We start from the raw sequence: 1133897 nt of genomic DNA, 5'->3' as shown, positions 1-1133897 counted from the left end.
CAAGTAAAGGAAGATCAATGTTGGCCAGAGGGTACTGGCCAGGATTCCTGACCAAGAAAATGTTTTTCAGTACTTCATCTTGTACCATTTAAATCCCGTGAAAACTTCCTCTGAGGGTCAGTGGTAGAGTGCTTGCCTTGCATGCATGAGGCCCTGGGTTTGATTCCACAGCACCACATAAGTAGAAAAAGCTGGAAGTGGTGCTATGGTTCAAGTGGTAGAGCACTAGCCTTGAGCTGAAGAGCTGAGGGACACCCAGGCCCAGGGTTCAGGCCCCACAACCGACCAAAAAAAAAAAAACAACAACAACCTTTCTCTGATGTGTTATAGTGACTCTGTTCCATGAATCAGACACTGTTGCAACGAGTGGCACTTACAAGTTCCAAATCTAGCCATTAAAATATCTGACTAACACAGTGACGTATTAAGGAAGTATCAAAGTATGAAAGTATAAGCTACTATTGTTTTATTGGGTACATACATAGATTCTTTATCCAAGCGGCATATTTTCCCAGCTATTCTTTTTAAGAAACTCCAAACTTGAAATGAAGTGGCTGTTAATCACTTGACTTTTACCAGGAAACTGAGGTGAGCAAAGTTCTTCAGCTGCCTAGAGAGGGACATAGCTCCAATCTGTGGAGTCCCAAGTCCAAGTTACTCTCAGTGTATGCCCCATTGTCTTCATTTATTGAGTCCTCTGACTTGTGTAGCTAGGCCTTATTGGTATTATCATTCATTATCTTGGGGAAAGTGTTGATTTTATGGCATTGATGTGATATCCAGTTTCGATTTCTTTAACTTCCCATATCTAAAGTTATCCTAAGATCAGGATTGCATAATTCCGTCCTCCAAGGAAGAGTTTCAGTTCCCAAAAATTTGAAGAACTGGTTTTGGTGACCCAGATTTCAAGCCAAAATGAGGCTTCTCAGACCAAAACTGAAAGGGTAATGTCAGTGAATCCTTCAGAAATCATCCCTTTAGATTAGTTTCTCACACAAGATACTTCATGTGGGATGGGGCAAGGAAGGGGAGAGAGAGTAAGTAGAAATTGTTTTGTTTGTTTGTTTTTGTTTTTGTTTTTTTGCCAGTCCTAGGCTCTGTCCCTGAGCTTCTTTTGCTCAAGGGTAGTGCTCTACCACTTGAGCCACAGCACCTCTTCCTGCTTTCTCTGAGTAGTATACTGGGGATAAGAGCTCAAGTATTTTCCTGCTTGGGCTGGTTTCAAAGTGTGATTCTCAGATCTCACTCAGCCTCATGACTAGGTAGTATTACAGGCATGGCCACTGGCACCCAGCTATTAGAAATCTTTTATTGCTTAGAGAAAAAAATACACTTGTCCTTCCTTCCTTCCTTCCTTCCTTCCTCCCTTCCTTCCTTCCTTTCTTCTTTCCTTCCTTCCCTGAATTCAAGTTCCTACAGTTGACAGATAGATAGACAGATGGGTAGATAGATGGATAGACAGATATAAAGCTAAAATAAATTCTAAGTATTTGATTAGAATTGGAAATACTAGCATAAACTTACTATTTCAGCATAGTATATAGTGGATGAGGCAAATGAATATTCAACAGGTCAATGAGAAATAGTATTTACACACATGCAGACATTGTAGTGGTCTGGCTTGGTCCATGGAGAACTGGAAGCATCAACACCACTGTTTTATTTCTAAGTATCATACTTAACAGAATGAAACTAGATTCCACAGAGAGATGACTGATTGTGGGAATGGGAAGGCATAGGTCCAATAAAGAATACCCTGAAATATATGCCTTACTGTGCAGAAAGTTAACATGAGGTCAAAGGTCTGGATAATTCAAGATTGTGGAGGAAGAAAATGCCAGAAACATAACACAATGACCAAAAATGGGCAATGGAACATCAAAACAAATAGCGAGGTGCCTAGCTACTCAGGAGGCTGAGATATGAGGATCGCAGTTCAAGGCTAGCCAGAGCAAGAACATGCATGAGACTCATACCTCCAATTAACCAACAGAAAACTAGAAGTGGCGCTGTGGCTCTAAGTGGTAGAGTGCTAGCCTTGGCAAAAGAGTTCAGAGACAGCATCCAGGCCCTGAGTTCAAGCCCCAGGACCAAACATATAGAGATAGAGATAGAGATAAAGATAGAGATAGAGATAGATAGAGATAGAGATATCTGTAATCTGTTGAATGAGATAACTAGTGAATCCATACTGATAAAAAATGGGTAAAAACACACATAGAGAAGCTTCTATCTGCAATGGAATATTAAGTGATGACTATAGAAGGATGATGGAAATAAAATTTTCCTCACTTGATGCACAGTAATAATTAACCTAGGCCAAGTCCAGATTCATTAGAAGGCAGAAAGCTCTATCTTCCCATGACTTATTGGTAAAGCCTTGGTATCACAGTTCCAAAAGCTCTGTTGTTGAGGAAATCCCACACATTCTTGCAATGCAGATTTCAACCCTGTACCGTGGATGCTGGATTCATTTTTCCCATAATGCCACTCAACTTCCACTAAAGATATGTAGCCTTTTAACAAATCTAAAATGTTCACTTTATCACCTAAATCTTGGGGCAACATTTGCTTTTTTTTGGGGGGGGGGGTCCGGTCGTGGGGCCTGAACTCTGGGCCTGGCCCCTGTCCCTCAGCTCTTCAGCTCAAGGCTAGCGCTCTACTACTTGAGCCACAGCGCCACTTCCAGCTTTTTTCTTATGTGGTGCTGAGGAATTGAACCCAGGGCCTCAGGCATGCAAGGCAAGCGCTCTACCACTGAGCCACCTTCCCAGCCCCACCATTTGCTTTTTGAGATTCATGGTTTCATAAAATTAAGGAAGGACAGAGAAACAGTCAGATAACACAATGACTTACACACAAATGATGATAATACAGGACTAAGAATTCCGTATCAACTGTAATATGGGCATGAGAATTTAAAAATTTGAAATTTCTTTCAATCTTTTTTTTTTTCCCTTGCCAGTCCTGGCGCTTGAACACAGGGCCTGGGCACTGTCCCTGAGCTTCTTTTGCTCAAGGCTAGTGCTCTACCACTTGAGCCATAGCACCACTTCCAGCTTTTCTCTTAATTTGGTACTGAGAAATCGAACTCAGTGCTTCATGCATGCTAAGCAAGCACTCTACCACTAAGCCACATTCCCAGCCCACTTTCAATCTTTAAGAATGTATTATTCATGTTCTCTTTATCATGCTTGGTCAAAGCTGTCTGTAATAGATCTACAAATAAAATAGGTTTACTGTGCTATTCTACTGCTCCCAAGGCCTTAGTATTGTGGGCCAGGAGATAGAAGTCTCAAGTACTTAATAGAAAGCCCTTAGCCAAATGAAAATCACATAGTTTCATGCATATACAGAATCTGTACATCATCATCATGATTATAAATGAGGCACAGTGACTCATTTGTAAATTTTTTTTGGCACATAGAGATCAGGGAAAGCCTAGTTCAAGGTGAGCACTTCATTTGGCTGGGTACAGTAACACACATCTGTCATCCCCATGGACATGAAGGGAGCACAAGCAGGATGATTGTAACTTAGCCCGCCTAAGAACTAAGAACCTACCTGAAAACAGCCAATTCCAAAAGGGGCTGGAGGCGTGGTTCAATTGGGAATGTGTCTGATAATCAAATGTGAAGCCTTGATTGAGTTCAACCCCTAGTACCACACACAACACACACACACACACACACACACACACACACACGGACTGTTTGTTGTTTAGAGGGGTAGCCAAAAGTAAGGAAAGGGAACAGAGAGTGTGATCATTGTTGAATATAATCGAAGTGCACACGCCCGGCCTGCAGATGCTGAGAAAGGATGATTTCAAGTTCAAAGCCAGCCTGGGCTACTGAGGAAGACCCTGTCTCACAAGATATAACACAAAAAATCTGTAAAAATGTGATCTTTGAGTATATTTTTAAGTACTTTAAAAATCTTTAGGCATTTTTTTCTTTCTACATTTTCATTTGATTCATAGGATAATAGGACCCTCAGAAAGTTAACATGTTCTATTCTGTTAAGTAATATAGTCAGAGGGTCCAGACTTTTGGTACAAGATTGAAAAAAAAAAAGAAAAACAGTAGTTTAAGATCTAAATGGTATCATTGGAGTCTTCTGAAATATATATGTATATACATATATATATATATATATTTTTTTTTTTTTTTTTTTTTGGTGGGCAGATTTCATTTTCTTCCATCATAGAAAAAAAAAAACTTACGGGGCCGGGCACCGGTGGCGCACGCCTATAATCCTAGCTACTCAGGAGGCTGAGATCTGAGGATCATGGTCCAAAGCCAGTCCAGGTAGAAAAGTCTGAGAGACTATTATCTCCAATTAACCACCAGAAAACCGGAAATGGTGCTGTGGCTTAAGCGATAGAGCACTTCCCTTGAGCTTAAGAGCGCAGGGACAGGACCCAAGCCCAGAGTTCAAGCCCCACGACTGAAGAAAGAAAGGAAGAAACAAAGGAAGGAAGGAAAGAAGGAAGGAAGGAAGGAAGGGAGGGAGCGAGAGAGAGAAAGGAAAGAAAGAAAGAAAGAAAGAAAGAAAGAAAGAAAGAAAGAAAGAAAGAAAGAAAGAAAGAAAGAAAGAAAGAAAGAAAGAAAGAAAGAAAGAAAGAAAGAGAAGGAAGAAAGAAAGAAAGAAAGAAAGAGCTTCCAGGTTGGGAGAAGAGATGGCGGGCATTACCAAATGAGCTCTGTCAGAAAAACCCTTAATCCAACTAGGGCCACGGGAGGGAAGAACAATGCGAGAAAGGGATGCTAAGCAGATAATGTTCTCCAAAGTGGAATAATAATAATCTACATATGAAAAAGCAGTTCCACAGTAATGGAGTCTTGTTTCAAGGTCTTACAGTGGATTGGTGAAAGAAGCCCATGTCTCCACACCTTACAAATGCCTTTGCTCTTTTTTTTTAATTTTTTAATTTTTTAATTTTTTGGGGGGTCCAGTCGTGGGGCCTGAACTCTGGGCCTGGGCGCTGTCCCCCAGCTCTTCAGCTCAAGGCTAGGCCCTACCACTTGAGCCGCAGCGCCACTTCCCCCTCTTTTCTTTTTGCTTATGTGATGCTGAGGAATCGAACCCAGGGTCTCATGCATGCAAGGCAAGCGCTCTACCACTGAGCCACTTCCCAGCCCCTGCCTTTGTCTTGCATACATAAAAACATCTTATTTCTTTTATATCTCTCTATGTCACTATTACAAAATAAAAGCCAGACTCCACAGGTGTTAACATTCTACTGCCATTCCTTTACATCTATTTATCTTCCTTCACAAGTATAACTTCACACTCAAAGAACTATAATTATACTCATCTTATTTATAACTCTGGTCTTATAAAATAATCTACTGGTTTTGTGTAGGTTTCATTTCATTTTGGTTTTGCTCCAACATATTATAAGCATATATGGGCATACATGTGTGTATGTGTCATACATGACAGGAGACTTAGGAACATTTTAAACCAAAATTTTAGGGTATGTTTAAAATTCTGTTCTTAAGAAAGAACACCAAATACGAATAAACATACAGTCATAAGTAACTATGCTTCTTACTCCAGCATATTCCTTATTCTTTATGATAGGTTTTTTTTGGAACAGGCTCCTCTTTATATAAGCAGGTAAATGATTTGGCAGAAAGGACTTAAGCAGATGCCAGCTGAGGTGGATTCTGATCTTGCCCTGTCAACTAGTCTTGAAACCAGCAACAAATTTAAGCTCTGAGACTCGTTTGCACAATGGGATGGTATGCATGGCTGATTTTAGTAGTTCGAAGTACTCAGTTATAAAATGGCACATAAATATTAGAATGACTACGTTTCTTGACATCTCATCTTCCTCTGATCTCAACAAATAGGCGCACCTGCCAGAAAGCAGAAAGGTTTCTTCCTCGTCTCCCACAGTTCCCTGAGGCTTGTGCTTAAGCTTTCTACTGTGGCTGGTTTATGTACCTGTGCCGGGCTGTCAGGAATTCACCCCTGCCGCTCCGGACAGCAGGGCCACCGGGCACGCAGCGCCCCCTCCTGGACAGTGGGCAGAGCCAGGCGGGAGCGGGGCTGAGGGTCCACGTGGACCCTCTGATGACCCAGAAACACCCCACATGGCTCTGGACTCGTATTTTCATGGGAACTTTGGGCGTGGCCGCGCGTGTAACACTCCCGCCGAGCTAGATCTCAGCAAACGGGCACCCGTCCCGACCCAAGCGGAAGGCGAGGGATGCTGTGCCCTGCGGGCGTGGCTACGGTTATGGGCGTGACTACCATCGTAGTTGTGACTGTATAGTGTGGGCGGGAACCCGGCCTGTGGGGCGGCTCTGTCCTGGGGAGGGCGTGGCCTCCCTCACTGTTACTCACCGCAGGATTGGTGGGGGTCCGCCTCGTGGGTGGGACTTCCTTCCGGTAGGCAGGTCTTCACTCCGCGTGAGGACGGAGCAGGGTGGGCGGGGCCGAGTTTGGGAGCGGAACTACGGCGTGCCCACGCTTGGCTCACCTCGGCCACTTCCGTGTGCGAGCCGATGAAGTCGCCTGGATCCAGAGTACTGCACGCGGGTACCGAAGGTCCGGAGAGGTTAGTGGGGTGTTGTGGCGGCCTATGGAAGGACTAGGCAGGCCATTGCGGTCGGGAAGGCTGCTTCCCTGGAGCTCGGCTTCCGGCCGCCCGGCCGGGCCGCGTCCTCCGGGCATCCCCAGGCGGGCTCCCTGGGCCGGCCTCATTTAAGTAAATCCTTTAGGCTTTTGTACATCCATGGTCACAGATAGCACAGGACTGGACATAATGCTCTAGGAAATAAAGACTGGTGTCAGCCAGGGGTGGTTAGTTTGCAACCTAATGCATCCTGGAGCTCTGATCTTGTCTACATGGTTTTAAATCTTGGCATGTGTTTGTTACTGTAAGTGTGACTCATGACAAGCTAACTTCTCTTTGCATCCGTTTTTAAATCTGTAAAATGGGAGTAATAGCCCAGTGTTGGTGAGGAGTAAATGAGTTATAACACGTCAACACAATGTTTGTACATAGACCAAAAATGTCATTTTAACTATTAGCATTTTAGAAATTGTTCCTCTGTGACTGAACAGATTTGAGAGACATTTCTAAGATAAAAATTATAGGCTTAGGGGCTGGGAAGATGGCTCAGTGATAGAGTGCTTGCCTTGCATGCATGAGGCCCTGGGTTCAATTCCCCAGCACCACATAAGCAAAAATTAAAAAAAAATTTTTAAAAATTATAGGCTTAATGTGTGTTTAGCCACAGAGCAAAGAAAACCAGATTTCAGGGCAATAAATAAACATTGTAAACATACAACGTCATTTGGGAAAGTAATTTGAAGGAAATAGGAAATGTATGTTCAAGAACTGGTTTTGATTTTTCAGGAGAGAATGGAATAAAAGAATGAGAAAGAAGTGGGACTGTTCCTAATGTATGATAGTAGTGTGCAGAGTAGCCAAGAGATGGTTAGTGAGCATTAATGTTGTCAGATGCTGTAAAGAAAAAGTTGTGTTGGTATTAATGAAGCCCATTGACATAGATGAATTGGGCTAGATGCTGGGGATGCAGAAGAGATTGACTTTAAAAACACATAGTTCATAAAAATTGGCACTAATTGAACTCTCTTTTCTAGACAATGGCCAAGAATAAATTAAGAGGGCAGAAGTCCAGGAATGTGTTTCACATAGCCAGCCAAAAGAACTTCAAGGCTAAAAGCAAAGCAAAACCAGTTACTACTAATCTTAAGAAGGTGAGCATTTATTGGAACCTCTCAGACTTTACTGTTCACAAGCAAAGCATTTGTGTAAAGTACCAGATGACAGTTCAATAGCTTTCTTAGACTATAGCAGTCATTTTTAAAATAGTGTGGAAAATAGTTATTTCTGAACACAAATATATTCAGGAATCTATTCACGGAACCAAGATATAGCCAACCATCCAGTACCACTAAAGTATTTTGTTTCTTAAAGTGCAAAATTTGCAAAGAAACTTTATGTTTGAAAATATTTGAGGGATTTCTTTAAGGTTAAGTAGCTCCTCATTAACAAAATGTTTTCAAGTTTAGGGCTGGGAAGGTGGCTCAGTGGTAGAGCGCTTGCCTTGCATGCCTGAGGCCCTGGGTTCGATTCCTCAGCACCACATAAGCAAAAAGAAAAAAGCCGAAGTGGCGCTGTGGCTCAAGTGGTAGAGCGCTAGCCTTGAGCTGAAGAGCTGAGGGAAGTGCCCAGGCCCAGAGTTCAGGCCCCATAACCAGACCCCCCCCCCCCCCCAAAAAAAAAAAATGTTTTCAAGTTTAAATAGTAGTAGTCAACTCTCTAGGACTCAGTAATTAGCAATATGATGTATACCTGTATACCCAGGACTTAAGGGTGGCTGAGGCAGGAGGATCTTGAGTTCAAGACCAGCCTGTATTACATACGGGGGGGGGGGGGGGGGGGGAGTGGCAGATGAGGGCACTGCCAGGCTTAAATCAGTTGTCAAGCAAGTTTGAACAAGGAAGAATAGCAAAAGTTGCAAAAATGCAGAGAAGTGATTAGTGTCAGTGAGGCTTAACAACTGTTAGTAAACAACGCCGACTCCTAGGTGAGGAAGTGGTGCAGTTATTCTGCAGGAGCTCATGGCTGAGGTAGGAAGGAAGTCACTGAACAATGAATGGACAAGCAGTCTGTTGTCTGTTGAGTCAGGGTCTGAGATTTTCCATGAAGCAGCAAATAATTGTGAACTTAGTAACAGCAATAAGGGCTCCCAGAATGTTATCACACATATACAGCAACACCACTCCCACCTTTTAGACACTAAAGAGGAGTACTGTGGGGAGCTTTTGAGGCAAGTGTTTCAGGGATGTATTGTCAGTAGGAAGGGACAAAAATTCATTGCCTAGAAAGACAGGCAACATTTTAACACTTTTTGGTTTTTGGTGTGAATTACCTCCACTTTGGTATGATTAACTTAGATTTTTTTTTTTAGGCTTAACAAGGATGTAAACATTTTATCTTCATTAGTGTGAGATGGTTGATTTGTGCCTTTTTGTTAACAGATAAACATTGTGAATGAAGAAAAAATTAACAGAATGAATAAAGCTTTTGTCAACATTCAGAAAGAACTTGCTCACTTCTCAAAAGGCCTTTCTCTAGAACCTCTTCAAAAAGAGTTGGTAAGTAGAAATGGTTTCCTCTCATTAGGCCCAGAACATCAAAGGATAATAAATTACATATTTCCCAGGGTTTCTAAGCCTCTGTTATCCCTGGCTTTGTGATTTATATTCACTTTTAAGACATTGAGAGTCTGAATATAAGAACTGACTCTTCTCTTTCCAAAAGTGTGACTATAAGAACTAAACTGGACAATAGATTACAAATTACTTTTGTTTACTATTTTGTGAGTTGTAGGTCTTGAACTCAGGGCCTGAGTGTTATCCTTGAGCTTTTTCACTCAAGGCTAGCTCTCTACCACTTTGAGCTATAGAGCCACTACTTTTGTTTCCTGTTAAACTATTAAATGTAACTTTCCTATCTTCAGATTCCTCAGCAGCATCCTGAAAACGAGCCAGTTAATGTTGATGAAGCTACGCGACTGATGGCGCAGCTGTAACAGTCCTCCCAAAAGATCAATAAAATAAATGTTTTATACAACTTTATTTTTAAAACATCTTGTTAATGTACAGGCATTGGCACATTTTTTAAAACAAACTACATAAACAGCTCTTTCCTAGGCTCTAGGAAAGTGGAATGTCAGAAGTCAACAAAATGTGATCAACTTAAAGTGCTAAAACAGAAGGCACTTCACAAAATCTGTTCACTGAAACAGTTACATCCTTCACCTTATAAATGGCAGTGAGTATCTGGACTGAAGGACATATCAAAATACAGCTTTGTGGCAGTGAAAATACAAAACAAGTTGATTAGCCCTTGGCCAACATTTTTTGCTTTTGATGACCTAAAAAGTCCACTTTAACTTTCCTCTATGAAGAATCCACACAAGGATTCAGAACTGGAAAAGCTGGAATCCAAATTATACAGGGAAGGTGAATACAAAGTTTATTTTCCCCTGAAGCAATAGAGCCCTTCGTTTTTATGAAGTTTTGTGAAGTTAAAAAAAAAAAGGAAGTATTAAAAAGAAGAACACTTGAGAATCAGTGAACTACAAGGTGTTACATTCATTATTTTAAATACTTAGGTTATTAAGAAGTCTAAAATGTTACAGTTAGAGGTAGATAACAGTCCCAAGTGGCCAGGGAATCTAATAATTTAGTATCTGGACATCAAACAGATCACATACACCTTCATTATCATCTAAATTAAAGTTGTAGTCATCAGCTGGAGTAGGAGAAAGCCGTAAGAGAGGAAACACTGCAAACAAAAACAGATTCAGTGTTAATAATTGTGTCTGCATTTGGATGATTGTTTCATCATAAAATATGACAGTCATTCAAATGGTTTCCTATGCTACACCTGGACTTAAAAAATACTTAAATGGGGCTGGGAAGGTGGCTCAGTGGTAGAGCACTTGCCTTGCATGCATGAGGTCCTGGGTTTGATTCCTTAGCACCACATAAGCAGAAAAAAAAAGCTGGAAGTGGTGCTATGTCTCAAGTGGTAGCGCACTAGCCTTGAGCTGAAGAGCTGAGAGACAGCACACAGGCCCAGAAATCAGGCCCCCACGACCGGACACCCCCCCCCCCCAAAAAAAAACATAAAAGTAATGATCAGGAATGATGTTCAGTGGTTTTTTTTTTGGGTCCGGTTGTGGGGCCTGAACTCTGAGCCTAGGCACTGTCCTTCAGCTCTTCAGCTCAAAGCTAGCGCTCTACCACTTGAGTCACAGCGCCACTTCCGGGTTTTTTCTTTTTGCTTATGTGGTGCTGAGGAATTGAACCCAGGGCCTCAGGCATGCAAGGCAAGCGCTCTACCACTGAGCCAACTTCCCAGCCCTAATGTTCAGTGTTGAACAATGTTGAGCTGTTCTCTGAGGACAGACAGTACACTCATAATTGGGATTAATTTGGAAAACACAGTAGTAAGTGTGTTTGTGTGTATACACACTAAGCACATACATGCTATGCCAGTCCTGACTTTTAACTCAGGACCTGGGTTCTGTTTCTTAATTTTTAATTTTTATTTATTTTTTTACATGAAGCTATGTTGTACTGCTTGAACAACAACTCTACTTGTGGCTTTTGGGTGGTTAATTGGAGATAAAAGTCTCATGTACTTTTCTGATGTGGCTGGCTTCAAACTGTGATCCTCAGAATTTTTGCCTCCAGGGTAGGTAGGAGGATTACAGGCATGAGACTGACTTTACACAAACATTTTTACTGGTTGTAAAATACATGATTTAAAACACTGGTAAAGGTTTCCTTGCCACTTAGCAAACAGAATTACTCAATAGATTACGCAAGTGAATTAATGCTCTACAGAAATGTTGAATAAATCTCTACATAAATCTACCATTGGCTAATAACTAGTACCACTTCCTAAGTCTGCTCTATTTGTTAGGAACAAAGACTCAACAATGAAGGCAGGAGAGATATGTATTCATTTGCACATTGTAGAGAATTGATTTAAAAAATTATTTTGTATTAGCATTGATGACATGGTTAAGGTTAGCTCAATGATTTCACACTGGCAGGCTGAAAATGGCTGACTATGGTGGCAATACTTATTTTTGTCTTTTGTCAGTCCTGAGCTTGAACTTGGCCTGGGCTCTGTCCCTAAGCCTCTCTGTGCTCAAAGCTAGCACTCTGCCACTTCCGGCTTTTTGTTTATGTGGTACTGAGGAATCGAACCCAAGGTTTCATGCATGCTAGGCAAGCACTCTACCACTGAGCCACATTCCCAGCCTGTGGTGGGATTTTCAGATAACCTGATGATGATGTACTATTGTCAGTCTTGGTCAGTCTTCAGGAGAGGAAAGTATAGGTCACAGTAAAAGCAGTTACAAAATATACATTCTGTATAGCTTAAGTGGCATTCATAAATTCTAGGCAGTTACCTCAAATAATAGGAAAAGGTTAAACTACTTACCATCAGAAGACATTAACTCATCAATGATATCTCCACTAATAGACCCTGCTAGAAAGAAATGTGATAAGGTTTTGTTACATTTCTGTTTTTGTATTTTAACAGTAAAAAGCAATGATTACTATTTAAATGTGACTGCTATGTCACATAATAGTCTTTTTCCAAATACCTAGTATCTGGCATTTCAAACTTGAAAACTGAAGATGCAGAATAAAATTCTTCCAAAATTGACTCTCCGTTTTACAAAGCCTGGAGTATCTCAAATTCACTCAGCTTTAAAACCTCACCACCACTTTCTATTCCTTCTGTTCATTTCATCAACAGATCTCACATAGCACGTGGTACTTCCTTTGTATAAATAACATTCCCCCCTCACTCTTTCCCATCTCACTGGAATCATCCTGTTCTGTCTAGCCTTAAAAGTTCTCATCGCATGTTTGCAGTTGTGCAAACATGTAATATTTAACTTCCCTGGCTTGTGATGATCTCTTTTGATTCTGTAAGAATATTCTTTCCTTTTCATATTTCCTGTGCTTTGTGTACAGCTCTAATTGTACTACTTCCTGGCCACAGACTTACCTTGATTCCCATTAATTTGATTTAAAGGCTTTCTCTAAAATGGTTCAGTGACTCTGCTTGATTAGCATATGAGCTTTTTTTTAATGCTCTGGAAGTCCATGGAGTAACTGTCTGAGCTAAAGCATATAAAGTGTGCTTGTTTTATTCATCCCAATTAGGTTATAAAGCTTTATAGGGACTCCCCCTGTAATGTATAGTACTCCTTTTCGCCACCAATATAGCAATTCTTACTGTGGAAGGAAAGGAAGATATGTGTACAAGAACCTAAACAAGACTCTATGTACAACTCTTCCCAGAGTGAGAGCAGTGCAGTACCCACCCCCTCCAGAGGTAAAAGTGGATTATGTACAGTGCAGTTTTCAGTCATCTTCAACATGACATCTGTGTTGGTACAAATAATTCACATATCTAGAAGTAATGTTTTTCTTAAAAGTTGATAAAGCCAAGCCGGGCGCTGGTGGCTCACGCCTGTAATCCTAGCTACTCAGGAGGCTGAGATCTGAGGATCGCGGTTCAAAGCCAGCCCGGGCAGGAGAGAACGTGAGACTCCTATCTCTAATAAACCACCAGAAAACCGGAAGTGGCGCTGTAGCTCAAGTGGTAGAGCGCTCGCCTTGAGCTGAAGAGCTGAGGGACAGCGCCCAGGCCCAGAGTTCAAGTCCCACGACCGACAAAAAAAAAAAAAAAAAAAAAGTTGATAAAGCCAGATGCTGGTGGCTCCTGCCTGTAATCCTAGCAACTCAGATCTGAGGATCGTGATTTAAAGTCAGCCCCGGGGACGGTAGCTCAGCAGTAGAGTACATGCCTTGCAAGCATGAGGCCCTGGGTTCGATTCTTCAGCACCACATAAACAGAAAAAGCCGGAAGTGGTGCTGTGGCTCCAGTGGTAGAGCGCTAGCCTTGAGCTGAAGAGCTGAGGGACAGTGCCCAGACCCAGAGTTTAGGCCCCATGACCGACAAAAAAATAAAAAATAAATAAAAATAAATAAAGTCAGCCCCGGCAGGCAAGTCTAGAAGATTCTAAACTCCAAATAACCAACAAAACCAGAAGTGACACTGTGGTTCAAACTAGTAGAGTGCTAGCCTTAAGCAAAAAGCTCAGGGACAGCACCCAGGCACTGAGTTCAAGCCTCATAACAGACAAAAAAAAAAAAAAAAAAATTGTTAAAAACTAAGTAAGACTGGGCTCCATGGAAACTTAAAAAAAAAAAAAAAAAAAAAAAAGATAAATCTGAGTTAAGGTGCCCACCTCCTAAGGCCCTATTTTTATTGTTCTAGCTATTTATCATTTTATAAGTGAAACAATGTACAAAAGATCTCCTAAACAATATAAATGCATTAAAACTAAGCCTCCCAAATATTAACAGAATATTGAGAAACAAAGGCAGAAGTCACTGTTCTATACTAACTGTTCTATACTAGCTTGTTTTTTGTTAAAGGTCATCAGAACATATTGTAATTTATCTCAGAGGTAAAAAAGAACTTTACAAAACAAACTTCAAATAGAGTTAAAAAAAGAAATGGCCAGGCATGCCCATAATACCAGCACGCAGGAGACCAAGGCAGAAGAGTTCTGAGATGGAGGCTAGCTTGAGCTGCAGAAGACAAGGGCACTGGTGGCTAACGCCTTTAATCCTAACTTCTCAAGAGGCTGAGATCTGAGGATCATGGTTCAAAGCCAGCCTGGGCAGGAAAATCCGTGAGACTCTTCAACAGACCACTAGAAAACTGGAAGTGGTGCTGTGACTCAAGCAGTGGAGTGCTCACCTTAAGCTGAAGAGCACAGGGACAGTGGCACCCAAGCCAAGTTCAAGCCCACGACCAACAGAAAAAAAAGAGAGCAAACTGGCCCCAAAAGAAATACCTTTTTCTAGGTATAGTGTATTCTGTTTGTTGATCCCAACCAAAATCAGAAGGATCATAGTTAGAGGCCGGACCAGACAAGAAGTCAGCAAGGCTGTCTATTCTCAACATCAGGCAAGGTGTTACACTTCTATAATTCCTGCTAAGTCAAAGGCATAGGAGAATTGGTGTGAGGTCAGCCTTGAGCAAAAGCAAGACCCTACCAAAAACTAACAAGCACAAAGGGCTGGGTTCATGTCTCAAATAGTTGAACATCTGCCTAGCAAGTGGGAGGTCCTTAGTTCAAACCCAGTAATGCCTAATATAAAATATAGAAATAACTTTCTCTTGCACAGCAAATTGTTCTATATACGTGTGTGTGTGTGTGTGTGTGTGTGTGTGTGTGTGTGTGTGTGTGTATACACACACATATATGTATGTATTAGTACTAGAACTTAAACTCAGGGACTCAGGCTCTCATGTTTTTTCACTCAGGGTTGGCGCTGTACCATTTGAGCCAAACCTCAATTCTGGCTTTTTTGCTGGTTACCTTGAGATAACTGACTGGTTTCAAACCAAGATCCTCAGATCTCGGCCTCCTAAGTAGTAGTTGAGATATAAGCATGAGCCACTGGTGACTAGCTATATATTCTTAACGATGTTTAATTGGATTAGCTATTTCTAAAGTGTATGTAGGTATGTGTGAGTCTGTGGCAATAACATTAAAAACAGGATCTGTTTAAAAATTTTCCTCACAATAACTATTCCAGTGATGAGTATATGCAGGAGATATTAAATTAATACCTATTGATTAAATTAAGGTGATTATGTGGCTTCCTATTAGCTAATAGGCTAATACTGACAAATTCACTAAAGCTCTTGAAAATGTTTAATCCAATATTCACATTTTCCTCACCTGAGGCTATTTCTGTAGTGGGAGTCTGCTGGAGGTTCTGGCTTCTTTCAGAGACAGGCTGCTCAGGCAGGTCCTGTGCTGCCATGGTGGGTTTCTGTGGCATCACTGGAGGGGAGGACTGTGAGGAAGGCTGCGTGAGGTCATCAGGTGGAGGGACAGGAAAGACCACAGGCTTGGACGAGCTAGACTCTTTATTTATAAGGAGTACATGGATAGGTCCTGAGTGACTCTTTAAATTTATCTGATACTTCTTTTGTCCATTCTGACCCTTTGAAGTTATTAGATATAAACAAAGGATTAGTAACATTTATTTCTGGAAACTCTACAGCTAAGAACAGGCAAAACTACTGGAAGTAAGTACATTCATACAACAAAATAAACTCAGGAAGCTGAGTACAAGAGTAGAGACCAAGCTGGGCACCAATGACTCACTCTTATAAACCTATTCAGGAGATTTGAGATCTGAGGATCACTTCATAGTCAGCAAGGGCAGGAAAGTCTGTGAGACTCTTATCTCCATTTAGGAAGCAAAAAACTGAAGTGGAGCTGAGGCTCAAGTGGCAAAGCATTAGCCTTTAGCGAAAAAGCTATAAGACAGTACCCAAGCCTTGAGTAGTAAAGAGGGAAAAAAAGTTATAAAATTGTGCACAACATAGATATTGTTTGCTGAATTATTCCTGCCATAATTCTTACATTAGTTTAAATGTAATTCTAAGGATTTTTTAAAAAAAGATTATTGGAGGCTGGGAAGGTGGGTCGGTGGTAGAGCGCTTGCCTTGTATGAGGTCCTGCATTCGATTCCTCAGCACCACATAAGCAGAAAAAGCCGTAAGTGGCGCTGTGGCTCAAGTGGTAGGGTGCTAGACTTGAGCTGAATAGCTGAAGGACAGCAGCACCCAGGCCCAGAGTTCAGGCCCCATGACAAAAAAAAAAAATATTGGCCATATGATACCCTTAGTCTAGAAAAAATAAGGTCAAACTTTTTTTTAAATGTGTCATCAAACACCAAATGACTCAGCCACTTCAACAGTTTAACCAAAGTAATGATGACATCCAAATGTCAGCTGTTAGTACATTCAGATATAAAATTTGACTGTAACTAAAAATGTTCAAACTCAATTAGATCATGTTCAACTCAAGCAAATACATTTGTCCTTTTGCAATCAGTAGGCCTATTTCCCTACTTAACCTATTTCTGAAATACTACATACCATTTCTGGAATAGGAACCTCCAGCTGCGTACCAGAAGGGGCCTGAATGGCCAAAAGTGTGTCACCTGGTCAAAAATAATAAATACATGTTTAAAATTTGTAGAAAATATTAACATGAAGCTCTTAGAATACTCAGTATTAGCTCTTATATTCATATGAACAAATTCAGCTCATTAACTTTCACTTGTTTTCCTGTAATACCTGAGATTCTTTTAAATCTTTTAGCCTCAAACAAATAACTACTTGAAATGCTTAAACTTAGCCAGGATACTGGAGATTAGTAAGGTTGACCTTAATTTACTTTTGAAACCAAATTTTACAACTGATCTCTTATAACAGATTAATAAAACGGAACCAAACAATTAGAGAACACAGCTCATATGGCAAAATGAAACCAGAGGTCCTCATGTATTTCCAATGTGGCCTTTCTGGATTTCAGAATGTCAGATTCCATCTCATAAGGTCCTCTGGCAGATTTTCATTTGCATGTGGACAATACAAATGTACTTAAATACATATAAAATTTTATTTGGTGTTATAGGAATACAGCATACCAATCTAGTTATTAATAGATGATATTCTCATGGGAGCAGAACATGGAACAGGATGAGGAATAATTTTCCTGGTTATAAAATGGACTAAACAGGACTTTTTGCTCACGCTTTCTTTGGGTTCCATTTGTGCCCAACATGCCTGCTGGGTAGTTTCATAAGCAACACTGATGGGAATCATGCACAATGTCAGGCTTGGTAACTGTCACTTTGGCTCTGATTTAGTTTCCTCTCTGTTCTAGTTCCCATTCCCCTCCCACACTCAGTTTATGCCTAGCAGTGGAATCAATGAGTGAGCTGTGAAAGCAGTTATTGCCATGAAAACAGAAACAAAAGCAGTGTGTCAACACATACCACTGTAGAGAGAGACAAAATACCAACTCCTAAAAATCAGGACTTAGGTTGAATTATTGCCTAGGAAATTCTATAGTCACTCTAGTCAAAGGGCTACTCTGATGAAGCGTGGAAGGGAAATGCTAATGATACTTACCATTAAAGCAATTACAGATGTCTTCATGAGTCACATAGGAAAATGTACTGTCGTAAGAGTTAAGGAAGAGCATTTATATCAGGGTTTGTGCATTAACTTAAAGTAATCTGAAGGAAGGCCTAAACTAAATCACTGATTGCATAAAGGTCCTGCTACACATGGCCAGATAGAAAAGAATACAGTTCTTCAGTCTAGAAAGACAACTAGATAAAAGCTGTGGAGTTCTCATCCTTTGTTCTGAACAGCATCTATCCTGATTTCTGTGTCATTTGAGGACTCAGGATAGAGTTACAGTGCACAGTAGGGGTTCTGAAGGAAGGGAATGGAGGTGCTGGGGGGTTGGGAGTGGGGGGGGGGGGAGAACAGATATAAAGATTTTACTTCCAGAAAAAGAAACTTAACAAAAAGAACATTCCACATAGACAATTTTCTTGGGTTAATTTTTCATATTCTTTTCATGAGCCATGTATGACCACAAACATGTCACAGATCCTAGAGAGGCAAGGCATAGCAGGCCATATAGGAAAGAGACCAGGGTAGCCAAGAGGCAGAAGTTAAGAGAAAGAGGAAAACATTAGACCAAAAGACTGGTTGGTGTTTCCATAGGAAAAGCAAGGTAGGGAAGTACAAACACTTTAGGACTAACTGCTTTTGAATAATGCTGACAGATTTTACTCTTCAGGGATGTTTTCCTGGTCCTGGGATGATGAAGGCAGAGCAATATGGAGTCCTAGGTGTATGGGTCACACAGAGGAGATAAGGCTCAGCACTGGTAGTCTGTGTCTCAAAGACCTGCTCCCGGCTGAGCCCTCACTGTTCCTCTAAGTCATGGCCAGATCTAAGAGAGGCAGTTTCTCTCTGTTCAGAAGATTCTTAAAGGTGTCAAAATATTTGAATATGTGTGTGTGTGTGTGTGAGAGAGAGAGAGAGAGAGAGCGCACATGCACCTGTCATAGTTTGAAGGAATTTAGGTGATAGGAATCTTACAGAGCAGGGAAGCATAGTCCAAGATCTGCTTCAATGATTTTGAATCTTGGGGCTCCACAGGAAGAGAACCTCTTCATTCTCTTACTGTTAAGGAGCTCCAATCCACGGAATGGAAATAAATAAAATCATAGGTTTGTCCACCAGGTTGTAAGGTAACAAAATATACTATCGATACACAAGCTGGGATCACTGTCCTCCAACTGAAAGTATCTGTAGGTTAACATGAGGCATAAAGCATCACAGATTGATTGTGAGCTCATGATTTGTCTTCAAACCAAATTAATTTTCCAATAATGAGTCCAAGCACTTAACCTAATTATTTAACTACTTAACGCATTAAGCAATAACATTCACATATCCCCTTCCCAAGCATACTTTGACTAGTTTATGACATCAATGGGTAGACTAAAGTAGATGAATCTTTCCTTCCTTTTTTGTGGTACTGGGATTTATGAACTCAGGTCCTCACACTTGCTGGTAGGCACTTTTCCTTTTGGGCCACTCTCCCAGTCCTTTTTGTCCTGTCCATCTGGCGTCAAGTGCCATCCTTCTAGCTGTGCTTCCTTGAATTTCTGGGTGACAGTTCTCTTAGCATTCCCAACACCACTGTTTTCCCCCTGTAGCTTAAGTTGACATATACAGACCATCTAGTTACTGGTTAAGATGAAGTCTTGTGAACTTCCCGCCCCCTCTCCCCCAAAGCAGCAAAGGTTACAGATTTAAGCCACCGTGTCTGGCTAATGGTGTTTGTTTTTCTCCCTTTAAATCGACACATGAGTAATGTTAAGAGATGTACTTTAAAAGGTAATTTTAAAATAACAATGTAAATTATTGAGTATCATAAAATACTGTGTTTACAAGATTTAATCAGAATAAAGTATTTAACCTTCAGAGTGGAAGAAATACTACACACACATGTATTACAGAGCTCCATCTACAACTTCTTTCAAAGGATATCTGTTATTAATGGAATCATCCATCACATTTTTGATGCTTTGCTGTAGCCACAACTTCTGCTGGTCAAGTTCTCTTTCCTTCAGTTCTAGATCTTCAATTTCAGCTTTAAGAAATTTTAATCTATCTATAACTTCTTTTGTGTTACAGCCAGCACCTACACCTCTTAAAAATATAGGAGAATTAATATCCCTAGGGTTGAGCTCAGTTAATATCACTTAATTTTGATTATAATCCCCACCCCCCAGCTTTCCTGAAAAGCAAATAAATCCTGACAATATTTACATACTATAGCTCCAAAAACACCTGCTTGGGGACAATTTATTGACAAAACAATCAAATTATAAAAATTCTCAGCACATTCTAGTGTCTGTCATCTGGCAGCAAAAGGGCCTGGCAGTCGTAGGATGTAGATTAGATGTTGGCAATGTAACATAGAGGTTTTGGTGAAATTTTGTGTTATAAAACAAACCAAAGCCAAAGGGGTAGTCTACATAGCAGAAAATGTTCATTGCAAACACATACTAAAGCAATGGTTAATAAATGAAACAGCAAAGAGTAAGGGAACATTCCAACATAAAGTGGCAGATACAGAGGCCTTGAGAATGTGTTCAGGAGGAATCCAAGGCCTGCTGTGATTGAAAGGTTGAAATAGCAGACTTGGAGATGGAAATGTTATAAGTTATAGAAGCAAAGGAAATTTTAGAATATGGTGTGGTTTGCCACTTACTTCCATTGGATACTATTTTTTGATTTCTTTTCAATCAGATCAATTCCTTCTAAGACATTGGTGATATCATAAATTCTTCTCTTTTGCCTAACAGCCAAAGTATCTGCAGCCTGTTCAGGAAAAACAAGAGACAGTAAAACGAAGTGCAGTGCATATTTTAAAGCCCAAAAGGGTTGCCTGTTAAGTTCACAGCATGAGAGTCCTTTCCCAAATATAACTCAGTTGCTTGAGAACAATAGCTAGATGTGTTCAAAGCATCTGCCAGACTTCACAATACCAAGAAATCATTCAATTTCAAAGCTAGCAGATGTTGGGATGTGGGGAAAAATTAAGGTCATAACGCAAAGCCCTCAAAAAGAAAAGAACACAATGTGGTTTCTTCATGTCTTCTTAGGGACTTAACTAACCAGGAGCCACTAATTGTCTTGCTGTCACTTCTTATTGTCTTCTCTGCTCATAAGCAGTCTTATCTAAAAAAGAGCCCTAACTCAATATTTATGTTTCTGCCATAATTAGAAAAAATAGGAATGAGGGAAAAATTCTGATTCTCTTACTTTCTCCCTCTGTCTCTCTCTCTCTCTCTCTCTCTCACACACACACACACACATACACAATGATATACTTCAATAACTATCTACATTTTCTAAACTCTCAATGAAAAGAGATTATGCCATCCAACAGAAAGAAAATCAGTAAGAAAAATCCATAGCACAGTTGTGGCTCTAGCAACTAATATCTAAAAACTTGGCAGTTTCATTTACATTAGACAAGATCAATTTACAAATATTACATGCTGCAACATTATGAATGAATCCAAAAGCACTGTACAATTCCTCTAATTACTAATAGTAAAATATTCCTGATAGGTTTTCTAGTAATACAAGAAATTCAAGGAAGAGGTTATCCTACCATTCTCCTTTAGTATCTTTGTCTACAGTCCTGTTTTGAATGGTGAGCTCTGTTTTAGGAGTCATGCTAATGTTTATTTATATGCCCACGGACAATTTCATCTAAACCATTCAGCAGTATTTAGCAGTACAGACTTGGTTCCCATTGCTCCCAAAGCACCTCTACTTTCTTAGTTCCATTAAAGTGGCTCCTACAGTTACCCAGAAGAGCATACCAGGCACAGGGAAGAGCTACTGCTCACTTAGCAATCATGTGGAGCCTTCAGTAATTCACAGGCTATCTCAACCTGCTCTACTATTATTCTCTCAAGTGGATCTTCAGAAGAGGATTCACCTCAATCAAGGGACAGGAGAAGAGCATGTATCAGAGAAGTGGAAGAACTGAAAAGTAGAGCTCTTTGGGGTTTCTTTGGTATCTTCTTCCAGAGACCCAGAAAACTAAGAGTAGGCCTAGGACCAGGCAGTTTTATGTTCTGCCCTGTGCTTCACTGTATTTCTGAGAAGCAGTAATCCACTGAAAAGTTAACTCTGAGAGTCTGAAGTTGAGATTTCACCTCTCTCTCCTCTGAAGAGGCTCTCTCTCTCAAGATGTAACTAGCACCCTCCCAGCTCTGGCTCTGTGCTGTTGGTATCTATGTACTTACACAGGAAAGCATCCCAACCACAGCAACAGCTCACTCAGCTTGGTGTTAATCAGACTAGAAGAGCTGTCCTAGGCCATTAGGCAAAATGATATCAGATTTAACTTCTGGTGCAATGTTTTTTAAAGTATCTTATTTATATTTATTACTGCTTAACAGGCCCAATATGTACTTATTGATTTCTAAAACATTATTTCTTCAATACCTTTCTGTTTAAGTGTGCAAATGGCAACATGTCCAGATCCTATCATTTCAGGAGAGGCTTCTACTTCAGCTTCTATTCTTCAGAGGTAAGTTCTAGAGTTAGACAGCTGGAAAAACCAGTCCAAGTTGCCATCCCATCCCCTCTGTAACTGGTGTTAGAAACAAGCCCCATGTCCTCTTTCTTCATATAATAAAAAAACATGGCCGGGTGCTGGTGGCTCACGCCTGTAACCCTAGCTACTCAGGAGGCTGAGATCTGAGGATCGAGGTTCAAAGCCAGCCCGGGCAGGAGAGACCATGAGACTCGTATCTCCAATAAACCACCAGAAACCCGGAAGTGGCGCTATAGCTCAAGTGGTAGAGCGCTCGCCTTGAGCTGAAGAGCTGAGGGACAGCGCCCAGGCCCAGAGTTCAAGCCCCACGGCCGACAAAAAAAAAAAAAAAATGTACTGAATAGAACTGTATAATCTTAGCCAACATCAGCAATGCAGGCTAAAACAGGACTGTAGGTAAGAGTCAGTTTGTGTGTGTATGGACCAACCTGTTTCATACTGTTGTTTTTTTTTAACTGAAAACATTCCTCCTATAATTAGTTCTAACTAGATCTTAAATTACCTTCCTCAAAGATGGGAGGGAAGTTGGTAACATACAAATAATTGTTTGGAGGGAATGCAGACCTAAGGAAGGTACTATTCAAGTATTTCTATATACAAGTTTGGTTGCACTTACGCTGAATGGAGCGAGTGACCCCTACAAATAGCTGGTGAGGCACACTGTGTTCTTGTAAGAGCACACAGCAAGCAGCACACAGCACAGACCCCATAGGGGTCCCCCCATAGGGACTCTGGAAGGTAAGATATGCTCAGTGCCAAAGGACAAGACAGGGAGCTAAGGAAATCAGCATATTAACAAGGAAAATAATGGGTTGGGGAAAAGGACATAATCGAGTCAGAAAGACAGGTGGACCTGGAACACAGATTCTCCAGGCCATTATCAAGACTTAAGGTTTTAATTCCAGTGAAATGGAATGCTACTGAGAGGCTGTGAGTACATGGGTGATTGTTTGATTGTGTGTGTGTGTGTGTAAGAGAGACAGTACTGGAGTTTGAACTAGGGGCCAGCGCCTCATGTTTTGCTGAGCCTCTTCCACTCCAAGCTGGCACTCGACCATTTAAGCCAGACCTCTACTTCCAGCTTTTCTCTGGTTAAAATTTTTTTGTGTGCCTGGGCTGGCTTCAAACTGAAGTCCTCAGATCTCAGCCTCCTGAGTAGCTAGGATTGTACTCATGAATCACTGGCACCCAGCTCTGACTTCCTATTTTCAAAGGTTTTCTTATACTGTTTTATGGAGAATCTTCTATTGGGGGGGTGGGGTGAGGTAGAATACATGAGATCAATGGGAAGGCCAGCAGAGATAATTCAGTCAAGAGAAGGTGGTAACTAGGCTGGAGGGATAAGTTGGGGAGGTGGTGAGAAACGTGAGACTGTGGCTATGCATGTAGCTGAGCATGTAAGAAGTCAAGGATAACTCCGTTTCCTTGAGTGACTTTTTATTTATGACTGTTAAGCAGTTATAAGTATAAAAAAAAAAAAAAGATACCAGAGGAGTAAGTCTGAGATCCTAGAAATCAGGAACATTGTGATATCCAAGAGAAGTCAAGTCAATTATTGGACATGACACTGTGCAGCTTAGGGGGTGAGGAGGTTTAAGTTATGGACACCAGTTTGGTAGGCATCAGTAAAGAGACATTTTAGGCAGCAATATGGAATTCACTGGACTCACTGAGGAGAGCAGGGAAAGAGGAGCAGCTCAGGAATCAACTCTGAAGCAGGCCAGTGTTCCAGGTATGGGAAATGTGGGACAACTTGCCAAATGGGAAGTAAAATGGGAAGTGGAGTCCAAGGGAAGCAAGCACAAGGAAGAACGGCCATGTCATGCACTGCCTGGAGGGAAGTCACCAAGAAAAGGAATCAGTGTGTGTGTGTCTTTGTAAAGAACACTGGTGACCCTGACTGAAGCTGTTTGTCAGAAACTTAAATGGAGAAATTCTAGGGAAGAGTAGAGGGAAAGCAAAAATGGACAACTCAAGATTTCTCCTGCAATGAGAATAAGGCACGGGATGTGGGCTCTAAGAAGTGTTTTTTTCTTCTTTTTTATTATTTTGAGGAAAGGTGCCATTTCAAAATACATATGTATGATAAGAATGATCTGGCAAGAAAGGGAGGGGTAATGAATACAAAGGGGAGGAAAAAAGTCACTTAAGAGATGGCCATAGGTAGGCAGGAGTGGATGCAAATTAGACCTGCTGAGGGACTGACCTTAGACAACACAGGGTATATTAATAATTGAAGTTGAGAAGAGCACTGGGTGCACAAAGAGGTATGTTCATAGAGAGGCTAGGGAAAGAGATGATACACTTAGCTTTCTTTTGGTTGCTTTTGATTTTCTCATCAGCTTTTGGGAGAAAAGAGAGAAGGGACCATTACTGGTTGAGAATTAAGAAGTCAAGTACTCACGTAAGAGCAAGAGAATAGGCAGTGCAGAAGGAAAGCTGGACAGCACTACTGACACATTTAAAATCAGTGGGCATCAATTTAAACGGAGACATTGACATTTTCTTTAGTCTAGGAAACTGCTTGGACAAGGGGCAAGAATAGGACAAGGTCAGCCACTTTCCTCATTTCCCACCTGTGCCTCTGCAGTGGTAGGTGAGTGCAGGCATCAAATTACTTACATGGATAACATTTACTGTAACAAAATTGGCCCCACATAGCCAAAAAGGAAGGACCTAACAATCACACTAACTCAGTTTACAGGAAAAAAAATAAGAAAAAAAAAAAGTATCCCTATGGAAAGAAATACTCTTCCTACCCTCACCCCCCAAATAATAAATGCTTTTCTAAAAATATAATGTCTCACCAATGGCAAGTAAGCCCAAAGTCAGGAGAGTTGAAACAGTATGCAAGTGCTCACGGGTCTGGAGGATCACGAGACAACAGTCCTCCACTTGAACAAGTAAGTCTAGCCCCATACTGGTTCTGCACAGGGAGGAAGATTACACGGTAGCTTTAAATGACATAGAATTAGTGAGAGCTCCTTTGCTCAGAGATGTTCACAGCAAGCATAATGCTGCTTATTGAGAAGAAAGCTAACACAAAAAAACTAATGGTAGGAAATATCCCATCCTTCAGCTACTCCATCTGCAAAACAAGTACTTTATCCTCTTCCAGGATAGCAACAATGAATACTTGACACACGCCAGCAGGTGGCTCACTCCTGTAATCCCAGCTACTCAAGAAGTGGTCCGGCCTAGGTAAAAAGCAAGATGCCATTTTTGACTGATAAATCACTCAGTCACAAGGACGAGCATCGGTAATCTTACCTACATGGGAAGATCAGAGTCCCAAGTCTGGCCCCCCGAGAAAAAGCAATTCTCTGCCTGACAAATGAGAGCAAAAAGGGCTTAAAGCATGGCACAAGCAGTAAAATACTTGCCTACCAAGTACAAGGCCTTGAGTTTAATTCTCAGTTATCACTAAAAAATGAAATAAAACACATCAGAACCAAACAGATGCACTGAATATTTTACAAACTTACAAGGATGAGAAAACACACCTAAAAGATAATACAATAGACACACAATGTAAGACTGCTAATTCCACTGGAATATATGGCACAAGTACCCAAGAGAGAAACCAAGATACTTTAATGAAAAATTTTTTTAATGAAGAATAAACTCTTACAATTATGCCATATGGTATTACTGTACACTGACTTATCCCTAATTAGGTTTGGACTGTTACCTAATTTCACCCACTATTACAGATAATTAACGCATAGAATATTTTATTTCAAATGACAATTAGGACCTTTTATACACCAGTAATAGGATAACTGTGTAACAAGATTTTACACAGACGTTATCCAATTTAAAACAGCAGCTGGGCAACTTAGGTGTTCTCATTTTATAGTAAACAGAAAACTGATGAACAATTAATACACAATTTGCCCTGAATTATATGTTCATGAAAACAAATTATAGCAAAATACCTTCAAGTGGGCTTCTGTAACTTTAAGTAAATTAGTGGTGCATATAAATTTCATAAATGCATTAAAAATGTGATTCAAGAATACTGGTATGTAAAAGCAGAGATCTTAATACATGCATTTACTGATTCAACAATACTAAAGAGAAAGATCACAGTAAGGCCTGAGATCTACAGTGAACACCTTACAGAGTAAGACTGAAGGGATGAAACAAGTGGGCTAGGGATGTGCCTTGGGGTGAGCACCTGCACTTGTCTTATACGGGCAAGGCACCGGGTCACACCAGCACCAAAAGAAAAACTCATAAAGTCAAGCCATAAAATGTTCGAACAGGTGGAAAAAAGACAAGAGTAGTTAAGATGAGGGCAAAAAGAAAGAATTCCTGGAGGAGGCCACCGTGTGTTTTCACTGGGTCTGTTGGGCGCATTAAATCAACACGGAAACTAAACACCGAAGAATAAATAACTTGCACAGGGCACAAAGGGCTCCCTCCAGCAGCCGCACTAAGTACATAAGTGTTTCAATCCCCTCAATGCCCTACCCCAAGGAACGGCTTCTCACAAAGCACAGTGCTATGTTACTGCTGCTCTACCCACAGTTTTAAATGATTGAGCTTTCAACTTTTTCCCCCCTAATTTTCATTTTTCAATAAACTTTGCATGCACTATTAAAAGTGAGCTTCATTCCATTCTTACTCAAGTCACTAAAGTATTTTTTAAGAAATTTGCTAGTTTTTTATTTAACTAAGAAAATTGTACTGGAACTTTGAAATCCATTCATTGCAAAATCTAAAAATCTTGTTTGCCTACATCCTCAATGGCATGTTTGGAATCCTACAGCGTTACCTTTCTAAATGAAGAGGAAGGTTAAATGTGCATCTGTTGTTCTACCTGACATTGCCACTTCGCTGGCAGCACAGCACAGAAGTGAGGACTATGGACTCTGAGACAGGACCCAGTAGCTGGATGGCTCTCATAGCTTCTTTGTGCCCCATGTTCTCCTCTGTAAGCTGTTCCATAATTAAATGAGCAAATATACTTTGTAGCCCCAATCTTTATCTCATGTTCTAAATCTCTAAGTCCTACAGGCTGTCAGACATGTCTAGGATGTCCCACTAACATAAATGGGTAGACTGGATTTACGTTTCTTAGAGCATCTTTTCCAGTATGTACATGGTTGTCACCTGTGATTTTTCCTATTTCCAGAGACCCAACACTTAAGTTCTGTCACTTCTACAGTATGAACCTCTCACTTCTAATTTCCACCACCTCTACCTCAGTTCAGGCCTATAATCTTGCCAACAACACATCATCTTCTTGATCCAGTAGTTATCTGACCAACAACTTCTGAAATGTACCCACTTCTTTCTCTAGCTTGCTCTCTGGCAGTGCCCTTTCACATCACTCAAAACTAATCAAAATCCAGTCTATTGTGACTTAGATATAGACTGTGTCCTCCAAAAGTTTCCAAGTGGAAGGAATTAGACCATGGTGGCCCCCCTGTTGTGAATGGATTAATGCTATTTTGAGGGTTCTAGCTCCTGTGGGACTAATCAGTACCTGGAGGGAGGGCAGGATGACATAAATTAAGGCCACTCCACATTTTTGCTTCTGCACTCTGCCATTTGACGGCCTTCACCAGGATACCCATACAATGCTGTTTCCAATACCAATCACCAGAACCACAATCAAGTACTCCATTTTACTTTATAAAGTACCCAGCCTTGAATTTTTGCTACTGCAAAACCAAATGAACTGAGACACATTTACTCAACTGTAAAGGATGGTCTGGGTCTACACTGGTAATACACAAGACATAGTTCTTTGCCTCACAGAGCACTTGGGCTACAGGAAAACACAAGTGAACAAATGAAGAAACAAGTAGTTACTAATTGGGTTAAGGATTGGTAAGAAAAAGAGTAGCTTGCTTAGAAAAAGTATTAAGAAAAAAGAATAAACCTACTTTAGTCACTTTAGAATAAGGGAAGAATCAAGAAAAGCATCTATACTCAATTTCTATTACTGTGGACATAAGTCACCACAAATTTACTTCTTTAAAACAGTACAAATGTACTGTCTGAAAACTCTGTAGATGAGAAGTTTGAAATGGGTCTAATCTAAATGTATTAGGAAGGCTGTGTTCCCTTGTACACACTCTGGAAGAATTCATTCGTCTTCCTAACAAATGAGAAATGGTTGAAGAAAATATGCTATGTATAAAACACAGAATAGTACTCAGCCACAAAGAAAAAGGAAATTATGTAATTTTCAGGAAACTGGATAGATCTGGAGATCATCACATGGTACTAAGCTCAAAGCCAATCTCAAAGCTCAAAAAAAATGAGTTTTCACTCCTTTGTGTAGTCTAGACTTTAAAGACATACATATACATATACATGTATACACACATGTATACATAGCACTTGATTGTAACTGTGAGTCTGTTAGGAGGGACAGTGAAGGAGAATGAATCCATGTGTGAAGATGGCATAAAGCTATTAAATGAGAAGGGCGGATGAGACAGGGAAAGAAAGGATGATACAAAGGATTGTTCACATTAAACTACAATACAGGCCATGTACAAAATACATGGTGAAAGCCCTTGGGACAATTAATATTCACTAAATAAATGACAAGTAAAGCAGAGTCTGTTGAGAGTTGGTGGAAGGGGGGGGGGCAAATGCAAAGGATGAATATGGTCATAGTACTTTGTAGTACACTTTGATAGTAATTTCGTGTTGAAGGAGGGAGATGGGAGAAGGGAGGGTGGTAGAAGGGGTGAGGCTGATGGAATACCAGCATGCAGTTATAGAAATGTCACAATGAAAGACAGCTTGTAGAACTAATATATGCTAATAAGTCTTTTTAAAAATTCCTCTTTTCTATCTTCAGGAATATTCCTTCACTTGTGCCTTTCCTCTTTTAGAAGGATCCTCTAAAACAGAGAGTTGTTTTGACCCTGCCACCTGGCTGGCTCCAGATCTTTAATTTCTTTTTCCAAATAAGGAACTTGTGATCACACTGAACCCAAGTGTCCAGGAAAAGCTCACCCAATGGAAGTCAGCAGATTAGAAACTTCTTGTCTTAACTCCCCAGTACCAGTACCATGGATGTGTTCACACAGGTCAGGGGTCATTACTTCACCCACCACGGCATTCCAGTAAGAGAACACATTTGAGTTAAGGGGGTTCAAAGTAAAGGTGTGTACATGTGTATGTGTTCTCCTCTTGTGAAGGAGGAAAGGCCTGTACTGAAGCCCCAAGGTGAATGGAGGCTCTATGGAAATGGAGTCCTAATGGGAAAGGAGCACTTAAAGAGGGAGAAAGGGCAGGGATAGACAGTCTTATAAGCATCTGGATGATATTAATTGAAGTAAAGGAACAAGGTGTCTTCAAATTCTTACATTTTACGCAAGTCAATCAATACCATCTAACTTTTTAAGTCCCTTAGTTCTCAGAGTACCTCCTAGCAGGTCCCTGAAAACCTATGAACTTCATCAATCCCCAGAACTCATGGAAGACTTCCAACCCATGTGAAAACTATGTTAACTGCCCATTCCCTGACTTTATCCACACTGTGGGCTGAAAGCCACTCAAGGAAGTACAGGATACATCTATGGCTAACTCATACTTACTGAAGATCAGAGAAAAACTTACATACACGCTTAGCAAAATGCTTAATTCTGTGTAATATGATAGATCTAAATTATAAAGCCATTAAAATTATAATTTGGGGAAATTATTAATTTTCAGCTACAGAAAGGTAGTTCTAATTTCTTAATATAACAAATTAGAAAAGTACTAAAAATTGTTACGGGGTTTTTTCAGGGTGATGTCACACTAGATATTTTATTCTAGACCATATTAACCTTTTCCCACATTTTCTATGATTTGTAAGTTACTTGATTAATGGGGAAACTCAGGGAAGGAAACATCAGAAAAGAAAAATATCTCCCTTTCACATATATATTAAGACATTAGAAGCTTGGCACCAGATGGCTCATACCAGTAATCCTAGCTACTCAGGAGGCTGAGATCTGAGCACTGTAGCTCAAAGTCAGCCTAGGCAGGAAAGTCCATGAGATTGCTATCCCCAATCAACCACCAGAAAACCGGCACTGTGTCTCAAGGAAGTAGAGCACTACCCTTAAGCACAAAAAGCTCAGGAATAACACCTAGGCCCTGAGTTCAAACCCCAGGACTGGCACCAAAAATAAAAAACACAATAAAAATGGATAAAGAGACTCATGACATAATTGAAGAAAATCTTAGGAAAAAAAGCATATTTCTAAGAAATATGCTTACCACTTTTCACACTAAATAAATGGCATAAATACCACATTTCCTTGATCCATCTGGGTTGATTCTATAGCTTGGCTATAGTAAACAATACTGCAATGAAAATAGTTGTGCTAGTAGCTTTAGGGTGATGTTGTTTGTGTTCATATTGGATAAATGCCCAAGAGTGGAATTGCTAGGTAAGAGGGAAGCTCTGTTTAGTCTTTTTGAGCAATCTCCATACTGCTTTCCAGAGTGGTTAATGATATTGTACCCTTCACTTGGAAAAAATTATATTAAGTGAAATAAGCCAGACCCAAAGAAACATAGGTTGCATGGTTTCCCTCATTGTGGTAATTAGAATGTGCCTATAAATCTACAAGTAAACACACTGGAGTAAAACAGAAACAAAAACAAAAACAAGAACATGATCAATTATACAGGTCTCTAGACATTCACATGGTGTGACCAAAGAGGGTATTCACTGGAGTGGATAACAAAGGCTCATTAGCTGTGTGCATGTGGCTCATGACTATAATCCTAGCTACATAGAAGGCTAAGATCTCAAGATCAAGGTTCACAGCCAGCCCATGCAGGAAGTGAAATGGAAAGACTTGGAAAAAAATCCTATGGAGTAAAATAAGTTCATGAAACTCTTACCTCCAATTAACCACCAGAAAACTGGAAGTGGCCCTGTAGCTCAAAGTAGTAGAGCACTAGTTTTGAGCAAAAGAGCTCAGGGACAGCACTGGGCCCTCAGTTCAAGCCTACAACTGACCAAAAAAGAACTTTTGTTTTTACAAAATTAACTGCAAGAAATGGAAGCAAGAGATTTTTGTTGTTTCAGTTGACTTTTCCTTTTGTCTTGTTAGTTTGTCTTTGGGAGGGTAATAGGGAAAAGGTTTAGAAATGCAGTAATTGTTCTCACTAGACACTATGTAGAAAATGAACTATACATCTTATGAGGATGGGAGGCTGGGAGGGTGGGAGGGAAACCTGGGAGTGAGAAGAGGGGTGACATGGTATAAAAAGAAAAGTACTCATTGCCTTTTTATGTAATTGTAACCCCCCTGTTCATCACCTTTACATTAACAGTCAAATATATTTTTTAAAAAGAAAGAAATGGCATGGCATAAATACAGCAAACACAGACACCAATTCCAACATTCTTTTTTCTTTGGGAAATGACAGAATCAGAACCAGAATCTCAAAGTGAGTGTCTTAAGCAGTATGACTTCCTCCTTCTACGCTCCCATTAAATCCTTTTTTTCCCCAAGTCACACGAAAATTTTGTCTTTTGCTTAGTATGACTGTTCAGAGAAACAATTCTGAAATCAATCAGAATACTGTGGGTGAAATTTAATTTACTGTGGGTATTAAGCTGGTCACTTTGTGCCTCAATTTCCTAATCTGCACAATGAAGCAATGATACCCCGCAGTAGTTTTGTTATGAGCAGCAAATGACCTACCACAAAGCAAGTGCCTGGCACAGTGACAGTTCTTTAGCACTTACCATTAGCAGTTATTTAGCTATTAGCCATTACTCATTCTCAGGGTTATGGAGCTTTAGACTGTAGAAATTATTTTTCCCATTGAGCCAAGTATCTTTTTAATAATTGACTGATAATTAAACCCTGGGATAAATGTATCCAGATCACTTGTTTGTGCGTGGGTGCGTGCGTGCATGAGTGCATGCGGGTGTGTCTGTGTTGGGAGAGGGGGTAGTCAGTCATGGGGCTTGAACTCGGGGCCTAGGCACTGTCCCTAAGCTTTTGTGTACACGGTTGGCACTCCTACTTTGAGCCAAAGCTCAAATTCCAGTTTTAGGTGGTTAATTGGGGTCTTTGCTGCTCTCTGGCTGGCTTCGAACTGTAATCCTTAGATCTCAGCATCCTGAGTAGCTAGGATTATAGGCATGTCACCAAGGCCTGGCTTATATATATGGCGCGAGTGCGCATGTGTATGTGTGTGTGTGTGTGTGTGTGTGTGTGTATTTTTTCTTTTAACAGACTTTTAAACTTAGCCAAGTATACTAAAAAATACAAGTTCCCATCTATCCCGTACTTCCTATGCATAATTTCCCTGCTATCTGCTTATGTGGTGCTGAGGAATCGAACCCAGGGCCTCATGCATTCAAGGCAAGCACTCTACCACTGAGCCACCTTCCCAGCCCCCATAAGCTTATCTTAAGTACAGATCAGTACCTTCACACTGTTGTGAATTAGTGTAGCCAATCTCTAAATTACCTTACCTTGTAAAACAAACCTTGCACCACAGACAGGGTGATTAAACAAGATAAATTAATTCATTTTCTCATAATTTTGGAAGCCAGAAGTCCAAGAGCAAACTGTGAATCAGTTTGGTTTCTTCTCGGTTACCGATGGTCACTTTCTGTGTCTGCACATGACCTTTCCTCAGTGTTCAGATTTCCCCCTTCTAAGGACACCAGTCAGATTTGATGACGTTCTGTCCTAATGGCTTCATTGAACTTGAACTGGAGGTCAAGACTCAGAACATCTGAATTTGGGATGGGAAGGGCACATTTTGCCCTATAACACATTAAATAAAACAACTTCCATCCTCTCCTCCCCTAGCACTTGGCATCCGCTCTTCTCCTGTCTCTATGAATTTGATAGACTAGCTACTTCAAATAAGCAGAATCAGAACCCTCCACTCTACGTGTATTCCCCATTGTGTTTATCCACTTCTCCACAGATGGATACATGGGCTGCTTCCACCTCTCTATTGGGAATAATGTAGCTGTGAACATAGATGGATAAATAGCTGCTCAAGACCCTGGTTTCAATGCTTTGGGTATATACCCAGGAGTAGAATTGTCTGAGAACTTTTAAGCAATCACTAAAGTTTGGGTTATCCTACCCAAATACTTCTCCTTAAGTTAACTGTACCTCAATATCTTAACTAGGTATTACAAAACTAAACCCTAAGACTATTTCATCTAAGGTGTGTATCAATTAAGTTATCTTAAAAGGTATGAGTCAGGGATCTATGAACTGAGAAAGATCATAAATACTTTATCACATTAACCTAGATATTAAAGTAATTTATAGCTTACACATTTATAGTAAAGAGATAAGTAATTTAGATCACACTTTAAAAAGTTCATGGCGGCACCAAAATGGCAAGTAAAATATAGAAACTCAGTTACAAATTATATTTTTTAGAAATTTTCAGAACATTTAAACTCTAAAGTCATGAGCATCTTCAAATTCTGAGCTGTGAAAAAATAAAATCCTGCTTTAACTTGCCAGATCATTTGGAATCTGCCATCAACACACTCATTTTCAATACATGTGCTCAGTATCTGTATCTTTCCTAGCACAGAAGGCTTGAAGATAAGCATTCTCCTTCACAAGGAAAATACCATGCTTTTCCACAAACAAAAAAGACTACTCTTTAAGACTATGAAAAGCAGTACAGCAATCAGAATAACACCAAGTGGTCTAGATTGAAATATTAATTCTGAGTTTCTATGGACACCAGTCAAGTTACTTATCCTATGTAGCTTTTTCCTCAGCTAAAATGGGAAATTTAGGCCCACAAACCCATAGGTGTTAATAGGATAAAATTAATTTAGATCTAAACATCCAGTATATACTAAGTTTTTTTGTTTTGTTTTTGTAGTTCTGGGGTGGAGCCCAGTTCCTCTTGTATGCTAGGTACATCTGAGCCTGTATGTCAAGCTTTCAATATATAACAGCAAACATAATTAAGAGCAAAGGGCTGGGAAGGTGGCTCAGTGGTAGAGCGCTTGCCTCGCATGCATGAAGCCCTGGGTTCGATTCCTCAGCACCACATAAGCAGAAAAAAAAAGCCAGAAGTGGCGCTGTGGCTCAAGTGGTAGAGCGCTAGCCTTGAGCTGAAGAGCTGAGGGACAGTACCCAGGCCCAGAGTTCAGGTCCCATGACAAAAAAAAAAAAAAATTAAATAAATAAGAGCAAAACTTAGCTTGAATGAACTACAGTCTAAACTCATAACTACTCATCTCCACCAATCAGACTGTCATGTAATAAATGAGAAGATAATGAGAAAATTTTTCTCAAATCATTTCAAATATATTTCTTTTCCTTTCTAAAGTTCGCATTATACCAGAATTACTTTGAGAATTAATTTGCTTTTTAAAGCTATGTCTTCAATTAGGTATATTATTAAGAAGTATATCACTAAGATATAGCATTATGACCTTATTCTTTAACAGTATGTTAATATGTCCTCAAAGTGAGAATATAAGAAAAAGAATGTGTCCTTATAATTTCAAATTAGAAGAAATTTAGAGTGATCAGTGTTAGTTCATGCTCAGCATGCATTACAAAGTTTGTTTTTTTAATGCTCTGAGGCTTGAACTCAGGGCCTAGTGCTCTTAGATTTTTGGCTTAAGGCTGGTACTCTACTACTTGAACCATACCCCCACTTCTGGTTTTTGTTGGAGATTAGAGTTGCATGGATTTTTGTGCCCAGGTTGGCTTTGAACTATAATGCTTGCATCTCTGCCTCCTGAGTAGCTAGTATTACAGGCATGAGCCACAACGCCTGACTTAAAAATGTATAGTTTTGTACACAGGAAAAAGAATGATATCCACAGTGGTCTTCAAAAGTGTAATCACTAGCATAGTTAAGGCATAATATTACTACAGGAATATATGAACATGAAGGACAGATCTCCCACCAAAAAACGAAACAATGTTCTGAAATACCATACTCCACTTGCCAATCATGGCCTATGATTTCTGCAGAGCAGTTATACAGCCCTGGAGGAAAAGGAGGAAGCCAAAGAACTTAAGGTCAAGCAGAGGTAAAGTTCCAGTGCATTTTGAGGCAAGCGGATGGAGGGGAACACCCTTAAACTTCAGTTTAATTTGGAAAAACCCAAACTTCTTAGATTTCTCATACTAAAAGTCCCAAGGTACAGCTGAATTTGATTTTAAATAGTAGATTGTAATCTGTGTAATTTTAATAACCCAAGCTTTTTTTCTGGTAACCTCCTGACTTCTCGTAAACTTCTTTAAATACAACCCATTTGAATTCACTACAATTTAAATACTATAAATGCCATGAAAACACTATTAAGGCCAGGAACCAGTGGCTCATGCTTGTAATCCTACCTACTCAGGAGGTTAGATTTGAGGATTGTGGCTGGTGGCCAGCCTGAGCGGGAAACTCTGAGACTCTTCTCTCCAATAACCACTGAAAAGTTGGAAGTGCAGCTATGGCTCAAGTGGTAGCATTAGCTATGGGGCACAAAAGTTCAGAGACGGAGCCCAGTACTTGAGTTCATTTGCATGCAACAATTCAGGCAATTCAGTGGTTTATTGAACATCTACTAATCTACATCAGGAAAAAGGATAGGGCTAAGGGGCCCGATCCTCTGGACTACCCTGGGGGACTCAGCATAAGATAGGAGCATGGCCAGAGTTGGGGAGTAAGTTTCCAGTCCCTTCACTTAGGGAGTGTCGGATACACTCCTGCAGAGATGCCATTTCCAGAGCTTTAGGCACAAGACTTGAGGACACTGATTATCAATAAGCCGGGTAGGTGGTCTGGGTACGCCCCAGCACCCAGGGACCAATACTCCAGGGTAAGGTCTGTTCCATTTAAAAGGAAGCCAAAGGGGATTGATCCTCAGTGATTACTGAACGCCTCAAGTTTTTGTTCTACCTTCTTAAACTCCGAGTGCCTGGTGAATTTCAATTCATGAGATCCCATCCCACCCACCCCCACCCCTGGCGCTGTGGAATCCTTCCAAATCCTGCATGGACGGTTAAATCAGGATGTCCAACCCAACAGCTTTTGATGCAAATTGTTATCTGGGGGAGAAAAAAAAAAATCTGAACCGTAGCAAAGAATGCAGCTTTCATTCTCCTAGGACAGGAGAAAGTTTAACTTAGCGCTCCCGAGCTCTTCCACGGAGTTATAACACATCCCCTCGGGGCCACGCGGGGCCAAGGCTCGCTTTACGAAAAAGAATCAGCAGGAGGTGTCAAATTAAGTCACAAATCCCATCTCCCTTCCGAACCGTGTGCGTGCGCGGAGAAGAGGCCTCGTCGGAACACAGTCAGCTGCGGTGGAACGCAGAGCGCGTGGGAATCACTTCACTCTGCTCTTCGATCGGGAGAGGTGGCACCCCCAGTTCTTAAACCATAAAGGAACGGAAGTCTCCACCGACCCCCACTAAAAGTACCAGCTGCGAACAGCCAGCGGATCCCCGGGCTGCCCGCCTCGAGCCTCGGCCACAGGTGGCCGCGGGGCGGCAACGACACTCGGGTCCCCGCGGAGGCAGGGCCACGCGGGCGCGCTCCAGGTCCCGGGCTCTTTGTGGAGAGCGCAGCGCCATTGGCGGCGAGGCTCGGCGTGGCCATCGAGGTCCCTCGTCCCTCCCTCCCCCCTCCCTCCCCTGCGTCCAAGGGCCACATGGCCCCGGCTCCCGGGTCCCCTCCTCGGCCCAGACCCCCCAGGCTGGGCGCCCACCTCTCGCCGCCCCGACCCCCACCTCACCGCTTTGAGATCCAGCACGCCGTCCTTGGCCTCCTGCAGCAGCGACACGAACTTGGTGGTGAGCAGCCCCAGGCTCTTCTCGTGCCGGCTGCTGCCTCCCCCGAGGCCCGCGAGCTGCGGCTGCGGCGGCTGCGCGGGCTGCGGCGGCGGCGCAGGCTGCGGGCGCTGGTTCTGGCCCTGGCCCTGCGGCGCTGGCTGGCCGGAGCTGGCGGGTTCGGCCGCCGCCATCGCGTTCCCGGCTGCACCGGGGTGGTCGGGCCCCCACCCCCACCTACCCTCCGCGCTCCGCGGCCACCTGCCGGGCTGGGCGGCCGCCGCTCCCCGCAGCCGCCGAGTGGGTGGCGGGCTCCTGCAAGCCACAGGTGCGCCGCGCGCCCTCGGGAGTCCCGGCAGCTCGCTGGGCGCGCAGGGCCTCCGCCCCGCCCCCCGCCCCCCTGCCCCAAGCCCGGGGAAGCGGGAATGGAGCCCACGCGCCACCGAGGGAGGGCCAGTGGAAATGAGGAGCCCGGGCTGCGAGGGGTGGGGACCCGAGTTTAAATGGCAGGAAGTGACGCCGGGCCCCGCCGTTGCCTGGAAACGCATTTTTCTGCCCCGGGGAGGGGCGCTGGGAGCAGGGCTGGGCGGCGCGCGCGCCCTCAGGCGCGGGGATCCTACCCGGCCACATTCCCAGCAAGAAGAAGAAAAAAGGCCGAGGCCTCTGTGGGCGGAGGAAGTCGCCGAGCCTGGCCTCCCTCGGGAAGTTGGTTAGGCTTCCCAGTTGGTAAAGTTGCACGAGGTTCGGTGCCTGGCGCTCTGTGATGGGACGGGTTCAGCTCTTGGGGGTCTTTTCCAGTTCTAGCATTGTTGGCAAAACCCCCTTGGTGATCAGGACTAACTCAAGGTTTTATTCCGTAGCTCATCTTTTTTAGAGGACGAACACGGGAAGATTAGGCTGTTTTTCTTCCTCATGATCCACTCTTTCCCTAAAGGAGTTAGCGTGACCTGTCTAGGGAAAGTGGTGAATTGCCCAAATTCTCACGTTCTTCACCGGGTTATGGAGTGTATAACTTGATGCCTAACGACAGCAACAGGAATAATAAACAATGAAGGCACTCTTGAGGTCTTGTGCTTCAGTGATACCCTGCACTACTGATGACCGATGAGAGCGCATAGCTCCACGTTTAAGAAGAAATAAGTGTTCTGCTCTTCTCACTTTATAGATTCCTAAGAATCAGGACAAAATTTTACGCAATTGAACCTAGTTCATTTTTTAAGCGCTTAATTTAAAAACTAACAAGCGAGAAGCAGTGAGATTAGGAGGAATCTGAATTCAGACACCACTAACACAAATGCTGTCTTTTCCATTCACAGACTTAGAAATTTAGTAACCAGAGGCAGCTATCATGTTAATCAAGAAATACTTAAATACAAAACAAAGCAAAATCAAGAAAGAAAAAAAAATAACTTGTAACCAAGAGGTTTAAGTAAAACGTGGGAAAAATCAGCAACATAACCCCTTTTGAACAATTTATCTGAGAATAGTTTTACTCAGATGATTTGACATTAGCCAAATCATCAACCAATATTGAAAATTAATTTTGTCAATATCCAATACTAGTCCCTATGGAGGATCTAGTAAAGTGAAGAAAGAACATTTTGCTGTATATGCTATGGCAGAGATCAATAAAATAATACTGATAGTATTATTTCTGAAACAATTTATGGGATATCTTACCCAGCTCAGACTGACATAACTAAGTACTATAAACCGGATGGCTTAAGCAACAGAAATTTATTTTCTCACAGTTATGGAGATCCTGTAATAAGGTTCTGGTGAGGAACCTTACCTAGTTTGGTGATGGTGACTTTGCACTGTTTCTTCATATGGCTGAAAGAAAAATTGCTTTTAGGTTTCACTTTAAAAAGAGCTGGATGCCACTTGGTCATGCCTGTGATCACAGCAACTCAAGAGGCTGAGATTTGAGGACTGAGGTTCAAAGCAGGCCTGGGTAGCAAAGTCTGTGAGACTCATCTCCAATTAACCACCAGAAAACGGGAAGTGGTGCAATGGCTCAAAATAGTAGAGTGTTAGCCTTGAGCAATAAAACTTAGGGATAGTGCCCTGGCCCTTAGTTCAAGACCCACAACTGAATAAAATAAATAAAAAAGGCACTGATTACATCATGAGGTACAACATCCTCCTAGGTTCATCTGTCTCTTTTCAAAGCCCCATCACATTAGGGAGACTAGAATTCCAAGTTTAGAGGGAACTCACTTTGGACTGTAGCATGTAATAACTATCTTGAAAATTTTGGAACTGTATTTTAGTATCATTTAAAGAAGATTTTCTATAAAGAAGTCATCTCACAATATGATAACTGCTTTGTAGAAAATTAAAATTTGTTTTGTAGTCATGTTTTTCACAATGAAATTTTCATTTGTTTAAATAAAATATATTCACAAATGAGCTTCCAAAAATCTTTTTGTGTTTTGTCTAAGGTATGAAAAATCACATACACCAAAGATTTGCAAACTTTACAAAGAAAAATCATTTATAGAGTTTGTTGTCAACCCAAATTCCTTAATGCAAACACTAGAGATTAATTCAGCATTTGATATAACATGATCTGGAAATTTACAGTTTTCAGTTTCTGGTAATCCCTATACACATAGTGACAGACTCTTGGAGATATGGTGAACAGCACAGTGAAAAATAATGAAGTATCTTTCTTCTAACAATAACTCCTATCAATCTCTGAAGATCAGAGTTTGATTTAAAAAAAACTTTTGCAAATTTTTTTTTTAATATTGCTGAGGCTTTTTATAATTTCTATTAAGGAGATTTTTAGTCCTTGGTCAAAATTTAAATAACCTTTAAGAAAATGTTACAGGTTACTGTTTTGTAATATATTAGTCTGACTCTGAATTGTGTCCTTTGGCTATAAAAGTAACAATTCTCAAAAGGTTTTTGTTTTTATTTTTGTGCCTAGTCCTAAGACTTGAACTCAGAGCCTATCCATTCTTCCTGAGCTTTAACAACAACAACAATAATAATGTGCTTTGTAAAGATTTGCCCCTTTTTTCTTCCTTTAAAAAAAATAACATCTTTAAGTAGTTGGACCAAAGAGTTTTAACAAAGCAGTTTATGAATACAGTGCATCTTGATCAATGTTACTTCTTTCAAAATTCGCATTCATCCCTCCCAACCTACCTCTTCCATTTTTCTTAATTTTGTAGGATATACATTGTTTGTGTGTGTGTGTGTGTGTCCGGCATGGGGCCTGAACTCTGGGCCTGGGTGCTGTCCCTCAGCTCTTCAGCTCAAGGCTAGCACTCTACCACTTGAGCCACAGCGCCACTTCCGGCTTTTTTCTTATGTGGTGCTGAGGAATTGAACCCAGGGCCTCGAGCATGCAAGGCAAGTGCTCTACCACTGAGCCACCTTCCCAGCCCCTACATTGAATTCTTGATGGAACCCTCCAGTCCCACCACTTCCCTTGAGCTTCTCAAGGCTGACACGCTACCCACTTGAGTCACTGTTCCACGTCTGTCCTTTTTATTTATTTATTTTTTTGGTGGTTAATTGGAGATAAGACTCTCATGGCCTTTTCTGCCTGGATTACCTTTGAAGCTCAGATGCCTGACTCCTGAGTAACTAGGATTACAGGCATGAGCCACAGACACTCAGCATCCGAGAGTTTTGATTGTGATTATTTGACAGCATGGGTTTGCATTAAGGGCCTCGTGCTTGCTGGGCAGGCACTCTACCACTTGAGTCACACCTCCAAGAGTAGAAAGCTTTTTTAATTTTACTTAGTAGTTTCTATTCATTCTTATCGCCTTGCCAAAGCAGTTTACTAAAAAGAGTACTTAAAAGAAGATATAATTGTCAAAGAAAAAAAGTAGTTTCTCATGCTCTGAAGCATGAAGTATGGAAAATTTTAGTTCTCATGTCCTTTAAGTTAATAATTGTGAGTTGACATGTGGAGTCTGAACTTCTGAACAACTCTTGAGAATTCCTTTCCCCCCACCCCCAATGCTGGAGGTTGAAGGACACAAGTAATTATGTGTCTGAGATCTAGACTACAGTTCCAAGTCTGGCACCATTTCCAGAAACTCCCTGGAATGCCCTTATGACAGCCAAACTGTTCTGGACCTTTTACCATCACTTTGAGAACACTCTAGAAACCTTAGACAAGTCCAATAAGCACAACTGAAGGTATGATCCAAGTACGACCACTCCAAACAACCAGCACAGGACCTTGGAAAGCAGCATTGTATGCAAAACAAGCCTTAGTGAACCTCAGATGATGCTGTAGGGAAATTCATTCAAGCCACAGGAAGAACACCCTTTCACAACCTCCGTAGAAGGCTGTATAGATTGAAATCCTTCATTGGCGAATTGTGATGTATGGAGCAAGGAGCCAATGAAGCACATCGTAGGTCCTTAAACTAGGCTTGGGATTAGTGTGCAAAACCACCATGCCATTTACATGCTGCATTTCCTTTTGGGCTATATAACCCAACCACTTCACATGGTATTAGGATTTGCCATGCAATTCTCTTCTTTGAGACTTTCCTGATGTTGAACATTGTTTCAATAAAGTCTATTAGGACTTTGGCTCATTAGGTCTCACCTAAGGCCTTTCCATCCTAGATCTTTGTCACTGTCTGAGCTCATAGCACAAAGAAATAGTGGTGTGGACGACAGTAGCAGATGACAGTGGTGGCAGAGGTGGTGACACCAGCAGCAATGGCAGCAGCATCTGTAGCAGCACTGGTATGGGAACTAAGAAGCCAAGAGAGCTACTAAAACAGCAGGTGGGATGTTGGAGAAGAACGAAGTTTTTAAAAGTTCTGAGAAGGCCAAAAAATTAGAAGAGAGCTCAGACTGCTAGGGCAGACTATGAAGAGCCAAGGTGCAGACCCTGGTGGTCAGAAGAGGTCCTGAGAAGAGTTATCATGCATGTAGGGTGACAGTCTCCTTTACTTTCTAGCTCAAGAGCTGTGGCACTTGCCCTCCCTAGTTGCTGCCAACGCTAGCTATTGTTAAGAGCTCAGAGCCCAGATACCCAATGCTCACGAGCAGTAATGTTATCTACTCAGTACTTAATACTTTGGGCTGTCAATATTAGCTGCTGCTGACGGTCAGCCTTCCAGGAGACATTATTAATTGTGCTGCTGGCAAGCAAAGCTCACAGGTAGATAGATCCGTGGAGAGCAGCTATGGTGACAAGTTACTTGATCATGTATTGTTTACTTCTGGGTTCTCTATCTCATTCTTTTGCTCTGTATGCCTGTCTTTATGTTAGCACCACACTGTAGCTTTGTAATAAACTTTGATATCAAGAAGTAGTAGTCTCCAGTAATTTGGCGAGGTCATTATAGCTAAATCTATTTTCCCTGAAGTATACCTTAGATGTTTATCCTCAATGTGGTCACATTTGGATGAAAGCAGTCCCATCTCTTCAAGGTCCTTTGCTGGAAATCAAAACCCCAAACCTAGAACGTTAGGTTAGTACTCTATCACTGAGCTACACTCCCAGCCTCTGATAGGAGTTTAAAAAATGATCTAGTTCAAAGGTATTTGACTTATCCGTATTGGATCAGATTTACTCTCTTCTCCCTCAAAAACAATTTCAATAGGTTTCATTGTTCTATTTTAATACGTCTATATAAAACTTTAATCATAGTCCTCCTATTTCACTCTCTTCATAGGCATACCCCTCAACCCCATGGCAGGTTTTGAAAGGCTCTCTCCCGTGCACATGCACATCCTTGGGCCTAAACTCAGGGCTTGGGGACTGTCCCGAGGCTTTTGAGCCACAACTCCACTTCTGACTTATTTCTAGTTATTGGAGAAGAGAGTATCATGGATTTCCTACCTGGGCTGGTTTTGAACTGTGATCCTTAGATCCGAGACTTCTGAGTAGCTAGGATTACAAGTGTGAGTCACAGGCACCTGGCATAATTTTTTTTTTTTTTTTTTTAGGTGACCATTTTCATTTGGCCCAATGATTGGGCTTCACTCAATTTTGGCTGTTTTTGAGAAAAGTGCTTGGCACAAATTGCTCCAGTCTGACTCAAGTTCAGATAAGTTATATTGGAGGGTTTTGGTTTTTTTTTTGTTAAATCACAGCATAGGGCTCCTATTACAGTCATCTCTTGGTTTTTATCTGGTATACTAGCTGGCTAACAAGAATGGTTTGCTGTTTGCCTAGAGCTACAAGATCCTTTCTAAGTAATTTCCACTAAAGATCTTTTAAAACACTTACTTGAACTTTCATACATTCTATTTCATATAAACTCAATTTGGAGTGGTTACCTTTGGCAAACTCTCGTCACTGCTCCAGATACTAGGAAGTAGGTGATAGGGTAGATACTAGGGTAGGTGAACTCAGGGTCCTCTAGACCTGATTCTCCCAATAGGGACCTCTACCTCATTTGTGACCTGCAGTAAGGGTAATTGGACTCATAGTTTTGGTTTGTTCTGCCTAGGGTATGTATGAGAACTGGGTAGGTGAGGAAAATCCACTACCTTTTGGCTGCAATCAGAGAAATTTAGCTTCTGTAATATTTGGAAGGGATGAACGATCGTGAAATCCCCACACTGGTGATACTGCGTCTTGAGGCTGGAAATTGGTTTTGGCCAGAACTACTCAGAAAGCTGAAATGTGTTTTGGAGTTACCATCAACTGAAGGTGATGAAGGTCTTGGCTCACTATCACAGGATTCTGAGAAGTATGTTTTTGTTGAACAAATGTTTATTTGCTGTATATTACTAGGGTGTTTTCTACAGATTTCAAGTATTTGTCATTACTAGGAAGCAGGTCTGCAAAGTTCCTGCCATCTTACAAGTGGAATCTCCAATGCTGATTTTTTACAAACTGTTTAAAATTAGTATTTAAGGAGTATAATATGCATTTTATTTAATAGTTATCTTTAGCTTTATACTAAGGTAAATTGAAAAAAATACATAGAATTGCAGTGTAACTATTCCTTTCCCCCAAATTCATAGCTATTTCTGTTATCTTACACCCAAGGAATAGCTTCAACAGATTAAATTATTGTAATATTGTATATATATTTTAGTCAATATTTACTTTCTTTTTTTTGGGGGGGGGAGGTCCGGTCATGGGGCCTGAACTCTGGGCCTGGGTGCTGTCCCTCAGCTCTTCAGCTCAAGGCTAGCGCTCTACCACTTGAGCCACAGCGCCACTTCCGGCTTTTTTCTTTTTGCTTATATGGTGCTGAGGAATTGAACCCAGGGCCTCTGGCATGCAAGGCATGCGCTCTACCACTGAGCCACCTTCCCAGCCCCAATATTTACTCTTTCAAATAAAAATTTACCCCCAAGAGGACTCCAATAATGTAACTCCTTTGAATAACTTACCAATTAACAAAATTAGGAAATTGGAACATGTTTTGTCAGAGGAAGTGAAGATCAAGAGAGAGGGCAGATGAATGCAGGGGAATGGTGAGCAAATCAGTAATAATATTCAATGTACATATGTGAAAATGTAACTTGAGGGGATGGGTGGGGGGGGGAAGATGAGAGAAAATGATGCAATGGATGACATCGATCAAGATGCACTGCCACGTTGGACTGAAATCCCTTTGTTCAACTACTAAAGCAGTTAGCTATGTATACATAATAAAACACTTTAAAACAAAAAATTACAAATACTCAAATATCCGAGCTTTCATAATACGCATTTCTTTCAGGATGAGTTACTGCCATGTATCAGCTTTCAGTTTTTACTGTTTTCTTCAGTAATTCTACTAAAGCAGGGTACCCAGCAATAATTTCTTGGTCTTCACTAATCTAGAGGTGTCTTATTAATTTTGGTCTTCACTAATCTAGAGGTGTCTTATTAATTTTGGTCTTCACTAATCTAGAGGTGTCTTATTAATTTTGAAGAATAGTTTTTCTGGATGCAGAATTTTTGGTTGACAGTTCCTGTATTCCCATCATGTCAAATACGTTATCATCTGACTGCCATGTTTTTGATAATTTCCTTGCTTCTTTCAGGGTTTCTCTAAGTCTGATTAGGAGGGCTAAGTGAAAATCTTTTTGTTTATCCTATTTCACTGAAAACTGCTTTTATCTGTATGTTAATCATTTTAAATGAAATTTAAGGGCTTCCAGCTATTACCTCCCAACAATTTTCCATTTCCATTCTGAGACTCTCCTTCCATGGGCTGCTATTTGGGATGTTCCTACATATCTCTTCACAGCTTAGTTATCATGAAATGGGACTTTCTCTTAAGAAGTTAAGTTTCTTCTGGTTTCATTTACCTTTTTGTTTTTGTTATGCCAGTACTGGGGCATGAACTAATGGTACCCCATTATCTCTGGACTTTCTTGCTCCAGGAGAGTGCTCTAACATTTGAGCCACCTCCACTTTTCAGTTTTTTGCTGATTAACTGGAGATTAAGAGTCTCAGAGACTTTTCTGCCTGGCTGGCTTTGAACCACGATCCTCAGATATCAGTTATCTGAGCAGCTAGGATTACAGGCATGAGTTACAAGCACTTAGCTTTCCATTTACTTTAAAACACCTAGTGCACTATTGATATCCATTTAAAACTGTGGTATTGTATTTTTATTTCTACTGAGAAATAAGAGGGGTATAGCACTTAAGATTTCCATTTTTCATATACATCATAAGAAGTGATAAAAGTGAAATCATTAATTATCTTATATGAAGAACTCTCTTCATATACATGAACTAATAGGGAGAATGAGAGCAGAACAAAATTGCTCCTCAGGAATTTATAAAATCTTAAATGTGTTCTTCAATGAAAAGTCAAATACATTCTAAAAAAAAGGGTAGTTCTGAGAGATGTGAAGGCTACATATGCTTCTTAAAACATGCTGTGCCATATCTTTGACTCTAGCACTGCCACAAAAAAAGAAAAAAAACAAAAAAGAGTGTCACATGTTTTATCTTTGTTAACTTTTTGGTTACATCTTATAAACTCTTAAAAAGATAGGAGCTCTCTCAACTACAGACAATAGAATTACTTCTTTATCAACACTATAAGGCTAAAAACAATAAACTATTTTCCCTCATGTACTCAAAATTCTAATCTTCATTTATGAATCTGCTTGCAACTATGTTATTACCAAACAGTATATAGCACAGAAACAAGAAAAGTGGCTTAAGTCTAGATATTATGATAGGTTTTTTTTCTAATACACATAATTGTACAAAATTTATTATAAAAACCTACATATACAATAAATATTTGGTCAAAAGTCTCTTAAAATTAATCATGATGAAATGTGTAGAAAGAGACATTTCAAAGTCGTAGCAGTTACTACTTTTACAATATTTAATCATTTTTACAATAGGCTTGCCGGTCCATTTCAATTATATTTGTTCTCAAAGCCATCACATCTCTTGCTGAATTTCTTTTAGAGCAGAAGCTAGTTGCTTAATTTTTTCCTCCATTGCTTTTTTGTTTTTGCATGTTTCTTCCAGAAGTTCACGCATTTCTTCTTCAACTCGATAAACCTAAGGCAATGTATGAATGTTACATTTTAATTTCCTAAGGTAAAGGCATTTAAAAAAATACTTTCTAGAAGAAATGTCAACAACTTATTCTTCCATATGTTGTAACTGGGATTCACTTACTGTAAAATAAGGTTAGTAAAATGTAACTGGTCCAAATGCTAATAGGGAAAACATGTTGATAGAGTAATCAATGCACTTTCATTTATATAATCTGTTTAGTGCTCATTAGACTCTTCTGAAAAAGATAAAACAATGTATTGCAATTCTATTTTAGGCCTAGAAAATTTGTTTGAAATTGTGCAATTTCTATCATAGTGTGGCTAGAAACTCAGTTTTCATATTTTATCTCACTATTGCCTATAAAATGCTGAGTTCTAAGTTTAGTTTAACTTAAGCACCAATTCCTTATAGATTTTCAAAACTGAAACAACCTTCTTCCTCAAGAAACAAACTCCACTCCTCTATGATCTCTGCATCTGATACTGTCTAGTTCTGTTTGTAACTAAAACAATACTACACTTCTGATATACTACCAATATGTTCATCTTTTTTTCTACTTTATTGACATTGTCATCCAGAGATCATGAAACAAGTATACATTGGGATGAAACTTAGAATTTTGCTTCTTACCAGAATTATGTTTTGCAATAAATCTAAGTTTACTAAGCTTGGTTTCATGATACTTTTGATAACATTCTTGATATATTAGACTATAAAATTATCTGTTTTTAATTTCTAAGGATTTATTTGGATATAAACATTTAATATTGATTTCTAGAGTGAATTTTATTTATAGTACCTTTAAATTTGCAGAATCAATACATTTTTGCTTTTCAGATGATAGTTGTGATATTTCAGCTTGATGAGCTTCAACAATTGCATCAACTTGCTTTTTAAATGCATCATCCATACTATGAAGCTTTTCTACTGCATTCCTTTAAAAAGAGCATCAGTAAAAAAATAAATAAAAATAAAAAAAATCCCCTAAAGACTCTCGTATGTGTGGGTGTGTGAACTAGGTATATTTTTGCTACTCATACGTTAGGTTATTGATGTTGCTGTGCATGTTGACATGAGAACTGACCATTAAACCTATTTTTTCTAGGAATTTCAACAGTATAAGTTGTTTCAACAACTGTTATTTATATGTAGCAAGATAAACATTATTTCTATTAATTGTTCTGTAGAATGCATCTGAAGGCAGAGACAGGTACATTTTCTTTCTTTAAATTTAAAATAATCTTGTGTAAGATTGCTATCTAAATCTTCTCCATTCTTATCAGAATCTCATCATTACTGTGGCCAAGTGACTTTCTTCTCTAAAGAGAAGTTTTTTAAGTGTAAATTAGTCACAGCTGACAGTATCACTTTCATTCCAACAGTTTTAAAGCAATACTATAATAAAAACAATATGCTCATACAGCAATTATTATGTATCAGACACTGCTCTAAGAAGTATATATTTCATAGAGCCATATATATTAAAAATATATACATATATGTCAATCTTAGATCTAACAACTTTAAGGAAACTACTACCTTTTACAAACAGAATGAAGTTCTTGGCAAGCAACTATTCCTACATATTTTTAGTATTTTCTTTCAACCAGCTCCCTTCAGTGTTCATGTTTCAAGGAATCTCATGTCCTTTAGAATTTAACACTTACTTTTGTAGTTCAATACTTTTGTCTCTTTCTGCTTTAAGTTGTCTTTCCTTGTTTTCAAAATTTTCTTTCACTTCTTTTACTTGTGTTTCAAGATGAGCTAGAAGTTCTCCTTTATCATGCCATTTCTGATTAAGTGAACTAAAAGTAATTTAAGAGTAAATTATTAAATCATATTTCATCTCCTTCAGTACTGGGGTTGAATTTAGTGCCTGTACATGCAAGGCAAATGTTCTACACTGAGCTTTATTCCTAAGTCCTTTTATTTTACTTTATTTTTTTTTGGTCAGTCGTGGGGCTTGAACTTGAGGCCTGGGTGCTGTCTCTGCACTCCTCAGCTCAAGGTGAGTACTCTACCACTTGAGCCAGTGTTACTTCTGGTTTTCTGAGTGGTTTACTGGAGATGAGTCTCACAGCTTTTCCTGCCTGGGCTGGCTCTGAACTGTGATCCTCAGATCTCAGCCTCCTGAGTAGCTTGGGTTACAGGCATAAGCCATCAGCGTTCGACTTTTATTTTAATTGAGACAGGGTCTCAGTAAGTTGCTCAGGAAGGCCTTAACTTTATAACCAATTTCTTTGCCTCCTGAGTAGTTGGGATTATAAACATATGCCACCACACCAGAAAGCCACACATTATTTTCTCAGTGGAATATATAATACCTGTAAGCTTTTCTAATTTCTTCAAGTTCTATTTCCTTTGCTTTCAACTGCTGTTTCAGTTTTTCTTTTCTTTCATTGTGTCTTTCTAATTTCTCAATTACAGTATCCAGTTCTGTACATTTTTCGTCAAGTTGCTCTTGAGTACATTTTTCTACTTCAGTCATCTTTTCTTGTAATAGTTTGATTTGTTCATCTCTTTCTTGTAAGCACTTTAAGATAAAATCAGTATATTAATTAAGTTTAAATGTTTCATAGTTTGATTAACCAGACATAATTTAAATTATTACTTAAAGGATACTGAACACATAAAATAATTTCTCTTGTGACAGCATATTCAAGCTAATAATCAGGCAGCACTTTATTTATTTATTTGGGTCTGGTCGTGGGGCCTGAACTCTGGGTCTGGGCGCTGTCCCTCAGCTTTCCAGCTCAAGGCTAGCGCTCTACCACTTGAGCCACAGTGCCACTTCCGGCTTTTTTCTTTTTGCTTATGTGGTGCTGAGAAATTGAACCCAGGGCCTCAGGCATGCAAGGCAAGCGCTCTACCACTGAGCCACTTTCCCAGCCCGTCAGGCAGCACTTTAGGAGAAAATATTATAAATAGGAATGAACTATGATACTATGTTTTAAGTTCTTTAATAATTGCAAACCATGGAGATAATCTTTTTTGGATATTTTGCTCTGGACAGATGTTCAAACTTGCCATTGGCTCTTTTCTCAAAATCAAATGCCAAACTTACATCTTTTAATTTTCTAATTGTCTCTGTCTGGTCTTCCATGATTTTATTTTTTATTTTTAATGCATCACTATCATTTTCGTTTGTCTTTCTCAGAGATTCATTCTCTCTACACAGACTTTCTATTTGAGCCTCTAATTGTCCACGAGTTTGGGATAAAGATGACCCTAAAGAACAAAAGGAAACAAAAAATAAGTTAGAAACATAAAGAACTTGAAGGTTTTTCCATTTTATAAAAGCCTAATCTAATAATGTAAAAGACAGTAAATAAAAACTGAATAAAACCCCAAAACACATTTCACAATATGATGAGGAGAAACAAACAAAAAGCCTTCTCAAAATTTTGGCTATTAAAAGATATAAAAATCATGAATAAAACCAATCATCATAATTATTAAAAATTTCACCATCACATTAATAAATGATTAATTTAAAATAACTGCATAAGAATTAGCATTGATGATTTATTTAGTTAACTATTATAAAAGTATACATGGTTCAGGAAAGTAGCTAAATTATATAGCCATGAGAACAATAAAAAATATCAGTGCTAACAGAACTGGGGTGTTTTCTCCATAAAGAAATAATAAACATTAAAGGAAATACATGTTTTGAATCTTGATTTAAATGTTGCAAAATGCATATATATACACCATGTAGTATCCCAAGAATATATTCAATTTTTCTTTTCAAAAAATCTGTGAATTATTTTTTTTTTTTACATGACATCTTAAGCTGGGGATAGTAGCTCATACATGTTAATTCTAGAGTTCAGGAGGATGAGATAGGAAGATTCAGAGTTCAAAGCCAGCCAGTGCTACACAGCAAGATACTTATCTCAAAATACAAAGAAATAAATTTAAACAAACCTGTAGACTTTTTAAAAAAGTTAGTATTGCTGCATTGCCCTAGTTGGTTTTAAACTCCTGGATTCAAGTGTTTCTTCTTTCTATTTAATGTCTGCTGAGCAGTGGACAGTGCTGCTATGTCTGGCCGCTATAATTTCTTAATTGACAAATTAAGAATTAACTTCTCAATTTTCTGTTTCCACAGAGGTTTTATTCTTGTTTGACTGCCAAATCCTTTCAGATAAAGGGTCATCTTTTCTCTTGGCATCTATTGGCAGTTAAGTCCATTATTTCACTGGTTTTTAACAGTGGTTATTATACATTTGAAAATTTGAGAATTTTACCCTGTTTTGCCAGTTCATGCCCCCATACTTTTCTTTCTGTTCTTAAACCATAAATCAGTGATTCCTTTGCAGCTAGCTCAGAAATAAGCTGGACTTTCTCATGCTTGAGGAGTTCTATTTGAATACTCTTCTGCTTGTCATCTTCAATCAAAATTCCAAGAGTGTTGATTTGATTCTGTATATACCCCAAACATTAAAAAAAAAAATCAGTCATGTGTTTTAGTTCTCACTGTTGAATCTTATAATGAAAAAAAAGCTATACAAAGTAAATAAAGACAAAGTAAATTTTAACCAAATTTTATATCACAAGTTTTAGTTTCATTAACTAAAGATACAGTATAAAGCAAGAAAATAAAACTTAAGAGGCCACTTCTTCAAACTCTGAATTTTGTTCTAAAGCTCTAACAGAGAAACCATGCCTGTAATATTTAAACTTGCTCATAATGCACTTAAATGAAAAGTGTACACATTACTTTTCCACAAGTTCACTTATACTGGGTAAAGTATTATATGTTTATTTAAAACTGAGACAACAGTAATAAAGACATTAACTTAAAAACTATTATAGTTAAGGGTATTTAAAAATCACCAACATTACCATTACAAAATTAACGTCAGCTATTCAAGTGGCTCTTTCTAAATGCACTTCAATACTACTTGAGGATGCTTTTCCTATTTCTATATTATCACTGTAAAGCAGGTACTTATTTAACATGGTTTAAAAAGTAAATCTATTTGTTTTTTATGTAAATACACTTTTAATGTAAGCCCTACAATTTGTGAAATAGTAAGTTTAATCTCTCCTCAGTTGTGTTTTCTGATGTACATTAAACTACAAAATTAGGATAATCTAAAAGTTCATTTTGTGTACTTCCAAAGGCCATTATAATATGAGACAATGTAAAAAAAAGTTGTAAGATTTTACCTGTAAATTTGCCGCTGTTTCCTGCTTCAATTTGGAAACTTCTGCAAGTTTTGATTTTTGTTCTTTCACCATGCAGGTCAAATCTTTTATTAAAGAAGAGGATTCATTTTCTTTTCGTTGAGCCCAAATAAGGGCATGTTTACTCTTGGCTAACTCTGTTGCCACATTCTGAAAACCATCTTTGACCTGTAATTCAAAATTGCATTATAAATGGCAGTTCTTCAAATAATAAGAAAATATCTGCATACAGTAGTTTGCCTTTCATTTTCATAGTCAGTTTTAGCAAAAGAGTAAATTTGCTTTAAACTACAAATGTTGATGATGAAAATGACACAGTGAGGTTAGTCACTGGTCCTTATTAGAGAAAGTATACCTAAGATGAGAATTCATTATGACAAATATTTAAGTTTGATATATGCCAGCCATTGTTGTATGTACTACAATAAATTAATGAACAACAAAGACTAAAATCTTTGTCAAGTTACATTCTCATTTATACATTATGGATGATGTGATCACCATAAAAAGAAGGAAGTAGGTTCAAGGATGGAAAGAGGAAGATCCTAAAGTAACACAGGTGAGGGCTAGGAATGTAACTTAGTGGTATAGTGCTTGCCTAGCATGCACGAAGCCCACGGTTTGATTCCTCAGTACCACATAAAAAATGCCAGAAGTGGTGCTGTGGCTCAAGTGGTAGAGTGCTAGTCTTAGCACATAGAGGCTCAAGGACCGGCAAAAAAAAGTAATTCAGGTGAAAGGAGTTAAGAAAATAAGTTTACAATTTAGGTGAAAGGTCCAAGCTGTAGATATAATCAACAATTTAACAAGAGATTGATTGTGTCTACAGAAGAAAAAATTGAACTTGGGCATTGCAATAATAAAAGTTTGGAGAAAATGAGAGAAAATGACTAGAGACTGCAAAGAAGTAAAATAACAGAAAGCTGAGAACACCAAGAGATGGTAAGCAGGTAATCAAGAGAAGTGTCTGGAGGGAAGGGAGGGAGACACTGTCCAAGGGCTGCTCCTAGGTCTAATCAGGTGAGTAATACATTGATAATTTTAAACACTGTGGATGTTACTGTCTTCTCACCCACAGCAATACTAGTAGAAGAAGCCTAATCAGAGCATGTTAAAGAAGGAACTAAATTAGGGAAAGCAAATCTATGCCTTTGAGAAGTTTTATTCCAAATGAAAACAGAGAAACAAGGTGGTAGTCAATAGAATCAAGACAGTGTTCTCAAGATGAGAAAAATCAAAGCATCTACTTAAATAGCAGGGAATGGTTCAATAGAAAGGAAAAACTGCTGATATGAGAAGAGTACAAGGGTAAGAGGGAAGATTTCCTGAAGCCCTATTCTTTTGTAGGCAAGAGAAATGGGATCTAGTTTACAGTTGGTATGATGGACATTAGGAACAAGACTATTCTTCTACAGCAGGGATTGCCTGCCTTTTTTTGGAAGCCAGACATTATGGTCTCTACTATAAATCTCTATGCAGCTTTTGTGCTACAAATCAGCCACAGATAATATGTAAACAAATAAGGCTCCTTTACAATAAAACTATCCAAGAAATAGGCACTGGGCCATATTCAGCCTTAGGGGTTTCAGTTTTGCCAACTCCTGCTATACAGAAATAGAAGAGAGGGCTAGCAAGTTGGCTCAGTGGTAGAGTGCTTGCCTAGCAAGCATGAGGCCCTGGGTTCAATTCCTCAGCATCACGTAAGCAGAAAAAAGCCGGAAGTGGTGCTGTGGCTCAGTGGTAGAGCACTAGCCTTTAGCTGAAGAGCTGAGGGACAGTGCCCAGAGTTCAGGCCCCACAACTGTCAAAAACAAACAAACAAACAAACAAAAAAACCCAACAGAAATGGAAGAGAATTCAGGTTTCCCAGGTCTTATTTCATTATACTTCATTTATAATCATAACTGGTTTTTGCAATAGCAATGAATACCTGCTATATATATGTGAGGAAACTAAGGCTCTAGGATTTTGTCATTTTTTAAAGTCACATAGCTAACATAGTGTTATGTTTCTGAAATTTAGTCTTATAGTCTCCTTATCAAATTATGTATTTTTACTAATTGTTTCTAATAAAGATGCTAATTCTTACGTCTCTAAATCTTCGGGCTTCAACAGTTAAAGCAATACGAAATTCATTTTCTAAATCCAGGTATTGCTGATTTAATATATCAATTTTTTCTTGGTAGTCTTTTATTTCTTCCTCATGCTTTCTTTCTTGTTTGGATAGTTCGTTAGCTAAGGCATCCTGGAATTCTGTATCATTCAAAAAGTCCCTTGTTTCAAGTTCCTTCCTGGAATGTAAAACAAATACAAATCAAAGGATATTGTTGGTGTAAAATAAACTTAAAGTTTTAAAAAATTTTCTTAATAATTTATATTCTTCAATATTAAAGGTCAACTCTTTAAAATGCAGAAATTGGGTATAGATACATAAGAAAAAAGCTGAGTTTTTGTAAAGTTTTTGTTTTTTAAATGTGGCCTTTTACAGAAAATATCTATTGAACCTTGCCCTAAAAGAATGAATATCAGGGCTGGGAAGTTGGGTAAGTGGTAGAGTGATTGCCTCATATGCATGAGGCTCTCAGTTCGATTCCTCAGCACCACATAAGCAGAAAAAAGCCAGAAGTGGTGCTGTGGTTCAAGTGGTAGCCTTAGCTGAAGAGCCGAGGGACAGCACCCAAGCCCAGAGTTCAGCCTCCATGACTGAAAAAAAAAAGGATATCAACTAAATTAACTAACAGTTACTTGGGTGTCCATTAAAGTACCTTTCTCTATACATAGTGATCAGTGTTTGTGCTTAGACTAAAAAATAAACTTCATTGTAATGTCTCAATTATACATCTCAAACAGTGACAAAAAACGTCACCTCATTTTCTAGCCACGAGTTTTTACTATAAGGTTATTTCTAATGCACACATTTGGTATTACTATGCGGTCATTATGTGAGACTTCAGAACAGTAAGAGTCTTTACATATTAGGGAGGAGTAAAACCTAGATCTTTCTTTTTCTAAATAGCAATAGGTCTCTGATACATTTTTCACTTACATATGTTCCTGTTGTTTTAATGCCAGAAGTTGATGCAGTTGTTGTACTTGTTCTTTTTCTTGGTGAAGGGAAGTTCGGAGTAAGTTTATTTCTCTATCAGCAGCTGAAGCTTTGAGTTCTACCTCTTTGATAAGTCTCATCTGAGTAAATATATAAAATTATAGTACTTAGATAATAATCTGTTTTGATGCTAGTTTCCATAAATGTTATTTAAATGACAAGACCTATGGATTAAGGTGATTTTCAAGTATTATTGAGTTAATGCTGTGATCACACAATCTTGGCCTTAAAAGCCCCTATATACCAGCATTAAATAATGCTCATCTTAGCAACAGTCTGATGAGAATATCCAACAGTAAGCATGAAAATGAAATTCTTTCAAGCACCCAAACACTCCAAATTTAGCTCTGGTAAAACAAAAACTAACCAACTGCAATGTTTTTATCATTTTGTTTAGTGTTTTGACATTCAATAAACTACATGATTACTATGTAATTAAGTTTTGTATGTAGCCTAATGTCATTTAGGCTTACTTATATGTATGCTTTGTTTCAGTTAGAAATTTGTTACTCCATATCATAGATACAAAAAAATAGAGAAATACCTGTGCGGCCTGCTGCTGACCTTTTTGCCTTTCCATTTTTTCTAATGCTCTTTCCAGAGTTCTTAAGTGTCTAAGGTGATCCTCCTGTTGATCTCTTGCTTTCATTAATTCAATAGTTAGTTTTTTAATTTCATTTTGAAGTTTGTGTACCATAATTTCAAGTTGTGACTTGGAATGTCTCTCTCTCAAAATAATGTCCTTTAGTCTAAAGCAGAAATTATAGATGGCAGTTAAGTATAGTATGCATAACAAAATGATAGAAGTTATTGCCAATATTTACGTTTACGGGAGAAAGATCTGAGATAGGTTTCAAACGCTACAGTAAAAAATGGCTAATAAGGTGGGCACCCGTAGCTCATGCCTGTAATCCTAGCTACTCAGGAGGTTGATATCTGAGAAGTGAACTTTGAAGCCAGCCTGAGCAGGAAAGCATGTGAGCCTTTTACCTCCAATTAACCACCAGAAAACCAGAAGTGGCGCTGTGGCACAAAGTGGTGGAGCTTACCTTTGAACAAAGAGCTCAGGGACAGCACCTAAGCCCCGAGGTATAAGCCCCATGAGTGACAAAAAAATAAAAAATTGTTAATAAGCAATACATGCCTTTCTCCCATCTCTGAATTGAATGTGCCCAAAGGAAAAAACACTAAACATAAATTAGTGAAACACTGTCTTATATAAACTTTAAAAAATACCTAGTGTGTTTTTGGTACTGGTATGTAAGGTTTTATGTGTGTGTGCCTGTCCTGGGGCTTGAACTCTGCCTGGGCATTGTCTTTGAGGTTCTTTTTCTCAAGTCTCTACTTCATGAGAGCCATAACACCAATACCAGCTTTTTCTGAGTGGTTTATTGGAGATAAAAGTCTCACAGACTTCCTGGTTGGACTGGCTTTGAACCTCGAAGATTAGTTCTCAGCCTCCTGAGTACTAGGTAGGATTATAGGTGTGAGCCACCAGTGCCCAGCATATGTAAGTTTTTAAAAAATTTTTCTGTATGCCTTTTTTTCTGTATTCTGTGTGTGTGTGTGTGTGTGTGTGCTGGTTGTAGGGATTGAACATAGGGTCTGGACACTGTCCCTGAGCTTAATTTTTGCTCGACTTTAACACTCTACCACTTGAGCCACAGCTCCACTTCTGTCTCTTGGGTAGTTCACTGGAGATAACTAGGATTACAGTGTGAGCCAGTGGTGCCTGGTGGCATGTACACAGATGAGTAAGATAGTTCTGCCTTTAAGAAACTCAGAATCCGGTAAAGAGAACACAACACATATGGACACATAGCCATGTGAAAAAATATTGTATGATTACTTGCAAGTCAACTTTGTATCACTCAGACACTACGTATTGATCCTAGATTTATAATAGAACCTATTGATTAAAGTTGAAAATGATTAACTAATGTTTAGAAAAGGGATCATTTATTAACTTATATAACCAGACTTAAGAGAAACACTGGGTGGCATTATTCTGAGGGACTAATGAAATCAAGAATATGAATTCTGTTAGAATACTTTTTATATCCAGCTATCTGCTGGATTCCTTATAGACTATGATTGGCAATGGGGTACTGGGATAAGGCCATAAACATCTCTAGGTTCACATTCTAATAGCTCTGAGATTCAAACAAAAAAGCTTGTCTTTCTCTTACCAAATGACAACATAATATCTAAATAGTAATTTCAATTTTAAGATAAACAATTGAAATAAAAACTCCAAGAACCAGCTTTGTTCATTAAAAAAAAAGAAGTATGAAAATATGAATGATTTCCCTTCCATTATCTCCATGACTCAGTCACAGGGTTTCTACAAACTTGTCATTATGTAATGTTGACTGTCAGCAAGAAGAGTGCAATTGTCTTTAGATAGTCAGAGTACCATTAATTTATTGATCCTCTTCTCTCATCCTTGCCTAGTATCAATTCAGAGACAGCAATTCTCAAAACACAAAAAAAGGTAGGAGGGTGAGTGTGTGTTCGTAGCACAATATGTCATAGCTTGAAGAATTATGCTGAAGTTCTTACAGAATACTTGTTAGGTATAGTAGTTTTCTTTATACAACAGACATAACATCTAAGACAATCAGGCTGGAAGGAAAAAAATAGCACATTGGTATCAAACAAGTTTACTGGTAAAATGTTTAAACTGAAAATTGGACTGAACTGTGCACATCAACTTACTATTCAAATAAGATCTTTTAAGGGAATTATCTACTTACAGACATGAAATAGAACCAAAAACAACCTCTAAACTTGATTTGTTGCAAATATTTAGTCTAGTAACCTAGTATTCACGGAAGGCTAAGTTGAGACAAAAATCAATAGGAGCTCTAGGAAAAAAATCTTACAACCATTAGAGCCAAGGCATAACTTTAAAATAATTATAGAAAATAGAAGAAAAAGGTTATTATAATTTAGAAAACTAGCATTTTCAGAGAATGAAATAAGACACTTAAAAGCACTAAATCTTTACATCAAAGGAAACCATAAACAAAAAAAAATGACATAATAGCTGGTTTAAATTAAGATATTCCAGTTGCAGGTCTGTATTGTTTGTGCTATGAGACACAGTTAGGTTTATATACTTTTCCTTTACCTATCTGTGGTAAGTAGAGCCAGGCTATGAACATCTGTTTTTGCATTTGCTTGTTTATGTAGCTCATCAATATACTCCATAAGCTGCTTTTCAGCTTTCTCAGCTTTCCATCTCATCTCTCTCTCTTCGTCTAGTTGTTCAATAAGGGACTGAAAGCAAAAAACAGAGTTATACCTAAATTTGGAAAAATTACCTAGCTTCTCATGGTCTCAGTTTATTTTTTTAAATTGTATACCTGTAATAGCATCTATTTCAAAGAACCATGGTGAGAATTATATTGATGAAAGTAAAACAAACAGGATAGTGCAGAACACAGTGTTTGGCACATAACTATTCAATAAATGCTATAATAATAATGCTATAATTATTATTGGTTTAATGATAGTTACTTTTTCTCAGCATTAAAGTCTCTAGAGTTGAAAATAAAGGGAGGAATCAAGTAGCAACGATGTATTATTGTTTTCTGATATGATGAACCTATAATTATAATCATTCATTCAGTTTTTATTAATCCTAATTCATACCCGGTAAGTGTTGTCTTCTGAGAAATTCTTTTGTGCTTTAGTCATGTCAGTCTTCTGTTCTTCTAATTCTTGTAATCCATTACACTTTGCTAAAGATGATCTTACATATAAATCTTTAAGGTAAGGTTGTTTCATTTTACGATTACCACTGCAGAGAATAAAACATAAGAAACTGAAATACATTGCTTATACTGTTCTTTTTAAATTTATTCATTCGTATATGCAAGTACCTTAAATATTAAATGAAACAAAACAATAGCAACATGAAAAACTTTTTTCATAAATTTTATAATGGAAATACTTTAGTGACTTGTAAATAATAGCCTCAAGGTTTTAAAAAAGGTACTGATCTCAGTGTTAGGTGTCTGACACATTCAGATAGAAAATCCTTAAATACAACAGAATAATTTAAAAAGTATTGACAGAATTTGGGATCATAATAAAATGGTAAGTTAAAAGTGTACAGGTAACACATATTACAACAGAGTAAACATGCAATATCACTAGTCTGACTGAATGACTGTGCTTGTAGATGAGTGTAATTAGTTATAGAAAGTTAAAATATTAATAAGATAATTTTTTTCTCTTTATGATACTGGAGTTTGAACTCACAGCCTTGCTGTTAGGCAGATGCTCTACCATATGAATTACATCCTAAGCCCTGTTTGCTATATGTTTTTAATAGGATTTATGGCTATGATTGTCCTATTCAGGCTTCTTGCAAAATTAAGATGATTGGCACATACCACTCACTGTGTGTGGTTAAGATGGAGGTCCCAAGAACTTTTCTCTCAGTGATAGAAAACCTCAAACAGTGATCCTCCCCATTTCCACTTCCAGCATACTAAGAATATAGGTATGAACTATATACCCATACAAAAAAAGAGTAAATTAAAGAAAAGAAACTGACATGCTGAGTGCCTGGTTGCTCATGCCTGTAATCCTAGCCACTCAGGAGACAGATATCTGAGGGTTGTGGTCCAAAGCCAGCCCTGGACAGAGACAATTATTTCCATCTAATCAGCAAAAAACAGGAAGTAGAGCTGTGGTATAAGTAGTAGAATGCTATCTTTGAAGCAAAAAAACCACAAACACAAATGCCAAAACCAAAACAACAACAACAACAACAAAAAACTCCCCAAACCAAAAAAAAACCCCATAGACAGTGCCCAGGCTCTGAGCTCAAGTCCAGGCCTCACACCCCAAAACACCAAAGAAACAAACACACGTAAAATGTTTATTTTACCTTAGGGAGAATGATGGAAGGAGGAACACTGACCAAGATACACTGTACCTATAAACTGACACGTTGAATTAAAAACCCTTTATAAAACTATTTAAATATAAGTTTATTGTACCCATCCCAGAGTACAAGGTTTTCTGAACAAAATGACACAATGATCACAATTAGACATGAAACTACCTTATCCTGATGGCATCAAACATGATAATATTATTCACCCTGATCCTAAGCTTAGTAGGTACTATCTAAAGGTTTAGCTTCCCATCTAGATCTGTATACAGAGAAAAAAGCTTAGTCATATCAATCAAGTCCATCACAATCCCAAGTCTATGAATCTTATTTCCACTGTAAATGAATGCAGTGATTTTAACCTTACTTTCTCAAGTTATAGAATGTTACAGAAAAAGTGATCACTTATATCAATGTTCAGCTGTTAGTTTCTGTAGGGATTTGTTCTAAGATCCCTCTTAGCAAAATCTGCAAACAAGTCATACAAAATGTTGTAAGCTAGATCTAACTTACAAAACTATAAGTAAATACATACAGGGTTATATGCAAGTGTACACAAATATATTTATGGAAGTATGGTATATGCAGGGGAGAATCCAAATCATGTAATTCCTTAAATAAACGAATGCAGTCCAATAAAATGAATACTTTGAAACGAATACTTAAGATGTGTGTATAGGGGAGGTCATAGGGGATGGGGTAGAGAATGAAGAGAAGTGGGGGAGGGAAATGCAGTCCTAATATTCAATGAATATCCTAAGACACTAAGAAAATTAAGGGAAGGGGTTGGATTGGGATGGACTAGAGGAGTGACATTAATAAAGATGTGTTGTATTTATAAGCTGAGTTGTTGCATGGCATTCCTTTGTACAACTACTTAAATACAAATAGAATAAATAAAGCTGATAATTTTAACTGGAAAAAAATATGATACTTATAAGATGTAATATTTGCATATAATATAATGAAGTATACTGTAAATCATTTCTATATTACTTATAATACCTGGTATAATAAATGTTATGAGATAGTTGTGATATATTATTTAGAGAATAGTTATAAGAAAAAATCCTCTCATATTCAGCATGGAGCAGCCATAGGAGCAATAATGTAACTTAACATTTTTTTTTCCACCAAAGGTTGAATGACTCCGTGTACACAGAACCTGAAGATATGGGGATGGACTATAGTCATCAGATCTGAGAGAATAAAAATAAAATCTGAGAGAATAAAGATAAAAAAGACTTATCTCTGATGTCAGTAAACTGATACATTTATCACCATGAGACAGCTTCAAGGAAGAACCCAGCCATACTGACTTCTGGTTGTATACCTTATTTGGAAATTAAATCAGTACCTTATAAAAGTGCCATTGTTTTTATTGTGATGCTTAATAGTTTGAATAGTTCTTCCATAGTATGGATTTTTTGGTCTTCTAGCAACTTTTTTACTACATTCTTTTCTGTGTCCATAATCACTTTCAGAAGTTATATCTATGTCTCTTTTTGGTTCTAGATCTTTCTCAGGAACACCATCTATTAAACAGTTAGAGGTCTAGAATAAAAAAAGAGAACAACAAGATTTGTTAAAAGCTCAATTTGGTATAAAAGTCAAAATTTAAAATTTCTGTAACTTTTAAGATATTATACAAGATTAAGGGTTAACAAACTAGATATGTTTTACTTGAACTCTGGGCTTGGGCCCTGTCCCTCAGCTCTTCAGCTCAAGGTGAGTGCTCTACCACTTGAGCCACAGCTCCATTTGTGGCTTTTTTGGTAGTTTAGTAGAGATAAAAACCTCGTAGTTTTCTGCTTGGGCTGGCTTCAAACCATGATCCTCAGATCTCAGCCTCCTAAGTAGCTAGGATTACAGGGGTCAGCCACTGGTGTCAAGCTCAAAACAGACTTTTGGACCTGAAAAACCAGAGGGCCATAGGGGCAGACTACAAGTAGCCCTATGAAGTATAAAGGAAATTAAGTATGAACTGCTGCCTATGAGGAAAAATGATAGTTTAAGTAAAATCAACTTAATGCTAAAAACAAAAATGTCAACACGATGGTAATAGAATCTCCATAACAAAACATTCACGAATGACTAGGATGTAGTCCAAAATTATTCATCATAATAACCTACTGTCAAGAGAAAACAGAATCACTGGAGAACAAACCTAAGATGACCCAAACTTTAAAATAGTAATCACATGTTCAATGAAATTAAATCAGCAACATTTTTTGCAGTTTTATATAATTAAAATATACAATGTCTGAAGAAAAAATAATTGACATCAGAATGAAGCAATATAAAAAGATGAGATAAATGTGAAGAAGTTTTTAGTGGATGAGAATAGAGGGGATGAGGCATGGCTCAGATTGTAGAGTGCTAGCCAATGGAGCAAAGCGGCAGATACTAAGCTTGAATACTCCTCCCTGCTGCTTCCAAATCACTTTTCTGAGTTTTTTTTTAAACCACAGATTATTTTATTTTCAAAAGCTCTTTATACTTAACAGCTTTTATTTACCTCTGTATTCTCTCTCTCTTTTTATTAGGTCTGATATCTGAGGATAGAGGTTAGACGCCATCCCAGGCAGGAAAGGCTATGAGAGACACTTATTTCCAATTAACCACCAAAAAAGTCAGAAGTAGAGCTGTGGCTCAAATGTTAGGAGTGCTATCCTTAAGCACAAAAACTCAGAGACAGTGCCTGGGTGCCATAGTTTAAGCCCTAGGAACAACATAAGCAAACAAATAAAAACCCCATTTAACTAAAAGTTGACTAAATATAAAAAATATTATAGGTTTTCAGAATAATTCCACGAATCAATGGGAGAATTATGATTTTTCTTAAATTTTATTTTTTTTAATTGTGAGAATACCGTACAGAGGAGTTACAATTACATGGGCAAGATAATGAGTACATTTCTTAGAATTATGATTTTTAATGCTCACTGATTAAGTCCTTTAGTACAGCACAGTAATAATGATTTTACTTTTAAACTATCATCATTGACACAGTAAAAAGAATACAACTACACCAGGTACTGGTGGCTCACACCTATAACTCTAGCTACTCAAGAGGTTGAGATCTGAGGACCTAGGTTCAAGCCAGCCTGGGCAGGAAATGATGTGAGACTCTTATCTCCAATAAACTACTAAAAAAAAGCCAAAAATCCAGAAGTGGCACTGTGGCTAAAATGGTAAAGTGCTAGCCTTCAGCAAAAGAAACTCAAAGAGAGTGCTCAGGCCCAGAGTTGAAGCCACAGAACTGGCAAAAAAAAGGAGAAAGAGGCAGGGGAGAAGGAGGGAGGGCAGGAGAATATACAACCAGATTATCAGATTTGGATCTGAAGCACAATTTTATCTTATTAATAAAATATCCTTACACAACAATTTTAAGTCCCTAGTTTTCTTTCTTACACATGGTACAATAATACTCAATACTTCAGATTTAAGTTATTAAGCTTAAATCTAACATTGGTAGGTGTGTCATTAGGTAAGATAAAAAAGCTGGAAGAAATGGAGAAGTCTAAAAATATTGTATCAAGGATGTTGAAGAATTCACAGGACAACAATCCAGTTCTGGTTTTATCCCTATCTACCTATATGACATAAAAGATATCATTTAGGATTATTGAAAATCTGCATGTATCATAACCAAAAGCATTTTCTAATCCTTCCTCTTGTCCATTTTTATAAAGAATTGAAATTCAGTTATAGCACTTGGCAGGCTGAGGCAAGAGGAGGTTCATGAGTTTTAAGGCCAGCCTAGGCTACAACTTGAGACTCTGTCTCAAAAATGGTCCCAAACCAAAAAGCAAAACCAAAAGTCACAAATTTTTAAGTTACATAGATATTGATTTAATGGTCCATACTATGATCTGTACTATACCCAACCCACTGTATTCAATGAAATGTAGTGCCCAAGGCAGGTAAGCAATCATTCTACATGGGGCTGGGAAGGTGGCTCAGTAGTAGAGCACTTGCCTTGCATGCATGAAGCCCTGGGTTCGATTCCTCAGCACCACATAAGCAAAAAGAAAAAAAGCCGGAAGTGGCGCTATGGCTCAAGTGGTAGAGTGCTAGCCTTGAGCTGAAGAGCTGAGGGACAGCGCCCAGGCTCAGAGTTCAGGCCCCATGACTGGACCACCCCCCCAACCCCCCCCCCAAAAAACAATCATTCTGCATTAGTGTAAGAATGTTAATAACAAGGGCTAAAGACCTAGACATTCCATGAATTACAATTCATTCCATTCATTTATAGATTTTAAAAAAAAACAACCCTTAGCCAGGTGTGGGTGGCTCACGCCTGTAATTCTAGCTACTCTTGAGGCTGAGATCTGAGGATCATGGTTCAAAGCCAGCCTAGGCAGGAAAGTCCATGAGACTCTTATCTCCAAAAAACTACTCAGAAAAAGCCGAAAGTGGCACTGTGGCTCAAGTGGTAGAGTGCTAGCTTTGAGCACAAAGAAGCTCAGGAACAGTGCCTAGGCCTAGAGTTCAAGCCCCAGGACCAGCAAAAAACCCCAAACAACAACAAAGCAAAACCAAAAACACCCTAAAAAAATTAGAAGCAATGATATAAAATGACTTAACAATTCAGAAAAGTATAGTTTAGGTGACAGTATGCTGAAAACTGAAATTGAAGCAGGAACCATGTAAGTGAATTAGCCATTCAGTTGTGAATTCTAGAAGATCTATCTATCTATCTATCTATCTATCTATCTATCTATCTATCTACCTACCTATCTATCTATCATCTATCCATCTATGTCAGCACTTGAAATTGAACTTAGGGCCTGTGCTTTTTGCTAATGGCTGGCCCTTTAACACTTGAGCCACTACTGCTAGTTCTGGCTTTTTGCTACTTAATTGGAAATAACAGTCTTTTGTATTTGCATATTTTTTATTATCAAATACTCAGTTCAAAGAGTCCTCAACTTACTTAAAGTTGAAATACATAGTGAAGCAATGTGAAGTACTACAGAACAAGGCAAAGGAATTATATATGAAAGTGTACAAATAAGAAAAATAGAATGTATATTACCATTTTCTACCAAAATTACTATAATCAATACTATTTCTCTAAAAGAAAATACAAATGCACATGTTAATACATCCAATATAGATTGTTTCTGGTTGGTCAGCTTGTACAATTTTTTTTTGTAGGTCATGGGGCTTGATCTCTGGGCTTGGGCACTGTTCCTGCGCTCTTTAGCTCAAGCCAAGTGCTCTACCGCTTGAGCCACAGAGATTGGAGATAAGAGTCTCACGGACTTTCCTTCTTGGACTGGCTTTGAACTGTGATCCTCAGATCTCAGCCTCCTGAGTAGCTAGGATTACAGACGTGAGCCACTAGCATCTGGCATTTATACATTTTTATTTTATATTTTCTTAATTACTTTTTCTTTAGTAAGCATTCGAGGGGGCTTTAGAAAAAGTTACCTCATTGAGAAGCTGTAAAATTTGGTCATCTAATTTCTGAAGTTTCATCTCATTCTGAAAATCATTTTCCTGGTTAATTTTCTCTGGCTCAGATGGACACACAGATAAAAATGATGTCACAACTGTATCTGGTGGTGTACTTCCAAACTGCTCCAAGGGAGGTAACACAGTAGGGGGTGATGATACAACTGGTATGCTATCAATGATCTATGTATGACAAAAAAGCAAATCAGAATCCTTATAAATTTAAACTTACTAATTCATTAAAATTTGAAGGTATATTAGGGGAAAAAAAACAATACTACACCTCATCTTCACTTATATTTTGGGGAGAATCAGAAGAAACTAAGTTATCCAAAAGACCTTCTAAGCACTGCAGGTGTGATGTATTCATTTCTGACAAATTTATTGGTTCACCGAATATATTTTTGCAATCTAATATTCTGAGCTGTGGCAAAGTTTGAAGAATAATTTCTCTGTACCCTTGGAAACAAATTATTCAAAATAATTTAAACATTTTAAAATATTATTTTAAAATAATCCATCAGCTAAATGTAACATTAGTTTCAGAAAGCAATAAGCTTGTAATAAACACTACCTTTTCAAGCTTTTCTAGCATGTAATAACAAAATAAACAAAAGAAACAAAATTGTATCCTTCACCCTCCCAGTATAATCCTCTTGATATAAGTCATGATAATCATTTCTGAAAAATTACTTTAAATTCATGAGACCCAGGTGCAATTTATCCTGCAAAGGAAGCTAAGGATGACATATATTTATTTTTTTCATAAATAGTAACAAATCGAAGTACAGCATATCCTTAATAAAACATCTCCTTGGCCTTATACATAAAAATATTAATATACATGCATCTGTATACAATTTGATATTGCTTATTTTCCCTAAAGATAATTAAATATGAAAAATGCAACACATTAGGACCGACTTGATAATTAAATTAGTAGAAACATTTTAATTTTGCTCAAGTAATTTTAAAATAAAACAGCGCTTACAAAGCTAATGAAGTGGTTAAGTAACTGGAAAACTTCAAAAATAAGAAAAAGAAATCTAGCAAATCCATATAGAACTTTCAAGAGGAGAAAATTAATTTTAGCAATGTTTCCCTTAAGTTGTAGAGCGAAGTACCCAACTTAAAACAGGAAGTCAAACTAAAGATTCAAACTATTGGAAGTTGAAGTTCTTTTCTTTTTTCTTTTTATTTTTTTTTGCCAATCCCGAGGCTTGAACTCAGAGCCTGGGCCTTTCCTTGAGCTTCTTTTTTCTTTTGCTCAAGGCTAAATAACACTCTACCACTTGAGCCACAGTGCCACTTCTGGTTTTCCGGTGGTTTAATGGTGATAAGAATCTCATGCACTTTCCTGCCTGGGTTGGCTTTGAACCGTGATCCTCAGATCTCAGCCTTCTTTGTAGCTAGGATTACAAGCATGAGCCTGTACCAGTTCTGGGGCTTAAACTTGAGATCTGAATGCTGTTTCTATACTTTTCTGCTCTTAGCCAGCAGATAAAAAAAAATTCCTTACTCATTTTTATGTGCACACAATATTATACACTGTAATGACAACATTGAGTTATTCACTTATGTAATATGCAACTGAGTAGAATTAGTAACCTGTTTATTCTATGTTCTTCTTTTATAAAAGAACTTTAGTTTTTCTTAAACTTGTAATTGTTTTTACAATTATAAAATGAAATACCACAAAGCTTAATATTAAAAATAAAAGAAGGCCCAATTTCAGCAAATGAAGGAACCTTAACTCTTTTTTTTTTTTTAAACTAGGGCTGAGAGCCGAACCCACGGCCTTGGGCGCCCTTCCGCTGGGCTAAACCCCCAGCCCCGGAACCTTAACTCTTAACTGATATAGAAGTGTGATATTAGTCCATACCTGGTGTGTGACAGACAGGATTACTTTCTCCATCCTTCTCTAAAATAAGATTAGTCAAGAAGTGCAGTCCTACCATACACTGAAGTAAGTGATGAATGCTATCTATAAAATTACTGTGCAGATCAATATATCTAAGTTTATACTTTAGTCCATGAAGGGGCATCAACCCTGCAATAGAAAAAAGGTTTTTGAGGCAAAGGAGCACTAAGATAAAGCTATAAACTGACACAAGTCTAACGAATAGGTCATCAGTAAGTTAAGCTGTTTTAAAGAAACAAAGGTTCAATACCTCTTTGAGGCTTAATACCTAGGATCCTGGGCTCTGGTTCAAAACAAAACACAACCTCTCTAGATGATGCATGACCTTATATAAAAACACAAAGATTGCTTTAGGTTCTTTTTAACACATCAATTTTGAGTAGAAGTTACAAGTAAATACTATGGAACACTTCCTTATGTTGTTTTGAGTAAAGAAGGCAAACAGCACTCACCTTAGCTCCCTGGGGATATTTGTCACAGGGGTTTGTCTAGAGCATGTTGCAGCAGACACTGATAATTTAAGCAGTAGCTTTTATGGGAAGTGCTCGGTACACTGCCAGTGTGCTCTGTAAATACTAATGGCTTCTCTCATTTCCTAACTCAGAACTTTCTTTAAAATGGAGGAAGGCTCTTGAGCAAAAGTAAAGCCTAAAGTGTGAGGAAATTAGCTGCCCAGGGACTCTCCTCTATCAAAAGAAGTTAGTGGGTGAATTTTTTCCCTTCTTTTGGAAGGACTATTTGGAGCTGTCATTCTATTGTTCTTCAGAGGGCATTATTTCATAACTTTGTTTAGTTTAGCACTCTCTGTACTCAACTTTATCCTTGTTTTTTCACTTTTTCTTTCTTTCTTTTTTGGTCCAGTCATGCGGCCTGAACTCTGGGCCTAGGCGCCATCCCTCAGCTCTTCAGCTCAGGACTAGTGCTCTACCACTTGAGCCACAACACCATTGGGGCCTTTTCTGTTTATGTGGTACTGAGGAATGGAACCCAGGGCCTCAGGCATGCAAGGCAAGCACTCTACCACTGAGCCACCTTCCCAGCCCGGTTTTTTCACTTTCTTCAACTTAAGTAGAATATCCTTTTTCCTCAACTTCCGCATTTATTTGGCACTTCTACTCATCCTTTTGTCTCATCTGCGGAAGTCTCTGACCACCTCTATGAAGTCTAATTTTTCTTTCACACATTTGCACAATACTCACCTTTCCTCATTTACTCTGTGAGCCCTTGGTTCATGTTATTAGTAATCCTTCTTGTGCTTTAATTTTAAGAGCACCTCACAGTGTCTTCCTAAGTTGCTATTCTATCTTAATACTCTCCACAATCTCCCCGTTTCATGGCTACAAATACCATTCAGTGCTTTTACTGCAAAATGTAAAATTTCACCAGGACCTCCCACCACAAAACTAGACTATATGTATACGTGTTTAACGGAGCTCTCAAATTTAAGACAGGAACTTTATTTCTCACCAGATATCTCTAAACCTACTTTTCTCAATCTTTCTTTTGTTAATAAATAGTACTATTATTAACCTAGAGAAAACTTGTAACTCTTGTATTTACATTCTTTTCATTTCCTCTCCTGTCCACCTAAAACCTACTCCCTACCAAGTAGTCACTGTTATTTACAAAATATATATTATCCCTTGGTATAATACCTTCAATGACTTCCACTTGTAGGTAGAATAAAATACAAACTTCTTATCTTACTTATAAACCTGCACTGACCTGGTCTCTGCTGATGTTTTCCTACCTTTTCTTAATGTGGTCACTTATTTGCTATTTTAACACTTGTTTATCACATGGCAAGCTTGACCTTGCCTTAGCAGATTTATATTCTGTGTTGCATTTAAATGTCTTAGTATACAATATTTTGACTTTTTTTTTTTGGGGGGGGTCTGGTTGTGGGGCCTGAACTCTGGGCCTGGATTCTGTCCCTCAGCTCTTCAACTCAAGGCAAGTGCTCTACCACTTGAGCCACAGCGCCACTTATGGCTTTTTTTTCCTGCTTATGCGGTGCTGAGGAATTGAACCCAGGGCCTCATGCATGCAAGGCAAGCGCTCTACCACTGAGCCACCTTCCCAGCCCCTATTTTAACTTTCTTAACAATCACCTGTGAGAACTTAAGAGTTGTCCATTTTATTTTCTTTCTAATCTGCTCACTCTCTGAAATTTTTTTTTTGCTATGCCAACTTGTTGCATTTTAAACTAATGTCCAATATAATTATGAAACTAAAGTATATTAAAAACCCAGACTATTTTTGGATCTTTTGATATCTAGCCTAATATCTAAGACTGCAAAACTTTCATTTTTTTTCAAAATATTTCCCTCTTTGTCTGAACTGTTTCTTGAGAATTTAAAATGCAATATTTAATGGTTTTATTTGTGAATTGTTCTTAGTACTTACCATGCTTGAGAAAAATTTTTGTTTTAAGCTTGCCTTTTTTTTCTGAAAGTTGCTAACAACTGAGTATCTATCTGAAATTTAGTCACTAAAACTCACTCTTTTTTAGGTATAGAGTCAGGACTGAAATATAGAACATTTCCATTACTGGAAAAATTCCCCTGTGTTCTTATATAACTGAAATTCTCTCCCCATGTAAAGCCCCTAGCAACCAATAATCTGATTTCTGCTATAGTTTTGCCTCTGTCATAATACCATATACATGGAACTACATAGTGTAATCTTTTGTTACTGAGTTTTACTCAATGTAATTCTTTTGAGACTATGCTGCTGAACGCTCATTCCTTCTTAGTTCCAAGAAGTATCTAATATATGGATGTTTCACAATTTGTTCATTCATATACCAGTTGTTTTAGTTGGCTTTCTGTCACTATGACAAAAATATCTGATATAATCAACATATAAACAGGAAAGATTTATTGTGGTTTATGGAGTGAGAGCTTTTAGCCATGGTCACTTGGCACCATCTTGGGTCTACACTGACGGGTGCACAGAGGAGAGAGAGAGTTTGGAAAGCAGAGAGTTAGGGGCCAGCGTCCTCAGATCTTCAAAGGCGTGCTCTCAATGGAATAATTTTAAGTAGGCCAAAATTTTTAACGGTTCTACTACCTCCCAACAGCAGTAAAAGCTGAAATCAAGCCCGTAGCTTGTGGGCCCTTGAAGGGAAACCATAGCTCTAGGATTATTAAGAACAATTCAGAGACTGAGATCTCAAGACTGTGGTTTGAAGCCAGTCTGAGCAGGAAAGCCCATGAAATTCTTTTCTTTTGGGTCCCGTTGTGGGGCCTAAACTCTGGGCCTGGGCGCTGTCCCTCAGCTCTTCAGCTCAAGGCTAGAGCTCTACCACTTGAGCCATAGCACCACTTCCGGCTTTTTTCATTTTGCTTATGTGGTGCTGAGGAATCGAACCCAGGGCCTCAGGCATGCAAGGCAAGCGCTCTACCACTGAGCCATCTTCCCAGCCCACGTCCATGAAATTCTTATCTCTAAGTAACAGCAAAAAGCTGGATGTGGAGTTGTGGCTCAAATGATACAGTGCTAGCTTTGAGCAAAGAAGCTCAGGGACAGCACAAGAAAAATAACCATAAGCAAGGTGCTGGTTATTCATACATTAATACTAGCTACACAGGAGGCTGAGATCTGAGGAACAAGGTTTGATGCTAGACTAAGCAGGAAAGTCCATGAGACTCTTCTCTCTAATTAATCACCAAAAGGTCAGAAGAGCTAAGCCTCAAAAAACTCTCAAAATCACAGGGAACAGTACCTAGGCCCTGAGTTCAAGGCTCAGGACTGACAAACAAAACAAAACAATCCCCCTACCTCCACAAACCCTCAAGGAACTATATAATCATATGAATATGTATATATAGGTCTTTGTGTGGGAACATCCTTTAATTTCTTGGGGTTAAACAACTCAAGGGAGACTGTATAAAAATATGTAAGTGTATATTTAAATATCATAAGAAACTATCACTGTTTTCCAAAGTGTGTACAACTTTAATACTACTAGTAAGTTTTAATTGCTCTATAATCTCATCAGTATTTTGCCACTTTTTAAAGCTTTATTCTAGTTGTGAAGTGGTATCTCATTCTGGTTTCATTTTGCATTTCCAAATTATTAAAAGTGCTATCTTTCTTTAAAAAATTTTTAATCTTTTTTTTATTGTGAAAATACTGTACAGAGGGATTACAATTACATGGGCAAGATAATGAGTACATTTCTTATCAAGCATTGTAGCCTCCTCCTTTGTTTCCCGTTCCCATCCCTTCCCATCTTCCTCCCCCCCAATCCTGCCCTCCCCCCGACCAAAGTTGTAAAGTTTGTTTTCGACAAAACAACATGTATATCTCATTGTTGCAATGGGTCCACCTGTATCCCTATTTAAACGATTTGTTTTCCCTTCCCCTCCACAAATTATACCGACCTCAAATACAGTGAAAGCAGGTGTTATACTGTGGGAGAGGGACATACAAAACAACAAAGAAATAATCTTATAAATGTGTTAGAAACAATCTCATGAAAGAAAAAAAACATTTGAATACATATCTTAGGGTAAAAGTGCTATCTTTTTTCTTCATGTGTTTATCTGTCCTTGGTACATCTTCTTTGTAAAGTGTCCATTCAAATCTTTTGCTTACTTGGGGAATGGGGTGGTGCTTAGCATGACTTTTTCTTCTTTCCTATTAAAATGTAAACTGTAAACCCTGTAGCAACATGACTCACACTATAGAAAATGTTAAGTGAAAATACTTACCACTAAGATCATTTATGCGGTTATAAGACAAATTCAATCTAGTGAGATTAATTAGTGCTTCAAGTCCTAAAAAGAAAACATAGCAAAATGAGGTAAAATAGCCTTTATAGGATTTCAATAATTAATAGAGCATAATGATATTTCAGATTGTTTGGGAGCAAATCTATTCTGGCAACAATGAAATCAATTTTACTGGTATTTGAATACTAAATTTTTTTAATTTGGCATTTTCTATAAGAAAACTTACTTTTTTGTGTGCTGGTACTAGGACTTGAACTCAGGGTCTTGTATCCTTGCTTAGCTTTGTTTACTCAAAACTAGTACTCTATCACTTAATCAATAACTCCACTTTAGGCTTTTTGCTAGTTAACTGGAGATAAGTGTCTCTTGGATTTTTCTGCTGGGCTGACTTTGAACCACTATTCTAAGATCTCAGCCTCCTAAGTAGATAGGATTACAAGCATGAGCCACCAGCACCTGGCTCTGTAAAAACACTTTTGTATAATGATTTTTATGGTTAGTTTTCAAGTTCTTTGGAGAACAAAAGAAACCACATTCTTTATGCAAAGTGTTATATGAAAATCACTTACAAACCTTCTATTCTTGTAATCAAATTGCAGGACAAGTTTAAAGTACATAGTTTTGTCAGTGTGTTTAGCCCTTCAATTTGACTTATTTGATTAGATGACAGATCTAAATGTCTCAAATTCCAGATATGATCAATGGCTGTTATTTTGGAGATGTTATTGCAGTGCAGATTGATGGCATGAAGGGTTGATACTAAAGATAACTCTGATATGCTACAAAAGAAAAAAAATATAAAAACATGTAAAAGATTTCAAAAGCATGATCAAATAATTAAAATTAAGGAAATAGCATAAAAACAGGTGTGTACTCCACATATCCTAGAATGAAAATCTTTCTAATTGTGCCTTGAAATGTTTCATAAAACACAGTACTTCTAAACACATAGATCAGTATTCTAGACCATTTACACAAATAAGAAACTACTGAAGGAAGGTGAATGGTCCTGGATATTTCAATTAGTGCCATAAAATGACATTATATCGAATACTGTTTCATCATCATACAATGAAGGAAGAGAGTATGGAATAGTCAAGAATTATAAAGGCTCTAGAATCCTAATACCCTAGTTCAAATCTGTATCTCTTTTTTTCCCCATGGTTTTTTTTTTTTCTCCCCAGGAATTGGCCTCCATCATAAGGTTATTTTCTTGCTTCATTAAATCTTCACAACTCTTAAGCAGCAGGTTTATTACTAGGACCCTGAAGTTTATGGAAATTGCCTATGTTCTTGTAGTTATGTTAGCAGGGACAAGACATAAACCCAGAATTTTATGATATTGCTTTTACTATCTATGATAAAGAATATGGTTGACTTTTCAAAAAAAAAGTCTGTCTTCCCCTATTGCAAGTTAGAATGTACCTCCCCTCCTTTATAGCTCAACTCTTCAGTCTCTCAATTACTGTAAGAAACTGGAACTTCTATAGATGCTAGTAGCTCCACAAAATTAAAGGATACATAAGTCGATGCTAAATAGTATAAAATAAGTTAAAAAAAGCTCTTAAAAACATGATAAAATAATTAAAATTAAGTAAATAGCATGAAAATACTAAATGTGCCCCATTCATTCCAGAATGAAACCCTTCCTATTTGTGCCTTTAACTGTCCTCAAAATATCACTTCCTGAAAAAGAAATCAGTCAGGTACAGGGACTCATAATATTATAGGCATCTGTATTAGGATATTGTAATTACCATAACGCCTAACTAGCAGTAGGAAAGCATTTGGAAGTCTTAAGCTAGCAACTTCTTAAAAAATTATGAGGGATTTATTAGATTGGACTACACCATCAGTGGATGGGTACTTATACAATGACTACAGGCAAGAGCTGAAGAAATTAGCAACTGTTTTGTCCAAGAACCTTAATGCTTCAGGGTAAGAAAACAAAGCTAGCAACATCTAAATGTAAGTTAGAAGCATTTGGTAGTTACCTAGCTACTGACACTTACTGAACTTGTATTTCGTGCCAGACCTTACGCTATAAACGCATTTAAGACAGCCATTTATTTTCTGACACACTGAAGTAACTAGAAACTGACATTGTGCAGATAATGTGGGACACTAGAAAAAAAAAGCACACAGTGAAATCAGAAACGGGTTTGAATCTGAATTTAATTGCTTATCAGCTGCATCAAGTCAGAATTGTTTTCGATTTGTTTATATTCTGTACGTCACACGTTCATAATTTATGGGCAAAATGACTACTATACAGAACTGCTGGAGGATTAGTCGCTGTCTGTCAATACACATACACACATGCGTGGTATTTGGGAAATGCTAGCTATTATTGTATGTTCACAATAAATGCAAATATTCCTTTGAAAACCACAGTCCCCCTGCTGCATTTTGCATCGGGGAACACTACACACAGCAAATGCAGGGCAGGCTACCGTGCAAACTACTTGTAGCTTCGTGTGACCAACCAGAGAATGAAGACTACTACGGCGGGCAGAGCCCGTGAGCGGCTCAGCCTCCGAGCCCGTGCGATCGGCACGCCTGCGGGCCGCCTGGGGAGTTTCCGAGAGAAACCATCCATGTGTTCGGTCGTGATTCGGGGCAAAGAATTCAAACGGGACCAAGGAAGCGGAAGCAAAGTCAGGCAGGCAGCGGCCGGGGCGGCTCCGTGGCGCGGAGAGACGCCAAGGAAAGCAACGGGGCCCCGACCGGAGAAGGGAGAGGTCAGAGGTGTGAACAGCCGGGGGCAGAAGGGAGAGGGGGTGCATCTCCCGCCCCTCGGTCCGCGCAGAGCGCCCCGAAGCCGCCCGGCGGCGTCCGTGAACAGCCGCGCCGCGGGAACCACGCTCCGGCCGCCATGGCCGCCGCCCCCGGCCGGCGGGCCCTCCGGTACCTCTGCAGGCCTTTGTCCATGAAGCACACATCCCCGCAGCTGCTGTCGCCGTCCTCATTTTCGACTTCTGCCTCCACCGCCGACTGCATGGTACCGGCGACGGGGAGCAGGGAGGTCTTAACTGGCGTCCAGCGCTGAGACTGAATGGAACACGTCTCCTCAGAGCTCGGCGGGACCGACGGCGGGGGCGTGGCCACCTGCGGAGAAGGCGTGGCCAGCGGCGACCGGGGCGGGGCCACAGCCCTCCAACCGACAGTCCGGCTCTTTCCCGCCCTGCGGGTGCCGTAAAACCTGGAGCCTGGTCTCCCAAGAAGAGTTTCTTTTCCTTTTACGACATCTGGAGTGCTAGTCTTGGGCCTTGCGACACATCGCAGCCGTTCTCTGGGCATGTTTGAGACCGAAGTGAATGGGACTTTGCTATTTGCTTTTGTACGAGGTTTCCGTGGTAGCCTACTGCTTTCTGAAGGCGGCTCACAGCGGTTTGGCTTTACATGTCTTGACATTGTCTTACATACGCATAAATTGTTCCCTCACGGGCCGTGTACACCCCGTTGATTCATTAAGCAGGCCGGAGACACCTTGGGGTCCGTATTCACCGTGGTGCCACGGGGAATGAGAGAAAGCGCAGCCACGATTCGGGACATCGAAACCAGTAACTTAGCGCGACGTGAGTGGTGGGACAGGTCCTTACAAAGTCGTCCAGTAGGCTGGTACAGAAAGAGGGAAAGTGGCGGCCGGAAGAGTAACGCGAGGGCTCAGCACTAGCAGCACAGGTTTGTTAGGAAAGTACTGCAAGGGGTCCTCCGGGAGCCAAAGGTAGAGACGCCCGATCTACCTGCGGCCCGAAGCCTCGTACTGCCTCTGAAAGACTGCTAGAATGGCCAAACCATTGGAAACGGATGGGGCAAATGGTGGGCAGCCCGGTCGCAGCCGGAGGGAGGGAGGAGCGGATCCAGGGCGCTTTGATCTGGTTACTGCTGCGTCAGTGTGCTGGAAAGGCAGACGTGTTAGTTAGTGAATCTAGGCACTGTTCCGGGCTGCAAGATAAGAACACCTGACCTTGTGGGCCTAACGACGTTAAGCGGAATTCTGGGAATGAATGACACACGTGAGTAACAAAATACCTATCCAAGGACCTGCCTGGCCAGGTTGTTTTCTGAGACATAGTAATATTAAAACTAACAGAGAAGTGGTATCTCCGAGGTGATTCTAACACTATTCTGAATTAAAACCTTCAGTGATCCCTCAATAGGAACCAAGTAAGATTTTTGTATAAAAGTATTCATTAATATCTGTTATGTACTACATTAGGCCACCTATGTTATTATTATTTTTTACATAGAATGTGGAAGAATTGGGTTTACTATGCCTTCCAGAATCTTAAAAGTGTTTAGCAATAATTAAATTTTGTGGTTGGTACTCTATGTTAAAAATCTTTGGTTCTCTGAGTATTTTCTTTGTAATACATATTTATGTTATTCACAGTCTGCTTTATTTTATTTCCCTATATCCTAAAAATATTCCCAGGATATGTATCCCAATCTCTCCTTTATGTCTGAGTCTTTCCCCCCAGATCTCAGGGAAGATTTTCATCCTTTAATAAAACTACAGCCCCCCTACCACTTCCTGTTGACTTCCTCATATCTTTTCCTTGCTTTTATTTCTTCTCATGTACTTATGACCATTAACTTATAAATATTGAATTGCTGGACATCCACAATGCAGTTTTCTTATTTCATTTTGTTGCATTTTGCTCACTTAAGTGTTTTTAGTTTCTTCTCTCACTACAATATATAGTTCATAGCAGAAGGGAGTTTTGTGTATAAATTTTGTATTTCTGTATTTCCAGTTTCCAAAATAATACCTTGCATTTGGAAAACACTGAATAAATACTGAAGATATAAATGATTAAATGTTTGAAAGGTGTGAATGAATTCATTCTTTTGTAACTTCTTGGACATAATCAGTGAAGAAATTGTTTGCTAACTGGACTTGGAGCAATTTACTGTTCATTTGACATTTATATTAACATAAATGCATAATGGGTTGACAGACACACATATGTATACACATATATGTATATATGTAGACATACACACACACACATATACTCCAATGCCTTATAAAACTATTAAAGAAAACGAGTGGATTGTTATCTTAAATATTGTGGGATACAAAGGATTGGTTTTTTTTGTTGGTCATGGGGCTTGAACTCTGGGCCTGGGTGCTATCCCTCAGCCCTTCAGCTCATGGCAAGTACTCTACCACTTGAGCCACAGAGCCACTTCTGGTTTTCTGGTGGTTAATTGGAGATAAGAATCTCATGGAGGGGCTGGGAAGGTGGCTCAGTGATAGAGCACTTGCCTTGCATGCCTCAGGCCCTGGGTTCCATTCCTCAGCACCACATAAGCAAAAAGAAAAAAGCCGGAAGTGGCGCTGTGGCTCAAGTGGTAGAGCGCTAGCCTTGAGCTGAAGAGCTGAGGGACAGGGGCCAGCCCCAGAGTTGAGGCCCCACGACTGGACCCCCCCCCCCCAAAAAAAAAAAAAAAAGAATCTCATGGACTTTCCTGCCTAGGCTGGCTTTGAACCGTGATTCTCAGATCTCAGCCTTCTGAGTAGCTAGGATTACAGGTATGAGCCACCTGTGCTGCACTTGAGGATTTTTAAAGTAAGACAAAAAGCTTGAATAATGTATTAAAAATCAACAAGTTGACACTAGTGTGAATGAGTAATTTCTCTGTACAAAACATAGCAAGCAAAAATAAACACCCTTAATCTATGAAAGAATGCATAATTTGAGTGGTAATAGATATGTTTTTAAATGTTAAATAATAATAACCTGAATTTATATACAGTGATCACAAATGAATAAGAAAATGATTGTGTAGGTACTTCATAAGTGAAAACATAATAATGGTCGAAAATAAAGAACAGATGCTAGAGGCCACGTGGAGAAGATTGGAAGAGGTAACTGTTCAATAAGCACTAGACACATAAACTATGTTAATTATAACCCTGTGCACAATCATTTGAAGATTAAACAAACAAACAGAAAGATGAGAAGTAAACAAATGAATAGAAAGATGATAAGTAAAAAAAAATAGTTAATTGATATTGGGTTACTCTGACAAATACTAAAGAGCATGTGCATGTAATGGAGGGTATGGAGAGTAGTTAGAAATCTTAACTTACTGTTTTGTCATAGGAAGGAGAGAAATTGGCTAGAATCTAATAAATAAGAAGGTGATTTTCATTTTTCAAACCAGAAAATTTCACTCCTACATAGAACAAGATACATCCCTCTCACATATGCACATAAGGTCAGATACAAGAATAGACCATAACATTGCTTCTTTTTAAAATTATTATTGTAAAGGTGATGTACAGAGGGGTCCCAGTTACATAAGTCAGGTAATAAGTACATTGTTTTTTTAAATTTTTATTTATTTTTTATTGTGAAAATACTGTACAGAGGGGTTACAATTACATGGGCAAGATAATGAGTACATTTCTTACCAAGCATTGTAGCCTCCTCCTTTGTTTCCCCTTCCCATCCCTTTCCACCCCCCCATCCCACCCCCCCATCCTCCCCGCCCCCCACCAAAGTAAGTATATTGTTTTGTTTTTTCATTTTATTTTATTTTATTTTGTGAACATACTGTACAGAGGGGTTACAATTACATGAGCAGGATAATGCATACATTTCTTATTAAGCATTGCAGCCTCCTCCTTTGTTTACCCTTAACATCCCTTCCCAGCCTCCCCCCCAATCCTCCCCCCCCCACGCCCACCAACGTTGTAAAGCTCGTTTTCGACATGACAGCTTGTACTTCTCATTGTTGCAACAGGTCCACCTGTATCCTTAAACGACTTGTTTTTCCCCATCTCCTCCACAAGTTATACCGACATCAAATATAGTGGAAGCAGGGGTTATACTGTGGGGGAGGGACATACAAAGCAACAAAGAAATAATCTTATAAATGCGTTAGAAACAAATGCATGAAAGAAAAAAACATTAAAATACATATCTAAGGGTTCATTTTCCTAACATCACATTATCTGACCTTTTCTGCTTGACTCATATATATACTAGATATTGCAAATGAGGGAAACCATGGGACCTATGTTTCTTTGGGCCTGGCTTACTTCACTTAATATAATTTTTTCCAAGTCTTTCCATTTCCTAACAAATGGTGCAATGTCATTTTTTCTGATGGAGGCATAGAATTCCATTGTGTATATATACCACATTTTCTTGATCCATTCATCTACTGAGAGGCATCTGGGTTGGTTCCATATCTTAGCTATGGTAAATAATGCTGCAATAAACATAGTTGTGCTGGTAACTTTAGTATGGTCTTGTTTGTGATCATTTGGGTAAATGCCCAAAAGTAGGGTTGCTGGGTCATAGGGGAGCTCTATGTGAAGTCTTTTGAGGAACTTCCCTACTGCTTTCCAAAGCGGTTGAACAATTTTACACTCCCACCAACAATGCAGTAAGGTTCCCTTCTGTCCACATCCCCTCCAGCATCTGTTGTTGTTAGAGTTCTTGATTTTTGCCATTCTAACTGGGGTGAGGTGGTATCTCAATGTTGTTTTGATTTGCATTTCTTTTATGGCTAGGGAGGTTGAGCATTTCTTGATGTGACTACTGGCCCAACCCACCCAATCCTCCCCGCTCCCACCCCTCCCCCCCCACCAAAGTAAGTACATTGTTTTTTGACCAATCTCACATCTTCCTTTCTTTTCTCCCAGTTTCCCAGCCGCCCCCTGCCTCCCTCTGCTCTGACAACAACAGATCAGGAATAGTCCTGACTTTATGCAAACTGTCTCCAAGCCCTATCTCATATATCACTCAAACATAATAAAAATACGAATAGAAGATTTTTTTGTACTGTACTGTTATTTCCAAATGCATACTATTGAAAAAAAGATAGTCTTGGGGCTTGAATTTATTCTGGGCTCTGTCCCTAAGCTTTTTTGCTCAAGGCTAGCATTCCACCATTTTGAGCCATAGCTCCACTTCCTGTTTTCTGGTAGTTTAATCATAGGTAATAGTCTCATAGACTTTCTTGCCTGGCCTGTCTACGAACTAAGATCCTCAGATCTTAGCTTCCTGAGTATAGATAGGATCACAGATGTGAGCCACTGGCACATGGCCATAACAATAGATTTAAGTGCAATATTAAAATAGATAAACTAATAGAAGCAACATGTAAAAATACCATAGGTTATTGCACATCAACATGGAATTATCTCTAAGACACATGCTAGAATAAAAATTTAGAGGTAGAAGATTCCTAATCTGTGTAGTATGTATACGACAAACAGATGTGTTTTGTTAATGTACGTTCAAGGACAATGAGGGCCCCACTGGAATCTCCTCATTGTTGTTACAATCTCTTTTAGCGACTCAAAGGACACTGTAAAAGTTGTCTCTTTACAGTGGTACTTCAAAATTGGACGCTAGGTTTTTAAGATTGCAGCAAAAATGAAGCAATTTCACTTTGAATTAGTTGTTTAAATGCACTTAAAGTATATTAATGTATTTGTTGGAAATTCATATATAGCTAAAATGCTTCAAAATACCCTAGAATGGAAAGCAATAAAGCTTGATAGTATAGAAAATTTCAATTCTTTTTGAAAATATTTTTAAATTCCCTGAAGAAATTTAATTCTTTATTTTTTAAACTTTAATTTTCTATATTAATGGTAACACATGGAGGTTTAATTATGACCATGGGATTTATAGTAGCTTAATCAAAAACAACAACAACAGCAACAAGATTTCTCTTTCCCCATAAGGTCTGGAAAACCATTCATTCTACCAAAATTGTTTACAAGTAGATTTACTTGCCACATTGATGGGAGAAAAATAGGGGACTTTACAGTTGTGAGGCATCAGAAAGGTCTGCATTCAAGTAATTCTCAAACCTTTCCATCTTCATCAAACTACTGAAAGTGAAACCAAGACACTGCTGTTATCTCTGAAACACAGACAATTCCTATTGGCCACAAAATAGACAAAGCTAGGCATTTCTTTGGTAGCACTAGGGCTGGGCAACCAGCATAGAAAAACTGAATAAGATAGTTGTTAGCAAGCTTTGAGCAGCCAGCTCAAGGAGAAAAGCAAAATGTTTGATCCATTATTTATTATTAACTGTGTGAATCAGTGGTTTACCATGTGGTCATTAGATACATATAGATATCAGGTAATGACCAACTTAGGGGAAGTCAATATTTTCATCTCCTTAAACATTTAAATATTTTTTTAACTTAAATTATACACATTTAAAGGGGATATTGTAGTTTTTCAATACACATTGACAAAATAGGTAACTTAACATTTATGTCTCCTTGTCTCTTTATATTTGGATCCTTAGAGATCCTCTCTTTCTTTCTTACAAAATAGATACCACAAAAAGGATAAATTTGTGCTGCATAGTTTTGTAATGTGCAGAAGATGAGACACTTTGAATTTATCAGGATATGTATTATCAAGTTACGATTAACTTGAAAAAATATATTTACTACACATTCACATGTTTCTTGTTCTCAAAATTGTTCTTTTGTCATCAGTGTTTTTCTGCAAAAATATGTTGATCATGGTCTTCTGGAGGGCAAACATTGAACCGTAATTGTAAATAGCAAGTGACTGTGTTAAAGCAAGCGGACGTTGCTTAAGAAGAATATGAAGCATAGGGGTCCACAAAGAAGAAAGATGCCTTGGTAGATATGCTCTGTACTAGGGGCATGAATCATTGGCAAGAAAGGGAGAAAGAAACACAAAGCTAAAGATCCGAATACAAATAACAACCACACCCTTTGAAAGAAAAAGGAAATTAAGATAGAGATGACTTTGTCCACAAAGTCATCTTTATGACTACAAAAGAACATTATAGATGTTCCACAATGGAAAGGAAAAACTATAAATGCATTTTCAAATATATTTAAAGGTCCATCAAAACATTATCTTATGGAAAATAAGTTCATGTCAGACTAAGCAATTGTAAAACACTGGAAGTGAATATACTCAGTACGTAATTTTTAAAGTAAATTATTCTTCTAAACAAATTGTGCAATTAATTTACTAAAGCCAATGGTTTATCTTCAGGTATGGGCGAAAAAGTTAGGTTATCAGATGTTATTCTAATGTCAACCATTGAAACATTGTTGCTTTTGGGAATTAGGGATCTGATCAATATTATAAATGTATTTGTTTATAAAATTTCCTCCTCCTCCTCCTCCTCCTTTTTCCTCCTCCTCTTCCTCTTCCTTTTCCACCTCCTTTTCCTCCTCTTCCTTCCCTTCCTATTTCTTCCCAATCCTGGAGCTTGAATTCAGGACCTGGATATTGTCCTTGAGCTTTTCTGCTCAAGAATATGCTCTACCAGGCAAGCCACATCACCACTTCTGGCTCTGTTTTTTAATTTGGTAGTTACTTGGAGATGAGTCTCAGGAACTTTCCTACCTGAAGTTGGCTTCAAAGTGCTATCCTCAGATCTCAGCTTCTGGAGTAGCTAGGATTACAGGCATGAAATACCAGTGCCTGACTTCTTTAAAGCAGTATTTGTCCATTGATCCTAGGACAGTATCACCAAATACAAGAAACAACAGAAAGACCTGACTCAGAAAAGTGTGGCTTGAAATACAAATATTACCATGTTAATAATTCACTATTACCATCCTTGAATATTCACTGAATTGCGTGCGTGCGTGCGTGCGTGCGTGCGTGTGTGTGTGTGTGTGTGTGTGTGTGTGTGTCTTACTAGGACAGATTTTTAGGACAGGAAAAGAAAGTTCTTTTTGCAGTAACTTACTCTGTCAAAGTGTATAGTCTTTTCTATGTAATTGGTATGATGCTCAGATTCTTTCTTTGCAAAATAGTGCCAGATAAAATAAACTGATGTTTAATGTCTTTGTAAAAAATGTGCCTATTAAGAGCATGCTAAACAAAATGGTCACATTTTTGACTATTTGTGTACTTTGTCTCTTACTCTTCTATAAGGTTAGTAAAATCTTAGGTGGAGAGATAATTGGTCCATGTTTCTTGAAATAAGATGTATCTCAAACAGCAGTTTCTCACTGAGTATTTGTTGAATAAACAAGGTAACACAAATTTGAGCTATCTTCATTATCCTTTGCAACAAGGAGCAAAGAGGAAGCCATGTTGGAAGAAGGGAGAAAATTGTGTAGACTTGTATTTCTTCAATTCCGATCAATGGACTTCTCAGCATAGTAATTAATAAGAAAGTCAATATTCATGTATGTCCTATGGTCCAGTGGAGACAGATTTAATCAGAATCCCTAATGTTGAACTGGAAAGTTGAATTTTTAATAAACATGCCAAGGTGCCCCTTAAAGTCACTGCCATCAAATATGAAATTTATTTTTCATGTTCCATATTATCTCCATATATCGTGGGCTTGATTATATTTATAAGATGGTTAAGAATGGAAAAAATGACAGTTGAGCTCAGGATTAGTTATAGTTTATTTCACACACATTTTCTATCTATAGAGACAAATGGAGGCAAACATCCAGCTTATACTATCTATGCTCATCAGGCTTATGCCTTGGAATGGGCTATGTCTCCCTAGTGGGAGGAATGCTTAAGCAATATTACATGGGGTCTGGTTATAAGATTCAATGATACAGTGCTAGCTTATAATAAGCAACACTCATTTGTTCCATATCTTGAACCCCTGAAGCTGTATTTTATTTATTGATGCTCTAGAAACCAACAATATCCATGCCAGTCAGTAGCTGGACAAAGAGGATTCTGTCTTCTAGTTTAAATTCAATATATATAAAAATCTAAGTTAAGAAAATGTTTCCATCCTGTAATCATCGCAGTGGCTTCATTTGTATAATTACATATATTGTAGTTTGCAGCTTTTTGGTTTTAATGTGCATGTGAATGGCCTAGAAAATCTATTTTTGTGTCTAAAGTTTACAATAAACATTTAACACTAAAAAAAGAAAATGTTTAACAACTTATAGACACAAATCTCTATTAAAGACACAAGTAGAAAGTGAAGATAACAACATATATATGGAGTTGTCAGCTGCACACATGATTGTGGCCTAGGATAGTTTTGTTCTCCAGGTGGATTATTACCTAGTTCTTGAATTATGAAGATAATGATGTCACCTAATTTCCTTGCTAGCAAACTGTTTTGACTTTTTCCAAAATATAATCTGGCCAAACTCCATCAATATCACAGACCTAAAACATGAAGACTCAAATTCAGTATTTTTCAGTTTTTGTGTCTGATTTGGTATCAACTCACATAGCTTAAATCAATTTCAGTTTTTAGAAAGGAATAGAGATAAAATCTTAGTATTCTTATTTTGATTTACATTATAAGGCCTATGGAGATCTGGTTCCTGTATCTTAGTTTAAGTAAACCTATCACATTGAATGTACCTATACACTTGGACATTAATCCTATGTATTTTACTAAGTAGAGAAAATCTGAAGGTATTATAGCAATAGAAGACAAAATAATGGTCTGAATGACAGCCACAACTGGGCAGAACTCTTCATTAAGCATGAAGTAGATCAAAGACAGTTGTCTCTCCTGGATTGCCGAGTAGATAGACTATGCTTGATATTGAAAGCACTGCACAACAAGTGTTGTCATATATTGAAAGAAAAATCCCCAAAGAAATGATCCATTGCATGGAAGGGATTACTCTGTCCATCCATGTGATAGCAGTAGTATCTACAAAAATGAGAGAAAAATTAAAAAATTTGAAGTAACTTTTGGTCATTTTTGTTGTTGTTTGTTTTTGTTTTGGTCAGTTTTGATCTGTAAAATTCTTTGGAAATGAATTTTTTCCAGTTGTGAGTCTACTCCTTGAGAGGCATTGCAGAGTTATTATTGTTTTCATGACTGCCTCATTGCCCCATAAATATGAAGAATCCTGGTATAGTTTCAGAGGAAAAGACCCAAGAGAAGGCTAACTAACCGTGGTGCTATGACATCTGGCTGGTTCTCTACCTCTAGCATTTTTCCTAATCACATCCCTTTTTTCCTTTTCTCCTTTTTTGTCTAGATCCTTCCCCTTCTCCTTTTCTTGCTTTTTCTCTTCAGTTCTTTCTGTTCCACAAATTCTGTTAGGAGTTAGACATTTGCATATTGCTGTTGTATAGACTATTTAGACTACAATTTTTCTTCAATTCTTTGTAAAGACCCAAAGTGAACACACTGTGTTTTTATTAGTTGGTCTATGAAACAATTTTATATTTTCTGTATGCACCCAGTGCTCCTGAATACAGAGCTGTGATGATTTCCCTCAGGTTTCTATGTAGTCATACCTGAAGAGATGATTTCTTATTAAAACTGCTAGGAAAGATATATTAGTCAATAAAGATATCACAGCTGCAATGGATAGGTCAAAAATCACAGATCTGAGAATGATCTTAGCAGGTATGTTACTTCTAGAAAACAAAATGCCTCATAAATGGTATCATTGGGACTTTTAAAAGCATTCCTTTAGTAAAAGGCAGTGAGAAATACTATTCTTGTTATTTTCATTCTGTTTCTTTAGCAGATTCTGCTTTTGGTCTGTCCAGTTTTTATTAGAATGTGTGCACTTTTGTGAGCCTGTATTTATCATCAAGTTATAAAAACTTGAAAACTTCACACTATGTCTATTAAGAAAACAGAAACTAATAAAGACTATTTTGGAACAGAAAGAGATTTAGGTTAAGAAGAAATAAGAGAGGGTGAGAGAATGCAGAAGAGATAAATTACCATTAGAGCACTGAATAGACATGCATAGAAATATCACAATGAAATCCACTGATTAATATGGATTAAAATTATAATGAATGTATGCAGAGATGACTGATTGACTAAATAAAACACAGCATCTAATAATGATGTATATTGATTGGCTAAATGAAACAGAAAGTGCCCATCCTAAATTATCTTTGTCTTTTTGAACAGAGAAATAATGACATGCTGTAAAAGTGGTTGCTCTCTTGAAGCTTACCCTCCACAATGCTATTTTCATTTCATTTAGCATCATTCAAAATTTTAAAGCAAGCTGGGTGCTGGTGGCTCATGCCTATAATCCTAACTACTCAGAAGACTGAGATCTGGGCATCATGGTTCAAAGCCAACCTGGGCAGGAAAGGCTGTGAGTCTTATCTCCCATAAACCACTCAGAAAACTGGAAGTGGTGCAGTGGCTCAAGTGGTAGAGAGCTAGCTTTGAGCTGAAGAGCTGAGGGATAGCGTTCAGGCCCAGAGTTCAAGCCCCATGACCACCACTACCAACAACAAAATTCTATCCAAAATTTTAATTTAACATGTTTTTAAATTGAACTTTCTTCATATTATATTAAGAGCCAATATTCATAATTGGTAAATCTGTAATTTGAGGCCCAACTGTAATGTATTTGTTTCTATGAGACAAATACATTCTTTTGAAATGGTTTCAAATAAGCCTACTGTATTTTGTAAAAAGCAATTTTTTTTTTGGGAGGGGGTCCGGTCATGGGACTTGAACTCTGGGCCTGGGAACTGTCCCTCAGCTCTTCAGCTCAAGGCTAGTGCTCTACCACTTGAGCCACAGAGCCACTTCTGGCTTTTTTCTTTTTGCTTATGTGGTGCTGAGGAATCGAACCCAGGGCCTCAGGCATGCAAGGCAAGCGCTCTACCACTGAGCCACCTTCCCAGCCCTGTAAAAAGCAATTTTTAAAAATTATACATACAAGATTTTAAATTGAATGATGATGGCATGCAGGGAAAACTTTCCAGAATTTGTTTTCCTTTATAAACAACTTACCTTTTGGCACCCAAGTTATTTGCACATAAACAGAGCACTTAAATTTGCTTGATCTGTACATAAAATATATAGCCACTAGCTATAATACAATTTGAAAATTAAAGATGATTGCATAATATGCTTTCAAAATTAATCATTTAACAGCACATGATAGTTCATTGACTACATACAGGTTTTCTTGTCCCCTTATCTTCCTTTTAGAAGTATTCCAAGCCTGGCTCTCCGTTTTATACAGAAATAACAGGCATATACTGCCATATAGCTTGAAAATGTTTAAAAAAAATAAATTCTAAAGCAAACTGTGGCTAAACGGTTAAAATAATATAGAAATTATTACTTTTTAAAATAGTGATTTACAGAATAGAATACCAGAGGCTTTTATGTAATATTATGTAATACTAATGGTTAACACTTTATTCTTTAATCCTCAATTGGCTAATAAAGTGTTTAACTTCCACCAAGTTATTCTGTTTATACAAAAGTTAATGGAGCTATCACAGAAGGTTAAATTTGACTGAACTATTTCTGCCAGAATTTTCTATGCTATGGATGACAAATATCCCTATCATGTAGTATTGCAGCCCATTGCTCCAAACCTTGTTGCACTATCTCTGTTTGCTCCTAATAATTAATTCTCTAAGATGCTGGTCATTGGACTGAAAGACGGAGGCTTCCACCAACCAGCACCCTGACCCCAATCTTTTTTTTTTTTTTTAATTTAATTTTATTTTATTTGAGAACATACTGTACAGAGGGGTTACAATTACATGGGCAGGATAATGCATACATTTCTTACCAAGCATTGCAGCCTCCTCCTTTGTTTACCCTTCACATCCCTTCCCAGCCTACCCCCTCCCCCCCACCCAATCCTTCCCCCCTTCCCCCCCACACCGACATTGTAAAGCTCGTTTTTGACATGACATTTTGTACTTCTCATTGTTGCAACAGGTCCACCTGAATCCTTAAACGACTTGTTTTTCCCCATCTCCTCCACAAGTTATACTGACATCAAACATAGTGAAAGCGGGGGTTACACTGTGGGGGAGGGACATACAAAGCAACAAAGAAATAATCTTATAAATGCATTAGAAACACATGCATGAAAGAAAAAAAACATTAAAATACATATTTAAGGGTTCATTTTCCTAACATCACATTATCTGACCTTTTTCGCTTGACTCATACATATACTAGATATTGCAAATAAGGGAAACCATGGGACCTATGTTGCTTTGGGCCTGGCTTACTTCACTTAATATAATTTTTTCCAAGTCTTTCCATTTCCTAACAAATGGGGCAATGTCATTCTTTCTGATGGAGGCATAGAATTCCATTGTGTATATATACCACATTTTCTTGATCCATTCATCTACTGAGGGGCATCTGGGTTGGTTCCATATCTTAGCTATGGTAAATAATGCTGCAATAAACATAGTTGTGCTGGTAGCTTTAGTGTGGTCTTGTTTGTAAACATTTGGGTAAATGCCCAAAAGTGGGATTGCTTGGTCATAGGGGAGTTCTGTGTGAAGTCTTTTGAGGAACCTCCATACTGCTTTCCAAAGTCTGACCCCTATCTTGTTAGGAGACTCTTGCCACAATTGTTAGGCTTTAATTAGGTCTAGGAATTCATTCACCACTCAGTATTCAGGCAGAAAAAGTCCTCCTCCCTCCCCTCTCTATTTCCAAATAATGACTTTCGAATGGTGGCAAAGAGAAAGAATTTGTTCTGGTAACTGATATACTTCCATAGCAAATTTCTCTGTTCAGAACTTCTGAAAATGTCAGGGTGAAGCATTTTTAACTATTGTCTAAAGGAAAGAGCCAAAGTCCTCAGAACAATCCTTAGTCATTTTCAAAGCCAGATTAGATATCATAGAATAAAGTTCATCAAAGATGAGATGATTAACTCAAGAGAATACTTCTTTGGAGGAGAACCTTGTAGAAATTACTCAAAGGGTTCACAAATAATAAATCAAATTGAGGTTTTAAAATTATTTTTCAGAATTTGAAAAACAGGACCAGGTGAAAACATACAACTCTTTTTTTTTTTTTTTGTCGGTCGTGGGGCTTGAACTCTGGGCCTGGGTGCTGTCCCTCAGCTCTTCAGCTCAAGGCGAGTGCTCTACCACTTGAGCTACAGCGCCACTTCCGGGTTTCTGGTGGTTTATTGGAGATAGGAGTCTCACGGTCTTTCCTGCCCGGTCTGGCTTTGAACCGCGATCCTCAGATCTCAGCCTCCTGAGTAGCTAGGATTACAGGCGTGAGCCACCAGCGCCCGGCAAAAACATACAACTCTTGAGGGGAGTAGGATTCTTTCCTGGGAACATTTTCTTACTGAGTGCTACAATGGGGGCAGGAAACATTGAATCTCCTAAGAGGGTATTGCAATTCTCCTCACTTGACATACTGTCCCTTGGGCATTTGGGCAGCTAAGCCTTACTGGCTAGGATGTATGCTGTCTGTCTTGTAGAGCGGGTGATCACCTTTCCTGTAAGTACGGTACCTTACTATCTCCTCAAGAGATCTGTTGGATCCTCCATGGCCTTCCTCCATTCTTGGATGAAAAATTTCGCTATTCCTTAGGACTGGATATTCAAAGCCTGATAATAGTTATTTTGTTCAGCTTTTCTATGCCTCGTGCCCAGCCCTAGAGCTATTAAAGAAATGTTTGGTTTTGGTTACTTTGTAGTCAATAGGAATTCTCAATGCTTGAAGGTTGACAACGATGTCTAGATTTTATTTATTTATTTTTATTGTGAAAATACTGTACAGAGGAGTTACAATTACATGGGCAAGATAACGAGTACATTTCTTATCAAGCATTGTAGCCTCCTCCTTTGTTTCCCCTCCCCATCCCTTCCCATCCTCCCCCCCCACCCAGTCCTCCCCTTCCCCTCCCCCCCACAAAAGTTGTAAAGTTCGTTTTCGACATAACGACTTGTACGTCTCATTGTTGCGATGGGCCCACCTGTATCCCTATTTAAACGATTTGTTTTTCCCCTTCCCCTCCACAAATTATACCGACATCAAATACAGTGAAAGCAGGGGTTATACTGTGGGGGAGGGACATACAAAGCAACAAAGAAATAATCTTATAAATGTGTTAGAAACAGTCGCATGAAAGAAAAAAAAATATTTGAATACATATCTTAGGGTTCATTTCCCTAACATCACCTTTTCTGACCTTTTCTGCTTGACTCAGACATATACTAGTTATTGCAAATAAGGGAAACCATGAGATCTATGTTTCTTTGGGCCTGGCTTACTTATTATAATTTTTTTCAAGCCTTTAATTTTTAAGTATTTATTCATTGTAAAGGTGATGTACAGAAGGGTTGCAGTTAAGTAAGTCAGGTAATTGAGTACATTCTTTTTTTTTTTTTTCTTTGAACATTGGGCTTGAACTCAGGGTCTGAGTGCTGTCCCTGGAGCATTTCTGCTCAAGGCTAGTGCTCTACCACTTTGAGCCACAGTGCCACTTCTGGTTTTTGAGTAGTTAATTGGAGATAAACGTCTCATGGACTTTTCTGTCTGGACTAGCTTTCAACTGTGATCCTCAGATCTCAGCCTCCTGAGTAGCTAGGATTACAGATGTGAGCAATACATTTCTTTTTGCACAGTGTCACCTCTTCCCTAGTTTTCTCCCAGTTTTTTCCCTCTTGACCCTCCTCCCCCACAAGTTGGATAGTTCATTTCTAACATAGTGTCTAGTATCATGGATTATCAGTAGTTTGATAATGATAACTCTTCTTGTTTCATTTCCTTAGTGGGATTTTGCTGTTAGTTATTGGGAAAAAGGAGAATGTGGCCAGGTTTGAGAATGTCTTTGATGATGGATTTTCTATTTTCTCACAAATTACAGAAGCCTTTCTGCAAGGCCTTTATGCCAATGTTGTATATTTAATCATAATTAACATAGTTGGCAAACTCATTTATAAAAACCTCAAATTTCCTTTGCTGTGCTCATTATGTCCATTTCAATATCCAATGTTTAATTCTTCTTTGGAAGAAATCTATAACAGTTTCTATCCATTTACAAAAGGATCACTTTCGATTTTATAACCATCTCTTGTACTATGTTTCTGAATATTTTATAATAGGGAATTTTAATACTTTAAAAAATAGCCAGGTGCCAGTGGCTCCTGCTTGTGATCTTAGCTATTCAAGAAGCTGAGATCTGAGGAACTCAGTTGGAAACCAGCGTGGGCAGAAAAAAAACATGGAGACTTTTTGTTTTTTTTAAAAAAATATTATTATTATCTTTAAATAGTTATACAAAGGAGTTGCCATTTATCGAAGCAGTTTATGAATACAATATACCTTGATCAATGCCATCCTTTTTAACATTCTCACCCATCTTTGCTACTCACTCTTTCCCTGACTCTTATTAATTTTGCATTAATTTTGTATTAATATTGGATACTTCATTCTCCCTCCTCTTCATCTTCCTCTTTCCTCTTGACCCCACTCCATCCATTTTGAATACCTGCACACTCAGAGGTGCTTCAACCATGGCTGAGAGGGAATAGATTCTTTGTTCTTGGGTATTTAGTTTGATATGGGCTCATTTAAAAATTTTTGTTGTTGTTGCTTGACTTTCTGGAATCATATTTTAGAAAAGAAATTAGTCCCAATATCAATATCATGGAGTTTTTCTCTGGGAATTTTACTTCTTCATTCTTTTGTTTAAATCTTAGTCCATTTTGGGTTTGGTGTTATATATTTTATTAAACAAGAACCCATTCCCTTTCAGCTGTGGTTGGAATAGCTTTGAGGGACTGGCTGCTGAACTCTGGAAAACAATGAGAGTGTAAACAATTCCCTAGGTGTCTCTGTGCCAGCTGGGTTCCCTGGGTCTCTCTTCTCAAATACAAGTTGTGAGCTTGTTTTTGATAGAATTGTTCTGCTTAAATTATTTTTCTTATTTTTTCCTGTGTATAAAACATGCATTTTATTTTATTTTATTTTGTTGGTTATGGGGCTTGAAATCTGGGCCTGAGCGCTGTTCCTCAGCTCTTCAGCTGAAGGCTAGTGCTCTACCACTTGAGTCACAGCACCATTTCCAATTTTCTGGTGGTTTATTGGAGATTAGAGTTTCATGGCTTTTCCTGCTTGGGCTGGCTCTGAACCGTGATCCTCAGATCTCAGCCTCCTGAGTAGCTAGGATTACAGGCGTGAGCCACCGGCACCTGGCTAAGAACATGGCATTTTAAAAATTGAAGTTAGTCTCTTTAGCAGTCACTCTGTTTGGCCACTTATAACATACTCATCTTCTAGGTATACTGCATGATCTTTCAGTCTTGCCTCTATGACTCTCTACAGCCTGGACAAAGAGTGAACTAAGTCAGCAGTGACACCCATTAGACAATATGTTGGAAATGAATTATTTAACTTGTGAGGGAGAGGGATTGGGAGGGAAAAACCTGCAGAAAATGAGGTGGGGGGGGGGGTTGGGAAGTTGGCTCAGTGGTAAAGTGCTTGCTTTGCATGCATGAGGCCATGGTTTGATTCCTCAGCACCATGTAAACAGAAGTGGCGCTATGGCTCAAGAGGTAGAGCACTAGCCTTGTGCTGAATAGCTGAGGGACAGCGCCCAGGCCCAGGGTTCAGGTCCCACAACCGACCAAAAAAAAAAAATGAGGGAGGGGGTGACACTATTAAAAAAGGAATGTACTGCAGGACAGCAGTTTAATCTCTTCCTAATAAATTCCTTTTGCCTGAACCATGGGGTGGTCTCTTTTCGGTGAACCTTACACTGAGTAGCAAGGATTATAGGTGCGAGTCACGAGTGCCTGTCAGAAAACTACTTTTAAACTATTATAAATTCATTTGTATTCATTAATTTATTCTTTTACATACATTCCGGATTCCTGTTACACATAGTGGTGAGAAATGATTAAGTGATTGCAGTATATGCTCTTTAAATATGGACTGTGCATTTGTTTATATGTGTTTAAGTATGCATGTATATGCAATTAAGTTTTTGACCTGTAAGAAAGTGATAAGAAAGTGAAGGAAGCCCTCAAAGATAGGCAAATAGCTTTATATTATATATAATAATATTATAGATGTTATAGAACCAAGGAGCAAAGACTGCAAATATATTTGCACATATATTTAGGACTGGCATCTGCACTACCTTATAGAAAATTCATCACATCTAGACAAGTTTAAAGAGTAACACTGAATATTCATTCTGTCTATAGTTTTCATGTGCTCTTTATTTATCAGATCATGTCATTCATTCACTGAAGTCAATACTTTATTTTGAAGCATGGAAGAAACAGATATATTATTAGACATCATTGTCAGAAATATGTGCTAGCTATTGAAATATGTTTGCTTTGAAACTCACTTATATATAAATACTACACATGTTCAAAAAATTCTTTCTTAAAGCAGTTTTCTCAGTTAATCCTATTACAGCATTATCATAAATTGAAAAACAGCAGACATATAAAAATAAAAAATATGGTTTTAATAAAAATTACAATGTCAACCATTTATTCCTAAAGAATATTCGCTGAATTGCTATTAAACATTAAATATTTAGGATAGATCAAAGAGTTTCCTTTTTAGGTAGCCTACTACATTATATACTGCTCGCAGATGTATTATTGGGATATGTAATTGATCTGATCCTCAGATTTTGTTTTTCTTTTGTAAGATGTCAGATACAAAGCTGGTATTTTAGTCTTTGTGATGATCATATTTGTTACTCTCTAAAAGCTTGTTCTATAAAATGACATTTAAAATTAACTTTGTAATGGTTTGGTTATTTTTTTAAAACTTTCTTGTAAATCTAATGAGCTCTTGGATGGAAAGACTGATCCTTATATTTCTGAAATACTTAGGTAAGTGCATGAAACATAGTGATATTCAGTGAACTTTTTTAAACAAATGGACTTCTCAAACTCAATCTATCATTATTTTCTGTGTTAATCATGAGTCAAAGTTAAAAAGGAAACTTTCAGAGGAGGAGAATGTAGAAAATGGTATAATACAATGTATCTTAAAAATATGAATAGTGGCTCTCTCTGCATAAGAGTTGCCAAAATAATTAATGGGGACCAATCCTAATGATATCTTCAGGAATAACCATGGGATAAACATGGGATTTGCATTTCATTTTCCACATCATCTCTATACCAGGAAGTATCTTTAGCATGCCACCTCAATTACATTTATAAGCTGATTAAGGAATAACATAGACTAGGGAACATAACAGTTTTTACATAGCTCACACCTGTAATTATAGCTACTCAGAAGGCTGAGATCTGAGGACCACAGTTCGAAGCCAGCCAGGGAAGGAAAGTCTACGAGACTCTTAACTCCAATTAACTACTACAAAAGCTGGAAGTGGCACTGTGGCTCAAGTGGTAGAGCACTAGCCTTGAGCACAAAGAGGCTTAGGTATAGTGCCTAGATCCTGAGTTCAAGTCCTAGGACTGGCCAAAAAAAAAAAAAAAAATCAGTAGTTTTTCTGTATGCCAACTATAGAGTGAGACTGCAATCAGGAAAGCAACTCCTTTTTATAATGACCTAAAAAATACTTAGGAATGAACCAAAGGTATTAAGGATCTCTACTGTGAAAATCTTAAAAATCTGAAAAAAGAAATTGAAGCAGATCTAAGTAAATGGAAAAAACTTCCATGCTCCTGGATTGGAAGAATTAGCATTGTGAAAATAGCAGTATGTACTGTCCAAAGCAATTTACAAATTCAATGGAATATTAATGAAAATCCCAACAATATTCTTCAATGAATTAGGGAAGGCAGTCCAAAAATTCACATGGAATAACAAAATAGCAAAAGCAATCCTCAGCAGGAAGAATAGTACTGGAGGAATATCAATACCAAACTTCAAACTCTATTACAAAGCCATAGAGATAAAAATAGCTTGGTACTGGCACAAGAATAGGCCTGAAGACCAACGGAACAGCATAGAAAACTCAGAAATGAACCCACAGGCCTATAGCCATCTAATATTTGATAAGGGAACAAAAAACACAGGATGGAAGAAAGACAGCCTCTTCAACAAATGATGCTGGCAAAACTGGCTATAAACATGCAGAAAACTGAAGCTAGATCTTTATATATCACCCTGCACCAGAATCAATTCTAAATGGATCAAAGACCTCAATTTGAGGCAAGATACCATGAAAATATTTCACAAAGGGATAGGGGGAAGCACTAGGGTTCTGATGCATAGGTCCAAACTTCCTAAGATCTGGAATCACAACAAATCAAAGAAATGGGATAAATGGGATTGCACCAAACTGAAGAGTTTCTGCATGGCAAAGGACATACCTAGCAAGATGAATAGAATAATGGGAGAAGATTTTTACTAGCTATGCATCAGACAAGGGCCTCATATCTAAAATATACTGAGCTCAAAAAATTACCCTCCCCACCTTCACAAATAAACTCTCAAAGAAACAACAACCCAATTAATACATGGGCTAAAGACTTCTAAGAAGTAAAAATGGCTAATGGACATATAAAGAAATGTTCAACATCTCTGGCCATAAAAGAAATGCAAATCAAAATAGCATTGAGACTCCACCTCTCTTCAGTTGATTGGCCATTATCAGGAAAACTAACAATCACAAATACTGGAGGGAATGTGGTCAAAAGGGTACTCTAGAACACTGTTGGTGGGATTATAAACTTGTTCAACCACTCTAGAGAGAAGTATGGAGGTTTCTCAAAAGATTAAACATGGAGCTTTCCTAAGACTCAGCAATTCCACTCCTGGTCACAATACAACATAAACAAGGCCACACTAAGTCTACCAGTTCAACTATGCTCATTGCAGTATTGTTTACCATAGCTAAGATATGGAATCAACCCAAATGATGCTCAGTGGACAAATGGCTTGATAAAATGTGGTATATATACACAATAGAATTATACTCATCATCAGAAACAATGATACTGTACCATTTAAAAGGAAATGGAAAGACTTGGAAAAAATTATTTTAAGCCAAGTAAGCCAGGCCCAGCAAAACATAGGTTGTATGGTTTCTCTCATTTATGGTAACTAGAATGTGCCTATAAAGCTGATGGTAAAAGAAAAAATACAATGGGGAGATGATAAAAAGTATACTGGGAGATGATAAATTATATAATTTCGCACAGAATGAGACAAAAGGAGGCTGTTCTCTTTAAAAAATTATTTTGTTGTAAAGGTGATGTACAGAGGGGTTATGTAAGTAAGGTGATGTGTACATTTCTTGTTGAACATTTTTACCCTCTCCCTTGTTTTTCCTCTCACTTTCTCTACCACTCCTCCCATTCCGCCCCCACTACCTCCCCAATGGTAAAGTTCATTTCCATCCTAGCATCTTGTTTCACCATTTTGTTATTCCTTCCCCAAATCAGATAAATGTATACACAAGACGCAGGGTACCAGAATAAGAAACAGTGTCGGCAGGGGATAAACCAAAGTGGGGGGTGGGGAGAAAGAACTTTATACAGCACAATTAAAAACAACATCATCAACACCAATAAAAACCACTTGTTTCCATATCTTGGGGTTCTTTTCAATTAGCATCATTATATAGGTCATAAGTACATAGTTATTGAGCTACTGTGGTCAATCCTAGACATACACTAATTGTTATAAATGAGGGAAACCATGAAACCTCTGTTTCTTTGGGTCTAGTTTACTTCACTTAATATGATTTTTTCCAAGTCTTTCCATTTCCTTATAAATGGGACAATGTCATTCTTTGTGATGGAAGCATAGAATTCCATTGTTTATATATACCACATTTTCTTTTTTAAAATTTTGTTTTATTGTAAAGATGCTGTACAAAGGGGTTACAGTTACATGAGTAAGGAATGAGTACATTTCTTGTCCAACATTGTTACCCCCTCCTTTATTTTTCTCGTACTATTCCTTCCATTCACCATCTCTTCCACTCCTCCCCCGCCTCCCAGAAGCTGAAAAGTTTGTTTCCCAAATAGTGACTTGTGAGTATCATTGTTGCAATGGGTCATCCTGTGTCCTTGTTTTAGCATTTTGGTATTACCCTTCCCCTCCCCAAATTAGATAAATGTATATACAAGATGCAAGGTGCCAAAATCAAATACAGTGACAACAGGGGATATACCATAGGGGGAAGAACACACAAAAGAAACAAACAAACAAAAAAAAAACCCCACATAGCACATTAAAAACAATAACGAAGAAAAACCTCTTGTGTCCATATCTTGGGGTTCATTTCATTTATCATCATCTTAATATGGTCATATGTACATAGCTTTTGAGCTTTTCTGCTCATCTGCTAAGGTTATCCTAATTATTGCAAATAAGGGACACCATGGAACGTATATTTCTTTGGGTCTGGCTTACTTCACTTAATAGGATTTTTTTCTAAGTCTTTCCATTTCCTAACAAATGGGGCAGTGTCATTCTTTCTGATGGAAACATAGAATTCACATAAACACACATACACACACACACACACACACACACACACACACACACACACACATACATATCTATCTATCTATCTCACATTTTCTTGCTCCATTCATCTCCTAAGGGATATTTGGGTTGGTTCCATATATTTTTATTTATTTATTTATTTTTTGGGTCTGGTCGTGGGGCCTGAACTCTGGGCCTGGGCGCTGTCCTTCAGCTCTTCAGTTCAAGGCTAGCGCTCTACCACTTGAGCCACAACGCCACTTCTGGCTTTTTTTTTCTGGTTATGTGGTGCTGAGGAATCGAACTCAGGGCCTCATGCATGCAAGGCAAACACTCTACCACTGAGCCACCTTCTCAGCCCTTGGGTTGGTTCCATATCTTAGCTATGGTGAATAATTCTGTGATAAACATAGTTGTACCGGTAGCTTTAGTATGGCCTTGTTTGTGATCATTGGGGCAAATGCACAGAAGATACCACATTTTTCTGATCCATTCATCTGCATATGAACATAGTTGTGCGGATAGCTTTAGTGTGTCCTTGTCTGTGATCAGTTGGGTAACGCCCAGGAGTGGGATTGCAGTATCACAGGGGAGTTCTATGTTTAGTCTTTTGAGAAACCTCCATACTGCTTTCCAGAGTGGTTGAACAAGTTTACATTCCCACCAGCAGTGTAATACCATTCCCTTTGGCCACATCCCTGCCAGCATGTTATTATCTGTTTTCTCAATAATGGCCATTCTAACTAGGGTGAGGTGGAATCTCAATGTGGTTTTAATTTGCATTTCTTTTATGGCCAGAGATGTTGAACATTTCTTCATGTGTCTATTGGCTATTCTTATTTCCTCTCCAGAGAAGTCTCTTTCTAATTCTTTAGTTCACTTATGAATGAGGTGGTTGTTACTTTGAGGGTTTTTACTGGGGGATTAACTTTTTGAGCTCTATGTATATTTTTGATATGAGGTCCTTGTCTGTTGTATAGCTAGTGAAGAGCTCCCAATTGGTGGCCTTTCTATTTATCTTGCTAGCTATGTCCTTTACCATGCAGAAGTTCTGCAGTTGAATGTGATCCCATTTCTCCAGCCAAAGGAGGATATTCTTAAAAGAGTATCACATAGGCTTAATAGCTATGTGCATCAAAACATATAAAATAGTATTTATCGAAAGGAACTCCACAAGGTGGAAACAAGAGGCTTGATTTTTTCCTTCATTGCTGTTTTTGTAACCTCTCTGTATAGTATTTTCACAATAAAAAACTTATTTAAAAGAAAAAAAAAGAAACAGTCTTCACGTGACTTATGAAACAGTAACCCCTCTGTATATCACCTTTACAATAATAGTAAATAAAAAATTTAAAAAGTGGAAAGTTTTCAAGAGAGGGCAGGTATTACATTCTTTCTTTTTCAACAGTTTGAGTAACTAACTATTTTATTTTATTCTAATCAGATAATATTATAAGAGAATTTCAGAACTTTTTTTGGTGTTAATTTATTTTCATTTTTATTTATATATTTTTTATTTCATTGAAAAGGTCATGAGCAGGGGTTACAGTTACATAAGGCAATATGTACATTTGTTTGTAATCATTGCAGAACTCTTTTTTGATTAATGAAATGGTCTTTATTGAAATTAACTTTCTTATCAAAAGACAGGGAAAGGCAAGCTTTTACCAGCACCTGTGAACAAATATTTTGCAGCCAGAACACATTTGGAGGTACACATCAATTACAAAGAGGTAGTAATATTTTACAGTAGAAGAATTTATATTTGAAATAAGAATACTACAATGGAGGAGTTAAATGAGGAAAAACATGAAAAATAATAATTAATATCTAAATATACTTGTGATTATAAAAGTGTAAATGAAATAACCTCAGCAGGTAAATATAATAGAAATTGTTATGTTAGGTCAAACTCAAATTTGTGCCATTCATCAATCCATGTTTTAAAGAATAGGGAAAAAACAGATTCAAAACTAAAATGACTTCAAAGAAATCTGAAAAGTTGAGCAAACCTATGTACCAAGAATTCCTGAGGGAGTATAAAATTGATCACCATTAAGGTATTACATTCTTTTTTTTTCTTATGGAATCTGAATTTATTTCAGAGGCTTAACTATGACAGTGACACAATAGTAGCTTAATGGAAATATGAAATAGAGTATAAGGTTCTTGGAATATGAGTATTGTAGAAGTAAGATTTTTACAGGTATAGTGGCTTCATTATATGTACATTACTAGAAAAATCTACAAGAAATGTGGGAAACAAGGTAAGCAAGCCTGACCTCATCATAAATAGCCATTACATTCTTATTTAAGAGAAATGACCGATATTAGAAATGTAAAAATATATCACAAAGGTATAAAATTGCTGCTAAATTGCTCTCAATGAATACATTTATGCAACATTTTATAGTAGCTTATATAAATTTAGAAGACAAACAATCTAACAATTATGACAATAAAGACATATAAGAAAAATATATTTGCTGTGTATGAAAACAATATGTGCTTATATTGAATGGGAGACTCATTAAAAAACTGCAAAACAGGAAAAGGGAGGAGATAAATAATAACATAGACCTAATGAGTTTGATTATAATACATTATGTGTATATGTCTAAATATCACAATAAGTCCCTTTGTATAGTTTGTTTACACTAATATAAATTTCTCTAAAAAGATACATTTAAATTAAGAAACATTTCATATAGGATTTAAAAGGGAATTTTAAAATACATATAGTATTTGGCAGTGAAATGCTCTCTGGAGAAGTTGATGCATTCTTTCCTTATTCAGTGTAGTACTGTCCAGAAAAATTTATAATCACCAAGTCAGAACTGCAGAAAATATTCAAAAGGAATACTGCACACCAAAGACAAAAGATTACTGCAAACAGAAAACAGTGGAGGAAAGAAACCTCACCAGACAAGTAGATAAGCACAAGACAAGTGGAAATGAATCTATCAGTGGAAAAAAATGGCAGGAATTGCTATATATATTTTTGATTATCACTCAATACCAGTGACCTCATTTTTCCAGTTAAAAAACACCCCAAATAGTGAATTAGATGGTAAGACCTAATCATCATCATTCATCACGATTAAGTTGGTTTTATTCTAGAGACACATGTAATACAGCACATAATCATTATCAAAGACAAGACTCCTATGATCATCTCAATTGATATAGAGAAAACACCTTTGATGAAATCTATCAACTATAAGCAGGATTTTGTTGGTTCATGCTTATAATCTTAACTACGCAGGAGCCTAAGACCTGAAAGACTGAGTTTCAAAGGCAGCACAAGCAGAAAAATTCACTAGCTCCCCTTCAAAAAAACCCAGGAAAACCAGGGGTAGAGATATGGCTCAAGTGACAGCTCAGCTGGGAAGCTGACCAAGAGGGAGAGATACTGTAAGGATTAGTATTATAAGGGTATAGCTGTGGATGAGCCAGCAGAGGGCAGTAGAAAGCAGACAGATAGATGGTTATGCCCCAATTCATCATACATGCATGAATGAAAATTTTACAGCCTCATTAATTTGTACAACTAAGATGTGTTAAGAAGTATAAAAGTAATATCACCTATAAATTCTTAGTAATCTATATGAGTGACCAAAGTATCTCATTGCCTGGGACCATGAAAAATTGTGGGAATTTAGGAAGCAGTATTTTCAAGAAATCATAACTAAAAAAATGGAGAACATATAGACATTTCAGGACTGAAATGTATAGTGTGTTACCTCTCAGGGAGCATACCCAGTTGATTCATTGAAAGTTTAACAAGAGTCTGGCACTGGTGGATCAAGCCTATAATCCTAGTTACTAAGACAGTTGAGATCATATGATCATGGTTCAAAGCCAGCCTAGGCAGGAAAGTCTGTGAGACTGTTATCTCCAATTAATCACCAAAAGGCTGGAAGTGGAACTGTGTCTCAAGCGGGAGAGTACTGTCCTTGAAAATAATGCCTCTGCTCTGAGTTCAAGTTGCAGGACCAGTACAACAACAACAACAAAAGCTGCTGTTTTAAAGTTTTATCCACTCAATATTTAATTCCTTCTTTAATATTTTATATTGTTTTTCATAACTTTTTAATGCTAGTGAAATGCAATGAACTTTTCTATTTGGCCTATTATTCACTCTAGATTTAACATCATAAGGAATCCTGGTTACAGGGGAACAACAGAGCGTATGCGGCAAGATCATGTTCTTTATTGGTGAAAAATATCAGAGAAACTCTATAAACACTCTCTGCAGAGAAATGCATCAGTCAAAAGAATATTCTAGATAATTATACATATAGAAACATCTCTAAGCTACATTGTAGAATATTAACTTGGAAAATGTCACCAATCCTGCCAGTACATACACAGCAAAGTTCAATGTATTTTCTCAACATAAATGTATAGATATTGATGATGACACATGCCTAACCACTGATAGTTACTTCTGGGTAGGGGACTGAGTTTTAGTGGTAGTTGTAGAACGGAGTGACAGTCTTAAATTTATGATAGTTTCAAGACTAGTATATTAATGTATTTCTGGGTAACTGGCATGGTAAGTACCTGAAAATTCTAACATCAACTGAAAGAAAACTGGAAATACAGAAATAGCAATTCTTTTTTGAAAAGCTCTAAAATTTTCACAGTTTATATAAATAAGAGACATGACCTACAGTAAAATGATATTCTCCATAGTACCCATGAGTGATTTCAAAAGGAGGTTGAATCATAATTATGTAATACAATAATAAACAATCTATTTCAAATCCAAACCAATCAGGTTTATCTTTCCACATAAGTCATGGACAAATCTTTATATATGCTAACAAGGTTCTTGGAAATGGATTTATTTTCCTGATGCAGAGATGAGGAATGATGATCCCAATATATGCATAAAATCTTTGTCAAGACCAGCTTCTGGAATTTGTGGGCACTAGGAAGCATTCTACCTCCAAAGCATTCTCAAAGCTGGTAACATTGTCCTTTTCCCCAATCACTGACAGCTTAGTCCCAGTTCTGTCTGAAATCAAGACCCCGAGATCAACCTAGGAGCATTAAGAATTCCCATGGACCACAAATAACCAAAGCTAGACATTTCTATGGTAGCTCTGTGGCTGGGCACCCAGCATAGAAAGACTGAATGAGATAGCTGGCTGTTAGCCAGCTTTGAGCACCCAGTCCTATGGACAAAGCAAAGACTGAGGAAATAGTAAGAGGAAAAAAGTTACAGGGAAAGTGTCCTCTGCTCTGCAAAACAGAGAGCATAGCTTATGTTCAACACAGCACAAGCTACCCAAATACTCAGGGAGAAGGGTATGTTCAGTGAGCAGTATTCCAATACTCACTTAGGAGACAAAAATTCCTGTCCCTATTGTGACACTCATCAAGAAAATACTTCCATGAAAGAATCCTGTTTCCCTCAAAGGATGCATATGTTTGCCTTTCTCTGTTTTTTTTTTTTTTTGAGCTGGAAAAGTAATTTTACAAGTTCACATCATTGCAAATTTTTACCTTTCCTAACCCCAGGATTTTGCAGTATACTCTACTGATTCTATGACTATCTTTACATATAAGAGAGTAAATTTTAATTTAATGATTTGCAATTTTTTTCTAAGGGCAGAGTTCAGCTGTTTCATGTTTTTTTTTTTTTTTTTTTAATGTCACTGAGTGGGGACTCGTCCAGGATACCCCTCCAAAGACACCTGAGACCTCAGACTCCAAAGGTAAAACAGCGCTGTCTTTGTTAATTTGTCTAGTCCTGTTGTTTGTTTTACTTTCGTTTTCCCTTGTGAGGACGGCCGCTCTGATTCCTAAAGGGTTGTCATAGCGGACGCGCTTGCACGACAACCCTGGAGGAACTGGGAGATGTCCCAGATCCTCTTGTGGGGCGGGGGTAACCCTGCCGTGTGGGGCGGGGGTCCTTGGAACCTCGCCCGTGTGAATTGTGGGGCGAGGGTCGGTTCCGAGGCCCAACTCGCCCACTGTGGGTCTGTTCCTTCTGCTGTGGGGTGTGGGTGTCCCATTACAGGCGTCAGCGGACCAATTGGGGAGATCTCCACTTTGTAAGCTTTTTTTTTCCGTAATTGTCAGGCCTGTGTGTGTTTTGTTTGTACTGTTTATTGTTTTTTGGAGTGTACGACTGAAAGGACTGGAAACCATGGCCACCACTCCATCTAGCCCCCTAGACTTACAAAAAGAAACTAGGAAAGAGGAAAAGAAATTGTACCCCCTGGTTTTTCAGGGAGATAACTTAGAAGAAGAAATGTTTCCTCCCCCATACTCCTCTCCCCAGGTTCCTTTTGCAGAACCTGAGAATGATCAAAAGGAGGAGGAAGCTATAGAACCCTCGGCACCTGCCCTTAAAGTTTCTGAGGGGCCAGTCACTCGATGCCTCCGTGGTATCAACCCCTTTTCTAATGCAGCTGTTTTTCCTTTACGCGCTGTAGATCCTGTGGATGCGAATGGTCAACAGCAACTCCAATATTGGCCATTTTCTACCAGTGATCTATACAATTGACGCACCCAAAAGGCCCCCTTTTCTGAGAAACCCCAGAATTTAATTCGTTTGCTTGAAACTATTCTCTTTACTCATCAGCCCACTTGGGATGATTTTAGTCAGCTTTTACAGGTCCTTTTTACCACTGAAGAGAGAGACCGTATTGGAGAGGCGGCCCGGAAACATATCCCTGACCCCACAGGAGCGCCCATCAGGGATCCTGCCCTGATCGCTGCCTATTTTCCTGAGATCCGACCAACATGGGACTACAATATCGTTGAAGGTAGGGAGCGACTCCTCGCCTACTGCCAGGCTCTGTTGGCAGGTCTCAAGGCGGCGGCTCGCCGACCTACTAATATGGCCAAAGTTTATGATGGTAGACAGGGAGGAAGTGAAAGTCCGGCAGCATATCTTGAGCAGCTCATGGAAGCTTTTAGTCAATATACCCCATATGGTCTTGAGACCCAGGAGTCAGCTCAGATGATTGTGTTTGCCTCACTAGACATAAGGCAAAAGTTGCAGGCTCTAGACAGATTTGGTGAAAAGTCTATTAGGGATTTAGTAGCCGCAGTGGAAAAGGTTTACAATAAGAGAGAGACAGAGGAGCAAAGACAGGAAAGGAAGGACAGAGAACATGAAATTGAGCGTGAAAAGAGAGACCGGGCCAAGGAAAAGAGGCGAGACTTGTTGGACTTGCCACTATCGCATGCTGAGCATACCTGGTTCACAGACGGCAGCAGTTTTTCATTCGAGATGGAAAAAGGTACGTGGGTGCAGCAGTCATCACAGACACTGAGATAGTGTGGGCAGAAGCACTTCCCTAGGGAACGTCTTCACAAAGAGCAGAGCTAGTGGCACTAACAAAAGCCCTACAAATGGGAAAAGGGAAAAGACTAAACATTTACATGGACAGTCGGTATGCTTTTGCCACTGTGCATGTCCATGGAGCCATTTACCAAGAGAGGGGGCTGCTGACAGCTGAGGGAAAGGCTATTAAAAACAAACAAGAAAATTTAAGCCTCATCTGGGCCTTATGGGAACCAGCAAATATTGCCATTATGCACTGCCCTGGCTATCAAAAGGGAACTGATTCTATAACCAAAGGAAATAACTTGGCTGATCAGGCAGCTAAGGAGGCGGCCCTCCAGCCCAGAGCGGAAGTACTGACTCTAGTAGACCCAAGGCCAGGAGCTTTGCCTCCTGAGCCTCAGTACTCCCAAGAAGACTTGGAGTGGATAAAGAAAATTCCCATGGCCTATAAACCCCGGACAGAGAAGGAAACAAAGACTGGTGGAAAACTGGTGAGGAGGGAATGCGAAGAATGCAGGACTTGCTCTGACAGAAGTAAAAATTAGGCAAGGAAATCAACTCATTGAGAACATTGTTAAAAATTGTAAAGTCTGTCAGCTCACCAATGCCCCCAATCAACCTGTTACAAAAGGAGCTTGCCTCCGTGGAAATAGGCCAGGTGAATATTGGGAAGTAGACTTCACAGAAATTAAAACTGGAAAATTTGGATATAAATATTTGCTAGTTTTTGTAGACACCTTTTCAGGATGGGTTGAAGCTTACCCAACAAAGCATGAGACTGCGAACGTTGTGGCTAAGAAGATCCTGGAAGAAATCCTACCCAGGTATGGCTTCCCATCCACCATCAGGACAGACAATGGACCGGCCTTCGTCTCAGAAGTAAGTCAGGGAATAGCCACGGCATTGGGGACGGATTGGAAATTGCACTGTGCTTATAGACCCCAGAGTTCAGGGCAGGTAGAAAGAATGAATAGGACTCTAAAAGAGACCTTAACTAAATTGACCTTGGAGACTGGCACAGACTGGGTATCGCTCCTTCCTTTTGCCTTGTTTAGAATAAGAAATTCACCCTATCAGCTTGGTTTTACTCCTTTTGAAATAATGTATGGACATCCTCCACCCATTATCCCTAGCCTTCAGACTGAATTGCTTGCTGATTTGGATGATACTGAATTTCTGTGTAAGCTTGACTATTTACAGCTGGTGCATAAGAGTATATGGCCCCAGCTTAGAGCATTATATGATTCTGCTTCTATTCCTACCCCCCATTTGTTTAAACCAGGGGTCTGGGTGTTTGTTCAAAGGCACAACTTGCGATCTCTGGAACCACGGTGGAAGGGACCTTACATGGTGCTACTGGCTACACCCACTGCCCTTAAGGTGGATGGCATTGCTGCTTGGATCCACTGCTCCCATGCCAGACCAGCTGACCCCTTTTCCCTGGATGACCATGGGGAAACATGGGAAGTCTCCAAGCATCCTACCCAACCACTCCGCATATGCCTCAAGAAAAGAAAAATGGACTGATTGTTATTGGTATACCTGTTCCAGATCAAGAGCTGTTGGAGTTTAGTTTTGGGCCAGAGCCACAAGATTGTGGCTCAGGACCATAAGTCAAGGGGGGGAATGAAAGGTTAAAGTTTGAGGCAGTGACCACGTGTTGCTTGTTTCTGTCTAGCAGAGCAACACGTGGTGGTAATCAAAACACCTGGTTGATTGTGTGCCTATATAAGACCTGCAAACCCTTAGCTCCGGGCTCTCCTCCTAGGCTCCGCTGTGTCAGAGTGTAGGACGAGGCCCGAGCTGCAGCCCGTTTAAATAAAACAGCTGTAGAGTCTGACTCTCGGTGGTCTTCTTGTTGGGGGCGGTCCTGCGACCTTGGCATAACAACTGAACAAATTAGTGCTGGTTTGGGAAAGATGTATCTTTGTTATTATTTTACTCTGAAATTATGGTTTATAGAGTTATACTAAGAAAATAAATTAGAGATTATCATGAAAAACATAAACATCTGATTAGTGTGGATGCACATGCTTACCACATCTTTTTATTTTCTTTATTAATAAGTTTGAAAAGAACACTCCCCATTGAGGTAAATAATATTGAAACATCTATTTTAATATCTGATCCATTAAGATGTAATAACAGCTCTTACATATGTTACTGCCTAGGAAATTATACTAATGATTAAGAATTAAAATAAAAAAAGACTTTTTTGAATCAAGGGATTAGTTGCTGCTTAAGTTGGCTCATGTACGTTGGCTAATGACTGGTGCAATCATCTTGAGTCCTCCAGAGTACAGTCCACTTCCAACCTCGCTCACATGTTTGAGAATCAATGTTGATCCCCAGAATTTGGAGCAAAGCCTTTCCAATCTCTGTAGATGACAACTATTCTTTTGAGAAGCAGTTTTTGGTTTTCAACTGGGCCTTGTTAGAGTTAGATTTTTTTTTCTAACTATGGTCCACCATATTACAACATGACCTAAGCTACTGATCATTGACTGGAATTCTTCTAACCCAGTAAGCTAAAAAGTTCATCATGCACAGCAGTCATGGTTCTCAAAAAGATGACGTTCATTTTATAATGCAAGAAGTGCTCATCTGTATGAGTCCTCGCAATAGTAATACCTCCAACATGCTGAAAGGTTCATGCCATTTATTCATAAGATTACAAATCAGGATACACAGTAAAACTACTTTGTACAACCATGTTTCTTGCTGCACTATTCACCATACCCAAGGTATGGAAACAGCCCAGATACCCTCAATGAAAGAAAATTATGTATACTAGGAAGGCTTTTTTTCTTCTTACTACCCTTACAACAGAACCTAGTAAAAGTTTTTGATATATATATATGTATATATATATATATATATACATATATATATACTTGTAATGTATAGAAAGTTTATATAGTATACGTGTGTGTGTGTGTGTGTGTGTGCGCGCGTGTGCGCGCGCGCCTATACCAGAGCTTGAAGGTGCCATGTTCCCTTCCCATTAGGTATATTCCCCACGTTCACCCTGTAGTCAAAAACAAACAAACAAAAATCCTGGGTGTTTTTGAGCCTTATTTTTAAAGGGTTGGACTTTCCCATCTGGCATGATGAAGGGTAGGTAGAATGCCAAACTTGGAAGTAGAGGTCTCTTCCTATCCATCCATGGTGGAGATAGTTTCACAACCTCACTGGGAACAAAAGAACTCCCCTGAATTTACAGTTAAGATTTTTCTAGGCAGTGTAATAACTAGTCATTTGCAGGCTCTTTCCAGCTGACTCAGAGCCACAGGCCAGATGCCACTTGAACTCCAGCCCTTCTCTCATAGGAATGGTTAAGATTTTGCTTGAGAGGAATTATTTCTCCAAAAAGGTCACATGAGTCCAGTTGGAACTCAGCCTGCCCTAGGCTGATAATAGTGAGGTTAGTATAAATTTTTCCTTAAATTCCATTTCTTAGCTGATATATCCATTGAGGTGTCAGTTTGTAGCCATTAGCACTACAGACTGGAGGAAGAGAACATGGAACAAATTATAGCCTTAGGAAGACAAAGGGTCAGGTTGACACAAAAGTTTTAGCTTCAGTCGATCTGAAGTGATGTGTGCCTTCCATATCAAGTCATCAGGTTTTAGCTGCTTGTGGTGGAGCCAGGCAGGGATTTCATCTACTTTCACTGCTATTGGAGTGGTCAGGATGATGGTGTAGGATCCCATCCAGGTGGAAGTAAGATTGTCTTTAATGAACTTCTTAATCCACATGGAATCTCAAGGTTAGAAGGGATGGACTGGATCCAAGCTGAGCAGTGACAGTGTCTTCCTGGACCTGTTTATGCATCTTCTGCTGAGTTGTCTGTAAGTTCTGTAGAAACTTAAGTAAGGAAGCATTATTAAGATCAGCCAATATTTCCTAGTGAAGCTGGGGAATGAGGGAAGGATTCTTCCAAACATTTTTTCCAATGGGGTAAAATCTAACCTATGAGGACAATATATAGTTTTTCTTTTTATCTTTTTATTGTAAAGGAAATATTCAGAGGGGTTACAGTTACATAAGAAAGGTAATGAGTAGATTTCTTTTCTGAACAGTGTTACACCCTCCCTTGTTTTCTCCTGCTTTCCCCCTCTCTGAAACTTCCCTCCCCTCCAAGTTGTAAAGTTCATTATGACATTGTGTCTTGTGAGTATTGCTGTTGCATTGGTTTACCCTTTGTCCTTTGTCTCACCATGTCTGTGATTTCCCTTCCCTAAATCAGATAAACTTATATACACAAAAAGATATTAAAATAAAAAACAATGACAACAGGGGGTAATCCAAAGGGAGAAACAAAAGAAAAAAAAAGAAATAACGGCATGCAGTACACTAAGAAGACAACAAGAACAGTATAGTAGCATTCCCTTTTGGTCACATCCCTGCCAGCATCTGTTGTTATTATTTTTCTTGATAATGACCATTCTAACTGGGGTGAGATGGAATCTCAATGTGGTTTTTATTTGCATTTCTTTAACATTTCTTCATGTGTCTATTCTTATTTCCTCTCCAGAAAAGACTCTCTGTAAGTCTTTTTTTTTTTTTTCTTTGGGACCGGTCATGGGGCCTGAACTCTGGGCCTGGGCGCTGTCCCTCAGCTCTTCAGCTCAAGGCTAGCGCTCTACCACTTGAGCCATAGCGCCACTTCCGGCTTTTTTCTTTTTGCTTATGTGGTGCTGAGGAATCGAACCCAGGGCCTCGAACATGCAAGGCAAGTGCTCTACCACTGAGCCACCTTCCCAGCCCTCTCTGTAAGTCTTTAGCCCATTTATTAGTGGGGTCTTGTTTCTTTGAGGATTTGTTTTTGAGGCATTTAATTTTTTTGAGCTCTAAGTATATTTTAGATATGAGGCCTTTGTGTATTGTATGGCTAGTGAAGATCTTTTCCCAGTCTATGGGATTTCTACTTAACTTGCTAGCTATATCCTTGGCCATGAAGAAGTTCTGCAGTTTAATGCAATCCCATTTATCTAGTCTTTCTTTGATTTGTTGTGTTTCTGGGTCTTTATTGAAAAACTTTCACCTTTGCCAAGGATCCTTAGTGGTTCCCCTATTCCTTCCTGTAACATGTTTAGGGTATCTGATTTTACATTGAGGTCATTGATCCACTTGGAGTTGATTCTAGTGCAACATGATATATAAAGATCCAGCTTCATTTTTCTACATGTGTATAGCCACTTCTGCCAGCACCATTTGTTGAAGAGGCTGTCTTTCTTCCATCCTGTTTTTTTTTCTTTTTCTCTCTCTCTTAATTAGGTGGTCATAGATCTGTGAGTTCATTTCTGGGTCTTCATTTCTATTCCATTGGTCCTCATCGGTCCCTGTTCATGTGCCAGTACCAAGCTGGTTTAATGACATTGCCTTTGTAGTAGAGTTTGAAGTGTGTATTGTTATTCCTCCAATACTTTCTTCTTGCTAAGGACTGTTTTTAGCTTTTTTGGGTCTTCTATTACTCCATATGAATTTTTGGATTGCTTCTTCCATTTCTTTAAAGAATGTTGTTGGGATATTGATAGGTATTGCATTGAATTTGTAAATAGCTTTTGGCAGTATTGCCATTTTCATGATGTTAATATTCCCAATCCAGGATCATGGGAGGTTTTTTCACTTCCTTAAATCTACTTTAATTTCCTTTTACAGGTTTTTAAAGTTTTTATTATAGAGGTCCTTCACATCTTTGGTTAATTTCTAGGTTTTTTTTTTGAGGCTTTTTACAAAAGGAGTTGCTTTCCTGATTTCTGCCTCACTCGCCTCATTGCTGGCATACAGAAAAGCTATTGATTTTTGTGAGTTAATTTTATATCCTGTTACTTTGCCAAAGTTTGGATCAGCTCAAGTAACTTGGGGGAGGAGTGTATGGGTTCTTTAAAAACAGGATTATGTCATCTGCAAACAGGGAGAGTTTTACTTCTTTCCTTATTTGGATCCCCTTTATCATTATCTCTTGCCTTTACTGCTCTAGCTAGGAATTCCAATATAATATTGAAGAGGAATAGAGAGAGCAGGCATCCCTTTTGAGTTCCTGATTTTAGAGGAAATGGTTTTAATTTTTCACCAGTAAGTATAATGCTGGCTTTTGGTTTGTCATATACACCTTTATTGTATTGATGAATGCTCCATGGATTCCTAGTTTCTCCAGAGCCTTTATCAGAAAGGATTGTTGGATCTTGTCAAGGGCTTTTTCTGCTTCTTTGGAGATGATCATGTGGTCCTTCCTTGCTCATAGTGATGTGTTGAATTACATTAATTGACTTATGAATATTGAACCAACTTTGCATCCCTGGAATGAATCCCATTTGATCATAGATATGATTTTTTTGAGTAGTTATTGAAGTCAGTTGGCCAGAATTTTATTGAAAGGTTTTGCATTAATGTTCATTAAATATGGGTCTATAGTTTTCTTTCTTTGATGAGTCCTGATCTGGTTTTGGGATGAGGGTTATGCTGGTCTTACAGAACGAGTTTGGTAGTGATATTTCACTTTCAATTTCATTGAAGAGTTTGGAGAATATTGGACTGAGTTCTCCTTTGAAGGCATTATAGAATTCAGCTGTGAATTCGTCTGGTCCTGGGCTTTTCTTGGGTGTGAGGTCTTTTATTTCTATTTCTATTTCAATACTTGACATGGGTCTATTTGGTCGGTTGAGATCTTGGTTTAGTTTGGTTATATCAATATTTGCTAGAAAGTCTTCCATTTCTTCTAGATTCTTGAATTTGTTGCACAAATGTTTACAAAGTATTCCCTTACACTTTTTCTGAATCTTGCTTGTTTCTGTTGTGATGTTGCCATTTTCATTTCTGATTTTACTTTTTTGGGTATATTCTTTTTTTGGTAAGATTTGCTAAGGATCTATCAATTTTGTTAATTTTTTCAAAGAAGCAATTCTTTGTTGATTCTGTGTTTTTTTGGACCCTAATTCATTTAATTCTGATTTAATTTTAATTATATCATTCATCTACTGGATTGGGGTTTGGCTTGTTGCTCTATTTCAAGGAGCTTAAGATGAATCATTAAATTGTTGGTTTGAGATTTCTTCAATTTGTTGATGTAGACACTCAAAGCTATGAATTTTCCTCTGAGTACTTACTTTTCTGTGTCCCAGAGGAGCTGGTATTTTGTGTTCATTTTTGTTAAATATAACAAACATTTGAATTTCCATTCTGATGTCTTCAATGACACACTGGTTATTCAACAAAGTGTTGTTCAGTCTCCATGCATTATAGGATTTTCTTTTTTTTTTTGGTTCCGGTTGTGGGGCCTGAACTCTGGGCCTGGGCATTGTCCCTCAGCTCTTCAGTTCAAGGCTAGCGCTCTACCACTTGAGCCACAGCGCCACTTCCAGCTTTTTTTCCTTTTTGCTTATGTGGTGCTGAGGAATCGAACCCAGGGCCTCATGCATTCGAGGCAAGCACTCTACCACTGAGCCACCTTCCCAGCCCCCATTATAAGATTTTCTATAGTGGCTTTTGGTGTTGAACTCTAATTTTATTCAATTGTGGTCCAAGAGAATACAGGGAATAATTTCTATATTTCTGAATTTATAGAATTTTTTTTGTGCCCGATTTTGGAGAATGATCCATGTGCTGCCAACTGACCTTTCCCCCCAAAAAAATCCCCAAACCATATATTCTGATGATCCTGGGTGAAATAGTCTATAGATGTCCATTAACTCTAGTTGTTCTATTCTATTGTATATTTTGAAGTTTCTCTGCTGAGTTTTTGCTGTGTTGATCTATCCAGAGGTGACAGTTGTGTGTTAAAGTCACCAGAAATCCATGTGTTTGGATCTATGTGTGTTTTTACGATAAGTAGTACTTTTTATTTTATTTTAATGTTTTTATTGTAAAAATACTGTACAGAGGGATTACAGTTACATGAGCAAGGTAATGAATACATTTCCTATCAAGCATTGTTGCCTCCTTTGTTTTTCCCTATCATCCCTTCCCTCTCACCTCTACAACTCCACTCCCCCCCTACCCCTCCACCTAAATTGTAGAGTTTGTTTTTCAACATAGTGTCTTGTGCATCTCATTGTTACAATGGGTCAAGCTGTATTCCTACTTAAGCATTTTGTTTTTTCCCTTCCCCTCCCTAAATTAGAGAAGTGTATATACAAGATGCAGGGCACCGATATCAAATACAGTGAAAACAGGGGTTATACTGTGGGGGAGGAACATTTAAAGAAACAAAAAAAATCACATGGTTCATTATAAATACTTTTTTTTTTTGATGAAGTTGGGTACCCGGGCATTCAGTGTATAGATATTTATGATTGTTATATCCTCCTGTAGGATAGATCTCTTTATTAATATGTGATGACCTGCTTTGTCTCTTCTCACTAATTTTAATTTGAAGTCTATTTTATCTGATAGTAGGATTGCAACTCCAGCCTGTTTATAGGGGTTGTTTACTTCATGGATTTTATTCCAGCCATTCACTTTCAGAGTATGTTTGATTTTTGTGGCAAGATGTGTCTCTTGAAGGCAGAAGAAAGATGGATCATGCTTTTTGATCCAATTAGTTAGTCTTTGTCATTGAATTGGGAAGTTAAGTTCATTAATATTGAGAGTTAGGATTGAGAGGTGTTTGGTAGCTCCTGTCACGTTATCCACCTTCTAAGGGGTTTGTGCCTTACCAGTTCTTATTATAATTATCTGGTTCTCTGTTTAGTGGTCATTTTTCTGCAAATATCATGTTCTATGTGTTCTATGGTTTTCTATGTGTTGGATGTCTTTGGATATTTTCTGTAATGCTGGTGTGGTAGAGATATAGTGTTTCAGATTTTCCTTGCTGTCCATTGTCTTTAAGGTGTGTCATACCTCATTGCAGGCTCCCCTTGCTTTCATGGTCTCTGCTGTAGTTATTCTGATTGATTTTCCTTTATAGGTAATTGCTCTTTTTTCCCTGATAGCCTTTTATATTTTTGTCGATCATGTGACTTGAACTCTGGACCTGGACACTGTCCCTGAGCTCTTCAGCTCAAGGCTAGTGCTCTACTACTTTGAGCCACAGTGCCACTTCCGGTTTTCTGGTAGTTAATAGGGGATAAGAGCCTCACGGACTTTCCTGCTCTGGTTGGCTTTGAACCATGATCCTCACATCTCAGCATCCTGAGTAGCTAGGATTACAGATGTGATCCATTGGTGCATGACTTCCCTGACAGCATTAAGGATCCTTTCTTTGCTTTGGAAAGCAGTATGGAGGTTCCTCAAAAGACTCCACATAGAGCTCCCCAACGACCCAGCAATCCCACTTTTGGGCATTTACCCAAATGATCACAAACAAGGCCACACTAAAGCTACCAGCACAACTATGTTTATTGCAGCATTATTTACCATAGCTAAGACATGGAACCAACCCAGATGCCCCTCAGTAGATGAATGGATCAAGAAGATGTGGTATATATACACAATGGAATTCTATGCCTCCATCAGAAAGAATGACATTGTCCCATTTGTTAGGAAATGGAAAGGCTTGGAAAAAATTATATTAAGTGAAGTAAGCCAGGCCCAAAGAAACATAGGTCCCATGGTTTCCCTTATTTGCAATATCTAGTATAGGTATGAGTCAAGCGGAAAAAGTCAGATAATGTGATGTTAGGAAAACAAAACCTCAAATATGTATTTTAATGTTTTTGTTTCTTTCATGCATGTGTTTCTAATGCATTTACAAGATTATTTCTTTGTTGCTTTGTATGTCCCTCCCCCACAGTGTAACCCCTGCTTTCACTATATTTGATGTCAGTATAACATGTGGAGGAGACGGGGACAAACAAGTCGTTTAAGGATTCAGGTGGACCTGTTGCAACAATGAGAAGTACAAAATGTCATGTCAAAACCAGCTTTACAATTTCGGTGGGGGGGGGGGGGGGAGGGGGGGTATGATTGGGTGGGAGGGAGGGGGGAGGCTGGGAAGGGAGGTGAAGGGTAAACAAAGGAGGAGGATGCAATGCTTGGTAAGAAATGTATGCATTATCCTGCCCATGTAATTGTAACCCCTCTGTACAGTATGTTCTCAAATAAAATAAAATAAAATTAAAAAAAAAAAAAAAAAAAAAAAAAAAAAAAAAAGGATCCTTTCTTTGGTCTCTATCGATCCTGCGCAGATTATAATGTGGCTATGGGATGTTCTGTTCTGATCTGGTCTGTTTGGGGTTCTAAAAGCTTCTTGAATCTAAATAGGCCTATCTTTTGGATGTTCAGGAAGTACTCTGCTAGTATTCCATTAAATATAGTCTCTATTACAAGGTGGCTGTGAGGACAAGATGGTGTTACTTAGGCCCAATACCCAATTTCCCTATAAAATAGCAATCTTTGGCCCCAAAAGAGTTATGGGTAGAAAAATCTGTTAGGATATTGAAGAAGAGTGATATCTGGTCTTCCAAGATAGATGTGTTGTGATATCAGACATAACTAACTCATCTACCCAGAAAGAACAAACCATGGAAGAAGCACTTTATACATGTGGTAGGTTATCCTTAACACATATCTCATCTATCAAAACATTAAAAAGTTCAAGTGTTTAGTTTGTTTGGGTTTACACTTTTTTTTGCTGGTTTCCTCCATAGTCCTTTTTAGCTTTCTAATTTCTCTAATGGTGATATAAACTTTAAAGGAGATGTCCTGAAGGTGTCTATGGTGGTAACTTTCAGATAGAACCTGAGAAATTTCTGTCTCACACCTTGTGCTAGTGTTGAAATACTAAGAAAGAGATAAAAATATGTGATATATATTTCTATTTCAAAAGTTAGACACACGTAAGATAAAAGTTGAGATGCAATAAAATTGTTTCCTTGCAGTCATACTATCGAGTCTCTTACAAGAAACCATTGTCAGCCTTTTCAGAGTTGGACTCCATGTTTTTAAATGATATAATTTTATAGCTCTCAATTTAGATAGTAAAGTATTCAACTAAGAGAGTTCATCTACATGCACTATTTTCCTCCTTCCCATTTTCCCAAAGAAGACATAATATAATTGATTAAATTGCTTTTTTGTTCACATCATTATTATTTTTCAAACCTGAACTGGGCTATTCATTGAATTTCTATTTCTATTTTCTTTTGACATTGGTTAATTTTCCCAGGTATCTATGATGAATTCATATCCAGATATACTGGTAGAGCTGCAATCTTCTTCCCAAATCTCCAAGGAGCAGTTTGTTCTAATAGATATTTCTTAGTGTTTCTGTCCGTCTAATCCCATTTGTCCTGATCACTTCTATGTTTCACAGCAGTCCAAGATTTATCATCAACTTGGGGATTTCCTTGACCTCTTCCCTTTGTTGTATATCCTATATCCTCTATATTATGTCTTTACTACTTCTTGACTTACACTCTATTGGAGTACAGATCTGACAATGGCTACTTGGGAACACTGTAACTTTAGAGAAGAACTACTGTCTTTGGGTGTTTAGATGTTCGGGTTCACATTCTTGTTTTCTTTCAGTCTTTCTTAGTTTTCAAATTTCTCTAATGGTCCTGTCATTTGTTGTTTATCTTCTTTCAGAGTTCTAAGATGTTTTACCTCTCTTTTCTGCTTTTATTTTATACTCTGTTCTCTTTATTCTTAAATATTGTATATATTTTATTCCTTTACTGTCATTTTAATGACATTTTAATGCAAGTAGCAAGGCATTATTTAGTATACTATGATGTTTTAAATTGCCAGAATTCTAGAATGACTGATTTAGTAATTCCTGGTGAAAATCAGAGATAGCATAACAACAACAACAACAAACAACCCAAGATTTTTCAAGTAGTCAAGTGTTGTATTAAATTATTACTGCCAGGTGGAGATTCTACATTCTTTAGTGTTAGGCCTCTTTTGAAGGCTGTTTTTCTGGGGTGGGGTGGAGTGGGGTAGGATGTGTGTGTGTGTGTGTGTGTGGGGGGGGGTTGTCATTTTAATTTCATTCAACAAAATGGACACTAGATGGCTCCACAAAAGCACATATAGTCAGAAAATCCCATTTAGTTAAATATTCTGAAGGCTTCAGAAAATCTTTTTATAAAAGAAAATTTATGTGTATGGTAATAACAAGAAAGTGAGTTTAATAGTACTGCTACACATTAAAGAATGAAAATTTATAAATTTTCTGAGTGTCTTTGTTGATAATAAATATTTGTCAGACACATAGCAAAGCTGTGCTGGGGTGAACAAACATACACTGTCCTGTCCATGTCGAAATTACTGGCTAAAGAAATTGTAAAATATGCTGGGTGCTTAGGCCTGTTATCCTAGCTACTCAGGAGCCTGAGATCTGAGGATCACGGTTCAAAGCCAGCTGGGGCAAGAAAGTCCGTGCGACTCTTATCTCCAATAAACCACCAGAAAACCAGAAGTGGTACTGTGGCTCAAGTGGTAGAGTGCTAGCTAGCCTTGAGCTGAAGAGCTCAGAGACAGCACCCAGGCCCAGAGTTCAAGCCCCATGACGGACCAAAACAAAAAAGAAGTTGCCAAGTAATTAAGCAGTTTTAAGTATTCAGTGTTGATGAAGAGATGAAAAATGGATCATACAGTGGGATGTCTAACTAAGATCGTGTCAAGGAAGACTTCTCTGAGGAAATGAGCCAGAGCACAAGTTTGCAGGATGAATAGGGTATTGAATCATTTGGACCCAGGCTGAAAAACAACACAGATCTCATGGAGTAGGAGAGTCCATGAAAGGATATTCTTTCAGGTTACTAATATATAAGGATTCTCATAGTAACATAAGAAAAATGCCCATTTTTCTAGAACAAGTAGATTGTATTCTTCTATCTTCAGGCACCTGGCTCAGAGACTGATAAATATTTACCAGGTAGAGTAAGTTAAACATTTATACAGGTAGAGTAAGACAGTCTTTTACCAGCAGCCAGTGTGGGCTTAGAGCAGTCACTGGGGCAGCTGGCAATCAGGCCAGAGAAGGGTTTTGAGCATCCTCTGCTCTGCTAAGTATTATCTCTGCATGATCCTAAAATGGTCAGAATGAGAATAGGTTCTAGATAATAACCATTCTCTAAGTACTGTAGATATATTTCAATGTAGTGATATGCGAGATTAAGTCCTTAGAGGAATACAGTCTCTCTTTGAACAATATTGTCTTAGAAATATATCTACATTTAACACATTTGTTTCCTTAAGCTTCATCATTTCATTTGTTGTGCACTAATGCAAATTTTGAGCATGGATTTGTTCTTTTGATTTAGTTGTCATCTGGCTAGTTACCACATCTGTGCTTCTTTTCTACATGTACTAATATTTTAGGTTTTGGTGGATCAGCTATTTCTGATTGGTGAGCAATCTCAGTTTGCTACTTTTTGATCATTTTTCTTAAATTAATTTTGATAGCTCAAAGAATTTTTCTATTGCATGGGGAAAGGGAAATATGCACAAAGAGTAGACATTGTTGAAAATAAAAAGGGGACTGCTTTAGATGCAATGTTTGCACCCTGGTAAAAGAAACAAATTGGAGAGATAATAACTGGTCATGAATTTGGACACTGTCTAAAAAAGGCTTAATAAGTCTTCTGATTTAAATTAAAGGATAATTAAGTATTGCTTATTTAAGGGTAATTAGAATTGCATTTATTTATTGTACTTGCAGTCTCATTTTAATTCAACATTTCCAACTTGACTAAAAAAAATCGTGTAAGGTGCTAATAAATCCTTATTCACAATTGTCTTTTTGAAAGAGAACTTTCTTTTTTTTTTTTTTTTTGCCAGTCCTGGGGCTTGAACTCAGGGCCTGGGTGCAGTTCCTGAGCCTCTCTGTGCTCAAAGCTAGTGCTTTACCACTTGAACCACAGCACCACTTGTGTTGTTTTCTGTTTATGTGGTACTGAGGAATGGAACCAACCCAGGGCTTCATGCATGCTAGGCAAGCACTGTAACACATTCCCACATTCCCAGCTCCCTGAAAGAGAACTTCCTGAATAAGAACTTCCCAGGGAGTACTTGGAAACCTACATGGTAAGAAACACCTCATATAATATTTGGGAACAACCAGTTTAGAAGACACCATTCCATTATAAGACAATGTGAAAGAAAAGTAAAAAAAAAGTTTAGTAACTGGAAAATATACATGTCACTAAATTTATAGAAGGAATAATTTTATAGAATATTGGTATTGCTTTAATCACATTGATATCTTAGAAAAATAGGAAAAGATTGTGAATATCCCAGAAATGGAAAGAAAAGATTACTGGGTATCCTCTGGAAAATGGAATATTTTCTCATTTTTGTAAACTCAAAGTTATTTTATAACTTTGTAAGTAGTAGTTTTTATATGATGATTTCTTTCCAGCAAGATGAATTACATGTTATGAAGGTACAGTCCATTTGAGACTCATCTATTTTCTGTTTCAAGTAAATTTATCATTTTGACAGACACACAGACAGACACAGACACAGACACAGACACAGACAGACAGACACATACACGCCTGTATTCTAGATTATCCTCAAAATAGTTTGTATTACTTCATTGGTTCTTTCAAGAATTGATAAGTAAGTACTTTGAGAAATGTTCATTTAATAAACAAACCATGATAATAATTATATTTTCTTTAGAAGTCACCATTAAGCCATAGGCTAGCCACATATTTTTTAAATTTATTTTTTCCTGTTTGTATAAAGGTGATACACAGAGGAGTTACAGTTACATAAGTCAGGTGAAGTGTACATTTCTTTATGGACACTATCAACCCTTCCCTCACTCTCTCCCAGTTTTTCCTTCCCATCCCTACTTACAAGTTGTATAGTTCATTTTCAACATAGTGTCTCATGAGTAACACCGATGCATTCATTTACCCTTTGTCCTACCATTTTTGTGCCTCCTCATACAGTCCCCCCAAACATATAAACAAACAAGACAAAAAGAAAACAAAAATAACAGAAAGAAAAACACTTCATTTTGATAAATATATTTTGTATGATCTTTTGTGTATCTACATATTTTTATTCACTATGAGAAGAATCAAGGGATCTATTATTTTTACTGCAAACTGGAGTATGCCTAGTGCTTAGGTGGTATTGAATAACTCCCTAGGCTTGCTTTTTACAAAGCACATTGGTGCTACAGGTTTAAGGGAACCGAGAAGACAATTGCCAGGAAAAGGGTTGCATGGGATTAGAACAGTTTTCTAATCAGGAGGACCATTTTTAAACTATTGCTAGATGCTCAGACATTTTTCTCTTTCTCTGGAAGAGAGAAATAAGAGTCTCATGGACTTTCCTGCCTGAGCTGGCTTTAAACCACAATCCTCAGATCTCAGCCTTCCGAGTAGCTAAGATTACAGTTGTGAGCCACTGACACCAGCTATGTTAATTCTTGAGTTAAGTTATGAACAAAATATAAAACATGTTGTCTGCTTCAATAACTCAAAGTGAGGGCAGACATATAAGCCTATTGTGATATTAATAATAGAGAAGGTGCACATTAACACAGTTACCATAGAAACAATTAAATGAGCATGGAGAATAAGGAGGTTTTAACAGGAAAGGTGACATTTAAATGTGGTCATATTTTTTCCTCAGGAATAGAATATTTATTTAGTCTTTTATTTCTGAAAGGAGTACATGAATCCATTCTGATTGCAAAAATGTCACACATTAAAGAAAGGACTTTAATGGTGAATTAAGGAGGCAGACAATTCCAGGAGAGGGACTATATAGCAGGGAGTGGACGTCAACAGGCAAACAGGTGTAGGAGAGCAGGTGTGTTTGGGGACCGTGAAGAAGTAATTAAACATGAGCAGGATTGTATAAAATATTGTGAGGAGTTATGGGAAATAAACTGGCAAAGCAGGCTAGATCAAGGTTGTAAAGGGCTTTGTATACTATGCTTAGAGGTTTATGTTTTTTCTTTGGTTGTAAGGAAAACATCAGGGGTATTTAATTTAAATACAAGAATAACTTGACTGGACCTGAGAAAGGTCACTTTGGGGAGGGCCTTGAGGCAGCGTCCCAGGGAGTTTTGTCTGCAAGTTTATTTTAAACCTTACCAGAGTACCAAAAGACCAGTATTAAGTTTTCTATATTTCCCTTTCCTTCCTTCCTTCCTTCCTTCCTTCCTTCCTTCCTTCCTTCCTTCCTTCCTTCCTTCCTTCCTTCCTTCCTTCCTTCCTTCCTTCCTTCCTTCCTTTTTTCTTTCCCTTCTTTCCTTTTCTTTTTTTCCCTCTTTCTTGATGGTGCTGAGGTCTAACTCATGAATTTCACACATATTAGGTTTATTACTCACGGTTGGTATTCTACCACTTAAGCCACACCTTCAACCTGGATTTTTGCTGGTTAATAGGAGATAAAGTCTGTCCATTTTTTTTTGGCAAAATTGGTTTTGAATTGTGATTCCTCCAGGTTTCAGATCCTAAGTAGCTCGCAAACAGGAATGAGCTACTCCCCCCGCCACCCACCAGCTTTTCTTTTCCATTTTTGGAATAATAAGATTGAAATTTAGAAAAATTTCTTAATGTTTTTAGAAATTAAGAATTAATAAAGAATCTGACCTGGGTTTCCTGACAAAGGCCAAGGCTTTTACTCAAGCTTCATTCCAGTGGAACTGTTAGAATTGTTTGGTGAGAAATCTAGAAGGTAGAGCATAAGGCATGAAATGATAACATTGGTTATGGAAAATGGTGTGTGTGTGTGTGTGTGTGTTACTAATTGTGGGATTGATTTTCAAGGAGTTTTGAGAGCTGAATTTGTGGAACATGAAAAGTCATCCCATTGCTAATCAAAGCTAAGTGGGTGGTTGTGCAAGGTCACTGAACTATTTTATGATTGACTTTCTCTGTAGCCTAAAGAGAACGGTCTAGAAAAATTTTAGGGAATTTATGTAAAACTTAAAAACTATGATTTTTTCATAACTTTTATGATGTGCTGGTGTTTTTAGAAAGAGTGCCATGATGCAGATCAGGAAATAAGTGTTTTTTTAAATTTCTGTTTTGGTGGTAATGCATATATATCTATAATAAATGTAATATATGTGAGTATAATATGTATTATGCCTGTGTGTAAGTACCTTTAAGATAAATGTAATGTATTACCTTGAAATTGTTGAGAAGATATTGCAAAATACTCAGAAGTTTGGCAGAGACCTTAACCCAATAGGAAGCAGTCAGCTGTAGACAAGAGACCATTTGGTGCAGGCCACAAAGCACTGTCCTTCTGGCTTGGCTGTTTCTGTTTCCTACAGACTGCAAGTGGCTCAAGGGCAGGAACTGTATTTTCTAATTTTAGATCCTAAGTTTTCAGCTAGTACCGATTCTTAGATGGTACCCAATCAACATCTTCTGGGTGTCTGACAATACTCATAGCTGTGTGGTATGATCTTGTAATGAAGGGCTCTACAACTAAGCCATCAAACCAAAGCTGCCAACCCTAGGTGTGCCATTCTAGGTGTGGAATACTTAGGATCCTGGATATTCATTGCTTTCCAGACTTGGTATTTCTTCTTCAGAGCCATGCAACTTAAATGACTTAGACTTTATCCTTCTACTTCAAAAACATTTTTCAAGGGCAAAGAATAATTTCTTCAAGCTTGTGAGCTGAGAAACTTTCCAGTAAATGTTAAAAAATGTCAATATAGGCTTAAGTCTTATCAGCCTGTCAAGGTCTTCCTTTCTTAATCTCCTCTGGACAATTTGTCCTTTCTCTGATTCTGTAATTATCTTGTGAGTCTATCACTGCCCCAAATGACTCAGCCAAGCCATCATTTTGAAATTACCTTGTAAGCAGAAGTAAGAACACACATAAACTCTCTCTCTCTCACACACACATGCAGAGTCTATTCACTTTATTTTTAAAAATTATTCTTAAGTAGCTGTACAAAAAGGTTTCAATTGAGCATGTCCATTTGTGAGTATAATGTATCTTTATCAATGTCATCCCTTTTATCATTCTCCCATAACCTTTCCCTTTTCCATCCCCCTCAATTTACCTGGATTTATTGTCGTATATGTACATGGAATATTATGATGGCATTAGCATACCATTCTGCTATCCATTCATCTTCCTTCCTTCCTATTGACACCCGCTGCACGCCCCCCCCACCTGACCCCCCCCCCCCCCGCAACTCCACAAGTACCAGCATCCTGGTATTTATTTTGTTTAAACTCTTAAGTTAGCTGTCTAAAAAAGTTAACATCATTGGAATCCTCCCTTGCACATGCCATACTTTAGTTAACATGTTTATGTATGTATGCACAGGATCTCGTGTATGTTTACATATATATTTATAATTTAACTTCCATATATGAAAGAAAACATGTATCCTGTCTCTCTGAGCCTGACTTATTTCTCCAGGTCCATCCATTTCCCTGAAAATGACCTAATATCACTTTTCCGGGTGGGATTCCAATCTATCTATCTATCTATCTATCTATCTATCTATCTATCTATCTATCTATCTATCTATCTATCTATCACCTTTTCTTGATCTATTCATCAATTGAAGGGCATTTGTGTGCATAATTTGGCTATGGTTATGGTACAGCATTAAACACAGTTGGACAAGATGTTTACCGTATATTATATCCTGACTTGTAATCTTTTGGATAAATGCCCCTAAATAGCAATAAACTTTTGAAGAGAACAGCTAAACTACAGCTAAATTGCAGCATTTAAATACTGACGTTCTTGAGTGTCACTGATGAATCATGCCTGGATCCTCTGAGTCTTTTCCTTGCTTTTATCTCTAGCTTTTTACATAAATAGTCCTCTTTTTTTGTGCTTGTTCTTTCTTTTTCCTCAATGGGTTTTTAAAATTATTATCTTTAAATAGTTTTACAAAGGAGTTGCTATTAAAAAAGCAGTTTAGAAATAGAATGCATCTTGATCAATATCACCCCTTTCACATTCTCACCCATCTTTCCACTATTCACCTCTCCTCCCATTCCTCTTATTTTTGTAGGATACACATTGCATTTTTGACTGTTTTCTTCTCTTCTCTTCACTTGTCTACCCCTTTCCCGTTGGCACCACCCTTTTCAAGTACCCTCTTCTTAGTGCTTATTTTGTTGGATTTTGACTTTACATTTCTTAGGAATTACACTTATCTGAGATCTCGCTTGAACCTACCAATTTTCAGTTAATACAATTGTATACACTTGCATACCATATTTAAATTTATAGGCTAAATCTAGCTTCCACATATAAGGGGAAACATTTATCTTTTGTCTCTCACTGGGCCTGACTTACTTCACTTAATAAAAATTTCCAAGTCTTTCCATTTCTTTACAAATGGTACATTAACTTTATTTCTAATAGATGAGTATGTATTTACTCATTGATGAAAATATACATACCACATTTTCTTAATCCATTTGTCCATTGAGGGGCATATGAACTGATTCCATACCTTGGCTACAGTGAATGGTGCTAATAAAAATGATCAATAATAGTTCTCCTAATGCCAACCAGTAATTCATCTAATATTCTTGTTTTTGTTCTTCCATCCTTTCAGATTCTCTGATGTAAGTTTTCATTTGTAATTTTTTTCATTGTAAAATGCTTTTCTTGTTTGGCTTCCATGACTGTTTTTTTGTTTTTTGTTTCTTCTCATGTCTTTCTGTCCTTTGAAAGTGACATTCTTCTGCTTAATCCTTTTTCTATTCTTTGACTTGGCTCTTTTACTTATTTTAGGGAGTTGGACAATTATTTTCCTTCCTTTCTTCCTTCCCTCCTTCCTTCTTTCTTCTTTTTTATTTTGGGTGGCATTTCTTATTTAAAAAAATTAGGTAATGAGTTGGAGAATTATTTCAAAGGTGATTCTAAACCCTATATCATTGTTTCCACATCTTACTTTGAGAATGAAACCATTATTTTTAGTTACTGATTGTGCATCTTGAGTCAGAAACTCTCATGAGGTCTAACTGTAGTCTTATCTACAGTGAGACCATCCCATTACGAACTTTAAAATCCATGTGTTAGTTAACAATTTTGAACTGGGCTAATGTAATCTTAGCTACTTAGGAGGCTGAAATCTGAGGATCATGGTTCCAGCCATCCCAGGCAAAAAAGTCAGTGAGTCTTTTATCTCCAATAAACTACAAGGAAGGAAGGAAGGAAGGAAAGAAGGAAGGAAGCAAACAATCAAAAGTGAAAGTGTGGCCCAGATGGTAGAGTACTAACTTTGAGTAGATAAGCTCTTCTAACCTGTTACCTTCTCTAACCTGTTACAAATCTCTTCCACATTTTCTGGGCTTCTGATCCCACATTTACAATTTTCTTTCATTGTCCTTCTGTGGTGTGACCCATATGATGTTTTCATGTCATTTTTCAAGGCTCAGATAATGCTCAGTAGAATGTTGAAATGTGTTCCCTTTAGTTTCATATGTTTGAGATGTGAAACATTATTTCAGAAATAGAGTTGTACTAGTTCTTGTATGTTGACTAGAAAGACAAAAGTACAGCAGATGCAAATCACCATCAGCAAGTATCAGTGATTGACACAGAACATGTCATAACATGAGCAGAAGCAATGTACTAGAACATGCTCTGCCCCAATATATACAAAATCCTGTTTTTGGAAGGAGATTCTAGATTCTCCAATTTTACATTTTGCAAAAATGAAGAAACAGATGCCTAGATACACAGAAGTACATCTGTTTTGGAGTTATAGGGTATTTTTCACAGTAAAAGAATGTCTATATAAGAAAATGATCACAGAGATTGCAAGTATAACAAAAATTCCACACAAACATTTTTTTCTGTGGGAAGTGGGGAGAGTCAAACTCAGGGCCTGGGTGCTGTCCCTGAGCTTTTCTACTCAAAGTACACAGCTTCACTTTATTGGAGATAAAAGTCTCACTGACTGTTTTGCCTGGGATGGCTGGAACCATCAGCCTCTTAAGTAGCTAAGATTACAGGCCTGATCCAGTGACCCGGTTCAAATTTGTTTTAAACTAAAAATGAAGCTCATGTATCAGAAGGACTCAGTGACAGCTTATTTTCAGGTAAGGCTAGATCTAAACATCCAGTCTTATCTGTTCTTTGTTAGCTTTCCTTTTTTTTTTTTTTTTTTCTCAGTTGCGGGGCCTGAACTCTGGGCCTAGGCACTGTCCCTCAGTACTTCAGCTCAAGGCTAATGCTCTACCACTTGAGCCTCAGCCCCACTTCCAGCCTTTTCTGCTTATGTGGTGCTGAGGAATCAAACCCAGGGCCTTAGTCATGCAAGGCAAACACTCTACCACTGAGCCACCTGCCCAGACCCTTTTATGGTGGCTTTATTTCAGATTTTGTATTGTAGCTTCCATGTGCTCTTGCTGCATTTTTTTTTAATGTTAGTGTCTGCAGGAAAAATAATTTCTTTTTCCAGTAAGTTCAAAAAAACCCTTAAAATTGAGTCACAAGAGACAGATCTAGATCACATACTACTGAAATGTTGGACAGGTTGGCCTTAGTCAGAAAAGAGGTCAGCATGTAGTTTTTCAGATGATCCCAGAGAAGCTACTCAACTGAATAGTGACAATGGGCTGAAATGCAGCCTGAACTTTGATTTGCTTACAGACAACAAATGAGCTAACACCAGTATGGCTTACTGTTGGTAGAATGAACAAATGCTATACAACCCTAAAGAAAAAATGTTCATTGCAAGTGGCAATTTTTTCATTTTTTTGCAATGTCATTATTGACTTTAATGTTTTTCTTTTTTAAACAGGAAGCAGACATTTATTTTACAAAATATGTCTGGTCTGGAATACTGAGCCTAAAATATTGGTTTTCCCACTTATCTAAGCTGTATGAATATGGGGAAAAGTTTAATATTTCTCATCTCAGTTGAATAATAACCACATTTCAGGGAAGTTATAAAATTAATTATAGTATGTAAAAGCCCTTCACAGAATCTGGAACATAGTAGCAATTCTATAAATGTTAATTAATTGTGGTAGTTTAGAAACATAAGCTCCAATTTTACATGACAGTTTACTAAGTGAAGCTGGATATGGATCGCCTCATGAGACACAGAATGGTTACCTCAACTAATAGAGTGACTATAAATGACACCATGTCACTTCTGGGCTTAGGACATGAAAGCATCCACACAAGCAAGCTTGAAATGGATTTCAGGAGTTGCCTCCTTAGACACTCCTTCTTTGAACCCAGCCACCATGCAGGGCGAAGCTTAACCACAAAAGACAGTTCTCCATTTAATATATTTTTTTCCAAGACCCAAAGAAACATAGATTACACATTTTCTCTCATTGCAGCAATTAGGATGTGCCTACAAATCTACAAGAAAACAGACTGGATGGTAAAAAAAAAAAAGAAATACACTTATACAGGTCTCTAGGCATTCACATAGTGAGGCCAAAGGAAAATAATCTTAGGAGAGTAATACAAAGGTAACTAATACAAAAGTAACTATGTAATACAAAAGTAATTATGTGCATATGATCTTATAAAATAATATTTATCAAAATGAACTCTAAGAAATGGAAATATGAGGGGTTTTCTTCTCTGTCACTATTTTGTGTTTTATTTACCTTTTTTATTGTGAAAATACTGTACAGAGGGGTTACAATTTCTTATCAAGCATTGTAGCCTCCTCCTTTGTTTCCCCTTCCCATCCCTTCCCATCCTCCCCCTGCCCCCCACCCAATCCTCCCCACTCTCCCTCCCCCCCCTCCCCGACCAAAGTTGTAAAGTTCGTTTTCGACATAACGACTTGTACATCTCATTGTTGCAATGGGGCCCACCTGTATCCCTATTTAAATGATTTGTTTTTCCCCTTTCCGACATCAAATACAGTGAAAGCAGGAGTTATACTGTGGGGGAGGGACATACAAAGCAACAAAGAAATAATCTTATAAATGTGTTAGAAACAATCGCATGAGAGAAAAAAAAACATTTGAAAATATATCTTAGGGTTCATTTCCTTAACATAACCTTATCTGACCTTTTCTGCTTGACTCAGATATATATTAGATATTGCAAATAAGGGAAACCATGGTACCTATATTTCTTTGGGCCTGTCCTACTTCACTCAATATAATTTTTCCCCCCAAAAACAAATCCTCAAAGAAACAACTGCCCAATAAATAAGTGGGCTAAAGACTTAAAGAGAAACTTCTCTGAAGAGGAAAGAAGGATGGCCAATAGACACATGAAGAAATGCTCAGCCTCCCTAGCCATAAAAGAAATGCAAATCAAAACAACATTGAGATACCACCTCACCCCAGTTAGAATGGCTAAAATCAAGAACTCTAATAACAACAGATGCTGGAGGGGATGTGGACAGAAGGGAACCTTACTGCATTGTTGGTGGGAGTATAAACTTGTTCAACCACTTTGGAAAGTAGTATGGAGGTTCCTCAAAAGACTCCACATAGAGCTCCCCTATGATCCAGCAATCCCACTTTTGGGCATTTACCCAAATGTTTACAAACAAGACCACACTAAGCTATCAGCACGACTATGTTTATTGCAGCATTATTTACTAGAGTTAAGATATGGAACCAACCCAGATGCCCCTCAGTAGATGAATGGATCAAGAAAATGTGGTATATATACACAATGGAATTCTATGCCTCCATCAGAAAGAATGACATTGCCCCATTTGTTAGGAAATGGAAAGACTTGGAAAAAAATTATTTACCTTTTGACTTGTTTATTTATCTGTCATTGAGAGGAGAAGGGGGCACAGAGTGGCACGAAGGGTGAACGAATGCAGCAGTGATACTCACTAGACACTGTTGAAAATGAACAATACAACTTGTGGGTGAGGGAGGGAGGGAGGGAGAAACGGGGAGACAGCAAGAGAAGGGGTGACATTGCTCAAAAAGAATTGGACTCATTACCTTACCTATGTGACTGTAGCCCCTCTGTATATCACCTTTAGAATAGCAATAAATACATGTATGACATCTATTTATGTATATGTATGAATAAGTGACAGATATCCCTACATTCTTCAGTGGGGATTTCACATGCCAAGTGTTGTGTGAAGTGATGAGTGTGAGTTTCCTGCAAGCACTTATTCCCTTGATTTACATGGATGTCTATGACTAATGTTTCAATCTGTGTTAGCTTTTCTAGTCTGTCATGTCCATGTATGGATGTTGCTCTGATGGCATTGTTTGAGGCATGATTAACATTTAAATCAATAGACATTAAGTAAAGCAGAATTGTGCTCAGTAATGTGAGTTTCATCCCATTAGTTAAAAGCTTTAAAATAAAAATTAAAAAAAAAGTTGTCTAAAGAAGACAATATTTGCAAGGCTGAAAAACAGAGAATTTGTTGAATTTGTACCCAAGTCTATATCAACTGTCAACTGAGTTGCCAATCTTTCTCTGTTACGTCCACATTTGTCAGACCTTGCTGTTGCATGAGCTAGTTCTAGTTCTTTAAAATCCCTTTCTGAAATTCATGAAATCTGACTGCTTCAGTGTCTCTAGAGAATTCTAGTTAATATGACTACACCATGTTAAGACAGACAGAAATTTTGTTAACAGAATGATTTAATTTCAAGTATTAAATGATTGTATCTTTCATATATGGAACCATACTTTAGTATAACTAGTATTACATTGTTCTTACACAATTCTTTTTTTTTTTTTTTTTGGTCCGGTCTTGGGGCCTGAACTCTGGGCCTGGGCAATGTCCCTCAGCTCTTCAGATCAAGGCTAGCGCTCTACCACTTGAGCCACAGCGCCACTTCCGGTTTTTTTCTTTTTGATTATGTGGTGCTGAGGAATCAAACCCAGGGCCTCGGCATGCAAGGCAAGTGCTCTACCACTGAGCCAACTTCCCAGCCCCTCTTACACAATTCTTGTAAGTATTATTAGTGCACTAACAATTCTTATTAGTTTTAGTATTGTTTTGTTCTTATACAGTACTTAAATTTTTCTATATATGTTTCACTTTGCAACTCTAATAAGAACTCAACCTTACGCCTCATAATTTGAGTCTTATTATTTTCCATAACTCCCATTCATAGAACTCAGTGTAGTAAGCCTACGAGATATTATTCTGTGGCAGAGTATGAACATGTTTGCCATCATCACAAGCGATGGCATTGTGAGACTATGAGAGACTATGGACTTCTTTTTTTTTTTGGTCAGTCGTGGGGCTTGAACTCTGGGCTTGGGCGATATCCCTCAGCTCTTCAGCTCAAGGTGTGCATTCTACTGCTTGAACTATAGCGCTACTTCCGGTTTTCTAGTGGAGATAAGAGTCTCACGGAGTCTCCTGCCTGGGCTGGCTTTGAACTGTGATCCTCAGATCTCAGTCTCCTGAGTAGCTAGGATTACAGGCGTGATCCACCAGTGCCCAGCTGGACTTTTCTTTATAGGGGAAAAGTGTATTTTTTCCATTGTCTCACTGACTGATTATGAAAATGGCATTATTGGGCAATTAATATTAGTGAGTAGGAGTGGGATAGGAACTTTCTCTTTTTGCATAGAGATGTAATAGGTAGGGATATTAATTCACACGTGCCCTCTTGGGGGAGTATATCAAAGATGCAGCTTTAATGCATTCATTCAAACCATCCATCATTTTCCCATTTCTCGTTGAACTTTATGAATTCTATGTCTAGTTGACTTTTTGGTTTCACCTGAATATAGCTGATTAAATCATTATAATATCTTCCCAGTTTCCATGTAATCCTATTATGGGCATTCTACATTCTGTCAAATTATACTGCATTTTAAGATGAGAAGTACATGTTACAATGCAAAAATTAGTCCCAAATCTGAAGACCTAGTTGTATTGAAGTTTGGCTCTTTGACTGAATTGATAGACTCTCTGCATGCTTTTGTTTCTACCTGAAAATTGACCAGTGTGAACATTAGGATACTATTGTTGGTCACTATGACATTTTTACTTGGAATGATTCCTGAGATAATCTTCATGCAAAGCCCCTGTAGAGAGTAATGGCCAAGATGTTACTCAGGGGAAGGAGCTGAACTGAGTCTAACTAATCATTTATAATTTATTATCACCAATTGCAGGAAAAAATCTGTCGTGAATAGTATGAAAGGTACATTTTAGGAAGTATAAAGGAATTATATATTATTATACATAATTTTAAGATTAGAAAGGGAATGAACTGGATAATTGTCACTGAGCTCAGAGAGAGATTATCATTAAAGCATATGAAACAGTTGGAACTTTAATAGGACTGCAGGAAATTTTTTTTCATCCAATGAAATAGCTAAAGGATTTGTTGGCATAAAGCTTACTGACTAAAAGAGAAGAAATATTAGAGTCATAGTGAGTCTGTGTGAATCTGCTTCCAATCTTTTTTTTTTTTTTTGGGTCCGGTCGTGGGACCTGAACTCTGGGCCTGGGCACTGTCCCTCAGCTCTTCAACTCAAGGCTAGTGCTCTACCACATGAGCCACAGTGCCACTTCTGGCTTTTTCTTTTTCCTTATGTGGTGCTGAGGAATCGAACCCAGGGCCTCAGGCATGCAAGGCAAGCGCTCTACCACTGAGTTACCTTCCCAGCCCTGCTTCCAATCTTTAGAATGATCTCCGAGTGCTTCATATAAATATGGAAACATTCCTCCTCCTATAATGGGTAGTAGACAATTTTTCTAGTATTCTTTAAGAAATCAGCTTGTTATTAGTTGTATTAGAGAGGCTTATACTGTGAAATATCTACACGTTTATACTGCATTCCAAGTAATCTTATCACCTCAGTAATATTCCCTGGACCTGCCCATGTCAGGGGCAATTTCCTTTGTTCTAGCATTATTTCTGAACCAATAAAATTGCATCTTTCCAGAGTACCTAGCCTTTTACCTACAAAGTTTTGCCTTTTGGTTACTGATGTTGTTTGAAGTGCCACCTACCAAATCCTAACAGATCTGGAGTTGTGATGCATGATCTAATTTCCTGGCAGGGATAGATCATGTTACTCAGGCTTCAGATAATTAACTCAACATTTCTTTGGAAGCAGAGATTTTTCTGAAGGACACTGGGAAGTCACCTGTGGCAATGTACCACCTATAATTTCTAGAACTTATTCTAAGCAGAAAAGTCTCTGGAAATATCACTTATCTTTGTAGATATTAATAAAACGATGTTTATAAGGCTCTTCATATGCATTTTTTTGCCTTCTCATAGCTATTTTGAAGCTTGTTACTATTGTGCTCTTTCAGAAAAAACAAAAGTCCAGAGAGCTGAAGTGTCAGAAGTTAGAGGAAATAAAAGAATCCTCAGTATTCAAATCCAATACACCTAACTCTTCTTTCCTTATGCTTCTAAGCCTGCCTGGCTCCTTAATGAGTAGCTTAGTTTTCTATGTCATTCTATTATGACTAAATAAAATGCAAATACTTATTTTCTAAGATTATCATTTATTTAATGAACAGTACTTACTATGGCCTATTATTTCAGATAACATTTCATTAGAATCTAAAGGTAAAGCTGAAAGATTGAGTAATTGGGCAAAGAGTGACTTTATTTTTAATCAGAAATCACTTTGTGCATTTGGGATACCTATTTATGAAATTTTCAAAGTGCTTACATTTCAATATGCCTAATGAATAGACTACATCTCTCATCCCCCATTCTATATGCTTGACTATAAATGACAATTTTAGATCTAAGACACCTTTCAAATGACAGTGACATAAACTTACATTATTGACATACCCAAATAATTTTTCCTCCGGATTTGTTCTTTATGGGAGATCGGGTTCTAGAAAAATGATTACTTGAGTATTGAAAGGTACTATTGAAATAATGTGAGCATAATCCCTTTTTTATTGTCAAGGTGATACAGAGTGGTTACAGTTGTATAAGTAAGGTAATAAATACCTTTCTTGTCAAACTTGTTCTCCTTCCCTCATTTTTCTCCTACTTTCCCTCCACCCACCCCTAAAATCCCTTTTAAGAACTATGTTCCGCAATTTCTTGAAGACTGTCTTACCACTTGAGCCACATACCCAAACCCAGCTTTTCTTGGTTAAATGTTAGTATCAAATTATTTACCATTCAAAACTATTAATTAGTTTCTATTTATTACATATAGTATTTATATAAAATATCTATATTAAATCTGAAGGAAAAGTCTGAATAATAGCTGTAAGGGAGCTATCAAGAATAATATTGCTTTAGTTGGTCATTTAATATTGAATACCTAGATTCATTTTAAGATTTGATTAATGGAACTTTAAATTCATATTTCAATGTCAACTAGAATAAGTGAACAATTCTGGATATTAGGAATTCAGAAACTGTTGAATGTTATAGTGGAACAAATTACATGTTATCAGTTAAAACCAACAATTCTCCCAATAAGTGAGCATAATCAAGGCTCACAAAAATTTGTTTTCGAGTTGTAACTTAATTAAAAAGCAAGTAATGTTTTCTTTATTCTTTTTACAAATAGAGTTATTCAATTCCTGCCAGTAAAAATGACTTTTTCCACAGAATTCTAATTAAAATTCCAATTTAGTACTTAATGCTTTTTAACTTCTAAACAATATACTCCATTAATGTGTATTTGAACATTCAAATTATTTTTCAGATAAGCCATAGCTTTTTGGTCTCCCAGTGTAACTAGAAGTCTGTAGGCTTGGAAACAGTTCCTTTCTTTCCTGCAAAATTTCAAACCGGCATCAGGGCTTAAGCCTAATTAATCTAAAGAGACATTTATCTTCAATTACTCTGTCTTGTTCATTGCAACAAATGACTCATTTTTGTCATTTGATAAGTTATGTTCCTTATGAAAAGTTTTGGTCTTGATATTTTTTTTGTCTGTTATTTAACCACACTGTTTCTCAGTTTCTTCATTTGTAAAATGTAGAAGCAACAATATCTGTGTCCTTATAATGGCTTTGAGAATTAAAGAAGCTTATGCATTAGAAGAGCTTTGTGCAGCCTCTGACCTGTGGTGAGTAAATACAGCTGTTATTACCATGATGAGTGAGAGCTAATGAATTTGCTACTAGTCAGTATGCCTGATGTGTGTGTATATACATGTATTTATATATTATTTATTTGTCTTTTTTCTATGAAGACAAATTCATCCAAGGTGGGTAAAAACACAACTGCTATAGAAATACCAAATGATCAAATAGGTGTTCATCATCTGCCAATATATTAAGTACAGAGATTATTTTAACATGCTTTGGTCTATTCACATTAATTTCTAATCATTTGTCGTCATTTAAAAAAATAAATCAAATTCCTGTCAAATAGATCCTCTGATGATTCCACATCCTAGTCTCCTAGTTGATGCTGTTAAATGGAAAGGATCCACTCTATACCTGTTGTTATTATGAACCACTTAGAGACAGGCTAAGCACTTCTACCTGAACTGGCAATAAGTCATACAGTAATTAATTCTTAAATGGAGATACTGAATTTTAACAAAGAATCTTATATTGGAGTTTAGAAACTTTCTATATAGGGTAAGAAAGCTGAGACACTGCCACTAATTTTTAGGTAAATATCAACTCTATATTCATTAGCTCCCGTTCATATGATTTAACTGCTGTAAGTAATGAATGGGAGTTTAAACCATAAATGAAATCAAACAAGAAGAGTTCTTTTTCCTATTCCTAAGCTTTAGCTATCCACATTCTTAATTATTACTTAAAAAATGGTCTTGGTTCAGGAATGATTCACCAGAGAATTTCATTGTTTTTAGATACATCAACTTAAGAAATGGAAACTGTTGGGGCTGGGAAAGTGGCTCAGTGGTAGAGCACTTGCCTTGCATGCCTGAGGCCCTGGGTTTGATTCACACATAAGCAAAAAGAAAAAAGCCAGAAGTGGCGCTGTGGCTCTGCTGCGACCATCTCGACCAGCAAGGAAGACGCGACACCGAGCTCTTCTCTCTGCAGTTTATTCAGGACCTTTGAGTAATCTTCTGACCCCAACCCCGGGGAGAATTCCCCACAGCCTTAAGTACCCGCTGGGTAGCCAACCCTGATACGCCACGTGGGATCCGCCAATAGGTTCAGGTACGCGGAAGCAAGCCAGATTCTTTGCCTTAGCCATATAAGGAGTTGTTTACCACAGAGAGCACTCGCCATCGGGAAGGCGGAGGGCAGAAGCCGGCGCCATCTTCCAGGTGCGGCCTCTCGCAGCTCTCTACAGTTCCCCCTTTTTTGTTTAAAGAACACAGATGAGAACAGAGGTCTGATCCCTGTTGTGCAATGCAAGGACTGCATACAAGCCTTCTCCCAGAGGGCGCCTTCTCTAGGGATGACTCAGCCTGTCCACTGATTCGTTTTTCACAAGGACGGGAAAAGGCAATTCGAACCCGTGTGCAATCAAACATGCTCTCCTCGAGGGCAAAACTCATGCCTCTCGACTGCAGTACTTTGGCTTTGCAATCTGTGTTCATTGTTTTAGGGTGGCAAGCCACGCTTGGGGGGACTGACCTGCTCCTATGGCTGTAAAGGCTTGGATAATCATGGCTGCACTGCGACGCTGAGAACCTCTAATTTGGCAAATGCACCACAGACATACCAAGGAGGCTAATACCAGGAGGCCTGTCAGGGCTCCCAAACCCGCCCACTCCTTAAGATGATTCATAGCAGCAGAGATCCATGAAGATAACCCCTCCGCCAATCCGGCATCCACTCGGGTCGAGTTCACCATGACGATGGCAACCCTGAGCTGTTCCATCAGGCCCAGTTCAATTACCTAAAAGATAACTAGACAACTGTTTAGACAAATTTGCAGTGTTTTTTGAATAGGTTTTTTTCCTGGGCCTGAACTCTGGGCCTGGGCGCTGTCCCTCAGCTCTTCAGCTCAAGGCCAGCGCTCTACCACTTGAGCTACAGCGCCACTTCCGGCTTTTTTCTTTTTGCTTATGTGGTGCTGAGGAATCAAACCCAGGGCCTCATGCATGCGAGACAAGCACTCTACCACTGAGCCAACTTTCCAGCCCTCTTCAAGCAGCATATCTCTGTCCCAAGCTGGGTTTCCCGCAGCCTGATTGGCCGCAGCCTCTTCATTAGCAAATTCAATCAAAAAGGCCTTCCAATCTAAATACTGACCTGGGCTCAAACAAGCTCGTGCGAGCCCACTCCAATCACCGGGCGTCATGCAGTGTCTGTTTAGGGCCTCCACCTGGGCCACAGTAAAGGAGGCCGTGATTCCGTATGTCCGCACAGACTCAACTAAAGATTTTATCACCTTAAAATCTAAGGGTTCATGATACCGCTGTCCTTGTGGATCCTGAAATATTGGACAGGCTAGATGTAACTCGGTTCTGACTGCTTTCCACACGTCTGGGCTGAAAGAACAGCTGGAGTTGCCACTTCCGGGGTCCTCTGCATAGAGCGGAGGGGCCGAGGGTGCGGCGCGGCACATGGAGGGCGTGCATTCGTCTTTATCTGGGTCCTCTCTCTCCTTCCCTTTCCTCCTCTTTCTTATCTTTGTTTTTTCTATTTGTTCTATGAGTGATTGTAGTTCCTCTGAGTCTGTAGACTCAGAGGTCTCTAGTTCAGCAAGATCGGGGTATAACCCCCCTGCTCTCCTTTTCGCTGTCTGCCCTTTCCGATCTTTCTTCCTGCAGCATTTCTAGGGCGGCCTGACCATTCTCTACCGCCTCACTGCAACGCTGGTCCTCGAGACAGCCTCTTATCAGTTTCCATATGGGTCTCACTCCGTCTTAAGCGTTCCTTGTTCAGAGGCAAAATCTAGGTCCCTCCCTAGTTTCTCCCAAGAGGCCACCGTGAGGCTTCCGGAGACAATGAACCACGGGGCAACGATGTCACATTCATCCAAAAATCTCTCTAAAGTACTCTTTTTTATTTTTAACTTTTTTGAGTGCAGTAGCTCATTGAGAGCCAAAAAAATTGGGTGCGAAGAAGAAGCGCCCATGTTTTAAACATTTAAAGCTGGTAAACAAACTTTTACTTTTACTTTTGGCTACTCTATTGACTAGCCCCGGGTTCTCGCTCTCTCTTTATCTACAGAGAAGAGCAAAAATCCCCCCCCCCCCCCCCCCCCCCCCGCTCTTGCCGCGGATTCCCCTTTTACCTGGGAACTTACTCCCCACTCTTGTCGCGGATTCCCCCTTTTACCTGGGAACTTACCCCCGCTCTTGTCGCGGATTCCCCCTTTACCTGGGAACTTACTGGTGCACCACCCTGACTGCAGAGAGTTCTGAGTCCTTGTCGGGGTTATGGCTGAGTCCCCATATGGGCCACCACCCTGCCACGACCACCTCGACCAGCAAGGAAGACGCGACACCGAGCTCTTCTCTCTGCAGTTTATTCAGGACCTTTGAGTAATCTTCTGACCCCAACCCCGGGGAGAATTCCCCACAGCCTTAAGTACCCGCTGGGTAGCCAACCCTGATACGCCACGTGGGATCCACCAATAGGCTCAGGTGCGCGGAAGCAAGCCAGATTCTTTGCCTTAGCCATATAAGGAGTTGTTTACCACAGAGAGCACTCGCCATCGGGAAGGCGGAGGGCAGAAGCCGGCGCCATCTTCCAGGTGTGGCCCCTCGCAGCTCTCTACATGGCTCAAGTGGTAGAGCGCTAGCCTTGAGCTGAAGAGCTGAGGGACAGCGCCCAGGCTCAGAGTTCAGGCCCCACAACTGGACCCACTTCCCCCCCAAAAAATGGAAACTGTGGAGTTGGTTTAGTGCTGTCAGGAAATCTATCCTATGCTTTTCTTCCAGCGAGTGGGAGGGTAATCTGTACAAAAGTATTTTAGCCTACAGTCCCAAGAACAGAAATAATGATAGGAAATATCTATGTAGTTTGAATAGTATTTGCTCTTGGGATAGAAGATCATGGAAAGCCCCTCTGTACAGTATGTTCACAAATAAAATAAAATAAAATAAATAAATAAATAAAATAAAAAAAGAAGATCATGGAAAGAAGGGCTGTGAATGCATCTTGTGCTTTACCATTGCCATCTCAGCAAGCAAAAGAAAAAGGGAAGAAAAAAGAAAAAACCTCATTCCTGTCAGGTCTGTACTGACATTCTTTCCTCTCAAGTGTTCTTGATTTGAACAAACTTCTAAATATAAATCGATAGATTCCTAAGACTTCGTAGACTTGAAAACAGATGACATATTCTATTGTTCCAAAAATAAGAGAGTACCCAAAGATGAGTACTTGCCATCATTACATTTATTTCAAAGAATGCGCCATCGACTTTGAAAGAAACTGTAAAGGCAAAGTGAAAAGCTTCAAGAAAGGTAGGAATGTGTGGTGGCACCACTCACTGCTCATTTATAAATCTATATTCCTCCCTTTTTCCTCCCTCACATACTTCAAAAAAGGTGAATGGCTATTTGGAAGTGAGTTTTGGTAGTAAAAAAGATAGCCATACAATTTTATTTCTCTTTTATCATACCAATATCTTTTTTTGTTATTTCTGAATTAATAAATATAACACATTCTCCTAAAACATCACGTTTTTATGTGGTTTCAAATAAGAAGCATATATGGACACATCAAATGATGGTATTTTATGTAATCTTCCAGTAGATGTGATTATGTAAAATGACTAGTTGTTTAAAAAATATTTTCTTGCTTTTGTCTAAGCCAAAACAATATGTCTTTATAAATTTCACTGGGTACTGGTGGCTCACACACATAATTAGCTATTCAGGAGGCTGAGACTGAGAATGATGGTTTGAAGCCAACCTGGGCATGAAACTCCAAGAGATAATTATCTCCAATTAATCACCAGAAAACCACAAGTGGCTCTGAGGCTTGAAGTGGCAGAGATCTAGTCTTGAGCAAAAAGGTTCAAGGTCACTGTCCAGGCCCTGAGTTTAAGCCTCAAGACTGACAAAAAAAAGGAAAAAGAAAAATTTCACTGGTGAAAATCAAGTAGCTAGAAACATATGCACCACATATGTAGTATATACAAAGGTATATAAAATATGAGAAGGGGTTTGGTGTCAAAGAAAGAAATTAATGTTTTGAAGCCTAGTTCTGTCATTCATTTGCTTTATAAAGTCACTTCACTAATCTGCAATAAAGCTTAACTACAAGACTGATTGAGATGAAAATTACAAGCTCAAACTGAGTCAAATGACTAGCTTGTTGTATATGTGTTTGTCAGAGTTCATCTGAAAGCCAGAATCAATGGGCAATAATTCTACCTATAAAAATGTGAAGCAGGGGCTGGGAAGGTGGCTCAGTGGTAGAGCGCTTGCCTTGCATGCCTGAGGCCCTGGGTTCGATTCCCAGCACCACATAAGCAAAAAGAAAAAAGCTGGAAGTGGCGCTGTGGCTCAAGTGGTAGAGCGCTAGCCTTGAGCTGAAGAGCTGAGGGACAGCGCCCAGGCCCAGAGTTCAGGCCCCACGACTGGACCCAAAAAAAAAAAAATGTGAAGCAGTGGTACTCACTAGATGCTATGTGAACAATGAACTGCACATCTTGTGGGTGGGAATGAGAAGGAAAAATTGGGAGAATGCAAGGGAAGATGAGACATGGTTCAAAAAGACTTGTACTCATTACCTGACTCATGTAACTCTAATCTCTCTGTATGTTTATCACCTCTACAAAAGAATAAAAGATTAAAAAAAGGAAAAGAATAAAAGAGATGAGTTTTTGAAATACCTTTTATTTGCCTCAATCAAGGTGTGGCATGTGTTTCACTTGATCCTTTTAAAGTTTCTATGACATTTGCCACAGTGGTCATTAAATTAGACAATAATAAAAATATGTTTATATATTTATAATTTGGGGCATATATGTATAAATATAATGCATGTACATTATATATGGATATATTAGAGAGGGCTTATTAGGGAAATGAATTCATATGCTTATAGCAATGCAGAAGTTACATGATAGGCTATCCACAATCTGAAGAACCAGGGCATCAGGTAACGGTGCAGAGTAAGACTAAAGGTTTCATAACCAGGGATGCTGCAGGTGTAATTCTCAGTATGAAGCCAAAGGCCTAAAAGCTTGATAGTTGGTACAAGTCTTGGAGTCTAGTGCTGAAGGAATTTGATTTCTAATGACCAAAAAAAGCAGGAAAGGATGCTCAGTTCCAGGAGAGACAGTGAGTTTACCTTTTGTTTTATTTGTATTAAGAGTGGATCTTCCAGACTCTGTGTATTCATATTGTGTTCTTACAGATCCTGTCAGACATACTCGGAAATACTAGTTATCTACATCTGTTTGTCTATCAAGTTACACCTGCAGGTTCCATCCAGCAGTTACTTGGGCAATGTGTGAAGAATATGTCCATGAGTTATCATTTCATAATCTTTTAATAACACCATGGGGCAAAGGATGAGTTTAACCAACAGACCTGGTTAAACCAAAGAAGTCTTCCTTATTCTCCACTTTTATAAGGAAAGATTGTCCCAGGGCTAGCTTAAAGGAATTATGGAAATAGATGAAAAGGGCACATTCCAAGAGGTAGATATCAGGAAGCAGTAAAATCATTCGTTTCAGCATCAGATCCAGGATATCAGGAAGGAGTAAAATTAAGTACATAGAAGGACTCATTCCTGTCTTTTGACAGGATTACTGAAGAGGATCAGACACCCTCATCCTATACAATTACACAACCAGCAATTTTCTACTGGGATCACTCTATTCCTATGCACTCATACTTCCTCCACATAGTCATAATCCCCACAGGGCTCTAGGGTTTTTTCACAGATACCTTAAATTGTTTATCACAGAACTCATAAAATTTTAATAGCTAATAATGGATTAGTTCTGTTTATCATTCCTTGGATTTGAAGCACAAACTGTGTATTCAGTCTTTGTCATTTAAATTGTATACCTCATCTTATTCATTAGTAAGTTAAGGATTTGGGTGAGGGGATTTTGCATTTCTTTTTATCTAGCATTTAGAGAAATGAACAGTGTTCTGCTGTGATAATCTGTCCTTGACATGCTGGCGATGACTGAGTCTTCTGTGGGGGTGGACAGGTGAAGCTTTCACAAAGGTGCTTACTGGTATCTGAAGGCCAACAATGAGGAGGTCAGTGAAAAATGTCATTGAAAATCACAAAGGGCTAGATAAGAACCTTCTTTACAATTAGGTCAATGTCATTTCATGCAAAAGACCCATGCATTGTGGGCATGGCCATGAGAGTGTCTTCTGTCAAATAAGGAAAATCCTGATAAACTGCTTTTTGTCCTCTTCTTGTAGTGGGAGTGTCAAAGGTCCACTTGTCCAAGGATTTCCTATGCAAGTTATTTTTCCTTCCAACTTTATAAACTTCCTCTATAGTATCACTATTCAGGTCAACAAGTACATATTTCTCAGAATTTGCCTGGATTCTTTAGTGCTGAGTAATAATTAGAACAAGTTTCTCCAATATGCAAGATTGTACTCAAAGTGAAATAGCTTTCACCAAGCACAGTGCACCTTCCTAAAAAGGCATGCTGATCTCCTTTGATGTGTTTGTGGTAATGGAAGCTCCTTTGCCTTGCCTGACAAATTACACCACCAGAGAAGGATTGTGCCTGTCCGTTTTTAATGGATAGTGGCAGTGATTTTCACTTTCTTTTGGGTCTAATATTCTTGCTATTTATGTAAATTTCCTTGCCTTGGACTTGCATATTTGACCTTCAATTGATAGAAAACACAGTCATGCAAAAAGAACACACATACGACAACAACAACAACAACAATAACTTAGAGTGTTACCAATGTGAGCACTCTAAAGAAATAGTAAAGTATCCCAATCATACCATCCTCAAATCAAATAGAGAGGCTTTTGCTCTTCTCTGGCTGTCTCTGGTTGTCCATTGGCTATCATATTCTCCATGAGACAAAGAGTCTATCAGTCCACTGAGATGTAGCTGCAGTCCTAATGCCATCTCCCCACCAAGAGCATGTATTGTATATTTGGGATCTCCAAATTACTCAGTATTTAATTTAGTTCCGGTGTCTACCTGAAGGTTTACTCTGAATCTGACCTCAGGGAGGATTTATGAGAGACTGAGTCACAATGCGAATTACATCAATAGTGATTAGAGTGTTTGGTCCAAGGGTAGACTAAGGAGTGACTGGTTACAGAAATAGCAGATGTAGATTGAGCTTAGTGGTATAGATAGGGATAAGCCCTGTAGAATGAGAATGTTCTCAGCTTAGGACAAAGCCATCTGCAAAGAAATGAGAAGAAGCAAGGGAGAAGAGTCACATGAACTTTGGTGTGCGATTGGCTTTACATACGCTGGCACATTCCTGGGTGTCACCTTAAGTAGTCTAAGAGCTCTAACAGTAGGAGGATAAAACTTATTTAGTAATGTGTTAGCATGATTGAAAAGTTATAAAATATCTAGGTATATTATACTCAAGGCTCTGTCCCAAGTTCCCCATTAATTAGAGATTAAGTGAGTAAGTTGGTCAGATGTAGAAATTTACCCTTCAAATCCAAGTACAGGCATTTTCTTTGTCTTTTTTTTTGTCGGTTGTTGGGCTTGGGCGCTGTACTTGAGGTCATCAGCTCAAGGCTAGCACTCTACCACTTGAGCCATAGTGTATTTCTGGCCCTTTCTGTTTATGTGGTGCTGAGGAATCAAACCCAGGGCCTCATGTATGCAAGACAAGCACTCTACTACTGAGCCACCGTCCCAGCCCCATATTCATTGTCTTTCTCATCTTTCTTATCTGTAACTTGTAGTTCTAATTTGAAAAGAAGTGTGAAAGTCCAAAGTTGGTATTGCAAGTTTCATTTACCATCTGCTATGATTGTTGCCCTGACTTAGAAGGTTTTATCTTATGACTCCAGAAAACAAGAGCATACGGATGGATACAAGTTATTTGTCATGCTGGAGAAATTATAGTTACTAACTTCTCTCAGTTGTTAGGCTTTGAGGAACTTTGACAGGACCACTTGCTCTGAACTTTAGATCTGCTGAAACTGGGATTTAGAGTCACAGGAAAAATTTTGGCTTTCAATATAATGACAGGAAAAAAAGTGAAAAACAAAAACAAAATTAGTAAGACGAAATTGCAACAATGAGATGTACAAGTAATTATGTCAAAAAACGAACTTTACAGCTTTGGTGGGAGGGGGATCAGGTAGGGGGGTGAGAGGGGGTATGGGAAGGGGAAACAAAAGAGGAGGCAACAATGCTTGATAAGAAATGTACTCATGGGGGTGGATGGGAAAGGATGGGAAGGGGAAACAAAGGAGGAGGCTACAATGCTTGATAAGAAATGTACTCATTATCTTGCCCATGTAATTGTAACCCCTCTGTACAGTATTTTCACAATATAAATAAAATAGAATAAAAAAAGAAATGTACTCATTATCTAGCCCATGTAATTGTAACCCCTCTGTATGGTGCTTTCACAATAAAAAATTAAAAACATGTTATCCATTAATTCCAGAACGATACTATGGTTAACTTTGATGAAATACATTGATTTCCGAGTCAATAAGAGAATACCACAGTAATTCCAGATAGGCGCTGAATCCTGAAATTATGGTTCCTTTGCCACTACGTAGCTTTCATGAGGTCTTCTTGGATAGGTAAAACTCAGGTGATAGATGATTCCAGAAAGATAAGACATGTTGTTAGATGTAGAGCATGTAGCCTTCTTTATCCCAAGACCTTCAACAGACAGAAAGGTAGAACCTGGTATTCACCCACCTGATACCTTTAGGTCTTCAGCTCTCATCATTATTTATTTTGTTAAAAAAGAGGACTGCCCTTTAATCAGATTAAGGCATCTTTAAAATTTATATGATTTAATATCAATTGAAGGACTTTGTCATTGAGAATTTAATGTCCATTAACATTACTTAAAAACTGAATTCTTAAAAAATGAGATGGCAATTACTCAACTTGACTACTGTTCCATTATAAATCATTTCTCTGATTTCTATTAACTTTTTAGCATTTCTAGCAGTCTCACTTTTGATAGTGCTCTGTCAACATGAGCTTTACAAAGGGTAAAGGGAAAAGAAATAAATAAAAAATAACATAAGTCCCATGGTCTCCCTTATCTGCAATAACTAGTCTATATCTAGGACAAGCAGAAGAGGTCAAAAGCTATGTATATATGACTATATACCTGATGCTAAGCAAAATGAAACAAAAGATAGGAACACAGATTTTATCTTTCTTGTTGTTCTTCTTTTTTTTAATTTTATTTTTATTTTTTTTGTGAACACACTGTACAGAGGGGTTACAATTACATGGGCAGGATAATGCGTACATTTCTTATCAAGCATTGCAGCCTCCTCCTTTGTTTACATCCCTTCCCAGCCCCCCCCCCCCTCGCCCCCCTACCCTATTCCCCCCTCACCAACGTTGTAAAGCTCGTTTTCGACATGACAACTTGTACTTCTCATTGTTGCAACAGGTCCACCTGTATCCTTAAACGACTTGTTTTTCCCCATCTCCTCCACAAGTTATACTGACATCAAATATAGTGAAAGCAGGGGTTATACTGTGGGGGAGGGACATACAAAGCAACAAAGAGATAATCTTATAAATGTGTTAGAAACAAATGTATGAAAGAAAAAAAACATTAAAATACATTGTTGTTCTTTTTATTATTAATAAGTTTTTTATTGTGAAAATACCATACAGAGGAGTTACAATTACATGAGCAAGGTATCTTCTTGTTCTTTTTAATGTACTTACAATGTACTATGTGATTTTTTTTTGCTTCTTTGTATGTTCTTCCCTCATGGTATAACTTCTGTTGTCACTGTATTCGATTCTGATGTCCTACATCTTGTATATACATTTTTCTAATTTAGGGAGGGGAAAGGAAATAACAAAATGCTGAAATAAAGATACATTGTAACAATGAGATGTACTAGACACTATGTTGAAAATGAACTTTACAGCTTTGGGGGGGGGGACCCTGGGAAGAAAGGGATGGTAGGGGAAAAACAAAGGAGGAGGTAACAATGCTCCACAGGAAATGGACTCATTACCTTGCTCATGTAACTGTAACCCCTCTGTACAGTATCTTTATGATAAAAATATATTTTAAAAAATTCAAAAGGCAGGATGACTATCACTGTGTTTTGCTTTATTTTCTTAAACTCTGAAAAAGTAAGAGCCTGCCATTAAAGTAAAACTAGTATTTAGGGACAAATAAACACAATGCCCACTGGCTTTTCTTTCAGATCTAACCCTTAGTATCATTTGGGAAATGGGTCACTTTCCCAGATGAGGAAGGAGGATGAAGAATGAAGTTGTCAGCAACCTAGATAAATAAGGATGCAGATATGATTGTCTCTGTCATATTGCCAGGGAGGTCCCAAGTGCTCTAGTTCTTTTTTGATTCAATATTACTGTAATGACAATGAAATAATTTGTGTTCTATATATATATATATATATTGTGTAAAAATGTTGTACAGAGGGGTTATAGTTACATGAGTAGGGTAATAAGTACATATCAATAAGTACATTGCTTAGCGAGCATTGTTACCTCCTCCTTTGTTTCCCCCCTACCATCACTTCCCTCCCCACCTCCCCAACTCCTCCCTCCCCCCGAAACCGGACATTGTAAAGTTTGTTTTCAACATAGTGACCTGTACATCTAGTTGTCACAGTGGGTCAGCCTGCATCCCCATTTAAGTGTTCCCCAATATCCCTTCCCCTCCCCAAATTACAAAAATGAATATACAAGGTGCAGAAGACCGGCATCAAATCCAGTGAAAAAAGGGGTTATTCCATGAGGAAAGAACATACAAAAGGAACAAATGAATCACATAGTGCATTGTAGGTACATTAAAAACACTAGCAAGAATGAAAAAAACCCACTTGTATCCCTGTCTTGGGGTACATTTTGCTTAACATTATCTCAAGTGATTATATGTATATAGCCTTTGACCTTCTCTGCTCGTCCTAGACATGTACTAGTCCTTGCAAACAAGGGAAATCATGGGACCTATGTTCTTTTGGGCCTGGCTTACTTCACTTAATATAATTTTTTCCAAGTCTTTCCATTTCCTAACAAATGAGGTAATGTCATTCTTTCTGACAGAGGCATAGAATTCCATTGTGTGTGTGTGTGTGTGTGTGTGTGTGTGTGTGTGTGTGTGTGTGTATCACATTGTGTATATATATATATTACATTTTCTTGATCCATTCATCTACTGAGGGACATCGGGGTTGGTTCCATATCTTAGCTATGGAAAATAATAATTTGTGTTCTTGTTTTGCATTTCATGGCAGGCATTAAAGAACCTTCCAGTATTGGTGGGATTTTGGAGGTTGTATCTGGAGATATGAAGTTGCTTATCCCCACCTGTAAACTTGAACTCTCATCTTTTCAGACAGCTTCTCCTAGACCCTTTTCTGAATACTTTAACTCTTCATGGCACTCCATTATTTCTGGTTTACTTCTACTCAGATGCCAATACATTTTTTCCATGATATGCCAAATTTAGTTTTTCCTCTTTCACCAGTGAAAATTGAAGTTGTAGTATTGATTTTTACACAGAGCAAGTTAATTTCTTATTTCAAACAGGACATTGTCTTTCATAATCAAAAGGCTCATGAATATATATTTTTATAAACCAACCCTTCTTAAAATTGGTCTGAGGATTTTCTTCACATACTCAAAACACAAAATTCCCAATATTATAATATTGTAAATTGAAGAGGCCTCATTAATGGGATTCCTTTTCTTATAAAAGAGGCTCAAAGCTAAAACAATAGAATGGAAGAAAGAGAGTCTCTTCAGTAAATGGTGCTGGCAAAACTGGTTAACTACTTGTAGAAAACTAAAGCTAGATCCTTATATATCACCCTGCACCAGAATCAACTCCAAGTGGATCAAAGACCTCGAAGTCAAAGCAGACACTCTGAAAACATTACAGGATGGAATAGGAGAAACCCTAGGTCTCCTTGGCTCAGGCCGAAATTTTCTGAATAGAGACCTGGAAACACAACAAATCAAAGAAAGGTTGGGCAAATGGGAGTGCATGAAGTTGCAGAGCTTCTGCATGGCAAAGGACATAGCTAGCAAGATCAATAGAAAGCCCACGGATTGGGAGAAGATCTTCACTAGCCATACAATGGACAAGGGTCTCATATCTAAAATATACTTGGAACTCAAAAAATTAAATCCCCCAACAACAAATCCTCAAAGAAACAACTGCCCAATAAATAAGTGGGCTAAAGACTTAAAGAGAAACTTCTCTGAAGAAGAAAGAAGGATGGCCAAGAGACACATGAAGAAATGCTCAACCTCCCTAGCCATAAAAGAAATGCAAATCAAAACAACATTGAGATACCACCTCACCCCAGTTAGAATGGCTATAATCAAGAACTCTAACAACAACAGATGCTGGAGGGGATGTGGACAGAAGGGAACCTTACTTCATTGTTGGTGGGAGTGTAAACTTGTTCAACCACTTTGGAAAACAGTATGGAGGTTCCTCAAAAGACTTCACATAGAGCTCCCCTAAGACCCAGCAATCCCACTTTGGGGGCATTTACCCTAATGTTTACAAACAAGACCACACTAAAGCTACCAGCACAACTATGTTTATTGCAGCATTATTTACCATAGCTAAGATATGGAACCAACCCAGATGCCCCTCAGTAGATGAATGGATCAAGAAAATGTGGTATATATACACAATGGAATTCTATGCCTCCATCAGAAAGCATGACACTGCCCCATTTGTTAGGAAATGGAAAAACTTGTAAAAAATTATATTAAGTGAAGTAAGCCAGGCCCAAAGAAACATAGGTCCCATGGTTTCCCTCATTTGCAATATCTAGTATATGTATGAGTCAAGCGGAAAAGGTCAGAGAATGTGATGTTAGGAAAATGAACCCTTAGGTATGTATTTTAATGCTTTTTTATTTCATGCATTTATTTCTAACACATTTATAAGATTATTTCTTTGTTGCTTTGTATGTCCCTCCCCCACAGTATAACCCCTGCTTTCACTATATTTGATGTCGGTATAACTTGTGGAGGAGATGGGGAAAAACAAGTCGTTTAAGGATACAGGTGGACCTGTTGCAACAATGAGAAATACAAGTTGTCATGTCAAAAACGAGCTTCCCTTAGCAAATCTTATCAGAAAAAGAAGAGAACACACCCAAATTAACAAACTCAGAGATGAGAATGGAAACATCACCACGGAAACAACCAAGATTCAGAACATTATAAGGGAATACTTCTCAAAACTTTATGCTAATAAGTTTGAGGACTTGACAGAAATGGACCTCTTCCTAGCAAATATTGACATGCCAAAACTAAACCAAGACGAGTTAAACTATCTTAACAGGCCCATATCAAGCATTGAAATAGAAACAGCAATAAGAGACCTCCCAGCTAAGAAAAGTCCAGGACCAGATGGTTTTACAGCGGAATTTTACAAGGCCTTCAAAGCAGAGCTCACACCAATTCTCCTCCAACTCTTCAATGAAATTGAAAGAGAAAGCTCACTACCGAACACATTCTATGAAGCCATCATAACCCTCATCCCAAAACCAGGCAGGGACTCATCAAAGAAAGAGAACTATAGACCCATTTCTTTGATGAACATTGATGCAAAACTTCTCAACAAAATTTTGGCCAACCGACTTCAACAATTCATCCAAAAAATCATACACCATGATCAAACAGGATTCATTTCAGGGATGCAAAGCTGGTTCAATATACGTAAATCAATTAATATTATTCATCACATCAAGAGGAGCAAGAATAAGAACCACATGGTTATCTCAATAGACGCAGAAAAAGCATTCGACAAGATCCAACACCCCTTTATGATGAAGGTTTTGGAAAAATTAGGAATCCATGGAACATTCCTCAATACAATAAAGGCTGTATATGACAAACCTACAGCCAGCATTATACTCAATGGTGAAAAACTAAAGCCATTTCCTCTTAACTCAGGAACAAGACAAGGATGCCCACTCTCTCCACTTCTCTTCAATCTAGTATTAGAATGCCTAGCTACAGCAATAAGACAAGATGCAGACATAAAGGGGATCCAAATAGGGAAAGAAGAAATAAAACTCTCCCTCTTTGCAGATGACATGATCTTGTATTTAAAGAATCCCATAGACTCCACTCCCAAATTACTCAAGCTGATTCAAAACTTTGGCAAAGTAGCAGGTTATAAAATTAACCCCCCAAAATCAATGGCTTTTCTGTATGCCAACAATGAGAAAAGTGTGGCTGAAATTAGGAAAGCAACTCCATTTGTAATAGCCCCACAAAAAATAAAATACCTAGGAATTAACTTAACTAAAGAAGTGAAGGACCTCTATGATGAAAACTTTAAAATCTTGAAAAAGGAAATCAACACAGAACTTAAAAAATGGCAAAACCTCCCATGCTCCTGGATTGGAAAGATTAACATCGTGAAAATGGTAATACTTCCCAAGGTTATCTACAAATTCAACGCAATACCTATCAAAATTCCACCCTTATTCTTCAAGGAAATAGAAGAGGCAATCCAAAAATTCATATGGAACAATAAAAGACCCCGAATAGCAAAAACGCTCCTCAACGGAAAGAACACTGCTGGAGGAATATCAATACCAAATTTCAAACTCTACTATAAAGCCATAGTAATCAAAACAGCTTGGTATTGGCATAAGAACAGACCTCAGGACCAATGGAATAGAATTGAAAACCCAGAAATGAACCTACAGACCTATAGCCATCTAATCTTCGATAAGGGAGCTAAAACAATAGAATGGAAGACAGACAGCCTCTTCAGTAAATGGTGCTGGCAAAACTGGTTAACTACATGTAGAAAACTAAAGCTAGATCCTTATATATCACCCTGCACCAGAATCAACTCCAAATGGATCAAAGACCTTGAACTCAAAGCAGAAACTCTGAAAACATTACAGGATGGAATAGGAGAAACCCTGGGTCTCCTTGGCTCAGGCCGAAATTTTGTGAATAGAGACCCAGAAACACAACAAATCAAAGAAAGGTTGGACAAATGGGATTGCATAAGGTTGCAGAGCTTCTGCAGGGCAAATGACATAGCTAGCAAGATCAATAGAAAGCCCACGGATTGGGAGAAGATCTTTACTAGCCATACAACGGACAAGGGTCTCATATCTAAAATATACTTGGAACTCAAAAAATTAAACCACCCAACAACAAATCCTCAAAGAAACAACTGCCCAATAAGTAAGTGGGCGAAAGACTTAAAGAGAAGCCTCTCTGAAGAAGAAAGAAGGATGGCCAATAGACACATGAAGAAATGTTCAACATCCTTAGCCATAAAAGAAATGCAAATCAAAACAACATTGAGATATCACCTCACTCCAGTTAGAACAGCAAAAATCAAGAACTCTAACAACAACAGATGCTGGAGGGGATGTGGACAGAAAGGAACCTTACTTCATTGTTGGTGGGAATGTAAACTTGTTCAAACACTTTGGAAAGCAGTATGGAGGTTCCTCAAAAGACTTCACATAGAACTCCCCTATGACCCAGCAATCCCACTTTTGGGCATTTACCCTAATGTTTACAAACAAGACCACACTAAAGCTACCAGCACAACTATGTTTATTGCAGCATTATTTACCATAGCTAAGATATGGAACCAACCCAGATGCCCCTCAGTAGATGAATGGATCAAGAAAATGTGGTATATATACACAATGGAATTCTATGCCTCCATCAGAAAGAATGACATTGCCCCATTTGTTAGGAAATGGAAAGGCTTGGAAAAAATTATATTAAGTGAAGTAAGCCAGGCCCAAAGAAACATAGGTCCCATGGTTTCCCTTATTTGCAATATCTAGTATAGGTATGAGTCAAGCGGAAAAAGTCAGATAATGTGATGTTAGGAAAACGAACCCTCAAATATGTATTTTAATGTTTTTGTTTCTTTCATGCATGTGTTTCTAACGCATTTATAAGATTATTTCTTTGTTGCTTTGTATGTCCCTCCCCCACAGTGTAACCCCCGCTTTCACTATATTTGATGTCAGTATAACATGTGGAGGAGACGGGGACAAACAAGTTGTTTAAGGATTCAGGTGGACCTGTTGCAACAATGAGAAGTACAAAATGTCATGTCAAAACCAGCTTTACAATGTCGGTGGGGGGGGGGTATGATTGGGTGGGGGGTAGGGGGGAGGCTGGGAAGGGAGGTGAAGGGTAAACAAAGGAGGAGGCTGCAATGCTTGGTAAGAAATGTATGCATTATCCTGCCCATGTAATTGTAACCCCTCTGTACAGTATGTTCTCAAATAAAATAAAATTAAATTAAAATTAAAAAAAAAAACCAAAAAAAACCCCCGAGGTTTACAACGTTGGTGCGGGGGGGGGGGGGGGGGGTAGGAGGGGGGCTGATTGGGTTGGTGGGGGTTGGGGGTAGAGGGCAGGTAGAGAAGGGATGTGAAGGGTAAACAAAGGAGGAGGCTGCAATGCTTGATAAGAAATGTACGCATTGGGCTGGGAAGGTGGCTCAGTGGTAGAGTGCTTGCCTTGCATGCCTGAGGCCCTGGGTTCGATTCCTCAGCACCACATAAACAACAACAACAAAAAAATGAAATGTATGCATTATCCTGCCCATGTAATTGTAACCCCTCTGTACAGTATGTTCACAAACAAAATAGAATTAAATTTAAAAAAAAGAAATAAAATAGAACATATGAAAGAAAAAAAAAAGAGGCTCAAATATGTCCACTCAGCCTTTCCATTTAGATGGAGTCTTGTGGGGATTTCTCTGCTTGGATTACCTCAGGAGGCTTTTAATTTCAGCCTTCTACATAGCTAGGATGTCAGGCATGTGCTGTCCTATCCATCTCCATCTACTGGCTGAGATGGTGTCTTGAAAGCTACTTTTTTGAAGCAAATCTTGTCATGATCCTCCTCATTTTAGCCTCCCAAGTAGTTATAATTGCCTTTAAAAAAAAAGTGAATACAAAGTTTTAATGATAATACTTTAAATATCCAAATAAGAGATAACAATTAGCTTATTAACAATTTGGATTTCAGTTTCAAAATAATCAGTTTAAACATTTCATTAATACTATTTATATTTAAAACATTCAATATTTAAAAATGAACTGTGGAACAATAGAAGTGACAAAATATAAAATATGCATATGGTCATGTCAACATAATTTATTTGAATAATATAAATTTAAATTCTATCCTTTCTAATTAGAATTTGTGAATTACAGAATTTTTTTTCCCACTGAAACTGTTAACTATGGAAAGTTAAAAACTTTTTCTCAAAATTTGGATCTGCTGGGGCTGGGAAGGTGGCTCAGTGGTAAAGCGCTTACCTTGCATGCCTGAGGCCCTGGGTTTGATTCCTCAGTACCACATAAGAAAAAAGAAAAAAGCCGAAGTGGCTCTGTGGCTCAAGTGGTAGAGTACTAGCCTTGAGCTGAAGAGCTGAGGGACAGCGCCCAGGCCCAGAGTTCAGGCCCCATGACCGGACCCCCCCAAAAAAATTTGGAACTGCTACTCCTAGGACAAAAAAAGATTGTTAACATCAGCATCAGCATTCAAATTGCACAAGCCAACCAGATATAAAAGATTGAATGTATCAGCTGTAACTTTTTAAAGAATCTCCTTATATTCTCTTGAGTAATTACATGTTTTAAGAGTGTTAGAGAAAGAATACATACATCTGATGCTACTGGGATATGTTTTAACCTGATTAAAAGTCTAAGGATAATAAAACTAGAATGCGAAGTTATAGTTGCCTCTTGACTACTGTCAGTTTTGAGGGCAATCATCCATCACAAAGATAAAGGAATGTTCCCAGAAGATTTAATTTAAGGAAATCTGCAGTGTTACACTCTGTGACAACTCCAGGAAATTCTTAGGAAGATTAGACAGTGCAGATGAAAATAGTACACAAAAATTTTCCTTTTGATCTTTTTAAAAAAATCTGGGTAATGAACTAAAACCTTCATAAATAATGGATCCTCTACATGAATGTTTAATTTACATTTTTATTTTATTTTAAAATTACTATTATCTTTAACAAGTTGTACAAAGGTGTTGCTATTTAACAAAACAGTTTATGAATACGATATGTCATGATGAATATCATTCCTTTTCTTTCTCATCACACACACACACATTCACATACATACACACATGAACAGTGCCTCGCATCTCTTACAATAATGTTTTAGTTTAATTTGTGATACATAATGATATGAAGCCCAAATTGCAATTATTTTATTGTCACCAAAACAGACTTGTTTTAATCATAAATCTTGTTGAAAATTCTAGTAACTTTTGATATTAACTCACAAGTCAACTGGGAATTAAGAAAGCAGTATTTTGTATTATTTGAGAAAATTACCCATTTTCAAATTATTTTCTTTACTATATCTTACAAAAGAAGTCTTATTTTTAACCCTCACATATCCTGAGTGAAGGCTTAATTTATTTTGAATATTCCTGAAACTATAAAAATATTGCCTTGGGGAACTGAATTCTCTACTGAACACACACACATATATATATATATATATGTATATATGCATATATATATATATATATATGTATATATATATACACACACACACAGAGATTACTTTTAGGAACACTTTATATCCTTGATAATTTAAGTGATTTTGAACAAAGTTAGTGAACCATAGATTCTTTCCTTAGTAAAGTTCAATAGAATGATTCTCCTCTGACATCAATGAGATGTATTGACAGTTTGATGTAATTCATATGGATGTCATATCGCTTTTCATTAATAATGAAAATAGGAGTGGACACCAAATTTTGAAATGTGTTACAATCAGAAGCCTCTGTGTAATTCTAAAACATACTCAGTTGTTAATTTACATAAATTTCAATTAATTTGATGTCATTATGCCTTAAATTGATACCACACATATTCATTGCATATACATTTTTATATTATTGCTTGCAACCTGAAGGAGTACTGAAACTTGACACATGGAATTATCTACAGTTGGAAGAGAATAGAACCTCAGTAGGGAAGAAGTATTTGATCAGGCATGCAAAATGTGTACCGATTGCCTGTATTCATTACTTATATATGGGCAAGGCGTTTACTGGTAAACTTACCTGTGCTGTGGAAGGGAGGATAGGACTAGAATATAGTGATTGGAAGAAGAAATGTGGTTATATCCTTACTAGGAGCAGACATAGTCCCCTACAAGCACTAGGTAAATACATGTTTTATGATTGTGAAGATCCAGGATAGGGCTCTGGCATGTTTGTTTAAAAAGCCACAGGCATTATATACCTATCCCTTAGTGAGAACTGCCAGGTAATTCAAAATTCAGACATGAACTGCAGCTTTTGTGGCATATTTAGGAGGTATTGTTAGATTTGGGAAGAAAGGCTGAGTTTAAAGTTGAGGCAGTATAGTACAATCTACCTCAAGGCCGATGGTTTAGAGTGTTTACGATACATATGTATTTTAAATGAAATGTTCAGTTTGTGGATTATGTTTGGATTCAGGCTGTGTATCACAGTAATGAGTAAACTGGTCTGAGGCAGATTACAGATCTACCTTTTTTTTTCTCCCAGAACAATTGCATTGTTGATCATTGACATTGGGCTCAGGGCCAATATTGCTAAGAGTCATGCCTGAATGAAGCTTAGCTGACACAATTGTTTTCTCCATAAGGCACATTACAGCCTTTAGGTACTTAGGAACACTTCAATACTACACCTGGGGACTATTTAAGCAACACCACCACCACAAAAAATGGGGGAAAATGCACTAAACAGATTTCAAAGGAAACATTTGATTACTGAATGAGAGAAAGAGGAGGCAGAGAGAGCCTTACCTTGTTTTAGCTTCTGCAAAGAATATACATACATGCCTGTGAATGACCACTAAGGTGCTGAAGTTATTGATTTTAGGGCTATAAATGTTAATAGGTATAGATGTTTGCCAACATAAAGTTCCTGACTGAAGGCAATTGACTGCAGCCTCTGAGATTACCTAACACCATTTTTATGAGTTGAGATTTTCGTAGGTCACAAGACGGCTTAGAGCTGGAATGACATCCTTGAATGTGCCGCAGCATCTAAGGGCACCTCTACCTCAAGAAGAACGTCTTTCTGGATTTTTAACCAAAACACAGAGGGCCTCAGCTTCCAATTTATATTCCTTCAATCCTTTAACCAGCTAAGAAATTCTCTTTTTTTCCCCTGTATCGAGTGAAATGTAAAATATTCTGCTTTTTCTGTCCCCCTCTGGATTTGCCATCCCAAGTCTCAACTCAATGATTCTTCACTAATAATATTCTTTCTGAATTTATTATTTCTAGATCACTTTAACATTGTCACTGGGTGACAACTTGTGAGACTGGATTAGGCTAATTGTTTTCTTTGCCTAGACCAAACAGATTGTTCTCACATTTTATTTAATTTTATTTTTTGTCAGTTGTGGGAGCTGAACTCTGAGCCTGGGTACTGTCCCTCAGCTCTTCAGCTCATAGCTAGCACTCTACCACTTGAGCCACAGTGCCATTTCTGGCTTTTTCTGCTTATGTGGTGCTGAGGAATCAAACCTAGGGCCTCATTCATGAGAGGCAAGCACTCTACCACTGAGCCACCTTCCCAGCCTCTGTTCTCATATTTTTGTTGGAGACACAGAGATTATGTACCTGAGATTGGGAGATGTTATTCCTTTAAAACAGTTTAGATGTTTCTGTTTTCAGTCCACTTGGGAAGAGGTCAGTGGAAGTCCAATATTAGGCTAAAGGGAAGAATCATTTTCCTCTAGAAAAATAGAATCTCTCTAGTGATGTTGGATAAACTAGTAAGATGCTCTGTGTCATGTGAACAAGATCAAGACTAAACAGGTTATCTAGCTATTATTATGCCTGCACTAATATATTATTAAGTTTAATAACCTAGAATCAATTGTGCCATGGGAAATTATGGTGCCACCATGCCCGTCCTAGTAGAGAGGAGAAGATAGTTTTTTTTTTCTGAGATCAAAGTGTAATACACATGAGCAAACAAAGCTAGCTTTGCTCAATAGAATAAGGGACCTCACAATAACCATTGTCTCCCCCTAGGAGACAGTGCAATGGTAACAACAGTTTATTCTTGCTGTTCTACCAAAAAGCTCAGACTAAGATGATAAAAAATTTACTGTTTTGTAGTTCTGGAGGAACTGTAAAGGTTCATTAAACACTATGCTTTCTTTGATGGCTCTAGAGGAGAATATTTTCTTTTCCCAGTTTTCCAGCATTGTTTTTGGCAGTTCAGTGTTTCTTAACTTGTAATTACACCACTCAAATTGGAGGGTTTGTTCTAAGAGTCTTTAGATGGTCTTTTCCATATATGTGTGTATCCAAAGTCTCTCTTTTTATAAGGACATCAATCGTATTGGATTAGGGCATATTGCAATGTCTTCATCATAACCTATTTAAGTCTCTAAAGACTTTTCAGTTTAAGAAGTGAGTACTGTAACATACCTCTTTAGAGTGCAATGCAATTCAATTTACAACAATGGTGAATCCAAGACGAAGTGCACCAAGGGAACTAATTCTGAGCCCATGTGAAGTCCTATTTAGAGAAAGTGCTACTGTTGGTTGGATATTGAAATACCACTTTTGTGGGGGTATAGTACATCCTAAAGTGACTTCCAACATAGTAGAGTTTGGTATGGATCAGTGTAGTATGTGTAGAAGGCACAAGTCTGGGAAACAGAGTTCAGTGAGTGTTTCTGTTGCCTCTTTATTTGTTTTGTAGTAATGGAGATAGAACTCAGAGTCTTGGACAGGCTAGGTGGAGATCTACAGTGGAGCTACATCCTCAGCTATACTGGGAATGTTTGGAAAAAATTTAAAATTAATTCAGACCTTCCTGATTATGGAAGGATCCTGAGGAAGAATATCCAGAAGAGGAGCTTGAAGTTCAGAAGCATATCCAGAGGTTCATTTTATAAGGTGAGCATTCAGAGCTGGACTGGAAAAGAGACATTCATGAAGAGATGAAAAGAAAACTGCTGCTTTGCCTTAGTTATCCCCTTCTATCTCCTGCATATTTCTATAAGCATCTGTGGTAGGCCAGGGACTGCTGTTCTGGCAACAAGTGAGTAATGAGGACAACTAGATACAAAATTAAAGTTGAACTGGTACATATATGCCTAATCAACAGACATGTGCCAACTTATCTGACAAATTTTTCCATTCAACCTCATAAGACCTGTCCCAGCTTCTTTTGGCAAATTCGAACCTTAAATATAGAAGAAACGAATGAAAGAAGCATAATTCTCATCTTTAACCATGTGCCATAAAAGAAAGTATCAAGGTTTAGACTCAAAGGTTGAACATGGGGAGGGGGAGGGGGGAAAACTATGAAATTTTGTTTCAAAGCTAATGAAATTATAAAAAGGAGATACAGGAAAGTTATTCTCAGGGATTTGTTTGCATTGTTTCACACACAAGCTCATAAAAGGATCACATAGTCACATAAGACTAATGAGAAAGAAATCACTGTTTGTCAACAATGCTTGATAAGAAATATACTCATAGCCAGGCCCAAAGAAACATAGGTCCCATGGTTTCCCTTATTTGCAATATCTAGTATATGTATGAGTCAAGTGGAAAAGGTCAGATAATGTGATGTTAGGAAAATGAACCCTTAGATGTGTATTTTAATGTTTTTTTCTTTCATGCATTTGTTTCTAACACATTTATAAGATTATTTCTTTGTAGCTTTGTATGTCCCTCCCCCACAGTATAACCCCTGCTTTCACTATAATTGATGTCAGTATAACTTGTGGAGGAGATGGGGAAAAACAAGTTGTTTAAGGATACAGGTGGACCCGTTGCAACTATGAGAAGTACAAGTTGTCATGTCGAAAACAAGCTTTACAACGTTGGTGGGGGGTAGGGATTGGGTAGGGGGGTGGGGGGAGGTAGGCTGAGAAGGGATGTGAAGGGTAAACAAAGGAGGAGCCTGCAATGCTTGATAAGAAATGTATACATTATCCTGCCCATGTAATTGTAACCCCTCTGTACAGTATGTTCACAAAAATAAAAAAAAAAAGAAAAAAAAAAAGAAATGTACTCATTACCTTGCCCATGTAATTGTAACCCCTCAGTACGGTATTTTCACAAAAAAGAAAACAAAAAAACAAAAAAAAACTCTACATGAAAGCCTAAAAATAAAAAAAGATATCACTATTTGTTCCTGGAATGCAAAATGCTTTCTTTCTGGAGAATAAATGTAAATACTTGGTTTAGAGTCAATAAATCTAAACACTTTGTTTTCTCAAAGAGGTTTCCAGAGAAGTTTCGAGAGAAACAAAGGATATACAAAGCCACTGACTACCTCATAATTCAATATAATCTTGAGTACTAGATTTTCATTTGAGCAAGGATGCTTAAACACGTCTTCCTTACTTTCTCCCCTCAGAAGACCAGAACACTTTTATTAGTGTTTTCTGTAGAAACAAAATGAACCACACACACATGCACACATGAACACACAAACACACACACACACACAGAGGGAAAGACTGCATAAAGAAACATACACAGAGAATTACAAAGAATTTGCTCATTTGGTTTTGGGAGCTGACATCCCAAATTCTGAAAGTGAATCTCCAAGCTGGAAACCTACGGGAGCTCATGATATAGTCTAGTTTGCAGGAAATCCATGTTTCAATTTTACTATGTCAGCAGGGGGAAAAATTGTCTTAGTCTAAAGGCAAGCAGAAAAAACTCTTTTTTCTGGCCCCAAGACCTCTAATCATTCATTTTACTGGATAAAACTGCTAGGTTTTGTGGGAGCGTCAGCTATCCTGATTTAGGGAAGAGAAGGGGAATCACAGAAACATTGGGACAAAGGATGAACCAGTTCAGCAGTGAGACTCACTATATACTATGTTGGAAATGAACTATACAACTTGGGGGGGGGGGTGGGGGGGGAAAGAGCCAGAGGGTAGAAGGTGAGAGAAAATGGAGGCTAACACCGTTCAAAAAGAAATGCACTCTTTATCTTATTTATGTAATTGTAACCCTTGTGGACATCACCTTTACAACAAAATTTTTAAAGAAGAATAAAGAATATGTTGGTTGTATGTACCAAAAAAGAAAATTCTCTCTTTTGTCTTATTTTATTCTCTTTTATTATTTTGGGGCTTTAAGTGATTAGATGAGCAGAAAGAAGTCTGCCTTATTTGGTTTTCCAAGTAAAATGTTAATATCATCAAAAAGTTTCACAGAAAGTACTTGGCTACATATGTGTACCTCTCCTGGCCTGGCAACATTGCATATGAAATTAACTATCTTACTGTTATTGTCAAAACTTTTTACAGTTCATTGACAGAGTGATTACCTAGTATGTACAAGGCCCTTCCTTGGATTTCTAGGCCTGAATAAAGATTAAAAAAAATCCTCAAAGCCACCCACAAGAAAATAAAAACAAATGAAAAGATACCCTGACAAAATAATAACAAATTGCACAAATGCTCTCCACACTTATTTATGCTTCTGAAAGAGCCTTTGCATGGTTTTATCATCTCAGGTTAGAGAATTCCTATTTGAGTACTTCTGTGGTGTTATTTCTCTTGCATCTTCATTATCAATGCAAATGCATGATAAAATGCATGGTGACTCAAGAGTCCTAAGTGGTAAGGGACCCAAGGGACTATTTATGAGTAGGTTTTAGGCTGTTACAATGACAGATTATAGAGATTGACGTTGCTAAACATCCTCCAGAGAACAGAAGAGCCTCATGCTAAAAACAATAATTCAAATATCAGCTCTGATATTGTTGTTGAACAAACCTAAATTCTCATCCAAAAGGAGATCTGATGATCAACTTTCACTTTAGAGTACCTGAAGATATTCATTAGTTCATTAAACAAAAGTTGAGAGAATAAGTGATTTCAGGAGTCATAAATTAAAAGTAAATTAGAGTGGGTTGGACATTGCTAGCAAAGAAGGATCCTGAGAAAGTGAGCTGAGGCACTCTAATTTTTCAGAGGTCATTTTCCTTCAATGCTTGGCTGATTCTTTTTCCATGCCGGTTTCCCTGGTCTTCATTAATTTTCTCACTCTGAAGGCTGAAAAATTATATCAGCCTTGTATAAGAGGTGGTTTTCTCATAAGCCAGTGCATTAGAGAAAGGGAGTTCATTCATATCAATTATTAGGTAGATATGTGCAACTTTTCAAGAGATATGGTCCATTATCTTTCAAGCGACACTCAAGGATGAAGCATGCTCTCCAGAAGATGTGCAGCACTTCTGCTGTATCTTCTCGAGTTGACTTTAGAGGTCAGTTTTTAGAATAATGGCTACTTTGTTTCTGAGGATGTTTCTAAGAGCAAGAACTGCAGGAGGGCATAGTGTGGGATGTAGCCACATACATCTGGACTGCTTCCTTTCACCACTCCCGCCCACCCCACTCAGGAGCACACGTAGGAGGGTAGTGCTAACACGATGGAGGCCTCGTTTGGTAACAAGAAGGGAAAGGACAGTAGTTTGATCAGAAAGGTGTTATCTTAAATGGAATATTTTAAAACACACGTACATATATAGGTATATCATTTAGGAATGCAAATCAGCTACTCTTTCCTTCCAATGCAAGGGAACTAGTTGTTAAGAAGCTAGCCAATTTGCTTCGTATGGCACAGAATCTGTGTTTTCTTCTGTTTGTAGGATGTAATAACCTAATTTGATTTGATATTGAAAGTTATCATCTGAGTGGCTTATTTATACCAGCAAAGGCTTTCTTCTTTACATTTCATCTGAAATTTAAACGATTTATATTTGTGTCTTCTTAAAAATGAAGTCATATATTTTAGACTTCTTATTTATGGAAATGTCTGGGCTGTCAATTTCTATTATTGTAGTCAGGACTACGGATTGGCAAATCATAAAAATAGAGCAGCATTTATTTCAGAAAATATGAATACAGTAATTGGTAACTAAAAGGATAACACTGTAATTGCAGCTTTTCCAAGAAATGAGAGCCTGAGGATTTTATAATGAGATCATTTCTCCTAATATGTGGCAGGTTTCACTTCTATAAATTCTATTTTGATATAAATATAGATTTTCTCATTTCACTGTCTAGGGGACTATAGTTTTCCTTTTATCTATAAAAGTGACTGTATAATATTCTAATAAATTTAATGTACTCTATTTTGGCATTAGCTATGCAGAAAGGCATGTACATAATTGAAATATATAAATACATATGTACACACATTTAAGTAGGTATTGTATAATGGTCAGATCATTACCTGTAGCAAATTGGCCATATTTATAGGAGGAAAAAGAATAACAGCTTTTTCTGTTTATGAATCCATCATTTTTTTTTTGTTGGTCGTGGGGCTTGAACTCTGGGCCTGGGTGCTGTCCCTCAGCTCTTCAGCTCAAGGCAAGCACTCTATCACTTGAGTTACAGTGCCACTATGAATCCATCATTTATATCAAGATAAAAGAATCTGAGTTTTGTAAAGTCTTTCTAATCACCTGGGTGGGAAATTAGGTGTTCTACTTTCTTGTCATTGCAGTCAGATTCCAATATATTATTTTTCAATTTTATTAGATTTTTAAAATATTTATTTTATTGTGAAGATGCTATACAGAGGGGTTACAGTGACATGAGTAAGGCAGTGAGAACATTTCTTGTCGAGAATTGTTACTCCCTGCTTTGTTGTTCTCTCACTATCCCTTTCCTACCCACCTCCCCTACTCCTCCCTCCTCCCAAAGTTGTAAAGTTCATTTTCAATGTTGTGTCTTGTGGATATCATTGTTGCAATGAGTGTCTGTGTCCTTGTTTCAGTGTTCTGTTATTCCCCTCCCTCTCCCCTAACTGGACAAATGTATATACAAGATGTAGGATACCAATATCAAGTACAGTGACAACAGGAGATATACCACAGAGGAAAGATTATACAAAGGAAACAAAACAATCACATAGTACATTAAAAACAACAACAAAGAAGAACCACTTGTGTCTATATCTTGGGGTTTGTTGCACTTACATGGTCATATGTACATAGCTTTTGAGCTTTTCTGCTCATCTGATAAAATTATCCTAGATGTATACTAATTATTGCAAATGTGGGAAACTATGGGAAAAACCACAATAAAGAAAAAGAATGTATACAGGGTCTAATGAGAGCCTCTTTTCCCCCAAAAGTTGGAGTTCATGTTAATATGCTTCATTGTATATTGTCCTTTGCACTAAACTTTTGGGATCTTGAGATCCCTGGTTAGGAGTATCTTCTACATATTCTAGTTCTTACAGATGAGGGAGATCATGTGACCTGCTTTTCTTTGGGTTGGGCTTACTTCACTTAATAGAATATTTTCCAAGTCTTTCCATTTCCCTATGAATGGCACAATGATATTCTTTCTGATGGAAGCATAGGATTCCATTGTGCATATGTACCACATTTTCTTGATCCCTTCAATTTTATTAGATTTTTTAAATTGCACATTCAAAATTTTCATTTGATTAGAACCTACCTTGTCCCAACTGTTTTTCCTTGCATCTCTTTGAGTTTAAACCAACGGATTTAGCTTTCTAAGTGTTCACCTTTTACTTATAGTGATGATTCAAAATTTATGATTAGACTTGTGAATTTATTTTATTCTTTGATGCCCACTTTTGAGATTATAAGTTCTTCTTTTCCTCCTCCTACTCTACTTTCCTATTTTTTGGTTAACATTGTGATTTCTCCATTATTAGATTATATAATGTTTATAAACTTCCATTTGTAATTCATTTTTTGCTGAATAACAAATTGCCCTGAAAACTTAATAGCTTGTAACTATAATTATTTATTACCTGACACAGTGTCTAATGCTGGGAATCTGTGAAGGCCTCAAGGAGGTGATTTGAATTTATAAGTCTCCTGTGAGGTACCAATCAAGTGATAGCTGCTGGCAGGATAGCCATTGAAAGAGTTTAAAGATTCATTTCTGGACTCTTTCTCTGGCTACCACACTTCCTTGTTGGTGGCTGTTAGCAGGCTGCAGTTTTTCATCTTATAGTCTTTTTTTTTCTACTGGGCTGTTTGACTTCTCTAGGACAAACAAGCCAAGATAGAAAGAGGACACTCTATTACCTTCTAGAAACTACTCTTTAAAATCATACATCATCACTTCTACTTTCCAATGTTTGATTAGAAGTAAGTTATTTTCATTCCATACCAAGGGGCAAGGTATTAGGCTACACAACTTGAAAATAAGACAGTAAGGGAGAATAAAACACTGTTAATTTTCTCTGCAAAGTACTCTTTTCAAAACACAACTTGCATTCCCAGAACTCCTAAATGATGGGATGCTGTGATGACAGCCTTCAGTTCACAATGCTGTCATCTAAATCAGATCCAGAGTTTTCTTGACCTCCCCTACTAGTTAGGATTTGGACTATGCTCTAGAAACCTGAGATAAGAAGTTTCTGTTACATAACATCATTCAGTTTATAGGACATCATTATAGCAATTTTAGGAAATCAATATAATCATCTTCCTGCTTGACTTTTATTGCATCATTTTCTCTTTGATCCTTTTTTGTCTTTGTTTCATTTTCTCTTCCTAAAAAGTATTTCTGTTATATATGATGACCAGATTTTAAAAACATATATGTTGTTTTCTTGTGATCAAGTTCCCTTTGATTTTCAGAATCTGTAGGATAGTACTAATATCTGCTTCTTTCATTCTTCTTTTTCTTATATGAGTGAGTACTTGTTACCTCTGAACAGAACCATCTAGCCTTTCTATGATACCTTCTTCTCACCACCAGAATAACTCTCTGAAACCCTTCACTATAATTCCTTTCCACTATGTTCTCATGAATCAGGTATCTGACTTGTTTTCCGAAGTTTCAGTGCAGTGTGGGTCTCTTTTCCTTGGGTGATTCACTCTTAATGGTTTTGCATTCCACCACTGCAAAATCCCCTAACTTGTTTTGTGTCTTTCTCCCTCTAGACTCCCCAGTTTGCTCACATCTAGTGCCAGGATTTGTTTCTTTCTTTACATGTAACTAGAGTGTGTGTGGCACTTTTCTAACAATGCTATAAGTAGTGGCTATGAATGTTTTTTTATGTGTCTTTCTGTTACTATGGAAGGTTCTAATATGAGAACCATCTTATGTAGATAGTCAAAGTGAAGCTATAGTATTAGTCTTCCTAATCAGTCAATGTTTATTTTGACTGTACAGAATGATTCTTCTGGTTTCTTGAAAGTAGAGATCACTGATATGTCAGTCTTCTAATTTTATGAACTGAATATGGCCTCTATTGTTTTATAATTCAGGAATTTTGAGGTTTTTTTGGCCTCTGTGTGTGTGTGTGTGTGTGTGTGTGTGTGTGTGTGTGTGTGTGTGTGTGTGTGTGTGTGTGTGTATGTGTATGCTGGTAATGGAGCTTGAACTCAGTCTGTGTGTTGTTCTTGAGCTATTTTGCTCAAGGCTAGTATTCTACCCTTGAGCCACAGTTCCACTTCCACGTTTTTGTTTAAGTGAAGACAAGAGTCTCTCTGGCTTTTCTTTCAGGGTTGCCTTGGAACTGGGATGCTCAGATCTCAGCCTCCTGAATGGCTAGGATTACAAGCGTGAGCTACCAGCTCCCAAGCTTTTGGCAATTCAGGCATTTTTAATACCATAGCAGAACTCTTTTTATTTGGCTATACAAGACACATATAGATAGAGTTACAGTAAAATATTTGAGAGGCACCAAGATTATCAATTTCTCTAAGCATCTCTAATTTCTAAACTGGTGCTGGTATTAGCCATTTACATTGTTGTTCTTATCTTTACCTCTTGATAATTAACATAAACATAATAATTTTTAGTGCAGAGTTACTCATGTCATAGACATTTAAAAACAGGTAGATATTTTATTTCAAATAAGATAAGCTTTATATTAATAAACTCAGTGAACCAATTGAATACAAGCTAATTTGGTCTGTAGGTAATTTTAATGTATGAAATTGGTTTAAATCCACAAATCCTTTGTGAAATCCAGGGATATATTTGCTTGTCAAAGGAAACTAAGAAGGTGATTTAAAACATTGACTGGAAATAATACTTGCAAATTCATTTTCTCGCTCAGCTTAGAATGGCACACAGTGATATATTTCATTTTTGGCAGTCTTGATTCTTGAAAAGTCTTGGATTAAAATGAAAATAATTAAATTGGAAACTATCATACACTTCAGAGAATATTCCAACAGCTCCTGCTATGGACTCAAATACACGTAAAGGGAATATGGACCCTGCACATGGTTCATGCTCTCTCTTCTGAAAATAAAATTATTTCATCCACACCGAATGTGTTTGAGAACTTCAGCTGATTCTTTTTTTATTTTATTTTTTTTGTGAACATACTGTACAGAGGGGTTACAATTACATGGGCAAGATAATGAGTACATTTCTTATCAAGCATTGCAGCCTCCTCCTTTGTTTACCCTTCACATCCCTTCCGAGCCTCCCCCTGCCCCCCCACCCAATCCTCCACCCCCCCACCAAAGTAGTAAAGTTTGTTTTCGACATGACAACTTGTACTTCTCATTGTTGCAACAGGTCCACCTGTATCCTTAAACGACTTGTTTTTCCCCTTCTCCTCCACAAATTACACCGACATCAAATATAGTGAAAGCAGGGATTATACTGTGGGGGAGGGACATACAAAGCAACAAAGAAATAATCTTATAAATGCGTTAGAAACAAATGCATGAAAGAAAAAAACATTTAAATACATATCTAAGGGTTCACTTTCCTAACATCACATTATTTGACCTTTTCTGCTTGACTCATACATATACTAGATATTGCAAATAAGGGAAACCATGGGACCTATGTTTCTTTGGGCCTGGCTTACTTCACTTAATATAATTTTTTCCAAGTCTTTCCATTTCCTAACAAATGGGGCAATGTTATTCTTTCTGATGGAGGCATAGAATTCCATTGTGTATATATACCACATTTTCTTGATCCATTCATCTACTGAGGGGCATCTGGGTTGGTTCCATATCTTAGCTATGGTAAATAATGCTGCAATAAACATAGTTGTGCTGGTATCTTTAGTGTGGCCTTGTTTGTAAACATTTGGGTAAATGCCCAAAAGTGGGATTGCTGGGTCATAGGGGAGCTCTATGTGAAGTCTTTTGAGGAACCTCCATACTGCTTCCAAAGTGGTTGAACAAGTTTACACTCCCACCAACAATGCAGTAAGGTTCCCTTCTGTCCACATCCCCTCCAGCATCTGTTGTTGTTAGAGTTCTTGATTATAGCATTCTAACTGGGGTGAGGTGGTACCTCAATGTTGTTTTGATTTGCATTTCTTTTATGGCTAGGGAGGTTGAGCATTTCTTCATGTTTCTATTGGCCATCCTTCTTTCTTCTTCAGAGAAGTTTCTCTTCGAGTCTTTAGCCCACTTATTTATTGGGCAGTTGTTTCTTGGAGGATTTGTTGTTGGGGGATTTAATTTTTTGAGTTCCAAGTATATTTTAGATATGAGACCCTTGTCCGTTGTGTGGCTAGTGAAGATCTTCTCCCAATCTGTGGGCTTTCTATTGATCTTGCTAGCTATGTCCTTTGCCATGCAGAAGCTCTGCAGCTTCATGCAATCCCATTTGTCCAACCTTTCTTTGATTTGTTGTGTTTCCGGGTCTCTATTCAGAAAATTTCGGCCTGAGCCAAGGAGACCTAGGGTTTCTCCTATTCCATCCTGTAATGTTTTCAGACTGTCTACTTTGACTCCGAGGTCTCAGCTGATTCTTTTTATGAGAATTTCATTGTTGTAATAAGTCTGGTAGTTCAGAAATGGAACATTTTTATTCTTCCATTAACAGAAATAAGCTGAGTGGCTAAGGAAGTTTTATATGAGTTTCAGAATGCTACCATATTTGCTTTATCTGTGATTTAGGGCAGTGGTTTCTGTGCTCAGTGAGCATCCAGACTATATGGTGGTGAACTATTTGGACAACTGTGTGCTTGTGGTTCCTTATATTTGTTGAAACATAACCCATGTACCTTAAAGCTCTATGGAGACAGAGGAAATCACAGAAAAACTGTAGCTTAGTCTGTACTCCCTGGGACTCAGATTATGTTGTCAAAATCGTCAGTTTGTGAGGAGGTGAATCTGAAGAGAGCAAGATGGACCTTTGTTTTTCAAATATTTTTCCATGGGCCAGGAGCACGCATCTCACCCGGGGCCTATGCACAACTTAGATCTTTTTTCAGATATGTGAAACGAAACACAAGTTGTAACATTGATCCCTCAAAGTCTTGAATGCATCTCCAAGTATGGAAAGCATTGACATAGACCTGTTATAGACAAATATTTGATCTTCTTATCCAGAAAATTTCAGAAAGACAATTCAGAAAATCCAGAAAGATGAGATGTAAAATCAAAGAAAAAAATATATTGCTAGTATTATGGAAACAATCCCAGAGAAAACAAAGGTTGCTATATAATACACCACATAGTTTTGTTATAATTGGAAATATAAATACCTATTTCAGTAGAGTCTGGTTCACCCACTGCCACTCAGTATTGGTATGCTGCTTATCAAGTTTTATGGTAGGGAAACTGGAGGTCTGAAGTTGAGTTATACTTTATTCCCTTATTGACATTCTCTTAATGAAACTTGTTACAGAGGAATCATGGATGACAACAAGGAAAATGAAAAGCTTACCATACTGTGTCTGAGAATGAAACATTTTCTAAAGTGCTTTGCTGATTGGAAAACAATTTGATTTTTTTAAATGTTTTTTCAATGAGCTCCATCGAGTTGCTTAGCAAGAAGCACTTGAGTTTTTATCATATCTAGGCCCTGTTTTCAGAATTACCTGTTTTTATTTTTATTTTTTAAGGATTGCAGTTCCCTGAGGGTTATTGTGATTATTGATTTTTTGGCATTCTTAGTGCCTCTACCCTTCCCATTACCATTAGGATGGTAATCACATTTCCTGATTGTCCTATGATAACTATAAATACTAACCTCTTTCATTTAAAAAAATCCTCATTTATAGCTCCTTATTACATAACCTCCTTATCAGTATTGAGAGCTATGGTTAATTTCACCTAAGCAGACTCTTTCCTTTGGGAGTCTTAGTTGGCTTTGCCAAATGAAATTCCCAATTGCTCTAAATCCCTAGGCTTTCACCACTCCCCTTTCCTTCCTCCTCTTTATCTGTCTTTTTTTTGTGTTTAGAAGCAAATACCCAAATGATAAGCATTGTCTTCTTCGGCAACATGGCAGACTAGAGATTATTCACCACTCTATTGTTACTATTTTTTGTTTGAACTTTTCATTAAGCTTTATTTTTTATTAGCCTCTATCAATTGTACAAAGAGGTTTCATTGTATTTCCATATACGTATACAATAAGCTTTAATTAGATGTACTCCCTCTGTTGAAGGAAACTATTTGGTGGTTAGGTGAGTATTTTCCATCCAGAGATTTTGTTATTTTGTTTTCACCCTTACCTTCATTTCCTGTCCATCCACAGTCCATTCCCTGCCCAAGTAACTAAGATCAATAACAAGATATGTAGCCTGTTATGCTTTTCTCCCCAATCTTGCAATCACATCTTCATCTATACACCCATCTATACATAAACTAGATTTTTGTTGCCATTATTTTTTGTTCCTCTGACTTAAACCTTGTGGAAATCCATGTAAATAATTACTTTAAGTGCTTCCATTCCAGGTTGTGTATATACTATAATTCACTCGGTCATCGTTCTGAAATGCCATTCAATTTGTCTCCAGTTATTATTTTTTATTGTTACCATTTATCATACATGTAGAACTATAGTGTGCTATTTGGCCTATTTCCCTATGTGTTGATGATTTCATTTTTATGTAGAATAGTATTGACTGGTCAATCTTTTCTGTCTCCCTCCCTCCCTCCCTGTTATTTTTTTCCTCTCCTCCTCCTCCCCCTGCTTCTTCCCCTACTCTGCTGTCTGTCTGTCTGTCTGACTGTATCTCTCTCACTCTGTGCCCCTCTGACCAAATTAGGGAACAGACCTACATAACACTTTGCTGCAATCTATGTTCTCCTCTTATTTTCCTCCCTGCCTTATCCCTCAGAGGCATTTCCTTTGCTACATCTCTTGCAAGTCTAACCTTGTGTTAATGTCTCCTTCTCAGAGGAACCCAAATTCTAATTAAATATATTATGTTAAGATTGTTCCAATCCTCAAAGGAAGGACTTTATTTGGAATTGATGTATGAAGTTTTTCTTTGAAGCTCGGTTATAACAGATAATGAGATTTCCATTGCAGAATTAGAGAACATGTACTCTAGTGTAACATTTCTCAAACTGTTTACTATAGACCAATGGTTACTACAGGGAAATAAAAAAGTTCCTGAAATTAAATATACTTAGGAAATACCAGTTTTTGTTATTGTGGGATTTATGATGCCCATTAGTGTGATAATATCACTGTAAAATTCTTTAGTAAAGGATCTTTATTTTACCTGGTAATTTCCCTAAACACGTGGCTGGGAATCCTTCCTGTATTTCAGAGGGATAATTCTAATCCAATTAGAGAATAACACAATATTTTTTGAAGTACTGAGAAACAAACCCAGGGCAAAGCACAATTTGAAATTTTAGCTTTAGTGATTTCCCTTGGAGGTAGAGATGAAAGCAAAGAAGGTCTTCAAAGTTAATCTTTGTCCTTGTGTCTTAAACCTCAATTCAACCTAACTCCTTAAAGACCTTGCTCACTTAATTATTTTAATTCTGAAGCTTTCCTGTCTCTCTTTCCATTGATCCTTTCGCATCCACGTGATTAAGTCCTTCTTATCTTGGAAAAATAAAGTTCTTATCCCTAGGATCTCCTTTCATTAAAGTCCATGAACCCATCCTTTTGAAGATGAAGTCAGTGTTCACTAGGCTTTCTTTCTTTTTTCTTCTTTATCTGCTCCCTCTGTTGATGATACCCTACATAAGATGTGCAGTGTGCATCTGGCTCTCTTTCCTGTTATGATGCTTTTGGTAGCATTTATGTTTCCTAGGGAAAGCTAGACCTTAGACAAGTCCCAAGCCCACAACTTTTGGAGCAAATAGTCCACTTTGCCACCAGCAGAATGGGAAACACTTTAAAAGAATTAGATAAAATAGCACAGAAAAAGCATATGATACATAGTTTAGTGCAGTAGTCACTATTTATAGAAGTTACATTCAACACTCCCAGAAAACGCCTAAAACAATGACTAGCATTGAAACCTACAGCTAGTATGTTTCCCCCACATACCCATATGTATGATAAAGTTTAATTTAGAACATTAGTCACAGTATGAGATGAGCAACAATAACTAATAAAAACAAGCATTATAATAAAAGTGATATTTTCCCCTTCTCTTTTGTTCTCAAAGTGTTATTGTATGATACTCATTTCCATATTTTTTGCCCTGGTAGTTGCTTTGGACTTTTGCCAATGTAGGTTTTATTGAATACCTTTTAGAAAATTCTAGTTTGCTTTTAATGGAAGATTGCTTGATTAGTATCTCTTCTCTTTCATTAACTTCTTTTAATGCAGTTTATTTTTAGAACTGTTTTAGGTTAATAGTAAAGTAAGGAGTCTTCACGTGTATATACCTCCTCATGGCAAGATATCATACCACTGTGATGTATTTGGTATCAAGTATTTTATCAACAACATTTTATCAACTAACATTGCCATATAATCACCCAAATTCCATAGTACTCTAAATTGGGATTCACTATTGTTCACTACAAGTGCTTTATATTCCCAGGGTTTTGACAAGTGTATAATGGCATGCATATATCATTGGAGAATCATTTAGAATACTTTCCATCTTCCTTGCCTGTAACTCTGAAAAACATTGGCCTTCTATTATTTCAGGTTTGCCTTTCCTGGAATGTCATACAATTGGAGTAAACAGACTTCACAGCCTTTTTCAATTGGTGTCCTAATCTAGGCTCTTCCATGTCTCTTCATGACTTAATGGCTCATTTCCACAGAGATGTCATTCATCAGTTATTTGACTTATTTTTAAACTGTTTTGTCCTTCTCCTAAGATCCTCTCCCCCTGCGCCTTCTATCTTTCTTCTCCCCTCATCTCCCTTCCCTCTTCTGTTTGCCTTGAATTCTCCTCTCATTTTCCTCCCTCCTTCCTTCCACCCTCTTTTCCCTTCCTCCTTCCTCCTTTCTCTTCTCTACTTTCCCTCTCCTTCTCCCTTTCCTTCTGCCTCTTCCTCTCTCTCCTCTCTCTGACCCTGAGGTTGTGTTTCAGGCTGGCTTTGGACTCACTATGTATCCCATGATAACACTGAACTTGCAATCCTCTTGCCTTTGTGTCTCAACTGCAGACATGCACCACTGTTCCTGGCTTCCTTTTCTTATTTAGTTTTAAGAGTCGTTATTTTAGATAACAATTCCTTGTCAGACATGTACTCTGCCAATATTTTCTCCCCATCTGTTGTTTGTCCTCTCATTCTTTTGCTGTTGTCTTTCACAGAGCAAAAGACTTTTTTGTGTGAATGTTTTACGGTCTATGTTTGGAATCTTTGCCTTTTCTTTTTCTTCACATATGGACATTCAGCTGTCCTAGTGCCATCTGCAATAGCCCAGAGTCCTTGTCCAATGCCCTCCACGGTGACGGTCAGATATCCAACTCCTGGCATCATCCTAGTTGTTTTTTCATTGCCCCCCTTGGCCCAGGGACAAGGAAAGGGCATGCTGATCTCCAGTTATTCCAGTGCGGACCGGGAATCTCTGATTGCCTAAGTGTGACAGATCTTCTCAGCTACTCACTCATTCTTGGGCTCCCCTCTCCTCATTGTCCAACAAAGCCTGCCCTCTCAGGTCGCTGAACTCTTCCTTCTGCTCTATCTCTACTTTCTGAGTCAGCCTTCTTCAACTTTTCAAGAAATGTGGCAGCAGTTTCTTCACTGGCAGAGGCAGCCATTCCAGGAACTTTTCAAGATTGAAATCTAAACCTGTTCTTGAGTTTGTGTGATGACTTCTGACTTAAAGTCAATGCTTGGTCTCAGTCATTTAGGGGATCCCTTCTTCCTCAATTCTTTTTATAAGTCCAGTGGTTTCTGGGGTATTGTATTGTCAGTTGGATAATGTCTTTGGTTTCTGGGACATCATATTGTCAGTTGGACAATGTCTTTTGTTATGTCCTCCAGATCTTTACTTCTTTTAGCTAGAATTACAGGATAAATAATCCAATTATTAATTCTTTTATTAAGCTATTTTTAATCTTAATTCATCCATTCCTAAGCCAGAAATCTGATAATCACTCTACACATCTTCATCTCTATTTGAGGTTTCGTGTAACGTTAGTAATCTCCCGTGCCTTCTGAAATAATACCTCAGTCCATAATTCAGTGTTGACTGCCTCTTAGCTGTTATTCCCTTAGACATCTTAGACATCTATAGCTCCTCTTTATAGTGTAACCAGAATTCCCTTCAAATTCAAATCCCATCTTGTAACTCTTATACATATAGAGTTAATTCAAAACTATGTGACAGCGCTGCGAACGTGGCTCAGTAATAGAGTACCTGAACAGCATGTGTGAAGCCCCAGGTTTGATTCCTTAGTACCACATATATAGAAAACGTCAGAAGTGGCACTGTGGCTTAAGTGGTAGAGCACTAGCCTTGAGCCCATCAAGGCTCAGAGACGGAACCTAGACCCTGAGTTCAAGCCCCAGGACTGGCAAAAAAATCAAACAAAACCCCCATGTGATATACAAGATCATGTTCAATGATCATGCCTTTGCTGACTTATCATGTCTCAATCTACTTTAGTTATCTATACCTACTCCTATGAATCATAACAACCCACTGAAAACCAAGCTTCTCCTATGTCCCCCCATGTTTCCATATGCAATAGAATATATCTACTTAACCTTCAAGAATTCATGTGAACGCTATCCCTCTGTGAAATCTTTCTCAAAACAAAACAAACAAAAAACCCAAGATGAAATCGAACACTCTTTCCTTTAGCCATCATCCTGTAAACTTACCACCACTATTGCCTAATAAACATCTTGGGTAATATCAATGACTTATGGTACATTTAAAATGTTTTATGGTAACTATTTTGAGAAGTCACACATTTGCACACAGACATTCTGATAAACTTTCTTTTTTGAAATTTCATTTCATTACTTTATATTCACAGTGCAAACAGAACAAGTCTGTCGTGGGACCTGAATGTGGCAAATTAACTATTGTAACTTAGAGACCAAATGCTATTTGTAGGAATATATTTTCCTTCATTAAATGAATGATCTGAATATAGTAGAGAATTGTGCTTATATTATAATGTTAATAATATAGTGGGTGTTTACCTATTATTAAAAACAGCACTCACAGAAAAATATAGTACTCTGCTTCTTCTAGTCTGACTTTAAAAATATGCTCTTTGATAAAATGATTATAAATTGATTAGTACTTTGTTAAATGTTTTCTACAACTGTGTAGTCAAAATATGTGGGAGTTTAAAAATTCTACCTGTTAACTAAGTTATTTTCTAGATATCATTGAAGCAAATTCAAAAAAGAGATAGGAATACATTTTTAACTTATAAAGTATATCAATCGTACTAGCTTTTTCCACTTATTCTTATTAGGTAGGATCACACAAAATAACATGATTTATATAACTGGAAAATGATGAATACTTGGCCTTTAATCTGGAAGTCTTTAATGCTAATGACATTTGATAATTACAAGTGAATGAATAAATGATTAAGTAAATAAGCAAATGGCTAAATAAAGAAATGAACAGAAATTTTCAGTTCTTACTAATTGAAAGAGGTGATGGAGATTTAAGGAACATTTCTTGGTGGCCAATAATAAAAGTTAATTGTATTCAAAATGAAATGCTGCATATATTTCCATATATACAAATCTAATTCTTGGTCTAAATTCTTGATCTAAATTCTTGATAATTTTGCTCAATTTTATGTTACAGTTTGGAACTACCCACTACTTAGCACCATCCTGCTCTCTCAAACAGTTTTTGTTAAGGATGTGGCGTATGACCAGTCTATTCATATATTAGAATGACATCAAGGTTATTTCCATTTTTTTCTAGTACTAGAGGTTGCTTTGCTCATGGTAGGGACCACTTTTGCCCTACCCCAGCCTTTTATTTGTGAGATGGGAGCTTCCTAATTTGCCTGATCTAGCATTGAACTTCTTGTCCTTTTATTTCCATCTTCTGAGTAGCTGGCACTAGAGGCATGCATCACCATGCCCAGCTAATTTAAAACATTTCTAGGTACACCCATGGGAAGTATCAGTTTTTCCTGATGCAACCAGTCATTTTATTACCAGTTTTGTCTCCCTTCACGCACAAAGGAAAACTCTACTTACTGGTAGATCACTGTTTATATGAAGAGTTCCTGAGTGGTGTAGCTACACAGGTTACAGGGCTTCCTGGAAAATGATAGAGTGGAAGAGCCTGTGTTTATGATAGTGGTGGAGGACAAGAGTTGAATGGTAAGTCTCTTAGATGGGAGAACTTCAGAATAGTAGCCAGAATTGGTTCTAGAATGCCCTTCGTGCTGACAGAATCTTCTCTGGAAAGTTTATTGAATTGAGTGAGTTAAGGACTAACTGCATCACATGTGGGTAACTTGCCACAGTGAAGTCCTGGGGCTCTTTGAAAATGATTATCAGAGACATCTCCAGGTCATATGCTCTCAACTCATGCCTTCAGTTACACTTTACATTTAGGTGTGTGATCAATCTGTCTATATGTCTGCTTGCGTATCTATCTATCTATCTATCTATCTATCTATCTATCTATCTATCTATCTGTCTGTCTGTCTGTCTGTCTGTCTGTCTGTCTGTCTGTCTGTCTGTCTGTCTGTCCGTCTGTCCTTCTGCCTGTCTTCTATGATCTATTTATTTTTACTTTTTCTTTCCAGACATAAAGGACCTCCTCTTGAGAATTGGGTAGATTTCCTAAAGATAAGATCCTTGAGTGTGTGAGTTTGTGTCAAGCTTGGTCACCAGGAGTTTCTTACCCATCTTATTTTCTAGTCAACTTCCCACTAATACTCAAAATTACCAACCAAAAATTGTCCCTACCTCTTCATGGCTTCCTGGGATTCTGGTTTAGGCTCTGATTTCAGTTTTCAGGATGATTGTTTTTCCCCCTGTGGCTTCAACTCTTTGGTGATCTAGAAATTATGAATTTTAGCTTGGTTAGCTGTTTTCCTACTGACAAGATGGGAGTGATAAATAGTAAGTTATTTGTCCTAGCGGAAGCCAGAAGTCCTCAAATCTTTTAAAAGGCTTACTATACCCAAACAGACTGATTTGTTGTGGAATTTGCCCAACATTTCTTCAGTGATTGTAATATCTGTTATAGGCTTTTGTGTAAGTCTGCATAGCATGCGTTTTTTGGGTATGAGTTATAGTAGTTAGCTATACAGGAAAGGTATGTTGTCTTGACTCGGTATTCCAACGTTTATGAATGGATCCATAGAAGAACAAGCATGAGTAACATAAAAATGTTGAGTATGTCTCTTAGTAGATTGACTTCTTCTGGTTCTAGAATTGTTTAAGAAAATCCTAATGACCATTAGACAGGTGTTTCAGTGAAGATTCACAGTGCCCTTTGGGTCATAAATAATAAAAAATGTTGATCCAGCTGTCTTGAATCAATAAAATAGTATCAGGCTAACTTATTAGAATATAATTTCAGACCTTGCATAGGGTCTGGAAAAACAATGCGTGTCTTTATTCATTTCAAATATGTTCTCTAATAAATTATGTTGTTAACTGTAATGAGCATTTTCTACATGCAAAATATATCTTGAAAACAGAATACTTTCAAATGCAAAACTCTATTTCCTTTCTTACAGTTGAAATTAAAAGACAGTATTAAATTTACTGTGAGTTTATTAAAAACAGTTTGTGTGGATAAGCATTTGAGCGAGTGAAGCAGATAGTAATAACTTGTTAGTGTTCAGAAACTCTGGGATAATACAGTATTATAAATTAGTCTGTCTCTTCTCTCTCTTTCTGCAGTCATCAGGATATGAGACGATTCTAAGTCTATTTAGTGATGTAAAAGGAAAGATTTATTTTATCTTGTTTGACATTGCTCTCCCCAGTGAGTTGTTCCATTTTCTTTCTTTCTTTGTTCCGGGGTCTCTTCCACAACTCCATTGTAAATACATTTTTGAATCATTAAAAATAAAATATAAGTATTATATCAATTGTTGACAAAAATTGCTTCTTAAAAATGGATGGCTATTCCTAGAAGAGTAAGTATAGACAATGAAGGATTTAGAGATAAAAACTGTTTGGTTTCGTTTTTTTTTTTTTTTTGGGTCCGGTTGTGGGGCCTGAACTCTGGGCCTGGGCGCTGTCCCTCAGCTCTTCAGCTCAAGGCTAGCACTCCACCACCCGAGCCACAGCACCACTTCCAGCTTTTTTCTTTTTTGCTTATGTGGTGCTGAGGAATCGAACCCAGGGCCTCAGGCATGCAAGGCAAGCGCTCTACCACTGAGCCATCTTCCCAGCCCCTCGTTTGTTTTTAATACTATAATATCCAGATTCTGACAATGCTATCAATTAGTAAAATTAATAAAATGAGGATATTTTCTTGGAGCTTAATGAGTCTGTGACTAGAATGAAATCAAATTAAGATCTCATATTAATCTTCACTTTGCTATTTGCCATATTTGCTGCATAATAATAAAAATTAAGGTATAAAAATGTTAAGAACAGGTCATATAGCTCATCAATAAATGGAGTCTGATTTCTTCATTATGTTGTTTTTATTCATTAAATTGCTTTTATTCCCATATAATTAATCCAATCCCTTTCTGTTATTCCATCATTTCACTTTAAATTTATATCTTTCTAGTGCACTGACCACAATTTATTTCCTCCTTAAGAGCCTGTGCATTCTCTACAGAGCTTTATAAAATGGACAGAGGTTTACACAAATTACATTCTCACAAGGCTTTACTACAGAACAATGATAGGAATAGCAGAAGAGAGATAGTGTAGACAAATGTCAGAAAGCTGTGAAGGTCACAAGGTTCTTGGGAAAAATTATTTTAAAACATTTTTTTAAAGCAACTATCACAATCATGCAATTTCCATTAAACTATAAAATAAAAAGACTTTTTTTAATTTAATTTTATTTTTTTGTGAACATACTGTACAGAGGGGTTACAATTACATGGGCAGGATAATGCGTACATTTCTTATCAAGCATTGCAGCCTCCTCCTTTGTTTACCCTTCACATCCCTTCCCTACATCCCCACTACCCCCCTCCACCCAATCCTCCCCCCTTCCACCCCCCCCTCCCACACCAACGTTGTAAAGCTCGTTTTCAACATGACCTTGTACTTCTCATTGTTGCAACAGGTCCACCTGTATCCTTAAACAACTTGTTTTTCCCCATCTCCTCCACAAGTTATACTGACATCAAATATAGTGAAAGCAGGGGTTATACTGTGGGGAGGGACATACAAAGCAACAAAGAAATAATCTTATAAATGCATTAGAAACAAATGCATGAAATAAAAAAGCATTAAAATACATATCTAAGGGTTCATTTTCATAACATCACATTATCTGACCTTTTCCGCTTGACTCATACATATACTAGATATTGCAAATAAGGGAAACCATGAGACCTATGTTTCTTTGGGCCTGGCTTACTTCACTAAATATAATTTTTTCCAAGTCTTTCCATTTCCTAACAAATGGGGCAGTGTCATTCTTTCTGATGGAGGCATAGAATTCCATTGTGTATATATACCACATTTTCTTGATCCATTCATCTACTGAGGGGCATCTGGGTTGGTTCCATATCTTAGCTATGGTAAATAATGCTGCAATAAACATAGTTGTGCTGGTAGCTTTCGTGTGGCCTTGTTTGTAAACATTTGGGTAAATGCCCAAAAGTGGGATTGCTGGGTCATAGGGGAGCTCTATGTGAAGTCTTTTGAGGAACCTCCATACTGCTTTCCAAAGTGGTTGAACAAGTTTACATTCCCACCAACAATGAAGTAAGGTTCCCTTCTGTCCACATCCCCTCCAGCATCTGTTGTTGTTAGAGGTCTTGATTATAGCCATTCTAACTGGGGTGAGGTGGTATCTCAATGTTGTTTTGATTTGCATTTCTTTTATGGCTAGGGAGGTTGAGCATTTCTTCATGTGTCTATTGGCCATCCTTCTTTCTTCTTCAGAGAAGTTTCTCTTCAAGTCTTTAGCCCACTTATTTATTGGGCAGTTGTTTCTTGGAGGATTTGTTGTTGGGGGATTTAATTTTTTGAGTTCCAAGTATATTTTAGATATGAGACCCTTGTCCGTTGTATGGCTAGTGAAGATCTTCTCCCAATCTGTGGGCTTTCTATTGATCTTGCTAGCTATGTCCTTTGCCATGCAGAAGCTCTGCAACTTCATGCAATCCCATTTGTCCAACCTTTCTTTGATTTGTTGTGTTTCCGGGTCTCTATTCAGAAAATTTCGGCCTGCGCCAAGGAGACCTAGGGTTTCTCCTATTCCATCCTGTAATGTTTTCAGAGTGTCTGCTTTGACTTCGAGGTCTTTGATCCACTTGGAGTTGATTCTGGTGCAGGGTGATATATAAGGATCTAGCTTTAGTTTTCTACAAGTAGTTAACCAATTTTGCCAGCACCATTTACTGAAGAGGCTGTCTTTCTTCCATTCTATTGTTTTAGCTCCCTTATCGAAGATTAGATGGGTATAGGTCCGTGGGTTCATTTCTGGATTTTCAATTCTATTCCATTGGTCCTGAGGTCTGTTCTTATGCCAATACCAAGCTGTTTTGATTACTATGGCTTTATAGTAGAGTTTGAAATTTGGTATTGATATTCCTCCAGCAGTGTTCTTTCCGTTGAGGAGTGTTTTTGCTATTCGGGGTCTTTTATTGTTCCATATGAATTTTTGGATTGCCTCTTCTATTTCCTTGAAGAATGAGGGTGGAATTTTGATATGTATCGCGTTGAATTTGTAGATAGCCTTGGGAAGTATTGCCATTTTCACGATGTTACTCTTTCCAATCCAGGAGCATGGGAGGTTTTGCCATTTTCCAAGTTCTGTTTTGATTTCCTTTTTCAAGATTTTAAAGTTTTCATCATAGAGATCCTTCCCTTCTTTGGTTAAGTTAATTCCTAGGTATTTTATAAAATAAAAAGACTTTGACTATATAGATTTTTTTCCTTTATTTATGGTAAATTGATATAAACTTTTCTGTCTTAATCAAATTTAAGTGTATAGGTCAGTGGTATTTTATATGTTCATGATCTTCTGGAACCATCAGAGTCATCCAATTATAAATCTTTTCATCTGGTGTTATGGTGTATTCTTTAACAATTATTTCACATTCTCCATTCCTGACATTTCTGTCTCTGTAAGTATCTATTATAAGTGAAATCATTTAGTATTTACTTTTTATGTGGGAGATATTTCTTTTAGCATAATATTTTTTGAGGTTTATTGATGCTGTAGGGTACACTAGAATTTGCTTCCTTTTTTAATTGAATAGTAGGCATCATAGAGCTACATGGTATTTGTTTATCCATTCATCCAGCAGAGACTTGAATTGTTTAGTCAATATACATGCTGCTGCTATGAATATAGGTTTATAAGTATCTTCTGATAACCCCAATATACTTAAAAATGAGAGTGCTGGATCATGTTGTGAATCTACCTTTAACATTTTAAAAGTAGAATTGTTTCAAAGCAGAATTGTTTTATTTATTTTTCACCAAATATGCTTTATTTTGAGGTTGTAAACCACCAAAGCAGTTAAGATATTCCAGTTCTAGTACAGTCAGATGTGCCAAGTGGTCTTTTGTAAGCAGGTGGTCATGTAGTGACAACCAGACTGCCTAACTGGATAGGCCAGTGAAAACTATTGCTCTATCTTTCCTTTATACTTTATGAAAATTCTGAATGATTTCTATGGATATATGTTCAAGTTTTCTTATCTTTTCTTATGCTGAGTCTGATAATGGCCAATGCATATTTTCCATTTCAAACAATGCAGTTTTTCCATCTTAGATATTTGGTTTGGGATTTTAAAAATATCATCTGCATTCACACTCCATTTTCTTATAGTTTCTTGAACATAATGGATCCAGCTATAATAATAGTATACTATTCTTATTTATTAATCATATTAATCATTTGTGTGATTTTTGATTCAGCCCAAACTGGTTCACTTTTTTCCCTTAATATGTGTTATATATTCTATATTTTTCTTACTTGATGATTTTTGATTCAATGGTAGACAATAGCTTGATATTTTAGGTCTTGGTTTAAGGATTGTTAGAGGGCATTAAGCTTTGTTAGAGCAGTATTTCATCTAGGGATATCTTTTCTATGCTGAGGACTCTACCCTTCTTTTCCTTCCCTTCTTTCCTTTTCTACCTTTCCTTTCCTTTCTTCCCTTTTTCCCCTCCTTCCTTGACTCCCTCCTTACCTTCCTGCTTCTCAGTATCCCTTCCTGCCTGCCTTCCCTTTCTTTCTGTCCCAGTTAGGACTCAAACTCCATACCTAAGGTTTTCATTTATTTCCTAGCACTCTGCCAACTGAGCCATGCCCTCTAACCCTTGAGGATACTTTTAATGCTACAATCAAAATTTAGTAACTAAACTTACCCAGTGTGGCTACTGGAAATTAACTTTTCCAGAATTATGAGATATGTAGATACTAATGCTTTGAGATAGTTCTTCAAATTCAGGTGACTTTCACATATGAGGTGCTGATAAGTACTCAGCTCGGTACTCAAGGTGGACCCTCTGACAATCTAGTTTTCTCTGTGCAGCTCTTGCCTCTGCTACATACTGCTCTGTATACTCCAGTCATCTTCGCTTATCTGAATCCCACACTCCACCGCTTCAACTCTAGCATATAACTCAAGAGTTTTGCTTGGCTTCTCTCTTTGTGACACTACCTAGAAAATCTCTTCAGTTAGGAAGCTGGGATGAGTTTTTTTTTTTTTACTTATTTCACATTTTTTTACTTATTTCACATTTGCTTGAAGCTCTAGCTTTAATCTTCTTTGAATCATTTTCAGCACTTTTCATTAGGTATGCATCTGTGTGCAAGAGGTGTTCAATAAATGTTAAATAAATGACCCGAGACTTCTTGCTTTATTTCCATAATATTAAGATAAAAATGCAAAGAGCATATTTGGAAGAGGAAAGTTAGTTTTTCACAATTATCCAAACTTTTTAAGAAGTCAATTTTAGTGATTATACAATAAAGCAAATATCTATTCTAGTTCATTGGAGATGATCAGTGAGCTTTATTAGTAGCATTAGTAAGTTGACAAGAGACTAGTTCGATATATGATAGTATCACAGGTATCTTCTACAATAATATGTTGTGATTATTGGTAGATTATTAAGAAATCATATTTTATTTATTATGCTTATGACTGATTAGAATCAGGCATAAATGATGACCTTCATTGGCCTTGAAAGTGAGCTTATGTATCTAGGTCATGCTTCCAGAAGTCATAAAGGAAGGGGTTGAGACTGGAGTGCTAAGGAAAGAATGAAAGCAGTTTCTAGAACAGATACTGGTCATAACTACAGATTCTTGGAGCCAGGATTGGATAATTTTCCTCTGGCTTGTGTCAGTTCTTCATAAAAGTATGTGAGTTTTCCTTTAGGAGAGCAAGTTGTGATAAATTTGAAAATATCTTACAGTACTTAGTAATTTATAGTTCTGTCCATCTCCTTAAATTGTGAAAGTTTTCAAAACTTAGACTTTTTATCTTACCTTTGTATTCAAGAGATATGCTAGATGAATGCTAAATACATGAAAGAATAAATGATTATGTAGTATTCTTTTTTTTCTTTTTTTTTTCTTTTTGGTTGGTCGTGGGGCCTGAACTCTGGGCCTAGGCGCTGTCCCTCAGCAGGTCAGCTCAAGGCTAGTGCTCTACCACTTGAGCCACAGCGCCACTTCCAGCTCTTTCTGCTTATGTGGTGCTGAGGAATCAAACTCAGGGTCACATGCATGCAAGGCAAACACTCTACCACTGAGCCACTTTCCCAGCCCCTGTAGAATTCTTCTTGATGAAAGTAAAATGCCTTGTGTGCAAGTGCACAAAACCTTTTACTAAATACCAATGAAGGAGAGGGAGAAGAGCATTGACAGCTCCAAAGCTGGGAGTTTTCTAGAAAGACTAGTGTACTGATGAATACTCTATTATTATAGAACTATATAGTTGTTTAACTGGATGAAAATGAAGAGAGTTTGTGCTTGGTTTTGATACAAGCATTTTGCCTACATTGAAAGGTGTAGGAAAATAGAAGTCCAGATTAATTAAATCTACCCAAATTATTTTAGAACTTACATGGTGGGTTATTTAAGCAATATCCAGCCATGCTGATTTTAAACTCTAAAGTAACTTTTTATATGTTTATATCTGTGCATTAGAAAGACTTACAAGGCAGGAACTATATTGTGTTAGCAAACAACTTTGCAGATAAATAAATTCAAGATGATATACTGTAATTTTTAGAAACTTTTTATCAATATCAGGCTGAAGAGATTATATTGCATTACCAGTGAATAGAGTAAGAAGTATCCACATGAACAATGGTCAGCAAAACTGCATCTTGTTTCTAGGAGTTTGTGGTGATGATTTCAACAGTTTTCAGTAGATAAAGCTTTTTGTATTAACCATAATGAAGTAATTTCATTTGAATTGCTTTGAATCCTATTCTTGTCAAAAAATGAATCCAGTGCACTATCAAAAGTAATTGAAGAAGGCTACAGAAAACCAATTTTCTACAAGTCATAGGATAAACTGTCAAAAAATGACTATTGTTTGTATGTATTTTCAAAGAAAAGAAGCATTTAGCCATTAAAGCCCAGCAAACAAAAATCATTAAAAAGTAAATAATACATTCCTAAGCATATGGTTAAAAGTAGATTTTGTAAGATATCTAAGATTAATATAAATAGAATGATTGTGTATAGGGAAACTAAAACTAGGTTAGATTTTTTTCTTCCAAACTTTCTTCTGGTGTTACAGAAGATTGACATTATAGCTATTTTAGAGTCTTGTTTGTTTGTTCATAGTCAGAAGGAATGAAGTTGGACAAATGGCTATGAATTGGACTAATTCTTAAACCCTTAAATCTAGTTTAGCTCAAGTAATAGTAATGCTATACTACAGGAATTTTGTGAAATTAGTGAGTGGTTTTCTACAACCATTTTCAATCTCAACTTGAAATACATTTCATATTGGTGCACGGGATAGAGTTGTGGTCATGAAACTATTTAGAAAATAAAATTTTAGCAAATTATGTAACATTTTATGAATGACCAAAATTGGCAGAGAAGGTATATCTTCCATGTAGATAATTTTAAGCTACAAAGTAGTTCTTCCAGAAAGCGTAGGACTGGGCAGTAATTTTGGACATTTTCTCTCAGATGATCGTTGAAAACTTCGAGTTAGCTGTGTTGTTGTGTTTTAATATGAATATTGATGAGTAAGGAGGAGAAAGCTATCTTCAGGTTGAAGCCTTTTTAAATATTCCATAGACAAAACAGGCTTGGATTGGTGTCTCTATGATGCTTTCCTCTAGCGTTTGCACCTCAGGTGGTTCACTGATGATTGTAGAATTTTTCCAGAGATGATGAAGAAGAAAAGAGAAGCAAAAGCATTACAAAATTCATTTCTGCTATATTCATAATTATAATACCACTCTTCGGAAATCTAGACTAGAAGGCTTTCTAGAGTATTATGAACTTCTCTGCTAGAGTTGGCTTCCAACTGTGATCTCCTAGTTTCATGTTTGCGAGTAGTTAGGATTATAGGCATCAGTCACTGGCATCTGGTTTCATTGGAGATATTTTGTTGAATTGTGTGTTTCTAGTATTTTGACTTAAGATGTTTATACCTCTATCTAGTTTTTGTATAACACTTGTCTGTCAGTTATTGCATTTGTTTTTTGAGGTTTTAAGATAGAACTCAGAGCCTCACTCTTGCTAGGTAGATATTCTACCATTTCAGCCATGTCTCTGGACCCTTTCTGCATTGGTTATTTTCTAGGTAGAGTTTCCCTGTATATAACCAGTCCAGCTTGGGTTGTGATTGTCCAATTCATGTTACCTGTATTGCTAGGATGTCAATGATTGTACATGACCATTGTTTGAGATGAAGTTTAATAAGCTTTCACAGTCATGTTGGCCTCCAATTGCAATCCCTGTGTCTCTGTTTTCCAAGTTGTTTGAGTTACAGGCTTGGCCACTGTGCCTGGCTTCTGTCAGAATTTTATATGAGTCATGGTTTCATACAATGCATTTCATATAATGAGTTGGTTTCTCCCCGCCCCCCTCCCAGATATTTGGGTCTTTTCATGTGCTTTGAATTACTTGGCAAGGAAATGATCCATTCTTGAATATTTAGTAATTATAGCACAAAAGAAAACTCTGTTATTTGGGAGGGAGATATCTCTTCAGTTAAACAATTTTAATGTATTTCTTTTAACACATCATATATTTTGCTGATTTAATACTGGTTGATTGTTTTAGCTTCTAAACAGACTGATTTGCTTATTTTCATTTGGCATTTCAAATGGTATTTTCTCATTTTTGCACTGAGGTATTTACAAACAACATTGCTGCACATTCAATTTCTTCCTTTCCGTTTTTTTTTTTTGTTTTTGAGAACAGATAATGTCTTGCTTGATTTTATCATCTTTGGATATATGTAAAGTATATTCTGTTTCTGATTTTATCAGTGATTACTGATAGGTTATAAGTGATAGACGATAGATGGTATGTGTTTACTGAATTATCAATAATTATATTTTCAATAGTCATTCATGTGAAAATCCATGGTTTATGAAATGACTCCCTTTTATGGTTTGAAGTTGTTTTTAGCTCAAGGTAATTGTTCTGGTATGTTTGAAGGAATTCAACACCAATAGCTTTGTGTCCATAGATATCCAAGACGTTTTTCCCTGGTGCTCTCACATGCAACAACAGTTTGCTGCAAGTAGCACTTCTGAGCAGACAATATTCTTATCTGGAAGAATATCACCTTATTTGGGAACTGTGACTTTAAACTTCCTGGCCTAACTTACTTGGTCATTTTTGCAGAATGGAAATTTGAACTCAGGGCCTGATGCTTGCGAGACATGTTCACCTGAGCTATGCCTCCAGAGTTGATTATATGTTAGCTCCTTTTTTTCTATAAGCAAAATACGGTTTTATTTTTAAACTTATTTTTCCTAGAATTTGTGAGGTTTTTTTTAAAGTCTAGAGAGAAAACCCTTTTTGTTCCTGTGAAAATTTTTCTTCCATTATGTCCTTGATTTCTACTTTTCTACTTGTAAATGTCTACTTATGAATAGTATTATTCAGAACATTGCTACAGTTTCTCTCTAATGATTTTGAAGCCTATCTACCAAGAGTAAAGCCAAAATTGTCAAAATTATCACAGAATTAGGAGATTAACTCTGATTGGGGGATAATTGATTTAGTATGTCAGGTAATAGACTTTCTTTTTCTAAAATGCAGTTTAATATTTATTGGGTTGGTTACTCCTTTGCTTATATATTTATCTGTGTAAAAAATGTGTTTTCTATTGCAACTAGCATGGCAGATGAAATTTTATGATTGGCTTTCATTGCTTGAGTTCTGATTGAGTCACTGTGGTATGATTTATGCTTTAATGCCAGGCTCATTACTGTAGCTATTGTAGAATTTGTCAAACAGGAAAAAAATGTAGTTTTGCTGGAATTAACCTAGATATTTCTTTTGCTTTTCTTCCCAGGATATAGTGCCTAACGAGGAATCTGCATCTCTGTATTAGACCATAGTAATTAAAAAACCCAGAGATAAATCTACCTCCTCCAACATTCAATAAATCCAATTAATTTATATTTTTCTCCAGTTACTGCAAGGATTGTTTTTCAAATGTACTGAATGGAAAATACCACTCAAATACAAAGTTACTTGAACTGTAGCACATTTATTAGCTCATATATTCAGAAGGCTCCACTGCTAATTTTTTCAGTGGACTGAAGATATCGCAAAAACCAAGGTGTCTTCCCTCCTTTACCTCCACCAACTCTGGATGCTGGCTTCTCTCCTCCTTGTTAGAAGATGGCTGTAGGAGCTCCACTCTTCACATCCTCATTCAGCTTCATCTGTAGGAAGAAAAGAACCTAATGCTCAACTGTGTCTGTCACTGAGAAATACCACATCTTCTAGAAGAACTACTCGTTGATGTGCCTTCATAACTTTTTGGGATAAAAAAGAACGATAACATACTCATTATAAGAAACTTCTCTGAAGAGGAAAGAAGGATGGTCAATATGAAGAAATGCTCAACCTCCCTAGCCATAAAAGAAATGCAAATCAAAACAACATTGAGATACCACCTCACCCCAGTTAGAATGGCTGTAATCAAGAACTCTAACAATAACAGATGCTGGAGGGGATGGGGACAGAAGGGAACCTTACTGCATTGTTGGTGGGAGTGTAAACTTATTCAACCACTTTGCAAAGTAGTATAGAGGTTCCTCAAAAGATTCCACATAGAGCTCCCCTATGACCCAGCAATCTCACTTTTGGGCATTTACCCAAATGATCACAAACAAGACCATACTAAAGCTACCAGCACAACTATGTTTATTGCAGTATTATTTACCATAGCTAAGACACGGAACCAACCCAGATGCTCCTCAGTAGATGAATATATAAGAAAATGTGGTATATATACACAATGGAATTCTATGCCTCCATCAGAAAGAATGACATTGCCCCATTTATTAGTAAATGGAAAGATTTGGAAAAAAATTATATTAAGTGAAGTAAGCCAGGCGCAAAGAAAGATAGGTCCCATGCTTTCCCTTGTTTGCAATAACTAATATATGTCAGAGACAAGCAGAAACTGTCAGATAAGTTGATGTTAGGTGAAATTAACCCCAAGATAAGGACTCAAATGGTTTTTCTTTCTTGCTATTGTTTCTAATATATTTATAAGATTATTTCTTTGTTGCTTTGCATGTCCCTCCCCCACGGTATAACCCTTATTTTCAATGTATTTGATGTTGGTATAATTTGTGGAGGGGATGGGAAAAATTGTTTAACTAGGGATACAGGTGGATCCATTGCAACAATGAGATGTACAAGACATTATGTCAAAAACCGAATTTACAACTTTGGTGGGCGCGGGGGTGGGGTGGAGATGGTAGGGCAGTAAGGGGAAACAAAGGAGGCAACAATGCTTGATAAGAAATGTACTCATTACCTTGTAAGCTCAAGTAATTGTAACCCCTCTATATGGAATTTTCACAATTAAAAAATAATGATGTATGAACATTAGTTGACTTACACTTATCTAAATTTCTTTTTTTTTTAATTTAATTTAATTTTATTTGAGAACATACTGTACAGAGGGGTTACAATTACATGGGCAGGATAATGCATACATTTCTTACCAAGCATTGCAGCCTCCTCCTTTGTTTACCCTTCACCTCCCTTCCCAGCCTCCCCCCTCTCCCCCACCCAATCATACCCCCCCCCACACCGACATTGTAAAGCTGGTTTTTGACATGACATTTTGTACTTCTCATTGTTGCAACAGGTCCACCTGAATCCTTAAATGACTTGTTTGTCCTCGTCTCCTCCACATGTTATACTGACATCAAATATAGTGAAAGCGGGGGTTACACTGTGGGGGAGGGACATACTTATCTAAATTTCTAATGCCAGCTCTGAGGGCAAGATGATATTCATTGCTGTTAGGAGTCCCTGGTCTCTTAAGACCTGAATAAAAGGATCTCACGGGAAGGACTAGATGAAGGGAAGCCATTTTTATTCTGTGTAAATGACTGCCACGTTGTGTACTGTGAATTGAAATGTCTTCAGGATTTAAAAGGAAAGATGTTGGTGGGTATACAATGGGCTTCTAGATCTAGACCTATCAGAGCTGTAAGGAGCAGGCTTCTTGTGTGAGATTTTCTTTTAAACCTGTAACATCACTTCAGACATTTAAATTTTTTTCTGTCTTTGTTCTGCCATTTCCTTATATTATTTACTAGACTAAGTGCCTTGAGCTAGACAATACCTGGGTAAGCACCATGTCCAGCACATTGGAATATGTCTGTGAGCTAGAGTAGGTACTGAACAAATGTTTGATGAATATGTGAGTATGTTATGGTTAAGACCAGTCTAGTCAAAAGATATGCTTATGTCATGATTTCTCAAAGCGGAATCAGAGATTTCTGGGTTCATTTCATTACTGTTTTGTATTCTTGATTTAGCAGCCAAAAAAATTCTTGTAATTTTTAAGTGCTTTGCAGACAAGCTTGCGTTGTCTTCCTAACCAATGTAAAATAAAAGTCCACGAATCCTAGCATCACCTCTAAGTCTCTGTCCTCTGGATTCTTGGCTTTCCTTCAGCCTCATCTTACTTACTCTTCTTTCATTTATTGCTATCAAAACCCACTACCCTTCTAGCTGGTCTTGAATACACCAACTATATTTATGCTCCTGACCATTTACTGTTCTTTCATCTTGGTCTAGGCTACTTTCTCTATAAGTAGCCACTTACCTCCCACCTTCTCACACTTTTCACCTTTGCCCAAACATGACCTTAACAAGAAACTTTCCTGACCATCCTATTAAAATGCATATTTTAAACCTCTTACAGTCCTTTCCTCCAAACCTTGGTTTTTCCTTTGTGTCTGATGTCATTATCATGATCAGTACTTGGTATTAGCATGTTTTTATTCTAGCTAGATAGAGTCTCTCATGAGAGTATAAGTTTCTGAGAGCAAGAATTTCTTCTTGTTTATTTTTAAAAGTTATCTTAAAAAGATTGCATAAAGGCGTTTCAAGGCAACATGTGTATACAACGCATTTTGATCAGTGTCACCCTGTGGGAGGGGATTTCATACTTCATAATCTATGCCTGGACACTTGCTGAAATGGAATGTGCTTGGCATGAGAGTTGGTATTCAATAAAAATTGATGAATCAATGAAGGACATCTTTGTTTTTAACCTGTAAATCGTGTAGAGAATACCATTAGCTACCCTGCATTCCCCTGCATGTTTTAGTGATATTGAACATAAAATAAAATAATTGGCACAGTGCTTAGTCCATGGAAGCTGCTCCATAAATTATAGCCTTTGTTATTTTTTCATACGGTAAAACCTCCCAACAATTCTTGTTTTATATAATTCCCTGAATATCAATGGAGGAACTACCTGTTATGTATAAGACATAATTTTTATAGAGTATAATGGTAGAGAAAACATAACTCACTTATCCTGACAGAGGTAGCATCAAAACTTGGGATTCTTTTCATCTCAGGAATGTCTTGCATAAACCAATTCCTTCCTATAGAGATTACAAATATTTCAAGTGTTCATCAGAAGTCTTTCACCAATATATAAATATTTGCAAATTCTTTCTTGACAGGATGTCTATGACCATCTCTCTTTCTCTTAATCATGTTTTTCCTAGGAATTGAACAACTCTACAAGGTGTGGGCCACAAATCCACAGTCTCTTGATGGATCACTAGATTTGCTTTTACTGTATAAGCTGCCTCTTTGTTATTAAGATGTGCATCTAAGCTTATCTGTGTATAAACATTGACATATACAAAGTAAGTATACTTTTTCTATTATTTTAATTTTATGAAAACAACACAGAACAAAATAAACATGAGTGTAACTTGATTAATTGATCAAATCTTAATATTTTGCATATTTGATTCCCCCTAGCAAATTAAATACTATATAAGCTGTTGAATAACTGTATTTGCTTTTCTGGATTCTATTATTATTTTACCAGAGACAATCCTGTTTTTCTTGTTATTCATTATTATTAACTTTTAGATTATATTGCTTCTTATATGCTGGATACAAGTAGTATGTTGCATTCATTCACATTTAAATAAAACAAAAGAAACTAAACAATACCTCAGTGAAAACTTGGTATGTCTATTTTGTCTTGACAAATCAGGGAGCCTGGCCAGTGCAGAGGTGCATTTCTGGACTGGGTGTATCCTTTCCATAGTCTCACATTTAGGAACTACTGACTTTTTTTCCTGGCCTATGCCTGTCATTCCTGTTTCTTTTATATGCATTCCTGTTTTTATCTGATTCCTGTTCTCTGAACTTTGACTCTTTCATAATTGCTTCCCAAAGGTTTATATTCTGATTTCTCAACTAACTTCGCTATTTACGTCTTCTTCATCCCTATTTTCTGACTAAAGAAGATTGAAACAAATTTAGTGCTTTTCTGCTCATTGCCACAAGTGTCAATTCACTGAACTTCAAGTAGTGGACCTAATGTTCCTTTTAACATCAAATGCCCTGAGTAATGTGCTCTTTTCTTTCCCTTAACAATTTTAATGAGACTGATAATATTTGGAGAGAAACTTCTTACTCGCTTTCTTAGTCATTAAAAGCTTACTTTAAAATTGTTAAACTAAATCACCAGGGATAACAATTGTGAATCATCAATGGTTTGAGATATATATATATATATATATATATATATATATATATATATATATATACATTCTTTGTCATTAAAATAAAATTTCAAGCTAGATGTTGATGGCTCATTTCTGTAATCCTAGCAGTTCAGGAGGTTAAGACCTGGGGATCACAGTTTAAAGTTATCTGGGGGGCAGGAACGTCTGTGAGACTCTTATCTCCAACTACCCAGCAAAAACCCAAAAGTAGATCTGTGACTCAAGTGGTAGAGTGCCAAGTTTGAACGAAAATACTCAGGGACAGTGCTTAGACTCTGAGTTCAAGATCCAGAATTGGGGCTTGTTCACGCATGCACACATGCATACACACACACACACACACACACACACACACACACACACACACACACACACATCACACACACATACCTGGAATAGATATTTAATAAAGAGAAAGATTCATGGTATTATACTTTAGGATGTGGGTGAAGATAACTGAGTCTAATACCAGAGAATTCTTTTTGTATATTTTAATTACTCATCCCTCTTTGGGAACAGTTTATGACTATTAAGAAAATTATGATAGCTGAGTGCCGACGGCTCTCCAATAAACCACTCAGAAAGCTGGAAGTGGCATTGTGATTCAAGTGATAGAGCACTCACCTTGAGCTGCAAGAGGTTGGGGACAGTGCCTTGGGCCCAGAGTTCAAGCCCCACTACTGACAACAACAAAAAACAAAAAAAGAAAAAGAAAATTATGACAATATTTATTTATTTAGTTGTGCCTATACTGGGATTTGAACTTAAGTCCTCATACTCTTGCTTGTTTTTTTCACTCAAAGCTTACATTCTGTCACTTAAATGACAGTTCCACTTTTGCATTTTTTTTTCTGGTTAACTAGAGATGAGTCTCACAAACTTTTAAGTCCATCTTGGCTTTGAATCACCATCCCCCAAACTCAGTCTACTAAGTAGCTAGGCTTACAGGTGTGAGCCACATGTACCTAGCATAATCTCAACAATGTATAGTAATACTAGGTTGTAAATGTACTATTATTTTGAGTACTACAAGAACAAAAGGAATATTGGGGGAAAAACAGTCACATGTAATTTACTGACAAAGTACTTACATTTCTCTCTAGACAACCCAATTATTTTCAACAAATTTACCTATTTGGTAGTCAACCCAATGTAGTTTTAGAACCAATGGCAAGCAGTCATGAATTCTTCCACAGGCATGGTCAGCCAGCAGAGTAGTTCCCAGTGCACCACCTATAGTTTTTACATCCTTTTAGAAAGGAAGTACATTCCTAATCTGGAACTGGTTTTATTGTGTAAGCTTCTAAGACTTTAATTAAAAGAATGTAGCATATTTTATTTCTTTAATAATAGATTTGCATTTTCTACAATTTTGGTTTGTAATATTGATTTTTCTTTCTTTTTTTCTTTCTTTCTTTCTTTCTTTTTTTTTTTTTACAAAATGTATGTCTTCATTAGGTTATTTTTAAGAAGCAGAGAAAGAAAAGAAGAAAAAGATGTCATACAATAGAAAAATACAAAATAGAAAATTATATATACCAAGGGAAATATATACCAAGGTGATTTTATACTACCATCAACTTTTCTGGGAAAAAAGAGGCCTTCATATGGCAAAGGATAGTAGATGACATATATATGTCTGCTCTGTAATGAGTTTTTTATGGTCATTTAAGTAGCTACAGACTTTAGTCTGGAAGAGCATAAATACCTCCTGATGAAATAGATTCACTTTCTATCCTGAAGTAGGTACATACATTTCTGTATTTTGGAGGAAATGACCTGCTTGAAATGTGAGTTTAAGTGTGATTTTATTCAAGGTTTGAGGGCCATCTGGTTTTCTCTTAATGAAGGTTGTCGTCATGTGGAATTTATAATACACTCCCTCATAATATAGTAATATGATAGTAATGCTATTTTGGCTATGGGGCTATTTTTGTGTCATGACAATGACTGATAAAAATTCACAACAAATAGTAAAACTAAGTACTTTTCAAAGGAAAGACATACAACAACTTTGCTTTAAAAGAATCAGTATTTATTAAGAAATATGGTAAATTCTCCTGCAGTCTGTGAAGATGGTGTCTTCCATTCACAGCACAAGACAATAACTAAGAGTACTGGGAAAACACTTGCAATGCTTGGGGATGGAGAATCCCTAGGAATAGGAGCTAGAATACAGTGATCTATGCACTTATTGAAATGCTGGGATCCACAGACAAGAAAATTATCCTCATCAATCTACTTCTCACTTGTTTGACCTAAAATCTGTCCATTGAATCTCATAGTCATACAAAGGTATTATGTAATAATTGGATCCCTGTCCATGGAATCTCATAGTCATACTGAAGTGTTAGGTAATATTTGAATCAGTTCTATTCCATAAAGCAGTGCATGCTAAATTTAATCACTAGTCAAACTAGCCATCCTTGCACTGTTGTATCATATCAGAAATAATTGCATTCTTTATTATTAGAGATAGTGCTTATAGAGGGCAGAAATACAACTTTTCTATGTATTTTATCTTAATCATCTGAAGTACTTTGAGGTTTAAATTAAAAATAAATTATAAAAACTAGCATATGATGTATCTCTTCTTACATGTCATTGCTGGAAATAAGCTTTAAACATGGGATTGCAAAATCACTTGACTTTACATATGATCAACAATGAAACATGCTAATCATAAAAATATCTTTTACAAATATACATTTGTCTACAGTGTCTCTCTTGCCATTCTTAAATGCCCTAAATGTCCTTCACAGTTTAAGACTTAAAAAAAAACTTCTCATAATTAGCAATAGGGGAAAGCACATTTACAATTTAAACCATAAAAACTCAACAATTGTACAGCTCAGAACATAGAAGAAATGGAACTTCTAAAATAAAACAATACTGTCCATTTTATTTATTTGGGTTTTTATACAAATTAAACCAAAGATGCTGCTACTCAGTAAGAAACCTCCTTTCACATTTCTGGGGGTTGTCACAGTTTCTCTTTCCTGATTTTGCGGCATCATACATTACTTCAGATCACTTTATCTGTAGAAACTGAGAAAAGAAAAACTATTTTAAAATATAGAGATTTGTATTTCACTCTTACTAGCATGCAAAGATGGAAAGTAGATCTGAAGGCTAAATCAAGAGATTGGTAAAGGAATAATCAGATCTTTAGAATATTTTTGGATATGGATCCTTGGATGAGTCATCCTATGCAACCCCAAAATTTACTTTTTATAGAAGTCTATTTTTAAAACCAATTAATTACTTGCTGGAGATTAGCAATGACTTTTCAACCTGAGATCTTGTCCATCTCAGAGGAGGATCTCTCTAAATTCTAGGCTGGATAAAGACATTTAATTTGCCCCTGAATATTTGTTGACTCTATCAAGAGTGACTATAGAATACTTCTCTCATTGAAGAGGCTTTGAACAATGTACTTTTAGGTTTTTTATATCTAGGGTAAAAGAAAAATTGACATACGTCTCTGATCAGAGTTATGCAATCTGGATGACAAAGCAAAAAGGCCAGCAGCAGGTAAGGTAAGAAATGCTTTCATGGTGCCCCCAGGAGACAGGACCATCACATAAAATCTAAAAGCCCACTGGGTGAAGGACTGAATTAAAAACTTGAATATGAATGTGAATAGTAAATAGTACCAAATTCCATTCACAGGTAAAAGTAATTAAGATCTTATCTTGTCAAATCCTAGGTTTTCAACTCTGGATAGAAACCATAATTACACCAGTTGGATGTCTTTATAGTCAGAGATATGAAAATCAAGGTCTGAGTTTAAAGGAGCATTCAAATTTAAATGTCAGGAATTCTAGAAGTCCACGACAGAGTACTGAAAAGACTGAGTGTGGCAGGTAGATGGTAAGTATTGCTCTGGTTGGTTGTAGCTCCAAGTCTCATTATTAGGCAACCTTACAGGATCAAAGGAAGTCAGTTGACCTCATTGGTAATTTCTCTTCCTCACATTACTCATTTTCCTTATTCATCTAAAAACTTCTAGCTACCTGGGATGCTGTCCTCCTTAGTGAGCTTCTGCTTTTTCATCCTCCAAGATTTCAATTTAAGTGTATAATGTTTATGTGAATAGAAATCATTGTACTAAAAAACATTGTGAAATCATGGTACTAAAAATCTTTGTGTCAAGGAAAATGATCTGTAAACAGTTCATCTTAACTCTTTTTTGTTCCTTCATTATAAATGATTTTATAAAAAAATGTTATTGTAGGAAGAATAAAGATAGGTTTGAAAATAATTTGTGTGTGAACTCTCACTTGCTGTAACACTGCCAGGCATTTGCCTGCCCCGGAATAAAACAAGAGCTTCATTAACTTTGCATTGGGAAGTGAGTGTTATCAATCATATTGTCATGTGAATATAATTTTCTAGTTAAAAATTATAAAATATCTGCATAAAACATTTGTTGAACTTCTAACTTGAGAAAAATCCTGGCTTCTAAGGGACTGGGAGAAATAGGACACGCTATGACATTTTTGGTGTCATTTCTTCATGAAAGCCACTTGAAAAGCTGACTTGTTTAGTATAATGTAACTAATTATGCTCTCTTGAATAGTGTACTATTTATCTTCTGTCTGTATGGAAGCTTCAATGCTTTTAAAACAAATTCTCCTGATGATGAATGCTTTTTCAACTCCCTAGCTCCCTCACTTTTGAAAAACAAAAAGAGAATGGGAATGGATTCAATGGAATCAAGCAATTTACTTCTATTTTACAAAGATAGAAAAGAGAACATTAATCAACAGGACAAGAACAAATAATTTTAAATTTTATGTGTTAATACATTTGAAATGCAATAGAGAAATATCTACAATAAGTATATTTTATTTACAGCTGTGCCAAAAATTTACATCTTTAAGGAAGTCTTACGGTTCTTTAAATATCAGAAAATTGAGATTCATAATTAATAAGAAATAAATCTCAATATTCTTTATTTTTAGGTTACATCTTTAAAAGCAAAGTGATGAAAGAAATTAAGTGGAAAATATACATCACCTAGAAAATATAGCATTATGACAGGAGCTGACTCTATTTATTTGCTTGAGTAATTGCTCATCCACTAACTATTCTTGAGTAATGTGAATATATTTAGCTTTAGCAAATTCCTTATCTCAAACGAGGCAAAATTTGGTTCTAAGTAACACAGATTATGAGTGTTTACTCTTCATTATAAGTTAAAACATCTACTAAGAAGTTCTTGGGGCAAAATTCCATTCTACTTTCAGGCCAGGGAATCATATCACAAAATCTGTAATGAAGTGAAAATGAAGATGAACAAGAAATTATTGGAATAGGTACACAAAGGCAACTTCTTCATATGTAATTGATATGGTTATAGTCTAACCACAGTAGGGATGATTTCTTTTGGCACATAATTTCAGTGGTTTCAGTCTATGTCTGGCTGGCTTCACTGCTTTTATGTCTGTAACAAGGAAAAATATCATAGTGGAAGGACATGGTGGAGGAGAGCCACTCACACAATGGAAATGGGGAAAGAGAAGACCAGGTACACCTGGCGACATGGGTAGAGTAGGCCACTAGGCATGCCCCTAATGACCTACTCCCTCTAACTAAGACCCACCTTCTTAAAGTCCTTTCCCCTGCGAAATCATCAATGAATGAATCCATTGGTGAACTTAGTGCCCTCAATAACACTACCAGCTGAGAACCAAGTCTTCACCATATGAGCCTTCTGAGGAACAATTCACATCCAAACCAAATTCATCTTATTTTAGACTGGCTACTTGGTATTTGCCTGAGATAGTGAGAGGCAAGTTCTGTGACTCTGCAAGGCTATCTTTCAACTCTGGATTGTATAAGAATAAATCTAGGGAGACCTGGTTACTTGCTAGTGTTCGCTCCTGGTTTTACCAATATTTTCCACGTGCATTTCTTTTTCTTTTACTTCTAGGCAGCCACGTGGCTTGAACACTCAGTCTGGGCACTGTTCCTGAGCAATTTTGTTCAAGGCTAGTGCTCTAACCATTTTGAGACACAGCGCTGTTCCTGATTTTCTAGTGGTTAATTGAAGGTAAGAGTGTTATGGATTTTTCTCCCTTGGCTGTTTCTGAACCATGATCTTCAGATCTTAGCCTCCAGAATAGCTAGGGTTACAGGTGTGAGACACCAGAGGTGCATGGTTTCAATGTTCTTAATATAGGAGGAAACATTTACAAAGTTACATGTAAAAGCAGAGAGCATTTTACTAGATTGGTGTCAAACCAATCAGAAATTAGGTATCTTTCTCCTGTCACAGGAAAAGATAGCAGGCCTTATACAATTTGAGAGAGGAGACTGGGAAGTTGGTTGTAGTTGTGACTAGACCCAGAATCCTGATTGTGAAGTGACACTATGTTTTAGTTGCCAGACTTTAGAGCCTCAGAATTACCAGGTGGGTTTGTTAGATATATATCGCTGCATTTCTGACTTAACTAGGTGTAGAGTAAGGCCCAAGCCTACATTTGGGCTAATTTTCTCGGTTATGCTGACCTATACAGCTCACTTTTGAGAATCATTTTTAATTACTGAGAGACAATCCTCCATGGGACTTAAATACTCATAGACCTCCTGTTAAGGGTGCAAACAAAGTCCTGATCTTTTTACAGTGATTATATTTGTGCCCAGTAATCCAGAAAAATAAGGTAGCTCACCTAAGGAAGGCACAATCTGGTTATGAAATATTTCTTATTTCCTCTAGACAAAAAGCAAATTTGTTTACTATTTGCTCAAAGGTTGGTTTCGTTAAACTCAAGTTTCCTCTTTTGTGATGCTCACACGCTGCCTGCTGTGTCTTCCTGCCTTTCCATCTTGGATTTGTGTCTTGACTAGGGAATTAAGGACAATTCCAATACTCCTATTTCTTCTGCCATATGTGGTGAAGCCTTTAGTCTTAGGTGTCTCCTGTTTCCGGAGTCTTCTCTTACCAGTCTAAAATTATAGCTGGTTAACTAATTGCCATTCAGAACTATTTTGGGGGATCTTGTCTTCTTGTGGAAAACCAATAGTCTTTATTTCAGTTCTAAGTATTATCAAGTTTATTTCAGTTAACATTTGACATAAATCATAGTGATTATTGGAAATTCATGATTCTACCAGGCAAACTGTCTTCTGGACAGACTATCTGGCCATCTTTATAGCTTTTATAAATGAAAAGTTATGTTTAAGTTGTTGTAAAAAGTTGCCATTTCACTGAGCAGTTCATGGGAACATATCCTGACCAATGTCACCCCTTTCAATGTTCTTACCTATCCCTCCCTACCCACTTCTTCCTTCACTCTTCTGAATTTTGTAGGATATACATTGGATTCTTAACTGTATTCCTCACCCCCCATCTTCTCCATTCATCTACTCCTTTACTTTTGACCCCACGTCACTTCTTTTGAGTGCCCACTTCCTGATGTTTTATTTTGATGAGCTTTGATTTTGCCTTTTTGAGGAATTACATTATTTGAGTTCTTTCTTGACTCTACCATATTACCATATTTAGTTAATGTGTATACACTTGCATATTTACTTATATGTTTATAAGATAAATCTAACGTTCACATAAGTGAAAACACATATTCATTTGTCTCTGTACGCCTGACTTACTTCACTTAACATGATTTTTTTCCAAGTTTTTCCATTTCTTTTTCTTCTTCTTTGTTTTGGTTTGAGTTTTTCCATTTCTTTACAAATGGAACAATGTTCTTTCTAAGGGATGAGTAAAATTCCATTGTGTATACTTGCATCTATTTCATTATTTACAGGTTCTTCCTTTTATTTCTATCACTCCAGTTTTATAACCAAAGGTCACTGTTATGCCCAATAATTGCCATATCTTTATCTATTTTTGTATATTTAACTAAACAAATATAACCAAGAGATATTAGAGCTTTAAGCTTTAGCAGAACATTGAAATCTGAATCAATCAGCTTTGCTATTCCATAAAAAGTGGAAAAATATAAAGGCTAGGAAAATCAGTCATTTTCTATGGTACCATACAATTTGTTACTGCATATAGCATTGCAAGTTGTTTTATTTTCTCTCTTAAAACTGAAAGAAAATATAAAATGCTATTACAGAATGATCATAATAATAATAAAGGAAAGAAATTAAAATTAAAATAAATTAGCTTAAATCCTAAGTTGTTATAATGTAGCTGCCAAACTTTTGCAACATTTTATTTTATTTTATGATTTATAGACATAATGAAAGTTTTTGATATTGATTTGAATGTAGCAGTGTAGTAGCTACAGTAAAATTACAGTCAGATAGATCATATTCTTTATGGATATTTGGTTTGGGATATGACTCATCCTTTGTGATTTAAAAAGTTTCTTTTTCAGAGTTAATGATATCTAATGACTGCTATTGCTAATGAAGACATTAGTGTGGTAGTAGTTTTTGCATCTGTAGACACAGATCATTTGTCCTCCTGGAGACCATTTCATGTCATTGAACTCACAAATAGTTTTCAAATAAGAAGTGAATAGCATCTTTTTTTGGATGTATTATAGGGATAAACTTTAGTTTGATAAGATGTAGTGATTTCTCCATTTTAATTCTAGATCATCAGAGAATCAGTGTGATCGAGTGGTAAAATCAGTGACATAAGTTGTGGAGTGGCTCAAAAGAAAGGTGTTTTTCAAAGTAGCCATGTCTGATGGTTGTATATAAAAATATTTGGGGATTGCTAGGTATAGACTCTGGAGTCAGGTTAGGCCTTCCAAGAAGGAAAGGGAGACCATAGGAAGACCAACTTCACAGTGGTACATTTAATATTAGAATATTAAAACAAAAATCTAAAGAATAAGACTTTAATTTTTGCGGGGCCCATTTTGTTCTAAGAAATAAAACAGGCTTGATCATCAGAATAAACATAGGGGAAACTAATGTGCGTAAGCAAGAAAAATGGCAGGAGTATGAGGCATCTGAAATACATAGGTAAGGCTCTCTTAATTTGCTCTCTTAATCTAGATGGAGTTTTGGTCATCAGAATCTGGATTATCTAAAATTGGACAGAGTGTATGAGCATGGGTCACAGTCATAACAATAATTTTAAGGCAGGAAAATCTGTGAGACTTTTAGCTCTGAATAGCCAAAGGTAGAGCTGTGGCTCAAATGTTAAAGTGCTAGCCTTCAGAAAAAAAAAATGAATACAGGGACAGCACTTAGGTCCCTGAGTTCAAGCCTCAAGACACACACACACACACACACACACACACACACACACACACACACACACACAGAGTAATGCTTGCTAGTGTTTAGGTGTGATTTGAGATGTCCCAGAAGGGTTCATACTTTGGGAGTTTGGTCCTCAGTGTGGTGCTTTTGTGAAGTGGTATGGTATTACAGGTCACAACACAGAAGGTTGGCATCTGAAGCAAGGGCTGCCTGGTAGGACTAAGTCCACAAATGGTGGGCTTTTATTTATATGGATGGCATAAAGTGAATTAAATTAAGTTATAGAGCACTAGTTGGTGTGGGCTTCCCCACACACCTCATCGTAGACGTGTTCTGTGTTTTGGGAGATGGTAGAGAAAACAGTGGGTTTTTCATAGACCCACCTGAAAGCCCTATTAATATCTTTTTAGATCCAAAGTAATAATAATCAATGAAGTAACAGTAATAAATAACGATCACTGAATATTTTAGTATGATTTTTTTCTTAAAGAACTTATTTAGAACATGAAAAGAAATATCTAGTTTTTAAAATTTTTTTGCTTTTTTTTTAATTTTTATTTTTTTTTATTGTGAACATACTGTACAGAGGGGTTATTTATTTTATTTTTTCCTTTATTTTATTTTATTTTTTGTGAGAATACGTACAGAGGAGTTACAATTACATGGGGAAGGTAATGAGTACATTTCTTATCAAGCATTGTTGCCTCCTCTTTGTTTCCCCCTCCCATCCCTTCCCATTCTCCCTCCACCAGATCCTCCCTACCACTCACCAAAGTTGTAAAGTTTGTTTTTCAACATAACGACTTCTACATCTCATTGTTGGAATGGGTCCACCTGTTTCCCTAGTTAACCATTTGTTTTTTCCCTTCCCCTCCACAAATTATACCAACATCAAATACAGTGAAAGCAGGGGTTATACCATGGGGGAGGGACATACAAAGCAACATAGAAATCATCTTATAAATATGTTAGAAACAATTGCATGAAAGAAAAAAAAACATTTGAATACTTATCTTGGGGTTCATTCCCCTAACATCAACTTATCTGATCTTTCCTGCTTGACTCAGACATATACTAGTTATTGCAAATAAGGGAAGCCATGGGACCTATGTTTCTTTGGGCCTGGCTTACTTCACTTAATATAATTTTTTCCAAGCCTTTCCATTTCCTAACAAATGGGGCAATGCCATTCTTTATTGTGTACATATACCACATTTTCTTGATCCATTCCTCTACTGAGGGGCATCTGGGTTGGTTCCATGTCTTAGCTATGGTAAATAGTGCTGCACTAAACATAGTTGTGCTGGTAGCTTTAGTATGGTCTTGTTTGTGATCATTTGGGTAAATGCCCAAAAGTGGGATTGCTGGGTCATAGGGGAGCTCTATGTGGAGTCTTTTGAGGAACTTCCATACTGCGTTCCAAAGTGGTTGAATAACTTTACCAACAATGTAGTAAGGTTCCCTTCTGTCCACATCCCCTCCAGCATCTGTTGTTATTAGAGTTCTTGATTATAGCATTCTATCTGGGGTGAGGTGGTATCTCAATGTTGTTTTGATTTGCATTTCTTTAATGGCTAGAGAGGTTGAGCAAGAAATATCTAGCTTTATATCCCTTAAAATAATACCACATCATCTACCAGCAAATACAAATCACATGATTGAACTTAGAAACCTTGTTTCCAGATGTTATTCTTTTAATAGTTATAAAAATGGCCCACCTAAAAGTCCTACTTGTTTCTAGCTTCAGTGGATATGGATGTCAGTTCTTTCTACGAAGATCAGAATATACAATGAAATGTATCTTAAAATTCAAAACTATTCAAAATTCTGGGGAAATTTTAAGTATAGTTGGTTCAGGTCTCACAATGATTACTTTTCATGGGTAAATATCATTAGATTTGAAATTACTCAAATCCATAATTATACTTTCCATGGTGAAGGTAACATATAACTTTTACAAACAGGTAATGCTAAATGTAAGGAGGTTTTATAGGAGCAAAAACTTGAGCTCCTTGGCACACAGGTTTCAGAGAAACAAACACAAAGAACTGAAGAAGCTGTGAATGTGATTTAGGAAAGTGTATTTTGAAAATACTTTGGCTAGCCATTCATTTTGTGTAGAATTGCTAATGATTTCCCATCGTATTCTACTGCATAACCTTTTCAAACCCTGAACATTTCAAATAATGGATGGTAACTGATTTTGTTTTGTCTTGCATCTATCATCCTAAGTTAATTATGTTTGTGTGACTAACTGTGTTTTAGGTAGTTCTGTTGATACTAGGTCATTTTTATTAAGCTATTAATTTCTTATAGGTCAATCTTTCCACCACTGCTAACAAATTGTAGAAGTACATCTTTCTTTGACAGCCATGTTTTTCTTTATTTTCAGTCTCTACTTAATAACACAATCCCTCATTTTTTGACTATTTTAATAAAAATAAATTGCTGCCATGCTCAGAATTAAAAAAAGTATTTTAATATACCATCCTGATTCATGTTTGAAATTTCAAGTACATGCCCATGTAATTGTAACCCCTCTGTACAGTATTTTCACAATAAAAAAACAGAAATTTCAAGTACAACCCCAAATATTTTTCTCTTGATGGGAAGCATAGTGTTATCATGTGAATGGATACCCTATAGTTTATGTGGTTTAGACAGATCTACCTTGACCAAGTCTTCTCCATATGTCTTTTCCTATACTTTATATTGGGGGTGAGGTGGGGGTGGAGGGGAAGAAGGGAAGGGATGGGAAGGGGAAACAAAGGAGGAGGCAACAATGCTTGATAAGAAATGTACTCATTATCTTGCCCATGTAATTGTAACCCCGCTGTATTTTCACACACACAAAAAGTCTAGCTAGTTGTTGTCTGAGAGTTATGAGAGTCTGATTCTCTTGGTGAAGACAAATTAGTACCTACTAGCTAATCACAAAAGAATACCAAACTGAAATATTCTCCTTATTATACTTGAATCTTTTTTTTTTTTTTTGGTCGGTTGTGGGGCCTGAACTCTGGGCCTGGGGCTGTCCCTCAGCCATTCAGCTCAAGGCTAATGCTCTACTACTTCAGCCACAGCACCACTTCCTGCTTTTTCTGCTTATGTGGTGCTAAGGAATGGAACCCAGGGCCTCATGCATGCAGGGTCTCATGCATGCAAGGCAAGCACTCTAACACTGAGCCACCTTCCCAGCCCCAATATCTGAATTTTTTAACTAGCTTTCTCTCTGACTGTTTTCCAACAGTTTAAAGCTTCACTAATTTGCATAAAAACATGTACTGAGGGCTTTTTTATATGCTGAGCGCCTTAAAAATGACTTCACTTATTTATTTTCCTAGGTACTAGGGATTAAAGTCAGGGCCTTGCACTTGCTAGACAAATACTCTACTCAATATGCCACATCTCCAGTCCTTTTGTTTGTTTTGTTTTGTTTTTGTTTTGCTTTGTTTTTATTTTCAGAGAGATAGTGTTTCACTGAGGTATCAGCCTCAGACTTTAATCCTCCTATTTCTGGCTTCCAAGTAGCTGGGAACACTTGAAGATCACCACCCCGGGTTTGTTTTTGAGACAGAATCTCTCTAACTTTTCCCTGGGCTGGCTTTGAATTATTCTCATCCTGTCTTCACTTTTGGATAGCCAGGCATATGCCACGAGGCTCAGCCCCCTTTAAGCACGTTAAATGTTTTATTTCACTTAGTATTTAAACCTACGCAATGAGGAAAGTGCAGTTGTGTCTCCCCCCATTTTATGGATAAGAAAAACTGAGACCCAGAGAGATAAGGCATTTGTCCCAGTCTGATAGGTCTTCCTAAATGGCCAATATGAAATCTGCGTTTTTTCTATATAGCTTTTACCAAGTAACCCTGTGCAACATGCACTTGTTCCTGTTTTATTTAAAGTAATTTACATCATGCCTGTTTCCAACATCACTTTTGTCTGGATAGTAATTCTATCATATATATGTGGGTATATATACATATATGTATACATTGTGGGTATATATACATATATATGTATATGTATATATGTATACATATATGTATACACACATATACATGTATATATACAGGCTAATGTTCCACTACTTCTGTGCTATACATAAGAAGACTGTATAAAACAAACCTTATAGTTTTCTGTAGTTAGGAAGTAATTTTTCTGTGACTTCCTTTTGAGAGAGTTTATGGTTTCAATTGAGAATGTTGATATCTTAAAACCTCTGAAATGCTGTAGCTGACCTCTAAAGAGATATTTACTGAGCTATCTCAGGAGCACTTGAAAACTAATCTACAGCTTGTCTAACGATAAGCACCTTGTTCTACAGAAACAAATGTATATAAAATATGTCTTAACATAGCCTTTCGTTGTGGCATAAATCTTTGTCATTATAGAGGAAAATGGCTAAAAAAGAAATTGTCATACTGGGATAGCAATCATCTGGTATTTTATAGGAAAATCAAGGTGAGGGTTATCCAGTTGTCAGGAGTGGATAATCACCTTGAGAGCTATCGGCTTGCTCAGATCCTCCAGGATTTGAACATTCTCAAGCAAGCTATTTCATTTTTATCAACCTTGAGGTTGCAAATTTAAAATAAAATTAGAATGTCTTTATAATGTGATTTAACAAGTTAGTTTGCATACAGAGCTTCAGTCAACCACACAGAAAATATTGCAAAGAAAATGATTACAGGAGGTTGACAACCAATTACATTGTCACTCAGAGTTATCATCTCATGATGTGTGAAGTGCTCATCAGCAAGACTGAGCTCCATATCTTCTAAAACGAGGGAACCATTCAGGTTACTCAAGATATTGTTGATGGGAGAATGCATTTAAAACATGGACCTTTGTCAAGATGATATTGTTATTCTTAAATTTAGTGTAATCTGGTCTCATGCTCACAATAGTCCAATTACAGAATCAATCTGAGTGTCCATCAATGGATGAAATATGAAAGAAATGTACTATACATGCACAATGGAATACTTTGTAGCCTCAAAAGAAGAGGGGGATTCTGTAATTTGTGACAACCTGGATGAATCTATAAAACATTATGCAAAATGAAATGTCAGGAAGAACATAATGAATACTATGAATTCTTTCTTGTACAGAGAATCCACAAGCAGTGAATTCAGAAGCTTTGAGCAGAATGGTAGTTAGAGGATGGAAGGAAGGAATGGGGAGATATGTGATACGATATGAAGTTTTCATTAGACAAAATGTTAGAGATCATCCTTTATATATGATGATGAACAATAACTAATAAAATGCATTGCATACTTCAAAACTGCTAAGTGTAAGTATCAAATGTTCTCATCACAAATTTTGTCAAGTCTTTTAGGTGAGAGGTATGATAAGTTGTGATTTAATTATCATATATTACATACATGTATCAGTGTATACCCCATTAAAATATGTAATTGTACTTTGTCAATGTATATTACTATAAAATAACAACTCCCTGACTCACACAGTGAAGAAAATTAACTCTTTCCTGAAAAGCTGACTATTCTATGAATACAATGTTGAGAAATTTGCCCATATAATTTGAATATATGTTATCTAAAACTTTACAAGAGTGAACTGGATATACTTAAGAAATAGCTTCCATTTCCTAACAAATGGGGCAATGTCATTCTTTCTGATAGAGGCATAGAATTCCATTGTGTATATATACCACATTTTCTTGATCCATTCATCTACTGAGGGGCATCTGGGTTGGTTCCATATCTTAGTTATGGTAAATAATGCTGCAATAAATATAGTTGTGCTGGTAGCTTTAGTATGGTCTTGTTTGTGATCATTCTTGTAAATGCCCAAAAGTGGTATGCCTGGGTCATAGGGGAGCTCTATGTGGAGTCTTTTGGTCCCATGGTTTCCCTTATTTGCAATAACTAGTATATGTCTGAGACAAGCAGAAACGGTCGGATAAGTTGATGCTAGTCGAAATGAACCCCAAGATAAGGATTCAAATGTTTTTTCTTTCTTGTGATTGTTTCTAACATATTTATAAGTTGATTTCTTTGTTGCTTTGTATGTCTCTCCCCCACAGTATAACCCCTGCTTTCACTGTATTTGATGTTGGTATAATTTGTGGAGGGGAAGGGAAAAAACCAATTGTTTAAATAGGGATACAAGTGGACCCATTGCAACAATGAAATGTACAAGAGTTTTTCCAAAAACGAACTTTACAACTTTGGTCGGGGGAAGGGGTTGGGAGCAGGGGGGGAGATTGGAAGGGATGGGAAGGGGAAACAAAGGAGGAGGCAATAATGCTTGATAAGAAATGTACTCATTACCTTGCCCATGTAATTGTAACCTTTCTGTATAGTATTTTCACAATAAGAAAGAAAGAAAGAAAGAAAGAAAGAAAGAAAGAAAGAAAGAAGGAAAGAAAGAAAGAAAGACCTTCAGGCCGGGCACTGGTGTCTCATGCCTGTAATCCTAGCTACTCAGGAGGCTGAGATTTGAGTATCACAGTTCAAAGTCAGCCAAGGCAGGAAACTCCATCAGACTCTTATCTCCATGAACTAATCAGAAAACTGGAAGTTGTGCTTTGGCTCAAGTCGTAGAGTGCTAGCCTTGAGCTGAGGAGCGAAGGGACGAAGGGACAGTGCCCAGGCCCAGGGTTCAAGCCCCATGACTGACAAAAAAAAATAGCTTCCAATATTTTCAGACAGAAAATTTTACTTATCTGTTAAATTTTGAGTTTTAAGAGATAAGATGATGTTAAGCGAAATGAACTCCAAGATAGGGACACAAGTGTTTTTTTTCGTTCTTGCTACTCTCTAACGTATTTCTAATGTACCATGTGATTTTTTTTTTTTTTCCTTTGTATGTTCCTCCCAGTATAACTCCTGTTTTCACCGTATTTGATGTCGGTATAATTTGTGGAGGGGAAGGGAAAAAACAAATCGTTTAAATAGGGATACAGGTGGACCCATTGCAACGATGAGATGTACAAGACATTATGTTAAAGAACAAACTTTACAATTTAGGCTGGTGAGGGGGAGTGCAGTTGTGGAGATGGGAGGGAAGGGATGGTAGGGGAAAAACAAAGGAGGAGGTAACAATGCTGATAGGAAATGTACTCATTACCTTGCTCATGTAACTGTAACCCCTCTGTATAGGATTTTTACAATTAAAAATGTATTAAAAAAGAAAAAGGAAATAATATTGCTGACAAAAAATAAAAGATAAAACACAAAATTAAAAATTTCAGTATTTTATAGACATAATAAATATGTAATAGTTACTAATTTAATATATGATTTAATAATATATAATAAATATATTATCACAGAGACCTGGAAGAAGAAAATGATAATTATTGCTAAATTCATAGTCCTATAGTATTCTAGAAAATATCAGGTATGCAACAATCTGTCTAATAAGATGAAGGAAATAATTTATATGAGTAGTCTTTGAATATAAAGAAAATTGAAGAATTTGAACCTTGTACACACTATTGGTAGAATTCAAAATGGTGTAGCTATTATGAAAAACACTATGGAAGTTTGTCAGAAAGTGAAAACTACAATTAACAGATTATTCAGCCAGCCCACTAACATGTATTTGTCCAGAAGAACTAAAATTAGTATCTCAAAGTGATATTTATGCTTTAGTTTTCATTTCAGCATAATTTACAATTAACTAAATGTAGCCACAACCTAAATAACTGATGAAGAAAGTAATGTATACATTCAATAGAATAATATTCAACCTTAAAAAAGAAGGAAATTCTGTCACAAGATGATATAAAGACATTATATTGAGGACATTATATTAAGCCAAATTATCTAGTCAGGAAAGAAAATACCGCTTGACTCGAGCTACTCATGGGATTAAAAAATTGAAATAGATGAATGAAGAGAAGAGGGGGAGAATTCAGTCAAGAATCCAATGTATTGAAGAAATGCTCAACCTCCCTAGCCATAAAAGAAATGCAAATCAAAACGACATTGAGATTCCACCTCACCCCAGTTAGAATGGCTAAAATCAAGAACTCTAAAAACAACAGATGCTGGAGGGGATGTGGACAGAAGGGAACCTTACTGCATTGTTGGTGGGAGTGTAAACTTGTTCAACCACTTTGGAAAGCAGTATGGAGGTTCCTCAAAAGACTCCACATAGAACTCCCCTATGACCCAGCAATCCCACTTTTGGGCATTTACCCAAGTGTTTACAAACAAGACCACACTAAAGCTACCAGCACTATTTACTATAGCTAAGATATGGAACCAACCCAGATGCCCCTCAGTAGATGAATGGATCAAGAAAATGTGGTATATATACACAATGGAATTCTATGCCTCCATCAGAAAGAATGACATTGCCCCATTTGTTAGGAAATGGAAAGGCTTGGAAAAAAATTATATCAAGTGAAGTAAGCCAGGCCCAAAGAAACATAGGTCCCATGGTTTCCCTTATTTGCAATATCTAGTATATGTCTGAGTCAAGCAGAAAAGGTCAGATAAGGTGATGTTAGGGAAATGAACCCTAAGATATGTATTCAAATATCTTTTTCTTTCATGCGATTGTTTCTAACGCATTTATAAGATTATTTCTTTGTTGCTTTGTATGTCCCTCCCCCACGTATAACCCCTGCTTTCACTGCATTTGATGTCGGTATAATTTGTGGAGGGGAAGGGGAAAAACAAGTCGTTTAAATAGGGATACAGGTGGATCCATTGCAACAATGAGAAGTACAACTCCTTAAGTCGAAAACGAACTTTATAACTTTGGCGGGGGGGGGGGGGGGGGGGGGGGGGGGGGGGGGGGGGGGGGGAGGATTGAGTGGGAGGGAAGGGGGAGGATGGGAAGGGGATGGGAAGGAGAAACAAAGGAGAAGGCTACAATGCTTGACAAGAAATGTACTCATTATCTTGCCCATATAATTGTAACCCCCTCTGTACAGTATTTTCACAATAAAAAAAAGAATCCAATGCATATCCTACAAAACTAAGAAGAGTGAGTGAAAGGCAGAGTAGGGAAGATGTGGGGGTGAGGATGTTGAAAGGGGTAACATTGATCAAGATACATTTTATTCACACACTACTTTCTTAAATGGCAATTCCTTTGTGCAACTACTTAGAGACAATAAAAATGAAAAAAATGGGACTTGTAAATATTAAAAAATGTAATAGTTCTCAGGAGTAACGGAGAGAGGAAAGGGGGTAGTTGTTCATCATCAAGTTTAAAGTTTCAGTTAAACAGGGAATTCTTGAGCTCATCTGAAGGATACTGTATGGTTAGAAAATGCTGCAAGGTACACTTGGAATATTTTTAAGAGGATATATTACATGTTGTATGTTCTTCACTTCAGTATATTATTTTCATTTAAAAACAATGTAGCTAAAATGCCAGAAGAAAATTTATTGGAATATGCATGTAACATGCTACAGTGAACAAAGACAGCATTAGAAACTATGAAAAGAATATAGAAGTAATTTTTCCAGAACTCTAAATGACATTTCCACCATAATAGTGCCATAAAAATGGTGAGACAAAGGACAAAGGGGGAACCAATGCAATAGTGATACTCACAAGACAACATGTTGGAAATGATCTGTGCCACTTGTGGGGAAAGTTGCAGGGGGAGAGAAAGTAGGAAAAATGAAGGAGGGGGGGGGTAACAAGTTTGACAAGAAATGTAGTCACTTCCTTTCTTATGTAACTGTAACCTCTATGTACATCACCTTGACAATAAAATTAAAATAAAAAATGCTACTAACTATTGCATTTTGTAGTGCCTTTACCTTTTCCCATAAACTTAAAGTAGTTTTAGTTAAAATGATTCTTTGAAAGTCAAATGAAGCAAATCTACAACTACTAAGCAGTGAATTCTTTGTCATGAATGACTGACTTAAAAAAAGAATACTTAGAAAACCATACAAGTTTTGTTCAGCAAACTCATGCATAGGTTCACATATTTTAGAAACATTTTCTTGTAGAAGTAAATTTATTCTTTTAGTTCTCTTATGGTTTTTATTATTTGTTCAAGTTATATTTTACTTCTTATGACCTTTGTACAAATATTAACATTCTAAAAAATAATGTATTTTAATATCTACTTGCTTAAAACTAGAAATTGTGAAAGCACAGTTCATTTAGTATGACTAAACAAAATCTACTTTGTTAATATTTTAGGCTATTTACAATGTCTATGGTACCATTTATTTTCTGCAATGAATTCCAGATATAATTTTTTAGTGATTTTGAGTTTAAATAACAATGAAGATTAATAAAAAACAATCAAGTGAAATGTACATTATATTACAGTCATTGTATTAGTTTTATAGAATATGTTTAGGCCAGAGAGCATATTTTAGAATGAAAGTGTCCAATATGTATTAGAATGTGAACTTCCATTTGAGAATGTAGCTGTCTGTCTGAATAACCCTTCCTACCATAAATTAGAGCCTTTAACTTTGGGATTCTCTGTCTTAATCAGCACTCAGAATGATGTCAGAGGACTGAAGAAGTATTTACTGGCTGACTGAATAAAAATGACACAATGATAGCATGGATTATTATATAATACTCAACATTAGCTGGTACCAGTGGCTCATGACTATTATTCTATCTACTCAAGCGGCCAAGATCTGAGAATCACGGTTCAAAGCCAGCCTGGGCTAGAAAAGCTCATGAGACTTTTATCTCCAATAAACTACTTCCTCCAAAAAGCCAGAAGTGGAACTGTGGCTCAAGTGGTAGAGAAAAAAACCCCCAAACTCAGGAAAGTGTCCAGCCCTAAGTTTAAGCCCCAGGACTAGCACCAAAAATGAAACAAAATAAAAGAAAACAAAAATTCATAAATAAGTTCTTCAATACAGATAAGACCATCTTTCCATAGCTCTTTCAATGGCTTTACAAGAAAATTTTGCTTGCTTCTTAAAACCTTAGGAGAATCTGCTGGCTAGACAACATAGGACTTCAGTGAAACTTTTGGCCGTCTGCCGTAAAAATAAGGATTCTGAGAAAGTCCAGTACAGGGCTATATAAGAACTTGATGTTACTCATAGTACCTCATCCTGATGGAGTAGTGGGAGTGGCTTCCTAGGAAGGGAAAAATGGACAATCCTGTCCGTAGAGCTATGGGTGTGTGTGTTTGTGTGTGTGTGTGTGTGTGTGTGTGTGTGTGTGTGTGTGTGTGTGTGTGTGATCACTTGGACAGAAATAACCCTCCCATAGATTTTCTAATGTGTCCTTCTCCTTTCAGGGCAGTATAAGGAGAGAGTATGAAGAGTGAAGTAAGATTCAAAAGACAAAAATATAAAAAAATCAAGACTGTGTAAAGTCAGATTAGATATGGCTGAGATAATTATTTATTCTCCTATTTCACTTTATTTCTTCTTATGGTTCTGTAGAAATGAGAACAATTTCCTGAAAATTTGATATTAAAATTTCTCTGTGTTTTCAAGTAGCTTTGCACCAAACAATAGCTCACTTAACTGAGAGCACTTCCACGACTCCTAGTATAGGAGAAATTAGTTTTTCTAATAAAATATACAGGAATATTAAGATAATGAATACATAGGCACATAGTACAACCAACATGACAAAATTTCTTACAACTGGAACTTCCATTAAATATTGTTACATAAAAATCCTATAGCAGAGATTTTTACAGACCTGATTTTATTTAATACTCTTAATAACTGGCAAAAACTTCCTTTAACAGATATGGAAATAAGCCCAAAGAAGCAGTGATTTGCATTAGTTTGATAGCTGTTCCAAGTAGATACTTGGGAATCATTATAAGAGAAAGTCTTAGTCTACTTGGACCTAAAAGCCGAATAACTTTTCTTTGAACTGAATTGATTAAACTTAGATATGACCTCTGCAAGGGCAAATAGAACTTTATTTTTGCCATTTATAAAAGGCAGAGACCAATTTCTGGTTGTCTCCCTCCTAGAGTGTTTAGAGACCTGTGTATCTGTGTCCTTCCTCTTACAGGGATATACAGAGAAATTCTATTAAGGATTAAGTCCATTCTCCAGTGTTTGCAATGTAGACACAGCACCAAGACTGCGTGAAATAACCTCTAAATATGCAACATGCTGCTCTTCACTTTGCTCTAGAAAATGGTGACAGCAACAAACCGCCCTACACACAACATAATTTAGGTTCAGACTCAGATCTACTTATTTTCCCCTACAACACAACCAGATACAGACTATCCAAATTCCCATTCTTACCTTAAAAAAGAATTAACTGAAGAGAGGTTGATTTTTGTCACTGTCAATCAATGAGAATAAAATGCTTATTTGTCAAACCCTGGGTTAGGTTCTCTCCTTCCCTTAGGATTCTAAACAGTATCTGACTCTGAGCTTAAGCCAGCATCCATCCCTCCTTAGAACCTTCTTGGAAAACAGATGAGTTTCAGGAGTGAAATTTTCTTTGATTTACTTTCAAAATGCACCCATGTCTACCTCCCACACCAGGCTCTTCTGTACAATTGACATAAAAGAACATTCTGTGCCGATTCCTTGAGATGCTTGCAGATCTTATGTTCTGTGCACCTTTTTTCTTTCCCTTGCAATAATCATATTGAAAGAGTCTTTCTTCACTAAATTCAGATGTAAAAGTAAAGTCTGGGTTCAACTTTGAGGTTACTTAAGAGCTATTTAGGAGATCATCTTGGATTACAGATTGCTATCACTGTGTGGGTGTGGGAGGAGATAATTGTTCATCCTTATGATTTACTATATAAAATCTGTGAGATTTTTTTTCTTTATCTGCTGACCAAGATAGTTTCTTGTTTCTTCAGAATGACAAAATTTTACAGCCATGTTTCTTCCTAACTTTATGTGTCCACTCTCCCTTTTCATAAAGCATTTGCTTTAGTCACTTATTTATTTATTTTTTGGTTCACATTTTCCTGTTTCATTGTCTAGTAGCATTTATTATTTTTGATTTTTATCATAGAGTTGATATACAGATGGATTATTGTTTCACGAATCAGGTAATAAGTAATGAGTACAATTCTTTTTGAACCATGTCTCTCCTCTTCTTTTGATCTCAGTCTTTCCTCCCATCCCTACCCACAAGATATCCAGTTTATTTTCCACATAGTGTCTATTGACTATCATTGCTGTATTTGTTCATCCTTGTTCTACCTTTTATGAAGCCTCCCTTACCCTCCCAAATACAAACAAACTAACAAATAATACAAAAATAAGAGAAAATGAAAACAGCAATAATGGCAACTAAAGAATATCCCTTGTTTCCTTTTCTTGGAGTTCATTTCATAGACTATTATTTTTGTATGATCATCTATCCATAGCTATTGAGGTTTTGTTCACCACTGCTATGCATAGTCTCCTTTGGCCTCTGTATGTTAATGACTAAGGTTCTATATAATTTTCATGTCCCAGTATACACTAAATATATAGTACATAATATGTATATATACATTTGTTTATTTTAATAATTCAGTGTGTTTTCTTGTAGATTTATAGGCACATTTTAGTTACCAAAAATGGGGGGAAACCATGCAACATGTATTTCTTGACTCTGGCTTAACTTCACTTAATATAATTTTTCCAAGTTTTCTATTTCCTTACAAATGTGACAATATAATTCTTTCTGATGGTTGAGTATAATTCCATTGTATAGATACTACAGTTTTTTTTTGATCCATTTGTCCACTGAGGGGCATCTGTATCGATTCTGTATTTTGACTATGGTAAACAATACTGGAATGAACATGGTTGTGCTGGTGGCTTCACTATGGCCTGTTTGTGTGTTGGGTTATTGGGAAGATCTATGCTTAATATTTTTTTTTTTTTTTTGGTCATGGGGCTTGAACTCTGGGCCTGGGCGCTGTTCCAGCTCAAGGTTAGCACTCTACCACTTGAGCCACAGCACCACTTCTGGTCTTCCTGGTGGTTTATGGGAGATAAGAGTCTCACAGACTTTCCTGCCCAGGCTGGCTTTGAACCCTGATCCTCAGTTCTTAGCCTCCTGAGTAGCTAGGATTGCAGGTATGAACCACCAGTGCCTGTCTTAATCTTTTTTTTTAAAATATATATTTTTTATTGTAAAACTACTGTACAGAGGGGTTACAGGTACATGAGCAAGGTAATGAGTCCATTTCCTATCAAGCATTATTACCTCCTCCTTTGTTTTTCCCTTACCATCCCTTCCTTCCTCAGCTCCCCAACTCCCCAACCCCCTCTCTGCAAAGTAGTAAAGTTCGTTTTCAGCATAGCGTCTTATACATCTTATTGTTACAATGGGTCATCCTTTATCCTTATTTCAGCATTTTGTTATTTCCCTTCCCTTCCCCAAATTAAAAAAAAAAAGTATATACAAGATGCAGGATACCAGAAAAGAGGGTTATACCATGGGGGAAGTCTATGTGTAATCTTTTAAGGAACCTCCATACTGCTTTCTAGAGTGGTAGAACAAGTTTACATTCCTATCAACAGTATAAAAGGGTTCTCTTTTGGCCACATCCATTTCAGCATTTGTTATTGTTAGTTTTTCTGATAATGGCCATTCTAAATGGAGTGAGGTGAAATTTCATGGTATTATATCAACCTGAAGAGCTTCTGCGTAGCAAACAAAAGATGTAGCTACCAAGATAAGTAGAAAGCCCACAGAATGGGAGAAAATCTTCACTAGCTCTACATCTTATATCTAAAATATACTTTAGAGCTCAAAAATTAAACCCCCAAAATATAAACCTTCAAAAACTCAACAACCCAATCAATAAATGGGCTTAGGAGAGATTTCTCAGAGGAAGAAAAAAAGAATAGCCAATAGAAACATTGAAGAAGTATTCAACATCTCTAGCTATAAACGAAATGAAAATCAATACCTTTATTTGTTTCTTCTTCCTCCTCCTCCTCCTCTTGTTGTTGTTCTCCTCCCCCTCTTCCTCCTCCTTTTGCCAATCCTGAGCCTTGAACTCAAGACCTGGGCATTGTTCCTAAGCTTGGTTGTTGTTGTTGGTTGTGGGCTTGAAATCTGGGACTGAGTGCTGTCCTTGAGCTCTTGAGCCACAGTACCATTTCCAGTTTTCTGGTGGTTTATTGGAGATAAGAGTCTCATGGACTTTCCTGCCTGGGCTGGCTTTGAACCATGATCCTCAGATCTCAGCCACTTGAGTAACTATGATTATAGCTGTGAGCCACTGGCTCCTGGCTCCTAAGCTTCTTTTGCTGAAGGATAGCACTCTACCACATGAACTACAGTGCTACTTCCAGCTTTTTCTGAATAGTTTATTGGAAATAAGACTCTCCGTCTCAGCCTCCTGAGTAGATAGGATTTGCAAGCATGAGCCACTAATGCCTGGCTTGTATATATTCTTTTTCTTCTAATTTCTCAAGAAAGAGGAGAACAATATGGTCCTTAAAAAATAGTCCGTAGAGTGAAGGGTTCTTGAAATGTTGAGAATATTTTGGTAGAATTGACTATAATGATGTTAATAGGCAAATAATGATTCTAGAGTATAAATTCAGGCTTTTCTTTTAGCTTTAAAATTCTAGTATTGTCCTCCCTCCCTGTCTCACACCATAGTTCTTTTCTCTGTTTTCCTTGTTTCCCTTTCTCCCTCCCACTAGTTAGTGATGTCTTTCTTAGAAACTTTTATATTTCTTTGAACTATATTTACCAAGAGGAAATGTGGCTCTCTCTTCCAGTCTCTGTGCTAATTGAGGGCTCTAAATTATAGACAATAAAATTGTCAAAATCACAATGACCAACTTTGCTCTAACACTTACTAGGACTTTTCAACTAGCTCATTGAGCTCCTAAAGCCTCTCCTGTTCATTGCATTGGCAGAAGAGTTGAATTAAGTCTCTTTCCTTTATTTTTATAGTCTTGACGCCTGTTGAAATAGTCTTGAGTAAAGATTTCTTGCCTGTCTAACTTCATCCAGTGTAATTTTTCTTTGACACTGTCAGTGTGGTCAATTTTATGTCACTATAGAGCGGATAAATTTGTTAATGCTTCCAATTTTTTTAAAAGTATTTATGGAGAAGGGGGAAAGGAAAAAGAAAAATAGCGGGAGTATAATTTTGAAATACATTTTGCAATAGATGAATACAATCAAAATATATTGTTTGCAACCGTTAAAAAAGAACAATGAGAGAAGAGGGAAAGAGGAAAATGGAGAATGAGTGACTAAGATCCACTATAATACACTTAAAACCTGTGAAAATATAAGAATGAAACTTCTTTCTATAATTAACATAATTAAAATAATTTTTGTTTTATATTGATAAAGAGAGGTTTTTCTATCATCGCGACTGATTTATTTCTTTAAGAACATTCACATCTTTTGAAATCCAACAGGTTGAATATTTCAGATTGTTCTATTTACTTCTAGTATTATATTACATTTCTGGAAAATGGTTCTCTTTTCCTATTTTTTTAAACATAAAATTGAGGCTTATATTTGTACTGTTTTTCATTATTCAAGGAGCTTCAGCTTCTTTATGTTTTCCTCTGCTGTGAGAAAATTGGAGGTGATGATATTTGATTTTATTTAGATCTCTACACTAGATTTTAATGTAATTTGAGACAGTTGAAAATTGCACTCCTGCCCCAACACTGACCATCTCTGGAACCTTTAGCTCTACAGTGTATTATTTAATCAGCACACTGTTCTTCTAACTGAAGTGGTTTTCAGGATGTTTTCCTTATTTATCTGGGCATGCTTTTGCTTTTGAATCTTTTGAAATGTTTTTCTTTTTTCTCTTTCTTTCTTTTTCTTTTTTTCTTTTTTTGTCAGTTATGGGGCTTGGACTCTGGGCCTGGGCACTGTCCCTGTGTTCTTCAGCTCAAGACGAGTGCTCTACCTCTTGAACACACGGCTACTTCCGGTTTTCTAGTGGTATATTGGAGATCAGAGTCTCATGGACCTTCCTGCCTGGGCTGGCTTTGAACTGTGATCCTCAGATCTCAACCTCCTGAGTAGCTAGGATTACAAGAGTGAGCCATGGGCACCCAGCCTTGATAGTTATTTATTTTTATGGACTTGTCACTATTTAGAAAAAAGAGTATACAAGAGGCTTACTTATTTATTTATTTTTGTATTGTTCAATGACTCAGTGATCTAGCTCTACTAACTAAAATCAGGTAATATTTGATTTACATTTTGATCACTCTGGGAAGTAATAATTCAGAGGCACTGAAAACCATCATAACAGTCAAGACTGCAGTGCTGACTTTGAAGTGTTTTAAAGCCTCCTGTTGTTCCTCTTCAGTGCCCCTAAGACCAAGGCTGTGATTGAATGATCTCAGGAATAACTTATAATGGAAACTGCTTGCTGCTATGCTTTATGTAATAATTCCCATGTCACAGAGGGAATGTAAACAAAAGTAATGTTTAGAACAAAATATGATCACAACAGACAATAAAATAAGCTTTAACAGGTTTGTAATGTTTTGAGGTATCTGAGGACAGTTCTCTTCAGCAAATATTTATTAACATTAACATATGCTAAGCACTGAAAAAAATACAAAATAAAGTAAACCTGGAGACAAATCACAAATCAGCAAGAAGGGGATTCCTCAATCCAATATAGCAAGTTAACTCTGATGATCTATATACAGAGCAGGGACTAAAGAAAGAAAATCAGCCAAGTAAATGTGTCCTGGCTCAGGGATAGATTTTTGTGAAGTATGACTCCTGATATAAACAGAGTTTAAAACAGAGATCTGTCCACCAGACAAAATGGAGTGGGAGATTATTCAGGATAGAAGTAAGAGCATGTGCAACGCATGGAGTCCTGATACAGAGTGTCAAGGAATTGTGCATTTCTGGAAACGCACCTACTCACCCATCTCCATACAGATGCTGGCTGCTATGCTATTGTCATGAAGTCAAAGTGAGAAGATCAAGTGGCCAAAGGGTTTTTTAATCTTCCTTACGATTCAGACACTTCAAAGAAGTGGTTTTACCATGGCGGTGGTTGTTTAACTCTTATCCTCAGGCAACTTCTGTTTTTTTAAATGATATACTACAGGTTGAGTCAACTGTACACATCCTAGCCAACATTTGATTAGATCAGTTTTGGCTGTTCTGGGTAGAGAAGGTACAGTGCTATTTAACTGTGGTTTGAACTGATATTTTCATGAGGACTGATGATTTGGAGTGAGGTCTCCCAGGCTTGTATCTGCATTTGTAGAGTGTCCATCTGCCTTTACTTTTTCATATACTGCTTGCTCTATCAGATTGGCTTTCAGAATTGGCTATCATTAGAATATCTTGAAGCCTCAATTTTCAAAGCTAGGATTTAACCGTTACGGCTTGTCATCAAAACACTCTTGAAAATTGCATGCACACTCAAACTTGAAAACCTGCTACTCTACTGCTCTCAAATTTCATTAGAATCATCTGGTATGTGAGTTAAAATACAGATTGTTGGGATCTTCCTGAAGAGTTACTCATCTAATAAGGCTCCTTTTTTTTTGTAATATGATAAAGTTTTGCAAGTCCTGGGTCTATTATCTGAATTCCACTGCTTTAGGGAAAGTAAATGAGCAACTTGTTGAAAGACTTCCACAATTCGTTCCAACCTTCATCTCTTAACTCTTCTATTCTCTCTCTCTAAACTGGCTTTGTACACATTACATTCCTTTCAGGCTCCTTACTCTCATCTATGACAGTGAGACATAATAGTATCTTACCGTGTTCATGTAAAGATTAAAGAAGTGAGGCACTGCCTCTAACAAGCTGCATTTTGCATAGCTCCTTTGTTCTTTTATTCTTTCAACATTTATTATTATTATTATCTTTAAGTAGTTGTACAAAGAAGTTCCCATTCTACAAAACAGTATATGAGTACAAAGTGTCTGACAACATTGTCACCCATTTCTCCTAACTCATCCCTTCTCTCACTTTTCCTTTCTTTTCTTTTTTTAAATTGAGATTAGGTGATTACATAAATCTCACATATTTCACAGTATTGTGGAGTAGTGATACTTAAAGTCACAAAGACATTTTAATCTTCACAAGGCACATTGTCATTATCATGGTCTATAAAGTTTGTGAGTTCTATGAGCTTTGACAATACAATTATTTCTTCCACATCAGATGATGTTTACATTTCTTTCCTTTAACTTAGTGTAGGCTGTTCCCTCTTTCCCTCTCATTCCTCCCTTCCCATCACTGTCTTTGAGTTGCTTAGTTCTTTTTCTTCAATGTCCAATGTAGCTGATGGACCCCTTTGTTGTATGTTGTTCTGTTTCCCACTTATTCTGTGTTCTCCTCCTGGCTTCCCCCCATTGCGTGTGTGTGTATACATATATATACATATATGTATATATGTATACACACACGCAATATACATATATGTATATATATATACACACAGTATATATATATGTTCAAGAACATGGATTCATTTAGCAATAATACAACAAAATGAGTGGCTGTCCTTTGTTTCTCGAGTCCTTTTTACTTTCTCATATTTCCTTGCATTTTGGCTTTAGCATCCACATGTCAGGGAGACCATGTGCTGTTTGTCTTTTTGCTCTTGGCTCACCTCACTCAAAATAATTCGCTCTAGTTCTATCCATTTCCCTGCAAATGCCATTAATTTGTCCTTTCTAATGGCTGCATAATATTCCATTGTTTATAGGTAGCACAATTTTTGGATCCACTAATCAGTAGGGGGCATCTGGGTTGTTTCCATATCTTGGCTATTGTGGACAGTGCTGCAATAAACATGGAGGTGTGTGTGTCTTTGTATACTGGTTCCTGTTGTTCAGGGTAGATGCCTAGGAGTGGTATGGCTGGGTCACAGGGGAAGTCTATATTTAGCTTTCTGAGGTACCTCCAGACTGCTTTCCAAAGTGGTTGTATTGGTGTACATTCCCATCAGCAATGCAGTAGGACTGCTCTTTCTCCGCATCCCCTCCAGCATTTGTTGTTGGCTGAATTTAGGATATCGGCCATTTGATTGGGGTAAGGTGGTATCTCAGTGTTTTTTTTTAAAACTTTTTATTAATTCATGTAACTGTAACACCTCTGTACAGTACTTTTACAATAAAAGTGTATTTTAAGAAACATGACTAAATATATCAGTGTTGTTTTTATTTTCATTTCTTTTACAGGGATGATGTACATTCCTTCATATGTTTCTTTGCCCCTGGATTGGGAGAAGATCTTCACTAGTCATACAACGGACAAGGGTCTCATAGCTAAAATATACCTGGAACTTAAAACATTAAATCCCTCAAAAACAAATCCTCAAAGAAACAACTGCCCAATAAGTAAGTGGGCTAAAGACTTAAACAGAAACTTCTCTGAAGAGGAAAGAAGGATGGCCAATAGACACATGAAGAAATGCTCAACATCCCTAGCCATAAAAGAAATGCAAATCAAAACAACATTGAGATTCCACTTCACCCCAGTTAGAATGGCTATAATCAAGAAATCTAATAACAACAGGTGTTGGGGGGATGTGGACAGAAGGGAACCCTACTGCATTGTTGTTGGGAGTGTAAATTTGTTCAACCACTTTGGAAAGTAGTATGGAGGTTCCTCAAAAGACTCCACATAGAGCTCCCTTATGATCCAGCAATCCCACTTTTGGGCATTTACCTGAATGATCACAAACAAGACCATACTAAAGCTACTAGCACAATATGTCTAGCGCAGCATTATTCACCATAGCTAAGATATAAAACCAACCCAGATGCCCCTAAGTAAATCAATGGATCAAGAAAACGTGGTTTGGTTGCCGAGGTGGAGGAACAGGGTTAGGGAGCATCATGTCTGCAGAAGTCCCTGAGGCGGCCTAGGCTGAGGAGCAGAAGGAAATGGAAGATAAACTGACTAGTCCAGAGAAAGCTGAAGAAGCAAAATTAAAAGGCAAGATATCCTCCCCTGGGACAGAAGCCTGGGGGGTCAGATTTTCTAAGGAAACAATTACAGAAAGGGCAAGAATGCTTTGATTCTGGAGATTACAACATGGCTAAAGGTAAGATGAAGATCAAGCAACTGCCCACTGCAGCTCTGGACAAGACAGAGGTCACTGGGGACCACATTCCCACTCCACAGGACCTTCCTCAGCGGAAACCATCCCTCGTCACTAGCAAGCTGGCTGTCTGATTAAAAGAGCTGAACTGCATGAATCTTCTAATTCCCATTATTCCTCTTTAATATGTTACTTACCACTTCTGTTTCTTTTCATTTACTAAGTCTTTTGAGACTGACAGCTTTGCCGGTAGCGGTAGAGTGTGCTGCTATTGTAAGGGCCTGTTCTTGTATAGAGGTTTTGATTAGCTTAACAGTGCACTGATGAGAAGGACATGTTAGAACAACATAAGCAATCTACTTGAAAATAATTGCGTATATTACCTAACTTCTAATGTAGGACTGGTTCCAACAACTAACAAAGCAAGTTGTACCATTTTAATGTTCTGTTGTTCTTTCTCCATCTTAATTATATCTTCATATGCTAACTCCTGTTTAATATGACCTCTGTTGTTTTGATTTCTTTTGTATTTCCTTCTGGATTTTGTAAAATGGAAGTTTAAGACCACGAGTTGGAAGAAAAGTCACATACCCAAACACAAGTTAATGAGGCTCCAAAAGATTGGAATAACTGTGTTTAATTGGCCTTCAAACCTGTCTCAGCGTTCACAGTAGAATCTCCCTTGGGCAATATTTGTCCATTCCAGTATAACTTGTGTGGCGTCAGTGCTTAGCAGCTGTTGCTGAAGCTTGTCCCCCCTTTTGTGGCATTACAACCCTTTCATGGTGGAAGATGTGAATGAAGCGTGCATGTGCAATGACTGTGTTGCATGCACTTTTGTGCCCTTTTTGTAAATACAAGTTTTTCACAACCTTTCACAAATGTCTGTGTTAATTTCACATATTGGAAAGTAGATAATGTGCCAACTAGAAGCACAAGAGTTCCCTTAAAAAAACAAAACTATGTCTTTACAGCTTTTGTATAATAAAAATAGTTTACAATTTGGGGCTTATAGAATATCAAACTGAAATCTTGGCTCACTCTGCCATAGAAATTAAAGCTTTTTCATTTGCTACGAATATCCATGACTTTCAGTGGCCTTGTGCAAATGTGGTATATTGCTTGGGCATATCTTTTGTCTTGTGCAGAATGAATCATTTTGAAAATTATAATTCATATAATTTATATAAACGTTCTAAATGTAAGCTTGTTACTTCCACACTCAACTTTAGGGACACTGAAGGACTTGTATATTATGCCACCTCACCCCACCCCCATCTCCCTGTTTTCTTTACTCTTTGGCTATTGGCTGTTTGGTTTTATATGAAAGCATAAGTGGACGTTGTCTTTTATAACAATAATGATGTTTTCTAACTTCTCAGCCATTCTTAATCCCTCATTGCTAATATTTGACAGTTATTTAAATAAAAGGAATTTTGGGTTTTTTTTTTGCAATGTTGGGTTTCAAGCTCAGTACCACCCTCCTTCTAGGCAAAGCACTCTATCACTGAGCTATAGCCTCAGTTCTATAGGAACTTTACAGTGAAGTACAGTTGCAAAGATGCACAGGAAACCATCAGGAGAAGCATTCTAAGAGAATTTAGGTAGGCCTGTGACAATTAATTTACATGGTAGATAAAATTCATATTAAATCATTTTGGTAATTGTTTCTGTCAATGTCATTTCAACAAAATACCAATTTACTTTTATTTGTGGTTTCTCTAGTGAGAACTGTACAAGACTTTGTTGGGACAAATTCTCTCAGCACTCTTCTCCCAGGTTTGGTGCTGTAGCTTAATAAGGGTTCGCAGCCTGGATGATGAGTGTTTTTCTCTTTGTTTGGACTTGCACATGCCCACGACCCTCTTCCTCCCAATATGGGATCTAGGAATCTTTCCTAGGTCTTCCATTTGTATAACCTGCTTTCCCATGATCCCACGTAACAGTAGATAGGGAGATAGTGCATTGAACTAAGCACCTGTGCTCAAAGTCTGGTTGTCCTGTTCCAACCACTCATTCATAATTCTATGGCTTAGTTATATTTGTAATAAATGAGGAAGTAGATTTAAGAAAAAGAAAATGTGGTTTATATATACAGTGGAATCCTATGCCTCCATCAGAAAGGATGACACCACCCTATTTGTTAGGAAATGGAAAGACTTGGAAAAAATTATATTAAGTGAAGTAAACCAGGCACAAAGAAACATAGGTCCCATGGTTTCCCTTATTTGCAATAACTAGTATATGTCTAGGACAAGCAAGAGGTCAAAAGGTATGTACATATGACCACACATATGACCACATAAGTTGATGCTAAGTGAAATGAACTCCAATATAGGGACACAAGAGGATTTTATCTTTGTCACTGTTGTTTTTAATGTACTATGTGATTTTTTGTTTCTTTTGTATGTTCTTCCTCCATAGTATAACCCCTGTTGTCACTGTATTTGATTTCTGTATCCTGCAATTGTTTTTGTCAGTCATGGGGCTTGAACTCGGGACCTAGACTCTGTCCCTCAGCTCTTCAGCTCAAGGCTAGTGCTCTACAACCTGAGCCACAGCACTACTTCCAGTTTTCTGAATTGTTTATTGGAGATAAGAGTCTCACAGACTTTCCTGCCCACATTGGCTTTGAACTATAATCCTCAGATCTCAGCCTCCTGAGTAGCTAGGATTACAGGCACAGACTACCGGTGCCCAGCTTGCCCTGCATCTTGTATATACGTTTTTTTCTAATTTGGGGAGGGGAAGGGAAATAACAAAATGCTGAAACAAGGATATATGTTGGCCCATTGTAACAATGTGACTTACAAGACACTATGTAGAAAACCAACTTTACAGCTTGGGAAGGGGGAGGAGTCTGGGATTTGGGGAGGGAATGGATAGTATGGGAAAAGGATGGGGGTAACAATGCGTGATAGGAAATGTACTCATTACCTTACTTGTGCAACTGTAACCCCTCTGTACAGTATCTTTACAATAAAAACTAGTAAAAAAGAAGAGTTCTTGCCATTTTAATGAATACATGGCTGGATAACTAAAGAAAATAAAATACATAAGGTTTTCACATACTCAGGTTGTTTAAAACCAGTCAAATTTGTGGTCAGATCACATGAGGGAAAATCTATTCTAAAATGTAAAGATGAAACCCACATATCATCACAAGCTATAGTCTGAATATCTTTTTAAAAAGCTGAAGGGACTTAAATTCTTTCTGAATTGAACAAACCAACAACTATTAAATCAAAGACAAACTCAACAAGATGAAATCAAAGTATGAAGTTTCTCAGAAGATTATATTAGTTTCCTGAAGGCTTTCTTATCAAATAAAAAGTACTTTTTAAATAAACTCTAGGCTGATTAAGGACACAAGTTCCACATTAAAAAAACTTATGTAATGTTATATTGAAAGCTTACAAAATGAGCTAATCCTGAAATCAATATATTAACTGTAGTTGGAGGTAATGCCTTGGGAGCTCATTAGAATTAGATCAGCACATGAGATTGGGATCCCCTATATGGTAACACCAGCTTTATAAACTGAGGACAAGAAACCTGAGCTACTCAGGGTGGTGGTGGCTTATGCCTATAATTCTAGCTACTCAAGAGGCTGAAATTTGTGGATCACAGTTCAAAGCCAGCCAGGACAGAAAAGTCTTGGAGACTCTTATTTCTCAGTTAACTGCCAGAAAACCGGAAATGGATCTGTGGCGCAAAGTAGGGTGCTAGCCTTGAGCAAAAGAACTCAGGGACAGTGCCTGGGCCCTGAGTTTGAGCCCCAGGACTGACTAAATAAAAAAAAAAAGAAAGAAAAGAAAAAAAAGTGGAAGAAAGCTGACAGCAGGCTTGTTCTGTCTCTCCACCATGTTATAATGCAGAGAAGTTCCTCACCAGTTGCTGAGAAGATGCTTGCACCATGCTTTCAAACTTTCCCGTCCCTAGAACCAGGAGCTGAATACACTTTGTTTCTTTATAACTTACCCAGTCTACCATGTTTTCTTATAGAAACAGAAGTATACTAAGACAAAAGAGTCTTATTACAATGATCTTGCTTTTTTATGTCAGTTTTTTTTTTTTAAGTGGTCGATGCAGTATCTTGGTTATACTTTCACAAAATTTCTATAGGAAGCATTTCAGTAGAGAACTCCTATCAAGTGGGAAGACCTGGGTTTGAACTCTAATACCACAAACAACAACCACAATAACCAATCCATTATGGTGAATATTATATTACATTTTCACAGATAATATTATAAAAAATGAAAATAGTTTGTTCCAGGCAATAGTCAATATTTTGTCTATGTAGAGTTGCCAGGTAAAATGTAGTAGGAAGCCAGTTGAATTTTAATTTCAGAGACATAAAATTATTTTTACAATAATTACATCTCATAATATATAAAATGTGATTATATTAAAATTATTCAATGTCCTTCTGAATTCAAATTGAAACAACTATCCTGTATTTTATTTTCTATATCCAGAAATGCTATTTCTATCTTTTCTAAAAGCATTTGCATCAGACAACTGGTGTGAAATGTATTCTAATTCTCTCTTGCATGCGAGTAGCTCCCAATTTAATTACAATATGAGCTAGAAAATTTTGCATAATACCAGGTTCCTTCCTGCTCTAGCTTCTACCTTATTGCTCTCTATACTCAGATGTTCATCAAATGCCAAGGCCTGTTCCCAGAGGTTGAATGGTTGAATTGTGTGTGCCAATGGATGAGATGGGGTATGCAGATGAGAACTGGAGGTCAGTTCAGACAGTGGCAGAATATGGAACACGCAGGGCTTTGTAAGTCACTTCCAGGTCTAGTTTTCATTCTGAGAGAGGGAGGTAGTTATTGGAGTTTTAATGAGAATAACATGGCCTGGTTTAAGCTTTATAGGACCAAAGTGGCAGCACTTTAGAGAAAGCCCTATAGAGGTTTAAGAGCAGAGGTAGAGTGTTATTTAAAAAATATTCAGGTTGCTGGATGCTGATGCTCATGCCTGCAATCCTAGCTACTCAGAGGCTGAGATCTGAGGACTGTGATTAAAAGCCAGCCTTGGTCTGTGAGACACTTACCTTTAATTAACTGGCAAAAAGCCAGAAATGGAGCTTTGGGTCAAGTGGTAGAGCACTAGCCTTGAACAAAAAGAACTTAGGGACAGTGCCCAGGCCCTGAGTTCAAACCCCAGGACGAGTACCAACACACAAAATTCAGACATTAATGGAAAAGGCTGGCTGGCTGGCTTGCTTGCTTCCTTCCTTCCTTCCTTCTCCCCCCTCTTTTTCTCCTTCTTTTCTCTTTCTATTATACTTTCTTTCATCTTCTATTTCTTCTTCTCTTCCTCTTGTTCTTCTCTCCCTCTCTCCCTTACTTATGCTGGTACTGGCACTTGCATTCATTGTCATACTCTTTTTGCTGAAGGCTATCACTCTACTGCTTGAGACACACTTACACTCTTGGAAATTTGCGGGTTCATTGGAGATAAATGTCTCATTGGAACAAAAAAGAAAAAAAAGTCTCATTGGCCTTTCTGCCTGGGCTGACTTTAAATCATGACTCTCAACTCTTAGCTTCCTGAGTATTAGAATGATGGATATGACCCATAGCACCCAGTGGTTGTTTTTCTTAATGGCCGACTTCATATTTTAGGCTTTAAGCTGTGTTATTCTAATATGAAGCCAATACCTGAGACAGCCCCCTCCCCAAGAAATAACTAGGGGAGAGGTCTGATGAGTAGCTAGGTAGCACAGCTATTAAAGGGTTGATATAAAGTTAGTATTTTTTATCGTGAAAGATGTATAGTACTCACTCAGTTTGTATTGCCTAAAATATTTCTACTACGGATTGTTACTAGATAATGCCTGTTTGATTGTGTGGAGACATTAAAAACAAAAGTCATTATGAGTAGAATTTAAAAGGGCTAAAATCTCCTTAATCTGTATATGTGTTTTGTCTGTGCATCGTTTCCTTTCAGAATGAATGGTATAACTCTATAGTTTCATACTTCTTTCTAATAACAGTTCAGATTCCTGGGCTAGTTCCTCAGATGGTCTGTGTTGACATTTTCAGAAAGCACACAAGATAATCAAAATAAGTTGACCAAGAGAATTTTGCTCTAGGAAACACTGGATTATTCCCCCCAAAGCTCCATAATATACTTGACAACCATCTCACATTCTAGAGTTTACATAGGAGCCTCTTTCCAAAGCAGAAAAGTTTCTTTTTCTGTTGAGATAGCAGTATATGTAAGCACTTACTTTTCAATATTTTTTCCATTATGGCAGAGACTGCTACTACTTTGGATTGTGTTATTTAATTTCAATAGGAGGACAGATTTGATGGACGTGAGTAAAGAGAATAAATGAGTTTAGATGCAAATGTGTTACTTGTGAAGTTGCTAGTAATAAAAAAAATCTTTATCTACCTGTCTACTACCATCTAGTGCATTTTTTACTTTATACACATTCCATTAAATGATCTGATGACATTCCTTAACAATAGCAATGCTGTTTCTTTAATTTGAATGTTTTTTTTTCAGATAAAATAATAATCTAACTTCTACTAAGAAGTTTTTATTGTCCATGCTAGTTCTGGGTAATTCTTATCTATAAGTCATACCTACCTCTTTATTCTTCCTCTAAGTAGACTGTTTTACATTGTTGGTCCAGGCCTTTTATTTTCAGAGCTCATATCCTTTCAAGGAAATATAATATAATTTTTGTTTTTTATTCTCATAGTTCCAGTCCCAGTGCCATTCTGTTAGTGACCCACTGATAAATCTTTGCTAACGGATTTATTAAAAAATAGTGTAACAGGTACTTCAAAACTGCTTTTGCTGAAAAAAAAAACCATGGCTTTTTACCTGGGTCTGGAGTTTGAGACAAGGGCCTAAAACTTTGGTTCAGTAGGAATGTAATAATGGTTTGACAGTATATGCATAGTATATAAATGTAGAAAGATCATTTTCAGTTAATTCACATCTTGATTTCTATGCACTCATATAAAATGTAGGTATAAATGGGTTTTTTAGCCTCACTGTCCTTCTTACAAGGATATTTGAGCCTGTCTCTTACACATGAAGAGAGTCTGTGGTATCTCTGTAATATACTAAGCTACTTGAGATAAACAATTTTCTCACACATTTCACTCAAAAAACCTTTTTAGCTTTTGTTGCATGTTTTGTAACACCTGGATTATGTATAATAGATTTCAAAAGTCAATTTCTCTAAGTGGATATTTAGAATTAGATGTTATATGAACAGTAGATATGCTCCTGTCTAGAGTTTTTCACTGTGTCACAAGGAGCCTACCACTTACAGTGACCTGCTATGTCATTTTGTTGGATTTCAGTTAATTGAGCTCCAATTTTTGCTCCCTTATCATCCTCTTGGAATGCTTTGAGCTACCACCTAGATGTAAATTCTTAGACTCTTCTTGGCATGTGGAATCAGCAACTCTCAGTATAGGACATGGGATAACTTACTTCAGTAAGTTCTCAAGTTGGAGGGGCTTAGGAGACTTCAAATTTTGCAAATACTACTCTGTTAATCCTGGGTCATTAACCTAAATTAGTTATGAACACTATCAATCTGTATACAGTTAACAAAGTAGGAATCTTATATGTTTTACATCTTAGTTTCCTCGAATGTTTTCATTTTCTTTGAATCTGGGGTCCTGACTGACCATCCCTTCTCATACTCAAGACATAATTTGTGCTTGGCCTTCTTCAAATCCCTGTCCGCAAAGCTTTAGACTTACAATGGTTGTAGTGGAAGAATTTTCATATGTAAATACATCTACAAAAGAGTGCTACTAGATTGGACAAATGGGATTGCATGAAATTGCAGAGCTTCTGTATGGCAAAGGACATAGCTAGCAAGATCAATAGAAAGCCCACGGATTGGGAGAAGATCTTCACTAGCCATACAACGGACAAGGGTCTCATATCTAAAATATACCTGGAACTCAAAAAATTAAATCCCCCAACAACAAATCCTCAAAGAAACAACTGCCCAATAAATAAGTGGGCTAAAGACTTAAAGAGAAACTTCTCTGAAGAAGAAAGAAGGATGGTCAATAGACACATGAAGAAATGCTCAACCTCCCTAGCCATAAAAGAAATGCAAATCAAAACAACATTGAGATACCACCACACCTCAGTTAGAATGGCTATAATCAAGAACTCTAATAACAACAGATGCTGGAGGAGATGTGGACAGAAGGGAACCTTACTTCATTGTTCAACCACTTTGGAAAGTAGTATGGAGGTTCCTCAAAAGACTCCACATAGAGCTCCCCTATGACCCAGCAATCCCATTTTTGGGCATTTACCCAAATGTTCACAAACAAGACCACACTAAAGCTTCCAGCACGACTATCTTTATTGCAGCATTATTTACCATAGCTAAGATATGGAACCAACCCAGATGCCCCTCAGTAGATGAGTGGATCAAGAAAATGTGGTATATATACACAATGGAATTCTATGCCTCCATCAGAAAGAATGACATTGCCCCATTCGTTAGGAAATGGAAAGACTTGGAAAAAATTATATTAAGTGAAGTAAGCCAGGCCCAAAGAAACATAGGTCCTATAGTTTCTCTTATTTGCAATAACTAGTATATGTCAGAGTCAAGCAGAAAAGGTCAGTTAAGTTGATGTTAGGGAAATGAACCCTAAGATATGTATTTAAATGTTTTTTTTTCTTTCATGTGTTTGTTTCTAACACATTTATAAGATGATTTCTTTGTTGCTTTGTATGTCCCTCCCCCACAGTATAACCCCTGCTTTCACTGTATTTGATGTTGGTATAATTTGTGGAGGGGAAGGGGAAAAAACAAATCGTTTAAATAGGGATACAGGTGGACCCATTGCAACAATGAGATGTACAAGTCGTTATGTGGAAAACGAACTTTACAACTTTGGTAGGGGGGGTTACAGTTACATGAGTAAGGTAATGAGTACATTTCCTATTGAGCATTGTTACCTCTTCCTTTGTTTTTCCCCTGCCATCCCTTCCCTCCCCAGCTCCCCAGTTCCTCCCTCCCCCCTCCAAGTTGTGAAGTTCATTTTCAACATAGTGTCTTATACTCTCATTGTTACAATGGGCCAACCTGTATACTTATTTCAGCATTTTATTATTTCCCTTCCCCTCCCCAAATTAGAGAAATGTATACACAAGATGCAGGACACCAACATCAAACAGTGAAAACAGGGGTTATACCTTGGGGGAAGAACATACAAAAGAAACAAAAAAAAATCACATAGTACATTTTAAATACATTAAAAACAATAGCAAGCAAGAAAAAAACAGTTGTATCTATATCCTAGGGTTCATTTCACTTAAATCATCTTATCTGGTCATATGTACATAGCTTTTGAACTTTTTTACTTGTCCTAAACTTATACTGTTTTGTTTTTGCTGGTCTGGGGGTTTGAACTCTGGGCTGGGAGCTCTCCCTAAGTTTTTGAGCTAAAGGTGAGCACTCTACCAATTCAGCCACAGCTCTACTGCTAGCTTTTTATAGTTAGTTGAGGATAAAACTCTCATGGACTTTCCTTCTAGGGCTGGCTTGGAACCATGATCCTCAGATCTCAGCCTCCAGAGGAGTTTGGACTATAGGCACGAGCCACTATCACCTGGCTTACTTTTAGAAAGATCGTTACACTTCTGGTAAATTTGGGTTGAGTCTGACAAAAACATGAATCAAGAAACTGATTGGAAATTATTGAAGAGTTTGAAGAGAAGAGTTGATGGCTTATATCAGGGTATTTGTAGTAATGTAACTAGTTTTGGGCTATGGCTTTAAGGTAGAACAGAGGCTCAAAATAACTCTATGCTTTGGTTCTAATAACTAAGTGGATAGTGATGCTATAGACAGAATGGAAAAGTGTGGGAAAAAATAAGATAGCTAGGAAAAAAATCCAAGAATGTTTCTAGCCATGCTAAGTTTCAGATATTTATTGAAGATCTTTATGGCAATAGGCAGCTGAGCATTTGATCTGAGAGTTACAGGAAAAGTTTAGGAATAGAAATGTAGATTTAGCCACCTCTAGTGTATTGGGAATATTTGAAGCTACATTATTGACAAGATCACCTTGGGAAAGAATGTAGAAAGAGAAGGTGGCTTATGATATAGTCCTGAGTTACTCTGCTAATTAAAGTGGTAGCATGGAGGGAATAATACTAGCACAGAAACTGAGAATGAGCAATTGGTATATTAAGAAAGTCTCTGAAAAGAAGAGAGGGACTCTTTATGTAAAATCTTGTTGAGAAGTAAATTAAAGTAAGGACAGAGAGGTAACCTTGGAGATGGCAACATAAAATCTTGGAAAACCAATCCCAGTAGAATATTGAAACACGTCAGATTGGAAAGAGCTGAATAAATTAGAATGTTAAATTAAAATCCTGTCAAAGGATAACCTGAGAAATTTGTTTTTAGTTCATTTTAGTCTTTGATCAGTAGAATCCAAAATTTATTCTAATCCTAAAATATATATTATTTACTAACACCGTAGGGGTATTTTTTTAAAAAAATAGAGATGATTATCATGTTTGAAAAGCTTAAATGAAAGTGCCATTACAATTAAACAGAGCTGGACTATTAGAAGCCAATGAAGAATTCTGTAAAATTATTTTTTAAAATTACTGATAATCAGAACAACAAAATTACTGAAGCATTAATATGTGCTAAAACACTGGAATATATTACCTGACATATTATACATTGTAGATATGTAAGAGTTAGTTTCTTTGTGTCTCTGTCTTTCTGTCTACGTACTCAGATTTGCTCAATTTGCCTGCTTGCTTTTGTTTGCTGGTACCTGAGTTTGAACTTAAGAATTCACATTTGCTTTGCTGGTTTGTCCACTGATACTTTTACTTGAGCCCTGACTCCAGCCTGGCTTTTTACTTGTTATTGTTATTATTATTATTACTATTTTGTTCATTGTGGGGCTTAAATTCAGGGTCTAGGTACTGTCCCTGTGTTCTTTTGCTGAAGGCTAACACCCTACCACTTGAGCCACAGCTCCATTTCCCATTTTGGGTAGTTAATTGGAGATAAGAAACTCATGGAATTTTCCTGGCTTTGAACCTCAGTCCTCAGATCTCAGCTTTCTAAGTAGGTAGGATTGTAAGTGTGAGCTATTAGTGCCCTGCTATTTCACTGGTAAATAGGACATGGAATCTCACTGACCTTTCTTCCTAAACTTGCTTTGAATTGAGACCTCTGTATTGCAATCTCCAGGGGAGCTATGATGATAGTCATGAGCAACAGCACCAGACCTTGCACCATTTTTCTTTTTGTTGGTCCTGGAGCTTGAATTCTGGGCTTGGGCACTGTCTCTCAGCTCTTCAGCTCAAGGCCCCACTCTACCACTTGAGCCACAGCTCCACTTCCGGTTTTTCTGGTGGTTTATTGGAGATAAACCACTCTACCACTTGGGCCACAGCTCCACTTCCTGTTTTCTGGTGGTTAATTGGAGATAAGAATCTCAGGGACTTTTCCTGCCTGGACTGGCTTTGAACTGTTATCCTCAGATCTCAGCCTCCTGAGGCAGCTAGGATTACAGGTGTGAGCAACCGGTGCCCGGCAAAGAAGGGATTTTTTTTTTTTTAATGGTGCTGAGTTTCAAACCTGGAAAGTTTTACTTGCTGGGCAAGCACTTTTCCATTGAGTGATACCTCAGCCCGCACCATTTTCAATTGGTTGATAAATATGAGACACAATGGCCACATTGGATTGTATTTATTAAATCACTGAAGTAGTTATGCAGGAAGGGTGTGTAAAATTACGTGACCATTACAATACATTGGAAAAGTAAAATGTAAAAAGAAGACAATTAAATTCACAAATCCTAACAACATTGTATCAGGCAGAACAGAAAATGGTAAACTGACCATAGTTCCTGGATATCTTAGCAAATTGTAGCAAGAACTGGTTGCCTTGAGCACACCACTAGGATAGATAATTGTCATCACTGAGTGAGACTACTAAAGGAGGAGTCTATATCTTGCAGTAAATGATCTTTTGTCACCAGCATGCTACATCCTGCACAATTATTTCTAATTGTATAAATGTAAGACTTCATTTCTAATGAGAAACTTGGGAAAGAAAGTAATTTGTGACTTCAGTTACACCTAATATTCATTCATCTATACCCTCATACTTCAAATGAGCAAAATGTTATTGAGCACTTATTATATGCAAAGCACTATCCTGATGTCCTATTAAAAATATACATATAAGAAGAAAGAAGCCACAGATGCTTTAATCCTTATTTTAGAAAGAGTGTGTTGTTAACATGGTATTGCTGTTATCCAAGGGATGTGGATACCAAATATTTAGTTCCTACCAGCGCATGACCCCCATCTTCATCGAAGTCCTCCTCTATCCCATCAGTCATCTCTTCTCCATCTGCATCTTGCCCTCCTTCAGCAGGCTCCTCTGTAGAGTGATCTGCATTCTCTGACACACATTCTTCTTGGATCAGCTCTATAGTCTCTTCCAACTGCTTCTTCTGAGCTTCTATGGAGGGGAAAAAGCAAATGACTACTACCTTGGGTTGCTCATGAGTCATTTGGACAAATCATGAAAAAACAATCCATCAAGGGGAACTCTCTTTAACTGTGATAGGCATGTAGAGGAAAAGAAGTTTTTCAATTGAATTTATTCAGTCATATAAATTATGTACATATGTTTATGTATATTTACTTGGGAACATGTTCTTTTTTTTCCATCCAGAGGCTTGAACTCAGAGTCTGGGTGCTGTTCTTGAGCTTTTATTGCTCAAGGTTAGCACTCTACTAATTGAGCTACAGCTCCACTTTGAGCTGTTTTGCTGGTTCATTGGAGACATGAGTCTTATACAGACTTTCCTGCCAACATGCATTTTTTAAAGAATTAAGCACATCTATCTTTCAATGAAATCAGCAGAAATTATGAATTATGATTGTAAGAGTATGTAAATAAGTATTTACATAAGCAGATCTTTCTCACTATTGTATTTTTCCTAGTTCTAAGAGAGATATTCTCTCTGAGGGAAAAACAAAGGCATATAAAGGCAAAAGTAATTCTGAACAGAAAAATTGTTCATGCAAGAAATGAAGATGGAGAAATCTCACTGATAATTTCAAATTGAAGTAAAAAGATAAGACCTGCACACACAAAGATAAAAGAAAAACTCACTGAGATTAACACAAATAATAAATTGGTTGTCATCCAAGTGGTTTAATCATTATGTGAGCACTCTTTTGATAATCTTGTATTGTTACATGTGGTTAACTTCCATGGTTAATACCACCAGTCCTGGGCTGGGAATGTGGCTGAGTGATAGAGTATTTGCCTCACCTGCGTGAAGCCATGGGTTTGATTCCTCAGTACCACAGATTCAGAAAAAGCGGGAAGTGGCGCTGTGGCTCAAGTGGTAGAGTGCTAGCTTTGAGCAAAAAAGAAGCTCAGAGACAGTGCCTAGGCCCTGAGTTTAAGCCCCCCGGAAAGGAAATAAAAAAGAATAAAGAAAGAAAAAAAAAGAATACCAGTCCTGGAATCAGACAATCTAGGTTCAAAGTTAAGATTTATTGCTTAGTGAATGAGTTTGTGATGCTGTGCAAAGGGGAGATAATTAACCACCTTCCTGTGCCTGTTTGCTCTTTCATACAATTCGGATAATTACTGCTTAAACTTTCATGGTTTGTGTAATAAATCAAGTTGCTAGTATAGTGAATTGCAAATAATAAGTGCTCAACAAGCAAAGCTGTACTCCACATTAACAAAATTCCTTGAATACCCAGGATCTTGGCATCTGCTGAAGTCCATCCATATGGAAATCATGTGGATGGCATAGTAATTATTTCCCCTAATGGTTGCATTTCATCTCCTGTGAAAGCTCTGAGAAGTACTTAATATTGAATAAATGAAATCATCTTATATTTTCCCTTCTCTAACTTATTCCTAGGCATTTATGACTATCTTAACAATGTTTGACAAGAAATGTATTTATTACCTTACTCATGTAGCTGCAACCCCTCTGTATAGCATCTTTACAATAAAATAAAATTTAAAAAGAAAATAAAAAAGAAATGAAACTAAAAAGCTTGTTTTTTCACTAATTTTGATTACTCTTATTTTATTAGACACCATTCTACCTTTAAGATGAGTTTTCAAAGATGCTGTATTTTGCACTCATTTATTGTCATTTATTTGTAAAAATAGGGAACAATGAGTCATTTCCCATATGAAAAGAAAAGGAAAACAACCATTTACATATACATATGTATGCATATATGAGTGTGTTCAACTAATATAAATAAAACATAATATCCAAAGAAGATCTATTTTCCTGTGTCTACAACAATGATGATTCTCCTCTAATAATGTATATTTAAGTAAATCAAGCCATTCTTTTCAAATGTATATGAAAACCATCACTATCATAGTCACATCTGGGTTCACTATGAGGACTGATAGCTTATCATTGGTAAAACTTTGCAAACTAAGAAAGATTGCATAAGTGTTTACTGCCACATATGAAAACGTGCCAGTGTGCTCTTCATTGTGAATATATTGTAGTCACAGCACCAGCAACGGCAAGCTCTGAATGAGAGGCTTGATCAGACCAGGGGATGGCAGTGAAAAGGCTGGTAGTAATCAGGCTTGGTTCATTCAGATAGAATGAAGCTAAAAACGATTACTGTTGGCATCACAATATCACCCAAATCTAGCATAACAAGAGAAACACATTTCCTTCACATATATGGAGACTACATTTTCCATGGGGTTGTTCTAGCAACATAGAAGTTTTAGATTACTCTTTAAAACTTTATAACTAAGGCAGTTATATCTTCAATCTTCATATGCACTTAAAAGTATGCTCAGGGAAGCAAGTTCAGTAGTATAAATTCTTTTTTTCCATGATAAATCTGAAACTTTTAGTATAGACTGTCATGTGAATACTATAAAGTGGTTTTTGTATAAGTTAACTGACTCCCCCCCCCCCCCCCCCAATCTAGAAAATTACCATCCAAATGAAGAAGGGAAATAATAAGTTAAAAAGTGTCGGCTTAATTTAGATATGGTATTCCAGGTATCTAGATTAAAAGAAAGGAAAATTGGGCAAAGATACAGGTCAGACACAACTGTAAATCTATATCTCCTAGGTTTACCCATCCAGACACCTGCAACCAGTTTCTACTAAGCAAAAGCTTTGATGACAGACAGTGTTGAGCAGTGAAAAGTTTTGAATCTTGTATCTTGGAACATGCCACCGGATCTATTCTGTTGCCTCTATTCTTGGTGATCCTCTACATTGCAAAATGGATTGGGCTATTCTGATTTTGATTCTCCGTTTCTTCTAACTCTGGTGTATTTTTTTTTTTTTGACTTATCATCTGAGCTCTTCACTCTTGGTCATTATGGTGTTTATTTAAAATGCTCTGATATTCAAGACTTGGTGTTGGTGCCTTAAGAAAGACAGAAAAATAGAGTTCTGCAATGGGTCAACTACAATTCTATACAGTAAAAATGACATGAGTTTTATAACTCTGCCTCAATATTAAAATATATATAAAGCCACTGCCTCAATATTAGATAAATGTATATATCATTTTGTTTTAATAGGTAGAAATTTGATTAAGATTGAAAAAACCTATTTGGCCTGGAATATCCAGTTCTTCTCTAATGATTTCGCAAGTATTTGTTTTGGATGTTAAAATTAATATTCTTCTATTTTTTTCTCTCTAGAGAAACCTCTGACCACGAATGCAAAGGAGATTTGAAAAGGACCCAAGCAGGGCCAGATTTAACATATATAAAATCTGCAATTAGTTTTATGTGTCAATTTGTTTCAATTATCTTTTTAATCTACAATGACTTCCTATTCTTTCTAATGTGGTCCCTCCTCTCCTTTGCTCAACCAAAGCCCAGAACATAGGCTATAATATAGTTTTACCCTCTTGTTAGTGTTTAAGTTACCTGAAAATTTCACTTATTCTCTAAAAAGGGCATTACTCTACTCAAAGGGGATGATACAGATAACTATTGCCTATGATCTCAAAGGAATAATATAGGTCAGTTTTCAAGAAACTTTTTAATGAGCCCCAAACCATCACTCAGTATTAGGATGTAAGATATGAGATCTATATTTCTGCCAGTTACCAATCCTATTAACTGCAGTTTTCTTCTCTGAAAGGTAATCATAATAAAAACATTGCTTTCAGAGAGTTGCTGTATTCTTGAGTGAGAAAAAAAATTGTGAATGTGACTTTAAACTGTAAAGACCACACAAATGTCATAAAGGGATCAAAACTGTCCTTGAGTTAAATCTATATTGATTGCTTGATTGCTATAGAGAAATTGTCTATGCAAAAACAATCATTATTGATCTTTATAAGTATATTACAAAGATAAATTTATGTATTGGCTTTGACATCACCCCTTATTTCTGTTTAAACATAGTATATTATTCTCTTTTTTGTATCAAATTATGCCACATATGTAATTCCTTTGATAGTATACTTCAAAATCAGTGATATATTAATATATTTCAATACAAAATAATTCTGTAAGTATCCTCATCCATTCTTTCATTAACTTAAAGGAGTGAAATTATCTGGGTTTAGGAAAAATATGTTAATTAGACTGATAATTGATTCATATGAGTCACAGAAATACAATCAGCTCATAATATGCAGTTGGCATAGACTTTTCCTTGACTCAATGGGAAATGTTATAATCACAAACAATGATACATTTAATGAGCAAAATTATGCATGAAAGCACATCTTGTTTGTTAAACTGTCGCTTTGCAGTTTAACAAGCCATTTTGATGCTATTATTATCTTGTTGAAACAAAGCAACTGGTTCTATATTTTATGAATAATTGTGTAATTTCATTTCTTTTAAAAATGTTATGCTGGTTTATTTTAAAGTTATTTTAAACTTTATAATTTTTCATAGCTAATCATTTTTCTTCTTACCAGATTTAACTTTTGTTTGTGTGTGTAAATATAGCATATATATATATATATATAGTATGTATATATGTGTTTATAACTATTATTGTAGCTTCTTTGGGACAAAAATACTTTTATTCATCTTATCTCTGGTGGCTGAGAGCCTTATATACAAATCAAACATTTTCTAAATATATCCAAGAGTTGTGTGGAATTAAACAATGACAATATAAATTACGTTCTATAGAGTCAAAGAGATGGGTGAATTTGACACAAAGGTAGCAAAAGATGAATCCAAAGAGAAGTGGAGCTCAACCTCCTTGCCACAATCTATGGAACAGATGCTCACCATAAAGTCAAAGTAAAATATAAGGTCTGAGATTTTCCTACAGGAAACGTGTTTATGTTTCTATAGCCAAGTCTCTAAGGAAAAAAATAAAATTTGATGACTTCAAGGGCTTAGGAGAAGGGTTTTCATTGAAAACTGACATCTTGGAATCTTTTTTTGGTTTCTTTATATCAAGGACATGGATGATCGTAATAGTGCTTCTTTTCTGAGCAGAGAAATGAATCTTACATTGGTATTAATACTTTTTAAAGAATGGATTATAACCCCAAAGCTATCAGCTTATATTTAATATATAAGTTTAATACTATCTAAATTAAAGATCATAATAGAAAAAGGGCAATGATGACTGCTCTTTTGTGATTGCTTAAGCAGTGCTTTGCCACCTTGCAACATTTATTGTTTTACTCTAGTCTTTACAACATACTGCAGCAGAGTGCTACCCATCCATCCACACTTGGGGGAAACTAAGGCTAAATAAGTTACATAAGATACCCATGGACATACATTAATAGGTACAAGAGTTAGATTTATACTGTAAACATTTCCAATTTTATTGGCTGAACTATTTTCTCATAATCTCCAGAAAAAAAGTCTATTTGACACATCAGGAAAATGATTTGAATTTCTTCAAAAATCAGACAATGTTTAAGGTCAAGAATGAAGAAATCTATTTAGTTAGGGACACACATTTTAGTTAAACAAAGACTATCAAAGGAAAAGTGAAAATGATAAGCATTTCTGTTTAAGGAAAAATACCTAAGGCTTTTACAAACCATGAAAGGAAAGAATGATATTGAATTTCATTCCTCAGCTTCAAATAGTTTTTTCCTGGCACATCTAATTTCTACTTCAAAAGCTATATATGATCCAGAAAAACAAGTTAGAATTGATAGAATTTATGTTCAAAGCATTTTTATTAAATCGAGTTTCTTGCATAGCTATTATCATTAATATAACTCTGAAAATTAGTTGAGTTGGCAATTTAGTTTTTGAAATACTGTCTGAATTGCTGGATAATTACTAGTTCAATTGTACTTAGCAGATGGTTAGAAATGATGTTGATACAAAACAGTACCATTATTTATTACAGCCAACTTAACACCTTGGAATTACTATTTTCATATACCAGTATAATCTCTGTTTTACAACCTGTATTTTATTTGACAATTAAAAGAATTGCCATTTTGAATATACAGCTTACTATAGATAGTATAGCTAATTTGAAATTCAGGTAAATTGTATGTGAGGAATGCTTTTAAATTGAAATGTCTAGCATAAAAGTATGTACTAAGGAAAATGACCTCAAAGTTGCCTACATAAAGTATTCTCATTGTTGAGATGGCCACAATTCGATATCATCATATAAAAATTACTGAGATATTGTTTATGTAAACCTCAAATCACTTCTTTTTGCCATTTAGTGATTTTTCTTAAATTTTTTTTTATTGTAAAAATACTGTACAGAGGGGTTACAATTACATGGGCAAGGTAATGAGTACATTTCTTATCAAGCATTGCAGCCTCCTCCTTTGTTTCCCCTTCCCATCCCTTCTCATCCATCCCTCCCCGCCCGCCCCCCCCCCCCCAGCCAAAGTTGTAAAGTTTGTTTTTCAACATAACGAGTTGTACATCTCATTGTTGCAATGGGTCCACTTGTATCCTTATTTAAAGGGTTTGTTTTTGCCCTTCCCCTCCACAAATTATACCAACATCAAATACAATGAAAGCAGGGAATATACCGTGAGGGAGGGACACCATTTAGTGATTTTCAAGAGGAATTTTCCAAATTCCAGGAGCCAGGAAGTTAAGCTAAGTCTCTTTTTGAATGTGAAGCCCAATTTTCCACTTCTGTCTGGGCTTTTCTATGTTTCAGGAATGTTAACTTATTTGCCAGAGGAAAATGAATTGGAGAAGAAAGAATCTAGAAGTGGAGAGACCACAAAATAGTGATGCTTAGGGGAGTAAAAATGTAATAAGTGATTTGTGGTAATAGTTGCATCACTCAGTGAATTGCTAAATCATTGAATTATACTCCTCAAATGAGTAAATTTTATTTTATCTGAAATACTCTTCAATACAGCTACTGGAAAAAAAAACTAACGTGAGTGCAGTGGAGCATAGGAGAGATGATGAATGTCTGGGTATTATTGGATGTAGCCATCAGAAAATAGACACAACTGTAGTAAAATTATATGAAAGGTAATATTTGGAAGTATTGGTTATTATAGGAATAGAAGATAATGTTGACATTGGCAGGTTGATTGGTTACATTGATGTAGTAGTGATGTAACAAAGATAGGGTGTGGAGAGAAGAGTATATTTAAAAGGGAAAGCTATATTCTTTAAAGTTTAGCTAAACTTTAAACAAGAGTCTTGCTTACCTTACTCTCAAGATTTCCTCTTAGAACAGTTACTTTGAAAATTTCCTTTCTCTACTCATTTGAGATGAACAACTTTTGCAACCCAAGAATGTTTTCTTCAAGATCTGACAGGTAATTATCATGAGAGATGAGGCTTATGTTTCTTGTTATTTTTTTTGTATGTGTGTGGCGAATAGGGCACCAGCTTTGTTAAAAGCCAGTTAGCAATCACAAATTGGCAACCACATTGACCAATCTCCTATTAAGTCCTCGCAATTCTTTTCCAGTCCCTAATGTAACATTCAAATATCCTACCACTTTAAAAAAATCAGAATTGATTTCAATTGTGTATTGTTTATTCATGTTGTCACATTAGTTTCTAAAATCTGCCCCCTGGACTTTGTGTTCTTTTTTTTGGGGGGGGGGCGGTCCGGTTCGGGTCATGGGGCCTGAATTCTAGGCCTGGGCGCTGTCTCTCAGCTCTTCAGCTCAAGGCTCGCATTCTACCACTTGAGCCACAGTGCCACTTCCGGCTTTTTTCTTTTTGCTTATGTGATGCTGAGGAATTGAACCCAGGGCCTCATGCATGCATCTCTTCTTGGAGTATAATAATCATTATTTGTATGGCTTTTTCATTTTAATTTTCATTCTTCTGCACATATTACTCTTTCAGACTTCTTTTATCTTTCCTCTTGGCTTGTTCAGGGGTCAGGTTTCCATTTGAAAACTCTAGGTACTTGAAGTAGAGAATCTCCAAAGAACTGGATAAACTCACTTCCCTCTTGTTTTCAAGGGCTTCCAGACCTTTTTTTTGTCTATCTGCACAAACATCCACTTTTTAACTTTTTCTAGAGGAAACTTGTTCAAATTTTTGGCAAAGTAGGGCAGGGACAATGGGGAGTGAAAAAATAAGAATCTGTTTCCTAAACTGATGGTCAATGACTGATGACTTATATTCCAAAGGAATATGAGATGCTTGATTCCAAGCTTTTTGAGAGTTCGGACATTAAAACGGCACAAAATAACTTAGATGTGGTAAGTTCTGAATACTTATCCATCTGCTGTCCAATTGTATTCTTGTTTTCTTTATATTAGTACTATACTGCAACTGAAGGAGGAAGGAGAACATAATCTATGTATTCAGTCTATTATCTCCAGGTCAAAGCATCACCATGTATTCCCAAATGGTCAGTAATAGTCGTAAGATGTGCAGGCAGTCAGCAGACTATAGACTATAGCAAGACCAGATCTATGGTAGTAGCTCTCATTCTGGGGATAACAGTTTGGTGCCACAAAATTGTATATGACTGGAAAAAAGATATGACAAATAGTTTAATATGTAAAACTAAGTGAGACACATCAGCTGAAGAATTCATTAATATATCTCTTGATAAAGAAAGTCTTCACTCCCACCTCCATGAATGGTAGGAAGAAAACAAAGGAGAAGGCAACAATGCTCAATAGGAAATGTACTCATTACCTTGCTCATGTAACTGTAACCCCTCTGTAAAGCATTTTTACAATAAAAAACATTCAAAAATAAAAAAGAATAAAAAATAAAAATAAAAATAAAAAGTATGAATACAGCCATGGGATAATAATATTAATTATTCTAAGGTTTTGGGGAAGTAAAAACATGAGATTCTTCTTAAATAGTTCACCACTCTTGCCTAGAGTATTGGATCATGATTGCAATGCTAGGTACCTGGAAGACTTAGATCAAGAGAATTGTGCTTCACGGGCAGCTATAGCAACAAGTGTGCATCTACCATCTGGGCATTTATACAGAAGGAAATATAAGTAGGAAAAATAATGGTCCAGGATGTCCCACACAAAAAAGGAAGACTGTGTTTGAGTAAAACAATGAAAGCAGAAGGGCTGGAGTCATGGATCACATGACATTGTCTAGCAAGAGGGAGTTTCTGAGTTCAAGCTCAATAGCACCCCACCCGTACATTTTAATTGTTTTGTTTGCAAAAATGATTAGATGCAAAACTGAGTTTTAAAAGACATAGAAAGGACAGATGAAAAGCAAAGTACGGTCAAAGAAAATTAGGTGAGTAATGGAAGTAAATCACGGTGGCAAGGAGAACCTACCAAAGGGGTGTGGACATAAATGTGAACAGAGCCCAGCAGAACTGGATGGACAGAGATGATGTTAACTGAAAAGTTTATTTCATGAGTACAATGAAGTACACTCTTTAAAAAAATTACATTTTTTCCACAATAAGTTCCATGATTTGATATCACTTTGATATAACTTTTCAAAAGTCTGTATTGTATATAAACAATTTAGTGTATCTTATGTGACTGTAGTTTGTGGCCTCTACTTATGCTTCATCTAATACAATAATGTTATCACTGGACTTTTCCATCTGAGTCCAGCTGCTTATGTATCAGGCAAGACATTGGCAGTAAAGTTGAGCTAAATAAAGTTTAGTTGCTTTTTTCACTTCAGAGATCAGTTGCTTGAATTTTTCCCCCAGAAAACCCCTAAAACCAAAACACAGTCACCCATGGAGTATTTGTGTCTGTCTTGTGAATCACAGTCTTCATTTTCTGTGCCTTTCATCCATGTTGGTCATTTCACATGATAGTATAAACCATATATGTTTATACTTTGTGTAACTGTATGTACATACACATATATAGCAATTTATATGTAATTGTTTTGAAAGAACTACCTAGAGGAGAGATACAACTAATAGTACATCTTAATAATATTCTTTCTTGTTTCCCACAGTTTCTACACAGTCACTCCTTGCTTGGAGATGTTATTGTTATCCATTAGGAAGCCATAATCCATTTCTATAGCTTGTAGGTTATGTGGGAGTGACTTAGGACATGTTTGGTACATGTCTGATACGATGTATAGGATGTTGTGTAGAGTTGAGGAAGCAAAGATCTGACCTTGTTCTTAGGAATCTGACAATCTCATGTGAAGAGAAGAAATTTGAGTATAATCAAAAGTAATGTAGTTATATTTCGTTATGATTGTCTCTGAATTCACTTCAAAGAAAAACATAAACACTACTATGAAAGATGATTCTGACCTGCTCCATGTTCTGTGGTCTTTTGTTCTTAGTCCTCCTTTTCTTCCTGCCACTGATTCTGTGCTAGAAAATTGCATTAGCAAAGGGCTAATAGTAAGTAGGGAATGAAAATTATAAAAGAGCAATAATGAAGAGTAAATGCTAGCTACCAAATAATGAGCTTTCAAGTAATTAAGCATTAAAGTAAGTGCCCCTTTAAATTTAACAGGGAGACTTTAAGTGTTTTCAATGAATTTAAATGCCTTTCACTGAACTTCCTATAATGTAGTGTTAATGTTTTCCATACAAATTTGACTTCTTTCCGTAAAGAAAATATAGACAAATGTGAGCTGTGATCATCTTAGCTCCCGTGGAAGAGAGGACTAAGAGAATAAAGTTACAAATGGACACATCCACTTTCATCAGACTATGTTAAAACAAGAAAGACATAGACATCAAGGACAAAGACAAGGTTTCTGGCTTTAAGGAACCATTAAGATGATTGGGGAAGTTCAAATATGACTAAAAGTAAGAGGATAGTTTTTTTTTTAAAAAATCATGGTTTGAATTTCAGTGTTTCCTTTACAGAGGATCTTTTAAAAAGACCCATGGAAGGTTTTATTCAGGCAAGAAACTGGAAGGTATAATACACAGAATGAGGATTACAGTTTCCTCTTTGAGGTGATTTATATTTAAATGAGTTCTCTATAATCCTTTAAACTGAAGTGCAAATTGGTTATCAAAGTCTTCTTCTGATAAGGGTTGTTTTACATAATAATGAATTTTACAGAAATTCCTCAAAGGGAAATATTGATTCAGGCAACATCATAGGATAGTTGAGTTGTGCTAACTCTTTTGGGCCATAGGCAGCATACAAAAACTCTCTAAAATAATCTAAATGCCTTCAATGAGAGGGGCATACAATGTATCTTTTCTCAGGGTATATTTACATTGCTAAGAGAAACTTTAATAAAATGATTCCGTTTAATCTACTATTTCTCATCTATATTAACAAATATTAACAAGAATCTATGATTTCTAGGTACCCATGTACTTGGCTTTTTAATTTACAGGGGTTTAAACTCAGGGGCATATATTTGCTAGACAACTGCTCTGCCACTTGAGCCATGAGTCCATGGCTTTTGATGGAGTATTTTTTAGATAAGGTCTCCTCATTTTACATAGCCTGAACATCTGTTCTTCAACATATAGAATTGTAGGTGGGATCATATATGCAATATCATATCTGGCTTATTGGTTGAGTTAGAATTTGGATTTTTCCTGGGCTGGATTTGAAACTACAAACATGTTCCTTCTGAACTTCTCCCTTTATGTACTTGAGATTGCAAGTACTATGGTACCCTGTCCTGGCTTGTGTTTTTAAAAAGCATTGTTTGAAAATGAGTAAAGTATACCTTATCTGAAATACTTGAAATAAGAAGAGTGGTTGAAATTTTAGTTTTCTTTTTCTCTTCCTTCCTTTTGACTCTTTCTTCCTTTTTTCCCCTCCATCCATCCCTCCTTCCTTCCATCCTTCTTTTTAATTTTAGGATATTTACAGAGACTTGTATTACTGAATAACCTTAACTCAAAATTTAGATGTCTATGATGCTCCAAAATCTGTAACTTTTTGAGTACCATATTAGTATTCAGAAAGTTTTGATTTTCATAATATTTTGGAAGTCAGACTTCCCAATTTTAAATTATCATTGCTGAAAGGAGAGTAGGAAACACTAATTTTAATTTGCTTGAATACGGATATGTTGCAACAACATCCTAAGTCCACTTATTAGGCCTATGACTATATGCCGGTTACTGTGCTATATAATTTACATATGATACTTTATTTCCCACAATTTATGATAGCCATTAACAAGCTATTTATAAATGAGAAAACAGATTAAGTGGTTGGTGAGAACTTCAATCAGAATTTATTTCTCTTGTCCACTCTGCAACCACCTCCTCATACCCTTCTTGAGCTCAAAAATCACGACAGAAGGTAAGCTTTGTTAAGTCCTAATCCAAGTATTGAGTGGAGTTTTACTTATTATAGCCCAAGGCCCTGGATCCCAACCAATTCTAATCAGTTAGGGGTTCCTAGGCAGCTGGGTTAACTGATTCCTAGGTAACTGGGTTAACCTTCAGAAAAGTCCTGAGACCAGGCCTTGAAGAAAACTTGACATTAAGTCTATAAATTAAAAAGATGTTAGGTTTGATCTCAAGATCTGGGTTTGCAATCTTGGCTATAGAATAATTAACTTTATACCTTCTTCCTAGTCTTTTTTACTCATCTGAGAGATATGGAGGATGGATTTTTATTGACTCAAAATTATATTGTTCATTGATTTGCTTTTAAAAAAAATTTAAACTTTTTCAGCAAACAATGTGTTCTGCAGAATCCTAATATTTAAAATATATATAAAGGGAAAGTACACTGGTGGGAGTAAGGGCTCGGCAGGAAAGAGGCATGACTTTATTTCCCAATAGTGCCTCTTTTTAATTCCTCTTTTATCTCCAAGAATGCCTGTGAAGCATCTAATGCCTGTAGAACATAGTTTTACACTACTGACTACCTCTAAGAGCTTCCCAATTCTTCTAGTCTATGATTTTTACCATTACCTGGAGCTAGATGATGAAAATATCAGAATTTTATTAGAATGTAGCTATGGTGAGGGCTGATGACTCAAATGAGAGAGGCCACTAAATTGTAAAGGACTCAATCAAATAAGTTGGCCACAAATGGGCAGGGGCCAGTCATAGAGGTTCCTGAAACTGGGTTCTGTGGTTTTACAGGATGTTAGCAAAAACAGCAGTTACGCTTGTAAGAATGAGTTTTGAAGCCTGTTAAATGTTGTTGCAACTAATTTGACAAAATACGAATAATAAATATGAATAATAGAATTACCTCATTAATTAGTTTTATCGTCTTAAAGGTTGCTAGGTCTTGAGATATAAACTGCCAGTTTTGTTTTTGTAATTACTGATATTTTTATCAATACACTTTTTGGTGCAAATCTTAGAAAAATTGGTTCATTTTTCTCTAAAAGCAATAATATTCTGTCATTGCAAGTCTTGGCTTTCAGGCTTTATTTACACATCTATATTAAATTCTTAAGACAGTCAGTGTCTTCCTGGGCCTGAATCCTCTGGTTGACTGGTATTTCATTGGTTTTATTCCAACCTGTCTGCGGTCTTACATTCTCTGCTCACTTACCTGCCTCTGCCTTCTGCTGCTTCTCAATCTTCTCCAGGCGCCCTAGCAAGGAGTCAATTTTAGTTTTGATCTGGGTTAATTCTTTCTTGATTGTCTGTAACTCATCTGATTTCACTGGAAGTGAGAAATGGGAAAGAAAACAACAGAACATCAAATACACTGTAAGTCATTCAAGACACCCCATATTTGATGTAACATACAGATTGGGTCAACTCCTGAAGGGCACTTTTTAACTTGTTGTAATGCTGAAGTAGTAAATGGTTGGCCTATAACAAAATGAGGTTCTCACTGGCAAGAACTCATTTGATATGAGGTGTTTTTTTTTTTTTTTTTTTTTTTTGGTCATAGGGCCTGAACTCTGGGCCTGGGTGCTGTCCCTCAGCTCTTCAGCTCAAGGCTGGCACTCTAATACTTGAGCCAGAGCTCCACTTCTGACTTTTTCTGCTTATGTGGTGCTGAGGAATCAAATCCAGGGCCTCATGCATGCAAGGCAAGCACTCCACCAGTGAGCCACCTTCCCAGCCCTGATATTAAGTGTTTTGATTGAAGATATTACAAAAGGATGAAAAGAACCTAGAAATACTATTAAAATACCAAATTCAGTTTTGAAGAGTAATAGAATAAATCTGCAATATAAAATGGAGTCAGATTAAGGAAAAAATAAATCATGCTAGGTATATTATACTCTTCTGACAGATCATGCTGTAATGCATATTTCAACAATCAATAGTATTTGCAATACAGTTTTTGGGGGATTGATTGACCAGAACATAACATTTATCTTCTAAAGAAAATGTCTGATGCCAGAGGACCCTTAACTTTCTGATTAGTTATTGCTCCTACTCTTTCTAAGGCAAGCAAACAAAAATCAAGCAATCTTACAAGCCCTGGGGTTTGAAGCAATGGGAATCCATAAATTTATGTAAGTTCCTATTGATTTTTTTTCTTCTTCTTTATTTTTGACTCAGGGTATTGCTTTGTAGAAAAAACTGGCCTGGAGCTGGGCAAGTTTAGGCTATATAGCCTAAATTGACCTTGAAATTTCAATTTTCCTGCTTCAATCTATAGAGTGCTGGGGTTATAGGTATGTACCATCATACCTAGCCTCCCTAGTATTTTCTACATAGCTGTTCCCATTCTAGATTTTCAGCATTTAATCTAAAAAGAAAATAGTTAACTTGACAATTAAAAATAACAAACACATCACTGCCAACCGTAAAAGTAAGTTTATTTTAAAAGAGTTTCAGAAAAGTATAATTTCATGTTTAAAATGATTATTAAAATAAAATATTAAATTTTATGAACAATATGATAACTATATTTACAAAATGACTGCATTGCCATTATTTTACTTAAAAACAAAACATTGACAGTTTTGTCCCAAGTGCATAGCCAGCAGTAGAGAGAGGCTTCCTCAGCCTCTGGGGTGAGATTTTGGATATCTGTGCCTTGGTTTAGAGCTATGTTCCCAGATCTGGGGATCACGGCTTGATTCCAGCCTTTTCTCTTTTTCCCCCTATTATTTTTCAGCTTTGTTGGTTTACAAGCTTAGATATTTCCCAGAAATATCTGAAGAAATTAACTTGATTATTTAGTATTCAGGAAATAACAAAGGACAGTAAAAAGCCAAACAGAATCTGTATTTGCTTGAAAGAAAAAAATGTCAATTAAGACATATAACACACACACATACATATATGGCATCATATAATTAAGTTTCAAGGAGGAAGTGTTTCTCCAATATAAAAATGAGTAATCCTTCAATTTTGAAAACAGGTTTTTACAAGAAAGCAAACTTTTCTTTATGATACAAAACAGTTAACACACTAAAAACTACAAAAACTGGGGCTCTCTGGAGTATTCTTGTAATCAAGCACTGAATTGAAAGGAGAATACAGTTTAAAACAGAGAATCACTGTTTATGCCAATTATTCCAGACATCAAAGGACCATTGTTGAATTGCAGCTAAATTTGAAAATATCTGTCACAATCACAGATTGATTCCTCTGTGAGGAATGATACTCATGTCTTTGATTGAGCCATATTGGGTATTTATATTTAAAGCCATTAAATGTAATAGAAAACATTTTATCTTATAATAGATTTCAATGCAGGGAAATGTAACTGTGGATGAAAATAAACAGAATCTATTTCTTAGTGAGTGGAGCCACTCCTCAGCCCAGTAATGTAGTTGATGAGTGTTAATATATTGTAATATGTTACTATAGTATCTTATTGTATCATTAATGCTCTGTAATAGGAAGACTACATAAGAAGACAACTAGAAATCTAAACAAATCAACTATGAAGGTTTTACATATCCCTGAAGTTAAGGTTTAAATTTATGAGTAGGATTGTAGGAATACTTTTCAAGACCAAAGCTAGATTATCATACAAATTCAGTGTAATTAATTGTATTAATTCAAGCGTTTAGTGAAAACTATTCCTTTTGCTATATTTGAGGGTTGGAGTGGCAATGGGTTTTGAAATAAGGTTTCCTGATTACTGGACACATGCTTGAGCACTTAACCATGTCCCTAGATCTTTTTGGCTTTAGTTATCTTTCAGATAGGGTCTTGTGCTTTTGTAAGGAGTGGGATTCAGACTCTAATCATCTTACCTTTGGTTTCCTGAATAGTTGGAATAATAAGGCTTATGCCACCACACACAGTCTATTGATTGAGAAGCAAGTATTGCTGACTTTTTTCACTGTCTCGAATCATGATCCTTCCTAGCTAAGCCTCTTGACTAGCTGGGATTCTAGGCATGAACCACTGTTCTCGGTCCGACAATTTCTTTTCAAACAAGGAATCAGGAGAGATTCAGTAAGTTCTTTCCTTCTGCCTGCCCCATGAAATATTGAAGTGAGCTTCTAGCATTTTTCAGACTATCTGCCTCTTTTCTTGGAATGAACAAGACATATTGATGAGGGTCTTGCAAAGTGAGCATTTGAAATAGTCGGGTGCTTCTACAGCAACCGTGCTAGTTAATTTCTTGTTGTATATAATATCTTGGTGCTGTCCTTTGGAGAAAATCTGCCCCTTACTTGGCCCAGAGGGCTAACGCTCTCCTCTGAAGTCACCATTTACAGGTGTGGGCTGGTTTCTGGGTGGAATTCCTGGAGTGGGCTACCTCTATGCCTAACATGGTGTACTCTGTGATCTTTCTTTGCTTTCTCTATCTTTGCTTCCTTCTTCTTAACATTTTCTCTACAACACAGTGAATTATTAAGCCCTTGTTTGTTTTTACTTCATCAAAACAGATGTATATGTTACAACTTTTATTTAAAATAAATTGTAGTTCTGTTTTCTAATATTTTCTGAAATATGAATGTTAATCCAATGCAATCCTTCCCATTTTTCATTGAACTCTTATTGAGCCTCTGCCTTTAGTTTTCCTGGATTGTTGCTCTCAAAGGATTGTTTATAAGCCATAAGTCTTTTTTATTCAAGTTTCTTAAGATATTTTCATTTTCTATAAGGAAAAACAATGGGAAATATATACATGCATAAACCAGATTCTTTAAACTGTTACTCAAGCTCTGCTGAAACATTCATTTGCATATTGCATTTGTGCTTTTTTTTTTTTTTTAAAGCAAGTCCTTCCTTTTGAACATTTGAATGTATCAAGTGGTATATGGAATTACACAGGCTGTAGTTTACATCTCTCACCTTGGGGAAAGTTACATATATTCACTAAGGTCCAAGTAGGTTTCTTCATTTTTGTAACCTCCACCTTACCTTAGAGGACTTTGTGTAAGAATTTAACCACTTAGCACGATGCCAGAACCCCACCAGAGCCAATAAATAGTAAAAGCAGCAACTATTATTAATTCATTTATTACTTTCATTTTCAATTATTTATATTATTATATAAACACACCTATCTTATCAAGGACTGTCTCCCAAATGTGTTTGTCAACATGGTGCTTATCTTGTAGGACTTAAATCTCACCTTTCTTATGATACTTCTTCCATTAATCCATTGGAAGATGAGTTTCATCTCTCTATTAAATGACATCTTACATTCAATGACACATATTTACTGCTTGTTCATTCTTATCTGTTGATTCTTATACTGAAGCTTCTAAAGATTACTTTGAGGTCCTGGCCTTGAAATCAGTCCTCTTTTATTTAAAAATGTTGTTAGAGATTCAAAAAAAGAAGTTAAATTATGAAAACATTCTGTATTCTTATTACAAAATGTATCATTAAGAAATGATTCAAATTCTTAAACAATAATAATCTCAGTTCTCTCATTACTTTAAAAGAAGCACTTTGGAAACAAGTGGTATTAGTAGATTTGGCCCTCTGGAACTAAATTCCCATGTATTGAATAAGTATATACAATTCTTTCTCTCTTTGCTACTGCATCATTAATATAGCCTAGCCTAGTCTTCAACCCTGAGATACAGGCATGGGATGAAGAAGACATGTGAGACAGAGAGGAATACATGCAAAAAAATGGGGTATACTTGAGGTGTACAAATACACACCAGAGTACATATAATAACAAAGGTGTCTGCCTAGGCAACAAGCTGCATGTAGTTGAAGTGGGGTGAGCAAGTGGAGAAGAGAATATATAAAGGCAGCAAGTAAAATGAAGGATGGAGAAGAGAGAAAAGACCTAAGGAGGATTGCATTGAACCTTGCTGGCCAAGGTGAATACTTTATTCTAAATGATACTGGAAACAGTTTTCAGAGTTGAAATGCTCTGTTTTGACATCCTGTTGTGAAAAGCCTGTAGGGTACTGGGCATAATAATTTATCATAGATATGATGGCAGACTGGATTGGACCAATGTATTAGCACTGGATGCTATGAAGTAGGTGGATTTTGTATACACTTGCTTTTTTTTTAGTAGACTTTAAAGATTGATGGGACATAACTATAAGGATGGAATTAGCAATTACTAAAATAAGGAAGATCAGTTTTGTTAATTTTGAGATGTCTATTAACATCCAAATAAAATGAGAATAAGAAGTTAGATATATGAGTATGAAGTTTAGTGGAGAACTGAGAGCTAGAAGAATAAACCTGGGAGCTGCCAATGGAGATAGCAATTCAAGTTAATATATACAATAAGCCTTTCTTCATAGGAATGTATACATATCTTGGAAATAGCATTTTTATGAATCAATGTCTTTTGAACCTTTTTTCTAAATAAGTTATATAGCAATAAATAAGCAAACATACTGACATTATAATGTTTTTGTCCTGTTGAGTATAACTAACATTTCTTTGGGTGATTATAGGGCTTGAATCTAATATTATTCAATAAGATCAGCAAAGTGATAGGAGAAAAAAAGACAAGAAGTACTTAGGGTAAATTACTTTAGCTTGTTTTCAGGCAAGAATTACCCTAGAGAAACTAGGAGGTAGGTTTCATCATACAGATAACCTTAAATATTTTTCTTGTAGATCACTGTACTGTGAAAAGAAAAACAAAAAGAGAGAGATCATACTAAATCATTTCAGACATTCTGTCTCTGAAGAGTTCACTGCTTTGGTGATAAATGTTATTACATTCTGATACAGTCAACAAAATGATGACTGTGCCTTTTGCTGAAACCTAAGATATAATCTAAAAAGGAAATTAGGTATGTTGGAGGATACATCTGCCTATATCAGAAAATGTGCACATCTGTGGTTTATGGGGTGAACAGCATTTCAATTTATTTTAATCACCTTTAGGTTAAGTCTATTGGGGCCAAATAAAGAATGTTCAGTTCACTGTGGAGATCAGTAGTTACTGACTGTAATTGTGCCCTACTGGGGACATTCTGCAGTATCTTGAAGGACTTTTGAGTATTATGACTTAGAAGGGATGGCTACTGGTATTTTAATGGACATTTGGTCCGTTCAAAAATCATACAACACACAGGATAGTCCCTGGCATCACCCAAAGAATGATTTCTCTAAATGTCGAGAATTCCAAGCTCTAGAAAGTTTGGATGCCGTGCATTGAATGTGTCCCCTAAATGTTGTATATTAGAATCTTACTCTCAGAAGTCTTTCATTCATAGTATTTGGACATGAGGCCATGAGGTTAAAGGCTATCTATAAAGAAAAAAGACTCCGCCTGGTGAACTTCCCTGTGTCTCCTCATGGACCCCCCTTCCATGCCATGACTCAGAGGGAAGTCCTCACAGAAGGACAAACAGTTCTTGCAGCCAGTCTTGGACCTTCTAGCCTCCCAAGCCAGAAGCTGGATAACTTTTTTTTTTTTTTTTGGTCCGGTCATGGGGCCTAAGCTCTGGGCCTGGGTGCTGTCCCTCAGCTCTTCAGCTCAAGGCTAGCACTCTACCAGTTGAGCCACAGCACCACTTCCGGCTTTTTTCTTTTTGCTTCTGTGGTGCTGAGGAATCAAACCTAGGGCCTCTTGCATGCAAGGCAAGCGCTCTACCACTGAGCCACCTTCCCAGCCCATCATCCATGTTTATATTGGTAGCCTCCCCAGGGGACTTGAAAGAGGGTTTGACCATCAACCCCTCACCCATCTCCAGACAGTTCCTCCTCCTTTCCTGGTATTGGATTCTTCCTTTTGACTGCTATAATGCAGTGTCACGAAGGTGGCCTAACACAGAAGCCTATTGTTTCTAATGTGGAGGCACTGGCAGAGCCCCACCCCGCCGAGGCCTCTGGACGTCCTTGTCTCTGTCCAGCAGTCATTCCTGGGCCTGGCTTATGGCTACCTCAAGTGTTTGCACCTGGCCTCACAGACGTCTCCCTGTGTGCCTGGGTCTCTAACCTTGCCCTGTGTAAGGTCAGGCCCACCCTCCCGTACAACCTCATCTCTTTTTTTGGGTCCGGTCATGGGGCCTGAACTCTGGGTCCCTGGGTGCTGTCCCTCAGCTTTTCAGCTCAAGGCTAGTGCCCTACCACTTGAGCCACAGTGCTACTTCCAGCTTTTATTTTTCTGTTTATGTGGTGCTGAGGAATCGAACCCAGGGCCTCATGCATGCAAGGCAAGCGCTCTACCACTGAGCCAAATTTCCAGCCCTGGATAATTTTATTGTTTATAAATTACCTAGTTGATAACAACAGAAAATAGACGAAGGCACTAGTCTTCATAATTACACACCCTTCACCAACACATACTTCAACGATTTAGAAAATCTATGGATGTTTTACTTTAGATAATTTTTAGTAATAATTTACATTAATTCATAATACTTTTATTTTTCTAACCCTTTAAAACATTATTTAAGTATAAAGAATAAATTTGCACAGAAGTTAACTTATCTATCATTGCCATACACACTATTTTATCAACAGGAAACTAGAGAGTATGATGATTTGCATGAATTTGTCAAAGTCACATAAACTAATGCATATGGAGTCAGGCTAAAACCTAGATCTTCTCTTTGTAGACTATGTCATTCTATGCTAGCTGATGTGAAAAATATGATCATCAGTTTTAGTTCTTTTCTTTATTATGGATTAAGAAGTTTTGCATTTAATTGTCAGATGTGGAAAAAAATAACCCCCAAACTCCCCATTTCTGGAAATCTTTATCATTGCCACTTCATTTCCTTTGGCATATGTATGTCCATTTCCACTTACTTACATATTTTAAGTAATTTAATACAAGGAAACTAATTTGCCAATATTAAAAATAGTTTTCAAAAGCCAGGGGGCATTACAAGATCTTCCTAAAGTAAGTTGGAGCAATTAGTTAATTGGCCAGACTTTTCCCACCCTGTGGAATTGCCTAACAAATTAACTACATTTGCATATGTATATCTTTATAATACCTATGCCTATGTACATCTCTACTCATTGTTTTTATGTATTTTTAGAATAAGAAAATAAAATGGAAATGAATTAATTTCATTCAATAACTATTCATTAATTGCATAGTCTATGCATCCATTCATCTAGCTTTCACTAAGAGTTGAATATATACAATGACATTTAATCCTTAGGATAAACATAAATAGCATATGTATTAAAGTGACTGTGGAGATATATGCTAAAAATTAGAGAAGTTAAGTCAGATTACTTAGAAAAGAGGCAACACGACCAAGTGTACACTGGCTGCCTAAATCAAAAGTCCTAGTTTATGCTTGTTTATTTGTTCAGCCCATGCCCATCTCAACACCTGAGTCATGCATGAGCTACTTATATTGAAACACCTTCTTGGTCTCCTGGAGTTTGTAGGCAGGGAAGGAAAAATTATGTCAGCAATTTATGATGATCAAATAACGGAATAACAATGGAAAATCTTCTATTACTTAATATTAAAATGATCTTCTATTTTCTGGTCTTTTTATTCACATTGTATGAGTCTTTAATGAGGGATCATGTCTAGTTTGTCTATGGAATTTTAGTTCCTTAGGGGTCCTATCTGTTTTATCTATGGAAAATTAATACTTGTCATGTGGTTGATTAATGGGACATATGGCAACTATGTGGGCAAAGAGAAGACAAATTATTTTTGATAGAGTTTGAAAATTGATTGTAAAACAATAGTCATTGATTCATAACTAGAAAGATGTTTGGATTTCAATCAGCAAGCAAAGAAGATCTAATCAAAGGAAATAGCAGATTTTATTAGTTTGAAAATATATGTCAAACTGGTTACTCTTTTTTTTTTTTTAATTTAATTTAATTTTATTTGTGAACATACTGTACAGAGGAGTTACAGTTACATGGGCAGGATAATGTGTACATTTCTTACCAAGCATTGCAGCCTCCTCCTTTGTTTACCCTTCACATCCCTTCCCAGCCTCCCCCCTCCCCCCCTAATCCCAATCCTTCTCCTTCCTCCCCCCCCAGCCCCCCCCCCCAACGTTGTAAAGTTCGTTTTGGACATGACAACTTGTACTTCTCATTGTTGCAACAGGTCCACCTGTATCCTTAAACAACTGGTTTTTCCCCATCTCCTCCACAAGTTATACTGACATCAAATATAGTGAAAGCAAGGGTTATACTTGGGGGAGGGACAAACTGGTTACTCTTAAAGCTTGAGAATAGGCTAGACTTTGTCCCCTAACTTCACTAACTGACTTCATACAGTCTGGAACTAATTTTCTCTGAGCTTCAACATTCTTAGAGTTGTGGTTCCCAGGCAACTGGAAAACAGCAAAAATGCAAGAAGCAGGAGAGAGCATGTGTGCAAGTCACATTTAATTTGAATACACTTTAAATAAAAATGGAGAGATTAGATGAGAATTGAAATAACTAAGATGACACAGAAGAATATAAGTAATATAAACTGAAGAAAAACAACTAGCTTGGTTTTGAGGACAAGAATGCTTTTATATCACAGAAGGGTCTAAAATTGCTAATACCATGGCAATTTTACTTGCGCCAGCTCTTGACAAGGACAATCATTAATGATATTTATTTATGGTATACAACATAATACAATAACAAGAACAAAACTTTTCCAAGATAAAAACAAAAGGCTTGCAGGCAAAGATACATGAACATGAATTTAGAAAGCTTGATTCAATTAAGCTAGAAGAATAGTAAAGAGATGGGTTAAAAATGGAATTGCTAGTGCTGTATCAGTTGTTCTTGAGACATGCACTAAATAGTCTGGATTCCTATTTGGTAAATGGCTGTAACTTAAGTTTTTCAGGTTTTCTGTGATTCAAGGGTTTAATTTTTTGGCGATTCAGGGCCTTATACTTGCTAGATATAAGCTACAATTTCAGCCATTCTCTGTCTTACCTATTTTTCATATCTTTAGCTTTAAGCCAGTCTAGGACTGTGATCATTCTACATATAATTCCTGTATATCTGGGCTTACAGGTAGGTATGTGACACCACACTTAGCCCATTGGCTGAGAGATGGTCTTGCTAACACTTTTGCTGGTCTTGAAATATGATCCTTCTATGTCTTCTAAATAGCTGAAATTGCAGTGTGTGTCACTATGCCTAATCCCTGGTTTTGAGTTTTGAATGAGAAATTGGTGACATATTTGATTTGGAATAGTCTTAGGGTTGGATGTAGAGTTAATGAGGTTAGAGTAGATAAAAAGTCAAGGAAATGAGTCAAAAGAATAGGCAATATTAAAAAAAAGAATAGGCAATATTTTCCTTATTAGGACCTAATGTTGAAAAAAAAACATAGGGAAGAGGCAGAAGAAAGAAGTACTATTAAGATTGCTCAATAGGGCTTAGTTTTGCTGCTTTTTTATAATTAAATAGTGAAAATTAGTTACTTTTTGAGCTACTAGTGGGGCTCAGAGAAAAACATAACGATATAGAGAAAACAATAACAACATAGAGAACAATAATAACAATAACAAGAAAGAAAATAATCTAAAATTCACATAATCATATTCAATATAAAGACTGTTGAATATTATGCTATTTGCCTTTTTCTTCTATCTCTCAATCTGGTTATTGATGAACCACATTAAAGTCTAGTGAAAAAGAACAAGCATAGACACCTATAAATGTATTTAGTTGATATAAATACACTGTAATTATTTGATGTGGCTGATTTACTATGTGATTTTAATTTTAGTGAGATATTATTGTTATACGTTGTACTATTTAGTGTTCATTCAGTCAGATAAGCCAGTGTAGACTGGAAATGGAAATGTACCAGGATGAACTAAATGGCTTAATTAAATAATCCTCATTTCATTACTTCACCGTGTCCAAGAATTTACTATTAAAATAAAAAGTAGAGAATTCAAAGATCTCTACATTTTGTGTATATCATTCATGTCAATAGCTATCATGTTATTCTCTTTGAAAATTCCTTTTTTCAAGTCCCACACTTTAGACTGTGACTCTATTTTGATGTCAGATCTTTAACAGGGAATTAAGATGTAGTCATTAGAATGAGCCCTAATCTAGTATGACTGGTGTCCTTACAACAAACAAGTCGTTTAAGGATTCAGGTGGACCTGTTGCAACAATGAGAAGTACAAAATGTCATGTCAAAACCAGCTTTACAATGTCGGTGTGGGGGGGGGAGGAGGGGGGTATGATTGGGTGGGGGGAGGGGGGAGGCTGGGAAGGGAGGTGAAGGGTAAACAAAGGAGGAGGCTGCAATGCTTGGTAAGAAATGTATGCATTATCCTGCCCATGTAATTGTAACCCCTCTGTACAGTATGTTCTCAAATAAAATAAAATAAAAAAGAAAAAAGAAAAGATTTGGACAAGCCATCCCCAGAGGGAAGGGGATGTAAAGACACAGTATGGCATCTTCAGGCTGAGGAGAGTCTTACCCCAGCTCTTCCCCTTGTAGCATCAAGAAGAACCAGGCTTCTGTCACCTTGATCTCCAACTTTCAGCTTCCAGAGATGTGAGGAAATAAATGTTTCAGCCATCCATATGTCTGTACTCTGTGATGGCATCCCTAAGCCATGAATAGGTACACATCTGAATTTTCTAACATCTCAGTTCAATCACTTAGTACCTTGCTGAGAATCTTTTCATTTGCCCCTTGTCAAATCTCAACCCTTTAATCTTCTCCAGTTCTTCACTATCCTGTTATCAGGGTTCTTTTGTTTATCATAACATCCCCAATGTCTTCACTGACACGCCTAGCAATACATCTTTGTGTCATATAATAACAGTACTAGTGGTTATTATTATTACTACAACCAGGATGGTTTGTTATCCATTAAAACATTCATAATGTTAGTCACTGCATAAGAGCTCTATCCTCTGTGAAGGGGACAGTGTCATCATTCCAACTTATAAATGAGGCAATAGATACAGCAAGTTTAAAGTTTGCTCCAAAACACCCAGCTAATACACAACAGAGGCACTGTGGGATTCTATGTATAGCAAATTTACCTTCCATGCCTTTAACAGCTGTGTCCAACTGCATTATCAAAACCAAAATCAACTTCACTGAACACTGATCATGTGCCTAAACAGTTTATATGCATGAGCAATTTCATCCTTACAAGAACTACTGGATTATACATATAAACGGTTTGCACTTTCCAGACAGAAGACAGTCATATGGGGATTAAAGAACTTCCTCCAAGGCCACAGACCTCAGACTGACAAAGCCTCTGTTCTCTCAGACACAGCCTTCTGGAGAGAAGACTCTCTCTCATTCTCTTTGCAAATCCACTGAACTGAATTCAAAATCTAGAGACTCAACTCAAAATCCTTCCGTAACTCCTCTGGACCACCAGTACTTTCTCTCTTTAAGGTATCAGAACAAAACTATGTACCCAGTTTTCCAAAGACAATCAAAATTCTGCCTTCAAATTTTTCTTCACTTTAAGCTACTCAGCTTCTAGCATTTTATTACAGCATTCCTAGGGAACTAGTGTGGAAAAGAAGTTCAGAAACAAAAGAAGTGAACACCAAAAGAGCCACCTTAGAAAGATAAAACAAAAGCATCAAAGCAAAATTCAAAGAGAATAATTGCAAAAGGAGATTTTTTTGGGGGGTCCGGTCGTGGGGCCTGAACTCTGGGTCTGGGCACTGTCCCTTAGCTCTTCAGCTCAAGGCTAGTGCTCTACCACTTGAGCCACAGAGCCACTTTCTGGCTTTTTTCTTTTTGCTTATGTGGTGCTGAGGAATTGAACCCAGGGCCTCATGCATGCAAAGCAAATGCTCTACCACTGAGCCACCTTCCCAGCCCTCAAAAGGAGATTCTAAAGTATAAAATGTATTCCCAGAACACATAGAAAAGCTGTTGAAAGTACAGAGGCTCTATCCTTTGCTTTGAAATACACTGCCTGCCATTTCACAGCTCTATGAGTTTCCAGATGTGTTCTGATATTATTATGTCTCATTCTCTACATCTATAAAATAAGAATGATATGAAGAATGCCTCACTGGGTATATATGAGGATACACAAATTAATATGCAAAATACTGAAATAATATTTGTCACAAGCTATAAGAAAATATTAGCTATTGTTTTTCTCTTATTATTATGCTTATAAACAATTATATTAAAATACCCAAGGAAGGCAGAACACAAAATAACATCTCAAGGAAAGAAAAAACAAAAACTTCATAAAAATCACTACCATGACAGAGAACTTTACTTTCAGAATTTGACATATAAATCTGCTACCAAAAAAATCAAGTTTCAGTGGGATCTGGGTAGTACAACAAATAATGTAATGCTATGTTCATGATTCTATATTAAGAGATGGAAATGTATTCTTCTTTTGTATTTATTTAGAAAATGTGATTCTTATGGAACCAAAAACAAGTCTGCAATGGGAGAACTTTAAAGTTCCCATCCTTTCTTAATGATAGAATAAAATCACAAATAAAAAATGAGGCCAAAACCAATGACTTAATTATTTGAAAACTGAGATATTTACTTCAAAAATAACTTCCAGGGCTGGGAAGGTGGCTCAGTGGTAGAGCACTTGCCTTGCATGCATGAGGTCCTGGGTTTGATTCCTTAGCACCACATAAGCAAAAAGAAAAAAGCTGGAAGTGGTGCTGCGGCTCAAGTGGTAGAGCGCTAGCCTTGAGCTGAAGAGCTGAGGGACAGCTCCCAGGCCCAGAGTTCAGGCCCCACTACCAGACCACCCCCCCCCAAAAAAAATAACTTCCAAATCCTCTAACTCTTTTTTGGACTCTCCTCAATAACACAAGGCAACTGAAAAATTGAGTCGTACATGGTTACATCTGATACAGAATGTCCACAAAGGAAGCAAAGTATTTTTCTAACTCATTACTGAGGGAGGTATCATATAATTAGGGAACTTTTGGGGATGTATATTCACATATAGTTACAGATTAAAAAAAATCCTATTGGTATTAAGATATCGAAGGTCAGGGATGTTAAATGTTTTTATAAAGCTCAAGGTGCTTTCACGCAATGTAGGCCTGTCCCAGCTATATGTCAGTAAATTTTCCATTAATCAGCTCTGCTTTAAAACTGACCCAGGAGGAAGAAAACATGATGCTTTATACATATTTCAATTTCAAAGTAAGTTAGTATTACTAATGGCAGAAAGTGTTTATAAACTTAACAGGCAGTCCAGTATTCACTTTTCAAGAAAACCAATTTCAAGAACTTTCTGTTCTTCTTAACAATAATCTAAGACATATAGTACATATATTGGAGTATAGGTTCTTTTTTCTTTTAATTTTGGCAGTATTGGGGTTTGAACTCAGTAGAATGTTTAGAGACTGCAGCAGAAACTCACTTCCTCTTATTAATAAGACTCCAAAAGGAATTCATCTTTATCAATAGAAAAAGAGTGGATAAACAAAGGCATAGAGAACTGCAAAATTACTTAGTTTGCTATAGAGGCTATATTAATTTAGTTAAATTCTCAGTGGAATTCTTAGCACACTAAACCATAGAGTTTCTAAAAACATCAATATATTTTGCTCCCTGAACTATTTTTGTAAATCTAGTTTCATGTAAAAACAAAATAACTCAGTCAAAATTTCAATGATATCCTACAAAATTAACAAAAACAAAAGAAGGGAGGATTGGGAGACAGGGATGAGTGTGCAAAGGGAAGACATTGATCAAAGATGCATTGTGTTCATCAACTGCTTTGTTGAATGGCAACTCCTTTGTATACCTACTTAAAGATAATTAAAAAAATACCAACCAAACAAAAAACAACATAACTCAATAGGGATTCTGAGTCAGTGATTCATAGAGGGAACAGAGCATAGTAACTAAATGACTTACTTTTCTATCATTTACTTGCTATATGACTTTCTATGTTTGCTAACTAATTAAAGTGGTATAAGAGCTTAATTGTCTGAAAGGACATTGAACTCAAAACTGCCATGTTGAATTGAGCCCCCTTTTTTTGTACAACTACATCATCATCATCATCATCATCATCATCAAAACATGGGATGCAGAATCAAATACAAAATTCCAACAATGACTATTAAGCTGTGATGGGACTCTGATGGTATAGCTCCAACTATACTCCCCCCACCACACACACTCTGATGCCTCTACACACATTTCTTCATTTCTCCTTAACTATTCTAGTTTACCTTCTTTTCACTGATCATTCACTCTGCTTGGATTACTCAGTCTGACAGTGTCAGAACTTCCCATTATCTGTCTTTCCCAGTTTCTACCCAATCACCCCATGAAATACAGCACTCACAGATTTGTAGCTTTATTATTTTTCATATTGAAATGATATTGACTTACTGTCTACCTGTATGCTGCTAGAATGAGATCTCAAGGAAACAAGGGGTTTTGTTATTTTTTTCTTTAAGGAAAAGCATCTTAATAAAGAGTTCTCATGAATCAGTCCATATAAGAAGTTAGCAGTGTGCTTAATTAGAAAAGTTGGGTCCCTACTTTTTACTGATTACTGTGAAATTATAGCTAGTGTTTTATTTTCATAATAAATATATCTCCAGAAGTTATCTTTCATAATCATTTACAATATTGTAGTGAAATATACTATTAACTTCTCTACTGGGTAATTTGTCTACCATTTATCCTAATTATCCTAATGTTCAAATATTCAAAACTCATACTAATTTAATACAATGTTTATGCTAAATTTCATATGCTGGTTTATGAAAAGATAGTAAACAGACTATTTTTAAGTGAAATTGTTTTCTCATTAAAAGAGGCATGCTCTATTTCAAGACTTTCGTATATTACAAAAGTAAGTAGGCTAAAAGCACCAAATTACTTGCTTTGATGAAATTCTTTAAAAGCCAGTCCTAGGTTCCATAGGTCATGATCATGTCTAACTACCTACCTCAATGACGTTTCTCTAATCATAATCTGGTTAATTTATTGACTACAGGAATTCAAAAGATGAATAAAAAGTAAATGAAGACCACTACTTACATTTCGAGCCTGACGAAGAAGACCCACTGACAGCAGATCTGGATCCTCCCTTCATGGAAAAGACTCCTTTTCCCCTTCGAGTAGTGGAGACGGCCACTCGGGGGCGCTTCAGGGGAATCACAGCGCGGGGAGGAGGAGGCACACGGCCGTGGTAATCAAATAACCTTCACCAAACACAAATCCAAAGAAGAGTTGGTTTGCTGCTTAATTTCAGTATATCTGTGCAATTATTAACAGAATGGCTTGCTATAAAACCTACGATAAATATGTGCTTGTTCTTGTGACAGTCAATGTTTTCTGGACGATGGGGTCTGACCTTGAAGATGAACTCATTTGTCCGATAGGATAAACAACAACAACCAAGGACCTTTGTCCAATAACACAAACGATTTGTTGAAACTACACTCAGTTTTGTTGCCCAAACACGTCTTTTCTTGACTAAACAGATTTATACTTCTTAGGAACAGGAATCTTCCTCTCACACAGCAGATACTTATTAGCATACCAGCTTGTGGGAGGAAATAATTATACAGAATCATGAACAAAACAAACAATCCTCTGATCAGAAACCAGAGCTTAGAGGAAACAAATGGAAATAAAACTAACTTAAACTAACTTAAAAGAAAACAAGGACAGAAAAATCAATCTGGAGCTCTAGTTCCCCCTAAGGACTTGGAAGTAATCAAAACCTCCTCCAAATGCAGAAGCAAAGCTTGAATAAAAAGGAGCTGGCAATAGGAACCCATTTTATTGACTAAAGCACCACTAGGAAATATTTATTAGGGCATATTTTATTATTCTGATTATTTGCCAGCTGTGCAAAATGAGACTAGAGATTGCTATTTAGAGTAAACTAGTGAAAAACTTTTCAACTCCCCCCTAATATCACCAAATCTAATTTTATTAAGATATAAGAAATGATATTTCCCAAGAACAATGGATTTCTAATGAACAATGAGGGCAATAAAACTGAAAAGTTAACTCATTTATGGAGAAGTGTAATTTAAAGATTCCAGAGCTTCATATCATTCTTACTGCATATTCATTTATATCAATTTTTTTACATGACAGCATATTTGAATAGCCTAAAAGGTCAGAGAAAAACTACTAGGATATATTTACTCATTTATTTTTTTAAAAACTATCTACTAGAAAACATGGCCTGTAATTATGTTATCCTCTATAAAGAAAATAATGTTATTGACTTAGAATTATGATTGTTATATATTTTATTGTAACACTGTTATATGAATTCTAGTCTTGCAATTGATTTAAAGAAATCAATAAAAATAAACTAGAAAAGCAAGTTAGAAATGAGAAAATTAGAACAGGAAGGAAAGAATAAAAAAACAATTTCTATAAGAAATTATTTCCTAAAATGACATCTTTACAAATCTGAAAAGTATGATTATGTCTTTTTGGAAAATAAGAAGTCAAATAAAAAATTAAGGTTGGCTGTTTTCGAATATGCATTCAAAACATTGAAAACTATTACATGATGGAAGAAAAGATAATATTTAAACTGAGTTTAATGCAGAAATCCTTAGTCCTAGGAATATCTTCTACATTAGAAAACTAATGTGTCAGAAAATGATTTAGAAACATGCTGGGGAAAGCTAGGAGCTGTCTGGGAAGGAAAGGAAATGAGGCAGAGTTCAAGAAAGGTGCCATTTTCTGTGAATAAGCAAAGTCCTTTCATAGTGAAGAACTGCTAGCAAAGAACAGGTCATAGGTGTTAAGGCATTATGGCTCACTTCAATGACTATGGTTAGGCTGAGGATGAAAAGGGTTTTGAATATCATCCACACCACCAGGGACTTGATAATCAAAAGGGTCAATGAAACTTGCCCTTCGTTTCAATCACAAGCAAAGTCTACATTAGTTATTTATAAAATGAATTCACAGTCAGTGAACCAAAATACCAAGGCATTTTGCATGAGCTCCAATACTCAAAAGTACTGAGGGAAAAAAACAGTATGGCCATTGACTCATCTTTTCCAAGGTAAAGGTTGCCACACAAGGTGAAAGGTAAGCTCTTTGGAAGGATTACTCCCCCCGGGTATTGCATGAGTAATTCTGTAGGTCATTAAATAAGCTAACCTTTGAAATGGGTCAAGAAAATCTCTCAAGTACACAGAAATATGTAAAGATGTAAGAATGCTATAGTGGAAATGAAGGCAAGGAATGCTGCTATATTAGATGGTATGGATATTACAGTGTGCTCTTGTAATATTTTATAGAGGAGTAAATATTTTGTTAGTTTTTCCATTGCATTCTCCAATTACACAATGGAATTTTACTTATCCATTTGAAAGAATGATATTGCACCATTTGTAAAGAAATGGAAACACTTGAAAAAAATTATGCTTTAAGCAAGTCAGGCCCAGAGTGACGAAAGATACATGTTTATCCTTATATGTGGAAGCTAGGTTTAGTTTATAAACTTGTAAGTAATTAGGTTGGGTGGTATGCAAGTGTACACAAAGGCATTAACTGAAATATGGTAGATTCAAGAGAAATCTCAAATAGTATAATTCTTTAAAAAGGAAAAATGAAAGTTCAGCACAACAAAACACTAAGAAGTGGTCACTCAAAAGGGTGGGTTGGAGTCAAAGGGAAAGGTTAGATGAATAAAGAGAAGAGGAGGTGAATGTAGTCAAGAATCCAATGTGTTGGATTAAGAAGAGTGAGGGAAGGGGTGGACAGGGAAGGGACAGGTAAGAATGTTGGAGCTATTGATCAAGGTATATACTATTCACAAACTAAATTGTTAACTCTGTGTTCAACTATTTAAGGATAACAATTAAAAAGAAATTTCAAAGACTCCAGTGTTGATCTCCCTTGGTCTTAAATTGAGACCAAAATCTATACTTGCTCATTGTAATTCTGATATTCTTTTAGAATGTGACAGATACTTTAGTAACATCCTGAGAATATGTTATGCTACTTGGTACAAATTCCCATGATGGGAAGTAATTGTTCTTTCAATATTTTGATGAGTTGTTTCAAGGGAAGGGGGTTTTTCTAATAAAAAATTCAAGTAAGATATTGTTAATTCTTTTTGCCAGTTTGATGGAAAATTGGCAGCATTTGCAGTTAAATGTATACAATTAGTTACCTATTTGCTAGAATTTATGAGTAAATAAATTAGTAGCTAGTTTTATTTGGCTATATTTGTATCCATAAACCAAAGCTAACTGAAAGTATGGATCTTTGACATATAACATGAACTTTTTCCTTTGCAATGTAAAATGGTAATGGAGATATTCTTCATTGGGTACCTTCAGATTTATCAGAAATCAGGTGAGGGAAATGGAGGTTGTCATCATGTGTAAAGGCATAAGAAGACAAGGATGGAAGCAGGTCAGGTCTTCTGGGATGCTAAATGGAATATAGGGTGTTCCAAATGCAGAGAGAATAGGAAGAAGATAGTATGCAGTGTCAAGCAGTAATTTTTCAGCAGAAGTTAGTATAAGAAGTCAGAGAATTTGGCTTCACAAAGCAATAATTCTGCTTGGTAAGTGCACTTTTCCTCGTGATAGCTATTGGATAAATAGATAGTGGTTACCATGACACCAAAGAACAAATTCTCTATTCTTCAAGTTTCATTTTAAGTGAAAATTCTAAGCCTAACTTCTAGCAGCAACTAAAATAAATCTGGTAAGATTGTAGTAAATGTAAACTTTGGAAGAAATTAGTTTAATTTATTTTATTTTGGAACCTTTTTATCAGGTACCCTTTTTTCACTTTGCTTGTTTTAAATAATAATTGACCTGTATAATTATATTACTTATTAAAAGTTCAAACCTGATAACTTGTAACATGAATACTAATTCACTAAATAAAATAGGCATAGAGTATTTCTAGGAAGAATAAGGATATTAGATTCCATCCATTCTCCTCAAAAGTAGATATGTTTTGAATGAAAGCAACCTAATGGCCTATTGACATAGAAAATGAGTTTGATATCTTGAGTATTTTTTAAAATAGAGATTATTACTAAGCTTTAACAATAGCAATGTTTTTGAAGAAAATAATGGACAAAATCTTATTGAATTCAATCAAATAATCTTTTATCTCCAATCTCTTCACTATGTCCATATTTTTCACATATTTGAAAATATACTGTGTGTATAATCACAAATTCTAGCTACTCCTATTATATTTTGCTATATGAAAGACATTTCTCAGGCTTGGTAAATGTTCTTTTTAGTATTTATTTTAATGACTGTGGTGCATTTGTTTCCAAGTAGAAGAACCACAAACTAATAAATCATTACCTGACTGTTAGACTTTTGCCTGAATGCTTATTTAATTATTTTTTGCTAATGACTAATATAATTTCAAAACCAAAGAAAAACTAAAAGATTAATATGTTCATATATTCTATAATTAGTACAGATTTTCGTTTTAGATGGTCATTTCAAGAGCTTTCTGTTTTCTCTTTAATTTCTTTTATTAAAATATTTCTTTTTTTCTCCTTGCTAATTAAACTGATTGATACTATGTAGTTAATGTTAACAAAATTTATCATCTGGACAAGAGGACTAAAACACTAGGCAAAATTTGGAAGCAAGTTCTGGGCCAGGTCTTCACCAGGATATTTTAGCAGATATATGGAGAGCAATAATCAGTAAATCAAAGAAATTAACTGTGTCTGGTTCCAGTCTCAAGCCTTCTCAGCATGTTTGAATTCTGACAGACATAAAATTCCCATTCATTTGTAAGTAGAGATACATTTGAAATGTATGAGGAATAGTTATATGGGCTACTAATTGAACTAGTTCCTATGCTCTCCCAACTGCTAAAAATTTATGAACTATAAATAAGCTTTGATTACAACTGACTTAAATAGTTTTAAAATCACAGAAATTATTCTTGTGAAGGCTAATTTTAATAAAATGAAAAAGCAGTTGGGCTGGGAACTAATGGCTGATACTTGTAATCCCAATTATTAGGAGAAGGAAATTGAGAGGATTGAGATTTAAAGCTAGCTCAGGCAAAAAGTTTGTGAAACTCCAATCTAACTAACAGTTGGGTCTAGTGGTATTCTAGCTACATGGAGATAGAGACTGTGAAGATGAGTTATTAGGCCAAATAATAAAATGTTCACAGTACACTTTTATGCATTACTGACTAATCATTTTATTTCTTAATCATAGGACTATTGTTATATGTATATCAGAAAAAGAAATCCATTCACCATTATTATTCATGGTTACTGGTAATTGTTACTAATTAATACTGATTAAACAATAAAAAATCTAGATATAATGATGATCCTTACATGTACATCAGGTCATTTAAGCCTTACTATAATCTTTTTTTAAAATATATATTTATTGTAAAGATACTGTACAGAGGGGTTACAGTTATAAGAGTAAGTTAATGAGTACATTTCCTGTTGAGCATTGTTACCCCCTCCTTTGTTTTTCTCCTACCATTCCCTTCCTACCCCACCTCCCCAACTCCTCCCTCCCCACCCCAAAGTTGTAAAGTTCATTTTCAATATAGTGTCTTGTACATCTCTTTGTTACAGTGGGTCAACCTGTATCCTTAGGTGAGCATTTTGTTATTTCTCTTCCCCAAATTAGAAAAATGTACATATAAGATGCTTACTGCAATCTTATGAGTTAGAAATTAATTTAATGCCTACGTAAGAGATGAGATAACACATTGGTAATAGTAGATAACATGCCCAAGTCTGAACAACCTCAAAAAAGATTTAAAATTATCCATAAACACAAGAGCAGGTGAGTGGCTTGGGAGGATTTAATGTAGCTAATATTCTTTGAGTGACTGAATTCTATTATCCGTTTCTAGCCTCTAGCCTGTTTTGCTTTCACAGATTCTATTTAACAGCGAGCTTGTGTGTATTTCCCTAAGTGGCAGATGCTTATTTCTTTCTTAGTCAAGCGCAAGAATTAAAAAATAAACGAACAAGAGCACAGACTGTTCAGATAGTTGAAGCAACATCACCATATTGATGTATTGAACACTTGCAGCCAAACACATTTTATATGACAAATGATTCTGAAAATTGTTTGTGGTAGAGAGTCATCTTAGAGTTTCAGATTTTGTGATAGTTTGACTATTTGAAGCATTTGCTTTTAAGAAGTTAAAGCCTGCCTGTTTGTCTGTCTATTGTATCCTTTGTCTAGCCTCTATCTTAGATCTATTTTAGTGAGTTATGATTTATGCACAGTAAAATGTAGATGTTGAGTTTTTTTTAAAGATGAGACCATTGGAAAACTGAGTTGCTCCAAGTTTTGGATCAAATAGTGGACCTCCTAGCTTCTAGAAGAAAATTCCATTTTAGGTAAAAATTCATTAATTGTATAGGTTAAGAAAAGATTTCATATTGCCAGAGAATAAGACAAACTACATTAATGGAAAACTTTGGTTAAGTAAAAGTTAATGTATATTGGAAAAAACAAAGCTTTGGTGGTAAATGTCCTTAAATTTTCAAAAACTAACATTTTTGGAAGGTGTGAAGCCAGTCTCTGTATTATCTTTCCTTTATGGCAAACAGGATCATTTTAATGTTGCAAGTTATTAAATATTTAAAATAAGTTTTGTGTTTTGGTGATACTAGGGTTTGACTCAGATTCTTGCACTTGTTAGACATATACTCTGTAACTTGAGCTATAGTGTCAGCCCTTCTTGGTTTAATTATTTTTCACATAGGTTCTTGTACTTTTTCCCTGTCTGTAATCCTTACATTTCTGCCTCAAAGTAGCAGATATTTACCACCATGTCTGGTCCTAAAATTTTATATTTTGTTGAAATGGTGAAATAATTTGAGAAAAAAATCCATAAAAACTAATTTTTGGTCTATAGGGGCACACAGTTGCTCAGCTAGTGAAATAAATTACTGTAGTAGAGTATAGTAGTATCTGAGGGTACTTGTAAGTTGGATTTTCCTTAAGGCCAATGTCACTCACAGATATGCTTCTTCTCTGTTTTATATATTGACACTGGGTTTTGACATGAAAATTCATGACCAGATTATGATTGGCAGTTCTGTCTCTTGTTACCTAGGTGATCTAGTCAAAATGATATATCTTTAAGGAGATGAATTAGAAAACCAAATTGAGGACTCATTATAAGTGAGGTTTATTGATAATCCTTGAGGAAATAATGATAAGAAAAGTTAGTTTTATTGTTGCCAGCTGAAAGTAAACTTGAAACAAGCACTGCTACTGGAGGAGCTAGAGCAATTCAATTAGGAGACACATGGCAAGGACCAGTAATGAGTGCCAAGAGAAAGCAGAGAACCCTTGTGGAATCAAGTCAAGGATAAAGTCAAATGGAGGAGGTGGTAGAGAGAGCGCTGACCAGATAGAAAAGCACAGAGAAAGGGCTGAGGTGGGAAGGGAAACGACTTATGAAGCTGGAGCAGAGAGAATAAAACCTTTCAAAGGAACAAATGATAGTCTTCCCTTGAAATGTACTGTAATATTTATTCTAGGTGTTCATTTTTATCCCTTAGACTTCCTTTGACTCCAGACTACTTGTAATTAGAAGGTTTAAAGATCTATATCTTTTTATTGTATTTATTTTGTCTAATGATTACCAGGTTTTCTCAGGTTGCATGATTCTTTGCATGTATGTATTTCAGTTATCAATATTTTGTTAACACCAGCTCTCCAACAACACAAATCAAATTGTGGATACCAAAACAAAACCTCCAATTAAGTCCATAGAATTGTACTTTGCTGATAGATTTATCATTGACAAATAAAGTTGTAAGTAGCCAATGTATATCATGGCCAGTGGCCAATCACATAACTACTTGCAAAATCTATCAAAGATCAATTGCTGTTCTTTTGTTATTCAGTTCATGTACACATAGTAATAACATAGATGTGAGTTCTTGTCTTTTGGACACAAACCATAAATTTAAAAGAAAGAATATTCAACAAAGATGAAAATAAAAAGGTATTGAGAGTTATCACACTGGCAGTGAATTTCAAATTAAATGTAAATAGAATTATTAGAGACAGTTGATCATAGGAATGTTGACATTGCTTCATTTAAGAACCCGTGGAAGTGCAGCCAGAGAAAATTAATAAGAAAAACTTGGGCTGGGAAGTTGGCTCAGTGGTAGCGTGCTTGCCTCACATGCATGAGGCCCTGGGTTCCACTTCTCAGCACCACATATGCAGAAAAAAGTCGGAAGTGGTGCTGTGGCTCAAGTGGTAGGGTGCTAGCCTTGAGCTGAAGAGCTGAGAGACAATGCCCAGGCCCAGAGTTCAGCCCCCAAGACTGACAAAAAAAAAAAGACAATTGTCACAAATGAAGAAAATGTATGTGGTATGGGCTGGATGTGGCACACTTCTGTAATCTCAGCTAAAGAGTAAGCATATTTCAAGGTTAGATGTAGGAAAAAAATTCGTAAGACCTCCTCTCAAACAAGTCAGTTATAATTTCAGGTTTGTGGGAGTATCAACAAAAAAAAACATGTTCCTCTGTTTTGTTTCTTTCTCTTTTTCTTTCATTATTTTGGTTATTTTATAAATTAAGTAGCTATACTTAATTTATATACTTAATGTGTCAGGTTATGAGTGCAATGCATCATGATCAATGTCACAACTTCAATTGTTCCTCCAGTCTTGCTTCTTTTTGAGACAGAATTCCCTCTTATACAGCTCAGCTTCCCATGTGCTGTGATTCTAGGCATGAACCATCAAACCGGGTCTTCAAGGCATTTTCTGAGTTAATAACTGTTTCAGCACTGAGAATAATAACTCAAAAAGAGACTAAAACTTGAAGATTTAGATAATTTAATATTAGATAATTTAATGCTATATAAAGATAATTTCATATTATCTAGATATAAAAGGTAAAATTTAGGCTTAAGCAATTTAACTCTCCAACATCTGCTATTCTTCAATGTTTAGAATAAAATTTGTAAAACTTGTTTACATCACTTTTCAGTGGGACTGCATGTTTTCTTTCATTTTTAACCATAAATATGTTACTTTAAACACTTTAATCAAGACCATGATATATGAAATGCATAAAATATAGAATATAATTTAAATTTAAATAATATGAAACAAGGATGTAAATCACATACCGATTGTAGAAATCATCTCTGTAGTAATCATAATCAAAGACATAACCACTAAGGAGGAAAATAAAAAAAACTTAGTTGGCATTTATTTCAACTGCATTAATTAATAGTATAGCAAGAAATTCATACAACTTTTAAAATACTTACTTCAATATGGTTACACCTTTAAAATGGTTTACTAGGTAAACCAGGTTGATATAATGGTATGTGAAATTATTATTACATGTTTGACAGTGTAGAAACTGATAGCTATTTCTGTAATTAAGAATAGAAGATGACAGAAAACAGTAAAATAACTATTTTCTAACACTTGTAATTAAATATAAACAAGCTGTTTTCCTTTTAGATATACTATAAAGCTGTGCTTCCTTTTGTAAGATAATGGTGTTGCTATTTGAATGAAAAGTAGTAAAAGTAAGTCCAGTTGAAGCCAGCTACTGGTGGTTCACACTGAAATCATAGCTATTCAGGAAGCTGAGATCTAAGGATCATAGTTTGAAACCAAGTCAGGCAAGAAATTCCATAAGACTCTTATCTCCAATTAAATTAGTGGCTCAAGTGGTAGAGCACTAGCCTTGTGCAAAAGAAAGTTCAGAGAGTGTCCAGGCCCTGAGTTCGAGCCTCAGTTATGGTCCCCCAAAACAAAACAAAAATACTAATTAAAAAAAGTTTAGTTTATTTTAAATGGAAAGGTTTAGTGACTTATTAATTATAAGAATGGTAAAAATATAGAAGTGATAAATGTGGACATTTTGCAGCATTTTTAAAATTTAAAATTATGGAATAGATGTTTTAGAGGGAAAAATAATTTAAAAAATGGCCAAATCTTAGCCACAAAACAAAATTTTAACACATGCATTTTGGAGATTAGATATTGTGACTAAACTCTCCAAAGAATAAAAACTGCCAACATACACTTTCATAATTCCTTGAGTTTATGAAGCACTTTATATACATTTAAATTTTAGTTATCATAGTAATTCTATTGCATAGTATAACTAGAAAAACTAAGTTGCAGGGCTGGGAAGACGGCTCAGTGGTAGAGGGCTTGCCTTGCATGTATGAGGCCCTGGGTTCTATTCCTCAGCACCACATAAGCAAAAAAAGAAAAAAGCCGGAAGTGGCGCTGTGGCTCAAGTGGTAGAGCGCTGGCCTTGAGCTGAAGAGCTGAGGGACAGAGCCCAGGCCCAGAGTTCAGGCCCCTCAACTCGCAAAAAAAAAAAAAAAAAAAAAGAAAGAAAGAAAGAAAGAAAAACTAAGGTGCAGATTAGCCAAGTGCTGAGAGAGGATTGATAATCACTATTAGTGAAAGTCTAAATCTACCTCTAGAACTTTTTTTTTTTGACAGCACTTTCCAACTCCTACTTATAAGGAAAAACAATGTTCATACTATAATTAGTACAGTGTTTGTCATAGGAGGAAACATTTTTAAGAAAATATTTATCTGGTCAGTTATTTTTTTCAATGGGGCCAAACATACATAACATCAAACTTACCACTCTGATAATATTGCATAGATTAACATTCAATTTTAACTATTTAAAAATGTACCATTCAGCATTATTAAGCACTTATCCATTTAAAAAACTTCTGTCATGTCACAGACTGAAGTCGTTGCTCTAGTCATTGCTATTCTGCTTTCTGTCTCCATGAATTTGTCCTTTCTAGGTACTTGACAGGTCATGCAATCACAGAAACATGTCATGATACAAATTGTGCTATTGTGTAATCATATGCATCCTATTTTGTATGATTTATTTCCCTTTGCATATTTTTTTTTTGTTGTTGTTGTCATGGGGCTTGAACTCTGGGCCTGGGTGCTTTTCCTCAGCTCTTTAGCTCAAGGTGAGCATTCTACCACTCGAGCCACAGACACTTCCAGTTTTCTGAGTGGTTTATTGGGGACAGAGTCTTACAACCTTTCCTGCCCAGGCTGGCTTTGAACCACAGTCCTCAGATTTCAGCTTCCTGAGTAGCTACGATTACAGGCAGGAGCCATTGGCTGCATAATATTTTTAAGCTTCAACTTCATTGTAACATATATCATAATGGCATCCCTTGTTAAGACTGAATTATATTATGTACACATACCATCATGCTATTATTGATTTCTTCATTGATTGATAGACATGTAAGCTGTAGGCATGCTTTGACTATTGTAAATAATGGTGCTATGGACATTGATGTGAAAGTATCTAAATTTCTGCTTACTTTTCTTTTGGACATTCAAGTAGAATTGATCATCACACTCCAGTTCTGTGACTTTTTTAGAATCTACTCTATGACAGAGGAGTGATGTTTATATTTCCAAACTAGTTCAATAGCCATTTACTTTGTGTCTAGTTTCACACTGAGAAAACTAACAGAACCATATTAAAAATGATTGTTGTCCTTGGTTTTAAGGACAAATGATTTATATGTCTTTGTACTCATTACACACAGGAAGAAAAGGCCTGGTGTAGCATTTTCAGCCCACAAGTGTGAGCTTCATCCCCAATGATGAGAACACCTGCTGTCTGAGCTCAAATTGGGAATAGACAGCAGGACCCTGTTCCGCATCAAGTGTTCAAATGGAAGATTCAGCCTTTTCTGGCCAGGTCAATGTTAGACCCCTCTATGGAAACTTAGGAGGACAATGTGAATATTCTAGAATAAGAGCAAAAATATTCATCACTGTGTCACAATCACAGATTACTAGAGTAGTAATAGTATGTGCTTTGGTTTATATGATTGGTGTAGACACAACTACGATACTGAGTGTAGGGGTTACAGGCAATCTATAGGTTACCAATAAATAGAGTATCAATAAAGTATAAATATTTCCTCAGATCCCACCTGATACAGCAGTTCACGTGATTTTTTTGATTGAGAACTACTTATTTCTGCAGATAGTAAGGAATTATGGTGATATTAAATGGAAGTTTTTTTTTTAAACAATGATTACTGAGTAGTGTACAAAAGAGTTGCCATTTAACAAAGAAGTTTATGAATACAATGCATCTTGATCAACGTCACCCCTTTCAACATTCTTACCCATCCCTCCCCTATTCATTCCTTTTCCGCTCTCATTTTAATTTTGTAGGATATATACTGGATTTTTTTGTTAATCTTGGGGCCTGAATTCAGGGCCTGGGCTCTGTCCCTGAGCATTTTTACTTAAGGCTAGCATTTTATCACTGTGAGCCACAACTCTACTTCTGGTTTTCTAGTGTTTAATTGGAGATAAGAGCCTCAGACTTTGCTGTCTCCTCTGGCTTTGAACTGTGATCATCCTCAGAACTCAGCCTTCTGAGGAGCTAGGGTTACATGTCTGAACTACAATGGATTCTTAACTATACTTTCCTCTTTCTTTCCATTTATCTACTCCTTTACCTTTGACCCCACCCCACCCACTTTGGATACCAGCTTCTTGATGGTTTATTTAGCTGAACTTTGATTTGTTCTTTCTAAGACATTACACTATTTGAGATCTCCTTTGAAACCTGTCATATTTCAGTTTATATGTTTGTATATACCTGCATATCACCCTATATATTTGCTTATTGAATGAAAACTTTTGCCAGAAAGTTTCAGATATGAAGTTAGACTACCCTTGCTCACATTTATGGTGGGTAATCACCATTGTGTCTAAAGCTTGATTATTTTAATAACATGTTAATAGAAAATAAATTTATGTATAAATATATTAATGCTTAGATAACAAATGCCGTATCACTTTGCATAGAATTTATTCATACATTGCATCTGAAGATTGGAATAGCCTAGTTTGAAACCTTATTCTCAGTAATTTTATATTCATGAACAAATTTATTCTTAACAGGTGCCTATAAGATATGTAGTGTTCCCTAACTTTGCAAGACACCAAGTACTTAAGATGTTAAAAACCAGAAAAAAGAAGTAAGTGTTACACTCTGAAAATATTACAGGATGGAATAGGAGAAACCCTAGGTCTCTTTGGCACAGGTTGAAATTTTCTTAAAAGAGACCCAGAAACACAACAAATCAAAGAAAGGTTGGACAAATGGTATTGCATAAAATTGCAGAGTTTCTGCATGGCAAAGGACATAGCTAGCAAGATCAATAGAAAGCCCACGGATTGGGAGAAGATCTTCACTAGCCATACAATGGACAAGGGTCTCATATCTAAAATATATCTGGAACTCAAAAAAATTAAATCTTGCAACAACAAATCCTCAAAGAAACAACTGCCCAATAAATAAGTGGGCTAAAGACTTAAAGAGAAACTTCGCTGAAGAGGAAAGAAGGATGGCCAATAGATACATGAAGAAATGCTCAACCTCCCTAGCCATAAAAGAAATGCAAATCAAAACAACATTGAGATGCCACCTCACCCTAGGTAGAATGGCTATAATCAAGAACTCTAATAACAACAGATGCTGGAGAGGATGTGGACAGAAGGGAACCTTACTGCATTGTTGGTGGGAGTGTAAACTTGTTCAACCACTTTGGAAAGCAGTATGGTGGTTCCTCAAAAGACTCCATATAGAGCTCCCCTATGACCCAGCAATCCCACTTTTGGACATTTACCGAAATGATCACAAACAAGACCATACTAAAGCTACCAGCACAACTATGTTTATTGGATCAAGAAAACATGATTACACACACACACACACACACACACACACACACACACACACACACACACACACACAATGGAATTCTATGCCTCCATCAGAAAGAATGACATTGCCCCATTTGTTAGGAAATGGAAAGACTTGGAAAAAATTATATTGAGTGAAGTAAGTCAGGCCCAAAGAAACATAGGTTCCATGGCTTCCCTTATTTGCAATAACTAGTGTATGTCTGAGACAAGCAGAAACAGTCAGATAAGTTGATGTTAGGTGAAATGAACCTCAAGATAAGGACTCAAATGGTTTTTCTTTCTTGCTATTGCTTCTAACATATTTATAAGATATTCTTGGTTGCTTTGTATGTCTCTCCCCCATGGTATAACTCCTGTTTTCACTGTATTTGATGTTGGTATAATTTGTGGAGGGGAAGAGAAAAAACAAATTGTTTAAATAGGAATACAGGTGGACCCATTGCAACAATGAGATGTATAAGACGTTTTATAGAAAAATGAACTTTACAACTTTGGCGTGGGGGGAATATAGGAAGGTAAGGGGAAACAAAGGAGGAGGCAACAATGCTTGATAAGAAATGTACTCATTACCTTGCCCATGTAATTGTAACCCCTCTGTATGGTATTTTCAAAATAAAAAAAAAAGAAGAAGGAAAAAGAAGAAAGTGTTACAAAGTAGCTCAGTTCTTCATATGGCATTTCATTAAAATTTACTGAAGAAGGTGTATGTCAGGGTCTAAACCAAAAAGTAGTTTCTTTTCTTGCATGAAATTCAATTTAGTTGTAATTTAAGATAGTCTCAAAGTTCCTCTCAGATTAAGTAAACTTCAGAAAGCTTTATCCTCAGAATCTGTATCCCTAACTCCCACTTTCTAGAAACATTTACTTTAGAAAATGTATAATTGTAAAACATTTCACTGCTCTTTGATATGTAAATCTAGAACCAACTATGCTTCCTACCTGGGGAATCTTACTTCTGTACCCAGGAGCCATCCCTTTGAAATGTAATTAGGAGTAAGATAATTCCTCCCCTTTACCAATCTCTAAACCCCTCTTGTTAAGCTTCCCAGACAATGGTCACTACTCTTTCAATTTCCATTTTTATGAGATCAACTCTTTCCCTCTTGTACTTGTTAGGGGGGGAAAGTTATTCATGCATTCCTTAGGGTTGACTTAGTTGCCAATAACAACATATTTCAAAGTAAATAATGAGAAAAGATTTTGGATGTTCTCATACCATACAGAGGGGTTATAATTACATGGGCAAGATAGTGAGTACATCTCTTATCAAGCATTGTTGCCTCCTCCTTTGTTTCCCCATACCAACCCTTCCCCTCCCTCCCACTCCTCTACCCTCCCCCCACCAAAGTTGTAAAGTTCATTTTTGGACATAACATCTTGTACATCTCATTGTTGCAATGGGTCCACCTGTAACCCTATTTAAACAGCTTGCTTTTTCCCTTCCCCTCCACAAAATATACCAACATCAAATACAGTGAAAACAGGGGTTATACTGTGGGGGAGGGACATACAAAGCAACAAGAAATCATCTTATAAATATGTTGGAATCAATCACAAGAGAGAAAAAACATTTGAACCCTTATCTTGGGATTCATTTCGTATAACATCACTTTGTCTGACAGTTTCTGTTTGTCTCAGACATATACTAGTTACTGCAAATAAGGGAAACCATGGGACCTATATTTCTTTGGGCCTGGCTTACTTCATTTAATATAATTTTTTTCAAGTCCTTCCATTTCCTAACAAATGGGACAATGTCATTCTTTCTGATGGAGGCATAGAATTCCATTGTGTATATATACCACATTTTCTTGATCCATTCATCTACTGAGAGGCATCTGGGTTGGTTCCATATCTTAGCTATGGTAAATAATGTTGCAATAAACATAGTTGTGCTGGTAGCTTTAGTATGGCTTGCTTGTGATCATTTGGGTAAATGCCCAAAAGTGGGATTGCTGGGTCATAAGGGAGCTCTATATGGAATCTTTTGAGCAACCTCCAAACTACTTTCCAAAGTGGTTGAACAAGTTTACACTCCTACCAACAATGAAGTAAGGTTCCCTTCTGTCCACATCCCCTCCAGCATCTGTGTTATTAGAGTTCTTGAGTATAGCCATTCTAACTGGGGTGAGGTGGTATCTCAATGTTGTTTTGATTTGCATTTCTTTTATGGCTAGGGAAATTGAGCATTTCTTCATGTGTCTATTGGCCATCCTTCTTTCTTCTTCAGAGAAGTTTCTCTTTAAATCTTTAGCCCACTTATTTATTGGGCAGTTGTTTGAGGATTTGTTGTTGCAAGATTTAATTTTTTGAGTTCCAGATATATTTTAGATATGAGACCCTTGTCCATTGTATGGCTAGTGAAGATCTTCTCCCAATCCGTGGGCTTTCTATTGATCTTGCTAGCTATGTCCTTTGCCATACAGAAGCTCTGCAATTTCATGCAATCCCATTTGTCCAAAGAGGTTATTTTTCTTTGTTGGTATTTTTCTTTTCTTTTGTCTTTTTAGTTTAGTTTTGTTTTATCTGTCTTTGGGAGGGGCTGGGGGCACAGAAATGGTGAGACAAAGAGCGAGCAAATGCCACAGTGGTCCTAGACACTAGGCTGAAAATGAACAGTACAACTTGTGGGAGAGTACAACTGTGAGAGAGCGAGGGAAGAAGCGGTGGCACTGTTCAAAATGAAGTGTGGTTTAGGCTACCTCTGTTACTGTGACCCTCTGCTTATCACCTTTTACAATAGCAATGAATGAGTGACAAAAAAGAATCCCCCAGTCCATGTATTAGTCTTGATAATCTACTTGCTGTTGAGTCAACTATACTGTATCTTATATTTAAAGACTACTTCTCAGAGTGTCTTGTACATCTCATTGTTGCAATGGGTCCACCTGTATCTCTATTTAAACAATTTGTTTTTTCCCTTCCTCTTCACAAATTATACCAACATCAAACACAATGAAAACAGGGATTATACCATGGGAGAGGGACGTGCAAAGCAACAAAAAAGTCACATGGTACCTTATTAATACAAAAGAAACATTAGCAAGAAAGGAAAAAACTACTTGTGTCCCTATCTTGGCGTTCATTTCGCTTAATATCATTTTATCTGACCTTTTCTGCTTGTCCCAGACATATACTAGTTATTGCAAATAAGGCAAATTATGGGACCTATTAAAAGACCAGTGAAGTCATACATGAAAAGTGAATTTGGTTGTAAAGTTCGTTTTCTGACATAACGTCTTGTACATCTCAGAAGATAGAAAGAAGAGAAATAAAAAGAGATATCTTTTTTCTAGCTGAGTTAACATGGATTTTATATTTGTAAATGTTACTTTGCGTGGAGAATGGTGGTTCCATTCCCTGTGCCATATTGGTGAAGGGAAGATATTTAAGTATGTAATTCCAAAATTGTGTTTAGTTTTTGCTTTCATTTTCATAGTCATTTATATACATTTTTCTTCAATTCATAATTGTTTTGTAAAGCTGCATGAAAAACATATTTCTTTTTCACAAATAGCAAGATTGAAAATGAGTACTAAGATATTATCATTACAAGAAAATTATATATTAAATTAAAAATCTTGATCATGTAAACAAGTTGATGACAGTGGAAAAAATATCATAGCAAGGTATTAAATTTTTTGAAATTTGAAAAAAAAAAGAAAATGAGTACTATGAATGTAGAAGCTGGAAAACCCAACATCATCTAGCTATTTCACCCACCTGGTCAGTGCTTACACAATCTCACCTGAACTGGTGCAACATCCTCCAAATTGTTATTCCTCATCCTGAATCTCCACATTTATCATGTTCGCTATTTTTTTTTTTTTGCAAATTATAACTGTGATATCACCACTGTGATAACATCAATAACATAACACCTTAAGTCAAGTACATAATGTTCAGATTATTCAATATTCCGAACTCTTCAACAGGTAGTTCCTTCCTCCACCTGTCCTTCAGTATGTATTCAATTATTCTTAGTTCTTCAGCATTTCTCAGTACGTGCAAGCTCTTTGCTCTAAGGCAGAAACATGTTTGTATCTCTATATAATCTAGTGCATTAACTCAATTGATTGACTAATATCAAGTTTCTTGCTATGACCCCATTCATCAATATATGTTGTATGTTCTTTAAATCAGAAATTCATTCATTCTTAAAGGATTAGCACAAACCCTACACCTTCCCCAGTTATAAAATTTATTAAATTAGGTTAAATTCTCCTTACTGTGCTCCCTGTGATTGTAGTCATTTTGTGCTTACATCTGATTCCTTCTGGTAAGTTCTCTGCTTTCCTTGTCACTTAGCTAACCTCTATAGATTTATTTCTGTCAACTTTTTCTCTTCACAATCCTTCCACTCCATTAATCATTTCTGTCTTTCCTCTTTAAACTTAATCTCATTTATCTGAATTTCTTGACACCAAAGTTTTCAGTTAAATATTCTAAGACTCATGTCAAAATCCAGTAGAGTATTATCCATCTCTTTGTTTTCACTGAATTTAGTGATTAATGTATAAGCCTTATTTTTGAGGCGTCTTACATATCCTTCTTTCTATACATATATTGTTGTGCTTATTTATAAGTCTGTTTTGCCAGATTATAAGGAAGGTACTTGTAGCCACCACATAGATATTTTGTGAATTCAATGTGCACACTTGCCTAGAACTTTCTGCTATAGTATTTTCTTTCTTCTTTTCTTTGTTGTAAGCATGGAGATTAATTTAGGGCCTTACACTTGCTAGGCAAGCACTTTACCACTTGAGTCATGTGTAGTCTTTTTCTATTTAGTTTGTTTTTCAGCTAGGGCTCAGGTTTTTGTGACCTAGACTGGCTTGAACTATAATCCTGCTATTCCTGTCTCTCAACTAGCTGGAATTATACATGCCCTATTTTTATAAGAAAAAATAGATTTATGTTAGGACATTTATAGCATTACACTAGCCAGATTGGGCCATACTTTTCTTCCACTTATCAATTTATTTCCTCTTAGCTCCTTGCTTAGTGAAAGAATTTTATATGGTCTAATATAGTACACTCACCTCAAGATGAACCTGCCAACCATTTGTGAGAAGTTTGAAAAGAGAATTAATGCATGATATCTTTCTGGGTTATCAGGATCAAATTTTATTGTCTTATTAAAATCACATTGCACTGTCAAATGTAACATTTAGAAATTCACATATAGGTTTTAGTGTTCTGGGGAGGTGAAGCTCTCACTACAAGCTATAGTCTCTTAAGCTGATGTAGGATCCAAGAAGGAATAAAAAATGTACTTCAAATTATGTGTATGTTAATATAAAATATTTTTTTCCAAACCTACAAGGTGCTGAAAACTTGACTCAGAAAATAAATGGTCATTTTACACACACACACACACACACACACACACACACACACATTTTGAAATAAGAAAGATTAAAAAATATTATCAGGGAAAAAATCAGCCCAGTAAGTCAAAGTAAACTAGAAAGAGGAAATGAATACCAAATTTAAGTCTGGGAATCTATCAGCATAATCCAGCACAGAAATAATTGAAAGGAGAAAAATGTGTATGTTTATCAGTAGAAGCTCAGGGCATTTGATCTAACATGCATTCTGTTATAATTGATTCAAAGTAAAATAGCAATGAGAAAAGTACTTACATGCAATATGTGCCAAAACAAGTCACAAGTATAGTTTTCATCTATATTAGTAAATTATAATCAGGAAGATAGCACTTATTGCCATTATTATTAAAAATATCTTGAAAGTCTTTGGCAAACCTTTATATACCATTTTGATCACTACAATATATATTGGAATTGGCTTATTGAGTTACTCATTTTCCCCAAACCTTTAGATACTCATAAATAACTTTTTGTTTTTACTGAAAACTTATATTTCATTGAACATGTATTACCTAAGTGAATAGGTCCTACAAACCTTGTAGAGACAAAAAGGGCATATTCATTAAATACATTGATTTGTTTTCCATCATATATAACTTATACCCTTCTTGTATAAATATAGCTCCCTGTTGTGATTTCTATTCCTTTCTTATATATTAATATATTAATTCTTATCCCCAAATTGTGTATTTGGAGAGGAGACTGGCTCCTTTATGTTTCTATTTTTTTAATTGTGAAAATACAGTACATTGCACCAATGAGATGTACAAGATGTTATTTCGAAATATGTTTCTATTCTTTTTTCTTTTCTTTCTTTCTTTTTTTTTTTTGGTCGGTCATGGGGCTTGAACTCTGGGCTTGGGCTCTGTTCCTGAGCAATTCAGCTCAAGGAGAGCGCTCTACCGCTTGAGCCACAGCACTTGAGCCACTTCCGATTTTCTAGTGGTTCATTGTAGGTAAGAGTGTCACGGACTTTCCTTCCCGGGCTGGCTTTGAACGCGATTCTCAGATCTCAGCCTCCTGAGTAGCTAGGATTACAGGCCTGAGCCACCGGTGCCAGGCTCTGTGGTTCTATTCTTCAGAGTCCCATGTTACCATCTTTTTTCTTTTAATAGATATTTTTTTAATTTTTTTTTTTTTTGGGTCCGGTCGTGGGGCCTGAACTCTGGGCGTGGGCGTTGTCCCTCAGCTCTTCAGCTCAAGGCTAGCGCTCTTCTACTTGAGCCACAGCGCCACTTCCGGCTTTTTTCTTTTTGCTTATGCGGTGCTAAGGAATCGAACCCAGGGCCTCAATGAGATGTACAAGTCGTTATGTCGAAAAACGAACGTAACAACTTTGATGAGGGGTAGGGGGGAGGATCGGGTGGTGGGGAGGGGAGGTGTATGGGAAGGGATGGGAAGGGGAAACAATGAGGAGGCAACGATGCTTGACAAGAAATGTACTTGTTATCTTGCCCATGTAATTGTTTTTTTATTATTTAAATATTTTCATTGTGAAAATACTGTACAGAGGGGTTACAATTACATGGGCAAGATAATGAGTACATTTCTTATCAAGCATTGTAGCCTCCTCCTTTGTTAGCCCTTCCCATCCCTTCCCATCCCTTCCCATCCCTTCCCATCCTCCCCTCTCCCCCACCCTCCTCCCCCCCTCCCCCACCAAAGTTGTAAAGTTCGTTTTCCACATACGACTTGTATATCTCATTGTTGCAACGGGTCCACCTGTATCCCTATTTAAACAATTTGTTTTTTCCCTTCCCCTCCACAAATTATAACAACATCAAATACAGTGAAAGCAGGGGTTATACCATGGGGGAGGGACATACAAAGCAACAAAGAAATCATCTTATAAAGGTGTTAGAAACAATCGCATGAAAAAAAACATTTGAATACATATCTTAGGGTTCATTTCCCTAACATCAACTTAACTGACCTTTTCTGCTTGACTCAGACATATACTAGTCATTGCAAATAAGGGAAACCATGGGGCCTATGTTTCTTTGGGCCTGGCTTACTTCACTTAATATAATTTTTTCCAAGTCTTAAAATGGGGCAATGTCATTCTTTCTGATGGAGGTATAGAATTCCATTGTGTATATATACCACATTTTCTTGATCCATTCATCTACTGAGGGGCATCTGGGTTGGTTCCATATCTTAGCTATGGTAAATAGTGCTGCAATAATCATAGTTGTGCTTGTAGCTTTAGTATGGTCTTGTTTGTGAACATTTGGGTAAATGCCCAAAAGTGGGATTGCTGGGTCATAGGGGAGCTCTATGTGGAGTCTTTTGAGGAACCTCCATACAACTTTCCAAAGTGTTTGAACAAGTTTACACTCCCACCAACAATGCAGTAAGGTTCCCTTCTGTCCACATCCCCTCCAGCATCTGTTGTTATTAGAGTTCTTGATTATAGCCATTCTAACTGGGGTGAGGTGGTATCTCAATGTTGTTTTGATTTGCATTTCTTTTATTTGCCCATGTAATTGTAACTCCTCTGTACGGTATTCTCACAATAAAAAAAAAGAAAAAGAATTTTTAAAACAAAAAAATAGATATTTTTTATTGTAAAGATACTGTACATAAGTGTTACAATTACATGAGCAAGGTAATGATTCTATTTACTATGGAGCATATTTACCCCCTCCTTTGTTTTTCCCTTACCATGCCTTTTCTCCCCACCTCCCCAACTCCTCCCTCCCCCACCCCCCTCGCCCAAAATGGCAAAGTTCGATTTCAACATAGTGTCTTGTACATCTGATTGTTACAATGGGTCATCCTGAATCTTTATTTAAGCATTTTGTTATTTCCCTTCCCCTCCCCAAATTAGAAAAATATATACAAGATTCAGGACACTGGAATCAAATACAGTGACACCAGGGGTTATAACATGGGGGAAGATCATACAAAAACAAAAACAAAAAAATCACATTGTAAATTATAAGTATATTAAAAAGAACAATAAGGAAGATAAAAATCTCTTGTGTACCTACCTTGAGGTTCATTTTGCTTAGCATCAGGTTATATAGTCATATGTACACAGCTTTTGACCTCTTTAGCTTGTCCTGGACATATACTAGTTATTGTGGATAAGGGAAACCATGAGGCCTAGGCTTCTTTGGGTCTGGCTTACTTAATATAATTTTTTCGCTAAGATATGGAACCAACCCAGATGCCCCTCAGTAGATGAATGGATCAAGAAAATGTGGTATGTATATATATATATATATACATATATATATATACATAGATATATGTATACATACATGTTTACATGTGTCTATGTATATATGCACACACATGTATATACATTATACATATATATGTATGTATACAAACACATATACATATATATGCATATACACACCACATTGTCTTGACCCATTTGTATATATATCATATATATCACATATATATCCATCACATTTTCTTGATCCATTCATCTATGCCTCCATCAGAAAGAATGACACTACCCCATTTGTTAAGAAATGGAAAGACTTGGAAAAAATTATTATTATTTTTTTCCTGGCTCTGTGGTTCTATTCTTCAGAGTTCCATGTCACCATCTTTTTTTTCTTTTTTTCCATTTAAACTTCAGAAATCTCTCATTTTTCCCACCACTATCATTTTCCACAATAGTTACTTTTATTTTATTTATTTTTTGTTGTGGGGTTTGAATTCTGGGCCTGGGCACTGTCCTTCAGCTCTTCAGCTCAAGGCAAGCACTCTACCACTTGAGCCACAGAGCCACTTTCAAGTTGTTTTTCTTTTCTTCTTTTTTAAAAAAATCAAGTCACTTTGTCTCACTTGTGATATTCTTGGATATTATTGTGATATTCTTGGTTAAAGAAAGTAAATTAAATAACTGTATTTAAATAATTGTTTAAAATGTGTTTGTGGATTATATTGCTCTGATCATGCTGGTTTCCAGGGAAGAGAAGAAAGAAATTCAGCAGTCACATGACACAGCAGGTTCTCTTAATGTCTTTCTGTTTTCATCACTTAGTGAAGCTACGACATTGCACATACAATTCCTGTACCTTAACCTTGAGAAGGGCTTATTATTGTCTTCATGGTAGTACATACCAGAGGGAGGAAAATGAATGCAGATTTCTTTTTGTCAGCATCCTTTTTTCTTGGCTAGTTTGGATGTCTTCATATGTCCTTACATTTCAAAATTTAAAAATCTAATGAAAGAATTAATTCTGTTTTACCTTTTTTATTGATTCATATTCTGTAAAATTGTTCTTTTGTGAATATCATTGATTGCAAATTAAATTCAATGGTATTTAATCCTATTTTTATTTTTATTTTTTGTTATCATTTTGGGGCCACAGTATTTGCCTCTATTTTGCTTAGGGAATATTTGTCTAGTTTTTCCTTAAATTTCTTCATAATGATTTATTTAAAATTTTCTTTCTTCCTATAGAATTTTCTCTTATACTAGAAATGAAGCATTGTATCGATTCTGGGGTTTTGTTTAAAGATTAGTTTCTTCTTATATTTTATTACTCTTAATTAGAGGTACCTTCTGAGAATTATTGAGTTAAGGAAATAGATATCTTCTGCAATATTCTTCAGTTTCTAGAATTAAATCTGTGTGTGTGTGTGTGTGTGTGTGTGTGTGTGTGTGTGTGTGTGTGTGTGTGTGCCAATACTATGACTTGAATGTTTAGCCTCTGACTTTTTCTCCATTCTTTATAGGTAGTTTTTTTAAAAATCTTTTTTATGTAAAATTTATTTCGGGCTTTTTTCTATGTCACTTTCTAGAGTTCCATCTATGAGATGTTATAAAACACATATGTAGACTTCCACTGCCAGCTTGTACCATAATATGCATGTATTGTAACATCTTTCCCCTCCCGTCTGTCATTTTAATATAAAAATATTGCCATGGAAACTCTGTCTTCATATCTTTGCACTCTTATGAGAGTATTCTTGTAGTATGAATTTTCAGAGATGTAACTCTTCTTAGTTTTTACCAGGTGGTTTAGTTGCTGATTCAGTTTCTTAATCAGCGTGTTATTCGCATGGAATCCTGCTTGACTGAGCCACTTAAACATTAAGAAAACACAACTGTCTTAAATCAGCAGGAGCCAACCTGTTTGCTCCAATTTAATCAAAATATATCCAGGAAGAGATTGCCTCTATCCTGTCTTTTTTTTCTCTCATTTTTGAAAGATTTTATTATAAAGGTTGTATACAAAGGGGTTAGAGTTACATGAATCAGATAATGAGTACATTTCTTTTTGAACAGTATCACTCCTTCCCTCATTCTCTCCCAGTTTTTCCCCTCCTGACTTCCCTCTGCCCCAAAGTTGTATAGTTCATTTCCAACATAGTGTCTAGTGAATATCACTGCTGAATTGATTCACAGTCTCACCATTTCTGTGCTTTCCCTTCCCCTTCCCAAATCAGATAAACTTATATACTAGACAAAAGGCACAGAAATAAAAAACAGTGACAGAAGGGAATAAGCAAAGAAAAAGGGAAAGAAGAAAAAAGAAAAAAACTGCAAACAGTATAATAAAAACCTCCTTCCATTTCTTGGAATTAATTTTGATAAGCATCATTTTATATGATCTTATGTACATAGCTATTGAGCCCTTGAGATCCTCTCCTAAGAATATCCTTTGTTTTCACTGCATGGATACTTAGATTGCTGTTTAATTAATCATGGCCAGGTGTGATTGTTTTTGTTTTACTATCCATTGGGATTACTTGTAGATTTATAGGCACATTCTAGTTATTACAAATGAGGAAGACCAATTAGCCTATGTTTCTTTGTGTTTGGCTTACTTCGCTTAGTATAATTTTTTCCATGTCTTTCCATTTCTCACAGCTTGTTCTTTATACAATATTTTGTTGGAGTCTCTCAGACTTTTTATTCTAGGGTCAAATTGAGATTCAACAAATCTTAGCTTCCTGATTAACAATAATACAGGTGTGAGCAATAGCACTCAGCTTAGGAGGAAATCTTTTTTTCAGAGGAATCAATACTTTTTGAGTCCTCAGAATATTGCTCTGTTTATGTAGACAGAAAAGCTTTTTCATTAGTGTTCTCTTTTTCTTTTTAATTATTTTCTGTTTTGCTTAAGTCAATATTTAGTGCTCATATTGTTATGACTATATACATATCATTTACAGTTGAGTAATAAACTGCACAATGCCATGATTAAATTTCCTTCTTGTACAAATTGTTGTTTTCTTGGCACTTATAATTGTCTCATGTTTCATTCCTCCTGGAGCTCTCCTTTGCCTTTCAGAACCTGAGCTAACATTCTCTAGATCTCTGATGAAACCACTGTGGTTTTCTTCTGAGGGCTTGTTTCTCTTTTGTGTTGAATTCCTTCTTCTCTTTTTTTAATTCATATAATATTTTGTTAGAGCATCTTTTATGGGTTTCTTAGAAAGTGTTTGTGTATCTTTAGATTTTTGAAAATACAGTTGATTCTTAGTATTTTTAATAAGTTTTTTTTGTGAGAATACTGTACAGAGGAGGGTTACAGTTACCTGAGCAAGGTAATGAGTACATGTTTTATCAAGCATTGTTGTCTGCTCTGTTGTTTTTCCCCATCTCCACAACTACCCCCCCCCCCCGATTCTTAGTATTTTTAAATTTGTAAAATTATTTGCAACCTCAAATCAATGCTGCCTGAGTTCTCTCAATCACTCACACACTAATAATAAAATATTTGAGTCACCTGGTTGGCATGTTCCCAGCTGAAGGCCAACACAGTCATTCTCTGCTTTCTTATTTTAGCTCACATACTGTACACTAGCACCCTTCCTTTGATCTATTATGCTGTACTTTTTGCATTTGTTTGTTTTTGCATGGTGATTTGGCTCTTTGAAATGGTTTAAAATATGGTGTCGAAAGGTTGTCAAATGATCTTAAGTGCAAGAGAGCTGAAAGAGGTACCTGAAAACTTTGATAATTTCATGCATACATTCATTTTATTATTGTTAGCTAGGAATTCAACATGAATGAGTCAACAATGCATGTTAAGTAGAGGGTCTTTAAGCAAAATTGTGTATTAAGTGTCTGGCAAAGTTATAATGGCTAGAGGTTTATAGGAACCAAGTCCTGTATTTCTTTTAAGAACAATGATAGAGTATTGCTAATTCAATGTTCACAGGACTTTTCAGAATGTTTCTACTGCAAATGATAATATTCTTTTTTATCTGTATGATTTAATTGGCAATGTGTTTCACTTGATTGATAGCCAGCATTTTTGGACTAGACATATTTTTTCCCTCAACATTTTGAAGGCATTTTCTAATTTTCTACAAGTTTTTAATATTAAGTAAATCTCACCTAAACAGAACTGAACTGACATTCAGAAGTAAAGACCACGATGCTGATAATGAGGCATTGTGACATCCACTTTGTGTTTTTAACTTGTACTTTGGAGATTTAAATATTAAGCTATTAACATTGCTCTAAAAATAATAGGGACCAGAGAATAGGAAACACATATTTGACATTTATTTAAATATACTTTGTATCGCCTTCATCCTATATTTTCAAAATGAATTGTGTAAATTCCTTACTGAAATTCCACTAATGATGAGTAGAGGTTTTGATCTTTGCAGTACAAATGGAAAGCTCAGTATCTAATAGGATATTTTGTCTGTTTCATAGGCTAGTGCAGAGCTGACATCGTTATGTGATATTTTTCACACATACAGAGACCTTCAAATAATGAATTGATGTACTTACTGAAATTGGATAGCTGTTCATTGCACAAAGGGCAATGATGCTGTCAAGTCTTTTCTCTAGAGCTTCAAACCTAAAGCTGGCAATTTAAAGAACTTAGGAATGAGCAGCCCCTCCATCTATGACTTGGTGGCGTTACAGGAGAATTTAGTGTACTTAGCTTGCCACAGACTCACTGTGATTCATGTGGATAATCAAAGATCCATGTTTTACAGAGTGTATCTTAAAAATAGTTCCTTCAGAGAGCTTCAATTTTTAAATGCATTTAAGATTTTTTAGTATCCAGCTAGGTTATATCACCATGTCCTCATGATATGATAATTCAGTCAATATCGGGGAGAAATGTCTCATCATGTGTTTCATCTTATACATACTTTTTGTGGATACTAAGGGTGACTTGTAGCTGAGGGTGGCCTACCTTTGACTAAACCACAGGCATGTGATTTGTTTTTAAATTGAATGAGACCCTCAGCTTCTAATGGTACATTTTGAATGTAAACTAGTAAAATTTTCATCAAGAAGATAATGAGGTTTCTAATAACATGAAACTTTTGGCATTAATTTTTAATGTACCTTACTATATGAAAAATATGACTTCTAAATGCATTTTTTCTCTTTAGGGAAATGACTATCCCTTTTTTCTTATAAGCTACTAATGCATGAATAATGCCTGGGTTTTGCTAATATTTGTCCACTATCAACTTTATTGGGATAACAGATTTGTTCTACAGAGTTAAGTAGAAAATCCTTTTGAGTAAAAGATACACTTTTGTACTTTGAAAATGTCACTAGAAACATTGAAAAGGTCACATTATGAGACTGATAAAATAAAGATCAGTCATCCTTAGCTGGATGAATAGAATGTGAGTTGAAAATGAGGACTGAAAACTTTCTTAGTACTTTCACAATGCCTCTAACAGCAATAAATGACTTTTATTGAATGTGAATTATTTCCCTGAATAATTAAAGGTGTTGTTTGGATGCTTGTGATGACTCAAAAGAATACGAAATTTGGAGAAGGAAGTATTAGGATGCATGACATCATCAGTTACTTCAGCAAAAGCCACAGATTGGGCTTCAGTCCAATATGGCTACCAGTGTTCTGTGTGTGTTTAACGAAGTTGTATAGGATTTCTCTTCCCAGTATTCTAGTATTGAAAAAACAGTGACATCTACTTTATAAATGAGAAAATCAGTAAAAAAGTCATTGATAGACACTATTAAGGAAAAATCAATATTTTGAGCTTTTTAAGATTAGTATTATTTATACCTTGTAGAAAATATTTAGTGAATAAGTCATGATTGAACTGGAAATTAAGCTTAAGTGTATTTTATGAAGCTAAGAAAAGAAAAAAAGTTATTCTCCACAAATTGTTTGAGTTTTCTATCCTCTGAGGGGGTTAAGGTAGTCTCATGAAGGACACAATAACATTTTATGTTTTTCAGTTTTGTTTCTAGTGAGAGATTGTATTCAGGATTGCTTTTTATATTATGTGAGACTGAGACCTTATTTTAAATTGAATAAAAATTATCTTTTCATGAAATATTTCTATATGAAACATCTAAACAACTTTATTCACATATATTCAATGAATGGATTTTTCACCAGTCAGATTATATGGTTGTCTTTTCCAGTGTGGCCTGATACTTTCAAAATCTCATGATTAGGGGCTGGTGGTTTCATTTTGTGGAAGAGTTCTTGACAAGCATGTCTAAATACCCTGGCTTTTACCCTAGTAGTAAAAAAAAAATTAAGACACAGAACAAAAGAAACATGATCCATGAATAAGGGGATAGAACAGTACAGAAACAATAGTAGCTGAGTTTGTTCATATGGCTCTCAAAGCTTTGGTTGTTTTAAATTTGATTAGTTTATAATAAGAGACCTAGTAATTATGTATGTTAAATATGCATACTTATTTCCATAAATATGGACATTTAATGACAACACATTATAAATTGTTGTATGATATGAAGTGGTCATAATCCTCAAGGACTTGTAAGACTTTTGAAAATAATTAAGTAGTAACACTTTTACAATAAAAATTTAAAAAGTAGTAAATACTCAGATTACCACAAATAAGTGTTAAATGAATATAGTTAGATTTTTTAGACAATATTAAGATTACATTTTAATAATATTTTATCTTAAATAGACACACATTATATAGGATATGAGATTTGCTATGGGTTGAATGGATTTAATGATAATAGATTCTTTACATGTAGGCTCTATGTGTATATATGTATGTATTCAATACATAATGTATATGTATATGTGCATTGTCTAGATCTATATCTTTATCTGTTTCTATAATTCTCTATATATTGAACAAAGACTTCTTCCAAATTTTTGTGAGAGTGAAGTTGCCTATAGATTATAACAGTATCAATTCTGAGAGTGAAACTGAATTGTCACATTTGGGTTAATGTGACACTTTATTATATGAACAAATTAGATAGTGGCAGAAGTGCTGATATCACTTTTTTTGAAATACCATCAGCTGTAAAGCACTGCACCATTGCTTCCTTTAAAAGAAGGACCTAAATAAATCTATTTAATGATCCTATGCATTTTTGTTCCCCTACGTAACTATATTCCTGCCTGTTATAATCTGTAATTATTTCCTTTCCCCCAGGAGAACATTTCACTTAAGAAATAAAAGCCATTTCAGTCACAACTAGTGGCTTTATTTCTTAAATTATTATTATTTTTTGGGGGTGAAGTAGGGACTGAGGACGAATCTTTCTAATGACTTTACTGCATTTCATTATTGAAGAGTAACATGAGACCTTCTTCCTAAAATGTGCCCACGAACTCCAGACACTCTTGTCAAAATATGCACACAAATGATTGATTACCCAATTTATTGGTGATATTGTATATGCCATCATGGTACCATTTAAACGATCTTGACAAGCACAGAAAAGTGTCATTGACAGGTGCAGAAATAAATGATAGGTTTAAGCTTTCAGATGTTTTCACAGCATTTCTCTGAGTGGCAGGTTGATAAATTAAAATTACAGTTGTAGCATCAGGCCTGAAAGCACAACTGCTTTAGATTACAAAAATAGCACTGCAAAAACTTTGTGTACTCTCCAGAGAAGGAGCCTGAAGGGCCTTGGGAAAAGAATGAAGTTGCTAAAGAAATCATTAATTTTGTGGTAGCACTGTTTGAGTCTGAAAAAAAACCCAACAAAAATAGATTTCTTTTTTAGAAGAAAATTGGTCGTATCTTTTTATCCTCTTCCCCAATGGAGATTTAGAGAAAACTGAAACCAAACCATCAGAAGATAGGCATTGAACTGGCCATTAGTAATTCTTGGATGTTCAATAGTCATATTTAACACTTAGGGATGGGTTCTTATTAACTATACATGAGTTTTTACCCTGTCCCTGGACTGTAGTGTGTCATCCTATCACCAGGATTCTACCTATTCATTCATGAAACCTTTAACAGATCACTCAATCATTTACTGATACTAGACCTTTGTGTGTGTGTGTGTGTGTGTGTGTGTGTGTGTGCGCGCATGTGTGTGCATGTATTTATTGATCTTCCTATGTAGCACAGGCTAGCCTTGAACTCACTATGTGGTTTCTGTTAGGTCCTTACTTTCCGTTCTTACTTTATACTATTCAATTCTGTGTGTTTTCAAGTCATACTGTACCTGACAAATTGCAATGGTGTTCTAAGTAGCTCTACTGTAGTCTCACTTTGAAAAACATTATTCTTTAGTTCAAAACCAATAGATACGAACATAAATAATCTAATGACTCTACTTCACTAAGCACGATAAGTCATCAGGATCCTTGTATAATTTCTGAACATGCAGTCTACCTCAACTTGTTGATTATTATAATCAAAGTGTATTAGCTGTACGAAGTATTTAATGTACATGTACATTACACACTTTAACTAACTTAGAAATCTGATCTCTGGCTTGTGGTAAACCATTTAATCTTTCTAGACCAGTGGATGTGCAAGAAGGATGTGCTCGTTATAGTACCTTCCCTCTGCTACCAATCATCCAAGGCCTTTTCCAGGAATGCCTATATGTCTCTACTGATATTGTGCTTCCCTTTGAAGATAAGTATAGGCTCTATTTTGGGCTTAAAAATGTCTTGTCAGTTCAACCACTTTGGAAAGTAGTATGGAGGTTCCTCAAAAGACTCCACATAGAGATTTCTTATGACCCAGCAATCCCACTTTTGGGCATTTACCCAAATGATCACAAACAAGACCATACTAAAGCTACCAGCACGACTATGCTTATTGCAGCACTATTTATCATAGCTAAGCTATGGAACCAACCTAGATGCCCCTTAGTAGATGAATGGATCAAGAAAATGTGGTTTATATACACAATGGAATTCTATGCCTCCATCAGAAAGAATGACATTGCCCCATTTGTTAGGAAATGGAAAGACTTGAAAAAAATTATATTAAGTGAAGTAAGCCAGGCCCAAAGAAACATAGGTCCCATGGTTTCCCTTATTTGCAATAACTAGTATATGTCTGAGACAGATGATTTCTTTGTTGCTTTGTATGTCCCTCCCCCATCATATAACCCCTGCTTTCACTGTATTTGATGTTGGTATAATTTGTGGAGGGGAAGGGAAAAAACAAATAGTTTAAATAAGGATACGAGTGGACCCATTGCAACAATGAGATATACAAGTCGTTATGTCGAAAAATGAACTTTACAACTTTGGTGGAGGGGTCACGTGGGGGGGCTGAGGGAGGGCGAAGGGGGAGGCAAGGTGGAGGGAGATGAGAAGGGATGGGAAGGGGAAACAAAGGAGGAGACAACAATGCTTGATAAGAAATGTACTCATTATCTTACCCATGGAATTGTAACTCTCCTGTATGGTATAATAATAATAATAATAATAAAAATAAAAAATGTCTTGTCAATCTGTTCAATACAATATTTTAGACTTCTAAGTTCTTAAATTAAGACAATGCCTTAATTCCTACATGACTGGTAAATATCTATATAAACCTGTATGATCCTATTTTTATTTTTTAATGTTTTGTTACCAACCAACTCTTAAAATGTAAACCAATAAAACAGTATTTGTTTCCTATTTCCTGGTCATACTATTAAAGCTTTGATTACTGTTAAGGACATGTTTTAAGTTCCTCCCAGGATTGTCTTACTGTTTTCATGATGCTGGTTTTGTGTTTGCTTGTTTTTTTATTGTCTAGCTTCTTTAAAGATTTCCTCAGAAAGTCAGTGCATCCTGGGCTGATTTCACTCTCTTCCTGCAATTTAGCCATATTAGTACTCTTCTACAATATTCAAATGTTTGGATTTAGTTGAGTTTTTATGATTTACTAGGATGTACCTTAGGAAATATATATATATATATGTATATATATATATATAAATATATATGCATATATAAAGTGCTTTAACTATTCCACAGAATATTAAAGGTAATTGGTACATATATTTCATGGTTACTATGTATCAGATATTTTCCTAAGTCCTCAGTCATTTATAATATTTATATGTTAGATGATACTCATAAAGCAGGTGGCTGCTAATATAGTAATGTGAGTCACTGTAAGGTCTCCTCTAGACACTGTATACAAACAAGCTAATATACATTTCTAGTCTAATATGGTATCAAGGCTTAATAAAGTTTTCAAGAAAGCACCTTTGTTGATTGCTGTTGGCTACACCTGGAATCCTAGTTACTCAAGGGGATGGAATTGGGAAGATAATAGTTCCAGACCAGCTGACCCTATCAAAACACAATAAGGAAAAAGGGGCTAGAGTGTATGACTGAAATAATAGAGCTTTCAAGCACAAGGTGCTGAATTCTGACCTCAATACCATATTGAAGATTCAAATTCAGTTTCAAGACTGCAAGGATGCCATCCATCTGTATTGACATATGCTTGTTATTCTAGGCAAGTAGAGCCAGGAGGTTGGGTTGGAACCAGGAGATTGGGTTAATTTGAGGCAAGTTTATTGCAAAGTTAGTGTCATTATCTTCTAAAAAACAAATAATCCCCCATATATCTGTGTTTATATGTATACATATAAACATATATATCTATATATCTCCACAATGCCCACTGCCAGTGACACAAAAATGAAAGGAAAGGAGGAGGAACAAAGAAAGAACTTGAAATTAAAAGAGAAAATAAAATATACTTTAAGGAAGACTATTCAAGAAATTATTTAATGAAACATAGCTAGTAGCTAGGTTTAGTTTCGGATTCAGGGTGAGCTTTACTGCATTGACGATATTTAGCTTCCTTTACTTAGTGGAATAGACGTTGGCCATTTTGGAAGTCTTGGCAAGCAGATTCCATCCAGCTGGTCTTGTCAATGATCAGCTAACTCATAGTCCAAAGCACAAAAGAAATACACCCATGGGCTGGGAAGGTGGCTCAGTGGTAGAGTGCTTGCCTTGCATGCATGAGGCCTTGGGTTCGATTCCTCAGCACCACATAAGCAAAAAGAAAAAAGCCAGAAGTGGAGCTGTGGCTCAAGTGGTAAGCGCTAGCCTTGAACTGAAGAGCTGAGGGACAGCGCCCAGGCCCAGACCTCAGGCCCCACAACTGGACCCCCCCCCCCCCCAAAAAAAAAAAGAGAAATACGCCCTTTTCTGATGCTTTCATCCTTGGTTTATTCTTGAAAATCGACCCAAAGTTCTGACATCCATAAATACAACTTTTAGATTGTTCTAAACTATTTGAATTACTGTGATTTAAATAATGCTTTCAAACTTATTTGAGAAAAAGTTGTGGATTTGAAATTCTTAAGCATATATAATATATGTCTACATACTATTATGGATATGTTTGAGATAGGGCTTCTCTAGGTACATCAAGCTAGTCTAAAACTTTGATGCCCTTTTCTATAATCCTGAGGGCTAACAGGCATGTGCAATTAAGCCCAGCATTAAATTATATTTTCAAATTCTTTATATGTATATAATTGAATATGATTCATCCTTAGGTCCAGGTCAACCTAAAGATGAGATTTTTATACACCTCGGCACAGGTGGTGAGGAGACTTGCATGACATATCCTCTAAGCTATTCCCATTTGTTCTGATCTTTGATGGCTATCTTGCAAGACAAACCTAGACCTGTGTGTTCACCTCCATCATATGCATCCAAAAGAAGATACTGTGTGAAGTTACATGGCAAAGATTTTTCTGAAAAGATTTCCAAGAATCTGTGTGTATGTACATGGATAAAGAAGGGTGACAAGTCCATACAGAGAGTGCCCCTCAGGCCTGGCTGGCTTCAGAACCACACGGGTAACTTTAAAGACTACTACAAAGATAGGAGGGGAAATAGAGGATAATGAAGAGAGGGGTGACATTGACTAAGAAGCATTGTACTCATGACTTATAGAATTATAATCCCTTTGTACAATGACATCATATCACCATTCTCATAATAATAATTACTGTATCACTACCCTGAACAAACAGAATCAGACTCTGGAACAAACTTTCATCCCTTCTTATAGGTACCTATAGGGAAGAACAACCATAAGATCCAAGTATATCACTCTTGTTCAAAAGCCTGAAAGAATCTAAGTCAGCATACAATATAGGTTACTGTGTACTCATGTTTATAACAAGAATGTTCATAATAGCCAGGCTATGAAATCACCCTATGTGTTTGTGTGTGTGTGTGTGTTGTGTATCTACATATGTACATGCATATTATATAGAGAATGACTGAGAGAGAATAGTAATATTTATTTAATACCTAACATTATTCCTACTTTGAGCATTTGCTGAATTATGCATAATTTTGTTTTGGAAAATTTTTCTTGGGGCTTTACTAGTGGGTGACAAACTCCTGATGAGTTTAAAACAAAGATTACTTAAGGTCTGCCCTTGTTCAGCAGAGGTAGTCAATAAAAAATGGATCCCATCTCAGAACACAAAAGGCTGCAGAGAAAATGTATTAAGTGAAGCATGAAGAGAAGCTATTTCAGCCCTCTTGACTCCAGGGCAGACACATATGCATTCCAATAAAAGATTTCTTTGGGTTTGGAGCTTTTTAACAATAGGAGCTGATGATCACTGTAGAAGAAAAGTATACTGTAATGATTTTTTTGGAATGATTTTTATGACCAGACCAACTTGACCTTTCATTTTTCATGAAATCCTCCAATAAAATGCATATACTTCATTTTCCTCTTCCACCTACTCAAACAATTATTTTGATTTTTAGGATTTAAATGGCTTTATGAAATGCTTTGATGAGGAATAGAAGGGATTTATGAGCAATGTTGTTCAATGAATGGTAGAAATCTTCTAGGGCTGTGAACAAGAAAATTGACCTAATCATTTAAAACTCTAACTCCATCATATTTCTGGTCACTAACCTTGAGTAGAGTGTAACTTTTTATTTTCCTTAGCAAATACAGCCTGATGACATCTTCCAAATTTGTGATATATTTCATCCATAATACTAAGCATGAAAATTCCATTCAGAATATATTTTCATATATTAGTCAAAATTATTTGATAGACCAGACTAAAAACATTGTTGTTTCTTAAGTAGTTTTAAATGCCAGACATATGTAACCTTGTCAACAATGTATCATGATTAGGACTTACACTATGATTCAAAACAGTGACCATCATTCATTGCTATTCTTTACTAGCAACTTAAGATGCAATAAACCAACAGCCAGATACTGATGTTATAGTTTAGGACATCGTAATAAAAGATTATCTTAATAAAAAAGCCCCAAAAACAGTGACCATCAGAGGAGGCAACTTTGCCTTGGGGCTTCTCATCTTCGCATTCAGAGAAGCAATTCTTGTGAGTGAATTAGTAGAATAACATGAAGTGAATGGAGGAGAGACAGATACAGGTATGGAAGATGTTCTAAAGGTGGAGGAGAAACATTGAGCAAAGAGAAAAGTATACTCTTAGGTAAACAGACTAGGTATTATGAACCTGTGATTCAGGATTTTTGTTGTTGTTGGTGGTGGGGGGGCTTGAACTCTGGGCCTGGGCGCTGTCCCTGAATTCTTCAGCTCAAGGCTAGTGCTCTACCACTTGAGTCACAGCACCACTTTGGATTCAGAAATTTTAAAGCCAATCTGAGTACATCCTTTTAGGGTAAGAATAAAGTAATCATCACATTGTATATGGCTTTTATAGCAGACACAGGATTGCTTATGTACTAATTACCCAAAATAGCTCAGGGAATATTTAGTTCAGTCTTTATAAAGCAAAGATAGCAATGGTTCATGCAAGAGGTTATGGTTTTTAAAACCAGGGAAAATAACTGGAAATATCTCCATTTAGCTCAATATGAACTAAATAGCTTATATGGAAAATATTTAGAGGTATACTCACCCAACAGACAGGAATGGCTCCTTTGATTCAAGTCTATGAAAAAGTATGAAAAATACATTTTAACACAGCAGTTTTCTGCACATTCAAAAATTGCTTTTAAATGAATCTGGAAGAATTATTATACATAGTTTAGCTATAGTATAAAACTTAAAATAATATATTAAAACCTAATTTAAACTTGATAGTCTCACTGGATAAAAGCAGAGGCAAAATAAAATGATACAAGTAAAATGTAGCATTTATATATACATACTTCACTTATTTTCTTTTTTCATGGTAATTTGTGTGTAGAGTTGTAGTGTTAACTGTTTGTAGTTGTGGTAATGAAGAAATGTGTGGTTACATATTGGCTGAATAATTGATATTCAGGGTAAATATTATGTAATTGGAAGAGGAAGACAGCAAATATGGCCCTTTACTGGGGGAAACACCCCTAGATATAGAACAGTCATTGGAACTAGGGGAAATTGTTGGAGATGAATAATGAGAGATGTTTCGAATGTTTGCTTTATAAGATATAAAGAGTGCTCAGTGATAAAATGAAAATTACTTGAAAGAAATGAGAGAAGTTCTGTACAATGTAAGGGACTGTTTATATGAACTATCATGATCATGATCATTCCTCCCTATTTTCCACTAAGAACACTTGAAAAATGAAAAACATACAAGTATCAATAGAATTCATTCCCTAGGCTTTCCAATAAGTTCAGTCTAAGATCTGTCAGACTTTTGTTCAGGTACGTAATTTGTGGGTGTGAGATGGCACCCTGGAGTCACCCAATCCATTTATTTAAACACAGCAATTGAACCACATTCCTTAAGGAGGTAATAAACAACTTGAATGAAACCAATAAAATTTGTCTTTGATCTTCAGGAATAAAAATGCTGAGATCAGAGTAGTTTCGAAATAGTATTTATTGATTGTCTTTTATTTGAAGGTTTCCAGTATGTAGCTGAACACAGGATCATATACGTTTACTGACTAACAAGCTTAGCCTGATTAGCTGATTAGGTGGCCCTCCTCTTACCATATAACTTTCCACTTTGACTACCTCTATCATGATGTTCTATTGAAAATTCAGTGGAGAATTCAAAACTTAATTTTACTTTTATTTTTATTTATTTGTTTGTTTATTTATTTTTGGGTCCGGTCGTGGGGCCTGAACTTTGGGCCTGGGCCCTGTCCCTCAGCGCTCTACCACTTGAGCGTCAGCCCCACTTCTGGCTTTTTCTGCTTTTGTGGTGCTGAGGAATTGAACCCAGGGCCTTATGCATGCAAGGCAAGCACTCTACCACTGAGCCACCTTCCCAGCCCCTTAATTTTATTAAAATTTTTTTTATTATGAAAATACCATAGAGAGGGGTTACAATTACATGGGCAAGATAATGAGTACATTTCTTATCCCCCCCCCCCCCCCCCCCCCCCCCCCCCCCCCCCCCCCCCCCCCCCCCCCCCGCCAAAGTTGATTTTTCCACATAACGATTTGTACATCTCATTGTTACAATGGGTCCACCTGTATCCCTAGTTAAACAATTTGTTTTTCCCTTCCCTTCCACAAATTATACCAACATCAAATACAGTGAAAGCAGAGGTTATACTGTGGGGGAGGGACAAACAAAGCAACAAAGAAATCATCTTATAAATATGTTGGAAACAATCGCATAAAAGCAGAAACATTTGAATACTTACCTTGGGGTTCATTTCACCTAACATCAACTTATCTGACCTTTTCTGCTTGTCAGTAGATGAATGGATCAAGAAAATGTGGTATATATACAGAGTGCCTCCATCAGAAAGAATGACATTGCCCCATTTTTTAGGAAATAGAAAGACTTGGAAAAAATTATATTAAGTGAAGTAAGCCAAGCCCAAAGAAACATAGGTTCCATGCTTTCTCTATTTGCAATAACTAATATATGTCTGAGACAAGCAGAAAACTTTACAAATGATACTGGGTATGTGGATGTGAATCAAGTGGTAGAATACCCACCTTGAGCAAAAAAAGCCAAAATGATGTTTGACTGAGAGTTCTAATTTCCTATAAACCAAAATTTTGTAAATGGTGAACTACAAGCCAATTCTTGTTTGATGTCTGATTTATTTTAATTTTAATTGTTATTATAAAAGTGGTATAGAGGGGGGTTAAAGTCACATAAGTCAAGCAAGGATTATGTTTCTTTTTGGACAGTGTCACTTTTCCTCTCATGATGTTAAAAATGCTTTTCTAAAAAAACATTTTAAAGTGGTTAGAAAATATCAAAAGAAAACTATTTCCTGATACTTCAAAATTATAAGAAATTATAGTTTCAGTACCTACAAACAAAGCCCATTGTAACACAGCCAAATCATTTCATGTAGACATTATTTAAGGATGCTTTTGTGCCATTGCAGCAAATTAGTAGCTGTAGCAGAGATTGTGTTCATAATCTTAAAATATTTACTATATTTCTTTCACACAAAAAGGTGTTCCAATTCATGCCATATAATTATCTTGTTGGAAGGAAATGGAAATAACCACAGAAAAATCCACACAAAACAGGTGTGTCTTTAATACATATCAGGACTTCTCCTATCTTTAAAATTTGGAATAATTTAAACTCTTTTTCCATAGCAGCATTTCATCCTCTGACTGTAGTGACAGGTTTCCTTAAATATTACTTCTATGACTTCACCTTTCTTGGCAATTTCCATTACTTCTGGATGAAAAAAATTAAACTTTATATAGTACTTCCCAAATGTGCTCACACCCATTTCCCAGGTTACTCCTTAGCCCTTTTCTTTTCTTCCCTCCCTCCCTCCATCCCTCCTCCCCCTCCCCCTCTCCCTCTCCCTCCTCTTCCCCCTCCTCCTCCTCCTCCTTCTCCTTCTCCTTTTTCTTTTTGGTTGTGGGGCTTGAACTCAGGGCCTGAATACTGTCCCTGAGCCTCTTTGTGCCCAAGGCAAGCACTCTACTAGTTGAGCCACAGCACTACCTCCAGCCCTTAGCCATTTTCTTACTAAACACATTAGTCCAAGAAATTGTGCATATATCTAGTTCAAACTGGCATTGGATTTTTTAGCATTCTATTTCTGTACAACAATCCAGTTTCCTTTTCTTTCTTCCCTTGTGCATGATTGTTTATTTTTTAAAATTTATCATAGTCTATTGTTTCTAACACATTTATAAGATGATTTCTTTGTTGCTTTGTATGTCCTCCCCCCACAATATAACCCCTGCTTTCACTGTATTTGATGTTGGTATAATTTGTGGAGGGGAAGGGGAAAAACAAATCGTTTAACTAGGGATACAGGTGGACCCATTGTAACAATGAGATGTACGTGAGTTATGTCGAAAACAAACTTTACAACTTTGGTGTGTGTGTGTGTGTGTGTGTGTGTGTGTGTGTGTGTGTGTGTGTGTGTGTGTGTGGACAGGGTGGGGAATGGTAAGGATGGGAAGGGATAGGAAGGGGAAACAAAGGAAAGGCTACAATGCTTGGTAAGAAATGTACTCATTATCTTGCCCATGTAATTGTAACCCCTCTGTACAGTATTTTCACAATAAAAAAGTAAAATTTATTGCAGTCTAACCCCTGCATCTTGCAGAGTCATGCTCATCTCTGCACTTGTAATATTATGGCTGTCACTAAGCATATCACTCTTGGACTACAAAATGAATTTGAAGGCTAATTAAATGATCACATCCTGGTGTGGTAGCTCATGTCTTTAATCATCACTACTTGGGAGCCTGAGATGAAGAGAATTGTGGTTTGAGGCTAGAACAGATGAAAAGTTTGTGAGACCATATCTTGTCCAATAAAAATCTAGATGTGGGGTGGTCCCTGTCATCCTAGCTCCATGGGAGGCATAAAGAGAAGGATCTTTGTCTAAACAGTCTCAGAAAAAATAAAACCTATGCAAAAACTAACAAAACCAAAATGGAGTGAAGTGTGTAGCTGTTGGTGAAGGAAAGGCTCATTGTCTATTTAACCACTCTAAGTCATAGAAGGTAACACCTGGTAGCAGGGCTCCCAGAACTCTTTTCTTTCATTGAAGAATTTTCTTCAATGAAATGGAGCCAAAAATATTGGAGGAAGCCATCATCAGTCATATGCTTCATGTTTTGTCCTCAAAATTGAAATATATTGTATAGGAAAGTGGTTACAAGCTTGTGTTGAATGATATTCTGCTTTGTATCCATCTGCTCAGTCATGGTTCATGGCTTCAAGGCAAATTTCCTAGCCTTGAGACAAGTCAGAGTTTCTGATCATCCTTCTGTTCCCCCAACTATGTAGCAGAAAGCTCACTGACCTTAAGGGATTATGCTGAAGAGGATGTGATTACACATTGTATATCATCCAGTGCATCCCTGGTATAGAACAAATCCTCATGGTCGTGACTTAGGTAAAGACAAATTGCTAACTCTAAGTGCTAAAACTGCTTGGATGCATGAAAGGCTTATTTTAGTAATTTTCATGCTGAAAACTAAAGAAAAAGTAAAAGCAAACTAGAAGAAACAGTCCTTGGGAGAAAATTGCTGATCAATTTTGTCCTTAGAAACAGGTGATTACATTGTGATATGCCAAGTGGGAACTTTTGTACAATCTTTTACAAAATAATTGTTCTATGAAGAACGAGATTGATTTTATATATTTCACAAGAAACAGGCAATGACTTTAATAGTACTTTACTTGGTGCCCAGTAATATTTAAGAGTAGAATAAGATAAACAACATCATTCAGAAAAACAGGTAATAGTAGAGAAATAAAAGGTAACACAATTTGTAGATCAATACTTGGGGCTAAAGGAATTATAAGATTTCAACATAAAATTAAACCATATTTAGTAAAGGTAGTCTTCAAAGCGTTTCACAAGTACAGATTAGCGATCTGGATACTCTACAGAGGAGGAAACTGAGAGCAGTGTTTTAATCTTAACCAAGCCCACACAGCCAATAAATGGTTAAGGTTTGAATTTAGGAATTCTGGGCACTGGGTTTATAAGTCCCATACCATACTGTATGCATCTCAGCTCTCTCTTCTATTTACATAGTCTTATGGCACTGCCACATATTCTATATTTATACTTCTTTCTCTATTGTGAAATATCATTTGATTTCAAATGTTATCTACATGCTTTGCAGATGCTTTCTCATATCCCTGTGCTTTGATACAATTAGTATTTTTACAGAAGTAATTTCTAATGTTTTTGGAAGACTAGTGCTTTTTCACAATTCCGAAGCATCTTATAAAAATGTTGTCTTATGTTTACATGATCTTGTAGTTGAGTAGGCAACAAGGGTATTCACTAATCTTTAATAATTTCTATTTTAATAGTGATAGCCCAAGCTGGACCCACATTTATGATGGATGTGACAGAGGCCTAAGAACACAGATTGTCTGATTTCTAATCCACCTCTGACTGGATAGCCTTAGAAAGGTAAGACTATCTTTGTGGACTATTACCATATATGCAGATTGAGTTATTGATAAAACCAATTCATAGGGCTGTTGTGAAAAATAAATAAATTAGAGAAATAAATGCAGTTAGATGAATAGTTAATAAATACTGAGCATTGTTGTCATTCTAACCCCTGGAGTCCACAGATCTTCATTCCTGGATACATGGCCAGTAGACAGAAATAAGAATACAGGGAGAAGAATACGTTAGTATGGCGGCACTATGTTAGTTCTGCATTCCTTAGGCAAGCACTCGAGAAAAATTACGTAAAAGGGGTAATTATTTAGTTTGGTTCACAATTTCAGATAGTTGAGTCCATGGTCACTTGTCTCGTGTTATGGAACCCATGGGGAAGCAGCATATCAACATGGCAGCAGAAGTATGTGGAGAAGATGTTTTCCTCATGGTAGGCAGGAAGAAAAGAGAACTAAGGGGACAGTGAGCAGAAAAACCTCCTAATGACTTTCTTTCTCCAATTTTGTCCATCTTTTGCTGTTTCCCACCTCCTAAAACAGTACTGCCAGCTGTGAACCAAGCATTTAATAGATGAGCCCACAGGGGATATTTTATATCAAAACCATAACAACCACGCTAGATCATATTGGAGAAGATACTCCATAGCTGACAGATGAAAGGCTGGGTCTGAAACTCCAGAGAGACATTTGGACTGCTAAGACTGAGTCAGTAGTTATGTGATCAATGCAGAACTGTAAGATGAAATTGTAAGAGAGAATAAAGGTAACCAGGGAGGGTGTTGAATGAAAAAAGTGATTAAGAATCACAAGTAGGCCTGTAGGTATACAGAAATAAAGCCTGGGGGCAGAACTATTTGACAATTTTTATTAAGCTTTAACTAGTATGGCACCCAACATATAGGAGAAATTCCCAAATGTTGACTTGGAAAAATTGCACTTTGACTGATGGAACCAGCCTCCAATCTATTCAGTGGAGGTACAGATAAATACAGAAGAGATGATTTCTCTAGAAGTAGCTCACGTATACTTCATGCCAGAAAGAAATGAAACTCAAAGTACACTCACTCTCTCAGATACAGAGCAGATCTGAATTATAAACCAAAGCAAGTGTGGAAATTTTCCAAGATTTGTTTATGAGTTACATAATCCTTCATAGGGAGTAAAAAGAGACATCTTTTCATATTGAGATTTTCTAGAATAGAATTTATTTACAGAAATAGGTTATACATTTACAGAAATAGGTTAAAGACAAACATGAATCTATTTCATGTAGAAAAGAATAGTGTTGTCAACTCTTACGTGTTTCCATCGTCTTCCACAAATGGAGTAGTAATTATCACAAAAGTCAAGGCTTGTTTATTACACCAGAGAATGTTTAAAGCACTATAGCTAATGCAGTTTTGGAAAGAGTGCACGAGAAAACTGAAGTTCAGAAAGAAAAAGCAATTTTCTTTGATAGGCAACATGGAAAAAAATTAGCCTGTATATGCACCAGATTCCTTTCTTCTATCTGCCCAAAACATCTGTGTGTGCCTTGAAAGTTTTCATCTTTGTTAGCATAAATGTCAAGGATATTATTGCAATCTAGCCATGAGCAATAACCCACAGAATACTCTTGTGCTGAAAGAGTACTTCCTATACATATAAGGGCATACACCTATAAGGTCATAGTAGTTGTGATGGATTTACCAACATTGTCTCAAGTGTTGTCTCTCTCTCTCTCTCTCTCTACATATTATTGTAAAGATACTGTACAGAGGGGTTACAGTTACTTGAGCAAAGTAATGAGTCAATTTCCTATTACCCTTCCTTTGTTTTTTCCCTACCATCCCTTTCCTCCCCAACTCTTCCCTCCCCCACAAAGTTGTAAAGTTTGTTTTCAACATAGTGTCTTGTACATCCCAGTGTTACAATGGATCATCTTGTAACCTTATTTCAGCATTTTGTTATTTCCCTTCCCCTCCCCAAATTAGAAAAATGTGTATAGAAGATGGAGGACACAAGAACCAAATACAATGAAAACAGGGGATGTTCTAGTCAATACCGAGGAACTGATCACAGAAAGATTGTGACTGAGATGGAAGATAGTCTGAGATGGTTGTAGATAAGAACAATCATTTCCTTAAAAGCTTATATACTCTAAAGCTGATAGGCCTAATAAGATTTAATTTTCATGTCAACTGTGATTAATTGATGGTGACTGCTAACAGTGTGTTGACAAAAATTCTAAAACCACCTTAGGACATAGGGTGTAAAAGGGTTATAATTAACCTAAGTCTACCACAGCAATAAAGAACAAAAGGAAAAACATAATGTCCAAACATGCCCTTATCTCTTTTGTGTTAAATAGAAGATAGGAAAGTCTGCTGAAGGCTATATAAGGAATCAAGAGGTACAAAGTGGATGTGAATGTGAAAAATAAGAATGTATATTTAATCTCTTCTTTGAGATAATAAGTATTTTAAATTTGGCACATGACTGAGCATTTTAACATACTTTCCTTCGAACTTTCTATGAAATTAGAATCATTATCATTTCTATTAGAGAAAGACAAAATAAAGGTAGAAAAGATGAACATCTCCAAGATTTTAAAGCTCAGTGTTCAGAGAACAGGGTGATAGCAGAGAATGTGATTAAGACCTTCATTGTTAATCCTGTAAGATATTTGTACCATTTTCTACATGTATTTGCTGGCTATTGGAGCACCAATTTCCCCTACAATAGTGAGGTGTTATCAACTCTTTTCAGTCGTATGGTGGTTTTTTTCCTCCAGTAGATTCAGTTCCTTTGGAAATGAAAGCAGCTTTATCCTTTGTTTCCTGCGATACCATTTACAAAGGACTTCACGCACAATTGAAATCTCTGCTCAGGGCTATAATCAGACCTCTTGGTAAGTGTCATTTGCAGCTCCCACCATCTGTGCTACTACCTTCAGGGACAGATTAATGGACAGTTATGATACCAACCAAAAATCTCAGTTCAGTTATGATGATCACAGTCATGACCTTTTCCACATTGAAAATGTAGACTTCAAGGCTGATCTCCCTTGGTCAAGTTGTAATGTGCTTTCATAATTCTACCAGGTGGATGAACTATAGTAAGAATGAAGGCAAAAGATAAAGAAGAATCTGCTGATAAGATGATTAACCACTGGTGATTGTCTAGTAGACTTGAACCAGTTTCCACAACAGCTCTGGAGCATCAGTGGGGATGGTGATGGTAGATATTTGGCCAAGGCTGAGCATGGAGACTCATCCTTTCTTTAATGTGATCCTTGATTTAATGTCACATTTACATCATTAGATGGAAATATACACAATTCTGCAGTGTTTCTATAAAATTAAGAAAAATAATTTTATGAAAAGAAATTTTTTCAAATTCAATCATTTTCCTGAAGACAGACTAAGTCATCTCTGTTCCAGAAACAAAACAAAACAGCAAGTGGCTTCTCTGCTGTCTCTTTCTACTGTGTTATATGGTTGCTTGTTAATGGCTGTTAAATCCAACAGAGGAACTGTACATCTGTCACGAGTGGAGGCTCAGGAGGCAGGTAATCCGTCACAGTATTATCCAGGTTCAGATCTCAGTGCTGAGTGTGTTCTTTGAGGAAAACTGTTGCTACTTGTCTTTTATTTCTCTACTTGAAGATGAAGCCATCAGAATCAATACAATTATGTGTAGTCATTTGGTTATAAGTCATACTCAATAGCAGAGTGTGAATGTGCTAAATGACTAAAGCATGTGTTCTTGGATACAATAAGCTGAGAACTGTTGACTTTTATCATTTTATGTTTCCTTCCTTCTTTCCCCATCTTCTCTCTACCCTCTTCACTTGACTCCCTAGAGGACAAGTCTTTCTAGCCAGATTGTGTCCAGATTACCCAGTACTTCCTGTTGTCTGCTATGGTGCTTTATGGACCTATAAGGCTAACCTTTCTTACTTTCATGTCCTCTAGAGATTTGCTTGTCAATTAAGATGTGGGCCTAGACTTTCCCATTATATCTTTATTTTTATACCAAAAATTTGAAATTTGATACATAATTTAATTCAGATTCTTATAAACCAGTTATGTTTTTCATTTTTTTTTAAATGTGGGGGTCTCATGTAGTTGAAACTGGCTTACAATTTGCTGCCTAGCAAAGGCTACCTTCAACCTCATAATTCCCTTGCCTTAGCTTTTGTAGTGCTGGAATTACAAAGCATGTGATATCATGCCTGGAATAAAATGTTTCTTTTTTCAGTCCTCTAAACATAATACTTAATATACTAACTTGTGATAATAAAGATTTATTTTTAAAGAGGAAAACACAATTCATTAAAACAAAAAATTAGAAGTTTTAAGTTTATAAAAAAAATTATTCTAGAATAATTCAAGTAATAGTGCCTTAACTCCTGTGACAGTAACTGTAACAGATGGTAAATAGCCAAATGATAAATACAATTTCATACATGATCATAAGTATTTTATGACTTACTTTCTTTTCCTTTTCAAATTCAAATTCAAATTCAAATGTGTGTGTGTGTGTGTGTGTGTGTGTGTGTGTGTGTGTGCATTTGTGCTAGCCCTGGAGTTTGAATTCAGGGCTTTGGAACTGTCCCTGAGCCTTTTTTTCTTTCTCAAGGATAGTACTCTGCCCCATTAGAAACAGTTCCACTTGTATCTTTTTGGTGGTTAATTGGATATAAGAGTCCAATAAACTTTCCTGCTCAGGCTGGCTTTTAACCATGATTCTCAGATTTTAGCCTCTTGAGTAGCTAGGATTACAGGCATGAGCCACCAGCTCCCAATAGTCCTACCATTTTTTTTTTGATATTTTAAAAATATTTTTAGTGAGATTAAGTGATTGCATAAATTTCACAGTATTGTGGGATAGTGATACTTAGTAAAAGTCACAAACACATTTTAACCTTCATGAGGCACATTAACATTATCATGGTCTATGAAACTTATGGATTCTACAAACTTTGACACTACAGCTATTTCTTCCAAATCAGGTGATATGTGCATTTCTTTCCTTTTGCTAAGTGTAGGCTGTTCCCTCTTTTCATCTCATTCCCTCCCTCCCATCACTACCCTTGAGTTGTTTAGTTCATTTCCATCAATGTCCAGTGCAGCTGATGGCCCCTCTGTTGTATTTTTCCCATATCCCTCTGATTCTGTTATATCATTCTATAAAAAACCTTTTCTGATGTGTATATTGTATAAAGACTAATGACATTGGCATCTACATTGATTGATAGATACTCTCTCATTAGGAGATTATATTAGTAACATCCCAAGCTCTGCATTCAAAGGCTATAACTGGGTTATATTCTGTTATTATCTGTAGCTCACGTATACTGTGCCCTTTCAATGCAGCAGAAACGTGGTTGAATTGCAACTTTAAGTACAGAAAGGGACAGTTATTTTCAGACAAGAACCATTCTCTTAATACTAGCTCACTAATCTGTAGTCAGGAGAGGTGTCCTCTCCACGCATTCCTGATTACTCATTTTATTGCACCACTTAAGGGCTCATCAATTTTGACTTTTTTGTTTTTGAAGATCAGATGACTTCTGCTGCTCTCTCTCTCTCTGTACCTTCCCATCTCATGTCCTGCTCTCACTGAGCTGTTCATACTGTCCTGGCACTAGCTTACTGACAGGTCACTGCCAGAAGTTAGCTCTGGCAGTAACTATCTCTCCACATGGGCTGCTGGACTGCACTGAACTGTGAGACTAATGTTAATGAAGTTGCCCTTTTTAGAAAATTAAGTTTCCTCACAGCCATAATGACCAGAAGAGTCTACTTAGAATGAAGGGATTCATCTGTTTAATGGACTTTGCCCAACACTGACCACATGCAGGTGTGTGTGCACACCCATGCACAAGCACACCCACACATCCTCCTTGTTGTCTGTATACGTGTTTCATATGACATGCACAATTTATAATAGAGAAAGGTTAGATTTTAAATATATCTTCTTTCTTATATAATTATCCTTAGCCAAAAATTTTCATATGCTATGAAAGTTACAAGAAAAATGATTTCTATATGCCCACTATTCAAAGACAATTTCAATGATTACTTTGCTTCATTTTTTCTTTGTTTGTACTTTTATTATATAGCTTTGAATGGTGTTCACATAATTTTGCTGTTTTGTTTCTTTAATCAAATGTCATATCCTTTTCCAAATAATTATAAACACTGTGAACATTCTATGTAATGGCAATGCCTATTATTACTTTATACTTTGAGTATTATTATATTACCCTGACAATTTAAATAAAGCTGCAAGAAATAACTTGAAAATAATTTCTTTCTTTTTTTTTTAACATTTTGAATATATTTAAGATTATAATCCTTAGATATACCTCAATAGATAGAAAAATTAAACCCTCAAAGAAACACCTCAATAAATGGGCTAATGACTTAAGAAGAGGCTGCTCAGAGGAAGTAAAAATGGCCAATGACACATGAAGAAATCCTCAATATATCTGGCCATAAAAGAAACACATATGAAAACAATATTGAGGTTCCATCTCAACCCAGTTAGAATAGCCATTATAAAGAAAACAAGCAACTACAAATGCTGGGGAGGATGCTTTCCAGTTGGTGGAAATGAAATCTTGTTTAACCACTCTGGAAAGCAGTATGGAGGTTCCTCAGAAGAGTAAACATAGAGCTCCCTATAACCCAGCAATTTTACTCCTGGACCTTTATGCAAGGGAGCATAAATGAGGGCACCCTAAAGGTAGCAGCACAACCATGTTCATTGCAGCCTTGTTTACCATAGCAAAGATATGAAATTAACCCAGATCCCCCTCAGTGGTTGAATGAATCAAGAAAATGTAGTATATATGCATAGTGGAATTCTCATTCATCAGAAAGAATTATATTGTACCATTCATAAGGAAATGGAAAGACTTTGAAAAAACGTGTATTAAGTAACACCCAGAGAAACATAGTTTGCATGGTTTCTGTCATTTGTGGTGAACAGCATAAATATATAAATCTATAAGTAAACACAGTGGTGGTATGCAGGTTGTTACAGAATCAACTAAAGTATAATATACTCTATGGAGAGCTCAAATAGTATAATCTTTTAGATAAACTAGGTCAAAGCCCAAGAAAATTAACACCAGGTAATGGGTACATTCAATGGAGGCTGGGGCCAGGGAGAAAAGGTTAGATAAACATAGGGGGAAGGAGGGAGAATGCAGTCAAACATTCACTGCATATACCACAAAATTAACAAAAGTAAGTGACAGGTAGGCTGAAAGTTGGATGAGAATGTGGACTGGAGTGACACTGAACAAGATGCATTATATTCAAGGGGTACCTCCTTTGTTCAACTTCTTAAAGGTAATACAAATTTTTAAAGAAAGAATTACTCAGCCAAAAAGTATTTTAAGACACAGTACAAAGCTTGAAAGGAAAAAAAAAAGTGAATCAATGAGATAATGAAGTATGTATACCTGTCCAAATATATTGATGAAGAAATAAGTAACAGAACTCTAGAATATTAGAAATAGGAACAAATTAAACTAGTGTGTTCACATTTCTTTTTATAATGGTTACATATTATAAAAAACAGGCTTAAAAGAGATATCAATGGTTGCTATTCAGTAAGTAATGTACTTTCACATTTCTGGGAGTTGCCACAGTTTCTCCTTTCTGTTTTTGTGGCATTTATAGATTACTTCAGCTCATATAATCTGTAGAAACTGAGCAAGGAAACATTTTTAATAATTTTTAAATAAATGTAAAGATTTGTATTTCACTGTTATTAGCACGCAGAAGTATGAAGTCGTTGTTAAAGCTAAGACAATAAAAGGATAAAGCAATCATCAGAACTTGACAATATTTTTGTTTGAGGATTCTTGAGTGGTAGCCATCCCTTTGAAAAGTGTGTGTGTGTGCATGTGTGTAGTGTGTTGCAGTTTGAACACTGCAGATGAAGGCTTGTGTTGGAGTGTTGGTTCTGAGGCAACAATATTCAGGAATAAGGTTTAGGTCAGGAGAGTTCTGACTTCATTACTGACTCAATTCATAATTGACGGCAGTAAAAAGAAGTCCTAGGAGTATTATCCTTGTCTCTTCCTGCTTCTGTTCTTTCTGGTTGCCATGAGGTAAGCAGATTTTCTCCATCCTGTCATCTATGCCATTATGCTCTACTTTACTACAGACATGGAAACCATGCAAACAACGACCATGGGCTTAACATGCCGAGACCATTGGCCAAAATACATATTTCTTCCCTTGAAGCCATTTTCTCAGGTATTTGTCACAGTGATGAGAAACACATCAAGAAAGGAAATTATTTCTGCAAAATAAGTATGTAATTCTAGCTTGAAAATGTTTGGAATTGGTTTATGGGAGAAATTTGGAAGTTTGGAGACTAGAGAATCCCTAGAATGGTTACCAATATTAGAAGGTTCATTTTCCTTTAGATAATATCAATTTGATAGCACAAATGGAAACTTAAATTATCTACTAAAGCTAAATGAACTATCTGTGGCAGATAGGGCATTGTCTTGACAGAATATCTTACTTGAGAACCAGTTATATCACAACCTTTTCACAGGCAAAATGATAATCATGAATATTTAACATCTACAGACAACTACAAACAGGCCATTATTAACCTAGAAGAGTATTGCATATAGCATAACTAATTTTGTAAGAATTGTATCAGTATTTTTTGAAACATTGTAAATGAAAAGGTCTGTAAGTTACATTTTCCACATGCTAAAATATGAACATAAATAAAAATATTTCTAAAACATTTCTAAGATGTCACAGAAAACATTAACCCATGTCGTTGACATATTATTATAGAGGAATTGGGACCATAACAATCATTATTGAGGCCATAATAATTCCAAGCTACTTAAATAGATGTTTCAGCAAACTTTTAGTTCTTCATGTATGTGGCTGAAAAAGCTGAAGAACACGAGATTAAGTATGGTTAGACTTGCTTCTGTAGCTATGCCTGAAAAACTTTGTTCATTGAAGACATTCACATAAAATATTTGCCTAATGGTGAATAACTAATAAAATGAGTGTTAGGACCCACTTCTTAAATGTAAAACATGTCAATATTCATCTGAGAACTCTAAATTCAAGAGAATTCACCTTCAATTCTCATAAATGGACACTCGATGTTGAGTTTTGTAAGTATGCACTTATTCATTGCTATTTTTCTTATGGATGCTGGAAATTTTACATGGCAGAAATCTGATTGTGAAGGAAGATTGGAGTAGGAACAAAAAGATTTCAATTTCTTCAGAATCTCCAAAAACAAACATAGTGAGCATGACAGTGGTTAGCTTGTATTTATTTTAGAAGGACAGCATGTATTAGCACATGAACTAGAAAAATAATTTCCCTCTTCCTTACACTCTACTTTGTAATTTCAGGAGTCAGTTTATGGTGGCTTTCTGAGTGAACAAACATGGCTAGTTAAGTAAAAGAAAAAAAATTGCCAGTGAGAAGAAAAGCTTTAACATTGGAAGCACTAGACTTCTTAATGTGAACATGTATTTCCCTTGCTATTATCACAAAAGACAGAAAATACCCAAAATTGTAAGTAGCTAATTGGTAAGCATTACTCAGCAAACTGAGCAAGTCAATGAACTGGAATGTCTAGGATAATCTTCTTAATGATTTTTGCTAATTTCTTCAGCATTATTCCATTATTTAATTTTTTAAAAATTGTCACCTGAATATTCCCTTTTCCTAGTATCTTCCAGAGCAATTATGAAGGAGAAGCACACTCATGTAGACGAGGTAGAAAATAAATCATCAGAGTTATTTTGTTGCAAATTTGTCTTTCTTTATATACCAGGACTCTGTTTTGGGGCCACCAAATTGATCTCTTGATACATTTCCTGAAGTGAAATTTATTCAAACAATGTTTTATAAGACTTTAGAGCCATATGTTTATCTAGAAAATGTATCAAGATAAAATAGCTTGGCAAAATCACTATGTTAGATCTTTTATCCACGCTCATGGCTACCAACACAAAGCATGGTGATCTTAATGCTGCTGCTGCTAGTTCCTTTGACCATCTCTAAAAGTGTTGAATCTTCTTGCATAGACAGTGATTTCCATGGTCACCTCTCTGTGGTCGGAAAGTTACTACAACAGAAACTTATGTGAGAGCTACAAAAGCATATTTGAGAGTGGTACCTAAAACTATCATGAAATCAATGGAGAGATGATGAGCTGTATTATGCGTCTTGCTATATTTTCTATAAGCAAAGGTCTGCCTTTAATTAAGTGCAAACCTGTTTGCTTAGCCCTAATAAATTTCTTTGATGTCTTTGCTGAATTTACCCAAACTAGAAAGAAAATGCTTGACTACAATATAAGGAAAAACAAAACTATCATACAATTATACTCGTTCAGTAATTAATTAGTATTAGTTGGAATTTGGCATGCAAGAAAGCTTACTTCCTGGGGTACAATTATTATTTTTGAGCACAGTAGATACTTTGTAATGAACATAGAACATTTGAAACAGCAATTTATTAAATGCTGCAGTGTTTGCCCCAGAGAATGGATTAGCTATTCACCATTAGGACTAGGCTTAATATTTATGAAATATTCACAAATGATTAATTATGTTTCATTTACAAATAGACTCTAATGGGAAGCATTTTTATTGCAAGTGCTATTTTAATGAATTATCTGTCTTTATGAATTCATGTCCAATACCGAAGCTATTTATTGTTACTTCCTTCCCTCAATGATTATTATGTTTTCCCTTTTTCTCCTGTCCAAATCATGTGATCGTTCCTCTAGTTGCCTAAGCTGGAAACCTTAAACATCTGTGACTCTCATTTTGCCCTCAGAGTACACCATTTACAATCTATTGCCATATTCAAACGATTCCTTGTCTTCACAATAAGAACCAGATTTTTCAACATGATGCGTAGGGTTATTTGCAAACTGGGTCAATGCTTCCTTTACCCATTCTTCACCAGTAAAATATCTTAGTTCTCATTTGGATGCTGCTGTTTTTGTGCCTCTGACCCCAACATGTGTTCCTTGCTCTATATGTCCTTCTTTCCCTTTGTGGGAAAGGCCAGTTCAAGAATCATTTTCTTGGCCAATAGACACATGAAGAAATGTTCAACTTCTCTAGCCATAAAAGAAATGAAAATCAAAACAACATTGAGATTCCACCTCACTCCAATTAGAATGGCTATAATCAAGAAATCTAGTAACAACAGATGCTGGAGGGGATGTGGACAGAAGGAAACCCTACTGCATTGTTGGTGAGAGTATGAACTTGTTCAACTATTTTGGAAAGCAGTATGGAGGTTCCTCAAAAGATTCCCCATAGAGATCCCCAGCAATCCCACTTTTGTGCATTTACCAAAACGATCACAAACAAGGCCATACTAAAGCTCCCAGCACAAGTATGTTTATTGCAGCATTGCTCACTATAGCTAAGATATGGAACCAATCCAGATGCCCCTCAGTTGATGAATGGATCAAGAAAAAGTTATGTATATATATACAATGGAATCTATGCCTTCATCAGAAAGAATGACTGTCCCACTTGTTAAGAAATGAAAAGACTGGGAAAAAATTATATTAAGTGAAGTAAGCCAGGCCCAAAGAAACATAGGTCCCATGGTTTCCCTTATTTACAATAACTAGTATATGTCTATGACAAGCAGAAAAGGTCAAAAGCTATGTACATGTGACCATATAAGATGATGCTAAGCAAAATGAACCCCAAGATAGGGACACAAGAGGTTTTATCTTTGTTGCTGTTGTTTTTAATGTACTTACAATGCACTATGTGATTTTCTTTGTTTCTTTTGTATGTTCTTCCCCCATGTTATAACTCCTGTTTTCACTATAGTTGATTCTGGTGACCTGAATCTTGTATATACATTTTTCTAATTTGCGGAGAGGAAGGTAAATAACAAAAAGCGGAAATAAGGATACAGGTTGACCCATTGTAACAATAAGATGTACAAGACACTATGTTGAAAAAGAACTTTACAACTTGGCAGGGAAGGCTGGGGAGTTGGGGAGGTCAGGAGGAAGGGATGGATAGGGAAAAACAAAGGAGAGGGTAACAATGTTTGATAGGACATGTACTCATTACCTTATTCATGTAACTGTAACCCTTCTGTACAGTATCTTTGCAATAAAAATATATTAAAAAAGAATCATTTTCTTATAACTTTCAACACTTTCATGTCCTTTCTCTTATGTAGAGTGAGCAAATGTGTATGCATGCATCTCTTGGGCTGTCCCTACTAAATTTCTGCCTCTAATTCAAGCCAAAGACAGTAAGAAATGGAACTTTACTGTGCTGTATCTGCATATTCTCTCTATATATCACATTATTTAAGCCCTTGGCAATCACTTAATGAAGGTTGTTTGACAAAACTTAAAATCCTCTTAAATAAGGAACAAAAACAAAGTAGTTCCTCAGTGGATACTGCACATGAATGACACTTTACAGTGTATGATGATGATCAAATAGATGCAGGTGAAGAAGGTCCATCGGCAGATTAGTTACAAGCCTGAGCATGGGATAATTGGAGCTGAATAGTGATTTACGTATTTGTCGGTCGTGGGGCTTGCGCTCAGGGCGCAGTCCCTGAGCTCTTTGGCTCAAGGCGAGTGCAATACTACTTGAGCCACAGTGTCACTTCTGTTTTTTTGTGTGGTTACTTGGAAATAAGAGTCTCAGGGACTTTCCTTCCCCGCTGGCTTTAAATTGCGATTCTCAGATCTCAGCCTCCTGAGTAGCTAACAGTCATGAACCACCAGTGCCTGTCTACAGATTACCTTTTTTTAAAAAGAAAAAAATTGTGAAAATACCGTACAGAGGGGTTACAATTACATGAGCAAGCAAGGTAATGAGTACACTTCGTATCAAGCATTGTTGCCTCCTCCTTTGTTTCCCCTTCCCATCCCTTCCCATTTCCCCGGACCTGCCTCCCCCCCATCTCCGTGCTCCCCCCCCCTTCCCCGCCCGTGCCAAAGTTGTAAAGTTCATTTTTCGACACAACCTCTTGTACATCTCATTGTTGCAATGGGTCCACCTGTATCCCTATTTAAACAAGATAAGGACTCAAATGTTTTTTCTTTCTTCCTATTGTTTCTAACATATTTATAAGATTATTTCTTTGGTGCTTTGTATGTCCCTCCCCCATGATATAACTCCTGTTTTCACTGTATTTGATGTTGGTATAATTTGTGGAGGGGAAGGGAAAAAACAAATTGTTTAAATAAACAGATTACTTTTAACTCTACGAATAAACGTGCTTCTATTTCATTATGCTCGCTACTTGTCCTTCAGTTTGAAGTTTTCTGTGCCAGCTACTAGATAAGCACCTACCTAAAAAATCAGTCCCTAGATCATAGTCAACATAATAAGTCTTCTATGAATAAATGAATAAATACATGAATGAGTAAATAGGACTATTTCAACAATTTCATTAGGAAAACATCCTAAATATATAAATATTAGAAATGTAGATAGCTCTATTTTTCAAGCTGTTATCATGCTTTCTACACTGTGCTAGACTATTTTACTTCAGGCATGTAATTTTACACTCGCAAGAAAATTTTGCAAGTGTGTTGTTGCATAAAGAACTTGATGTTCAAAATCAGTGCTTTGTAATTATGCAAATATGTACTAAGTCCCTTGCTCTTATGAAGTATCTAATGTATAGTCTTTCTTTTGCTGCCTGCTGGCATGGTATTTATAAACAGAAATATAATTGATGATTGATTTTGGTAGGTGGGAAGTCTACTTTAAAAAAAAAATCTGTATTACTTCTATGGTAGCAGGTAAGGTAATGCAGTGAAATGTGATCTAGTATGATCAGATCACTAGATCTGTAAGCTGAAGCTGAGTTCAGTTCCTAATCTTATTATCTTACTTTGAGCGAATCCATTATTGTCTTAAAAGCAGATTTCTCATTTATGCAGCAAGACATGTAATTCAAGCCTTGTGAAGCTCTACAATAAGAAGAATAATGACTATGAATATACAGCTTTCTATATACAATTAAGTGTTATTAGGTTTATGTAAGAGTGAGAAAATGTGCATTTTCTCAGCTGCACATTATTACATCTTGTTGTTTCTGCCTTTCAATTTCAGTCTACCTCAATATTAATTTACATAATGAGATAAAAATAATATAAAGAAGCATTTCCAATTAATGCAGTTTTTATATAAGACAGTGAATTTGAATAAAATTTTGTCTCTAGTTTCAGCATTACAGAAACATAAGAAAAAGTTTCAAAGATTTGTTTCTTGCCATTATTATAAGAAAAATCAAAACAACCCTAGAAGGGGAAAAACATGAAAATTATTGCTAGTAGGATGACACTGGGAAAAAGAAAATCAAGCATTTCCAGTTTGCTTTGTTAATAGTTGACCTAAAATGTTCTGTATTGGCCTCAGCTCTATTCATACAATTCAAAATGAATCAGATCCAAGTTAATTTGCCATGCTGTTTTCTAAACATTGTTCCTTACCACAAAATAAAAAGGACAGAAAGTGTCATTTTTGCTTTTATTGATTTCTTTCATTTTGCTCTTTTGGGTCAACATTAGCCTTTGACCCATTATCAACATTTATATTTTTCTTGTTTCCTTTCATTTTATATATAGATATTTTACCATACAAAATAACAGGAGAAATTGTAAATTATTTTTCGTCATCAATTTGGAAAAACCTGATGACTTTTTAGATGACCATCCCTAATGATCAGACATTACATATCACTGGGAGAGTGGGTGTGAAAAGGACTCATATGAGGGAACTACTTCTTTTTTTTTGGTGAGATGTATGCATGTATGTATGTATGTATATATGTACGTGTGTACGTATGTATGTAGTATGTGTATGTGTGTATGTATGTATGTATGTATGTGTTTTTCCTGCTTTTTTTTTATTGTGAAAACACCATACAAAGAGCTTATAATTACATGGGCAAGGTAATGAGTACATTTCTTATCAAGCATTGTTGCCTCCTCCTTTGTTTCCCCTTCCCATCCCTTCCCTTCCCCCCCCCCCCCCACCTCCCTGCCACCCCGCGCCAAAGTTGTAAAGTTCATTTTTCGACATAATGACTTGTACATCTCATTGTTGCAATGGGTCCACCTTCTCCTCCACAAACTATACTAACATCAAATACAGTGAAAACAGGGGTTATACCGTGGGGGAGAGACATACAAAGCAACAAAAAAGAATCACCTTATAAATATTTTAAAAACAATCGCAAGAAAGAAAAACCATTTGAGTCCTTATCTTGGGGTTCATTTCCCCTAACATCAACTTATCTGACTGTTTCTGCTTATCTCAGACATATACTAGGTATTGCAAATAAGGGAAACCATGAGACCTATGTTTCTTTGGGCCTGGCTTACTTCACTTAATATAATTTTTTCCAAGTCTTTCCATTTCCTAACAAATGGGGCAATGTCATTCTTTCTAATGGATGCATAGAATTCCATTGTGTATATATACCACATTTTCTCGATCCATTCCCCACAAAAAATAAAATACCTAGGAATTAACTTGACCAAAGAAGTGAAGGAACTCTATGATGAAAACTTTAAAAACCTGAAAAAGGAAATCAAAACAGAACTTAGGAAGTGGAAAAACCTCCTATGCTCCTGGATTGGAAGGATCAACATCGTGAAAGTGGCAATACTTCCCAAGGCTATCTACAAATTCAATGCGATGCCTATCAATAATCCAACCTCGTTCTTCAAGGAAATAGAAGAGGCAATCCAAAAATTCATATGGAACAATAAAAGACCCAGAATAGCAAAAATGATCCTTTTAACAGAAAGAACAATGCTGGAGGAATAGCAATACCAAATTTCAAACTCTACTATAAAGCCATAGTAATCAAAACAGCTTGGTACTGGCACAAGAACAGACCCCAGGACCAATGGAATAGAATTGAAAACCCAGAAATGAACCTACAGACCTATAGTCATTTAATCTTTGATAAGGGAGCTAAAAAAAATAGAATGGAAGAAAGACAGCCTCTTCAGTAAATGGTGCTGGCAAAATAGGTTAACTACTTTGAGAACACTAAAGCTAGATCCTTATATATCACCCTGCACCAGAATCAACTCCAAATGGATCAAAGACCTCGGAGTCAAAGCAGACACTCTGAAAGCATTATAGGATGGAACAGGAGAAACCCTACGTCTCCTTGGCACAGGCTGAAATTTTAATAGAGATCCAGAAACACAACAAATCAAAGAGAGGGACCTATTTCTAACTATGTATTTGTAGATTAGAAAATAAAATTTTACGTGTCTGAAAAGGAGATATGCTAGTTTTTGGAGAACAAAGACAAAGAAATAGCCTGAGGCTATTTTATGAGCATTCTTCATACTACATGATATCAGAGCATAATCCATTGAAACACATTTAACTTAAATCTCCCTTATCCAAATAGTATCAGTAAAATAAAGCTTTGCTCAACACTTCTGCTAGCCCTGTGGCCGTGGATACAGAATGGATGATGATATGTTATCTAGGAAAGAACTCAATAAATTGGATGATAGGAGATCTCAACAGCCTGGAACATGTAGCTGAATCTAACAAAAGCACATTTTACAGAGACAGATGCAAACTCAGCACTTACAGTACAGAAAAAGTGGCAAAAGTACAGGGAAGTGGGACACATAGCTTCACAGCACAATCGTTTTTTCCCCGCAAAGTGACTTTTTTAAAGATCTAAAAGTTATGAGTTACTTTTGTCATTCTCTCCCTCCAAGTCAATTAACTTTTGCTTAAGTTAATATATGTACAGGAAACTAAATCTGGTTTAGCCTCTTGAAATTATAACTATAGGTATGGCCATTGATAAATTGAGACATATAAAGGAGGGTAAGTAAACAGAAAGCTAATGTGGTTCAGAACCAACTACTTTAGTAGAGGAATAAAGAATTTGGGCCTGTCTCTCTGCAGAAGAGGAAAAACTGTATCTGTTATTTTGGAGAAATGAGTATGACAGAATCATGCACTTTGTAATTTTAAAAGAGGATAAATTATTGGGTGGAAAAGATTTGGGGCATTACATGGAAAGGCATGAACTTTAGCACTGGTAGTATCATTTACTAATGATGTGACCTTAAAAAAATCTGAAGTTCTTGACCTATATCATGGGATCATTATAAAGAAAATTAAACAGCATATGTAAAACTCTCAAAGAATATGGTACATAGTATATAGTCAACAGTATTGACATTTCTACTTGTTAGGCAAGACTCATTAGAGATTCTCTTTAGATTTCTGTCAAGGAAACATGTTCATTTGTCAGGCGAAATCACCAGAGATTTCCATTAGGTTTTTTTTTTTTTAATTGTGAAAATACCATACAGAGGGGTTACAATTACATGGGCAAGATAATGAATACATTTCTTATCAAGCATTGTTGCCTCTTCCTTTGTTTCCTCTTCCCTTCCCATTAGGTTTTTATTAAGGAAACATTTTGTTGAATGATGGTTTCTATGGTTTGAGTAGGAAGTGATTTCACAAATAACACATATATTGAAGACTTGGTCCTTAGGGGTGTGCTAACCTCATCAATGGATCAGTCCATTGGTGAATTCATACTGGATGGGTTACTTGGAGAGGGTGGGTGTTTGGAGAACTTATGCCACTGGAGGTGTGTCATTCAAGCATAAATCTTGTCCTTTGCCTTCCTCCCTTCCCTCCTGTCTACAGTTAGGTGAGTAGCTATGTTGTGGCTTGCCATTTAACCATTATGTACTTACCCCTTCACCACAGGCCCAGAGGGAAAGAGCCAACCAGCATGGAATGAATCTCTGAAATCAAGTCAGGAGGGAAAGTAAATCTTTTTCCCTTTCAAATATTTTCTGGATATTTTGTCACAATGATGGAAAGTGACTAGCAGTTATAGAAACTGATTAGTATGTTAGGCATTCAAGATCACTGCCAATCAATTACATTTTATTATGCTTAATGTATAATAAGAATTATTACTTAAAAATAGTCAACTTCCCAGTCAGTCAGGCACGGGTGGCTCATACCTGTAATCCTAGCTACTCAGGGGCCTGAGATATGAGGATTGTGGTTCAAAGCCAGCTTGGACAGGAAAGACCATGAGGCTCCTTATTTCAATTAAGTACCAAGAAACTGCAAATGGAGTTGTGTCTCAAGTGGTAGAGCACTAGCCTTGAGCAAATTAGCTCAAAGACTGCTCCCAGATCCAGAGTTTCAGCCCCAGCAAACACACACACACACACACACACACACACACACACACACACACACACACACACACACACGTCATAATACCTCATAGAGTTATAAGACATTTTCACTGCTATCCAGAGTGAAATAGTGCATATTTGCATACCTGTAAAGTGCAGAAAGAGGCCTCTTGTTTCCAGGTTTGGGTCTGTATGGTTTAGGTTCCCCTGCCATATTAATATCTGAAAATATAAAACAGTATGGGTTAAATACTACTAAAGCATTTGAGAAAAAGTACAAAGTAGAGTTTGGGATTTCCTTTATCTTTCGATTATTTGATTATGTAAATACCATATACCATATGCCATTCATTCATTCAATATGTGTTTACTGTTCATCTTCTTTCAACCTAGCAGAATTTGGGATATCTCATGCATCAAAAAATGATTTGATCCCTGTCTTCTACCAGGGATAGATAGTAAGAAACAAACGTTATAAATATATAATGGTCTGGAAAAATACATAATGCATGAGGAAATGATAAATACTATAAAAAAACAGTTGATATATTTGGGTGAGCAAGTGGATTTATTGAGTTTGCAAGTTGGTGTATAGTGGGAAAGGAGAAGAAATGGGAGTGCCTTCCTGAGAATGAGATAGTCACTAGGAGGCTTATTTAGAACTCAAATTTTATTTGCACAGGATATAATTAAGGTTCCAAGTCGAGGACAGTTGTAAGAATAAATCATAAAGACAATGAGTTACTCTGATAGGACTTAGAATAAAGTACATTCAAGATTGAGGTTATCACACTCATTCAGATGTAATAGAGTTGGAACAAAAATAAGTGAGGAAAATATAGATTTCTACTATTTTTATAAACTCTGTAATTATGATAGACAGTAGTAATCTATGAAAATTACATATCACTTCTACATTTCTACTTTACATCTCATGACTTATAAAGTGGAAAATGTAAAATTATTCTCATAACTAAATAAAAAGCTGAGTCAAATTTGTCAAAAAGTAGCATATTTTCTTCTCTTTCTTTTTTAAAATACTGTGCTGTCAGGTGTTCTGATTACACTCTTAGGAGTATACTCATGTGACAGAACACTTTTCGTGACAGGCTAGTAAGCTCCATGTTTCTAGACAGGCCACAAAGGTGTTAACAATATGTAAGTCCTTAATTCCTTCTGAGCATTGACTAGTGCTAAAATGCAGATTTTCCTTAGAATGTATGGAACCTTATACTTTGTATAAACTTTATAAATGCAAGACGTGTGTCTTCAGAACCATTAATCTTAGTTGGAAGCCAAGCTCAGATTTTCATGCATAAGTAGCTGTTGACCTCGAACGGACCATACAAACAGGGTAAATAGTATCTTTGCAGAAACTTTGTGGTCAATGACAAAGAGATTCCCTAAGCCTTCATGCTCTGATTGTCCTAGTACTGTGAAAAATACAAGACCAGAGAAGAGGAGAAATAATTAAGCATAATTTTCTGTGGTCTCATGGGACAGGGGCTTTGAAGTAAAATATTGAGATACAGACAAATCAATTATTTCTTAAGTATTTACAGATTCAAAATGAATACTAACATTTAGAAATCCTTATATTATCTTGAAGAAATAATGCATGTTGAATTATTTTAAGAAATGATCTTTCTATATTCCATTCATTTCTAGTCATTGAACAAAAATGTCTATAAAGGTACCAATAGATCAGACTGGTTCACCCAAATAAGCACTATTTTAGTCTATTGATGAAGGTTCTGTTTGAGTGTAATACATATCACATCAATGCTGTAGATCTTCCTCCACTCCTTCCAGCCACAGATAAGAAACGGAAGATAATTTAAACTTGAATAGTAGTTGGGAGATTGAGAACAGAGAGCAAGCACCTCCATTCCATCGGGAGAATGAGAGAGTATTACATTATGACCCTCTGCAAACACTGAAAAACGTATAAAGCAGAACAATATCTAGCATGATTTTGATTAATGTAGCTTTCAACATTTCAAATTAGCATGGAATATATGAAGAAAATCAAAATATGCTCAAAAAATCATTTTTCTTATATGAAACCTTAGACTCAAATGATTGCAAATTATGTTGGGCTATTACTTTATCTTTTAACAATAAGTTAATTAAACTATATTTACTATGCTAAAAATAATTAGCCATTTGAGCTGAACCTGTTCTGATGTGAGACCAATGAGGCGAGATGAAGAGGCAGGTATTATTCCAAAGTGTTATTCTTTAAAATCAAAACAAGCATGTACAAGTATGCGTACAAACAATATGTATGCATGTATATATATATATGTATGTATGTATATACCATAAATACTTATTTTGACTAACCCTTGTTACTGACCTAGTAAAGATGATTGAAACAAAACTTTGTCATTTCATACCTCTGACTTTTGGGATGATAGTTCCCATTCTAAATCCAAACAGATGTGATGCTCTCTTTGCACTTACTTTACTGTAGTTCATCATTTCCACTGTACTCACTACTAAATATTTTTGTATTTTGACCCTGACCTTCTCTAGAATAGTAATAATTTCACTCAACTTGTTATTCTCTGCAGTGTTATCTAGAAGATACACATTAATTCAATTGTTGAACTAAATGTGTACAGACCAGAGCAAATCCTTTTATATCATAGGTGGTATATGCAAATATATTCTCTCAGTACATTTCCTAAAGTGACATTTATTTACTATGTTTTGCAAGACATTACAGATATATGTTTTCAAGCAAATTTATCAAGGTAAAATAACAGTAAAGTGCAAAATTATATTTTTGATATGTGTATTGAATATTAATATAAAATCTTGCAAAAAGAGAAATAAATTGTCATATTTAAAAATGGACATAGAGTTCTTTCTTGTATAGTACATCTGTTTAACCTCTAGCATACTGAAGCACCTTGAGAATATTGGTTTATTAGGTATCCTGAGTGCAACAATGAGATGTACAAGATATTATGTCGAAAAATGAACTTTACAACTTTGGCCGGGATGAGGGGGTGGATGGGTGGGGGGATGGGGAAAACGGAGTGGGGGGGGGGGGGAGGAGGGAAAATGGGAAGGGATGGGAAGGGGAAACAAAGGAGGAGGCAACAGTGCTTGATAAGAAATGTACTCATTACCTTGCTCATGTAATTGTAACCCCTTGGTATGGTATTTTCACAATAAAAATTTAAAAAAAATAAAAAAGAAGGAAAAAAAGAAATATTCATAAAACAGTATATATACATATATATATATATCTTTGCCAATGGCTTGATTTGTAACATCCTAATTTTAAAGTTTAATGAAATCTTTTCTCTCTTTGATAATCACTTCTGTCATATTTCATTTTCTAGATACGTTTAACTTTGGTAAGGATATGGTACCTAACTATCTATTTAATAGAACATCTGTGTTTTCAATGTTATCTTTAAATATGGAAATTTTTGAAGGCAATGTTTTTGTGGAGAAATTAGTAAAAAGATAAACCTTTATTTTTGCAGATGTTTTCCCTCTCTCTCCCAAGTTTAAATAGAAGTCTAAATAATTCAGCCGTGGTATAAAGACTGCCAGGAAAAGTCATTCTGTCTTTTATTGTTCACATTTAGAAGATTTAGGGATTCATTAACATTCCCTTGAATAAAAATTCAGGAGATAAAGAAAATAGTCTGTTATGTTTGACAAGTAAATGGAGATAACCATACATTGCCCAAGCATAAGCACTATACCATTAAAAAGATTTTTTCCCCTAGTTATCATCAGCTTTGATTTCAGAACAACCCCTGTGAAATAAGCAGAGCAGGACCCATTATTCCCATTTCACATATAGAAGTTGTTAAAACACTGAGAAATTAAGTGGTTTTTGTGCTTCTATCATTAACTTTGTTCACTACAACTGTCTTTATGATTGAGCACAGCACAGCCTGTGTGTCAGGCATTGAACTAACAAGAGATGAGACAGTCTGTCCTGCACAGACAGGACTGTCTGAGTGTAAGCAACACCTTGAACGAGTGCTGCACTAAATTCACTATAACTTTCTTTACTGCATCTCATTTTTTCTTATCCAGAAATTAGGTCTTATGCCTTTTGTGCCACTCAGATCCACTTCACTCTGGAGAGTAGCCTGCAAAGTGATACACTCTGAGACGCTTGGAGCTTCGCATGCACAGTGAAAAAGAATGCTGTAGGGAGATATTTGTACGGCAGTCAGAAGAAAATCATCCTCAACTCCCCAACTGAGCTGCCTAAAATTTTCTGGTTAAGCAGGTTCCTAACACTGAGGTTTGCTGGAGGTTCACAAAAGTGCCTTGACTCTGACCAAACAAAGCACTAAATTTACAAGTGTCATCTTCAGCCCGCCCTGTGCTCTCCAAGATGAACATTGGGAGCATTTTGTGCTGAAAGCTAAGAATAAAACCAATTTTGTACTGCGAAAGTAAATAGTTTTCTAATCTTGTTGTTTTTCCCTTCCTAAAATCAAAGCTAGTTTCAACATTTGAAATATGTCCTTAATAGTATGTTAAAATATTCACTGTTATGAGAATGAAACTGTAGTCTAATTTTACTGAGCAGCCACTGAATTGTGACCACTTTAATGAGCCTTTGGACCTAGTTTCATAAATTAGTTCTGACACAGCACTATGGCACGTTGGCCTCTGGTTATTAGAATGCTAATGCAAAGATCACTGGTTGGCCAGATTCCCATTTGTTACCAGAATATACTTCATGCTCCTAGGCTCTGTTTGCAAGGGCAAATAAAAGTGGAAATTTGAACTTCTTACTAATTCTTACGAACTCTAATCTTTGTATGTGGTTTATTTAGATCCAATCTTTGCTCCCAATAGAAACAGAAGCAGGGGAAGTGTGGACATATGTAGTGGGATGCATTTTTATATTTACTATCTTTCTTTCTCAATGGTTATATTAAGAATAAAATTAAAATGACATAGAGTTTTCATTTCTATCAGTCAACTAATAAATGATCACACAAAACATGTCAGGTTCTGTTATACATATTGGGCAAAGAAATTTGACACTGCGGACTCCAGGACGTCACACAGAGAGAAAGGAAAACCCGTCATTCACTGCAGAAAATATATGGTATCATAATGAAGAAGGAGAAGTCATTTCTTGAGAACATTGTACTTCCCCCTCTGTAGCTAAGAATGACTCTCCTGGCCTGCTTCTACTATGTTCTGTGGTTCCACTCAAGACAAATTCCAATGGTACATGTGTCCTAGAAACATAGCTACCCCAAAAGGGCAAAAGCCTGAGTTCTATCTGCTGAGCTAGAGACTTCTATTAGCTAATGGACAACATATCTTTTATTGGCCTTGAAGCCTTAATGGCAGGAAACTTATTGACACTTTATGACTTTGATAAATGTTTAATCAATAACAATTCTAGTCTAAAGTTTTAGCAGAGCACACAGCTACAGTTTCACACAGGTTATAAAGTAAACACTAAATGGTAGTAATAATCAGATTTAAATTTACAGCTAGGTACTTGTGGCTCACACTTGTAATTCTAGGTACTCAGGAGGCTGAGATCTGAGGATCATGCCAGCCCAGATAGAAAAGTTTGTGAGACTCTTATCTCCAATTAACTACCAAAAAAGCCAGAAATGGAGCTGTGGCTTAAGTGGGAAAGTGCTAGACTTGAGCAAAAAAGCATAGGGAGAGTGCCTAGGCCTGAGTTTAAGCTCCAGGGCTGGCACACAAAATAAAAAACAAAAAGTCAAATTTTAATTTACTTAATTCCAAAATTTCAGTTTTGATATTACTTGGAATATTTTATGTCTTGTTATTGTGGATATATTTCTGTATTTTCTGTATTCCATGAACATTTTTATCACTACGTAGGTAAAAGTAAAATGGTATGTCCTATTAATAGATAAATCATTTGCAACCAAATAAATCAACTATAGAATTCAGATAAATGTTCACTAGAAGCATTCTAGTTTAGGGCTTTATGTAAAAATTTTATGAATATGCTTAGAGATTTATTAACATTAGTAGTGGAAAAAAGCTTACGATAATAAAGACTAAAAGTGATAAAGTAAGAAATAATTTAGTATGGGCTGGGAAGGTGGCTCAGTGGTAGAGCGCTTGCCTTGCATGCATGAGGCCCTGGGTTCGATTCCTCAGCACCACATAAGCAGAAAGAAAAAAGCTGGAAGTGGCACTGTGGCTCAAGTGGTAGAGCGCTAGCTTTGAGCTGAGGAGCTGAGGGACAGAGCCCAGGCCCTGAGTTCAGGCCCCATGACCGGACCCCCTCCCCTCAAAGAAAAAGAAATAATTTAGTATAAAGTTATCATGAATGCATGCAGTACTAATTTATATGCATCACAATTTATTGATTTTCTTACTTGAGTACAAAATAATCCCTTAAAAAGGTAAAACTCAATCAATAGAAAACACAGGTAAGCGGTTTCCTTGAGCACTTGCATCAGTAAAGCCAGAACACCAATATCTGGATATTGCTTCTCTCTTTTTGTTTTCTTTTCCTATTTTTTATTTTTAGATTTGTATGTATAGACTTTATCTTCTTGCATCATATGTGTGTGAATGTGTCTGATATCATTTTGTGTTCAGTGCTTATATGGACATAATTGCTGTGCTAGCTATTTTGTAGCTCACAAATATAATTAAATGCTAGAGGTAATGCTAAGAAGCTAAATGCATTTTATGTGGCTAGTACTATACAATCTGGAAAAAAAGTCAGTGAGAAAAGAGCACTCTATAATTTGGGGAGAGGAAGGGAAAACAAATGGTTTAAATAGGGATACAGGTGGACCCATTGCAACAATGAGATGTACAAGTTGTCATGTCAAAAACGAGCTTTACAACTTGAGGGGGGTGGTAATAGGAGGGCAGGGATGGGAAAGGGAAACAACGGAGGAGGCAACAATGCTTGATAAGAAATGCACTCATTGCCTTGCTCATGTAATTGTTACCCCTCTGTATGGTATTTTCACAATAAAAAAACTTATTAATAAAAAAATCATCTCTATCAGCTAGCAGCCTGTTAGAAATGGGCATGACTTAAATGGGGAACAGAGAAAGAGAGACATATAAGAGAGGCAGAGAGAAACAGATAGAGGGACAGAGACAGAGAGACACAGAGACAGAGACAAAGAGACACACAGAAAGACAAACACAGAGCGAAACAGATAGAAACAAAGAGAGTTACGGAGAGACCGAGAGAGAGAAAGATCTGCATTTTGACAAGACAATCAGGTGATTGCCATGTGATTCCTGGAATATAACACATAGCTTATATCACTTCTTTCAGTTATTTAAGATCTTATTTTTAAGGTATTTTGAAAAATAGTATTGTAAATTCTGAACAGAAAAAAAAAAACCAAAATTTTTGGGAAAGGCACTTAAAAATGCTTTTCTAAAGGGTTAAATGTAATATTCCTTCTCCAGTGTAAACTTTGATAGGTGCTACCACTGACATATCATTTCTGCACAAAAAGAAATTTCACAATAATCTTGTGTAGTGGATCTTATCATTAATTTCCTCTTATAGAAGTTAAAGTTGGGAAAGTGCAAGTTATTTTACAGAAGCTATTATTTAAACAGTGGTGTGAAGGCTTTTCCAGTAGTTCCCACTTTAAACACTATATTCTATACTGTCACGTGATTTTAATTAAAACATATATTGTCTGTAATTTAGATAGCCTATTAGCAAATTACAAAATATTTGTCAATTTCACTTTTTAAAGAGATAATTTTCCCTCTATAAAGTTCCCTTGTGATTATGTAGAGGAAGTCATTAAATATTTTCTTCGGGAGAAAGCCATTAAATTAAATTGTATCTTTGGGGATTCCATGAGAAATCAAAACTTCAACAAGTGCTTTTTGACTAAGAATGCAAACTGAAAAGACAGAGTACAAATGCAAAGAAATACAAATGAACTAAGATTTATAATATCTAATAAGAAAGAGCTCAGCTAACATAAAGAATTTACAATCATGTTTCACTCTCTCTGTATATGAAAGTAATTATGTATGCATATATTCAAAAACTTTTTGGTATGAGGGGAAGGTGGGCGAGGGAAAGAGAATGATGGATGGTGAATAATGAAGTATGATTGCAGTTATGTACTTACATATCATAAGAAAGTTCACTGAAAATGGAAATAATAGCATGGGAGGGTAGGAAGAACTAGGAATGAGAACAATTAAGTGGATTAATCTTACTAAAATATATATGCATATGAGAAATATCACAGTGTAATTCCTATTGTAGTGCAAAATACACCAAAATGATGAATGATAGGGATGTGAAATGAATTCTATTGGTCAGCGAGTACCAGAAGGAAGAGGAGAGTAAATTAGTCAAAATACTTCATATACTTTGTGGGGATAAAAATCCTAAAACTTTTTGATTGTGTTTTAAGAAGAGACAGGAAATAGAGGATGATAGAGGGGGTTAAACTTGGTCGGGGTATATGATATGCATGTATGAAGTAGCAGAAAGAAACCTCCCTGAACAGCTAGCATATACTAAAATGTTCAAAAAGAGAGACGATGTACTCCAAAGTAGATCAAGAGCAGAGAAAGTAGGGTTTCACGCATGTGTGGCATATAAACCTAAGATAATGATAGGGACAGTAGTAATGTTAATGGATCAGTGCGTAGGCCCTGTACACCTCCCCCCCCCCCACCCCACACACGCACACACAGTTTAAGTTGTGAGGACGTATCCTACTACTGAGACTTTGACTATTGAAAAAGGGCACCACTAGCAAAGAAAGGCAGAAAGGCTGGAAGGTTTTGAAGATGTTAAAGTGAAGATGTAGCCTAAGGGAAGTATAAGTTTATGCCAAGAGCTTTATTTTTGGTCACTGAGAACTGTGCTGAACTCTGAGCTTGGTAACTGTACAATACCAGATTTGTGCTTTTAAGCTTCTAAAGTTGTGATAAATTGTCACAGAAGCAATAGAAAACTAACACAAGGAGTTTTCTTTAAGAAGTAGTACTTCTGTTCAAGTATGAGCTGGATTTAGCAATTCTTTTCTAATTCATAGAATGTAGCAGAAAATAGACTGTCATGGCTAGATTATATTGTTAAAGCACTGTGTCTTCCATTGTGGATGTACTTTTGCTTTATTTTTGTGCTTTCTGACCAGCTGTGCTAACATCTGTCTCTGTGGAGAAGAAATCAAGGTTTGCCAGCAATCACATGGATGAACTTGGAAGGACATCATCACAGGATTTGGAGTCCCATCCACAAACTGAGGGACACCTAGTGAGGTATTCTAAACCACATCCACTCAGGTACATTTTCTGTGATCCTTAATTCATCAGGCTGGTGAAATTAGAAATGTTTGCCATTTTAAGCTGGGTCCTTTGGGTTAATTTGTTACACGGCAATAGAGAGCTTCAGTTTTTATATGCTGACTATAACAGACAAACTTGTTAGAAAGGAAAAACATGTTTTAATTACATAAACATTACCCTTTGAATTCAAATAAACTCTGTTGCAAATATGTGATTTCATGGGAAAGTTAAGAGAAAAAGAATCCTCTGATATTTTAGCATAACAATGTCAGCATATAAAAGTTGAATATTTCTATAAATAAAATTTAGTTGGCTTTTATTCAGGTTATAATTGGAATTGAAATCTCAGATGCCAAGAATAAAATTTTTCAAAGCACACAGTCTTATTAAGAATATACTCATCTATATTAATTTACCTGTATTTTAATAGGTCAGATCTATCAAAACTACTGTGAGATCAACAAAGGCAATTAACCCCTAATTTTTCCTTCATTTTTCTCTCTTACATTTCTCTTTTCCTTTGAAGTCTATAATTAATGGGGCAAAGTATATCAGAAACTGAGATTAGTTGATTAGTTGTCTATTTTACCATATAGAAATATTTTCTGGATTTTGATACATGAAATTTAATGGCTTCAAGACGCATACATATACACAGCACTCATTCTATACTTCTTGTGCTTTGAATTTTAGGTTGACTATAATTAATTATAAACTGTAGAATAAAGTATGAGTAGAACTTATCTGGGTTAAATAAATACATGAGTTCATCACGACACACTACATGACATGTAGCCCATCCATCTTTGTAATGCTACTAACATTCAGATTACAAATCAGCACTCACAGCTTCTTATAAGTGGAAATTTTAGTTTACCAACTCTATTGCTCTTGTATAGTAAATTATAATTCCCCAAGTCCAACTGAAATATTTATTGGTATATAAACCATCTTTCCCACTCCATGAGTGTAAAAAGAGACCCACAAACTGCATATTTAGGGACTTTTTCATTAAAGAAATTGAATGAATTTATATTCCTAAATGTTGCAGTAGGAAAAATTGCAATTTTATTTAAATTTACCTCCATTACCATTTTCCCTGTGAAATCAGAACAGATTTACCTTTTGAAACTAACTCCTAAAGAAAAATTCAGGGATAACGATTATGCATCTTTAAAATGGAATGGCATCTACTGCTATAGTGATATTTGGAGTCAAGAAAGACCTGAGTTTAATTATTAGAAGATTGTTTAATATGCAAAAGTGATCAATTATATTTCTGTATTATATTCATATTAAGAAATATATTAAATTCACTTCTTTTTGGTTGGTCCTGGTTCTTGAATTCAGGGCCTGGGTTCTGTCCCTGAGTATTTTGTTCAAGGCTTATACTCTACCACTAGAGCCATAGCTCTACTTCCAGCTTTTTGGTGCTTAATTGGATCTCAGAGTCCATAGACTTTCTTGCTTGGTCTGGCTTTGAACTCAACCCTCAAATCTCAGCTTCCTAATTAGGTAGCATTTTACTTATGAGCCTCTGGTGCTCGGCTCACATTTCTCCATGGAGGTGATAGGGAATTCCACTTCTTACACTTAAAGAAAATTCTTCCTATTACTAAGTCCATACATATTCTTATCAATGCTTAATTAAGAGGAGGGCAAGAGGGCAAACTAATGCAACAGCGATACTCACAAGACAATATGTTGGATATGAACTGTACAACTTGGAGGGGGATCTGGGGAAGGGAAAGTTGGAGAAAAATGAGGGAGAGAGTAACAAGTTTGATAAGAAACGTACTCACTACCTTAAGTATGTAACTGTAACCCCTCTGTACGTCACCATACATCACAGTGATAATAAAATTGAATTAAAATATAAGAAAATCATAAAAAGGACAAGAAACAGCACCATAATAAATTTCAAATAAGAATAGTCTTATTCAGATTCATCTTTCCTAATTCAAGTAAAAGAAATCAGTAAAGAATAAAAATAGTTTCTTAAAAAGGAGAACTAATTGTTATATTCAGAGTGAAATCAGAATATGCTTTCATTATGTAAGGAAAATTCACTCATCTACAAATCAATTAGTTCTGCTAATGAAAAAGAAGAGAATAACCTTTTAAAACGTATCTTTTATAATGGTTCTGCCCTGCATATGAAGTTTGGACAATAAATCATGACAAGGAGTCATAATTATCAATGTGCCTATTAAAATATGAATATAACTAATTATGTACAACTTCTCCCTTCAGAATGAGGCTCAGGCTTCAGCAGGAGAGCCTGCATAAATCATATGGTAGTGGCTTGATTGTTGGAAGATGAGTTCGTGTTAGTAGTGGGTTGTGGAAACATGTCTATAAATGGCACTAAACCATCAATGTTTACTCTTAGAAAAGTCACATTCAGAGCTAGCAAAGAAAGTATTTTTTTCAGTTGTAGATGTGGCTTGGGAATAAGACTTAACTAACATTTGAATGTTTTAACTTCTATTTATAGGAACAAGAATGGAACCTACGAGAACCTACAACCTACTCCCTACAAGATCATTAAACTTATCTTGGTGATCTGTGTGTTGATCTCATTCCACTTACTTTACAACCACCTGTCAAGAAAATTATTGATGTTCTTTATTTTGCCTTTTTCCCTTTATTTACTTACATATGAAAATTCATTTGAATCATTTCATCACTCCATTTTCTTTTAATTGTGAAAATACTGTAAAGAGGGGTTATAATTACATGAACAAGGTAATGAGTACATTTTTTATCAAGCATTGTTGTCTCCTCCTTTGTTTCCCCTTCCCATTCCTTCTTATCCCCTCGCCCTTCCCCCCCCCCCAAAGTTGTAAAGTTTGTTTTTCTTTTTTCTTTCTTTTTTTTTTATTGTGAAAATACTGTACAGAGGGGTTACAATTACCCAGAAATGAACCAACAGAACTATAGCCATCTAATCTTTGATAAGGAAGCTAAAAATAATACAATGGAAGAAAGACAGTCTCTTCAGTAAATGGCGCTGGCAAAATTGGTTAACTTCTTGTAGAACACTAAAGCTAGATCCTTATATATCACCCTGCACCAGAATCAACTCCAAATGGATCAAAGACATCGGAGTCAAAGCAAACACTCTGAAAACATTACAGGATGGAATAGGAGAAACCCTAGGTCTCTTTGGCACAGGCCGAAAATTTCTTAATTGAGACTCAGAAACACAACAAATCAAAGAAAGGTTGGACAAACTGAACTGCATGAAATTGCAGAGCTTCTGCATGGCAAAGGACATAGCCAGCAAGATGAATAGAAAGCCCACAGATTGGAAGAAGATCTTCACTAGCCATACAATGGAAAAAGGTCTCATATCTAAAATATACCTGGTACTCAAAATTAAATCCCATAACAACAAATCCTCAAAGAAACAACAGCCCAATAAATAAGTGGGCTAAAGACTTTTTAAAAATTTTTTTTATTGTGCAAATACTGTATGTACAGAGGGGTTACAATTACATGGGCAGGATAGTGAGTACATTTCTTATCAAGCATTGTAGCCTCCTCCTTTGTTTCCCCTTCCATTCCTTCCCATCCTCCTCCCTCCCTCCCACTCAATCTTCCCTGCCCCCCCACCCCACCAAAGTTGTAAAGTTCGTTTTCCACTTAACGAGTTGTACTTCTCATTGTTGCAATGGGTCCACCTGTCTCCTTATTTAAACGACTTGTTTTTCCCCTTCCCCTCCACAAATTATACCGACATCAAATGCAGTGAAAGCAGGGGTTATACGTGGGGGAGGGACATACAAAGCAACAAAGAAATAATCTTACAAATGTGTTAGAAACAATCGCATGAAAGAAAAAAAAACATTTGAATACATATCTTAGGGTTCAGTTCCCTAACATCACCTTATCTGACCTTTTCTGCTTGACTCAGACATATACTACATATTGCAAATAAGGAAAACCATGGGACCTATGTTTCTTTGGCCTGGCTTACTTCGCTTAATATAACTTTTTCCAAGCCTTTCCATTTCCTAACAAATAAGACTTAAAGAGAAACTTCTCTGAAGAGAAAAGAGGATGGCCAATAGACACATGAAGAAATACTCAATCTCTCTAGCCATAAAAGAAATGCAAATCAAAACAACATTGAGATACCACCTCACCCTAGTTAGAATGGCTATAATCAAGAACACTAATAACAACAGATGCTGGAGGGGATGTGGACTGAAGGGAACCTTACTGCATTGTTGGTAGGAGTGTAAACTTGTTCAACCACTTTGGAAAGTAGTATGGAGTTTCCTCAAAAGACTCCACATAGAGCTCCCCTATGACCCAGCCATCCTACTTTGGGTATTTACCCAAATTATCACAAACAAGACCACACTAAAGCCACCAGCACAACTATGTTTATTGCAGCATTATTTTCCATAGCTAAGATATGGAACCAACTGCCCCTCAGTAGATGAATGGATCAAGAAAATGTGGTATATATACACAATGGAATTCTATGCCTCCATCAGAAAGAATGACATTGCCCCATTTGTTAGGAAATGGAAAGACTTGGAAAAAATTATATTAAGTGTAGTAAGCCAGGCCCAAAGAAAATAGGTCCCATGGTTTCCCTTATTTGCAATAACTAGTATATATCTGAGAGAAGCAGAAAAGGTCAGGTAAGTTGATGTTAGATGAAATGAACCCCAAGATACATATTCAAATGTTTTTTCTTTCTTGTGTTTGTTTCTAACACATTTATAAGATTATTTCTTTGTTGCTTTGTATGTTCCTCCCCCACAGTATAACCCCTGTTCAACATCAAATACCACTGTATTTGATGTTGGTATAATTTGTGGAGGGGAAGGACAGAAACAAATTGTTTAAATGGGGATTCAAGTGGATCCATTGCAGCAATGAGATGTACAAGTCGTTATGTCGAAAAATAAACTTTACAACTCTGGCCTGGAGGAGATCGTGGGTGGGAGAAGGGTGGGTGGAGATGAGAAGGGATGGGAAGGGGAAACAAAGAAGGAGGCAACAATGCTCGATAAGAAATGTACTCATTATCTTGCCCATGTAATTGTAACCCCTCTGTACGGTATTTTCACAATAAAAAAAAGAGATATTTGGCTATATCTGTCTCCAATAAAAAAGAGATATGTGGATTCTCTACAAAATATACACTTTTCTGCTGGAGTAGATTTAGAATCTTGTAGACAGATAAATTAAGAATATATAATTAATTTTCTCTTCATTTAGAATATTTATTGTAATGTATTTACCTTGTTTAGGTATTTGAAATAATAATATACTTTTAAGATGTGCTTAAATTCTTTGGAAAATTACTCATGCTAGATGTATAAATATCACCTTCAGGCATTTAATCTATTGGAAGAACTAAATGTACTAAAATTATATGTTTAGTGCCATAAATATTTAAGACCATATAACTACCTTTTGAAAATGTAATTAATTATATAAAGAAGTTCCAGCTCTTAAAATCAATTTGAACATTAATCAAAGGACATGTATAATTTTTATTTTGGTATAATTTCCAAATGTATAAATTTATTTTAATCACATGAGATAAATCTAATGGCTTAAAAAATTAAGATTTGAATGTATAACTTTAATAAATTAAAGTAAAAAAGAAACATAATCTTATTTACATACTAAACTTGTGCTAGACATGGTGTGTCTGAAATGGCAGCCTAGTGTTTGGCCATTAAGTATTTGGCCATATTTTTTCTATCTGGCAGTACTAGCGTTTGAAGCTAAGGGCTTCTCATTTACTAAGCAGGTACTTATTGTTGAAATCCATCTCTAGCCCTTTTTCTACACCAGTTATTTTTGAGATAGTATCTCATTTCCTGCCCCAGAGTATGCCTAGAATGTGATCTGCCTATTTCAGGCTTCCTGTTGTATGAAAAATACATGCTACCAGCTTCTTCCACTGAGAGGGAGTCTTTCAGACTTTTCAAGCTGGATTAGACATTTCTGCCCAGGATTACAAGCCTACTGATGTCAACTTCTTATACAAAACTTGGATGACAGGCACATGTTATTGTGTCTAGCTGTGGGTTAAAAAAGGGGTCTTATAAACTTTTCTGTCCGGGCAGGACTTACACTATGATCCTCTCATTCCCAGTATCTCAAGTAGCTAGGATTCAAGGTTTGAGCTACCAGTGCCCAACTTAAATGAATTTCATCATTTTAAATAATATGTTCTGTTGAGTGTGAGATTCAGATTTATTACAGCAGATTTTTCTATAGTTCAACTTCTTATGTTGAGCATGTTTGTTCACTTATTGTAGGGAAACAATACATAAATTTTGTGTGATTTATTACTGAGGAGCAAATCAAATTTATTCTTTTCCTACCTGTGTTATAGTTTCAAGATGAAAGATTCCCCTGAAAGGTTCATCTATTGAAAGCCTGTTTCACTAGCTGTTGGTGTGATTTTCAGAAGTTCTAGGCCTTTAGGAGATAGGACACAACTGAATGAAATAGGCCACTCAAATGGATCCTTGGGGAAATCTTGTCCTTAACCCTTTCCTGTATTTCTATCAGCTCCCTGTCCACCATGAGGTGACATTTCTCCAGACACTCCTATTGCCATGAGTGAGCTCTACCAAGTCCATGCAGATAAACCAACATGATTTGTACCTCCTGAGACAAACTAAATAATTTCTCGCTTACTTTTGACAGATACGTTTTTACAGCAACAATGAAAGTAACTAAGGTAAGCCTGCCTTACTTGTGGATTTATTATGTGTGATTTTGAATAAGCATAATCAAAAATAGATGATAGATAGATAGATAGATAGATAGATAGATAGATAGATAGATGTCTTGGAGCACAAATAATGCTGGGAAAACTGGCTAACCAATGCAAAACAGTGAAATTAAATCCATATCACTCTGTACTATTATCAACTGAAAGTAGGTAAAAAACAAGAAAAAAACTTAAGAAAGATCTGAAACTTTAAAATTAATACAATAAAAGACAGGAAAAGAGTAAAAAAAATCTTCCTGAACATAACTCAAGTAAATGAGCAAATAGAAGCATGGACTGTTAAGTGGAATTTCATCAAATTAAAAATCTATTCCGTAACAAAGAAAATAGTCACCAGGCTATAGAAATAAAAGTAAAATAATGAAATAAAAATAAATAAATAACAACAGCAATTTTAAAAACAAAAAATTTAAACTCCTGTTTGTGCAGCTATGGAGAAACCCTCGGTTCTTCATTATTGTTCATTGTTTTTAATCATTGTATGAGCTGCTAATTGTTTAGTTATACATAATTTTGTGAAAAATGCTGAGTTAATGTGCACAATTTAAGTGATGAAGTGAAAATTCAAGATTTGTTGAAAGGCAGTATGTCTTTCGTGGAAGTTGGCTAGGATGAGAAATGGATGTAGCATGTAGACCACTTACATTTGTGCATCCTGAGTGCTCAGAAAGCTCCAGCCATGACTACCTCTCTGAGCCATGTACTCATAGATACTCCGTGTTTAACTCCAAGTGTGACAAAAACACCTTTCAAGATTTCACTTCAGTGATATAGTTCAATAAATAAATAGGCCACCAAAGTTTGTTTATGGGTCTTAACTGATGTCTTTATATACTCTTTACTAAAACTGCTTTAGTATTGACTTGATGGATGAAGAAATCCCTTTCTTCATCAAATTTTAGGGAAAACAGCCTCAGTAAAATGTTTGATTTGGTCTGAAAATTTGAACAAGAATTTTTTAAAATTTTATTTTATTGTAAAGATGCTGTACAGAGGGGTTACAGTTACATGAGTAAGGTAATGAGTATATTTCTTGTAGAACATTATTACCCCCTCCTTTGTTTTTCTCCTACTATCCATTTTCTCCTCCACCTCCTCCACTCCTTCCTCTACCCCCTCAGAAGTTGTAAAGTTCATTTCCAACATAGTGTCTTATAAGTATCATTGTTACACGGGTCATCTGGTGTCCTTGTTTCTGCATTTTGTTATTCCCCTTCCCCTCCCCAAATTAGCTAATTGTAACACAATATGCAGGGTACCAAAATCAAATACAGTTACAACAAGGGACATACCATAGGGGGAAAGAACATACAAAAGAAACAAAAAAATCACATAGTACATTAAAAACAACCACAACAAAGAAAGACCTCTTGTGTCCTTACCTTGGGGTTCATTTAGCATCATCTTATATGTTCATACATACTTGGCATTTTAGCTTTTCTGATCATCTCTGATAAGATTATCCTAGAAGTATACTAATTATTGCAAATAAGGGAAACCATATGGGTTTGGCTTCATAGGATTTTTTTCCAAGTTTTTATATTTTGTAACAAATGGGATAGTGTCATTCTTTCTGATGGAAGCATAAAATTCATATATATATATAATCCCATTTTCTTGATCTATTCATCTACTGAAGGGCATTTGGGTTGGTCTCATATCTTAGCTATGATGACTAATGCTGCAATAAACATAGTTATGCTGGTAGCTTTAGTATGGCCTCGTTTGTGGCCATTTGGGTATATGCCCAGAACTGGGTCATAGGGGAGCTCTATGTGGAGGAACCTCCATACTGCTTTTCAGAGTGCTTGAACAAGTTTACACTCCCACCAACAGTGCAGTAGCATTCCTTTTGGCCACATTCCCTCTAGAATCTATTGGTATTAGATTTCTTGATTATAGTCATTCTAACTGGAGTGAGGTGGAATTTCAGCGTTGTTTTGATTTGTATTTTTTATGGCCAGAGAAGTTGAGCATTTCTTCATGTGTCTATTGGCCATTCTTATTTCCTCTTTAGAGAAGTCTCTCTTTAATTCTATAGCCCACGTATTAATGGGGCTGTTGTTTCTTTGAGGATTTGTTGTTGGGGGATTTAATTTTTTGAGTTCTATGTATATTTTAGATATGAGACCTTTGTCTATTGTATGGCTAGTGAAGATCTTGTCCCAATCTGTGGGGTTTTCTATTGACTTTGCTAGTTATGTCCTTTGCCATGTAGAAGCTCTGCAGTTTGAAAATCCCATTTGTCCAACCTTTCTTTGATTTGTTGTGTTTCTGGGTCTTTACTAAGAAAATTTTGGCCTGTGCCAAGGAGCCCTAAATTTTCTCCTATTCTTTCCTGTAATGTTTCCAGGGTGTCTGCTTTGACTTTGAGGTCTTTGATCCATTTGGAGTTGCTTCTGGTGCAGGGTGATATATAAAGATATAATTTTAGTTATGTACAAGTGTTTAACCAATTTTTGTCAGCATCATTTGTTGAAGAGGCGGTCTTTCTTCCATTCTATTTTTTGACTCCCTTATAGAAGATTAGGTGGCTTTAGGTCTGTGGGTTCATTTCTGGGCCTTCAGTTCAATTCTGTTCATCCCCAGGTCTGTTCTGTGCCAGTATCAAGCTGTTTTGATTATTATGGCTTTGTAGTAGAGTTTGAAATTTGGTATTGATATTTCCTCAGCACTATTCTTTCTGCTAAGGATCTTTTTTTGCTATTTAGGTTCTTTTATTGTTCCATATGAATTTTTTGGATTGCTTCTTCTATTTCATTGAAGAATGAAGTTGGGATATTAATGAGTATTGCATTGATTCTAGATAGCCTTTGACACTATTGCCATTTTCATGATGTTAATCCTCCCAATCCAGGAGCATGGGAGTTTTTTCCACATCCTTAATTTTAAGTTCTTTTTTTCAGGTTTTTAAAGTTTTCATCATAAAGGTCCTTCATTTCTTTAGTTAATTCCTAGGCATTTGAGTTTTCAGGGGGCTATTACAAAAGGAGTTGCTTTCCTGATTTCAGCCATGATCTTCTCATTGTTGGCATACAGAAAAGCCATTGATTTCTGAGAGTTAATTTTATATCCTGCTACTTTGCCAAAGTCTCAGATCAGCTTAAGTAACTTGGGAGTGGAGTCCAAAGAGTTCTTTAACTTTAAGGTTCTTTAAAGCCTTAGCTTTAAATAAGGCTCAAAAGAAAATTTATAGCTCTGAGTTTCTACATCAACAAATTGGAGAGATCTCAAACCAACAATTTAATGATGCACCTGAAGCTCTTGAAAAAGAGCAAGAAGCCAAACCGCAATCCAGTAGACAGATACAAATAATTAAAATTAATTCATAATTAAATAAATTAGAATCTAAGAAAACCATACAAATAATCAACAAAATAAAGAGTTGGTTCTTTGAAAACAAATAACAAAATTGACAAACCCTTAGAGAACACACCCAAATAAACAAAATCAGAGATGAGAATGGAAATATCACCATAGAAACAACCAAGAATCAGAACATTATAAGGGAATAATTCTCAAATCTTTATTCTAACAAATTTGAGAATGTGGAAGAAATGGAACAATTTCTAGCAAATATTGATATGCCCTAACTAAACCAAGATGATTTAAACCAACTTAACAGACTCATATTAGGCATTGAAATAGAAACAGCAATTTGAGACCTCCATCCAAGAAAAGCTCAGGAGGGCTGGGAAGGTGGCTCAGTGGTAGAGTGCTTGACTTGCATGCCTGAGGCCCTGGGTTCGATTCCTCAGCACCACATAAGCAAAACGAAAAAAGCCAGAAGTGGCATTGTGGCTCAAGTGGTAGAGCGCTAGCCTTGAGCTGAAGAGCTGAGGGACAGCGCCCAGGCCCAGAGTTCAGGCCCCATGACTGGACCCCCCCCCCCAAAAAAAAAGCCTAGGACAAGGTGGATTCACAGCAGACTCCTACAAGGCCTTAAAAGTGGAACTCAAACCAATACTCCTCTAACTCTTCAATGTAATTGAAAGTGAAAGTTCACTATCAAACTCTTTCTATGAAGCCATCATAACCCTCATCCCAAAACCAGATAGGGACTCATCCAAGGAAGAGAACTATAGACCCCGGGCTGGGAAGGTGGCTCAGTGGTAGAGCGCTTGCCTTGCATGCATGAGGCCCTGCATTCGATTCCTCAGCACCACATAAGCAGAAAAAAATCCCCAAAAAACAAAAAAAGAGAGTTATAGACCCATTTCTTTGATGAACATCAATGCAAAACTTCTCAACAAAATTCTCGCCAATTGACTTCAACAATTCATCAAAAAATTCATACACTATGATCAAAGAAGATTCATTTCATGGATGCAAAGATGGTTCAATATACACAAATCAATTAATGTAACTCATCACATCAACAAGAGCAAAGATAAGAACCACATGATTATCTCAATAGATGCAGAAAAAACATTTGACAAGATCCAAAACCCCTTTATGATAAAAGCTCTGGAGAAGTTAGGAATCAATGGAACATTCCTCAATATAATAAAGACTGTATGATAAACCTACAGCTAGCATTATACTTTACTCAATATTTTAAAGTATAAATAAAGTTTCAGCTTTATGTTTCTGATAAAAAAATATGGTACAGTTTGCCAGCCCTTAGAGGAAAGTTCTCTATCAAAATTAATATTAAAGATAATCAATATCATTATTAATAGTAATTGATAAATATTTATTTATATTATTAATTTTGCTAGATATGTTAGTATTAACATTTCTTTTTGTGTAACTTTCCCATACTGTGAGAAGCATTCATTGGCTTTGGAAAAATTCAGATTGTTATTGTAGGCAAGGAGAAAGAATAAAGCTTTATCTCTTACTATCCAGGAATAGATTTTTGAGGCTGAAGCTAAAAAATAATCCCAAAGCCAGACTTTACTTAGGGATAAGAGGATTTCTCCTATGCTTTTAACCCAGAGAGTGTCAAGAGATAACCCATAAACTTGTTTGTAGGTATCTCCATGGCTACAGTGTTTATGGTTTCTACCAATCTAGTTACATTGGTCTACTGGCCTCTGGAAGAAGAATAATAAATAAGAAATGATTTCACCAAACGCAAAACTGAAAATCTTGTGTTTTTAGCTCAAGGGATATGGAAAATGAGCAAGGAATAGAAGTAAGGGAAAGGTAAATGGATCAATGGAAAAGAGAAAAATATTAGTTTTTGAGATTCTGGAAAGAGAGGTTTCTAGAAAAAAATTCTCCCCATGTATAAGAGATGCTTCAAGAATGTCATATTTTTTGAACTGCTAATTAGTTGAGAGTAAACCTGAGACCAACTTACAAAATACAAATAATTCTTCTCTAGCATATAAATATTTGTAAAATCACTGTAATGCATTTAATAACATAATGACAACGACAGGATATTCCCTCCTCCCTCTTCTTCTAAATGCCATTGAACTTTTTGTGTCTATGACTTGCTACTCTAGAAACTTTATATAAATGTAGCCATCTAATATTTATCCTGTGTGTGTGTGTGTGTGTGTGTGTGTGTGTGTGTGTGTGTGTCTTGAACTTGGTTGCTCTCCCTGAGCTTTTCTTGTTTAAGGCTACCACCTGAGCAACAGCTCCACTTCTTGCTTTTTTTGTTTTTTGTTTTTGTTGTCAAGGGGCTTCAACTCTGGGCCTGGATGTTGTCCCTAAACTCTCTACCACTTGTGCCACCGTGCCTCTTCTGGTTTTCTGGTGGTTAATTGGAGATAAGAGTCTCATGGACTTTCCTGCCAGGGCTGGCTTTGAACTGCGATCCTCAGATCTCAGCTTTCTGAGTAGCTGAGATTACAGGTGTGATTACCCGGCTCTACTTCCTGATTTTTGGTAGCTAATTTGGGAAAAGAGTCTCATGGACTTTCCTCTCCAGGCTGGTTTTGATCTGCCATCCTCAGATACGCCATATATTACATTTTTAAATTTAATTAATTTCATTTTGCCTATTATCTTCTGGGTCGATCCATTAGTAGCAGTGTCAGGATATCTTCTCTCTTTATAACTGAATAATATTTGCCTCCCTATTTACCTTCCAATGTTAACTAAAAATGTACCTATTAGTTTTTGAATGTTTTGTTTTGTACCTGAAACTCCTCCTCAAGGCCAAATACTAAAGGTCTGCTTGTCAACTGGTGGTTGAGCTAAGGAGGTGGGGCTTAGATGGAGGGAATAGGTTACTCAGGGCATTTTCTTGATGGAATATTTTAACTTCCTTCCCTCATTTCTTCCTTCCTTCCCACCATTATTATATTTCCACCTTGCCATACTGCCTTGTTACAAGAGTAAAAACAATTAGACTAAAGGCCATGAACTAAAACTTTCAAAACTGTGAGCCAAGCTGGGCACTGGTGGCTCATGCCTGTAATCCTCGCTACTCAGGAGGCTGAGCTCTGAGGCTCGAGGTTCAAAGCCAGTCCGGGCAGGACCATCCGAGAAACTCTTATCTCCAATAAACCATTCAGAAAACTGGAAGTGGCACTCTGGCTCAAGTGGTAGAGCACTAGCCTTGAGCTGAAGAGTAGAAGGGACAGTGCTCAGGCCCAGAGTTCAAAAACTGATCAAAACAAACAAACAAAACTGAGCCAAAATGACCATTCTTCCTTTTAAGTTGTTTATCGCAGGTATTTTTGTAATGGAAACCTGACTAACTTATGTTCCTTTTTGTTATAGCATACAGGATAAAATGTGAGCAAACATGCTTGTTTCCTTGCCTCAATAAACTTCAAATTACTCAGTTATTTCTCTTCTTTCTTTCTTTTTTTTGGTAATTTTTTTATTGTGAAAATACCGTACAGAAGGGTTACAATTACATGGGTAAGGTAATGAGTTCTTATTTCTTTCTTCAGACTAACTTTCTAGTTATGAGTGAAATTGATGAGTAAGATGAAGAAAATCTTTTCTTTGGCCAATATATCTTCAAATATTGACCATAAATTGTCAGTGTCTCCATAGGAGATACTTTTAGCTTAGAAGAAGGAAGAAAATCAGAAAGAACCAACACTTAATCACTAGTTATACCTTTTCTTTTCTGATACTGATTGCACTCAAACACTGCTTCAAATGAAAGAGCATGAAGTAGAACTCAAAAGCAAATGTCCTTCAGAGCAAAAGAAAGAAAAGAATAAAAAGCATTTCCCCACTTAGCTTTGCTTGGTGCCAGGGAATCACTATTATTTTAGAATGCTGCCATTTGAAAGCTTTGAAATATTTTTTTAAAAAAATGATTACATTAATGTAATAGTCAATTTGAAGTTAGCAAGTATTTCATCCATCAAAAGTGTTGGGAAATGATTGAATGCATTTTTGAAACTAGTAGAAACTGAAATAATTTATTTTCTTGAGATTGCTGGGAAATAGTAAAAGAAAAATAACTCTATCAAGCACCAGGAAAAGAAGTGACAAATTGAATAATGCCAACCTTAATGTTAGTCAATGTTCACACATGGTCAATAAGTAGTATTAATGTCTGCTTTCAATTATTGCTCCCTTTAGAAGCCCAAAGAATTTGGGACAACTATCCAGTCTTTTCTGATTTAAACTATATGTGCACAAGTCAGTTTGATGGATGGCCTAATAAGGCTGCTGAAGGACAGCCCGATCCTCTGTAACACTTCACCAAGACCGGTGCGTAATGTATTATCCTAGGAAACATCTTATTTTCCCGTGGGGGATGTTTCATTGCACTTGAATTTCCTGGCTTTCAAGTCTGGGTGTACATCAAAATCATTGACCTGTAGGGGTTGGTCTCCATTCTCCCACTTTTCTCTAATTCTTTCCACTTCCCTAGAGCCAGAGTTATAATACAAGTGACTGAAGGCAGAGAACAGAAAGAACTTGAAAAGGATGTACTCAATTATATGGATATATTCCTCTTCTATTTTATTTAGGACAGAGTTAACTTTTTCAGGCTGGAGAAACATCATTACTTAAAAAATATGTGTCAAAATATTAACAACTTTAAAGTAAAATTAAAAAGTATTTTTAAGTAAACATTTATAGGTGAATATTTTAAAACACAAGTATTATACTAACAAACTACTTATCATTGATTTCCTGTTTATCACACACTTGTAATTGTTAACTGTTTGCTAAGAACTTTTCTCAAAAAAGATTAAATTTATAATATAATTTGAAAAGTCTCACATCTAAAGATGCTATTTTATCTGGAGACCAACTCTATTGACAGAAACTTTTACTTTTATGTGTAAGAATATTGGCCATTTATCAATGAAAGTGTTTGATGATATGCTGGATATTAACCAGCTAAACTGATTAGGATATAATCTCCTATCTGTCTTAAGCCTTTCATGTTTCTGACCTTAAAGATGAGTGAGAATGTTTCAGCTCCTTTTATAAAACCCTTACATAACCACAAACTCCCCTTTTGTATCTTTACACTTCTTTATCTTCTCTCATTTTCAGTTACACCTTTGTCCTTCTGTGATATCCAAGATTAAAAGAAAATAGACAAAATTAAAACAAGAAAATATAGCCCTGGAAATAACAGATATGTCCAATTTCCAAATCTTGAATGATAATTGATTGAATTATTCATTCCATCTACAAGCAAAGGAATCTGAAATACTGAAGACTGTACATATTAAATATTTGAAACAATTTGTTCAATGATAAAGGACTGTGGGAAAGACTGTATGCTCAAGAGCAAATTCTTTTTCAAAATGACACACTCTTCGGTCAGTTATGAATATAAATTGAGCAGCACCAGTCTTGAGGAAATACCTACAGTAGGATGGATAGAGTGGTGGGCAAGGGCCTGGAGGAGGAACCTTTGGTGGTTGACTCTGTGATCATCTGCTTCTTTTCCATTAGACATATAAGATATGATAATTGTTTCTTTCCCAGGAATTTTCTGAATCACAGCCTGATTATGATACTAACCTGTACATAGTACAGAAGAGTTTTGATTCTTTTTTTTTTTTAATCATCAAGGTGAGGTACAGAGTGGTTTCAGTTATATAAGTAAGGTAATGGAGTACCTTAAGGTAATGTCAACCTTGTTACCCCTTCCCTCAATTTTCTCCTACATTCCCTACCCCCCAACCTCCTCAAGTTGTACAGATCTTTTCCAATATATTGCCTAGTGAATATCACTGTTTCATTGATTCCCCCGTGTCCTTTGTCCCACCATTCTGTTGTTCCCCTTCCCTTCCCTAATCTAAATAAATGTATATACAATACCAGGGCACCAAAATCAAATACAACAGAAATTATACCATAGGGGGAATAACATACAAAAGAAACAAAAAAATCGAAAAGTACATTAAAAGCAACAACAACAAAAAACCTTTTGTGTCCATGTCTTGGAGTCCATTTCCCTTAAGATTTTCATATATAGTCATATGTACATAAGAATGGCCAATACACACATGAAGAAATGCCCAACTTCTCTGGCCATAAAAGAAATGCAAATCAAAACAACATTGAGATTCCACTTCACTCCAGTTAGAAGAGCTATAATCAAGAAATCTAATAACAATAGATGCTGGAGGGAATGTGGTCAAAAGGGAATGCTACTGCATTGTTGGTGGGAGTATAAACTTGTTTAGTCATTTTAGAAAGCAGTATAGAGGTTCCTCAAAAGACTATACATAGAACTCCCCCTATGACTCAGCAATCCCACTTCTGGGCATTTACCCAAATGACCACAAACAAGGCTATATTAAAGCTACCAACATAACTATGTTTATTACAGCATTATTCACTATAGCTAAAATATGGAACCAACTCAAATGCCCTTCAGTAGATGAATGGATATATACAATGGAATTCTATGCTTCCATCAGAAAGAATGATACCACCCCAGCCAGGTGCAGGTGGTTCATGCCTGTAATCCTGGCTATTCAGGAGGCTGAGAAATGAGGATCGTGGTTCAAGGCCAGCCCAGGCAGGAATGTCCAGGAGACTCTTATCTCCAATAAACCACTCAGAAAACTGGAAGTGGCACTGTGGCTCAAGTGATAGATTGCTAGCCTTGAGCTGAAGTGGTAAGAGACAGTGCCCAGGCCCAGAGTTAAAAAAAAAAAAAAATGAATGTAACCACCCCATTCATAAGGAAATGGAAAGACTTGGGAAAAAAATCATATTAAGTGAAGTAAATCAGACTCAAAGAAACATAGGTCCCATGGTTTCCTTATTTGAAATAATTAATATGTGTCTGGGATAATCTTAGCAGATGAGTTTGTTCCTTTGAAAGTTCTCATTTCACAAGTTTAATCATGGCTTGAAAAACGAACTCATATTCTAATGGCCCCATACCAACAATAAGAAAATGCCCTCATTTCTATCCTCTTTCCCTTTTCTCTCTTTGTTTTTCCTTCATTGTTTTCTTGCATGACTTTTCAAGCCTTGACATACATAATATAGAAAAGTATATACTTACAATAGTAATCTAAGTCTGGAACTTCAGTTATGTTAAGAACATAGCCCTGCGCTTTCCTTTGCAACCTCATGTACTTTTCATCGCTGAGCTGTCTAGCTAACACTGGAATCGCTGCCAATTACTAAAATTTTGAGCCAGAATAGCACAGAAATTTGACAACAATTTGTGTTGAATAATTTACTGAAACTAGCCATTTAGTTGCTGTGATTTTTTTTTTTGGCTGTGGGACTTGAATTCTGGACATGGGTGCTGTTCCTCAGCTCTTCAGCTGAAGGCTAGCGCTCTTCTACTTCAGTCATAGCGCCACTTCCAACTTTCTGGTGGTTTTTTGGCGATAAGACTTTCACGGACTTTCCTGCCTTTGCTGGTTTTGAACTATGATCTTCAGATCTCAGCCTCCTGAGTAGCTAGGATTACTGGCGCAAGCCACCAGTGCCCAACATCATTGCTGTGATTTTTGACGTTGACTTTAGGAACAGGGTGTTGGTGTGTAACTTATATCTGGACATCAGTATATTGCTAAGACTGGGATTACAGCCATGTACCACCATGCCCAGTTGCTGCGATTCATCTTTAACACGTAGGGTTCAGTGCTTTCAATAACATATTAATGTGTTTTAGTCATGAAATTTGCTGTTATTTAATGAATATAAAGTCATGTAAAGATGATTAAGTTCTTGATCTGCTTGTAGTTAGCAATCGTGTATATTGTACACAAAATACCCATCCCATTTTAAATGTACTTGCCTCAATAATAGCAAGGTTTCCTTTAAATTATGGACTATTGTTCTTGGAATAAACTGTACTCTGTGGTACACCTGTTCGCTATTGTCCCTCTTTCGTTTTGACTTTGAACAATAACTGTCAGCACTTCATCTTATGTCTTTAGTTCTCAGCATTTAATCTTTGCCCTCATGGAGTTTCTGACATCTGTTTTCAGCAACACACTACATCCAACGATAGCGCATAAACTACGCTGGTGATCTTCCACTCCAAATTATTCCTTTTCCAATGGCTCTCTTCATGTTTTCTTCCTGAAAGGTCTTTATATCATGAGATTTTTGGTTCATAGCCTCTGTTCTTGTGGTGTACTTATTTTTCTCTTCTATGCTAGAACTAATCTTTGATGTAATTTCTTTCCTGTAGCTGACACTACCTCTATCAAACAAGTCCATGCACACATATATTTGTGCCATGGTTTCTGTTTTCTGTTCACCTTAAGCATGATATTCTAGTCCTAATTTATCTTATTATCATTTTTTTTTTGTTTGGTCGGTTGTGGGGCTTGAACTATGGGTCTGGGCGCTGTCCCTCAGCTCTTCAGCTCAAGGCAAGCACTCTACCACTTGAGCTACAGCGCCACTCTTATTATCATTTTTTATTAAGACAGTTTGGTCAGTTTTAACCATCTTGTATCAGTTTAAAGATTTTTCCAACTAACCATCCTCAGCTTCTCTCAGATTGCATCTCTTATTATTTCTAAAAATGATTCTTCTGCTTGAATCCATCTTCTAACTGCATGACTAATTGATGTCTTCATCACACTATAAGTAGGTGCTTGGTACCTGCCAGTTACACAGTTGTACAGTCAAGGCTATCCCTTCAAATAAAAACCATGAATGCTAATGATGCATACAGTTCTGTATGTACAATGGATGTTTGATTTATTTTCCCCATGATGCTACTCAATTTCTGCTATGCTACCTTTCAACAAATCTAACCTTTATAACTTATCATTTAAGTTAAATACATGAACTTTTATTTTGCTTTGAAAGCAACATTTACCTTTGGGAAGCATATTTAACAAAGATGAGTACAAAGAAATATTTGGCAGACCACACAATGATTTAAACAGAACTGAAATATACCATAAGCCTGCCTGAGAACTTATCTGCATGGAATGTAAAGCCTTTGATACTGAAATTTCTTTTGACTTTTGTTTATTTACTTTGAAAAACAGGTCAAAATTACTTGTGTAATAAATCAATGAGTAAGGCTTTATTACCTCTTCTTTTCCTCCCTCCCTATCATTTATTTATCTATGTATCCATCATCTGTCTATCATCTATCTATCATCTATCTATCTATCTATCTATCTATCTATTTATCTATCTATCTATCTATCTGTCTGTCTGTCTGTCTGTCTGTCTGTCTGTCTGTCTGTCTGTCTGTCTGTCTGTCTGTCTGTCTGTCTGTCTGTCTATCTATCCACCTATCTTTCTAGTCAGTAACTTTTTACATTAATAGATGTATAAGTTTTCTACTAGTTTTTCAAGATTCTGTTGAGACAATTCAAATTTATATATTTTATATTCCTGTAACATTTTATCTAGTAATTTTATAGTGTTTTACTTATTAATTTTGTTGTTGTTGATGGTCATGGGGTTTGAACTCAGGGCTTGGCTGTTTGTACTCAGGGCTAGTGTTCTAGCACTTTGAGCCACAGCATGGACTTTCCTGCCTGGGCTGGTTTTGAACTGTGATGCTCAGATTTCAGCCTCCTGAGTAGCTAGGATTATAGGTGTGAGTTGCCATCTCTTGGCTTATTATTACTTTTTATTTTTTCTATTAAACAGTAAGTTCTTTAATTCAATTGGTTAAAATGAATTTCTAAGAGGACTTTCTCTCCAATGATAACACAATATGAAGTATTTTCATTAATAGCAATCATTTATAAGCCTATAAATAAAACCATAGCATTGGTTTTGAATAATTTAAGCCAAATCATTCAAAAGAGCTGAATTCTCAGTGAGAAAAAGAAAGAAAAAATATAGAAGCATGTACATTTACCTTCAAAAGTATCTTAATCATTGGCTCATTAATTTTAAATTTCCACAATTTTATTTAAAAATTTTCAGTTTCAACATCATTTTGTGGTATATATAATAAATAATAAATGTAGGTATGTGCATTTATCAGAAATAATACATATAAATAAATATAATGCATAATAAGGTAAATATATAAATACATTTATTATCAGAATATTTCCTACTCTTAATCAACTTCATTACTGAATGTTTCATTTAGGAATAAATGTTTAGCTTTATTAAGTTCCATCATCTGAGAAAACTATCTTAAATGTCTTAAAATGTCTTATATTAATTATAGCCTCAATAACATTTACAAGTTGTTTAGAAGTCTTCCAGTGATAGTTCATACATTTGTCATAATATTACAGTTATTTCCAGGACATTACACCCTCAAATGTCAATATATTTAGAGTTATGTTTTCTAGTATGTGATAAAGTATTTTCATTTAGAATAGAGCAACATTTTATTGTTATATTTGATGCATACATTAGTGGCAATATATAAGAATGTAGAATTAAGACATAATATTGAAGGATATGTAAGTTATGCTCATTTAGGAAGAAAATAACAGTTAAAAATGAGAGTTTGGAAAATACCTTCTTAGTATTGTTTATACTGATGCAAATCTAAGTTAAACATTTAGCCCCAAGGGCTATGCCCAATCCCATCTAATAGTCTTGCAATTGTTTTCATAAACTAGGCTTCTGGTTACATTTCTGATCTTTAGTTTGGCACATGAATGTATCACAGCCCATCTCTACCCTGATCTTGACACGACATCTCTTGTGCACATGTATATACTTCTGTTTTTGCTGTTCCTCTGTTTTGGCCAGTAGACATGCCCTCTCCTCTTTCTTTTGAATTAGTGCATTTAAAAATTTAACACAAGTAGTAATTCTCCAATTTTCCCAAATTATACAGATATCCACACTCTAGATTCTATAGAACTTGGATATCCCTTTATCGAGGCAATAACAGCAAGTTTCCTTTTTCTTTTTCTTTTTCTTTTCTTGGTCATGAGGCCTGAAATCTGGGCCTGGGCACTGTCCCTCAGCATTTCAGCTCAAGGCTAGCACTCAACTACTGGAGTCACAGAGCCACTTCCAGATTTTTCTGCTTATTGGTGCTGAGGAATTGAACCCAGGGCCTCATGCATGCAAGGCAAGCACTCTACCATTGAGCCACCTTCCCAGCCCAAGTTTTATTTCTCTAAATAGTTATTTGGCTACAAGTATATGAAAGAGAGAAACCATATTTAATTTGACCATGTATTCTCTCAGTACAGTGTCTGACCTAGTCTGGGTTGTTATTCCAAAATACTCCTGAAAACTTGTCTTATTAATAACACAGGTTTGATATTCAAAGTTCTGGAGACTGAGAATTCTAAGATCCATGTGCCAAAAGATCCAGTTCCTGGTGAAGAACTGAGCTTCAATTGACAGGTGGCTGTTTCCCCTTTTTTCTCTTCTGTGTATCTTCTGGGGCTCTCTCCCTCTCCCTGGAGCACCAATTTCATTCATGAGGGCTCTATTTTTATAACTCTTTTAAGATCCTACATCCAAACATCATTACATGGGGACTAGGATTCAACATACAAATGTTTTTGATGATAAAAATAAAAAGATTCAACCTATGATACATAGAAAGTAAGTAATCAATGTAGTTTTTCATGAAAATATGAGACTGATTTTGGTAAGCCAAGTCATGATGACAATTTACTTATCTTAAAGTCATGGATGTAAATTTCACATGGACATGTACTTTATTTGACAAATATTCCCTTCAATCAATAATAAAGGAAAGCTCCATATAGGTTGTTAAACTATTTACTTTGGAAGAAGAAGAAAAGAAGTCATCTAAAATATCTCCCTTAGAAATTTGACTATTGAGCAATGCTATATGTAAAATATTTACATTTGCTAACTTTTTTTAAATTAAAAAGTTTTTTTATTGTGGAAATACCATACAGAGGGGTTACAATTACATGAGCAAGTTAATGAGTATATTTCTTATCAAACATTGCTGCCTCCTCCTTTGTTTCCCCTTCCCATCCCTGCCCTTCCCACCCCCCAAAGTTGTAAAGTTCGTTTTTCGATATAGCATCTTGTACATTTTATTGCTGCAATGGGTCCACCTGTATCCCTATTTAAACAATTTTTTCCCCTTTCCCTCCACAAATTATACAAACATCAAATACAGTGAAAACGGGAGTTGTACCGTGGGGGAGGGATATACAAAGCAACAAAAAAATAACTTTATAAACATGTTAGAAACAATAACAAGAAAAACCACTTGAGTCCTTATCTTGGGGATCATTTCGCCTAACATCAACTTATCTGACTTTTTCTGCTTGTCTCAGACATATACTAGGTATTGCAAATAAGGGAAACCATGGGACCTATGTTTTTTTGGGCCTGGCTTACTTCACTTAATAATTTTTTTTCCATAACTTGTTTTTTGAGCTAAGATTCAATTAAGCATTTATTTACCTTTAAGTTTATTGGATCTAAAAGGTAAGTTTTTTTTTTTTTTAATCTGGTCATGGGGCCTAAACTCTGAGCCTGGGCACTGTCCCTTAGCTCTTTGCTCTACCACTTGAGCCACAGCACCACTTCCAGGTTTTTCTGCTTATTGGTGCTGAGGAATTGAACCCAGGGCCTCATGCATGCAAGGCAAGCACTCTACCACTGAGCCATTAAAAGGTAAGTTTTATAGCTGGTTATAAATCTAATAGGTTTTTCTCACTGGTTTAGAATTTAAAAAAATTCTGCTTAAAAAATGTGATGACTTATACCATAAGATATGAAACCAGACAGAAATTTCATGTCTTAGCTTCTTTAGTATTATGCCGTTGACAGTCTTAGTGTCTTTGATGGAGCTTTTGCATATGAAGATATTGATTGCCTAGCACAGGACCTGGCAAGTGATTCTAACACAGTGTATCATTAAAGGAAATATTTCCTTTAAGCTGTTTGTGTAGTAGGGGCTGATGAAGGGCAAGTGTGCAGTAGGTCTTAAAGTAGATAACAATGGTTAGTTTTACTGTCTGATATAAAGAATATATATATATATACACATACATATGTACACATATGCATATATACACACAATAAAAACACACACATATATGGGAAGAAGTTGTGGACACAATAAAACAATAAAAATATTTGAATTTTTTAGCAAAAATAATAATTCTGAATTGGCAATCAAATTCAATTGTGAATTACCTGACAAAAGACCACTAACTGTTTCAAATGGAGGAATTATGGCTTAATGGAAATTAAAATGCTTACTTAATGACTATTACAGAGAATTCTTACAACAACAACAACTTAATAATTCTTATAGTATATAAATCTGGTATTTCAAGTGCCTAAAATACTCCTACATGTCTTTCATGTTTAACTCATATTTTCTTTCATAAAGCCTTTTATAGTCTCTTAGTTATGATAACACACAATGACCACAAAATGTTCTATCAGACTATTATTCTATATAAATATAGATGATCTCTAGATAACTCTGTGCAAAACATATATTATTCTATTCTACATATATTATTCTATATCTATCTCTATATATTCTATTATTCTATTCTCTCTCTATATATATTATTCTGTACATACACTTGTATCTAGAAGTCTCTTAAATTACACTAACTAGGAAGAGAGGCTGAAGTTTGATATATCTTCTTAAAATAGATACTGTTATTTGACTACTATATCAAACTTTTAGCTCAAGGCTGGTTGTTGAGATGTTTAATGTGTTTTCTTTATTTTAATATAGAATAGTATATTTTAATTTTATTTTATTTTTGTTTTAATAGTGATATTTTTAGAAAAAAAACAACCCTTCTAGCACATGAATACTGAACTGATAGGAAATTTACTTGATTAGGATCTTTTGTTTTCATTGTAATTTTATTTCTCTATGAAATTAAAATTAAGTGGTTTCACATCTGCCTTCTATTTATCTCAAATTGCTAGGTAACTATGGCATACTCTGTCTTAGAGTGTTACAGTTTTGGAAGAATATTTTAGGAAATAATGTGTCTTAACCATATTGTTTGACCTTGCAGTATTTTGGAACTGACTATGAGGCTAGTCTTCAAAGAGCATTATAATAAATCATACTGTACAGTAAGGGAGGACTTCCTGAATGAGCTTCTTATTTTTTATATCTATATTTATATTTTTATTTGTTGATTATGAAGTTTGAGCTCAGGGTCTAGCCTTGAACTTTTTTGCTCAAGGCTAGCTATCTACCACTGTGAGCCACATTACCACTTCTAGTTTTCTGATGGTTAATTGGAGATAAGAGTCTCATGTTTAATTTATATTTTTTAAATAAGTTTTTTATTTTCCCCCACCCTCCACCCCCACCTAAAATAACTCATATTCTTTTTCATGAAACTTTCTTGCATTGGCTGGCTTTGAACTGTGATCCTCAGATCTCAGCCTCTCTGAGTTGTTAGCGTTACAGCGTGAGCCACCAGTGCCCAACTTAAATGAATATATTTATATAGTCATATATGTATATATATGTAGACATATGTATATATGTCTACATATATATATATGTATATTTACTCTTTGTTTTTTCTTTTTTTGGGGGGGGGGTCCTGTCATGGGGCCTGAACTCTGGGCCTGGGTGCTGTCCCTCAGCTCTTCAGCTCAAGGCTATTGCTCTACCACTTGAGCCACAGCGCCACTTCCGGCTTTTTTTTTTTTGCTTATGTGGTACTGGGGAATCAAACCCAGGGCCTCATGCATGCAAGGCAAACACTCTACCACTGAGCCACCTTCCCAGCCCCCCCTTTTTTTACTCTTTGTTTTTTCCTTCCTCCCTCCCCTCCTTCCTTCCTTCCTTTCTTCCTTCCTTCCTTCCTTCCTTTTTTTCTTCCTTCATTCTTTCTCTTCTTTCCCTCTCTTCACCTCCCCTTCCTTCCCTTCGCTGTCTCTCTCGCTGTCTCTGTCTGTCTCTGTCTCTCTGTCTGTCTCTGTCTCTCTGTCTCTGTCTCTCTCTCTCCCTCTCCTTGCCTCTCATCTATTTTCATTTTAAGGAAATAAACCCAAAAGATTATTTCATATGTTGGATAATAGTCTTCTCCTTCAGGGAAGGCTGATTGAAGTTCAATAAGCATCTCAATGGCTAGAGAGACCCTTATAGCCTGAGAGATCAAGTATGAAGGGGCAATTGATTCTGGGTTCTAGTCAAGACAGCTGTGTCTAAGGACAGCTTTCCAGCCTAAGGAAATGAAACATTCACCTAAACCCAGCCATTGAAACTAAGTATGTAAACTTGGCTTGAGGCTTAGTTCACAGTTGGTACATAGGAAATTCTATTGTTCTGATATAGTCTTGGTGTACAACTGGTGCATAGCTAAAATAGGTTCTATTTGATGTCAGAGCCATGTATGGCAAAATTTGTACAATATAGTGAAAAACACAAAGGTCTGTTTTGAGTTATCACCAGAATTCATTATCCAGGATGTTGATATCCAGTCTATTTCTTGGACATCAACAGGCACAAGGGAAACTGCTCCTGAGCATTTGTGATCAACAGAATATCACTGAACTTCCAGGTAAGTGTGATTCCAAGGATAGATTCAGTCAGGTTGTCAATCATAATTTATAATTGCATATTTGCATTAGTCTTCTCCAAATCTGTGTTTGAAATTAATTTATTGTTGGTTTTATTTTTATTCATAAGTAGCCTGGTATAACTTATCATAATTACTTTACCATAGTACTTTCCACAGTCTCCATGCTTCCACATTTACCTGTAACCTCAGCATTCAAATTTGTGAATATGTGTCATGCATCATTTTCCCCTAGTTTGGAGATAATTTCATTTTCAGTTGGAAGAGCCAAGATATAGACTCAAGGCCACCATTCATATAACAATAATCTCCATGTTTTAGTGACTGCAACAATAGAATGTTACCAAATAATAGGATGCATTTTGACATTCTAGAAGCAAAGAAATTGTTTGGAAAACTCTATTTCTACCTACATAAACCTTTTGCTCTGGAGGCGAGATATTTCCAACAACAGAACCAAAAGCATAATTTTTGTATAATGTGAAATTTTAACAGTAAATGACTTTGGAGAGCTATAACTATATTGGCATCTGTTGGTATAACTACTCTCCTCACATAAATATAATAAACACAGAAACTAAAACAGAAGTCTTTGTTTTAGCCAATTATGATCCTAAATGATAAGTAAAGGTATTTATTTAGTCATTGTAAAAAACTATTTCATTTAGTGAATTAGTTTGTCAAAGACTTAAATTAAGGATGATATGCACAATAGGAAACAGAAAATGAAATTAACAATGAAAGCTATTCAAGTGTAAGCAGAGATAAATCTGGCTACCCACTTACTGATTCAAATAGACTGCAGAATTTTTATTGTACAGTCTATATGCATAAATCAGGCAGGTTTTTATACAAAGAACAAAAGACTTATTAGAAATGAAATTCCCAAATAAAAACGGTTATATATATTTTCAAACAAAAGGTAATTTGAGACAGGACAAATTCACATTCCTTTTTATGAAATACCAATTATTCTTTTTGCCTGTTAAATATTTTTGTTAGTCTCCTTTGAAAATGTAATCTAGAGGTTGACAAAACTGTGCATAGATGAACCAGCAAGATATGGGACCTTAGCCAATGGTGTTGGCCAGGCATTTTATGGAGTAACAATGTAGAGAGTTATTTACCAAATCCTCAGAGTGTGCTCCATGCAAAGTGCTAACATTTCATAGATTTCCCCCATAAAACTGCTATTATTACTGCAAATATCCTGATGGGAAAAATAGATTGATCCATTTGATTCTAAGACCAATACTTACAGCTTAGGCTGAATTTTAACTCATTTTTAATCAATGCTGTGTTATTACTTCCCCTTGGCTCCCATGTTTTAGGCCTCCTAGCTTCTTCTTGCCCAGATCACCTGTATACTCTATTAATGCCATGTCCTCACATAGAACTTCATTTTGATTAACTTTATTTGAAGACAGATCATGGACTGGAGAAATGAAAAGGAATCACTTCTGCTACTTTTATTCATTAATAATATAAGAAGATAGTATAAGTAAATTTGAAAGGATAACCTCTAAAATCTGAAGACATACAGATCTACTTCTGAGCAAAAATATCAGGTCTAGTGCCCTATATTTGCATTTTGGACCTAAAGTAGTAGGTCTTTTAAGGTCTTTTTGCACAATTTACTTTTGCTTGGTAGCTATAAGTTTAGCACAACAAAAAGTTAATTAAATATTTCAGTAGGCTGCAATTCACATTTTTATTCTTCACTCAAACTTTTCCCCAAGTCAGTATCTGAGTTTGAGTTTAAGAGGACCAGGGTAATATATATTTAATTTGCAATATAAGTATTTACTAATCACAATTATAAAATTAATCTTGCAAGGCAAATTCAGATCTGTTACATATATTTTTTCAGATGTATCGAGATAGTTACTAGCTTATACCCAAAGTGTTTCTGTTTCACATGATTAGTTTTGTTCTCTGGATCTCTGACGTTTAATGTAATGTGACAAAGCTCATTTTTCAGCACTTGCTATATGTCAACAAACTTTCACGAATATATTTACTCATTAGATGGTGTTTATCTTCCCTGGGGAGAGAGAAGTTTGTGGAACTTAAGAAAAATCATATTTACAACTGTCTATTTAGAGAATGGAAAAGCTATTGTTGAAACCTAGCTGAGAGTATCAGTCATATGTGATTCATTCCACAGCTATTTAATAAACACTCTATTCTGGATATAAACTTTTGTCATAAATAGTGAAGAAATGGTGATTGCTTCTTCGTTGCACTTTGGGATTAAGAAAGGAATGGGTACATAACGACTTGTACACTTGTACATGTGTGCAAGTCGTTATGTCGAAAATGAACTTTACAACTTTGGTGGGGGAGGAGGGGTAGTGGGAAGGGTTGGGTGGGGGGAGGCAGGGGAAGGATGGGAAGGGATGGGAAGGGGAAACAAAGGAGGAGGCTACAATGCTTGATAAGAAATGTACTCATTATCTTGCCCATGTAATTGTAACCCCTCTCTCTGTACAGTATCTTCACAATAAAAAAAGAAAGGAATGGGTAAACAAAATATGTGGAGATATGTAATTAATTAGAGAGTTAAATTAAATAGCAAGAGCATAGATCTTGATATAAAACTGATGAAAAGAAAAGTTTCTTTATTCTGGGAATTGGGGAAGATTTGCCAAAGTAACATTTGACCTGTGGCTTTAAGGACAGGCAACACACTTTAAGTAAGTGAAGTGTGGATAGGAATCGGAGGGATTGTTAGGGAAGGAGGCAGTATGAATAAAGTCACAGTATATTCAAATCCCAGGAAAGACACTTATTTGAGAATGATCTGGAAAGATGGCAGGAAGACACAGAGATTAACATAGTTGTCCAATAGCAAGTAGTTTCTGGGTTGATGGCTTTGTATCATTTTTAGAGGGCCTTAGAAAGCTACTGTATATATTTTTAAATAATATTCAATTTTTCTTTGTTATTACTATGTTTTTTGTTGTAAAAATACTGTACAGAGGGGTCACAGTTACATGAGCAAGGTAATGAGTGCATTTCCTATCAAGCAGTTACCTCCTCCTTTGTTTTCCCCCTACTATCCCTTCCCTCCCACCTCCACAACTACACTCCTCCCCTCAAATTGTAAAGTTCGTTTTTGAACATAGTGTCTTGTACATCTCATTGTTACAATGGGTCAACCTGTATCCCTATTTAAGCATTTTGTTTTTTTCCCTTCCCCTCCCCAAATTAGAGAAGTGTATAAACAAGATGCAAGGCACTGACATCAAATACAGTGAAAACAGGACATGTCACTGCACCTAGCCAATTAATCTATTTTATTACTTTGTTCCAATCTTAATAATACCATTCTTTTTCTTTGGTAAACTGACTAGGTTGATTAGACTATTGCTCAAAATAATGACCATTAACATGAATAAAATTTACAGTAATAGGAAAAATAAGCATGGCTTCTATCCATTCCTAATTGGTCTTTAGCCATAATAACATATCTTCATATATTATTTAAAATGAACCTATCAGTCATTTTATATTGTAAAAAAAAGCACAGAAAAAAATCTGTGCTTTAGGCATTTCATGAGAGATGTAATAGCTTCAATAAAATTGGCATTGAGATAATAAAAATAGCTTGGTGTAGGTAGAGCTTATAAAATAGCAAAATTATGGAATATTCATTAAACACATACGATTAAAATGCCTGTAACCAGATTGTCTGTCATTATCAGACCATGATGAGGAGGTTAATGGCACATTAAGTATAAAATGAAGGAAGATATACTTTATAATTAATAAGTGGCTGCAAAATAAACTAATTTTGTATGTAATGCTATTCACTTTATGTAAATAGAACTTATGTAGCCAGTTATGGAGATATATTAAGCATTGTGACACATACAGTATACCTATATTTAGAGTTTAATTAAGGATGTTGATTTGATGGTTGTCTGGTGAACTTCCAGGTGTAAATTCCAGGAACACCAGGCATTTACCTGTAAAATTTTCAACAACTTAATGTACACAGTAGAGTGTGACAGAAATGATGAAATAATTTAATGAGTTAATTGAGGATTTTGCTTATTGGATTAATGAAATATGTAAAAAATGTTGGCTCAGTTTTGAAATCATGTGGCAAGTAAAACAGCAGAGAGCAAAGCATATTGCTTTAGGAATTGTCAATAAGAGCCCATGGTTCTGGGCCAATAGAGATAGATTTTAAATAAATGTCAAAGATGGTATTTCAAAGCTTTCCAGAAATTGGAATAGTAGGTCCAGAGCCTTAGATATTGTTCCTCTTACACAATATCTTTAACAAATGCTACTCTATGAATGCTTTTGAAGACGCTTAGTACACTAATAGAGTGAATGAATGATGGTAAATATTCATAATGAATATGTAAACCCTGTGACATATTCTTGCTGAAGAACAATGTGTAAAAAGTTTTTAAATTATAAATTGATGATAGTGATTAACTTGCCAAACATTAAGTGGAGTTTATGTTTAACTTTGTAGTCAAGTCTATTTTTATGAACTGGGAATTATGTTACCCTGGTTGAGTTTTCTGCCTTCAAAAACTAAAATGAGAATTTATGATGGTGAAATATGCCTATGCCTGTAATCTCAGCTACCCATGAGATGGAAGCAAGAGAAACATAGTCCATTATTGTCTTAGGCAAAAGTGTGAAACCCTATCAGAAAAATAAACCAATAATAAAAAACTAGGGCATAGCTCCAGTAATACAACACTTTATTAGTAGGTGAAAGGCTATGAGTTCAATCCCAAACACCACAATCAATAAATAAAATGAAAACACATAATAGTTGTTCAAGAATAGTTCTCTTCATTTTGTATGCTAAGTATTAACATGCTATTATAAAGTATTATAAGACATACATACCCCCCCCCCCCATTTCTCTCACACACACATATCACACTAGCAAAACTCCAGCTCTCATGGCTCTGTCTGTATTGGCGCTGGCTTGACTTTCATATTTCACTCAATGTTGTGCTGACACTCTATCATTCTTTGACATCACATCCTTCTTTACCATGTATCTGGCAAGCTTAGTCCAATGGTTCCTGACACAGGAAGAGGGTAAACTACTTAAATCACAGAGATCCCCAACCTATGACCAGGGTCACTTTAGCTTGGAGCTTTACCCACTTAGGTAAGAACTTTTACATATTTCCCTTCGGTTCTTTACTCAAATTACTCATTGCTTCCCTAATAATTTTATCTTTATTTAAATTATTGAGTCCAGAAAGTAAAATGATTCCTTAGTAAAAATTCTTGGAAGTTTTAATGATACTTAGAAAAGGAAATGATAAGTATATTAACCTGGGAATCCTTTCAGAGACTGCATTATTCTAATTGCTTCCTTAAACTCTTACATTTTAAGCTTTTATGTTGGAAATTTGGCAATGCTGCAAATAGTTTAGGCTCAAGTCATTCATTCAGGTCTATTTACTGCTCAGTATTCATTATTGACATGGAGCCTGTGAAGAAGCTCTAATTTACAATAACTTTTCAATGCTCTGGAAATAGGGTCACTTTTGGTTATAATTCAAAAATTTCCAGTTGATGCCACTGTTTAATAACAAGACACAACAATGGGGAAAAAGACAATGGAAAAAGGAGAGTAAGAAAGTGAGGTTACTTTATAGTACTACTCTAATGATTTTCTCAAATATGAAAGTGGCATAACAAATTAGTGACAAAGATTTACTTTGTATTTACTTTGCAGTCTTATCTTTGTTAGTTCAGCTAGTAAGTTCAGGGCTTGGTTCAAATTATTCCTTCCCATCTATGTTCCTCTGATGTTAAGGTCTGAAAAAAATCAATCACTGAGTTACTGCTAAGATTAATAGCTATGAGTCTCTGGAGATATAAACAATTTGTTCTTCTAACTAACTGGTACACAATTGATTTAGGGAATAATGAAACAGCAGAAAGCAACCTTGGGGTAGGGAAAAGACCCAGAATGTAGAGAAGTAAGTTCTAATTGCAAATATGTTATCAGCTTTCAGCCTTTAGTTTTTTCGGACAATATGAAAATCTAGAAGCTTTAATCAGAAACAAGTGTGGTTACAGCAATAAAAGTTCTTGGGGAAAAAGTCACCATGTGCATTTAATATGTCTTCTAAAGAGTGCCCTACATTGTGGGATGAACATTATAAAAATATGTATTTTAGATTCTTTTGAAATGAGGAAATGAGAGTTGTTAGTAAGCAAATTATTGATAGCAAAAAGGCTATGGCAGATAACTATCTCGCATGGACATTTGTGGATACACAAAGCCAACAAGTATTTTATCAGCAGATTATAGAGATTTTATTGGGACAAAGGACTGCAATTTCTAGTTGTCCAAGCAGATATGACTATAAGGCAATCAATTCCTTTCACTCATCCACAACTCCTTGTGGCTTCCTAGTGCTGGACCACATTGAGGAAAGAGTAATCAGCAAAGGGACCTGGTTTCTGTCCTCTAGAGATACTGCCAAATGCCTTGGAAAATTATAAGTTGCATTAAGGAAAGAGACAGGTTATAAAGGAAGGCATAAAATAGACCGATTTTACTAGCCATGAGATCTTAGAAGAAATTTTTTCCATAGGAAGGGGATGTCCAAGAAATAACAACTGTTTGACCAAACCGTTCTAATTTCTTTTTTTTTTTTTAGTCTGTCGTGGGGCTTGAACTCTGGGCTTGGGCACTGTCCTTCAGCTCTTCAGCTCAAGGTGAGCGCTCTACTGCTTGAGCCACAGCGCCACTTCCGGTTTTCTAGTGGTTAATTGGAGATAAGAGTCTCACGGACTTTCCTTCCCTGGGCTGGCTTTGAACCACCATCCTCAGATCTCAGCCTCCAGAGTAGTTAGGATTACAGGCGTGAGCCACTGGCGCCTGGCCCTGTCCCATTCTAATTTCTATTCACCCATTTTCATAGACCATAAAGAGAATCTAAGCAACAAACAACAATGATTGTCCTACAATACTTTCTTACATTTTTCTTCTGCCTGCTTAGTGTGGAATTTAATGCTTTATTTTTCTTTTCATATCAAACAAACTTTTATATCCATCCAAATAAAACCTTCTGCAGCTCTGACTTTGGATGAGGGTTAATAAGTAATTTGAAAAATATTTATTTGTAACTAGTGAAAAATAAAATCTTGGGGCCTCCATAGAATGCCCTTGCTGTGGCCTCTTTGGGAGACTCTATTCATTTATCAGGTCTGAATATATTGTCTATGTTAGAAATGATGATTAGAATAAAGCTTGTTACATATAAATAATTCTGTCAGTATATTTTTTATTATCTTCGTTCTAGTAAGTATATGAAAGTGTTTCAATTCAACATGTCAATTTCTGAGTATAATGCATCTTGATCATTCTCCCTCATCTCTCCCAACCCTGCCCATCCCCTCAATTTACCTTGCTTCATGTTTACATATGTACACATGGATAATATGACTGCAATTCCTTCACCCTTCCTGTCTCAATTCATCTGGGTATAGCCTAAATGTTGCAAAAAGATTTGAGAATTTTATCACCATTTTCCTTTGCTATTGTAACTCCAGGGATGTGAGAAAGCAATTGAATTTTACCTGAGACCCAAATTTAAAAAAATAGATATTTCATGACTTTATATGTTTATTTTAATTATGAGCTTGTCTCTTGTTAATTATGAGACAATAAATTACATGGAAGTCATCATTTAATGTAGTTTGTATTCATTTTACAGTTTTCTTATGAGTCTGATAATTTTTTCTGTTACACTTGATTTTCCCATATAATAAAGTATCAAAATATTATGTAACATGATGGTAGAAGGACAGTATAAATTCTGAAACCACTATATATTCAAGAACTGACTTTAGTTGAAAGCCTGTGCCCAAATGTGGGAAGAAAAGCAATATGAAGTAGCTAGACTTTACATGAACCCAGTGAAGGTGACCTCAAAGTCAAGATTCCCATTGCCTATGGAGCCTATTAAGAAGACAGATATCAGTAATTTGAAGATCAATGGGTGTTTATTTAAGGAAAAATGTCCAACTATTCCTCTAAGGCAATTTCAAGTTCACTAGGGGTCAACAAAGTCATATAATATAAAATAAAACATTTTTTTTCTGATGGTAAGTAGCTTAAGGCATAAAACATTACAAAAATGTATGCCTCACACTCTCTAAGGAATAGATATGGAGTTATTTTAAATACAAATAAGGTTCTGGCTATAATAGGATGCAAATGATAAGGAACTGTCAAGACCTTGAGTCTCTATGAACACATACATAATGTAGCCCTGTGATACTAAAGGTGACTAAAATACCATAGTCACAATGAAAATAAGATTCAATAAATAATTTTAGGAAAATAACTTCTGAGGGCATCATGTTTTTATAAGTCCTAGAAACCTTTTATTCTTTTGCAGCAGAAACCAGCACCTAGAGCAAATACATTCATTTGTGAATATTTTCTTTGCATGTGTATTCAAAACTTTGATCAGGAAATTTATGTGTTTAAAGCAATGGGAATATTGATTGGTCAGGAATCATATATTGCCTTTTAAGGTTAATTTCTTAGTTTTTTAAAAATTTTCTTTTTTTAAAATTGTGACAGTACCATACAGAGGGGTTACAATTACATGGGCAAGGTAATGAGTACATTTCTTATTTTGGGGGGGGGTCCAGTCATGGGACCTGAACTCTGGGCCTGGGTGCTGTCCCTCAGCTCTTCAGCTCAAGGCTAGCACTCTACCACTTGAGCCACAGTGCCACTTCCAGCTTTTTTCCTTTTGCTTATGTGGTGCTGAGGAATCGAACCCAGGGCCTCATGCATGCAAGGCAAGCGCTCTATCACTGAGCCACCTTCCTAGCCCCATAAATACATTTCTTATCAAGCTTTGTTGCCTCCTCCTTTGTTTCCCCTTCCCATCCCTTCCCATCTCCCCCCACCACCCCCAATAAACTTGATTTTAAACCATAGCTAACATTCATATTTCAATTTAATTTCAGATGTCCAGTTTCCTGGAGATTAGAAAACAAAATCATCATTAACATTTCCAAATTATACTGAAAATGAATTTTTTTTATTGTGAGAATACCATACAGAGGAGTTATAATTACATGGGCAAGATAACGAGTACATTTCTTATCAAGCATTGTTGCCTCATCTTTGTTTCCCCTTCCCATCCCTTCACATACTCCCTCTCTTCCCCCCCCATCCTCCCCTCCACCCCCACCAAAGTTGTAAAGTTCGTTTTTTGACATAACGACTTGTATATCTCCTTGTTGCAATGGGTCCACCTGTATCCTTATTTAAACGATTTGTTTTTTCCCTTCCCCTCCACAAATTATACCAGCATTAAATACAATGAAAGCAGGGGTTATACCGTGGGGGAGGGACATAAAAAGCAACAAAGAAATCATCTTATAAATATCTTAGAAACAATTGCATGAAAGGAAAAAAAATTGAATACTTATCTTGGGGTTCATTACCCTAACATCAACTTATCTGACCTTTTCTGCTTGACTCAGACATATACTAGTTATTGCAAATAAGGGAAACCATGGCACCTATGTTTCTTTGGGTCTGGCTTACTTCACTTAATGTAATTTTTTCCAAGTCTTTCCATTTCCTAACAAATGGGGCAATGTCATTCTTTCTGATGGAGGCATAGAATTCCATTGTGTATATATACCACATTTTCTTGATCCATTCATCTACTGAGGGGCATCTGGGTTGGTTCCATATCTTAGCTATGGTAAATAATGCTGCAATAAACATAGTTGTGCTGGTAGCTTTAGTGTGGTCTTGTTTGTGATCATTTGGGCAAATACCCAAAAGTGGGATTGCTGGGTCATAGGGGAGCTCTGGTTCTGGAAAAATTAGGAATCCATGGAACCTTCCTCAATACAATAAATGCTGGATATGACAAACCTACAGCAAGTATTATACTCAATGGTGAAAAACTAAAGCCATTTCCTCTAAACTCAGGAATGAGACAAGGATGTCCACTCTCCCCACTGTTCTTCAATGTAGTATTAGAATTCCTAGTTACAGAAATAATACAAAATACAAACATAAAGGGGATCCAAATAGGGAAAGAAGTAAAACTCTTCCTCTTTGTAGATGACATGATCTTGTACTTACAGTATCACATGGACTCCATCCGCTCCCAAATTACTCAAGGTGATTCAAAACTTTGGCAAAGTATCTGGATATAATCAATGGCTTTTCTGTATGCCAACAATGAGAAAAGTGTGGCTGAAATCAGGAAAGCAACTCCATTCAGAATAGCCCCACAAAAAATAAAATACCTAGGAATTAACTTAACCAAAGAAGTGAAGGATCTCTATGATGAAAGCTTTAAAAACCTGAAAAAGGAAATCAAAACAGAACTTAGAAAGTGGCAAAAACTCCCATGCTCCTGGATTGGAAAGATCAACATCATGAAAATGGCAATACTTCCCAAGGCTATCTACCAATTCAATGCAATACCTACCAATATTCCAACCTCATTCTTCAAGGAAATAGAAGAGGCAATCCAAAAATTTATATGGAACAATAAAAGACCCTGAATAGCAAAAATGAACCTTAACAGAAAGAACAGTGCTGGAGGAATATCAATAACAAATTTCAAACTCTACTACAAAGCCATAGTAATCAAAACAGCTTGGTACTGGCACAAGAACAGACCCCAGGACCAATGGAATAGAATTGAAAACCCAGAAATGAACCCACACACCCATAGCCATCTAATCTTTGATAAGGGAGCTAAAAAATAGAATGGAAGAAAGACAGACTCTTCAGTAAATGGTGCTGGCAAAATTGGTTAGCTACTTAGAGAAAACTAAAGCTAGATCCTTATATATCACCCTGCACCAGAATCAACTTCAAATGGATCAAAGACCTTGGAGTCAAAGCAGACACCCTGAAAACATTACAGGATGGAATAGGAGAAACCCTAGGTCTCCTTCGCACAGGCCAAAATTTTCTTAATTGAGACTCAGAAACACAACAAATCAAAGAAAGGTTGGACAAACTGAACTGCATGAAATTGCAGAGCTTCTGCATGGCAAAGGACATAGCTAGCAAGATCAATAGAAAGCCCACCGATTGGGAGAAGATCTTCACTAGCCATACAACAGACAAGTGTCTCACATCTAAAATATACCTGGAACTTAAAAAATTAAAACCCCCCAAAACAAATCTTCAAAGAAACAACTGCCCAACAAATAAGTGGGCTAAAGACTTAAAGAGAAACTTCTCTGAAGAGGAAAGAAGGATGGCCAATAGACACATGAAGAAATGCTCAACCTCTCTAGCCATAAAAGAAATGCAAATCAAAACAACATTGAAATACCACCTCACCCCAGTTAGAATGGCTATAATCAAGAACTCTAATAACAGCAGATGCTGGAAGGGATGTGGACAGAAGGGAACCTTACTACATTGTTGGTGGGAGTGTAACTTGTTCAACCACTTTGGAAAGCAGTATGGAGGTTCCTGAAAATGAATTATAACAGGTTATTGGATTATTGTCTTTGTTATTATTTAATTATTGCTCTGTCATAAAAATCACATCATTCCCATGTAACAAAATGCTTAAAACAGTGTCCGATATATGTCAAGTTGTCGTTTTTATTATTGCTACCAATTTTAATTTATATAAAATGATGTTAAATGATAAAAATCATGTAACATTAGAATTTGTTTCCTTTTAATAAAAATCTTAAGTTTAGTACAGGTAGTTAGCTACTTCAAAAGTTCTGTTTTTCTTCCAAAGCTGAGAATTTGTTTCTAATGAAAGCTACTTAATTATTCTGTGCTTACAAGACTTTTATACTATCCACTATTTTTAAAAGATTTAACCTCACCTATATTAAAGAACAGCAATAAATCTATTCCCTTAATTGTATATATGAATATATTATATAAAATTATATTTAATGTATGTGTACATAATATGCCTCATAATATGATATATCTACAATACATGCATTATATGTATACATATGTAAGCATATATATCTGTATGTTCATATGCCTTCACACATACTTGTACATCAAGTATCCATCTTCAGGTTAATCACAAAGGCACTTGACTTTAATGTAGTTCTTACTGGAATGATGGCTGTTTATAAAGCTATTCTATTCTCTTCTTTTTTAGGGTATACTGGGGTTTGAACTCAAGACTTCATATTTGCCAGGATATCATGTGTCCCATACCTCCAGCCCTGTTTATTGCTTGTTATTTAAAAAATAGAATCTTTCATATTTCGCTGCTCAGGATAGATTCCCATTTTCATCCTCTTGCTCTCCCAAGTAGCCAGGAACACAAACGTGAGCCAACAGCACTCAGCTAGCGTTTCCCCTTCTCCTTACCCAACGTGAAGATATGCACTTGGTATTTAAATACAATCATATAAAGTTGCCATTTTGACTTATTAAATTGCAATTGCATATCGCCCAAACAAATAGACTTCCTCAAAGTATGGTTATATCAGATAATTTTTTAAATTCTCCAGACATGGAAGTATAAAAAGACCACTTGGTAACTTACTCTCTGTAAGTTTGTTCATTTTATTTTTAATTATATCAAAGTACTTATGTTACTGAATAATGTCAATTTATGTTTGCTGTTATTTGTTAACTCACAATATTTTTGTAAGGATAGTGCCTATATGATCATTTGATGTCCTATGGAATGGCTAAATCAAGCCACTAGTATATCTATTAATTTATGCATACATTATATCTTTGTGATGAGAACATTTCAAAACTACTCAGAAATTTTTGATCATTCAGTACATAGGTATAACTATAGCTATGTTTGACCTTATTCTATTTGTCTGAAACTTGTACTCCCTGACCAATTTGTACTGCTCCTTCCCATAGCATTTGACAACCAGTAATGTACTCTTAGATTTCAGTTATACTGTGTAGATGCCACATATAAGTGAATTATGCATATGAGTGAATTATTTCTGTGTATGGTTTATTTCACTTAAAGTTATGACCTTCAGGTGCTTCTATGTTATAGATGACACAAAATGTCCTCTTTGTGAAAAGTGATAGTCTATGCTATATATATACCACATTTTCTGAATCTGTTCGGGTATTAGTGGACATTTAGATGGGTTCCATACCTGATGACTGAGATGAATTCAGCAAACAACATTGGATTGTAGAGAACTGTTTGAGATATATTTCTTTTGAATATATATCCCCAAATAGAACTTCCAGGTTATTTGGTAGATGCATGTTTTTAAAAAAGATTCTTTATTCTTTTCTCCACAATGGCTATACCAATCTACATCTCAAAGATACACTTTTTCCCTATTTTTGCCACATGTGTCTTTTAGTATTATTCTATCTTATTTTAATTACTATCAATTTTTAGATTCATCATTCTATCTCATTTTGAGTAGTGAGTATCCATATTTTTATGTACCTGTTGGCTACTTATATGTGTTCTTTTAGAAATGACTTTTTCATGTCCTTTGCCTATTTTCAATTATGCTATTTGTTTACTTACTGTTGAGCTGTTTGGGTACCTACCACATTACAGATATTAACCTGCTATTAAACAGATGGTCAGAAAACCAGACACGGATGAATAGTACATAGCAGTGAGCCAAGAAATAATAGACATATTTGCAGCCAACTGAGTTTTGACAAAGGTGCCAGGAACACACAATGGGGGAAAGAATAGTCTCTTCTAAAAACAGAGCTAAAAAAACTGGGCAACTGCATGCCGAGGAAGGAAATTGGACCTTTGTCTCCCAAGATCTTCTTCTCTTTCTACAGAAAACATCAACTGAAATGCATGAAATATTTAAATGTATGCTCTAAACTTGTAAAAAAAAAACTACTAGATGAAGAGGAGAAAAGTTCTTGACTTTGGTCTGGGCTAATATATTTTGCATATAAGTCCCAAAGGATACAGAGAAGAAAGGCAAAAATGCACAGGTGTGATTGACCTGAACTAAAAGGCTTATAAATAACAATGGAAAGCAAATCAAGAGAGATAAGAAATAAACAAAAAATGAAGGAAATTATTTCTGAACGACACATTTAAGTTTGCTATAAACTTAAATTCATACCAGCTATTAGCACTCATCTTATTTTGCTAAGTTCCTGTTTTGTTTAACATGTATCATTTGTTTTCAGTGAATGCAAGTACACACTACTTTTGCCTAACAATCTTTGAGGGATAAAGAACTTGTAGACACCATGTATGGGAACACCTGAAGGCAGTCAATGCCATTGTCTACAGATTAAATGTAAAACAGAATCTTACATACATCAAAAATTGGAAGCAGGTAGTTTATGAAGGCCAAGTTGTGTTTGGATAATAGAAAAGTAAAGAAAACCAGGTGCTCATGGCTCACACCTGTAATCCTAGCTAATCAGGAGGGTGTCATCTGAGGATAGAGTTTCAAAACCAGTGCAGGAAGAAAAGTCTGTGAGACAATCATCTCCAATTAACCACCAGAAAAGCAAGAAGCAAAGCTGTTATTCAAGTGGTATAGTGCTAACCTTGAGCAGTAAAACTCAGAGACAGCATCCAGTTCTTAGTTCAAGCCCCAGGACCAGCACCAGAAAAAGAAGAAAAACAAAAAAGTTTTAAAAGAACTTACAGAGGCTCACCATGACAAAAGTGAATTTTGACTATTGGTATTCTTCTTAAGGGCAAAAATATGTGTGAGACATAGAGAAAGGGAGGGAAGGTAGGAGGGATAGAGATAGATGGGGAGAGAGTCGGGGGTTAAGTAGGGAAGGAGGGAGGAATAGAGAGATTTCCTGAAAGCAGAGCAAGTCACTGGCTAGAGCCCATAAAAGCCAGTGATTGAGGATGCGAGACAATCCAATATGTATTTCCATTTAAGGTCAATCTGTATCAGGGGTGTTATCAGTCAGCCTTTGTACATTTCTGCTTCAAAATTGGTTTAAATGGTCCCATTGTGCATGCTCAGTCACACCATGCTGATTCCATCCATGCAATCATAATTCCATGGAGGAAAGTAAAATGCTGTAACTTCTCCATCCATACCTATTACAGAATTCATATTAGAATTTAAGAGGAAAGAAGGCTAGAGAGATCTCAGATGTTAGATCAGAAGTTTCAACAATTTGAATAATAGAGAAATCAAAGATTGAATTTAATGGTGTCCTTTGGGCAGCTTACGCTCACCAAACCTCAAATCATCTCTTTAATGTAAAATTGAAGCAATTAAAACTCTTGGGGCACTGGTGGCTCACACCTGTAGTCTTAGCTACTCAGGAGGCTGAAATCTAATCATCGTAGTTTGAAGGCAGCCCCAGCAGGAAAGTCTATGAGACTCTTATCTCCAACTCACCACTCCAATTAACCAGAAAGCCAGAAGCTGTAGCTCAAAGTGATAAAGTGCTAGCCTTGAGTGAAAAAGCTCAGGGACAGCGCCCAGGCTCTTAGTTCAAGCCCTACAACCAAGAAAATTAACAATTAAAAAAATTAAAACTCAGATGATATCTTTAATTTGATATGTAACAGAGACTATCAATCCTAATAGTTTAGGAATCAATATCTTATTTTGCTTTCCCAGTGATAAGGATCACAGTATCACTATAAATATTGATTTGGAATAATAATCAATGTTCTTTTGGAAGTCGTAGGGCTTGAACTCAAACACTCATGCTTGTCATGCAAGCATTCCACCACTTGATACACACACACTCAGAGTTCATCTTTGCTTTAATTATTTTTCTGATGAAGTCTTTGGATTTTTCCCTGAGCCAACCTGGGCCCATGATCCTCCTGCCTGAGCCTGTAAAGCTAGGATTAGAGGAAAGCCATGAACCACTATGTTTGGTTTGTATGTTGAAACACTGTCTTGCTAATTTGTTGTCCAGAGTTTTCTTGAAACCTGATCCTTCTAACCTCTGCTTCCAGAGTAGATAGGATTACAAACTTATCCAGCTCATGTGTCCCTAAAATCCTTAATAATTTTGCTAGTTCATACTAAAATTTCAATAAGTATTTATGACAAAGACTTACCTAAAAGACACTGTAGTAGCAAATAGGTAAGTGACAGCTAAAGTAATCCATTTTCTAATAAGAACAGAACACTGAATTATTGAACCTATGTTGTCTAATGTTACAATGATTCTTCATGATTGGTGGTCAGTAAAACCGTATTTGTCATTTCCAGATCTTTAATAAACATTACAAAGAACTATTAAAGATGTTCTCTGTTATAAAGGCTTTTAGAGAAATAGGGTTAATATGTTAATAAGACTAGGGTATTCAGAAGAAGATAATTGGAAAAAAACACCTAGTCAAATAAATTTCTGATCTTGGTGACTAGAGTTTATTATTGAGTGTAAACATCACAAAACATTCATGTGATTATCATTTTAACAAAATAATACAGATGCATAGTGATAATTAAAAGTATACACATACTATATCTGAATTGAACTGAAAATTAAATGTGCTGTTCAATTAAATTCTGTTGTTAGTTTTATTCTTTTTACCTGATACTGCTGCTGATTTTTTAGTTCCTCTCTTTTCAATCACTTTACTTCCTGAATTTTTTGGTTTTTCAGGTATCTTGAGGTTCCTAGGGACTTTGTAGTGCTGCTCCCCCCTGGAACTCTGCAGGGAGAGGCAAAATTGGATTCTTCCTCCCATGTCTGATCAAATGATACCTTAATAAGATTGGCTTGTCCAGACTACTCCATAGTAAATGACAACACTTGGCTTTCCTCACAAACATTTTTTCTCGTTGGTTTCATATCACATAGCATCATCTGCCTCCATGTATTTGTTTATATGCCATCTTCCCATCACCCCAAAAATATAGTTTAGTTTATGGGTATGTACAGGCCCAGCACAACAGTGAGTGAGAAATAACAGGATCAAGGACATATCTTTGAAGGAATGCATGCACTTCATTAGATACTTATGGATTACTATGAGCAAAGTAATGTATGATGTGTTGAGAAAATGCCAGAAAATGATTTAAAAATGAATGAAACAAACTCAGAACTTAGTGAGATAAAGAAATAATGACATATAAGACAAAATGTAGACATTATAAAGAAAATCACTAATAGATCATCTGGAAAGAGAGAAGAAAAAGATGTTGCTTTGGAAACTAGAAAGGACTTTATGAAGAATGAAGTTTAAGGGAAGTCGTGAATGGAGATTTCTTCATCTGAAAAGACAAGAAAGAGAAGGCTATGTGTAACAGGAAGATGCTGGCCAAGTAGTATAGATAGAAGAATACAACGTGAACTTTGTAGACCAGTAGCCTGATAAAGACTAATATATGTGTTAACAGGAAGGAGGTAGCAAGCAGATAACAACTGGGCAAATGTCAATGTTATAAGGTCAAGTTTGAATTCATTTTCTATTTCACATAATCTTTTCTAATTTCTATTATATTTTCTAATTTCAATTACTTTTTAAAGTGATTTTTAGCCATTGAGAATATAAGGATTTGGTAAGATATTGAAATGCAATGAGGTCTGCTTATGTGATGTGGCTACTTTTTCCTATGAAGCCTATGGTATCCAAAATGACTATAAATTTAGTATCAGCTTTAAAAAATGTATTTTTTTTAGTGGTACTGAGGATTGCACTCAAGACCTCATGCTTATGAACCAGGTCCTCTGATACTTATATGATGCCTCTAGCCTCTTTTTGCCTTGATTATTTGTTTATTTACTTATTATTATCTTCAAGGGGATGCCTTGTACAAGGAGATGCCTTGGTTATTTTTGATGAAAGTAACTTTATTTTGAAATCAGCCTGAGTTGAGATCTTCCTAATTGTGACTGGGAATGACCAGCAGGTGTCACTCCACCAGCCGCTGCATTTCTCCTCTAGTTGGTATAAATATGCGTGGCCACCAATGTGCCCAGCCGTTGGTTGAGATGGAGTTTCATGGATTTTTGTGCAGTGTAGCTTTGATCTGTTGATGATGAGGGTGTATGAGACTCCACCACCACACCCAGATATTTCACATTTTATCCCGAATTACAGGTAATATTTGCTGGTATTTACAAAAGGTGATGTGGTATGTGGATTCGTGTGTATTTTAAGCAGAATGACCGTCTTTTTTTTAAAGACACTTGAACATATATTTAGAACTTAAAAAGTAAGATGTCTGTCTAATGTGCATAGGGTTGTATGTCCATGTAAACATGTTTTGTGCATAGAATAGACCATAATTAATAGTCATATGGATTCTTGCAATAACTCAAGAAACTCCACTGTCACTTGTGAATTTAAACCATGTAAGTGCAGAGCTACCATGTAATTGACAAGAAACTATCAGATGTGTCTCAGTAGGAGACGCTACGGAGCAACTTCGGGTTAGAAATAGAAGATCTTTGGCAAATGATCTTCCAGCACAATATACTGAAGTTTCTGAGGATATTGACAGAAGAAAATGGATTGTAACTCATGAAGTTCCTAAGTATGGCCAAGATTATGGTTAGAGAATTTTGATGGTTAGTCACCAGGTCCCTGAAGTGATCTCACTAAATAGATCCATGATAGAATGTGTAAGGGGGATAAGCCTTCTGAAATGTACCACTAACAAGAAAAATGAAGAGCTGCTCACATTAAATAAAAATGAACTGTTAAATATCGAAATTAAGGTTCCCTCTCTCTTCTTTACCATAGTATAAGGGTTGTATTATTTACATAATTCTATCTTTATTATCAAATAGACTCTATGCTGTAATTCAATTCTGTATTTTAAAAATACATCCTTATTCGTTCTTTTAAAAAGTGTCTTCATGTGCTTTTCAAAGCCACACACTGTTTTTCTCAAGGTCAACTAGAGTTCCAATTTATATATAAAACCCATTTATATATAAAATGGGTTTAAAGTATCCAAACAGAAGCCTTGCATTTGAATAAACATCATCTCCATATATGAACTGTTAATATAAAAATAAATCCAAAAGAAAAAGCTGTTTATACTAATCACAGTTCCCAAATCATTCTGATTTGTAAATATAGGAGTACATTTCTTAAGACTTACTTTAACTGATCTCTACCTTTTGGCTAAAAAGAAAAAAAAATCAACATTTGCCACATGTAAACACTGGAAAATATGCCTCCTAAATTCTGTATCTATTGGACGCTATTAGGTTGTTATGCACAGGTAAGGTTTTCTACTGTGCATGAACACGGAGGCCATTTGTTTTCCCGTGCAAATGTTCTCTGAAAAGCAAAAAGGGGATATAGCCTGCTCCCTTCTCTTGTATCGGAAATATAGACATGGGTAAGGAATAGACTGCAAAGCCCTACATGAATTTTCAAAGGCTCAGTGCAAATTACCCCTTAGCATATCTCTTTAAGTATGTTTGATCTCCTCTTTTTGAAATCCTTGACTCTGCCACATGCACTTCTTCTACTCCTTTTACCGGATCCTCTAAAAGGAAGTTGCAGTGATTTTACTGAGTGGTAGCATAACATCTTCAGGAATGAAAAAATTAGAAAGTTTATTTTATGTATTTTTGAAATTTTAAAGAGAATCACACAATAATTTCTTTTTACTCCCTACAATGAGATTTTTGTTAAATGTGTGATTATTACTTTAATTAGAGTACAATTGCCTCTAGGAGAGCTTATGATTTTTTACATGGATGAAACACACACACAATATATGATCAAATATAGGAATGTTCTGAACTTTGGTTGTGTGATAATGTAAATATTTTCATGTCTTGGTTGGATGGCAACCAATTACATTACATTCCACTTTTGCAAATATTATTAGTGTAAGATAGAAATCCATTTAACGATTCTATTTGCTTTTATTACTAAGCTTTCTATATACTTTAATTTTATTACATTTCTTCTGTCTGATATTTTATATAATTAAAGTATAGAAGCAGTTAATATAACATTATATAACTAACTGATATAATTAAGCATAAGTAATACATTAGATTTTTTAAACTAAAACATTCCAGCATACCCTACTGTGTCTATGTCTATATAATTACACATCTTCTGACTTGTCTCATGTAATTCTCAATTTCTTCCTGCTGCTTAATCACAGAATTCAGCAAGTACATTTTAGGGGAGGGGGTAGTCAGTACAATTTTTTTGTGACTCTTTTATTTGCCATATGCATTAGAGTGATGATTACCCACAAGGGGAAAAATGAGTAGGTATATAAAAAGATACAAGAATAAAAGGTGCAATATGGCTTTCAAGTGCATGCATAATTTAGATTCATTCTTGTAGAAGGAAATCACAAGGAAATTAATCAGCAATATATTTGGAGACTTTACACCAATCACTTGTAGAAGAAAAAGTAGCAGTTTCTTGATCACAAGAAAGCAGTGGAATCAAAAGGCAATCAGGCACATAGAATGAAACTGGCAATTCCAGCCCTTAGAGATTTTTGTGGTGTACAAAACTTCTTTGAAGAATAAAAATGGCAGTTTTCAGTTCTTAAGTGAAAATAAATCAAACAATAAATCATCACACTAAAATTACATTCCCACCACAGCTTTGCTTTTTGGTAAGTTATTTATTACTAATAATCTCTCTGTTTTAAAATAGATATATTGGATACCATCAAGACAGAATTAAGAGTTAAAAGATAATGAAACTGAATAGACTTTGAGCATAGCTGCTATTACCTGTCTGAATGGTAAATAGAGTCAGGGCATTTGGGGCTTAATTTAGTCATGTATACTTTTATATATAGGTAGGATACGATGATAGTTGGATTTAATAGAGTAAGATGTGGATGTGATTAGAAAGCTTTCCATGAGAGGCATATTGCTTTGCTATGGAACAGTTTTATTGTAAGCCTCTGCTCTTCAGCTAAATTTCCTGTTTTTCAGTTCCATAATCATCTCTGTTGTAGACTTCAAGCCAAAGTAATTGTGCTGTTCCTTTTCAGTCAGAATTAGTGTAGAATTGAAGATGACTCCTTTTGACTCTTTTGAAATGATGCTCTTAGTGAATTATGTTACAAATACGGTCTGGACCAAGAAGTTTGGGGATGAACATCCCATTAAATAATTCAGCTTGTCATTCACAATTAACTCCCTCCTCTCCATTCTGTACTGTTTCATTTCCTCCTGAGAGTTGGAATTGGAATTGGATGAGTAAATAGAAGTTTTAGGCTAGCTTCCTAAATCTTTCAATAGACTCCCAAGAAAGAAAATCTATCACTCCTGGAAAAAAATAAAAGGATAACTGTCCAGTGCTTACGCCTGAATGAAGGATGCTGAGCTAGACTGAAATTGCATTTGATCTGTTTCTCTGTTGATTTTGTAAACCTTTCCAAGGTTTCCATAGTAACAACCGAATTATCCCTTATTTCCCCACCTCCAACATCTTTCAGACATGTTTCAGGGATAGAGAGAAAGGTTAGGGTTAAAAAAAAAAGAAACCTACAGAATCTTTTCTAGTAACAGTCTGTATTTAAAGAAGTCATGATTAGTGTTTTAACAAATCAAGTATTTTTTTTCCCACCACAGTCATGAAAAAGTTGGGTCAGAATCTACTTACATCTCTGATGTCTGCGTTTGCTCCTGTACATGGTCATTCTGAGAAAATCCGACTTTCTAAGAAGTAATTGGTTTGACCACGGAGACAAAGAGACGGGTTTTGCTCCTGCTTTGCAGCAAGACTGTTGCTCACTGACAGAAGGTAACCAGCAATCACACAGTGAAAGCCAGGGTAATACCATTCTCATAAAATTACAGGGGAGATGCTACAGCCTGTAACTACTCTGTCTAATGCAAATCTTCTAGAGAAAAATGTATTTTTAACATCCCCTCCAACCAATATCAGTTAAGTTCTCTAATAAATGGTGCACTATTAAAGTGCTGTGCTTGAAGCAATGTTGAATTAAGAGGAGATTCACATGTTAGCAAGCATAGTAAAACTGATAATTTAAATAAGAACTATAAAAACCCTTGTTTGGCATTTACAAATATGAAAAACTACCCTGTATGTCTTTGAGCTACTATATAGTATTGAAATTTGTATATTTCACTCTGAACCTCTGCTTGATTTTCAGAGTCCCTTGTGTATATTGCATATGCAATGATTGAAGTAATTATCATTTTCAGTTTTGTCTATGTCTTCAAACAATCTGCACTTCTCGGGAAAGCAGAATGGCATGTTTCCACAATTGCGTTCTTAGGATCTGACATAGAAGGAGCACATAACAGGTTCTCAGACTCAGTGAGTGCCTACTGTGTGTTTGGTACTATGCCTCTTCTTGCAATATGAGGCATATCCTAACCTGAACATATTTCACACTGTCACCTGTAGTGTACAGGGGCAAGATGTAGCAGACTGCATATTGTGCCTGGCCCCCAGCAAAAGCTCAGGACAACTACTCCCACAAACCCCAAAGTTGGATGATTTTAATTGCTTTTCCTCCAATAACTAGGATGTCTGGAATCCAGTTTTTATTTAAAATACACACACTTGTGTGTGAAGTCACACACCAGTGAAGAGATTCTTGATTATACTTTTAGTTTCATTGCCTACCCAAAAAGCAGAAATGAACACTTTCATTTGTCACATAATTCTTTTCTTGGTACAAAAAAAATCCCAATTTATCTATTGGTGGCAAGAAATAATGTCTTTAAGATTCTTCTGCTATTATTAAGGTGCTGTATGGAGGAGTTATCATTGTAGTAAGTCAGGTAATAAGTGCAATTCTTTTTGGGCAATGTCACCCCTTTATGAGTTTCCACTCACTTTCTCCCTCTTGTCCCTGTACACAAGTCACGCAGCTCATCTCCTACAGTGTCTACTAAAAGCCATGACTGCATTTTTTCATGCTTCCTCCCTCCATTTCTATGTCCCTTCTGCCCCCCCACAAGTAGAAATAATAAAGCCTTTTTTGACCTACAGAAAATATACGTCACAGCTCACAACATTTTTACTTGATGATTTTTTCCATAGAATTTAATGATTTCCTGATGTAGTCTATATTTACTTGTTGTTACTGTTGCCTTCTCAGAAGAGTATTTCACTTTCTTTAGAGACATATATCCAGAGGTGAGATTAGTATACAGAGTAAGGCCTCAAGAATACTTGAAGAACATATGAGGTTTTTTCGTTGTTTTGTTGTTGCTGATTGTAAGCTTGAACTCAGGGCCTGGGCAATGTCCCTGAGCTTCTTTGTGCTAGGCTAGCACTTTACCACGTGAGCTACAGTGCCACTACCAATTTTTGACTGGTTAATTGGAGATAAGAGTCTCATGGGGACTTTTCTGCCTGGGCTGGCTTCAAACTGCAATCCTCAGATCTCTGCCTCCTGAGTAGCTAGGATTGCAGGTGTTAGCCATTGGTGCCTGGCTCTGAAGAATTTATGAGTTCTAATAAACAGATTTAAAATTTGAAATCCATATATTCATCATTAGTTTTCAACTAATGTATACTATAGCAAAATGTATGTTTGTTGATTAAATTTACTTTCCTACTTAATGAAAGTACTTGTCATCTCATATCATCTTTTAGATGCAAGGTTAATTTGCATGAGTTCTCTGACTTGACTGAAATTACATAAAGTTATAGGTGCTGAAGTGTATTTTGAATTCACTGAAATCAAGGCAAATCTAATAAGTAATGTCTCAACTTCAAAAGACATTTTACTACGAAAGACAGAATATTAGAAAGCAATGGACCATTAAACCGTTACAATCAATAAAAGAAGACTTTGGTCTGACATGATATATGTATATATATGATATAATAAATATGATCTTTATAATTAAGAGGCAGCAATATCACAATTATGTGACACAAACACTATTAACTTAGCATTGTTATGTAATCTTCTCTTGTTACTATGTTAGTCCTCCATTATATGTACTTGATGCATAGATACATGTTAATACAAATAATCTGACTTGTATTCATTTGTCAACCTCTGTCCTGCAAACCTTGTACTAGAGTTGACTTTCTGACATACGGTGATTTTTATTTATCAGTCTTTTCTTATGTTGTTTTTCTCACCTCAGGGTCTAGTGAGTATCTATCTGTTCCTGATCCATGTATGTATGTGTATATGTGTGTATGTGTGTATGTGTGTATGTATGTATGTATGTATGTATCTGTCTGTCTATCTATCTATCTACCTATCTGAGCCTAGTAACCTGAGTTCTGGCAATCTTAAGGCCACCAAAATCGGGAACTTCAAACATATGTGGTGAATAAAACCAAACAGATGAACACCCACTGCCACGTGAGGCAGGCGGGAAGAAGGCAGGAACACACAAGGAGGCCAGGCCTTCATGAAAGTGAAACCTGGGAAACTTACCTTCATAAGAGAAACAAGACATGGATTTCAGGGGGCAGGGAGTAGGGGAGGTGTGGAGGTGGGGAGGGAAGGGATGGTAGGGGAAAATCAAAGGAGGGGTAACAATGCTCGATAGGAAATGTACTCATCTTACTCAGGTTAACTGTAACCCCTCTGTGCAGTATCTTTACAATTATATATATAAAGAACATGGATTTCAGGGACAGAAGGAGCCTTGAATAGAAGATCACTATTTTTCCTTCCTACCCTTATAGGAATACTAAATGAATTACCATCATTTTATCTTTAAAATCGACTTTTTGCCTCTAAAGTCAGATGCCAAAAGATACCTTCTTCACTTAGAAAATATTTCCATATACACTTCTTATAAGTGAGCTTTCCTCCAATTCAATCTTTACATTCTATACTTAAAATTCTAAACAAAGGAGTTTTGACAAGTTGAGATGAATGTGTTCTCATCTGAAATTAAATAATTATAACAATATCTTTTCTTTGATGAATGTAAATCAGTTAGAAATAAGACATCTTGGCTTTTTAACAGTAACTGAAACAAAATAAGAAGAAAGACAGGAGGGGGGAAAATGGAAAGGGAAAGAGAGGAGAATGCGTGTGTTTGTGTGAGTGTCTGTGTGTGAGTACTAGATGTCTAGCCCCATGCTAAACGTATACCATCTCACAATCCTCACACAATTGTTATTTAGGCATAACTCTTCCTAATTTTGGAAATGAGCAACTCTGAGTAAGGACAGCAGTAGGTAATGGGTAAGCACTCCTTTTATTGAGAACTTTTTATTGGGCATCAAGCCAGTATGTTTAAGGTAAATTAAATGACAGTGCTCTGGTTGGCTCCTGGGGAATCTTGTGTAAAGTGGGCCCTGCAATGTGTCTAGTAATGCATAGAAGTCACACAAATGACTTTTGTTGGAGCTCAATACAGAGGGGGAATGCTGTGTGGTTTTAGTCTGAGCCACCATCAACATCAAGACGTGCATTAGGGTACTGGATTACTCCAAGTTTTGTATGCATTATCTCAGTTAATACTAAAATGACCTCACAATATATGTGTTATTTTTGTTATGATTATTATTGGCTATACTATAATTAACATAATCATTTTATGTTCTAGTAAAGTGAGGCTAAATCTAAAGTCTTGAACACAGCAAGATGTGTAGTGCCCTGCTTTGGATCTGTTTGATCTTTAGGAAAATCATTGAAACAGCAATTCATGTGAGGATAAAATGATGCTTTCAGAAAGCTGTGTGGGAAACAGGAGTTGAGACCAAAGAACTTGCCTCCATAGCAGTAATGATGGTAAACTACCATCTACGCTGGTAGGATGCAACTAACTGAAGAGTGTTTGGTTTACTGGCAGGGACATTGCAATTTGGAAACAGAGATTTGACTGGGAAAGCAAGACTGTTTGAGCTATAGAGCAAAAATATTAACTTTCTTCTTGCATATGTTCTTATCTTTCATTTTTCCCCTTGCCCCCAGCCTTCTTCCTTCTTTCAAATAAATCTTCAAATATAGATTTCCAGAACACCAAGGGTATCAAATTATTAGCCAATCTAGAGATCTAATATCAATGTATCGTTTTGGAGTTAAAATGTGATTTTAACATGTGTTCTAGAAATTTTCATTCACAATCAATTCTAAGAATTGCATCAGGACACAAAAATTTGGCTAAACTTCTTGAAAATGTCTAAGAATCTCTACTATGCATGGTGTAGAGTATATAGGAATGCTAAACTTGAACTGTATGATGCCTATAAGCCAGGGAATGATTAAATATTAAAGTTAAAATGGTGTAGCATTTACAGACATTCATATGGTACACAACAGATGGCTGCTACAAGTTACCCAGTGACATAATTGAAGGTATGCTACCTCAAGCAACTTGTATCATATATTTCCAGCAGGCACTTAAATTGAGGGTTTTCTCAAGTTAGACTTTTGAAACATACTACCTTTAAAACTATTTTCTTAGGTCATAACTCAACTCTTCTTTGAGCATTTTTTTCATGTTTTGACAGTTACTTTCAGTTAATATTTGCTTTTTCTCATTGTAATGTTTCCAGTTGAGAATTGTCACTTTTTCCTCATAGTTATTAAGCCAGCTACCTCTGGGATATTACTGTCTTTTCTCTTGCTGGATACCAACTCTTCTTGGTTTACTGAAATATCTTGCTATTTCAATTCTTATCACCTTTGACATGAACTTTAGTCCATTCAGGAATAAAAAAACATAATTTTCAGCCCCAGCACAAATCAACAACCAATTTTTTCAGCAGTAATATATATATATATATATATATATATATATATATATATATGCATTTTTATTCCTTCTGGACACACATATTTATGTTACTGTCTTGTCAGATGCTCAAGCTTAAGTACTCTTCTATTAATAGATAATTGAAGCAAAAATAAATTGAAATTATTCAATGATTAGTATATCAACATTTTCTTGTCATTTTACCTAGAATCTCATTTTACTTCATTTATTTGCTTTATGTATTATTGCTATTGTTTGAATTGCAGGAAATAGAAAGGTTCCTAAAATTTGGTTCAAGCTTTCAATTTGTAATGAAGAGCAAGATTTACGAGAAAATAATGAATTCTAGAATAAGCTTTAAAAAAAAAATCCTTGACTGTTGTTGAAAGTGAAATTGGAAAGCACAACAATTCTGTATTCCTTAGGTTTGTTAATTAACTTTTTGTTGTTGTTGGTGGTCATGGGGCCTGAATTCTGGGCCTGGGCACTGTCCCTCAGCTCTTTAGCTCAAGGCTAGTGCTCTACCATTTGAGCCATAGCTCCACTTCCGGCTTTTTTCTGCTTATGTGGTGCTGAGGAATTAAACCCAGGGCCTCGTGCATGCAAGGCAAGCATTCCACCACTGAGCCACCTTCTCAGCCCTTGTTGATTAATTTTTGAATGTATCTGAAAAATAATTTTCTTTGTTTAAGTGTAATTGGATTTTATTATGAAGTTTTTATTCATTTTTTTGGACTTGCTCCAGTATCTTGTACTTTGATATCAAAGAAGTCTTTGAAATCATTAAGGTTTTGAAATATTTAATTCAAATATTAAACAAAGCTTAAATCTTTCTCTTTTATAGCTCTTGTTACAATTGATCTTATTTTCATTAAATCTCCTTAGCGATAGAGGCTTGGGAACACTCTTGCTTTTGTTGTTTCCTTTCATTTGTATGCCTTCCATTTAATGTTACCTGAGTTTCATCTCTTTTTTCTTGGCTTACACTTGATTATCTTCGACTTAGTTTTATCTTTCTAGTTGTCTTATTTTCATTTGGATTTCATTTGTAGTGTTTTAAGGGTAATGAGATTGTATCTTTTTTATTACAGCTTTTAGATGAGACCAAATAGTTAATTTGGTGAAAACCATTTTAACAAAATAGTTACGAATACAAATTAAATCATTTAATGCCTATAAATGTAGGTATAAATAATTGAGATTTTATTTAAAACAATTGTAACATATCCAAATAATGCTACTTTTAGAAAGAGACCACAAAGTTCCCTTAAGATAATAGCCATATTATTCCCAACGACACTTAAATGCAATACAATTTTTAAAATTAAATTTGTGTATTTCTAGTTCTACCTGAAATGAATGATTCTTTAGAATTAATGTGTTCAACCTCATCCCCAAAGTAATGATGTTTGGATGTGGTGCTTTTGTGGAAAGGGACAAGGTCTTAAAGGCAGAAGTTTCACAAATAGGATTAGTGCCCTTCATAAGGTGCAGAGAAATCCCCTGCCCTTTCTAACATGTGAGGTCATAGCAAGAAATGAACTGATATGGACCAGACAAATGGAACCAAATGATATGACCTTGATCTTGGACTTTTCAGCCTCTGGCACCCTGAGAAATAAATTTCTGCTGTTTATAAGTCACTCAGTTTGTGACATTTTGTTATCATTGTTCAGCTGGAGTAGATAAGCATGATGGAGGAAATTCTGTGGAGATAGTTAGTGAAGATGTTTGTGAAGAGTACTTCCTCAGAACCTCACAGCTTTGGGGTTTGTCTTCTAAGATAAAGAAATTGTCCTGAGTTCACAGATAATCATGGTTAGAAATTAAATGATCATATTAATTTACATGTTCATTAAAATTATGTCAAGAAATTCACTGTAATGGAATTTTCAAAGATGTAAATGTTTTGTCATTCTATTTCTATGTATATGTGCATTTGCTTAAGTATATATGTATGTGGTATCCATTAATTTTATCTATCTATCTATCTATCTAGATATCATCTATCTATTAATATCTACCTTAGATGCCACAGACTTGGTTTGATTGTTAAAGCTGCCTTAGTAAAATAGTGCCCTATGGTATTTGGAAGATGAGTTGTATTTCAGTCCTCAGACTGTGGGTAGAGAAAATTCTTAGCAAAGCCTGAAACCTAAGACCATGGTGATGACCAGCAAATGGCATAGGGCACATAGGAAGGTACAAGGTATTAAGCCCTCATGGATACATAAATGGCTAAACAACTACTACACAAAGTACTGATCTTCCAGAGTTTGTCTTTTTTCCAATTTCTGAATCACTCAGTCAATTTCTCCCCTCAAACTTGTCTTGAATTTCTTGTTTCTAGATGCTGAACTAGAGCATCTGGCTTCATCTTTCTACTCGGTTACAAGTTTCCCCTCTGCTGTGTTTGATCTGCAATCAGCAGTCTTCCATTTACAGATGCAGGCTCTGCATCTTAGATTGAACCAAATGTAGATCAAATACATTTGTAGATAATTGTGTTTGTACTAAGAATGAACATATTTTGGTTATTTGTTGAACAATGCAATAAGCCCAATTTTTATGTAACATTTTATTTTAACAGATATTAAAAATAATATGGAAACAATATAAAATATATTAAGATAATCATTTTAGTTATATAATATCATTTTATGTAAGGTACCTGAGTATGAATGCATTTTAGTATCTTCAGTGAGTCTAGGAAAAACTCTCATGGACTGAATACCAAACAATAATGCAAAGGGACAATCAAATATAAAACTCTACTTTGTTTCTATATGTAATAATGAGGCATTAAAAAGTAGTGAGTCACCTAAAGTTCTTATTGCTATGAATTAGGTAATAAATACATGATACTATAAAACTATATGCTGTAGGATATAACACCTTATTGTATGTTTCTTTAAATTTTCTGCTGTAAAATATTGAGTTCATGTATAATTTATCATATCCTAGTGTATTTTAGATCTAATTTCCACATATCAGAGAGAACATGTGTCCTTTGTCTCTCTGAGCCTGGTTTACCTCACTTAACATTATTTGTTCTAGTTCTATCCATGACATTATTTTATTCTTTCTCATGGCTGTGTAAAATTCCATTGTGTATTCAAGTATATGTCTTTGGAAGGGTTGAGAGGAGAGTACAGAACTCAAGTGGAAAAGGGTAAAAAAATGCAGCAATGGAGCTTACTGGACACTGATGAGAAGTGAACTCTACAACTTGTGGGTGGAGACAGGAGGGAAGAAGATCTGGGAGGGAGGGAGGGAACGGAAGACACTGTGTGAAAAAAATGTACTCATTTCCTGACTCATGTAATGGTAATTTCTCTGTAGAGCACCTCTGTAATAACAATAACTTAAATTGATACTAAAAATATTTGAGTTCCAATCATGTATTTTTCTTTATCATCCTTATGGTCTATAATACAAGCCTAGTGATGTAAACACAGAATAAGGTCAAGATAAGGTACTTTAATTAAAAATAGTTTTGTGCTGATTACTTGTAAGAACTAAATGGAATGAGAAAGAAGAGTGCTTATTTTGTATTGAAGATTGTGTTACTTTAATCTTAAAACAGCTGAATAAGATAAGAGTAATTGTCTCTCATTTCACAGATAAGGCTCATGTCAACTTCACAAAGCTGCTAAGAAGCAGAGGTTCTGTGTGAAAGTTTGAGGACTACAAAAGCCAAACCCAATCTAGAAAACTACTATGTCAGGTGCTGAACAAAAACAATGTCAATAGAACCAAATATATATATATATATATATATATACATTAAATATAAATATATATGGACATAAATAAATAATTTTTAAATGGTAAGAAAATGAGGTATTCATTTTTATATGGAGTGTCTCTATATAGCATATTCTGTCACTTATGTGCTAGTATTTCAGGTAAGAAATCTTAGATGTGCGCATACCACAATTCTAATGTTATTCAAGTAAGGACAGAATTAAAGTCCAACCAATGTGTACAAGCAACTGAAATGAATTTTGCAGACTGATAAATGGAATCAGAGAATGTTCTTCAGAGAAATGCACTCAGTAGATTAGAAGGAACTGGAGAAAGTTTCCTATTGGAAAGCGATAAAACCGGCCAGGCACAGGAGTAAGTTTGCATGTTTGTTATGTCATCTTGATCGTACAACATAGAGAATAATGCTAAAATTTTTGTTTCTTCGTTATTTTGTCACTAATAGAGGTTATTATTATTATTACTTTTTGAGTACTTTTTGGAAGTTTGTTTCCTTTTTAGCATATATTTTTATTGTAAAAATACTGTACAGAGGGGTTACAGTTACATGAGTAAAATAATGAATAGATTTCCTATTGAGTATTGATACCTCCTCCTTTGATTTTCCCCTACCACCTTCCTTCCCCATCTCCCCAACTCCTCCCTCCACCCCCCAAGTTATAAAGTTTGCTTTCAACATCGTGTCTTGTACAGATTATTGTTACAATGGGTCAACATTTATCATTATTTCAGCATTTTGTTATTTCCCTTCCCCTCCTCAATTAGAAAAAAGGAAAGCAAAGCAGAACTTAGGAAGTGGAAAAGCCTTCAAGGCTCCTGGATTGGAAGGAACAACATCGTGAAAATGGTAATACTTCCAAAGGCTATCTACTAATTCAATGTGATACCTATCCATATTCCAACCTCATTCTTCAAGGAAATAAAAGAAGCAATCCAAAAATTCATATGGAACAATAAAGACCCCGAATAGCAAACACAATCCTGAACAGAAAGAACAGTGCTGGAGGAATATCAATGACAAATTTCAAACTCTACTACAAAGCCATAGTAATCAAAACAACTTGGTACTGGCATAAGAATACAACTGAGGACCAGTGGAATACAACTGAAAACCCAGATATGAACCCACAGACCTATGGCCATCTAATATTCGATAAGGGAGCTAAAAAAATAGAATGGAAGAAAGAGCCTCTTCAGTAAATGGCAGGCAAAATTGGTTTATCACCTGTAGAAAACTAAAGCTGGATCCTTATGTATTACTCTGCACTAGAATAAACTCCAAATGGATCAAAGACCTCGAAGTGAAGCAGACACCCTGAAAACATTAGAGGAAGAAATAGGAGAAACCCTAGATCTTCTTGACATAGGCGGAAAATTTCTTAATTGAGACCCAGAAGCACAACAAATCAAAGAAAGGTTGGAAAAACCGAACTGCACAAAATTGCAGAGCTTCTGCATGGCAAAGGATATAGCTAGCAAGATCACAGAAAGCCAATGGATTGGGAGAAGATCTTCACTAGCCATACAACAGACAAGGGTCTCATATCTAAAATATACCTGGAACTCTAAATTAAATCCACCACAAACAAATCCTCAAAGAAACAACTGCCCAATAAATAAGTGGGCTAAAGACTTACAGAGAAACTTCTCTGAAGAGGAAAGAAGGATGGCCAATAGACACATGAAGAAATGCTCAACCTAGACAGAAGAAGAAATGCTCAACCTCTCTAGCCATAAAAGAAATGCAAATCAAAACAACATTGAGATACCACCTCACGCCAGTTAGAATGGCTATAATCAAGAACTCTAATAACAACAGATGCTGGAGGGGATGTGGCCAGAAGGGAACCCTACTGTATTGTTGGTGGGAGTGTAAACTTGTTCAACCACTTTGGAAAGCAGTATGGAGGTTCCTCAGGTTCCTCAAAAGACTCTACACAGAGCTCCCTTGTGACCCAGAAATCCCACTTTTGGGCATTTACCCGAATGATTACAAACAAGGCCATACTAAAGCTACCAGCACAACTATGTTTATTGCAGCATTATTTACCATAGCTAAGATATGGAACCAACCCAGTTACCCCTCAGTAGATGAATGGATCAAGAAAATGTGACACACACACACACACACACACACACACACACACACACACACACACACAATGGAATTCTATGTCTCCATCAGAAGGAATGGTATTGCCTCATTTGTTAGGAAATGGAAAGGCTTGGAAAAAAATTATATTAAGTGAAGTAAGCCAGGCCCAAAGAAACTTGAGTCCCATGGTTTCCCTTATTTGCAATAAATAGTACATGTGTACGACAAGCAGAAAAGATCAAAAGCTATGTACATATGATCATATAAGATGATGTTAAGTGAAATGAACCTTAAGATAGGGACACAAATATTTTTTTTCTTTCTTGCTATTGTTTCTAACTTATTTATAATATACAATGTGATGTTTTTGTTGCTTTGTATGTTCCTCCCCCACGGTATAACCCCTGTTTCCACTGTATTTGATGCCAGTGTCCTGTGTGTTGTATATACACTCCTCTAATTCAGGGAGGGGAAGGGAAAATACAAAGTGCTTAAATAGGGATACAAGTTGACCCATTGTAACAATGAGATGTACAAGACACTATGTTGAAAACAAATTTTACAACTTTGGCAGCGGGCGTGGGAGGGAGGAGAAGTTGGGGTAGTTGTAGTTGTGGAGATTAGAGGGAAGTGATAGTAGGGGAAAAACAAAGGAGGAGGTATCAATGCTTGATAGGAAATGTACTCATTACCTTGCTCATGTAATTGTAAACCCTCTGTACAGTATTTTTACAATAAAAAAGCATACCAAAAAGGCAATCCTTACAATAGAAGAAAATAATCTCCAAATCACATGTTTGATATATCTGATAAGGGACATGTATACAATAACAATAACAAATAAACAGCACTTACAATTCAATCCTATAAAAAAAAGGTGCAGGTCACCGGAATAAACTACAGGGAAAAAGGGTAATACCATGGGAGAAGAACATACAAAAGAAATTTTAAAAATCACATGGTACATTATAAATACAATACAAACAACAGCAAGAAAGATAAAACCTCTTGTGTCCCTATCTTGAAATTCATTTCACTTAACATCATCTTATATGGTCATATATACATAGCTTTTGACCTTTTCTGCTTGTCCTAGACATATGCTAGTTATTGCAAATAAAGGAAACCATGGGACCTATGTTTCTTTGGGCCTGGCTTACTTCACTTAATATAATTTTTTCCAAGTCTTTCCATTTCCTAACAAATCCGGCAGTGTCATTCTTTCTGATGGAGGCATAGAATTCCATTTTATATACATACCACATTTTCTTGATCTATTCATCTACTGAGGGGCATCTGGGTTGGTTCCATATCTTAGCTATGGTAAATAATGATGCAATAAACATAGTTGTGTTGATAGCTTTAGTATAGCCTTGTTGTGATTGTTTGGGTAAATGCCCCAAAGTGGGATTGCTGGGTCATAGGGGAGCTTTATATGGAGTCTTTTGAGGAACCTCCATACTGCTTTCCTATTATTATCTTGTTTGTTCAAAGAAGTTGCCACTTAACAAGGCAGTTTATGAATACATTGTATTTTTTTTATCAATTTCAGCCCTTTCAACATTCTCAATCATCCCTCCCTTCCCCTCGCAGTTGTGCTCATGGCTTTACTGTATTCTGGTTTGTAATCTTTGGGATGAATGCTCTGGAGTAGAATTGCTGGACTAATAAGAGTTTTTTTTTTTTTATCTCAGTGCTTCTTGCTTGTTAGTCAGTTGTGTTACTGTTGAATCATGTCTTTTGTGCTGGCTATTTTTTAACTTAGAGTATTGCTTCACACTCACGGTTGTGTCTGGAACACAATCTGCCTAAATATAGTTCCCATTGTAGCTGGGAAAACAGACTCTCCTCACCAAGCTATTCTTGTTGAGATGGGGTTCATGAAATTATCTGAACAGAATAATCTGAAATGTGATGCTTCTCACACACCTAGAAAGACAGGCAGACACTGATCACCACCTTCAGCTATGAGTTAAGAAGGGCAGCCAGACAAACTTTTCATCCTCTCAAGTAGTTAGGATTCCAGGTATGAGCTACTGGTACCAGGCTAGAGTTATGATTCCTGATAAACTTAAAAAAAAGTACTAGCTAAGTATCAGTTTCTATTTATGTACCATAGTCAGTATACATTTGTTCCTAATTACAATATTGAAATTTTTACTTCAAAATTTCTAAACATTTAAATGTAAAATGTGCATAAAATTTCTTAAATATATATTAATATAGTCTATTTCAGCCATTCTGCAAGAGTGGTATACCCAGCATGCCTGCCTTCCTAATTCCTTTTCTATTCATATGTGGTTATAATTATCACATTGATGAGCTACTTCAGCCTGCTGAGTTGAATAGAATGAATTTTCAGGTATAATTTAGCATTACATAGCCCCAGGGTATTTCATGAATTCATCTCCAATTTTCATTTTGTGTGTTTTTGTGTCTGCTAGAGGGATCAGAACCACCTGGATATTCTTTGACCTCCCATATGTGTTTCAAAGAAAACTATTTGAATATACTCTGCATTTGTGATTACCAGCACAGCAGTACATGAGCAGTAAATATGTAAATGAATTCAAGATTGCCATACCATTATAACAACCAGTTTTCAATGTCTACTTAAATTTCAGGTAGGGACAGGAAAAGAAACTATAGAATAAAAAAAAGAAATTCAAATTCTATTTTCAAAACTGTCTCCTTTGGTTCGGTGAACAATACATCTCATGTTATTTTTGAATGACATTTTGGAAAGCTTTATAAAACTATGAGTAGCTAACAAATACTAAAGGAGTCATTAGGGGACTTACAACACATAATCAGGTGAAGAGGGCATAACTCAATGTATAAACTTCTAAGACCAAAGAAGATAGTTTATCAAGTCAAGAACCAAGATTTCACCTGTAACTCCCTGCCCTTGATTCAATGAGAAAAAAAGTTGTGTTTGGCTTTTGACATCTGTTTAGGTTAAAGATGTGTGTCTTTTCAGTGTTATAAATATAATATGTTCTCACCTGGATCAGATGAGCCTGGATTTTATATTATGAGGCTTAGAATTCCACCTATGAACTCTCTTTGAAATTAAATGAATTCTAATTGGGTTCATATAAATTCACCTCTGTGCTGGTAGTTAAGAGATTTAAATATAATGTTTTTGGGTTAGTCGGTAGAGTATCTGTTTGTAGCTCTGTTCCAAATTTGAAAGACAACCTGCCTTCCTTATTCCACTCAAGTTCCTCCATTTCAAAGAGCATCAATCTAATTACTGAATCCAACATCATCTCTTTTCTACCTTAATTTAGCTGTTCTATCTTTAAAAACCTGGAAAAGCCTCTGTGGCTCTCTGTTATTCAAAACATATCTTCATTTTTAAGTGATTCACGATGGTATTTAATGGCTCTCATTAAATTAAACCCATGAAACAAAGCCAATGTATTGTATAAGATATTAATAAGAGGTGTGAATCAGTTTCTAATCAGTTTATAACTTCAGGGCTAGTGTTGTGTAGCTCCTTTAAAACCATATGTTTAGCCAGTCACTGGTGACTCATGCCTGGAACCCTAATTACTCAGACGGCTGAAATCTGAGGTTCATGGTTTGAAGCCAGCTATGGCACAAACGTCTGTGACACTCTTATCACCAATCAAGTAGCAAAAATCCAGAAGTGGAGATGTGGCTCAGCAATAGAGTGTCAGTTTTGAGTGAAAAAGCTAAGAAGGAGCACGAAGTCCTGAGTTCAAGGCTGAGTACTGGCATACACACACACACACACACACACACACACATCTATCATGAGTGAATGAGACCATGGTTTAACTTCTAGCCCTTGGACAAGTTTATACTTTCAACTAGAAAGATAGTCACTAAAATAGACAGCCCCAAAACTTTTGTGTTATATTCATGTTAAGTAAAATTTCTACTGAAATACAGTATACATGCAGTGAACTATGCAGCTGGTAAGTACAGAGTTCAACATATTTAAAAGACAGTACGCTTTGCAACTAGCACAAAAATTGAGAAACATTCCCATTTCTTACTTTCCAAAAGTTAGACCACTTAAACTAATCATATCAAAAATGGATGTTTCTCTTTTTGAACTGTATAGAACCAGAATCATACCATACATTTATGGTATTTGTCCTTTTCTTGACAAATTTATTTTTTCCTTAGTATATATTAGTATATATATCATAGTATATATACATACATACACTATATGGCATATATACTGTGTATATGTGTAGTGTATATGTGTATATATACATGTAGAGGCATATATATGTGTGTATATGCACTATATGTTCTGCATATGCATGTAAGATATATACTGTATACTATGTTGTTTATATAGTTTATATAGTATATTTTGTATAATTTTGAAGTATATATAACACAATATGTGTATATTATATACATACATTATCAACATATTATTTCATACATGAACATATTGAATTTTGATCCAAGTTTCCTTTCCTCATCTATTTTTCAGGAGCTCTTAGTGGATTTCTGAATGCCTTCTTATATTTGGATATGGTCCACAACACTTCATTCCTTATATTCGGCTTCTTTCTCTCAAAAGTATTTTTGTGAAATTAGATATACTGGTAGGTGCCACATAGTCTTCTTGTCTTTATTATTATATAATATTTCACTATCAATGTGCTAAATTTATTTGTCCATTGTACTACTGAACTTTTGCGTTTCTAGTTTGGAAGTATTAGAAATAGCAAAATTATGAATATACTTGTATATCATCTTTTTGTAAATATATGTTCATTTTGTGGCTATAAATTGAATTGAGGATTAGAAACACTATTTTATAAGCTGCTGTTTAAGACAGTAAAAATTGCAAAGAATTTGCTTTAATTATACCTTTATGATGTTTTCCAGACTTATAAAAATTGTTTAAATAGGGATACAGGTGGACCCATTGCAACAATGAGATGTACAAGACGTTATGTTGAAAATGAACTTTACAACTTTGGCAGGTGGGTGGGGGGGGTGGAAGGGAAGGATATAGGAAGGGATGGGAAAGGAAACAAAGGAGGAGGCAACAATTCTTGATAAGAAATGTACTCATTACCTTGCTCATGTAATTGTAACCCCTCTGTATGGTATTTTCACAATAAAAATTTCCACTTTTATTAGCAATGTGTAAGAGCTCCAATTTCATATTATCGACACCACCAATCAGCATATTCATGTCAACCACTTGATGTTCATAATGGAAACACTATAATTTTAACTTGCATTTTCTAGGTAACTCATCATGGTGAAGCCCATTGTGTTTTGATCATTTATATTTTCTTTTTCCTAAAGTACTATTTCAAGGTTTTCTTTCTCCATTGAGGGGTGTGTGTGTGTGTGTGTGTGTGTGTGTGTGTGTGTGTGTGTGTGTGTTGGTTTGTAGGAATTCCTTACACATCTGGGTACAAATTCTTTATCAGACATTTATATTGCTCATATCTCCCATATTATAACTTATTTCTCCCTCCACAAACATTGATAAACCAAAGTTTTATTTTCAATGAGGCCCACTTTTTCTTTTATGATTAATATACTTCAATCTTTAAGAAAGCTTCCCCTCAACACATGAAAATATATTGTTACAATTACTTCTCGAAGCCTTATTCTTTTAATACTTTGAGCTCCACTTTTATAGGAATTATTTTTTATGTAGTGTTTTCAAGATAGTATACTGTTTTCCATGGAATCTTCAATTTACATACACTACTTAAAAACACTATTCATTCACTACTGCACTGTACAATCATGCATCAATTCCATATTCTATATTATATCCTTGGACTATTGGTTTATCCTTCCACTATTATTGTATTAGTTTAATTACAGTAGCTTTGATACACACACACACACACACACACACACACACACACACATCTTTCTGTTGTTTTTTATTCACTTCATGGCAGTTTTTGTTGGTCGTGGGGCTTGAATTCTGACCCTGGGTGCTGACCCCTGAGGTCTTAAGCTCTAGGCTAGTGCTCTACCACTTGAGCCACAGCACCACTGCCAGCTTTTTTTGCTTATGTGGTGCTGAGGAATGGAACCCAGGGCCTCATGCATGCAAGGTGAGCACTCTACTACTGAGCCATCTTCCCCATCCAGTTTTAATACTTTTACTCCTTTTGTATTTCAGAAATAAGTTCTATAGCAAACAATTTTGAGTTAAAAGATCATTGGGATTTTAATTTGGGACACATTCAACTATAAGTTAATTTGGTGTATTATGATACTAGATACCTTCAAATGTATAGGTCTTGTGATAAAGATGTATCAGGCTTCTGTTAAAATTGTTCTGAAATGTTGGACTTTTAAAATACTGTTGGACAAGAGATCTTTGTAAAAGTTCATTTTGTATATTTTTAATTGCTAACTGTAGGCATATGGATTGATTCTAATTGATTCAAATGGATTATATTACCTAAGATTAACTGTATATTCAGCCATGCTACTTTTAAATAAAGTTAGTTTTATCTCTCTACAATTATTTTGATCTCCAGGTCAGTATTGAACCAAAGTGCTGACAGTAGGCACCCTTAATGCTCGATTTCAGGACAAAAATTCCAGTTATTCATCACTAAATATGATTTTGAAATGAGTATGTTTTGTTTTCAGAAACTTCTTGTTACATTAAAAAAACATGTTTTTCTATTACAGTTTTCCAAGAGATTTTTTTTAACCATGATTGTATATTGAATTTGGTCAGATGCATTTCTTTCATCTTAGTGATGTGGGATTTCTTCTCATTTATTATGAAATATTCTGGTTTATTTTTAAATGTTTCACCAGATCTGGATTTCTAGAATAAACTCCCCAGGTGATCATCATGTTTTATCCTTTTTATGGATAATTATATTTAATTTGCTAATATTTTGCTCTTGTTTATTTTTTTTAATTGTGAAAATACTGTACGGAGGGGTTACAAGTACATGGGCAAGATAATGAGTACATTTCTTATCAAGCATTGTAGCCTCCTCCTTTGTTTCTCTTTTCCATCCGTTCCCATCCTCCCACCCATCCAATCCTCCTCCCCACCCACCAAAGTTGTAAAGTTCGTTTTCAACATGACGACTTGTACATCTCATTGTTGCAATGGGTCCACCTGAATCCCTATTTAAACGATTTGTTTTTCCCCTTCCCCTCCACAAATTATACCAACATCAAATACAGTGAAAGCAGGGGTTATACCGTGGGGGAGGGACATACAAAGCAACAAAGAAATAATCTTATAAATGTGTTAGAAACAATCACATGAAAGGAAAAAAAAATTTGAATACATATCTTAGGTTCATTTCCCTAACATCAGCTTATCTGACCTTTTCTGCTTGACTCAGACATATACTAGTTATTGCAAATAAGGGAAACCATGGGACTTATGTTTATTTTTAATACATCTATGCATATGAGAAAGCTTGGAGTTTATTTTCTCACCCAGTGGTTTTAGTTTCACTGATTTTTTTCACATGCTTTCCATTCCCTGTGTTTCATCTAGGACAGCTAGACCTGCTCTCTTCTGTGGGTTTCATAGGCTTCCCCTCCAACACACAAGACTATGAACGGAGTTTGGGAAGGGCTCAATTGATCTCTATTCAATCAAATGGTGCTGGGCTTAGTGCTTTAGGAATATAATCAGATAATCATTTGGCAGTCTTATTCTTCATTTTTCAATATTATTATACCCGCTCTCAATTCAATCTCATTTTGCCTACTTGATGAAAATAAAATACTCTTATTAAAATGTTCAGTTTAATTATCTTTGAAGCAAGGAGATTTAGAGAGCTAAAACATAATCTATACTTTGGGTTGTCAGAGGTGGCAAGAATGTACCCGTTCAATCTCGAGAGAGCTATATGGAGAAAGATAACCCTCCATGTAAGCCAGAGAGCTGTACTTTATATATGACACAAAAAAGCCAAGTCCCTATGGCTTTCTTTCAGTAGTAGTTCATCACAAGCCATTTATCATTTCTAGGTCTCTCATAGAGTTGTCCTGAAAAACAATACAAAATGTTCACCCTCTCACAAAACTAAAGAAAATGATTTTAACTTTTACCTTTACTAAATAACATTCATGTGGAAATTCTCTCACTATTGCTTTCACTTGTCTGTAACATTTTATAACTGTAAACTGTGTACACAAGCTGGATTTTCTCTCCTTTTAACCTTAAAACTTGTTTTTACAAAGATAAGGATTTTTGTCAATCACACTATTCTAGAGCAGTTCTGTCATTTTTCTCACCACACACTCACATTTTTGTATCTTTACTTCAGTGAGAAATGTCTTCAGAAATATGAAATAACTAAGATGCTGCTTTAGCATCTGCCACCCACTTTCTTCTCTTCATTTTCCAGAATTTGTTCTACTTATTTAACTATTTGACTACAGTGTTTAAGTACTGGATCTTATTTGTATGTGGCAAAGGAAGATTATTTTTAAAATAATAATTTGAATTTTTAGTATTATTTTTGTCCTTTAAAGATATTTTTCTAGGTTAATTGAGATAAGTTACAAGGGAAATTATATACTTAAGGTATTCCATGTGGTGCAGAATATGCATACACTGTAAAATAATTATCACAATCAATCCAATTAACATACCGACTGCCTCATTATCGTTCATTGTATGATAAGAACATTTAAGATCTTAGCAACTTCAAATATATAGTACAATATTATTAAATCTAGTGAGCATATGGTGTGTTACATTCCTAGAAACTTATTTATCCTGAATGAGTCAAATTTTATATTTTGGCAAACATTTCCCCTACTTCTCAGATCCTGGATCTGACATTCTGCTTCGCTTCCATATCTCAGTGACATCAACTCCATGGTCACCTTTTTGTGCCCAGCTTATTTCACCTAACATCACATCTTCTATACTCGTCCAAGCTGTTATAAATTAGTCAATTTCCCATTTTATTGTGAAAGTGTATTTATTGTACATTATGGAAGTATAGAAATCTTTCTCACATACTAGATACATTTTCTTTGGATATGTGTGTGTGGGGGGGTATACACTCCATTAAAGACTCCAATTCTATTCTATTATAGTGTGATTTCATTCTGTATTTAATTCTGTGTATGGATATCAATTCAATTTCCATTCCTATCCACAGTATGAAAATGTTCCCTTTTCCACATATCTGCCAAATTTTGTTCACTTTTGTCTTTTAAAATAATATTCATTCTAGCATGTCTAAGAGGTGTAATTTGCATTTCCCTGTTGGTTACTGATGTTGCACACTTTTGAATGAGTCTTTTTTGAGAAATATCCCTTTAGATCCTTGTCCAATTAGATTAGGTTGTTTTCTTGCTATAGAGTTGAGTTACATGTTTTGGTCATTATTCCATTATCAGATATATAGCTTGAAAATACTGTCTCCTAAACAATCGCTTATCTTTTTACTCTGTGAGTTGGCTTTGCTTTGCTTTGCTACACAGAGCTTTTCACTTGAGTTAACCATTTTTTCTAGTTTTTCCCCTGTTGTATGTATTGGAATGGATCTAGAAAACAATTGCTCTGATCAATGATAAAACATCTTATTACTATATTTTCTTGTAATATAATTGTTTGAAGCCTTTGGCTCAAACCATTCATTTCAAGTTGAGTTTTATATATACATTTGATACAGATCCAAAATCTTTCTCTTATGAAAAATTCATTTTTCCAGCAGCATATATTGATGATTATCTTTTCTCCATATTGATGATTATCTTTTCTCCATTGTATTTTTTGCACCACTTTAATTGAACATCATGTGTGAACTTACTGTTTGGTTCCATTCTTGGTGTATGTATTTGTTTTTATTCTGGTGCTCTGTTATTTTAATTGCTATAGCTTTGTAGTACATTTTGAAATCATTTTATCTTTGAACATTTATTATTTATACTTCTATCTCATTTCCTGTCACCTAGCTTTTATAGGAGTCTCTACAACAATTGACCACCTTCATTCACTCCAGTGGCCTCATGTTGTAGCCAGAAAGTTAAGGCGAACCTAGAATAATCAAATATTACACAAGTTTTCCAGAAAATAAAATGTGTTTAGATCACTTTTTAAAAACTGTAACACAAAATTTATTTATAACCTTAAAAAGTACTATTTTTTTGTTTTAAAGGTAGTATCACTATCTTACAATAGTATCTGTCTTTTTCAGGTAGAGAATTTAGTTTTTTTTTTTTTTACTTTAAAAAATATTATTGTCAAGGTGATGTGCAGAGGGATTACCGTTACATAAGTAAGTCATCTAACTTGTTAACCCCTTCCCTCATTTGATCACTTTTGAAGAATAATACAAAGTTCTAAGAAAGACTATGTCTTGCGATAGTTTAAATAATTTCAGTGATTTTTACTGATTATATAATACATTTTTCCAGTATTGCAATACTGTATATCTGAAATGACCATTGTTGACTATAACAAGAATACTTGCCAAATGAATTATTAAGAAAACAAATGCAATGTTGTTGTTGGTGATGGTTGCTGATGTTGCTGCTGATGGGCTGGTGATGGTTCTGGCGTGTGTGTGTGTGTGTGTGTGTGTGTGTGTGTGTGTGTGTACCTGTCCTGGGGCTTGAATTTAGGGCCTGGATGCTGTTCTTGAACTTTTGTTGCTTGGGAATAGTGCTTTTTCACTTAAGCCATGGCTCCACTTCTGGCTTTTTGGTGTATAATTCTAGATAAGAATCTCATGAACTTTTTAGCCTGGGTTGGCTTCGACCACAATTCTCAGACTTCAGCTTCCCGAGTAGCTAGGATTACAGTCGTGAGGCATTAAGCTTGGCAAATGCAGTGTTTTTGAAACATGACTTTAAAATAGATTTGATCATCTGTGTGCAATTAGACCAACTGAGATCAAGAAATTAACTGACAAAATACTCTGAGTGAATGAAATGTTTCCAGAGAAACATTTTCACCATTCAGTGAATTGTCCATCAGGAGCGTCCTCTTACAGGTGTTCTGTGCAAAAATAATTCTGAAAATATGTGCCATGAAATTTTAGCTTCTTGAAGGCTGAAATCATCTTCTTCCTCCTCATTCTTTTCATACTATTGGAGGTATAGTATGTGTTTAGTAAATAGTTAAATAATCAAACAATTCTTTCCAACACAGTTATTTGGCCCAACTATTATGCATTCAGTCAATAGTAATTATTACTATAACTTTTGGGAGAGGGCTGTATTACATGTTCAATATTAATTTTCCCTTAGAAAATGAGGAAGTAGAAAGAGATTCAGGAGCAGCATACGCCTATAATCTTAGCTACTCAGGAAGCTGAGGATGGAGGCTCAAAGCCAGCCCTGGCATAAAAGTCCATGAAACTCTTATCTCTTATTAACCATACACACATAAACAGTCTCAAGTGGAGCTGTGGCTCAAGTGGTAGAGCTATAGCAGAGCAAAAAAAGCTCAGGGACAGTGCTCAGGACTTCAGTTCAAGTCCCAAGACCAGCACTCTCACATACAAAAAAGAATATAAGCATTATATTGACCATGATCACGTTTAAATGTTGATATCACCTCCAGTCTATGTTTACCATTCTCTAAAAATAACCTTGTTATTAATAATTATTTTACAAATGTAACAATTTAGCTATCTATTTGTCCAACAATGAAGGACAATGCAAGATGAAATTTCATTCTATCTTGGAGATTGACAACCAGAGAAAAACAAGTTAAGCCTTGAAGGCTTAACATGAATGGCTGACTCGATGGAAGCTTTCTGCTTCACTCCTTTAATTCCTCCTTCCCAGAGAGTGTGAGACTGTGGTGAGCTTATCCATGGGTATGCAATGACACCTAGGTGACTGCAGGTGTGTTGAGAGGATTATAACCTCTGAATTCATTTCTGTGTTTCCCCACAGCTGTGAACACAGAGCCCTCACTGATGATTTGCTGGAGGAGTAATGATGGCAACAGTAGTGAATATTTAGCTTCTTAGAATCCACAATGCCCTTTTAGGATTGTGTGGAAACATGTGAGTCATCTGCTATAAAAATAATTACATTGAAACCAGTGGCTCACTCCTGTAACCCTAGCTACTCAGGAGGTTGAGATCTGAGGATCACAAGTCAGAGCCAGTTGGGGCAGGAAAACCTCCATGAGACTCTTATCTCCAATAAACTACTCAAGTGGTAGTGGCTCAAGTGGTAGGCTCAGGGACAGTCACCGGACCCTGAGTTCAAGCTCCAGGACCAGAAAAAAAAATCACATTGAAATCAATGGAGATAGAGGCTCAGATATCTCATAAATACTATTTGGGACATGAGATTTGGAAGTATACCTGAAATGTCAGGATGTAGTTTGGGTTGCAACATCCTCATAAAAAAATCAGTCAAAAAGATTGTTGGAGATGTGACTCATTGGTAGAGTACTTGACATATATAAGCCCCTGGGTTTAATATTCAACATCAGAAGTGCTTGCACACACTTACACATCATGCATGTAGTCAATCTTTGTATATTTTTATGAAAGCCACAAACTAAGATATATTTCTACTATATGGGCATCTATGGACTTACAAGATTTTAGAGGAAAAGATGAGCTGTGCATCTAATGTAGTCATAATAAAAGATCCAAATGTAATGTCCACATTTCTCTACTGGTGATCCCTACTGGTAATTCATGATTTCTTGGATAGGAAAAAATTCCAAAGAGGAAAAATATTCTTTCAAATAAAAAGTATAACATTTCTGGTCACCAACAATTTTTGAAAGATAATTATTTAATATTCAAGATCCATGATGGAAAGACAAGGGCAGGTTCTACAAAAGATGTGTGTGGGGGGTCTAAAAAGGCAGACTTTAGACGTGACTAGAACAGGAAAGGATGAAGGATGCCACCGTGAAAGTGTGGCAGGCTTCCTCCTGCATTTCCTCTCTTCATTGTCATATTACAAAATCCAAACCAGGGAATATTCTTCAACCTCTGTTTTTATTTTAATTCGTCGTTCCTTATTTGCATCTTTTGAAATACGATTTTAAAGGACACAGAGAGAAGCCTCAACAGGCAAGGCATTAGTCCTGGGGCCGGTCCAATTTCTCTGGATTGATTATCCATCCTGCAGTAACAAACTGCGGAGGCAAAGCCCTTCCTGAACTCTGTCGTGATGATGACTGCATTGGTCCTTAGCACACACCTGCTATGCTGCTTCTCTCTTATTTTGCATGTAGACACCTCCTTAAGAACCCAAAGTGAGACAGAAAAGAGTGAAAGAGAAGTGTTTGTGGGAAATGTTGTGCATGCATTCAAAAGAGACATGTGTGCATTAAAGCAAACAAACATTTTTGCTTTATTTACAAGCAAATTTGTTTCAGTGATAGACTTTTCCTTATTTGAAATATTTGAATTCTAGAAACTTCCTTCGCCTGTAAAACTACTCTCATCAGTGTTGCCTCTTCTTCGTGCCCTTTGTACGATACTATCTAGAGTTGGATCCAGTTTTCTGGCTTGCCTAGCTCTTTTACTGGTTTGTGTCCACCTTTTTTTTTTTTTTTTTTTTTGCGGTCATGGGGCTTGAACGCTGTCCCTCAGCTCTTCAGCTCTAACACTTCACTCTAACACTTCACTCTAACACTTGAGCCACGGTGCTACTTCTTGTTTTCTGGTGGTTCACTGGAGATAAGAGTCTCACGGACTTTCCTGCCTGAGCTGGCTTTGAACCACCATCCCAGATCTCAGCCTCCTGAGTAGCTAGGATTACAGGTATGAGCCACCGGTGTCCAGCATGTGTCTAACTTTTAAGAAAAGGAATCCTTAAGTGATCTCTTGCCCGTCTGTCTTACAGCATGGAATTGTCTTACCTCTTTCCTCACTCAACTTTCCTTCATCCCAATTTCACCTTTTAGAAACCATTTGGAAATATTCATCTTCAAGTAGACATCTTTCTAATCTCTTTACACTTGTTCCTGGACTCTTTTAAACTTCTTTATGAATGAGGTGTTATAAGGAGAAAGGTCTCTCTCTCTCTCTCTCTCTCTCTCTCTCTCTCACACACACACACACACACACACCCTTTCTCAACACAATAGTCAGTTTTACCTAGCATTCTGGGAAGGCAGGGAAATTTCCTTTGCAATTCTTGAGAAATTTTAGAAAATTTTGCCATGTGAGCATATTCCTTTGTTTTCCAATAAAAGAAAAAAATAGAAAATTAATTTGATAAGAGAGGAAATGCTTTATAAGCTACTAGTACATAATGGGCACTATTTTAGATAGGTTTTGATGGTTTAAGAGATAGAAGAAAATCTAACACCAATTACCTCATTTTAAAGTGATATCACCTCTGAGACAGCACAGCAATATTTGAATTTGTTACTGTGGGTCTGGGGAAGCTTATAGATTTTCAATCTGCTCTTTACAATATAGTGAAAATAACCTTCACACAGTCAGCAGCTGAAATGTCCTTTGTTCTCATATTGTAGGCTCTGAAATAATTCTTAGCAGTATGTAAAATCTGACTCAGCACCTAAAGTGAGCTCATTTTTGCCACATAAAACATTTTCCCATTGTTCTATGTGTATAAGAATAATTTTATCTATAAAATTATAATCAGAGGCAGACAAAATGAGAAAAACAGAATTCTTAGGTTATGTAATAAGGAAAAGACCAATTGATTTATTGTGTCTGGCTCTTTAAACCTGATGCCTTTTAAGATATAGTGTGTTTTGCATGTTTTACACTCATTGGAAGCATGTTTACAATATGTAGAGAGAACTTCCTTTAATTTTCACAGTTTTGTTAATTAAAAAAATTCACACTCTTTTAGTTAAGTTCATATGTTTCCATATGCAGTAATAGAAAATGCGGTAGAGGAAATAAGGCCCTTACCCTTTTTGAATATTTTTTATTTACCAAGAAATGTAATTCTAGTTTCTAGATATACAGTTTTCATTTTTCAGAATTTCGAAATGTTATTAAAGCTATCCCCTTCAGATTAAAAGTTGAATGAACTTCCAAATGAATAAGTAGCAAGGTCAGAATCATAAAGATATTTACTATATTTCTCAGAAATACATGGTAAAAAAATAATAAAGGCAAGATAAAACAAAATTCAGGATAGTAATTACCTTTGGAGCACCGAAAGGAGTTCAAAGGCTTCAAGTATATGTATTAGTAAGTTCCCTTTCTCAAGTGAACTAAGGGTAAATATTTATTTTGTTATTCTTTAAATTGCATGTGTGTAAAATATTATATATAAAGGAGATGTCATGATTAATAAAATACTAACAAATGGCATTCACCCTTTGTTCTTTTGCCTTACTTATAATAGTACAGCATATTTCCAATAACATCGCTCCTCCATCTGAGTGGGGCCCATTGTTGACATTTTTGCCACCATTGCTGTATATATCCTATGCTCTCACCTACTTTGATTCCCTTCCCATATCTATTTTTCAGCAACTTATGATTACCAATCAAATCTCTCATCTTGTATCCCAACAGCAAGCAATCTGACCTGGTGTCCTTATCTGAGTGATGCCCATGATGCCCACTTGAGAACTGAAGACCTTTGGTACCCAAACCTCAGTAACTCCGGCTAGAGATGGAGTCATAAATGAACCCCTTCTTGCCTCTATATTATTTTTTATCAAGTAAATAAAGGCTACCTGGGTAATCTCTTTAGATACACTACAGAGACTAATGACAAAGATCAAAGTAGGCATATGGGGTGAGTTGGGGTAGCGAAGAATGGCTAAGGGCCAACATATCATGGAACATAGTCCAATTTTTTTCTCCATGATCTTTTTAAAGTGTAACAGTATCAGAGGGCCCTTATGTACCTGTGAACCTTTAAAGTCTAGCTCAGGGCATGACCAAATATGTCTAGAAAACAGGAGTTTGTCTGATCTAATGTAGGAAACTTCTTGAAAAGTGCTCTTTCCTTACATATCATAATTTTTTAAACCTTTCTTTCTTTACACATCATAATTTTGTACTCTGGCCATGTGTCCTTGCAGTCTCTGTGCATTGTGTATTGTGGAATCTTTAAGGCTGACTCTCTTCTGAACACTTGCCTAGTCAGTATTCTCTCTTGGAATTATGTCAACCTTTGGTTGATTGCTAAATGTTGGTGTCTCAGGAGTCATCTGTAAAACTTTTCTGAGCCTCTTGTTAAAGGATGCATAGCTCCATTGCCACTGTCCCTAGGTGAGCCTCTCTATTATAGCTCAGGAGGGTCCCTTAGTACAGGAAACAGACTGGTTTGTTCTTTGTGGTCATTATGTGGCAGTGATAGCATCTGACTGCACTTGGGTCATACTTACAGGAATATCTAAGAAAGCAAAATGTTTCTGGTGCTGACAGATGCCTTTGAAAACCCAGTTTTGCCACTGCACAGTTTGGCCAAGGTTCTTTCCCACTCTTAGCTTGCTGACCAGTAGGCCTGTATTGCCCAGGAATGTTTTTCTAAAACATCTGGCTTAGTTGGCAGGATAATCTTATTCTTCCACGTGAGGAAGAGAAGAGCAGAATAGGTCCCTTATTGTAAGTTCTTCTGCTTTCATTTAATACCTTAGCATAACTTCTCCAGCCCCATCTCATTCAAGTGGATGAGGGGGGGAGAAGTTATACCCTTCTATGTAGAAGTCTAATGTCCTCTTTTCCTTCCACATCAAAGTCTCCTGGAAAATAGGGCCTAAAACATTAACTAAATATTGATGTTTTTTATTTCAGAGGTGCAGACCCAAGGCACTGAGAGTGGAAAGGAGGAAAAGAATCAGAATGGAATGGGAAGTAATGCAACAGAATGTACTATGCAGCTGGGAAGTATTTCTTAACAAGGCTTAAAGATTATAGCACCTGTGATAACTGGCCACTTGGAAAAATACTGTATAAGCTGTAATGTTTTGGAGAAATGGTGACTTGCAACAATTCATAGAAGGAAGGGAAGAATGGAACTTAATCTATGTCTCTTTGTCTCTCATTTCCTATGACTCAAACCTTACCTTGTGAATAATTAACTCCCTCATACTTTAAAGTGATTAAAAACTGCATGGCCTACTACATCCTATGCCCTAGGATGTAGCATCCTATTCAAGTCTGGAAGTGAGGGTGGTGAGTGATAGAGAATCCCCTCCAGTACTTAGGACTTGTCTAGTTAGTACAATCCAGTTGCATTTTTCTCCTGTTCCAGGAGGAGAAACAAGACATAGCCACCAAGACCTTTCTCAGTGTCACATGACTAGTAAGTGGTAGTTCAAGATTTGAACATAGTATGGCTGTGGAAGCTGTAAGGATGAGGTACAGGAACTTGGGGCATGGGGAGGTGAGCCATTAAAGGGGTTTGTGTTGAGGAAGGACAGGACATAGAGGGCTTTTCAGTATTTATGTTTCAGCTGTAGATGACCACAGGGAAGTGAGGGAATCAGAACTTCACTTGGGCTTCAAAATACTTCCTAATGTGTTTCTATCTTCATCTAAGATATATATAAGATATATATATACATATATATAAGATATATATAAGATATATATATACATATAAGATATATATAAGATATATATATACATATATATATGTATATGTATATATCATATATATGTATACAATGTAGGATATACTCACATATATTTATATATACATCCCATATACACACATATAAATCACAAGCAAGTTTGTCAGAGGCAGGAACTGGACTTAGAGGTCAAAAAGATTGATCTAAAGTATAAGAGAAACAAGATCATCTTGTGGCATGGGAAATCTCCGAGTCTGTTTTTTAAATATAAAGTCAGAGTACTATTATCCCTTTTATCTCATAAAGTTCAAACAAAGCTTACATCTATCTAGCCCCCAGATGGTAATGTTAGTGATATTATTTCCCTCCATCTTCTTGTATTTATAGACTGGTTGAATCTGCACATATTCCTGTGAGTGAGAAAACCTCTTTGAAGCAATCATATTTGTCAAGGCTGCCAGTAGAGTTGTATTGGTATTTGCTTATCAATCCAATCATTAGAAAGACAACTGATAATTGCCCTTCAATATTAGCTCTACAAATATGAAATCCATAATTTCAACAATGCTGCAAATATATTCTTTTGCATTTGAAATTAAAAACAACAACAAAACTTCTTTGATTATGAAGTGACACACTGAACCCCTTTGCAACTGTGAGCAAGAAACAAATTGCTTAACTTTATTTCAGCTTGTAGCATTCCTGTGTACTTGGATAAGGTGCATGTGTAAGGTGTTAATCATCATATGATGAACAAATAAGTTTGAGAATCTGATGATACTTTTAATCTCTAAAACATGCTTCTAACAAATGAGTTAGATTCCTAATGTTGTTCTTCATGCTTTTAGTAAGTATTTATTGAGGATCTATAATATACCAGACAGCACATGATGTGCTGTAAAATATTAGTAAAAGATGTACACCTAAAGTATCTCCCTGTAAACGAAACAAAACAAAGTATAAATCCTGCTCTCAATGAGATTGTAATTCAGGAAGTGGCCGAATAAGTAAAATAAATTAGTTATAAAGTATGTGAGAAAGTGTATGTTCTAATAGAAGACTAAATAAAGTAAGGAGGTAAAATGAAGGTATATGATGAATGGAGCTGCTGCATTATTTCCATTAATCAAAGAGGTAGCAACTAGAAGGTAACATTTGGACCAAGACCTGAAAGAGGAAAGGAAGCAAGCCAGGAGGATATGAGAGGGAAAGCAAAGACAATGGAGGAATCAGCAACTGCAAAGTCTTTAGTGTGGAAATGAATTTATTACAGTTCAAGGAAAGCAAGGAAGTTACTATGGCTTGAACAGAGTAAAGGGGAAAATATGTGTGTGTGTTCATGTGCACATACGGATTTATAAACTGTATGAAGACTGTCCTCATCCTAGTTTTGTCCATGCAGATCCAAATATATTGATTATAATTTTAGAACAGTGTTCACTAAAATGTGACTTTTTGAAAATATGGATGAGTGTAAGGGAATTAAAGTACTATAAAAATACTTTTTTAACAATACATTTCAGCTAAGGGAAAATTATTTCTAAAGAGAGTGTGATTGTAGCATGGCCAGTTTCCAAATTTTAGTATTATAATTCCAATCATGTTTTATATCCTATTTGCTTTCAGCATTGGCTAAATTGGAATATACAATGGGATTTATGGAAGTGTCCTGCAGATACTAACATGAATAGATGCTCAGTTTTGTTTGTTTGTTTGTTTTTTCATTTTTTCTTTTGGTATTTGAAGTAGAAACCACATTTCTAGCTTTGCAGTGAATGGTTGGTTACAAGGTCTGAATCTTGATTAAATAACCCTGGTTTCCTGGTATCATCTAGCATGACCATAGAATTTATCATCCAAAATCGGACATTTAGAAGGAGGGCAAATGCTAAACCGCATGGGCATCAATTAGAACTGTCTAAGACAGAACATCTGGACCCCAGAGATAGATCAAACCAGAGGTTTAAAGTTGAGCAAACCTAGAATTGAATCATATCTTATCTCTTTACTCCCTTTACAGATTTAAATATACAGTCTTTTTTAGATTCATATTTAGATTGTAAAATCGAACTCACAGTTATTTATACATATTATTTCAGATAAAATGTATCCAGCTTTATGACTAGGATCTGAGCAACAATGAGAAAATGGGAAAGAATTGTGATTAACTATTATATAACATCTTATTTTTTATTGTTTTAGTATTTACTTAAAGGGCATTGCTGTAAGCTTCATATTGGCTATGTTACTTCAGAGCCATGTCAGGATAGAACTGTAGATACTGAATGGGTAAGAAAGTAACCAGAGGTGTTCAGAGTATGCTGTATTAGGTCTTTCAATAAAACAGAGTCATGAAATTTTAGCATCTAATATTTAATACTGGAACAATAACTTCTTTAATAGCGAAAAAACCATTTTAGGTATTAGATGGTCTATTGAACATAATAAATTTGATAACCAAAGTTTCTCAAGAGGAAGAAATTTAAATGCAATCCTCCTGTTAGAACTGTACTACCACAATGCATCTATATGCCTTTGGATATCATTCAGCCATGAAGAATGAAATGCTATCTTTTTCAGGAAAATAGATACAACTTGAGGTCAGTATTTTAACTGAGATAATTCAAGCTCTGAAAGAAAATATGGGATGATTACATGCATAAAATGATAAGAAAAATAATACTATGACATGATTATAAAAGGGTACTCTGTGAGGGTAGAACAGTATATGGTAGAAAGGGGAAGGGTAAGGTGATGATGGGAAAATATTATAGAAGTACATTATATATAATATACATGTATAATACATAATATATAGAATGTATAATATGTAATGTACTTCTATAAATATAGTACATTTTCATATACATTTTAAAATATATGTGACAATATATGAATATATATTTAGAAAAATAATGCAATTAAATCCACCACTCTTCAAAAAGGGAAGAAAAGAAGAAAGTAAAATATTGTTACAATGAGTCAACCTGTATACCTATTTTAGCGTTTTGCTTTTTCCCTTCCCCTCCCCAAATTAGAAAAGTGTATGTACAAGCTGCAGGGCACCAGCATCAAGTACAATGAAAACAGGAGTTATACCATGGGAGAAAACATATAGGAGAAACAAAAAGAAATCACATAGTATATTATAAGTACGTTAAAAACTATAGCAAGAAAGAAAAAACCACTTATGTCCCTCTCTTGGGGTTCATTTCGCTTAACGTCATCTTACATGGTAATATGTACATAGCTTTTGACCTTTTCTGCTTGTCCTAGACATTTACTAGCTATTACAAATAAGGGAGAGAGAGAAAGAGAGAGGGGGGTGTATGCATATAGATCACATTTTCTTAATCCATTCATCTACTGAGGGGCATCTGGGTTGGTTCCATATCTTAGCTATGGTAAATAATGCTGCAATAATCATAGTTGTGCTGGGAGCTTTAGTCTTGTTTGTGATCATTCAGGTAAATGCCCAAAAGTGGGATTGCTGGGTCATAGGGGAGCTCTATGAGACATACAAGACACTATGCTGAAAATGAACTTTACAACTTGTGGGGGGAGAGAGGGAGAAGTTGGGGAGGTGAGGAGGGAAGGGATGGTAGGGGAAAAACAGAGGAGGAGGTAACAATGCTCAATAGGAAATGTATTCATTACCTTACTCATGTAACTATAACCCCTCTGTACACTATTTTTACAATAAAAAACATATTTAAAAAAAAAAAGAAAGTTCAACACCCAAGCCCAGAATTCAAGCCCTATGACTGACTAAAAAGAAAGTATATAATATAAAATATATAATATAAAAATGGTAATATTACAATTAAACTCCCTTGTACAATTAATTTTGTTTTTGATATTTTTTTAATAAAAAGAACACTCTAGATTCCTGTGGTAATCATAGGAGACTGGTTATCCTTTCAAGACACTCTATATCTTGAATTGTTTTTGTTTTTCTTTAATTTTTGTTGTTATTATTCAGGTAATGTAGAAAGGGGTTACCATTTCATAGGTCAGGTAGTAAGTCCATTTCTTTTTGGACAGTGTCACCCCTTTCTTCATTCCGTTTCCTCCTTATATCTTGAATTTAATACCATATTCAATTTTCATGCAAAATTCAAATGTGAAGATAATTGCAAAAGATTCTAAGGCCACTTAGCTGCGAAGGCTGCTTAAAGTAGTTTTATTCTCTCAATTTCATAGATTTAGTCTTTCTCTACTGTTTTTAAAATTGCATAATCCTACAGAGCCTTTTCAAGACTTCTCTTTTCGGATAAGGTCTCTTTATGTACCTCAGCCTAGCCTAAACTCAATATCCTGCTGCCATAGCCTTACAAGTATTGGGATTGCAGTTCTGTGCTACCACACCTAAGTTCTTCCCCAGATTTTGTCTGCAAAGGTTGGCGTAGTTTTCTATCTCAACTTCAGTGGTAATGTCATTATCTACTTTGCTCCCTAAATCTACTTCAATCTTTGTCTTTATTTTCTCATCTTTATCTCCAATAATTATTTTTGCTTTTATTTGTTTATTTATTGATTGATTTATTGCTGATCTTGCACACTGTCCCTAGGCTCCTTTTGCTCAAGGTTAGTGCTCTACGATTTCAGCCATAGTGCCATTTCTGTTTTTTTTTTTTCTGTGATTAATATTTTTTTCTGTGAACCAACCTAAATGAAGTAGATGAACGGATCACGAAAATGTGGTATATATACACAATGAAATTCTATGCTTTCACCAGAAAGAATGACATCACCCCACTTATAAGGAAATGGAAAGACTTGGAAAAAAATCATATTAAATGAAGTAGGCCAGGCCCAAAGAAACATAGTCTCTGTGGTTTCACTCCTTTGTAACATGTGTAGGACAGTCTTAGAAGAGGATCATACTAGCTCAATAGCTATGTACATATGACCATACAAAATGAACTTAATCAAAACAAACTCCAAGATATGGAAACAAAAGGGTTTTTAAAAAACTGAATGTGTGGACAAGGGCCTCATATCTAAAATATACTTAGAACTCAAAAGATTAACTCCCCCAACAACAAATCCTCAAAGAAACAACTGCCCAATTAATAAGTGGGATAAAGACTTAAAGAGAGACTTCTCTGAAGAGGAAATCAGAATGGCCAATAGACACATGAAGAAATGGTCAACTTCTCTAGCCATAAAAGAAATGCAAATCAAAACAACATTGAGATTCCACTGTACCACAGTTAGAATGGCTATAATCAAGAAATTTAATAACAACAGATACTGGAGGGGATGTGGACAGAAGGGAACCCTTTGGCCACATATGTCCTACACATGTCCTACACATGTACTAATTGTTACAAAGGAGGGAAGCCACGGAAACTATGTTTCTTTGGGCCTGGCCTACCTCTGCACTGTTAGAATGTAAACTTGTTCAACCACTCTGGAAAGCAGTATGGAAGTTCCTCAAAAGACTAAACATAAAGCTCCCCTATGACCTAGCAATCCCACTTCTGGACATTTACCCAAATGACCATAAAGAAGGCCATACTAAAGTTACCAGCACCACTGTTTATCGCAGCATTATTCACCATAGAAATATAACCAACGTAGATGCCCTTCAGTAGATGAATGGATCAAGAAAATGTGATTATATATACAGCTATCTATCTATCTATCTATCTGTCTGTCTGTCTGTCTCTCTGTCTGTGAATTCTGTTTCCATCAGAAACAATGACACCACTCCATTTGTAAGGAAATGGAAAGACTTGGAAAAAAGCATATTAAGTGAAGTAAGCCAGACCCAAAGAAACAGAGATACCATGGTTACCCTTATTTGCAATAATTAGTATATGTCTAGGATAATCTTAGCAGATGAGCAGACTAGCTCAATAGCTATGGATATGTGACCATATAAGATGAAGCTAAGTGAAATGAACTTCAAGCCATGGACACAGAGGATGTTCTTTGTTGTTGTTTTGTTTTTAATATACTATGTGATTTCTTGTTTCTTTTGTGTGTTCTTTACCGTCTGTTATATCCCCCATTGTCACTGTATTTGATTTTGGTACCCTGCTATTATATATACTTTTTTTTTCTGAATTAAGGAAGGGAAGGGGAACAACAGAATGGTGACACAAAGGACAAGAGAGGAGGAACAAAGGACAAGAGAGGAACAACCAATGCAGCAGCAACATTCACAAGACAATATGTTGGAAATGATCTGTACAACTTGGGAGGGGCTGGGGGGAAAGTAGGAGAAAAATGAGGGAAGGGGTAACAAGTCTGAAAAATGTATTTATTACCTTACTTATCTGTACATCACGTTGACAATAAAAAAGTAACATGTACATTGTGAAGTTATTTTTTTTTTCCTTTGTCCCTCCCCACACCTTTGGTATATCCCCCATTGTCACTGTTCTTGATTTTGGTATCCTTTGTGTTGTATATACGTTTATCTGATTTGGGAAAGGAAGGAGAATAACAAAATGGTGAGACAAAGGACAAAGGGTGAATCAGTACAACAGCGATACCCATAAGAGACTATTTTGGAAATGAACTTTACATCCTGGGAGCAAAGGGAGTGGGGGGTGGAGAGAGGAAAGTGGGAGAAAACAAGGGAGAGGATAACATCGCTTTCTAATGACTTGTGTAAATGTAAATCACCACCTTTACAATAAAAATAAAACTAAAAAAAAGTGTCTCATGGACTTTCCTGCCTAGGCTGCCATTGAACTGCTATCCTCAGATCTCAGCCTCCTAAGTAGCAAGGATTATAGGTATGATTCACTAGTACCTGGTAGCTATTTTTTTTATAATAGAAAATATTTTACATAATCATCACAATTTTTATCTTACTCTTTTCAATATATATTGCCAGCAAATACAGAAGTACAAGTTTCTATCTTGTAACTATATTTGACAATTTAAACTTTTTCTACAAAATTCCCTGAAATATTTTTATTTATTCTATGGAAATCATTTGCTTGAATCTCTAAATTTGCAGTGAAAGTTTGCAGCTTGAAGTAAATTCTGAAGTAAATTTCAAGAAATTTTCCTATTTGTATCATAATTAAAATTTAATTGAAAAAGCAAGTAGGGTTTATCTTCACTGTTGGGCCTAGAAATTTAAAATATAATATGATAGCTGCATACATGCTGTTAATAATATTATAACTATTTACAAGATTAATGATACAACCTGGATTAATCATAGTAATATATTTAACATATGTAGTAATATATATTAATCATAGTAATATATTTAATTTTGGTAATATATTTCATATATCAACGATAGTAATAGATATCATAATATATGAGGCATTCTTTGTATTACCAGGTATTGTTATAGATGAATTTCATGTTTTTTTGATGAAAACTACTAGGGTTTGACCTCATGACCTCATTTGCTAGGTAGGTGCTTTGTCACATGAGCCAAACTTCTAATCCTTTGCACTTTAATTACTTGTTGGGTAAAGTTCTATAATCTTTTCCCCCCAGAAGAAGCCTGGAATGTGCAACATCATGCCAGACTTATTCATTGAGATGTAGCTCTCAGTAACTTTTTTCCGAGGCTAATATCAAATCACAATTCTCCTGAGTACCTGACCTAATAGGAGTGAACTACTGCACTCCGATGAATTTTATGGTTCTGAACACTGAATCCATGATTTGAAAGAACTTGGAACAGAATTTTGATGACAACATGAGCAATCACTATTATATTAAGAAAAGACAAAATATTATTAAGCTTTTTATAAAATTAAGACAAAGAGGAGTTCTTGAAAACAACATATCACTCTAAGAGATTTTCATTAAGCAAATCTTTGTTGAATGAATTTTGTTGTACTTGAAATGACTGTAGATCAACAACACAGTACCATCTGTAGATAAAATTAGATTCTAGTGAGGAAAGTTTTATGGAGGAATTCATTTCAGAGAGTTAGCTCAAACTACATTATATTCATAATATGATTTTAAAAGATAGTCAAACATTATTAAAATATGTGTGAATGCATTTAGATAGAAATACAAACACTTAAAATTCATTTAATGCATTGGAGGGATTGACTATACCATCAATTTGACTAATTTATATATTTTTTACTGAATCATTGAAAAATTTTTATTTTACAACATTCAAATTAAATACTTAATATTTGGCTTTCTAACTCAATGGAATTTACACATTTAAATACATATTAGGAAAATAGAAGTATTCATTCCATGAATGGTAAGTTGAAGCTAGGACAGGACTTTAGATTTCTCTTATGAGAATGATTTACCAAGTATGAGAAATCTTTGACATGGATGTAGAAAAGAAGTTGCAATCTCTGCATGTGAGAATATCTTTGCAAAAGCTTTCTTTAATGGGAAGCAACTCTCTGGAGCCATCTATTGACCGTATTGCTTTACTTTTGAATCAAGCCAAAAGCAAATGAGTACTGGATGAATAAAACATAAACTATTTCCCCTTGTTTTTGTTAACAATGAGCTCTGATCACTGATTGAAATAGATAGATTTGTATAAATCAGCAGATTTATGCTGCACCTTGGGATCTGTGATTGCTTTCTAATGACTAACAAAAACTTGGCTTAATGTGTCTGCGGGAGTTCACTTTCACAAGTGATGTTCTTGATAATTTCATCAGAGGCCAAAGTGAACTTTTCCAGGATGAACTGCTCTGTCTTGTGCAATTTTAAAAGTAGGCATTTAAATTCTGTTTGGAAAGTGACAAATCCTACTGTGCCATCAACTTTCAGCCTCAACATCAAAAAGACACCTACAGGAAGAACACTATCTAAGTACCATTACCTAGTGAAAAACCTTGACACTGACCTGTCACTTAATCTCTCTGCAAATTATACATGAGGAAGTCCAGCACACAATGATTCTGCACCTGCATCTTGCATGCAGACTTGGGTCCTGTAAGTCTTTAGTTCAAATGTTACTTAAGTATTTGCTTCCCTTACGTAAGCTCTTTCCTAGCTAATTGACTGAAAATCCCCCTCCTCCAAGAACTTCTAATACCCTCTGACTACTTGCTAATTCTCTATAGTTAATTATTCTGTATAATTATGTAATACCTATATATTCCAGATAATATTCCATTTACATATATTGTTTTGGGTCTCTCTTCCTCCCATCACATGAAAACTCCATGGTAACAGATGTGTTCCTGAAAACAAAACTGATAAAGTACTAGAACAATGTCTGGCATTAGGCAGATGGTCCATAAGAGTCTATTTAAAAGCAAATGGATGGGCTAGGAAGGTGGCTCAGTGCTAGAGTGCTTGCCTTGCAGGCATGAAACCCTGGGTTCCATTCCTCAGCACCACATAAACAGAAAAAGCCAGAAGTGGTGCTGTGGTTCAAGTGGTAGAGCGCTAGCCTTGAGCTGAAGTGCTGAAGAACAGCACCCAGGCCCAGAGTTCAGGCCCCACTGAACTCTGACAAAAAAAAAAAAAAAAAGGCAAATGCATGAATAAAACATGTTTGACAAGTATTTTTTTTTGTTTTGTTTTTTTTTGGTTGGTCGTGAGGCTTGAACTCTGGGCTTGGGTGCTGTCCCTGAACTCTTCAGCTCAAGATGAGCGCTCTGTGTTATTTAAACAAACTGCCTTATAATTTTTGATAGAATCTTAGCTAACTATTTTATTTAGATAAGTATCTAAATGGCAAATGAAACTATAATTTGTTTCACATGCTAGAATCACAAAATTTGGGTATTTTGCGGATAAAATCCTTTACTACTATAAAATTTGATCAGACCTCTATTAGCCATAGCAGTGTAATAAACTTGTAGAATTTTGAGAATTAAATGACACACAATTGTGAGCATTAAAGTTTAGAAGGCCATATTTAACAAATTATAAAGATTCAGCAAGGTTAAAGTTTGGTAAAGATATTCAGTTTATAATGGCAAGAATTAGGTCCGTCTTACAACTGTGTGCAGTCATGGTCTGCCAAATAGTACATTCATCTTAACTGTGATCAATATACAGCTGTGGAATTCCCAAGGTCAGACAGAATTTACATGGGTAAGTTGACACTGGTGTAATTTTACATGGTTAAAGGATAAACTCAATAAGTGCTATGGAGTTCACATAAATTACCTTAGTGATTTATATCTCACCCCTATTAGGGTACCAGCAAAGAAGTTCCAGGAAAGCGGTGTGATTATTAATGTAAGATTATTGTTCCTGGGAGTTATCTTCTTCTTGTGACAGAGTGCACTGCACTTTCATTCTGTATGTACACTCATTCAGTTGTTTAATGAATATTTCTTACTATGTAAACTTAAATTCTGGTTTTCCTCCTGTATGTCCACTCTTTATTAGTCTTTCATTGAACATTTCTCATTATATAAACCTTAATTCTAGAAATTCTGTCTTCTCATTCTATACTCACTCTCTTCTTGTGATGTCTACATATAATTTCAAATACACAAATGAATATTTTTATGTTCTTATCTAGAGAACATGAATTCATATGTTATGACATACAAAATGACAACTCGAGTCTTACCTGGTGAGCCCACAAGTCTAATCAGCTCTCTACCAAAAATTCCTGCTGGAGTATTGATTTTTGACCATTATTAATGTAAATATCACATCTATAGAAATTCTAAGCACTTCTATGAAGCCAGACATATGGTCATTCTCTTTTCATTTCCAAATCTCGAAAGAGGAAAATCTGGACATGGCAGTGTGAACATATATTGCCAATATTTGGGAGGCTGAGAAAGAAGGATTCCTTGATCCCTGAACTTTGCACAATATTATGAAATGCTACCTTAGTTTTTAAAAAATAACTTAAGTATAAGTCAATAGAAGGTGTTTTCAAGTTGCTATACCCAGGTAATTTTTTTTGTTTACATTTCAAATGTATGACTGAGTTCTACCCCTTAAGTGAGGTTTCAATAAGATTGAATCTTGCTGTTGGATTTTCCCAATATATGGAACACAATCTTTTTTTTTCCAAATGCAATTCTTCTTCTTTTTTTGTGTGAAAATACTGTACAGAGGAGTTACAATTACATGGGCAAGATAATGAGTACATTTCTTATCAATCATTGTAGCCTCCTCCTCCTTTGTTTCTCCTTCCCATCCCTTTTTCCTTCCCATCCCTTCCTATCTCCCCCCCTTCTTCCCCCCCCCCAAAGTTGTAAAGTTCGTTTTCGACATAACTACTTGTACAACTCATTGTTGCAATGGGTCCACCTGTATCCCTATTTAAACGATTTGTTTTTCCCCTTCCCCTCCACAAATTATACCAACATCAAATACAGTGAAAACAGGGGTTATACCTTGGGGGAGGGACATACAAAGCAACAAAGAAGTTATCTTATAAATATGTCAGAAACAATAGCATGAAAGAAAAAAACATTTGAATACTTATCTTGGGGTTCATTTTGCCTAACATCAACTTATTTGTTTCTGCTTGTCTCAGACATATACTAGTTATTGCAAATAAGGAAACAATGGGACCTATGTTTCTTTGGGCCTGGCTTATTTCACTTAATATAATTTTTTCCAAGTCTTTCCATTTCCTAATAAATGGGGCAATGTCATTCTTTCTGATGGAGGCATAGAATTCCACATTTTCTTGATCCATTCATCTACTGAGGGACATCTGGGTTGGTTCCATATCTTAGCTATGGTAAATAAGGCTGCAATAAATATAGTTGTGCTGGTAGCTTTAGTATGGTCTTGTTTGTGATCATTTGGGTAAGTGCTCAAAAGTGGGATTGCTGGGTCATAGAGGAACTCTATGTGGGATCTTTTGAGGAACCTCCATACTGCTTTCCAAAGTGGATGAACAAGTTTACACTCCCACCAACAATGCAGTAAGGTTCCTTTCTGTCCACATCCCCTCCAACATCTGTTCTTATTAGATTTCTTGATTATAGTCATTTTAAATGGGGTGAGGTGGTATCTCAATGTTGTTTTGATTTGTATTTCTCTTATGGCTAGGGAGGTTGAGCATTTCTTCATGTGTCTATTGGCCATCCTTCTTTCCTCTTCAGAGAAGTTTCTCTTTAAGTCTTTAGCCCACTTATTTATTGGGCAGTTGGAACACAATCTTTTAATTGTCTATAAGAACAGTGAATTTTCCTTTTATACAAATCATTCTTTCTATGTTGTTATGGAGTCTTTATTTGGGTAAAGGCTGCTTGCAGAATGCATGTTCACATTCTCAGCTTGGAAGCATCGCTATGCTCATCTGCTGGTGCACAGCACAGTGCTTCAGTAGTATTGTCTGAGACCATTGGCTTTCTGCAGCTGTTTGTCATGATGACTGTAATTAACTTAGCTGATGCTGAGTAATTTTATAGCTACAAAGGATTGTTGTTAAAGGCTCGCTCCTCCTGTGGTGATGTTTACTTTATTTTCACTTCACAGAGAGCCCTGGTTGTCTATTGACGTGGGTAAAGTCAGTTGTGTTCTCACAGAAAGACTCAGCTGGCCATTCTTTTTGCTATTTATCCCACATCAAGCCTACCTGCTAAAACTTTATAAAGTTGCCATTGAGCTGCTCCTATTGATTCCCAGTCACTCCTGTTTATAGTCCAGAATCTCTACTTAAAAGGGACTAATGGTTGCCAGGGGAAACAGGATCACTTATTTATTAATTCTTTAATTTAATTTTATTTATATTACTAAGTCAGTACATTCCGACCTGAGTACCGGGCCTCCTACTCCATCAGGCATGGTCTTCATCAAAATTGCTTTCATTAGTATTTAGATGCCTTTTCTGCTTTCTTTTTTTTTTTTTTTTTTTCTTTTTTCAAGCTCTCAGCTGTTTCAGGATGGCCACAGCTTCTAGATATCAGAGGACTGGACAGGCAAACGCGTTAGTTCAGGCACACATTCTTCAGTGATCATGACCTGTTATTGCAGATGTCTTTTTGCTCTTGAACCCTCAGTGCCCTGAACACATGAAGGCTGGGAAGTTTTGTGATGAAGAAAGGAGTGTACTGGGTACATGAGATTATTATGTGCTGTTGGGAATTTAAAGGTGACTAGATGTATTTTTGTGTCAACACCTCACAGTCTTGATGAGACAGAAAAACATTATGTAAATGAATGGCTTCTAATATGTAACAGAATGGCAGATAGGGATAGAACGACTCCAGTTCTGTTGTCTGAAGGCTTTTCCCAAAACAAGCTCTTGACATCATTTAGCTGGGTTTTCAGAAATGCATTTCTAATTGTAAATAAAATACTAAAACAGGGGAAGAATGTCCTCATAAAAAGGACATTGGTCAAAAGTAGGAAGGAGAGAAAAAGAGTACAAGAGGACATGTTTAGGACAATATACAAATCTGTGGGGTTAGAGCATGTTACAGCATGTACATTCTTAGATTAACATGTGGAAGTCATGCACAAAAATGTTTAGTAGAAATTCTAATTCAATTTAATTTAATCTACTGTATTTTACCAATGCCAGGTTAATACTTAGTGTCATCCTCAGTTTTTATGGTTACAGTTTTGATGACACCGGCTAAGTCTTAAGATACTTTGCTGGCATGCTCAGTGCTAATTTATTTATTTTTCTGACATCATTTTAACAGTAGTTAAGCTTTCCTAAGGTATACACTTACCCTTCTAATTTGAGAAAAACTTAAAAAATTTAAGCAAATCATTATAATTACAAGTGAGACCAGAGTTCAAATATAGGTGTGATTAACTGGAAAGGATTTATAGATAATTCCAAGATGGCAGAGTAGAAATAAGAATTATATTTATTCATCTTTCTCTGCCTGAAGGTGGCAAAACTAGTTAAATTTGCATGTATGCAAATTAAAATATTTGTTCATATGAAATTTAATCTTTTTTTTTTTTTGGTCCTGGGGCTTGAACTCTGGACCTGGGCGCTGTCCCTCAGCTCTTCAGCTCAAGGCGAGCGCTCTACCACTTGAGCTACAGCACCACTTCCGGTTTTCTGGTGGTTTATTGGAGATAGGAGTCTCACAGTCTTTCCTGCCTGGGCTGGCTTTGAACCGTGATCCTCAGATCTCAGCCTCCTGAGTAGCTAGGATTACAGGCGTGAGCCACCAGCGCCCGGCTCTTAATCTTTAAGATCAACTCATAGTCTCTTTTTAAATTTATTTTGCTTTCATTTCTTGGTTTAAATATATGTGTGTTACTAGTATTTCCTTAATAATTAAAAAAAGATATTTACCAAAAAGTCTTTTGTTTATACAATTATTCAGGCCCTTGTTCTATAAAAGTTGCTTTGATTCAGTTGAATACCAAATAATGAGGTTTTAATTGCAGCAATTGTTTTGTTATTTCCAAGTGTGCAGCTAATAATAAAGACCAAGGTGTAAAAGAAAACAATGAAGCATCAGTTGATACTTTGTCTGAGGTGAGAGAGAGTTATCAGTTCCTGAACTCTGAGTGTTAACAGCTAGAGGTTTTATCTCACCATAAACATTGCTGTTAAAAGAAGATGATTTGGGAAAAATGTAAACATAGTTTATAATATCTATCTATCTATCTCTCTCTCTCTCTCTCTCTCTCTCTCTCTCTCTCTCTATATATATATATATATATATATAAAACTTTTAGAAACTGTAGCCAGTGGAAATTCACTAATGGCTAGCTATAACATGTTAGTATGGTATAGGTAACATTACCAAAAAAAAGAGCACAGTTTTATCAGACATAGCAAAGAAATTAATGATCACTACACTTTTGGCTAAAATCTCCATTCTTATGGCCATAAAAAGTGGTATCTATTGTAGATGCATAAATAATGTTGAAGAGATAGTAATTAAATTGAAATCGATTGTATTCTGGATAGAAATGTGATATCAAGAGCATAAAGACATTCTAGAACTGTGCTCTGAAAATAGCGTCCTATTGAGTCAATTATTTATTCAAAGCCAATGGAGTGTGTGCTGTGCAAATGCAAGGTCATCAACAGGAAAATGTACATTCCTTTGGGAAAAGCTCTGTAATTTCCTCCTCAGACTAATGTTGTATGGAGGTATTCATGCTGTTTTAGACAAAAACCGTCTTCCCAGTAGTCTCTGAGGAGTATTGTGTACAATAGAAGAATTTAGCATTGCTCTTTGCTAAAATAAGTCAAGGTCACCAATGTATTGGACTATATATAAAGTTTAGGTAGAAAGATAAAGAATAGGAGATATATGTGTGTTTGCTGTATGCATGTGTGCCAATAGGTATATTTATAAATACATATGTGTCTTCATATGACTATAAGTCACAACTGAAGTTTTCAACTGTCAGTTGTAATTTTTTCTTGAGATAAATCAAATCAATTTTAAGTGTTCTGCTAGCTTATTATCACCAAAGCGATGTAAAATTAGATTGTGATTAACACTGTTCCAGTAGTTCCATTCATCTTCCAGGATGCACTTTCCATGATAGGAGCTGACATTAATACAGCAAGAATAGAGCTGAGGAAAATTCCTTTGCATTTAAAAATGCAAGAAATAAGAGTTTAAGCTGTATGTTTTAGTCCATCAGGCTGTTATTATTACAAAATATTGTAAATTGGCTTACTTATAAACACTAGACATTGCCAGGCATTAGTGGCTTACACCTATAATCCTAGCTACTCAGGAGGCTGATACGAGGATCAAAGTTCAAAGCCAGCCCAGTCAGGAACATCCCTGAGTTCTGATCTCCAATTAACGAACAGAAAACCAGAAATGGTGCTGTGGCTCAAGTGGTAGAGCATGTGCCTTGAGCTGAAGATCTCAGGGACAGTGCCCAGGCCTAGAATTCAAGTCCCATAAATAACATAATGAACAATAAAAGACACTCTACATTTATTTCTAGTCTCGGAGACATTCAAAATCAAGGATCTACCAGATTCCATGGTTCACAGAAGGCAAAATCTAGCTGTGTCCTCATATAGTAGAAAGGAAAAATAAAAATTTTACAAGGGACACTAATTTCACTCATCAGGGGTCTATTATCATTAACCAATCACTTCTCAAAGGCCATACTTTCTAATACTATCACTTTGGGGTGAGGGTTGTAATTTCAGGATATGAATTTGAGTCAGATAAAGTCATTGAAGCCTTAGCAACCTGAAATTTATTTAGAAATGGAACTATTGCCAATTTGGATTAATAATAATAATAAATCAGTAACTCAACACACACACTCTATGTATGTATGTATGTATGCATCTATCTGTCTGTCTGTCTATCTGTCTATCTATTTATCTATCTATCTATTTGTCTATCTGTCTGTCTGTCTGTATATCTATCTACCTACCTATCTATGGATTGAGTTATATTTCAGGTGTTTTCCCAGGATCTCAGCTCTGGCCATTTATTCCTTAGTCTAAATTCTAAGCTTCAATGTATCATGCACACATTTTCCCATTTGAAAAATAAAAGCATTTTTCAAACTCTGTTTATCTTTTAAAGCTAGTTTTAAAGGCAGCACAATCTTGATAATAGCGACAATCACGCTAATATATTTGAAGAGTGCTACATAGTTTTCAAAAGATTTTCATGTAATTTTACTTTTCTTCCAAGAAAATGTTAAGCAGTTTGTGCTAGTATATTTAACTTTCAAATATGTATTTCCCAGCAAATTTTACAAAAACTCAAATCAGAGCCAGAATATGAATCTATTGGCTTTTCAGTAAACACACACATAGGAAATAAGTTGGTCTTACAGGGTAGTCTCAGAAAAACTATAAACTGACTTAATATTTCCATATGCTTCACCTGTCTCAGATTATTTACAGGAAAGATTTCTCAATGCCAGGTTTTTCTGCAACAGGAAAAATTGCTAGGATGAAGATATAATATAAAAGCATTTATTTATTTTGTCAGCTTAGATATCAAAATGGAATGGATCTGGCTGGGTACTAGGGTTCATACATGTAACACCAGTATGAGGATTGTGGTTCAAAGCCAGCTTGGGCTGGGATGTTCTTGAGACTCAGATGTTCAAACAACCAGCAAAAAGCTAGAAGTGAAGTTATGGGTAAAGTGGTAGAGTGCCAACCTCGAGTGAAATAGCTAAGGGATAAGGCTCAGGCACTGAATTCAAGCCTCAATACTGCAGTACTGGCACACACACACACACACACACACACACACACACACACACACACAGAGGAATACTTGGGGTTCTTAATGATCCCATGATATCTCTTTGTGATTATAGTGTTCATCTAGGATGGTCCCAGAACAATTATATGTGTTCAGAATTTTTCCCAGGATTATTTACATACTATATACATATATGCATATAATATGTAATATTATATGTGTATACATTATATTGTTCAGAAGGCATTTGAACAGACACTATGGCAGACAGTCATGAAGGTGGGAAGAATGGGAAAGAGAATGGACTACTGGTTGGGTCGCAGGTCCTTGATTTCTCTTACTTTTTTCATTGCTTTTAGCTTTCTTTCACTGTGTCAAAATGCCTGAGGAAACAGCCAAAGAAGGAAGGATTTATTTTGCCTCAGTTTTGAGATTTCAGTTTAGGGTTGCTTTGGGCCTGGGATTGGGCAGAATATCCTGGGGAGTGGAGTTGTGTGGTGGGGGAGGCTATTCACCTCATGGTAGACAGCGAGAGAATAGAAGGGGGAAAAGGAGAGAAGAGAAGGAGCAAGGACTGGGCAGGGGACAGGATATCCCTTTCGAAGGTATGAATCCTAGTTGGTCCTATTTCTGGCAGCTCTACTATCTCCTAAGGATCCACTCAGGTGTTGGTCCAGCCATGTTGATCAATGGCTGAGGTTAGAGCACTCATGTTTGACTTAGAGCAATGCTACTGTACTGGGACCAAGGTTTTAAATGAGTATTTAGGGGACACTAACAACGGCTGCCCTCTCTAGACTTGTCTTAGGTGAGGAGGAACTGTTCAGCATGGTGGTCTCTTCCCACCAAACACATTTTATTTCACTGTTCTAGTATAGTTATCATCACCTCTTTCACTTCTAAACCAAGAAGATGGGTAAAGTGGTAAACCCGCAATCCTCGCTACTCTGAGCCATGTACTGGAGGATCACAATCCGTGGCTGGCCCTGGCAAAAACACAAGTCTCCATTCCACTCCCACCCACGAAAAGGCTGTGGCTGTGATTCAAGTGATAGAATATGTACTTAGGTAGCAGGTGCAAACTCCAGTACCACCAGCAAACCAGCAAATTAATTAATTACCCAAGAATGGTGGTTCACATCTGCAACACCAGAACTTTCAGCAATTGAGAGGCTGAGGTAGGAAGTTCAAGGCTAATATGTGCTATTGGGCTACATAATAAGACCCTGTCTCAAAAGAATAATAAACAAAACAAAACAATTCCACAAACGGACAAAGAAAGGGAATAATAAGCCTTCTGCCGAGGCTCTCCCCAAACAATGCTTTAACATAAAAATGCATGATCAGAACTTCAAGGACTCAGTGCCTGGAGAACAGGAAACGTGTGCCTATGAGAGCATCGCAGTGGCATTGCGCCACCTAGTGAGAAAAGTGGGGACAGGCTTTTGCTGTAGGGAAAGGAATGCTAAATATAAGATTTGAATCGTCAAAGTCACTCTTTAAATCCTAGCTATACGGAAAGCAACCTGCTTCTTTTGCTTCAATCATTTAAAAGCCTCATATCATACTTAGAACATCTAACAGAAGAACATCGTTAAAGAACTTTGTACTGCTTGTACAAACGTGTAAGTAAAGGGAGATAATGATTTATTCTGTCTTTCTTGCAGAGTCTGTTAGGTCATTCATTTTTTCTCTGGAATTGGCCTTCCAAAAACACATGATATAAAGCATGTGAAGGGACAGCAAATTGTAAAGTGCTCAATCAATACCAGTTGCCATCATTATTCAATTTTGTGGTCAAAGGCCACACTGTTTTGGTAATGCATATTAAAATTTGTAGCAACTCCAAACACACACATGCAAACCAACAAAATGTAGTTCGATATATACCTGTCTGTGAGTGATTGCAATTTATTTTATTTATATTTATTGAATTTATTCTAAATAGGTTAAAATCGTAATTCACATTTATAAAGTCTGTAATACAGTTACTAGCAAATACCCTGTTCTTGAGTAGTAACATATTTATGCTTTTCAGAGTCATTTAAAAAATGTCAAAACAAGGTCTTGATTAATCTTTTTGGAAATCTCAAATTTTGTGTAAAAATAATCTGTGAAGAATTATTTTTTATTGTGAAAATACCGTACAGAGGGGTTACAATTACATGAACAAGATAATGAGTACATTTCTTATCAAGCATTGTTGCCTCCTCCTTAGTTTTCCCTTACCATCCCTTCCCATCTCCCCACCCCCTACCCACCCAGATGCCCCTCAGTAGATGAATGGATCAAGAAAATGTGGTGTATATACACAATGGAATTCTATGCCTCCATCAGAAAGAATGACATTGCCCCATTTGTTAGGAAATGGAAAGACTTGGAAAAAATTATATTAAGTGAAGTAAGCCAGGTCCAAAGATACATAGGTCCCATGGTTTCCCTTATTTGCAATAACTAGTATATGTCTGAGACAAGCAGAAACAGTCAGATAAATTGATGTTAGGTGAAATGCACCCCAAGATAAGGACTCAAATGTTTTTTCTTTCTTGCTATTGTTTCTAATATATTTGAAGAATTACTTTTGCGCTAATTTTTTCCTATTTTTCAGAGGAATATTCTAACAGTGTTCTTATTCTATCTCACTTTTTAAGTTTTTTGTTGTAAAAATAGTATACAGAGGGGTTACAGTTACATAAGGTAATGAGTACATTTCTTATCGAGCATTGTTTCCGTCTCATTTTTTAAAATTTATTTTATTTTTTTGTGAACATACTGTACAGAGGGGTTACAATTACATGGGCAGGATAATGAGTACATTTCTTATCAAGCATTGCAGCCTCCTCCTTTGTTTACCCTTCACAAACGTTCTTCAAAAAACTAGTGTAAGGAAAAGTGAACCTATGGCTCCATCATGTGGCCGAAACTAATATCACAGCAGACAGAGAGAACCAGGAAACAATTTTCTGACATTTGGAATTGCACTGAAAGCAAATAATTCACTTCAAAGGCAAAGCTTTGCACAGATAACACAGAGAAATTACTTAACTATTTCTTTTGCTTGTTGTCACTATTTGGATTTTCCACATGCAGCTCTATTTCAATGTATTTAATCATCCTTTGCTCTCATTGCAATTTGCCTTTTTAGAGATTCACTATCCTCCAAAGTCGTTCAAACTTATTATTGGGAATTATTTATGCTCTCTTTTCATTATATCCTATTTCCATGTATCAAACTATGATCATATTCTGTTCTTTGAATTCCTGACTATCACTCATCTACTGTTCGTAGCCTTCCCACACTTTCTTGCCATCCTTTACTTGGAGCAGTGCCAGTCTCTCTGGATTAACATCTAGCTCATTTCCTTTCTCACCCCCTGCCCCACAAACACTCATATACACAGCCACCAAAGTGGTATCATTGCATGTTGACCAGAATACTCTTCAACTTAAGCTTCTCCAAGGAGCCTCTTTACCAGTTAAAGATCAAGCTCTTCAACAGAAACTGCTGTTATTTCTTGACTTATTATCTACCACTCTTGGCCACATACATTAGTCTGGCAAATAGGTAGAAGCCATTGTTTAGTATTATGTTTGTAAGTAGCATCTCTGAATTCATACTTCTATAGTTACAAACCTTGGATTTGCTGCATACTATGTGTTAATTTAACTTTTTCTCCTCTAATTCACTAAGTTGACAGGTTTATAGTACTTACCCACAGGATTGTTGTGATTGTTAAGAAAATGAAGCACCTGGGGCTGGGAAGGTGGCTCAGTGGTAGAGCGTTTGCCTTGCATGCATGAGACCCTGGGTTCGATTCCTCAGCACCACATAAGCAGAAAAAAAAAAAGCTGGAAGTGGTGCTGTGGCTCAAGTAGTAGAGCGCTAGCCTTGAGCTGAAGAGCTGAGGGACAGCGCCCAGGCACAGAGTTCAAGCCCAATGACTGGACCTCCCCTCCCCCCCCCAAAAAAAAAAGAAAATGAAGCACCTATAAAAGTTACCTGGCAAACCATGTGTACTAATCAAAATTTAAATTTATTATTATTAACCATTGGACCTGCTCAATGATTAATAAATTCCCCCCTCTGTCCTGGTTAGTGCTCCAGGGACTACATTTCTTCTTGGTTATCTGGAATGCTTATCCTTTCAGTTTTTTTTTTTGTAACTTTCATCATTCAAATTTAGCTCAAGTAACAAATCCAACAGTTGCCAGACAGGTCTTCTAACTACATCTACTTTCCTAAAGCTTTCTCGGATTCTTCAACCATCTCATTCACTAGAATACAATAAAATCACATGTGCCATTTACCCCATTGGTCTCAAACACTTCATGGTGTATAAAATCATGTTTATACAGGACCATGAATGCTCAATAAATTATTTTGAAATTGAACTGAATGCAAATTAACTTGCTTGAAAGACAATCTCAATCCTCCTTCAGAAAACAGAGTTTTTGGTCTTGTCTGAACTTGCCTTTCAAGATTTTGGAAAAGACAGTATATTATAAACTTTTAGGAAAACAATGTAGCTTTTGAAATAAACTCTAATTTCCCTTTTCTCTTTGATTGTCAGAGGAGTGTGAATGCATTTCTCTGGGCATGAAAAAAAATGTTCTAAAGGCCCCTGGTTACTTGTGAGCACCGTGTTTTTATTTTTTATTTATCTTTTATTGTACATATTTTTATTATTATTATGTTTTTTTATTGTAGAGAGGGGTTACGATTACATGATCAAGGTAATGAGTACATTTCTTATGAAGCATTGTTGCCTCCTTACCATCCCTGCCCTCACATCTCTCCTTGCTCTCCACCAAAGTTGTAAAGTTTGTTTTTCGACATAGCATCTTGTACCTTTCATTGTTGCAATGGGTCCACCTGTATCCCTATTTAAACAATTTCTTTTTTCCCTTACCCTCCCCAAATTATACTGACATCAAATACAGTGAAAACAGGGGTTATACCGTGGGGAAGGGACATACAAAGCAACAAAAAAAATCACCTTATAAATATGTTAGAAATAGCAAGAAAGAAAATCCATTTGAGTCCTTATCTTGGGGTTCATTTCACCTAATATCAACTTATCTGACCGTTTCTGCTTGTCTCAGACATATACTAGTTATTGCAAATAAGGGAAACCATGGGACCTATGTTTCTTTGGGCTTGGCTTACTTCACTTAATATAATTTTTTCCAAGTCTTTCCATTTCCTAACAAATGGGGCAATGTTATTCTTTTTTTAACGTTCTAATTTTTTTTATTGTGAAAATACTGTACAGAGGGGTTACAATTACATGGGTAAGATAATGAGTACATTTCTTATCAAGCATTGTTGCCTCCTCCTTTGTTTCCCCTTCTCATCCCTTCCCATCCTCCCCCCTGCCCCCCCAACCCTCCCCCCTGCCCCCTTCCCCCCACCAAAGTTGTAAAGTTCGTTTTCGACATAACAACTTGTATATCTCATTGTTGCAATGGGTCCACCTGTGTCCCTATTTAAACGATCTGTTTTTCCCCTTCCCCTCCACAAATTATACCGACATCAAATACAGTGAAAGCAAGGGTTATACTGTGGGGGAGGGACATACAAAACAATAAAGAAATAATCTTATAAATGTGTTAGAAACAATCACATGAAAGAAAAAAAAACATTTGAATACATATCTTAGGGTTCATTTCCCTACCATCAACTTATCTGACCTTTTCTGCTTGACTCAGACATATACTGGTTATTGCAAATAAAGGAAACCATGGGACCTATGTTTCTTTGTGCCTGGCTTACTTCACTTAATATAATTTTTCCAAGTCTTTTCATTTCCTAACAAATGGGGAAATGTCATTCTTTGTGATGGAGGCATAGAATTCCATTGTGTATATATACCACATTTTCTTGATCCATTCATCTACTGAGGGGCATCTGTGTTGGTTCCATATCTTAGCTATGGTAAATAATACTGCAATAAACATTGCTGTGCTGGAAGCTTTAGTATGTTCTTGTTTGTGATCATTCAGGTAAATACCCAAAAGTGGGATTGCTGAGTCATAGGGGAGCTCTATGTGGAGTCTTTTGAGGAACCTTCATACTGCTTTCCAAAGTGGTTGAACAAGTTTACACTCCCACCAACAATGCAGTAGGTTCCCTTCTGTCCACATCCCCTCCAGCATCTGTTGTTATTAGAGTTCTTGATTATAGCCATTTTAAATGGGGTGATGTGGTATCTCAGTGTTGTTTTGATTTGCATTTCTTTTATGGCTAGAGAGGTTGAACATTTCTTCATGTGTCTATTGGCTATCCTTCTTTCCTCTTCAGAGAAGTTTCTCTTTAAGTCTTTAACCCACTTATTTATTGGGCAGTTATTTCTTTGAGAATTTGTTGTCGAGGGATTTGATTTTTTGAGTTCCAGGCATATTTTAGATATTAGACCCTTGTCTGTTGTATGGCTAGTGAAGACTCCCAATCCGTGGACTTTCTATTGATCTTGCTAGCTATGTCCTTTGCCATGCAGGAGCTCTGCAATTTCATGGAATCCAGATGAGAATGGAAACGTCACCACAGAAACAATCAAGATTCAGAACATTATAAGGGAATACTTCTCAAACCTTTATGCTAATAAGTTTGAGAACCTAAAAGAAATGGACCTTTTCTTAGCAAATATCGACATGCTGAAACTAAACCAAGATGAGTTAAATCAACTTAACAAGTCCATATCATGCATTGAAATAGAAACAGCAATAAGAGACCTTCCATCTTAGAAAACCCAGGATCGGATGGATTTACAGTGAAATTCTACAAGGCCTTCAAAGTAGAGCTCAAACCAATACTCCTTCAATTCTTCAATGAAATTGAAAGAGAAAGTTCACTGCTGAACTCATTCTATGAAGCCATCATAACTGTCATCCCCAAACCAGGCAGGGAATCATCAAAGAAAGAGAACTATAGACCCATTTCTTTGATGAACATTGATGCAAAACTTCTCAACAAAATCTTGGCCAATGGACTTCAACAATTTGTCCAAAAAATCATACACCGTGATCAAACAGGATTCATTTCAGGGATGCAAAGCTGGTTCAACATATGCAAATCAATTAATATAATTCAACACATCAATGAGGGCAAAGATAAGAACCACATCATTATCTCAATAGATGCAGAAAAAGCATTTGACAAGATCCAACACCTCTTTATGATGAAGGCTCTGGCAAAACTAGGAATCCATGGAACATTCCTCAATACAATAAAGGCTGTATATGACAAACCTACAGCCAGCATTATACTTAATGGTGAAAAACTAAAGCCATTTCCTCTTAACTCAGGAATGAGACAAGGATGTCCACTCTCTCCACTTCTCTTCAATTTAATATTAGAATGCCTAGCTACAGCAATAAGACAAGATGCAAACATAAAGGGGATCCAAATAGGGAAAGATGAAGTAAAACTCTCCCTCTTTGCAGATGACATTATCTTGAATTGAAAGAATCCCATGGATTCCACTCCCAAATTACTCAAGTTGATTCAAAACCTTGGCAAAGTAGCAGGGTATAAAATTAACCCTCAAAAATCAATGGCTTTTCTATATGCCAACAATGAGAAGAGCGTGGCTGAAATCAGGAAAGCAACTCTTTTTGTAATAACCCCACAAAAAATAAAATACCTAAGAATTAACTTAACCAAAGAAGTGAAGGGCCTCTATGATGAAAACTTTAAAAACTTGAAAAGGAAATCAAAACAGAACTTAGAAAGTGGCAAAACCTCCCATGCTTCTGGATTGGAAGGATCAACATTATAAAAATACTTCCCAAGGCTATCTACAAATTTAATGCAATACCTATCAGTATTCCAACTTCATTCTTCAAGGAAATAGAAGAGGCAATCCAAAAATTCATATGGAACAATAACAGACCCCAAATAGCAAAAATGATCCTCAACAGAAAGAACAGTGCTGGAGGAATATCAATACCAAATTTCAAACTCTACTACAAAGCCATAGTAATCAATCCAGCTTGGTACTGGCACAAGAACAGACCTCAGGACCAATGGAATAGAATTGAAGACCCAGAAATGAACCTACAGACCTATAGCCATCTAATCTTTGATAAGGGAACTAAAAAAATAGGAAGAAAGACAGCCTCTTCAGTAAATGGTGCTGGCAAAATTGGTTAACTACTTGTAGAAAACTAAAGCTAGATCCTTATATATCACCCTGCACCAGAATCAACTCCAAATGGATCAAAGACCTCGGAGTCAAAGCAGACATCCTGAGAACATTATAGGATGGAATAGGAGAAACCCTAGGTCTCCTTGGCACAGGCCGAAATTTTCTTAATAGAGCACTGTATTTTTTTAAAATGAATTTTGATGAGCAGACAGATTTACAAGGACAGGGGTAGTGTAATGTTGAAACTCTGCTTTTTGAGGAAATGAAAAGTGTTGCCAAGAAGAAAGACAAGTGGCCCTGGCAGATGTATTGAAATACATCTTTGAATTATTCTACAGAAAACAAAAAAGAGACATCTATTTTGTGTCATGATTCTACACAGTAAATCAAAAACCAATCCACAACACTTTGAAACTCAATCTAAGTTTGGTGTTTAGAGTAGTCTATGTGCCAATTCCCAGAGCAGGTGACTAAGAATCCTTTCTAGGTATAACTTGGCATGGTCTTGAGATGGCGATGTTATCATGTGTGTGGCAGAAGTCTCTAATGTCATCATGTGACTCCGTTAAAGTCTTGAGAGTTTCCTAAGTATAGGGAGTCAGGGGAGGATGTGACTAGAAAAGGAAGGCACAAAGAAGACTCACAGAGTGTTGGCTTTCAAGATGGAAAAGGGGACCAGGAGCTGAGAATGTAGGTGGCCGTTAGAAACTGGGAGAGACAAGGGAAGGGATTCTTTCTTAACATTTCCACAAAAGAGGAACACAGCTCCATCTTAACTTTGGCTTCATCTCAGCGAAAACTCCGTTGACACTTTGGACCTATGGAATTGTGATCTTATCCTACCTGTCACCAGCCAAAGAGTTCGTGGTGATTCACGACAGCAGCCTTTATGAAAAGCTTTCTTAGAATGTGAGTGAGGTCTGAGATGGATAGGGCTGTCTCATGAAAATGCCAGTTGTTTGGCAGGTGACCATATTGAAAACATAGAAGCTGCTAAACAAGTAATTCTGGTACAAGGAAGGATGTTAAACATGGTAGTTATAACAACAATCAAAATAAAAACTATTTTCTGTATTTTCTGTAAGATTTATTTTTTTCAAATGCAGGTCAGAATCACACCGAAAATAGGTGAAGTGAAAAGAGAAACCCTAACCCTACTTCCATGGCAGATGAGGAAATCTCATCTGTTTCATCTGTCCTGCCTTCTCTGCTCCGTGATGGAGCCATGTTCCGGTCTCTTGCTACTGGGGTTAGAGTTCTGAGATCATCTTGTTCCCATCTCTCCCATTGGAGGACTTGGCTGTGCTGTGTCAAATGTCTTGCATCTGGCTTTCTAGCTAAGAACAATTAATTCCTCTGCAGAGGCTTCAGACCAGGCCCTCTGACTGAAGCATCATTGTCTCTTACAACTTTTTGCTACATTAGCATGTGTGTGATCCTACCCAGGACATGTCTACCTACTGTAAATCCTCAACGTGATTATTCTGCTCTGGTTTAGGGCAAATGCCCTTGATTCTGTGTTCTTTCTTCATGCTCTCTCTCCTCAGATTCTCCACTTGAGAATGCCCTCTCCTGACTTCTTTGGGGGAAAATACTATAATTCTATTTCCTACTGTTGACTTACCACCAAACATTAAGGAGACCTTAAGGGAAAAGTGTTTTTCAGAACATTAATATGGAGAGTTCTTAATTTAATAAAAACAATTTTCTCCCCATTAATCTTCCTGTGTGTATATGCCTTTAAAAATAAAAATGAGCATAAGTCATGTTTCTATGCGGTAAACTGGATCAATACTTTAGAGAAATATAATAATATGACACGTTGTTTTTTTGCTAATGAAGAAAGGGGGTCCATGGAGCATTTAAGTAGCAAGTACAATAATAGATCCAACTTTCGTAGCTGAGAGGACGTAACTGAGCGAACATGTGAAAACAAACTAAAACTGAGCATTAAAAAAAATTAGGACCACATCTTAAATTGTGTTAGAACTACCATTTTTACATTTTGTGAGAATTATACACATTATAATTATTATTATATAACTATAATTATATAATTTCTATGAATTACAATTTAAAAATTTTAAGCCTATATCTTATGCACCATGCATTATGTAGAGTTATGCATTTCAGTATACATGGCTATCTTAGACAGTTTAGCATGGAGATTTAGGTCTTACAATAATAAATATATATACTAAAAGTCTTTTTCTCATGTAGATAAAACATGGTATATGTATGTCAATTCTTCCATTCCGAGACATGGATATAACTCCTTTTAAAATAAAAATTGCATGTCTGCTTCATTTACTTTTCATTATGTCCTAGTTAGGTTTTCTAAGATTCACATATTTTATATTAGCAGGACTTGCACTGCACTGATACCAGTAGTCTTCATTTCTCCCACATGATAGTGAAAAATTTATACAAAGATTAATCTTATGCCTTTGAGAGGGAGTTTGTCTTCAATAAGTCCCATTTAAATTTTATCACTGGTCCACTAATAACTTTCTGTGGTGTCTGCTCACTAGATACATACATTTAAAGTTTGAACACTATTTTAAAATATATATTTTATTGTAAAAATACTGTACAGAAGGGTTACAGTTACATGAGTAAGGTCATGAGTACATTTTCTATCAAACATTGTTACCTCCTCCTTTGTTTTTCCCCTACCATCCTGTCCCCCACCTCCCCAAGTCTCCCCCCTCCCCATAGTTGTAAAGTTCGTTTTCAGCATAGTGTTTTGTATATTTCATTGTTACAATGGGTCAACCTTTATCCTTGTTTCAGCATTTTGTTATTTAACTTCCCCTCTACAAATTAGAAAAATGTATAAACAAGATACAGGACACTGGAATCAAATACAGTGAAAGCAGTGTTATACCATGGGGGAAGAACATACAAAGGAAATTTTAAAAAATCACATAATACATTAAAAACAAGAGCGACAAAGATACAACCTCTTGTGTCCCTATCTTGGGGTTCATTTGAACACTAATACTTAACACTAATATTTACATTAGAGTCATTACTGGTACATACTTTTGCCTAATTAGCAATTGGTTTAGCTAATATTATGTCTGAAATTCTTTAATAAAGGATCAGAGGAAATAATTTTCATAGGAGAACTTGAAAATCATGGTCAATTTAACATTGCAATGAACTAAGAATCTGTGGAAGATCAGCAGAGAGCTTGTGTGTGCATAGACCCACAAGGTGTCTCCATTTGGAATGGACCATTCCCAGTATAATCTCTCTGTGCATTTGTAATAGTTTGGATGTGGAGTATTCGTGAAAGTATTGACCCATGGGTCAATACTCAGTTTGGTGCTATTGGAGGGTGGAAAAATCCTTTCAAAAGGGGATAGAGAATGTCTGGTCTATGGACCATAGAAGGTTCACAAAATCATTTGGTCTGGCCCTGCCACAGCAAGTGGAGGCTGGACTTGAAAGTCAGTAAGTGCAGAAGATTTATTTTTCATAGCATCATGACTTTTATTGAGTGACTCAGACATTTTGACAGCCAAGCAAGGGATATCCACTACAAGATTGACAGAAGACATGTGGGACAGGCTGTATGGCCGTATGATTCTTGCTAGCTGCCTAGAGCTTGTTTTCCTATACTGTGACAACTCAGAGGACAGTCAGTGCTAGGCAGGCTGGGAGGACACATGCTGTGGTGATCCAATAACAATGAAATGATATCCAATTAGATGATTCCTCACATCAATGACCTTGCCTCCAAGGGATGATTTCCAGCAACGTTGTTCATGGCTTAGTCAACACAAATGATAACTCCAGTCCAATCTTTATCCACTTATCCACGGTCAACAATTCTCACAAAAACTGAATTTCAGATGAATATATAGGAAATTATATTACACAGAAAAGACCTAAAGTGTTGATAATATGCAATTTGGGTATGTTCCAAATCTAAGACACAGGATTAACACAGCAATCAAAGAAAAATAATCACGACACTGTCAACATCCACACTCAAAAGTTGTGAAATCCAGGCAGGTACTGATGGCTCACTTCTGTAATTTTAGCTATTGAGGAGACTGAGATCTGAGGATCATGGTTTGAAACCAGCCTGGGCAGGAAAGTACACGAGACACTTAGTTTCAATTAACTACCAAAAGAGCTGAAAGTAGAGCTTATAGCTCAAATGATAGAACACCAACCTGAGCCAAAAAGCTCAGGGATAATAGCTAGCCCTGGGATCAAGCCCCTGGACTGACTGGCACAAAATAATTATTAAAACATAAGTGGTTGAACATTCTCCAAATGGAACTTCAAAATAAAAGTTGATGCAGACTGTTGATCTTTTTAAGAGAAATGTACAATTACTATTTTGCTGAAGTCAAAGGTACACCTGTGTTTGAGTTATTGAGTTGTAATGATAAAAGCCAATGTGGAACATCATTACAGCTCAAAACAACTTTGATGGGGGGGTAGGGGAGGAGGAGGATTTGGTGGGGGGGCGGGGGGAGAATGGGAAGGGATGGGAAGGGGACACAAAGGAGAAGGCTACAATGCTTGATAAGAAATGTACTCATGGGGGAAGATGGGAAAGGATGGGAAGGGGAAACAAAGGAGGAGGCTACAATGCTTGATAAGAAATGTACTCATTATCTTGCCCATGTAATTGTAACCCCTCTGTACAGTATTTTCACAATAAAAAACATGCTAAACTCAATGAATTGGGAGGCCAGATGTGTTTGGGTAAAAACCAGTGCTTTTCAGTAAGGTTTGAAATGACACGTAATCTTGACTAAGTCTTCTGACAGAGATAATGTTATTCACTGTAAGATAATTGCAAAAAAGCAGACTTCATGCACAGAAGGAGAGCTTGTAAGAGAGATTTGGTGGCATTGCTAGTACTAGATAAAGCATCTTTTCTTTATTCCTATAAAAATGCTTTTACATGTTAGCAGGTAAAGGGATTATCTAAAGACGATAATTTTGGGGAAAAAGCTAATAGGAGAAAGAATAAACAATCCCTAAAAGTCCTTTGGAACTAGTCTAGTCAATAAGGCAAACTCATTTTAACAAAAGAACATCACTAAAACACAATGGATTTAAGAACTACTTCAACAAAAATTTCGGTGTCAAGTAGAGCATAATGAAAAAGTTCCATGTAAGAGAAAATTGTATTATATCTATTTATTAGATATTTGAAAATACCTATTAGGTGTTTAATAGTGTTATCAGGCATTATTAAAACAACTCTGAAAATATGCTAGCAAGAAAAGAGATAAGGGATTTTTTTCCCTCTAAACCTTTGTTTTGCATTGTTTTATGTTAATATGCACAGGCATTGAGGTGATAGTGTTTTACTACAGTCAGAAATCCCCACGCAATAGCTGCTCCCAATTTCCCAGTGTTTTAGAAAACTTCTGCAGATTCAAACCTACCACGATATTGTATAAATCTTATCATACATGTAAGCATTCCAAAACAATAAAATACAAAAAAGAAAGAAAAAAAGAAGGCAGGGATAATGTAACTATAGGTCTAGTTCCTTCACTGGACAAGAATTGAGATAAACAACTTCTAACGTTCTTCCCAACCTTTCAATATAAGAGGCAATATGCCATACCAAGACTAAGTTAAACAGCACATTCTCCAGGCTGAGTCTTCCTGGGCAGTCAGGGAAGCTGGGAACTGAAGTGCAGGGATCATAGTCTATGAAATGCAAAGAGATCCTCTCCACGCGTGCTTACAGGCTCTGCAAAGCAACGTCATATCCAGTAAGACCTTTTCTGCCAAAGACCCTTGTGTTTTTATTTTCAAAATTTGAGTATAAAGGCAATTTTTTCTTTTTATAGGATTACTACTGACATCGAAATTAATTTTCTCTGCAGCAGTGAGTTTGAACTTAGGGCTTTTTGCTTGCTTTAGCAGGTGCTCTGCAAATCAGGCTGTGCCTTAGGCTTCTTATCTTTCAACTAAGAGTTTCCTACGTTTTACTGTGTTATTGGGCTTATGAATTTATGCATCTTAAAATAACATTAGCAGTAGGCACTGGAAGCTCATTCCTCTAATCCTACCTAATCAAGAGGCTGAGACCTGGAGGGTCGCAGTTGAAATGTAGCTTGAACATAAATAGCTGTGAGACTGTCTTTAATTAACCAGCAAAATGCCTATCGTATGGCTCAAGTGGTAGAGCACCAGCTATGAGCAAAAAAGCCAAAAGAGAGTGTAGCAAAGCTTGATAGGAAATACATTCATTACCTTACTCATGTAACTGTAACCCTTCTGTACACTATTTTTACAATAAAAATACATACAAAAAAGAGTGTGAGGCCTTGAGTTTAAGCCTCAATACAAGCACAAAAAGTATGTACACACACACACACACTCACACACACACACACCAAAATGACATTAGCAATGCTGTTCTAGGCATACAGAATAGTAGTCAACCTACTCCATTTTTTATGGGATTCAATTTTAGTTCAATATGAAAATTGAGCCTTTAAGGTTTTAGACAGTAATTCTGTAAGACAAGCATGACTCTGGCTCTCTTTTAAACCTTTTACATTGAAATTCTGTGTTTACCTAGATATTTTATTTTTTCAGTGTGTGATTAAGTTTTTTTTCTAAAGCAACTCATAAACCCTTAATCTTTTCAAGAGCTTCTGTATTCTATGGACTTGGATCACAAGGAAACATACTTTTCAACTACTTTGAAGGGAAAAGGATAGAGTATAATCCATTTTACACAGTCAAATTTGCTACTTCAACTGAATTAGTATTTACTGGAAAATACAAGCAATTTACATGCAGTAGCATTTTTTTTCTTTGTACAGTGTCACTATGGATACACACATTCATTTGGAGATGCCATGAACAATGCAGTTCTGAGCATATTGAACAGAAGTCTGACTTTTATTCCTAGTTTATCCAGAACATATTTAAATGTTCTTTGTCATTTTGCATTTTGTATCAGCACACACACACAAAGCAGAACAGGATTGTATATTTCTAAGTTTATTTTGACAGTGAAAAGAAAATTAAGTATCTTAAATAAAAGAATAATCTTGTAATTCTCTCATATATGAGAATTGAGGCTGATTAAGATTTAAAGTCCTGTTATGTGTCTCTTATGGACATCTATAAAAGATTGGTTGCATCTGTTGGTTCTTTGTTTTGCAAAGTCAAATTCTGAAGTGGGTAATGACGACTTAGTGGCTTTATAAAATGTGAGTGAGTTTGTCTTGAACCGTGGATAAATACCAGATGTTAAGTGGCAAAGAATGACAATGGGAGGTTTTCTCGTAGGGAGTGTTTTACAACATAGCATTGGTTTTCTGTTATAATTTTGTGATGGATATAGCTAGATATTTATACCGGGCGATGGTGGCTTATGCCTATAATCCTTGCTACTCAGGAGGCTGAAATCTGAAAATCATGGTTTGAAGCCAGCCTGGGCAGAAAAGTACCCCAAAGACTCTAACCAACCACTCAGACACCAGAAGTGGAACTGTGTGTCAAAGCAGTAGAACACTAGCAACGAAGTGCTCAGGGACAAAAAATAAACAAAAAAAAAAAAGCAAAAATACCCAAAACTTTTGTTTCCACTTCCTGGAGTTCATTTCAATAAATATTAACAAATGTCATTCTTAGTAGTATGGAGGTTCCTAAAAAGACTTCACATAGAGCTCCCCTATGACCCAGCAATCTCATTTTTGGGCACTTACCCAGATGTTTACAAACAAGACCACACTAAAGCTGCCAGCACAACTATGTTTATTGCAGCATTATTTACTATAGCTAAGATATGGAACCAACCCAGATGCCCCTCAGTAGATGAATGGATCAAGAAAATGTGGTATATATACACAATGGAATTCTATGCCTCCTTCAGAAAGAATGACATTGCCCCATTTGTTAGGAAATGGAAAGACTTGGAAAAAATTATATTAAGTGAAGTAAGCCAGGCCCAAAGAAACATAGGTCCCATGGTTTCCCTTATTTGCAATATCTAGTATATGTCTGGGTCAAGCAGAAAAGATCAGATAAGGTGATGTTAGGAAAATGAACCCTTAGATATGTATTTAAATGTTTTTTTTCATGCATTTGTTTCTAACGCATTTATAAGATTATTTCTTTGTTGCTTTGTATGTCCCTCCCCCACAGTATAACCTCTGTTTTCACTGTATTTGATGCTGGTATAATTTGTGGAGGGGAAGGGGAAAAACAAGTCGTTTAAATAAGGATACAGGTGGACCCGTTGCAACAATGAGAAGTACAAGTTGTCATGTCGAAAACGAACTTTACAACTTTGGTGTGTGTGTGTGGGGGGAGGATTGAGTGGGGGGCCGGAGGAGGCTGGGAAGGGATGTGAAGGGTAAACAAAGGAGGAGGCTACAATGCTTGATAAGAAATGTACTCATTATCTTGCCCATGTAATTGTAACTCCTCTGTACAGTATGTTCACAATAAAAACAAAACAAAACAAAACAAATGCCATTCTTGAAGGCTCCCAAATGATACCAGGGAGAAACTGTAAAGAAATAAATATATTTGAATAGTAGAAATATCACCAAAATTTCCAAAATGAAATCTACATAACACAAATAAGTCAAGCCATAATCCAACAGTTTGGTACATGTCATTAGTTTGTAACACACACACACACACACACACACACACACACACACACACACACACACACAATTATGTGAGAGGTTTTGGCAGGACAATTGTAGTCTGAAGCTGGTCCCTGGCAAAAACACAAAACCCTATCTAAAAAATAACTAAAACAAAGTAAACAAAAGGTCTGGGGTGTGGCTCAAGTGGTAGAGTGTTTGCCTAGCAAATCCAAGGCCCTGAGTACAAATCTCAGTACTTCCAAAGAATATACATACTATGAACTTTATGAATTACTCATCTAATTTAAAAATATGTATTGAGTACTACTGTGAAGACCCCATTGAGTTAGGGCTACCATAATAAAAACATGCAGATAAAATCCCAACTTTCATGTAAATGTTCATGCACATATAAACACCCATGTATAGATATCTCATCTAGTGAAAGTCTAGTTATAATTTTAGGAATTATGAATGGAGTTGCCAAGTTATCCATGCTTACTCTGAACAGTTTTAGTCTAAAGTTTGAATGCCCTGCATCCTGGAAATTCTCTTTCTTTCAGAAAACCTGGATGGTGACTGTCTGCCAAATGGGGGCAGAGCTTAGCGACACACGCTTGTTTCTATAGAAACAATCATCGTATTTTTTAGGTGTACAGAAAAACTCCTAAGGTGTGACATTTTTATTAATTAAACCTCAGGATTCTAGAGAATAAAGCATTTTCAACAAGCAATCAGTTGAAAAAAAAAAGGCACTCAGTTGCATTTTCTTGAAACAATATCCAAGATAGAATACAAAACCATGGCCATGTGAAACAATGAGCAAGCTAGAATAAAGTAATAAAGACAACAGCATGAACACAAGCACTGTAATACATATTCCTAAAAGGCACAGCTCTCCAGCAGCACAGCTCAGGCACTGGCTTCTTATGCTTTCCTTCGGGAGAATTAGAGAGTTCTTGGAGGAACTGCGTGACCAGGATGCGGAATACATGATAAGAACCTAAAATATCATATGGAATATAAAGTAATGTTAAAAAATACATCTCACATCTCTCTCTCTCTCTCTCTCTCTCTCTTTCTCTCTCTCTCTCTCTCTCTCTCACACACACACACACACACACACACACGTAAGAAATCACAGGAGCCAACACAAAGAACTCCCCTCCACAGCAGTTACTAAGGACTGTAGTCTACCTCTGTGGAGTTCTGCCCAATTTTAAAAACTATCACCCTGGTAGAATTGTGAGGTAAATGTCATGGAAAATCCAACAGAAAGACATTGTACATTGCATCTCACCATTGCTCCCGCATCCTATCATGGTCACCAGAAGCTAGAAAACTCAAGACAATGCGTGAATTGTATTTGATTTCGGTACCCTTGGTATTGTATATACATTTATCTGAATTAAGGAAGGGAAGGGGAACAAAAACATGGCGAGACAAAAGACAAAGGGAGAACGTAGCAACAGTGATACTCATAAGACAACATGTTGGAAATGATCTTTACAACAGGGTGGGGGCGTTCTGCGGGGGAGGGAAAGTGGGAGAAAAATGAGGGAGGAGGTAACAAGTTAAAGAAGTATATGCACTGCCTTACACAACTGTAACTCCTCGGAACATCACCTTGGCATTAAAATTAAAATGGAAAAAGAGCATTCTGAAGGAACCTGAAAATGAAGAGTAACATGGTATTCTGAGTGGCGACCTAGAACAGGCTCCTGCCCCACTGCTGTAGACCGAGAATTATTATTTATGTTGAGTCCATTGGAAAACACTTCAGTATTTAAGTAATTGTACAAAGGGTTTTCAATTCAATGGGTCAATTGTATGTGTGCAGTGCATCTTCCTTTTTTTGTACTCGTGCTGGGCTTGAAGTCAGGACTTTGGGGGTCTTACTTAGATTTTTCATCCATGGTTGGACCATATCCCATTTGGGCCATATCTCCAGTCTAGCATGTTTGCTGACTAATTGGAAATAAGAGTCTCACAGACTTTTCTGTCCGGACTGGCATCAAACCACAGTCTTCCAATCTTATCCTTCTGGGTAGATAGGATGAAAGGAGTGAGCCCCTTTCTTTCACTATACATTGCATTTTGACCAGTGTCACCCTTTCTAGCATTCTCTTCCTTTCCTAACTACCTCAGATAAAGTCTACTATACTAGTTTTTAACAAAAACAATGCCAGGTAGCAGGCAACATGTTTGGGGAGGGGAGGGTAGAGGGAGGGGCCACAAGAATGGAGAGATGAGGATGAGCAAATGCAGTCATTACAGTCATTGTACATTATGTAAAAAATGAACCATATAACTTGATGGTACAAAGAGGAGAAATGGAGGATGATGATGGGAGAGGTAGCATTGATCAAGCCGCATTGTACACATAATCTGACATATTGAATGTAACCTCTTTGTACAAATACTTAATGGTAAAGTTGTTTTAATCTAGTCCAAAAAAACACTTCAGTATTGAATTGGACACCATGATAGCAAATCTGAGCATCTTCATATTTTGTTGTGGTAATTTAATAGTTATGTTATTGACAGTTATGTATGAACATAATTAATACAATAATTAATACAACATTGGAAAAAAGTAAAAAATAGACAAAATCTAAAATAAAATATAAATAGCTACTACTCCTAAACTCAGAGATGAGAAAAATTGCTATTTGACCTAGTAAGTTTTCTTTTGTTGCTGTTTATGAGACAGCATCTTACTGCCCAGGCCAGGCTGGCCATGAACTCTCAATCCTTTTGCTTCTGTCTTTCAATTACTGGAACTGCAGATGGGTATCATCATACCTACTTAGTAAATATTTTAACCTATTTATTTACATGTAATTGCTCAAGGATTTGGATTTCAATGTGCCCTATACTGTACTAACTTTCATAAACAATTGCATTATTAGAATACTTTGTTTCTCAAGATTGTATCAGATAGACAGACTAATGAGTTATCTCTGACATATTTTGGAATCATAATAAAAATGACCACCTAGCCAGAGGTCTACCCATTTAGACACCTATGTAGAACCTCAGACAGGCCTGCTGACCAAGCCAATAAGTTTTCTCTTCTTTATGTTTTGTGTTGGTACTGAGGCTTGAACTTAGGGCCTGGGCACTGTCCTAAGCTTTTATCTTTTAAGCTAGCTCTCTACCATTTGAGCTGAGTTTTAAAAAATGTTTAATTGGTATGAGTCAAGTGGAAAAGGTCAGATAATGTGATGTCAGGAAAATGAACCCTTAGATGTGTATTTTAATGTTTTTTTCTTTCATGCATGTGTTTCTAACACATTTATAAGATTATCTCTTTGTTGCTTTGTATGTCCCTCCCCCACAATATAACCCCTGCTTTCACTATATTTGATGTCAGTATAACTTGTGGAGGAGATGGGGAAAAACCAGTTGTTTAAGGATACAGGTGGACCTGTTGCAACAATGAGAAGTACAAGTTGTCATGTCCAAAATGAGCTTTACAACGTTGGTGCGGGGGGGAGGGGGGAGGAAGGGGGGTAAGGAGAAGGATTGGGATTAGGGGGGGAGGGGGGAGGCTGGGAAGGGATGTGAAGGATAAACAAAGGAGGAGGCTGCAATGCTTGGTAAGAAATGTACGCATTATCCTGCCCATGTAACTGTAACTCCTCTGTACAGTATGTTCACAAATAAAATTAAATTAAATTAAAAAAATGTTTAATTGGTGATAAGAGTCACGTGGACTTACCTGCCTGGGCTGATTTTGAACCACAGTGCTCAAATCTCAGCCTCTTGAGTAGCTAGGATTACAGGTATAGTCACCTATGCTCAGTTGAGCTTCCTTTTCTACCAGAGACTCTTCCTGAATTACCATTTGCTAAATATTTGTTGATTCCTCTATAACCAGGAACATATAAGATACATTATTGCAATTTGAAATCTCGGCTTGATTTCAGATTTAATGATCTTGAGTTCACATTAAATTATTCTCCTTCCAAACTTGCTTTTAGAAATATTTCATACTTACTATCCAATTATTACAAATTATAACTGTCAACTGGCCAGACAGGGTCAAAGAAAATGAAGCAGTTGTTCTATAAAATGTGATATATTTTTTATCTTCCATATTTACTGCTTTCTATGAAGAAGAAGGAAGAGGATCAAATGAGGAGGACAAAGAATAAAACTGGAGAGACTCAAGAAGAAAGAAATAAACAGAGATAATGTTTTCTTAGCTTTAAGCTGAGTTTAAAGTAACAAAATAGTCATGGGAAAATTAAAATAAATGAATCACCATATGTGTGACACTTTAGAATTATCATCTTTAATCTCTCTCTCTCTCACACACACAGAGATACACAGAGATGGAAATATGCCACTCATATAAGCATATCCTTGATTTCTCCATTCACATGCAAAGTTTTCACTGAAAAAAGTAATAATAATTATTTTATAGGATTATAGAAACAAAATTGGGATTCAAGTTTGTGATTCCACACCTTATTACTATACTGGTTTATTTTTTCTTGTGATGTCTTTAACAATTGCATCTCTAATATATCTATTTCTCTTAAGCAATTAAAAATTGTCTTCATGCTTCAGGCAAAAATAAAGCATTATAAAACAACACCTATGGACACAAAAGGTAATGTATAGGAATTCATAACAATCTAAAAATCAGATTAAATATACAAAATTTTATACCTGGCACATTTGTTTTATATGTGGGCAGTAAAATGATCTTATGGTATTGTATAGAAAAATTGAAATATATTGGCATTATTGTGGAAGAATCAAAGTTAATAATATCCTATTTAAAGTTGCAAGAGCTCCATATTGTCTTCCATACACATGAAAAAATACCAGATATTTAAAGCCATGTCCTATATTTATGCATTAAAACACCCTATACAACCATCCACATTCATTACTAGGTTCATGGGTAAAGATGCATGAAACAAAAATTAAATATAGGGGTTATTCATAGAGGCAGTACTTGCAATGTGATCGGGATGGTTCTGCTTAAATATTTAAGAGATTATTACTGGTACTGATAATGCAGTCTGTGTTGGACAGACAAGGAAGTTAATGAGCTCTCCAGGTTAGCCCCATTTACTACCCAAAGCTTTGTGAACTGTGAGGGGGATCAGCCTCTTTTTATGAAATAAGATGGAATTATGGATATGGGTGGGAGTGCAAGAGCATGCTTGGAAAAAAGCGCAAACATGTCAGGCATTGATGAAAACAGGTCCAATTTAGATGCAGAACCTAGAGTGAGCGCAATAGTGTGTGCAGAGGAGGATCCCATGGGCCAAAGGCAAGGGAAGTAGACGCACACGAGGCTGTACAAAGAGCAAAGATTCAGAGGAATGCATCTCCTCAAACATCATGGCTCCATCTTCCGGAGGAGGTGCAGATTACTGATCTCGTGTGTTCTTTTGCCAGGTGGAGTCCTTCACAGTGGCTGAGCCAACCATAGGAAGAAAGACACTGTTCCCTTAGGCCCGAGGGTTGCCAGATAGGTTACTGACACAAAATAATCTCATTTGGGGCAGGGTGAGTGTGTAGATTGAGAAAGATAATACTCTGTGAGACCAGCAGGCTCTGAAGAAGTCACAAGACAGACAGAAATGAGCAGGAGAACTGTCAATGGTGTGAGACAGAGAGGGTTCAACACCCCAGAAGGAGAGCAGACCAGAGTGGGAAAGACTCGTAGAATCTAGTGATGATGGTGATGGTGATGGTGATGAGCGGAAATGGTGATAAGGTAAAGATGGTGACTGTACATGTCATACAGCATTGCCAAAGACTATGTGGTAGCTGTCATGGGTTGCTAGGAAAGGCTTCTAGTGAATCTCTCTCTCTCTCTCTCTCTCTCTCTCTCTCTCTCTCTCTCTCTCTCTCTCTCTTTCTCTCTCTCTCTCTCACACACACACACACACACATCACAGACACACACAAACACACACAGACACACAGAAATATTGCCAGCTGCTGGTGCCTGTAATTCTAGCTACTCAGGAGGCTGAGATCTAGGATCACAGTTTGAAGCCAGCTTGGGCAGGAAAGTCTGTGGGAATCTTATCTCCAATTAATCACAGAAAAAGCTAGAAGTGGTGCTGTGGCTCAAGTGGTAGGGTGCTAGGCCTTGAGCAAATGGAGCTCAGGGACAGTGCCCAGGCCTGAGTTCAAGCCCTTAGACTGGTATAATAGAAGAATAGTAAAATAGAAGAATGATTAAAACAGAGAGAAAACCAGGCCTAAAATGATATATTCAGATGAAAACACAAGTAAAAGTTATTGATGTAGTTTATGGTAGTGTTCCTTCATTGGAAAGCCTTACATGAAACTCTTCAGTCAGAACTTGTTCCCTCATTTCACATCCAAATTGAAAAAAGAAAAAATAATAAAGTAAGAGAACAAATGAGCTTTGACGGAAAAGTCAAGCATTCTTTAAATTAATTTCTGAGGCTTCTCCTGATTTACTTTATAATAAAATTTCACCTTTGCAAGGGTAATGGAAGAGTTATATTTTAGGAAGGTAATGGAACAAAAAATGTATATATGCAAGTAGAACAGAATGTATAAAGTTTCCAAAGAATACCTATCATGACCACAGGGGGGCACCAAAGTGCTTTCCAAAGGTTTCCCTCCCAGCCTTTCTGCACTGGTTATAGTCATTGTTTTCTTTCATTTATCACATATAATAAGTAAAAGCTACAGAGCATTCTTCATCCTCTAAAAGGGAACAGAAAACCTGACAGCTAAGTTTCCCTTGGTAATAAATCCCAAATGCAGCCCATCAGTGGATTTCAAATTGATAGGAGGTTAAGGTATGGCATAAGGATAGACTGAAAATAACAGGATTTAAATGTGCTACAGTTTCAGAGACAATAAACCCTTAAAGAGGGTATGCTAAACCTTCTTACATTTGCAATATATTTGGAGGAATATTTTAAAGCTTCGCGGGAATGCAATCTGGAAGTCTGTAGCAAAGTATAATATTATCGCTGGCAGCAGCAGCAACTATATATTTTTGGCACTAAGGATCCAGATGGTCTTCAGTGTGTTTCACATCCACCTAACCATTGTACAGAGAATACGCTCAGCACAACCCCTTGCATGGGTTGGTGCATGTGCGTTGTGTAGCAACCTAAGGTTTAAACAGACTTTGGATAAGGGAAGGGTAACAAAATGGTGATCCTACATTGACTGCCAGTAAGCCATATGCTACTTCTGATGTTTTCCTAAACTTTTAAGCGAATCACAGCCAATTATTTGACGTTGAAACAGTACTTGTCATTAGAGATTTGGATAGATATGTTGGAGATCTGTGCCGTCAGAGAAGGGCACTGCATTTTACAAAAGGAGAGAAACACCCATCTCATTTCTACTTGAGAACACAAAGCTAGGAGAGAGGAAGGAACTTTTCAGGTCATTACTGCCACCAAGCATTCAGGTCCAGGTTCTGTTTTCATAAAATATGGGCAAATAAATGGAAATTTCCTGGTAAGGAGGACTGTTATTTTGAGATACATGGAAACAGATACTAGAGCAGGGATGGTGAAATGTATTTAAGATAGACTCAGAGAACACATTTCTCAAGCGGTGACATTTTAGCAAAGACCCGAATGAAGTGACAGTGGGCTCACTGAGAATTAATCAAACCCCAACAAGAAGAATGACAACGTATCTCTCACCCCTAGTGCAAATGTCCATGTATGTCAGAGAAAAGGTTATTTATTATTTAAGTCTGCTGTTCAAATTAAAAGCTGCCTTGCTCTGTCTCATGCGAGAGGACGGGTTCCATCTCAATCTTTCATGTATGCAGGTGTCTGTTTAGGTGCGTTATGCACCTGCCTCACCTCTGATCCATCCTCCCTTGAGAGTTCTGAGTGCTAGTTGCCCACTCCCTTGATAGGGTGGGATTATGAAGTCCAGTGGAATCTCAGTCCTACTGCAGAGTTCTCACTTTCCCTCCTCTTTCTTCCTGATTCCCGTATAGCATTGGTAATAGAACAATGGGACACTCTTCACCCATTCATCCACTGATGCAAGAATCATTATTTAGACTCTAGTCATGTGCTATATCCTCTGACAAACACTGTTGAACTGATGATGAATGAGGCACAGCATGAGCCCACAAAGGAGTTAGTCTAATGGAGGAGAAAACAAGTAATTATTACATTAGAATATGAGCTTTTGCTTTCAGGCTGCTCAGGGTGAGATAGAAGGATAGAGAAAGGAAACCTAATCCTATTTTCCAAGGGAATTTCAGACATGGCTAGAACTTACCCTGACATAAAAGGTGGTGTTTTAGGCAATGCCTTAATAATAGCAATAATAAGGATAATAATATAAAATCATGTATAAATGAAAAGTGAACTGAAGAATTTCAGGGAGTTTGGTTTAAAACCATCCTTTTCATTAACCATTCTCTGGCTTCAATGGCCTTTTGACAATTTCTAGAACTCTCCAGACTCTTCTTCTTTAGGACTTCATAATTGCCATTCTTTAGGCCTGGGACACTCTTATCTTCAACACTTTACATGATGAATCCTCATCTTCCTGCTTCTACTTAAATATTATTATTATTATTTTTGGGTCCGGTCGTGGGGCCTGAACTCTGGGACTGGGCGCTGTCCCTCAGTTCTAGGTTAGCGCTCTACCACTTGAGCCACAGCGCCACTTCCGGCTTTTTTCTTTTTGCTTATGTGGTGCTGAGGAATCAAACCCAGGGCCTCAGGCATGCAAGGCAAGTGCTCTACCACTGAGCCACCTTCTCAGCCCCTTAAATGTTATTTTTAGGGACCATTCTAGACTACTATTCTCCACTAGAGAAATATATTTCCTTTATTTTACTCCTCATGGAATTATCTTTCTTTGATGTTTGCTTTTACTGTCTCATCTACTTGACTGTATGTTCAGTGAGGGTTAGGAGAAATTGGATAACTTCAGGAGTTAGCCTGATTTTTGAATATATCATGTATTCCATAACTGGATAACTTCAAGAGTTAGCCTGATTTTTGAATATATCATGTATTCCATAGCCACATCTTTAGTAACAAAATGGAAAAGAAGGTAAGTGGAAATGGTAGAGTTAAAGCAACGAAATAACCAAGGAGTGGTCTGAAAATGTCATGCTAAAAGGAAGCACCAAATTCTTAAGAAGCTCTGGAAAAATCCTTGTAGGACCTCAGTGGACAAATAACACTAGGCATTTCTATTAGAGCATCCACTCTCATAAGAATGTCAGGAAACTGAATGGAATGAGAGCAACCAATTGGAATGAGAGAATTGAAATAGCGAGCTCCATTAAGGGCTGGCTGCAGTAGTTTGAGTGAGCAAGGCAGGGAAAGTGTAGGCTCCGAGGCAGCAGGGATGGAACAAATAAATTCAGGATTATTACAAATGGACAGAATTTGTTGTTTGGCTAGAAATAAAGGGAAAATGTAAAAACCTGGTGTACTCTCTATGTTTTTGTTCTGGGTAACCAGATAGATATAATGACAAGTGAATATTTTGAACCTGAAGCAATCCCTGGATATATTTTAGTCTGGAATGCAACAGAAACACTTAGAAATATAAGCTATAGAGTCAAATACATGATGTCACAGTAAAGGCAATGCTTGGTAGCTTTTGCCTTTGGTAATAGGAGATGGATGAGTTCAGAGTATGCAGTGAACAAAATGGAATGGCAGTGAGAAAATTGTAGAAGACAAACGAAAACCATGGGAAATAGCATCATTTAGGAGTTGGGAAGTAAATACAGAGTCTACCAAGGAATCTGTTATTACAAAGGCAGGAATGAGTCATCAAGTTGGAAAGAAGGAAGATGACAATTGTGTAGGTAACTTGAGTCATTTGAGTCTCAGTTCATCTGCAAATAACTAAAATTCCCCATATACCATGGTTTAAACCAATGGGGCTTGAGTTTCCTTATTTAACAAGGGAGGAAGAAAATGGCTGGGAATAGTCATTACTTCCTCCGAGGCAAGGTCCAGAAATCTCTCTCCTTCCCCTTATTGCAATATGCCAGACGTAAACTTTGACCACTGCATCTATGTCTCAGGCAGAAAATGTGAGAGGATGATGAAAAGCAAATCCACTTATTCTTCTCTGGATACATCTTAGCTCTGCCACGCTTAGTTCAGAACATTCTAGAGTAAGGCAACCACATTTTAGGTATTTCTGTAAAGCTAAGACTTTCTTTTTTATAACTCTTGCTTTATACATTTAAAGCATTCATCAATGCCCCCAGAATATGTTGATCGATTTTGTTCATGTTGATAGTAGTCAATGGCATCATGATGCAAATAATAAAATAGCAACACATGAAATGTTAAGCCTATCTCTTTCTCTTTTAAAGGGACATTTCCATAGGCTTGGATGTGTATTTTAGAATCCCATTGTTTGTTCTGGATGGCAGAATCATGTTAATCCCAACAATATGGTTTTACTGGGGAGAAACATGATTCTGAAAGCAAATTTTCAAAAGTCCTTCCTCATTTATCTCAGTCATGTCCCGCTGATCTTGGCATAGGTCTTTTCCAACAGATGGGCTGAACACAGAGCCCCAAAGGCCTGTGGATTCTTACTGTGTGCTCTGGAAGTAAAACAAATGTCAGTGAGGAGGATCCTCTCAGGAAAACCTTCTGGATCAAATATCAACCTCCCTTTACCGATTTACTTCTTACAGAGCAGACCTTTCTACACGGGCTACAAAAGCAAGAGTGCGAACCCAGAAGGAAAATAGCAGAAAGTAAATGGTCAAAAGATGAACTAAATAGAGAGAAAGGCTCTAGTATATACCCCCAAACACAGGAAAATAGCTTTCAGTCATGATTTGTACCAAAAAATGTTTCATTTCAGCTGCTGGAGAAGTATTATAATTTCACAGGATGAAATAACTGAATTGGCGAATGGTGAATCAGTCATTTTGGAGAACAGAGTATCGGGAGAGGAGCTCTTATAGCTTGGGAGGAAAAAATAGCAAAATAATAAACCCAATATGAAAGTCAAACTAATAATAATAGGTTTCCACTAAAATAGAAAATACTCAAAATGTAATAGTAGAAAACACTATGAAAACAACTTAAAGGCATATGTGTTCAGGATATTACCATAGAATAAGAAAACTTGGCAGAGTAAAACTTAAATACGCAATGGAAGTGAGACTATCATCAAACTGGGTCAGACCATGAGAATTAATTACTGGAGTTAAGAATTCAATTTATATCTTAGCTATGGTAAATAATGCTGCAATAAACATAGTTGTGCTGGTAGCTTTAGTGTGGTCTTGTTTGTGATCATTTGGGTAAATGCAACCCAGATGCCCCTCAGTAGATGAGTGAAGTAAGCCAGGCCCAAAGAAACACAGGTCCTATGGTTTCTCTTATTTGCAATTACTAGTATATGTCTGAGACAAGCAGAAAAGTTCAGATAAGTTGATGTTAAGTGAAATGAACCCCAAGATAAGTATTCAAATGTTTTTTCTCTCATGCGATTGTTTCTCACATGTTTATTAGATGATTTCTTTGTTGCTTTGTATGTCCCTCCCCCACGGTATAACCCCCGCTTTCATTGTATTTGATGTTGGTATAATTTGTGAAGGGGAAGGAAAAAACAAATCATTTACATAGGGATACAGGTGGACCCATTGCAACAATGAAATGTACAAGTTGTTATGTCGAAAAACGAACTTTACAACTTTGGCGGAGGTGGGGGGTGGGGTGGGAGATGGGAAGAGATGTCCAGGAAAAACAACAATGCTTGATAAGAAATGTACTCATTATCTTGCCCATGTAATTGTAACCCTTCTGTACGGTATTTTCACAATAAATTTTTTTAAAAAAGATTTCAATTTATACATTACAAAATGAAGAATGTTGAAAGGAATGGCATTGATCAAGATGCATTGTATTCATAAACTGCTTTGTTAAATGGCAACTCCTTTGTAAAATGACTCAAAGATAATTTTTTTTTTTTTTTGGTCGGTTGTGGGGCTTGAACTCTGGGCTTGGCGCTGTCCCTCAGCTCTTCAGCTCAAGGCAAGCACTCTACCGCTTGAGTTGCAGCACCACTTCTGGTTTTCTAGTGGTTTATTGGAGATCAGAGTCTCACGGACTTTCCTGCACGGGCTGGCTTTGAACTGCCATCCTCAGATCTCAGCCTCCTGAGTAGCAAGGATTACAGGTGGGAGCCACCAGGGCCAGGCTCAAAGATAATTTTTAAGAAGAGAGTTATAGAAGGGTGAATTGGTCAAAGTTCCTTAGGTATATGTAAATCTCACAAGCAAAAATCTTTGTGTAATTAATTTATGGTATAAAAAGGACAGCAAAAAGAAATATGTATGGATACAAGCAATTTAATTAATCTAATGTCTGGTCTTTTCTGAAAGATCTATTTTGGAAATAGGCAATCAAATGTTTAAGATTTAGCTATTTTTATTTTAGTTAAAAATATGAAAAGAGAAATATGAAAATAGTAGGAATTGTCACTATTGTATACTTAAGAGATGTGCACAAGAGAGGAATCATGAAATTTATGTTTTGGAGTATAGATCATGGTATTGTAAATGTTATAGAAAATTAGGAGATGAGAACTCATTTCATGTAACACAATGAGATGTTCAGAGAATTCTGAGAAAACTAAGAGCCATGAAGATCAAGAACTTGTACTGGACTCAGGAAAACTATTTTACATTATTTTACAAAAACAATTGCCTGGGTGGGGGGGGGGGCGGGGGGGAGGATGGGAAGGGATGGGAAGGGGAAATAAAGGAGGAGGCTACAATGCTTGATAAGAAATGTACTCATTATCTTGCCCATGTAACTGTAACCCCTCTGTACAGTATTTTCACACAAAGAAGTAAAATGTTAAAAAAAAAAAATTGCCTAACCTTCTAGACATAATTCAGAGTTTTGGTCAAACAATTTACATTATTTTATGTTTTCCAGTTTCATTAAAGTTAATTTTTTTTTTTTTTTTTTGCCGGTCATGGGGCTTGAACTCTGGGCCTGGGCACTGTCCCTCAGCTCTTTAGCTCAAGGCGAGCGCTCTACCACTTGAGCTACAGCGCCACTTTCGGTTTTCTAGTGGTTTATTGGAGATAGGAGTCTCACGGTCTCTCCTGCCTGGGCTGGCTTTGAACCATGATCCTCAGATCTCAGCCTCCTGAGTAGCTAGGATTACAGGCGTGAGCCACCAGCACCCAGCTTAAAGTTAATTTTTAAAACAATTTCTCTTTTAAACCTGTAGCCTCTTGAATTCTTATCTTCCTATTATTATTTTAAATGTACTGAAACTCTTGTCTTGCTTTTTTTATTGTAAAGATACTGTACAGAAGTGTTACAGTTACAGGAGTAAGGTAATGCGTAACTTTCCTATGTAGCATTCTTACTGCCTCCTTTGTCTGCCCCTTACTATCCCTTCCCTCCCAATCTCCCCAACTCCTCCCTCCCCTCCCCTGATGTTTGTAAAGTTCGTTTTCAACATAGTGTTTTGTATGTCTCATTGCTACAGTGGGTCAACCTGTATCCTTATTTCAGCAGTTTGTTATTTCCCTTCCCCTCCCCAAATTAGAAAAATGTATATACAAGATGCAAGGCCTTGGAATCAAATATAGTAAAAACAGGGGTTATACCATGGTCAAAGAGCATACAAAAGACAGAGCTAAGATATGGAACCAACCCAGATGCTCCTCAGTAGAATAATGGATCAAGAAAATGTGATATATATATGTATGTATATATACATATATATATATATATATATATATATGTAAAATGGAATTCTATGCCTCCTTCAGAAAGCATGATACTGCTCCATTTGTTAGGAAATGAAAAGACCAGGAAAAATTATATTAATTGAAGTAATACAAACCCAAAGAAACATAGGTCTGATGGTTTCCCTTATTTGCAATAGCTAGTATATGTCTAGGATAACCTTACCAGACAAGCAGAAAGGTCAAAATCTATGTACATATATGATCATATAAGATAATGCTAAGTGAAATGAACCCAAAGACAGGGACACAGGAGGTTTTTTCTTTGTCACTGTTGTTTTTAATGTAAGATGCAATTTTTTTTGTTGCTTTTGAATGTTCTTCCCCCATGGTATAACTCTTGCTTTTTTTTTTTTTTTTAAGTAACAGGAAGAATCCACCCATCATTCTCATTCTGTCCTATGAGTATCAGCAAGAATGTTTCTAGCATTTGTGTGCAAATCAATCTTTAGGGAAAAGGATGAAAGTTAGGGCAATAGCAAATCAGAACAAGTCAGTGAAAAAGAGAACACCATACTTGTATACCAAGAGATTTTAATCCACTCTAGTTACCCAAGAAGATAACAAATAGCTATTCAGAGGAGTTGGGAGAATTATGAATGAACAGCTTGGAGAGACCCCGACACACTAGGAAATGTATCTCCCTTCTCAGACTCTGCTTTGAGTGCAGTGTCTCACTCTCACACTGGCTTCCCAGCTGGCCGAGGAAGCCAGAGATAGGGAATCAAGATCAGTGAATTTAACTTTTCTTAACTAAGAAGCCCCAACTATTGGGTACAGTTTTAAAATGAAAAAATAAAGACATTCCTTTCCAGGCAAGATTATTTCTCCTAAATTTGGAAAACTGAGAGCTCCTACCCAGTTTTCCCTAAGAATTTAGAATCTGGTGTCCCAGAGGCACAGAGGCTGAGATTTTGTCACCGAGGAGGGTGATACACTATCCAAATAATTTCAGTTAACAAGTAACAAAGCCCACTAGTGAAAAAGCCAACACACAGACGGATTAAAGAATGGTAAGTGATGTGGATGCAAAACAACACAACGTGGTCAATGTTGACAATGTGGACAGACTACAAGGAGACTTATTAATAATGACCAGGTTAAAACGGTCAGTTTATTTGAGATGCACCAAATTACTCAGAGCTTTCTTCAATTACACCCCCCGCCCCTTCTCCTCATTTGAAGCCAAGAAAACAGGATTGTGACTTAAATTGTTACCATTACTATGGCTGATTTCTTGTCTATGGGCTGGTGAAATAATAGGTTTGCTAAGAAATTCTTCACTTAGCAGATTCTCACTGTTATGTCTAAGGATTATTCACATTACTCCCAATACAATGCTCTGAGGTCAGGATGGGTGAAATGAAGAGGGCTTGGAGTTTCTTCAGCATTGTTCCTTGGAAAATTTTCTCCCACTAATGATCCTGCCTGTGTCACTAGGTGATTTTATTTTTTATTATGAAAATACCGTATAGAGGCGTTACAAGTACATGGGCAAGATAACGAGTACAGTTCTTATCAAGCATTGTTGCCTCCTCCTTTGTTTCTCCTTCCCATCCCTTCCCATAACCTCCCCCTTCCCCCCCATCCGAGTCTCTCCTCCCCCACCAAAGTTGTAAAGTTTGTTTTTCGACATAACAACTTGCATATCTCATTGTTGCAATGGGTCCACCTGTATCCCTTTTTAAAAGATTTGTTTTTTCCCTTCCCCTCCACTAATTATACCAACATCTAATACAGTGAAAACAGGGGTTATACTATGGGGGAGGGACATCGAAAACAACATAGAAATCATCTTATAAATATGTAGAAAGAATTGCATGAAAGAAAAAAAAACATTTGAATATTTACCTTGGGGTTCATTTCCCTAACATCAACTTATCTGACCTTTTCTGCTTGACTCAGACATATACTAGTTATTGCGAATAAGGGACCTATGTTTCTTTGGACCTAGCTTACTTCACTTAATATAATTTGTTCCAAGTCTTTCCATTTCCTAATAAATGGGGCAATGTCATTCTTTCTGATGGAGGCATAGAATTCCATTGTGTATATATACCACATTTTCTTGATCCATTCATCTACTGAGGGGCATCTGGGTAGGTTCCATACCTTAGCTATGGTAAATTATGCTGCAGTAAATATAGTTGTGCTGGTAGCTTTAGTGTGGTCTTGTTTGTGATCATTTGGGTAAATGCCCAAAAGTGGGATTGCTGGGTCATAGGGGAGCTCTATGTGGAGTCTTTTGAGGAACCTCCATACTGCTTTCCAAAGTGGTTGAACAAGTTTACACTCCCACCAACAATATAGTAAGGTCTCCTTCTGTCCACATCTCCTCCAGCATCTGTTGTTGTTAGAGTTCTTGATTATAGCCATTCTAACTGGGGTGAGGTGGAATCTCAATGTTGTTTTGATTTGCATTTCTTTTTGTTTTTTTGGGTCTGGTCGTGGGACCTGAACTCTGGGCCTGGGGGCTGTCCCTCAGCTCTTCAGCTCAAGGCTAGCGCTCTACCACTTGAGCCACAGCACCACTTCGGGTGCTTTTTTCTTTTTGCTTATGTGGTGCTGGGGAATCGAACCCAGGGCCTCATGCATGGAAGGCAAGCGCTCTACCACTGAGCCACCTTCCCAGCCCCATGATTTGCATTTCTTTTATGACTAGGGAGGTTGAGCATTTCTTCATGTGTCTATTAGCCATTCTTATTTCCTCTTCAGAGAAGTTTCTCTTTAAGAATTTAGCCCACTTATTTATTGGGCAGTTGTTTCTTTGAAGGTTTCTTGTTGGGGGATTTAATTTTTTGAGTTCCAGGTATATTTTAGATATGAGACCCTTGTCCATTGTATGGCTAATGAAGAGCTCCTCTCAATCCGTGGGCTTTCTATTGATCTTGCTAGTTATGTCCTTTGCCATGCAGAAGCTCTGCAATTTTATGCAATCCCATTTGTCCAACTTTTCTTTGATTTATTGTGTTTCTGGGTCTCTATTAAGAAAAATTGGACCTGTGCCAAGGAGACCTAGGGTTGCTCCTATTCCATCCTGTAATGTTTTCAGAGTGTCTGCTTTGACTCTGAGGTCTTTGATCCATTTGGAGTTGATTCTGGTGCAGGGTGATAGATAAGGATCTAGCTTTAGTTTTCTACAAGTAGTTAATTAATTTTGCCAGCACTATTTACTGAAGAAGCTGTCTTTCTTCCATTCTATTTTTTTAGCTCCCTTATCGAAGATTAGATGTAGGCAATTTTTTTTTGCTTTTCTTTTTTGTTTTTCTCTTATGGAAAAAATGCCTTAAATATCACCCACATCTTACAAATCTTATTTGCTCTGATTTTTTAGCACCAAATACAATGTTTTTAACTTCATTTATTTTGATTTTCTAGAGGAAAACTGTCCTGTTGGGATAAGATGAGATCTTCCACAGCCCTTAGCAATTATATTCATATTTTACTGCCACCCTGGCTCCTTTTTCAGAAAGCAGCTGCAAACTATGTGTCTAACATTCATATCCCCCAAAGTGCCTGATATCCGCACTCTAATACCTAAAAGAACTTACTCAATGATACTTAACTCCAAGTGTTGATGCCACAATTCAAATCTAATTCTTTTGTGTTTGAATCCTACTTTGTAGCTACTTGATCACATAGTTGGATTATAAACCAGTCAGGGTTGAGTATATGGCTGGGTGGTAGAGAGCTTATCTAGTGTGCCTGAATTCCTAGATTTGATCCACAGACCAGAAAGTCAAAACAAAACAAAAGACAATAAGCCAATCAGCTTGTTCTCTGGTAAGTAATCCAGTTCTTTGTGGATTGTTCTACACTGAGATAGTCATAATATGCCCAGTTGCTTCTAAGGATGGCACTTTGTAGATACAGGGAAATTGAATTTTAATGATGCTTTTTGCTTAATGAGGTAATAAGAAACAAAAAATTGTATAAATGACATTTTTAAGTTTGCATATGCTTCAGCACCTTATTTATAACATACATTGGTGATTAAGAGACATCATTTGGAAATGATTTTATTTTTAAAAAGGTATCAATATGTATGATATTCTGGGGGGTATTCCATGCTGTGTGCCTTTACATATCTGCACTGTTCCTGTTTGATTATGCGAATTAACATTCTACAAAGCGGGTTTACCCTCATATTCTATCTCTAACTTGTTTATGATATAAGATGTTTTTGGATGTGAATTCTATCCCTTCCCCTAAAAGCACTTATGCTCTTAGAAACTCAAGGTGAACAAAAATATGAGTAGAAGGCCAATTTTCTAAATAAATGAGGTTCATTTAGGTGGAAACTCCAATAGAATAAATAGACTTCTATGACATAAGTAGTTCAATGAAATAAGTGTGTTTTCTTCAAGAATTCAGATTTAGGATCTGTAGGCTGTACAAATTTAAGTTAAAACAAAAAAAGTCCCAAAACATATGTTAACATAAAATGTTTCCTCCTATATTAGATAAAACTCATTTGGTTTCTAATGGAGGTAATAACTGTGGCAGAATAGAAAAAAATGGTTTGTACTATAATTTTCAAATCTATTTTCTATTAAAATGATCAGGGCTATTGTTTGCATATTTTTATAGTAAGGGGGAATACTTCAGCTGTTTTCCTCTGGTGTTGTTAATAATAGTATAAATAGTCTAAGTATTGAAGTTGAACATATTATGCTCATTTTATATGAATATTGATTTTCATACAATCCTGTTTATAAAATAAATCCTGAAAAAGTTTCTGTTTAGCACCAGAACAATAAAGAATATATTCTGTACCATGATGAATAAATTACAAACAGAAATTGTTCTTATATACCATTAAATGCTAACAAATATGATTCTATTGCTCAAAATGCATTATTTAATTTAAATCATTATTGACTAGACTTTGACATTTTTCCATTTCTATAAGACAGTTACAGTTTTAAATGAAAATAAACACATCAAGGATTTCAATCTTCATTAGAAATTCATGTTGATTAATAGATGATACTGGTAGTGGGCTAGAAAATAAGAAGCTACACACACGATCTGCTCTGAACAAGCATTGGAATAGAGATTTGCAGATACAGAAAATAATTAAAATATGTTGATACCAGTAAGAGAAACATGATACGAATTGGTGTGTCCTAAGCTACAGAACAGCCAATTGCTGGTGGCTCACGCCTATAATCCTAGCTACTCAAGAGGCTGACAATCTGAGAATAGTGACTCAAATCCAGCCTGGGCAGGAATATCTGTGAGACCACCAGAAAACCTGAAGTGGTGCTGTGGCTCAAAGTGGTAGCATGCACACTAGCCTTGAACAAAAGAACTCAGGGAAAGCACCCAGGCCTTGAGTTCAAGCCCCAAGACTGACCCCCCGCCCCGCAAAAAAAAGGAAAGAGGAAAAAAAAATACAAGACATTAAGAGATTAAGATTACCACAAATGTGAACATGCACAAGAAAATGAGGAAACTATCATTATGAGGCCTGGCCACACAGCACATGAATGGAACATGAAGGTGGAAATGTTCTGAGAAAAACAGTGCATAGAAGAAAGAAAGGTGATGGTTAGAGGACTGAAGTCCTGATTGGGACAGTTAGGATGAAAGATACTCATTTTTCCAAAACAGAAAAGTTAAGTCTTCAACCAAAGGAATATATACAGGTTTCCCTTAGGTCTAAGAAGGAGAATGAATAAAATATTGTGATCCTCACCCCAAAAGAATCATCCTGGAGACCAAAAAAGACACAATATGTGAAGTACAAATTGTCCTGTTTTATAATAGTTTTCTCTGCATATGTAAAACCACAAATGGTTGAGATATACTTGTCCTATTTTCCAAACATTTATTCTGTTTTGTGGAAAGGTGCAAGGCTACATATGATTTAGCACAGAAGTGCTTATATTCTGTGTAATGTGTTGTCTAACTAAAATGAAAGTGCAGAGATGTCTGCACCTTACTGGAGAAAAGCCAATAAAAATCTGTTAGCGATCTTTTGGAAAATTCTTCCATAATAGAGATCATGGTGTTCAGTATCAGTAAAACTTCCTTTTCTTTGTGACTATGTCATTTTCACATTTTTATTCCCATTACAAGAACCACCCATGTTCTACATTCAGTTGTATGTGCATATTTGGATTCAAATTTTAGGATACTTTCTAAGAAAATGGCTGCAGTGCACAAACCACACACACATTCTTAGCTAGGAAACTATGACATTGTGTATTTCATCTTTCATATTTAGAAGGAATTAATATGAACTCTCCAATCTCTAATGAACAGAAACTATGGCCAGTGGATTTCTGACAGAAAACTCCTGTTTTTCAGTGGGAAGTCTTGGTTCAAGTGGAGATTCTCTTCTTTTCATATAATTTCACATTTTGACTTATTTAAAATTTCAGTGTGACACCATTATACTTGATAGGCACCTTCAGGATTTCTTTTATAACCTAAGAAAATATGAAAATCTACAAAAAGGGTTGAGACTACTAGCCTTTATTTCATTTCCTCATTCATAATGTTAATGCAGCTTGTACTGAAAACACAACCCCCAAACACTGAAGTGTTTGTTAGTTCAATCATTTTGCTATAGAACATTTTAAATTATTATAGTTTTTTTCTCTTAAGGTACTGTATGTCCAACTGTTTCCTGATATGAGATTTATATTTAACACACTTATGCAAAAGACCTTGGAATACCTATGGATGCATTTTTTCCATCATGAATACGATTACAAGAAGAGTCTGTTTTTGTTTATCTGGTAAGAATCACAAACTAAGACTCAATTTAAGAATGGTATTGATTGAATGTGTTCTCTAGAACTTCTGAATGTGCCTTTACAGAGAAACAATACATTCATGGATTTATTCTGGTTAAAATGAGATCATCATGGGATGGTATGGTCTATTAGGAGTGATGTCCTTAGGAGAAGGAGAAACAGACACGCAATGGAGGTAGGGGTTGGAATGGAGGTAGGAGAGAGGATAAAGATTGGGGTAGGTATCTTCACCAATAAGCCAGGCAACATTGGGTACTATTACCAGCCACTACTAAGAGTGAGGCATGTATAGATTCCTCTTCCCAGCTCTCAGAGTAAGTCAATACCCACTGGCATCTTAATTTGGAGCCTCTAGATCTGGAAAGACATAAATTTCTACTGTAAACTGCATAATTGAGGTACCTTGTGATAATATCCCTGGGAATCTAATGCAGGGCCTAAAGATAGGTGACATATATAACATATAAAATACATCTACTGTGGCCTAAACTTTTATTCAGGAAACCCTACTAAACCTAGTAAGCCTGAATTTATAGGATCATGTTTTCTTTTAATACTATGGTAAAAATAAATAAGGAAAAGATTTTCATCCAGTTTTATTTTATGTTAATATTTTTAAAATAGCAAGGAAGCAAAATAACAAATGTTTGTTAAGCCTAAGAATTGCTCTCTTCTTAATATTAAAATAATTTAGGAGGCAGAAGACAGTTTCATTTGTGTAGCACGGTCAAGGATAAGTATTTTTAGAAGCAACATTTTCAGAAGTATTTTTAGAAGTTTTTATTTTCAGATCCTCATGATTGGAAATAATCAGCCTGTTCTAAGAAGAAAAAAGTATTTCTTTTCCTAGGGAATAATTTAGGGGAATAATTTGATATAAAAGAACAGTAATAGAAGAGCTAGTACTAGGAAATAATACATTTTAGATCTAATATTTAAATCATTCCATTTATTTTATTATCATTAGGATGGATGAAAGCAAGCATGTGTGAACCTGTGGGTCATCAAGGCCTTGTACACCAGGTAAAATGCTCAATATTTGACTCAATGGACTACCCACATTATCACACACTCCAGATATTGGTTGTGGCTCAATTAGAGATTTCACAGTTTAAGGAAGGATTCAGAGGCGATGATTAGGGACTATAATAGAGTGTTATTACTGTTACAGAAAAGGTGTACACAAACTAGTGTGTTTAGAACATTTAATTGTGCTTGGAGGATTTCAAGAAGACATGACGGAAGAAGGGGCACTGGTGAAATTTCTTCAAGAAGATATATTTAAGCCGGGCTTGAACAGGCTCAAGCCTGTAATCCTAGCTACGCAGGAGCCTGAGATCTGAGGATCATGGTTCAAAGCCAGCCTGGGCAAGAATGTCTGTGAGACTCTTACCTCCAATTAACCACTAGAAAACTGGAAGTGGTGCTGTGGCTCAAGTGATAGAGCACTAGTCTTGAACTGAAGAGCTCAGGGACAGCACCAGGCCCAGAGTTCAAGCACCATGACCAACAACAACAACAAAAAAAAAAGAAAAAGAAAAAGAAAAAAGATATATTTTTCATGGACTGAAAATAGACATTTAGAAAATTATATTTCACTCTATTTGATTCTTGTGCCCTACATCTTGTATACTCATTTTTCTAATTTGGGGAGGGGAAGAGAAAAAACAAAATGCTTAAATAGGGATACAGGCTGACCCATTGTAACAATGAGATGTACAACACATTATGTTGAAAAACGAACTTTACAACTTTGGGTGTGGGTGCAGGGGGGGGGGGGGGGAGGAGAGGGGCGGGGAATGTGGGGTGGGGAGGGAGGAGCTGGGAAGGTGAGGAGGGAAGGGATGGTAGGGGAAAAATAAAGGAGGGAGTAACAATGTACTCATTACCTTACTCATGTAACTATAACCCCTCTGTACAGTATCTTTACATAAAAATATACATTAAAAATCATCTTTAAGTAGTAGTACGGAGTTGCCCTTTAACAAAGCAGTTTATGAATACAATATATTCTGATCAGTGTCACCCCTTTTAACATTCTCACCCATCCCTCCCCTACCCACCCCTTCTCTCACTCTTCCTAATTTTGTAAGATATACACTGGATTCTTAACTGCATTTTCCCCTCTTCTCTTCACTGTCTACCTCTTTCCTCTCTTTGGTCCCTCTCTACCTATTTTGAGTATCAGCTTCCTGGTGTTTTATTTTTCTGAACCTCAATGAGATTAAAAAATTAGCATTGAGTTACTGAAATATAAGAGGCTCAGAGTATTTTGACTAATACTGAGTGCAATGGTTGAATGTCTGCCCAAAGGTGAATGTCTTGAAAGCTTGGTCTGCAGGGTGGCCCTATCAGGAGGCCATGGAATTTTAAAGAAATGAGATTCATTTCTTTAAATGGGACATCTTTAGAAGTTCATGCCTGCAGAAAGAACTGCGGGGCCTCTCTGTTTAGTTCATGATGTGACCATTTTCTATTGTACATGATCCTGCCAACTACATGCTTCTGCTCTCAGAGGCAGAAGCAATGGGGGCCACTTTATTGAACTTTGAACCCCCAAATCATAAGATAAATCAACCTCCATCATTCTCATAAGTAATCTGTTAAGTATTTTTGTTAGTCATAGAAAACTGACTATTTGAAAAAAATAATGAGTACCAACCACTGTTGTTCAAATGATATTCATAGATCCTGCTTAGACAGACCATTGAGAGCATTTGGGAGAAGTTAAATCAGTTTTCCTATCATCAAAAATGTTGAAGATTTTTTTTAGAAAAATGCAGAAAAGAGGTTTATAGAAAGACCCAGCAGTCTCACTTCTGGGCATTTACCCAAATGATCACAAACAAGGCCATACTAAAGCTACCAGCGTACTTATGTTTATCACAGCATTATTACCATGGCTAAGATATGGAACCAACCCATATGCCTCTCAGTATATGAATGGATCAAGAAAATCTGATATATATATATATATATATATATGTATATATGTAATGGAATTCTATGATTCCATCAGAATGATACCACTCCATTTGTTAGGAAATGGAAAAACTTGGAAAAAATAATATTAAGTAAAGTAATCCAGACCCAAAGAAATTTGGGTCCCATGGTTTCCCTTATTTGAAGTAATTAGTATACATCTAGGATAATTTTATCAGATGATCAGAAAAGCTTAAAAGCTATGTTCATATAACTATATAAAATGATGCTAAGTGAAATGAACCCCGAGGTATGGACACAAGAGCTCTTTCTTTGTTGTTGTTTTTAATGTACTATGTGACTTTTTTTCCCTTTGTATGTTCTTTCCTTTATGCCATATCCCCTGTTGTCACTGTACTTGATTTTGGTGCCCTGCACCTTATATATACATTCATCTAATTTGGGGAGGGGAAGGAGAATAGCAAAACGCTGAAACAAGGACACAGGATGACCCATTGCAGCAATGATACCCACAAGACAGTATATTGGAAGTGAACGTTACAACTTTGGGTGGGGGAGGGGAGTGAGGGAAGTGGGGGAGGGAAGGGATAGTGGGAGAACAACAAAGGAAGGGGTAACCATGTTCTACAAGAAATGTACTCATTGCTTTACTCATGAAATTGTAACTCTTCTGTGCAATATCTTTATAATAAAATAAAGTTTGAAAAAGGTTTATAGAAGCATTTTAAGAGGTACCAAGATACTCATTTAAGTAATATTAAGATGATGTCTGAAATTCCTTGTTCAATACAGAAAATCAAATGTCCAGTTTCATCTTAGTTCAGCAACATTTAATCAGCAGCATGAGTTTGTGTTTATATATTGATTGAGTTAATTTTATAACAATGAATGGGTTCATTTCACTTAGCATCATTTTATGTAGTTATATGAACATAGCTTTTAAGGTTTTCTGATCATCTGATAAAATTATCTAGTTGTTTGTAATCTAAGGGAGGAAGATAAATATACTATCAATAATCTAAATCTGAAATTCATAACTACTGATCATCTGATAAAATTATCTAGTTGTTTGCAATCTAAGGGAGGAAGATAAATATACTATCAATAATCTAAGTCTGAAATTCATAACTACATTAGAGTACAAGAGAATAAATTATCTGACTTATGACTAGTACATGTTGGCCATGAAGTCAAGCCACTTATATGTGTGAATCTGATTCTTCTATATAAAGAAAACATTTACAGTTACAATCTTAATAAAATTAAGTATATATTTTAATGAAAATAAGTAAATTATTGAGTCATAGATCATCTACATAAATTATAAATTACCCCTGGTAATTTTTTATTAAAAATATTTGAGAAAATGTTTCTATTTTTTACCCTAAAAATTTCTGGTTTCTTTTTTTCTTTTTTGTTTTTTAGTAAGTATTTTATTGTGAAAATACTGTACAGAGGGGTTACAGTTACATGAGCAAGGTAATGAGTACATTTCTTATCAAACATTGTTGCCTCCTATTTTGTTTTTCCCCTACCATCCCTTCCCTCCCACCTCCATAACTACACTCCCCTCTCCCCTGCCACCACCCTAAATTGTAAAGTTCGCTTTTCAACATAGTTAAATGTATAAAGCAGTATCAAATAATGCCTAAAATGTAGGAGAAAATTAAGTTACTCTATAGTAAAAGAGTAAAGAATATATACAGAATAGAGTATACTATGTATAAATATAATAATTATCCTTTCTCAAATATGAAACCCTCATTTCTACTTCTTATTTCTGTGTGTTGAGAGCCACTGTCAGTGAAAAACCATCTATATTATATTCTAATTCTCACTGAATCTTTGGACTTTGTCATATTTTAATCCTTGTTCTGTAAGTCATTTCTTGATGATAGCCAGATTGAAATTTTTTATATTTATCAGGCATAGCAAGATTCCAAGCTAATTTTATAATCATGAGATATCATATAGAAATTACTTTGTTTTGTAATTGCATTTTGAAACTATGGTTATGGAAAAGTTTTATGATTGTGACCCATGGTAGTTAATAGCTAAGCGAGCAGGAAACATCCCTATTACAAAGCATTGGATGACCCTCACACACATTTTTTATTCCTATGAGAATTTTTGCTGTTTTTAGGAGGATGGTAAGTAATCATCTAATCTCCCTCACTGAGAAACTGAATTAGGAAGATGATATCTCTCCAAACATAAAGAACAGAAGAATTAAGCTACCCAGGGTTCAGTGTTATTAATGATAATATATGGCCACGTATGTCCTGTTCCTTTCTCCAAGTAATTAGATCCTCTCATTAGAACACAATCAATTCATCATTCTCAATGTACGGATAATGTGATGATTGATGTCTCTGCCACTGGCTACATGATATAGAAATATTGCATATGACTTTTTAATAGTTTTACACAGCAGAGTGTTGAGTGCAATTCACCATCATAGGTTCCATCTCCCCCTTTGGCATTCTTATTGTTCTAAATTTTGACACAGAGTTAATTTAGGTTGCTAGGAACCCTCTGGTTCTGATGTCATTAGATAGGACCAACCGAATAAAATTGCTATAGTAATTGGGTTTTTAGCAATGATTTAGGATAATAAAATATAACATTAGCTACATAAAAATGTTTTGCAGATACAGTCTGCTATTCTAAAACATGCATTTCAAAGTAAATTTGATCATTAATATTTCATGAGTTATATAGAAATTTTGCCCCTGCATTTAAAATGCAAACTACTTCACAGCTTTAGCATAACTAACTCACCTGAAATATGTAACCTCATGTTAATCTATTAATGTGATAATTTTGGAATCCTACATAAATGAATGGTTCACAGATTAAAGTTGATATTTGTAACTGGCTTGTTGGAAAAGACGAGTCTACTTGACTGCAAATAAAAAAAAAACTTTATTTTTTTCTAATTTTTTGTTCAAAATCTTTTTGGAGTACACCTTTCTGATTATAGAAAGTCATTTGTATGGTATCCAACAATTTTATAAACATTAGCAACGATTACAATAGGATTCAGAAAAAGACAAAAGGAAATAAAAGTAGCTCTCAGATATTGATAACCACACTCACAAATGGGCCTAAAATTCCTATTTATATCCAGTTAAATGTTTTTCTCTCCCAGTCACTTTAGGTCTGTGTTATGATCCTAGTACCCCAGTGGGAAAAGGGATGTGTGCTGATCTTTATCTCTTTTGTTTTGTTTTGTTTTGTTTTGTTTTTTTTCCCCCTTTACCCTCTGTGTCTCTTTGCTCATCTTTTCCCAGGGAAGAATGAATTTCAGGTGAGAATGAAAAAGTCTTAAGAGTTCTAGTAGAGCTTTGGTTTGACCAGTTCTGGCTGGCTCTCTTGCTCTCTACTATGCCATGTTCTTCAACAATTGCGTTGTGATTTCTTCAGAGACATTGCCTCTTTCATATCCTCAAAACACAGAACACTATACACTTCTTTTGCATAATTGATCAATTCCCTAACATAACTTCCCACTGCTATCCATGATCTCCAGTGGCACTTCTTATAGCTTCTTTCAGCTTCTTTCTGCCTTCTTAAGTAGGCATATATATGAGCCATCTTGATCTCTGGGACAATTTAGAAGACCACAAACTCACACTTCAATACTTTTTTTTTTGTTTTTCTTGTTGAATTCTGGGCCTGGGTGCTGTCCCCCTGCTCGTCAGCTCAGCAAGCGCTCTTCCGCTTGAGCCAGGGGGCCACTTCCGGTTTTCTGGTGGTTCATTGGAGATAAGAGTCTCACAGACTTTCTTGCCCCGCTGGCTTTGAACCACAATCCTCAGATCTCAGGCTCCTGAGTAGCTAGGATTTCAGGCGTGAGCCACCGGAGCCCTTCATATTAAGTACATTTTTGAAATGCAGAAATACAGACTCCTTTCCTTATCTTGACATTTTAATCCATTTTTTGACCCAAACAGCCATAAACTTGCAAAAAGTGAAACATGACCTTCAAATATTGGATTCTACCTTCTATCTTTATGTACATTCTTAGAAACCAAGATCAAGTTCTTCTGAGAACTGTTTTAGTGAGAACCTCTCAAATTCACAAATTGGTCCTCTATTTTCCTTCTTCTCAGCACTTCACCAACAGAGAAGAGTGACAACACCACCCTGGCCCTTCAAGATCAGCACAGTTTCTAAGTGATCCTTTTGCATGAGGGCAAGGATCAATAATCTTTCCCATGTTGTAAGCTGAGTAGATAAGGATATCAAGTGTCACAACAGTCTTTATAAGATTGACTCTACCTCATGGCTCTCATGCTTTTCCTTTGAATTCTTCTGCAATATTCTATTATAGGGTTTGAAGAAGTATTAGATGAAGGAGAGCTGGGATCATGGCAAAGGGGCATAGCAATTGACTAGAACTACCAAGCTGTGAGTTAAAATTCTAGTACAAAAAAAAAATTGACCAGTCAAACAACCAAAAACTTCCTTAGTGTGGACAAGTCAAACATGGTGGGACACACCTGTAATCTCAGCTTCTTTGGAGGTAGAGAAAAAAGGATCATGATTTTAAACTATCCTGCATAGAATCATTTGATTCAATTAAAAACAAACTGAAACAAAATGTTCTGAGGTCATTTCTCACATGATTATGTACTTGCTTAGCAAGAACAAGGCTCTGAGTTCAATTCCTAGAACTTCCAAAAGAGTAAAATAGAGTATCTGCTAAGCATATCTTCTTGTCTAATATTTAGTTACTGTGAATGAGTTTAGCTATTCTTAGGTTGTAGATTACTGACAATCTATTCTCAGTTTTGGAGTTTCTACAAAGTGAGTTAAACACATATAGGGATTTCATTTAAGATTATAATTATGCAGGGTACTAATGGCTCACACCTGTATCCTAGCTACTTAGGAGGCTGAGATCTATGGATTATGGTTTGAAGCCAGCTTGGGCAGAAAAGCCTGTGAGCTCTTTTCTCCATTTAAACCAGAAGTAGAGCTGTGGCTCAAGTGGTAGTGTTAGCCTTGAGCAGAAAATCTCTCTCTCTCTCTCTCTCTCTCTCTCTCTCACACACACACACACACACACACACACACACACACATCAACACACATACATACACACAAAATATAATTAATAATTACAGCATATATCTACATTGTACTGTTTGGGAAATTCCTGGCTTTAGATTTTAATAACGCTGTTTTCTACTTTAACATTTAGCTTCAGAAATACAGAAAAGTCTGTTTCTCAATTTTGCCATCAGAATGAGTAAGGAAAGGCCCAGTTTTAATTCATATTTATTTTTATAAGCTTCTGTTCTGTAAGCAAATAAAAAGAATCCTTAAAGAAGAGGACGTTAACATGGAAGTAGACAGCATCAGTCCCTCCTTGTGTTTCTCAGCCATGATCATTGCCACTTGAAGCCTATGGTGACAGTATTGAATATTGTATTTAATGATAGATTCAGCAGCATTCAATATTCTAGACTTGGTCAGAAGAGACATCAATATTGCTTTTTAACCCAGAAAGAAGTGAACCAAAATGGGTAATTTTCTTACAATGGGTTAGCTATAACAATAATAAATTACATGGTGCTCTATCTGTGGTCAATCAAAGCAGAAAAAGAGGATGTGCTTTTTTAATATATTAAATTATTATCAGCACAGAAGACTTTTTGCAGCTGTTGTTGTTGGCCACGGGATATGAACTCAGCACGTGGGTGCTGTCCCAGAGCTTTTTCCTATCAAGATGAGTACTCTATTACTTTGAACCACAGCACCACTTCAGCAGGTTTTATAGTGGTTAATTGGACAAAAGAATCCCATGAACTTTTCTGCCCCAGGTGGCTTTGAGTCATGATCCTCAGATCTCAGCCTCCTGAGTAGCTAGGATTACAGGCATAAGCTACTGGTGCCCAGCATGGACACACACACACACACACACACACACACACACACACACACACACACACACTCACATTTTAATTTTAATTTTATTGTCAAGGTGATGCACAGACAAGTTACAGTTACATAAGTATGGCAGTACATTTCTTGTCTAACTTGTCACCCCTTTACTCATTTTTATCCCACATTTCCTCTCCCCTTAATCTCCCCTCCAACTTGTACAGATCATTTGCAACATATTGTCTTGTGAGTATTGCTCATGAGCGATAGTGTGTAAGTTCCCCCTTTGTCCTTTGTCTCACCATTTTGTTGTTTCCCTTCCCTTCCCTAGTTCAGATAAACGTATATAAAATACTCAGGCTACCAAAATTGTATACAGTGACTATAGGGGATAAACCATAGGGGGAAAACACAAAAGAATAAAAAGGAATCATGTAGTACATTAAGAATAACAACAATAACAACAAAGAAAAACCTCATTTCACTTAGCATCATCTTATATGGTCATATATACATAGCTATTCTGCTCATCTGCTAAGATTATCCTAGGTGTATACTAATTATTACAAATAAGGAAAACCATGGGGTCTAAGTTTCTTTGGGTCTGGCCTACTGGAAAAAGTAATATTAAGTAGAGACATATTTTTTTTAATTGTGAAAATACTGTACAGAGGGGTTACAATTACAATGGCAAGATAATGAGTACAGTTCTTATCAAGCATTGTAGCCTCCTCCTTTGTTTCCTGTTCCCATCCCTTCCCATCCCCCCCCCCCCCCCCCCCCCCCCCCGCACCAAAGTTGTAAAGTTTGTTTTCGACATAACGACTTGTGCATCTCATTGTTGCAATGGGTCCACCTGTATCCTTATTTAGATGATTTGTTTTTCCCCTTCCTCTCCACAAATTATACTGACATCAAATACAGTGAAAGGAGGGGGTTATACTGTGGGGGAGGGACATACAAAGCAACAAAGAAATCATCTTATAAATGTGCTAGAAACAATTGCATGAAAGAAAAAGAAAACATTTGAATACATATCTTAGGGTTCATTTCACTGACATCAACTTATCTGACCTTTTCTGCTTGACTCAGACATATACTAGATGTTGCAAATAAGGGAAACCATGGGACCTATGTTTCTTTGGGCCTGGCTTACTTCACTTAATATAATTTTTTAGGTGGAGACATATTTCTAACAACGAAAGTCAATGTGGAATTTAATCCAAGTGGTATACAGAAACTTGCAATATGCCATTTTACAATAAAAAGAAAATATTTCTCAATATGATTTTACTACTGAGCAATATGACATGAGCTGTGAGGCTAAGTATTTATTCATTTATTAGTCTTCTGCAGATACTATAAATAATGCAAATTATATGCTTCTTATGCATTCATTAATAAGTCATTTGGGAAGTGTCCTACTATATAAATCTACATATATTTTTCAATTGCTTGGCTATTTAAAGCTTTTCTTAGAAAGTCCAGTAGAATGAATTTTGGCTTTGGGTATGGCAGACTTGGATTCAAAACTGTGCTTCACAGCATTGGACAAGTTAATCACAAGTTCCCTTTGCTGTTTCTTTATATGAAAATGGAATGTAAATTATTTCCTAAGGGTCTTTTGACATTTAAATTTGGCTAGTACATAGTTCTAGATAAATATTTTTTTTTTTAAATTTCAGAATCAGGAAAATACTGTGAAAAACAATGTCTTAACAGATTTCTACATGATCCCCCATACTTGGTGTCTATCTCAGCATTCAGCTCCTTAAAATGAAAATGCTTTTTATTTGTTTTAGTTTGTATATTGAACAACTTGAGGAAAGGGACCATTTCCTGCCTCTCCTGCCTTCATTTTGTAGCAATGCTAAATTCATGTGGTTTTTTACTAATGTAAATGAAATTAACATGCCAATGTAAATAAGTTGGTTATTTTCATAATTCTTTTTCTTTTTTTCTTTCTTTTTCTTTCTTGTGTCCTGGGGCTTGAACTCAAGGACTGGGTCCTATGCCTAGATCTCTTTGTGCTCAAGGTCAGTGTGCTACCATTTGAGTCACTTCTGGCTTTTTCTGTGTGGCTTATTGGAGATAAGAGGAAATCAAAACAGAACTTAGAAAGTGGCAAAACCTCCCATGCTCCTGGATTGGAAAGATCAACATCGTGAAAATGGCAATACTTCCCAAGGCTATCTACAAATTCAATGTGATACCTATCAACCTCATTCGTCAAGGAAATAGAAGAAGCAATCCAAAAATTCATATGGAACAATAAAAGACTCCGAATAGCAAAAACGATCCTTAACAGAAAGAACAGTGCTGGAAGAATATCAATACCAAATTTCAAATTCTACTACAAAGCCATAGTAATCAAAACAGCTTGGTACTGGCACAAGAACAGACCTCAGGACCAATGGAATAGAATTGAAAACCCAGAAATGAACCCACAGACCTATAGCCATCTAATTTTTTGATAAGGGAGCTAAAAAAATAGAATGAAAGAAAGACAGCCTCTTCAGTAAATGGTGCTGGCAAAATTGGTTAACTACTTGTAGAAAACTAAAGCTAGATCCTTATATATCACCCTGCACCAGAATCAACTCCAAATGGGTCAAAGACGTCGGTGTCAAAGCAGACACTCTGAAAACATTACAGGATGGAATAGGAGAAACCCTAGGTCTCCTTGGCACAGGTCCAAATTTTCTTAATGGAAACTCAGAAACACAACAAATCAAAGAAAGGTTGGACAAATGGGATTGCATGAAATTGCAGAGCTTCTGCAGGGCAAAGGACATAGCTAGCAAGATCAATAGAAAGCCCACGGATTGGGAGAAGACCTTCACTAGACATACAACGGACAAGGGTCTCATATCTAAAATATACCTGGAACTCAGAAAATTAAATCCTCCAACAACAAATCTTCAAAGAAACAACTGCCCAATAAATAAGTGGGCCAAAGACTTAAAGAGAAACCTCTCTGAAGAGGAAATAAGAATGGCCAAAAGACACTTGAAGAAATGCTCAACCTCCCTAGCCATAAAAGAAATGCAAATCAAAGCAACATTGAGATACCACCTCACCCCAGTTAGAATGGCTATAATCAAGAACTCAAATAACAACAGAAGCTGGAGGGGATGTGCCCAGAAGGGAACCTTACTGCATTGTTGGTGGGAGTGTAAACTTGTTCAACCACTTTGGAAAGCAGTATGGAGGTTCCTCAAAAGACTCCACATAGAGCTCCCCTATGACCCTCAATCTCACTTTGGGGCATTTACCCAAGTGATCACAAACATGACCACACTAAAGCTACCAGCACAACTATATTTATTGCAGCATAATTTACCATAGCTAAGATATGGAACCAACCCAGATGCCCCTCAGTAGATGAATGGATCAAGGAAATGTGGTATATATACACAATGGAATTCTATGCCTCCATCAGAAAGAATGACATTGCCCTATTTGTTAGGAAATGGAAAGACTTGGAAAAAATTATATTAAGTGAAGTAAGCCAGGCACAAAGAAACCTAGGTCCCATGGTTTCCCTTATTTGCAATAACCAGTGTATGTCTGAGTCAAGCAGAAAAGGTCAGATAAGTTGATGTTAGGTGAAATGAACCCCAAGGTAAGTATTCAAATGTTTTCTTTTTCTTTCATGCAATTGTTTCTAACATATTTATATGATGATTTCTTTGTTGCTTTATATGTTCCTCCCCCATGGTATAACCCCTGCTTTCACTGTATTTGATTCTGGTATAATTAGTGGAGGGGAAGGGAAAAAACAAATCGTTTAAATAAGGATACACGTGGACCCATTGCAACAATGAGATGTACAAGGCATTATGTCAAAAAGTGAACTTTACAATTTTGGTGTCGGTGGAGGGGGAAGGATCGGGTGGGGGGGGGCGAGAGGGGATCTGGGAAGGGATGGGAAGGGGAAACAAAGGAGGAGGCAACAATGCTTGATAAGAACTGTACTCATTATCTTGCCCATGTAATTGTAACCCCTCTGTATGGTATTTTCACAAAAAAACAAAAAGAGTCTCATGAAATTTTCTGCCCCAGCTGGATTCAAACCACTATCCTCAGATCTCAGCCTCCTGAGTGTCTAGGATTATTTTATGAAATTTTAAAATTTAATATTGAAGTATATTTCAGAGAAGTAGAAAATTGCTATCAAAGAAGCAAAATCTATTACAATATGGACATAAATATAGTACTTATTGAATTTGCATATATTGCTATACGTCTGTGTATATATTTGAATACTGAACTTTCTTTACTAACTGAACTTCCTTTATTAAGAAAGATAAAGCTTAAGCCCAGTAATGTTCCAGTACTAATCAATGGATATTGCTTTCACTAATATGAACCGGTAATATCCACTGATCAGGCTGGCAGCAATGTTTATTAATAGATACTTACTGAGCTCATATTATGTCTTGGGTACTAAGCTCATATTATGTCTTGAGAAAGTACCCAATAATGAATCAGTCTTTTCCCAAAGGGTTTTTGTTTCAGAGTAGACAGGCAGACCAGACACAGAATACAGATGAAGGTTAATGCATTTAGGGAAAGAATGCTTGGCTGCAAGGTATATACAACAATTCTGATACCCAACAAGGAAATGGGGATATTCTAAATCACTTTGTACAATGCATCACCATTATGAAAACAATACCTGTAACAGCTGCTAGGATGCAGCCACATGAACCGAAAGTCTCATGTGAGGTCCCTCAACATAGTTAGCATTAAACAATTGACAAGGCAGATAGATAACACAGCCTATTACCCTGTGCACCTAGAAAGATGGTATCAAACAGGTGCACTCTGGAAAACCCTTCGTAGAAGTCTTTTACTGAAAGTGGACAAGCATCTGTCTAGAAGTTTCATTATAATTGCAATAAGATGAGGCAAGAAGGAGCCAATCTATTATTTCCATGTGATTATTGTTTTCATTATTTCATATGATTGTTTATAATTTTTTCAACTCATGGATTCTCTCTCTTTAATGAAAGCTTTATCCTATCTTTGGCTACTTTCGCAAATCTCTGGTGATTATAATATAATATTACTTCAAAGTAAAAGAAAGATAAAAGAAAATACCCTGAAATACTAATTTTTTAAAGAATTAGATCAAATAAAATGATAAAGCTATTAAAACCTCAGGTATTCTACAGACATACAGGAACTAGTGGTTCATGCCTGAAATCTTAGCTATTTAGAACACTGAGATCAGAGGATCATTGTTCAAAGGCAGTTCAGGAAGGAAAATCTGTTTATTCATCTTCAATTAAGCATCAAAAAAATCTGGAAATGAAGCTGTGGCTCAAGTGATAGAGCACCGCCTTGAGCAAAAAAGCCCAGGGAAAGTACACAGGCCCTGAGTTCAAGCCCCAGAAACACACACACACACACACACACACACACACACACACACACCCCAACACACACACACACACACACACACACACACACACAATTACTAGAGGCAAAATTTTGTGGTAGCCCAGTAGTACATTTGTTTCCATAAGTGTCTCTGCATAGCTTTTGTCTCATAATGTGTTCTGATTTTATTCATAGTGTCCAAGTAAAATATATCTATTATCTTCCAATATTTGAATATACTGAACTTTGCAATCATGCATTATATTCAGCCTTTTAACTTTTCTAGGTGAAGAACTTTGGCTAATAGCCTCATCATTTCTAAATCTGTTTTCTTTTTTTTTTGTCGGTTGTGGGGCTTGAACTCTGGGCCTGAGTGCTGTCCCTCAGCTCTTCAGCTCAAGGCGAGCGCTCTACCACTTGAGCTACAGCGCCACTTCCAGTTTTCTGGTGGTTTATTGGAGATAGGAGTCTCACGGTCTTTCCTGCCTGGGCTGGCTTTGAACCGCGATCCTCAGATCTCAGCCTCCTGAGTAGCTAGGATTACAGGCGTGAGCCACCAGCGCCCGGCCTAAATCTGTTTTCTTGACTAATAATAAATTGTATAATGTTGTTTTTGTAAATATTCTACAAGGCAAGGTATTTTAGTCTCCTAGCAATTTCAGGTACATTTGATGATGCAACCCTATCTTTTCAGAATTGTAGTTTATTTTACGGTTGCAGAGATATAAAACAATTTAAAAATCATTGAAGGTCTGAAATTAGACAGGAAGCATTTACTGAACAATTACTATATCAACTTTTCTTTTTCATTACCTCAAACTAACCAAAATTTTACTGGTTTGTGTCTATAACTCATAGTAATACTTAACATTCAGGAAATAGATCCTAACACAATATTACTTGACAAATTGATTTGAGCATATGAGAGAACCTGACAAGAAAAAATTAGTCTGTATGTTTTTTTACCTGAAAGGTTTACAAATTATATTAGCTCATGTATTAATCACATTTTGGGATTCAACAATCAATTTTGCAAGCCTTCCAATTCAATAATTTCAAACACTTGTTTACTCAAGTATCCATGATCCTGAGTTTACTAAGTTCAAATGTGCACTAAATAGCAAGATAACTAAATCTTTAGTCCTTTTTGTTTGAATTATTTTTTAAGTAGGGTCTCCTACTGTTTGTCTGGAATAGTCTCAGACTGCCATACATGTAGTTATATTCTCCATGCAGCTGTATGACAAGAATCTGCTACCACTTGACTTTTTCTTTGAGATTTTTGGCTCAGGCCAATCTTGAACCATAACCCTTCGATCTCTCCAAATATTTGGGAATACAAATATAAAGTTGTTTATATTACCCCAACCCCACTATTATTTGTCAGAACATCAGGACAATTTTGGGTCAGTTTTAGCTACAAAAATGGAATACAGAAACAAGAAAATCAAAGACCCAAATCACTGTGATTGATCTCTGTTTCAGCATCTTTTTTTGTAAGGAGATAAAAGAAGTCAGAAGTTATGTCAAAATGACATTGTTACTTGCTAATAAGGAGAAAATAAGTTAATGTGTCACTGTACACTAAATTTTATGTAACTTTTACTTTATAAATCATGAACATTTAACATTAGACATTATTTTAACATGAATCCATACCATGTTTTCTGAAGTCAAAGACAGCTAGACAGAAATGTCTTTTTAGATTCTAGACAATGCTAGTTATACAACCAATCCGCCTGGTGGGACTGGTGACCTACCTGAAATCAGTTACTCTATTAACAGTTAAGAGAGGCATAGAACTCAGATCAATTCTCCTAGTGCTTTGTTCACCAGTGTTTTCAACAAATAGCCTTGTGTCATTGGGGCATTTGAGTAGTTTCCTCAGTGCCATTTGTGAACCATAAACTCGATGCTCCAGAAAATATTACCTATTTGCAGCTGTAGAAATCAAATAGGTCATGGGACTGAATGACGGGTGAGAAATTCTTCAACAGGGGTTAGATTGAAAGAAGTGGGAGGGTTGGTGTTTTTTTTTTTTTTTTCTTTCTTCAATTACTCTAGAGAGCAGGAAACTGCTGCTGTTCATACCTGTCTGAAACACCATTTCTGATATGTGTGAATGCTTTATGGACTTGTGGCTTTACTCCGTTCAGAAAATAAAATGTGAGTAGAAATTGGGGTTATATTTGTTATCACAGTAGTTATATGGCAACTCAAGCACTCTGCATGTAACCATTATTAGAATGTGGATTATAATTAAACATTTAAGAACAGAAAATCAATCAGCAGTTTCTTATCACTTAGAAAATAATTAGGTAAATGGAAATAGGCAGATAAGAAATTTTTTTAAAGAGGATGTACTTTATTAACTCTTGTGAATAGAAGCTAAAACTATACACTACATTTTCAGATACATTTCTTGGATTAATTATCTATTTAAATAGTATGGACATTAATGGACATTAGGAAACAAATTCTTCTTCAAATACTTTGACAAGAATGAAAATATTCAATCAATTATTTTCATTTTCAAAAATAAAATGTTGGAGTATTTCTAGATAAATTACACTTTCTTTTTTTGCTTTTGTTCCTATAAGCAAAAACATGCATATAGAAAACTACACAAAGTCCCAGGAAATCCCTATGGGTGAATATAAGGAATATAATTTTGTTATCAACAGGAAGATAGGAAATTAACAACTAAGCTTTGCACTGTATTAACATTGGAATTAGTCATAGAAGTAAAGAAAGAATAATTCTAACTTCCTTAATGTAGTTGTAGATTGTTTCAATTGATGTCTTTAAAATTTTATCCTTTATAATTAAAACTTATAGTATAACAATTGTTTAAATGTGATCTTTACACACATGATTTATTGTTTTATTGTAATTTTTACACACAGGCAAGTACTGTACCTTGGAAAGTAAACATTTCATGTTTTAAAAGCATGTTTTCAATTTCCTTGACATCTAAATGAAGAGGTACTCCATGACACTTCGTTTTGAAGAAGGAATAAACTTGTTGGTTTGACTATATCAATAGAAAGGAATGGAATGTGGCTACTATGGTTGTCTGTAATCCTATTTTTTGAGATATTTACATTTACTTAGTCCCAGGTGTAAATCTCAACCTGGGAGGCTTCTCCGTGAGGAGGCCAGCTTACATATACTGAGAAGGACACGCAGCAATGATGGGCAGTTTTGTCTTTGAATTCTCCCAGATTAGAAACAAGAGTGGAACTGATTCCAGAAGACTCCATCTCCCAAACCCTAAACCACTCCTATTCATTCTGTCTGAAACTCACAGCTCTAAAACCTGTAAAGTAGACTTGCCACACTCCTCTGTTTTTGTATCTCCTGACTACAGAATCTGCAAGTTCTTTTAACTTGACAAAATTAGGAGTGAATGTGTACAATAAAATGTATATTTGCTACTGGTTGCCATTTAATTTGATGAGTTATGAATTTAATGAATAAATGAATAACATAAATGTAAACCTCTCAAAAATTGTGCTGTTCAATATGGCAATCTTTAGCTACCTGGACTATGGCTGAGATTGAAATGTTCTGTAGGCATTGAGTTTTCTCTGTAGGCAAAGTACACAAAATGTGTCGTCTAAGTATGAAAAGCTATGTAAAGATTCATGAATCTTTTTATTCATTAACTATTGAAATGATAAGATATTAGTTTAGTGAGTAAAATGGTTTAAATAAAATAAATTGTAAACGAACTTTACAACATTGGTGGGGGGGGGAAGATTAATTGGGGGGAGTGAAGGGAGGATGGGAAGGGGAAACAAAGGAGGAGGCTACAATGCTTGATAAGAAATGTACTCATTATCTTGCCCATGTAATTGTAACCCCTCTGTACAGTATTTTCACAATAAAAAAAAAAAACTCTTAAAAATTAAAAAAATAAAATAAATTGTAAAGACTAATTTCACCTTTATTAATTTCATTCCTTTCTTATTGATTTATTTTTTTAATATTTTGTTTATTGAGAAAAGACCATACAGAGGGGTTATAATTACATGAGCAAGGTAATGAGTACATTTCTTATTGAGCATTGTTGCCTCCTCCTTTGTTTCCCCTTACCATCCCTTCCCATCTCCTCCTTCCCCTCCGTCCCCCACTTCCAACCTGCCCTGTGCTAAAGTTGTAAAGTTCGTTTTTCGACATAAAGTCTTGTATATGTCATTGTTGCAATGGGTCCACCTGTATCCCTATTTAAACAATTTGTTTTTTTCTTTCCCTTCCACAAAAAAGTATACCAACATCAAATGCAGTGAAAACAAGGGTTATACCATGGGGGAGGGACATACAAAGCAACAAAGAAATCATCTTATAAATGTGTTAGAAACAATAGCAAGAAAGAAAAACCATTTGAGTCCTTGTCTTTGGGTTCATTTTGCCTAACATCAACTTATCTGACTGTTTCTGTTGTCTCAGACATGTACTAGTTATTGCAAATAAGGGAAACCATGGGACCTGTGTGTCTTTGGGCAAGAAAATGTGGTATATATACACAATGGAATTCTATGCCTCCACCAGAAAGAATGACATTGCCTCATTTGTTAGGAAATGGAAAGACTTGGGAAAAATTATATTAAGTGAAATAACCCTTTCTTATTAATTTCACTCCTAGAATATTTAATACTTAATGGTGACTCAAATGTGAGGTGCACATCATTTATTTATAGAACAACACTGGGTTGAACCGGTATATTTTTGGGAAATTAGTAAACAGGATTGAAAAAATATGGAATAAAAATCAAATTAAGAACTTTCATCTTAACATGCTTTTCTTTTTCTTTATTTTTAACTTTTATTTATTTATGTTACTTTTATTTTATTGTGAAGATGCTGTATAGAGGGGTTACAGTTACATGAGTAAGGTAATGAGTACATTTCTTTTTTTGGGGGTGGGGTCTGGTTGTGGGGCCTGAACTATAGGTCTGGGCACTGTCCATCAGCTCTTCAGCTCAAGGCTAACTCTCTACCACTTGAGCCATAGCACCACTTTCGGCTTTTTTTCTCCAGCTTATATGGTGCTGAGGAATTGAACCCAGGACCTCATGCATGCAAGGCAAGTGCTCTACCACTGAGCCACCTTTCCAGCCCATGAGTACATTTCTTGTATAGCATTGTTACCCCCTCTGTTTTTCTTCCTACTGATATTTTTAGCATGTTTTCAAATTATAAAAAGTGAGGAGGAAAGTTTTCGTGTACTTTGTATAACTAAAAATAGGACTTTTAACCAGTTATTATCTGAAAATAAAGGGAAAGAAGATGCATTAAAAACACACATTCAATGAGGTTGATGTTGTGATAGTTACTTTATTTTAATAAATTAATGATTTATTTACTATATTTTATATTATTTTGAATTATATCTAAAATTAAAAATTTACACTAACATATTAAGAATCAAAACTTTTCACACGTCTGCTTCATTTTTCTAATTTATCTTATAATTATTCTGTCCTCTGATGTCTTAGTATAACTTATTTATATTTTTCTAAATTTTTTATTAGAATTCAAAACAAAGACTGGAGTGATAAAAACATAGCAAGTACTTTTTTTTTTAACAAAAAGATTGTCAACCATGAGAAGAGTTAAAAAAAGGATTTTTCATTAAAATTTCAGAGGGTTGAAAGTTATTATTTTAGCAAACCATAGCCATTTTTTCCATAAATGCTGAGATGCCTTTATAAATTCAAATCAGTATACATTCTACCCTAATCAAACCTCATGTTGCTCTAACCACAGGCTGGTTTCCTTCTGTGTCAGCTAAACATACTCTTCCTTTTACCACCCACCACTGCTCTGTCACTCTTAATTCTAGACTTCACTCCACCTGCCAGGCTGCTACAGAGCTGTCACCAGCTTCATCTTAAAAGCCTGACATTTAGCCTTTCCTCCTCAGCTTCAGTCAATCAACTATTTCAACTTAGTGAAAGTACCTTGCAAAAGAGGTGGATAGTGTCAGTCTGACTAAAAAACTGAGAGATTGACTGTTTCCATTCCTGGAGGAAGTGTGTAATTATGCCACATGCAACTGTTGGCTTGCTTGTCTGATGGCCTTTCCATCATCTGCTCTTCTCAGGGAGACCTGAAAGCTGTCAGATAACAGCTGTGTGAAGCAGTTGGTGGCACCTCTGGGAAAACACCTGTCAACTTATATGTACAGTCACAAGTTCCTGTGACTAAGAAGGTAAAAAAATGACAAAATTGCAATAAGAGAAAGAAGTATTATAGGCTTTAAAGCAGGCTGTCCAGGAGTTCTGCCAGTAACTTATTAGTTATTACTTTATGTGACTTTATAAAGGTCTGATTAGGGTTTAGAGTGGCAGTCACAAATTCATATGTCTTCAGAAGCTAAGTCAATAATGTATCTGTGGAGACCAGATGTCACTATTGCTGTTCTTAGTATGGCAATTATAGAGAACTTACTAAATACCAGGTTCTGCCTCAAACAATTATCTATTTGTGTACATATGTGTATATGTGTATGTATGTATGTATGTGTGATCTATCTGAACACATGCATACATACGCACGCATATATATGCATGCATACTTTTACATAAATGCTATAAGGTAGATATTGTGATTATTTTTATTATACAGATAAGTATAAGGTGGTATGCCTAAAGACACAGAGAAAGAAAATATTGGGTTCAAATTCTGGAAACTGGTTATAACTTCAAGTCATACTGTTATAGGAAGCAATGGTGTTAGTGTCAACCTAAAACAATGTGTTTAAAGCTATTCAGTTTTGGATACATACCTACACACACTCACTCACACACACACACACACACATACACACACACACACACACACACACACACACACACACACCACATCTGTCATCCCAATTCAGTCAGTAATCTCTCTCCAGACCAAGATAAAATAAAAATTGGCAGTTATGTGTTGTAATGCTATTGGTAATTAAACATAAGTAACTGTGAAGGTTAATTTTACTTACAGAAATGCAGACATTTGCTTTTTAAAAATCTATATTTCTAGTTTCTTCATAAATCATTAATTTCATTGCTGGTGGGTAAAGGAAAAATTAATATGAAAAATTCTCAGGATACATAAAAGCTGTTCACATTTATACTCTAAATCACAAAGCGTATTGAATGTTTTTTAAAACCAGCAAGTCAGTGACTAAAAACAAAAGTATACTATTCATCACAATTGATTAGTTGGTGGTAAAATATATTTTGCCTCATGGTAGAATATTTCAGAGACATATATATGCTTTTACATTTTTAATATCAACTACTAGATTATTACAAATTTCTTCTGGTTTTAAACTAAGGAAGGATGTGATAGAAAAACCACTTGTTTCTTTATGTGATCATTTCTTTTCTTAAACTGGAGGTCATCACAGCTGAAACTGGCTCTAGTTATTCACTCTCAAAGCAGTCACCAGATTTAGGCTGCTGAAATCACTCATCTTAATTTTCAGAAATGGACGAATGAGATCAAATTCTCTACCATTATCCTAACCTGATTAATAAAAGAAGGGAATGCCCACGTCTGAATCCATCATGACATACATTTCTCCTCAGTGCACCTGTACATTAGGAGTGAACTTATGCTGTGTCAGCAAGATAAGGTCCTCACGAATAATCCTTTATTGACTGACTGTCCACCTCTATCTTGTGAAGGAGAATGCTTTCTATGCTGCACTAGACAATTATTGACCAGCAGTAATGCTTAAAAATGGAAAGTAAATTGTTTCACTGAAGAATTTATTCTCAAACTAAACTAAAGTAAAAACAATTATACTACTTTTAGAATTCTGTGAAGAGAAATGAGCCTTTCAAACTACTGTTAGTTATGCTTTGCAGGATTTCAGAAATAAGCACTCACTATCTCCTATGAAATAATCTACTTGAACATTTTATCTTTTGTTTGTTTAAACATGCAGGCTTAGCTATGACTTTCCAAAAAGCACCAACTATAGAGACATCTAAATAAAAGATTCAGTAGCAATGAAATAAATAAACTTATCTTTATGTCAAATAAACAACTCAGGCTGGATTATGGGAAAACAAAAGAATGCAATGACAATCTTGAGTTTTATCATAACATGAAAAATAAAGATATATCCACATATTTAATTATGTTGGTTGTTACATACATGCAAAATAAAATAGGACTTATTTCCACTTTAAATCATGACAGAGTTACTAAAATCACCTTGTCTATTTTCATCAGCTTCCATAAATCTAGACAATGTATTTGATACATACATGGGCACACACTGGAGAATAAGCAGCCAAAGACTGAGAAATCAGAGAGGAAGGAACATGTGAAGTGAGTGTTGTCAGATTTTGGTGGAAAAGGAGGGGGATTTCTGAATAGAAGATGCAGAGATCTCTGTTTGGGAAATTTGTGGCATCTAGGAAATACAGGAGAAATATTGGAGAAAAGAGAGTAACATGGGGAAAAGTTCCAGAATTCTATGAAGCTGTAAGACTATTAGTTTTCTGCTAGAACACCTGGAAGATACTTTTTAGCTGAGAAGAAAGGACTCTGGAAGAAAACTTGGATTACAAAGAGTAATGAAGAAAATCAGAAATGGTAAATGTGTGGATAAATATGTATTTTGATTTTCTTAAAAGGAAAACTATAGATTAAACAAAATGAACACATTGCTTTGTGTGTTAGTAACCGATGTAAATTGTAATACAGAAAAAAGGTGGCAAAAGATGATAAATTATGTTTGCATATTGTGAGGTTCTGATGTTTATATAAGGTGAGATAAGAGAGCTTGATGATACACTGTGATTATGTAAAAATGCCAGTTTTACAACAAAAGTCAACCACTAAAAAGGAAATGAAGATGTAGGAGAAATAATCTTCTAGCTGTGATATATTGAGAGTCTAAGGAATAAGCAATTGATTAGAGGAAGATAAAAGAAGAGGAAAATGAATGGAGAAATGTAGAAATACAAACTATTTATGTATGCTCTAAAACTTTAAAGTAATAGAAGAACATTGGGGAAACTTTCTAATATATAGTCATATGCAATGATTTACCATATAGGACTTCAGTAGTTAGTGGAATAAGAGCAAGAATGGATAAATGGGATGCATTTATCAATTTCTTTTGCCAAAAGATGTAGTAGAGTGAAGAGGTAACTTAGAGAATGGGAGAAAACCTTTTCCAAATATATATCTGACAGGGGATTAATATCAAGAATATATTAAAGGGTCAAGAGTAAAACAAAACAACAAAGGAGTCAATATTCCAAGCAATATATTGGCAAGTAAGCTCACAAATACTGAAGTCATGAACAAGGGTTCAACATTTTTTCTTTTGTCAGTCGTGGGGCTTGAACTCTGGGCCTGGGCGCTGTCCCTGAACTCTCCAGCTCAAGGCGAGCGCTCTACCACTTGAGCCACCGCGCCACTTGTGGCTTTTTAGTAGTTTATTGGAGATTATAGTTTCACAGACTTTCCTGCCCGGATTGGCTTTGAACCATGATCCTCAGATCTCAGCCTCCTAAGTAGCTAGGATTACAGGCATGAGCCACTGGCTCCTGCCCGGCAGGGTTCAACAACTTCAATGATCATGGAAATGCAAATCATAACAAATTGACATTGCATCTGCCTAGTCAGAATAGCTATCAGCAAGAAAACAAGAAACAGTAAATGCCAGAGAGGATACAGGGAACCAGAAGTGCTTTATACACTGCTTGTGGGAAGATAGGTGAGTGTAGATAAGAAAGATTATTTTTTCCTCAAAATATTAAAAATAAATCTTCCACATGTTCTACATTCCCAACTGAACAAAATCAGCTGACTGTAATGATGTAATCATCTTTAACACTCCACTATTTAGAATAGCTAAGTTATGCACTCTGCCCAGGTGCTCATCAACAGATGAATGTATAGAGTAGTATATGTGCTTAAGGAAATTTTATTCAGCTGTAATAGAAGTAGGTAAAACTGGAAATGGTGTTGTTAAGGTAAACAAGCCATTTTTCTAAAGACAGACATGATGTTTTCTTTCCACATGGAATATTGGGTGTTGGATCATGAAAGAAAAATCAGAATGATTATAGATGTGGAAATAGGAGAAAAAATGGGAGAAAATGGAAATGTTATAGATGGAGTGAACATTATCAAAGTACAATATATGCAAATATACAAATGTCATAATGAAACTCATCACTTGCAAAATGAACACTAGTAAAAAAATAGAAAAGCTGGATATACTGAAGGCAATTTTTTTTCTTTTTGTACCTTTTTTATTTTAAAAATACCGTACAGAGGGGTTACAGTTACATGAGCAAGGTAATGAGTACATTTCCTCTTGAGCATTGTTGCCTACTCCTATGTTTTTTCCCTTCCACCTCCACAACTACTCCTAACACCTCTCCTGAAGTTGTAAAGTTCATTTTCAACCTAGTGTCTTGCACATGTCATTGTTACAATGGGTCAATCCGCATCCCTATTTAAGCATTTTGGTTTTCCCTTCCCCTCCCCAAATTAGAGAAGTGTATATACTCTATGAAGGGCACTGGAATCAAATTCAGTGAAAACAGGGGTTATATCATGGGGGAGAAACAAAAGAAACAAAAAAAATCACATAGTACACTATAAATACGTTAAAAACAATACCAAGAAAGAAAAAAAATTTGTGTCCCTATCTTGGGGTTTATTGAGTTTAACCTCATCTTATATGGTCATATGAACATAGCTTTTGACCTTTTCTGCTTGCCTTAGACATATACTAGTTATTGCAAATAAAGGAAAACATGGGACCTCGGTTTCTTTGGGCCTGGTTTACTTCAGGTAATATAATTTTTTCTAAGTTTTTCCATTTCCAAAAAAATGGGGCAATGTCATTTTTTCTGATGGAGGCATAGAATTCCATTGTATGTATTTATATATGTATGTATGTACGTGTGTATGTATATTATATATATATATATATATATATATATACACACATATAATCCATTCATCTACTGGGGTTCTTCTGGGTTGGTTCCATATCTTAGTTATGGTAAATAATGCTGCAATAAACATAGTTGTGCTGGAAGCCTTAGTATGGCCTTGTTTGTGATCGTTTGGGTAAATGCCCAAAAGTGGGGTTGCTGGGTCATAGGGGAGCTCTATGTGGAGTCTTTTGAGGAACCTCCATACTGCTTTCCAAAGTGGTTGAACAAGTTTACACTCCCACCAACAATGCAGTAGGATTCCCTTCTGGGCACATCCCCTCCAGCATCTGTTGTTATTAGAGTTCTTGATTATAGCCATTCTAACTGGGGTGAGGTGGAATCTCAATGTTTTGATTTGCATTTCTTTTATGGCTAGAGAGGTTCAGCATTTCTTCATGTGTCTATTGGCCATTCTTATTTCCTCTTCAGAGAAGTTTCTCTTTAAGACTTTAGCCCACTTATTTATTGGGCCCTTGTTTCTTTGAGGATTTGTTGTTGGGGGATTTAATTTTTTGAGTTCCAAGTATATTTTAGATATGAGACCCTTGTCCATTGTATGGCTAATGAAGAACTCCTCTCAATCCGTGGGCTTTCTGTTGATCGTGCTAGCTATGTCTTTTGCCATGCAGAAGCTCTGCAATTTCATGCAGTCCCATTTGTCCAACCTTTCTTTGATTTGTTGTGTTTCTGGAGTCTCTATTAAGAAAATTTAGGCCTGTGCCAAGAAGACCTAGGGTTTCTCCTGTTCCATTCTGTAATGTTTTCAGAGTGTCTGCTTTGACTCCGAGGTCTTTGATCCATTTGGAGTTGATTCTGGTGCAGGGTGATATATAAGGATCTAGCTTTAGTTTTCTACAGGTGTTTAACCAATTTTGCTAGCACCATTTACTGAAAAGGCTTTCTTCCATTCTCTTTTTTAGCTCACTGATCGAAGATTAGGTGGCTATAAATCTGTGCGTACATTTCTGGGTTTTCAATTCTATTCCATTGGTCCTCAGGTGGTTCTTGTGTCAGTACCAAGCTGTTTTGATTACTATGGCTTTGTAGTAGAATTTGAAATTTGGAATTGTTATTCATCCAGCACTGTTCTTTCTTTTAAGGATTTTTTTGCTATTTGGGGTCTTTCATTATTCCATATGAATTTTTGGCTTGCTTCTTCTATTTCCTTGGAGAATGAGGTTGGAATATTGATAGGTATTGCATTGAATATGTAGATAGCCTTTGGAAGTACTGCCATTTTCACGATGTTAATCCTTTCAATCCAGGAGCGTGGGAGGCTTTTCCACTTTCTGAGTTCTGCTTTGATTTCCTTTTTCAGGTTTTTAAAGTTTTCATCATAGACATCCTTCCCGTCTTTAGTTAACTCTTAGGTATTTTATTTTTTGTGGGGCTATTACAAAAGGAATTGCTTTCCTGATTTCAGCTGTACTCTTCTCATCGTTGGCATACAGAAAAGCCATTGATTTTTTTTTGTGGGTTAATTTTATACCCTGCTACTTTGCCAAATTTTCAAATCAGCTCAAGTAATTTGGGAGTGGAATCTGTGGGATTCTTTAAATACAAGATCATGTCATCTGCAAAGAGGGAGAGTTTTACTTCATCTTTTCCTATTGGCGTCCCCTTTATGTTTGCCTCTTGTGTTATTGCTGTAGGTAGGCATTCTAATACTAAATTGAAGAGAAGTGGAGAAAGTAGACATCCTTGTTTTGTTCCTGAGTTAATGGAAATGGCATTAGTTTTTCACCATTAAGTATAATGCTGACTGTAAGTTTGTCATATACAGCTTTTATTGTATTGAGGAATGTTCTATGGGTTCCTAGTTTTTCCATCTGAAAGGAATTTTAATTTGCCACAAATGATAGTATATACAGAGTAAAGAAACAAATCACACAATACAATTACATCTGTTAAGGGACTATTCCTCAAAATGTAAAGAAAAGTTCTAGAACTTAAATGAACAATGTATTCAGACTTTTACATAAAGATACATGTGTTTCATTAAATATAGAAACACATGTTGAACAAAAATTTGTCATTAGATAAATGTAAATAAAACCACAATTAAGTATTCCTTCATATCCTTATGGAATTTTCTCAGAAATTAAAAAATATAGCTATTATATGATACAGTAACTCCACTTCTGAATGTATGTAGATGATATCTAATCAATTCATTGAAGATTATAAGATTATGTTTAAACTTTCCTGTTCATTGACATGCTCATTCACAATAGTAAAGCTATAAAAGCAACACAAGAAGGTGGAGTTATAGCTCAAGTGGTAAAGCACCAACCTTGAGCACTAGGTCCTGAATTCAAGCCCCAGTACCAGCACAATAAAAAATAAAATAATATGTTGGGTGCTGGTGGCTTAGGCCTGTAATCCTAGCTACTCAGCTGGGACAGGAAAGTCAGTGAAACTCTTATCCCTAATTAACCACCAGAAAACCAGTTAACCACCAATGGCTCTTTGGCTCAAAGTGGTAGAACATTACTTGAGCAAAAGAGCTCAGGAGCCAAGGCACAACTCCCAGGCCCAGAGTTCAAGCTCCACGACTGACAAATAATAAAAATAAAAGCAGCACAAATATCCAGCAGTGCATAAATAGACAAGCACATATGGTTTATATATAGAATGGAAAATTATGAGGAAGGACATTCTGGCATGTGCTCCAACATGGACGAACCTGAGGACATTGTTGTAAGTGAAGTAAGCAAGTTAAAAAGGTAAGGTAATTACTATGACAAGTCAACTGATATTAGAAAGGTATTTTCAGGGGCCTGGGGAAAGAAAGTGTAGAGAATTACTGTTTAATCCTAATACATATTTTCATCAAATGAAAGCATAATGGAGATGCACGTAGAGAGGATTGCAGAGCATTATAAATGTGTCATTATTAATACCACTAAACTATATTCTTATAAATGGTCAGGATAGTACGATCTATGTTAGGTATATTTTACTATGATAAAAGCATTGAGGCAAAATACATTCTTTTGAATATCTGCCCTGTAAAAGTTAATGTAGGTCCTGACACTTTATGTATTCAATTAGTGATTTTATAATTTAAAATTTTGAGAACCACTGGTATTTAGATTGCAATAAATTTTTGTTTTGCTAATGTCATCTTATTTTTTTGTGAGTAATAACATTTTACTAGCTCTTGGAAGGGTGTGTGTATGTGTGTGTGTGTGTGTGTGTGTGTGTGTTTGGTGCTCAGGATTGAACCCATGACCTCCAACATGCTTGGCAAGTCTTCTACCATTAAAGCCAACCCTCCCCTATTCCTTTTTGTTACTGAATTAATTAATTAGCTAATTAATTAATATTGAGGTGGATCTTGCTACCCTTGATTAGCTTGGCCTGGAACAATCCATCTTATTATGTTCCCTGAAATACTAGAAATAGAAGCATACACAACTGTTTGGGGAATTCTTGTCGCTTAAAAGGCTTGTAAAGGGGGAGTGGGGGATGGGGGGACTTAGTTGAGGAGGTGGGAGGGATGGGATGGTAGGGGAAAAACAAAGGAGTAGGCAACAATGCTGGATAAGAAATGTACTCATTACCTTGCACATGCAACTGTAACCCCTCTGAACAGTATTTTCACAATAAAAACATTTAAAAAAAGGTCTTATAAGGCCTTTGAAACTAACTGGTAAATAAGCAAGCCTCATTCTATTGAAATCATGAAGACAAATGAGAGCAAATTATTATGATACAATCAATTTCTAGGCTGGTAATTTGAATCACTCCGAGATTCTGTTCATGTTCAATATAATAAAGAACAGGAAGAAATTGTTCTAGGAGCTGATATTCAAGTAGAGAAATTTAAAATTAAACTCTAGATGAGAAAAATATATTTGAAAGTATGAGAAAAATATATTTGAAAGTATGAAAAGCTAATATAATCATAGACTTGAGTATATTGGTGTATAAAGTAGTATAAATTCCATAATTTTAAGGTTTATGGATATTGAAATATGTTATTAATAAATAATTCCAGAAACACTAAATATGTATTGCCTAGATTTTATTTCAAGTTTTATTTTTTTTCTGGTCATGGGCTTCAACTCAGGGCCTGGCCCTGTTCCTGAACTCCTCTGCTCAAGGCTAGCACTCTACCACCTTGAGTTAGAGCTCTACTTCTGGTTTTCTGGTGGTTAATTGGGGATCAGCGTCCTATGAACTTTTCTTTCTAGGCTGAAAAGTCAGTGAAACTCTTATCCCTAATTAACCATGATTTTCAGATCTTGGCCTCGAGAGTAGCTAGGATTCTAGGTGCAAGGCAGCAGAGCCTGGTTCAGTTTTCTTACTATTGTGTTATCTAGTCAATTATAGATTATGTTCTGCAAAGATTAGCTATTTGATTCTACTCCTTCATTACATTGGGTAATTGAACCAAAAGGTCTGTAATCATCTGAAAATGTCATGGTGTGATGTCTCATTTGGTCACATTACATCAAAACTGACCTTCAGAGGGACAGTCTTCATTTATAGTAAACGAATACCATGCTAAAGAATGCAAAACTCCTCCTTATTAGATTAATAGATAATAAGTTGCTTTAACATGCAATATAAACAAAAGGAAAAAGTAATCCTTGGCTTTTGATTTTCTAAATTCTTTAGTGGTTTCATATTTAATCCTGTTTCTAATTCAGAAACCTATCCCACTGTTTTGATTGTTTGTATTTTCATACTCTCTGTGCTTGCTCCATCACATTTTTCATAGTGTGAGTTTTCTGGCATATTTGTCATTTGGGGCTTCAGGATAGCAGAACATCATTAGGATATACTTAAAAAATTCTCTCATTGCACAAGGCCCGTCTCTTAAAAAGGCAAAATGTAAAGAGTACAGCATGAGAAAGCACGAAATGTTCTATGCAACTCAAGATCATCATTCTTTCTTCTAAAGACATCCAAATGGCCTACAGCCTAATGGGCCCTATGATAAAACACACACCATAATACTTCCATTATCATTGGATACTAGTAGCCAAATGACTGAATTTTTCCTGACCTAATTCAGATGGATTGCCTTTGTGTTCAATGTTCTAAGGCATAGGGCAATTAATCCTTTTCATCTTCATTTCCTAGGGAAAGGGATGAGATGAAGAAAAGAAGGAAAATAATAATTTTGTGGCAAACTATTTTTATCCATTATTTTATTGAATCCTAACAAGATCCAGAAGTATGTGGAATTAGCCACATTTTACAGAGGATAAATTGAAGAAGCTCAGAAGGGCTCTGTAAGTTGTTCCAGATTCACAGAGTAGGCATAGGACCAATTTAAAACTTGAATCGAAATTAATTTTACTAAAAGTCCTCTGACTATCTTTGGCTGGAAACAATATGTTATGAAAGTCTGTATCCATTCAAATTGATATTTTGAAATCTTAACTCTCAATGTGATACCATTATTTGACGGAGCTTTCCAAGAGAGTTAGGTCATGCAGCCAGGTGAGGCCTCATATTTGATTTAGAAGGTATTTAGACTCCAGACTTGATGCTGGAATGAATTTAAGAATTTCACAGATATTGGCATACGTTTCAGAAGTAAAAGGAAGAATCTGATAAATTGCTTATGTGCTTTAGAACTCTGTGTGTGTGTGTGTGTGTGTGTATGTCTGTGCTAGGACTGGGACTTGAACTCAGGGCCTTACACTCTTTCTCAGTTATTTTGCTTACAGCTATCAATCTGTAACTTGAGCCATGGCTGTTGTCTGGCATTTTTCTTTTTTTCTTGTTATTTGGAAGTAGATCTGCAAGAGTTTTCTGCGTTAGGTGACTTTGAAATTTGATCCTCAAATTTCAGCTTACTGAGTAGCTCAAATTGTATAAGTGAGCCATCAGCATCTGGCTTAAAGTTATTTTCCTTGAAATTTTAACCACACATTTGATGCTATCAGGTAGTGGGACCATTAGGAGGTAACAGGATCATGACACAATTAATCTCACTCTAAAAGTTACACAAGAGAGTCTGTTACTCTCTTTCTACCGTGGGAGGACAGGACAAAACTAACCTATTTTATCTTCATCCACATGTGCAAATATTATTTATATAGCCTTAGAGAGATTGTTTGGAGAGGATTTAAATTTGATATTGTTCAAGTCATTCTTATGAGAAGATAAAAGTCTGAGAGAACCTATGTTTCTTTGGGCCTGGCTTACTTCACTTAATATAATTTTTCCAAGTCTATTTCTTAACAAATGGGGCAATGCCATTCTTTCTGATGGAGGCATAGAATTCCATTGTGTATATATACCACATTTTCTTGATCCATTCATCTACTGAGGGGTATCTGGGTTGGTTCCATATCTTAGTTATGGTAAATAATACTGCAATAAACATACTTGTGCTGGGAGCTATAGTATGGTCTTGTTTGTGATCATTTGGGTAAATGTCCAAAAGTGGGATTGCTGTGTCATGGGGGAGCTCTATGTGGAGTCTTTTGAGGAACCGCCATACTGCTTTCCAGAGTGGTTGAGCAAGTTTACACTCCCACCAACAATGTAGTAAGGCTCCCTTTTTGTCCACATCCTCTTCAGCATCTGTTGTTATTAGAGTTCTTGATTATACCATTCTAACTGGGGTGAGGTGGTATCTCAATATTGTTTTGATTTGCATTTCTTTTATGGCTAGAGAGGCTGAGCATTTCTTCATGTGTCTATTGGCTATCCTTCTTTTCTCTTCAGAGAAGTTTCTAAAGAACATAGGTCCCATGGTTTCCCTTATTTGCAATAACTAGTATATATCTGAGTCAAGCAGAAAAGGTCAGATAAGTTGATGTTAGGGGAATGAACCCCAAGATAAGTATTCAAATGTTTTTTTTTCCTTTCATGTAATTGTTTCTAACATATTTATAAGATGATTTCTATGTTGCTTTGTATGTCCCTCACCCACAGTATAACCCATGCTTTCACTGTATTTGATGTTGGTATAATTTGTGGAGGGGAAGGGAAAAAACAAATCATTTAACTAGTGATACAGTTGGACCCATTGCAACAATGAGATGTACAAGTCGTTATGTCGAAAAATGAACTTTATAACTTTGGTGGGAGGGAGGAAGGATTGGGTGAGGGGAGGGAGGAGTATGGGAAGGGATAGGAAGGGTAAACAAAGAGGAGGCAACAATGCTTGATAAGAAATGTACTTGTTATCTTGTCAATGTAATTGTAACTCCTCTGTATAGTATTCTCACAACAAAAAAAGAAAAGTCTGAGAGAAGCTACCAATATATTAGGAAATACAAGAAATTAAAAAAAAATTTATAGAGGAATTGAAAAATAAAACTAACAAATGGAACATCTACTTTGATAAAGCAATAGCCTTGATTTTCCATTCAGATAAAGTACATGGAAACAGTAAGATAGAGAAGTAGCTTAAATAATATTTTATCTGAATGAGATTTTAGTAATAGTGCTTGTGAACCATAATCACAATGCAAAACAAGCCCACTGTAAGGCATGCTAATTTTTCTTGGCCCACAGTAACATAAATATATCATAATAAGTTGTGGCTTAAGAGATTCATATTCTAGAAAACTTCTGTTTCTGCCTTCAGACAATAACTGAAAAATTCTTTTTCATATATGCAATTCTTCTTTTTTTTTTTTTTTTTTACAAAAGTTACCAACATTTGAGGACAAACAGGAAAATGATAAAAGGCCAGAAACCATGAGTACTAAGATTATGGATGTATTTGTAGCCAAGAGAAAAATATTGAAAAAGTCCTTCATAGGACAATGATGAGGGAGTTCAACAGTAAGTGGCCGGATCATCGGGGGAAGCTTTCCTATAAATGCAGATATGAGTTAAGAAAATGAGTCAACATCACAATGGTGTAGATTTAAATGTAGTCCAGGATCTATTTACAAACCATAATCATCATTCTTGTAAATGTTTGAGGAAAGATGGATTTCTATCCAACATATATAATATAGGGATGCTGTTTTTATATTGGTAAGAACTAGATTGGAAATATTTACCATTCATAATTGTTGTATATAAGAAATCTATTATAAATAGAATTTAACTATATTGGGAAAATAGAGAAAGGCAGGCTATTTCATAAACAGTATTGTAACAATTTTTCATCACTTATAAGAATCTGGGATTTGAAACTGATGAAACATTCAGGATTAGAAATATGAGATTTAAGAGAGGAAAGACCATTGTAAAATAATAGTTATTTTAAAGAGGAGGGTGTGCAAGCAGTATTTATTTTTCACATTATACAGTTATGTCCTCAGTTCTTTCTGAGAAACTGTAAATACATTTTTGTGCACAAATTCATTTTATAAATGTAAGCACATAGGAACTTCTGAATTCATAAAGAAATATTCTTGCATTGTTAAGATATTTTTACACTGTTAATTCCTTCAGTTGCAATTGTTAAAAGGCAAAACACAGAACTTTAAAATCTAAATCTATAATAAAATATATGTCTCAAATATATGTAAAATTTTAGGACTAAGATAAACAATAGAATCATGACATCATAAGCTGTGAAAGTTAAACAACAGAAAGGTCCCTCTATAAAACACCATCTTTAACTATTGTTTAAGGATAAGACAGTTTATTTCCAGTGAAGCAATTTCCTGCACATAAAAATAGCAAAGAAACAATCTAAGTTACTGCACCATATCGACTACTGGGAATTAGGGGGAAAAGTTACCCAATTTAATCAGTCTGCTTTGCTTACACCAAAGGCTCTAAATCTGCCCCAGATTGCTGGTGCTCCTAAGATAAAGCACCATTTTCCCTTAGGTTCATTCAGAATTTGAAGTTCTATTTCTATACTAAATAGCTCCAAGAAAATCTGCTTCAATACAGAAACATACATCCATATGCAAGAACATTTATTTAAAAGATATAAAAGTAAAGAAGACACAAACCTATTAGTCTATTTTCTATTTCTAATAGCAGCTTCTAGTGAGGAACACAACATTCCACATTTTAAAAGACTAGTTTGTTAGAAATAATGTAGCGTTCCCGAATTAAATTACCATAGCAATGATGGTGACAATTGATTAAAGACCTTATTTATGATTATTATCAGTCAAGCTCCATTCCTGTTCCCATGTCTTTCCAAGCAATTCTGTTAATTGTGGTAAATTATGTTACTATGTGGATATGTTCACCAATAGATACATCTGTGGCTATTCCTCTTCTTGAAGATATTTATCTCTGGTAATAGACTAGAGTCAAAATTTAAGCCATGATCTGTTGCTAGTAGATGTTAGGGAAGACATTTCTGGCCTTATTGAGCCCTATGGCCTTAGCAGTAATGTACAATCAGTGGAGGCCCCAAAGAGACTGAGAAGCTGAAGATGGAATGAATTTGGATCACCAAGGATTGTTGATCATTAAACCACTGTGTTGTTTCTTTTTAATGAATGAAAGAAATTTGAAGCTCAAGTAGAACATTTTGATCATTAACAGTGACATTACACAGGTATCCACACTGTATTTCTTAGAAACTTTTTCACGAGTTGAATATAATCTCTTTAAAAATTAGTTTTTAACAGAATTGAAACATAAGAAACAAAATTATGCATATTAATGAGCTACCATATAATTTTTGCAAAATGTTCAAATAAGAGTAAACATATATCTTTATGTTTAAAAAATATGTACATAATCACACCTCAATCATTTTATGGTAAAATTTTGAAATTCTGTATATAGTCTCTTAAGTAACCAAGTTAAACTCTAAAAGTTGGCCAGAATGTTTAAAATACATAGAATCAGAAGTTACTCCTTGGCAATTTATTTATTTATTTATTCATTTTTAAAATAAGTTTTTATTGTGAAAATACTGTACAGAGGGGCTATAATTACATGAGCAAGTTAATGAGTACATTCCTTATCAAGCATTGTTGCCTCCTCCTTTGTTTTTCTTCTACTATCCCTTCCCTCCCATCTCCACAACTACACTCTCCACTCCCATTGCCAAATTGTAAAATTCGTTTTACATCTGTACATCTCATTGTTGCAGTGGGGCAATTTGTATCACTATTTACACAATTTTTCCCTTCCTCTCCCCAAATTATAAAAACATCAAATACAATGAAAACAGGGGTTATACCATGGGGGAGGGAAATACAAAGCATCAAAAAATCACATGGTACCTTATAAATATAAATACGTTAGAAACAATAGCAAAACAGAAAAAACCATTTGTGTCCTTATCTTGAGGTTCATTTCGCTTAACATCATCTTTTCTGACCTTTTCTGCTTGTTTCAGACATATACTAGTTACTGCAAATAAAGGAAACCATGAGACTTAGGTTTCTTTGGGCCTGGCTTACTTTACTTAATATAATTTTTTCCAAGTCTATTTCTTAACAAATGGGGCAATGCCATTCTTTCTGATGGAGGCATAGAATTCCATTGTGTATATATATCACGTTATCTTGATCCCTTCATCTACCGAGGGGCATCTCGGTTGGTTCCATATCTTAGCTATAGTAAATAATGCTGCAATAAACATAGTTGTGCTGGTAGCTTTAGTGTGGTCTTATTTGTGATCATTTGGGTAAATGTCCAAAAGTGGGATTGCTGTGTCATGGGGGAGCTCTATGTGGAGTCTTTTGAGGAACCTCCATACTGCTTTCCAGAGTGGTTGAACAAGTTTACACTCTCACCAACAGTGCAGTAAGGTTCCCTTCTGTCCACATCCTCTTCAGCATCTGTTGTTATTAGAGTTCTTGATTATAGCCATTCTAACTGGGGTGAGGTGGTGTCTCAATATTGTTTTGATTTGCATTTCTTTTATGGCTAGAGAGGCTGAGCATTTCTTCATGTGTCTATTGGTCATTCTCATTTCCTCTTCATAGAAGTTTCTCTTAGTCTTTAGCCCACTTATTTATTGGGCAGTTGTTTCTTTGAGGGTATGTTGTTGGGTGATTTAATTTTTTGAGTTCCAGGTATATTTTAGGTATGAGACCTTTGTCCGTTGTATGGTTAGTGAAGAACATTAATCTTGCTAGCTATGTCTTTTGCCATGCAGAAGCTCTGCAGTTTCATGCAGTCCCATTTGTCCATCCTTTCTTTGATTTGTTGTGTTTCTGGGGTCTCTTTTAAAAAAATTTTGGCCTGTGTTCCTTGGCAATTTATAAATGGAATCGTTCATAGGCATGTAAAGTGTTTGTACAGAAATTTGTTCCAAGATTCTAGTTATATTTTATATGGAAGTAGCTCTGCAGTTGCCTCTGATATCTTTAGTTTATGATGACCAATTTAATTAATGATGATCAATTAAAATACTTTATCCCATTCCAGAATTTAAACATGGAAATACTTCAAGTTGCTATACATTGCTAGAGCAATGAAAGGCAATTATTTTAGTGATGAGTTCATGGCTTCATAATTCAAGAGTATGAAGTAATTATTAGATCATCAAGCATTAAATGCCATTGACAGCAATACTGATGTTACACAGTTTTCTCTATTGTCAACTTGGGAGAAATTTAAATAAATATAATACAGTCATTTGATGCCTGGCATGGGAGCTTTCTATATGCTAGCCCAGCTGATTCAGGAAAGCTAGAACTTCTTGTTTTTGAGATTATGCATTCTGATAACTAAGTCATCTTGTATGATGTTCTTTTCTAACCATTTCCACTATCTAATCAAACAGACATATCCCTATTTTGTATAAAATGACTGTATCCATCCTCCTATCTATTCAGTCCACTCAACTCTGAGTCCTTCTGTCCCATCTCCCCATTCATCCATCCAGAGTGAATGCTATCAATTCCTCAGCTTTACTAAGGCACTTAAAATTCTAAGAAACCACTGACTTTTAAAAGTGTATTTTTCTATTATGAAAGCTTTTAAAAGCATATTTTTCTATTATAAAAGCTTTTATTTAACAATTTGATTGCAAAGTTAGAGCTGTAATAGCATTATTCATTTAGATACACTTCCCCCCACCTCCACCCTCCCACAGAGACCTTGAAAGTTTCATGGCTTTCTATTCTTACCACATCCACTTCCTTCCTTCCTGCCTTACTTCCTGTCTGCCTGCCTACCAGCCTGCCTGCTTTCCTTCCTGTGTCCCTGTCTCCCTGCTTCCTTGTCTTCCTACTTTCTCTTGCTTCCTTTTAAAAAATAGCATTAGTGTATGTCAAGGATAATCTAGCAGAAAGCAGAATAGCTCAATAGCTATGGACATAGAACCATATAAGATGGCATGAAGTGAAATGAACCCCAAGACATTTCTTTGTTGTTGATTTTAATGTACTGTGTGAAGTTAATTCTTTTTTCATTCTCTTTTTTTACTTTGTTTTATCCCCTATTGTCACTGCTTTTGATTTTGGTACCCTGGGCCTTGCAAATACATTCATCTGATTTGGGGAAGGGAAGGTGAACAACAAAATGGTGAGACAAGAGACAAAGGGGAACCAATGCAACAGCGATACTCACCAGACACTGTTGGAAATGATTTGTACAATTGGGAGTGGGGTTGAAGGGAGGAAAAGTTGGAGAAAAATGAGGGAGAGGCTAACAAGTTAGACAAGACATGTACTCACTACCTCACTTATGTAACTGCAACCCCTCTGTACATCACCTTGATAACAAAATTTAAAAAAATAACATTGTTGTTTGAACTCAGAGCCTGAGCCTTGTGACTACTGCCAAGTACTCTATTACTTGATTCACAAACCTTGACTTTTTTGTGTTTATTTTACACACGTTCTCAAACTTTTGCCTGGGCTTGTCCCAACTCTCTTCCCCCAAATCTCCACTTAGTAAGTGACTAGGAACATAAACCCGAGACAGTGCATCTAGCTTCATCTTGTTTCTTGAGCTCCATTTTGGATTATTAAGAGTACTCTTCACTATTTAATTTTTTTTTACTTTTTTTATTGTGAACATACTGTACAGAGGGGTTACAATCCCATGGGCAAGATAATGAGTACATTTCTTATCAAGCATTATAGCCTCCTCCTTTGTTTACCCTTCACATCCCTTCCCAGCCTCCCCCAGCCCCCCCACCAAATCCTCCCCCCCCACTAAAGTTTTAAAGTTTGTTTTCGACATGACAACTTGTACTTCTCATTGTTGCAACGGGTCCACCTGTATCCTTAAACTACTTGTTTTTCCCCATCTCCTCCACAAATTATACTGACATCAAATATAGTGAAAGCAGGTGTTATACTGTTGGGGCGGGACATATAAAGCAACAAAGAGATAATCTTACAAATGCATTAGAAACAAATGCATGAAAGAAAAAAAAACATTTAAATACATTTTCCTAACATCACATTATCTGACCTTTTCTGCTTAACTCATACATATACTAGATATTGCAAATAAGGGAAACCATGGGACCTATGTTTCTTTGGGCTTGGCTTACTTCACTTAATATAATTTGTTCCAAGCCTTTCCATTCCTAACAAATGGGACAATGTCATTCTTTGTGATGGAGGCATAGAATTCCATTGTGTATATATATACCACATTTTCTTGATCCATTCATCTACTGAGGGGCATCTGGGTTGGTTCCATATCTTAGCTATGGTAAATAATGCTGCAATAAACATAGTTCTGCTGGTAGCTTTAGTGTGGTCTTGTTTGTAAACATTTGGGTAAATGCCCAAAAGTGGGATTGCTGGGTCATAGGGGAGCTCTATGTGAAGTCATTTTAGGAACCTCCATACTGCTTTCCAAAGTTGTTGAACAAGTTTACACTCCCACCAACAATGCAGTAGGGTTCCCTTCTGTCCACATCCCCTCCAGCATCTGTTGTTATTAGAGTTCTTGATTTTTGCCAGTCTAACTGGGGTGAGGTGGAATCTCAATGTTGTTTTGATTTGCATTTCTTTTATGGCTAGGGAGGTTGAGCATTTCTTCATGTGTCTATTGGCCACCCTTCTTTCTTCTTCAGAGAAGTTTCTCTTTAAGTCTTTAGCCCACTTATTTATTGGGCAGTTGTTTCTTTGAGGATTTGTTGTTGGGGGATTTAATTTTTTGAGTTCCAAGTATATTAATCCACAGGTAACAGTGTAGGAGGTGGTACCCTTGAAAGATTAAATCACGATGACAGAGCTGACACCATAATACTGACACCATATTTAGAAGTAATTATACAATAAGATCATATATATGTAGACACATACACAATTATCATATGATATAGATATGAAATGTATACACGTATATGATCCAATTGTGTTATAAATTTGGACATTTTTGTGGGGCTGGGGAAAAGAACATTAGAGTGTAAACAGTATTGAAAATTGTTGGGTCTGTAAATGAAGATGGCAAAACAAAACTTACTGAAAATTGTTGAATAATATAGAGATCTGGAAAGCCAGGGTGAGCTTAAACAAGAGGTCTGCTGATTGAAGTGTTGTGTACATATGGCTAAAATACCATTGTGAAACCATTTTACATACACAACACAGACTTCAAATTAATAGCAGGAATACAAAACCGACTCTTTAGGAGATATGGTGAAAGGGAGTGAACATGGTCAAACTATTTCATGTATGCATGTAAACATGGAACAATGAAGCTTTCAGTTTGGTGTGTGAAGCAGGAGGTGGAAATGTGGGAGAATGATGGAATTTATCTGATGAAGGTCTATTATATGTATATATGGACATGCCAAATAACTGCCCCCTGTTCAACTAATTGATACTAATATAAACATGAAGAAAAACACCCCAGAGAAGTTCACAGACATGTTCATATTGTGAGGACATAGCAAAATGGTGCTGCCAATGAACTAGAAAGCAGAACTGCGAGCTACATAATTTTTTTCTAGCCTCCAAAATTCTGAGGAATTCATTTCCATTGTTTGTAAATACTCAGCTTAGGGTATTGTGTTCGTAAAAATAGTTCAAGTGGAATAGAATGCATTTTTCTTTTTCATTTTTATAAGTTCTTTTTTAACGGATAGACTATATCTCGGCTGACTATATATTTCTTGGTCATACTTTTTCAATCATCTGTAGATGTTTTTCTATTGTCTTGTACCTTCTTGAAATTAGAGGTGAAAAGTCTGATACCAGACTATAATTTTAGTAGTTATTTTGTTTTCTTAAAAGTTTGTAATTTTTTTATTGTCAAGGTGATGCACACAGGGGTTACAGTTACATAAGTAAGGTAATAAGTATATTTCTTGTCAAACTTATTATTCCTTCCCTCATTTTTCTCCTACTTTACTTCCCCCCAACCTCTATCCTCAAGTTGTACAGATCATTTCCAACATATTGTCTTGTGTATATCACTGTTACATTAGTTCTCTCCTTGTCCTTTGTCTCACCATTCTGCTGTTCCCCTTCCCGTCTCTAAGTCAAACATATATACAACACCAGGGTACCAAAATCAAGTAAAGTGACAACAAGGGATATACCATAGGGGGAAGAACATACAAAAGAAACAAAAAAAAATCACATAGAACATTAAAAACAACAACAAAGTAAAACCTCTTGTGTCCATGTCTTGGATTTCATTTCACATAGCGTTGTCTTATATGGTCATATGTATATAGCTATTCCGCTCATCTGCTAAGAGTATCCTAATTATATTAATTACTGCAAATAAGGGAAACCATGGGACCTATGTTTCTTTGGGTCTGGTTTACTTCACTTAATATACTTTTTTCCAAGCTCCCCTATAACCCAGCAATCCCACTTCTGGGCATTTACCCAAATAATCACAAACAAAGTCATACTAAAGCTAACAGCACAACTGTGTTTATCACAGCATTATTCACCATAGCTAAGATATGGAACAAACAAAGTCATACTAATGCTACCAGCACAACTGTGTTTATCACAGCATTATTCACCATAGCTAAGATATGGAACCAACCCCGATGCCCCTCAGTAGATGAATGGATCAAGAAAATGTAATGTGTGTATGTGTGTGTGTGTGTACACACACACACACACACACACAATGGAATTCTATGCTTCCATCAGAAAGAATGACACTGCCAAATTTTTCAGGAAATGGAAAGACTTGCAATGGTTCTTCTGGATTGAATTTTGAGAACTTGAGCAGTACTCATAGAAGTAATTCCTCTTGAGTTAATGCTTCTTTGGAATGCTTTCAAAGTTCTATAGACTTGGGGAACATAATCTTTACTCATGGATTTTTTTCTCCATCTTTGACTTTTCCTTTGTACTCTTTATAAAGTGCTTCCTGGAAGGATGCATATTTTACATTTTTCTACATTTTTAATCTTTTAGTATTTATGCTCTGTCTTAAAATACTTTTTACTTAAATCTTCTAGAGAGTTGGCAATAACCATTCTCTAATTCATTCACTGAATTTTTAAGTTAGAATTTCTTTTGTCATTCAAGTGGAACTTTTCAATATCATATAGTTTCTCTATTGCTTTTGCTAACTATTTCATATATTAGGCGAAAGTATCAGTTTCATTATCACAGCTGTTTGATTTCCTTAGAGATACCAGTGGTCATCTATGTTATTGTTTCCTCTGTGTCATGCCTTGGTATTTTTTTAAGACACTGAAAATAGTCTTTACTTTTTCCTCTTGGGCTTACTTTATTATTAGAATCAGGCCAAGATGATGTAAATTGACTTGCATATTTGTCTCTCTGGGTCTGAAATATAGAAGTTGGTAAACCAGAAGCTTCCACCCATGATATCAGTAAGTCTCTCTGCTCCCACATTTTCTTGCTGCCAGGTTCTTCACTGTCACATCCTTCAGGCCAGAAGAGTCCCAAATGGCCTGTGCAGTTCATCTAATCAAAAGGAATCATCAAGTACTCTTAGGAAGGCACAGGTGATGGTGGCTCCCATCACTTTCCATAGGCACAATTTTTTTCCAGGCCAAGCTCTCTCCAGACATTCAGCCCTTATCCCAGGGACTTTGTTGAATCAAAGCACAGGTTATTATACATACATGATGATTCATTTCTGTGCTTGGCCTTCTCTTCTTCATATGTCAAGTCTCTGATCATGTAATAATTAGCCTGACTTGGGAGGATTTTGTTAAGCTGTAAATGAATCTATCTTTAGAAGTCCCCATTTAGTACTGGTAAGGGTCAACAGTCAACAGATGTTTTTAGTCTGCAATCAGAGTAGGAAGTAGTAACTGCAGCTAGTAGTTATTTATTTACAAAAGGAAAGGAGACAAGGAGATATATTCTTGTATTTCTCTCATTTCATAAGTTGCTTATTTGTACAAATTCCACACAGCATACAGAGTTCACTACTTCACCACTCTTGCTATTTGATTAACAGTGATGATTGATAAAGAGGAAAGATCATCTGGTCTCTCTCTTTTTTTTTGAGAACATTTCTCCACTGTTCTGATCACATCTTTTGATTCCTTGCTTGAAACTCTAATTTCAATAGATAAGAATTCACTTTTATTCCATTTTCCTCAATTTTTTGATATTGTTCTTCCCATTTGACTTTGATTCTAGTACTGATCTTTTCATTCTGTGGAATGTGCCCTGTATTACCTGAGGACATACTAAAACAAAACCCTGAATATATTTGGTGTACCTCTGCTACTTGATCTATGGTACAAGGTGGCAAAGATGGATACTCCAAATATGAGTTTGCTTATTATGAGATGATATAAAAACTAAATAAATAGTAAATTTACATCGTGATCATTTTGTAATATTGCAATTTACCAAAGCTTGAAGGAATCTGTGCGTTTCAGAGCAAATTCACTATGTCAAAATACAAATGATGAAGAAAAATATCAAGTACTAAGCTTCTGCAGCATGAGTGTGACATAACAGTAAAGAAGGCAGGCATTGCTAGCAGTGTACAACAACTGTATGATCCAAGAGATTCAGGAATTTATTTATTAAACTAAGGGAACTTAATGGATTATAAAATACCTACATACATTAAATTTGTTTATATTCTAGATTTAAAAAATTTATAATTACACTTGCTTTAGAATAGTTTGTGGATTCTAATAATGAAACATTAACATAAATATAAACAATGAATTTAGCAGATTATGTATTGATTGAAATCATATTTTTATTCCCCCCTTTTTATTTTTTGGTGAGTGCTGGGGCTTGAGCACAGGGCACTGTTCCTGGACTATTTTGCTCAAGGCTAGTGCTCTACTACTTGAACAACAACTCCACTTTTGGCTTTCTGGTGGTTAATTAGAGGTAAGAGTCTCATGGGCTTTCCTGCTCAGGCTGGCTTCAAACCATGATCCTCAGATCTCCATATTCTGAGTAGGTAGTGAACCACCATGAGTGAACTACCGAGGCTCCTGCTTGTTAGTTTTCTAATATCATTAAAATGGAGCTTATCAACAGTATGGCTGTAGTTTACCAGAGGGAGGCAGAAAAGACTAAGTTTTAGTATTGCTGGCCAGCTGCAGTTTATTCTCTTTATATAAGTGGCACAGTACTAAGTAAGATCATATTCAAATAAAGTAGATATAAGTCAGGAATGAGAATACTTTGTATATGGCCCAACAGCATGCACACAGTCTGGCCATGATTTCAATGAAACATTTAGAAATTAATTGGAATTATAGCCTCTGAAAATTGATATGACAGACCATTTATGAAAAAAATCAGAAAATATATATTGGGAGAAAACCTTTAGACCTTTGGGTCTAGTTAAAAAGACTTCATAGATTGTCTTTAGTATATTTCATAGTTATCTAGGTGATTTGTTTTAATGACCATATACAAAATGTCTCTTCTAGCCATCAGGTCTGTGAATGGAAATATGAATGGACTATGAATGCTTGTTCATGTTTCCTTTACTGGAGCTAATATTCTCATATAGTCATAATATGTTCATAGTAAATAAGCCTCATTAGCAAATAAGCCTAATTAGAATTGTGTAATTACAATTTTAATAAACGAATCATTAATTTGGCATGTTTGGAAAGAGTTCGTCATAGTCCTTTTCATTACACTTAAAAACATTTGTATTATATGTATTTAAGTTATAAAACTGTGTTTATATATATATAGGTTTAAAATCTATTCCTTTAGTAAATTTCCACTCCACAATATGATATTATTGATTATGGTTCTTATGCCAGACAATGGATAGCTGAATTTATTCATCTTACATGACCACAACATTGTGCCCCTTGAGCTACATTTCTAGATTCCTGACTACCCACCCTCAGTTCTTCCTTTTTCCAAGTAACTACCACTCTGCTCTCCTTTTCTGTTGGACTTTATAATTAGCAGCCGCTCCTCACCCCTCACTCTTAAGCTTCATAGTTGATCAGCATTAGCACCCTACTCTGCCTTGATTTCATTGAGCTTAAAGACTTGATTACATCATATATGTCCTAGCTTATCTAACTTTGTCCTCAAGAGAACTTCTTAATTCTAAATTAAGATATCATTGTTTTTGTTGTATTTTCTTTTTAAATAAACAGCTCTTTACCTTGTTACTTCCAATTTAAATAACTACATATTATTTTTCTGACCTTATTTCACACTTTCTAGTCTTCTTATTAATCAAATTAGTCCAATGACAAGCTAACATCACCTTTAGACAAAAATGGAATCAGCATAAAATACAAATTTTATTCCAACAGAAATATTTTTCTTAACACTGGAGTAGTTTATATTCTTCAAAGTTATATAACACAACAAAATCACAAAACGTGTGTCAATTTTAGTATTATCCTTGGCTATATTTTATTTTTGTACAGAAGGTTAAATGAAATTCTAATTTTCTTTTCAAAGATTACTCTTCCCTGTGAATAATTATTTTAGACTGGGCATGTTTATGACTTTGAAATAATTCCTAAGTAAAATACTTTAAACCCATTACAAACCCCTCCATTAATCAAAATAGTATTTTGAAAAGAGAAAAATTATTATGTACTCATATCATTTTTTCTAAATAAGTAGGAAATATCATCAACAACTTCAACAAAAATATTAGATGAGAAAAGACACACATGGATACAAAACGACATTGTGGGACTCTGTTAATGAACATTTAATTATTTCATAGAACAAACTGATGATAGTCATGTAAAGCTGATGAAAGATAATGGGGTCTTGGCACATTATTTATAAGTTGGTATTATTGTTGGTGACTGTTGTGTTTCTTCACAGATCCTTACAGTGTGGAGGGCAAAGGCATTTGACCTTCTTCAGGAGAACACCATGTCTCAGGGGCTTCTGAACTCAAAGCATGATGCCAAGGGCAAAATCAGAAATTGCTAAAAAGCAATTACAGAGGACCATCTTCACTGAAATTTACAGCCCATGTTGAAATACTACATCCTCACTTCCTAATTATCTCTGTAGGAGAACTTTCATCTCCAGTGACCAGAAATTTTAAATTCAAATTTTATTATATATAGGTCAACATAAACCAAGGAAAAAAACCTTGATAATTGCAAAACTGGGGAGTAAATTAAACTGACAGACATGGTTTCAGTGAACAGAAATAGTATGAAATTGAGTTCAGCTAACAGAAATAGCATAATTATTTTTAAATCACATAAATATGATACAAAAAAGGTTCTAATCTTTTATAACTAAAAGATGATCCAAAAGTTATCTAGGACAGTACACAAATAGCCCATTTTCACCTTTAAAACATGAATTTTTCCAGAGTACTATATACCAAAAGCACGAAAAGTAATATGCAAAATAATAAAGAATACCAAGTTTTGATAATTTGAGACCTAATCTATTCATTAATTTGTACAGCTAATTTCAACTAGGTTTGTGTTTAGAAAAAAGTGTTTTCTACAATGAGTAAGAATTCTATATTAAAAAAGGCACAATTCTTGCTACTCATAATGTATAAATGTAATGTGATGGGTAACAATGTATCATAAAAGTAAATCACAATTTACAAAATGAGTGCATACTTATCTGTATGGTCCAGGATCTGTAGATATGTGCCTTATCTTGTACCCAAAGTTATGCTCTAATGATTACCTTATATGGCTTTTCTAATTATTCTAAAATCTTCCTTTGGGCAATGTGACTTGAAGTGTTGTAACCTTTAAGTTCAAATATATCACTGGCCTGTTACATCCATATTGTTCTTTTTCTCATTAGGTGTGGAAATTATAGCCATGATATTCTATTTTAGTGGATACTTAAAATACTCAACAATAGAAGTTAAATATAGTAAATATTGTTAGCTCTATTACACATATGAATATTTTGTGATGAATGTAATTTAAAGTGGTCACTTGTAGGACATAGATATGCATGCAGTTTTAATGGAAATATTTTATTTATATGTCCATGGAGAATCCATGAGCTCTAAGTGTTTTGCTATTTTCAGTTTGTGCTATAGAGTTATTTTAGTAAAGTCACAAAGATCTAACTCTTCTGCCAGGGTCACTTTTTTCCTCCATTGTTGACTCTGTTCTTTTCCACCTAGTTAGTCCTGATAATTTTGGACCCAGCTAAGGCCCACCCAGTCATGGAGGAAATAACTTTATGAACACGTGCAGTAAGCGATTGGTTATATAATGAGTAAGCACTTCCTAGGTAATTTATAAAGCCAAAACTATGAATGGGGAGCCATTCTTAAACAAAAGTGAGTTAATTTCTATCACTTAGTATCACAAATGGCCATAGAGACTCATAGGAACCCATTCATTAGGACAACAAATCTATGTTGACAATCAGTACTCTTTGTAAGAGAGTTGCAAGGTAGGTTGTCCATTGTAAAAATTCAACCAATGATCAGTTTAGCTCATTTTAGCTCTTCAATACTTGTAGAGTTTACTTCTCTAAATTATGTTTTGGGTTAACTAATCCCAAAATGCCAGTGGCTTTAGTGCTTGTTTCTCACTTGGTTTGTCATTAGTGGCATTTGGCTGCTGTACATCTGGATCAGGCTGTGGTCATTGCTCATATCAGAGATCTAGGGTGAAGGAGGTGGCCTGTTTCCACAGCAAAGGGCAGGAAGTAAGGGGAGAGTGGAACCATTTGGGCATACTTAAGTCATCAGTTAAAAAAGGCACAGATTGTGTTTATTCACACATTGCTTTCAAAAGCAAATTTCGTGACCAATTGTGAAAATAATGGTGGTGTGTGTGTGTGGTATTTTTACCTACCAGAAGTATGGCAAGATATCAGATTCTGAAACCAGTATTACAAAAAAATGAGGTCAGGATTACACTAATCATCATCATAAGTAATACGTTAGGAGTGCACCTAAACAATAAAGCTAATTTTTTTGTCTTTCATTAGTCCCTCATAATGGGTAGGAGCTCAGTTTTTGGAGTCAGTGTTAATGAGACTCCAACTCTAACACTCACTGTTTGGTTTGGGAAAAGTCCCCTGTGCCTTAGTGTTCTCATTAAAAATATAAATTAATAATATCTTTCTCACAGCTTCTAAGAATTAAGTGAGGGATTAGATATAAAACTCCTGGATATCCTTTTAGAAAATGTAAGCTATTTCACACATGAATATGATTTACAACCTTGTCTCATCCATTATCTCCTCACATCACACATTTCTTTTGTATTTGGCAAAATTCTGGCATGCACAATTTAGCCATTTTAAATAATTCTTTGCAGGAGTCACTTTTATCCTTAATCAAATTAACTGACTTATTTTCTCCTTACATTCCTCCAGAAAATATAAATAAATGAAAACAGTGCAGGAAGGAGTTCAGAAATCCCATTAAAACATGTAGTTGCAGCCACAAACTCAAAGAAGGTCACTTTAAGTTCTAATTTCTTTGTAATGATATGACGTAATACAAAAGAAAATTACCCCAAAGAGTAAAAGCTATCTACACTACATACTTAGTCCTTTGTAGGGAAGTGCCATATGTAATATTGTTATTTCACTCTAAATTATTAGTCAGTAGCTTATACTTTCCTTAAATATATTGAATACTCAAATCAAGAAAGTATTATATAGGTTACAATGGTGATCATCAATTTGAGAGAAAATCTACATATTAAGCTCTGGCTATTTGCAGATGTAAACAGATTAAATTTTAGAAATTAAAAAATTCAAGAAAATTTCTAAAATAATTAAGTAAAATCTTAAATATTAAGTTAAATTGTCTAACCAGAACCTCACTTGTTTTCATACATTCTAACTCTCAGTGTTTGGGAAAATGCTTTCTGGTGTGGAATTTTACCAGTTATTGAAAGAAAATGGAAACGCTTCCTTTTGCAATGAATCTGTAGTACAGAGAAGTCTAGTGAGTTGTTACAGAACACATCAAGAGGGCTGGGAAGGTGGCTCAGTGGTAGAGTGCTTGCCTTGCATGCATGAGGCCCTGGGTTCGATTCCTTAGCACCACATAAGCAGAAAAAATAAAGAAGTCGGAAGTGGCGCTGTGTCTCAAGTGGTAGAGTGCTAGCCTTGAGCTGAAGAGCTAAGGGACAGTGCCCAGGCCCAGAGTTGAGGCCCCATGACTGGATCCAAAAAAACCCAGAACACATCAAGAGCTCAAGATTGTGCCCAAGAAGCCATTTTGCAGCTCTCAGATTTATACTAGTATATAAAGCAGACATTGCCCATACTGTCATGTCAATTACTACAAGAAAAGAGAGAAAGTTACATAATAGTTATACAGGAGTCAACCAGACATATATTTAGGAGTAATGACAACATAAAGGCAAATAAATGACCATAAAACTACCCAAAGATTTAGAAACCAAAAAGAGCAAAAAAACTCCAAAGATTTAGAAACACAGAATTATAGCAAAATTCATATTTTTAAAGAAAATAATTTATCAAAATTTCTAGCCAACCACCAAGGCATGGTGGTGCCCACTTATAATCTCATTACTTGAGAGAATGAGGCCAAAGGACTGCAAGTTTCAGGCTGGGCTGGGTCATTTAGGGAGATTCAGACTTTCAAAAGTAAAATGGCCTGAGGATTTAGCTTAGTGATAAAATATTGCCTAGCATGTGTCAGGCCCTGGCTATTATCAATACTCAGTACTATAAAAATAACTAAAAAAACAAATTTATTAATTAATATCTAAGCCAGATATGGTGATATATATCTGTAAACACTGACAAGGCTGAGGCAGTGTGATCCAAGTTTCGAGGTTGACCTCTGTAGTATAATAAAACCATACCGGGCCACACGGTTTAGCTAATGATAAAATATTGCCTACAAAACATGAATGAATACCTTTCACCTATGGTTAATTTTGCCAGAAATTTTATTATTATAAACTACTATTTACTTATAATTTACTTTAGAATAATATATTATTCTAAAGATATTTATTAATTTTCAATTCAGTAAGAGAATTAAAGAGATATGAGATAGTAAACTTACTAAAGATGTGATTGTTAGAAGACAGGCATTTATGGGTTTGTTTTTCTTTTCTTCCTTCCTTCCTTCCTTCCTTCCTTCCTTCCTTCCTTCCTTCCTTCCTTCCTTCCTTCCTTCCTTCCTTCCTTCCTTCTTCCTCCCACCCTCCCTTCCTCTCTCCCTCCCTCCCTTCCTCTCTCCCTCCCTCCCTTCCTCTCTCCCTCCCTCCCTCCCTCCCACCCTCCCTTCCTTCCTTTCTCCCTCCCTCCCTCCCTCCCTTCCTCCCTCTCTCCCTTCCTTCCTTCCTTCCTTCCTTCCTTCCTTCCTTCCTTCCTTCCTTCCTTCCTTCCTCCCTCCCTCCCTCCCTTCTTTCCTTCCTCCCTTCCTTCCTCCCTTCCTTCCTTTCTTCCTTCCTTCCTCTCTTCCTTCCTTCCTTCCTCCTCTCACCATCCCTTCCTCTTTCTCCCTTTTTTCCTCCCTCCCTCCCTCTCTCCCTCCCTCCCTTCCTCCCTCCCTTCTTTCCTTCCTCCCTTCCTTCCTCCCTCCCTTCCTTCCTTCCTTCCTTCCTTCCTTCCTTCCTTCCTTCCTTCCTTCCTTCCTTCCTTCCTTCCTCCCTTCCTTCCTTCCTTCCTCCTCCCACCCTCCCTTCCTCTTTCTCCCTTTTTTCCTCCCTCCCTCCCTCCCTCCCTCCCTCCCTTCCTTCCTTCCTTCCTTCCTTCCTTCCTTCCTTCCTTCCTTCCTTCCTTCCTTCCTTCCTTCCTTCCTTCCTTCTTTCCTTCCTTCCTTCTCTCTCTCTTCCTCCCTCCCTCCCTCCTCCCTTCTCCCTTTACACTGGTTTAAACTCAAGATCTGGGTGCTGTTCCTGAGCCATTTTGTTCAAGTTTAAAACTACTTATTGAGCCACACTTTACTTCCAGTTATTTGGTGCTTATTGGAGATGAATCTCACAGAATTTGTTGCCCAGGCTAGCTTTGAACTGTGATCATCAGATGTCAGCCTCCTGAGTAGCTAGGATTACAGGTGTGAACCACTGGCACCCAGCAGACATTTATGTTTTTACTTACTTAAATTTACTTAGATTTGCCAGCACCCTGAGCACAGGACCCAGGATGGGAAAAAAATTACCTAGAATTCTTATCCTAGGGACAAGATACTTGTGTATTTTAGTAGATATTGAGATGGAGTGGAATGATTGTGACTCATTTTGTGATAGCTAAAAATGAATATAATTTTTAAGAATCAGGAGAAAAAGACTTCAGCACACCCAGGTGCTGAAGAAAATGACAGGTCAGGTTGTATGACAGGTACCACTTCTCCATTCTTCTGGTCATTATTGATCAGCACCAACAATGACTGGAGCATAATTTGGAATTGATGTATCTAATTATTTGGATTTTGGTTTGCATTATTATATATTCTCATAATTAGAAACCCTGGGCAATAAACACTAGACTTTGTTTTCTTCAAAAGGTGAATATTCATATTTGAGAGAACATATGCTAGATGCAAAACAAAACAAAACATAGTCTATTGCCACAAACTGTTACATTTGCAGTTTCTTAAATGTGTGATAATCTAATTAACTTAAAGTGAAAAATACTGAGATGCTTTCAGATAATGATAAAAATCTTGTTGCCCACAAACAGGAATAAATGTATTTCGGCTATGATTAGTTAATTTTGCAAGAAATTTTGTTATTACAAATCTACTATCACATCATATAATCAAGTTTCTAAGAGCAACCTATTAAGTTTCAATTCCGTTAAGAGAATTAAGGAATATGAGAAAACAAAACTCTATTAAGGATGTGATTATGTCACATTAGCTCTTCGTTTAAAGGCTTTCTTAGAGTTGAATTTCATATTTGAAGATCTTTTCAAATGTATAGTAATGATGATTTCTTTAACCAGTCAGGTTGTTATAATTATCTTGTCTCCACATCTTTGATATGTATATTTGTTAAAAGTGTACATTTATAAGAATTGGCTAGTGAGAACATAAGGCATATATATTAAAATTTTAAAGATCCAAATGCTGTCACCTTCAGTGTAACTTTAGTTTACTACTTAAATTCTATTAAATTTTCATATATTTCCCAGGCACACAGTTGGATAACTACTAATTTTTCATAGTGCTCAAAATTTGTGAAGAAAAGCTTAGTGCAGTGCCTAATTTCAAAGGCTAATAAATACCTTGTAAGATAGTTTTTGAACACTTCTCCCTCTCAAATGTCCTACTTTTAGATTGAAATAATCTAAAGTACATGTCTATATACCTACAACATGTCTTGTTTGAGAAGACCAGGAAGAAATTATTTCTTTAACACTACTGCATGCTATAGGCCTTTCTGCAACACATCTAATAAGGAGCAGTCTTCCTTAGAAAATAACCTAATATTTACTTGCTTTTACTTTGGTGAATTTCATATCATTTAAATTTTATGTATTTTAACATTTAAATATTTTCCAAGTAATACTAATCTTCTCATTTCATTTATTTACTTAGCAAGTTTATTTGCATGAATCTGTGTGTGAATGTTTTTGCTTCCTGCCCTTCTGCCCTATTCTAATCTTTGTAGCTTTAACCACTTTATTCACTAAACAATTGTCTTTTTCATTTCATCTATGTTTACTTTCTGCATATAATAATACTTATTTCAAATACAACTAATCATGGTGGTAAATATTTAAAATAATAAGCATATTTAAATTACTGGTGAGTTATGTTGAATTTGACAGAAGCTCATTCTGTCACTTGAAACTCCAATAAATTGAAGTTAACAGTTGAACCATGAAGAGAAAATCAGTTTTCTATTATTATAGCAAAATAGATGATACTTATAAAGATAGATAATAATAGATAAATTTAGATATAAAATAGATATGAGTATATAAACTTAGATAATCAGGAGAAAAATGAGGCGAGGTTTATTTTGATTATTTATAGTTTCACAGGTTTAATCTACAGTTGGCTGGACTCTTTGTTTTTAGGTCTGTGACCAGATTGCACAGTAAAAATCACTTGGTAGTGAAGGGCTGCTCACCATATGGGATCCAGGAAGTAAAAGATCAAGGAAGAGGTAGCATCATGGTCCCACTATTTTTTCAAGGGCATTTTGCCAATGAACTGATTTCTTTCCACTGAACTCAGAATTCTTCAGGGTTCCATTACGTCCCAGTAGTGTCATGGGCTGTAGACCAAGGCTTTAACACATGCACCCTTAAGGAACACATCCATACAGAGTAGTAGGCTAAATTTGGAAGGCAAAGTAAAGATTGTACATCAGAATAGCAGGTATGACTCAACCAGGTAGGGGCAGGTCAAGAAAGGAAAGACAGGCCAGGTGCCAATGGCTCACATCTATAATCCTAACAGTCAGGAGGCTCAGATCTGAGTATCATGGTTCAAAGCCAGCCAGGGCAAGAAAAGTCCAAGAGACTCTTATCTCCAATTAGCCACCAGAAAAACTGGAAGTGGTGTTGCGGCTCAAGTGGTAGAGTGCTAGCATTGAGCTGAAGAGCTGAGGGACAGCGCCCAGGCCCAGAGTTCAAGCTCCACGACCAACAGAAAAAAAAAAAAAAAAAGGAGAGACAATACCGGAAACTGTGGTCAATGATTATCAAGAGTGTTTGTTTTAACTTTATTCAAATTATTTTCATCTGTAATGCTGTCTGTTTTGCTGCGTTTCTAGTTAGCACCACACCTTTATATAGATTATACTGGTTAATAATGTAAGGTATACTGGCTATGCTTTAACAAAACTGCCTTTGCCAAACTAGTATGCAGATCACTGTAGTTTGCATAATAGACAAAACAACAAAAGTGTTCTACATACAATTAGACTTATAATCATTTTATATGTATTTTCACTGTACCTAATTAAACCACATTGTTCTCAGTTCCACTCAACTTTGGAGCAATTTTCTCTTTCTTTTTTTCATTTTTCTACATATGATAACTCATCACAGAACTTGCTGTCCTAAAAGTTTTTGACAGAGTGACTCCTTCCAGTTTATTCATCACTTGACTTTGAACTTATCAAAATAGACTGAAATCGGGCTGGGAAGGTGGCTCAGTGGTAGAGTGCTTGCCTTGCATGCGTGAGGACCTGGGTTCGATTTCCTCAGCACCACATAAGCAGAAAAAAAAAAGCCGGAAGTGGCGCTGTGGCTCAAGTGGTAGAGTGCTAGCCTTGAGCTGAAAAGCTGAGGGACAGTGCCCAGGCCCAGAGTTCAGGCCCCACGACCGAACACCCCTCCCCCCCCAAAAATAGACTGAAATCATATATATATATATATATATATATATATATATATATATATATATATATATATATATTCTGTGTTCTTGTAGCCTCCAGGAAAATATGAGGTGCTATAGAACCAGGGAAATGTTTTATTCCCTTTGCAGTAGAATTTCAAAGCTGAGTTGAAGATAAAGGAATGATTAAATGATTCCTTTTCATTCGTACAGTTACCATCTTGGTATAGACCATGGAAGGAATGACGTGGCAGTAATGGAACTGGGAATGGAGGAGATGTAGCATTCTGTTCTTAAAACTTCTTCACTGCATTCTTAGAATTACTTTTTCTTTTTCTCTCCAAAGTACTTGTTCCTGGTCATTAAATACTTCTATGTATTATCCACTTGTGATTTTTTTTTTTTTGTCAGTTGTGGGGCCTGAACTCTGGGCCTGGGCACCGTCCCTCAGCTCTTCAGCTCAAGGCTAGTGCTCTACCCCTTGAGCCACAGCACCACTTCTGGCTTTTTCTGCTTATGTGGTGCTGAGGAATCGAACCCAAGGCCTCATGAATGCAAGGCAAGCACTTTACCACTGAGCCACCTTCCCAGCCCTGTGATTTTTTTAAACTGTTGGTTCTTGCTCAAGCAATTTGTTTTAACTGGAGTGTGCTTGCTTGTCAAGCCTTCAATTCCTTAATATTTCAATTCTAAAGTTATCTATCAGATAGAAAAAGTCATGTAAATATATCTCTATCTATCTCAACTTTATTTTTCTATTGTTTATAGAATTCTATTCTTTCATCAGAAAGAATGTTACTGCCCCATTTGTAAGGAAATGAGAAGACCTGGAAAAAATCGTATTAAGTGAAATAAGCCAGACCCAAAGAAACATAGGTAATATGGTTTCTCTTATTTGCAATTACATATATAAATATATATATGCCACATTTTCTTGATCCATTCATCTACTGAGGGGTATCTGAGTTGGTTCTATATGGTGAATATGGTGAATAATGCTGTGATAAGTACAGTTGTGCTGGTAGCTTTAGTATAGCCTTGTTTGTGATCCTTTGGATAAATACCCAAAAGTTGGATTGCTGGGCCATAGTGGAATTCTACGTGTAGTCTTTTGAAGAACCTCCATAGTGCTTTCTAGAGTGGTTGAACAAATTTACACTCCCACCAAAAATACAGTAGGGTTCCCTTCTGTCCACATCCCCTCCAGCATCTGTTGTTATTAGAGTTCTTGATTATAGCTGTTCTAATTGGGGTGGGATGGAATCCCAATATTGTTTTGATTTGCATATCTTTTATGGCCAGAGATGTTGAACACTTCTTTATGTGTCTATTGGCCATTCTTATTTCCTTTCCAGAGAAGTCTGTAAATCTTTAGCCCACTTATTATTGGGGCAGTTGCTTCTTCAAGGATTTGTTGTTGGGTTATGCAAATTTCTGAGTTCTAAGTATATTTTGATTATGAGGCCCTTGTCTGTTTTATGGCTAGTAAAGATCTTCTCCCAATCCATGGGCTTTCTATTGTGTATACATGTATGTGAATTAGAGAAGGGAAGGGGAACAATAAATGGTGAGAAAAAAAAACCAATGCAACAGCGATGTACACACGACGAAATGTTGGAAATGATCTGTACAATGTAGGGGTGGTGAGTGTGGGCTGGGGGAGGGAAAGTAGGAGAAAAATGAGGGAAGGAGTAACAAGTTTAACAAGAAATGTACTTATTAACTCACTTATGTAACTATAACCCTGCTGTACATCACCTGGTCAATAAAAACATTAAAAAAAGAATTATAGCACTTAAAAACTTACTTGGCAATTAATATTCAAATATTTTGGCACAAATGAACAAATGGTAAATTAAAATGTGCTTTTTTCTAGATAACCTTCTTCAAACACTTTTAAAATACTTTTTCCTTTAACATTTTTCTATAGTACTTAATGTTGTAAATTACATAATATTTTGAGTTGATATTTCCATTTATTTTGTTATTTTAGAGGTACATGTTTTATTTCATAATTGCCCTGCAGTTCTTAGTCCTTTAATATTATTTGATCAGTATTGCCTACTTATTAAATATGTTAGATAGTTTTCTTATAGTCAAAACATTTTCACTTCCATGCTATTTTTAGGCATAGCTCTTTTGTTCCAGAGTTAGAATGTTCTCCACTGACACTGAGCATCATTTTGCTACCTATTTTATCTCACTCCATAATGGTGGGACATTGTGTTTTCATATCTCTAACAATGTCATACATGTTGGTATACCATACATGTTGGTATACTTATAACACAATTTTACAAGTAGTATTGAAAACATATTCAAGGTGATAAAGGATTGGACAATCAGATCACAAGTCACTTGCATACATTTTTATTCCCAGGACTAAAAGATTTCTTGGAGATGAGCATTTTACTTACAACTATGTCCAACATGTTCTAGGAACTAAATATTATGTTCATTAGAACTAGTAAGATCTTGCTAAATGATGCTTGGGAATTTCTTATCTTGGCAAAAAAAAATTCCTTACAATCTATACTATTGCTTTACATAATTTAGGTTCAATGATCAAGTCAAGTAGCAATTTTAGAAGCGTAAATCAAAGTATCCAGGCTTTCCATCATCCATAGGGCCATGCATTTCCCTGCCTGACAGACCATCGCATCTGTAATTCATTCTATCGTAGAAGTTTACTAATTAGCAGTTGTTTACAGCATTTTAAATAGCTCTGTTTAATTACTGAAAACATGAGATGTGTGTTGTACTTTATAGTCTACAGAATAGCGGGCTTTTTTTTTTTTAACACTTATTAACTGATGACAGTAAAGGATGAGGATGAATACTTATTAAATTATTACCAGCTAGTATGTATATTTTTTTGATAGTACAACTAAGAATAATTTACTGCAGCTTATGAAAACATTAGCAAGAAGTGCTGAGATTTTTGTGCATATGAAAACATATTTTACTTAATATTCAGTACGCTTTAGGATTTTTACGGGCAAAAAGGAATTAAGTAATTCAGTCTACACATTAAAATTCTTTGAAGGTTAGTTAAGGAAAATGGTCTATAAACATAAGAATGTCACTATTATAAGCTTCTAATATATATTTGCTTTATATATGTATTAAATGGAGGAGGAAACAAAGTCACTTGTCTTGGATAGTTTGTAATTTTATTGATTTTTATACAATTCAAGAATTTCCACAGACTTGTAAATGGTTTTTTAAAAACATATAGAGTGACCATTTATAAATACTATTTCAAATTTGATAACTAATGAGAATGGCTTTATAACATAAAATCTGTTACAATATAGTATCTGCAAAGTACTAAGCTTTACTGAAGAGTTGATTAGTAGTCAGAAAAGGCTAGAATAGTTAATAATTTTAAAGATTAAAAAATCCAAAAATTTACTTATTCAAATATTTTCATTTGTTTACTGACACTACAGTTGAAGTTAGATGAAAGGTTAATGCTTAATTCATCTCTTGGAAGTAGAGGCCTTGTTAACTTATCATATTGACTCATTGTGATTGTGATGTAATGAGCTCAATACTAACATCTTTGCTTGTTTATCATCAGGACAAAGGCAAATGGTTATAAAAAGGGTATTTTTCTAAAGGTGTTATTTAATAAATGTTTAGGAATTTATTAAATAATGTGTTGTTAAAACGGATTATCTGTATTTGTCATTTTACTATAGGCGCTCAGTCAGTCTATCCTTATTACAGGTTTAGACACTATCTAATTTGTACCTGAAGGTAGAAGAAGAATATTCATTAAAATAGAATAGGATGCATGCAAGATAGAACCTATGCACTTTTGAAGACAACAACTAGAGAGGGTATAGTTCGTTATTTTTAAACAAGACCTTAGGGACATTTCAGAATTGTATATATTTGAAGATGAAGAGATTGGGCAATCTCAGAAGCTAGTGTTTCTAACTTAGCACTTCTTTGAAGAATTTTACTGTTTAATGGTGTTGAGACATGTGTGAATGGATTAAAATGGGCAAGAAGTCACACCACTGAAAGGCAATTATTTGAATATGCAAATGAAAAAAGGAATTTTTAAAAAAGCAATTAAGCTTTAGTTTAAGATCAGTAGGTACAATAACCATATCAACTTTACAAATAGATCAACAAAGTTTTCTGATTCTTTGTTTATTTTTGTTTCTTTAATTTTATTTTATTGTAAAAATGCTATGAAGAGGGGCAAGAGTTATGAGTAAGATAATGAATACATTTGTTTGTTTTGTTTGCTTATTTGTGAGGACAGAAGGTTTAAACTCCAGACCTCATATTCTGTCTCTGATTTTTGAGATTTTACTGGAAATGAAGTTTCATAGAATTTTCTCCTCTGTCTGCTTCAAAGGTCCAGCCTTCTGAGTAGGTAGGTGGGAATCTACCAACACTAATTCTGAGTTTAGTATAATTAAGAATTGAAACAACTCTGTGATACAATGTATGTTAAAGTCATAAATACAATGGAATTTTTCTTGTGTTTATATTGTTTTATTTTTCCATACAATTGGAAAAGGCTTTGTAAGAAATTATTATATTTCAAAATAATTGAAAATAACTGGAAATATTGGTTTTATAGAGTTATCTTATCTAAAACTATTGAGACATTGCAGAAAATAAATGTACTTTATTATAGCATTTTGATTAGTCTAAATAGTCACTTTCTAAGTGAGGGTGATATTTGTCCTCTAGAAGACATTCCATAATATTTAGATACATTGTTGCCTTGTTGATTGAAAGTAGGAATGATTCTAACATTCTTCAATGCACAATTTAGGCCTCAGAAATCAGTAGTAACAATTGCACTGCAGCCAAGGCTAAGGGACACTACTGGAAAATCTCAAAATGTATAGTTGTTATGTTACTTAAGCACATGGTATCATATGACAACATAAATACATAAATCTAAAAGAGTCAGCAAAGAGCTACAGCAAGTAGGATAAATCTGAAAACTCTCTTTATTCCAAGACTTGCTGTTTGCTGATGCCCCATTGAATTGAAATTCAGTAATTGGTAAACATACAAATGAATACATATGTCAACAAAGAATGGAAATAATATGCATATTTCAGGTCACATCTTATAAAGAATATAATAATAAGTCTAATCAGTAACAAATATAAATGTATTTTCTTGAGTAATCTATTCCCCATGGAAGGAGATTACTTGTGGAAAGAGTAGAGGGAGACAAGATTGATACCATTGAATGATGGGAAAATGCTTAACCCCACCCCATTACCTTTTCATTTCTACTCATTCACTCAACAGTAATTTTATTTCTAAAACATTTTATTATCTTTTTTGTTTGTACAAAGGAGTTGACAGTTTATAAATACAATGCATTTTGACTCACTCCTTTCAACATTCTCATCTATTCCTCCTCAACAGTAATTATGAAGATCTCCTCCTCTAGACAGAACATGTCTGCAAACTTATAGTCAGTTGTGCTAATAAGTTATGGGGAGCAGTGACTGATTCCACTGTTATAGATCACAAAACAGGACGTGGGGAGATGAACACTTCAGGATGTGAGCTTAGTGGCTAGACATAGCTCACAGGAACTGTGTCTTTGAGGGTACATCTTATCGCAGCTTCTCTCTCCCTTTTCTTCTCCTCCATCCTCCTCCTCCATCTCCCCCTTCTGATGCTCTTCTCCTCTTCCTTTCCCTCTCTCTTCTTCCCATCCCTCCCTATGTGTATCTCTCTCTTTTATTTCTATTTCCCTGCCTCTAGGCAGAAAGCAGTGACAAGTTTTCCTCTTGCCATGATGTTCTGATTCCCAGAGACTCAAAGCAGTAGAGCCCATTGGCTATGAACAAAAGCCTCTGAAATTATGAGCCAAAATATATCCTTGTTCTTTTGTTTGTTGTTGAGTTTTCTGCTGTCACAGTCATAGAAACACAGAAAGACAGAATCTGTTTTTGACTAAGAATGTTTTCTACAGTTAATGATGTTTTTTGTTTTGTTTTGTTTGGTGCTATGTCATTTTCAAGCATTGTAACAGTGAAATAACCTAAAAGTAGAGAAATTACAAATGTTTATTCATATTATGAGTGTAATCAAGCCAGTACAATTAGTAGGTGGTTAAATTGGCACAGATCTAAACTCAGTCTAACCTGTGAATGCTATGTTGGTACAAAATGATATTTTATGTGACTGATCCTAAAATGAATAGTCTGTATAAGAGTTTTTACCTTTCACATAATGTGTTAGAAGGGAAAACCTTTCATTTACAAGAATTAGATTAAAAATAATAAATCCAAATTAATTAATTAATCCAAATTTAATGCAACATTAACTACAGATAAGTATTTTTCATCTTAAGTTTAAATTTGGCTATTAATAAACTAGGTAAATAAGAAGGATGGCCAATAGACAAATGAAGAAATGCTCAATCTCCCTAGCCATAAAAGAAATGCAAATCAAAACAACATTGAGATACAACCTCACCCCAATTAGAATGGCTAAAATCAAGAACTCTAAATAACAACAGATGCTGGAGGGGATGTGGACAGAAGGGAACCTTACTTCATTGTTGGTGGGAGTGTAAAATTGTTCAACCACTTTGGAAAGTTGTATGGAGGTTCCTCAAAAGACTCCACATAGAGTTCCCCTATGACTCAGCAATCCCACTTTTGGGCATTTACCCAAATGATCACAAATAAGACCACACTAAAGCTACCAGCATGACTATGTTTATTGCAGCATTATTTACTATAGCTAAGATATGGAACCAACCCAGATGAACCTCAGTAGATGAATGGATCAAGAAAATGTGGATTATATACACAATGGAATTCTATGCCTCCATCAGAAAGAATGACATTGCCCCATTTGTTAGGAAATGGAAAGGCTTGGAAAAAATTATATTAAGTGAAGTAAGCCAGGCCCAAAGAAACATAGGTCCCATGGTTTCCCTTACTTGCAATATTTAGTATATGTCTGAGTCAAGCAGAAAAGGTCCGATAAGGTGATGTTAGGGAAATGAACCCTAAGATATGTATTCAAATGTTTTTTTTCTTTCATGCGATTGTTTCTAACACATTTATAAGATTATTTCTTTGTTGCTTTGTATGTCCCTCCCCCACAGTATAACCCCTGCTTTCACTGTATTTTATATAGGTATAATTTGTGGAGGGGAAGGGGAAAAACAAATCGTTTAAATAGGGATACAGGTGGACCCATTGCAACAATGAGATGTACAAGTCGTTATGTCGAAAACGAACTTTACAACTTTGGTGCAAGGGGGGGGGGCAAGGGAGAGTGGGGATTGGGTCGGGAGCAGGGGGGAGGATGGAAAGGTATGGGAAGGGGAAACAAAGGAGGAGGCTACAATGCTTGATAAGAAATGTACTCATTATCTTGCCCATGTAATTGTAACCCCTCTGTACAGTATTTTCACAATAAAAAAATAAATTAAAAAAGTAACCTAGGTAAATAGAGATAGATACTAATAAGGATTTTAATTTTTGCAAGGTTTTTCATAATCATCAATGTTGTTAAATTCTGTTTTCTTTTTATTCTTCAACCTTTAAGTAATGTGGGTCACAATGCAATCATTTGTTCTTTAAAAAAGTCCTACCTTTCTCTGTTCCATCACACTGTCAAAAAAAAGAGTACTCTCTTCAAATTGTGTTTTAGAAATTATACTGAAAAAACAAAAGTGTACAAGACACTACATTACATTAGGGCTAACTTTTCTTTTTTCTTCCTTACCTTATTTTACATTATAGGATTTGAACTTAGGACCTCTTGTTTGGTAGATAATAGAATTGGAAACATTCTTTAGAACTTAGGAAATAAGCATTTTTGCTTTTACTAAATTGCACTGTGTTAATAAATATAGAAGTCTAATCCCAAGGGAGTTATTACCCTAATTAAATTACTAATTTTCATGCTACATACCTATAAAGGAAGTAACCTCTAAAACAAAACTTTGCTTTCAATAACATACTTACCATGTTGATAAAGTGTATAGTCCTTTGAACATGTTGTAGGTCTATAAACAAGTTCACTTATTTGCTTGTTGTTTTATAGAATTGTGTATTAATATAATAAGAGTTATAGATCCAAGAAACTGAAGCTAAACTAGTTCCCAAATGTTAAGTTCCCATTTCTGAGCATCAGGTTTTACTCTACGCATTATAATTTTCAAATAACAGTGAGCAGGTTTCCAAGAAGTATCTAATTTTATAAGAAATTGAAAGGGATGTAAATTATTTATTATATAAATTATATAATTTGTAGTTATATAAATTATTTAAATGTCTCCAAATCAGAATTTGATTGCATTTTGTATGTTTCTTCTGAAATACGTAGAACACTTTATAATACAACTAGACAAATAGAATTCTTGATTTAAAAATTTTAGCCATACAATAATCAAGGGAATGAAATCATACTGGCCAACCCTGCAATAGATAACTTGCAATTGGTTTCTGGAACATTTTCATCAATGGACAGATAATGAACATTGGCAAGGTCAATTTTCTTTGCTACTCAACTGGAAGGTGATTCACTGGGCAGATGACATTGACTTAGAAAAAAATTACGTCTTTGAAACAGTGTATGTTAGTACTCATATGCACGCTTTCATACATTAGAAATTCATATAAAATATTTGAATATATAGCCTTAGAAATTTGGAAATTATAATTGGCCTAGTGATATTAACTTAAAAATATAATTGAAAAATATTGAACTTATTAGGACAGTTTAGGAAGGCCACAAACACCAGGCTATTTTCTGTTACTATAAAAAATATCTGGGCTGGGAAGGTGGCTCAGTGGTAGAGCGCTTGCCTTACATGCATGTGGCCCTGGGCTCAATTCCTCAGCACCACATAAGTAGAAAAAGCCAGAAGTGGTGCTGTGGCTCAAGTGGTACAGCGCTAACCTTGAGCTGAAGAGCTGAGGGACAGCGCCCAGGCCCAGAGTTCAGGCCCCACGACCGGACCTCCCACCAAAAAAAAAAAAAATCTGTGGCTGTTTTATAGAAAAATATTTAAAGCCGAGTGCTGGTGGCTTCTAGCTACTCAGGAGGCTGAGATCTGAGGATCTCGGTTCAAAGCCAGCCCAGGTAGGAAAGTCCGTGAAATCCTTTTTTTTTTTTAATTGTGAAAATACTGTACAGAGGGGTTACAATTACATGGGCAAGATAATGAGTACATTTCTTATCAAGCATTGTAGCCTCCTCCTTTGTTTTCCCATCCCATCTCTTCCATTTTCCCCCTCCCCTCACCCCGCCAAAGTTGTAAAGTTTGTTATTCGACAAAAGGACTTGTACATCTCATTATTGCAATGGGTCCACCTGTATTCCCATGTAAATGATTTATTTTTTCCCTTCCCCTCCACAAATTATACCAACATCAAATACAGTGAGAGCAGGGGTTGGACCGTGGGGGAGGGATATACAAAGCAACAAAGAAATCATCTTATAAATATTTTAGAAACAATCACATGAAAGGAAAAAACATTTGAATACTTACTTTGGAGTTCATTTCACCTAACATCAACTTATCTGACCTTTTCTGCTTGTCTCAGACATATACTAGATATTGCAAATAAAGGAAAGCATGGGACCTATGTTTCTTTGGGCCTGGCTTACTTCACTTATCTCCAATAAACCACCAGAAAACCAGAAGTGTCACTGTAGCTCAAGTGGTAGAGTGTTAGCCTGGAGCTGAAGAGCTGAGAGACAGCACTGAGAGCCAGAGTTCAAGCCCCATGTCCAACCAAAAAAAGAAAAAAAAGAAAAAAGTTATTTAAGTCAGAGTTCGGGAAGTGACAGTGAGATAAATCAGAGCCTACTTCTCTGACCCTCTTGATACAGACTTCATTCAAAAATTATTTCAACCAATGATAGTGAGCTCCTACAGGAGCTGCTAACTCTTCCCACAAGCTGTCCTGCATCTTCTGGGTATTTGATATGTCTGAATGTGACAGGTATAGTATGACCTTCTTTAGTGGCAATAGTTATGCCTCTACTATCATTTATGAGCCAAGCACAATTAAGAGAACACACTGAAGAGAACTCTACATCAAGTGCAAATGGCTGTGTCAAGAGCAAGGAAGTGACAGGATTCAGCAACGGTAAGCAATGTTCCTGTGCAAGCCCACCTTTGGAGTATAAGATTTATTCTTGTGTACTTAGAAGAGCAGTCAAGGAGCCCTGTGCCTTGCCCTAAATCCTTTGTATTCAAGCCAAGCCTCAATAAAAAAATAGTTCAGAGGGTATACATTGCCTCTTTATTATTTCTACTTAATCTGAGCAAAGGAACTCTTCTAATTGCTAAGTAACACCAAAATGAGATGATTGCATTCTAAAGAGCTGCAGTGGCAGTCTTGAGTGCCTCTGCGATCATTTGAGAGCTAAACACAGATAGGACAACCCACTGAAGAGAACTCTACTGCAGGTTTGGCAATCGCTTATCCATAAATTTGACAAAGTAGCAGGAAACAAAATTAACCCACAAAAAGTTAACCCACAAAAAATTAACCCATAAAAATCTGCTTCTGTATACCAACAATGCACAAGCAGAGAGGGTTATCAGAAAAACAACTCCATTCACAAAAACCTAAAAAGTCTAGGAATAAACATAAACCAAGAAGCAAAAGACCTTTATAGTGAAAAACTATAAAAATTTGAAGAAAGAAATCAAAGATGACATTAGGAAATGAAAACACCTTCCTTATTCATGGATAGGTAGAATGAATATTGTAAAAATGATCTACAAATTTAATGTAATCACCATCAAAATCTGAATGGAGTTCTTTAGTAAAATAAAGAAAACAATCCAAAAGTTCAAATGGAACAAAAAAAGACATCAAAGAGCCAAAACAATTCTAGGGACAAAAGTAATACTAGTGGTATCATGATCCCAGACCTCATGATCTACTATAGAGCTATAGTAACAAAACCAGCTTGGTGTTGTCACAAAAATAAACCCAAAGATCAATAGAATAAATTAAAAGACTCACAAATAAAATAATATAATTAACAGTTATCTCATATTTGATAAGAGCACTAAAGATACATAGTAGAAAAAAAGATAACCCCTTCAATAATTGGTGTTGGAAAAACTGAGTATCCCTATGCAGAAAACTAAAAGTAGATCCCTGTTTGTCACCATGCGTAAATATCAACTCAGATAAATCAGAGACCTCAACGTCAGAACTGAAACTTTGAAACTACTGCAAGAGGAAGTAGGAGAAACATTAGATCTCATAGGCATGGGCAGAAACTTTCTGAAAAGAGTCCCAGGGACACACCAGATAGGAGAGTGACATGACAAATGGGATTAAATCAAACTAAAATGTTTCTGAACAGTAAAGGACATAGTTACTAAACTAGAAAGACAGCCATTAGACTGGGAAAAGATCTTTACCAGCAATATAGTAGATAAAGGCCTAACACTCAAAATATATGAGGAGCTCAAGAAACTACACCCTCTCAAACTAATAAATCAATCACTAACTGGGGAAAGAAGTTAAGGAGAGACTTCTCAGAAGATGAGGTAAGAATGGCAAAGAAACACATGAGGAAATGCTCATCATCCCTGGCCATAAAGGAAATGAAAACCAAAACAACTCAGATTCCATCTCTTCCCAATTAGATTGGCCAATATTGTGAATTTGAACAACAAAAAATGTTGGTGGGGAAGTGGGGGAAGAGGAACCCTACTGCACTGTTAGTGGGAATGCTAACTAGCCAATCTGGACAGCATTCTGGAGGTTCCTCCAAAAACTAAACACGTATCTTTCATATGACTCAGCCATACCACTCCTGGGCATCCACTTGAACATCACAGCCAGCCTACCATAAAGACACTTGCACATCAGTGTTCATTGTTGCACTATTAACAATAGCCAAGTTATGGAAACGGTCCAGATGACTATACACAATTGAGCGATCAGAAAGAATAATATTATGTCATTTGCAGGGAAATGGATAGACCTGGAACAAACGGTGTTAAGTGAGGTAAGCCAGCCTCAGAGAGAAAAATGGTACATGTTCTCTCTCATATGCTGAAGCTAGGTCTAAAATGCACTGGGGCATAATAAATTATACAGGTCTCTAGGCATTCACACACAGTGCAACAAAAGGAAGACATTCTTAGGAAATCACAATGCCTATGTGCATTTGGTCATATAAAATAATATTTATCAAAATGAACTCCAGGAAATGGAACAAGAAGTTTTTTAAATTTATTTTTAGGTTTTTCTTTTCTTTTCTTTTTGTCTTGTCAATATGTCTTTGGAAGTGTAAAGGGAGGCACAGAAATTGAAAAACAATGGGTAAAATATGCAGCAATGGTACTCCCTGACAATGCTGAAAATGAACTTCACAGTACAATTTGTGGATGACATAGAGAGGAAAACTGAAATGGGGGGTGGGAAGGAGGGAAGGGGTGACATTTCCCAAAGAAAAAGCATTTTTTGCCTGACATATAACTGTAACCCTTCTGTTTATTCATTTTCAAACTTAAAAAAATCGCTAGATTTTGCCTTTTCACAATTCTATTACAAATAGAGCAAAGGTACCCAGGGCAGATTTGCAAAATGACGGCATGAAACCAGCATGGTATCACCTTTGGGGAAGGCTCATTGGAAGTAACCACAGCAGAAACATGGATAGGAGGGAGAGTTCATATGAAACAGATACGAAACCAGAGTAAGAGAAGGGACCACCCTTGGCTACAACTCTAAAGGGTCCCACCACTGCAACAAAGACCTAGCTTACTCCTGAACTCCAGGGCTTGATGTAGATTTTTGTCCAGTCTCTTCTGTCCACCTCATTTATGGCCTTATGTAACTCCTAATGTGTCTTCTCTTTTTCTGACTTAGGTCAGCATGCCCAGCTCCACTGTCTTTTTGGCCAAAAAGTGAACCCAGGAGTTCTGGTTTTCTGTGATGAAGCCACTGCTGACAAGAATTTAAAATTGTTTCTTCCTTTAGCATTGACTATGACTATGATGAGCTCTGTCTTCATGACCTGGAGTGTGAACATGTGGACCATCAAGATGCAAAAGAATCCAGTGAGCACAAGCCCATCTACCTCCCGGATACTGTCACTATTGATGAACACCTGTGCTGGGGAGTCAAGGGTGAAGGACAACTGGCCAGAACAATAGCTGGTACTGAGAAGACAGCAGCCTTGGTGCAGGCATGGGTTTGGTCCATATGGAAACCCAGACTAAGAGGGAGTATTGTAAGCCACTTGGAGGCAGAGGAAAATAAGCAGCACAGCTAACTGACCAAATCTGAAGGCTTGCACACAAGGAAAACATGCAGAGAGGACACCCAGCAAGTGAGCACCAGAGAACCCAGCAAAAGTTTTGTTTTGGACCTCTGTGAAGAAGGCTTTTCAGGGCACATGCATTTCCTCACAGATCTCTATATGATGAGACTATCCATTTCTATAAGTTTAAAACTATTTATATTGTCCCATAATCAATAATCTTGGCCCAATTTTCTTCACTAATTTTGGGCCCGTGTATGTGAGATTTTTTTTTTTACCAATACATAAACCTGGATATCTTTAGGCATACATATTAATTGTAATAGTATATATTCAGTTCTGAATGCATTGCTTTCTTTCAAAAGCTCTTTCACTTTAGAAAATAATCTTTTCAAGATTTGCACAACTATCCAACAAAGAACAAAATCCAGAAAGATACCCTCATTCTCAAATCTTCTTGCTTTCTCACCCATTGTGTCAGCTTGTTGCTAATTCCCTTTGCCTTTTTCATCTTTAAGAGTAGACTCCTAGCACGAGTCACCTCTGTTTCTTGTGTTGTGGCACAGTAACCCATCCATCACACTGCTGGGAGATTCTTTCAATACATGACATTTCAACAAATTATTCCTCATCTTAAATCTGTCAGTGGGTCTCCTATTTGCACCATCAAAATAGTGATTAATTATATTACTCACTTATAAAAGACTCATTTTTATTTTAAAGATATATATATATATATTCATAAAATATTAAGAACTCACTGGGATGTTAAATTTTTCCTAGTACTATTGATGTTTAAACGAATCCTTGTTATATGAAAAGATTTTTAAACACATAATGAAAATACTTTTTCAGAAGCTATATAAGAATAAGCACCACTTAAGAGCAAATATAGTAAATGTATGGCTTTCTCAATATTATTTACTACCCGTGGCAAAGGAGAACACTCAGCTGGGCTGGGACACATAAAGTTAATATTGAGTTTATGTGATGACAATCTGTTATTTTGCCCATGACCAACTTACTTCACATTAGAGAGATCCCATGTGTTCATGGTGCCACAAACCATGACGACTCTTCAGAATTATAAAGTAAATGATTGGTTTACTGGAATCTATGGTTTATTCAGCACTATAAAACAAATGTATAATACTTAAAGTCAAAGGGTGGATATACAGCCTGGAATGAAAAATTTTACCTGAGGTAAGAAATTACTTCCTAGGGGGAATACTTGGGTGACATGCTGTTGCTTGAATTTCTGGTGATACAATTTAAGAAAAAGGTGGGCTTATTCAGACATTTGATCTGAAACGTGAAGTTATTAGTTAAATTCTAAATCACTTGCATTGTATGAAAAAAGTCATTTAGCTTAGGCAGAAGAACTGAGAAACTAGATTTCAACTTAAAGAATAATGTCTTTAACTTGGATTTGTGCACAAAGTATGATGAAATTGTATGCTCTAGAGATTATCCTGAGGACAAAATGAAGAAAGAATCCAAGAGGAAGGCTTGAGAATGAGAAATAGTATTTTCTTGGAGGCATAGTTTAAATCTGTGTCTCTCAAAAGCAATCTGATGTCATCATTTTTCTTCATTGGGTTTGTAAAAGTGAAGCACTAAATTTTTACTGTGGATATTTCTCTTTCTCCAATGCATTCTTCTAAATAAAACAGCAATCAGCTGAATGGTAAAATAAATTGGACTCTAGAAAAATTACAGTTCATTTGAGGGAATCATACTTTTAAATGACCTTATATTTATAATCATCTTTTGGGAAAAATTTCAGTAATAACTAAATGCAGTTCCTAAACGATGTTCTAGTTTCATAGCAATCAGAACCTAGAAAATAAATGGAGCTTTTACTTAAAATGAGTTTCTATGTCACTCAAGATAAGCTGGAAGTCTATTCTCCTGGCTTAGCCTTCTGGTTTTTGCGTTTATAGGGATGCACTACTATACCCAGCACCAAATAGTTTTCTTAATTTTTATATGATTTGATAACAAAATATTTATACTATTTGTCTAACATCATTTCCTAACAGTTTCTTTTTTTGAGGGGGGTGGGAACTAGTGTTTTGATTCAGTCTGGCACTTGTTAGGAAGATGCTTTAACTACTTGAGCCATAGTTCTAGGTCTTTTATGCCTTAGTTACTTTCAGAAAAGGTTTCATTTTTTTCATATGTTTTGTTTGTTTTTTCCTTAGGGTGAGCCTCGAGCTATAATTCACATGACTCATTTCCTACATAGCCAGCATTATAGGTATCACCACACCTGAATATTTTGTTGTGTTGAGATCTTGTTACCTTTTTGTAATTCTGGTCTCAAACAAGGATTCTTCTGATATCGTTCTCCTGAGTAGCTAAGATTATAGTAGTGCTCCACCACTTACAACTCAACTTCTTTACACTTTTATTTATTGTATTTCCTTTAGATGCTCTTTTGACTTCATGTTTGTGAATATGAGAAAGATAACATCCTACATTAAAATATTTCATCCAGATATCTACTGATAGACTGTGAGCATAGCACACAATGAAATAATGAACAAATAATTAGCAAAATGAATAGCAAGCTAATGCCTTTGAAGTAGGAACAATCTGGTGAAGACTGAGTTATGTCAAGGTAACCATCATTACTTCAACAGTGGGAAGGCAGAGAGAACATTGGTATGGGATTGAAGGGGTGACAGTACAGGGCACTGTGAGGTATTTTCGGAATGGTGCGAAAGGTATTGATGTTACTCTGTATGATAGAGGCCTGAGGAGTGTTAAAGCAGCTTAGTGACATAATCTAATTGTTGCTTTTGAAAGGTCACTGGCAGGAGTAGGAAGACAGCAGCTGGAAGAACTTCCTGTTGTCCACTGGAGAACTGTAGGAGATGGCCTGTACTGCAGATTGCAAAGGTGGTTGGCAATACTGGAATATAGTGACAAGAAGAGTCCATGATGGAAATGTGTTTAGAATGTAAGGAGAAGTTTTGAAATATTAGGTAAATTTAGGTTCCACACGTTGTTTGAGGAAGTCTTAGTAGTCAAACAGGAAAGTTAAGAGTTTTGTTCTAAGATCTGATAGTCAAAAGAAAATTTTGCAATCATTTTGGAGTGTGAATCTGGACAGGATATCAGATATGAATTATAGATCATTGATACACTGATGATAAATTTTACCATTTGAGAAAATAGCTAAAGGTAATTTAATTTTTATTGTTTAACTTTATATTAAAGTATAAAATATTTTCTCACACGTTTACATATTATAGCTTTATCTTATCTTTGAAAAGAATGTATTATTCCTTAGACATTAGGCACCAACATGATAATTATGCATGATTGAATTGTTAAGGTGTACAAGACTTCTAGCTGAGAAAGTGAGTTAAACCCCTTTCCAGTTCTAGAAAATTTATTTCTTCTTTACTCTTTCCCCTTACCTACTCAAACTAAAGCAAATGATATTGACTCTCAGAGAAAACAGCAAGCAAAGTCTTTTTTGGTTAGCACACTGTTTTGTGGAAGATACATGATGTATCAAGTTAACTATGATAGAATTTTATCATTTGCATGACTCTTCTAGGATTAGCGGTGGTACTACAAAACATCTTTGATCTCAAGTCTACACATCTGCAGAAAAGTATTGCACCTAGCTATAAAGCAATATCTGAACAAAAAAGCAACACGAACTATAACTATTAAAGACTATTAATGATTAAGGAAGAAATAGAAATGGTGCTTATGGGCTTCGAAAATAATGAAACCATAGTCAGATATGAGGATCTTTCACAATGTGGTTTACTTACCAAGTGGTTGGCCTGCAATGATCCTGGCATTTTCTCCAGCCACTGCGGCTCTTGCATGTCGCTCACTCATGTACTGTACAAACGCATAACCTTTATGAACCGAGCATCCCACTATCTTTCCATACTTAGAAAAAATGGCTTCGATATCAACTTTCTTAACAATGGCCGTATTCAGATTGCCAATGAAAACGCGGGAGTTGATAGACTTGGGATCGTTCTTATTGGTGACGTTGCTGGTCTGTGTTTTGCCAGTCATGGTTGGCTCAGCTTGTTTTAATCCTTAAGCAAACAAACAAAGAAACACAACGAATCAGAAAGTAAATAATTACATTCAATAGATGTCACTGGCTTTTTAATAGACTTTCAATATTGTGCTCAGGAAACCTCAACCCCTAAGTGTTTCTGATTTTCTTGAAAAGAAAAAATTAGAAATATAAAAGGTACACATTGCATGGCTAAGAGCAGTAGAAAAAAGTCAAAAAATTACATAATGTTATTTTAAATAAATTGCTTAGTTATGCAATATCAGTCCTGTATGATGACTAAATATTTTGTAGTTGTTTTTTATTGTCAAGGTGATGTACAGAGGGATTACAGTTACATAAGTAAGATAATAAGTACACTAAATACATTTCTTGTAAAACTTGTTACCTCTTCCCTCATTTTTTTCTCCCACTTTCTCTCCTCCCTCAACCCCCTCCCAAATTGTGCAGATTATTTTCAACATATTGTCTTGTGAATATCACTATTGCATTGGTTACCCTCTCGTCCATTTTACTTTTAAATATACCTGGGTTCCAAAACATAATTTGAGGAATAAACAACATCACTCTAAAAATGAAAAAAAAATCAACATGAAATTTCTGCATTTTGTATAATAGAAATATGTATTAGTTTTAGTATGAGAACCACAGCAGAATTGATTTTATCAAAGGCTGTGTTAGAGAAGAAATAAGGCATTAACGTTGGAAGTTCAATTAGAAAATTTAATATGAGGATTTTACAAGTTTGCAAATGAGAGATTTTAGAAGAAATCTGTACATGCCATTTAACTGGAGTTGTCAATTTAAAACAAACACATAAGGGGGAAAAAGTTGTGTAACCACTGTACAATGATCAGCAAATTAACAGTCTGGGTAGCTGCTGAAATTTGATCCCTTAACTTAAAAGCTCCTTTGCTGCATAAGGACCTATAATACTTTTAAAAGACAGTTCTTAAACTTGAGAAAATGCTTACTTGTACATAATTGAACTTAGTAAAACTTTATTTCTCAATACTCTAGCATTTACAGATTTAGTCTGAAGATCCTAAAATTTATTTAGCAATATTTATTGTCTTTATTTTTCCAGGAATTATCTTCTACAATACCAATGAATTTAAAGAATTGTTTATAGTAAAACTAAAATTTCTAAGTTTACATTTTCTGACATTGATGATCATTGTTGAACATTGGCTAATTGATATACTTTGTCAATTACATATTTATATGAAGACTGTCTTTAAAAATATTATGGCTATAAAAGTAACAAGTGCATCTGATTTTTAAGAATCACTTTAAATGACATTTCTAAATTAAGCATTAAAGTGGTAGAAGTCTTAAAGGCATGTAAATTGGATATGCTTAAAATTTCACATGTTATGCATTTAAACAAGGTACTTTTGAAATCAAGAGCAGCCAGGTAACATAGAAATGTTTCGAATAATGTTGTTCATTATTATATTGAAGGTTATTAAAGCTTTGTTTCAAATGATCCTCAGCATTGGATAAATGTCCTTATAATGAAACTTGATTTAATAAACAAAACATTAAGCCATTTATGTGGAAATTAGAAACAGTGACATGCTGCCTTGCAATGCTTCAATTTAGCTACATTTCAATGATTCCTTTGTAAAATTATCCAGGTTAGGATTATAGATGAAAAATACTTCAGTTTGAGCTGTTGTATATCTTAAGACAAATGAATAAAAATGTAAGAAATAAAAGAAGGCTTGGGTATGAAAAAATCTTTGTTTCTTTATGTAATTTTATGTAGGCTCCTTTACTTACAAGTACAGGCCAGCATAAGAAATACAATCCATAGAAATCATTAATTTCTTTTATTCTGTCTTGTGATAAATATTTTTGGAAATCCCATACCTTTGATATTTTCAAAGATAAACAGTTCTTATGTCTGACATTTTCTTTCCTAGACAGAGATATACTGGTTAAAATGCAAACAAAAATCAATAGAATAGGTCAGACCCATGGCTTATCTGGTTCAGTTGTCTATAATTGCCAGTGGTCTTAAGGCCCATTTAATTTGAAGGACATTTCTAATCTGAGTTATCCTTTTAAATACCAGTAGTAGACCTCTGACATCATCCTTTAACCGCATGTGGATAACTCTAATTACTAACTTCAATCTGCCGACATGTGATGGTAATTAATTAGTAACAAATATTCAGCTTCCTAAAATTCTACATGTATCTAGTATCTACCCACATAGATTGACTTGCCAGACTCTATCAGTATTTAGGAAAATGAAAGAGTACTGTTGTGGTTGTATATTATCATTACAACATTCCTTAAAATCAAACTTTGACTTGATTACAAATGTTCTATTACTTGATTACTAGTGTACTACTTAGCATATGTGCCTCTATTACATGAATATTCAGCCAGTGGAGGAAGGACTTCCACTTGGTGCTATGATGGAACAACAGGGACTAAATTCAACTTTGCAATTTACACAGCTTCATTACCAGGTGAATGCAGAGGAAGCAACTTTTTTCAGATATTAAAGCACAAACAGTGTAGAGCCATAATATGTGAACAGAAAGAATGCAAGGCCTTGGATAGTTCTGGCTTTCTGCTTGGAGAGCAGATTTCTGGTCACACAACAGTAGAGAATGGCTCAGTGAGGACAGGTTGCAAGCAGAGACAGTGATTCCCAGAGAAGTTGGGATTTTATCATACAGTTTTCTTGAGACAGAGAGCTTTACAGATATATATATATATATATATATATATATATATATATATACATATAAATTCATTGAATTTATGCTGATCCATAAGACAAACCTGCCCAAAGATAAAATGACAGATGCCTGGCTATGAAGCTACTGGAAAATTGTGAACTAATAAGTCCAAAGACTCACAAAAGACTGTATCATTCAGGTCATTTCCAGGAACAGGGAGAGGTTCAATCTGACTCCTGGGAACATTATTGGACACTAAAGGAATTGGACCTGGTAATGGGGATAGAGTTAAAGATACTCTGGGGCTACCCTAGCAAATATAAAAGTAAGACTATCACCTTAAAACAATCCAAATGCCTATGAGAAAAAAAGCATGCTTCTTTAAAAAACAAGAGCCCAGCAATGTGAACTATACCACCTCAGCATCAAAATCTCCAATAGACATTACAAATTTTAATAAATCTGACCTATGAACAAGAGAGAAATAAAAGATGTAAGAATGAATCAAATGGAACTTTTGAAGATAAAAACTGTCATGCTTCCAATTTTAAATGAAATTCACTTGATGGCCATTACAGGTGATATGACTGTAGAAGAACAATATATGTATTCAAAGTTGCATAGTGAATGCCTAAAATGTATTATAGAGAGAAAGCACCAAGACAAAAATCTTAATAGAACCTCAGACAGCTCAGTGGATAGCATTAAGCCATTACATAATATATATATTTATATATAAGAGTATATATGTTTATCTCTCTCAGACACATATATATATATAAAACTTAGTGAATTATAAGGAGAATAAACACATACAAAATATAACTTAGTGAATTATAAGGAGAATAAACACATAGAAATCCATTAGGGATTCATTGTAATCATATTAGTGAAAATCAGTGAGAAAGAGAAAAGTCTGAGTACTGTTAGTCTCTGGGAAAATACCTACATTCTAATGGAGGAAAAAAAAACCAAGGACATAACAGGCAAAGAAATGTGACAACAAAACAAAAAGGGAAAGGAGGAAATGATTGTTGTAATTAAAAATATTTTGTAATTTGGAAGTTAACATGGAACTAAGGTATGTTTATAAAAGGCCCTGTAAAATGAAAATTACAATGCTAAGCTGTTATCTCATAGAATTTTCTATAGTGCTGGAGGGGATGTGGACAGAAGGGAACCTTACTTCATTGTTGGTGGGAATGTAAACTTGTTCAACCACTTTGGAAAGCAGTATGGAGGTTCCTCAAAAGACTCCACATAGAACTCCCCTATGACCCAGCAATCCCACTTTTGGGCACTTACCCAAATGTTTACAAACAAGACCGCACTAAAGCTACCAGCACAACTATGTTTATTGCAGCATTATTTACCATAGCTAAGATATGGAACCAACCCAGATGCCCCTCAGTAGATGAATGGATCAAGAAAATGTGGTATATATACACAATGGAATTCTATGCCTCCATCAGAAAGAATGACATTGCCCCATTTGTTAGGAAATGGAAAGACTTGGAAAAATTTATATTAAGTGAAGTAAGCCAGGCCCAAAGAAACATAGGCCCCATGGTTTCCCTTATTTGCAATATCTAGTATATGTATGAGTCAAGTGGAAAAGGTCAGATAATGTGATGTTAGGAAAATGAACCCTTAGATATGTATTTTAATGTTTCTTTCATGCATGTGTTTCTAACGCATTTATAAGATTATTTCTTTGTTGTTTTGTATGTCCCTCCCCCACAGTATAACCCCTACTTTCACTATATTTGATGTCAATATAACTTGTGGAGGAGATGGGGAAAAACAAGTCGTTTAAGGATACAGGTGGACCTGTTGCAACAATAAGAAGTACAAGTTGTCATGTCCAAAATGAGCTTTACAACGTCGGTGCGGGGGGGGGGGGGGGAGGGGGGGGGGCGAAGAAGTGGGACTGGGGGGGAGGGGGGAAGCTGGGAAGGGATGTGAAGGGTAAACAAAGGAGGAGGCTGCAATGCTTGGTAAGAAATGTACGCATTATCCTGCCCATGTAATTGTATGGGCACAAATGTTCACATTTGTATGTTCACAAATAAAATAAAAAAAAAGAAATATTCCCTATTTGTATAACTCAAAAATAGAACATGGCTTCTTGAAATGTAGCATGTGTAATTTGAGGAAATTAACCTCCATAACTTTGTTGCTCTACCCAATAAAGTTGAATGACTCCTTAGCCTTTAAATTTGTAGTAAATTAAAAGTTATATGATCTTTTATTTATAATTCATACCTAGAGAATGAAGATGCTTTTGTTCTTACAAATTTAGAATTTTCATAGTGTTAGCTATATTCTACAAAAACAATAGCAAAACAAAGGAGGAGGCAACAATGCTTGATAAGAAATGTACTCATTACCTTGCTCAAACTGTAATCCCTCTGTTCAGTATTTTCATAATAAAACTTATTAATAAAAAAGAAAAAATAGCAAAAACTTTAAGTAGTTTCTGTATGAGAATTAATTTAGGAAATTGATGCTTTTCATTCTAGAAATATCACATGAAGAGATTGAATGCTCTATAAAATCATAAAAAATTGCAAAGAATTAGTTCAACCTTTGCCATTTGGATCTGAATTAGAGTTCTCTCCTTGAATCCTGGAGGCATTAATTATCAATCAAAGTTAGGAATAACGCATGTTGTAGAGAAAATGTTTTTGTTGGAGTTGACAAAAATAACAAACTGTAATTCTTCATATCCCCAGACTTACTGGTTCTGAATTTCCAATCTATGTTTTAGAGTCCCCCAGACACTTACTGAATAAAGAATGAACAATAGCAATTCAAGAGAGTCATACAACAATAGTAATACACACAATAATCAAGAACTAAAATGAAAGACATACATAAAATGATAAGAACAAATTATACTCTAAAGTTTTATGTGGTGGAATCTAGAGCTATCCTCAGATAAATATTGTATTGTAATATAAAACAAAAAGTGGCAAGATATATAAACTGAGCTTGTTAATTTCTGAGAAACAGGAAAAGCACAAAAGACAGAGATGAAGGAGAGAGAAAAAGATCATATTTAATTGAGAAGATCACAAAAATTCTTAATCTGGTAAATTTGAATTAATCATTAAAATATAAGAATTCAACAGACATAATTAATTTCTTAACATACATAAGAGCACAATTATTTTGAAAATATTTGTAAACTCATCTACATTTACACATAGTAGAATTTTTCATTAAACATGTTAACATTAATTCCTTATACTCAGACTTAGGAAATGGAGAAAACAATTGTAATAAAGTAATGGAAGCATATCTTCATGGAAAAAAAAAACCAAAAATTAAAGAAAAGACCACAAACTAAAGAAAAAAATTGTAATATTCTTTTGTAAAATATTTTGTGTCCATTTTGAAATGAAGAAACCACCAAACCATATTTGATGATACGGTTGCTATTCCTGAAATAAATATTAAAATTATAATGATTCCAATATTATACCTCAAAAGGCTTCCTGAAACAAATCAACTGTTTAGTTTTTTAAAACTAAAGATTTGTAGAACCTGTAAATTTGAAAAGTAATGTATACTTCTGTTTAGTTTTTTTTAAAAAACTAAAGATGTGTAGCACCTGTAAATTTAAAAAGTAATAAATACTTTGTGTGTGTGTATGTGTCTATTTTTGGGCTTGAACTCTGAGCCTGAGCACTATCCCTGAGTTTTTGTGCCCAAGGCTAGCACTCTACTATGTTAGCCATAACTCCACATCTGGCTTTTTTTGGGGAATTAATTGCAGAGTCTTGCTAGCTTTACTGCATGGGCTGGCTTTGGACCATGTTACTCAGACTCCTGAGTAGCTAGGATTATAGGAGTAGCCACTAGCACCTGGCTGTAATGTATACATGTTAAGGAAAATAAAATGTTATTCTAGCTCAAGACATATGGAAGCTTAATTTGTGTATAATTTATAATATTTAGAAAAAACTATAATTCTAGCTACCAAGCTATAATGGTCAGAATTTCCATATTAATATCATTATTAATAATGTGAACATTCATATATTATTAAAGAAACTTATTAGACACAACTTAAAATTTGTATATATGCATATAATATACATATGTGTATATATATATACATCTATCTATCTATCGATCTAATTGTACTTTTTAAAAAGTGACAGGTATTTACCTAATTTCAAATTTCTTTAGATCATAAATTATCTGAGACGACCCCTAGCAAAATTAGTAAGAATGAATTTCCCAAATTTATAAGATGGACCGTATCAGTTATCATTACCTAACTACTCTCCAAAAATTTTGAACTTTTTACCACTTTCAGGAGTAGAATTAGAAAGTGTCTAGCTTAGCATGTTCAAAGCAGTTTTAATACTTGCCAGCTCTTCTCTTAAGCCTACACTTATGATAAACTAAGAATGATAAACTAAGAAATAGATGCTCTGGTCTTAAGGGTAAAATAAGTTCCCGGGTTGAAACATAACTTGTTTGGTGTTTAGACCCTAGTGGGTAGGGAGCAGCAGACGACTGAGGGAGTGGAAAGGAAATATAGTGAAGATATTTAATATACATGTGTGAACAAAGAAAACTTGGTGAGACTAGTTTGGGAAGGTAGATGGGGATATAGGGAAAATGGCAGAGTGAGTAATTTAAGAGCAAGAAGCATTGCACATGTACATAAACTTAAAAATGACACTCTAGCTGGGCACCTGTAGCTCACACCTATAATCCTAGATACTCAGGAAGCTGACATCTGAGGACCATGGTTCAAAGCCAGCCCAGTCAGGAAAATGTTTAAGACTCTCTTTTTTGGTTTGGTAGTGGGGCCTGAACGCTGGGTCTGGGCACCGTCCTTCAGCTCATCAGCTCAAAGCTAGCACTCTACCACTTGAACCACAGTGCCATTCCTGACTTTATCTGCTTATGTGGCGATAAGGAATTGAACCCAGGGCCTCATTATGCAAGGCAAGCGCTCCATCATTGAGCCACCTTCCCAGCCCTGCTTAAGACTCAAAGGGATGGGAAGGGGAAACAAAGGAGGAGGTTACAATACTTGATAAGAAATGTACTCACACACACAAAAGAAATGTACTTATTATCTTGCCCATGTAATTGTAACCCCTCTGTACAGTAGTTTCACAATAAAAAAAGAGAAGAAAGGCTCTTTATCTCCAATAAATTACTCAGAAAAATCCCCAAGTAGAACTGTAGCTTAAATAGTAGAGTGCTAGCCTTGAGCAAAAAAGAGGCTCAGGGACAGGGTCCAGGCTCTGAGTTAAAGCCCCAGGACACACTCTCTCTCTCTTTCTCCTCTCTCTCTCTCTCTCTCTCTCACACACACACACATGCACACACATACAGAATTAACAGGTAATAGGTAGGGCTGAGCTTAATTTTGCACATTGCTATTTCCAGAACATGAGATCCAAGGCTTACTTGCTAAAGTATGAGACTGTACCTGAAAGATCAACTGAAAATAAAGTACCGGGAATTGGGGGTGTAGTTCAACTGGTAGATCACTTGCCTTACAAGAACACGCCTTGAGTCCAGTATTCAGTACACTCTCCTACCCCCTCCCCCTTGCAAAGAAGCTGAGGTAGGCAGAAATAATAATTTTCTGGTAATCAATGAAAAATGAATTGTTTGGAGTTTCCCAGAACCAAAATCATTATTCTCTTGAATATATCAGAAAAATTACTTTGACTTCATTTGTTAAATCTATATTTTTTTAATTTGGCAGATTATATTTTCAATATGGTGGTATTTTCATAGTGTGTATTCATTGATTATTCAAAATTCAATCATTTGTTAAACAGCAAATTAAAATACTACTCATAAAAATTATTTCAATACTTGGTTTAATATTTCAATTAAGTTACTTTAATAATAACTACCCAAAGAAAAAGTTAATTTTCCAATTCATAATCTTTTTGTTTGTTTAGGAAATGCACTGCAATGGTAAACAATTCTTTTTAATTTTTAAAATTAATTTTAAGTACTTGCACAAGAGTTGTCATTCAACAAAGAAATTCACTATTCATGAACTTAAAAAACAACAAACTGATTATATTCACATTACATTCTTCCTTCTATTTAAATCTATTGTTCTCAAACTCTAAGTATAGAATTATAGAAATATATTAGAAAGCTAACAAATCTGTTTCCATTGATCTTTCTCATCTATTATTTGTATGTAAAATAATACAAAATGATTTTTTATAAAGATCTGAAAATAAGGATGACATGATAAATTTCCCACATAGAAGATTTTAGGAAGAAAAGGTGTTTAAAATCCTGATGAATAAAACATAAATATTTCTAAAGATAGACAATTGACAATAAGTGCTCATCAAAATTTAATAAATTTAAGCAACATAATAAAGTTAGAGAATAGCATTAGAATTTTAGCACAAAAATATTAGCTAAAATATCTTAATTGGAACAAGATTTGAATAAAACCATTGAGTATTAAAAAATGAGTATTTTCACTGGGGATGGAAATTAATAGTTGGATGGAAAGCAAAAATGTCATCAACAACAAAAACTACCAAAATTCTCAGAGAATTCTTTGTCTTTCTCTTTCTGGCTTTCCCTGTCTCTAAGTCTACCTCTGTGTTGTATCTATTTCTCTCTTTCTCTCTCTCTTTCTATTTCTCTCTTTATTTCTGTTGTCTTTCTACTGTAACTCTTCCAAGAAAGAACACATAAAAAAATGATTGTCAATGAACAAGTCAGAAAAGGTTTCCTTCACAAGAACCTCCATAAACAAACATGGTGGTCGCGGACTTCCCAGCCTCTATAACTGTAAGAAATAAATTTATCTTGTTTAAATTAAAAATCAGCTATGGAAGAATAGATAATGTACTATGTTTAAAAATATTTTTAAATATTTGTACAAAGGTGTTACATTTGTATTAATGAACAATGCAGTTCATGAATACAATACCTCTTGGCTAACAGATAATGCAATATCTAATGGCAAAAAGTTAATGGCTTTTGTTTATTGGTTTTGGTTAACTATTAAATTGGAAATCAATGTATATCTGTATACCTTATACAGCAGCATTTGAAACTCACTTAAAAATTAGAAATATTACTGAACTGTGTTTAATCTGATAAAAAATCATTGTTAAACTAAAATGACTATGAAGTGTTGCAATCATTGGCAGAAATTATGGTCAGTGAAAAATATTTACTTTAATCCACAAGTGGTTTAAACTCATAAATATGGAAATTGTAACCAATTTGAAATAACATTGGCTGGACTATGCCAAAATTCCCAACCATGTAGTAAATAATCTACATGATTCATTTCTTTGTTAATATAAATTCATCGGAACTATCTAAAGTAAACAAAGTACTATTACTGAGTTTTTAACATAACAAATTTTTATCTCATAATTTGAGACTTAGCAAGTCAAGATCAAAGTGACCTCTGTTCTGATTACATTCCTAGTGAGAGAGTTTCCTTTTCAATATAGATAGACTATTTCCAGGATGAGGGATGAGAAAGAAAGAGAAAAGAGTGAGAGAGCAAGACAGGGAGACAGGGAGATAAAGAGATAGACAGAGAGAGAGAAATGGAGAGAGATAGAGAGAGAGAGACGGAAGTAGAGAAAAGGCTGAGGTATGTGTAAAGGACTGGGAACAGCAGACTAGGGCCCATACACATTTTATATGAGTCCAAAGCAAAGAAATAATTTAAAAGCAAGCTTCCTCTGGAATAATGAAGATGTGTTTGGCACCATATCTGCAAATAATGCATGAAGAATAGACACTTAGGGCACTGACTGCTATTTGAACCAATATTTGTTAGAGAGCCATAAATGTAGAAGCATTATTACCCTAGTTTGTGAACAGTCAACAAAATCTGAAGGAAATATAACCTATTCAAAGCAGTCCTTACTGGGCTGTGGGTAAGCAGTTAGAAAAACTAATATGCATTTCTTTTTGTTTTTTGTGCATTAAAAGAATATCTTTTGTGGTCATTGCTTTAAAAGGTTCCATGAAGTAGATTTTCAATTTTTAAAGGACTGTCTCTAAATTATTGAAGCTATCTCAAAAAGCAATTTTATAGCACTTACTTTATACATAGTAAGCACAGAATATATATTCTAAATATTCATCTGTACAATGGTTTATTCCTTTTCCTTTATTTCCTCTGGGATCTGGAGATTTTCTGGAAAAGTATTCCAAGTTGCAATTTTTACAATCTGTAAGATGTCTATAGTACCACTTGCCACCACAACTAGTCACATTACGTTGAAAGAATAGCTATATGCTTCAAAGATTTAGTTTATGATTTATATTTAGAATGGTTGATAAAATAATCTTGAAAAGACATAGTTGTTTTTATAATTTTTCTTAGGTGAAAAATTTCTCCAGTTCAGAGACTCAAATAATTATCTGAACTAAATAATTAAACACTATAACTTTGTATTTCCTTCTTCTGAGTTAACTAAAAATAAGTGGTATGTCATAGTTCATATTAATACCATTCAATAAAGCAAGAATGGAATGAAGAAGAAAACGTTGCCTGTATTTTCTTGTTTAGTATGGCTTCCTTTCCTTACCCTGTGGTCAATATCATATATTCACTTCTAATGGATGTATTACATGATGCCAGCAATAGAGGAGTAGTAAAGGGATTATTCTTGTCTAAATGTGGGAATAAAACTTGGCTGTACTATCCATATTCATTCACTGAATAAAACATCTTTCTCCATTTTTAAACTCGCAGGACACTAAAAGCTAAATTTCAGGAGGTAAACGTTGTGATGCCCATAGGAGAAATTCACTCACTCTTAGTTAACAGGTCCATTCCAGTCTTGTCCTCTTTGTTCAAACTGTCAATCATGACAGTTCCCTCAGGAGTTAAATTTAGACCACTAAGTGATTTCATGTAGGCTACTGAACTGCCTGCAGAGATGAGCAACTTTCAATCATTATCGATGTGACTTTGGCAGACTGGCCCTCAAGTGAAAGGTCTTAAATTCCACAACCAATCCTCTGAAATTTTGTATTCCCCTAAAACATAAATAATGCCCTGCAATAGATGGAATAGTGATTTTCCTTTTATAGACTTGAATGTTGCAAGGAAAAGATACAATAAAAAATCTTTTTGCATGTGCAGGTTAGAAAAAGTTCCTGTTTATAAAATACTTAAACTGAATTGTTGTGACTACAGAAATAGTTTCATAAGCATTAGCATGTGGCAATTCATACCTCATAAATTGCAGACTTAGAGCATAGTTTCTGGGTGGCATATGGACTTTTCCTGTGGGCACAATAGTCTATGATGATATAGGAGATATATCCCCTCCTTTTAGTTGTTAAAGGAAAATCACTGAAAGACATTTGAATTCTAAGAAATGTGGAAATAAAAAAAATTAATGTGGCTGGATATTGGTAGTTCATGACTGTATTTCTAGCAACTCAGGAGGCTGAGATCTGAAAATTGAGGTTTGAAGACAGCCAGGGCAGGAAAGTCTGTGAGACTCTTATCATCAATTAACTACCCAGAAAAAAGATGGTAGTGGCCCTGTGGCTTAAAGTGGTAGAGTGATGGTTAATCACTTGTAGAAAACTAAAGCTACATCCTTATATATCATCCTGCACCAGAATCAACTCCAAATGGATCAAAGACCTTGGAGTCAAAGCAGACACTGAAAACATTACAGGATGAAATAGGAGAAACCCTAGGTCTTGTTGGTACAGGCCAAAATTTTCTTAAAAGAGACCCAGAAACAACAAATCAAGGAAGGTTGGACAAATGGGATTGCATGAAATTGCAGAGCTTCTACATGGCAAAGGACAAAGCTAGCAAGATCAATAGCCCACAGATTGGGAGATATTCACTAGCCATACAACGGACAAGGGTCTCATATCTAAAATATGCCAGAAACTCAAAAAATTAAATCCCCCAACAACAAATTCTCAAAGAAACAACTGCCCAATAAATAAGTGGGCTAAAGACTTAAAGAGAAACTTCTCTGAAGAGGAAATAAGAATGGCTAATAGACACATGAAGAAATTCTCAACCTCCCTAGCCATAAAAGAAATGCAAATCAAAACAGCATTGAGATTCCACTGCACCCGAGTTAGAATGACTATAATCAAGAACTCTAGTAACAACAGATGCTGGAGGGGATGTGGACAGAAGGGAACCTTATTGCATTGTTGGTGGGAGTGTAAACTTGTTCAAGCACTTTGGAAAGTAGTATGGAGGTTCCTCAAAAGACTCCACATAGAGCTCCCCTATGACCCAGCAATCCCATTTTTGGGCATTTACCCAAATGTTCACAAACAAGACCACACTAAAGCTACCAGCACAACTATGTTTATTGAAGCCTTATTTACCATAGCTAAGATATGGAACCAATCCAGATGCCCCCTCAGTAGATAAATGGATCAAGAAAATGTGGTCTATATACACAATGGAATTCTATGCCTCCATCAGAAAGAATGGCATTCCTTCATTTGTTAGGAAATGCAAAGACTTGGAAAAAATTATATTAAGTGAAGTAAGCCAGGCCCAAAGAAACATAGGTCCCATGCTTTCCCTTATTTGCAATAACTAGTATATGTCTGAGACAAGCAGAAATGGTCAGATAAGTTGATGTTAGGCGAAATGAACCCCAAGATAAGGATTCACATGGCTTTTCTTTCTTGCGATTGTTTCTAACATATTTCTAAGATGATTTCTTTGTTGCTTTGTATGTCTCTCCCCCCCCCCCCCCCCAGTATAACCCCTGTTTTCGCTGTATTTGATGTTGGTATAGTTTGTGGAGGGGAAGGGAAAAAAATTTTTTTAAGTAGGGATACAGGAGGACCCATTGCAACAATGAGATGTACAAGACCTTATGTCTGAAAACGAACTTTACAACTTTGGCGGGGGCGGGGGGCGGGGGGTGGACCGGGGAGGGGGGAGAGCGTAGGGAAGGGGAAGGGGAAGGGGAAACAAAGGAGGACGCAACAATGCTTGATAAGAAATGTACTCATTCCCTTGCCCATGTAATTGTAACCCATCTGTACGGTATTTTCACAATTAAAAAAAAAGTGGTAGAGTGATAGCTTTGAGTCAAAGAAGCTCAGGGACAGCAGCCTGACCCCGAGTTCAAGCCTCAGGACAGGACAGCTACTCTCTCTCTTGCTCGCTCTCTCACACACACACACGCACACACATGCACACACACACAAATATCTGCTCTTTTCTGGATATGATCTACAATCTCACTAAAAGATCTTCCATTAATGAAGTTTAGTATATGAAAATTTTTTTTTCCAGAAATAATAGTAAGGAAAGTAAGGGTAGCTATGAGGTAATTATGCTACTGTCATAATTCTATAAATATTTGTAGCTTCCACATTAACTTTGCACTAACGTTTTACATTAGCATAAGTAATACAACCTATTAAAGAGTTTCATAATTTCAAGATTTTCATGGAGGTGTGGGTCAAATGGTAAAGGGTTACCTTTGACTAGCCTGCTTCAGAAGCTCAAAACCCTGACTTGAAACCTCTGTATTGCTAAAATTTTTTAAAAAAGTAGGAAATGATAGAACAAAGAAAATCTATCCCCTTCAGTTGATACAAAAAGGTTCTTTTATCTAAGTGAGTAACTCTGAGTCATTATTTATCCACTCTGTTATTACTTGATAGCTTTTAACTAGAAGTAGTAAATATTAATCAGATGATTTGGTGGGTAGAAAGAGATTAGGGTATATTAGCCTAGTTATTATTCACAATACATGAACAAATCAGAAATTTGTGAATTAAATTGATTTTCTCTAATGAAAAGGTATCCCCTCTGTACGGTATTTTCACAATAAAAAGAAAAAAGGTTACTTGTTATTTTTAGGTACAATGACTTGATAAAGCACAACTTTGTATCTATTCTTTTAAAACTTCCATTCTGGGTGCTGGCTGATGACTCACACCTGTAATCCTAATTACTTGAGAAATGGAGATCAGGATGATGGTTGTTCTAGGCCATCCTGGACAAACAAGTTTGGAATCTATGTCAACAGAAAAAGTTAGTTATGGTGTATGTGCCTTCTGTTCCTTGTTGTGGTGGGAAAGGAAGATTATGGTTCAAGCCAGGGAAGAAAGGGACTCTGGGTCAATAATAAGACTAGCTGGAGGTGTGACTAAGCCTGAAGGTCTAAATTTCAAAGTCCTGTACCATAAACAAAACAAAGCACAACCTCTTGTGCCTTCTGAGGATATTTTCTGCCAAACTGATGTTAGATTTAGAAAATGATTGTTAGTGCTTTCCACTAGTTCTTTCTCCCAAAACATTTGCAGGGTTCTTTGGTGATATCACACAGCCTACAGTAAAATTTTATCTGTGGTCATTTTATTTATTTGTTTATTTATTTATATTGTGAAAATACTATACAGATGGGTTACAATTACATGGGCTAGGTAATGAGTACATTTCTTATCAAGCATTGTGGCCTCCTCATTTGTTTCCCCTTCCTATCCTTTCCCATCCCCCTCCCCACACCAAAGTTGTAAAGTTCGTTTTTCAACATAATGTCTTGTATATCTCATTGTTGCAATGGGTCCATGTGTATCCGTATTTAAACAATTTGTTCTTTCTCTTCCTGTCCACAAATTATACCAACATCAAATACAGTGAAAACAAGGTGCACCCAACCTTGTCTTTGGTCATTTTAAACTTGAAATTAGCACACTTGTCTCAACAGAGATTGCTTTTTTTTCCCTTGGTTTCAGTAATCTTTGTATTACTAAGTAAATTTTAACTGGCATATAAAAACATAAAATTGTCTAGATTAATATGACCTTTTGCATATGTTATATGACGTATCTCTACACATTAATTGGAGTAATATTTGACAACACATGTAGACATTGCATAATGTTTACATCAATTTAACTATTACCTAACACAATCTTCCAACAGAAATTCTTATGAAACAATGTTACTGGAGACTATCTTAATTAACAGGTGGCATTTCAAAGTATTTGATTGAGACTTATTTTATAGAAATTCTGTGCTTGGATCTTTCATGTTTTGTACATTTTTCATTATCTTTGATTTTATAGGCAGAATCTGGGGATTCAGTAAGATTATATAGCTCTGAGATTCATCTGTGGAATACATATTTATTCACCTAACTAAAGTATTTCCTAAAAATTTGCAATATTACTACAAATAATGTATCTTTCAGGCTAATATTCAGGGAATAGTAGATTGCAGAAATTGGCTGCCAAATAGTTTATCCATAAAATGCCTTCCCTATTAGTCTCCAAGAGAATAAGATAGAAATTAATAGTCACATGATAAATTGCATTCCTGCACATAAGCTTTATGTTTAACAAATACTATTACTAAACCAAGACAAACTCCAGAGTAGAGTCTCATAAAGTAATATAAATCCTGGATTCTGAAATAAACAGAAAAATCTTTCCCCCCACTTCCCATCTACAGAAGGGATATCTTAAGGGAATTGAAAACCAGAAAAACGTATACCAGTGAAGTATAGTGAGGCATAGAATTCTACTCCTTTCTGTATATATTAAAGAGTCTTATATAATGTCTACTTGGTCTGTTGACATTAATTTTGGTTTGATATAGTTATAGCTGGAGAGTTTCAAAATGAGCTTCATATATAAATTCACATATAAATTATATAAAATGCTCCAAATGGTTTTGGGAGATGGATCATGTAGAAACAACGTAGGAGCTAAAAATTAGCCTTTCCAAATTAGGCTGGCACTCAAGAATGGTCAATGAATCATATGTAATTTTGCAAGTAGGAATACATTTTATGTTTGACTTTTAGATAATTTGATGGAACAATTACATAGAAACAAAGTGAACTAGTTCTGGTCTTTATCTCTCCACTCATGCTTTGCTTGCTTTTCTTACTAAGTTTAATGCAGGGATATATTGTACATATGTGTGTGTATATATGAAACACACATTTTAATTGTCTCAATATAATTTTGTTCAGGGTTTTTGAATATATTTAATACATCAACATATGATTAATAACTTTTGTAATAGGCTCTGTTGTATCCTGTTGGCAGAAAATATCAATTTTTCCCACTGTTATATCAACTGATGATTTTTTTATTGTGAAAATACTGTACAGAGGGGTTACAATTACATGGGCAAGATAATGAGTAAATTTCTTATCAAGCATTGTAGCCTCCTTTGTTTCCCCTTCCCATCCCTTCCCCTCTTCCCCCCACACCCCCCCACCAAATCTTCCTCCTCCTCTCCCTCCACCACCAAAGTTGTAAAGTTCGTTTTTCGACATAATGACTTGTACATCTCATTGTTGCAATGGGTCCACCTGAAAACAAATCGTTAAAACAGGGATACAGGTGGGCCCATTTCAACTGATGATTTATTCCTTTCTTATTTACTTCATGTAGCTGTATATAGAGATTTTATGTCATTTACATAAAATTATAGTAATAATTGTCCTTTTCTGGCGTGAACAATAATCAAACACAAAAAGAAAGGCTTGTATACTTAAAAGTATAGTCTAACAGAGAGGATTACATTTCTGTGAAGAACAAAACCACAATTTAGTGAACTATGGATACATAATAATATCTCTTTCACTTTTTTTTAATAGAAAGTCATATTATAAGCTCAAAGTGTCCACAAACTCAATCTTCCTGGCTTATCACCAAAGTGCTGGGATTACTGATATGATACACTTTCCTCAGTTTATGACAAACATTTTGACTGCTATTAATAATGGATGATCTAGAATGTTTTCATAATTTTTAAGATCAGTATTAAAAGAGTTTCTTACCCATTTTGAGCTTAATACTGAATTGTTTGATTTACCATTCATATTTCAAATGGTACTAATTCTTTTTAATGGCCTATAAAATATTCCTTCATACAAAACTATATTATATCACTACACATCATAACTACATAAAGTACTTAAAATAATTGAAGAGGTAGTGTTTCCCACTAGTGGACAAAGAAAATTTTTTATATATTTATATATTTACAAGTATTTACTCTCACTGTGTAGTTCTTTTTGTTGATAGCTTTGAGGCTATTCAAGCAAAATAAGATTGAATATTACTTTGAGTCATAAACACAAGCAGAAATAACTTCAATTTTGCAAAGATTTGTACAGAAAAGGATGATAGGTATTGTAAGTACATAAGACACATAAGCTAATAAGCTCATGTAAGGTTTATAAGCTTTAAAGTTCAGAAATCAAAAAGAGATTTTGAAAGAGGCTGATGGTCTCTTACTACATATTCAGTAGGCATTATTTGTAGTGTTATCAGATTATCCCTAAGGTCCTATAAAACACTTGTACATAAAATCCACTTCCAAGGAACCATCTGCTAAAACTACCAGGCCTCTCTCAAGAACTCTAATAATATGAGCACCGCAAAAGCATATCTCTTGTTGGAGGTGCCAACACAAACAGAGCACAGTCTACACACAAGACAAAGGCTTTTCAGTATTGAGTTAAGGGCACATAATGCCCTTAGATTGGGAGAAACTGAAGATGTGACTTGAATATAGGTATTTCTCAAAAATTCCTATTTTGGACCTAATTCCCCAATGTGATAGCACTGATGTATGAAGCCTTTGGGAGGTGTCTATGTCAGAAGGGTAGTTGTGAATGGAATTAGTAATCATATAATGAGCTAGAAGAAATTAGCTAGATCCTTTGACATTTCCAGCCTGTCTCCTAAATGAGGACACAATGTCCAAAGTATTTACCTTGAAATTAATGCTCAGGATTTTACCACACAGCAGCCTTTCACAGCATTGATCATGAACTTCCCCAACTCCAGAAATCAATTTCCGCTTCTGCAAATTTCCCAGTCTCTGACATTTTGTCATATTTTAAATGTTAAACATATTGGAAGCAAAACTGTAGCATCCCAAGATATTAACACATTAAGAATTCTTAGGACACTCAGAATTTCTGTCTAGAAAGCTGTACTCCATTTCCTTATTTTCTAAATGTACAGGTGAGTCAGTTGGGTATAATAGTAATGGTTAGAAATTATGACTTAAGACAAAGTGCTTAGCAAATTTGCACTCTTGATTTCTTCCAAATAGATTGAGTTACTCAGAATATTGAAAAAACTCAAACATATTCATAGGGAAAACTTTGAAAATTTCAACTCTAATAATATAGATAGTGTACTGGATTTCCATCTTGTTCCCTGTTTGGTAAAAATGAATGTAACCGAGTGTGTGTGTGTGTGTGTGTGTGTGTGTGTGTGTATGAGTGTATACATAAAACAAAATACAAAAATATATTATAAAGTTGTTTCCCTCAATACTTCTTATTTAAATCATTTTATATTTATTTTTGACTTCAAATTCATTAAAATATTATTAATTTATTAATGAATCTGATCCTTATGATGTCTTTGAGAAGCACAAGAAACTTGCATTATTGGTAGCATTATTTATAGCAAGCAGCTAAGGCAGAAAATGCCAGTGATATTGATCCTTACTTCTCTAAGACCAGCTAATATCTAATGCAGTACTTAAACCACACTTCTATTTACAGTTCATCATAGGATAAGCAATTAGATGAACTCAATCATTGTTTGATTGATGTTGTTGTCAATCACTGTGATAAGGGATTACCTAGTCATGAATTCAAAGGTCTTTGTTTCCTTTCAAGGTATGTTCACTTGAATATTACATGGTGTTGCATGTGATAGGAGGGTAATTTCTGAAAAAAAATAGAGCTTCTAACAGAATGTAGGAGCTTTAGATGTGTCATGCCTTCCTTAATATTTCCTCTAAATCACTCTCCTTTACAGGAGCTCTAACTAGATACATTGGCTCTAATGCAACAGATCAACAAGCATTGAGGTAAGTGGGTTAGTGCAGATGCCTAGAAATCTGCCTGCTATGGAGCATCAAACTGTGCAACAGATTCTTATTTTTTTCTTCTCTGTAGAAACAATCTGCCATTCCTTTCCAGGTATTTGTGAAATATTCTCTCCTACTCATTGCTGGGTAGAATGCAAATCCAAGTAAATTTCTTGTAATTGTTCATAGGAGGGTCCACAGTCATCACCTCTATGGATGCACGCTGAGACCTTCACTGGGGCAAATCACTGCATGCCATTGGATGTGAGAAGAAACATTTCTCATCTGTAAAGCTTGCCCAGCTTGACTCCTGTGTCACAAAACAACAAGGGGCAAAACAAACCTCTAAGTACTTAATGAGACCTGACAACCCATCCTGATAGCAAATTAATAAACTTTGTATTTAAGTGAACCTTCTCCATTTCATTGTCATTGCAAGATGCGAATCATGCGCCACAGACTGAATTTCAGACCAAAAGTCTAATGGTGAGTCCCACAGAGCCACATTTTCTGTGTTGGCACACTAATGAAGTGAACATTTGCAAAATTCATAGACTTTCGGATCTTACAATTAAGTAATTAATGAGAATAAAATGGATCCTACATGGTTCATGATACCTATGTTTCACAATCCAAGAACTGTATTTTTATTTATTACTTTTTTTAAAGAGTACTTGGGTCTGAACTCAAGGCTTCATGCTTATGAGGCAGGCATTCTGTTGCTGGGCCTCTAGTCTTTTTTATGGTGGTTATTTTTGATAGGGTCTTCTTTTCTAATTAAGTATGTGCCTGGGCTACCAGTCCACTTGTTTCATAGCTCTTGTCATTTCTAGAATATCAAACACCTGCTATTACAACCAGCTTTCCTCTGTTGCATTGGAATGTAATAGACTTTTCTGCCTGGGTTGGCCTGGACCTCAGCCCTTCCTATATGGACCTCTCATTCAGATAGGCTAGGATGACACGTGAGTGACAGTTATGGTTTGAGAAAGAGTCTTCAAAATATTTCTATCTTGACTGGCCTTGAACCCTATATGATTTTCTTATTCTCAACCTTACATGCAAGGCAGTCAAGATTACAGCTGGAACCATGAGCATCTGGCTATCATCTAAGGAATATATATATACATACATATAGTGTGGACCTGAAATAAATACATGATCAGATTATTATATTTTGTACCTGAAACAGAATAGGCTTTAAAGACAGCATCATGGTCATTCAAAAATTTATTGCTATTATTTAAGAAAAGGAGATGGGGCAGGAAATGTGCAGTGTGCAAACAGTACAAAGTGAAACTCACCAATAAATTAATTAGGTGAATGGAAAGCAAGTTAATTATATTGTATGTTTTAGACACTTTGTAAATACATGTAGAAATTTCTGGATAAATGCAGGACAGCCTGATTTAAGAGTATGTACACTTTTTGCTTATATTGAGTTCTGCTTAAGACAGGTTTTAGATATTAGCAACTTATATTCTGTTTAGTACCTTTAAAAAAGAGAAAAATATGTTTCTCTGAAATTAACGTAAACAGATTGACTGAAGTTGAAGGATTCAATAAAAATGACATATTAACCAGATAAAATTCAAATGAAATATTTAACAGTATGGGAATGCTACTAATTAGAATCTATAATCTGCTAAGTAAGTTTAAGTTCATCATTGATAAAATACAGAACAATTGGAAATTTGTCTACTGTGAACCAATATGACACATGATTTTTTATTTAAATATTTTATTACTATCTTTTAGTAATTGTACAAAGTGTTTGCTATTTAACAAAGTAGTTCATGAATACAGTATATCTGGATCAATGTTTCTTTCTACATTCTGACCCATCTCTCCCCTAACTATCCCTTTCTTCATTGTTGGATATACATTGGAGTTTTGTCTGCTTTCTCCCCTTTTCTCCTTTTTGACTACCCCTTTCTTCTTGACCTCAACTCACTTCCTTCAAATACTTTTCCTGGTGTTTTATATTATTGAACAGTGATTTTGGCTTAAATTCAATATCACTTTTTGCATGCTAATGATATCCAGAAAAATGGAAATTAAGAAATCTTTCCTGTTTTCTTTCAGAACAACTAAATACATGTGCAAATCTGAAAAATGTAATAACCTAATATTTTATAAACTTTTCAATAATTCGTGTTTTTTTTTTTTTTTCTCTCCCGTCATGGGGCTTGAACTTGGCTTGGGCACTGTCCCTGCACTCTTCAGCTCAAGGCAAGCGCACTATCATTTGAGTCACAGCGCCACTTCTGGTTTTCTGGTGGTTTTTTGGAGATAGGAGTCTCAAGTACTTTCTTACCTGGGCTGGCTTTGAACCCTGATCTTTAGATCTCAGCCTCCTGCCTTACAGACATGAGCCACTGGTGCCAGGCTTAGTGTTTCAAATAGCAGCAATGCGAACAATAAAAGCTATAATTAATGACAGAGACTAAGTTTCAGAGAAGCCAATCTTTCTGTGAGTTTTGTGGATGCAACAACTGATTATTGAAAACGAGATACAGAATTAAGTGGGCTTGATTTTAATAGAGTATCAGTTTCTATTAGTTATGTCCTTGAGAAGGCTCTGAGATTCTCCTGATTTTAATCGACTCTATTTTTAAACTTGGAATGGTATCAGTCTCTTCATAAATCTCATAGAGACAGTACATACAAATCCTTAAAACATTTACGACAACATGGAGGTCCCATTGGAACAGAATTAGTCCTAAATGGAAGCAGATGATTCTGCTTTTCATATAAACAAACCACTAGATAGAGCCACTTGAGAATGCCATCATTCCAAAGTCATGATCAGTTTGATCAGTGTTGAGTCATCATAGCTATCATGGTAAAAGTAATCATAAAATTCTTTGTTACAGAATGCTCCTAAATATAAGGAAGATAGAAATTATTGATAAAAAACAAATTTGGAAAAACAAACACATAATAGAATAAGACCTCAGTAAAAATGACAATGTAAATAAATAATCGTGTAAATACATGATTATTTCCTTAAAAAGTTTTAGTAAATAGTGTATTGAATATAGCACTTTATAACAACAGTAAACACACACACACACACACACACACACACACACACACACACACATTACCTTCTCCCCCACTCAATGAATTTTCTACACCAAAGTGATAATATGGATGATGACTTACATACTACATTCAAGGTCAGTAACATGAATCTCAAAAGTACTAAAGGAAAAGAACGTGATCGAGTTTGACAGCTAGAATTGACGATTATTGTTTTATATCATCTTGGCATTCCAAATAATTATAATATATGTGTGTGAGGTTGTATATTATCAACTTAATCCTGTCAACAAAATTAATTATTTGACAGAACTAATTATTATGAGAATCAAAATTCACTCCAGGGGAATAGAAATTATACTTTTACATGCAAACCTAGTTCCCAGACCACACGGCCAGAACACCAGCATTGCATTTAATTTCCATTAGTGAGCCCAGTCATTATTCTAATATGATTACATACTCTTGTAAAATGTCCTTTTTATGAAAAGCAATTAATTTTCATTTAGTAACATTTTAGGTGCCAAGTATTTAGAAGTGACTCTGTGGAATGTATTTGTTTTTATTGAAAATATTCATATTAATCCATCCTTAAGTCAGTATCAGAATGGAGTTAAAGATGAACAAAATTTAATATTAAGAACTAGATTTTAAATGACATTACTAATAGCAGATTTATTTTGTATATTGCCATCTATCCCAGAACATTGATAATAAAAAGAACATTTTTAACTGAAGAGTTACAGAGTGAGATCTTAAAAGCAGCCCTTAAAATAGTTTATTCAAGAATATATCTATATAGAAATGCAATAAACATGTGGAAATGATTTTCATCTGATCTGATTACATACTGATTGTTGATGTTATAAGTTATTCAGCCTTGATTATCACCAAAGTTTAGCATATATCATGGAGTGAAAGGCCAGAAAAGGGCTCTAAAATAAATACTACCACTCTAAAAGACACCAAGACAGAGGTATTTTCAACATTTTAATAGATTTAAAGCATTCTACATCAATTTTTCATAAGGTAGTTTTAATTACTACACACATGATGATAAATTTATTCTGTGTTATATGATCTGTGGGAATATAAAAATATTTAAAAATCATGTTAGTTATCAACTCTCAAACTAAAAAATGCTTTGAGTATTCAAAAAATTCCAGTATGTTTTATAGTCTCCCAATTCACAAAACTCTAAGGTTAGACACTGGGAATATGAGAAAACAGCAAATGTTCCAAGTTATACTGCAGAAATATATTACCCAGTGAGTCTCTGGCTTCTGCTTACTTTCTGTATTTACGACTGCCTAATTGGCTGACAGGTTGTAATAAGATAAATCCAATTAAATGGAACAAATAATTCTCATGTTTTTATCAATAACTTCAGAGTTCCCATTTATGTTTTCAAAATTTTCTCACGAAGGTCATAATTCACTAAGAAAAGATTGGTTTTCATGTCCTCCAAACCAGAATTCCATAGATAACAAGAAGCATCTATTTTGAGGAAGTAATTTACAAACACATGTTACTTAAGAAAGCTTCCTGCACATTCTCTATGTATCGAATCACTTAGTAGATAACTCATCAGTTTTCACCTAAATTAAAGCATGCATAAGGTAGTATAAAAAGAGCCCCATCAACAAGGCACCTTATTTCCACTAATAAATAGATGTTAGCTAAATCTAATTAGTTAAAAACGTCTATTACTGCTTTGCTATGTATATACATATATAAATATATATTTATTTGGATTTGTTCTTTAGGAATTACACATAGTTGTTGCATTCTTCTAAGGATATTTGGCAATCGACTTCCACTGTACTGTGTCTGTGATTTGCTTTCACATCTGTAACAATACGTAAGAGTGTTGAAAAGTGTTGTCATCATTACTTCATTCCTCTGGAAGCATATATTGGAGAAATGACAGTTTTATTTGAATGAGAATGAGAAAAATGTATAGAGCTCTAGGAAAGTGATGATGATTAAACTGAATATGTAGCAATCCAAACATACTCTATTTTCTTAGGTTAAAATTGCTATAGGCAGTTACATAGACACTGGGAAAATTAAATATACAGTATTCAGTGAATTAACATGCCATAAAAATAGTGGTATTTAGTAGCTGCAGTGAAGTATTTTTAGTAAAAATCAATAAGCTCAATTTTGAATAATGTTTATTATCCAATTCAATCACAGAACAAGATTTTGAATTTGAAAAGAAGGATTTGATATTACTGCTCAATAAAGTAGAATTATAGAGAACCAATCACATAAAGAGAATAATATCATAAGATGAGAGTCCACAACTTGGACTGAAGAGGACATATTCATCTAAATCATGAAATTCTTTTATAATTTTTAAACTTATATATCTGTATATATTATTCTAGCTTTTGCAGAAGGCTCTTTAACAATGTGACTACTGTTGAATGGTAATTATAATACAGCCATTTTGGTGTCTGTCAAGTAGGAATGAAATTATTTCTAATTAAAAAACCCAAACTCAAAACTCATCAAGCCTTTTTTTTTTTGCTGATCCTGAAGCTTGAGGTCAGGACTTGAGTGCTGTCTTTAAGCCTCTTTGGCTCAAGGTTAGTGCTCTAGCCATTTCCTGCTTTTTCTGAGTAGTTTATTGGAAATAAGAGTCTCATTTGGGGAAAGAAGGGGAATAACAAAATGGTACAACAAAGGACAAAGGGTGAGTCAATACATCAGCAAAACTCACAAGACATTATGTTAGGAGGGGGGATGGAGGAAGGGAAAGTGGGAGAAAAATGAGGGAGGGGGTAACAGTGTTAGACAAGAAATGTACTCATTACCTTACTTATGTAACTGTAACCCTTCTGTACATCACCATTAAAATAAACAACAACAACAACAATGCAAAAACAAAGAAAAAGAGTGTCACAGGCTTTTCTGGGCAGGTGGCTTATAACCCCAGACCTCAGATCTCAGCCTTCTGAGTAGCTAGGATTACAGGTGTGAGCAACCCTGCTTGGCTTACTTGTAAATATTAAAAGTTTAGTATCTTTTACAAGATACTGACAAGATACTGGACTGAACTCCATTTCTAATCATTGCATACTTTTATATCAGAAAATAACTCATCTTTGTTTCAAAAATTAACCGAAGTTTCTAGTAGGTATAATCACCAAACTATTAAAGGTTCAATATCAAACTTAGTTCATACTTTGATTCAAACATTATAAGACTTTTAAATTTCCTTCTACAAGAATATACAAGCTTGGTAGTAGTGATAAGACATTTTGTTCCTCGTTGCAGGGTACTTATTAGTTCTCTTCCTGATCTCCCAGGGCAGACAAGACCATGCATTCTGGGTTTTCATGGATGGTAAGACTCTTTCTCCAACCAAGAGTTTAGATTGTACCATGACCTACTTTTTCCAGAGTGTTGAAATAAAATGTTGAACACTCAAACAAATATTAATAAAATATACTCAGATTCTTGCTTGTTATCTTTCATGAGTTTAGGGTTTTTTGTAATCCATTTTTTAAAATTTTCTTGAATTTTTGAGCCCTTATACCATGGGAAAAACTTCTTCCTGAATGCTACACTTGTTAATTAAAAAAAAGTGACAAAAAATAACAAAAATAACAAAAAATAACAAAAATAACAAAAAAAGTGACCAAAAATGCTGAAATAAGGACACAGGTTGATCCATTGTAACAACGAGATATACAAGACACTACTTTGAAAATGAACTTTACAACTTGGTGGGGGTGGGGAGGGAGAAGTTGGGGAGGTTGGTAGGGAAGGGATGGTAGGGGAAAAACAGAGGAGGAGGTAACAACACTTGATAGGAAATGTACTTATTATCTTACTCATGTAACTGTAATCCCTCTGTACAGTATTTTTACAATAAAAATATATACAAAGAAAGTGACCAAAATTGCTTACTTAACAAACTGTGTCAATACAACCAGGGTTATGAATTAATTGGACCACAAGAATGTCTACACAACTCTACATAGGCAGCATTCTGACAGTGTTGTCAACATTCACTTTGAGGAAAGCTACAATGATCTAAATACTCATTCAATCTGAAACTAAATAGCCATTTGTAGCATTAATTTGTGAAGTCTAGAATGGCTTTTAAAAAAATTGTATTTGTAAGCTGGGCACTGGTGACTCACACCTGTAATCCTAGCCACTCAAGAGGCTGAGATTTGAGGATCACGGTTCAAAGCCAGCCCTGACAGGAAAGTCTGTGAACCTCTTATCTCCAATAAACCACCAGAAAACCAGAAGTGGTTCTGTGGCTTAAGTGGTAGAGTGCTAGCCTTGAGCTGAAGAGCTCAGGGACAGCACCCAGGCCCAGAGTTCAAGCCCCATGACTGACAGAAAAAAATGTATTTGTAGAAACAATAGAGGGGCCCAGTTACATGAATCAGGTACAATCCGTACAATTCATTTTGAACCATGTCTCCACTTCCATCACTCCTCCCATTATTTTCCTCCAGACCCCACCTGTAAAATCTCCAGTTCATTTCCCACCTAGTGTCTAGTGAGTATCACAGTCATATTTATTCATCCTTGTTTCACCTTATATGTGTCCTCCCTGCCCCTCCCAAATACGAACAGTACCAAAGGAAATAGAATAAAACAGCCACAGTAACAACTAATGAATGTCTCTTGTTCCTTTGCTTGGAGTTCATTTCATAGGCTATTATTTTGTGTGATCATCTGTCCATAGCTAGTGAGCCTTTGTCCACCACTCTTATGCAGAACCTCCTTTGGGCTCTGTATGTTAATGAGTAGGGTCCTATATAATTTAGCACATCCCAGTTTTATTTATTTATTTTAGTCATTCAGCATGTTTACTCAGAGAATTATAGGCACATTCTAGCTACCACAAATGAAGGAAAACATGCAGCTTATATTTTTGGGTTCTTTTTCAAAATTACATACCAAACCAGTCATTTTACTATCCAGCTTGTTCACTAGAAGAAAAAATTGGAGCGGAATAGGCTAATAGACCTGAACACTGACTGTAACTAAACCTGAGGAGGAAAAAATAAAAAAAAAACAAACCTCAAAATAGTATTTTTTCTTCGATTTTATTCTTCACTAGTAAAATCTTTGATACACTAGAAAAAACCAGCCATTTTATTTCCATTCAAAAAGCAAATAGTACTCAATAAATATCTTCATGTATCAAGCATAATGCATTTTCTTCTATTTAAGTATCAAGCTACATTAAATATTTTATAAAAAATAGATGGAAATTCAAAGAAGTTTATGGCTTTTTCAGAGGGTATAGTCAGTGAATAATGGAGGGCATATAATATACAGTTATAGCTTTTCTTATTTGTACTACAAAACAACTCAACATTCAGTTTGATCTTCCAATCTTGCTTCTACTCAAGCAAGACTGCATGTATTTATTTCTAGAAGGAAAGAGTCAAAGATTATGAACAGAAAGGAAAATGTAAGATCTGGTCAAATTTTATGATTTTCAAAAGAGAAAAAGATGAATAGCAAAAGTTTGCAGCATGAAGATAAAAGGAAAGCAAAGGTCAATGAGATAGCTAAAATAATTTTCAAGTCCATAACCTTTTATGACTAAGTCACTTAGCTCTTCCTGAAAGGTCTCACATGGCAGATAAACTTGAAATATTACAAAACGTGCATTCTGTTAAAGGATCTTTTGAAGCTATTTTTATTAAATATTTTTAAAAGTGTAAATGAAAGGCTGAGAATGTTGGCAATCTGGGGTCAGAATCTGTATAGCTTAGTGAAGTACTAATACAGGTAGAAATGAATCTGCAGGTGATTTGAGTTTCTAATAAATTTCAAAGGAAAATGCAAACATGAACGAATTTGTCTGTATTATGTTCATGTGAACATATGAACATAATATATGAATGAATATAATAATATCTGAATGATATGAGCAAATGTTATGATTACTCTGTGTAGGTGCTCTGGTGTAAAAAAGGTAAACTAAACAAACCCTTCTGAGAGTGTGAAACTTGTGAAAGGGAAACTACAACCATAATTACAAAGATAGCTATAATGCAAAAAACATAATGCCTTATTGAACATATATATATATATGTATATATGTGTATACATATTCATTTGCATCAGGTACTATATAGGAAGAAGAAAAACCTTTCCAAAATGATATCCTGTACAGAATGACATTTGAGTGTTCAATGAAAGAGAAGAATTTCTACAGATTAAAAGAACATGAGTAACTCCATATAATATTCAGTTTGATGAGTGCACCACATATATTTAAAGAAGTAATTGGAGATCAGCTGTAAAGATAAATTAAGGCCAGACTGTGCAGAATCTGAATGCTAAGAAAAGGAGTTTGATTTCAATTCAGAGAGTAAGGAGGCTTTATTGGGGTTTAAGTTTGTTTGCTTTTGGTTTTGGAACATGAATATAATTGAGTTTCTGAATTTTGCGAAGTGTTTTTTGAAACTATTTGCTACAAATACATAACTAAATTAGTTTGCAAACTAGATGTGTGTGTGTGTGTGTGCGCGCGTGTGTGTGTGTGTGTGTGTGTGTGTGTGTGTGTATGTGTGTGTGTAGGGTAAAGAACGTTGATCCAATGTGAGGATGGGAATTAAAAATACTTTATTCAATTATAGCCTATATTACTGTTGAAATCAAAAGACAAAGTGGAAAGAAGAGAGAAACAGCTTTATCTCATTATGCAATAGGTTTTTATTTTATATTCTCAAGTATTTGGCAGATGCAGTGTTAGGAGCTGTTTGTAAAGTTGATGATGAAGAGATCTAACATACAGAATGTGTAAAAATACACAAATCATCAAAGGAAGTGTAAAAGTAAGTTGGAGAATCAGGAAAATCAAAAAGAAACATAAATTACACTGGGAGGGAAATACTTGATCAAAGACAAGATAAATTCTAACAGAAAATTTCCCTGGTTTAAAGAAAGATTTAATCTTGTATTATGAAAAGGTTAGTTTCATACAGGATTTTGTGAAATAAGCAAACAAAGAGCATAAATGTATCCTGATAAAATTCCAGACAAAACTTTATGAGCTATTAAACAAATCAAATAATTTATAAGGAAACATATCCTTTGTTGTTAGGTTGTTTTAAATCTTTATGGTCAGAAACATATTGTACATATTATCAGGTAAAATGATAAAATATTGTTAAATGTGATTCCTTATAATTTGTTTGTAGTGTTCCTCTTTAGTTCCTTTATGGAGTACGAAAACATCAATACAGGCTTTCATATATATATATATATATATATATATATATATATATATATATATATGTTTCAAATACAGCTGGAAACTAAATCTTTTGAATATAAATTTAAATAATTTAAATAACTACTCCATTCATTTTTCTATGGATGTTCTTGTTACTTTTATTTATTTCACCAAAACTACATTGTAGTCAATTGCTATCCCAAACTTGAAATTTTCCCTGTTTGACTAATCATGAATTTAAATTACACTCAGAAAAGGTTGTATATTGAGAAATACTTATGGAAAAGACCGATTACCTTCCCATTACAAAATTAATTCCCCCCCCCCCCATATTCTTCTAGCCTCTGCCTTCCTGCTTCCCTTTCTTCTACTATGAAATGTGTGGGCAATATTTGTCAGCCCATCCTTATTGACTGTGTTCTTATTAAACAGTTCCAGCCTGGACGGTCACGAGGAAGCATTCAAGCAACCTCTCAAAGTTTCATATCTGCAGAAATTATTCCAGTCATCACATACTTTTTTGTTTCTACCTAATCTTTTTCATTTTCCATAGGTCTATGAGCAGATTAACTTATCTTTGGCACCTTGGAGAACTCATTTAGTTTTTTGAGTTAGCTTCTACCATGGTAGCAGCCCTAAAATTGACTGAATAAGCAGAGGGGATTGCTTAAAGACAAATTAAAAACAAAATTTAATAGTCAGGGAAAGATGAAAGGCTCAGAACTTTTCTAAGTTAATTCTCCTAATCATAGTTCTTAAAATCAGTTCTAAGTTAATTCTGCTAATCATAGCTCTTAAAATTGTTTCTTCATATTCGCAGTTATTCTTATAGAGCTCAGATCTTCAAAACATTTTTATAATAGTATTACTCATTGCCTTTCTCATGTATTCACACAGGCATAATTTGAATTTAATGACTCTATCAATATAGTTTTAAAAAAGTATATCTGATTGTGTCAATTTCATTAAAATCATTATTACATTTTATCATTAGGGAACATTTTATTGTTATGTTTTTTTATAGCTTGGTTTCTTTTCATTAATTTAGCCTACTTCTTGCCACTTTAAAACAAAATATTAACACCAGTTGTGAACCCCTTGCATCTCTCTAGAGGGCCAACATTTATTTATGTCAATATACTTTGGGTTTCTGTCCTTAATAGATAATTTCCAACTACATGTGATTCTGATGTCTTGACCTGTCATTTCCTGGCTGATTCTCTACTTATTTTTCAATGGCCTAAAATTTGGATGTTCTGAAAAAGGAATCTTTATACTGCTATGTACAAGTCTGTCTTTCTAAGTGGTCCAGTGGGAGTGTCCCCTCCCCCCGCAAAATATAAAATATATAGTAATTCCTTTTTCTGCTTGCCACTGTCTGTAACTTAAGTGCATTTTATGCTGTCTGCAGGTCTTGTGTATTGTGCTTGAATTCCAAGCACTTGCTGCAGTGTGCTTTTTGATATACATTTGACAATTATAAGACACAAATTCAGGTACTGAAATACTGAGAATTTCATATATGAAATTTTCTCTTTGTGCTGGATCTAACACTTGAACTCAGAGTCTTCCACTCCTTAGTAAGCTTTTTCTTGTTCATGACTGGTGCATGCCAACTTGAACAATGCTTCCAAGTCTGACATTTTGCTGGTTAATTGGAAATCAAGTCTCACAGAACTTTCTTTGCTTCCTGTCTAACTGAAACACCAGCATCTGTTGTGAACTTTCAACATAATTCTATTGGTGGAAGTGTCAACTTTTTCAACCACTTTGGAAAGCAGTATGGAGATTCCTCAAAAGACTCCACATAGAGCCCCCCTATGACCCAGCAATCCCACTTTTGGGCATTTCCCCAAATGATCACAAACAAGGCCATACTAAAGTTCCTAGGAATTCTATGCTCCCATCAGAAAGAATGACATCGCCCAATTTGTTAGGAAATGGGAAGACTTGGAAAAAATTATATTAAGTGAAGTAAGCCAGGCCCAGAGAAACATAGATCCCATGGTTTCCCTTATTTGCAATAACTAGTATGTGTCTGAGTCAGCCAGAAAAGGTCAAAAGCTATGTACATATGACCAGATAAGATGAAGTTAAGCAAAATGAACCCCAAGATTGGGACACAAATGGTTTTTTCTTTCTTTCTATTGTTTCTAATGTATTTGTAATGCACCATGTGATGTTTTTGTTGCTTTGTATGTTCCTCTCCCATGGTATAACCCCTGTTTTCACTGTATTTGATGTAGGTATAATTTGGGGAGAGGAAGGGATAAAACAAAATGTTTAAGTAGGGATACAGGTGGACCCATTGTAACAATGAGCTGTACAAGGCACTATGTTGCAAAACAAGCTTTACAATTTACGGGGAGAAAGGGTGGAGTGTAGTTGTGGAAGTGGGAGGGAAGGGATAGTAGGAGAAATACAAGCAGAAAAGGTCAGATAAGGTGATGTTAGGGAAATGAACCTAAGGTATGTATTCAAATGTTTTTTTTCTTTCATGCGATTGTTTCTAACACATTTATAAGATGATTTCTTTGTTGCTTTGTATGTCCCTCCCCCACGGTATAACCCCTGCTTTCACTGTATTTGATGTTGGTATAATTTGTGGAGGGGAAGGAGAAAAACAAATCGTTCAAACAGGGATACTGTTGGACCCATTGCAACAATGAGATGTGCAAGTCCTTATGTCGAAAAACGAACTTTACAACTTTGGTGGGGGGGTGGGAAGGATTAGGTGGGGGGGGGGATGGGATGGGAAGGGAAAACAAAGGAGGAGGCTACAATGCTTGATAAGAAATGTACTCATTATCTTGCCCATGTAATTGTAACTCCTCTATACAGTATTTTCACAATTAAAAAAATAAAAATAAAAATAAAAAAACAAAGGAGGAGGCAACAATGCTTGATAAGAAATGTGCTTATTACCTTGCTCATGTAACTAACCCCTCTGTACAGTATTTTCACAATAAAAACTTATTAAAATATATAAACACAATATAAATATAATGAAAATGTTAACACATAAATATAACTAATGGTAAAATATAACACATATGAATATCTCTTCTAGAGAATTCATGTTTGATTATTGGGATATCATTTTGGTAACATTAAAAATCATCTTGTACTGTGTAACAATTGAAACTGAAAACTTTGGGGTCAAGAGTGGGCTCCCACACTCTCTACATGTTTGCTCTTAAGATATGTACATTTCTAAACCTGAAGAAATTCTGGATGCTATGAAATTCTCAAAAAGAATTGTTCCAAAATAAATAAATCATTTTAGCAAAGGCATCGATACAAGGGGAATATCTCGGAAATAGAACAGCTAGTAGTATTTAAGTTTAGAATGCAAATATGAAGATAACGTAATTACGCTTACATTTATATGATCTAGTTTGTATTGCTTAAGGATAGAGATACTGAGTACAAGTCATAGGAAGACATAACAAATAAATATCTACAACAACTGAATGTTCCGAATTAATATGAATGTCTGTGACTAAATCATTGAACTGTTACATATTAAACATATGAGGTTTTTCTTTATTTGATCATTTCACTTAATCTGTCTCACTTCAAATTTCTAAAACTAATATTTAAAAATATTTTAGTGACCAACACTAGAAAGCAATGTATTTATAGTTTTACTAGTGTCACTCTAAGTGTATTAGAATAACTTGTAAGGTAGGTAGTTACTAAATATTATTTTAAAAATAGGATCTTCTTATTCTCTCTGTAGGTTCTTTTTTATCTTGAAAACTATCTTCTTAGTTATCTTCTTGATTATAAAATTATGGCAAATAATCATACTTCTGAGAACTAAGGGCAGGGAATAACTTAGCCTTTGGTGCTTTGACCAAAGCTATTCTACTCAATTTTTCCTTTTTATACAGAAATGATTGCAGAGAAGAAGCGAGATGAATTTAAGATTCCAATCAGCCTCCTGAGAAGAAAGGGAGTAAATTATAGTATTCAATTCCTGAGCCAAGAGAAGAATGTAAATTCTGGAGTAACTAGCTACAGTGAAAAATAAGGTAGCTACAGGAGCAGAGACATCTGAAAATGGAAACCTGTGTTTGGTATTTGCTTAGTTTTTCAGCTTCCACTTGAATGTTCTTTAGGAAAGACTGAACATATGGCAGTTTTGGATGTTGGAAAGGCACCCTAAAGTTGATATTAATCTTACTAAAATGAATAGAGGATAACTCATGCAATTCATTAGGCAAGTACAATATTCAACTGTATTTCTACCAGTGAAATTACTTGTAAAGCAGGTCATACAATTTAGGGTGATAGGGAAAATTATTTCTGTTACACATATTTCCAGATGAAATATTTGCACAATAAAATACCTGTCTCTATAAAGAGAAGTTATAAATCATCCTGTGAAAACATTATTTCTTATTACTTTACTTTTTACAAATGCAATGCTTCAAACTTTTTCCCCCAATGCTATTTCAGCTATTCCCAATACCAAATTAATGTTTCATAATCTAGCTCCATGAGTACAAGCATCTTTCCTCTGCTAACTTCACAATCATGCTGCAAACACTGCTGTCTCAGTAACATTATTCTCAGGAAATCTTTTACTGTACACATTGTAATCAAATAAAATCAATTTTATTTGCTTTTCTTTCATTAACATTGTTCATCATTATAATAAAACCAACTTTAATCTACCCAATTTTGTACAAAATGTACTTGTAAACATTTCTTCTGTGAAGGGAAAGGAAGTTTAAATTTTAGGCCACCTGCTCATATAGGACAGTTAGTTGCCTTCTTAAAAACAGTAAGTTCCAAAGTTCTGAACTTTAGAGAGAAACTAAACAGCAGTAAACATCATGTTTTTGTTTTATTCACTGAATGTTTGTTCTACATTTTAATGACATTTATTTATTTATCTTTATTTGAAAAAGGCTAAACAGAGGGGTTGTAGTTACATTAGTTAGAGTATTTTTCTTTCAGGAAATGTCTTCTTCCCTCTATTTCTTCCAGTTTTTCCTTCCCGGCCTACCCACAAATTATATAGTTCATTTTCCACATAGTGCTCAGTGAGGACCATTGCTGCATTTGTTTACCCTTTGTCCCTCCATTTTTGTGCCTCTCCTTACTCTCCCAAAGAATGTACAAAACGAGACAAAAAGAAAACAAAAACAGCACAAAAGAAAAAATAAAATTCCTCTGGTTTCCATTTCCTGAAGTTCATTTCGGTAAGTATTATTTTGCATGATTAAATGCACATAGGCATTTAATTAATTAATTAAATGCACATAGGCATTTAATCACATAGGAAGGCTACAGAATCTCTGGACCCGGTGTGCCATTCTCTCTGGTGGAGAACTCATTGAGTCCCTCACGTTTTTAAATTTAGATTTCTGATGTATATATTAATTTGTAATTTATGAATTGGATATTTTGGGATTTCATAGTTGAGTTAATAAATCCGCAGAAAAGAAAAGCATTCTCTGACGGTCTCACGGGAGGTCCCTGGTTTGTGGGCCTTTGTCACTCCTATTCCACAGCGCCTGTGAGCTTCTATCAAAGGAGTGCCTGCTGGCTAGAATTTCTCCCAGCCTATCCCTGCCGGAAACACTGTGCCAGAAAGTGTTTTGGACATAACATTTTGTACATCTCAATGGGTCCACTCGTATCCCTATTTAAACAACTTGTTTTCCCCCTTCCCTTCCACAAATTATACCAACATCAAATACAGTGAAAACAGGGGTTATACCGTGGGGGAGGGACATACAAAGCAACAAAGAAATCATCTTATAAATGTGTTAGAAACAATAGCAAGCAAGAAAAAAAACATTTGAGTGCTTATCCTGGGGTTCATTTCGCTTAACATCAACTTATCTGACCGTTTCTGCTTGTCTCAGACATATACTAGTTATTGCAAATAAGGGAAACCATGGGACCTAAGTTTCTTTGGGCCTGGCTTAGGCGGGAGGGGGGGGGGTGAAGAAGGGGGAGGGGTAGGGGGGGTAGGGAGGGGAAGGAGATGGGAAGGGATGGGAAGGGGAAACAAAGGAGGAGGCAACAATGCTTGATAAATGCAATCATTACCTTGTGCATGTCATTGTAACCCCTCTTGGAACTTTCTATGGTCAACTTTATTTATTTATTTATGTATTTTCTATTTATTTATCACCGGTCTTGGGGCTTGAACTCTGAGCCAAAGCGCCTTCTCTGAGCTTCTTTTGCTCAAGGCGAGCACTCCTCCACTTGGGCCACAGTGCAGCTTTTTTTTTGAGTAGTTTACTGTTGTGTACAGAGTCATATTGGTGTATAGTTATATACCTATGAATCATCATTTAGTATATGAGACAGTGATGGTAACATATTTTAAAAATATACCTCTTAATAATGTTTATTAATATGATTTTATAGACATAGTTCAATATAAAATGTTTCTCTGTGTGCTTTTCTCAGACTTTAAATTCAATGATTATTGCCAAACATATTCCTGTTATTTAGAAAAGAGGAGTTAAAAGCACATTGCAGTGTGCGTGACAAGTACACTAGGCACTTGACTGCCAGCACTCAGAAAGGAGGAGTAGGGGCAGATGGCATGATGTAATGTGTGACATTATCAGAATTTGACACAAGACAAAAAAAATGTGGTTTGGAGTTCTGTTGACTTTTATTTCAATACTACATATAAACAATATTAAAATAATTTGAATCCTTACTGGGTAGTTGCTTTTCCTTCCAAACTGTTCTTTTCATACTCCAATGATATTGCTCTGTGCTATAGATCTATTCAGTGTGTTTCTTCTGTCTCTGTTGAAGTTCTACTATTCTTCTCAATTCCGGTTCATATACTAACCGATTACATCTCCCTGCTGCTTCAAAGTCTTTTGTTATTTTCCTACTGCTACCCTTTCCCTTCAGATTTTTCTCCTCTGCAAAATACTTTCAGAATAATTCACCTCAGTCTTTTATTATCCTACAGCATTTTAAATATAGCTGTATGGTGCTTTGGTGATATCTTATTAGATTATGGTCTTCTTAATTTTTTAACACTTTATTATACTTTCAGGAACTCTACACAAATTAAGAGCTTATTGATCCTTGAATTTGGCCTTATGCCTGACAAAGACACATTACTTAAGTGACATGTAACCTTTCATGTTATATTAAATGAGAGCAGGAGACTATTAAGGTAAAGTTGCAATTTCCAGAATATTATCATGCTGTGGAAGTCATTATTCAGCCACAGCATCATGACCTTAAGGACCACAAATACTCAATTATTTCACAAGGTCTGTACTGCAGCAATAACTAACTGGCTACATCTCTGTATGAAGATGGAGGGAAAAGTTATATACCAAGCGTAGTGTGTGAAAATTTATGTCTAAGGATGACCTTTGTAAGGTATTAGCACAACATTACACTAGATAATGTTGTCAGGTAAGTTAGGGAAATACAATAACATCTCTTATTTGTATGCAATAAACCAAAAATGAAAATTTCACACATTAGCTATTTAGGTCTGTATCAACAGTCTATTGATGGCCTACACAGTATCTGATCTATGCCATAGTATACTAAATACTTCTATTGAAGCTAGTTGGGGACCTTAATGGAGGTCACCTTATATCTAAAAGTACAGGAGATGAGACAGGCACATAGCTCCCTATAGGTATATAAAATATAGAAGTACTATGCTTTGACATACATAGTTCCTTATTGTGCATAGCTGTATTCCATTTGTCTCACTTCATGCACATTTGGAACACCCTAATGTGTCTAGTTGCTGATTGATGAAGAATTGAAAAGTTGCTGAGAGTTGAATTAAATAGACTATAAGAAACCCCAGGACCTAAAACAATGGATAAAATAATAGTAATAGTAATCATAGTAATAGTAATACACAGAAACAAAACTAAGGTTAAAAGTCCAAAGATATTTTAAGTACAATGAAATAAAAATATCATAATAATATAGCAATCATCCTAAGTAGATGAATAAAATTATATATGTTCATTTGTAATAACTAGAATATGTTTATGATATTCTTAGCAGAGGATCACAATAGTCCAGTTGCTAGGTGCATATGACCATATATAATAAAGTGTACCAAAATGAACCCCAAGATTTGGAAAGGAGAGGTTTCTTTTACTATGCATTGTTTACAGTTATTCTTTTTTAGCTTTCTGTATCTTTTGTCTTGGCTATAAGTTTATTTGATCCGCAGAAGGGAAAGGGAATCACAGAAACAGCAGGACAAAGGATGAACTAATGCAACAATGATACTCACAAGACACTATGTTAGAAATTAATCTTACAAGTTGGGGGGGAGGAGAGTGGGGAAGGGAAAGTGGGAGAAAATGAAGGAGCGGGTAACTGTTCAAAAAGAAATGTACTCCTTACCTAACTTATATAACTGTAACCCCTTGTTCATCATCTTAACAATAAATTAAAATAAAAATAAAAATTATACGTGTTTATGAGAGTTGGTATTTGAGTATATTTGTAAACTACCTCCCAAACAAGGTACATTCTATTATACCAGAATATTCTCTTGTCAACTGCCAAACTATCTCAACTTTCAGACAATTGTTAGTAAAATTTCCTTTACTTGCTTAGTGAAACAAATTGAATATATGAATGCTTTTATGCTTTGCACAGTATCTGTGAGATTTATCCATATGGCACATATATCGGTAGCTATTTTTCTTTTACATTACCGAATAATCTGTTGCATGAATATATTACTATTTTGATCCATTCAATTTTATTCATCCATTGTCCTGCATATATTTTTTGGATGATTTCCAAGCTTTTGTGAGCTTAAATTGGATTTTTATAAACATTCATGACAAAGTCATTTCATAAAATTTAAGGTAAAATAGAAGGAAACTTCTTCGATCTGATAAAGAATACCTATGCTAACTTTATACATAGTGGAAGAATATCAATATTCTTTCTTGTAAGATAATGAACCAGGAAAGGATGTTGACATTAATAATTCTGTTTCAACAGTGACTATCTTCTTTCCTGGAAATTCCTTTCTAAGGAAAGAAACAAGTTACATGAAAACTGAAAGGAATAAAATGTAATTGTCGTAATTCATAAAAGCTATCATTAATAAATGTATTTTTATAAACTTTATAACAAAACTGGGACTCTAAGGCTTCAGCTTTCTGATGTTAGGGGATTCAAGGCCAACATACAAAAGAGAATTGTGATGTCATATCTAGTAAACAACTGAAACATGAAATTGGAAAAAAATATAAATTACAAAGCCACAAATAACCTAATAAGTTTTCTGCACTCAAATTCTAATTGTTCTTTTATCTTAATTTGACCATGACATTTTATGCCTCCTTGTGCTAGCATGCTGAACTTAATTTTGAAGTTCATAATAATTGGATATAAATAGCAATGCATGTACACTATTAAATATGTCCAAAATATGTAAGCTGTATGAACATTATAAAAATGTAAACACATTAACTACAGAAAGTTTCTATTTATTTTAGACATTTTTCTTCTAGTGTAGTTATTTTAATTTCATATTATCATGTCATCTATCAGTGGCAGAGTAAATAAATTACAGTGAAGATTATTAAGTCTTTCTTGCACAAATTTTCATAGCTTTACTTTGGAACAAAAAACCTAAAGAAATGTAAAAGTCATCTTTGCTATTGCTACGTATCCTGAGTTATCTGAGCATCTTCTCAACCCAATAGGAACTCTAAAATTCTCTGTTTATTCTGAAACCCAGCCTGCTGCCAGGTTTCTTGGCTATCTTTTGACTTACTTTCTCACAAGATCCAGATATCCTTGTTGAATTTTTTGATTATTTTATCTCAGCAAGTCTATTAACTATCTTGTTTTTCTTGATCAAGCCCAACCAGGAAGTCACAGTACCTTTGATTACAAAACCAGTAGCACTCATTAAGTTGCATATCTAATCAAAGATATTAAGATAAGCATATATTCTCCATTGAGGAGAGATTATTAGAAACACAAATTTATAGTCAAATCAAAAGCCATTCATCAACCTTCAGTTCTTTTAATGGAGCTAAAGAATCATTATAATTATTTAATAAAATTGACTCGAATGGACTTCAATTGTATCTTATCTTTTATTATTATTGTTAATAATGTCCCACATTTAAAATATATATTCAATGAATATTTCTTGAACAGTTGGCAAAAATATTTATTGATCAATTTCAGCTTTGAATATAGCTAATAGTCAAAGCTTCTTCGTTTATCAGTAGTGATAGAAAAGGCTAATAATTGGGACCTGCTGGTCTACCAGTTCATGTGTATTTGGTAACTAAAATTTAAAACATTGGAAAATATCTCATGCAGGGCCTATTCTAAATGTTATTGCTAGACATAATGGTATGCCAGTAATTGAAATTGGCTAATGGTTTTCAAATTTCAGTCAGTAATCTACCTAGAGAAGATCAGCTCAAATAAAAAACACTAGGATTTTCATTAAAAAGTATTTGATCTACAATGTACCCCCCTCTGTACATCTTTACAATAAAAATTTAAAAGTTTTAGTAAAGTCATGTCTCAAGCTTATTTTTATCTTCTAATTGCAGAGTAAGGAGAAGTTTTTATTTTCAAGAATTCAAATTATTTTTAACATTCAGACACAGATTTTCAAAAGTCAAATTTTATGACTAATACATAGACAATATTCATGGACTGCTTGATATTTTGCTTGAGTAGAAAATGATTATGGTGTAACACTGGTGTTGCAGAATTTTACATGTTTTGTTCTATTTGCTATTCAAATCACCCCTTGCTACCTTGTGTCAGAGCATGGCATTAAAAAAAAAAAAAAGGCCTCAGTAATGCTCAATCAGTATCCTCTCAATAAAAGTACAGGTGGGTTTCTTTAAGAAAGAAATAAGGAGGGTATATATCAGCATGTAGTAGACTTTCAGGTGTCATATTCATTTTAGCAATCCCTATGTTAACACATTCTCTAATACAAATGTGTTTTGGTTGATAATTTTTACTAGGACTTCATACAAGGAAGAAATGAGAAATGAATTTAAGATATAAGAAAAAAACAGAAGTGCTATTTTTTTCCTAAAAACTTGAAAATGTAATATCTGTTTAACAAATATTTAAGATGGGGGTATTAAAAATTAGTGAAAACAAACTGAGCACTGGTGCCTAACACCTGTTTATCCTAGCTGCTCTGGAGGCTGCAGTTTGAGTATCACAGTTCAAAGCCATACTGCATAAGAATGTCTGTGAGATTTTTACCTCCCAATCAACCACCAAAATGTTGGAAGTGGATCTGTGGCTCAAGTGGTAGAGCACAAAATCTCAGAAAGAATTTCAAAGGCCTGAGATCAAGCCCTAGGACTGGTGTGCACATGCGTGCGCGCGTGCACACACACACACAACAAGAATGATTCCACACCTTTTAAACAAAAGAGCTCCTTTTTCTGATGTTTTCCTACTTCACTTTTTTGGTGTGATTAAATTATCATTTACATTTTTTTTTTTGGGTCCGGTCGTGGGGCCTGAACTCTGGGTTTGGGCGATGTCCCTCAGCTCTTCAGCTCAAGGGTAGCGCTCTACCACTGAGCCATAGCGCCACTTACGACTTTTTTCTTTTTGCTTATGTGGTGCTGGGGAATTGAACCCAGGGCCTCAGGCATGCAAGGCAAGTGCTCTACCACTGAGCCACCTTCCCAGCCCTATCATTTACATTTATATGATAGGAATTACATCTTCTTCTGAACCCGAAATGAGTTAAAGATATCTCTGCTTGTCGTTTTTATGAGAAATAATGCTGAAACCTTCCTGGTTTTGCTCTGGGAATCAAGACAAAATGCTTAAAACAGTTGTTCAGAAAGCTCAATCCAAATCTTTCTACTGCAATCCAACTTTAAAACTATGCTTATGTTTATGTTGCTGACAGTGGTTGTGGCAGAGAACTGGAGAGCACTAGTATTGAATTTAGACATACATAGAGTTCTCATGATAAGAATAGCACAGGGTTACATATTCTGCCATCTAGGGTTTACAATTTGATTAGCAAAACCTACGTATTATGTGAATGAATGTGGGAATGCGGCAGAGAAGTAGAGCCTATTGTGAGTTTGGTCAAAATGATAAACACCATGACAAACAATACAAAAAAAGAGGTGACATTTAATCTAGAAACTAAAATATAGGCCAACTTGGTATGCTACAAAAGGATAAGTAAATTAGAAGCAAAGTGATGCTGCAATTTCAGTTGGTCAGGATGGTGGGAAATTCACGGTCAAAACATCCGTCATGAAAAATAAAATAAAAATAAAACCTCTAGGGTGTGGCTCAAGTGGTAGAGCTTCATCTAGCAAGGATAAATTACTGGGCTTAATTTTCTGTGCTATCCACCCACATACACACACACAAATAGCGATACATTGGCATAGTATGATTCTAAGTTTTCATCACAATATTTTTGCTTTGTTGATCTCTTTTGTCTTACTTTTATTCATAGTTGTCTTTCTGAATCACCACCCACACCTTTCACAACCATGTCTATTTTCTACAAAATCATCAGTTGTTACAGAACCTGCTTTGTTGAGGATATATTTACAACTCATCTCAGCTGTAGTTATTGCAGTCACTTCCTGGACTCCTTCACACAGAAGTGCTCACAACTGAACTGATTGCTCCTTCTGCATTTGCTGCATCCTTCCAGAACATCTACGCTGTTCCCAAATCATCTGTACCTCAGAAACCAAGGAAACCTATGTGAAACATTTACTCCAATTTCAAGAACTTGCTTCTTAACATAGTGAATACCAATGAGGAAATAATGATTACTAACTGTGATATTAATGATTGGAAGTGACAATAAATACTAGAAGACATTTAGTGAACAGAAGCCATACAGCCTTTGCTAAAAAACTGGGATTATTAGCTAATAATCTTTTCTATGATCCTCAGTGGAGTAAAAGAATTGAAGAAATAGCCAGTTGATGGGATTATAAAAGATGAAGAATAAATCACTTCAACTTTCTTGACTGGTCTTTTTGAGAATTGGAGACAGATTTTTCTATAAGAGTCAAAGAACTGTGTTATGGCTACCTAGAGAAATGGCTTGTGGAATGTAAGACTATTGTGCAGCAATGATTTATTCAGCAATAAATTGCCTTGATATTCATAATTTATTGGACATATAATTTAGGATTACATTAGCCTCACATTTTATTTAGCATAGACTCTGAGTTTCCATTCCAGGTTAAAAATTAACCATGTGCCTTTCCTATTGGCAATTTTCCACATGACAAATTCCATTGGATTCTCTCTCTCATCAGCACCTCATCCTCTGCCAATAGGAATTCAAGGGCTATACCAAATTTTATTTTCCATTTTAACCCTGCCACACAGTAATAACTCAAATAATTTGTGTATCATCTTATATTTTAAAGTAATATTGTCACCAAAAAATTAAATTTTCTGAGTTGTAATTCCTTTGAGTAATTATATAATTTTTATGCATCCAGAACAAATCTAGAATGTGCCGGTCCAATATAATACTTGCAATAGACTTGATCTGCTCTATTTTTTTGAGACAATGCCAATTAAATATAGGATGAATGTAAGAAAGATCTTCGTTTTACCAGGACTATTTTTTAACACTAATTCACTAACAAACTAGTTAACAACTTTTCACACTTCACAATCATCATTTAAGAAAATTAACACTGTATTTTCATGGTATATGTCGTAATACTTATTTCTTTCAATACCATTCAGTAAGATAGAGCTATTTGCTCTCAGTTTTATATTTGAGACTTTGTTATATATGCCAGGCCTGGGCTTTCAACTCAGAGCCTAGGTGTGTCCTAAGCTTTTTGCTCAAGGCTTATGCTCCACCACTTGAACCACAGTTGCACTTTTGGTTGCTAATTGAAAATATGGATCTCATACGCTTTTTTACCTGGACTGGCTTTGAACCACAATCCTTTAACAACAGATCAAAAGGAAAAAATCACATAAAACACATACAAAATTCTGAAGAGATAAAATATTCAAAATATTTGTTTTGTACTAAAATATTTTTCAATATAGTGACTATGAAAAACAAAAATTTTTTAAAAAGGGATATGTTAGTTATATTTTTTGCTTTTCATAGCATTTAGAAAGGAAAAATCTAAAAGTTATAAAGTACTAAAAACAGTAAGCATATTTAAATTTTATTTGGTTCTTTCAGATGCAAATCAAATTAGCAATAATAAATATTACTGATTCACTTTCAGTTTTTAAGTCATAGTTAAAATATTTTAAAATCATCTTTTAACGTAGCCCTTCTATTTGCTTCAAATGAACTAAATATTATTAAGCTAACGAGGTTATTGGCTGAATTAAAATTTTTGTCTGATAAACCTAAATAATGTAGCGTCTTTATAACTTTAAGCACATAATATAGTATGTATTGGTTGTTTGGTTCTGTAAATTAGTTTCACAAAGCAATACAATGGCAAAAAAAATCAAACCATACATAAATTATTCTAAAGAAGCCCTTAGGAGCATTGCTTTTTGTTCCTATGGATATGCCCAAGAATAAAAAGGACTTTATGAAATTCATTTAAAGCTTTCTACTTATTCCTCCACTTTGGGTTGGCAAAATATTAATTCTGAAGCTCAGTAAGGTTAAGAGTTTTGGTCTCTTCTATAAGAAGAGTTTTTCAGTACAAAGTCAATTTCTTTAAAATATAAATCATTGAGAGTGAGTTAGCTAGCAGATAACCCAAAATGAAGTTTCTTTAAAAGCTGTAATAATAAAGGGGAACTTTAAAAATGAGCAAGTCTAAAATAATTTTCTTCTTCACTCAAAGTCTATACAGTGGTCAGAATGATTTCATGAAAGGACCTAAGATCATCTACATTTTTGCAGGCCTAAGTTCATTTGTCTTAAAGATTCCTCTTTATCAGACAAAGTGAGCATCTACACTTTGTAAAGCATTCTATGATTCGATTTAAGTCATATTATTTCCAATTGTAATTCTTCTATCTCTTCTTTAGCTATTTTGCTCAGATGGACTAGGCTTCCCCAAGTCTGAGACACTCTTCTTAACCCCTTGCTTCTCTTTACCTAGAATGATCTGTAGTCTGTCCAAGTCCTACCATGCCCTCAGTCTCACTTCTTTCTAATCTTTGAGAGAGAACTGCTTTGGGATTGTTTTTCTGTATCTCCTGCAGAAAGTATTCATTTTCCCTGTACTGTACAAATATACATATTTCTTTCTCTTAAGAGATCAAATGAGTGGAACCATACCTAATGCACACAGATATGTGTGGTTGAGGATATAAAGCATTCTGAGTGGCTAAAGATTAGACTGGATGACCAAATAAAGGCATGAAAAGTTCTTTTTTTTTCCTAAGTGACATGAATGTTTGACTAATGGATTAGCAGTGGGTGAGAAATTAGTCACATCAAGAAAAACTATAAAATATTTTTAGAAAAATATAATGATTAAAATATTAATCATGAATTAAGTCTTAAGTGTTTCTACTGAGCTGTTTGCCACTCCATTTAACAGAACTAAACCACTAATTTCTATATGTAAATCATTATCCATAGCATTATAATTGAATCTTCTGCCACAATTAACAATTTAATTTCTATGATTCCTGAGCACTATGAAATATCAACCTATTTCATCTTGAAAAAAATTATTGATAAAAGTCTTCCTGGGGCTGAAAGGTGGCTCAGTGGTAGAGTGCTTGCCTTGCATGCCTGAGGCCCTGGGTTCAATTCCTCAGCACCACATAAGCAAAAAAGAAAAAAGCCTGAAGTGGCGCTGTGGCTCAAGTGGTAGAGCGCTAGCCTTGAGCTGTAGAGCTGAGGGACCCAGAGTTCAAGCTCCACGACCAGACCAAAAAAAAAAAAAGTCTTCCTATGACTACTATGTTAATTGCAGGAATGGAGCTACACAAAAGTTGTGAATTTTTCTCGAAGGTCTCAGCTATTATGAATGAGATATATATTGTATCTCAAATTAAGGTTTATTTTAATAAACAATGATTATGTGTCTATTTTGCTAGAGGTTGACTGTTTTACAGTTGTTTATCACCAACTTTATAATCATGTGTCATTTGGGAGCTGGAAAAGCCTCCAACTCATTGTTCACAAACGTCTTACTCAAAAACAAATAAAAAAATATTGACATCTTCCTTTGCCAGACTCTAATCCAGTACACATTCTACCAGATGTGGAAAATCAACAGTTACCTTGTAGAAGTTAAACTTTTTATACTCATTCTGATATAGATGATCAGCTCATGAAGGAATACAGAGTCAACAGTCAGTGTTCATATTGAGGAAATGAGACAATAATCAACACATGACATTGAAAACTTCCTTCTGATACATCCATAAGTTATGATTTGGTGAACCCAACCCATGGTACCATAGCATCTTAATGACTAGGATGGACAAACAAAGCTTTACATAATAACAAGCATATTTTCTTGTAATTCATCGCCGTGCAGTCATTCCTCTAACATATAATTAAACACAATAACTAGAGAATTAGGAACAAATGCAAAAGGACATGAGATAACTTTCCAATTTAAAGAGGCAGGCTGGTATTCTGCTAGTTCAGGAGAAGGAGTAGAGGAAGGATCCCCTTTAAAACCATTTAGAAATCTTTGGAAAAATTAAGCAACATTCACATCCGCTGAACCTCCCAAAAGGCCAGCAGGCAAGCATGTCAGTAAAACATCAAATTGGCAGCAAGACTTCATGTTATTACTAAAATCTGAAATGTATAATTGCCTCAATTTTATGTTTTTCTTCTTCAGCTCCTAAGTATTATTTTTTGGCAATAGAAAAATAACTTACACAATTAGTCACATCTTGGTCCCTCGCTCTACATGTTTCAAGAAAACCACCTCCTGTTTTTCATTTCCTCTTAAACTATGTGAGTACAAACTTTATAAAGTTAAATTTTCTGAAAACTATGACCTACAAAATTCAGTCTCCATTTGAGAGAAATAAATGCTTCCAAAAACTGTTGTGTCTCAGAAAATGAATAAATGTATTTCATTACATCTCTTGAAATCATATGTATATCTTTAGCTAACAAAGCCACATACTAACTCATTTTGTAAATTTGTTTAAACATTTTCTCAAAATAGTTTAGTTGGATTTCAATGAAATTAGAACTGTTTGTGTAAGTTAATAAAGAAGAATAAACGGTTTTATTTATAACAATACAAAAGTGATACATAATCAGAAGAAACCATATAAAAATTTAAAATTTGATCAACTTGCTGGCTTAAGGATATGGAGTTTGATGTCCTTTCCTCATTCTAGGCACTGACATGAGACACTGATTCACAGCCCTCAAATCCACAGTTTACCACAAAAAGTTATGATGTTCAATAGCTTAAATTTATTGAGTATATTTGTGTGTGTGTGTGTGTGTGTGTGTGTGTGTATGTGTGTGTGTGCACGAGTGCTGGTCCTGAGTCTTGAATTTAAGTCCTGAGTGTTGGCCCTAAACTTTTTGCTCAGGGCCAACACTTTACTACTTGAGCCACAACTCCACTTCTGGCTTTTTGGTGGTTAATGGCTGCCTTTGAACTGCGATCCTCAGATCTCAGCCTCCTGAGTAGCTAGGATTACAGTGAGTGAATGGCACTGGGGTTTCAAGTACATTTGTTAAAAATTATGGTATAGTTAACCTACAATCAGTTTATTGGAATATCACCCCACCACAAGACAAAAAGTGTCCATACTTTTGAAGAAAATGGCATGGACAAATACCAAAGAATTATGAAATGTGTAGGAAGCCATACTCAACAAAATTCCATTTGTCTACTGTTACAGAAAGGCAAACCATAGGAATACAGAATGATAGTGGCCAGAGGCCAGATTACAAAGAGACAACTGGGAATATAAAGTGTGAGGTGTTCTTCTATATCATGGTGTGGCAATGGGCACTTTATCATGTGCTTGTCAAAACTCATAAATCTCTGTCAAAAGATTATGTTTATTGTACACAAAGTATTCCTTAGTAAATCTAACTGACAATTATTATCGTATATATCCACATCAGCTTCTCAAAACTTGCTAGAAGTTAGAAGAGGCAAATATCATTATTTTTCATTATTTCACAAAGGAGTCACTTGGTGTTCAAAGATGTTATAAAACAGACTTAAGAACAACCAACTAATATATAACATATACCCTATAAAACTAAATATCTCAATGTCATATAATTCTTTTATCATAATGCAGTTTCATTCAATATATTGATTATTTTACTATTTAAAATAGTCAATTAAGATTAGCTCCTCACTCCTACATTTCCTCCAGGAATGTCTAAAAATTACAGAATATGATGGCCAGGGAAATATTAATTTTATAATGAACTTAATATAATATGGCACTATGCTACTTTGGTAGCAAAAATACAAATGATCTTAGGCTTACTTAATAGAGGCTATCATCCATATCATAGAAAGCAATGAATCTATTTTTTATGGCAGATAGATGAGGTCTCTACAGTCTTATATCTGAGTAAACAGTGTTTGAGAGGACTATAGACAAATGAATTTGCTCCAAAATAAAAGTATATCAGTGTAGTACTATCATTGCCAGAGTGATGGGATTTTATTAAACTCAGGAAAAGAATGAAGGGTTCTCTAATGATATACGAATATCAATGATATAAGGTACAAAACCAATATTGTGTATTGCAGAATTAAAATCAAGATGTAGCAATTTTGGCTGTCAGTGTAATACAATACACTCTTACTAAATGACTATTCAATTCTAACAAATAAATAGAATTTTCAATCATACAACACAGGTCTGGATGCTTTGAAAACTGTGATTTGTGGTTTAATGTAGATTTGAAGAGGAGCATCAGAAGTGCTGCAGAAGAGATGATTCCGCTGTGTGTGGCTGGGGAACAGAGGCAATGCCTTCTCAAAATGTGGAATGGTGGAAGAAAACTTGTAGTAGAAAGATCAAAATGAATTTCAGGACATGTAGTTTATACAAAGAACTAGATAGTTCACAAAGAAAAATGAAAAAAAAAAGGTCCATACTCATTGACCTTAGACTCATGGATCTTAGACTAATACCTGATACCTCTATCTAAAATTAATTTACATGTAATTCTATACCAACATGAGAGATACAAACCTTTTAGAAGACAACATAGCAAGAAATATTTAAATATAGAAAATGACAAACAACACAGAAAAGGTTAAAAAAATGATAAGCCACATTTCATTAAAACAAAAAACTCTGCTTCGGGAAAGTTCAGAGAATGGGACAGAAAAACAGATTGGGGAAAATATTTGGAAAACATATTTCTGAGGAAGCATCAATTTCTAAAATATACAGATAATTTAATATTTAACAGTTAAGTACACAAACAACTCATGTAAGTGGAGAACAACTCATGTAAGTGGAGAAAAGTTACAAACAACCCATGTAAGTGGAGAAAAGTTATGCATAAACACCCACTCAAAGTAGGTATATACTTTGTAGTCATCTGAAATATGCCCAATATCCTCTGTAATTAGGAATTATGAAGGACATCAAAAAATAAGATAGGACTTGGCACCTATTACCATGTCAAAAAGCCTAAGTGTTTAAATTTGGATAACTATTCTGGACTAGGAAAGAGTCAACTGTAATGTTAGCAGTGGACTTGTGTTAATAGTATAATATTACAACAACTGGAAAACTCCAATGTAAATGGTTAATAATAGCACAAATGGAGGGAGTTGGATACAGATATGAAAGATTACATCAATTAAGTGTGGTGGTAGATGTGTGTGATTCCATTACTTGATATACTGAGTCAGAAGGAATCCCAAATTTAAGGCCAGCCTGGCTAAGCAGCAAGACCATACTTCGAAAACAAAAGCAAACAAGAAATGAACACAACCTATTTTGTATTTGATGTTGGTATAATTTGTGGAGGGGAAGGGTAAAAACAAATTGTTTAAATAGGGATACAGGTGGACCCATTGCAACAATGAGATGTACAAGACGTTATGTCAAAAAACAAACTTTACAACTTTGGTGGGGGCAGTGGGGGGGGGAGGAGAGGAGATGGGAAGGGATTGGAAGGGGAAACAAAGGAGGAGGCAACAATGCTTGATAAGAAATGTACTCATTACCTTGCTCATGTAATTGTAACCCCTCTGTACGGTATTTTCACAATAAAAAGAAAGAAAGAAAGAAACACAAGGTAGGAGGAGGTAGGTGTTGTGAAATATGACTGTAGTTCCACCTACTTGGGAGGCTGAGGTAAGAGTCTAACATGAGCCAACAAGTTTGAGATCAGACTGGGTAATATATTACCCTGGGCAATATGTTATTCCTTTCAAACAGAAAAGTTATTAGGAAAGTTAAGTTTAAAAATTGGCAATGAATATACTTTTTGAAGGGGAATGGCTAAAGGGATGACAATCAAAGGGTTATTTTCCTTATAGATAATGCTTAATTAGCTTATATATCAAGCCTTAGTTCTGCAATTGAGAAATAAAACATAGTACAAAGATATGCCTAGAAGAGTGTCCATGAGGTGTATGCATTTTGGAATATATTATTGCAAAAGGTGAAGGGAGTGACTATCAATGTTTACAAGGTCTATCAAAAGGAACTTAATAAAGTGATATAAAAGATCAATTGATATTAAAATAACTACTGAGTGGAACGTTGTTCATGAACAGTTTTACAAAACAAAAACTTTATAAAACACAAATTTAGGCAAGGTGGGGGAGTGTAGATGTGGAAGTGGGAGGGAAGGAATAGTAGGGGAAAAACAAAGGAGAAGGCAACAGTGCTTGATAAGAAATGTACTCATTATTTTGCTCATGTAATTGTAACCCCTCTGTACAATATTTTCACAATAAAAAACTTATGAAACAATTGAGAAGTCACTTCTCTCCATTACTCAAATATTTTTTAATTAATTCTTTTCAAAACCATGATGTAAAGAGATAAAATTTATACTTATACTTAAATGTAATTTAAGATAAATTACATTGATAGTACTGGTCTCTGTTATAAAATTATGTTAGTGAGTTTTTGAGCATAAGGTATAAATGAAGTTTTTTTGCAATCTTTATGTTATTTTTGTATGTTTTTTAATGTAAAAATGCTGTACAGAGGGGTTACAGTTACATGAGCAAGGTAATGAGTACATTTCCTATTAAGCATTGTTGCCTCCTCCTTTTTTTTTCCCCACTACCATCCCTTCCCTTCCACCTACACAAGTACCCCCTTCCTCCACCGCTGCCGAAGTTGTAAAGTTTGTCTTCAACATAGTGTTTTGTACATCTCATTGTTACAATGGGTCAACCTATATCTTTATTTAAGCATTTGTTTTTTCCCATTATATGCATATAGAAAATACTACTTTATCTGAATATTTACTGTAATTTCTTTCTTTTTTATTTTTTAAATATATTTTTTATTGTACTGTACAGAGGGGTTGCAGTTACATGAGTAAGGTAATGAGTACATTTCCTATCCAGCATTGTTACCCCTCCTTTGTTTTCCCCCCTATCATCCTTTTCCTCCCTACTGCCCCAACTCCTCCCTCCAATGTTTTCAACATAGTGTCATGTACATCTCATTATTACATGCAATTCATTTTTATTATCAATTGTAACAAACATGTAAAGTTGAATGGCCCTTTTAGTTGTAAATGAAATGAAGAATTCAAATTATTCTTCCCTCGTATAGTCTCATTCTTATAATATTCTTTTAATTTATAATACTGATTACATCTTTATTTATGAAAAAGATAAGAGATCTTCATAGTACACCTGTTACAAGGATAGATTTTGCTTAAAATGTAAAGTAGTACTGAGTATCTTACATTTACCCATTAAATATCTTACATTTAACTTTATTATATTTAATTACAAATTATAAAAATGAAAACTTCTACATATCTTCTTTTTTTAAAAAAAAATTTTTAGTCGGTCGTGGGGCTTGAACTCTGGGATTGGGCGCTGTCCCTGTGCTCTTCAGCTCAAGGCAAGCGCTCTATCGCTTGAGCCACAGCACCACTTCCAGTTTTTGAGTGGTTTATTGGAGATAAGAGTCTCGCGGACTTTCCTGCCGGGGCTGACTTTGAACTGTGATCCTCAGATCTCAGCCTCCTGAGTAGCTAGGATTACAGGCCTGAGCCAGCGGTGCCCGGCTTGCATATGTTCTTGATAATGAAATTCCTAGTACATTAGTCTAAGTTACCCAAATATAAATGGTGCACATACACTGATGTATTCAAGTACTTTAAAGAAAATAAAAATTGTTTACAGTAAATCTTACCACATATAATAACCAAATGGGAAGCTTAAAATGCTATTTTGACCATTATGTATCTTATATTGATGTTTTATACTTATTCTTTTGTAATTTTCTCTTCTCTACTCACAGCCCAAAATCTTGACTGCATTTTCAAGTTACTACAATAAATCTTCATAATAGCTTTTTTGATTATATTTGCTATACCAACAGTTAAATTTAAAATTTTTTCATATAGTAATATATTCTTTGACTCAAAATCCTAAAGCATTGTCGCAATGGGTCCACCTGTATCCCTATTTAAACGATTTGTTTTTTTCCCTTCCCCTCCACAAATTATACCAACATCAAATACAGTGAAAGCAGGGTTATACCGTGGAGGAGGGACATACAAAGCAACAAAGAATCATTATGTCCAAAAACGAACTTTACAACTTTAGAGAGGGGGATGAGGGTCGGGTGGGTGGGGAGATGGAAAGGGCTGGGAAGGGGAAACAAAAGAGGAGGCAACAATGCTTGATAAGAAATGTACTCATTATCTTGCCCATGTAATTGTAACCCCTCTGTACGGTATTTTCACAATAAAAAAAATCCTAAAGCATGAAAATATACAATGAAAAGATCATGAGTTATTTCTCTCCTTCTGTCCTTCCACTCTCTGAATTCTCATTTGTAAACAATGATACCTTTTATCTTGGATATTTTCCTGAAAATAACTTATACACAATGCACAATTCACAATGCACTTCCCTCATTTGATAGGATGAAACTGTGTCATACTTATTAGCTCTGAACTTCAATGTTTTCCTTCATGCAGATTAGTTGACGTGATCAAAAAGTTTCACACATCTATTTGTAGCTTAATAACCTTATTCACAGAAGAATATCATAATATATGTCTAAACATATGCCCTGGATGCACATTTTGTACTTGCAAAAAAATATAACAACAAAATATATCTAGGTACTCCTCATGTTTCACACCTGCATCTGCAGGATAAATTTGTAGAAAAAGATTGTCTGGTGGAATGATTTGCATTTAAAATTGACTGGCAACCCTTTTTACACTTTCACAATTATAGATTATCATAATTTAAATTCTCCTTGATTATTGACTTACTTAGTTATTGATAATTATTTACTAATATTGTCAAGGTTCTTGCAAACTTCTTAGCTTGTTAATATCTGTGCCACCTTCCTTCCCTGCTGATTAAATCCTAGATATAAAATTGTTGAGGTTTCTATAAGCTATTTAATCTATTTTTCACTAATTTCTCACGTGTTTTTAATTTTCATGAACTCCTTCAAAAATTTAAAATCCAGTACTTTTTAGCTTTCCATTATACTTTTCAATCTTTTCAAGTTTTTTACACCATTGTATTTTCTCTCTTGATCTACCTGCAATACAGGGATTTGGCTATTTGATCTACCCCCTGAATCTTATCTTTACTCCTTTCTGTATTAAGCCATGATCTTATAGTTCATTACTTCACAAGTTCTCCAATATCCTAACTCTTTTTCTCTGTTTTATTGACAGAAATGCAAATTTCAAATCATCTTAACAACCTATATTTCTGTGTTTTAGAGACTTGATGTTTTCTGTTCTTTCCTAAAGGTTTCCAAGCACTGAAGTAGTCGAAAAAGAGTCCTGGAAAACTGATAAAGCTCACCTCCTGGCAATCATTCATGATACCTATACTGGTCAGGACTTTGATTTGATTCCCTCATAGCCTTTACCACATTCCATAGAAACTATCTTCCACCCCTTCTCTCTCATTCACACTACAAGACTTCAGCAACTTATTTACAGAACACATAAAAGCTATCAAAGCAAGCGGTTCTCCTAGCTACTTTCCATTTCCCAGGTTCCTATACTGTAGTCACAGATAAGTTAACTGTATCTTGCAAAGGACATTGGTTCTTTTGCTCAAACTCTTTTGGTGACTTCTCATGGCCTATCATAACTGACCTGGCTTTAATGATAGGAACCCTGTAGCTTCCCTGTTTTTTGTTTGTTTGTTTGTTTTGTTCATTTGTTTTTGGTTGGTCATGGGGCCTGGATACTGGGTCTGGGCTCTCTCCCTCAGCTCTTCAGCCCAAGGCTAGCTCTACCACTTGAGTCACAGTACCACTTCCAACTTTTTCTGCTTATGTGGTGCTGAGAAATTGAACCCAGGGCCTTGTGCATGCAAGGCAAGCACTCTACCACTGAGTCACCTTCCCAGCTCAGCTTCCCTGTTTTTACATCTGTTCATTTTCATTGCTCTGCCCTGATTCCTCATCTTTGCCCTAATCTCCTAATCAGCCCTCTGAAGATCTTTTCCTTTCCTTCCTCTTCACTTCCTACATTTTCAAGACTCAATGAAAAGAGATTATTTCCTAAGAAGCCTTCCTAGAAAAGCCTACCTAGACTCTAGAATCTTCATGCTTAGTTAAGTATTCCTTTTAGATGGCCTTGTGGTTTCTGTTGTAATTTCTAATCATATATATGTATATGTATATACATATATATATATATATATATATATATCTGTTAAGTTGATAGTCCACTAAATATCACATACAGAGGAGATATGCAATACATGTATTGTACAAATATTTATAAATAAATTGGCTTGTATTTATTATTTGCTTTACCTTTTATTGTCACATCATTACATTTCAGGAATTTCTAATGCCAGATATATTGATTTGAAAATTTAATCATAATTAATTGATAATAATGATTTCTGGTTTAAAGATTTTCTTCATTCTCATACTATATAATATCAAGGAATATTAAATGTATACTTCAATTGGAGTGGAACATACATTCTCTGAAAACCATCTACATAAAAAATGACTTTAAAATAACCTTTACCAGTGCATATCTTTTTAATACTATATTAATAAACTTTATTACTTTAATTGAAAACAAATCTCTGTATGATACATTTTTCAATCAGCAATGAACACAAAATGGCACTATAAAGTTTAACAGGCTTGAACTTTGACCAACCTTTCCTTTTCATATGATGGTGAAATATAGTTTTTAAGCTTTAAATCTTTATTTCTAATATGAACTGTTACAGTGCATCTTATTGTAAGATTAAAAACAGAAAATACAACATCTCAATGCTTCTGAAAAACCACACAATCATCTAGAGCCAAATTTGGAAAGTGAAATGAGTTTCTCTAATCACATTCAAGGCTTGAAAAACCAACAATTAACATGAGGATAATTTTTGGTACAGTTCAGAAATCTAACAGTGTCCATTAAATATGGGGTCAAGAGATTTAATTTTAATTAATTGTTGCAAATACAGACTTGTTCTTTTGTGACTTCCTTCGTTTGCGTATATGGAAGTTTGTACAATTATCTACACTCAACTAGACTGTGTGGATGTAAGACTACTTCACATCTTTGATATTTATATTTCAAGTAGCAAGCCTCAAATAACAATTAGAGAAGAGCACAGGCCTAGTAGGTTATTTTAAATGTTCAAATTTTATTTATCAATAAGAAAATAAAGTTTAGATTGACTGGATATTAATTTGTTTTGCTACGAAAAATGACTTTGGAGAAGATATTAAAGTTCATTTATATTACATTAGAAAATAATTATTGATGATGTACTGTATACTAGGGAGGATATTAGACACTGTTCCTAAATCCATAAATTATTTTTAAATAAGATAAATGTTGTTATCTTGTAGATATCATATTGGAATTCAGAAAAGAGATAATGACTTAACTAATTAGGTTCAATATAATTTGGTACATGGTAAAACCAAAATAAAGCAAAAAGTATTCTAATTTGTTCTGATTTAAAGTTGAATTTGAAAGCATTAATAATTGCAATTTACAACTTAAGGGGAAAAGATAGGAGAAAGACATGTAGCCATGTTAAGATATGTTTAAATAAGTACAAATTTAGATTATTATAAACATTGTAATTCAAAATGATCCAAGATATATGTATGCAATTTTTAAAGAAAAATTAAACGAGATTTAATTTTATTTGTTATTTATTTCCTAAGTCCTTACATAACTTAACATTGATAACCATTATTTCAGAAAAGTGATTATATAATTATGTGTAATTATTATAGTGTAATATTATATACTGCATATACTATGTTATCTGTTACATCATATGTTATATTTTATGTATTATATTTTATATGTACTTATTATAAATTATATATTGTACATATGTATTCATATATACATACATCATTATTATATATAATACATATTATATTTTACATTTTTGATGCCATATATACAGAAATATTTGCTAGATATTTGGTTAAGTATCACTTGCAGATAGTCTGCTATTAAATAATGTTTGGTGAACTTTAAAAAACAGCATTTGACATGGTGTATACAATCACCTGGCCTTTCTACATCTATTCTAGTAGACTTTATACACAGAGTAGAACAATAATACATTGCAAATATAATTATAAAGAAATTATATGCAAGTGATCTGAAGCTTAAATTAACTTCAGAGTAAGAGCATAAAAATATCTATTTTTCATATTTGCAACAATAAAGATTTGAGAAAAATATTAATTATTGAGTTTGCCCTTGCTTGTTTATACTTCCAAATCAAAACATCTGTCACCATGATTCCATCAGTGATTTAAAAAGGTACAGTTTTAAATCATCAGTGGTTTAAAATGATACATGAAAAGGCTATTTTCATTAGATATTTTCTCTTAATATAGTTTATATTTAGTAAATTTTTGAAGAATTACAGTAACATGTTGAAAATTATGTTTTCTACCAATTGAAAAAAGAATTGGATTAATATTTAAGTAAAAGACATTAGGATTGATCAGCGGAGTGATTTCCAAAGTTGGAGTAATGAAGGACACTCCTAAGCTAGAGGTAAATGAATTAAATACACTTAAACAGGCACAAAGTATTATTAATCTACAATGATGTTATCTAGCACATCTAAAACACATCTGTTCTTGTGAAGATGTTTTTAAAGATGGAAATGTCAATATGTCCCTTTGTGGAATTCTAAAAAACAACATATTATATGTTGTTAGAATTTCACATTCCATTTGGTAAGAATGAAAAAAGCCTACCAGATTAAAGTTTATTTAAGGAAGGAAACCACTATCATGAAAGCCACTTCTATCACTACAAAGGTTATATATATACATATATATATATATAATTATTTATTTATTTTGTTGGTCGTGGGGGGCTTGAACTCTGAGCCTGAGCACTGTTTCTCAGCTCTTCAGCTCAAGGCTAGTGCTCTGCCACTTGAGCTACAATGCCTTTCCTGCCTGGACTGGCTTTGAACCATGATCCTCAGATCTCAGCCTCCTGAGTAGCTAGGATTACAGTCATGAGCCACTGGCTCCCAGCTCAAAGGCTTTAATTTTTTTTAAGGTAACTTATCCATCCATTTCATGTAACTTAGAAAATTCTATCCTATGAATAATTGCAACATTATTTAGAGATGAAGAAAGTTGGCTTTTATTCTCTTCTCTTAATACCGAGGAAATATAACTTCCAAAGTATGCTTTCCTTTCTTCCTGCAGAATGACAATTGGCACAGAAACTACAATTCTTGAAGTGTTTCTGTTGTTCCTGGCTATGAAAAGATAATAGAACTCTATTTGCTTTTAGATAAAAGTTTTATAGCATTCCTACTATAAAAATATTCTTAATTTCAGGTTATTTTCTGGAATTAAAAAATAAACTGTATGTATCATAAATAAATACATTCATGCTTTTAGCAGTTCTTAAATTGAACATCCCTAGAAGGCAATTGTGATAATTCACTACAAAATGGACTGTAATATTTTTGTCAGAGTCAAATAATGAAATGATAAAGACTGACAATTTAAATTTCTTTGACTAATGTAATTATACTAATTTCAAGATTATACTAATTTCCTATGATTCTATGAAAGCAAAATGGAGAATATTAATATTTTCTTTCTTTATAGAACTTAATCATTATAGTCCAGATATATCTTTCTCATTTTTATTTCTACATTCCTAATCCCTGTGAACTACTACTATGCATTTGTAATTTGTTAATTAATACTTGTATAATGTTAATATTCAAGGAAGTATGTTTATTACAGCATTGTTCACAATAGCCAGGATATGGAAACAACCCAGATGCCCCACCACAGATGAATGGATACAAAAATTGTGGTATCTATACACAATGGAATATTATGCAGCCATTAGAAAGGACAAAATAATGACATTTGAAGGGAAATGGATGGAGCTAGAAGAATTCATGTTGAGCGAGGTAAGCCAAGAACAAAGAGACAAACAGTACATGGTCTCCCTGATAAGTGGATATTAAATCCAAAATGTTAGGTGATATGACAAAATTAACAGGACTTAAGAAACAAAGGACTTCCACTCATCTGGTCGAAACACTACTAAATAACTCCATGCTACTGATCACATGTATGGTATATATGTGTACACTGGAGGGGAACCAGGAAGACAACACAGAACTAGAGGGAATCAGGGAAAAACATACAACAGCGGGACCCATTAGCTGCATAGGACATTGACAAAATGAACTAAGCAACTTAATGGCAGTGATGGGAGGGAGGGAACAAGTGGGAAAGAAGGAATAGCTGATGCTATGCGAAACAAAAGAAATGTACATACCACCCATGTGGAAGAAATAACTATCGCAAAACTCATAGAACTCAAAAATATTATAAACCATGATAGACAATTTGCTCCAGGAAAGTTAGAATGTGTTTGTGACTTTAACTGAGCATCACTATCCCACAATACTGTGAAATTTGGGAAATTATGTAACCACTTAATGACAATAAAACTTTTGGAAAAAAAGAGTAAAAAAATATTCAAGGAAGTGAGTGACAATAATTCATTCATATAATCATTATTCTCTGTGGAACAAGGTCAAAATCAAATAATAGAGCATAAGAAGGTAGCATGTATGCTCGGGAAGATGCCCAGGGTTGACACTGTGTTTCTGCTACTTATTTTATATACAGTTAGGGAGATTCATATCACCATGGTAAACCTCATTATCCTCTTGCCTGTCTTGGTGGTAAAAGAGTCATGTTGAGATTGCTCTCTCTCTCTCTCTCTCTCTTCCTGTCTCTCTTTGTCTCTCTGTTTGTCTGTCTGTCTGTCTCTCTTTGCATCAGTTTCTAACTTTTCTTTTCCCCCTCTCTCCTTCCTCTTCTTCTCCCTCTCTGACTACCTCTCCTTTTCCTTCTGTCTCTTAGAGTCTTGCTATGTAGCCCATGTTGGCTTTGAACTGGCTATGTATCTCAAGTTAAAATGAATTTGTCATCTTCCTGCCTCAGGCTCAGGAATGCTGGGGTAAAGGCATGTACTACCATTTCTGGCTGCATGTTGCATTAAATAAGAAAAGTGTCACAAGACTTAGAAGAGACATCTGATGAGAACTTTAAAGTTCATTAGTTAATATGTTTAAAGACATTCTTTTAAACAGCCTGCAAAGAATGATTTAATATCTGTGTTAAGCATTAAGGAGTGCTGGATGAACCAACCATACATAAACTCTCTAAGGTTTTTTTGTGGAAAAAATGATATTCAAGATAATAACTATTCTGGTACAATAGCTAAGACAATTCATATAGAAATTTAGGTATTACTCATTTCAAGCTAGTTAATTTAGTTTTTTTCCCCTTTTTATTGTGAAAATACTGTACAGAGGGGTTACAATTACATGGGCAAGGTAATGAGTGCATTTCAAGCATTGTTGCCTCCTCCTTTATTTCCCCTTATCATCCTTTCCCATCTCCCCCCTAAAAACTCCTGTATCTCCCACCCTCACCCTCCGTGCCAAAGATGTATAGTTCAATTTTTGACATAACATCTTGTACATCTCATTGGTGCAATGGGTCCCAAAATATTGATGACTAAATTGATTTGTTAGGTTTCAAAAGATAAGTAAGCATATAGAAAGTTTTGGTCTTTATGATCAGTCTGTCATAGTTCTCTATGAGACATAGATTAAGTTCATTTATATCTTAAGCTCTAAATGATATAATTATTTGATATGAATCAAATTATTCAGCATCCTATAAATTACTCTATTTTTCTCTTTAAATACTAAAATATGAGCAATATTGAGTATTCTTTGAGCCAAATTCAATACTTTTGGGAGATGACTAAATCAGACATTTATTCTATTTGAATATCATTTGTTCACTCTGAATAAAAGTTGTTTCTTATTCTGGAGGAAGATGGCAGAAGAGAAGCTGAGGGCTAATCAAGTTCTTGCATAAAAAGCAGTTTTAGTGTTCCAGTGAAAAGTCCTAGGCTAGGGAGTTACACCAAGTGTGCCATCATAGTACAGTTTGAGCAGAGAGAAAAAATCCAGGTGCTTGGTTAAGGAGACAGATTTGAGCACTTGCTGGTGTTTGCAGCAGTGGCGGCTGCTGCCAAGGCTGCCATATGAACAGAGAAGAGCCCAGGACAAAGGTGCCAGAGGTGGATTCTACTCACTGCCAGGAAGAACTGACAAGGAGCAGAAATCTTCATTGTGCTGACCACAGACAGTGGCAGACTGTGAGTGGCCAGGAAACCAAGGGATTAGCATGAGTACCCCAAGACATCCTCACTCCTTCTCATGGAGCAGCAGTGAGAAGGTAGTCCCTCCCACACCACTGGAGAAGAAATTCATCTTTGATACTGGCCAGAGCAGCTAGCACTCAACTCAAGCCATTCAACAGGTCACAGGAACCTGACCTACCAGGCTCAGCTCAACCCAGGTGAAGGTTGCTCTTCCCAGGCAGAGGAAGCTTTGCTCACAGAGGAATGAATTCCTTCACTGAGTAAACAGAGCCAGAGGCTGCCCCTCCCCATTGCAGCTTAGGAAGCAGACCCAGCAGCAGAAGGGGTAGAAGAAAAACAATTGAAATGGCTCCAGGCTGGGTTCTGTGAGTGTCTCAAGAGCTAGCCTCTCAGGGTAAAGCTATTGATTGCTGACAGGCCTCAATTCTACCCACAATCTAGCCCATCACAGCAACTCCAAGCTAGAGGAAACAGCCATTCTCCCTTTTTTGTAATACTCAAAGTAGATCTTCCTCCCACTGACCTAGCCTGGGAGGAGGGTCATAAAGTTCCTGGTAAGGCAGAGCTTCTTTCTGCCTGCTCAAACAAACTGACTTAAGAAACCAATCAAGCCACAGGAAAACCAAACACCACATAAACTGGAGACCACCAAGAGACTGGTCACAGACAGAGGGGAGACACAAGATTCCCCCCCCCCCCCAAGACAAAACAAAATAAAACAAAACAAAAAAAACAAATAAAGAACTTCTTTCCATCTAATTTATTTTAATTTTATAAAAAAATTTTTTCATCATTTTTATTTTAGAGGTGTGTGTGTGTGTGTGTGTGTGTGTGTGTGTGTGTGTGTGTGTTAAATTCTTTTTGCTCTTTTTCCTTATGGTCTGTTTTGAGGGTTTTTTTTTTTTTTGCATGATTTAATTGCTGTTCTGCTCATCTCCAGATATATACCCATCTTCGATTAGTAGACTTTATCCTTCATTGTGTGCATACCTAATTTAGAAAACTCTCAGCTTTAACTCTTTTAATAGTATTAGTATTGTTTTATACTCATATAATTTTTAAGTGTTTAATTTTTAATTTTTTTCATTTTTCCTTTTTTCTTTCTCTCCTCCTTTACTTCTACCCTTCTCCTCTCTCAGTATTATTTCTTTATACTTATATAATTTTTGTGTTTCATTTTTTTCATTTTTTCCTTGTGTCTTTATCGCTCTCCTCCTTTCCTTCTGTTTCTTCACTCTGAAGTTATGTCTTGGTTAAATTCCTTCTCTCCTTTTCCCTCCTCACATTGCTTTTATTTTCTCCCCACAAATCTTCCTAAACCTAGTAATTTCTGGTCTGCTGACTCTTTGATGTTTGTAGTCCATTAATCCATAGTTGTTTGTTATTAAACTAGATTGTATCTGTACTCATTTTGACTGTCAAGCAATCTGTGCAACTACAGGGCTCTGGTTGATGCTTGCCTTAAAATAGTGTTCTAGAACAAAATATGGTTTGCTTTCATACCATATGGGCAGAACAAGCTGGAGAAATACAAGAAAAATGGCAAGTCCAGGTATCTCAACTCCCACTTAGTATAATCAGGTGACAGAGCAGTTAATGAATAAATAAATGAATTAATGAATAAGTCAAAGCAGACACCAGAAAACATTGAAGGAAGGAATAGGAGAAACTCCTTGGCACAGGCTGAAATTTTCTTAAGACCCCAAACCACAACGAATCAAAGAAAGTTTGGACAAATGGGATTGCATGAAACTGCAGAGTTTCTGTATGGCAAAGGATATAGCTAGCAAGACCAATAGGAAGCCTACAGATTGGGAGAAGATCTTCACTAGCCATACAATGGACAAGGGTCTCATACCTAAAATATACTTAGAACTCAGACAACTAAATTTCCCAACACCTCAAAGAAAAAACTGTCAGATAAATAAGTTGGCTAAAGATTTAAAGGGAAACTTCTCTGAAGAGGAAAGGATGATTACCAATAGACACATGAAGAAATGCTCAATCATTGTTCTAGCCATAAAAGAAATGCAAATCAAAACAACATTGAGATACCATCTCACTGAAGTTATAATCAAGAAATCTAATAACAACAGATGCTGGAGGGAATGTGGCCAAAAGTGAACCCTACTTCATTGTTGGTGGGAGTGTAAATTTGTTCAACCACTTTGGAAAGACTCCACATAGAGCTCCCTTATGACCCAGCAGTCCCACTTTTGGGCATTTACCCAAATGGTAACAAACAAGACCAAACTAAAGCTACCAGCAGAACTATGTTTATTGCAACATTATTTGCTATAGCTAAGATATGGAACCAACCCAGATGCCCCTCAGTAGATGAATGGATCAAGAAAATGTGGTATATATACACAATGAAATTCTATGCTTCCATCAGAAAAAATGACATTGCCCCAGTTGTTAGGAAATGGAAAGACTTGGAAAAAATTATATTAAGTGTAGTAATCCAGGCCCAAAGAAACATAGGTCCCATGGTTTCTCTTATTTGCGATAACTAGTATATGTCTAGGACAAGCAGAAGAGGTCAAAAGCTATACACATATGACCATATAACCTGATGCTAAGCCAACTGAACACCAAGATAGGGACTCAAGTGGTTTTTTTCTTTCTTGCTATTGTTTTTAACATATTTGAAATGTACTATGTGATTTTCTTTTGTTTCTCTTGTATGTTCTTCCCCCATGGTATAACCCCTGCATCTTGTATATACACTTTTCTAATGTGGGCAGGGAAAGGGAAATAACAAAACGCTGAAATAAGTATACAGGTTGACCCATTGTAACAATGAGATGTATAAGACACTATGTTGAAAACAAACTTTACAACTTTGCGTGGGGAGGGGGGGGAGGAGTTGCGGAGGTAGAGGGGAAGTTAGTAGGGGAAAACCAAAGGAGGAGGCAACAATGCTCGATAGGAAATGTCCTCATTACCTTATTCGTGTAACTACAGCCCTTCTGTACAGTATTTTTACAATAACAACATATATGAAAAAGTTGTTTCTTCACTCATAGCTATTTTTCTTGATGTAAGTAAATGCTTCCATGTTTCTAGCTTTCTTTTCCATAGTAAATACCTTTCTTCCCTTTTATACCAGACTTAAAGGATATTTTATCTGGTCCTGACACCATGAGCAATGTCAACAAGAAAAAAAAAAAAAAAGGTTAAATTTAAACAGTGTCCTCTATTTGGAAGTGACATTAAGAGTTAGAAAGTTAGCAATGAATTGAGCCATATAATGAGCCCTTCAGAATTCGTTTTCAACCAGTGTTCCCAGGTTCTGCACTGTGGGTGGCTCATTTTTGTTTTCCTTTGCATAACTCTTTCCATTGTTCTTGCCTCTACTTAGAACATTATTCCTTATTCCAGAAAATGTTTTAGTCTATGATACTCAAGCTATGCACAGAAGTTTATAGGTATGCACAATTTTCTAGATATGGGAGGCAGAGCTTGGGAGGGCTCTAGTTTGAGGCAAGGTAGGCAAATGTTAATAAGAAATATTTATTTATTTAAACTTATTTTGTTTGTGCTGGGGTCGGGTCTCAGGTTAGTAAGCTTGCCTGCTCATGTCTGACATATTATCACTTGAATGATACTTCTAATTTGACTTTTTGCTGGCTTATTTTAGAGATTGGTCGCAGTAATTTTTCTTACCATACTGAACTTGAATGTCTACCCTCTGATCTTAGCCTCTTCAGAAGCTGGGATTACAATTGTTAGCAACCAGCATCTGGCTTCTTGTTAGATTTTAGGTCTAATATTTTAAAATCTGGTGTGATTTTTTAAAAAATGTTCCTCTCCAGTCAAAAATATTGACACTCAAACATTGACCTCTATGGCCATCTAATTAATCCTTAAAATCTTTTAAGGTGCCATATGAAATACTCTACTGCATCTATTTTGAATTGCACTGTCAAACAAAAAAAATGAGAAACCACTATAGATCAAGACTATAAATCCAGCCTTAATTTTTCCTTATAAATTGCCTGAAATATCTTAATTATAGATATAAAAATAAGCTCAAAGAAAGTTTTTCTTTTCTTTGTGTCTGTTGAAAAATTAAGTACTTTATTATTTTTTAGTGTGAAAATACTGTACAGAGGGGTTACAATTACATGAGCAAGGTAATGAGTGCATTTATTATCAAGCATTGTTGTCTCCTCCTTTGTTTCCCCTTACAATTCCTTCTCATCCCCCACCCTCCTACGCTCCCCCCACCCCCCACGCCAAAGTTGTAAAGTTCATTTCCGACATAATATCTTGTACATCTCATTGGTGCAATGGGTCCACCTATATCCGTATTTGTTTTATCCCTTCCCCTCCAGAAATTATACCAACATCAAATACAGTGAAAACAGGAGAAATCAAAGGTCAAGAAAGAAGGTAGAGCTTGATACAATTTGTGGAGGGGAAGGGAAAAAACAATCTGTTTAAATAGGGGTTACAGGTGGACCCATTACAACAATGAGATGTACAAGACGTTATGTCGAAAAATGAACTTTAAAACTTTGGCGGGGTGGGGATGGGGGTGGTGGTGATGGTGGAGCTATGGGGGTGTGCGGGTAGTGGGGGTGGAGAGGAGAAGGGTTGGTATGGGGAAACAAAGGAGGAGGCAACAATGCTTGACAAGAAATGTACTCACTATCTTGCCCATGTAATTGTAACCCCTCTGTATGGTATTTTCACAATTAAAAAAATAAAAGAAAGAAGGTAGAAAAATTTAAGAAAAGTTCATCACCAAATACAACAACATTCTGTAAGCAATGAAATTCTTTTTTTAAAAAAGTTTTTATTGTGAAAATACCATACAATTACATAAGCAAGGTAATGAGTACATTTCTTACCAAGCATTGTTGCCCCTTCTTTGTTTTTCCCCTACCATCCCTGCCTTCCCATCTCCACGATACACTCTGCCCTCCCCCCCCCCCCCCTGCGCGAGACCTATAACTCTTGAAAATTTTTTAGCTAGCAGAAACCTGTAATGGAGTTATAAGATTTCTTCTAAAGAGTCCTACAGCTTAACTAGCTTATCAAGATACCATATCTACATTAAGAAACCATGTTTCATTTTTCAGTTTGGAAGCTAATCAAATAATTTCATAATTGATTCAAAAGCCTAATATATCATTAGGTTTAACAATAATGTTAAAAGCTTAATTGCAAGTAAATTTTGACTCTACTGCTACATTGATGCTTTCCTTGACATAAAACATTGAAGCAAAAAGAACTAGAAATCTGAAGATACTTGTCTCAGTTACTGGCATTACAAAGTTTCCTAAAAGCTCTAGTTAGCCATTTAAGGGAAAAAGGAGCATCAACAACAAATTCTCAACCTGAACAAAGTTGGAAAGGTCAATCTGATGCTTCGATGCTTAGATGTGCTGTACTATGGGCAAATTTTCTTTTTATAGCATCTGTAGAAGAAGAGGAGTCAGACTGCCCTCTTTGTGGGAAATCATTTATTAAATGGGTCAAGGAACACATATTTCAAGTAACACTGTTGGCAATAAAGGGCATAGCTTCAGTCTGTAATAAACACCAGCCTCATGTTCACTGAAATAATACTGTCAGGCCTGCCCTTTAGAACATTGATCTAGCACTGATAAATACTGGGCATGAGAACAATACAACAAATACCAAACATGGGCATTTTGTCATTGGATTATTGTGAAAAACAAAGTTCCTAGCAGAAAGAAAGCAAAGGGAAATGACGATGCCACATTCTTAATTTTATGTTACAATCAATAACACCAAGATCACAAGGCAAAAAAATGTTTCTTAGTGTCAATTAGTTTAAAAGCACACACTTTAAGTATCAGAAATAGCAAAACTGAATCTTTACTGTAGTCTTTTAATTCTGTTATTTTAAGCACATTAGTGTTCCTTTCATAATAAATAAAAATAACCCCCAAGTGATAACTTTCATAGCTAGAATTTAAGTGTGATAATGCAAAAAGTATAAAATTTATAATTTTAAGTGAGCTTCTAATTTATTAGTCAACAATTTGATAAATTGCATACAATATACATGAATAAAAGTAAATAAATTGTTACAATGTGAATTTATTTGACATATGTTTCCTTTAGGTTTTAGACCTACAATTTTATTAGAGTTATCTGAACTTTATAATGTATCATGATAGCAATTATTCCCTCTCTCTTCTCTGTTATATACCATATCAGGATATAGAAAATCAATCTAAGGATTAGTGGGAATATAGACTAAAAAGAAATGCTTGTAAATGAAAATATTTTATACAATACCATATTTCTTTATCACACTATATAACTTAGCAAGGGAGGACTGAAAGGTTTTCCCAGAAGTCATTGATCCAAGGCCACATTTTAACCCGTAGTCACTCAGTTTGCTCTTTGCATAACTGAACTCCAGGTATGAAGCACATGTGTATATCAAATGCTCAATATCTTTCTGGAACACAAAATTCAACAGCTGTTAAGCTGAGTCACTTGATGGAATATTTAAAAAAAAAGTCCTCTTCTTTTGCCCAGAAAATTGACCATAATGAAACATGACTTAATAAGATGTTATTTTTCTGCAGTTTAAAGTTAAATAAAATTTCATGAAGTACCTAACTTTTGCATGAAATGCATGTGGGAAAAAATTCAAGGATATTTGCTCTTTTATAGGCATTCAAAAAGCAATTTAAAATTGAATAAAAAAGGAAGATATTATCTGAACTGTAGGTATTGTGAAAATTGTGCTGTGAAAATTAAAATACTAGTTTGCGCCACAGCCATAAATTACTAAACTAATTATCTAGTAGCAGGCATAACTGAATCATTCAAAGGGGTAATTAGCAATCAGACATAATGAGTACTGCTACTATTTCTTGTCATACTGTATTTAGCTTCCATGCAGCCTGGAGGAACTGAATTATTTCCTACCCTTCTCAGAGGGCATTACTGCTACATTGAGTGCATCAGCCCATATTATTACTCCCAGTAGTTTCATTCTTCACTGGTCTGCACATTTCTGATTTCCTCTGTCAACAGTGTCTCAGGACTCCTAGGTTGCTTTAAAACAGTCATCTTCTTAGTAATTATTCATATATATTTTTATACAAATATATTACATATTATTGTATGAATATATGTTATATATTCATATTATATATGCATAACTCAGATCAAGAAATGTGTGCTGGAATATTTTCTATGAGACATTATGGAATCTTTAAGTTTTGATTATATGCATACACTAAAATGCTTCTTCTTATAAATGTTAGTTGAAAGAATAAATAATGTCACAATATAACATTATTATTTTTTCTGAATTCCTTTTTCCAGGTCAAGCATAAGCCTGGGTTTCTGGATGAGAAAATGATTAGGACCTTTCTCTGAATGCTGGACCTCAGATCGGAGTAGGTAATTATGTTTTTGCACTACAATGCAAAGTGCCATAATAAGACCAGAAAGACCCTATATATGCATATACCCAGCTGTCATGTGCCATTTCCTCTTAGTATTTCACACTATCAACTATTCCAAGATTATATGGGATAAATAAAATTAATAATGCAAATCAGTTAAGGGAGTGAGAGTCTATTTCAGAGAAAAAAATTAAAACGAAGTCCATTATTTTCAGTCCATTGAGATTCAATAAACACTGGCTATACAAAACTGCATAAGTTTGTGCCTTAGCTTCCAGACACTGGAGTTCAAAGATTTCAGATTAAAAGCCTTCTGAAAGCAGAAATTTTGAAATACAAAAGAACAAGAACCAGGAATCAATGTCTGTAGGAACTGAAAAGTTAAATGCCGCAAAAACCCTTATTCAGATTCTACATTTACTCAATTGAATGGTTGAGTTACCAAAAAGGAAAGCATTGTTGGGTAATGGGGTAGAGTTTTGTAAGCAACATTTAAAGAAAATTATATATTCTCTCATTCTGGAAACCATCAAAGAGAGTAACATCCACTTTTTCTCTGCTGCAGAGGCGAGTAGCAGGGTTTCGATCCTACCTCACCTCCAACAGTCTTACTCTGAGCTGCTTTAAATGACTATTAATTAAAATACGTAATGCTAAATATGAAGAATATTGTAAAAGAAGCAAATTTTTTTGTTTTAATGTTTGTGCTACTGAGGTTTAAACTCAGAATTTCACCCTTGCTAGGCAAGTGCTATAAGCAAAAGTCATGCCTCCTACTTTTTATTTGATTTTTTAGTGATTGGGTCTCCTCCTTCTCCTCCCCCTCCTCCCCCTCCTCCCCCTCCTCCCCCTCCTCCCCCTCCTCCCCCTTATCCTCCTCCTCCTCCTCCCCCCCCTCCCCCCCACCTTCCCTCCCCCCTCTCCTTCTTCTTCTTTGTCCATTATCATTTGGTCTGAGCTGGCACTCTTTATGCTTCTTCCCATAAGTGGGAAGACAGAAAGCTCTCATGACTTTCCACTTTCTCTGATGAAATGTACTACCACAAGGTGTTTTGTGTTTTACCCTTGTTGTCTTGGAGCCACAAATCTCTCCATCCTAACTGCCATTCCCACAATATTGGGAATAAGATAAATTTCACTGAATCCAGCTATTGGTTGAGTTAGAGTCTCATAAAATGTTTGCTTAGGATGACCTCAAACTGAGATCCTTTCTACCTGATCTCCTGAGAAGTTGGGAATTTCATTCATGCACCATTGTTGTCTGACCAAAGTCATGTTCTTTTAGGACTTAATTTTTCATCTTCCTCAGGACTCTCTAAGCCCTGTGCTATGAATGTTATCTCATTCTATTAACAGGATGGCATCATGTTTCCTGGAGATTGTTATTACATTTGAGGATAATAATGACTTACTGTGGCTGCAGACTGAGTTGTCTTCTACAAGAATGTGAATGTCTTTGAATGAGGAAGGACCTAACCCAAACTGAACGCCACGTATGGGCCTGCATGATACAAGTTACTAATCATTTAAAGTATGAATCTCTGTAAGTCAGGAAGACATACACAATGGTCTTCCTAATCTTGGGATTTTTTTTTTTACCACACTAGGGAAAATGATCCCGAAATTTGGAATTACAAGACCAATACCTTCTAGACTTAATTTAAAAAATTTTTAATGTTAAGGTGAGGTACAGTTATGTAGGTCAGTTGAACAGCCTCATTTTCTCCCTATTTTTCCCTTCCTGACCCTTCGACCCCCCAAGTTTTACAGTTCATTTCCAACATAGTGTCTAGTGAGTATCACTGCTGAATTAAGGATGATAGCCTACCCTTTGGCATCTTTACATCATACTTCATCTTACTGAAGTCTCTGTTTTGTCTTCTCTCAGAGCCTTAACAATCAATGCTCAACTGAGCCATGAAAATATGTGATTTCCCACAAATGTGCTCATGCATGAAATAAGTTGATCTAGTCCAATTATCTTATCATCAAGTTAGAAAACTGACACATCACAAAGAAAATGACTTCCCTAAGGCCGTATAGGCCTTCAAAATATAGCCAGGATTAAAATCAATTCTGGGATTGAGATGACCTTACAAAATCTTCCCACTTAAATGTGTGAATGTAACTATTTCATGACACATGAAAAATATTGATTCAGATCTGTAGAACACAAAATACTACAAGTGCTTGTGTGTGTGTGTGTGTGTGTGTGTGTGTGTGTGTGAGTGTGTGTGTGTTTCTTTTACCCTTTTGATTATCTTCTGTACCCATTTACACACAGCTAAATAGGAATACTAGGAATACTTTCATTAAAAAAAGAGAGATATAATCTTATTGTTTCTTAAGCTTTCTTGTTATTGACATTCCTACTAGTTCAACAGGTGCATGCTGCTTTATTGAAACACACAGAAAAACTGCACACGAGTATTTTCCAGGGCTAAGCAAGAACCCAATGAACTTTGAAAAACATGAGCATACATATAAAACAGAAGAATATGCATAAACACGAAGTAAATAAGATGCATAGCTTTGAATGCCAGTCAAATTAGTACGAGGACTTACAAATTAAAAGGCCATAAACAGATGCTTAATTTGGGATGAAAAGTTTAGAACTATTGATCTTGTCACAAGGGGGAGCCCCTGTTTTTCAATTAAGGTAAACACATTGCAAGCAAATAAGATGATTCTGATTAAATACAAAGTAGAAATTTCATAGCAGAATTCAGCATGTTGAAAACAATATAGAAATTGATGTTAAACATGAGTAGTCATCTCTCTTCCTCTCAGTTTCATTGTCTAGATGATGATAAAGAAATTGTTGATTTGTGTATCAAATTGAGCTAAGATTTTGACTTGTAGAAAGCAAATAGTATATATAATTCAATTTTAATACAAGAATTAAAAAAATCAAATATACTGTTCTGGTGGTGTGCTATAAATAAAACATAGACACTCGTTACTAGTGAGTATGGAGCATGATGTGAACTAGGCCCATTACTGTGAATGTATGGATCATGTAAATATCCAAAGTACTGTAAACTTTACTGATGGGTACAAAATAAGCTAACAAGAGAAGAGGAGGAATAGAAATGAGTGTTATGTTTTCTTTTGAGCAATTTTATATTGGTTTACAATCATTCACAATATGAAAATATGGAAATTCCTTTCCTTTACTTGGTTATTCTTTCTCCTGCAGTTTATCTTTTGCGGGTGGGGTGAGTGATATTGTAACTGGAGCTTGAACTCAGGGCTTGAGCAATGTCCCTAAGCATTTTTTCCCCCTCAGGGATGGTGTTCTACCATTTGAGCTACTGTTCCGTTTCTGGCTATTTTGAGATTAACTGGAGGTGAAAGTATCAGAAATTTTTCTACTGAGGCTGGTTTTGAACCTTGATCTTCAGATCTCAGCCTCTTGCATAGCTACGGTTATAGGCATGAGTCACGGGCACCTGATTCCTCCTGTGGTATTTTTGTGCTATTAGTTCTATAGATGTGAGTCAATACTATTCACATATCAGGTTTCTAAAACATACTGAAGAAGATGTTATTCTATCAAAGTAAGAAATGAAGATGATAATTTTGAATTTCCAAATCTAATTTTTCAAGTCTATCATCGATTCTATTTTTAATGTTTTTATTGTGAAAATACTGTACAGAGGGGTTACAGTTACATGAGCAATGTAATGAGTACATTTCTTACTAAGCATTGTTGCCTCCTCTTTTGTTTCCCTCCCACCTCCACAACTACACTCCCCCTTCCCCCCCCCCCCCCTCGCCTAAATTGTAAAGTTCGTTTTTCAACATAGTGTCTTGTACATCTCATTGTTATAATGGGTCAACCTGTATCCCTATTTAAACATTTTTTTCCCTTCCCCTCCCCAAATTATACTAACATCAAATACAGTGAAAACAGGGGTTATACCATGTGGGAGGGACATACAAAGCAACAAAAAATCATGTGGTACCATATAAATACGTTAGAAACAATAGAAAGAAAGTGTCTCCATCTTGGGGTTCATTTCACTTAACTTCATCTTATCTGGTCATATGTACATAGCTTTTGACCTTTTCTACTTGTCCCAGACAAATACTAGTTATTGCAAATAAGGGAAACCATGGGACCCATGTTTGTTTGGGCCTGGCTTACTTCACTTATTTTCAGAAGTAGCACTACTACTTCTTTATTTCATATTGACCAATCAACAAAATTGACCCAATCAGTTGCTGAATTGAAATCTAGCTTCCTCTACATGTCTAAACTTGTGTTCAAAGACCCTCCTCAGTTTTTCACATTAAATTATCATTTTTATTTGATTAAAAAATTGGGGAGATTTTAACTACTTTTATCAAACTTAGAGAAAATAATAATGCCAAAATTTCCCTAATGAAAGATTTCCTCCAGTTTTGAAAAGAATAAAGGTTTCTACTAGTGTTTGCATGTATTTGGATTCCCACCAAACATGTGCATGATTTCTTCCCAAATAGTTTCTTTACCTAAATCTTTCAGTGTATTTTGAATAGAAGTATTGAACTATTAGTTCTAAGTATTCTTTTTTTTTTTTTTTTTGGGGTCCGGTTGTGGGGCCTGAACTCTGGGCCTGGGCACTGTCCCTCAGCTCTTCAGCTCAAGGCTAGCGCTCTACCACTTGAGCCACAGCGCCACTTCCGGCTTTTTTCTTTTTGCTTATGTGGTGCTGAGGAATCGAACTCAGGGCCTCATGCATGCAAGGCAAGCACTCTACCACTGAACCACCTTCCTAGCCCAGTTCTGAGTATTCTTGAGCATGAAAGACCTTTTCATCTTCTATGATCTTCTTCTACTTCTACTATAATACCCCATGGAATAGGAGAAAATAGTTTCAATATGTAAATCTCATTAGGAGTTAAAATGTAAAATTTACACGGAACTTAAGATACTAAAAAGAAAGAAAACAAATACCCTATGGAAAAGACTCAAGCAAACATTCCTCATAATATAACATACAAATCATCATTGTACATATAAAAACATTTAACATTGTAACCATGAGGGAATTAAAAATCTTTACCAATATACATTGGAATGGCAATTATAAATAATCAAAGGTGAATACTGGTTAGGAAATGATGCACATTTTTTATTGGAATCTAAATTTACAAATGTACTATGGAAAATATTATTTGCTATATATTTTAAAAAATCAAACACAATATTGGAACAAATATTTGATTTTTTTCAAATATTTGATTTTTTTCATACTTATGGCACTATTTGTAGTATACTATATATGGACTTAAACTAAGTATTCAGCAAATGGAAAATATAGACATATATAGACACAATACTATTTAACTGTAAAATAAGAAAATATTGTCATAGAAGGAGCTACGCCATTCACTTCAGTAAACATGTTTACGAAAGAAACAAGAGCAGAGAAAAGTACTACATTATGTCACTCATAAATGGAATCTTAAAAATGATGGTACATGATCTAATAGAAGTCAAGGCTAGACTGGTATGTTAGGTAGGACATATTATTACATTTATAAGAAGATTATTTTAAATGTCAATAATGGTGGTAGACATGCAGACAGACAGACAGTAAGTAGACTAGTGATTGCTTGGGGCCAAAAAACCGTAGATGGATAATTTAAGGGAAATGAAAGAAGTGGCTGAGCAGTAGTTATTTTAAATTTATTTTATGGGATGGAAAATTTTTCTAAAATTGATTGTGGCTATGGCTTTACAGCCCTGTGAACATACTAAAATCCCTTAGACTTGTAATTGTGTTCCAGTAAAACTTTTTAAAAATTTTATTTTTAATGATACTTGGATTTGAACCCATACTTGTATTCCTGTAGGCAAGTGCTCTACCTGAAATAAAAAAAAATAGAACTGGTTTTAAAAAATAATTCAATCCTAGGTAATTATTCGCTTGACAATATTAACAAAATTTTTGCCAATAGGAACTGGTGGGGAGAATGTGGAAACAATGGAAGTTTCACTTATTTATACGAAGAATACAAACTCTCAGAATTAATTTGTAAACTTTCTTTTAAAATTGTCAAGAAACAATTACTAGATGAACCAAGGATTCCATTCATTAGCATAATATTATCATTTGAGCAAGTTGAACATGTATAGCTACATTCCCTACACTGGGTAAGTAACACCAGATCATCTCAGCTGGAAAGGGGAAGATGATCAGAAAACAAAAACAAGATGAAGTAAAACATGTCTCTGAGACCACAAATGCCACTTTAAATCCACAGCAACCACCATAGCCAGGGAAGAAAGCATCCTTTGTACCCAGATTTGTCTCTCCATTATAGAACTGTTTGAATAAAGTGAAATTGGGCATTATGCCAAGGGTGATTGGGAGAGGCTAGATACTGGATAGAAAACATAGTTGGATGCTTCTATTTTAGTAACCAAAGAAAGGCCAATTGTAAAACTACTAGCTGACTGGATTCTAGGAATATAATTTGTCTTTAGTATCTTTGGTGAGTATACTATTATAATAGTAATTTCCTTGAGTATTTGATTTCTGGGAAAGAAAGAAATATAAGGCATGCAAAATAAAATGACAAAGTTTAAGCAAATCATCCTATATGATTTAATCTTGCTACATTATTATGGGTAGAAAATGTAATTCTAAATATCATTTAGTTTCTTATGTAAATGTATGTATCTATAGCCCACCAAAAAATCCCTTCTGCTCCTAACTTTAATCTATGCAGTATTCAGTTATTATATTTTTTCTAAAAACTTTTGAAACTCAATTATTCTGTAGCATTTTTCTTTTTGTAGAAAGTCTGATTTGTACTAGGAGTAAAGCTCCCACCTGTTTCATTTACACGAGATGTATTTTAGGGAACGAAGAAATTATATACCTTTCCACACAGAAATAAATTTGAATTACATATAGCTATGAACTGTCTATGTACGTCACTTTTTTGTGACCACGTTTAAACTTTGGGTAAAAGGAGAAATGTTGACAGAGTTGTACACATCAGAATCTATAAAGCACTATCAGCTGTTTCCTTCTTCCATGTTCCTCAAAGAAGTGGTCTGTTCACCTTTGCATTCCACCCAAGAGCAGACTGGGGAAACTGAAGAGGTCCTGCATTTTCTCTTCAGAGATTTGCCCATAAGAAATTTAGCAAATTGCTGTAGATAGGCATTCGAATATTAAATTGAAGAGAAGTGGAGAGAGTGGACATCCTTGTCTCATTCCTGAGTTTAGAGAAAATGACTTTAGGATTTTTTACCATTAAGTATAATGCTGGCTGTAGGTTTGTCATATATAACATTTATTGTATTGAGGAATGTTCCATGGATTCCTAGTTTTTCCAGAGCCTTCATCATGAAGGGGTGTTGGATCTTGTCAACTGCTTTTTCTGCATCTATTGAGATAACCATGTGGTTCTTATCCTTGCTCTTGTTGATGTGATGCATTATATTAATTGATTAGCATATAGTGAACCAGCTTTGCATCCCTAAAATGAATCCTGTTTGATTGTGCTGTATGATTTTTTTTTGATGAACTATTGAAGTTGATTGGCCAAAATTTTGTTGAGAAGTTTTGCATCGATGTTCATCAAAGAAATGGGTCTATAGTTCTCTTTCTTTGATGAGCCCCTTCCTGGTTTTGGGATGAGGGTTATGATGGCTTCATAGAAAGAGTTCAGTAGTGAACTTTCTCTTTTAATTTCTTTGAAGAATTGGAGGATTATTGGTGTGAGTTCTGCTTTGAGGGCCTTGTAGAATTATGCTGTAAATCCAACTGGTCCTGGGCTTTTCTTACATGGGGGGGGTCTCTTATTTCTGTTTCTATTTCAATGATTGATATAGGTCTGACAAGATGCAAACATAAAGGGGATCCAAGTAGGGAAAGATGAAGTAAAATTCTCTCTCTTTGCAGATGACATGATCTTGTATTTAAAGAATCCCACAGACCCCAATCCTAAATTACTTGAGCTGATTCAAAACTGGCAAAGTAGCAGGGTACAAAATTAACCCCCCAAAACAATGGCTTTTCTGTATACCAACATTGAGAAGAGCACAGCTAAAATCAGGAAAGCAACTCCTTTTGTAATAGCCCCACAAAAATAAAATACCTAGGAATTAACTTAAGTAAAGAAGTGAAGTTCCCATGGTTTCCCTTATTTGCAATAACTAGTATATATCTGAGCAGAAAAGGTCAGATAAGATGATGTTAAGTGAAATGAACCCCAAGATAAGAACACAAGTGGTTTTTTCTTTCTTGCTATTGTTTCTAAAGTATTTATAAAGTACCACGTGATTTTTTTGTTGCTTTATATGTCCCTACCTCACGGTGTAACTCCTGTTTTCACTGTATTTAATGTTTGTATAATTTGGGATGTGGAAGGGAAAAAAATTGTTTAAATAAGGATACAGGTTGACCCATTGCAACAACGAGATGTACAAGATGCTATGCCAAAAAGTAAACTTTACAATTTAGGTGGGAGTGGAGGATGTAGTTGTGGATGTGAAAGGGAAGGGATTGTAGGGGAAAAACAAAGGAGGAGGCAACAATGCTTGATAAGAAATGTACTCATTACCTTGCTCACGTGATTGTAACCCCTCTGTATAGTATCTTCACAATAAAAATTTTATTAAAAAAAGAAGTGACGGACCTATATGAATACTTTAAATCCTAAAAAAGGAAATCAAAGCAGAATTTAGAAAGTGGAAAAACCTCCCATGCTCCTGGAATGGAAGGATCAACATCGTGAAAATGGCAATACTTCCAAAGGCTATCTACAAATTCAATGCGATACCTATCAATATTCCCACCTATTCTTCAATGAAATAGGAGAAGCAATCCAAAAATTCATGTGGAACAATAAAAAAAACCCTGAACAGTAAAAACGATCCTTAACAGAAAGAACATTGCTGGAAGAATATCAATACCAAATTTCAAACTCTACTACAAAGCCATAATAATCCAAAAAGCTTGGTACTGGCACAAGAAGAGATCTCAGGACCAATGGAATAGAATTGAAAACCCAGAAATGAACCCACAGACCTATAGCCACCTAATCTTTGATAAGGGATCTAAAAAAATAGAATGGAAGAAAGACAGCATCTTCAGTAAATGGTGCTGGCAAAATTGGTTTATCACCTGTAGAAAACTAAAGCTAGATCCTTATATATCACCCTGCACCAGAATCAACACCTAATGGATCAGAGACCTCAGAGTCAAAGCAGAGACCTTGAAAACATTACAGGATAGAATAGAAGAAACCCTAGGTCTCCTTGGCACAGATCAAAATTTTCTTAATAGAGACCCAGAAACACAACAAATCAAAGAAAGGTTGGACAAATGGGATTGCATGAAGCTGCAGAGCTTCTGCATGGCAAAGCACATAGCAAGAAAGATCAATAGAAAGCCCATGGATTGGGAAAAGATCTTCACTAGCCATACAATGGACAAGGGTCTCATATCTAAAATATACTTGGAACTCAAAAAAATAAATCCCCCAAGAGCAAATTCTCAAAGAAACAACTGCCTGATAAATAAGTGGGCTAAAGACTTAAAGAGAAACTTCTCTGAAGAGGAAATAAGAATGGCCAACAGACACATGAAGAAATGCTCATCCATTGCTCTAGGCATGTTTGTACAATTTGGTGAGCAGAAGGGAAAAAAAACCCGAATTGTTTAAATAGGGATACAGATTGACCCGTTGTAACAACTAGATGTATAAGACTCTATGTTGGAAAACTGAACTTTACAATTATGGCGAGGTGGGGGGGGGGCATACATTTGTGGAGGTGGGAGGGAAGGGATAGTAGAGGAACAACAAAGAAGAGGCAACAATGCTTGATAAGAAATGTATTTGTTACCTTGCTCATGTAACTGTAACCTCTGTACAGTATTTTCACAATAAAATTTTAAAAAATGAAATAGCAAATTGATGCTAAGGGAAATGAACTCCAGGACATGGAAACAAGAGGTTTTTCTTTGTTGTTGTTGTTGTTAATGTACTATGTGATTCCTTCTTTCTTTTGTGTTTCTTTTTTCACTCTAGTTTATCTCCTATTGTCACTGTATTTGATTTTAGTACCCTGGGTAGTATATAAGTGTTTATCTTAATTAGGGAAGGGATGAGAACAATAAAATGGTGTGACAAAGGACAAAAGGCAAGCTAATCCAACAGCAGTACTCATAAGACAATATGTTGGAAATGAACTATACAACTTGGGGGGAGGATGGGGGAAGGGAAAGTGAGAGAAAAATGAGGGAGGGGTAACAAGTTGGACAAGAAATGTACTCATTAACTTACATATGTATCTGTAACCCCTCTGTACATCACGTTGACAATAAAATATCAAAAAAGAAATTAACAAGTTGAAATAAAAAACCTACATTGCTGGTTTGATAGGGTTTTTCCAAAAAAAGATACTTTCATCTAAGTAAAATCTCTAAATGCTTAAATTAGTAAAATATTCATCATGTTTGCTTTCCTCAAGAAATTTATCAGGTTGGAAAATAATGCTGATGATAATATTTTTAGATTCATGTATTATTTTTAATTGGTGTTTTTAAAGTGCTGAACCCAAGACCTCACATTTGTTAGGCAAGTGTTTGACCACCTGAGTCATGCCCCAGGTCCTTTTTTCCTTCATTATTTTTCAAGTAGTGTCTCACAAATTTTTCCTGAGTCAACTTCAGACTATAGTTCTACTTACACCTCCCATGTAGCTAAGATTATAGCTGTGTGCCATCATGGCTGACTTTTTCTTTGAGATAATGCCTTTCTAACTATTTTTCGCAAGTTGGCTTCAACTTGATCCTCCTTCATCTACTTCCTATTTAAAACACTTGTTTTATTATATTATTTGAAAGTTTTGTTATATTACTATTTTGTTATCTTTAAGTAGTTGTATAAAGGAGTTCCCGGTTAACAAGGCAGTTTATGAATACTATGCATTGTGATCAATGTCACCCCTTTCACCATTCTTCTCCATTCTTCTCCACCACCCTTCCTTCAATTTTCTTCATATGTATTGAATTTCATGATGGCATTCTTCGTAGTGCTGTAGATCAACTCTAGAGCCACTGAACTACATTTCCAACGCTAACGTTTTCACCTTACGATCAGTGCCTAACCAGCCAGTGAAGGCTTAGGTGCATGATAGGGTGTGACCTTGACAGTGATTGGTTCCTCTTCCTCCCTTGCCATGCCACCCACCCTTTTTGGCTTTAAAAAAGAGCTGCTCTCTGTTAATAAACGAGTTTTCTACGTGCTTGAAAAAAAAGAAAAATTATAGCTGTTTATTTCAGTTCTTCTTTCCATATGACATACAATTTGCAAATACAATTTGTGTATATTTACTGAACATAATTTTGACGTTTTGGTTTCTATGCACATTGTAAAGTGATTAATTCAAACTAATTAGCATATCCATCACCTGACAATTTCAAATATTTTCAATTACTGTTTCTAAGGAGACAAATTGGTTCCAGCCTTATGTTTTGGGCTAACTTGTATTCCTTCAAAATCTGTGTCAAAATGACTTGAACATAAAGTGACTTTAAGGTAAAGTTTTGTACTTGAAAATGTGACTAAGTTTGGCAAAGGAAATTTAAAAGAATAATTATGTTAAAATGAAGATGTAAGGTGTAAGATGTATCCTAACCTAATATTACTGATGTCATTATAAAAGATTAATCTGGGTACTGATGACTCACTTGTGCCTGTGATACTAACTGCTTGAGAGATGGGAGTATTTGAAGACAACATGAGCAGAAAAGTTCTTTAGATACCATCTCCAAAATGACCAGCAAAAATCAAAGCTAAGAATATGACTCAAAGTGGTAAAGCACTAGCAATTTCTGGGTTTTGAGGTCAAACCCCAGTAGCACTAAAATAAAAGAGACAGTACAAAGAGAGAGAGAGAGAGAGAGAGAGACAGAGACAGATAGACAGACACACAGACACATAGACACACAGCCAGCCAGTCAGACAGGCAGGCAGGCAGGCAGGCAGCATAGGTGATGACCATGTGCAGACACAATGAAAAGCCATCCATGATCCAGGAGGAAAGTCTTGGGAAAATTCAGTCGTTTCAGAACCTTGATTTTACACTTATAATGTCTAAATTGTGAGGTGAGAAATGTCCATTGCTTTATGTTTCTCACTGTGTGGCACTTTATTATGTCAGTCCTAGCAACGTTATATGCCATTCTACAGTGCTTTCCTCGAGAAGAGAGCACTTTTCAGTTGAGCTGTGAGGACACCCATAAATAATATTTTCATGCAAACACCAGAGATTGGAATAAAATTTTGTCATAACTGTGTACCCTAATCATAAATATTATCTTTCTTTGTATTCTAGATGCTTTAGAAAAGTATAATTTCTATTTCTTCAAGAATTTACTATCTACATACAGAAAAAATAACACATATGAAATAAAATAAATAATAGTAGTATGGAGCTAAGCACTTCACTGAGTGCCATAAGTTATAAGCTCTGTGGAAATTATGAGTGACAATTATTATCATTATTACTATTAAAATTTCCAATTTAACTGAAATAAAAAGCAACACCACATTTACAAAGAATAAATTTCTTCTGATGGATTGTACAATACTATGGTTATATATTAATTTAGAAAATACAAGAAGATTTTGATCATTGAAAATATTCCTATAAATATATATTCCTATACTATTACTCTTTCCATGATAATACAATGGACGCAATGGTATAATCTATATTATTAATCTATATTCCAAAGAATTAATTTTAGCAGTGGTGGGGCTTGAATTTAGGGCTTCACTCTTACTAAGTAGGTAGGTGGTCTACAACTTGAACCATGTCACCAACCTAGAAGTAGCATTTTTCAGCAATCAGTAGATTTGATAGCATTGAAAATTTCATAGAATATGCATGAAATTTAGATAGGTAAACACAACTGCATACTTTTCACAACAAATGCCAACAAGTAATTGCTGAAAACAATGAGAATATATGGCCTTACCATTCTGGAGAGCATAATTCTGAAACCATACTGTCATTAAAGCTATTGTTAAAATCCTTTCTTGTCTCCTTTAACCTCAGTGATAGCTGGGAATCTTTTATATTTCTTGCCTGATAACTGTATAACTACAGAACGTGAACACATGTCTTTGCCTTCACATGGAAAATTCCTTTGAATGTTCATTCTATCATGAAAGGCCACCAGATACACTGAATGAAGGACCCAAATGACTCTAGTGTGAGATCATTTTAAATTCTACCCACAAGGACTCCATTTTCAAATAAGGCCACATTCTGAGTATTGGTTTTGCTATTCAACATATCATTTAGCCAATGTGTGTGTACATGTAATTTATTGTGTTAGGAGATTTTAACATGAGATTTAACATTTTAAAAACTATGTGTAAAATACAGTGTTATTAATCATAGAAATTATTTTGTAGAGCAGATGCTAGAATTTATTGAGACAAATCTTACAATGAACATAAGAGGTTTACATTGACGACATACATTTACCAAAACTGAAATACAAACTAAATCTTTATATTCACTTAAGAACAACTCCATATGTACTCCTCCTCCTAATCCTTGGCATCTATCATTCTATTCTCTACCATTGTGAGCTTGTATGTTTTAAGGTCTTGATATATGTGTAATATTGCAATATTTGTCCTTTGGTGCATGGTGTATTTTACTTAACACAATTACCTCCATGTTTACTTATGTGGTCACATATGATAACATTATTTTTGAGGTTTAATAATATGGTATATATGCATGTGCCACATTTTCTTTAACCATTCATCTATAGATGGATATTAGGTTGTTTCCAAGTTTTGATATTGTGAACAATAACAATAACAGCAGTAGGCAAACATATCTCAGAGATAGAGTTGATCTCATTTCTTTTGGATAAATTCCTAAAATCAAAGTTGTTAGATCATATAAAAGTACTCTCTGTAACTTTAAATACACACCAATATTGTCATCCAACCCATTGCTGGTATATGTGCAGGAAAGTTAAATCCATACAAGTACCCAAGAGGCCCACCTTTGGAGATCAGTTGCAAAGGCCAAGAAGAAGCAAAGTGTGTCATAAGTAAATGCATGGGAAAAGAAATGCACACTAATCAATCATTAAAAAATATCCTACCCATTGCAACAACATGCTTCAGGTTTTTGTTAATTTGTGATGAATGGCGGGAGCTGGCATAATAGAATATGTTGATTATGTGTATAGTTTATAAAGTCAAGATGCTGGTAAAAGCCAGGTGCCATTATCACCTAACTACAAACATCAACAAATTCTCCTGAGGTTTTGAGGTGGTTGTCTGTGCCTTCCCTTACAGATGACAAAATCTTCCTTGAGGAAGAAGAAACTCTCCCTTATCAACAAAGCCTGCAGAAACAGTGAAAAATAAATGAATCCAATCCTCTGCCATTGAATATTATGCTACAGGAATATTTTCCTTACTAATATAGTCTGCTTTTGAAATACTTAACACAGCTAAATTTGTATTTCCCTAACTTATGTAGTAAAGAATATTTAATGCATAAATTATACTAATAACATTAAAATATATTTACTCTTAGTGTTATAAAAGATGTATTTGTGCTTTATGCTGTACAATTTTCTAAATAATATTATTCTTTCCATTATCAAATAATCTTTATTTTCTATTTCAATTTTTTATATAGAAGGAAACACATATAGTCCTTGAACAAAAGACAAAGTTCTATGCTGATATGTTCTCCACATAGGGAACTGTAATGGCTACTTATGAATTTAAACCACAAGTTGGGGTGGTTGTTCATAGATAAGACATGAAGCCTCTAATTTCTCAATTTTCCTTCCAGAAAATCCTTTCATAAAATAATTTCCAATTTTCCACTAGAGTAAACCACTGACACTTGCTGGTTTTCTCTGGGCATTCTTATTTTGTCTATAATGCTGGGTCTCTGGTGTAGAATGAAAATTACTTCTCTAGTCCTTGTACCTCAACAATTTGTTAGGTGACTCTCCTCTCTCCTAACAAAGAGAAAACTGCATTTGCATTTGAAGTCATATCAGAGTACAGAAATGAAAAGACACTCCAGATGAAATACATACTCCCTAAAGACAATTACATAGTTTTTGCATTGCCTGTAACTAATGTTTAAAATAAACAACTGCATGATAGAAGAAAGAAATGCTTTGGAGTCAGAACTGTATTGAAATTCTAGCCATGGTGACCCAAAGGAATTTTAACCACTCTGGATTTTCTATTTTCTCACTGGAAAATAAAAGAAATGTGACTGTAAAGAATGTATTCAATACGGTGTTAAGATAACCAGTATATTGGTACAGAGCATGCACAAATATTCCTTCTGAGGCAAATTTATCTAGGATCTATGTTGCATATCTGCATAGAAAATGGAGCAATCTATTTCCTACCTGTTATTGTTTCTTTCTCCTTATTTTAGCTTATAAATGCTAAAAATTAGGATGAAGAGAAGGGAAGTTTATCCTAGATGAGATTGAACCAGGACAGGAGATAGGTACTGAAGTAAAGGCCACTAGGAGACATACCTTCAGCTCTTGTTTGCTTAGAAGATAAAATACTTTAGGAACTCTAGGGGCAGATTTTAAGAGGCTAAAACTCAGAGACCCCTTTTCATGCTTCAATCTGCAACCCTCTCTCACATATCAAAGTAATATTTTTCAGTGTTTACTGTCTGCCTGCCACTGTGTTTATATGGAAGTTTGGGGATATAAGAATCTTCTGACATCTTCAAATGGCATTCAACTGTCTCAGCAGGAAGTATGTTGAATAAACTAAAAATAAAGATGTATACTTGTCCATATCCATTTTCATGCACAAGTATAATGCAGCCATGTTGTTTTATTATTTTTTTCTTGCTCTGAAAGCATATTAAAGCTTTCATTGATTTCAATCCTCATTGAAATATTGGTTTTAAATGCATTGGAACTTTATTCCACAAAAGAATAAAGATGAAAAGTAGAGCTACAATATCAAGTTTTTAAAGATGTCAAATCTCAACAGCACTAAACCAGTTCTCCATTGTTCCCTATGTTATTCTTATTTTGTAAGTACTCAAACAGCTCCTGTGATTCTTTCTTGCTTCTTTTCTGCAATGATTTTCTTTTCAGTGCTTTAAGCAGTCTATTCTCAAAAGCAATGCTCAAAAATCCAATTACCATTGCAACACCAGGCTTTTGTAAGCCCTGCACATTAAGCCATAGAACGTGCTTCTTCCTGTTCTACCTTTCCTGCACACTCAGCCTCCATGTGTTTTCCTATCAAAAGGGGTTTGGTTTTTGTTTCACTTGCTTGACTCTCTTTGGGTAAGAAAAAGTGTCCAGCCATAAATTACTTTAAAACAAATAGACAAAAACAATGATAAATCTTTCCTGTAAAAATAAATCTAAGATTCCATATAATTCAAATAAAAATGAACAATATGCAATTACCTGTTTGGGATGATGTGTGTTCCAACTCAAAGTGGCCTATAAATTACAAATCATGATGAATTAATAATGGATGCTTAATTCATTTCAGACTTAATGTCAAGTTTTCCAGATTCATTAGAAAATTAAGAATAGAGGGTACCATGAAAATTACACTATAAAATGTTACATCCTTACTTAGATATTTTCTCTGTACATTCTTTCATCTATAAAATACATAGATAAATAGAAAGATAGGTACATAAATGTGTGTATGTATATTCACAGTGAGTGTGTGTGTAAGCATTTATCATGTATATTTTTTGCCAGTCTTGTGGTTTGAATTCAGAGCCTGAGAGTTTTCCATGAGCTTCTTTGTGCTCAAAACTAACACTCTACCACTTGAGCCATAGCACCACTTCCTGTTTTATGGAGGTTAATTGGTGATAGGAATCTCACGAACTTTCCTGCCTGGGCTGGCTTTGAACTAAAGTCCTCAGATCTCAGCCCCTGGGGTAGCTAGGATTAGAGGCATGAGCCACAAGCAAGGCTGCTTGTATGCAATTTTTCATCAACAGATTTATTTATGTATATGTATATGTGTATGTATATTTATACACATCGTATATATAATATATATAATTTATAAATATGGTGTATGTGCATCTGAGCATACAGGTGCATGGACAAGTAGAACAGTAGAGAAAATTGAAGAGATATTACAAATAGGATTTTCTAATTTAATTTCTGGAAACAATAGATAAAGACCCTGACAAGGGTCAAGGAAAGAGAAAAATCTTTAATTGGATTCCAGCAGAGTAAATCCACTTACAAGAGCTCTATTTAAGGTTTTGTTTAATGGTGAGTCATTTCTAACTTGCCCTCCTCTATAAAAGACAAAAGAATGTAAATTATGTAAGCCCTATATTTGAAATGAACCAACTTCACATTGCCGATTTTTCATGTTTGAACAAAATCAAGATACGTTTAGAACTTCGTGGATGTGATAAAAATTATAATTACAAAATAAAAAACCCTTATGATCAATAATCTTACGACCATTCTGTTTATCTTTTCAGTTCATTATTAACTTTAGAAAAGAAAAGAAGTGTTTGAAAAGAAAAATAAGCCATAATAGTTTATATATTGTACAGAGTTCCTGATTTTCAAATACTTTAAGATAAATTAAACGATATTGAACTGTGTATGTGTGTACACACTATATGTATGTATGTACGTATATATGTATGTATGTAGGTATATATGTATGTATGTATTTATGTGAGTATATATATATTATCTGGAATAAAGAAAGAAAAGCATGCTTAGAGAAACTATTCATCTAAGGCTCTTTATTATACAAGTGAAGAATCTGACACATAGAGTTCAAGATAGATTCACTTAGAAATGATGGATTTAATGTCTTCTCTAGTTAGAAGGAGTAGAACTCACAAGGGATTAAAGCCATGTGAATTACATGTCTGTTTTAGGGAGACTACAGTTAAAGCAAAGAATGGGAAAGTGAGGAGGTGCAGATGGAAAACTTTAAGCTAAATTGAAAATTAGTACATGGGATAGAAAGAGGAAGCTACTGTAGTAAAGGCCAAGTTCCAAAATAAATTAAGGAAAGAAAACAATTCATTAGAAATTTTATGTTTTCAGAGTTAGAAGTGCGAGACATACCCTGGAATGAAGAAGAAAAAAGAAAGAATCAGACAAAGAACAAGATAAGAGTAACTAAGAAGTGTGTCTCAGATGTTTCCTTTTATCTGTCTCCTACATCCAGAGATAAATCTAAACATATAAGTATGGAGAATCCAACAGAAAGCATTTCTAACTGGTTACCTAAAATGGAAATATTGCATTGTAGTGAAAATAAGAAGAGATTTTCATGGTCCTAGCGATCAATATTAGTGCAAATGTAGTCCATGTGAAAAAAAACATACTACAGAAGATAAGACAATAATATTTGTTTCTCTATTTGCATGTATAACAGCATATAAACAAATGTAATTTTAACTCAGTGTATAAGTAATGTCTTCATCAAAACGAATGTCTTTGCTGTATAAGATGTTGCCTCCATCTATGAAACACTGAGGATTCTAATTTGGACATGGCTTCATGGCTTGCCAAAGTGGTTCTTTCATCTTTTGACATGAAGAACCAGGATGAGCAGATTTCCTTTATACTTTCTGAACACTAACGAGGGAATACTAGTCTAAAACAATACTGCTAAAAATATTCTCCCCTAACTTTAGCATATATTACTATTGTTCTTACTTTGAAAACATCACAATGTGATCATATTGCTTCCTATTTGTACTAGCTCCTGTTTATCTCACTACTATATACATTACCATTGGAATTATTAGTTTGGTTACAGTTTGAAACTTAAAAAGAAAAGCAACAAAAAAGAAAGGAAGTAAAAATGTTGGTTATTGGTAGCTTGTTCTGTACAGTAAAAGATTGTGGAACTGGTGTGGATATGCATGTACCTGAACGCTTCCCTTTGTTACTTGGTCTAAGTATTTAGCAGTCTGTATTGATTTTTATTTTATAAAAATCTACTCTGAATCCACCGAGTCTTTGATTTCAGTGCTACCAAGGGCAGGGGCCTGAGCTTTTGTTTAAGAAGCTGTAAGGGATGACCACACAAAACAAGGATGAAAACTTCAAATGACTACCCATTGGTCCAAGTTTCTTGGCTTACATAAGCCTTGCAGTGCAATGTTGTTCCAAAACAATATTTTTTAAGACTATAAGAGAAATTTAACTATAAATACTAACAAACCATGAAAAATGTAAACAAGTATAAACAATGCCTTTTCAAATATTTGCAATCTTTGAGCACATTCATGAATGACAATGTTTTTATGCCTTTGGATTCTTCATAATGAAGTAAATACAATTGTCAACACTGAACTAGTGAATACTCAAGAGCATTTGTTTTAGAAGCAATCAAACTAGAATCGAAGATTTAAATCCATAGGAATACTAAATGTCTTAACTATGGTATGCACAATTCAGTTAAAGAACTGGCCAATCTCTTTTGACCTCCTTTCACCTGGTGCTAAAAAAATCAAGAGACTTAGACATTTGAAGCACATATGTAAATAAACCTTCAAATCCAAAATTATATATGGTAAAATCCAGATAGCTGTGGTATCCTTTCTTCTAGGAATTCTCATTAATGAGTGATAGGTTGAACAGAAGAATGACCATCAAGAATTGAAAGTATTCTCAAGCGTGAGAATATCAATAATGTTAACTTTTTTCCTTCAAGAACTATTGATATGGAAATTTATATTAGCCTATAAATCCAATTTTCCAAAAAAATAAAAATGCTTAAAATGTTACCATCTCCAACTATAAGGAAATGATAATCTCATGGAAGATTTGGGGACCATTATTCTTTTGAACACATTAGATGTTTAAATAGGTATGAGTATTAAAGCATTTCCATTTTACAAGAAGGGTTTTAAGTTCCTTAAAAGACACTAGTATACTCTAATAAGATTTGTTTAACAAACAGAAAGTCTCTTTGTCATAAGTGCCATGAGAGGAAAAAAGATTCTAAATAGTAAAATATGGCAGCCAGCAAACTCTATGTTACAGGCTTAATTATACAGAAAGAGATTTGGTTCATGACTTAAAATAGGAAACAAGAAATTGATCTTGATTACACTAAGAACTACCTATAATAACACTCATTCTACATGCAAATCATTTGTAACATGAAGATTATCTACTCAATCCATATAAAACCTCATGCATTTCTTCTTTGAAGCAAAAAATGGAAGACATAATAATTTGCATTTTATGCATGTCCTAATTGAAGATCAAAAATGTTTGACAACTTTATGAGGTTTTTGACAAAGAATATATTTGAAGGATTTACTCAAAATATAAGGCAGAATGCGATAATTCTCTTTTTAATGTGCAAAACAAATAGTGAATCATAGTGGAATATCTTACTTATGCCAAAGTACATATAAACATATACAATTTGGATATTAGTCTTGCTGTGCCCGACAATAGGAGGAAAGCTTTATTTTTATATGTCAGGAATGATTTGATGTCCTTGGAACAACACTATTCTTCCAGTTCAAATAGATCTAAATAAATGCACATAATATAGTATTTATTTATTATAAGAAACATAAAATACTTGATAAAATATTGATTCTCTGTGTGTGTGCCAGACCTGGGGTTTGAATTCAGGACCTGAGTGCTGTTCTTGAGCATTTTTGTTCAAGGATTGTACTCTAACAAATGAGACACAGTTCTACTTGTGGAGTTTTGTTAGTAAATTGGAGATGAGTCTTAAAATCATTCTTGCCCTGGCTGGGTTCAAATCACAATCCTCAGATCTCAGCTTCCTGAGTTGTAATGACTATAGATGTTAGTCATAAGTACCTGAGAAATATTAAAACTTTTAAAAGTATGTAAATCTTTTTTTGAATTCTCAAAGCTTGGTAACAGTGATCTTAAAGTGACCTGTTCTATTTGAATCACTAAATGATTTCACAATGCATACTGAATACCATAATGTTTTTATTTCATCATGTATACATATTGATTAATACATATGATGTGGGAATGGAGTGATAGGATGGAGTGAAGGTTTAAATTTTTTTTAGCAAAACCATTATTTTTTTGTTTCCCTTAAGTTCTTTCTGCTTTCTGTTCTTTCTTTCCCTTTGATGAATTTGAGATTTATTCTCTACAGGCTGTGGACTTTGCTTTTGGAACCTCTTGATATACTTACTCACCAGTTCCTAAGTGCACCAAGCCATTTTATAGCAAAATGTTTCTCCTTTGAACTAGAGGTTCCTATTTGAGCCCAATTCGTAATACTATTAACTAACTATAAAGACTGTGGCTAGTTGGACCTTAATGATAAAGCTCTACTTGTCTCTCTAAATCTATTTTCTCTCTAAGGAGCCAGAAAAGTATCTACCTAATTGCTTTTCACATAAAAGGTATTTGAGATTTCAAATTAGTTTTATCATTAATATAAAAGCTAAAATTAAAGGAAAAAGGATCTATAATTAGGAAGTTATTAAAGGAGTAAAAATGAGATCTCAGTACCACAACTACTAATATCATTTTGCAATGTGGATGCCTTTGGGATTCAGAATTCACTTGTGATATAAATGAAACACAGTAAACGAATAATATTACTAATGAAGGACAATCTAGAATTCATGTGAGAAGGAAAAGCTAAGTGAAAGTTCATGTAAAAATATAGATAACTCTTTGGTTCCTTAATATTGAGAAAATGCATCAAGGTGCCTGGAATGGTTTAAGAGGTTTATAATCCTACATACTTGGGATTTGTAGGAAAACTGCAGTCTGACACCAACCCAGACAAAAGGGAGACCCCATTCAAAAACATAACTAAATGAGACCAGTTGGTGGTGACTCATGCTTAATATCCTAATTGTCTCTGAGACAGAGATTGAAATGATCTTGGTTTTAGGTCAGCTGTGGTGAAAAGTTGTGACAGCCCATCTTAACAGGAAAATGCTGGGTGTAATCATGTATGCTTATCATCCTGCTATAACACAAAGCCTCTATTAGGAGGATTCTGGTCCAATTTGGCCTAGGAACAAAGCAAGACCCTATATCAAAATAACCAGAGCAAAAAGTTCTGGAGACATAGCTCAAGTAGCAGAGCTTCTGCCTCTTAACTGTGAAGCCCTGAATTAGAATCCCAGTATCAAAAGAAAGAAGAAAAGACAGGAAGGAAGGAGGAAAGGAAGGAAGGAAGGAAGGGATGGAAGGGAAGGAAGGAAAGAGGGAAGGAGGGAGGAGAGGAGGGAGGGAAGGAAAGATAAAGCATATCAATGTTGTTGTTAAAAACAGAAATTTATGTTGTCCTGACACATCCTTAGAATTTCACTATCCTGACTTTTCATATTCAGTGAGATTCCCTCTTCCTAGCTCCTAACATAGTATGAAATTTTATTTGTCTTTGTATTTATTTAATACTTGTTCTTCCCTTGACAATAAGGAACACAGATTTTTCCATTGTACTTACAAACCATTGTAGTGATTAACACTTAAGGATTTTAATAGATACCACCTGATGTAAATAATGAATCTTGAATAATGTGAAAATGAATAGCTAACATTTTTGCATCATATCCGTCTGTCAGGTGCTTTTATGCTCTCCTTGTGTTAACACACTTTCTCCTCCTTACTATATTGGGAACATAGTCTGTTATAAATCAGCATGAAGAAATAAGCCAGTTAAAGTGCCTAGGCAATTGTCTTGCAGTTTGTGAGTGACAAAAGTTAGATATGAGCCCCAGGAGTCTTGCCCAGAATTTTCTTTCCCCATCTGCTATTTGATTCGGTACTTTTTGGATAGTAGAGGACAAATGACAGTTTTCGACCATTAGAAAGAGCAATATTATGAACAGTTTTTATGAAAATATTTAAGCATGTCTCAGACATATACTAGTTATTTGCAAATAAGGGAAACCATGGGGCCTATGTTTCCTTGGGCCTGGCTTACTTCATGTAATTTTTTCCAAATTTTCTGATGGAGGCATCGAATTCCATTGTGTATATATACCACACTTTCTTGATCCATTCATCTACTGATGGGCATGAGATGTACAAGACATTATGTCGAAAAACGAACTTTACAACTTTGGAGCAGTGCAGGGGCGGTGGGGGCTGTTTGGGGGGAAAAGGGGGAGAGATGGGAGGGGATGGGAAGGGGAAACAAAGGAGGAGGCAACAATGCTTGATAAGAAATGTACTCATTACTGTGCTCATGTAATTGTAACCCTTCTGTACGGTATTTTCACAATAAAAAAGTAAAAAACTTAAAATTAAATCTGAGTCAAGCAGAAAACGTCAGATAAGTTGATGTTAGGGGAATGAACACCAAGATAAGTATTCAAATGTTTTTTTCCTTTCATGCAATTGTTTCTAACATATTTATAAGATGATTTCTTTGTTGCTTTGTATGTCTTTCCCCCACGGTATAACCCATGCTTTCACTGTATTTGATGTTGGTATAATTTGTGAAGGGGAAGGGAAAAAACAAATCGTTTAACTAGGGATACAGGTGGACCCATTGCATCAATGAGATGTACAAGTCGTTATGTAGAAAAACGAATTTTACAACTTTGGTGGTAGGTGGGGGGAGGACCGAGTTGAGGGGGGGGGGATATGGGAAGGGATGGGAAAGGGAACCAAAGAGGAGGCAACAATGTTTGATAAGAAATGTACTCGTTTTCTTGCCCATGTAATTGTAACTCTTCTGTATGGTATTCTCACAATAAAAAAATTAAATTAAAAAATAAAAGCATTAAAAAAGAAAATATTTAAGTAAATTATCTATTGTTGAAATTTTGCTCACCATTTTGTTGGGAAGACAAAAAAAAGTTATTGCTATAGGCAATATTTTTATTCTAGGAGCTTTATCTAGATGAGCTCATTGAATCCTCATAATGGTAGGAAGGTGTGCCTCTTTTTGCAAAAAAACTTACAGCAAGTTGGTAGAGAACTATGGCACTACATTGCTCTTGAAGAATAAAGAAAAGAGTTCGATGTTTTCTTTATGGAAGGGTTGAATGCCATCGCTATAATTTGATCCCAAGCAATGGGGTTTTCAACCACTTTGCAAAGCACTTCAAAAGACTCCAAATAGAGCTTCCCTATGACCCAGCAATCCCACTTTTGGGCATTTACCTGAATGATCACAAACAAGACCATACTAAAGCTACCAGTATAACTATGTTTATTGCCGCATTATTTACCATAGCTAAGATATGGCACCAACCCAGATGCCCCTCAGTAGATGAATGGATTAAGAAATGTGGTATATATACACAATGGAATTCTATGCAGCCATCAGAAAGAATGACATTGCCCCATTTGTTAGGAAATGGAAAGACTTGGAAAAAATGGTATTAAGTGAAGTAGGTCAGGCCCAAAGAAACACAGGTCCCATGGTTTCCCTTATTTTCAATAACTAGTATATGTCTAGGACAAGTAGAAAAGGTCAAAAGCTATGTACATATGACCAGATAAGATGAAGTTAAGCGAAATGAACCCCAAGATGGGGACACAAGTGTTTTCTTCTTTCTTGCTATTGTTTCTAATGTATTTATAATGTACCATGTGATTTTTTGTTGCTTTGTATGTTCCTCCCCCACGGTATAATCCCTGTTTTCACTATATTTGATGTTGCTAACACACAAATTCTTACAATCACTCAACATTGTTGCTCTGAACAGAGAAAGGCTTAAATAGGTATAAACTAGGGAATAGATCATACTTAACAATTTAAAGCCTATGTCTGGCCTTTAATAGGCACTTGAAGAGCCGGGCGCTGGTGGCTCACGCCTGTAATCCTAGCTACTCAGGAGGCTGAGATCTGAGGATCGCGGTTCAACGCCAGCCCGGGCAGGAGAGACCGTGAGACTCTTATCTCCAATAAACCACCAGAAAACCGGAAGTGGCGCTTTAGCTCAAGTGGTAGAGCGCTCGCCTTGAGCTGAAGAGCTGAGGGACAGCACCCAGGCCCAGAGTTCAAGCCCCACGACCGACAAAAAAAAAAAAAAAAAAAAAAAAAAAAAAAAAAATATATATATATATATATAGGCACTTGAAGAATAATATTGTAATAGTGAATTAACAAATGTTTACTCTCGACATACCAAAGAATACACATTTCTGCTCATTGTGTTTACTATAAACCATAAGATTATGGGATTTTCTGTCTGGAACATGTTTTGGTTCAGGTTCTTTTTCAGCAAAATAATCACTTACCATTTTTCTATATCACATACCCATTAGAATATAAATAAATATCTAAGACTATAAAATCAAATGTTTAAAAAAACTAAATTCATGGAACACGTCTCTTTTCTTCTTAATAGCATCTACTTTCTAAAGTTATTTATACCCACTCTGCAATATCATAGATGCATCAGTGTTAATTTTCACTGCTCTGTGCTATGGTCCTGTACATCATTCAAATAATCTTGCAAATATATTTATATTAAACATACTTAAGTGGTGTCTCAATGAAAACACAATGATCTTTTTAGATAAAACAGTATTATTGAAACTGTTAAAATACTTAATTTCAGTTTGTTTAAGTTTAAAACAATCTAGTGATGAATGGATGACTTGTAATCCTAGGCATGGTCTGTTTAGGGAAATCATATGTACATTTTTCTCCATCATATAATCAAGCAATGCTTATTTTCATTTTTGGATTACTACAGTTAATTATACCACATGTTAAATATTCAAGGGTGACAGTACTCCATCAAAAACATTTATGTATTATCTATAGTTTCTTTCATTTTTTTCACTCACATTGCTATTTATTTATTTATTTATTTATTTTTGTCAGTCATGGGGATTGAACTCTGGGCTTGGGTGCTGTCCCTGGGCTCTTCAGCTCAAGGCGAGTGTTCTACCACTTAAGCCACAGCATGCCACTTCCGGTTTTCTGATGGTTTATTGGAAATAAGAATTTCACAGTCTCTCCTGCCCAGGCTGGCTTTGAACCATGATCCTTAGATCTCAGCCTCCTGAGTAGCTAGGATTACAGGCATGAGCCACCTGCACCCAGCGCTCACATTGCTATTTTATATGTAGGATTCCTAGATTTAACAAATGTAGAGCAGCTATTAAAGTTAAATTTCAAGTAAACACTTTATCACATTTTTGCAAATATATTCAATTATAACATTAATGTTCTTTGTTTTATCTGGCAATACTATTTGCATGACTTTCTTATTCCTAGATTTCTTGGCTAATGACTGCTGGGGCTTTGAAATGCATCATAGTAGAAACATGTGCTTATCTTGCCCTTTCATATGTTATCTTTTGTTCTGTGTGAAGTGTGAAACTTCATTGATGTCTCAGAATCCATATCTGGAAGATGATAATATACTTTCTAATTCCTAAATGTCTTGTGAAGATTAAATAAGATGATACAGCAAATACACAATATAAATCAGGTGATCAATATTAGTACATTCGCTTTATAGTATTTCACTTATTTTGCTAGAATGAGTTTGAACCAACGGCCTACAAATCATATAACTAGATTATATTTCCCAGCTTCTGAATTCCAAGCATAAAAAGCCAGAGGACCTGGATTTGACACTCAGACTCGCAGGAAGTCATATCTGTTACTCCACATAAAGCTTTTCTCATGATTTTTAGATACCAATTGTTACTAGGCAAATTAAAGCAGGTTGAAATCTAAGACCATATTAGGATTCCCACCTGCCTAGATGAAACTGAGGTGTTTTTTTTTTTAAAGTAAAGTCACTGGTTGTACAAAGGAGAGATTTCCAGTTAGAGGTCATCTCTATTTTAAACTTTAATAGTTTGTAGCTTATGTAATATTTTCCAGTGAGACATAGAACTTAAATTTGTGAAATTACATTTAGCTAGACTGGAAATCTTCTATAAATGTACAACTGACTTGTGAAAAATATCCTTCTATAGTATTTTCTAGAAGGTTCTCATTAATCTACATATGTGCATGGAGATTTGACTTATTTTCAATTCTTTCTATCTGGGAATCCCCTCAGTAAGGCGGGGAACTAAATGCAGATCTGCTTTCAATATTGAATATTCAATATTGAATACGGAAACAACCTCAACTCACACAGGTTTCTTACTGGCTAAATGGAAGAGAGCTATCTAGGACACTTAGCTGTTCTGTGCCATTATATGAACAAGTAAGAAACTCTATGTATTGTGCTATGACATATATTTGAGACCTCATAGTACAGATGTTGGCATTGCCTGGATAATACAGTTTCAAAAATTATATCATTAGAGTGTAAATAAAATGGCAGATTCTTCAAATTTTTCTTCTAAATTAAGTTAATGTTTTATAATTTTTTCTTGGATTATTAGGCAAAAGATTATGAAATGACTTGAGTTATGCTGTGCTGGTTAGAATTTATTGGATTTCTGTGCTAGTCCTCTTACTGGTCTTGGACAACTTATTTACCAACAACGAACCACAATTTCTTCATAAAGAATATAATTATAGTAGTCATTGGCTAAGAGGGTTATTGTGAGAATTACAATGATGTTGAGATTGCTTCAGTGTAAGCCCTTATTAATTGGAGCTAATATCATTATAGTTATCTAGATGAAAGTTGTATCAACATTTTCTCTTAATAACACTAACTTCACACACTGAAACAATTATAAAGATATGATTTATAATTTCATTATTCAAAATATACAAAATATTTTATGCTGAGAGAACTTGTTTCTTCCTAAACCTTTTAGTGATACACTATTTAGTCAACAGGATTTCGAGTATATGGGGCAGATTTCTCCCATCAAGAGATATGTAATAGCTCACGACTATCTCTGCCAATATTGATTATTAATAAATTGCTGGCTCTAACTGACAGGTATGAGACAGTTCTTTCCATAATAATCTATTCTATATGTTTGAAATTTACCATAGAAAATGTGTTTTTATTGTTTCTAATAAAGTAATTCACTTCTTTTATATTTGAATCTTCTTTTTTATTTTTATCCATGAAGAGGAAAGGACACAATAAAGATAGGGCTGAAATTAAATGCCATCAGTGACACTCAACAAGAAAAGAAGTATTCCACTGGTTATGATCAATAAGATGTACAGATTTCCCCACAGAGATCTGGTTGGAAAAAACCTATATACCTGAAAAATAGCATTATGTTTTGTGTTTTGAACTCAAGAGTTGGGCACTGTCAGTTAGATGTTTAACTCAAGGGTGGCACTCTATAACTTGAGCCACAGCTCCACTTCTGGCTTTTGGGTGTCTAAATTGAAGATAAAAATCTCATAGACTTTCCTGCATGGGATGCTTTGAACCACAACACTAAGATATCAGCTTCCTGAGGAGCTAGGATAACAAACATGAGCCACAGGCATACAGTTTGAAAATTAATATCACAAATTGATATCACTAGCAAATGTTGAGCATTTTTCATTTACCTCAGTATTGAAAAGACATTTTCATATTGTTCATCTTTGTGGAGCCTTAATTTAGTGACTAATAGGACCAATGTTGTATGATCATCATCATACCCATTCCACAGATAAGGAAATGGAAGGAAGCATATGTTCCATAGCTCATTCTAGGACACATTATTCATATTCTTATTTTAGAACTTGAGCGTAGAGGTTTATTTTGGCATCTTTAAGTGTGCTGTACATTATTAACTAGAAGCATTAAATTGTACACATATTTATAGAAAAAAGATGATATTCTTATCCATAACAACAGTTCAATAGTGTATGAGCATGTGCATTTGCTTATGGAATCTGTTGAAAATACATAAAGATGTATCACAACTTAGTAATAAACTAGACAACAGCCAATATAAATGCAGTTGGAGGGACACCTTGTGCATAGTTGGTGGATTGTTTTAAATTGGTGTAGTTACTAGGAAAAACAGTTATTTCAGTCTTCAAAAGTTAAAATTCAGATTGTAATATAATTCAACAACCTAAATTCTGCTTATGTACTAAAAAACTTGAGAAGATATATTTCTCACACATGCTCACAGCAATATTCATTGTCACCAATGTATGCATATACTCCAATCATTATCATAGATGGATGAATAAACTTTACATGACGTACGTATACAATGGGCTGACATTCAATCTTAAGTAAAGAAAATCCTTTGACATAAAACAAAATGGATGGACCAAAAAACACTAACCTCAGTGAAATAAGCAAACTTAAAGCTGTAAACATTATATGATTCCATGTATAGAAGTCTCAAAAGTAGACATATTAATAGAAACAGAAAGTAGGATGTAGGTTACCAAATATAGGTGAAAGGGAGAGATTAGTAACTGTTTAATGAATATAGATTTTTTTCAGTATTTTACAATGAAACATTTCCAGAGATTGGTTGCAAAATATTATAAACATAACTAATAATATAAATACAAAATTTAGCTAAAATATGACAGTAGTTTCATATTATGTATTTTTAAACATAATTAAATACATTAAAAATGACAAAAGGATTTAAATAGATATTTATCATAACAAGATATGTAAGTGAACAGGTGTCTTTTCTCAGTGTATACTCTTGGCTTTTTTGTCAAAGATTGGATGGCTATAATTTTGTAGTTTTATTTGTGGGTTTTCTCATATATTAAGTTTCTCCTTGGGTTTGTTTATGTGCCAGAGCCAGTGTCATGCTGTTTTTGTTACTATGATTCTCTTCTTTATATCAAAATTTGGTATTGTGATACCTCTATCACTACTCTTTTTGCTGCCTTATCACGAATGCATACACATATATCCTCATATAGATGAATATTATTCATGTACAAAGGTAAATCAAATTACAGCATTTGCTTACAGATTAATGGATCTGGGATTGATCATGTTGAACAAGATATGCCAAATTCACAAAGTTAAATATGTCCTATTCTTGCTCTTTTTTTTTTTTTTTTGGCAGGCGGAGGTCCGGTTGTGGGGCCTGAACTCTGGGCCTGGGCGCTGTCCCTCAGCTCTTCAGTTCAAGGCTAGTACTCTACCACTTGAGCCACAGCGCCACTACTGGCTTTTTTCTTTTTGGTTATGTGGTGTTGAGAAATTGAACCCAGGGCCTCATGCATGCAAGGCAAGCGCTCTACCACCTTCCCAGCCCTTTTGCTCATTCTAGACATATAGACCTAAAATGTTGATGATGGTGATGATATCATACAAGCCCCTCACTTTCCCTCCTCCCACTGTGGGTGAAGATCAGTGTGGGGAAGGTTGGCGAAGGGGATTATACAGAAGGATGAAGAGGACTGAAACCTATAACACACGCAGAGTAAAAACAAAAGTTCTATTTAGGTTTCTCTTTACAGATATTTCAGGAGTGGGTTATTGGGATAATAATGAAAATGATCAAGATGCACAATCTACATGATAAAAAAACAACCAACTTATTCAATTTCAATATTTCTTGGTTAGAGCTTGTATGATTATGCCTATGAAAATAGATTATTCAAAAATGGTGATATTACAGAAGAAAATGTCTAGAAGTACTGTCTCTTATATTCCACCTACCTAGAACTTTCTGATTCAGAATGTATTTGAATATGTTTATTTAATACTATATTCTGAAATGTTGCATAATAACCCAAATGGAAGATAAGAGAGGTGTTTTTCACATGTAGTTTTATCAGCACACCATATAGCTTCACCTTCAAATATAATTTCATAGGTTTGTACAATGCAAGGCCACAAAAGATGCATACCTGAACTACCTAATTCTCAGTGGTTAACAGTCTTTCAATAAAATGTGTATAACAAGTACCTAGAAATATAAACAGATATGACACAAATAAATATACAGATCCCCAGAAATGCATATTCAACTGTTGAACTTCTTCAGTGCTTGCACACTTATTTTACCAACGTGGAAACACAATGACTTGCAGTGTCTTTAGAAATGCAAGCACATGCAGAACATTCCCTTACATACATAAACCACTGTGCTCCAAGCTCAGAATTAAACAGGTGATACAAAAATAGGTGTTTTTTTGGTTGTTGTTGTCCTTTTTATTTTAGGTACTAAATCATATAAAAATAGTTATATCTTTCACAGTTAGCAAAATCTACAACTTCTTTGCATTGTTTACTTGGTTTTTATTCTTCAAGAATGAAAATGTGTGAATCATTAACCTAATTTAAAATTTAAAATAAAACTACTTCAAGAAATCATTGCAGTGTCTATGTTTTAAAATGTTTTCTGCTAAAACAGACTAATGTATTCAACTAAACATTTGTATGCTCTTATTAAAATATTTAAATAAAATTCATCTTTTGAATTGTAATTTAAAGAAAATATAGATCTTTTGAGATGAGTTAAATACCCCAAGGACAAGAAGCTTTCAGATGTAGGCCTTGAAATGGTGTAGGCACTAGCTGTTTTCATTACTTATGAAGAATTCTGTATCTCAAAGTTAAAAATCTACATACTAGTATTGAATTATTTTCTGAGTTTTGTACTCAATTTTGTTTTAGCCATCTCATAGATAATCATATACATAACTTTATATATACACATATATACATATACATATATACGCATATATACAGAGTTAAGTATTAATAATATTTAGTATATATACTATGTACTCTATCGTGTATAGTTATTATATACTATATGTGTATAAAATAATATTTTATATTACATACACAAATATATATGTACACACACACAAACATATATGTTCAGAGAAACTGTGAAAGCTACTCTAGGGTTTAGATCTGAAATGTTTCCCAGAGATGAGGCTCTCAAGACTTGTTCCCAATTACAGGAATATTACACATAGACTTGAAGAGAATGGAAGTTAGGCTGTGCACTTGAGGATCATTTCTTGTCCTATCCTCCTTCCCTAATTGCTTACATATACCATGAGGTGAAGTTCCTCATTCTGCTTTATCTCCTATGATGCTCTGCTTGGTAGATGCAACCAAGGGGCCAATGACTGAAGCAATCAATCAATATAAATCTTTTCTCTTTAAACTAATTTATTTAGGTATTTTAACAAAGCAACAGAAAGTTGATTGGCACAACTGCCTTTATCTCTTAAAAATAATATTAAGTAGTTTGCACACTGACATTTAAGTCATGAATTAAGTATTAAATTTGTTATTATGCCTTCATTGAAGATCATATATTGAAGACCAGCCAATAAATGAAGTTAGTTAAATTGAGGTAAAGGTATATTGATTTTAGTTAGTATGGGTGCCATGATACATTGGTAAAAAAAGAAAGCATAAATCACATTTTACTACTTATTATTGATTACTCCATAGGAACATCTATTTAGGTAAAACCAAATAGAAGTCTTGGCCTTTTACAAGATATTCAAAAAGCACTTATAGAAAATGTAAATGGAAAGGAGAACATCATTTCTCTTAAGTGGCCCTTTTCTGAAAAGATTATTGTAGCTTGTGTTCAGGATGGTCAGCAGTTACATAATGTCTGTCTCTCCAAACTGAAAGTGAGAGGTTTACAAGTGATTTTGCAAAGGACTTGAGAACTAAGCTTGAAGAGCAGAATTTTGGCAGTGTAAATGGAGAGGTGCTGGAGGCCAAGAAAGACCTGTAAGTCCTAATCAGATAAAGAACTGTTTTACTGTAGTGATTTCAGACTACACAATCATGACCCACTATGCTATTTTTGAACAATGATACTACTAATCTTTAATATGAGATTTTCCAGTGAACAGCACAATGCCTAGTAATATTCCTGACTCTTGAATATTAAATACTAAGTGTGAGATCCTTTTATTACTATAATTATGGAGATAAAAAACTCTTCATTTATTCATAATTGTCCTCTAATGATAAATTAGACTCACCCATACCACACTCCTGAATTTAATAACATTCATTTCTTTATAACAAATAAGAAAGAAAGAAAGAAAGAAATTACAAAAGAAGGAAGGAAGAAAAAGAAACAAAGAAAGAAAGAAAAAAGAAAGATATAAAACAAAAGAAAGAAGGAAAGAAGAGAAAGTCTATTACAGGAGAGAGGATTACTGGATAATTGAAGGATTTGTCATGACTGACTTGAGTTTGCATTTTAAAGGTGATAGGGATCAAGCACACTGGGGATTTTCAGGCTTCACACTTTATTAGTACATTCATTCAAAAGAGCTAACTAAAACAAGAAGAGAGAGCTTCCTGGAAACTAAAGAATAGAAATCTTAAGAAACTTGACCAATTAAGGATGGCATGGTATTAAGGAGTACAGAGATGGGGCATAACAATAAACATACCCAGAAATATATATATATATATATATATATATATATATATTCATTCATAAATCATTTTCTTCTTAATCAAACAAATGACATCTTTTTTTCACATCATTTGGCACCTGAACAATGAAAGGTTCATTGGCATGATTTAGACATCTAAAGATACTAATAATTCATACTAAGTTTTCCCCAGAGAATTTAAATATCTCTTTTGACTTTAATTTTTATGTGCAAAACTTAAACTTCTTCCTTGTAATACACTTGGCACCACACCTACAAAAAAAATAAAGTCTGATTGAGAATTATACTATAACCAACCACATGACATATCTATAGCATGTGGATACAGCATGCCACTTACCCTATCTGAAACTGAATGCTATGGACTGAATTTTAGTACAGTCTTGTAGACCTTTGAATTAGGTGTCCTTCAGAACTCAGTTTTTCCTTTGGCTTTTGAGTCTGAAGTTTCCTGTTTCCAATATTTTCTCTAGGCTTAGGTGAGAATCAACTCCCTCTCTCCTAAGTAAAGCACATGAGAGGGTTAGTTTGCATGCGTTAGCCACTGTATATGGTCCGATTTCTGCCACTATGACACATACTTGATACAAACAATTTCAAAGACAGAAAGGACCATTTTGGCTCAGGATTTCAGGGGTTTCATGATCATGGTGGTTTGGTTATGTTGTTTTGTGAACCTGTGCTGAGAGGTCTGTAAGAAGGTCAGGTCAATAGGAAAACATGTCAGAAAAGATTTCTTACTTCAGGATGGCCAGGAGCAACGAGCATCCCACTATTTTCCTTCAAGAGCACATGCCAAGGACCCAATTCTTTCCACTACAGTCCTGTTCCCCAAAGTGTCAACCAGTAGTGAGCTCATAGTTCACGAGCTACAGTTTGCACTCTCTGAAAAAAATATTTAAGCATATATACTTTCATACCAGAAGAATTTGAGATTCTGCTCATCAAGCAACTATGTAGCTATATAGTATTGGTGCCGACAGAGTAATTGTGAGCATTAACTTAGGTAATGCATGTGAAGTCCTGGGCATTGTTCTATCATATAGTAATTCATAAATGTTAGCTCTTACTGCTCTTCAGTGAAGAAAAGACCTGCTGCGAATGATTTCATGTAAGAGCAGGGAATATAAATAAAATGCTTTCCTAAAAGCACTTTTACCTGTGCATAATTTTATGAATATAATTTTATACAGACTGCTTTAGTGCAACTGGTTTTAGGGGAGTACATTTTAGATGATGAGAGAATTATAAGAGTCTCTTGAATTGGTTTTTAAATGCATCAGATTGCATTGAACCAATATTCCCTATTAGCTCTGAAGTGATACAGTTTTCAAACATATGCTCAATATATCAATTTTTTCTGGTATGGGACTCCATTCAGTGAGTAATTAAAACTTAAGATAGAGACTCTAAGATATAAAGAACAGATCATTACTGTGAAATACTGTGAAGTGGCCTTATTTGAGTTTTGTAAAGAAGGAATAATTTCCTAAGTCTTTTTGCATTACTCATAGTTTGTTGCAAAGCTGTAATATAATTCTTTATTCAAGAGAAGCATGGAAGCACACACTGTTTTTGGTTTGGCATATAATATTTAAGGAATAATTGAGATTGTTAGTGCATTTTCCAGGTTAAAAAAAATGTGAAACTTTACTTGTAAAACCAAAAAAATGTGCTGTTAACTGAGAAGTAGATTAGACTTTTGGAAGTGCTTGGGGACTGTGCTCTCTCTAAAGTCTGATTTATACTGCAGGTATTATAATGTCTACCTACTTCAGAATGACAAATAGTACTGAGCTGAAGTCACAGAGGCAGCCCCAGAGCTCTAACAGCAAATGCCTTCCATTTTAATAGCTGAGTTTGTGCCATTCTGTACACTTAAAATTCTGAGCATTTAACACTTCTTGTTGCATCTAAATCCAGATACAAAAACCTTCGAATCAAACTATTTACCTCAGTGGAAATCAGTCTTGAATAATTCATAAGAAAAAAGAAAGATGGTAGTAGAGACAGCCAAAGCATGTTTTTAATGAACTCTAGAGTTTCAAAAATAATGGCACAGAAGCTATCACAGATTTCCCTTCACCCTATAAAAAGGAATATTGGTTTCTCTTAGCATTGAATTCTCTCAGACATTAGGAGGAACAGCACAGAGTTCAGCTCTCTGTTTCTTTGTGATTGATACGTGACCAGCACCACACAGATTACCAGGTGATACCTCCTTTTTGAGTGCTACAGCTCAGAAAACATCCAAGTTGTCACATTTCAATGTTTTCTTCTTACATTGTTTTTAAAACAAATCTACTGTCATCTTGAGGCTCCATTTAAAAGATACTATAAAAACCAACAAATACAATGCTAAGCCCTTGGTTATGCTCGCTTTTGTAATGCTCTACTGTCTTCAAAGATTTGATGGGCACCAAGGGTAGAATAAATACTAGTTAGAATGTTGACCAGGCTTCTTATCACTGTGACAAACATTTCAGAAAACAGCTGAAAAGGAGGGAAGATTTATTGTGGCTCCCAGTTTCAATTCTATCCCTGGTGGTTGGAACCATGTTTCTGGGTCTGTGGGAGGCAGAGGCCATGATGAAGAAAGTTCAGTGAAGCAGATCTGCACCCCCATAGTTACTGGGGAAGCAGAGACAAAGTAGGCCATCCACGAGAAAAATTATTCAAAGTTGTAACTTAAGTGAGCTACTTCTTCCAAGCCCTATCTTTCAATGTTTCCACTACTTCCCCAATAATACATATAAAATTTGAATAAATCAATCAATTGATTTGAAACCTTTATGATCCACTTATATCTTAATTAGTAACTCTTCTGATTAGAGATCGAGTCTTCCTAACACAAGGCTTGTAGGGATACTTCATATATGGAGCCATAATCATAACACTGTATTAAAGGTTTTATACTCCACTCTAAAAACTATCTCCTTTATGATTTTATTTGAGAAAGGTATCTAGGATTTTTAATACATTACTAAGATAAAGGTCATTTTATAGTATGATTAGCATAGTAAAAAGGTCTTACCTTTGATCTTTTTACTCACATCAGATAAAAACCCATTAATTGTAGTGGACCAGGCTGGTTGATATAAGATTACCTTCCTAGCTCAAAATCCTTAACACATCAATCAATTCTCTATTCCTGTGTAAGATTACCTACTCCTAAATTCTTAGGATATCTGGGGAAGAGAGAGAGACACTATGAGAGAGACATTATCTTGTCTATAAAAAGTTTGTAATAGAATTTTACTCATAAGAAAGAATGATATTGTATCCTTCATAAGGAAATGAAAAGACTTGGAAAACTTATATTAAGTGAAGTAAGTCAGACCCAGAGAAACCAAGGTTGCATGGCTGTCCTCATTAAGGTAGAATATGCCAATAAATCTATAATTAAACACACTGGGTGGTATGTAAGTTGTTACAAATGAATTAACTGAATTGCAATAGATTCTATGAGCAGCTCAAATAGTATAATCTTCCAAAAAGACTAGGTCAAAGTCCAACAAAATCAAAATCAGGAATTGGGTACATGAAAGAGGGGGGCGGGTAGATAAATGAAGGAAAGAAGAGTCAGGGGAGAATGCATCAAGAATACGTTATGTATGCCCCAAAATTAAGAAAGGTAAGGGAAAACGTGGGCCAAAGTGGATTGAGAATGTTGAAGGGGGTGACGTAGATCAAGATGCAATATATTTATAAATTATTTTATTATATGGCACCTTCTTTCTAAAAGTAAAGATAATAAAAAATCATAAAGTTTATAATAAGCAACATAACTTCTTAAATTTTTTATTGCAAAGATAATTACAGAGGGGTTATACTTACATGAATAAGGCAATAAGTACATTTCTTATGGAGCATTGTTACCCCCTCCTTTGTTTTTTCCCTACCATTCCTTCCCTCCCTCTCTCCCCAAGTCCTCCCTCTCTAATCCCCCCCAAGTTCATTCTCAACATAGTGTCTTGCACGTCTCATTGTTACAATGCGTCAACTTGTATCCTTGTTTCAGCATTTCTCCCTTCCCCTCCCCAAATTAAAAAAATAACTTTCAGAAAGAATGACATTGCCTCATTTGTTAGGAAATGGAAAGACTTGGAACAAATTATATTAAGTGAAGTAAGCCAGACCCAAAGAAACATAGGTCCTATGGTTTCCCTTGTCTGCAGTGACTAGTACATGTCTAGGACAAGCAGAGAAGGTCAAAGGCTATGTACATACAACCAAATGAGATCATGTTAAGCAAAATGTACCCAAGACACGAAACAAGTTCTTTCTTTTCTTTCTTGTTAGTGTTTTTAAGGTACTTACAATGCACTATGTGATTCTTTTGTTTCTTTTGTATGTTCTTCCCCTACAGTATATCCTCTGTTCTCACTGGATTTGATGCTGCTGTTCTGCACCTTGTATATACATTTTGTAATTTGGGGAGAGGAACTCTTAAATGGGGATGCAGGCTGACCCATTGTGATGACAAGATGTACAGCACACCATGTTAAATACGAACTTTACAATGTCGGGGGGTGAGGGGAGGGAGAAGTGGAGAGGAGGGGAGGAAAATGATGATAGGGGGAAACAAAGGAGGAGGTTAAGAATGCTCACTTCGAAATGTACTCATTACCCTACTCTTGCAACTGTAACCCCTCTGTACAACATTTTTACAATAAATATATATAAAATAAAAAATAAAAGGCATTAAGGGACCTCAAAAATAAAAGTATATACAAGATTCAGGTCACCAGAATTAAATACAGTGACAACAGGGGTTATATCATGGGGGAAGAATATACAAAACAAACAAACAAAAATCACATAGTACAGACATAGTTTACATATTAGCCCTTTCTAGTTTGGTTATAAAATCCAAAAGGAAGACAGTTCCAATAATTGCAATGTAACTAACATTGGCAAAGTGGTATTGTTAAAAAAAAAGTTATATTTCAGAAAACTTGGAAAAATTGCTGAAAATGTCTTAGGTAATACAAATTTCTGGGTTGTTAGTCTCAATTAAGAATGATTGAATATTTCAAATATAATTTAAAAATATCAAAGTACTTTATTATCTTTAATTAATTAGCCCTCATCTCACTACAAGTTAATAATATATTCTCTTCTTTATGAAGGCTATTTTGTGTGTGTGTCTCTCATTTTCCAGTTTGATATGGAGGTGATTTCATACACATTGCCTCAATCTTAAGCTTTTAAAATGTTCTTTAAATAAATAAATGTATGAGACTATTTCAGCTATTTTAAGGGGAAAAATCTGCTACTTACATTCAAACTTTGCTAAAGTCCAATGGTATTATTCTGAAACATAAATAAAAATGTGGTATTGAATAAATATTTTTGGTTGGAGTTGTGTATTGGCTATTGAGAACCTCACTCTTGCTATGTAAACCCTCTCTCAACTGAACCATACTTGATTCCTTAGCTTTAAGATTTGTTTTTGTTTTGTTTTGTAGATAGGGTGTTATGCCAATTTTGCCTAAGTTGACAACAACTACCCTCTAGCCTCCCCTTCCAAAGTAGCTGATATTAGGTATGAATCATTGTTCCCAGTTTCCCTAAAACCTTAAGAAAAACATAAATGGTTATTTACAGCTTCATATCAAATTTATGCTATTGATTTTAAAGCAAGTCCTTATTAAGTAGTTGTACTTTTTAATAATCAATTCCAGAAACCAGGTTGTGAGTGGAATGACTCTCCATCAATGTCACCCCTTCTACCATTTTCCACCATTATCTTCAACTCATGCAGTACAATAATTAGATAATACTCTATATATTACAATTATATTCAATTCAAATTATTATATAATTGAATGTAATTACCACATTAAATCACCCTTCTGCCTTTCTTACATTTTTAGGTAAGTAGTAAAAACATTTTTAAAAAGTTATTTATAAATTAATTATGTGTAAGTAAATTTCTGAAAGGATGTGTTAAGTAATGCTCTTTATGTATATATAATATTTAACAATTATATACTTGATAGTTCTAGTTTTAGGAATTTATAAAGGACAAACTAATGCAACAGTAATACTCATAAGACAACATGTTAAAAATGAACTTTACAAATTGGTGGGGGGTGCAGAATGAGGGGAGGGAAAGTGAGAGAAAAATGAGGGAGAGGGTAACAATGTTTGACAAGAAATGTACTCATTTCCTTATGTAAGTAACTGTAACCCCTCTGTACATCACCTTGACAATAAAATTAAAAAAGATTTTTTAACCAAAAATGATGTGTATTTCAAAATTTACTTTAAAAAGGAGAACATGTTTAAACAAAATAATTATTCATCCACAAATATTCTGTTATTAAATTCTGACTGAGATTTGAACTAAGGCAGGGAAGTCTATGAAACTAATATCTCTAATTAACTATCAAAATATCCAACATGGAGCTGTGGCTCAAGTAGCAGAGAGAATTGGAGATGATTTTCCCTACTAAGCTGGATCAAATTGCAATCCTCAGATCTCAACCTCCTGAATAGATAAGATTACAGGCACCAGCCACTATGCCCAGCAATTGTGGTTTCTTTATAGTAGGAAAGCATCTAGGCTTGAATGATGATAGAAATAGACTTTTACTATGAATATCCTGATGTTACTTCTTCTAAAGCATCTAATTTACATTAAATGAATACATATTAATATATGCTTTGTAAATATCCATTATGTACTTTGCTTTAGTTTATAATTATTTTGGTGAATATAGTAGAGGTATGAAGAATTTTATTATATGATCTCCTCTGGTTAGATCATTAGTAAACTACAATAATTTTTATGGTAATTCATAAATACTATTGGATTTGTGGAAGCTAAGTACTTAAAACTGTTCCATACATGGATATGGGAAATTCCCCCATTCATGATAACCATGATATATTTCACATGACTTAAACTAGTGACATTGGTCAATTTTGTATGATGACCTTAGATATATTACATTATAAACTCAAAAATGTTTTGAGGAGAGTGCTTATGGGCATGATACCATGTTACACAATAAATACCTTTGGAGATGGTAGGGGAGTGGAGTATGCAGGGAATGGGAGATAATTAAGACAACAGATGTCTTGTATTCAGATGTGAACTGTAAACACCATGAAAACTTGAAAGTTGATTATCAAGTTCCAAGATTTTCAGCTAAGTTTAAAACATATGTGGTTGTGCTGGTAGCTTTAGGATAGCCTTGTATGTGGTTATTTGGGTAAATGCCCAGAAGTGGAATTGCTGGATCATAGGGGAGTTCTATGTTTGGCCTTTTGAGGAACCTCCATGCTGCTTTCCAGAGTGGTTGAACAAGTTTACACTCCCCCAACAGTGTAGTAATGTTCCCTTTTGGTCACATCAATGTTAGCATCTGCTGTTATTAGATTTCTGGATAATGGCCTTTGAAACTGAGGTGAGGTAGAATCTCAATGTTCTTTTGATTTGTATTCCTTTTATAGCCAGGGGTGTTGAGTATTTCTTTATGTGTCGATTGGCTATTCTTATTTTCTATTCAGAGGGAGTCTTTAATGCACTTATTAATGGTTTGGTTGTTTCTTTTAGGATATGTTTTGGGGGTATTTGTATTCATTTGGAACTTGATACTCTAGTATTTTCTATGTAGAATATATTAGTAATATTTAATAGTCTAAGTTGCTGTAATAGTCCTTGAGATTTTGGTATTATTCTATGTAGAACATATGTAGTATGTAATAATACAAGTTGTTTGTAATAATCCTATAACAAGTAAAATAGTCTAATAGTCAAAATTAGACTTTTATTATAAGTTGACTCCTCCTCTCACAACTTCACTGAGGGATAATGTATATATGAAAGATGACATAGGCACACTCTGATAATTTTCAACAACTAGGAAATATTCACAAAACCACTACAACAGCACACAGCAGTTCCATTATCTGGGTTTGCTCAGGGCCTCTCAGTCTAGGTCTTCCTCATTTCCCCTAGAATCAACTTTATTTCACTATAACTGAACAGTCTCCAGAATTCTTTTTTTATTTAATTTTATTGTCAAGTTGATGCACAGAGTGGTTACAGGTACATATGTAAGGTAGTGAGTACATTATTTGTCAAACATTGTTACCCTTTCCCTCATTTTTTCTCCCACTTTTTTCCTCCTGATCCACCCCCACCCCAAAGTTTTAAAGTTCATTGCTAACATGTGTGAGACAAAGCACAATGGGCAAACCAGAGAGTCTGGTGGAAATGGCAGAGGAGAAGCTGGGGGCTAAACATGATCTCATGTAGAAACCAGTTTTAGCAGTGAAAAATCTAAGGCTAGAGAGTCACACCAAGTGTACCTTCATAGTATAGAGAGCTTGGCCAGAGAGGAAATATTCAGGCAGCTTGGTTAAGGAGACAAATTCAAGCATTCCTGGGCCTGCCTTGGCGGCAGATGCTGTCATGGCCACAGCTACTGCTGTGGCCAACATATCAATAGGGAAAGCCCAGGACAAAGGCACAAGAGGACTCTATGGACCACCAGCAAGAACTGACAAGGAACAGAAATCTTCATCCTGCTGACCACAGATAGTCTCAGACCGTGGACAGCCTGGAAATCAAGGGAAAGGTGTGAGTAGCCCCAAGACATCCCACCCCCACCCCCCACCCCCCCACACCTGGAGAAGAACTCCATCTTTGATAGTGACAAAGACCAGGCCAGAGCAGCTAACAGGTAACTCAGGCCTTGGAAGAAGACAATGGAAGCCATTCAACAGTTCAGGTCAAAGGAACGTGAACTGTAGGGCTCATCTCCACCCCTGGGGAAAGTTGGCTTTCCTAAGCTGAGGCAGCTCTGCATGGGCAGAGCAGACTGTACTCAGTGGGTAAACAGAGTCAGAGGCTACCCGACCCATCTGCAGCAGGGGCAGCAACTCTAGCTGCTGGAGGGTAAAAGAAAAAATCAATTGGAAACTCCTTACACATAAATCCTGAGAATGGCTCCAGACTGGGCTGCTTGAGTCTCTCAGGAGAACCCATCAGGGTAAAGCTACAGATTACAGACAGGCCACAGCCCTACCTACAGCCTAACTGTCTCACAACAACTCCAAGCTAGAGGAAACAGCCATCTCCCTCTTTTGTGAGACTCAAAGATTGTTTTGCCACTAAAGTAGCCTGGGAGGAGGGTCATAAAGACCCAGATAAGGGAGAGCTTCTTTCTGCCTGCTCATACAAAATGATTTAAGAAACTATTCAAGCCACAGGAAAACCAAAAACCACAAGCAAAGGAGAAATTCCACCAACAGACTGGTTACAGAAAAAGGGGAGACATAAGATTCACCCCCCCTAAAAAAAATTCGAAGAACTCTTTTTTCTACCTTATTTTTAATTTTTTAAAAAGCTGTTGTCTTGTTGTCTGTTTCTTTCATCATTTTCATTTTAGTTTTTCTTTTTTTCTCTTTTTGGGTCTCGTGGGGCCTGAACTCTGGGCCTGGGTGCTGTCCCTCAGCTCTTCAGCTCAAGGCTAGTGCTCTACCACTTGAGCCACAGCGCCACTTTCGACTTTTTTCTTTTTGCTTATGTGGTGCTGAGGAATCGAACCCAGGGCCTCAGGCATGCAAAGCAAGCGCTCTACCACTGAGCCACCTTCCCAGCCCTGCTTTTTGTTTTTTGTTGTTTCTTTTTTTTTTTTTTTTTTAATTCTCTTTATACTCTTTTCCCTTTTGGTCTTTTTTGTTTTTTGGTTTTTGTTTTTGCCTCACTTAATTGCTGTTCTGTTCATCCCCAGATATATACCCATCTTTGATTATTAGACTTTATCATTCATTCATTGTGTGCATACCTAATTCAGATTTTGATTACTCAATTCACAAACTCTCAGCCTTAACTCTTTTGATTGTAGTATTATTTCTTTATAATTATATAATTTTAAGCGTTTCATTTTTAAATTTTTTTCTTTTTAATTTTGCCTTTTTATCTCTTTTCTCCTTTCCTTCTATCCCTTCCCTATCCCTGAATTCAGTTCTTGGTTATAATCTCTCATTCCTTTTCCCTCTCTACATTCCTCCAATCTCATTTTCTCCTTACAATTCTCCCTAAACCTATTAATTTCTGGTCTGCTGAACTTCTTTGATTTTTCTTAGTCCATTGATCCCTAGTTGTTTGTTGTTGAACTAGATTGAATCTGGACTTATTTTGACTGCATCAAACAATCTGTGCAACGGCAAAGCTCTGGGTGATGCTTGCTTTAAAATAGTGTTCTTGCTTGGAGTTGGTTTGGCTTTCATACCCAAATGGGCAGAACAAGCCAGAGAAACACAAAAAAAAATGGCAAGTCCAGGTATCTCAGCTACTATTCATGATAATAATGACAGAACAGTTTATGAATAATCCAGAGGAAAGTTCCCAAAATGCTCTATAAACACTACTGGTAAACAGGTTGAATGAAAAGACTGAAAGCCTACAAAAGCCACCAAACAAAATCCTGTAACACATGGAGACTGAACAACACACCATTGAACCACCAGTGGGTCATGGAAGAGATTAAAAGGAAATTCAAATGTTCACAATATTTGACATAAATGAACACACAAATTATCAGCTTCTCTGGGTCATAGCAAAGGCACTACTCAGAGTCAAGTTTATATCTCTGAGTTACTACATTAACAATTGGAGAGATCTCAAACCAACAAGTTAACGAGGCACCTAAAGCTCCTTGAAATAGAGCAACTAGTGAAACCCCAAGCCAGTAGATGGGAAGAAATAATTAAAATTAAATCAGATTTAAATGAATTAGAGTGCAAAAAAATTATAGAAAGAATCAACAAAACAAAGAGTTGGCCTTTGAAAAAAATTAAAAAAAAATAGACAGAACCTTAGAAAAATCTTATTAGAAAAGAGGAGAACACACCCAAATAAACAAACTCAGAGATGAGAATGAAACATTACCACAGAAAGAACAATATTCAGAACATGATAAGGAAATGCTTCTCAAACATTTATGCTAATAATTTTGAGAATCTTGTAGAAATGGACAAATATTGACATGCACAAACTAAACCAAGATGATTTAAACCAACTTAACAGACTCATATCAAGCATCAAAATAGAAACAGAAATAAGTGACCTCCCATCCAAGAAAAGCCCAGGATCAGATGGGTTCACTGCTAAATTCTACAGGGCCTTTAAAGCAGAACTCAAACCAATGCTCCTCCAACTCTTCAATAAAATTGAAAGTGAAAGTTCACTACCAAACTCCTTCTATAAAGCCATGATAGCCTTCATTCCCAAGCCAGGCAGGAACTCATCATAGAAAGAGAACTATAGATCCATTTTTTGATTAACATCAATGCAAAACTTCTCAACCATATTTTGGCCAATAGACTTCAAAACTCATCAAAAAATCATACACCATGATCAAACAGGATTCATTTCATGGATGCAAAACTGATTTAATATACACAAATCAATTAATATAAGTCAACACATCAATAAGAGCAAAGATAAGAACCACATAATTATCTCAATAGATAGAGGAAAAGCATTTGACAAGATCTGCCACCCCTTTATGATGAAAGCTCTGGAAAAACTAGGAATCCATGGAACATTTCTCAATATAATAAAGGCTGTGTGACACTCTGAAAACATTACAGGATAGAATACGAGAAATCCTAGGTCTCCTTGGCACAGGCCAAAATTTTCTTAAAAGAGACCCAGAAACACAATAAATCAAAGAAAGGTTGGACAAATAAGAGAGCATGAAATTGCAGAGCTTCTTCATGGCAAAGGACATAGTAGCAAGATCAATAGAAAGCCCACGAGTTGGGAGAAGATCTTCACTAGCCATACAATGGACAAGGGTCTCATATCTAAAATATACCTGGAACTCAAAAAAATAAATCCCCCAAGAGCACACCACAAAGCCATAGTAAACAAAATAGCTTGGTACTGGCACAAGAACAGACCTGAGGACCAATGGAATAGAGCTGAAGACCCAGAAATGTACACAGACCTATAGCAACCCTGTCTTCCATAAGGGAGCTTAAAAAATATTATGGAAGAAAGACAGCCTCTTCAGTAAATGATACAGGCAAAATTGGTTAAACACTTGTAGAAAAATAAAGCTAGATTGTTATGTATCACCCTGCACCAGAAACAACCCCAAATGGATCAAAGATGTCAAAGACAAAGCAGATACCAGGAAAACAGTACAAGAAGAAATAGGAGAAACTCTAGGGCTCCTTGGCATAGCTTGAAGTTTTCTCAATAAAGACCCAGAAACACAACAAAACAAAGAAAGTTTGGACAAATGGGATTGCATGAAATGGCAGAGCTTCTGCATGGCAAAGGACATAGCTAGCAAAATCAATTGAAAGCCCATGGATTGGGAGAAGATATTCACTAGTCATTCAATGTACAAGGGTCTCACATCTAAGATATACTTAGAACTCAAAAAATTAAGTCACCCAAAAACAAATCCTCAAAGAAACAACTGCCCGATTAATAAGTGGGCTAAAGACTTAAAGAGAAACTTCTCTGAAGAGGAAATAAGAATGGTCAATAGACACATGTAGAAATGCTTAACCTCTCTAGCCATAAAAGAAATGCAAATCAAAACAAGATTGAGATACCACCTCTTCCCAATTAGAATGGCTATAATCAAAACTCTAATAACAACAGATGCTGGATGGGATGTGGACAGCAGGGAACCCTATTGCATTGTTGGTGGGAGTGTAAACTTGTTCAACCACTTTGGAAAGTAGTATGGAGGTTCCTCAAAAGACTCCACATAGAACTCCCTTATGACCCAGCAATTCTACTTTTTGGCATTTACCCAAACAATCACAAACAAGGCTATTGTAAATCTACCACCACAACTATGTATATTATAACATATTTTCCCTAACTAAGATATGGAACCAACCAAGAAGCCCCTCAGTATATAAATGGAACAAGAAAACATAATATATATATAATTCTATGCCTTCATCAGAATGTATGACACTGCCCCATTTGTTAGTAAACGGAAAGACTTGAGGAAAAGTATATTAAGTGAAGTAAACTACGCCCAAAAAGCATAAGTCCCCTGGTTTCCCTTATTTTCAGTAATTAGTATATGTCTAGGACAGCAGAATAGGTTCTAAAGCTATGTATATATGACAATATGACTCATTGTAACAATGAGATATACAAAACATTATGTTGAAAATGAACTTTACAACTTCGGCAGAGGTGGAGGGGTGTGAGGGGAAGTTGGGGGGGAGAGTTGTGGAGATGGGAGGGAAGGGATGTTAGGGGGAAAATAAAGGAGGAGACAACAATGCTCAATAAGGAAATGTACTCTTTACCTTGCTCTGTAACTGTAACCTCTCTGTACAGCATTTTTACAATAAAAGAGGTCCAAAAAAAGACTATGCTAAGCAAAATTAACCCAATTTAGGGACACAGGTTTTATCTTTCTTGCTGTTTTTCATGTATTTATAATATACTAGGTGATTTTTTTTGTTTCTGTTGTATGTTTTTTCCCTCATGGTATAACCCCTGTTTTCACTGTATTTGATTCTGGTGCCCTGAATCTTGTATATACATTTTTCTAATTTGGGGAGGGGAAGAGAAAGAACAAAAAGAACAAAAGAAATAAGGATACAGGCTGACTCATTGTAACAATGAAATGTACAAGACACTATGTTGAAAATGAACTTTACAACTTTTGGTGTGGGGAAGGGGGAAGGGAGGATTGGGGGAGGTAGGGAGGTAAGGGATGATAGGGGAAAAACAAAGGAGGAGGTAACAATGCTACATAAGAAATGTCCCCATTACCTTACACGTGTAACTGTAACCCCTCTGTAAAGTATCTGTACAATAAAAAATATAATTAAAGCAGGGCAAACTAGTGAAATATTGATACTCACAATAACCACAAGTCTCTAGAATTCTGTATATAGGAATGTGCTTTTAATTGTATTGAGTGCTTGTAATATATAGTCCACCATATACTGAGGCTTTGATTGAACTTTAAACTTATACTCACTTATAATTTTATATAGAAATCTCTTTGATACAGTGATTTAGTTATGATAAGTCATTATTTTCAGGGATAGTTTCACTAATAGACCTTTATTAGATTAACCTGACAGTAAGATTATTTTTTCTGAAATATTTCCGAGATCCATAGGATATAGTCAGAAAAAAATTTTCTCACAGAGTGTTGTGAGAAATGTATGTCATATTAAAATATTCTGGTCATTAGTAACCATATTTTAAATTTAGAAGTCATAAGAAATTTGAGACTATTGTGTAGTTGTAAAGGATTTTACATATGTATATGTAAAATATATACATATAATATATAAATATACAGACATGTGTGTATATATTTGGAATTCTCTGGATTCACTGCAACTTGGGACTTATTATTGATTCTTGCTGATTAAATTTTCAACTCTCAGATTATCAGTTTGCTTTCAGATTTAGATGTTCTCTCACTTGAATGTAAGAGAAATGCAGTCATTCAGTGGAAATGCTAGAGATATGTTCTTGAATGTCAAGACTGATGATGGACAGGCCAATAACATGAAAAGTTACACAATGAAAATGTCAGACAAAACTCAACAGTAGTCATTGGTTGCCAAGAGTGGCAGCATTAGCTAACTTCCAATTCCTATAATTTTTCATCTAACAAGTAATTTTTGAGTTCTCACAATGATCTGAACACTGCTTTAGCTACATCAAGTGCAGTTTTTCCTCTTACAGAAAGAAGAATTCAAATAGTTGGATGAACAAATTCAGAAGTCAGTTAAGCTAGATAAATAATATATGTGCAATATCCAAGCTCCATATTGTGTTGTGTAAATATTTAGAAAAATAGCACTGGTAAATATTAGTTACCTATATTTAAAATAACATTAGTATTTTACTAATAATTGATATTAAGAATAAAATGTTAACTAAAGTGTTTCATTAACTATTTCAATTTGAAGATGCCATATGGTAAACATTCATAATTGATCAATCATGGTAAGAGTACTAAGAAGTAAATGGTACAGTGAACAGAGGAATACTGTGAGAATTTGAATAACATAGATACATGCCATTTTGTGAGCGTATACATTGCAACTTGAGCTGCTGTTTATTCATATACAAACAATAATTTTAAGTGTAATTAGACATGAAGGAGGTCTCTTCATGCTGCTTCAATATTTCAGAGAAAGCCACAAGTTTATGAACAGTAAAAGTAAAAAGAGAAAAATTTAAGAGAAACTACTAGGCTCCTCTCTCAGAGTCAAATTACACTGAAATATAGTTCTTTTTCTGGCCTATTGGAAGAAGTATGGATTACACTAAGAAGAAGAAAGGTAGTGATATGTCCAAAGGAAAGAAAAGGGCTTTGACTTATCTTCTCTGCTCCCAAGTTAACCTATCCAAAGGTCAAGGCTCAATCAACTACAAAGAAGTGCTTAACAATCTCCATGTGACCAGTGTGATGAGAAGATTCTGGAATAATGTAGCAGATAACCCTTCCATGGGGAAACAGGTAAACCCTAAGATATCTATCTACCTTCTTCTTTCAAGAAGAATTGAGAAGGTAGGATTGCCAGCTAGGGCAACCTATCATCAAAGACCAAGGAGGAAAGAGAGACTTACATTTCTTTTGTCATCAGACATGAATGCCTGCATTATCCGTGAGCTCAGTGCCTCCCCCAGAAATAATTTTATTACCTTTATGAAATCTTAATCAATAGAACTACCTTTCCAATAAGTGAAACTCAGCAGAAGAAGTTCTGACATTGGATGCTGTGGACAGGAGGGTGGTAACTAAAGCACATATGCCTTTTCTTATAGTGATAAGGAAAGCAATGATCAACAGAGTATGAAATCAACCAGCAATGACAGGTACTGAGGAAGACTCGAAAAATACAAAAAGGACATTCTATAGTATAAAGCCAGAACTAGGAGGAGTGAGACCCAAGATGATGGAAAAGGAACGAGTTTGAATTTTATTTGAATTAGGATGGGCTAGTGTTTATACTACCTAAAACTGTTGTTACAAGTGAAGATCTGAAGAATTGTATTTGTCTACCATGAGTCAAAGTGCAGATCTGGTAATACGGTTGGAAAAAAAATAGAAGTAGTTTCTGGTTTTGAGTACAGGCTATTTGATAAAAATCACATGGAGATCATAGATAATACACGTTAAATGTCTACTGTAGTATCTGGTGCAAGTAACATGATTTTTAATAAATATGAGTTATTGTTAGTTTTATTAACATGTCTCTCACACTTTTAGTTGCTCTACTTAGATATATTACCTCTAATCCTCACAATAAATCTACAAGGGAGCTAATATTCCATTTATTTCATAGATGAAGAAAAAGAGGTAGCAAAATTGAAAAAGGCAGTCTCTATAACTAGAAGCTTAATCTAAGGAAACCAATGAATTAAAAATATTGAAGGTGGTGGGTTAGGGATTTAGCTCAGTGGAAAAGTATTTGTCGAACAAGTGTAAGGTCATGAATTCTGTCCTCAGCTCTGTCACAAAAAAAAGAAAAAAATGAAGGTGGAAATCAAAATCACACCAGATGCTGTGTGTGAGATCAGCTCAGATCTTACTTGTGCTTCCCTAAAGGATCTATTCATCCAAATAAGAATCTGTTATCTAGATGAAAAGAATGGACAGCACTTTGAGAGAAAGCACTCTATCAGCGGTTTAGAATGGTTAGAGAGGTGAGGGAGAGTAAAGCAATAAAATAAAACTCTTTATTATCCTTCTTGATAGTGTTACCTGAAGACAATGGGATGCCAAGGGATGAGTTTTTGCAAGAAAGTATTCAGGGCTAGTGCAGGTTCACTACACAGGACCAAAGGTGTCGTAGAAAAGCCTGACAGTTCTCAGTTGCGGAGCCAGATACAGTTATGAGCCCTTTCACCTTCAGGACTCCATCAGCAATTTCACCTGGTAGCCTTTATCTTAACAATGAAATATAGGAAGTGCTTATATTCCAATCCTAAGTGCAAAATGCATGAGCCTTTTTATGCTGTGAGCTTACATACTGAAAAGCTTAAAATTGAATCTCTCTGATTTTTCTTAACATTGCCAAATTATATTATCACAATCAAAATTCCCCTGTGCAGTTTGATACATGTTAAGGAATCAAGCACAGTTATTTAAAAAAAGCACTTTGTAATAAAATTCTTAGACTGGCTTTTAAACTCTCTGTCCTTAATAACAATTTGAACAAAATAGAAAGCAGAAAAAATATAGTATGAAACTAAGTGTGGAGAAGGGCAACAGATAACTATGGAGCTTCACTTGGAGTTCCCAAAGGGGCAACCGTAATTATAGGTTTCAAGCTTCTGGCAATTATAGCAAATTCTCAAGTGTAGCATTTCTCTGCTGTCTACAAATCGGCAGTGATTTGGTGACCTTATATACGGATTAGAAAAGGCCCAGCTCCAACAAGATGGACCTCTTATCTAAATGCATGGATAAAATCTTTTATGTAAGTGCTTCATAAAAGAAAGAAAAGAAAACAGAGTATGTTACCAAGGTGAAATATGATAAGGGCATCTCAAGAGGTGGCACCATGATCTATATTAAAGATCTCTGCCTATTGTTACATCAATTTTTCTCCATGTCCTACTAGAGATGAATCATGGGAGAGCTAGCCAACAACCTTAAAGGAGGAAGATGGTCAATTTCAGGATCAGCTATAAACCAGTTTATTTAGGGCAGTGTATGGGATGCCTGTGGTTTACCTAACTTCAAGGGAGAGTTCTCACAGGTGTAGCCACAGTGGCACAGTTTAGAGGCAAGGAGCCTTCACAAACTTAGTAACTATTCTGTCAAGTTCCATCTTAGAGGAAGAATCAAATTTTGAGTATTGGACAGGTGAAACTGTAGGAAAGGAAAACCAAGGAGTAAAGACAGAAATTGTGCAGTTGTAGGAAAGAAGATAGCTATGGTTCAAAAGACATAGGAAGGAGATAAGGATCTTCAGAAGTGAAGTTGAGAACAGATGGACAGGAATTCTAATTCCTTTTCCTTTTAATTCTAAAACTCTCCCACACAGATTAGAAGAAAATAAAAGCTAAAGTTTGCTTTATCCCATTTTCTCCTATGGGAGTGTTATTATTTGTTTTATGGATACTGGAGTTTGAGAGTTGGTGGGGTATTCTTGTTTAACTTTTTCCTCAAGGTTGGTACTCTACCACTTGAGCTACTTCTTCATTGCTGGATTTTCTTTGAGTATTTTTATTATCTTTGAGTAGCTGTACAAAGAAGTTGCCATTCACCAAAGCAGTTTATGAAAACAGAACATTTAGATCAATACCACCTCTTTCAACATTCTTACCCACCCTTCCCAACTCACCCCTTCCCTCATTTATCTCCAGTTAAGTAAGGACCAATAAAAGCCAGAAGGTAGAGCAGTAGTCTTGAGTCAAAAAAGCTCAGGGACTCTACCCAGGCCCTGTATGTAAGCACTAGGACCAGTATACACACACACACACACACACACACACACACACACACACACACAAACACACACACACACACACAATTTCACATAACTAAAATATGATTTGTCCCAAAACTCATTTACAATGTATGGCTACTATAAATTAATTGAATTCAATATCTTGCATTTACTCCTCCAATCAGCAATATCTTGATTAATTAAGAAGTTTGAAAAGTGAGAAAAATCTAGTTTTATAATATTAAATTTTGCTGATTTTCCACAAAAATTATGATCAGTCATATACTTGGAAATTAATCTGACATGAACTGAGCACTTAAAGAACTTGAGTAAATTATTTATATCTATTTTTTAAGAACCTGGGAAGAATGACAGGTGAAAGGAAATTTGATCATGAAATGTATATTTACCAAGGAGAATGTGTCACTCTTTCTTGTTATCATTATTATTTCATTACTAGATGTCATTAGTATATAAAAAGGCACAGCAAAAATTTTAGGCACTAAGGTAGTAATAAGGTAGTGAAGGAAAGAAATAAAGGTATAGGAATCTGAACATGTAGTAATACCTTATCAACCGATAGTGATTGTAAACTGAGTCTCTGCTACTTTAACAGAGATTGTAAATGTTAGGGGGATGGGAGTATGGTTTCATGTGTGCTGAGTAGAAGTTTTATCCAGAGAAATACTAGTTTGTGAGGGATGGGTGAAATAATTCCATGCACCATAGTTAATTTTGAAAATTTGGGTGTTGTGCAAAAAATATCATAATAACTATATAAACAACATTTTAATGCACATCTTTTTAAAAAATAAACAAGGAAGTGGTGCTGTGGCTCAAGGGGTAGAGTGCTAGTCTTGAGCTGAAGAGCTGAGGGACTATGCCCAGGCCCAGAGTTCAAGCCCCATGAGGGACAAAAATAAATAAATAAATAAATAAATAAGGAAAAGGGAAGTACTTTGTTTGACACAACAACTTTAAAGTCGGGTTAGTACCAAGGCCTAATTTCAAGCTCCACTAACCAATGGGGCCAGTGTTGTATCTTCTATCTTCCAATACCTTTAATGTTTAATTTGATTCCTAGTACAGACAGGTGCCAGGGCATAGAGCCTGTGGGTGGTGGTTAGCAGATATTTTTAAACTCACAGAATGAGAAAAGACAAAGTGAGAGGAAAGAAGGACGATACTTAACAGTTAAGTTTTTATATGGTACTTTCCTTGATGAAATAATTTCATCGCACCCCAAAAAAATGAGGAAAAGGCAGATATGAAATGGAAGAGAGAGGGGGAAAAAACCCTCAGAAGTATAATGGTCCTTGAAATGTCTATTAGGCTCCATCCAGAATTCAAAAGAAATATCTGTAATAGAAACAATATTATGCTTTCATAAAAATGTATTTGTCGTTGATTAAAATAAAGTCCTATGATAAAAATGTGGGACATGCTCTGAAGGAATTAGAAGAGTGACATGATAAATGAAAATTGAAAATTGTTTCAGGTTCACACAGAGGGCACTGTATAATCATAATGTCCGTCGCTTGCATTTGTAAAAGATTTCAGTTTTCAAAGTACTTTTATATTCATCATCTCTTCTAATCCTAACAACAACCCTTGCGAGCTAGGTAGGGCAAGAATAATCATCCCCATTTTAAAAAGGAATGGAAAGTTTATACCTCCTCAAAAGTAGCTTTATTTTTAAAGTGATTGTATAATATCTCACTCCTCTTGATATAAATGGAATTATATGATACTTTAGAAACATGATAGTGAAGATTAACTGAATTTTACAAGATGGAAAATTTCTTAGAAGAAATAGGCACAATTACAGAGACTCATACAGTGTGAACATATAGTTACATTTGATATGGTAAGCCGATCAAGGAAATTATTTTACATAACAGCTGAAGTAGTTTGTTCTTTGGAACATTTTTATATAACAATCTGGCTAACATCTCAAATTTCACGTATCAGAAATTCACTCTCATTTTTCCATGTTTCAGCCTCTATCCTTAGAAGAATCCACTTCAGTGCATTTCTTAACCCAGATATGACAATGTGGTTTCAACAAGGTCACCTCTCTGTACCTACTTGAAATCTTGTTTTTTCCCTTCTGTGGTCGCTAATAAACCCAGGTCTTCCCGAAACGCAATCCCATTCTCTTTAGTGTATCCATTTCTCAATCTGCTGTGGATATAAATTTGCTTTTTCACAGATATTCATTAGAGCCCCCTTTAGTCTCTAAATATACACTTATTTTTATTGTAAAGGTGATGTACACAGGGGTTACAATTACATAAGTCAGGCAATGAGTTCATTTCTTTTCCAGAAATGTTACCCCTCCTTCATTTTCCTCCCATTTTCCCTCCCCCCATCCTCTCCTCCCTGAGTTGTAATTTTTTTTCAACAGAGTGTCTACTGAGTATTGATGTTGCATTGGTTGACCCTTTGTCTTACCATTTCTCTAATTCACCTTCCCTTCCCCAAGTCAGATAAACTTATATACCAGACAAAGTGTACTGAAATAAAAATCAGTTACCACAGGGAAAAATACAGGGGAAAAATATGAAAGATGAAAGAAATAACTGCAAACAGTTCCCTTAAAAAATAAAGGAAAATATACAAAGTAAAAAAATCTCCCCCAAAACAAAAAAATAAACCCAAACCCTTTTATTTCCATATTGTGGAGATCATTTCAATTAACATCATTTTATATGGGCATATTTACATAGCTATTGGGCTACTGTGAACCTCTGCTAGGCCATTCTAGCCATATACTAATTATTACAGATGAAGGAAACTACTGAGCCTAAGTTTCTTTGGGTCTGGCTTATTTCAGACATATATATATATATATATATATATATATATATAACAAAATCCTCAAAGAAACAACCACCCCAGTAGTAAGTAGGCTAAAGAATTAAAAAGAGACTTCTCTGGAGAGGAAATAACAATAGTCTATAGACACATGAAGAAATGTTCAACATCTCTGGTCATAAAAGAAATGTAAATCAAAACAACTGAAATTCCATGTCTTTCCAGTTAGAACAAGAAAACTAACAATAACAGATGCTGGAGTGGATGTAGCCAAAACTTCGGTGTGAATGAAAACTGGTTCAACCACTCTGGAAAGCAGTATGGAGGTTCCTCAAAATATATTCATTTTAGTGAGCTCTGCATCACTCTAGCTGTTCTGATACTTTATATACTTTATATAATCTTACTTCCCGAAAGTCTCTATGTCTTCTTCAGTCCCTGTGGCAAAAAGTTTCCCTCTATTGTTGAAAATATTTCTGTTGAAGCTTTACTTAACTATCAAGACTGTGATTCTTATTCACCATGGAAGACGTTATTTCTCAATACCTATGTGATTTATACTCTGAAGGATTCTAGTAGGATCTTAATTATGCAGTGTTTTATACAGATCCTTAAGGGAGATTTGTACTTTCAGTTATACTCAAGGTTTCTGACAGGAGGCTGTATGTTGCAATGTTCTTCTGATACCCTCAACTATCAAGCTATGATTAGAGTGTGTCCTTTAATAAGGTTAATAACCACATTGAAAAAAAGAAAACAAAATACTTTTAAATAAATGTGATTATTTGCATAAACCAGGCTTCATGTGAAATGGTAAAGATATAAGGGCTCCTACTCTGAGCCTGAGCATATGGCTTATCACTCTGGAGAAAACTTACTAATAAATGATTCTAAGGAGAATGTCGAATGCCTATTGTCACATAAAGTCACACAGATAAGGAAGAGCGGGAGATTTCTTCAGTTTTTAGCATGAAAGAAGCTCACAGATGAAATAACCCTTTTGCATCAGTGCTATTTTACACGTGGCATCCCAGGGACTATAAATGTCTCAGCATCACATGAGAAATGAAGATAAATGAGATGCTGTACATTTCAAGTTGGTAGCTGGAGGCATGATGATTCATAATTCAGTGATATGTGTTTTATGTCCATCAAACACTGTATGCTTAACATCATTTAATTCCTAAATAAAAAAGAAAGAATGAATAATTACAATTATTCTAATAAGCATATAAAACAGTTAAAGGATCTTGCAAATTTAGGTGATTCACTGACAGAACAAATAAATTATGTTGATAATTTTAGTTAAGTCTTCATGTTTATTCAGTCATATTGAATTTAAATTGCAAATGTTCAATAATCTAAGTCATCATAGAACTATTTGCCTAGCTGATGTCCTTTCTTTGTACATCAGTAAAAAGATGTTTCAAAGATTATCATAATTTAAGGGTGTCAAGGTATAAAAATTATAACTTTAAGAATAGTAAATTCAAAAGTTATGTCAGACATATTCAATTTAAAAATCACTATAGAATTTATTTTAATTTTGCTGCTAGCTTAATGCTGATAAAGAATAGATTTGCAATGTCCACATCCCAAAAATATTTTAGCCAGCATGTGTTAATTTCTCGATTTCAGTATGTACAAATTTAACAATTATTAGAGACAGAGAGAAAATATTTCTGGTGTTATGTCAACAAATGAACTTTACAACTTTGGTGGGGGTAGGGGAGAGATGTGGGGAGGGTGACAGAGGAGGGGAAGGTGGCAGAGGGGGAGATATGGGAGGGCAGGGATGGTAAGGGGAAACTAAGAAGGAGGCCGCAATGCTTGATAAGAAATGTACTCATTACCTTGCTCATGTAATTGTAACCCCTCTGTATGGTATTTTCACACACAAACAAAGCTACCAAAGTAATGATCAGGTAAATTGAATAGTTAGAGAAAAGTAATGTCAACAGATCTTTATTAAGGAGATGTTATGTCAGGTATATAAAGAAAAATATGTTGGATGAGGACTAAGAACAACTTAATTGGCTTAGCACTTCCTTCTTTGAGGAGAGAGTTTATGGTATGGATATTTGTCATTTCCTACCACTTAACTCAATAGAAGTGAAGAAAATAGTCCATTTGATAGAATGCATTTGAAAGTTGAAGGAAGTACAGGGAACAAATACATGTTAATACCCAGAACATGCCAACAATTGAGGAATATGGAAAATGAAAGAAGATGTATAGTGGAATAAGATTTTGAAGGAGGTGGAAAGAATAAACTGAGAAAAGAGATGTTAGGGTTCGTACTTAGAAGGATATGTCCTTTAGGACAAAATAAGGATTGCTGAAACAGTGTTTATTCAATTATTCTTCATACTGATGAATGCAATAAAAAATTTACAGCAGACTAAGGACTGAAACATAAAGAGAAAAGTTTAAAACCATAAAATATAATACAAACGAATGTTATCACTATGGAGTAGAATGTTCCAATACATTGAACTTGGGAGGAAATGAGATCTCTGCTGGATCTTCTCTTCCTTGTGGGAATTTCCCTTTGTTACTTAGACTCTGGGATTCCTGGCTTCCCTGATTGTGTTCTGCATTTATTTTATTTTATTTTGATGAAATCTGTTTCTCTTATCAGTGTTAGAGCTGAGAGGGCTTCTTTTGGCTTTATTGGGTAAATTGGTAGACATTCTGAACATTGTTCAGTCCTAACCTTCCCAGCCCTCAGCTTCTGTAGCAAAGATGCTCAGTCAGAAATGCATTGATGACATAGGCAGACTATTTGTCAATGCACACAATAGTATCACTGCATGTCAGGTAGAAGCTTCTGCATCCTTTCACAGCACCACCCTGGGATGGCTAATTTAGACTCTGCTTTCAGAACCTCTTTACTATTCTTGGAGCCTCATTATTGACACCAGCTTATCCTAAGCAGATGAAGTCTTTTTCCTAAATTTTAAGAAAAGGAGACAAAACACCTGCTTTTCTTTCCTTTTTAAATAGAACTCTGGTATTTCAAATGAAAAAGACATATTCCCAGGTTTCTTGCTAATAGTTTTCTATATTCCAGCAGAGCAGAAACAGCAAGCTTACCCCTATCTTGAATTGTAGTTTATATAATCCAGTCATTATTTCTATAATAAAAAATTATCATGACCTCACACACTCAATTGGTAAGTATCCTCCATTCATGAGGTAAAAGTACCTCTCCAATAAAGGTTCACATGCATTAGCTCTTGAAATGTCACTGTCAGGAAACTGGAGTCAACAGGTTACATGGCCTTTTATTTCACAAACGTTATTCCATATATTTTATATGATGAATGTATTGTATATGTGTGTATAAATCTATATTGGAAAGGAGCTAGTAATTAGATCCCAGTAATGGTTTGGATATGAGTAATCAGGAGTGTGGAAGTATGGAAAACAGGAATCAATTGGACCCATTGCAACAATGAGATGTTCAAAATGCTATGTCTAAAAACGAACTTTACAACTTTGGCTGGGTGTGGAGGGTGGGGATAGTGTAGTCGTGGAGATGGGAGGGCAGGGTTGGCAGGGGAAAAACGAAGGAGGAGGCAACAATGCTTGATAAGAAATGTACTCATTACATTGCTCATGTAATTGTAGCCTCTCTGTACAGTATTTTCACAATAAAAAAACTTACTAATTAAAAAAATTCTCATTTTTCATATGAATAAACCAAAGCTTTGAAGGAAATAAATAAATTTTGGAATAGCAAAAGACACAAAGTCAGTCAGAATTACAATACATATCTGATAAAAATAATTATATTTTTTAACATTAATAAATTATCTACTATTTTGAAAGTATAAAGACTTCCAGAATGAAAATTCCTACAAGTTCATGGAATGACAGCTAAAACAATTAGCCAAATATCTAATAAAACAGGAAGTGATAAAAATTATCAAGTAAGTTGTACAACCTTAATCAGATAGTATTAGAACAAATTAAGACTACATGTCCAAAGATTTTGAAAAAGAGTACATTTCAGATAAAACTTTTGTCTATTAGGCTTGCATTTAAAGCCTAAAGAATTTTGATGATGTTGCTAGATTGATTTCTAGTTGCAGATATTATGATAGCTAATGTCAGAAATCTATGTAAATATACTATCCCAGTAATATGGATGCTCAGAAGTATTGTGTTTTTATTTATAAATATTCTACCTATAATTTTAGCAACTATTGAACTCACCATATGTCAGTGAAATTCAAACAAGCACTCAAAGTGGCATAATCCACACTCTTTAATACCTGTGAAAAACTTTAATTTAGTCCTAATTTGATCAGCTTTCCCTGCCAATATTACTGTTGATAATATAGATAGTTAAATAATTACGATTAAGTGATCAGCTTTATAAAAATTTAAATAACTTTTAGATGCTTCCTTTGGAAATAGTTCTTAATAATTAAATTCTAAGGAAACAGATGGAACCTTGTTTCTTCTGCTCAAGAGCATTTTTCCCTCTTGGAAGTTATACATGAGAGCAGTTTGGGTGCACATCCATAGGCCAGAGAGCAAGGAACTATATGTGAGTAAGATGGGCAGTACCCAAAGCCAGGGAATGAGAATAGACTACTTCCAAAAGCAGAACTCAACTGGAGGGTATGCAGAGCACTTCAGTGTGAAGGGAAAAGAAATGCACACATAGAAACGTTATTGGTCTATATATCTGGGTAAATATAAAAAGCATGTGGATTTATATGAAGCTATAAATAGTTATGCCAAATTAGTCACCCACTACCAGAAAGCAAATTCAAAACAGGGTAAAACTATCACCCTTTTAGACATATAGATGAAAAAAAAAAGACAAAGACATCACTTTGACATTATTTTCTCCATTCTAGATACTGCTCATTACTACCAAACTATAGCTTATGAGTAGTATATTTTACCTATTTTTATCAATAAATAACTACCACAATCACAGTGAAATTTCGGGGATGATTTTCCCTGTTTTTTTATTTTTTTATTTTTTATTTTTTTTTTTTTTTCAGGTGAGGGGTAGGTTTATTCAATAGAACTGCTGGGACTAGGCAAGGTTGGCACTCCACGTGGCTGGGAAAGAGAGGAAAGAGAAGAAAGAGCAGGAGAGAGAGGGAAGAGGGGAGAGAGAGAGAAGACAGAGCGCAGAGAGAGAGCAGTGAGCAGAGAGAGCAGGGAGAGCTAGAAAAGAACAGAGAGACTCCCTGTTTTTTTAAAGTGGACACTGATTTCTCTGAAATTTATTTTTAGATGGTCATATATTCTTTATATATATTTTATTATATGTATGTGTTAGCATTCTTTCTTTAAGTTTTTTATTGTAAAAATACTGTACAGAGGGGTTACAATTACATGAGCAAAGTAATGAGCACATTTCCTATCAAGCATTGTTGCCTCTTCCTTTGTTTTTCCCCTACCATCCTTCCCTCCCACCTCCACAACTACACTCCCCTTCCACTGCCTAAATTGTAAAGTTCGTTTTTCAACATACTGTTTTGTACATCTCATTGTTACAATGGGATTTTTTGTCTAACTCATAGGCTACATATACTGAGAAAGGTAAATGTAACAAGCCACACTCAATACTAGTTAATTTTCAAAACTCAAGAGGTAACACCAAATAGCTAACCCTACACTTTATTTTCATTTGGATATTTTAAATGTGTGGTAGTTTACAGAGAATTTTACAAAGAATAAAGAGATATAACTATAAGTATCACCTTGAAGGTAAGACTACAAAGTAGAAATCTTTTTTATTACACTTAGAAGAGTTCTTTTTTTTTTTTTTTGTTTTGAGAAAGAAGCAATGTTCACTGTATTGGTGACATCTTTCAACGTTCTTTTTGTTTTACTAAATTCTTTAAAGAAATCCCAGAAAATATCCTTTGGACATGTTATTTATTTAAAATAGTATACACTGACAGGCCTAGAAAAATTAGAAATTATGATTTATTCCTATCTTGAAAATTTTGTGAAGCAACACACCATGTTTAAAATGAGCAAACAGTAGTTTTGTGGATTTGGAGTTTTGATATTTGTTTGGAAATATTTGCTCAGAATTACCAATTGCTTACATGAAAATCATGCTATTTAATTACTGGGGTGAGTGAATGGATAAAATATTAAGGACATCTGGCTGGGAAGGTGGCTCAGTGGTAGAGTGCTTGCCTTACATGCATGAGGCCCTGGGTTCAATTCCTCAGCACCACATAAGCAGAAAAAGCCGGAAGTGGCACTGTGGCTCAAGTGGTAGAGTGCTAGTCTTGAGCCCAGAGTTCAGGCCCCACACCGGCAAAATAAAAAAATAAAATATATATATATATATATATATATATATATATATATATATATGGGGGGACATCACTGAGGTTATAGAAAAGGACTGTCAAATACATACAAAAGAGAGTTGAAACAAAGCCTATTCATAATAACATAATTTTCATCTACTTGAGATTAGATGAGTAAAGTTTTTCATTTCTTCAGGCTATGAAATAGGATGTTATTATACAGAGAAAACCTTGTGGGAAAACCTAATGGACTTCAATGGTATTAGCACTTAAATGTTAAGGTGGTTTACCAAAGCATTTGTGTAGGTTTCCCTTAACAAGACATAGATATAACTATTCAATCCAGTAATTAAACTAGACCAAAATGATAAAGTAATTATTATTAGTAATAATTATTAGGGATAATAGTTATTAGAAATAACAATATGACATGATGTCAAACAGAGGAAAATTTGTTGAGGAGAATATGAGAAATAGAGGGAGACCAGTGGAAGGGGTGCTGAGGTGAAGGCAATTAAAATGTATTATATATATGTATGCATGAAAATAGTGTAATGAAACCCATAAGTACCATTTCAAAAAAGGAGAGAAGAAAGAAGGGTTAAGAAATGTCTCAATCATCTGAGATTAAATTATCTTTCAGATGTTTTTATTTCTTTAAACCCTCAATCTTTACTCTTGAGCTATTGGATGGGAACCTGCTGAGTAGATTCTTCCCCCCCTTTTGACTTTGGTGGGGAGAGTTTTCAGGAGAGCCCTGTGCAACAGTAAGGCAGTTACTGATGATTGTGAGGATGATGGATAAAAAGAATGACAAATACAATAACCAAAAATTTCAAAATGTGTCCCATTGTTAATAACATACTATTATTTTGTAATGTGTAATAAAAGGATCCCTTTTAAAAAAAGAAAGTGTCATAGATGGATAAATTTGATCAAAGAGTTATATATACATTATGAAAACGTAATGAAATGGCTTTGTACAATTAAACTTTACTAGTGAAAAACAAAAAAATACTTCAATTTATTGTTTGGCCCACAACCTATTTTGGGGGTCACAAATTCATATACTAATTTCAAACTTTCTAAGTCACTTTGGGCCCATTTGCCGGTCTACAAGATTCATTTAAGGCTCTGCATCAGACTCCCAGGTCTTCAATACCTTATACTGTTATTTCAATTCCTTATGAAACTTAAAATAAGAAGTAATCCAGTGGTACAAATATAATTTTTGTATAAAGATTCCCAATAGGTGGCAAATATTTTCAATGTTTAATGTATCAGTACTAGATATACTTTCATTCACTTACTGGCCTCCTACTTTTTAGAGACCATTTTATTTGTGTATTCTTTTCTTCTTAGTAAGTCTACATCATTTTTTCATTTCAGGATCTCCTATGAAGTCTTACTGTGTTTTCTTTTAATTTATCTCACGTCCAAGGTTACACATAATTTTCCAGATGGGACAAAATAGCTTCACTGGAATGTTCTGCCTGACACAAAACTCCATTCTGCATCAGAATGCAGTTAGCCACCAGGGAAGGAAACTAACATTTCATCAGAAAGATAAGAAGATAGTCACAATATAGAAGAAATAAACTCAAGACCTTTAGGGTCAAATGTGTCTTCAGAGAGTCTTGTTCCAACCTTGGCCCATTTCTCCTTCACTTTGTCGACTCTGCTATGACCAAGCTCCAGCAATCCAATTTCTTTTATTTCAATATTTTGTAGCTAAATCTTGACAACTTGTCAAGTACCCTGTTTCCTCAATGGGAAAAGCCATTCCTTGTATATGTACCAGCCTCCCATGTCCTATATTTTTGCCATTGGTTCTTCAGTGCAATACTTATTGTGTTGGATACAGGAAGCCGACTTTCTGGACTCCCACATAATTCCAGCTTCTAAAACATTATCTTCTATTTGTTGACAATAAACTCAGATACAATTTCATTTTATCCACTTAGATTTACTTGTAATATACATTGTCTACCTGGAAATCTTTAGTATTATCTACCAAATTACACATTTAACTGGACACCGTCAAATCTTTCATAAAAATGTACAATAAATTTGTTCCACCTATTGAGCCTTAGTTCAAATGTTTCCTTACAAGTGCCTGTTTTATATCCTGTTTCATGTCTATAAGTAAAGTCTATATCCATAATAACATGTCATCCTTTGGTGACCTAAATTTTAAACAATCTTTGGCATTTCACAGTATTATAAAGGACTTAATGTTTCAAACACATTAGGTATGGTACAGTTTCCTTGGAAACACATTCACCTATTCCTTCAAAGAACTTTGGAAACTTTCCCTTTTCTAAAATCATTACCTTCTCTCAAGGTATTTTTCTTGTTTTAGTCAATCAGTTTGCACTGAAAGAGAAGAGGAAAAACTATTCTTTTTTTAAAATGAATCCTGATCAATGCTAATCATATTGCTGGGGCTCTAGCACTAACTATTCATAAGAGAGTTGTGGACATGTGTTAATGGAAAAATTTTCATTTCACCCTTCCACAGATTCAGAATGCTGAGTCGTATATTATTTTTAAAATTATTTCTATGCATCCTGGAAACTTAAATTGAGTGATCACTACTGCTTATTCCAATGTTTATTATAAAAATAATTTGGTAGATATGATAGTCTTAAATAGCATCAGCATACTCTTTTGGGCGGGGACTATCAACATTTTTTGCAATTTTTTTTACAAGTTGATGTCAAATCTTTCTAATCTTCATACTGTAACTTCCTACTGGCAGGTTTACTATATCCAACTGAGACAAGCAGAAATGGTCAGATAAGTTGATGTTAAGCAAAATGAACCCCAAGATAAGGATTGAAATGTTTTTTTTCTTTCTGGCTATTGTTTCTAACATATTTATAAGATATTTCTTTGTTGCTTTGTATGTCCCTCCCACCCTGCTTTCACTGTATTTGATGTCGGTATAATTTGTGGAGGGGAAGGGGAAAAACATATAGTTTAAATAGTGATATAGGTGGACCCCTTGCAACAATGAGATGTACAAGACGTTATGTCGAAAAACGAACTTTACAACTTAGGCGGGGGGTGTCGGGGAGAGAGAAGGGGCACAGGGGCGGAGGGAACGGGAGAGATGGAAAGGGATGGGAAGGGGAAACAAAGGAGGAGCAACAATGCTTAATAGGAAATGCACTCATTACCTTGTCCATGTAATTGTAAACCCTCTGTGTGATATTTTCACAATAAAATAGAATAAAATAAAGCATAAAGAAAAAAAAAGTCTTCTGAGGATCAAGCTTTCATTGAATTATGCATAAAACAACTGTTTCAATTTTTCATCCAAGATTTATTTATTAAACTTCACAATGTGTTTTCTTCTACACCATAAAAAACAACAAAATATATCGTGAACTGTAACTAAACTCTCAGAGGCTCACAATAATAAAGAACCTTCGAATGCATTAAGGATTTGACTCACAGTGGAGACTAGGACATTTGTATCCTCCAGTCTGTGCAATTGTGTGTGGATTACAGACAAAGTTCTGGCTAGCAAAGAATAGAAAATGACTCTGGAAATCTCAAGCAGAAAATGACCTTAATGGATAGGTAATTGGTAGTTCATAGAATCAATGAGAATGTAGGTGATTAAGGCTTCAAAATACACAGAAATAAAAGGAAATTGGGTGGACCAAATTTTAGGCAAGATGATGCCACCAAGGCTGTTCGGAAATTGTTTCTGGCCCCAATACTCTCATTTACACTGGTGGAGGCAGGCTACTATTGCTGTTGCCACATGCAGAAGGAATGTAAGCTACCTTTGTTCCCCTGTGATCCATTAACCCGAATCAATGTCACAATGCTAATGATTGGCTGAATGTAAGCAGAACTATTTTCCTCATCTGCCAGTGTTTTCAGAAGACAAATACGTAACTTCTTTTTTCTTCTCTAGTGATGAATGTAGTGTTGATGTCACTAAAATAAGACCAATAATTTTTGTCTGATGTTGTTTATCTGAAAAGGAAGACTAGATTGTACCATTAGTGAGAAAAAGTGCGGTATTTATATTGCTCTCCTCCTCAAGTATTGAAACTGTTATTTTTATATGTAATCAACTTTATTTGCTATCAAGTAATTTCCCAATAATGGCAGATATCTTTCGAGGCTTATCTTTAGGAACAATCTCAAAGTTGCTGATCAATCTGCTCTTCTTACCTTTAATTCTGGGTGTGACATGGCACTAAATTTACTCAAGAATGTTAAGTATTCTTAGTAAATTATCTAATCCAAACCTCCCCCCACCTCTCTCTCTCTATATATGCATGTTGATATAACATTTATTCTCCATTCTTACTAAAATTTAGCTATGTAATTTTAGTATAATATATAACATATTAGATTATAATATATACATATATTATTTAATGCATGTTATCTATACAATTTCAGCTATCCATATAAATGGTATATACTTATTACATATATTTATATATAATGGCCACAAGTTTCTCTCCCATTTTTGTAAAATTTAGCCACATAGATTTAGCGTCGTTTTATTTTATATATCATAAATTTTCTCACAATCAAAAATGATCCAATATGTAAGCACAGAAAGATAACACATGATTGGTTTTCTCTTGGGGATTTTATTTGTAGTGGAGGTGAAAATGAGAAGAGAAAAATAATGTGAATTATCCCTAATTAAAATCTTTAAAAATGTAGTCATGGTAAGGAATAAAAATGTCAGAAGTTTGATCCAAATTTTAGTTTAATCAGATAGGATTAAATAAATTTCTGAGATTGTCCCAGTTCTTGACAAATAGCAAACATGTAGATGGGAAGGAATTTACTTTTATATGAGTTTTCAATAAACTTCGGTGAGGAAGGACAAAAAGATACGTTTTAAGAGTAAGGGAATAGTGCAATTCATCCCTACCCTCAATTTATAGACCAGACTTTGCTTGCCTGAATACATAATCTTTCAGAACTATGACTGTTTGCAGATTTTTAACCAGAGAAGATAGTGATACCTTTATTAGTAAGCTTTCATTGCTTTCACTTTTCTGTAAGAAGGCAAGTTGGCAATCTCTGATTGGTTTAGGCCTCTGTACTTAGTGACATCATTGTAAACCTCAAATGCTGTTTCTATGACAGAAATAAATTATGGTGTCTTGTTGCTTCCTCTCTTCTACAAAATTGCACATTTACTGTATCTGAAAGAGTAGGTGAATGAGTGAGTGAGCAGAAACAATCTGATCTACATTTTGCATAATTACTATAGTTCTGAACACACACACACACACACACATATAACTATACTGAAGATGATTTCACACTAGATTTTGCTTGTTACACACTTATTTTTCAGCTGTTCTAGACATTTCCTTAGTTCCCTTTGTTCCTATTTCTAAATCTTGCTCTTTTAATAGTATATGAGTTTTACTGAATAAGTTATTAAGCATTCTACTTATATGACTCATTGATTTAAACTTAAATAGAAAACACTACTGATTTATTTGTTTGTGTGCACATATGGCTTGTGTATGTGTGTGTGTGTGTATGTGTGTTTGAATGTGTTACTGCTCATGTTAGCTTTGAATACGCTGAGCTTCAAACAATGAATTCCAAAGGTTAGATCATTCATCTTTGTCATTTGACTCAAATTTTTACTCGACATCAATTTGAATTTGGTAATTCTTATATCCTGTATAAACAGTGAAACCAAAAATGCATTGTACTGTAAACAAGCACATCCTTCTGACTCCTCCTGAGTCTCCCAGCCCTTTGGTTCTCAGGTGTCTGCCCCAACACCTACACGGGTTGTGGGTTGTAGATTGGCCTTGGGTGTATGTGTGCACATTTCAAAGTTTAAATGAATTTACTTGATGTGGCCAAAATTTAGATGATTCTGTGAATATCACTTTGAACTTGTGTAAATATATGAAAGAGAAAACCTTTATCTGAACTTCTAAATCTGTGTAAAATATTTTTGAGGCAAGCACATAAACTACTACCTAGTAATAAAAAGAGGCAGCTAAAAATGTACTTTACAACTTGATTCTTCCATGTCTATGCATGGACATTGAATCATATATCTGGAAAAAGAATTTATATATTTATCCTTAGGGGAAAATGTGCAAAACCAAAATTATATGAAACTTCAAGGCTTTTGTAAGTGCACCATTGTTGACATTTTGTGTCAATAACATTTGAAACTGCTGGAATTAAAATTAAGAGAAACAAAGTAAAGCCTCCTGCTGAATCATAGTTTGTATTGAATGTTCACTATCTGAATGTCTGTAGTTCTTCTGTTTTGAAACTGTGTCACTAAAATGATACTAGATTTTAATCCATTGTATTAATTGATTGAATGCTTAAATGGTTATCATTAGGAATTTTAATGGCTTGCTGTAGGCTAATACATTGCAATAAGAGAGTATATTCCTATAGCTATTTAAAGCACTATGTAAAAGATAATTTTCTATTCACTAGTATAATTTGTTCTCCTTATTCTTTTAGAATATATAAGTCAGCTAGTTCATTTGCATCATTAAAAGATTAAAAATAGACTATTTAGTAAATTCTAAAGTAAAATGTTTGCAGGAAAACTAAAGCCAGTGATTATAAGAAATACTCCTTAAAATATTTTCACAATCTCCCCACTCTACAGCTCTTCATATTACCTATCTTTCATATCCAGTCAGGAAACAACTGAAATGACTGAAAATTCACAGTCAGAAAGAAAAAAAAAATCAATCTGTAAAATGCAGATTGCTGGTCTGCAGCGTATATTGACAGAAAGCTGGCACTGTCTCCCAGAAACTGTTCTCAGATGGTCACATTGCTTTGACTGCCATCCATGTTTGGTCTTCCATAATTGTTAAGATTGATTTTGGTTCTTCAGGGGAGATTTTGGTAGATGTCAGGACAGTGCTTAGTGTAACTGGGCTTTGTTCAGTACTTACAACCTCTGAAATCACTGATTGGTTGAGAACAATAGGTTGTACAAAGAACTAATACATGTCACTCATGATAGAAACGTTTCAGTGTAAATGCTGGGTGCCTTACTTCTCCCTCTCCACAGTGCCCAGGACACATAGTTCCCACTGGGTGAAAATAAACAATGGTGGCATCTGTCAGCATGGTACATCCATGACCATGTGAGACAGAGTTCTTTGAAAGAGGAATTTGATTGACCGTGAACAGGAAATAAAACTTTACTGTGGTAACCAAAATGAAATTTAAGAGTACACTTGTTACACAGCATGTCCTGTTATTGAAAAGGTAAGTTATTTTAGAGACAGAGAATATTATTGGATGATTGGGTAAAACTATGGGATTCTTCTGAATGAAAATGGCTGAAATCTAAATCTATAAAAGACAGGTGAAAAATATATTACCTTGCTGAATGTACAGAAGCCACAAAAATGTTAGTAAGAAAAGTACAAATGGAATGCTTGAAGAACAAGAATAAGAGTCTGCAATGCATACAGGATACTCCCTACTTCTGTGTCACGTAAGTGCTCCATTCATTCTCTTTTCTTCAGTCAGACTATTTCTTCAAACCAAGAATCATGACTCCTGATGGTTCTCAATCCTCTACTCCTACAGAACAGAGAATGTGACTGATGTTTGCATGCCTTGGCACACAAAGTCAAAAATCCCAAGAAAGAATTACGATTGCCTTGGATGGAGATGAACAAACCCAGGAGAAACACAACTGTATTCAGGAGACGGATAGTCACCTGAAACATCATTAAATTTCAGGGGATCAGTAGACAATTCAAAGCCTATTCTCCATGAATGTGATTTATTCTCTGACATAATAAGCACGTGGAGGTTCTAGTTTTATCTACACAGTTATAATCCAAATGTTTTGGTTTCTAATTCATTTGATGGCAGAATTTGATCTGATCCAAACTAATTTGACAGGTCAGCTACTGTAGTTTTGTTTATTGTGAACACTAAATTTCAATGTAGAACTGGTCATTTGTTTGATTCTTGGTGTTGGCCAATGCTGCTGTTAGTGTTATTTAAAATATATGAGTGGGGCAAAGAGTGAACAAATTCAGCAGTGATACTACTAGACACTATGTTAAAAGTGAACCATACAACTTGTGGGAGAAGAGGGACAGGAGGGAAAAACTAGGAGAAAACCAGGGAAGAAGTGATTTTTTTTTTTTTTAAATGCACTTATTACTTGACTTACATAACTGTAACACCTCTGTACATCACCTTAACAATAAAAATAATATAAACCACAAACACAAAAATAAACATAAAAATAAAACATGAGATTCATTCTTATTATTTCTCTTATATAAATTCAAAGTATAACTTCAAGAGTTTTAGACAAGAATTGCGTATTGGAATTATAAGAAATATCTGTGATATAAATAATTATTTCTTTGAGGATATGTTGTTGGGGGATTTAATTTTTTGAGTTCCAGGTATATTTTGGATATGAAACCCTTGTTCATTGCATGGCTAGTGAAGATCTTCTCCCAATCCATAGGCTTTCTATTGATCTTGCTCGCTATGTCCTTTGCCATGCAGAAGCTCTGCAATTGTATGCAATCCTATTTGTCCAACCTTTCTTTGATTTGTAGTGTTGCTGAGTTTCTTTTAAGAAAATTTCGGCCTGTGCCAAGGAGACCTAGGGTTTTTTCTATTCTGTCCTGTAATGTTTTCAGAGTGTCTGCTTTGACTCCGAGGTCTTTGATCCATTTGGAGTTTATTCTGGTGCAGGGTAATATATAAGGATCAAGCTTTAGTTTTCTACAAGTGATTAACCATTTTTGCCAACACCATTTACTGAAGAGGCTGTCTTTCTTCCATTCTATTTTTTTAGCTCCTTTATTAAAGATTAGATGGCAATAGGTCTGTAGGTTCATTTCTGGGTTTTCAATTCCATTCCATTGGTCCTGGGGTCTATACTTGTGCCAGTACCAACCTGTTTTGATTACTATGGCTTTGTAGTAGAGTTTGAAATTTGGTATTGATATTCCTCCTCTTTCGGTTAAGGATAGGTTTTGCTATCCGGGGTCTTTATTATTCCATATGAGCTCCCCTATGACCCAGCAATCCCACTTTTGGGCATTTACCCAAATGATCACAAACAAGAACATACTAAAGCTACCAGCACAACTATGTTTATTGCAGCATTATTTACCATGTCTAAGATATGGAACCAACCCAGATGCCTCTCAGTAGATGAATGGATCAAGAAAATGTGGTATATATACACAATGGAATTCTATGCCTCCATCAGAAAGAATGACATTGCCCCATCTGTTAGGAAATGGAAAGACTTGGAAAAAATTATATTAAGTGAAGTAAGCCAGGCCCAAAGAAACATAGGTCCCATGGTTTCCCTTATTTGCAATAACTAGAATTTGTCTGAGACAAGCAGAAATGGTCAGATAAGTTGATGTTAAGCAAAATGAACCCCGATAGGGATTCAAATGTTTTTTTTTGTTCTTTCTGGCTATTGTTTCTAACATATTTATAAGATATTTCTTTGTTGGTTTATATGTCCCTCCCCTAGGGTATAACTCCTGTTTTCATTTGATTTTGGTATAATTTGTGGAGGAGAAGGGAAAAAAACAATTGTTTTAATACAGGTTGACCCATTGCAACAATGAGATGTACAAGATGTTATGTCGAAAATGAACTTTACAACTTTGGCATGGGGGAGGAGGGGAAAAGATGGGGAGGGATGGTAAGGGGAAACAAAGGAGGAGGCAACAATGCTTGACAGAAAGTGTACTAATTACCTTGCCCATGTAATTGTAACCCCTCTCTATGGTATTTTCACAATAAAAAATAAAAAATAATTATGTAAAATGTATATTATATACATGATATATTTATATCTGTATTTCTCTTTAGAAAGAAAGAGACACAGGGAAGCTATACAAATGGACACATGGACACCTACATTTCTTATATATTTGAAATTTTTGTCTTTCAGCTACAAATTCTTATCAGAAGATGAAATGCATTATGAAATAACAAGTCAATGAAAATTTTGCATATAGTAGTAGTGGAAACTTGTCAAAGACTGAAGTGTTATGATTGAAGCTCATAGATTTGTGAGATGAGAGTAATCTTAGAAATCATGTAAAAATTGCCTATTATCAAATGAGAAAACTGGAAACTAATGGCCTTTCTAATCATCCATCTAGAACCATGTTTCTGAATTTTCAGTCAGTGAGCTATACTTTAAAAAATGAGTCCTCTGTTGTTTGTAGCTCTCCAATACTACTTATTTGATCATAAACTTTGCCTATAATAGCGACACAAAGCAAACCTGGATTGGAGGCATGGCTCAAATGGTAGAGCATGTAAGCAAGTGATAAAATAATAGAATTACAGTAGTGTTCATTAAGTCTAGGATGGAAAATGCTATGAAGTACTATTTCTTATCATAAGTAAAATATAGGAAGCCTGGTATTGTATTAACATAAGTTGCCTTAATAAATACACTATAAAATATTATAAAATATTCAAATTTCTTCTAACAGTTATATTTTTGGAAGGGTCTGAAAAATAGTAATTTGTTATGTCATATATATACTATACAAAAATCTTGAGCAAGAGTAAGACATTACAAATTAAGGAAATATTAAGTGTATTTTCCCCATATAGCTATGTAAGTGATCTTTGATTTCTTTCAATGGGATGTTTGCAGTGCATATTCCTCTAAACTACACAATGTATTTCCCATATTTAGTAATATTCTAAAATACTACTCTTACTATTCCACACTCCTCTCATCCTTTGAGAGTCTTGTGAATATCAAGCTGTTAGAATATTTTCATGAATATGGGAAAGAATGCATATCATATACACAAACTCCAAGTTGCCCACACAATCACCTTTTAAAACTCTATAGTTATCAAATACTATTAAAAAGTTTCCTTATTCTGTGTCATCCTCCTCATTGTGTAAGCAGTTTAGTCACTGTTTGTACAGGGCATTTGCATTATCTTTCTGGTTGATGTTAAGCATACTGCTATTTTATGTAGACAAATTATTTGTTTTCAGTTTTTCTTTTACTGGATGAAAACGGGTAAAGAGAGAAGTTGACTAGATTACCTTCTTATATAACGGTTGTTTTTTGTTTAATGGCTAACATGCTTATTTTTTCTTCATTTTTTTCTTTCTTTCTTTTTTTTTATAGTAATGGGCTTGAACTCGGGGCTTGGGTGCTATCATTGATTTCTTTTGCTTAAGGCTCACATGCTAACACTTGGAGCCGCCAGGCCACCTCTAGTTTTTGAGTGGTTATTTGGAGCTAATAGCCTCGCCACCTCTAGTTTTTGAGTGGTTATTTGGAGCTAATAGCCTCACGGGGACTTTTTTGCTTGGGCTGCCTTTGAACCCTGATCCTCAGATCTCAGCCTCCTTAGTAGCTTACAGGCATGAGCCACCAGTGCCAGGCACCCATTTGTCATTTTCATACATACATATCTTCTTTTAATGTTAGGAGACTCTATCTTCTCATACATACATACATATAGACATATTTATATGCATATATGTGTACATATACATATATATGAGCTACAGTATGCTTTCTCAGATACAGAAGAAAATTCTGGTTAGGTTCTTTCACTGATTGCAAACATAAAGAGTATAAAAACGCTGATGTCACCTCAGCTCGAAAACTGTATGACATCGTGTGGGATTACGGATCAGAGAAAGTGATACAACAATATTCAGGTGATTTTAGAACTGAATTCAAAAGAAGCCACATTGAAGCATCCATGTGGGGTGCGAGGGTCTCCAGGGTCAGTGTGGTCAGGGGAGGATTAAGGATCAACAGAAAGAATGAGATGCCAAAGGAAAGATTTTTACCAGATCCTTAGATTCCTATCCATTTTAAAACCCAATTTTCCATGTGTTTTTTTCAATTCTATAAGCTAAACATTTCATTAAAATAAAAATTCCTTTCCTAAGCCCGAAATTCAATCTGCATTTCTGTTTAAATCCCAAAATCTTGTTCTCAGTTCAGAACGTTGATGAATATCATGTCAGCAGTGAGTAACACACAGACTCACTGACCTTTAAGTCTTCATTTTTTTCCATTATGTGTACCTCACTGCTTTGATAAAACACATTTAGCTTAATTTTCTTCACACTGTCAGGAACAGGATACAGTGACAGTAATTTCTTTTTAATTGTTCAATTTTATCTTTTTATTTATGACGTAAATTGGGTTATAATGACTAACATCAATTTTTTGAATAGCTTATAGACTGTCTGCATTGTATTGACTTTCCTGACCAACATTAACTTTGTAGCACTAAAAATATGTTTCATCCTACAAATGAAGACTAAATTATACACTCCTACGACAATTTACAAAGGAAAAGCAAACCACATCTAGCTGGAAATAGGAGAGATATTGGATGGATGCATAATTGAAATATTTCTGTCTTCAATATGTAAGAAGACTGAGTGACAATTTATATAAAATATAAAATGTATCAAATAAATATATAGGTATTAGGACTCCTGAACAGGTATTTATTTTACCTTTCTGTCTAGTAAATAACTGGTCATTGAGGAAAATTAGTCAGGAAATAATCAAAGGGTAAAGATCATATATGTATTTGTTTATTTATATATTTATTTGTTCATCCCAAGTCATACAGTTCTTTCCTGATTGATCATTTACAAAATTTAACACTGCTCTCACTCTCATAGAAGGTTATACCAAGAAATACACAGAAAAGATACTTAGCAAGCAAGAGAATATCCCAAAGCTAAAGATAAGATCTGTATTTTTTTTTTTTTTGGTCGGTCGTAGGACCTGAACTCTGGGCCTGGGCGCTGTCCCTCAGCTCTTCAGCTCAAGGCTAGCACTCTACCACTTGAGCTACAGCGCCACTTCCAGTTTTCTGGTGGTTTATTGGAGATAGGAGTCTCATGGTCTTTCCTTCCCGGGCTGGCTTTGAACCGCGATCCTCAGATCTCAGCCTCCTGAGTAGCTAGGATTACAGGCCTGAGCCACCAGCGCCCAGCTTAGGATCTGTAATTCTTACGCTAGCACTGGAGCTTGAACTCAAGTTCTTAACCTCTTGCTGAGCTTTCTCATTCAAAGTTGGTATTCTACCATTTAAACTGCCACTCCATTTCAAGCATTTTGTTGGTTAGAAATAAGATTCATGGGGATTTTCTGTGTAGTCTAGCTTTTCAGACTTGATCCTTAGATCACAGCCTCTTCAGTAACTAAGATTAAAGGCATGAACCATTGGTGGCTGCCTAAAATTAATATTTTTACTTTTAAACATCTCTATTATTCTTAATGAAGACTTTTCTAAACAGCACATTCTATTCTATTAAAATATGTTGAATTTCCTGATGCAATATTTTGGCAACAATTTCAAACCTTAATCTAAAAAAAAAACTAGGAAAAGATTTTAATTAAACTGTAAGTGAATTTACTTTCCTAATAAGTATTGTTTATAAAAAATTTTAAATGTAATTTTATTATTAAAATATTAGCATTTTGGAGCATAATTTTGTTAAAATATTCAGATTTTTTGTACTTAATTTTAAAATATTCAGATTTTTTTTACTCACATAAATAACAATTATATATCATTTTGTCTTTAACTAAAAATATTGATACATATTTTCTGCCAAATCTTAATTGTAATTTTTTTATGCTGGTCCTGGGGTTGAACTCACAGCCTGGGTACTGTCTTTGACCTTCTTTTGCTCCAGAGTAATGCTCTACAACTTGAGCCAAAGTCCTATTTCTGGCTTATTTTGGCTAGTTTATTGGAGATAAGTGTTTCCTGGAGTTTCTTGCCTGGTCTGGATTCCAACAGGGATCTCAGCCTTCTGATGATTATAGGTATCTGGCCAAAATTATACTTTTAATGTTACTTTCGTTAAGTATGTTATTATTTAGAAGGGAAGAACTAAGACACATATTAAGACACTTGTCCCCCAATTCCATTTAGATCTATATTAATAATTAGACTATGTCTATGATATTCTTATATGGGGATTACAATAGAAAAATTGCTAAGTACATAGGACCATATAAAATGAAGCATATCAAAATGAATTCCAAGAATTGGAAACAAGAGTTTCTTATTATGTCCTGTATGCAGTTATTTCTATTATTTTCTCTGTTTTAGTTCTCCATACCCTTTGTCTTGTATATAAGCTTATCTGATCCGTAGAAGGGAAAGGGAATCACAGAAATAGCAAGGCAAAGGATGAACTAATGCAACAATGATACTCACTAGACACTATGTTGGAAATGGAGTTTACAACTTGTTGGGTAATGGAGAAAGGAGGAGTAAGAAGGAAAAAATTAGAGAGAGGGTAACTTTAAGAAGAAATGTACTCATTACTCCCCCCCCTTCATCATCTTTACAATAAGGCTATAGAAATAATTAATTATTCCCTTATTAGAATAGTAGAATGTTGTTATGTGAAAAGACGGTCACCAATATTCATAAGTATTATCAAATTAGTGTTCCTGTCCTTTAAATGGACTGTCATCAAACCCTCAGATTTTGGGGGGTGAAAAGCAAAACTAAATAAAACAAAAAAAATGCAGAGATGGACAATGAGAATGATCCTCCAAATGAATGTGGCAAGTCATTCTGATACCTCCACTTCTATCCTTCCCATCCCTCCTCATTCTTCCTTTAGCGAATTTCATGATGGAGACAGGAATAGAGCTGGCTGATGACACAACTCTCTTCTACTTCTCAGTGCTGGTTCTTCATTAGCCCCACGACCTGAGCTGAAAGCTAAACTCCTCAGGATTCTATTCCTCTGATAGTGGATTAAATTGGTCATTCAGTGATTCAGAAGTTATTTGGAGGCCTGGAGTAAAGCATTATCCATCACCTTCAGAGTGTTGGCTCAGCGAAGTCACAAGGTCCATTTCTTCATAATGTTATTCATCTGATGAGTCACCTTATTGGCTTGTCTGAGTCCCCACTCAGATGCCTTTGTAGATCCCTGTTTATGGTACCAACTCTTTTGGCTGATAAAAACACTGATAATAGATGCTGTGAGAGCCAAATGGCTCTAAGTTTGCCCTTGTGTGTTTGAATCCTCCTGGTTCTCAGATTCTCCTCACAGATTCTCTTCTTATGTGTGTCCCTGTTCATCATCACTGGTACAAGCTCATTCTAGCTTTATTTATGACCAGCTTCCTGGAGGATCTCCAGGAAGAGGAGACAGAGGTAACAGCTTTCCACAGAACTTTGTTCAGTTTTTTCCTTAAGATGTTTTTCCTGATGGTTCATTATTCTCTTCAATACTTCCTACAATCACATAATATTTCATACTCAGAGGTAAGTCATGCTTGGTGGTTCTATTTTCCCACCAAAGTCTGATTTCCACTTCCCCTTCCTCATCTTCCTTGCCCTTCCTCCTCTTCCTCCTTCTCCTCCAACTCCTCCTCCTCCTTCTATTTTTAAGAAGTATTCACTATCACTTTCAAGGATGTAGGACACTCTAGTGTATTTTTCTTTTAAGGGTAGAAATCCCTTTAAAGGAAATAATTCGGGATGTACTAAAAAGAAAGAAATGAAGATCCTACAGAATCAACTTCATAGCAGGTCAACTCTTCTTTGTACCTCTCCTATTCTTGGGCCTTTTACTCCATAGCATGTCATGTAGATGCCTTGCTACCCATAATCTAGGGTGATCTATCATGTTGAAGCAATTTGAACTCACACTATTCCTGCCTATATCCTCTGTCTCCAACATGCTCCAGGCATTCAATGTGTATTTAGCCAAAGTTTCTAGAAGGATCAAAGGACTGACTTAATGACAGGATGTTAAAGAGACTCGCCCACTGGAAAGTCAACTTGAAAACAGACCACTATTCATTGATTTCTCTGCTGACTAGCAAGCAAAGTACTTGTTCAATGTTGTAATATGACAACCTGGAAAGTAAGAATTATGAGTGGAACTTTAGAGAAGAGACAGAGATGCAGTATTTTGCTCAAAGTCACACAGTCCAGTCCATTTGCCAGAATAAAGTGAGAATGAACTTGTGTTCAACTCGCACCAAAGCAGAGACTAGTTCCGAGCCATGTGCTGCCTACCCACGGGGATATTGTTCTCACATGGTGAAGCCTCACACAGTTGTCTTAACATCCTTACCACCACAGGGCTCCTCTCCTTCCCACTGCTCTTTCAGTATCTTATTGTATAAAAAAATTGTTTGTTTGTTTGGCTCTTCACAAACATGGAGTTCAGTAGATTGACAATGTCCTCTGACTGTAGTGTTTCTCCTTTCCCCAACTTGCCTTACTGAGTAAGACTCAAGCTCATCTGCTTCAGCTTTCCATGCTAAACCTGGATAAAATTGATATCACTGGATAACAATAAATGGGCTTGGGCCTTTCAGAGAAGTTAGGATTTTGAATGATACCTGGTTGGGTTCTCTGCAATTCTTATGTACTACAACATTTGCCATAGCAGCCAGCTCAGCCTTGTTACCCCAGTTTCCACCCTGTCCAGTTTCTTCCAGTGCCTCCCAACTTTGTGGCTCACTGCAGCTCTGACCCCCTTGCGGACTGCTTCATCTCCAGCACAGTCATTACTTTAAATCTGTGAGAGCTGGGACAATTTACAGATGGTTGTGGTAGTAACTGAGTGATTTAGGAAGACCGTTCTCAAGCAAGTGGCAACAGGAGCGTATCATCTATTAAAATAACCTTCCTATGCAGATGAAAAGCACACAACAACACTTCACATGCATTTTCAAATCATAATATATTCAATTTTTCTTAGACAAAGATGTGTAAGCGTAATTCAAACTTTCCTAGAAATAGGGAATACACTAGGAGACAGATCACTTTGTCACTTCATTGCTATCAGAAAAGCTCACCTCAAGACACCCTGACTCCCAAAATAGTACAGTACCAACATTTTATTTTCTTGTTTAAATATTTATTCTTGTTCACGTTTAAAAGGTTGCTGAATATGAGGCAAAATTTTGGCCATAATTCACTATTAGTAAATGCAGTCTAGACACCTGACACTCTGAAGAACGAAGTGAAAATGATCCAATTTTATTGTCCTCTACAGATTCATAGAATTGTTGGTCTGAGAAAACAATGGCAATGAGTCTAATTCATCCCTAAACTGAATGCTTGCAGGTATATCACATGCTTCCCCTGAGAGATGTGTATTCTATTTTTGAAGATTTCCCCAAACCCCACAACTTCTCTCAACAAATCCTTCTAACTTAAAATTACTTTTCACACTAGTAAACATTTCTTTGCATCTAACTGAAATCTTTTTTCTAACAATACCTTAGTGCCTCTGCTTCCTCTTGTCCTACTTACCATCAATATTAACAATGAGTGCTCACTGTATTGGGTGATATGTTGACCTTCAATCCTCACTGAAATGAATAATGTATAAAAACTTTCTTGAACATTTTGAGATCTGTCTCACCAGAAAAATAACCTTGACTACCTCAATGTCTTATACTACTGGCAGTTTTCAGGTGCATACGTTCTCTTACAAGGTTCTGAATTTATTAGGCTAATGCAAAATGCTCACATTGACTGTCCAGCAAAAGCTCTTACCTAGGAGATTCTCAGACTTCTTTATTAATGGCTGACAAGGCCTTGAGGCTTCACAATTCTGGTGTTAGCTTTGAAACTTTGTAAGCAACACTCATCCTCCGTAGCAGGAGATGCACAGCCATTGTTCTAATTAGATTTAATTTTTTAATCAAGTTAACTTTAAACAGCCACTTGTACCTGGTATCTTCTGTGTAAGATAGACATCTGTAATTTGGTCTGTACAGAGTTTTTTTTGAAATTCCTACATTTTAGAAAAATGAGAACTTTCATGTTCTTACAATATATCTCGGCGCAAGAATTGACTCAGATGATAAAAGTGTTAGTTTGTTAAACATAAATTAGAAGAGTCTGATCTTATTCTCTGGTTATTTTAGTGACACAATCATTTTTAAAGTGATCAGACAAAACATGAAGCTATGTGTGCATTACAATTAGACCTGAGTGAAATTATTCATTGTGCACTAACATAAAAGAGAGAAATCCTTGGAGATTGTTAAGGATATTAAATATTTAAATAATAAATTAATATAAAATAATTATATTATTAGCAGAATATTTTTATTGATTCTATATTAAATTTATCTCTGAGTGTACAAGCAAGTCATTAATCCAATATATAATAATTCAATTTTATAATTCAATATTTTTTGTAAATCACAGAATAGTGCAGATAATTTAACAATATTGTTCATTTGATTCAGTGAAAATCTACAGGACAGTGTCACTGAATATGGGAAATATTTGCCAGTCCTTGTCTAGCTTTTAAAAATTACGTCTCAAGTTATTTAAATATCTTGTATTTCAAAACAATCCTACTACTCCTACATCTATCATTTCCCCAAAGAAATAAATTTTGGGCTGTGTATAGGGAATAATAAAAAAGGAAAATATTTAAGTCAATTTAATAAAATATATTAATATGTTTAAATAATGTATGTGTGTGCAATATATAATTTTTTCTTTTTCTTTTTGGTTGGTTGTGGGGCCTGAACTCTGGGGCTGGGCACTGTCCCTCAGCTCTTCAGCTCAAGGCTAGCACTCTACCATTTGTGCCACAGTACCACTTCTGGCTTTTTCTGCTTATTTGGTGCTGAGGAATCTAACCCAGGACCTCATGCATGCAAGGCAACACTCTACCACTAAGCCACCTTCCCAGCCCCAATATATAATTTTTTTATTAACAGGTTCTAGACATTCTATTATTATACTATTGATGAGAATATAATAATATGTATCTATTTTTTGATTGTGAGAAATCTAATCATCTAATACCTTGTCACCACCAGTGACATAGTATTAATCTATTAGTTTTCCAATAAAATACATAAAATTTACTTCACATACAGCTCTTACAATATAATGATCTTTCCTGAAGAATTACTGCCACTTTTTTGTAATTTTATCACAGAAATCAAACCATTAAGTGAGCAACCTCTTGATTCTATCAGTATTACTTTTTCTAAGCAATTTTCAATTTGTCATCAATACAAGTTCAACAAGTATATTGAAGGAATTCTTATATATCCATCTCAGGACTGCCTATTTTCTCCCTTATTTCTCAGTCTGAAATAGCACATCAGTTTTCTAGGCTTTGCATATCCATCACTTTCTTCAAGCCCCTGTCCAAAAACATGCTCATCATTTATGAATTCATCATGTGCTAATACAATCTTTCATCCTTTCCTCATCAATCCCACATTACTCTTTCCCTGTCTAAATCCTCAAGGCCCCAAATGGCACAGTTTCATTGACTCATGTGCACACACACACACACACACACACACACACACACACACACACACACAAACATACACACACACACAGAGGAATCTGGGGAATTTCTCCAATCTGTACAATAAAATATGATTCTCAAAAATGTTTCATTTTGCCTTATACATTAATAAAAAGGACCTAATTTTAAAATTTATAATTTTTTGAATTTTTAAAGGATGTTAAAATGCAAAATGTACAACTACCTAAGGATAATAAAATATAAAACAAAATATAAAATTTAAGACCAATTACTTAATAATCAAGTATAGCAATAAAAATTTCAAAATTAATTAGTAAAATAAGACCATTTATTTAATTTCCTCATTTTTTTTCTACTTGATGTTTAACTTAGTGAAATAGTTCTAATTTACCTTAAATGTAAAAAAGCAGTTTGAAAAGTTGCTAAGAGGGATTTGCTTTCCTGTTTTGCACTGTCCAGGCAGAGTTTTCAACCATACAGAAGAATACTTATTTTATTCTTGTAGCAACAGAAAAATGTAAAAAACAGAAGCTTTAATAAATCAATCTATTTCAACAGTTGCTTTTATTTGCCTAAGATGAAAGCTAATATTTTTAAGATTAACTTTATTTAATTTTTTTTTTCTTTTAGGACACTTTAGTTTTACAAGCAGAGCTTGTAAATAGTAAGGTTTCCATAGATGCATGCAGTATGCCTTCACCAACTTTAACTCTTCTATCAATCTCTTCATTCTCTTTGACCTTTTTTTTTTTTGGTCTGGTCGTGGGGCCTGAACACTGGGCCTGGGCACTGTCCCTCAGCTCTTCAGCTCAAGGCTAACTCTCTATCACTTGAGCCACAGGGCCACTGCCGGCTTTTTTTTCTCTCTCTGCTTATGTGGTGCTGAGGAATCGAACCCAGGGCCTCATGCATGCAAGGCAAGCACTCTACCACTGAGCCACCTTCCCAGCCCCTCTTTGACCTTTTCTAAAAACAGTTTCAATACCTATAGGCATACAAATTACTTTGACCCTATTTATCATCATTACTATCCTCCCCAACAGAACCTGCTTTATTCTCCTGACATTCATTGTTAGTATATATAATATATGATGTATATAATACCAAGTGTTTTTCACCATGTGTAAATATCCTATTTTAATCAGAATTATATTTCTTAGGGAGGACTTTCAGTTCTTATTTTTGCCATCAACAAAAGTAAGGCAAGTTAAATTGAAATGATAAATACAAAAGGAAAACTTAAAGTCTGTTTAGTTCACTGTAAGATGGTAACCTTTTCAGCCAATGAATTAAATGGCAACACCTTAAAATGATGCCTTTCTAGAACTCCACTAATATATATTAGGGGTTTCATTGAAAGTCTTGAGAGGATTGGTTAAGAAGTTATTCTTTAATTAATTTTGAAATCATTAACATACATTCCCTCTAAGTCTAAAATACTGAGTGCCATTTAACAAGGAAACTTTAATCTTATACCAGTGTTGCCATGGACAGATTTCTTCTTTTCTTGAGGCTAACAACATACAGAAAATTAGTGCCTTTGTAATTGAATTGTGTAGTGAATGCCTATAACAGCTTTAGGCAGTATGTGGAAATATAGGAGATACTATTCAAAAATCAGGAACCATTGCAACAATGAGATGTACAAGACATTATATCGAAAAAGGAACTTTACAACTTTAGCTCTGGAGGTGGGGGGAGGGGTGTGGACAGGCGGAAGGGGGATGGGGGACTGGAGAGGGGATGGGAAGGGATGGGAAGGGGAAACAAAGGAGGAAGCAACAATGCTTGATAAGAAATGTACTCTTTACGTTGCAGATGAAATTGTAACACCTCTGTATGGTATTTTCACAATAAAAAATAGAATAAAATAAAATAATCAGGAAATGAATCCCTTGTGTTCTGTTGATCTTGCCTTTGTCCACTCATCTATGGTGTGCCAATTACAGTGCCTGATCCTAGAAATTTTAGAAACTTGCTTTTTATGGTGATTCGGGGGCTTAGGGTTTGTCTTGTTGCACTGTAAGAAAGTGAATAACAAAGAATGTTCTGCACTTCACATCAATCTTAAATGTGCACCAGGATTGCAACTAGTATATCAATAAGGAAATGTTTGAATTATTTTAATGTAGAATATTACCAAAAGCCAGTGTAGTGGTTCAAGTCCATAGTCAAAACTGCTTGGGCAGGGAGGGCAGAGATAGGAGGAAAATGGTTCTATGAAAGTCTATGCAAAATGATAGACACTATATTCAAAAGAAACTAGAGCAAAAGGGCTCCAGAGTGTGACTCAAGTGGTATTATGGCTCACAGTTCAATCCTTAGTACAGTGAAAAACAAATACAAAAACTTCAGAATACCAGGAGTTGCTTAATTTTTTAGAACAAGTGAGGACAACACTACTCATTGATTAGTGATACTAGTATAACAAATACATAACAACTCTGTCTATAAAACTAGTATTACAAATGTGTTTATTTGCATTATTGCCATTCTTTGAGATGATTCCGTATATTTAAAGATATTTACCCTCCTGTTTTGTTTATACTTTCTAGTGGCTATGACTTAAATTTGAATCCAACGCACATTTCATTTTCCTGTTTCAGACAGATAAAGTCTTACAGTTTTGTTGCTATGTTATGTGTGTAGGTAACTACACTGCAGCATATGAAGTGCATTTCCAATGATCAAATGTTAGTTTTTATCTACTAGCTTGAAAATTACTTTCCAAAGTTGTCAATGTCTTTGCCAAACACTGAGTGCCATTTGAAATTGAGGGAGAGTGGAATAGGAAGAGCTGGCATAATCAGATAAGTCACTAGGGATATCAATAAGTACTTATCATTAAAAAGCAAAAGAATAAGAGGAGAACATTTTGGTTTCTTCTTGCCTTCCATGATAAAAATATTATATGTTGCAGTTATTTTATGACAATGAGGAAACAAGCAAGAATCAGTAAGGCAAAATACTATTCAACCAAGATGATGCCTTAGAAATTCTCTCTTGAATGTTTTTACCTGCATTTTATAGAGGAAGCTATATGGTTTAAACTACTATCAACTTGAATTTCATACAACTGAAATCCATTGCAACTGTTACAAAACTAAATTTAATGTCATCTTTAAACCCAGTATTCTTCCTATATTCGTACCTCCATTTACTACTCGTTAATGACAATTTTAAATTCATCTTTTTCCTTACTCTCCCACTCATCAAAAGTCTGTAAATATGACGATTCCTCATGAGAATTTATATGAGGACATACATAAGGATGAATTTTTTTCCTCATAAATATGAGGCAATCCATTTACCTGTCTCATTTTCCACTATTCAATTATTGCCAGGCAAGTGACTCTCACATTTAATTTGCACTTTGTGGTGTAGCTTCCTAAATGAGTTTACTGAGTAAATTCATCTCAACCTATTCTCTACACAGAAAAGGCCTACTATTTTACAGATAAGGTGATGTTAAGGAAATGAACCCTAAGATATGTACTCAAATGTTTTTTTCTTTCATGCGATTGTTTCTAACACATTTATAAGGTTATTTTTTGTTGCTTTGTATGTCCCTCCCCCACAGTATAACCCCTGTTTTCACTGTATTTGATGTCGGTATAATTTGTGGAGGGGAAGGGGAAAAACAAATTGTTTAAATAGGGATACATGTGGACCCATTGCAACAATGAGATGTACAAGTCGTTATGTCGAAAACGAACTTTACAACTTTGGTGCAGGGGGGGCGGGAAGGGGAGGATTGGGTGGGGGGCGGGGGAGGAGAATGGGAAGGGATGGGAAGGGGAAACAAAGGAGGAGGCTACAATGCTTGATAAGAAATGTACTCATTATCTTGCCCATGTAATTGTAACCCCTCTGTACAGTATTTTCACAATAAAAAAAAAGAAAAGACCTACTATTTTAAAGTAAAAATTATCTTGGGGTTCATATATTCAAATGTTTTTTCTTTCATGCGATTGTTTCTAACATATTTATAAGATTATTTCTTTGTTGCTTTGTATGTCCCTCCCGCACGGTATAACTCCTGCTTTCACTGTATTTGATGTTGGTATAATTTGTGGAGGTCAAGGGAAAAAACAAATCGTTTAAATAGAGATACAGGTGGACCTATGGCAACAATGAGATGTACAAGTCGTTATGTCGAAAAACGAACTTTACAACTTTGTTGGGGGGGGAGAGTAGTGGAGAGAGGATGGGGGGAGATGGGAAAGGATGGGAAGGGGAAACAAAGGAGGAGGCAACAATGCTTGATAAGAAATGTACTCATTATCTTGCCCATGTAATTGTAACCCCTATAATAAGATATTTTCACAATAAAAGAAGTAAAAATTAGATCATATTAATCCTCTCAAGAAAATACAGATTCTCCTTTCTCCAGAAGGAAGTTTCAATCCTCACCCTGAAATTAATCTTAATCCTACAATCTATGAATGAGCTATGCAGCCCTTTTTACCTGGAATCCTCTCATTTTCTTCTCATCAATACCTTACCCTCAACAAATCACTTTTAATTTCCTTGGAAAAATCTTTACTTGTCTACACATTGGTCATTCAGCAATTATTTACTGTCACCGAACAGTTTTCCTTTCAGAATTACTTTGTGTAGCCTTTAATTGAGAGCTGTTACCTCTACTAAACTAAACATTACAATAAGCAACTAAGCATGGTTGATATGATTTATTTGTCATTTTGTTCCAGTTCTCTGTGGAGCTCTTGTTCCAGATAAAGTTCTCAGTTGATACTAGTATAGTTGATTTCAAATTTAAATGCCTCTTGCTCTAGTTTTAAGTATAGTAAATAATATTCCTAGGATAAGACTTGTTTTTTTTCTCTAGAATTCCCTCATGGGAAAAATAATCTGGCATACCAAATAAAATCTGATCCTCTCAAAAACTGATGATTTGTACTATTATTTGGTTGGCAAATCAGGATTCATTACTACCCTGAGGTTTCTTTCCCGGAAATGTCGGAAGTCTATCCATATCACAACACATCAAATTTTGTGAAGTCCCAGTGGGGGGGGTCTTTATATGGAATTATTTGCCAAATAAACTGAAAACTAATATCTCAGTGTTATTAAAAACAGCAGAGGATTCTAAAGAGAGCCCTTATTTTGTGCAGCTTGGTTCAAAAGATTCCTGTATTTCTTTACAAGTTTAATGTACAGAAAATTAGAAAAATTAGCCTGAAGAGGTAAAACTTATTTTCAAGAATGAGTTACATACCACAAAAAAATAAAGTTCATAACTAGGAAGTAGAGTGTTGGCATGCAAAGGAGAAACTACTAAAGATAGACCCTGGATTTGCTAAGAGGGAGAAAGCTAGCAGTTGTGGTGTTGGGGAGCTGCCTTGTTGCATCTTCTTCTGTGGTTTATGGTATATAATCCCCTCCAAGCATTCATTGCAAACTTACAAAAATTGCCCAGACTTAGATTTACACTTAGTAGGAAGGAGGATGATGCAATGGGCCTCAGAGGAAGAGGCTGCACCTGGCCAGTGTATTTAGTTTTGGTGTCTTCTGGTAACTAAAATTTGAAGCTCACTGTTTCTAATCAGAGTGGTTTTCACTGAATGGCAGACGAAACATTATTATGCAAACAGCTTTTCTTAACATTGCATCTAGGAATTTCCTTAGGTTCCCACTGTGAACTCTCTATTCAAAGACCATGTGGAAATTTTCACTGAAAACAAAACAAACAAACAAACAAAAAACTGGAACGTTCTTCAGACATGAAAATAAAGGCAATAACCTCATTTTCAAAAAATAAAAATCTTGGGATATCTAGTGAGAAATATGTCTGTTAAATTTGTGCATCACTTATTCAACATAATCCTTTCATTGTGGAATAGCTTTCAATGAGTAATACAGACATTTTGAAGCAAGTATGATTGGGTAGGTGGGAGGGGGGAGGCTGGGAAGAGAGGTGAAGGGTAAACAAAGGAGGAGGCTGCAATGCTTGGTAAGAAATGTATGCATTATCCTGCCCATGTAATTGTAACCCCTCTGTACAGTATGTTCTCAAATAAAATAAAATAAAATTAAAAAAAAAAAAGAATGTTACATCAAAACATTTTTAGGAAAGTGTTCTAACGCTGTAGCTACTCCCTACGGTGTTTTCCTTGCAATCTTCTTTTCATATAGTGATTCCTGCTAACTTCATCCAGGCCAACTTCAAATTGGGACCCTTTTACTTTTACTTACAAAGTATCTGGGATTATAGGGATGTATCACTACTTTCTGCTCAGCAGGAAGTCTTATATATAATAAAAATATTACTCAACACAGTTAACTATGGCCAAAGGGGGGAAAAAACTAATCCTGGGGTTTAAATTATTTCTGTACATGATAAAGTCAGTGACCAGTTTTATATCTTACAAACTCATCTTAGTATACTCCAAGACCAAAGGCCCAAAATCATGATTCATGCTCTTAGTGACTCATTGATTCATCACAGATTTGCATTTCTAAAAGTAGAAATTTGATGAAAATTTCTAGTTACAGGGGAATTGTAAATATGCTCACAGCTGGAATCTGTTTAAGTAGGGATAGAGTTTATAAAGCTGTATGCTCTATGCCTGTGATTGAAAGAAATGTAAAAGAAGTTATGCAGTAGGGATATTGCTATGGTAGGCGGTCTGCAAGAAATATAAAACAAATGTATGAAACATGAAACACAACTTTTATCTCTGGGGGGATGAAACCAAGAAGAATTAGGAAATCTAGATGGAATATATACACACTTAACCACCTCAGTACAATAATGGCATATTGTTATAGGTTTAGTGGTTGCAATATAAAAAATGGAAGAGCTAGGAAAGCTCAGAACTTTGAACTCCCTAAAACATAGAAGACAGTCTGCTCCATGATAGATATTTAATAAATGAACTGTGCATACATGTGTTAAAATTGCCTGTGAATTTTTTTTTATTATTTTTTTCCTTCCTAACTTCTCTTTCTTCTCTTTTTTCTTTTTCTTTTCTTTTTGGTGTTGATACTAGGGTTTAGTACTAGACTACTCAGTCTTACTTGGCTTTTTAGCATGTGGTTGGCACTCTATCACTTGAGACACATATATAGGCCCGCTTTTTTCTGGTTAATTGGAGGTAGAGTCTTGTGCACTTGTGCACTATTCTTCTTGAGCAGTGTTTGACCTGAACCACCAGGACCTGTTGTTTTCTTAGAGCTTTTAAAAGTATTGTTTCTTCTTTAATATTTCTGTATCTGTTTTTCTCTAGTTTCCCAATTATTATTCCTTATTATATTTGACACACTTTATAAAAATGAGGTGAATATAAAAATAGTGAGTCATTCAGTTTTTCACATGTTGTCAATTACCTTAAGAGTATAATCGGAAAATGAACCACGTAAAATCAAGAACATATAGAAATTTCTTCTGGCTATAGCCCCGCATTCATATTATTAGCAGTAGAAAAGCAAATTCAAGGGAAAAAATGTCTCCACTATGAACAAAGAAAAATTTAAGGAAAATATACTGTTGGATGAAAGTCTCTTAATTGAGTAGCTCTCCAAGTTCAACTTGCTTTAAAGTCAAGACAGCAAATTCTCCATAGTTTTCTTTCCACTGGGGGGTCTAGTAATGCCTACATGTATATATCTATCTTAAAATTAGCAGTTCCTATATGCTGTGAAATTATCTTCCCCAGGTCACCTTGCAAACTCTCATAGCCATCCCATTCATTCTCTTTGCACATAAATTCTCTTTTTTTCTTAAATAAATCTCAACTGCAACTAGGTAATTAAAAATGGCAAAGGCTGTTAGTATTATGAATATATACATACAACATATATTTCTATATACTGTGGTGTCAGGTATTTTATATGGCCTTTAATAAAGTTGTGGAACAACTATATTATTCCCCTGCTACTGAAGAAATGAACAAACAACAACAAGAATAAAAAGTAAAACTTTACTAACTAACCTTAAGAGAAATGAATAGTAAATAAAATAAGAATTTGCCAAAAGAAAAATAATTCATAGTAACAGCACAACAGCCAAACAGAGAGAACTTCCCAAAGATGAAATGGGCTACTTCAAGAGTAGCTGATTGGTCACATTCTAGACTATTGTAGAAACAAGACAATTGTCAACTGCTCACCAATGTTGTAGAGGAGATTCCGATTATTCAGAGAGTTGTTAAAGTCTTCCTGCACTTAGGATTTTGGAAATTTTAAGTAATGATATTAAGATTGGTCACTTAATTTTTCAGAGCAAAGGACCAAACTCAGAGCTTTGCACTTTCCAAGCAAATGCTCTTCTGCTGAGCTAAATCCCCAACCCCAAACTGGTTACTTCTTGAAATGATTCAAATACAAATTCACAAGCAAAATAAGTCTCATTAAGAAGCATCCTGAGGAGCCAGGTTCTTGAGTATCAGAATGTAAGATGAACAGTTTCAGAAAATGACTATTGAGAAGTGAACTTAACTTTGAGTCTACACATGGCTACTGATCAATTTGCACATTCTTAAAAATATAACTACTTGCCTGGCATCAGAGGCTCATGCCTGAAATCCTAACTACTAAAGAGGCTGAGATCTGAGGGTCGTGGTTCAAAGCCACCCTGGACAGGAAAATCTGTGAGGCTCTTATCTCTAATAAACTGCACAAAATAGCTGAAGTGGCAGGTGGTGGCACTGTGTCTCAAGTGGTAGAATGCTCACCTTAGCAAAAAAAATTCAGTGACAGTATCCAGGCCCAGAGTTCAAGCCCCAAGACCACCAAAAACAAAAACAAAAACAAAATCCACAAAAACACTATTTAGGCAAATTCAAAATGACATTAAATTATCATTTTTATTGAGCTTGTCTTAAATGTCTATTCTAAAGAAACAGTTAACATTGATGCAACAGCACATGATATATAAAGTACAAAGACAGAGTGACTCAGATCCAACAGAACTGAATAAACAATGATCACTATTTTAGTGGTCTATTTTGCTATTATAACACAAACTGTCAGGGAAAAAATGTCAAGCTTCTCCCCCATCCTAATCACTCCTATCACAAGATTATAAGTTGTTCACTGGCATCTGTCTAATAGAGTTCCTTCCTGAAAGAGCAGACACCCTCCTTACTACAAAATAACTACATTTTACCACCTTACGAAGAGAGCTAAACAATACTTTCTGGACATAACAAACAATTTACCTACTGATCACTTTTTCAGTTTCCTATTCCATCTTTCTATTTACTTGCAGCATTTTAATCTACATGGAGTTCCTAATTATTTTAAGCTCCCTTTCACTGAGAGTTTTGTATTTAGCTCATTTGGCAATCTTATCCCAATCATAATGCTATGGGATTACTTGCCATTATGAATGGCATTCTATTAATGTACCTTGGTAATATTAAATAGTGCCCTGGCTCTGAAGCAATATACTCATTGCTTGTTTGTCTTAAGTATTTATTGCCTTGTTTACTGGATTGCTTGCTTGATCTCTAGAGGGCCACAGGAAGAACAATTTAGTACTAGATAATTAGGAAAAACATAGATCAGAAGTAAAAGAAGTAAAATAAACCCATATATGCTAAGAAACAGTTTCTTCCTTTCACAAAAAGTTTTACAAAAGAGCAAATACTAACAATATGTTTCTGCTTAGTCTTTCAGTATAGAAAATTATTATTAAAGTTGAATTTGGAGCCTAATCAGCATTTCAGATCACTATGATAGCTACTGTACAAGAAAAAAATAGATGGCAATACTTCCCAAGGCTATCTACAAATTCAATGTAATACCTATCAATATTCCAACCTCATTCTTCAAGGAAATAGAAGAGGTAATCCAAAAATTCATATGGAACAATAAAAGACCCTGAATAGAAAAAATGATTCTTAACAGAAAGAACAGTGCTGGAAGAATATCAATACCAAATTCCAAACTCTACTACAAAGCCATAGTAATCAAAACAGCTTGGTACTGGCGTAAGAGCAGAAGGGGAAACAAAGGAGGAGGCTACAATGCTTGATAAGAAATGTACTCATTATCTTGCCAATGTAATAGTAAACCCCCTGTACAGTATTTTCACAATAAAAAAACAAAACAATGTTTTATCTGAAAAAAAAGAACAGACTGTAGGACCAATGGAATAGAATTAAAAACCCAGAAATGAACCTACAGACCTATAGTCACTTAATCTTTGTTAAGGGAGATTAAAAAAAAATAGAATGAAAGAAAGACAGCCTCTTCAGTAAATGGTGCTAGCAAAATCGTTTAATCCCCTGTAGAAAACTAAAGCTAGATCCTTATATATCACCCTGCACCAGAATCAACTCCAAATTGATCAAAGACCTCATAGTCAAAACATAGACCTTGAAAACATTACAAGATGGAAAAGGAGAAATCCTAGGTCTCCTTGGCCCAGGCTGAAATTTTCTTAATAGAGACCCAGAAACACAACAAATCAAAGAAAGATTGGACAAATGGGATTGCATGAAGCTGCAGAGTTCTGCATGTCAAAGGACATAGCTAGCAAGACCAACAGAAAGCCTACAGATTGAGAGAAGATCTGATACAACAGATAAGGGTCTCATATCTAAAATATACCTGGAACTCAAAAAATTAAATCCCCCAACAACAAATCCTCAAAGAAACAACTGCCCAATAAATAAGTGGGCTAAAGACTTAAAGAGAAACTTCTCTGAAGAGGAAATAAGAATGGCCAATAGACACATGAAGAAATGCTCAACCTCCCTAGCCATAAAAGAAATGCAAATCAAAACAGCATTGAGATACCACCTCACCCCAGTTCGAATGGCAAAAATCAAGAACTCTAGTAACAACAGATGCTGAAGGAGTTGTGGACAGAAGGGAACCTTTCTTCATTGTTGGTGGGAGTGTAAACTTGTTCAACCACTTTGGAAAGCAGTATGGATGTTCCTGAAAAGATTTCACTTAGAGCTCCCCTATGACCCAAACAATCCCCCTTTTGGGCATTTACCCAACAGATCACAAACAAGGCCATACTAAAGCTACCAGCACAATTATGTTTATTGCAGCATTATTCACCATAGAAAAGATATGGAACCAACCCAGGTGACCCTCCTTAGATGTATGGATCAAGAAAATGTAGTGTATATATACAATGGAATTCTATGCCTCTATCAAAAAGAATGACATTGCCCCATTTGTTAGGAAATGGGAAGATTTGGAAAAAATTATATTAAGTGAATTAAGCCAGGCCCAAAGAAACATAGGTTCCATGGTTTCCCTCATTTGCAATAACAAGTATATGTCTGGGACAAGCAGAAATGGTCAAAAGCTATGTACATATGACCAGATAAGATGAGGTTAAGCGAAATGAACCCCAAGATAAGCACACAAGTGGTTTTTTTCTTTCTTGCTATTGTTTCTAATGTATTTATAATATACATGTGATTTTTTTTTGTTGTTTTGTATGTTCCTCCCCCACGGTATAACTCCTGTTTTCACTGTATTTGATGCCGGTATAATTTGGGAGGGGAAGGAAAAAAAAGAAAAAATTTATATAAGGATACAGGTTGACCCATTGTAACAATGAGAATTACAAGACACTATGTTGAAAACTGAACTTCATCATTTAGGTGGGGGGAGTGTAATTTTGGAGGTGGGAGAGAAGGGATGGTAGGGGGAAAACAAAGGAGGAGGCAACAATGCTTGATAAGACATGTACTCATTACCTTGCTCATGTAACTGTAATCCTTCTGTACAATAACAAACATTAAAAAAGAAAAATAGAGAGAGGTGGTGCATGCAGTGTGAAATAAGGTGGTAATAAAATTAACCAGCTCCAGTGGATGTAAGTCAAACAGAGGGTTGTCCAGTGCCTTTTGGAAAGGTTTTTGGTACTTGAATATATTGTCAAACTATGAATTCTACAACTATGATACAGAGGCCCAAAATCATATTGCCACATTCCTTTGCACTGAGGAATGTAAACCTGTGGCTTAGGCTCCAAAAATTAAACGCAGACATCAAGACAAGAGCCACCGGCATCCAAATGAGAGTAACATGAAGACATTTCTTCCTTGTTCAGAACCTGAGAAGTGAAAACGATATGCTTTGTGACAGAAATAAAGCTAGCATACTCACAAGAAAATACATTGGCAATGAACTTCACAACTTGGAGGAGAGGACATTGTGGGGAAGAGGGAAAGTAGGAGAAAAATGAGGGAGAGGTAACGATGTTGACAATAAATGTACTCACTATCTTATGTATGTAACTGTATATCACCTTAACAATAAAATTAAATTAAAAAAAGTAGAGACAGCAGTGACTCAATTGATGCAAGGACAAATTAGTAGCTTAGAGGCCCTTGCGTTGTGACAGTGAGTGGGTCCGACATCTTATAGTATAATAGCTACTAGATTAACATTCTTATCAAGCCATTTTTGTGAAATAATTGTAAGCACATCTCCCACATCTTTAGGTTTAGTCTTACTCTTGGTTTTCCTTAACTCCTAACCAGTCTACAATATAACCAATCGTTTAAACTTAACAACATTAGTATTTAAATTTCTTATTGGTAGAATTTAATTAAATACTGACTCATAATGGTTAGACTATGAAGAAGGATGGATTGGGAGTTGAAAATATTAAAAAAAGACTTTAGAATCTGAAGCTCAAATAACTGTAAGGTTGTACTCCTTTTGAAGATATTCAATCTGGCAGATTTGGGCACTTCACACCGCAGAAGTTCTAAGTGATTTACAGTATCCCAAATTAAGTCAAAGGTCAATGATGGTTTGGAGTTCAAATCTCCAAGAAGTTGTTTCTTAAGCTGTAAACCATGACCTCATTGTCAAAAATAGGTATGATCTTAGCATAATTCTCAATATAAATTGTTGCATAGATGAAACAGAGACAACAGCAAACTTCCAAGTGAATCATTTGATTTAGACCTGGCCCTGAAAAGAGGTAGACTATAGATACTAACTAGAGTAACTGGAATCCTAAGCTAAGTAACTGTATTTTGTACCATACTCTTCCTTACTAATGGTACATGTGATCTGGAAATATGATAAAACTTAAAATGCAAATGAGGGATGAGATAGAAACAGCAACAGAAACCTAGACAGTGCTAGGAAGGTGGCTCAGTGGTAGAGCGCTTGCCTTGCATGCATGAGGCCCTGGGTTCGATTCCTCAGCACCACAGAAACGGAAAAGGCCGGAAGTGGCGCTGTGGCTCAAGTGGTAGTGCTAGCCTTGAGCTGAAGAGTTGAGGGACAGTGCTGAGGCCCAGCGTTCAAACCCCACTACAGATGACAAAAAGAAAAAAAGAAAAGAAAAAGCTCTTGACTGATTACTTCCTGAACACTGGAATTCCCAGAGGTTAATCTCAGGTATGCACACTCTAATGTTTAGGCAGTAAATCTAAACTGTTGGTATAACACTGCTCTTCCCTGGCCAGCCTGTGTCAAGATGGCTTGAAGAACAGCTTGCAGGTTAGCGTGACTTTATCTTAAAGGAGAGTAGATGACAGACTTCCGAAGGCTCCATATATCTAACATTAGGTTCTGAATCCATGCTGCACACAGGCTCCAATATAGCAATTTCCATCACAGAACTGAAACCTGTAAGCAAGATGTTTCTTAATAAGTATTGGTAGGATTAGATTAAGTGTTTAAATTGACTCCCTTTTAAGAAAATGCTTAGAACATGATTTTCTTATTATTTTGTAATACACAAAACTGGGTAAGATCGATAAATCACTAATAGTTCCTGGTGCTTTAATTGCCAAGGTATTTTGCAATGATTTGATCTGTTCTACACAGATACTTCTGTACATTAAATGAACAACTGGCTGGGTAAAACAACTTGCTTTGAAAGGTGATACTTACAACAAGAGAGCTGTAAAATGACCTAAGAGGAATGGATGTCAGTGGGACATGCAATGAGGTTTTGCAAGGTGAACTGAAAGCAAAGGATAGAAGAACTCATTTATGATAATTTCAAGCTTCAGCTATCCCTTTGAACTCCATCTCTGGAATTGCCTATATGTTGTAAAAATAATAGGCTGGTACAAAGATACCAAAGGCTACTTTCAGTTCTCAAATGTGGTGTGCCCATAGGGCCTGAAAAGCAAACCTGCAGACACTAACTGTCTTTAAACAGAAGCTACAGTTGTTCATCTCTATTACTGTGAAAAAAAACACAAATAATTAGATGTCTAAACATTTCAGATTGTGTATAAATATAATGAGGCAAATTTGACTTTGGTCAATGTAGAAGCAGGTTACAGACATTGCCTTAAGCATTCATTGAATGATTTATCCATTTAGTTTTGTCAATTTCTGGAACCTGAAAATATGTTATCTTCCTACCTTTTAAAAATGAAATAAAGACAAAATTACAGAATTTAGAATGCTGGTAACTGGCCATAAAGGAAATGCAAATCAAAACAACCCTGAGATATCATATTGCCCCAGTTAGATTGGTCAGCATTTTGAAGTCTAACAATGACATGCTGGTAGGGATGTGGGGGAAAGGAACCCTATTGCACTGATGGTGGGAATATAAACTAGTACAACCACTCTGGAAAGCAGTCTGGAGCTTCCTCAAAAAACTAAATATAGATCTTCCCTATGACCCAGACATACTGCTCCCTCTCATTGACCCTGATCATGAGCCAGGATATGATAAAATCATCTACACATCCCTGTTCATTGTTACACTATTCACAATAGCCAAGATATGGAAACAACCCAGATACACCACAGTAGAAAAATGGATCAAAAATGTGGAATGGAATTTTACACAGACATTAGAAAGAATAAAACAATGACATTTGCAGGGAAATGGATGGAAATAGAACAAATCATGTTAAGTAAGGTAAAGCAAGATCAGAGAGACAAACACTGCATGTTCTCCTTGATATGCAGAATTTAAATCTAAAATGCACTGCAATATAACAAATTATCCAGAATTCTATATACTCACATATAGTGAGACCCAAAGAGGATAGTGTTAGAAGAGAATCTCACAGATGCAATAACCAAGCACCTCTTCATATGTATATAAAATAATATACATACTGAAACAAGCTCCAAAGATACGAAAATTTGCTTTTCTTTTTCTGATGACTCTGTATTCTTTACCTTATATAAACAGGGGTGTATCTGTGTACATCCGTGGGAAGTTGGTGGGAGGGCAGAGAACGTGAGGGAAAAGGGGTGAAAAGTGCAGCAGTGGAACACACTGGCTGCACTGGACATTGATGAAAATTATACCCAACTGGTGGGTGGAGATGGGAGGTAGGAAATGGGAAAGAATGAGGGAATAGATGACACTGTGCAAAAGGAAATGTATTTATTATCTGACATATGTAAATGTAACCATGTTGTGTATCACCTCTAAAACAACAATAAAATATATTAGAAAAAATGCTGATAAAGGAATAATTTTCGAACAATGATAACAGCTCTGTAGTTGTATAACTAAAATTATTGGATTGGTTCTAAGATTGTAGGCATATCTTAAACTGTACTGTCTCTATTATATCATATTTTATGTGTAGATCATGGGGTGTAACTGCTATAAAATATTAACCTAAGAATAAACAAATTCTATTTCAAATTCCCTTCCCACTGTGGTAAATGCCTTTCCAAAATAAATATTCTAGTTCACAGATAGCTTGATTTTTTTATTTCAGTAATGGAGTTTGAACTCAGGAGGAGGCAACAATGCTTGATACAACTTTGGCGGGGGGAGGGCTTTGAGGGGGATGAGGGAAGTGGGGGAGATGGGAAGGGGTGGGAAGGGGAAACAGAGGAGGCAACAATGCTTGATAAGAAATGTACTCATTATCTAGCCCATGTAATTGTAACCCCTCTGTATGGTATTTTCACAATAAAAAAAAAAAAGGAAAACAAAGAAATGTACTCATTACCTTGCTCATGTAACTGTAACCCCTCTGCATAGTATTTTCACAATAAAAAAACTTATTTAAGAAAGGACTTTAAGCACACTTGGCTATCACTCTACCATTTGAATCCAGACCTACTTTTGCTTGTTTGGAGAACATGATATCACAGGTGAGTCTAAGTACTATTCATTTTTAATGTGAAATTAGAAAAGGTAGATTTTTCTTCTAAACATAATCAGTAATTGTCATATCTCAGTTTGGGGCTCAGAAAATGACCCATAAAGTTTCACATTCATTGTTTCAGTTTGTTTTCATTTTAAAAAATCAGATTGTCCTTAGACTTCTGTTTCTATGTGCTTCAAGAGTATTAGCAAAAAGAAAGTAAAATCATGTTACTAAAGGAGAATTGCTAAATTTGTTTACAACTTTAAATATTTTAATTAATATATATGCTTACTTGGGCCTTTTAGGTTTTCAATTTAGGATAATTTGCATGGTTTGTTGTTGATTTTGTAAGAAATGTATCAGTATTAGGATTGATAAATATATGTATACTCTCTGTGTATTTGCTTTTCAATTTAAGATGCAAAGCGAATGTGTCTAATATTCAGGGTGCACATAACAATGTCCATCTGCATTGTTCAAGGAGTTAAAAAGTCCCACAAATTGTAAGAAGCTCACAAAATTAGTATCTCATGACTCACAGCTATCAGCATTGTGATATACTCTGCATATAGAAGAATTTAGTTCTTTGTTTCTCTGGTGCTCACCTAATGATCAGTGGCTAAGCATTCTATTACTTTGTAAGTTATTGAGAGTAAGAGATTTGCATAATTTCACAATGACATCTGATTCAAAAGGATGATGGTCTCATTGGGGTTCTGCTTATCACTCATAGTGATTACAGGGTGGGTCAAACATCTGCTTCACCAGGTTTCAGATTCATCTCAAGGCCATTTCCTTATTTTGTAACAAAGCTATCCACCAAAGAAAAGCACAGCCTGACTATACGAAGGTTTACTTGAACAAACAGGGCTGATATGAAATGCATTGATTTGGCTCACTAGACTGTTACCACATCCTGTGCCATCGAATATTAAGTTTAGGTGAAATATTGATCAGTTCAGTAAGCAATTACAGAAATGCTTGGCTTATCCATCATCATTTGGAACTAGATATCTACTTTAGTGATTTCCACAGATACTAGAAACTTTTTACTTCCAACACCAAAGATTTGATTTTTTTAAACTTGCATTTTTCTGTGTAATGCATTAATTATTCCTTTGATGTCTCAGAAGTTTAAAAAACATGGATGTGTATTTGAACCCATGCTACAGGCTGCTGATGCCTCCACAGACAATTCATGATTCATGTGTCTAGGCCAGATTGTTACACAATAAATCATTTAGGAATACTAGGCATATGTTGGTTTTGTATATATGTGCATGTGTACATTTGAAGACATTTGTATTGTTTATGTTTTATATATCTTCATTCATTGATGAAGTATTGTTTCTAATGTTTTTTACTATGTATTTCCCTGATGATGATAGGCTGTCCTCTTTCCATTTTTTTTAATCTCTGAGTAATGTTTCCCTGAGGAAAACTTTGGTTCTCCTGTAAGGTGCATCTACTTTAGTGTGTGTGTGTGTGTGTGTGTGTGTGTGTGTGTGTGTGTGTGTGTGTGTGTGTGTGCATTCACTAAACCTGTGTGTAGGTGTTCACATTTCCATTGCATTGTTACGTCAGTCTTATTAGCAATGTTTTTTTGCCTATATGATCATAACATATATCACTTTATTTGTATAAATCAATGATGTCCTCTTGATCACAAATTTGATATGGCTTACTATTGTATTCTATATTTTAATGGAGAAAGACACGGAGGGGAAAAACATGAAGTAAATGTTCAGAGTCTTATGAAAGTAAGAGTTAAGTGCTGGAAATTAATAATATAAGACTGACTATTTCTGAAAAGTATTTCAGTTATTATCATGTGATGGACATTTATAAATTTAGAATAGTGAATTAAATAATGCCTTTAAGATAAATAGAGCATATTTCTAGAATGATTTTCTTTACATAAAGATATTTTCACAAAAAATGAATAATAAGAAATATTTAGGGAATATTTTTGAATACTTTTTAGGTTTAGACTATTAAGAATGGCATATATATCCTATTGGATTATTTTAATTTTAAAAGAAAAATTCAGTCCTCATCATTCTGAATTAACATTTACAGATGCAGTTAATGACTCTTTCAAGGACAGTTTAAATTAGTTCTGTAAATAATAGATGGAATATTATAACAGGATGGCAGTTATTATAAATTCAGTGCTAACTTATAGAAAAATAAAAGGGCATTATTAAGCACTTTCGAGGGCTCAAGGGCTGAATGCTGATATTTGTCTCCATTTTAAAGTCAAAGGAACTTGACGCAAAGAATTAGTATATAAGTACTTTTATGGGTTGGCCTGAAAGTTTAACCAGATCAACAGCAAAGGAAACATGATGTTGAATACTAAAAACTATGCACAGAGAATATATGAAATAATGTTTCAATTACCATTGGCAAACCGCTTATATGATGAGGGCTTAATATACAAAATATATAAGGAACACTTAAAAACTCACTAAGATATACAAGACACTATGTTGAAAAATGAACTTTACAATTTAGGCGGGGGAGTGTAGTTGTGGAGGTGGGAGGGAAGGAATGGTAGGGGAAAACAAAGGAGGAGGCAACAATGCTTGATAAGAAATCTACTCATCACCTTGCTCATGTAACTGTAACCCCTCTGTACTGTATTATCACAATAACAAACTTACTTAAAAACTCAATAGTAAATTAACATATCACCTGATTTTTAAAATGACAAAGAAGACAACTATTATTTGTCAAAGAAAGAAATCCAAGTGGTCAACAAAGATGAAATAGAAACTCATCATCACCAATTACCAGGAAAATGCCAATTGAAACCATAATGAATATAATCTTGGTATCTCTCTCTCTTTCAAACACCCACACAAATATGTGTCTGTACTCTATAGAAATGATAGAAAGATCTATCATCTGCTTGGCTTTCTAAAGAGCATACAGTTTCACTTGAATAACTTCTGGAAATACGTTATAGTTTTCCTACATTATGCTCTATTCTACACTTAGCCATCACCAAACAGATGAGGTCTCCTGTAAAGTATTCTTCCCATGCTTTAAAAAATAGTCTAATAAAGGAGGGTGGGGCCCTTTCCTGTAATACCAGGTACTTGGGCGCTGGACACCAAGTATATCATGGTTTGTTGCAAGCCCAGGCCAAAAATTAGTGAAATACTATCTCAACATCAGCCAGGCTTGGTGGTTAATATGTGTAATCTCATATAGGTAAGGAACATAAGAAGAAAATTCTTGATCCAAGGCTACATTTGAGAAAAATACTGAACGTCTATCTAAAACTGTTAAAAAAAACATAAACAAAATAAAAAAACAAGAGGAAACATGGCTTAAGACAAGGCTTAACAGCAGTATTGTTCTAAAAAAGCAAAGGAAAGACCTCGTGAAGAAAGTACCAGACTTGAACTGTAAGCAAAAGTAGAAAGAGCCAAAGGGAGCTTTCAGATGGCATTTTCTCGTCTTTTGTGATTCCTATCTGTATGATGAACTAGGTGCAATATTGTTCACATGGATAAATGGGATATCATAAGTCTGTAGCCTGAGAGGTTTGACACTGGATCCCTTTATGTAGAATTAATCTCACCTAGATAATACTGGCTCACTCATGGAAGACAGTTTCAGATTAGTGAGGTGCTTTCTTCTTATATAAAAATATTAAGTTTTTCCTTTAAATAGAAATACTGAATGTTTTACATTCTGATATTCTAAGGAAGCACTTAATAGATACTCTTAGTTGTATTCTCCTGCTCAGAAATAGTTAGATCTTAGTAACTTCCTTCAGTTATAAATAATTGAATATAACCTTCCTAGTTCACATGATTGCAATCAAGATTTTCTTGAAGGAATATTCATTAAAATGTTATAAAGAGTTAATGAATTAAGAATGTATTTGTTCTTTAAAATGAGAAAATCAAAATCCCTTTGTACAGCTATTTAAAGATAATTTAATTTTTAAATAAGTAAATAGTAATGAACAATAATATACATAAAACTTTATCCTACACTATTTCATAAAGCCTATAATTTCTTTATATGACATTTATTATTCTAATCAATGAATATTTTTGCTTTTACTTCTGAGCTTTCGTGACACCAATGACTCAATGACTAATAAACATACCCAATACAATATTTGAATTTAGTAGGCATCAGTGAATGCAAAACTTTGTGTTATTGTTCCTTAGAAGTAAAGGAGATGTTGAAATCTAGAGAAAGAGAGAAAATTCCATGTGTTTAAAGGACAATAGAATATCTGTTACCAGCTTTTACAAGGTGTATCACTTGCTTATTTACAGAAGTAAGGAAACTGTCAATTTGATGAAGTACAACTCACAACTCATTAGTGTTGAACACAGAAGAAGAATTCCACATCAAAAACGACTGCTGAAATATTCACAATTACCAGCTGCTCAGAAACCATTTTATATGGATAAAAATATGTCACATTTAATTTATCAGATGCTTTCTGCTGTCATACTTTTCTTTCGTTCAATGTACTGAAAAGTTATTAAAAAAAACAACTTCAGTCTCGCTGTAGCCATGTAAAGACATTAAGAATAACACAAATCCATTATCCACCACAATGTAATTGTATCTACATGGATGAATAATCTTCTGTAGCTTCTTTGCACTCAATTCTGAATTAAATATTCCTTTAAAGATATCTAAATACACAGAACTCAGTATCTCTGCTTAAAAAATACAACTACAATTTCAATATAAAATGGTGAAAAATTCATTTCTGAAGCTATAGTCCTTGAATAAGATGGCATTATTAGTTCCATTTCTATGGCAACTATAGTAGAAAACATCAGATAAATAATGCCATTTTAATTTTATAACAATACTGAAATGAACCAAATGTGCCCTTGCACATTTGTAAAAATAATATAGTAATAGCCCAGCCTTCCATTGTAGTTCTGTGATTTTGGATTCAAGTAAAAATGCAGTAACTCTTTTAGCCCTTTTCAAAATCTTGGCTACATAACCAGTTGCTGTAATTTGCTCACTCATTGAGGAAACCCAAAGAATGCAGCTAGATAGACGATAGATAGATAGATGATAGATAAAATAGGATAGATAAAAATTAAGCCAGCCATTGTAAGTGTGCATATTCCAGTCTTTTATGTTATCTATTGTAAATTTATTGTTCAATCCAGGGGCTGCTAAGGGCTCTGCTTGCCTAGGTTCAGTTCACGTGAAGCAAGTGATATTTCAGCTCTAGTGCATTGCACATCACTGGCTCAACTCAACCATGGCCCTTTAAATGGGTGGCCCTTGCTGTTTACAGTGTCAGCTACAGTTATCCTTTTAGTTCTATTGTAAACTGTCAGTGGAAGCTGTTTAAAGCTATGAGAAAGAGAGGGGCTAGGGATATAGCTCAATGAAAGAGAGTTTCACTTTGTGTGCTACAAAGGGAGCCTGAATTTTATGTCAGAACATCAAAAACAAAAAAAGCTCCTTCTTTGGAAATCACATTTAAAAAGCAACACTTTCCTGATGATTATATACTTTACATTATTGCTAAATGATTTCCAAACACTCTCTAACGGTATATGAGAACACCATTTTACATACTTTGAATATATTCCCTCTTTCAATCATGTAGAAAATAGATATGGGCTCATTCCCTGATGGGACAGAAAATATTTATAGCTATAAGTTATTTGCTCATAGATACTCATCATTCCTCCCCCTACCCTAGAAGGATCTCTTTTAAAGTATCAGGTTATCATGAAGAAAAGGCTGAGAAAAAATATCAGAAGTAAAAAAGAAAAATACAAGCAGCCTGGGAAAAACTACATAGGAAAATATATATCTAGTAGTTTGGAACTCTTCTTGGAGGTAATACTATCCCAGACTTAGTGTATTTCATCACAAAATGATAAACCAAACAATGGCAGCATCCACAAGATTAAAACTATCAAACAAACACACAAAAAACAGCTGCTCAGGAGAAGGCTAACTAGAACACATTTCTGTTGGATAATGCTCCTGCAGTCTATGCAGAAGATCATTGCAATATTAGGACCCAATTCTAACAGTCTCTAAAAATGAATTCACAGGGGCTGGGAAGGTGGCTCAGTGGTAGAGTGCTTGCCTTATATGCATGAGGCCCTGGGTTCATTTCCTCAGCACCACATATGCAGAAAAAGCTGGGAGTGACACTGTGGCTCAAGTGGTAGAGCGCTAGCCTTGAGCTGAAGAGCAGAGGGACAATGCCCAGGCCCAGAGTTCAGGCCCACAACTGACAAAAATAAAATAAAATAAAAATGAATTCACAAAGTTTCATTAGATAATATGCCTTCTATTTTAATGTCTAGGTGTTGTATGCAAAACACTTAGTATTAATACTTATGGTTTTCTTTTGTACAAGGACACCCCTAGAAAATAATCTTTGTATTTGTTTATTTTGCTTCTAGGAGGACATGAGCTGCAAACATTTTCTTAATTGACCTTCAAAGACTTAATCAACATCCTGAATGTTATTTGGGCCTCTTTCTGTCTCAATGTTTATTACAGACCCCCAGAGCAGAGACTGCACAACAGGGAATATATTTCCACACCTTAAAGGAAAATGTTGACCACCCGCATAGTGTGGACAATGAAAGTGGCAAAATTGGAACTTGTGACATTCCTTACTAAAATATAAAGGGGGTGGAGTTAGAAAGCTAAAAAGGACAACTAGAAGTTACAAAGATTAAACAAAATTTTTTTTTACTGTGGAATATGAAAAAAGGCATCGTGGCTTTATGTTATCCCTGTTAGGTAGAAAAGACAGCAGGTTGTATAACTCTACTTCTGGCTAAGTAACAGAGAAGATTCAATGAGAAACACTAAAGAATTGATTTGAGTTCCCTGAAGTTAGCCCATCAGGGGATGGATGAGTATTTCTCATGGACCATGTAGGAGAATGATGGACCAAGACAGTTTCAACCAGGGACAAAGAGCTATCAAAGCTTCCATTCAGAAACAGAGAATATGTCTTAGTGGTTATTAAAATGAGAGGTTGCTACAGTTAAAAGTATCTGATAGCTGTGGCTATGCTCAACAAGAGTACACTATGAACTTGCCATAGGCCACAGATGAGCAATACTAGACACACCAACAATAGTGCTCCCTTCCTCTTGGTCTCCACAGCGCTAACCATATAGGGGTTCAGGATAAGCCTTATTGAGGTCAGAGTGAGGTGATGAGTAAATGAGAAGTACAAAAGAAGGAAGGGAGCAGAAAATGTCCTAGCCTATCCTGCTTTCCTACTAGGCATCAAATACATTAGAGTGAAATATTTGGATCTTAAAAAACCCCAAAGGCCAATGTATTAAAAGCTTACTCCCTAGTATGACACTATTGAAACTGGTGGGTGTTTTAAGAGGTGGAGACTAGTGAAAGGTTGTTATATTTAGGGAAGGGTGACCATGGAAGATATTGTGGGTCCCTGTTATCTTCCTCTCTTTTGCTTCTGGTCATAAAGTGAGAAGTCTTGCTCCTCCTTGTGTTCCCTCCATAAAACATTATATGTTGTCCTGTCTCTGTCCTAAAAGCAATAAAATTGACCACTCTAGAACATGAACCTCAAAACTGTGAGCCAAAAAGAAAATTTTTCTTTTTATAAGTTGATAATCTCAGGTATTTGTTACTTTAATGAAAAACTGTCATACTAGCCATAAACTAGATGAGAAGAGAGCGATTAACAGGAGAGGTACGGAAATTTCACTTTAAGTTGGGCTATTGAAGCTATTGTGCTAAAGGTACAAAGTTTCAAATATCTTATTATTTATCCATCCTTACTTTATTTCTACATGAAAGGGTGATAAGCCCAGAACAGATATACCTTTTCCACCTGAAATTAATGTTTCCGAACTTGTTGTGAAAGCCCATAGTTACATTATGATGTATCCCCTCCTCACTGAAACAGTGACGAGCCAAGAAGTTTGACGTCACTAAGGAGCTCAGATAATTTGTGTTTCTAAGAAACAATATTTAAACAGAATGCAGTATTATAATATTTAAGAACTACTCATTCTCATATCCTTTCCCTGTACTGGGATGGTACTCGTTAGCCCATAGAATCTTTTCCTATTTTTCTTGTATTATTCCTCTTAAACTCATCCAATTACTCCATAAGCCCTAAAACCCTTGTATTTTCTCTTTTCTCATTCTGAGTTGCCATTCCCCCGATACTTCCATAGCTGCTACTTCATCCTATTCAGCCCTCCCTATTTAGTCTCACATATAATCTTATTTCTGTAGCCTCTTCTCACCATCTAATTGCAGAGTTCTTTTTTTTAAGCGGTTAACATTATCCAGACTGTTTTGTTCAGTATAGCAGCCGTTGGCCACATGTAGGAATTTCAATTTTAGTTAAATTAAAATGAAATGAAAAATTCATATTTCAATAAGAGCCACATGTAGTCAATTGCATAGCACAGAGAAAATTTGATCATGATTGGTTTATTCTTAGTCTTTTTTAAATCATTCCTTTTTATGTCTGCTATCTCTACCTCTCTTGTTGCTTCTCACAATTGTAATATAAATGCCAGACAAAACAGAAACTGTGTTTGTCTTCTTCACTCCTGTGTCCCCAATCCAAGGACACTTAACAAATAGAAAATTTTCAGTGAATATTTTCTCAATAAATAAATATTCAAGATCAAATGGAGTGGGCTGTAAACCAAATTTGGTTTAATTGTGACCTCTTTGTTCTCAAGGTTCATTGAAAATGAACATTTCTTAAAGAGATACACATTATATGGATTTATTAGACCTTTTTCATTGTTGACCATTAGTGTTGCATTAATGTATTAAGCATTATAAATCTACTTTTATAAAAGGTAAGTCTTTCTAACTTATCATAGTGTCGTTGCCATTTTTAGATTGTTTTGGTTTGGTATGTTTTTGTATTTTATGGCTATAGTACAGTTTGGCATTTTATGTTTTCAGGTATCATTAACTTTCTCAACTTTCCTGCTTAACTCACAGAAGTTCATGTTAGACTTTGGAAGGAGTTATTGTTTATGAGAAAAACAAGAGAAGAATACTATAACTTTTTGGATTGAAAGTGATTGTTTCCAAACAATTCATATGTTGAAGCATTAATGACCAATCACAAAGGACAGAAAGAGTGAAAGACCAGAGATCATTTAATTTCTCTCTCTTCTATATACACAAAAAAGAGGTTTAATAAAAATACAGCAAAATGACAACTATCTACATGACAAAATATAAGCCTGTATTGCTAGAATTCTGACTTTATGTTTTGTCTATCCATACTTGTTAACCATCCAGACTATTTTGAAATGGCTTCAAGCAAAGTAAGACACTATGGAAAAGTAAAAGAAACAAAAGGAAGAAAATGTTCTTAAGCTCATATCCCAACACTAGTCTGGTATTTTTCTTTCTCCAGCAGAACTTTCTTAATACATCAACTTCCTGGGAGCCAGATCTGTTGTGTTTGGGTGGTACTTTCACCCTGGGTGAATTATCTACTCCTTTCTAACCCTATTTAGAGAAACTCATTCTGAGAATAGATAATTCTTCATTATCTTCTTGGCTTACTTTGGTAGAAGACAGAGTAGAAGATGATTTCTTCCTTATAATTTTTCATTTTGATAATGGTAACACACTTTCCAAAAGTGCAACACAATAGAAAGTGCTCCTATATACCCTGGACATAGATTCACCCCGTTTTTATATTTTGTCTAGTTCTCTTGTACAATTGTAGATTGATTTTTTATTTTTGTAATTTTCCCTACATTTTTATTAGCATTAATATGTTATACAAGGAGGTTTTGCATCCATATGCCCATATATGAATACAATGCAACTTAATCAGACTCATCTCTGGTATTGTCTCTTGTTCCTCCTGGACCTAGAGCAGTGCCAATAAGCTCTATTGTTTAGTTTTTACACGCATTTAAAAATTCATATTCACCTTTCTTCATCTTCTCTCTATATATCCATATCCCAAATAGGACTTATTGTACATTTCTTTTTTTATTGTGAAAATATCGTACAGAGGGGTTACAATTACATGGGCAAGATAATGAGTACATTTCTTATCAAGCATTGTTGCTTTCTCCTTTGTTTCTCCTTCTTTTTTAGGGTATACTAGTAATTCAAAAGGATTTGCATTTGGTATTTCAAGTACATATACACTGTACATTACTTACCATGACCCTCTCGCTTATTCTCATTTCCCCCATTCCCACTATGGTTCATAATTCAGCAGCTTCAAAACATATTAATTAATACACACATAATCTGTTCTTTGACTCATTCTAAATTATGTTTAGTTTAGGGATTTCTTGATATAGTTGAAGCTACTTGGCCAACAGTTAACAACCCTATCCTGCCATGGATTTATAGTTCTTTTTTAAAATTTATTTTAATATGTTTTCTATTGTAAAAATACTGTACAGAGGGGTTGCAGTTACATGAGTAAGGTAACGAGTACATTTCCTATTGAGCCTTGTTACCTTCTCCTTTGTTTTTCTCCTACCATCGCTTCCATCCCCACCTTCCCAACTCCCCCCCCCACAAGTTGTAAAGTTTGTTTTCAACAGTGCCTTGTACATCTCATTGTTACAACGAGTTAACCTGTATCCTTGCTTCAGCATTGTTATTTCCCTTCCCTTCCCCAAATTAGAAAAATGTATCTACAAGATGCAGGGCACAGAGGTCAAATACAGGGTGCCCTCAAATACAGTGAAAATAGGGGTTATACTGTGGGGAAACATATACAAAAGAAACATAAAAATCTCATAGTACATTTTAGATTTGTTAAAAACAATAGCAAGAAAGAAAAAAAAACAAGTTGTGTCCCTATCTTGGGGTTCATTTCACTTCACATCATTTTATATGGTCATATGTACATATGAATATACCTTTTTTATAATTCTTCTGCTTTCCACATCTGGAATTTTACATTTCTCTTATTGCTGCAGAGAATCTGGCTCTTTTCAATAAGGAGGATCTCTATTTTTTACTGAAAGGGAAAGACCAAAATGTTTGTGTACAACGAAGGCACAGTTTTGCTAAAATGTGATTGTAAAGTGTTGCCTTATAGATCTGGTTCCTTATCAGAATACTTATATTTTTTTCTACCTTCAAGGTTTGTTCTTCAGCAAAATAAAACACAGGGAAAGGGCAGAAATCTACAGCTTGCAAAAGTGAAAAGAAAGAATTATACTATATCCAGACTCTGAATCAAGAGAAATGGCAAAAAGATAAATGGGGAGAGAAGGAATATGAGAAATAGAAATAAAGGTTTTATACAGAATTGGAGACAAAAATGTTAGATCAGTTAAACAGAAAACAAATTTTAAAATAGCAGCAAAGGAATAAAACTAACAAACTATAATCTTGTTTCTATTTTGGTATAGTATTAATAATAATATTTTGCTTTTTGAAAACTGTTCTCATTTAATATATCCAAGTTTATTATTTTAAACTTCTTTTTCCTTACTATTGCTTCTACGTACCTTTTGTATGGCATTTAGAAGAGGGTGCAAGAGGTAAACTCTGGTGGCTTAATCCTAGCTACACAGGAGACTGAGATCTGAACATCATGGTTCAAAGTCAGTAGGGGTAGGAAAGTCCATGGCACTCTTATCTCCAGTTAACTCCCAGAAAACTGGAAATGAGTCTGTGACTCAAAGTTTGAGGAAAAACAGCTTAGGGACAGGGCCTAGGCCCTCAGTTCAAGCCCCACCACCATCACCACTATGACCACCACAAACAACAGCAACCAGAGGTTATAAGAGCAGAGAAAGACTGATGGTAGTATGGTCAGTCAATGGCAGCAAATATGCCTCTGTAGAGAAGAAATGGAAGTGTGTCTGGGTAACTACGCTAAGATGAACCAAGACAATTAAAACTTGCAGAAAGCCCTTGGGTGAATTCGTTTAAAAATATTCCTGTGCTACCTAGACACAAAAGCAGACTTTGGTACTTCCTGAATTTTATCTTTAGCTCAAGAAGAAAAGAATATCCAGAACTGCAAAGTAAAGCAGAATTACTGAACATTTTGCAGAAGAGTAATAAATCAGGACTTTCATTTTACATTTGGTTGGTTCTATTTTACTTATGCTACCCATCTTTGTGGATATGGTAGGAAATGTTTGAGGCTTGCTCTAAGCATATTGACAGCATATTTTTCCTTTGTTGAGAAAATGGTCTCACAGATAACTGAATGAACAGTTGCAGTAATCAATGAATGTCCTTGACTCTCTGTAGTAATTTTAGACATATAAGGACATTTTTAGTTTTCAATAAATATTAACATAAATATTACTGAGATAATGAGGCAAGTGCTCTATAAATAAATCTAATCACAATGTATGCCTATAATGTTAGTGATCTTCATGTAAATAAAACTCATTGTGTTAAGCACCAGGACAACCATTAAAATGGTGGTGTCAGTAGTAACAGACTTGCTAACACAGTTGATCCAGAAAGCCTGCTAACTTCCCCATTTTTGGAACTTCTGACATATTCTACCTTGGATCATATTATTTTTATAGTGTTGACAAACATTATGGAGGAGTTGGCAATGCTAATCTCTATTTCTTACGAAGTCAATGGTTCTGCATTTCCTCGTGTAGATAATTTCCCTAGAATTCATCTTTTTATGGTAAACTTATTCTTATTTTTAGAATATAATCAAGGGAGATAACTCTAAAAAGTTTGTTTTATATTTTTAAAAACTAAACGTTAGCATCTTTAACTCATTGCATTGTAAATCATTTATATAATAAATCATCAGGAAAAACAATCATGGCAGGTAGAAGTTTGAACATATTGGTTTTCATTGTAACTGTTTATGAAACTGCTGGCTAGACTCTGGGTTTTAAATGGGAGAAATTCATTTTCTGGTTGTATTTGAATCCTGTGTAGCTGAATAAGCTTTCATTTTGACACCTACATTCTGCTAAATTCCACCTAAATTCCATGCTGACTTTTTCTAGCCACACTTTTGCAGAATTAATTATCTCTATTTGGCTCTGGATACAATGGAGATACACAGACTTTGAGGAAAATCAAATCTTTTTTTAAGTCATGCATCTAAAGTCATTAATTGAACAGAACACTTTTTGTCAGATTTATTTTTTTAACTTGATAGGAAAGACAATAAAGTAATATCAAATATATGTCTATGTCTAGAAAACAAACAAGATTTCTGGTTATTTATTTGTTAAGCTATATCATCTCAGAAGTTAAAAGCATAAACTAGTCTTGATCCACTTTATGAAGTCATATTCAGAATGGCCTTAAATAAACCACCAAAAGGCCAGAAGTAGAGCCGTGGCTCAAGTGTTAGAGCACTAGTTTTGAGCCAAAAATAAAAATAAAAAGCCCAGGGATATTGCCTAGGCATTCAGGACCTACACCACCACCACTAGCCATCACCACCACAATAAAAAAATTCTTAAAACACAATGGTTTAAGATATAATGATGAGGGCTGGGAAGGTGGCTCAGTGGTAGAGCGCTTGCCTTGCATGCTTGAGGCCCTGGGTTCGATTCCTCAGCACCACATAAGCAAAAAGAAAAAAAAAGCCAGAAGTGGCACTGTGGCTCAAGTGGTAGAGCACTAGCCTTGAGCTGAAGAGCTGAGGGACAGCGCCCAGGCCCAGAGTTCAGGCCCCACGACTGGACCCCCCCAAAAAAAAAAAAGATATAATGATGATTAAATGCTCAGTTTCCCTAAGATAGAATATTGATATTCATGTCTGTAGAGGTAGTTGGTTAGTCTGGATATCAAGAACCTTGCACAGAGGTAAAGACACAATGAAACTCATTTACAAAGTACAATTTGCCAGATCAAATATGCATTCCTCTTCTGACTTATGGAGACTAATTGCAGTAAATTCCTCAATAAAATCCAGTCTATGTTTTTGTTTCACCGTCATTTTCAAGATTTTGTAGAATTTGTAAGACACAGCAAAATAGTCCCAAGGCTTTTGATCTAGAACCCATGTAAACAAACTTAACAGTATTGTTTTCCAGAACTTCCTTAAAGTTCCCAAGCACACCATTTCCAATCTCTTGTCTATGCATTCCTTTTGCAGCAAAATTTGAACATACAATTATTACTTATTGGGTGCTAACTTCACAGCTCATGTTTGGATTTTCATCAAAAGTATGTGGAAGAAAGTGAGTCTTGGGCAAAAGTTGAAATTCAAAATTTAATTGCCATTTAGCAGAAGATGAGGCTTCAAAGAGAGGTAAAAATTCAAGGGTGGAAAATAAATTATATGCTGTGATGGAAGGAAAGCAAAGAGTAATTGAAAAAGAAACTGCTACTTTTACTTGTCAGATAGCATAGCTGAATAATAACCATTTTATGACTGCATCATAGAGGATTTTGCCAACTACCAGCAATGATAACTGTGGTTGTCTATAACTTATTCACAGCATCAGCAGAACTGTGATGAGGATATTTATGCAGCATCTTTATGCCCTTATTTTATTTCTTTAGCATAAATTCATATGAAATTACTAAAATGGGGATGTAAATTGTGTCACAGTTAAAATATGCCACATATAGGCCAACTCTCCTTCAGAAAAACTAAAAATTGTTCTCTTGTGAACGGTATGTGAGAATGTTAATATTTTTATATGCTGAGCTCCTACTGGGTATAATGTTGTTTTCACCCTTACAGTAGGGATATGTGAAAGTATTAGAATATAGTTAGGCTTAAAATTTGCATTTCTTCTGATCCAGTGAGATTACACTTCCTCTTCACATATTTAGTAGCCATTTGTCCGTATATTATGAATTAAATGTTCATAAGCTTGTTTAAATTAAACTGAGATATCTTTTCGTATATGATTTTTGTAACTTCTTTACATATTCATAACAGATCTAATTCTGCTTTTTTGAGTTTTTCTTTCATGCTTAAAATATAAAGCAATGCTTTAAGAATAAGTCTTAAAGCAAATGGAGCATGAAGAAAATGGAGCTGTGGGTCAAGTGGTTGAGCACCATTCTTGAGCAGAAAAACAATACAGAGTACAATGCTCTGAGTTAAATCCCTAGTACTGGTACAAACATGTGCACATTCCTCACTCCTGTCTCCTGCTCCCCAGTTCCTGAATAGATTTAGCCAATATGTTCATGTTTTCCAATAAAGCAGAGGTCTACATAAAACAAAATGATATTCCATCTAAAGATATTTAATTAGAGTACAACTCAAATAAGCAAAATAAAAGATATCTCTATAGCATGATTGTCATTCGAACCTATGGAATTCATAGGAAGATAATATTGTACAGCAGTTGTAATAGGATGTCTTTAGTAACAAGTGATAGTGCTTTTTATTTCACTGAAAAATAACAAATGATTTTGTTTGCAGCAACGGATTAAGAAAAATCATATAAGAAAACTCAAGCTGAATAGACCCTACAATAAACAATGGCGACATGAAAAGAAAGAAAAAGTTCAATGAATTAAGCCATTACCTTTCAAGTACACATTTGCTAATGCTAGAATTAATTTTTTGTATCTATGAATATCATACTCCAAAGTGATTGCTGTTGACATGTGAAACTGAAGCTTACAGGGGACAAAGGTATGCAGTAGGCAGTAATTATTTGAAGTACAATGTCTGTCAGATCAATGTAGCCTTAATGAATGATGTTCATTGTATACTCTTCCCATAATGACAACTTCATGAAGAGCTCTTAAAAAGCTTCAAGTTTACTAGAACCTGGGGTGCCTTCCTTTTGAAAAGAAGTCATTCTGAAAAGTGACTAATTTCAAGGTCTGGAAATGCTGAGCTAACCCAGATGTTCAGCAGTCGTTACGGCCCAGGCTGCTGTACATTGTGTTGTGTGACAGTGAACATAGCCAAGATAATTCCCCATAATTAATGTGATTGTAATAAGTTATATGTGAAAGACAAATACAAGAGATAATTAAAATAACAATCAAAGCCTCTATTTTCTTAAGAAATCTCTTTAATATCTTTTATTCAAACCTCTTTAATCCTCTTTTTGTTTTCTCTTCCCATGGTAAATAGGTTATTTATAGCACATGCTCTTCTAATTCTCTCATATCCCATATGAGAATTAGAGAATTAACATGGACCATGTTAAACATAAAACACCAGAAGCACACAAAAGCTAACTAATCAAATACACAAGTTATTGATCAATACTTAAAAATTCTCTCATTGATACATTTTTCTTGCTGTAAAACTTCTGAAAAGTAATCATTGCAGTATAGAGAGCATAATCTTTTTTTTTTCCTATGAAGGGCTAGGTAGATGTTCTCTGGGGTTGTGGGCTATATCCATACTATTTCTGTGACTTCTTAGATCTACCATTGTTGTAGGCAAGTAGTTATTGATATACAAGGTAAACAAATAGACATGACTATGTTAAAAAAAACTTTATGAATACATAAAAAGCCAGATTTATTTTGTGAAATATCTTTTTCAGGACCCTTGTTTGTATGATGAAATTCACATATACTTGGCCCTTTATATCTCATCACAGGTTCATCTCCTAAAACATTACTTCCAGACCTTCATAGATAAGTACCACATTGAATTTCTTGTCTTGTCTGTGCCATATCATTAAATAGTTTGTTTTTATATTATCTCTGAATACTTGAACTATTACATGTGGTTCATCTGTAAAATTTAAAATTAAATTTAAGATTACTCTAAATCCCTGATCATCTCTGAAAGGTTTTTCAATTACTTTTAGTATGTCCTTAGCTATCACTGCTTTGAGCTCATGTGCCCCAAGACTCCCACATCACAATGAATTGCTTATAATCTTCTAGGTCAAGATCACATTTCACTTATGTTTATGTCTTCTAGAACCATCATATTGTAGCATGAAGACAAAGGTATTTTTTAGGATAGTAGGTATCTTATGAACATAGGAGGCAGAGACTGACACCACCAAATGACCATTAACATCTTATAGTTAGCAGTAGAACCTACTATTTTAAAGTAAGCTCATAGAAATCTAGAATGAAGGAAACGATAGGACCTATGTTTCTTTGGGCCTGGCTTACTTCACTTAACATAACTTTTTCCAAGTCTTTCCATTTTCTAACAAATGGGAAGATGTCATTCTTTCTGATGGAGGCATAGAATTCCATTGAGTGTGTATACATACATATATATGTATATATATATATACACATATGTGTGTGTGTGTGTATATATATATATATATATATATATATATATATATATACACACCACATTTTCTTGATCCATTCATCTACTGAGGGGCATCTGGATTGGTCATATCTTAGCTATGGTAAATAATGCTGCAATAAATATAGTTGTGCTGGTAGCTTTAATATGGTCTTGTTTGTGATCATTTGGATAAATGCCCAAAAGTGGGATTGCTAGTCATAGGGGGGCTCTATGTGGAGTCTTTTGAGGAACCTCCATACTGGTTTCCAAAGTGGTTGAACAAGTTTACTTCCACCACCAATGCAGTAGGGTTCCCTTCTGGCCACATCCCCTTCAGCATCTATTGTTATTAGATTTCTAAGCTTTGTACATATGACCAGATGAGATGATGTTAAGCGAAATGAACCCCAAGATACGGACACAAGTAGTTTTTTTCTTTCTTGCTATTGTTCCTAATATATTTATAATGTACTATGTGATTTTTGTTTCTTTGTATGTTCCTCCCCCAAGGTATAAACCCTGTTGATGCCCTGCATCTTGTATATATACTTCTCTAGCTTGGGCAGGGGAAGGGAAAAAACAAAATGCTTAAATAGGGATACAGGTGGGCCCATTGTAACAATGAGATGTACAATACACTATGGAATTCTATGCCCCCATCAGAAAGAATGACAGTACCCCATTTGTTAGGAAATGTAAAGACTTGGAAAAAAAATATATTAAGTGAAGTAAGCAAGTCCCAAAGAAACATAGGTCTTATTGTTTCCCTTATTTGCAATAACTAGTATATGTCTGATACAAGCAGAAATGGTCAGATAAGTTGATGTTAGGCGAAATGAACCCCAAGATAAGGTCTCAAATGTTTTTTTCTTTCTTGCTATTGTTTCTAACACATTTATAAGATATTTCTTTGTTGCTTTGTATGTCCCTTTCCCACGGCATAACCCCTGTTTTCACTGTATTTGATGTTGGTATAATTTGGGGAGGGGCAGGGAAAAATCAAATTGTTTAAATAGGGATACAGTCTGACTCATTGTAACAATGAAATGTACAAGACATGTCGAAAAATGAACTTTACAACTTTGGGGGTTGGAGAAGGGGGGATGGGAAAGGATGGGAAGGGGAAACAAAGGAAGAGGCAACAATGCTTGATAAGAAATGTACTCATTACCTTGCTCATGTAATTGTAACCCCTCTTTACGGTATTTTCACAATAAAAATGAATTTTACAATTTAGTTTGAGAGAGAGGGGAGGTGGGGAGGAGGAGTGTAGTTATGGAAGTGTGAGGGAAGGGATGGTAGGAGAAAAACAAAGGAGGAGGTAGCAATGCTTGATAAAAAACATGTACTCATTACCTTGCTCATGTAACTGTAACCTCTCTGTACAGTATTTTTACAATAAAAATCTATTTAAAAAAAGAAATATGGAACGACTACTACCTTTAGCGACTGTCTTGGAGATGAGTTTTGTCAAATAAGACCAGAACAAAAGCATTATATGCAAATTCCAAGCTATGCCTATAAAAGAACACATTATGAGAAAAATTTCTTCTTAAACCGTTTAGTGTTGTTTTTTGTCATATATGATTATATTTTAACTTTATAAATTATATTTTATAAATTATATTTGAGCAAGTTATAACATATTTAGCAGCAATGTTTTAATTTTAAAATATGTTGCTATTAAAGTATGACAATATTCATTCATTGTTCTGCCACACTTTTCTTTTACCACATTCCTTATCAATAATATATTACCTAAAAATAAAAATAACTTATTTAAGTCAAAGGCATGAAGAAAATAAAATTTCAAAGGCCTGTCACTTACAACTTCAGTTTAGAGAATTTAAGCTATTAGCAAAATGGGAACAAAAAAGCAAAGTTATTTCATAGAAATGAATCCAAACAGGCCAGTAATAAGTTCCCAATGGGAAGCAATCATGAAAGGCTGCATTGCCATAAAGCTTAAAATGGACCATAAACGATATACTGTCTAAAACCACGCCCTAGGGGGTAGAAGTTACATATCAGTTGAATTATCATTGAATTTTGGCATTTTACTTATTACATCATTATGATACTATAATAAAGCCAATAACATATGTATGTATATTAAGCTTTCATTACTGAAAAATCTAGCAATGTATAGTTGCTTTGCATTGCTTTTTAAAGTCTATAAATGTGTAACTATTCTCCTTCCCTCACCCCCGTGGCCTTTTTTCCTCCAAGAAATACAGACAAAAAGTTTCCTGCTACCAACATACTGAAGTGGCGCTCTTACACTCCAAGGGTCAGGCCATCTTAAATCCTAACTGAGCAATGTTGAAATAAATTATCTATCTGTAATGAAACACTAGAAACTAATAAATAAAGGGTGAACTGGAGGTCAAATGCTGGTTCAGATTAGTCCACGGGCCTTTAAGGGCCTGTCAGTTGCCAAGTAAAAAAAGAGATAGTCCATGTAATATCGGAGAACTTCTGGATGATGACACTTGCTGAGACTAGAATTGCCACTGAGCAGCTGACATAAAGAAATGTCAAAAGCCAGAGGAGCTGAGATGTTAGGGACCTCAGAGTTTAGGACATTTCATTGATTAAAAGTAGTGATTTTATAGTCATACATGGGATGACAGGAAATTGGCGGATTGACTAAAATTAGGGAGAAAAGGAAAACCTAAACCTCAGTAAATGAAATAAACTAGGACACTGAGAACACAGCATAGAAGAATAATTTGGGTGGAAAGAAGATGCATACCTGATGGCCATGAAACAGTGAATATAATATCTGAGAGCAAGCTGTTAAAGTCATCTCCATACAATGGGAATCAATCAAAATAGACTTGGTGACATTCATTGAAAAGTGCCACAGAAATATGCAATGAGGAAATCTTGAAAGAAAAGCATTCCTTGCCTATTAGTACCATAATGCTTAATGACAAAAGTAATTTAAATATTGGACATGGTTGAAGTATTTATGTATACCATGATTTCAGCTTTCTGCAGTTAGAGTCCCAAAGGTTGTAACAATATGAAAGGTACAGAGTGAGAAGAAATTGCATGTAAAACATTTCAGGTTATTCCTGCATAAAGCATGCTATTATGTGTTATGCTGGATGGGCGTGTGAGCAACAGAATTATAGCTTTAAACATCAGCAAGGTAGGAGATATAGCACTTGAAATCTGACTTCCTAAGAGAGACATACTGGAAGAAATGTGTCTGCGCTGATCTGTCACAGTAGACAGGAAGCTGGATCTAGAAAAGCACTGACTCCATGACAATGATATTAAATAATGTGAAAAACAAAACATCACCCCAGCAACCACAGATAATTGTCTTTGAAAAATAAATCCAGAGAATATATATGAAACACAGGATTTACTGAAAAAAATATAAACAGAGATGAAAGATTTCAAAAGAACTATTATCCTTTTGATGAAACTCAAACTGAATTAGTTTTGAATACTTTGAGAATTTTGAAATATCTCAGTAAGTCTCCAAAGGAAGTTGATCAGGTTGGTTTTAAATGAGGACACTAAAGTACACATGTTTTAAAAAGCAATTAGTAGGTAGCTCTAAGCTTTACTACTGTTCAATCTTAATTTTCTTTTAAGTATAAAACTGTATATATGGTCATCCTCAGTCATAAAAGGGAAAGAAAAAAGGAGTGAGAATTGTAGTAGAGAAAGGGAGGGAACCTGATTTAATATAGCATTAAAAAAACAATTATTGGGACTGGGAAGGTGGCTCAGTGCTAGAGCGCTTGCCTTGCATGCCTGAGGCCCTGGGTTCGATTCCTCAGCACCACATAAGCAAAAAGCAGGAAGTGGCACTGTGGCTCAAGTGGTAGAGCGCTAGCCTTGAGCTGAAGAGCTGAGGTACAGTGCCCAGGCCGAGTTCAGGACCGGACCCCCCAAAAAAACAAAACAATTATTTAGTAATTATTTAGTTCCATAGTAAAATAATCAAATCACATAGCAGTCAAAGAGCTAGCATATTTGATTAAATATCTCAGACCAATAATCATAAAATCACAATTAGTGAAATAAGGACCTTTTAAATTCTCTAGAGTACTTGTAAGTGCTCACAACCATACTACATTACAAATCTATACACATACATTAAAACTCACTGCAGCACATTTCTACTGTTTCTTTTAACTACATATTATATTAGCTATATTATAAATAAAATCAAACTACAACATGAGATTCCAAAAGAGAAAATATTTCTAAAGATAATGACATAACCAGTGTGGAGACATCCCAATATTTTATAACAATTTCTAGTACCACAACCCTGTGATTACCACATAATTGCTGCACTGAGTCATATTGTAGTACTCTTCTGTTGTAAGATGACATGTTTAAAATTTTAACTGATAAAATTCTTGTTTGCTGATGAATGAAAGAAATCAGTATTCAATAGTAACTTCCTTTTACCATAAGTTCCTGGAAGTTAATATATGTATGGAGTCCAATGGGCAACCAGCAATTTTCCTCATTTGCCTTATTTAATGGTGCTTAATCTGGTAATAAACCTGAAATACCCTTGTTTACAAATTTAACACTGTGCATTGAATTACATAGAAGAAATGGACATTCTTTTTAATAACCTCAGAACTGAGACAAGAAATGTAACAACTAAGCCGCGCGCCGGTGGCTTAAGCCTGTAATCTTATTCGGGAGGCTGAGATCTGAGGATCGTGGTTCAAAGCCAGCCCCAGCAGGAAAGTCCATGAGACTCTTATCTCCATTAACCACTAGAAAACCGTAAGTGGTGCTGTGGCTCAAACAGTAGAGTGCTAGCCTTGAGCTGAAGAGTGCAGGGCCAGCACCCAGAGTTCAAGCCCCACGACCGACCAAAAAAAATAAAAATAAAAAGTGGAACAACTGTTTGTTAGAAATAGCACCATCAATGTAAAGAGTTATTATTAAATTGTTTTAGTGATTTTAAGGCTTTGAAGCAAAGACCTGTCACTTTCTAAGAATGCACTTTGTCATTTGAGTTATACCCTCAGCCCTTTTATGTTTTAAGTATTTTTCGGATTTACTCTCAATGTTTTGCCTGGAGCTAGCCTACAACATTTATAGTCCTGACTTCCATCTAGTCAATGGAATTACATACATGAACTATTGTTTTTAGGCCCACTAGAGGTACATCGCTCTATGTTCTAAGAACAGTTGTCTTCAGAGAGCTAAACAATCTCAATCCTTCTAATAAACTTTAAATTTAAGGCAATAAGGATTGAGTATATTTCTTAAAGTCAGTTCACTAGATTTAATCAAGCTTGTGGTACATTAGAGTTATTCATTTCCTTCAAGAACAGTATACTACATTCTTTTGTATAAAATATGCTGAAATTTATCTCCAATATATTTAAAAGGTAATCATGAAATTATCCCAAAATTTGAAGCAGAATATAATTTTGTAAAATTTATATGGAGTATTATAATTCATTTAATATTTACTACAAAGAAATCTTTTATTTTCAAAACTCCAATTTGGCGGAGACCCAAATTATTATATTATGGTATTTGGACTTAAGAAGCATTCCATGTACTACAGTATATTTTTTCTTTGAGGAATATTACACAAGCTTTGTTACTTAAACAACTAGTTCATCATCTTGCTTTTACTCAACTCTGGTTCCATTCTCTGAGAATAATATATACTTGTGATTTCTATTTTCAGAAAAAACTTAGACATCTTACTATAAGTGGTATGGAATGATGAAAGAAGCCTAGAAGTATTAACTTAATCTGCAGAGAAAAAATCATGAATTTTAATAGGGAAGAGGAAGATATGACAGCCATAGGTACTGGCTGCAGGGAAAAAAGCTGGAGACCAATGAAACTGATTGCTGTCAAACTCTAATTTAGATGGTGTAGCCATCTAACTTCACTTTATTTCAATATTTAGAAAGTCAACAAAATCAAATCTTGGTTAAAATACTCTAAAGAACTGCTTTAAATCAATTTCATCATGAAATGACTCTAAAAGCCCAGACTGGGGTAATATCTATGAAGATTAAATGAGAAAATGCTTGCTATAAGCTTGGAACAGAACCCAAAATATATAGCATACATTTAATAAGATGAAATGATTTTGTTCTCTTTTTAATCTTTCTTCTTCTCGTCACTTGCCTATAACTCTGTCCCAGGCAAACTTGCTCCTAGATAAACTCCTGTCTTTTCCCCATTCCTCAATTTAATCATGTTGCTTATGGGCCCTGAATATTTTTAAATATATTTTTATTATATAAATGCTGTACAAAGGGGTTACAGTTACATGGGGTAATGAGTACATTTCCTATGGAGCATTGTTACCTTCTCCTTTGTTTTTCCCCTACCATCATTCCTTCCCTCCCCACCTCCCTAACTCCTCCCCACACTCACATTGTAAAGTTCGTTTTCAACATAATATCCTGTACATCTCATCATCACAGTGGGTCAGCCTGCATCCCCATTTAAATATTCCACTATATCTCTTCCCCTCACCAAATTATTAAAATGTACATACAAGATGCACGTCACTGGAAACAACTACAGTGAAAATAGGGGTTATACTGTGGGGGAAGAACATACAAAAGAAACAAAAGAATCACAGAGAGCCTTATAGGTACATTAAAAGCAATAGCAAGAAAGAACAAAACACTTGTATCCCTGTCTTGGGATACATTTCCCTTAACATCATCTCATATGCTCATATGTACATAGCGTTTGACCTTCTCTCCTTGTCCTAGACATGTACTAATCATTGCAAACAAGGGAAACCATGGGACCTATGTTCTTTTGGGTCTGGCTCACTTCACTTAATATAATTTTTTCCAAGTCTTTCCATTTCCTAACAAGTGGGGCGATGTCATTCTTTCTGATGTAGACATAAAATTTCATTGTGTGTGTATATATAAATATAGTGTATATATTTATATGTATTGTATATATATTTATATATACATATATATTGTATGTATGTATTATATATATGTGTATTATTTATATATGTGTGTGTATATATATATACATATGTATATATATATATATATACATATGTATATATATATACCATATTTTCTTGATCCATTCATCAGGTTTGGCTCCATATCTTAGCTATGGTAAATAATTTCTGTGATAAAGATGTTGCACTGGTAGCTTTGGTATGACCTTGTTTGTGATCCTTTGGGTAAATGCCCAAAATTGCTGGGTCATAGGGGAGCTCTATGTGGAGTGTTTTGAGGAACCTCCTTACTGCTTTCCAAAGTGGTTGAACAAGTTTACATTCCACCAAAAATACAGTAGGGTTCCCTTTTGACCACATACCCTCCAGCATCTGTTGTTATTAGATTTCTTGATTACAGCCATTCTAACTGGAGTAAGGTAGAATCTCAATGTTGTCTTGATTTGCATTTCTTTTATGGGTAGAGAAATCGAGCATTCTTTCATGTGTCTATTGGATAGGCCCTGAATATTAACCCATCCTGAAAAATTCTTCGTGTAAATTTGAGAAGAATGTGTTTTCTGTTGTTGTCTAATGGGATTTTCTACTACTAGAAGTTATCAAGTTGATCAATGTTACTATGCAAGTGACATATATTTTTAATTATTTTTGTACTTGATCTAACACTCACTTATAGACATTAACTATAAGAGTTAATTTGCTTATGTCATCTTTTGTCTCTATCCGTTCTGTGTCAACGTATTTCAAAACTTTGCTTTTTAGGATATGTATTTAAGATTGTCTTGTTGTAGAATTGATCTTTTCATCAGTAACCTATCCCTCTATCTAGTTTTCTTCATTATTATGTGTAGTTCATCTGAAATAATAACAGTGTATTTAACCTTTATTTTGAGCATGGGAGTATTTTTCTCTGTTCTTCAATTTAAAGTCTGTGACTTGAGGCTATTTCAGTATATTCTACTGTTATTCTCTGAGTGCCCTACTAGTGCAGTGTTTATAGTGTTGATTGAAGAAGGCTTGTATCCTTTGGTGATTATATATCCATTTTATATTTTTGACAATACTCTGCTTTGAACTCATGGCCTCATTAGTGATGAATGATCTACAACTTGAGGCACCACCCCATCCCTTTTATGCTTTTTTTTTTTAACATAATGTCTCAATCAGTTTCTTTCCTATTATGACTTCACACTTAGATCCTCTTACCTACATTTCCTACATAGTTGGGATTAAAGGCTTGCACTACCACACTCAGATATATTTTTACCTTCTCTTGGCTCTGTGCTCATGGCTCTGCTCCTTCCTTGCATTTCTTGGCTTTCCTACCATCCCATATGGGAAAGAATGCTAGAGAGAATGGAATGAAAGTAAATCCCAGGGTAAGTAAGACGAGTCTTTTCTTTATTTATGGCCACAAGATGATTTTGAAGAGTGGCCCGAATACATTTCAGTGTTTAGTCATTCCTTCCTCCTTCTAGAATCATGATAGACCATTTTTGGTTGTTTAGAAAGTAAAATATATGAAAACATGATGGCTATCTCACAAAAATTTCTTTTAGTAAGGTGCTTCCTCAGTTTCATGCCCTTCCATAGGGCATGCCAATATTTCAAAGTTACGTTTTAAGTGTTTCTACCAATTAATGGCTCTAATGAATTTCAGTTTAACAAATGAAGTCTAAAAGTCATGAATCTTTGGTTTTTAATCTTTTGTTTGTATCTTCAGGAATATGACTTCAAAGCTCTTAACATTTTCTACCTAACATCACAAGTTCTGTTTTTCTCTTTCCTCTCTTCTTTTTATTTATATACCAAGGAAAAGCATTTATCCATTAAATGATTATACTGTTCTTTAACCTATGATCTTACCTGAGAAAATTCAGGTAATTTGAGACATGTGAAAATAAGGACAAATAAGTTTAAGTATGGGGTTATGGTGACTAATGGGAAATCTAAATAAGAATTGCTTGTGTGAAGGCATTAGCTCTCTTTTCATTTTTTTTTTGGGGGGGGGGTCTGGTTGTGGGCCTGAACTCTGGGTCTGAGCGCTGTCCCTCAGCTCTTAAGCTCAAGGCTAGCGCTCTAGCGCTTGAGCCACAGCGCCACTTCCAGCTTTTTTTGCTTTTTGCTTATGTGGTGCTGAGGAATCAAACCCAGGGCCTCATGCATGCAAGGCAAGCGCTCTACCACTGAGCCACCTTCCTAGCCCCTCTCTTTTCATTTTTAAAAGTACCAAAAGTAGCTAAAACTCAGAATCATTGTAGAAAAATTTCCTAATAATTTCCTAATAATCATAGCTAACATTATGAAGAATCTAAAATTATGTTTTAATTTTCCAATTCTAGTTTATTTACCTAATGTGAATGGAAAATCCAGAAAGACAACGAGAGAAAAGAAACCTTTAAATCTATACCCAAGACGAGGGCTATTGTGTTCTCAAATGCAGTAGATATTATATAACTATTTGCTGAAAAAAAGAATCCATTTCATTTAAACTTCAATGGCAACTGCAAACATCAATTAGGTTTCTACATCTTCGTGTGATGAAGCCAGTAGACAACACATATATGTCTATAATCATATTTGGAGTTTAACTTCATTAAATTGAGTGAAATGATTTGTGAATGGAACATAAGTTTTGCACATGAGTATATGTATTCCCTTGTATTTGTGGGTATCTGAGTATATACATACATATATACACACATATACATGCACACATGTCATGCATACACACACATTCATAGGAATATATACACATGATGAGGCATATACACATAAAGAGGTAGGGATGATGATGAAAAGCTAAATTCACAAGAGAAATATGAAGCTTAGAACTCATATTGTGAACCTATTTATATTTGATATTACTCTAGATTAGAAATCCTAAAGTACTCTCGGTAATGTTCTACTTAAAAATCCTAAGCAAAATGCAGGAAATCTGAGTCTGTCAGCAACAGACTTTGACAGATGTGGTAGCTTCACAGTTGATACTACTATAGAATTAAAAATTGCAACTACATACCCTGGAGTTCAAACCTATAGAGAACATTTATCTAGCTTGTTTTAAAATGATGAGAATTTTAAGGATTTATGTGTACTGACAAAAAAGTTACTTATCCAAAGGGAAATGCAAGACTTTTATATCTCTATCAATGTAAAAATAAATTGTAGGACAGGAAGAGGACAGAACTAGTTGCACATTTGAATTCCATTTTCACAAATGACCTTAGAGAATGTACATCTTTTGAAAAATAATTCTTTTATGAGTCACAATGTTCAAAAGACACATCTTCCTCAGAAGTTGAACTGCAGTACATTCTAATACATTTAAATGATAAAATGCTGATGAAATGTGCTTCTTCACCTTAAATTACTTCATTTTTCCTAGGCCCCTTCTATGCACCAGTGGCTCAAAACCTGTTAATAAAGGCTGCACTCCCAATTATCCAATATTGGAACTTTCTAAAAGACCTGTCTCCTAGCTCTGATTAAAGAAGTGGGCAATGAGAAAGATGACCCAATCAGTAAAGCATTTCCATGCAGGTCAGCTCATGCCTGCAATAACCTTAATAAGAAATTAAGAAATCTTTCCTGTCTTGCTATCACAACAACGAACAAACAACAAGCACCATTATCTCTCCTCGTAAGAATGTTATGCAACTGCTCATTTATCACAGTATAATGCAGTTTATGTTCTATCTAACAGATGCACTAAAACCATCTTCAAATCAAGGATGACTCTAACTCTTTGGAAAAGTCAAACATTTTTCTTAGCTAAACTTTGGCATATGTGTTCACAACTCAGCAACAGTAGCACCACAAAATGCTAAAAAAAAATGCTTTCAGGCTGACTTTACACAGCCTTAGCATTGTGAATAAATCTAAGTCTTCCGTTTTAAGTATATAGAGACTAAGCCATTTATTCTATAAATGTAGAAAGGAGATGGAACTTCTTTAAGATACAATTGGCTGAGACTCAGCATGTGGGAAAGCTATATTTGTATTTCAAATTTATCTAAGAGAATTGCTTGTGACGGAGTATCAATGCACAAAAGGATGTTAAACCTTTCCATTTCCTTAACAATGTTAATGGCCACACTGGACCAAGAAGATTTGTCCATACTAATCCCAACACCTGTTGAAAGGCTATTCTATCCCTCAAAAGACTATAACTTTATAAGGAAGAAAATATTAATAAATCATCTTTCATTGACCTAAATCCAACTGTTTTACAGATCACAGGACTGATACAGTAGCATCATAAAATTTCCTATTCGTTTAAATATATTCCAAGTATCCTATTTATCCTATTCTTTATGTATTTTTATCATCTTAATACTGTTATTCAATGCAATCATCATTCAATACTCTCAATCATCATCTCAATATTGTTGAGTATTTTTGAGACTTTTGTATATAGTTGGATCTGTGACTATATGCCTGCCTAAATAATACACTGTTTTAAGAATCAAATAAGTATATTTGATCTTCTTGACAAAATGGCCAATAAGAGAAGGGAAAATAAAATTGAAATATACAAAAAATTGTTACTTTATTCATAATTACTATGATTGCTACCCCAAAACTTCTAAGGTAGTTTTTCACATTTAAGAAGTCAATGATGATCTTAATGGAATGTGGTAAATGTTATGAGAATAAAGAAGTAAGGAAGTACTGAACAGGCCAAAACCACAGAATATGCAGATGTCCCATGACATGGTGATAAAAGAGGTTAGAAGAAAAAAAAAGCCATTGTGACTACAGTTAAGAAAGCTGAAAGGACTAATGTAGTATAGATGCAGATGGAAAACCGAGCTGTAGTATTTAGTTTGTGTTAAAGGTGTCGGTTCTTCCCTTAAATGTGATAGCATAAGTGTTTAGGGGCAATGGATCATAGATAAATGGCAAAGCAAGGCCTGGTTTCATCGACATACAAGCTGTGCAGTTCCATGGCTCCTGGTTATTTTTTGTTTGTTTGTTTTAATGTCATCTGCTTGATGTTTAAACATCTTTCTTGATGTTTAATTTTTGACTGTACTGGGTATTAAAGAAAGAATCTCATGTTTCTTGGTAGGTACTAGTGGAACCATGCTCTAGTCTTTTTTTCTAATACTTTGTTGTACATAGAGAGTCTTTTGCCCTGGCTGAGTTTGAAATGCAATCCTTCTACTTGTGAATTTTGAGTAGCAGGGATTGGAGGCATTAATAACTAAGCTTGGCCTTGCTGAAGTTCTGTGTCATTTTTTAAACAAAGTATCAGTATTTTAATTTTACACCAAGCCCCAGAAAAAATATAACCTATCTTATGGTGAGAAAGTAATGAATTATAATATGTATATGCAGTTTAATTCTACAAAACAATTAAAGTTCATAATTAAGGTGGTAGTAGAGGGGCATGATATTAAACATTAAAAATATCACAATAACTAGCAATATATACATGTTTAATAATTGAAAGGATAGATATGAAAGAAAAATAAGGAAGAAAATAACCACATGAAATGCCAAGATTTCGTGAAAACCTAGTACTATTTTTATCAAGTGTGCACCTTTTATTTCATTTTCTTAGACACGAAAGCACAGATTATTTATTATGACACTTCATCTTCAGAAATCATCAATAATACAATAGATAAGGATGGCTGCTTAAAAAATTATCTGTCCTCTCCTTTTTCCCTCTTTATTATCCAATACTTCAGACACTAAAATCTTCTTACAAGACTAAATGCTAGATTATGCCAAACAGGGAAAAACCTAAACCTTTGTTGGTTATCAGTTAAGAAACAACAGTAGACCAATTCTGATGGGAACAATTGTATTGAGAATTTTAACTTCTATTGAAAGATTTATTCTTGCTAAGGATACACATCTAGCCTCTCTTCTTTTACATGAGACCTTGCCATAAAACTGAGGTATGGCTGCCATACTGACATTATGAGCGAAGGAACAAGCAGCTCAGGGTAAAAGGGCAGAAAGATGGTGAAATCCCACCCACCTTCAACAACAAGAGTGCTTAACCTCTAATCATCTACCTCATTTTAATGTGCTATCAGAAAACCCCTTTGTTTAATCCTACGAGATTTAATATCCCTGAGGTCAGAGGCTGTTTTATTCATCTTTGTTTTTCCCATAGGATATAACATTATTTTCAATTTCTCAGCTGTCCTTATGTTATGAAAGATGAGATAATTTAAAAGCTTAGGACTATGTGCAGCTAAAATATCACACAATAGTATTTGGTACTGATTTACATATGCTTTATCCCTGCCGTTCTCAGTAAATTCTTTTCAACATGGGATCATTATGTTGAGTAAGAAGTGAGTATTTGCTTCTCTGAATAATAAAAAATCTAGCTTTGCGGTGCTTTGGAGAATACTGAACCTAATTAAATGAAGTGTTATTAAATTTTAATTAATATGTGCTATTCAAAATTAATCAGATCCATAACTAAAATTTTGCTTCACAAATGATCACAAAATAGCATCAGCTCTCTACTGACTCACTTTTATTTTTAAAAAGTTCATTATATTATTTTCCTACCAAAACAGGAACACAGACCACCGTCTTTATATTTATTTTTTTAGCCAGAATAATAAACCTACAAAGGCTTCTGATGTTAAGAAAATTAGTCTTCTAAATTTCAGTTTTGAGAACTACTGAGCTTTAACATTAAACCTATGTATACAGAATGAAGATAAACAGTTGAACATTTAGAACTGAAAGAAAAAGACCCACCAGGAAATCAACTACAGTTTAGTTTTACACAAGTTCGTCTGTTAAACAGAAGAAAATATACAGACAAAATATTAGACTATTTTAGTCATATCTACTAAATGCATATGGAAAAGGAAAATATATTTTCTAACTTTTTGTTTACTTCTTATATCAATTAAAGACTCCTTAATATAAGAAATAGTGATAACTTGGCTTTTATGGTACTATAACAATTATCAAACACGATATTATATAAGTAATTTTGAGAAAAATCTAATCAGTGATTTTGAGTGCATTTAAGATTATTAGAGAAATGAATACTTGCCCAGGATTGTGGAAATGGATAAAGTTGCTTAAAAAGCAACTCTGGTAGGCTTTAGATAGGGAGGATGAAGAGTAAAAGTACTAGCACAAGGAGTTCCGGGAAGATGGCGGAGGAGAAGCTGGAATCTGAACAAGCTCTTGCATAGAAAACAGTTTCAGAGTTCCAGTGAACAGACCCAAGCCAGAGAATCACACCAAGTGTGCCATCACAGGACAGAGAGTTAGTCAAGAGAGGGGAAGCCAAGCAGACACATCTGAGCAGCTGCCGCTGTGGCGGCAGGGTCGCAGCGGCGACCACCAACGCGGGCACATACCTGAGACACAGTCCGGGACGAAGGAGCCAGACGCAGCAGACGAGCGGATTCTACTCAACACCAGCAAGAACCGACAAGGAGCGGACAACTTCATCCTGCACTTTGCAGACCAGAGACGACCCAGGATCCAAGACTCGGCGTGAGTAGAAACCCGACTACCTCACTCCTTCTCAGGGAGCAGAGGAGGGAAGGCCACCCCTACCCCCCCAGCACCGGTGATCTCCATCTTGGATACCGACAAAGCTCGGAGGAGCAGCTAGCTCCAACTCAGGCCTTGGAATAAAACGAGTCATTTAGCAGGTCACAAGAACTTAACGGCGAAGTGACCTCACAGACTCAGTTCCATCCAGGGAAAAGTCACCCAGCTCAGGTGCCAGCCATTGGAGTGGCTCTCCTCACCGGGTAACCAGAGCCAGAGGCTGCCCCTCCCTCTAGCAGCCACCACAATCAATTGAAAAACAGAAACCCTGAGAATGGCTCCAGGCTGGGTGCTGTGAGTTTTTTTTCACAAAATAGCCCCAGGGAAAAGCTACTGTTTGTTGAAAGGCCTCAACTCTACCCAGAACCTAGTCTCATCACTGCATCCCCCTCTTGTGTGATTCTCAAAGCAGACACCCTCCCTTTAAACTAACCTGGGAGGGGGATCTCAAAATCTTGGGTAAAGCAGAGCATTTTTCTGCCTGTTCCAACAAACTGACTTAAGAAACCAATCAAGCCACAGGACCTCAAGCTGACCAGAGACTCCAACCAGACTCTGGTTACAGACAAAAGGGAGATACAGGACTCTTCCCACCCCTCCCCCCCCCCAAAAAAAAATCAAAGAACTTTTTTTTTTCTTCTTCTTTTCTTTTTTTCTTTTTTTTTGTTTTGTTTTTTTTTTTTCCGTTTTTTGTTACCTTATATATATAAAAAAATTTTTTTGCTTTTCTAAAACTTTTAATCTTTAATTTTTGCCTCTTCTGAAAAAATAATTGTTTTCCATTAACTTTTTTTTTTCTTTTCTCCTCTTATAATTTTTATTTTAGGAATACATGAATGTGGGTTTTCCTTTCTTTTCTTGTCTTCTTTCTCTTTTTCTTTCATTCTTAATTATCTTTTTGTTTTTTGTCTAGCTCTACTGAACTTCTGATCTTTTCTTCTCACTTTCCTATCCTTTCCATCTTTTCCTCTTTGTTCTTCTTTATGTGACTTAACTCTTGTCCTGCACATCCTCAGATAAACCCGTAGTTAACCAGTAGACCCTACCCCCCATTGTGTACAAACTTAATCCACAAACTTATTACTCAATTCAAAACCTCTGAGACTTAAATTCATTAATAGCAGTACTACCTCTTTATACCTATATAATATTTTAAGCATTTTTTTAAAGTTTTTCACATCTCCTCTATGTCCCTCCCTTTCTCTCAACATATTCATATTCCTCTATAAATAGATGGTCTTTTAATCTCTAAAATAACATTAATTTTTACGTTTCTATATTTTTTTCTGGTCTCTTTTCATTCCCCTTTCCCTTTCTTCTTTTTTTCTCTCTCTCTACTTGCATCCTACCCAACCTATTTCCTGCATTGTAATTAGTACCTAGTTAACTCTCCCTGTGCCTCCCCACACCAATCTATTCCTATTTTTTACCCACATCTCTCCCTAACCCTAATAATTTCTGGTTTCCCAAATTCTTCTCTGCGGTTCGAAGCCCTTTAACATATAGTTGTTTGATGTCAAATAGATGTATCTGTTGAACTAGATTGTATCTGTAAACTATTGACTGTACAAATGCAAACTTTGGTTGATGGTTGCCTTAAGATAGTGTTCTAGCACAAAACTGGTGCTATCTTCATCTCAAATGGGCAGAGTAAGCCGGAAAAACACAAGAAAAATGGCAAATTCGGGTATCTCAATTCCCAATCTTGATAATCAGGGGTTAGAAGAGATAATGAATAATCCAGAGGAGAGTTCCCAAACAGCTCTACAAACACTGGTGGCAAACATGATAAATGAAAAGTTTGACAATGTACAAAGGACTCTGTATGAGTGTGACAGGGAGAGAGAGGAGGCATCCCAGAAGTTTATACAGGAATATCATAAGCGTGAGGAAGCTACTCAAAAACTGATACAGGATTTGCGTGAACAACTTGAGAATACTCAAAGAGAAAGGGAAGAATGGCGTGAGCAGGCTGAGAACACTCAAAGAGATCTGCAGGAATCCCACGAACGGGAGGAAGCTAATCAAAGAGTAATACAGGAATTGAGAGACCAGGTAGAGAACACACAAAGATCATTAAAGGCATTCATGGAATCCATTAACAAAGAGCTGAAGGAAGTCAGGGAGACCACAAAGGGAATGCTGAATGGAACCCAACAGAAGGAATGGGAGCCCAAAGAAACCATAACCAATCAACTAAGTGATTTGAGGACAAACACTGAACACCAAATTAAGGAAGTAAAGAAATTCATACAAGACCTAAAACAGAGCTTCAACAAAGAACTTGAAGCCATCAAAGCTGACCAACTAGAAGGAAAAGAGATAAAAAACAAAGTAGAGAGTCTTGACAGCAGGTTAGACCATGCAGAAGATCGAATCTCAGGGATTGAAGACAGCCTAGATATTATAGAGAAAGAACATACAACCATCCAAGACAAGTCCAAGAAATATGATAGATCTTTCCAACACCTGGAAGACACCATCAGAAGGCCTAATCTAAGGATAATGGGTGTAGAGGAGCACCTAGAAACAGAAGTTATTGGTCTAGGAAATTTGTTTAACAGGATCCTAGCAGAGAACTTCCCAAACATGCAAAAAGATAGGCCTGTCCAGATACAAGAAGCCTTTAGAACCCCAAATAGACCAGACCAGAATAGGACATCCCACCGCCACATTATAATCCACACAGGATCAACTCAGAACAAGGAAAAGATCCTTAAAGCTGTCAGAGAGAAAAGGGTAATCACTTATAAAGGGAAACCAATTAGAATCACCTCAGATTTCTCAGCAGAGACAATCAAAGCAAGAAGAGCCTGGAATGATGTATGCCATGCCCTAAAAACAAACAACTATCAACCAAGAATACTGTACCCAGCTAAACTCTCCTTCATAACTGAAGGCCAAATAAAAACCTTCCATAGCAAAGAAAAATTGAAACAATACATCTCCACCAAACCAGCCCTACAAAAGATTCTTAAAGATGTCCTACACATAGAAAACCAACAAGACCGCAATAAAGGCCAAGAAACTGCACCCAAACTGAGAATCCAAGAACCATAGGAAGAACCCAGTTTTCGCAGCCCCCAAGAAGGTAGATAACATGGCAGGAACTCCCAAATACCTCTCAGTCCTATCTCTTAATGTTAATATACTGAACTCTCCAAGTAAGCGACATAGACTGTCTCGTTGGATTAAAAAACAAGACCCTTCTATCTGCTGCCTGCAGGAGTCACATCTTGCCCGTAAAAACAAACACATTTTCAATGTTAAAGGCTAGAACAAAATCTACCAAGCAAACGGACCGCATAAACAGGCGGGAGTTGCAATCCTAATATCAGATAAAATAGACTCCAAATTAAAATTCGTGAAAAGAGATAAAGAAGGTCACTACATACTAATTAAAGGATCTCTCCTTCAGGAGGATATTACAATTCTAAATATCTATTCACCAAACAATGGAGCACCCAAATTTATCAAAGAAACACTACTTTCCCTCAAATCCCATATAGATCCAAAGACATTAATTGTTGGGGATTTTAACACACCACTCTCCCCACTAGATAGATCAACTCGGCAAAAACTCAACAGAGAAACCACAGATCTAAACAGCTGCATAGATCAACTAGACTTAACAGACATTTACCGAACATTTCACCCAGCAGCATCAGAATACACGTTTTTCTCAGCAGCACATGGAACGTTTTCTAAAATAGACCACATTTTAGGCCACAAAGCAAATTGTCTAAATTCAGAAACATTGAAGTTATACCTTGCATTCTCTCTGACCACAAGAGAATAAAATTAGAACTCAACACCAAAAGCCACCAAAGAAAGTCCGGTATCACATGGAGGCTGAACAACACACTGCTGAATCATGAGTGGGTCATGGAAGAGATTAGAAAGGAAATTCAAATGTTCATGCTATTCAACAAAAATGAACACACAAAATACCAGCTCCTCTGGGACGCAGCAAAGGCAGTACTCAGAGGCAAGTTTATAGCTCTGAGCTCCTACATCAACAAATTGGAGAGATCTGAAACTAGCAATTTAATGACGCATCTAAACCTCCTTGAAAAAGAGCAGCAAGATAAACCCCAATCCAGTAGACGGAAAGAAATAATCAAAATTAAATCAGAATTAAATGAATTAGAATCCAAAAAAACTATAGAAAGAATCAACAAAACAAAGAGTTGGTTCTTCGAAAAACTTAACAAAATTGACAGACCCTTAGCAAATCTTATCAGAAAAAGAAGAGAACACACCCAAATTAATAAACTCAGAGATGAGAATGGAAACATCACCACGGAAACAACCAAGATTCAGAACATTATAAGGGAATACTTCTCAAAACTGTATGCTAATAAGTTTGAGAACTTGACAGAAATGGACCTCTTCCTAGCAAATATTGACATGCCAAAACTAAACCAAGATGAGGTAAACTATCTTAACAGGCCCATATCAAGCATTGAAATAGAAACAGCAATAAGAGACCTCCCAGCTAAGAAAAGTCCAGGACCAGATGGTTTTACAGCGGAATTTTACAAGGCCTTCAAAGCAGAGCTCACACCAATACTCCTCCAACTCTTCAATAAAATTGAAAGAGAAAGCTCACTACCAAACCCATTCTATGAAGCCATCATAACCCTCATCCCAAAACCAGGCAGGGACTCATCAAAGAAAGAGTACTATAGACCCATTTCTTTGATGAACATTGATGCAAAACTTCTCAACAAAATTTTGGCCAACCGACTTCAACAATTCATCCAAAAAATCATACACCACGATCAAACAGGATTCATTTCAGGGATGCAAAGCTGGTTCAATATACGCAAATCAATTAATATTATTCATCACATCAACAGGAGCAAGAATAAGAACCACATGGTTATCTCAATAGACGCAGAAAAAGCATTCGACAAGATCCAACACCCCTTTATGATGAAGGTTTTGGAAAAATTAGGAATCCATGGAACATTCCTCAATACAATAAAGGCTGTATATGACAAACCTACAGCCAGCATTATACTCAATGGTGAAAAACTAAAGCCATTTCCTCTTAACTCAGGAACAAGACAAGGATGCCCACTCTCTCCACTTCTCTTCAATCTAGTATTAGAATGCCTAGCTACAGCAATAAGACAAGATGCAGACATAAAGGGGATCCAAATAGGGAAAGAAGAAATAAAACTTTCCCTCTTTGCAGATGACATGATCTTGTATTTAAAGAATCCCATAGACTCCACTCCCAAATTACTCAAGCTGATTCAAAACTTTGGCAAAGTAGCAGGTTATAAAATTAACCCCCAAAAATCAATGGCTTTTCTGTATGCCAACAATGAGAAAAGTGTGGCTGAAATTAGGAAAGCAACTCCATTTGTAATAGCCCCACAAAAAATAAAATACCTAGGAATTAACTTAACTAAAGAAGTGAAGGACCTCTATGATGAAAACTTTAAAATCTTGAAAAAGGAAATCAACACAGAACTTAAAAAATGGCAAAACCTCCCATGCTCCTGGATTGGAAAGATTAACATTGTGAAAATGGCAATACTTCCCAAGGCTATCTACAAATTCAACACAATACCTATCAAAATTCCACCCTCATTCTTCAAGGAAATAGAAGAGGCAATCCAAAAATTCATATGGAACAATAAAAGACCCCGAATAGTAAAAACGCTCCTCAACGGAAAGAACACTGCTGGAGGAATATCAGTACCAAATTTCAAACTCTACTATAAAGCCATAGTAATCAAAACAGCTTGGTATTGGCATAAGAACAGACCTCAGGACCAATGGAATAGAATTGAAAACCCAGAAATGAACCCACAGACCTATAGCCATCTAATCTTCGATAAGGGAGCTAAAACAATAGAATGGAAGACAGACAGCCTCTTCAGTAAATGGTGCTTGCAAAACTGGTTAACTACATGTAGAAAACTAAAGCTAGATCCTTATATATCACCCTGCACCAGAATCAACTCCAAATGGATCAAAGACCTTGAACTCAAAGCAGACACTCTGAAAACATTACAGGATGGAATAGGAGAAACCCTGGGTCTCCTCGGCTCAGGCCGAAATTTTCTGAATAGAGACCCGGAAACACAACAAATCAAAGAAAGGTTGGACAAATGGGATTGTATAAGGTTGCAGAGCTTCTGCAGGGCAAATGACATAGCTAGCAAGATCAATAGAAAGCCCACGGATTGGGAGAAGATCTTTACTAGCCATACAACGGACACATATCTAAAATATACTTGGAACTCAAAAAATTAAACCACCCAACAACAAATCCTCAAAGAAACACCTGCCCAATAAGTAAGTTGGCGAAAGACTTAAAGAGAAGCTTCTCTGAAGAAGAAAGAAGGATGGCCAATAGACACATGAAGAAATGTTCAACATCCCTAGCCATAAAAGAAATGCAAATCAAAACAACATTGAGATATCACCTCACTCCAGTTAGAACAGCAAAAATCAAGAACTCTAACAACAACAGATGCTGGAGGGGATGTGGACAGAAAGGAACCTTACTTCATTGTTGGTGGGAATGTAAACTTGTTCAACCACTTTGGAAAGCAGTATGGAGGTTCCTCAAAAGACTCCACATAGAGCTCCCCTATGACCCAGCAATCCCACTTTTGGGCATTTACCCAAATGACCACAAATAAGGCCACACTAAAGCTACCAGCACAACTATGTTTATTGCAGCATTATTTACCATAGCTAAGATATGGAACCAACCCAGATGCCCCTCAGTAGATGAATGGATCAAGAAGATGTGGTATATATACACAATGGAATTCTATGCCTCCATCAGAAAGAATGACATTGCCCCATTTGTTAGGAAATGGAAAGGCTTGGAAAAAATTATATTAAGTGAAGTAAGCCAGGCCCAAAGAAACATAGGTCCCATGGTTTCCCTTATTTGCAATATCTAGTATAGGTATGAGTCAAGCCGAAAAAGTCAGAGAATGTGATGTTAGGAAAACGAACCCTCAAATATGTATTTTAATGTTTTTGTTTCTTTCATGCATGTGTTTCTAACGAATTTATAAGATTATTTCTTTGTTGCTTTGTATGTCCCTCCCCCACAGTGTAACCCCCGCTTTCACTATATTTGATGTCAGTATAACATGTGGAGGAGACAGGGACAAACAAGTCGTTTAAGGATTCAGGTGGACCTGTTGCAACAATGAGAAGTACAAAATGTCATGTCAAAACCAGCTTTACAATGTCGGAGTGGGGGGGGGGGGAGGGGGGGTTTGATTGGGTGGGGGGGAGGGGGGAGGGGGGAGGGTGGGAAGGGAGGTGAAGGGTAAACAAAGGAGGAGGCTGCAATGCTTGGTAAGAAATGTATGCATTATCTTGCCCATGTAATTGTAACCCCTCTGTACAGTATGTTCTCAAATAAAATAAAATTAAATTAAAAAAAAAAAGGTACTAGCACAAGAACATTAAGATGTTATTTTTGGTCAGTTAGAATAGGTTGATTTCTGTAAATACTTAGTAGAATCATGAGCTGAAAAGAAATCCAGATGTGTGATTATCTCCAAGCTGTCAAAAAAAGGTAGGCTTAGTTTTCATTCAAATCAGTAACAATAATACACATGCAGTTTCCCAAAGCAAAAATAATCATTTTGCAAAATATTAGAATTCTTGTATTTTAGTGAAGTGATTGGACTAAATAGTATCCATTGTTGTTAAAATTTAGTCTACTTTTAATTAATGACTATTATCAAGAAATCTTTTTTTTTTTTTTGTCAGTCGTGTGGCTTGAACTCTGGACCTGGGCGCTGTCCCTGCGCTTTTAGCTCAAGGCGAGCACTCTACCACTTGAGCCACAGCAACACTTCCGGTTTTCTAGTGGTTTATTGGAGATAAGAGTCTCAAGGACTTTCCTGCCCAGGCTGGCTTTGAACCATGATCCTCAGATCTCAGGATTACAGGCGTGAGCCACTGGCGCTCTGCTCAAGGATCTTATAATAGGCATTAACCATAAATTACAAGAAGGTGTTCAATAAAATTTTAATACTTGTTTCTGTAACTCAAAATTATTTTCCAGGAAGTAGTATAAAAGAATATGTTTGTCACAGATTAAAGACTAAATATTGAGCATAAATTATGTAGCTAATGGGATTCCCTCTTTTTTTTTTTAAGTATGTGTCCATACTTAAAAGGTTAGCCTTGTATGGAAGCCTTATATATTTTATGCTCACTGTATTTTAAAAGCAACTCTGTAGTGATGTAAAATATGCTTATTTTTTAAAAATTTCAATATAATAACATACTAAATCTTTAAAACATAAAACATAATTTTTAGGGCTATTTAACTGTTTTGACATTAATAAGAATTGCAGCAGGTCTTCCAATTTTGATGACTGGGTACATTCCTCTGGAATTACATATCTTTACAAGTTAAAAATTCAAGAAGTACCAAAAAAATATTCTTTGAAGCCTCTTCTCAATTACTTTTGCTTGTAATTTTTGTTATCTTTGTGTACAAAGGGTTTTTAATTCAACATGCCAGTTTTAATAAAACGTGACTTGATCAATGTCACTCCTTTTCTCCTTTCCTCATCTCTCCCAAATCTACCCATGAGTGAATACATCTCTGAAAACGTATGTTCCAGCTTCCTATTTTTTTATTTATTTAAAGCGGTAAGTTGTTTGCTCAGAGGAATACTCATACACTGACAGTTGAATTGAAACCCTTTTGTACACTACTTAACGATAATAATAGTAAAAATAACCGAATTATAAGCATGTATGAAAACATACAAGATCATATGCATATGACTGTATACACAAACATATTAGTGCATAGTATATGGAGAAGAGGATTCCAATCAAAATTCTCTTACCAAGCAATTCCTGAGACCTACAATTGTCCTCAATGCTGCAATAAACTTTGTATGTGACTCTAGGTACATAATTTCTTCTATTCATCAAATATGTAATGATATTCTTTGTATGATTTTTATGCAAATGGTTTTTGCTCCTAGTATAAAATTAAAATAGTGTTCGATTTCAATTAATATATAAGTATCTAGACTCTTCAGTTCTATGAAAGTTGCTTATTACTTTATAATATTGAGAAATATATTTAACCTCTGTTCTTTCAAATATCTAAAAATGTGCCTACATATATTGAAATAATGTATTGTTTGTATGAAAAAATAATTTATGTAACTTGATTTATTGTAAAATATAATTTTGTTTTCAATGTTTCTCTATTATAAGTTATAGTAAATAAGCATCATCAATGTTCTCTTACTCATTTAGGAATGTATGTGTAAGGTAATCCTTTGATATATAGCTTCAATAATTGCTGTGAACTTGCTTCCCAGCTATGCGGGGAATACTTATATCTTTACAAAGCAGCACAGGGGACAGTGACTTTGAAACCATTTTATAAGATAAAGAACAGTTTATTTGCTGAATATGGTTGGCCAACATTTTCATCATTTTCTTACCAATTTATGTATGGAGGAGCTATTTATTTGGATAAGAAAAATACATAATATACTATCCACTTAATATGGGATATATATTATAATATGTTACAGTCTTATTTTGTTGTTTATTGCTTGGGGGTCATTTTGTTTTCTGTTTTCTTCTTCCAACAGCCTACAGAATGCTTTTTTAATATCACAGTACTATTTCACATTAACTTCAATGTCATAATCCAAGTCATCCTACTGGTGAAGAAAGCAGTTTAATCTCTGAGTTATTTATTGCTGGTATATTGAATTACAAGCCAGCTTTGTATCTTTCCCTCACTGATGTTATGCAAGGCATGGGACCAGAAGGAGATATATAATAACATTTTAAATAAATAGATGAGAGATGATATACTCTTAGCAGAATTACATCCTAACTTATCTATAAATAAAATAAATGTATGAAATTCAAGGAAGTTGAGAGGTGCTTGCATTTTTTTCACATTCTTATTTTATTTGCAATTTTAATTCCTTTTCCTCACATTTCACACAATAGATTCTGTAAAATATTTTCTCGAAGAGCTCTTCTAAATATTCTTTTCAATAAAGTTCAGTCTTTTCATATTTCTAAAGTACTGTTTTTATCTCCCCCAATTCCTGAACATATTGCTTCTTATTTTATGCAAATGAGCATCTGTTGCTGAATAAATATCAGCTAAATGACTGGAAGAATGATTAAAGGAAAGAATGAGTGAGAACTAGAGGTATATATGAGTCTTTTATTATTCCATGTTAAGAATTTTTAACTGAAAACAATTTGCCCTGAAACAAGAAGCTCTCTGCTTCAATTTTCACATGAGCAAATATTATATACTTAATAAATATTAGTTATATGCTTGGCTGAAAGAATGAATAAATGAATAGATGGGATTCTTTTCACTCACTAGTTTATATATCTCTTACATTTTATGCTCAAAACAAAAAAAAAATACTGTCTTCTGGTTTTATCACCTTAATTTCTTACTCCACTAGACGTATTTTGACAATGAGCCCTGAAAATATTGTTTCCCAAAAAGTGTATGAAAAAATATTTTACTAAAAATAATGTAATTTGATAATAAAATCCTTTCTTGCTGGTACACAAAAATTCCAAGATTAGAAACTTTTTAGTGGCTTTACTGTAAGTCAGTACAGTAAGTATTCTAGAGTAAGGATTTTTATCTCAATGGACTTAGATCATCTCCAACTACACAGCATTAATGTTAAACTTTTAGTGGTGCACAATCATATCATTTTGATTTAGTGTGAACAATTTTAATATTAGCAATACATGATGATGGGCTGGGAAGATGCTCAGTGGTAGAGTGCTTGCCTCACATGCATGAGGCCCTGGGTTTAACTCCTCAGCACCACATAAACAGAAAAAGTCGGAAGTGGCATTGTGGCTCAAGTGGTAGAACACTATCCTTGAGCTGAAAAGCTGAGGGACAGTGCCCAGACCCAAAGTTCAAGCCCCACGCTTGACCAAAAATAAAAAAGAAAGAAAGAAAGAAAAGAAATACATGATGATAAGCTATCTAATAAAAGGTATAGTTATGAAAGTTCCTGTGACTTTTCCTTAAAGAATGTATATGATTTTAGTTATTCTTGAAAATAATGTGGGGGCAATAAGTTGAACTCAGTGGTACAGCATGCATTCAGTAAGCATAAAGTCCTGGGTTCATTTCCAGCATTTAAGCATATTCATATTACAAATTAAAAGGCAAACAATATTTATGAGAATTTTAATGCACAATAGCACACTATAAAAGAACTACTGGTTTCAAATTAATTTTTAAAAGGCAACAAGAGGCAAATAGGTTTTTTTTAAGATGACTGAAACTAAAGAAATGACAAGGGATTTCACTAATAACACACATTAGTACATCTCTGAATAGAAATAAATTTTATTTGTATTTTATTTATTTATTTATTTATTTATTTTTTGTCGGTCGTGGGACTTGAACTCTGGGCCTGGGCGCTGTCCCTTAGCTCTTCAGCTCAAGGCGAGCGCTCTACCACTTGAGCTACAGTGCCACTTCCCATTTTCTGGTGGTTTATTGGAGATAGGAGTCTCACGGTCTCTCCTGCCTGGGCTGGCTTTGAACCACAATCCTCAGATCTCAGCCTCCTGAGTAGCTAGGATTACAGACGTGAGCCACCAGCGCCCAGCCTTTTATTTATATTTTAAACACTTTAAAACATGGTAAAGTATAATGGATTTTATATTTTATCAGCATATTGTCATAACTCAAATGTGTTTAATATAGATTATAAAATGTGAAATTATGTCTGCTTATTTATGTGAAGATGAAAATGGAAATTCCCATATACACATTGCTATTTGCATATTGTATCATTATATAGCCAATGGATCGAAAGTAGAATATTTTTATTATGAATAGAATTGAATTGAATTAAACTTTCACTTTCCTCAGGAGCTTTGCCTGCCCTGAGCTTTAGTTTCAGGTCACACATTTTTGTTTTAAATTTCTTAGCATGGCTTAATGAAAGACTTCTAAATACCTACATCTCTCTTTGATTAGCTATCTTAGAGAACTAATTAACTAATCAATAAACAGAACCAGTATAAGTCAATAGTGCCTCTGATAAGCATGTGTGATCCCCAACGTACAACAGCACAGTTGTTAGCAATTACGTGGGAAGCTATATCTTAAAGTTCATTAAAGACATGCTTGTAAAGCTATTAAATGTTATCTGTAAATGTTTTTGTACTATTTATAATGTGATCCTTTATTTCTAAGTTTAACTCAGAATTAACACCGAATTTTACCTAACCCATTTGAATACATGATATAAATAACAATCATATTTCATGCCTAGCATTCATTTACTCATTTATTAACATATTTTCATCAATTGTAAAATGTTACAGATGATAAACTATATATTAGCACTTACGTATTAATGTGTCAGACTTTCAGCCTCTAGTCATACCATAGTCTAGTAAAAGAGACACATATACAGAAAGAAAAATAATTTGTTATGATAAGTGAAAATCTCCCTTGCTCTGATCTCAACCTTATGTTGGTACAAATGAAATGAAATTATTATTAATAGTAAAATTCTCTGGCTTGAGGAATCCCATATTTATAAATTCAGGCCTTAGCATCTCTACCTTAAGGTCTAGTTATTTAGTGGAGTACTCCGAGGTCTAATGCAAGTTCTTGCCCAACCATGCCATATTTGTTTTTGCTCTAGTTCTTTATATATGCCCATTGACACAAAGATATCTAAAGGATTTTCAAAAGTAGTTCATAAACCCTTTCAAAATCGTACTGTTCCTTTCCAACTGTTCCTTTCCAATTGTTATTCTACAATCTTGAACAATCATCTTCACTAAAACGCAGATTTACTAAACTCATTCTTTTGATTTCATACAAATTTTCTACAGGGATGAAGTCAAGATGCCATATTCAAAAATTTCCCTCTTGCTGTTCAGCACAAAAAAAATCAAGATTACCAATACATTAGTAAACTCTCTTCTAGTAGGCATAGTATAAAGAATGAAACTAAGCATCCAGTGAAGGTTTCAGAAATCTGAAGAGAAATTATCTAGGACATATCAAAAAAATAAAGATAAGACAGTTCTCTAAAGTAAACTATCCTGTTCAGCAAGATGGTCAGTCCTTATTAGCTGGAAAAAAAGAGCGGATCTAAGACAATGAAATTGGAAGCAATTGGCTGAACAAAAGAAAGAACTTTTCAATAATTACTACCTTAGATAAAATATGAAGCTCTTTCTAAAATAAAATATGCAAATATTTATATGATATTATCTTAAAGAGAAAATAATGCATTGAGTAAAAAAGCAAATTAGTCTAGGTTTCTTCAGTGTCATAGTAGTATGGTAATCTCTGGTATAGTTAGCACTGGCACTACATTTCAGAGATTGCAGTAGATAATACTTCCAAAGCTTAGGTATATACATACGTATTTGTGCATATTATATATTTACTTGAATATTTTGGTTTTCAATTAGCATTTACAAGAGAATTTACTTAATGTCTGTTACCCAAACACTGAATTTTTAAATAAAAATAAAGATGATATTTTTAATTTTATCTTATTGTAAAGATGCTGTACAGAGTGGTTACAGTTACATGAGTAAGGTAATGAGTACATTTCTTTAAATTACTTAACTAGGCTTCCATTTGGGGATTCTAGATACCTTAAAAAGTCACATGGTAAGTGCTTCTATGAAAAAAAGTGTGGTTTGTCTGTCTGCTGTAAACCTCACCACTTGCAAGAATCCAAGTAGACATATTGCTAGGTAAATTAACAGCATAATAAAGCAAAAATAAAAAAAAATTAGTTTTAATTTTGTCTTAGCCCTAAATCAACCTAACCTTTAATTCACATTTATGGCCTTTGTGGAATGTGGAACATCATCATTTTCACTCTCTTAATTGTAGATGACTTCATCAATTTTACAGACATCTGATTTGCTTTTATCTTTAGATACAATAGAATTGTCTTTCCTCATAAGTATATGTATACTTATGCATTCATATACATATTCATATGTTTAAACATAACTATAATACTGTTTCTTAATATGCAATATAAAATTAATCATATTTATGCATTAATTATGTATATATGTTAATTATACAGAATGCTTAATTATATATGCATACACATTTATAAAGTTCTATTTTTCTGGATGCTGTACCAGGCCTTTTTTTCCTTATTACAACAGATTTCCTTAGTTTTCTGTTGGCTCACCAAATTCATAATCCCTTTGTATCTCCATTCAACTCTTTGTTTTCCATGATCCTTTTTTAATATAAACTAAAAGGGTAATAAAATATAAACTTGGTATTATTAACTAATATGTCTTTCATGAGACCAGCATCTTGTGTAATGGCAGTTATTTTCTTTAATACCATTACAGAATGTAAGAAACAGACACATGAACCTCTTATACCATAGACACTATTAGATAGTTTGGAATTGCACAGTTTTAAAATGCAACAAACTCAAATGTTTACGAGATATTTAATGACAGCCTTCAGGACCACTAAATTACAAGTCTTAACACTTCATTCCTAAAAGTTATTACAAAAGGTACATAAAATACATTGCTGTAAAATCTGTTACATAAAACTCAGATGTGCATCATGTCGTGTGACTATTCATATACCTATTGATGACTGCTTATGCTGCTTCTTTTTCTCTTCACCTATAGTAAAGCACATGGCTGTATTTCTCATTTGTCTCTTAGTGATAAAATCATGAGACATTTTATTACACACACACACACACACACACACACACACACAACACACACAACACAGAACTAGGTATTCAAGTGAGGGAATTTGTCCCCAGAGAGAAAAGAGCTCAAAGGAAACAAAAGATGATCATCCTGAAAGTGAACTTCCCATTAACTTAAGAAAAAATCTACAAGAAACTGCTCACCCAGACCATGGGAACTCTTTTGTCATTCTGGAAACTACATTTGTACCTCAAAAAACTCAACAACAGTGACCCTGGACAGAAATTAGTAAAGTCACTTAATAATCCATATGATCACCTTCCAGATGAGTGACAATTGTAACATATATATATATATATATATATATATATATACACATATATATATATATATAACACTAAAGAAACATATGTCATGATATAGAAGGTATAATTCTATACAGGTAGACCCAATGCAACTATGAGATGTACAAGTCCTTATGTTGAAAAATGAACTTTACAACTTTGGTGGGTGGGGGAGGATCGGGTGGGGAGGGGTTGGGGGGAGTATGGGAAGGGATGGGAAGGGGAAACAAAGAGGAGGCAACAATGCTTGATAAGAATGTACTCATTATCTTTCCCATGTAATTGTAACTCTCTGTACGGTATTCTCACAATAAAAATAAATAAATAAATAAATAAGCAGAAAAAAAGAAGGTATAATTCTAGATTCTAATACAGAAATTTAGAAAAACATGAAAATTCATCAATACATAGAATACAACTCATGCTTGTATAATAGATGCTTGGGGAATCATAAGTGATTTTCAAAGAAACTAAACATTTCCTTAGTGTCTCCAATATTTTAAATTATAATATACCAAATAAATGTGTTTTAGTATTTTAATTTCCAAAGAGATTTATTACATAGAGAAAGTATATTAATACTACTGGGTTAAAATTTTCAAGGGTTACAGGACAATATTGATTTCTTCTCATTGGTTGTAATTGCTTTGCATGATTTCAGCTTGCAGTTATTTTTATGGTTTCACACTACAGTACAAATTAGAAAATACTTGCACACTCTTAACTCTAATCTTATGATACACTGGTCTTCTAGGTTTATAAATTTCTTCCATGACTAGGTCAGCTATCTGTAAAATTTAAGGCTTTTATTCAGTTGTCTTTCACATGTGCATTTATCTACTCTATGAAAGAAACAATTGATTAGGGAATAAATCAAAGTGTGTACAAACTTGATTCTATAATAGTACATGGTTATCCCTACAAACACTCATTTATTCATTGACTAACTGACCTTTGTTGAACAAGTGAAACAACCAATTTTCAAGTCTTGTACAAAAACAAGTAACTGTGGCACAGCGTTAATTTTTCCTCCGTGATACTTCAGTGGTGTCACTCAGTCAAATAACTACAAGAGAAAAATGTCTGCTGCCATAGAGAATATGTAACACAAACCTTTTTTATGACTCATCATACCACATCTTTTCCTGCACAGCTCTGGAAACTAGATAAGATAATTAACATAAGGAGCCTGGGGGCATCTTCAAGGGAAAGAAAAGATGAATACCATGAACAGGGGAATATGTCCCAGCTTAGGATATGTTCTGAGAAACTTGTGTTTGATCTAAAAACATTGTTCACTAGGATAATTTCTTGGTTGCTTAGGAAACTTGTAGCTCTATATTCCTATACATGAGTTTATTTTTAGCGAATTTTCCATACCTTGAATAATTACTACCTCTAAAAATAATGTCTATGCCCAGGTAGTAAATGTCAAATTATGACTTTGTTGTTTACATATCCTCAAGTTATTTGAAAGATGCAGACAATGGAAAAGAGTTCATGCTTGTTATACATACTCTTAAGGATTTGAGCAAAAGTAGCTGCCATGGAGCAGTCAGCGGCTCTTGTGGGACCGGCCAGACAAAGCTGGAACAAACACACCAGAGACCAAGGGCCACATCTCTTCACTGACCTCCAACACCAACGGACAATCAGGAGAGGAATTCCACATCCTGCTGACCACCGGCACAGATCAGGATGGGCTGAAAAGCCAAGGGAAACCATGAGTATCCCCACTTCTACCAACAGAACAGCTCAGGGAAGGCAGCTATATTTGATACTGGCATAGATTCCACCATAACGACTAGCAGGTAACTCGGAACAAAAAAGCAGCAGGCAGAACCATTTTCTCTAGGACAATGATTTGGACCTGTGAGAATTGCCTCACCCAGGAGGAGGGAACTCCTCACCGGGACAGTGCAGAGCATCCTTCACTACCTGGTGAGCCCAGGGAGGAAGGAAAGGAATTTCATCCATATCTCAGTCAAACAGGCTCCTTAGCCTGCTGCAGGAATCTCACTCAAATTCATTAAAAATAATAAATAAAAACTTGACAGGCTATAAAAGCCAAGAGAGAATCCAGGTTAGTCGCCCAAACGGAGCTCCCTACTTTGGAAAATTGACAGTCCTTTACCAAATCTTACCAGAAAAAAGAAAACACACCCAAGTAAACTCAGAGATGAGAATGGAAACATCACCACAGAAACACCCAAGATTCTGAACATTATAAGGGAATACTTCTCAAACTTTTATGTTAATAAGTTTCAGAATCTGGGAGAAATGGACAAATTTCTAGAAAATATTGACATGCCCAACTACACCACAATAAGATAAAACAACAGACACATATCAAGCACTGAAATAGAAACAGCAATAAGAGACTTCCTATCCAAGAAAAGCCCACGACCAGATGGGTTCACTGCTAAATTCTACAGGGCCTTAAAAGCAGAACACACCAATACTCTTCCAACTCTCCAACGAAATTGAAAATGAGAGTTCACTATCAAAAATATACTTAGAACTCAAAAAATTAAGTCTTCCAAAAACAAATAAATCCTCAAAGAAATAACCTCCCCATTGATAAGTGGGCTAAAGACTTAAAGAGAGACTTCTCTGAAGAGGAATTAAGAGAATAGCCAGTAGACACATGAAGAAATGTTCAACTTCTCTGGTCATAAAAGAAACACAAAACAAAATTGTGACTCTACCGCATCCCAGTTAGAATGGCTATAATCAAGAAATCTAGTAACAACAGATGCTGGAGGGGAGGTCGCTAGAAGGGAACCCTACTGCATTGTTGGTGGGAGTGTAAACTTGTTCAACCACTCTGAAAAGCAGTATGGAGGTTCCTCTAAAGACTGCACCTACACTTAGGGCTCCCCTATGACCCAGTAATCCACTTTTGGGCATTTACCCAAACGATCACAAACAAGGCCATTTTAAAGATACCAGCCCAACTATGTTTATTGCAGCATTATTCACCATAGCTAAGATATGGAACCAACCCAGATGCCCCTCAGTAGATGAGTGGATCAAGAAAATGTGATATTATATATATATATGTGTGTGTGTGTGTGTGTGTGTGTGTGTGTGTGTGTGTGTGTGTGATATGTGATATATATGTGATAAATGTGATATATATGTATGTATATATGTATGTATATATATATATATATATATATATATATATATATATATATATAAATGGAATTCTATGCTTCCATCAGGAAGAATGATACTGCCCCATTTGTTAGGAAGTGAAAAAGCTTGGAAAAAATATTTAGTGAAGTAAGCCAGTTCAAGGGAAATTGAGGTCTCATGGTTTCCCTTATTTGCAATAATTAGTATACATATAAGATAATCTTATCAGATGAGCTAAAAAGCTCAAAACTTATGTACATATATCCATATAAGATGGTGCTAAACTGGGAGCCAGTGGCTCACTCCTATAATCCTAGCTACTCCAGAGACTGAGAGCTGAGGATCAGGGTTCAAAACCAGCCTGGGCAGGAAATTCCATGAGACTCTTATCCCCAATAAGCCAGAAAACCGGAAGTGGTGCTGTAGCTCAAGTGGTAGAGTGCTTGTCTTGAGCTGGTGAGCTGAGGGACAGTGCCTGGAGGTCAAGCCCCACAACCGACAAAAAAAAATGATGCTAAGTGAAATGAACCCCAAGATATGGACACAAGAGGTCTGTCTTTATTGTTGTTGTTTTAAATGTTCTATGTGATTTCTTTTTTGTTTGTTTCCTTTGTATGTTCTTCCCCCTATGGCATAGCCCCTGTTGTCACTGTACTCGATTTTGGTACAGGATGACCCATTCCAATAATGATACCCACAGGACAGTATTGGAAACAAACTTTACAAGTTCTTGTAGGGAGTGGGGTTGGGTGTGGAGGAATGAGGGAGGTGGGAGAGGGAAGGGATAGTGGGACAAGAACAAGAGAAGGGTAACAATGATCTACAAGTGCTCATTGCCTTACTCATGTAACTGCTACCCCTCTGGTACAGCATCATTACAATAAAATGAAATTAAAAAATAAGCCTACTGAATCAGGAAAAAATAAAAATAAATGTAGATCAGGGTTTAATCTTACTGATAAGTGGGTTGTAATAGTCTATTCTTACAAATAGACCAAAAGAATAATAAAATTGGGATTTTTTCAAATAATCCCAGGTTGGCATATATATATAGTAAAGTAACAACCTTGTCAGATTAAATTTTTTAAAAATTCTGAAAGTATTTTTCCAATATCAGTCACCTTTTTTATTTAAATATTCTCCACTTACACAGCAACTAAAACTCCTTTTGAAGAAATAATGATAAATGTATATTATCCAAAGTAGCCTTAGTGTTCTCTTTAGTTTGATGAAACTACATACATCCATCTTCCTGACTGGAGGGCCCGATCTCCCTTATCTTAGAGCCTTTACTTTAGGTAATTTTCAGCAATATGTATTTTATTCTGTTCGTTGAGATGTAAATATTCTAAAAATAAACTCCATATAGTTTTATAACCTAAAAATGTCTTTCTCAAGGATTTAGAAAGTATGGTTTTCAAAAAAATCTTAACAGCAATTGTACTGTATCTATTCATTTTAGTAGAAAATTAAGAGCTAAATTTTTGCTAGATGGAACCAAATTATAAAATCATGTTGCCTCACAAAGATAAATTAAAATTTATTTCCTTTTCTGTAAATTCTTTTTGTGCAACCTCTGCTCTCCCTCTCAATCCCAACCTTCTGTCTCAGAAAAGTTGAGATATACTTTGCATCTCTTCTTAAATAATATTAAATAAAATATTCTTTGCCTTTTAAGTCTGTCCAGTGCCATATTTATCTTGACATAATAAAAGATATATATTACTACACCAAATAATAGATTTTCCATGATAGTAAAAATAAAACTTTGAAATTTCCAATGATCAAAATTATTTGAACTGTAAACATTGCAAATCAAATCAAACACAACAGAGAAAAATATTTCTTTCCTTTTACAAATTGCCATACATAAAATTTTATGTAGAAAAACACATTATAAAGCAAACCTATTATGTATCCTTTCCCAGTTTTTGGAGGAAGCTTGACATACTTGTTACCTAATTGTGCTTCAAATCGTGCAGTACAATGCAATAGAAAATATGCAACTAAAAATGCAAAAAGGAGCACAACATGATTACCAGTCTTCCAAAGAGGCATAAATCCATGTAATTGATGAATGTGACATTCTGCAACTATTTATATAAGAAGCTAAGCCATTGAAAAATGAAGTCCTGTCAAAGTCTGAACAGATAACAACTGAAGAAGATAAAATCAGCAATGCTGACATGACAGATGCCTTGGAGGACTGGAATATCATAGAATGATGAAGCTCTGTGGCACAACGGCCCTCTAACCTGGCTGTACATTGAATCAACGCAGAGATTACTTTAAAGTAGTAATGTCTTAGTGTGGACTGGGTGTTAACATTTTTAAACTCCCAGATGTGCAGCAGTGTTGGCTTATGGTAGTAGTTCTCTTTTTTCTGGACATCTGGGACTTTATTTCCATGAGCACTCTGGGCTGACCTCTACTTGATCATTCTTCTCCCAGAACCTCATCTCTGTTTTCTCTCTGCAACCCCCACCACATCACATCTGCATCTCTTTGCCTATCCAGGTTAAATTGATTAACTACAACGATATCACTGTACATTTCAACTACTTGTTATCTCAGTTTTGTCATTGTATTCACGTGATCGACATTAACTTGGTTGCAGGTAACTCTGAGTAAACTTTGTGTTGCTTGTACTTAACCAAACACTGACTGAGCAAAACACAGGTATGGCCAACTAGCAGTATTACGTTATTTTTATGTAAGTTCAAAATAGTCAGTTCTTCCTTGATTTTACTGTCCTAAACCACTAATTCATTCATCAGCAAATCTTAACTGTTCAACTGTTAAATGTGTTTCAATCATTAGTCACCATCCACTGTTACACTCAGATCCAAGCTATCATTAATTTCTTAGTTCATATTGATGCTGCCTTTTCAGTGATCTTGCTATTGTTTCCATCAACACTGAGGTATCATTAAAATATGGATAGGACCTGCTCAAAACTTCCCAATGGCTTTTATTTCCACACAGTAAAAGGAAAAATACTTAATAAGGCCTGCAAATCTACAATTCTGACTTCATTTACCATGGTAGTTCACTTTTGCTAATACCTCATCACTTAACCCCTCACCTCCTTATCTATCATGTGAGATGCACTTTCACCCCAGAACTTCTCATTTGCTATGATTTGAGATTAGAATCACCTTCCCAAGACATCCATATAACTCATTCTTTTACATTCATCAAATGTTTATCAAATTTCATCTTCTCACTTTTAGTTTCACTGAGAATTATAGCGCTCTAGTGTCAGCTTCTTATATACTCCAAAAAAAATGATAAATATTCATCAGGTTTATTTTTGTGTTTATTTCATTATCCTGCCAGTAATATGCCTTTACTTAGGCTGACTACATTAGAAAATAAGAGTACATGCAGATCTTAATAGCAATCATCATCTAACAATTGCTCTTCAATACCTCATTGGTAATAATAACCCTCTAATCACAAGCATATTTTCCAGTCTTGAGAATATGGACTTAATTCTTTTTGAATTTAAAACTCTACTAATATTTTCAGTTGTAAATTTGAAATGTAAGATGACAGTTATAGGTCATTAAAGGTTTGTTGAAAGTTGCTAGTTTGTCAGAGGAACTAGATAGAATGATGCTAGGAATTAACAAAGTATAAGATTTACATGAAGGCAAAATAATTTTGTAAACTGTAAATGAAAGTAAAAAACTAATAATTTTACTAGGCCTTGGCTTCTCAACATCATGTACAGCTCTATCTCTTTCTTCTTAGTTCTATTTTCCTCTCCTTTGATTTCCCTTCCTTTGTAATTCAAGTTTTGTTCACAGAAAAATGGAATTCACTAAAATGTTATATTGTAAATAGAGATATCCAAACAGACCTTGTGTTGAGTATTCTCAGCACATTATAAATGACATTAATTTTGAGTTTCTAAATTATTACATCCTTTACTGTAATTAATATAATTCAGAGTATATACTCCAAGTTAATGGGAAAAGTACCAGTTAGGCAGACAGGGCTTGGCCTTAACTATCCTTTGTCATTACTGAGTGTCTGTGGGGTCTCTACTAAGTGAGTATTGACCTGGATCTCTTCCCTCTAATGACTTCATGAGATCTTTTAATATCAAATCTCTAGAGGATGCCTAGCCTGACAGAGGTAAGGTTAAACTATTGTGAATGGTCTATGATTCCTTTGCATCAAAAATTGGTCTGTATTTCTATAGAGCTCTGCTTGAACAATCCTTCTACAGAATGACAAAAACATTTTTGCAAACAAAGCAAAATGAAAGCTACATAACTGGTCCTTAAGTACTTCTAAATGCCTTATTTCAGAATCAAAGCAGTACATTATTTATTGGAAATGCACTAGTTTGTTTAACAAAACACCAATGCCACTATTATGAGAGAATGAAAATGAAATTTATATAGCCTAACATCATGTATTTCTCTTCTGTTGAAACACAGATGATTTTAGAAGCAAAAGAAACAATCATTCACACAGAGCAATTTTCTGCATTACTGCTTGACTTTCTGAGAATAACTAACCTTTAACATAATGGGAAATTGAAATAAAATAGTACTACTAAATAAGATATTTTCACACCTGGTAATCTGGCATAAAGAAAAATGGTCTGTTATTGAACGAGATTACTTCTCATTGCAATGTTTTCTTTAGTCATAATTCATTATTATACAGAAGTAATTATGTGTAGTCCACCTTGTCTTCTATTGTCACCCATTTTATTTTAGCTTTTATATTATAATTAGCCTTTAGAACAAAATTACTGTTATGGATTGACCAACTACTAGTATATAAAGACTAACTTCAGGTGTTCTGAGACCCAAGGAAGAGATACAGACAGACTTAGGATGTCATGAGCAACTTACTCATGGCAGCCGTGTAGTCCTGGCTGGCAGCAGACCAACCAGTTGGATCCTGAAATTTGGTTCAGGAATAAAGTGTATTTTTTGACTTTGTATAGAAGTGCATTTATCCTAGATGAAGTGTTGGAGAGTTGCATGAGTCTTGGGAATGAAGGTTTGACTATAAATCTCCACGTGTGAATCCAATTGCTGCATCTATTTCAGTTTGCTGTAAAACTGTAAAAGAAAAACTAACAGGAGCTACCAGGAAAAAAATCACCGTAAATGCAACTCAAGACAGTCATGACAAGCTGAATCCACATAATCAACGTGTTAGAGTCTATGTCCTATTTCAGTTGGTTTTTAAATTTTCTGTACTGGAATTTAACTTTTCAACTTATCTCTTCTATTTAAGAACAATTAGTAGCAACTTTTATTATTCTGCCATAACATGTAGTCACTTCTGAGTTTTGGTTTTATCACTGATCATGAGAGTTATGTGATGTCATATGCCTCAAGTCTATGCCTCCAATAATTTTCTAAAATCCATAGACATACTATTATTTTCCTTAGACCTCCTTCTCTTTATGTAAGGGTAAGTAACTGAGTGATGCAAAAAAGTCTGAAAGAGATGAGTTCAACTGAAAATACTAGATACAATTAACTGCACTTTAAATCATAGATTAGTTTTCATCACTGAAGCAATTTGTGTTCTAAGGTCAATTCTGGGGATCATGGTTCAAAACCAGCTAGAAAGAGCACAGATTTAATGATGATTGATTTTAGATTTCTGACCCCTAGAAATACTAAAACTAAATCTGTGTTGTTTTAAGGGACTGATAACAACAAGAGATAAACTTCGTTTTCTCTATTATACAGGTACCTGAAACTACTGTCTAATTTCCATAAGTTTTCCTCATTTGGGATGTAATTTAGTATAGAGACACAAAAGATATCTGTACTGTTGAGTAGTGAGCCCTCAGAAGTTGGAAAAGTGTCTGAAGTATACTAAATGCTACACAAATACAAAGAGACCATAGAGGTATAAAAAGGTACAGAGGTGAGCATTGAACCCTGTACCACTGGCAACCCTAGGTTTTCTTTATTGCTATGATTTCTGTTTTTAAAATGTATTAAAGGAAAACTGTTATTTTTTCCCAAATTACCCAGACATAAAGACAGAATGATGATGATGAACATGTCAAATTAAATTTTAATCCTTTAACCATAACTACCTTATTTAAAATGTTATATCTCAATAAAGAATAGATGTGACATAATTTTGTTTCCTTTTCTGATCATCATAGTACTCTTCATGTGTAGGACAAGCCTCAACTTAGTACAATTTAAACTTTAAAAATATAATACCATGTTTAACATTCTTCTCCCCATTGTCCTCAGGGATTCTTCTCAAGTCTTTTTCATTCGGCATTGTATAAGGACACAAGACTGAGTTACTTGGATAACTATAGCAGGCCTAGTTCTGGAGTCTTTTAATGAACTTGCCAACAGCATCTGAATAGCTACCATTTCCTTTTTTGCTTTTCTGTTTGCTTAAATGCAAACTGGAGATAACAGGTTTCTTTACCACTGAAAGATATTGTGGGATTCAAAAGGCATAAGTTAAAAGAAAGTGCCTTGTGAAATGCAGAAAATAAAGTATAAATGTGGTTCGGGGAGGACAGAGAAGGAAAATCACATTTGCTGAGCCTCATTATGCCCCACAAAGGTGCTATCACATTTCACCTACCCAACAGGGGAATTCAGTAGATGTTAATGTGAGGTTTAAAGACATTTGAATCATGTCTATTGTCATATTACCTAATAAGTGGTAGAGCTGGGACTCAATCCTGCCTCTAAAGCTCATCTCCTTTCTACAGCACCATACATCATTAACAAAGGAGCAAAAACACAACAGCTTATTACCACTGGGCTCTTTTGAATTCTAAGATTACGTTACATGTAAAGCAATATGTATAGAAGGAAACTCAAAATTATCTTTTTTAGGACAAAAACATTATGTTGGAAGCAATATTATTTTTTCTATATCATTAAGAATAGGCTATTCTACCAAGATATTGATAATAATATTTTTAAATTATTTTAGTTTAAGCAATATGTATAGCTAGCACTAGCAGTTATCTTGTTATAAGAACAAAAGCATAATGATAAAAGAAATACTAATTTTTACATTACATTAAGTATAGTTTACTGTATCAAAAGATAAGTAATACCATCTTTTAAACTATTCTATACAAGTAAACTTAATTTTTGCCTGTAAAACCCAAAGTACATGGACTGTCTCAGGGAACAGACTCCTGGTTAAACCATTTCTATTGTGACATCTGCAAAGAACTTACAAAGAAGTTAGAAGAAATGACTGGATAGGATATTTCAAGCCTTCATCAAGGCTATATCCTTGAGAAAGAAATGACTGAAGAGTTTAGAAAAGTTGGCACAACATGTGGAAATTTAAATGGCTTACAAATTTAATTTTAGAATTGAATACCAATATCCAGTACATGTCCTTTTGCCACTTCCAAATACAATAAGGGGATAGGATCTTAGAAACTTTTACTCGATTTAATAATCTTGCACAGAATACTCAACAAAGAGCAGAATAAGTTTTCAAATACATTTGTGTTTTCAAATAAGTTTTGAGATGGTTGTGGAATTTTTTTTTTCCTGTACCTTCTTAACTCTTCTACTTCCTTTGGGAAATGTTCTTTCTTTTTTTTTTTTTTTTGTCGGTCATGGGGCTTGAACTCTGGGCCTGAGTGCTGTCCCTCAGCTCTTCAGCTCAAGGCGAGCGCTCTACCACTTGAGCTACAGCGCCACTTCCGGTTTTCTGGTGGTTTATTGGAGATAGGAGTCTCAAGGTCTTTCCTTCCCGGGCTGGCTTTGAACCGCGATCCTCAGATCTCAGCCTCCTGAGTAGCTAGGATTACAGGCGTGAGCCACTAGCGCCAGGCTGGGAAATGTTCTTTCTATGGTGTGTGTTCCAGTGTGAGCCTGGAGAACTCAGATAGTGTTAATCTACTTTTGTATAATTTTCTATTAAAAAGAAGTCACAAAATTTTAAAAAATTAAGCTGAGAGGCTCAAAGAAGCTGATCTTTCATATGATGTTTGTGTATTATCCCACTTTCTGAGTTGTAGCTGATTGGTCCAAGCAGAACACCAGACCCAGTTATAGTCAGTCAGTCAGAGGGTTTTGGTGCCATGGCCATTGTTGACTGATTCCAGGTAGCCTCTACAATGGATCTGAGCAAATGAATGTTTTTACTATGGTGGTAGAGTTCTGAATTATGCCATAAGATAACAAAGAATCTTTGTAAATCCACAATTCCTACAATTCTGATTTTAAATAGTCTCTTCAGTAATATAAACATCTTTCGAAAAAAGTCGCAGTTTTGTCTGCTCCAGTGTCCTATGCCTTGTAGATATGTGGATTATACAAAAATATTTACATCAAAGGAATAGCCTGCCCTGCTGTAAGCAATAGCTTTATTAGTATACTGACTCTGAGAATGAAGAAAACATTTTTAATTTGCTTTATAGCAGCAAAAGTAGTCCTAAGTATGGAAATCTGTATGTTGAGTTTTACTTTAGAAAATCAAAAAGCAAGTTCTCTTCTTTCTTTGTTATATTATTTGAGCTATTGAGCAACGTAGTTTCCAGACACTGTGTACTGACTGCAGAGTTGAAGACATGCAAACAAATAGCTGAGCCATGGAAGGTAACCAAGAGAGCATTTGTATTTCTCTCTTGGTTGTTAGATCTTAAAAACGTACCCAACTGCAAAGCAAAATAATAATATGGTAAATCATCATCCTGAAAACCATATTTAATAGATTTAGTATTATAATTTTTAGGACTGTGACATTTTCCAATGGCTTTCTTAGACTAAGCTTCACACCATCACCACTGTCATCAGCAGTGCTACTACCACATACAAATGTTATAATGTTTTTCACATTCACATTTCATTTTTTCCTTTGAATAGTTTTTTTTCCCTCTGTCAGTCATGGGGCTTGAACTCTGGGCCTGGGTGCTGTCCCTGAGCTAGCACTCTACTGCTTGAGCGACAGCACTACTTCCAGTTTTCTGGTGGTCAGTTGGAGATCAAAGTTGCATGGATTTTCCTGCCTGGGCTGGCTTTGAGCCACTATCCTCAGATCTCAGCCTCCCAAGTAGCTAGCAATACAGGTGTGAGCCACTGGTGCTCAGCTCTGAATAAAATGCCTTTCTTGGTATGTGATCAAGATCTTTGTGGATTTGATTTTTAAAATACATATTTCTTGATAGCTGGGTTCCTGTCTTTCATGACTTTCATTTATGCCTGTACTATGTACGAGGGAGACTGAGATTAGAATGAACACAGTTTAAGATCAGCCTGGGCAAAAGTTTTTGAGACCTTATCTTAACCAATAGCTAAGCATGGTATTATGAACAGGCCATTCCAGCTACAAGGGAAGCCGAGATTGGGAGAGTCATAGTTACAGTCCCGTTGGGATAGAATAGGCCGTATAACTCCATCCTTACCCAAGATGCTAGGCTTGGTAGTACATGTCTTATCCCAGCAGGAAGCAAAAAGTAGGATAATTTCACATGGAGCACACAATCCCAGGTAGAAAACAAGAACTTTTCTCAAATAATAACCAGTACAACAGAAGATGGTGGCATGGCTCACTGGTAGAGCACCTGCCAAGAAAATATGAGGCCCTGAATTCCAATCCCAGTACCATCAGGAAAAGCAAAGTTTAAATAACTAACCAAAAATTTAAAAAAATTGGTGAGATTTAGAATTAAAAAAAGAAATAGAAATAAAATTACAATGGACAAGGAAGATAAGTGACATCTCTTTTCTATTTTTGTATTTATATTGTAAAGATACTGTACAGAGGGGTTACAGTTACATGAGTATGGTAATGAGTCCATTTCCTACCTTCCCTCCCCCATCCCCAACTCCTCCCTCCTGCACCCCAAAGTTGTAAAGTTTGTTTTCAACATAATGTCTTGAAAACCTGGCACCTGAGGAGGGACTTCTCCCTAATCTAAACCCATAAATATCACCAGTATCTGTGATGAGAATTGCAATGAGATGATGATTTCCAGCTCTTTTTTTTTTTTTTTTTTACATAGGCAATAGTGAAATCCCTTTGAGTGGGGAAGGGGATTTGGTTAGCTGTTACTACTGAATGCAGTGTGGCCCAAGGTGATAGAACTGACTTCTAGATTAACTTAAAACAAAACAAAACAAAATGTGTACCTTGGATAGTTTAGTGTTTTGATTCCCAGCATTTTTGAGGTGTTGCCTTCATTTGTTTCACTGGGGTGCACTGTCTTGCTCTTCCCTATTTGTTCTGAGGGAAGTCAGTTGCCTTAGGTCACTATGGAGAAAAGCTCATGTGGAATGTGCCTGCTCCATAGTCAGGGAGGACCTGAGGCCAAAAATCGTCAAAAGTGAGTGAACTTGCAAGTAGATGAAGAGGCCACAGACTTTGTGAAGCTTTCAGATGTCTGGACGGTAGCCAGTAAGAAGTCGTGAGTCAGAGACTCCCTGACTCTGCTCCTTTAATCTGCAGAGACTGTGAAATAATAAATGTTCAATAAGGAGCTAAGCTTTGTGTAGGTAATAAAGAGTAATAAATTTTCTTTATATTATAAACCATTCTGATCAACACATTTATTTTCAGTGCTGAAAAATGCAAATTCACCTAAGTTGAATGATAATTATAAGAAGAAAAGGAACCTATGTAATAAAGGCATATTCCTCTCATTAGGTATCTATGTCCACATCTATAACTGTGTCTACATCTCTCTTTGTCTGTGTCATCGCCTGAAAGGAAATGGCTGCCAAAGGAAAAGGCCATACATGCTGAGTTACTGTATCTTAATATCAGACAATATGAACTTTATCTATTTAATTGCACTAGTTCTGAATCAGTGCTCACTGAACAATTTTCAGATGACATTGTATCTTAGGAATCATTCAGACGGTCTAATACCCACCTCCCAACTGACCTTTCTCAAAGCATATCAATGTAATTTTATTATGATTTAGAAAAAAAATCTTCATCCCACTTACTAGATAGTTGTGGCTATAGTAGAAAGTAGTAGTAAATAAACTATGTATATGTATATAACTGTATCTAGGCCCAAATGACAATAATATTTTTCATTTTTTGGATAAACTAATTTTTAAGCCAAATATTCCCATTATTGTTAATTGTCTAAGTTAATAAATGTCACTGTGTAAAATATCACACACAGTAGTGACCTGTAGTGCTCAGGTAGAGGCTTTTACCCTCAATAGTTCTCTTTTAATTGAACACAAAGCACATTTTTCCACTAAAAATCAAAATATTCTTACAATTTCATTTTTGTACTATCCTAATAATTTTTGAGCTAGTTGTTGAGTTAACTTATTACCTTGAAATTCATCTATTTTAAGCACATAATTCTATTTTATTATCTTTATAAAATTGCTCAGAAATTATGAGAAGATAGTTTAAAATTCTTTTTATTTTTGACAATATCAAGGTTGAACTCAGGCTTTCCTGCTGGTTGTTTTTTGTTGTTTGGGCAGTGTACTACCATTTGAGACATGCCTCCCATCCAGCATTTTGCTGATTAGTTTTCATTCTGAATCTTATGACTTTTTCTACCTTGTCTGATTTCACATCACAATTATTCAGATCTCATCTGCTTGCTGTCAGTGCTCTGGTAGTTTTTAAGTACTTAATAATCCTAAACTCATTTTATGCTCATTGATATCCATTTCCCTAATTTTTTACTCCCAAGCAGCTCTAGAACTTTTTCTTGTGTCTACAGCTTTGCCTTTTCTAGATTGGAACAATAATACAATGTTGTCTTCAATGTATAAAGTCTTTTTACTAGCATATTTCTTTCATGTTTATTTGCACTATTGATAGGTTAATAGCTTTATTGTACAGGATAATATTGAAATTGTATGGAAATACCACATTTGTCAGTCATTCAAAAGTTGCTCACCATAGGTTTATTGTACTTCAGTAACATCTTGTAGACTTCATTTCTCTTGATTGTATCAATAAGAATATAAATGCTGTGCCAAGTGATAGAAAACTATAAAATTGTTTTTAAAAATGGCATAAGATTTATATTGTCACAAAGCTTATATTATCCCCAAATCTTATCAGTGAGTTGGCATTTAATTTTAGATATTCTTTTGGATTTGGAGTTATATTTTGTTGAGCATTCATTCCCTTACAAAGAATGATTTTAAGGCTTTTTTTTTGTTCTGTTTTAGCATTTCTGTATCTTTGTTTGACCTATTCAAATATTTCTCATTTTTAGTAATCTTGTTTATATTTGAATAAGCCATTTACTTTTATTTAAAGAAATTGCCTATGACATACATGTTTTGTAAGAATTTTTTACTTTGTTTTCTGAATAGTTAGTGTCCTATTGGGTGAAGTTCATTTTACTTATGAATTTTTCTTTTTCTTTTAATTACTGCCATGATGAGAGTTCAAGTTTGAACTCAAGGCCCTACTGCAACTGCAAACTGCCCTTGAACATTGAGTTATAATTCTATATCTTCATGTTTTAACTTTTTGTAATATTCTCATAGTAAAATATCTTAAGGGTTTTCTCTGTGTTTGAAGAAGCTCATTATTTTAGTTCTTCAATTGTAGTTTCTTTTGAGGCAGAACTTCCTTGTAGAGCCCACACTGATTACAAACTTACAATTTTACTACTTCAGTTTCTTTAGTGTGTAGATTACAGGAGTGTACCACATAGTCACACCTTTTTGATTCACTAAAAATGGGATTCTTTCTGAGTATTAATTTTACATGCATATAGTTATTCAATTATACTATTTCCACAGAGAAACTAACATTTTTATCACATCACAAGAAATAATTATGTCTATGTAACAAATGAATAAGGCAAGTTATAATGAAGAAAGAAGTAATAATAGGTTTAATCCCATTGTGAATTTTTGGTAGTTTAATAGTTCTGTATCATAAGATTAGAGTGATTTGTGCTTACAATTACATCCATAGATTCCCATGACGTCCCACTAAGTTAATATTTTAGTATCAAAATATTAATAAATCTACTTTGCTATGTGCAAGGTTTTAAGACATGTGGAAATGTTTTACTTAACTTTAATATTTTCAATTAAGTATAAAAGTAGAAAGGCATGTTATATGCATATTACATTGCTACAGTACTGTGTACAGTACGAAGTATAATAATAGTATGATATTTTATGAGAAAGTATATGAAGGATATATGCCCGCCCAATTATACATTCAAGAGTTCCACGTGAAGCATTTAGCTGAAAATTTAAATGTCCCTAATATTACAACTTTTGAGTAGACTTCTGAATTTCTTTACAGACAAATAAGGTTCATGTACTCTCCTCTTTCTCTCACAATTATTTTGAAGACCTCTATTTTCAAATATATCTTAATTTATGTTCAAATTTATACTTGTCTTTGTCTTGCATGAGTTATAAAAACATATTAAGTAGCTCCTTTGGAGTCTACTATGGTCTCAGTTCCAACATCACCAGCTCTTCCGACTATTATTTTTGTTCTATATTCCTTTCCAGAGAATGATCAACTCTTAACGTTTCTAACACTATTCATAGTGCACATATTGGGAGAAGTGTTGGTACATGTAACCAACTAGAAAAGACAAGAGTTTTTTATTTTCTTTTGTTTTTATTTGACTTGATTTGCTTTGTCTGGAACAAGGTCTTGATAGAGTCCAAGCTGTCCTCAAACTCCTTATATTACATAGAGCTGGGACTGAGTGCTCACCAGTTAGGCCTTAACTTATGAAAGCCCAAGAGTAGACACTCAATACTGTCTTTATGGAATGCTGCTCACCTACATGTCTTACTGGATGGTCTTTATTCTATAGCAGTATTGTTACGAATGCTGCAGCTATATTTGCTATGATTGGGCCATTCAAAATATTGTTACAGCCGGGTGCTGGTGACTCATGCCTGTAATCCTAGCTACTCAGGAGACTGAGATCTGAGGATCACGGTTCAAAGCCAGCAGGGGCAGGAAAGGCCGTGAGACTCTTATCTCCAATGATCTACTAGGATTCCAGAAGCTCAAGTGGTAGAATTGGTAGAATTCTAGCTTTGAGCTGAAGAGCTCAGGGACACTGCCCAGGCCTAGAGTTCAATACACACACACACACACACACACACACACACACACACACACACAGAGTTTGCTTTTAGTTACACTTTAAAAAGTTTTAGAAATAATAAAGGCAAATATTTTTTGTATAGTCTCCAATGTCAGTAATCAAGAAAAGATGTCTCAATTAAACTTCAACATTAGGTTTTTTAGTTTCCTTCTAATATGTGGAATATATGGATTATATGGAATTCATAAGTATGAGAAAAAAGAGGAGAAAAATATCAACACATAGCACTGAAACACAAGCACTCAGGAAGGAATTAATGATCTTTCTTAAAAGTAGTAATTGAAACTTTTACACATTAGCTACATGACTGAAGTCATTTTGATATTACTCAGCCATCGCTAATAAGCATAAACTATTAATTAATTTTAATGGGAAGTATTTTCTTGCCTCTAAAAGAATGTTTTTTTTTTAATTCCAAAGAACTTAAATTAGATACCAGAATTGAAAATGAAGTAACAGAAATCCAAAGACAACACAGGCTTAAATCAGACAAGAAGTAAAAGAGTTTATAAGATAAAAACATAAATAATGAATAAAGTTAAAAAGCCACGTCTGACTCAATCTGTATTCACAATAGCAACTCTGTATACCCTTGTGGTCTATCATTCCCACTAAGAATTCTGTTGAATAATGCAATTGCCTATTAAAGCATTCAGTGTGTCATGGCTTAAACGGTCACCAGTCCATAAATTTTAAATTAATTACTTTTTAATTTATTTGTATTCAACAATAACAATTCTAGTCTCATTATGCAGTAGGCTGGTTTTCTCCCCTTATTAAATATATAATTCCTATGTTGTAAGGTAAGTGATCTTGCTCTTAGAAGAGCTGGAACATTAGGAGAAATAAAATGAGTTATAAGCTCATAGTTTGCATCTGAAAAGCAGCAACTACAGGAAATTTTTACAGATGTAAATGAAAGAAGATTCTACACTCACGATTGATTTAAATAATTAGTATTCTTTCATATTCTAAATTTATTACATTTAGTAGTGAGAATGTTATAATTGTTTTCTTGTTTAGAAAAAAGTTCACTTAGTTTTTTAATTTTTCCAACTTTTTAACCATTATCTTTTAGTAGGTGTACAAAGGAGTTATCAATGAATAAAGTAGTTTAGGAGTACAATGAATATTAATTATTATAATTATTCCAAATGTGCTTAATTTGACTATATATGCTAATAGACCATTGGATAACTTTCAAGCTTCTTTTTTCCTTCCTGCTAAATAATTTGCTTCCTTGGCTTTTAAGTAAGTTTGATGCTTACAAAAGCAGACATCTATTAAGATATGAAACAATAGAGGACTTAACCACATTTTCCCATTTACCAGAAAAAGCTATGGACACTTAGTTCCATATTTGCTTTATTAAACAATTGCTACACCCAACAGATATTTAACATTCTGGAAATAAATCAAAAGTATTCCATTTGTCCTTGCTTAATTTTTAAAGTATATGTCCACATGTTTCAATGAAAAGACATTTAAAGAAAGTAATGTACAAGGTAATAAATTGTAGGCTAATGCATTTATTATTAATTTTCCTTACTGTTGCTATTATTTTATTTACTTGGCTCTTAGTTTTTCTTCAATTTTATCTCAATCATTCCCTGAGAAACAGGAATAGTTAAACATACACATTAGTCACTGGATTGTAGATTTCAATTTTAAGTGATGGTATTCCTAGAGGAAATTATGAAATCTAAGTATTCAAGTGTGGCCTGAAAGAGCAGAAGACAGCTAACAGCCTTCCAAATATATATATAATATATATACATATATGTATATGAGACATGATCACTGTAACTGTATGTAGAACTTCTTACTGAATATCTCTTACATTTCAATATCCTGAAGCATTGCCAAAAAAGCAAGCAACCAAGCAAGCGAGAGAGAGAGAGAGAGAGAGAGAGAGAGAGAAGAAGGAAAGAGGAAAGGAAAGAAGAAAAAAAGAAAGAAAGAAAGAAAGAAAGAAAGAAAGAAAGAAAGAAAGAAAGAAAGAAAGAAAGAAAGAAAGAAAGAAAAGAAGGAAGAAAGGAAGAAAGAAGCATGCACACAGCTATAACCTGTCTTTGGTAGCAACTTATTATATAGGTTTTACTCTAAATTTCAGAACTTGCTCCATAGTGTTTATTCCAGGGATCCTCAAAGCGCTTTCTTTCACTGGGAACATGTAATCATTGTGATTCTTATTTTAAAATTTTATTTTGTTATAAAGATTCTGTACAGAGGGGTTACAGTTACATGAGTAAGGTAATGAGTACATTTTTTTGTAGATGATGATCATACCATGCTGGTATGCAAGATCACTCCATCCTGCCTGTGAGATTCCTGAAAACCTGCTCTGAGAATGAGTAATGAACACCTCTTCTGCTTAAGGCCCCTCTTTTTCCTCTCACAGTTTAAGTCCCTGCATAGTGATTAACGAGATAGGTATCCCTTTGTTTCTCACATCAATTGAAGGGTTGGCATTTACCTACTGAGACTGTAATTTGATTTCACCAGGAACTCTCAATCTCTGTCCAGGGAGAGTAGTGAAAAACAAAGGGTCAAACACTCCTTGCTAGAGGTGTGGTTTGATCTGTCTGATCCAACTTTGAAGTCTAGAATTCTTTGATATTTTCATGCGCACACCTTCAACACTAAAGAGTAATACAAGAGAAAAAAAAGTAAAAAATTACCTGGCATTACATTTCATAGGGATGAAATAAAAGTGATATCTCTAATTTTAGTCTTTTGGAACCCTGAGGGTTTTTTTTATTGTTATTTGAATAGGAGGACATTCTATTCCATAGACAAAATGTTTCCTAATTTGGAAAACATTAAAACAAAAGGGAAATAAGGTTTGAATAGGGAAATGGTGCCAGCGAGTACGTACATTGAAGGTGAGAGGAATGAGACCTGTAAAATCACATTGGCAAAAACCCAAGAGGTATATTTAGGGGATTGTGAATGAGCCAACTTGGCTGGTTAAGATGATTTTTGTATAAATATAATAGGATATGAGACACAATAAATGGATGTTGAAACTAGGCTGTAGAGTAAATTGAGAGCTATACTCCAGAGAAGCCTCTAAATGTCAGGAAACCATTTAAAGTTTTTGACTTGGGAAGCAACAAGATCAAAAGCACCTATAAAAGATTATTATGAAGTAATGTCTAGATGAGACTAGATTAAAAAAAGGTGCAGGAAATAAGGCTCATGTAGTTGATCAATCAAGATGTGTTAAAGCCAGAATAAGTATTGTAAAGACAAAAAGGGAAGATATGGCTTAAGATAAACACCAAACTATCCAAATATCATTTTTATGTGGTTTTTATAAAGCTTGCATGGTGGTATGTAGAAAGTTGAGTGCAGGTCTCAAGTCTGGTTATCTAGGAAAGGGTAGTATATGTTAAAAGCAAAAGATTTATTATCAGCTGCTAAATTCTGAACTACCTGATAAAGCTACAAAGGATTTCAAAGCTAAGTCATAAAACAGAAAGAATAAATGTACTCATCTTCGAGAATTCCTTTTCTTTATTACCATTAAGGAAGCTGGTGTAGACAAAAAATGTGCCATTTATGTGCTCTCCTAGATAAATTCCTGAGTCTTTGTTGGTTATTTGTCCAATGTTGACCTGGTTTTCTCTCAGAATTCCATTTATTAAATCGTTTAAGTTGGATTTGTTGACGTTTTCAAGCAGATAATATTCATGATATATTTAGACTTCTTGAACTTTGCTGAAATGACTGCAGGAAAGGTATACTAGAGTGATATGCTAGGATGACAGCTAGAATTGGAATTTTAAGAGGGTTCCCTGTCCATTTTGGGGTCAAGGAAAATGCATCTTTTCTTTGGATACTTGCATGAAATTTATTTCCCTCCTGTAAACTTCTGGTAGATTCTAGGTTGTTCTCTATCACTTCAGTTTACACATGGGTCATTATGACTAGTCATAATTGATTAATGTGCATTGACTTCTATTTTTTCAACTACAAGTCCTATTACAAATTACAACCTTTTTGTGTTTTCCTAAGACAAATTTAAAAATAAGAGGAAGCAGTTAATTGTCTAACTTTTTAGTTTTATACAAGGACAGAGTTTATAGATCAGTATCTAATTTTGCATATTATTATCCAAACTATGGGTTAAATACTGTTGGGTGACAATTTTTGTCCCAAAGCAATGCAAGAAGAGAAGAAGTAAAGTCCAAAACACACTAAAACCAATTTAGTGGTAGATACAGTATAAATTTAATATTTTATACTTCAGTATGTATGCCACACGTCTCACTAGGCTAAAAAATCAAAGTATCACCTGGCTGCAGTTCTTTCTGGTGGCTGTAAAAGGGAATCTGTATTCTAGTAATCTAGGTTATTGTCAGAATTTAGTTCCATCTGGTGTAGGACTAAGATCTCTGTATAGTTTCTCATTTCCTGGTTATCCATTGAAGACTGGTACCAACGTTTAGAAGACTTACAAGGGAAAGGGACAAAGGACACTTACAGGAAGTGAGTCTGATCACAGTATTTTCTGTGCAAATATGGACATGTCAAAATGAAATCCTCTGGGCTGAGACAGTGGTTCAGTAATAGAGTGCTTGCCTTGCATTCATGAGGCCCTGGATTTGATTCCTCAGCACCACATAAGCAGAAAAAGACGGAAGTGGCCTTGTGGTAGAGTGCTAGCCTTGAGCTGAAGAGCTGAGGGACAGCGCCTAAACCCAGAGTTCAGGCCCCATGACCGACGCCCCCCCCCCCCCAAAAAAAAATGAAACCTAGAGGATGCTATCAAAAAGCAAAAGTTTCAATCATTTCTCTCTCACTTCATGGCATCTTCATCCATCTTCAAAGGCATAACTTTTTTTTTTGCCTATGGAAGTTCTAATAAAAATTTCTCTGTTTTCTTTCTAGTGAAAAGATCATGGCTCCTAGTATAAAACACTAAGTCAGAGTATGAGGCTTTAAAACTGAAATGAATAACATCAGCCAACAGAAAACTCGCTTACAAAATGCTCTTCTGGAAGCCTTCTTAAATCCCCAACCGTAGAGAAAAGCTGAACAAACGGCATGAAAACACTTTAAGGATGTTAGTGATGTAGGAGAAGGAGGCTTGCCCTGTAACTTTGAAGTTATTCAATAATAAGACAAAATTTGTATATGTGGAACCGTGATTATGTGAGTAGTCAGGTTATTAATTGATAAAAATGTTTCATGTATGTTATTTTAAAAATGACAATCACCTGATTTGATGTGCAAACTGCAAAAAATCAAATATATACATCTCTAAAATGTTATATCATATATAAAGCAAGAAAACAAATATTAAAAACAAATTTTCAAATTATTTTACCTAGAAAATAAATTAATCAGAGATGAAATTAATGAAAATAAACCAAGATATTTTGTATTAATATTTTAAAGTCATATTTCCAGAGGAAATTAAACACTTATTATATATTGATTAATAAATGGTAAAAAGCAAATGCGAATTATAATTTTAATAAAACAGGATAAATTAATAATAAAAAAGCAAATATGAATCATAATTTTTAAAAGATAGGAAAAGTAAATATAATAGTTGTTGAAAATATTCTTATAAAATAAATTAAAAATAAATTAATTTTATCTGAATAAGATTCAATTATTAATCAAAATTTTAGATGTGATTTATAATAATAAATGACTCATTGTTAATGACTTACACTAATGATACAAAGATAAATGGGACTGGAACTCCAGACACAGTTCAAGAAACATAATGTTATCCGTTAAGGTAAAAGCTAAATGAAAGGTTGAGGGAGAGCATGAGGCCTTGAATTTAAGTCCTAGTATTAGCACAAACATGTACATGAATGTTAATGGGACTAATCAATTTAAATATAATACAGTATATAAAGAACCACAACTAAATAACCAAGATATAGATACTAGGAATTTAGGCTCTTTCATTTGTCATCTGTTATATTTCAGAAAATATTTATCTTATTCTAAAATTATAGATATAATCATAAAGACAGCAAAAGTATAACTGTAAGGACTGAATTATTTTAATGTTAACTTACCTTAGGGAATAATAAACCTCCTATTTGTCTGTATGCTAGTCCTGAATTTAGGGCCTAGGCACTGTCCCTGAGATTTTGTGTTCAAGGATGGTGCTCTAACACTTGATCTACAGCTCCATTTCTAGATTTTTGATAATTAATTGGCAATAAGAGTCTCACAAACTTTCTGGCCTGGGCTGGCTTCCAACCAAAATTCTCAAATCTTATCTCCTAAGTAGCTAGCATTATAGGCATGAGCCAATGGTGCCCTAAAATATATATTAGTCACTATGTACAGAAGCATCATGGGTATAATTTTTAGTAACTGTTTCTATGATAAGTAAAAAGTTGGCCAGACATTTCTGAGTCCCACATATTTTTTTGATTTTCTTTTTCTTTTTGCATTATTGTTCTCATCAGTTATTCTAAAGAGTTCACATGGAACTCTAATAAACCACAGTGACCACCAACATTCTCCCTCATCCCCTTTATGAATTCTTTTCCTTTCCTCAAAAGACTCTTTCTCCTTCCCTTTATTCTGAACTGACCTTGTGACTTGAAACACAGTTATCAGGAGACTATAGCATTTGTGAACTTTGAAATACAGGATTCATAGAACTGGCCCCAGCAACTTCTACTTAGTACCATATGATAGGGTAACCAAGCTATATCTCTAAGCAGGCCATATAGAGAACTATGAAGCTACTTTTGACGCCTCAGCACCACCAGGTACCTAGCTGATCCATGAATCCATTGGAGACCAACAGAGGACCAGTCATTACACAAAATAATGAACAAAAAGAAAGAGAGGAAAGGAAGAGAAGGAGGGAGGGAGAGAGAGAAAGAGAGAGAGAGAGAACTATTGCCACTTGTTAAACTAGTAACTATATGTTTTGTTACATAGACAAAGGTGATTTATAAAAAAGATCAACTAACTTTCCTTATATAGTTTTAACATTTCTTCTGAAAATTTCTCACTTATAAGCGCAATCTATCTTGTATAGGTACAAAACCAGAACTCACCCAGAACCCATAATGAAATACAATGCACAACTGGTGTTTAATGTAGCCTAAAATGACTTCTATGTGTCTTTATCCTTTCTAGGGAATGCATTGAAGCTAGATATCCTTGCCAGATCTGATTATCTTGCAACCAGATCAATTCTACTCTTGCAAGTCTGGACATGGCATACAGGTTAAATATTCACCCAGTTAGTATTCCATCATTCTGTCCACATTCATACCACAGACACATGCAGCTCATTGTCTCTGCTCTCTTTTATATTATAGGTTTTCCTACTATTTCCATGAATGTTCCTGCCCACCAATAACTATGACAAATGAAAGTGGCATTAAAAGACAAATAGTGTTTGGTGTTTCACTTTTAATTTAAGCATGTCTAAAAGAATAACTGGGTAAACACATTTGCTTTCCTATTTTTATTGGCACATATTAGCTATATAAAAGTTTCATTGTAATATTTTCATAAATGCTTATCACATCCCCTGGTCAAGTTCATCCCACCAATTTTCCTCATTTCCCCCTTCACCAGTCTTAAAACTGTCCCATCATTTTTCATTGTTCCACTTCCAAATGGACTTAGAAAATATATTCATCCCCATTCAGCCTCCTCATGTGCCTTCTACCCCCACCAGTTTCTACTCCCAACAGAAACATTCATTTTCTTTAATGTATATTAATTGTATAAAGGGGTTACACAAAAAGACATTTCTTAATGCTTAGATGAATAACTATTTCCCCTTAAATGTCAAAAAAGGTTATTTTAGATATTGTGACTAAAAATAAATTATTAAATTACCATGAAGAAGATTATACTCCTGTCTCAAATTTAATGCTGACTATCCTTATTGAAGTCACTTAAGTTTGTTATGCCTCATTTTACTGAGCAATTAGAATGATAATATCTTCCTAAATACATCACAAGAAATTTGTTTCAAATAAATGAGATATATATGAGAGGAAGTCTGAAGACTTCCTAGGAGGGTAGTTAATAACACAAGAGGAGAATGTAAGGCATAGACTACAAGAGTTGAAAGGAATATGGAGGTCAGGCCATGCAACATTTGTTCTGCATTATCATTCACCTTGTGCTTGACCTACACTGTAAAGCCAAGTGATTTCCATTTCTAGACAGCCCTAATTATTAGTAATGATCTCCAATAATCTGTCCTTGTCAGTGTTGCCCTTTGACCCTACTCTATTTATTTATTTATTTTTATACCAGCACAGCATACCATTTATATGCTACCCTGTCTTCAATTCATTGAAAAGCACGTTGTCAAAAATTGAATTAAGACCTGGTGACAGACCCACAGATCTGGAGGTTTGTGTTCGCACATGCTTTATCATGCAGAGGAGACAGAAACATGTGTTGATGACTTAAGGTCCATTCTTAGGGAATAAAAATGAAGTCTTGCTAAGGAAGTGGATCCAGAACTGAGCTTTGAAAGATGGTCATGGGAAAAAAGAGTTTGCAGGGAAGTGTTAAGAAATAAACTGGTTTCCTTGATAATGGCCATTCTAACTAGGGTGAGGTGGAATCTCAATGTAGTTTTGATTTGCATTTCTATTATAGCCAGCCATGTTAAGCATTTCTTCATATGTCTATTGACTATTTTTATTTCTCTCCAGAGAAGTCTCTTTTTAAATCTTTATTCCACTTTATTAAAGGGGTGGTTGTTTCTCTGAGAATTTGTAATGGGAGACTTTCAGATTTTTACTCTGTCCCTGCGCTCTTCAACTCAAGCCAAGAGATATACTGCTTGAGCCACCAAGCCACCACACTACTTCCAGATTTCTAGTGGTTTATTGGAGACAAGAGTCTCACGGACTTTCCTGCCTTAGCTGGCTTTGAACCACTATCTTCAGGTCTCAGCCTCCTGAGTAGCTAGGATTACAGACGTGAGCCACCGGCACCAGGCTATAGGTATATTTTTGATATGAGGCTTTTGTCTGTTGTATAGCCAGTGAAGATCTTCCCCCAATCTGTGGGCTTTCTATTTCTCTTGCTAGCTATGCCTTTTGCCATGCAGAAGCTCTGCAATTTAATACAATTACATTTATCCAGCCTTTCTTTGATTTGTTGTGTTTCTGGATCTTTATTTAGGAAGCTTCAACCTATGCCAAGGAGCCACAGTGTATTCCTTATTCTTTCCTGTAATATTTTCAGGGTTCTGCTCTCACCTCAAGGTCTTTGATCCATTTGGGGTTGATTCTGTGCAAGTGGAAATGTGGCCAAAAGAGAATACTACTACACTGTTGGTGGGAATGTAAACTTGTTCAACCACTTGGAAAGCAGTATGGAGCTTCCTCAAAAGACTAAACATAGAATTCTCTTGTGATCCGCAATCTCATGCTTTGGTATTAACCCAAATGATCACTAACAGTGCCACACTAAAGCTACCAGCACAACTATGCTAGTTTATTATTTACCATAACATAGATATGAAACTAACCCAGATGCCCCTCAGTAGATGAGTGGATCGAGATAATGTGGTATATATACACAATGAAATTCTATACTTCAGTCAGAAAGAATGACATTGGGAAAAAATCATATTAAGTGAAGTAAACCAGACCCAAAGAAACATAGGCTCCGTGATTTACCTCATTTTCAATAATTAGTATGTCTAGTAGAGTCATAGCAGAGTATCACAATAGCTCAATAGTTATGTACATATGACTATATAAAATGATACTAATCAAAATGAACTCCAATATATGGAAACAAGAGTGTTTTTAATGTATTGTGTGAAGTTATATCTTTCTATCTATCTTTCTTTCTTTCCTTTCTTTCTTTCTTTCTTTCTTTCTTTCTTTCTTTCTTTCTTTCTTTCTTTCTTTCTTTCCTTCTTTCTTTCCTTCTTTCTTTCCTTCTTTCTTTCTTTCCTTCTTTCTTTCTTTCTTTCATTTATCCCTTATTGTCAATGTTTTTTATTTTGGTACCCTGTGTCTCATAAATATGTTTTTCTGATTTGGGGAAGGAAAGAGGAATAACAAAATGGGGAGAAAAAGGACAAAGGTAAACCAATGTGACAGTGATACAAGACACTATGTTGGAAATGAACTTTACAACTTGTGGGGGATGGGAGTGAGGGAGGGAAAGTGGGAGAAAAGGAGGGAGGAGGTAACTATTTGACAAGAAATGAACTCATTATCTACATATGTAACTGTAACCCCTCTATATATCACCTTCACAAGAAAATAAAATAAATTAAAGAAAAAGAAATGAATTGATAGAAAATGGAAATATTGGCAACCTTTTTATTATAGGCATTCACCATCACTTCACAAAAATTCTTCCCCTAGTCTTTTCCTCATCTCTACAGTATATAATATACTGATCTACTTGCTCACCTCTTTCATTGATGTCATTATTCTGAACACATTGCAGGCTGGAAAGGTATGACAAGCAGAAATAATAAGCTGAATTTTAGACACAACTTATAAAGAGGTCTGTTCTTGAAGCAATTCAATACTCGTTCACTTGGAGTGAGAGGGGGCAAGATATTGAAGGCTACTTGTTAATTGAAAAGAAAACTTACTCTGTCTTTAAGGTAAGCCTTTAGTTTAAAAGGTAGCATGGCTGTGTCTCCTTTCTATATGGTCATCCTGACATTATATTCTTACACTGATATTCAACAACAGATCTACATTTCCTTGCTAAATTTTACATGGTGGATGAAGCCCAGTCAAAATTATTATACAGAGCAGTAGATAACAACTTATTGAAGTTAGTTATTTTTTGTTTCTCTTGTAAATCTGCTTTCTCTGTTACCTTCCTACTTGCCTACAAAGGGTTTTACCTCATTAGTCATATCTAGAAATCATTATTTATTATTTTTTCACAAAATAATTGACTCCTGAATAATAAATGATCTTGAGTCACTCCTAATCAGCCAGCAACTGACCACAAATGAAGCATGATGTGATTTTCTGACTTGGTCTTAGAAGGCATATGTGAAGATGACCATAACAATCTTGTTGAAAATTTATAACACCAAAAGGCTTCTCCTGCTATGAACTTTGAGCATTTTATGGCTGCACTTGGCATTTTGCGGTCCCATTAAATAATTAACAGGGTCTTCACTTCTCCCAAGTGGCATTGGTTGAAGTAGAACCCTTCCACTCCAAGCATAGTCTGTGGTAATTGGAATTTAAGTAGGCAAAAACAATGAAATCCTGCATAAATTTTCTTCTACAATCCTAATATTCAATAATGTGAGACTTAATGCTCCATAAAGTCATTCAGGCTGAAAGTGGGGCTCCAGCAGACACCTGAATATTTTCCAATTATCATTCTGGCCAGTTCATTCACACAATATCTTACCAGAAAAAATATTTATTTTTCAGGAATAATTTTACTTTTTAATTTTAAACACCTTTAAAAAACTTTTACTTCTGAAAATTTTATTTAGAGAAAAAAATCACTAATAAATACATGTTAGTTAATATTCTCTAATGAATTGAGTTAGTCATTGAATGAGGTAACAACTCAGATAATGGAAGCATGTTTGTGTTTGCCTAGGCTTGTATGCTCTCTGGCTAGGTAAGTTATTTAACCTCTTTGTATTTCCATTCACTGATTCAGAAATTGAGGACAAGTGTTGTGTGTTACTCTCTGGATGTGTCTGGAAATTAAATGAGTTAACTTATTTAAAGCCCTTAGAGTAAGAAAAGTGAATTAAGACATACAGAGGTTAAGTCACTTGTTCAACGTTTTGTGGTCAGTAAATAGGAGTTCTTGTGCCAGATAATCTATAACTTGGGTGAAGTTCATATTTTCTTCCACAGCTGCATGAAGTCAAGATGTGGGTCACAGGGTATTCAAGCTGAAGGAGGCAAGTACAGCTGAGATTTCTCTGAAAGTCCTCAGGACAGGCAGCATGACCTTTAGAAATGGTTTTATGTCAGAGAATGTCTTTTAACATGTCACTCCCAGATATTACATAAGAATTTCTTTACTGATTTGTTTAAAGAACATACTTAATTTAATGAAAACTTTCAGGTAGCAAAACAAGTTTCTACTGGAAAATAAAAACAATCATGTTCAGAAACTAGAAGTGTTATTCTTTATGTAAGAGTACATGTTAAACTGGGTATTGTTGGTTCGCACCTGTAAACTTAGAAACTTGGGAGGCTGATAGCAAGAGGACCACAGATCAGGGATAGCCTGGGTAGAAAAATGTTTGAGGTTATCACGAAAGGCATTCTGGAAGTGTGGCTCAAGTGGTAGAACACTAGAGTGCAGGATCCTTGAGTTTAAACCCCATATATATACATATATATATGTATAAATATGTATGTGTGTATGTGTGTATGAATATATATGAATACATTTTCATACATAATGCAAAGTCTTTTGCATTAGTCCTAAAAAATAGAATAGGAAATGTGGTGCCCAGAAGCAGCTGGCAGGTGTTGGCAAACAAGCCGACACATATAACCCTTCTCAACTTCAGAGATGATTATACCCTTCAGCAGGAACCTGACATACCCTTTGCAGCTCTGACCTACAGTGGACCTATAATTGTGGTAAATTGCTTTTGTGGCATGACACTAACTATTTCATGGTACTCAATCCGTGTCTTTCAAAATATTTTTCAATGAAACCCTACTCATAATGATAATGATTTTGCTAAGTGGTACTCTTATATATGCCCCTGATAATAAAAGGGGAAAAATCTCTAATTTAGTCTACAGTGAAATTATATACAGTATCTCATTCATTTATCCATTTCCATATAATTGTTTTTTAAAAAAATCAGATGAAAATTTCTGGAGAAAACTCTATATAATATAAAGTGCATATGAGCAAATCTAGAGTTATTTCAAATGTGCAGTAATAATCATATTATAATGAATTCATTTTCCGAAACATTTTATTGAATGTTTACTCTTAGGAAATAATCCATGTATATAGGAAGATAAATAAACAAAATATATCTTAAAATATTTAGGTGATTACATCCAATCAAACTTCTTAGTCTGAAGTTCAAATCCTCCATGCATTGATCTTAACAGAATAACCGCCACTAGCTTTCATCAATCATCTAAGGGATGAGTTAAACAGTGTCTCTTCTGAATTTCCAAAATATAAACTAACTTTATTTCCCTGTATATTTATTCTAATGGTTTCCATGCTTTACTGATTCTGTTCATTTAAATGTAATACATTAAAATATTTCAAACAATCAGTCCTTGGTCCTCATAAACAAAAAATTATTTAGTTTTTTCTGATACTTTAGACTCACTTTTAAGTGATACTCTAAGCTTAGTAGTCTTGGTTGTCTAATAATACTATAAAGAAGTTTAGGAAGTATGAATACATTACTACAAACACATGCTAGGCTACAGTAGAGTATATACAGAAGTGTCTAGTAAGTATTTGTTGACATGCTTTTTAAATAACTGAGGCACTCAGTTTAAGAAGCATCAAGCTGTGGTACTAAACTGACTTACCCTTCACACTTTCGTTCCATAAAGCAATACTACTCCCACACATGTGTGTGAATTCCCTCAGTGTATGAATCTGCCAGAACAAAGAGTTTTTCAAAGACTAAGGAGGCCTAGGAATGGAAATTCAGGCTAGAACCAGAGAATATGGACCTGTCCCACCTCTCCTCTCAGTCTCAGTATCAAACACAAATTCTTCTCTCATCCCAGGTTCTTCAAACCATGAAGAGCTTTATACAAGAGTTACATGAGAAGAAGAGATTTATTTTTTTCCTTTTTCTCCTTCTTTCTGTTCCAAATTTGTCATAGAATTTGAATCCAGTCTAGGCAAGGATCAGAATAGCTTGGTCTGGCTTATTTTATTGAATAATTTCTACTTTCTTTTTTTTTTTGATAGGAAGGTTAGGAATGGCTAAAATTTAATTGCACAAATGTATCACATTTCTTTATCAATCTTCTTCGATTGGTTTGGCATAATAGCCATAACCTGCACAAGTGTACTGTGCATTTTAGCGTAAATCTATATATTCAAACCCAAACACAGTATCCACAACAGAAGGAAAAGTAATTTGACAAAGTTCCTCTTACAAAAGATCATTTTAAGCAGAAGTTTAAAAGAACATGGTCAATGGATTTAACATAACAATCTTTGTAAAGATTAAATTTTTAGTTACAAATTCAGTTACAATTTAGTGACCAATCCAGTTCTTCAGAAATACAGGCATCAAGATATTAAGATTTAAAGTGACAATCCCAGTTAAGTCCTGGGAAAGTCATGATGCAATGATTGCAATAATAATGACAAAGAATGAGAAACAGAAAAGGAGGACTGGTGTACATGGAAAGGTGATGGGATACTGCCATGTGAGGTAGGAGTTGGTGGTAAGATAGAATGAACCCATTCAAAATTGTGGAAGAAGCTTTCCTTATCATTGATGACTGTGAAAGAAATATTGCTTTAAATAATCCTGGAATAAATTCTACATTACCAAACCAGACAGTGGGTACACAAGATTATTTTTAATTCAAAGATTCATAATATCATCAATGTACAAATGTAAGATTCCCAAAATGATGACTTGGGCAGCTACACAGCAATTGCTTTACTAGTTTAAGATGTAAAACAAATGCTATTTGCATCCATTTTGAACTAAGGGGAAGATGAGACAATCTCTCCTGATCATTTTTCATATTCAAGGCTATGATGATTTCTTGCCTTTCAACAATAAATTAAATAAAACAATAAGAGTAAGCAGTAAATAAAACACACACAGAAGTAAATTTGTAAGAACGACAGTGAGGGTAGCTCGGCAATAAGTACATATCAAAAGCCAAGGGCTAGGACAGAGCAGGAAGAAGAGCATGTAACAGAGGAGGTCAGATTGATTGGAATTTATTGTAAAAACAAACAAAAATTACACCACCAACAACAACAATAACAAAACAACATGTGAATTGTTGAAAAGGAACTTTACAAGGGGGTAAGAGGGAGTGAATGGTGGGAGGAGTTCAGAAGGAGGGAAGGGAAGGGATAGTAGGGGAAAAACAAAGGGTGGGTAACAATGCTTGATAGAACTGTATTCATTACCTTACTGATGTAACTGTAACCCCTCTGTGCAGTATCTTTACAATAAAAAAATAAAAAACGTGTGAAAGTGTAACAATGATCTCCTCCTCTGTATAAGTAATGTGATAGAATTTTTAAAAAGAAAAGTAATAGCTGGGCACCGGTGGCTCACGCCTGTAATCCTAGCTACTCAAGAGGCTGCGATCTGAGGATTGCAGTTCAAAGCCAGGGCAGGCAGGACATTCCTGCCCACGAGACTCTTAACCCCAATTAACCACCAGAAAACCAGAAGTGTCACTGTGGTAGAGTGGTAGAACGGTTGTCTTTGAGCTGAAGAGCTGAGGGACAGTGCCCAGGCCCAGACTTCAAGACCCAGGACCAACAGCAAAAGAAAAAGAAGGAAAATAACAGCCTATAAGGCAAGACATTTTCTTCAATGAAAGTGGAATGGCAATTTAGAATCAGATTTTGAAACAAAAAACCTTTAGGTCCTTATGTAGAAAAAGCTAAATCTGTACTGGGAATGACAAACATAAACAGGCTTTATCAGAATGGTAGGAAATACATGTGGAAGAAAAATGAAAAAAAAGGATGTGGGTGATCTTTAAAAGATTTTGATACATAAAACAAAAATAATATTCAATAATAAAATGATTTACTTTGAAATTAAGCCTAAAATTAAAAGCAGTTAGCAATTGCACTTCAACATAATTAAAAAACAGCACTTAACTGTATTATAGAATAAATTTTTCCTGTTTATTCAAGGACAAAGAAGAGAAAATAAACAAGAATCAAGCTTGCTCTGAACTACTCTTCATTACTACATTATAAAAGCATAGAATCATTGCCTCTGCAAGCACTAACTATATTTGGTGTTTAAAACAAACTCATTTTCCTTCCCAACTGAAAAATGGTTAAGAATGAAAGTTAATGAGTTAATGTTTCTGTCCTATGCCACAGACAGTTTCTACTTCCTGACACTTGCACACTTCACAAAATACATCTCCAGTTTGGAGATGTATTTAGGCAGACCTTCAAGAACTCAGAGCCTCAGCGCTGTCCCGAGCAGTTTTGCTCAAGGCTAGCACTCTTCCACTTGAGCTATAGCTCCCCTTCTGGTGTTGAGTGGTTAATTGGAGGTAAGAGTTTCAGTGACTTTCCTGCCTGGGCTGGCTTTGAACATCGATGGTCAGATCTCAGCCTCCTGAATAGCTATGATTATAGTTTTGAGCCATCAGAACTTGGGGTAGACAAACCTTTGTGCGGACAAATTTTCTCTGATCTCTGATGTATCCTTTTACAGGTGTGTGAGCTCTTTATAATGACCTTGCAATGCCATAGCTTTATAACTAGTTAATATTTGCGAATATTTGAAACAAAATGACTCATCTTCTGATAGAACAGGTTCATGATACTTTTTTAAAAATACTCAAAATGGAGCTGCAAAAGAACAAATAAACATAATAATGAAAATATTGTATATTTATAGTGTTGTAGGTTGTATTAAAACAGTAAAATATGTAGAGGTTTCTCTCAATGTTTGTTATAAATACTGTGTATGCGAAATGAAACTGAAATGTGGCTTAGAGAGTAAAATATTAGTTTACAATTTAAATAATATTATATCAGTAAGTTATTGAATGGTTGAAATATGAGATGTCTCAATTTGTGCGTACATGAGTTGGTTCAACTATCATATTAATAGAAGAAAACAAATTAAAGATTTTTCATATCTTAAATGGGCATAATAAAATTTGAAACAGAAAATCTAAGAATTTCATCTAAATCATTAAATAAATGTAAACTAAGAATTCGGGCTGAGAAAGTGACTCAGTGATAGAGTGCTTGCCTGGCATGCATGAGGACCTGGGTTCGATTCCTCAGCACCATATAAGGAGAAAAGGCCAGAAGTGGCACTGTGGATGTAGTGATAGGGTGCTTGCTTGAGCTGAAGAGCTGAGGGTACAGCGCCCAGGTCCGAATTCAGGCCCCACGACCACCACCATCACCAGCAACAAAAAAGGAAACCAAGAATTAAAAAAATACATATATAAAAGTATAAGTACAAATATAGAAAAGAACACAAAGCAGAAAGCATCAAATAGCCAGTGGTGACTAATATTTGTGACTCCAGAGAAAGCAGAATAATGATTTGAAACTAGCCTGAGCAAAAGAAACTTAGTGAGATGCTATTTCAAAAAACAAGCTGGCTGTGTTGCTTCATATCTGTTATGCTAACTACCTGGGAGGCGGAGATAGAAGGATAACTGTTTGAGGCCCACTTGGGCATAACCTTACCTGGAAAATAACATGAAAAAAAATTACTTGAAAAATCTTACTTGAAAAATAAAACGCATATGGTTGAGGATAGAGCTCATGCGCTAGAACAGTGTTGAGTGCCACACAAAACAAAACAAAACAAACAGGAAAGTAAAAAAAATGGATTAATGCCAAGCTATGTGCTATTTCCAATGAATAGTTAAAAGAAATACAGGAGTAAGAGAACTATAATGTAGGGGTAAGGTTATATATCCATACACAAAGATAAATATATGAATTTTAGACAAAACAAAACAAAATGAAAGAGAGTGATTTTTAGCATTGAAGTAGCTGGAATCTAAATCACAAAATAGGAGAGGAAAAAAAAGCAATCAATGTAGTAACCTGAATCCTGGTGGAACCACATTACCTATTGAACAGATGCGTGCGGATGAACATGGATTAATATGGACTGAGTGCACAGATGAATGAAATATCTCACAAGGAGTCTCTAAGTAGTTTCTTCTGCCAGGCTCCAGCTTTAAGTAATTTTTCCTTCACTTGTTTAACATTTCACACTTTGTGACCCTAGTGCCTTTTTCTACCTCATCTATAACATGTTCATCAACTGCAAATAGTGACGGGAGTTTCCAGTTTTTCCAACTGGTCTATGAACTCCAGGAAAGCAGTGACCACAAATTTCTTATTACTATCTCCAGCTGTATCCCAATAATGGATGCCTTTTAAGCAATGTTTATTAGATGGACTTGATTGTATCTGGTTCAGCCGTTCCAACAGAGTGGCTATATTAATTCATCCTAGAAGGTCTGATAGAATCATATAAGTATGATACAAACATGATGGATTTTATTTTTTAATATGAATGGTTAAAATACACAGCTATTTCCATATGCCAGGTATATTTTGAGCCCTTCATATTTACTAACACTTTTGATAATTCTAAATTCCACACTGAAGGCACTAGTCATTGTGTTAATTTTACAGAATGAGGTAAAATAACATGTCCAAAATCATAGGACTAACAAGGTACAGAGTTTGTATAGTCAATCCACAATCCTTACACAACAGTATGAACTCTTTATAGCGGTCCTGCAAAACTATAAAATGAATACTGCTCTAAGTGATACCAAGAAAACAATTTTACTATGGTAAGACCTAGCATATTTTATACTAGTAAACTTTTACTATGTGCCAATAAAAGTAAATTAGTACCAGCATTCAAAATAAACATACGGATATCTTAAATTTGTTTCTACCTCTTGTTATAGTTTCTTCAGCTGAGCATCTGAGTCTAGTCTCAGGTTTACATCCCTCAATTTCCATAACATGAAAGCCTGAAGTTAAACATTACATGCTTCAGGTTTCTCAGTCCTCTAAAGCAAACAATAAGGCGTCTGTCATCTACATCTTTATAAGATTATGGTGAAATAAAAATGCATTGTCAGTAAAAAAAAATAACTTGCATTTTCTACAGTTTCCTTACCTGTCATGTTATATAAAGAAAAGTTTTTCAACATTACTCTGTTTAGAACGTTAGGACTGTATTTAATCTTGAAGTGCAAATACCTTTGTGGGAAATGAAAAAAAGTAAAAATCAACTACCTGGCTAAAAGTTGAATAGAAAGTTAATGCAAAGAAGGTATTTCAGAGTAAGATTATAGACGAGTTACTTCTAGAACACAAGTTCTGTGTGTATAAAAATTGGGTATTTGGTCTCCAATTATCTATTCATTACTTGTTAATTTTCTTTTAATTTACTATCAAAACTGTAGTAAAAGTGTCTTAGGAGAAAACGCTTGGAATTTACTAGGCATTATGCTTCACCTGCTTCATCTGAATTTAATCACAGCTGTAGAAATAAGCTGAAGAAGGAAGAATAAAAATTCAAGGCTAGCCTGGGCGATTTAGTAAGACTATTTTAGTGTTACAGCCCTTGTCTAGCATTCATAAGGCCCTAGTCTCAATCCAAAAAAAGAAAGGAAGAAAAGAAGGCAAGGAGAGAAATAGAGAGAGGGACAGTGTGGGAGGGTGGGAGGGAGGGTCGGGGGGAGGAAGACAGGCAGGCAGGAAGGAAGACAAGGAGAATAGATAGATTTAAGTAACATTTACAACAATGGCCATTATTTACCTATACAATAAAAAAATCATCTGAAATAAGAACTTAACATCACTATATTGAATATTAACATAAATTAAAATATATATGAAATGAGAAGGTAATATACAACTGAATTTTTCCTTTGTGTCATCTATTCCGTTTCTTATCAGGATTTAGAGAACAATGTCTAGAACAATATGTAAATTGGTATTTTACTTTCATGATTTTAAGTTTTGTGTACTGGGGAAAATACTGTTGATGTATAATTAGAAGATAAATTATATATAGTTTATTTTTTAAGAAACTCCCTCATATATTGAAGCATGTCATAACACATTATAAACAGTAATCTAGCTTGTGAATGACAGTTCCCCTCTGTGATACAAGCTACTTGTGAAATACAGGTAACAAGATCAAGGACCAAGTTTGGTCCTAGCACAAGCGGGAGACCCTAGTAAAAAATAACCAAAGTAAAAAGGGTTGAATGTTTGGCCTAGGTGTTGAAGTACCTGCATAGCAAATGGTAAAATTCTAAGTTCAAATCTCTATACTGCCAAAAGAAAATTTAAATGTAATCAGAAAATAAAATTATTCTGTACATAATTTTTAGAATATCATTCAAAACATTTTCATTGCCAACTTTTTTCTTTCATATTTTCTATCATGATATTTAATAGCTTGATTATGTGGTAATAGACAAAAATATTTTAGTTCAAAAATAATATTTTAATTCTGAATATTATTTCTTACGTTACTTCTCCTTTCAAAATTTTTATCAAGAGCAATATACCTTGTACATTTAGTGTTTAAGAGAAGATATATTTAAGGCTTCAAGTCATCTGTTTGGCCTTGGGTTTGTGAAAAGTTACTGGGATTCTTTGATTTTCTAGAAATAAATTTAGTTTTTCATAAAATGCAGAGCAAATATTCACTCAATTCTTTTTCCATTTTATGACTTGTATCAGTTACTTAAGTCATTCAGTGTGGTTTGACCTTTAATATTGATAGAGTTACAACAAAAGCAAAATGTTTCTCTTAACATGTCAAATATTTTGCTAAAATGATTTTCAGTAAGAATTGAAATGTGTTTCCATGTTGATCTCACATAAAGAAAAAAACAATTATGTAATTTTTTACATGAGTCCTTTTTGTATATTTAGAGAAATTATAGATACAAAGTAATTGAACCCAGAAAACTATGGTGAATTCTTGTAAAGAAAGAAAAAAATAGACAATTTTTTTAATCCTTTATCTCAACTTAGTGGATTTAGTTTAAAATATTTTTCTTGCTATTTTATACTGAGCTCTTTTGATATTGTTTCCACTTATTTTTATGATAGCCTTTTTATAAAAAAAACCTACTTTTCTTAAAGTACATCCCTCAATGACTATGAAATAAACATTAAAAATAGAAGCATGAACACAAAGTGATATTTCTTTCCTAATAATCAAGCTGGATACTTTATGTTGTAATATATCACGTTAATTTTAAAAGCCTAAAACCCCCAAGCAAACTGTGTTGACTACATCTTCTTTATATTCTATAACTAAAAAGGAACATGTAAATTTTCCCATAAAATAAAACTGCTGCTACTTACATGCTCCAATTTCAGAAGAACATAAATATGAGCTTGGCATATGCACAGATTTCAAGCCTACTTTCAAGATGATTGATACTCAGCCCAAACTGTCCAATAGTATCAGAACACAGAGCAAGAGAGAGGAGTGAGAGGAAGAATGATTTCTCCATCTGCAACAGAACAATGCAAAATCTACAGCCATGGGATTTTGCTAGGAAACACAAGATGACTAAGGATAATAAAACCAGAATCTATTACAATAAGGAACAGAGGGAATCAAATCACTGCTGTTATCATTTTATGGAAACAATATTAAAACAATCATTAATGATGTATGAGTTCTGACAACCCAGAGCTGCTAGGTATATTAAAATGGACATTATCAGGTGTTATCCTTTGGGAAAGATACGGAATTGTTTATCTATCAAAAGATTATTTAGTCCAGGCCTGATACAGTTGCTGAGTAGGACCATTGCTGACCAACTTTTACTTCTAATTATTCTCATGAGCTTCTTGAGCTGTTATTCAAGCTGTAAGCCTACATCTAGCCAATTTCTTTATGAGTGTCCTGAAGAATGGTTTCATAGTAACCTGAGGTGCCCAACAAAAGTTCATTAGATATTTTAGTACCTGGCACATAAATTGGTAATCATTTTATTTTTCTTCTCTTTGTTGACAAAGGCATCCATCCCTTACCAAAAATAAAGGAAGAGTAATATGGCGTGCGCCTTATCTATAATAATAATGATTATTATTACTATCATCATTGTATTTTTTAGTTCAGTAAACTTTAGTGTAAAATTATTCATTGTTCAAAAAGACTTTCTTTTTTTTTAATCGTGAAAATACCATACAGAGGGGTTACAATTACATGGGCAAGATAATGAGTACATTGCTTATCAAGCACTGTTGCCTCCTCCTTTGTTTCCCCTTCCTATCCCTTCCTATCCCTGCCCCGCAGCCAAAGTTGTAAAGTTCGTTATTCGACATAGTCTTGTACATCTCATTATTGCAATGGGTCCACCTGTATCCCTATTTAACCGACTTTTTTTTCCTTTCCCCTCCACAAATTATACCAACATCAAATACAGTGAAAACAGGGGTTATATCATGGGGGAGGGACATACAAAGCAACAAAGAAATCATCTTATAAATATGTTAGAAACAATCGTATGAAAGAAAAAACATTTGAATATTTATCTTGGGGTTCATTTCACCTAACATCAACTTATCTGACCTTTTCTGCTTGTCTCAGACATATACTAGTTATTGCAAATAAGGGAAACTATGGAACCTATTTTCTTTGGGCCTGGCTCACTTCACTTAATATAATTTTTTCCAAGCCTTCCCATTTCCTAACAAATGGGGCAATGTCATTCTTTCTGATGGAGGCATAGAATTCCATTGTGTATATATACCAAATTTTCTTGATCTTGATCTGGGTTGGTTCCATATCTTAGCTATGGTAAATAATGCTGCAATAAACATAGTTGTGCTGGTAGCTTTAGTATGGTCTTGTTTGTGATCATTTGGGTAAATGCCCAAAAGTGGGATTTCTGGGTCATAGGGGAGCTCTATGTGGAGTCTTTGGAGGAACCTCCATACTACTTTCCAAAGTGGTTGAACAAGTTTACACTCCCACCAACAATGCAGTAAGATTTCCTTCTGTCCACACAAAAAGACTTTCTACCTAAAAGAATTTATTCAACATATTCAATTGGCACAATACATAGAGGGGTTATTTCTACTTGGGTATCATTTATAAGTTACAAAATAATGCAAAGCAAGTATCGTCTGGGTCCCACTGTTTATTTGATTTGCATAAGTGGAACTCTGACAGACTACTTTGCTGTTATCCCTGCCTAAATACCAGAACTGTGAGCAGATGGTGAGTTGGTTCTCTTCAATTAGACTTGTCTGGATTGTTATACTTCAAAAGGTACCTTACTGGAAGCCCTTGGAAAATAATATTAGAAAAAAAGAATATAATTTAGAGTACCTGAACCCAAATCAGAGATTTATTTAACAATTCACTAATCATTAAGTTTGTAATTTTTATGAATGCATTTTCTTAGGTGTAGATCAAGCTTTTTGTGTTAATACAAATTATTTCATTAAATTATTGCATGAAGTTGTGGGAATGAGCTACAAATAGTCCTAATGTGAACTCCTGAGGACCTCTAGTTCTGACAAGCTAAGCTTAAGAACAGTTCAATAATGTACTGGAAAAGTTTTGCCTATAGATACACCAATACTGTGACAGATTGAAGTGATTTAAGGGACAAATGGGAAACATCAAAGGAAACCTTAATGGTTAGATGACTGCTAAGGTACATGTGAAACACCTGGATGTGTAGGATATCTTCTGCTCCAACCAGGTCCACCCAAACATGTATAAACTCCCTTAAAAAGACCTATGATGGAAAGGATGTTCTGGAGAATATTATACTAAGTAGGCCACAGACAGAAAGACTAATATTGCATGATGTCATTCACATGCGTAATTTTATAAAATTCATATCACAGAATTAAAAAGTAGACTAGTAGTTGCCAGAGATTGATAATCAGATAAGAAGAAATGTTACAGTTAGATGGGATGAACAAATCTTGGTGTTTTTTTTCTACCCCTGGGGTGACTTTCTTAGCAGTAATACACTACATATTTCTAAATAGGAGGAAGAAAGGATTGTTAATATTTTGGCACAAAGAAATAATATTTATGATGGATATGTTATGGACCCTGATTTGATTATTTGATCATTACAAAACATATTCACAAATGAAAGCATTACTCTGTTCCCCCAAAACATATGAAACTCTTATGTATTAAAATAAGGTTAAATAGAAACTCATATTTGGCCAATGTCATTCCATAAATCACCCTAATTATTTGAATATTTTCACATATATAACAAAATAGATGATACTCCTGTGGAATTTATTGTACAGATGAGGGATCGGAGGCCAAATTGCCAAAGTTCATGGGAGTAGTAAGTAGAAATAAGATTTGAACACAGCTATGTCATACCAGAATCTATTGTTAGTCACGGTGTTTTCAGAGGCTCCTAATTTTGTTATGGCATTAGAAAATAATCTTGGTAGATGGTATGCCCCTTTCCTTTAAAAATTAGTTTTAGTAAATGATGCTGGAAGGCATTCACTTGTGTTTCTCCTCCTCTTTAATGTCTGGTCCTTTAATATACATTCAGTCCAGAATAACAACAGCTTCATGGGGGTTCTGTCTCCTGCACATGGTCCCTGCTCAGAGGTCACCATGCAGAAGGCCAGGCCTGTTCATCAACCTCAATTCAATTTATTTGTCCATAGGAATGGCCTTCTGTCACTTTTTGATTGTGATAAATTACATGTTCTATTTTCTTTACCTGGAAACCTCTTATTTGGATTTGGATTTAGATCTCAGTTTAGACAACATTTTGTTGGAAAAGCTATTCTCCCCATCTAATTTAGTTATCTCTTGTAAATCCACTTCTAATCTACCTTGCAAACCTTTATTTTATCATTCATTCTGTTTCTGTTACTAACTTCTAAGTTTTCTGAAGGAAAAAAAATACAGTTTTACTTACTATTATAATCCTATAGGCATAGTAACTAGCACAGAAGTCATGTTTACATTTAAAAACAATAAAAACAAGTAAAGAAAGAAGAGGATGAAGAAAGGGAATAGAGGAGTGAGAAGAAAGTAGGGGAAGGGAAAAGCTTATTTTGTGTGGTCTCCATCTGTCTTCCCTTTTTCTGCTGTCTCCCTCTTGGAGGTACATGTGTCCCTGCCAGTTTACTTCAGGGCATTCAGACTTTGTTCTTTCACTGTCAGACATAAAGTGAACAAATATTTTCTACTCTTGAGAAGAAACATTCTCTCACAGGGCCACTGCCACTGCTACTAGTTTACTATCATATATTGTCTTCCGAATACCAACACATAAAATTTTATTAGGGTCTTGGTTTTCCCAAGTTGTCTTTTCAGTGAAGTTCTCTGCATTTTCTTTCAGAGCTGCACTTTTTATTTTGGCAATTAGGTCTTTTCCAGGCTGTGATTTAATTATGAAACAGTTCTTCTTTGTAGTGAGGGTAAATCGGCCTCTTTACAACCTTTTTTTCTTTGATCTTGATTCTGTATTCTAGAGATGTCTAAAACTTAACCTTCTACCTACCCTCCAGCATTTCTTCAGATTATTTAAACATGGAATCATGCATACCCTTGAGTATCCCTTTCTAGAGGCTAAGCATTTGCTTTCAAGTTATTAACTCTGCTTCTGAATCTATGCCATCTGAAACTATTCAAGCATTTTGGAAAGATTAAGCCAGATTCATCTGCTCAAACTGGTTATGACAATACCAATAAGTGTAACATTGGGGTATGTGAGATGGGAAGTCAATTTTGAATCAAGAACTCTAAGTACAATTCATCAATCTTCCTGTAAGATAGCCTTATAAGAAGTCCAAGTTAGTCCACATTTACTATACTCCAGTAAAATGGCTTATATCTCAGTCTGTCCCTATAGATAAAGTATTCGAGCTGCTAATGATTTTTCAAAATCCATTGTTTTCTTCTTTCTTCATTAGAAGAAACTTCTAAACGAGTCTTTTGTGTTTGTGGACAACTTGCACTATATGTTGTGGTATCATCTGAGTCATTTATATTCCTTGAAACTTACAGACAATTTTAACTTTAAGCTACCCTGTGCTTTCATTAATAAAACCTCTTTCTTTTTTGTTTTTAATGTATATTTTGCCTCCTGCATGCTTCCTTTCTTCTCAGTATTCCAAATACCGTACAGAGGGGTTAATTTAATGAGCAAAGTAATGAGTACATTTCTTATCAAGCATTGTTGCCTCCTCCTTTGTTTCCCCTTCCCATCTCTTCCCATCTTCTCCCCCTTTCTTTAAAAAAATGTTATTGTAGATGTGATGTATAGAGGGGCTGCAGTTGCACGAGTCAGATAATGAGTACAATTCTCTTTTTTTTTTACCATGGGGCTTGTACTCTGGGCCTGGGCACTGTCCCTCAGCATTTCAGCTCAAGGTCAGCATTCTACCACTTGAGTCACAGCACTACATCTGGTTTTCTGGTGGTTTATTGGAGATAAGAGAAACCTAGGTCTCCTTGGCACAAGCCGAAATTTTCTTAATAGAGACCCAGAAGCACAACAGAGTTTCACGGCTTTCCTTGCCGGGGCTGGCTTTGAACCGTGATGCTCAGATCTCAGCCTCCTGAGTAGATAGGATTACAGGCCTGAGCCACTGGCACCCGGCTATGTTTCCTCTCCCAGTCCCTCACACTATATGTACTGTACAGTTCATTTTCTACATAGTTTCTAGTGATCACCAATATTGTATTTCTTCACCTTTTGTTCCACCTTTAAAAAAGCCTTTTAGCTCTGACTCTAAATTTTGTCTTCTGTGATGATCCATGAGGTCTTTTCACTTCACAGTTCTTCATGGGTCCAAGAACAGCAAAAATTCAGCTTCAGATAGAAGGTGAAAAGGAGACTTCTGATGTTTACAAATCCCATCCTTTGATTCTTTTAGATGGTTCCCAGACATCCTGATACAAATATAAGCCGTAGCTTCTGTACTATGTTTTGAAATTTTGATCCACAAAAAGTGAAAATAACAAATGATCATTCTTGTCTGGAGCAGATAGTTTCTGAGGGTAATTGGGTTAGTCACTAAGACATCTAAGAACTAGAAGTGAGATGATCCTTTGACCAAAATATTATTTGAGCAGATACGAGATTATACAGAGGAAAAGCTGTTACTGAAAGCTGATGGCCTTCAGAAATGCTTAAATGAAAGTGATAAAATGACTTTGAAATTGTTAAAGACTCTTGTCTTTTGGAGCAACTCTGGCTAATCATACTGTTCAGAAAGTTAGGTCAACAATTTCCATGACTGGAAAAAAATAAGATTGAAATATGTAACCACAGTTTGCTTGACAGACAAGTTACTTGTGACAGAGAATCAAAAAGAAAAGAACACTTAATTGAAAGTTGGGGATCCTGTATTATAATATTCCTTTATTCTTCCTGAGGAAAATGAAAATTCAAGCTCTATGAGTCAAACTTCATTGGTAAGTTACTTGCCCTAGTTGAATCTAGGATCCTCATGAGATTAACATGATGCTTACTAAGATACTCCCAGGAAGGAATAATTTTAAGATACATTTTTGTTACTATTTGACTGTGGTAGAATGTACAAGCATATCTCTTTCCTGTTTCTCCTGACAAATCATGAAAGCTACAATTACTAAAGAAAACAAAATTTAATTAAATCCTATACCCAAAAGGACAAGACATGGACAAGAGGCTTACACTGATGGAAAGCTCTTAGAGGAACTAGGTTAGTAGTGCAGGACTAAGTCTGACATAGCACAGAAATCATGAGAGCTGTATATTCGCACTCTCCTGTTCTGAATAATCTCCTACATTAAAACAGAGCACTACAACTCCCTAATAACAGGTAATGACCTCTTATGTCACTGAAAGTGAATATATAACCCTGCAAAGGAGTTTGTTCTCTTGAAAAATATCATCTGATAAACTACAATTGGAGGTCATTCAGCTCAGCAAAGGAGAGAGATAAGGGGAATTAAACCATTGAGCAAAATGAATGGATGGGCATAGTGGGAAGGAGTGAGCAATTAAGTGTAGTCTATTTATTTAATGCTGAAATTCTCTGTTCTTTCTCCTCACTAGTGTCTGGAACTCAGGTAGAGAGATGAACACCTCCCAAACAGACAACTTGTGTCATTCAGATAAATACTATGGACACTAATATTTGGAAGGCTATCTCTACAAACATGCTACTCTGAGTCAGTGATTGAACTGTAGGAAATCTAGCAGCTGCCAGGCTCTTGGTTTCTACTCATTCTCCAATTCACACACCAGGGTCACAGAATTTTGTAGTGCTGAAACTGGGGGTTGAACTCTCTTGGCTGGCATTCTTACACTTGAGAACTGCCTCTAGTCCACCTTTTTGTTAGATATTTCTGGAACTGGGATCATGTAGATTTTTCTACCTAGGCTGGCTGAATTCTCTGGACCTCAATTTTCTGAGTAGCTAAAGGTATGAACCTTTAGTGCCTGCCTAGTGCCTCACTCTTAAATATGAATGAGAACTAAGGATTGCCAGACAGTGAGAAAAAACTAACAGAGAAATACAAGCAGGATGGAAAATCAAACCAAGAGATCATAAAAAGAGTAAGAAAATATTACATGAAAGTACTGTGTGGTTGTATGTGTGTTCTTAAGAGAAAAAAACTCTTCACCAGAAAATATAATCAACAGATCATACTATATATAGAGAGAAATAGATTGATATATATATATATATATACACATATATATTCAGAAATGAGAGTATGTCCATATTGTTGTCATATATCCAGGCATATATTGAAAGAAATATTTTATTGGAATTATTTCCTTCTGTCCTTCTGATACCTAGAGGTAAAGAGGTAGAGTGTGTATCCACTGCTTTTCTCTAAGTGTGCCATCACTGTTTTATGTTTATGTTTGATTTTAAAAATACAGGTTTAAACATAATGTTTTTTCTAGGGTCTACTGTACTTATTATTTGGCAATCAATTAAAATTTCAGCATTCTTTTGTTGGCCTGTCACTTTTGCAATGTAAAATTCATTTGGAGGAGAAGGCATCAAGTATGATTTGGTACTTTGGCCCCTGTGTCAAAGCCTCAATGTGAATTTTGGCAGCTACTTGCTTAGTGATTGGGGGCGGAGTTATTTCAGTTTTCTCATCTGTACAATGAGAATGATAATAGTTCCTTTATGACAATGCCAAGAGTATTTAATAAGCTAATTGATACAGAAGATCAGAGTACTTCTAGGCCTATTATAAACACGATGAATCTATTTCTTGTTTTTGTTGTTACTATTATTAATATGTGTTTTTTCTATTCACAAATTGTAATTTGATTTGTTCTGTTGGGATTAGAAAACATATTCAATGCACAAAGTGGCTCACGTATATTTTATGTTTTATTTAAGTGGTTTGTGAATAAATTATAAGCTACAATAATGTTCAGTTAGAAAAAATCACCCTGTTCCCTCTCATGAAAAAATATTTTTAATTTCAAAGCTACATCCTAACTATGGAATTGTTAAGGCATAATTATGGAGAGAAGCACTGTGAGTGTGAAAAGTTGCCTCCTGCCATTTTGTTGCACTGTGCATTTATCTGTGAGAGAGCAGCTATCTTCCTTCCACAAGACAATGAGGTGTGGGTGTTTACATGTGGTGTGCTTACTACTTTTCAAGTCTAGGGAATCTTTCATTTTTAGTTTTACAAGAGGGCCTCATTCTAAGTCATGACATAACAGGAAGAAGAATACTAGAGATGGTCACAATTTGGTACGTTGATTATATACCTGGAATTAACAGAGTCAGAAACTGCCACCCTGTTGTCTGCTTCCTGCCAGCTGACATACTATGACCACTTAGTTGTTAAGGCCAATGGGAGGACTTCTAGGAGTCATGAGTCTTTAGCCTTTAGGCTTATGACTTTGTACCACTTTTACAATCTTCCACATAACCTCTCTATTAAGTTCAATAGACATCCTTCTCTAGCCTATTTATCAGGTTCACCATATATTTCATGACATACTAAAAAGAAAAGTTCTTTATTTTGAAAACAAAATTTGTGGATGGGAAGGGGAAACAAAGGAGGAGGCAACAATGCTTGATAAGAAATGTACTCCTTATCTTGCCCATGTAATTGTAACCCCTCTGTATGGTCTTTTCACAATAAAAAAGAAAAAAGAAAAAAAGAAAACAAAATTTGTGCCATCAGATCAAGAGGAGAAAATATCAACTGTCCTTCTAGAATATGAGAAGTTTTCGAAATACAAATAGAACCATAAAGTTAATCATAGTGTTTCATGCTTACAATCTCAGCACTGGGGAGACAGAAGCAACAGGCTAAAGAGTTCCAGGACAGCTCTGGCTACAAAAAAGTGCTTATCTCTTTTTGAGATGAGGGGTTACAGATGTTTTTCAATTGTAGAGAACTTACCTAGTTGGAGCTAGGCCCAGGGTGTGATCCTCAGAACACAGGAAAGGGGGAAAAGATTAGAAAAAGAGACATAAATGCAAAAAGTCTACCCTCAAAATCATAGCCCTTAGAAGAAAAATACAGATATATTATTATACACAGTGTATATTTTGTACGCATCAGATGAGCATATATATGTATAGGCAAATATCATGGAATAAAACTATTTCCAACAAAATACATTCACTGGTCTTGTGATATGAAATACCATGGAAGTATTTTGCAACAACTTCCTAGATTTTCACTCATTAAGAATATCATTGTCTTTGAAAACAAAAATGTACTCTAACTGGGAAAATGAATCAATATAATTTTAGGAAGCAAAAGAGATAAGTTATAATTCAAATATTTGATGATGACTAAATGAAATACAAGCAGTTTCGTGGTGAAATTATATTTATAATTAGTGGCTATTTACAGGTACATGTTTATTTAGTCAGTTATTTATCTATCTCTCAGCCTTTTTGCTCAAGGCTAGCACTCCACCACTTTAAGCCACAACTCCTTTCTGGATTTTTGGTAGTTAATTGGAGGTAAGAGTGTCATGGACCCTCTTGTCTGAGCTGGCTTTGAACTTCCATCCTTAGATCTCAATTTCTTGAGTAGCTAGAACTGCAGGAATGAGCCACTGGTACTTGGTTTACAAGTTAATATTTGAATAACTATCTCCTAACTACTCTTAAAAATCTTTGGTCTTCTTTCTCATATAATACTCCTTTTCTTCAATTTTCTGATTTAAATTCATTTTGTTTTTGTTTTGTTTTTTGTTTTGTTTGGTTTGTTTTGTTTTTGTTGGTTGTGGGGCATGAACTCTGAGCCTGGGCACTGTCCCTCTTGAGCTCTTCAGCTCAAGGTGAGTGCTCTACCACTTGAGCCACAATGCCACTTCTGGTTTTCTGAGTGGTTTACTGAAGATAAGAGTCTGATGGACTTTTCCTGCCCAGGTTGGTTTTGAACAGTGATTGTAAGATCTCAGCCTCCTGAGTAGCTAAGATTACAGGCATGACCCACTGGTGCTCAGCCTGATTTACATTCTTAAGTTATGGTATTTTTTGGTATAGTCTACTAATATTCACAGTTCAAACATTTTTGTTTGTAATTCTCCTTTACATATGCAAATGTTATTTTAATACCCAGTGTTAACTTTTCTTTGATATTTGGGAAGTATAATTGTCAGGTAAAAATAGACTCTTACTTGTTTTCTTCTTAGTAATGTGGTTTAGATACTGCCTAACATTTTCCATCCATTTAAATTTTTTCTTGGATTGTATTGTACATCATCAAAAAAAAGAAAGAAAGAAAAAGGGTTTTATCTAAGAAAGAAGAAAATAGATTTCATTGCTGTCATTATCTAGAATCCCATGTTCTTAGGTGTAAATCAGTATATTTTCAAATCTGACATAAACGGAGTAGTTCATCACATGATTTTGTTCAAACTCATTTCTTAATTTTCCTTCTTAACCTGTGGGAGAATCCTTCTGATTTCTCCCCTTAAAACCCTGAAGTCATATCTTCCCAGATTTGCCATGTGGACTGCTATGTTTCCTGACATTCTCTAGTCACTGTATGTCACTGGCCAGGTGAAGTGCCACCTCCCTGTCTTCCTTGGGAGTGTGGCCTTGCTGCCTGACTAGGTCTAGCATCTTCTGGTACTCTCCCTGGTTGTTTCTCTGTCTCCACCTAATCAAAGAACTGGCTGTGGACCTGTCTTTGCAGACAGAACTTGTTTCCTACTTGGAAGTATCTTTAAGCTTGAAATATTCATTGTTTCCTAGTGTTGAGTAAACCTGGTTGTAAACAATTTCCTTGTTGATTTTTCTGCCGGATTTTTCAGAAAGATCAAATTAGGATTTCTACTGTTAAACAGTTCAACATCTCAAAAGTAAGTAAGTTTGTTTACTACATTAGGTAATGAGTAAATTATACGGCATCATAATGTCTGGTCTAGTTTAATAAACCTTTATTAAAGTATGTATCTCTTTCCTTCATTTTATTGTATTTTTTCACATTTGAGAATCCAAGCCATCGTCTGTTTCTAGCTTTTCCTTTTTCCTTTTTATTGAGTATCTCTATTTTGATCCAGTAAACTAATATCACTGAATCTATAACATGGAGATTTTGATTGGAAAAAGACATCAAAAGACATGGACTCTGCAACAGCTGCCTACCAGGCACAGAAATGTGAAGTGGGACAGTTCTCTTCTGAACACTCCTTTCATCTTTCATATCTTTTATCACAAACTCTTATGTCTCGATTCTTTTCCTGAGAGAAAATTGACAATCCAGTCACATGAACTAGGCCAAATTCACTATACAATATAAAATGAACCAAGTAGAAGCAGGAGTTTCAAACTCTGTTTAATATATTTACAACTACATGGCAATAAGCCAACGTAAGCAAAGCCTACCCTGGGGGCAGGATTATCTGTTAAGTGTATAAATCTAGATTCCTCACAAATATTCAGCTGAAGAAAAAAATTAATTCTGATACAATTCCTTGAATATATCACACAATTTGTTTCTTATCATAAGCTTTATAATGATCAGCAATTTGTACATGTATCTTTGTAATATTGAATTATTTTATCTTATTATACTGATGAAAGAACAAACAGTTGGTCATAAATAAATGCCTAAATTTTTTTTAAAAAACTGGCAATCTCATTCTTTCAAATACCTTATTTTTTCTTAATTTTAACATATAAATTATAAAATATATGGATTACTTAGTTGATTATACTGGAAATGGCACAATAAAACTGCCCAATATCACAATAAAAAATAAAACACAAGCTTCTTTAAACGACAAGATTAGTGGTAACACGGAAGCCATTCATCAAGTTGTGTTTGACACTGGCTTCATTATATTTGAATTAGTAACACAAAATTTTTTAAAAGTACTATTGTTTATTAGATGCTGTTTTGAGGTGTCACCATTAAAGATGGAGTAAATTGTTAATATTGGAATTTTCATTTCTGGGTTTCTTCTATGATTAATATAGCTTTTAATTTATTTTATTTTTATTATCTTTAAGTAGTTGTTCAAAGTTGTTGTCATTCAACAAAGCAGTTTTTGAATGCAAAACATCTTGATCAATGTTATCGCTTTCAACATTCTCACCCTTCCCTCCTCTACATATCACTTCCCTCACTCGTCTTAATTTTATAAGATACCCATTTGATTCTTATCTACATTTCTCCTTCTTCTGCTCCTCATTCTTTTACTTCTTTCTCCTTAACTACATCCCATCTCTTTTGAATACCTGCTTCCTTGGGCTTTATTTTGTTGAACTTTGATTTTTGCCTTTCTAAAGAATTACACTATTTGAATTCTTCCTTGAATCTACTGTTTCAGTTAATACCTTTGTACACACTTGCAAATCCAACATATTTACTTAGAAGTTTATAAGCTAAATCTAGCTTCCACAAAATAAGGAAAAACATCCTTTCTCTCTCTGGGTCTAACTTACATAATGTAATTTTTTCCCCATTCTACAACTTGAAGGACATTCTGGGTTATCTTTGGGGCCATTATAACTTCAATTTGTCTTCAAATTACAACAGTAAAAAATTGGTTTAACATAAACTTAAGGTAACATACTCAAACTGTGAGTGGAAAATACATGTCTGGCTATCTTTCTATGAGCCATAATTGACAATGTAAAGTACAGGAAGAAAAAAAGTGTAATTTGAAAGCTTTACATTGCCTGAAAAAAAGTTGGCATATATATCTAAAGCAATTCATTTGCCTTAAGCTGTTTGTTTAGCTTTATGAGCATTTCAACCTCTTCTGAATGTTTTATTTGTACAAATTCTTAAAAATGAAATGAAACCGCTATGTATTAAAATCCACTAAAAAGTAAATATTACATTGCAATTAAAGTGCTGAAAAATAAGTGTTGAAATATACAAACATTGAAAAGTTAAAAGTATATTCAAAATAGACATAAGGAAAAACGCCACAACACAAGACTAGTACTATTAAAAAAATGGAACTCAGTTAATTAGGTCCTATATACTCTTGTTTTTAAGATACTTCAAAGGCTATGGGCATAGCTCAAGTGGTAGAATGCATGCCTAACAAGTGCAGGACTGTGAGTTTAAACTCCAGTACTGACAACAACAAAATATTTCCAATTTTGAAAAGGTTAATAGTAAGGAAAGTATATTCCAGTGAAGCCAATTCAATCAAAAGTGGTATTGAAGCTGGGTACTGGCAACTTACATCTGTAATCCTAGCTACTCAGGAGGCTGAGATTAGAGGATATTAGAGTTGGTTTCCCTTATTTGCAGTAACTATTATATGTCTGAGTCAAGCAGAAAAGGTCAGATAAGTTGATGTTATGGGAATGAACCTCAAGGTAAGTATTCAAAAGTTTTTTTTCCTTTCATGCAATTGTTTCTACCATATTTATAAGATGATTTCTTTGTTGCTTTGTATGTCCCTACCCACAGTATAACCCATGCTTTCACTGTATTTGATGTTGGTATAATTGGTGGAGGGGAAGAGAAAAACAAATAATTTAACTAGGGATACCCACTGCAACAATGAGATGTACAAGTCGTTATGTGGAAAAATGAACTTTACAACTTTGATGGAGGTGGGGGGAGGGGGGGAGTATGGGAAGGGATTGGAAGGAGAAACAAAAAGGAGGCAGCAATGTTTGATAAGAAATGTACTCGTTATCTTGCCCATGTAATTGTAACTCTTCTGTACAGTATTCTCACAATTTAAATATATTTTTAAAAAGCCAGCTCAGGCCGGAAAGTCCAAGAAATTCATCTCCAAATAACTTCCAGAAAACCAGAAGTGGCACTATAGCTCAAAGTGGTTGTGCAAAAGAGCTTAAGCAAAAGAGCTCAGGGACAGGACCCAGGCCCTGAGTTCAAGCACCATGACTGACAGAAAGAAAAAGAAAGAAAGAAAGAAAGAAAGAAAGAAAGAAAGAAAGAAAGAAAGAAAGAAAGAAAGAAAGAAAGAAAGAAAGAAAGAAAGAAAGAAAGAAAGAAAGAAAGGAAGGAAGGAAGGAAGGAAGGAAGAAAGGAAGGAAGGAAGAAAGGAAGAAGGAAAGGAAGGAAGGGAGAAAGAAGGAAAGGAAGGAAGGAAGGAAATAAGGAAGGAAGGAAGGAAGGAAGGAAAGGTATTGCTTTGCAGAGAAAGACATTGGAGCTCTAAAAGATTTAGTAAGGCTGGATTTGGTTGTATCTACAAATAATCAGCACTCTGAAAGTCTGAAACAGGAAGATTATGAATTCAAGGATTTCCTGCATTACAAAACCCTTCCTACATATTAAAAAATGTAAATAGGTGTCCCAAAGTCACCCATGTGGATAAATTATGAAACATATATGTGAACTAAATCCCTGGATGATCACTGTATCTAGTCATCATGTTTTAAGGTTGACAGAGGCCTGAGAAAACTTGCATGATGTTACTTCCAAGGAAACAAAAAACAAACAAACAAAACAAACAAAAAACATCCTGTGGTTTAACTACACAGATTAGGAAAATGTTTATTTCACTGACCTTTTGGAAGGAAAATTTCCATCTATTTCGATGAATCAAAAAAACAAATGAATAAATGGGACCACCTGTCAAAAGCTAAGCAGTGGCCAGCTGAGAGAAGAAATTATCAATGACTAGACTCTTGAGACTGTAGAACAATTTATGGATCATTTTCCTCCAAATCTTTAATGAATTGAAATTAATAGAGACATTTGGCTTTCCTTTATAATACTTCTGTTCATAATTCTGTTGCGTAGAGTGTTACAAGAAAGAGAAATGGGTAAAAAGAGGTTTGAAATGGAAAGAAAGACAAAGGAAGAAATACATAGTATGATATTTGGACAAATGAGAATATTAACTGTGCACATTAACTGTGCTCTGAGGAGACAAGGACTGGCCACCAAGCTACAACATCCATAGTCCGTATCTGAAGCACACACAGAAAAGTAAGACTTCTAACAATTGGTAATAGAAGATGACCAAAGGTGAGTTAAAACAGTATTTTTCCATATTTTAGCAATGATGTTAAAGGCAAAGGAAACAAGACCAATTACAAAGTTATTGCTAATTACCTATATATAAAACACTAGATTATGTTGATTTCCATCTAAGTGGAGAAAAAAGAATTAGTGGGATTTGGTTAGCATTAAGGTGACTGATAGTTCATGGAAAACTTTGGGGTTTTAATTTGGAGTGATGGGAAGGAAGAAGGAGGGTAGCAAGGAAGCAATGTATTCCTTCCTTCTTGGTGTTCAAAGCCTTGGAATACAAAGATTCATTCGAACCTTTCTCAGTTCTCAAACTAAAGGCAGTGAAACTAAAGTGAGTTGAGTGCTTTGGGATTAGAACTAGTCAAGTTCCCTTATAAACAGGTATGCTCACTTCACAGACATGCCACAGTAATGAGGTATCTCCACCAAGTCTGTCTGTTTTTTATCCTACATAAATAAACATGTTAAAAGGTACCCAAATATAAAAATATGTCCAAAAATAAAAATCCACTCAAATACTGTAATTCCTTAGAAAGGCTAACTCACATCCAACAAAATAAATGCCTGGAAACAAGTATTGAATGGGGGTACAGTCAAGGAGAGAGGGTGTAGAAGAATGAAGAGGGGAAAAGTGGGGAAGAATGCAACAAAAATTCAATTCATATCCTGCAAAATTAATAACACTCAGGGAAGGGGTGGGATTGGAGGATGGGGGAGAATGATGGAAGGTCTTCCATTGATCAAGAGTATCGTATTCATAAGCTACATTGGTGAATGTCAACTTCTTTGTATAACTAAATAGTACAAGATAATCATATATTTAGACAATAAAGATCAAAATGGATATATCAAAATTACCTAAAACTTAGTATTGTTATGTAAGAATGTAGGAATAAAATCATATAATTATATAACAAATGTTTAACTATTCTCTTCCTGATAGGAACTAAAGAGTTTTCAAATATTTTGATCCTTGTGATATTGCATAAAGTGCTTTGATTGAACATTATTTTTATTATCTTGTAAAATTATTTCTCTCTTTCTCTTTCTCTGTCTCTCTGTCTTTATGCTGGTCCTAGGAACTGTCCCTGAGGTTTTTTTCTCAAGGCTAGCACTCTGTTGCTTGAATAACTTCCATCTTTTGGGGGCTTAATAGACAATAAAAGTATTGGGGACTTTTCTGCCTGGGCTGGCTTTGAACCAGTAGATAGGATTAGAGGCTTGAATCACTGAAGCCTGGTAGAAGATTATTTCTTATAGTGCATATTATGATATTCCATATATACTTAAATACATACATATTTTAAACATTTTTGGTATGTGCTACTAAGCTATAATTTAGAAAGGGTATGCTAATTTATGCACCCCTAGCAACATATTCAAATGCTTGTTTTCACTCCTTTGGGACAAGAATGAATATTAACTTCCAAAGACTATTTTGATTGGATAGGCTATAAAGCATCTAATTATCATTTCTATTTGCATCTTGTAGATTATTAGCAGCTCTGAATACATTTGAATATTTTATTGGCCATATTAATCATTCATCTTCACTAATGTTGAAAACAATTTGCAGATTTTTTTCCAAATGCCGATTTTGCTTTTGTAGTATAAAAGTTTTCAAATTTTCGCTTAGCATCATGTTATAGTAATATGGTCATGTGTACATAGCTATTGAGCTATTCTGTTCATCTATATAAGATATTCCTAGATGTATACAAATTATTGCAAGTAAGGAAACCATTGGACCTATGTTTCTTTGGGTCTGGCTTACCTTACTTAATAAGATTTTCTCCAAAGCATGCCATTTCCTTACAAATGGTACAGTGTCATTCTTTCTAATAGAAGCATAGAATTTCATGTGTGTGTGTTTGAGTGTGTGTGTGTGTGTGTGTGTGTGTGTGTGTGCACCACATTTTAAAAATTTTATTGCAAAGATGCTGTACAGAGGGGTTACAGTTATATGAATAAGGTAATGAGTACATTTCTTGTCCAATATTGTTAACCACTCCTTTGTTGTTCTCCCACTATCCCCTCTCCCCCCAAAAATTGTAAAGTTCATTTCCAACAGAGTGTTTTGTGAGTATTGTTGGTGCAATGGGTCATCCTTTGTTTTTCTTTCAGCATTTGTAATTCCTCTTCCCTTCCACAAATCAGATAAATGTATATACAAAGCAGAGAATCAAAGACAGTGATTGCCAGGAAAAACAACAATGGAAAAAGAAAAATTCAATAAAATAAGAAGAAAGAACTAGATATGATACAGTGACAACAACAAGGCCAACAACCAAAAAATGAAGACCTGTTGTTTCCATGTCTTGGAGTTAATTTCAATTAGCATCATTTTGTATGGTCATATGTACATAGTTATTGAGGTATTATGATTCTCTAAAAGGACTATGTTAAGCATATACTAATTATCACAAATGAGGGAAAACATAGATCCTATGTTTCTTTGGGTCTGGAGGCTTACTTCACTTAATATGATTTTTTCCAATATTTCCATTTCCTTACAAATGGTGCAATGCCATTCTTTCTGATAGAAGCATAAAAATGTTTATGCCACATTTTCTTGATCCATTCATCTACTGAGGGGCATCGGAGTTGGTTCCATATCTTAGCTATGGTAAATAATGCTGCAATGAGCACAGTTGTGCTGGTAGCTTAGTGTGGCCTAGCTTATGACCATTTGAATAAATGCCCAGGAGTGGGATTGCTGGATCATAGAGGAGTGCTATGTTTAGTCTTTTGAGGAACCTCCATACTATTTCTAGAGTGATTAAACCAGCTTACATTCCTACCAACAGTGTAGTTGCATGCCCTTTTGGCATCCTCACCAGCATCTGTTATTATTTGTTTTCTTGATAATGGCCATTCTAACTGGGGTGAGGTATAATCTCAATATGGTTTTGATTTGCATTTCTTTTATGGTCAGTGATATTGAGCATTTCTTCATGTTTCTACTGGCCATTCTTATTTCCTCTCCAGAGAAGTCTCTTTTTAATTCTTTAGCCCAGTTATTAATGATCCTTTTCTGTTCTATAACAGGTCAAGATTTTTCTCCCAATCTGTGGATTTTCTATTTATCTTGCAAGCTAAATCCTTTGCCATGCAGAAGATCTGCAGTTTAATGTGATCCCATATATCCAGTATTTCTTTCATTTGTTGCATATCTGGATCTTTATTTAGGGAGTTTTCACCTGTGGCAAGGAGCCCTAGTATATTCCCCATCCCTTCCTGTAATATTTTCAGGGTTTCTGCTTTTACCTCGAGGTCTTTGATCCATTTGGAGTTGATTCTAGTGGTGGGTGATATATAAGGATCTAACTTCAATTTTCTACATGTGTATAGCCAATTCTGCCAGCACTATTTGTTCAAGAGGCTGTCTTTTTCCCATCTGATAATTTTGGCTCCCGTATTGAAGATTAGGTGGCCACAGGTCTGTGGGATCATAGCGGGGTCTTCACAGCACATTTTCTTGATCCATTCATCTACTGAGGACCATCTAGTTTAGTTCCATATCTTAGGTATGGTGAATAATGCTGTGAGAAACATAGTTGTGCTGGTAGTTTTGGTTCGTCTGTATTTTATTTTGGTACCCTGGTATTGTATATACATTTATTTGAATTAGGGAATGGAAGGGGAACAACAGAATGGTGCGACAAAGGACACGGGGGAACCAGTGCAACAGTGACACACACAAGACAATATTTTGGAAATGATCTGTACTATTTGGGGTGGTTGGGGGAATTAGAAGAAAAAGGGAAGGGGTAGCAAGTTTGACAGGAAATATACTCATTACCTTACTTATGTAACTTTAACCCCTCTCTGTACATCACCTTGAAAATTTTTAAAAAAGTTTTCAAGTTTTATGTTGTCAAACTACTTTTTATCTATTGATTGTCTATAAAAATTGATATAAAAATTGATGGGATTAGAGCTCTGTGGTACCAGACCAGGCCTATAGACTTTTCCTTTCTCTGTAGTTCTTGCACTACTCAATCCAAAATTATGTTTTTACACATGCTGTGTCATGGCTCCTATTCTTTTTGTCAAGTCTGAACATTCCCTTTCTCATCCATCAACACTTGTTCATTTTCTAATGAATCTGAGCTCAAATGCCACTTCTATTTGTAAAGCTTCTCTTTGATATTCCTGGATGAAAATAATATTGACAGCCATATTACCTAAGAGTTCATTGCAGTTGCTGTTGAGTTTAGTGTTTTCTCATCTGTCTGCAGAAGGTCTAGAAGGGCTGATGGCAATCTTATTGATCTTGGCATTTCCTAACATCTGAAAGAATGTGGCAGAAGCTACATGAAAGAATGAAGCAGAAGAATGTGAGAGAGGTGGGTGTAAATGAACAGAGGCAGTATAGTTTGGAAATTGAAGAGCATGAACTTCAGAACCAAGAGGTTGTGCTAATATGCCACCTGTGTTATGTAATAATGGATTGAGTAATGTCCTGAATGTCCTGTGTCCTGGGAGTATCTGTTACATACATATACACAATATATACATACACAGGAGAATGAAGCTATTGAAATAATATAGGCCAATACATTAGCAAATTAGTGGAGGAGAGTAAAAAAGGTGCCCCCAAAATGATAGCAATGAGTAATATTAACTAGTGACCATAGGAGACCCTACACTAGCATGAAAGTTGAAAAAAAAAGTTCAATTTCTTTCTGGATATTGTATAATCCTTTTCAAACCAATAATAAAAACTAAATTGTAATACAACTAATTTGACCTACAAATTATAACTACAGATACTTTTACTGTCTCAAAACTCTGATAACGATCATAGTTTAGCTACAATCTCTGTTGTAGACTTTCACAGAGCTGCAAGCAAGGTATTGGGTGGTAGTGGAGAAGAAACTTCTTCCAGATTTCATGGTTGCTGTAATGACAACTTAGTTTCACTGGCATGTAAGAGCAATGAAATTCCCTGCTAGCAAGGAATTTGCTTTCTTTACTTTGTTCATAGAAGAAAATCCTAATACATAAGTTTTCTGTATTCAGTTTGTTTGTAGTTATTTTCCGCACACAAATTAAGTGGATCTTCAGCAATATTTTTATAATAAGGTGTGTATTATTTTGTAAACTTCATCAAATATTAAATAAACTTACTTAAGAAAATTCAAATTTCCTTAGTAATATGGCAGCGATTATTGTTATGGTACGTATATAATGTTTGACATCAGGAATTTCAATGACTGTATTTTTATGTGGTCTTATCATTAACTGAGTTTAATGTTATATCCTATTATCTATGGTTTATACAAGGCTAATTTTGATTTAAACGAAGTTTAAGTTATTTGATTTGTTACTTAATTTATGCCACACCTCCTTCTCAAATTAACTAAGAATGACAACCATATGAAATTATGTGTAAATATTTACTATCTTTCTATTTCACACATTATCCTCATTTCTCACAGTCCTAGTTTTCAGTTTTGAAGGAAAGCAAATTTCTTTACCCATAGATGGAAAAAGATGGCAATGTGAATCAGAAAGCACAAGCTCTAGCCCAAGCTCTTTCATTCCTAAAGTAAAACCTTTGCATGTCACACAAGTAAATTGGTAAACTGAGAAATTGCTTTCATCTAAACTTTTACTGTGGAAATCATATATTAGAAATTTAAGCCCTATACAACAGTGTTTGGAGATAGAGCTTCATGATAAATATTGACCTCCATTACTTCCCAATACTAAATTATATCTAATAAAAATGGTTTGTATGAATGGGTATACTCTTTTCTTCTATTTTGCTATAATCATACTCCATTTGCTGTTCTACTTCCTTCCACAAAATGTTTAATAGCTATGGACATATAATCATATAAATGATGTTTATCAAAATGAATGCCAAGAAATGGAAATGAGTTTTATGTAATTTTGCTTCTTGTGTTTTCATTTCTGGTTTTGATTTCTGTACCTTTTGTCTTTTATGTAAGTTTATCTGTTTGGGGGAGAATAACAGGTAGCATAGAAATGGTGGGGCAAAAAGGGACCAAATGCAGCAGTGATACTCACTAGCCGCTATGTTGGAAGTGAACTTCACAACTTGTGGTGGAGGGGCATTGGAAGGGGAAAACTGGGAGAAAACAAGAGAAGATGTGACACTGTTCAGAAAGAAATGTACTCGTTACCTGGCTTATGTAACTGCAACTTCTCTGTACATGACATTCACTATAACAATAAAAATTAGAAGAAGAAAATTCTCACTGGATACTAGATACCACAAATTTTTATTTGAGCTCTCACAGCTTCTAAAAGTTAGTGAGAAAATAGATTTTTGTTTAGGATATTTCAGTTAAATCTACACAAATGGAATAAGGAAAGAAGAAATATTTCAAGACTATGCTTTCTATATGATGTTTATTCTTTTAATAAAATCTAAAAGCTTTATTTTTCCTCATGACTCTAAAGCTCCTTATTATTTTCCAGTTGCTCAGACTTTCAACTTGAATCTTCTTTAGCATTTATTAATATAAGGAGTCAGAAAATTCCTATGTACCCTTCCTACACAGACTGGATCTATACACCCTAATGGGGGCTGTTGAACATGACATAATCTGTCATAGCATTTCATAGGCCCCTCCACCCTCATCTTCCCATTCTATGCTGATTTTTTCTAGCTGGAGCATTAATGACCACAATCACATCGTTTCTGCTGAGTTGTACTTATCCTTATGTCTCAGTTTAAATGGTATGTCAGGACAAATAAATTGAACTAAAAACAATAACAGAGGATATCTCTCTGGTTCACTGACAGATAGCTCTACCTCTCCATGCACTTGAACATTGTATATCGTAGATATCTACTTTTCAGTCTTTATTTTCTACTTAACTGCATGTTCCCTGTGGGATAGAAAGGTATCCACTAAGTTTTAGTGATAGGCAGCTGTGGTCCATGTCTATAATCCCAATTACTTGGGAGATCAGGAGGATCATGGTTTGAATCTATCTGAGTAAAATGTCAGGTGACCCCAGATAAATGGGAGGCTTAGGAAGAACAATTGGAGTGCAGACCTTATATGGAAAAATGCACCACCCTATACAAAAAATAACTAAAGCAGAAAGGGCTATGTGCATGGTTCTAGTAGTAGAAAACCAGTCTAGCAAGACCAACTGCAAAATAAAATTTTAAGAAGACACAAGTGGTATTTACGACAGTACTAACATTGTAAAAACAATCAAAGAAAAAAATGCTATTTAAACAAACAAATGAGGCTGATTTCTAAGATTTGATAAATGGTTTGTAAAGACCTATAACAATTGTAATCATAATCGATTCTTATAAACTTATAGACAGTGTTGATAATAACAGGAATACAAGGAATAATTGACTGAAGAAAATATCATTACCTAATGTAACTCTTTTTTTTTTGTCAGTCGTGGGGCTTGAACTCTGGGCCTGGGCGCTGTCCCTCAGCTCTTCAGCTCAAGGTGAGCGCTCTACCACTTGAGCTATAGCACCACTTCCGGTTTTCTGGTGGTTTATTGGAGATAGGAGTCTCACAGTCTCTCCTGCCCGGGCTGGCTTTGAACCGCGATCCTCAGATCTCAGCCTCCTGAGTAGCTAGGATTACAGGCGTGAGCCACCAGCGCCCGGCCCCTAATGTAACTCTTATATGATGAAAAGACCTTCAAATGAAAGGCAAAAATGAATTAAAATTAAAATATATACATATATAATCTTTTGTTTGCTAGCATATCATTATTTGGAAAATCCTTACAAATATTCATATCAATGAAAGGAATTCATTTTCATTGAATCTACCATGCAAGGAATTGTATTTTATTTTTCTTTTACTCTAGTCCACTCTGTCCCATTCCATTATTTCAAAATAATATATTAAACACTATATCAATGCACTATAGTGTGAGCCATTCACTAAGATCCTTGTCCTGGAAAATCATAATTACAGTCTAGCTAAAATTTTAAATCTGATTTTTTATAAACAATTCATGAAAAAAATCAGAAGTTACTTTAACTATAAAATCTACTTTTAAAAATATTAAAATATGGCTGTTCACCAGTGGTTCATACTTACAATCCTAGTTACTCAAGAGGTTGAGATCTGAGAGTTACAGTCAAAGGCTAAACCAGGAAGGAAAGTCCTTCAACTCTTGGAAAAAAAACAAAAACAAAACAAACAAAAAAAAAGCAAGCCGGATGCTGGTGGCTCACGCCTGTAATCCTAGTTACTCAGGAGGCTGAAATCTGAGGATCGTGGTTCAAATCCAGCCTGAGCAAGAAAGTTCGTGAAATTCTTATCTCCAATAAACCATCAGAAAACCGGAAGTGATGCTGTGGCTCAAGAGGTAGAGCGCTTGAAGAGCTGAGGAACTGCACTCAGGCCCAGAGTTCGAGCCCCACAACTGAAAAACAAAAACAAAAAAAACTGGAAGTGGGGCTGTGGCTCAAAGTTGCAGAACACTAGTCTTGAGAAAAAAAGCTCCAGGCCTAAAAAAATTGTTTTCTTATAAAACTTTTAAAAGTGAAGAAATCTTCAGCTAAATAAATTAAAAACATGATTCACATCCACATAAATTCCCTTCCCGCTTAAGTCATAAAGCTTTCTTTCCACCTACTTATTAAATATATCCTTTCTGATCATAAGCTTCCATAAGGCAAATCCATAAATTATTTTCTTTCCAAAATAATCCTGTGAACATGTATGAATTACCATTCTATTTTTGTTGTGCTAGGATTGAGGCCAAGCACTCTGCCACTAATCTACATACCCAAACCTTAGTTTTATAAGATAAGATCTATGTGACTCAGACTGAACAGATCTCACTGTATAGCCACAGCTTCTTGCCTCTACCTCCCTCGTGCTGCTTATCATACTTTAATAGATTTCTGCACAATAACATCTCATAAATGTCAAACTTATAAGTTGAGTATTTTCCTTATGTCTTTAGTTATAAAGTTTGAAGTATAACTGATAACAGTTGCTTTTAGTTTAACAGAATTCAGGACCTGAACCACTTGGGCAGTAACTCCAATACCTATTGCTTTCATTATTTTTCAGATATAGTCTCACATTCTTGCCTAGGTCAGCCTCAGATCACAATCCTCTACTTATGCCTCCTTCATAGTTGAAGTAATGGGTATGTGCCACCCTGTATGGCCCATGATTTATATTTTTATAAATAATAATATAGGTTAATCTATTAAGATTAGATTAAATTAGAATAAAGTATAAATAATTAACATAGGTACTTAATAAATGTCTTATAAAAGATTTGTCTAACATATATATATCGAATTTGTGAAGGAGTGAGCTCTTAAAAACATACAATAATTTATCTAAATCTTAAAGAGTGTTTATATCTCTTTGTGCGAAATCAAAGTTATATTTTTGATATTATGCTATTCATAGTGATAAATTCCTCTGCTCAAGTTACTTACCCTTTTAGGAGAGTGTTAGATTGGGTGAGTCTGTTAACATGCATATCAAGTCTCCTGTACAACTAATTGATGCAACAAAATGGTGGAAACATAAGAAAACAACTTCTTATTTATTTTCAGTTGTTGTAACTTGGATCTTGAATGTTTCCCCAAATTCCATATACTAAAATTTGCTCTCCAAAGCCAGTAGTGAGAAATGGTAGAAACTAACAGAGATGTAAGCTAGCCAGAGGTCTTTAGACCATCCAGAATGCATTCTGGTAGAGAATTAGCGAACACTGCTTTCCCTCTCATTCACTCATGAGCGAGCAGCTTTGCTCTCCCATGAGCTCAGTGCAGGATCGGCTATATCACCAGGCTGAAAGCCACGAGCATCATAGATCATGCACTGAAACTCCCAAAACACTAAGTCAAAACAAAATTTTCACTTTAAAAATTATTGGGAGAAGGGAGAGGGCAACGAAGGAGGGGCCCCGAAATGGAGGAGGAAGGGTGGGCAGCTGCAGTCAGTTTATTCAATGTACACTATGCAAAACTGGATTCCATAACTTGAGAGTAAGAATGGGAGTTGGAAAAAGTGGGGGAGAACGATGAAAGGTGACATTGATCCAGATGCATTATACTCAGAATCTGACATGTAGAACTACAACTTCTTTGTACAACTATTTAATGATGTAAGCCATGATTATCTCAGTTATCTGTTAAAGTAAATGGAAAACTGACTAATACAACTATTCTGAAAGCATATTGGGGTGTCAGACATGGGGTTAAATGATAACGCTACAATGGAGAAAAAGGGAGACATGGTTTCAATTTTCATAAAATAATCCACAGAAACAAATTTAGAGAAGCTGTGTAAACAATCATCAACATGCTGGATGTACTAAAACAAATGAAGAAGTGAAAGGGAGAAAAAAAGGAGAATAAGATATGTTACAAGTTGGAAACCCAAGGTTTTTAATAGAAAGTTGTAATAAATTCTGAGACATCAGAAATGAGAAAGTGTTCAGTAGCATAAAGAGCTAAGGAAATATTTTCCATACAAGGAGAGAAATAGCCAAGAATTGGGACAGAAATAAAGCTTCTCTCAGAAGCTGAGGAAGCAAGAGGTGACCAGTCAAGGTTGGAAAGCTAAGCTGGAGACAAATCAGGCTGTGCTTTTCAAGACACTCCAAAGATTTGAATTTTGTTTTTAGAATAATGAAAAGCTCCAGAAGGACTAGGCCCACTTGTGATGTGATCTGATTTGCATGTATTGAAGATCATCTGTAACTGCTACTTAAAGAAAGGACTAGATGGCGTAAATGTGTAAGTCTAGTTAAGAGCCTTTGCACAAATATGGGGTAGAAATATCATGAAGTGGCCTAGGGTGGTGGCAGTGCCAATGGGAAAAAAAGAATGGAAAAAAATCAAGAAATCTTTTGTAAGAGAACTAATGAGACTTATTCAGTGATGGAAAGAGAGGATCAAAAAAAAAAAAAAAGAACAAGGCAGATGGTGAGATCAACTGGGATAAAAAAATAAGAGGCAGTTAGGATCTCTGTAATATTCATAAGTCCCAAGACTAGATTCCAAGGAAGATTTACATACCCCATGTCTAAATATTGTTAAATTACATATTAAGGTAATAACTCATAGTTAAAGAATTTTTAAAATTCTTCGGAATTCTGTGCATAAAGAAAGCTGGTCCTGGAATGCCTATAAAGGTCCTGTATTCTGTTCCTTGCTGTAAGCATCTTAACTTAGACATTTGAATGCTTGAAACTAAATACATAGTGCTGTCTCTTGCACTCATACAGATAGCCATTCACTGAAGCTTGTGGGATGTATATCAGCAACACTAATCAGGGTAGGCTTGAGGAGGAGGGCTGAGCACGTCAAAGTAAGGGAAAGGCACTTTGAAAAGGAAAGCTTTGAATCCTGGTGTACTTGAGCCAAATTTCAGCACAATGCAAACTGGCAGAAGCATGTCCATTTAGCCCCATGAAATGAACTGCAACTGGAGAAAAATACAGAGCAAGAATGAGGCCAAGGATAGGGAACATTTTTTAATCTATATGTATCTGTATCAGAAGTATTACATGGAGCAATAGATTAATTATAAAAGATGGAAAGCCAGAAGTTTTAACAATAATACATTATGTTAAAATGGATGGACACACTCAAATGATCACATTCAGAAAAAAACTAGCAGTCATATGGGACCTTTAATGTCTGAATGTTAGGTGCCTAGTTCCTTCTTTACCTGAACTCCTACATCCGAATATCTAATGTCCAACACCTCAGTTTCATATTTCCTTGACCAAGCTGACATTCATGATCTTTCTATATTCATTTCTTTTCCCCAGAAGTATTTATTGATCACTTATTGCATGTCACATACACACCAAGTTTAAGAAGTTGTACAATATAGTATGCTCCTCGACCATTTGTAGTTTTAAAATTATTATATTTCAGCATTGGAGGATTCACTAACTTCAAGTAAGGGGATTTCAACTTTATAAGAACAAATGCCCTCTTCTGAAAGCTACTAGAGAAAATTGCTTCATTGTTCAGATTAAATCCATGGTGAATTCTTGGTTCAATCATATTTCATGGTACAACACTGTGCTACCTTGAATTCTTTGCAAATATTTGTGCTCAGCTCCCTGTTTTCTTATTGTAAATGTTCTGAACATTTATTCTTCTTCTTGCTCATCTTTTCTTATCATAGGTGAGTGCTACCAAGGAGGTAAATGTCTCACTTTGTCGTGATCTCAATCTGGTGACCATTGTGAATCAGACTGAAGAGTTGTGGGACCAAGATATAATAGCACCATTCCACACAACCAAATGACCGAAAAAGTATCTAATATTATGATCTAGATATATAAAGAGGACAAGAAAAGAAGGCAATAAAGAGAAAAGAGGATAATATGGAGGCTTCTTACTTTCCCTGTAGGTAAATATTTCAGGCTAAATACTAATGGCTCTCCAATAGTTGGGTTCCTGCAAGGCTAAAGACATGGCCATCTGATAGAATTCTTTCCCTCATTCCTACACACTTGCTTGCTACATCAATATGAATTAATTCTCGTTGCTACTTGAGTCACCCAAGATTTCACATGTACCAGATATGAGATTACTGCTGGCTACTGTGACATAATGCATCCTTTTAGTAATGCTTTACTAAAAATAATATTAATGCATAACTTTCTATCATACAAGTAACAAAGTAAGATAGTCTACATATCTTCCAGACTAATTTAGGCCTCTATTTTAAGGAAAGTCTTTCAGAATCTCTCAGCAATAAGATAGACCCGTTTCCAGACTTCCATGACTCAGTGATTTATTTATATTATGCCATTCATCACTCTGCACTTCAATCCAGGATCAATGCTATATATAGGTTGTTGCCACAACTCCAATAAGTATACAAGAGTTGCTAAATATGACTTGCTAAATAGAGCATTGATACAACAAAGAAGATTAAGCATGGCATGTTTTCAATAAATTGTACTTTTATTGACTTGTATGGATACATTGCAATTTTCTTATAATTGTAATACATTTGTATTCACATATTATAATAATAATAATTTATCACTGCATGCCACTTATACTTCAAGATACATTTCTTGAAAATAAATAATCTTATCTATCACTAAAAATTAATAATGGGCTTAACACAAATGATCAAGCAATGTTAATTTCATTTGCTCCTTAGAACAGATATAGTATCTGTGAGTCTCAGCATAACTAACATAGCCATATTAAGCCTAAACCAAAAAAATGGAGATTTAAAATATATTCTCATTTCATAAAAATAATTACTCTAGTTCTAGTGTCAAATATAGCAATTGTCTGCTTTGTGTTAAAAGTAAATATGAATAACAAATGCTTGAAAGAAGAGCTGCAAAAGCCTCTGAAATATAATATCATTCTATCATTTCTATCACTTGTGGGCTCCAGTGATCCTGCATCCAAGTATATGGATACTAAAATGGAAGCATTTTTTTTCCACTTTAGTTTTGTGTCCTGCTTATGAGTGGAAGCATATTACTTAAGAGTTCTGGAATCTAATGACAAGTCAGATATTTAGGATTAGTGACACATTTACATAGGGAGGCTTGCTTCTTTAAATGCTCTATTTTCTTTCGTTATTGTGCTTGATTTTGTTTTTGCTGGTAGTGAAGTTTGAACTCAGGGCCTTCATTCAAGCTTCTTGCTGATTACATTTAGAAATGAAGTTTTAGACATTTTTCTGTCCTGCCTGTATTTTTAAAGTTAGATTTATTTTATTATTTTTAAAGCAATATTTGTACAAAAGAATTTCAATTCAAGATATCTACTTATGAGTGTCAGGCATCTTGATGAGTTACTCCTCCTGGTGGATTTTCATGGTGAGCTACTGGATCAAACTAGTTAGCATTACAGGCATGAGCCACTGGAGCCCTGCTGTTTTGGAATTTTTTTTTTCATTCTGTCAATGAAGGTGATGTTTAGAGAAGAGAAATAATTTGCCTAAGTAGCATCTGAACTCACGATTTCTCCAGAGCTTACACAGTTAACTGACTGCCATACTTGTTGACTTCTCTATCAAAATCTATCTCCGGTCTTATCATCTACTATTCAATGAAGAATTTGGAATTATGATTATTCATCTTTTCTGTGAACCAGAAACAATAATTACTTTCAGTTCTCTTTCTCCTTGTACATACTATGCATTATCCTTTTACTTTGGTTTAAGATTAACTTATTTTTTTTTAAATTTCTTTATATTGGTATGAAAATCTCCCACTGGAATTAATTAACTGATATTCTCTATTGCATTATGATATGCAAAGTAATAAATGCATTCTCAGATTAATAGCTGAAGGAAAACTTAGATGGTTAATCACTCCCAAGGCCTATTTACTTTGATGTAGTAGTGATTATTGTTCTATCACAGTCAACCACATCATTAATAGGCAATACAAGAAAAATTCTTTTTTCCTCACCTGAATGTGCTACTAAAAATATTTCTGTGCAATGTTCATAAGATATGTTCTATTACTATGAAAAATAAATAAATTGCTAGAACTTTAAAAATAATTTACTGTTTGGTAAGGCTTACTAACATAGTACAGTCTAGATTAATAAAGTAAATATATTTGAGAAAAAATTTTAATGAGGTAAATGAAATGAAAAATAATTATTAACCTATAATCACTTACACATTCATTCTATTTAATTTTCCAGACTGTAATTTATAGAAATTGATTCTCTCTATTTAATTGTATAAAACTTACTGTAAAAGGAACTCAAATGAATATTTTCATCACCTAAGGGAAAGAAAATATTGGCTAATATGGAAATTATTTCAAATAGATATTATATGCATATAAAAACTGTGCTCTCATGTAAAAAGCAGGAAGGCATTTATGGAAGTGCTATTTTTATTATCATTTACCATAATCTTCAATAAAAACTGGAACTCAATGCTAGTCATTTCCAGGATGAATGATATTTCCCAAAAATTTAGTGATACAATATGAGAATATTATCTTCCTTCTAGTAGTAAATTTAACCAGGAAAGAAATACATGATCTTTTAGTGTGTTTACAAAAACTAGCTTTTAATTCACAGCAAAAATGAGAATTTGGAATAATATATCAAACCACATTATTCAAAAATAGATCATGCATATGTAAATAACAAAACAAGGCACCCAATGTATAAATATGGTCATATATTTTGGTAGACTTTAGTGTTTTTAAATGTCATAATTATAAGCAAGTCATTGAGATGAATAATCCATTACTATCCAAACACAGTTAGCTTCCTTTTTAGAAAAAAAAAATCAAAGTCTGACCATACCCAATGTATGAGAAAATAGTGTCAAAAGTTTTGATACTTAAGTAAGACCTTCATAACTTATTTAATTGAGTGAGAAATAGCAGATATCTAAAACCCAAATTTTTTGTGCTGTCAAGACAAAAGAGAGCCTAGTTATTTATTTAACTTCATCCATGCATAAGAAGGCGCGGCAAATTCTATATATTTGATTCATTTTTGCTTATCTGTACCACATTGTATCCTTACTTTTGTAGGATAATCATCATTGATTCCAACATAATTTTTTCTTACCTTGTAGATCCTACTATGTCATACAAAATTACAGCTACAATTTTTAATAAATTCCAGTATCAAATTAATTTTTCATTCTTTTTTGTTTGCTTTTGCTATGCTGCATTATAAAACTTTATTTTTATTGAAAATAATATGCTTTCTTTTTTACTTTTTAAATATCATATCAGAAACACATATACACTCATGCACACAAACATGCACACACACACAGAGAAAGGAATAGAAAAGTGTCTTCCTCATTTTCAAGCTATACATTACTACAAAGATTGAGTGTAATTAAGCAAGTGGATCATTATACCAATGAAAATCCAAAGCTTTTTAAACTGCTATTATCTATAGATTCTTTTTAAAATGTACGTTTACTATAATCAGTTCTAGGCTTTAGCTTGACAACATATTACCTAAGGATGTTTACTAAATTTTATATCTTCAGGATAGGTTTACAAGGTCTCAAAAATGCAATCAGATGGGACAAATTCATCACTATTCATTACTTATTATAGAAATCACAAAAGAAAATCTTATTTAGTATCATGGCTTCTACCTCATCAACCTTTTCGCATATGTCATTTGTCCATTCATTTAGCACCATGCAACAAAGTAGTCACTATGCTACCAACTTGCTAAGGCTATAAGGTACCCTGGGAATATGGAAAATTATGTGGTGGTACAGAAGATCAATAAACTGACTGCTGACATAGCTGAGATAAGCCGCAGTGGCTGTGGCCAGGCATTTCCAGAGCTGAGGGGAGGGACATTTGAATCCTACTGGTGTTAGAAACATTCTCCGCTGGGCATGAAATGTCATTGATATTCTAACCTGTAGTGTGTAGGTCTGCCTTGATATCATTCTGTGCTAGAGTAATCTGTTTAATTTTTTTTATTGTGAAGATACCGTACTGAAGGGTTACAATTACATGGGCAAGATAATGAGTACAATTCTTATCTAGCATTGTTGCCTCCTCTTTGTTTCCCCTTCCCATCCCAAAAATTTTACTTTTATTCTAAAGAAGAACAAACAACAATATTCCTCAAACTTCCAGGAAACAGAGAGGGATCACTATGAAAATAATCCTGAAGGCAGCATTATAATTATCTCCAAATCTGACAGGGACCCAGCAAAAAAAAGAGAAGTATAAACCAATCTCTTTGATAACCATAGGGACACAGAAGCTTCTTAATAAATATTTGCTAATCAAATTCATCAACTAATCAGAAAAGTTATACACTGTGATTTAGTTTCAGCTCAGGGATACAAGTCTGGTTTAACATATTAAGTAAAAAAAATAATGGAGCATTTAAACAGAATCAAGGACAAGAATTATAAGATCATCCCAATAGATGAGGAAAAAACCTTTAATAAAATTGAAGGTCACTTCACAATAAAGCTCTGGAGGAGTTACAAATAAAAGAATCACACTCTATCATATTAAAAGTCATATAAGACAAACCTACAGGTACATCATACCAAATGTTGAAAATCTGAAGTCATTGCCTCTGAAATAAGGAATGTGACAAGATTGTCCACTCTATCCACTTCTTTTCAAAATAATACTGGAATTCCTAGTCAGAGTAGTAAGGCAAGAGAAAGATATCAAAGAGATCCCAATAGGAAAGGAAGAAGTCAAACTTTTCCTATTTGCAGATGATTTAGTCCTATTTTTTTTTACATTTAACAGGTCTGAAAACAGACCAAAAGATGCAAATGGAAACATTTCACAGTCAAATCAATAGTATATTTCTCCTTAAAGAAGTGAGGGCACATTGTGTGTGTGTGTGTGTGTGTGTGTGTGTGTGTGTGTGTGTGCATGTGTGCTGGTCCTAGAACTTGAATGGTAGGCCTGAGCACTGTCCTTGAAGTTTTTTGCTCAAGGCTAGTGCTTTACTGATTGAGCCATGGCTCTACTCGGCTCCTTGGTGGTTAATGAGAGATAAATCCCATCTTGCCCAGGCTGGCTCCTAATCCTGATCCTCAGATCTCAGTGTCCTGAGTATGTAGGATACAGATGTGAACCACTAGTGTTCTGTGAGATATATTATTTTTGATGACATAAAGTAACTAGCTTGTCTACAAGTTCTTCTGTGGGCAATACTACTTGAAAAGAAAACAAGCCCTGATCAAACTTTTGCCAACTGGAAGGGTTGGAAATCCCTACACAAACACTTATATACCCTGTAATAATTTTACTAGTTTGCAAAGTGGTGTAAATAAACTAGGTACAACTACTTATTGATTTGTAAGAAATGCTGCTGTTCACTCAGTTTTTTTGACTTATGGTGAGATAAATGTTCTAGAATTTCTCAAAGTGTCTTTTTTCAAAAAATATATTAAACATACTGTATACCTGAAAATTACAAGTATTTGAATTTAAATGTCATCACTAAGAAAATGTCAACCAGGCACCTGTGATTCACACACTAAAAGGACAAGTAGCATATATAACTAGCTTGATGTATTTCTACCACCACATATATGTGTGTGTGTGTGTGTGTGTGTGTGTGTGTGTGTGTGTGTGTGTGTGTGTGTGTGTGTGTGTGGTGATAGAAAAGAGGTATATATATATATATATATATATATATATACCTCTGCTTCTAGCTTTTCACTAGTTTACCTGGGCTGATTTTGAACCTTGATCTTCAGAGTTAAGACTTCCAAGTAGCTAGGATTACAGCCACCAGTGTCCGGCTTGTATGCTAACATAATCAATGCAAAGTTATGTTAAAAGAAATAGTCTTGACTAGCTGAAGTGTATCTCAGAAGAGCAAAATTAATTAAACAGCTAAAATTAATTGAAATTATTCATCATATTATCTGACTCAAAGGAAGAAATACAAAGATATAAATAGATGAAGAAAATCATTTGCAAAAATGTCCATTCTGATAGAACTGTAGTAGTCTAAGAATAGAAGGAATCTTAAGTAGCAGAAGATTGGTACTGGTGGCTCACAGTTGTAATTCTAATTACACAGGAGGCTGAGATCTGAGAATAAAGGTTTGAAACCAGTTCAGGCAGGAAAGTCTGAGACTCTTACTCCAACTACCCACCAAAATGTGAGAAGTGGAGCTGTGGCACAAGCGATAGAATGCCAGCTTTGAGCAAAAATGCTAAAGGACAGCACCCACGTGCTGAATACAAGCTCCCGCACCACAAGACACAAAGCTTATACTTTAAGTCATGATGAAAAGTAGGTAATGGAAGAAATATTTGATTAGCTCTCTCTAGTTTTCCCACAGCCATCATCTTAGAGCCTATATGTACATAATGTTAGAGGTAGGCATCTTCATGAAAAATCAGCTAACAGGACAAGGATGATCTAATATAAAATATTTTCAATAATTCTGTTTTTCATATGGATTCAAATTTTCACACCCAATGTGGTAGAATTACCTATAGTCTCTCTCTCTCTTTTTCTCTCTCTCTCTCAAAGATGGATAGATTTATGTACAAATCTATCTATCTATCTATACATATGTCTATGCATATATATGGGTATAATAGGCTTTTCTATAAGGTTTTAAAGTATTTTGTTTTATTTTGGGCCCCAAATTATTTTCTCTCTCTTTGCCACAATAGTGACTACCCTTCAAGAGTTGAGTATTTTCTAGCTCTTTCACACAACACCCTTTGTCATTTTCTTCTGTTAACTCTGGTTAAATTAGTTATATGTGCACAAATAAAATGAACAATAATAATTTACTTCAATATGTTTATTATTATGTAAGTCTTAAAGATTTTCAGAGCTGCTCACAAAACTAATTGTCTTACAACATTGATTTTAATATGCATTTGCGAGATTAACTTTGGAAATCATGAGTTCTTACTTAATAAAAATATTATCATTAAATGGTTTAGTAGTTCTGAGGACTAAAAATAACATAGCAAATTAAAATGCAATATGTGCTTGTCTAGTAAGATTATTTGTGGAGAAACAGGGACATACTAAGTGGATACAGTACTGACAGAGCTACTGAAGTTAAGATTTACATAATAATGATACTGGAAATTTATACAAACTAGGGGCTAATCTGTGCTCAATAATGAGTAGATTTATATTTAAAAAGAGTTGTAATGTATCATAACCCTTTGTATAATCATTACAGAAGTTGACATATACTAGGAGTATTTACATACAGATAGCTCTAATTTTATCTTGGTGCAGGAAAAGATATAATAGTATTTGAGAGTGGTCTGGGCTATCTAGAATATGAATTAACTCACATAGATTAATGAACTCAGGAAGGTTAGTATAATGAAGCTACTAGTTAGTTTATACAATTTTGTACCCACTGGCCATATATACCTATTTGAATGTGTAGAGAAACTAAAATAAAATTAAATGAAAGTTGTTTTCTCAGTCACATTGCAAATGTTAATTAGACACATATAGCAACTCTACCAAAAGGTGAAGACAATGCAATAATCACACTTAAGAAAAAAAATTTTTTTTGTCGGTCATGGGGCTTGATCTCTGGGCCTAAGCGCTGTCCCTCAGCCCTTTAGCTCAAAGCTAGCTCCCTATCACTTGAGCTACAGCACAACTTCCAGTTTTCTGGTGGTTTATTGGAGATTAGAGTTTCACAGAGTTTCCTGCATGGGCTGGCTTTGAACCATGATCCTCAGATCTCAGCATCCTGAGGCTAGGATTATAGGCGTGAGCCACTGGCGCATGGCATATCACACTTAAGAAAGCTCTGTTGCATTGTACCTACCAGTTTATACTTAATTTTTCCAAATAAATGAATTAGAATATCTGCAAAATAAGAAGGTCTTTTTAAAACAAAAATTATTGTAAAGATGCTATACAGAGGAGTTACAGTTATATGAGTAATGTAATGAGTACATTTCTTGTCAAGCATTGTTACACCCTCCTTTGTTTTTCTACTACTAATCCCTTCCTTCCCCCACCCATCCCCTCTCCTTTCCCCCCAACACACACAAGTACTAATATGAGATGACAGCTTCACTACTATACTAGTCATTGGTGGAAGCATATCCTCATTTTTGTAAAAGGCTCATTTTACATCTCTCTCCTACATCTTATCTTTTTAATATTTCTGGGTGTTTTTGTTTGCTTGCTTTGTTGGTACTAATTCAGAGTCCTATGTGCTCACTTGATTGTTTTTGCTCATGGCTGACTCTGTAGCACTGGAGCTATTCCAACCTTACTTCAACATTCTTAAAGTGAATTCTTACATCTATCATATTATTTCTTAACTAGAAATCACATATTTCTTTCCTTTTTTAATGTTTTATCTTTCTGCTAAGATTTTTATTAAAATTTTGTCACACTGATTTCATAAACTTAAGGTATCTTAAGTCTTAAAAAACAACTCTGCATATTTAAAAAATATTGCATGTAAACAATTCTGCATAAATAAGAAATATTAGATTTTTCCAGGAAGGCAGATATTAAGTTAATGTGGAAATGCCTGCACATGCATCTTTGCAAAATCCTCAGAATGCACAGTTAAAGATGATCATCTTTGGAACAGTGGTAATTTCAATATATTCTCTAATCCATATATTCATTCAAATGCTGATCAGAACTATCCCAAAAATGTAACTTTGTTGCTGACATGAATATTGTAGCTAAGCCTACATTAGTTTATCTGTATTGCATAGGTACAAAGTTTATCTCCTCATTGTTCCTCAAACAGTAGAGTATAAGCATTTATATTTTATTAGGCTTTATAAATGATCTGGAGATGAGTTGGAAGTGTGGGGCTGTACATTGGTTAAATGTAATGTATATGCCATTCCATCTGTGAGATTTGAGCATCTGCAAATTTTAGTACCTATTTTGGGGGTGGGGGGTGGTTCTTGGAACCAGTACCCCATGGATAGTGAGGGCAATTGTGCAGGTTTGGGCTACGGGCTTCTGAGAAGGTTTAAAAAAAAAAGCTCAAATATGTGATATCGTTTATGGAAACAACTGTTTTCTTTTACATGTTATTCCAGGGTTAAACACTGTGAGAACATTTATATTTTCTCACAAAAGTAGTCAGCTATAATTTATCCAAGGAATGAGTACAGAGGTGAGAAGAGACCTGGATTTCAACTCAATGCTTCTTTGAATCTTTTATTGTTGTCTGTGGTGTGTGTTACTTCTCCAAAAGGATAATTTTTCATATGTTGTTTTAAAGATCATTTTTGTCTGTGCTTTCTTTACTTTGTGCACTTTGGGCATAAGTTAGTATGGGTAATATGACCCAGAACTCACAAAATGCAACCAAACCTCATAATTACAGAAAAAAGTGTTAGATGACTCATATATTCAAGACTAGCTAGATATTCTCTCAAAAACAAAACAGGAAAGTCAGTATTTTAAAAGATAGAATGAATTACAAACAGGAAAAAAAAGGTAGTGAGAACTGCAGAAGAAATGAGTTAAAAAGAAAGACTATGATAATTTTCTATAAATAATTATAATTTAAATTTGGTCAATGTTTCTCATATGTATTCCATTTAAATACTATTTTCAATACAACATCATTTATATAATACAGGATCAATGAGCAGAAATGTGTAAAAGAGCCAGAATCAATTGACAGAAAATTGATAAAATTTTCTTTACAAAGTCTCCATTATGTGCTAGAAACCATTTCAATAACTATTTTCCTGCAGTAATGCCAGTTTTTGCATTTTATATGTCAAAAAATCTTTATGGACATGACATTTACCCAAATATTACAGGTTTTCTGGTAACACTGATAATATTTAAATGTGCGTCCTATTTAATCTGTGGTAATGAACTTTTTGAATTATTTATCAGATAAAACAGTGCTTTTTAAACTCAGATGAATAATGAAGCCTCTTCCATCCACAATATGTGAAGAACTGATAAAAATAAAAATTTTTGCCAAATAAAATAAAAACATGCCCCAAAATGAGAAGTCAAAATAGCCAGCAAATGCAATGGATAAAATATTCTCTGTTGCTTTGTATATACATTATTTTTATTTTCTGGTGCTAGTCCCGATGTTTGAACTCAGGGCCTATCCATTGCCCTGGACTTTTTTTTTCCCCCTCAAAGTTAGCACTCATATCTCTTGAGCCAAAATTCTACCTCTAGATTTTTGGTAGTATATTGGAGATGAGGCTTGTGGACTTTGATGCCTGAGTTAGCAAGGAACCACAGTCCTCAGATCTCTGTCTCCCAAGTAGCTAGGATTAAAAGTGTGAGCCACCGGTGCCCAACCAGCCGCTATATCCATTTTAAAATGTTAATTCTCATTTTTCTGCATGCTGAAAGACCCAAAACAAATGCTAGTGGAATAGTGCTCCCCAAACAATACAGTTTAGTGTGAAAGAGGGGTAATATACCATTCAGTAAAACTTTCTCATGTAATTATTTTCATTTAAGTATAACAGGCAAGTATACTACAACTAATCTATAACTCCAGCCTCATGATAAATATTATCATGGCAGCTATTATGGTAAGCAGTATTAAATTATTTCTCACCATAATTTAAAAGTTTCCTACATAATTAAAAAGACAAAATTAATTCTTTAGTAACTAATGAAGTCACAGTGACTCATACTTGTAATTCCAGCTACATAAAAGATGGAAAGCAAAAGGATGGAGTTTAAGGCTAGCCCAATCAAAATTAACAAGAGAAATAAGCTAGATATTTTAGTACATGTCGAAAATTCAGCTTATGTAGGAGAATATCGTTGGAGGCTAACCATAAGCAAAAAAAACGCAAGACATTATCCAAAAATACACCTAGAACAAAAAGGACTGTGAGTATGGCTAAACTGGGAGATCAACTGCCTAGCAAGTGTCAGTCCTAAATTCAAACCCAGCACCAGCATACACACATAGGTACATATTTAAACTAAATAAGGTTTTTTGCATAAAATGTTTTTATTCATAAAATGTTTATAGAAATATTCCCTTAGTTTGTATAAATCTTATAAAGAATAGATACCTCCCATCTCAATGTATATAAATTTAATTAACTCAAATAAAATTGGATAAGAAAACCACACTAATAATTCTAGTGCATAATGTATGCATGTGAAATAAGGCAAATCTCTTATGCAGAACTTGTCCATTTTCATTACTCACAGTGGATTTACATCCTGCTTAATTACCTTTCCTTATCTTTTCCACCCAAGGCTAACAACTGTAATGTGACCTAATTTAGCAAATTCTGTAAATAATTGGCCTAAAATATTAAGTACAGGTTGTGGCAATTGATAATAATAATGGCCACAACCACATCAAGGAAAATTAGCTAAACACAGAGAGAACAAAAGTATTAATAATTCAAAATGAAAAAGTAACTTAAATGATAAATTTTATTTAACACCTTTGAACATTTTCTCCATTCAGTTTTCTGTACTGAAAGTGAAAAGCACATATTCTATTTATTAATAACATTATTCTCACAATAAACATAGTATGTCAAAGGCATAGATAAAACAGAGTAATCAATATGGTATATATAACCTTTTATGCACACAGTAATATCCAACATTTGAATACATATTGTGAGGATAAGTTCCAAATACAAATATTCAAATGTTAACTTCTCTATTTATAATTAATGGTGGATTCATGAGATCTATTTCAGAAATTTCCTTTAAAATGATAAATGTGGGATTAAGAAGGATGACTTTTAACACATATTTTGTCTGTGGCAAGTCAGTATTTGTATTCTGGATCATTAATACATTATTTCCTTATGAGAAACAAAAAAGGTAAACAAATTGTTTCAAATAAAAGAATATTTAAATAAAAATTCTTTATAGGACATTTGATGCAGATTTTTAAAAGTATAACATGAAACAAACATTGATGAGCCACAAAAATTGTTTCACACAATGTGAAAATTATGTCTATTCTGAGAATAATCTATAAAGTAAGGACAAAAGCTAACTGGTAATTCCTATTATAAAAAATAGTTTCTGGGGGTAGGGAAGGGATGGGAAGGGGAAACAAAGGAGGAGGCAACAATGCTTGATAAGAAATGTACTCATTACCTTGCCCATGTAATTGTAACCCCTCTGTATGATATTTTCACAATAAAAAATAGTTTCTATTGGCTCAAAAGTCCAGTTTGTTTGGAACAAATACGGAAATAGAGAACTTTTATCTTATTACTTTTTTACACCTGAAGTTTCCTTTCTGTTATGTACCTATATTATCAAATGTTATGAATTACAATAAAATAACTTGGCTCAGAAATATGTAAGGATAGTAGAAGATTTATTTATGCTTGTGTTAAATTCATAAATTCACAGCATATTTTAGTGTTGAACCCAGCTATCTTATATTTTTAGTGGGGTAGTTTTTCTTGTAAAATGTTCACATTTGACTATTTCACTTACAAATCATTTTATTCCGTTGTCAGCTACAAATATAGCCAGTAAAATCTTGTTTTCTGAAGAACAGAACTATTTCATTAAAATATAGATGACAGATTGCCTTTGTATATTCAGAAAATAAGGGGTGCTCTCATTGTAAGCAGATGATTTGGGGTCTCTAAATATTTTATCAATAATTTAGAAAATCACACCATCTAAAATATGTGAAACAGTTATGGATATTGGCATTAACTATGGAAACTAGTTTGGAAATTTAAAAAATGAAGAAATAATAGATGATTGCATCATCTATTAAGATAAAAGACTAGAAGAGAATGTTTCATGTCATAAACAACATGGATATGCAGGCTATATTCCCAGTTATATATCAGGAAATTCTATGTAGTCTATATAAATGCATTTCCAAAAGTATATATTCATAATTATTAGCTTCTGTATTATAAGCCCTCATGTAAATTAAATCTGTACTTCATGGTCAGATATATACTTGATTCTTACTTTATAACTTCACGAAAAGATCCTAAACAGGCAGAATTAGTAAGAGTTCATCTAAGAGACAATTAAGTGACGAACATTACTGCATTTGTTACTGTGTACCTTGGATTTAGCCTCCATATGCCTCAATTTCTTCCTTGGTAGCTATGAAATTTAAAAGTAACAATGTTGAAAATATGCATAGAGCATTGTTTGGCAATAGAGAACTACTAAGTAAGCTTTCGATATTTTGTTGCTGCCATTATTGTAGTTGTTGTTGTTGTTATATTGTCTGTAGAATTTTTGACCAGGGATAGTTGGCCACTTCCATAATTCTAAAAATATTTTCTGGTGGTTTTAATTGAATATAAATATTTATACTCAGCCACACCAAATCAGAACACATCTTAGTGTCAGCCAAGAAAGCAGTTTTCTGAATTTCATGGTATTCATCAGCATTTTTTGGATCAAGGTACAGGCAGTTAGTGTATTAACCCAGCAGCCATCTTCAGGCATGTAACAGAGACTTCCTTATTGCTTGGAGTGGGGAAACTATGCATGCTAATCATTGACATTGTAATCTAATCACTAAATGATAAGAAACATCATGGGAGGAAGCAAAATCTAAGGGCTGGATCTAATTACATTACTATTCAGAAGCTTGATGGAGAAGATGGGCAAGTTTGTGCAGTCATTTTTATAACCAAACACTCAATAGACCATTCTAGGCCCCTGTCCAAGTTGTGACTGGAAAGCTAGTAGCTGTGCATTTCAAATCAAGAACAGTTGTTAGAGAATTAACTCCAGGGCTCTGCAAGCTCTGATTGGAACTGTAATTCCTATGATCTTTAGGTAATAGCAATTCTGCAGAAGAGGTTATGATGAGGTTGTATGGCATACAAGAATAATTTTATCTATATTTTCAAATATCTGCTCTACTATGTGTTGAATGACATGACCAAATGACCCAATTTTTCAGTTCTATTATCTGTGATGTAGAGATCATAAGATATCCACTTGTCAGGGATTGTGTAAATACAAAACCTTATTAACTACAAAAACAAACAAACAAAAAACTTCCTACAGCTTGCATTTGTGGACTGGTGCTATTTCCCTTGGTGATCATGAAGAAACAATAAAAAAGAAGAAGAAACCAACATCTAAATACTATGTATATTACTATTCTGGAAATTTAAACAATGGGGATTTTGCTAGTCATTCAAATATTAGTGTGTAACACACAGTAGGTATACAGAACTTTGTAATGCAAAAGCTGATGTAGCAACTTATGTAAATATAGAGAAATAAGCAATCTGCTTATATTTGCCTTTTCTACAAGGTATGGAGTCTCACTGAAACATTAAATTTGTGAAAAATAAAATCTAATCTAAAGCATTCAGAAAACTATAAACTCTGAGTGACTCATGACCTTACAATATACATTCACTAATGAATAAAGCAAAACATAATGAAGGACAAACATTCCTCAATTTTCTGCACTGGTAGAGGGAATGATCCAGAACAGTAGGTGAAACATGCTTCACTTCCATTTGGATTGTTGAATACATACGTACACAGGATTGTTGAATACATGCGTACACAGGAACCGATAAATCACTGCTTTTGCATGTGACTCACTGGCTGACCACAAAGAGCAGCAGCAGCACAAGCAGATACCAGGTGTACTGTATCCTACTGGCTTATAAGGATATGGCTTTAAAAATCATGTTGAAGAGGTGGAGTAGCTCAATGGTTAGAAAAAGAATAGCACTCATAAAGGTCTGCTTTTAATCCACTTCTAAACAAAATCCATTTGGAGAATACTTACTCTCCTTCACCAAAAAGGTTAAGTACAAGGCTGAAAGATGTAAGTTGTCAATATAAAGATTCCATAAAAAATAATTCAAATAGTAAACAAGCTATCTAAAGAAACACATACATAACTTACATAACTATACCTGAACATACACACACACACACACACACACACACACACACACACACCACGCACACACACACATTTATAAATCTGATACAATTCAGAGGGTATAAAATTAAACACTACACAAAGAAATGACATTTGGTTGAAAAATATCAAACATCCACCTTGAAAATTGCACTGGCAATGTAATGTTGTTGACTTCAGAGATATACATTTGCTCCAATGATGCAGTCATACATCCTCTTTAATAACTAGCTTTGCTTTGTGTGAGGTTTCCATTTGAAAAAGCTGCTGCACTAATCTGTAACAGCAGCACATCAGTGTCAACCAAAAAGCAGTAGCATGAGAGGAGAAATACAAAGCTTCAGCACAGTGTACGTGTAATGGTTAGCTGCCTATTCAGAAACTGTACTGAAACACACACATTGTATATACACATACAGACATGATTGCTAGGTGAAAGAACACTACACCAAAATTCTGAGTACATGGTCAATTTTTTTACTCTTTCTGTTGTTATCATTATGCTATTTCCTGTCAATGTATCACCATCAAATGAACTGAGAACTGTCCACCAGCTAATTTCCAGGCTTTATTCCTAGATTCAGGTGAATCCTGATTCAGGTCAGGAGCCTGCAGCTAAAATCACTAACTTGTTTTTTAAATTTGCTGATGACTCTAAGTTTGATGAAAGTCACTGCACTTATTGTCCCATATCAGCTCGGTTTATATAGTGATCCTCACTACAGCCATTGGGGTTACACGCTCCTAACCCCAATTTCCAGGTGACAGAAGGGAGCTTTTGGAAGTAAGCTACACAAATACTCTCTGAGTCTTGACTGATTCAAATTTTGTGTTATTTACTACCTATCAATAAAAAGCTTTCATTGAGTTTAACACCTGGCCACTGAAGGGCAAGTCAGAAAAAGCCTCTAGTTTTTGCTTTTTTTTTTTTTTTTTAATTTGCTCAGCTAGCAGAGGTGAAAAACTAAACAATCAGCTACTGGGGATAAAAAGAAATGTAACCATTACTTGACTTAGGTAACCGTAACCGTTTTTACATCACCTTTATAGAAACAATTTAATTGTTAAAAAAGAAAAAAATAAAATCAACTAATTACATTAAAAAAAGAAGACAAGCCTCGTGCCAGTGGTGCTGCCACAAGTGGTAGAATGCCAGCCTTTGTCACAAAAAGGTTCAGGACAGCATCCAGGCCCTGAGTTTGAGCCCCACAACCAGGGGAAAGAAAGACAGTCCCTCAAAAAAAAAAAAAAGTCTGCATGATAGTGCTTTGGTTGTTCATTTTGTCTTGTTTTTCCTTTCCTTTCCTTTCCTTTCCTTTGCTTTCCTTTTCCTTTTGTGTTTACGTAACATCAGGTACATTTTCAATATTTTCAAGTTCTACTTTTTAAAATATTTTAACATTGCTATTGCTATCTGGATGCAAAGCTATAAACATACAAGCCTTTCCAATGCAAAATTGAAGAATAACAGCCTTCTAACTAAAGCAATGAGAGTTTTATGCAGCTAACATGCCTTCCAGGGGAATGGACTTCTTCCTTGTCATTTATCTGTTTTGCCTTGGGTTGCCACACACAGTAGGAGCCACATTTAGACAAAGCATCTACTTTTAGATCACCAATGCAGAACACCCTGAAGTCTTGTTTGTGATGCTTGCTTTAAAGTTTCTTTAAATTTTGGCAGTAATAAATAATAGAGTAGTGGTATTCAACAGAATACCCTTAGTTCAGGCATTTTTTATACCAGTGACTCCATTATTTAGATAAGAAAGGGAGTTTAGTGCCATTTATTTAGGTGAGGAAACAGGCTCAGGCAAGAAGTGTAAGAGCTACAAGTGTCCTTGTGCCTGAAGTCCAGGTCCCTGGTCAGGATCTGTGTTATAAGGAGCTGAAATTCCTTTTTCAGGAAAGCTTGGTGTACTTCCGAGGATTGAGAACATTGTAGCTGCAATACATCTGACTAATTTAGAAAAAAAAAGAATAACAACAACAAAAAAGCAACTTGTAAATTAATGAAAACATAACTTCAAACTCCTTTTCCCATATTGATGGTGATTTCTAATGTGATTTGTGATTTCAGATTTTAAAATTGTACTGGAGTTTCCAGGAGCTAGCCCATCCCAAGAACAACTGAGAGGTTGCCATGGGATTTCATATATAACACTGCATAAAGAAAATTCAAATTGATGCTAGAAAAACTGTGGGCTTTAATTTTGTGTTTGACAGTTACGAACAGGATTTTGCAGCTAGAATCTTCCCTCCTACTAGAAGTCTAACAAATTAAGTATATTTATAAACTCTTCAAATAAGAAATTGTGGATTCTCCTTTGACAGACATCTTATACCTCCTCCAAGTTGTATTGAGTATAACTGACAAAAAACTGTATACATTAACAGTCTGCTATGTGATGTTTGTGTATCCATATGCATTGTGAAATGATTATCATAATCAAACAAATTAACATATCCATCACTGCACACAGTCATACCTTTCCCGAACAGATAAGAATATTTAAGAGCTACAGTGCTAAGTGAAATGAACCCCTAGATAGAGACACAAGAGGTTTTTTCTTTGTTGCTGTTATTTTTAATGTACTATGTGATTTTTTTGTTTCTTTTGTATGTTCTTCTCCCATGTTTTTACTGTATTTGATTCCAGTGCCCTGCATCTTGTAAAATTGTTTTTCTAATTTGGGGAGGGAAAGGGAAATAACAAAATGCTGAAACAAGGATACAGGTTGACCCATTGTAACAATGAGATGTACAAGACACTATGATGAAAACAAACTTTACAACTTCAGGCGTGGGGTGGTGGGGGTAGGGGGAGTTGGGGAGATGAGGAGAGCCAAGGGATAGTAGGGGAAAAATAAAGGAGGGGTAACAATGCTCCATAGGAAATGTATTCATTACCTTCTCATATAACTCTAACCCCTCTGTACAGTATCTTTACAACAAATATTTTTAAAAAGAACTACAGTTTGCAGTATGAGTACATTGTGTAATACAGTGTGTACAAACTTCCAGTGCTCCAAATAATATTAACTGGAGTATCCATGCTCAACATTAGTTCATCAGAACATATTCACTTGCATAGTTATGACTTTGTACCCTTTCACCAATATTGCCACATTTCCATCAATTTGCAGTCTGTGACAACCACGTTCTATACCCTCTTTCTGAGTTTGAAACTTTTGTCACACTGAGATAGTGAAATATTTATCTTTCTGTTCCTGGCTTATTGTAATTAACATAATTCTTTTCAAATTTATGTATGTTGTCTCAAATGACAAGACTTCTGTCTTTAAATCTGAATTATGGTCCAGTATTATACGTAAGATATTATATATATGTAATATATGTAATATCTCATTTTCTCTATTTACTTCATCTGTCCACTGTTATGAATAGTGCTGCAATAAAAATGGAAGTGTAGCTATTTCTTCAACATCCTGATTCCATTTACAAAAGTGATATTGTTGGAACATATATATATTTATGTATATATACATATAATGCTGCTATTTTTAATTTTTGAGGACCTATCTTTCATCTTTTATATAGAAGGGTTATAGCAATTAATATCCAGCAGCAGTGTTCAAGGACATTGTTTTTCTCTGCATCTTTACCAGCATTTGGTACATTTTGAATTGTTGAGAGTAGCCATGCCAGCAAGTTTTGATGTATATTTCCTTGATATTAGTGATATTAGGCAATTCTTCACTATTTTTTAACCATTCAAATGTTTTCTTTTGAGAAGTGTCTCTTCAGAGGTATAATCAGGATTTTCCCCTCAGACTCTCTAAAATCATACAACTTTCCAACTTACTGGTTTGCCTTTCTTTGACTTACCAGCCTTCAACATTACTTATCATTAAACATAACATATAATCTCTTTACCTCTTGGAATTCCTTATGTCCATATGCATCAATTTTCATTTCAACTATCACAAACAGTCTCCCACTCAAGGAATTTTAAATCCTTCCCTTCCTCTGAACACTTACCAATTTCTCTATCTACTGATGCCTTTCACTGCAGATTTAAAAACCGAATCCATATTATTCTCTAATTGAGTTTACTTTTGCCATTCATGCCGTCCTTAATCATGTACTCTCACTGAACTGTTTTTCCAGTGTCTCATGTACATAACCTTGATGAAATAATTACATTTTCTAATAAGAAAAGTGCCCTCTTAAAATGAATAGTGCCTGACTGCCTAAGAACACTTACCCAGCTACTCAGATGAGGTTGCCTGATTTTAAGTTACCAAGAAGAAGGCTAGAACTACCTCTAGATCATAGGAGGTTAGGGCTATGTAACCCAGGCCTATGGAGAGCTGAAAACTCCATGAACACCTGATCTGGTCCCCTAGTGCATAGCAAAAAGCTTAGGATTGATGACATATATCACAGGCTCCTCAAAAACCATATGTTGAAATGCTACTATCCAGCACTTCAAAATAGGGTTATATTTGCAGACATAGCTTTAAAGTGGTACTAAAGTGATATCATAATATATATATATAGCTTCATCCAATATGACTGATATTTTATACTGTGCATTATAGGGGGAATTGCAACACTGGTTTGAATAGTCACAAAGGAAAAAAAGTGAGGGCATAATGAATCTGTGGACATCTGCAAACGGAGGAGTGACGCTTCAGAATAACAAAGCCTACCAACATCCTGATCTTTGGAATCTGAAAGTAAGATTTGCTGTTTATTTCTAAAATAGCTTATTATGGCAACCCTAGTTTCCACAATATTTACTTGCTGACTTGAATAAAATAATTTGCTATATTAGTCTATTTCTCAGACCAACAATTGAAATTCAAAAGCATATTCTTTGAAATTACAAATTTCTCTTTTTTGTGTTTTCAGTTTTCATTTAGCACTTAAATGACTATATCTGAGACCTCAATATTTATTACATTTATTCTGTGTGTGGTGGATGAGAGGGCAATCCTGGGCTTAAATCAGGGCCCAGGTGTTGTTCCTTAGCTCTTTGGCTCAAGGCTAGTGCTCTACCACTTGAGCTAAACTCCACTTCCAGCTTTTTGGTTATTAATTGGAGATTAGAGACTCAGGCATTCCTGCCAGGGCTGACTTTGAATCACCCCTTAGGTTGCAGGATTACAGGCATGAGACACTAGTACCTGACTTTACATTTATTCTTTAAATTACCATTTCTTCAATGAGTATGCTTAATTTGGATGGCAAAGAATATTAGAATTATAAAACTATCCAATTAAATGATGGCTTTTCCTGTCAATCCTCGCTTATGATTGACTCTGATTTCCAGGTTGTAATGTATTTTAGGAATCTTATAATTCAAACCTGAACAGATCACTGTTTGACCCTAAACAAGAAAGGATGTCTGCCCTTGATTTCCAGGTTCATATCTTTTGATCATTTTGATGCAATTATTGTACCCTTCCACTAAAGACAATGGCTATCAGAGGGTTATGTCCTGGAAATTGTCAGCTTGTGTGGACCAATTAACAAGTGTTCAACAATTGCATTTTGACAATATTACTTTGTGACTAGTGGCTATGAACACATTTGGAAGTACCAATGGGTGCTTTTGTTAGGCATAAAAAGTAACTATCAGTGTAAAATGAAAGGGTCCTTTTGTAAATAATCAAAATCCAGTTAGCCTAACATCTAAAATGATGTATGAGTAATCCGATGGTCAGAGGCTTCCAGAGTCAGACTGGCCTTAAGTTTCACTCTGCTAGTCACTGGCTGTCTCAGCATGTGCAAGTGACTTAAGCTCTTGAGCCTCTGGGCCATCCTTCCCACAACATGAGCAAAAATAACCAGCTCCCAAGGACTTTTCTTAGAAAGACAAACAAACAAACCATGTGCCTAACCCATAGTAAGAATTCAGAAGCAGTTACCTATTTTTTTTAAGCTTAGTAATACCAAACACTCTTTTGGATGACTGAAATTATGTCTTCAGAGTGAATTATTTTTAGAAATGGTTACATAAATACCCATAAAGCTTCATAAAGAAACTGTAGGCAGCAGTAGAACATATGGCATGAACAAAAAAAGATACATTTAGGAATTCAGCAAATATTATAAAGGAGCAAATATCACATCGTGCTCTGGGGTACACAGTATGGTGAGACAACAGTTTTCTAAATACTAACACAAATTAAACAAGTTGACAAATACAGAGCAGAATGACATCATTTAGATAAAATGGATGTTAATAGGAATGCACAGGCATATGCTGGCAATATGTAGGTAGCAATAATATGCTATTGTAAGGTAAATTTATATAATTTATAATAAAAGATAGTCAAATATGTGCAATCTTAGTGAAGAAGGAAAACTACTTTATTGCCTTAAGTTAATCACATCATATTATTTATTGATCTTAAGTTATCACTATCTTCCATATGCTTCACTCAAAGGCATAACATGCATGTTTTGGGTGTTTCTCCTCTTGTTTTTTGAGCTCTACCCACCAAAAAATGATTCTACTCTTCATTCAGAACTGAGGTTAATAATAATATGTTCTGACTTAGTACAACTAGATTATAAAATAATATTGTATGATTTATTTGTAATGATCATGTTTCAAAATGCTCATTGATTTTATACAGACTGAGACAATTTCTGTCATAAAGAGAGTTTTACAGGTGATTAGAAGAGAATGAGGCTAGGATTTATTTATCCACTGTATCAGTGACTAACACTGCTTCAATAGTATCTGAAGAAAAGAGAGTGAGTGAGTGACATAAAATATAGACTGAGAGCAACGTGTTGTTGTGTAGCTGTGCTTCTAAAGCAATATGTATTGAGTGTTCCTTTTATTTCAGCTCTCAACAACTAGAAATCCAATATTTTGTAGAATATAATAAAAATAAATTACCAGAAAAATGAAAGAGAAAACACAAAGACTCAAGAAAGGCATGAAATTACTTTAGGAAAATCGCTCTAGCAGTCTCAATTCCTTGAATCAAAATAGCAACCTACCGACTGTAGATCGTATAAGTAGCACCATTTATTTTATTTTATTTTTGGTTGGATGTGGGGCTTGAACTCTGGGCCTGGGCACTGTCCCGGAGCCTCTTTATGCTCAAAGATAGTACTCTTCCACTTGAGCCACAGCACCACTTTTGGGTTTTGAGTGGTTAGTTGGAGATAAGATTCTGTCAGGGAATTTCAGCCCGGCTGGCTTCAAACCTCAATCCTCAAATCTCAGCCTCCTGAGTAGCTAGGATTACAAGTGTGAACCACCAAGCCAGCCTAAGCACGTTTTTATACTGTGGCGATGGACAATAAAGTGGAAGGAAACACAGCTTAATTTATGAGTAAATGAAAATTTAAATATTTTAAAATGATTACCATCTTAATTGAGTGACTGGCATGATTGTGCACACCTGTAATTCCAGCTACTTGGAGTCAGGAATCAAGTTGATATTTTGAGTCTAGCCCTGGATGAAAGAAAGAAAGAAAGAAAGAAAGAAAGAAAGAAAGAAAGAAAGAAAGAAAGAAAGAAAGAAAGAAAGAAAGAAAGAAAGAAAGAAAGAAAGAAAGAAAGAAAGAAAGAAAGAAAGAAAGAAAACAGAAACAAAGAAAAGTTAGTAACACTCCATCTCAGCAAACAGAATCCAGGTGTACTGGCTCCTTGGGAAGCATATGCATGAAAATTACAATCCTGGGTTATCACTTGGCTAAAAAGCACAAAAGTCTCTTTGAAAAATAACTAAAAACAACAAATGGGCTTGAAACAAGGCAGCATCTGCCTAGAAATCCTGCGTATGAACAACAGAACAACCACATAATTAATAAATAAATAAAAAGTTAGGATAGACTAAACTGCTAGAAAAAGTATTACTTCATTCTGATGTTTTCTATAATTCTATGATTCCAACAACAGACTTAAATTAAATAAACAAAGCCATACACAAAAATTCCAATCGGTTCTGAATTTTTAGCACACAACAGTCATCCTAGCAACCCCACAGGACTTCAAAGGAAACGCTGCATGTATAATGTCTCTTCTGTGGAAAGCTTCAGAGCACTTGCTGTCTCCTTACAATTGGGAAGAAACCAGATCACTTCACAGATGAGTGGCAAGTACGATGAATCTACTTTACACATCTGTCTGTCCCTATTTTCAAATAACCAACATGTATTTGTTCTGTTGTTTGACATAACCAAATTATATTTGATTTCACTGCTATGCACATAAGGTACTCCTTTTGTGTTCTACCTGTCAAGTGATTTTTACCCATGACTCACACATCACAAAAGACTATTATTTGTGCTAAAACCAAATGTCAAGATAGGTGATTAAAATGTTAAAAAAATCACGGGAGCATTTTAAACATATATAAAAATAGATTGGACAATTCTTTCAAACTCAATATTCAAAAATGTCATGCTTCAGCTGGGAAAATATTCTACAAAATATTCTACTGCTTTGGCATTTTTTAGGAGTTAGGCTATTATGCCATCCTGAAAATTAGAATTATTCTGATTGCTTCTGAAAATATTTTCAAAATATCCCACAACATGTATCCTTGATTTTTTGTTTTGTCATCCCATATAAGTACAACTAGTACTGTTCTCAGTATTGGAAATCAAATTCATTTATAATTGAACTGGAAACTTTTTTTTTCTTTTATTTTTGGTTGTGAGTCTTGAACTCAAGGCTGGGCACTGTCCCAGAGCTCTTCTGCTCAAAGCTAGCACTGTACCACTTTGAGCCACTTCTAGTTTTTGCTGGTTAATTGGAGATAAGAGTTTCGAGGATTTTCTTGCCTGGGTTGGCTTTGAACCACAGTTCTCAGATCTCAGCTTCCTGAGTAACTAGGATTACAAGCATGATCCACCTGTGCCTAGTTAACTTTTCTTTTAATAATAAAAATATACAGACAAAATTGTGAGCATATATATTAACTAGAAGTTTATGCAGTCATAGTACAGTGGAAAAATTAAGCACCAAAGAAATGTGCTACTTTAATTTAATGCAAATAAATTTCTTTTCTTTTTTTGTTCCTGTAGTAGGTACTGTCTCTTAGCATTTTTGCTAAAGGCTGGCACTCTGCTACTTGGGACTTTGTTCCACTTTCAAGTTTTTGGTGCTAATTCGAAATAAGAGTTTCACAGACTTTTCTGCCAGGGCTGGCTTTGAACAGCAATTCTCAAGTCCTGAGTAATTAGAATTACAGGTGTGAGGCACCGGCACTTGACTACTACTTGGCACACAAAATAATAGTATAATAAAAGAGAAAAATGAAGTAACTACAATAGTCTTGTGTGCGTGGCAAAGTATATTATCACTGGTGTATCAAAAAGAAAGGTTTTTCATAATAAAATTCAAATTTAATATATGTCATAATACTTTAGTATCTACAACTGCAAATAACAAGAGGAAATGAGTTAAAATCCAATATTCATATTTCTCCACCAAAGTCTTGGTGATACACAAGTTTTATTCAAAGATGCTGATTCACTTTCAACTAAAAACATGTTTTTAAAATGCCCTCTTTTTCAAGAATCTATCAATGTAAGGCATTTCTTCCTGTCAATTGACTTTTGTCTGGTTTGACGTTGTTCATTTTGCTTGAGTTTGTTTCAGTTAGAACTCCATGCAGAAATTAATCTTCTAAATTAATGAAAGAAACAAGTTAACATTTAACTCAAAACTTTATCACTGGTTCCATGTCATTTATCACTATGTACTCTTTTGCACATTTATCACTATGTACTCTTTTGCACATTTATCACTATGTACTCTTTTGCACTGTACACTCCACCCTCATGTATATATTTATTTTTTAAGAGTCAAAGTATAAATTTAATTCAAGATGAAACTCTGAAAAATTATCTTGCTTCTTCCATAAGACTGTAATTTACAGTAAATAATTACATGATGGAATCCTCATGTATTTATTATGGAACATTTTTTAAATATTGGGTAAACACATTAATAGATTTATCACATCACACAAAAGTAATATATTTTATAATTAACATAAACAGTATACTCCAGCTTGAAAAATGGAACATATGTACATGTTGTAACCAACAATTGTTCCTTATTACAAATAAAATGGTTTTCGTATCTGCCTCACTGAAACTAAAAATGTATTTTAAATTATTTCATTTAAGTACTTATATTTTTTTACAGTGGCCAAATTTTGAACTTAGAAAACCATTTTTACTGTTGGCATTGAGTTATGTTCCAAGTCCTTCTTTTTGGTGGTTAATTTGCAGACAGAGTTTCAATAGTTTTTTCTGCCTGACTACAGAATTCAATCCTCTGTTCTCAACCTCTTGAGTAGTTGGAATTAAGATATGAATCACTGATACCTATCTATATCTTTTAATTTTACATAGATAAACTATTCAAAAGAATTGCCAGAACACATCACCAGTAGGATGTTTGTGAATAACAAAATTAAACCTATTTTATTTGAACACTGATTTATTTAATTTACAAATAATTCCACATGTTAAGTTGCAGACATTAAAAGGGTCTTACATAGATAGCTGAAGAAAATACTAATCACCTTTTGATTGAGCTTTAATTTACTCAATTTGAAAACAATTCTACATTTTTGGTAACACATTTTAGAACAATTGTGTTTCCTTTAACTGTTAAAAGTATTTTTTTTTTTTTTTGTCGGTCGTGGGGCTTGAACTCTGGGCCTGGGCGCTGTCCCTCAGCTCTTCAGCTCAAGGCGAGCGCTCTACCACTTGAGCCACAGCGCCACTTCCCTGTTAAAAGTATTTTAAGATACAATTTGGAATATTAAAACTTTTGACCAACATTGAATAAAGGGAATGATTTTCAAATTTATTTAACCTTAGAGTATTTTAATAAACCTTGTATAGAATACCAAAGATTGAGATAAAACAGTAACTTGTCCATAAATTGCTTTTAACTTGTGCTTATACATCTTTCTTATAAAAGCAACAATACCTAAAATGAGGTTTGTGTTAATAAACCGAGGTTTGGTATGGAATCTATACATTGCTACTGTTGTTGGGAGATCACTCAATGGCAGAGTGCTGGCTGAGATCACTACTGCTGTTTTGTATTATTCTAAGTATATGGTGCATTAATTCTGTTTGGTTCACTCTACTGTGGACATTCTTACTTATACAATTAAGTGTCTGTAATGAGTAGTAATTTAACCATTCGCATAAAAATCTCATGCTATTCCACACATATCTAATCTCTTAATGTATTTTCAATAAGTATGATAAGAAGGAATCCTGAGTTGTAAGCACTATGCTTTTTGAATAATTACAAATAAACAAACAAAATTAAGTTTAACAGATCTCAATAAGATATAGAATAAATAAAGGTAAACTATTACCTTCCAATAACACTAGCAAAAATGAGTCAAGGTATTACTGTGATGTTGAATTTACATATGGAAAAATTACAACTAAGTAAAGTCTACATACTCTCTCTCTGTGGTTATGCTGGAGAAATTATAATTTCTTTGTGCAACATTTGAGATAATTGTGATGAAAAGATGCATTATTTATTATTACTATTATTGCTGTTGTTGTTGCTGTTATTCGTTTTTACTTGCTAACAACATTCATAATTTTTATGTGTGTAAGAGGATCCTGGGGTTTGAAGTTAGGACCTTGGCACTGTCCCTAAGCTTTTTTGCTCAAGGATAGCATTGTACCATTTGAGCTACAACCACCCTTCCAGCTTTTTAGTGGTTAGGGATAAGAATCTTGTGAACTGTCTTGCTAGGCTGGCTTTAAACTGTGCTCCACAGATCTCAGCCTCCTAAGTAGTTGGGATTACAGGAATGAGCAACAGGTGACTGGTGTCTAACATTCTTAATTTATTGACTGTTTCCTTTATGATGTATTCTGTATAAGTGGTGCAATATTGCATCAAAATAAACCACAATATTATGAAACTGGAATTTTAATGAAGATCTGAAGCCCAACACAAAAAAACTACCTGCAATAACATCTAAGGTATTGATAATAATCCAAAAGACGTATCATACCTTACCATGGAAGGCCTACCTAGAGTAGCTCAAACAACACAGGTCAAATAATAAAAATACAAGGCAAGGCTTTGTAGAATAGCTGATCCATATTAAACAGCAAATAAATTTTGACTGCTGCTCAATGCTATTACTAGTGTCATCATTTATCCCTGTAACTAAGTGGTATTGGAACCTGGAAATTAGAAGTGACTTCTTTTTATTAAGGCTGGGCTGATGTAATAGGTAAAGTTTTCTAGGATATCATAGTATAATTCATGAGTAACACTTAAGAAACTGTCCTTATAAAAACAGAAGGGTGTGTGGAGAGTGCAAAGCTGAATAGGTTATCATACTATCCAACTCTGTAATTTCTACATCTATGGAATTCAAAAAAGTATCAGACATGAAACTTCCTACTTAATGTCCATATAACTTCCGAAACCAAGATGTTAATAAAAAGTTATTCAAACTGTATACATATTCACTATTAAATTTCTTATTCTGATTTTGAAATTGTGAATGACTCTTCAGAACCTTGGATGATTCTCATCAAACCCTAAGTGTCTGGCAAATCACCTAATATAAAAGAATATACTATAAAAAGCTATCCATTTGAAGATTTGTGTTATTGCTTCATGTAAAGGTCCAAAGTTAGTAGAAATGGACTCAAAAAAGCAAATTTAGTAAATGCCTATCTTTTTTCTAAGGAACAATAACTATCAAGATAAATTTAATATTTCTTATTAAACTGACCATATCTTGGGATTTCTTTTTAACAAGAAATGAATTTGAATAGATTTCAATTTATATTCTTAATAAAAAGTGAAAGCTAATATTGAAACAATCACAGGTAGTTTAAAAATCTACCTTGGCTAAGCTCTGATAAGGAATAAGATGTCAAAAAGAGTTTTAGAACATGACACAGTCCTGAGACTTTTCTAAATCCTCAGATATGCATAGTCCTATGTTGTAACATTAGAACAAGAACAGTAAAACGTGTATAAAGTATGAAGAATAAAAATACATAAATATTTATGTATAAAATATAATGTATGGCATAAAATACAAACAACTTCAATGAGAGTATAAAAATAGAGAACTTTACAGTAATTACATATTGATTGTGGGTGGAAATTCATGAGGTTACATAAATTGCAAAACTTGGTTTCATCTCTTTCACTTTACTTTTTAATTTTTGTCTAGACAATTTAATATGACAGAGTCTCCTTTATAACATGTACTACATATTTACATTGACATAGCTACACTGTTTGACATGAATGTTGCTTCCCTCTTCTATTTCCCTCTCTCTCTATCCTCATTCCTTTTCCCTTTTTTCATCTTTTGTTTGCTTCCTAAAATTGTACCAATGTCAGGGAAGATGTCTTGAATATGGAAGGAAAAGCTAGCGATTCTGAAGTTAAAATATGATAGACATGATAGAATGGATTCAGAAAAAACAAATTGAAAATAATTTCATAACCTTAGCCCATTGGTCTCATTTAAGTTAAAAAATGCAACTATTTTTGTTAGTAATTCCACTGAGAGGGGGAGAAGAAAGAAGTAAATGTCATAATGAAAAAAATCATAATGAAAGCCATTATTTTGTACAATAAAAATGATGTAAACATTTGAAAATAGATATTTATTTTATTTTATAGATATTTATTTTATTTATAGATATTTATTTTATGGTCCTCATGAGTTTCTAGCAGTATACTTTATTTAAAATTTTGAGTTATCTAAGCATATTTCAGAACCAAATTCCTTTATATTGAACAATAGACTATATAAAGAATATAATGTACATGGATATAAAAACATATTAATTATAACTCTTTAATGCTCTTTTTCTCAAAAATAGTATCATTTGTTTTGACCCCAACATTTTCTTCACAGTTGTTTGCTCTAAACAATTTGATGCTATCTATCCTTGCTGGCTCCTCTTATCATTCCTTTTGTATACCAACACTGGCATGTTCTGGCTTTAGAAAACAGCATAAAGCAATTTTCCCATAACAAATAACCATAACAAATTATGGGAGCCAAAATCATTGTATGCCAACCATTTCAGATGTATTAATTATCTAAATAACCATAAACGGTATATTGTAGTTTCATTAACTCCAAGGAGGGTGCGTGTTTGTATATACCATTTCCTTTTGCAAGTAAGTTGTCAGTTCATGAGGGTTCCATTTAGGTTTGGTTTTTAAACTTACAGAAATATCTCCAAAACCATATTGACTGTGGCAAAATTGATTTCTAACAAAATACTACCTGGAAAATATTCTGCCCAAAGAAAAACCATTATGTAAGACTTGGGAATGAAGGAGCAGCCAGAACCAGACCCTATTGTGGTACAGTTCTAAAGACCTGTTGGTTTGTAATAATCTTCTGTACATAGGGAGTTAATGAAAATGCATTAATCATGTGAGTCTATTTTATTAGACATGTGTCATTGACCTATTGATGTGTAAATCAAAATATCTCTCCCCCACATTGTCTAGTAAATAAGGCACAGTAATACATATTGTATAGTCATGAAGTCCTGGATTTGAGAATTACACCCACCAAACCATTGACTATCACTGAAATATATGATCCTAATTTTTCTCCTAAATATTTTAGTCTAAGATTCTTATAAGTTCTTGCAAAGATGAAGCCCTCATATGAACATCAGTTTAAAGTCTCACACAGAAGGTTAGACCACAATGGGCTGGGAAGTTGGCTCAGTGGTAGAGCGCTTGCCTTGCATGCATGAGGCCCTGGGTTCGATTCCTCAGCACCACATAAGCAAAAAGAAAAAAGCCAAAGTGGCGCTGTGGCTCAAGTGATAGAGAGCTAGCCTTGAGCTGAAGAGCTAAGGGACAGTGCCCAGACCAGAGTTCAGGCCCCACGACCGGACCCCCCCAAAAAAGAAAGTTAGATCACAAATAGAATGAGACCATAGTAGTGGGAGCAATAGAAATAGTAATGGCCATATTTACTGACGTTCTGGACTTCTTTTTAAAATAGCTTAAATAATAGCCAAAAATGTATTAACAAATCCTCCAGATCTTTAGCTTTAATATAAATCAAATTGAGACAGTATATAATTATAGTATCCTATTTTAGTTTTCTGGTCAATGAAATGTTTATAAGGAGCTCTCATTTCCAGTGCAGAATTTATTTCTGTCTTTCCTGAAAAATCCATCCATCCATAACTAAAATAAATACACATATCTATGTTCTATTTAGAATGCTCTAAAGGTAAGACGAAAGTCCAAGAAGTCATCAAAAGATCTTTTATGTAGTGGTTGATAATAGAAACGTTGCCAATACTTTTAAAAATCATATTTATAACTTTTCTTTTTACTTCTTTGCTCTGTCATCCAATTATGGATTTGTCACGAGTGTCTTTTACACTCAGCCTCCCTTCACAGTGTTTTAACTTATTGGTGTCTGCAGCATCATCCTTAGTGAGCAGCATGTCTTACTACACTCTGAAACTGTTCATCATTTGTTTCTGCTCTATTTCAAAATCTAGAAATACAATATTCTCCTCTGACCAAAATCATCCATCCTTGCAGTGCTCCCATTCTATTAAAAATAATGAGTCTGCTATTCATTTCATCATGACCATCAGGCTCTCATAGCCTATCAGTTCTCACTCTATTTGTCTCATGGAGTTGGCCTTGCCTCCTTTTCCAGCCCAGATTTATTTAAGTCTTTCTACAAAGCAGTCACTGCCCGAACAAAGTTCACCTTTTTGTTTCACACAATGTATGCTCTGTGAATGTAGTGTACTTTCTTGGCCCGTTTAGGTAACGGGCTCTGTTGCTAGAGAAAGTGCTGCAACTCTATTCACTAAACTAACAAAAATGTGAATTTTTCCCTATGATTTTCACTATGGTTGTAGTTACTTTCTATCTAGAACTGGTTAACTCTTATTCAGATACATTAAGAGGCCTAGGAAGACTCAAAAAAATAACTGGAGATAAATATAATGTCTATAAAAGATTCTAGACATTAATGAATACAAATTTGAATCACTTCTTCTAAAAACACAGCTGGAGATCTGAAAGAGTTAAAGATGCATCTGCAAAGAGCAAAGACTATGTGAGTAAATAATGAGGTAGATTTTATTCAAGTAGTTAATGCCTTTAACTGAAAATATATGGTAATTTTTAAAATATGCTATTTATTATAAAAATACTGTACAGAGGGGTTATGGTTACATGAGTAAGGTTCTGTGATCAATTAACTGCAGTTCTTCCAAAACACGTAGGCACTGAGATTTCAATGTAATAACTATCACATTGTTCTTATTTTTTATTTAAAGTACTACCATGGAATTATGGGTTTTATTTGATTAAATGTTGCATAGCCTGTTGAATCTTGATGTTCTCAAGTCAGTTCAAATTGGACAATTTTGGAGGTACTTCAAGTTAGATGCTGCTTATGTTTATCTTGGATCATTTTCTTACTTTCTGGTGAATTGAAGCACCCAGGCTCATCTTGTATTTTTCTCTGTCCAGACCTAGAATCATCCACTTGTCTAAAGAGCTTTAGTCAACTTGGTTAAGGAATGATACATGTCAACTGACCAGCGCAACTGTCTGCATTAGATTGCTATTGTTGCTTTATACAATTTGAGGAAATTCATCATGCTACCACAACTTGTCCAGAATCACCCATCATTTGTTCACTTATCAATTCTGATGTGTCTCTGTCACTGTCCTCTTCTTAAAAATAATTCTGACCATTGATTCACGCAAGCTTACCTCAGCTCAGACCTTCTTTTCTTTTGAGTTCATACTTTGTCTGCTGAACATTACATTTTTTCCTTCTTCTTCTAATACACATGCATTTATCTTATTTTGGTTATATATATGGTTATTCTTATTTTCTATTTTTCTACCTTTCAGTAGTCTTTTTTGTACCCATGTAGAAAAAATGCAGCCTTACCAAATATATGCTCTTGGATGGTTTATTTATGGTCTTCTAAACTTGTTATGTAGATGATTTCACATTCTCTTCTAACTGTGTGTTTTAATCTCTAGACCTGAATTATATTTGCACACTGGTCTTTTCATTCAAAACTTAATGTCTGAACTTCAATATGTGTAATAAACAAAACTGAATCATTCAATCCCCTTCCATATCAGACTTTCCTCTGCATATTATCTCTAAAGGAGTTTAATACTACTAATTTCCAAAGTTTGAATCAGAATTTAATCATTCTTCCATCTAGGTCTCCAAATCCATTGATTTTTTTTATGGATGTACAGACTTCTCATCAAAGATCTCAAAAACCGTTTTTCTTTTCTCTTTTACTTAAAGATCTGTGAGATACATTTACACTGCCTTCACAGTCATGTAGTTACTCATTCTTGAAAATATTCACTACTTCAAGCTCCAATAAATTGTTTAATAATAAAAGGCTTTTTCACACATTTGCAAAAGCAATTGAACACAGCATCCTAAAATAACATCTTACAGTTATATGTATTTTGCTGTATTAGCAAACAGATAAAATCAACTTGAGACATCTCACACATAAATATGTCAAGAGATAGAGATGAAGCTAATGGTGAGATGTTGGTAGACAGAAGAAACACCTTTATTTTTAGACTTGCTGTGTTATGAAAGAATTAGCTGTTTGTTTTTCCTTGTGTAAAAGACTAATTTTCCACATCACGGTGTAAAGGCTTTAAGAATAGAGATTACATTTTGTACTTGGTGAAATGCTTTTCTGAGGGTCCTCTGTAAGAGAACGATCTATTTTGTCTCAACATGAGACACTAGTGTTAACTCACAAATTTTCATTTATTTGTCTGTCCTCAGAAAATCTGATGGTCCTGAAGAGATGTGTGAATACGTATACGAACATTTATTTGAAGCACTTTCTATTACTCATTACTGAATGCATTAATGGAAACTTGCAAACTAATTATTTTAAATAATGTATCTAGAATAATATAACAATTGTTTATATTAAAAAATACAAAACAAAACAAAACAAAAATCTCTCCTCAAATGAAGGATTTGTTTGCAAAAAGTGTCATTATCATTTCGCATTTCTGGGAACTTTGGGCCTGTTGTGTTATCTTTCCAGCTCAGTTTTCTCCAACATACAAATGATAATGGACCACCTACTCACCAAGAATAATGAATGGAACTACATCAATTGGCATACCAATACATGTTTGGCCTCCTCCATTCCTTTTCCTCCAATCTCAATTGAATGAATGTAAATAGTCTTTCTCTAGTCCTGCCTAGTAACAATTTCCAAACTAACTCAGAACTGCCAGGCTTCTGTTATCATTTACTATATGGTTATCAAAAGACATGTAAACATTTTCTTTAAATACCCAGATGATGTATGGCAATAAACAATTTCCACTGTTTTGTCAAAAAATGCAGTGACTTTTTTCTAAAATGAAGATTATAAACTGATGAATTAAGTGGATTGTGTGGTGTGTGTGTGTGTGTGTGTGTGAGAGAGAGAGAGAGAGAGAGAGAGAGAGAGAGAGAGAGAGAGTGTGTGTGTACTTTCCAGTACTGGGGCTTGAATTTAGGGTCTCATATGCTCACTTGGCTTTTTCCACACAATGGAGACACTCTACCACTTGAGTTACTCCTCCACTTCCAGCTTGTTTTTCTGGTTAATTGGAAACAAGAGTCTCACAGACTATTCTGCCCAGAGTAGATTCAGACCACAATCCTCAGATTTGAGCCTTCTGAATAGCTTACCTAAAATATCCAGATATAATCTTTACTCTTTCATTAGTGTAGAAATGCTAGTGAGACATTCTGCAAATTTCAGGAAACAAGACAGGGTTCCCATGTTGCCTGTACTTTTCCTTTCTGCTAAGATTTACGTGTAAAGAAATAATTCTCAGTCTTAACACAAACTGTTAAGGTTCCAAGAACAATTCAGAGGACATTCACCCTAAACACAAGATTTCCCCTCTGTCATCTCTATGGATAGGATATAAAATTAAACAAAAACCAAACAAACAATTGAACAAGTTTTTGGATTTTCTAGGATTCATTCTCAGAAAAAGCAAGAAAGAAAACAAGCAAACAAGAACTTTTTAAGTGTTGGAAAGAATTAGAAGACACAAAGGCAAATTTTCCAAATATAATTCAGATATTTTGCATAAGTATAGCAAATCAAAAAGATAAATAAAACTTCCGTTTGTTCTGGTGAATTTGAAAGACAAGAATAAGAGCAATTAAAAGTTGGCTATACCTGGGTAAGATCTATTTTTCTTAAAAGAAAGAATATGACAAATATATTTAGAAAACATTTGTTAAATGTGTAACTAGATATTTGTACATCCACAAATCATCTATAATTTCCATTTAAATTACTCTTGGTCTCAAATTATGGTTAATGAAACTAATTATTATCATTGCCACTATGGGTAAATTTATGTTACCTATGTCAATTATTAAAGAGAAACTCATTAAATGATAGGATTATACCAAATAGTGAAAAATTTAAAGCTTTTGAGCAAGACACTGTAAATAATAGACAATGGTTATAATAACAGTCTATCAATAATAGCTGCAAGCCTAGAAATCATGGTTGTTTACATTTTTTTCCTTAGAGTTTTGTGAGCAATAGGTAGAAGAAAATTCATGATAGCCTCATTCTCATTGAAGTACAATATGGATTCCTTAATTTTAGTGTGGTAAACGAAGTGAATAAATCGATGTACTTTGTAAGGTCACAACTAGTCATTTTAAAATGAAAGTTTTCAATTCAGAGAAGGGAATATATTAAATTATAATAAAGTATCTTTCCTAGAATTCTTTCTTCTTTTCCAAATCATCTTAAATATCTACTTCATTTCTCTTTGACTTCCATAATGGTGCTTATCAAAGACTTAAGATGTAGACGTTTATTTGATTTGATTCACTGAATAATTGGTTGCTTACAGTATCAGCAAAGAGTAAATAAAGCATGACAGCTCTTACTCAGAAATCTCAAAAATGTAACAGCAATCTTCCTCTTACTGGTGTTTCAATACATTTCTTAATGAATTAGCAAAAGTATAACTATTTGATTTAAGGAATGGCTAGTCAAATAATACACGTTTCTTTTAACTAGAGAAGTATAATACATGTTTCTTTTAACTAGAAGTATAAACTGGCATGCCAGATTATTTTTCTAGGTCCTTATTTTCATATTGTTGTTTTACTTAGAAATATTCTCTTTTAACTACTGGTCTTTCATAAAAGTAATAAATTATCATGTTAAAACCAAGTAATATTTCTTCTCTAATTGAGAATATGGCATATATACAAGATATGCTGTAACTCCCCCCATATAAAACATTACCAAAGAAGTCAATTGATTCATAGTGTATATGCGTGTGCATGCATGTGTTGTGTGTGTTTGTGTGTACAACAACTTGATTACTTATATGCAAAGTTACATTTCAATCCAAAATTACTTGTTTTTAATGATAAAAATGTATTCAAGTAAATACTTTTGGACAACATACACACACATACACACACACACACACACAAACGCATACATCAGAGCTTCATGTAGGATTTTCTTTCCCTACAATGTTTAGGATTGCACCACAGAAAATGTAAAATTCATTTTATAATCCAGGACATTTTTTAAAAAAATACTAATTTTGGCATTCCATAGAAAATTTCTAGAAAATTCAATAGGTTATTTTTAGGGTTGTGGTCATTTGTCACAATTAATTTAAATATTTGAGCTTAGTTAGTGGTTTACCAGCCAATTATACCTGTTATTTCCCTCAGACACTCCTCTTTACCTGAAAAATAAAAACTAGATGTGTGTGTGTGTGTGTGTGTGTGTGTGTGTGTGTGTGTGTACTTTTGTTTGTTTGTTTTTCTCCTCAGTAAGTAGTAACTGGGGGAAATGCATGATTAAAGTTGATCAGAATCCAAATGGTTTGCTTGGTCATTGCAAGCAGTATTTTCTATGCATTGCAGAATTTTCTATGAGAATCCAGTAGGCGGTGCTAAATTGAATATCCTATGTCCAGCAATTTTAAGACAAAAACTCATGGAAGAAATAATCACCTGATTTACAGAGCTGCAGAATTCCCAGCCTGGTTCATGGTGGAGGTAATGTGAGAACTTGAGTGTTACAGAACTTTAATACAAATAATGGAAAACAATGCACAGTAAGTAAAAAGATGGGATGACAAAAATATTCTTAGTATGATCCTTGTTTCCCACACATTAAAATGTTCTGTCAATCAATTTTGATCTCAGTATGGCTTCAGTGAAATACTGTAAACATCATAGTACAGCAAATGTTTTGTTCAATCTCAAAATACAAACCAACCTAAACTTAGGATTACTCTAGCTATTTCTTTCTTCCATGCTCCGTCTCTTTCTTTTACAAGAATTAAACAACTACATTACTTCAACTCATACAACCTACAAAAATGTTTCGCACATATATTATCTTTCATTTTAAAATAGGCAGTCATACCTAAATATCCATTGTGATTAAAATAAAATTTAATGTTATGATTAAAATGAGTTCTAATCACAATGAATCAGAATGTTACATTATGTCTTTTAAAACACGTTTTGTGTGAGCTTTCTGAAGCATATGAAAGGCTATCTTTGAGTAATGAACTCACTGCAGGGAAGCAGAAAAATCCATATTTAAGACTTCATGATATTATATTGGCTTCAAATCTTAGGATTTACTTCAGCTCAAGACTGGTATTCATAGACAGGAAAATGATCTCCCTTTGACATGTAAAAGCACAATAGGAAATTTTCCACAAAGAACAGCTGCCTTGAGAATAGCTACCATGAATACAAAAATAACTCAAATATGATAAACCTTCTGAAAACCTCTGAGATACATGAGTATATTGTTAAAAATAACACAGCTTTCTAAACATTACACTGTCTACAGCTAAATGAACTTTTGTACTCTTCACTAATTCACCAGGAAGAGCAAGAAAAAAAACAAGAAACAAAACAAAACAAAAAACCATAAGGGACAAAACTTTTCATTCCACACATGAAGAGGTCTACCAACTCAATGAAATGTTTGCTTGAATTATGAATTATATTACTGGCGGCACTTTCTCGTAAGTCCTTCTGTGTGTTAGAGTTACTTTTTATTTCTACAGATAATGTAGAAGAAAACTTAATTTGAGAGGGAAAAGTTATTTCATTTGCTAAATGTCTATTTTTATCATTGTGCATGTTGATGTATGAATGAGAAAGCAAAAGCTGAACTTTACAGGTGAAAGGGGAGGAGACAAAAGAAGAAAACCAAAGCTTCAAAATCAATTTTTTAAGATCACGATTGCTCTCTAAATTTTAAGACTTGATGTCTTTTGCTAAATTTACTTGGAGAGTGAATTTCCCAGCAGATTCGAGTCCATACCAAAAAGACTTTTTATTGCCAACTAGTACATCTTTGTGAAGTGGTGTTAGCTTATACTGCAAATAGACAACAGGACAATCATAAAATGTAATAGAATACATTCAGCCAACACTGAGGATTGCAATGCTAACAAGACCCCATAATCAACCACCATCAACAATCTCTCACCACTGACCTGGCCCCAGGAGTCAGGGGAAACCATTGAAACAGGATCAGATCATTCAAAAGGAGCCCTGCCCCTTTAAAAGTTAAATAAAAGGCTATTTTGTACCAGACCGGTTGTATTCTCAGTTGTATAAAGTAACTGTTTCTTCCTCCACATGAAACCAAACGACCATCATCTAAGTATTTCTCCACTCCCTGGAAGGGATTACTCCAGTAATCCCTTGATATCAACGCAAGAGAACAGGAAAAGATCCAAAGCCAGGATGGACCACTGAGAAGGCAAAGCCCTTGGCAACAAGCAGGAGAGACCGGGAAGACCCACGGCGTTGTTTACTCAATATGGGGGTGGGAGGGTGGGCAGAGGTGGGGAGGGGTGAAGGAGTTCAGCAGGCAAAGAGCTGGTGCCACCCTCAAAGCTATGGAAATGTCTGGAGCTCCTGCCCGCCTGGCCCCAAGCCAGTCCACCCGGAAGATGATATCCCTGCCGCCTTTCCCCTGATCTTCCTGGTGTTTTGAGGGACAGGACCCAAGGGTAGCGCCCCTAAGGCACAGCAAGTGGCCCTGTGAGAACTTAACCAAGCTCGCCGGCCACCACGGTCCCAGCCCGCGCGGGCCGCGCAGCAGATGCCTCCCGCTGCGGACCCGACCTGGGCGCAGCCAGGGAATGACTGTATTTTGCGCACATCTGAAAAAGCCATCCCAAGGAAGGAAAAAGGACTTTCTTTTTCTTTTTCTTTTTTCCTGGCTCCTGGCGCAGCTTTCCCCCACTGACACTGGCCCAATTTGATTGCACACACACACACACACACACACACACACACACACACACACACACACACACACACACACGAGTTCTTTGCCAGGACCAGCTTGCCACCGCACACCCGGGAAACGCCTCCAAGGGGGCCAAGTACCTGCTCTCTGCAAGCTGCTCAGTTGTTCACTTCATCCTCCGTTGACAAGGAAACCAAACCGCACTTCATTTTTTTTTTCCAGAAAAACCTTCCACTGCCATCATTTGAAAATTGATTTATGGGGAGGGGAAAGGGAGGAAGAAGGGATAATATAGATATAGATATCAGGATATCTATCATAAAATTATCTCGGTTTTTTTTTTTAAAATAAAAAAAGCAGATGTGCAAAAGTCATAGTTAATTTAAAGGAGAAGGGGGAAAAAAGTATATGTTTTGCTTAAAAATGATCCCAGTCACCAGCTGCAAGAAAAGTTTCATGTTATCGATAGATAGCAAAAACAAGAGGGGGGGAGGGAGGGAAAAACGAAATTTTTCTCATCGGCTTCCAAAAAGGGCATAAAAAAGAGAAAATAAACGTGTGTGCCCAATGGTTTTGAACCAGTATCACAAGACCAACAAACTTGTAAACACTGACATAAAATCCCACCTATACCAAAAAACACCAAAAATGTTATCACAAAAAGTATGCCAAAAAATAAAAAAAAGAGTTAGAGACATGCTTTAGTTCAGTTTTACAAAGGGGGAAAAAATAGGCACCATCCTTCCACATTTCTCTCGTTCTCTCTCTCTCGCTCTCTCTTTTTCCTTTTCCATAAAACCAGTTGCATATGTTGCTGGACTTGGGAGTCGCTCCCAGCGGGCCCGGCGCCTCGGACTCCCAGACACGGCGCCTTGCCTACAGAACGACCGCATGCTAGAAAAACTTGGATTCAGGAAAAGGCTCAAAACCATGCTCTTTTTCAAAGCTTTCCCAAATAGAAACGATCATCAAAGAGGTGGATTATTGAAAAAGGAAAAAAAAGAAGAAGAAGAAAAAAAAAAAACCAAAAACAAAAGCAAAAAAAAAAAAGGACAAAAAAATAAAGAAGAGGACAAGAATGCCACGGAGAAAGGTACTCACCGAGCGGGAGTAAAATGTTGGAACAAAAATGAGATTTAGGATAAAATACAGTATGGCGGTGGAAGAAGGAATGAAGCGCGTTTTTTTTCTCCCAGTCTCTGCCTCAGGCACTGACACGTGACTCGGAGCCAGGCTGACTCGCAGGCAGCCGGGGAAGGGACCGGGGCTGCTGCGCGGGAGGGAAAGCCCCACCGAGCCCAACTCCGGTTGGCGAGGCGCGGCGGCGGCGGCGGCGGCGGCGGCGATCGGAACCCGGCGCCTGCGAGTTGGTGGCGACGGTGGCGGCGGCAGCAGCAGCGGCGGCGGCGGCGGCTCTGGGCAGCTCTGGGGCCAGGCTGCCTCCTCCGAGCGCCCAGACGAGCAGGTGCCCCTCACGCTGAGGCTGAGCACACGCACACACGCACACACGCAAGACAGGCAGGGCGCGGGCGAGAGGGGGAGCCGCGCGCGGGGTTGGGCCGGAGGCGCGCAGCTGCTGCTGCTGCTGCTGCGTGGCTGGCTTAGGATGCTGCTGCCTTCGCCTGTGCTGCTGCTGCTGCGGTGGCTGCACCGCCCTGGATAGGGAGTGTGCGTTGGGGGGGGGGGGAGGACCACTCGAGGAAGGAGGGAGCGGGGGGAGGACGGGGATGCTGATCTTCTGATCAGACGCCCTCTCTCCGAGCAGGTGCACAACTTGCTGCTCACCCCCGAAGTTGTGGCCCGCCACTTCCTCCTGCGTCCCTCTGTGTGATTCGATTTTATTCTATTTATTGACTTTCAAGGTAGTTAAGTTACCCGAGGGGAGCCTCTCGGCCCCCTCCTCTGTCCTGAAGTTTCACTAGTCAAGGCTGGGTTAACTCATTCCTTATTTTCCTTTTCCTTTTCCTTCCCTGTCTTCCTTTTCTTTTCTTTTTCCCCCCTCCTGATTTCCAATTCTCCCTTTTCTCCGAAAGTGCCCATATCTGTGCTGTTCCCGGTGTCAGTGCTGATCCCCTCCTCCCCTTGGTACCCCGAACCTGGCTCCTGGGATACTGGGGGCGTTGTCTCTGGCAAAGCCACCATCAGTCAATCTTTACTGACATCTGAACGCACGGCGTCTCTAGCTCTCTTCCAAGGAGGGATGTTTGCAGTTTGAATGATAAAGCAGCATATCTTATTTACAAAATTCGTCCTCCGGTTTCTTATCATCATCATTATTATTATTATTATTATTAGTGGTGGTGGTGGTGGTGGTGGTAAAGTGAAGGATGGGGCGTGGATATGGTTAATTTATTCATTAGTGGACCAGGCATTGTTTGTTTAGTGCGCGGGTGCGCGCTTGCTACCGACCTCTTCTGGGAGGCTCTGCGGGTCCCCGCGCTGGGGCAGAGGCTCCTGCCTGACTCTTGCTCAAGTTGTTTGCTCAGGCTGGAAGTCAGAGGAGAGGTGCGGAGGGAAACAAGTGAGCCCATTGTGTGAGCGGTCGCGGGGAGGCAGTCAGCACTTGGCGGTCCAGGCAGGGGAAGCCATGCACCGGCATTGAGGTGGAGGCTTAGCGGGCAAGAGACTAGGTGGGCGAGCAGTGGTGAGGAAGGTGAGGGTGGAGGGATTTCGCCACTCAGCACCTGTGTAGTGTGCGGGTTGCCTCAACAAAGGTACCATCAACCAATCGCTGAATGCGCTGGGATTTTTCTGTGGCTGCCTGTTGAAGAATCAGCTTTCTGGACGCTGGAACGCATTTATTTTTCTTCAATATTTTTTTGTGTGATATTCCCTTCAGGACCATTTTCTTGTGTTGCTTTGAATCTAGATTGGAGAGAATTAATTACTATGTCTAGGTTTGAAAATGAACAATTAATACAGTCCTTCAGTTTTCAGATTTCTGCTCCGGATCTTTATCTCCATGTTTCCAGCGCTGAGGGTTAAGATAAAATCCCTCCATCCACAAAGGATCTAACCTGGATAATTCTGGAAATTAAACATATATCTATTACTGGAAGCTTTCATGGCAAATAGGTTTCTTAGACATTCTGGTCAGAATTCATTGGTCAAATAAAGTGTACACAATTTAAAGAAAAGTAATTTAAAAGAGCTATTAAAATATAATTAAAATATTTATTTTGGAGAGTTGCCAACTGAATACGCATTTGCTATACTTACTTTCCAGTGAGGACAGTTGATTAGGAATGCTGACCGCGACAGATGAAGGCATCAAAGTGGATTTGGTGACTTTGGAAGCCTTAAATTCTATTCAGAAATCATCAGACTTTAAGCTGGATTATGCACACCAATGTGTTTTGCCCTACAAGACATGATGAACTTGGTATTTTTTTTGAAATGGAATCTCTTCAGATGTAATCATTTTTATTCCATGACTCATGACTTAATTTTATCTGCCATTTAACTCTAAGTTTGCTAAATTTTTAGTTTCCAGCTTAAAATATATTCACTTCTAATAATTTAAAAGAAAAATATGAATGCGTATATTCAACAATATAGTATTCAAAAATACTAATAGGTGCACACATCTTTCCCATCCATTATCTCAGGGAAGTATTGAAATAGGAGATTTTTCACTTGAAAACTGAGTTTTGAACATTTCAATCAGGCTGAGCAATGTCTGGGGTTTAAAGAGTTATTCAAGAAGAACTTTGAAAAACAAGCTGTTTAGAATTACACTGCAGCAATGGCTGACAGCCAATCACAGTGATTGTCAGGCTTTTATTATTCAATAAAATGACTCCCCTTTATGTTAAATGCAATTCTGCTGAAGAAAAGCAAGACATCAATATCCTCCTTCCACTTTCTCCATTTACTTACATAATTGCAGCACAATGCTCAAAATGTTCCACTACCATTTATTTCCAAGGCTCCATTCTCATCTTTTCAGAGTTGCATCATAACATTAAAACAAGAGTAAACAAAATCTGGTAGAGGAAACTAGTATTTAGAAAAAAAGCCCCCAACCATTCAATTTTGTTAACGATTTTAAAACATTGATATCATACTTATTTTAAAGATTTGTGTAAAATAAAATCAGTTCAACCACTGATAGTACACAGAACAGATGAGATTGAACAAAATTTAAATTTGACTTTTTAAATAAAGTAACATATTTCAAACAAGTATATAAAAGATATTAAATATGCTCAAGTACTGATTTGAGATCAATTAACAACATGAGTTCTCAAATTTAGTACATCTAACAGAAATTTGTGGGTATGTATAAATCTAGCTATAATATTCACCACGGATAAAGATCACAATACATAGTTTACAATACATTATTGTATTTGATTCCATAAAACATATAAAGAAGAACATAATCAGTTAAGGACAAATAAAAACATTTAAAATACATAAAATAAAGCACAAAAAACTTTAAAAATATGTGGTCTGTCCAATATCCTCTTTTTTCCCATATTACTTGGCATTTTTTTTAATTTAGTGATTTTTAAAACTTTGATCAACTTTTTCTTCATTATCTGTCTTATTCCTGTTATGAACATAATTGATTTACAGTCCTGTTTTAAGTTTTAATGGTTTCTTTTACTTTTTTCCATATCTCGAGAAACTGAAAATATCAGTATCAGTGCCAAAATGTGCCTGAATTATCCTGAGAAAATGATTAGAAAATGTGAAAATAAATTCTAAAAAATATATTATGGCATGTATGAAATAAAGCAGATAGAGCTATCAAAATTTCTGTACCATTAAATGTTAATATTTTGCTCATCATACAACACATTTTATGGAAGCCAAACAGTCCCTATCTATCTGTCTAAACATATATGTATACACACGTATATACAATTAAACTTCGTTCTTTTATATTTACTTTTTCCATATCAAGTTAATGTGCTTTTTAACCAAGAAGTAAATGTAGAACAAATTAAGATTTACTAATATTGTTATTAAAATGTATTGACTTTATATGAAGTTAATGTAATGTATTTTTATGATAAAGTTACATGAAATGGTTATTACATGTGCATGCAAGAAGGCACTGATCAGTTTCCTGATAAACACATTTGAGGCCCCAATAGGATAAAAAAACATACCTGTCAAGTGTTGATACCATTTGTTGTTGTCCATAAATTGATGATATGACAATCATCCATTCTAAATATACATACATATATATAAATATATATAGCAGCTTATTTTGAGAATTTTCCCAAAGTAACTTTTATATCATAGTGTTATTACAATTAAGAAGGTGAGACAGTAAGATCAGGAGAAAGATGAAAAAGAAGGAAAGGGATGGGAGGGTGGGCTAAAGAAAAGCAAAAGAGAAAGTATGGAAACAACAGAGAGAAAAAGACAGGACAACTGTCAGACCAGGAGCTTCAGCCCTGGTAAAATTTCCTGTAAAATACTGGATAATTGTAAGGTCATTGCAAACACTGGACAGATTTGGGTCATAGAGATGCATTCTAAAGACATGTGGCAAAAATAACTTAGAAAAAATATTGCAGACTCTATAATGTTATTTCTTTAACAAATTTAAACATTGGCTGAAAACTCCAGAAAACATTCTTGCTGATGTGAACAAAACTCTGCCAGAAGAAACATACTTTACAGGAGAAAGATCAGAAAGAGCTATCTTATTTGTATCTTTGAACAAGAGATCTGCATATATGAATGATCCAGGCTGATTTTATTGCCAATTTTAAAAGAACAAGAAAAATAAATCCTTATGTTTTGCCATCTACTTACAAGGTCCTAGAAGTATGATTTTTTTTTTGGATACTTGTGTGTATTATCCTTATACTTTGTTTTCTTATTGTTATTTTTTGAAACCTAGGGAATTGAGATGATTTGGATTTTAAGTAACAATATTTAGTCAATAAACTCGTGAATATCTTTACTTTGAGTTAAGCATAATTCATGTTTTGAAGATAATAACAGTCTTGAATGAATGCCTGGGATCAATTGTTTGTTTGTTTTATCAAGTCTTGATCTTCTGGCAATAACAGGAAATTCTATCTTCATGCCATTTAACAAGTGAATTAGTCTTTATTAAGATAAACTTTATATTGTGAAATAAAATTTTCTTTTCAAACAATGAAATTGTTTTTTTTTTAAAGCTAATTAAATAGAATAGGAGAGTTTTATGACAAGTCACCTGACAATGTAAAAGTCTCTTACACTGGAACTAATCTTTAGATAGTCAATATTGTCTCATTTGTAAGTTTTGTATATGAAATGAATAAATAAAAACCAGCAAAAGTGACTATAGAAAATACCAAAATAAATGTTATTCTAATATGGACAGACCTATAGTCTTGAGATGATTTCATTGAAACCATAGATAGATTGCTTTCATATTTTTATGTAATTTTTATTATATACTTTTAATTTCACAGGTTATTTTCTATATTTTTTACTCCCTCTGAGAACTCCAGTCTCCTCCTTCTTCCTCTACCTATTTAGGATGTATGTGGTAGGAAAGGACATAAAATATATTCACTAATTTTCTTTGAGTTTTATTTAACTAATAGAATTTTCAGACTAGCAATTATTTCAATACATTCACAGTAAGTTGTAATTATAGGAAGTAGTGATTATGAATGTGATATGCCTAGTACTTCTCAGATTCCCTTATTCCACATAGGCATTTCTTTTTCATTATTGGTGGGGTCGAACTTGTTAGGACCTGAACAGATCACAGCCCTTGGCTGTTCAGCTTCAGGGCAGTAAATTATTTGTTGTTTTATTCATTTAAAGCTCCAGAGAAAACAGGAGCAAAGATCAAACACAGCCTTCCTAAATAAAAGTATAATGAACTACTAGTAGGCCACTGGGCAAAATATGAATATTTTAAACTACAAACTTATAAATACACAAATATTTCAGGAGAGCGTCACAGTTCTACTTTCATCACATCTGTCCTTGTATTGGTTTTGGATGTACCTGTCTTTACAAAATTACATGAAATTGAAAGATGAGTTTTTATTTATCACCATCTAAATTTATGTAAAAAATCTCTAATTTTAATATACTTCACTACTTTTAGCTTGATTTTTTAAAGAATTTTTTTGTTTCTTTTTTTTTGTACTTTTTATTGCACATACTGTACAGAGGGGTTATAGTTACATGAGCAAGGTAATGAGTACATTTCCTATAGAGCACTTTGAGAAACATGGCTACCTAGCTGAGCACCAATGACTCACACCTGTAATCCTAGCTAATCAGGAGGCTGGGATCTGAAGATCTCAGTTAAAAGCCAGCATGGTCAGGAACGTCCTTGAGACTCTTACTAATCATCAAACTAAGCCAGAAGTGTAGCTATAACTCATGTGGTAGAGTACTAGCTTTCAACAAAATAGTTTAGAGACAGCACCTGAGTTCAAGCCCCAAGATCAGCTATAAAATAAACAAAACAAGTTGCCGCGCACTGGTGGCTCATGCCTGTAATCCTAGCTACTCAGGAGGCTGAGATCTGAGGATTGTGGTTCAAAGCCAGCCCGGGCAGGAGAGACCGTGAGACTCCTATCTCCAATAAAACCACCAGAAAACCGGAAGTGGCGCTGCAGCTCAAGTGGTAGAGCACTCGCCTTGAGCTGAAGAGCTGAGGGACAGCGCCCAGGCCCAGAGTTCAAGCCCCACTACCGACCAAAAAAACAACAAATAAAACTATGAATACCATATATTATTAGACTTTTCAAATCAGTAGTGTTTAAGAGAAAAGCTACCAAAAATATGTAAATTACAAAATATATTTATTTTTTCATTTATTAATTTTTCTTGCAATTAAATATCTATAGTTTGTCATTTTGCTACAACAAAGAACAAAGCATAGTTTAGGTCTATAAAATGAAATTAATAATCATTTATTATAAATCTGGTAGGAACAAAATTAATTTTTAATTATATTTTATTTTGTTGTAAAGGTGCTATACAGAAGGGTTACAGTTACATAAGTAAGGTACTGAGGACTTTTCATTGTTACCCACTCTTTCATTTTTTTCTCCCACTATCCCTTCCCTCCACTACTCCTCCCGAAAAAAATTGTAAAGTTCATTCTGAACATAGTGCCTTTTGACCCCCCCACCACCCAAAAAATAGTGTCTTTTGAGAATCATGTTGTATTGGGTCATCTGTTTTCTTTGTTTCATCATTTTGTTATTCTTCTTCCCTTCCTCAAATCAGATAAATGTATATACAAGGTCTAGAGTACCAGAATCAAAAGTAGCGATTACCAGGGTAAACCAAAGGGAAAAAGAAAAAAAAAAAAAACAGAGTAAAAAGAATTTGATACAGGGGCTGGGAAGGTGGCTCAGTGGTAGAGCACGTGCCTTGCATGCATGAGGCCCTGGGTTCAATTCCTCAGCACCACATGAGCAGAAAAAAAAAAGCCGGAAGTGTTGCTGTGGCTCAAGTGGTAGAGCGCTAGCCTTGAGCTGAAGAGCTGAGGGACAGCGCCCAGGCCCAGAGTTCAGGCCCCACGACTGGACCCTCCAAAAAAAACCAAACAAACAAACAAAGAATTTGATACAGTACCTTGACGCCAACAAGATCAACAACAACAAAAAAAAAGTCCTGTTCTTTTCATGTCTTGTAGTTCTTTTTTTTTTTTTTGTCGGTCGTGGGGCCTGAACCCTGAGCCTGGGCGCTGTCCCTCAGCTGTAGTGCTCTATCACTTGAGCCACAGCCTCACTTCTGGCTTTTTCTGCTTATGTGGTGCAGAGGAATCGAACCGAGGGCCTCATGCATGTAAGGCAAGCACTCTACCAGTGAGCTACCTTCCCAGCCGTAGTTCATTTCTATTAGCATCATTTTATATGGTCATATTCTCACCAGCAATGGTTACTATTTGTTTTCTTGATAATAGTCATTCTAACTGGGGTGAAAGTGGAATCTCAATGTGGTTTTGATTTGCATTTCTTTTATGGCCAGCAATGTTGAGCATTTCTTCATGTTTCTATTGGCCATGTTTCTATTTCCTCTCCAGAGAAGTCTCTTTTTAATCCTTTAGCCCACTTATTAATGAGGTGGTTGTTTCTTTGAGGATATGTTAATGGGGTATTTAATTTTTTGAGCTCTAGGTATATTTTTGTTATGAGGCCCTTGTCTTTTGTATAGCTGATGAAGATTGTCTTCCAATTTTTGGGCTTTCTATTTATCTTGTTAGCTATGTCCTTTGCCATGCAGAAGCTCTGCAGCTTAATGTGATCCATTTATCCAGCACTTTCTTTGATTTGTTGTGTTCTAGAACTTTAAGAACTTTCAAACTGTGCCAAGGACCCCTAGCTTATCCCCTATCCTTTTCTGGTTTTGATCCATTTGGAGTTAATTCTGGTGCAGGGTGATATATTATAAATTTTGTAGGGACACAATTAATTGTAAAATTCGTTTTCAACTTAGCTTCTTTTCTGTCTCATAGTTACAATGGATTAATCTGTATCCTTGCTGGGTGGGGGAGGAATTGGGGCTGTGGAGGTGGGGAGGTAAGGGATGGTAGGGGAAAAACAAAGGATAGGGTAACAATGCTCAATAGGAAATGTACTCATTACCTTACTATATAACTGTAATCCCTCCGTACAGAATCTTTACAATAAAAAAAATTAAAAAGTACAAAAAATGTAAAAGCTATCAGAAAGCAGAGGCATAAAATCAAATCTTTAATAGTTTTATTCATTATTTTTTGTAGTATAGAAGAGTGAAGTTTAAAGATAAAATTTTATAAAATCTAATATTCTGCCCTAACATACAAGGAATGGACAAAGGATATTTTATTGGTTGGTTAAATTTTTCCTGGAATTAATTATAGTTATTGATGAAGCTACATTGTCAATGTCAATGCTATACTGATTTAAATTTTCTTTACTCTGTGCTTTATATCAACAGCAAAAAGTATCTAATAGGTATGAGCATGCATTGATTACTCACATTGAAACACAGATACATCTATTCATAGACACATGATAGATATAAAGGTCCATCAATTAGATAGAAGGGTTGATAGACATACAGCAAACATAGCATTTGCTCACTCATCCTATAAATTATGTATAAACTAAATAGTTGTTACCATGACTTCTATATGTCATTTTGAAGAAAAAATACTTTGCTTTAAAGAAAAGCTTCTTAGGATTTGCTAAAGCATTTTTTTTTTACCAGTCCTGGGGCTTGAACTCAGAGCCTGGGCACTCTCCCTAAGCTTCTTTTTGCTCAAGGCTAGTGTTCTACCATTTGAACCACAGCATCACTTCCAGCTTTTTCTGTGTATGTGGTTCTTCTGAGGAATTGAACCCAGGGCTTCATGCATGCGAGCCAAGCCACATTCCCAGCCCATGTTAAAGCATTTTAATATTTGCAGATTGTTCAAATAAAGTGTCAGGATATATATTAGATTAAAAAATAATATTCCCTTGAATCTTGATTGATGTGACTTAAAAAACTCGTGCTCTGAGGACTATTTTGCTTCCATTTACTTCTCCAGGAAATGATGTATCACTTTGAAATATCCTTAGTTGGGACTTTCTCATTAAAATTTTAATTTAATTGTAATAAAATTATTATATATCATATGCAAAGATTACAATATTTTAAATTCATAGTAAAATATATACTGATTGTTGATCCTATATTACTTTTTCTAATTAAAAAATATAATCCTTGAAGGCTTTTTTTCCCTTAAAAATGAAACCTTTTTTTCATTAGGTAAACAAAACTTTAAACTGGCAGAGAAATGCGAAATCAATGTAACTGTTATCTGGCATGAGTTAATATCTTCATAAAAGTTTAAATTTATCTCAACCTTTCTTCTCTTTCTTTGAAGAATCACAGAAGGTCACTAAGAAATATTTTATTCTAATGCTGTGGTCTCAAAGGAGGGTTCCCCCCCAAATTCTTGTGATGCTTTAGTGATTTGAAATGATTTTCAAAGAAATATTGTAGATCATCTTTTTATAAAATCAAGTAGCTCACAGTAAATATCAACTCTGTGAAAGCATTTTTTTTGGTTGTCTTTCTACAGGCTAACTCACCGGGATTCAGTTGTATAAAGGATGGAGTAATGGACAGTTAATGTGTCCCCTACACATTCATAAGTATCAGATGTTCAAGCAAGATTTTCTCAAGTATTTGATTATGGTGAAATCATGGTTGAATTCTTTGACAAGTGCCTGGAGTGCTGATAAAGGGTGTTGCTGAATAAAAGTTATCTGCTTTCAGGCAGTAGAAATGATATTCCTTGCAAAGTTCCAGAGCCTGATTTATAGGTGTCAATCAAATGGAGGGCCAACCCATATCCTCAATCTTAAGTGATAAAGAGGAACTCTCAGATGACAGATATAACTTTTATTTGAAAAAGCCTCGTGTGCTTGCCTATGCAATATATAGACTCAAGCTCTTGCCAACAGACACAAACAAGAAAAAACACTAATTGTAAGGATAATTATTTCAGTAAACAGCCCAAACCAAAGCAATAGCAATTTGTTTTATTTTAATACATATTTTTATTGTAAAGATACTGTACAAAGGGGTTACAGTTACATGACTAAGGTAATGAGTACATTTCTATGGATTATTGTTACCCCTCCTTTTCTTTTCCCCCTATCATCCCTTCCCTCCCCACCCCCCCAACTTCTCTACCCCCCCAGTTCTCAACATAGTGTCTTGTACATCTCATTGTTACAATGGGTCAGTATGTATCCTTATTTCAACATTTTGTTATTTCCCTTCCCTCTCCAAATTAGAAAAATGTATATACCAGATGCAGGGCACCAGAATCAAATAAAGTCACAACAGGGCGTATGGAGGTTCCTCAAAAGACTTCACAAAGAGTTCCCCTATGACCCAGCAATCCCACTTTTGGGCATTTACCCAAATGTTTACAAACAAGACCACACTAAAGCTACTAGCACAACTATGTTTATTGCAGTATTATTTACCATAGCTAAGATATGGAACCAACCCAGATGCCCCTCAGTAGATGAATGGATCAAGAAAATGTGGTATATATACACAATGGAATTCTATGCCTCCACCAGAAAGAATGACATTAAGTGAAGTAAGCCAAGCCCAAAGAAACATAGATCCCATGGTTTCCCTTATTTGCAATATCTAGTATATGTATGAGTCAAGCAGAAAAGGTCAGATAATGTGATGTTAGGAAAATGAACCCTTAGATATGTATTTAAATGTTTTTTTTTCTTTCATGCAGTTGTTTCTAACGCATTTATAAGATTATCACTTTGTAGCTTTGTATGTCCCTCCCCCACAGTATAACCCCTACTTTCACTATATTTGATGTCGGTATAATTTGTGGAGGAGAAGGGGAAAAACAAATCGGTTAAGGATACAGGTGGACCCGTTGCAACAATGAGAAGTACAAGTTGTCATGTCAAAAATGAACTTTACAACTTTGGTGGGGGGGAGATTGGGTGGGGGGAGGGGGGAGGCTGGGAAGAGTTGTGAAGGGTGAACAAAGGAGGAGGATGCAATGCTTGATAAGAAATGTACTCATTATCTTGCCCATGTAATTGTAACCTCTCTGTACAGTATGTTCACAATAAAAAATAAATAAAAATTAAAATTAAAAAAAGAACATACAAAAGAAACACACAAAAACATCACATAGTACATTATAATTACATTAAAAACAACAGCTAAAAAGATAAAACCTCTTGTGTCCCTATCTTGGGGTTCATTTCGCTTAACATCGGTCATATGTACATAGCTTTTGGCCTTTTCTGCTTCTCAAGCCATAAAAGAAATGAAAATCAAGACAAAATTGAGATTCCACCTCACATCAGTTAGAATGGCTAATATCAAGAAATGTAGTAACAACAGATGCTGGAGGGGATGTGGACAGAAGGGAACCCTACTGCATTGTTGGTGGGAGTGTAAACTTGTTCAACCGCTTTGGAAAGCAGTATGGAGTTTCCTCAAAAGACTCCACATAGAGCTTCCCTATGACCCAGCAATTCCACTTTTGGGCATTTACCTAAATGATCACAAACAAGGGCATACTAAAGCCCATATCTATGGGGTATGATGTGATGTCTCATGCATATATTGTGGGATGTTCAAATCAAGGAAACGTAAAAACAAATTCATTCTTAAGGATCTGCAATGTTTATCAGGTTATCAAGCTTAGCATCATTTCTAGTCACATTTTTTTTAACAAATGGAAAGATAATTTTTAATAAGCTTTTTAATTGTGAAAATACTGTACAGAAGGGTTACAGTTACATGACCAATATAATGAGTACATTTCTTATCAAGCATTGTTGCCTCCTCCTTTGTTTTCCCTTCACTCCCACTTCTACAACTACACTCCCTGCTGCCCCATGCCTAAATTGTAAAGTTCATTTGTCAACACAGTGTCCTATACATCTCATTGGTGAAATGGGTCAACTTGTATCCTTATTTAAACATTTTGTTTTTTCCCTTCTGCTCCCCAAATTATACTAACATCAAATACAGTAAAAACAGAAGCTATACCATGGAGGAGGGACATACAAAGCATCCAAAAATTCACATAGTACCTTATAAATACTTTAGAACAACAGCAAGAAAGAAAAAAACACTCCTGTCCTTATCTTGGGGTTCATTTTGCTTAACATCATCTTATCTGACCTTTTCTGCTTTCTCAGACATATACTAAATAGAATGGAAGAAAGACAGTCTCTTTAGTAAATGGTACTGGAAATATTGGTTAATCACTTGTAAAAAACTAAAGCTATAAATTGACTTACTGATTGTTAAAAAAAAAAAAGGAAACTAAAGCTAGATCCTGATATATCACCCTGCACCAGAATCAACTCCAAATGGATGAAAGACCTCAGAGTCAATGCAGGCACCTTGAAAACATTACAGGACAGAATAGGAGAAACCTTAGGTCTCCTTGGCACAGGCCAAAATTTCTTACTAGAGACCCAGAAACACAACAAATCAAAGAAAAGTTGGACAAATGGGATTGCATGAAGTTGCAGAGCTTCTGCTTGGCAAAAGACAAAGCTAGCAAGATCAACAGAAAGCCCATGAATTGGGAGATCTACATTAGCCACATAATGTACAAGGGTTTCCTATCTAAAATATACCTGGAACTCAAAAAAAAAAATTAAATCCACCACCAACTAATTCTCAAAGAAACAACTGCTCAAAAATAAGTGGGCTAAAGACATAAAGAGAACCTTCTCTGAAGAGGAAATAAGAATGGCTAATAGAAACATGAAGGAATGCTCAACCTCTCTAGCCATAAAAGAAATGCAAATCAAAACAACATTGAGATACCACCTCAGCCCAATTAGAATGGCTATAATCAAGAACTCTAATAACAACAGATGCTGGAGGGGATGTGCCCAGAAGGGAACCTTACTTCATTGTTGGTGGGAGTGTAAACTTGTTCAACCACTTTGGAAAGTAGTATGGAGGTTCCTCCAAAGACTCCACATAGAGCTCCCCTCTGACCCAGCAATCCCACTTTTGGGCATTTACCCGAATGATCACAAACAAGACTATACTAAAGCTACCAGCATGACTATGTTTATTGCAGCATTATTTACCATAGCTAAGATATGGAACCAACCCAGATGCCCCTCAGTAGATGAATGGATCAAGATAATGTGAAATTCTATGCCTCCATCAGAAAGAATGGCATTGACCCATTTGTTAGGAAATGGAAAGACTTGGAAAAAATTATATTTGTTCTTTCATTACTCATATTTTAGCTTAACCAAAGTCATTCAGGTTCCTGGGAGTTGTTCTGTCTGTTGATTGTCCATGGATACAGGATCTCCAACTGTAGTAGCTTGATCATTTACAAATCCTGAGAATATTTTGTACCCCTTGATTACCATATATGACAGCCAATTCCTTCATTTCTGTTTGCCTCTAATGCTATCTTCTCTCTGTCATTATAGTATCTTACTGCCCAATAGAGGGGCACAGCCTAGCTAGAATTTATAGAATAATCTGGTTAAATAGGATAAGAGACTACAGAGAAGGGAGTTAGGGGTATAGAGGAGGGGGTACATAATGAAGTGAAGAAGGGATATGTGGAAAACTGAAATGAAAGTCTCCATAGCATATTTGGAAATGATTAGCGGGATTTCAAAAAAGTGACCCAGGGTAGCACAATGCATTATGTGTGAGGAATATTAAGCCAATGCTATTATTATCCTCATTTTTCAAATGAAGTACATGGGGCATAGAAAGAGAATATGCCTTTACTGGTTATACCATTTGCAGTGTGACCTTAAGCTCCGTCTGACTGCCAAGGACATGGGCATTGAGGAGGATTGCAAAGGTGTTATCAGAAGGAGAGGTTCAGGAAGGCAGGAGTACTCAGAAAAGGCAGATGTTGCTGAGAATTTAAAAGAGAGGAAAGACTTTCTACTGACACAGTACACTACAAATATCCTAAAAAATGTCTCATTGTGAGAACTACATCAATAGTCCCTCCATAAACTATGGAAGAATTTGTTCCCCACCTCACCAGTGAGCAAAGATGCTAAGAAGTTATAAGAGGATGGCTCAAATCAATTTGAGAATAGAATTTGGAAGTTTGAAGAGAAATGAAAGAAGATTATTTGATGCTACCTTTTCTCCTTGAAGAATGGAAGACTGATTGTAAGGGGAAAAGGATTTTAAAGGTGAGAGGAAGAGATAAGTTGGTGTTAGAACTTGGCTTAGACAAAGTCACTAAATTGTTTTAGGGATATATGGTATTAGAAGTGATAGCATGGTATACAAATAGAATTATCTCATAGGAAAGAAAAAGAAAAAGAAACCCACAACTTTTCTGCAATTTAAATTTCCCATTTGTCCTTTTAGAGCTCTGAGACCAATTGACATAGATTTTGAGAGTTGGATCTCTTTGAGTAAATGATCTTTGTAAATAAAATAAGCTGTAGAGATGATAAGGATAAAGTTTCAAGAGTCCAGAGTTAAAAAGGAAAGTAAGAGAGCAAATTGAAATACAGATGTTAAAGAGTAGAAGTAGAAAACACTTATCTGTAATACACTTTTTCTTCCAAATGTAATTGATGACCAGAGTCAGGAAAGAAAGATTACTTTCATATATCTTTAAAAATAAGAAGTATATTTTCAGATTTTCATGTATTTTAACTGGATTATATTTCATAACAGAGAGAGAGAAAGACAGATAGTTAGATAGATAATCAAATGTATTTCCTTTATTCCTGAGGTTTGATTATGGCATAATACTATTTTTGCATAAATTGTTTATTGCATCTTTTGATACATTCTACTATTTAAATATATAATTTTATTGATATTTATTGATTACAGGAATGAGAATATTTACTATCCTTTATGCTACCTCAGTTTAGGTAAAAATAATCAGAGGAGATGGGACACTCAGAAATTTAGATGTATTAATGATCTGTTCAGGACACCAATGTCGGGGGGTAAACATATATTCTGAGGGACAGAAAAGTGAGTTTATTTTTTATGCCCCAAATTCGTGCTGTGAAAATATCAAAGCACATTGTAAAGATGACATGCAGATGTCTGCTACATATATAATAGTGCCGACATTCGTAATGTGGACAAAGGATGAGGAAATAGTAATTATAATAAAGCAGTTTTAAACAGGTTCAGGAAGAATTAGCCATAAGGAAGATACTGCTGAGATGCTCATGAAAGCTATGGAGTTGTCCCTTGTGATGTGCTTTGTCAGGCAGAACTAATTATCTGTGGATGATAAGAAAAAATATGGTGAAAAACAGCATCTATTTCCCATAGCAGGAGTATCCATTTAAAATCCAACAACTCCCTGAACCACGAGACAATTGAAACAGTACCAAAGCTTGCAGGAATAACAAGGAAAGTCCTGTCTTTCTTAGGAAGTAGGAGGCAGATTGTGCAATTAGCTTCAGATGTCTATTAGAAGAAGCACATTTTATTTCAACTGATCAACCCTCTTCAATTAGAATATGAAGAGAATTGAGTACAGTTGGAGTAAGGCCTTAGAACCAGAAAAACGGTTATCTTCCAAAAGAATACATAATATACCAATGTAGTACATCTCAAAACTTTCTTGTTTGCATTTTTATTATAAAGCAAACTTGTCATAGCTAATCTAGAATTGTCAACCTGAGTGAATGGACAAATACCTAAAGGAATAGAAAAGCACAGCTCTAGGTGTGTCTGAGATTAGATTACCAGACAGATTATGAGGGCTGTTACAAAATGAATGGATTGATTCTCTGATAGACTCATTTCAGGATGATATTATCTGGGCCTACAGAGGAATATTGCCACTGAGGGCATGCCTCAGTAAACATATTTTAACCTGGTTTCTTTCTCTATTCCCTTTGCTCTGCTTCCTCTCAGTCATGAGGTGAGAAGTTCTTATGCCCTGTGCTCCTACCATCCACGACATTCTTCCAAGCGCCTGGGGCCAACTGACCAAGGACTGAACCCTCTGAAACGGTGAGGAAAATAATCCTTCCTCCCCTAAGTGGTTCTCCCAAGCCAAAAAAGTGAGAAAGCTAGCATGCAAATGTCTTATTATTATTTTTGAGTATATCATTGCAGCTGTAGGGGTATCCTTTCAAAACCTATCATAATTAAGACTTGATACTCTCAATGAATGTTTGCATCAATTAGAGGAGCTATTGTGTAAGAGAAGCTAATATTCTAATATAACTTTGAGTTTTGTCAAAACTATTTCTATCCCTCCTTCAGTTAACAGCAACAAAGATGATTTGTTTCCTGCCAAATGCCTCTCACATCAGTTTGCGCTAACATGCGGATTTTCCAGGGCTGGGGAAAAATGTCTAAAGAGGTCATGGACATTTGTAAGGGTCCTTTTCAAGGCCTCTGGTTTGCTCATGCTTTACTACCAAATTATTACTCCCCAGTCAAGAGGAAGGAGAAAGGAGAATACATAAGGGAAGCCAAGAAAGAGATAACATTTAATGAGCATTTTAAGAAATGCAGAATCGTTTTAACATAAAGAAGAAAACAAGGGAGGTGGGAGGAGGATGGGAAGGGATGGAAAGGGGAAACAAAGAGGAGGCTATAATGCTTGATAAGAAATGCACTCATTACTTGCCCATGTAATTGTAACCCCTCTGTATGGTATTCTCACAATAAAAAAAAGAAGAAAACAATTATTATTAAGGCAACTAAAAGTGTTATAGACAAATCAGTTATCCCCGGCTAAGGGGAAGAAAAGATAAGAGATCACAGATTTTTGTATTTTGGGTTTTTTTTGTTTCTTTTTTAGGATTTTGAACTGGATGAATGTTTATAAAGCCTAAGGATTCCAAAATATCATTTTGTTATTTATTAAAAAAAGAAATAATCTGCACATTGTACAAAATTTGAAGAAAGGAACATGAAAACATTCAATAAGATTTTAAAGCTTTTTACTAATCCAAGTGAAATAAGAATGATGAATAAATGGTGAATAAAGTAAATAATTGAACCTTTTCAATTTATATTCCTGTTCTTATTTGCTTGATTGAGTGCTTTATTTATTTATGAGTTGTGGGGCTTGATGTCAGGGCCTGGGTAGTGTCCTTGAGCTCTATTGCTCAGGCTAGAACTCTACCACTTTGATCCACAGCTCTACTTCTGGTTTTTGAGTGGTTAATCGGAATTAAGAGTCTCACAGGGTCTTTTCTGCCTGGTTTGACTTCAAATGGAAATCCTCAGATCTCAACCTCATGCATAGCTAGGATTATAGACGTGAGCCACTGGAGCCTAGCTCCTGTGTTTTAATAATTTGCCACTATAGGAGATAATAAAAAGTTAATTACAAATAAAAGTAATATAATAAGATATATTATTTACCAAAATTAATTATAAGATTCTATTATGATTATTATAAGGATAAATATTTTCTATTAAGTTTAAAATAATAATGAGCTTTGATCAGGGTCTTGCTTCTGGTGTTTCTTAATTCTCATTTGTTTTTTCTTGCTGATTCATGATAGAGAAATGAAAGTATTGCTGAACTAGATTGTTATTCATATATTCTTTTCTCTTCAGCTGCCTGTCTCAAATCTTTAAGAAAAGTAGCATTTAAGTTTATAATGATAGTAATATTTTAAATATAACCTTTGTAAGCAACATAAAATCAAGTTAGAACAAGTATGTTTCATCAATCACTTCTTTAAAGAAAGACTAAAAGAAAGAATGTGCATGTTTTGGAAAATTAAGTCTTAATTATTTGAAACAGAAACATTTTTTACATATTAGGAAAGTGTGGTCCTGATAATACATTTCTGATGTTGACTACCATAATTACCATAGAAATGCTCCTTCAGTTCTCTCACACAAGTAAATCTGCTTCTCTTAAATATGATGCTCATTAACCAAAAGAAGAACGTGTTCTCTGCCAACAAACACCATTTTTCAGCATACATAAGTGAAATCTATGGCACCATGGTGATAAATTTTCCTTCATTATGAAGAAATAATAGAACTGACCACAAAATTCCATCTTTTCAGTCAAGTCAAATTTTTAAGCTAATCATTGAAAGATGAAATGAAGTTGTATCACTCATATGCTTTACCAGATAATGTTGTTTTAATTGGCTAATTTTAAAATATTTTCTATAGTGGTCACATAATGATGTTGACAGTTTGCTATATAAAGTGCTGGCAAAATTTAGGGTATAAACTCTATTGACACAGATTTTATTATTTTTTTGTGGTATTTGTTTTCAATTCAGCTTCACCCCATGTTCTATCACTTGAACCACACCTTAGTCATTTATTTTTGCTATAGGCTTTTATTTTTTATGTAGGGTCTCTTATATTTCCTCTAGACTCCCCTAGTCTGAGATCCTTCTACCTTCACCTCCCAAGTATCTGTGATTACAAATGTGCATAGCCCTTCTGATACCCTTAAAATGTATTATGTTCAAGTTGAGGCAATATTCACATCACTAAATAATAATTACAAATGAACATTTTCTGCTCCCTTAAAATGAGAATGACTGTAAAACAACAACTACATATATTAATATGACACACTTAAAAGCACCAAGTTGGCAGAAGAATAGAGACTCTTCTTGTTATATATAAAGGAAAATGTCTGTTAGCTCATAGGAATTGAAAGAAAAACTGACAGAGAAATTTCCCAGATGGAAGGAGAGGAGACAAAGATTTTTAATGGAGTTATGACAGAGTCTAAAGCATGAAAGGAAAATTCCTGTATTAAGGGAAAAATGCTCAAAAAATCCCAACAACTCATTACTTTTACTTTTTTGGGGTGCTTAAAAATAATGAAGTATTATATGGATGGATCAAGTGTCATTTTAGGAAAACAATCAGTTAAGCTGAACTTTCAATGAAACAGTTCAATGAATTTGAATTTTATGTATAGAATTTATATTGTTTAGACATATGAGTCCCCTTTGAAGTGGCGGAATTCTTGTGGAGTGGAACCCTAAATATCTACTTGTTTCACATCTGGGAATGTGAGAGGTGCTATTAGAGCTGATGTGTAGGCTAAGGCTCATAAATGTGGCAATGGGGTAACTCAACACAATGATATGGGTTGAGGATCTGCACTGGGATGACGAAGTAAGCCCATTCCTTATTTTTAACCTTAAGCCTAATCATTTCAAATAGACAAATTCAATTAAAACTAGATATGAAAGTTTTCCTCTGATCAGTAATAAACTGCTTATTCTTCCCATGCTGTTTCATTACCCTTATGTTGCTTTAGAAATTTGTAAACCACAGTTATGTAAATCAATTGATCCTTGCTCTTTGAAGCATGTCTCATAGTTCCAAAGGTATGGTATAGCTTGATGACAAGCTCCTGCCCTGTGTCTTTTCATCTGAGCATGAAATTTAAAAACAGTGGTGTATCTCTGTGTCTAAATTGTCTGGTCAGTATGGAAAGTCTGTTGCAGTTAACATGCACGCAGGCCTCTTGACTGTGGTTTCTGCTGCGCTCCCATTATTGTGATCACTTTGGTTGCCAACTGGGTGTTCCAACATGAATTCTATGAATATCACATGGCCTGCAGTGTAAATCTGGATCTACTCTCTTGATATTTTGGGAATTCATTTGTGAATTTTCAGACTATACAAAAGAAGCTGATCAGAAATTTTATTTATCGGTACTCCTCATTTGGCAATTTATATCAACTTGCCTCCTTATTTAACAACTTGTGTCTGCTTGTGTGATATTGTGTGTGTGTGTGTGTGTGTGTGTGTTTGTGTGTGTATTTGTGTGTGAGAGAGAGAGAAGTGAGAGAAGTGATCAAATTGGATTCTGAGGTAGTTGAGAGCTGAGAAGGACTGTGTTCTCTATGTATGAGTAACTAGAATAAAAAAATAAGTTTGCAATGCTAATATTAATTTATAGTAAGTTGAATCATGGGATTTAGAAGCAAATAGGCGATATTGGAGTTATGTCTACTATAGCTATGTCTTTACTCAAACTTCTGGCATACACATACTCACACACATATTAGCAGTTGCTAAGTCTTAATGAGAATTAATGTAAAGCACACTTGGCTTATATACGTGAATGCCCACCTTTAAACATGGCTATCAACATTGCGATTGTGTTAACCTTGTGTGTTGTACAGAACTGAATTTTAAATTCTTATGGATCCATATCTTAGCTATGGTAAATAATGCTGCAATAAACATAGTTGTGCTGGAAGCTTTAGTGCGATCTTGTTTGTGATCATTTGGGTAAATGCCCAAAAGTGGGATTGCAGCGTTATAGGGGAGCTCTATGTAGAGTCTTTTGAGGAACCTCCATACTGCTTTCCAAAGTGGTTGAATACGTTTACACCACCAACAATGCAGTAGGGTTTCCTTCTGTCCATGTCCCTCCAGCATCTGTTGTTATTAGAGTTCTTGATTATAGCCATTCTAACTGGGATGACGTGGTACCTCAATGTTGTTTTGATTTGCATTTATTTTATAGCTAGAAAGGGTGAGCATTTCTTCATATTTCTATTGATCATCCTTCTTTCCTTTTCAGAGAAGTTTCTCTTTAAGTCTTTTTTTTTTTTTTTTTTTTTTGGTCAATAATGGGGCTTGAACACTGGGCTTGGGCACTGTCCCTGCGTTCTTGAGCTCAAGACAAGTTCTCTACCTCTTGATCCACAGCGCCACTTCTGGTTTTCTAGTGGTTTATTGGAGATCAGAGTCTCACAGACTTTCCTGCCAGGTTTGGCTTTGAACCGTGATCCTCAGATCTCAGCCTCCTGAGTAGCTAGGATTACAGGCATGAGCCACCGATGCTCGGCTTCTCTTTAAGTCTTTAGCCCACTTATTTATTGGGCAGTTTTTGTTTTTGAGGATTTCTTTGGATCTTTGGCTCTTGATTTTTGAAGTCTTCTGTGTCATGTGAAACTTGGATTAAATAAATTTATTATATTTCTCTTAAAAAATTCTTAGGGAATAAGTATTTTGAATATTATAAACATGGAATGTAAGGGATATAGGAAAGATGCAATGCATCTTTCACGTTGAACTACCCTGATGGCAAAAACTCTGCAGAACATTTTGCTGTTACATAATGAGTCTTTTCAACATTTATTTTGTAACAGAATAGGCTCTTCAAAGGCATGCAGTACTCTCCAGAGTCATTAGGTAGCTAGTTAGAAGCACAAACTTACTTGTCCTACCAAGAATACATACAGTTAACATGAATGAATCTTGCAGACCATCTTAGGAGATCATAGAAAATGTAATTTATTAAACATGCAAATCACTGTAATATTTCAGTGTTTTATTAGCAGTAGCAAATTGTCTGTAACTTCAAAAAAATTAAGTGCATTTCATCAAAGCCTGACTGCACAGCAATTAAGGACAACTGCATAACAACACACTGCATTTTGATCATTGGATTTTCCTTAAAGTACTACCAGATTGGTTCTGTGATAAAGATGATGCTTCTATGTTAATTACTAATTCTTAAATCCATTTTTCTATAGGTTCAGTTCTTATCAATCTATCTATTTTTTGTTGGTTGTGGGGTTTGAACTGAGGGCCTAGGCACTGTCCCTGAGCCTATTTATCCTCCAGGCACGTGCCCTACCACTTGCTCCATGAGCCACTTCCCATTTTTGAGTGGCTAACTGGAGAGAAAAGTCTCATGGGGACTGTTTTGTCTGGGCTGTCTTCAAATAGAGATCCTTAGATCTCAGTCTCCTGAGTAGGTAGGATTATAGGCATGAGCCAGTGGCACCTGGCTAGGTTCAGCCTTTTGAATCCTTTTCAGAAACATTTTGTTACTCTAGCCACTGTATTGATAAAATTTAGGATGTTGGTGTGGTCATAATGTTTTTCTTGTGTACACTTATTCTATGCTAGGCTTGTGCTAGGTGTGTAAATAATAATGATGGGAAAATATTCTTTTTTTTTCTTCTCACTTTTTCTTTATATCCGATGGCATAGTATATGGATGTCATATAGCAGAATGTTGGAATGTGAAGAGCTTTTATAGTAACTTTTTATGGCTTCAGACTAGAGGAATGTTTTGAAGAAAATAAGTTAGAGATAGTGAGATTTCAAATAGTTCTAAGCGGTATCTGGTAAAACCTGGAAGGTGAGGACTGTATAATGTTAAATAGAATTGACTGGAATACAGTGTAAGCATATACGGGAATGGAATGATGAAATTATTTCCTGAATAGCTAATGTAAGCCAATAAAACAAAGAAAAAAGAGAAGAAAGCAATGGAAGCAGTCAACAAAAATGAGTAAGGCCTGAATACTAAAGTAAGAGGCAAAATGAGAGATATAGAGAAGATGAGAATGACATCAGAGACTAGGGAAACAGTGGTTAGGGGAACTGTGGGGGTTGTATAAATGAGGAGAAGAGTAGCAGCTGATTTAGTGAGAGGAAGATGATAAACACAGTTCCGGGATGTAGAATTCAATGATTTATTTTATTCCTTATTTTCAGCTATTTACTTCTGCTCCTCAGGTAGTTGGCATCTTCAATTCAGACAGAGAATCAGGATAGAGGCTCCTGTTGGGGGAGCCAACAGCATGCAGGTAGTCAACTAAGACACAAAAATAGATGCACTCTTTCAAGTAGCACTTGCAATTAAACCACAGGGATTATACATTAGAAATATCAACATTTAAGATCACGCATAGCATAACTATACATAAAAGCAGAAGTTCCAAGTAGCTGAAAAATTAATGGAATGAAGACTTAAAAAATGAATCAGTCTGCACAGCACCCACATCTTCATTTCTACTACCATCCTTTAATAAAAGAAATAATGAACCCTAATAGAAAGAGGTGATCCTGGGAAGTATGGCTCAAGGAGTAGAACACTTGCCTAGGAAGGACAATGCTAATATCACTCATGGACTATACAATCTGATCCTGCAGCATAGTTTCCTTAAAAAAAATTACTGAAAGGACTAGAGATATTGCCAGGTGCCTGTGGCTCATGCCTGTAATCCTAGCTACTCAGGATGCTGAGATCTGATCTGAGATTGCAGTTCAAAGGCAGCCAATGCAGGAAATCCCATAAGATACTTCTCTTCAGTTAATCACACACACACACACACACACACACACACACACACACGCACATGTACACGCACATGCGCACACGCACACACATGCACAGATGCATACCTGCCAAAAGTGGAACTGTGGCCCAAGTGGTAGAATGGTAGAGCTCTGCCTTTCAGAACAAAGCTAAGGATGGCAAGCAGGCTTTCAACCGCTAGGAAAAGAGAAAGAGAGACACACAGACAGACAGACAGACAGACAGACAGACAGACAGACAGACAGAGACATTGAGAGACACAGACAGACACAGAGAGAGGTAGAGAGACAGTGACAGAGACAGAGAGACAGAGAGAGACAGAGACACACAGAAAGATTATAGTTCAACATTCACAAGTTCATACTGAAGAACTATATAATTGAATATTTTTGAAGAAAGGAGAACGTAAAACTTTTCTAAAGACAAATGATTCTAAAGTGATTTATATAGTTCCTTCCCACATGGAGGAAAGCATGAATCCCATAGTTTAAATGCATAGTGTCTTCCATTGCCCTACAGTCTGGAACTAGGGGAAAGGGTAACTCTGCAGTGGATATCTCTCAGAAGCACTATCTGACCAGTCATCCAGACCAGAATTAAAGATATGTGTTGTTAATAGCATGCATCCTTGTTATGATCAGGTGAGAATGAGACTTTGCTGCCCTCCTCAAATCCTTTGAAATACACACATGTGCATGTGTGTGCACACACACATACATGCATTTGTACTTAAGAATATGACTAGTATTAAAAAATATCTAAGTTTGCCAGGTGCAGGTGGCTCACACCTGTAATCCTATCTACTAAGGAAGCTGAGATCTGAGGATCACGGTTTAAAGCCAGCCCCAGCAGAAAAGTCTGTGAGACTCTTATCTCCAATTAACCACCAGAAAACCAGAAGTGGTGCTGTGGATCAAGTGGTAGAGTGCTCGCTTTGAGCTGAAAAGCGCAGGGATAGTGCCCAGGCCCAGAGTTCAAGCCCCATGACCAACAAAATAAATTGTCTAAGTAATCAACATAATTAATCAATAATAAAGAAGGAATTGACAGTTGGTAATACATTTACTACCCCATTGATAATGCATAAAACATATACATGCTCAAGAATATGGATTTTTGTTTTTCTATTCCCATTCTCTTCCTCATTCTTCTTGTGATATTTGAAAAATAGAAGTCCGTGGGTTTAGTTAGCAGGAATCTATTTGTCAATTTAAAGACAGGTGTGAAGCCTTCCAAGATATGTCTCTTAACTTCATATTCTCCCTCAGCACAACCTTATCTATTCCTCTTTGTGCCTCAACTATAGATTAATTCATACAACTGGAAAATGAGATCTCATCTGTAATAACAGATCTGAGAGGGTCCCTAATAGAACAATTTCTTATAACTTCCAAAGAGTAGAGATAAATCAAAATGATTGAGAATGCTTACAGCCTTAGAATTCATCCCACCCATGAGACAAAGTAGGTAGCTGAGATTAACTCCTAACTCATATAGAATGTGATTCCCCCTGGATTTTCTGGATGGAATACTTTTATCTATAATCTCTCCCTTGAGATCGCTCTCTCACTTAAGAAGTTATTATTCCAGGATAATAAATTCAGGGAGCTGAGGTTAGCAATATACCCTGTAAAGCATTTGTCTAGATCAAAGATCTTGGTGCCCTGTAACATGGAAACCCAGAGAAGCAGGTAAAATATGAGATGAGCATCCTTTAAACTCTATTATTTCACCTATCAGCATTTTCTTGGATCTGCTGCTTTTTATGGGTGTGTATAACAAGTAGCCAAAGACTCTCATTGCATTTTGTCGCTAGCTTGTCCCCCCTCCAACCCCCTTGGCTAGCATGAAATACTCTACTTTCATTCCCTGTCAACAGAGGTCAGAAGTGTCTTTCTCAGTCATATTCCTTCATTATTTTCAGTTATTTTTTTCTTTAAAGACAACTCCCCTCTATATTGTCAACTGTATTTAAGCTTTTGTGTTTAATTGATTCTCCTAGCTCAACCCACCAATGAATGGAGCCTATAGATGTGAAGTGTAGTATCAGTCCCCTTTGAGCCTTTTATTTTGCTATGTGTTACTATTTCTCCTGTCAGGAAGGCTTATTTCTCCTGTCAGTAAATCTTTTGACTTACTAAGACAATTTTAAATGTAGCATAACAAAATAGGAAACATTTAAATATAGGAATTTGTCATAAGGCAAGAGATAAGTGTGATATTTTTATAAATATATTGAATTTACTTTTGCAGGAGGGCAGTTCTTGAGCTTTTTTGCTCAAACTAGCAGTACCACTTGTTGTAGTTCTCCACTTCTGGTATTTTTCATAGTTAATGAGATAATATTAAGAGTCTCACAGGTTTTCCTGCTACATCTGACTTTGAACCATGATCCTGAGATCTCAGACTATGAATAGTTAGGATTACAGGTATGAGTCTCCAGCACCTAGTATATGTTGAATTTTTTCAGACCTAGATTAAAGTTTTCTAGAAAGCCTGCATGACTATGAAATATCTATCATAAAATATAACTATTTGCCCAATAGTTATTGAGTTACTTTGAGACAGCTGTTAAAAAACAAATACATTAAGATTCAGATCTCAACATATATATAATCATGTACAGATATATTAAAGTTTATGGTGCTATTCACTGTAAATAACATTGATCATTTAAATAATTATTTGCAAGATTTCTCTTGTATATAACTATAAATGAACAAAAAGAGACAAAATAGCATTTTATGGACATAATATTAGAATTGTAAGAAATTTAGTTAATAGGACACAAGCTCAGCCTAAGGTATATACTGCATCCTATTGCAAGTTTCTGGATAACTGTATTTCAAGAATGGAAAGCATTTTCAGGCTGTTGGAGATGTGTTGTGCGAGATCATGTGATACCTAGATTTGCATTCTCAGTTTTATTCTGTTTCTTAAAAATATTGTTCTAGTGTCATAGACCTCGACTCCATCCTGACACTGCTGTGTTCCAGTCAGAGGAAGAGTCAAAGAGACGATGTCCTGGGAAAACAATTTCCCTTGAAGTATACCACACAGAAAGCACACACATCCCTTGTATTTACATGCCACTGGCCTGCTTACAGGGACAGTATAAGTGCTGAACTTATTACAGACTTTTCCTAATAAGATGAAAAGCTGATTTATAACTTTGTATTAAATAATTGAATGTCATGAGCATTACAGTATCTATATCATTGTAGTTTCAAGGGAATAAGCTAAGTAAGATCACCTTGTTTTCTCATTACATTCAAGGTATGAAGTGATCATCCAAGAAGCATCAAGCTTCTTTCTTTCTTCAGATAATCGAGTCAGCTCTATGACCTAGATTTTTTATATTGAGTTTAATGTTTATAAATTGGTAATTGGTGGGATCGGTTGGGAGATACAAAAACTCAAAATGCCTTTGAGCCCAAAGACAGTAATACTGGTAAGTCAGGAAAAAAATGTTTTCACTGAGTAATGTAATGATTTTCTGATTTTTCAGAAACTCATTCCTTGCTGTGTAAGGCCTGATTCGTCTCTCTAAATTGAAGAGAAATTAGATCTGGCACTCAAAGATTATGGAATGTGACAGATTATAGCTTGATGATATGGTCTAGAAAACAGGATACCAGCACTTAGAAACATATTTGCACAAAATTGAAGAAAAACAAAAACATGCACTGCCCTTCTACCTTGCAGCTAGACTGACTTATTATAGAATTTCTTAGACCATAACTATACTGTATTTTGACAGACATCAGTTTTAATTGAGAGTATATACAAAATAACCACTCCTTTTCCCTTAGGGATTTTATCTGCTTGTGATATTTATGAATCAATGAACACATCATTTTATGAGCTTATTTTTTTCCTTCTGCATACTAAATTGCTTTGCCAAGGAACCAATAATTAATATTCAAAGTCTAGACCTATAAATATAGGAATTTATAATATTTAAAAACATAAACATCTTTGCTTTGCGTTCGAAAGGTAGCTCTGAGTGCAGGTGTATTCAAAGTCTGGTTCACTTCGTAACCAGAGTTTATTTCCTATTTACCAGCAAGGATTTTTCTTTTTAATCCTTCAATTGACTTTTTTTAGGCATAGTGCATTTCTTGTATCACTCATGTGAAGTTTATCATGTGCATCTTGGTCCTGTAATATTTATACATGTGTCATATCTCTTCTCCAACTGATGATATAGTTGCCAAGCAGGGATGTGGCTTCGACTTCTTTTCCTAAATGGTGTTATAGGGCTTTTGAGGCCTATGTACATAATAAACCCTGGAAAAGGCTTTAAACCATCTTTGTTTTCATTTTTTTTTGTTATATCTTCCCTAACCTGTCTTAGAAGGGTGTGTGTGCATGTGAGCATATGTGCGTGTGTGTGAAGACAGATGTGTGTATAGGCATGCTTAAGAAAATAAATCATCAAGAATGTAAAATATTAATCAAATGCTAACATGGCTGAATATAAAATGAATGAAAATTTCTATTAGCTGATTTCCATCTACAGATATTCCAAAATGGGCTGATAATTATCTTACTGATTCCATAAATGTCTTCAAAATACCAATGAGGGAAGAAAGTAGAATCTGTGAGATCTGGTGCCTTAATGTCGTAGACAAATTATAGAACCCAGAAAAAATGAGACTTGTGTTTCCCATATAGTGATAATATGTTGATCCTATGCACTACTTAGTATACTAAGCTGTGTCTCAGGAACAAGTACCAAAGGGTAAATGCCAAATAATTCCACTTGGAGATTCAGGAAATTGCAGCACAGAAAAGTCAGATTCCTTCCCAGAGGTTATAAAGTCAGGATTTGAACTTTGTCATTCTGCCTCCAAATTTTTCCAATCGTTGCTGTGTTAGCTTGCGTTTAATATGAACTTCAGATTCATTTGAGTATGAATTCACTCTGACAGGTCCCAATATCTGGCACTGATAATGTTATGGTATTAGTGCTGACTATTGTTTCTTAGTACAGATATTCTATGACAGACACTTGATGCTAAAGCTCAATGATTCTCAGCATTAGAACTCTCAGATCTCTTGGAGGAAGTGAGAGATACCAGGTCCTTCATTGTCTAGATTTGGTTAAAGAGTAAGATTAGTGAATAAAGAAGAAAAGCATTAGGTTATAATAAACCTGAAAAATTGGCAAAGGCAGAAAGTAACTGTTATATGAGAAGAAGAATTTCAGCAGAAGTGGAAGATGTGATTGTGAAATGAGGAACCAGATATGTCAAAAAATGAACTTTACAACTTTGGTGGAGGAGGACGTGGCAGGGGGGTGGGGGGGAGGGTAGTGGTGGAGATGGGAGCTGGCAGGGAGGGTAGGGGAAAAACAAAGGAGAAGGCAACAATGTTTGAAAAGAAATGTACTCATTACCTTGCTCATGTCACTGTAACCCCTCTGTACCGTATTTTCACAATAAAAAAACTTACTAAAAAATAAAGGGGAGTTTTTTGAAGTTGAGATTAAAAAATATCTTTAAGCTGTTGAATGGAGGGGTTTGAATTCATCATATTAATTTGTGAGTACTATGAATCTTGATCAATTTCTCTCTTAATTCAAGAATAAAAGGAATGATTAATACATGCTAGTTTGTTTCTAATTCCTACATTCAGGTGAAGTTTTGCCCCCGGATTCTGAAATGCAGAAGTTTCTTTGCTTTGGAATGACTTCCCTTCTTAAGTCCACAAAATATTATGAAGATTAAATAAAATGAGCAGAAGAAAATTCTTTGACACCAAGCTGACTACATAATGAAGTAAAAGTGGCCTTGCTTGGCTGGGTTCTATAGTATGAGCAATGGGAAAGGTTATTTCAACTAATCAGTCTGAATTACACAGCATTCCAATATTAGATTTCAATAGCTCTCAAAACTTACATGGTAAAAATTTCTGGAAAATATTGCACATATACCTGGCACTTGTCTAAAAATTTCCTCTAATAAAATGCTTTCATGTTTGTGCATGTTAATGTACAAAGTAAATTTTTTTAAATAAATAAATAAATAAATAAAGATGTTAGCTTTATCTGGCATTTTCATAGTATTGCATTCATTTCAATTAACTGTATTAAAAGAAGATGAAACAGTATAAAAGTTTTCCATTGTAATTCTGCCAATAAGTGGAAAATCTTTCTTTCCAACATTTGTAGAGTATTATAGAAGGTGTTCATCATTCTAGAGTATTGGCAAAACTTTAGAAAGATCATGTTCAACAAAGAAAAGATAGAAATAACATGATCAGAAAATGATTTATCTTTACAATTTTCTCTGTATTGCCTGGTTGCAATTCATGTAAGGAGATTTTGAGCATAACTTTTGAGAGTCACTGGAAGCATGGGATGACCCAGAACCACTAATAATAATGCAGCCAGCATTAAGTGAATAAGATCAGAGTATTGTAGAGACAAGGTCTATTAGACTTCAAAATAAATAGGTTTCAAAGAGCCACAGTATTGTAAGTAATTTTGTTGCTATAAGTACACACAAAATTCCCTAGTAATAAGACATTTGCAGTAAATGGAGTAAATGGCAGTTTCTGGGCATGCACAGGTGCTTGGAGAAAATACAATAAATGAATACCTGCTAGTCTTGCCTTTCGCAGAGATACAGTAACACTTCACACAGGCACATTTTTCTTTTGGCAGAGATTCCCAAGAAGTGCTTATCCCAGGCCTTGCACTCCATATGTCATGGCCTTGTGAAATATTGAGAGAGATGATGGATTTTAAAAAGATTTCATTGTATACTATAAAAGGACTTCTCTTTGAACTACTTCTTAAAAGACTGTAGTCATGATTTAAATTGTTTTTTCTGAATGTCAGGCTGATATTTCTTTCACAAGGAACACCAATTTCACAAATGAGAAGAGCTGGAGGAACATGTGATTTTCCAGAGATTGCCCAGTGGTAAAGGATGGGGCTGAGGTCTGAGCCAGATATATTTGCCTCCAAAAAGTCATCCACTGTTTGCCCCACAGTTTGTTCTTCCTGATGGATGAAATACTCCAGGCTGTCCAGTTTCGGTGATAGTAGCCTTTTTTGCTTTGCCAAAATAACAAAATCATCTGATGTAAATTTAATTGCTTAAATATTTCTCAAGTATTTTTTCTGATTGTGAATTTTCAGCAGTTTTAAACCAATAAGCATTGGGGAGCACTGGTTCTTTACAGTCAGGTCCTTGCTTTGCAATAAAAAATGAAAAAAACAAAGTTTTTGGTATGAATATTGGGAAATGAAATCTAAATGCAATTCTCTTCTATCAGGTGTCTGATTGCTCATTTCTCCCTGATGATGTCTGCACTTAGTGACCTTTCCATCAAGTAACTCTGACCACAGAAATATGTTCTTCTTTGGGCTTGGCTTACTTCACTTAATATAATTTTTTCCAAGCCTTTGCATTTCCTAACAAATGGGGAAATGTCATTCTTTCTGATGGAGGCATAGAATTCCATTGTGTATATATTATATACCACATTTTCTTGATCTATTCATCTACTGAGGGGCATCTGGGATGGTTCCATATCTTAGCTATGGTAAATAATGCTGCAATAAACATAGTTGTGCTGGTAGCTTTAGTGTGTTCTTGTTTGTAAACATTTGGGTAAATGCCCAAAAGTGGGATTGCTGGGTCATAGGGGAGCTCTATGTGAAGTCTTTTCAGGAACCTCCATACTGCTTTTCAAAGTGGTTGAACAAGTTTACACTCCCACCAACAATGAAGTAAGGTTCCCTTCTGTCCACATACCTTCCCACGGTTTCCCTTATCTAGTATATGTATGAGTCAAGCAGAAAAGGTCAGCTAATGTGATGTTAGGAAAATGAACCCTTAGATATGTACTTAAATGTTTTTTTCTTTCATGCATTTGTTTCTAACTCATTTATAAGATTATTTCTTTGGTGCTTTGTATGTCCCTCCCCCACAGTATAACCCCTGCTTTCACTATATTTGATGTCGGTATAATTTGTGGAGGAGATGGGGAAAAACAAGTTGTTTAAGGATACAGGTGGACCCGTTGCAACAATGAGAAGTACAAGTTGTCATGTCGAAAACAAAAAACTTGGAAAAAATTATATTAAGTGAAGTAAGCCAGGCCCAAAGAAACATAGGTCCCATGATTTCCCTTATTTGCAATATCTAGTATATGTATGAGTCAAGTGGAAAAGGTCAGATAATGTGATGTTAGGAAAATGAACCCTTAGATACATATTTTAATGTTTTTTTCTTTCATGCATTTGTTTCTAACGCATTTAAAAGATTATCTCTTTGTTGCTTTGTATGTCCCTCCCCCACAGTATAACCCCTGCTTTCACTATATTTGATGTCAGTATAACTTGTGGAGGAGATGGGGAAAAACAAGTCGTTTAAGGATACAGATGGACCTGTTGCAACAATGAGAAGTACAATTTGTCATGTCGAAAACGAGCTTTACAACATTTGTGGGGGGGGAGGATTGGGTGGGGGGGTTGTGGGGGGAGGCTAGGAAGGGATGTGAAGGGTAAGCAAAGGAGGAGGCTGCAATGCTTGATAAGAAATGTACGCATTATCCTGCCCATGTAATTATAACCCCTCTGTACAGTATGTTCACAAAAAATTAAAATGAAAATTAATAAAAAAAGAAATATGTTCTTCTTTTCTATCACCTGAACTTGCAACTAGTCAAAACTTGCTAGAGCCTCTCACCCATGCAATTTAAAATAATGAATGCTGAATGAAGGAAAGGATTTGAATGAATGCTATAACAATAAAGTATTATTGAGTAATTTTAATATTTTAAACTTATCTACTAATGTCATGTAAAAATTAAATATTTTTAAAACTCCAATAGAATTGTAAAGAATCCATAGAACATTATTACTACATAATATAAATTAATGAAAATACATATGCTATTATGAAATATTATGTAAAATACATAATATTTATATTTAGAAAAATTATATTATAAAATTTATGTGAGAAGTGAATAAAGCTCAGTGGCTAAGCACATTTCTAATATCTGCAGTATTCTCAGTTCTATTCCTAATACAATGTGAAAATTATAAAAATATTACCTAAAAGAAAACATAGTATAAGAAACAATGTCTGGAAAGAATAATCAGTCTTCTAATATCCTATGCTGAGAGAAAAAAATCTAAGACAAGAAAATAATTTTTAAAAAAAGGTCTGTACTGAGCTGGGTGTCAGTGGCTCATGCCAATAATCTCAGCTCAGGAGGCAGCCATGTGAGGATTGTGGTTTGAAGTAGCCCCAGGAAGGAAAGTACCTGACATTCTTTTTTTTTTTTTCTTTTTTTGTCTTTTTATTTTTTTGTGAACACATTGTACAGAGGGGTTACAATTACATGGGCAGGTTAATGCGTACATTTCTTATCAAGCATTGCACCCTCCTCCTTTGTTTACCCTTCACATCCCTTCCCAGCCTCCCCCCTCACCCCCCGCCCCGCCTCCCCCCCTCCCCAACATTGTAAAGCTCATTTTTGACATGACATCTTGTACTTCTCATTGTTGCAACAGGTCCACCTGTATCCTTAAATGACTTGCTTTTCCCCATCTCCTCTACAAGTTATACCCACATCAAATATAGTGAAAGCAGGGGTTATACTGTGGGGGAGGGACATACAAAGCTACAAAGTGATAATATAAATGCATTAGAAACAAATGCATGAAAGAAAAAAAACATTAAAATACATATCTAAGGGTTCATTTTCCTAACATCACATTATCTGACCTTTTCTGCTTGACTCATACATATACTAGATATTTCAAATAAGGGAAACCATGGGACCTATGTTTCTTTGGGCCTGGCTTACTTCACTTAATATAAGTTTTTCCAAGTTTTTCCATTTCCTAACAAATGGGGCAATGTCATTCTTTCTGATGGAGGCATAGAATTCCATTGTGTATATATACCACATTTTCTTGATCCATTCATCTACTGAGAGGCATCTGGGCTGCTTCCATATCTTAGCTATGGTAAATAATGCTGCAATAAACATAGTTGTGCTGGTAGCTTTAGTGTGGTCTTGTTCGTAAACATTTGTGTAAATGCCTAAAAGTGGGATTGCTGGGTCATAGGAGAGCTCTATGTGAAGTCTTTTCAGGAACCTCCATACTGCTTTCCAAAGTGGTTGAACAAGTTTACATTCCCACCAACAATGCAGTAAGGTTCCCTGCTCTCCACATCCCCTCCAGCATCTGTTGTTGTTAGAGTTCTTGATTATAGCCATTCTAACTGGGGTGAGGTGGTATCTCAATGTTGTTTTGATTTGCATTTCTTTTATGGCTAGGGCGGTTGAGCATTTCTTCATGTGTCTATTGGCCATCCTTCTTTCTTCTTCAGAGAAGTTTCTCTTTAAGTCTTTAGCCCACTTATTTATTGGGCAGTTGTTTCTTTGAGGATTTGTTGTTGGGGGATTTAATTTTTTGAGTTCCAAGTATATTTTAGATATGAGACCCTTGCCTGTTGTATGGCTAGTGAAGATCTCCCAATCCGTGGACTTTCTATTGATCTTGCTATCTATGTCCTTTGACATGCAGAAGCTCTGCAACTTCATGCAATCCCATTTGTCCAACCTTTCTTTGATTTGTTGTGTTTCCGGGTCTCTATTCAAAAAATTTCGGCCTGAGCCAAGGAGACCTAGGGTTTCTCCTATTCCATCCTGTAATGTTTTCAGAGTGTCTGCTTTGAGTTTGAGGTCTTTGATCCATTTGGAGTTGATTCTGGAGCAGGGTGATATATAAGGATCTAGCTTTAGTTTTCTACAAGTAGTTAACCAATTTTGCCAGCACCATTTACTGAAGAGGCTGTCTTTCTTCCTTTCTATTGTTTTAGCTCCCTTATTGAAGATTGGATGGCTATAGGTCTGTAGGTTCATTTCTGGGTTTTCAATTCTATTCCATTGGTCCTGAGGTCTGTTCTTATGCCAATACCAAGCTGTTTTGATTACTATAGTACCTGACATCTTATGTTCAATTCATCAACAGAAAGCTGTAAGATGCTCAAGTGCTAGAGCACTAGCCATAGCAAAAATTTCTCAGGGCACCCAGGCTCTGGTCCCAGGACTACACACACACACACACACACACACACACACAAGGATCTGGACTCTGATTTACTTATTAAAATGTTTGTATTAATATTTCCTCATTTTTAATAAACTAGTAAATTCTTATTAGTTGACAAAACAAAGCAAATAATCATTTAATATTAATTTTACTTGATGAAGATTAGATTTTTCAAGAACTGAATTGTTCATTTTGAGGAAGGGGGATTCTGGAGACTATGAGGTTTTCGTTTGTCTGAATCATTTTTCTTTCTTTTTATTTTTCTTCTTTAGACAAGTAACCTATAGTAGCCTCAAACTCATAACCTTCTTATTTCAGCTTTCTGAATTTATTGTACCATTTTATTTTACAGGAGTGTTAGTGAATTAGCCTCTGCCAGGTTTACAAGAAGAAATCCTTAGTGTAGGCTGATCAATGACTACAAATAATGAGCTTGTAGCAATGAGCACATTGTATTACCTCTACCGAGGACCTAACATAATTTTAGAAAGGAAGATCTCTGTTATTATTCAAGGTTACAATTCCCCTTAGACTATCAAGGGGAATATGACAATGTAAATAAACTTTATCCAAAATATTAATACATAGAATTTGATCAAATAAAAACACATGTTCTCTTCAGTTTGCTTCTCTTTAGGACAGATAGTAAAATTAAGAGGTGTCCTGTCACAGTTAACACTGCAGGTCTTTTAGAAATATTCTGCTTTATTACAATGCATCCTGTGCAGAGGCTAGTATAATTTCCATCTATTAGTCACTCAAACAAAAACACACAATAACTGACTTGACTAGATGATGGATAAAACATTTCACAACTGGCTTCGTAATAGTGACCATATTGATTAGTTTGTACTGTGAAACTTTTAGAACCTTAGTTATAGAAAATTAACTACATCCTATGTATAGGATGGTTAGATAGATGATACCTAATTGACATGAGGAATATATTTTATAATTTTGTTTTTTAATTACTAAAAGTTATTTGTATGCAGTTTTATCTCAATTGGTTTATATTTCATATTTATAAAAATTAAACGTATAATTAAAATATTTTAAAATAATTTCTGGCTTACAATATACAGTCTTCTTTTTATATACAATATATATTAGTAGTAGTAAATCTCCTGACTTAATGTCAAGGTGATAAGAGATATGTGATTACTCAGTTAGCTGAGTAATATTTTTCTAGCTCAGAAAATTTCTCCTGAAAAGTAGCAAAGACACTTTTATTACTAGCTTCAATTAATCAGAATGTGATGTATATCATTGACTATCTGTTGAGAGAGTGTACATCCAAAAGCCTTCTCACTCTGATAAACCAGCTACTCACATGTTGCCAAGACTAGCAATAACTAGTCCTCAATTAAGGGACTTGAGAGAGCACTATTCATCTCCAACAGACCATCTTAAATTTATTTGGCAATTGTGTCTATATTAGTGTTATGCAAAGGATAAACAATTGACTCAAATATTTAAGGTACAGCTAAATCTGTAGCTTTGAGCCAGGTATACACAACTTTGCCCCTTAGAAACTGATGACAACTTAGGGCTGTCATTTCCATTGAGGGTACATTTCAAGGAGATGGTTTTCCAGGTTCTTTTTTTAATACTTTTTTATTGTGAAAATACCGTTCAGAGGGATTACAATTACATGAGCAAGGTAATGAGTACATTTCTTATCAAGCATTTTTGCCTCCTTCTTAGTTTTCCCTTACCAAAGTTTCCCCCCACCAAAGTTTTAGGCTAGAGAATCACACCAAGTGTGCCATCACAGTACAGAGAGTTTGACTAAAGAGTTTGGCCAGAGTGGGTTTCCAAGTTCTTGAGCAATATATTCCTAGGTCATAAAACTGACATGGGCCTGTCTAGTTTCAAAGGTATTTTTTAGAAATTTCATAAAGAGGAGCATGTTCTTACACTAAGGTCAGTACTCTACAGAAAAGGACCAGTGTAAAATCTCTTTCCTTATTTTCAATAGGAACAAAGGTTCTTATTTAACTTTTGAAAACAACCAGCTTTGTCAAGAGTTAAGAGAATAAGGGAAGATAAAAATAGGACTGTGTGGGCTGGTTACTGGTGGCACATACCTGTGATCTTAGCCAGTTGAGTCTGACATCCGAGGATTGCAGTTCAAAGCTAGCCCTGTTGGAAATCTCTGCAAAAAAGCTATAAGTGGAGGTGTGACTCAGAAGGAAGAGTACCAGTTTTGAACTGAAAAAGACAAGCACAAGGTCCTGATAATAAGCCCCAATACTAGTATATATAATATACTTTCTATATAATATGACATCAAGTGTTTATATATAGTATTTATATATAATAACATGTTAAAAAGGAAAAATAATAACTTTGTTGAGGTGTGACTTTCATCCAGTGGCACACACTCTTTTTAAATGTACAGTTTGGATTTTTTTAAATGTATACACTCATCAAACTATCAAAACAATCAAGATACAGATGATTTCTGTCACTTATAAAAGTTTCTTAGCCCTTTTTGGTCAGTTCCTCCTCTAAACCTCTCCACTTCCTAACCTGGGCAGTTTTTTTCTAAGTTACTGAAGTACACTTGACAAACACAAATTTAATACATTTAAGCTGTACTACTTGATGTTCTGAATCCATAAATGCCCTGTAAAATGATTACCACACCCAACCTAAGTAACACATCCATTATCTTGTTCTCTGAGGTTCATAATGATTTCAGCTCAAATGGAAGCTTAGTTGTTTGAGTCTCTTATATACTATAGATAATCTATTTGCAAACTTTGCAAATATTTCTCTTCCTACACCTGTAGGTTTTTCTCTTCCTTCTATTTATTTCTCTTTGGCTGAACAGAAGCTTTTATGATTAGATGTAAGCCATTTGTCTATTTTGCTTGGGTTGCCCAGATTTGGGGTTTGTATTAAAATAAGCAGTGTTCAAACCAACATATTTTTAAATGGAAATGCCTATAGCTAATATGAATACTGCAATTTCTCATGTACAATTTAAAGCATATGAGATTTAGTTAAACTTGTAACCTACAAGGTGGAGACTACTATTAGAATTGTCTTTTGCAAAAAGGAAAACAGATACAGAGAGAGAGATTGGGACCATTTTCCAAGCTGCTTTAGCTGTTTCATATCAACAATGGAACTCTGACTTTAACCTCCGCTACGAAATTGCCACCACCTTGGTGTGAAGGCAGTTTACTCTGTGCCATGCCCAGCATGTAGACGCACTCAGTGAGTATTCTCCATTACTGCTGCATTGTGGTTACTGCTGCAGAGGTTATTGTAAAACTACATTCATCAGACTTTCAGGATTATCTTCACTTTTTCTCCACTAATTGGACACAGCTTCCACAACAGAGCAATCACCTACCAGGCTGGAAGTCTTGGCTCCCACCCCCAGCACCACACAAAATGTAACCTTACTGTATCTATCCATCTCTTCTTTAAAGACTGGCATGACACCGTGATCTTGTACTTCCAGGTACTTAGCAGGTTAAGGTGGAAGGATCCTCATGACCAAATTGAATGGCATAGGAGGACTCTTTCTCAGAAACAGAAAGCAAAATAATCTAGTTTATTTGAGATATAAGCTCATGAATGTAGAATATTAGGGGTATGGAATTCTGTGTTGTTATCAAAAATATTTTTAGGAAATTTTCTTGTTGTTTCCAAATTTATTTTTAGGAAAAAGTTGGAAACTTTGGCCGTCAAACCTGTTTTATATGTGTAGGTTGAACATAGTTGAAGATACTTGGGTCTTAATCATTCATCAATTAGTTCATTTATTTACTCACCACTATCCAAGGAGTGTCTTCTGCAGGCTAAATCTTTTTCTATGCACATTTATGACAGTGTATACTTTACATTTTTATAGAGTTTTAATGAGTGTTAGCCCAAAGTATCTTCAATCTCTTATTTAAGCTTATTTTCAAAACAGATTTAACATGAGCTACCTAGGAATTCAAGAGATTTATCTAGACCTCCATTACTAGGAGGAAAAATAGATTTAAATGAACCCAATATTTTCATTAATGGCTTAACTTTTTCTTTTTGGTGGCAGGTAATTCCTTTAGAATATCCTTCACTTGCAATAGTCTCATAGTTAGATTTGAAAACTCTTTCACTGAAATTTGGTTATCTCTTAAGAAACCACAATTTTTCTAAAGCAGAATGTTGAACTTATAAATTTTTAGAGTCATAAAGACTAATATATTTTTTTTAAAAAAAGAACTGTTCACAATGAGAGTCATACACAGAACCCACATTGAAAGTTTTTTAACATTGCTGTTCACATGAAGATCCAACTTTGTCATATTCCTGAAATGTGTGCGGAGAAGTGATGGAGTCTCTGGAGATTTGGGTGATTTGGTGTTACATTCCAGCACTTATTCCTAACCATTGTAGAATTTTTTGTCAGTGAATAAACACTGTAATTTCAGTTTTCAGCTCTAGAAAACAGGTTAATATATCTTTATGTATATACTTCACAAAATAATTATATTAGTAACATATAAAATATGAAAACATTAAAATAGGGGCTGGGAAGGTGGCTCAGTGGTAGAGTGCTTGCCTTGCATACATAAGGCCTTGGGTTCAATTCTTCAGTATTACATAAGTAGAAAAAGCTGCAAGTGGTGCTGTGGCTCAAGTGGTAGAGCACCAGCCTTGAGCTGAAGATCTGAGGGACAGTGCCTAGGCCCAGGGTTCAGGTTTCATGACCACCACCACCAACAACAACAAAACACTGTTAAAATAATGCTTAGTGCACAATAAATCTTAAGATGAAAAAAATAGCTGAAATTCTATGGGCTCATATTTTTCTGTCTTTTCATTTCACTTGATCTGTAATACATTTGCTCTCTGATCTTATTACTTTGTGCATCGTTGATTTCTTTGCTCAGACTACATGAGTTCAGGAGTTTCTACTTCTTTTGGAACAGAACATGGACATTAATATTCCAAGATGTATGTGATTGATATTTTCTTTCTTGAAATACTCATTTGACTTAATTACTACAAAGCTTGGTTGTCTCTTCCTCCTGGCCTTTATTCATGTGTAATTTTCTCTTTATTGTTTCCCTAACCACCCTACTAAACAGGTGTCCTGTTCTGTAAACTTACTAGTCCTCTTGCAGTCTTCAATCTTCTCTATAACCTTTATCACCATTTTCCAGAGTGGTCTGAATATGTAGAAAGCCAGGGTGAGGAGAGCAAAATGTAAATGGGACCAATGAGTAAGAAACCATTTAGGAAGAGCTCAACTGTGTGCATATGACCATATACAACGATGCTTATCAAAATGAACTCCAAGAAATGAAAACAAGAGTATTTTTTAATTGTACTGTTTGTGTTTTTTTTTTTAATTTTTCTTTCTTTTTTTCCTTTGGTTTATTTCTTTTTGTCTCTGTATTTGATTTCTGTACCCTTTGTCTTGTATATAAGTCTATGTGAGTTGGGAAGGGGAAGAGGAAGCACTGAAACAGTGGGACAAAGGGTGAACCAATTCAGCCATGATATTCACCAGACGCTATGTTAGAAATGAGCTATTCAACTTGGGGACGTGGGGAGACAGGAGGAGAAAAATTGAAAGAAAACAAGGGACTAGTTTACACTGTTCAAAGGAAATGTACTCATTACCTAACTAAAGTAATTGTAACCCCTCTATATATTACTTTCACAACACATAAAGATGTCATACATCATCCTCAATTATTATAGTTGTTCACTACTTGTTTAAGTAATGTGTGTCTATTGTAAAATCATACAATCATTGATTTTTTAATCTCATTTTCTATGTCATACTTACTCTCCAATATTTTCTGTCAATAAGAAATATTCCAATATTTTTAAATGTAATTAAATGTAATTTTTAAAGGTAATTAAAGCCCAAGGATGGAATATCCTGAACAACCCCAGTAAGATTCTATTCATTTATAGTAAGAAAAGAGTCCTAATTTCTAATTAATCAGAAGCCACATGACTCAAGAGCTCTGTAGATTTTTTCTACCATCTCTATTACTTTTAATTGAAATAAATGTATAAAAACATAAGGGATTATCTTTGCTTAGGATTAGTAATTTTCTTCGTTTAATAAATTTGAGTCTGAGTAAGGGGAGGGTATGCTTATTTTGTGGAGCTAATATTTATACAAACATTGCTTGAGTGTTGTTTGGTAGTGCACTCTTCCATGAAATATAGTGACCAATTTGTGCCATCCCATCTCACTCACAGAAGTATTTATTCATAAAGGAAATTTATGGCCCATAAAAATAAAGTCCTTTAAAATATATTATATAGATAGGAAAAATCTCACTGTGCTTTTTACTGAACTTGATTGCATTTTCCTTCTACAACTTACATATCAGATGCATCAAATAAAATACTGTTATTGGTATTAGCTTCATTGCTATTATCTATAATGTGCTTTTCATCTAGTGACTCATGGTTTCTATGACATTGGCAAGTGTTTCTTACAATTACTTAGATGTATTAAATATTATATTCTTACTCAACCAGAAGCAATTGCATAGTTCATTTACTGAAATAATATTCTGAATTATTTGTGTCTGCTTTATATTGTTGTAAACTCCAGGCTTTATATAAATAATAGAAACAAAGAATAAGTGTTTAAGAAGAGTTTATATCATTAGTAGTCGAGGAGTTTAACAAATTACTTCCATTGTTAATTTTTTAAATCATTCAGATTAATATGAAATTTTAAAAATTGCTTATAATTCTATAAATTAAATGGCTTAATAGATTGCTTATTGTAGACTGTATTAAATCTGTTATGTAGCTAATCAGATTTTTCCACCCTGACTGTTTAGGTAGAAATTTATATGTAATTTATTGTCCTATCACAGGGTATTTGGCAGTGCTAAGTTCATAGCAGATATTAAACCAACATTTACAGTTAAATAATAATTACACAAACAAAAGTTTTCAGATTGTGAGGAATTCCAGTATAAACCACATAAAATCAGAAAAAAATCTTATTATGAAGAAATGTGTAGTTTGATTAGTTTCAGATTTTTAAATGGTTTGATTTACGGAGGGATATTCTCAAGTGTTTCTCCACTTTCATATGTCCTAACACTCAATTTAGTTCAGTCCAGGCAAATCGACCAATGAGTAGATTATAAAAGCTGGGAGGGTACAAATGGTCTAGGGAGTCTAGTTCCCTTGGAGTTCTTCTATAGCTATATGTTGGTTCTCCTTGACAAATCTGGAGAACTTTTGTGTTGAGGTTTATAGTTTTAGTAGCTTTACTCTAGAATGGGCCAAAGCTGATAAAATAAACAGCATTGTCATCTTATCTATGACTTAATATGCTTGTTATTACTGGTTATTGACAAGTTTTTTCCTTTCTCTTTCCTTCCTTCCTTCAATCTCTATCCTCCACCCTCCCTCCCTCCCTCCCTCCGTTCCTTCTTTCCTTCCTTTCTTCCTACCTTCCTTCCTTCCTTCCTTCCTCTTCCCACCCTCCTTTCTTCTCTCTCTTCTTTTTCTACTTCCTTCCTTCCTTCCTTCCTTCCTTCCTTCCTTCCTTCCTTCCTTCCTTCCTTCCTTCCTTCCTTCCTTCCTTCCTTCCTCTTTTTTTTTGATACTACTGGGGCTGGAACTCAGTCTTGCACATAGTAATCAGCAGCTCCACCACTGAAAACATGCTCACTTTAGCTACTTTAGTTCACCCAGAACTATGATCCTCCTATTCATGCTTCCCACATAGCTAATATGACACGGAGACATCAACACATGCAGCTATTGGTTGAAAAAGGGTCTCACTAACTTTATTCCTCAACTTGACTACCCTCTCCCCACAATCTCTGCTTCTTGAATAGCTAGAATACAAATTTGGACCACCATGTAAAATCTATAACCGAGATTTTCAAAGTTCCCTCTCCTAAATATAAGGACACTTAGAAAGTAGGTGCTTCTGTGAGAAATTCTAACATCATATACAAATAACCTGAACATTCCCTTCTTGATTAATTCAGTCGGTATCCCTACATAGTAGTGTCTGAGATATAATCCATGAATTATTATAGTAAATTCAGAAGATTTAGCCTGTAGTACCAGAGGCTTCATGTCAAAAACCATTAGCAACAATATTCTTTGTCTTGAATCAAAATCAAGGCCAAAGTGATGGTACATTAGACATCACAGGAATGACTTATGCTTTTTTCCCTTTCTTTTTTCATTAGAGAAGTTGCCAAACATCTAAACTGGCACAGAAAACATTACATCTTTTAATGAAAGCTGAATTATGTCCATACTCTGCTTGTTCACATGTAAATAGTCTCAGGATGAAAATGTTTGGGCATAAAGACATATTTTCTGGGGTACAATCATTTCTCTAAAATAATTCATCTTTTTATCTGCTGTAACTTTGACTAGTGAAAAATATAGATGGTTTTGTTTGTGGCTTTTTGATATAACAAACTATTTTATCTAAACAATCAGAACCACTAACATGATTATTCAAACTAAACCAATATAATTTTGACAGAAATGAAAATATAAGCTGAAAAATCTGACCATCTGCTTTCAATTTTCTACATTCATTCTTCTCAAGGACAGAAGGATTATTTAGTATATGATGAGTTTTTAAATGTACCTCACTGGATAGAGGATAAGTTTTAAATTCAAATAGTTCTGGGCTTGAGTCCCAAGTCAGTCAATTACTAGCTTTGTGAGCAGAGCAAGTTTTTGATCTAGTTCATCTTCATTATCCTTGTTTGTAAAATGAAGATAAGAATGCTTCCTTTTAGAAGGTTACAGAATTCTGTGGGATGTTTCATTCAATGTATCCACTATAAGCAGCTGGCATATAATAGACATTTGTTATTCTTCTTTTCTTTCTAACAAAAGTAACAGTGTATTGGAAGAAAGGACTGTAATTATTATTCTTTGTCACATCTCTCATCTTTTTCTACCTTCATCTCTTAAAATGTGTTCCATAAACCAGGCATTGGTGGCTCACACCTGTAATCCTAGCTACTTAGGAGGCTGAGATTTGAGGATCACAGTTCAAAGCCAGCCCCGGCAGTAAAGTACATGAGACTTTTATTTATAATAAACCACCAGAAAACCAGAAGTGGTGCTGTGGCTTAAATGGTGGAACACTTGCCTTGAGCTGGAGAGCTGAGGCACAGCATCCAAGCCCAGAGCTCAAGCCCCACACCAAAAAAAAAAGTGTTCCATATTTGGTTCTCAATATGAATATACTAACTTTATTCAATGAATTCTAGAGCTTAACCAGAACGTGCACACTGTAATACATTGTCCCATTATATTATTTCTCTTATTAATATTTTGTAATGGAATTTTTGTCTTGTCTAAGATTTTTCTGATAGTTGGAGGGTCATAACTCAGTTATCATGTTTGCTGGTTTTAGCTGAACGCAGCTAATCTGAATTCAACACCAGGTAAATTTTTTCTCTATAAAGCCACTTTGGTGGATTCGTGGAAATAAACAGAAGTCACTGGAGTGGGGAGGAAAGTGAAGTGGTAATGAAAAACAGACAAAAATGCATTCCAAATACTTTTGAGGGTAATCCTTCTATTAAGTTCTCATATTTAATTAGGAAAGGAATGAGAATCTGAGGCATAAAGATGTTTTGCTAAGGTTTTTCTCTTTTTTTTTTTTTGAGTTCTGGAGATATTACAAGCTTTTTGATTCTTAGGACCAAAGTTTAAAATCAAAAGCTTTTGCTATCATTTGTTCTTTTTCAAATTTTTATTGCAATGCCTATAATAGGATTTATCTATTGTTTGAAATACATTTAAGGAAAATCCTCCTCATTTCTTTTGTTAAACAGAAGGGTGAATGAACAGAAATGATCACTTAGAAAGCAGAACAATTATCAGAAAATACGTATTAGAGCCAATTATAGTGGATAAAACCTGAAATTCTACCAACTCAGGAAGTAGAGATTAGGAGGATCACAGTTAAAGGACAGACTGACTTATTGAGAAGTCAAATAAGAAGTTCAACTAAAGAGACAAAGCAGGGTATGGATTAACAAGTATTCCTGGATTTGGCCAATAGTAGATTACAACAACCAATAAAAGACATAAAACATCAGAAAATAGTGAGTACCAGGCATACAAAAGAAAGCTAAGCCAGAGGAGGAGTTTCTGAGTTCATGCCCCAGCATGAGTAAAAATTAAGGAAGCTGAAACAGTCTAGAGAGTAATTAAAAAAAATAGGTGAACAAATAACATCTTTAAGTATTTAGTATTTATATTTTTATTATTTTTATACTTTTTATTATTTTAAGTAGTTATATAAAGGAGTTGCCATTTCCTCCGTCCAAAAGGAGTTATTACTATAAAAAGAGAGCCACTTCTTGCAGGGCTTGTCTTATTTTCAGATTAAGAAAAAATAATATATTATTTTAAGCAAAAGAACATTGTTTAGACATATTCTTCCAAAATGTACCAGTGTTCATTTTGAATGAGATCATCAGTTTCAATTAGGAAACAAAACCAAAGATGTTTTCAAGTTTAACTATTTTGTTCCCTAAAGTATGAATATCTGCATTACAAATGGTACATGGTGTTTTAATTTAGATTTATGAAGACTACTTGATAGAATTATATTAGCATTTATAATATCATAACAAGCAGTTTGTATTTTGAGATCACATATTCACACTTACAAGACAAAATTTTCAGAAGTCTGTCTTAATATTATACATGAAATCAAACCTCCAGGGACAATATCACACCTAAGTTGGAAAGGTGCTATTTTTCACAACTCAGATGGAGGTGACAATGACACACTCTTAAAAAGGTGTTAGATGGCTTAAAAAATTGCCCTTCTTTTCACAGGCTTTGACATTAAAAATGCACCTTCAGAGGCTGACTATAACTTTTAATGAAATGCAGCAGTGAACAAAGAAAGTAGTGTTTTTTAAATGAATATATTTTACCAAAAAAGCTTATAATAATAGCAATCATAAACAATCATTGCAAAACACTTGATTTTTCTCCTTAAAATTTTTACTTCCAAGAGTCCTTGGTGTATCAGACATTACTAATTCCATTTTTATAATTGCCCAAGTTTCAGGATATTGAGGTGACTTTTAATTTTCACTTTCTTTCACACCTTAAATCCAAATATCGTTATGTTCCATTGATAGTATATTCAAGATCTATTGAAAATTTCTTCAAGACAGATTCATTGTCCTCTCATGGTCGTCTAACATCTTTATTATAGCAAGTCTCCAACTATTCTCCTCTCCCAATGATCTAATGTGATACACAGCCACAATGTTCCTGTTAAAAATAGAAGTCAAATCTTGGTAATTACTGCTCAGAATATTCTACAGTCTCCTTCAGAGACAGCCTGAAGTGCTTCAAATGGGCTACAAAGCCCACCACGATCTCATGAACTTCTAAATCATTGACTCACTGAGCTATTGGCAAAGAAAAAAGTAATCTCTGTGCAACAGAAAATTCCACAAAATGGGGTAGAATTCCTATGTAGACTTTTTATTTCCTTCTGCTTGTCTTGTTATCAGCAAAAAAATATTCTGATAATCTCATAGGAAGGCAGTCTACTGTAAATGCCATATCTCAGACTTGTAATCAAACAATGATTCTAGCATTTCTGGTCCTGTTTTTCTGCAGTATGGGATTTATTAATCACTGCTTTGAAAATAAGTACCATTTCTAGAAGTGAACAATGTGTGTGAATGTTATAATCTCTACCTTTTATAATTTATCTTCATCAGTATAGACATGGATACAAAAGAAATGGTAGCTAGTTAGATAGATAAATAGACAGACAGATATATTTTAAAAGGTTTCAGAGTCAGCTTAGTAGATTGATGATGCCTACATTTGCTTCTTCCTCCTCTCCTGCAATAGATAAGAAACTTGCTTAGATATATTTGAGAGAGAAAAAAACACGATGCTTATCCAACTCTTTTCTGCTTTCTAATCTAGCTGACTTCAGGAGGAATATGTTCTGTTCAATTTTTTTCCATTTTTACAACTAATACAGTCTAAGTTTTTAATCTGCCTTACAGTTTTATATTACCTTGTATAAATGATTCCATAGTGGCAAGAAAGAGCAGGTTGTAGTGCATATACTCTCTCAAAATCCCAGTCCTCCTCACAGTCATATGTTACACACTCCTCCATGATTATTCTTACCCTATTTTCCTCTTATATACCTATCCTATACTCTGGTCAGTACAAACCACCCACAAACTCTGCATGTATCTCATATTTTGTGCCTTTGTTCAGATTAATTTTCTCATTTTAAAGTAGGTTATCTGTTAAGACACACTACAAAGACACTTTCCTTTATATGCTGTACCCAAGTCAGAATTAATTTCTTCCAATTGCAAGACGCCCACTGTATGTTTTTGCAGTAAACTTTAAAATTGAAACTTACTTGTATTTATCTTGGACTACCTAAGCTTGTATGGCTATAACCAAGGACCAAAGTGAATGCTTAAAATTCAGAAGTTTCCTTTTCACAGTTCTGGAAGTAGCAAACCCAAAATCAGAGTGCCAACAAGAATGGGTTCCAGTGAGGTCTTTTGTCCTGGTTGGCATATGACTGCCTTTTTACTGTTTTCTCAGGATAGATGTGAGCCACAAAGAGGGAATAAAGGAGAGAGGAAGAATGGAAGATAGGGAGGGAGAAAGCAATGAAGAGGGAGAAAGAGGGACAGTTTTGTTGTTGTTGTTGTTGTTGTTGCTGCTGTGTTTTCTTACAGGACTCTTACAGTATGTTATCATAGTTCCACTCTACAAACCTAGAGATTTCATTTAAACTTCATTACTTCTCTACTTCTCCAAATATAGTCATGCTGGAGATGAAGGCTTCCGCCAACATGTTTAGGAGAGGACACAATTCAGCACATAGTCCCTTCCATGGTAGGGATTTATTTTGCATAAGAGATTTCATCATTTCATTTTGTATGTCTCCAAGACACTAGCACAGGTCTCTGTGCTTGCTGAGGGACAGTTTTATTATGATACCATCCACTTCCAACCTACTTTTAATTGTGTCTGTTTAAAGCTATGACCTAGCCCTTTTGCTTTAAGTTTTTCACATGCCAGAAATATACTAATATGTTCAGAAGTGTTTTCTTTCATTATTATATGGGAAGAAATCCCAAGATAAAATAAAAATAGAACTCCAACAAAACGTGAAGAGTAAATTACAAAAGCAAAGCCAAGAGGAAAATTGAAGAAAAGCAAAATACTTCATCCATTATGTAACAGTAAGGAACAATACAGGTAAATGAGTAAATTTGGTGCATTTTAACAGAGCATCCCTGTGTGTCTTATGAACACCGCTCCTCATTGTGCTTCCTTTGCATTTCTCATTCTATTGCTTCCTTGGCTCAGAGCTGACATTCTAAAAACATTTCTGCAAATGGTGTCTTAGGTATTCTTAAATTTCTAGAGCTCAATAGAAAATCTGTACTGTATCCATCATATTAGTTGATGCAGAGGAAAAAGATAGAAACATGTAGAAAAGGCACGTCCTAGGACATGGGATTGCTAATATTACAAAGAAAGAAACAAAACATTGTTTTAGAAAGAAAAGTCTATGTTTTGTTCTTGAAAGTCCTAAAGTTCCCAAGTCTTCACTCATTTCACTACTTTAAGTTGATATCAGTATTTTAACTTGATTTCCCCAAACAATGACTTTTCAAAATTGTATAATTTCTGTGCATTCTCTGGCTCCTAGGAGCCAGAGTTCACGACAATTTCAATATATTCAAAACCCCACAAACCAAAAATTCTTTGCAAGATCGTGCTTGAAAACACATACATAGTATTCACATCTTATAAACCAAAAATGTCACATATCACCTTGGTGTTAGCTTTCAGAAGAATAAACTAATTATTTGGATTATTTTGATTTATCATATATACTGACTTAGATGTGCTTTTCTATGTGTTAGAGGAAAGGGTCAGGAAGAAGACATAGAAAAATGTTCCCATCTTGATTAAGATATGCTCCAATCAGAGGAAGTAGGCCCATCCTTGAATTCTTTTCCTTACATTATTTAATTTCCCAAACAGTTTCGGATCTTTCTTATGAAAATTTTCCTGTGCTCCCTAACTTTTCTCACACCATAGCCATCTTCTATAGTTGCAGGCACATTTTATTGAGATTACTGAAAAGATTTTTCTTCTTAAAAAATGAATTTATCTCCCCTAATTTTGACTCTAATCTATTAACTTTTTGCACTGTTTCCTGGGGATCTTTTTAAAAATATAAATGAAGTTGGTGTTCATCCTGGTTCAAATCTCAGTGGCTCTTCTAACTTATATTCATAAGCATGGCATATGATACCCTCCAACACTGAGAGTTTATCTTCAATTCCAGCCCATTACCTGCCATTTCTCTTCCTTCTAATGTGAGGTTAACGTAAAGATAGAATAGACCCTTGATATCCCTAAAGAGGTGATTGTGAAGAACTCAGCACTGAGGAAAAATCTGGAAAAGCTCAGAGTTCACAGCATTCAGTACTGTAGTGCAGATGTTCTATTTGTTTTTCTCACAGTGCTGCCTTACTTCCTCTGCTTTCAACAAATGGTAAATTTTAATTTTTATTATTTAAATGAGGCATATTAACTTTTACTTTGCATTTGGGGGCATCACTTTCTTTTTGGGAGAAATCTCTTCAAGAATGGAGACTAAAGAAACAATAGAACACATAGTGACTTAATTACAACTGGCAATAATACAAGAGCCAACTATGTGGTTGATGTGTTTTTGAAAATTTTAAAATACTTGTCATCTCATTTATGGGCATAATTCTCATTTGTTGTGTGAAAATGTCTCTCTCACAACTAATTATACTTTACATTATCCTTGTCTGGTCTCTATCTCCTTTGGCTTTGGACAATCATTTATTCTCTTTGGTTTCTTTGTGATTAATGCTGATCTTTCTATGAAATATATTCTCAAACTAAGATATTAATATTTAGGAAACCATAGAGAATATTTTCTGGTTTGAAATAATTTTTTCTGACATAGAAAGTGTGATATATGGCCTGGTGGCGGTGGCTCACACCTGTAATCTTAGCTACTCAGGAGGCTGAGATCTGAGGATATTGGTTTAAAGTCAGCCCCTCCCCCCAGTCCCCCGGCAGGAAAGCCTGTGAGACTCTTATCTCCAATAAACAACCAGAAAACCGGAAGTGGTGCTGTGGCTCAAGTGATAGAGCACTAGCCTTGAGCTGAAGAGCTGAGAGGCAGTGTCCAGGCCCAGAGTTCAAGTCCCACAACGGGCGAAAAGAAAAGAAAGAAAATGTGACATGGAAACAGACATGCATCTCTCTCTCTCTCTCTCTCTCTCTCTCTCTCTCTCTCTCTCACACACACACACACACACACGCACACGCACACACACACGGGAGGGAGTAAAAGGTACAGAGACAGAGAGAACAGCAGAGACACATTGAGGGACAGAGAAAGATTTGGGTTTCACACCTCATCACACCTCAGTGGATGAGAGCCATAGGTCTGCTCACAGTTTGGTTTTCTTTTCTGTGCTGCATCTACCACCCTCATCCTGAAAATTGGACTTGTCTATTGGGATCAGCAATTTCCTAAGCAGTTGACATGCTTGTTATTGTTCAAACAAGGAATTGTTCACCATAGGTGTGTTCCAGTTTAGAAAACTGGAACTGAGTTAGAGTTCTACTAGGGCTGATATTAATTGCAATGAATATCATCCCTCAGTCCGTGACGCTGCCTTTTGATCTTGACTACTTTGCTCTAGGAATACCAACATGTATCACTTTCACAGAAATTGATAGTTCTATTTTTATTCTTTCTCTTCTAATAATGTTAAGCTCAGTTTGTGGGCCCACTGCATGCAATTAGTGTTCTTTATTTTATTTGTTTATTTTTCTGTGTGGTTTTGTTCGTTTACTTCAGACAGGGTTTCCCTATGTAGCCCCAGACTGGCCTTGAATTAGAGATATTCTTGTTTTACCCTCCTGAGTTCTGTGATTAAAGTTGTATGAACTGCCACTTTGTATTTTTTACATTATATCAATATTCAGAATGATTTATTATTAATTTTTACTCTGAACAAAAATTTTGTTAGCTTTATTTGTCTATATTTTTAAATCACTGAGCCTTAATATCAAGATTTCCTTTTACAGGCAGACTTTTTGGAGTATGAATTATTGAAAGCAGTTTCAAGATGTTGATGGCCTTTTCTGAAGCTTTTAGAAGAAAATATATTTTAAACATTACATATTAAGATATATGAATTCCTCCAGTAGGTTGAGTTTTAGCAGTCATTTGATTAAATGATTAGGAGTGACATTTTAGGCTTCAAAGTTACTGTAATACAAACCTTCTCAGTAAGGTGTTTTTATTTTATTATATGCAGTATTGAATGCCAACTAAAAGCATGACTTCTGAAATTGGATGTTGATTAAATTCAGACTACTCCCTCCGCACAATTTTCCCTTTATTTGGCCTTTAATTTTTCCTTGTTTTAATATTTATAAAATGAGAATAGGAACATATGGATTTAGAGTTGTTCATATGATTATTTCCTACAGACATATTATTATTTCCTTTAACTACTAAATATGATGTTCAGAAGATACTAAGTTCAACTATCTGAAGCTTAATTTACTGTTACTGTAGCATTTTATCCAGAGGAATTCTTTTAAATTACAATTTTATAGGAATATAATCAAGGCCAAAAAGATTTACTGCTGTGAGAACAACGCATGTTTCCTTCTCACCTTCCTGAGAGGTTTTCTCATAATATAGATGTTAGGAAAATGGAGGAGGACGAAAAAGGAATAGGCTGGACTCGATCATCAACAGGCCTGGACTGTTTATTGAGGAACAGCGAGGGGCACAGACTTTCCCGGGGATTTGGAGGTTGTGCCTGAGAGTTGGGAACGGAGCTGGGTTTTCTAGGAGGTCCAAGCAAGGAGGCAGAGGTTAATGAAAAACCCACTAGATCAAGGAAGGTGTGGGCCTTTCAGTTGGGCCCATATTGGAGTGTTTACAGCCAGGCTTCGGTGGATTGCCCTGCTTGCACTTCAAACAAGTTCACACATACCTGGGATTTTGCCTGGCGTCTGTATGGGCCTGGGACAATAGGGCGAAGGTCAATCCTTCATATTCCATCTTTAGATACATAAAATGATAGGGCCAAGAAGGGAGAGGCAAGTCCTTCAATAAAGTCTTTCCCACCTCCACAGTATGAACGACTTGATATTGGATTGAATCATTTCTCCACAGAACAAAGCAATTGTAGGCACTTGAGCTTGAATAATGTAAGTGGAGAGGCTAGAATATGATGAATATATAATTAAAAAAGCATTTCTATTTTTATGATCAAGTATTCCTTTCAAATGCTTACCAGTCTTAAATATTATTTGAAAAAAATAGATGAACTGAGTTTTGTGTTATAAAATGCTAAGAAGTTACTTAAATACACTATTTTTTTTTTTTTCCGGCCGTGGGGCTTGAACTCTATCCCTGTGCTCTTCAGCTCAAGGCGAGTGCTCTACCACTTGAGCCACAGCGCCACTTCCGGGTTTCTAGTGGTTTATTGGAGATAAGAGTCTGATGGACTTTCCTGCCCTGGCTGGCTTTGAACCGCGATCCTCAGATCTCAGCCTTCTGAGTAGCTAGGATTACAAGCGTGAGCCACAGGCACCCGGCCTAAATACACTATTTCTATTACTTCCTCCTTGAGAATTCATAGCTGTGTACTATTAACAAATATAGATATTTGATAGAAATTTAAAAATGTATTTATCATCTATAATATATAAGCATATACATATGAAAATATTTTAGATTAAGATAATCTGATAATTTTGCTCTTAAAATCATATTTCCCCACCAAATGTAGATGGAAGCAAATATAATATCTAATTGTCATAACTTTTACTATGTGTGAGCTTTTACTAATATTAAAAACCCTATATTTTAAATTTTTATAGAAATATAAATAGATAAAAGCACATGGATTACATGTATATGGCTTAATAAATTTTGACAAATTGTGCACTCCCTTGCAACTAGGTCAAGGAATTGAACATCATTAGCAAACCAGAAAGCTTCAGTCTTCTTTCAACTATCAGTTCTAACTAAGAGTTACTACGCTATTTTAAACCACTGATTAATTAGTTCAAGCTTTTTGAAATGTAAATACATGGGCTCATTAGAGCATACATTATTTCATAACTAATTTAGTTCCTTCAATATTGTTTTTCTTTTTCTGGTAACATTCAAGCACATTTTGAATAGTATTGTTCAGTATATTTATAGATATTGGAGAAAATTTTACTTAGGTATTGTAAATTGCATCACTATAAATACTTTACAATTCCTTTTTTGAAGATATGAACTAGTATCTTTACAAAAATAAAGTAGAATTGTTAAATTACAAGTATACCTACTTTAGGAGACAATATTTAACAGTTTCTCCAGAGTGGATGTAACAGGGCAGAACTTATCATTACACATTGTGTATTCCTGACTAACAGGTTCTTGTATCATTGGACTTAAAAGAAAAAAGTGACTTTATCTCTTTTTTCTCCAGGAGAGAGCAAACTTTTTCCGTTATTTTATTTTATTTTTTTATTGTGAAAATACCATACAGAGGGATTACAATTACATGGGCAAGATAATGAATACATTTCTTATCAAGCATTGTTGCCTCCTCTTTGTTTCCCCTTCCCATCCTCTCCCCAACTCCCCCCAAGCCTCCCCCCCCCCACGAAAGTTGTAAAGTTCGTTTTTTGACATAACGACTTGTACATCTTATTGGTGCAATGGCTCCACCTGTATCCCTATTTAAAACACAACTATATTTATTGCAGCAGTATTTACCATAGCTAAGATCTGGAACCAATCCAGATGCCCCTCAGTAGCTGAATGGATCAAAAAAATGTGGTATATATACACTTTTTCCTTTTCTAAAAGCTCAAAAACAGCATTTAGGATTATGGAGAGAGAAAGGCTTTTGGAGGCAATTAGGTTCTCTATCTTTCTCAGGTAAATACCTGCATCATTGCCATAACAAACATACTCAAAAGACTCTCTCAAGACTATACAATAAAAGTTCATATGTGCAAATGTAGAAGGAACTGTTAATTTGAACCATTAACAAAGTTCTGCCCAGCTAGGCACCCAGATACAGACAAAAACATACATTGGAATTCTCTCAGCTAATATTTATATGTACCTTATTTAGAAAATATTCTTTTATAATACTATGTTTCTTTATAGACTGTACTAGGTACCTATAGCTCATCAATTACAGATCTACAAAATAGTAATATGACCAAAACAAAATAAATGTTTAAAATTTGGGACACAGGAACCCTGTTGCAATTTTTTTTCTAAGAAAGAATTGTTCATAGTCTATGCCAGTAGAAAGGTTTGTTCCTAAACTTTCTTGACAGTTACATGAATTTTGTCAATGTTTTAAATATATTAGGAGATGAAGACGATGAGGTAAAATGCTAATATGTTTTTAAGGTTTAGTTCTGTAAATTGAGACCACTCTGCTCCTTCTTAGTTTCTATGTCTTCTATTTTGTCATTTCAACCTCATGCCAACCAACGAAATTCTTTATGGTAAAACTGAGAATTTTCATTCCTCCCGCTTTTTTTTTAACTTTAATCTGAAATTTATTCTCCAATAAAAGTATGGCTTTCTCTACTCTGTCCCAAATTCTTATCTTTGCATTCAGTCATTGATGGTTGAGTTTTAAAGGACATTCTTCTGCAGAGGATTGTATTGGGATAGAAATAGTAATATTTTTTGGTTCTATGTTGGCAGTATTAAAAACTCTATGAGGTATTCGTTTAGCACACATTCCATATTTTATAACAGAGATTGATGCTGTTATAAAATAGCAATACTCTTCTGGTTAAGAAGTTCACAATTGTAAGTTATAAGACAAAACATGCTCAATGTTGAAGAGGGCCAAGTTATATGTAGCTTTTTTTGTAAAAATACTGGGATAGGATTGGTACCTAAGATGCTGGCTAAGTCAAATTGTAGGAAGAATGACAGTGTAAATGCATGGCTAATAGATACTAATTTTAGCTACACACATACACACACACTATACATGTGATATATATATATATATATATATATATATGATAAAAACAACTTTTAAAACATTGCAGTGATATGGTGGAGGACGTAAAGATGGAATATGATATTTGATTTGGATTGGGTAAAATGATAATGAATGATTTTAAGATATTAATGCAAGTGTGCTGTGGATAAGACTTCTGTGGCAACTTGTTAGCTAGTAATTGTAATTCTGTAACTCCATAACCCTGTCATGCTGAAACTCTGCTTCTGCTGTTTTCTGAGTAATGGGAGCCCTAACCCAGCAGAACTATCACCACCCTTGGTTCTATTCCCCTGTTTCCGACCCGCAAAACCTTGGAGGGAAATTTAAACTTAAGGCACATTTCTTGTAGCAATCATTGGCTAAAACCAACACCCAGCCTCCCCTTTTCCTGGCCCTAACCCAAAATGCTTCAAAGCCCATGTGGGCTGGTCCTCCGGGCTGATTCCTGGGATCCCAACTCCACATGTGGACGTGGCACATCAGCACTTTTTTGCTCAATAAAATCTTTTACATTTTCACTGTGGACTGAGTGGTCTCACTGCCCCTTCCCACTAAACAGGACCCCCCAGTGCTATTCGAAGTTCCCTTAAAGTTAATACCAGCCAACTATTGGTTTACTATAGCTATCGTGGCATATAGCAAGAGAGATTAGTTTGCATATTTTTGATCTCTATATTTCTGAATCATAAAATAAACACTTTACAATGGCAGTTATGCTTAACATTATAATTTCGAAGTGAATTTGCAGGCATTGTATTTGTTCTTTTTTTTTTTTTTTTCTTTTTTTTTTTTGTTTTTGTTTTTAATTTAATTTAATTTTATTTGTGAACATACTGTACAGGCATTGTATTTGATCCATGCTTTTCGTTGGTGTTAGGTAAAAGATATTGTTGCTCTTAATTTATCTCATAAACAGTTAGATTAAAAGCACTTACTAAAATTTTGTTTCAAATCTGCTAAATCCTAAACTTTTCCCTTAGTAGAAATATTTTATAAGGGAAACACATTAGCTAAATGATTGTTTTTTAATTCCCTCCAAAGTACATATAGGTTATAGATAACTTTCTTTGTAAGACTGGAAAGGTTCATCATATAAATGAAATATAAGTGTGTGGACTTTTTGACTGGTAAGACTGGAAAGGTTCAGCATATGAATGAGATATAAGTGTGTGGACTTTTTGACTGGAAAATCATTGAGCTCTGATACAAAATCGTTATAGAAAGAATATTAGATTATGTACAGCTAAAAACTTCTGCCAAAAGCTAGCTTTGTAATAATTTTCTCTTTAACCGGTGTTTTCAAAGCTGGGCGCTAGGGGCTCACACCTGAGCTTGTAACTGCTCAGAAGGCTGAGATCTGAGGATCCTGGTTGGAATCAGACAGGGCAGGAAAGTCTGCAAGAGCCTTTGTTGCTGAAAAACTACCTAAAAGCAACAAGTAGAATTGTGGTTCAAGTGGTAGAGTACTAGCCTTTAGCAAAAGAAGCTCAGAGACCTTACCCAGGCCCTAAGTTCAAACCCCAGGACCATCCCCTCATCCCTGTCCCCACACAAAAAGGGAGTATTTTTAGTAAATACATAAATATTCAATTCTGGACCTTGAAAAGAAATGTTCTCCTTGTAATCAATAATAAGCTATCTTTTTCACTCAGTTTATTCTAACTTCAGCCTGAAACCTAGGATATAAAGTAGGATTTCCCACTTTTAATAGCTTTTTCTTTTCATTGGAATGGCTGAAACCATTTATAACTCAAACTAGTTAGGTTAATTGTGATTTTAGAACATACAAATGTTGAAAAGCTTTCCTATTTTAGCAAAAGTGAAATTTAACAATTTGAATCTTCAGAAGTAACTCATCTGGAAAAGGATGAAATTACTAGTATGCACATATTTTATCTAAATGTCCATCTTTTTATTTTATAAATTTCCAGCAAATGTTATAATGTAAAATTAACAATCAAAGGAAAAATAATACAGTCCTAAAACTTACCAATAAGAATTCTGTTGTGCTCAATTGGATATTTTTTAGTATGCAAAAGATTAGTTACGGTGTTTTTAGGAAGCAATTGTTCTTATATTATTAATTTGTTTTAGAATGTTTTTTGATTTCTTGAATTTTTGGTAGGAGTAGTGTTTGAGCTCTTGGAAAATGTTCTTAAACCATATCCTTAAAAAATAAAGAAAAACAATATTAAGCATGAATTTCGCCTCATGATAATTGAAATTTCTGCTAAGTTATAGTTAAATATAAATTTCTTTCAGAATAACAGGTCATTTATTTCCACAATTCAGCATTTTTGATAGGCATGTTATCCACATAATTTTTACAACTGAACTGGTGCAGAGAGCAAATCAGTCCTGTAATCTCCAAACATGCTCTCTGGGCCTTGCAACTAAAACCATCTGGACACTATGACAGAGTTCTATTTATTACATACAAAAGACTAGATCCTGCTGGGGCGTAAACAGTAATTAAACACACAGGCCAAGTCTGCATGCCAGATCTGCCAGAACCATCCTCTGAGTATCTTAGAATTCCCATGCCAATGAGCTTATTGAGAAATTGGCTGATGATTAATGATTAATGATTTATGGTTGCAAGTGAGGCTCACTTGCTGCCTACTGAAAAATGTTTGACAGAATCATTGCGATTTTCCTAGTATCCATAACTATGGAGATAATCGTTCTTAATATATTATCTGTTAATTTTTTTAGCGACTTGATGTACCAAACTATAAAATTCAATTTTTTTGTTGTTTCATCTTATTTTATTTTTACCTCTAATTTGTTCAGAGCACCCTCTTTTCCTTTACCTTTTTTCATTATCAAGCTTACTTACCTTGCTTTCAAGTAGAACTTCTGTACTTTGCATATGGAGAGCAGCCATTTAGGACTTGATTTGTGTTAACTTTTTTCCCCAGTAATTCTTACCTTTCTTGGCTGCTCACAGCCCAAGCTTAAAGCAAGAGAGCATGATGGATGAAAAAGGAAAATAATGGAGGCACTTACAAAAAAGCCGGTGGTAGCTCTAGCTAATCAGCATTTTGCTTTTTAAAGTGTTTAGATTTTTCACAATTTGTAGATTCCCATGAGAAAGCAGGTGTTGGAGGGAATTTCTCAGTTATGTGTAAAAATAAACCGGTAGTTGCAGCTGGGGGTTGGGGACTCATATGTTTTGTCCCAGAATATAGTAGATTTATTGTGTAAGTGCTATATGAGAAATGCTGGTTTATTTTAATTCGCTAATAATCAACATAGCATCTAATTACTTTTATAAATGCAATAAAGAATAAGTGAAAATATAACTGACCCTTTCAAAACATTAATGATATCATGAATCCAGAACTAAAGAAATTTATAACGCTGTTAAAATTAATTCTGTCATTAAAATAAACTCCACAGTACATTATATCATAGTAAGTAACCTGACAATGAACTTTCTTGAGTCAGCAAAATGAATCAATGGTAATGAATGATGAAAACCACTGAGCAGAGCACAGATTGCCTGGCCACAAAGGTACTTTCTTCTTCCCATATAAACAGGTTTGTCTTCATTGGCTAAGGTTTTGATTTTGTTTTTTGTTTTTTTTTCTGTCCTATGGTCCCTTTCTTTTCTTTTCTTTTTTTTGCTTCTTTATTGTTTTTTAATCAAGAACAGAAGAAAAAGGAGGTGGAGCTGGGATTTGGCGAGGGGGGGGGGGCATCTCTTTTTTCTTTTTCTTTTGCCAGTCCTGGGGCTTGAACTCAGGACCTGGGCACTGTCCCTGAGCTCCTTTTGCTCAAGCACTCTACCACTTGAACTACAGCTCTACTTCCAGCTTTTTCTGTTTATGTGGTACTGAGGAATCGAACCCAGGGCCTCATGCATGGGAGGCAAACACTCTACCACTGAGGCACCTTCTCATCCCTGGGGTGGGGTGCATTTTTTTTTATTTTTATTTTATTTATTTTAATTTTTTTAGTTTTTTTTATTGTGAAAATACTGTACAGAGGGGTTACAATTACATGGACAAGATAATGAGTACATTTCTTATCAAGCATTGTAGCCTCCTCCTTTGTTTCCCCTTCCCATCCCTTCCCATCTCCCTCCCCCCACCCAATCTTCCCCACTCCCTGACACCAAAGTATAGGTCCTTTTCTTTAGGAAGTTCTTTAGCATAAGAGAAAAGCCTTGGCAGATGCATATTTGGCCAAAGCTGCTCTTTTGTTAAAAAAAAATCCTAAATTTCTCACATCAACTTTTATTAAAATTTCTTAAACTTTTAATGTTTGCACAAGTTTCTGTAGTTTTCCCAAGAGGTAGATCTTTGCTGCCTACATTCTAATTTTATTTTTAAACATATCAGTCAGCTAAACATTCTCTGGTTTTACTTCTGCATTCATGAATCATTTTTTTTGGGGGGGTCCGGTCATGGGGCCTGAACTCTGGGCCTGGGCGCTGTCCCTCAGCTCTTCAGATCAAGGTTAGCCCTCTACCACTTGAGCCACAGCGCCACTTCCGGCTTTTTTCTTTTTGCTTATGTGGTGCTGAGGAATCAAACCCAGGGCCTCGAGCATGCAAGGCAAGCGCTCTACCACTGAGCTACCTTCCCAGCCCTTCATGAATCATTTTTAAAAAGCTTTACTGAAATACAACAAGATTCACTTGGGTCTCTCTATACAGTATAGAACAAATGTAGAAACAGTGTAGATAAAACCCACAACCAAGATAGATTATATGTATGTATGTTTTCTGAACAATATCCATAATCTTTAGAAACTTTATTGATTTGTCTATTGTTTCTGCTCCAACTCTTTTAGAGATCTTTTTTCCTATCCTTTATTTTTCACACCAAAGAGAATTGGTATCTCTGGAGAGAGCAAGAAGTCTGCTCAATAAATAAATTGTTAACTAAATTAATTGTTAACTAAATTAATTGTTAACTAAATTAATTGTTAACTAAATTAATCATTAACTAAATTAAATGATTCACTTCCAACCTAACCTCACATCATCACCTTCCAAATATGTGCTTTGGCAAAATTATCAATAATTATGTTTCCTAGACATCCATGGTTACTACCCATGTGTAGTACCACATGGCTGAATCACAAGATCCACTATGTGTTCTAAAATATTGAAAGCTATTCCAGGAAAAACAACAAGGAAATAATATATCAAGAAGCTAGTGGAAATACCAAATAGTATGGATGATTTTTTATAACTGTTGAAAACATTAAAATCATTTAATCCATCTCAAATGCTTGCTGTAAGCGTCAGTAAAATAAAAAAAGTTAGCAGTGATTATCTATTGTCTAGGTGGTGATCTTATTAGAGTTTGTGATAAAATCTAAAACTAAGTATAATTTACAATGACAATAAAGTGAATAACAAGATTGGAGGAATAAAATGAAAAAGAATTTTAGGATTCAGTAAAGGCAAAACTAATAGATTTTCCAGGAAAAAAATCGAAGTGAGCAAATAGAGAGATGGAGTATCGTGGTGAGGTGCATGTATTTGTCTGAGTGTGTGTGTCTGTGTGTTTGTTAGAAAGAGCCTAAGGGTCTTCTATATTAAGATAAAAATGAAAGAAATAGGGCTGATGACCATTCTGTTGTTTGAGGGGAAAGGGAGAAGAAAATTGAGCAGAATGAAGCTTTGTTATTGATAAGAAAAGATAAATAAAAGCCCTTCAGGGAAGGTCTGCCGTCCTTGCCAAGGTTATTTGATTTGAAGTTGTCTATTTCCTTTCCTTTCCTTTCCTTCTTTTCCTTCCCTCCCTCCCTCCCTCCCTTCCTTCCTTCCTTCCTTCCTTCCTTCCTTCCTTCCTTCCTTCCTTCCTTCCTTCCTTCCTTCCTTCCTTCCTTCCTTCCTTCCTTCCTTCCTTCCTTCTTTCCTTCCTTCCTTTCTTTCTTTCTTTCTTTCTTTCATTGCTTGCTTTTTCTTTTTCTTGTGGTTGCTGCAGACTTTTAAGTCTGGTCATGAGGTGACCCAGTTTTGTTAAAAACAATCCACTAACTGTACATATCAAGAATACTGATCAATTTCTGGGAGGCAATTTATTGTCTGTATTTGAATTCTTAAAATAAATATACAACCTAAGGTCTTAAAATGTTGAATTATTTTTTATCTTTAAGATGTAGACAAATAAAATAATGTAGAGTGATCACAATCAGGTAAGATTAATGCTAGACAGGTCATGTGCATTCTTAATGGACATTGTCTTCACTGTTAGCTTCCATTTTATAAATTAAATATACTCTTCTCTTACAGTTCTTTGTATACTTGGAGAACAACACCCTGACCAAATAGCTCATAGTAAGTGATTTGTGATTGTGTTTTCTTTGCCTCGCCCCACCCCCCCAGCTTTTTTTTTAACCTTCTGTTTCTGGGCCTGGGTGTTATCCCTAAGCATTTTTTGATCAAGGCTAGCATTCTACTACTTGAGTCTCAGCTCTTCTTATTGTTTTTGTTTTGTTTGCTTGTTTGTTTGTTTTTGTTTAGATTTCCCCTATTTGGTAGTTTTTAATGGAGATGAGTCTCACAGACTTTCCTTCCTGGGCTGACTTTGAGCCACGATTCTTAGGTCTCAGCCTTGTAAGTAGCTAGGATTACAGGTGTGAGTCACTAGTGCAGAGTTCTTGATATTCATTTTTATTAAATAGGAATCAGATTCAAATATTCAAATCTTTCATGCAAAGTGTGTGTAATAGTTGACAGTAATTTATTCAAATGTTGCCACTTGCATCAACAAATGAACTCACTGGGAAACAGTCAAGCTTACAGTACTTATGCAATAAACTACATGGGGGTCCCAGATCCTGACCCAGGTTTACGTTTACAGCTTCTAAATCTCTTAAAGAAAAAAAAATTAATTGATTCAAATGCTAAATAAGTAGAAAGAAGACTGGCTTAGAAGTGTCACCCACTTACTCTTTTACATATGATTTAGAACTTTATGTATTAACCTCTGATCTGTTGTGAGAAGTTTCATAACAGAATTTGTTTCTCTAAATGAAAATACTTCTTTCTCTATTGTGAGGAGAGATGCTGGGTTAGAGCAGCCATCGTGCTGTCATGAGACCTAATGTTCTCCATCTACATGGTCTGTTTCCACATCCCAGAAGTTTTGCCTTTAACTATCTTATAATTTTTTTCTTCCTAGAAACATCATGTTTTCCTAGTGGACTCAATGACTTAAAATTTAAAAGGAAAACAGAAACAACACCCCAAATACAATGCTGTAACAGTAATGTTGGGGCTAATAGCTTTAGACACAGTTGGTGGAAGGCTTTATTATATTCCTTACACTTGTATTAGAGATTTTTTCCAGAGACCAGTCATCTTTCTTATTTTTGGTAAGTGTTGTTCATACTTGTTCATGGCTTCACAATGAACATGCCTTATTTTTTAACTAAAAGTATCTTACAGGGATGGCAGCATAAAATTAATTCCTTACAGGAAATAAAATATATTAAGGGAAACTCTGCAAAGCAGAATGCAAAAGCTTTGGTAATTAGTCCTACAGTTCTTCTTTGAGTTTTGGTAATATTGACATAATTACTCCCTTGTACCATAACAATGATCTCTGGCCAGGTTGATGGACAGATGATAATGCTTTTTTGTGTGTGTGTGTCAGTTGTGGGTCTTGAACTCTTGGCCTGGGATGCTATACCTGAACTCTTCAGTTCAAGGCTAGCACTCTACCACTTGAGCCACTGTGCTACTTCTGGTTTCCTGGTGGTTTATTGGAGATGAGTCTCAAGGATTTTCCTGCTTGGGCTGGCTTTGAATCTCAATCCTCAGATCTCAGTCTCTTGAGTAGCTAGAATTACAGGCATGAGCCACTGGCACCTAGCTTGATAATGTATTTTTTTTTTTTTTGGTCCGGTCATGGGGCCTGAACTCTGGGCCTGGGCGCTGTCCTTCAGCTCTTCAGCTCAAGGCTAGCTCTCTACCACTTGAGCCACAGCGCCACTTCCAGCTTTTTTCTTTTTGCTTATGTGGTGCTGGGGAATGGAATCCAGGGCCTCATGCATTGCAAGGCAAGCGCTCTACCACTGAGCCACCTTCCCAGCCCTTGATAATGTATTTTTAATACAAGAATACTGTATTTGGTTCCAGTGTCTTGCATCTTGTATATACATTTTTCTAATTTGGGGAGGGGAAGGGAAATAGCAAAATGCTGAAATAAGAATACAGGTTGACCCATCGTAACAATGAGATGTACAAGATTATATTGAAAATGAACTTTACAGCTTTGGAGGTGGGGGAGAAGTTGGGGAGGTGGGGAGGGATTGAATGGTAGGGAAAACCAAAGGAGGGTGTAACAATGCTCAATAGGAAATATACTCATAAGTCATGTAACTGTAATCCCTTTGTACAGTATCTTTACAATAAAACATATATGCTAAAAATAAATAAAAGAAAAATAAATAAATAATATTTTCTACCACCTCCATCATTGCCATCTTCTAGTTATTCTATTCCCAATACTTTCTAGAATTTCTTTTCTCCTTCTGTTCTTTGGCTTTACACACTTCTTAATTATACTAATCTTCTGAGAAAGGAAAATCAGAGTATAACAACATGATCATAAGGTTCCAATAATTCCCATTGGAACTATTGTAAAATAGTAATATCTAGCATCTATACTGTTTTCTTTATCATTATATATTTCTGTTCCCCTAGCTTGTCCCCATTATGTGAGAAAATTTCTATAGAGGATTTTGGGGTATACTCTTTCCTGCCTGGAATTTTGTTTCCAGGAATTTCCCCATGATTCACTGACTCACATATCACTGCCATTGTGAAGCCTGGTCAACCATCTTGATTAAAAGGATATTTGTTTGCTTGTTTGTTTGTTTTTTATTTCTGCATCCATTTTCTTTTATTCCTTATTTTATTTCTTCATATAGTAACTATCAAATTCTAGCATAATATCGAGTTATCTCTTTTTGTATTATTACTATCCTACCACAGTTTAGTTTCCAAATACTCAAGGATTTTTGAACATTTTACTAATGAAATATTTCCATGCCAAAGAAAAATTATTCTCAGAGACACAGAATAACCATATGTTAAAGACTAATCGATTTAATGAGAGCACCTGTGGAATGGAAAATGTGCATAATATTTTGAGAAACTATACCTATTGGACATTAAATAAAATAATATCAATAACAGATGAAATTGTGTTAATGTTCTACAAGATAATAAATTAGAGATTTCATTCCTAACAATCCTAGGTAAGTTCTATTTGATAAAAATCTAGAAAGACCAGATCATTTCACAGCCTCTCAACACAGTCAACGGGAGCACAAGAAATCACGCAAAGGCACATTGAAGAAGGTGGTTCAGTAATCCTGTGTGTGCCTATTACATAATGCTCCCAAATCAGAAGACTATATTCTAACTCACATGCCTAGATGAAGTTTTCTTACAAGTACACAACTCAGTAAATTTTCTTTAGATAGTATGGGAATTTGAAATCAGGACCTTGAGTTTGTTTGGCATCCACTCTACCACTAAGCTACACATCCAATCTGTTTTGCCTTTTATGTTTTGATTCACTCATTGTTCATTTGTTTCTTTTCCCAATTAAACTCTATACTCAGTTCAGGCTAGTAATGCTGTGATTTTCCAAACTTTTTCACCAGGCTGACCTCAAACCCTGATCTCTTCCTTTTGGTAATGGGGAATAGAGACATTTTTAACCATGCCTGGCCAATATTAATTGATTGTGTAAGTAAATGTTATCATCTTCACCTAACTTGTAGAAAAAGTTTATTCTATAGTGTAAGTGGACCAGTGTCAGGTGTTCTATCATATCATATTGCAAACTAAATTTATTTGTCTGGTAGCAACGTTACCTGCACATCCTTTGTATAGAACTTGTGGCGTTCTCTATGTGCTATGAACCATGATGATGAGGATACCTGGAAAATTATCTTAGTAAACAGAGGTTCTGTGCCAAATATAGGCACATCGTTCCTTGAAACACAGCTTGAAACACAGCTTGAAAAATCCTACCATTATTTATGCCATGTTCATCTGTGCTTTGGAATGTATACCGATTTTATACCAGAGGTAAAAGAAAAGGGCATTCACTTTTTGGAAGAAAAAAATGTAAATTTTGAAAATCTTTTAAGAATGCATTTGCATGAAAAATTTATAAATACACCTAGATGATAACCAAGCAATTATAATCCTATATGCATTTATATAATAAGCCATTTAACTTTTCTTTATGTTTATTTTATTTCTATTCTTTTACTAAGAACAGTTATTAACAAGTGATAGTGCAATAAAAGAGGCTTATTTGAAGTATTGGAGTAAATTATGTACAAGCATTTTCAGCTCTTTCAAACATTTGGATAATGACACACAACTATCAAATATCAGAACTCACGTATGGTTTCCTCTGCCTATATGTAAAATATTTACCTTCATTTTGTATCAGATTGTGCAACAGCAACCACTGAAATGTTAAAACTATTTTGATTTGAAATGTGTTACTCCCTCATTGTTTTTCGTCTTCTCCAATTATAATGCAGTTAAACTTATGTTTTTAGTAGACAGAGGAATAATCAATAACTTATTGTTTCTATACTTCTGTTGCTTCTCAGTTTTGGCTGCGCATGACTACTTCCCAAAAGTAGAATTTGAGACTTTAAAAACATTATATTAATTTTCAGAAGAAAAATCCTACACATACTACCTTGGCTATGTGATCAATGTTAATATTCTCAGCATTCAAATTGAAGAGCATGAATTTTTGTAAAGTGATGGGTAGATTGCTTCACCCCCATGAAAATTCTTCCTAAGAAATCTATAGTCCAAGTTAACCACAAGAAAAAAGTAAATCAGCATGCAAATCTTAACTTAGAAATGATGTACAAAATACCTTATACTCTCCAAACTGTCAAGATCTCCAAGATCAAAGATATAAGGTGGAATGGCATTGTAAGGGTTACTCTGAATGGGATCCTGGAAAATAAAATGAATGTTGGTGAAAACAATTAAGAAAATCTGAGTTAATAGTAACAATGACAATGTTTATTTCTTAGGTATTCCATGTGTACCTGATAATGTAAGATGATACAATAGGGAAGACTAGCTCAGAAGCACAGAGGATCACTTTTTCCAAATGTTCTGAAAATCTAAAATTAATGTAAGTTATTTAAGTTTATGAAAAATATATCTCAACATTCTTATATGCTAAGATCAACTGGCTAGTGAATGAAGGAGTCCTCAATGAGGGATAAATGGGAAACAAAAGGAAAAGGAAAGAAGGAAGGGTTGAAGGAAGGAAGGGAGGGAGGAAGGGAAGAAGGAAGGAAGAAAGGAAGGAAACAACACAGAAATCAATACCTGAAGTATTTTTCTCCTCTTTTTCAAATGATAAATCATTAAGATTTCCCTGCAAGCTCAGAATCATCTAGTATATTTCACACTTTGCTCATTAGTGGTTTTCCTGCAGGAAGAGACTTGCCTTCAGTAACCATTTATTAGAGATATTTTTTCAAGTTCTATTTTCCCCTACGGTGAGAACAGTTTCTTGTCACACAGTGGAATATGTATTTGTGATGACCCCTCTCTCCAGTCACTTTGTACTCTCAGCCTGTAAATGTTATTATTTGGATATTTTAGTGATTATTTCAGCAAATCAGGCATGAATACTCAAGATAATTATTCTAATTATCCACTTCACTTTTGTTTCTATACATGTATTGCATTTTCTTTTTAGTTTTATTGTGGAATTCTAAGTACCAGAATCGTTTGGAAAACCTTTTGAGTTGTGGAATTTTTATGCCATCTATTTAAAAGCAAAAACAAAAGAACAACAACAAAAAACACCATTAGTTTAATAAGTACATCTCTATCAATGTGTGTGTGCATGTGTGTGTATGTGTGCTCACACACACGCACGTGTGGGAGCATACAAGTGTTATATATTGTGGTTATTAAAACATAATTCAAGTTCAAGGAGATAATTGCTTCATTAATTTGTAATCTGTGCTTCAATCTTTATTGTATCTACTTATTAAAATTAAATGTGTAGCTATGAAATGCTTCAATAACTTGCTAGGATCATATAGATGGATACTTTTCTCCAGTATCAAGTATGGACTAAATGTTTTTCCATCTCTACAATCGTATTTTCATTTTAGATGTAGTTTTCTTTTACCATGAGAGAATTGTTTTTCATATGCATAAAACTAACATAATCTTTTCCCCCAGTTAATTGATATTCTACATGTAAGTGTTATTGTTTGCATGTCATACTTTTTGTTGAAACTCAGTAACAGTACAGAATTTCAGGTGACATGTATTTCCACAATCCAAACCAAGTAAGGAGAACTGAATAAGGACAAAAGAAGTCTATACATTGATTCATGTGAGCTAGGACAGTAAGGATTAACACTCAGCCTAGGCAACCATCCACCTGGGTGGATAAATGGATTAAGAAAATATGGTACAGATATTTGATAGGGCTTGACTCAACCACAAGGAAGAATCAAATTCTCATTTGTTGGAAAATGGATGGGGCTGAAGATAATCATGTTGAGTAAAATATGCAAGTCCCCAAAAGGTAAGACTTAAACGTTTGCTTTCATATATGAAATCTATAGGGGAAGAGAAGAGCTTTGAAGTCAAAAAGAGAATAACTAGTTGAGAGGTAGAAAGGAGAAGAGTGACAGAACATCAGGAAGTATAAGAAAGAATAATAAAAGAGGTGAAAATTATTAAAGGCTATTCTATGAATACATGAAAATGCCACAATGAAAACTCTACCTTGTACAATTAATACACACTAGTAATTTAAAAAATCCACACGGCCTGGTAATTGTGGAACAGATTTCTTTAGATAAATCACTGGGAAATTGTGACATGATCCATATTCATTCTGCACCTGTGGGGGTGAATGAAGTTTGTTTTCTAGTTATCCTAATTCTTGGGGAGTGAGGTTTCATTGAGGAGTCTGCTGCAAGAGGTGACTCACTTCTCTTCAAGTGAGGTTCAGTAGAATCATATAAAAATGAACTGAACTCAAGAAGAGAGTCAATTAGCAGGTGATGGTTTGCAGGGTTATTACCTTTCTCAACTTGATGACATGTCCAAAGTGGGTTAACTCCTAGAAGCCAGATTTCTGGTTAGGCAAAGCAATAGACAGGTCATGAGGTGCATTTTAAGCAGCAGCCTAGACACGTTTACCCCTTAAGATAATTGCAATAAGCTTGATTCAGAGAAGAGAGCTTCTAGAAGAAACACGAGTCTGCTTCAAACATTTATCCAGCTCTCCAGAAATGGAAGTGTGACTAGTTTGACATTTTCAGTAAGACAGGTATTTTTTCCTTTGTGTCAGTTCTTTTCTTTTCTGTTCTTTTTCAACTTTTGAATAGACAGAAACAGCTTTTTGGGAGAAGTAGACATAGTCAAAGGTGCTTACTTTATCCAAGAGAGTGGGTAGGTTTCCCTTCTCTTTCCCTCTCGTCTTTTCTCTTGCAACCTTCACCTTTCATTTGTTGTCCTTTCCTTTATTAAAACAAAGGGCTGGAGATAAGGGATATTGAGCCTCACCTGGAGATTTACCTTTAAATGAAAGTTGGAGTTTATTTATTTTGTAATACAAGACAGTATACCGATTATTGAACCTGGAGGCTTTTTTATTAACTGAGAACGGGTGGAAAAGCTATCAGGCTGGTGCAAGTCCCATAGAATAACCTGTCCTACAAAATGGGATCAGATGAGCAAGAGAGACATGGCTTTTTTTTAATCTTACTCTGCTTGTTCAGCACACTAATTACATTAATGTGCAGCACATTGTACTTGGATACATTATTTGAAGTTAGTTTTATTCTTCTTCAATCCAGCATTCTACAGAAATGCTATGCATACATTTGATCTTGTGTAACAGTTCCTTGTATATGTGGATATAGTGTATCTTAGGACCATAAACCATTTCTAAAGAATGATCTTTAAAGTCTTAAAAACCTTAGTTTGCCATTCTTGTTTGCTGCACATTCCACAGTTATACAATTGCTTATTCAAATCTCAGGATTTCTTTTTGCTGTGAGGTAGTGATTATGAAAATGTATTCTTTGTGGCTTTCTTAAAACATACCATTGTTAAGTCTTTTCATTAAGGGCTGCCAACACAAATTTCTGACCTTTAGACTGAGTAAGTTTATAGGCTTTTGATACTTCCTTTTTATTTTTTTCCATCTTTTCTGTCATTTTTCACTGACGAATCTCAAGGATTTGAGATATTTTAGTAACCATGGAATTAAATAATGCTGATATACGATGGGGTTTGTTATTAATATTCTCAGTTCCAATTGTATTATTTTTCTGTTCTTCAGAGAAGTGAATTTGAGATTGTGCCCCAGGGAGCTGTCTAGATGGTCCCGTCTTTTGTTCAACAATGAGTGCTCACCTGTCATTTGTCTTATGTTCAGGTCTCCTGATGTCATTCTTTAGAAGGAAAAGTTTTGTTTGCAGAAACTGTAATTTTAGAAGAGCATCTTCTAATGTTATTGAGTCATTTTTCTCTCTTCTCTTTAACATGTACTAATTGTCACTCACCTTCCTTCTTACCTTCCTTCCTACCTCTCTTCCTTCTTCCCTTCCTCCTTTCCTTCCATTTTTATTTTGGTCAGTCTTAGGCTTGAACTCAGAATCTGGGTTCTGTCCCTGAGCCTCATTTACTCAAATCCAGAGGTCTACCACTTGAGCCACAATGCTAATTCTGGCTTTTTCTGTGTAGTTTATTAGAGATAAGAGTCTTACGGACTTTCCTGCCCAGGATAGCTTTGAACTGCGATCCTCAGATCTCAGCCTCCTGTGTAGCTAGGATTACAGGTGTGAGCCACTAGCATATGGCTGTAACATTTCTTCTTAATTGCTCTTTCACCTGTGTCATTCTTCTCTATTTCTCCATATATTCTGTAATGGCTAAGTCATCTGTTTGACTTAATAGAAGGAAAGATTCATTTCCCTCATTTTATCTTCCTGTTCCTTCAACTAGTTTAATTGTATATAGACGAAATTGTTAAACTGATTTAATTACATGTTGTATTCAGACATTATGGACATTTTTTTCAGTGGATTTTAATATATTTGTATTATAGGAAAATGGAAATGTAAAAAAATGAATAGAAAAGAAAACATACTTCTATAATTATGAGAGAACTACTGTTAACATTTCAATCTTATATTTTATTTGAGAAACTATTGTTCAAAATTTTATACTATCTTTAATTATATTGAAGCCTGATTTCTTTAAATTTGGCATTGGAAAACATTTCAAGTATTTTAAAGATTGTTTGCTTTCTTAAAACATTTTTGTGCATTGAATTATGTTTTAAAAGAATTAACAAAATCATTTTGTAAGTCAAGTATTGTTGGCTCACATCTATAATCCTAGCTAATGAGGAAGTTGATACCTAGAGTATTAGGGTTTGAAGCCATACAGGGTAGAAAAATGTGAGAGACTCCAGTTCCAAAATAACCAGCAAAACTCCAGGTTGGAGGTATGGTTCAAGTAGTAAAGTGCTATATGAACAAGTATGAGATCTTAAACTCAAGCACCTATATTCTTTAAACAATAATTTTCTAAACAACAATTTTTGGATGCAAGTATTTTCATAGTCTTGGTGAGAAGTACTATTTGGGGCATATATTATGTTTATAACTAATTTTAACAATTATAATTAAATATGTGTAATATGTTTATATTAAACTACATTATAGTTTATAATAAATAACAGACATTAAATCATTAATATATTTACAGTGTTTTAATTGTCTGTCTATAGAGTAGTAAGCATCCATTCTTGCCAGAGTATGCTATTTGATACCTGTAAGACATAGGGTCACCATAGTCCAAACAGAGATTCTATATAAAAAACAAACTAAATAAAAAGGCTACATGTATTAGACAAGTGGTAGTGAGGGCTTGAGTTCAAGTCCATTGCCACCAAAGTGCACAAAGACATCCAAAGTATACAAGCACATCATATCAAATAAATGCAGTGGTTTATATTTTGTTTACATATACATTGTGCACATATATTATGCTTATATTTATATACATATTTGTAAGTTCTTTGGCCTTTACTATGACTTGAAGACATTATTAGGAAATGAAGGCCCTGCCCTTGTGAATGGATTCACATTGTTATTATGGAAGTGGTTTAGTTATCTGAAGAGATTTATTGTAAGCTCAAGCCCGACTTTCCCTTCCTCTGTCTCTCATATGCTCTCTTGCTGTGATGCAGGAAGGAGACCCTCTCACTCTTGTTTGCATTTCCCAGTCTCCTATACTGTGATCCAAATGACTCACTTTCCCTTATGTCTGCTGATTTTTTTTTTGCAGCTGCAGAAAGCTGAGTTAGATTAAAAAAAAATTGGTACCCAGTGTCAGGTTATTGTTCTATCAAACACCTGAACATTTGAAAGTGAACAATAGCTGGAAGAGTTCTGAAGGCAATGCTGGAAAAAATCCTGAGTTTTTATGATTGAAGCTGCAAGGGCAATTCTGTTGAGGGCTCAGAAGAGAAGACTAGAGAAAGACTGGGTTTTCTTAGTGATTACTGAGGGGTTGTGATCAGAATGTTGATAGAAATGTAGACAGAAAGGGCTGCTCGATGAGGCCTCAGATTGCACAGAACAGGGCAATAAAATCTAAACACCATCCTTGTTACAAATTGTAAAGAAACAAACTATATCTGTGTCAAAGGGCTTTATGGATGGTAGAACTTATGACTGACAGCTGAGATATCCTTTGGAGGAAAAGTCCAGGCAGCAAAGTGTTCAGATTTCTGTGTGACTATTTTCAGCTGCTCACTGAGAAATCAGAGAGAAAAGAGACTATTTAAATATAAAACTTACCTTTGAAAATGAACCCATATGGGCTGGCAAGGTAGTGCATGATTGTTAGTTAAACTACTAGCAAGGAAGAGATTGGGAGGATCACAGTTAAAGCAATTTTGCGGGAGTGGGGCAAAATTTTATTTCAAAGAGATTCAAGAATCGAAAAGTAATAAAAATTGTTTCCCTACAAGGAAAGGTAATGAGGAGGTCAGGGATGAAGGAAAGAATTACATTAATGGACACATTATAAGGATTGAGCTTTGGAATTATGCTAATATCTTTGATACTTACTAACTATCTTAAAAGTAGGAAGAGAAATATGTAAGACTTTAAATGAATTGAAAATAATGAGCATAATTCTGAAGAAAGGTAAAGGATTTGAACTTTTACCCAAGTTGGACTGAGAGCACAGAAGCTTATTAAAGACAGTAGGAAGCATGATGATCAGGTCTAAGCTAGTTGTCTTTGTCTTCTGCATCATGGGGTACCCAGAGAGTACCCAGAAAACATAGCAAACTGAATTGTTTAACATCACTGACACAAAACTTTTAGTTTAAAAGGCTCTGAATCTGGTAAAGGGCTAGTAGCAAGCTAATGAAACTTCATCTAGGATGAAAGGTTGTCTATTATTCTAACAAGGAAACAAATCAGACGCCTCTCCTGGGGAGATCTTAATTCATTTTTCCAAATATGCTTTCTATAAAAATACTTTAAAAAGATCCATCGTATTAAACCTTAAAGAGCATGATGCACTACAATAAAGAACACTGCCTTTATTCTGTCAATTGAGCCAATCATATTACATATAACTAAATAATTCTATAATTCTGGTATTTAATTTCAGTGAGATATATTCAAAGTATATAAAACAACAAAGTTGGAAATTATATTCACTCACTGTTATTAGTAAAAATATTTTCATCTTGAAATTTAGAAGTATTTTATAACAAAAACAATTCAAAATAATAATGTCTTTAGGAATCAAGATATTCCACACAGAATCAAAAGAAATATGAGGTTTTTTTTTTTGTTGTTGTTGTTGTTTTTGAGCTGGTGCCGGTAGCTTTATTCCTAGCTACTCAGGAAGCCAAGATCTGACTATCACAGTTCAAAGCCAGCCCAGACAGAAATATGTGTGAGACTCTTATTTCCAATTAGCCACCAAAAGGTTGGTATGGGAGGTTGGCTCAAGCAGTAGAGTATCAGTTGTTGAACAAAGCACCCGGAGCTGGAGCTTGACTGTGTGCTTTCCCTGGAAATATGACAGCCATGTCCCAGCAGTACACTATCAACAGCAGTTCCTCAAAGAACGTTTGCTTATCTTCAAAATATGAGTTTTTAAATCAATTAAAGACCTTTTATAGTTTGAAATTGAGTTTGGAAACACCAGGATCAAGTATTTTGTCTCAATAAGATGCTTTTTCAATTATGACATTGAAAATTCCTGAAAGCAAAGAAAACCTCCTTTATTTCTGGCATATAGAGTTGTGGTATCTCATTACCTCTTCTAAGGAAAATGATCAGGGTCTATTAGAGAAATGTGTTATAAATATGTTTCAAGAAATGTTTAATATGCAGCTGGGATATATATTTGTGCCAATTCACCTCTTTTTTCTCCTCCTCTTTTTCTCTTTGATGGCTTAAAACAATGATTTCTGCTATGGTTCTTTGGGCCACTAGTTCCCTCCTCATTCACATACAAATCTTAAACTACAACCCATCATAATATTTTAATTGACTTAATTTCAAAGTTGAGTGAATTAAATTCTCTAAAAGGATAAATACTTTTCTCTGTCACATTACTAACCCCAAATGAATATCCTCAGGTCTTCCCTTCATTTAATGCAGTGAGAAGTTAGTACTGGATTTCAGGTAGAACCGATAACATTTTTGCTCAGTGATTCTACTGATTTAAAATACATGGTCATGGTTTCCCTTATTTACAATAACTAGTATATGTCTGAGACAAGCAGAATAGGTCAGATAAGTTGATGTTAGGTAAAATGAACTCCAAGATAAGTATTCAGTTTTTTTTCTTTCTTGCGATTATTTCTAACATATTTATAAGATGATTTCTGTGTTGCTTTGTATGTCCCTTCCCCACGGTATAACCTCTGCTTTCACTGTATTTGATGTTGGTATAATTTGTGGAGGGGAAGGGAAAAAAACTGTTTAAATAGGGATTCAGGTGGACCCACTGCAACAATGAGATGTACAAGTTGTTATGTTGAAAAACGAACTTTACAACTTTGGCGTGGGGGGAGGGAGGGATGGGAAGAGATGAGAAGGGATGGGAAGGGGAAACAAAGGAGGAGGCAACAATGCTTGATAAGAAATGTACTCATTACCTTGCTCATGTAAGTGTAACCCCTCTCTCTGTACAATATTTTCACAATAAAATAAATAAATAAAAAAATAAAAATAAATACATAGTCAGGGTGGAGCTTGAGATCTTCTTTGATTTTTAATTATTTATGGTATTTGTTGTAGAAATTCCTACACACACAAGAATTTTAGGCTCGTTATCCTTATGTATATAGCAATCATATTATAGATATGTAAATATACATAAATAATTCACAAAACAAAATTTTTATACTTTTGTCTTAACTTTGTTGATTCTAAATGGATGTCATAATATTTAATTTTATGTATGTAATCTATATAATTGTAATATAATTATAGTGCACATAATTAATTATAACATCTATTTAACACCAATTATAATATATAATTCACTCTAAAATGCCACTTTCATGTAAGAAAATATCTTTACAGGTATCAGAAATTATAGTGTAGCTATCATCGTTGACATTTACTGCTCATACCTTACTTAGGACCTAAATATCCTCCAAGCTAGGTCTGACTATAAAAAAACATGCCAAATGTATGTATTTAGGATTTATACATACTGCAAGAGTTGGAGATCAAAATATATAGCTTTAGTATTTTTCCTGTGTTAAATTATGTGACAGAAACATAAATTCTAAAACATAGTTTAATATAGTTTTAAAACTTTCACAATTAATTTTATAACTCACATTACCATATATACTCACTTAAAATTTATTAACCTACTAACCTGACACTAAATAAATTAAATATAAAAAAAACTTACGTATGAATCCCTAGCTATTCAAGTTCAATTAGCAATCTCAAATGAAGGTTGGAAATAATTGAATATAATGCCAAAATTGAAATCAAAGTTAAACATAAACACTGCTTTGAAATCTCAAAATTCTCTAAAATCATCAGTTATATTTATCTGGCAAAGAGAAGGCAATAACAGTAAAGTGCATATCAGCACAAACTGTGATGTGAGATTTAAGGCCCTAAAACCCCATTAAAATCAGCCTGGTAATGATGAGCCATATGTACTCATCCACAATTGCCAGAGGATCCTTAACCTGTGGCTTGCTTTCTGTCACATCCTCTTGTTACATAAAATGAGTTAAGAGTGTTTGTTTTAGTATCCATAAGATTGTACATAAGGTTGACAATTTTTGTAATGCATACGTTTCTTCTCTTCTCTTATGCATGTCTGTTTTAATTTGCCATATATACTTGTTTCTAAGGTAAATTTTGAATATAGCATCACAAAAACTAGTTATATAGAGTACAATAAATTAGTCATCTTGACTACAAACATATATCAGCATCTTGGAAGGGAAGTGGTACAATCTGATGAGCACTGAGGTCTATTAATCAAGCCATAAAGAAAATATTTCATAGTTTATCACCTTCTTCCAAGGCACCCAGTTTCTTTATATTGCTTTACTGTTCTCCTTTATAAATAATTCAATGCCTATTCTCTTTTTTCATTAATACCTGTATAGGTTGAAATCTTACACTGAAGGTAGGAAAAAGCTAGCTGAATTTTTAGATCTGAGAGATTATTAGAAAATTAGTTTTAAGTCCATAGGTAGAATGCTACAGTTTTTATTTACATGTTCTTGACACATTGATTGTTGCCATTGTTTTCCTCTTCTAAGCCTCGCGGTTTGTCCTTATTAATTAGGAAGATTATTACAGAAGATAACCATCTTTGAAGTAACTACATAGCTATGTATGAAAAACAATATTTGAGACTTCACTGCATACAAGAACTTCCACAGTTTCTCAAGTTAATTGGCCTATTAACTATACTGTAAAATACATTATGCAGATTTTTGGATTCCTACTTATTTGCTTTAAATTTTATGCTATCCGGCAATATTATCTAAGGAAACTTAAATTGCATTACTTTGTGAGACTGAAATCAAATATTTTATTCACAGGTGACATTTTCTTTCTTCTTTCTTCTTCCTTTCTTTTAGGTGAATAGGAAAAGGGACTTGAGTCAGTACTGACTTCCCCCCGCTTTCACTCCTTAGGTTGTTCCCTTTTCTACTATTTGAGAGGCCTAAAGTAGCAATGGATGAATGTCCATTTACAATTATTTGTTTATATCAGATCATTTTTCATATATTTCAGTGTACAAGATTCAGTATATGTGTATATATATATATATATATATATATATATATATATATATATATATACTATAACGGGACAGCTAGTCTATATATTTTGCTTTGTGAGATGTAAAATATTTGTCAGAAGTAAGCATTTCTATAATTCTAGTCCAAAACATTTTAGGTTATGTGTAAATGATTACTTGTAGATCTATTTCAACAAAATTTAGTTGAGGACACTTTATATGATTCCTGCCTACTCAGTATTTATTTAGTTCTTGTAAGCATTTAAAAGTATAACAAAATCCTTGGCTCTCTGGAAGTGCAAAATTTTGTGTCAGACTACATTTTGTTAACCTGGTGTAAATACACTATGCTATAATGAAAGCATAGATACCTGTGAAGATGGCTTCCAGTTATGATTATGGTAAAGCATGTTGGTACATAAAAACATATCCAACTCTCAATTTTTCATTGATTCATAAAATATCTACAACTTTTCACATTCAAATATCTTCTTTCTATGTTTTATCTTACTTAAATTTTTTGTTTTCTTTAATTATGTTGCCTTTTGTTTCATCATATGTGCCTTTGATCTTTCTCTAGTCTTGAATAAAATCTAACTAAGTAGTTAACGCATTTGTTACAATTTTCTTTTGATGTTCCATTGCATTCATTTTACTTGAAGTATGGATGGTTCTGTGGCAGACAACTGACACATGTGCACACACACACACAGACACACAGACACACAGACACACACAGACACACAGGCACACACACAGACACACACACACAGACACACACACACAGACACACACACAGACACACACACACAGACACACAGATACACACACACACACAGACACACACACACACACACACACTTCCTAACTAATCCCAGTGGAGGGATATGGGAGCTATATTAGTTAGTGTTCCTCCCAAATAGCCTTCCACTGATGGAAACAAATATACATAGATACACACAGACAGACAGACAGACAGACAGGTAGATAGATAGATACATACATACATACATACATACACATATACATACATAGATGAGAATTAATGTACTGTAAAAATGCTGCAATATACTGTTTATAGCTGGACAATCAGGAAAGGTTGTGACATAGCTTCATTCAAGTCTAAAGTCTTGAGAACATTCAGGAGAGTAGAGATGGAGGAACAGATACAAATCTCAAAGTCCAAAACACATAGAATTTGGAGTTTTGTTTTCCAAGGACTGGAAAAAAAGAGTGCCCCATCTGTAGAAAAAAAAGGAATAAATTCTCTTTCCTACAATTTTTCTTCTACCAACCCCTCAATTATTAGATGGTGTCCATTCTTGTTGGGTAAACATAGCTTATCCTTATTTAGTCCACTGAATCAAATGACATCCTCTTCTGGGAACACCTCATAGACACACACAGAAATAATGCTTTACACATCTGATTGTGTATGCCTTTACACAGTCAGCATGCTTGACATCTAAAATTAGCCATTAAGTGGGCTGACAATACTATGTCATGTTTCTCAACTGGTCTTTATAGTGTACAAATAATCAATTCAAAGAAGTGTGGAGTTATCTAGAATAGACCCATAGGACATTTTTAATGTTTTTTATTCTAAAATACTGTACAGAGAAGGTTACAGTTATATGAGTAAGGTAATGAGTACATTTCCTATCGAGCATTGTTACCTCCTCCTTTGTTTTTCCCTTATTATCCTTTCCCTCCCTACCTCCCCAACTCCTCCCTCCCTTCCTAAGTTGTAAAGATCGTTCTCAACATAGTGTCTTGTACACATCATTGTTACAATGGGGAAACCTGTATGCTCATTTCAGCATTTGGTTATTTCCCTTCCCCTCCCCAAATTAGAAAATGTATATACAAGATGCAGGGCACCAACATCAAATACAATGAAAACAGGGATTATGCCATGGGGGAAGAACATCCTAAAAAGGAAAACAAAAACATAGTACATTTTAAATACATTAAATAACAATAGCAAGAAAGAAAAAAGCAGTAGTGTTTCTATCTTGGGGTTCATTTCACTTAACATCATCTTATATGGTGATATGTACATAGCTTTTGACCTTTTCTGCTTATCTTAGACTTATACTAGTTATTGCAAATAAGGAAACCATGGGATCTATGTTTCTTTGGGCCTGGCTTACTTCACTTAATAACATTTTTCCAAGTCTTTCCATTTCCTAAGAAATGGGGCAATGTCTTTTTTTTGTTATAGAGGCATAGAATTCCATTTTACATACATATATATATATATATATATATATATATATATATATCACATTTTCTTGATCCATTCATCTACTGAGGGGCATGTGGGTTGGTTCCATATCTTAGCTATGGTAAATAATGCTGCAATAAACATAGTTGTGCCAGTAGCCTTAGTATAGCCTTGCTTGTGATCGTTTGAGTAAATGCCCAAAAGTGGGATTGCTGGATCATAGGGGAGCTCTATGAAGAGTTTTTTGAGGAACCTCCATCCTGCTTTTCAAAGTGGGTGAACAAATTTACATTCCCACCAACAATGCAGTAAGGTTCCCTTCTGACAACATCCCCTCCAGCATCTGTTGTTATTAGATGTCTTGAAAATGGTCATTCTAACTGGAGTGAGGTGGAATCACAATGTTGTTTTGATTCGTATTTCTTTTATGGCTAGAGAAGTCGAGCATTTCTTCATGTGTCTGTTGGCCATTAGAAAACTAAAGCTAGATCCTTATATATCACCCTGCATGAGAATCAACTCCAAATGCATCAAAGACCTTAAAGTCAAGGCAGACACCCTGAAAACATTACAGAAAGGAATAGGAGAAACTCTAGGGCTCCTTGGAACAGGCCAAAATTTTCTTAACAATGACCTAGAAACACAACAAATCAATGGAAGGTTGAACAAATGGGGTTGCATGAAACTGTAGAGTTTCTGCATGGCAAAGGACATAGCTAGCAAGATCAATAGAAAGCCCACGGATTGGGAGAAGACCTTCACGAGCCATACAAGGGACAAGGGTCCCGTATCTAAAATATACTTAGAACTCAAAAAACTAAATCCCCAACAACAAACACTCAATGAAACAACCACCCCATCAACAAGTGGGCTAAAGACTTAAGCACAAACCATAGGACATTTTTGTAATGAGAGGATAGCTCATTGTTATCCCCTGCACTGCTGTTACTTACCCACTTACAACACCATATGATTTCCTAGGGAGAACACTGTGGATAGCTTATGGTTTGTTTCCTGATGTACTGGGTCAGTAGGCCATAGCTCAAGGATGGCAAATAATAGTGAAAATGACTTATCCATGATATAAAATACCATATTTATTTGGCTCATGAGTTTACTGAATTCAGCTGATTTGTCATAGGGTCTGCTGATTTTGTTTGCTCTCATTCTTGCTTCAGTAGTCAGTAGTGCCTCAGCTAGCAGTTCTGCTGACTTGCTTTGTCTTATGCATGCAAGTAAAGGCTTATTTAAAATGATATTTTCAGGGCTGGAAGGTGGATCAGTGATAGAGCACTTGCCTTGCATGCATGAGGCCCTGGGTCTGATTCCTCAGCACCACATAAGCAAAAAGAAAAAAGCCGGAAGTGGTGCTGTGGCTCCAGTGGTAGAGTGCTAGCCTTGAGCTGAAGAGCTGAGGGACAGCACCCAGGCCCAGAGTTCAGGCCCCCAACCGGACCCCCCACCCCGCAAAAAAAAAGTAAAAAAAAATAAAATGATATTTTCAGTTGGCTATCTTATCATGTATTTCATCTCACAATGATGAGATGTTCATTGGAAGAACAAAGAACAAACGATATGTTCAAACACATTTTCACTACCTTTTGATTCATATCTGTTAACAATGCAAATGGAAAACCAAGAAAAATAAGTTATTACATTGGGACTTAAAATGGTACAAGGTTGGAAGGCATTTATGAGATAAACTGACAGTATCATGGGAAAAAAATGAATACAGTGAAGGCCAAAGAACTGGGGCCATTCATGTAATCTATCTACTACAGCAGAGTAAGACTTTTAAGCTTATTTCTCTCTCCCCCATTGAGACATGGGTCTCAGTGGTTTACTCTATCTTCGGTGCTTAGAGAAAAAATTAGTAATTATTTGCCAGTATATTTACATGAATAATTTTAATGGAAATGCTATGATCCGTAGAGTACTATAAAATTTAACATTTCAAAATATATGGATTTAGGATGAGTTCATTTTTGTTTGAAATCTCTTTTGTTCCCATCTGCTAGGAAACTTTCTCAAAAAGGACGTAAAATATTAATAAAGTTCTCCTTTTGAAGCATTTTAATTAAATTTGAGTAGTTTTACAGTTCACCCTATCTTTTTGTACTATGTCTATTTTTGGAAAAATTAATAAAGAGGGCACAATATTCATGTTTTATTAAAAGGCAGAGGTAAGTACTTGGAATAGATATTAAATTTTTTGCAGTGCTATTATGTGGGCATAATGTAACAAATCCCTGAAACAGAGTTCTACTTTTGATAAACTTTCTGTCTCATCTCATTTAGGCAGGATCCACTGTCTCTTCTGTATTCACAAACAAAAACAGCCCTATTGTTTGCATAGTATCTAAAATTATGCAGATGTTTGATTCATTGTAGTCCATGATTTTCTTTATCATCTTGTATTCTTGTGGGGCCAGGGAGAGTGTAATGGTTCTTAATTGTAATCTTCCTAGTCCTCCATAAGCAGCTGGTGCAAAAAATTATTTTGTGGTCTTTGAATTTCCCACTCTTTTACTTGAATTTACCCAAAGCACAGACAGCCATACTAATAGAAACTTCCCCTACACAGAGAGTTTCTTACAAACTCTTGATGCATGACTAGAAAGGAAAAACACAAAGATATCACAGTTGAAAACATATAATAATCCACATTTGACTTTTCTTTAAGAGAGAGACGATGAAGCAATCATTTACATACCATGAAAGACACATTTATTTGATCATGATTCACAATTATAAAATTGTTTTGAATTTTCGACTAGTCTCTTGTTTCCTGACTAAATAACTACAACTACAGAGAACATATTTTTATCTCTACTATTGAATCTTGGAATTAGATGTAAGAGAAAGTCTTGTCTTTGTGCCTTTTGAAATATCTTGCTTGGATGCTGGCAAAACGTTGGTTAAACGCTTGTAAAAAAATCAAAGCTAGATTTGTATATATCACTCTGCACCAGAATCAACTCCAAATGAATCAAAGATATCGTATTCAAAGCAGACACCCTGAAAACATTATAGGTAGGAGTAGGAGAAACTCTAGGGCTCTTTGGCACAGGCCAAAATTTTCTTAACAGAGACCCAGAAACACAACAAATAAATATTAATTTGTGTCGCATGTGCTGAGCATATTTGATTCTTTTGATAAATTATACTTCAGTGAAGTATAGACAACCAGTTCTATTTATATACATGTTGCAAATTAGTAACTATTCAAAATGATCAAAATGACTAGGAATGACCTTATTTCAAAATGCTTTTTCTATACAAGAAGTCTATTGGACATTATTTTGGCTATTATAAGTTTTGTGATATGAGAATTTTATGTACTCAATTTGAAACTGACATATCCTGTTAAATGTGGAAAACATAAATCAACGTTCTCTAGTTATAAATTTACTGTGCATAATGAAAACACTATCAATAAAGAATCCTTGTACCAGTTTCTTTATGGTTCTAGTAGTAGTACCATAATGAAAATAAAGTCCAAATTTTACATGTCTATGTGGTGTTTATAGATATTTGTAGATAATTTGCAATTTTGGAAAATTATGGTAAAATTTTCTCTGTTCAGGAGGTACTATGATACTTTAATGAATATTATCTACTTTGATAGGCCGGAAAATTAACTTTCTGCTTACACAAAGAGAAACTGGGTCCATAATTTTACAGTAGAAGATGGGAAGATGAGAAAAACAGTATCTTTTATAGTAAACTCCAATATTCCAGATTTTGTTCTTTATTTTTAATGTAGACACAACAAGATAAGTTGATATGCAAATTCAATGCTAATATCTTCTGTTAAACTATGAGGTATAATATAGGTATGTAGCTCATGGTAGTCTCTGTGTGGATTGTAGTAAATTACTGCTACTAAATATAAAAAGAGAATTGTAAAGTAACTGTTTACACACAGAACTTTAGGGTTAGATGCAGAGCACTGCCATCTATTACAAAATAAACTAAGAGATAATATTGTTTGAGATAATAGTTTGAATCTTAAAGAGAATGCATTATACAAAATAAATGTTAGATATTCACATACTATTTCTCTCTATTTGATTCATTAATTAATTCAGTGCCAGTCCTGGGGCTTGAACTCAGGTCCTGGGTGCTGTTCCTGAGCATATGTGCTCAAGACTATCACTCTACCACATGAACCACAGCTTTACTACAAGATTTATGTGTGTTAATTGGAGGTAAGAGTCTAATGATCTTTCTTGTTCTGCCTGGTTTTTAACCATGATCTTAAGATCTAAGTCTCCCATGTAGTTAGGAATTCAAGAAGGAGCCACTAGTGTCCAGGCCACTCTACATTTTATAGTATGACTCCTCTACCTCCATATATTACATTATTATTATCCTTCCATGTTTCATGGACTTTCAAATTTGGCATTCCATTTCTTCCCACCCTGCCCTGTCTTCATATTTTCAGTATAAAAATGGTTTATTGGACATTTCTGTTTACCTTCCCAAAGAGCTACTCCAATGATCTTATAGGCATTTATTCATTTTTCAAAATATTCCCTTACTCTCAGTACTGACAGACCAGGCAGCCACAAGAGACTTTGAACTCAATGTCAAATGCCTTTTTTTTTTTTGTCAGTCGTGGTCATGGGGCTTGAACTCTGGACCTGGGTGCTATCCCTCAGTTCCTGCCTGGGCTGGCTTTGAACCATGGTCCTCAGATCTCAGCTCCTGAGTAGCTAGTATTACAGGTGTGAGCCACCAGTGCCTGGCTGTGAAATGACTTTAAGACATTCAAGCATTACTTAAAACACACACACACACACACACACACACACACACACACACAACTTGTATTACCATATATTAGTTTATGATTTTCATCATGTTTCTATATATGCTTATAATGTACATTGGTTAAACTCATATCTTCCGCCCACCCCTTTCTTATAACTATTTAATATGTTTCATTGGCTTATTCCCATATGTGTATATAAAGTACTGGACCATAGCTTTTGTAAGGTAAATTATCCCAGAAGCCACATTTTGGAAGATGGAATATTTTAGGCTTTATTACACTGTTAGCAGGCTGCATGTAGCCAGTTATTACAAAGGCCTGCAGTCTCTAACATGGTTAGGAAACAGGCCGGAGAAGAAAGAAAGAACAAAAACAATACCAACAAACTTATTCCCTCCAACGGAAATCTGAATTGGGACACCATGATGACTGCAGGTGAGCCAGGAGCCAGGACACAGGACATGATCACGGAGACACACGTGGCATGGCATAATGGCGCTTGTGCTGGTCTGGGCCTAACTAGGGTCAGTGCAGGGGGCAATTCCACAGGAAATTCCCAGTCCCAGTTATTGGATTGACAGATTCAGTAACCTATCATTCAAGTGCCTGCCCCTGCCTTCAGGGATCTGGGCAGGCCCATCACCTGAGAGGCTGGGGCATTTCCTTCCTCCAGCATGAAGACAAGATACCAGACCCTACCATCTACCATGTGGTCAATATGGTGCTGGCCAGACATGACCTCCTTACTTCATCTTCTTTATCCTTCCTCCCACTAGCACCCACTTCCTTCTTCCTCTCACTAGTACCTGCTTTTTGATATTTGTATATTCCTTTTTATATCATGCCACAGAATTCCTTATTCTACAGCATCATTATTCTCCTAGGACTTAATGCAGCACACAGTATTGATATTAACTGTGAGATACCAGTTCTCAGCCATGTCTTTTGAATGCTGAGGGTAAGACTGAAAGTTCAACAGTAATTTGAAGAAATTGTACAACAAAGTTTGGTGTTTTCTTCATTTTTGTCTATATGCATTTATGACACTGACAATAACCAAACATTGGAATTGTAAATCAATTATATTTTCATCAGGAAAATGATCTAGGCAATCAGCACTTATAGAAACTATGAGAGACTATAGAATGAAGAAAAAATAAATAAACACAGGGGATCTAAGTCCAAGCTGATGTACTCAAAGTACTTTCAGTCTTCTTGCTTGGTTGACAGCCTTCTATCCAGTATGTATTACATGCTTGAGCTTCAAAGGCAATCTGCATACTAACAAAGGGAGTCTATCCAACATAATCATTTTATTTGCAGAAAGAAAGCAGCAGTGAATAGTGGTAAATCAGATTAGTTTTGCATTAAATTCTTGTGAGTCTAGGGTCCTTAAATTCATAAGTCATTTGATGGCGATATTTTCTCTCATTTAGTACAAGTTCATCATTTTCCAGTCGTGTGATTTATTTGTGAGAGTGTGCATATGTTGGTAGCTGTTTTAAGATTTAACTCACATACCCTGTGAGTCATTCATTTCAAATGTACAATTCACGAACTTTTAGTATTTTCACTGAATTTGAAATCATCACCAAAATTAATTTAAAAACACATTGAATCTGCCTGTGATAAAAATCCTACATTCATCAGTGGTATAGAATTCTCAACTCTAACACACAACAAGCACTACCCTCTTTTATCTCTTTCAGTTTGCCTTTCTAGACATACTTATTCAAAAAATTGTATAGTATATCCTCTTTCATGACTGGCCTCTTCCAAATAGTGTTGTTTTAAGCTTTGTTCTTAATTCACACCAAGCACTAAGGCCTGTGATTTCTATGAAGACAACTAAGTTCTAATGATTACTCTTTCTAAGGCTACATAGATGTTAATATGAACCTACCAGATTTAAAATTCAATATCATTTCTTTTTCTTTTCACTTTTATTCATTTTTATTCTATGTTCATTTTTTGAGATCAGGTCTGGTGTAGCTCAGCCTCACTGCAAATTTACTGTGTGGCTTAGGTTTGCTGTGAACTTGCAATCCTCCTGCCTCAGTCTCTCAAGTGCAGGTTATTATAGCCATGTGTTATGATGCGCCTCTTATTTTGTTTGTTATCTAACAGATAACATTGTACACATTGATTTATAAGGTGTGATGTTTTGATAAATGTATATATTTTTAATGGTTAAATAAAAACATTAGGATATCCATCACTTCAAATATTTATCATTTATTCATATGTGAACTTTTCTCTTATGGCTACTTTACAATATATAATAAAATATTGTTAACTATAATTGTCCTAGAATGAAGGAGAACATTGGTCTTATTTCACTTACCTAACTATAATATTTTATTCATCAATTAAACTCTCCACATTCTCTTCTCAGACTTGTTTTCTCAACATCCAATAAATCTGAGCTTTTTACATTTCTATATGATGAACTTTTAAAAGTAAGATTCTACCTGAACAAGTTCATATACTATTTACTCGTGAATGCCTGGCCTTCTTTACTTAACATAAAATCTCCAGTTTCATGTTGTCAAAAATGACAAGATTTACTGCTTTTTTAAATGGCTGAGTCATATCTCACTATGTATATTTCAACATGTTTATTTTCTATTTATCAAACTGATGGACACAGGCTCTTTCCATTTTTGAATAGTATGAAGAAATGGTATAACAATAAACATGGGTGAGTGCAGATATCGCCTAAGTATTCTAGATTTTATTTCCTTTGGATGTGTACCCAGAGATAGAATCACTGTTTCTTATATAGTATTCTATTCTATTTATTTCATTTGAAACCTCCCTACAGCTTTCCAGAATGATTGTACTAGCTTGTGTTTCAATCTTGTGCAAGAGTTCACTTTCTCCATATTGTCTCCAGCAGGGTATCTTTTTGTGTTGCTTTTGGTAATAACTTTTCTTTGAAGGTTTGCTGATGTCATATTTTGTTCTGTAATTTCCTCATGATTAGTCATAGTCAACATTATTTTCATGTAGTTATGACAATTTATGAGAATGTCTTCTTTTTATTTAGTATGTTTAGTGCATATTAGTTATACATATCATTTCATTGTGATATATACATATTATGTACCCTGATCAAATTTACTTCATCCTTCTCTTCCATTCCCTTCCACCTACTTTTTTAAAGCCACCCCAAAAGGTTTCAATTAAATTTTATTTCTTTATATGTATGTGTACTTCAGCTGTATTCATGCTAATTTTTATTATCTTCATTCATCTAAACTTTCCACTGATACTCAGTCTCTAATAAAGTCTGCTTTGCTTTCCAGTCATTCATGAACATTTCTCTGTGGTATTGCTCAATGTTTACATTATATTTAAATCAAATTAGCATGCTTTGTTGTTTCCCCACTATTACTAAACAATTTCCAATGACTTTTTTAATAGCACCTTCATGTATAGACACAATTCATTGTCCATCCTTCATTATATATCAGCCTTAGAGAAATGTGTAGCCATGTTGAGTGGACATCTTTAGTAAGACTGTTTTACTTTTGTGGTTGAGCTTTTTGAAATCCTTATATATGATGCATGTTAACCTCTCGCCAGATGCAGTTTGCAAATATTTCCTCTCATTCTATCACCATCTACCTCTTCATTCTGATTTCTTTGCGTGCAGATAATTTTCAGTTTGTTGTAATACCCTGTCTCGCTTTTATTTCACATAGCCTGTACTTTTGACTTCTTATCCAAAAAAGAATTTGCTTCCTTCTCTTCACATGAGATATTCCTACTTCCATAAATTGGGAACACAAAAGTCCTATCTTCTTTCATAATATTTCTTTCTAATGCTGTCCCTTCAGACATATCCTTCCAAAATCTATTATTAAGACTTTGTTTACATTATCTCCTGAAGCCGATCCTTTCTCTTTATCCTTATAGCTTTCTCCTACTCTGAGGATTCCTCTGATAGGAAAGACTGTGAATTATAAATAACATACATCAAATATGTGTATTTTTACTTTAAAAACTGTAATATGTATGTGTAATATATAATAGCAGTTATAACATATTATTATTATAGAAAATAAAATGTAATGTATTGATATAAATGAATAAATGCTGTTTTATTTAGGTAAAATAGCCCATAACAGCCATAATGATTATGGGCTATTTCACTCATCTACTCATTGGCTTGGTGCTGCAGATGGAACCCAAGGCCTCATGTATTTCCTACACCAAGACAGATTTTAGTCCCATAACCTTTTCCTGAAAACCAATATACATAGATTTTAAACTATCTTTATTGCCTCCATGTCATGGTGTTATATATGATTAACTAATTCAGGGATTTCTCATTGAAGACATTTTTACTGTGTCTAATAGTTTTTAACTAAAAAGAATATCATAGGATAGATCCATAAATACATGCATATGCTTTTCTCCTACACAATGCAGTTTTACAGTATCATGCATCTATAATTGCACTTTAAAATATTTTGTCATTATTTCAAGTATTTTTCTAATAATAATAATAATAACATATTTTCTATATCACCAAGGGATATATTTTTCTCATATCCTTGCATACTTACCAATAAAAGTGTCATAATTTTAAAATGTCTTGCTCTGAATATAAACTATTAGTTTTATATTTATCTTTATTTATGTTCATGAGATACTTTTACTTTGCCTTTATATATTTCCTTTATATACACTGCCTTTATACACTTTGTTCAGCTTGAGCTGTTTATTTAAATTATCATATTTTACTTATTTGCATACATATTAGCATAGTATATATCTTTATGAATATGAATTTATAGATGTAATATGGTTGTCATTATTAGTAGCTCAATTATCTTCTAATTTTGAGTAATGGTTGATTTTACAAGATAGTATTTTTATTTACCTAAGCTATATTTTTTACCTTGCCTCTATTTCCTAATTATATAAATATGTAATATTTTTATACTCAGAAGAAGAAATTAAAAGAAAAATTTAACTTTACTTAATTAAATTAAATTTAATTAATTAAATTAAATTATTTTACTTATTTAATCAGCTGAGAAATTTTTGAAGGTCTTTAAATTGGAGTGTTGCTAAACAATATTAGTAAGTTATAAACTTCTTTTTCTTCCCTATTTTGGAAGCTAATCCCTAGTATTTGAAGAATATAGAGAAAATAATGTGTATAAAATCACAAAGCATACTGGAGTAGAAACAAAAGAAGCATCTGATTATTATATGTATAACTATGGGTAAATAAACAAATTACCAAATAGTCTAAATAGTACTGCTAACTATATTGAGGTGTATTTGTGATCTCTTGTTTTAAATTTAGAAATTGAGTTTTGCTACACTATACCTTCATACTCATACTGTGGCCCTGGTAAAACTCACAGTGATGCAGATTCCATAATTCATCATCTTGTCAATGTCTCCTGATGTTTACCACTAAAAGATATGAGGAGAGTAAATAATACTATCAATTGAGAGATTAAAAAATAATCAGAGGACAAAAACTGAAATGTTTATCACCTTGCCCTACATCATGTAATTAAACTAGACAAGTGTTGAAATCTGAACTTAAAGCCACATCTTCTAATGTTATCCACTTCTCAGTATCACTTCTCAGTGTCTGTCTAATGATATTACATGCTGGTCAGAGAGTAGTCCCTGCTCTTCCAGCCAACTGCATTTCACTTATAATTTCCTTCATCTCAAGCTCTTCATTCCAGGATTGTCACATTAACAAATAAAGATGCAAGAAAAGTTTTAAAATTTTAAATAAATTTTAAATAACACCAAACAAAATAATTCAGATAAATGATTTTAATATGCATAAGTATCTTCTATTGACTGCATGCAGAATATATAAATAAATAAATGTTATTTGTTGTTTTTGTAAATACATTTTTAAGTGGCAGGCCTTTATCTGTCTGTCTTTGCTCCTTTTGCGTGTGTACATGTATGTGCGAATTTGTGTGTTGGTGCATGAATGCGCATGTTCAGGAGACAATCCTTATCTAGCCGAGGGTGGGTTTGAATTTGAGTTACTACAGCCTCAACCTCCTAAATGTTGGGATTACAAATGCACATGGTCACATCCAGATTTTCTCTTAGAATCTATGGTAATGTTCATAAATGATACTCCCTCCTTTAAATTTATTTTTCTAAGCTAATCTTTTTGTGGTACATAAAGGGTTTTTTTAACCTATTTATTACATTTTACCTCATCATTAAATTTTGTGAGTTTCTAGATGGAATGACAGCTACATCTTATGCATCCTTGTAATGCCTGCAGACACCTAGTGTTTTGAATATAGTTGATACTGAAATAGTTCCCTAAATTGAATTAGTTGAAGATACAGTACACACCAATTCACTTTCACTTGCAAGCCCATTGTGAACAATGTTATGGGGAAATAAGAAAGATAATAGTACATTAAAAGAGAATGTCTCAAAATGTCAAATTATATTAACATTTGTATTTTTGCAATATCGTCAAGATTTACGAAACTTATTTCTTAGCCACTTATATGTTATTTGGGTTGCTTTTGAAGAGCTTAACTGGCTACAGTTCAATTTTTAAAATTATTATTATTATGAATATAATTTAATTATTTTAAGTAATCGCACAAACAAGTTTACAACTTGATTTTTTCTTTAGCTTTCAAATTAAAAAAATAATAAACATGTAAAGTAGAAACAAATTTTCACTTGTCTTAATAATAATATATTAATGTTTTTATGAATGAAATAATTTTCCTCAATGAGTCCATTTAAATAATTGAAATTATTTAAATTTGGTTACTTTCTGCCTCTTATAATATTAGGAATAAATGTAGAAATGTGTATTTTCTGTACTCTTCAGACTTTCACAGAAGAAAAAATGTTACATGATAAAAGTTAGTTTCACCACAAATAATGAAAAGATATAATTCAAATTACAGAGAGAATTGTCCAGGTATAGACATAATGAATTGAATTAGTAACTTTTAAATATTGAATGTAGACTCAATACTGAAGCTATGTTTTCATTCACTTAAAAATTATTGACTTACCTTAAGAAATGATGAAAGGTATAAAAAATATTTAGTTATAGGAATTTTCATGCTTATGAAAATATATTTTAATAATTATTTAGTAACACATAATAGATACATAAAGTGGAAAAGTTAAAAAACCAAATGATATGTCTATAATATATATTGTTATGAAAGTGTGCTTTAGAAAATTATTGAAGGGAAATATGTAAAATAGCATGAAAATATTTACTTTGTGGTATAAACTGAATATTTATACATACGTGTGCATACAGAAAAGGTAAGAAATACAAACAAATTTAATTTTAAGGAAAATATAATTTTATTGTGATTATCAAGAATATGTCATCAGTTTAAGGTGTTTTTTCTGATATACACATATTTTGGTAAATTATCTAATTACATATCATCCATTTATATAAATGTTAAAATACATTAAGAAAAATGTTGGTCTCAGAAAAAATTTAATCAGCAGTGTCTTATGTATTTAAATGCAGGAAGAAATCACAAAATATGGCATTAAATTTTAAATTCTTCTGCTGAGTAATTTTCCCAGTGTTAATAAATTCATTCGTCTCCAGGATCAAAAAGCAGATGTGAGGATTAGATGCTGTATTGGCCCAGAGACAGCATGGATGTTGTTTAATGACACTGGGGAGGACCAATCTGGAAATGACGAGGTTTTATTGGCAAAGAAAAAAAAATCTTTTGAGAGTTTATGTCAACTCACCATAATGTAAGTGTGTCTTTCAGCAGCTGTCCCTTGCTGAAAGTGTCTCAACAAGAAAGGGGGAGCTCAGTTTACCTTCCATGCTTGAAAACTTGTTTGTCCTTCTTTCTAAGGTATCTCCTGTTCTAGAAACTACAATGTTGCAAAGTTTTAGTTTATCTGCTACATGGCTAGAGAGATCCATACCGATAAAGCATTAACTTCCATATTTTTCGCCTGCTGAAGGATTTTGGTTACAAGCTTCCTGTTCCATGTGATATAGTAATTTAAATTTGCTTATAAAATAAACATTTGCTTCTGAAATTTTGGCCTAGGATTTCTTATTCAAAAGACGTGTGTGTGTGTGTGTGTGTGTGTGTGTGTGTTTAAAATCCAAAGCTATATTGGTTATAACATGAACATTAATAAATCATATTGTACATACCAACGAAATTTGAAGAATAGCTATACCAGTGTTTGTAGAAACAAAATACTATTTAGTGAGACAAATTTCTTTGTCTTTGTACTTTTTAGGAGAGAAATTGAATAGTGCTAGTACAAGTACAAGAGCTTTCCAGTACTGTTATAAAAATTGTGTCAAGTGTGTTGTACACAGAACACCGCTATGAGTGAGATGATGGTTCAGTGAAGATGTTGATTCAGTCTGTGATGTTGACAGATGCTGCCAACTAGCAAACCATTTGCCAACTGGCACCTACTGCCACAGCTTTTCCCCTTATAGTAATTGCTTATCAACTGGGAATTTCATTTATTCATTGGCACTATAAATTTGACATCCATTTATGAGACAAGCCTATAATTCCTCTGTAATTTCTGTCAATGAAATTATTTGAGATTTTTCATTAGACTGGTATTTGCAAACAGTTCGTTGTTGATTCCGTTCCTCTTCACTGCACTAATTGTTTATAAAAATTATGCTTCATAAGCTTTTGGAGGAAACAAGTACTTTAATGAGTATACCATTTTAAAAATTGAGACTAATATAAGTCATGTGGGAGCTCAGGCACTACAATTTAGCTCAAGTAATTCTGAATGCATCACCAAGAGATCATTATTTTACTAGATTTATCATAAATAAAACTCAGAAAATTTATGTTTTCATATGCATAAATTTTAAAGCAAGGGTAAGTTGAATGAACTATTAAAGTAGGAGCAGGAAATTAATAGCCACCAAGAACTGTCGGCCAAGTTTAGTGTTAAAAAAACCTCTGATAATAATTATATAGACTGAAGCTCAGACCCCAGCACTGCCAAAAAAAAAAAAAAGAATTTTTAGAAAAAAAAAACCCAAAACAGTAGATGTTGGAAAGAAAGAAACAAATAAACAAACAAAAAGTAGTGAGAGTACTAGAACTTCAACTGCTAGCTCAATCTAATGAAAAGAAGCCTAACTCAAAACAACATAAATCATAAGCAATGTAAGCAGTACCACTCTGAAATTTCTACCAAGAAACAAAAGTTAATAAAATTACTTTGAATCTTAAACTAGGTAAATCTTTATGAGGACATGAAAAGTCCTTAAACCATAGACAAAAAAGTTGTTACATACATGTTGCAGTTTGCACAAGCCCCCATAGGCTTACATGTGGAACACTTGGTGTCACGATTTTGAACAGTCTGAAAACAGTAGTCATAGCCTTGCTGGAAAAAAGTAGTTTATGCAAAATAACAACTATTGACAAATATTTTCATAGACAAATGTAAAAATCATCATGAATACGAAGAAGGTAGAGACTAAATAAATTACTCAGAAGACGAACTATGGAGGTAAAAGATCAGAGGTTGTCAAAAAATTGAGGTGTCAGGAGGTAATTGTGAATGGGCATGAAAAAGATTGATGTGGTAGAACTACTTTAATTTGTGGCTTTGGCAGTAGTTGTCCAAGAATACATTTTTCTTAGGTGATTAAATTGTACCACTTAAAACAGGACAGCTTTTCTTTTATGTAAAATTATTTCCATAAGCTTAAAATAGCCTAAGAGATCTCTGTGTGAATAGGTGTTGGTTGTTAGTTACATGGGTGTATTGCAAGCCTAGCTGCTAGGGAGGCATTTTACTGGGGAACCAACAGTTGACCTCACAGTGTTGACATATTCTATTGTGGAAGGCTCAGATTCTCCAGAGATACTTTTGTTCTCCTAATCTTCTAAATTACAAGCTTGACAACAGAATGCTAAGGACTTCTGTGAACATGCTAGGATCTCAGCATTTTGCTTAAAGGACTATACTTATTGTGTCTGTTTTCATTATAGTATGGTGGCTATCAGAATCAAGTGTGCTCCATTTTTTCCAGTCGACAAATCCCCAGATTTACTCTCTTCAGATAATGTAACTTCAGTCTTCTGACAGGAAAAAGAAGCTACCTTACTGTACTTGTGACAAGTATAAGAAACTGGATAGTGGAAATGTCTTTTCTCCTTTCACCAAACTTTTATGCTTTTATAGCAGATTACAATTTTCATTCCTGGTTTTAGAAGCCCTGAAATTTTGAATTTCAGGCCCTGAAATTCAACAAGTTCTTCAGAATAAATGTATTCACTGATGTTCTCTACATTGCAGTTTTAAATATTAGGGATATTTTATTTTCCTAAATAATTTTCTCATTTTTCTGCTGCCTTCCAGTTTTTAAACTTTTTTAAAACTATTCTACTGTAGTCTTTTCCTTTTGCTATATTTTATGAGTTGTGTCTCCAAAAAGTATTTTCAATGCTTGGTTTAGGGAGAGACTATACTATTTATTTATTTATTTATTTATTTATTTATTTATTTATTTATTTATTTATTTATTGCCAGTTCAGGAGCTTGATTTGGGCTTGGGCGCTGGTCCTGAGCCTCTTTGTATTTAATGCTAGCGTTCTACCATTCAAGCCACAGCGCCACTTCCAGCTTTTTCTGAATAGCTTATTGGAGAGGAGTCTCACATACTTGCCTCCCAGTCTGGCTTTGAATCAGAATCCTCAGATTTCAGCCTCCTGAATAGCTAGGATTACAGGTGTGAGCCTCTGATACCTGGCTATATATTTTTTTAATATTGATGGCATTCCATTCATTTCATTCTTTCTTTTCTTTCTTTTTTTTTTCTGTACTGTGGTCTGAACTCAGGGCCTCTTGTTTATCAGGCAGAAACTTTACCACTTGAGCCATGCCCTTAGCCTCAGAATCTATTTAAACCCTTTTTTTACTTATCATCCTTATATACCTTTAGAGATTCTCTTTTTATCTATGAAAAAATATAAATGTATTACTGTTACTTTCAGAGACAGAGATAGGAAAAGAAACTGCATGAGATACCTGTGCTAACAGGAAATGACCTTGGCTAAAACCCCTCCTATTATTCTGGTTGTGTTCTTGTGTTCTTCTCTGTGTGTGTGTGTGTATCTGTGTGTGTGTGTGCATGCACATTCCAATCCTTGCACTTAAACTCAGGGCTTTGGTGCTTTCCCTGAGTTTTGTTTTTTGCTCAAGGCTAGTACTGTACCACTTGAGCCACAGCTTCACTTCTAACTTTCTGCTGCTTAACTGGAGATAAGGGTCTTATTGACTTTCCTGTCCAGCAATACTCAGATTTCAGGCTCCTGGGTAGGTACAATTACAGGCATGAATCAACTATATCCTGAACCTTTTGTACGGTACTGAGAAAAAGTGACTTAGTCTAGCCTACCAATATTTATATTACTAGCAAGGACAATGCATGGGGTTCTACCTCTTATTTATTCTTTCATTTAGGCAGAGTGACTTTTTACCCACACTATGCATCAGAGTATCGGCTCCAATTACACATCACAAAATATGTAAAACAAGAATGCCAATTTACCAGTTTCCAAAAGAAATAGAGCTATCATGTGGACATGCAAATTTATAGGAGCCTGGCCAACAAAGTCTTTTGCTTGAAGCAGGTCTACATTGAAAGCCAAATTCTATGTCGAAGTTTACTGAAGCAGGGCAGGCAAGTCTTACGATCCAGATATTTCCTGGCATCTGGAGATGAGAGGGCTAGACATGCCAGGGAGTCTGGTATGATTGAGTCATTGGCATGAATGCCATCTCCTCTGGACAGGGCTTTGGAGGACCCTGCCAACATGTCACTTTCCAGCATTTGTGTTGTTTATACTTCCATTATTAACACATTTTTCTGAAACAGGTATTTTTTCATATTTCTTTGGACCCTTTCTATATGTTAATATGACTTTTCTTATTTCTCCTATAATGTGTTATACACTATTAAGCTATCAGATTTCCCCTCATTGGCTTGGCCTCTGTTTAGCTAGCTTCACACAATTAACTGTGTTTATTGTGAAATACTAAGTTATTCTATTCTGAAAAGTACAGCTTGATTTATTTATCTATAATACAATTAAAATTTAAAACTTATAGAAATATGATTACAATATTTAACAATATTTGTCATATTTTCAATAACCATGATTAATGCCTGAAATCATATAATCATATATGATAAAACTTGTTGTTTTTTTTGTTTTTGTTTTTCGCAATACTGGGGTTTTGAATCCCAAACTATGTCTTCTATGCAGGTCCTCTATCCCTTGAGCTATATCTCTAGCCCTTTTATGCTTTGGTCATTTTTCAGATATAATCTCTCTATTTTGCCTCCAATATACATGACCCATGTAGCTAGATTACAAATATATACAAGTACATCCTGCTTGTTTAAGAGATGAGTCTCCTTCAGTTATTTTTTGGCCAACCTTGAACCATTATCCTCACAATCTTGTAGCTTATTTTAATTTTTAAAATAATGAACCATAAATGTATATAAAATACAATAATGTATTATAAAATGAAAAGGATTCAATAAATGCATTTAAAGTCTAATTACATGATTTACAGCTAGTTTATTTTTATCAAATTGATCAAATTTTATATCAATTTAATTAAAACTATAATCTTTAGAAATAAAAAAGGAAATTTTCATACCACCCAGCTTTGTGTTTTCAAAAGTGTAACAAAAATAATGATATATGGAGTAGAACTAGTAAAAGGAAAGTGAAATTTTGGCTTTGAGGCACTAAAATTCAAATGAAAATGTTATCAACTTAAATGAGGAAAAACCAAATCTGAAGATTTAAAATTTTTAGTCAGTATAAGATTTTAATTTAATACTCCATATCAGGTGGAAATGGAATGTACTCAAATTAATCTCCACAGTTTTATAATATCAATAATATTATTAGATAACTTTATCTTTCTTAGTATAATCAAACCTAGGTTCAGATCTTCAAGATTCCACTCACAGGTATCAACATAGATTTTAGCCTTTTGGTTGCACTTTGGAATCAAAATAAGAGGGAAGGACTCAGAGTTCTTCCTTAGCACTTGCTGCAAAATACCAGAGATACAAAATGAAAACAAAGAGCTTTAGTTACTTTGATTTACCAAACCAGGAATGTGTAATTGGGAGATTACTAATCCATTTTTGTTATAAGCAGCCGAGCTTTTCAGGGCACCCAATTTAAGGAATCATATTTTGTTTTAACATTTCAAAGATAGAGAATTGCAGTTAGTGTGAAGTACATGCTGCATTTTATACCTGAAACAAAAGAAGAAAGGCTCAAAAGATCAAAGACACTTTCAAGTATCACAAAAGTAGAAAATTCTTAGAACAAATGAAATGAGAAATAGCAGGGCCTTCCCAAGTACCATAGAGGGCTCCAGCCTTATCTGTCTTATTGCAGGAGAAAATAGGAGTATTGGGAGATAGAAAATGGTACAAAAGCTTACCATCTGAGCTATCTGCTGTGGCTTACCTACTTAGGAGGATGAGACTGGGAAGATAGTAGTTTGAAGTCAGGCAGTGCAAAACATTCAGTAACCTCACTCCATGGCTGGACGTGTTAGTAAAGTACCTTTCATCTCAAACTATGTGAGAGGTGAACATTGGGAAGATTCCCAGCAACCATGAAGTTTGAAGAAGTATAGTCAGAAAATGAGACACTGTCCTAAAAATAACCAGAAAAAAGCTGGGCACTGGTGGCTCATGCCTGTAATCCTAGGTATTTGCGAGACTCTTATCCCCAATAAACCACCAGAAAACCGAAAGTGGTGCTATGGCTTAAGTGGTGGAGCGCTCACTTTGAGCTGAAGAACAGAGGGACAACGCCTAGGCTCAGAGTCTAAGCCCCAATACCATCACCAGCAACAAAAAAACAGCAACAGAGAACACAGGCTAAAAAACAGTAGAATGGAAATCTAGCAAGTGTAGGTAGGCCTCCTACAACTGGGGGCGGGGGGCGGGCGGGGGAACGAAAAATAAAAGGAATGAAAAACAGCAAAAAGTTGTCATCATCCACAAATTTAGTAAATAAGACCAAGATCTACCCAACTCAATTTTAATAATATTGTTAACTTTAGTGTTCTTTGTTTTGTGAGAGGAGTTTTGGTTATTAAATTATTAAAATCTTTCGAACTATATTAATAAAAGATTTAAAAGAAAAATATTTCAGTCTGTAAAGTCCATTACATATCTAAAACATCATTGTTCAGACGTGTCATTTAGAAACTCCAGTGTTAAATACATTTAATGATTTATTTTTCTAACTAAGCCTCTAGAAGATACTCCCTCCCTCTCCCCCCGCACCCCGACACCACTACCATGTTTTAAACTCAGTACCTTAGGCTTGTTTAGCTGATGCTCTACCAATTGAGTTATACCTCTCAGCTAGCTTTTGCCGGTTATTTTGGAGGTGAAACCTTGAGAGCTTTTCTGTCTAGGCTGAATCTGAGCCTCCAGAGTTCCTACGATTACAAGGTAGAGCCACTAGGGCCCAAACTTCCCTCTCAAGTTTTATAGAATGTACAGTTTCGTGACAGTTTACAGCTTTTCCGCAGATGCATGAGTTTTATCAAACTTTTCCAAATAAATTACAAGATTAAAATGCTACTAGGTTAAAGACACTTGCTGGAATAAATCTTTCAGTAACTGCTTTTTGGGTTACTTTGAATAGATGAGGTTTTCAATTTCTGAAATTAAATAAAAAAGGTGAACTTTAAAGGGAAAGAGTAAATACTATTAAAAAGTTAGATTTTAGTGTTTTCTAAAATAAGAGAAAAATGAAATAAAGCAATGAGAAATGTTATTTCCAGACTGTAACTTAGAACATGGATGTTAACTTCTAAAATACTTTGTGATTTGCTTTTGTTTACTCTATCATCTACATTTTTCATCTTATTTGTCTCATTTTTATTCATTCAGTAAGTAACTACACAATTCAACACATGTATTTATACGCCTGCCTTGAATTGAGGGAATACATGAATGAGTAGAGGAATTACGTTTCTCTTAGTGTGCCTTGGAGATTATTATTTAGAGTTGTGTATATGTGGTAGCGTGTGTGCTATCAGTGTAACTGGGAGAGAGCAGCTTAAAGATGACTGACTTCACTAATACCAAGATATGTTAATGCAAATTAAGCCATTTTGGCCATAATTATATACATTACAATTGTAGACATTATCTAAAGCTTTAAAGTTTATTACATACATTTTAAGTAGGAGTGAAAACAAAGTATAGAGATTAATTTTCAACCCAAGTTCAAATTCAATGATTTTAGCAATTCCAAACAAAAGATTTGGAAACATTTTTGAAACCCCAGAGAAATCTTCCTTCAGGGTTATTTTACTATAGAGCAAATCATGCCTCAGATTTGCATTCCTTTGGAGGGAAATGGAGTTCTTAATGACTGTTGTAAAATGAATTGCCTTTAGTCACAGTCTTTCTTGTTTTTTTCCCATCTGTGTTTCTATTGAATTCTTGCTACATGATCATAGACTCTGATACGACCTCGTGGGAGGCACCACTTCAGGGAGGAATTGGAAGTTTGCTGAGACTTTTTGCACACCTCCAGAGAGACGCCTTAACCCAACTCATTTCCTTGGCTCTAAAATAAAATGAAAACCATGAAAGTAATCAGAAGAGAGCAATATAAATGAAAGGTAATAATAAGTGAATTAACACGACTCATAAGTAAATGCATTGAGTAGTTTGCAAGTGTATACAAATGTATTAACTGAAACGCATAGATTTGAGGGAGAATTCAAATAATGCAATTTCTTAGAACACCAAAATCAAACTTCAGCAAAATAAAACACCAGGGTGTGAGTACTGGAAATATGTGGGTTGGGATCTAAGGGAAGGAGACAGACAAATGAAAAGGAGAAGAGGGACAAAATGCAGACAAGAGTCCAATACATATCCTACACCATTAAGAAAAGTGAGGGAAGGGTGGATGAGGGAGGGATAATGAGAATGTTGAAAAGGTTGACATTAGTCAAGATGTATTGTATTCATGGACTGCTTTGTTAAGTGGCAACTCTTTTGTACAACTACATAAAGATAATATTTATAAATAAAGATATGTAAAAGAAATATTATTATAACTGATTACACTTAGTTTTTTTTAATAACTCAGGCAGCTACCTTAGTGGTCTAAAAAGATGGACATTCTAATGGGAGACTATGCCCCCAGTCATTTGGAAGTAGAGTGCAGTGTTATAACAAAGTACACTTTTTATTTTATCTTATTTTTTTGTCAGTTGTGGGGCCTGAACTCTGGGCCTGGATGCTGTCCTTCAGCTCTTCAGCTCAAGGCTAATGCTCTACCATGTGAGCCACAGTGCCCTTCTGGCTTTTTCTGCTTATGTGGTGCTGAGGAATTGAACCCAGTACTTCATGCATGCAAGGCAAGCACTCTACTACTGAGCCACCTTCCCAGCCCAAGAAAGTACAGTTAAACTTAGTTTCATTGAATTTTTAAAAATGTAAATAATATCAGTTTGAGGAAAAGAAACCTATCCTTTTGGGAAAGTTTCTCAAGTTATTGCAAATGAGGAAGGAACAAAACAAAATGTGCTGTTGGCTGTTTTCAGTGAAAGTAGAAGTTGAACATCAACCTTGAGATAACATATTTTTATTTTTTTCAGTTTAATTATTAGGAAATCAAAATATAAATCATTTGGGGATAAAATTTTGAATTCGTAAAAGCATAGCATAAACATTAGGGGGATTTCTAAAAATTCATGAAAAGAATAATCAGTGGAAATAAAAGTACCTAAAATCAGAAAGTTTGGTGATGAGTTCTTTCTTATTGACTATAGAAAGGATTCAGAGATTATACTCAAATCTCATTTTAACAACTATATTCAGGCTTAATTCTCTGTAGTTAAAAAGGATCCAATTAACTGATGGTTATTTTATCTCTTTTTATTATTTCTCTGCTCCCCTAGTGGGGTAGTTTTGCATGAATAATAGTAAAATTGCTCAAATGGAAGGTATATTTAGGAATAAAGAAAGAAACAACAGGTTAAATGTACAAGAGAAGCAACAATTACACTTAACAATTTATATGTTCCTGTGGTTCGTTACTACTCACAAGAGACATTTTCTAAGAAATGAGAAGCTATTGATCTTTTTACAATAGAGAAAACTATGCTGCTTTTATTCGATGCTAAACTACACAAAGCTATAATGCATTGAACTGTATCATAGCTATTACTATATTTGCATTTGAAAACATAATTTTTAGTTCCAAAGATCCAGATTCACTTGTAAACTTACTTGTTGATGAATGCTTATTGATTTGGAACTAATAAAATAATGAGAATGTAAATTCCTGGAGTGTTTAACGTAATCTGACATACATTTCTTTCTAAAACTCTTCACCAGCTCTTGGATACGTTTTTTCTTATTGCTGCCTAAGGAAGAAAATCATCTCTTTCTAGAAAACCCATTAATGCCTCTCATTTTAATGAAGGATGGCCATAAAGTTGCAATTATGGTATCATAGAAAAATCACCTAATGTGGATGAACAAAGCTAAGCAATCCATTTTTCCATCCACAGCAGGTCTTTGCCTAAGCAACAACATAAAGCAAGGCAGCCCGTCTTTTAAATATCTTCAGTGTGTGAGAGTCCTTCTTATATCGATGAACTCTGATGTTGTTGTACACAAAACCTATTTGCTCTTGTTTTGTTAGGGAAAATATCTGTTAACTATTCTCTATAGGAATATTCATCTAGGTCCATTCTAGTCATTTAACTTTCTCTTCTTTTGGCATAGTTGATGCCAATTTGAGATGTCATTTGAGATAAAAATATTTTTTACATATTTCATTATTATTTTAATGGTTATGTACAGAGAAGTTGCAGTTACATAATTCGTGTAAATGAGTACATTTATTTTGAACAATGTCACTTTTCCCCTCATTCTATCCCAGTTTTTCCTTCCTGTCACTACCAAAAGTTGCATAGTTCATTTTCTCATATCTAGTGAGCACCCCTGTTGCATTTTCAACCTTTCTTTTCTCCATTTCTGTGTTCCCCTTTACCCTCCCAAAGATAGATAAACAAATAAGACACAAAAACAACAATAAAGAAAAAATCATTTCCATTTAAGAATTTCTTTTTTAAAAAAATTGTTATTTGAGTGTAAAGATGCTGTACAGTTACATGAGTAAGGTGATGAGTAGATTTCTTGTGGAGCATTGTTATCCTTTCCCTTTTTGTTCTCCCACTATCCCTTCCCTCCCCCACCACTTCCCTCACTCCTCCCCACCTCCCACCCTCCTGCCCAGTGTTATAAAGTTCATTGCCAATATACTGTCTTGTGGGTACCATTGTTGCAATGGGTCATTCTGTGACCTTGTTTGAGTATTTTGTTTTGCCTTTTCTTCTCCCCAAATTAGACAAATGTTTACATGATACAGGTACCAAAATCAAGTACAGTGACAACAAGGGATATACCATAGGGAGGAGAACAAAGGAAACAACAAAATAACATAGTACATGAAAAATAGCAACAACAAAGAAAGAATTTCTTTTTGTGATATATATTTTTATTGTAAATACACTGTACAGAGGAGCTACAGTTACATGAGTAAGGTAATGTGTCCATTTCCTATTGAGCATTGTTACACCCTCCTTTATATTTCCCCTACCATCCCTTTCCTCCCTGCCTCCCCAACTCCTCCTCTTCTCTCCCCCCCCCAAAGTTGTATAGTTCATTTTCAACATACTGTCTTGTATGTCTCATTGTTAAAATGGGTCATTCTGTATCATCATTTCAGCATTTTGTTATTTCCCTTCCCCTCCCCAAATTAGAAAAATGTATATAAAAATGCAGGGCACCAGAATCAAATACAGTGGCAACAGGGGTTGTACCATGGGGAAGAACATACAAACGAAAAAATAAAAATCACATAGTACATTATACGTTCATTAAAAAGGGCAGCAGCAAGAATAAAACTTCTTGTGTCCCTATCTTGGGGATCATTTCGCTTAGCATCAGGTTATATGATCATATGTACATAGCTTTTGACCTCTTCTGCTTGTCCTAGACATATACTAGTTATTGCAGATAAGAGAAACCATGGGACCTATGTTTTTTTTGAGTCTGGCTTATATCACTTAATATAATTTTTTCCCAGTCTTTCTATTTCCTAACAAGTAGTGCAGTGTCATTCTTTTGATGGAGGTATAGAATTCCACTACATATATAATATATATAAATAATACATATATCTATATCACATTTTCTTGATCCACTCATCTACTGAGAGGCATCTGGGTTAGTTCCATATCTTAGCTATGGTGAATAAACATAATTGTGCTAGTAGCTTTAGTATGGCCTTATTTGTGATTGTTTGGGTAAATGCCCAAAAGTGGGATTGCTGGGTCATAGGGGAGCTCTATGTGGAGTCTTTTGAGGAACCTCCATACTGCTTCCCAAAGTGGTTGAACAAGAAAGAATTTCTTAATGTACTCCATTCCTTCCTTTTGAGCTCACTGTAAAGCTTGAAGTGACATTTCTTGGTTTGCTTTTGTGCAGTCCTTTTGAATAGAGTTATAGACTGTCTCTGGATGATAGTAGACTGAATATCAGACCAGACGAATCATTTGAGGGACATCCTCATAACTAAGGCTATACTGTACCACTCAAAATGGAGAGGTCAAATAATAGAGGTATCTAGACCTAAGTTTTCATGCACTGCATTTATTTGAGCATATCTGAAAGAGAATTTAGAGATCTATCCTCATAAATCTCTTATCATCTACTGAATATCATTCTACATTTATGTGCTCAATGTACTCACGGAGTTAAATGTTTTTATTTTTCTAATTATCATATAGGAAGAAACTTGGAGGTATATTAAAGAATCAACCCAAGTTTATCTCACTGTTTATTTATTAGATTCTGCTATCATATTTCTGTCTGACTTGAATGTAAACCTGTTATGATCTCCTGGATTTAGTAAAGTGGCAGAATTCAGCATTTATAATTCATAGAAATGGCTGAAGCAGAACTTATTTATTCACGAGTGAGTGAAGAAGCAACATTTTGCTTGTTGTCGACTAAGTATGAGACACAACTCATTTATACCAATCAATTGATGAAAGTCACTCATAAGGAAATTTAATCCAAGCTGTTGATCGAAGAGTAAAAATAACAGCTTTGATTAACATGTAAAAGAAAAATCTCCAGGAAGAAGAATTCATAAAAGCAATCAGTACAAAGAATAGATTCATAATGAGAATATATTTCTACAGCTAACTCTAGAACTCGTGTCCTAGTCTTGGCATTATTGGTTAAGCATAGTTATGTAACTGAGTTAGCTCCACTCTGTCCACAAAGTCTGTTTTGTTACAGTTGACAAATTTAAAAGCAGTATAATGTTGCTTCTCTAATAAGTAAGTAATCTATGGTTATGACTGGTTTGACTGGCTTTAAAACCCATATTCCAAGATCTGATTTACTTTGTAATTCCACATTTTAAATTACCTTTCTCAAATGGTGAGTATTGGTACAGGGAGTGTCATTATTGTTTTTAGTCCAAGGCAGAACACTGTTTCATGACTCAAAGATAGAAATGACACATAATTCTGATGTCAGCCATAGAGTGTCTAGTTTATTTAAATGTCAGCTTTGCTTTAAATCATTAGAGATTAATTGATTTATAATTATATAAGGATAAATATGAGCATATACCAGTTACCAGGAACTAAAACAAGAGATCTAGATCAGTACTAGAGGCTTCCCTGAAAAGAAAACTACCAAAACAATGTTGCTATGTTAATAGCAAGGGTCATTTAGGACTTAAGCAAGACTAAAAGTTTTTTTTAATTTTAAATTAAAGTTTAAAAATTTTTGGGTGTTACAAAGTCCCAGATCTTTGTATACTCAGTTTGAACAGTAAGGAATTTTATACGTGTTTTAGAGACCACTTGCTATAAATCAACAAAGTCATACAGTCTACAAGGGTACTAAATGTGTTTTGGAAACTCAAGCCACCTAAGACTAGAGACATTCATTTGGAGTATCTTACTTATCAGTGAGATCATTGTGCTAACCTATCACCACAGGAGTTAAAATGGCCTTCAATTAGTTCAGCCTCTTTCTCTCTCCTGTTCTTTGAGTGTTCCTATGTACATTGCTAACTGGTTGTAAACATAGAATTTCAAATAATTTGTTTTTATTAAATATGTTTGGTTCAATTAGACCCTATAAGAAATAGTGATTATCTTCATTGATTCTGTCCCCCAAATTACAGGTTATTTTTTATTTTAACCTTAGAATAAGAAATTATTATTTATTTCATTTATCATGAACAAATGTATTTTATTGTGTTAAAAATTATTTACGAATTTCTGGTAGAAATTCACCCTAATCTACTTCAATTAACATATATATTATATATAACATATATATTATATAACATATATACCATATATTATATACATGAATAAAACAATTAAAACTTTTAATAAGACTATAATATATATGAATACAGAATATATAGAGATATAGAGAATATATACAGAGAGAATATAATGAATATATATTAATAAAGAAACAATAAAAATGGTTAATAAGTATATGAGACAATTTTCTACATACAATCTACTAACATGGTTCTGAACTGATTCCTAAATCTGATGATGAATGTGTTTTCTATCTCAAATTCAGCACAACATGAACTTAATGCCTTGAGCAGACATGTCTGCATACCTGCCACATTGGCCTTACTTCAAAGATTGCTCCAGCAATGCATGCCTGGGTAGTCAAACATCTATACTGTATTTCTTCACGAAGAATCAAAAGTAGAGTTAACCTGACTCAAATCCCAAAACTAACTCTTTTTATAGTTCATATGGACTAAAAGAAACAATCAACTTGAGTAGTGGATCTCATGAAAGGTCGCTGCATCTTACTTCCCATGTTATATTTTCATACGGGGAAGTGTGGAGTGACAAGTTTCTGTGGAAGGCAGAGGGAGACAGCTGGTAGAAGGGGAATCATTTGCTTAATATCAACTGTGTTGTCTATAATTTTACCTCATGAGACATTTTACCATAGAATAAATGAACACTGCCTTTTAATTTATCAATGTTCCAATAAAAAAAAAGTATGCAAGAGACACTGCAAAAAAATAACTAGTCAGGTGCCAGTGGCTCACGCCTGTAATCCTAGCTATTCAGGAGGCTGAGATCTGAGGATCGAGGTTCAAAACCACCCTGGGCAGGAATGTCTGGGAGACTCTTATCTCCAATTAACTACCAGAAGACCAAAAGTGATGTGTGGCTCAAGTGGTAGAGTGCTCACCTTGACTTGAAGAGCTCAGGGACAGCTCCCAGGCCCAGAGTTCAAGTCCCACGACTGACAAAATCAATAATAACAACAAAAGACAACTAGCAGTTATTTAAGTAACTCTCGTCTTTGTACAGATGGTTTAAAAATATTTTGCCAATATCCAATGTGATAAAATAAGACTGTTTATTGGTAAGCATACTTTCTGAAATGATCTTTCTAATTAAACAATATATAAATTAAACAGTATATAAATAGAACAATACTGTGTTTGGTCAATAGTTATAGAATACAAAATAGTCTGAAGATTTTTATGGCATACATAACTTCAATGAAATAAAAGCAAAAACCCAAAACAATGCAAGTGTAAAGACTAGCACAAATAGTGGAAAGGATGAACTGTTAAGTCAAAACTTGAGATGAAAAGAGAAGAATCATTGATTCAACAAAATTAATTAAATATTACTTAGAAGGCTTATCAAATAGTACTGATCCAGTGACAAGAGATTGTTGGTATAGTAATGAACTTGGTAACATTTTCTTAGAAGGAAATAATATATAAATAAAATAATGAAAGATTATTATTGACATGGAAATTCAAAATATAGTTCTAATTTAAATAGTCTAAAGAAATAATGATAAATACCATTTTGATAATGTTTGAAAAATAAACTGTAGAGCTTACAAGCACCTAAGGAGAAATATTAATTAGCAAAAAAGGAAAGTTAAGGTCACTTACATGTTCTATTAAGTTAAATTCCTGAAGTAATGAAAAAATTCAATTTTACAAAAGTGTTGTTAAACCAAAATGTTACATTCAACCAGTTTTACCTCTCATAGCATGAAATAGATTGATACATATAAACTTAGCAAGGATGTCTACTCAGCATTCATTTTTCACAAAAAAATACGCTGAAACCAACCAACATTATTGTAAAGAATAATTCTTTAAGTGATTATTATTAATGCTAAACTCATTGCTCTGCTTTGTGTCCTAATTGAACGCTAACAAAAATAATACTTCAGAATTATCACAGCTTTATTAAACATAAAATGATATAGTGCAAAATTCATATTAAAATACAGGATCAAATGTGTGTAGTTTGGTCTCATGATCTCAATCACTGGGTATCCTGCCCTGGAATTGTAGTGTGGAAGTGGCAGGTGTCTTTGAAACCAGGTAATTATTATAAACTTCTATAAAACATCTGCTCAAATATAAAATCTGTTCAAATAATTTAAAGCAGTCTTGAAAGTGGCACTTTGACAGGTGACTAAATCTTTAGTTGAAATTCTGAACTACTCTTATCTTTAGTAAATTACTAAAAGGAGTCTAAGTACTAGTAAGCCATTAAACTTCTCCTTACAATTTATTACAATGTAGGATCATAGTCTAAATATATAAAGGTGCAGATGACAAAGATACAACTTGGATTGTGCTCTTCTATTGGAATTATATGGATTGTGTTCACTTGTACCTGAAAAGATGTGTGTCAGGGAGCCCAGTATTCTAAACCTGATGTTAAGCTGGTGGCTCTGTGATCCATTTTTTACCTTATATTGCATTTCTAGCATAGTACTCTGTCATGAGCTGAAATCCTCATGTAAAAAGAAAATAATTCTATGAACCTAGAAGGCACTCTAGAAGATGAAAAAGTTTTATCTCAGCACCTCTGAATTAGTATGGCACCTTTCCTTGGTATCGCAGATATGAACAAGATACAGTGAATTGATCCTTTATGATACGCATAGCAAAAACATTTATTGTACTGAAGAGTAAACATCATAGTTTGCTATTTCCTTATGGATTTCACTGGATTCTTCTCAATTATTTTTGATGATTTCATTATAGAAACAATTGTTCACTGTTCAGATATATAATGGTACAAATTTTGTTCTGTTAAAATTTAGAAGTGGACAGGATTAAGGGTACATTTTAAATTTGATTGTACATTTTAAACTTTTTTCTTTTCCATGAGGACCTCGGTATTGCTATATATTTAAATATTTTTTAGACTTTCAATTTTTGATGAAATATTGGGACTACTAATATTATGGTGATTCATTTGACTAATTCAAGAGAAGAGTCAAAAGTTTCACTTTCTTATTTTGTTATAATTTGTGCATTACTCTTATTTTTCCTTCTTCTAATGATACAAGAAAATGACTAATTTTCATGTTGATCCTAATAGCAGACATTATAATTATCTTCTCACTTTGAATCATTTCTAGTTGATTGTCCTTGACTTTCTAAGAACATAATTGGCAAATAATATCAATATCAATGTGTATTTATTGTCATACCACTTTCCATATTTCTAGCCTTATTCTATCTGCTTTATTTTTTGTAACAAATATCAATTATTAACTGAATTCATCTTAGTATTAACTTTAAAGGAATTATGTCATATTAAGTGAGCTATTTGACATTGCTAATTAGTAGAAAACCATATTCAGGAATCATTATGAATCATCAGGAATCATCTTTCATCATCATGAACTTACTGCTACTAACATAGCTGTTAAATTTTTGTTCAAGCATTTTACCATAAAATCAAAATTGCAGTAAATCTGTTATCATTTTTATATAAAATATTAAATAATAATAAAGAACATTGATTTCCGAAAACAGAACTCTCTTTCCTGAAACAAATGCTAATTTTACTATAGTATAATATTTTGTTTATGAAGTTTTTCCATTTTTGATCATGAATCTATTTTACTTTAAAAGTCTTTTTTTAAAAAAATGGACAAATTTGACAAGTGCTTTGAAACTAATACAAGTTGGATGCTGGGGTCTCATACTTGTAATCCAAGCTACTCAGGAGACTGAGACATATAGGATTGCAGTTTGAGTGCACCATGAAATGTCTACAAGACTACATCACCAAAAGAACTGACAAAAGTGGGGTTGGATATAGCTAAAGAAGTGAAGTCTAGCCTAGCAAGCAAATTGAGCAAGAGTTAGGTCCTGAATTAGGTCCCTAATAATTCATTGCTGCAGAAGGGAAGGCGGGAACTAGGGAGAGAGAGAGAGAGAGAGAGAGAGAGAGAGAGAGAGACAGTGCAAGAGACAGGGAGAGAGAGAAAGACAGTGACAGAGAGAGAGGGAAAGAGGGGGAGGGAGAGAGGGAGAGGGAGAAAGAGATGGAGAGGGAAAGAACAGACAGACAGAGACAGAGACAAAGGGAGAGAGACAGACAGACAGAGACAGAGTCAGAGATAGAAACAGACACAACTTTTCAGTTTTCTAAATGGTAATATCTTTAAAATTCCACTGAACTTATATGAGAATCCTCAAAAGATATATATATATATATATATATATATGTGTGTGTGTATATATATATATATATATTTGGTAAAAATTATTGAGTGAATAAAAAATATGTAAAATTGCCATAAAAGCATCAGGTTCCACAAAAAAAAGGTGGGAGAAAATTCAGGTAAAAATACATTGTGTATTCGATAGAATTGAGAAGTGCAGGGCAAAGAGTGGGTCAAAGAAGATTTTGAAGTGATGACAAGACCAAGTTGCATTCTACACATAAACTTCTTTGTTAAAAGGCAATAAATAAATAAATAAATAGATACCTAACCCCAAATCAAGGTAAGTAAGGGAAAGGGTGAGTTGGGAGGGGTGGTTGAGAATGTTGAAAGAGGTGACCTTGGCACTGTATTCATAAACTACATCGGTGAACGACAAATCATTTGTACCACTACTTAAAGATAATAAAATATTGAAAAAAGAAATTCATAAATGTCCACTGCCAATTTTATCCTCACAGCAACATGGCTAATTAGCTAATTACTACTATCATTTTACAAACAAAGAAAATGGAGTTTGGTATATGTACATGATTTTCTGGCAGAAGAGTAATAGTAAGAGCTAAGATAAAAACTTGGTCTATTTATCTCAAAGTTCATGACTTTTCACTATCTTATATTTCTACCTGGACCTGAGAAAACAAGAATAAACTCAGGGTAAGAATCTCCATTTATTGTGCACATTTTCACAGTTGAAGCACTAGCTATGGGAGAAGAAAATGTGTAGTAAGAGAGAGTTTAGTACATTTTCAGGGCACTTTTGTCATAAAGATTCAACTTTATCTCTCAATAATTTAAATCCCTGATCTATGTTGAATATATAAAAATAAGTAATTTTTCTTTGATATTTATAGTTTGCATTTAGACATCTATGATTCATCCCTTGGTATCAGAAATAGAAGATACTACTTTCTCCGATATGGAGAAATTATTGGAACTATAATTCTTTTTCCTAGGAAGCTAGCCTCTCAACATATCAAGTATTCTAATGTTATCATGGTGCATTTACAAAATACTATTTTACTATTGAAATTATATACCTAATTAATTTATAGGAATCTACAATTTCTTTCCAATAAATTTTTCTCAATTTAGAGGTGTTAAATATATTTAGAATTGGCTACTCAAATTATATATTTCAATTTTATGACTAATTTTTTACAAGACTTACAGTATAGGGGCTGGAAAGGAGTCTCAGTGGTAGAGTGCTAACCTTGCATGCATGAAGCCCTGGATTTGATTCCTCAGCACCACATAAGCAGAAAAAGCCAGAAGTGGCACTGTGGCTCACCTTGAGCTGAAGAGCTGAGGGATAGCACCCAGGCCCAGAGTTCAGGTCCCACGACAGACAAAAAAAAAAAGATAAACAGTATAAATATGGATTAAAACCTGACACAAACCTCAGATTCATCTCAGTCAGCATATTGACTGTTTACATTGGCAGCTCCCCATCTCATTCAAAGTAATATTTGGAACCTCACTTTTTTTCTGGATGATAAACCTTTGCAATACAAGAATGTTTATAAAGAATGTGTTATTCTATTCTTGAAGTGTGAAAGGAAAAATGATAATAATTTTATTGCATCTGTATAAAGCATTGAACCAGTTGATGTAGAGACTATGAAAATTTTTTCCTATTTCAAATCCATGTAAAGTGATGGAGGTGGGCGAGGGAAGGGATAGTGGGAGAACAACATAGGAGGGGTTACAATGCTCGACAAGAAATGTAAGACAACAATGCTCATTACCTTCCTCACATAACTGTAACCCCCCTGTATGGCATCTTTACAATAAAATAAAATAAAAAGAAGCACTAAATTTTCCTTTCTCTTCATAACTTCAGAATTATAGCCTTGTTCATACCCTCTCTTAATACTACTGAACTTCTTTAGATGCCTAGGCCATTAATTTTCTCAATTTCTCTTAATTCTTTCATTTCACAATCAGTTCACAGCAGTGCTCCATTCATTATCTTTAACCTTCCTTTTCCTAGAAGGTCCCAAGAACAAGAGCTCTACTCTTTCTATAGATAGCGGAGCACTAATAAGGACTCTCTTATGACAAGTGGAATACTGTCCTTATCTACTGAGGTGGTAGACACTGGCTAGAGCCATCGACAAACCAACCCTCCTCCCACTCTTTTCTACTCTGTTCCTGGAGCATTATTCAGAGGAATTATTTCTAAACCATATTCCTATCCTGAAATTTATAAATAATGGTTTGTTGGTCAAATTTATTTATTTATCTATTTGTTTATTTATGCATTCATTTATACGTTCCTTCAGCCTTCCATAGTATTTGGGCTTGATCCTAGGCCTGCCAATTGCTAGACAAGTGCTTTACCAGTTAAGCTATACTACCAGTTCCTTTGTTTCTATGAAAGGGGGTTTTGTTAACTGTGCCTGGACAGACCTCAAACTAGAAGCTTTTCTGCCTCTGATTCTTGAGTGGATGAGATTACAGGTGCATACTACCTTGTTCTACAGGACATTTATTTAATAATTCTCAAACTTACACTGCATACATTAAATAAAAATGTCTAAGGGTTAGGAGTAGACAACAGTATTAGTATTACAGAAAATAATGTACAGACCTTCATTTACTTAAAAATATTTCTCAATGACTCTTCCAAAAATCAGTTTTATCTTTAAAGGATGACATGTTCAAATTTTTACCAACATATTGGCACTATTACGTTCGTATTCCTTGTTTACTTACAAACTAATGCATAATTAGACTCTTTGGAGCATCTTTTCATGTTAAAATAGGATCACTGAACTTACTCTATTTCCTCAGGTTATTTTTGAGTAATTTGTTCTTTTAAAAAGTTTTTCCTCCGTATATTATCTTTAAATAGTTGTATAAAAAAGTTGCCATTTAGCCAGGCTCAGGTGGCTCTCGCTTGTGCTTGTAATCTTAGCTACTCAGGAAGCTGAGATTTGAAGATAGCGGTTCAAAGTGAGCCCGAGCAGTAAATTCCATGAGACTTTTATTTCCAATTAACCACTCGAAAACTAGAAGTGGCAATGGCTCCAGAGGTAGAACGCTCGCCTTGAGCTGAAGAACTGAGGGACAGCACCTAGGCCCAGAGTTCAAGCCCCAAGACTGACCAAAACAAATTAAAAATTGCCATTTAACAAACTTCTTTTTATTTTCTTCTGCCTCTGTCTCATTATCTCTAGGGGATTCTTCACATAAATGGTTTTGTATGTGTGTCTCTAACTCGATGTCCGCCTACTGCTCTCTATAGATTTGTTCCTTTATAAAGGGTACACTATGGGATTTTGTGTGTGCTATGTTTCTTTATGTCTTTTTCTCCTTTTGAAGGTCTTTTGTTCTTTGAATTTGTGTCTGCTTTCTTGTGTATTAATATTGCTGTTAATGTTATTTCTTCCTCATTCTCTCCATTATTTTCTCTTTTCTTCATTAATGATTTTACTTTCCAATTAATTATACCACAATTCCATGTTTCTTTCTGTTTGTTCATTTGTCTCTTTTCAATCTTGATTTCTCTACTATTTTTTACAAAGACGTAGACATATTTATGTAGACAACTAAAAAAAATACAACCAATGCATAATTTACTTGCTTCTTACTTCAAATTTTAAAAAAATCTATTATGACTACTTCCATTTATTACTTTCACTTTTCAATAAATTGCAGTCTGGTGTTTTTAATCTTTATTCTGCACTAAAACTAGCCTCATTCTGCACACCAATGATCTTTAATTACTAAGTTGAACAGATAATCCTACTCATTAACTTAAATGATACTGTTCCTCTTCAGGAAACTTGACTTTGTTAGCCAAAGTTCTCTTTGTTTTATCATTCTGTCTCTTCTTGGCTTCCATTATATAACTTTCATGATTTTCCTTAGGTTACTCTCTTAATAATTCTTCATTTAAGAGTCAGCCTTCACACTTTCGGAATGCGAAGGAGAATCCCTTATATTGAGAAACAACTTCAACCCAGATGTCTTACCTAAAATACCCTAAACTGATCCAGAAGTTAAAATGTAGCCACATGACTGAGCCTAAACAAGAATGTCAGAAAATTCATTTAGTTAACACACAAAGTTTTGAAACATATTGAATTATTTTTTGCATTGCTTCAAGATATAGAATGGTTTTATATACAGTAATAAAAATGGAAAACTCTAGAGTTGCTACAGTTACTAATTTCACATTATAAAATGACTAAAGACCAATCTTTTTTTTTTTTTTTGTAGGTCCTGGGCTTGAACTCAGCCTGGGCTCTGTCCCTGCACTCTTGAGTTCAAGGCAAGTGTTCTACCTCTTGAGCCACAGCACCAATTCCAGTTTTGCGGTGGAGATCAGAGTCTCATGAAGTTTTCTGCTTGGACTGGCTTTGAATTGTGATCCTCAGATCTCAGCCTCCTGAGCAGCTAAGAATACAAGTGTGAGCCACCCTCACTTGACTAAAGAACAACTTTTAAAGTTTTTGTTTGTTTGTTTGTTTTTGTTGTTGTTGGTCATGGGGCTTGAACTTTGGGCTTGGGCACTGTCCCTCAGCTCTTCAGCTCAAAGCGAGCACTCTACCACTTGAGCCACAATGCCACTTCTGGTTTTCTAGTAGTTTATTGGAGATAAGAGTCTCATGGACTTTCCAGCCCGGACTGGCTTTGAACCGTGATTCTCAGATCTCGGCCTCATGAGTAGCTAGGATTACAGGCATGAGCCACCAGCGCCCTGCTAACTTTTTAAGTTTTTAACTACATTCTTTGTGATTATTTCTTATATTGGTCCTTAAAGCCATAAATACAAATTTTAATCAGTGTCAGTAATCAAATATCTTATAATTACCTGTAATTCAAAGCATTTAAAAACTCGGTAATAACACGTGCATTCTAATTCATTTATGTTACTCTCATCTGTATACCTAACTCTGAAAAATGGTATATGATTTTAAACTATTTTTACCCTAAACCAACCATCTTCTTAATGTAAATGTAGTTATTGTACAATAGGTCTACATAGGTTACTCATCATATATATATATTATCATATATGTATCATATATATCATCTATATATAACTCATCGTATATATATAGACACACACACACATAGAGAGTGAGATTTGACATATACTTATACACACACACACACACACACACACACACACACACACACACACACACATAGAGAGAGAGAGTGAGTTTTGACATATACTTAGCTCTGGAGGACACTTTGACAATGGTATTGTAAAAAGGATGAAGAGAAACTAAAATATGTGCAAATAAAAGTTCTTAGAATAACAAATTTAATGACAACTCACTAATTTCATAAATATGCTTGCTAACCTTCACAAAAATAATGAACAAGACTGAATCAAGAGTGAAGTTATAAATCTGTTATTCACACACCACCTTCTTGGTCTGAAAAACATTGTGTTAATCATCTTGACACTAGGTTGCTTAAATACTTAACAATCAACATAATTACCACTATAAATTTAGTTCATACTCCTCAGTGTGATATTTTTATTAATATACCATGAGGAAACTCATCAAATGCTATGTTAAATTCCAAGGTTAAATGCTATTTGTACTTTAATTCCATCCAATAATCTTCTTAAAAATGGGGTCGACTAGCTGTGTTCTTCATTTATTTATTTATTTTTAAATTATTCTTGAAATCTGATCTGTACTTTTCATTCAGATGAAGACTTGTGTAATCACAATGTAAGTTTCATCCCATAGTTCATGTGATACTAAATTACAAACAAAAACAATTATGTCACATATTTTATATTTTATCAATATTCTAAAGTTTGTAACTCTACATATTTCATTATCTTGGTAAGATGTTGAGTTTCTGTTTTCTCACAGGATATTAAAAATTAAACAGAATTGAATATTATTTGTTTCTTACAAAAGACAGCAACAATATTAATAATTCATCATCTTAAAGAAAATATACAAAGATAAGCCATTGTGGTCTATGAAACATCAAAGAGCACAATTTAACAATGTATTTAAATTTGTTTTAATATCTTGTACATATCTATTGAGATTTTTACTTCACATTAAATCACTATGTCATTCTGACAGCATGATGAATTTTGACTAATTTTTTTATCTTTTAAAATCATTTAAGGTATTTTCAGCAAATCAACAAAAATAAATCTGAAGTTTAAGAATGTTAAGGCTAAATAAGTAATTCCGTTATCCTGCTTCAGTTTGTGGTCTAATTAATTTCTTATTTACTAGGTCTTCCAAGCTATGAAAATGTTTTCTCCATGTAATTACATTTGTGCTTTGTTTTTTATAGAAATTTAAGTGCATCTTTCTTCTTAATATTTCTCTGGTTACAAATGTTATCAAACTATTGCCCTTTGAACAATAACAGGAAAGTTGGCAATATCCCAACCTAATTTTGAATGTTTTAATTGTTTTCTAATAAAGCAAGTGAGCTGTAGTCTCCACATATAAAGGGATATGAGCTGTACATATAAAATGTGCTGCAGTGGGCCATTTAAACCCAGAGTTAGGGCAATAATGCTAGCACAAAAGCTACCATAAGCCACAGAAGCAACCAGCCCAGAATCATCTTTTCTTGAAAGGCAGAACTTGCTTTCAATTTGTTTTTATTAAGATACCCAATATGTAATACATTCTTAAACATTCTCTGTGTTGCTATCTGATTGCTCCCTCCCCTGTAATTTGTAAATTGATTTAATCTGGGTTCTCAAGAGACTGAAGGATTTTCTGAGCCATCAGTGTGATTATCTATCAGAGTTTGAAATTATTTATAAAATGACATTGTTGTGGATTTCAAAAGAAAGGCAATTGCTTTCTAAATTAAATGAGATTGACAACAATCAAATAAAGACACAATCTAAGGTCCATTACTTGTACCTTCAAAATACTCAGCATGAGGTACTGAAGCTACAGAATTAACCATTTATGTATAAAATATAAACACTTTTACATGAATAAGTTATCTTTTCCAAAATAGTCATGGTTGTGTATTAAAAGATATAAAATAAGATTTTAATGACTTTAAATACTTCAAAAAATCACAGAAAATTTGAGAATAGCATCCAATATTCATTTAATAATATTAAATCAGTGGTATAGTTCTATCTGGATTCACATGCATTCCTTAGGCTTTCCTAAGACACTACTTAATAATAGCAATCAGGTACTGTACTAAAGTTTCTTAAAATTAGAAATGGTTAGTTATGTGTAGTCCAACTAAATTGAATGCTAGACAAAAATGCATTTACATTTAAGATGAAATAATTTCAGAGAGACAGAGATTAGAAATGAGAATTTTAATATTGTGCCTGAAAAATAATAATGTCAAAGGAGTTTGAAAACAACCAAAAAAAAAGACAATTCTCATTTATGATGGAGTGGAAAGGGCCAAAGAAATGAACTGTTTACCATAGTCAAGATATGGATTCAACATAGATGCCCCTCAATGGAAGAATGAATCAAGAAAACGTGGTATGTATTCACAATGAAATGCTATGATTACATCAGAAGGAATGATATTATATTGTTTCTAAAGAAATGGAAAGACCTGGAAAATATATTAGGGCAAAGTAATAAAGATCCAAAGAAATGTAGGATTCGATATTAAGTGAAGTAAGCCAGATCCAAAGAAACGTAGGTTGCATGGTTTCCCCCATTCGTTGTAACTGCAATGTGTTTATAAATCTATAGGTAAACACAATGGATGGTAAAAGACCAAAATAAAAATATATTTGGGCATGATAAATTATACAGGACTCTAAACACACAATGAGAGTAAAGAAGTATATTCTTAGGAGAGGATCTCAAAGGTTCAATAGCTACATGCACATGATCATATAAACGGATATTTATTAAAAATGAACTCCAATAAATGAAAAGAAGAAGTTTTCTATAATTTTGTTTTTTGTTTTTGTTTCCTTTTTTCTTTGTCACTCATTGATTTCTGTACATTTTGTCTTAATATAAGTTTATCTGTTTAGAGAAGGGTAAAGGAGAGCACAGAAATTGTGGGACAAAGGTGAACAAATACATTAGTGATACTCACTAGACACTAAGTTGAAAATAAACTGTACAACTTCGGGGGAGGGGGAGAAGAGGGTAATTGAGAGGGAAAAACTGGGAGAAAAAGAGGGAAGGGCCGGGCGCCGGTGGCTTACATCTGTAAGCATAGCTATTCAGGAGGCTGAGATCAGAGGGTCGTGGTTCAAAGCCAGCCCAGGCAGGAACGTCCATGAGACTCTTATCTCCAATAAACTACCAGAACACTGGAAGTGGCGCTGTTACTCAAGTGGTAGAGCACTAGCCTGAGCTGAACTGTTGAGGGACAACACCTAGGCCCAGAGTTCAAGCCCAACGATCGACCAAAAAAAAAAAAAAAAAGGGAAGAAGAAAAGAAAAAGAAATGTACTTTATTACCTGACTGATGTAACTGTAACCTCTCTGTACATAACTTTACAACAACAATAAAATTAATCAATTAAATATTCCGCAAATTTGTTTCAGTGATAGGTAATTCTCCCACTCCTTGGAGTGTAGCATCAAAATGGGTGAATATTCTTCTAACATGTAAAAACAGCATAAATGGCTTCCTATTAGAAAATATAACTATATTAAATGTATTCATATAAAATAGCAATCACAATGTATGCTCTAGAAAGAGAAAGCATGAGCAAATGCAATTATAATATTTCATATACATATGTAAAAATTGAAATCAGGAAACGACAGGATAGGTAGACTTGGGAGATCATGGTGGAGAATGAGGAAAAGGTGACATTGATAAAAATGCATTATACTCATAAACTGACATAATAACCTTCCACCCTTTTGAAAAAAAATAACTTTCTTTCTTTCTTTCTTTCCTTCTTTCTTTCTTTCCTTCCTTCCTTCCTTCCTTCCTTCCTTCCTTCCTTCCTTCCTTCCTTCCTTCCTTCCTTCCTTCCTTCCTTTCTTTCTTTCTTTCTTTCTTTCTTTCTTTCTTTTTCTTTCTTTCTTTCTTCTTTTTAGTTGGTCGTGAGGCTTGAACTCTGGGCTTGGGTGCTGTCCCTGTGTTCTTCAGCTCAAGGAGAGCACTCTACCACTTGAGCCATAGCGCCACTTCCAATTTTCTAGTGTTGTTTTTTTTTTTTTTTTTGTTTTTTAGAGATAAGAGTCTCAAGGACTTTCCTGCCCAGGCTGCCTTTGAACTGCTATCTTTAGATGTCAGCCTCCTGAGTAGCTAGGATTACATGCGTGAGCCACTGGCTAAAATTAACTTTCATCTAAGCATGTTGCATGGTTTCAAATGTCATATAAATATTTATACACTTTCTGCTCATTTCCTTTTACTTTCTGAGAGAAATGGTTAAAGTTGTTACATTTTTTTATTTTTTCTTGTTTTTGTTTCTGTAATATAGCTTGAAATCAGGATCTCCTTTTTTTGCTTGTCTTTCTTGATCACAACTAGAATTATATATACCATTTGAGTAAAGTTTCCTGTCTAACATTTTACTGGTTAATTTCTGATGGAGTCTCACAGACTTTCCATCTGGCTTGGAACATCAATCCTCTGATCTCAGCCTTCTGAGCAGCTCTTAACTAAGTTTGTTTGGGGCAACAGATAGGTATCTAGTTTCAGTCTTCAGAAACGAATTTATTCTTTGTCTCCTGTCTTTTCAGTCTTTATTTTACAAATCCAGAAAAGTAAGTGTTGTCCTTTTTTATTTTTATTTTATTTTATTTTACTTTTTATTTTGAAAATACCGCACAGAGGGGTTGCAATCACGTGGGCAAGGTAATGAGTGCATTTCTTATCAAGCATTGTTACCTCCTCCTTTGTTTCCCCTTCCCATCCCTTTCCATCACCCTCCCTCCTCCCCCCCCCACACGCCAAAGTTGTAAAGTTCATTTTCAACATAACATCTTGTACATCTCATTGCTGCAATGGGTCCACCTATATCCCTATTTAAACAATCTGTTTTTTCCCTTTCCCTCCATAAATTATACCAACATCAAATACAGTGAAAACAGGGGTTATACCATGGGGGAGGGACATACAAAGCAACAAAGAAATATAAATAGGTTAGAAACAATGGCAACAAAGAAAAAAAACATTTGAATCCTTATCTTGGGGTTCATTTCACTTAGCATCAACTTATCTGACCATTTCTGCTTGTCTCAGACATATACTAGTTATTGCAAATAAAGGAAACCATGGGACCTATGTGTTGTCTTTTAACTCTTCATCTGGTACAAATCCTTATCAATTGCGTTTCCATCTTTTGTCAGAATCTTTCTTTGTTTTAAATTTCTTTCTTAAAGTTTTTACATTGGGGGATCAGTTAATAATTATTCTTTAATTAAAAAAAATGATTGTAAAGGTTATCAACAGGGGCCTTACAGTTACAAGTAAGATAATGAGTCCATTTCTTTTTGAACAGTTACCGGTCCACCCTCATTTTCTCCCACTTACCACTCCCCATTCCCCTTGCCAAACTGTAAAGTTAATTTCCAACATAGTGTCTAGCCAGTATCATTGTTGTATTAGCTTATCCTTTGTTCCACTGCTTTTGTGATTCCCTTTCCCTTCCATGGATCAGATAAGCTTATATACAAGAAAAAGGGCACAGAAAACTAAAACAGAAAGAAAAAAATAGAAATAATTGCATACAGGACACAATAAGAATTTCTTGTTTCTAATTCTTGGAGCTCATTTTGATACACTTCATTATATATGGTCCTATGTACTTAGTGATTGGGATATTGTTATCCCCTGCTAAGAATATCACAGACATATTCTAGTTATTACAAATGAGGGTAACCATGCAACCTGTGTTTCTTTTGGCCTGGCTTGCTTCACTTAATATAACTTTTTCCAGGTCTTTCCATTTCCCTATAAATGTGGCAATGTCAAAAATGTTAACATACAACTTCTGGTAAAATTTTAAAACACTTTTAGAACTTCCACTATTAAAGTGGAAGCTACTATGTGCCTCACTGATTTACTGAGGTCTTATTTATAATGCTCTGAATACCCTTTTGAAAATGCATATACTTTAGAATACTGTGATTCAATTTTTTATTACTTGTTATATCAATTACTTTATTAGTCATAATTTTTATGCATAACATAGTACTAAAGTTATTGTAGTCAACACTGATTTAAATATATCTGCATATCCTTTCTTTATATTGTATTTTTTTTGTAATTTCCAGACTTGCACATGAGATGTTTATTTTTCTTGCTTAGTATTCCTATTGTATTTTAACTTGAAGCTATCAGTGACAAATTTCTCTGATTCTTATACAATTAGAAGGGTCTTAATGTTTTTACATTTATTTGTATAGTACAGAGTCTCTGTGAAATAGCATTTCATGACAATGTCTTTTTATCAATTACATTTTTAATCAATTGTATTATTATATGCTCATATAAATTCTGCATAAAAAGCAACTGTCACTCAGTTTTGCTATTACTTGTAAAGAATGGATCTTTTGTGAATATTTAGTTTTATAATCTTCTGTTATCCTATATTGTATTGGGGTTTTCCTTTTTTTTTATTTTATTTTATTTTATTTTATTTTATTTGAAAACATACTGTACAGAGGGGTTACAATTACATGGGCAGGAAAATGTATACATTTCTTACCAAGCATTGCAGCCTCCTCCTTTGTTTACCCTTCACCTCCCTTCCCAGCCTCCCCCCTCCCCCCCCCAGTCATACCCCCCCCTCCTCCCCACCGACATTGTAAAGCTGGTTTTGACATGACATTTTGTACTTCTCATTGTTGCAACAGGTCTACCTGAATCCTTAAACGACTTGTTTGTCCCCGTCTCCTCCACATGTTATACTGACATCAAATATAGTGAAAGCGGGGGTTACACTGTGGGGGAGGGACATACAAAGCAACAAAGAAATAATATTATAAATGCGTTAGAAACACATGCATGAATGAAACAAAAACATTAAAATACATATTTGAGGGTTCGTTTTCCTAACATCACATTCTCTGACTTTTTCCGCTTGACTCATACCTATACTAGATATTGCAAATAAGGGAAACCATGGGACCTATGTTTCTTTGGGCCTGGCTTACTTCACTTAATATAATTTTTTCCAAGCCTTTCCATTTCCTAACAAATGGGGCAATGTCATTCTTTCTGATGGAGGCATAGAATTCCATTGTGTATATATACCACATCTTCTTGATCCATTCATCTACTGAGGGGCATCTGGGTTGATTCCATATCTTAGGTATGGTAAATAATGCTGCAATAAACATAGTTGTGCTGGTAGCTTTAGTGTGGCCTTGTTTGTGGTCATTTGGGTAAATGCCCAAAACTGGGATTGCTGGGTCATTGGGGAGCTCTATATGGAGTCTTTTGAGGAACCTCCATACTGCTTTCCAAAGTGGTTGAACAAGTTTACATTCCCACCAACAATGAAGTAAGGTTCCTTTCTGTCCACATCCCCTCCAGCATCTGTTGTTGTTAGAGTTCTTGATTTTTGCTGTTCTAACTGGAGTGAGGTGATATCTCAATGTTGTTTTGATTTGCATTTCTTTTATGGCTAGGGATGTTGAACATTTCTTCATGTGTCTATTGGCCATCCTTCTTTCTTCTTCAGAGAAGCTTCTCTTTAGGTCTTTCGCCCACTTACTTATTGGGCAGTTGTTTCTTTGAGGATTTGTTGTTGGGTGGTTTAATTTTTTGAGTTCCAAGTATATTTTAGATATGAGACCCTTGTCCGTTGTATGGCTAGTAAAGATCTTCTCCCAATCCGTGGGCTTTCTATTGATCTTGCTAGCTATGTCATTTGCCCTGCAGAAGCTCTGCAACCTCATACAATCCCATTTGTCCAGCCTTTCTTTGATTTGTTGTGTTTCCGGGTCTCTATTCAGAAAATTTCGGCCTGAGCCAAGGAGACCCAGGGTTTCTCCTATTCCATCCTGTAATGTTTTCAGAGTGTCTGCTTTGAGTTCAAGGTCTTTGATCCATTTGGAGTTGATTCTGGTGCAGGGTGATATATAAGGATCTAGCTTTAGTTTTCTACATGTAGTTAACCAGTTTTGCCAGCACCATTTACTGAAGAGGCTGTCTGTCTTCCATTCTATTGTTTTAGCTCCCTTATCGAAGATTAGATGGCTATAGGTGTGTAGGTTCATTTCTGGGTTTTCAATTCTATTCCATTGGTTCTGAGGTCTGTTCTTATGCCAATACCAAGCTGAAAACATTTCCTCTTAATTCAGTAGGGGTTTTCCTTTTATTCACTGTTTGAGTTTGATTATCCTTTTTGAATCTATTTACTGTATTTGATAGGTTTTTAGAAGAGTGTCTACTATTTACCTTATATTTTTACATATTGTCTTTTGTTTTTGATGTCCATATTGACTGCAATAATTCACTTTCTTAAACAATAAATAAAAGTTCAGTTTCCCCTACATCCTCACTAGTTTACAAATCATATTAGGTGTTTTTAACTCATTGTTATGTTTCCTTAAGTGCATTACTATGTTTTCCATTGTGCCCCACCATCCATCCTGGCTTCTATGCTTGAGTTTGAATCTAGTCAACAAAATAACACCTCTTTGTCTTTTTTTCTTTAATCTGCTGGTAAACTTATCTACAGGTTTATGTTAGTTAAAATTTCTACTTGTCTGTATATCACCTGTACAATAAAATTTTAAAAAAATCTATTAATATGCTTTTGTCCTATATTCCTATTCTGTGGCGAACATTATATTTTCTTATTTCATTCAGCATATTAATTCTTTTTTTTTTTCAATCGTGGGGCTTGAACTCTCTGCCTAGGCACTATCCTTGAGCTCTTAAGATCAAGGTGAGTGCTCTACCACTTGAGCCACAGTGTCACTTCTGGTTTTCTGGTGGTTTATTGGAGGTAAGAGTCTCATGGACTTTCCTGCCCGGGCTGGCTTTAAGCCGCGACCCACAAATCTCAGCCTCCTGAGTAACTAGGATTACGGGCATAAGCCATGAGTACACAGCCCTTAATTCCAGTCATGAAGAATGAACTGGTTAAATCTCCTGTGAGCTTATTTCTTTTTGTTAATTTTCTCTTTTGTTTCACTCTATCCTTAGTTTTTTTTTGGTGTGTTTTCTAAAGGATGCTACTAAATATACCAAACTTTTAGTAAGTCCCTTCTGCTTGGGACCCTAAATTCTCTCTTAGTTATACAATACTGTAGGGTGGTTTCTTTGTTCAGCTTCTCAGTCATAGTTGAGGCCAAGCAAATATTTGACATTCAGGTAATAATCAGTTTCTGTCAGTGCAACAACTTGTGAATCCATATAACACAACAATTTTTGTGAATATATAAAAGTATGGCAAGAAAGATGGTAACATATGCTGAACATGAAACATAAATTTAATTTCCATTGAGGTGAAGAATTGAAACTACGGATTGCAGACTTTAGATTTGGTGTGGCTCAGTTAATTATTATATTTTGTTGCCATCATCATGCCTTTAATATTCAACACATTGTCACTAGTGAAATACTCATGTACCAATTTTATAGAAGAAATATGAACATGTAAATAGAAACAGAATTTAGAATAATTAACTCATCGCCCTCATATAACTAATATACAAAAGATAATAGACTCTGGTTTTTGTTGTTGATGTGGTATTTTTATTTCTTTTTTTAAGTTTGTAGACACAAGGTTGGCCTCGGATTTGCAATTTTTGAACCTCAGTCTTCTGAGTGCAAGATTAATAGGTATATGTCACTGTGCTTGCTTTTGTCCCTTTTGTAACTAGTGATTTAAAAAGGCTGATAGTGTTTACTGTGGCTCAGTGCAAACAAATAAAAGACTTCACTAAATTACACTTAATTTTCTTTGGTTCAAAAGCAAAGAACTGTAAAATAGACTCATCTAGGATAAAATTGGAAACGTGTGTGTGTGTGTGTGTGTGTGTGTGTGTGTGTGTGTGTGTGTGTTTGTGTGCGCGCGCGTGTGCATCATGTTGTGGGCTGACTTTGAACCATGTTTCTCATATCCAACTTTCTGTGTAGCTAGGATTACAGGCATGAGCCACCAACACTCAGCTCAATATGTTTTTCCAGGTTCTTTAACTTAGACTACTTTAACAAATAAGTGTAATAGTATAAACACGTTCTGTATAATTGTCTTAAACTATATCATGGGAACTTGAGCTCTCATTGAATTAAAAAACAAAAGAGAATTGACATTATGCACCAGTAATTAGAAGTATTAATTAAATATGGGCATAGTGTGAAGTCCATCTTAAAGAAAGATGGCAGGTTATGAGGCAGTGCCCGAAGGGTGGGGATTGTGTTTTAGAACAGGTATGCAAATGTATACAAATACATGAACTGAAATATGTTAGATTCAAGAGACAAATCAAACTGTAAGTTCTTACACAGACAAAATCAAATTTCAACAAAATAAACATCAGAAAATGGTTACTTGAGAGGGGTAATCTCTAAGTATATTTTAGAAATGAGGCTCTTGTCTAATGCATATCTAGTAAAGGTCTCCCATTCTGTAGGCTTTCTATTTATCTTGCTAGCCATACAGAAACTCTTCAGTTTGATGCAATATCATTTATCCAGTCATTCTCCCATTTGTTGTGACTCTGTATCTTTAGGAAATTTCAACCTTTACTAAGGAGCTCTCGTGTTTCCACTTTCCTTTCCTGTAATATTTTCATGGTGTCTGTCCATGCATAGAGGTCTTTGATCCACTTGGATTTGATTCTGGTGCAGGATGATATATATATATATAGATTTAACTTGAGTTTCCTATAGCTGTACAGCCAATTCTGCTTTGCCCATTTATTGAAGAGACAGTCTTTTTTCCATTCTATGTTTTTGGATCACTTATGAAAATTTAGGTGGCTATAGGTCTGTGGGTTCATTTCTGGATCTTTTATTCTAATCCATTGGTCCTCAGGCCAGTACCAAGCTGTTTTTATTACTATGGCTTTGTAATGGAGTTTGAAGTTTGATATTGATATTTCTCCAGCACTGCTAAGGATTGTTTTTGCTATTCAGTGTCTTTTACTATTCCTTATGAATTTTTGAATTACTTCTTCTATATCATTGAAGAATGTTGACATTTTAGTTAGTATTGCATTGCATTTATAGATAGCATTTGGCAGTATCTCTATTTTCACAATATTAATCCCTCCAATCCAGGAACAAGGGAAATTTTTCCATTTCTTTAAATGTGCTTTAATTTCCTTTAAAGGTTTTTATAATTTTCTTATAGAGGTCCTTCACATGTCTCATTAATTCCTAGGTATTTTAATTTTTGAGATTATTTCAAATGGAATTGCTTTCCTGATTTGTTTTACTCTTCTGGTTGTTGGTATAAAGAAAAGTTACTGATTTTTGTGGATACATTTTATACATTGGCTACTTTGCCAAAGTTTTGGATCAGCTCAAGTGACTTGGGAGAGGAATCTATGGAGTTCTTTAAATACAGGATCATGACATCTGCAAAGAGGGACAGTTTACTCCTTCTTTCTCTATTTAGATCCCCTTTTTGTTTGTCTCTTGCCTTATTTCTCTGGCTAGGAATTCCAGTACTATATTAAAGAGAAGTGGAGAGACCAGGCATCTTTGTTTCTTTCCTGATTTTAGAGGAAATAGTTTTAACTTTTCACCATTAAGTACAATGCTAGCAGTAGGTTTGTCATATCTAGCCTTTATTATATTGAAGAATACTCTATGGATTCCTAACTTCTCCAGAGGTTTTATCATAAAGAGGTGTTTGATCTTGTTCCAAAAACAAATCCTCAAAGAAATAACAAACCAATTAATAAGTGATCTAAAGACTTAGAGAAATTTCTTTGAAAAAGAAATAAAAATTGCAAATAGAGAAATGAAGAAATACCTTTGGCTATAAAAAAAATGCAAATCAAAACAACATTGTGAATCTATGTCACCCCAGCTAGAATGGCCATTTTCAAGAAAACTAAAAATAACAGATGCTGGCAGGAATGGGGCCAAAAGGGAACACTATTACACGGTTGGTGGGAATGTAAACTTGTTCAGCCACTCTCGAAAGCGGTATGGAGGCTCTCAAAAGACTAAACATAGAGTTTCCCTAAGGCTCAGCAATCCCACTTCTGAGCATTTATTCAACTAACCACAAACTGGGCTACACTAAAGCCACTAGCACAACCATGTACTTTGCAGAATTGTTTACCATAGCTAAGTTATGAAAGCATTCCAGATGTCCCTCAGTGGATGAATGGATCAAGAAAATGTGGTATAGATACAAAATAAAATTTGTTGCTTCCATCAGAAATAATGGCATTGCCCATTCATAAGGAAATGAAAAGACTTGGAAAAAAATTTTACTAAGTGAAGTGCAATAGACCCAGTAAAACATTTGTAATAACTAGAATGTGCCTATAAATGTACAAGTAAATCCAATGGACAGTAGAAGACAAATAATTAGGCCTGGAAATTATTAATTAAACAGCAGATGAAACATTCACACAATGAAAACAAAGGAGGATATTATTAGGGGAGGATCTCAAAGGCTCAATGCCTATGTGCATCTGATCATATAAGATGATATTTATTGAAATGAACTGCAAGAAATGGAAACTACAGGTTTCTACATTCACTGTTTGTGGTTCATTTTTTTCTTTCCTTTCTTCTTTGGTTTGTTACCTTTTGTCCCTATTTTATTTATGTACCCTTTGTTTTGTATATAAGTTTATCTGATTTGGGGAGAAGTTGAAGTATCGTGGGACAAAGGATGAACCAATTCAGCAGTCATACTCAATAAACATTATTTTGGAAACAAACTATACAACTTGGAGGAGCAGGAAGCCAGAGGGGCAAAACTGGGAGAAAATGAGAAATATGTTTCACTGTTCAAAAAGAAATGTACTCATTACCTGACTTTTGTAACTGTAACTTCTCTGCACATCATCTTTACAATAAAATTTTTAAAAATTAAAAGAAAAAGGAGTGGACTGGACTAAAGGGAAGAGAGATGGAAAAATGAAGATGCGAAGAAGAGAAGAAAGGCAGAATGCAGTCCAGAATTCAATGTGTATCATACAAAAGTGAGTGAAGGAGTGGGTTGGGAGGGTTGAGTGAGAATACTGACATTGTTAAAAAGGCATTACATTCACAAATTGCTCCCTTAAAGTGCAACTTCTTTGCATAACTACTTAAGAATTAAAACAAAAATAAAAGTATGGGTTCAGTTACTACACAGAAACCAAACGATTACAAACAAATAAAAGAACAGGTTCAGTTAATACCCACAAACCAAACTGTGTTATACTTGTGTTTTTCTTTGTTGAGTGACTTGATTAGTCTTTCAATTTTTTCTTTTTTGATCGATCATGGAGCCTGAACTCTGGGCCTCAGTGCTATCTCTTAGCATTTCAGCTCAAGGCTAGAGCTCTAGTACTTGAGCCACAACGCCACTTCCAGCTTTTTCTGCTTATGTGATGCTGAGAAATTGAACCCAGGGCCTCATGCATTTTTTATCATACTTCAACATAAAGTACCTTAAGTTCTATTAATATTTGGGACGGTTTTAAAACTATTACTTGTATTGATACACGTGGTAGGCAAGCACTACCACTGAGCCACCTTTGTAGCCCCTATTCTTTCAATATTTTGCAGCAAAATCCAAATTAATAACTTTTATACTTTCTTGAACAAATTATGATCAAGATTTCAAAGAATTTGCCTCCTGAACCTGGATCACACTAGGAAGTAATGTATTTCATTTTCTCTGGTACGTACTTCCTCCATCTTCAGGAGTCGGATAGTACAAATCACAAAGGAAATCTGTCTCAAGAGGCCTAGGTTCAGGGTTTCATCCTGCCATTATTTTATATATGCAAATAGAAGAGGTTTGAAAATTAAGTATATAATCATTCTCACAAGGTCAAAATTTTAAATTACATAGGTTTTTAAAATTACAGACACAACATGCATTTGCTTTGTTTTATTTTTATAATATTACATACACACATATTATGAATCTAGATGTGTATAGATTTTTAATTGACTACTAACCACTGTAGAACAGATATTTCTTACTATAACAGTAAGCATTCTCAAGCAATTTTTCTTTGTTTAATTGTCAATATAGATGAAATCTGTGTTCTGGGTCTCATTTTTGAAAATGATTTAATTTTCTGATGATCTAATCTCTTCATTTTTCTACCTCCAAGGAAAATTTAAGGGTTGCTGATCAAAGATAAGACACTTAGAGATCAAGAAAACACACACACACACACACACACACACACACACACACACACACACTGTCCTAGATTACTTTTTTATTATACTTTAACCCAAAATACCTTAAGTTCTATTAATATTTGGGATGGTTTTCAAACTATTACTTGTATTGCATACATGTGGTAGATTTGGATGTATATGCAACAGTTAAGAACATAATGGATTGTTAATGTTTTAAAAAATACTAAAATACTTATTAATAAGAAAAATCAATGCTCTGTTTACTTTAAAAATTTGGAAATTAGGAGTAATAATAATAGTGGAAGTGTAGAACATAAAACAAATCACCAACAAAGTGAAGACATTGTTCAAGAGGTATTAAAATTTGAAATGATGAATTGAAACTTACTTGCACAATTATTTAAAGATAATAAAACAATTTTGAAAAGAAAAACCGCACAATACTTTCATTGCACTTACAATAGACTTATTTTTGTTCTTCTCCGGCATATGCAACATCATTGTTGTGGTAGATTCCATTGCTATCCTTTGCTGCTCCCTTCCTTAAGAGAAATGGAAAAGGGATGTAATCATTGTTAAGATAATGGCTTGAATAATGTTAAAACATTTAAAATGCTTTTCCAATTAAAAAATCAAGTCATATTAGTCTATTAATCTAATAAAAGAAAATGATAATGGAAAAACATGATTAACATTGTAATTGATCATCTCACCTCATTGATATTTATCTGACTCACATGACCATTTCACTAGAGCATTCATATTAACTTTCCAGCTTAGTGATTGATATTGATCATGGAAAGTCCAATTTAGCTACTGTGATTCGTACTGACTGGTAAAATAGCTGAACTGCTTGTACCAGTCATGAATGTGGTTGATTTGTCTCTGGAGGAATATAAAAAGATCTTCACAGTATTTTTAAATAGTAAATATCCAACTCATCTTTATATTTGGGAATAAAGTAAGCAATATTTTAAAGAATTATGTAAATTTAATTTCTTCAGCAATTTCTATCATATTCCGAATCACCTTATCTTTTCCTTTTTTAAAACACAGCTTCTGGGGCTGGGAAGGTGGCTCAGTGGTAGAGAGTTTGCCTTGCATGAATGAGGCCCTGGGTTCGATTCATCAGCATCACATAAGCAGAAAAAGCTGGAAGTGGCACTATAGCTCAAGTGGTAGAGCGCTAGCCTTGAGCTGAAGAGCTGAGGGACAGCATCCAGGCCCAGAGTTCAGGCCCCATGACCAACAAAAAAAAAGAAAACAAAAATAAGAAAACAGCTTCTGGTAGATAGTTTCAGCTTAGTATCTCAGGAAGATGATGGGTTTGAATATCTCAGAAATATGATAGGTTTGACTCAGTACTTGGCAAATGTTAATATACAAAGGGATTTTGGTTAGGCAGTATGATTGAAATATATATTATCAGTCATATATTTTAATATAGGAACATGAATGAAAAGAAAATATAATTTCTACTGAAAAAGAAAAACAAGCATAAAATGGATACATATGTATTTGCTTCATAAAAGTTAGCCTGAGAATGGAATATTTTTTATAAATTAAAAAATTTTTAAATAGCATATCTTGAAAAATAATTCAAATCAGTTATATATTTTCTAGACTTGGAAATCTTATTATGTATACTACTTTCAGAAGAAAAAAATGTACCCAAATGTGGTGGTGCATGCTTCTATTTCTAATGCTTGAATGTTAGAGACAGAAGAATTATGAGTTGGAGGTTAGCCTGTCTTCAGATATCAAGGATTAGCCTTTTTTACACTTGAAAATATGCAAAAATACTGTTTAATATTAGTCTGCAAGCAAAAAAGAAAATTCTCTGATGGAAATAAATAAAAATGTATAGAAAATGACTTTGAAACTTGAATTCTTTGAAATCTTAAAAATTTTACTGGGTTTTGTTTGTTTGCTTTTGTTTTGTTGGTGTTTGTTGGTCTTGGGGCTTGAACTCAAGTTTTGGGCACTGTTCCTAATCTCTTTTGTTCAAGTCTAGTGCTCTAGCACTTTAAGCCACATCTCCACTTCCATTTTTTCTGGTGTTGAATTGGAGATAAAACAAAATGCTTAAATAGGCATACAGGTTGACCCATTGTAACATGAAATGTACAAGACACTATGTTTAAAATGAACTTTATACCTTGGGATGGGGGAAGGAGGGAGGAGAAGGTGAGGTTGGGAGGGAAGGGTGGTACGGGAAAAGCAAAGGAGGAGGTAACAATGATCCATAGGAAATGTACTCATTACATTACTCATGCAACTGTAACCCCTCTGTACACTATTTTTACAATAAAAAAAACACATTAAAAAAAAGTTTCACGGAGTATCCTGCCCAGGCGGACTTCAAATCTTTAGATATCAGTGATCAGCAATCAGCCTCCCTGAGGAGCTAGTATTACAAACATGAGCCACCACCTGAGGTTTTCCTTTTGTTTTAAGTGGGAAATTAATTTTAAGGAAAAATTAGTCAGTACATGTTATGTCAATAGATGATTTGTCATATGTAACTAATGTTACATGAAACATTTCCATGTCAAAACTTTAGTTTAAAATAAAGTTTATTGCATCAGTTTCAGAAATAGCTTAATAAGTAAGACATAAAACAGAATAAGCCCAAATGTTTTCTTTATATCCTCCCAAACCCTGTTGCATAGATTTTTTTCACTGAACGGTGATGGTAAATGTGTTTGCTGTGAAAATGGAAATACTTCTGTATCTTTAATACAATATATGACACACATTTACCACATGTAGTTCTTAGGTATGAGAACTATGATTAAGAACTGAGCTTTCATTCTAATTTTGTTCAATTATTCTTAATTTTAATTTAATTTGAATAGGAACTGTATCTCAGAGACAGAATACTGTCTAGCATGTGCTAAGTCCTAGGTTCCAAAAAAATACAAAAGCATATCTAATCAATACATATAAATTACTCAGAAGATAGAACTAGTCTGCAATGATATTTTCCAATGTTATTATGCACTTTGTTATCACAAATACATTTGTGTTAAATTAAATAATAGATGACATATTTTCTTAGAGATCTTTTTGCATTTAATTAATAATGACATTTCAGAGCTAAAAATTCCTACACTTCTGACAAATTGGTTACTAATAGCTTATTGGTTAAAAACACAGTAGGTATTTGAAATATAAAAATTGTGCCTTGTGTGAGGGACACATTTAGATAGTTGGATGAAGTCTACTCAGTTCTAAATTTTAGTTTGTCAATGTAGCTACAAATTCAAAGATAAATAAGATATATTCTTCATTCATATTACAAAGTTTGATAATCCATTTTCATAATTTATCAATAATGGATCACATACTTGGTTAAGACTTGTATCTCTGTTTCAAATTGTGGTCTTTGATGTTTAATTTGGAGACTTACTCATTTTTAAGATTAATAAGGTGATCCTCCTGTTCCTTCTTCTCTCCCTCCTCCTCCCCTTCTTCCTGCCTCCTCCTCTTCTTCCTGCCTCCTCCTCCATCTTCATTTTTGTCTTCATCTGTCTTCTCTACAAAAACTAAGAGTTTGAACTCAGAGCCTTGCATTTGGTCTGACATGCTGCCACTTGAGCCCTGCCTCCAGCTCACTTTTCTTATTTTGCAAATAGATTCTCAATTTCCTCTTTCTTCTTACTGGGCCTAGAAGAACACTCTTCTATTTATATTTCTATATAGCTGGGATGCCAGGTGTATGCCATCCTGCTCAGCTTTTTATTGATGTAAGTGTGATCTCTTGAACTTTTTAACCTGGCCTGCCCAGAACCGCCCAATCAGTCTCCTAGGTAGCAAGGATGACAGGTCTGATACACTGTGTCCAATTCAGTTGATGTATTTTTAATATAATTATTCTTTCCTCTTTGCAAATAATTGAGAAAAAAGAGTTGAATTTAGGGCTGGGAAGGTGGCTCAGTGGTAAAGCCCCTTAGTTTGATTCTTCAGCACCACATAAGCAGAAAAAACTGGAAGTGGTGCTATAGCTCAAGTGGTAGAGTGCTAGCCTTGAGCAGAAATGCTGGGGGACAACGTTCAGGCCCAGAATTCAGGCCCCATGACTACCAAAAAAAAGAGAGTTTAATTTAAAAGAATGTTTTATTTTACATGTTAATCTACTTATATTTTAATAGTATTTACATATTTGTAAAAAACATGGAAGTCATCAGAAAAATAAGCCATGTTTCATATGGACAAGTCAGGAGAAAAAACAAAGCACAATTAAAATGTAAGAAACAAGGAAAAGAAATCATTGAAATCATTTTAGAACAGCTGTCACTGAAGGCTGAATGGAGAATGCTTCCTCAAAGGGAGATTTAGGCCATTCATTTCATCTTATCCTTTACTTTCTTTATAGACTTTTCAACAACAGATGGATTAGGACGAGCTCTGTCCCCATGCATGCATGTTTTATTTAGGTATGTGATGCTCATTTTGGCTAGGTACAGCTGAGCCTGCCAGGTGTACAACTGAGCCTGCCACTTTAAAGTGACTTTTAAGATTGTCTTTTAAGTTATCATGTTCTTGCCTATAATCAGAATCTGGAGTTATGAAAGGAAGACAAAAAAATCACATCTCTTTGAAATTCAGTTTTGCCCTTGAATTCCCTGTCTGAAGACTTATAGTTTCCAAAAATCTGGGTTTTGAAGGCTCTTTCAAAAAAAAAAATCAATTTAAATTAACTCTGAAGCATACTACTATCACCTTTCCAGAAAAAATAACACTGTTGAGGAAATATCTTGCAATTTTTCCCTTTTCCAGTGTGATTGCACAAAAGTATTAGCATTGTAATCATTTCAATATAGATATGTAGAGTTTGTATTATATATTATCTTCATTCATTTTGTTGGATATTGTTATTGGTATATTTATAGTTTCCTAAGATGTGAAAATAGCACATTATATGTTTCAAATAAGGATCTAAAATTCAATTTGGGGTCATCTAAAATTTTTTATATAAAAATTAAAAGGAATACATTGGAACTACAATTCAAATGTATCTATAAAATTTATTGCAAATAAAAATAGAATGAAAACAATTTGTCAAGACTTAGAAAAGAATATATATTTTCTTGTTCTCCGTAGGTCCTTGTAAGTTGTTTCTGTTCTTACTGTATACGTTGTAAATCTTTAAAGTTTACATTTTAAAATTTAAAATATAAATTTTTATTGTTTATGATTACCTGAACTATTACTTAGGTCATGTAAGAAGTACATGTTTTTCTATTTCTTTGGTCAGTCGTAGGGCCTGAACTGGGCCTGTGCACTGTCCCTCAGCTCTTCAGCTGAAGGCTAGCACTCTACCACTTGAGCGTCAGCCCCACTTCCGGATTTTTCCGCTTATGTGGTGCTGAGGAATCGAACCCAGGGCCTCATGCATGCAAGGCAAGCGCTCTACCACTGATTCACCTTCCCAGCTCCAGAAGTACATGTTTTTGAGCAGCGTCGCCACTTCCCTCCTTTACTTATGTTTTCCCTTATGACTCTCCTCCCCCCCAAGCTGTATGGTTCATTTTCAACATAGTGTCCAATAACTATCACTGCTGCATTTATTCACCCTTTGTTTGGTCCCCCTTACCCTCCTCAAGACAGATAAACTTACATAAAAAACAAAAGATACAGAAATCCAAAACAGTGACAAAAGAGAAAAAAATAAAAACAAAAAAATACCCCAAAAACCCGCTCCTGTTTCCATTTCCTGGAGTTCATTTTGATAAACATCATTTTCTTTGTATGTTATACATTTATTCATGTCTTTAGTAGATTGTTTCCATTACCTTAACAAAACCTGTTTTATTTTTATCCAATTTTTACAAATATGATACCCTAGAGAGAGTGGTGGCTGGTTGTGATTATATTGGTGTTTTAGCAAAACAGATAAATATGTTTACATGTATAGATAGTTTGCATTTACTATCATTCTGTTGTATTTTCAATCTTCTGTGTCCCTTAATGGCCCTGTATGTTAAAGACTTGTACCTCAGTAGAACTGTAAGAAATTGGGACTATGGAAGGTTGTATGTCATTTCCTCCTGGTCTCTTCCCTTTCTTTTAGTACCATGGGTACTAAAAGTATGCAACCTTCTTAACTATGTATTTACACCATGATCTGCCTTGCAACTGAGAGTGTTGGGAACCTAATAAACCATGGGACAAAATATACCTCTATTCTTTCGAGGCTGATTATCTTTATTGGTGACCTCAAATGTCTGTTATAATAACACAAGTTTGAATAGCATAATAGCATATCACTAGCAACCAGGGTAATTTTGATTTCTATGCATGCCATCACTTTAATAGGATAAAGTATAAATTTCCATAAATAAGAAATCTTCACTGTGCAATAATGAAATGATTAGCAGTTTTCACTGAGGTATCTATGCATTTGTATCCGCACACATACATACATGGTCAGCAAACCACTGTAGTGATATAACAAAAAAAAAACCCTTATTGTCAAAAATCTTATGAGGTAAACAGAAATAAGTTAAAAAAAACATTTTTGAGTGCTCATTCGGTAGTCCTTGTTATTTGGAGGCTGATATTGGGAAGATCATCATTCAAAGTCAGAACAGGCAGAAAAGTTCTCAAGATCTTTTCAACACATGGCTGTATACAATGTCATCCTGGTCATCCCAGGATGCAGGGGAGTTTGAGCTCTGGAACACGGTAGTTGTGGCACATGCCTTGGCAAAAAGTGACACCATCTCTCAAAAATTACCAGAAGTAAATATATCTGTAAGCGTGGTTGAAGTGGTAGAGAACCAACATAGCAAGTGAAATGTTTCAATACAGAAAAACAAAAATATATAAAATGAAAAAAAGATAAGATGATGTTAGGAGAAATGAACCCCAAGGTAAGGACACAAGTGTTTTTTTCTTTCTTGCTATTGTTTCTAACATATTTATAAGGAGATTTTTTGTTGTTGTTGTTGCTTTATATGTCCCTATGTATTTGATGTTGGTATAATTTGGGGAGTGGAAGGGAAAAAACAAACTGTTTAAATAGAGATACAGGTGGACCCATTGCAACAATGAGATGTACAAGACACTATGTCGAAAAATGAACTTGGGAGGGGGGGAGGGGCCCGCAAAAGTGTATTCATGGAGGTGGCAGGGATGGTAGGAGAAAAACGAAGGAGGAGGCAACAATGCCTGATAAGAAATGTACTCATTACCTTGTTCATGTAATTGTAACCCATCTGTATGGTATTTTCACAATAAAAAACGTATTTAAAAAATCAGACATAGAACATTCTTGCCCAGGTATGCTTTTACTTTTCATAAAAAGCACAATTGGAAAATCATTGTATGCCTCTCGCTTTTCTGTTATTATAATTCAATTATCAACAATATTTTCCATCGCACTCTATATTAAATGTCATCAGTATAATTCTGTATAACTCTACTCTATGTTGAATGTTTAAATTATTCTCAGCATATATGCAATCTGTTGCTAAAGTTAGTAATTTGTTTTACTGTTGCTGTGTTGTTTACTGCTTCAAAGACTGTCTTAGTAATATCTGTTGGGGTACATATTATAGTAGACATGTTGTATACTAAGTCCTAGTAAGTCATGTTCCTTTACAATTTCCTCCTATTGAATGTGTTTTGAACTTGGTATTCCTTTTATCTAATATAACATGGCATTCTGTGCCAGTTTTTTTTTTAAAAATTTCACTACTTTATAGAAGGTTACTGTATTGTTGTGGTATGCAGTATGTGGCTTGGCATTAGCCAACTGGAGAAATTGTTTTGCTAACTATCCATGTACAAATGTATGGACCTCTCCAAAATGAAAGTGGTACATGTTTGACAGTAAGAAGTTGGGAAGATCAGTAAAGCAATTAAAAGGAAAGTAGTTTAGTCAACAACCTAAATTTGCTTGGAGGCAGATCCTTCTCAAGGCAAACCTGCAGATGAAAAGATACAGATTACAGGCCTGTAAAATTCTGAGAAGGACTCAAGTGGGACATATCCAGATTCCAGAAAAATGAACCTGCATGATATTAAATTTGTGATTGCAAAAAGCAGCCAAATTACTAGTAATTTTTTGCTAATCCATTTTAAAAAGTAACAAAGATACATATATAGTTCTGAATTTTTGAAGGAGGGTGTCATTTCAGGTAATATGAGAATAATTTTGTTAAAATTCCACATTACTTTGAACTTTTATTGGGATAATATCAAAGGTATAAGTTATATACTTTTTACAAATTGATTTTTCTTAAATCCAGAATATACATATATTTGTGTTTATGCATATGTATATATAGATATATATATAGACACATATGTATCATTTTATATATAGGATATACACATTATTGTAAGCCATATATAAAGAAAGAGATATAGGTATATACCCACATATATATGGTTCAGAATTATATATATGTACATTATATATTGCTTAAGGTATGCACAACACATATATTTCTAGTGATGTTTTAGAAATCAAAAATATGTTTTATTTTTATCTGAATACTTCTGTATTAAAATATTGTTAGATTAATGACATTCTTATGTAATAGTCAAAAAGTCATGCTTTATCACTCTTAAAATATTTGATCAAAAGAAATTTACTCATAACTCCTTTGTTACTAGTGCATTTAATTTAAAAATTGCTATCATTTTTGTGCTCTTGGCCATATATGGTGTCTACAGATATTAGTCCTTTAGTACCAATGAAAACTACTTTAGTGTATGAATCAATTTCTTTGAACATTTTAATTAAATAATTTATCATATCTAAAACATGTAACTTTGTTATTTTCTTAGAAAACATGATGTTAGCTGTTTCTATTATTATCATTGGGATGTTCTTCTGATTGAATTTCCTTCATTACAGTTTATATAGAATATATACTAAGTTCAATTAATCAATTTGTTTAAAAATCTCACTGTATAAGGATATTTAAATATTTATACTATATATCATTTTTCCTTTTACTTAACAGTAGAAATGCTTAAGTGGAAGCAAGTTAATGTATTTTATGTAACTCATTATCCCCAATGATTATTGTAGTGTATTTTATTTTATTTATTTATTGAAGTCTTAAAAGTTTTACTACTATACATTGTAGTACACAAGAATTTTACTGACATTTACACATAGGTATACAATGTATCTGTTTCAATGTCACCTCCTCTATCACTCCCTTCTATCCCACACTCCCTTCTTTTTTATGATTATTATATTTTTGCTGTAAAAAAGGTGTTGTTCAGAGGGGTTACAGTTTCATAAGTAAGGTAATGAGTACATTTTTTGTCGGACATTGTTATTCATTCCTTCATTTTTCTGCTACTATCCCTTCCATCTCTCATGCCTCCCCCAATCCCGAAATTATAAACTTCATTTTTCTTATGTGTCTTGTTGTATTGGGTCATCCTTTGTCCTTGTTTCATCATTTTGTTATTTCCCTTCCTTTCCCCAAATTAGATAAACTTGTATATAAGATATTGGGTACCAGAATCAAAAACAATGATTACCAGGGATTAACCAAAGGGAAAAAGAAGAAATGAAAAAAAATAAAATAAACAGAAAGAACTTGATACAGTACATTAAAGACAACAAGATCAACAACCAAAAAAGACTTGTTTTTTCCATATCTTTGAGCTCATTTCAATTATTAGGATATTGTGATCCTCTGCTAGCACTACCCTGGACATAAACTAATTATTACAAATGAGGGAAGCCATGGAGCTTATGTGTCTTTGGATTTGGCTTATTTCACCTATGATTTTTTTCCAGGTCATTACATTTCCTCAGGAATGGGGCAATGTCATTTGTTCTGATGGAATCATAGAATTCCATTGTATATATACCACATCTTCTTGATCCATTCATCTACTGAGGAGCATCTTGGTTGGTTATATTTCTTAGCTATGGTAAATAATGTTTCAAATGAACATAGTTGTGCTGGTAGCTTTAGTGTGGCCTTGTTTGTGATCACTTGGACCAATGCCCAAGGGTGGGATTCCTGGATCATATGGGAGGTCTGTGTTTAGTCTTTTGAGTAGCCTTAATACTGTTTACAAAATGGTTGAACAAGCTTAGATTCCCACCAATGGAGTAGTAGTGTTCTCTTTTGGCCAAATCCCTGCCAGCATCTGTTATTATTTGTTTTCTTGATAATAGCCATTCTAACTGGGGTGAGTTGGAATCTCAGTGCCACACTCTTTTCTAAAAACAGTTCTCAGTTCATGGTTCTTGTAAAACAAAAATGTTTTAAATATTTATGAAGTCAATCTTACCAAATTATTGGTTTTTATTCCTTTTCAAATATATTTTAATTTTCTTTTAAAAAATTTTAATAAGATTTTTAATATAAAAATACCATACAGAGGGGTTACAATTACATGAGCAAGGTAATGAGTACATTTCTTATCAAGCATTGTTGCCTCCTTTGTTTTTCCCCTAACATCCTTGCTCTCCCATCTCCACGACTACACTTCCCCAACCCCCTGCCCTGCCAAAGTTGTAAAGTTTGTTTTTCAACATAGAATTTTGTACCTCTCATTGCTGCAATGGGTTCACCTGTATCTCTAATTAAACAATTTGTTTTTGTCCCTTCCCCTCCCCAAATTATACCAACATTTCTTTAGGTAGTTGTACAAAGGTGTTGTCATCTTTATTGTCAAGGTGATGTACAGAGAGGTTACTGTTACATAAGTAAGGTAATAAGTGCATTTCTTGTCAAACTTGTTAACCTTTTCCTCATTTTTCTCCTACTTTCCTTTTCTCTGAATCCTCTCCACCAAGTTGTAAAGATAATTTCCAATATATTGTCTTGTGAATATCACTGTTGCATTGGTTCCCCCCTTGTCCTTTGTCTCACCATTCCCTTCTCTAATTCAGATAAACATATATACAATACCAGGTTATTAAAATCAAATACAGTGACCATAAGCAATATACCATAGAGGGAAGAATATACAAAAAGATACAATAAATCACATAGTGTATTGACAACAGCAACAACAATAAAGAAAAAACTCTTGTGTCCATGTCTTAGAGTTCATTTCACTTAAATGATCTTATATGATCTTACGTACATACTTATTGAGCTATTCTGCTCATATGCTAAGATTATCCTAGATGTATACTAATTTTTGCAAATAAGGGAAAACATGGGACATATATATTATTGGGTCTGTCTTACTTCACTTTATATGATTTTTTCCAAGTCTTTCCATTTACTTACAAATGGGGCAGAATCATTCTTTCTGATGGAAGCATAGAACTCTATTATATTTATATAGACCACATTTTCTTAATCCATTCATCTGGTTTTGTTCCGTAGCTTAGCTATGGTCAATAATGCTGTGATAAACATATTTGTGCTGGTAGCTTTAGTACGGTCTTGTTTGTTGTCATTTGGGTAAGTGCCCAGAAGAGGGATTGCTGGGTCATAGGGGAGCTCTATGTATAGTCGTTTGAACAAACTCTATACTGCTTTTCAGAGTGGTTGAACATGTTTACACTCACACCAACAGTGTGCCCTAGCATTCTCTTTTGACCTAATCCCCTCCAGCATCTTTTGTTATTAGATTTCTTGATTATAGCCAAATGGTAATACTGCCAAAGGCTATCAACAAATTCAATGTTATGCCCATCAATATCCCAATCTCAATCTTCAATGAAGTAGAAGAAGCAATCCAAAAATTCATATGGAACAACAAAAGATCTCTAATAGTAAAAACAGTCCTTAGCAGAAAGAACAGTGCTGGAGGAATATCAATATCAAACTTCAAACTCTATTACAAAGCTATAGTAATCTAAACAGCTTGGTAATGGCACAAGCACAGACCTGAATATCAATAGAATAGAAGTGAAGACCCAGAAACAAACCCACAGCCCTAGTCTTCCATAAGGGAGCCAAAAAAAAATAGGATGGAAGAAAGACAGTCTCTTCAGTAAATGGTGCTGGCAAAATTGGTTAAACACCTGTAGAAAATTAACGGAAGATCCTCATATATATAAAACCTTGCACCAGAATAAGTTCCAAATGGATCAAAGACCTCGAAGTCAAGGCAGACACCCTGAAAACATTACAGGAAGGAATAGGAGAAATTCTAGGGCTCCTTGGCACAGGCTGAAATTTTCTTAATAAAGGCCCAGAAACACAACGAATCCAAGAAAGACTGGACAAATGGGATTGCATGAAACTGCAGAGCTTCTGCATGGCAAAGTACATAGCTAGAAAGATCAATAGAAAGTCTACTGATTAGGAGAAGATCTTCACTAGCCACAAAGTGGACAAGGGTCTTATATCTAAAATATACCTGGAACTCAAAAAATTAAATCACCCAAAAACAAATCCTCAAAGAAACAACTGCCCAATAAATAAGTGGGCTAAAGACTTAAAGAGAAACTTCTCTGAAGAAGAAAGAAGGATGGTCAATAGACACATGAAGAAATGCTCAACCTCCCTAGCCATAAAGAAATGCAAATCAAAACAACACTGAGATTCCACCTCATCCCAGTTAGAATAGTTATAATCAGGAGTTGCCTTTCAATAGAGCAGTTTATTAAATCAGTGCCTCTTATTAATATCATTTCTTTAAATATTCTCATGCATCCTTATAGTTCATTTTAAATGAATGGCTTTATTTTGATTTCCAAGCTGTAACTGACATTGGCAATATGTGTAGAAATTTAAATATGACTGGAAGTCATTCTCCAAATGACTAAAAATGTGAAGGTTGAAATATAAGTTATACCAAAGCATCAAACAATTGGGGGAATGCAGGTAAAATTCAAATAGGAACAAGAACTCAGGGGGAAAATATGATTTTCATAGGTAGATAGAATTTTTTTATCACATGTCATAATAAGCCAATTAAAATAAGCTTGACAGTCAGTTGAGTGGGCAGAGCCCAATTTGCTTTACCTTCAGTGGGTAACCGGCCCTTGGAAGCTTAGGTGCATGATAGGGTGTGACCTTGACAGTGATTGGTTCCTTTTCCTCCCCTCCCATGCCACCCGGTCTTTTTTTGCTTTAAAAAGTGCTTGCTGTGTATTAATAAAGGAGTTCCTGCTTTAAAAAAAATAAAAAATAAAATAAAATACGCTTGAATTTTTACAAAAAGAAAAATCTTGAATTTTTACAAAAAGAAAAATCAAAACTTTACTAGTCTTTTCAAACCAACATAATGAAGGTCATTCATAAGATTAAAAAAAAGACAAATTAGTTAAAAGGGCTAAAATCTGGTTCATTGTCTCTATTTCTTAAATACACACACATAAACTCATGAAAAGAAGGAAACCTATGAAAATGTGTTCAAATGAAAAAAGAAATATATATATATATATATATATATATATACTGTTATACATATATACACTATTATATATATATCAGTCAACAATTCCATGCATATTCTACAAAATTCAGAAGAGTGGTGCAGAGGAGTAAGGGATAAGACAGAATGTTGAAAGGGGTGACATTGATCAAGATTCATTGGATTGATAAACTGCTTTGTTAAATAGTAACTCCTTTGTACAGCAGCTACCTAAAGATAAAATATTTTTTAAAAATGATTTAATGTATAGTTTTTATATATTCTCAGGTACTGTGAAAATGTATTTATGAATGCATTTATAAAATCTTCATAGAAAATATTAGAAATAAGTCTTTTTCTATGTGAGAAACAAATAACTTGATAATTAATAGAATAGAAATATATGGCAGTAGGAAATAACTTAGAAGTATCACTAAAATATAAAAACTAAAAAATAACTTCAAAAATTAAAGCATGTACTATGGAAACCTGGAACTATATGGTATAGTCAGTGATTTTATTGAGCCCTGTCAATTTGGTGTTGGTGGAAAAGCTGCCTTTTCTTCTCACTTTGTAGCTTGCGATGACTTCATCATTTATCCATGTGATGATGGTTCTTTCACAAGATGCTTTCAAAAATAGTAGCTCTTATAAAAATACCAGAACCAGTAATGGAAAATTTAATCCAAAACACAGCTGTCTTTGCTCTTATGGCTAGTTCTCATAGGGATAAGAAATGTTTGGGTTCTCATTTCTATACATTAATGAATCTGCATCTAAGATTTGTGCAGTAATTAAAATAGGGTAACAGTCAGCAAATGGAACAGTTATATTTTGAGATAAAAGAGTATGTCAATGTCTATTTTAAACAGAAAGAGTAATAGATATAGCACTTAACATATATACTATTCTCTACCCAGTTACTCATTCCAACTAGACAAGACTTGAAATGACAGAAAGAGGCAGAATCTATATTTGAACCTAAAATATACAGCCCAGGAGAACATCCTGTCAAATACAAGATGACAGATAATTTCTCTTCCACCAAGTGAATGTAGTAATGAGTTGAAATCTGACTGAAATAGGACCACATCCCAAAATAGATATAAAATCTGTAGCAAGAACTGGGGTAGCAATAATATTTTATATCTGCTATGTAAGAGAGAATTGGATCTATACTATTATATCAATTAACTGATCTCTTATTTTTAATTGATCAGTTTTATATGTATATATTTTGCAGATTTATTCCCTATGTAAGAAAGAATAACTAAAAAGAAATGTCAAATCATAATCTAACCAAATCATAGTCTAAAATATTTATTTTCCTGAGTATTATACATATATATGTATATATACATACATGTGTATACATATATATGATTTATCATGTTGATCAAATAGGAAACTTTCAATTTAGAAAGGCCTATTAGTTACTATGAGATGCCCTTGCAAAACATGAGTACTCCAGGAATATTAAAGAAAAAAAAGTATATCTTGAGCCAATCAGCATCAATTTATAATTGTTTAGTTTTAATTAAACCTTTTATGGTTAAAATTATGATACTTCTTTCCTTTTTGGTAAGAAACATGTCCACACAATTGAGTGAATTGCATCAGTAGTCATAATAGCTAGCCATATAAATAATCACAGGCAAAATTTTGTTTGGTATTAATGCAATTTCTTTCAAATGGAGCTTTTAAGGAAGAAGGATAAAAGCAATGTATCTTCTGCTTCCATTTAGGGCTTGTTTTCTAATCATGCTTGTTCACAGTCATCTTCATCCTCTTTTACATTTACATTGATTTATGTCTGTTCAAATTAGCATGACTCCCTTAGTATTAGATAATGGAGTTTCCACTATCATCATCTGTAAGTGACTCAATATGTATATAATTGGGTATAGAATATTAAACTGTTGTTTTTATATTAAGAAATAACTCATTCATTCTGTTTGCTTTACAGATCCAGACACAGAACATGCTAGCTTAGGAAGATTCTGGCTGTTAAGAAACACATGCATTTTAATTACATGAGTTGCAGCTGCTTGGGAATGTATTCATCTGCAGGCTGCATCATTGTGTAAGACTTAACTGTTTTGGCATTTTTATTCAGAGATGATGATTTTTGACCTGACTGGCATTTAAAGGGTCTTCACCTACTTTGAAAAAATATACAGCAATAGAATCTAATTCATGCTCTAGGTACTTCCTGTGTTGAATAGTAAATATCTCTTTCGATTTGTAGCAAATGATATTAGCAAATTCTTTCACATATAGATAACAAATATAGTAGGTTTTCTTAATATTTAATATATTTATCAACATTAACCCTGGGAAACAAAACCCCTCAATACATTTCAGAAGAACAAAATGAATTAAATTGCTACCTGTTTTACACTGATGGCAACAATCAGTATTTTTATTCTTAATATAAAATTACATTTATATATACAATATTTTTACTTAAAAAACAGTTTTAATAATAACAGTTTCATTGTGTATGAGGGAATGGAGAGGTGGAATGATTGACTTTCAACTCCCTAATTTATGCAAGAACTATATTAACTTGTTGATTTCAGGCATATTCCTAAATGTTCGTTGCACAGCGTTTAAGATAAATATGACCCTTCACCTTATAAAGTGTTAAAGGTGATATAGTGCTTTGAAATGAAGTTCAGTGTCTTTTTGCTGGTGACTTCTTGACGTTTAACAAAAGTAACAGTCTATGCCACCTGATAAATGAGAATTTCATGGTAATATATACGCTTCTACTGAGTTTCAGAGACCATATCTATTTAACAGTCAGTCCCATGTATATTTTATTTCTAAATTGACATTGTGCTCTATAATAGATGTGTGGCCACCATGTATTTCCATGCATATTTCATCCAGCAAGGAAAAATATGAGAAAGTACAGCTCTCTAAGTAAGAATGTTCTATAACATTCCAAAAGCACATCTACTCAAATCCCAGTAGGCAAGTCAGTCATGTGGCCATTCCCTAACTGAAGGCAGAGTGATTAAAACATTCTTGATCATACTATGGGTTAGTTAGTATGTGAGATTTGAACCTATCTCCAAGCTAACTACCAAAACTGCGATAGTTTCAAAGATGATGGCAAAAGATGGGAAACTTCAAAAACAGGAAAATGACTTTATTATTCTATTACTCATAGCAGAGCAGTAGCAATAAGCCTGATGAATGGCAATGTTTCTTCCTTTCCATTTCTTGAGGGCATACATAGATTGGGTCCACACGATTCTGTGTACCTGGTAGATTTGTGTTGCGGCTGAGAAATATCTTAAGTTTAAGAAATTCTCAATTTTGATAAGGGAGTATCTAGCAAGTTTGTCTAAAATTGCCCAAGAGGAAGACATTATTTTATTATCTTGGGAAACAAATCTGGTACTTGCTTTGGAGAGAGAGTTTATCTCTATTTTCCAATATCAGCTGCACAGCATCTTTGCGTTGCTACCCTGGAACAAGAACTGTAGGGGGATTCAACATGTGATAAGCATGGAGGATTTTCCCAGAAAATATTCTGGAGAGTTTGTGTTCAACTGAAAATTTAAGCCATATCAATGTTAAAAGGAATGGGGATACTAACGGCAAGAAGCCACATTGCAACAGAAGTTACTGTGAGGCTTAGATCCCATCCTGCCCATTTGAGTCTCAGAGAAACTGCTCTTGTCAGGTGATCTCCTGCATCAGTTTAGGACATTTTCCTAAATTGAAATTTCAATCAAGAACACACATTGATCACCTGTCAAATTCGAAGCTTTGTATTTAGCAGAGTTATATACAAGGAGAATTATAATAAATGATTTGCAGTCTCATCATTTTTCTATGGTGATAGAATTTGATCAACAGATTTTATTTGGTTACAAAGTTATATTATTATTTGGTGTCTGATTCTGGCTTATATCTGCTTCTACTTGACTTCTCATTCATTTGCTGCTCATTTTTACAGATAAACATTTAAAGCTTGATTTTTAAAAATCTCATCAGACATGTCATCTCTTGTAAAAAATCTTTTCTTGTCTGTGCTGGTTCCTGATGAAGAAATTTGTGTGCACATAGCCCTTTTATATTTGGAAAGAAACCAGCTGCCTGTAAAGCATTAACAAAGCTTTGCTTTGGATATCCTATTTCCTTTATGGATATTTGCGATTCTTATATATTTCAAATTTAGTATTTAATGTATTGGCAAAACGCCATCTTTGTTCCTATCAATATCACTACTACACATTTGATCAACTCACAAAGTTTTGACGTAACTATCTACAGAAACCAGTATAAGATACTCTCCTTTGCCACAATATCATTTATGTTTTAACAAAATTTATTCTATTGAAGGAGGAAAACAACCTCTGAATTTATACAAAAATTTGAATGCAGGCTTAAGATTTCAGAGGAGGAAAACTCATGCTGTCTTAACTTTTCATAAACCTGGAATATGAAATATATCTAAGAGAAAACAATTTAAAGCTATGGTTCTACTGGAAGATAAGCTACTATGTGCTAAATTTCCCAGACTTAGACAAAAGCAGGTGACATGTCCATTGGCCAGGAAATGGGGCTTCTTCCTACATCCTTTCTTGAGAATCATTCTGTATAATTTTTTTTTTGTCGGTCATGGGGCTTGAACTCTGGGACTAGGAGCTGTCCCTTAGCTCTTCAGCTCAAGGCTAGCACCCTACCACTTGAGCCACAGTGCTACTTCTACTTGTGTGGTGCTGAGGAATCGAAAGCAGGGCCTCATGCATGCAAGGCAAGCACTCTACCACTGAACCACCTTCCCATCCCTCTTAAATGAAGCCAAGAGCTGAGTAATTCATGAGATTTAGACTAATAGAAGAAAGGAAATCCTGTAATTACCAAAGTAAAAAAATAAAGTTTTTATTTTGTTTATCCTAAACTTTCCAAAGTACTTTTTTTTAAAACATAAGTTGCATGATTTCCCTCATTTGTAGTCATTAGAATGTGCCTATAAATCTCGTGTAAACACAATGGATGTCAAAAGACAAAAATTTCACTTGGACATGATAGATGGAACAGGAATATAGACATTCATACAGTGAGGCCAAAGGGGGATTTTCTTAGAGAGGATCACAAAGGCTCAATAGCTATGTGTGTATGATCATATAAAATCATCGGCATACTTTTAATATAGCTAGCAAGGGTAACTGACTAACTAAATACTCAGGGTTTAAGTTAAGCATAATAAAGCTCTGAGAGGAAATTGTGAAAATTATTGAAACAAGATCTTAGTATTTCAAATCAGGATGGCCTGTCAAGAAGTTTATTATTGATAGAACAATTATAGAAATGATAACTATATAGAGCTAGCCATGTGGACAATGTTACATAGAATTTACACAACGGCTATCAAAGGCTATTCTGAAAACATTGTCATTTGTTGTTAGCAGGGAAGAAGTCATCATCCATAACTCAGAAGTTCATTTCTGTTAAAATTGATTAAAAGATCTGTGGTTTATAAGTAAATGGGATCAGAAGGAAGTATTGAAGATGTGAAGGCTGTTATAGGATTCATACTTCATTTGAAGAATGCCGTTGACAATATGTATCTTATATTCGATATAGAAAATTACTTACTTTTCTTAAGACCTTTTTTGTTCTCACTACACGTACTGGATGTGATGGTTATACCTTTCATGAGCTTCCTGTACCACATCTCCCTCGTAAACACGTTTTTCTGAGTGGAGCAACTAGGTGCATGCTGAGCTGCACACTTTAGTCTTAGGGCTTCAGATATTTGATCTGCTCTCTATTACACAGACCTTTGTACTCACTTAATTTGGCTCAAAATAAACTCCAATTAATTTCCCTTTAGGTTTAAAGAAAAACTTGTTTATGAAGCTTCTAGCTAGTTGGCATTATTTTGAATTGTAAATCTTCTTTTGAAAAATAGAGCATGAATATTAATATACCTTATAAAAACCAACCCCACTCATGTCCTTTCTAAGAAACTCATTTGCTTCAAAACAAAAAAAATAAGCATTAGTGATATAATCAATTTATCACAAATAGTTTGATATGTTAGGTTTCTGTTGCTGTAGCATATACTTGAGACAAAGTTAAAGGAAGAAAGATTCAACCTATTTTATGTTTTCAGTGGTTTTTATCTATGATTGCTTTGCTCTCTAACTTTGAGTCTGTGGAAAAACAGCATATCATGGCAGGGAGCATTTGGTATACAGGTCTGCTCATCTTCTAGCAGACAAGGAGCAAGGGAGGAGAAAGAGAGAGGGAAGAAAAGGGAAAGGGAGTAGAGGGAGAAAGTGAGAAAGAGTGCACTACAGATATTTGAGATTCCAACCTGAGTTAAAAAGACAAGTCTCAGATGGCCCAATGACCTTAAAGAGACTGCACCTCACAAACTTTCTATGTCTCCCAACAGTAACTTCAATTTGAGACCAAGACTTAAACACATAAATCTTTAAGGGACAGTTGAGACCCAAACTAGAACATATTTACAGTAATTATAATCATGTATTGAGTTAAGAGGAGCTCAAAGGCTAATGCCCAGGCCCAGAATTTAAGTCCCAGGACTGGTGGAGGGTGGGAGGGGAAGGCTTTCATATGTTTTAGTATGTGTTGCTATATTACCAACATATTTAAGACTGGATAAATACATCCTACTTTGAATAACTCATAGCATATTGATTAATTTCTGAGTAGTATCTTCTTTATGGTCCTAATGCGAACAATCTTTATTTCTTTTTTGTTGGATGTTCTTAGAAAAGGTATACATTCTTTGCTAGAGGATAGAAATTAAATTGGTTATGCCATTTATCATTTCCAAGTATTAAATAAGCTTCTTTGGAATATTTTAAGTTTGTACATTCAAATATGACAATCTACAAAACTAATTTAAAGTCCTTCCCCTCTACTAGAAAGAGTGAAGCAGAGACAAAAAAGCCACATATCATGTCAATCACTGTCAAAAGAGAGCCTGTGGTGGTTCCCTGACTTAGAAGGTAAGGGACAGCACATATCTTTTGTTGTTGTTGTTGTTGTTGTGGGTTTTTTTTGTTGGTGGTGGTGGTGGTGGTGATGATTGAACCATCAGTTCCTTAATCACTACTCCTTACCCCAAGTGCACTTTAATTCTGTAAATGATTGAATGTACCTCCAGGTAGACAGATCCTCGCCAAACTCATGCTTGAAAGGTTTAAAGTGACTAATGACCCTAGTGATTATCCTACAGCCATTGTACATTTTCCTGTCTGTCACCTACTTATCATACTGTTACACAGCTAAGCTTCTCCTAAAGCAATCCACTGACATTTTCCCTTGGGAGATACATTGTTACAGAAAATTCATCGTGTTATTGTACTTGTCCACATGAGTAAGCTTTATTAGTTTAACCGTCTTACTGGTGTTTTATGTATTTTCCTGTCTCTGCCTCTTTTATTCTCCCTCTTTTGCTTTTAAAAAATCATACCAACCAAATCATACCAAACAAAGTAATTATTCTACAGTCAAAAATATTTATTAAGTATTTACACTGCCCAATGCTAGGTCCCCAAGCAGTGGCAATAAATATATATGATAGTGCCCCTTTATAATGAAATGAAGAAGGAAAATGGACTAAGTCGTTGAATTTTTACCAGAGGCTATTTATTAGATAAATTTGGCTCTGAAATATGAATGTGTCATATGTATACAAGCAGCTAACTATCATTCTGCTCTTTTGTTCATCCTGGATTCATAATTCAATAGGAGAATTGAAGAAAAAGTGTAAAGTTTTAAAGATACTTAAAGACTTCAAGGTATTTAAAGACAGCACAGGCCCTAACTGGATGTGGTGGCATATGATGGTATCCCAGGTACTTGGGAATTGGAAACAGAAGGATCGTGAGTTAGAGGCTCACCAAGACAAAGTTAGCAGAATGCTACTTCAGAAACAAACTGCAAAGGACAGGTTGGGAGTTTGAGTCCAGTGATAGAGTGCTTACTAGCATGTGGGTGTGCCTGGGTTCAATCCAAGTCTCTCAAAAAGGCACGATTCCTGGATGAATAGAGAGCATTTAGTAAATGATGGTGTTGGCTGTAATGGTAGCTATTTATATTTCACCAGAGCTATGTTCCACTGTAAAACATGAACCACCATTAAACCAGTGTGCCATGATGTGCAACAGACCAGAAGATTCCCTTTTTAATGCCCCTCGTTTCCACCACTGCTTGTCATGGTAACTAAGTAATCGTAACATCTCAAAAGCACTTCAAAAAAATAAATTTCTTATGACAAGAATAGCTGATTATTTTATCTTTCAGGTATAACTAAAATGCCTGGACATTATTTATACATTAATTTTAATGAGATCCATATTCAACATAATGTGGATAAATCACTGAATCTACAATACGTACATGTTAAAGAAAGGACCCACCTAGACACTCAGCTGGACTCATTCACTTTACTATGTTTTCTTTTCTTTTCTTTTTTTTCTGTAATAGAAGAGGAAATGTTCTCATTAGGTACATATATTCTATTAAGTTTCAATTTCATTTTGCCTATTTAGATAAAATCATGCTTTGAATACATGTTGATTTTGGAAAGACAAACACATGAATCTTTTATTAATTTCTTATAGCTTTTTTTTGGTCGGTCGTGAGGCTTGAACTTGGGCCTGGGCACTGTCCCTCAGCTCTTCAGCTCAAGGCGAGCACTCTACCACTTGAGCCACAGTGCCACTTCCAATTTTTTCTGCTTATGTGGTGCTGAGGAATTGAACCCAGGTCCTCATTCATGTTAGGTAAGAACTCTACCACTAAGCCACCTTCCCAGCCCATTCTTAAAGCTTTTAGAAAGGCAATAACTTTCACATGGAAATATTTAGCAAAAATAATTTTGTTCTGAGTCTATAGCTTATAGGGTCACATGTATCAAAAGGTAAAAAGGAGACAGCTCTCCGGACTCCTAGCTAATTTGTGACATATCACTTGTTTCTATTGTTTCTTTAGGGTTGCAACACTCCTAACATTAGTGAAGCAAAAATTACAAACACCTGGGCATTCAACCAACGCTTGCAGGCTGTCATTATTACTGAACCATCTTGTGAAGATTGGCTTAAATGATTTTTTTCTCAGTGCAAGTGCTTACATTTGTTGAGTTGTCTTTTTACTTAAGTCTTTGAAAATTTGTTTGTAACAATATGTACATTCATTAAAGGTGTGGGTTGAGTTATTTATTCAAGGTGGAATTAAACTTAATTTATTGAATGAGGGGATCTGTCTGACATTTTTTTTTGGGTCCGGTCGTGGGGCCTGAACTTGGGGCCTGGGCGCTGTCCCTCAGCTCTTCAGCTCAAGGCTAGCACTCTACCACTTGAGCCACAGCGCCACATCCGGCTTTTTTCTTTTTGCTTATGTGGTGCTGAGGAATCGAACCCAGGGCCTCTGGCATGCAAGGCAAGCGCTCTACCACTGAGCCACCTTCCCAGCCCCCTGTCTGACATTTTTTTTTATCAAGTAGGCCTCTTTAATCTTTGCAAGCCTCATCATAATCACTCCTCCTTGACTTTAAATTTACCCATGTAAACTGTTTTGAAGATGAACTCCATGACATGAACACAAGAAGTTTTTTTTGTTGTTCTCTTTTTCTTCTTCTTATTTTATTGTGAAAATACCGTACAGAGGGGTTACAATACATGAGCAAGCTAATGAGTACATTTCTTATCAAGCATTGTTGCCTCCTCCTTTGTTTCCCCTTCCCATCCCTTCTCATCTCCCCCCCCACAACCAAAATTGTAAAGTTCATTTTTCGACTTAACGTCTTGTTGTTGTTTTTTAATGTGCTATGTGATTTCTTTGTTTCTTTTGTATGTTCTTCCCCCTATGGTATATCCCCTGTTGTCACTGTATTTGATTTTGGTACCCTGGTATTGTATATACATTAGGGAAGAGAAGGGGAACAACAGAATGGTGAGACAAAGAACCAATGCAACATAGATATACACAAGAAAATACGTTGGAAATAATTGGTACAACTTGGGGGTGGAGAGGGTCTGGGGGACGGAAAGTAGGAGAAAAATGAGGGAAGGGGTAACAAGTTTGACAAAAAAATGTACTTATTACCTTACTTATGTAACTGTAACCCCTCTATAGATCACTTTGACAATAAAAAAATTAAAAAAGAAGGTGGATCAGTCAGTAAGATTGTACATCTACCAACTTGATGTGATTTAAGCTTCTCTTCTAATTAAAATACTAAAAATGATGATTTTTGCATTTTTTATAAAAGAAAAATGTTGGGAATAATTCCACATAAATCCACATTTGAGAAATTATGCCAAGTAAGAGAAAAAGGAGACAGAAAAAAAAAAGAATGAGGAAAAGGAAAAGAGGGAGAAGGAAGAGGAAGAAAAGAGGAAAGAAGAGGAGGAAAAAGGAGGAGGAGGAGAAAGAAGAGGTGGAAGAAGAGGAGAAAGGAGGAGAAGAAAAAAGAATCTTGTAAGCCCTTCTGTACAATATTTTCACAATAAAAACTTATTTTTAAAAAAGAAATACAGATGTTTGTCAAGTTGTATTTCTTAGGTATTTAGAGTTCTTCTTAACCTTAAATCCTGAGGTCATTGTATAACTACAAATAAGAATAACCTGTTAAACAGTAATAATACAAAAATTGTACCATGATGCTCAAAAATATTTTTGAAGTCTTACTGGCAATTTGACAATATTTAATGATGTTTGATTTATAAGACTTACTCTGATTTATATGTTATATGCACTTCTGAAATACAGGACCCTTGTCTAGAATTTAACCTAACACTACTGACTTGGAAAGCCATTCTGTTTATGGCCCAATATATTTTAATTTTTGTCTTTACAGGCATGACTGACCAGCAGTACTATATTCTAATTAAGTGAAGTTCTGAAAGCAAGTCCTTTGCCTGAATGGATGTTTACTGCTTTAGTAGCTTATTCATTTTTAATAATCCTCCAGGCACAATCTGGATCTGTTTACTTCCTCTATTTTTATACACATATTTATCCTGCTCTCACTTTGTAAATTTTAGTTAAGGAAACAGATTTCCTTTGGGTTATAAAGAATTTTGTAGTATAATTACTCAGCAACACTATTGTGCATTTCCTTTCTTTCCCTCATAACCCACTGATTAATTATTTAGGAGCTCATCAGCATTTTCTTAAGTTGTCCTATTGTCTGTGAAGATCCATTGCTACTCAGATGTGCAGTTTAGTTATATTTTTCATCATAATGCATTGTTTCATATTCTTATTGGTAACATAGGACAATTTTGTCATATATTATTTTTATTTAGGAAAAAATAAGATTACATTTTTATATAACATATAATTGTCTCCTGATTGTTTTACTATTTAGTAATATAAATTATCTTCTATTTGCAGTTTATTAAGAAGCTGCTTGTTTGGATGAAAATAGAATTTAAAGTTAATCCTTAATATGAATGTGTTTGCTATTGAAAACAGTTTAAAAGTTAGAGAGATTACATTCTTACAATTGCTCTAGGAGTTGGCCTTGAATGCTTCTAACTTCATCAACAGCTGAAAACAATATTCAGAAAGAAAATAATTTTTATATAAAAACTGCAAACTTGTTTCTTTACTATCCTTTGTTTACTCCTATGAAATTATTCAGTGGAAGTGTTACCTTCTTACCATATTCCCCTGATAGTGTTTTTAGAAGAAGAAATACTAATAAAAGGGAGAACAATTATTGTGATATATTTTGTTCTGTGAGCACCTCTGATTCCCATCAGAGAATGTAAGTTATTCTAACTTTCTATTCTAATATAATAAATTATTAAGTAATCAAAGGGATCACAACCACACACTCTCCCTCATCACCTGAGAATAACACTTGTGATTAGTTGTCTGAGTGAATCTTATGTTGCTATACCAGAACCAAGATACTCAGTCTAGTTCTGGAATTTTCTAATGATAGTTGATGCTTTTGCTTGGAATGGTCCCTTAATTTGAAGTTAATGACAATGCTTTCTGAGAAAACAGGACAAGGAAAGGACTCAGTGGATTAGATATGTGATCTCAATCCGGATCAGTTAATGGTTTTAACAGAATCCACAATTGACCAAATCACATATGTGTTCTTGAACCACCAACTTATTGCTAAAAGGTGGTTCTAATATACAGCAACTTTCTCTATAGAACTCCTAGAGGAAGTAAATTCTTAAAGCTGAGACACATACCACCTGGGTCCCTTTGTTTTATTTTTGTTGAGTTTTCTATATATCTAGAACTTCTAATGATTAGAAATATTGAAAACTATACAAGGAATTTTTGTGGGGGCAAACAAGGAGTATGTTCATTGTTCCTAATATATAGAAGATACTGAAAATATTCCTGTTATTATTCAAAATATAGATGAAAATTTAAAAATATCATTGGATGTTTTTCATTTAAGGATTTGAAAAGACATTCTTATTAATTTACATGTATTAATATAATTTATATCGATACATTTAATTTATTTCTAATATACGCATTTTGATATAAGATATGCCCAATTTGGGTGTCAGTGGCTTGACCCTGTAATCCTAGCACTCAGGAAGATGAGATCTGAGGATCACAGTTTGTAGCCAGCCTGGTCAGCAAAGTCCCTGAGATGCTTATTTCTAATAACCTACCTAGTAAAATCCTGAAGTGTCATTGTGGCTCAATGATAGAGTGATAGACATGAACACACAGAGAATCAGGGACAGTGCCAGGACTGGCAAAAAAAAAAAGATAAAAGCAAAAAGAAAAAAATACATGCTCAACTGTTGTTAAAGAGGAACTCAGGGTTAAATCAAATCCAGAAAATGTATAGTAATACTGTGAACTGAACGTCATCTAACTAGATGACACATAAAATAGATGCATTCCTAGAATGGCTGGAATTAGCAGTACTTATTCAAGAATAAATAGAATACACTTATAAAAATAGACTGAAAAAGAAATTAGAAAAATTCCCATAAAGATCAGACTCAGATGTGTTGTTAAATTCTACCAAGGTTTTAATCTAAGAATTCATGCCAATTCTTCATCTATACCATTTAAAGTACAAGAGTTCAACATATGTCCGTCTTTATGCATAACGTCTTCATGCATTTTATCAAACCAGAAATAGTGTAATTTCAAAATGCAACAGTAATGTGATTCTTTTAAATAATATGTGTATGTATATGTATCTATCAGTTTTATAATTATATAATTGTATGCTACACTAACTTATTATATAGTATTTATATAAAATATATATTTTGTTCATATAAAGTACATATCATATTTTGTTTATATAGTTATATTATAATGGTAATATTATTACTTGTATTTCAATTATTAATGCATTGATATGTTATATACAGTTAATATGAAAACAGCTAACTTATAAGGCAAATATTAGCAGAAACAAAGAGAAACAGTAAAATAACACTAACTGGAGACTTTGATAACCAACTTTCAACAATAGATGGATCATACAGACAAAAAATCACTAATGCAACAAAGAATTTGAATAATAGTATAAACCCACTGAACTTCCATTCAACAGTAACAGAATATATATTCTCAGTCCACAATGATATTATCCAGATATTATCCATTCAAAGTAAATCTTTACAAATTAAAGAGAATTGAAATCCTATCAAATAGTCTGTCAAACTATACTGATATTTAACTAGAAATGAATAGAGACTAAGGTTTGGAAATTTCACAAAAGGAAAAGAAAAGGGGAGGATACAGCTAAAGACTGAATGTGTATCTTGTAAAATGAATACAGTGAGGAAAGGTGTGGGTTGGCAGGGATGGGTGAGAATGTTCAAAGGAATGACAGTGATCAAGATCCATTGTATTCATAAACTGCTTTGTTGAATGCCAACCTTTTTGTAGAACTATTTAAAGAGAAATTAAACCACATAGAAATGAACAATATTCTCCTAAAAAATAGTAAGTCAAAACAGAAATTAGAGTTAACTAGAGACAATTAGAAATGAAAGTAGAAAATTTGAAAACATGCAGGATGCAGAAGAATGGTTAGAGCTAATAAATGAATTCAGTAAAGTGTCAAGATACAAAACTAACATATAGAAGTCAGTTGTATCTCTTGGCACTAGGTGGGGCTTTCTGAAGAAGGAATTAACAAACTTTTTGTTTTATAATAGTAAGATTGAAATGCTTAGAAATAAACATAGCTAAAAGGATGCTAAAATATGCTGATAAAAGCACATTATAATATTTATTAAGAAAGCATTCTAAGGGATACAATCCATGGAAATATATCCCATCATAATAGGTTGGAAAATTAATAATTAATAATTAACTGTCTTTATTTTCCAAAATGATCTACAGATTCAATCTAATCTTGATCAAAATGTAGAAGGTATTTTTGACAGAAATAAAAAAACTAAAATTAATCTGAAATCACAAAAGACCCAGACTTGAACATGAATAAATCCTAAAAATAATATATTACATTAAGAAGGAAAGTTACACCTTACCATATGCTGCATGATTCCCGCTTAAGCGAAATGTTCTTAAGAGGGAAATCATTAGGGATGGCATGTTTTTGCTGGGGACTGCAAAGTGTCCAAAGGGAGTAGATAGTGACTACTCATAGAATCATGAGCAAGCAAAACTGCCTCCATCTTAGAGATTGTGATGATGTGGCACAATTTTTAAAAAAATATACCAACACAAAGATCTGTGATCTTTGGATGGTCTGTTTTCCCAATATATGACTTTTATAGCAAATGAAGCTGTTAAAACATAGACACAAAACAGTGAATATCCCAGATTCTGTTTGCTTTGTCAAATGACTTGCTATAATATTAAATTATCATAATTTACTTCATCAGCAAAATTTCACCAAAATAGAATGTACAAAGTACAATACTCTGTACAGAAAAAAAAGGTAAAACTTGCTATTGCTCCCCAAAGAAATTCTTCATTCACCATTTTCATATTCTCCAATCGGAAACAATCTAGGGACTGAATCGGCTTCTCATTCCCACATTAGGCTCTTTCAGAATGGGGTGAGAACTGTGAAGAATTGTTTATATTTTCACATAGAGGCTTGGTATAAAGCTACTTCTACAGTTATTGAATTAAGGTCTATTTGTGTTCAGTCTTTGAAGAAACACAGCTTGCTCTTTTCTATTTGGTAGATTCCAGAAAACGGAAACAAAAATAACAGCACTGCATCACTGGGTCCTTTTATTATAGAAACTACAAGTGCTTCCCATAGAAGGGAAATGCAGCACAGGATTATGGACTTCAGTTCAGGACTAAAGGAGTAGAACATTACACTTCAAGGAAAATGGAGGTCTGTGCATGGGTCTACAATGATGCACTAGAGAATACTTTGCTACATCCCATTGATGAGTGATATCAAGAGGCAGGAAAAGGGTATCAGGGGTGAGCCCATGAGGCTTGGAGGCTACCTTACATTTTAGGCATAGGAGCTTCACTCCCTTCATTACTTTCCTAACTTGGGCTGACTCAGTATGGCTTCAGGATAGAAGTACAGGGTTTTACAGCACTTAATAGTACTTAGGTGTTACCATTGGGTAGCATTCACTGAACTACTGAAAAACTGCTGACTGTGCTGAATTTATAGAGTCATTCGTTGGTTATATTGAAACAAAGTATGTTTGAAAATCTTAACACAAATAAAGTAATACATGTAAGCTAGGTTGTGAGGAGTAACTATTAATTTTAACCAAGGGGGATTTAAGACATTATTCTTTCTTTATTTGACACAAAACCTATTTGGAATTTCACTCCTACTATTAATCATGTTCTTTTTTCATCTTCTTCACCTAATATAAAGATTAGACAATGACTTATTTTCACCTTGAAGAATAATAACATGAAATTGGCTTTGGTTTACAGTGACTCAGCTTATATTTACAGGGGCTAAACTACAGTTACTTGCTCTCAGGAGACTTGGTGAAAAAGAAAGAAGAAAATACACTTGATTTAAAAATTTTTCTTTCCAGTAACTTTGAAGTTTCTCCCATTCTAGTGCAAGTGATTTGTTAAGCAAAGATAGCCAATAAATAACATGGAAACCTGGGGCAGTCCTAAAAAAAATTACATGGATACCTTTGTAGATTTTTCCACAAAAAGCAGCCTAATAAAATGTGGGGAACTTGGGCAGATTCTTGAAACCAGGAAGACAAGAAAGTGTAAAATAAGGACCAATAGAAAGCTATTGTCAGTTACAGACAAGGATCTATAATTCAGGAATTATTTTTTTCCCCACAAGATGTTAATTTTTTCTGTTCTTTTACTTGAGCATGATGCTAGGGTCTCATGTATGTTATACTCTATTCTTTTGAGCCACATATTTATACTTGAAAGTTTTAGATACAGTATTTACATACAGTATTTTAAAAGTTGTTCTGTTTATTTAAAACTTCTTAATTTTAGCCCTAAACTCAAAACTTTAATTACTTCTCAATAAATAATTGAATCTCTTGTGTATTACATGAGTGAAAGTGCAGTACACAACTGTGGTCTCTAAGATATTTTTAATAAATACTTTAAAATTATTACAAGCTAGAAATCTACCACTTGGCTTTAAAATTCTTCTCTAGGAATATTTCCCAGCAACATTTTCATGGATCGCTCTCAGTAAGTATTAAGAATATTTTTGAAAGTATTTGAAATCATCTATATATGTCTAATTGCATGTTTGTGTGCTGCTTTTCAGAACATTCTCTATTCCCCACACTAAAATCTAATCTTGTTTTCTCAGCTTTCAGCACTATGTTTGCAATTTTAAAGGGTCTTAAAATGTGGGTTCACTTTCTTCATAAACCACTTCTAACTAAAGCTATTACAGCTGCAAATTACCTATTATGAATAAATGAATGCACCCTTTTGAGAAAGTGATGAGCAGCATAGAAATAGATGTTTCTAAGTAAGAATATTTGCTTTATACAGGACATACACATTTATTTATCAAATTACATGTGTAGATACAATATTTTTATACCTAATTTGTTTTCATTTTTAAATTGTTTTTTATTGTGAAAATTCTGTACAAAGGGATTACAGTTACATGAGCAAGGTAATGAGTACATTTCTTATCCAGCAATTTTGCCTCCTCCTTTGTTTTTCCCCTACCATCTCTTCTCTCCTAATTTGTTTTCTATACTTAAAATTTAATCTCACCACAGATCAATGCCCAGATTGGCCTCCTATGTAGGTTTTGATGAAGAGATTTCTGTTGAATTATCATAGAAAACTGGATTATTTCATAGTCTAAAGTGTAATGAATATGTATTTATATGTCAAGAAACTGTCATTTCAACCAGGCAGTAATTTTGACTTCTTTCTGACTTGAACTTTCCATATAGTTCACACTCATAACATTTTCCTATGATTTATAGTATGTTTAAATCATTAATATATTATTTATAATTTTAACTATAATCATATAGGCTAAATAATTACTAAAATACCAATGCCTTTTCAATTTAAAGAAATGAAGGAATAAGAAATGTACTCATTATCTTTCCCATGTAATTGTAACCCCTCTGTACAATATTTTCACAATAAAAATAAATAAAAATTTAAAAAAAGAAATGAAGGAATAAAGTGCAAAAAAGTATTTTGTAAGAGAGCAAAATGTTATTTAAAATTATGCTGTCAAAGCCTCTTCAGTAAATGGTGCTGGCAAAATAGGTTAACTACTTGTAGAAAACTAAAGCTAGATCCTTATATATCACCCTGCACCAGAATCAACTCCAAATGGATCAAAGACCTCGGAGTCAAAGCAGACACTTTGAAAATATTACAGGATGGAATAGGAGAAACCCTAGGTCTCCTTGGCTCAGACCGAAATTTTCTGAATAGAGACCCGGAAACACAACAAATCAAAGAAAGCTTGGACAAATGGGATTGCATGAAGTTGCAAAGCTTCTGCATGGCAAAGGAAATAGCTAGCAAGATCAATAGAAAGCCCACGGATTGGGAGAAGATCTTCACTAGCCATACAATGGACAAGGGTCTGATAGCTAAAATATACTTGGAACTCAAAAAATTAAATCCCCCAACAACAAATCTTCAAAGAAACAACTGCCCAATAAATAAGTGGGCTAAAGACTTAAAGAGAAACTTCTCTGAAGAAGAAAGAAGGATGGCCAATAGACACATGAAGAAATGCTCAACCTCCCTAGCCATAGAAGAAATGCAAATCAAAACAACATTGAGATACCACCTCACCCCAGTTAGAATGGCTATAATCAAGAACTCTAACATCAACAGATGCTGGAGGGGATGTGGACAGAAGGGAACCTTACTTCATTGTTGGTGGGAGTGTAAACTTGTTCAACCACTTTGGAAAGCAGTATGGAGGTTCCTGAAAAGACTTCACATAGAGCTCCCATATGACCCAGCAATCCCACTTTTGGGCATTTACCCAAATGATCACAAACAAGACTACACTAAAACTACCATCACAACTATGTTTATTGCAATATTATTTACCATAGCTAAGATATGGAACCAACCTAGATTCCCCTCAGTGGATGAATAGATCAAGAAAATGTGGTATACATACACAATGGAATTCTATGCCTCCATCAGAAAGAATGACATTGTCCCATTTGTTAGAAAATGGAAAGGTTTGGAAAAAATTATGTTAAGTGAAGTAAGCCAAGCCCAAAGAAACATAGGTCCCATGGTTTCCCTTATTTGCAATATCTAGTATATGTATGAGTCAAGCAGAAAAGGTCAGATAATGTGATGTTAGGAAAATGAACCCTTAGATATGTATTTTAATGTTTTTTCTTCCATGCATTTGTTTGTAACGCATTTATAAGATTATTTCTTTGTTGCTTTGTATGTCCCTCCCCCACAGTATAATCCCTGCTTTCACTATATTTCATGTCGGTATAATTTGTGGAGGAGATGGGGAAAAACAAGTTGTTTAAGGATAGAGGTGGACCTGTTGCAACAATGAGAAGTACAAGTTGTCATGTCGAAAACGAACTTTACAACTTTGGTGAGTGGGGAGTGGGGAAGATTGGGTCGGGCAGTGGGGGGAGGAGGGGTGGGGGGAGGCTGGGAAGGGATGTGAAGGGTAAACAAAGGAGGAGGCTGCAATGCTTGATAAGAAATGTACTCATTATCTTGCCCATGTAATTGTAACGCCTTTGTACAGTTTGTTCACAAAAAATAAAAATAAAAAAATTATTCTGTCAACTTTCATTAAAAATGTTAAACTCATCCATGCATAAAAATGAAATTTTGGAGGCAATTCTTTGTGTGTTTTGTGTCTGTCTACACCAAGAAAGTAGATAAGATAACCCCTTCCCTACATATATTTGAAGGCTCAGCAAATATTGATTGTTTAAGCAGATGACCAGTATTCACACAGTGTAATCATTGATATAGTTGAAAATATGGGTTCAATTTATATTTTATTAGTTCTCTTTTTATTGCATCATAAATGTCCTTAGTCAGAGAAAACAAAAGAATTTCTGTTTTTCTTTATCTTTACCTTGTACTTTCATTTATAATAATAAAGTTATATTAAAAGTACTGTTCTCTAAAATTCTATCGGGTTCATAGCTGAGATCCTATGGATGATTTTTGAAGATAGCCCAGACAAAACATCCAATGTGATTCTATCTTCAAAATAACTAGCGCAAAGCAAGCTGAAGTTGTGGATCAAGCAGCAGAGTACCATCTAAGAGAGCAAGCAGGATGAGCCTGAGGCTCTGTGGCAAACTCTAGTACACCAAATGAACAAACAAAATAAATAAATATTAGCTGCCTCCCTGTGGCCAATTTTCTTTAGGTCTTCCCCCATAAACTTCAAATGAGTAAAATGTGAAGAAGAAAACAACTAGTTTACAGAGTTCTATGAGAGTTAAACAGTCTTCAAAGTGACCGTGGGAGAGTAACACTGGTTAATACAGATTTTAAAACTACAGTATAATATCCTAGGACCAAACTCTATGCATATATTTGCAGTGTTACATAAGCAACTTCCATTTCTTAGCAACAGCAAGACGAGGACAATTGGCGCAGGAGATCTAACAGAGGATTCCAATGATTTAATTCCTTTGAACAATTACCTTACAATTTAACAAAAGGAAGAAGGTCAAGAAGCTGGAATATATGTTGTCACAAAAGAGAGGTAAGAGGAGGATGGCAGACGAATGGAGATGGGAAAGGGTGGGTTAGCATAGCAAGCAATCTTAAGATACAACAGAGAAGAAAAGTAATGCGTATGTGACTTATAATAAGAGTTATATTTCAGTAAGGACATGGCATTCCACAATGTCCAATGAGTATCTTTAGGAAAATCTAAATTTTAACACATATATCACACTGACACAGAAATACATAATTCAGAATAAAAATAAATCCAACTATCTTTGTATCTCCTTATTTTCCTCATTAACATTTTCCAAAATGTTGAATTCTCTAGGCAATGAAAAGTTATTCAGTGCTAAAAACAAATGCTCTGTCCAGCTTTGAAAGAATGTGATTTTATTTATTTATTTTTGTTGTCGTTTCTTTTGCATGTTCTTTCCCTTATGGCATATCCCCTGTGGTCATTGTATTTATTTTGGTACCCTCATCTTGTATATACATTTGTCTAATCTGGGGAGGAGAAGGGGAATAACTAATCACTGAAACCAGGACACAGGATAACCCATTGCAACAAGGATACCCACAGGACAGTATATTGGAAACAAACTTTACAGCTCAGGGAGGGGGTTGGGAGAGGGAGGGAATACCTGGGACACAACAAGGGAAGGAGTAGCAATGATAAGCAATATATGCCTAGCCTTATTCATGTAACTGTAACACCTCTGTACAGCATCTTTACAATAAAATAAAATCAAAAATAAGATTATTGAAATGAACTCCAGGAAATGAATTTTTAAAAAAAAGAATGTGGTCCTCCATGTTCCTAAGTCTGTCAAAGAAACTCCCTTTCCTTTGACCCCAACGTATCACTATCTTGGACAATTTTTCCTTGACCTGTTGTGTTGTCCTTTAAGAAGTGGTAATAGGTCTTTCTGCCTTCAGAGAGCTCACCTCATAGACACAAAGGTTAAATTATTTTCACTGAAAGATGTGCAGCTGTTTTCAGCAGTGTAATTATCACTGATATAGTGGAAAATATGGGTTGGGCTTATATTTTATTTATTGTTTCTGTTTTTACTGCCTCATGAATGTCATTAGTGAGAAAAAGCAAAAGGATTTCTATTTTTCTCTTTATCTGTGCCTTGTACCTTCATATGTCTGCTTCATCATAATAAAATGATATTTAAAATACTGTTCTCTAACATTCTATCTAGTTCATCATTCCTTAAGACTTTATACAATTTCCCAGAAACAACTAATTGAGAGACATATACCCTTAAAATATAAAACCTAATGAATTTTGCTTTTGCTGCCTGGAACTCTTTCATTTATACCACCATTGTATCATCTATCATCTATTTTTTTATCTATCTATCCTTCTCATCTGAAATTACCTATTTTTCTGTCTACCATCTATTATTTATCTATCATCTATAATCTATCTAGCCATTTAGAATTCTGAGGATTATACTCAGTGGCTCATGATTGCATGGCTTCCTAGCTAGGTTGATCCTCTACTAGAGTCACACCTCCAGCCCTAGTATTTGCTGGATATTTGGAGATGGAGTCTAGCAAACTTTTCTGCCCGATGTAGCTTCAAACTGGGATCCTGCAGATCTCACCTTCTTGAATAGCTAGGCTTATAATCCTGATATAGATGTTATCTATTTCTTGAGGATAGTATTGTATATTGAATTATATACCCTTGTTCATAAAGTCTTCTCTGAATTTCCTTTTAAAGCAACATTTATATTAAACTGTTTCCTGATAGTGTGTGTGTGTGTGTGTGTGTGTGTGTGTGTGTGTGTGTATGTGTCGGTACTAGAACTCAGAGTCAGGTCCTAGGCCCTGTCCCTTAGCTATTTTGCTCAAGGCTGGTGCTCTACCATATGTGACACATCACTTTCAACTTCTTGGTGACTAATTCCAAAGAAGAGTTTCATAGACTTTTTCCCCCCAACTGCCTTCCTGAGAAACAATATCCTCAAATTTCAGCCTCCTACTATGACAACCTTTATTCTAACCACTTGATACTTGTTATGGAGTTGATTCTAATGTGGTAGATCTCTTGTGCCATTGTCCTTGTATAACTAGTGTTAAAAATTGAACTTGAGTATGTAACATTTCAAATATATTCAAATAGTTTGTTCCCAGGCTATTGTAGTTTTAAAAAAAATCTCTTCAAAACAAAGGAGGAGGCTGCAATGCTTGATAAGAATTGTACACATTATCCTGCCCATGTAATTGTAACCCCTCTTTACAGTATGTTCACAAAAATAAAATAAAATAATAAAAAAACTCTTCATTACCCAATCAAAATCACTCTCCTGTGTATGAAATTGTCACCCTGTTATAATTTATTTTTCCTAGCAGAATATGTCTTTCAACACATAATAAGTTTCCATTGGTAAGACATGGATTAGAGCAAACTATTTTCATTTGAAAAGCTGTGTTCACAAGCATGATGCTTAGATTATTTTATGAGCTGCTAATAGTTTTCAAGTTATTAGTAATGAGTTTTTAGTTACTTCATAATGCATTTACCAGATACAATATTTTCATGTTCTTTTGCTAAAACAGAATCTGTGATTTAATATATTATGAATCTTAAAATGTATTATCTCCATTAGATTCTTTCAGAAAAGTGTGAAGTGATTGCTTTACAACCTAAATACTTTAGAACACACTCTACTGCCCAGACAGGTCTGAAATAGCCACTGACAGCAACAACAAAACAAAACCAAATACTTCCCTTTTCTTTTGAATTAGAATCTATTTCTGGAGACCTGCTTCTTTGTGTGAAATAAAGCTATCAATCCATCAGTTTATCCATATGTATTTTCCTTTCAGCCAGTGTTAGGCAATAGAAAGCCAAAGCTTTCTGCTTATGATTTCGCTAGCAAAACCTTTGTCTACCTGCAGTGCTAATCTCTAACTTTAAATTCAGGATGAGATCACTTTATCTGGTATTTGTTTCATTCAGTGTCTATTCTATTTTTATTTTAACTGTGAGATAGAAAAATATAACTAATGCTGTTATGACAGCATTTTGAAATACCTGCCTTCATTCTATCAGCCTCTTTTCTATCACATTGCACAGCAGTCTTACTTAATTTCTAAAAACTATTTTAGCTCCCTGATTATTGAGAATCCAAAATACTCAATACATATGCATCTAGTTCTTTCAGTGTGTGTATTTATATGTGTTCTAATGCCTTGTTTTATGTAACTAGTTATCCAGGGAGCAATATAATAATCTAAAAATAAGCACAATTATTTTCAGATTTTTTTCTCTAAAAAATAACTAAAATGGATTGTTATTTAATAATTTTTGTCTGTGTTGTGTCCATATAAACTTGAGTTGCTTAGTAAAATATAACTGATTTTGTTACAGAATTTGAAGTACTATGATTTTTAGCATAGAGTTTGATGAATGAACAGTAATGAGCTGGTATTTCCTTCTTCCATCTTTTATTTGTTATTTTTGATGGCATTGAGATGGTGCTCAGAGCCTTATATTTGTTAGGTAAGTAAATAATCTACCACTTGAGCCTCACTACCAATTCTTTTAATGTGAGTATATTTTTCAGATAGGATCTAAGGCTTTTACCCAGATAAGTCTCTTATCTTGATCCTTTTACTTGGTTGTAATTGCAGGTGTGTACCTCCATACCTGGACCTCCTTTAACTATCTTGATCCCACTATATTAGGCTCTTTACTAAGGGCTGAAGTTTCAAAGATGAATGAGGCATGTTTCTCTTCTTGAGGTCTCCTATGGGAATTTTATCCAAATCTGACTCTGTTCAGCCTCTGTGGCCAGATGAGATCCAAATAATTTTAATATGCACCTGTTTATTTTTTAAATCTGACTTTTTATAGTTTTTTAAGTTTGAATATTCTATCAAAACATTAAGGATTTCATATGCACAAATAAAAAGAGTACAATGGATCTCCTTAAAATTGTATAAAAATGTAGAATAAGAAAAACAATGGATGAAATTAATTTGATCACAGGACATTCTGTGGATGTATACAAATATATTAATGAAACCTATTAATATTAATCAATGTAATATAAATATTATTATATTAATATATTTGTAATTAATATTATAATATTTGACTCATAGTTAATATAAATTATGTATTGATTAAACCCATTTAATTCACACAAATGAAAATTAAAAATAATATTGGAAATATTTTCAAAATAAGTATACTTAAGAGCCAAAAAAGTATTAATTTCTTTTCATACTGTTTTGGCCCAATGTACAGAAATGTTGAGTGGCCTTATTACAGTTACCTCAACTAACACTATAACTGAAATAAATTCTTCCTCAAGTAAGTATTCTCACGTCTCTATTTTTTATTTTCCATGTTGTTATTACTATTTAAGTCACTAAACTGAATGTTTACAAAATCAGCCCTCAAGAAGAATAGAGTAAAGCTTTCCATCTGTCCTTTTATAGAGTCAGAATGATGTGATAAAGGATGGAATCTTGAGTTTCTGGAGCATCTTAGGCACTAATCACCAGAAGTGCTGGGGAAACTTAACCAGGAGATCAGATCTTTGGAAATCTCTTAGATGCACTAAAAGATGCAAATCAAGAGGAGAAATTTGCCCATCTGCAAGAACAAATTCTATTTTAGGAGACAAAATATACCCCTCTTTCTGTGGGGTGTCACTGTCTCTGTCTCCTCCTCCACTTAAATCTGTCTGCTCCATAGACAAGGTGAATATCGAGCAGTCCCTGATTAGTAAGAAGGAAGACGTAGCATAGAACCTTGACCATTGTGCCAAAGTATACCAATTTAAATTACTAAAGTTCTCAGGTGCTGTTCCTCTGCATCCAAACCAGATGTACATGCAGAATTCAGTAAGACATTGGTGAACCCCTCCTATACCCTGAGGCCACAGTTCATACTCTGGGTCAGATCCTTCAGAACTGCATTCATGGCTATATTATCAATGACATAAAAACAACACTTTTACATGTCAATTATCATTATTGCTCATATATATTATTCAATATGTTCAATGTACCAAATCCTCATATTACTGAACACAAGGCATACCTAGACAATTGTCTCCAAGTAATAGAAGCCCTTCTCAGTATTTTCTGAGATCACGGAATCCTTGCTTTTCTGAAGCCTTGTTATTCTTGATTTTGTACCCAGAAATACTTGCTTCCTAAGCCATCCTAGAAGTTTGTAGCTTCACAGGCTTGCCCACCTTGATGCTCGGAGGGATGTGGCCTCAGACATTGTGACTCCTCTGGACAGGATTCACACCTGATGCTTCTTCAGTCATGACACAACCACTTTACCTGCTTCTCTCTGAGTGTTTTCCTCATCTCACTGCTATAGAATATTTTCAATAATAGTTTGAACATTTTGAAGGACTCAGCTACTCTGACAAGTCAAGTCTACCTTGTAAAAGGATCACTTGTGCCCAGGTCACAATGACTGTCTTTGGCTCTGCTATATACAAGTGGGATTAGTAATTAAAATTATACATACAGCTCTAGGGTGATAGTGAAGTTTCATCTGTTACTAAAGTCATAGGTAAAATACTTTCCTCTATTGTTCATTATTGTTAGGAGGAATGCACTAGATTTCCTATTGGTGCACAAGAACAATTTGTGACTCTAGTTCTATTAAATACTGGGTTTGAATTCTGGACTGGACTCACCACTTGCTAGGCTTGAGCCACACCTCCTCCTCTACTTACTTTCTTTCTTTCTTTCTTTCTTTCTTTCTTTCTTTCTTTCTTTCTTTCTTTCTTTCTTTCTTTCTTTCTTTCTTTCTTTCTTTCTTTCCTTCCTTCCTTCCTTCCTTCCTTCCTTCCTTCCTTCCTTCCTTCCTTCCTTCCTTCCTTTCTTTCTTTCTTTCTTTTTTTTTGGGTCCGGTCATGGGGCCTGAACTCTGGGCCTGGGCGCTGTCCCTCAGCTCTTCAGCTCAAGGCTAGCACTCTACCAATTGAGCCACAGCACCACTTCTGGCTTTTTTCTTTTTGTTTATGTGGTGCTGAGGAATCAAACCCAGGGCCTCATGCATGCAAGGCAAGCACTCTACCACTGAGGCACCTTCCCAGCCCCTCCTCTACTTTCTATATGTTATTTTAATTCTACTGAACCATTCAGTTAATGCTGGCCTTGAGCTGTCACCCTCTAGAACTTATCTTCTTAGTAGCTAGGATTACTGGCATAAGCCATTGATATATGGCAATATGCATCTATTATCAGAACACATTCTATATTCAAAAGACCTGCATTAAACACAAACAAAAATTAATAATTTGTGATGGACTCAAATTGCAGAGGGATTGTGGGAGATCAAACAGAATCAATTAAAGCCCAAATTTTGTTTTGTGGGATGATGGTAATATATAAAGTGATAACATGAAACTGGAGGTGTAAATTGTGGAAGGAGGTAAAAGCAAATAGCTGAGAAAATTAAGGTAGAAGTTGAGCTAAAAGAGTCAAATAGCAGCTTGACTATGAAGGGTCCTGTTATGGTTTAGAGATTTGAAAAGAGATGATGGAGAATCATTAATCATTATATAGCTTTAATGAATACTCAAATCCACATTTTAGTCTGTAAGTCTGAGCCACATATTTTAGCCACAGTAACCTTCAGTTACTCAATAAGCTCAATTAAATCATAATTGGTTTTATAGTTACTAAAATATTATTAATGTAAAATGTACATTTCAGGATCATCATGAGAGTTGAAACTGACATTTTTAACTTCTCTCCAATGAGAGCTTCTAGATGACACTGATGGAGTACATAGGATATAAATCACACTGTTGAAGAAAATGTGCTGGTGAGCAAGGAAAAAGTCATGCTTCAGAAACCTTGAATGGAACCTGAGAAAGACTGTTAGAGTAGTGGGTTAAGATGGTAGCCAATAAGGCGGCACATGGCTTTCCTAGATCTTGACAGGGCTGTGTGTGAAAGGACAACTAAAGAATGGAAATGAAAGCAGGAGGATTAATTACAAATCAATAGGTCAAATGGTTGAGTTTTCACTACTCTTCACTCCAGACATTTAACAGTACGTGCTAGTCACTAGGAAACAAAATGAACCCCAGGAAGAGAAGCATGGTAATTAGTGTAGATGCAGGACCTTGAGTATTCATATTTAAAGGTTCCAACCAATTATAGGTCCATTCACCTGAGAGCAATTTTTGATAAACCCTATGCCCAGTACCTAACTTTATACTTCATTCTTCGTTGTTTCCTTTGTAGGTCTCAAGATGACCAGGATTTTGACTGAAAGAACTCAATAAGCAGTGATAAGGATTGACAAAATCTTTTAAAATCTGAAACATAAATTTGTAATACTAGAGTGGTACTGGAGGATATTATAGATCCATAAAAGACAAGGAGGAAAGATTAGAATATATAAAAATTAAATGTTTAATGTGAATGTAGAATGGAAAATTCTATAAGATGTTTGGAAAATATGGACAGAGTATCTTTGCAACAAATAATCAAAAAATAAATATCTGAGAAAGAAAAAAGGTACAAGAGAACAAGAAATATATTGTCTAAAAATTAGAAATATAAATAATTAAAGCAAGGAGTCAAATATTCAGCTACCTGGAATTTAGAAAAAAAGACACTAGAGAAACTTCAAAGGGAAACTATTTTAATATAAGGCAGGAATTTCCCAGTTTTCAGGCCTCAACTCTCTATTTAAAGACTTACTCAAATAAAACCAGCCACTCATCATATTAGGAAATAGTGGACAACCAAGTGTAGGGGTAGAGCCTCAAATTTTCAGAGTTAAAGAAAGAAGACATGTTAGGAATAAAGCAGATCACCTATGACAAAGAAAAGTATATTTACTTCAAAATTTTAGTATCAAAATTGGATTTAAAATGATAATATCTTCCAAAAGGTAAACTTTCCTTACTGATAATTCTGTCCTTAGAAAAATTATATTTCAAGATAAAATGAAAATATTCAAGCAGTCATAAAGGTTATTTATCATTCATCCCATCCTTTCACATTAATTTAGTAAAATAAGCAAAGAAATATAATAAAAATGTGAGTTTAAACCAGAAAATAAATAAAGAAAACATAAAAATGAAAAGACACACTAAATGATGGTTTCCACAAGGTTACAAAATATAATAGTACTGTTAATATATATACATGTGTATGCATAAAATATGTGTTATATAAATATATTCTAATTTATGCATCAATAAATTAAAATAGCCTGTAAATACAGAAAATAAGAAAACATGGAGTTTGAGTTTTAAGTCAATCAGAAACTACAAGAAAACATTTTAAATATTGAACTATAAATAGTTATAAATATTTTATAGCTATATATAATTTACAGTTTCTACAATCAGTAGTTTGATATTCATAATAGCATAATCGATGTATACATTTTAATTATAAAATTAAATAAAAACTAAACAGATGGCCTAATTTTACTACTTGAATAACCTAGATAAGCTAAAAGTAAAATATGCATGACAAAGTTTAAAGCAAATATAACTACAAGGAAAAATATCAGAAGTGTATTATAACCCATATCTAGGTGTGATATTGATTGTAGTGAAGAATGTTGTATTCAACCCAGTGTACTGATGCACTCTTGCAATCCAAAACTCAGGAGGCCAAGGAAGGTTGAATATGTGTTCTAGATCAGCCTGAGCTAAAATATGACTCTGTCTTAAGAAAGAAAATAAGCAAACAAGTAAACAATTTCATTTATACTGTAGAAAAAGAAATAATATTTACAAGCAATATTTAAATTTACTGAAACTAAACCATAGGACAACTAAAGTCTGCAATTGTAATTACATTGAACACAAAGAAGGTTTGAGTTTGTTTTACTTTCTAACAGCAACCAGAGAATACTTAAATCCATTTATAAAACAGATAAAGCCAGAAAAAGTAACACTTATTGCTTAAAAAATTGAGAGTAAGATGGGTACTGGGCTCACCCTAGTAAATCTTGCTGATCCAGAGGCTGAGATATGAGGATCAAGGATCAAAGCCAGCCTCTGCAGAAAAGTCCATGAAACTTATCTCCAGATAAGTCAGAAGTGGAGTTGTGACTCAAGTGGTAGAGCATTAGTGCTAACCAAAAAAGCTCAATGTGCGCTCTCTCTCTCTCTCTCATTTTCTCTCTCTCTCTCTCTCTCTCTCTCTCTCTCTCTCTCTCTCTCTCTCTCACACACACACACACACACACACACACTTACACATACAGGGTACTTGCCAGGGTTAACAGATAAAGGGATGATAAGTTGTTTAATTTCAAAAAAATCAAATCTATCCATTACTTTAAATGGAAAGTAGCTAAATTTATTTAAATACAGAAATGTAGATGTGCAATTTGCAATTATGAAAGTGATTAGCCAATTTCCAGTCTGCAGCCATTAATTTCTGATGGTAAACAGATGGCAGCAACCACGGCGAATATCCAATCTCACTACTCTGCAACCCTCCCAGGCTAATGAGTGCCTGCTCAGTATGTTTGAGCAGTTCATCACCCGACTATGTCTTACTCTTCATAGTTTTAGCTATAACTAATTTCCTAAGTACCTTATAGAACAGTATTTGTTGTGTGTTTTCAGTCCTGCCTTGTATAAGTTGAGAGAATATATGGACTCTTTTCACAACTCACTCATGAAAATGTCATGCTTCTTTATGTGCAATAACATTACTTTCTCCTTTCTCACACATTGTCACTATTTATTTTTAATCTCTTCTATGAATTTCTCTTCTTTATTTATGTTAGGTCCCAGGGAAACTGATTTACATCCATTGTCTACCTAAATAAATGTGACTTTACATAATGATCCCTTAATCTATAAGGTCTGATTTCTTTCTTCTGAATATTTTATCATCTTCAGGTTGTACAAAAGAATTTCCATTCAACAAAACAATTTATAAATCCAGTAGATCTTGATCAATGTCATCCCTTTCAACCTCATCCCACCTCTCACAATCCATCCCTTTTCTCACTTCTCATAATTTTTAAGGTGTGTATTGATTTTTTTTGTTTTTGCTATTTGACAAAGCAGTTCATATATACAATATATCTTGAGCTGTGTCATTGCTGAGTCCTTTGTCCCTTTATTTTGGTGTGGTACTGAGGTTTGAACTTGGGACTTTACGTTCACTAAGCAGGTGTTCTATTGCTAGATCAAGCCTCTGGCTCATCTTCCTCTTGTTGTTTTTGAGATAAGGTCACACATTTTGCCCAGGCTAGGTTGGACCATGATTTTTCTATTTATACTTGCTACTGAAGGTGGGAATGACAGATTTGTACCCAATGCCAATTTTTTTTTCTGTTGAGATATATAGTGTTCTTTATCTGATTTTTCCTGCACTAGCCTAAACTTCAGTCCTCTTATTTCAGTGTCCCATATATCGAGCTCACAGTCAGGCCCTGTCATATCAGGCTATTGTTTGAGATAAGGTTTTATAAAACTTTTGGATAGACTGGTCTTGTTAGCAGTCCTTCTGATCTCTGCCTTCTGAGTAGCTAGGATTGCATGAGCCACTGACATGAAATTTATTCTCGTATTTCTAATATCTTAAAATCAACATGTCAGTGAACTCACAACCCACATTCTCCACAAACTCGTCTCACAATCATCAAATTGTGTGAATTGTTCTTCCATTAGTATGTTAGAAAACTGAGGCACTGGTAGCCCACTCTTTTAATCCTAGCTACTCAGATTCTAGACTTGAGAATTGAAGTTTAAAGGGAGCCTGGACAGACAAACATAAGAGATGCTTATCTCCCAGTTAACCATCAAAAATCCAGAAGTGGGGGTGTGGCTCCATTGGTAAAGTATCAGCTATAATCCAGAAAGCCAAGTAAGAGGGTAAAACCTTGAATTTAAGCTCCAAACTGGCCCAATATGGAGAAAACAGAATAACGGCTCTCAGCCTTTTCAATCTACACTGCTAATTTTTCAATCAAAAATACTTCTGGAAAAGCTTCCATAGCTCCTGCATCTTTCATTCTTTCCCTTTGTGAGTGATATGTACCTCATGCTTCCAATTCCTGATGTCTAGGGAGCAGTGTGCCCTGCACAGGTGAGGGAAAGTTTCATAATATACCTTTGTTCTTGTATTTTCTTGGCAGTAGAAGGATTTCTACCTGAAGTCTGTGCTTTTTAGTCATATGCTCTATCATTGGAGCCACATCCCTTCAATTTTTCTTTAGTTATTTTTCAGATATAGTCCTACTCACTTGGCCTGGGGACAGCTTCAGATGGTGATTCTCCTACATTTGGCTTCCTCCTATTTATCTGGGATTAGTTAGATTATACACCGCCCTGTCAGGTTTGTTTGTTGAGATGAAGTCTGGTTAACCTTTTTTTTTAATGGACTGGTCTCAAAATGCAGTATTTTCAGTTTACACTAGGAGAATATCCACAATCAGAGGGTTTTATGCAAATATATTTTTGTATAAATAAAATAAGCATATTAAGGATAATATATTTATTTTCCCAATTATATCATTGGGCAATATATTATACATTTAGCAATAGTGTATTTGTGTGTCATATTTTTATGGAAAATATTTTGATCATGTACCCTACCATTATTTATTCTATTAAACAAATAATGCTAATGTGTGTGATATTGATCATTAGAACGTTAATGTGTGTTAGCTAATGAAGGTACCCCCAAATATCCCAAACGATTGTTTGCATATTTTAACAGTTTATACTTTGGAATAATAAAATAATGCATACTATGGAAAGAATTTTTTTTAGATTTACACTAAAATATGATACAACATCTTTTTGAAGAGACGCATGATTCAGGTATTTAGCTAAATTTTGCTCCAAAAAACTGATATTAGCTTGAGAATAAGCACAGAATCATTCAATGAAATTCAAAAAGATGAAACATAATTAAAAAGATTGAGAAGTTTTAAGTAGGAAAACACTCATCTGAATATTTCTTCTATCTAAATTCTCCTTACAATCATGATCAGCTAATCACTAAAATTGCAGTTTAGTGTGAAGCAGAAATAGAAGAAAGTATCTTCCTATCATTATTGGTGTTCTCTCTGAGGCTGAGTTGGAAGGAGTAATTCCCTTTTGGAAGAATAGTTTTTGGTTATGGCTTGCATTAAGAATTCAAATTACCCAGAAATATGCTGCAACTAATAAATGACTACAGATTCTTTCTGGCTTACAGCCACCCACGTTTAATTTTCTCTCAAATGCATGCTGATCACGAACTACCTGCAATACACGTTCTCATTGTAGGTGCTCAGCTGCTAGCACAGCTGCTAGCTGGGGTCTCACCTGAACTAAAGCAGAAAGAATAGCTTGACAATCCCACATGCTGAATCTGGAAGATGCTCTTGTTATCATTTCAACAATGAAAGCAAATTTCCTGGTCTTTCTTCATGAGGAAAAGTTGATAAAGTTGAGGGGCAACACATCCACTACAAATCATTATTGCCATCAAACCTTGCTCCTCACGTTTCTTCTTCACCAGGAATTGCTTCACTCCATTCCCCATTGTGATAGTATCTTGCCTGACAGATCACCAAGCTTATGGTGTAGGGGTTTACACTAATCTCTATGTTGATTTAAGAGGTGAGTTCTCTTGATATAGATATAGCATGACAAGTTACAATTAATTTAGAAATGTGAAAAAGGGCCACAAAACCAATATTTCTGTTTATAAATAGAAATGAATAAAATCACCTGTTCATTCTGGATCTGCTGAGACCCATCTCTGCTTTAGCACTATGGGGCATACAGAGGTGCATTAGTCATTATCTGTGACTACAAGACAAAAGAAGAAAGAAGGGAAAAAAGGCTGGAAATCAGTAACTCTTAAATGTTTTTTCTTGAGCACACACTCATAATTGTCACTCATATTTCATTAGCCAAGGATGTCATATATGTAAACCTGACTGTGGAATTCAAGGAAGAGGTAGAACAAATTAGGAACAATCACGTTATACTAATTAACTTAGCATAAAGCTAATTAAGGTAAGTGAAAGTACACTGAAGATTTGTGTATATACAATTTTATTATATATAAATGTCATTGAAAGGATCCCCCAAACTAGATTCTGTTGATGCTCTATATGATATAAACTAGTTTCTTTTAAGCGAAAAAATCCGTAAAATATTTTTTCTCTAGTAAATATTTTTGTGAATTTTCTGGTATCTTTGATACATACTATTATTTCAAGAAGGACATCTTTACATAAGATAATACATTTATTATTAAAATTGCTCTATTTTGTCACACAAATCCAGATCATTGAAGTCAGATGCTGGTAGCCCATACCCATGGTCCTAGGTATTCAGGAAGGAAATATGTGTTCACAGTTTCAGCTCAGCCCAGGTGTAAGTGTAAGACTCCAGCTCAATCAATTTTTACCTGATATCCCAGGCACATAGGAAGAGTAAAGAGCCAGATGGCTGTACAGACACATTTGGCCATGCATGTGAGAACCTATTTGAAAAAATAATGAAGGCAAAGAGCTTTGGGATATAGTTCATGGGTAGAGCTTGTGCCTAGAAGTACAAACTGGCTGGGTTCTAATCCAACCAAATTAAACAAATGATATAAAACAACAAAAGAAAAATTTATAAAACAGACTGTTAAAAGGCAAGATTATCTCTTATTTCCTACTTTTTCTTATCAAGACACCTATATACATAATGCAAAACAAATTGTGTTGGTAATTTAGTTTACTTGCGAAAATGAATTACTGTTGAAATATAATGAATATAATTTTAGTTATAAATTTGCCCACATATACAATCCCATATAGAAATGAGAAATATGAAATGGGTTGCTTTGAAATTTGGGAAGTCCACATACAGTGATCAAGCATTTCTTTGAATTTTCTGTTAGGTTTTCTGCCACATTGATCAACAGTATGTCTGATAAGCACCTTGATTAGAAGGGTGATATTTGTTATTGGACTAGGAGTTCAAAGGTCACAGTTAAGTGCCAAGTTCAACAGCTACTGAAATGATTCTAGGATCTTATTTGTGGTTACTTCTCTGATATTTAATAACATACACTCAAAGAACTGTAACACATGTTCTAAAAATATTTTTATTATCTTTAAGTAGTTATGCAAAGAAATTGTCATTCACTAATGCAGTTGATGAATACGATGCATGTTGATCTTGATTAATGTTACCCTTTCAACATTCTTACCCTAGTGCGAATTTTTTTTTTCATTCATGGAGCTTGAATTCAGGACTTGGGTGCTATCCCTCAGCTCTTTTTACTCAAGGCTAGTAGTGTTCTACCACTTTGAGTTACAGTGACATTTCCAGTTTTCTGGTGGGTAATTGGAAATAAGAGTCTCATAGAATTTTCCTGTCCTGGATGGCTTTGAACCATGATTCTTACATCAGATTCTCTTCAGTAGCTAGGACTATAGACCTGAACCACCAGTGTCTGGCTCCTTGCATGAATTCTTACTGTATAGTTTACATTTATAGACCTGGTTTTTGATTGAAAAGTTCTTAGAAATCAAATAAAATTATAATATATATGATTCAACCACTAAATGTCAGATTTGGCTTTCAATTCCAGTTTTGTGTTTGAAAAATAATATTGAAGTTACTTAAGGGATACCAGTTACTTTGTCTTGAGACACATCTAATTCTTAAAGTTATCATTTACCTTCATTAAGGGTTCCTATTTTTGACCAAAGTGAACCACAATATATTTAATGCAGAGGTTGAGACAAAACAAAAATATTAGTAAGTTGTATTATTAAGAAGGTTGATGGCACTATGTTGAAGAAGAACTCTAAAACTTCAGTGGGGGGGAGTAGTTGGGGAGGTGAGGAATGAAGGGATGGTAAAGAAAAAACAAAGGAGGAGGGAACAATGCTTGATAAAAAAATGTACTCATTACCTTACTCTGTACAGTAACCCTTCTATACAGTATTTTTACAATAAAAATGTATAAAAAAGAAGATTGATGCTATGTATTAGGTATAATTGTTGTGTCATTAAGTTTAAGCCACAGGGAAAACAGTGTTTCATTTATTCATTTTTCATATTATTATCAATTTGTGATCATGTCTATTAGAACTACATTTCTTAGTGGTTAACAAAGGGACCAAATATAATGACTTAAATAGGAAACAAACCTATATTTATTTACTTATTTATTTATTATTTCTTTTTTTGTGTCGGTCATGGGGATTGAACTCTGGGCTTGGGCACTGTCCCTGCGCTCTTCAGCTCAAAGCGAGTACTCTACTGCTTGAGCTACAATGCCACTTCTGGTTTTCTAGTGGTTTATTCAAAGTAAGAGTCTTAGGGACTTTCCTGCCTGGGCTGGCTTTGAACCATGATCCTCAGATCTCAGCCTCCTGAGTAGCTAGGATTACCAGGCATGAGCCACCGGCGCCCTGCCATAACAATATATTTTTCATACAAATAAATTTGTTTCTATTTACAATAGACACATAAAAATATGATGGCTGTTATTTATGGAATTATAACTTTTTAGTAGCAAAATATTTTTGTTAAAGTTGATCATATTCAAAGATAGAAAGTAAGTTTCAAATAAATGTAACCTCCTAGATTTAAGATTGGATACAGATATGCTATAAAAGGAACACACAAAATAAAATTTGGCTCTTTTAATTCCTAATAAATGGCTTATAACTTTCTCTAATTATTCCAGGAAAATACAAGCAACAGTAAAATACTAGTGAATTTTACAAAGAAGAAAGAAAGATGAAGTATACAAGTACAACTAAATATGAATGATTTTCAAATGAAGATATAAGTGTGACCAACAAGTATAAGAGAAAGTTGTTCAACATCTCTATTCATTTGGAAAATGCAGACCAACACAAATTTTTGTGCATTTTGTAACTGCAGTACTTAGGAGGTTGAGATAGGAAGATGAAGACTGGAAATCAGTCTTCTGACACAGTCAGACTCTGTGTCAAAAATACCAAGGCTCCACATAGAGCTCCCCTATGACGCAGCAATTACACTTTTGGTCATTTACCCAAACGATCACAAACAAGGTCGTACTAAAGCTACCAGCACAACTATGTTTATCGCAGCATTATTTACCATAGCTAAGATATGGAACCAACCCAGATGCCCCTCAGTAGATAAATGGATCAAGAAAATGTGGTATATATACACAATGGAATTCTATGCCTCCATCAGAAAGAATGACACCACTCCATTTGTTAAGAAATGGAAAGACTTGGGAAAAAATTATATTAAGTGAAGTAAGCCAGGCCTAAAGAAACAAAGGTCCTATGGTTTCCCTTATCTGCAATAACTAGTATATGTCTAGGACAAGCAGAAAAGGTCATAAGCTATGTACATATGAAAAGATAAGATGATGCTAAGTGAAATGAACCCCAAGACAGGGACACTAGAGGTTTTATCTTTGTTACTGTTGTTTTAATGTACCTTTAATATACTATGTGATTTTTTAAAAATTTCTTTTGTATGTTCTTCCCCCATGGTATAACCCTTGTTTTCACTGCATTTGATTCCAGTGCCCTGCATCTTGTATATACATTTTTCTAATTTGAGGAGGGGAAAGGAATAACAAAATGCTGAAATAAGGTTACAGGTTGACCCATTGTAACAATGAGAGGTACAAGACAGTATGTTGAAAATGAACTTTACAACTTCGGTGGGGGAAGGGAGAAGTTAGGGAGGTGGAGAGGGAAGGGATGGTAGGGGAAAAACAACAGAGGGGGTAACAATACTCAATAGGAAATGTACTGATTACCTTACTCATGTAACTGTAACCCCTCTGTACAAAATCTTTACAATAAAAATATATATTAAACATACCAGGACAAACTAACACAAGGAGCTATCACCTCAGTACAAAGCCACTGTTGGACACCTTGACAAGAAGTACTATCTTTATGCAAACATTTATAATGAAAAATTTCAATATAGCTTCTTGCTAAATCTAAGCTATTAAGTAATCAGTACATCTGAATCTTGAAGATTGAATAGGTTAATAAATGCAATGCTCTTAAAATAATCCTTATCATATATTAAATAAATGGTTATGCCCAAAATTGGTACCTTGTTTTGCTCAAAAAATGATACCTTTCATAATTATTGCACTTAAATTATAATTAGAAGTGTTAAGAGTTGAAAATAGAAAAATAAAATGTTACTGAAACTTTTGTAGTTTTTACAGTACGTACTATTATAGATTATAATGAATCCCTCAATTTCATAAGACCACTTAAACTCACTCTTATTAATTATGTACAATTAACTGATTTGTTACATTACAAGCTGTGCAATATAAAATGATATAGAATCTAAACAATACACAATATTTAATATTGGGGTTTAAATCTAGAAAGATGAAATTGAATTGGTAGAAATGACAGAAACGTAAGTATTTCAATTTATATAAGTTATGTCTAGATAATCTAGATTAAAATTATATGAATTCATGAGAAATTAGTTAAGAATAAGGTATATAATTTTATAAAGGCTAGTTAAGATTAAGGTATATAATTGTATAAAGATAAACACATAAAACTAAATAATGTTCATGCACTTGTAAAAGTCATGTTTAAAATATTTCCATTTAGTTAATGTACTTCACATTGAACTAAGGCGATTGTGTCTGGGTGGTAGGGTCTGGAACCTTGTCTTCAAGGTGAGGAAAGGTAAATCCCTGAATCCCAGGTGACCGGCTTGCTTGAATCCCTGGAGCCAAGGGTGGGCACTTGGCTGCTAGGTTACTAAGGCTATCAGTCCAGTTACTAAACCTATTCAGTCCAGTGCTTGGGCCTGAAAGTTTCTTGTGATATTGCCCTTAATCTGACCCTATTTAGGGCTGGACCAGCTCAGGAACCATTATGCCATACCACACGTCTCCGTGTTTGCGTCCAGGCTCCTGGCTCCTGGGTCTTCTCCAGTCACCATGGCATTCCAATTCAGTTCTCCATTGGAGCTGAATGGGTTTGTTGGTATTGATTTTGTTCTTGATTTCCTTTCCAGACTTCTTGGTTCAGTTTCCTCACAGTGTTAATTGTACTTTCTGTCTGTTGGTCTTTCAGACAAGAGTCCAGCATCCAGTCACCATTCTTTTAATAAAGACTCCAAGATTCGACTTCTCAACATGTGGCTTCTCTGTTTTCTCAGCTTACAATAACATTATTTCTTCACGTTTATAGTATATAAATAAGTATTATTTAATTTTCACTGAAGAATTAAGTTTGAGCACATAGTTCATCTAAATCATAATGAAACTGATGGCGATATAAAAGGTACATTATCTGAATTGAAATTATTTTCAATTATTTATTTATTTTTATTTTTCACTCTCCCACACAATAGGTGTACATCACCATTCCTGGCTTGTTCTGAACTTAAATTATTTGCAAATTATTTGGTATTGTCTTCAACTTAATAGCAGTAATGTTTCCATACATACTATGTTTAAAAATGTCACATACATGAATAATAAGTCAACGTTGGGTGATTTCTATTTTCTACGTGTTCATTTTTCAGATTTTCAACCACAAAAATGTACGGTGTTCTATGGTTAAAATGCACTCATGAAGACGACTAAATGTATATTTAGGGATTTAATGTGGTAATAAAACATTGCACATATGATATGAGAGCTAGAAAAACATAAACATTTGAAATAAATTAATGAGAGTTATTTTTTTCTCTTTCTCTGCAGTGTTTAAAAACTAATACCTTTAAGTTTGAATTTTAGATTCCTTCTCTTTGTCATGCAATTCACTGGAAATTTTGAGGAAAACAACCACAGTTGCCAGAATTTCAAAAACAGAATGGTACTTACAGTGAAAAAGACAAACAAATATGGGTAATGATAATTTCCACATTCTTTTTCTCAAGTCATCTAACTCTGAAAACACAGAAAAGAATAAAGGTGAGATGCTTCTGATAAGGAAATAAATAAATGTATTTTCAAGTAAAAATGGAGAATTTAAAAAGCACACTGTAAAATATATAAGCTTACAGAACCATATAATATTTTTAGTCTTTTAGTTTACTCATATTTGAGCACAGACTATATATTTCTTGTTTTTTTATAATAATGTCAGTGTGAATGAAATTTGCTAAAACAAAGTTGTATAAAGGAAGATAGTTCTTCATAATTTATGTATTTGGAAAGTAAAAAGTGCTGAAATATTGAGCATTTACTTATATAAAGTGTGTTATGAAAATGTAAGCATTTACTTATACTAACAAAATAAAGGAATACAATAGATAAATCTACTTTAAGGTTACATACTATAATATGTAGACATTGAATAGTATTTAATTAATACTTTCTATGATATTTTTGCTGATTACATATTTAATTGATTGTTTTCCCATAAGTTATATGGAGTATTGTCATTTTATGGGGAACAATGATAACCTTTAATTGAAAATAATTATCAAATTATCCCAGTGAATGTTTAAATATAATAAGTGACACCACAGAAAATTGTGTTAATATATATTCACACTACTGAGAAGTACTAAAGTTTATTTGCTTTTTTTATACTCAGTTCCTACTTATAGATTATTTTTTAAAAAATAAGTTTTTCATTGTGAAAATACTGTACAAAATGATTACATTTACATGAGCAAGGTAATGAGTACATTTCTTATCAAGCATTGTTGCCTCCTCCTTTGTTTTTCCTCTACCATCCCTTCCCTCCCACCTCGTATGTTACCCCGCCACCCCTGCCTAAATAGTAAAGTTCGTTTTTTGACATAGCATCTTGTACATCTCATTGTTGCAATGGGTCAATCTGTATCCCTATTTAAACAATTTGTTTTTTCTCTTCCCTCCCCCCAAATTATACCAATATCAAATAAAGTGAAAACAGGGGTTGTTCCATGGGGTGGGACATAGATTCTTTAAGCAGACTTTATCCTATTCATACTACAGTTGTTCTTCATCTATCTTTTCCTGCTCATCATAAAAAAATAGCTGAAAAATTTCCTTTACACTAAGGTATGGTGTCAACAATCCTTCCTAAGCATATTTTCAATAAAAATTAGATGGTTGGTTAAATAAGTAAAAATTGGTATTTTAAGTATTATAATATCTTAATTTTTAAGTTGCTCCAATTTCAACTTTATCATTCAAAATTAATTAACAGAGAATTGGGCTCTTGGATTTAGCTCAAGATATTATTTGGTGTCTTCTCTGATCCATCTTTTCATACTCTATCTCATCCAACAAAGCTTCTTACTGTATACTTGATACTGGGATTAGTAAACACAGATGGTATTAATAATACTCTTTGAGCCCAGAGTGGTGATTCATGTCTCTACTACTGGGACTCAGGAAACTGAGCCAAAGAGCATTGAAAGTTCAAGGTAAGCTTGAATTAAATAAGGAGATCCTCTCCAAAAAATCAAATAATAGCTGGGCTCTGGTGGCTTACATCTGAAATCCTAGCTACTCAGAAAGCTGAAATCTGAGGATGATGATTCAAAGCCAGCCCAGATAGGAAAGTCCATGAGTCTTACCTCCAATGTAGCAAGAGAAAAAGCAAGAAGTAGAGCTGTGAGTCAAATGGTAGAGTACTAGCCTTGAGCAAAACAATTCAGAGGCAGTGCCCAGGTCCAAGTTCAAGTCTTTTGACTGGTAAAAAGTACTCTTTACAATTTTAGGTTAAATTGTGAGAATTCCATGATTTATTTACAACATAATAAGCAAATATCAACACGTGGCTATCATTAAATTAATTTGTATTTTGATTTAAATTGACACATTGAGAGTCAAATCTTAACACATGTTACCTTGTAATACATTACGCAGTGTCAATGAAATCTAATGAAATTTTATAAAACCAGCAAAACCCTTGACTACGTATGAGAACTTAAATGCTGGCACAATTATCCCATTTTCAGTTCAGTGACAAATTAAAGCTGACAAAGTAGAAATGAAATTAACATACTTTGAAATGGAAACATGTTCACTCTAATGGATTAATTTCTACATTCACCTGCCATCTTTCTGTTTCAGCAATAATAAGGCAAAATTTTAATGAAGCTAGATGAACCTGTAAACTTCAATACAAAGTGAGTTCACTGATGTGATTATGGCTTCATCATTTTCTCCACCAAGAGACCCAGTTTTCAAAGACACACATTTCAGTGAGGATTCTATTTAGATGAGACTCTTACTAAAGCCTTAGTTTAGGGATGACATAAATGTATCACATTGGCCAAATCTTTATTTTCATGTAAAGGGCTATCTTTACTGTACACATGTTTAAAATAATGTGAACTTGAATTCTATTTATAACTTTGACACAATTTTATCCAAGGACAATCCTTTAAATAATACACAGGAGATATTATTCTATTCTACATTAAATTTTATATTTAGAATGTAGATGTTATAATACTGATAAAGGACCATTTATAAACTAATACCTTTTGCATGATATTTGTTATTAGACATACTCAAATGTATTCCAAAAAAGAAATATTTTTGTACTATAAAGTATTTTATTTCAACTTTTTAGTGTTACTTTGCTACTAAAGTCAATACTTAGTTCTTATTCCCACTAGTTTCTAATTTGCTATTTTGTTTTTTTGTTTTGTTTTGTTTTTTTATTTTTTTTTTTTGGTGGACTATACTCATTATAGTCCAATGTGAGAAAAGCAAATCAAATTTGAGTTATTTTTAGGCTAGATCTTTTTAGATAAAGGATATTTCTTGGTTCCTCTTCTGTCTGTTGGACCCAAATGACAATGAGTTCCTACAGACAGGTAGACAGAAAATAAATTGTCTAGTTTCTTGACTAGCGACAAAAACAAAAACAAAAACAAATATACCCTACACATGTATTCTTCAATAGTGAGAATATTTACTAACACAATGTACTATTTCAACTGTGTTTTCTTTTATGTTCTCAAATAATGTGTATCCATTCTATTTTTTTCTAATAGTTTAACATTTTTAAATTTTCTTTTATTTTCTATATCATCGTATCTAATTTAGAGTTTTTAAAATTTCCTACTTTTTTTCGTTCTTTATTTTTTCTCTTTATTGTCATTTCTTCCCTGTATTCTCCTTACTTTCATTTGTTTATTTTGTGTGTATATATATATATATATATATATGTAGACTATTTTAATAGCCTTCATAAAAAGTACTGACAATAAGTCTAAGAATCTCTCTTTATGTATAATACAGTTGAGTGTTGGCCTCTGATTTAGAATAGATCCTCTTCTCAATTTGTTTGAATATCCATACTGAAATATAACCAAAAGTCAATTATATTCCTCTCTCATACACACAGAAAATCTAGAAACAATCTGAACTTGGGTCCTGGGTTCAACTTGTTTGCTTAAGGTTAGTGATCTACCACTTGAACCACAATTTCACTTTTGGCTTTTTGGTGGTTAATTGGAGATAAGGGTCTCCAATTTTCTGGCTGGCTGACTTTGACCCATGATCTTATCTTAGTCTCACCAGCAACTAGGATTACATGTATGAGCTTCAAGTATACAGCCCAAGAATTTATTTTTAAGAAGATATATGACCCACCAGATACTCTAGTCTGTCAATTTTCCAGAAAAAGTGAGAATTATGAAAAATCACTGTCATTAAATGGAAGGAAAATTATTTTTGAGAATAGAGAATAGCACCATTTGTGATTCTTGTTTCACATTTTTCTTCCTTATTCCACATTCTTATTATAGTACTATACTATCAGCCATCAATATAGTTCTTATTTGATAATTGCACTCATTTTAAGTGCTTATTTTGTTCCCTACAATAGATTGAGGAATATCCCAAATCCTTGAACTCAGCTAAAAGGAAATGGCAGGTACATAAAGATATAATCAGAAAATATAGTATACTAGTGAGAATATGGAAGATATTCATGAAAATAATTTAGGCTTGAATATGTTAGATGGACTTGTTGCCATTATATTTTACTGCAATTACTGCGTAGACCTCAAGGTATCATGGTTCTTGCTGACACTAACTTGAATCTCCTGAGGTGAAATCTTTTCCAAGTTCTTTGAGTATTTCAGATTCATAAATTCCTGAAGGATTTGGAATTCATTTCTACACCAAAGCATAAGTAAGATTTTGTCTATGAGACTTCTTTGGTTTGCAAGATCCCCTTGCATTTCTATGTACTCAAAATAGTGTGAAAAGAAATTAACTAGTCCATTCTTAAAATTTTGTTGTAGGAGAAGAATTCATATAGCATTCATTTGTTTAGTGAATGTATTTCATTGTTGAAATCTGAAAAATTGTTTTTACTATTATTTTAGTAAATTAATAGAATCCAGGGCTGCTTCAACTGCCTCACCAGGTTTTAAATGGGAACAGCTTAACAATACACAAATGTTATTTCAATGAAATCATGAATGAAAACAGAGGACAAAGTCACTGCAAGAAGTACAGAAATTCTATGTTGCACATTATTTTATTCCAAAAACTTAAACTGAAATATTTTAATAGAAAAATTATGTATATATATGCATAGATGTCTATCAGTCTATCTATTTTCTGTCTTTCTAGCCATCAAAATTTTATTAACATTATATATGGAAATAATATATGGAAATAGCAATTACATTTTGACTATAACAGTATTTCTTTGCTACTGAGTGCCATTGTATGCTGTGCTTTTCTCTCATGACTGACAGTGCAATAGCTTTCCATCCACACCTAGTTTAAACATAGAATGAATATAGCTCAGAACAAAAAAATCTACAGGAATATCTGATTTTTTAAATCTGTAGATGAGACAATAGACTTGAAATACAAAGCAGTTTTACTTACAAAGATGAAATTTTTGAGTTAGAATGAGACTTAGTATCTAAAATCTTTGCATAAAGTTGATTCCTAAAGAATGAAGTTAAGAATAATAAAAAACTGAAAAGATTTGTGTTTTAAAATCTTTTCATGAAGAGAAATTAAGGCTCTTGACCTCAAGATGAAATCACAAAAAAAAAATGAAGGCAAAAGTCCTAGATACTCACCTGATTTGATATTGAATTTTTTCCAGTGAAAGGAAAAAATAAAATGAAAATATGTGCTTCTTGTTTTTTTTGTTCACAGAAAATAACTGTAGATGATGACATGGTAGTTAGGGAAGCCATGATTCATCTTGGAGCTATAACTGCAATTAAAGTGATGATATACAGGGATCTGAGAATGAAATCAACATTCTTGAACTTAGGTTGAATGTGAATGATATCCAAATTTTCAAGCTTCTGACAGAAAAATATAAAAGTGGAAATTGTCCTGAAGACCCTCATATAAAGTGACCTCTATTACTTGATGACTTGAGCCACATAAGAGACAGAAATAAATTGTTTTTTTAACACCTTGTACACATTTAAGTCAGTAGGAGGAGATGTAGAAAACTCTCCATTCATGCTAAGGCATATCACAAAACTCTCCAAATTGCCTGTCCTAAAATAGAGATGAATGAATGTGAAAAGAGAGAGAGAGAAAAAAATAACCCTGACTTAATCTTTTAGCAAAAAAACACATTTAAATTACAGCTCTTGGTAATAACAGAAGAACTTGAGAACTCAGGGTTCTCAGTGACAGAGAAATAAAAGTGCATTTTTTTAGATCTAATTTTTAAAGCTGCTCTATTAGTATATTTGTATTCTATTATAATGCAATAACTAGCACAACCACTATTCAGTGAATGCATAGCATATTCTGTGTGAAATATGTTCATATGTAAATATAATCTCCATTCAGTATGTGCATATATTCTCCATCCAATCCTCACAGGGTAATTAAAACAGTCACCTATTTATATAGGGGAAATAAACGGTTTCAAATCATTTCATTTTTAAGTGAAATGTATGTTTGATCTAAAAAAAATCAAATTCTTCATTACTGTGAAAATGGTCATTTTCATCATAAAGGGGTGCTGGATTTTATCAAGTGCTTTTTCTGCATCTATGGAGATAATCATCTGGTTTTTGTCCTTGTTTCTATTGATATGTTGAATTACACTAATTGATTTGCATCTATTGAACCAGTTTTGAATCCCTGAGATGAGCCGTGTTTGATTATAGTGTATAATTTTTTCATTAGTTGTTGAAGTCGATTGGCCAGAATTTTATTAAGAAGTTTTGCATCAATGTTCATCAAAGAAATGGGTCTATAGTTCTCTTTTTTTTATGAGTCTCTGGTTTGGGGTTGAGGGTAATAGTGGTTTCACAGAATGAATTTAGTAGTGAGCTTTCATTCCAATTTCACTGAAGATTTTGAGGAGAATAGGAGTGAGTTCTCCATTGAAGGCCTTAGAGAATTCAGCTGTGAATCCATCTGAACCTGGGCTTTTTTTGGATGGAAGGTCTCTTATTGCTGTTTCTATTTCATTACTTGATATGGGTCTATTTAATTGGTTTAAATCTTCTTGATTTAGTTTGGGAATATAAATTTTTGCTAGAAACTCTTCCATTTCTTCCAGATTTTTTAAATTCATTAGCATAAAGGTCTGTAAAATATTCCCTTATGATGTTCTGAATCTTGCTAATTTCTGTGGTGATGTTTCTGTTCTCTTATTTTGGGTTTTGGATTTGTGATCTTTTTTTTGGTGAGGATTGCTAAAGGTCTGTCAATTTTGTTGATTTTTTTCAAAGAACCAACTCTGTCTTGTTGATTCTTTCTACTTTTTTTGGTCTCTAATTCATTTAACTCTGATTTAATTTTAATTATTTCCTTTTGTCTACTGGATTGATTTGTTGCTCTTTTTCAAGGAGCTTAAGGTATATCATTAAATTGTTGGTTTGAGTTTTCTCCAATTTGTTGACATAAACACTCAGAGCTATAAATTTATGAAAGCTCTGGAGAAACTAAAAATCCATAGAGTATTCCTAAATATAATCAAGGCTGTATATGACAAGCCTACAGCCAGTATAAAACACAATGGTGAAAAGTTAAAGTTCCTTTAAAATCAGGAACAAGACAAGGTTGTGCTCTCTCTCCACTCTTCTGCAATATAGTATTAGAATTCCCAGTTGGAACATTAAGGCAATAGGCAAACTCAAATTGAATACAAATAGGAAAAGAAGTAAAACTCTCCCTCTTTGCAGATAACATGATCTTGTATTTAAAAAACCACATGGACTCCACTTCAACGTTACTCAAGCTGATTCTAAACTTTAACAAAGTAGCAGGGTATAAAATTAATTCTCAAAAATCAATGGCTTTCCTGTATGCCAATAATGAGTACAGTTGAAATCAGGATAGGAACTCCTTTTGTAATAGTCCCACAAAAAATAAAATACCTAGGAGTTAACTAGAGAAGTGAAGTAATTCTAAAATGAAAACTTCAAAAATCTGATAAAACAAAATCCAAGCAGACCTCAAGAAGTGGAATAACCTTCTATGTGCCTGGATTGGGAGGCTTAACATTGTGAAAATGGCAATATTGCCAAGGGCTATCTACAAATTCAATGCGATGCCCATCAATGTCCCAACTTCTTTCATTAATGAAATAGAAGAAGAACCCAAAAATCCATATGGAACAACAAAAGACCCTGAATAGCAAAAATAATCCTTAACAGAAAGAACAACACTGGAGGAATTTCAATACTGAACCTCAAACTCTATTAAAAAGCCATAGTACTCAAAACAGCTTGGAACTGGCACAAGAACATGCCTGAGGACCAATGGAATAGAACTGAAGACCCAGAAATGAACACACAGACCTATGGCCACATAATCATTGACAAGGTAGCAAAAAAAATAGGATGGAAGGAAGACAGCCACTTCAGTAAATGAAGCTGGCAGAATTGGCTAAATACATTAGAAAACTAAAGTTAGATCCCTATATATCATCCTGCACCAGAATCAACTCCAAATGGATCAAAGACCTCAAAGTAAAAGGAGATGCCTTGAAAATATTACCAGAAGAAATAGGGCTCCTAGGCACAGGATGAAACTTTCTTAATAAAGATTCAGAAACACAACAAATCAAAGAAAGGCTGGATAAATGGGACTGTGTTAAACCACAGAACTTCTGCATGGCGAAGGACAAAGCTAGCAAAATATATTGAAACCTCATAGACTGGAAGATCTTCACCACCCATAAAACAGACAAGGGTCTTATATCTAAAATATATCAACAGCTCAGGAAATTGAATTCCCCCCAAAAAAACACCCAAAGAAACAACCACCCCATTAAAAAGGGGATAAAGACCTTAAGAGAGACCTCTCTGAAGAGGAAATATGAATGGCCAGGAAACACATGAAGAACTGCTCAATATTTCTGGCTATAAAGGAAATGCAAATCAAAACAACATTGAGAGTCCACCTTACACCAGTTAGAATGGCCATAATCAAGAAATCGAACAACAGATGCTGGCAGGGATGTGACCAAAAGGGAATGCTACTACACTGCTGGTAGGAGTGTTAACTTGTTCAACTGCTCTAGAAATCAGTGTGGAGGTTCCTCAAAAGACTGCACATAGAGCAATCCCACTTCTGGAAATTTACCCAGAGGATAACAAACAAGTCCCCACCATAGCTACCTGCACATCTATGCTCATTGCAACCTTATTTACCATAGACAAGATAAGGAACAAACCCAAATGCCCCTTGGTACATGAATGGAGGAAGAAAATGTGGTTCATATAAACAATGGAATTCTATGTTTCCATCGGAAATAATAGCATTGTCCCATTCACAAGGAAAAGGAAAGAATTGGAAAAATGTATATTAAGTAAAGTAAGCCAGACGCAAATAAAAGCAGGTTGTATGATTTCCCTCATTGTTAAGAACTAGAAGATGAATATGATATTCTTAACAGGGGATCTCAACACTACAAGTGTTTAATGCAAAGAACTATGTATATATTCAAGCATATTACATGAACTACAACTTATGGAAATGTGAGGTTCTCATTAGACCCTATATATATTTTTTCTCTATTTTTTTCTTTCTTTATTTCTTTCAGGTTTTTTGTACCTCAGGTTTTGTATAATAGACAATGCAATATGTGAAAAGCAAAGAGAATCACAGAAACAGCAGGACAGCAGAAGAACCACAGCACCACTGATACTCACTGTACGCTATGTTGAATATGAGCATTACAACTTGTGGGGAAGTGGGAGGGGTAATGGGAGATAAAGAGGGATGGGGTAAAGGCTATCTACAAATTCGGTGCGATACCTATCAATATTCCATCCTCATTCTTCAAGGAAATAGAAGAGGCAATCCAAAACATTCATATGGAACAATAAAAGACCCCGAATAGCTAAAACAATCATCAAAAGAAAGAACAGTGCTGGAGGAATATCATTACCAAATTTCAAACTCTACTACAAAGCCATAGTAATCAAAACAGCTTGGTACTGGCACAAGAACAGACCTCAGGACCAATGGTATAGAACTGGAAACCCAGAAATGAACCTACAGACCTATAGCCATCTAATTTTCGATAAGGGAACTAAAAAAATAGAATGGAAGAAAGACAGCCTCTTCAGTAAATGGTGCTGGCAAAATTGCTTAACTACTTGCAGAAAACTAAAGCTAGATCCTTATATATCACCCTGCACCAGAATCAACTCCAAATGGATCAAGGACCTCAGAGTCAAAGCAGACACCCTGAAAACATTACAGGATGGAATAGGAGAAACCCTAGGACTACTTGGCATATGCGGAAATTTTCTTAATAGAGACCCAGAAACATAACAAATCAAAGAAAGGTAGGACAAATGGGATTGCATGAAATTGCAGAACTTCTGCATGGCTAAGGACATAGCTAGCAAGATTAATAGAAAGCCTACAAATTGTGAGAAGATCTTCACTAGCCTTACAATGGACAAGGGTCTCATATCTAAAATATACCTAGAACTCAAAAAATTAAATCCCCCAACAACAAATCTCCAAAGAAACAACTGCCCAATAAATAAGTGGGCTAAAGACTTAAAGAGAAACTTCTCTGAAGAGGAAAGAAGGATGGCCAATAGACACAAGAAGAAATGTTCCACCTCCCTAGCCATAAAAGAAATGCAAATCAAAACAACATTGAGATACCACCTCACCCAGTTAGAATGGCTATAGTCAAGAACTCTAATAACAACAGATGCTGGAGAGGATTGACCCAGAAGGGAACCATACTGCATTGTTGGTGGGAGTGTAAACTTGTTCAACCACTTTGGAAAGCAGTATGGAGGTTCCTCAAAAGACTCCACATAGAGCTCCCCTATGACCCAGCAATCTCACTTTTGGGCATTTACCTAAATGATCACAAACAAGCCCACACTAAAGCTACCAGCACAACTATGTTATTGCAGCATTATTTACCATTGCTAAGATATGGAACCAACCCAGATGCCCCTCAGTAGATGAATGGATCAAGAAAATGTGGTATATATACACAATGGAATTCTATGCCTCCATCAGAAAGAATGACATTGCCCCATTTGTGAGGAAATGGAAAGACTTGGAAAAAATTATATTAAGTGAAGTAAGCCAGGCCCAAAAAACGTAGGTCCCATGATTTCCCTTATTTGCAATAACTATATATGTCTGAGACAAGCAGAAAATGTCAGATAAGTTGATGTTAGGGAAATGAACCCTAAGATATGTATTCAAATGTTTTTCTTTTCTTTCAGATGATTGTTTGTAACACATTTATAAGATGATTTCTTTGTTGCTTTGTATGTCCCTCCTCCATGGTATAGCCCCTACTTTCACTGTATTTGAGGTATAATTTGTGGAGGGGAAGGGGAAAAACAAATCGTTTAAATAAGGATACAGGTGGATCCATTGCAACAATGAGATGTACAAGTCTTTATGTGGAAAAATGAACTTTGCAACTATGGTGGTGGGGGAGGAGGATTGGGTGGGGGGTGGGGGGAGGATGGGAAGGGATGGGAAGGGGAAACAAAGGAAGAGGCTACAATGGTTGATAAGAAACATACTCATTATCTTGCCCATGTAATTTTAATCCCTCTGTACAGTATTTTCACAAAAAAAGGAGGGATGGGGTAACTATGATTAAAAACAACTGTACTTATTGCCTTACCTTTTAATTTTAACCGCCCCCCCCCAGCTCATATATAAATAAACTTAAAAAAAGAAGAAATGGTTGCTTTGGTGATGCACAGATAACAGAGAGAAAACTCTTTCTTTATTCACAATAGTGATTCCCCATAATCTTGCCCATACAAGATAGAAAGAAGCCAGAATCACTGCTACTTTTAAATCAGACTCTGTGTTGATCGAACATGTTAAAAGAAGTAATGACTACTGCTAACAGATACCTCATTTTCTTTCTTTATTTCACTGTAGGTTGACTTTAAATGTCAGATACCATACAGCTATATAACTCCAAAATAGGTGTTATACATCCAAGACCAGAGCAAAGTATTATAACAAGTAACATATACACAAGTTCCAGTTGCCAAAACAACAAACTCTACTTCAATTAAAAATAATCAAACTAACAAACCACAAGGTCAAAAATGTGTACTTTCCCTTGACATTAGAAATGTCAAGAGAGTTTGTTGCTATGGAGTAATACATTTTACCAGAATCTTGGCAAATGATTTACTAGAATAGAGATTTTAGATGAAGCAGGCACACTGCATATCACCATTGTCAAATACATCACATTGTTGTTACTCAAGGATGTCCTTGGATGTAACTGTGAAATAACCTCACATAAGAGCTTGTGAGAAATAGTCTTTCAAGTTTCACCTGAGCCTTTGTGAATCAGAATCTGAATTACAATTAGATTCCCAGGTGATTTGCATGCACATTCATGTGTGTGCACAATATAATCTGTTTTTACGGAACAAGGCATACTAATTTTTTCCCCATGCTGAGAACTGCACACAGGGTCTTACACACACTAAGCAATTCTCTACCACTGAGGTATACCTTTGGCCTAGGAATATTAATTTTTATCACAGATACTCACATCCTAAATCAATATTATTAATTGTATTTGCCCTAATGTATCACTTCTGGAAAAAATTGCTTAACAAATACTACCTACAAGGACAATAAGTTCCATCTCTTATTTTCACTCTCCTCAGGAATAGTAGATTCACAGTTCTACTTTAGCAATTCAATACAGATTGTGGTAAAAGTTAGCTATTCTTTTAGTTACGTTGTTTTAAAGCTTACTTTACATGGCTCTAATAAGATGAAAGGGCTGGATTATCACTTTGTGTGACATTTTACTTTCCACCTAAAGAAATTATTACACCCTTGAAGATTTTAGCATTGTCAACGCTTTACCTGAATTTAGTATATTTGGCACTTGTCAGTCAGCAACTGTTCTTATGCAAAAATAAAACTTTTTCTAAAAAATGCTTTTGTTAATATGATTTAATTACTCATTTCTTTCATAAATGAGATATACATTAATTTAGTCATACAATTATTCCTTTGGCATGCATATTTTATACAGGTACCCTGATAAAAGCTTAAGTTTTGCTGTATTCATTAATTGAGACATATGTTGAATCTTTACAATAAAAAATAGGCATAAATCCAGATGTCGTTGCCTTATTATGCAATCATTTCATTATCATTTGCAAATATGCAAACCTCTTAATGTGGAAAGTGATAAATTAATTCTTTTTCTTAGTCTATTAACCCAGTTCTGTGCCAGGATCTAATCACACTAACAATTCAATGTGTTTTTTGCCTTTTTTGTATTTGCACTGGCAAATATAAATGTCAGTCACAAAGAAAATCCCATTGCCTAATATTTTAACAACTCTTTATTTTATATAAAGAGAGAGATGTTTTTCATTTTACAATTTAATAAAATCTTTACATTATGAAATTTTAAAAATTACATAGTAAATTATCTTGATGTTCATCATTATTGCACCTAATTTTATCTTGTCTGTGTCTGTAACTCTTAAGGACTTGGATAGGATTTAGGTTTTTAAATTATTGATTCGTAATCACCTGTTGTAAAGGAAGTTTCTGTAGATATTGCTAAAGTGAATAACTACATCATGAATCAATCAAATATTATTAATTAAATTTATTTATAATTCTCTATAAAAACTCACTCTTTAAAATTCTCTAGCTTTGAAATCTTGATTCTGTTCAAAATGAACATATTAGAAGAGTTCTTAAGCTAGAATCTAGATGGAAATAAGAATATTTGCAACATAAATACCAGACTATGTAGTAAAATTATAATGTAGGGTTCATTTCACTCATTCACGTTTGCTAATTTGTAAAAGAAACTGGTATTTGTTATTTAAAAAAACTGTAAGAGGATTAATAGGTAAGGCTATTATTGAAGTAGAACATAAAGCCAATAGCTACTATTTAAATATAATAGGTAATGACTTACAATCGTAATTCTAAACTTTCATATTTAAAACATGGTTATATGTATGCTATCTTTCTCTAATTGTATATGAATAACTATTCAAGCATGAATGAGACTAGCGCTGGGAAGTTTCTGAGTAATGGAAAAAGTCTTTCTTCTGAATGAAAACCTAAAGTTCCCCACTCATATTTATTATAACTAAAATTATTATGATTGCATTTGAGGACTTTCAAGGTACTCTTTCATTCATTCACTACTAAGAATTTATCAAATGCCCACTACATGATTACCTCCACAATTGGAGGATCTTACATATTAGCTCATAATGCCTACAACATGCTTAAGTGCTTTTATGTCATTAAAAATTGAAGAAACTAATATTTAAAGATATTGAGAAACTTGCCCAAAGTTACACAGCAAGTGAGTATCACAACTAGTGGGAGAATATACCAGTTTTACTGTCGAAGCCACCTATTTAGCCTTATGAAGCCCAAGAGTTTACATTTACTACTAGAGGTTAATTTTGACCAGTGATTAAAATGCACATAAAATGCACTTAATTAGAATCTAACAATTTCAAAAGCACTTATACTTAAGAACTCTTCGAATATGTTCATTTTGAACAGAATCAAGATTTCAAAGCTAGAGAATTTTTAGAGTGAGTTTTTATAGAGAATTATAAATAAATTTAATTAATAGTATTTGATTGATTCATGATGTAGTTATTCACTTTAGCAATATCTACAGAAGCTTCCTTTACACCAGGTGATTATGAATCAATAATTTAAAAACTTAAATCCTATCCAAGTCCTTAAGAGTTACAGACACAGACAAGATAAAATTAGGTGCAATAATGATGAACATCAAAATAATTTACTATGTAATTTTTAAAATTTCATAATGTAAAGATTTTATTAAATTGTAAAATGAAAAACATCTCTCTCTCTATATATATATAATAAAGAGTTGTTAATATATTAGGCAATGGGATTTTCTTTGTGACTGACATTTATATTTGTCAGGGCAAATACAATATGCTATAGTGTTTAATGTACTTATAATGTACTATGTGATTTTTTTTTTGTTTCTTTTGTATGTTTTACCCCCTGGTATAACACATTTCTACTGTGTTTGATTCTGGTCACTGCATCTTGCATATACATTTTTCTAATTTGAGGAGGGGAAAGGAAATAGAAAAATGATGAAATAAGATACAGGTTGACTCATTGTAGCAATGAGATGTACAAGACACTATGTTGAAAATTAACTTTTCAAATTTTGTGGGGAGGGAGGAGTTGGGGAAGTTGGGAGGGAAGTGGTAGTAGGGGAAAAACAAAGGAGGGGGTTACAATACTAGGCAGGAAATGTACTCATTACATTATTTATGTAACTGTAACCCCTCTGTTCAGTGTCAACAATAATATATATATACATATATACATATATACATATATATATTAAAACACACACAAAATAAGGAATCAACCTAAAGTACAAATCAAGAGAGTGGAAAATATTTTTCCCTGAGAGACATTCCAAAGTGTCTTTCTAGATTAGAAAGTTGGAAGTTGGTATCTAGCTTCATACTTTTTATAAATGGAAGAAGGTTAACAGCACAGAAGAAACTTTATAATGAGTGGAATACAGGGTACTGAGTAATGTAAGCTGTCTCTACAGTAACAAAAGCATAAACCTCTAACCAACCAGTTGTTTATCTTAAAATCTGATCAGAATTTTCACTGGAAGTGCTTGATTGATTAAATTTTGTATTAAGTTGCAGTTAGATCTTAACCACATTTGATAAACTGAAAGTCACTAGCCAAGAAAGAATCATAAATTATATATATATATATATATATATATACATATATATAGTAAAGTATATATATATATATATACATATATATAGTAAAGTATATATATATATATATATATACACATATATATAGTAAAGATACCATGCTGAGGGGTTACAGTTACATCAAGCATTGTTACCCCCTCCTTTGTTTTTCCCCTACCATCCCTTTCCTCCGTACCTCTACAACTCTTCCGCAACCGGAAGTTGTAAAGTTCATTTTCAACATAGTGTTTTGTGTATCTCATTGCTACAATGGGTCAATCTGTATCCTTATTTTCAGCATTTTGTTATTTCCCTTCCCTTCTCCAAATTAGAAAAATATATATACAAGATGCAGGGCACCAAAATCAAATACAATGAAGAGAGGGTTATATCATGGGGGAAGAACATACAAAAGAAACAAAACTCTCACATACACATTATACATACATTGAAAACAACAGCAAGAAAGAAAGAAACCTCTTGGGTCCCTATCTTGGGGTTCATTTCACTTATCATCTTATATAGTCATAAGTATATAAATTTTGATCTTTTCTGCTTGACTCAGAAATATACTAAATATTGCAAATAAGGGAAACCATGGGACCTATGTTTCTTTGGGCCTGGCATACTTCATTTAATATAATTTTTTTCCAAGTCTTTCCAGTTCCTAACAAATGGGGTGATGTCATTCTTTTTGATGGAGGTATACAATTCATATAGTTTATATATATATATATATATATATCACATTTTCTTGATCCATTAATCTACTGAGGGGCATCTGGGTTGGTTCCATATCTTAGCTATGGGTAGTAATGCTGCACTACACATAGTCATGCTGGTAGTTTTAGTATAGCCTTGTTTGTGATTGTTTGGGTCAATGCCCAACATTGGGATTGCTGGGTCATAGGGGAGCTCTATGTGAAGTCTTTGAAGGAATCTCCATTTTGCTTTCCAAAGTGGTTGAACAAGTTTACACTCCCACCAACAATGTATTAGAGTTCCCTTTTGTGCATATCCTTTCCAACATCTGTTGTTATTAAATTTTTTATTATATTTTTATTATCATTATGATTTTACAAAGGGACTACAATTCAACAAATCAGTTTATAAATACAATAAATCATTTTATTTTTAGTTGTATATTTTTAATAAGTAGTTTTTTTTATTGTGAAAATACCATACAGAGGAGTTACAATTACATGAGCAAGGTAATGAGTACATTTCCTGTCAAGCATTGTTGCCTCCTCCTTTGTTTTTCCCCTACCATCCCTGCCCTCCTATCGCCACAACTACACTCCCATCCCCGCCCCCCATCCAAACTTGTGAAGTTTGTTTTTTGACATAGCATCTTATACATCTCATTGTTGCAATGGGTCCACCTGTATCCCTATTTAAACGACTTGTTTTTCCGCTTCTCCTCCACAAATTATATTAACATCAAATACAGTGAAAGCAAGGCTTATACTATGGGGGAGGTACATAAAAAGCAACAAAAAATCACCTTAAAATATGTTAGAAACAATAGCAAGAAAGAAAAAAACACTTGTGTCCATATCTTGGGGTCTATTTCGCCTAACATCATTTTATCTGACCTTTCCTGCTTGTCTCAGACATATATTAGTTATTGCAAATAAGGGAAACCATGGGACCTATGTTTCTTTGGGCCTGGCTTACTTCATTTTTTCCAAGTTTTTCCATTTCCTGATAAATGGGGCAATGCCATTCTTTCTGATGGAGGCATAGAATTCCATTGTGTATGTATACCACATTTTCTTGATCTATTCATCTACTGAGGGGCTTCTGGGTTGGTCCCATATCTTAGCTATGGTAAATAATGCTGCAATAAACCTAATCGTGCTGGCAGCTTTAGTGTGGCCTTCTTTGTGATCATTTGGATAAATGTCCAAAAGTGGGATTGCTGGGTCATAGGAGAGCTCTATGTGGAGTCTTTTAAGGAACCTCCATACTACTTTCCAGAGTGGTTGAACAAGTTTACACTCCCACCAACAATACAGTTAGGTTCCCTTCTGGGCACATCACCTCCAGCATCTGTTGTTATTAGAGTTCTTGATTATAGCCATTCTAACTGGCGTGAGGTGGAATCTCAATGTTGTCGTGATTTGCATTTCTTTTATGGCTAGAGAAGTTGAGCATTTATTCATTTGTCTATTGGCCATTCTTATTTCCTCTTAAGAGACATCTCTCTTTACATCTTTAGCCCACTTATTAATCAGGTGGTTGTTTCTTTGAGGATTTGTTTTTGGGGGATTTAATTGCTTGAGTTATAAGTATATTTTACATAGACCCTTGTCTGTTGTATGGTTAGTGAAGATCTTCTCCCAATTTGTGGGCTTTCTATTGATCTTGCTAGCTATGTCTTATGCCTTGCAGAAGTTCTGCAGTTTCATGCAATCCAATTTGTCCAACATTTCTTTTGTTTGTTGTGTTTCTGGGTCTTTATTAAGAAAATTTCAGCCTGTTCTAAGCAGCCCTAGAGTTTCTCCTATTTCTTCCTGTAATATTTCCAGGGTGTCTGCTTTGACTCAGAGGTGTTTGATCCATTTGGAATTGATTCTGGTGCAGGGTGATATGTAAGGATCTAGCTTTAGTTTTCTACAGGTGTTTAACAAATTTTGCATCTCCCTTTACTGAAGATGCTGTCTTTCTTCCCTTCTATCTTTTTAGTCCCCTTATTGAAGATTAGGTGGCTATAAGTCTTTGGGTTCATTTGGGGGTCTTCAGTTCCACTGGTCTTCAGGTCTGTACTTGTGCCATTACCAAGCTGTTTTGATTACCATGGGTTTGTAGTAGAGCTTGAAGTCCAGTATTGATATTCCTCCAGTACAGTTCTTTCTGCTAAGTATTGTTTTTGCTATTTGGGGTGTTTTATTGTTCCATATGAATTTTGGGGTTGCTTTTTTATTTCATTGTAGAATGATGTTGGAATATTGATGGGTATCACATTGAATTTCTAGATATCATTTGGAAGTATTGCCATGTTCATGATGTTAGTCTTCCCAATCCAAGAGCATGGGAGAGTTTTCCACTTCTTTAGTTCTGCTTTAATTTCCTTTTTTAGGTTTTGAAGTTTTAATCATAGAGGTTCTTCACTTCTTTAGTTAACTCCTGGGCATTTTATTTTGGGGGGGGGAGACTATTACAAAAGGAGTTGCGTTCCTGGTTTCAGGTGTGCTCTTCTTGTTATTGGCATACAGAAAAGCCATTGATTTTTGAGTTTAATTTTACACCCTGCTATTTTCCAGTTTTGAGTCATCTCCAGTAACTTGGGAGTAGAGTCCATGGAGTTCTTTAAATACAAGATCATGTCATCTACCAAAAGAGAAAGTTTTATTTCATCTTTCCCTATTTGGATCCCCTTTATGTTTGCATCTTGTCTTATTGCTGCATCTAAATATTCTATATTTACTAGGAGGAAAGAAGTGTGACTAGAATCTGGGAATGAGATAGTTGAGGATGTGGACATGTGACAAGCAGACAAATGAAGTAGGTAATAAGCCCAAGACAAACAGTAATAACAAAAGACAATGGACTACCTGGCATAGGGGGACAAACCATAATACCTGAGTCTGGTCATGAGTATTGACAGGTAACTCAAAAGAAGGCTGAAGTACTTGCATTGGTTTGTGGATGAAAGAGTTGCAAAAATTAACTCAATAAAGAGGCTAAAGCAGTAGTGGCATGGCCTAAGAACTATTAAAAAGATCACAACTTCATACTACACAATGATGGCTCAAGTCTGTAATCCTAGCTACTCAGGAGTTTGGTACTTGGTGAATCCTTGTTTAAAGCCAAGACTAGGTAGAGAAGTTCATTGGCCACCATCTTCAATGAAGAACAAAAGATTGGGCTAAAGTCATGGTTCAAGTGAAGCATGCATTCAAACCTCAAGTCTAGTAAGAGAATAAGAAAAAAATATAATCCAGTGTCAAGATGGAGAACAAATCAGACCAGAATAAGACATGAGAAGATGTCAGTTAAGATGACATTACATCTGTCCTAGAGAAAGGTAGCAGTACTTTAGTTACTTTGTATGGCATCAATAGTTAGACATAGTAAAATGAAAGATCTCATACTGAAGAGGATTTTTTGAGTGTAAGAAAAGTTTGATTAGACAGCAGAGTGATGTTTGATAACTTCTGTCTGTGGAAAGTACTTCATGTGGTAAAACAAGATGCATGACGGAAGTTGAGGAATCAACACTGACTCTGGGGCACATTCATTGAAAACACATACTACCTGTGTCCACCACAGTGATTTACAGAAAGCACAACCTATGACTGTGTTTTGTTGGTATTTGTAATATGAGCTGATAAAAACAAAATTCATTTGGAGAAATGCTTTTTCATAAAGTGATCGAACTGTGAGTCAAAAGTAGACAGGATTTAGAGGTTGACAAAGGTAGCTTAGGTGTTTTGCCAGGGGAAATAAAGTGAGCTTTGGGGAAGGAAACGATTTGTGTGAGAGAGGTTAGCTTGATGTTAGTGAAGTGCGAGTTACATAACTGGACATTGATCTTGAGGCCTTTCTCTCCCACAGGTGCCACATAAAATCACTCACATAATCACAACTGCCTATCCCTTCTCCTCTTAAATAGCTCTCAAATCCACCCTCTCTGCTGAGATTTTTTTTCTTGAGTGCGTATCTGATCATACATTCAGTGTGCTTAAAATCCTTGAGTGTGTTTCCCCTATTCTCTTAGAGGGAAAAGTAAATATCATTTGTTACCATTTTTGAGACCCTTGTGAGCTCTCCCTCTTAACATGTCCTTCTGTGTTCCTGGCCTCCTTTGCCCACTGTGAATGAGTTAGAGGGATTTCTATCTTTTTTCACAAACATTGGCAGTTCGCCCTCACCTGTTAAATGTTGCAGCCCATTTTCCTTGTGTCTTTCTGAACCCTTAGCTTCTTGATTAGGCCTCATTTTTAACATCAGTACCCTCAAAAACATTCATATTCTTCTCCACCATGGTTGAGTACTTGGACCCAGCCTTAATTGAATGCTTTAACCTAAAACTTTGGAAGTTGTTTTTTTTGTAAATCTTCCTCAATGAACCAGACAGTTCTGTTTGGATATTAAAAATGTTGTTTAAGTTTTATTGAACTACACATTTTAATAGTATGTACATGAATATACTTGTTTAAAATTCTGAACACTCAACTCTTACCCTTACAGTTACATCACTTCATGAGAAAGGGAAAAGTTAGTATTTTTTAAAAAAGATGATAACAAACTAAGTTACCAGGAATAAAATAAAAGTAGAATTGTTGATGTCGGTATAATTTGTGGAAGGGAAGGGGAAAAACAAATCGTTTAAATGGGATATAGGTGGACCTATTGCAACAATGAGATGTACAAGTCGTTATGTCGAAAACGAACTTTACAACTTTGGTGGGGGGGGGAGAGTGGGGAGGATTGGGTGGGGGGGGCAGGGGGAGGATGGGAAGGGATGGGAAGGGGAAACAAAGGAGGAGGCTACAATGCTTGATAAGAAATGTACTCATTATCTTGCCCATGTAATTGTAACCCCTCTGTACAGTATTTTCACAAAAAAAAATAAAATAACTAATAAAAAGTAAAAAAAAAAACATTCTGAACACTTTTAGATAATAGATAGTAAATATCACCATTTCCCAATTTTGTATTTCGGAAATAACAGCATAGAGAAAAAGGTCACTGAAGAAAATTAACTGTGAGGATAGGCTTGATTTACAAAAATTCCATTTCTGGACCTCATAGGCATAGTTGTAGATGACTAAAGACTGACTGACACGTAGGAAGTACAGAAAAGCTAGGTAATGTTTGTCTAATGATGAGCCTTCTTTTGTAACCATCATCCAGGTCAGCATAATTTCCATCTTTTGGAAGCTGTGCAATGAGTTTATTTGTAAATCAATATAAATTCTATGGAGGATGAAATTGAAACTTAGAGGTTAAGTCATGTATTTACAAAAGGATATTAGTATGAGTAAAGTGGATTTGTGGAATTGTGATCTCTAGGCACCTTCTTAATTTTTTTGACATCTTACCCCACAGATAAGTACAAATCTTAAGTGTCAATCAAAAATAGGAATACCTACACTATGTCTTTGTTTCATGATAACCTCATGTAGTTATATAATAGAATTTAGACTTTCAGTACTGGCCTGAGCTTCTATTATTATTATTATATTATTATTATTATTAAAGTTAGCAATTGACCACTTAAGCTACAACACTATTTCTGTTTTATTGGTGGTTTATTGGATATAAGGATCTCGCATACATTCCTGCCTGGGCTGACTTCAAACCATGATCCTAAAATCTTAGCCTGTAACTAGGATTACAGGTATGATCCATTAGCACTTGGCACTTCTCAGTGATTTTTATGAAAAGAAAGTGAAGGATCACGAACGTGCTCTATGAAGCCAGTACTACTCTTATTCCCCAGAACAATACAAAATAAAACACACAGGGATACAATATAAAAAGAGAATCCTATCAATCTCTTTGATAGGTCTTGATACAAAACTCCTCAACAAAATATTTGCAAAACAAGTTCAACAACAAACCTAAAATAGCATATATCACTGTCAAACTGGTTATCAAAATTAGGGATAAAATCAATGCAACTCGTGAATAGAAAATATAGAACTGTGTGAGCATTTTTGGAAATTGATATTGAGGATGTTCTACCATGTAATCCAGAGATTACTCTTAGACCTATAACTAAAATATAACTAAAACAAATCAGTACACAGTAGTGACACTTGTACACAGATGTACATTGCAGCAATGTTGGCAATAGGCAAAAAACAGCTTAGATACACTACAACTGAGGAATGGAAGAGGAAGATATGGTATATGTACACAAAATACTATTCAGTCATAAAAAGAGTAAAATTGTTACTATTTGCTGGGGTATTTTTTAATGTCAAGGTGATGTGCCGAGGGATTACAATTACATAAATAATAAATATTTGTTATACCTTTCTTCATTTTTCTCCTTCCCCTCCTTCCCACCCCCAAGTTGTACAGCTCATTTCCAACATATTGTCTTGTGTATAGTGCTGTTGTATTGGTTGCCCCTTTGTCCTTTGTCTCACCATTCTATTGTTCCTCGTACCTTCCTTAATTCAAATGAATGTATATACAATACCAGCGTACCAAAATAAAATGCAGTGACAACAGGGGATATACCACAGGGGGAAGAACATACAAAAGAAACAAAAATTCACATAGTACATTAAAACAACCTCAAAGATAAACTTCTGAAGCAGGGGTATTTTAGAGCCAGAAATTAAGCAAATATTCATCCACATTTAGACAAACAAGTGTCACATGTTTTCTCTCATCTTTGGAGACTAGACTTAAAGGTTAAATATATTTATAAAACACATGGAACTTTAGTAGATGATAGCAGATACAGACAGACAGACAGAAAGATAGGATGACACTGATTAATGTACAGTACCTGCATGTGTGAGATACTGACACCTTGTAGAGAACTGACACACATAACAATGAAAATGAATATTAGGAAATCAAGTATGTACTGTAGGTTACAGGCAATAGTAAGAGTAAAAAGTAAATGAACAGAGAAGTGAAGGAGAAGAAATACATTGCAAATAGAACAATGAAGATTGGTGAGATTGGTTTAGGAAGGGAAGAGAGAGAATGAAGAATGGATGGCATTGACCTGATCAAGATGATATATATATATATATATATATATATATATATATACTATCCTTATTCACATATATATATGAACTATCCTTGTGCAAGTAACTGATGCTAAAATCCTTGAAATACATCAAGAATAACCTAAAGAGAAAAGAAAACAAGTATCTATAATTCTTTAAATCTGATAGATATTGAATAAGATGTATTATGCTTAGGATAAAAACTGGATACTTTGCACTCTATTGATTTGTCAAGTGGTAACTCTTGTGTTCAATTACTTAAAGATAATAGAAACATAATTTGAAAAGGATTTCTAGCTCTTTTGAGCATAATTAGGCAAATATGCAAGCATATTTATTTAAATATAAACATATGACACATTCAAATTTATGTCCTCAGTTTTTATACAGTACACCTCAGGAATATTTTCTCAAACTACTAGGATGATTTTTCTAAAATACTGTTAAAGTTTCTGCATAATGCTATTCTATATCAACCTTATAGAATATATTTAAAACATTTATTAGTCTCATATTCACAATATTATACCCTGTTTAATATATACTTTAAGGTTCAAAGATGGTATTACAGGCCATATTTATTTTGTGTACATATTGTTAAGTTTTGGTCAATGGGGATTATTCATAATACACTTAATAGTCTCAGTTGCTCAGTCATTAATTACATATCTCGTACTCTGTTTCTGGTGTGAATATTTGCCAGTTGTACAGTTTAAATAATTTAACTCTTCCACTTTTTATCTCTTTGTATCAAAAATTATATGTGTTCAGCCAAGTTTTTATTTTATTTTTTAATTTAATTTTATTGCCAAGGTGATATACAGAGGTATTACTGTTACATACATAAGGTAATGAGTACATTTCTTGTCGAACATTGGTACCCTGTCCCTCATTTTTCTCCAACTTTCCCTCACCCTAATGCTTCCCCCACAAGTTGTGAAGTTCAATTCCAACGTATTTTGTTGTTGGTATCACTGTTGTATTGGATCACCATTGGTCTTTTTTCTCAGCATTTTCTTATTCCCGTTCCCGTCCTTAATTCAGACAAATGTATATACAATTCACAGGGTACCAAAATCAAATACAGTGACAGCAGGGAGAATTTATCTGTTTTTTTAAATTTTTCAGTAGTTCTCTGGGTTGAACTCAGGGCTTCATGCTAGCTAGACATGTATGTAACAACTTAAGCCATGCCTTGAGAACATTTAATTTAGTTTTTAAGTACTGTCAAGTTTCTTTTTCCTCATGCCAGTCCCAGAGTATAAGCCTTCCATTTCCACCTCTCACTCATACAGTTGCAATTATACATATGTGAAAACATGCCTTGTCCAGCTATGAACTTACTAAGTGACCATCTCATTTAGGTAGAATAGAATATATCTCCATGGATTTACAAAATCTTTTTTTAATTGTGAAAATACTGTACAGAGGGGTTATAATTACATGGGCAAAATAATGAGTACATTTCTTATCAAACATTGTAGCCTCCTCCTTTGTTTCTCCTTCCCATCCCTTCCCATTCCCCCGTCCCCCCAACCCAATCCTCCCCCACCAAAGTTGTAAAGTGCCTTTTTCGACATAATGAATTGTATATCTCATTGTTGCAATGGGTCCACCTGTATCCCTAGTTAAACGATTTGTTTTTTCTCTTCCCCTCCACAAATTATACCAACATCAAATACAGTGAAAGCAGGGGCTATACTGTGGGGGAAGGACGTACAAAGCAACAAAGAAATCATCTTATAAATATGTTAGAAACAATCACATGAAAGAAAAAAACATTTAGATACATATCTTGGGATTCATGCACGACTATGTTTTTTTTGCAGCATTATTTACCATAGCTAAGATATGGAACCAACCCAGATGCCCCTCAGTAGATGAATGGATCAAGAAAATGTGGTATATATACACAATGGAATTCTATGCCTCCATCAGAAAGAATGACATTGCCCCATTTATTAGGAATTGGAAAGGCTTGGAAAAAATTATATTAAGTGAAGTAAGCCAGGCCCAAAGAAATATAGGCCCCATGGTTTCCCTTATTTACAAAATCTTTATGGTTGGAACAATGAGCAGAAGAAAACAACAGAATGAACGGTTCTGTGAGTATTACCAAATCTAACTCTCTGAAGTCCGCATATTACACAATTTTTTAATCTGAGTAATTGATTTAATCTCTTTCAATTCAGTTTCATGTACTTTAATATTCAGAAACTGGCAGATAGGTTTGTAGAAAACATTATAAACAATTTTCATAATTTCTTTATAATAATTTCTGGCATTCAACAAGTCATAATAATTATGATTAGTATGATTAGGAGCTATTGACATGAGGTGTATTTTCTGGAATTCAACATTAGATCAGTTACAGATGAGAGAGCTTGAGGGATACACTCGAAGGAAAAATTACTCCCTGCGAGGATAGTAATGAAATTTGTGATTGTATCATTTTGATAGCACTACTACTCTTCTAAATCTTACTCATCAGCAAATCAGAAACACACATAATTTTAATTGTATGGGTCCTGTGGAAGTAATAAATGATTGTTCATAAACACTCCTGGTGATTTTCATGAGCTTCAGGTAAATCTTTGGAAATGGACCTCTGCTTTTTGGGTGCTGGTTGCAGATGGGCAATTGATTATGTTGCACTCCTCAGTAAAATAGTTTTCAAGAAAAGCTACAAGGAACCCTTGGAGGATAATCAAGTCCACTGGCGTGTCTCAGAGAAACCTGGGGCCTCTTTCTCACTCACTATCTAGTATGACTAAACATAGAGGTATATCTTTTCAGTTCCTCTCACTATGGGGATTCTTTTGTTAAACGTTTCTTGCAAATCAGGAGGTTGCAAGATAAAACAAAAAGCTTTCTACATTTTCACTACCAAGTGAAGTAGTCTATTGGTTCGAGCACTTTGATTTCACTAATGATACAATATAGGGAGAATGCATGTTAAGGTAAATAAGAGGAGAGATTATGTATGTAAAAGTATATGACTATTTAAAATTTTCCAAGCCAGTAAAAAGAGGTAGATAAAATACATAGTAACAAAAATCATAACATTCTCAGCTTTAGTTCATTCTAGTGATTTAAAATAGGATTAATTAAGAAGCAGGTAATAATTCAGATGAAGGGATACTAGAGAAAGAGCCTTCTTTCCGTCTGCTTGTGATCTGTTTGAGAGACACAGAGGAATATTGCTAGCTCTAGTACCAAGAGTAAACTACAAGAGTTTCATGTTTTCTTCAAGAGATACCATTGTATACTTGATAACAAAGTAAACATATATTTTACTATTGAGGATATATGTGTATGTGTGTATATTTACATGTACACACATAGCTACATAAAACACATTAATTTCTGCATATATATTGTTAGAACATAGTTTGTTCATGTAAATGGAACTTACTCATTTTCAAACAATAATAGGTAATTTTTTCCTTTTTAGGCAATTATTTTTACATGGGCTTTCTCACAGTATATAAAGGTATTTCTCAACTATATTAATATATTATTATTGGAATAATGATATTCCAAAAACATTTCAAGTTTGGTTAAAAATATATATTCCAAAGTCCTAAAATATGTGTTAAATTTTAAGCCACAGTATTTGTTTCACTTAAACACCTTAAAAATACTACACAGTAAAGCTTACAATTAAAATTAAGATAAAAATTGGCTCTTCTACATTCATGCATCATACGATACATATTAGAACAGTACTTTTTGTGTCAACTGTTCCAATGAAAATCAGAAAAGTTATTGTCATAAAATAAAACTAGTTATAAAAACTAGTTATTTATTTAGCATTATTTATTTAGTATTATTTTTAATAGTTCAGTGCTTATGCAGTACTGAGGCTGGAATTCAGGACCTTAAGCCATATACCTCTGTTGTTTTTTTGTCAAATTTACTAAGTTTATCCAGACCAGCCTCAAAGTATAATCCTCTTGCCTCAGACTCCTAAACAACTGGGATTACAGTGTTAAGCATCAGGCTCTATCTTTTACTGATTATTAATACATTAGTGGCACTAAAATAATTAATAACATTTTCTTAAGTCAGATGAATTTGTTTAAGTGAAAGTATCTACCTTGCTAACTCTAATCTTGCTTCTTACTCTTTTGAATTACTTTTACTGTCTCCTCAAGTTTTTTCTTTTATGAGAGATATCGGATTTTATTAGGGGTATCATGTAAACCATTAAAACATTTTCTAAACAGTTAAATTTATTTTATTATAATGCTGTTCTGTTCTAATATTTGTTATGCTATAGAGAAATAATTAAATTGCTACATATTATCAAGACTTTGTACTTCATTCCTAAAATATAGGGTAGTTATTTCTGTGGACCACTTTGAGTCTCAGAGCTCATGTAGCATGTCAAAGATAACATAGTAAATGAAGAAAGGAATTAAATTCTAATCCAGTTTTTTAAAACGTCATTATTTTATTGTAAAGATGCTGTACAGAAGGGTTACAGTAACTCCAGTAAAGCAGTGAGTTCATAGCTTGTTATATCATTGTTACCCTTCGCTTCCTTGTTGTTGTTCCATTATCCCTTCCCTCTCCTACCTTGCATACTCCTCCCCACCCCATTCCCTCCCCCACCCCCATCCCACCCAAAGTTGTAAAGTTCATTTCCAATATAAGGTCCTGTGGGTATCCTTGTTGCAATGGGTCATCCTGTGTCCTTGTTTCAGCATTTTGTTATTCTCCTTCCCCTCCCCAGATTAGACATATGTCTATACAAGAGGCAGGGTAACAAAATCAAGTACAGCGGTAACAGGAGATGTGCCATAGGGGAAAGAACATACAAAGGAAACAACAAAATATAAAATAAAATCATATGATTAATTTAAAACAATAACAATAAAGACAGACCTCTTGTGTCCATATCTTGGGGTTCATTTCACTTAGCATCATCTTATATGGTCACGTGTACATGGCTTTTGAGCTTTTCAGCTCATTTGATAAGATTATCATATATGTATACTAATTATCGCAAATAAAGGAAACTATGGAATCTAAATTTCTTTGGGACTGGGTTACTTCACTTAATATGATTGTTTCCAAGTATTTCCATTTCCTAACAAATAGGATAGTGTCGTTCTTTCTGATGGGAGCATAGAATTCTGATATACATATATATATATATGTATATATATATATATCATATTTTCTTGATCCACTATGGAGGGGCATCTGAGTTGGTTCCATATCTTAGCTATGTTGAATAATTTTGTGATTAATATAGTTGTGCTGGTAGCTTTAGTGTGGTCTTGTTTGTGATCATTTGGTTAAATACCCAGAAGTGGGATTGCTGGGTCATAGAGGAGCTCTATGTGTAGTCTTTTGAGGAACCTCCATACTGATTTCCAGAGTAGTTGGACAAGTTTATACTCTCACCAATAATTCAGTAGCTTCTGCGTGGCAAAGGACATAGCTAATAAGATCAATAGAAAGCCCGCAGACTGGGACAAGATCTTCATTAGCTATACAACAGACAAGGGTCTCATATCTAAAATATACTTAGAACTCAAAAAAATTAAATCCTCAAAAAAAATCCTCAAAGAAACAACTGCCCAATTAATAAGTGGGCTAAGGACTTAAAGAGAGACTTCTCTGAAGAGAAAATAAGAATGGCAAATAGACAGATGAAGAAATGATCAACTTCTGTGGTCATAAAAGAAATGCAAATCAACACTGAGATTCCACCTCACCCTAATTAGAATGGCTATAATCAAAAACCAAATAATGATAGATGCTGGAAGGAATGTGACCAAAAGGGAACCATAAAACCTGTCATATTTTATGACAATGAATGTATATATATTCTAGGTCTTTAGAAAATCTAGTGCTTTTTGTTAATGTGTGGTAATACCAAGGAAGGAAGGAGGGATACCTAAGTTGTGGGGCCATTGTAAATTCTTGCTGTTCTTTCTTTTTCCTTTTTGTTTCTCTTTTTTTCCTCCTCCTTCTTCACCTCTACTCCTCCTTCTTTTCTCCTACTTTGTTTCATGGAGTAACTAGAATTTTGCAAACACTTGCTAATGGCTTCCCTAAACTATGCCCTTGGCCCTTGGCCTTGTTTACTTCTTCCAATTTTCACTCATCATTTCATAATCTTTTGGTAGGTTACTGCTATTTACACTTCACTATAATCCTCTTGTTTCTTTTATTTCCATTGAAACAATCTTATATTTAAAAAAATAAAATGAATATTGATCTGAGTATTTGAGGTACATACAACAAAAACAGCAGAAAATAACCTATAGATCTCTAAATATATATATTGCTTAGGTATCTTGTCCATGTCTCAGTAAATCACTTTTATAGAAGCCCAGGTATTTTAAAACAATTTTTTGGTGCTGGTCCTGGGGTTTGAACTTAGAGCCTCAACACAGTCTCTGAGCTTCTTTTGCTCTAAGCTAGTACTCTACCATTAGAGCCACAGCTGCACTTTAGGCTTTGTTGATAGTTCAATGAAGGTGAATCTCACAAATTTTGCTGCCCAAGCTGCATTAGAACACTGAAACTCAGATCTCAAATTTTTGAGTAGTTAGTATAACAGGCATGAGTCACTGACATCCGGCTATAATTACTTCCTTTATGTAAAGATCATTTCCTCCTGTTCATATTTTTCCAAAATACAATATCATGTATTTTCTAATAGTAATTCAAAAGTATTTGGAAAGAAACAAAACTTACATACATTCTTTAGATATATAAAGTTGAAAATATATCTCAAGGCATGTTATGTATGTATGTGTGCTTTCAATAATCTTGAATCTGGCTCACTATAAATGGGAAAAAATGAAAATTTAGAGAAGAGGTAGCTTAATTCTCATGTATTCACAAAATTGTCCAGTTTGTTATGTATAGATACCCAAATGGTTCTAGATTTTATGACAAAAGTGTTTAGACTTAATAGCAGTTGCTTACATATCTTTGAAAATATCAGCTTAATTTCAGACCTAGTTAGATGGAAGGACTATAGTTTCATTGTGACTTCAGTAACAAATGAGCATGAGAAATCTTTTTATTTTCTCATTCTTCTATACCTGTAAAGTAAGACATGTCACATTTAAAATGCAGAACATTTCTCAACAACTGATCTCAATCAAACACTGTATGGAAGTCATAAGTAAAGAATCCATATAAGTCTTTCTCTTTTCACAGCAAGAGCAATGAGAATATTTTTAACCAGTTTGTTATTATGAAATCAAATATATACAATTTTGGAGTATTCCATCGTTCATCAATTGATTCTGTTTCCTTGGATCTGTGGAAGGACAGCTCAACATAGTAAAAATCGTATGGCAGAAGAAAACTGTTCCACATTCAAAACTGAAGAGAAGGAGAAGCAGGAAACTGACATCCCACAATTTTTTAAAGAAAATGAAATGACCTAAAGACCCTTAATTATGCTTCACTTCTATAATGTTCCAGTATGTTCACATGATACTGCACTAGGAACAACCCATTAATGCACAGGCCTGTAGGAATACTCAACACCAGGCAGACATTCGAATTTGGAAAAAAAGATGACTTGATTATATATTGTGCATGGATTTTTCTGTCATCAGATTAAGTTTGTTTTAAAGTTTAACTTAATTAAAAACTTGTTTTATCCATAGCTATTATATTTTACTACCATATTTTGCTACTGGGTGATTTATGAGCTGCAGAAGTTTATTTCAGAAAAATAGTTCTATTGGCTGAAAAATTCTAGACTTAGGTGTGCAGCTACTGAATGTCTATTGACAAGGTCTTTTATTCTTGTAAGCTATAACACAGAAGAACTAAAAGGCAGATTCAGGTAACACCTTCAGCTTGAAATACTCCACAATCCAAAGTGGTTTGACCATCAGCATGATGCCAAAAAAAATGCTTTGTATTCTGAAACATTTCAGAGTTCAGATTTTCAGATTAGATAGGGGATGGAAGGGGTGATTGTGAAGTTGGTCTTGTGACCACTCTGGTGGGTAATCACCACTGACACAGAATTGAGTGTCTTGATTCTAACAAATAAAACTTAGGATGCAAGCACAAGTAAGGGAGGACATATACTGAAATGCAACAAAGCTTGAGAAGAGAGAGAAATGGCAGAAGACTAAGTGTCAAGTAAGCCAGGGAAGCACACCATTCAAAAAAAGATAAAGTATCCAAGAGGAAAGTAAATGTCATGAGAGAACCAAATGAAAAGGACAAAACATGTAGGGGAGAGGTTCCCAAAGGAGTCAAATCAAAGAAGTGTGAGACAGAAAATTGAAGACTGATAGAAGTCAATCCCTATCTCCCCAATCCTATCACAAATAATGCTGAAGAAATAGACGTCTATCAGCCTTATGCTTTACTCTCAGCAAATAACAGGCACAGTTCCCAGTCTCTGCCTCAGTCCATCTTCTAGAGAAACTATACTAACATTGAGGCTGGCTCTGGGTTTGTGAGCTTGGAATGTATTCAGGAACAAACAATAAAACAAGCAAGCAGAAGCACAATAATCATACAAAATTAGGTATGCAAATGCATGTTTCCTCAAAATGAAAAATAAATTACAAGGAACTGTAAGTTTGCAAAAGCTGACAAGCACGACATTTTAGAATTTTAGCATATAATAATAACCATAGCAACTGTCTAGCACATCTACAATACTTTTCCTAATTTGTTTTTGTTGTCTACTTTGGTCACTTGTCATATGGTAGTTGTCTAAAGTTCTCATTAAATGATGAGGGATGAAAGTTTTTATCTCAGCATTATGTATCGAATTATTGATACTTGTTTATCTCTGTTATTGACAGAGATTTCTTTCCATTTCATAATTTCTTATCCAGCATCCTTGATCCAGACTTGTATCTGCCTTCAAAATTGATTACTCTAGTGCATCTCTTTCAAGGGCAAGAACATTGGGAATGCTAGAGAGATTTGTTTGTTTGTTTTAATATCTCTTGGGCCCTGGTTCTTGCTGCTCCACCAAATTGATCCTCTCTGATCCTTAGCTTTCAGGCTTTCAGTAAGGATTGTATGTGGTTTGCAATGGTCATAAAATCCACTGTTGAAAAGTACAATGCGAAGACAATAGTTTTCATCCAATTATTGTAGACTTCCCACATCTCAGTGCCTAGGGAATTCTCTAAAGGTATATTGTCACCAGAAGTGGATGGACACTAAGCTGTAACCTGGAATCCATCTACAGTGCATAATGTGCTCCAGGCTGGGATTGTGGTGACGCCCTCCCAACTTGCTTACAGGGCAACTCTCCATTCTGGAATGTTAGTGATGTAAGAAAGTATTTGTTTTGAACATAGTTTCAATATGTGAGGGGGAATTCCTATGTCATTCATTTCCAAATATCTCTTAGTCCTCAATAATAATCTACTCTCTAGACTTATAACCAGACAGAGAAGGAATTCAATAATTGGGTTTGTGAACATTATTGGCTTGCTAAAAAATTGTGTACAACTGCCTCTCACAGATTAGAGGCTTGAAGTTGCCAATAAAAAGTGTCATTTGTGTGAATGCGTCCAAGCACCATTTAGAACAGACTCATAGAATAAATATATACGTATATACTTATTATATATCAAACTGAAACATGAAGATGTATTTTCTGCCATTAAAATTTTATGTAATTTGCTTCAAATTAAATCCAGACATTTCTAAACTTTATTCCCTAATACACTGTTTCCTCCCCTCAAATGTTTATTGTTAGCTGACAAATAAAATTATATATTTAAATGTCTTACAATTGTATTATATCATGTTCTTTTCTCTAAAGACTCTTAGAAAGTTGTTCGCCAACTTTGTGTTGCAAATTATGGGTTATCATAATCACTATTAATAATTTGTTCTATTGATTGAACCACTTAAAGAACTCAGCCAGTAAGATGATGAGTACTTTTTAGTGGATAATCTGTGGAATAATTGAAGTCTTTAGAAAAACTTACTGTGAGTACTAATTCTAATCACATTTGATGGACAGAAGAAACGCCTCCAGTGCTTAGCGTCTAAAGCAATGTTTGTCATTTATCTGATATTTTTTCATCTTTGCTAAAGTCAAAATAAAATTATATTGCTGAGAGAATGGAGAGTAGAAAATAAAAGTTTGGAATTTTAAAAAGATCTGTACTACAATTCATGAACAAAGAGAAAGTACTAAAATCCTGGACATTGTGTTCAGTAGATTATTGGTTCATGTTCTCCTGATGAATATTTGCACATGAGTGTGTTGTATATAGAGAGAATTGCTCATATAATGAACCTATTTATATATATCTATATAAATGCATCATTCTGTCATATTTTGCATATAAATAAATAAATATATAATTCTGTTTCTCAGTTAACCATAAAAATTGCAAAGGAGACACAGTTTCAGGAATAATATACCTGCTTTTGATGTATAGTAAATGATTTAATTTTTTATGGTGGCTGAGACATGATCACAATCTCCATTAATGCCTCCTTCTCTGATCATCTCCATATCCTAAGTAGCTAAACCTATTCAAACTTGCAGGCTAATTACGATTCAACTACAAGCAATGCAAATTTTTATCTGGAGAACAACCAAGTCCTCCCTTCCCACCATATGTCCCTGAATCCCTTTCCTAAGCAAATCCTGTACAGTAAATGTTGATTCAGGTTCTTCTGCATAACTTATGCTTGATAGTGCCTGGGAAGAAGGGAGGGATAGCAAACTGACTAGTGAATGCTTGTGCATTACTAGTGTGCTCTGAATGGGAGACTTTATTAAGACTTCTTTATTTAGCAGCTATATTATAGTAATGTTGTGGGGAAGCTTCTTCTGTACAAAATCTATGACTCCTAACTCTTGCTACCTTAATTTAATAAACATTTGTAATCATTTTACCTCAAAAAAAGGAGGACTTAAAGAGTGACTACTTGTTTCTTTTACTTAAAGCCTCCCTGTAGAGAGGACAAAGGGACAGTAATAATTGTTTTGTAATGACAACTTTATATTATGTCAAGTCTTGTTCTATGTGAATGAATCAATCAATACAACATGTGAAATACCTGCATTGTGTTTGCTCAGGGCAGCCCGACTGTCCACATAAAAGATCTAAGCACATTTGGATTTGTACTAGTGGTGGTGTCACCAAATAGTGGGGATGATTTGTATCGTGTATTAATTTTCAGAATCAATATTGCTCTCTTGCATGGTAGGAATGATGAGTTTTTTGTATTCCTTTGAACTAAAGAAGAATAATTCAACTTCTCAAAATGAGTAGCAGATGTTTTCTTGGCACTGTCACCCCCATGAATGAACATTACATATTCTCAGTGTTGCCACTGAATAACCTCTTACAAAGCTCAATAGTCCTTAACCATCTTATTTTGATCTGCATGGAAGAATAAAGAATGATAGAATGATATTTGGGCATTTGTAACTTCACCAAAAAGTACTTTTAGAGTTACGCATCATTAAATGTGGTTTCTTAAGAGTACTGGCGCATGATGATGCTTGTGGCACCACATGGTTCTGAGGTGAGTCAGTTCTGTTTCTGAATTATATCGTTCCTTCTATGTTCCATTTTGTTGGTCTTTATTAGTCTTTTTGTTTTAACTTTTTATTCCCTTTTATATTATCTTCAAGTAGTTGTACAAAGGAGCTACCATTTAAAAAATAGTTTAGGAATATAATATATGTAGATCCTAAATAGATGATAACCACTTAGTCATTTTCTCCATCCTTCTAAACCCTTACACTTTTCCCCAACTTTCTTAATATTGTAGGATATTTAAATTGTATAACTGTCTTCTCCCTCTTCCTCTCTTCATTTGTTTGCCCCTCTTCTTTTTACCCCATCTGCTACCTTTCCAAAACCTGGTATTTATTATTAGTTATCCTTTCTTATTTTTCATCACTCTTGTGATCTAGCTTCCATTTCATCTTTAGGGAAACTCCTCAGAACACATGAAGGGGAAAGGTAATAAACAGATGGAAGATTTCTAAATAAGATATTACTAGAATGTATACTGTGAATAAGGGTGAAGGATTTTATTTCTTTACAATATTTTTCTATCAGCCTTTGTAACAGACATGTTCACAAATTGAAGCCAGGTGTCTGAGTTGCACTTGTCTTTTCCAATGAAGTTACCCTCTCCCAGGAGCCTTGCTCCCATTTTTCCTGCTGACTTAATGATGCAGATATGAAGTGTTGAAAGTGACACTGTGCCACTATGCCGTCATGTTGGTTGCAGAGAGGTCATCAAAAATATAGATGGCAAGGAACAATCAATACATCTTTGTTATGTCCAGTTGCAAGGGAAATGTTTAAGGCAGCAGTTCTATCATTCAGAAGTGCTTATATATTTGCAAAGTAGCTCTCTTTAAAAGAATCAATTTTAATGCGGTTAGGGCTTTATTATTTTCTAGTGACTACTTCACCAGTTTATAACTTTTACAAACACCTTAATGCCATTTTTCATTTGTAAAGTTCTTTCTCAGTCTAAGAGCTTGGAGTCATATATCCATATATAGAGAAGTATATCTATATAGCCATATGAATGCTTATATTCTTAATTTGTCTTTGAGAGAATTATGTTTTATAAAAGCTCAAATACTATGAAATATTGAATTCATAGTTTTCTAATAAAATACATTTTAGTTTTCAAAAACAGTAAGCTCATTAAAGGACATAGGTTTTGGAAAAAAAAAAGAAACTTTAAACTCAAGAGTAAGAAAAAAAATGCTGTTACAATTGGCTTAGTAATTGGCCAGAAGTGAAAAAATGGGTTGACAGGAATTAGTTCTGAGTTCTTTCAAGCTGGGTAATGATGATACTGATAGGATGTTAACTCAAGCTTTACACCAGAGCTGAGCCTAGCAGAAGTAAAAGCCTTAGGGCCTCAGCAATTCTAACTGAAACTGGCTGTAGTTATCTGCTGTACCTGAGTCTCACTTGCATTCCACCACTTTTCACACAGTAGGGTGGAGCCAACTACAGCAACTTTTGTCTGCATTGAAATATTTGTACCATTTATTATATATGAAAATTACCTGATCAAATTTGACTTGTATACATATTTAAAATAATTTCTTACAACCCATCTTGTTATCATTTTGTTGATGAATAATTTACAGGTAATGAGTTATGCATATTTATAAAGTGAAATATGATGTTTTACCTATGACACCAATCCTGCACTCAAAAGTAAATGGGAGACAACTCCAAAAGACACATTTCCTTCCCATTTTTTTCTTGTCACACCGTTCCCTATTCTTTAGCAATCACTAGCTTGTTTTTAAGCTTTTGATTTGTTATCATGTATTTCTGTGCATATTCTAGAATTTTACATGCTGAGAAGTATAAAATACTTTGTGTTCTAGATTATTTTCCTCAGAAAGCCTGTTGATATTCATTTAGGCTAAAGAGTATATAAATACCACATTCATAAATATTGCTGAATAAATCTCATCCCAGGAATTTATCATATTTTGTGTAGCCATGAACCTGTTGATTGACATTTGGGCTACCTCCAGGTTTTTTTTTTTCTTACAGTAATTACAACTTTTATGAGCATTCAGGTCCACATTTATAAAAGAATGTCTCCTTCCATTTTCTTGGGTATCATTTTGGCATACATTTCCGGACTAAGCATTCTCTACAGAGTTGTTTCAAGTGAACAGAGTTTTTCGGTTACATTCTAATGAAACCAATATATTGAAGAGATTCCTCTACTTCTTTGATCTTTCCAACAATGACTCAAATACGGAGATAACCTCTTGTCTATTGTTGTATGAACAGACCAAGAAAACAGTGCATGTGTGTGTATATGAGAACACTGATGAGACTTAACAATAAGAAAATCCTTCCATTTGTAATAACATGAATAAGCGTGGAGACACAAATGCAATGTTAAGTGAAATAAGGCAAACAAAAGAAAAACAAATGCATGACTTTGTTTAATGTGGATTTGAAAGAAGTCGAAGCCATGGAAGTAGATAGGGAATGGTGGTCAACAGACAAATAGAGTTGAGATAAATGATGAGGTGTTAAAATATTAATTATGCAGGATGAATAGTTTCAGAAATTTAACATCTAATTACCACTATTTTAATTATAATATAAGCTTGAAGTTTGTTGACAGTAGATTTTAATTGTTCATTACCAAAAATAAAAAGTGTCAAAAGTTAAATATGTATTTTGCTAGCAATACCACTTCCTTCTGAAAAAAAGTTTTAACACCAGTAAACAGATGTGAAGTTTAGCTTATAAAATAAATTTATTTTATAAATTAATCAAGTACCTATGCATGTATTGCAAAATATCATATGATATATTTCCTTTATAATTGTTAATATGAGATTTTTAAAAATCATAATGAAATGGAGATATATGTAAAAGAATGTTGCTTGTCTAAAATTGAGAACAGTGTTAGGTCAGTAAAATTAAATGAATTAAAGTTGTATTTATAAAGTGAATTAATGATATATAATGATATTATGTTTTTCAAAAGCTCTTATCAAACATAAGGACATAGTACAGGTCAATTAAATGTCTGCAAGTACACAAAGAGAAAAAGACATTATTAGAAAAAGAGAAAAAGACATACTTTTCTAACCATATTATAATCAGATAAATTCAGCTTCAATAAAAATGAAATTGCCAAGAAGAAAGATTAGATGAAATAATAAAAATAAAAACTCCTGAGAATAGTTGTAGATTCTAAATTAATAAAGAAAGGAATATTCATATAAAAGATGGAAGTAAGGAGGGAGGGAACATGAAATGAAAAAGAATGGGAATGGGTAAAAGGAGCAAAACATTCTTTTTTTATTGTGAAAATACTTTACAGAAGGGTTACAATTACATGGGCAAGATAATGAGTATATTTCTTATCAAGCATTGTAGCCTCCTCCTTTGTTTCCCCTTCCCATCCCATCCTCCCCCTGCCTCCCCCAACCTTTCCTCCATCCCCCACCAAAGTTATAAAGTTCGTTTTCGACATAACGACTTGTATGTCTCATTGTTGCGTTAGGTCCACCTGTATCCCTATTTAAACGATTTGTTTTTTCCCTTCCCCTCCACTGAATACAGTAGGAAAATATTTATACTATCATCATACATATTGACAGTAATTTGACAATTTATATAATCCACACTTAATTTATACGTTTTTGTAGCTTTTTATTTCTTTTAAAAATTTTATTGTAAAGGTGACATACAGAGGAATTACAACTACAAAAGTCAGGTAATGAGTACTTTTCTTTTGAACAGTGTTGCCCTTTTCCCCATTTCTCCCAGTGTTTTCCTCCCCTTCCCTGCCAAGTTTTATAGCTCATTTCCAACATGCTGTCTAGTGAATATCACTGCTGAATTATGTCACCCTTTCTCCTACTTTCTCTGTGTTTCCTATTCCTCTCCCCAAATCAAATAAACTTACATAAAAGAAAAAATGTTTAGTAATCAAATACAGCATCAAAAGGGAAAAAATAAAAACAGAAGAAAAAAACACAAAAAAATAAAAGAAAATTCTCTCATTTCCACTTCTTGGAGTTTATTTTGATAAGCATCATTTTATATGATCATATGAACATAGCTATTGAGTACTTGTGATCCTATGTTAAGATTATCCTCCTTTGGTCTCTTTGTATGAAGGTTTAGAGTTCTGTTTAATTTATCAATAACCAACAAATATTTGATAAGGGAGACAAAAACTCAGGATAGAAGAAAGACAGCCTCTTCAACAAATGGTGCCAGCAAAATTGACTATACATGTGCAGAAAACTGAAGATAAATTCTTATATATCACTGTGCACCAGAATCAATTTCAAATGGACAAAAGACCTCAAAGTAAAACCAGATACCCCAAAAATATTACAGAAAGGGATAGGGGAAACACTAGACTTCCTGGGCACACGTTGAAATTTGCTAAGTAAAGATCCAGACTCAAAATAAGTCAAAGAAAGACTAGATAGATGGGATTGCATCAAACTGAAGAGTTTCACATGGCAAAGAACATAGAGAGAAAGATAAATGGTAAGCTCACAAACTGGAGAAGATCTTTACCAGCTGTGCTTTAGACAAGGGCCTCATATCTAAAATATACTTAGAAACTTTGGCAAAGTAGCAGGGTATAAAATTAACCCTCAAAAATCAATGGCTTTTCTGTATGCCAACAATGATAAAAGTGTGGCTGAAATTAGGAAAGCAACTCCATTCATAATAGCCCCACAAAAAATAAAATACCAAGGAATTAACTTAACCAAAGAAGTGAAGGACCTCTATGATGGAAACTTCAAAAACTTGAAAAAGGAAATCAAAACAGAACTTAGAAAGTGGCAAAACATCCCATGCTCCTGGATTGGAAAGATTAACATCGTGTAAATGGCAATAATTCCCAAGGCTATCTACAAATTCAATGTGATACCAATCAAAATTCCAACCTCATTCTTCAAGGAAATAGAAGAGGCAATCCAAAAATTCATATGGAACAATAAAAGACTCCGAATAGCTAAAACGATCCTCAACACAAAGAACACTGCTGGAGGAATATCAATACCAAATTTCAAATTCTACTATAAAGCCATAGTAATCAAAACAGCTTGGTACTGGCACAAGAACAGACCTCAGGACCAATGGAATAGAATTGAAAACCCAGAAATGAACGTACAGACCTATAGCCATCTAATCTTCGGTAAGGGAGCTAAAAAAATAGAATGGAAGAAAGACAGCCTCTTCAGTAAATGGTGCTGGCAAAATTGGTTAACTACTTGTAGAAAACTAAAGCTAGATCCTTATCTATCACCCTGCACCAGAATCAACTCCAAATGGATCAAAGACCTCGGAGTCAAAGAAGACACTCTGAAAACATTACAGGATGGAATAGGAGAAATCCTAGAACTCCTTGGCACAGGCCGAAATTTTCTTAGTAGAGACCAAGAAACACAACAAATCAAAGAAAGGTTGGACAAATGGGATTGCATGAAGTTGCAGAGCTTCTGCATGGCAAAGGACATAGCTAGCAAGATCAATAGAAAGCCAAAAATTTGGGAGAAGATCTTCACTAGCCATACAACAGACAAGGGTCTCATATCTAAAATATACTTAGAACTCAAAAAATTAAATCCCCCAACAACAAATCTTCAAAGAAACAACTGCCCAATAAATAAGTGGGCTAAAGACTTAAAGAGAAACTTCTCTGAAGAGAAAAGAAGGATGGCCAATAGACACATGAAGAAATGCTCAACCTCCCTAGCCATAAAAGAAATGTAAATCAAAACAACATTGAAATACCACCTCACTCCAGTTAGAATGGCTAAAATCAAGAACTCTAAAAACAACAGATGCTGGAGGGGATGTGGACAGAAGGGAACCTTTCTTCATTGTTGGTGGGAGTGTAAACTTGTTCAATCACTTTGGAAAGCAGTATGGAGTTTCCTCAAAAGACTTCACATAGAGCTCCCCTACGACCCAGCAATCCCACTTTTGGGCATTTACCCAAATGTTTACCAACAAGACCACACTAAAGCTACCAGCAAGACTATGTTTATTGCAGCACTATTTACTATAGCTAAGATATGGAACCAACCCAGATGCCCCTCAGTAGATGAATGGATCAAGAAAATGTGGTATATATACATAATGGAATTCTATGCCTCCATCAGAAAGAATGACATTGCCCCATTTGTTAGGAAATGGAAAGACTTGGAAAAAATTACATTAAGTGAAGTAAGCCAAGCCCAAAGAAACATAGGTCCCATGGTTTCCCTTATTTGCAATATCTAGTGTATGTCTGAGTCAAGCAGAAAAGGTCAGATAAGGTAATGTTAGGGAAATGCACTCTAAGTTATGTACTGAAATGTTTGTTTTCTTTCATGCAATTGTTTCTAACACATTTATAAAATTATTTCTTTGTTGCTTTGTATGTGTCTCTCCCACAGTATAACCCCTGTTTTGACTGTATTTGATATAGGTATAATTTGTGGAGGGGAAGGGGAAAAAACAAATCGTTTAAATAGGGATACAGGTGGACCCATTGCAACAATGAGATGTACAAGTCGTTATGTGAAAATGAACTTTACAAGTTTGGTGCGGGGCGGGGAGCGGGGAGGTTTGGGTGGGGGGGCAGGGGGGAGGATGGGAAGGGATGGGAAGGGGAAACAAAGGAGGAGGCTACAATGCTTGATAAGAAATGTACTCATTATCTTGCTAATGTAACTCCTCTGTACAGTATTTACACAATAAAAAAAAAGTTTACTGGAAAAATAAATAAATAAATAAAATACACTTAGAGCTCAGAAAATTAAACCTTCTAAAAGCAATTTCACAAATAATCACCAACTCAATTAAATAATGGGATAAAGATCTAAAGACAGACTTTTCAGAAGTAGAATGGCCGACAGACACATGAAGAGGTGTTCAACATCTCTTGCCTTAAAAGAAATGCACATCAAAACATTGATATTTAACCTCACCTGTTAGAAGTGCCATTATCAAGAAAACTACCAATAATAGATGCTAGTGGGGAAGTGGCCAAAAGCAAATGTTACTCCACTGTTAGTGGGAATATAGATTTGTTCAATCACTCTGAAAAGCACTATAGATGCTCCTCAAAAGACTAAACATAGAGCTCCCCTATGACCCAGCAATCCTACTCCTGGGCATTTATCCAATTGACCACAAATCATATCTTAGTAAAGCCACCAGCACAACCATGTTCTTTGCAACAATTTTTATTATTTTAATAGCTAACATATGGAATCAACCCAGATGTCCCTCAGTGGATACTAGATCAAGAACAATATATATGTAAATTATATCATACATATATATATATGTGTGTATGTATATAAATGATACATGTGTGTGTATGTGTACACACAATGGAATTCTATGCTTCCATTAGAAAGTATAACATTGTCCCATTCCTAAGGATATGGAAAGACTTGGAAAAAATATATTAAGCAAAGTAAGCCAGACCCAAAGAAATATAGGTTGTGTGATTTCCCTCATTTGTAATAATTATAATGTGCCTATGAATCTAAAAGTAAACCCAATGGATAGTAAAAGAAAAAAGCTACACTTGTACATGTTACCAGTTGACTAATTTGATTTCTTCTAGTGAAAACTACTTTCAGAAGAGGAGAATGTTCCACTTAAAGAATTATTAGAAGCAGAAGGGAACCTTACACTTACCATAGTTTAATAGTTTAAAATTATGGATATCTTTGTTATGTAGCACTCATGTTACTTAAACAAATTCTACACTAAGAAGACTATAGGGCAGAATTGATCATCCTGGAGGTAAATGGAAGTTTACCCAACATGTTAAAATACAGATTTTCATGATTATTGAAGACAGAGAAGTGAATATTATCGTTTTAATGTTATTACCATTCTCACTTCTCCACAATATTTCTTCTTTCTTATTTTGTTAAAATAGGGGTTTTTTGACACCTAGAAGTATGACTTTAGTCAACAGTCCATTGTTGAAAATACAGGTGCTAAATCATATGATGAACATCTGCTGAACCAGCTGTTGTCACCATTTAAGTTCAAGCTGTTGCCAAGAAGCATTTCCCCCTATAGTTTCACTTGTTCATTCAGGGAGAATGATCTGGGAATCAGAGCCAGTACTGGATGTGATTATTACAGGAGAGAGTGATTTGGTGGGCCTCAAGTGAGCTGCCATGTCTTTGTAAACAGAATGGTCTGAATTACTGCCAGGACATATTGATAGATATACTGAATGGCACCGCTAACAGTAATGGGGAAGTATTCTGGTTTAGCGACTATGATTGTGGATTCTGCTCTAGACCCCGATGGAAGTATATTCAGCTAAGCAGAATGAAGTACCTGCTATATATAAGATTCAGGTAATAGAACTAAGAGTCTGACCTATGCTGTCAAGTTGAAATGCAGATGAAGTGTGCAACTCAGCTAATTTTAGTGGCATAAAAACAGCCACTTTATCTAGGTCAACATTCTACATTATTTTTCCCTCTAGATAATTGCTACACTCTACTTTCAGAAAATGGAAGAAAACAATTGAAATATGACCGTAGTTTTATTTAGTTGTAAAGATGAAATAGATGTTCAAATATCACTGAGAATTACCTCCAATTATTCGCTGTGAGAATGAGGTCAGAAACAGGGAATTATTTCTCTTGTACTTTGTTTCACAAATATAGCTTTAATTAGAAAGAAGCAGTAATTTGTATGTATTTCTTGTACTTTTGCCCCAGGCAATCACAAACCTTGGAATTGACCTGTCCATCAAGAGAAATGGAAGCTGAGACTAGATGTTTAAAACATAATATGTTCAACTTTTTAGACTGTGATACAAACAAGATTCCACCAAGGAAAAGAATAACCCACACACAAAGAAAGCGTTTTAATAATGCTTTAACCTCATGCTAGGTAGGAAAGAAATCACATAAGAGAAAGACCTGTGTGTCAATGATTTTATAAAAAATATCAGTTAAATATTTATATAGATATATTATGGAACTACATGTCTTTCTTTTTAATACAAGAAAAATCATTTTATAATTTTAGAGTAATTCTAAGACATTCCAAGGGCCATGTTTTCTATTGTGTGGCACTGTATCAGTATCTCTGAAATGTTACTAAAGTACTGCTGCTTATTTCAACATTATGTTATTCCAACATTATTTATTCTGAAGCTATGTAAGAAACCAGCTATTTTTCTAGATTTCAATTGGGCATGGGGTAACTTTAGTATTAACATTAAAATTGGAAAATAATAAATATGGATAGAAGTTGAAAGAGGCTCAAAATAAACTTATAAATTCCTTTAAAAATTTTTTATTTTAAAGATACTGTACAGAGGGGTTACAGTTACTATAAAGGTTTTTTTAAATTTTTGTTTTTGTTTTTGTTTTTTTTGTCTGTCTTGGGGTTTGAACTCTGAGACTCCGCTTGGGCACTATCCCTCAGCTTTTCAGTTCAAGGCAAGCGCTCTACTGCTTGAGCCACCTTTGGTTTCCTAGTGGTTTATTGGAGATAAAAATCAAATTGTTTAAATAGGGATACAGGTGGATCCATTGCAGCAATAAGATATACAGGTCTTTATGTTGAAAAACAAACTTTACAATTTTGGCTGGGGTGGGGGCTGAGGGGGAGGATATAGGTGGAGAGGCGGGATATGGGAAGGGATAGGAAGAGGAAACAAAGGAGGAAGCAACAATGCTTGATAAGAAATGTTCTCATTATCTTGCCCATGTAATTGTAACTCCTCTGTACGGTATTTTCATAATAAAAATTAAAAAAATTAAAAAAGAGTGTCATGGACTTTGCTGCCCAGGCTAGCTTTGAACTGTGATCCTCAGATCGCAACCTCCTGAGAAGCTAGGATTGCAGGCATGAGCTACCGGTGCCAGATTATAAATTATTTACTGATAACCATTCACAAAATTTTACTCTGATGATCCATTCTTCTTAGATGCTGCAGTCAGTTTTCAATGGTTATGTCTTTCCTAAACTTTTCTACATATTTAAATCCTTAAGAACTCCTACTGCATCTCATCACATTAAATTTCATAATGGAGATCAGAATAAAAATTTATAGAAATTACACAGAAATTGCTAAGTTTGATGGTTCATAACTGCAATCCCAGCACTCTGGAAGCTAAAACAGAGAGATTGGGAGTTTGAAGCCACCCTAGGCCACATAGCAAGTCCTAGTCTCAACAAACAAATAAACAAACAAACAAAAACCCTCAAGGGCTGGGAGCATAGCCAGTGTAGCCTAGGGGCAGGGTACTTGCTGAGCATGCCCAAGGCTCTGAGTTGACCAATACCCAAAACTATCTATTAGAAAATTTTTAAAAGGTGGCCACAAAATACCAGCAAACTAGCTTTTGCTAGTATTTTATCTTGAAAATTTCTCATGTTGGAGATATGGATGAATACAGGAACTTCTGTGGGGCCGTTCTCCTTTAGTTGCCTCTGGCCCACAGAGGTTGACTTCTCTAAGGAAAAAGGCCCCAGTATTAGAGGAATGTTTAGCCTTAGCTTGTGAGTCCGAGGACTCAGAATGCTGCAATGATAAAGGCACTTTGAAAAAGCTTAATCTTGTGGTGTTTATCCAATCCAAAGCTAAGATAAAAAGTGGGTGGGGAAAGGTAAGGGCTGGGGGGAAAGTAACAGTGGAGACAAACTTACATACTTGTTACTGTACTGAGTACGTGAATCCATGCTTCTGGGTGGGCTGTAGATGGTGTCAACCATTCCACGTTCTTAACTTCCAGGAGAAAAAATATGAAAATATGAGGCAGGGAATGCCTTTTCCTATTGATTTCTATGAATAGATGCCTTAAATATTCCTCCCTACTGGATATACTGAGGATGTAGTTATTCTTGTCAGAAATTCCAAATGAACCCAACACAGTTTATGAAGAAAAGTACCTTTTCATTAGGTTACTTTTTATGAGAAACTCTGCTTTTCTGAATAGTTTATTGGAGATAAGAATTTCACAAACTGATGCCAACAATGAGAAAAGTGTGGCTGAAATTAGGAAAGCAACTCCATTTGTAATAGCCCCACAAAAAATAAAATACCTAGGAATTAACTTAACTAAAGAAGTGAAGGACCTCTATGATGAAAACTTTAAAATCTTGAAAAAGGAAATCAACACAGAACTTAAAAAATGGCAAAACCTCCCATGCTCCTGGATTGGAAAGATTAACATCGTGAAAATGGCAATACTTCCCAAGGTTATCTACAAATTCAATGCAATACCCATCAAAATTCCACCCTCATTCTTCAAGGAAATAGAAGAGGCAATCCAAAAATTCATATGGAACAATAAAAGACTCCGAATAGCAAAAACGCTCCTCAACGGAAAGAACACTGCTGGAGGAATATCAATACCAAATTTCAAACTCTACTATCAAGCCATAGTAATCAAAACAGCTTGGTATTGGCATAAGAACAGACCTCAGGACCAATGGAATAGAATTGAAAACCCAGAAATGAACCTACAGACCTATAGCCATCTAATCTTCGATAAGGGAGCTAAAACAATAGAATGGAAGACAGACAGCCTCTTCAGTAAATGGTGCTGGCAAAACTGGTTAGCTACATGTAGAAAACTAAAGCTAGATCCTTATATATCACCCTGCACCAGAATCAACTCCAAATGGATCAAAGACCTTGAACTCAAAGCAGACACTCTGAAAACATTACAGGATGGAATAGGAGAAACCCTGGGTCTCCTTGGCTCAGGCCGAAATTTTCTGAATAGAGACCCGGAAACACAACAAATCAAAGAAAGGTTGGACAAATGGGATTGTATAAGGTTGCAGAGCTTCTGCAGGGCAAATGACATAGCTAGCAAGATCAATAGAAAGCCCACGGACTGGGAGAAGATCTTTACTAGCCATACAACGGACAAGGGTCTCATATCTAAAATATACTTGGAACTCAAAAAATTAAACCACTCAACAACAAATCCTCAAAGAAACAACTGCCCAATAAGTAAGTGGGCGAAAGACTTAAAGAGAAGCTTCTCTGAAGAAGAAAGAAGGATGGCCAATGGACACATGAAGAAATGTTCAACATCCCTAGCCATAAAAGAAATGCAAATCAAAACAACATTGAGATATCACCTCACTCCAGTTAGAACAGCAAAAATCAAGAACTCTAACAACAACAGATGCTGGAGGGGATGTGGACAGAAAGGAACCTTACTTCATTGTTGGTGGGAATGTAAACTTGTTCAACCACTTTGGAAAGCAGTATGGAGGTTCCTAAAAAGACTCCACATAGAGCTCCCCTATGACCCAGCAATCCCACTTTTGGGCATTTACCCTAATGTTTACAAAAAAGACCACACTAAAGCTACCAGCACAACTATGTTTATTGCAGCATTATTTACCATAGCTAAGATATGGAACCAACCCTGATGCCCCTCAATAGATGAATGGATCAAGAAAATATGGTATATATACACAATGGAATTCTATGCCTCCATCAGAAAGAATGACATTGCCCCATTTGTTAGGAAATGGAAAGGCTTGGAAAAAATTATATTAAGTGAAGTAAGCCAAGCCCAAAGAAACATAGGTCCCATGGTTTCCCTTATTTGCAATATCTAGTATAGGTATGAGTCAAGCGGAAAAAGTCAGAGAATGTGATGTTAGGAAAACGAACCCTCAAATATGTATTTTAATGTTTTTGTTTCTTTCATGCATGTGTTTCTAACACATTTATAAGATTATTTCTTGGTTGCTTTGTATGTCCCTCCCCCACAGTGTAACCCCTGCTTTCACTATATTTGATGTCAGTATAACATGTGGAGGAGATGGGGACAAACAATTCGTTTAAGGATTCAGGTGGACCTGTTGCAACAATGAGAAGTACAAAATGTCATGTCAAAACCAGCTTTACAATGTCGGAGGGGGGGAGGGGGGGTATGATTGGGTGGGGGGGGAGGGGGGAGGCTGGGAAGGGAGGTGAAGGGTAAACAAAGGAGGAGGCTGCAATGCTTGGTAAGAAATGTATGCATTATCCTGACCATGTAATTGTAACCCCTCTGTACAGTATGTTCTCAAATAAAATAAAATAAAATTAAAAAAAAAATCAATATACAAAAATCAAAAAAAAAAAAAAAGAATTTCACAAACTGGGGGTTCTGGGAAGATGGTGGAAGAGAAGCTGGAGACTAAACAAGCTCTCGCATAAAAAGCAGTTTAGAGTTCCAACGAACAGTCCCAAGCCAGAGAATCACACCAAGTGTGCCATCACAGGACAGAGAGTTAGGCCAGAGAGGGAAAATCCAGGCAAGGAGACAGATCTGAGCTCTTGCTAGCAGCTGCCGCTGTGGTGGCAGCGGCGGCAGCGGCGGCGGCCAAACGGCCATACCTGAAACAGAAGACAGTCCAGGACGAAAGAGCCAGACACAACGGGTGAGCAGATTCTACTCAACACCAGCAAGAACCGACAAGGAGCAGACATCTTCATCCTGCAGTTCGCAGACCAGAGATGACCCAGGAACCAAGACTTGGCGTGAGTAGAAGCCTGACATCCTCACTCCTTCGCAAGGAGCAGAGGAGGGATGGCCACCCCTTCCCCTCCAGTACCAGAGATCTTCATCTTGTATACCGAGAAAGCTAGGAGGAGCTGCTAGCTCCAACTCAGGCCTTGGAATAAAAGGAGTCATTTAGCAGGTCACAAGAACTTAACAGCTTGACCTGCCAGACTCAGCTCCACCCAGAGAAAAGTCACCCAGTTCGGGCGCCAGCCCTAGGAGTGGCTTTCTTCACTGGGTAATGAGAGCCAGAGGCTGCCCCTCCTTCTAGCAGCCTCTACATCAGTAAACAGAAACCCTGAGAGTGGCTCCAGGCTAGGCTCTGTGAGTTTCTCACAAACTAGCCCCCAGGAAAAGCTACTGTTAGCTGAAAGGCCTCAACTCTACCCAGAACCTAGCCTCATCACAGCATCTCCAAACTTGAGGAAAAAGCCATCTCCCTCTTTTGTGATACTCAAAGCAGACCTCCCTCCCATTGAACTAACTTGGGAGGAGGATCACAAAATCCTGGGTAAAGCAGAGCATTTTTCTGCCTGTCCAAACCAACTGACTTAAGAAACCAACCAAGCCACAGGACCACAAGCAGACCAGAGAATCCAACCAGAGGCTGATTACAGACACAAGGGAGATACAGGATTTTTCCCAACCCTCCCAAAAAAATCAAAGAAATTTTTTTTTCTTCTTCTTTTTTTTTTTATTACCTTTTACAAATTTTTTTTTCTTTTCTAAAACTTTTTTTAATTTTAAATTTTTACCTTTTTTGAAAAAAAAATGATTTCTAGTAACTTTTTTTCCCCTTATAATCTTTATTTTAGGGATACATGCATATGTGTGTTTTTCTTTCTTTCTTTTTTTTCTTTAAAAAAAAACTTTTCTTTTTGTTTTTTGCTTAGCTCGACTGAACTTCTCATCTTTTTATTTTCTTTCTTCGTTATCCTTCTCACCTTTTCCTCTCTTTTGTTCTTCTTTATGGGACTTAATTGTTGTTCTGCACATCCTCAGATAAACCCGTAGTTGACTATTAGACCCTATCCCCCATTGTGTACACACTTAATCGACAAATTTATTACTCAATTCAAAACCTCTGAGATTTAAATTCCTTAATAACAGTACTACCTCTTTATACCTACATAATATTTTAAGTATTTTTATTTTTAAGTTTTTCGCATCTCCTTTATATCCCTCCCCTTCTCTCATTATAGTCACGTTCTTTGAATAGTTTGTTCTCGATCTGCATATTATTAATTTTTATTTTTCTATTTTTTCTGGTCTTATTTTTTTTCTCCTTTCTCTTTCTTCTTGTTTTCTCTCTCTCTACTTTCATCCTATCCAACCTATTTCCTGCTTTGAGACTAGAACTTATTTAAGTTAACTCTCCCTGTACCTTCCCACATCACTCTATTCCTATTTATTACCCACATCTCTCCCTAACCCTAATAATTTCTGGTTTACCAAATTCTTCTTTGCGGTTCGTAGCCCATTAATATATAGTTGTTTGATGTTGAATAGAAGTATCTGTTGAACTAGATTGTATCTGCAGACTATTGACCATGCAAATTCAGACTTTGGTTGATGCTTGCCTTGTTACTGTTCTAGCACAAAACTGGTGTTATTTTCATCCCAAATGGGCAGAGTAAGCCGGAAAACCACAAGAAAAATGGCAAGTCCGAGTATCTCCGCTCCTACTCATGATAATCAGGGGACAGAACAGATAATGAATAATCCAAAGGAGAGTTCCCAAATAGCTCTACCAACACTGCTGGCAAACATGATAAATGAAAAGATTGAAAACATACAAAGACTTCTGTATGAGCGTGATAGGGAGATAGAGGAGGCAAACAAAAAGACAATGCAGGAAAAGATTGAAAACCTACAAAAGACTCTATATGAGCATTATAGGGAGAGAGAGGAGGCAAACAATAGGTTAATGCAGGAAAAGATTGAAAACCTACAAAGGACTCTGTATGAGCGTGAGAGGGAGAGAGAGGAGGCAATCCAAAGGTTTATACAGGAATATCATGAGTGTGAGGAAGCTACTCAAAAACTGATACAGGATTTGCATGAGCAGCTTGAGAATACTCAAAGAGAAAGGCAGGAATGGCGTGAACAGACTGAGAACACTCAAAAAGAACTACAGGAATGGCATGAAAGGGAGGAAGCTAAGCAAAGAGTAATACAGTAATTGAGAGAGCAGGATGAGCATACACAAAGATCACTAAAGGCATTCATGGGATCCATTAACAAAGAGCTGAAGGAAGTCAGGGAGACCACAAAGGGAATGCTGAATGGAACCCAACAGAAGGAATGGGAGTCCAAGGAAACCATAACCAATCAACTAAGTAATTTAAGAATAAACACTGAACACCAAATTAAGGAAGTAAAGAAGTTCATACAAGATCTAAAACAAAGCTTCAACAAGGAATTTGAAGCCATCAAAGCTGACCAATTAGAAGGAAAAGAAATAAAAAACAAAGTAGAATGTCTTGACGGCAGGTTAGACCATGCAGAAGACCAAATCTCGGAGATTGAAGACAGCCTAGATATTATAGATAAAAACATACAACCATTCAAGACAAGTCCAAGAAATATGATAGATCTATCCAACACTTGGAAGACACCATCAGAAGGCCTAATCTAAGGATGATGGGTATAGAGGAGCACCTAGAAACAGAAGTTAATGGTCTAGGAAATTTGTTTAACAGGATCCTAGCAGAGAACTTCCCAAACATGCAAAAAGATAGGCCTATTCAGATACAAGAAGCTTTTAGAACTCCAAATAGACCAGACCAGAATAGGACATCCCACCATCACATTACAATCCACACAGGATCAACTCAGGCCAAGGAAAAGATCCTTAAAGCTGTGAAGGAGAAAAGATTAATCACCTATAAAGGGAAACCAATTAGAATCACCTCAGATTTCTCAGCAGAGACAATCAAAGCAAGAAGAGCCTGGAATGTGTATGCCATGCCCTAAAAACAAACAACTATCAACCAAGAATACTGTACCCAGCTAAACTCTCCTTCATAACTGAAGGCCAAATAAAAACCTTCCATAGCAAAGAAAAATTGAAACAATACATCTCCACCAAACCAGCCCTACAAAAGATTCTTAAAGATGTCCTACACATAGAAAACCAACAAGACCGCAATAAAGGCCAAGAAACTGCACCCAAACTGAGAATCCAAGAACCATAGGAAGAACCCAGTTTTCCAAACCCCAAGGAGGTGGATAACATGGCAGGAACTCCCAAATACCTCTCAGTCCTATCTCTTAAGGTTAACGGACTTAACTCTCCAATTAAGCGACATAGACTGTCTAGTTGGATTAAAAAATAAGATCCTTCTATTTGCTGCCTTCAGGAGTCACATCTTGCCAGAAAAAACAAACACAATTTCAATGTTAAAGGCTGGAGCAAAATCTACCAAGCAAACGGACCGCATAAACAGGCGGGAGTTGCAATCCTAATATCAGACAAAATAGACTTCAAATTAAAATTCGTGAGAAAAGATAAAGAAAGTCGCTACATACTAATTAAAGGATTTCTCCTTCAGGAGGATATTACAATTCTAAATATTCGCCAAACAATGGAGCACCCAAATTTATCCAAGAAACACTACTTTCCCTCAAATCCCACATAGATCCAAAGACATTAATTGTTGGGGATTTTAACACACCAATCTCCCCACTAGATAGATCAACTCGGCAAAATCTCATCAGAAAAATCACAGATCTAAACAGCTGCATAGATCAACTAGATTCAACAGACATCTACCAAATATTTCACCCAGCAGCATCAGAATACACGTTTTTCTCAGCAGCACATGGAACATTTTCTAAAATAGACCACATTTTAGGCCACAAAGCAAACTTGTCCAAATTCAAAAACATTGAAGTTATACCTTGCATTCTCTCTGACTACAAGGGAATAAAATTAGAACTCAACACCAAAAGCCACCAAAGAAAGTCCAGTATCACATGGAGGCTGAACAACACACTGCTGAATCAAGAGTGGGTCATGGAAGAGATTAGAAAGGAAATTCAAATGTTCATGCTATTCAACAAAAATGAGCACACAAATTACCAGCTCCTCTGGAACACAGCAAAGGCAGTACTCAGAGGCAAGTTTATAGCTCTGAGCTCCTACATCAACAAATTGGAGAGATCTGAAACCAACAATTTAATGACACATCTAAACCTCCTTGAAAAAGAGCAGCAAGATAAACCCCAATCCAGTAGATGGAAAGAAATAATTAAAATTAAATCAGAATTAAATGAATTAGAATCCAAAAGAACTATAGAAAGAATCAGCAAAACAAAGAGTTGGTGCTTTGAAAAAATTAACAAAATTGACAGACCCTTAGCAAATCTTATCAGAAAAAGAAGAGAACACACCCAAATAAATAAACTCAGAGATGAGAATGGAAACATCACCATGGAAACAACCAAGAATCAGAACATTATAAGGGAATACTTCTCAAAACTGTATGCTAATAAGTTTGAGAACTTGACAAAAATGGACCTTTTCCTAGCAAATATTGACATGCCAAATCTAAAGCAAGATGAGTTAAACCAGCTTAACAGACCCATATCAAGCATTGAAATAGAAACAGCAATAAGAGACCTCCCAGCTAAGAAAAGTCCAGGACCAGATGGTTTTACAGCGGAATTTTACAAGGCCTTCAAAGCAGAGCTCACACCAATACTCCTCCAACTCTTCAATGAAATTGGAAGAGAAAGCTCACTACCGAACACATTCTATGAAGCCATCATAACCCTCATCCCAAAACCAGGCTGGGACTCATCAAAGAAAGAGAACTATAGACCCATTTCTTTGATGAACATTGATGCAAAACTTCTCAACAAAATTTTGGCCAATCGACTTCAACAATTCATCCAAAAAATCATACACCACGATCAAACAGGATTCATTTCAGGGATGCAAAGCTGGTTCAATATACGCAAATCAATTAATATTATTCATCACATCAACAGGAGCAAGAATAAGAACCACATGGTTATCTCAATAGACGCAGAAAAAGCATTCGACAAGATCCAACACCCCTTTATGATGAAGGTTTTGGAAAAATTAGGAATCCATGGAACATTCCTCAATACAATAAAGGCTGTATATGACAAACCTACAGCCAGCATTATACTCAATGGTGAAAAACTAAAGCCATTTCCTCTTAACTCAGGAACAAGACAAGGATGCCCACTCTCTCCACTTCTCTTCAATCTAGTATTAGAATGCCTAGCTACAGCAATAAGACAAGATGCAGACATAAAGGGGATCCAAATAGGGAAAGAAGAAATAAAACTCTCCCTCTTTGCAGATGTCATGATCTTGTATTTAAAGAATCCCATAGACTCCACTCCCAAATTACTCAAGCTGATTCAAAACTTTGGCAAAGTAGCAGGTTATAAAATTAACCCCCCAAAATCAATGGCTTTTCTGTATGCCAACAATGAGAAAAGTGTGGCTGAAATTAGGAAAGCAACTCCATTTGTAATAGCCCCACAAAAAATAAAATACCTCGGAATTAACTTAACTAAAGAAGTGAAGGACCTCTATGATGAAAACTTTAAAATCTTGAAAAAGGAAATCAACACAGAACTTAAAAAATGGCAAAACCTCCCATGCTCCTGGATTGGAAAGATTAACATTGTGAAAATGGCAATACTTCCCAAGGCTATCTACAAATTCAACGCAATACCTATCAAAATTCCACCCTCATTCTTCAAGGAAATAGAAGAGGCAATCCAAAAATTCATATGGAACAATAAAAGACCCCGAATAGCAAAAACGCTCCTCAACGGAAAGAACACTGCTGGAGGAATATCAATACCAAATTTCAAACTCTACTATAAAGCCATAGTAATCAAAACAGCTTGGTATTGGCATAAGAACAGACCTCAGGACCAATGGAATAGAATTGAAAACCCAGAAATGAACCTACAGACCTATAGCCATCTAATCTTCGATAAGGGAGCTAAAACAATAGAATGGAAGACAGACAGCCTCTTCAGTAAATGGTGCTGGCAAAACTGGTTAACTACATGTAGAAAACTAAAGCTAGATCCTTATATATCACCCTGCACCAGAATCAACTCCAAATGGATCAAAGACCTTGAACTCAAAGCAGACACTCTGAAAACATTACAGGATGGAATAGGAGAAACCCTGGGTCTCCTTGGCTCAGGCCGAAATTTTCTGAATAGAGACCCGGAAACACAACAAATCAAAGAAAGGTTGGACAAATGGGATTGTATAAGGTTGCAGAGCTTCTGCAGGGCAAATGACATAGCTAGCAAGATCAATAGAAAGCCCACGGACTGGGAGAAGATCTTTACTAGCCATACAACGGACAAGGGTCTCATATCTAAAATATACTTGGAACTCAAAAAATTAAACCACTCAACAACAAATCCTCAAAGAAACAACTGCCCAATAAGTAAGTGGGCGAAAGACTTAAAGAGAAGCTTCTCTGAAGAAGAAAGAAGGATGGCCAATGGACACATGAAGAAATGTTCAACATCCCTAGCCATAAAAGAAATGCAAATCAAAACAACATTGAGATATCACCTCACTCCAGTTAGAACAGCAAAAATCAAGAACTCTAACAACAACAGATGCTGGAGGGGATGTGGACAGAAAGGAACCTTACTTCATTGTTGGTGGGAATGTAAACTTGTTCAACCACTTTGGAAAGCAGTATGGAGGTTCCTAAAAAGACTCCACATAGAGCTCCCCTATGACCCAGCAATCCCACTTTTGGGCATTTACCCTAATGTTTACAAAAAAGACCACACTAAAGCTACCAGCACAACTATGTTTATTGCAGCATTATTTACCATAGCTAAGATATGGAACCAACCCTGATGCCCCTCAATAGATGAATGGATCAAGAAAATATGGTATATATACACAATGGAATTCTATGCCTCCATCAGAAAGAATGACATTGCCCCATTTGTTAGGAAATGGAAAGGCTTGGAAAAAATTATATTAAGTGAAGTAAGCCAAGCCCAAAGAAACATAGGTCCCATGGTTTCCCTTATTTGCAATATCTAGTATAGGTATGAGTCAAGCGGAAAAAGTCAGAGAATGTGATGTTAGGAAAACGAACCCTCAAATATGTATTTTAATGTTTTTGTTTCTTTCATGCATGTGTTTCTAACACATTTATAAGATTATTTCTTGGTTGCTTTGTATGTCCCTCCCCCACAGTGTAACCCCTGCTTTCACTATATTTGATGTCAGTATAACATGTGGAGGAGATGGGGACAAACAATTCGTTTAAGGATTCAGGTGGACCTGTTGCAACAATGAGAAGTACAAAATGTCATGTCAAAACCAGCTTTACAATGTCGGAGGGGGGGAGGGGGGGTATGATTGGGTGGGGGGGGAGGGGGGAGGCTGGGAAGGGAGGTGAAGGGTAAACAAAGGAGGAGGCTGCAATGCTTGGTAAGAAATGTATGCATTATCCTGACCATGTAATTGTAACCCCTCTGTACAGTATGTTCTCAAATAAAATAAAATAAAATTAAAAAAAAAATCAATATACAAAAATCAAAAAAAAAAAAAAAAGAATTTCACAAACTGGGGGTTCTGGGAAGATGGTGGAAGAGAAGCTGGAGACTAAACAAGCTCTCGCATAAAAAGCAGTTTAGAGTTCCAACGAACAGTCCCAAGCCAGAGAATCACACCAAGTGTGCCATCACAGGACAGAGAGTTAGGCCAGAGAGGGAAAATCCAGGCAAGGAGACAGATCTGAGCTCTTGCTAGCAGCTGCCGCTGTGGTGGCAGCGGCGGCAGCGGCGGCGGCCAAACGGCCATACCTGAAACAGAAGACAGTCCAGGACGAAAGAGCCAGACACAACGGGTGAGCAGATTCTACTCAACACCAGCAAGAACCGACAAGGAGCAGACATCTTCATCCTGCAGTTCGCAGACCAGAGATGACCCAGGAACCAAGACTTGGCGTGAGTAGAAGCCTGACATCCTCACTCCTTCGCAAGGAGCAGAGGAGGGATGGCCACCCCTTCCCCTCCAGTACCAGAGATCTTCATCTTGTATACCGAGAAAGCTAGGAGGAGCTGCTAGCTCCAACTCAGGCCTTGGAATAAAAGGAGTCATTTAGCAGGTCACAAGAACTTAACAGCTTGACCTGCCAGACTCAGCTCCACCCAGAGAAAAGTCACCCAGTTCGGGCGCCAGCCCTAGGAGTGGCTTTCTTCACTGGGTAATGAGAGCCAGAGGCTGCCCCTCCTTCTAGCAGCCTCTACATCAGTAAACAGAAACCCTGAGAGTGGCTCCAGGCTAGGCTCTGTGAGTTTCTCACAAACTAGCCCCCAGGAAAAGCTACTGTTAGCTGAAAGGCCTCAACTCTACCCAGAACCTAGCCTCATCACAGCATCTCCAAACTTGAGGAAAAAGCCATCTCCCTCTTTTGTGATACTCAAAGCAGACCTCCCTCCCATTGAACTAACTTGGGAGGAGGATCACAAAATCCTGGGTAAAGCAGAGCATTTTTCTGCCTGTCCAAACCAACTGACTTAAGAAACCAACCAAGCCACAGGACCACAAGCAGACCAGAGAATCCAACCAGAGGCTGATTACAGACACAAGGGAGATACAGGATTTTTCCCAACCCTCCCAAAAAAATCAAAGAAATTTTTTTTTCTTCTTCTTTTTTTTTTATTACCTTTTACAAATTTTTTTTTCTTTTCTAAAACTTTTTTTAATTTTAAATTTTTACCTTTTTTGAAAAAAAAATGATTTCTAGTAACTTTTTTTCCCCTTATAATCTTTATTTTAGGGATACATGCATATGTGTGTTTTTCTTTCTTTCTTTTTTTTCTTTAAAAAAAAACTTTTCTTTTTGTTTTTTGCTTAGCTCGACTGAACTTCTGATCTTTTTATTTTCTTTCTTCGTTATCCTTCTCACCTTTTCCTCTCTTTTGTTCTTCTTTATGGGACTTAATTGTTGTTCTGCACATCCTCAGATAAACCCGTAGTTGACTATTAGACCCTATCCCCCATTGTGTACACACTTAATCGACAAATTTATTACTCAATTCAAAACCTCTGAGATTTAAATTCCTTAATAACAGTACTACCTCTTTATACCTACATAATATTTTAAGTATTTTTATTTTTAAGTTTTTCGCATCTCCTTTATATCCCTCCCCTTCTCTCATTATAGTCACGTTCTTTGAATAGTTTGTTCTCGATCTGCATATTATTAATTTTTATTTTTCTATTTTTTCTGGTCTTATTTTTTTTCTCCTTTCTCTTTCTTCTTGTTTTCTCTCTCTCTACTTTCATCCTATCCAACCTATTTCCTGCTTTGAGACTAGAACTTATTTAAGTTAACTCTCCCTGTACCTTCCCACATCACTCTATTCCTATTTATTACCCACATCTCTCCCTAACCCTAATAATTTCTGGTTTACCAAATTCTTCTTTGCGGTTCGTAGCCCATTAATATATAGTTGTTTGATGTTGAATAGAAGTATCTGTTGAACTAGATTGTATCTGCAGACTATTGACCATGCAAATTCAGACTTTGGTTGATGCTTGCCTTGTTACTGTTCTAGCACAAAACTGGTGTTATTTTCATCCCAAATGGGCAGAGTAAGCCGGAAAACCACAAGAAAAATGGCAAGTCCGAGTATCTCCGCTCCTACTCATGATAATCAGGGGACAGAACAGATAATGAATAATCCAAAGGAGAGTTCCCAAATAGCTCTACCAACACTGCTGGCAAACATGATAAATGAAAAGATTGAAAACATACAAAGACTTCTGTATGAGCGTGATAGGGAGATAGAGGAGGCAAACAAAAAGACAATGCAGGAAAAGATTGAAAACCTACAAAAGACTCTATATGAGCATTATAGGGAGAGAGAGGAGGCAAACAATAGGTTAATGCAGGAAAAGATTGAAAACCTACAAAGGACTCTGTATGAGCGTGAGAGGGAGAGAGAGGAGGCAATCCAAAGGTTTATACAGGAATATCATGAGTGTGAGGAAGCTACTCAAAAACTGATACAGGATTTGCATGAGCAGCTTGAGAATACTCAAAGAGAAAGGCAGGAATGGCGTGAACAGACTGAGAACACTCAAAAAGAACTACAGGAATGGCATGAAAGGGAGGAAGCTAAGCAAAGAGTAATACAGTAATTGAGAGAGCAGGATGAGCATACACAAAGATCACTAAAGGCATTCATGGGATCCATTAACAAAGAGCTGAAGGAAGTCAGGGAGACCACAAAGGGAATGCTGAATGGAACCCAACAGAAGGAATGGGAGTCCAAGGAAACCATAACCAATCAACTAAGTAATTTAAGAATAAACACTGAACACCAAATTAAGGAAGTAAAGAAGTTCATACAAGATCTAAAACAAAGCTTCAACAAGGAATTTGAAGCCATCAAAGCTGACCAATTAGAAGGAAAAGAAATAAAAAACAAAGTAGAATGTCTTGACGGCAGGTTAGACCGTGCAGAAGACCAAATCTCGGAGATTGAAGACAGCCTAGATATTATAGAGAAAAAACATACAACCATTCAAGACAAGTCCAAGAAATATGATAGATCTATCCAACACTTGGAAGACACCATCAGAAGGCCTAATCTAAGGATGATGGGTATAGAGGAGCACCTAGAAACAGAAGTTAATGGTCTAGGAAATTTGTTTAACAGGATCCTAGCAGAGAACTTCCCAAACATGCAAAAAGATAGGCCTATTCAGATACAAGAAGCTTTTAGAACTCCAAATAGACCAGACCAGAATAGGACATCCCACCATCACATTACAATCCACACAGGATCAACTCAGGCCAAGGAAAAGATCCTTAAAGCTGTGAAGGAGAAAAGATTAATCACCTATAAAGGGAAACCAATTAGAATCACCTCAGATTTCTCAGCAGAGACAATCAAAGCAAGAAGAGCCTGGAATGTGTATGCCATGCCCTAAAAACAAACAACTATCAACCAAGAATACTGTACCCAGCTAAACTCTCCTTCATAACTGAAGGCCAAATAAAAACCTTCCATAGCAAAGAAAAATTGAAACAATACATCTCCACCAAACCAGCCCTACAAAAGATTCTTAAAGATGTCCTACACATAGAAAACCAACAAGACCGCAATAAAGGCCAAGAAACTGCACCCAAACTGAGAATCCAAGAACCATAGGAAGAACCCAGTTTTCCAAACCCCAAGGAGGTGGATAACATGGCAGGAACTCCCAAATACCTCTCAGTCCTATCTCTTAAGGTTAACGGACTTAACTCTCCAATTAAGCGACATAGACTGTCTAGTTGGATTAAAAAATAAGATCCTTCTATTTGCTGCCTTCAGGAGTCACATCTTGCCAGAAAAAACAAACACAATTTCAATGTTAAAGGCTGGAGCAAAATCTACCAAGCAAACGGACCGCATAAACAGGCGGGAGTTGCAATCCTAATATCAGACAAAATAGACTTCAAATTAAAATTCGTGAGAAAAGATAAAGAAAGTCGCTACATACTAATTAAAGGATTTCTCCTTCAGGAGGATATTACAATTCTAAATATTCGCCAAACAATGGAGCACCCAAATTTATCCAAGAAACACTACTTTCCCTCAAATCCCACATAGATCCAAAGACATTAATTGTTGGGGATTTTAACACACCAATCTCCCCACTAGATAGATCAACTCGGCAAAATCTCATCAGAAAAATCACAGATCTAAACAGCTGCATAGATCAACTAGATTCAACAGACATCTACCAAATATTTCACCCAGCAGCATCAGAATACACGTTTTTCTCAGCAGCACATGGAACATTTTCTAAAATAGACCACATTTTAGGCCACAAAGCAAACTTGTCCAAATTCAAAAACATTGAAGTTATACCTTGCATTCTCTCTGACTACAAGGGAATAAAATTAGAACTCAACACCAAAAGCCACCAAAGAAAGTCCAGTATCACATGGAGGCTGAACAACACACTGCTGAATCAAGAGTGGGTCATGGAAGAGATTAGAAAGGAAATTCAAATGTTCATGCTATTCAACAAAAATGAGCACACAAATTACCAGCTCCTCTGGAACACAGCAAAGGCAGTACTCAGAGGCAAGTTTATAGCTCTGAGCTCCTACATCAACAAATTGGAGAGATCTGAAACCAACAATTTAATGACACATCTAAACCTCCTTGAAAAAGAGCAGCAAGATAAACCCCAATCCAGTAGATGGAAAGAAATAATTAAAATTAAATCAGAATTAAATGAATTAGAATCCAAAAGAACTATAGAAAGAATCAGCAAAACAAAGAGTTGGTGCTTTGAAAAAATTAACAAAATTGACAGACCCTTAGCAAATCTTATCAGAAAAAGAAGAGAACACACCCAAATAAATAAACTCAGAGATGAGAATGGAAACATCACCATGGAAACAACCAAGATTCAGAACATTATAAGGGAATACTTCTCAAAATTTTATGCTAATAAGTTCGAGAACTTGACAGAAATGGACCTTTTCCTAGCAAATATTGACATGCCAAAACTAAACCAAGATGAGTTAAACCAGCGCAACAGACCCATATCAAGCATTGAAATAGAAACAGCAATAAGAGACTTCCCAGCTAAGAAAAATCCAAGAAAAAGATGGTTTTACAGCGGAATTCTACAAGTCCTTCGAAACAGAGCTCACACCAATACTCCTCCAACTCTTTAATGAAATTGAAAGAGAAATTTCACTAACACATTCTATGAAGCCATCATAACCCTCATCCCAAAACCAGGCTGGGACTCATCAAAGAAAGAGAACTATAGACCCATTTCTTTGATGAACATTGATGCAAAACTTCTCAACAAAATTTTGGCCAATCGACTTCAACAATTCATCCAAAAAATCATATACCACGATCAAACAGGATTCATTTCAGAGATGCAAAGCTGGTTCAAAATATATAAATCAATTAATATTATTCATCAGATCAACAGGAGCAAGGATAAGAACCACATGGTTATCTCAATAGATGCAGAAAAAGCATTTGACAAGATTCAACACCCCTTTATGATGAAGGTTTTGGAAAAATTAGGAATCCATGGATCATTCCTCAATACAATAAAGGCTGTATATAACAAACCTACAGCCAGCATTATACTTATTGGTGAAAAACTAAAGCCATTTCCACTTAACTAAGGAACAAGACAAGGATGTCCACTCTCTCTACTTCTCTTCCATCTAGTACTAGAATGCCTAGCTACAGCAATAAGAGAAGATGCAAACATAAAGGGGATCCAAATAAGGAAAGAAGAAATAAAACTCTCCCTTTTTGCAGATGACATGACCTTGTATTTAAAGAATCCCATAGACTCCACTCCCAAATTACTCAAGTTGATTCAAAACTTTGGCAATGTAGCAGGATATAACATTAACCCCCCAAAATCAATGGCTTTTCTGTATGCCAACAATGAGAAAAGTGTGGCTGAAATTAGAAAAGTAACTCCATGTGTAATAGCCCCTCAAAAAATAAAATACCTAGGAATTAACAAAGAAGTGAAGGACCTCTATGATGAAAACTTTAAAACCTTGAAAAAGGAAATCAAAACAGAACTTAGAAAATGGCAAAACCTCCCATGCTCCTGGATTGGAAAGATTAACATCGTGAAAATGGCAATACTTCCCAAAGCTATCTACAAATTCAATGCAATACCTATCAAAATTCCAACTTCATTCTTCAAGGAAATAGAAGAAGCAATCCAAAAATTCATATGGAACAATAAAAGACTCCGAAATGCAAAAACGCTCCGCAACGGAAAGAACACTGCTGGTGGAATATCAATACCAAATTTCAAACTCTACTATAAAGCCATAGTAATCAAAACAGCTTGGTACTGGCATAAGAACAGACCTCAGGACCAATGGAATAGAATTGAAAACGCAGAAATGAACCTACAGATCTATAGCCAACTAATCTTCGATAAGGGAGCTAAAAAATAGAATGAAAGAAAGACAGCCTCTTCAGTAAATGGTGCTGGCAAAATTGGTTAACTACTTGTAGAAAACTAAAGCTAGATCCTTATCTATAACCCTGCACCATAATCAACTCCAAATGGATCAAAGACCTCGGAGTCACAGCAGACACTCTGAAAACATTACAGAATGGATTTAGAGAAACCCTAGGTCTCCTTGGCTCAGGTCGAAATTTTCTTAATAGAGACCCGGAAACACAACAAATCAAAGAAAGGTTGGACAAATGGGATTGCATGAAATTGCAGAGCTTCTGCATGGCAAAGGACATAGCTAGCAAGATCAATAGAAAGCCCACAGATTGGGAGAAGTTCTTCACTAGCCATACAACAGACAAGGGTCTCATATCTAAAATATACTTGGAACTCAAAAAATTAAATCCCCCAACAACAAATTCTCAAAGAAACAACTGCTCAATAAATAAGTGGGCTAAAGACTTGAAGAGAAACTTCTCTGAAGAAGAAAGAAGGAAGGCCAATAGACACATGAAGAAATGCTCAATCTCCCTAGCCATAAAAGAAATGCAAATCAAAACAACATTGAGATACCACCTCACTCCAGTTAGAATGGCTATAATCAAGAACTCTAACAACAACAGATGCTGGAGGGGATGTGGAGAGCAGGGAACCTTACTTCATTGTTGGTGGGAGTGTAAACTTGTTCAACCACTTTGAAAGCAGTATGGGGGTTCCTAAAAAGACTTCACATAGAGCTCCCCTATGACCCAGCAATCCCACTTTTGGGCATTTACCCAAATATTTACCAACAAGACCACACTAAAGCTACCAGCACAACTATGTTTATTGCAGCATTATTTACCATAGCTAAGATATGAAACCAACCCAGATGCCCCACAGTAGATGAATGGATCAAGAAAATGTGGTATATATACACAATGGAATTCTATGCCTCCATCAGGAAGAATGACATTGCCCCATTTGTTAGGAAATGGAAAGGCTTGGAAACAATCATATTAAGTGAAGTAAGCCAAGCCCAAAGAAACATAGGTCCCATGGTTTCACTTATTTGCAATATATAGTAAATGTATGAGTCAAGCAGAAAAGGTCAGATAATGTGATGTTAGGAAAATGAACCCTTAGATATTTATTTAAATATTTTTTTCTTTCTTGCATTTGTTTCTAACTCATTTATAAGATTATTTCTTTGTTGCTTTGTACGTCCCTACTTCACTGTATAACCCCTGCTTTCACTATATTTGATGTCGGTATAATTTGTGGAGGAGATGGGGAAAAGCAAGTTGTTTAAGGATACAGGTGGACCCGTTGCAACTATGAGAAGTACAAATTGTCATGTCCAAAACGAACTTTACAACTTTGGTCCGTGGGGGGGGGGGGGGGGGGGTTTGGTGGGGGGTGGGGGGAGGCTGGGAGGGGATGTGAAGGGTAAACAAATGAGGAGGCTGCAATGCTTCATAAGAAATGTACTCATTATCTTGCCTGTGTAATTGTAACCCCTCTGTACAGTATGTTCACAAAAAATAAAAATTAAAATTAAAAAAAAAAAGAATTTCACTAACTTTCTTGCCTGGTCTGACTTTGAACCACAACCCTCAGATCTCACCCTGAGTAGCTAGGATTACAGCTATGAGCCACCAGCATCAGGCTTGCCTACTTTTTAAAAACTATGAAACAAGGCTATACTAAAGTTACCAGCACAACTGTGTTTATCGCAGCATTATTTACCATGCCAAGATATGGAACCAACCCAGATGCCCCTCAGTAGATGAATGGATCAACAAAATGTGATTTTTTTGGAATACTATGCTTCCATCAGAAAGAATGACATCACCCCATTTGTTTGAAATGGAAAGACTTGGAAAAAATTATTAAACAAAGTAAGCCAGGCCCAAAGAAACATAGATCCCATTATTTCCCTTAATTGAAATAAATAGTATAAGTTTAGGACAAGCAGAAAAGATCAAAAGCTATGTATATATGACCATATAAGATGATGTTAAGTGAAATGAACCCCTAGATAGGGACACAACTTGTTTTTACTTTCTTGCTATTGTTGTTAATGTATCTAAAATGTAATTTTTTTGTTTCTCTTGTATGTTCTTCCCCCATGGTATAACTCCTGTTTTCACTGTATTTGATGTCAGTGCCCTGTATCTGTATACAATTTTTTTTAATTTGGGGAGGGGAAAGGAAATAACAAAATGCTGAAACAAGGATACAGGTTGACCTATTGTAACAATGACATGTACACGACACTGTGCTGAAAACAAATTTTACAATGGGGAGGAGTGAGTGAGGGGGGGTTGGGGATGTGGGGAAGGAAGGGATGGTAGGGGAAAAACAAAGGTGGAGGTAACAGTGCATGATATCTTACTCATGTAACTGTAACCCCTCAGTATACTATTTTTGCAATAAAAAAATTTAAAAAAAAAAAAGAAGAAAAACCTCTGAAACATAAGACAGGAAGTTGAGAAGACCAAATCTTTCCATTCATGGAGTGCAGCCTGACAAAGCTTCATATTAATTTACGTGACAATATCTGAGAGATAGTGAGCAAAAGAGAGGGCAGGATTGGACCATTTAAGACAGAGGTGAGTGTTTTGGATTTTTAAAAAATATGTTTAAAAAAATATGTTTAGGCATAGTGGTTCAAGCCTATTATCCTAACTACTTGAGAGTGGAGAACAAGGTATTTCAAATTTCTAAGAGACTGAGTTAAGGAAATTATGAGTTTTATGCCCAGACTTAAAATTTCATCGGGCTCCATCTCAATGTCTGGGCATAGTGGCACCCATCTATTATCTCAGCTATGGAGGAAGATAAGTGTCTGTGTGCAGTTGTGAAAGCTTCTCATTCCAAGCAACATGGGGAAGGCACATATAGCAGGACCACAATCCCACCTAATGCAGTCCTGGCAAAATATGAGACCCTCTCTCAGTCACAAGCAACCCCTAAAGGGGATAGAGGTGTGTGGTAGCAAGTGTAAGGCTTTGAGTTCAATCCCAACAAGCATGTGAAAAGAAAAAATATATCAATCAACCAACCATATGTGATGATATGTGATGACACATTAAATTTTAGAATAAAAAAGCCATTGGTCAAACTGATCTCATGATTCTGTGTATTGTCTACAGTACTGTTTTAGCTAGCAGACATCAAGACAGGCAGGCACATCAAGAACATGAGTTCAGATGTGGGTATGTCGAAATTTCATGATCATTAAGACTACCAGAGAAAAGATGACAAAAGTATCTGTATCTATATTGTCTCTCTCTATCAAGTTTGAAGGACTGCGCAGGATGAGATGTACATTGGGAATTTATACATTTATAATTTATAGCAGTTGGGTTAAGAAAGGGCTCCTGGTACTAAGACTTAAAGAACTACGCAAGGTCAAGAAAGGGCCATGTGAAGTGAAAGAATTGATAATCAGAAATATATGACTATAAAACTGTTTATCTTCACAGATACCAATATGTGGACTTTCAACATGGTATTGCCAATAGTACAAGAAGCTTCTGAGCCAGGTGCCAGTGGCTCACACCTGTAACCCTAGCTACTCAAGAGGCTATGAGGACTGTGGTTCAAAGCCAGCCCAAGCAGGAAAGACCATGATTCTCTTACCTCTAATAAACCACTAGAAAAGCTGAAGTGGCTCAAGTGGTAGAGCGCTAGCCTTAAACTGAAGAGAGCAGGGACAGCTTTTGGGCCCAGAGTTGAAGCCCATGACCGACCCCCTCTACCCCCTCCTAAAAAATAAAAAAGCTTCTGCAGACTTGTGAGCAAAACTTACACTTAACAGTGTGCAGAGATTGGTGACTTTATCAAGATAGAGCTTTTGTGGAGTGATGGACTATCTCTATTTATCAATATCTGTGTTCTCTCAGTTCATAGCCCACCCTCAAGGCCTTTGACCTGACTTCTAATATCACACTATTTAATGCTCAGAACTCAAGAGCTAGGTGTATAATATGTTCTATGCCACTCAAAAAAATCCACTACACCTTAAGCATCCTTATCTTGATTATAGTGATTTAGTTGGGCTTTACAATCAGACTTTTTGTATCAGATTGGTGCTTTACCAGCTACTAGCAGTGAATGATAAGTATGAGTTTTAAACTACTTGGGTTTCTTGTTCTCTGGTTGATAGAATGGAAATAACAGCACAGCACAATCTTTATGATTAAATGGTAGAATGTATTTTAAACCCTTAAAGCTGTCTCTGCATGCAGTACATGTACATTACATATAAGATAAACTTTTTTTAGTATTCTGAAGTTGCCATTGTTCCCTGACTATAGTGGTTTTCATCCTTCTCTGTTTGAAAATATTTCACCTTAAATATTACTGGAGCTAAACCTTTGAACAAAAATCTATGGTTTAAAAACAAAGTATGTTCTTACTGCTCTGATTCCATATTTTTATTCCTGATTAGAATTTAGAGCTCAGGGAACAGCTTAAAGGACTAAAGAGGTAAAAGGCTTTCCTTGGTGATGAATGAAAAAGAAGGGAAATAGTAAAATCCTTATTATTTATACTTTATAAGAATGTCAATAATTTAGTTAATTTTTTTTTTATTTTTAGACAGCATTCAGGTTTGAATACAGGATTTTGTCCTTTCAGGTTTTGTACCACTTGAGTCACAGCGTCAATTCCCTGTATGGCTTTCATTATTTTTGAGTCTTTCAAATTTTGTTCAACCAGACCTGGACCACTATCATCCTAGGTAAGCTTCCATATATAGATATATATAGATATAGAATGGAAGACCCTAGGCACTTTGGCCAGTTGTTGGGGTCTCTCAAACATATTGCCTGTAACCTTAAATAGAAATACACCCAAACTCAGACTCTTAAGTAGCTACAATTATAGGGGTGAGCCACAACATTTACCTATTATTACTGTAAAAATCTGAGCACATGTAGAACTTTGATAGAGGTTTAAAGCATGTACAATAAAAATTAGAAATAAAAGAGTCATGCCTTGGTACTGAGTTAGTACTGAGAAGGTCAAACACATTGGGAAGGTCAGAAAGCTTAAGATAAAACATGGCATTTTGGGTAAAGGAAAATAAAATTTGAAAAAAATAAAACCAGAAATGTGTACATTGAGAAGAATTAATGTTTGAATTTTAGAGTAGTTCCAAATCCTAATCCTATTTATATTCTTGATTAGCAAAATACTAGTGTTTTCATTTTGCTCAAAATTTGAAGAATCCATGAATTGAATTTTCCAAAAAATTAAGTATCTCATATTACGTACAGCCTTTTCACACAAAAAAGAGGAAGATGTAAATCTTCAAAGTGCATAATAATTTTGCAGAAATCTACCCAGGCAACATGCATGAAAATAGTTCTGTTTTTTTTCTAAGTTCTAGAATAAGTCAACACCTGAAAGTTATAGAATTGCACAATGAGTCATGTAGACAACAATTAAGCAAAATAGGAAGAGGAATTGATTTCCATAGTTCCCTAATTGATGTAGGCTCAATTAAGCAAGGAGAATTACGTGTTTTTTTTCTTTTATCACCCTTTACTTCTCTTTCTAGGGTCCCATTCTCTGATCAGTTACTTAATTCCATTTAATGCCCTGTACAGATAGGCTAAAAGTTGATTCTTACTTTTTCCATATACAACATGCCAGCTAAAAAAATGACAATGTTTATAGTTATTATATCTATCATACCAAGTCAGGTCTATAAATATAAGTACTCTTCATACATGTGTAACTATTTTTATTGTTAAGAAAATTGATGTTACTCAGTCCTAAAAATTACTCTTTGTTTATTGCTTTCTCAACCTTCACAAAATTATAAAATAAATGTCATGTCTTCAAATGTAAAGTTTTGCTAAAAGTATATCCACAGACAAGTAATTTTCCAAAGTGCTCAGTGACAAGACATCAGATAAAAGGACTGTTTCTTTTTCCTAAGTTGGGGATTGAACAAGGGCCTTGCACTTGCTGGGCATGCACTCATCACTGAAAACAATTCTGGCAGGACAAGAAAACTGGGATCCTTGATTACAGGATGATGTTAGGCCTGATGTCCACACTGGAATTAAAGATAGAGCATTAGGAAATCAAGGCCAGCCTAGGGCAATTTAGGAAGACCTCATCTCAGGAACAAAAGGAAAGAGATCAGAAGATTGGAGCTATAGCTGAAATGTTGAGTACTTGTTTAATAAGTTTGAGAACCTGGGTTCAATCTCTAGTGTCACAAAAGAATAAGTTATTAAAACTATACCAACCTCTTGGTTGTGTATTATGTGTACATGCATACAAGCACTCTACAAATGGATTTGAACAGAGGATCTTTATGCTTAGAGCATTTTGTTGAACTTGTCAAAAGTTAAAAGTTACCCTTCTCCTACTCCCTCTTTCCTCCTCTCTTCCACATTCTCAGCCCTCCCTCTCTTTTTTAAATATCAAGTGGGACACTTTCATTTACTACTCCAGATTAACAAGTTTCAATTCTGTTCTGAGCAAACTTGATTCATGACCACCCTATCTAACAAGTAAGATCAACTGAAATAATATTCCATGAAAGTCTTGGTAATTGTACAAATAGAAGTCACTGTGAAGTCATATACTACAAAAATGTGTTGTTGATGAAGACAAGGAAAAATAGTTGGGCTACTTCCAGTTCCTAAATGAGAAAACACTATTACAGCAGTGTTACTAATTACCCAAATTCATATGAGGTAGTAGCTGTGAGACTAGAAAGTTACAGGATTGCTGATTATTAGATTAAACTTGTGAGTGCCTTAATGACTGACTAATTACTAGATATAATTCCCATTGTAGCAATGGAAATACAAATGGTATTCCTAATACAAAAAAAATCTATGTTTTTATACCATTTGTATATTTAGACATTTTCAGGGTCATTTTCTATTAGTTAAACATTTCAAATTTTATGAATAAGATCACTTATCTAAAACAATTTAAGTGATAATTCTATCTTTGATGTCTTAATTGTATCTCAAATTGATTTCTGCTGGCTTAGACAAACATGTCTAGAATAGAAATATCCATATACATCTGTATACATACCTAGGCATGTTTATGTGCATATATACACATGCAGTTATATTCCAGAGTGCACAATAGTCATTCTAATTTAAACTGCTTGTAGTCTGAATGAATTATAAGAAATGTAGGAGATTTAGTCTGAATCAGTATGCAAGGTGACAATATTAAATATGTGGTTGTCCACATTTTATTAATAGCATTGCAAAAGTGAAGTCCATCTTATATAAGTATTTAAGAGTTTTTGTTTGTGGTTTGTTTATCCCCAGAGCAAACCTCTTTGAGCTATTTGTCAAATACTGGACACATACATTATTTTGGTCATAATATTTACTGAACTTGTCACCCAAACAGGGACTATTTATTGCATGAGGGTGCAAATAATAGGAACACAGATGAGTACTGAGATTATGAAATCTATTCCATCACTGTTTACACTGGCAAACTAACCAAAATAATTCTTCAACAAATCTTATTAGTCTTGATATCAACATCAGCCTCTGAAGTAGCTATCTGTGATTAATCTATGCTGCTATTCACTTCTATTTCCTGTTAATAATGTGTTTATCATATAATTGTATGCAAGGGCTTAGCATTTTATCTGATTTATAAACACATTTAATACATTTGCTGTGCAAATTTTAATGTATTTAATAAAATGTTCTATAAACTTTATTATTAATGTATAAATTTCATAGATAACAGAGTAGAGATTGCATCTTCCATCTAAATCAAATTCTATATAATTTATAATAATTTTCTTGTGTGATTTAGCTACCTTCAGAAATGCAGAATGAAGTAGGTCTTGGCCGTTCAAGTATTACACTAACAATAACAATTACACAACAAATGCTGGTACTGAGGTAAGCCTGGGACATTCGAGTATTACACTCACAATAACAACTGCACAACAAATGCTGGTGAGTTGTGTTGAAAGCAGTTTGAAAAGCAAAGCAATGCCAACTGAATAATAACTATCCCTCAGAAAAAACCTGACATAGTTGAAACACTCTAGGAGACCAATGGACTCTGTGCTTCCACCAAATATTCCTCAAGAAAATGTCTTTTTATTTTATTTTTCTCAAGAAACATTAGTAATAAAGCTATCCAGACTTCTTTATATTTATGTTTCTCAAGCATACTATTAAATTTGATTTCTTACACATAGTTCAGATCAAATAACTTCATCCTCTTTTCTCAGATAACTGTTTCTCAGAAAATTTCATTTTGAAGGGGTCGGATAGCTCAGCAAATAGTCAAACTCCATTTTTAGTCAATCAAATGATAAATACTACAAAACATATTTTAATGTGTCTTTTGACTTTATGTTGACACTTCCTGTACAGTTTCACTAACCATCTTGTTTACATTAAAGCAAATAAATGAATAAACTTTTATAAGCTTCAGTACCTTAGAGCCATATTGGCTCATTCAGTCTCTCTCCACCCCCATTACTGTTTCTTTCCCTTCTTTCCCAGCACCCCTCTTTGCCTACTCAACGGTAACCCTTTGGTGTTCGTCGCCCTTTGCTCCCCAAAAACATTCATCTGAGAACATTCTAACCTATTTCGTACTCTGTGTGTGTGTGTGTGCGCGCGTGCACACACACGTGCACACACGCATGCGTGTACCTACAAATGCATAAAATTCTCTGAGATTTCCTTCCTATTTCTTATTGGAAAAGTCAATAATATGCATTTATGTTATCTTGAATAACAGAAAAGGAAAATTGTAGAGTCCAAATGCCAATGCAGGTATAGAAGCTAATTTGTATGCTAATGGATTGGATTCCTGAACCTTGAACCTAGAAGTGAGGCTAGGCAGAGAAACAAATGTTTGAAGTATTATAGAAAAATATTTTAAAATAGTTCTGATGAGGTTGCTGGAAAGACAAAAAAAGTGTTTGTAGACTTTAATCTTAAACATCAGTACCAACTTTCTCTTTGGGTTGTTGAGTCTAGCTATGATGTGTTCTTCCTAGGCTGAGGATGATATTTAAGTATTAATAAGGCCTGAAAAAATTGTTGAGGAAATGGAGCTGGTATTTATTTGGTTGAATACCTATAATATGCTAACCAATCTATGTATTATGAGAAAGAATTATCCTCACTGTTTTGATAAGAAACACCATTAAGTTTGAGCTGTTAAGTTGCAAAAGTGAATTTTGATTTCAACTGGCAAGGTTTGGTTACATGACACATTAATATTTCTATAATACATTAAAAGTGGAATAAATATTTCTCTATTGCATTCGCCAAAATGAAAGACAATCACTTGATATGTTCCCGCTGGTGCTCTGTGTTCACCAGGAAAAATTTAATAACATAGATTGAATATGAATTAAACCAAAAGAAAAAAGTGGAAGAAACAGCAGAGAAGTGTCCACCTAGAGCTTCCTTCTATGTCCTTCAGCCTGTTACTCGCACTGATAGAGATTTCATATTTCTATCTAGGCAGTACACATGGAGAGAGAGAGATCAGTGTTTCTGAGGAAGTGTAAGAAGGAAAGCAGACCTTTGCATACTTTGATGAGATTATAAATTATCACAGCCATATGGAAGATAGTTACAGCAATTCATCAAAAAATCAACAATAGACTCATCATGTACTCCAACAATCCTACTTCTGTGTATACATGCCTGAGAATAACCTGACTCAAATTCCCTACTCTTTAATTTCCCCTGCTAGATGAAGTAAAGCTATTGAGCATATGGAGAAGGCTTGTTTGAAAAACATTTGGAATACATTTTAATTTGCAAATCCAAACACAGCAATAGTCAGTCCACTTTGTTTCTGGCTTCATATCATTTCTGTCATGAGCTCTTCTGTGTGCTATCAAATAAATAAACATTTCTCACTCAGGGCAGAGCTCTGAAGCCAGATTAGACGGGGGCCAAGTGCTATTGAATTATAATTTAAGAGTGAACAAGACTAGAATAATTTAGCTCTTCAATCTGAATAGTTTACTGTGTAATATGCATGTTACTCTTGGAATATTTAAGATTCTCCAGCTTCAGCAACAGTGTACCCAAACAATGAGGAGAGGGCAGTAAGGCTTCATTTGCTGGATCTGACATTTTAATCTAGCCAAGACTTAGTATTTATCCAGCTGCTCAAATCCTCCTGTTGTTCTTTGCTTCTCTGATTTAATTTTCCAGTTATTTAAAAAAGACCAGCTATAGTGTCCTCATATGATATCATAATGAAGCAATAGAACAACAACAAAAACTCATTACATTGCCTAATTCCTTTTATTTGAAGCTAAATTTTCCCTTAAGTCAAAAAATAGACAAAATAGAAGTATAGATTGTAAAGTATAATAAAGCATAGCTAATGAGCTGCCCTATCTGGAAATTACTAATTGCTTATGGTAATTGAAATTTAAATGAACTTAAAAAAATAAAGCTGCCTGTTTCTCACTCACACAAAGCATTCAAGTTCTGGCAGCCATATATAAGCAGTTGTCATTTCATTGGATAGTGTAGATTAGAACATTTGGTATGTCAGGGCAATGAGATTGTGGTCCCAAAGTACAACCATTTGTTGCTCCTTTTATGTTTATCAAAACAGGTGAGAAATATGGTGGGCAATGATGTCTTTCAAGGGATACAGTAGAAAATGTCTAGTCCTATAGACTTTTTTATACAGCAAATAAAATAGTTTCATTCAGAACGCAGAGCTGGGAGCCTGTGGCTCATGCCTGTAATCTTAGCTACTCAGGAGACTGAGATCTGAGGATCATGGTTCAAAGCCAGCCTGGGCGGAAAAGTCCATGAGACTCTTATCTCCAATAAACCACTAGGAAACCGGAAGTGGCACTGTGGCTCAAGAGGTAGAGCACTCGCCTTGAGCTGAAGAGCACAAGGACAGCACCCAAGCCCAGAGTTCAAGCCCCACGACCGACAAAAAAAAAAAAAAAAATCAGACAACAGCTGGGAATATCATTTTCCTCATCATAAAAGTTAAAGATTTGATATGTTTCTCTAGTTAAGCCTTTGTATATATTTTACTTATACTTGACTTAGAAAAATCAATGGAACCTGGAGTAAGCATACTAAATGTATATATCTCTACCTATACCTGTCTATCTAGCAGTAGACAGATAAATAGATGAGATAGACATAGTTATCTATCTATCTATCTATCTATGCAAAGTCATTCTGACAGTCACAATCTTTCCCCAAAGATATGTTTGCAATACAGTAGTTACTTAGTATTTGCAGGTATATGGGTTCTAGGGAAGAGCATTATAAAGACAAGAAGCAAATGTTTAGGATGTATAGAGTTCTGTACTGCCGTAGATACTTGAATTCCTTTCTCCATGATAATCTTCTCCCAAAGACATGCCACCTTTCCACAAATCTAGATTTTTTTAGGGCATCATTTAATTAGAGCACATTCACTTTCATTCTGCCACTTAGCACTTTGAGAGATATATTTGCACAAATTTAAAAGCAGGAAAGCATTCAGCAGATTGCACACTGATCTAAACAAAACCAACAGTCTAGGATTGACCAAACTGAGCGTTGTCATGACTGTAGGGAATGTTAAATTTTTGTTTCTGAAGTTACTTTTAATTTTGTTTGTGTATTTACTTGTACCTCATTTGCTCAAAACAGAAAAAATTAACTCACAAATAATGAAGGCTTACTCTAATGTTTTTGCATCTTCATATTTTCTACCATGTTATTTTCATGAGCCTGTCTTTGATTCTATGTGTTCAAATATATGGTGAATTTATAGGTAAGATTATAAGTTTTGTAGTTCAGGCTATTCTGCCTAGTGTCATGCAGCACATCCTCATCTGTATCCATGATCAAGCTGAACTGACACAGGACAAGCCAAGACTCAAAGCAGCAGATGGTTCCAGCTGAACCTCAGACTTACACACACAGAGAAATATTTGTTGTTCTTGTTTCTGAAATTGAGACTGTTTCTTATGCAGTATATGTACATACATGTATATATATATATATATATATATATATATATAATTGACAAATAAAAGCCTGTCCAAACTTAAATATACCCGATCAATTTAAGTGTTCCTCCTACTTGCTTCTAATCATAAGGCAAGGATCTAAGTGTGCAGTGTGTGTATGTGTGTTTATGTGATAGAGACCATGTCTTGCAGAGAGAAAGACATGGGATTTTTACTGTATTGTTGTACAAGGGAGTTCTCATTGTGATACTTCCACACATGTATACAATGGACCTTGATCAAACTAATTCCAAAAAAAGAATTCATAACAATGTTGCAAACCCACAAAGCTTTCTACAATGAATTATGAAGAACTTATAAAGGATGACTACAATATGTCATTAGATGTACAGAATAAAAATTATAGTGGAAACTATAGCTGAAATCTACATAGGAAATGCTATAAGACATGGAAGATTATTATGGGATAACTTCTAATTCAGAGAAAATTAGCTACCGGGTAAGAGGCTAATGCAAAAGGCATTATATAGACCATTGTATTAAGAGAAGATGGACCATTCTTACTATAATGTATGCTCTTCATGAAAAGATACATGCAAAAAATAGCAAGGCAAACAATGCTTTTGTAAAAACAGGATCTGAATTTACCATTTAAAATACAGCATTGGTAGGGCACTGGTGGCTCATGCCTATAATCCTATCTACTCAAGAGGCTGAGATCTGAAAATACCAGTTTGAAGTCAACTTAGGCAAGAACGTCTGTGAGACTCTTTTCTCCAACTACTTGCCAAAATGTTGGAAGTGGGGCTTGACTTAAGTGATACAGTGCTAACTTTGAGCAAAAATAGCTCAAGGACAAAGCCCAGATTCTGATCTCACACCCCAGGATTCCCCCCTCCCTCACACACACAGTAATATTCATCTGTTGAAGCTTATATTCATAAAATCAAAACACTACAGCTATGCATAAATATATCCTCTCCTTTAAACTAGATAAAGTTTATCTTCAGCTACTGAGATTTTACAAGGTGCATTACTCAAAGCTGATCTATTTCTGTACTTGATGACAGTATCAGAATAATTGGATTCGATATTCTAAAGACCAATTCACTTGTGCTAACTAATATAGGTTTTGTAGCTCTAATAATGAGTATTTCAAATAAACTTCAGCCAAACAGAAACAAAAATGTTTACTTTGGATTAGAAAATGAAACAAATCCCTTCACATGAGCAAGAAAGTATTGGGTGAATACTTGAACCATTTTACACATTGCTAATAGCAATCCTCTTTCCACCAATTCAAATTCTCTTTTCCTATAACATATAAACTATATTTTCAAATTAACTACAAAACATTTGTTAGCACTTTTCAAGACTAACTAAGGTAGGATTGGCAAGTTCTTCCAAGTGGATCTAATCATATTATCTCCTAGAAATGTTTCAGAATGGGTGAACTGGAAGTTAGAATAAGCCAGGTACACTTTATGTAATTGACTCATGTGACATTTTCTTTTATTTCTTTTTTGCTTCTCATAAATCAATGGGTCCATAGGTTTTATAGTCTCCATGCCTGCAAAAAGAAAAAAACACATTTGTCTATGCACACACACATACACACACACACACACACACACACACACACATACATATACATGTTTACAGACAAAGACTTTGAGTTACCAGAATTGTTTTGTTTCTGTGGAACAATATATTAACACTCTGAATATACAAAAAAATTCTTCCATTATGTGAAAATTTTTTTTTTTTTTTTTTTGTCGGTCGTGGGGCTTGAACTCTGGGCCTGGGCGCTGTCCCTCAGCTCTTCAGCTCAAGGCGAGTGCTCTACCACTTGAGCTACAGCGCCACTTCCGGTTTTCTGGTGGTTTATTGGAGATAGGAGTCTCACGGTCTCTCCTGCCCGGGCTGGCTTTGAACCGCGATCCTCAGATCTCAGCCTCCTGAGTAGCTAGGATTACAGGCGTGAGCCACCTGCGCCCGGCTCCATTATGTGAAAATTTTAATTTCCCAATAGAGAGGCTTGTCCTTGGAAGCAATCAAGCAACTTGAAATTAATGAAATATTTTACTTAACAATTATTAAGTAGGAATATTATCACTGATACAGATCACAAAATAGGTTTGTTCATTTTCTTCCTTTGCCAATAGCAGAGTTTGAACTCAGGACCTTGCACTTGTTTAGCTGGTACTACATTACTTAAGCTACTATTCACCAGACTGGCCTTTTGTGGGTTATTTTAGAAATAGAATCCGACAGATTTTTCTGTCTAAGCTAGCTTGAAAACATGATCCTCCAGGTTACAACCTTCTAAGTACTTAGGATTACAGGCATTAACTACTTTTACCTCTTACTTCCAATCAGATACTTGTCAAAATATAAAATTAAAAATCAATATATAAGTTAGGAAATTTTATGGATTTTTGATATCTTATTCTATCTCAGTTGTGAATTTCTGGAACTGAAGCCATTTTCATTACAAAAAACCAACAAAACTAAACAACAAAAAAAGAAAAACCCCAAATAAACCACTCTGGATAGAAAGCAAGTAGAAGACTGAATATATTTTACTTTACTCTAGCTAAACATTCTTTTTTACCAGCAGAAATTTATCTCAAGAATACCTGACGAACATGTTCAGCATTAAAGACTTTCTTCCTCATGAGTTTGAGCCAGTTTGGGCTTAGAGACAACACTACAGAAAAATCTTTCTAGTTGAGTGCCTGTGACTCATGCCTGTAATCCTAGCTACTCAGGAGGCTGAGATCTGAGGATCACGGTTCAATCCCAGCCCGGGTAGGAAAGTCCATGAAACTATTATCTCCAATAAACCACTCAGAAAACCGAAGTGGTGCTGTGGCTCACGTGGTAGAGTACTAGCCTTGAGCCAAAGAGCTCAAGGACAGTGCCCAGGCCCAAAGTTCATGACAAAAAAAATGTCTTTGTTCTGAGGAGCGCTGAGCCCCAGCCCCTCTGGGCTCACGGAGTTGGTGGACTGCAATTAGAAATATACTTTTAAATGTGGGAAAACCGAATGACACTTTGAAGATAATGACCATTATCAAAACAAAATGTATAATTTCTTAATTTGAATAGTAAATTAAGTGTTTAAATGCTATTTGTAGTCGTCATATACAGAAAAAAGTCTTTCTGTAGCCAATGCAATATAGTTGGGGTTATTTAATTGTGATTTGTATAACACAACAGGATATCACACAAGGAGGCTTCATCCTGGAGAAATCTGGCCCAACAGGGTGAAAAAGGAAATGAAAACTAAAATAGTAGCTTTAAAAGAAAAAAAAATAGCTTCATGTTTCTGCCATGTTCTTACTAAAACACATTTTAAACTATCAAATCCTTTCATAGGTTTTTCTATATTCAGTAATACATTGAAAAAAGTGCGATTTTATTTATAGTTTCACAAATGAAATATTGTTATACTGAAGATCAATGTACAAGTAATTTTCATGTAAATTTATATTCCTGAAGTTTTATCATTTTGGACAAAGACAATTTCTTAAATAATTAATAATAATTAAAAGTTTTCCTTTATGACTGCATATAATTAGTTGTCTTGAATTAGTACTTGAAAAACTGGGAAGAAATTTTATTCCCTTTACATTAACCTGTGTAAAATCTTTTCATTTAAAAATGAATGTAGTTAAGAGAGAATATGCAAAAAAATATTTTCCTTTAGCAGTTGTAAACAACCAATGCATATGGAAAATATTCCAAGTGATTGTTTAATATTTTTATTGTTTTTTGTTTCATATTTATAATTAAAAGTTGGTGTTACATAATAAGCATTTTTGAATAATATATCACATTTTTATTATTTTTTTTCTTTTTTTATCGTGAAAATACTGTACAGAGGGGTTACAATTACATGGACAAGATAATGAGAACATTTCTTATCAAGCATTGTAGCCTCCTCCTTTGTTTCCCCATCCCATCCCTTCCCAGCCTCCCCCTGCCCCCCACCCAATCCTCCATCCCCCCACCCCCCAACCAAAGTTGTAAACGGTCTACCTGTATCCTTATTTAAACGACTTGTTTTTCCCCTTCCCCTCTACAAATTATACTGACATCAAATACAGTGAAAGCAGGGATTATACTGTGGGGGAAGGACATACAAAGCAACAAAGAAATAATCTTTTAAATGCTTTAGAAACAAATGCATGAAAGATAAAAAACATTTAAATACATATCTTAGGGTTCATTTTCCTAACATCAACTTATCTGACCTTTTCTGCTTGACTCATACATATACTAGATATTGCAAATAAGTGAAACCATGGGACCTATGTTTCTTTGGGCTTGGCTTACTTCACTTAATATAATTTTTTCCAAGTCTTTCCATTTTCTAACAAATGGGGCAATGTCATTCTTTCTGATGGAGGCATAGAAAAATATGAATGCTTCACGAATTTGAGTGTCATCCTTGCTCATGGGGCCATGCTAATCTTCTCTGTATCGTTCCAATTTTAGTATATGTGCTGCGGAAGCGAACACCACATTTTTATTATTGTCATGAACTTTTTTGTTTTTTAGTAACAGAACTCCTACTTTATAAAATAGGACTGGGCAGTCATGCACAAAACTGCAATGTACTGTAGTTACTTCTGTTATTGCTGTGATTTTCCCTACATTAGAGCTATAAGAAGTCATCAATTACTAATCAATCCACATAAAGATTAGACAGAATAGATAGGGAGCTATTATTCTCCCCACTTTACAGATGAGAGAGCAAAGACAGGAGAGGTTAAGAAGCATGCCACAGGCTCCAGTAAAATGATGGTATTTTACTTGCTAGTGTGTTTCTCTCCTGACCTCAAAGCACTAGACTGAATCACTAATCCTCTTAATTTGACTGTGCAGTTGGTAGGGGACAGGTACAATTATCCTCATTTTACCTTAAAGGAGAATGAACTGTTCTCAAATGAGTGCTTTGTCTAAAGTATTTGGCAAGAGTTTGAAATTAGCCTTTACTTTGTAATTCAGGAAAGTTACTTTTTTCCTATATCGGCATCATTTGCTTTTTATTGCTTAAATCTTAGAATTTAGAGGCAAGTAAAATGTTTTTGATATTCTATTTTGACTTTAACCACTGCATAATTACTTATCCAAAGTTTTCCATAAAGATGAATCTATTTTAAAATAGGGCTTACATCAAAGAAACAATATGTATAAAAACTGTTAAGTAACACTGGAGTGCTTTTTTAAATATACAAAACACATTATGAGAAACCTACATAAAGCAATAAAATAAAAACAGTGATCCTGATTTAATGTCTTCCCTGTATTACTGTTGGAAGCTTACTATATATAAGTCAAACGTTTGAAGGTATGCAAAACTGCAAGTGGATAAGTGTATGTCTGTCTCTTCTGAGGTAATTTTAATTATTTTTTAATCATTATTTTAAAGGTGATGTACAGAGGGGTTACAGTTACATAAGTAAGGCAATGCATACTCTTCTTTTTGAACAGTATTACCCTTCTCTATTTTCTCCCACTTCCTTCCTCCACCCTCTTCCTCCTCAAGTTGTAAAGTTCATTTCCAACATAATGTCTAATAAGTATCACTTTTGCATTGGTTCACCCTTTTTCTCACTGTTTCTGTGATTCCCTTTCCCTTCTTCAAATCAGATAAACTTATATAGAAGACAAGGGGTACAGAAATAAAAAAACAATGACATCAGGGAATAAATCAAAGGAGAAAAAAGAAAAAGAAAGAAATAACTGTAAACAGTAAAATAAAAATAAAACCCTCTTGCTTCCACTCCTTGGAAGCCATAATAAGCATTATTTTATATGGTCATTTGCACACAGTCCCCAGGCCGTGAGTTCAAGCCTCACAACTCACCGACCAAAAATATATATCCAACATTAATTTTAAAATCATTTCCTTCATAGCAATTATGGTCTGAAATTATCTTGCTTTTTCTCCTTATTTTATTAGTATTTTTCTGACATAATATCATGTAAGTTCTGTAGGAACAGATATCTACCTTGATCAATTCTAAGCCGCTAAAGGCCAGAAAATTAACTGGGCTCTCAGTGAAATATGTTAACTATCAGAATTAGTAGCATAGTTGAGAATGTCAATCTTTGGTAACTGCCTATGTTCCTTAATTACCAACCATTTCTCCTTCATGTGTAGCTGTGTGCCTTTAACTCTACTTATTTATCATGATAATCAAGGTTGAGCTTTTATTCAGGTTATTTCTTAATCCAGAGTTGTTAAGCATTATTGATTCGTGTGTATCAAGTTACAAGTCATTTATAAAAAATAAATCCTTGTTTTTTCTGGATACCCTCAATGGTGTATTACCCTAAAACATAGATTCAGAAGTTTATGAAGCTTTACTTTAAAATGCTGAAGTGACAAGCATGTGACATCCAGGTTAAAAATCATCCTTACCTTTTCTTGACCAACACAGTTGTCTCACTTTTAATGTCAGATTCAAATGTTAGAAATGTTTATCATCTTTCACTTAAATAAAAATAATGTTTTCCTTAATGAATCCTTGAAACTCTCAGTTTACCCCTGTTTATACAGCTATTATATAGCCTTTCCACTGAAAAGATGAAATGTATAACATATGTTCCACTGCTTAGCACATTACTTGACAGATGATAGGTCACTCTCCACCATCATTTATTGTGATTATTTATTGTATTATTTATTATTATTTATTTTTGCATTTTTCCTTCCTCTTTCTCCAAGATAACTACCCATTGTTCATAGGTATTCTTAAGCATGAGTCCCAGATAACTGTTAGTAAAGGATAATGGCTGTTGGTAGTTGGTTAATTATATTTTCACATACACAAAAGGAATACTATTAAATATATTATGTAGAAATAGAAGAAATGATTAGAAATGATGGGAAATGAGTAGACTAAAGAGGACAATAAAATGTTTTCTTTGTTTTTTTTTCTTTTTATTTTCTTACCCTTCTTCCCACCATCCAAGTGCCACCTTGAAATTCTTAGCAATTTTTTATTGTGATTAAGTGATTACATAAATTTCACAAATTTCACAGTATTGTGGGATAATGATACTCAGCTAAAGTCACAAACACATTCTAACCTTCATGGGGCAAATTGTCTTTATCGTGGTCTATAAACTTTATGAGTTCTATGAGCTTTGATAATACAGTTATTTCTTCCACATCAGGTAATATATACATTTCTTTCCTTTTGCCTTGTCAGCCGTACCCTCTGTCCCGCTCATTCCCTCCCTCCCATAGCTGCCATTGAGTTGCTTAGTTTGTTCTGATCAGTGACGAGTGAAGCTGATGGGTCCGGCTGTTGTATGTTTTCCCGTTTCTCTCTGTTTCTGTGTCGTCCTCCTAGTTTCTCTCCAATGTGGACAAATATTTACCATCTATGTGGTCATCAGCATGGGGTCATTTAGTAATGATTCGACCAGAGGATGGGAGGTCTTGTGTTTATCGAGACTTGTTTACTTTGTCTTACCTTCTTGCATTTTGCATTTAACATCCACTTATTAGGGAGATCATACGCCTGTTTGTCTCTTTGCTTTGGCTTACCTCACTCAACATGATTTCTTCTAGTTCCATCCATTTCCCTGTAAATGACATTATTTTGTCTTTTCTAATGGCTGCACAGTATTCCATTGTAGATAGGTATCATAATATTTGGATCCATTCACCTATGGTGGGGCATCTGGGTTGTTTCCATATCCTGGCTATTGTGAACAGTGCTGCAATAAACATGGAGGTGCATGTGTCCTTGTATCCTGGTTCCCGTTTTTCAGGATAGATGCCTAGAAGTGGTATGACTGGGTCATATGGTAGGTCAATATTTCGTTTTCTGAGGACCTTCCAGACTGCTTTCCAAAGTGATTGCATAAGTGTACATTCTGACCAGTAGTGTAATAGGGTTCCTCTTTCTCTACATGCCCTTTAGGATGTGGGCCATTCTGACTGGGTAAGGTAGTGTCTCAGGGTTGTTTTTGTTTTCATTTCCTTTACAACCAGGGATGGTGAACATTTCCTCATATGTTTCTTTGCCATTTTTATCTCTTCTGAGAAGTCTCTCTTTCATTCCCTTGCCCATTTAGTAATTGGTTTGTTGAGTTTGGGAGGGATTAGTTTCTTGAGTTCCCTATATATAGTGGATATTAGCTCTTTGTCTGATATATTGCTGGTAAATATTTTTTTTTCCCAGTGAGTTGCCTTTCTAGTTTGGTTGCTATGCCCTTAGCTGTGCAGAAACATTTTATCTTAAGGTAATCCCACTTGTCCAGTTTCTCTCCAATTTGTTGTGACCCTGGAACTCACTTCAGGAAGTTCCTGCCTATGCCTATGAGTCCAAGTGTCTCTACTACTCTGTCCTGCAACAATTTTTTTTAAAGAAGGGTTAAAGAGTATAGAAAGAGGAAGGGGCACTGTGGCACAAATGGTAGCGCTCTAGCTTTGAGCACAAAGAAGCTCAAGGACAGTGCCCAGGCCTTCCTTGAATTCAAGCCCAAGAACTAGAAAAAATAAATAAAAATGGAGAAAGAAAAAAAGTAGGGTTTAGATTATTCTGAAATTAGAATAATTTCTTTCTTACTGTGCTTAATATGGAATCATATCAATCTCTATTATTTCTAATCTATTATAAAAACAATGGGAAAGATTTGGAGCTGTCCTTACTTCCCAAAGTGATTTAGAAATGAGAATAATAAACAATGGTATACATTAATTCTTTGCTATTATTCTAGTATCTCTATTTTTGTTCATACTTGCTGCTTCTTCTGAGTATTTTATTGGTGTTAGAGGGTGATTACTATAGACAATGTATTTTACTTTCACATCTATACATACACAGATTGAAATACACAATGAGTACTTAGGTATTGTACTTCACTTTATCTGAGTGACAACATTAATAATGGTTTGAGACAGCAACAGAAAATGAAGTTGGAACACGTGTAATGTATAGAATGACACAGATAATAAGTCAGACACTATTCAAAGCCAGAGGTATAAATTACTGACTCCATCCCCTGCACCACTCAAAATACATGACAGAATATGCCAATAGACTGAGAACACAAGGGCACAAAACAGTAATAATGCCAATCAAAATAAGTAGATGCTATCAAATTTCAAATAGGTAAGGACAAGGTTTGTAAGCATACAGTTACATATCCATGCAAAAGTGACATGCAATGTTGAAATGTAAGACACTGAGTAGTATATAACTAAACAAAAATTCTTCATAGTTTACTTGAGTTTCTATATGGCAGAGTATAAGAGAGCTTCTTCCTGTTTCCCACTTCTTTATTCTTCTCATAAAACAAAATCTTATATCTTGTATAAGCTAAATATTACATTGAAGGGATAATTACAGATTGCTAATGAATGAATGAATGGCTGAATGAATGAACATATAAATGAATAAAATAAATGCAGTGTCTTGGAGTTCATGAAGTGAGAACATGAGCAGGGTTGTTGTAAGGAAAGAAAATCATAAATGACATTTGTTAGAAAACAAGTTTACTGCATATGCTGTGCAAAAAAAAAGAGCATGTCTTTGACAAAAATTACATCCTTACACTGTTATACAGTTATACAGGGAAATGACATGTGCTCCTCACAATTACCAAGAACTAGGCATAAATAAACAGGTAATTATTATTTAATTAAACACTGTACTGGAAGAATTGATATTTCTCCATAGCAACCAGAAAGAGTGTGTCTGCCTGGAGGTTTGAGGAAGGTAATATTATTATCATAACTGGAATAATGGCTCAGACTGTATGATATGTTCAATTTGGTGAAGCATCTCATAGGCAGGAAAAATGTACCAGAGGCATAGACATATAAATAGGTATTAGAGAAATATCTAATCATAAGATATGATTAAAGATGTTTGTAAGAATGGTATGTGTGAGTGGTGGTATAGGAAGATTCAGAGTGTAAGAATGGCTATTAAATTGGGCAAGATTGATAGTACTTTGTTGGCCATGCTAAAAAATTCAAGTTAATAGTGTAATCCTTGTGGGAGGGGTAGAAAGAAAAAGCTATTAGAATATAGCAATTGTATTTTTATACTGCATTGACAATGGAAATCATACATTAAAGGAGAAAACTAGTTATCCAGGTTAGGAAAAATTAGATGACATAGACCAATATGAAAAAAATTGAATATTAGTCAAAATTGAAGCTTAGTAGATTTAGTGGTAATAGATAAGTAATATATATTAGTGTATGCACATTTATATATTCACATTATATATTTCAGACACTAGTACGATGTTTCTTGTTTTCCTAATAGTTTTGCTTGTATCCAATATTTTAGAAAAATAAGAATATTATATAGATATAAATGCATACATTGATAGATAAATACAGCATTTTCTTTTTATAATGAGAAATTGATGGATGAGTTTCTATGAATAAATAGTAAAAATAGGATGTAATAGATTCTGCTTTTTGACAGAGTGATTTTCCCTGCTCATAAAAGATAATGATAGAAAAATTAGGCAAATAAGAAAGAAATAGTGGTAACTGTACTAAATACAATATTAGGATTGGACGCACACATTCATTTTTCAGACTGCTTGGGGTACCATAAAGTGTGTGGTGTACTAAATTAGAAAAGCTTAGCTTAATACCAAAGAATGACATGTATACTAGAAATTATGAATCTCTAAAGAATCATAAAACCCTGAGCTAGAAGGAATGCTAAACTATGGTATATAGTCTATCTTTTTTTTCTATTAAGATTGACTGGACAAAATTCTGCTCTATAATCCACATGTTCTGAACCTGGCTTTATGAACTTCAAGAAAGGACTTAGAGGTATGGCTCCCTCCTCCTGAGAGGGTCATCAGAAATTAAGAAACTGGAGAATTTATATCACACTAGTGAAGTGATGTTAGATTCCCAAGTCTTCAAGCTCTCCCTTTGCCTCATTACCTTTACAAATCTCTCTAACACTATAATCATGATAATTTCATTTTTTCTGGAAATTATATCATATTTCTTTGCTATGTTGAAAGTGAGAAAGAGAGAAATAAGAGAAGAGAGACATCTGAGAGACGTGACAATGAGAAATTATGACAATGGATTGCTATTCTTAGAGATTATGGCATACCACAATCTGTGTCCTGAGGTTATCATCTTAGTACTGCAAGTTCTTCTGAAAAAAAAATATATAAACTTTTGACACTGAATATGTGGTAGCATAAAGCTTTTAACTATGTATATTTCTATTTAAATATTACTGTTTTCATATTGCTAGCTAAATATAAATGTGCCTTGCTATAACTTGAGGAAGCTAGTTAAGCTCCAGGAAAAGGATTACTGAACCTACTTTGGACTGCTTTTTATTTGCAAATTGTCTCTATGTATGCTTTGACTTGTGATAGTTAAGAGCAGTTGTATAACTATGTTGTTTAAACAGCCAACTTATTATAATAAGTTATAACTTATTATAATAAGCTAAACTATTTCTCAGTAAGCTAACTAGATTTTTCACATAATTGAAACAACCAGTGGTTTGATTCTTCAACTTTACAATGGCCTCAATCTAACATTTAATATCACTGTGTAAATGTTAACAGTTATTATTGTCAAATGAGGAAAACCCCAGCACTTAGAATTATAGAAAATGCAATTCATAGAAATAATTACTTTTTTTTTTTTTTTGGGTCCGGTTGTGGGGCCTGAACTCTTGGCCTGGGTGCTGTCCCTCAGCTCTACAGCTCAAGGCTAGCACTCTACCACTTGAGCCACAGTGCCACTTCTGGCTTTTTTTTTCCTGCTTATGTGGTGCTGAGGAATCCAACCCAGGGCCTTAAGCATGCAAGGTGAGCGCTCTACTACTGAGCCAACTTCCCAGCCCATGTTTTTTTTTTTTTAACAAGTGACACACTTGAGCATGTTAATGTTATCATCTTAACTGCCAGTTCATGGATTCTGGTTATCTGTTGGCTTTTCTCCATATTTGGGTTCCTGTTGATTACATGGCAGAAAAACAAAAGACCTAAGGTAGATGATGAGGTTGTTAATGTACTCTGTATATTGAAAAATAACATTAATATAAGCAGTAATAATCAGATGACTATGGCTATTTCTTGAATACATGCTCCAAATCATCTATTCTCCCAGATTTAAATTCAGGTAATCTCATTGAACATGACATCATACAAACAATAAAAACTAATACTCCATCAGATAAGGCATACTGTAAAACTTATTTTGTAGGTGAACAATGAAGACTAAAGTTTGTTTTGGTTTTCTAAGGTTGCACAAAGCTGTGAAGCTTGGATACCATTTAATTCTGTTACCAAACTTTCAAAACTATATCACTTAATGTTTATACTGTCTGTAATCTCACCAATTCCTATACAAATTAGAAGACAACTCTGAAATATCCACTCATATAGATTACTTACTTGTTCACTGAATATAAAGACATCCCATGCATACAGATGCAAATAATTAATATGGTTAAAATGTCAATACTATCCAATGCAACATAAATTCTTAATATTATACAATCAAAGCATGAATGATAATCTGCAAAGAACTAGAAAGAACAATTGTAAAATTGATGTGGAAATGAAACAGAGCCTGAATAGTCATATAACTCTCAAGTATAAAGAGAAAAAATGCAAGAAAATCATATTATTTTATTTCAATGCATTCCACAAAACTACAGCAAAAAAACAAGGATGATTTTGGCATAAAAGGGATATACACACCACAGATCTCCATTTGAAACTATGCTTAATATAAGTATAATAATTTTTCATGGCAGGACAAATATATTGATGACTGTATTTCTGTAATCCATAACCTACACCCACTTCCTTTGCTATAGTATGATTGAACTATTATCAAAGGCTAGTCAGTGAAAAGTTTGTTTGTTTTTTTTTCCCTCAAGCTCTGGTGTTCAATCATAAACATTATCTTCAAAAAAAAATTCTATCTCAGAAGAGCATTCACCTTTTTTTAGCCTTTGCATCTATAAGTGCTAGAAGCTCTCAGAATAGATGAGTTTCAATTTGAACATTATTGTCTAGCACAATAGTTGCAAAATAGATTTAATAATAAGATTATATATGAGGAGGCAGAGTGTTGAGTTCCTATCATTCTACATAATTCTTCTATTACCTTTTTCTATACCCCTATACTCTCCCAGATAATGTCTCTGTGAACATATTTCAGTCACTTAAGTTTTGGCTATATTGCAGTTTTTCCAATGTAGTATACTGTTTAGCTTATGCCACTCAAAACTTAGTTTATTTGTTTGCTATGACTGAAACTCTAGTAGGAAATTTATCTTCCAAGGCAAAGAGGAAGAATTAATGTCATTAAGTATTTTCAAACCAATTTTACTCATCAAAATCAAAGAGTTTTTCTACAGAACCCCAGAATAAAATAGAATAGGAAATTACATATTTTCCTCATCACAAATTAAAAAAGGAAAAAAGAAACATAGTTCCAATATCTGGCAAGTTACAAGTGGTATCAGTAGACTTTTAAAGCATCAAAATGGAAATAATTTGTGTTTATAAAATTATGACCCTATGTGCAGAAATGACATCTTCTAAATTGAATAGTAATAATTTACCAAATATTAAATTCATTAATAATAAAATTATCTTTGCTCTATGAATCCTATTAAACTATGCTGCATTATTTATGAATAATATTTAGTATAAATTTGTCATAATTAAATAAGCTATGTTTGTACCTTTGCTGTCGTATTTATTTTTTTTGGGGGGGTCCGGTTGTGGGGCCTGAACTCTGGGCCTGGGCACTGTCCCTCAGCTCTTCAGCTCAAGGCTAGCACTCTACCACTTGAGCCACAGCGCCACTTCTGGCTTTTTTTTTCCTGCTTATGTGGTGCTGAGGAATTGAACCCAGGGCCTCAGGCATGCAAGGCAAGCGCTCTACAACTGAGCCACCTTCCCAGCCCGTCTTTGCTCTCTTATGAATTTCTAATAGCCATGCACTCACATTTGTATTATTGTCTATGACAACAAAGGTTTACTAAATCTATCGTTGTGCTTTCACTCTGCCTTATTTTATCTTTAAGAAAACAACAAAAAACATAAGCACAAGATAGTAGGATTTTTTTTAAACGATTCAACCACGAGTGTGAAAACAGAGATACTGATGAGCATATTTTAGATATCAATTATTATGACATCCTTATTGGCTCTGTAACTTGTAATTTACATTTTCTGTCATTCAACTTTCCTTCAAGGAGGAAGCAATTTAGAAGGAGGTGACAGACATGTTAACAGATAATTACTAGACTTTGTGATAAGTGTTTTCATAGAAAGAAGCCAACTGAAGTGCTATTTAGTTTGGTAAATTGTGCTCAGACCATCTGATGCTCAGGTATCACTCTGAGGTAAGAAAGCTAGATGTTGCCTGTGGGATCCCATTATACAGATGAAAGAAGCTGAGATATAAGCTTAAGTTAATTTCCCAGAAATCTCACAATGATAACAAAAAATGTTATATTTAATAGTTCAATTAAGTTTTCTAAATTCTAATTCAGTGGCCAATTCAGTGAATATGTCTGTATTGGTAAATACTCCTTAATAACTAAGGACTTCATGTTTACAACCAGTCACTTAGATGTCTGATTGAAATTTTGGGGGCTGAGAGAAACTGAATCTAGATAAGGAAAGGTCATCTTTAGAAAAGAAAGAAAAGAACAGACAGTATTATTATCCCAATGTCTAATTGACACTAAACTGATCTTGGTTGAATATTGTTTGTAAGTGAAATGAATAAGATATAGACATATATTGATGGAAGATTTTAAAGAATGGAGCACTGTACAGACATGATATATTTATTTTATGTATGTCAAGAACAAAAGAAATGAAATTTCAGAGCCAATTTAATGAGTATCTCTACAAAAAAAGATTTCAAAAATGACACAATAAAATTTATAAATCTGCTATAAATATCCATAATGCTCTCAAGTAAGTACTTAGCTGAGGGAAACATAAAATAAATAAATTTATCAGAAGAAAATTGATTATAACCTTTCCGAGGTTAAAATTGTTCTAAATATAGCAAAAAATAAAGCCTCAACAAAATACGATTTAGTAACTTGTCTGTTGCCAACCTAAGAAGTTTAGGCTATAATGAATTTTAAAATTACTGACTGGTTATAATGCCAGGAATCAGAGCCATGGATATTTTTAAGTTTTTAAATATTTGTTTGCTTGTTTTATTTATTTATTTAGCTGGTAGAGGAGTTTGAACTCAGGGCCTGGGTACTATGTCTTATTTTACTTTCAAGATTGGCAATTCTACACTTGAGCTACAGATCTACTTCCAGATTTTTGCTGGCCTATTGGAGATACATCTCAAATAGTTTCCTGCCAGGTTCACTTCAGAACAAAATCCTCCGACGATCTCAGTGTCCTAGGCACCCAGCCTGCTAGAGCTTTTTGTGTGACAAGCAAATTCTACCCCTTAGCCACATTCCCAGCTTGCTACATGCCTTTGAGAGAGGGGAGTCATTTTAGTTACAAAATTTCTGGTTACTTACTAGATGTTATTGTCTAGTTTTTAGTAATTTAAGATATTTTGAGTTTATGAAATTTCTATAAATTGAATGTTTGAAGTCTTCGTATCATTGAAAATTGGGGAAATTGCTATGAATTGGGACATTTTCAATTATTCTTAATTGAACATAACTACCTTGAAACTGTATGTTATCCATGTTCTAAATGAGTTATTCTGTTTGAAAATAAGAGTTTAAAGAACAATTCAAAATTGGATACAGTATTTAAAACATGAAAAACTGTGTTTTTTGTTTGCTTGTTTGTTTCTGTTAGGGCACGATCTGTGTCAGGTTCCTTCCTTCCTTCTAATTTTTACGGAAGTGTTACCAAGCAGAGAACTAGTTAACAATACTAGTTGGCCACAGCCAGTTTACAGAGTAAAAGAACCACTGTAAAGGCTTAGAAGATCTCATAGAAGCCATAGAAAGTTTGCAGAGCAAAAGTCACAAAACACAAGAGAGCAGAATTTGAAAACTTGGCATGTCATCAGAGATCACAAGGTCCCACAACTATGTTGATTGCAGGTTACACTGAGCTGATTTCTGGCTTTGCAGTCATTTTACCTCTGCAAGTTTAATTTATCTGCCAATATCCCTGCAGCCAAAATTAATTATTCATCTCTCACACCTTATTGCACTTCTTGGAAATAGCTCCAAAGTAAATTCCTGGGTGACTGGAAGCAACTGAATTAGCATTGATCATATTTTCTTGTCTTACTAATTAAAGATAAAAGAGAAAATAAACATATGGTTATTTGTACTCTGCTCAATGACATTTCTTAGGAGGTAGGATATGCAATCCCAAAATAGAAAGAGGTTAGAGAGTTAAAAAGACACTGTCTCAAAACCAAAATGAAAACAGGTGTGAGGATAGCTCAACTAATAGACTACGTTTGCCTAGAATATGTGAGAACCCAGGTCTAATCTCCCGTAGTAAAAACAATAAGAAAGATTATTGCACAAACTTCATTTTATTCTGGGTAAGGACAGACTATTTACAGTTACAAAGACACATTTATTGATTAAAGTAAACAATCAGGGTTTTGAGATACAGAGCAGATATGGGAGTCATTAAAAGGAAACATGAGACCATGATGGGTGGTAAGAAGAAATGACTTGACATGGTTGAACTTGAGAATGAATTGAGTAGATAAAGTATGAAATTACAGAGAGGGTAACAATACAAGATCAACACTGGGAGAACTAGATTCAAATAGATAATTTGAACTAAGTTTTAACTATTTATATATTTTCTCAATTTTTGCTCATATTTTCTGTTTCTTCCTTGTATGGTTAAGAATAATGTATTTCTCTCTTAATCCTGGGAAATAAAAATTTAGTGTAAATGATCTCTGGCAATTTTTCTTATGATTTGTCTGTTCATATGTAAATATATAAAGATAATTTCATCATTTTAATTTCTTGGCCTGATAATAATTGAGTTATGATTCTGATAATCAACTATAATAGGTATTATGACACTTTAAAAACAAATAGTGGTTTCTATTTTTAGAGAAGTGATATAGGAAATCAAAATAAAATTCAAAAACTATAATGAGTCCTAAAATAAAAATACAGTAGATATTCAGAAAAAGGATTTATTCTGTCCAAATGTTCATATAAGCTTGATGCAGTTCAGTGTTGATCTAGTCTGGTCTTTACTTAGTCAGTAAAGAACATTTTAAAGTAAGAAGACAATTATTTTATTGCTAAAGTTGTAAGCTGGTTTCTGAGTGGGAAAAGTTAAAATTTCTTGGTTTTCTGAAGGAAGAAAAATATTTTATGTTGAAGTTGTAATCTGTAGTATTATATTTTGAGACAGCACATTCACATAGTTTATTACAGTATATAATAGCTATTCTACATTATTATTTTTGCCACTAACCTCTTACTGTGCTTAATGTATAAAGTTTTTTAATATGTTTTTATTGTAAAAATACAGAGGGGTTACAGTTACATGAGCAAGGTAATGTACATGAGTACATTTTCTATCAAACATTGTTACCTCCTCCTTTGTTTTTCCCTTACCCTCCCTTCCTTCCCACCTCCACAATTATACTTCCCGCCTCCTTTATCCCTCTCCCTCCCCGCCTAAATTGCAAAGTTCTTTTTTCAACATAGTGTCTTGTACATCTCATTGTTACAATGGGTCAACCTGTATCCCTATTTAAGCATTTTGTTTTTCCCTTCCCTCCCCAAATTAGAAAAATGTATATACAAAATGCAGGGCACCAAGGTCAAATACAGTTAAAACAGGGGATATACCGTGGGGAAAGAACATACAAAAGAAACAAAAAAATCACTTAGTATATTTAGATATGTTAAAAACAATAGCAAGAAAGAAAAAAACAAGTTGTATCCCTATCTTGGGCTTCATTTCACTTAACATCATCTTATCTAGTCATATGTACTGACCTGATAATGAAAGTTTATCATAGGTATATACGTACGCATAGACAAACTTATTACATATAGGTTCAAGCTTTCATTATAAATCTTGAAATGAATCTTTTTCAGGTAAGAGGGAACCATTGTACAAGAGAAGATTTATTATACAAACTACACAACTACTATGTTTTTTCAATTGTGAAAATACCATACAGAGGGGTTACAATTACATGGGCAAGATAATGAGCACAACTACTATGTTTGAAGCTCACATTGTGCCCTGGACAAATTGGAGAACCACAAGAATGGGTAATACAATTTAGTCCAATTCCAATTTCTTGAAAATCTGATGATCCACAGTGCAGCTTCCACTTCAAGGCTGCAAAGCTGAAAACAAGAGATGAAGGTTGTAAATCCAGGACCTGAAATTCCAAGAACCAGTCAGCTCTGATATCTAAAGGAAGGAGAGGATAGATGCCCTGCCTCAGAAAAGAGGACTGTTAGTCGGTCGTCGGTGGCTCAGGACTATAATCCTAACTACTCAGGAGGCTGAGATCTGAGGATCGCATTTCAAAACGAGCAAGGGCAAGAAAGTCCTGGAAACTCTTATCTCCAATTAACCACCAGAAAACCAGAAGTGGTGCTGTGGCTCAAGTGGTAGCACACTAGTCTTGAGCTGAAGAGCTGAGGGAAGGTGCCCAGGCCCAGAGTTTAAGACCCACTACTGACAAAAAAAGGACTGTTTACTCTTATGAATTTTTGTTTGATTTTATTTGTATCCTAAGCATGTTTCCATCTACTTTCTCCAACTTTACCTCATTTAGTTTCTATGTAGGCATCTAGTTCTTCCATCCTCTGTCTTCCACACAGCAACCAGGTATATCTAAAGATAGAACACATCATAAGTATCATGATACATGACAAAGAATCTGAGTAGTGACTTGCAAGTTGAGTTATAGAAGAATAGTAGAAGCTTGAGGTTATTTTAAAGTATGTATAGTGGAATTTCAAGCCATTTGATGGCACTGTGGTCAATGATGAACTGTACATCTGATTATAGTCCTATAGATTAAGCTGCCTGGTGATACTGGACACCTCTGAGTTCATGTAAGCATAGTTGTGATGTTACACAGTGAAAAATCACCAAACATGAGAGCATCCTTGTTACACAATGGTATCCATCCCTGCATCATTGATACATAATGATATCCCCAAGATGAACAGCTGGGACTTTGATCCCAGACCAAAGAGAAAGGATGAAGTTGCTGTAAAGGAAATTGAGCAATACTGGGATGGATGGAAAGAGTATTAAGAAAGTAGATGAATGAAGGTTACCAAACAATTTGAAGTATGCTTTTCTGAGAGGGAGTTTTGAAACAGCTGTAAGAATGAAGTAATTCTCAACATATTAAATCAGCTTATCTTAAGTGATGACAGGAGAAACATGTCCAGGTACCCAATTGTTGACCACACATAGAGAATGCAGAACAGAAGCTGGAATGTGAGATTTTCAAGATAGTACTAGCAGTTCAATGAGTTAATCTTAAATAATGCTGATACAACATATCCCATTCTAGAGCTTAGTCATATCTCTTTCCTGTTTTATTTGTTGATTCCTCATTTATCTTAAAATGAATTAGCAATTTCCTTTCTAAAATAATATTGACTGAGGCTAATGACTGAATTTCTAAGAGAAAAATAAAAATAATTGAAAATTTTAAAGCTCATTGTTTAATAAAAAATAATTACATTTCCAAGAGCCCAGTCAATGTTTCTTATATGTTGTAATATTCCCAATAACCATATAAGATAAGTACATTTTGATTCTCACATTTTTTAATTTAAAATATTGAAGGAAACATAACTTAAGCTTCTTATATTTAATGACTGTTTATTGATTACCAATCACACTGCTTCACATTCTTCAATAATAGAATAAAATTATCAGTAACATTTTTCTTGAAATGTTTATCTCTAAACATCAGTAATAATAAATACATGGAGAATATAAAGATGATGTAATAATAAAACAAGATAAAAATTTTAGATTAATGGTCAGAAGACTAGTTTGCTGATATTATGTAATAAAAATTTAAACTAGGGTTTGACTTCAAAGGGCAGAGATGTGCAACTCCTTTTCACTATTGCATTTTTTCCCCCAGCAGTCATGGGCCTTGAACTCTGAACCTGGGCGCTGTCCCTGAGCTCTTCAGCTCATGAACACTCTACCACTTGAGCCACAGCACCACTTTTAGTACTTTGGTGGTTAATTGGAGATAAGAGTCTCAGGACATTTCTTTCCAGGCTAGTTTTGAACTGCCATCCTCAGTTATCAGCCTCCTTAGTAGCTAGGAATACGGGTGTGAGCCACCTGCACCCGGCTTTACTATTGCTTTGACAATCAGAATATTTATATATTAAACACATATTAAACACACATTTTTGTTGAATAAAATGAGAAAACAATAATAGTTGATGATTAAAGCATTATTCATTACTCTATCTTTCATATAACATTTTAGAAGTCATAGATGCACACAATTATTTGATTTTAAATCTCTCAAATCTGAGATTCCTAATAGTAAAATAAATTTCCCAAGACTACATGATTCTAAAAGCAGTAGGCTTTCAATTAAAAACCAAATAATGCAAATAGGAATTTTCAACTGATTTAATTTGAAATGGAACTTTGTATTGCCCTCCTTCAGATACATTTCAACTGGGAGTGATAAGATGGCTGGATAAAAAAGAGAAGACCTGATCACCTGATATTATTTTTCTTTCAAAAACACGGAGGTAATGCCTGGATGTGTCCCTGAAAGAGTACCCAGAAGAGGTGCTGTTGATAAGAGGAATCATACTAAACTCTTGAGAAAACATGAATCTATTAGCTAAAAAATCATATTAAGTGAAGTAAGCCAGACCCAAAGAAATGTAGGTTCCATTCTTTCTCTCATTTGTAATAATTAGTATATGTCTAAGATAGCCCTAGAAGAGGATTACAATAGCTCAACAGCTATGCACATATCATATAAGATAATGCTAAGCAAAATGAGCTACAGAGAATGGAAACAAGGGGTTTTTCTTTGTTGTTGTTACTTTTAATGTACTATGTGAAGTTATTTCTTTTTTTCTTGCATCTTTTTCTTTTTTCCCCTATGGCTTATCCCTTGTTATCACTGCATTTGATTTTGGTACCCTGTGTATTGAATATACATTTATCTGAATTAAGGAAGGGAAGGAAAACAATAAAATGGTGAGACAAAGGAAAAAGTGTGAACCAATCAACATCGAAATGAACTTTACAACTTTGGTGGGGGTTGTGGGAAGGGAAACTGGGGAGAAAGACGAGGGGGGGGTAACAATGTTTGAAAAGAAACATACTCACTACCTTATGTATGTAACTGTAACCCCTCTGTACATCATCTTGACAATAAAATTAAGTTAAAAAGCCACCTGTTATATGATTTTATTGCCCATTTCATAACACAGAATCAAAATCAGAAGGACTAGAGATGTAGCTCCATGGCACAGAAATTTCCTAGAATGCCCAGGCTCCTATATTTGATGCCAAGAGCACTTTTTTCCTTTGCTAAAAGCTTAATATATTTTGAGTGAGTATCTAGCTAGGTGATGATTTTATGTGCCTCACAAACAAGGGTTTTATCTATCATTTTGATGAAGATTATTTCTGGCTTTTGGAATGTAATGATAATGAATAGAAGCTAAAACAATTTACTTTAGCTATGGAAAATATGGGAAGAAAAGAAAAAAAGTCAAAGTTGTACTTTGTTTTGGATATTATGAATATCATAAATTCATCTTATTAAAATTAATCATAATGTATCTTTATCACTCAATTTTAATATGTGAGCAATATGAAAAAAGTGTGGAAGATGAAAGACATGTAATGGTTATATATTGCAAACAATATACCATTATATGTTTGCTTATATCTTATAAATCATTATATCTTATATAAGCAAAATTAGGAAAGTTTTGCTATTTTTAGATTAAAGATAAACCTTCTTGAGTGCAACAATCAGTTGATGGTAAGAAAATTCCTATATTCTACCTTGTAAAACTCTCACTAAACAGGCTGAGAAGGATTACTATAAATTAGGCAAGCCATGATAGCTCAGTTGTCTATTCCCACAGAGACGTGTATAGTAGCTTTTTTATTTCAATACAGAAAAGATATCCAACCTGCTATATTTAATCACTTCAAAAATGTTTCTGTTTTACTTAAAAATAATGCAATATTTCTTCCATATTACAAAAATATATTTCTTCTCCATATTTTCAGAAATATTTTTAAATTACTTTAATTTGAAAAGGACACAGGCATTTCTTTCAGTGTCTAGCAGAAGATAACTCATACATGGCTTTCTTAGCTGGTGACTGATCAATTTTTCCCTGTGGTGGTAACTTCTAAAAACTAATCCTATATATATCTGTTGACTTCATAGAAGTGACAACTTAATGGTTGTCCCTGAAAATATAATGGTGACCAAAAGTGATCATCAATTCTGCTTTCATGAACGATCCTTGTCAAAGAAAATCCTTTATGAAGTTATTTTTTTCTATTCACATAAATCCCTACATACTCTCACCTTCTTTAATTTTGCAAGTGACCTATTGATTTTCTCAGCTCTTAAGAATATATAATATATATTCATTATAATATATATAAAACTATATTCAAAGGTATTGCAAATGAACTAACAAGTTCAAAGAAGCAAATTCAAAGAGAATAAAAATGAGCAATGAAATGAAAGACCATTAGTCCAGCTCACTTAAAACTCCAAAAAAAAAACCTGACTCTATTTGAAATATAGTATCTAAGTCTCTCTTGATTTTACTTAGATAAAAAAGCAGAGAAAAACACTGTTCACTAGCAGGTTTATTTATAGTTCTAGGGTAAAACTAGGCAGGGACAAGGTAATCTGTCATTTTATTTTTATTACTTGTGATCACAGAATTTTTTTATGATGCTTTTCTTTTATGCATCTTGATTCCTTTCATGTCACAACTCAGGAAAGTGTAAATGATGAATGATAATATTTACAATTAAGTCATTAAGGTATCACAGTTTATAACAATATGAAGATATATTATAAAACAATTCCTAAGGAAGAAATGCAGTTCATTTTTCATTTCTGTTCTATGTACACTCTACAAATACCATATATTAGTCTAAGTTTAAAAAATTTACCAAGTTCATCTTTTACTACAGTTTTCATTTGCTTCTACAAAAATGAACTTTGAACATTTAAAACATGCTTTATACTCAAAACAAGATCTTGTTTGAAAATTTCTAGTCATAATCCTATAGTGTTTCTAAAGTTTCTATAGTTATATGCTAATATTGAATAAAGATGTTAAACTATTTTGAGAAAGCCATCAAATAATTAATTTGAAAATGAATTGGGAAAAGTTTTGCTTATTTCCTTTTTGTTTGGCTCATCATTTTAAAGCAGTTTTTTTAAAAAAATCTATGACTATATTGAAACACTTGTTAATTTTTTCTCAAATAATTTATAAGCAACTACTTTGAATTAGACAATGGTCTAATTTCTGATGATTAAATGTAAAGTTTTTATACAATTAGCTAAATGAGTTAACTTGGTAGTAATAAACCAATGTAATAAAAATATAAAATAGTTGAAAAAAGTAGGAAGAACACTCTGCTGCCCTCTTTCTATTCCTTAATTTCACACAAGTGCATATTTTACCCATCAAATCATACTCATTCTGGTTTGTCCAAAGATTCCCCAGTCAGATAAAGTCATTTGAATAAAATACTACTTTCTTCAATGTCATAGTAATTGATGTAATCTAAAAATATCATTTCACTTCTCTAGATAGCTTGTTTTACACACACACACACACACACACACACACACACACACACACACACACACACACACACATATATATAGAGAGAGAGAGAGACAGGAGAGAGCATAATGAGTTGTGTTCCATTGAAATGAAATTTAGTAATTTTACCTAGAGATTTCTGTGAAGGATATATGGAGTAGAATTCATATAAAACTTCAAAAAGATATTGATTAAATGGCATATTGAAAAATACTATCTTTGCATCATGCACTCTTCCTTAATTGTAAAAAAAACTCCATAGGAATGGGATAGGAAAATATTCTTAGATTTCATTACCAGTAATGTCATAAGGGAAGCCAGCCAACATGGATAACTGCATTCAGTGCTAAAGGTCATCATTCAACCCAGCCCAGTATAAAGACTCAAATATCTGTCCCCTGGAGAAACCTCCTAGATCAGCAGACTGAATAAATACCATATCCAATTCTGGACTATGAGATGGTGAAACTAGGTAAACTCCTTCTCCTGTTATGTCCTGTGTGCTAATGCCAAGCCAAGTCAGCATGCAGAAAGAAATGCATGTGATTCCCAAATTTTGGCTAACCAGGCTAGTTAAAGACCTCACACCTGACCCTTATCTGTAGTACATGAAGCTGCTCTTTACTTGGTGTCATCTATGCCCAAATCCCAGTAGAAAAGAAAATTACAGGGAGTGTCCAGCTAGCTCTAGTTATCTAGACCTCTAGTGACATCTTGCACTACCCTCACGAAATAAAGCATTAATCAGGAAAAAATAGAAAATGTAAGAGTTAACTGGGTGCTCGTGGCTCACTCCTATAAAGCCAGATATATAGGAAGCAGAGATCTAAGGATCATAGTTTGAAGCCAGCCCAGGCAGGAATGTCTGTGAGACTATTCTCTAATAAAACTACACAGGAAAATCCAGAAGTGGTATTGTGGCTCAAGTGGTACAGTGCTAGCCTTGAACAATGGCAGCTCAGGGACAGGACCCAGATCCTGAATTTAAGCCCCTAGTAATGGCCAAAAAATATAAATAAATAAATAAATGGAAACATTTACTATAGACAAGCCACCATAAGCTAAGCTCAAGAAGTAAAATATCTTTATTTTAGAGGGTTATTCTATTTATAAAAAACAATTACTGGACTGGGAAGGTGGCTCAGTGGTAGAGCGCTTGCCTTGCATGTTTGAGGCCCTGGGTTTGATTCCTCAGCACTACATAAGCAAAAAGAAAAAAGCCGGAAGTGGCGCTGTGGCTCAAGTGGTAGAGCGCTAGCCTTGAGCTGAAGAGATGAGGGACAGCGCCCAAGCCCAGAGTTCAGGCCCCATGACTGGACCCCCTCCCCCAAAAAAACAAAACCAATTAATAATAGCTATTATAAGGTGTTACACTAGCAGCAGCTAAGCTATATTACTGAATTGTATAAAAACATATGTTGATATTTACACAAAGATATTTTTTCCAAAGTGTATCCCTGTCATTAAGCAATGTGTTACTTTATAATAATTTTGAACATAGGAATACTTTATTTCACTTGTCCCAGTATTTTCATAGAATATGGCTAACACAGATTTGTTGATGGTGACAGAAATCAAATGGGCCAACATGTGTTTTTATTGCTTTGTTATAATTTAATTCATTATATATTATAATATATGTCATATAGTATATATATGAATTTAAAAATAACAGCATAAATTGAAAAATCATTATGATGTTAAAATCCATTTATAGAAATATTGATGCTGTTTCTAATTATTTAAGTTTGAGTTTTTAATTGTTTACGTTCATCCAATGGTTGAGTTCACATTTAGTTTTATAAGACATAATTTAATGTGTTGACCTTCCTTATCTCTTTAAGTTTATACTGGGTTAAACGAGGAAAAAATGTCTGTTGGAACAATTAATAATAGTGCCTGTTATAACAATATTTGACTGAAATTGAACAGAAAGAACTAGGAATCTAAATACAAAACTTAAAGGTTGAACTGTAAATAGAACTTTTAATCAGGAGAGTCATGAATAAATTCTAATTCGTTTTGTGGGTCCTTTTAACTTCATTGTTGTGAAGTTATCCGAACTTAGGAAGCCATCCTTTCTGGAAAGAGTCTTCACTTTCAATGAAAGTTCAAAAGAAAACCTAGAACAGAAATACATGAAGATTTTACACTAAGATGATCAAATATTACGTATCATGGAAGACTTCTTTCATTTGATGCTAGAATGAGATTTTATTATGATTTTTATTAAGCAACATTTTAATTCTTGTTATTAGGTAGATCACAAGTTTCTGTATTTTCTCTGAAATGAGTTACAGACTATAAATAAAGCATTGCTAATTCATTGAATACTTTTAAAACTGCCATTAAACATTTGCCTATAATTAATTGGGGAGTGGAGAATTTCACCAAGAAGTCCACCATACAGTCAATTTTATACCTCTCAGAATCTCCCTTATATGTATACAGACATTTAGATGTGAAAATGACCCAAGTCTGAATAATAAGTTCATATTTTAAGATAAATACTGAATATTTGTCTTAAAATATGTTGAATCAATTAGGACTCTAAAATATGTATTGCTTAAAGTCCACATTATCTTTGAAATATACTGCCAAAGGTATACATTAAAAATGTTATCCTCTCTAGGTGCCTGTGGCTCATGCCTGTAATCCTATTTACTCAGGGGGCTGAGATCTGAGGATCATGGTTCAAAGCCAACTCAGGCAATGAAGTCTTTGTGACTCTTATCTCCAATAAATCACCAGAAAACCGGATGTACTGCTGTGGCTCAAGTGGTAGAGAGCTAGCCTTAAGATGAAGAGCTGAGGGACCATGCCCAGGCTTAGAGTTCAAAGCCCCATGTCTGTCAACAAACAAACAAACTATATATAAAGAGATTATTAAAATATTTGAATTCCTTATCATGTACTATACATTGCTATTGGATGACCTCATTAATGATAGTGACAGGACAATGAGTAATTTTTATATTATACTATCATTCATGGTTATATAGGAAAGGTAACTTTTCATCATCTTTTCACCATGTACTCCTTGTTTTTTCCAACTTTAGAAACAATCTATCGATGCATTTTCACGAACAAATTCTACACATTCTTTTCACATTTCTAGACAATGTAAGGGTAAGAACTAAACCCAGACCTGACTGGCCTAATGCTTAAGCTGTAAATATAATGCTACCTACATGCTGGACGTTATATTCATAACAGTATTTATGTTTATATTTCCAGGTTTTCTTTCTGCCTACTTTCAGAAACAAAATAAAAATTGAAAATAATAAGGATTATTAATTTTTAGTTCATAATATTTCTTACTTGTTATAGTAATTCATAGCTTATGGCCATAACATTGTTTAAGTATGCATTAAATTTTTGAACCAATGCTTATTTTCATACCTATAAAATGTCAAGCTTAATAAATGCTTACTGACTTTTAAATATTTGTCACATACCAATGCTTACATTCACATGTGCATGTACGCATCTTTCTTTCCTTCATATTTTTCTATCTGTGGTTTATATTACCTTTTTCATTGTATCATCTCCAAACACTTTATTTTTTCATAGCCATTAATGTTTTCCCTCTAAAACTTCTAGAAAGTGATGTTGAACCTTCTTTAAACAAAAAGAATCTAACTCATTTGCCCAAAGGCAATCACTAGCCATAAGGTTTATGTTAGCTTGAAAAATCATTATCTACTCCTTCTCTTTGGAGTTCTAATCTTGTTTTCTCCCCTTCCATTTAAAATTTTTTGAAAAATACAACATTATGAGGTGTTAACCCTAGAAAAAAGATTTGATACAGGTAAAATTTTGAGATTTGTTTATAATGGCAAGAGGAGTATTTAGTATTAAGTTCTGTTAGTGTATTAGAAAAAAATGAAGACCTGAATTACAGCAGAAGAGAAATTGTGTGTTAATATATGTGCTGTTAATATATGCAAAACAATTAAACAACCAAACCCAGACACCATTGTAAATAAAGTTACCAAAATATATATTATATAAATATATGTGTGTAGTATGTTAACACATACATATTTGTATATATTATCAATATTTGTGTGTATATCTGTATTTTTAATTGTTTTTTAAAAGAGGTTATCTTAACCTCCATTATTGTGAACTCATCTGACATACATATATATATATATATATATATATATATGCCCATTAGTATAGATTAATGATGAATTCAGTATTAACACTATTGAATTACAGGGAAATTTTATGTAAATATTAAACAAATGAGTAGAAATAGTGTTAGTTTGGCAGAGAAGTTTACCTAGAGATATAATGAATGGTTTCGGAGGAACTAGATGTGAAAAGAGACCTAGAAATTGATAGGATATTCAGTCTATGTTAGAGGAGATGATAGGTATGCCAACTAGTATGTGTAAGAGACAGCATGGTTGTCCCATTTTAGAGGAAACTGCATTGAACGTACAAAGGGCAAGGCATGCAATGTGGACAATATCAAGTTGAACTTTGCCCTATTTATATGAGTAAGTTGACAAAGGAATGTAAAAAATCTTGGAAAACATACTCAAACCCAATTGAAACCACAGTACATGAAGTTTCCTTCCCAGAACCAGAACTAATCACAAAATATTTACACATGTTCATTTAGAAATTACTTGTATTCTATGTGCTAATGATAAACTGAATAATTTTGCATTGTATATGTCTATAAATTCATTATACTATTTGATGTTTAATATTTCACAAAAAACATTCTGTCAAACTTTAAGAAACTTAAGGTTTTATTTTCCTTTATTTTACTTCATAGTCATAATGTTAATTTTTTGACTCAACATTTTAATTAAGCTTCACACAAAAGAAAATTCAGTGTTACTTTGATTTGCATTTCTTTTATGGCTAGAGAGGTTGAGCATTTCTTCATGTGTCTATTGGCCATCCTTCTTTCCTCTTCAGAGAAGTTTCTCTCTAACTCTTTAGCCCACTTATTTGTTGGGCAATTGTTTCTTTGAGGATTTGTTGTTGGGGGATTTAGTTTTTTGAGTTCCAAGTATATTTTAGATATGAGACCCTTGTCCGTTGTATGGCTAGTAAAGATCTTCTCCCAATCCGTGGGTTTTCATTCATGATAGTTTTTTTTTTTTTTACTTAATCTAACTTCCTATGCTCTGCTTCATGATTTATAAAGTTGGTGATTCTTTGCATCATATCCTTTTCATTCAAAACTAGACGCAGAAGCTAATGTCTGTGATGTTATCACACAGGAGGCTAAGGCAAGAAGGTTGTGAGCCAGTCTGCTGCAGAGAAAGATTTTATCTTAAAAAAATAAGGTAGATCCCAACTGTATTGTAATAATATTTTCAAAAATGATACCAACTTTTAAATATAAAATACCAATAATTAGCAACTGGAAATCTTATTTTCCTGCTTTATGTAAAGGGATTTGAAATTTAGGAAAATGGGCTTGTTCATTATCTGGCATGGGGATTGAACTCAGGGCCTAGGCACTGTTCTTGAGCTCTTTTGCTCAAGAGCAAACAACTCCACTTCCAGATAAGAGTTTAGAGCTGGGAATGTGGCTTAGCGGTAGAGCACTTGCCTCCCATATAGGAAGCACACATAAACAGAAAAAGCACTACATAAACAGAAAAAGCCAAAAGTGGCACTGTGACTCAAGTGGTAGAGTGCTAGCTGTGAGCAAAAAGAAGCTGCGGGATAGTGTTCAAGCCCTGAGTTCAAGACTCAATACTGGCAACAACAACAATAGAAAGAGTCTCCTGGGGACTTTTCTGCAGAGGCTGGCTTCGAACTGCAATCGTCAGATCTCCATCTCGTAAGTAGCTAGGATTGCAGCCATTAGCCATTTGCCTCTGGCTCTAAAAGAATAATTACACTGAATATCTTATCCCTCTCTTCATTTGTTTAACTCCCCTGCTTCTCCCCCTTGATTGTACTATCCCCATTATTGAGAACCCAGCTCTTGATGTTTGTTTTGTTAAACAGTGAGTTAGCCTTCCACGGAATTACATCATTTGAGTTCTCCTCAACTTACCTTTGTATCTCAAAGATCCACTGAAGCTCAATCAAAATGGTGAAAGATAAGAAACAATGGCCATAGTATTCAAAGGGAATACACAAGGACAAGTGGCCCAATGAAAGGCATTATTTTCACAATAAAAAACGTATTAATAATAAAAAAGAAAAAATAGAAGAAAAAAAAGAAAGGCATATCTCTTCACTCTACTTGTACCTTGTTAATGGGAGTACCAATGTTTCTACTTAAGGTAGTAGTAAAAAGAATAATATCAAGGTAAGTTTTCACAGGTAGTGAATTAGATATTTTCAATGTTTTTGTTTGTTTGTTTGTTTTTGTTCAATTCCTCCATTATAGAGAAGAGGATGGTTGGAATTGTGGTTTAATATATTAGCTAGGGCATTTGGCATCTAAATGCTTAGGATTTTCTGTCCATTGTCCTATAATGCCAGGAATAACAGCTAACTCATTTGTGACACACATGTATTCGTGTTACATTTCTAAGTCTTACATCATGTTACATTTCATGGCTGTTATTAGCTCTCTTAACAAATCGAAGAAGGCAATTTTCACTTACCAAGACTATTAGGGATGTATAGAAATGTTTTATCTTTTCTTTTCTTTTCTTAATGGATATAGTGCGGTATTTAGACTGTCATGAGCTCAACCGCTTCTCTGTCTTTATGGGTCTTTTGTTAGAGGAATTAATTGAAATAGATTAATTGGAACATTTATACCAATAAAAATTGAATCCAAATAATGGCTGAGAGTTTTCTCAAAGAGATGGAAACATCTCTGTGTGGAGAGTAAAATAAAATACAAAGATATCCAGGAACAAAAAAAAAAAAGGAGAACAAATTGGAATAATGGAAATGTAACTTGTGAAATGTTGTAGGGTAAGATCAAATTATTTTAGGAGAGTCTAATTCGAAGTTACAAAATGTTGTCTTTATGAAGGCAAAGATGTAGTTGCCAATTTTGACACTTCTACTACAAAATACACCCGTAAGGATTGAAAGACATCAAGCCCACTCCTATTGTTCATTACTGACATTGGGGTCTCTGAGAGAAATGTATGTTAGAAGACTTGAAAAAAAAAAGAATAAGAAAAGTCATTGAAGATTGCTGGCTGTACATCCAGAGGAGGTTGCTGTCAATGTACATTTTGTTTGCACAGGTAGGAAAGTGAATCTATTTGATTCCTTTATGCTTGTGCCATAAAGTGCCAGGTCTGTATCCATGACAGCACAGTACTGTGAAATTATAGTTCAAATATGATCATTTAGCATGTGCTACTTTCATTGAGTTTCTTTGAAAAGAACAGAAAAGTCGTTCATGTGTCATGATCTGGAACCAGTATTGGTAAACAGAGGATACCACTCCCACATTCTTTATTTCCTGCAACAAAGATGTAAGTTTCTTCCTTTTGCAGTTGTATTCTGTTGAGGAAAGCCATTTATAATGTCCAGTGCATGTGGTGTAGTAAGGAGTGTGGAAAGCTACTTTGTATAACTTTAATCCACCTTGTTCCTGAGGCCTAAGCTAAGGTGGTTTAATGTTCCCTCAGCTTGACAAGTTTTTAGACAGGTTTCTTTCTGTCTATAGTACCCTCAGCAATCTTTCCTCAGAGCATTTACTTGACAAGAATATGTAATTGGAAATTCTTTCCCATGCCTTTGAAATGCAAATGATTTTAAAAGCCTCTTACCAGTCTTAACAACCCAGGGATGTCTTTTTTTTTTTTTTATTGTGAAAATACCGTACAGAGGGGTTACAATTACATGGGCAAGATAATGAGTACATTTCTTATCAAGCATTGTTGCCTCCTCCTTTGTTTCCTCTTCCCTTCCCTTCCCATGCCCCCCTCCCACCCTGCCAAAGTTGTAAAGTTCGTTTTTCTACATAATGACTTGTACATCTCATTGTTGCAATGGGTCAACCTGTACCAGGGATGTCTTTCTTAAGGGCCTAAGAACTTTCTATTTGAAATGTAACTCTTGGATGCAGGACTCTAACTCCTACTCTCTGTAGAAAAGTAGAAACCTTAACTTTCCTGAGCACATTGTCCACATTAAAAATAATCCCTAGGAAAGTATGTTTATGAGATAGGACAAAATTTACTATTACTCTAGTTAAAGTCAACGAGCAAATGTTCTTTTCTCATATTATCTTTAAAATTTGCTGGAGGGGATGTGGCTAGAAGGGAACCTTATTGCATTGTTGGTGGGAGTGTAAACTTGTTCAACCACTTTGGAAAGTAGTATGGAAGTTCCTCAAAAGACTCCACATAGAGCTCTCCTATGACCCAGCAAATCCCACTTTTGGGCATTTACCCAAATGATCACAAACAAGACCATACTAAAGCTACCAGCACAACTATGTTTATTGCAGTATTATTTATTTACCATAGCTAAGATATGAAACCAACCCAGATGCCCCTCAGCAGATGAATGAAGAAAATGTGGTATATATACACAATGGAATTCTATGTCTCCATCAGAAAGAATGACATTGCCCCATTTATTAGGAAATGGAAAGACTTGGAAAAAATTATATCAAGTGAAGTAAGCCAGGCCCAAAGAAGCAAATAACATAGTTATTTGCAATAACTAGTATATGTCTAAGACAAGCAGAAACAGTCAGATAAGTTGATGTTAGGCAGAATGAACCCCAAGGTAA

General features: G+C 35.3%; 4 protein-coding genes, 1 non-coding gene and 2 pseudogenes across 10 annotated transcripts; 2 read left to right on the top strand and 5 right to left on the bottom strand.

Annotated features, from left to right (window-relative positions):
* The first annotated feature begins 6448 nt into the window (after positions 1-6448).
* Positions 6449-9624, top strand: Rbis (ribosomal biogenesis factor). The gene is made up of 4 exons (XM_042667288.1): positions 6449-6568; positions 7621-7737; positions 9025-9141; positions 9507-9624. The coding sequence occupies exons 2-4, from the start codon at positions 7624-7626 to the stop codon at positions 9576-9578; spliced, it is 303 nt and encodes a 100-aa protein (XP_042523222.1). The 5' UTR covers positions 6449-6568; positions 7621-7623; the 3' UTR covers positions 9579-9624.
* Positions 9606-37109, bottom strand: E2f5 (E2F transcription factor 5). Of its 3 annotated transcripts, none has more exons than XM_042667285.1 (8): positions 36858-37109; positions 20268-20377; positions 19541-19702; positions 17597-17640; positions 16556-16620; positions 15345-15612; positions 12011-12058; positions 9606-10336 (listed from the first exon to the last, which is right to left on the bottom strand). In XM_042667285.1, exons 1-8 carry the CDS (start codon positions 37083-37085, stop codon positions 10227-10229), a joined length of 1035 nt encoding a protein of 344 aa, XP_042523219.1. In that variant the 5' UTR covers positions 37086-37109; the 3' UTR covers positions 9606-10226. The 3 variants fall into 3 exon arrangements, with proteins under 3 accessions (XP_042523219.1, XP_042523220.1, XP_042523221.1); XM_042667286.1 differs by having other exon boundaries at positions 12011-12055; XM_042667287.1 differs by lacking the exon at positions 19541-19702 and having other exon boundaries at positions 17597-17643.
* Positions 37110-45768: 8659 nt separating this feature from the next.
* Lrrcc1 (leucine rich repeat and coiled-coil centrosomal protein 1) lies at positions 45769-74799 on the bottom strand. 4 transcript variants are annotated; one of them, XM_042667281.1, is made up of 20 exons: positions 74602-74799; positions 72264-72469; positions 71670-71735; positions 66913-67080; positions 65314-65489; positions 65007-65213; positions 60925-61121; positions 59562-59609; positions 58316-58463; positions 57792-57940; positions 55203-55407; positions 54599-54738; positions 53642-53843; positions 51535-51720; positions 50610-50784; positions 49421-49584; positions 48681-48889; positions 48024-48161; positions 47156-47291; positions 45769-46356 (listed from the first exon to the last, which is right to left on the bottom strand). In XM_042667281.1, exons 1-20 carry the CDS (start codon positions 74688-74690, stop codon positions 46234-46236), a joined length of 3132 nt encoding a protein of 1043 aa, XP_042523215.1. In that variant the 5' UTR covers positions 74691-74799; the 3' UTR covers positions 45769-46233. The 4 variants fall into 4 exon arrangements, with proteins under 4 accessions (XP_042523215.1, XP_042523216.1, XP_042523217.1 ...); XM_042667282.1 differs by lacking the exon at positions 59562-59609 and having other exon boundaries at positions 74602-74798; XM_042667283.1 differs by lacking the exon at positions 72264-72469 and having other exon boundaries at positions 74602-74754.
* A 6377-nt stretch (positions 74800-81176) lies between these two features.
* Positions 81177-102271, bottom strand: LOC122096735 (annotated as a pseudogene).
* Positions 102272-184987: 82716 nt separating this feature from the next.
* On the bottom strand, positions 184988-847363 carry Ralyl (RALY RNA binding protein like). Its single transcript, XM_042667303.1, has 9 exons — positions 847188-847363; positions 530886-531164; positions 321199-321274; positions 297407-297439; positions 270318-270365; positions 261236-261399; positions 245489-245602; positions 231937-232109; positions 184988-185106 (listed from the first exon to the last, which is right to left on the bottom strand). The coding sequence occupies exons 2-9, from the start codon at positions 531139-531141 to the stop codon at positions 185056-185058; spliced, it is 915 nt and encodes a 304-aa protein (XP_042523237.1). The 5' UTR covers positions 531142-531164; positions 847188-847363; the 3' UTR covers positions 184988-185055.
* On the top strand, positions 219361-219720 carry LOC122096729 (annotated as a pseudogene).
* A 258412-nt stretch (positions 847364-1105775) lies between the features above and the next one.
* On the bottom strand, positions 1105776-1105883 carry LOC122096740. The gene has a single exon (XR_006145379.1). It is a non-coding gene; the product is annotated as a U6 spliceosomal RNA (small nuclear RNA).
* Positions 1105884-1133897: the final 28014 nt, after the last annotated feature.

Source organism: Dipodomys spectabilis, unplaced genomic scaffold, assembly GCF_019054845.1.
Source record: "Dipodomys spectabilis isolate Male_0828 unplaced genomic scaffold, ASM1905484v1 ptg000387l, whole genome shotgun sequence".
Classification (NCBI taxonomy): Eukaryota; Metazoa; Chordata; class Mammalia; order Rodentia; family Heteromyidae; genus Dipodomys; species Dipodomys spectabilis.
The sequence above is the reverse complement of the archived record's forward strand: the minus strand, read 5'-3'. Positions and strand labels throughout refer to the sequence as shown.

Bases quoted from the DNA above. Each gene is read 5' to 3' on its own strand.
- Rbis (XM_042667288.1), top strand. From the start codon at position 7,624: ATGGCCAAGAATAAATTAAGAGGGCAGAAGTCCAGGAATGTGTTTCAC. The intron at 7,738-9,024 runs GTGAGCATTTAT...TTTTGTTAACAG, and splicing joins TTACTACTAATCTTAAGAAG to ATAAACATTGTGAATGAAGA. The intron at 9,142-9,506 runs GTAAGTAGAAAT...TCCTATCTTCAG, and splicing joins AACCTCTTCAAAAAGAGTTG to ATTCCTCAGCAGCATCCTGA.
- E2f5 (XM_042667285.1), bottom strand. From the start codon at position 37,085: ATGGCGGCGGCCGAACCCGCCAGCTCCGGCCAGCCAGCGCCGCAGGGC. The intron at 16,621-17,596 runs GTAAGTATCATT...ATTTTTGACCAG, and splicing joins CATCTGTAATTGCTTTAATG to GTGACACACTTTTGGCCATT. The intron at 15,613-16,555 runs GTATGTAGTATT...ATAACTTCAAAG, and splicing joins AGGTTCCTATTCCAGAAATG to GGTCAGAATGGACAAAAGAA.
- Lrrcc1 (XM_042667281.1), bottom strand. From the start codon at position 74,690: ATGCAGTCGGCGGTGGAGGCAGAAGTCGAAAATGAGGACGGCGACAGC. The intron at 71,736-72,263 runs GTTTGTAAGTGA...TTTTCTTTTTAG, and splicing joins TTTGATTACAAGAATAGAAG to GACTTGAAGCACTAATTAAT. The intron at 61,122-65,006 runs GTAACTTTTTCT...TTTTTATTCTAG, and splicing joins TTTTACAGCTTCTCAATGAG to ACCTCTAACTGTTTAATAGA.
- Ralyl (XM_042667303.1), bottom strand. From the start codon at position 531,141: ATGACTGGCAAAACACAGACCAGCAACGTCACCAATAAGAACGATCCC. The intron at 297,440-321,198 runs GTATGCAAATAT...ACTTTTTCATAG, and splicing joins CCTCTTTCTGCACTTTACAG to ACTTGAATCAAAGGAGCCAT. The intron at 232,110-245,488 runs GTAAGTGAGCAG...TCCCCTCCATAG, and splicing joins GCAGCAGAAGGCAGAGGCAG to AAGCTCAGAAGAAGCAGTTG.